At 42.7% G+C, this 1,015,489-nt stretch overlaps 16 protein-coding genes and 1 long non-coding RNA gene across 49 annotated transcripts; 8 read left to right on the plus strand and 9 right to left on the minus strand.

Moving 5' to 3' along the window:
- Positions 1-540: 540 nt before the first annotated feature.
- On the plus strand, positions 541-91,586 carry ACTN1 (actinin alpha 1). Of its 4 annotated transcripts, XM_064460046.1 has the most exons (22): positions 541-767; positions 43,273-43,387; positions 48,650-48,769; positions 57,193-57,279; positions 57,622-57,709; positions 58,650-58,728; positions 64,933-65,014; positions 66,628-66,713; positions 73,403-73,495; positions 74,622-74,852; positions 75,384-75,531; positions 76,122-76,272; positions 78,689-78,797; positions 79,284-79,424; positions 81,427-81,609; positions 82,336-82,470; positions 83,334-83,513; positions 84,447-84,593; positions 86,539-86,619; positions 87,171-87,236; positions 88,703-88,861; positions 90,697-91,586. In XM_064460046.1, exons 1-22 carry the CDS (start codon positions 663-665, stop codon positions 90,853-90,855), a joined length of 2,745 nt encoding a protein of 914 aa, XP_064316116.1. In that variant the 5' UTR covers positions 541-662; the 3' UTR covers positions 90,856-91,586. The 4 variants fall into 4 exon arrangements, with proteins under 4 accessions (XP_064316116.1, XP_064316114.1, XP_064316113.1 ...); XM_064460044.1 differs by lacking the exon at positions 86,539-86,619; XM_064460043.1 differs by lacking the exon at positions 87,171-87,236 and having other exon boundaries at positions 542-767.
- Positions 91,587-101,669: 10,083 nt separating this feature from the next.
- On the plus strand, positions 101,670-122,915 carry LOC104052115 (serine/arginine-rich splicing factor 5-like). The gene is made up of 8 exons (XM_064460049.1): positions 101,670-101,821; positions 103,933-104,071; positions 107,612-107,682; positions 108,460-108,546; positions 110,804-110,876; positions 119,408-119,481; positions 120,452-120,562; positions 121,432-122,915. Exons 2-8 carry the CDS (start codon positions 103,946-103,948, stop codon positions 121,706-121,708), a joined length of 819 nt encoding a protein of 272 aa, XP_064316119.1. The 5' UTR covers positions 101,670-101,821; positions 103,933-103,945; the 3' UTR covers positions 121,709-122,915.
- Positions 122,916-155,405: 32,490 nt separating this feature from the next.
- ZFP36L1 (ZFP36 ring finger protein like 1) lies at positions 155,406-159,011 on the plus strand. Its single transcript, XM_064460047.1, has 2 exons — positions 155,406-155,588; positions 156,482-159,011. The coding sequence occupies exons 1-2, from the start codon at positions 155,532-155,534 to the stop codon at positions 157,430-157,432; spliced, it is 1,008 nt and encodes a 335-aa protein (XP_064316117.1). The 5' UTR covers positions 155,406-155,531; the 3' UTR covers positions 157,433-159,011.
- A 30,529-nt stretch (positions 159,012-189,540) lies between these two features.
- Positions 189,541-204,815, minus strand: LOC135314974 (uncharacterized). The gene is made up of 2 exons (XR_010374378.1): positions 202,995-204,815; positions 189,541-201,291 (listed from the first exon to the last, which is right to left on the minus strand). It is a non-coding gene; the product is annotated as an uncharacterized LOC135314974 (long non-coding RNA).
- A 4,022-nt stretch (positions 204,816-208,837) lies between these two features.
- Positions 208,838-688,689, minus strand: RAD51B (RAD51 paralog B). 10 transcript variants are annotated; one of them, XM_064460053.1, is made up of 12 exons: positions 688,600-688,689; positions 644,205-644,298; positions 643,237-643,350; positions 639,225-639,341; positions 631,887-632,023; positions 626,285-626,404; positions 625,127-625,310; positions 441,075-441,171; positions 374,768-374,886; positions 351,186-351,264; positions 216,478-216,605; positions 215,326-215,394 (listed from the first exon to the last, which is right to left on the minus strand). In XM_064460053.1, the coding sequence occupies exons 2-11, from the start codon at positions 644,286-644,288 to the stop codon at positions 216,490-216,492; spliced, it is 1,167 nt and encodes a 388-aa protein (XP_064316123.1). In that variant the 5' UTR covers positions 644,289-644,298; positions 688,600-688,689; the 3' UTR covers positions 215,326-215,394; positions 216,478-216,489. The 10 variants fall into 10 exon arrangements, 9 of the variants coding, with proteins under 9 accessions (XP_064316125.1, XP_064316123.1, XP_064316124.1 ...); XM_064460054.1 differs by lacking the exon at positions 688,600-688,689 and adding an exon at positions 646,017-646,116; XM_064460052.1 differs by lacking the exon at positions 688,600-688,689 and adding an exon at positions 645,700-645,976.
- TMEM229B (transmembrane protein 229B) lies at positions 662,701-699,672 on the minus strand. 2 transcript variants are annotated; one of them, XM_064460063.1, is made up of 2 exons: positions 699,584-699,672; positions 662,701-666,441 (listed from the first exon to the last, which is right to left on the minus strand). In XM_064460063.1, the coding sequence occupies exon 2, from the start codon at positions 666,412-666,414 to the stop codon at positions 665,911-665,913; it is 504 nt and encodes a 167-aa protein (XP_064316133.1). In that variant the 5' UTR covers positions 666,415-666,441; positions 699,584-699,672; the 3' UTR covers positions 662,701-665,910. The 2 variants fall into 2 exon arrangements, with proteins under 2 accessions (XP_064316133.1, XP_064316132.1); XM_064460062.1 differs by lacking the exon at positions 699,584-699,672 and adding an exon at positions 688,600-688,689.
- A 24,010-nt stretch (positions 699,673-723,682) lies between these two features.
- Positions 723,683-778,106, plus strand: PLEKHH1 (pleckstrin homology, MyTH4 and FERM domain containing H1). Of its 4 annotated transcripts, none has more exons than XM_064460072.1 (29): positions 723,683-723,831; positions 729,270-729,445; positions 734,805-734,867; positions 737,917-738,066; positions 740,567-740,650; positions 742,131-742,212; positions 745,024-746,030; positions 748,448-748,526; positions 749,157-749,245; positions 749,793-749,943; positions 750,955-751,094; positions 751,875-751,985; positions 753,477-753,563; positions 754,504-754,665; positions 755,645-755,725; positions 756,727-756,906; positions 757,034-757,142; positions 758,001-758,113; positions 758,808-758,984; positions 759,813-759,910; positions 762,229-762,406; positions 762,810-762,965; positions 765,614-765,714; positions 767,477-767,618; positions 768,524-768,666; positions 769,739-769,868; positions 771,888-771,974; positions 772,516-772,662; positions 772,976-778,106. In XM_064460072.1, the coding sequence occupies exons 2-29, from the start codon at positions 729,305-729,307 to the stop codon at positions 773,150-773,152; spliced, it is 4,365 nt and encodes a 1,454-aa protein (XP_064316142.1). In that variant the 5' UTR covers positions 723,683-723,831; positions 729,270-729,304; the 3' UTR covers positions 773,153-778,106. The 4 variants fall into 4 exon arrangements, with proteins under 4 accessions (XP_064316142.1, XP_064316144.1, XP_064316143.1 ...); XM_064460071.1 differs by lacking the exon at positions 723,683-723,831 and adding an exon at positions 723,883-724,182; XM_064460073.1 differs by lacking the exons at positions 723,683-723,831; positions 772,976-778,106 and adding an exon at positions 723,882-724,182 and having other exon boundaries at positions 772,484-772,573.
- Positions 777,505-784,720, minus strand: PIGH (phosphatidylinositol glycan anchor biosynthesis class H). 2 transcript variants are annotated; one of them, XM_064460090.1, is made up of 4 exons: positions 784,097-784,682; positions 781,600-781,809; positions 780,877-780,960; positions 777,505-778,743 (listed from the first exon to the last, which is right to left on the minus strand). In XM_064460090.1, the coding sequence occupies exons 1-4, from the start codon at positions 784,271-784,273 to the stop codon at positions 778,642-778,644; spliced, it is 573 nt and encodes a 190-aa protein (XP_064316160.1). In that variant the 5' UTR covers positions 784,274-784,682; the 3' UTR covers positions 777,505-778,641. The 2 variants fall into 2 exon arrangements, with proteins under 2 accessions (XP_064316160.1, XP_064316161.1); XM_064460091.1 differs by lacking the exons at positions 777,505-778,743; positions 780,877-780,960; positions 781,600-781,809 and adding an exon at positions 781,824-782,433 and having other exon boundaries at positions 784,097-784,720.
- A 1,896-nt stretch (positions 784,721-786,616) lies between these two features.
- Positions 786,617-809,340, plus strand: ARG2 (arginase 2). Its single transcript, XM_064460079.1, has 8 exons — positions 786,617-786,826; positions 786,996-787,068; positions 800,398-800,575; positions 801,445-801,604; positions 806,181-806,275; positions 806,410-806,514; positions 807,858-807,994; positions 808,907-809,340. Exons 1-8 carry the CDS (start codon positions 786,707-786,709, stop codon positions 809,110-809,112), a joined length of 1,074 nt encoding a protein of 357 aa, XP_064316149.1. The 5' UTR covers positions 786,617-786,706; the 3' UTR covers positions 809,113-809,340.
- On the minus strand, positions 788,765-824,196 carry VTI1B (vesicle transport through interaction with t-SNAREs 1B). Of its 5 annotated transcripts, none has more exons than XR_010374380.1 (7): positions 823,866-824,196; positions 819,921-819,979; positions 818,664-818,855; positions 817,135-817,308; positions 810,659-810,720; positions 809,319-809,614; positions 788,961-789,076 (listed from the first exon to the last, which is right to left on the minus strand). XR_010374380.1 is itself a non-coding variant. In XM_064460088.1 (6 exons), exons 1-6 carry the CDS (start codon positions 823,978-823,980, stop codon positions 789,031-789,033), a joined length of 648 nt encoding a protein of 215 aa, XP_064316158.1. In that variant the 5' UTR covers positions 823,981-824,196; the 3' UTR covers positions 788,765-789,030. The 5 variants fall into 5 exon arrangements, 3 of the variants coding, with proteins under 3 accessions (XP_064316158.1, XP_064316157.1, XP_064316159.1); XR_010374379.1 differs by lacking the exon at positions 788,961-789,076 and adding an exon at positions 801,826-806,055; XM_064460088.1 differs by lacking the exon at positions 809,319-809,614 and having other exon boundaries at positions 788,765-789,076.
- Positions 824,197-824,345: 149 nt separating this feature from the next.
- Positions 824,346-831,399, plus strand: LOC104049730 (retinol dehydrogenase 12). Of its 4 annotated transcripts, none has more exons than XM_064460081.1 (8): positions 824,346-824,591; positions 825,281-825,399; positions 826,213-826,368; positions 826,664-826,768; positions 827,181-827,390; positions 828,206-828,395; positions 828,791-828,865; positions 829,853-829,929. In XM_064460081.1, exons 1-7 carry the CDS (start codon positions 824,494-824,496, stop codon positions 828,843-828,845), a joined length of 933 nt encoding a protein of 310 aa, XP_064316151.1. In that variant the 5' UTR covers positions 824,346-824,493; the 3' UTR covers positions 828,846-828,865; positions 829,853-829,929. The 4 variants fall into 4 exon arrangements, with proteins under 4 accessions (XP_064316151.1, XP_064316152.1, XP_064316153.1 ...); XM_064460082.1 differs by lacking the exon at positions 829,853-829,929 and adding an exon at positions 829,033-829,833; XM_064460080.1 differs by lacking the exon at positions 828,791-828,865 and having other exon boundaries at positions 824,350-824,591; positions 829,853-831,399.
- Positions 831,400-832,209: 810 nt separating this feature from the next.
- On the minus strand, positions 832,210-884,705 carry ZFYVE26 (zinc finger FYVE-type containing 26). Of its 6 annotated transcripts, none has more exons than XM_064460067.1 (43): positions 884,541-884,705; positions 883,797-884,010; positions 882,245-882,323; positions 881,359-881,448; positions 878,930-879,482; positions 877,459-877,589; positions 876,439-876,603; positions 875,246-875,334; positions 874,799-874,959; positions 871,239-871,421; positions 870,013-870,663; positions 868,547-868,636; positions 867,750-867,818; positions 866,981-867,132; positions 865,446-865,644; positions 864,865-865,128; positions 864,562-864,681; positions 864,120-864,284; positions 862,903-863,130; positions 862,455-862,526; positions 861,373-861,478; positions 859,843-860,582; positions 859,079-859,275; positions 858,090-858,194; positions 857,368-857,490; positions 855,908-856,084; positions 854,380-854,626; positions 853,089-853,187; positions 851,071-851,228; positions 849,649-849,818; positions 848,266-848,291; positions 846,084-846,205; positions 845,774-845,994; positions 844,992-845,139; positions 843,679-843,888; positions 842,617-842,832; positions 840,191-840,388; positions 839,673-839,875; positions 838,699-838,840; positions 838,100-838,159; positions 836,574-836,756; positions 835,717-835,761; positions 832,210-834,605 (listed from the first exon to the last, which is right to left on the minus strand). In XM_064460067.1, the coding sequence occupies exons 2-43, from the start codon at positions 883,985-883,987 to the stop codon at positions 834,396-834,398; spliced, it is 7,758 nt and encodes a 2,585-aa protein (XP_064316137.1). In that variant the 5' UTR covers positions 883,988-884,010; positions 884,541-884,705; the 3' UTR covers positions 832,210-834,395. The 6 variants fall into 6 exon arrangements, with proteins under 6 accessions (XP_064316137.1, XP_064316138.1, XP_064316135.1 ...); XM_064460068.1 differs by having other exon boundaries at positions 862,903-863,073; positions 864,120-864,311; XM_064460065.1 differs by having other exon boundaries at positions 848,266-848,288; positions 864,120-864,311.
- A 792-nt stretch (positions 884,706-885,497) lies between these two features.
- Positions 885,498-890,174, plus strand: LOC104040633 (galectin-related protein A). 2 transcript variants are annotated; one of them, XM_009502465.2, is made up of 4 exons: positions 885,498-885,605; positions 887,868-887,956; positions 888,748-888,922; positions 889,289-890,174. In XM_009502465.2, the coding sequence occupies exons 1-4, from the start codon at positions 885,582-885,584 to the stop codon at positions 889,430-889,432; spliced, it is 432 nt and encodes a 143-aa protein (XP_009500760.1). In that variant the 5' UTR covers positions 885,498-885,581; the 3' UTR covers positions 889,433-890,174. The 2 variants fall into 2 exon arrangements, with proteins under 2 accessions (XP_009500760.1, XP_064316163.1); XM_064460093.1 differs by having other exon boundaries at positions 885,531-885,617.
- PLEK2 (pleckstrin 2) lies at positions 889,462-904,638 on the minus strand. Of its 2 annotated transcripts, XM_064460078.1 has the most exons (10): positions 904,430-904,638; positions 901,614-901,778; positions 900,458-900,639; positions 899,630-899,721; positions 899,108-899,295; positions 898,505-898,606; positions 897,019-897,102; positions 895,824-895,902; positions 894,644-894,771; positions 889,462-889,811 (listed from the first exon to the last, which is right to left on the minus strand). In XM_064460078.1, the coding sequence occupies exons 1-9, from the start codon at positions 904,475-904,477 to the stop codon at positions 894,644-894,646; spliced, it is 1,068 nt and encodes a 355-aa protein (XP_064316148.1). In that variant the 5' UTR covers positions 904,478-904,638; the 3' UTR covers positions 889,462-889,811. The 2 variants fall into 2 exon arrangements, with proteins under 2 accessions (XP_064316148.1, XP_009509570.1); XM_009511275.2 differs by having other exon boundaries at positions 889,462-894,771; positions 904,430-904,630.
- A 5,654-nt stretch (positions 904,639-910,292) lies between these two features.
- Positions 910,293-922,136, minus strand: EIF2S1 (eukaryotic translation initiation factor 2 subunit alpha). Its single transcript, XM_064460085.1, has 8 exons — positions 921,985-922,136; positions 919,790-920,031; positions 918,168-918,247; positions 917,184-917,335; positions 914,427-914,533; positions 911,856-911,953; positions 910,797-910,940; positions 910,293-910,478 (listed from the first exon to the last, which is right to left on the minus strand). Exons 2-8 carry the CDS (start codon positions 920,028-920,030, stop codon positions 910,353-910,355), a joined length of 948 nt encoding a protein of 315 aa, XP_064316155.1. The 5' UTR covers position 920,031; positions 921,985-922,136; the 3' UTR covers positions 910,293-910,352.
- Positions 922,137-922,265: 129 nt separating this feature from the next.
- Positions 922,266-933,616, plus strand: ATP6V1D (ATPase H+ transporting V1 subunit D). Its single transcript, XM_064460086.1, has 9 exons — positions 922,266-922,416; positions 925,043-925,160; positions 926,797-926,876; positions 928,764-928,831; positions 929,533-929,577; positions 930,044-930,147; positions 930,576-930,642; positions 932,108-932,186; positions 932,825-933,616. The coding sequence occupies exons 1-9, from the start codon at positions 922,376-922,378 to the stop codon at positions 932,964-932,966; spliced, it is 744 nt and encodes a 247-aa protein (XP_064316156.1). The 5' UTR covers positions 922,266-922,375; the 3' UTR covers positions 932,967-933,616.
- Positions 933,617-934,483: 867 nt separating this feature from the next.
- PALS1 (protein associated with LIN7 1, MAGUK p55 family member) lies at positions 934,484-996,865 on the minus strand. Of its 2 annotated transcripts, none has more exons than XM_064460075.1 (14): positions 996,716-996,865; positions 964,557-965,070; positions 957,348-957,556; positions 951,248-951,325; positions 950,353-950,499; positions 949,654-949,815; positions 946,784-946,861; positions 945,700-945,883; positions 944,573-944,644; positions 944,025-944,096; positions 943,129-943,296; positions 942,116-942,318; positions 939,669-939,779; positions 934,484-937,614 (listed from the first exon to the last, which is right to left on the minus strand). In XM_064460075.1, the coding sequence occupies exons 2-14, from the start codon at positions 964,921-964,923 to the stop codon at positions 937,438-937,440; spliced, it is 2,028 nt and encodes a 675-aa protein (XP_064316145.1). In that variant the 5' UTR covers positions 964,924-965,070; positions 996,716-996,865; the 3' UTR covers positions 934,484-937,437. The 2 variants fall into 2 exon arrangements, with proteins under 2 accessions (XP_064316145.1, XP_064316147.1); XM_064460077.1 differs by lacking the exon at positions 996,716-996,865 and adding an exon at positions 967,628-967,716.
- Between the last annotated feature and the right edge of the window lie 18,624 nt (positions 996,866-1,015,489).

Consider the following 1,015,489-nt stretch of genomic DNA (forward strand, 5'->3'; position numbering starts at 1 on the left):
CGGATCCATGAGGGACCCGATGCCGGTACGACCACCCGCCCACCTGCGCCCCGTCCTGCCGCGGAGCCGTTGAGAGAAAAATGCCCCGAAAGCGGCGCTGAGCTTCACTCCACCGCACCGCACCGCTACCGCACCGCACCGCCCCGCACCGCACCGCGCCGCGCCGCCTCCCCCGCCCCGCACCGCCCCGCCCCGCCCCGCTACCGCACCGCACCGCACCGCGCCGCACCGCCTCCCCCGCCCCGCCCCGCCCCGCTACCGCCCCGCACCGCACCGCACCGCGCCGCCTCCCCCGCCCCGTCTCATACGCCGCCGCCACCTCGGCAACTGCGGTGGAGGTGTCGGGAGGTACTGGGGGCGGATCAGCCTCAGCCCGCCTATCACGACGGCCCGGGTACCGTGACGGACGTGCGTAAGGAGCAATGAGAGAGGGTGCCGTCTCTGGGAGTTGCAGGATCTGCCGCGGGTCCCTGCCAATGAAAGGTGCGGGGGCGGGCCGTGAGCGGAGGCGGGGCGGTACGTCCCGCCCCCGCGTCGCTGCGCGCCGCTGAGGTGGAGGGGTGGGAGCGGGTGCCGCCGCCGCCTGCTCGGACTGAGCGGCCGTGGGGCCGGGCACGGACGGGACGGGGTCAGGGACGGGGTCGGCCGCAGCAGCAACAGCCATGGATCACTATGACCCGCAGCAGACCAACGACTACATGCAGCCGGAGGAGGACTGGGACCGGGACCTGCTCCTCGACCCGGCCTGGGAGAAGCAGCAGAGGAAGGTGGGCGCGACCCCCTTCCCTCATCCCCTCACAGACAGACGGGTACCCTGCGGGGCCGCCGGGACCCGGCCCCGCCGCCCGCACCGGCTGGCCGGGGGCTGGCGCGGCTCGGCTCGGCGCGGTGTGGCGAGGCGAGGCGGTGGGGGCGGGAGGAGCGGGCAGGTGATGGCGGGGTGGGGAGGGAGGTGCCACGGCGGGTCCCCCCGTGTGTCCCCCCCACAGCAACAGGGCAACAAGGCCCCCTACGCCTTGTCACCGGCACCCGGCCCGCTACGCCCGGCCCGGCCCGGCCCGCGGGGGAGCCCGGGGGGCGGCGGTGCGTACCCCCTCGCCGGCCGCGCCCCGCCGGCCGCGCCCCGGCCCCGCCGGCCCGGCGGGGGGACGGTAGCTGGCTTACTCGTTTGAATGGTGTGGTTTGGGGCAGGGCTTGCGCGGAGCTCATGTCCAAAAATGGTAACATTCAGCCCTTTTTTTTTTTTTGAACTGGAAGGGTAGTGGTGGGGAGGGGAGCTCAGGAGGAGCTCCCGTCTCGCCGCTCTTTACTTACATTCCCCCCCCCCCCCGCCTTTAAACCAAAAGCATCCTGTATTAGATCACTCTGGAATCCTAATCCCCGAAACATTTCCGTTTTAGTCACTTCATCAGGCAACAGTAAAGCAGAACTGGGAACAATACTCGTGTAACATGGCAGAGGCACCTCGGGGTGCAGCGAGCTCCCGCCGCGCTTGGTCGCTCGGGGCTGGCGTGTCGGATTGCGCCTCACTCTGCCCGAGCTGCCAGCAGGCAGGAGGATCCCCAAACCTGCCGTACTGTAGGGGACGATATTGCTTACTTATGCATAGATGATATATTAATATATAGATAATGTAGCCCGGGGTGCGGGGCTTCCTGTAAGGAGCTGGGAGCAACTGGGAAGGAGGGCATACCACACTCGTCTTCCTCTTTAGCCCCCCTCTTCCCTCCTCCTCTGCTTCCAGATGAAAGGTTTTCAGGTTATCCAGTTCATAGCTGTCTGAAATGGTGCCACTGGTCTTTCCCCTGGAGTCTGCTAAATTCATTGAAAGCACAAGCTATAGAGCTGCTGTCAGTGGTTTCCTCACTTGGAGGGACTTGGGTGGTAAGAGTAGAGAGCATTAAATTGAAGCACATAAACAGGGGCATTTAATGGAGAAAGAATTGATGGCATGTGAGCTTACCTTTCAACAAAGGAGAAAGAGAGGAATTTAATATTGGTCTCGGGTGTGAGTGCTGGACAGCTTGTCTGAAGACCAGGCTCTACTCCTTTGAGGAGGGAAGTTTCTTCCTTTTCAGAAGATCCTCCTGGCTGTGATCCACACCTCCAGTCCTGTGTCAATATCTGGCTAATACCTCTAGGAACAGTCATTGGGGCCCAGAGAGAGATGGGCAGTATTGCTCACAGGCCATGAGGGGAAATGATTGTCATACTGTGAGGTTCTTTGCCGTTCGTGGTGTGGGGTGAGGGGAAAAATTTATATCTAGTGGGACACTGCCTTGGTTATCAGAAGCAGGGGTTGAACCTTTGGCTTAAAAAGAAGTCCCCAAACCAAGCTGTGGTACAAGCCTCAAAGGCCACGCTCTTTTAATATCACCTCCCTCCCAGAGTTTTTAAGCTGTCTTGGTCCTATCACGAGAGGGGGACAGAGAGCTACTCTGTTAACTTGGGTTACTTGTGCAGAGGAGGGAGAAGCCAAGAGGAAGTTTTAAGGAATTAACATACCTGCTTCAAAATAATCCAAGCCAATTTCTTTTGACCGTCAACCACTACCAGTTGAATTTGACATGCTGGGTGTTACTCTCCAGCTTGCAGAATGGGAAGGCTCTATATAGTTAGGTGTCCTTCTCCAGTGGTGGAGTCACTTGGTTGTTTCTCTTCCTGCCAATGGTCAAGCTGAAGCTGTTCCCTTCTGCAGTGGGTGCAAGCTCGCAGTTTTATTGTGACCCACCCCTCTGGTGTCTGTAGGTGGGAAGGTCAGGTCTGGGAGTGACAACTCCTTCCCAGTTGCAGCCCATCAGGCTACCCCTGCCCCCAGAGGGATCAATGACTGGAGTCAAGCCTGAGCAGGCTGTGCAGATATTGAGGGACACTCTTGTTCCCCTCCGTGGGGTCTGAATATGACCAAAAGCCCTGTTGGGATCTTGGGGCTTGTTTCCTTCAGAGGTGGGGAGGTAACAGTATCCACCAAGTAAAAGCCTGTGATGTATGGTATAGTAAAACTGTCATCCCTTCTTACCTGTGAAGTGAAAACACTGCAGTAATTAACGTTAAATGTTCATTACTGTACATGTTAGTTAATAGCTTACTGAGGTGAACAGGAGAGATTCATGACTCCCAAATAAATATTCCTGTAGGCTCTGTTCAGGCTCTGTCTTTCTGGGTTGACTCGTGTTTTAGGTTTTCCTTCACCTAAGGAATAGCTTGAGAATTTCTGACAGAGGAAATCTTAAGTACTAAATCAGATGATACTAAATCTGATTTAAGTACTACAGAATTATTGTTGTTATTATTTAGAGCACTGAGGCCAGCCAGTGAGGCAGACTTGAAACTTTTGTGCTCATGCCCTCTCTGGGAGGGGAGACAGCATGTTTAAAGTGGTGGCACAGCCAGTAATCCAGTGAGCAAATGTCTGTGCGAGAAGTGGCTGTGTCTTTCTGGCTGTTTCCAACTCAGACCCTCGTGTGATGTCTCAGTAAGGCTATGTGGGCTGGGGATAGCTGTGCCACAGCACTGTCCTGTGTGGCTTTGTGCAGCTCGGACTAATCGAGACTTGGGAAGCGAACAGTTTAGAGATGTTACGCACAGATGAATTGAATCCAGCTCCCCTTCTCCTGACTGCATGGGCTCAGCAGAGCTCATGGCTGGCATCAGAAGTGGGAAGATCTGCTGATTTTTAGTAATGGCCTCAACAGGCATGCTATAAGGACAACAAGTTTGCAGAGTTTTCAGGAGCTGGTTTGTGGGTTTCCTACCTGTGCTGAGACACAGATATGACAGCCTTCACTGTCTGGGGTGGTGCTTGAGATATGATCTCATGATCTTCTTTGAGATGGGTAAATAGATGAGCTGCAGAGTGAATTTAATATTTGGAGGGTGAAGTTTGGCCTCTTGAACATGAGACAGAGAAGAGACGGTGGTCTTACCTCTTCCCACCTGCCCCTTTCTGGGAAGTTACTGTTTTACAATGTAGGGATAGAGTGACAGTTCCTGGGAGGAAAGCAGCTTTCCACATGAAGCCTATTTTTCATGCCTATCAGATGAGACTCTAAGAGGTTTTAAAGAGCTTGTTGCAGCATTGCTATTCAAAAGAAGCAAAAAATATGATGTGCAGAACAAATTCAGCTACTTCTCACTTGATATAAGCCTCTGCACAGCCTTTTGTGCAGGAGTAGGGGTCTCTTCTGGGGATTAAAATACTTTCCCCTTTGCACTGTTCAACTCATCTAAGTAGTTTCCTCTAATAGCCTTTTCTTTCTTCTTCCTTCTCTCTTCTTTTCTGTCTGGAGTCGGGCCTCAAAGTAGCACTAGCCAAGGCATAACAAGATTGATCCTGCTGTTTCCCATGTTAAAAAGGAAAACTTGCTGAAAGACATTGCCATGGTCTCACCTACCTGTCAAGGGAGACAAGCTTGCTGCCTAAAAAGTACAGGTGGGGTTGTTTACTGACCAAGAGATTGTCATTTGTGCCCATAAGGACGTTTCTCCCTCTTGATGACAAATGGCCAGCTTCAGTGTTCAAATGTTTCCTGAGTGACCTGGGAGCTTTTGGTAGAGGAGATGGATTTGGCCTTGAGGGACTGGGCGAGCCATTTGGTACTCAGTGCACCTGCAGGTGAAGGGTAGCGGTGAGAAGGACAATGTCCTGCCACTGCTGCCTGAGTGTACCAGGGAGGACAGGAATGACACAGGTGAAGCTGGTGCTGCTTTGGGGTGCTCGTAGGGGTCACCCCTTTGGCCCTGTGTGCAACAGGGCTTTTCTGTTGGCCGCTCTTGTTCAGGGTGCACCTCGTTTAGGGTTTATTTTAAAATCCATCCTGAAGCAACATATCTGAACTGTAGAGCTGGGGGTGGATCTTAAATGCTGAATTGCTTTCTGACCTGACAGCTGCTGTCTTGACAATATGAGTAGGAAGACATGTTCATTTGCAGCATGTAGAAGACAGCCATATACAACTTAAATGCTGTAAGGAAGGAGAGTAATGCTGTTTTTGAAAAAAACAAAACAAAATATCGATGAAATAAATGTGCCTTGTCTTTATCCAGTGCTGCTCTGCCTCACCAGGTTGGCATTTCTGTGGCAATATGGCAGTAAATGATATCTCTGGCTGAGAGAACTGTACCATTCAAGTGTACGGTGCTGCTGAAGCAGTGATAGCACAGACTTTGGGAGCACTCTTTCTGCCCTAAAGAAGTACTTACTAAGTACAGTTACTCATGAACTTACAGAAGTTCCCTATTAGAAACGGCAGTCTCCCAGAACCCTCTTGCCGCTCTGTGCCATGCACTACATGTAAAGATACACATAAATACAAGGGTGATCCCATTACCTAAAAAGCCGTGGGTCTCACAGCTCTACTGTGTCTGCATCCAGCAGGTCTTAATGCTCTTGTTATGATTTGAATTTTGCTATGCTAGTCACATCTCTGAGGTGAGGTTGTTAATGACAGAAAGCACCTGCTAAATGGAGCCCAGATCCCTCATGGGGACACCCCACCTCTAAGCCTGCTCATAGCATGCTCAGATTGGGTGGTATGAGTATGACTAATATCTCTGACAAAATGTAAAAGCCACAGTCACAGCTTCCTTTTCCCTTGGACTGAGTGTCCTCTTGCCCAGACAGGGTCTTTTTTGGGAAGGTTGTCTAGATTTCCAGAAAGCTACAGTTGTGGTTGCTGCTGTGGACCCACACAGAGGTGTGGTACCACACCCGATCTGCAGTTTGCTAAAATTTCTTTCAGTACTGTCATAGATTCAGCAGGAAGGTAAATGTGCGTTGTTGGTGAGTGTGTACAGCACTGGGTCTCTTTGCTGTGAATGACATTGTGTAGTACTCGATGGGCTATAGTGAGGGATGGTCCTTGCTTGGTCTTTGCAGTGTGGATGTGCTGTAGGAAAGGTGGCCCTGATGCACCTGAGGATCCTCTGTGCCTTATTTTGCACTGACCTGTATTGATACAGAAGCAGAATGGTGACATTTGTAACGCTGCTCGCTCAGCTGCTCTTCTGCAGTCAAACAGGCAGGCAATATAGGTCACCAGATCTCTCTCGTCTTTCAGATCAAGCTTTTGTTGTTTAACATAGGTAGCTTATTGCCAGATACTTGCTCTTCAAAATGTTAAATTCAAAAGTTGCTGTAGGGGGCTCTGGAAATATCTGGCTTTGTAGATCAGTTATTTGTCTTTGAGTGTGGGAGATGCCTCATACTTTCTGTGATTAGGTTTTGTTAGGATCTGTGCCTTTTTTTCTTTTTTTTTTTTTTAAACATTATTATTCATTGTAACCTCTTGGTGCATGATGAATGAGGCATGTGCACTTTGCAGAGACTTACCGGACTATTTAGCATACTATTTAAGGGGGGAAGCTAAGGAGAAAGTGGCATGGGTTGAAAAGGAGACTGCATGTTCTCTGGGGGGCTGTCTAACAGATCCCAAGGATCAACTCATGAGAACACAATACTCGCCAGACTGGACTGAACTGTTCCTTCTCCTAATCCTCTAGGGAAGGGTGAAACACCTCAAAGGCATCCAGCTACCAGCCCAGTGATGTAAATGTGTCTGTCTGGGGAATTTCTTGCTGACTGCTTTGAGCAACCAGTTTAAATTCCTGTGCATGTAATTTGGTAATTATGTTTTTGCATGCATAAGTGAAGGCTAGAGGGGATAATATTGTTTTCTTCCCTGCAGTGCTCAGTGGTATAGCTTGGGGTGTCTGGTGTGCCTTTAAGCAGAAGCTGTTTGGAAACTTCAGTTTTATTGGCTGTCTGGTGAGAACTTGTCCCCTTAGAAGGAAGTGGGTGCTGTTGTATGACGTGTTGTCTGGCTATGAAATTCAAGTGTAACTGGATGGTAGCTGTGAAAATGTGGGCTGGTAAACCTGTTCAGTAAAAGTGTTTGTGAGCACTGGGATCACACTGTTAGAAGACCCAGTGAATGGTACCTCCCCTTTCCAGCACTGAGGTGACACCCATGAATGGTGGTAATACACCTGCCAGCTGTTCCTGCTGTAGGCACCTTGCCCTTCTCCTGTGTGCTGGGCGAGAAGTGCAGTTCTCAGCCTAACATGTCTCATGCATTTTTAACTGGAGGAGGAGCAGGGTTCAGTTGGCCTCCCCAGCCAGGTTATAAACCTGTGTGCTTTTCTGTGCCACCTCGCTGGGATCCACTTAAAGCTTTGGCCTGGAGTTCTTAAGGTGGGCACAAGCAGCAGTGACAGAGATGATGAAAACTTGCACAGCTCTGCTAGGGAAGGACTGAGAGTGTTTTGCAGCTGTCTGTGGATTATCACTGTTGTGCCTGACACTTAGGCTGCTCTCTGGGGTGCAGTTACACCAGCAGAGGATGGCTGTGTTCTTTCTGATGATAAAGTGCAGAAAGCAGTCACTGTAAAAGAGGCTGGGGAGTTGTCTGGGAAAACATTGGGAAGCTTCTAAAATGTGTTGTACACATACAGTGGACTGGTCTCACTTAAATGTGTTGCGTCTGCCCCAGTAGCTTGCTGGATGTATTGCTGTGTTTTTTAGAGGCATTTTGTACAATCTAAGCAATGGTGTTTGAGTAGGATGGGGGACAGAGTGCAACAGAGCTTATCCTTTTGTATAAGAACATAGAACTGCTTTCTTGCCATGTGTGACTATTAGAAACATGATGGTTACTGTAAGGTAGAAGCCAGGATAAGCGCATTCAAATCTTGTATAACAATGTAAAACCCTCTCATCACCTCAAAGCTGTAGGTGAACTGTATGTATAGGGGGAAAATGTGTGTAGTGTGCTTTGCAACTGCAAGGTGGGAAAGACATGACCTTAGCAAGAAAGGCAGAGTCATCTTTTCTTCAGAGATGTAAGATTTTCTGTAACTCTGGGATTTTAAGGCTGAAACATGTTACACAGAGCTTGGATCCACTGGGATGAGCTGGTGTAGAGTGGTGAGATAGGCTTGTCAGCAGCAGGACCTTCTGCCTGGTGCTAGTCATGCCAGAAAAAGTCTGGTTTTTTGAAGTCTGTGGAGCCACCTGCTGCCTTATTTTGACCCTAGCATGTAAGACTGACAGGTTCTCAACAGAGTCACCTAGACCCCCGACACAGAAGTGGGGACTTCTTGGGCCAACCCAAAAGATGCTTGAGTGAGTGAAACTGCTAGAATTAGTATGACTAGCAAAATAAGCTCTCTTCCTGTTCCCCTCCCACTAGTGCCTTCCCAGCTCTCGTTCCCCCACTGCACGAGAGCAGAATTTGGTCACAGGATGTTTGTGGTGTGGCCTGGCACTAGTTAACCCTCTTGGCTCCCTATTAGGCAGTAAAGCAGAAAATTTTTTTCCCCATGCTGGTTTCCTGTCATGTCTTTCCTGCTCAGCTGGCAATGTGTCTATCCTATTGGTAAGGGCTGGGTCAGGCCTTTGCAAGCCAATCTTTGTACCAGTACTGCAGCTGTCTGACCTCAGGCTTTTACCTGCAGTTGTCCCCTCTTCTTCCAAATCTGTTGCTGCTTTGAAGCACTGCAACATGAACAAGGCTCTGCAGAGACCTTCCCCACCATCAGTACACTGAAATAGCTCCCATTGACAGGGCTGGGGTATGCATGAATAAACAGAGGGAGTTTTGGTCTCTCGTCCAGAGGAATCTTTGATTTGTCCTCCTGGAAATGTGTTCATCCCTGTGGTGTGGGATGCCAGCAAAACTGTCCTTTCCATTGTATTAGAGCCAAGATGAGAAGTGCTGTCAGGTGGAAAGGCTGTGTCTTGGTTGTTAATGCTCACTACAGTGGACACTGCAGATGTGAGTCTTCATGTATCACCTGTCTGTCACTCAGATTGGTGTGGTTTCAAGTAGATCTCTGAATGCCAGCAATCCAGGGCTTCTGGGCAATCTTATGGAAACACACCAGCGTGGATAGCTGATAGGCAGGTGAGGCTGCAGGGCAGACTTCTTACGTAGCAACTTGTTCCACATCCTCTTAGATGGCTTACATGGTCAATGGGAAAGTGGGGATGACTTGATGGTTGCTTCTTTGGCAGTCTGCTTTGCAGTGACCATGCATTACTGCAGTGTGGGGGCTGCCCTTCAGGATAGCACAGGTGGGCTCTGCTCATGCATCACCCTCATTTTCAGCAGGAGCCGTGTGAAATCTTACATCTCTATGCCACACAGCACAGTGTGGATGGGCAGCCTGTTTGCTCTGTTCCTTCCCTGAGCAGAGTGCTGTGTGGTCAGAGAAGTTTCACACAGAATACTTGTGCTTCCTTTTACAACACTGAGGACAACTCTCCTGTCCTACAGAGGTGCTGAACTAAGGCCAGTTGGCAGCAGAGGAAGGACTTCTGCTATCTGTGGCTTTTGGATCAGGCAGCCAGGACACTTGCTACTCCTAGCCACAGTATATGATGCTAAGCACTCAAACTTCACCACTGCTGTAAATGGAAGTTATGCTGTTACATCTTTGCTCCAGGAGCTAGCCCATAAAGGCCTCTGAGGGATGAGGGAGAGTGAGAACCACATTATGGTCTCTGCATCCCAACTGAGTGCTCTTTTCTTCATCATGGAAAGTGATGTGTACATCCCAGAGCCCTGTTTTCTGGCCAGATTCCTTGGCTCTACAGTAGCTGAGTTTCTTTTGCTACCCAGAGTACTTACCTGTGATCAGGTTTATTTAGTTCTCACTTTATTTAAATCTACTTTTCAGTAGATGGTGTGTTGGTTCTGCTACTTAAATATATTATCCCCAAGAAAACTTTGAAGTTCGTCTCCACAGGTGAGGAAAAAAAAAAAGGCAAGTTAATTTCTTAACTGCTAAACAATGCAAAAGAAAGGACACTTTGTTTAAAGCTGTTTAGACTGTGTCTATGCCAGGGTTTATCACAACAGAAAATACTTAATTTCCTAAGGAAAACTTTGATTGTAGCTGAAAGCAATTCCAGCTTTTTTTAAGTGTATTTGTGCTTCCAGGTGAGTTTCCTACGTGTCTTATCTGGTTTGGGAGATGTGGAGATCTCCCTCCTAGGTGGGAGAGAAGAGCAGTAGCTCAGATGCAAGGGCGTGGTGGGAATAAGAGTGTGGGGGTACATTTGTTCAAGCCTCTGCTTCCCTCTAGCTCTGCTTGCGGTGTTGCTGTACAGGAGGAGCATCTCCAGAGGAAGCATTGGTCTTGGCCACACCTGGCTCCATGCACAAAGCAAGACGTTGTGCTTTGTCAGTGCTTGCTCATCAAGCACCTTTTGGCAGCAGTGCTTGCAGGCGGCTGCGCTGTGCAGAGAAGGCTGGGGGGGGCAGCGGGGGTTTACATTCATGAACATGAACTAGTCTGTTTCAAAATGGCTAATGAGTGGAAACTTGCCATTTCCCCGAGGGTTTTGTTGGGCCATTGGGGAACTCTGGCCAGGGATGAGACTATTTCCAGCTGTGGTGAGCCAAGTGTGAACTCACTCTGGGCAAGCTGCCCAGCTCCACTGGTTCTCTCCTGCCAGAAATCCTCACCCTCCAGCCAGCGATACCAAACTCTGTTTCTGCCAGTCTTCATCAGGGAAGAGGAGAACAAGGAGACCAAGCAGAGCAAGATACTGCTGAGGAGGGGGCGAGGGGAGGCACGGAAGAGTTTGTGCAGGGGTCATGATGGTGGGGTGTCACCACTGAGGGGGAGCTGTTGTGGGTGAGGGCTGGTGAGGGGTGTAGGGACCTGCTTTTCCTAGGGCAAGTAGAAAGGAAAAAGTGGGTGGTGGAGGGTACAAGGAGGGTTGGTTTTCCTTGGTTAGTCAGAGCTACCCAACCCACAGAGACATACTGCTGGCAGTATCATCAGGGTAGTCATCTGGGAATGAGTCTTGTTCCCTTCATTGTGGTTTCAACGCATTGGGGGCTTCTCTAAAATAGGATATTCCTTTCTTCTCTTGTGGAAGGTGCTGCAGGGCAGAAGGTGCCCTTCAAGGGGGAGGCTGTGCATCCAGGACCTCTTGCCCTCTACAGAAAAGGCACGGCCACAGGAAACTTAATCTTCCAGAGCTGGCAGTCCTTGTTGTTGCAGTCTTTGTGGATTGGGATAGGACTTCTTGCAGGGATCTGTCGGTCCAGCTGGTTTCCCACAAAGACTGCTCTGCAGTCATGCTGTGGAACAACAAGGAGAGGTGTGTGTGTTGGGTGTGCAGGGAGCCTCCCTGCATGTTCCTCGTACAGATTTTTAGCAACTGGAGGGACTAAGGGATTAACTGTTGTCCTTCTAGTGCTGGCAATGATTGCTATTAAAAGGAAGCTTCTAGCTGCTCTTTCTGATGACTGCCTTTGGCTCCTGATACTGTGGGTGTTTGCATTCGGCTGTTTAGTTGAAGCTTGCAGGTCTCTGTTAAAAGAGTTTCTAAGAAGCCTGTAGTCATACATCCTTGCGTGCTGAAACAAGGCATCACAAGCGTGACACTGTGTCGGTAACTTAGCGTGCACACGGCTGTCTGCAACATGTCTTATGGGTCCAGTCATGTAGAGGTGTTGGAGCTGATGAGGCCAGCGTATGAACAGGAGACCTGTTTCTGCAAGCTCACCTCCTCCAACTCTGATAATTTTCATGTGCTGGCATATCATTTAGTGACACGTTACACTGCTGCTTTCTGTTGCAGCCTGTTGCGAATGGTCTGACCCAGTCAACTACTGACAGTCTCCTACAGGGTGGGTGGCTGAAAGCTGTTTCCATCCTAGACCCAAATGAGAATTTCCCTCCCCCTCCTATAATGGCTTGTTTCTTTAAAGATGTTAACTGCTCAGTGGTAAAATACCTAGCTGCCCAGCTGCCAGCCATTAGTTGGCAGGCATGCTGTACTCAGCAGCTGAGTAGGGAATTAATTTGCAATATTTGGCCTGTGATGGGGTCAGAAAAATGAAGATTCTTTTTGGCCTAAGGAATAAGTTGGGTTTTTTAAAAAAAAAAAAAAGGAAAAAACCCAAAACAAAAAAGACAGTAAAACAAATAATCAACCAAACACCACCGCCACCACCCCAAAAGAAAATAACCCTCTCAAAAACCATCCCCACCCCAAAACCCACTCCTGTCACAGGGTTTTCATTTTGTTCTTGAGCAATTATTGTGCTGCTTTTCAAGGCTTCACTCCTGTATGGTGCTGGGCAATAGAAGCACTAGAATATGCACAGTCTACATCATGGCCCCTGGTAGGTGACATGAACAGAGAAACAACCTCTGATGAGAATGAGTCTTTCATGTCCTCTGGATTTAGCTTAGGAGGGGAGAGAGGTTCTTACCCCTCTGGATCTTTTGCATGCTGTTAGCATCTGCCACTGCTGTCTATATACTTATTGCCCCAGAAAACTGATGTTTTCACTGAGCTGTGTGAAAGATTTGAAAGAGTACTTGTTGCCATGTAGGTGAGAGTTGTCAATAAGGTGAGGAGCGAGTCCTGGAGTGCCAGTGGCCAGAGATCTATGTGATAGGCCCCATGATGTGCCAAGATGTCTTCCTGCTGGCCTGAGCAGTATCTGCCTGTTGCCTTGCACTCCACCTTTGCATCTGTCTGCATCATCCTGCAGCCTTCTGCCATCCTCATAGCCTGTAGGGTACTTGAGGAAATGAACAGTGTTTCTGCCCTGTGTACAGTGCCCTGCACAGCAGAACTCGGGCTTGTGAGCATTGTTCCCAGATGCTGCAAGGCCATGAGCAGTGAAGTGATGGTAACTGATTTTTTGAATGGACCCTTTTTCACTTGTGCTGATTATAGCACATAAAAGTTACTTCCCTGTTTGTGGTACTCACTTACAATCCACTTAAATAAATTATTTTCAATTCCATCTTCTGCACTAGAGCCATGTGTTTGACTTGCTGTTGCTTATAGGTGCTGGCACAGCCACTATCGGCACACCCTGCCTGAGTACTTCGAAATATCTCTTCAAGACAAAGTCTAGTAATAGCCACTTTAATGTGGTGCTTATGTATTTCTGTCATCTTTAGCTTCAGATGTCTGCTTTCAGTGTGCCACTGCAAAATTGCAAGTACAGATGTCCCGTTCTCCACACCCTTCCAACTCTGCTAGTGTAGTACAGCACTTTTGTGTAGTGAGTTCCTGCTGTGGGCATAGCCAAAGAGAATACAATCACCAGCATGCTATTTTTTGTTAAATTTTGCTCTGAGTTTAAAGCCTCTGAAAGTGTTCCTTGATATCTTTCTTTCTACTTATATTTCCCTATCCCAAATTCTCCCTCCTCCTCTTGTCCCTTCCTTGCCTCACCTTCATCAACAGGATCTGGGAAGGGAAATCTGTGTTCCCATCTTGCTCTGCCATTGTGCTCAGTGATCTCATATGCTTTGGACTGAAGATTGCTGTTCTGCTAGTGGGTTGCTGGCTTTCATGGTCTGATACATTAACAAAATGCCGTGGTGCTGGAAGGAGCTTTTGAAACTTTTTGTTAATAAGTTTTTAATAATTGTTTTAATCTCTTTCATGTAGACTGTTTCAGTGGTGTTACTTTCCTTCGGAGCTTATTTGGAAGTCCCTTGCTGGCAGTGGGCTCTGGCAGCCCCTAATTGAGTAAGCCTTGCTCTGTTTCCGAGCATGTGAGCAGCAGGCAGGCTTTAAGTACTGGCGTGTTTGCACTGGGCACATTTAGGCTGTGGGAATCAAAGGTGTGGATTCTGTCTACAAGGCCCATCCAGAGAAACAGCTTTCCAGGCAAAGAACAAAGCTCTTCATCAGTGATGGGGTGCAGGGCACTGTAAGAAGTGTCCTTTGGATAAGCGTGCCTCTAGGTGCGAGTGCTGTCCTGATGCTATAGCAAAGAGTGAGGCATTGGCAATACTCTCCTGGGTTTCTGTTCCCCTCTGACTTTCCTGTGTGGTGGATTGGATAGTCACATTCTCCTATGACTTCTTCTCACATGAACCCTTAATGAGTTTTTGTAAGGGTTCTTATTTGTCATGAAATTGCAGTGCACCAAAACTACCCTTCTGATTTCAGTAGAAGAAAATATAAATATTAGCTGGACATGCCTGTTTCTATTAAACTAACTGGGGTGTAATTTACTCCCCATTTGTTCCTTGCTTTGCCTTCCCAAGAAGATATGAGTGGGCAAAATATTTTTACCTATGTATGTTGGGGATAACATGCTCCAGATCTCTTAATGTAGTTTATGTAGTGCTTATCAACTTTTTGGCTAGTGAGCTTTTGTACTTCTGCAGCTTTACAAAAGGAGTGGAAAAATGTATTGTATAATTGCAGTCTGTAAAATGTATTCTAGACAGTTTGCCAGGGGGTGATATAAGGTATATTCAAATTGGCAGTCCCTGATGATTCCAAAGATCTGCCAAAATCTTCTGTTTGCACCTCATTTATTTAACTTTTGCATATGCAAGTGCTGAGTGCTTTCTCTTCATCCATTTACTTGGGGCAAGACTCACTCCAGATGCAGTTTCACAGTCTGACTGTGCTTATCTGTCACTCCTTCTCAGTTGGATGCACCCATGATCAGTACTTGAGCATGCTATGGAAGAGGGAGTTTTCAGCTGGATGACTGAGTTGATGCTGCTGAGCCTAAGGATAAGATGAGAAGAAGGTGGCAGGGTGGGGGAAGTGAAGGTTGAGTGCAGAGTGGGACTGGCCGCTTCAATGGCAGCTTGTCAATAAAGTGGTCAACTCCACCCATGAAACCAGTCCATTAGCAATATGGTATTTGGAACAGCAGCAAATGCAGAGGGACCTGGCTCCGGCAGCCAAAGGAGCTTGAGGTTTGTGTTCTGTTCCAGACTTCTGAATAACTTTTACTAGGTTAGAAGGCAAAGCAATGCTTTCTTACTTTAAGTACTGCCCAAATTCCTTGAATTTTTGCAGCTTGGACCAGGTGATAGTTCTAGTCTGCATGTGAAAAGACTAAAATGTCTGCCAACTCTCCATAGGTAGGAATGCAGCTTAAAACCACCTCTAGCCATGCAAGAGATCTGAGATCATGGGTGAAGGGTTTTGGAGTAGGGGAATGGAAATCTGCCTGACACAAGTAAGTAATGTTGGAAGCAGTGAGGCTACACTTACGGCTGGACAGAGTAAGGGGGCTGCACTAGCAATAGCTGCCTGAAAAATATGTGTCCCCAGCTGCTCCTTCTCTCTGTTGCAAGGCACAGTCTCAGCATTGCTCCACCACAACTGCTTGCAGACATGAACTGAGAACCAGATGAAAGAACTTAATTGGTGTTAAAATTGATTTACCAAAACAATAAGAGGGAGAAGAGTTAAACCTAGATAGCTCCCCACAGTGAGGGAGCAGCAAGAGAATGGGAAAGAGCTGGAAAGGATCTAAGAAAAAAAAACCCAAACCATAACTGTTTTTGCTGTAGAAATAAGTATTGGTGGATCTGTGTTCTGAACATCACATTGCCTGGTTCCCCAAGCACTGGCCCTGGACTGGGATTTGGCATTTGTCTCATTTTCAAGTCTAATGCAGTCTCCCGCCTTCTGGAGGAAAGTGCTTGATAGCTGGTCAAAGAACCCCTGCGCAGCAGCTGCTGAGCTGGGAAAGAAGCTGTTTCTGTTGCCTATGCAGGAACATTAGCCACCTCCTCTTAGGCCCTGCAGAGACTGCCAGAGCTCAGAGCAGCTCAGACGAACCCAGTTGCTGCAGCTTTGAGGAAACAAAGCTACTCAGCAAGTGCAGTCTTTAGCCTTCCAAGCGTGAAAGTTCAAAACCTGAAGACTTTGCCATGCTGCTTTGCAGAATACCAGACTTCTTCCATGAACAGGTACCAGTAGTCTGATCACCATTGTTAAAGAGCAGCAAGGCTGCTGTAGGGAGTTTGGGGAGCAAAGGGCTGTGCTGTGGGGTGGCTTCTCATGCCTGGGAGCTGGTGCTTCCCTGTTGGGATAATGCAGCAGGGCAGGTTGTTGCTACAGTGAGCTGAGCAGAAATCCACTGTCAGCAGGGAGATGTTCTGCTGCAGTTGCTCCACTGATGGGTGCCTGGCTCCTTATTCCCTAGCAAATACATAGTGCTCTGATCTGATCTTTTGCTGCCTGGTCCTTGTTCATATGGACCTGTATTGCTCTGCCAATTGTTGCTTCAAGTATAGTTCAAAGTCTACAACATGAACATATCAGGACTCTGTGCAGAGTCTTCCTGGGTAGAGCTGAGCCTACAGCAATCCTAGGTACAGAGAAACCACGCAGAGAGCTGGAGACAGGCTCTAAATTATCAGGATTATGTTTTTAAGCCTCAAGAAGACAGAAAAAAGGTGCCTGCTAAGCAGTGCAAGAGGCTTAGCTGTTTTGGCAGCTGAGAAGGGAAGAAAAAAAATTCTAATTCACTTAACAATACCTTACCTGCATGCAGAAATGGGCTGGTTGGCTAATGGCATGGGAGACAGTCTAATGTGGAAATTACTAACTTCCTCTGGCAGTTGCCAGCACAGTGCATAGGATGTAGGAGATAGGGTGTGAGTAGGTCTTGGGCCACTAATAAGCATAGCTAGGCTTGCTAAGTACCAAGTTGAACTTCATGCTGTGAAAACTCCACTTTCTGAGTTGGATTGCCTGATTTGTGCAGGAAGAAAATGTTTCCCCTGCAAGCATCTGACAGCATAAGGAGAAGGAAGAGTCCTGCAAAGGTTAGATCCTATGTGCTTTGATGATAGGGTATGTGATCCCATGGGAGAGAAGAGGATCCAGTGGGAGAGAGGGGCTGAAATTCATTACTTACCTGGCTTCCAGCCTGCTGGTTCAGGTCATTTTCTCTTCCCAAGCTGTGGTGGGGGCTGGTGTAGGGTTGCATAGTCATAACTGACAACACGCGTGGCAGCAGTTGGAGTGGGAGCACAGCTTGTGCAGCAGCCGCGGTGCCCGTGGGCGATGACCAGTACCTACTGTAGTGTGTAACAATCACGTGATTGCTGGCTGAGGAAAGGGTTGGGACAATTGTGACGCCCTTGCTCTTCAAGCTCACCTGCTGGTTATTCAGCTTCTTGGGAGCAGGATTACTTCTTCCTGGCCCACAGACAAGACGAGCTTGAGCCTCCCACTGAGGGATCTTAATTAGCCATACCCTTTTTCCTGTGAAGCTTCGCATAGACCAGTGTTGTTGTTGGACATGGCTGTGGCGGGTGCCCAGCCATATACTTGGGTCAGAGTGGGGTAGATACCAAATAAAGCAGACTTCCAGGGGACTGGTTATAGTGGAAGTTGCATTCGTCCTTCTGCAACCTTCCATTGTGTGGATGTGGTTTTCCAGAGGAGATAGTAGCGAGCACCAAGCTGAGGACAAAAGGCCAGTCATTCTGTGGCAACACTGTTTTGCTGTTTCTACTGCAACTTTGTGCTGATGTGCAGCTGCTAGTAGGAAGAGGGTTAAGCGCACGTATCACACGGCATGATTCTGTTTACTGCATACTTCTCATAATTGAGGCTGGCATCCAAATCTGGAAGAAGATTAGACTTAACCAGGGACCCTGAAACAATGTGTTTTATGCTGGTATTCCTGTGAAGCTATGCAGTCTGCCATCAGTTCTCTTGCAGAGACCTGCTGGTCCCTGCAGCCCTCAGAGGGAGCTATGGGGAGAGCAGAAAATGGGCAGTTTTAGGAACAAAGACTGGATTGGATTGAACTGCATTTATCACTGGTATAAGCTTGAAGCCGGGGGAGTTTTGCCAGGAATTAACTTATTCCATAATAACTCGATCTCTGCCAAAGGAGGTTCTGGCTGGACCCTGGTCTGAGATCAGTGCATGAAGCTATCCAGGCTCGACAGTGACCAGTCTGGGAAATAGGACTGTGCCCCTTGGCATAAGGGTTTGGGTGGGTGTCACTCAACGATTTGGCCAGTAATGAATACAAGCAGTTGTGGTGGAGAACCAAGTGTAAAATTCAAATCAGTTTTTGAGGTGTAGTTTTGGACAAGAGGGAAGATGTAATTTTGCAGCATAGTCTATAGCTTACCCTTGCTATCGGCGTGGGCATAACTGTGTCAATCTTCCATGGGCCTAAGGCAGGGTGTGATTTACCTTCCTACTACTCCTCCTGCACAAGGCAGATCCTCTGTTTCTTCCTCTGTCCTAACAAACTCATCTTTGCTCATATACATACGCAGATTGGGCTGTTCCCTTCTACAGTGTAGTACCAGTTCATCTGTGAAGACCTGTTTTGTCCTCCTTAGAGCTTCAACGCACGGCAGCAACCTGCATTGCTGCTGATTTCCAAAGCCATTTCTGAAGGCTCCTATCCAGCTCTTAGGAATTGCAGCAGTCTCTTCTCTGCCATGCTTGCAAAGGTTTTTTCCATCACTCTTTCTGCCTTATCTGAAAAGTCTGATCATCATCCATGGATGAAGTTTATATGAATTAGACATGGAAGAGGAAGGATGGAGAGGTGTACTTCCCCCCCGCACCCCCTGTGATGAAGCCAAAGCTAATGGAAAAATAACTTCTCATGACAGTCTTGTTTGTTATTGGGGTCTACCTGCTTAGGAAGCTCTTGGGCTGAAGGGGAATAGGAGAGGTTTCCTGGTCTAAGCACAAGCTTGAAATAAACCTGTCTGTGTGTGTTAGTAACACCAGACCCTCCTTTTTTTCTTAGCAAAGTTGACTGTTGTTTACTCTCTTTTGTACTTCAGCAGGATAGGAGATGAGTTCCTGCTTCCTATTCTGTTGAGTGCTAGCTGTGACTGCTAATCTATGGTACAGTTTCTTAGCCACAATATTAAAAATATAGCTGTTTGAGTCTGTCTTGAATTAACTTTCTATATTGGTCTTACACTGAACTAGACTATTGTAGGAGAAACAGAAAGCTACTTGAAAGCTACATTAGAAGTCTCGCGGTGGATGTCATAGAGTGCCAGCAAAGATACCTGTTTTCAGTAGATATTGACAGACTTCGTATGGATACTGCTGGAATGAGGTTTTTGGGTCTTCTGAAACAAGTGGCAATAAATGTTCCTTGGCTGATTGTACTGGGGTAGTTTGACTTCATGTGGTAACTAACACTGCTATCTGTCATCTGCTTGCACCTTGCCTCACTCAGATGATTCCTTAGTTGAGAAAACAGATGACAAGCATAATGGTAATGATGACCTGTAGATTGCATTTGTCCTGCCCTTTGGGTTATCTATTTCTTGTCAGTGTTTGGTGATTTAGGGTTTTTTTTCCCTAATGTAACAGGATGCAGGATCCAGGATCTGCTGGTTTTGTTGTTCCTACTGTAGCCCTGCACGCTTGTATTGCAGTAGAAATGATTAGGCATTCCCTAGGTAAAGAGTAAAATAGCCTGAGCGTCACAGATCTGAAAAAACAGGGTAGGTCAAAAAACAAACAAGACTCAACAGCCATGCATTTTACTGTGTAATTGTTAGGAACAATCACCATGTATCAGTTGTGTTAGTAAGCTGAATTGCAAATGTTTTGCTTAGCAACTGTTGCAAAGGAAAATTGTCAGGCAACAGCAAAATTAGGAATGGTAGGTATGGAAGGCACTCTTTTGAAGAGATGAGCTGTACTCTGACGTATTATCTGTGACTAAATGATTTGGCATTTACTTACACAAACATGTAAGAATATGAGCATTTTTTGACTGTGCATCAAAGCAAGTTCAATCTAATCCCCCTAGCTTCATAAACGCACTTGCAGACTTCCTGTGTGTAGTAGATATCTCTAGGCAGCTTCCCAACACAAGGCAGCAGGGTAGAAGAGCTTGATGAGGTAGTAACTTTTATGGCCAATCCTTGGGCAACAGTGATGAATTTGAGTGGACAGCCATTCATTCTCCATCAAAACCATTCCCTTTCCCCTAAAATAAATTAGGTACCTGAGAGGACTGTGACTGATACCACATTTAAGACTTACCTCCTGTGGAACTGCACCAAGGTTGTTGGTGGTGTAAGCACGAGTGTGAATGAGGTACTGCTGTGTCCACTCTTAAGTACATAGCAGGACAGGGCAAAATGACAAGTGGCACACCATGTGCTGTCTGCAGAAGCGCTTGCTCAAGCAGTATCATCTGTGGAACTGCCTGAATGGAGGATGAATCTACAGTGAAGGAGGCTTTAATTCTGTCATGTGTAGGGATGTGCATGTTATAGACAAAGCTGTTTAAAAGACTCCATGAAGAGGTCTAATCCAGAGGTCTTTAGGCCTGAAGTCTGAAATAAGAAATTGGTACTAAGCTAAACAACTGCTTTAAGCACTTTGTTAGGCAATGTCTGCTTCCACACGTCTCCTGCCCTTGCTACTGTAATTTTAACAAGAGACCGTGTTACGAGAGGCATATGAGTAGCAGTTGGGTATTGGAATACAAATACTGCCAGGGAAAGAGCGCTTTCATTAGGTGTTACTCACGGAAAAAATGATTAAAGGCAAAAGAAACCTACCTTGGACTGGCATGTGAGATGTGCCTCAGGGTGTGCAGGAGTCTTTCTGCTGGGTTATCTGTGGGGGAGGAGCTTGACACGTGTCTTAAGGGCTCCTTTTTAGTTGATTATTAAACTCTGCAAAAATAAGACTAAAAGGTTATATCAGGAAGATTCAGGGTACAGCTTAGTAGTTGTCTGCCCAGTCTCCTTGCCCAGTCTTGGAGGGAAGGTTTTGTGTTTCCCAGTGTCCCAGCATTGCAGTGAGGTTTTATAGTGCTTTCATTGCCCTTCCAGGCCAGGGCTCAGCTGGAACCAGGGCACTGTCTCCTAAGTACCTGCCCTTTCCTCCTTGCTTCTTCCAAACGTATAGCATGTGGCAGGGGCAAATCAGTGCTTTGCTAGGGTGACAGCATAGCTGAAGTAGAAGTTCTCCCAGATGAGAGCTGCTATGTTTGATCCAGAAGGGCCTGGCAGGAAAATGTTTTGAGTAAGGTGTTATCTTTTTTCTGAAACTTTCTTCACACCTGAGTCTAAGACATTTCTGCGAGTCCTGTCCCTTGTAGTAGAAGGATGCTGGAGAGGATGTCCCTCATTGTGATGGGTTGCAGCAGCTCTGGTATGAGCATTGGTGCCACTTGCTGTGCTTTGGACTTGCAGTTCTGTCACTCAGGCTGCCCCATATAGGTTGTGTGTCCTTCTTTAGCAGGAATCCTCTTTGTTGCAAGCCACAGTAGCTCACAAATAAAGGTAGAGTCCCTGCTACCTCATCCTACCCTCAAGTGAAATGTAACGTGTAAATAATTTGCCTTTCCCTGGGCAGAACCTGACTTTATCCTTCACATCAGGAGTGGGAGCCTCTCCAGCCTTGTTGCCCTGCTGAACCTGTGGGGTTTCAGACACAGTAGCAAGGGGTACGTGTTGCTCTGTTACAGACATGGTGCTGTAGCTGTTTTACTCAATCCCTCCTGTCTCTCTTTCATCACCATGCTGACAAGCACAGCGTGAAACAGGCCCTGGGGATTGTCCATGGCTGCTGGAGGGGGCAGGTAGTGCTGGCAGATACTGGGGAAGCCTGCGCTGCTGTTACTGACTCACTCTTCCTGGCAATTAATAGAAAAAACTGTTTTTTAAAAAAACCAAAAGTGCTCCTTGGATGCACCTGCTTTTCCAAAGGCTGTGCAGTTGGTGGAAAGCAAATGGTTTCTGACAAGAAGTGGATGGGAGGGCGTACGCAGGCCTGCTGCCAGGTCCATCCCTGCTGCTGTGTGGTTGCCAGGGCCTTTGCAGTGCATGTGAGACCCGAGTTGTCAGTCCCCTGGATACCGGTGGTGCTGTCCTGGCTTCCCCCTGTGCCTTGTGCTGCTTTGGCAACAGTCTCCTCTCTTTCTTCCACCTCTGGCCTGTGCTTGGCAGAGCAGCCTTGCAGTCCAGCACAGGGTGCCCCTCTCCCCTGCATGGCTTGGGGCCCTGCCCCTAGGTGAGGGTGCCCACCCTGCACTGGTGGCTCTGCTGCCTCCCATGTCTGTCTGCAGTGGTGACTCATCTCTGCCAGCCTGCTCAGGATGCTGTGTGCTGTGTGTGCATCTTGGTCCCACTGCTCTGGTGGGGCAGCACTGATTGCTGGTGGGCCCAGAAGATGAGGGGTTTGCCACCCTGCTGCCTTCACTGTCATCGAGAGTGTGCTCTGTCCTGCAAGCAAGCCAGCCATCGCTGCATCCTGGGAATTTATGGGCTTCCTCAGTGTAGCTTTGTCTCTGTTCATTAAGTGGGGAACTTGGCAGGTATATCTGCTAATACAAGAAATCAGCTGACCTGTGTCAGGAAGCAGGGGTAAGAATTGACAGACCAGCTCTGGTAATGAAGGCTGCTGAGCAGGCATCCATCTATATGTGATTCAGGGGTGTACTGAGCCAAAAGAGCCTGCTCAGAAACAAAGACAATGGCTGAGAGTACAAATGTGGAAAGCGCAACTTGCTGGTGTGGTATGATGTACAGGCACCACAAAAATTATACTCTGAGGGTCCTCAAAGTGATTTTTCCAGGATTGAAAAAAAAAAAAACCAAACCGACCCATGCAGCCTAAACTGAGATACTGGTAAAGGGCTTAAAAGGTTGTGGGATGATAGCAATCCAGGATGGTGCTCTGGTCCTGTGGGAAGTCCTCTCCTGTTGCTGGTTATGGTGAGTATCTCAATGAGTTCAGCTCCAGTCTACTGCCAGCACGTTTCTTAGGACCTTAGGCTTTTCCAGAATCGCCATAGAAAGCTCAAAACCATCTGGAATTTTATTATGCTCCTGGGCTGAATAAATCCCATGCCACTTACCAAAGAAACCGGGATTTTTTTTTTTCTTAGAAATGCCATCCAGGAATTCTATAGGATTAGAGGTTTCTCTTATCCCTGGGGAAAAAAAAACCAAAACCCGTTCTACTGTGCCAGGGCCCCAGGGTGGTGGATTTCTGTGGTAGCTGTAGAGATGGGCAGCCCCTGTATTGAAAATCATTAAGTGCACAGGTTTACTGGCTGTTAACTTGTGCAGCAGAGTGTTTCATGCATCACAGAAAACATGAGCCATGTCCTGGAGAGTTTCTAGGTAAAATTAGTGGTTCCAGCTACCCATGTGCAAGTATAAAGCTGCAGGCATCGTTGTACTTTGTTCTTCCTGACAGACTAGACCACAGATTGTTCCCTGTGGTTAGGAACCACATCTGAGAATTTTTGGGAGCAAGTTAGGGACCTTCTAGCTAAAATAACACATTTCAGATGAGATCAGAGCTTACTAGGAAAAAAAAAGCCAAGGAAGGATATGGGCTAGAGCTATGATTGCATGCATACTCAGTTCAGCTAAATGTGTTGTGATGGTTCACAGTGATTTTGATTCCCCTTTTTATAGGGGGTGCTGAAGCACTACTTTCTGAAGCAGCCCAGTTGTGTTATCTGCCCAAAATACTATCTTTGTAAAGACTATTTCAAAACTTGCAGTACACAAGGTAAAAAGCACTCCATCCTTTGAATGGTTTCACTTCTGTATATTGGAGAAGGGCACCTCCCCATGCTACCCTGAGAGCTGCTGTTGGTGGTGACATTTCTCGCTAGTAGTTAATGTGCAACTAAAATGTCCACAGAAAGTCTAGACTTCAACAATTATTTGTGCCTTGACAATGTCTTTTTCAAGAGTGGCAAGGGAGGGGCAGGAAAGGGGAGATTTACTTTGTATTCCCTTAAAAAAACTAAACAAACCCACTGTAAACCACGTAGTATTGTTCTGACCTTCACCTAAGTCAAATTCTACATAAAATCTGCTGTAGATGTATGGAACAATTGCTGCGTAATTATATTCCGCTCTTTCCTACTGAACTGTAAAGCAGAAGTAAATTGAACATCTCAGGTGATTTAAGGAGTTTGCTTAAAAAAATGTTTTGTTCCTGCTCTCTCATTGTGAAGGTTCAGGACCCCACTGCTCTGCGCGCAGACGTGGCACGGAGCTGCATGCTGTTATTGTAATGTCTGTAGTTGTTGTTCCTCCCATCCCTTCCTCACCTGTATTTGCAGTCTCACTTTTAGGGTATTGCTGTGCATTAAGCAGATGAGTTGGTGAGCTGTTCAGGGCTTTTCCCAGTTTTGTCCTACTTTATTTTTAATTAAATTAGGATCCAGTACGATGTTTGATTAGTTCCCATATAAGTGAATCCTTGAGGATTTATCACCAGTGACTTTGACTTGTCATTGTGTAACTCACCTGCCTGTGATGAAATCTAGTTCTTCACAGCTTGGCTTTATAAACTAAAATATGTTTTCACCTTACTGATCATTTTATTTTTCTCTGTCACTAGTAATTACATCAGGTGATATTTGTGTTTGTATCAAATGTTGTGTAACACCTCTCCTACACACCCCCCACCCCCCTCCACTTGGCCAGTCTCTATCATTGACAGAACTACTTTATGCTTTCATATTCTAACTTCTATCTAGTTTATGTTCCAGGAGAGAGCACCCTTCTTGCCCTATGACTGTTTGCCTTCAAAGGGTCAATGATGTTATGATAACAGCTAAGTTAGGGAAAAAAAATCAGAGGTTGGGCAACAAAGAAGAAAGGTATAAACTGAATGCTGGTTTCTGGAGGTGTGGTGGGATGGGACAAGGCAAACAGGCTTGTTCCTTATATTAGACACCAGCGAACACTCACTGGAGCAGTGTAGGAAGCCATACTTCATTAGTTCCACTGCCTACTTGTTATCAAATAATATATAGGTTAATATTTTACTTGGGGGATGAGGCATTAATTTTCAAGAAGACCCAAAACCAAGCAGAAATTCAGTACAACAGTATGTAAGAACGGGTGCACTAGCATTATTTTGCATCTTTCAAGAATGGCGTGTTGCCTGTTACTTTATTAGTGATTTGTTTGAGTTGCCCAGGACAGCTGATGCTTAGCAGTGCTAGGAGGCTAAGGCACCTTCCTGGAAAAAAGCCCTACTGATAACCAAGGCAGCTGTGGGCTTTGATAGCCCACTAAAGGGGAGGAGGGATGGGGATGCAGCCTCAATGATGTTTAAATTTGATGCCACTTTAATGGCTAGTCCTGATTGCTTAAAGCCTTTGCTAGGAAGATGGTGTTGACTTAATGCCTGTGGCAGCTCTACTACAGTAGCCCACCCATGCAAGAGTGATGGTGGTAATGCAGGTGGAGCCTGTTGTTTGAAGGGACAGTTCTCCTAGTGTGTGGTCCTCTGCTGCTCTTTGAGACCAGTATGTCTTTTAAGTAATGGATCCCCATTACTCTGCCTGGGAGGCAAGGCCTTCGATGGGATACTCAGTCACCTGGCATAAAAGGCTAGTGGATTGCTTCTGGCACCACAATTTAACTAGCTTCTTGGTGGGACTTTCTTTGTGTTGATCAGGTCTGGTACAATTTTTGAAAGTTAAGTGCAATTCTTTGTCATACATGAGGTGGGAATTAAGCTCCTGTGTTGACTCTACCATATCTTTCTTCAGAAGATAAAGAGCCAGAATAGGATATACCTCAAGGATGGGGAAACTTTTCTAGGGCTTACATCTGGTTTGAGAGAAGGCTTCGGACCTAGAGGTAGAGCAGCTGTGGTTCAGCCACACGCTCCTTGCTGCACCTCTTAGTGGAGTAGCAGTCTTCAGCAGTGTGGCAGCAAAAAGTTGTCTTAAACTATGGCTGAGGGTTTTTTGAGCCTGCCCTCATGTTAAAGCCAGAAAAACAGCTTTTGGGAAACATTGTTACCCAGCGTGCAATTACACTGCCGCTTGTGTGCTTCTGCTGCTCTGGATGGTGTGCAATTAGCCCTGTGTACTGTAGTGTTCAACAGCCCATTGAGTGTCAGGTTACCTTTAACTCTTGTGTTCTTACAGCTTTGCAAGTCTTCAGCCCAGGAATCCTCGCCTAAATTTAGGTGTAGCCGCGGCACAATGCTGAAACATGATGATGCCTCTGGTTGATGAAGTAGGCAGTGTGCGCTACAAGTCACACCCAACCTCCAAAGTGTATTTTGCATGGCACCTTCCCTTCCTTCCTCTGCCAGCTTGGAAGAACCTGAGTGAATGGCACTGCATTAAACGATTAGCATTTATGTGGCCAGAGGAACAAGCAGTGCTTTCGTGCCATGGTTTCACTGGCAAGATTCCCTTTGTGCCCAGGTGAGTGGGCAGAGGAGCTGTGAGGGCTTCTGGCACAGTGGTTAGAAAGCCAAGTCTCAGCCTTCAAGGCTTTGTGAAGAACACGTGCTTCCTGGGGTGGTCACAGTGTGTGGAGGGCTGCCCAGTTCTCTGTTAAATTCAGACAAGTGGCATAGAGATAAAGAGCAGCATACAGGCCCTTTAAGAACAAACTGGCAAAAGAAGAGCTCAGTATTTAACTGTAGTGCTGACAAAAAGCGAAAAAATTCCCTACAGCATCTGGTTTATATTACTGCTCTCTGCTTCAGTAGAGGGTGTGTTTACAGTGAAGCTCTCAGTGTGTAGCAAGGGGGGTGCTCAAGCTGTTTGTTTCTGAGTGACTCTGAGCGCAGGGTATGCTTCACAACTACCCCCATGTCCTTCCTTTGGCCTCCTTAACTAATCCCATCTCGGCTGTTGAACAGAGTGGAGGGGTTGCCCCATTGGGTCCAAGGTGTCTGAGCATAGCACTCGGTCTTCCGGGGTTCTCCAACAACAACACTCTCCGTCTTGGCTGCTTCCCAGTTTGCTCAGCCTAGAAATGGAGGCAAATAGTCCCCTGATTATGAGTTTATGTGGACATATGACCGGTGGCTACCTACAAAGACTATAAAACTGCTGATACATCTGTGTCCTGGCTGCTTTAATGCTTTGAACAGAGCTGGTCACTTCTGACTTGTTCTAAATGCAAGGTTGAAGCTCAGCGTGGGAGGTGGAAAGAGCAGAAGGATGGCTGGGTTTCAGCTGTGGTGGACATTCTCTTCTGTGTGTGTTCATTATTAAAGCGTGGTTTGTGGTCTCTGAGCAGTTTCAGCAGAGCCAAGTGCCAAAAGGAAACCTGAATATAATAGCATTAGTGGAGCAAGCTACTAGTCAAAGTAGTAGTGCTTTGCACAGGTCTGTGGTAGCCCATGCAAATGCTCCCTTCCACCGGTAACTTGTGCATCCTGCAGTGTTATCTCCTTGAGGACTGACTGTGCTTCTGGTCGCGTATATGGTGAAAATACAATTGTTGGACTCAGCAGCAAGCTCCTGTGCTGTTTGGCAGGCAAGGAGGTTAAAAATTCTCCTGAGTTCAGTAATAATAAAAATGTATTGCAAGATTTCATCATGTTCACAGATAAAATATATTTTTTCTTTGACCTAGAGCTGTGGAAAAAAATTCCTAGTCCACAGGGCTAGTGATTGTTTCAGTGTCTGCTATGTAAAACTTGGGAATAGCTGCCATATGCTTCCAGGCAGAAGGAAGAGGAATGGAAAATTCTGGATTTCTCTTCATGTATAATACAGATTTTTTCATATAGTCATTCTCTCCAATCACTGCTGGACCAAAGCCTGTTGCCACCACCAGGCTGAGATTAAAGCTCATAACACAAATAAACTCTTCCCCCAGCTATTTTTGCAATTTCTCTTACCTAAGAAAACACAAAACTAGTCCCCACCTCTGCTTTTTCCTTATTCTGTCCCAGGATGTGTCAGAAGCAGTTGTCATCTTGCAATTTTTATCATTCCTTCTCTTTAAACAGCAGCAAAGGCAAATAATAATTAATCTTTGCCTGACCCCGTTCAAATCAGTTTCCCTCAACTACCAGACATCCTCTATAACTGATGAATCAAAAGTTAAACCTTACCCTTGCCTCTCTGCCATCCTCCTCCAACCAACCACCATCTTTAGAACTGCTGTGTTCGTTTCACAGTGGCTGTTCTCCTAGGGGTAGCCTGCTAGCAGTGGGGAGAAAACACAGGAACTGCACATCTGATGGCAAAACTGGCAGCACTGTGTGTATGTGCCCTATGCTTTTGATGATGCTGTGGGAAACACTGGCACCTGGGGGGATGTTCAGCAGTTACTGCCAAGGGCCAGTCCATCTCAAAATGTTAGAAATGTTCTTTGACCAAAACTGCGTATACTCTTAACTGTAGTATTACAGCTCTTTTTTTAGTGAAAAGTGTGTGTTTTCCACAGGGAAGAAGCAATACTGGGGTGACTTTGGTTTTGTTTTTCTGTTTGCTTTGATCCCACCCCCGAAAGAGCCAGATACTAGAAATGCCCAAATTCCAATATTTTGGCCAGCTTCCTTTCCCTTCTGCAAAATACATTTGGGTATGCAGCTAATAGTTCGGTTGTATCTGTGAGGTGGTTTCCAAAGGGAATTGCATGTCCCATGATTTGCACCTATCAGACTCCTGTAAAGTACCATCCAACTTGATGGCTTATTGTGGAAGATGCCTTTAAATGAGATCCTGCACAGCAGAAGAAAACGGGAGCGTGAGGCATCTGAACTACAGCTCCTGAAAGACATCATAACTCTGCTGCTGAAGCAAAATCCTGCAACTCGTGAGAAAGTATTTCTCTTATGTGGCCTTGCTGAAAACAGATCCTTTTCTGTAGAGCAGGAAACAGATTTCTCTGATTCATTCTAGCCAATATCTTAAAATTGTCAGAGCTATCCTGGAACTCACTCACTTTTCTAAAAAGGGTGAAATTGCAGCTATTGATTGGGAACAGTCACTATTTAGTATGAATATAGCTGGGATTATGGTTAGGATTGAAATGGAGCTACAGAAAGGAAGGGAAAATCCTAACAACTTAAATTGTTACGTAATGTAGAAATGTCTAAATATCTTTAATTTTAACTTTTTTCTGGTGGGATTTTAGTTTTCCATCTTCTTTCCCAAGATATTTGCATTAATGCATAGCATCTTGGGACATTTGGTATGGCAATCTTTTTCCGGCCTAAAACTGGTAAAAAAAAAAGTCATCTAGCTCTTATTGAAAATAGCAAAGACATCATTAACTTGAGGGTGTATTAATTTTCCATGATGTAAATACCTTATTTTTCTGCTTTAATCTCTTCTCCAGTCCTCTGCCCACCTGAAAGCTCCTCCTTAGAGAGGGAAAACATTGGGGTTTTTTCCATTAACTGGGATTGTGGAGCTTTGGAAACAGTGTATACCCAGTATGACGCTTCCTCCTCTGGCCCACTGAAGAATGCACCTTTTATACCAATGGCCTTTCCTATAAATGGAAATGCTCTGGGCACGTGCAGAGCACAGTGAAAGAAAAAAAAAAACTAGTGCTGGCACTCAGCATCCAGTTTACATCATCCATCTTCTCTTGTGGTGAGCTCTTTGACCTCATCTCCTAGAAATGTGCAAATGCAGGAACGTGAACATGTCTGTGGCTAGGCCTTAAATCACTCTCTGTCCTCAGCCCGTCAGAGCTGCTACAGCTCCAGCCTTCAGATTATTCATATGCTTTCCTGAATGCCCTGCATGCCAGGTTAATTTCCCCAGCCAGATACACTAGTATGAGGTTACTAATCTAGGTTACATTTGGGCATGCTACGTCTTTCCAGAGGGTGACTGATGAGCAGAGCATGACTTTTACAGAAGGTAGTCCTGGGCTGGTCTTCTAAGTCCTTGCCAGACAATGGGGGTGTTGGTTTGCCCAGGGCATCGATATGGGACTTGCTCACCCTGGCATCCCCTTGTGCTCTGTCTCTCAGAGAACATTGTTTGAAGCCTCCAGTTCTTTGAGATGGAAAAGTAGAAACAGCAAATGTTTTGTGATGGGCTGAACTGGCTGGCAGCCGTGCTTTCCTCCCAGTTCTTTCTGCAGTGTGTCTCCCCTGTGTTCCCATAGGTTTTCCTGTCGTCAGGACAGTGAAAACCTTGCTGCTAGGCTTAAAAAGAGATCAAAATTTTCCCATTAGTGTCTGGCAAAGTGTTCATCATGTCTGCTTTTAAATAACGCAGCATCCCCTTATCGTTCCTTTGGACTTGGTTGGAGTCACCAGACTTTATCTGTCATTCTGCCACTGTCCCCTGCAGCACAGGGCCTGGTCCCAACTCCCTGCAGTCAGTGAAAACATTCTCCTTGGTTGCCTTTGGGTCAAGTCCAGAAAGTTTGCTGACTGCATTTCCCAGGCTTTACCTAGGGTATCTATTCTGACAGGCTCAATACCCTCTCAAAGTATTGCATATTCCTGGTGCACGTGTCTTTAAGCCTCACGTGTTTTTTTTCCTTTTCATAAAGGTTTTGGAAAACCAGACTATAAAACCATAGCATAAGCTTTTTAAAGAATAGATGACACCAACAGATACTAGCTCAGAGTTACTGTGCTACCTAGAACTGAACATGCCTTTGCTAATGGTTCAGGTTGAATAAAAAGATCAAAGAAACAAACTGGAATGTTTCCTTCCTTTTTAATCCTTGATATCAGTCCCATATCTGACTTCTTTTAGAGAGTTTCTTGCTTTGATAAATTGTATAAACAGTTTCAAGACAAACAAAATAATTAAGGTCAAAATAGATAAAAAATATGATGTTTTGGACATGAGATCAAGAAAGTCTTTAAAGACTACATCCCCTTAAAATTAGGTCATGTTCTCTGTAGATTCCCAGTCTGCAGTCTTGGTGGCCACAGGCAGGGCAAAGGAGCATGAGGTTGGAGCAAAGACAGCAAATCGGGGGAAGCAGAGAAGTGCTGTGCTGTCTTTAGCCAGGTGTTAGGTTGGGTGAGCGAGCGTTGCTTCCATCTCTCTTAGTGGAGTTGCTGCTGTCTTAGGGATGTCTGAAACATTGAACCACAGCAGTCTGGCACAAAGCTCCTGCTGTTATTATCCCCATCATAATTTTTAATCTTCCACTGTGTTTTTTTTTACTTTGCTTTAAGATCTCCATCCTGGTCTGAACACACATGCTGGGAAGACCTGACCTGACCTGACCCCTCCCTGCTTCTTTGCTCCACTGCAGTTCTTAGTTCCTATGCTTGCTATGTAGGGCTGTGCCCTAGACCACTGGTGCGGCTCCTACACCGGATAGCCCTTGCCAACCTGTGCTTTCCTACCACTGCTGTTTCTGGTACCTTGGGTCAGATACTCAGACATCTCTATACTGGTTTTCACTGTGCTGTCCAGGTGTACCCATACACTTGGCACGGATCCCTCAAAGCACACCTCAGTACCAGCCGGTGCTATATATGCTGGTAAAGATATGAGATCTGATCAGTCACAATGCATGGGGTGGTAAGATGGTGTTAGAAGCTTGCAGTGGCATGCTGGTGCCTTAGGGCCCATGAGGATGCTCGCAATTAGAGCACTCCTTGGGCTGTGATGCGCTCTGGTAACTAGCTTGCTACCCAGTGCTACTGTACACAGTTTATATCCTGTTTATTCCTAGCTCTCAGATGACACATTCATGCCTCAGCAAGGAATATGTCCTAAGATCCTAGAAAAGACCATCTTCATAATCTTGCCACCCACAGTAGCTTTAGCACTTTCGGTACCCAATGAAAAATAAGTCACAATGCAATTAAATTTTAAATATGACCATTACCTTAATAAATACCCTTCTACACAGCCACAGGATACACAAACACTGATATACATGAATTTGCGTTGTTCTTAGTTCTTTAATATGCTGGGTATTTAAGCTGGAATTGAAAACACTGTTGAACCTACAGCTGTGCGGATGTGTGCACCCACCTGAGTTGCAGCCAGGGAGGAGAGATGCCTTTGGTCAACACCCAGTAATTCACTGAGAATCTGATCATCCTGACACTGTTTGTCTGTGCACTGCTGAAGGCCTGCAGGTTCAATGAAGACACGTACTGGACACCCTGGCAAGTTTGCACCACAGTAAGGACTTACTTCTATTCATACCTGAGAAGGTGCAGATCTTAGCACTATCCCTATTATCTGTGCTGGCTTCACAGAGGTAGCAGCAGTGAAAAGTGACAACTCCTGCTGCTCTGTGTGTGAATGAAAGGAGCACATCTACTTAGGGGTAGATAGAGGAGCAGCTCCATCTTTTCACGGGCTCTCTGTTGGTCTGTGTCACAGGGGTGGAGGTGGGAGGGAGAGTGCGTGCTGGGACAGTCACTGTTCAGAGTTCCTGAGGCTCAGTTCTGTGTTTTGCCTTTTAGAAGACATTTATTGCTCGTGTGGGTTAGTGGTGGGACTCTTTTTGTAGCGCCTTTATGTAAACATTCAATATCTTGCCTACACCCAGATCAGTTAAGTCCTTTCATCCAACAATAGATGTGACATTCCCTGCTCTGACCTGACACTTCATTTCCCTCCAGAATGGCTGATGGATGTCTCACACAGGCTCTCAATTATCTTTTGTCTGAGTAACTGCAACATCCTTTTTTTCTGACCTCCGTGGTGAAGCAATCTAATCACACTCACCCAAACAGCTGTTGCAATAATTTTTGTCACCCATCACTTATAAACATGCCTTTCAGTTCATGTCTCTCCAGTAGCACCCCTTTCTTCACCTTGTTAAATGAGGTCTTTGTTTTCAAGGCTCCATGTCTCCTCTACCATTCTTCTTACCTCTCTGCTGTGAGATGACAGCTCTCACCCCTGTCAGCCCCAACGCCAAATGTCTGCTCATGACATTTTCAAACAAATGCTTTCTTGCTCTTGTTTGTGCTGTATCACTTGCTTAGGAGTAATCTGCTTTAGACAACCACAGTTTTGCTTCCCCTCCAATTAGGCTGCCAGCACCAGCTGCATGGACTAAGCTAGAGCAAATTGCACTACGGCAGCATGATGTAGCTTTTGAGAGCAAGGTGATGGCACCAAACATTTGAGAGTGTGAGGGAATCAGTCCTGCAGTCTTGCTGTTCAGATGTAGCTTGTAGAGGTTGTGAACTGTTTGTAGCTTTTTTTCAGATGGTGTCGGTTTGTTTTGTTTTAATTAAATCTGTCTTTAGTTTACTATGATCTTGGTAAAGAATGTGACAAGGTAGGTTGCGGTGTGCCGAGACCACTGCCAAGCACCTTGACTAGCACTGCCTCGTTCTGAGATGCACTGTCTCCACCCTCATCTCTGAGTCTCATATTGAAAGTGCTTTGGAGCACAGAGCAGCTTTTCACCCTGTGTCTGCGTAGTCCCTAGCACAGAAGGTCCCTACTGATCTTCATGGCCCTTGCTTCTTTGTGCACCATAGTCATCTTGTCCCTGGAGCTATTTTCTTAATTTTGGAAAATCCCGTATCAAGTGAATGATCGTAACAATTGCAGACCTTGTTCAAAAGGAGAATCATGTTGAGCTGAGAGCGATGCATTTCAGAGCTGCAAATGAACATGAGAACTCTGAGCATTGACAGCACATTGAGTCAGGAACAGTGATGCTGGCCAAGGGGACAAGTGTAACCAAAAGTTTATTTTCTTTGGGTACATTTTAGCTAAGGGTTTGTGTCACCAGTGATGGGAGTGAAGCCCAAATACATAATACATCCATGCCATGTAACCGTCAGAAACTCTTCTGGATACAGATATCCTTTCTGATTCCTTGCTCTTCGTCAGGGAGCTCTCAGGGTTCATGGCAAACACTGCGTTGGAGTCCCTTTGTCATGAGAAATGCAGCCATGTGGGCTTTTAGCCAGGACACTTGCCATCATCCCTTAGAAAATCAGATTATTTCAAGTTTTTTCTGCCTTCCAGAGCTGCAGTATCACTAATGTTCTGCCTGGAACAACGCTTTGTGCTAATTTTGCAGCATCCATATAGAGCAGGGGGCAAATACATTAAGTTGTTTCAATTATTCAACCTGCTTACTTAGCTCTGTATTTAGAAAGCCTGGATAAATGAAGCTGTAACTTCCTCTTTCTCACTTCCCCTTCATCAGCAAAGTAGACAGCTGAAGAAGAGCCACAGAAAAAGCAACACCTGTGAATCTTCCCAGGAAGCTGGAGGACACGGCTCCTTAGGGCAGCAGCATGCAAGATGAACTACACAGAGCCCTCGTGTCCCACGTCTCTGAACCTATGCTGCAGAAGGGCTTTCAGCCAGATGAGTTCCTGCCCTGCTGGCTTTGTAGACTTAGTATAAACCAATAGCCACCCCCAATCCCATGAGAGCAGAAACACAAGACAAATCTATAGCAGAGCAGTTGCATTTACATCTGCCAATGGAGCAGTGTGAATCCACTGGAAGAAGGGTGCTTCCCTGCCCTGCTTCCAGTGGAAGGAAGTCCCATACCCTTCTCCTGTGCTCTCAGACAAGCCATGGCTGGAGCAGATCCGCATGTTCTAATTAGTGTTACAGTGTCAGGGGTTTGCTGTCTTTCTCCCTCCAGCCTTTTCCTGTGAACGAGTGGGTGACACCTCACTGTGAAATCAAGACGGGGTCTGGATAAACCCTCCGAGGAGGTTTGACTGGGTGGTGAGATGCAAAATGCAGGCCTGCCATCAGGGACATAGGGAAGTGCTTGTGAAGGTTTTCATCCTGGTGTCCTGACCCAGTGCTGCACTGGACAGTTGGAGTTCAGCCCCCATGATTTGAACAGCCTTGCTTTCACTGGTTTGTTGCCACTTTTCAGTCCATGAACAGTTGCATCCTAGTGCTTGGTAAAATGATTTCTTGCAGTATATCTTCAAATGCTATAAAGCATTTGGGAAGCTCAGCATACAAAGTGCAGAGACAAGCTCTGTTTAATTTTTGTTATGAGAGAGGTTGAAGCAAGTTGACATTTATGAGCTGATTTCATAGGAGAGAGAAGAGAGTAAGGAAGAGTCCTGCTAGTCTGAGCTTTACGATAAACTCTGAAAGACCATACTTCTAGCCAGTTGATCTCCTACAGTTTGGTTTGTTGTTTTGTTGTTTGTGGGTTTTTTGTGTGTGTGGTTTTGTTGTTTGTGTGTGTGTGTTTTTTGTATGTCTGAAGACTTCTTGTAAGTTTCCCAGCTATTAGCACTCCCTGGTAACTAACTCTCGGATAAAGAGAGTTTGTACTTTACTGATCTGAAATGCCAGCTGACTCATTGATTTAATGGTCAGTAGCTTTCAAATGCCAGAAGCAGATTCTTCCTGAAATAGTGCAGCTCTGTAGCAGAAATGGAGTTAAAGGCTCCAGAGGCACAAATGTAGAGAAGAACAAATATTTACCCTGTGGTTGGATGGGAAGTGCGCTGGATTAAGATTTCTGCCCTTGCTGCTTTAGCCTGTTAGCTAATAAAAGGGATTGTTCTGACTCCGAAGCAGTTAATATCACACCAGTGGAAAACCTGTATGGAAGGGACTCTGGCTTTTTTTCTTTCTCCTGTCTTCTAGGAGCAGAGAATTAAAAACTGTGCTAGACGCTGAGAACTGTATTCCACTGAGCAAAGATGAAACCTCCTACACTAAATATACTTGCACTTCTTGCAAGAGTTATGCCGATTGATTGCCATCATCCAAAAGGTTTAATTGATTGCCAGGAGGGTTTATTTTCCCTATGCAATGGTTCCTAGCTCCTCTGACAAGGAGAGGTTTTGGTGGTGAACTTCACGTTCCCAGTGTGATCCAGCCTGGCTTTATGCAGTTACAATTAGGGCTGGGGCTCTTACTGCTGTAGTGTTGTTCTCATCCTGAGCTGCAGAGACGGGTTTTGGGAAGTGGCTAAGAAGCAGTGACTGAGCTCTGTGTTTCCAAGTTGCAGGGGCTGTGCTCTGGAGTTGGGAAATACAAGTAAACTTAAAATTTTCCTTTTCACCCTCAGTAATTCCTTAAGCAGCTGCTAAATTGTTCTTTAGGTGGATGCTGGTAACACACAGTACAATGTAATGATATGCCCTGTTTTCAGGATGTAGTACTTCAGAAGCAGCATGGGCTATATTTTGTCTTTCAGCCATGCTTAGAACTCAGTGGCTGCAATTAAACGAGACAAGGGCATTACCATTGATGCCAGTGGTACTAAACCCCTTTTGTGGAGGTGGTGAAATAGTGCTACAAGCGTCTGTAATGGATATTCAGAAGGAATCATTTAACTCCTTTGGCCTAAGAGAATTGGCCAACTCCACTGGAAATCAAAGCTCTTCATTGTGCAGCGTTGGTCTCATTAACCATCATACCTGTAATTCTTTAGAGGTCAGCTGCTGTTAGTGTAACTCTTCAACACAAACCAAGCTCTTTGAACTACCCCTGTGTCCTGGAGAATGGGCTCGGAGGATAAATGCTGAAAGTGTTTATCAAATGCCTTTCTTATTTTGAAATTGTTAGATGGCTTCAAATGCAAAGCAACATTCAGTGGAGGCATTTCAGGTTAGAAGATGAAGTGGGTATGGCAAATGGTGGCTGATTTCTTAATTCAAGTTCAGACAAAAGGCACTTTGGCTTTGGGTGGCTCCCTGGATTTGCTATGAGGTTTGTGTAGAGGATCTCTAATTCCTAGACCTCCTCTGTGGGGAGATGACAGCCATTTGTGAGTATTTTTGGGCATCCTAAATGATGTCCAAGTACACCAAGGAATAAACCAAGAGGTGTGGTATACAGAGGTGAGGGCTGTAGGGCTGCACTTCCTCCATCACAGCTGAAAATGACAAATAAATATGTGTATAAAGCTTCTGTCACTTGCAGCCTGTGGGCACAGAAACTATTCAGTGGGTCAGGAGAGTGTTTTGGCTTATCTGATCACAGTTGTACTTCATGAAGGGCCTAGCTTTCTTCACTAAGTTTGTTGGTGTGATCTGTCTTGTCCAGCCACGGCCTTTCTTGTGCCAAGGTGTTGACAGGATCCAGGATTACTTTGTAATTACTCCCTAATTAACTGAGCGCCTCCTTGTCAGCTTATACCATAGCCTTGAGCTGGAAAAGAAGCTGCAAACAAGCCTCTCTTGAGTCTGTGTTGAGTGTGGAGAGGGTGACAAGCAGCCACCTAAAAGACCCCAGCAATTATTCCAAGTGCTTTAAGGTGCAAAAGGAGAATTTGGAGAAGGGGGTGCTGCAGAAACTGTTGGAGAGCAATAGCACCAGGAAGGGGAAAATTACATGAGACACCCTGTGAGGGTTAATGCTGGTAATGAACTAGTGCTGAGTGCAGGGAAACTTTTACTGGACGGTAGAGATTTGTTTCATGGCCTGCCCAGCCTTTCAGTCCATAAACTTCCGATTAATAAACTAATGATGGCCTAGTTTTTCTGTTCAAGGGGCAAGAGAGAGATTTGTGGTGACTGTGGGATAGCATCCTCCTTACTTGATACAGTATATTCAGCTCCCAGACTACCAATGTGGAAAGGATCCCATTCTGGGGCAGCTAGAACTGCTTTATTGGTAATTCTATAGCTTTAAAAAGGCTGTGCATGCAGCAGTTTTCTGCCTGCTCTTAATAAACTATTAGTCGTTATTAGCTGAGTGCCTCAGTAGTTCCAGATAATTTCACATAAATAAAATTCCTTGCAGCGTGGAATCAGCTGTAGAATTTGTTGCAAGGATTAGCAGTCTTGTAACATACGGTGTTGTAGTAAGCAGACACTGGTGAGTTTGCTTTCAGGCCAGGCAGGGAATGCAACCCGGCTGTGCAGTCAGAAGCCCAGGTGCACTCCTCTGAACACACAATTAGTGGAAGAGTAGCATTTGCAGCTGTGTAAATTGATTTTGTTTTCCAGCTGTGCATGATGTATTGTTTTAATATTCTGCTGCTTTTCTGGTGACTGGAAAGGGAGTCTTCCTGCCACTTCCCCTACAACACTAGAAGAAAGCCTGGGCTAACACCCATAGCTTTCAGGTTGTTCAAGACCTCACTTTGCAGAGCACCGGTGCAGGCAGCATAAAACTGTGCTACTAGGCTGAGATTTGTGTGCTAGCAGCTCTGTTCCCTACTTAACAGGAGCTTTAGCTTTGTGGACACATCTCAACAGCAGAGCTGTGTTGAAATACTTGCTTAAAATTCATCCCCCAGCATAAACACAAGGAAGGAGGGTGCCTTGGTGGCCATGAACACTGCCTCCCTTTGAGCACGGTGGTGGTATTCTGGAGTGGCAGCGCTCCAGTGAATTCTTAGGTCTGGCTTAAGCAACCATACTTCTGTCAGAAAGGAGGCAAGCAGCACTGCTCTGTCTCAGTTACAGCTTCTCTGGGGCTGTTACACAAATATGGCAGTCTCTTGACTATGTCAGACCGTTTACACTCACCCATGGAAAGCAGGGCTGTATGGAAGAGTGATTTAGCAAGGACAGAAATAAAGAGCATCTGGAAAGGTCAGATAAAGCTGGAATGCCACTGTCGCAGCCACAAAGAGATAAAACTGCCCATTTATATTTTTTTAATATCTGTCATTTATGTGGTTGTGGTAGCTTTGACATTTACATTGCTAAAATTGCTCAGTGGCTTCAGTGCCTTGTGACTGTTTCCTTACAGCAAAGAGCTGTCTAGATCCACTCCCAGTGGTGTCACAGCACTGCTGTTTCCCAGGCAGAAGCATTCTTTAAACTTAAGAATGTTGACTTACTGTCCTGCTTCCTCAGGTTTCAGGAACATTGCTCGAGCCACTTTGGTACCAGAAAGGTGCTGAATTTGGAAAGGACAGTGTGAAGAGGAAAGGTTATTGGCTTTCAGGAACAAAAGCAAAAGTTTGGGAAGTGCAAAGTGCCAGACCGTGTGTGGGTGCATACACGGGTAATACAGGGAGGTAGGTTTGTAGTTGGCAGGACTGGGAGATACCTGGAAGGAGCTAGCTGCAGATGATATTAACGCTTTGGCCGCAGGACCTCCGGCCATCACTCATGCCTGGGCAAGGGTTAATACAGTGAACTCTGAAGATGCAGGGACTTCTAATGTCAGAAAAAGGGGGTGTGTTCCTGCTAAAACAGGTATGCAGGTAGGCTTGTAGAGGTTACTCCAGCAGTAAACCTGCCTCATATGCTGAGGCAGCAGAACAGTTAATCATATTTTCTTGCTTTTAGTAACATTTGTTATTCTCTTTATTATCTGACAGGTTATATTGTGGTAGAATATGATGGTCCTATTGTTCCTATAGCACTCAGCACACAAATAGTGAGATTTGATCTCAGCATCAGGGGTCTTGCTGATGAAGCTGGGGTGAAAAAAAAAAAACCCAAAGGAAAAAAAGGAAGCTACAAGTCATAGCTAGATGGGAGCTGGGGGCACAGAGAGCAATGGTGAGAAATGCATGCGTGTACATGGCAGATGCACATGCAGTCCTTCATTGGGCATCCTCCATTGTGAACACTGAACAAGAGGCAGATCTGCAGGGGGGTCCTGCCGATCTGTTGTGTCCAAAAATGAACTTAAGAGTACAATATATGGAAAAATCCAAGGGCCAAGAAACACAGCTCTGTTTGCACCTCTTTTGCAGTTACCGTAGAAAATTTATGGTGTGAGATTTGTATGAAGAAAATACAGTTGATGGTATGTTTTTGTGCTATTATTTAACTGTAAGTAGTTTTCCAGCTCTGCGAAATTTCTGTAAGCCTCAAGATTAACAGAGTATTTGTTTCCTTGTCTTTGGGACAGGGAATTAGAGGTAAGCAGGAGAATAATCTCCAGGCTTCTGCGTCTGCAGGCAGCACATCTGCTGCCTCAGAGCAGTAGTTTGAGCTCATGACTGAGGAGATGATGCTTCCTACCTGGCAGTGCATTTCTGCCCTCTGAACTGGGGTGCATCACCTCATCCCAGCAAACACAGGTGCGTTGTTTTTTGTCTGGCTGCTCCCAGGTCCGGGCCTGCACCAGAAAGATGGCTGACTGCCTTCGGCAGCCCTTTCCACTTTCAAATGCTTGTTTGCTGGTGAGAGGCAGCACAGCAGGGCTGACTGGCCGCCCTGAGCTGATTGCCGCTGCTAGCTGTGACTCAGGGCGCGGCGGGGAGCATTGCCCAGAAGGTGGATGGGGCGAGTGGGTGGTTTCAGTAGGTTTCCTAGAATAACAAAAAGGATCCTGTGCAGATGCATGAAACCAAGTGAGTAAAAATGGCTCCAAACGTGACTGCCCAGACTGCAAGACCCAGAGGAAGGACAGCAAAAATTTCAGCTCTCCCTTCTTCTCTTGCTCCCCCGAACTGTTCTGTGACATTTCTCCAGCCTTCACCTATCTGTCTGTCCAATCCCCTTCCAATTTACTATTTAGAAGTAAGAAGATATTTTGTGCAGTATATGTAGGAAATGCAACATAGTTGTTTTCTGATTATGATGTTTTGATGGATTGGAAGAATACAGACTGTGAATCCGGTTGCAATTATTAAAAGCGTTTGTAACCCTGCTTTCTTGTAAAATGGCCTAATGTATCAGTGCTGGGCTGCTGGTTGTTGCTGCTCCCATATGCTGCTGTGCTGCCCGTGGTATTATGCTACTGGAGTTCATGTAGGACCTGAAGGGTGCCTTGAGAAGATGTATGCACATCTGGGAGTTGTCTAGTGGAAACTGCGTGTGCTGTGACTATTAACCCTTCATGGTCCGTGTCCTTGAAGAGCTGAGGTGTCAGCTGATGGTTAATGGCAACATTTTCCAGAATTGTCTCACAGCATGTCTGAGGCCGTGATGTGGTGGAGAAGGCTCCAGGTGAGAAGTTGGAGTGCTGGCTCTGGGACTTACTTTTCCACCAAGCCCTAGGTGACTCTTGCAGCAATAAAAATATTCTCAGTGATCTGGTTATTCTGACAGGCTTTATAATAATGTAATATTTAGAAGATTTGTGGTTTGCTTTTAATTTCAGCTGTGTTTCTTAGAAATGTGGGCCCAGTCATCCTCCTTCATACTCAAAACGTGCGAAGAGATGCCCAGTTGAGCTATTCTAGGATTATCCATGACTTAAAGCAGAACTTTCTGATCTGCTTTGGGCCGATGGAGAAAAAAACCTGAAATGGCTTCACAGAAGTCATACAAGAAATAGCAGTGCAGTCTTGTGGCCTGTGAGTTAGATCTCAGGCTTCCTTCTCAATTCAACATGAGTTTTGTAATGTGACCCAGGGCCAGTCACTAGCTCTAGGTATCTTGCTTTATCTGCTTTCCAAATATGAGAAGGAGGTTCATGGGCATCCATAACCTTCCTCACATAAATTGCTCTCATACTTTGATATGTGATGATGATGTAGCATTTGAGGAGTTAGGACCCTGGCTGCAAAAACGAGCCAAAAAAAGAACCTCTTCTCACATAATACAGCGCAGGCAGTAGAATGAAGAAAGTAATGCCAAAAGGATGTACTTCAGGACACAGGGCCCATTTTCAAATAAAACCACTCTTATTTGAAAAAAACCTCACTTTTAGTTCTCAGGGGAATAACAATAAAAAGCAATAAAAGGTGTTTAATGACTCAGTCTTTTTTAAAGCTTCCAAATCTGGAAGGAAACTAGGCCATCTTGAAAAAAGAGATCCCAGACTTTCACAATGCATACATCCATCCAAAGGGCCATTGCCATGGAAGTATTTACAGCTGCGCTGTTATCCTGCTCCATCCCACAGTCCCAGTGCAGAGCAAGGCCAGAACACAGAAGTCGGAAGCTCAGCAGCTGTTGACCAATTCTTTTTCCAAGGAAAGATTCTGCTACGCTATTTGTAGTTGTGTAAGCATGAATGCAAGCAGGTTAGTCGAGGAAGCCCAGCTTCCAGACAAATAAGAACAAGCCCTGATGTTCTTTGCCATCTGGGGTAATCTTTATTTTGAAATCCTGTGCATGGTGTAAGCAGTGGTGAAGCATTCCTAAATTTTTGGTGTGCAGTGCTTCAGTATCAGCTGAGTCCTTTCTGCTATGGTTCCCCCACAGCCAAAGATGGTATGACTGCTGTGGTCCACTCCACCCTCCTTCGTGGCCCACGTATGCCCAATTTTCTCTTGCAGAGACTTGTTAGATTCTTCTGAATGGCCTCCATGCACTAACTGAGCAGAAAACTAGCCTTACCGAAGAAAGTAAACAGTTCTTTGCTGTGTCAGTGAGTTGAATTGGCTCTGGGAGCACATCTGGGAGAGGGAGGGAAGAAAGACGTCCTTTCCTTGTGGAGGCACTGAGCTTTTGGAGCCGCTCGTTTTTTGAGTAACCTCACCCTTCTATTTAAAGAGTGATTGAGGGGTTATAAGTTTCTACAAAGGAAAGGGTTTACTCGTGTTGTATTCAAAAGCTGTGAAATACGTTCATTAGCACTTGGACAAACTTGTTCACCTTAAAAGAACCAGTTGCTACCATTTACTCTTCAAACATTACTTTTGTGTCAAACAGCTTCTGCATCTCCAGGTTTGGGCTCTTTGATTCACCTATTTAAGACCATGCCACACTGAGGTGTCTGGGGTGGTTTATATCTGCTGCTTGTGTCTTTACTGTTGAACGTTAGCACCTATGTTTCTTTTTGAGACCCCTTCACATGGTGCTCTTTTAAGATAAATCCCCACTATCGCATCTCTTGGATGAGATAGTCTCTTCCCCATCAGTGCCCCATGTGCCCATCGCTCAGAACATGGGCCAAGAGATTGCAACCTCAGAAAATGTCTTGTCATCAGTTGTGATGAAATTAATTTCTCTCATAAGAGGATCTCTCATATCCTGACCACTTGAGGTGAGAAGGCATTTCCAAAAAGAGTTTTGTTTAGCCCAAATGCCGCTCGCTGCGCTGCCTGTGTTGTAGCTTGGACCTCAGTCCTTCCCACACTTCGAACTCATGTTATTACTCCAGTGGTGGTGCATAATATCACTAATTACAGAGTGGCTGTGATTTCTATCATTGAGGTGGCTGCAATGATCCTTCCCAGAGGCTTTCAGTGGGAGTTTGAGACTGTGCTAGACAGTAGTGTCACTAAGTAATGCTTGATTTTATCCTTTCTAGGACCTGCACTTCTGCTGAGACAGGTGACAGCATTGTTATTCAGAAAGCATTTACTTCCCCACATGAGGTGGGGAGGGAAGGTGGGACAGTCACGCAGGGGAGGGAGGTCTGCTTAGCAGCAAGTTGGTGAGAATGGAGGCAGCAGGACAGACTACTGGGATGTGGTTTATGTGGCTGAGGAGCTCTGCATGCTGTTCCTCAGTGTCTAAGGGCTGCAGTGTTTGCTGGGGATGGAGTAGACAAGAAGCAGTTGGCTTTAGAAGAATGGTCCTTTTTTTCTCAAGTGCCTGTCTAGAGGCAAGAAGATCTGGAATGCTGTTTTCTGTTCTCCTTCATCTTATGTTAAGATGTCATCTAACACTACTAGAGTCCCTAGCAATCTGAACACTTAATGTGCCTTAAAGTCAGTTTCAAGGCATCCTAAACCAAACACAAAATGTAGGGGCTTCTCCAGAAAATCAGACATGCCGGAGTCGTGAAGTGACTGTCTGTCTCAGACTCCCTCTGTTACGGGAACACCCTGCAAGTTCTTTGTATATTTAGGTACTAACACTTGTGCTCCACAAGGATAGCAGGTGGAAAGATGGTAACTTTACCAGTATTTGAATCTGTGTCATGGTACCTAGAGGCACTGCTTTAGTTCTGAACTGTTGTTTGGCTTCTGGGAAGATTACTGACTGGTTGTTTTTTTTCTCTCTTTTTATCTCTCTCTCTCTCTCTCTCTTTCTCTCTCTTTCTTTCGTTTTAGACATTTACAGCATGGTGTAATTCTCACCTCCGCAAGGCTGGGACACAGATTGAGAACATAGAGGAAGATTTCAGGGATGGTCTTAAACTCATGTTACTTCTGGAAGTCATTTCAGGTGAGAGAGGTTCTGTGTGGTGCTCGCAAGTGTCCTGAGCATCTCCATGCTGAAATCTGTCCTCCCCCTTTCGCATGGAATAGGGACAGCAAGGGCTGCAATGCTGCAGATTTTGCTGCAATATAAGAACAGCTGCTTTCTGATTCAGAACAAATTTCTTCCTAATTAATATCTTATCTCCAGCAGTGACCATTAATGTGCTTTTGGAATGTACTCCAAGCCTCATGGCCTGTGCAGGCTGCCCATTGCATTCCTGTGCTTGCCTCTGCTTTCCTCTGCCTATCAGGAATGCACAGCCTCCTGTGGAGGCTCAGGCAACAGCTCTTACTGCTTGGCAGGGCTGATGAAGCAGCTCTGGGAAGAGTGTGGGAATGCTGCACTGGCAAATCATACCAAAGCCACATGACAGTGGGAATAGGATAGAGGTTATTGGAAGAGAGGAGTCAAACCAGTAAATCTTCTGTGTCATTCAGTTTCAGCTGTGACTGAAGTTTTCCCATTCTAGTTTCAATCTGAGCTCAGTGCTCAAGCCTTCGGGGCGGGGGGTGGGGGGGGGCGTGGCGGGAGAAAAGCAAAATCCCTGAAAACCCACTCTGAAATAAAAACAGTGGCATGAACAAGTTAGGTCAGATTTGTTTTCGCTCCCTATCACAAACATCCTGCTACTTGACAGAGATCTCCCGGGTATTATTTCATATAAGCAGTAATCCCTGTTGATGTGCTGATGAAATAAATACCTTAGTAAAGTATTGTGGGAGGCACTGAGAGGGGCATAAGACTGTATGGATGAAACTGGGGTTGTATGCTCACAGACTTTCTTTTGATGGCTTTTGAGCCAGTAATAGCAATCCAGTGACTTGCACTCCTGACCTTCTTGGTATGTTTTCCAATAAAATTGCCATGATAGAAGCACTCAGGCTGCCTTTGTTTTCATCCTTTCCTGTGCCAGCTCCTGCAAAGGTGCTGTCAGTATGTGTTTTTCAGAATTCATGAATATAGGATAAAACCTCAGGGATTTTGCCCATGCTGGTGGTTTGAAGGGATCAGAGGTCAAAATATTATCAGAGCATTGCAGCATGCACATTGCTTCCGCAGTGCCTGTAAGAAATGAGGTAGCAGAGTCCTATTGGTTTATTTTCTGCATTTATACTCCCTTGCCAGAGGAGGGGCTGCAGCCTGGAAGCTGGGGCACGTGGGCCTTGATGGCTTAGTCTCTAATTGCTGAACTGGAAGATAGGGGAGAGAAGCATGAACAGGGGAGGTTGGATGAAGCTCAGTGCTAAAGCAGGGGTCTCATATCTCACACTGCTTAATTTCCTTGCCTCATCTCCCACTCTTCCTCTCCTGTTGTCCTTTCGGGTGTCCACTGGCACGGCCTGTCTGACTCCCTTCGGTTTGGGAGGAAGCTGGCAACTTCTAAGCGCACAATGTGGGCACAGCATCTCCCTATCTGCTGCAGAGCAGCTTTGTGCCTCCAGCCTGCCACTGGATGACCAGCGGGCAAAGACATGGGGAGCATCTGTGGGCTGCATTCCACCAGAGGCCATGGTCCTTCACACACTAACCACTGAGCATCCTCTACTCAGAGACAGCAGAAGCTAGAAGTGCAGTTGTCCCAGGTACAGTGGCAAAAGAGGAGAAATTTAGCACAGTTGTGTTTTTCCCATTTCATTTCTGTCATTGGTGGCTCCATTTCCAGTTGTGAGCCCCGCCATTCTTACAGAGCCTCCTTCCAGCTGCTGACCCTGCTAGTAGCCCCTTTAGCCCATAGCTGGGGAAGTAGCAGCCCAGCCTGGGAGCAGCATGGGGTTAAGGAGTCTCCTGCTGGTTGGCAAGGACTTGCCTGTATGTTCCTGTCACGGTTCCCACTGATTGCCTGCCAAAAGGTTGAGTGTCCAGATGGCTCTTAGCCCTCCAGTTCCAGCTTCTGGCCTTTCCTTTCAGTTCTTGGCTTATTCCACACCTTCCTGTTCCTGTATTTTGGGGGACTGCAGAGCTGCTGACAGGAATTTGGTGTGGGCAGGGTTGCTCTGTGGCTGGCTGATCTTTTCCTCTGATCCAGAGAGCAATGGCCATAAGAGCCTTCAGCCACGAGAGTGCTGGGCTGGGCTGGCTGAGGGCCATGAGGAGCCGAGCACCTCCTCTGCCTGGCCAGGATGTGTGGGAGTGAGGGAGCACTGTCTCCTTCTGCCCCTGCTGCAGCGGTGGCAGCTGCTGCTGTGGGAGGAAGGAAGGGAAGCTGCATCAGGGAGGCTGCTTAAGACCCTAGGGTGGGAGAGGGGCTGTGCTGCTGGGGCTGTGAGAGGCCCCTTTCAGGGCAGACCTTCCTGTGTGTCCTTGGGGACGCGTCACTGCCGGGGAGCCAGGGCAGGTAGGGAGCAGTTTTCCCATCCAACGCAACTCCCCAAAGTATGGGAGGAAGTGATGTTCTGCAAGAGGAGAGTGCCACAGTCTTACCCAGCCTGGTACCTTCTGGTGGTGAGCTGTGCTGTTGTCAGGTCCCCTTCCAGCACAGCCAGAGCCCCTCTGTCCCCCAGCCACTGCGGTGGGGGAAGCTCCACAGACAGTCCTGGGACTTCCTCATTGTTAGTCCTCTCCCATTGGCCTCTGTGGTAGGAAGCAATAGTTGCGCCCCCCAAAAAAATATACTTTTGTTTTTTACCACAAGCGTTCCCTTCCCCTGACAAAGCCATTTTAAAAATAATAACTACAAAACTGAAAAAGGCTAAGCTCATATTTAGTACTTGTAAAATAATGTTACAAGGCTTTCCCCTTCCCCCCTGCCCCCCCCCCCCCCCCCCAAAGAATGACTATGAAATTTTTCCTAACAAATTTGCTGTAAACAACTTGTATGCCAACACTTCCTTGCATTGTTTGGCTTTTAAAGTACAGCCTTGGGCTAGTACTTGAGAATCAGAGAATAGATGTGAGTAGACCATTTTCATTGTCTTAGCTGGGAGAAGTACTGAGAAATAAAGCAATGATGTAAATAGCTGAAAGTAGAACATATTTCTAGCAGGCTTCCCTTTTAACAGACTACATCATTAATAATGTATGGCATGGAACCAGATGAAGCTTTACTCTGGAAATCTAAATTTGTAATAAAGTCCAAGTCTGAAGGGAATAGCCATTGGGTTTGGGGACTTTTTAAGTTCCCCCCCAAAATTATTCTAAAACAAATATCCTATTGTGGTGTTTGAGAGAGGGAGACTGCAGTTTTGCAATCATCATCAGCTGCTGAAGGATCACATTGCTGTCAGAGGGAACAATCCTGCTCTCCCCAGCCCCAGGGAGAGCAGTTCAGATGCTCTCCCTTGTGTTGGCAATGCACATCCTGCAGCCACAAGGTGAATTGAATCCACTTGCAGTCCCAGCTGAAACCTAATCTCTTGTCTTTATTTTAATGTTTGCAGGGCTAGTTTACAGTTGCATCAGCTGAAGAAAGTGGTTATTTTTTAGCTGGCTTAACCCATTTGTTGACATTTGGCAGCATGAGTCTGCTTAAGTCTATTGTGAAACTATAGGTGAAAATATCATTGTGAAACTGTCACAAAATGCTTCCACTTTTATTTAGAATTACTAGCATTATCCAAATGGAAAAAGAAAGCAACATTCCATGACGTGTACCTGAAGGATCATTAAAGCAAAAGAGATTTTTTTAATTCTAGGATGGAGGTAGTACCATAAATACATCTTCTTACTCAAGTTGTCAGACATCAGTGTTTCATTTTGAAAGTCAATCTGGTTTTATCCTTAAGCTAATGACACCAGCCTACAATATTCACTGAAACGCTTTTAAAGGATTTTCATTTCCAGAATTTTTCATTTGTAGGGCATGGCTATGGAGATAATCTATTTTTCTCCTTTTTAGCTTTTCCTCTCTCCTTTGTTAGGAAACAAGCCATCCAGTTTTACTATGAAAATGAGTTATTTAAAAAGTACTTTTTATTTCCTTACACTTAAGCCTGAAATAAAGGTTTTTGAGTCAGCTCGCATTGACTTAAATATTCAGGTTCAAGATACAGCAGAAGACTTCGGGAACTGAATAGGTCGGGTGAGTAATTACTTGCCTAGACTTGCCCATTTGATCTCATTTTAATTATCTCATAACTCTTTTTTTCAAAGTGCAAAACCTGCGTGCATTTTGTTTAGATCTTTTTTGTGCTGTGGAATTTATGATCCGAAAGTGGCTGTTCTCATTTTATGGTGCTGTGCGTCACATGCAGGTGGTTGCTGATGTCCCATCTAATTGTATTTCTAGCAGAGGTTCCTTTGAAAAGTCCACTTGTCAGTCCAACCTTTAATTTGCTTTCTTTGTGTGTTGGGTTAGTGTTAGTAAAAGTAAGCTGGGACCGTGGTTACAGGCAGCCTGTGAAGAAGAGTATGATTGCACTTAATGCAACTCTTTCAAATAAATAAGGTCAAGAAAGTGCTTTTCTGTGTCTTCCAGCTTTGTTCCAGGCAGGAGCTGGCATTTTCCCTAAGCCTCATTTCTATCAGAGATTTACCTGCTCTTACCTTGGAGCTAGGCTGCTTCCCTCTCTCGGCCTCATTATAAACATTTAAAATGCATATCACTGTGTAAGAGGCAGTTGCGTAGAGTTAGAAATAAACATGTAATGGAAAGGAATTGAGATGACAGTCCTTCGAGTTATAGAGCCAGTTGCCAAAGAGTGATTTTGTTTTCTAATCAGGCAGTTGTGGCCATTTAGTTGAAGAGACTAGAGAGGTAGGAGGCCTGTATCCTGGCTGGGGAAAAGAAAAGGCAAGATAGATGATCACCCTCATATTTAACTGTAGGGAGTTCCAAGAAGGAGAGATTTGCTTTGTAAACTGGGTGTTGTAAATACTAGAGGGGAGCTCCTCACCTGTCTTCGTAGGGGAGGGACGTTCGCGCCATTTCCAGGCATTGTTATCTGCAGTTAATGGTATGGAGATCAGTTCTACTGCCTAGCTCAGCGTGGTTTTGAAGGACCTTTTCACCTCTGATATGAGCCTGCTGTGGAAAGGACTCAGTGCTGACAGTTCCTCTGTTATTAAATTATCTGCAATGCAACAAAAAGATACTTTTCTGTCTGATTCTTTCGGGCGGTACTTAACAGTGAGTGTGGCTGTCCTGCAGTACTGTTGAGAAAAGATGCAGGGAGGTCTGCCCTTTGCCTGCCTGAGCAGCAGGAGCCACCGGCATGCAGAAACACCCACCAGGGGAGAAAGGGTTCAGAATTGTTTTCTAATACTTTTTTTTTCCTCTTTTCTTCTCAGGTGAACGTTTGGCTAAGCCCGAAAGAGGCAAAATGCGAGTGCACAAAATATCCAATGTGAACAAGGCCTTGGATTTCATTGCCAGCAAAGGAGTCAAACTAGTATCTATTGGAGCAGAAGGTGAAGAAACCAGCTGATTTGTCTGGGCCCAAGCTCTGCTTAGCCGTTGCCTTTCTCACAGCTGCATGTCATTTCCCTTTGCACCTCCCTAGCCCTACCATGTCCTTGTAGAATAAGCCATGGAGGAAAAAAGGAGAAATATTAGGCCTTTACTCTGGATTTAAATCCTACCTTCACACCAAGCTGCCAAATCTGGTTCCCACTTGGACGTATTGATCAGGTCCTCATGCTTTTCTCCTGGTTCTCATGAGTTAAGGATAACATTGAGCAGTAGCAGAAACAAATTAATTGGGCTGTTTCTTTCTCAAATGAAGAAGAGTTTCAAATGAAGCATAGCAGCTGCTTGTATTTAGCTTGTTGCGGAGCTGCTGGGAAAGATCCCCCACTGCTGTAGGATATCCCGTGGGTCAAAGCCAAGTGAAGTCCCCAGCACAGGTCCAGGACCCCAGAGGCTCCGATTTTCAGGGCTTCCAGGCTTCTTGTTGTGTACCCCAGAAAGCTGGGTGCTCTGGCTGGAAGCCTGTTGTGTAGTGACCAGTGGGGCAGCACCAGGGATGCCCTCGAGACAACATTGCAAATTATGCAGACAGCAGGGAATTGTGTAGGATTTTTGTCTTTACAGCAAAGATGGGGTGGGTGTTTTGCAGATATGTGGCCTGAGACCCAGAAAGGCTTGCAGGTTAGTAAGATAGCTTGCACTTTCATAAACCCTAACAACCTGTCATCTTATCTGGATTCTGTTTTCATGACACTTGTTTTCCTCTGCTCTGGACCTGTGTGTGAGTCCTGCCTATGGACTTGCGTTGTCACTGTTGCTGTGGAGACACTCTGCTTCTGTGGTATTTCTAGGTTTGTCTTTACAGGGACCATGGAAAATGAGGGAAGTTTGTTATCTCCATCGTACAGATGGCAATACATGGTTTCTCCAGGAAAATTCATGACAGAGCCAGGAAACGAGCCCATGATACAGTTCTGGATGAGCATTCCTTTTCTGAGAGAGTTGTGGGGCTGCAGGGCTGAGCCCTGCCTGTTCTTAGCCCAGGAGGTCAGAGCAGTGTTGGTATGCTGTCCCCAATTTTGGCCTTTCAGGCATGCTCTTGAGGACACCTCCAAGTCATGCCCATCCAATGGTCTGCTTGTTCTGCATCAGATCAGGCAGAATACCTAAGCTGCTGCAGGTGCTTGTTTGCTTTGAGACCTTTACCTCAATGCACTGCTTTAACTTCATGGAGACTTTGGAACAATTTGAAATTAGTGTGCATCGACATTGCAGATGCTTCTTTGCTGTTTTTGGTATTTAAGGACAAAATACAAGAGGTGAATGGCTCAACAATGTTGATATTTTGTATGCAGAACTTTTCTTCAGTTTTCCTAGCTTTTTCCACAGGAGCAACCCGAGGGTGTTGCTGTCCCTGAGTACTGTTCACGTAGCACAAATGCATATCTAAAGTCATTTTGTGCCCTTACAAAAAAAGACTGATGCATTGGTCCATATGGGACCCCTTTCAAACTGGAAGTTTTACCTGGAGCCAGAGCTCTTCTGCCTTAAGGCAGCACTTGCTGTCATCTTAATCTCAGAGAGATATTTGGATCCTTCTGGGAGTCTAGAGCATGCATAAAACCTGTCTTCCCTGCTCTATTCCCTTTCTCTTTTTTTCTTTTCTGGTTCTGCTCTCCCTGGCACTAGTTTGCCTTTTCCTCTCCTTCCACTGGATTTTTCCATTTTCACAGAACCACAGAATCCCAGGTTGGAAGGGACCTCAGGGATCATCTAGTCCAACCTTTCTAGGACGAGCCCAGTCTAGACAAGATGGCCCAGCACCCTGTCCAGCCGACTCTTGAAGGTGCCCAACGTGGCCAAGTCAACCCCTTCCCTGGGGAGATTATTCCAGTGGTGACTGTCCTCGCTGTGAAAAATTTCCCTCTGGTGTCCAATCGGAATCTCCCCAAGAGCAACTTGTGTCCATCCCCCCTTGTCCTCTCCATGCGACTCCTTGTAAAAAGGGAGTCTCCATCTTCTCTGTAGCTGCCCCTTAAGTACTGGTACATGGGGATGAGATCCCCTCTAAGTCTCCTTTTCTCAAGGCTGAACAAACCCAGCTCTCCCAGCCTATCCTCGTATGGCAGCTTCCCAGTCCTTGGATCATCTTGGTGGCCCTTCTCTGGACCCCTTCCAGCCTGGCCACATGCTGTTTGTAGAGCGGGGACCAGAACTGCACACAGCGCTCCAGGTGTGGCCTGACCAGCGCTGAGTAGAGCGGGATGATGACTTCTTTCTCTCTGCTGGTGATGCCCTTTTTGATGCAACCCAGCATCCCGTTGGCCTTCTTGGCCGCAGCAGCCACTGTTCACTCATGTTGAGCTTCCTGCCCACCCCGACCCCCAGGTCCTGCGCTCCCTAGGGACCGTTTAAATCTCCCGCCATTGCTTCTGGCAACGCCCCACGAGAGCTGCTGCCTCCTGACGGGTCCCTCTGCTCACCCTTGGGCTTCTCGGGTGTGAGGAACTGCTTTGCCTGCCCCGATCTAGCGCTGAGCCACGGGACTCGCCCCTGCCACTGCTGAGCTCCTTGCCGACTGATCTCTGCTTCTGAGTCAGCTGTGACAATGCCCCCACAGCACTTAGAAATCATTCACAAGTAAAATGGTCTGTGACCAAAGATCTCCAGGCCCCAGTTATTCAGTATGGATTCATAGCAGTTACCCTGTTTAGGCTGTGAGGTGCCATTTTGTGACAGCAGCCATGGTTATATCAGTCCGAACAGTTCTCCTGGCCTCCCCCGCCAAATGTCTCTGGCAGTCCTTTGTCATGGTTCCCATGCAACTACACCGTGAACCCATATGAGCTTCTTTATGCTACCAAAGGTAGCATGGCACTGAAGTTTAGACCAAGGTTAGCTTTGATTTTTATCCAGAGCACTTGGGCCCATGCTGCAATGACAGCTCAGGCCATGTAAGAATGATCACAGCATGGGCTGTCCCACCCCAGTGCCTGCCAGTGCACCCAGACTGAGCCCGGGCCATGCTGGTTGTCACCAGGAAACACAACCTGCTGCAGGAACTTCTGCCTAGTCCATCCAGATGCTTGCTGTACAGTAAATTATGCGTTGGGTGTAAAAATGGACTTTTACTCTGAACAGGACAGCAGAAACTCTGTCCATGGAAAGGATTATAAACCTTTCTGGAGCATGAATTTTTGGGGCTTACCTTCAGACTTTAAGAAGACATCATGCAGCAGCAAAGTAGAAGATAAAACCCAATGAGGCAGTTGTAACACTGCACCAAGAAAATGAGCTGTAAATGCCTCAGTCAGGTTAGACTGATCTAGGAAGTTTTCTAGGTGGCTTTTCTCCCAGGGGAGGAAAACACCATACAGCAGCAGTGGGGTGGTACTGGCTAGGGTAGCGCACTGCTCACCTCAAGATGGCTTGCTCTATCTCTGGGTACCTGCTGGGCAGCAGGGTTCTGTGTAAAGGTTCTGCAGCCCAGCTGTAGTTATCTGTATACACAAGACAAAGGGCATTGGCCATCAATGCTGTGGCTTTGTTGTTGTTGTTAAAAAATAAAGCTCCAGAGAGAATCCCAAGGAGACTCTCAGGCTGGCTTAAGCCTTGTGAAACCTTGTGTTTAAACAGAGTTAAAGCCAGCAAAAAAAAGTTTTCATGACATTCATCTAGCATTTTATCAAATAAAGATCCCTCTCTGCTGTTTACCAGCAAAGCTCTGCAGCTGTGTCCCAGTGAATGAGAACCAGCGTGGAAGGGGACTTCCTACACACAGCATGAGCGCAGGACATATTCCCTGTCCACATTAAATAGAGGGTGAACTAAGCAAACAGAATAAGCAGTGAGGATCAAGAGCTGCTTTTTACAACCATCTTTGACTGTTAACAATTCAAGATGATTCTAAACATCTTTGTTTAGCCAAAGTCCATAGGATCAAAGCAGTTGTGGCATACAGCAGATCTGTGTAAATCTGTATCGAGGAAGGCTCTAGCCTGGTGCAGCTTCCAAATGGTTTTTCATCTGCTTTTAAATCTCAAATGTCATCCGACCCCTCAGGAGCCTCCTTTTGCTGTAATAGATTCCATATTGGAGTCAAATGTCCTGGGATTTAACAGATTGAATAGGTCAGGTATGTGACCCTAAGGCTGTTTTATTTGCACGTCTAATCTGCATAAAAAGTTGCTGCTTTCTTAGATACGGTTCAGTTCAGCATAAAGATTACTTTGCGTGAACTGATCCCTATTCTCACCTGTGCAAGGGAAAGGAGAAACAAAGCTTAGAGATTTCAACAAATGCAGAAGTCCCATCTGAAGGACTTCTGCAACCAGGCAGAGCAAGCATACATTTGACAGTGGAAAGAGGGGAAAATGAGGTCTCTCTATGTCAGTGAGTGAAACATAGTGTTATACTTGTCCCTATCTCCTGCCTGCTCACAAGTGGGGAGCTGAGATGTACACGCCTGTCACCAGTGCCAGCCATCTGTCCTAGATCTGGCTGGACCATCATTAGCAACACGCTTTCTGAAGACGGGCCTGGATGCTCATACTGCTTTATTTGGCTTTTGCTGGGATAAACAAAATGCAGAGCAGCCTTTATTTTATGTCACCATTGTTGCTCTATGTCTCCAATTCCCAGATCATAACACTATCCTGCCAGTTGTTCATCCCTTGCAACTCCTCCTCCATCGGGTAACCAGAGGCTGTGCTCTCATGGGCAACTCAGAAGTAGCTAAGGGAGATAACGGTTTCTGTAGCATTGATTCTGCTTCTAACTACCCAGGCCAGGGTAGAAAATTAAGCGTAATCATTTTTGCATTTTTCAAAATGAGTTCATGCATTTAAAAAAGGTGGTGGCATTTTAAAAGCCACATCTGTGTAGCCAGCCAGTCTTGCTCCTAAGGACTGAATATTTGTCAGGCCCTTAATAGGCTGTCAGCAAATGGGGGAGGGTGCTCTAGTTTCTGCATATTTTATTTGTGGTATTTGGTGCAATAATAGGAGCTGGGTGAAAGCATATTCACTGGTGCAAAAAATTTCCTTCCAGTGGATGCAGGTGCCTCATCAGCTTTAGCCAGCAACTCATCCACCCCCAAATTGAATGTAAATCACATTAATAGCATGTACTTGCTGCTGTTGTTCAGGCAACAGCTGCTGGTGGTGGAGGAAGTGCAGACAATGCTTGCAGAGGTTCTGCCTAGGAAGAGCACCTGGAAAGCACAGTCACGCAGAAAATACTGTCTGATTATTAGCCTTTTAATATGTGAACTGCTGCCACACTGCTAAGCCTTACTTGTAGCAGCGGGGAACAAACACAGTATCTTTAACTAAGCATTAGATTGTTCTAGTTTTGTAGTGTTACATTCAACTTTTTAACAATTCTTGTGGAGTTTCTTTCTCTTCATAACCAGGAAGCAGAAGGCTTCATGCAAACCTATTTTGCAACCATGTTTTTCACTTTTGTTTCTTGGCCATATTCCACTATATTAGAAAGAGACTGGCAGCAGCTGAAGGGTGCTGAAGGGTTCCTAAAGGAAAAGGAGGTTGGCATTGGGGAATACAGGGGTGGAAAACCGAGTGAGTGAGGACCAAAGATTATATAGCCCCTTTCTGGTCAGGCTGGCTGACTTTGTAACCATGTTGCCAGGGGAAGTTTTTTAGCTCTAGAAGTGAAAAATGCTTGCCTGCTTTTAGCAAACAAGAACAATTTTATCAACTCTATTTAAAAGGAGAAAAAATAAAAAAGAGAAGGACTGGGGATGGTATGGTTGGTTAAATCTGAATCCTCGGATAGATCACTCACTAATCTCACTGACATCCGTATCTGCTTGGTAGGTGGTGGGTTTTCTCTGTGTCAAGAAAAAGTAAAATGATAGGTAGAGATGAAGTGGTAGAAGTGTTCTGGCCTTCATCCAGAGCATATTTGCTTTGGTGCACTGCTAAGGAAGAATCGGACATGGGAGCAGGGAGAACACATCTTCCTTTTTAAATGAGTAATGCAAAGAAGAGGGCTGGGGGAGAAGAGATGTTTTCCACCTTAACTCCACCAACTAACTTTATAAAACTGGAATGTGAGAACGTGACCAGAGCAGTGTTGAGTTCTAATGCTACATTAGCAACTTAGCGCCATCTGGTTTTATGAAAGTATCTTGACCTTTATTTCCAATTAAAATCCATGGAGCAGTACTATTAATTGCCTGTTTCAGCTCAGTGATTGATTTATTAGTGTTCATAAAGCATTTTCAATGTTAAAGTATTGCCATCAGATTTTAATCTAGTCCATTAAAATAAAGAGCTCAATTTATTTTCAGACCTTAAATATACCCTTGGGTCTTCCTGCCAACTGCTGTGGTTTTTACAAGCATTGGGGTTTTTTGCTTTTTGAAAATCCCCACAAATATCTCTTGCATGAACAAAACAATTTTATATTTTAGCTGTAGTATCTCAGGTATTTGTAGCAATAGTAAGGATTTTCTTTTAAGTTGATTGAGGTGCTTTATAGGAGGGGTGGAGAATGCAGAAAGTGCAGAACTGAATATACTTGCCATCACGTTACATTTTCTTACACCAGCCTAGCAGGCAAGCTGCTGACCCCAAAATACCTGTAAAAAATTAATTTGTGAGAGCATTGTCAACAGGCAAACATAGTTTTTTTTTTTATGCCATCAACAATAACTGCAGTTCTTTCGTACTGCAGTGAAAAGCTGTTGTTAGCTGTTTAATTCTGGGCAAACTGATGCCCCACCAGGATACCTGTGTGTACTCTTAAGTGCAGAAAGGAGTGGACACAGGTTTACTGCAGTAGAACAAGGTGGCGTGTCTTGTTTTCTATCTTCTAAATCAGTCAATCCCTAATGCAGATGTATATCAAAGCACAGCGGAGATTATCCTTCTAATTTACACTGGAAGCTGCACCACATGTATCATTAAATCACAAGCTTTCAGGAATTTGGACCAGATGGACACGGTTTCTGAAGCAATGTGTTTGGGGTGGGTGCTTCTTGTCTGTTGAATACACTGAGGTTCACATTTTGAAAATTTTTCATAAGAGTAAAAACTTTTTTTTTAATGGCTTAAAAGGAAGATTTAAAATATTGTTGCTTTTGTGACAGGATGCAGACAGGTGGCAGTTGCCTACACTGCAAATTTCTACTTGCCCCAGAGCATGATGTGTTCCTGCTGGACAGCTTTATGGAAGCAGTGACACGGGGTGCCTACAGTAGTAGATGGTTTCTGGCAGCCTTGTTAGGACTTTAGTTATTCTACCTCCAAACAGTAGGTTAATTCTAACCCTTTTCTTACTGAAAATAGTCTTGTAATTTGTCAGTTGTTTGTGAAAGATCCTTCTGCCATGCAGGAACCTGCCAGAGAATGAGTAGGAGAAGGCAACCTGGCTAGTTTCACTACCCAAGAAAGTGAAGGCTGTAAATTTTATAATTTGTATATATAGTCTGTACAGAATTTTTGTAGATGCTGAGGATCAGCACTTGAGACCCAGCTGCTCACCGTTTGGGTGTTTGGTGCTAATCTATACATGGCGGAAGCCCCTTTCTGGGCCAGCATCTCCCCCACACCTCCCCCAAGAACCCTGATCCCCATCCTAAATAGATCATACCTCACACACACAAGCAGTCACTTCCTAAAACCTCCAAGTTGTTGACCCTTGTTGATTTATATTGTGGAGTCCAATGAGCAATAAAGCACAATCTGCTTAACATCTTTGTTTATGTTGTGGTCTGCTCAGGCTGGTTAGCATGAGTCTTTGCTTCCTCTTCAAGTAGGATGCATGTACTTTGAGGAATGCATTGTTGTGTTTTTTGGAAATTTTGTAACTGAAAGAAGTCCTGTACATGCAGTCTGGTGTATTTAGGCTTGTTTGAAATAACAAGCATTTAGGCTTGTTTGAAATTAAAATGTTGGTGTTTCTTGGTAGTATCTTGTTCACATGACAAAACTAGCTGTCAGAGCTCACTGGTTCTGCCGGTATAATTATACTGGGGCAGTTATATAGGTGACTTAGAGTAGACATATCAGAGTAAGAGAGGAAGGCTTTTCTTCTTTCCAGTTTGGCTTATATGGTTTCTAAATGATAGGAATAAAACCTGAATAAAGTGGGTTTAGGCTCCTATTGGGAATTACACTGATCTAAATTGGCCTTTATTCCTGATCTTTTGGATCATTAGTGTCTGTTTTATGCTCAGTATTATACTGCAAGACAACCAGTGTAATTACTTGGTACTACTGGGCAAGACCGTGCTGTACCAGCAGAGCATCTGGGGAGGCAGGGAAGAACAGTTTTCATCTGGAATTTTGGTTCTCCTCCCATCTGGAGTACTGGAAAAGGGAATGCTCCTGAATGCTCCTGTTTTACTAGGATTTGCACTTGCCAACTTCTATTTCTTTCTACGTTTTTCTTTCCACAGAAATCGTGGATGGCAATGTTAAAATGACTCTTGGAATGATCTGGACCATCATCCTTCGTTTTGCCATTCAGGATATCTCAGTTGAAGGTAAATCTTCCTTCTTTCCAGCCACTGTTCAACAATGAACAACTGGGGTAACTAAATGGCTTTGCCACTTAGAAGGCCCAGAATATGCTTTTAGGTGAGTTACTGGAAGATCCTTGGGAGCTACGCTTCCCAGGCTGCCCTGTCATCTCACTGGCATTTCTGGCCAGGTTCAGGTGTACTGAGAAGAGTTTTTCACATCCTCTTCTTGTAAGATATTTCAAGAGCAGCTCAAAAGGATGGCTCATGACCAAAGGAGTTGGTCATGTTTTTCTAGCATATGTTCCAGAGACTCCTGCTTTCTAAGAAAATTCGTTAATTGGTGTGCTTGCTTTCTTTCTCTAGAGACATCTGCTAAAGAAGGACTTTTGTTATGGTGTCAGAGGAAGACAGCCCCTTACAAAAATGTAAACATCCAGAACTTCCATATCAGGTGAGTTACAGGCAAGAACATAATTCTACCATCTGCGTTAGTTTCGTATGTCTCTTGGTGTATTCAGCAATGCTCCTGACAGACCTCCCAAGGCAATGCAGATGCATGTTACACAGTAACAGCGTAGTCCAGAGAGACACCAAGGAAGTTAAGGGCAGAGGTTGTAAGAGGATCCAAGTACGGACATCCCAATTCCTCATTCTGGTTACAACTGCTGCTTTGTAAAGTTCTTCAGAGCATTAAATCCTCTGAGATCACCATGTGTGCCACGGGCTAAGCAAGTCAGCTTTTGCTTTGTGAAAACTTGGAACAGTTCAGGAGTCATGAAAGAAGAGCTGCACCAGAAACTTTGTAGTATGGCAGGGTTGAGAAGGGATGAGAGGTTTTCTTGCTCCACTCTTAATATTTCCAGATTGGCAGATGTTTCATTGAAGATTCTGCTTAATGGTGCTTTTTCTGGCACGTCTTGTAGAGCTGTATGAACCATATAAATGTAAAGCACTCTTTTGAGAGCTTAAGTGCCATCCACACTAACCAGTACAATAGTGGAGCTAGCTATGGGCATCTGCCTTTTCCCTCAGGCATGCACTTGTTCCTCCTTTAGGGCTTGCATCTACACCTTTTTTCAATCCTGAGCTCTACACCTGTCCTTGCATGCTCCACAGGACATGCACAGAGTTCAGCAAAAAGGAGGTGGCAATGCAAATGACAAGTCCTAATCACAGTGGATTTTAATAGGGATTGAAAGGAATCTTTGTTGCAGTCTCATGCGGGTACAAGACATGCCTCCTTCCCGGCACTTACAGAAGCACCGTTAGCTATAAACTAAACCAGAATTAGTCATCCTGCTGTCTTGGTGCCTTCCTCATGCCCATGCCTGTCACTGTGTCTCTCCCTGGCTGAGCACTGTTCATAGTGCTCTCTTCTGTCTCTCTTGTAGTTGGAAGGACGGCCTTGGTTTCTGCGCTTTAATTCATAGACACCGTCCAGAGCTCATCGACTACGGGAAGCTACGAAAGGTACAACTCGATTTATCTGTCAGACCAGATGCTTGGCTTCTTGAAAGTAAAGAGGGAGAAGAATTAGCTTGATAAACATAATTGGAGAACTTCAGCACAAGCTGGCAGTTGCAGAATCGGTGGGAAGGAAGGAGGGATGAATCAGTACATTCAGGCTTCTTAGCGAAGCATGAAGTTAATGAGCTTCCTCCTTGGCTTTCCCTGCTTTCAGAATGCCTCATATGAGACACATGTGCCCCAGTTCCAGCTGATGAGCAAAAGCTGGCAAATTCGTTAACACCAAATGTGAGACTAGTTCTGTGCTAGTGTCACAGACTAGCGAGTCAAATCAGACTTAACGTTTCTGTGGAGAGTTGGATAGAAACCAGTTACCTGGGGTTCAAGTGCAAAAGCTCACTGAGGGGTCTGTGTGCCCTCGCTGGAGACTTGTCACATGCTCCCAGCTCAGCACTGAGCGATCTGCAGTACTGTGCTTCTCCTAGGTTGTACATATCAGATGCCAGAAAACCATTTGCCTGCCATAACACTCAATTTTACTTTAAAAATCACCACTGCTCCGAAGTTTGCTTCCTGTGTGATTCAGAGACAAGATTGCTAAGTGGATGATGAGAATAAGCGATCGGTGGTTTGTGCTGTCAGCAGTGTCTTGACCCAGCAGGGCGATGGAAGACTAAACTGGGTTCTCATTCTACTGACATTTTTGTAGTCTGCTGAGATCCAGTTTCACTACATCTGTGCACATGTGGAGTTAAACTCCACCAAGAACATTATTCATGTTTAATTACTAGGGCTAATACCCAAAGAGTTTGATCATCTGATCTCATGGACTGGGTGTTATAAAGTGCGTACATGCTTGACATTAGCTAGGGAAGAAAATATAGAAGCCCATCATTAATAATCCTGGGCTCTTGGATCACTGTGCCAATAGACAATATGTAAATGAGTTAATCAAATTAGCTGCATCCTTGAGGTAGTACAGTGCCTGATCTGCTTTTTGGTAACCTTTTAGATCTTTACTGTCTTGCAGAGCAGTCAATTTTATTATCTGATCAGTTTTAGCATCTGGAGTCAGCACATGATGAATAAACAGTGGGGAGAGACTGCACCTGTTTACATAAACAGCAGCAATAAAAAAGGGAATTATCAGACCTACATTTTCAGTGCCTGACCTTGGGTAAACAAAAGCAGCTAATAAGCAACGCGCATCTGATGAACCCAGCTGGGTAAGATCTCCATTATCAACAAAACCCTAAGCTAAACACAACTCAAACTAGTGTGAGGGAAAGTAAGTTATTTGGTCGTATTGTCTGCAGGCTTTTTAAGATGAAAGAGAGGGTGATTGTCCTAGCCAAAATCAATGTAGATGGGAAGGGATTTGTCCTCCTTGGAGTAAGGTTAAAGGGAACCAGCATCTTTTGTTCTCTACTTGCCTTTGATCCCATCCTTCATCAGGTTCCCTCTGCCCGCTTGCGGTCTTCTTACTCTCTGTATCTTTTTTTTATTGTTGTTCTGCCTCAATTACTCTAAAGGCATGAGATTAAATGGTTGTTTGAGGACTCTACCACAGCTGAAATCTTGAGCAAATAGCTGAGAAGACCTTAGCTCAGAGACTAGCCTTTAGCTCTGGCAGTTGGTGTGCTGAAAGGAAGTTGCCTTTTTTATGCTAGATCTTTGAAACTCATTTGTAGAACGTATAAACATGGCACCTTCCTAAACACGGTGTTTGCCTGGGCTACTTCTGTCACTTGTTTCCTCCTTTATTGCTTCTTTCTCCTTCCTTTGGCTCAGTTCAACTGATTTTTGGCCTTCTCCTTGGAGCCTACTTCCCTTCTCCCCCTTCCCTCAAAAACAAGCAGAAAACCAGCCAATCCCAATCTTTTGAATGATCGCTGGCTCTGCAGGGGACTTGCAGAGAAAGACTGAGAAAGGCTACTGAGACACAGCCGTCACAGTGGACAGTAGATTAGAGGTCCACCTCCAGGTCTTTTCCAACTCTAGGGACTGATTAATGGCATCTCAGTTGTGTGTGTCTTTGGCGCTATTGTGTGTGTTTCTGTGTATACACACACACATATAAGATAGAGAGGTGAACATCAGTCCAAGCTGCTAAGAGGTCTGCTTCGTACCTTCTGTTTGGGCAGCATTCTTGTGCAATTTTAGTGTTTTCTGATCCTTCACAGAGGCTGTGTCTATGCTACAGACCGTGTATTGGCAGTGTATGCTAGCAAAAGGTAGCTAGTACAGCTGCATGTCTTCTTTCCAAAAGTTAGCAACTTCTTTTGTCAGCACAGTTTTGTACTAGCTATTTTTTGTCATCTAGCTATATTAGTGGAGCAACCACAATTCTTTTCTGCCTACATGCACTGCCTAGCTGAAGTTGCTAGGCCCCAAAGTAAAAGGTGCAAGTCCACCCAGTTTGGTGTCAGTGATTCCCTGACACCACAGCTATTTATTGGATTAGATGGTTTCTATCAGTGAGGTCTGTCTACTATTGTTCCCCTCACTGTAGATAAGATCTCGAGATTCAGGTCATGGTGAGGAATATGCAGAAGATGGGGTTTCCCTTCCACCATTTACCCCCAACTGTAGCTCAACTGTGAGCCACATCTAAGGTCTTTTTATCAAGTACAGTGGTTGACTGATGGCTCAGACACCCCTTCATATACCACAATCTATATAGAAACGTGGTCTGTATATTGCCGTGTTGGGTGCATTTATTACAGATATTCCTGAAAACACGAGTTGTACCAACTGGATTTCTTTCCTAGTGTCTTCAACTCTGATAGATACAGCAAGTGATTGCTCTCTCTCCCTTTTCCTCCCCCTCCATCTCCTTTCCTGATTGCTGGTTAACAGAAGATTTTTTTTTTTTAATGTCACACTGCAATAATTGTCATGGCAACCTTGGAAATAGCTGTAGGAAGAGAGAAGACTCCCCGTGTGAGTTATGGTTGTCGTGAAAGAGGAGGAGCTGCAGTAGTCTTTAGTCAGCAAAAGCAGAGAACGTGCCAGGTGGGCATCTGTTTAGGGCAGGTTTGCTGTCTGCCACCATTAAAATAATGTAATTCCTCCACGGTAAAATTATAGCTCTCCTTCGTGGTTGGCCCAGCTACACCCTGGCAAGTTACTGCTCCTCTTCATGTCTTTGCTATTTCTATGTTCACGTGAGCAGAGTGGGAACCAAGGCACCTCTGTAGAACCTCATCTGTGTCGGTGCTCTACTGGGTGTGTGTTTCAGCTGTGGAAGGAATCGGGACAGGTGACTTGGCTTTTGTCTGCTTTGCTGCCTTTGGGTTCCTAAAGTGTGCAAGCAGCCGTGGTGCTGCAGTGCTGCACTGCGAGGCTGGGAGCTGCCAGGCCAGTCTTCACTACTTTATTCAGTTCATGGCAGTCAACTGAAACAGGTGATTTGAAATAATGATTAGCTGGTGTATGATGGGATGGAATTGAAAGCAGTGGAATTTGGAGGAATTTCCTAGGGCTTGAGACCATGTTGTAGTCTTGGACAAGCCCCCAGGGAAACGCTGTCTCTTGCACAAAGAAGCATCACCTTTGTGATGAGCAGCTCCACTGCCCATGAGGGGTGAAGCTTTTCCACAGGCAACAGGGTCTTGCTCTGGTTTAGCTCTCTGCTCATCTCCGAGCTAGTCTTGGACTTAGGTAGCTTGCTCTCAGTAGCACTATCTTTAGCTTCATTCCTCAAGAGACTATGCACTCACACATCTTTCTTACATATGAAGTAGAAATCTGCTGGCTTCAACTAGGTGAGTCTCCAGTTTCCAGCATGTTAAGATTTCCAGCCCTTCCTTTGGGAGTGTCCAAGCCCAGTAAGTTTTCCTATCAGGAAACCTCTCCCAACTTCTAGCTTAAAATTTCTTTTAAACCTTTGGCAACATTGCTGCTGGTGGTGTTGCTTGCAAACTGATAGGAAAGCTATCTGCAGTGGGTTTGCCTCCTCCCTTTCCTCCAGGAGAGGCTGACAGATTATCAGGCAGCTCATTTGATGGGTCTGTGCTAAGGAAGGGTCTGTATTAATACTAAACACTCTGTCAGGGCATTAGCCATGCCATGGTGGTCATGGTCAGCATAGGTTGAAATCTGGTACACAGTTGTGACATTTCTACAGAAGTAGAAAAGGGCACATGGACTAGGGAAAAACTGGTAAGGGAGCTACCATTTGGCATTTCTGGATGCTCCTGCACTTGAGTGAAAGAAAGGCTGTTACTTTTCTTTCCTAAATGGAGCTAAGGCCCTGTCTATACATAGCGAACAAGTTATGTTATACACCAGCTAGTCTCACCTCCTCAAATAAGTCTTTTGGTTACATTTTGGGTTCACAGAGGTTTCTCCACAGCAGGCACAGGAGGCAAGTAGGCTGAAGTTGAAAGGGTACCAGCCTCTAATTCCATGACATAGGGTGGTTCCTTGTGGCTGGAGGAAAGTAAAAATCTGCCTGCACCACTGCTAAACTCTAAAGAGGTGGATATAAATATATCTGTTCTAGTCACCACTGAAAGTGTATTATATAGGGATAAAGTACTATTTGACACTGAGATGGGGCCTGTTACATGTGTGAAAGCTGATGGTTTCATTACAGTGTGCCCGTGCAACATTTCCCTCCTTAATATTGACTTATCCCAGTCGACTAAACATGGATCGCTGGTTGTGTCTGTTTTGATGGCCTCTGTGTGTGATTTACTTTGGTAGGTGAAATGTTGCTGTCTACTGGAGACATTCGCCCAAAGGAATAAAATGCTGATGTGGGAGGCCAACCTAACACGTGCATTTATTCCCAGGGAAATGCTGCAGGAAACAGCTTTTCAGAATAGCTCAGTTTCCTAATTTCACGAAGGCTGTAATCCAAGGAGCTTTTCTGCATGCTCATACCCTGTCTGCCCAAGCCTGCTTAGCTTCATCTTACATGCTGAGTGGGTTCAAAGGCAACTGCCTGTTGATTCAAGTTCAGGCACAGCTTAATCTTCCAAGTCAATGCAATAAGCAAAGGCACATGATCTCAAATTAAAAAGAAACAGAACATGAATGCCACTCAAGAAAGAAGGTGAAATTATACTCCTTACTTCCTAATTTTTAAGGTGGGTCTCAGTGTGAGCAGCACAAATGACAACTGAGAGTACTGCCCCATCCTTCCTCTCTCCTGAAAGACACTTAGCAAAGACAGTGACTAAACGCTAGCGGTTTATGCACAACCCTTCCTCCAGCAGAAGCCACTTGTCTCAACAGTAGAAACTGATAGTGGAAATGTCATTTGTCATCCATGAAGTGGATTGATCCTTCAGAATAACAAATTATCATGGATATACAGGAATATAGGAATCAGTCTTGTATGAGGGTCTCATACAAATTGGTAGGTGTCTTGTTGCTGACCATGTATTTGAATGCTGGAAAAAAATTGCAGAGGTCTCTCATTTCCAGTGACATCTGCGTTTCACGTTCTCTTGTGTAGCTTTTTAAAATCTAGTTACCTTTGTGATATGACTTATGACGTGATAAGTCACATTTAACTTTGTTTAGGATTTGCTTACTGTGTATTGATGTCTGTATCTGAAGTGCATCCTGCCACAGCAGAAGGTTATATATAGGAGGAATAGAAATGTACTAAGGGAATTACAAGTCCTGTGCAGCGCCTAGGAGGAAAAGCAATACTCAGACAAAATGGATACTTTTATATATATTTATTTTGTAGAGATTTGTTAAAACGTTTATCGTCCTCCCACTCAACTGGTGTTCAACAAACTGTACACTAGCTAAGGACAGTGCCCATTGCAGGTGTTGATACTATTTTAGTATTGCTTAGATGTTCTAACAGAAACACTGCTCTGCAGTTTTTTAAAATGGAAGTTGCAAACCTAATATAAGCATAAGAAGTAAATGTGAGATACGGCTGTTTACTATCAGTACGATGTGAAGCTAATTTTACTTTAAAATAGGTTCAAGACAAAATGTATTATTCCTTCTTGTTGCCAGTGCATAGATTATATGTTAATTATCACAGTAAGAGTCTCCAGGCTCTGCTTTCAAAAGGAAGCTAATTATTTCATCCTGCTATATGAGGATTCACATGTAATTTTTGCTGGACAGCACCGTTACCTGAACCAAACCAAGCACAACAGCTTGGGTTTGAGAGAAATGCTGTCTACCTTGTTACAAGTTGATGCTGATGCTCTGGCTCCATTTCTTTTGCAGGATGATCCTCTCACTAATCTAAACACAGCTTTTGATGTGGCTGAGAAATATCTGGATATTCCCAAGATGCTGGATGCAGAAGGTAAAGTAGAACCCAGGGCTTTTAACTTGCATTTTCTCAAGAAATTTCCCACTTCTTCTAGGTGGACTTGTACTGTACAAGAATTAAGTAACCTCTGAATGCTCCCTCCATCACCACATACTAAATGTATAGGGAAAAATTTACAATGGAATAATGAATCACATATTCTGCTTACCTCTTCCTTCTGTGCCCCTCAGTCTTCTGAGTCTGGTGTGGAGATCTTAACCTGGGGTTGACACATTAGGCCAAGATGAGTAACGCATGGCTATGTCCACTGATGACTGAAGTGCTCCCTTTCAAGAATCGGGCTTAACAGTGAGTTAATGTACGGTGTAGGACTGCATTCCTTTTGCTCCAGAATGTTTTTTTTTTCCTGGGCTCTTTCTGAGATAGCTGGCAATCTTCCTTTTGGGAGCATGATATTAGTATTATAAACTCCTTCTTCTTGACTACTCGGAAGTGTTGGGCATGAAGACCCCTTACTGACTGGGTCTGGAAACCAAGCCAGAGATCCATGTTGTTCAGAGGCACTTTTGCTACTGACGGTGACTGCTTCCCTGAGGTCCCTGGGACAGCAAGGATTACTTTTCAGAGCTTTGTCAGGACCAGATTGGCAACAGACTTTGAAGTCTGTAACTCTGGAGTAGTTCACTGGTTGTTGGCTGTTTGCCTGAAGCCAGCTGGTTTCAATGGTAGAAGCTGTATTTCAGGCTTGGTTTGGACAGGAGAAGCAGTTAAAGGCTTTTGTTAAATAAGGGAGTGAGAGGAACAAGGGGGATAAGGTGGGAATAGGACAGCTGAACTCAATGAACCTGTGTTTGGGTAACTAGGATGTTCATATTCTTAGGTAGTATTTCCCATCCCCAGGGATGAGTGTGTCTTTCCCTACATTCATCATGCTGAGGTCACAGAAAATCATGAGGTTTCTGGACTAGATTCAAGTGCTTCCTGCCATTCTGTAGGAAATAAAGCCACCTCCAAAAGCTAGCTTCAGATCTCAGCAAAGCTAGCAGTGGTGAGGAGGGTCCCTTGCAGGAGCTTCCACTGCTCTTTCCTGATCACTCTCCTCCCTCATGGAGTGGAGCTAATGTGCATTCCTCCACACCATTAATTCTGATCTGTGGAGGTGTTGAGTTTCCACTGAAACTAATGAAAGGGCCTTCTGAAATTCAAGCCATCATTGTGTTGAAATGGAGGATGGAGGCATGGAAAGGAAGAGAGAGAGGATCTTTCCTGAAGAACTGCATGGAGGAATTGCAGTATAATACATCTATAAAAGCTATATCAACCTGCTGCCAGTTTGGATTGATTCAACCCACCATTGACAGTAATGTTCTCAAGACAGGAAAGTGCTGTGACACGAGACATGCTAACATACGGCTGCATTAGCCTGGCCAGATCCTGGAAGCAATTTTATCATGAGGGAGGGGAACCAGGAGGGTGATCCTGGTTTCTGAGACAGACACATCTTCTGGGGAATGCTGGGAAGGCCTGTGGAGTTGCTATGACAAGCACATAACCCAGCATGCCTCCTGGACAGTTGTGGTTCTCCCTCTCCCCTGCTTTCCACCCATCAGTTGATTATGCTCTTAACGTGAGGTTTTTTTTGACAGACATTGTTGGAACTGCCCGTCCTGACGAGAAAGCCATCATGACCTATGTTTCTAGCTTCTACCACGCCTTCTCAGGAGCCCAGAAGGTATCGCAGGATCCCAAGCACCCTCCACAGAGCACACCTGGTGCTGCTGCTAATGTCCAAACCTTTTTTTCTTTCTCTCTCTCCTCTCTAGCTACGGGCATCTTTATTATTATGTTCTTGGTAGAGTTGGCTGTTGGTTCAAAGTGGTGGCCCAGACACAATACATGGGGCAAGGGAGCCAGGAGACCCATTTCCCTCTAGTCAGTGGTACTTCCAGTGGCACCTTGTATGCTAGCACCTTGGCATGCACACAAATCCAAGGGAGTGGGGAGGTCTGCCTTCTCCATTTGCCTTCCGAACTGCTGCCCTGATGGCTGAGGACCTGCACCCCCTGTTCCTGGGAAATCTGAGCTAGGATGCTTGGTCTCACAAAGGTGGAGACCACCACGTAGATGCTCTGTTCAGCAGGACACTGCAGCCTGACCCCTGGAAACAATGCTCTTTCAAAGATGGAAGAACAGAGTTGACTTAGTGGTTTTATGAAAGGTTCAATGAATACCCAAAGCTTTATCTTTTACCTTACGTATGCTGCAGGTTCCCACACCCTTGCTACAAGGTCTGAACCTGCTGCTTTCTCAAGTTGTGCCACAAATTCAGTCCCAGTTCACCTGGGGCTTACAAAGCATATCTAATGAGTATGTCCATGGTGATTTTGCGAACAGAGCACTGATTATCAAGACTGAGATGCCTGTTCATTTGTTTCTTTTACCCCCAGTTTCCTGACCCACCACGCTAGAAATGGGGCAGTTGAGTCTTTGCTGTGTCTGGCTTAGCCATTTTCCTGTTGGTAATAGAGTCACTTAAGGAAAACATTTTGTAGGTGAGACTTTGTAAACATCTCTCACCAAAACCAAGCGGCTGCGTGTACTTCAGTGCCGTAGGAACAGGCAGCGCACGTTGCAGCAGAGGAGATACTGTGTAGGAAGCGCACTGCATAGGAAGGATCTGATCTCTGGCTCCTCAGCGTACAGTAATGCCTTGAGCGCCAGCGTTCAAACCTCCAAACAGCCTATTTGCATCCTTGGGCCAGGCCCCTGGACTGCAGCTGTGAAGGTGCATAGCCCAGATCCTCAGCCCTGGATACCCCTGAATTTTGGGGGTGGGTAGGAGGGGTGCCGCTTTGAGCCACAAGCCAACGCTGCTAGCCACCTTCTGATCCGAATTCCCAGCTCTCCGCATGGAAATGTTTGGCCTGTCCTGCAATGCATGATGGGAAGTTTTCTCCCCCTCTCTCACGCCACCCATGACTGTTTTGTTTTATTCTATGTGCTGCTTCTTACTTTATCCTTTCAACCTCTTTTCCTTCTCTGCACAGATATTATAGGCACGCTAAGGCCGGATGAGAAGGCCATAATGACCTATGTCTCATGTTACTACCACGCCTTCTCAGGGGCGCAGAAGGTGAGACTTTACCGCTAACAACCCCCTCCCCACTCCCTGCCCTGGCCTCTGCTCCTCTCCAGCGAGGAATGTGCCAGACCCCACCCTGTCCACCCCAGGGCATTTGCAGGGATGCCCAAAGCATCCAGCAGTGTGCTTGGATGTGCCATCTGTAGTCTTGCTGAAGAAGTGATGTAAATGTCCTTTCAGAAAGACTTGAGCTGCTTCTTCCCTCCAGTTCCACACCCCAGTGGTGGAGAAAGTACTTGGTAAAGCTGGCATCGAAAGATGAATGTCTGCTCTGACAGAGTCAGTACCTTTCAGTGACAAGTGGGCATCATCCTGGCCAGCTCCAGAAGTACCACAATCAAATCAGCCTACTCCAGGAAATTGCAGCCTGCCCCCTTGAGCTGCCATCCTGCCTTCCACACTCAGCCCCAGCTAGGTCAGTAGTCTTGTCCTAGGCTGAATCATCTGTGAGCTGGTTACGTAGCACTTTTGTGCTCCAGCCACAAAGCCAATTCCTACCAGGCCTTGAGCTTTCCCAGACTCACATATTTCTTCATTCCTTGCTTCACCCTTGTCATTCTCCTGTTTCCCAAACCACCTGTATGTTTTATTTCTCTTTCCTCTGCCCATTTCCATAACTTCAGTCTTTCTTCCTCTTTACTTCTAAGTCTCTTTGCCTGGCATTGGGACATTTGTCCTCAGAGGAACCAAATAGTCAGAGTTTGCTTTTGAGCAAACTTCCTCCAAAACAGCAATTTCCCTGCAATCCTTTGACTAGGAGAAAAAGGTCCATCCTTTCCTACCATGCCATAGCCTGGCTGGGCTGCAGCCTTTCTGCAAGATCACTGTTAATTTCAGATTGGCTTTGGAACAATAAAATCCGAAATTCAAGACTGCATCCTTCATGTTATGAGCAGATGTAAAATCTCCCGGTTTCCCCCAGCCACAACTTCTTTCTCTCACTAGGTCTTTTCTGTTTGAGAGACAGTTCATGTGTTGCCCAGCTTGAGGGCTAACTTGACTCCAGGAAGAGTCCATCTCTTCTGTACAAAGCAGTGCTGATGGTCGCAGCATTGATGCAGATACACCATGCTGATGCTGCCTTTCAGAGGGCAAATGTAGGCAGTAGGTTCCAGGGAGCAGCTCTTTAGTTCAAGCTTTTTGTTCTCTACCCTGTTCCATATAAATTATGTGATACTGTCTTGTTTACAAGGAACTGGGAATATGTCCCACAGCAGTGCAGTAGACTTGCCCATTTGACATATTTTGTGTAGTCATGACTTCTCCGCTTTGTAGATAGTTCAAAACCCTTAAGACCGGGCTGCAAGCTCTGGCCAGCTGATACTTGCCCAGAAAGACTGTAGTCCTAGAACTCATGCCAGCCTGGTGATAAGGCCTGCTGTTTGCCAGGTGCCCCTGAGACACTGCTCAATGCTGTCTGCTTAACTCAAACAACTCCAGATTGAGGAAACAGCAAACCACACTATGAGGAGGGTTGTGGCCTGCTGCAGGAGCAGCCATGCCCCTTGCCAGTCCTTCCTCTTCTCTTTGTGGCGTTACATGATTTAGAAACCTGCTCAGCAGGTCCTATGCTCTCGTCAGCAGTTTAGGTGGATGCTAGGTCTCCTGGGATAACTGAAAACAATGTTTTACTGTCTCAGGACCTGAACCAAGTAGCTGGAGCTTCTTAGTTATTAAAGCTTCAGTTCCATGTAGTCTAACTGGCTTATAGGGGAGATAAAAGATTTAATAATTTATTAATTTTTAACAGTCCTGATGGGCCAGCAACTCAGCTGTGCCCTGGCAGGGAGGGAACAGCTCCTTTTGGGAGCTGCCCTAGCCATATGTTAGCCAACTGCTGAGTGACACAGATTCAAACCCCCAGGCAAATGCAAAGTGATCACTGAGTACAAGCCCCAGCCTAGATTATAATGTGTTGCCACCTTGTGTGTGGTTAGGTGACTTACTGTGATATCGCTCCATTTTTCATTCAGATTTTTCATTACTGCCACCAGTCCTGAAGGGGAAGTCCCATGAGCTGCTTTCTGCTTCTTTTACTTCTCTTATACTGAGCCTTTGAAGGTACAGGGTCCCCAAGCCTGACGTGTGTGTAGATGGCTGCTTTTTCTTTATGCCATTTTTTAATATATATATATATATATCTCTATATTTGTAGGTATACTTGCTTTGGTTGGTTTGCTTGTTTTCTAACTGCTTCTGACTTTCACACTAAATGCATGCAACTACTGGTTGGCTTAATATTTTGTAAACTAGATTTCTGGGGTGAAAATGTCTAACTAACTTTTTACCATTGTATTAAGAGATTGTGTTTGGCGTACAGTATTCTGGGGTGGTCCTCTGAGGCCAGAGGACAGCAACAGGCAGGCATCTTCCCTATGTAGCGCATTGTGGGAATACCTTCCATTATGATCCTCCTCAGCAGAGACCTGGATCCATGACTAGAGAGACAGCTAACCCCACTTGGACTGCTGAGTGGCCTAAGTCAGGGTTGAGAAGTGCAGAAAAGACAAAAGGCAGAGCAATTACTGCTACTTTGGCTATTCGGAGTTCCATTTTGAGACCACCAAACGCTACACGGATATCACACAGCAGTGTGGTATCGAGCAGAATGCCCTGGGCTTGTCCTCCCCACAGTCTCTGAGTGCATGCAGTATACTGTGTCAGGATGATTCTGCACTGAAGCTAATCAGTTCACACAGGTTCTCTGAGAATACAGGTGTGCAGCTTCTACACCCCAGGATGGGGCATCTTCTCAGTGCTGCTCCATGCCTTGCGGACATCCTGGCTTGTCTGCAGCCAGCCTGAGATCCGAAATGCATCATTGCCTTTAGTAGTGTGGGGAAGCCAAAATGGCGTTTTCTGCTCCACTAATGAAGGTGTAGGGGGAGCTGCCTTGGCCTCATGTGAACATTTTAGTGTGCCGCTCTTCTTTTACATGGAAGTGTTTTACTGAGGTTCCCATCACCACAGATCAGCAGCAGTATGGCAAGTATTTGTGGAGGTTACCTGAAAGCACTGGGATCCTTTTGTCCTACCTTGCTCAGAGCAAGTTAGTGCTTATGACATTAATGGTGACAGTGGCCACAGAGCCTTTCCTACTGCTGCAGCAGCAGCACCCTGTTGCATAGAGCAGTCTGGAGTAGGCAAGAACCATTGGGAAGCTACAACTGGTAGGGGAGGGAAAGCCTCTACACTTCAGCCATTAGGATAACACAAATAATGTCATAACTGCTGACATTCAGAGGGCTTTTGTGTTTGGACAGATGTTCAACATGCGTATACAGACACACACATATTTAAAAAACTTGGGCAGCTGAAGGAAATCTGTTGTTGGATACATGTAAATATGCCTCTGCAAAATGGGGTCACTCCCACAGAGCTGGATGCTGCTGCAGTGAGCTCCTGGGATCTAAAAAGAAGAAAGTTAAAAGAGTGTACAGGGACCATCTCTACTGGGATGACTGAGATAAACATTTGGCACCACCAGTTCCCTGCAGTCACTAGGCATATCATGGAAGGGCTCTGGCTATGTCTTTTTTGACATACTATTTTATCCCATGTCTATAAAGTTTTCTCTGGAAATCAAAAAGCACTCCATTAACATACAAACTTTAGTTAAAAACAGATCAAAGTACAAGCTTTCTTAAACGTAACCATCATTTGCACTTTTTAGAGATTTTTTTTTTTTAAGTGAAATTGCTCTTTCTCCTGTACAGGTCCCTCTGATGTGTTTTAAATTAGTTAATATCTGTGTATCTGCTAGCTGGCCCACTTTAGTGAAGGCACAGATAACTGAATATATGTTTTTACAGCTTCTTACAAATTATTAAGATCACCAGATCCCCTGGGACCTTAGCAATCCATACATCACTGTAAAGCCTATGACCATTGCTTTTCATGCTGCATCACATCAGCTGCAAAAATTAAAGGATTTTTCTTAAATGGCCTTGGAGGTTGAATAAACAGATAATAAAAAGCCTTTTAAAAATAGAAAAAGGTTAAACTCACCAGCTATAAGCTCAGCAAAACTTCTTTTAGCATCAGTCCCACACATAGTTTTAAGGCAGGACACAGCATTCGCAATTGGCCTGTTGTAGTGTTGGCATGTGCCGTCTCCTCTTCATCTCCACCTCACCTCTGTAGGACGACTACTCCATAGGGGTGCTGTGGGTTCCCCAGGCACCAGGGGGATAGCTGTACTGCGGTAAAAGGGTGCTGAGCAATCCTGACACCCATCACAGGAGCACATCCTCTGAGGCTTTGTGGCATGGCACCCACTATGACAATGATAAAGGGAGCTGATATCCACAAATACATGCTGTGCAAAGATCAGCCTGCTGTATGGTCCCCATGCCAAACACATGTATGGTACTCCAGGACGGACTGATTGCTCCTGAGTTCATAGCTGGGACTTCTCTGATCCTTACTTTGTTCCAAATTAATGTTTTAATGTGTTCAGCTCCTTGCAGAGAATAAGGTTTTTGTCCCACAATGGGGGGAAAAAAGAAAACCCTAAATTGTAACAACAGGCTCTTTTTGGTGGGACTTGTTTTGGGAGCGTAAGCAGAAAGATTACCCAGAAAGGGAAAAAAAATTACCCTGAATACATGGTAGGTGTCATGCAGCAAGATGCTGGAGGAGGTGGTCCTGTAATGAGTGCCAGAAGCACAGGGAAAGCTGGAAGACAGCTGGGCAGGATTTAAGGTTAGAAGGAGTATCTACCACTTTCTCTTCCAAACAAAATCAGGAATTTTCCAAAGTCCACTCTATGGATTAACTCTGTTTAAGTATTTCTTTCCTGGGGGAAAATCATGTGTAGAGAGTCTCATCAGCTTGACACCACTCAGTTACTGGTGTTGCAGCTCTAAATGCTGGTGAGGGAAGTGGAGTTGGTGGCAGAAACCCCCTTTCTTTGTAAAGAGGCAGCCAGGGTTCCTCTGGTAGGAAGCAAAGAATGGGGACCTCTTCTAGGAGGTGCTTCAGAAAAGGCATAGAAGTGTGGTTGTCTCACAACACATCGGGTGGGATCAGTACAGCTGAGAATCTCTGAAGGAATGTATTCACCTGAGAAGGGAAAAATACATTATTACAGAAGGTCAGATGGAAAGCAAAGAGGCCAGAACAGACATTTTGAAGCACAGACAGGTTGCTAGAGCTAAGGGTAGGAGATTTTACCTGCAGGTATGTAGCAAGAAGCTAAACTGCAAGCTTTAGTTTATTTTTTTCTTTTTCTTTTTTTTTTTCATGCTTTTCCCTTCTGGTTTTCTTCTCTTCATCAGGCGGAGACAGCAGCAAATCGTATCTGCAAGGTGCTGGCAGTCAACCAAGAAAATGAACAGCTCATGGAAGACTACGAAAAACTGGCCAGTGATGTAGGTGTCCATGGTGCTGTTGGTTTCTGGGTGGTGGTATGTGGAAAGGAATTGCATTTAATGCTGATAGCTAACCTTGGGGAATGCTATTGGCCCATGTTTCCCTGGAAAATTCTTGGGTTTTCCCCTTCTAGCTTGAGAAAAATGAAAGATCGAACTTACCTTAAAGGCAAGAGCAATCTACTTTAAAACAGAAAGTTTCCATAGAGCAGCTTTGAGTTTCTCAGTTTACTAAGAGCAGCCACAGAAATGCTAAAAGTAAATTAAGAAACCAAGCTGGTTTAACTTGCATTCCTCAGGATTATACAACTTCATAATATCTTTCATACAAATTTTATGCTAATCAAATCAGGTCAGGAACTGGATCAGAGAGAACGGAAGTTAGAGATAATTGAGGAAAGAAATATGCATTTGGTGATAGAAAGAATCTGTGTAAGATACAAGCTGGAAACTGTCTGGTTGTCAGGCTGACAGACTGACAGCTGTGAAACTACAGAAGTGACCAAATGTGGACTGGAGTGTGTTTGTGGAAGATAAGTAGGGAAGGGAAGATGGAGAAAGAAGGGCAAACATAGCCTATGAGCCTGATTTCAGCCTGGTCTAAAAAGCATGGGACACTACTCACACTGTAGACTGCCCATTGCATTAGCATTTTGCTGGCTCCCCAAATAGGTTTGCTGAGAAGGGCTATTCAAAAAGCAACACTTCAAGGAAGCTAGGGTGGGAAAAGTATAACTGGAGGCAAGAACTTGATTCCTCCTGTCAGACCGTTCTGGAGATAATGTGATTTACAGCATCCTTTAGTTATGCAACAGTTCAGGAAAACTCTAAGTCTTTAGTGTAATCTGAGGACATAGTTTGGTCCTGATTCTGTGAAAGCTATGCCCTAAGCACGTTGGATTGGCAGCGCTGCAACAAACAGTACTGCTTAGTGTGGTAGGGAATGGGCTGCTCATTTAAAAAAAAAAAAAGTACTTCCAAAAAAGCTGGCAAGCTTTTCTTTACAAGCCCTGCTGGTGGCAGAATCTTTCTGACAGCAAACATAAAAGTAAACGGTCCCTAGTGAGATCACCCATAGTTTTAACACAATTTTCAGTTCAAGGCTTCTTGTCATTGCTCTTTTCAGCTGCTGGAGTGGATTCGTCGCACCATCCCCTGGCTGGAGAACCGGGCTCCAGAGAACACCATGCAAGCCATGCAGCAGAAACTGGAGGACTTCCGGGACTACCGCCGCCTGCACAAGCCCCCCAAGGTCCAAGAGAAGTGCCAACTCGAGATCAATTTCAACACCTTGCAGACCAAGCTGCGGCTCAGCAACAGGCCAGCCTTCATGCCTTCAGAAGGGAAAATGGTCTCGGTGAGTGGGGATAACTGCTGGTATTTACCCCAGCAATGCCTGAAAAATGGGACTCCTTTTCTGCCCATGGGTGGGCAGAGAATGCCCACCTTCAGAGTAACCTACTCTGCGGTATGAACCCTACAGAATACAGTTCGGTGAGACCATAATAAGAGAGGATCAAGTGATGATTGCTTCCCTGTATCTAATCCATATTCTGAGGCTCTTCACAAGTTGCATGCCTTTATAAGGACATGTCTGGGTGCCTCGTTTTTTCTCATTGAAAAAATGGTTGGGTTTTATTGAAGTTTCATGTGGGGAAGTGTTTCAAGAGGGACTCTCGTGTGGACAGGTATATCCTGACACTGCTAGTCCTGCCTGGCACTTCATCTTACTGATCTGTGTGCACATCCCTGTGAGATTAAAAGATCCCATCCACTCCCTCCAACCAACTAGAGCCATGTGGCTCATGGAGACTAATACTGATGTACATCTTCTCCCCCCCCCCCCCATCTTCTAACCTGCCTTTTCTTCTTGTGCTCCTGTCTCTAGGATATAAACAATGCCTGGGGTGGCCTAGAGCAGGCTGAGAAGGGCTATGAGGAGTGGTTGTTGAATGAGATCCGGAGGCTAGAGAGGCTGGATCACCTGGCAGAGAAGTTCCGGCAGAAGGCATCCATTCATGAGTCCTGGACAGATGGTAATGCCAACCTACATGCTTCCTATTACCTGACACAGTGCTGTCCATTATGTAGGGAGGAGATGGATCATGCATAGGTCCTTCCATGAGATTTTCCTCTTGAGACTGCTAGGTTAATTTCTTATTTTAATAGAAAATAATGCATGAAAATCAGCTTGATCTCTGTTCTGCTACATTATGTGGCCACATCAGCATTCCCTAACTGTTGCAAAGTGAGAACTTTGGATAGAAAAGAGCTACAGAGCAGAGGAAAAGTTATCGTATGGTAAATGCTACAGTTGGCATTTACAGGACCAGCATAGCCCAGTTCGCCTGTACTGAGACGCGTCCAGTGTAAACCGTGACAGCGCTGGCTTGAGCTGCACTATATGCCCTTCTCTGTTGCTAATGGCAAACTCATACATACTTTGTGATTTGAAAGTGAGGATTGTGTGCCTCTGGGCCAGCACAGCCGAGGGCAAGCCTCGGGCAGAGTGTCTGGAGTTGGGCAGATGCCCGAGGGCCCCTGAGGCTGCCTCAGTGCGGAGGAGATGGCTTTGGGGGAGTTGGGTCCTGTCCTTCATTCTGCTGTCCTTTGGCTCCCTCCCCAGGTAAGGAAGCAATGCTGCAGCAGAAGGATTACGAAACTGCTACCCTCTCAGAGATAAAGGCCCTGCTGAAGAAACATGAGGCCTTTGAGAGTGACCTGGCTGCACACCAGGACCGCGTGGAACAGATTGCTGCTATTGCACAAGAGCTGAAGTACGGCACCCCAGTGCACGTCCCATCCTTGGGGCCAGAAAGGCATAATCAGCTTTGCCCTCTGTCGAGCCACAAATCACTCCCCATACAAAAATGTTGGGAAGTCCCAATGTTTCCAAACAGTATCTAGGATACTTCTCTCCAGTATCTGGATGCACCAGAAGAGCAGGCCAGAAAATGGATGAGCTGTGGGTGCTGATGAGGGGGTGGCAGAATTATATTCCCAAGCCAAGTTTCCATCCTCTTCCAGCTTTTTATGCTTCTGCGAACCCTTTCCTAAAGAGCCTGACCTGCCACTGGCGCCTGCTAGGTTTCAGAGTTATAACACCGCCATGTTTTTCCATGCACAGAAGGAAACAAAAGAGGATTCCAGCCTCTCAGTTTGCTTTCTTGTATCAAAAAAATGCTCCTTATTCTGTCACGAAAACAATCTGCTGATGCTTAAGCCAGTCATGGCCTCTGCTACCACCCCATCCCTTTGCCCCAGGAGTACTGCACCTATGCACTATGGTCAGCACTTGCTCCAGGGCATTGTCACAGCAGCTCAGCTCCCTCCCTGCTTCCCCCAGCTTGGAAACTGTCACCTCCACTCCTTTTCCTGGAGTGACAAGTGATGCAGGTTACCGGGAGAAATGGGGTCTCCTCAGGGTGGGAGGTTGATTGCTAGGGATAGCAGGGAGGTAAAAAGCTGGCCTCTGCAGCACAGAGAGAGATATTTTGAAACCCTGCATGCACGTTTCTTGGCAAAAACAGTGTGAACAACTTGGCTTTGACTTTGTTTCCTATTTTAAAAATATTTATATATCACACTGGCCTATCTCAAGTTATTGTCTGGGCTAAGATCAGTACTCTTCGGCTGAAGGACTGTTTTTCTCTAAAAAATTGGGATTATTGGATCAAGACTGTTACCTCCTTTAACAACACAGATTTACAGAATTGCTGCCTTGTCCACTCTGGGATTGACCTTGGAACAGGAGGAGGGTTCAAGGCAATCCTCCATGTCAGTAAGATTAAAACCAAGGCTGGCTAGTCAGCAAGCATTAGCTGACCTACCACTTCCAAAGCACATGCTACATGCCAGCCAAAGCAGCTGCCGCTCTAAGAACAATAGGGGAGGGTGGGCCCTAAACTGGGGGAGAGGGGATTTCTTCCAGCGTATGAGAACAGTGGGCTCTGCTGTCCTTCCAAAAGCCATCTTCCATCTCAGCAAAGATGCCAGGCCCTGAAATCTTTTCTCCCCAGAGATACATTGCCAGGGAGATGGAAAGAGTCTGGAGGAAGCCAATGCAGCTGTCCATGCCAGGTGTATTTGGGGACACAGCACATTCCCCTCCCCAGCAGTAGTGGTCCCGCACAGGTGTGTTACAAGCCAGGCTTTCAGAAGCAGTTCTTCCGTCTGCAGTGCTGGCTCTGCAACAAAGTAGACCAAGGAACTGATCTGGATTAAAAACCCAGCAAAGAGGTTATTTTTAGCGCAAATCGGTTTCCTGGCTAGTTTACTGCAAGACTCCACAGTTGTGCCCACATACCTCAGGAGGGCGATTCAATGGTGGGGGGGAACAAGGCTAGGGCAGGCAAGGCAACCTGCATTACTACTTGGAGAAATGTTGATCAGACACACTCAGTAGCCCAGTGAGTTATTCTGCTTTCTTTTTCATGGCTGACACTTCCCAGCTTGGGTGGTCACCCTCTTCCTGCAGGTTTCTCCATCTTTGACCATGTGCAGAACGAAGAGCACAAAGCAATACAAGACCACAAGCTTCAGCTTGCCGCCTGGCTCTTCTTTCCCCAGCCATACACTTGTCAGCCTGTCTTCCATGAGTGCCAGCCTATAGACATGTCAGCAAAGCAATCCCTGTCAGGCATACAGGAGAGAAACCTACACTGTAATTCTGGGATTGTCCTAAATAAATGAACGGATTGTGTAAATTAGCTATTCCTTGCCACCCATGCTATGCAACTTTTAGAACTATTTTAAACAGTTTCTTTGCATTCGTAATAAAATCTTCACTGCTCGTTCTGCTGTACAAGATGCACATAGTTAGCCTGCATGATGTTCTTAAGCAGAATACAGGGGCGTAGTCTGCTTATAGCCTGCTTATTCCCAGCTTGAGCAAAAGTCTATACTGCCTTCCCCCAGTGCCAAGTTATTCCTATCAGGCAGTTAGCAGCAGTGTTTGTTGAGGCCTTGGGTGGTGGTTGTTTTTCTTCCTGTTCTGTGTTGTTTGAGGTACCATAACATACAGTGTCCCCAAAACTATATACTGCTGTCTTCCTGGCTCGCTTTACTTGCAGAGACCATGAGCTTTTTGTCTGCATCTGTCCTCAGGCTGATAAAGATTTCTAATGGGTTTCTCTTTCTTTTCTAAAAGGTCTTTATTTGACTTCTTGTCCTTTTTTTCCCTACCCCTTATAGTGAGCTGGACTATTACGACTCTCCCAGTGTCAATGCCAGGTGCCAGAAGATCTGTGATCAGTGGGATAATCTAGGTGCCCTAACCCAGAAACGTCGAGAAGCCTTGGAGGTGAGACATGTTACAAGTTGGACCTTTGGGGTTATGTGGGTAGGTCAGGTTGTTTGTGGGAAGGAAGCTGCAGTGGGCACGAGCAATCAATTGCAGATCTTTTGTGCACTCCTAGAACAGCCCGGTCTGTAAACAAGGCCTAAATTTTAGTATATTTAGCCTGCTTTTCCCCTTACAGCCCAATTATGGTGCCATTCGTTTGCTCAGGCTATTGATTTATTTCTGTTTTTCTGGGTTTTGTAGTTTCATTCTGCTTGAAAAGACTGCCCTTGTTTTGTTTTACTTCAAAGGACCTCAGATTTTTCCCTCAGAGGAGGAAATCCATCCTGTGTGTAATCTCTTAACAGCAGAAAGACTTTTACCGTAGTACAGTCCTGGGTGCACCGAGGTCTGAAAGGAAGGAGCGGTTTGGATAATCCGCGTATATATGATTATTCTTTTCTAACCATCTTTCCTGTTTTTCTTTCTTTTTTCATGCATGCCCAGAGGACAGAGAAGCTACTGGAAACGATTGACCAGTTGTACCTGGAATATGCCAAACGAGCTGCCCCTTTCAATAACTGGATGGAAGGGGCCATGGAGGACCTGCAGGACACATTCATTGTTCACACCATTGAGGAGATCCAGGTACAGAGCAGTTATTTTTACTAGTCAGGCTGGGACAGAGAGAAGTCAGGGGTCTCCTGGGTGCCTAGTGGTGCTGAGTTTGCAGGGTATGTTTTGGTTCTTCTGCTCTAGTGAATGAGCCTTAGCAAGAGAAACACAAAGGAGTAAGTTTTTCATTGATTTCTGCCCCAGAAATGGATCTCAGTATGTATGAAACATGCTTATGCCATCCTAGCTAGACACAAAGAAATGAAAGTGGATTTTTCAGTGTAACTCCACAGTCTTATTAATGAAAGTCTGAAAATTGAGAGAATCTTTTAGGATCTTGTGGGGGTTTTTTAACCCACATGAGCCAAGCTTAGTGCTGCTCACAGGTCTGCAGGTCAGTTGTCCCATAAAATGTCATTTTCAGGTCATTTGGCCCTATGTGATAGGATGTGCCGTGAGGGAAGTTTTTGAGCTGCCAGCTGGGTTTCGGTGCTGAATACAAGGAAGATCAGAATTGTCCCCTTTGGTCGTGGATTACCATTTGAAGTGAAGGTCTTCCTGCATCCTGCAAGACAACAGAGACAGTATCTCAGTTTTCCCCATTCTGAAAAGGTGTTAGGAAAGCAAGTTGAGGTATCTACAGGTAATTTTCTGGACCTTTGAAAGCAGGAAGTACTCTTCCCTGGGTTGCAGTCAGTATTTCTATTTCTCCTGCTTGATTGGCTCATGAAAAAAAATCCAAGTAAGCTCTTTGCAGGAATGACTGACAGCAACATGGCCATCAGTGAGGCAACAAATGGGAGACCAACAGAGAACACACGGCAGCCAGGAGGGTGGAGGGGTAATAAAATAGCCCTAGCCTGGTATCAGCTCAGTTACTGAGCTGCTACTTGTGTCTTGGTGGACTTGTGTCCACCCTTCCCTCCTGAACAAAGGGGTTGATTAAGTCTTTCATAATGCTGAGCAAATCTGAACAGCACTTAAACACTTCCATCATCTCTTTGTGACTGCAGTATCTTTCCCAGCCCCCCAAGACTTGCATTACATCTCTGGCCACTGCAGCAGCTGCAAAATAATGAGTCACCATGTAAGGAAGGTATTTTACAAAAAGTAGTTACAGTGTGTGTGTTGTAAGAGAGTGGTCAATCATGCAGTTTACTTTCATTCTCTCTTCTGTCCACACTGTTCCCTCGGTTATCCATCCACGTGCCTCTCTGTCCCCGATTCTTTTTGCTGCCTCTTTCCCTGCATTTGCTTTCCTCGTCTTGATCTTCCAGGCTTCTGGGATGAAGTACCTTAAAGGCCTGTAGAAGCAGTGGGAGATGAGCCAGGATCAACTGGCTTCTCAGCTGTCCACAAACTACCAGCAAGCGTGCCCTCACCGTCGGTCCTTGGAGGACAATCTGGGCACCGCAGCAAGATGGGGAACAGAAAGACCCTGTTTTGTTCAGGGAGAAGGAGCTCGTTTCCAGCAGCAGGAGCATATGTTGCCTGTGCGAGTTTGCTGTTGGCTGGAAGACATTCACCTAGTTCTAACTGACTCTGATCAGACTGAATGTGACTCATCTGACTCATATTATTCGTCTCTAGTTATGTTAGGTGTAGAACTAGTACGTACCCAGTGGGAGACAAAAAAACATGGCACATTTACACTAATGAGACATGACTGCTTTAAAGTAATGCTAGTAGTCAGATCTTCTTCCCAAAGGGGCTGACAGATAGTCATTGAGCAGTGTTGGAGAAATAGTTCCCCCTAAATTATGAACCAGAATTATTCCACCATTTCTGGGATGTTATCTCTGTCACTGGTCACGGGACAGAAACAGAGGGAAAACAAGACTTCACATCATTTAACTACTTAAAGCAGCCTGTTTAGTGATGCTGAGAGAACTTGAAAAGAATATTAGAGTAGCCTGCTTTGTGTCCTGGGAATATATAAACTTTTGCAGTCACTTCTGCAGGGATATATTTGCTGAAGAAGCTATTCAGTGACTAATGCTCTTACCCTCCCTTTGCTGCTGCCTTTCTTCTGCAGGGATTGACCACAGCCCATGAACAGTTCAAAGCCACTTTGCCAGATGCCGACAAGGAGAGACAGGCCATCCTGGGAATCCACAATGAAGTCTCAAAGATTGTCCAGACATACCATGTCAACATGGCAGGAACAAATCCTTACACTACAATCACCCCGCAGGAGATCAATGGCAAATGGGAACACGTGAGTTCTTTCCAGCCTTGCAAGTTAGTGCGTGAGGATGCTGCTGCTCTATCAGTGGGACGCCAGGAAGTGGATTACTTACTCGTCAATTGCCCTCTTATGCTTTTAGGATTTTTGGTCATTTGTTTTTGACTCAATTGCCATGTGCTTGGGAAGTGGAGGAGGTCTTTCATATCAATCCCTAAGGGTGTCAGATCCTTTTTACTTGCTATTTTTATAATGAAAGATGCTAAATTAAAAGCTTTGAGGTTTTCAGTCCTCAGTTGAGCTGAAAAGCAAGTAAGTATGGCATGTGAGTCAGTATCCTTTTTCACCATTCAACCCTTCAGATGTTTTATCTCCACAGCCAAGTAGCCTTCCCTTGCTCTAATCCTGAAAGAGCAGCTACTCTCCATAGCAGCTGTGCTGATGGTTCTTACTACCAAACAAGATCACCAAAGCGAGATCTGAACAGGATCCTGCAGTTGAGTTAATATGAGCCACCAAAAACCCAAGTAGTGAATGGAAGCTTCTTCTGGTCTTCCATGGTCCGAGATGAGTTTGCAGCATGCATCCTACAGCAGATAGGATTCACATTCCATGAGCTTTCCCACCCTGTCCTAAACCGTATGACTGCTTGTTTTCAGTGCAAACACCCACTCCTCCCTTCCTTGCGGCAATTTCTACATTTACTATACATGTGCCTTTGTATGTATAAACTGTGCGCTTTGTTACTCTTTGCTGTAGGTGCGGCAACTGGTTCCCAGACGGGATCAAGCCCTGATGGAAGAACATGCTCGCCAGCAGCAAAATGAACGACTTCGTAAACAGTTTGGTGCACAGGCAAATGTCATTGGACCCTGGATCCAGACCAAGATGGAGGTAGTGCTTTGCTTATTTTGAAACAGTGTCTTTTCCTCTGTGATCATCACTTATATTCTTATCCTTGGTCCTTCTTGACCACCGTCATGGTCATTCTTCCTTCAGTTTGCAGCAAGAGAAACTTTCATAGAAAATATGAAGAATCCCAGGATTGATATCAGTTACTGAAGTGCTTGTACTTTTTACAAGCACTTTTTACTGTTTAGTACAGAGATAAAAAGCATGACTTAAAATGGAGAACACTGGTATTTTAATAAAGTTGTGTTTATATGCAGCAAATTAAAGACCCTACATCAGAAGCATATTTTATGTAACTGCTTTCACAGCAATCATCTTGATACGCATGACAAAATAAATACAATTAGCATATCAAACATCAGCAGAGGAGACATTTTTAAGGGACATCTTCTTTCTTTATGTAAGATTTGAGTTAAAGGAATTGGAGTTGATGAAATGGAAAAACACAAAGCTATTACTGATGGCAGGAGCTGTGAAGAAGAGAGTGATTACAGAAATATGTTTGTATGAAGGGTCTAAGTTAGTGGCAGGCAGTACATCAGAAAACGACCTGGCTTAGTACACTAATAGCTTATGGACTGCAGTCCTCTTTTTTCTTTTTTTTTGGTGTCTTTGTATTAGACACATCTCATGTGACTAACCTCACTTGGAAAATGTTCAGGGCTCTGCTAAAAATTTTTTGCTGACACTGTTTTGGCTCATTTAAAGTAACTGCTCCATGAGATTTTTTTTTTTTTTTTTTGAATCATCATCCTGTGTGAGTGTGAAATAGCTGCAATAAATATCAAGCATGTTGAGGCTTGTTCTTCCAATGGGGTCTAACTCCTTTGGCTTTGCTAATGCAGGAGATTGGCCGCATTTCCATAGAGATGCATGGGACCTTGGAGGACCAGCTCAGCCACTTGCGGCAGTATGAGAAAAGCATTGTGAATTACAAACCAAAGATTGACCAGTTGGAAGGAGACCACCAACAGATCCAGGAAGCACTTATCTTTGACAACAAGCACACCAACTACACCATGGAGGTAAAAGTTTTGGCAGCAGATCAGACAGCCTCATCGGCTGTGGCCAGTTAGCATCAGCCACATCCAGCTCTGGCAACGTGTTGTGGTTCTCAGGAAAATGGAGAGCTTGGCAATGTGGCCAAGCATGCAACGACATGTTGCTGAGTTGGTTTTTTTTTTGCTTTGTTGTACTTCATGCCAACCCATTCCAATGTAATTCCAAATACAGATAACAGAACTAACCTGAATGAGATCAACAGTATTGCTTGAAAATTGGCTGGTCTCGTTTCTCCTGCCACCCAGCTGTGGCAGCCTGTTAGCTGGGATTAGAAAGACCAGGGGAGTACTGGTGATTTTGAGCTGCCACAGCGTGGCAGAAGAAAAAAGTCCAACAAAAGCTTTTTAAAATCAGAGTCTGGCTTTCTGTTGACAATGTGAGGTTTCTTGGAAGCAATCTGAGTTCAGCATGAGTCCAGCAGAACACAGACAGGCTTTGAAACTTGTCTTTTGGTTTCTGGCCAGCTCTCCATTAAGCAACAGCAGAGGCAGTGGAGCGCCAGCGTCTTCCAAGGACTGTGGTTTATTTATTTTCTTGGTAAGGAGAACTTTCTGCCCAGCTAAGTCCTAGAAGCACTGGGTTTGATTCTTATTTGTGTAAAAGGCCCGCAGTATCTTGCTCTGACAAGGCAAAGGAACTTTGTAATAGGACCAAGGCTTCCTTAAGATCAGGAATTGGCCTCTTCAATATTTTTTTCCGTCAAAATTCAGATTTTAAACATCTTGTTGGCTCACGCAGCAGATGGGAAGGAAGCTTTTCTGAGCAAATGGACTTCTCCTGCCTTGGCCACCCACCAGGATCACTTAATTTGCAACAAGTGGCACATTTGATCCACTGGCCTCAGAAGCAGAAGAGCTACTTTTTAATTTTAAAATTATCCTGTCCTCTTTTTCCAGCATATCCGAGTGGGCTGGGAACAGTTACTAACAACAATTGCTAGGACCATCAACGAAGTGGAAAACCAGATTCTGACCCGTGATGCCAAAGGAATCAGCCAGGAACAGATGAATGAGTTCCGGGCTTCTTTCAACCATTTTGACAGGGTAAGTCACTGCTGACTGCAGCTTGGTAAGCTTACAAGCTTCCATGTAGGCTGCACAGTGCAATAAAAAACAAACAGTCACTGTGATAAAACTAGATCAATAGAAGAAGTTTCCTTCTTAAAAACGCTGCTGCTGTGGAGCAGTCATTCCTGTGAAGACTACTAAGTGACCATTAGCCTGGGAGGAGAAGTGTATCTTCACAGGAAACTAAACTGCTAAGTTTCCTGATAAAGCTAAAGTATAGAAAGTTTGAAGGCTTATTTAGGGAAGTAGACTTTCACCCCGTCTTTTCCAGAGAGCAGACTATTATCTTGATTTATAAAGGTATTTGGAGCAGCTGTCTTCCACTGATGTACCATCACATAAATCTGTATTGAAGAAACAGGAGCAAACAGGAGAAACTATATGCACCACTGCGTTGCATGACGTAGATAAACCCTGATGTAAAGCCTGCCTTGCCTTACTGTGGAAATACATGCCAAGGCACTAGCGGGTACAATAAGAAAGGAATTCCTTAAAGGAAATTATCCTCCCCTCAATTTGCCAGCCTGTCTGCAGCTCTTCCGTTTACAACCCGAATCACAAAGGTGTCATGCAGGGAAGCAGAGGCAGCAGCCCAAGCCTGAAACTGGCTCCATTATCAACCCCTTCAACGCTGTCTGGAAATCCATGAGCAGCCTGCAGAGATACCAAGTCAGTGATGCAAATATAGGTTGTTCTCCACCACTTGCTCCATCAGCCAGACTGTTTGAAAGGTATCCAGAGAACAGGGCTGCAGCCTGCCTGCAGAGATTGGCCACACTTTCAGATTGCTGAACACTGGTTATTTCAGCCCTTTTCTAACTGCCTAAGAAAAACTAAAATGGTGGTTTCTTTTCGTAGCAGAGGGACCCATATGTTTTGACCTTCATATCTTTGCCCCTTCCTCCGCAACAGTCTGAATGATAATGCAGAGAGAACATGGTTTTCTTATCTTCAACTGTGTATTTGATTCATAAAGGCTTAATGCTGACTTTAAAAGCTGATTTTTTTGAGAAAAGTCACTTGGAATTGGCCCTACTGTCCTGTCTGTAGCTTCCTTGATCTAGCCAGAGATGGTGGCAGCAGGCAGGGGCTCTTCTTCTCAGGGACTGTCCTGAGCTGAAATTCTGCAGGCTGTTGTGGGGATTCTCAGTTCCTGTGGTAGCTTGTGTATAGTTTAATGATTACATCCAAACACTGGGGGAACAAGAACTGAGCAAAGGGAAGAGTAGCTGCCAAGCTGTGTTGTGCTGTGCTGTACAGCAGTGCTGTTTGCAGAGCTATTTCATCCAAGTGAAATAGCTTTACCAGTCAAAGCTCTACCTCATGTGCAGGTCTCACAAATACAGCCCTAATACTGCTCCCCTGAGCTTCAGCTGGTTTTCCTTGTCTGTTCCCGGGATGCCCTAAGCTTCCTTGAGTGTGTTGCCAAACACACCTGCCCTCACCTCCTCCTTTAGTGGGACTTTAGAAGATTAAGGCAATGCTTCCCACCGCCTCTGCCTGCTTACCTGCACTCTGGGTTACTAGTGAAACACAAGGCTTCTGGCACTATGGATAACAAGTAGTGACACGAATAATTTACTTGGGAGATGGAGATCTTGAGGCTTCTGAGCATCAACTGTTTTTGTCATTCAAATGCTCTCAAGATGTGACGAGCTCTCTGAGAAGGAACTGTTCCAAGAGCATTTTTAGCACATCCTGAAATGTCATTGTGATATCTAATGTTGTGCACTTTTTTTCTTCCCTGTCTTTCTATCTGCATGTCATTCTTCCTCTCCCTCTCTCCTCACCCACTGCATGGTGCACCTGTTTGTTGTCCTTCCATCTCCCTTTGATCTCCTCTTTGTCTCCCTTCCTTCTGCCCCACACCGTCACCCCACTGGCACTGCATGTCCTGCTGCCTGGCACACCGCATAACCAGGACCACTCCGGCACACTTGGCCCTGAGGAATTCAAAGCCTGTCTCATCAGCTTGGGTTACGATATTGGAAACGATGCACAGGTACTGAATGCTAGTGGTGAACACAGTCAGGTGTTAAACTGTGAAAAATAACAGTTTTTTCCTTTCTTTTTTTGTTTGTCTTAATCCATCTGTCATTGCTGTTCTTGTGTTTGTCTATATATATGCATCACTTCTCTATACTACTTCCTCTTTAAATGTATTTTGGTATCTATTCCTTCTTAATTCCCTAATTGTTTGTCTTGGGAGAATTCCTTTTATGTCTTCAAACTATTCCATCTACTTCTGTGTCACTTAACACTCCTTTTCTTGTCCATCCCTCAACCTGTCTTGCTTGATATCTTCATTCCTTTGTTTTTAATCATCAATATGTTCCTTGTGTGTAAACTATTCCATGTCCAAAACCACCTTTGCTTCTTCATGGCTTCATAAACTACCTTTCCTCTGTTGTTTTTCATTGTTCTGTAAATCCTTCCTTCCATCTCCTCCCCCCTGAAACTCATTCTTTGTAATGTCTCCTGTGGTTTCATTTCTCCCTGGACTGTCTACCTTTTCCCTCTTGGCTTTTTCCATCTTTGCATCACTCCCTGTAGAAGAAGACTGGTATGATGGATTGTGAAGATTTCCGAGCCTGCCTTATCTCCATGGGTTACAATATGGTAATGTAGAGCTCTCTGTCAGTCCTGTTCAAAGTGATTCTCGTAGGCACCTTCAAAAATAAAGGGAGAATGTGTAGTGAATGAATCAAGGTAAATATAGCCTTATTTTCCAGAATTATCAGCAATGGATGTTAAATCTAGTACTAGTTGTACATATAAAATTCTTGTCTCGCAGTGGTAGCTGAAGGTAAAAAATGGAAATCATTGCCTGAGTCCTGTGTGTTTCAAATAGGGATTATATTTATCAAACTGTGTAGCTACAAGTGGAAGAAACAATAAACTTCCTTGTATCAGTACCTGCGCTCTGCATAGCACATACAACCTCCCCAGCACTAAGCATCAATTGAACTCATCTGGAAGTATACACAACCTGATTTCTGAATACACTCAAACGCTGCTCCTCTCAGTCCTGTCATTTATTTCACATCTCTCTTCCTGTACATGTAAGTAAGTTCAAGTTCCAGTCATCCTCACTGAAGCTTTTCCCTCACCAGAGTACAGTAACATGTGGCGCCTTGAGAGGCATGATAAGTAATAGGAACAGCTTCGCCGAAGACTGATGCTTGTCATACAGCAGAGAGCATAGTGCAGAAATATTCAGCTGTACTCTCAGTATCTTTGCTCCTGATGTCAGACAAAGCAATGTTCATTCATCTTACTCACCAGCCCAGTATGAATATAGACATTTCAGTGTAGTGTGCCAAGCTGCAGTAATATTTGATCAGATACCTTAATTACTCTTGAAGGTATACTGTTCTAGATGTGCTAGAAGAACCTGTTCCCAGGAGGAGACTCTGCTCTGCTCTCCCCTCCTCCTTACCTGGGGAGGAAGGAGTCCTGGAGATGGGAATAGATTACCTTCTGCTTATATGCCAAAAAAAAAAAAAAATGCAGAAAAGTATGCTACAAGGTTTTTGCTTCCGTAGCATACTTCTGTAGGATCTTCCCTGTAAAGGCTACTTCCTTGGGCCACTCCAGATATCCAAATCCTACTTTCCAAAGCCTGTCTGGCTGAGATGAACCAGATACTATTAAAGACCCCAGAGGTGTTTCTTCTGGTGGTTTCTGCTCTGGCAGCTGAAGAGAACTGTAAAAGTTCTCTTCTAGTAAATAAAAGGATTTGAGGAACGCAGATCTTCAAATATTGCTACAGACAGCTAGCATGACATGTATTACAGAGAAATTTGCATCTATTATTCCCTGATAGGAGCATTGTCCTAGAGCTAGGTGGAGCTGGATGTTATCCTGAGGCTCAGCTTTCAGTATTTTATTCCAGAGGACAAATTAGTGGGAAGCATTTGTACACAACACCAAGCTAAAAAAGAATGACCTGATAAAGCAATTAGAAATGGTTTCTATTTGGCTTTGTTTTTCTAGCTGTGAGATATGCTGCTGAACAGTTTCTTCCCACTTCCATAGCACTGCTGCCCAAATGTCCAGGCTTACATGACTCTCTCGTTCTCCAGGGAGAGGCAGAGTTTTCCCGCATCATGAGCATCGTCGACCCTAACCGCTTGGGTGTAGTGACGTTCCAGGCCTTCATCGACTTCATGTCCCGGGAGACAGCAGATACAGATACCGCTGACCAGGTTATGGCTTCCTTCAAGATCCTGGCTGGAGATAAGGTCAGGCTCCACACCTTCCTTTTCTGCATCTGTGTTGCTCCTGCTTTCCTTTTTCTCTCTTGTCTCCGAGAGAAAGTGTCGAGGAAAGCACTCTCTAGCATGGAGGGTATTTTCACAGGAACATTGTGCAGTGCTGGAGGAGTGCAGGGCTAAAGTGTGGGTTAATGAGCAACCTGCCAAGGCACTTGAAAGTCCTGTTCAGCTGTCAGTCAGAACTTTGCTGCCCACTCTTACTTTAAAAATTTAATTAACAGCTTGGTTGCGATTTGTTATTTTAAAATGTATGAATGAATTCAGCAGATGGTTCTTGATTAGTCTTGAAAAACTATTAATTACTGACTGCTGTAAACTTGAGATGATCTTTCTCAGATATACATGTGTCACTATCAGTTGTTACACAATCAATAGTGTATTTTTCATTGAGGATGTGTTGTATCTGCAAGAGGGGCATCTTTTAATAATAGAAATTGGTTGAAAGTAGGAAAACTCACAGGATGATACTAAAAGTATTGATTTTCTAAATTTGCATCACCAGTGGAACCAGCTGATAGAATTATCTATGTAATCTTATTTTTCTCATATAACAATCCCCACTAATCTTTTATGTAATTGAACAAATAATATGTGCATGCAGTATTAATATATCTCTATATTTGCTAATGTTTTTATTCATCTCACTTGAAAAGTGGGATACCATTTCTCAGATTGTAATGGCTTTCCCTTACATCCAGTACTGGTTTCCTGTTTCACTAATAATCTTTTTCATAATCCGTAATGTAGAAGTTCATGATTTCCATCCTTTAGGCATCTACCTGACTGAAGCCAGTCCTATTGCCTGAAAACTCCACATTATTCAGATAAGCTAATCACTGAATAAATAGGTACTTTTGGATACAGTATTACTTACTAACTTTTTTACTCTGTACAGTATGTTAAATATATTTGTCAGTGTTTAATACGCTCTGGTGACTCTAACATGAATCAGACAGTATTTCATTATGAAGAAAAATACCTCTTACTCATTTCAATCATTAAACTGAAAGGCAGGTGAGGGGGAAAGAATTAAAAGTCACAGGAGAGAGAGAGATGGCGTGAAACCTGAACCATTATTCAGACGACTGCAAATGCCCATGAATCAGTTAGCCAAAGACAACATACCAGTTAGCAAACAGGCAGCTATTGTTACTTACTGCATGGAGAGAAGCCAAGCTACCTTATCTCAGCTCCGTGAGTCTCCAGAAGCCGAATTTATATAGGAAATTTTGCTTGCTTATTAGAAATGGTGGCTGTGAAAGGCAAGGATTGTTGGGGAAACTGTGGAAGCAATACAAAGTGTTTGTCTGCTGTCTGCCTTAGTGCCACCAGTCAGAGCTAGTGGGGTTGGCTCCTGTCCTTGCTCTGAAGAGGGGGAACAACTCCCAAGCAGCACAAGCAACTCCTGCCAGTGAGAGACGGGGTCCAAGTGAAATTTCTGCTTCCTCCCATTTGCTTTCAGCAGGACTTCCATTGTCAACAGGAAGGCACAGTCTTACACTAACACCTTACCTACCCCCAGGTCTTTTCTTTAGGTGTGCCAGCGTTTCCTGCAAAAAGCATTCTTTCTCTCCATTGTAAAAAACATTTTCTTGTCCAAATGGTGGGGACTGACTGCATTTCCTACCAAGGCATATGAGCAGAGAGCAGCTCCCTGTGTGGGTGTACAGTACTAGTCGAGTTGTTGGGGTCCTGTCCGTGACTGTTGTTTGCTGCCCCAGGGCGGACAGGGCATGGTTGTCCCTCTGAGGAAGGTCAGTTTCTGAAAGTAACAATCACCTTATCATTTGTCCTCGTTGCAGAACTACATCACTGTGGATGAATTACGGCGGGAACTGCCTCCTGATCAGGCTGAATATTGCATTGCTAGAATGGCACCCTACAACGGCGGTGATGCTGTACCTGGTGCCCTGGACTACATGTCCTTCTCCACGGCACTCTACGGCGAAAGTGACCTTTAACTTTTTTCTGTCCCACCACACGCTCCCTCCCCTCTCCCCCGTCCAACACGCCCTTCTTTCTCTTTGCAAAGCAGCCTCTGCTCCGCTCTTTTTTGTGTTTCCCTGTTTAGCTTCAGATAACAGATCACATTTTTAAGTGGGGGGGGGAGGACATTGACATGGGACCGCCTACCTTGCCCTTGAAATGACAGTTTACAAAATTATTTTGTGCAAAAAAGTTACGTTTTAAAAAGAACAGACATATTTTATTATAGAAAAAGGTATTTTTCTCCACCAGATTGAAACTTAAAAAGAAAATGTTAAAATATTGCACCAAATATTTTTTGTTGTGACATAGAAAGTTCAGCACAATGTTACATTCCATCTTTTCCAAAAAGAACCAAACAACAAAACGCCACTTGTTCTGTTAACTTTTACATTTGCGTATGTCTCTCTTATCACGTATCTTGGGAGGGGGGAAAGCACACAAGTGCATTTGTTTGCTGGTTCACTCATTTCATGAAAATATTTTATGATAAACTTTTGAAATTGCTGTGTTTTCTAAGGAAAAAATAATGTACACAGCTCATTTTCATATTTAATTAAAAAAATACAATATTCCTCCTATGTTTATCAGTGCACAACTTTTTTTGTTGCTGCGAGTTGTCTGGTTTCACAACATGAAGCTTGAGAGTTGATAACTTTGATATTGCTTGTCACAAACCATATTAAAAATTTCTTGTGATAACAAATCTAGACTTCATTCATTTGTATAGTAAAATTGTTTAATTCTATTTAGTTGAAAATACAAACACGATGAAGAGGATCCAAAATTAATGTTTTTTAAATTGAAATTACAATACTTTAAAGGTAATCTTCCTTTCCCCCTTAATCTTTTCGTTCTTGTTGAATGATGTTGGAATTTTCACAGCTTTCTTACTACTTTAAATTAATGTCTTATATAATTTTTAACCGTCCCTGATACACCCACATCTCTAGAAACAATATTCTTGTTATTCCTTAAAAACCAGCACAGAATTAGTTACTAGACCTGTGCAAACAAACCACCCCTGTATACTGAACCACCTATGAAAAATGCCTCCACTGTTCCGTGCTCAGCGTTCTATATCTCACTGCTCTTGATATCACATCTTCTGACATTATAAATTCTTCCAAGAGCCCTCAAGATCATATTTGTATTGGATATTCAAAAGAAACCAGCCTTCAGAACAACTCATTTGGGACCTTTAATGAGTCATAAAATATACACATACACGCGTGTGCCTGAAAATCAGCAAAGGGAAGCAGCTAACCCCTTCCCAGCCATTTCATATTACAGGTGCATTTCCTGCCCTCCCACAACTTTTTTAGGAAACATGGAGTTGAGAGCAAAAAAACTGCATTACTGCTTCATGACATGTTTCAAGTGAGTGCTTTCTTAGGTATAACCATGTCTCTAGTCCCAAAGGCAGTTTTTATTTTGAAGTAAGAACTGCAGGAGCAGAGAGCTCATGCGCAGATTCACAAGGGGCTGCTGCAGCATTGCCCTGTCCTCCAGGACAGAGCTAAGCCCTGAGGAGGGTGTTGTATATACATTGTGGGTTGGGGTTCAGCACAACTTTCTGGCTTACTCTTGACCTTGAGTAGGACACGATAAAATGCACAGCAGTGTGTTGTGATGTACCCGACGGCATCTGCACGCTGTGTTTGGGAGAGGGGAATGCTAATGTCTGCTACCACCCTTCTTCCAGGAGACACCGAGACCTGTGTCCGCCTGTAGGCTGGGTAACGTGTTCGCAGAGGGTATGCAACCGAGCGCCATTTAGCTTCATACATAGATAAGGCCGGACTGTACTCACTGTTTGTCTTCAGAGGTTGAGGCAGAAGCAGTTCATGTAATGTACCTATGATTGCATTGTTAATGAGTGCTGGAGTTGAGCTGAAGCTGAATTTCCTGTGTTGTGACCCATGATATGGAGAAGCCTGGAGGGGTTGATATGAACTGTCAGTAATGTATGATTTGCAGCTGCACCAGTATTTAATGCACTTGCAAGCTCCTCTATAGGGCCATTTTCAGCTATGTCGCAAATCGCTACGAGTGGGACTGCCCTCTTCAAAGATATGGACTGCTGATTCCATTGCTGTGTTTTAACGTACATAACAGGTTATCTGTTTGAAAACTAACACAGTGGAGAAGATGACTATAGGCATGAGCAGGTAATTTATATTGAAATTTGCCTCAGAGCACCCATTGCCCTTGCTTTGATAACCCCCTCTCCCTTCCACAGTAGCTGCCCTGTCCTTGGCTTGGGGCACCTGGAAAAGGACATTTGTACTGCCAAACAAACTGAGGTTCTCTGCGGGTTGTACCCATTCCCAGAAGATGCAATGATACACTTATTTTAGTCATAGACTCATTAAGGTTAGAAAAGACCTCTAAGATCATCAAGTCCCACTGTCACCACAACACCACCAGGCCTCCTAAACCATGTCCCAAAGTGCCACGTCTACAAGTTTTTTGAACACCTCCAGGGATGGCGACTCCACCACCTCCCTGGGCAGCCTGTGCCAGGGCCTGACCTCTCTTTCAGTGAAGAAATTCTCCCTAATATCCAGTCTAAACCTCCCCTGATGCAGCTTGAGGTCATTTCCTCTCGTTCTATCGCTAGTAACTTGGGAGAAGAGACCAACACCCACCTCACTGCAACCTCCTTTCAGGCAGGAGTCCAGGAAGGCTGGATGTTATTAAAGAAGGACGTCTCAAAGGCGCAGGAGCAGGCCGTCCCCATGTGCCATAAGTCGAGCAGGCGGGGGAGACGACCGGCTTGGCTGAATAGGGAGCTTTGGCTGGGACTCAAGAGAAAAATGAGAGCTTACTGCCTTTGGAAGAAGGGGCAGGTGACTCAGGAGGACTACAAGGGTGTTGTGAGGTTATGCAGGGAAAAGGTTAGGAAGGCAAAGGCCCAGCTAGAACTTAGACTGGCCACCACCGTTAAAGATAACAAAAAATGTTTTTATAAATACATCAGTGACAAAAGGAGGGCCAGGGAGAATCTCCCACCTTTGTTGGATGCAGAATGTAACCTTGCCAGGAAAGATGAGGAGAAGACTGAGGTACTTAATGCTTTCTTTGCCTCAGTATTTAATAGTCAGACTGGTCACCCTCAGGGTTGTCGGGCCCCTGTGCTGGGAGATGGAGATGGTATGCAGAATGAAGTCCCAGTTGTTGGAGAGGTGGCAGTCACCGACCTGCTCCTTCACCTGGATGTTCACAAGTCCACGGGGCTGGATGAGAACCACCCGAGGATGCTGAGGGAGCTGGCAGAGGAGCTCACCAAGCCACTGTCCATCATTTATCAGCAGTCCTGGTCAGCCGGGGAGGTCCCAGATGACTGGGAACTAGCGAATGTGACACCCCTCTATAAGAAGGGTCGGAAGGAGGATCTGGGGAACTACAGGCCTGTCAGCCTGACCTCAGTGCCAGGAAAGGTCATGGAGCAGATCACCTTGAATGCCATTACGCGGCACATGCAGGACAACCAGGGGATCGGGCTCAGCCAGCATGGGTTTATGAAAGGGAGGTCCTGCCTCACTAACCTGGTCTCCTTCTATGATAAGGTGACCCGCTTAGTGGATGAGGGGAAGGCTGTGGGCGTTGTCTGCTTGGACTTTAGTAAGGCCTTTGACACTGCCTCCCACAGCATTCTCCTGGAGAAGCTGGCTGCTCATGGCTTGGACAAGTGCACACTGCGCTGGACTAAAAACTGGCTGGACGACCGAGCCCAGAGAGCCCAGAGAGTAGTGGTGAGGTGTAGCGAGGCAGGGGTCGGTCTCTTCTCCCTAGTAACAAGCGATAGGACGAGGGGAAATGGCCTTGAGCTGCACCAGGGGAAGTTTAGGTTGGATATTAGGAAAAACTTCTTCACCAAAAGGGTTGTCAAACATTGGCACAGGCTGCCCAGGGAGGTGGTGGAGTCTCCATCCCTGGAGGTATTTAAAAGAAGGGTAGACGTGGTGCTTGAGGATATGGTTTAGTGGTGGACTTGGCAGTGACAGGTTAGCGGTTGGACTCGATGATCTTAAGGGTCTTTTCCAACCTTAAAGATTCTATGACTCTATGATTATGGTAGCTGTAGAGAGCGATAAGGTCTCCCCTCAGCCTCCTCTTCTCCAGACTAAAACTGACTAAAATGCATGCTTTCTTTTTTAATTTAAACAGTAATACCAGGGGGTGGGGGGGAATATCTGTTGGGGTATTAAATGACCACTGTCTAGAGAAAAGATTCATGTTATTTTGAAATTGGTCTGGAAGAAGAGGATAGGGCCCAGGTCTGCTACCTCTCTGAGAATGGAGCCGAATTATTTGGAATGCTCTCAGTGACAGTGCTCTGCAAGTCCATGTTGGAGATTCCAGAAGTCTTTACAAAAACCTTTTACTGAGCTGTGGTAGCGTTGCACTTTGTGACCAGGTTTCACACAAAACCCCAGCAGGGTGTAAGTATTCATGGCTTTGAGACAGAAGGAAAACAGGTGGCTTTTCCCTGCTCACACCACAAGTTGTTGGCAGCATGTGGGCTCCAACCTTGCTAATGTGCTCTGTTGGCACCACAGCAATGCATCCTTTGGTGAAGTTGAGGTATTAACAGCACCAGAAAGGCCTCGCCTATGCTTCCAAGTGGTTGAATAGAGCTCAAAATATTGGCAGTACGCATGTCTCAAATTTTAGCCACATGTACTGGTATTTCTTCTGCTTACGTGCCATGGCCTTGACAAACTGGCTAGAGCTTATGTGACTTGGTCTTTCACTCCAGGCTGTAGATACAGGCTCTCCATTCCCACCCTACCCAAGGAGGAGCACTAGGATGCTGCAACATGTTCACCTTCCTCATATGTAGCACAAGTCGTATCTTGCAATCATGTGGCCTAACAGTCTCTGGCAGTTAGTATGCTGAAATTTGAAAACAGGTTTTTGTATTAGGCTCATGGTTTTGCAGCTAACATGCCATTCTTTAGCCAAGTCCTGACATCAGCCTTGATGAAATTCGTCTCTGGAAGCAGCTGTTTGCAGCTCAGTGACTGACCCTTCCCCTGCCAAGAACTGAAGAAGCGGACAAGCTGCTTCAAGCTCACATCTCCCATTCAGGAATGAACTGTTTTTGTCAGCCTGCCATACTCAATATTTTCAAGTACAGAAATTGAAATAATGCTTTCCCAAGAAATTAACCATTTTGCTTTCATGGTGGTTGACATCTTTGGCTGCTGAGATCTTGGTACCTGCCCCTGCATGACTGTCTGACAGTAGAGGGACAAAAAGCACATCAGTGCTCAGACAACATGGGTCTGTCTTGCCTGCCAGAATGTCAGCCACATTTCCAAAAGCCTCTCAAATCTGTCTTGTGACTGTTGCATGTCTTCAGTGCTGCCAGCATCTGGTTTGGAGCAGAGGAGCAGAGCCAGGAGTCTCAGAAGACAATGAAAGGAAACTGGTCTGCAACCTTGAATGAACTTGGTTTCAAAGAAGTATTCATACGTGCACAGAGGATCCATCCAACCGAATCAGACTGGCTGGTTTTATCAGGAAAATAATGGAGAGGGCAAGCAATAAAGAGAGGGTAACTGTAATGGCTGGGAAAAGCAACAGCTCAAACTGAAATGACTTTGTTAAGGAATGAGAATGCAGGAATGATTTTCAGACCATAACAAGAAAATTATTTGTACAACATTACTTGCACTACAGATGCTGGGGTAGTACAGATTCCCGCCATGCCCTCTCCCCTTCCCCCCAGTGCTCCCGGCCCCTGTAGTAGCCAAGTATTAAGAAAGCTTAATCGTGTTGAATTAATAAAACTGCCGAGATGACTCTGGCTAATGAAAGAGTTGCTGCTGTGTAAACCCTTAAAATCCATTACTTTACCTCTAAGCTGCTGGGAAAGTCTTAGCATAATAAACCTAGGTTAATAAAGTATAGGGCATATCCTGAGACAAACAGGTAACCGGAACGCTCCCCAGCATGCGCTGAGAAAACGTGTTCAGGACTTCAGTCAGTAGAAAAGTCAGCCATTGCGAGGCATAAAGTTGGATGGTTAGCTCTTGTACAGGGAAGGGTGCTCTATACGGCTATTTCAGGTATATTTAAATCTCAGTAATTTAAACCCACTGAAAATGCAAGACAATTAATATTTTCTACATTATGAGGATTTACAGCCACTATAGACTATATATCTTGCCAATAAAATATTAAAATGGATTCCTGCCCCGTCTTTGGACACCACCCAACAGTCAGGAAACAGTTTCTCAGTTTTGTTCTCTGCTTTGATTTCTGGGACGTACATGCATGAAAATACGTTGGTAGAAACTGCACTAAATCCCAGCCCTGTCTTCTCTCTTCTCAGCAAGTTTGTTTACTCCTTTTTGGTGTTTGTCAGTAATTCCCGTCCAGGTGACATAGCAAGCATTTGAGCAAAACATTGAGAAGGACCTCTAGCTATCATAACTCAGTGACCCCAGTCCTTACACTATCTGGAGAAACATAATCTCTCGCTGCTGCTGTGGGAGACATCTAGTCTTATTCCCACTGTGCAGATGAAGAAGGCACATGGGGAAAAAGGGCTAGGTCTCACTAGGAGGTAGAAATACAAAGCCTATGTTTATAATTGCAATCCAAACAGTCTCTGTTCAGCTGCTGCCCAAAGCTGGAGGTATTGCTCACTAGGCTTTCCCCCGTTGCACCTAAGCCTTCTCTGCACACCTACATTTCTGCTTTGGGGCAGGCCTGGAATGGGCCATTGAAACAACTGGACACCTGGTCCACCCGTGAGAGTCCCCATCAGGGCCTGAGCATTCCCCTCGCAAACACCCTGCATCCTGGGGGCTGCAAACCTCACCCAGTGTACAGAGATGTACAAACCAGCAAGACCGGCTGCTTTCTTTGCAAAGCCTCGAGGTGGGTTTGCCACCCATTTTCTCCATAAGAGCTTAATTGCCTAAAATATCTTCACATAAAGAGAGTAACACAAGTTCAACACTTCATCCCTCCCTAGGGGATCCCCACCTCCCAGCACAACACCCTAACCAGCAGGAAACCCAATCGGCTGGGCCAGGGAGCACCTTCTCAGCCTCGCTCTATCTGTCCCTGGGAAATAAAGAATAAGCACCCAAACAATAGGAGAGAAAGCATGAACCTGTACCCACGTGGTTTAGGCAATCAGGTTGCAGAAGGAATGCTGCAGTTCAGTCCTGATGGAGACTTTTTTTTAGCTATTTTCTATTAAGTAGTCAAAGGATAAATACAAAACAAAGCCTCAGGGTGGGAAACAGGCCCTAGGACACCTCTCTCAGCACCCCAACCGTTAGGTCTGCCCTTACACTTGCTCCCCCTCCGTTGTCTGCTCCACAGTGGCACAGCTCAATGAGTGGAGCCTCCCTCCTCCACCACTGCAGGCTCATGCTGTGGTTAGGGTACTCTGTGGGAGGTGGGAGACTGAATCTTCAGCCTGAGGAAGACACCAGACCCAACCCTCCAGAGTGATGGGTATTTTAAACAATAGGCCATTTTACAACTCATAGCTCTTTGTCTCAACATGTCTTTTGGCAGCTCAAGAAACGAATGAGTCCTAGTTAGTCCTCACTTGAAACAGGTGTTGGCACTTTGAGACAACTCTGAGCTGTGGATCCCAAGTGGAACAAGGCTCTGGTTTGCCCGCTGCAGGCAGGTGTGTATGTGCTGAGCAGGGACAGGACATGAAGACCTACATCTCTCACCACTGCTTCCTAGCAGCTCCTCACTCATTCACTAGCACATGGCCATTTTTGGTCACCAGATGTCTACCTTCCCCTGTGTCCCGTGCAGGGAGAGTGGGGACCTAGCTCTAGGTCCTGGATTTCTTCTGGGTGGCTGGCTGGCACCTCTGAGTTAGGTGCTACAGTGAAGGCAACTGAGTGGTTATTGTCTTCAGCCAGAAGCGATTTGCCTGTGATCCTCAGGGAAGTCCGTGGCGGAGCAAAGAACTGAGCCCATCTCTCTTGTGTTCCAGTCTAAGTGCCGCAGTCATCCTACATCTGTTTCAAGCCTTTTCCTAGACCATTCCCTCCAGTTCCTTAATTGCCGTAGTGTCTTTTTGTATGAACCCTGTTGCACAGATTTGTACCAAACCAAGGACTATTTTAAACTGCAGAGTTACGAAAGCATTTAATACCTTCTTTATTATTAAGCACATTCAAACGTCACCAATACCACTTCAATGAAGGACTTCTCTCCCTCTACTTCTTACTTGAATAGGGCATAATCTCTAATCTGTGTCACTGAACCACAGCATCCTGCTTTCAGCCAGAGAAAATAAAATGCCTTCTTCAGGGGAGCAAGAAAGCAGTTCATTTACCCCAGCAATAAACAGGTTGTGTTTTTTAAGTATTCTGATTCCAGCTGAGTATTTGTTTGCATTTGTTGGTGTGCAATCAGGACACTAATAGTTCCCAGCAGGCTTTCAGACGGTCTTCTGAGAGACCGATCTTTGCACTCAAAATAACAAGGAAATTAAAATACAGATTTATTACAGAAGTTGATTTCACACGTGATAGCTTCCAGAAATGCTACCCACACACTAGAGGCAACGCTGCAGATTCTTCTAATGATATATTTCATGCCTTTTACCACCCGTGCAGAGTGTTCACAACCAAGAAAGGGAAAGCGGGACTCCAGCCTGGCTCAGGCACCGCCAGAGCAGCTGGAGCTGCGTTCCAGATGCACACCCACATTCTTGCCCAGTGACACGACCCCAGAGGCTGCAGAGGTGCAGGATAAAAACTGAAAAAGCTTTAACTGGGCTTCCAGCAAGACTTATCATCATTATTGCCAGTAACTCAAAACCCTATTACTCCCATACCATTCCAAGACTGCCACCTAAGGAGCTTTTTTCCGCTTCTGAGCTTCTTACACAGCAATTCAAGCCACAGACACACAGAGATTACTCCCGTAATAGTCCAACTCCGCCACCTACACAGAATTTGCATAGGAGTCATAGGGCTGCCATTTTGAGTGTCCTGGACAGTCTTATCAAATAAAGAAGTAACACAGCCTTACAACTGAACATTGTATTTAAAGTTGTAAGACATACTTGCCCCAGCTCCAGCTACCCACTTTTCCTTTTTCAACCACAGTTAGCTTCGTTAAGCTGCCACATCATTCCATTTTCTTACCGAAAAGAGTTCACACCAGTTGCATTGCATCAAAAGCCAAGAGCATCCTGGGCTGCGTTAGGCGGAGCGTTGCTGGAATCTCTGGGGACGTGACCCTTCCCCTCGACTCAGCACTGGTGAGGCCATGCCTGGAGCATTGTGTCCTCTGCTGGGCTCCCCAGTACAAAAGAGATATGGGCTTACTGGAGTGAGTCCAGCACAGGGCCACAAAGATGATCACAGGACTGGAGCATGTCTTATGTAAAGAGAGGCTGGGAGAGCTGGGACTGTTCAGCCTGGAGAAGGCTGAATGTATATAAACACCTGATGGGAGGGAATGAAGAAGAGGGAGCCAGATTCTTCCCAGTAGCACGCACTGACAATTAAAACCCATGAAATTTCATCCAAACACTTTTTTTTTTTTTTTTTTTTTTTTACTGTAAAGGTGGTCAAACACTGGAACTGGTTGCCCAGAGAGGTTGTAGAGCCCTCATCTGTGGGGGAATTAAAAAGCTGACGGGACATGGTCCTGGGCGACCTTGTGGGGTTGGACCAGCTGATCTCAAGGGGTCCCTTCCAACCTAAGCAATTCTGTTTATTATGGATGTGGAATGTATAAGTTATTTCTGTCCTAAATAATAATTAGAGGGCAAGAAATCTGAATGATGCCTGAATCAAACATACGATGTCATAAATGTATCCTAGATATTTACTCCAAGTTAAATCAGGAAATCCGGACATGATGCTATCAGTCGAGGGGGAAAAAATGGGCAAAACAAACGAGCTATATTGTAAGCATCTGGACGGTGACGATTTAACAAGCTTTGCTACACTGAAGAAATGGACAACAATTTTTATCTTACTCATCATACTGTGGACCGTCATGAATTCCGCTGTAAGAATTCCATAAAAAGAGTACACCTTAGTCACCGATAAACCGGAAAAGTAGCGTGCAGGATGGATATGTGTGGAAAAACAGCCTCCGCCCAGCACTTCCACACCAGCCTGTACCCTCAGCAGCCACCTTTGCCCACCCAAGGTTTGCCCCCGGAGCTGGCGACAGTAGCGGTACTGTGAGTTTGTCCAAAGCAGTGCAATTCTGCGCGCTGGGGGGAGAAGTTGTAGTCAGGGGCCGGCCGCAGCAAACTTTTGTTGGCAGGAGAGCTGCCGTGGCCGAGCGAACACGCGGCCCCGGGGATGAACCCCCGGCCGCGTGCCCTCGCTCCTCCACGCGTTGACCAGCAAGACCATCTTTTTTTTGCCGTGTCTCGGCCACTAGCACGAAGCCCAGGGGCCGAGGGACGCCAGAGCCGGGCCGGGATGCACCGGCAGAGCCTCGCTCGGCTGGGAAAGGAGCGCCATTTCGCTCAGGGCGCTGCGCGGCAAGCGCCGGCTTCCAGCACCCCCCCTCCCCGCGGCCCGGGCCCGGCGGCGGCGCAGCCCGCTCCGACCCGGCTCGCCCTGCGCGGGCTGCACCGCCCTCCTCCCCCCAGCACCCAAGGCACCGCCATCCCCACAAACCCGCGCTCCGCGCCCCACCGGAGGAGGAGCCGCTGGGGCGGGGCGGCCGCAGGCCCGGGTCACCGCCCCGCCGCCTACATCTCCCGGCATGGCGCGGGGCTGCGCCGGCGCCGGGCGCGGGCGGGGGCCGCCGCCGCGATGTACGCCGGGAGTTGGGGGCGGGCGGCGGCAGTTACGCAGCCTCCGGCGGGGGCGCGCGGCGCTGCCGGGCTCTGGGAGGGACGAGGCAGCCATTGCCGCCGCCGGGAAGAGTGGTTACCTCACGGCCTGCAGGACTCGGAGCTCGGCGACGGTGAGCGGCCGCCCCTCCTCGTCCGGCTCGTGGCGGGAGGGCTGGGGGAGGGTCCTGCTTCTCGCAGCCGGGTCCTGCTTACGGGGCGGGGGCGGGCCCGGCCTTTCCTGTGGCGGCGCCGGGCAGAGGGGGTGAGGAGGAGGAGGAGGAAGAAGAAGCAGCAACAGCAGCAGCTCTGGGAGGCCTGGCTGGCGTCGGGCCGGTTGCCGAGCGGGCCGGCGCCTCGGTGGCGGCGAACCCAAAGAGAGGGTCCTGCCGCCCCGGGAGGCGGCGAGGCCAGCACGGCCCGTCGGCTCCTGAAGAAGGCGAGCGAGCAGAGGGGCTTTCGCCGCGGCCCCGGGCGCTTTGGGCCCAGCGTGTTTGATCCAGTGAGCCGCGAGCGAGCAAAGGCGTGGCGCGAGGGTCGGCGTGTGAAGCCTTGCGGGTCGCGGGCGTCGAGGCAGGGCTCAGATCCGTTGTGCTCCCGGTGCTTGGGCAAAGAGCGCGCGGACAGGTGGTTTGCACGGCGCGCCTGTGCCTGTGCGGCTTCCTGAGGCTCGCAGTTCCACCCGCCCCGTGTTCGTCTCCTTCTGCGGTTCTCCTCCCCACTTGTTTTTCTAGAACTAAGAACTAAAAGTATTGAACAGCAGTTACGTAGCCGTTTTAATCTGTCAGACCTATGTTGTTCTTAAAATGAGTGCTGTGTTCTTACCCTGTTTTAAAGCACATAATTTTATGTAAGTCTGTCCTTCCTTTGCAAAGGCCTCTCTTTCCCTTAATACCCGCCGTTGGCCTTGCTAGCGCTCGTGTGGTGAGGGTGCATCGGGAAAACAATCTGTCGGAAGGCTGCGACGGAGCTGGGTCAGTCCCCTCAGCTGGATTTCCATGTGGGCATAAAAATGCAAGTGCGGTCACAAAGGCAGGCAGTGGTTACAGCGGGCAACCTTGGCCCTCCTGGGAGAAGCACGAAACTCTTCACGTGAAAGCAGTTAAATGGCTATCACCTCAGGTAGTGGGTCGGGGACAGTTCCAGCTAATCTAAGTAAGTGCTGTCACACTTCTACCCCTCGCCCCATATGAAGCCCTTTATCCTGCCTTCCAAAGTTCTGGCACTTCTCTGATGGCATAGTGAGCCCAACTAAAGAAGCTGATCAATAAAAACATAACGGGTCTTAACACAGAAGGTAAATCACGCTAATTCAAAATACTGCATCCAAATTGTCTTGAACTGCTTTCATAGATAACGTGATATATTGTCTATTTATTCTGTCTGCTTTACAGTCCGATATCGTAATACAAGATCACATTGTATTTCCACTCCTTAGGGCTTGGATTCTTTCTCTGTTGTATGACAGCAAGCTGAGCCAAATAATTAATGTTTTCCAGTCACAAGGACTTAAAAATTTCTAAATCACATAAATGAAAAAAGTTACATACTCAAGATAAACAATGGACCTTACAAAAAATATCCTGTATCGGGAGATAGTTTTGAAAACCTGAATATCTGAAATAGCCTTTGTTTTTGCTGCTGTTAAAATCTCATAGTAACAAAATGTTTCTTCTTTATAACTTGGTAGACCGTTAAGGTATTTTATGATTAGGGCAAATAGAAATAATTTGATTACTACCATTTATCGTTTGGATGCTAAGAAAATTTTTATTGCAGTAATCCTTTCAGGTGAAAGCAAAAGTTTGAAAGTGTTTTGTGTCATTATTCCAATGATTAGTGCAACAGTTTTGTTGGGTTGGTTTGTTTTACTTTTTTTAAAACTGCTGTTAGCCCAGCATATTCATCTTGGAACTTATAAAGTAGGGTTTTTTCATGCTCTGTGGTACATACGCCTTATTAGTGCAGCAATAAACAAGAATGTTATTTCAGATACAAGAAGTCTTTAAGTTATATGACTAAAAAGGGGCAAAGTTGGGAGTTCTGTGCAGGTTTTGCTAGAAGTCAGTAAGATAGGATTTTCTCACTCCTTTGGCTACAGAGAGGAATTGGGTTTTTAGCATGTATATCTGGAGGACAAGAAAATCAAATCCCATTTAACCAAGATTTCTGAGATGTAAAAGTGATCTTAATCACCCTATTTTAAGTTTGCTGATCTGATAAACAATGCTGTTTTCTTTCTTAGCATCAACATTAAGATGAGTGGCTGCCGTGTCTTTGTTGGACACTTAAGCTCACGTGCTCGGGAACGGGATGTGGAGAAATTCTTCAAAGGATATGGACGCATACGAGAAATACATCTTAAAAATGGATTTGGATTTGTGGTAAGCAGTACCTTATTTTCCTTTCTCTTGCTTGCAGGTACTAGCCTTGCTAGGCTGATGTCAAGGAAGGGAAGATGCTTAAGAGAATAATAGTTCCAATGGGAAATGGAAAATATTAATATACACTTCAGGCTGCTTTTCAGGTGTTGGGATTAGTGTTTTACCTGGTTTTGGCCAGATTTTTGCTCAAAATCTTGGTAATATCCTAGCTGTGTTAAATGCATTGTCTGATCCTAGTCTTCCATGGATTTAAATCTTATCCCTTATTTCTGAAGACAGTATAAATATCCTCTTATGGCATTACAAAAATTGACAAAGTCTTGACCCGGAGAAGAGTTTAATACAGACTCACTCACGTTCCTCTCTGTTTCTCTCTCGCTTCTTCTAGTCTGCCTGGTCACATGTCTAAATAATGGACTGACATAAAAGCAAAGTAGTTGGCTAGGAGGGCAGGTGTAATAGGTGCTTGCTGTTGGCTTTTAACTCTTTTAACAACTGCACAGCTTTTAACTCTTGTGGAGCTAAAGTTAGGCATGTTCACTATCAGTGTATGTTCACAGGGTGTATGTGTCTATCAGACTATTAAGTGAAATACACAGTTCATTGGATCTCAGTTTCCTACTACTGCTTTCTAGAGCCCTGTGCTCCTAAACTGTTGTCCAAATTTTTACAGCTTTACAGGTTCCCAAGTTGACTCAGGATCAGCCTGTTTCTTAACTGTTAGCCCCAGAGAACTGAGAACTAGCTGTTCTGCAGCACTGAGTTCAAACTGGAAAGGTTGATATTGCCCTCACATTGGCAGGCTTAGTGCCATTCGTCCTACCAAGATCAATCCCTTGGGTGAAGCTGTGGGAAAAGAACAAAAAAAAATAGGCTTTGCCTACTTTAGTTTCATACAAGTATTACTTCTTGACTCCTACAAGTGTCAGTTCCCAATTGCCCTGCAGCATGAGCTACTCATTGTTGATTGCCCATAGGTAAATACCTGCCTCTTAAAGTTGGGAGGTAAGTGGCTGATCCAGACACGAGCCTGAGTTTATTTAGTGCGTCCTTTCCAATTGCTGCTATTTCTCAATCACCTTTCCCTGAGCATTCCTCTTCTCTTTTCGGGCAGGGCTGTTGAACAGTAGTTGTACCTGAATGAGTCGTCATCTCTACGTGAGTCAGCCAACCATCCTTCCTTTCTTCTCCAGTTCCTAGACAGAGCATTTTCTTTTCAAAGCTCACTAGTAAGCTTGAATAATCATCCCATAACTCTGTCTAAAAAATTTAATTGTTCTCATGATGAAGAATTCTTTCCTAACATCTGAACAAAACTTCCCGCCCTTTGCCTGTCATCCTGTCACTGTGCCCGTCCCATGAGGAAAGCACTCCCATCATTTCTGTAACTATGTTTTAGGTATTGGAAGACTGACTAGATCCCCTCCAAGCTGCCTTTTCTTCAGGCTGAACAAACACACCACCCTCAACCATTCTTTGTCTCCAACCTTCTGATCAGTTTTGGTGGCCCTCTGCTGGTCACGCTCCAATTTTTCAATGTCTGTGTCAAAACTGGACACAGTGTTCCAGGTGCAGCCTAACAAATGCCAAGTAAGGTGGAATAATTGCATCCCTTGGTCATTTGGCTGTACTCTTGCTGATGCAGCCCAGGATGTGGTTTGCTTTCATGAAGCAAGGCCACACTGCTGACTCGTGCTTAGCTGACTCTCCACAAGGATTTCTGTGTCCTTTTCAGCAGAGCTACACTTCAGCCACTGAGACCCCAGCGTGTTCTGTTTCTTGGGGTTATTCTGTCCCAGGTGCTGGACTTCACGTTTATCTTATGTTAACACCCGCAATTCTTATTGGCCTAATCTTTCAGCCTATCAAAGTCTCTCTGCGTGGTGGTTTTTCCTTCCACTTTAGTGTCAGCCACAGAACTGGTGAGGGTGCGCTCTGTCCTGTCATCCAGATAACTTATAAATACACTGAACAGTGTTATCCTTTGTGGTACCTCACTTGTGATGGGCTGTCAGTTAATCTTTGGTTATGATTGCTTAAAATCTCTTTTTATAAAACCTCCTAGAAAATCAAGTGATTCTGATCGAACATTGTTGTAGTGTTAAAAGCATGTTTCATTGTGCTCAGTCAAAATCTTGCTTGATCTTTGAAACTGGTTAAATTTACTTAAAGCTTGTAGATTTCAGTGCAGAATCTTTTCAGATGTCACACCGTAAAGCTAGTATGTGAAGCTGGGTAGACTGGCAGACATTCAGTTTGTTAGAAACCAGCTGAAATCATGGGAGTTGTAGGTGCTAACTATTGATATTAAATGCTGAGCCTAAATTAATTTTCGCAAGATAGTCTTTGCATCATCATGCAAGGATGTGTGATGTTTCACTTGGTAGTGAAAACAGATTTCAATGCAGAGAGGGGAAGATAGCTTAAGCCAGTATTGCTTCTGAAAAGCTGTTTATAGTTACGAAATACTTTCTTCAGCTTGAGAAGCTGCTTCTCTGTTGTTCATTGCTTTCAAGATGCAGTTCCACGGTTTTTTTCTCCATCTGTGCTGTTGGTTGAAGCAGTCCCCCAGCTGCTTGTTCTCACTGCTTTCTTTCTTTCCTTTCTCCCCTTGTCTCACATGGTGTTACCACAGTTGTTCAGCTGCATAAGGAACCTACCTGAGAAGCTGATCTGGTTGAAAAATAACACTGTTTTTCACCCCACCTCTTGCACAAAGTGTGCTGTTTTTCATCTGGATGGGTTTCTTGACCTAGTTTCCTGCAGAGCTGTACAAACAGCTTTGGCAAGAACCAGTGGGCTGGGTAGTGGGCAGAGGCTACTCAGGCTGACTAAAGCAGCATTGCTGCCAAAAGCAAAGCAACAGATTCTGTTGCAACAGTGTATGGAATAGCATATTATAGCTGATCCAGACCCACAGGTGGCCAGTGCTGAAGAGGGGCTTATGTTTCTTACTCTTCTTACACAGGCACCTTTTTGCCAGGCTAGTGAGCTGAACTCACTCGGGGGGGGGGGGGGGGGAAAACCAAAAACCAGAACGGCTTTTTCTCTGGTTCACTCTTTCTTTGCCAGTTCAGCCCCATTCATCCCCTTTAGATGGTTTTGGGAATGCGCAGCTCTCCTGCTTTTGGATGTAGTGGATCAACTTGTGCTGTTTTATCGGATTTCCCTGTATGTAGGGCTATGTTTTAAACTGTATGCCTTTAAGGAATCCTCCCACCTCTGTCCAAAAAAGCATTTTACATATTTCTGTAATAAAATAGGTCATTTCATTAATTTATTTTATATAGGCCCTGCAAATAGTTATACTGAAGCAACTGAGGGAGGCAAAAGGAGGTTATGGGGTGGAGGAAGACAAAACGGTTATGAATGGGAGCATCTTGGCTCTTCAGTTGTAAATGTACTAGGAATCCACTTCCTTGTTCAAAGTTCTGGCTGATACTTGCTGCAGAAATGTAAAATTTATAAAGAAACATGTTCTCTAGCATTTGAATATACTGTGAGGGAAGGTACTTTTTTTTATTTGTATGTTCTTTCTAGGAATTTGAAGACCACAGGGATGCCGATGATGCAATTTATGAACTAAATGGAAAAGAGTTGTGTGATGAAAGGTAAGCTTATTAACATAATTTCGCCTGAGAACAGCAAAAGTGCTTTGTATCCAAATACAGTGCATTAGCTTGTGCTCCGACGCCAGTTTCTTGTGGCTCTGTGGTTGGGTACACCTTCCATAACTTTAGATGAAGAGATCTGTTGGGATCCTGGTTACAGCCTTATATAAGGCAAAGATAGTTTGGGACTGGAGGAGGGGTGGTTTGGAGTAGGGCTGACTGGGTTGTCTGCTTGCACTTATTTCTCCTTCAAAGCTAACTGAAGGTCTTGTCACTAGAAATATTAGTAGAAGTAAATTGAACTTATTTATTTGTTATTTATCTGTCTGTTGACTTCAGAAAACAAGTTGATGATAGCCTCTCATCATTCGGAGTGTTTCCCTTCAGTTTGCAGCAGTGTGGACTATAGTCGTTATATATTACAGTAATTTTTATTTTGATTGTGGAAGCTTGGTTTAGGTCATTAGGTTGTTGTTACTTATTTTGGTACTTTCTGCCCTCTGTGGTTGCTCTTGGGCTCTGGCTGAGCAAGTTTAATTGTTTCAATCTGAATTAAAGACATTTTCATGAAAGTCTGAGGGAGATGAATGCGACAAGAGAATACCACTGTTCTGGCTCTTTAAGAAATGCCAGCGACTGTTACAAATCATTGCTTGCAAGGGCAAGATAATTCTTGTTTGTGCACATGTGCCTTCCAGTTGCAAAAGATTTAAGTCAGTCTCAAATACTGAAAGTTTGGTTTTATTTTTTGATTGCATGTTTTGTTCCTATCGTAAGGGTTACAATTGAGCATGCTCGAGCCCGAAGAGGAAGGGGCAGATTCCCACAACGGTTCAGTTATTACCAGTCGCAGAGTGGATCGAGGTAGGTGGTCTGGACTCTGTTTCCTACAGAGCAACTGAAGAACTGTACTGAAATACTGTTTGCTTCTTGTGGTTGGAGTTAGGGATCCAGCTCTGTTTCCTTTTATAGCTTTACGAAAGAAGTTTTATCTTCTCAAACCTTGGAGGTCCATTACTGTTACTTACCTCCTATGGCTGAGGAGAATGTGGATTTTAAAGCAGTTTAACTGGCTCGCAGAGTTTCACAAACCTATTATGAAGTGCTCCCTCTCCATGTTGTAGGCACTACATTGGTCTTGCTTCCTACCGTTGTGTAGGTGATGTGAAGGAGTAATGATGCAGTTGGATGGGCTGTCTTTAACCTAAATGAAGAAAAATGCCAGAGTTTCTCTATTGAGGCTTTTGTCATTAAACTGAGCTTACAGGCTAAGTAGAATTGTTGTAGAGCAATAGTAGGCTTTCACATTTCCAGTTGTATGTTTATCAAAATGCTTACTTCAGCACAGAGTACAAAAGGAACTGTATTTGAGAAACAGTGCTAGGGCACAAGATACTAGCCTGTGCAGAAGTGTTTAAATGCCAGTTGACTAAGTTTGCTGACCGAGCAGGTGCCTTGCTGAAGGAGATCCTCTGTCAGACAGTGGAATCTGAAAAACAGAATGTAGCTCATATCTGGAATACCTGTAGTGGACATAGAGTATTTGTGGAGTTGTTCACTTTCAGAGATTTGAGCCAGTGGTGAACCGTGTGCTGTCTTGCAGTGGAGTTTGTGAAAGTTCTGCGGATTTGCATATATTCCACCGAACAGCTACACATTCTGTCTTTGTACTTTATATCTGCCTGTGTGAAGTAAATATGTATGGAATAATTTACTCTGTAGAAACTTTTATAGCAGTGGCCTATGCAGAGTAGCGTTTGGAAGAAAGATGAAGACTTAACTGACATAAACCTCTGCATTTGTTTCAAAATCAGAATTGCTGCCAGTTACAAACCAGTGTCTGGGCTATCTAATTTGCATATGCAAGTATGCTAATTAGATTATTTTTTCTTTAGTGGCAGTAACCTTGATGCGGTATAATTGGTCCGAGGTCCAGGCTAAAAGTGGACTTTTAAAGTAGGAAGTATGATTGAAGGTCGTGGGCATCTGACGTTGTAGTCATGTTCATGACGTCAGACTGCCGATGCCAGACAGGAAGAGACTGCGGTTTGCAATAATGGAAAAATGGGACTCAGCCTGCCAGTTTTGGGACTCTGGGACCTCTGTTTAAATGCCTGGAAGATCTGGATGTTCTGAAAAAAATTGGGACACTTTGAGGTATGCACTGAAATGAAATTGCCTATGCTTCAGTGTACAAATCAATACACACCGTTTAGGATTATGTTTCTATGGGAGGAGAAGATGAGAATAATTTTCTCTAAGGTCAGTGTTCTTGATTCTTGACTCTTTTTGTAGTAATACGAAGTAGTGCCATTGTTAGAATCCTGCATTACTTATCAAAAGGCTGGCATACCTTTTTCCATAGTTCTCAGATCCCTTTGGATTCAGAATGAATAGGATTGGGAACAGAAATGACCTTACTCTTCTTTTCTGTATGAACATTTTCAAGCCACATTTTCATTTTTTGAGAGGGTCTTTAATTTTTGCTTACATGAAAAACATAGGCTTTCATTCAGGAACTGTAAACTGTCACAGTTATTTCAGAGCAACCAGTTATCTAGCTCTCATTTTACTAAAATATTTCTACCCACAAAAATATCTAATATAGGTCACGGAGGCATATGTAAATATTAACAAGTGATTGGGAATTTAGAAGCATGAACTAAGATGCCTTTAAATAGTGCCTTCTATCTCCCTGACATGAAGCAGAATTTTTCCTTCCAACTAAAAAAAAAAATTAAAATTGCCCTTTGCATGAATACCCTCCAAAACTGTATGTGTGAGCCAAGCCTGTCAAATACCAAAACTAAACTAATTCTCTTTACATTATTTCATTTTACTAGGCACTTATTCCAGTGTATCTAGAAAAAATGGCAGCTGTATTGACTGCCTTGGTACAAAGTTCTTTACCAAAATCCTTTTTAATGTCCTCTTAGCAGCTTGGTTCTTGTAGCGGACTCTTAAGAATATACTTGACTAGGGAGAATCAAAGCTGCAGTCCAGCAACAAGGAAAATACTTAAATCTCACAGCAGACTATGGAAAACATCGGTTTTTTAAAGTTCTAAGTTCCTTACACTGGAGACTTTTTCCTTTGTTTTTTTTCCTCTGAACTCCTCTAGCCGGTATGGACCTCCTGTTCGTACTGAACACAGGATCATAGTTGAAAACCTTTCATCCCGTATCAGCTGGCAGGTGAGTTAACACCTTATCTTTTTTTTTTTTTACACCTTATTTTCCTACCCTAATTTCTTGCCAAATTTCTTAATAAAGCCATCATAAATATTTAACATGAATAAAAAATAAGCAAAAAGGCTTCAGTGATTGCTAAAAATTAGCATTCAAAAACTTAGAGGTCTTCTGTTTCACAGCTGTGCAAATAGTTCTATAACTAGATTTTGTAGTTGGGAACCAGTTCTTGCTTACTTGTGTCTACCAACTGATAAAAGTTTCAAAGACTCTAGATTGTTTCTAAATTACTGAAGCATAGGATCCATTCAGACTGTGTTGTCCTCTTGTATTGTTACACCTGGAAGTGCATGACTTTGTTTTGAGTGAAATTTATGGTCTTTTCTTATGTTTTCCAAAATATTTTTGTGATACAATGCATGACTGAGAAGTCTGGTAATATGTCATTAATAAAGGGAATCTTAAAAAAGCTACTGTGTAAAGTACGCTTACTGTAGATATTTTTAAAAAAACTCTAGGTGTACCACCTTTCTACTTTTCTTCACCCCTTGCTAATGTTCTGCTAATTTTCAGCTGGATTTTAACAGAAATACCATACAATCAAATCCTTTAGTTGTGTTCTGCATAGTATACAGTCTATGGAAAGTTTAGTTTTTAAGGGCATAGCAACAGATGCTGTTTACAAAAGGTGAGTGAATAGTGGAGTTTAGTCTTGTTTGTTAACCTTTATATTCTTTGAATAGAGACTTTAATTAGTGTAGTGAAAGATGCAGTATAACATGTTGAATGTTCAGAGCCTTGGTTTTTCAGCTAGATCCACATGAGGAGGCTGTTTGGTTTGCCTGGAGCTCCACTGATGTGTTTCATAAGAGCCTGGGTACATTCCATGCAGATGAACGGTTGAACTAGGTTTGTTTGTCTTCTGCCTGACAGGTTCAAAAGGTTCATAATTGTACAGTTGTGTTAATTGTTGAATAATTGAAAAAACTTCTGAGTTGATGTGATGAGCAAGTAGATTTCATCTAAGTATCTTCTGGGTATGCTATGGGGTTATGTATATGAGGAGATTGTTACAAAACACAGTGCTTGGAAACAGCAGTAAGCTAGAATGGAGTGTTAAGGAGAGTAAATCCTATGATAATGTTTAGTGTTAAATTCATAACTTGAAAAAAATGTTAACATTTCTGTAGCTTTCTTTTACTTGTGAATATTTGTAATGGCTTTATGTGTACTTACCATTGTAGACTGAAGCTCACCCAATTCAGATTTCATGCTGATGAATCTTTAGGATTCTAATTACATGTTCTAGTGACTCTCTTAAATACAGGATAAGTTAGTGTAAAAGACTTCATGTCTTGATACCTGCCTAAATAGACACCATTTGAAGCTAACATCCATATGCAAGCCTCATTTAGTTTTGAAGCTGTACTGCTTTGATCCTGACTATAGTGTTTTAACTTCTTTTAACTATGCTACTTAGATGACAGATTAAAATAGCTAATACGTTAACAGTAGTGGCATTATTCTTTTCTAATCCCTGAGCTTCTAGCAAGCACAATTGATATGGAACCTTGCTTTAAAACTTATGTGCATAATTTTATCTTTGGTGTGTGCAGGTCCCCATGCTTTGAGAAATGCTGTCTCCTTTAAAAGTTATTATGTTGGGATATTTAAAAAAAAACAACACCAAAACCACAAAACAAGCAATCCACAAATAAAATTGGTATTCAGATCAGTTTCCTCAAATTGTTGACTGTATTGTTAATAGATAATCTCATATCTAAGTAGTAAGCAAACTGTCAAGAGTTCTTAATTTAGAAAACATATTTCTGCATGTTCAGAGCTTCCCAACCACAGTCATTAGTTCATTAGTATTGTTGAATTTCCAAGCAGTTGGGAAAAGTAGATCTGTGTTACATCAAGATGTAACTTTCAATATGTGTTTTTCCTATTTATAGTTGTCCTACACCTTATTTTCCTTTGCTGCGAAGGACAACAGGCTATTCTTGTCCTGTTTAAGGTGAACCAGAACAGTGAACTTGGGATAAAATTTGACTGTTCCACTGGTTAAGTAAAACCACATAACTTTGAAACAAATAGCAAATAATTGGTTGAGCTTTTATAACATGTGCACTTACTCTCTTCTGAGCAATAATGTTGGCATCTTAATCGTGTTGACATTACTATTACAAATGATATTTCATGATGATGATCCTTAGGATTCAGTGTATAGCGTGGCAAGTCTGGGGGGGGCCCTCAATTTTGAAGTCTAAAGTTAGTGAATTAGAAAATAATTACGTAGATTAACATTTTCTGACTTCCTTTTGATTTACCAGTCCTGGTCTGGTTAAGCTCTCATTGACTTGAGCAGAGCCAAAATTTTGTTCTTCATCTCTAAATTGGGTAAACATACTGTGGTTGAAATGTTACTTTTAATGGTGCTGTAGGGCCCATTTTTCATTTGCTGTTAAGGTTTCTTTGTGTTAAGCACATGTAAAAAAAATGAAAATATCTACTAGTTTGCATATGCCATTCTTTAAAAGAAAACTATTAGATTTTAATGAAAAGATTAGATAAAACTAAGCCTTCTTATGTCCTGTGGCAAATGTTCTGAAGTTTTTCCTGGCTCTTTGTTTTTGTAGTCTTTTCTTTCTTAAGCATATTTCTAACCAAGTGCATTTTGAACCTCTTCTAACAATCTTGATTTGGTTAACCCTCATTTTTCTTGTGTGGAGGAAAAAGAACCAAAGATTTTGGGGTTTTCTAGTGGCTGAAATTCTAGGGTTTGGCCTGTTCTGAATTTTCCTTTTGGTTCCTATGAGAATCCTTTTTTTTTGGAGATCTAGATCTTGCTTTGCCTGGGTTTGATCTTGATAGGCTAGCACAGATCATCCTCGGGTTCTTTAGCCACTTCTGCACACTATGTCCAGTGCTTTCAGGGCCTCTGGTACCTCCGTGAAGCATATTGCTATGAGCCATCACTCTCTCTTTGTCATGTAAGAGAGTTCCTCTTGGCCAGTATGCTGGTTTTGGCTGAGAAGGGGTTAATTCTCCTCACTGTGGTGCCTGTGGTGGTCGGGGACCTTTCCAGCTTCCCGTGTTCTGCCGTGTGGGCGGGAGGCTGGGAGGGGCGGGGCCACGGCCAGGACAGCTGACCCCAACTGGCCAATGGGATGTTCATTCCGTACCGTGTGACACCATGAGCAGTATATTAATGGGGGCAGTTGTGGCTCGGAGAGGTCGGTGTCGGGTTGGGGACTGGTGGTGTTGGGTTGGCGGGCAGAGAGCGGGTGTGTCACGTGCGGTTTGTTTTGCTGGTTCATTCCCCTTTCCCTGCCCCAGGTTTTCATGCCTCTCATTGTTTTCCTTTCCATTGCATTTTTCTTGTTGTTGTTTTAATTATTAAACTGTTCTTATCCCAACCCACGAGCGTTACCCTTCTGATTCTCTCCCCCATCCCACTGGTGGGGGAGTGAGTGAGCGACTCTGTGGGGCTGAGCTGCCGCTAAACCACAACAGTCTTTTTTGGCACCTAACATGGGGCTCGAGGGTTGGAGATACTAACAGCTGCTGGTCACAGCACCATGTTCTAACTTTTGCAGCTGGTGTTAAAGATTGGTTTGTTGAGTCTGCTGTGTTCTGCTGTGATTAGTGATGTTTTGCCTACAAGATTTGTCATGCAAACACTGGTTTTCAGCTTTATCTGGTATTTGGGGTTTTTGCTGAAACCGTTACTGTACCTTGGATACCACCTCATTGAGGCAATCAGCAATTATGCCTCCTCCTCAGAGAGATCTTATATGGAGGAAATACAGAATGGTGTCTTTGCATCTTTATTCTATGATGTCTCTGCCTTTATTACAACAACCTTTTTATATCTTGAACATCCTTGAGTGGTTAAGGTGCACTTATTGTTAGTTTTTGGGCAGGTTGTTTTGGTTTTGACTAAGCAACTTAAGAATATCACCCAGAAATCTGCCCCAAGGCTTGATAGTTACGAGTGGCAGGGCATGTGGGATAGCATGGGCGAATACCTAGGGCAGTGGCACCCCCAGTGTTTTGGAGTTTCACCCCTGAACAAGTGCAGAATCCTGAAAAACTAGTAGAATACTTGGAAAAAGTATGTTGTTGTGCTGGGAACTCCAGAGAGACACAGATAACTGCAACGTGCCGGGGCCTGGCCCATGCATACCGAGCCCTGCTCAACAGTATTCAGTGCTCCCAAGGGGAAGAGAATGTCTCAAAGGCATAGTGACGGGCACTGTGGCTACTCAAACCCCCAAGACAAGCACTGCGGCTACTCAAACCCCCACGACAGGTACTGGAGCTGACTCGGAGAATCAACCCATGCCAATATCAGTCGCCCCCATACACAAGACGAAATATTGGAAGCGGACGTCAACTCATTTAGAACGGGATGATGAGGAAGAAGCAGGGCCATCATGAGGAGAGGAGGAAGTCGTCATAAATGAAACGGAGACCACCCGATCCCTGTCCTTGAGTGAGCCGCGAGATACGTGGAAAGATTTCAGCCGTCGTTCAGGTGCGCACATTGTCACCTGGCTGCTCCGATGCTGGGATAACGGGGCCAGTAGCCTGGAACTGGAGGGAAAAGAAGCCAAACAGCTGGGTTCCCTTTCTGGGGAAGGGGGTGTTGACAAAGCAATTGGAAAAAGAACGCAAGCCCTCAGCCTCTGGAGGCGACTCCTGTCCGGAGTGAAGGAAAGGTATCCCTTTAAAGAAGATGTTACATATCGCCCAGGAAAATGGACAACTATGGAGAAAGGCATCCAGTATCTAAGGGAATTAGCTGTGCTTGAGGTGATTTATGGTGACCTGGATGATCAACAGGCATCCACAGATCCAGATGAAGCCGAGTGCACACGACCCGTGTGGCAGAAGTTTGTACGGAGCGCACCATCCTCGTATGCAGCCTCATTGACAGTGATGGCCTGGACAGGGGACGAGGCACCAACGGTGGCGGAGGTGATCGATAGACTCCGGGATTACGGAGCAAATATCTCTTCCTTGCTTGTCTCTGCTGTGGAGAAACTATCCCAAGAGGTCCAGCAACTCAAAGAAGATATGCCCTGCTCCCCACCTCTATGGGGTAGTGTCTCAGCTCTTAGGAAAAAGCGTCCTCTGGCTCAAAGGAGAGGATACACACCACGGGCCACCCCATGGTTCTACCTGCGTGACCACGGAGAGGACATGATGAGGTGGGATGGCAAGCCTACCGCTCGACCTTAGAGGCACGTGTACGTGAGCTGCAAGGAAGAACAATCACTCAGGGAGGTTCTTCCAGGAAAGCTGCTGCTCCAATTTCCAGTGAGCAAGTCCCCAGGCAGAGGAGTAGAAGTGCTGATTTTATTTCTGAGCTTAATAGAGAGACTCATGATTCACATTTGCAGGAAGTGAGTTGTGACTGCCATGATCAGGACTAGAGGGGCCCTGCCTCCAGCCGGGTGGAGGAAAGGGATAACCGGGCTTACAGGACTGTGTGGATCCAATGGCCTGGCACGTCTCACCCACATGAGTATAAAGCTTTAGTGGACACCGGCGCACAGGGCACCCTAATGCCATCAAACTATATAGGGGCAGAACCCATCAGCATTGCTGGAGTGACAGGGGGACCCCAAGAGCTAACTGTATTGGAGGCCATCCAACTGGCCTTAGGTATTGCCGAATGGGAGAAGTGGCCAGTGCTCTATCTCTATACTGACTCCTGGATGGTGGCAAATGCCCTGTGGGGCTGGCTGCAGCAGTGGAAGCAGAACTGGCAGCGCAGAGGCAAACCCATCTGGGCTGCCGCACTGGGGCAAGATATTGCTGCCCGGGTAGAGAACCTGGTTGTAAAGGTACAGCATGTGGATGCTCACGCCCCCAAGAGTCGGGCCACTGAAGGGCATCGAAACAACCAGCAGGTGGATCAGGCTGCCAAGATTGAAGTGGCTGAGGTGGATCTGGACTGGCAGCATAAGGGTGAACTATTTCTAGCTCGGTGGGCCCATGACACCTCAGGCCATCAAGGGAGAGATGCAACATACAGTGGGCTCGTGACTGAGGGGTGGACTTGACCATGGACACTGTTGCACAGGTTATCCACGTGGGAATGTGAAACATTGCTGCAATCAAGCAAGTGAGGTGGGTAAAGCCTCTGTGGTATGGGGGACGATGGCTGAAATATAAATATGGGGAGGCCTGGCAAATTGACTATATCACACTCCCACAGACCCGCCAAGGCAAGCGCCATGTGCTTACAATGGTAGAAACAACGACTGGCTGGCTGGAAACATCTCCTGTCCCCCACGCCACTGCCCGGAACGCTCTCCTGGGTCTTGAGGAACAAGTCCTGTGGCGACATGGCACCCCAGAGAGAACTGAGTCAGACAACGGGACTCATATGCGAAATAGCCTCATAGACACCTGGGCCAAAGAGCGCGGCACTGAGTGGGTGTATCACACCCCCTGTCACGGACCAGCCTCTGGGAAAATGGAGCGGTACGATGGACTGTTAAAAACTACACTGAGAGCAATGGGGGGGTGGGACATTCAGGCACTGGGATACACGTTTAGCAAAAGCCACGTGGTTAGTCAACACGAGGGGATCTGCCAGGCGAGCTGGCCCTGCCCAGTCAGAAATCCTACATACTGTGGAAGGGGATGGAGTCCCTGTAGTGCACGCAAAAAGTACGCTGGGCAACACAGTCTGGGTCCTTCCTGCCTCAGGCAAAGGCAAAGCCATTCGTGGGATTGCTTTTGCTCGAGGACCTGGGTGCACTTGGTGGGTGATGCGGGAGGATGGAGGAGTCTGGTGTGTGCCTCAAGGGGGTTTGATTTTGGACAAGAACAGGAAATTAACTGAATGGCACAATGCGAACTGCTATATAATATTGTGTGTCACCTCTGTGTTGTGTCAATGATATCATAGTACAAACCTCCCAATCCATGGAAGATAAACTTTGATGAAGCAAGCAAAGTGCAGCAGTGATGGAACAATGACTGACTCGGTATGCAGCGACCCAACGCACACACACCATCTCTCCCGCCCTGAAAGCCTGATACGGCAGATGGAGCCCAGAGTCATGGACTGGGTGAACTCAATGGACATTTTAATGGACATTGTACAGGGAAGGTCCATGAACTAAGGGAATGATGTCTGTGTATTATGTTAAAGGATGGGAAGGGGAGGGGTGGTGGTTGGTGAGGTTGTATTGCATCGTATGGGACCTGGGCATGGTGTAAATGGTATGGAATAAGGGGTGGAGAATGTGCTGGTTTTGGCTGAGAGGGGGTTAATTCTCCTCACTGTAGTGCCTGTGGTGATCAGGGACCTTTCCAGCTTCCCGTGTTCTGCCGTGTGGGCGGGAGGCTGGGAGGGGCGGGGCCACGGCCAGGACAGCTGACCCCAACTGGCCAATGGGATGTTCATTCCGTACCATGTGACACCATGAGCAGTATATTAATGGGGGCAGTTGTGGCTCGGAGAGGTCGGTGTCGGGTTGGCGGGCGGTGAGCGGGTGCGTCATGTGCAGGTTGTTTTGGTGGTTCATTCCCCTTCCCCTGGGTTTCATGCCTCTCATTGTTTTCCTTTCCATTGCATTTTTGTTGTTATTTTGATTATTAAACTGTTCTTATTCCAACCCACGAGCGTTACCCTTCTGATTCTCTCCCCCGTCCCACCGGTGCGGGAGTGAGTGAGCGACTGTGTGGGGCTGAGTTCCCAGCTAAACCACAACAGCCAGCTAGGTATTAGACAAGCAACTCTATGCTTAAGGTACCTTCTTGTATCTGTCACATGTGGCATGTTATGGCAAGTAGTGTGGGATTATAAAATATCAGATACTCTTTGGTGAGAGTACTGCTTTAACTTAGACAGATGTTTAGCTTTTTAGTGAACTTTTACATTATTTGTTTGTACTTTATCCTGTTGCTGAGCAAGTAAGTTTACAGTGTCTGCATCTTTAGCCTCTAAGTTAAATACAGGGGTACCTATTGACATGGCACTGTAGTGTGAGGGATATTCAAGTGAAACACAAAATTTCTTTTACCTTTGTAAAATTATTAATTATATAGTTTTTGTACCTTTTTGCTTTTAATTTTGCTGTGAAGTTGGGGGAGGTGAGCATATGGAATGAATTTGTCCATGTATATTGGGTTATCGTTTAACTGGGGTGTTAGTCATGAAAATTTGCATTTAATACTATGTTGCTTTTCATCTGTTACAGTTGTGATTTCAGTGTGTATGTTGGTATTTTAAGTATTGCATTGTATTTTCATAACAGCTCGTTTTGGGATGCAGGATTATTTTAAAAGCAATATTTTATTCCCTGTGGCTGTAAAAATGGATGCTTCTGTATGCAGCTGCTATTACACAGGCTGTTTCTCAGAAACTTTTTCTAAATTATATGTATTTATATATACAAAAATATAAAAGCATTAAGCAGTTTTAGCAGAGAAAGTTTTAGGGGGTGATACTACTGCTAGCTGACTCATTTGTGTCTTGTTTAAGGCTAAAACATTAACTTTTGCTGCAGGACTTGAAAGATGTCATGAGAAAGGCAGGGGAAGTCACCTATGTGGATGCTCACAGAAACAACAGGAATGAAGGGTAAGTTCTTCTTGTGTCTAAATCTGTACGATAACTGAAACTGTTAAAGGCAAGATTATCCTTGTAATGTAACAGAAATCAAACATAACTCTGGTGTGGCTTAGATGCTGAAATTTATTCAATTTAAAAAAAAAAATAAAAATAAAAAAACCCCAAACACAAACTGTCAGTAAGTAGGAGTTCAGAAGTGGTACTGAACTCAGTCTCTCTCTCTACCATGAAAACAGTGTGTCAAAGCAGAAAGGGAAGGGAGAATAACTTTCAGCATTTGGGTTCTGCTGCCTTTAACTCAGTTATTTATGTATAATCATTTATGATTTGACTCCTGAGGCTAAAATACCTACTGTCTGTGGCTGTGTTGCAGTTGGTTGTTGGTTCAACAGTCAGAGTCATGGGAACTGAACATAACCAATCTCCACAGGGAACAGCTAGCTGCCTGCTCTTCATTCTTAATTCTGCAGACTACAAAGATCCCGTACAACAAAGCAGGAGAGAGGGAAGTGTGACTAGAGTGTCTGTGCTGGCAAAACAGTGCTCTAGGACCACTGCAGGCAAATGCAACTTAGACTTCTTTTGAAGGGAAAACAAATTAAAAACACAAAGGGGATTTTTCTGTGCACTGTTAAAAATCTAAATAGGGCAAGAGAATCTGCAAGTTTGGTTTTTTTTCTTGGACAGCTTTAGAATGCAGTTTAGTGGAGGACTGAAAGATATTTCCTCAGCTGGTGCAGGTTTGTGTAGCTTCCTGGAGTTTCTCCATCTCACTGCAGATGAGAGTTTTGGTAATGTTTAAGATGTGGAAGGTATGGATGGCTGGGACTGTTAGTGTCATATTTTCCCGTTAACCAAGTTAAAATTAGCTTTCAGAAGATAAAACACCAAGCTGTGAATCAACAGATAGAAAAAGGCCCAGACTACTTCTTGCTTTTTCGCTCTCCGTGAAACCTTTTTCTCCCCTGATGGTATACAGGGTTGTAGAATTTGCATCTTATAGTGATATGAAGAGTGCACTGGAAAAATTGGATGGCACTGAGCTGAACGGACGCAGAATTAAACTGACTGAAGATCACAGAAGGCACAGGTATGTCACCTGATCTGATAAAATTCTGCTGAGGGCATGGATTTGGGTAGTATCGATGCCAGAGTTTTATTATTTAATTCTTTGGCCCCAAGTTAAATATAATCACACAGAACCACTTTCTAGCAATGTAAACAGATTTAGATAAGAACTGACTTGCTGAAAACAGGGTAAATAGAACACTTGGATGAAAGTAAGGAGATTTTTTTTTTAACATAAAACTTCATTTTTAAATGAAAGGACTTTAAAAAAAAAACTATAGATTTTGGTATTAAAAGTGTTCTAATTTAATGGAAAGCTGCTTCACAGTCCTGTGAAGTGTCTCTTAGAAAATGTTAGCTGCAGCTCTTTCATTGTCCCTCTTAAAAATAAATCAATTTATTTTCATTAAAAAGAGACGCATAACTAGAGAAGATGTTAAACTCTCGGGCCTTAAAGTGTGCTCGTGGTCCATGCCTTTACAGACTTTTTTAGCATCTTGAAAGAAACCCTAACTAATTTACATGGGTGTTTCTAGAGAGAATAAAAACCACAGGTATGAATTTTCATTCTGTGCTTTTCTTGATAAATGGCTAAAAATGTGTTTGTCTCCTCCTGGCAGGGGGAAGGCGTCTCTTATTAGGCAGTTCATATTTGCCAAGCTAGCAGAGAACGTCAAGGCTTAGCAATTCCTGCTAGCCTTGGCCTAAGAAGCTGCTGTTGTGAGGGAGCAGAACAGAAATCTAGCAGCACTCTGAAATAACTGAATGCTGTGCATAGCGCATTAAGATGTTCAGATGGATGAGCTGTGTATACGAAGTAGTTGATAATGTAAATTGAGTCTTTTAAATTTAGTAGGAGGTGAGACTAAAAACTTGAATTGTTTTCCCTAGAAGCAGATCTCGATCAAGGAGTTACTCAAGATCTCGCAGCAGGTCCAGGTCTACAGGATCTTCCAGATCGGACAGGCGGTCCAGGTCAAGATCAAGGTCCAGGTCCCGATCTCGATCCCGGTCCCGATCTCGATCCCGGTCTCGTTCTCGCAGTCGTACACCTAAAAAGAGTTACTCCCAGAAAAGCCACCGCTCCAGCTTGCTAGCTTCTTCCCCATCTCCCTCTTCTAAAAGAAGATCTCGTTCTAGGTCGAGCTCTGCTCATAGCCGTAGTTAACATGCCCTTAGAGATGTATTAATGCATTTAATTTGATTCAAGTTTCTTGAAGACTTGAGACAAATTATACATGAGAACTGGGAGGGGAAGAGTTAACATGATGAAAGGGTAACCTCCTCTTACATTGCCAAAGTGCCTGTCATCAAATAGGCTGCCTCTGTGAGGAGGGGCTGTCAGCTTTCTCCTTTCAGTGAAGTCTGGAGTAGGAAGACTTTTTTTATTTTTTTCTCTGCTACTAGTAAACATTTCTATCATAGATATATTATGTACACATAATGCTGAGGTAATGGGACAAGACAATACGCTGCTTTCTCCCTCTCTTACCCTCCACTTTCCCCTCCAGTTCCAAGGCCCTTGACTTCCAAAATACTACGTTAACTTTTGTCCTTGGTATTAAGTCCCAGAACAGGAAGTAAAGATTTTATTCCTTTAAGGTTCTGTGGCTACTATTCTGTGTGAGAATGAATGGACCAGCTGAATTTAGTTTAGAGTTTTCCCCATTGCTTGGCTTAACGGGCTGTTCAAGTTCCAGCTCTATACGACGTTGACAATATGCTTAATTTGGAATCCACATTGGTCAGTTGAATGTTGCTCATTTGGATAGTGAATTGATACCATGTTAAGCAGTAATGAAAGCTTCAATTTCCTGTTAAAATGAGACATTCCATCCGGATGTCAGGATTATTGGGAATCTGTTGTAAAAATTTTCCAGTAATTCACTAGTATGTGGTATTGTATGTAGAGGCTTTATTTGACAGGTGACTCCATAAAACTGCACAGAAATGTCAATATGCATGTCCATGTTTTTGATGTTTATAAAACTGACATAGCTTTCATACCCAAAAGTACGGAACTAAATAATGTGTGTATGACTAGCAATAGTCTTGATGGAAAGGACAGTATTTTTAGTAATCACAGCAGCAAAAAAAATCCCAGGAAAAGTGTAGTCAGTTGTGACAAAGTTAATCATGTTAAAGTGTAAAGAGGGTAATTTCTTTAAATCTCCTGAATGCACAGTTGTTTTGATTAGTAGAAATTTCCTCTGCGCATACTGTTCATTCTTACAATTTAGAATTAGATCTTTTTTTTAATTCCTGTGTCATTAAAGAAGGAAAACATTTTTGGAAAAAATATGTAAATTATTCCCAAAGTCTTATGTGTGTTTAAATGTACCATTCGTAATAAAATAAAACCTTTTTCTGGCTTACTTTGCAGTCTTGTTTAGTAATGTTCCTGTTGCTGCTGTTCAGTTCATATGGTCTTGCAAACGTGATCACAAGGAAATTTATTTGAGGGTGAACCCATATGGAAGCAAGTGAAATGTAAACTAGAAACCAGTTATAACGCGTAAGTAACCGGATGCTGACTAACAGGAGGACAGGATACGATTTTACTATCATGGCCATCAGTGGCTGAAGGGATGGCAAATAGTAGGTTTTTCTGCAGTCCTTGCAGACGGATTTGTGTGACTCCTCCTTTTCCAACGGAACCAACAACCAAACGGCTATAGGTGTTGGAATCTTCCTGTAGGTAAAATCATTTGTCACTTTCGAAATATGGTTCCAGAGATTCTTAAATTGCCCACACTACTTCTATGTGTCTAAGGCTTCAAGGCTGATGCCCTTTTTAGAGCAAGTTACTGCTAATCATGTGCTTTGCATGTTGGCTTGATGTGATCTGAATATGCTAGCAGTTCAGAAGGAACACAAGGAACAAAGAGAATTCACTTCACAGAGGAATCCGACTAGATGTGGCTGTTGGGAAGCTGGGCTATGCTCAGCTGTGTTAAGTGTCAGTGTTGCTTTGGTAAACTTGTGCACTACCAAAAAAACTCCCCAAAAAGTCCACTGCCTAGCCTAGTACCTTTGAGATTGGCCAGTGCAGCATCAGCGACCTTGAATGCTTCTGACCATAGCATGCTTACCTGACAAATTGTTTAAATATAGAGCTAATGTAGATCTTGTGAATTTTATTAATTCTTGATTCTTTATTGTAGAACATAATTTCCACATTTTTCTGTTGATCCAGTAAGCAGTGGCAACAGTAAGATGAATATAGACCAAAGAACCAGCCTCCCTTTCCCCCCAAACACCTTGAGGTTCTAAGCAAGTTTATAATTGTTGTTGTGATCGCAGCTATAAATAAATGTAGCTTATTTCTAAACCTAAAACCCAGTCTACCCATAGATTTGTGTTGCAATTAATACCAGTTAGAAGTATATTTTTTTAACTTACTTTAAATCATATGATTAAACTGACAGTGGTTTAGTGTAGAAACACATGATGGTTTCTTTTCTGTGCCGGCATAGTAGGGGTTTGAACATCTTTGCCAGCAGAGCTGCATCCAAGTTAACTGTAGTACTGGTTTCTAAATGTGGCCACAGGTAACCAAGGACTGCAGATTGTAGGGTGGTGTTACCAGTGCAATGTGACACGATGGAAATAGACCTCTCACTGATTTTTGTACGTGTTTTTCCAAGGTGGCAAGCAATGGTTCTTTGTTCCCCTAAGATATAAAAAAGTGTTTAGGTGAGGAAAAGGTGAGTTTTTGAAATACTAAGAATATTAAATCTGGTCTTTCTCTGGGGAAAGATTTGTTTATGGTAGATATGAACTTAGCAGCTTTCTTAATATTTATTTGAGGGGCAAGGATTGGAATCTTTAGTAGCTAAAAACAGTTTTGTTAAAGGAGAGGTTACTCAGCTCTTAGTTGTTTCTTTTGGTATATTAATTTAATTGCCTGGAGAAATAATGGATTCCTGAAGCCCGAATTTTCAGTTATGGTGCATGTGACTCTTTTTTTCACGGCTTTTTCCATGTCAGAAAAGCTTAAGCCCTTAAAATGTACGTGGAGGAGAAGGCCGAAGGGTGGTCTGATTTCCCTCTCCCCCTCCCGCCCCCCTTTCCTTCTGTGTCACCACATTTATTTTTTTTTTCTTAAGAGGAAAGACTATGAATAGCAGATTTTCCCTTTAGGGAAAAAAAAAAAAAAACAAAAACAACCAAACCTCAAGACTATCTTAGCAGGAAGTCCTAACAATTTTGAGCAGGTTTCAGAGCAGCACAGCTCTGTTTAGCACGCAGTAGAGTTGGAAGTGAAAACTGCGTTTTTCATTGAGGTTTAAAGTTTTGACCTTACCTGACATATAAAATGAGCTACAACTCTGTACACTTAATCAATTGCTTTGATGAAGGATAACTCATTGTGCTGCTCTAAGTTGGTCATGTCTGACCTCAACTTGGAGCAAACACAATCTGGAATTTGTAGTTTTAAGGCATATGAGTTGGTGCAGAGAGGTTAAAAGGACAGTTCAGCAGCCTGAATAAAATACTTGCTTGGTGGTCAGCAAGTGTAAAAAACAGTCTTGAGAGGGAAGCAGGGGGACTGGGGCAGATAAAAGCCGTGAAGGGAAAAAAAGGCCAAGAGGTGTGTTTGGACAGGTGGTAGTTTCAGTGTCAAAGACTAGTATAGACAGACCACAGAAAGGAATACAACCTTTATACTCAAGACAACAATTCAAATTTAGAGGTTTCCTCTAGCACCTGATCTTGAGATAAACAAATTGGGCAATGTGTGCTTGTTTGTTTTCCTTAAAAATATTTGGTGTTCTGCTGAAGAGCAAAAGGTCTAAAGAAAACTGAAGTGCTACCTGTGTTCCTGTGAGAAGACAGTATCTAAGAGTCAAGTAGGCGTCTTGATTAGTAGATATAGACTTGCTTGGTAGACTCTTTAGGGAACACATTTTGTCTGAAACTTGGCTGAACTATTAATGTATTTCAGAAATCAGTTTATTTTTTAAATAGAACATTTTTAGACTGCGTTGGAACAAATTATTCATCTGTATCAGGTGCCTTAGTTCCAACTTTACAGAGCACAGGAATGTAAGCTCCACTTTGAAATAACTGTAAATAGACTTCTTTAATGCTTTAAAGTTTCATTTTTTACAGGCAGCATGTTCCAGCGTGAGAAAGCTGGGACTCATCCCTTCCAACTGGCAGAAAGCTTCTGCTCCCAGCCCTGCAAAGCTGAAGGGAACAAAGCTCTGAAGTAGCGATGTATCTGCAAGTAAATCTGTCCCCTTATTATGCTAACCTGATCCTTGAAGATCAGTTTTCACAAACTTGTCCTCAGGGAATGGAGGTGACATAAGACAATACAAATGTTAAATTTCTATTAGATTAAAGGTTCCACGTGTACCTTGCAGGTGCTGTTGGGCAATATGGCTAGGATGATCTAGCAGCTTGCTGCTGGCACAAGTTGCCATCCCTGTGCCTGCCCCTTGTCTGTGCCAGCACTGATGCTCATCTGATCCTCCAGAAGCCAATTCAATTACATCACAAAAAGCAGGTACTTTGGGTCTTCTGCAATACTGCTTTTTTTCCAGTCCTCTCTAGGAGGGAGGAAGTGGAATTATGACCTGGGCTATAGCTCCCCTACCATCCTTCTGTTTGCCTCTCTCACAAACAAAAGTATCCTGGTTTTCCTAACTTTACCTTCCCATTCTGTTCTCCAAGCAGTCAGTCTCCAAACACCACCATCGCTTTCATTCTGTCCAGGATCTCTTGTGCTTCTCTCATCCCAGGACGTTTTCCTCCCAGGGGAAGCAGCCTGCTACAGCATGCAACTGCTTGCAGCACAGGGCACAGCTGGAAGTTGAGCACTGCAATTAGCTGCATTCTGACAACTGGCTACATCCTGCCCCAAAAATGAGAGTGTATTTTTATTTTATGTGTAGGGCACTTCTTTATTAATTACATTTTTGTCAGTTTAACACAGGCCTCTTCATCCAAGGGTATCCCAGCAGCTTGTGAAGATAAACTTTATTATACTTGCCCACATGGCATCTCTGCAAGTGGCGGTGGTGTTCACCTGAGGCTGCAAAAGGGGAAGAGGTATCAGGAGGAAGAACGTGGAGGCCAGGATTCCTCATGGAACAGGTTCAGCTCTGGCTCCTGCCATCTAGGGACTGTACTGGCTGCTGCTGCCTCTGGAGCCACGAAAAGGGCTCGGAAGGGGTTTGCTTCCTCTCAGGAGGGAAAAAGTTTCTCTTTCAAAAATGAGGTGACATAGCAGCGTGTTTCCGAGCAGGATGAAATGCCCCGGGATCTGTACCTGCAGTGCTCTGCCATTGCTCTAGGAGAGAGGGTCAAGGACGGTGAGTTCTGAGGGGTGAAGTTCTCAGCTCTGCCTGCTCCTCCTCCTGTGCCCTAATCGTAGACCTGAGCGCTGTACAATTCCTAACTGGCTTTAGTTTTCTTACATAGTTTTGGAAGCATGTAATTTCCAGTCTGTTTTCTTCATTCCCCCTCCTTAGCCATTGTTTGCTGGAAGACTAAATGCTCTGTGTGTACAGTACCTGAGGGTATGTTTCCCATTTTACCAGCCCTGCAATCAGTTACCCTTCCACCCCCTCTCTGCAAACCTGCGAGAGTGTTGTTAGCCTTTCACCCTGGGGGTGGTTTGCTAGGACAATAACGCTGATTAGCTAACTGTTATGCCTGGCAGAGGGCTGGGGGAGCAGCACAAGCAGAGTGCTCTATGCATGTCAGCTTAAAGGAGGGGATACAGCAGAAACACTGACTCCACGTAAGGGGCCATTCAGGCCTTGGATAGAGTCAGCACCAAGAGTAAAGTTAACAGGCTGGGGGCCTGGGTTAGAAACAGGACCGGATTATATGCTGTAGTGAAATACTTGCTAGTGGCAGCTTTGTGTGTCTGGGTAGTCGCAAGATGTTCAAAGGACAATGGGGGAGTGATCAGGGAGAGTGTGTGGTAAAACCTGCTCTTCAAGATTAATGAAGGGCTTAAAATAAAAGTTTTACCGGTAATGACACTTTTGTCTTGTGTGATGGTTTTTTCCTGTAACCAGGGACGAGTGTCTTCTCTCCCTGTTCTCTCCTTTTCCACTCCAGAAAACTGTTGCCCTGTGTGGGCATTCAGCTGTGGCAGGTTGAGCTGGAAAGATCCAGATCAATTTGCTTAGAGTGGAAGTTTTGGTTCAGACCAAGAACTGCTCTGTATGTGTGTATGTAGGTGTGATACATCACTGGAGACCCTGAGATCACATTCAGGAGGATCCTACGTGCACGCTGGATTTGTTTTACCCAACAGCCAGCTCTCTGGTGTTCTAAGGCAACTGATTTCTCCTTGTGTCGCAGAGGCCCATAGATGATATTACTTTGTGGTTCAAAGAGGTAAGATGCAGCAGCTCATGCTTTTAAAGGAAGTGAGCACCAATTGGTATAGCTGAGTAATTAAAATCTGAAAGCAGAGGTACCCCAAACTGATACTAACATTTGAGCCAGAGTTGGGGTGGGGGTGTTGCAGCAGATGCTGGCACTGCAAAGACAGGAAAGGAAAGTAAGGAAAAGATATACAGGGAAAGAAAGGAAACTGGATGAAATCTTTGCATTTCACATCTACAGGTGAAAGAATTAATCCTCAACTCAGGGAGGGGGACTGGGGGTAGGCCCCACTCACCACGGTAACTTCTGGTTGGGATTTTCATAAGTGCCTTGGGCCATCAGGAGTCCAGGCCGGCAGCACCTCAGCCACCAGCCAGAGCTCTCCAAAAGGTGCAGCAGCCTGTGCCTGTCTAGGCCATGGGCAGTCTGTCCTCCTGCTGGTACTGACCACCAGAGAATTGGTATCTGGCCTTTCCAGGCAGCCTAGTCCTTCCATGACTCTGGCCAAAGATGGAATTTACTAGAGCTAGAGTTAAACACAACATCTAGTGCTTTAGCCTGAAGCATTGGTTTTGATTGCACTTGGCTTTGATCCTTTTATGTCTTTTTCCCAGTAAAGCTTCAGATCACACTGGCTCTTTAACAAAAAGTATAAGCAAGCATCTCTACTGATTCTTAGACACATGGCTGGTGACATGTTCTCTGCATCACTGCCAGTTCCTGTGAATGCCTAACTGAAAAGTGATGTGCTCAAAGAAACAAGATTTCTTATATGTTTAAAAAGCTTCCTCATTCTTTTCCTTCAAATTGTCACAGCCTGTTTCTAGCACTGTATAAGAACACTGCTGATCATGTAGACTGGTCTTCCAGGTTTGACAAAATGCTCGCTGCAAGGTTTCTGCCCACACCCTGCCCTCCATTTGTTTCAGTTTGCTTTACCTTTTCCCAGTTCTGGCACTTGGATGGTCTAAAATCCACATCTGCTCATTGTACATACTCTCCTGAACTTCTCTTAGTCCAGTAGCTCATATCTCTCATCCTTGAACACCACTATGCAGTATTTCCCAGTGAGAATGGGTGACACTCAGCATATAACTTTTTTGAGACCCCAAATCTGTCAGCAAACACCTTGCAAACTATAAGTGAATTTACTTAGCTCAGTTAAGATCTTGCAAACCTGTACCATGCACTTTCCTATCCTACATTTGTCTATACTACCTGAACAACATCAATAGCTGTATGCGGAAGAAGAGTGTGGTGAGAGTGGTTTATGCTTGTCCTCTCGGGGAAGAAGTTGTGGTGTTGCATAGCAGCCCATGCTGTCCTGGGCTTGGGTCTAAATAAAGCTGCCCCACATGCTGCTTCACCGTGGTGCTGTGGTTTATGTTAACAGTGGGGTTTGTCCAGTATACAGGCAATTAGATCTTGGGGTACCAGTGTGTCACCTGCAGTGCAGTCACAGAGGGAAGCTTTAGCAGTAGATCATGTGAAGCAAACAAGGCCCAGGATGTTTTGCAGCATTGCAGTGGGCTATGCTTTCAACGAGTATTCAGAGCTCTTGCCAAGGGCTGGTGGACCGTAAACACAGGCAAAAACTCAACTCTGCTCCCATCGATGTATTTTTTGGCATTAGGGAGACGGGGCCCTGGCCCCCTACCCCGCAGCGGCTGTGCGCTTGGAGTAGCCCCTTGATTAACACCGTTTGCAGAAGAGCAGCCCCTTTCCTGCTGGAGGTTGGCTGAGACCCCACCAGATGGTGCTGTAGCACTGCCTCAAGGAAATACCCTTTCCAGAAGGTATTTGCAAAATCTGTCTTAAAATAGCCCTGGTGACCCAAACCATTGCCTTTGTAGAAAAAAAAAGCCACACACACACACAGAAAAAAAAACCAACCCATAACAACAGCGCTGACTACTGACTAGAGCTCTGGAAACTTTGCCTTCCTCCCCTCATGTGGTTTCCGGTACGCTCACCTGCCGGGGGAACGGAAGAAAGAGGTGGGGGAGTGGGGGGAGGCCTCAAAAATCAACCAAGGAGCTAAGCCATGTGCAAGTCTCTCAGAGGGTCTGCTGGAAGCCATGGCTGTGTGTGCAGATATTCTGTGTCCCATCCCTCTGACTCCCTGGCACTGCCTCAAGCCCTTGGAAGTCCCTCTGTCATGAGGGCCACCATGAGGACTGACCCCAAGGGCTGCGGACTCCAGCCCAGCTGCAGCTCCGGGGTAGCTCCCCAGGTCCCCACACCAGCTTCTGAAGGACACAAGAGGCACAGCTTCACCAGGGGACCAGGGTGCCTGCCTTCGTGACCACTGGCAGGGCAGGGGAGGGGAGGGAGATGGAGAGGCTGAACTAAGATCCAGATACTAAATTGCAACGGTAAAAACCACAAACCGAACACTCAAGAAATCTTCAGAGGGTAGTCTTGAGAGGAAAGTGGTTAGCAAGGCTTAGAAGTAGCAAGAGCTGACAAATGCTTCTCTTCTGCACTAGACTGAGAAATATAAAACTGCTGAGGAACCAGCCCCCCACCACCACCTCCAGCATCCTCCTCTCCACACACGTGTACCCACAGGCACTACCCAGAACCGGTGCTGCACCCTTCTCCTGCCATGGCCCTGTTTCCAGCCAGCATTAGGGATACACTGAATGTTGCCACTCCTCCAAAGGAGTCTGGTGACAAAAAGACTTCAGGAAATAGCTTTTGGCTTGGTCTGGAGAAAATTTCTTGCTGTCTGGGTGTGACTTCTGAGTGGATTGTTCTTCTTCTCTGTTTTACCACCCAGTGCCCTGAAGCAGCCCTCTCGTAACAGGGCTATTATTCCCTGGAGGCTATCCTGCGGGCTGGCTGGGGGCTCTTTCCACTGGTCCACTCCAGAGGCTTCTGGCGCTTACCAAGCCAACTCCCCGAGGCAGCCTCTCCACATTCCAGTCCTCTGCCAACATCAGGGCTCCATAGAAGTTATTGCAAGAGAGCATCCCCCACCTCTAGTGCCCAGCCCAGCTCTCCCTCGTCTTCAGTCCTTTCATAGCAAGGAGACTCAACTGGCTTTCTTGGTTAACACCTGGGAGCAGAACGGGGGTCTCTGAAGTGTTTCTTTTTCAAGATCAGATCCCTCTGCTAGTGAGTTTGAGGCCAAAACAGTCAGACTCCAAACTCATGGAGCAGTGGATCAGCTCCCAGACTGCCTGGACCTCTGCTCCTGCAGTGTGGCAACAAGGTGGTAGGTTGCTTAATCATCTTGTGGTACAGAGAGGTGGCAAAGCCCTAGTCTTGGATTTCCATGAGCCTATTTGTCTTTACCAGGAGTCCAGCATGTGCTGCCATGCCCTTCCTGGTACCTGCTGGACTGAAAAGCAGGGAAGACAGAAACGCTAGTGAGCTCCCAGTCAACCCAACTTCCCATGGGCATCGCTTTCCCAGGATTTGGAAAACCCTGGGCAAACAGCACAGGCCATTTTCAACAGTCTCCATTTCATCTGCGTTAACACATGTCATTGCTTTCTCCTCAGCTTAGCAGTGACGGCCATCCGCTCCGAGCTCCATTCTCACAAACAGCCCTGGCAGAACTGGTAACGCTCTTGCTCTTCCTACAGGACATTGATAACACACCTCCATCTTCCATCATCCAACATCCACACAGTATCATTGGCCTGCTAACAGCTACCTCCCCAGCTCCAGAGACATGGACATCTCAGCCCTGAGCCTCAGAGCACACAGAGTTCCCCTCCATATCCCCTCCTCTACATTCTGGGTTCACTTGTTTTCCTTTTTACTCCAAGAAGCAGGTTCAGGCCATTTTCAGCTATGAGTTCTCCAAGAATAAACACCAAAATCAAAAGGCAGTGTTTGGGAATGTTACCCCAGAATATTCAAGCAAACGCTTGCCATCATTGCAGTTACTGAGAAAACACGTCACTGTGAAAAGCTTTTCCAGTCAGTATCTCTGGGACACTTAGTGTTGTTTTAGGGCGACACTGTCAATGGGGACTTGCCCCACTTCTCATGTGCAACCGAAGTACACGTAAGGAAGGCAGGAAAAGTGGCCGCCTACAGCAGGGTGGGAGGGAGCCGTCCCATTTCAAAGGTCCCAAGGGTGTCCACAGGCAGGAAGGGCTGCTCTGTGACGCTGGGGCTTGAGGCAAGCCTGCGACAAGGAAACAGCGAGGCCGATGGGATGTGAAAGCTGCGAGTGTGTCAAAGGCAGGACGGAAGTGTTGTAGGGGGCAACCCTATTTTTAGCCACCTCTTGCAGAACTTTGCTAGCGCTTGCTGGAGTCAACGGCCGCTTCCCCTTTCCTTGATGTAAGCAGAGCTGACTGGGTTCAGATCTGTTTTTATTTAGCCACTCATATGCTAGTATTGACTAAAAGGTCCCTCAGCCCCTTGGACTCAAAAACACCCGTGGTCAGAGTGTCCAAGGTAAGGAGAACAGAAAGTGTCTTGCACTTCCCTGTCTCCATTTCAGGGCTGTGAGAGGTAGAAAATGAAGCTGAGGCTGCAGAGTGTGACTCTTAGTCACATCAACGGGGGATTTTGCAATGCAGCGGGTGCAGGGCACAGAGCAGGCAGTGTGCAAGCAAAACTGAAAGGCTTTGCAAGGGCATTTGGCCGGGGCTCTCCAGCTGCAAGGTCAGAGTATCGCAGTGCAACCCTCACTTGACTGCTCCACTTCAAGCTGCTTGGCTGCTCAAGGTGTGTGGGAGGTGGAAGGGTTTAGAATACCTCAGATTAGCATGGGGCATTGTGGAGAGCAATAAGCTGCCATGAATGTCCTCTGCCTGGTTCCTTGTAACATTTGGCAGTATTAAATTACTCCTACGCCTGCTGTAGGGAAATGCACGGGAGAGGCCATTCCTAAGCCAGACTAGAGAGAAGATTAGGCAGCAAGGCAGAGGAGCAGCCATGGGGAAGGAGCGTGAGCTGAGATGTGACTTTTCTGTACTGGCTGTAACCACCAAGACAAGTGCCAGACTGGTTCCAGTTGCTGGGAGGTTGGAACAGTTTGACTTGCAGTATTCAGTTCAGGGACAGGTTGGGAAGCACAGTGTCCACGCCTAGGTGGCCAGAGCTTGCTGCTAGTCTTAGTAGACTTCATCCCCCGGCTTGCTGTCAGAGAGGAATGAGCTTGCTTTAGGGATGGGAGAAAAGCACATTCAGAGCCAAAATAGCGGCAGTTTTGGGGCATTTCCAGAGCAAACTCTTCCCAAGCCTGGCAGCTGTGAGGAGTAGCAATAGGATGAGCAGATTAAAATCCTGGTCATTCTGTGGCTATAGAGCTTGATGTGACTAGGAAGGCAACACAAAGCCCTGTTCCATACTCAAGCCTCCCTGCTATAACTCTTTCAAAACTACACATTTAATACTACTCCCAGAAGCCTAGCACTCTCCAGAGCCCCTCAAATATCTCTGCAAGGTTCTGCCTTATATCTCATATTCCATGCTGTCCTTCATCCCTATGGCGGATACAGTCATTATCTATATAGCCCATTCCCAAGCTGGATTCATCAAAGCAGGATATGCAGTTCTTGAATGAGAGGTACGGATGGAGAAGTGTTTTGTACTACAGTACTTCTATTTAGAAATGAGAAATCCTTCACAAGGAGGTAGCAAGACGAGCAGGCTATAGCCAGTGCCATTGCTGTCCAAGGGAATGTGCTCAACAGTCACTTTGGCCTCTAAATGGCAGCCCTATTGCTCACACACCAAAATGCTGAAAAACACAGAAACTCTTTCCTTTCAAAAATGGGGCATAAAGACAGGCCTTACACTTCAGTAGTTCAGACCAAAACCTACAGTAGTCAAGACTGCATTAAAAACAAACTGGATTTGTTTTTTTCTCTCTTCTTGCTCAAAATGAGGACTATGGATTTGCCCACCTCTGGACTCCGCACTTGCCTGTAATGGACCAGGAATTGTTACCTGGGAATTGACCCTGACATTTCTGAAGTTGCACAGAAATCGAAGCAGAGACGTGGTAGCTCCTTTAGGCCTCACACTTGCACACACCTGGAGTGTGCTTTGCCTTATGTGCCAGCAGCTCTCCAGGGGTGAGAGGCAGTGCCTCCTCAGTGCTCAGAAGGGTCAAAGGCTTTGCTGCTGCACTTGACCTTTAGGGGTACAGGGCTGTGAACTTCGGCAGAACCTAAACCCCACTTTGCCAAAGATATTTGTACGGTAAATTGCTTTATTGTTTCAATTAAAAAATGCAGCCAAGCATTTAATGGCTCCCGTCTACAGCCACTCCATGTGATTAATTTTCCACTTTAAGGTTTGAATGCTTCTTTTCTTTTTTAAGCATGGGGACAAAAAGGGAGAGTTAATGTCCCTAATGTTAATAGATGTATCTTCATGCTGTCCCTATTTTAAATAAGATAAACCAGCCTTTCAAGAGAGAAGGGTCATAAATATTTCCTGTGTGAATGGAGAGGCTGGCAGTGGGAATTATGGGAATCTATCAAAGCTGGCTGTTAGTAGAAAGTGTTAATAGACTTTCTAATTAAAAGTTGCTTAGTTGACCCCATTTCTAAATTTCCTGAGAACTGATAGTCATTAGTTCTTCCACCCTCGCAACATCCTGACAGCTATGTGCTGTAGCCTAAGAGGTGGCTGAGGCTGTCAACCAGACTTTAAAGCGGTTTGGTACCTAGAGATGGGAACTGGGGTTTACATGTCCAACATGCACTGAAATCAAAAGACAGCAGGAGCAATGCCCTTTTGAAATCCTATTAGGCACTCCGCTGGCATCCTTAAGTGCCTCAAAACCTGTAATACGCCTCCCTAGACAACTTGCGGGAAGCGTGTGTCACAACCCTGCATGAACAAAGTGTGCAAACAAAGCAGATGATAACATCCACAGAGCATAGAAATGTGACATTTTTTAATTTATAGTTTGGGGAGGTGGTAATAAGATAGGAAGACTGTCCTCTCAGTGTGTAATTCTGTCATGCCCGTGCCCAGTATGGGTGACAAGCCTTGAAGTGGAGCAGGGCCAAGTCAGTTGCGCTCCGCAGCCAGCAAAGCTTTGGGGCTCAGGAATGTACTTCTCACATTACAGGCAGTTGTCAGATCATGGTCTTGTCAGAGGTGGGATATAGTCTTCTTGGTACCAGGAGGACCAGAAAGGAGAATAAATATATATATAAAAAAAAAAAAACGGGAAACAACTTTTAAAATAGTTTTTTAGTTTGGGGTTCTTTTTCCGCTCTAATAAAGCAGAAGAAAATTTGCAAGAAATTTATAGTCTGATTTGAATCCTACTAATGCTTATGGAAATCCCTTTAGTGAATACTGGACCAGGTCCAAGAAAAGCAGTTTATTAGTCCCTTAACTTTTATTCATCCATAACTGTGCTCTTCTGCATGCAGTCTTCTTAGATCCTGCCAGTAGATTTAATATGACCCTCATCAGCAATGGTCCCGGATAAGACACTGGGATCAGCTGCATCTGAAATCTGAGCCAGTCTTCCCAGAACAGTGGTGGTAAAAGGGAATGCCTTGACTACATGGCAGGTAGCTGTAGTGTTGGCCAGAGCATCCTGGTAGGACCTCCTATGGTAAGACCCAACTGAGAGGTATGTGACTTCTCTCTGTCTTGCACTGAACTGCTCTCCCAGCTGGGTGATTTTAGCACACCAAAACCAGAACAGCTCAATAAAATGGTTTCTGCGTGAACAGCTCAATGAAAATATCTGTTTAGTTGTGGTCAAAAATGCAAATTAAGACCCCTTTGGGATAGACAGAAAATGGATCAGAAAATGGCCTTTTGTTGCCAGGACCAGTGCAAAACCAGGCACCTGGAAGCAGCCTCTCCCCCAACCTGGGAGACTGGAGATGAGAGGAAGCAGGTTCCAGTCCTTGCTCTGCCAGAGTTTCTGGGTGCTCTTTTCAATGTGCCATTGCTAAATCTGTGCATCTCCCACAAAAGAGGTCAATGAGAAAACCCAGCCCTTGTTTCAGTGTCCTAGGGACAGGGGAATGCTTTTGGGGAGGTTTGCACTTGCATCACTACATCTGTGCTGTTCTCAGTAAACTTGTTTGAGTTTGCAAAGCCAAGAGGTTTGAGCCAGGAGTACCTGTGCCACTGGTAAGGACATAGTTTCTACATAGACCAGGCTCTTCTCTGCTGTTTGGAGAGCAAGACTGTGTATGGAGGAGGTGGTGCCAACACTCAGTGAGTTTGGGCTTGAAACTAAGCCTGAACCCTGAGTTACTCACATATATATCTATCAGCACCTGGGAATTCATAATGAAGGTTAAACCTGAAATACGTCCACCCATATTAAAAGGTTGGAAATATGATTTTGGGATAACTCGCTAGCCTTCCTTTCTTTCCCTGTCCTGCCTCTCCACGCTGCAACTATGACTATCATAGGGCGTGTGGTCTCAGCCTAGACTGAATACATTCTTGGAGACGTGGTTTTGGGTTTTGAGCCACATGGTAGCTCTGGCTGCTCCTGGTGAGGTGGGCTGAGCCCTGACACATTCCCTCAGCTATTTGTCCTGTGACGTTGGTGTGCTGTACAAGGTGCAGAGTGGGAGCATGTGGTGCGTGAACACAGAGGTTCCTGCTGAGACACAAGGAAAGGAAGCTTCTGGTGCGCCCCCCAAAAAGGAAACAGGAGCTGCACCTTCCGTCCTCCTGGGCTATGAACAAAACCACCTCTCAGGCCCCAGGAAGCTGAAAGCTGCTCCAGAGCCACCCTTATGCGAGAAGAAAACACACCCCATGCTTCTGCCTACATGTGGCTGCAGGTTCCTTGCCGCAGCCTGAGCCAGCCCTTCCTGATGCTGTGTGTTCCTTGGGTGGTGTGACACTGTGCTTCTTGGGAGCGGGGCTGTCCTGGCCGGTGCTGGAGTGGGCTTCCTCAGCTTCCCTTTATGCTCAGTGCTGCCCCTATGAGACAGCCTCTGGCCATCTGGATATTCAGCATGGCTCTCTAAACTGTTTTATATTTCTAATCATTGCACAGTTCTGTTGTAAGCTTTCCGATACCTGCTTCAAGCAGCTCATCTGAGCTATTCCTCCCATGCTAATCTCTGTGATCTGTGGCATGCATACAGCATCGATGGGACCGGGACCTCCCCTCTGCTACACCGTATTTGCCAGAACTGGCACAACTCAAGATAACCAGATTTGAAACAATCAGAGCAGGAAGCAGCAATAACTGGCCTGGAGGGAAAGCAGGGAGGTGCCCATAGACCATTTTTTATAGGGGTGACAAATTTATGTCTGATCTCTTTCCATGCTCCTTTAGCCTCACATACAAAAGGCAGGATGTAAAGCTTGCAGGATCATTCCTCACCTCCCTGGCTTGAGTGCTTGAGTCTAGATCTGTACCATCTTCTTTTTAGCTGCAGTGGTCTGTGTGTGGTGATACCTATGCGTGTGCATGACGAAGACCTCCAGAGCTGCCTCTGGTTCAGGCACCGCTGTCATTGCCACTGATGCTACTTTGTAAGGATGGACAAGGTGGTGGACATTCACGTTAGTTTTTTTTCTCTGGAGCACACAGACCTGAAGGCTGGCCCTGGCACAGCTGATGTTTCCCATGGCTTGTACCCCACAGCCTGGACACAGTGAACACGGCGGCCATCCGCCCAGTCAGGACCTCCATACTGTGGGGGTCAGGACAGGCTGAGGCAGACCTGTGAGTGCCCTCGCTGATGAGCTGACGGCTTAGTCACCAGGGCTCTCCACAGAGCCATGTAAACACTACCCACAGTTCCCCGCATCAGCCTTTGCCACCGGGCTCCGCCAGAGCCCTGTCCTTCTGCTCCCTGTACCAAGGGTCATGAGCTGGGACCAGCAGCGGGGTGCCAAATGCGGGCTGTAGCTTTGTGCCGCCCATCTGCTAGAGGTCGTCACACGCCTCCTTAAGCAAACAGGGATCCACGCCAGTTGATAAATCATTTACAAGGAGAAGTCAGAAGCAAAGAACTAGATTAACCAGGTCACTGGGTGTCCTGAGGGAATGACGTGTCAGTGGAGCTGAAACAGCAGATCCCACAGTTGCAATCTGTTGCCTTCTTCTGTCCTGACAGCAATTCATGGAAATCCCTGGAACTAGACACCAGAGATGGAAAAACCCATTAGCTCATGCCAGTCAGCTCGCTAGTTAAAGCAGTCACTCCCATTGTATGTTTTCTGGCAAAGTTAAAAATGTCTCAGGAGAGGGGATTTCCACCAGTTCCTTCTCAAGGGGAAACTATTCCACTTATCACGAAGGCTGCCTTGAGCAGCGCTATTTTTGCAAACCAGAAGTAACTCCAGAATCCGAGAGAGAAAAACAAAAACGATTTCACTGCAGGAACCGGGGCAGTGATGTTTTTCTGCCCAAACAGACACACACCATGTGGGGCACATCTCCAAATGGAAGCTCTGTGTGTACATGTGGTTTTATACATAGCCACCGAGGTGTGCTCATGTGCGCGTATATACACCCGTGTCCTCCCTCTCCTTCCCAAAGGTGGGATGACCTTGTGCCTTCAGCACAACCAATGTGCTGTAGTGTGAGCTCATGCCTAGTTTGCACTTTTGTACATTCACTAACATCAAGCCAAAGCACGTTGCTCTGGGGAGGGAAGACACACATGGAAGATGAGAGGCATCAGCTCATGGTGGTGCTCCAGCATTTGCTTCCCCTGTGAGCAGGGGGAAGGCATGTCTCCTCGCTGGGCCTCAGCTCTCTGTGGCTGTGTCGGGGAGAACGGCTCTGCCACCACTGCGGGGGCTCTGAGCATGTTAATGGCTGAAAGCACTTAAGGGCCTGCATGAACAGGAAAAATGAAGAAATGCAGAGCTGCATCGCTGAGGTTGTCAGCAGAGGCTATGGAGATTCCGGCAGCTAAACTTTTCAGTACCTGGGAAGCACTTTGGGACAGTGGGGAAATAAATTAGCTGTGTGATGGCATTTAAAGCCTTACCATTCATTCCAGAGCTAATTCTGCATTTAGATGAATGGGTGTAGCACACATTGCCGAGCTGGAACCTGTAGAGATAGCGAGGATTGCTCCCTGTTCCCATTTAGAAAGCTTTCAGCCAGGAACACTGCAGTCTCGGTGGTTTAGGTCTGCGAGCAGAAATCTGTGGCTAGGGTAGGCACAGTGGTAATACCAGCAGCAAACAAGCCCTGTGCTACCCAGGTCTATGGTTGCTAGTGCCATGGGGTGTTGGCTATATGCCTCTTACGAGAAGAAGGCGGGGTATTGCCTGGGCGTTTGCCCTGCATTTGTGTCTCCCACAGCTGGCACAGCTGACTTCCCCACTGGGGACTCCTGAAATTTAAGCACTGTGTTTTGCACTGTTCTAAGGATTTGACTTCCATTTACCAGCCAGTGATGCTGAGGCTGCCCTCACAAGCACCCTGTGCAACCTTGTGTTACTGCAGGACAGCTGACAAAGCCTGCACTGAACATGCCTAGCTTTGGCCTGGGCTTTCTTCTCTGCAGGGTTTTCACTTTGTTCTGTTTAGCACCAAACACACTGAAGCATGAACGATGACTATAAAAGAATTACATGAACTGTGGAAAAGGACCTAACCAAGGAGGCACAGGTCAAATTCAGGTCCCTTTAGTTGCTGTCAGGTACTAGACAGTTGACCTACTAAGCCCCTTGCCCCTTGCACTGTGGAAGGATAAGAGCAGGTAGAGCCCAGTAATGTTTTAACTACAAGATTAACTCTCTGCCAGTTCAAAAACAGAGGGTCTTCTGTTTCTGTGGACAAAAGGTGCTGACTTAAGCTTCTTCCTCACACCAGCCCACACTCTCTTGCCACTGGTCACAGCACTGGCCACCCTGCTTTCCTCCATGTCTTGAAAACTCCCATTTAACCCTCAGTAAGGAAAGGAAACCTCAGCTACAGAGACAACTGCCCAGAAAAGTATTGTCACGACTCACTACAACCCAGGTCTCTGGCACAGTTTGGGTGGCACTTAATCCCTAAAGGAGGGCCAGAGGAAGAAGTGAACCATCTTCCTTCTAGATGCTCGAGACTATTCCATCTCTCCATTTCCCTACAACTGTAAAGTCCCAGCATGCCCCAAAACCACACACCATGGTAGAGAGAGATGTAGGGAGGCCTTTGAACAGTCCAGGTGCTCAAAAGCATTTGCTTCCTGCTCCCAAGTTCTTCTGAGACTCTAATCTCTCACACCTTGAAATTAGCGGGCATTTTGCTGTTGCTCTCAAAAGGTGCATTAACAGTCCCTGAGAGACGGGTCCAAAGCCCACAGAAATCAAGGAGAATCTTTCTGCAAGCTTCGTCGTGGCCATGGAAACAAAGCTTTGCATGTGGCAAGGCAAAAAGCAACACCAGCTTCATTGGAATGACCTGTTACAAAGATTACATTCAAAGGAAGAAATACCAAGTGTTTTATTTAAAAATGAAAGCTAAGGTTCATACAGGGAAAGCTAACCTCCCCTCCAGTAGCGTGAGGCTGGGTGCAGCAGCATCCTGCAGGTCCTGAGCAGCAGGCAGCCAGACAAGCCTGTCTCAGAAAGTGGAACTGACTAATCTGAGTCCTCCGTGATGAGCTGGGCATGAGTGAAATCATGCCCCGTGTAAACAGTGTGAAAGCAAACAAAGATGATAAGAAGTGGGGTTTTTTATTGTTGCTATTGTTCTTGATTCTGTGTGGGAGAGGGTAACAATATTGGCGAGGATTTTAAATAGCAAAGCAGAAGCAAACAGTGGCAACATGTGGCCCTGGATGTTCAGCCGTGGTGAGACACTGAAGGCTCAGTTTCCTGAGCGCTTGTATTGAACCACCTTTGTGAGGCTTGGTTTCCAGTAATTGCTCAGCACTCAAAAACAACCAGCCTCACTGGAGAACTGGGGCCATGATCTTTATCTACTGATCATGTGCTTTGAGAGCCGTTTCCACTGGAGAGGCAAATGTTTTCCTTCCACTGCCTCATGGAGTCACCTTTCCTTCCTCAGTCATTTGCACTGGGACCGTATGTGGCAGAAATGAACCAAGGCCCCAACAGAGAAGGTGGGGAGACCCTGCCCAGCACGCAGAACATTTGCAGATCCTTGCAGTGCGGTTGGATCAACCAACACCCTGGTACAGGGTGTGTGTTTGTGATGTGGTTGAGGAGCACACGGTCGCTGATTTTCAGCTGCCTACCTCTGTTCTGTGTGTGGCCTTACTTTAGTTTCACACAACATAACATCATGATATCATAATAATATATCGTGCTCTGATGACACCATCACATGGAGTAAGCCACAGCAATCTGATCTCATTCTGCAAACGTGGAGATGAGCATTACTGCTTCACAGGACAAGTGGGTGGCTGGTAGATGGAGCAGGCACTACCTATATTGTCAGCCCTGGATGGGAACGTGACCTGCTGGGTTAAATTAGGTGGCTGGGAGCTTAACACCTCAGCTCTAGATCTGCCTCAGTGGCTGTGGGTGAGTCACCAAACCTATCTGCATTCACTTCTTCCATCTGTGAAATGGTGACAATAATATTTCCTCACCTGATGGGGGGAGGGGAGGGAGCGTGTGTGCAAGAATGAATAAATGTTTACAAAGCACCTTGTGAGCTGTGCACAGGCCAGCTCTGGCTGTGCTTAGGAGGAACCCGCGTTGTTCCCTCCGCTCCGAGTTGCACCATACTGTGAGCACACCATGAGGTGTAAACACTCCCCTCAGAGTCAATAGTTTCAAATGAGAGCAAATGAAATAATTCCTCAGGAAAGAAACAGAGGGTGAAGACTTAATGTGTTACCAGTAATTTCAATAAATTCCATTCAAGAAGAAGCAAAGTAACTTTTTAAAAGAAAAGCAAGAATAAAGTAGAAAAACAAATGAGCTGTGACCAATTTTTTTTTTTAATGGTACCGTGATCTTAGGTTTCACTTCCCAAATGGGAAACAGAACAGAGAAGTGAATCCCCTTGAAATAAAAGTGAAGTTAATAACGGGACGCCTTTAGCTGCTTGCCACATCCTGTGTATGCTGATCGCTCTCTTTATAGCAGGCAGGAGCCCTTCTAGACTCTTCTCTATCTTGTTAACTCTTTGCTGAGCCAAACTGTGTTGTATAAACAGTCAGGAAGAAGCCTTCCTGCATCTCCGCTCCAGTACCACCGTGTCCCACACACGGTCCCGTGCTGGCACTCGCTGCCCTTCCCACGTGCACGGGCACTTGTGTGCACATTGCTACTCCTCTGCCCTCCCGCCAGCACAGACCCACGCTCCTCACGGCTTGCATAAGTGAACACTCACGCAGCCCTACCCATCCTTTGTGTAATCGGCACCCCATCCCGGCACACGCCATTGCTTCTGCAGTCTAGGATACTCACACACAGCGCGTGATGGCCACTCAGTGTCTTGTTCACATGTTCACTACCACTTGTTCTCATGCACGTACGCAGTTCCTTAAGCCAGCACAAACACACACAAACATGCACGCTCTTCCTAGTCTCGTACATGCACTCACCAGTACACACATGCACAGAAACACCTATTTTTTGCTTTTTCTGTTCCTAAAGAGAGATGGAAAAGCATGCACTTCACAGATGCCAACTGGCCATAACCGTATACAGCTCAGCTATGAGGTAGAGGTATCCCCCTCCAATGTATCATCATTGCAACAGCCTTTCTTCCTGGGACGAGCTTTGTGGCTGAGGGTTCAACTGCTTCAGGAAATGTGGTTTAGATTGTCATATTCATTCAGCAGCACAGCTATTTTTATTGGCCTGATTTAACCTGGACACTCAGCTTTTGGTGCATTGCTGGCTTTCGCTGCTGCTGATTTTCATTCTGTTTATACTGTTGGAGGGGACTGTGGGACCCTCCCTTTGGCAGCAGGCTTGCTCTTCTGAACAGTTTCACCAAAAGAGCCTTTGCCACCCACCACCCCCACACCTGCTCCTCAATGGGTCTTCACCATTTCTGTGGCACTTAGAAATTCTGGTTTGCATTTTGGAACAGCTGCATTTGAAACAGATGCTGTCATATCCACCACAGCTTCAATCAGTGGCGTTTTGATCTCTCAACAATATTAGAGGTGACAGACTGGTCATCTTTGAGCTGTGCATCTTAAACACATCTGAACTTGGGAGGAGCTGCACAACTCCACCCAGCATCCTAGCACTGCACTGGTGGGTCAACAAACTGCAAACTTCAGTAACAATTAGTGGGTACATTTTCTCAGCTGGATGTACACAGACTGAAAGGCAGTGAATTTTGGAGTCAGATGACTTTTTTTTTTTGTTAATGTAATGCTCACTCTGTAGGCCTGTAGGCCTGGAGATAGCAATTGTTCGTCCACAGATAAACTACGGCAAGAAACAAAGCAGCGTACGTTGTGCATGTGCTGTTATTGCAGGGCAGTGCAAAGCCTCAGTTGGAAGGACACTGATGGAGAAATGTATTTCCAGGTAATTTCAGTCCTTTCTGCTGGGCTGGCAGGGGGAATGGTCATGGCAGACACGAAGACACCAATTACTGCAGAAATTAAATTGTGTGGATACTTGTCCACTAAGAAGTGCCTGTACTATTGGCTGAACTCTCATTTCACACCAGACGTCAGGTAGCCATTGAAAGGGAGATTTTCCTGCTGCTAGGAGTTACTATTATTATTATTATTATTACTATTATTATTATTATTATCATCATTATTTATTATCTAGCTGGACTGGCCACATGCAGGAGAGCTGAAAGAGAAAAACTGATCTGCTTTTCTCCCTGACCCCCCTGAAGGTGGTCCCAAACTTCTGATTAAGCTCTAGGTACTTGCCAAGTAATACCTCCCCTGCAGAGCTGTGGGCTGGGATCTTGGCATTTCCCAAGTGGCACTAAGAGGGCAACATCCTCCTTTCCAGGAAAACTAATCCCAAATGTTTGAGAGTCGGGTTCCAAAATATTGTCAGTCACCTAAAGAACATAATTTTAAAAATTAAAACCAATAATGTTGAATTCTGTATCTTTGCCTTTTGACTCTTTAGTCTTTGGCTCATGTTGCAGAGTTTTAATATTTTTCTCTGCACTAGGTAGCAGGAAAAGTGTGCTTTTCTGAATTGAAAAATGAGATTCTCTTATAACCACACAATCTATGGAGCAGAGTCTTAAAAAAAAAAAAAAGTAGGAACCAGTAGGAGCAGTAGCCTTCCTCTTCTCAAAACTCCAGTAGCCAGCAATCAACGTCTCATGTAGCACCTCTTACACCCTTACAGAAAGCTAAGGATTTGTAAGGAGGAAGCGCCCTGCTGTTGATCTCCAAGACTGCCTGGGCTTGGCAACATCGAGCAAACTGTGCCATGGAGCAGGGCAGCCCAGCATCCCATCAGTTCTCATTGCCTGTACTGTAAGGCAGCCCAGACACCAGGCCCAGCGCCTCTGCTTCCCTGAGGAGCATGATTAGCTCTTCTCCGATGCCAATTAGTCCAGGCTTTGCTTTTGTTTCTCAGCCAAAAGCCTACCTCTCAATGGACCTAGGACCCCAGAGCAGCACTGGCCGTTGAGGGCAAGAAACCCTGCTTGATATATGTGACAGGCATCATTCAGCAAATGATTTCCCCTCCCTGGTCCCTCCACAGAGTGTGTGGTGAAGCTCCCGCCTCTCTGGGGCAGTCACCTGTAGATATGTGCCATTTCTCCTTCTCTCATTTCCCTGCAAAGCTTTCTGTAAGCAGGAAAAGTTGGAAACGCAGAAGGCAGCCTTCTGCTCCCAGCCCAGCTGCCTTCCTACATGAAAGGGTTAGATGCCTTTGCTCTGTGTCACCTCTCAGCCTCTGGTCCCCATACTCTAGTCACAGAATCCACACGGCTCTTTACTGACTTCATAAAAATAAACAAAGGCTTGGTAGCATTTAGGTCATGCTAGTAAATTATTTACACACACACACCCCTTCTGCTACTTACTGCATGGGTCTCAGTGTCACCACACCCTGCCAGGGCCTGCGTTTGTCCCTGCCATGCGGTCCCCACTTTGTGACAGCTGGACGCTGATGCTGAGCTGGCTTTCAGTACAGGCTGGGCTTCGCCAACTGCTGCCCAGCTCTGGATGCTGCCCACAAGGCAGTTGCATCCAGCCTCTGCAAAAGTGGGTCTTGGCAATCCAGACAGGGCAGGTACACTGCTACGGGTGGCTTGGCACACAGAGCTGAGCCCAGGCCAGGTACGAGGTTATCAGCAGATCACATCCAGCGGGGAACAGTACTGCGAGGCAGACCGGTGGCAAAGCACAAATTTCCCTTGCAACTAATTTTAAAAGCACCTTTACATCTTTCTTTTCAACTTGCATGGCACAAATAAACCATAAACATTAGCCAGTTGTTACTAACAGGAACCATTGTTTTGTAGCCCTCTGCTTCCCTGGTGCAAATGAAATAACATTATATGCCTCAATCTCCCTTCACGAAAAAGTCCCCCTCCAGCACTGTCTTTGATCCTCCATGCTTCCATGCTGCCTTTGGTGGACTTCTGATCTTGACTCAGCATGGTCCGTCTTACAATATTTCTTTAGGTCCTGCTTCAAAGTGGGAAAGCAGACATGGATTGTGATGTGTGACCAGGTTATATGATGACATATCTTTCATGCTGACCTACGGTGCAGGTCTTTTACATGCAATGCTTGAACAGCCATTGCCCATGCCCACTGCATTGCAGTGGTTGCAAGCCAACTTCTAATTCAGAGTGCGAGGCTTGCCCAATTTCTTCTGAAATGGCTTGCTTCGGCATTTGTGTGTGCTGAACTTTCTCCGTCATTGTGGTTTGGTTTCCAAGTTTAGTTAGAAGCTTCTGGAGTTCCTCCCAGCTCTGCTGAGCCTTGCTAGCAGTTATAATACATGGTTCTCTGTTGGCAGCAAATTATGTTGCCTTGTTACCCTCTTCCCCCATTTCTGTTTTTTGAAACGGTATTCGGAGAGCCGCTTTCGTCTGCTCCAGGCATGGCCCCACTGCCCCCTCCCACCCCGGTAAGCTTTTCCTCCCCTGCTAGAACACTAGCCATTTACTTTTAATGCATTTTTTCCCCCTCCTATCAGGTCTGACTCAATTTTCAATCCACGACAGGACTTTTCATACTGTGGCTGCCAAGTTTGTTTCATTCTTGGAAAGGCCTTTACCAAAAAACCTTTTGAAAGCATATATTGTTGTGGTTTAACCCGGCAGGCAGCTAAACACCACACAGCTGTTTGCTCACTCCCCCTGCAGTGGGATGGGGAAGAGAATCGGAAAAAAGGTACAACTCATCCATTGAGATAGAGACAATTTAATAGGACAGAAAATGAAGGGAAAATAATTTATAATTTTAAAAGAATAGACAAAACTAATGATGCAAAATGCAATTGCTCACCACCTGCTGACCGATGCCCAGTCAGTTCCTGAGCAGCAGCTGCACCCCCCAGACAACTCCCCCCAGTTTTTTTCTTCTGCCATCATATGGTATGGAATATCCCTTTAGCCAGTTTGGGTCAGCTGTCCCGGCTGTGTCCCCTCCCAGCTTCTGGTGTACTTCCAGCCTCCTCGCTGGCAGGGCAGTATCAGAAGCTGAAAAGTCCTTGACTAGTGTAAGCATTGCTCAGCAACAACTAAAACATCAGTGTGTTATCAACACTATTCTCATCCTAAATCCAAAACACAGCACTATACCAGCTACTAGGAAGAAAATTTACTCTATCCCAGCTGAAACCAGGACATATATTTACTCTAGACCTGACTTGTTTCTATTCAGCTTTTTCAGAAGCTCACGGAAGTCAACTGACTAGCAGGGCATGATTTTGCTTTGCAAAAAAGTGTTCCATCAGTGTTCCCTGCACTGGGTGCCCAGCACAGCCCCCATTTTCCTCGAAAGCTTGTGCTGTGCCCAGTCCAGCCTTTTTAAAAATGCAGCTGCTCCCCCGAGTGGGGCGGGAGGGAGGATGCTGGGGCTCTGCCCTTTGCACTCTGGGGAGCAGCAGCAGGGCTGGGAGTGGAGATGAGGGGTGCTCCCTCCATGGCTGTGCCGCAACGTGTTGTAGATTCCTTGGTAAAACCCTTCGGTCCAGGTGCCATGCAGAGCAAAGGCCCGTCACCAGTACCAGTGGCTGTGCCGGGTGTTGAGGATGCTTTAGTGGGCACCAGCATCCAACCCCATGTGCGGGGTCTGCACCTGCCAGAGGCCAGCGGGAAATGCCTCAGACCAGTGCGGGGCTGCCCAGGTCTTTCTAGGGAAAGCAGAGCACTGCAGCCAAAATGCCAGTTGCTCATGCCCTGGGGAAGGCCACGTGGGAAAGCCCTCCAAAAGCCGCTGGAGCAGCCCCCCGTATTCTCCCTCACCACAAGCTGAGCCTGGCCCTTCTCCTTTGATGCCCTCAGTGGTGGTGGTGGCATCCCCTCACCATGGTGGGTGGTAGCACAGCCCCACCACTGCCCAACCCCACAGTCGTCTTCCCAGGACGAGGACACCCCAGTTTAACTGCCCCATGGCCAAGTGTGAGCACTGACAGCCCATCCTGTCCTCTGGCTTTTGCTGCTTTCCCCTGAAATAACAGTGGAGTAACATGTGTAAAGAGACACATCCAGAAGTGGGGCATGGACCAGGAGACTCAGAAGTGGACGTGCCGGGGTGCCACTGGGGCTGAGGGCAGCTGATGGGGTGGGTGCAATTGCCTGAGCTACTTAGCCAGGTCCAGCACATTTGGGTCAATCTAGCAGTAGTTTGGTTTCCCAATCTACCTATGAAGCGCTTCAAAGGGTGCCACGAGAGTCTGCAAAGTGTGGCGGGAGCACCAGCACCTGCTGAAGCCAGTGGGGAGGCTCCTGTGCTGCCAGGGCAGGCTGCAGCGGGAATTTTACCACTGACTCCTGGAGGAGCAGAGCTAGGCAAGTACACAAAGCCTTCCCAATCCGAGTTCAAATGTATAAATTTACCATATCTAATGCCTCCCTGAAATCCAGACAGACTCGATTACATTCTCTCTCTGTAATGAATCAGTAATTATATTGAAGAACACTATTATTTGTTTGGCATGACCTATATAAACCCAACTTGGGGAGTGCATAGTTGGTGCGGTGCCAGTGCTCTGTGCCCTGTGTATTATTGCCTTATAAACACAACCATTGTTTGAATTTCAGATCAAAACAAACCGAGCCACGTAGCTTGTCAGTTATTAGATATCTTTTTCCCAAATGCTCACCCAGACCATATTACAATAACAATAATTATTATTACATACTTCCTTATTATATGTTTGTGCCGAGGTAGCACATTTGCCTTTTTCCCACACATTAGTAGCTTCTCTTGACTCTTATGATTCACTCCTGCTTATTTCCCAATGTCCGCGAGCTCTTTTTGCATTCTCAGCTGCATTTTGTTAAGACCTGCAGATTGGCGCAGGGACCCACGGTGCCGCATTGTACCAGTCTGCAAAAAGGGTTGCAACCGACACGGGTGCTTCGCTCCTTGAGGGAACATACAAACATTTGAAAGACATGGACCCTGCCCCCCGTGTGCTTTATAAATATTTAACTTGGTCTGATAATGTGATAAGGACTGATAATGTGATTTGGACAGACTAAAGCCCAGCCCTGCTTGGGGAGGCCTGGAAATGGACCCTCTGAGAGAAATTGGCAGGGGGGGGACCCAAGCCAGAGCACAGTGGTGATGCTTCCCACAGCCCCTGCCACAGCAGGGGGTAGGACTCACCTTGCCTACATTAGAACATCCAAAATTTAGTTGTCAAATCCTCAGCAAGTTGCAGATCTGCCTTTATAGTCACAGAAGAGAAGCGGGTGCTTGGCAGCCGAGTGAGTCAGCCCTTCTCAAGATAAATATTCAAGATAGGTGATATGAATCACACACTAGAGGTGCCTATTTGTCTCCATTGACTATGCAGGAAGCCTGTCTGACTAATTAGGTTTACACACCTAACTTTCAGGCACCTAAAATCAGGTGAGAGGAATCCCATCCTCATCAAAGTCTTCGCTACTACTGGCCTGACAAAGGAGGCAGTGGGGGAGGCTACCTGGAAATGCTCTCCCAGATCTGGACCCGACCAAACCCCTCTGTCCTCTGTGCATGGGAATCTGCAAAGCCTCACCTCCGTGTCCCCCCTGCGCAGCTCCTACAGGCATGGGGCAATCCAGCCATGCCCAGCTGGCAGAGATGAAAGCACGTTGCCTGCTGTGGTCTGAATGAGGCAACGGTCTTGTGGGAAAAGGTATAATAGTGGAACTGAAGTCTGTATCATAATGCATTCAGCACAGGCAGGGAGAACGGGGGGGGGTTGGGGATGGGGGGGGGAAGAGACTTGACCTTGGCTTCCTGCCTGGTGCTAAAACTGTGTTTTGTTGGGATGGGATAGGCAGGAAAGCAAGCTGCCTCCCTGATGGAAATATCTCATGGAGTTGTGAGATGTGTGGAGTGCAACCCGTGTGTTTGGAAACAAGGTTATGACAAGTTTCACCATGAAGGGCCAAAGCAGTATTTTTCAGAGGACTATAGCTGGGCTTATTGGAGGTGAGCTGCCACCAGCACAGCATGCAGCACCTTCTGACACCAGCATTGCATGTCAGACAGATGTCATGATTTGAGAGGCTCCTGAGTAGTTTTAGACTTTCTCCTTAGAAAAAAGAAAGGTGAAAGCATTTAGTTGTAGCACATTCTTTCAGAGGGAAAAATCATGGAAACATTCCACTGTTTGACATCTGCTGAATACATCAGCAGCCAGGGCTGTGCCGGCTGGAAACAGGCAGAGGCCAACAGAAATTGCTGTGCTGCATTATCACCCTGCTGTGTACGGACTTGGGAGTGTGGAAGCAGGATTTTAAAAAAATGTGGCATTTGTTCTGGTTTCTGAGTTCTGTGCATTTCCATGTCTCTGATCACTTCTGTTTCATGCACTAACCACCCTGTCGATACAAGGGCAATTGCTGTTTCAATGATCAGCAGGTGGCACTTGTTTTTTTTTCCTGGAAACTGTCAACAGCCTTTTTAAAGCTTCTGGCACTTCCCTTAACCTGCATGACAATTTCTTTAGGTGAGACATATTTCACTTGTCTCTGCCATGGCAGGCACAGAGCCCTGTGCAGACTAGGCCAGGATAAAGGTACCTATTTGAGGCTGTGCCCTTGCTGTACACCATAATCAGCTCCTGAGTCCAAGCCCAGCAGGGATGCTGGGGACCCCAGGATCACCATGTGCCTGGCTGCAACCTGGAGGAAAGAGGGTGCCAGCACCCAGCTGCGCAGGTGGTGGGGTCCCCGCAGGGAGAGGGATGGGGTGCTGCTCCAGGGACCCGCAGCGTGATGGCACACTGACAGCTGCTTCATGGTTCTCCTCCATCAGTGCCGCGAAACATCTCTTGCTCCATCCCTCACCTTGCTGTAGCCAGGCTGGGGCACTTTCTCAGCTCCTGTTACCACACTGGCAGGATGGAAATCCCTTCTCAGCTTCACACAGTTGCAGCGCATTCAGGGAGGAGAGACCAGACAAGACTTACTCTGTACCCTAAAGGGTTTGCAACTCCGCTGAGAATGGGCAAACCCCAAAAAGAAGGAGGAGGTTTCTCTGCAGGAGGCTGTGGGTGCCAGCAGTGAGCAAGCGGCAGGGAGGGCTGCAGTGCTGTGGAAGGGGGATGCTGGGCTTTCCAGCCCTGTGCCCTATGTCCAGACAGGGTGTGCAGACCCCAGGCAGGCTGGTGGGTACCCTGTACCCAGGCCAGGGGCAGAGGGGCAGAGTCCTCTTCCGGCACCTTCACTTTCCACAGCCAAGCGGCAGTTGGTCCTGGTGATGCTCTTTTCCTCCAGCCCCTCAAACCCATTATCTTCCACACTGGTTTGTGCCTCAACCCTGCTCCCACCCTCAGCACAAGCTGCACATGTCTGGGTGCAGCTGGACAGACCCCGAGACGTGGCTGGGCCAGCTGCCTGGGCAGTCGTGACAAACAGCTGAACACTAGCATGGGCTTACTGTCCTGCTATGTGGAAACATGCTAATTGCATTAGCATTTCCACTGGAAATTATAACTTAGATCCATTAAGTTCAGCCAATTTCCTTACCCTGTATCTGCTAAAGGGACACCTCTGCTTTTCCCACTGTAGCACCTTGTCAGTGGCACCAGTGCTAAATTTGAGGCAGGCTAGTCACATCCATGTGACACTTCCAAGAAGAGGCCACATGCTACCTCCACCTCCTGTCTCACCCTCCCTTCACTTTCTCCAGAGGCAGCCCAGCATCTGAGAGCTACACAGAGAAACAGAAAACCCTCTTTAAGAACAATGAAATCAGATCCCAAACCCCATTACTAATTAGTAAAGATGTCCTGTAATTTAGATCATCTTGGATGGTCTTTCAGTCATTCACAGGTGTAAAGTCAGAAGAATTAAGGGCTTATAATATTTGTCTGGCACCGTTCCCACCAATTCCAGCAAAAATAATGGAGCTAGCTTCTTGGGTTTCCTGCCACCACAAAGTACCCACATGCACACACACTCTGTTTTATGAATGTTTACATACCCAAGCTGCCAGGAATCTCACTCCCGTTACTTCCCACCACCTTAACACACTTTCCTGTATCTGCGAATTTGTTTTCTCGCGGAGCAGCTGGTCATATCCCTTTTGCTTGGGAGCAGACAGAGGCTGGGCTTCCTCAGGTGCCAGAAAAGCCTGGCAGAGGGCGCACCTACAGGCTGTGGCTTCCATTCCAAGCCATTCACACCTCCCAGTGGCTACCCAGAGATGTTCCATGGAAGGAGCGCAAGGCCAAAATAAAAGGAAGGGTTAAAAGGTTAGTGAGGAGGTGCCTGGAACAGAGGAAACCTCTACACTGTTTTGTGGAGACCAGCAGAAAGACACCTCCACACCTCCACCTCCAGGGGCACAGCCAACAAAAATAGCACCAGACCCAAAAGATATGAATAGAATAGCGACTTCAGAAAGCTTTGACTCATTTTACAGCCCCAGCAGAAATAAAGGCAGGAGTTTTGTCCTTCCTCTAATCCCAACCTCCATATGTTGGAGCACCGCTGTAGAAAAGACACGTCTATTTAGCCGAAGATTCCCACTGGAGCAGGGGAGCGAAATGCCTAATTCATCCGAAACTCACAGGAGAAAACCTCGCTCATGACAAAAGCGCTTCCTTTTCCTAGCTTGAAACTTTGGGAACTGGGTGGTAAGAGAGGGAACAAACCAAACCCCCACCCCACCTTGTTTCCAACAATTCAGGCGTTTTTGCACGTGTGTTCTTGCTCGGTGACTCTGACGCAAGCAGACCTGCAGCCTTCCTATTGCTGAATAGCTCCAGGTGAAGATAAGTAGAGATGTCTTAAGATAGCAATCTTCTCTTGTTGCTATGGGAGCTATAACATCACCAAATATATTTGTGGCAAAGCTGGCACTTGGATTCAGTTTATACTCAGTGCTGAAAGTAACCTTTTATTACCCTGACGGGGAGTTAAACTGGGCAAGGCGTGCAGCCATCCCGTGAGACTGTTCTCCAGCTGTTCTCACAGCAGAGGCCAGCGTGTGAAACCATGCCCCGTGGCTCAGGGTCGGGATAGTGCTGACTTGTACTTCCCAGTGCTGACCTCCTCCTGCCCGGCCCAAACAATCTGACACTGCACAGCTAATCCCAAGTTTGTGAGGTCCACCGCCAAGCCCATCAGGGTTAGACAGAGTATAAAGCATAAAAGCAGACCCCAACTGTAAAAATAACCAAACTGGGCCAGATCAAAGGTCTGTTGTACCTCCAACAGCAGCCAATGCTTAGGGGGAAAAACGGGAATGAGAGAGTGATACTTTGCTGTGCACGTCCAGCAACGTGCTGTGGAGGTCTGCCTTTGCCTTTAGTAAAGCTCCAGGGACTTTTCCTCCATAAATTTGTCAAATTGCTTTTTTGACCCCATTTATCCTTTTGACCTCCACAGCATCATGTGCCAACGAGCCCGCAGTTTTATATACACACATGATCGGAAAAAAGTACTCCTTTAAGCCTCCTGCCTTTATCATTTCATTCATTGCCCTCTGCTTCTTCCCTGTTTTCTGGCCATTCTGGCCCATTTCAGCTCTCATTTGGGAAAGCGGTTCTTAATTCCTCCGTTAAATGTGTGTACAGGCCTGATGATGACTCTTATCCCTCTGTATTTTGAGATGAGTTTAGCATCTGCTTGCATCAGAACCAGGGAACGAGAATGCTCCAGAAGCTGCTTTTGTGCCAAGGATGGATTTGGGAGGGGCTCGGGAAGTCCTGAACATTTATTCCTGCTTCCTGGGTGCAGCTGTAGTATCCCAGATGGAATGTGCTGGCCTGGACGGATTGACCCACACAAGAAGGCTAGTGAGCATAGCACTGCATTCATTCACTTTTTCACTAATCCTCTTTAATAATTGACTTTCATTTATTCGTTTACCTATCTTTATTCATTTGCATCTATCACAGTTCTGGCACGGCTCTGGCAGGAGGTGCAAGGCTCTGATTTTTTTCGTTCCTCCGCTCACTGTGAATTCATGCCTACACAAATTCCCACTCTGGCCCGGAGGACTCTGACTTTTAGCCACGAGGTGGGGTGAGCAGCTAAATTCCTGAACTGAGCATGTGCGCAGCCGATGCAAAGCAGACCACCATGGAGTCGGGGTTTGCCAAGCTAAATCACTGGAAAAAAAAATTCCTTTTCGGCTTCAGCCTTCACTGCTCGATCCGTGGGAAGGTGTAACCTTAAGCCCCATGTTTCCCAAACAAACACACACGGTGCAAGCGAATAATGCAAAAAGTAGCAGGGGTAGGCAGCTGCACTGGCGGTGGGGCTGCCAGCCCCCCGCTACCCCTGCACTGAGCCCTCCACTCAGCCTCGCACCATGGCCGGTGTGTTCCTGGCGGGAGCCAGGGCGAAAACTGGGATGGGAGCGACTCAGTAGTGAAAGAGTTATCTCGGCTGGCTTTCTCAGTAACTCTTGGAAAGTCCCCGAAATGACGTTTCTAACCTAACAATTAAAATGGGTTTAATTATAGAGAGGCTCAGAGCCCTGGGAACAAGCACCATCTACAGAATGAGTAAACAACTGCAGAAAATAATAGGCTGGTCTCTCCCCTGGTTACTCCTCACTTCTGGCCAAGGTAAGGAGGAAAAAAAAAAGGAAACTAGAAAGAGAAGGAAATTCGAGGAACCTGATTGCTTTCCTTAAGTAAATAATCATAATATTAAAAACCTCCTGAAATCTGGGAGAGCCAGAGCCTGCAGGCATTTCTCTCGGTTGGTTATTTTGGCTGTTCTTGAAGACCGAAGGCGGGGAAAAAAGATCAGCCACCAGCTCAAAGTCCAGATCCTGCAACTCTAAAGCAAACAGAAGAGGAAGCGGATCATTTGTTTGAAGTTTTCAGCGCGATGGCCGCTCGGGTCGGCGTTGCACTGCCTGAGCCAGGCGTTTCTTTTCTCCCAGCCAAGCGGGAGGGAGAGTCCCTGGCGCCGGGGCAGGGGCCCCCCCTCACCCACCTGCACAGGGGACAAGGCCCGGACGCCGTCGCTTGGCCTTAGATGAAACACCCGCTAAAGTTATAGTTAGGGCAAGAAGCCTTGCCTCAGCTGGGGCTACAGGTTTAGGGGCAGCAGATTTCATGCCAAGGCACCCTGGTATCGACAAGCCTTGAAACGTTTTGCCTTTTTTTTTTTTTTTTTTTTTTTTTTTTACACAGAGACTGCCACCGTCCTTCCCCCTCCTCCCGCCATATCAATATTGGTATGAATCATGCTTTGCCTACTAAAATCTGGAACAGATTACTTGCTCAGATACTTTTTTTTTTTTTTTTTCAGTTTTACAATTTCAAGTTGTGGAGACTGGAAGAGGACTACGCAGGGAGAACAGGCAGAACTTATCAAACACCCTTTTAAAGGGCAAACCCGCATTTTAACGATTTAAATTAATGTGGATGTGAGCTATTTCCCCTTGCAGACCCTGCCAGGTTTCAATAAAAACTGGAAAAAAGGAGTAAGGCTCAGGGAGAGGAGGTGGGGAGGGGGGCGACGTCAACCGACACAAAGCCAGTCAGCTTGTGAAAACGCGAGGACGGACGGCCGCGCCGACAACGGATCCAACCGGTGCAAACGGAGGCGGGCCGACGCCGGGCCGGCCTGGGCCGGGAAGGGGGCCCGCCGGCTGCGAAACGGGGCGGCGGGCGCGGCCGCCCCGCCGCGGCCCAGCCTGCTAGCGGCGCGGGGGCGGCTCGCGCCGGGGGGCCGCGGGGACCCCGCCGCGGTTCCGGGCAGCCCCCGCCGCGCGCCCGGCCCCGCGTGACACGCGCGCACCGCCCCGCACCGGCGCGCGCACAACCGCCTCCTCCACAGCGGGGGAGGACGGCCAGCCCCCGCCAGCCCCCCCCCCCCTTCCCCCCCGCCCCCCCAAAAAAGTTTCCCTGGGCCCGCCCGCCCGGGTGATTCAGTCGCGGTGCCAATCACCCTGCCCTCCTCCTCCCCTTCCTCTCGCCGCCGGCTCCTCCTCCCGAGGGGTAAGTCCGAAACTTTATAAGTGAGCTTTCCCCGAGCGCGCTGGGAGCGGCGGGCGGGCGGCGGCACCGCGGGCGGCCAGCGGCGAGCGCGGCGGCGGGGGGAGGCTGCGAGGCAGGGCGCTGGAGGCTGTGCCTGGCCCACGCTGTGACTCCGCGTGTCGGTGCGCTGCTGCTGCCCGCCCCGCTTCCCCCCTCGGGCGCACAAGATGTCCACAGCCCTGGTGTCGCCCACCATCTTCGACCTGAGCGAAGTTTTATGCAAGGTAAGGGCGCAGTCGGGGGCGGCTCCCCCAGCTTCGGGGCTCTTCAGCTGCTTCGGGGCTCTTCAGCTACTTCGGGGTGTGTGTTTGCGGGGCTTTGCTGGTTTTTCTGTTTGTGCCTTTCGGTTTGGGGTTTTTTTTTTTTTTTCCCTCGTTTTCTGGTCGGGAACAAGTTTGACGCCGGGCGAGAGGCCGAAAGCGAGCGCCCCGTCCCGGGGCGCGGAGTCCCCCCGCCGCCTGCCCTTCCCGCCTCGGCCGCTCGGGAGGGGGGGCGGGGGGGCAGCACCCGTACTCCCGGCGGGCGGGGATGGGGGGGGGCCGGATCCTGACCCTGGGGCCGCCGCGCCGCAACACGCCAGGGCGCGGCGCGGCGGGCGGTGGCGCTGCCGCGGGGCCGAGCGGGAAGGAGGGAGAGGCGGCGGGAAGGAGGGAGAGGCGGCGGGCGGGCTCTGTCCCCGCGGGGCCCGGCCGCCCCTCGCCCAGCCCCGCCGGGGGGGGGGGGAGCCGCTGTGGGAGGGGAGGAGCGGGGGCTGGTGGCGGGGCGCCAGGCTCCGCACTGCCCTTCCTGCTCGCCGCCGGCCCCCGTTGGGGGGGGCTTTCCCACCAAAGAGCTCCAGCCTCGGGAGTTTCTTTGGACGCAGCGGCGGCTCCCCCCCGCCCCCGTCTGGCGCTTGGCTCGCTTCGATACTCTCCCTCGGCGCGGGCGGTCAGGGGCACTCGGTGGAGCTGCGAAAGGGGCGCAGCAGATGCGGGCGGCGGGGGTCCGTCGGGGCAGGGCGGCCGCCGCTCCCCGGGGGCTCCCTGCTCGCCGCCCGGCGGCGGGAACCGGTGGGGCGGTGTGGGGAACGCCGGAGGAGGGGCGGTGGCAGTGACCGGCCCCTGCTTTCTCCCCGCAGAGCAACAAGATGTTGAATTACACCCCCTCGGGTGTCAGCGGGTGCCTGCTGGACAGGAAGGCGGTGGGCACCCCGGCCGGCGGGGGTTTCCCTAGGAGGCACTCTGTCACCCTGCCCAACTCCAAGTTTCACCAGAACCAGCTCCTCAGCAGCCTGAAAGGGGAGCCGGCTCCCATGCTGGGCCCCCGGGAAAACCGCTTCCGGGACCGCTCCTTCTCCGAGGGTGGCGAGCGGCTGCTGCAGCAGAAGCAGCCCGGGGGACAGGTCAACTCCAGCCGCTACAAGACGGAGCTGTGTCGCCCTTTCGAGGAGAACGGCGCCTGCAAGTACGGCGACAAGTGCCAGTTCGCCCACGGCATCCACGAGCTGCGGAGCCTCACCCGCCACCCCAAGTACAAGACCGAGCTCTGCCGCACTTTCCACACCATCGGCTTCTGCCCCTACGGGCCGCGCTGCCACTTCATCCACAACGCGGAGGAGCGCCGCGCCGTGGCGGGGAGCCGGGAGCCGGCCGTCACCGACAGACCCCGCCTGCAGCACAGCTTCAGCTTTGCCGGCTTCCCCAGCACTGCTGCCAGCGGGCTGCTGGACAGCCCCACTTCCATCACCCCGCCGCCCATGCTGAGCACCGACGACTTGCTGGGCTCCCCCACCTTGCCTGACTGTGCCAGCAACCCCTTTACCTTCTCCAGCCAGGAGCTGGCCAGTCTCTTTGCCCCCAGCATGGGGGTGCAGGTGCCCGGCGGGAGTTCTCCTACCACCTTCTTGTTCAGGCCCATGTCTGAGTCCCCCAACATGTTTGACTCGCCGCCTAGTCCTCAGGACTCCCTCTCTGACCAGGAGGGCTATCTGAGCAGCTCCAGCAGCAGCCACAGTGGCTCAGATTCCCCTATCCTGGACACCTCAAGACGTCTTCCCATCTTCAGCAGACTCTCCATCTCTGATGACTAATCTGGGGTTTCCTCTTGCCCCCCCGCCCCACCTCTATTATGATGTTAAGCTGAACTCCCCCACCCCCAGTAGTCTGAGCTGGATGTTAACATGTCCACCTGCCTGCCCTGACCCACTGGCTTAAACCTTAAGTGCCAAATTACGATGAAAAGCAATAACGTTTACAAAATTAGTGCCTTTAACACTTTCACTGTGACTGTATTACCTCTCCAGCTGCAGAGGGCACCAGCAGCTCTGTGCACTTCCAGATGTGCAGGAAATGTCCGGATCCAGCTCCCTCCACTGGCCACGTACTGCATTGCCCTTTCCCAGTCCCTTCCCGACTGGCCAGTTTCTGCTAGGCTGCAGGCATGTGGGCAAGCGTTAACGTCCAGTCCTCTTGCTCCCCTCCCCTTATAAAAGACTAATCTTGCCTGGATCTGCTCAGGTCTGTGGGAAGAAAAGCTGAGAATGGACAAAGATTGTAACATGAGTGGGACTTCAACTGGGAGGAAGAAAACAAAGCAAAAGAAAACAAAAACCAGATGGACTATGAGAGACTTGATTTTGGTGCTAAAAGTTCCCTGTGTATTCATGTGACATCTTAAAACAAATAGAGAGGGGGTGGGACCGACGGAAGTCATTCCACACACACAAGTTCATGTAAACAAAGTTCCAGTAGACATAGCTTTAATGGTTTTGCTCTAGAGTACTTTAGACCTATCTTAGAGCACACATGCCAAGCTTTTTACTATTTTTTTCCTGGGTTTTTAATTTTTGTATACAGAAATTGGAGAGCAAATTTTGCTTGTCACTGCACAACAATATAAAAAAGCTTATTTAACTTATCAAAACGTATTTATTGCCGAAACCTATGCTTTTTTTGTTAATTTTGTTCATATTTATCGGGATGATGAATCCATAGAATATATTCTTTTATGTTTAAATTATGATCTTCCATATTAATCTTAAGATTGTGAAGTGTCTTTTTCCTTTTTTCCCCACAGTTTAATATATTATACTACAATGACATTTTTTGTAACTTTACACCTTTTTGGTTATTTTATTTTAAAAAATGAAAAATTAATTTAAAAAATGCAAAAACTGTGTTTGGATTATTTATTTTAGAATTCCTTCCCCCCCCCCCTTTTTTTTTTTTTGTGTTGGACTGCAAATTGAGTTAATGTGCTTCTTTGCCTTTCCTCTTCTCTTCCTCCTCCCCTCCCCTGGCTCTTGCTTACCTGGGCTTTAGAATGTACATACCTGAGCTCTGTTGCGAGACAGTGTGGAAGGAAGACCTCTTTTCTTCCTCTTTTTGTATAGGTTCTTCAAGGAGAAAAGCCTTGGCCTCAAAGTGCCTATCTGAAGACATTCCAAATACAGTTTGTCTTTGCATTTCTGTATTCCAGGTTTGGAGTTTTCCTTGCTGAGGTGAATGGGACTGGCACAAAGAGAATGATGAATGTAATTTTTTTTCTCCCCGTTACTGTTCACTACATTGCTTTTTCTTCCTCTTTGTGTGAGTTTATTTTAAAGAGAATCTCTTTTGTAATGACTGTTCGCAGTTTAAATCAATAAACCCCAAGTTTTTTTCAATAAACTGACAGTGGAGCTGGTTTTACTTGCAGAAATTGAGGGGCTGGTTTTAGACAACCACTCAAATGCAGATACTTCCCTTCTCTTTACCTTGAGGTGCCCATGGTGTGTGCAGGCATCCCTCTGTCCTTCCTCACTGATTCAGTGGGTCAGCCCTGCAAGGGTGTAGGTGCACGGATCAAGGGCAGCGAATAGCCTGATGTGACCTACCCTGCTGGCCTTTAACTCTGTCTCTTACAGAGTCCTCCTCCTCCTGTCTTGAGTTGCTCAGTATATTCCTGCAAACTTCTTTCTGATCATTGTAGCTTACCCCTTGGGCTGGCTTTTGTTCCTCATGTGCCCTGTGTTCTTCCTGCATAGCTCCTTCCCCGTCGAGGAGAGCCTAGGCATGTTTTGAGTGAGGCTCAAGCTGGACATTGAAGTGGTACAGACTTCCCAAACGTTACTGGCGTGTTAGTGGTTCTGGTCTGCTTTGGCAGAGCGTCTGGTTTGTGTTCTGTATGGGAGAGGGACGTGGACTTCGGCAGAGCCTCGGTGTACACACAGATCACCCTGCTATTGTACTCAAGCCCTCGTAACCCTTGAAGTATCAGCAATTCCAGAAACTTCGAAAGCCAGTGGTTTTGTTTAGGGACGTCTCTTTGCCAGAGTAGCTCACAGTCCAAATCTCGTGTTTTCACCTTTGAGCTCTTCTCTGGAGCAAGGTTGGCGCTCTTCATCTGAAACCATTCCAGCTTTCTTCCAAATCTGGGGTGGAATATTGCTGCTGAACCACCGATCCTTCAGCTGTCTTGACATGCCTCAGTGTTCAGGAGAGACATTTCCTAATTCATGTTGGAAAAGTTCCTGCCAAACAAAAGCTGCAGATACCTCGAGGCTTACACCAACGTACCTTCCCTGCTGTTGGCTTTGTGCAATACGCTTTCTTGTGTGGTCTGGCAATAAAAGCAAGCTAGGTGGAGGAAAGATGGTGGAAGAGGAGTGTGGCTGGTGGAAGCTGGTTCCCATGAACAGTGCAAAAGCTGTATGGGGAGTTTGCTCGGCAGATGCTTACGTAACCAGCGTGTGGTGTGGTCTGCGTGCTGATCCCTGAGAGAAGAGCCTTGGGCGCAGCCCTGATACTGCTCGACAGCCTTCAGATACCTTCTGCTGACTGCAGCCTTGCCCCTGGGCACAAAGGCAATGGGGCCCATGTAGGAGATGGGCTTCTGCCGGGAAGACCTATGCCTGGCTGCAGCAAGCACCCAGGCCTCTGTCTTTCCCTGCTGCTAGAAGCCGAGCAGCCAGCCCCTGAAGAGTGAGGCATAGCTGATCTGGAGAATATCCCAAGCCTATCACAGGGCATGCACGTGGAGATTGAAACTGCTCGCTTCCTCTCTGGACTTTCTGTGCAGCTCTTCACAAAGTCTGTGCCCAGTTAATAATTGATGAAGAAAATAGCTGTATTTGTTGCAAAGTGCTATTGGTATGACAAACAACTGGGAAGCTGTGCTAAAAGCAGGTCTTCGCCCATGGTACTGTGTACTTCCCTTGTCCTTCTAGTGCACTGGCTCTGGCAAGCCAGCACCATTTTTCTCCTGTGAGTTTATTAATGATAAATGTTCTATCACTCAGTGTTTTGCTTTTTGAAACTAACCTTGAGCTAGGTCAGGCAGGGGATAGAGAAGAGCAGAACGGGCAGCAACAGCAGTTTACTTTCTCTAACAGTTTGTGAGAGAGAGAGGGACTGAAAGCACACACAGGAGCCTCCAGCAATGCAGGGATTTGCCTGATCTGATACCATTAGCATTCATTGCAGCTCAGGTGTATGGCAGCAGCTGGTCTGGAGGGACTTCTCCTTTCTTGGATTTACCACAGATGAGCTGTTCACGCTGTTTCTTGTAGGGTTAGCATCTGTGTCCCCTAGCACTTCACCATGGTAGGTAATAGCCTAGACAAGACTCAGAAAGGTGAATTGCCTTTCCTGGCATTATGGTTTTGAGACACACGCTCCTCTGACTTGAAGGGCTCCTCCAATGAGCTCTGGCTCATTGATTTACTGCACAGGACTCTCAGAGAGGCCAGGAAGAAAGGGCTGGCCTGTGCACTGGCACAGTTGCTTCTGATGTGCCTGGTGTGCCCGGGCAGAGGGGAGCACCTGTAAAGACAAGGTACCTGTCGTCCTGTGTAAGGTGGCATGGCAGAGTGTGCCTCGCTGCACTTTACAGGTTGCACTTACAGCTCTTACTGTGGGGCAGGGGCACACCTATGGTGGCTCTTGCTGGTCCTCGTGTACTTTTTGCTGTAGTCATGGACACTTGCTGTGGGCTATTTGTAAGAGGACTAGGTCCATGCCTCTGGGCTCCAGGCATTAGTTATTTTTTTTGACTTTGAAGACAGGTGACTCTAGTGCTATCCACCTTCAACATGTCTACCTGTCTTTGGAAATTACAGCCAGCATGTATGGCTGCCTGTGCCAATCGCCTCTTGTAAGGAGTAATGTGATGACTTTGATCTGCAGAGCTCCAGGTGGCTCGGATCCTGCTATGGTAGCTGGCTCCCGCCTTCTAATTCCTACAACACCTGTAGGTGTCCCAGCGGCTGTAGTGGCTACTCCCTTGCTATGGGCTAGATGTAGCTTTTGTATCAAAACATCTTCAGTTCTGCAATCGGGGGCTGTAGAAACAGAGGCCACTTCATTTCCCAAACTCCTCTGTACGCGAGGGCTGCAAAGCCAAATAGCGTTTCTTTGCTGATGTTGTTTTTAAAGGCAGTTGGGAACTTTACTATATTGTTTTGGCCAACCTTTGTTTACAGAATCACAGAATCCCAGGTTGGAAGGGACCTCAGGGATCATCTAATCCAACCTTTCTAGGAAGAGCACAGCACCCTGTCCAGACGACTCTTGAAGGTGTCCAACGTGGCCGAGTCAACCGCTTCCCTGGGGAGATTATTCCAACGGTGACTGTCCTCACTGAAAAACTTCCCTCTCGTGTCCAATCAGAATCTCCCCAAGAGCAACTTGTGTCCATTCCCTCTTGTCCTCTCCATGTGACTCCATGTAAAAAGGGAGTCTCCATCTTCTTTGTAGCTGCCCCCTAAGTACTGGTACATGGGGATGAGATCCCCTCTGAGCCTCCTTTTCTCAAGGCTGAACAAACCCAGCTCTCCCAGCCTATCCTCGTATGGCAGCTTCCCAGTCCTCTGATCATCTTGGTGGCCCTTCTCTGGGCCCCTTCCAGCCTGGCCACATCCTTTTTGTACAGCAGGGACCAGAACTGTACACAGCACTCCAGGTGTGGCCTGACAAGCGCTGAGTAGAGTGGGATAATCTTGTTGGCCTTCTTGGCCGCAGCAGCCACTGTTCGCTCATGTTGAGCTTCCTGCCCACCAGGACCCCCAGGTCCCTTCCCACAGAGCTGCTCTCCAGCCAGGTGCATCCCAGTCCGTGCTGCGCTCCCGCATTATGTTTTCCCAGGTGCGTGACCTTACACTTCTCCTTGTTGAACTTCATAAGGTTCTTGCTGGCCCACTCTTCCAGCCTATCCAGATCTCCCTGCAGAGCAGCTCTCCCTTCTGGTGCGCCTACTTCCCCACTCAACTTGGTGTCATCAGCAAACTTCATCAGGCTACACTTGATGCTGTTATCCAGATCACTTATAAAGATGTTGAATAACATTGGGCCCAATACTGATCCCTGGGGGACTCCACCGGTGACAGGTTGCCACTTGGAAAAGGAGCTATTTACCACCACCCTTTGGGTGCGGCCTGTCAGCCACTTCCCCACCCACTGCACAGACCACTTGTCTAGGCCATAACGCATTCATTTCTCCAGGAGGAGACCATGGGGGACCATATCAAACGCCTTGGAGAAGTCCAGGTAAACAATGTCTACTGTCTGCCCCATGTCAACCAGGCAAGTCAAGGGATTGAAGTAAGGCTGATGGGCCTATAGTTACCCGGATCCTCCCTCGAGCCTTTCTTGTAGGTAGGGGTAACTTTTGCCTTCCCCCAGTCCTCTGGGACATCCCCCGTTCTCCATGACTTCTCAAAGATTATGGAGAGTGGCCTTGCAATGGCATCAGCCATCTCTGTCACCACCCTCGGGTGGATGGCATCAGGGCCCATTGATTTGTAGGGGTCAAGCTCCTGTAGTAATTCACGTACTAACTCTTCCTTCACTGATGGTGGGTCAGTGTTTGGATCAACCGGCAATCTCCTTCCCAAAGCCTGGGACCCGACAGTGCTGGTAAAGACAGAGGGGAAAAAAGTGTTGAGGACCTCTGCCTTTTCAGCATCATTGGTGATTGACTCTCCTTTCCCCTTTAACAGTGGTCCTATGTTTTCCTTCTTTTTCTGCTTATCTGTTGATCTCTTAACTGTTTATCATCACTTGTACATAGGCATGGTGTGCCAGATTGCAAATAACAAAAAATACCATTTAAAAAGAACCCTGAAATGCTCCAAGTTCCTGGTCCTGACAGAATCTGCCTCATCAGCATAGTCATGAAATTGGGAGGCAGAGTGGGGAAGAACTTGGAGAAGCAGAGAACAGTAGAAATACGCCTGGCGAACTGTTACAAGCTGGCTCAAAGTTTCAGTCTGCACAGTTCCTGTGAGGACAATGGTCTGCAAATGGGACTTGGAGCTGCTGTTGCAAATCACGTAGGGAAGACTGGGCTCTGCACGGCAGGGGAGAGGTGGCAGTGGGGCAGGAAATGATGGGATCACTGCTAGAGATTGGGAGCAAGGCAAGAGCTAGAGATCAAGTACACACAGCATGGGGATAGCAAGGCTGAGAGAGAAGCTGTGCTGTCTCGAGTCTGAAGACTTCTTAACTAATGGTGTTTGGATGCATGAAGTCTAATGAACTGGGTCTCTCCACTGGGGCTCAGGAGCAGCAGCACTGAGGGGAAGCCTGCTGGATGCTATCTGATGTCTATGCCCGAGGATATGCACGAGTATTAAGACACAGTAATACATGTGAAAACTACAGCATGCCCTTTAAACTTGGTAATTGCTGCAATTTGTGTGGCCTGCGTTGGGGAAAGCTAGCATGTGCTTGAGTCTGGAGAAAGAGGCTTGGGAGAAGGTGCAGCAGTCGGCGTGTGAGCAGAGGCTCCTAGCTCCAGTGCTGGAGGTGCTGCAGGGGCTGGAGGCTGCAGGCACATCCAGGGGTGGCACTGACACAAAAGCACAGTGCCAGTATGTGCCTGGGAGAGAGAGTAGGGCTTGCGCTTGAGGGAGGCTCCTCATGCCCTACGTAACAACAGGCAAACATCAAGATATGGTCTTGTACCCCACAGTGGGGCTGGGGAGTCAGTTCTGCTGCGGGGAAGTGGTGTGATGAGTGACCAGGCACTCTGGTGACAGGAAAGTGTGGTGACTGAAGTGAAAACAGGCAAAAAAATTGAGTGAAGAATAGTGTCTTCCTTACCTGGGTCCCACAGAAGAGGGGTCAGGAGGAGCCCATAGCAGAAGAAGTTTGAAGGGTATGAACCAGCCACAAACAGGAGGAAAACAGCAAAACTGGTGTTGGGAAGGGGTTCAGCTGGGAGGAAGGGGTGACACCCATCACAGAGAGTCTCTCTGGGGCTGGGAACGCTGGGAAGGACAGCGAGACTGGCTCAGCGGGGACACTACAAATATCTGCTGACGGCTTGTGGAACAGCCCTTGCACTCAAGGCTGAGTTCAGCCAGAAATGTTAGAAGACGATTCTGCCTGGTGATGTAAAATGTCCTTTGTTTGGAGACTCTGGCCCATTAAGCAATGCCTGTTCCTCACAAAGCTGCTTATTCCCTAGAATACTTGCAGCAAAAAGAAAAAAAAAACCCAACCTTCCTCTAAGATGTCCTAAACCAATACCTGCTGTGACTAAGCCCTGTGGGCAGTTCCACAGCTGATTTATATCCTCCCCCTCCAAACTGAAGGGGTTAGAGTGGAAACAGACGCCGCGTTAAACATAGCCGGGGGCAGCGAGCAAGACAGCTCTGCAGCGAGGCGGGAGGAAGCGGGGCTGTGGGGCGGCTGTTGCCAGGCGTGACGCCGGTTTGGGTTTCCTCATAGGCAGCACAGAGCTCCTTTTGGCTGGTGCAGCTTTATGGGCTTGCCTGGTTTTATTACACTGCAAATGTTTTGAATTCCACATCTTAATTTCCAGAGAGGCTTTGCTTAACTTTTGCTGCTTTTTTTTCCCCTGGCTTTGAATTTGTTCTTTTTTTTTTTTTTTTTTTTTACTACCACTGCCTTAACCTCTTCTTTTTGACCAGGTTTTGGTCAAAGCTGCCGTTTTCTGAACAAACAGAGGACCAGAGTTCTCCCTGCCTGGGCTCCAGCTGCAAATTAATCTCTTTTCATAGTTTCATTTTATGTCCGCCCACTATCCCCACCACATTAACTTAGTCAACACATGGAAGTGAAATTTTTCCATGCAGGATCCTACAGGTTGTAAGGCTGTGTGGAGCACGTGACTGCCAGCTCCAGAGTTTTCTTGCACCTCTGGGTAGAAGGAAGTTTCCTCATCCCCCGCATATATGAGCGGTTGTCAGTGTGATGTGAAAAGTTCTAACAACTGGAGTCGGTGGAAACATTTTAGGGTTAAGCATTTCCCTGTGTATTTAAAGTCCTACCATACCGGCCGGGTGGAGGCAAAGCCATAGGTATGGTATGTTTGCAGTACCTCCGGTGCTACCAGACCGCTGGTTGGCAAGTGAGCCCGCAGATGTTTTTCAGCAGAGTCATTCTATCTCTGCAGGGTTTATCTCCCTCCCAGAGAAGACAGAAAGTGCAAGCAATGGCGATGCTGACAAAGATGGATGGAGTCTTCTTGGCCTATGTGCTAGATGCCTTTCACATGTGGGGCCTGGGAGGACTTTACAAGTATTTCGGGCACTTGGCAAATCTGACTGTACCTATTCCACAGGTTTAAAAACCTCATTAGATATACAACTGCTAAGTGAAGGGGATTGTCCGGTAGTGGCACAGTGTCAGAAAAAAAGCTGCAAAAATAATTTAGGACTCCTGATACTTTTTATCCTGTCTTAGTCTCCAGGCAACAGCAAATATTTCTCCTGAATACTCTGGATGAGCAGATGCCAACGTTGATTCACAGGAAAAGGATGTAGCCAGGCAAGCCATAGAAATGTTGTTTGGGATGATAGCCGCGGCCACTAAGGAGACATTAAGCAATATGGAACAAACACCAATTAAGTTATTTCTTGAAGCTCTTGCTGTATTTGCTATAGAGGTTTCTTGAGTAGTTTTATGTGGGAGGCATCATAATTTACCTTGATTACAAATACATGGAGAGTGTATACTGTGTTTCACAGCTCTGGAGATGCTGCAAGGGCTTTTGGGCACTAGCAAAGTCCTAGTTTACTAAGAAGTTACTGTCACAAGAAATGAGGAGAGGTCTTCTTCAAGGCCAATGTCAGAGTGTGAAAGGTGCGTTTTTGCTTGGAAAAGGGACAGCACTGAAAATGCGCAAAGAGGCTCCCTGTTTATTGTCTCTCAGCCTCAGCTCTTCTGTGCTGTGTTTACAAATAATCCCATTTTCCCCATGATTAGACTTATAAATGTAAATGGGATTGAAAAGCCGAGAACAATAATTTTCTTCTGAGTTTAGGTAATGTGGTTTTGGTTTCATAGGCTGAATCTGCTGACCAAGATATTTTCCTTCTTCCAGCACTTTTCTGACCAGAAAACCACTTTCAGTGTGGATGGAAGCAGAACTAGAGATATTTTTAAAACATTTCAAAGTTTGTTTCAAAAGTGCACAGTTTGTAAGGGCTTGAGAGTAGGCAGCTGGGGGAGGCCAGTGGTCTCATGATGGAGGCTGGAGGCAGGCGGCCTATGGGGTTATCAGTGTATCATCCAGGTTGGCAGGGGCTTCTAGTAAGTCATCCAGACCTTCACTCTTAACTATGACAGGACTGATCTCATTATCCCCAAACCACCTCCCAGGCACACAGATAGCCTTGAACACCTCCAGCGCCAACACATCCACAGCATTCCCTTGTCAGGGAGTTTCAATGCTCAGGCTATTTTAACCTCTCTATATGTAGACTAATACTTAACCTGAATGTCTCCTACAGAGGTCTGTGGCCATTAACTTCGTGTCCCATCTCCTTCAGTTAGCAAGACTAGAGCCCAACTTCCAGGTGAAGTCCCTGTAGAACAGCACATATGGTTTCACCTTTGGGCTTTCCTGCCAGCTGTGTCCTTCCCCAGCCTGTTCCCAGGGGATCTGCTTTTCCAAACCTTTCCACTCCTCTCTTCCCACGCCTGCTCAAAACCAGGATGTCCTAAACCCACCCTGGACTTTCATTTTCAGCCTGGTTCTGCTCTCACTGATGCTGTCCTGCCTCTGGTTCTTGCGGAGGGAAATTCAGCCTTCCTGGCCTAATCTGTGATGAGGACAGGAAAAAGTGCTGTATCAAATTATATGGGTTCTGTTAGGAATACAATGGGATACAGAGTTCGGCCTCTTGTCACAGCATTGTGCTATCAGCTGGGGCCTTGCCCCTTTACTGTGGGGCGTCCTGGCCCCCTCATACAGCCTGACGTTGGTGGGTGCCTTGTTCTTGGGACTTTATCCCCACTGGGTTGCATGTATGACTATGGATGGATGCATGCATAATATCTAGCTCTGATATTAGCACTGTGCTCCATGGCACCCAGGATTCTTGGGTGGCCCCGCCACTGTCAGGCTGGAGCAGGCCGGGGCCCCCACAAGTGCACTCAGGAGAGCTGGGCTCCTGCCCTTCGGTTTTCCTTCCTGAAGGAGAGACGCTCATCCCTGTCCCCAGGGAACATATGCTTTGAAACATGAGTTGATTTGTTTCCACTTATCATTATCTTGGTTTACATAAATTACAGCACTTAACAGTGGTCATAAAATTCTCCAGCCTTAAAAAAAAATCAGCTGTAGAGTTTGGCCCTGTGACCTCCCTCATCAGCTCATTTCCAACAGGCAAACATGCAGTGGGAAAAGAAACAGTCTGCTCTTGTTCATCACAAATATTCATCTCCCTTTTGTATCAGCAGCCAGCTTGCCTGGTTTCCTAGTTCTGGTCAGTTTAGAAAAGTACAGCAGGCCTTTCATCGCATGCTGCTTCACCGTTCTGAATAACTCTGTCAAGTTATTTGAATCAATTAAATCACCCAGCATCACTCACCAGCAGCCACCATGTCCCTAAAATTTCAAAGTCAAGTTCTGCCCTGTAAAGGAGGCTCCTTGACAAAGCAGTGATGATCCTCTTTCAGGGATGTTGGATCACCTCTGGGTGTACTGCAGGTAAAATGTTTTCTCTAACATCTGTCTCATCTGGAAGCTGAAAGGCAGGCTGGCTGGTTTTATGAATCTCTCTTGACCTGTGTTAGGATTTCAGCAATGAGAATCCATTTTCCAATTGTGGTAAAAAAAGAGGACGGATTAGATGCCTAATGTATCCAAAGGGGGGAAAAGCAGTAAAAATATTATTTTAGTTGCTAAAAACAGAAACTATGAATCTAAATACCCATAAAAAGTAGATGAGCTGGACAATCAGCAATATCAGATAGACACTTCTCCAGCAATGGTACGTGCACTTTATTTCTGTCAGTGAGTTGGATGGGACAGTACAGATTCTTGGATCCTTCTTACTCCTGACTCCAAGAAGGAGGGGTAACCTGTAATGCTGTTTCCTATCATGTTACTGGTTTATTGTCCATAAAAAACTTTGCCCTTTGGGTCATGCTATTTATTTCCTCCAGCAATCTTTATAAGAGGCCTTATCAAAATAGGTGTAAAAATGTGGCTGACCCACAGCATGCTCATTAGGTCACCTTTATCTGCTCTTCCACTATTTTTTTCTTACTTGGTGTATGACTATGTCATCACAACCAACATGATTAACAATCAAAACCACTTGGGCTGATAAGACCATAACCCTGTGTCCCACAAGCAATTAAGACCTGAGCACCCCAGGAAAGTGAGCGGAGGGCCTGAGATGTAGGTGGGTGAAGTCAGAGGGCATGAGATGGGGTTTGTGGTTTGGTTCAGATACAAAGTGCACTTGATGCTTTCTCTGTAGCACTGTGGGCAACAGGGAACACAAAATAGGCTTCAAAAGGTGCGACAGGCAGTGACCTGTCTTGAATGGGCTTCAGCTCTGGAGCAGGCAGTGCCTCTGTGGGCAAAAGAAGGCTGGGCACAGCCACTGCATAGGGACAGACCTCAGCCCAAGGCCACTGGCTCCACGTGGGAGACAAAAGGCCCTTTGCCCACGTGGTGCTCATCGCTGCCACTGGCAGAGGAAAGCAGGCAGCCCACTGTGGCCACCCTGCCGCTGAGGGGGCTCTGGAAGCGGAGATGGTGGGGGGCAGCATGAATGCTGCCTGTTTGCCGAGGCTAGCCTTGTCAGCACACAGCAGGAGCTGGCTGCTGGCAAATGAGGATCAGATGCTTATTTTGCCTCCTAGTTGTGCTTCGTCCTCCTGCCTGCAGCCTTGCTTTCCACCCACTGTGCTTAGCACCCTCTCCTTTAGCCCAGGGATGTAACATGCTGCTCACTGTCTTGGGACACCTCTGCCTGCACCTCCTCTGGGGAGAGCCGGAGCAGTGAGATGTGTGCTGTCTCTCCCTCTGGCTCAGCCAAAGGATATATATTTCCCCCAACAGGTAGACAAGCCACTTGTCTCCTGGCCCTGTAGGTCACCAGCTCTACTGAGAGTCAGAGACCAGCAGGACCGTTTCAGGAGAGAAACTGGAAGCCCACCAAGCTACTCCAGCCTCCTGAAATGAGGAGCTCTGCTCCTGCGAGTTGTCCTCCTCTGGCTTTGCCTCCCTGGTCCTTTGCAGGGCTAGGACCTCACATCCTTCATGTGCTAAAAAGCTCATAATGAGTTACATTCTAAAAGGCCTGAAAAAGTTCAAATGGTATGCTGAGTTCATCTTCTTTGGGAGGATGGATAATACCCAACGACCTTGCGTTGCCGTAAGTACCATCCTACCAACCTCTCCTCCTCACTGCTAAGGCCACCAGCTTCTATGGCTCTCACAGACAGCACAGATCATGTCTTTACCAGGTCAGCATTTGGTGCCACATTAACACACAGGCACTATGTGTTCCCCACTGGGTCCTAGGGGATTTATTTAGGTAGTGAAACGGGCTCTTCATTAAAAACTGGTAGACAGTGAGGTTCAAGATGATAATTTGTATAATGAGGATTTTGTAAAAGTACGTTATTCCCCTTTTTCTGGTACATAGTGAAAAGTGAAAAGCCCTGAGCTGGCAAAAGTGTGGATTACTTTGATTTTTGCACATCTGTTCTGTGTGGTCCCACTGGTGGGATTAAGACTGCCATGACTCTTTCCCACAGCTGGCAATGAGGGGTGACTGGTGATCCAGCCTGTTCCCCTGCTCCATCTAAGTGAAATACAAAAAGTAAACAAGAAACATGAATGCTAAAAAAGTAAAATCCAGTCTAGCTCCAGGTAAAGGCAATGTACAGACTCCATTTCAGTGCTCTGTGACACACAGAACTGGTCCTGAACTGTTATCATTTGGTCTGCTGGTGAAACAAATCATAATATTCAATATAAAGTAAACCAGGAAGAAAGGAAGAAACTGCAATTCAAGGCTGAGCATCTGAGCAGTGTGGAAACAAGTGCTGGTGGGGGCTGGAGCCTTCAAAACCAGCCAAAGGCCCCTAGCTCACAGGCTGTGTTAGATTTCAGGTGATTCCCAAATGCAGTGGAGGAATACTAGATGAGGGCCCAGGCAAAAACGTACTCCAGAAACTGACTGTACTTCATCCAGCTCTGAACAGCTGTTTTGGGTCCTGCTTTTACCCGGTTTGTAAAAGGTTAGATAAAATGAAAAAAAAAAAAAAAAGAGTGAAATTGAGATTTGGAAAAGAAACAAAAAGGCCCAGACAAGCATGTTTTTGATAGAGGAACTGGATTTTTGAACCCTGGTGCTGTTTGGTTTTGCAGGTTGTCAGCAATCTGTTGCATGCTGAACACAGAAGACAGTGTGGTGGAAATACCTATGAAGCAGCGAGAGCCTTATCAAGGCACTGTACCAGGAAATGCACTGCTCTCTTGGCTACTTCATGCATGATACTACGGTTAAACCCAACAGCATGCCTCATCATAACATGTGCCTTATCGACCTCACTATCTGATGACAACAGCAGCCCTCAGGAGACCAGACTGACATCATCCAAAACCTCAGTAGTTCAGAGCAAAGGCTGAAGTATGTATGTAGCTAGGCTACAAGCTGTGCTTGACTGTGTTTGTACTGAACTTGCAGACACTTTGCTAAAGCAAGGGGAATATAAAAATCAACAACGGTTTCAGAATGTTTCTCACAGGCTGTCATGCTATTTAGCAAACGAATGCAGCAAGCAGAGGAGGTTTTTGTCCTCAGCAAGTAGAAAAAGTCTGTTCTGCAGCTTTCTGCAACTTCGAGAGGGGGGAAAAGAAAGCCCAAAACACAACTCTGTCACTGCCTGGAGGAGAGCAGCGATGCCACTGGTGATTTGGTATGCAGTCCTATTCCCAGCTAACCCGGATATGTGTGGCTGTGAGGTTTGGGTTCATCCTGTATCAGAGACGGGCCAGCTGTTGATCCAGCTGGAGCTCTGAATCTCCAGTTCCTAAGCTTCAGGATGGCTGGTTCACAGTCATATTGCCAGTCTCCTTGTTTGGTTACTGCCAGTTAACCATGGCAAAGCATGCTGGCTCCAGCCTCCTGGCCTCCTTTCTCTCACTTAAGGGGAATTTCTGCAGTCACAAAAAAAAGAAACAGAAAATAGAGTAGGCTTTTCTTGTGTAATATGCACCAGACTGTTCTGGTTTTAATTTGTTCTCCCTGTCCTGGGTTCTTCAAAACACCTTCTCTCATTTACGTCAGCATAGATGTACCACACCCCACTTATTTCAGACCTGGATAGCACCTTGGAAAAGATTACCAACCTTGGAGAGCTGCTGCTTTATGTCTTGGACAAAAGATGATCATATGGGGCCACATTCATTTGGGAACTGCCTTTGTATTTGTACAGCACCTAGCACAAGTGAACCTACTCCTGCCTGGAGTTTGCCGTACTACAAAATTGTTCTTTAAAAAACCCTGCTTTTAGTGTTTGGGGTCTTTTTTAACTGCCATGCAAGCTTTCAGAGGCAAATGAAGCCGTATTTAAATGCTGAATGCATGCATAGCAACAAGAGGAGGGCCATCCAGCACATGGATGCTAAGTGTCCTTTTACAGCCCTCATTCAGACGCAGCACCCACCTCCCCCGGGGGGATGCATGGCATGATGGGCCACTGCTGCTGGGCTGTGACCCCAGGCGGGGGGGAGCACACCTTCCCTGCTCCACACTGTGCTCTGGAGTATTTTGAGATGTTCGCATCTGTTGCATGGTTTTGGGGAACTGGAGAGGGTGGGCTGTCGAGGGGTGGTGGGAGTCGGGAGCTATCTCAAAGGCCAAGCGCCCTGCTGATGCCACATCGCCTCTCCCTGCATGGGAAAGCGAGGTGGCACAGGGGCTCTGGCTGCCAGAACCTGCACTGTATCCCCAGTCCTCTCTGTGCATTTGCCAGAACAAAGTGAATTCCTTGAGGGAATAGCTGAAAAGCCTGGTTCAAGCTGATGTATCTGGTGGATGCTTGTTTGATATCCTCTCCCCCTGCCCCAGATGCTCAGGACAGGCAGCGCAGGAGGCAAGACTAGCGCTGGTCTGAAGAGCTGCAGGCAGGGCACGGTGGCCTGGGAGCCCCGTAGGAGCTGGCTTGTAAAAGAGGCCTCCACCTTCCAGAACAGTAATTGCATCCTCACCACGCTCTCGCTGCATTCATAAATTGCTGGTTTCTTACCCTCCCATCATGCCTGCCTATCTCCAGCAGCAGTGGGGACGGTATGATTAACCAGCCAGATTACAAGTGTGAGCTACCTCAGCAATGTGTAAAGGTTTTGTTGTTGTCACAGTATGCAGCTTGCTGAGGACATGTGCATGGGAATTAGTTGGCATATATCTGCTTTTTTTTGTGCTCCTGAATACAAGTGTAACAGAGAAGTTAGCTGAAGCTTATTAAAGACATCTCCTAGCCCATCTCAAAAGTAAAGCTGGAACTTCAAGGAAGAGATGCTCTGAATATTTGGTCCTTTAAACTGCTATAAATCTTTTCTGCTGCCAAAGGATTGAAAACTACCCAATGAAAGAAAAAATAATAATAATTTTATTTTACTGACTTGGTGAAGGCCTGGCTCAAGGGAAGGGCTGAAAAAGAGGTCTAGTGGAAATAGGACCTGCCCCTTCCGGTAAAGCATTAGGTAAATCCAGCTGTGTCTTGGGACTGTGGAAAGCTTCCCAGAACAAGTGTAGGGAGCTTAAAGTGTTTTTTTTTTGAGGCATACTGTTATTCTCTATTCTGTTGAACATATTTCACGGTCTTTATGAACTTTAAGGAGCACTGAGAATGCAATGTGCCATAGGGGGAAGGCCTACAGAAAAACTTGACTGGAAGATGGAATAATTTTGAAATGTCTTCTACAATCCTCTTTAAAATAGTCCTCCTCTGAAGCACACTTGGTTTTTCTCTGCTTGATGTTTACATCCCTGACACTTACATGGCCCTGTCATATTATTCAGTTAGTGGTTCGGCTGAATAATTTGCATTATTTCTAGAAATATTATAAAAAATAACTTAAAAATAAATGACACAGTAGGGGGTTGGTAAGAAATATAGGTGGAGTTTTTCAGCTTTAGAGACAGGCTCTGGTCCTGCTTTCCTGGAGAGGAAGGGCCTTTGAATGGCTCTTGTGAAATATGCTGATGGTCTGATCATCCACATCCCCAACTGCCCATGACAATTGCCACCGATTGCCCACTTGCTGGCTGTCTCCGCAGCAGCCCAGGAATGGAGACTGAATTCCCCTTCACCCTGGTTGCCTTGCCAGGCCCTCGGAAGGAGCTGCATTGACAACAGAGCTTTTCATGCTGTGAGGCATCGATCAAACAAAGCTCTTCTGCTTCCACGGACGTCAAGACAGCATTTTTCATGAGTGTTACCTGAATAATGTCATACTAAGAGAACAATCTCAAGTAGCGCTGGGCACATTATTCTGTGTAGCTAGTTGAGTCTGTGTTACTTCAGGGCAGCAGAAATGTATCATATTTGCAAATAGCTTTAGCAGAAAATGCTCAAAACCATTGCCATGCTTAGGTGCAGCAGTATCTAAATGCTGGTTTTCATTTTAGAATTATTTTTTGAAATCGAGTTTGTTACATTTTAATAATTTCTAAGCGAAAAAACCTCTTGGGGAAAAAGGAAAAAAAAAAAAAGGAAATTAAAAGAGGAAGAAATAGGCAGATTAAGCACTGGGTGCTTTCCTGAATAGAGAATTACTATTTGGGTGGGGGGAAAAAAAGCAGGTTCAATGAGGAAACTCAAATCTTTTTATTTGAGATCTGCCTGGAACATGAATCAATTATTCACACAGCTCTGCTACCGCAGCTCAGATATAAATACCAACAAACCCAAACAGGGAGGTATTCAGGATTTCTCTTCAGGTTCTCTGAAGTGAAAAGAAATTAAAGAGTGTGAGTTTAAAAAGTTTACAGGAATTTTTTTCTCGACACTGGTTGCAGGCTGGGAGAAAGAAGTGTGAGTCCTACCCCAAAAGGACTGCCTTGAAAGGAGCTTTTCTGCTTTTGTTAGCCCTACACACAGGAGCCAATACACATGGCCACAGCGCAGCCCTCCTGACGTGGGATGTGTGCAGGTGAGTGACGATTGCCCGCAGCATCTGCCTTCCTCCATGTCCTTCCCAATCCACGCCATCCACACACACCAGGAATCGCCCTCCCCCACAGGACGTTGCCTGTGAAATTTCCATGTCACTCAGAGCTGCAGCGCAATGTGTGGACTTAGCTCAAATGACTGGGGGTAATGCTTCAGTGCTGAAGTTTGTCCTGGCTTTTGTGCCATGACAGGATCCAGTGGTGCCAGGATCTGAAGTGTGAGTTACTGCTGAGCTGCTGTCTGTGACTCAGCACCCATTAGAGGTTTTCAGTTCACGTGCCTGACATGAGGCTGCCTTGATGCACTTAAATTAAACAAAGGGACACAGAAATGAGAGCTGTCATAGGAATTGCACCTTATGTCTGACAGCAAAGCAATAAACAGATTACTGGGAGACCTCAGCGCAGATACACCCACCTCATCTTGGTCTGGTCCTTGCTCCTGCTTTCAAAATGGTGGGGGGAGATGTCCCTGCCAGTTTTCTCTTGTGGGAAATTCATTCTTGACCTGCATGCTGGAGATCACTTTAGCTGCAGGCGCTGGGAGAAGCATCACTCTGTTGGTGCTGTGCCTACACCTGTCTGTAATGGGAGGGACTGGTGACACTTCAGTCATTGCCCCGCTTCTCCCTCCACAGTTTTGGGAGCTGTGCCGCCTCATGCTCCTGGGCACAAAGAAGCACCTTTGCAGGCCCAGCTTTCCTGGCAGATGTGTCACAGGTGGCTGGAGGCCACCCTGAGTGGTGGCAGCCCCTGGGACACTCTTAGCACAGGTGGGAGGGAAAGGGGTGTGCTGAGCTCAGCCTGGCCATCGGTCCCTCATCAGCAGGTGGCAGGACAGCCCGGAGGGGCTGGCTGTGTCTGCAGGGACGCTGCTCTTTGTGTCAGTGCCAGGTGGAGCCCGGCAGCGGGGCGCGGGATGCCTGCCTGCCTCAGCACGTCCCCTTCACACAGGCTGCTCTCGCCATCCTTCCCGCAGTGCCAGCCGGGCCGCTGGGAACAGGGCGTCCTAGGCGTTTGTAACCACATTTCCTCTCACGGTTTAGTTTGTTCCTCTGCTGGAGTAGCGAGGCTTTGGCTGCTGGGGTGGAGAGGCATTGCAGCACAGCTGGGGACACCCTGTCTTTTGGCAGGGTGAGTGGGCTGTGCTACCTCAGCAGTCAACCACGCTCTGCCCTTCTTTTCTATTTCACAATGATGATATATGGGAAGAAAGTGTGGCTTCTGCCCCAGACAGAGCCAGGGATGTACTAGATTAGACCAACAGGCTGTCTAATCTGGGAATCCTTATCTGCCAGCAGCCAAGCCTGGGTGCTTCCCAAGAACGCGTTAAGCCTCCCTGGAGTTGTGCAATGTTATTCCATGGAGAGTGCTGGGAGAAGAGTGACTTAACCTGGGAGAGCGCAAGGAAAAGTGATGCAAAAACTAGCGAATGATGCTCTGGGAAGCTTTGTGGTGGAACGGGCCGTGTGATGCCACAGTTTTGCAACACTGCCCTTCTACAGGGCATTATCCACATTTCCCGAGCTGGCAGATTTAGACTGCTGCAACGCTCCTTCCTGAGGTCACATCTTAAACACCCTTGGAGATGGCAGCTACTGCAGAAATAACAGTGGTGCATTTGTTCAAGGCATCATCTCCTTGGGAGCACATGATGCCCCTGTCCATCCGGGATGTGTTCTGATGGCTCACGGCTTCGAGGGTGCACTTCTGGGTGTTGGTTGCTTCTTATTAAAAATTGAATCACCCACAATTGGCTTTAATGAGTGTCTGACTCTCCCTCTCCATACTGTCACAGCAGCTTGTAGCAGGAGGTTCTGCCCCAGAACGCCCTTGCTAGAAAAGAGGAGGTCTCTGTAGGGGCACTAGGACACTGGAAACCCCTGCTTCTGCCAGGACTGGTCTGAATTTGCTGGTTTTCCAGGGCTACTCCTAAGGCCAAATTTTGGCCATACTGAAGTGTTGTGGGGGAATCCAAGTCTGCTCCTCAGGACCAGGGGAGCACCGAAAGGGATTTCTGGAAGTGCCACCTGAGTGGTGTCCTAGATTGTCTTATTGCAGACATTGAATGGATTTGTTAACTGCATTTTGGGTTATCCAGAGCCTTGGATGGGTTTTTCTTTACTCAAGAAAATGTAAATAAATACAGTTCCTCTGAAGCACTAACTAGCTAAGCAGAGTTGAGAGAAGTTCCTATGAATGGTGCTGTGGGCTGGTGGTTACCGTAAGGGATACAAGGCCAGAGCCAGTCTCTGTCTACGCAACAGTGGGACCAGCCCGAAAAATTGATCAAATAATTCCCAGCTCCCTAAAGCACTTTGGAAGTATGTTGTGGTTTTGAATGGGTTTGTATCTCCCTGTGTAAGCCCAATTTACAGATAAACTTTACAAACTGAGTGAGTATCTTCTGAATATGAGTGCTAAAAGATAACATTTTAGTACAAAAGTGTACTCGAGTTCATATTGGTTCAAATTCTTTTCTCATTCTAGGAATCACTGAAATTAGGGAAGAAAAAACAACAGTACATTACAAAATCCCAGAAGTAACAGAAAACACCCAATAATATGTTATGAAAAAAGCTCTGTTCTTTTCCAGATAAATAGATAAGAGGATCTGACCACAGCTATTAACTTGGGGTAGATCTGTAACCTTCTGCTAACAGTAACCATATTAATTGCACTTAGAGTAACTGCAGAGCACCAGACCAGAGACAATGCACCACTTACACCCTATCTATGCTTTATTTCAAGTGCAAGTGGTACTTGGCTAGTGGGTTGGCCTTGGCAGCTTGACAGCAGAGGTGCAAATCTGCTTGCTGCACTGGCTTGCATTTAGCAGGTTGGAAGGCACTGAAGCCGATTACAGCTGGCTGGCCTGCGTGTGTGTAAGCTGTGTATTTGATGAGAGTACACATCTTGTTAAGATAGACTAAAACTGAAAGCATGTGGGGAAAATGAACTCAAGAGGGTTCCTGGCAGTGCTTCTGCTGCAACTTGACTGTTTGAATCAGCAGCTTGTGATGCTTAACGCAAACAAATTGCAAAATGGTCTTGAGAAACGTCATTGCTTTAAGGATTGAACCGGATACCTCAGGTAGGAAGAAATGCCCAACCCAGGAACCTCTGATGTTGCACTGTTTTTCAGAAGAAGCAGGGCCATACCTGCTTATCACAGACTGACCGAAGTAGCCAGGACAAAGCATGATCAAGCCTCTACCATTGGTGTGGGTGGCCTGTGCAGAGCAGGAGCTTCATGTGGCACCCACCATGACCACGTGGCTGCACAGCCTTCATCCAGACCCACAGCATCTTTTGTAACACTGATCTTTGGCTCCCTTGTCTCCACACCAGGAGACGTCTCCTTCGCCTGTAGTGCCCTCCTCTGCTTGAGGCCAGGGCCGCAAAGCAGCGGTGCATGTGTTGGGAATCAAACCCAACCTTCCTGGCCTCTGGGTGTTCCTGTCCTGCCTCACGCCCATTCAGAAGCTGTTAATCATCCTGAACTACCTATTCTTTTTGTGATCTTAAACAGGGCTTGAACTCAGAGGTAAAAGCACAATGTCTTACTGTAACTCATTTTATCAGCCAATCCTATCCTGAACCTAACAATATTTTAATCACAAAATCCAACCTCAAAACCCACAGCATTTTCAGTTACTGTATTTCATCACCACGCAGCTGAAAACAACTTTTTTTTCAACCACCCTTGTTTTTCTAAAGTGAATCACAAACCATGGAAATTAACAGACAGAAAAGACCCAGAAACAAATTCTCTCCCACTAACTCTGGTGTATACAAGGAACAATGTAATTTGGGTAAAAAGCATTTCTACAGTCACACAGGTATAACAGAGTTACAGGAGTCAGCCTCCCCTTCATTAAGCCAGATAGTCCATCGTAAGCCAAAAAGCGTTGTTGCCTACAAATATTGTTGGTGGTGCCCATCAGTCAGTCCTTTTTTAATTACCCCAAGGAACGGAGCCCTTACCTTTTCCCCAGAAGGCAATTTGACACTCTCATAGATTTTGCCATTACGCTTTATGTCCCGGTAAGTGATCTGCTGCTCACTTTGCTGCTATTCTTGGCTGTGCTCCCTTGAATCACAACAAGGAATAATTAACAACAAGGTAGCTCTGGGTTTCAGAGGGTTTTTCCACCAGAAAAATGTTAACCATCAGGAGTGCTCGGTGCAGCATCCACGAATAGTGTTCAGCTCTTCCCGGGAAGACTGGTCTGTAGTAGTCACTCCAGTTAACTGGTGAGAAAACCAGGGCATATGAATTTAAACTCCCATAGAAAGGCTACAGGATAGCCAAGGGAGAAAGCCTGATCTTCAGGCTGTCACTCCCAAGAGACAGCCACCTTTCTTCTCATGGTGTTTACCTGCTGGGAGAATCCATGGGCATTTCACAACCTGACAAGGTGTTTACAGTTCCCAGCCTCTGCCTACAGATGTGCTGGGATAATGGCTCATGGTATGTGTTTGCTACTTGTGCTGATGAAGGGGCTGGAAGGAAACTCTCAGGCCTGGGGGCCTGATCTCAGTGACCAGGACTCACTGACTCCAAAGTAAATCTGAATTACTCCAGTCATCTATCCAACAGGAGAAGTCTGGCTCTCAAGACCAGATGATGCTTAGGTAAAACACGAGCATAAGCACTGATGTGTCAGATCTGTATAAAAACTTGGTCAGGGAAGTGTCAGAACACATCGCAGGAGATCAGCAGTGTCAAAGGTGAGGCCAGGTATGGGTTGGTCTTTGCATTAGGCTGGTATCAGCAGTGGCAGCGGTGGCTATGCCTGGGGCTACCCTGGTGGTGCCAACCCAGAGCTTTCCCACAGCCCCTCTCTGGGGGTCCCTGGAGGGCAGGACAGTTCCAGCACAGGGCAAGTGGTGCAATCAGCCTCTCAATGGGAGCTGATTACCCTCTGTCATGTCTGGGAGGGAGGGAGGGAGACGGTTTGTGTCTTGATCAACTTCATGCATCTTCCTATGGGGGGTGGGAGGGGTAGTGGTGTTGCAAAATCAGAGTTCATAAAACCTCCCCCAGCCCCTTCCCTGAAAGCTACACCCACATTTTTCTCATGGATGACTCACTGTTAAAACAAAATGTTTCTCCAGCTGGAGTTTTTCTATGCTATGTATTTGAAACGGCTGAACAATTGCCTTAATATCAGGCTTCTCAGGTGACCATGCCTGAATATGCCAGTGTACGTGAACTTGCATACATGTGTCCATGTACTTCATCTCTTTTTTATTTGAGTTTCTCTTTCACCCTTTCCACTCCTTTTCCTTTTGGTTTCTTGCATTTGTTTTTATTTGTCCCTCTCTCTGTCTTCTGCGTGTGTAAAATGCAGATCTACAAACACTTACATTCACCTTTCAAAATGACAGTATGAAGAGTAATATAAAATGACCTCATCCATTCCTTCATGGATAAACAGAGGAAGATTATGGAGTTCTTTCATATGACACAAGAAAAGGGAGTTAAACCACATCAATTTAAATTAAATAAAGGAATAGATGAAATAACAGGAAAAGCATCCTCTGTCTGTCAGATGGAGGAATAATTTGTTTCTTAAGGGTAGTGGCTGAACTGGGTGGTTTGCACATGATTTTTCTGGGGAGTGATAATGCTGCTCTGTCCCCAGAGTGAGGTGTGTCTTCATCACTTTGATGTGTGCAACTCTGAAATCAGCAACACGGAAAGCCACAGGGGCAGACATGTCAGAAATGGTAAGAGGCTTCCTGAGGTGATAAAAAGGCTACCTGTGAGGTTGTTGTGAAGGAAAATTCCAATGACCATGTGCAATATTTGGAAGAAACAAACAAGAGGATTGAGGTTAAGACATGGTCACATATGAAGGTTGCTCGCCTTTAGGTTATCTGCCACTGGAGGGTCCTCTGTAGATCTGAGACATTCTACCCTTTTTCAGAAATTACACTTTGGAGTTAAAATGAAGGATGCAGAAGTGGAAGAAAAATGCATGTACTTAGGCAAGGAAAGCCAGAGAGGTTGGGGAAGTGGCAAAGGTAAGGAGATCTGCTCTGGGAAACTAACCCACAATGCAGCAGCTGTTTAGCCCAAAGGAGCACGGCACTGGCCTTGCGACATGATGCTGAGGCAGCGCACATCTCCGTTCAACCCCTGCCTCTGCCGTCCCCCCGCTGCTCGGGGGCTGCTGGCTGTACTGGAGAGGGCAAGGCTTTGTGGGTGCAGGGAAGGGTGTACCTGCCACTGCATCCCAACCCTGACTGCCCGGCCACCCCTGCCCTGCTCTCATGTATGCACCAGGGTGGGAAAACAGACTTAATCAGCTCGCTGTGGCTGGGAGTGCTTCAGCTGCAGGCTGTGCAGGGCAGGAGCAGCTCTTCTTTGCCTCCTGCTCAGCCGTGAGCAGCCGCTGAGGGCGATTGACAGCCTAACAGGCTGAACAGGTAGGGCCAGAGTGGTGGCAGAGAAAGTCCTCCTCACACTCCACCACCCACAGCAGCCAGGCTGAAGTCTCTACTTGAATGAAAGTGTAAGTGTTAGGTGTGGTATATGAGTTATGCATTAAAAGTTTAATGTGTTCAAGGGTACAGCCTCAACTAGCAGCTAATAACAATGAATGAGCCTTGGGGCTAGCCCAAGCCAGCTTCCACTCAAGTCAATATAAATATGGTCTTTTGGCTTCAGTGGGAACAGGATGAGGTCCTTCATGGCCAGCCAAGGAGAGATTAGTTTAATGATGTAATGGTGCTTGTAACTGCCTGTTCAGCCTTAATTCAGCTCCTTTGTGCGTATGCATTATGGCACAGTCTGTAATTACATGATCACATACTACTTGGTCTGCAAGACACCCACCTCATTTGAAGTACAGGATGGGAGGTAAGGGCAGAAGGGCTCTCTCCAGCCCCCATGGCGTTGTCCTGCATCCCAGGACACCACTCTGCAACAGCCTTCATGTGGGGTCTTGGGCAAGAAAGCACTGTAACTTGTGCGTAGAAGGGACTGAATTAAGGTTTCACCGGCAACATAAGCCTGGCTTTTTCTAAATATAGGAGCTTGGTTTTGCAATCTTACTGAGTTCTGAGCATCACTTTATGTAAGGGGTAGTCAACAGCAATGACGGCTTTAGCTTTAAACTGCTTATACAGCCTATCCAGATCCTTGCTGCAGGAGGTATGAAAACCCCTTGGTTTGCCTGCTGAGGCATGGTGGCACACCTATCTGCTGGCAGCAGTAGACCAGATTGTTGTTGGCAGCAGTGTCAGTTAAAACAAAAGGTTTTATCTCCCTGATCTGACGTCACAGGCTGTGGTCTACTCTGGCCATCTTTCCAGTCTCACCTTCTGCTTCATTTAATGTGCTCCAGACGCTCTGCTGGCCTGGCTTCCAGCATCCCCTGAACTGGTAGCTAAAAGGCTGGCTGAAGATCCTTATGCCTGCTGACAAATGGGAGACTTGAATGGAGGAAGAATGTGGAAGGAAATTCTGAAGCAGTGAAAAATGGAAGAGAGGGAAACAGAGTGAGCTTTGAAGGAAAAGGTCATGTGTGACCTTGGTAGTGGCAGGCAGCACAGGGAGGCATCACAGAATCACAGAATCACCGAATGGCAGGGGTTGGAAGGGATCTCTGGAGATCATCTTGTCCAACGCCCCTGCTGGAGCAGGCACCCCCAGAGCAGGGGCACAGGAACACGTCCAGGCGGGTTTTGAATGTCTCCAGGGAAGGGACTCCACAACCTCCCTGGGTAGCCTGTGCCCCTGCTCTGGCACCCTCACAGGGAAGGGGTTTGGCCTCATGTTCAGGGGGAACTTCCTGTGTTCCAGCTTGTGCCCGTGGCCCCTTGGCCTGTCATTGGGCACTGATGAAAAGAGTCTAGTCCCATTGTCCTGACACCCACCCTTCAGATACGTATAGGTATTTATGAAATCCCCCCTCAGGCTTCTCTTCTCCAGGCTAAACAAACCCAAGTCTCTCGGTCTCTCCTCATAAGGGAGATGCTCCAGTCCCCTGATCATCTTGGTAGCTCTCCGCTGGACTTGCTCAAGCAGTTCTGTGTCCTTCTTAAACTGGGGGGCCAAAAACTGGACACAGCACTCCGTATGTGGTCTCACTAGGGCAGAGTAGAGGGGGAGGATAATCTCCCTCGACCTGCTGCCCACATTCCTTTTTATGCAGCCCAGGATAATGTTGGCCTTCTTGGCCACAAGGACACATTGCTGGCTCATGGTCAGCTTGTTGTCCACCAGCACTCCCAGGTCCCTCTCAGCAGAGCCACTTTCCAGTAGTTCAGCCCCCAGCCTGTACTGGTGCCTGGGGTTGTTCCTCCCCAGGTGCAGGAACTTGCACTTGCTCTTGTTGAATTTCATCAGGATACCGTCGGCCCAGCTCTCCAGCCTGTCCAGGTCTCGTTGGATGGCAGCAGAGCCTTCTGGTGTATCAGCCACTCCTCCCAGCTTGGTGTCATCAGCGAACTTGCTGAGGTTACACTCTATCCCATCATCCAGGTCACTGATGAATATGTTGAACAGGACTGGACCCAGCACAGACCCCTGGGGAACACCACTAGTTACAGGTGTTCCTGTAGATGTAGGGGAATAAAGGAGCTACAAAGGATCTAGAGGGTCATAAGGAAAAAGAACATCCAGGGCAGAAAGAAAAGGTTAGGGCATGAGAATAACAAGCAGGAGAAACAGATGAAAGAAAACCACGCAGAGAAATCAGAATAAATAGCTCAATTAGGAGGTGAAAGCAGGAAAGAATATATGACACAGCACCAACAAGAAAGGCTTCAGATGCATTCCCCTGCTCTGTCTCCTGGGACCTATACCCTGCTTCATCTCTGGACCCCAGAGGGTCACCCCTGCCAGGTCTCAGCATTGCCCTGTGGGACTGGTCGGGAAGGGGCAAGGTGCGATGGCCACGCAGTGCCGCAGCCAAGCCACTGACCCTGCTCCTGGCAGTGCCCCCTGGCCTCGCTGGCAACCCTTTCTCACCCCGGCAGCCCTTAATCTGGTGCGCTTGCACTGCGTTTGTATCACTTAGGTACTTCAGTCATTGCAACTCAGTCAGCTGCTTGATGTCACACCCTATTTTTTTATACTTAAGTCACTTGTTGACTGGTATCTCTTAGTAGGAGAGGCAGTAAACACACACATTGAGAGGCATTATCCTGGCTGGGTGCTGAAAGCTCCCAAAAGACAAATATTTTTATGTATAAGATGAACAACCATAAAGCAAAAACTGAGTTTGGTCTCCTGCAAGGGTGGATGGGCTGGGAAATATGTCTAAAAAAGCATCTTCCTCCTCAGTGAATCTTCTTTGGGCCTGAGTTTTATCCAATGCAGGGATGGAGAAATCCTGCTGACGTCATTGGGCTGACACCGGTGTAGAACTGGGGCATGTGGCTGGTGAAATAGGTCAGAGCTGTGTTCTTGGAGGTGCAGCTGCTGAGTTCAGTGATAAAAAGGAGCTTTTGCAGCTTTTTCCTCCTGTGAGCCCTGCAGAGCTCTCCAGCTTGCGAGGGCAAGCTGCACACTGCTCCAGGCACAGCTCAGGGCTGGCTGGGTTTCCTTTAGCACCTATTTCTGCCCAGGCAAGCAGTTTCCACAGGTCTTTGACAGAAAAATGCTGGGTTTGTTGACATTCCACATTTCCTGTGGGTAAAACCAAGACGAAGCACTATGCTCCTGGTGTTGTAGGGCCTGCATCAAAATATTTTAGTTTTTTGAATGGAACAGAGCAGCTGAGGACTCGGTGTGGTAATAGTTGTGACCACTGATCAGCCGCTTGATTTCACACCTTATTTTTTATACTTAAGTGCAAGAGATTATTATTATTATTATTATAATCCCATGTGGGTACTTTTACTTGGCTTTTTACAAAAGTTTTCCGTCAGAGATGTGAAATGATATGTTGTCCTCGGAGCCACATTAATGCCCAAAGCTGGGTCTGCTCTGCCATTAAGCTGAGGGTAATTCTGCACAGTCACAGTGCTGCTGGTGTCCAGCATATTGCTTTGGGATTTCTGGAGTCATGCAAGCTGCTAATAAACAGCCCACGGCTTTCCTACAGGTGGGTCCCTTTCCTTTGCACAGCAGTGCTGGTGGAATCCACCCCACACCCATCACACCTAATCCCTTCTTGGAAGAAAATATTGAAAGAAAAAAAAAAACCCAAACAACACAACCCATGAAATGAAGAAGAAGGAAAAGTAACGCCCAAGTTGCTTGGCAGAGCTTTGCATCCCCCATGCGAGGCACCCGGCAGCTGACTTCCAGCATCCCAGGTGATGTCATGTTAGTTTAACGGCCGTACACACCTCTCTGTGCTAATGAGCAGAGCAGGCAGGGGCAGGTAGCCACACAGGCAGCTCTGAAAGCCGCTAGCAAGAAATGCATCTCAGCGTGTGTGTTAAGCGATCTCCACATGCTCTCCGTGCCCCTTTGATGCTGGGAAGGAACGCTCTGCTTTCCAAACCAAAGGTGCTCCGGTTTGCCTGTGGGCTATGCGGAAATATGAGAAGGTGGAAGCAAGAAGCAACTAGTTCTGTTAGGGAGGAAAAGCAGTCTGAAGTTTGTAGCTATTATACTGCACAGCACAGCTTTTAAACAAGGTGGCTGGAGCATTTGCAATCTTTAAAAACCCGACTTTCCGCAGGGTTGTTTGTTGCCCTGGTGTGCTGGCCATTAGCAGTTAGCTTTTGCCCCATCCATTGCAGCAGGTTGATACGGGATTATTGGGTTCTTGCCTGAATTCCCACTGCGGGTGTTTTTCAGCCTTGTGAGGCGTTACGTTTCTCTCCAACAGCCTCTCTGATGCACAGCCAGGGAAACTGTTCCTGTTTGTATGGCTGCGATGGACATAACAGCCACTTTTACTACAAGTGAGGTGTAGCGGCTTTTTGTTCCTTATTTCTCCAACACTTTCTGGGTAATGTTTTCCATATTTAGTCTCAACCCACAGTCCTTTTCTCAGAAAACTTAACAGAGTCACCCCAGCTCTATTTCTGTGGGTGTGTGTTTATACACACACATATGTGTTAAAAATATCCTGCTTATATTCCATTACGTCGATATTAATTTAGTTAAGCCAAGAAGCAGTTTAAAACATGGCTTAACCGTCTATGCCAATGCCACCTGGAAGGACTTTTGTCCAGTTCTAGCTGGCAGGTCCTGGTGGTTTGAGGGGAACCAACCTAAAGAGGTCCCTCAAGAGACACATGAGGAGATGGCTGCTGCTCCCAGCCTAGACCCCCCAACGAGGAGAGGGAGCTCTGGGCTGGGCTTTTCCTCCAGCTGCAGGGCTGCTGCCTGTAAGCGGAGGAGATGCTGTCCTGCAGTGACTAGCCCTGAGACAGAGAGGACACGGACTACCGATTACTGCCGCTGCAGACGAATTTACATATAAAAGCCGAATGTAAGCGATAACGAACAGATAAGCCTGCCCATTTTCCAGGTGCTGGAAAGCCCGACTGCCTTCTTTATAGAAACAGGTTTAAATACTATTCACCTCAGGGTGAGGATGAGTTTGTCTTGGTTGGGAATCCATGGAAATTACTTTTAATCCCTAGCATTGTAATAGGTTGCCCAATGCATCTATACAAACACGATGCATATTTATAGTGTAATGATCCCTAGGGTTCATGAAATACCATAACAAGGACTTTCAGAAAGCAGCGAGATAGCCTGTTCCTCCAAGATATATTAAGAAAGGCCAAACTGGTACAACAAAATATTTCAAAGATTTTTTTTTAAGTATCCTTGAATTATTTAGCATGTTCTCTAAGGGATTATTGTTTCATGTCCCTTCTCAGCATTCGAGATCTGAAGAGACCCATGAAATAGTCTCTACAGGCAGCAGCCAGTTAACCCTTTTGTGTTTCCACTGGGGACGTGCAGCTCTGGAGTGCTTCCTCCCTTCCCAGGCACCAGAACATTGCAGGCAGTAGTGGATTTCAAGCACAGGTCTGCGCTGAAAAACAATTATGTACAAACACATATGGCAAGGTCCCGCAAAATTTAAGAGTACAAAGTCAACAGCAGGCCACATAAATTTAGTTAAAGTCCATAGAGATTAACACTGGAAAGCAGTACACCTGAATAAAAAAAAAATAAATCTCAAGTTTTATGAAGCTACGAAATGCTATATATGGCTTATGGTGTGTTAGCAAAGTTAGGGGCGAACAACTATACAGTAAAAAAAAAATCACTTCTGGTGCTCAAGAAAGAAAAGATTCTGCAGTTCATTACATGGCTTGGCTGTGTTGGTGCTGCAGGGCTAGAAGAAATAAAAAGTAATAAATTTCGACTTTGTCTCTAATACCAGCAGATCCAAAACTAAATATGCAAAGGCGCAGTTCTGTTTTGAAAGGCTACCATTTTTCCACATCCTTTTCTCAGAGAAAAGCCCCCCACCTTCAGCGTGAGGCGCAGGATTTTACAGTTCCATTTTCAGTGGCATTTTATTTAAGCAATTATTTCAGTGACTACAGTATATTTGGGAAGGGTCTTGTATTGCTAACAGCAGAGGCAGAAAAGAGCTAATTAGTTATCTAACCCTCCCCCAGGTCAGTAACACGCTGCACCCTATGTCAAGTCTCCTGATGCTCCACACGGGACATGGCACATCTCTGGGGAGCAGCACGGACCGTGAACCCACCGGCCTGCCCCGTCCTTCCGCATGTCACCCACACTGCCCGCTTCAGGCGCTTTGTGCCGGTGGGGAAAAACCGTGTGGGCGCCTCCAGCCCCAAGGGGTTGGCAGTCATTGGCATGGGATGGGGATCCCAAATGGTGGGCTGGAGTTTCTTGTGATTGACCAGGAAATACAGCTCCTGGGCTCCAGATTTGCCTTCCCCAGGGAGGTTTTGATGGTTTCTGAGGCAGTGTCCTCTGCAGGAGGGCATAGAGGATTTGCTGAGCAAAATGGGGAAGCGACCAGCGCTAGCGGCCAGCTCAGCAACCAGGCCACAGAGGGACATCCCCGGCGGCCAGGCTTCTGTTCTCTGCCTGCCCGGGAGCAGCATGGGGCACAAGCGGGGCCCTGTCCCAGCCACCTTACTGGAGCACATGTGGGGAGATGCCCGTTCGGTTTGAATAAACCACCAAGCGTCAGATTTTTAAAAACTTACTCAGTTTGGCTAAGCCTTTATGGATTAGCATAAACGGACTGGAGCATTACCAGAAGTTGCTGCCTGTCATCATGTCTGGTGCTTCCTGCTGGGACCAGGAACACCAGCCCCCCTGCCCTGCTCGCAGGAATTTCAGCAGTTTCACTTCCATCCCTAGCCTAGGGCAAAACACCCATAAGCAGCAAGAACAAAAAGTGATGATTTAAAAAAAAAAAAAGAGACACGTCACAAGGATTTCATAATTCAGAAAAGATTTACCAGCAGAGGCTATGGCTGACTGAAAATAGACACTCTCTGGAGGGGATCTGGTACGAAAGGAACCTGTAGCCTCTCGTTCCTGGTACAGTCAGTAAAGGGGGACTCCAGGATGATGCCAAGGTTTGAAGGAGGCAGAAGGACTGCTTGTGGTCTGTTACAAACCCCTGGAGGGTCTAGCCCTCTCTGTACAGGAGCCCTGCCTCTGCGGCAGATTTGCAGACCTGTCCAACCTCCCTTGCTGAGCTGCCCTTTGCTCTCTCATCGCCCTGCCTTGCATGCTACTGAGGGTCACAGCTCTGAGCCTGCTGCTGCCACCCTCCCACAAGCACTGTCGTGCCTGGGGACAGCAGCACAGCATGCTGCTGCTGCTTGAGGGGTATAGCCTGGGGTGTGCACGTCCCATGAGGCCGCCTGCGGACCTGCCCCTCTGGAGCGACCAGCATCCGATGCACGGGTCCCAGCCATGTGAGGGAACGGGACGCAAGGCAGGCGCAGCCATGGCTTGACTTTGGTCTCACCCATGTTTTTCTGCATCAGGCTTGACAGCCGTCAGCCTTTTCCCATCCATACAAACCCTGTACGTACACAAAGTCTTATTAAGAATGGATTGGTCTGAATGTTGACACATGTTTTGGGGGAGGGAAACCTTCTTTTAGCTGACCTCCTTCATCCACCTCTAGTGCCTCCTCTGCCCCAAAGAAAGGGCTATTCTCATTCACTTCTTTCACTGCAGTTAATTAGTAAGTCTGAGCCAGCCCATCTCGGGAGCTGGTAGTTCCCTTAATCTCTGTTGCTAGGGCATGCCGACATGCTTCTCTGGTACCAGTTCCAGCGTGATGTGGGGGATTGTGGAAAGAAAGGGGAAAGGGCTGATCAAACAGAGCCCAATTAAAAAAAAAAAAAAAAGAAAAAGGAGGGGGTGGAAGAAAAGAAGCTCTTTTTGATGAGGCTGAGAAGTTCACAATGGGGGAAAGCACAGGGTGAATGATAAGGCCTAAAGGAGCTCATTAAACTGAGGCAAGCTGAGCGGAGTCATCTTATTTCAATCCCTTTCTCCTGCCACCCCCATGACGGAGAACTCTTTTATCAAAGTGGGGGGGCAGGATCACTTCCTTGCAAAATGTTTGATAGAAATAAATGTATAATTGTTTTCCTGAGAGTTTTTGTAAATCAACCCTTTAAACATTTGTAAAGTAAGCTGGAGCCTTAGCAAAGGGTGCTGCTTGACAGAAGTGTAGGCTGCAGGTGAGGGACGTCCCATACTCCATTACCATTTCCTCCTCTCAGCTCATCCAGCCTCCTGAGAAATAGCAAGATAAAAGCTAAGTAAGACACCGGGACCTCAGGGATGATGGAGATCAAATCTGAATAAAAATGTGAAAAGTTTGCCTTGGAAACAGTATTGCTTACTTTATTTGATCTGCACCAGCCTTTGCAAAACCAAAGCGAGCATATAATTAAAAAAGATTCATGCATCGAAACAAAGCGCTGCCTAGCAAAACCTCACACAGTTCTTTCCTTGGGATCTCTGGCAAGTGCCTTTCCTCCGACTGCGGCCAGAGTTTGCTGCCTCAGGAGAAGAGGTATCCCACCACAGCATGTCCCAGTGAGTGCAGGTATCTTGAAGAGCTAGAGAATGCAAGAGGCTGCAGGCTGACAGGGAAGCTTCTCAGAAGGTCTGTGTTCAGCAGAAGAAACAGGGTAGGGCTTAATTCCCCGCTGGCAACAAGGACAGTGGCAGAGTGCGGTGATTGACAGTGCATTCTTTCCTTTAATCTGAAAATTAGCCAGATTACTTATCAGAGCTGTGTTTTGAGAGTCGCATGAATGATGGATCACAAAACGGAAGCGAGCACCTGCCCCACACATCCTCTTGCTCACAAGAGTCATGAGGTGAGCACGCACTTTGGTGTGAGGCTTCTCTTCTCATGGGGACAGAAGTGGGTGGCGTGACTGCAGTCCTGCTGGCCAGCACAGCTCTGGGCGCTGGGGAGGGGGCAGCGGTGGCAAATGGCACATTTTCTCTGCAAAACTCTGCCAGACTTATGTGGAAAATTTCCACAGATTCTTGCTGGTTTCACATGATCTTTTCTTCCATGGGCCCTAAAGGAGGCTGGTTTTTTTGAAAGTCACCTCATAGTCCTTTTTATAAAGCAATCCATTAGTGTAAATAATGATATTAACCTCCCTTGCCTGGAGGTCCTTTTCCCCACCTTAACACCTCTCTCTGGCCAAGAATTCCTCTCTTGCTGTGCAGGTGAGGCACATGGACTGCTCAGTTCTAGTGCAAGGGATAAAGGTAGCTATTTCCAAAGAAAAGGTCAGCCTTTAAATGAGTTTTTATTAATCTCTCCTCCTACTTCTAGTAGTTTCCCCTCCCCTCCAGCTATAGGAACACACAGGGACCCTTGCTGCACAGAGAGAGAGACGGATTTTCCACACGGCAGCTCAGCCTGAGTACAGCTTTACTGGTTTAATCTCTTCCAGGTATCAGCCCATCCTTCTGCAGGCTATTGTAAGACAATCCTTTCTTTGCTGAGGGTTTCCCTCTGAAAAGGCTGAACAAGGGGCTACTGTGCTATTGGCACAATTTGCCCAGGCTGAGAAGGAGAGAGAATTTTTCTACCATGGAAAATTGTCGTGCTAAGTTTGGGTAACTCTGTTAGAGAAGGCCAGCACAGCCGTTATGGTTTACTCCTTCTAGTGTTAGCCTTAACAATGCATAAATATTGTGCAAGTTTCCATATACCACAGTTTATCAGCAGGGTATGCTGTTATTTGCTTTATGGTCTAGATCACTGCTTTGGTTTAACAGCAGTTAGCAGTAGTGAACATGTCCCAGTGTAGGGTCTAGGAGGTGCCTGGGGTCTCAGGCTTAACTAAAACCCATGCAAGGCAGTCTTCTCTTCTCGGACAACTGGCTGACACTGCAAAATGCACAGGAACCCTAAAAACAAAAGCAGAAGGATGGGAAGGAAGGCGACTCACAGCTAGGCAAGGGGCCAGCTTTCTCTGCTTTTTCCTTTGAGTCTCCACTTCTGGAAGTCCCTGCTTGCATGGCCTTACTATCAACTGATGTTTTAGCTGTTCATTTATGGTGAATCATAACTAAAGGGAACCGAAGCACTATCTGAAATTTGCTTCCTCTTGGGCAACAGAAAGGCTGTCTGGCCTCCTTCCCCTTTTGGCTGCTTATGCTGCTCTGTTGAAAGAGCACCATTATAGCAGTGTAACACTGCTGTATTTACAGTATTGCTGTTACAGCCTCGGCTTCCTCAAGCTGCGAGCTTTTGAGTATCTTCACTGATAAGAAGAATATGTGACAGCAAAAGGTAAGCTAGAGTTTCTGTGCAGGAAGGAGTTCAGCGTGATTACGTTACTAGTGAATTTTGAGTTTTTCATGTGTATAAAAACGAAAATATGTTCCCCACTCTGTCAGCCTTGTCTGTTCTGACTTCAAGCTTGGCAGGCCAGCTGAGCGGGAAGCCAGCACAAAAAAGTACCCAAATGAGAAAAAGATGTTTTTCTGACAAGCAGTTGAGATGAACTTGAAGAATACTTCTGGCTGTAAACATTTCTAGCATTTCTAGCATTTAAGACCATGTAAAATTCAGATCCAGATGAGAAGATTTTGTGATTTGCACCCATCACTTTTAGTAAGGACAGGAGGTTAAACAAAAACTGACCAGCAAAGACTGAATGTTCCCAGGTGGAGCTTAGCAGTCAGTAAGAGATGGAAAAAAAGGTCAGGCTTCTGATCTTTCCTAGACCAAGATAAATGAGCAGTGATTCCATTGAAGCCACTTAGTAATTAAAGGCATGTCATTTTGGACCTTGGGCAAGTGAGAAGTTTTAATGATGTGGAAAGCACCTTGGAGTGAACAGCAACATGCATCAGCTATCCAAAAACCAGACAGTACCAGTAGATGAACTTGAAGAAATAGTCAGCTTTTCTTTGATCTCAGCCAAAGGGAAAAAAGCCTGCAGAAGCTGGGCTAGGTATGTGAGGACAAAATCACAAAGGTCAGGCAGCGAAATGGGGTCCAATTAGCAAGGGATTTTAAAGTGTAAAGTAGTTTTTTCATCACTATTTTAGCAGCAAGAGGAAGACCCAGGCAACTGAAAACGTGCTTTCCAGTGGGGAAGCAAGCTATGGACAGTTCATGGCTAGAGTCCCAGGGCGTTTCGTGCCTTTCTTGCATTTGTTATCGCTTCAGACAAATATTGCAGTCAATGTCAATGACAGAGGCAGGTGAGATCACAAAACTAGAACAAAGACTAGGTCAGAAGATCCTTCAGATAGTGTTCAAGTCGGTTGGGCCAGATGTATTTCATCTTAGGGTAATTGCTCCAGCTGGTTATTTAACTGCGAAAGCTCTAGGTGTAATCCCGCCTAGCGTCTGGGACGTTACAGAGCCCAGAGATGGTTACTTGGAAGCCTAGAAAAGTGCAGACGTAGTTCCTGTCTTTAAAAGGGAATAAAAGGAGGAGGCAGGGATTACATATTGTTCAGTTTAACTTCAATTCCCGGAAAAATACTGGAACAAACAATCAAACTTTGGTAAGCACCTAAAACAAAACAAAGAGATGAATAATGGCCAACATAAATTTGCCAAAAACAAATTGTGTAAAATGGGTCAAATTTCCTTTCATGACAGAGTAAAAAACACTCGTTGATAAGGGAGCAGCAATAGTAGTCCTATATTTTGACAGTGGTGAGGATTTCGTCACCATGTAACATGATACTTCTAAGCAAATTAAGGGAACCTGTGGAAGATGGAGCTGGTCTAAGATGATGTAATATTGATTGGAAAACTGCACAGAGCGACTAGTTAGCTGTACTTTTAAAAGGGGAAAGGTAGATCAGGAAGAGCTGCTTGGGCATCTATACTGGGTCAGTCTGATTTCAGGGGATTATGAACAGCTTGGACAATGGAATAGAGAATATCATATTCTTGGCTACCACAAAGCTGGAAGGGGACTATGGGTATACTGAAATATAAAGCTACAGTTAAAAAATGTTTAGACAAATGGTCTTAAAACCAGGATTAATTTCAGTAAGGACAGTTCTCAGTTTCTATACATGGGCATCCCCAGGAATAATTAATTCTCTTTATATAGGGTGGTGAATTTTTGCCCAAGTAACAAGCATATGTAAAAAGATCTGAGAAATGTTCCAGGTCGCAATCCAAATATGAGTTAATGCTAATGCAAAAAGGGCAAATGCCCTACTAGGATGTGTGCATAGGCACGTACCCTACAAAAAAATCCTTCTGCCGAGTTCTCTGTGAAGCTGCAGTTGGAGCATGACGTCCAGCCATGGGTGCTGTGCTATGCTATGCTAAGCTATGCTATGTCCAGAGGACAGCTGGGGGATAATCAGAGGTCTTGAAAATCAGAGCTAGGAGGGAAGAATGAACAGACTGACTTTCTGTAGTCTAGAGAAGGCTGGGGAAGATAAGGTTACCGCTGTCAAATATGTGAAAGGTGGCTGGGAAGGAAAGGGGAATAAATTGTTCTCCCTACCCATGATGGATGGGACAAGTAATGAGCTTAAATTACAGAAAAGGAGAGTGAGGTTGTATGTTAGAAGGCGGCAAGCAGTAGGGATACTGACACACAGAAGTATCTGAGGAGGGTGTGGAATCGCCATCCTGCATTTAGGAAGAGGTTAGACAAGCATTTGCCAAGAGTGACGTAAGTATAACAACCCTGCCTTGGGACATGAGTCTGGACTAAGTGATCTTCTGAGATCCCTTCCAGCCATATAAATCTCTGATTCTCTCCTGGCTGCTGGAGGAAGCAAGGCTGACATTGTGAAGCATTGCAAGTGCTCCACGTTTGTGGTTTGTAATGCTCTCGTTTGTGAGTGAGAGCCAAAAGCAGTCCTGCAGGAGCTATATGTGCTGCTTTCTGGTTCGGAGGAAAAAGGTTGCAGTGGCATGTAAAGTCACCAAAGACTGAGACTTCCTTGGATTATGAGAATATAGTCCTGTGTGTTTTATCTCACATTTAAGTGTCTCTGGTCCTTACATGGTGATGATACGTGACACTCAACTTAAAAGCGTTGATCAGTCTGTCCTGCTGAAAATCTGTCGCTCTGACTGTTCCTAGGATCGCATGCTAATCGCAGCCTCCTGTAAAGCCAAGCAGAGCTGGCCCTTCTACTCTGTATGATTCAAGACTACTTGCTTCCATTTTGGTGGGAACCAGCGGCCAGTCCAACCCACAGCCTTGGCACCAGCGATGCAGGCTGGCACTAGGAGTGCTAAAGCTGCTGCAGTCTCCATCAGACACCGGGGAACAGGAACGTGAGCAACTGCTTTTTATCTGGAGACCCCACGGGCCATTAGGGACAGAGCTTGCTAAAGATTTATTTTCTGCAAGCACTTCCAGAAGTTTGTGTTTCTCTAGGAATTCAATGGAAGATAAGTGGGAAAGGGTGCAAGCAGGAAGGACAGGAATACTCTTTTCTTTTTTTTCAGTTTCTAAAGACAGCTTTTAAAAACATCAGTATATAAATAGAATAAAAAAAGAAGGCTTATTTTAAAGAGGTGGCTAACCCAATGTCCCTCAAAAAAAAAAAAAAAAAAGCAGAAAGCAAACACTGAAGTCCTTTAACTCCCTGTCATAATTTATAGCAGACTTCCAATAGTGAAATCTCTCAGCGACGTGGGACAGATGTTATGGTGAAGAAAATAGAACAGACAACAGGATGGGAAATGCAGAGACGACGAAATGTCACCGTATTGTAATCCATATGGGAAATCTCTATACAGCTTTCCAAAATACTGTGCTGGTGAGCAGTTAGGAAGCTAGATGAGTTATATAAACAGAGCCACTAGAGGTCTGTAACTGTTCCCATGCAGTTTCCACACTAAGCGGCAGTCTCAAGGGCAACTTTGGGGAGGGGGTATTTCTGCCCACCATCTTCTAAATGATTCCTTTAATATTCTGTCCAGAGCTATTTGTGTAAGAAAGGCACACAAATAGAGGTTTTACAGCGCTTGTTCCTATGGCAGTAGATCAAAGGCAGTAACAATACAGAGTTAATTAATTCAGAAGAAGGAATTCCCACTTGCAGCAGTCTTAACCCAGCAGTGGAGGGAAGGTGTCAATCATAAGGGCAAAGGTGCCAAAACTGGCATGGATTTGTGGGTTGTTGGGTTTTTTTTCTTTTCCCGCTAAGGAGTTCAGGAAGGGAGTTAAACATTAAATGTCACCCAAGCTTCAGAAAAAGTAAGGTTTTATATATAACCAACAATTTATAAGTGTGCATGAACCATCCAGCTGCAAGAAACCTGGACAAAAACTACGCTTACAGTCTTGTAAAAAGAAACTTCTTGGAGGGAATTGTATTTTCCTGACCAGGTCAAGTTTGTAGAACATCCCTCTCAGCCTTACTCCAAGAGCCCATCCCCACATCAAAGATCAGTGACATCCTCAAAGGCAGCAAAGCCTGGCAAAGGGGAAGTTGGGGAGGATCTCATCTCCATCTGCAGCCTTCCAACTTTGTGTAAATCACAGGTGCAGAGGGGACAAAATGATGGGGAAGAACCAAGAATTATTAACTTATACACACAGGAGTGCAGGCGAAGAATCCTTGGGCAAAACTAAGAACAAATAAATGAAGAAAGGCCTTTTGGGAGAAAGAGCAAGGAGCTAGCCACCAGGGCACCTGGGCTTTCTAGAATGCCTTAAAGACCAGAAGGAAAGAAAAGAGAGGAAATTTTTTTATTTTACTTGAGCTAGAAATTACCATGATAGTAATCCGATGAAAAATATAGAATAGGAGATCTTAAAGAGGACTGCAGATAATGAAAAAGTGGAAAGAATGACTACTTGCCCATCAAAAATATATTGTCCCTGAGTGGGAATAGTATAGGAGAAAGGAACACACACGAAACAAAATATTATGTAATTCTGCTGATGTTAAATGAATTTCTTCAGATAATGTCTTCAAAACCACATTTTTTTCTCAAACAAATGTTCTAAAATAATGTTTCACTCATATCAGTGGCAAAGCTTATGTTGACTTCTCCTGAAACAACTGCAGAATATTAACAATGAGGTAAGTTTAAGAATCTGTTATCCTTTTGCCCTATATGCCCTTATTTTCCTTTTCATATGCAGCTCACCTAACCTGGCATGCATTTAATTCTCAACGTCGGGGAAGTGACCCACAAGCTTCTTTGTGTGATTTCTGCAACAGACAGCACTGAGACAACAGAGCTCTGCTGAAACTGATTCTACAGAAAACATGTTGAACCCTGTGGCCAGTATGTAGTTTGACGTAAGGCACCAAATACCTCCAGGGCTGAATCTGCCTACCTGAAATGGCAGTGAAGACATTTTTGCCTCAAGCAAAACAGGGACATGGGGCTCATGCCCAACTACAGCAAGCTGACGATTTGTCTACCACTCTGTAAAATAAGCATTAATTAGGAAAATGAAATAAAAAAAGACTCACTGAGGTCTGATGGCCTTGTCTGCTGCAGGCATAGTACTCATATTTGCGGCAATCCACTGCACAAATTGATTTAGAAATAATTTCCTACCTGCAGCCTGCCTCATCTTTGAACTCCAGCTGACTCCATCCCAGTGGCACAAAGCTTTAAGGCTCTGACATATAAGAAGGGATCTTTACATTTCATCTTACAGCCAATCTTGTGGGTTTTAGCTGGAATCATGTGTGTGCTTCCCAGCACCACACATGGTAAACATTCTTACCCACACAGAGAGCTCTGTGTGTCCATTCATTCAGGTATGCCATCTGTGCCCACACTAGGGCTCATGCCAACCCACGTGTGTGTGCGTGTGGTTTCTCATCATATACGTTTTCACTGAAAGAGGAAGGCGAGGAAGAATGGACCTTTTCATTTCTAGGAAGAACCAGAACCATTGTGTTGTCTAGATCTGGAAAAAGGAAGCGCTGCTATTCGGAGGAGAGTTTAGAGGCTCGGAAGAGGATAGCCCCTTCATGCTGGCATAATTTAATTTCTCTATTTACTGGACATTGCCCCATTAAACCACTTGCAGCATGGCCAAGGACTATATAAGGCCTAGTTGCACTCCCTTATGAAACTCAGTAGAAAAACTCTTGACACCTTCACACGTTTTTTTTGGGTTTATTATGTATCATATGTTCTTATGTTTCCTTGGGCATTATGATTTTCGTGGTCTTTTGCAAGAGTTCAGTCCCTTTGCTAAGACATTACAAGAGCTTTCTCATACCGTACTGGGTCAGACCCCAGAACTGGTCAGTCCAGTCATCCACAAAGCACTCCCTAGGGCTGCAGGGGTTGGCAGAAGACTTGCCAAAGGCCCAGCTCATCCTAGAGCCAGGCTTTCACCCAGAGCCAGTCTGCGTGAGAGGACAGCACAAAAGCCACCATCAAGTACGATCTGTATGCTGTAACAGAGGGAATGGGGTAAGTCTCAGGTCCAAGACACTTCCAGAAGGAGGTGAGGTGATGCCTGCTGATGACATTGGTTTTGAGAAAGGCGATCTTAAAATTCGTTATTTAAAAAGCATTATTTTTGGTGTCTTAGAGCCAGCAGGTTCTTCTGGGACAGATGCCCCTCATCACTGCACTTCAGATGTTATTGGAGTTTGCCAGTACAGTTCTAGGGAGAGTCTTTGGCCTATTTGCTTCATAGCTGGAGCTTGGAGCCAAAACACTTACTGTTACCTGAGCTTTAAAGGTTTGCATGTTATTAAGAAAGCAAGTTGCAGCCTGCCCTCTTCCCCCCTCCTTTCTTGAAGGTGGCTAAAGTACTGAAAATACAACATGCAACAGCCTTTTAGCTGGCTTCACAAAAACTTATCTACAATAGTGTAATTTTAATGTTACTAACAGATGTGAAAATAATGTGTGAAGCCTAGGAAAGTATGAAAAGACTCATACTAGTTCTGTGCTTAATGATACTGAGATACAAGGCTGGCACAACACAGACTTCTGGCTTTCTGAGCCAGCCTTTAAGAAAAAGGCTGAAGAGCATCTGCCTCATGTGTGCCATTTGTCTTGTCAGGAATGTGCTAAAACCAAATTGCTCTATACTCGTAGTGACGGCTGGATTTGGCCCAGTCCCCATGTGGGTGAGACTAAGGCATTCTGCTTTTTGTGGTCCCTGATAAGGTGGGACTGTCTGTTATGGATGGCTTGGATTTTTCTCAGGGGCATCATTGGAAAGGGCACGCTGATACCTACACTGTGAACTTCCATACCTTAAAACATCAGGAATTATTTTGTTTTACCTTAAATTTCAATTTTCTGGGGAGGAAAAGGGTATAATTTTATTTTTCATGCATAAGTGCAGTGTTCCAAGTACTTTTACCTGTAAGATAGCGATTAACACTCTCAGGTAGATCTTCAACTTATTCTAAGTTATTGAAATCAGTGCTTTTCCTCTACCCTCACCATCCTCCTTTGCAATACCAGAAAATGTGGGGTGGTATGTTCCTGAAGGCTGCTCTAAAATAATCATCCAGCAACAGCCAACTTCTTACCCCAGCTGCATTAGTGAACCCCTTTAAACAACAAGTGCAATGCAGTAGGTGCTTATGTGAGCAGTATTCAGCCACGTGTCTGCGCTCCAGATACTGGGCTGGTTGTGAGCAGGCAAGTCTCCAAAGCTGGGAGAGCATTCCTGTTACCACTTTCCCATGCCAGCTGATACAAGAGGTGGCAATCAGGTGCTCGAGGAGAGCTTTCATTCCCTCCTTCCCCCACCTTGCTCTGGACATCTCTCCCAATGAGGAAACACTATTAGAGTACTAGGTCATGTTGGTGCTTCCGTAAACTCCCCTGTTCTTGAACAATCCTCCTGTAGCTTCATAGGCTGAGTCCCAGGTCCCGGTGCACCAGGGTTATGGCTAAGCGTACAAAATAAAGGCAGAGAAATGAGTGGCTACATTGCAAAAGCATATTCTGTTGACTGGACATTTTGTTTCACAAGGCTGATGAGACAATCTGAATCATACTGTTCCTCCCACACAGAAATCCCCTTCTGCTACAGTTATGCCTTGCATACCTAATAGCTTCGTAATCAGCATAGAGCAACTACTCTGCAAAGCTGGGGAAAATCATATATCCCAAGTGGTAGAGAGTAGTCAAATGCCACCCTCTTCAGCTTTGGCCCCATATTGACATCTCAGATGCTGACACTGTGATAATCATTATGGGAAGTGCCAGTGGAAAATGATTGGATGCAAAAAGTGCAGTTACCTCTGCCTTAGACAGCCAAGAATAACTGGAATGTCCTGTTAATATTTTGGTTACTCCACAGTCTTTCACACAAACCTTGCTGGGTGAGTGGCAGCAGTGTAACAGAAGAAGAAGAGGTTGTGAGATAATTCAAATCCACCTGCTGCTCCTTATGGGCTCATTTGATCAGAGGGGCTGGCGATGGAACCATCTCCATCTCCACTGTGGCTCAAGGCTGATGTTCATCAGTAGGTGAGTGAAGGCTTTCTGAAGCAGCCCAGGTGCTGGCAGGCTCAGCGGTCTCATGCCCCTGCCATGGGTTCAAGGCATATAAAATGAGCACCATTTTGCTTCCTGCCTCGTCACACATGCCATAGTCACACGTGAAACCCAGCTGTGGGTAACCACTTTGAGCAAAATGGGTGGAAGGGAGCAGGACAGCAGGAGCTGAGGAGAGGTCGGTGGCACCTGATGGGTAGGTGGCCAGGAGCTGCTAGCCACTTTACCTGGCAACTCTTAGGCATGTGTTGGAGCCTGCAGCAGAGGTTTTGGGTGCTGATCAGCAGTGCAATGTGGGATAAAGAAGAAAGTTTTGGCAGCATACAGGAGAGATTCAGGGTGTGAGGAGGTGGGAAGATCTGTCTCAGGAAGATCTTTTGTATGCAAGCTACTACAAAGGGAAATTGCCATGCGTTATCTTGGGTGTCTGGGAATACAGGGGCTGTGAGTCCTGTAGTTCAAGCTTATAGGTTTAAATCAGTGAATTCAGTGTATTTTCATAGGGCAAGTCTAGCCCAGCAACTTCCAGGATGGCTTAACTCTGTCCAAAACACTCCTGCAGAACAGGAGGAGTATTTCCAACAGCTCTTTGAAGGGAGGTAAAGAAGTTCAGTTGGTGTGGCCATAGCCTCAGCTACCGACCACGCTGGGGCTGTGTGGGGAAGGGTGGCTGGTGGGGATGCCAGACGTGTCTGTCTGTGCTCTGCAGATCTGCCTTCCCTCAACCCCGGCACCAGCTCTTCTCCACCATCACCATCCCAATGCTCTCCCTGAGCTCCTGGCCTGGCTGGGCAGCTGCCAGCCCTTCCTCGTCCTGCCATGAGAGCACCTGCCCGGCACCCACCTCCCTGGTGCCCACCAAGCCCAGCAGCAGCTGCCAGCCAGCCGTATAATTTATTTTGGAGGCCCGTGCTGATCCCCTCTGTCCTCGTGCCCCTCGGTTTACAGTATCACAGCCACTTCCAGCTTGCGATAGCAGAGTGGCCGCCGGGTGACCTTGGCTTAGTGTAAATATTTTGCTTTTGCTGGAAGGAAATGTGACATACATTTGGGGTGGAAGTTATCCAGAGGCTGCAGCCTCAGGAGCCAAACCGCTGCGAAGCCCCTGCTGCGGTGGTCTCAAGGTACTGGCGCTGTCAAACACGTTGGACTTACCTCCCACCGAGCCCCGGTGGGGGATCAAACTCATCTGCCTCTCGGTGACAGAGCGAGTGCAGTTGGGGGTCAGCGTGGGGTGCCCCACATGCACCCTAGCAGTGAGAAGTGAGGGCGCTCGTGTTCCCCGGCACGGCATGGCTTGCCTGCCCTGGCACACCCCCTCATGGGTGGCAAAGCACTAACATGAAAGCAAGACATCACGGAGAGAGATGAGCACAGGTGCTTTTCAAACGCCCGTGCGAGTTAGGAGCAAAAATACCGCCAGAAAAAAATCACTACGTGATTATTTTTGTTTCTTAAACCGCGCAACTGTGTAAGCAGCTGTGGGTAAGGTGTCTGCCCCCGGCCTCCTGCTAAGGGGCCTTGCCTTGCACCATGGACAGGCCAGTTTAAAGCTGGATGGATTTTGAGCGCTGGCCTCCATCTGAGGGGTGTTTGATGTTGGTGACACTTGCAGTCACCTGCCTCTGTCTGCCTGGCTGTAGTGTGTGCCTAAAAAGGAATAGTAATACAGTGCTTAAAGGCATGCTATTACAAAGTAGCTAGTGTTGCGTTTTACATCTGATAAATATTAATGATATTTCAAAGTACAAAAGGTGCTGGGATCTCATGCATTGGCTGGAGAGAATTGTATCTCCCAGATTTAACCATAATCTTGCTGAATTATGCATTTAACTTGGCATGGCTGGTTACCCTGGAGTGGTGTCTGCTCGTTCAGCATTCCTCCCTCATGCACCAAGGTGCCGGAGAGCCTAGCAGCCTACCCGGGGACTCAAAGAGCCAGATAATCCAGAATGGGCAAGCTGCACCGAGTTGAAGGTTTGTTTTTGGGTAGTATCCAGAAATTAAGGCGCTAACTTATTGAGGTTTTAGGCCATGCCTAGGCCCCGTCCTGATAAACTGCTGTGAGCTTAATTATCAACCTTTGTTTCTCCAGACAGTCAAATTTGTTATGGAGAAAAATGCATGTGTGTTGGATTCACTTGTGAAAGGCTCAACAGTAGATAATTTAAAATCAAATTACAGTGACACAGTCTGCCATTAAGCCAAAACCAGAAGGTTCCCTTTCACAGGACAGTGCTCCTCGTGCACTAAAATAAAAGCTGAACCAACTGCATGGTAATGCTCGGCTGGTCCACCAAACCATAGGGAGGCACATTGACTTTTTAGGAAGATCCCCAGCAAATGTTAAACAAACCCTGATGTTCCTAGTGCCGCTGCCTGGAATCAGCACATCGCTTGCTGGTACGTGCAGAGACATTTAAACATCTCTTGCAGAGGCTGCTGACATCATCAAACTGAATCCTGCTTCGGAGACCTTAGAAATGAGTCACGGATTGGGGAATTAACCCATTACTTAGAGCACACTGCCAGTGTGCTCAGCTGAAAACCAGTGGAGAAGGAAGGCAATGAAAAAAAATATTTACAGAAATTGGAAATTTTCATCAGGTGAAGATGTCTTTTCTTAAAATTAGAAATATACACATACATATACCTACATATAGGCACATATATACATGCACACCCTCTATGGCCAAAGAAAGGAACAGTAAGCTGTTGTGATCCAAGCATGTGCCATACAATCCTAAGCAAGATGTTATGTTCATAGTAGAACATAATGCAGAGGACAAGATTAGGTGGGAGACTTCAGAAAAACCCCAACCCCCTGAGCACACCATGGTGCTCTGGTGGCTGTAATCCCCCCCTGCTAGTGCTAACGTCTACAGCTGAATCAGAGAAGGGAGGAAGGTACTCATGGGAGTTGTCATGTTGCATCAGAGGCCCTCGCAATTCACAGCCTAGGCAGGCTGCCAGACGCAGAGAGGCATTCCCCACCTCTCGGCTTTGTTCAAACTTGCATAACTACGGTTTGCTAAATTAAACCACTTCTGCATTTCCTACAATCTGTAGGCTCATTTTTACTGTTAATTTCTCAACCTGCCATAGCTTTTTCTGATGTTGTGGTATCTCAGCTAGCAGGCCTATGGTCTACTCACCGGTTGTATGATATTCAGAGTTGTGCTGTTGCGCTGAGCAGTGAAGCTTTGGAAAGCATGTCTGTGGGAAGCCACAGGGGCCCCACACCTTAGTGTGGGTCAGGCTGCTCTTATATATCTATATTCAGACTTAAAACTGGAAGTCATGCTGAAGCTTTTGCTTCAGGACTCAAGCTGACCTCGTAACGCTGAACTCACCCTTAGAAGCAGGCTGGCCACCGCCAGTGCCCTGCAAGGCATTTCCACGCTTGTCTGAAGCACCTCACACAGGAGAGCTGCGGAGAGAGGTTTCTGGCTGTGGCAGACTTCGGCTGTGCTGTGCTACAGAAGCGCTCGTGCTGTGCGCTGCTGCCTCTCCCGAGAGCAGCCAGAGGGAAGGGGTCCTGGCACCACAGAGCTGAGACGTGGTCAGTGCTGGGCCAGCAAGGTGCAAGTCCACGAACTCACTGCCGCTACGGATACGAAACGCTGGGAAAGGGCAAAGGACCGTGCAGCTGTCGCCCACCACAGACTCCGTTCAACAACAGATTGATTGAATTCTTCTGAGCTTTTCTTGTGCTGAAAGGACAGCCCATGTATCCAATACTAGCAGCTATTTTTGATCTGCTTTTCCTTTGACATTGTCTGGGGTAGCCTCCCCCCAGCAATGCAAATTTTTAATGCAGTTGGTTTGGATTTGGGAGGAGGGTAAAGTACCAGCCACCTAAAAGACCAGCCAGAAGAGCTGCCATCTAAAAGATCAGCTGGTGGAGAGGTGATTTTAACTGACAAAAAAAAGGTGTTGAGAGTAGTTTGATTATTTTGGGGGTGGTGTTGGTGTTGGCACAAACAAATAGCTCTGGACTCGGTAGAACTAGCCAATTCAGCGGAGTACCAAAACTGGTGCCAGCTCTAGATAAACTTTGCCTCTCTTCTTTCAGTTTTCATCCAGACTTGTCACAGTCAGCAACAGGAACTGCTGCTGGTTGCACCTCATAAATAAAAACAGGCTAGGAGTGGCTTGTGTTTCTTATGTGTTCGCTTCGAACAAGGATGTATCTCACGCCCAGCCTCCAACTTTGCTGTGCCAGTTCAAAAAGTCAGCTTGGTGTTTACACTGTCCTAAATGAGGCTGGGGCAGCCATCAACCTGAGCGCAGGAGGGAACCTCCCACTTGGTCAGAAGTGTTCATGTCTGGGGTTTTGGCTCTGAAAATTATAGATGCGGGGGTGAGGGAGGGGTCTGCGAATTCTGGCTCTGGATGCAGCTTTCAGTGGTCAGGGCCATCTCTATATAAATACCTGTGATGAAGCAGATGATTAACTTCCAAGCACAAAGCGCTCCCATACTGCGATTTGTATTTCAAGGAGAAAGAGAGATACATGTGGCATGTGTTTCTGAGCTAGAAAACAAGAAAAGTTATGCAAAACAAGGAAGCACAGCACATTTGCTGAGAGGTGGCTGGGAGGGCTCTCTCCTTTCAATCTCTATCAACAGAAGAGACACTTGAAGACTGCATCCATCCTGAAACCCTCATTTTCTTTTGCAGAATAATAAGCAAATAGGTTTTAGCCTGTTGCCTGCAGGGAAATGGTTTTGTAATGGAAGGAGCACCCTGCACTAAATCAACAAACATGAGAATGGCTGTGTTTGTTTTTCCATGTACTGGAGGTGAAGGTACAACCACGCTGGGGTTTCTTTCACATCCTTTCCACTTGACACAGGGCAGGGGATGGGCACGGACACATGCAGACCTGCACATCTATGTGGAGGCAGTGTGTAACTGGAACAACAAAAGCTTTGGTGTCTCCCTTTCCCCCACATGTATGCCGTTCCCCCCATCATCAGAGTGGGAGATGTGGGACCCCGGGCAGGCCTGGCACTCTGCCCCCAGGCTGTAATTTCATGAATGCTTTAAGCCAGCACTTGCCACCATCAGGAACTGCCTTGGTGTCTCACTGCTCCCAGCTACTCGCTTCCACCTCTCCGCTCCTGTGCAACCACACTGAAGTGCATTGGTGAATGCAGCTGGACTACAACCAACCAACAACTACAAAAAGGAAGCATTTTTTAAACGCAGCTCTGTTCCCCACTCCAGTTCACTCTTTTGCACTGGGACTGATCCTCACATGCTTCTTTTGTGCCTCTTTTGGCAGGGATGCTGGCTTATGGAGACAAGGTGTTCATGGCCCTCTGGCCTGGGGCGAGGGATGACCTGGGTGAGGGAGGCCATGCTGGCCCCAGGGCATCCCTGCCTCCCTGTATGGGCAGCGGGAGAGGAGAGCAGCAAGCAAGCACAGATGAATTAATCAACCATAGTTTACATGCATTTATATGCTAAAGAAGTGCAGTTTCATACAGCTAATTTCACATAGGGTGGGTATTTTTGCTTATTGATTATGAATACAGAACTACCAGTATGATTTTTATCCATGCTACATACACTTTGTTGGTATGTCTGATGGAGTGTGCCCGGCACAGGCACAGACTCAGTGCTGATTTAGAAAAACAGAGTTATCTAGCCAGACAAAGGTATTTTTTCCTCCCTCCAGTTGCATTCCAGAGAGAGTCAATTATTTGGAAGTATCTTGTGTGCTTAGTCAGTGCACAGGGAGCATTTGCAATTGCAAGGGCAGCAGCGACTTTATGTTTTAACCCTGTCCTACAGACGCATTCCCCTTACCCATATATTCCTAGCATTTGAACCATTAGCTCAAAAACAGGCCTGTGGCAGGAATTAATACTTTAAGAGAGCATATGCTACAGATAGCTAGCCCTCTCCCTGCCTAGGACACCTGATGCACAGTTGTATGCCCATATGGGCTTATGTTTTTCATATATATTTCCTGTTGGCCCTCTTTACCCCTAGGAGGTAGCGAGAAAGGCATTTGTGTGTGCATCTGTGTGTTCATGTATGTCAGGACAGGTACGCCTGTACCTATACAAGTACTTGTAGACGCATGCAGATATATATGTATGTGCACATACAGACCCATGTTACTAGTCATGTTTACATCTGTACATATACATGCCTATCCTGTCATGCAATCAACATTTACACAAGTTTGCTGCAACAAGGCAATTGGGTTTTTTCTCTCCTGAGTTGCCAAATGCTGGAAGCCGCAGGCTAGCTATTGTGGTTACCGATTCCCAGGTTTCTTCTGCAGTTGGCGAGTAAGCGGCACTGCAAGTTTCCTAACAACTGGGATGAAGTTTTTTGTAAATCACCTTCTAGGCATTAGACTTTTCCCAGCAAAAGAGGGGGGGTGGGTGGGTGTTTAGAGGAGGGAGACTTGCTCTCTTTGATGTGGGGATTAGTTCACATGTCAGTATTATCCTCTCTTTTTTAATATGCTGTGATTTATAGAAGGGCGGCTATGAGAGATAGCCAAGGGGACACCCACGTGGGACTTACTGACAGACACCACCTCCCAGAAGATACCTACAACTAAAGCCACTGGCATCAAGAGAAAGATTCCAATTGCAAAAAAAGAGCAAGCATTGTAAAAAAATAACAACCTGTTTTGCCTAACAAATACTTTCTAAAAATTAGGCTGTGCTTTAATGCTTATGCAGCAGGAACTGGTTTTCCCAGCAGCAGAGGGGGAGTCTTTTTGCACATCCAGTATAAAGAAATTATAAATACTTTTTTCCTTTAAAAAAATGTTTGGTTTGTATTTTCCCCTTAGAACACATCACTAGTGAGAACAAGCGTGGCTCCAAAAACAGTTATGCTGGAAACATATTTAGCAACGCAACTGCACCAGTCAGAGTTTCCATGCTCTACTGCATGAATCTTTTATCAGTACTTTAGAAAAACTTCACTTCTTGGTCAGAAGTTACGTGGTTGTGCTGCAGTCCAATTATATATCTATTAGTGTTGGAGGAAACTTTCCTGATGCTTTCCATGGAAACTGGATAAGGCTCTGACTTATTAGGCTAGAATTCTTATTCAGAGTAGCTTTGCTTAGCATACCTGAATTGTTTAGGCTTATTGCTTTGTGGAGTAGATGGCTGAGGGGCTGGCAAAGGAGGCAGTGATGTATACAGATTTAACTAGCTTTTATTTTAAAGTAGTCCATATTAGTATTTTTGCAAATTTCTGTTTTGTCCAATTCCTAGTGTTTTTATTTGTTCAGTTCTCTTTGAATGGAACTCTGAGACATTCTAGAAAAGCAAACCTTTTTTTTAAAAAATTAAAAAAAACCAGTTTCATTTCCAGCCAGATCAGCTCTTCGAGCGGATTCCTTGTGTGGCTGCACTGCTGTTAAAGGCAGTGGGGACAAGAAGACTGTGGAGCCCAGACTTCAGAGTGAGCTGCTGTAAAACTCTCCCCTAAACAAGCAGTTTTATCATATTGTTACCAAGGAAGTAACATGGGGTCTTCTTCCTTGGGCATTTCCCCTAACTCCTCTCCCATCTGGAGACCCAATGTGCAGTGTTCTGCTTTGATGCTCCTCTACGCACGGGCTCCTCCCAGCACATAAGCGGCAGTTCAGTGACTGCCCGGGCACCTTACCTTACCTTGAGGGACAAGCAAAAGCCCAACCACTTCTATGCCATTGCGTTTCCAATGGCCTCACGCAATTCCCCTGCTATTCTCCTAAGCATAAAGAGGTCATTGTGTCACCCCCCACAAACCCATGACTGCTGCTGACAACTAAAGCATGACGCATGATGGGAGGTTCCCGCACAAGTAGGCTTTGTACCCTGGGCGGTATAGAAAGTGGCCACGTCCAAGTGTGGTCTCGCAGTGTGACTTCTCCCATCCCAGCCAGGGCCGCTTCATGTGCCCTGACCCAAATGCTAATCGACCCTCTTATACTAGCAGTGAAAACGCAGACAAAAGCTCCTCTGGCATCATCCCAAGCTGTGTCACCCTGGCCCAAGGCTCCTCTGAAGGTGTGTTGCGGCAGCACGCTAGCACAAACAGGCACGGCTCTGCAGAGCGTGGCGCAGAGGTGTGCAGGTTTGGCCCTTACGTGCCCGCGTAGGCCCTGCCTCGGCTTGCTACTCCTCATTTGTGCCACGGGAAAGTGACTGCAAATACACTACTTTTCAGAAACCTGCACAAAATAATGCATTATGTGCACGTGCACCCTCTCACCCTAGACTAAGAGTATAGTAATTCGGTGTGATGTTTCCTTTCACCCCAGCCCAATGCAGGGTTGGGGATGGTGAGGGGTGTGTGGAGAGAGAAGGGTGACTCGGTGGACTGGAAACGATAACCCTTTCTGCAGGCCGGGAAACAGGCCACTTAGTTTTCTGGCAAGGAAGGATATTTAAGAGTCATGGCACATGCTGTGCTGCTTATTCGTCTTCAGAGACAGCCCACTGGGGCCAAAAATCAAAAACATTTTCCTCTTGTTTGTTCAAATTGTCAAAATATTTGACTGAATGGATGTCAAGCATTATCTTGAAGACAATACTTCATGGAAGCAAAGGCAATTGGGTGATCAGTAGGCTCCCCTGTTTCACAGCACTTTCCAGAAATGGAAAATCCTCCTCGCTGGTCTCCTGGCCGTCATGTATCAGGGTGGTCAATGCCAGATCACCGGCACAGACATCACTGACTCTTGTTTCCTTCTATAAACGTTACCATTTCGGTGCTCAGCCTTATCTCCTTTCTCACCGGTAGTTTGAATCCTTCCTGAAGGATTAAATAATTTTTCCTTTAAATAAACAGGCAGCGCCAGGTGATTAAACCCCAATATATATACATGTATTTTGTTAATGCTTTTCAGCGAGAAAAGTCATTCCTATATTATTCGGGTACGCTCTATCTGGGAGAAGCAGGATTTTTCAAGTCTCCTGTTTGGATTGAGTTGGAAATATCCAGCTTAAGCAAAGTATGTTAAATGCCATATACACTAAAGTGTCAGACAAGCCACTTTTCAGTAGTTACATCGGAGTGTTGACTGAGACTAGAACTCAGATTTTATGATTTTGGAGGCTTACAATTAAGAATTAAACAATGTAATAAAATACAAAGCAATAATCAAGCAGCCAGCCAGTCAAGCAGAACAGGCTTACACTTTTGAATGCATGTGAGAAGTAGAGAATTTGAAAAATACTGTCAATTTTATTTGGGTTTTTTTGTTTGTTTTTGAAAGTTATGTTGGTAACGATGAAGCTTAAAACAGAACAATATAAATAGACTGTAAATTAAAGCTTTGCCATGGTCTTTTCACTTAAACCTACAAAAATGCATGTATAGGTTGAAGTTCATAACCAACCTGCCCCCTCCCCTCAAAAAAAAAAAAAAAGAACCAAAACTGAAACCAAATGTTCAGTTTGATCACCCAACTGCTTGGCTCAGAGGTGCAACTAGCACATCTTTCTGTGGGCCCTGTGAAACCCATATGAACACTGAGCCCTGACAACCAGATGCAAGTCCCATGCTTTCCAAAGCTGAGACGGAATTAATGAATTCATTAAATCCTACGTGGAAGCATCAGGCGGAGAACAAGAACTTTTTCTGCAGGAGATGATACTTGCACTCCCTCACGTTACAGCGATAGCAAGGAAACGACTGTCACTGCCTATATATCAGAAACAGCTTTTGAACATATCTGCTTTTCATCAATAGTTAATAAAAAATCACTTTCATTTGAGATTCTCCAAAATATGTGTTTTCTCTGATGTTGCACAGGAAGGAGGGCTGTGAAAGCAAATATTTGGTCACTTTCACAGGTTGTGTGATGCATTAAATACCTGCACTATCATCTAGAATTTGGTAATGGAAGGCTTTAAGGAAAGGGCTGTATTTTCTTTTTTGATTCTCTAGGAAGAAACATATTGGCAATGTCCAGTGAAGGTTAAAATTATACTGGATAATAGCAGTGTACCCTGTATACAGGCTTTAAGACATGATTTCCATACCCTGCTGAAGCAATTAACCACTAGTATGGCAGTTAGGCTAGAGAAAGTGGGGCAACAGCAATATGCATCAGGTTGGAAAGCAGCAGGTTTTTTTTTTCTTCAGGTCTAAATGGCAGCCTTGTCAGACATTCACCTGGCTCCACTGCTTGTATTTACAGCTTAGGAGAGAGCTCAAAGACTCTGGAAACGCTGCAGCTAAATAGCTGCCTTCTTAGCGCCCTGCCCGGTGCAAAGCTTCCCTGGCACCTGATTAGGAAACCACTGCCGGGGAACGGAGGCTGGGGTCAGAAGAGAGCATTAAACCTTTGCGTGTAACATTTCATGTGACCATGCTGGTGGTCCAGTGACCGTGGGCTCCATTGGCAGGCAGTGGCTTGCGGAGACCTGAGAATTATTATACGGGATTGAGAGAGAATGCCGGCAATGTGCACAGGGCTCAAGGGGGAGGGTGAAAGGCAAAGACCACTCAACGAATTAATTCAGAAATATGCATACAATTCGTGAATAACTTCTTTCCTTTTGCTGAACCTGCACGTGAGTGTCTACAGCCACCGGTGAAAGCCTCACAATACCGTCCCAACAGCTGAGAAGGTCCGTGCTGACACCCTTGGCTCTGCCAGTCCACCCACCACTCCCCAGTGCCCGCCGCCGCATGGGTGCAGGCCGCGCAGCCATTCCAGGTGAAAGATGCTACCAGCAGCAAGAAGACTACATGCCGTGCATGAAGCTCCTTGCCAAGGCACCAGTGAGCCTCCTAAACACAGCCGCCCTTGGGACAAGAGCAGCATGCAGCTCTTCTGAATGTGGCAGCTCTCACTGGTGCTGGCAATGCCATGGGGCCATGGCGCACCCACGGCTGAGTGCAAGGGGGGAAAAGTAAGGGTTGCTGATTCAGCAATCAGGCCAAGCAGTGCCAAAACAGCCCATCGGCTGAGGGGCAGAGCTCAGGCGGTGCCACCTCTGTTGTTAGCATGATGGCTGAGGGCTCACCTGCTTGGTGGCTGGCCTCCTGAGGTAGCTGCTGCAGGCAGATGGGGTGTGCAGGCATGTGCTTAGAAAGCACACGTAGGAAGAGTAACTTGCTGCCTCCCCACAGCATGTAATTTTGGAAAGATGGGAGCAGGGCATTCACTGCCTAGAAATGGTGTCCCTGCAGCTCCTCGCTTGGCACAGTAGAACCATCTTTTATTATCCTTCAGGGCTACGGCTGCAAACAAAAAATGCTTTCATTTTGCTTTGGCGGCGGCTCAGGTTGTGTGCGCTCTGGCTGCTTCCTTAATTACACTGGCTGTTGACAACTTCTGACTAAGACCCTCTCTTTGAGCAGTGCTTCCACTCCCCCACTTTTTTGCGCAGTCTGAACACATAACAAAGCAGGACAACATTCTGTAAAAACAAGCTCACTGTACTGCAGTGATTCCCGCACTGCAATTATGCTGCGTCCCTCTCTTCTGCCCCTCAGTTTGTGCTGCTGCTGTTTATTTCCTCTTTCTGGGTATAAGGCGTTTTATTTATTAGTGCTGGATTTCCTGTTGTGCACAGCTGCCTGTACTTTACTCTCTCTGACTCACTTTGCTGTTCGAGTCAGTCCGCAGGTTTGTTAATCCCACTGACCGAGGTACTCTCAGCAAGTTTGGTCAGTTGTTGTATTAAGCAACGCTTGACAAAGAGGGGGACATGCATGGCAGCCTGGGCATACGAAAACCCCAAACAAACCAAAAGCCAATACAGGGAGCCTTCACAGGCACAGGAGGGATCCCTTTTTTGTGACTTACTGATGCAGAGATTCTGCTTTCTCGGATGTCAGGAACACGCCTTGCTTTGCTTGCACGCACTGCACCGCAGGGAGGAAGTCAGCTCTTTGAACTCTACAAGGTTGCAGGTCTGACAGACGAGGGGTTAAAGGTTTGCAGTGATGTATATTTCAGACCGTGGGCCACGTTGTGGTAGAAAGTTGTGTGGACTTTCCACACGTGAGTTTCATGAATGACTTCCCTGGCCTTTTGTGGATATTCAACATCCTCGTAGTAAACACAAAGATTGCTTATATGGAAAGTGAGATCATGAAGGGGAAAAAATGCTTTGCTGCTTTGAACGTGATTTCTCTGCTGGAAGGAAGGAGGAGGCACGAGCTCTTAATGCTCTCTGTATTACCAGCAAGGCCAGTTGGAAAAGCTCACTCATCTGCACTGGGGAGAAGTGCTTCATCTAATTCTCTGTTGTCTGATACCGATTTGGTACTATTTCAAGTGGCAGAGAACAAGGTTGAACCAGCACCTAATGGTAATCTCTCTCTTGTGTTTTACGTGTGAGTGGCTGCTCTAATTTTATCATCTTTTCTTTCTGTTTGGTGGGGATTTGTGGCCTGGAAACTGAGTAATGAGAATTCAGGGTGAAGTGAACCCCAAGGCATGGAGGCAGCTGTGGCATGTTTTACTGCGATGCAGCTGTAGCTCTGTCAGGATGTGATCCTTTCAGCTGCTGTTCAGTGTGGGCAGTTGCTGGTGGAGAAGCGCTGCAGGTGCAGCATCATTAGACACTTTTTCCTTTATGTCAGATGTTCAAGGGATGCCCAGGAACATTAAATAGGGAATGGTCTTCTGACATCTTCCAGGTAAGATGGAAACAGGAGATCCTGAGCATTTGAATTATGAAAGATCCCAGTGTGTTACCTGCAAGCCCAGCATCCTGGCCGAATTCCAGCTCTGCTAATTACATCCTGCCTATGTGAAAATTCCCCTGGGTTTGTACACTGCTTTCTTCCCCACTTGTTTTCAGCAGCTGTGTGGAGTTGCCAGGCGCAGCGAGGCACTTGCCATGTTCACCTCAGGCCTGGCTGCCTTTCAGCGGGAAATGAAATGAGCACTGTGCACAGCATTTCCAGTGAGTCGGGATCCTCTGCAGGGAAGGGTGCTACAGAAGATGCGTACCCAAGGACCAGCGCTGAGGCCTTGTCATAGAAGGTAACAGCATGAAGAGGCCAAAGGCACCCGTGCCAGGGTATACCGCAGGGTCACAGAAGAGACAGGAGGAGGCTCCTGCGCTGTGATCTGATTTTTCTCCCAGCATCTCTCACCTACAAGAGCTGGAATAGCTGATCTGGTACACACTGATCTGGTTTTGGGGGCTGACTGACTTCAGGTTTGCTTGCACAGTAGGAGAAACTCTTGATCCTGCTTATACCAGCCACCATCAATACATTTCCAGCTTTTGCATGTCTGGTTATTGATCGGTGTGGACAAGGGAAGCTAAGGGAAAAGAAATAATTCAAAGCCTTTAAATCTATATATTTGTTTCCTTCTCTTCCACTTCATGACTCACGTGCACATTGCTTTTTGGTCAGCCCTCTTGGGAACAACTCTCTTCAACTGACCATTAATTCCCCTGGTAAAACCTGACTCATACCACTGGAGATGAACTGGCTGATGGATTATCCCTCTCTTCTGAAGGGGTGAAAGAGATGGCTGCAGCAGTAGCTATAGGATTCTGATAATAAGAAGCAGTAAGAAATGCAGGTCACATACAGAAGGATGATGAAATCACACATATTCAATACAGGAATGACTTAGTGGCTCATCTGTCCAATTTTCTTGTCAGCCAAGTTCTCGCTTTGATTATGGCATTTTTACCACAGTCTTGCCTGAATATTATATGGAAGTACATACAAAAATGTTTGAGGTTGCTCCCAATAGTTCAGCAACTCTACCGGCAGCAGTGGAGGCAGAACATGCCCAGGGCAGGCAGAGCAGTGACTTGCTTCCCGCCCCCCACCCCATCCCTCTCTGATCTTTTCAACATCTTAATCCCATGGGACAGCAGCTGTGAGTAGTCTCTCTGTTCCAAGGGGGAAAAACAATGTTATTGCAAAGTACGATGCCAGCATATTTTCACTGTATCTCAGAAGGGGTAGTACAGCAAGCCTTGACAAGGGAGGGAATGTGCATTGTCTGTGGTGTAAGGTAGAAAACTGGGACTCAAGAGTCCTCTTGCCACCCTGCCCATGTGACTTCAGGCAAGGCACAACTCTTTCAGTCTCATTAGCCCTGTCTTTAAACTCTATTTAGTACTTGCTTCTCAGGGCTGAGAAGAAGGGGATTAAGTTTTAATTCATTAATGCTTGTAAAACATTTTAGAACTCAGATGGAAATTTCCCAGGTAGTACAGAAAGCATTAAAAAGCTTATTTCCCTCTCCAACTGCAAATGGTCCTGCAATACAACAGAAATAAGTAAAAGAGTGCTTGCTGTGTTTATAATAATAAAAAAAAAACCTACCATCCAGCTTCCCCTCTCTATCCTTCCATGTTTTTTTTTAAAAAAAAAACAGGAGGAAGCAATGAGAAATTTTAGTCTAAACAGAGTTCAGTTGCTCCCTGGAGACTCAAATGCATCTCAGTGGAATTTTCCCTGACTTCAGCCTTTTGTGCTTCTGAAAGGTCCTGGAGCCATGCATGTGACTGTAAGAGCAAAAAACACTTCTGTGTCTGAGTGCTCTACCAAATATTTACAAGATACTCAGATAAAATGGCTACAAGCGAGTTCAGCAAGGTTTGACTGAATGGCAGTAGTGCAGCACTGTCAAGAAGAAAACCTAAACTTTAGTTAAAATTAAAATTAAATTTTACAAAGGCCTCTTCAAAGCACAAAACTGGTAAAACTGAAGCTGGAGAATTGCTCTTCCCCAAGGTGAAATGTATTAGCTTTTAAAAGTAGGTTATTGAAACGGAGTAGCTTCCTTGTTGTGATGGAAACTTCCTTGTTAAAGGAGAGCCCAAAGCTGCGTGAGCGGGCATGTAAGTAGATAGCTGCAGAGTAGCCTTCTTCATACCGTCCTGTTTGGTGGATGGGAGTGATGCAAAATCAACTTCTACATCCCATCAGCTTCTCAGTCTCTTGCACTGCCACAATCAGGCTGTGCAGTACCTTTTAATAGGACCATGTGCTCCCCAAGGGACTCTCTTGTCACCCAAAGAGTTCCTAGCGAACAGCACATGGCAACCTGCTCACCTCACCTCCACAGGTGGCCCCACTGCAGCTGCTTTCCTTGCTCTGGCAGTACTCCAGACCTCCCGTGTTTCTGTACAGGGTACTCTGCTTTTCAAGAGGTTGCTCAGGGAGGCTTTCCCTGCGACTGCAAAGGGCAGAACCAGCCTCTCAGGCCACTGAACTATTGCTTCTTAATCAAGCCAACGAGTGGGTTTATAATTTCTCTTAAAAAGCTGAAGCAAACATTTCACTCTGTTATAGGATGTAGACACCAAGCTCTCTTGTGTGTTTGACTGCCAGTACCTCCAGACTGGTGAGGTGTTGGGGTGAATTAGGAAGGCAAGTGTGGCCTCTGCTTCTTCAGTAGCATGTGTGTTGTTCAGAGGCTTTTATTACTATGTCAATTAAATCAACCTGAACAAAATACAGGATCTCCATAAGTTCAGAGTTAAACATGGCCCTGCTCATACAAAGAACAGTACTTGGTTTTAAAGTTACGTCTTTAAAGAGACAAAAGAAGAAGAACGCTCACTGTCTGCTTCACCAGATTTTTGAAAACCAATGTTGTCTTTCATTCATTCTTAGTGGAGGTTTCTCTTGTCCTTTCTATAGATTGGATGCATTGCTCGGAGTCTCACCAAAAGTGCTGGGTAAAGCAGCATCAAGTATCTTTCAAGGCAGTGTTCCTCACTCGTATGGTCTGCAGAACAGGATTGGTTCCTTCCCAGGTTAAATCTGTTTGATCCTTTCCATCTGAAACACACCATAAAGGCAGACACCTCAATGCCAATGTGTCAGAATGAGATCACAAAGTTACCATTTCCTCCAGTGAACAACTACTTGGAAACCCATTAAATCCACAAAACAAATCAAAGTAATTAGTTTAGTATGGATTAATTTCACAGGCTTGCTGAAAATGGATTAACTTATGATCCTTTTTCCGCTGCCTGCCTGGCTGTCCTTCTAGTTACCAGTGTCCAGACTCTCCTTCCCATTTTGGCTGGCAAAGTTTCTGATGCTACTTTTGTGCTCTGGAGCCAAACCTTAGACTAGTGCAAGCCCCTCTACCATCCTGTGGCAGAGCTCCCCAGAGGCCACTGTTTACTTGCTGGGGACCTTTGCATCACCCTAGTTTTCCAACAAAACTGGTTTTTGGTAGCCAGTGCCTATGAACAGACAATGGGACACGCAAGACAACTGACATTCTCTACCACAGCTTATTTTCTACAGTTCAAACACATTTCCTTAGAGTTAAACAGAGCACAGCTTATACCAATATATTTTCCAACTATTAGCAAATTGTCTTGGATTCAGAGAAAATATTATGGCTCCACCCTACATTCTTTACTAACACCTTGGCTGAGAGCAGAGCCTACTTCCTAATCCGTATGAGCTGCTCCTCTTCTAATCTTAGTCCCATGTCAGTGCCAGGCTGTAAAGCGCTTTGGGATGAAGTTTTCTATGTAAATACAGGATATTATATTACTGTGATTAGACACGTTATGTACCAAATGGGCTGTTGTTTGCAAGAGGAGAGATTAAAAAACAAAATGAAAGCCTTCCTGATCAACCTGTGAGCTGATTAAAAGAATACAAACTGAAGAAACGCACATAGTTATCAGGACAAAAACATCCAAGGTACTAATGAATCACCAGTGAGATCATGTCATGTCCACATGTTTGCCGCTATTAGCTGCATTGCAAGGTGTCCCAGGCCTATTCAAATATGTCATTCTCCTCTTCCGATCTCTACAGCTGACCCACTGGGACAAGCTCCATCGTAGCACAGGGAGGCCTCAGCTGCCTGAAGGGCTCTGCAGAACAGCCAGTTCATACCTGGGCTGAATCCTATTGTTCTGTATCAAACCTCTGAAGAAAGTTGATAAAGCTGAAAGAGGGAGGGTGAAAGGCCAGGTATTCCACTGCAACAGGCCATGATATTATTGATATTAACAGAGGTGATACTGTAGAAGAAACACAAGGCTTACATCAGTTGTAAAGGGAAGCTGTGGCTCAGTTTTCCTCATCCTTTCTAGCCCTGTTTGTGAACTATATGAAAAGCAACTACACTAGAAGAGAGTTGCTCATATAGCTGTCCTGATATAACTATACTGACAATAATAATAACACTAATGCAGGTAGAACAAACCCCACTTTTGCCAATACACCTTTGATTAATTCCTCAAGGGAATATGCTATACCGACAGAAGCACCTCTACACATCTACAGCATTGTTTAAAATTATATCCCTACCCAACTACAGTTAACTTTAATATAGAGCTGGCTTGACAACCGAGAAAATGTACAGAAAATCACAGAAACACACACACAATCCTTCTGTGAATTTACTGTGAGAGCCTAAAGAATCAGTGCAGTTGTCTATACTCTGTCTAGCTTTGGGAGAGGGCTGGCAGGGAATGTATCTGAGAACTTGTTTCAATAGAAGGCTAGGAAAGGGAGTAGGTGAGAAAATTCCTTCCAAAGAAACAGCTCTTAGCAAGCCTTTGGGAACTATATATTCTTATCCTAGTCAAACAAACAAACCCCCCAAAAGCCCACTCTCTCAGGGGGAACAGAAAATACCATCTGTCTTCAAGAAGAGTTTAGGCATTCTGTAGTCATCATGTACTAGGCTTAGAAACATTGTCGTTCTTAGTGCACCAAAGATAAAGTCAAAGATTTTTGTAGTGTCATATTAGCCAACTACATTTTTGAGCCTGAGATAACTCAGTAAAAATGCATTTTCAATATGCTATCTCTTTTTTGCTCACTTGTTTGTTTCTGTTAAACCATGATGTTTAAAAAAAACCACAGGAATTTTGGATGTCTGTTTAACACCACTGCTTTTTGAACAGCATCTCTCAGGAATTCCAGGCCTAATGACTCTCAGATTCTGTGAAGCAGCTGGCCACAGGTTTCAACTACGGGATACTATAGCTTTATTCTGTTTTTCAGTAAGGTCCATTTCCACCAAACAGGGTTTGTATAGGAAGCTTAGTTGCAAGTTTGGTTGAAGAATGATACCACCCATCCATAATAACAAATTATAAAGTTTAACATAGCTTTTTAGCACTGGTTTTCTAGAATAACTGCTAGCTACTAATAGGTATTGAGTATTTCCCACTGATCTTGTGTGGAATAGCATTACCCAGTAGGCTGCTGCTACATAATACCGCTTAGATTTATATACAAGCTTTGATTCAGTCTTTTTTATTTTCCCTGAGCAATTCTACTGGTGGAACTGGCCTAAATGATCATAAGCAAGCACATGTAACCCTTTCATGGGGCTAGGAGCCATTGTTAAGTTATTTGTAGTGTATGTATGCAAATCAGCTTCAGTTTGAGGTACTCCGGGAGAAGTTTGAGGGGGATTTCCCTGCTTTCTGTAGTCTATTGTTGCTTCTTAGCTTCCTCTATTCACATGGCCTGGAGACATAAGCATGACACCACTGGTAATTTCTCAAACTCAATCTGAAAGCAAAGACAACGTTGACTACAGTGATTTAACAGCAGTTTTGCAGCTTTCAGTAAATCCTCAGACACTGACTGACTCAGTGATATCTGGAATAAAGGAGGCCTGAAGGAGCAGTGGCGGGAATAACTCAGATGGTAGGAGCTTCACTTACTGGCATACTTTGAAAGTGTTCAGCAGCCAGGAAAATCTATGTGTTACCCCTCAGATATAATAGTATTTTTTAAACTCTGTGTCAGAGTAAATTCTAATTCTAGAACTCTGATTTTACATTTCTCGATCCATACAGAGTGCTGCACCTTGCACATGATGGGTGTTGTCAGTTCGGTGTCCAATCAGTGTGGGGCAGTTATGAGACCTGCAAGCACATGGCTGTGGCTGCCTTCCCTGGCCATTCTCATGGGAAGGTGAGGAACAAAACTCGTCTTACACTGTGTTCAGGTGGATCTAGTCCCAGTAAAGATATTCACCAAAATGACAGGCTGGACAGGGAGAAGCTTTAAGGCAGGTAGGAGGAACACCCTGCCAGCTAGCAGCCCATGGAGAGCTCCGTGCTGCTAGGGCCAGACTGCTTTCGATGCCCAGGTGAGCCTGGTCAGTGCTAGGCTGGGTGTTGTTCTCTACCCAGTGCATCGTGCTGTACAGATTGCAGTGTTTTTGTTCCAAACGGGAAGATTTATAATTCAGCAGCTATCCAGATTATGAGAAACACACTTACCGAAAACCACAGCTAAGGGAAATACGACAGGTGAAGTAAGCATGGTGGCACTGAGGAGGAAGGAAATCTCCCTGCAGTGCACTGATAAGAGTGTGCTTGATATATACTGTGTTCAATCTGGACAACCCGCAACGGGGAAAACACAGGCAGGCTGAAGGAAATTCAGCTTGGAGGCCCTAGGGACTGAATCAGTCTGTTAAAATGCTTTGTTGGTTTTATTTATCACTACTTAATTAGGATGCTTAACCAACACATTGGAAAGATAGTAACTGTTAAATATTCAACAAGCTGACCTTTGAGTTACAATATGACAATTCTGAATAAAGTTCATGGAAAGCTCGCCCTTCCTAGGTACTCCAACAAAGCCAAAGGGAACTGAACTGGACAAAAAATAAAAAAAAAAAAAAAAGAAAGAAAAAAAGAGTAAAAAAGAAGTAGGACACTATTGTGGAGACCTGGTTAAAAATCCAAGTCTTGCCATAGGCTCATTGAATGATCCTGGGCAAGTTGTTTCCTGCCCTGTGCTTCAGTTTTTCCCATCTGTAAAAAGAGTATAACAATGTTGACCTTCCTTGTAAATCGCTGAGATGAATGGCTAGAAAAGCAGTAATACATTATTAATTGCTTATTATTTCTGAGGAAGAAAAAGCTATCAATCTTTCAGGGTTTTCTTGATCCTCATAAAAACTAAAAAAGCACCACGTAACGTGAATTCCACCCAACAGAAACATTTGACGAGCCACCTTTCAGAAGACATAGTGGGTGCACAGTTAAAAGAAAGTTAAAAGCGGGCAGACACTCAGGAAAACGTTCCAGATGGTAAAACGAGTTAGGCTGCAGAGCAGGCTCCCACAGGAAGCGGTGAAACGCCCATTGTTTGAGGCATCTGAAACAGACTCCTTCAAAGTGCCAGTACATATGATACAAGCAACTGTTCTGCACCGCCTTGAAAGGTAGTGGTGCTGGGACAACCTGTGAGAGCTACGCCTACCACGTCTACAATTTTAAGAGGATTCTTGCCACTCTGACTACGAAGAGCTAGAGTATCTTTTTATCAATATAGTGTCTGTGGAGCACTTACTGGGGAGTAACTACACTGTGTTTTTGCAGGAGATAGATTCAGCAACGCTTAACAGATCTTTCATGTTCCTCTTCTGAGAGCTGAACTTTGTACGTCCAAGAAGGGAAAAAAAGCCCCCTACTCTCTGTTTGAGAATTACAGTGTGCATCCTTCAGACAGACTTCTTATTTCCTGTATTACAATCTAATGAAAAAACTGGGTGGCTTGATTTTTACAAACAGTGGTTTGCAGAAGAAATGCCATGATTTTAATGGGAACCAAATGAGTGATCATTACGTAAATGACATTATGAGGCTAATGTTAAAACATTAAATGGTCTGGGTCAAACTCACCAAAATGGGAACTGGCAGAGGCGTGCTGGAACATTGGGGTTTCTCCACACTCAGATACTACTGCAAACATTTCTCACTGCTGCTAATGCTGGTTCAGCTCCTCTGGAGATAGCTGTGGAGGGAGTCTGACTGCATCTGTTGTTACTGGCACTTAAGATCTTAAGACCTTCTCTGAAATTAAAATTCAGAGCTTTTGGCCAATTTTATTGATACAACTTGGTTTACTGGTTGGAGCAGGTATAGGAAGAGAAATTTTTAAAAGGAGATTAGAATTAGAGTTTTAATACCTTCATTTCTTCTTGGTTTCATACCTGCTGGTATACAAAAAAAGAGGCAAATTGATTCAGACGGCATATGTGACCCTGTCTTACTTTATTCACTTGGGCAGGATGGCCATGGAGTGCTCCTGAGCTCCTCTCAGCCCTCCGGCAGGAGTGCTGGGGCCTGGATCAGCAGGGCTGTGCACCCCTGCATGCCTCCCTGCTGCCTCTGCACAGGAGAGCTGGCACCGCCTGCACGCTGCCCCCGTCCCTGGCCAGAGACGCAGCAATTTCCTCAGGAATGAATTGAAAAAAAAACCAACAAACAAGCTATTTAAGAAGTTTTCTTCTCCCCCCACAACTGTCCTGTCCAGTATCATATTCCTGACAGTTTATTCTTCAAGAATTTAGTCATCTAAGGTTTCAGTGACTCATGTGATGAACCTTCTACCCATTTCCTGGAAAAAAGTCCTGCACGGTCCTCTACACCTCCCTGTGATATTCCTTGAGGGTCTCATTCTCACTACATTTTCATATAGTTCAGCTTTCCTCCATTTTAGGGATGGAGGAGGGAGGCAAAAATATATTGAGTGCACCCAAATTTGCAGTGTAACTGGAAAACGGTGTGACCAAAGAAACACCTGGAAAACAAAGATGGGCACTGAACCAGAGAGTCTCTTTGGAAGTAGCTTCCTCTTGTGCTGAAAGCTGGTTAGAAGAGAAGGCGCTGCTGAAGGAAGAGCTGTGTGGTACAATATGGTCGTGAATTTACCAGGGCCATATCCTATATAATGAAGATGAAAAAGGTTTGAAGGCTCTTTCAGATCATTGCCTGGGTGGGTATGACCCACCCTGGGCAAATGCCACTGATGACAAGCACCCTGACACAAACTATTGAATTGGACTGGATGGGAACCAAAGTAACAATTTTACATACTTGGGCCAATCTGAAAGACACTTCTGTGCAGAAAACAACTGCTTCCTTTATCTGATTAAAAAGAAAGTTCAATAGCTGCTCACAGACAGCTTGAAGGTGGCCAAGAAAGGCAACAGCATCCTGGCTTGTATCAGGAATGGTGTGGCCAGCAGGAGCAGGGAGGTGATCGTGCCCCTGTGCTCGGCACTGGTGAGGCCCCACCTCAAGTACTGTGGGCAGGTTTGGGCCCCTCACTGCAAGGAGGACATTGAGGTGCTGGAGCGTGTCCAGAGAAGGGCAACGAAGCTGGTGAAGGGTCTGGAGAACAAGTCTTGTGAGGAGCAGCTGAGGGAGCTGGGGTTGTTTAGTCTGGAGAAGGGGAGGCTGAGGGGACACCTTATCGCTCTCTACAGCTACCTGAAAGGAGGTTGTAGTGAGGGGGGTGTTGGTCTCTTCTCCCAGGTCACTAGCAATAGAATGAGAGGAAATGGCCTCAAGCTGCGTCAGGGGAGGTTTAGACTGGATATTATGAAAAATTTCTTTACCGAAAGAGTGGTCAGGCCCTGGCACAGGCTGCCCAGGGAGGTGGTGGAGTCGCCATCCCTGGAGGTATTTAAAAGCTGTGTAGCTGTGGCACTTCAGAACAGGTTTAGGAGGCCTGGTGGTGTTGGGTTGATGGTTGGACTTGATGATCCTAGAGGTCTTTTCCAACCTTAATAATTCTATGATTCTATGAAGGATACTTCAGCGAGCTCTGATCTATGTGGGGTTGTGCTATGTATGCCTATAGCAGACACCAGCGATGCCCAGATCATACATCCTAGCCCATCAGAAATGCTACCTGTGCATATTTGTGTTACAGTTAAAATGGGGGGGGGGGGGGGGGGGGGGGGGGAAGGGTCTAGTATACTTCTTAAAATATTCAGAAGTGTGTCTGACTCTGAGCCAATCAAGATAATTACAGAAGTGTGAAACAGCTCAGTGACAGAGCTGGTGTGTGTTTACAGACCTACGCCCTCTACGTCTCAGTCAGCAGACTAAGCACCCTGGTTTATCCTCACTTGCAGCAGGGCTAGTTAAGGAATTTGCAGATATGTCTGATGGAGACAGGGCCAACATGTCCAGCATTCTTAGAGGATGATTTCAATGCTCAGTTATACCAGTATGACTGTATATGCATGTATACTGCTGTGTGTGCCCGTGTGTGTGTATATACATATATATTTATATATACACACACCACATACATATATACACATGTACATATATACATGTCAGTAAATATACACTGGCATGCATCACAAGCCTGTTCCTTTTAAAGGGCTATGGTATCAGGTCAAAGCTGGTCCGACATTCTTCTTATTAAAAAAAAACCCCAGAAATAAACTTCTGCAAGCCCTGATTCCAACAGAAATGTTTCCATGATTTATTTTAAGAAGGGAACATTCCCCTCCAGTGCTCAGTGCAACCCAAACATTGCAGCGCTGTGCAAGAGCATGAGAACCGGAGAGGAAACTGAAAAATATATTTTCACTGCTCCAGAAGAGAAATAAAAAAAGTAAACAAACGGCAAAAGCAGTATCAAATAAATTTTGTTGTAGTGGTGGCTGCAGTGTTATCTACAGCATGGCTAAGGAGAGTAGACTTGCATGCTTTTCTAGTGATTTCTACAAGACGTGACTAAGTGTGAGATGGGGACTTGTGGGAGCCATCTACACTGTAAGAAAGAGATTTATTTTTTTTTGGTTGATCCTTCCTGCTCCTCACACCTCGCCTTTCACATTTGAGAAACTGAACAGCAGACTACAAGAAATTGCCTCACTGTTCTCAAAGCTAGAAAATATTTTGAAGCTTGGGCAAGCTGTCCAGGTAACAAATCCCTCATCTGTGGGAGAGTTCTCAGATGCTTGAAAGTAATGGGAGGAGCCTTTCTTCTCAATATATGGAGCCCTCTATTCTACAGAAAGGGGAACCTGCCTTCAGTCCTACCCTTGCTTCTTTGCTCAGCTTCACCAAAAGTGGCAAGCACTAGGAGAAGAAAAAAAGGGGCATATGGAGGCAGAAAGAACTACTGGGTGAGCACGTACTTTCCTCTGACTGCATGCACACGCACACGCATGCAGACATGCACACAGAGCACACAGCTCCTCCACCTGAAAGGTCTGTGTACCGAGGAGAGAGAGAGAAAAAAAATGAATGAAACCTGCCCAAAAGGGACAGCGAAGGCTGATATTGTGGCAGATTAGTGATTTCACCAGGAAGTTTTTGGAAGCCGTAAACAGGAAATGGTTAAGTAAAAGCAGGTGGAGCATGCTGACTGCAGGAACAATGCAGGAAATAGCTGAGCAGCTGAATGGATGGAAAAAAAATGCTCTTTTGCTCAGCCTTTAGCAGTTGCAATACACCGCTCCTTCTTCTCCTGCTCCTCCTTCGCTACCCTTATCTCCCCAAGCTACAAACTCTAGAAGTCTGCAAACACCTTTTGCTTGAATAATCTGCTCTCCTTGAATTTCAGAACCAGCACGGGAGAGCTGGGAGGTTCTGCCTGGAAGGCAAAAGACAAGAGGGACTCACCTATTGTGCAAAGGATGAGTCAGAAGTACCCAGCAGTAGCCGCTGCCTGCCAGGGGCTTCAGGTCTGAGGAGCCAGAACAACATCTCTGGCTACTGCCCCAAGTGCTGTTGCCCCACTTGTATTTAGCATTACAGTCAATCGGAAAAACGTTATTCCTATCACCCCTTTCATTCTCGGGCGCTCCCAAAGTGCTTAGCTGTGGGAATCATTCTCCATCTCTACTGAAACAGTCCCTTCTGGGGCAGAGCACTGCAGCTGTTTAATAGCTTACAGCAACATCACATGAGCAGATGGAAAAGAAAGCGAAATGTGTAAGAAGCGTTCTTTCCACTTCCCTTCTAACCCTTCCTTTCTCTCCTCTTTGTCCACAGCAAGTTGTGCCAATTCCAGACGTGTGTCTTTCCTAGCAGAATCTGCAGACTTGGCTCTGGAGACAGGGATCTGCTTGCCAACACACTGCCTCCCAGTGCTTTCAGCCTCAAGAGTTGAGTTGCTGCTGCCACACTCTAATCCCTGGCTGCGCTGCCAGACATGCTGTGGGATGGAGGGCAGGCATGCTAGTAAGGAACAATTTGGCTTTCTTCTAGGTGAGTATAGCATTGAGGTAAAATTGTTTAACCTCGACAAGACACTCTTGCCTTCAAAGTATACTAAACATTCACATTAAAGACCTGAGGAAAGTTAAGAAAGGAGCACATAGATTAGTTTGAATCATTTTGAACTTGTCTACATTTTAAGTATTAGATGGTAACACTGTGTTGGCAAACTCTACTCTTAGATATTTCTCCTCCTCTCCTAGGTTTAAATTGAAAAAAAATCTGTTTCTTCTTATATTCTGAGCAAAGACAACACTGATGGCAAATGGGTTTGTATGGAGTAACAACTGCACAAACAAAAAGGTTTTTTCTGGTAGAGAAATCTTGCAAAGGAATCTTGCTCTTTTTTGGCATTGTCATTTTGGCAAAACTTACAAGGTGTTATTTGGAGTTCAGACTTATGCTGCCTTTCTACATCTTTTAAAACAGAGAGTTCCTATATACAGTCTAACACTTCTGAAGCTCAAACTCTTAAATCCTAGTCTAGACAGGCCATTGGGAGTGAGGTTCAAACTCACCCTGCCCAAGCTCCAATATCTCACACTTCTGCCCAGGCCATACCTTCCTGGGGGTGTCCCGAGAACAGCTGTGATCAGAGTTCGGCACCCCTCACCGCTGTTCCCATGGGAGGAGGGACGGGGCACTGCCAGGCCAGAGGTTGGCGTGGCACCTTCTGCAAGCACCGCCACAGTCATCTAAGAAGCCACAGGGCATCAGTGTCCTACTAACATCAGGTGGATGGCAGGACAGCTCCAGGGAGTTAAACCTTGGCACTGACCCTTAGGAAAAACCAGTCTGTGACTCATGTGAATCTAGGAAGCAGAGAGAAAACAATTGGAATGAGCTGAACAAAAATAAACAGGTGTCTTTTTCCTGCGCCTTCCACAGTTTCTGCTTCCCTGCACCCTCACCCACATTTTTTTTGCACTTAAGTTGTCAAGAAAAATGGCAGGAATGAGGTTCCTGGTATAATTAAAGTTTGCTGAGAAAATCACAGCCCACAGCAGTAATTCCTTTAGTGCTAGAGGCAGATGCTGCTGAGATCTAATCACAGTCTTCCCACTAACCAGGACCTGACTCTAATCTGTCATCAGCTGTGAGGCCGCTGGGTCCTGCCACGCGTGTGAACCCAAGCTGCTCGGCCCATTCCTCTCCCCTCATCCAGAGCCAGGCAGTGCCAGAGGGAGGGTATGTTTCCATTCATTCCTTGCCCTCAGCTACAGTGATACTACAACTTCAATGCACTGCTTATCTCTCCTCCATGCCTAGTATCAGGGCCACTCAAAGCCTTGCTGGAAAGGGCTCAAGTGGTTGTTTTCAATTTACAATGCCGCATAGTGACTGCAGTTCAAAAATACAGTTTAAGCTGAGATAAGTTGAAGGAGAGGCATAATGACAATGGCCTGTAGCTAATTCCTCCTTCCAAAACATGCGGGATTTTCTACTTATTAAGACGACAAGGCTGCACTCAGTGATGGATCGTATAACCTCCATATGTTAACAACAACAACAAAACCCAAAAGTATATGAGTGCTGATGAGCACAGAAGTAGAAGGAAGAAGGAAAAGCAGAACTGGGTATATTGAAAAAAGAGCCAGGAGAGAGCATGTGTGCAAGGAGAGACTGAACAAATCTCTCCTACGTGTTACACACAGCTGCCGTTGCTATCAAACGTTTTGTATCTGAGATTCAAAGAATGCAGGGCCACATCTCTGAACTTCGCTGTGCTGGTGAAAGAAACTCGAAAAACAACAGACCTCACCAGCTCAGGAATGCCACTGCACAGGCAACAGTCACCATTGTACATCTTGAAATTGGATTCTGGTCGTAGAAGGAAACTGGCTGAAGAAGTCTATTTCAAAGGCATGTTGCTGCAGCATGAGCGAACCAGTGAGCACTGGAAAAGTCCTTAAGCTGGTCCCACCTTAAAGCATCTGTATAGTTAACAGGTGCCCTGAAGTAGCAGGGGAGGTGCTAGGTTTGGGAGGCGTAGACTAAACAGCTGTGTTTTGCGTAAGTAGCTCTTAAGAAAAGCGTAAGGGAACAGAGTAGGTCATCATTTCTGGTCAGAGGCAAAAGCATAGTGAACTAGCTGACTTTCTGTAGAAGCCTGTGGCCAGCTCAATTTCTTTGCGTTCAGCTTTTTCTGAATCTGCATATGGCAGCTGGGGACACACGCTAATACTCACCAGACCTCTGCAATGAAGGCATGCACGGCAGCTTCTCAGCCATTGACAGAGCAAGGGGGAACAGAAAGCGTAGCACAATGTCTCGGAGAAGAGGAAGGAATGACTCATACAGGAAGAAAAACAAAGACGAACTTAAAACCTAAGAGAAGAGGCAGACTGTTGGTTGTAAATCAGTTTTCTTGCACTCAGAAGGGTGGGTGTTATGGTGAGAGGAGTTGTACTTGACAGTAATGGAAGTCCAAGGAAGTTTGATTAAGATTAAATGGCAGTCACAGGCCAGCACAGAAAAGGGGCTTTAAGGCAAAAATCAAAGACAGGAAGTGACTAAGTAGGTCAGAAGCTGTGGGTAGTGAGCTGGATAGATTAAGTGGGGCTTGGAGTAACTAAGTTAGCTCTGCTAATGACAAGTGATAACACAATGTCACCAAGTTTAACAAATCTGCCTCTGAAATCACCTTCAAGGCCTTGCTTGCAAATCAGAAATTGCCAAGTTCTAATAGTATCTGCATCAGAGCAGATACTGTACGTGTTTTAACAAGAGATCAGTTTTACAGTCACTTTTTGACCCTGCCAAGCTTCCTGTAAATAGTGCGCTGTTTTGTCTGAACAGGATTTCTTCTTAAGGAGCTAGGAATAATGAACTGACTAATTGAAACTGTGAGACTCTGAGAAGGGCTGCTACTGCAGGCTGAAAAGACAGATGCAATGGAGAAACGTCTTTCCACCCCTAAATTCCATAAATCTTTGATTCAACAGCTTTGTTCACATCCAGGGTAGCCGGAAGAGAACAGTCACCTTGTATTTTTGTACCTGATGTGAAAACCCCAGATTGTATGTGTGCAGTGGGACAGTTCAATGTGTGTCTATTCCAACCTAAGAGGCTTTCAATGCTCTTTCAGATGCAGGGTGTGAGGAAGGGTGAGAACTGCTAAAGCTAGCCTCATCCTCATTAAATCCTTGCCCTCTCCAGAGCAAGCATGCAAGTGGAGAGAATAGAAGATATGCATGAGGAACTGAGCATCTGTGATCTCATGACCTTTGACTGTTGTATTATGGGAAATGTATTCTCTGGTTGCTATGCTTTTCTAAATCATTTGTATTTTTCTTCAGTGACTCCCCTGTATTTTCCTTGGTGCTCCTGTGTAATGGTTTCAAGAAACCACAGAAATCTCCAAGTTAAGCATACATACAATAGTTTCAATTAGATGTTTGTGAGTATCCCACAGTAATTCAAGGGAAAGGGAAAGCAAACAGTTTTGTACTACTTGTACCTATCCCTTCTGAGCCCTGGCTTGGGTGGAGGCATCTGCACCACTGCCCTTTAAATCCATTCCTAACCTATTGTGAAATGAAGACCATTGGGTCCTGCTGCTCTGCATGTAAGGACTTCAGGCATTTCACTCCCATTAAAAAAGCTACAGATCACCTGTAAAAGGTACAATGCTGAAACCTTTTAGGCTAGGCTAGAAGAAATAAAAAATAAATTAGGGTAGACATTCTTTTCTCCACGTAAAAAAACTGGAAGATAAGGTTAAAAATTTCCTTAACCATTTCTTAAAAGGCACTAAGATACTATAGGGTGAGCAGCATAAAAGTCAAGGTTTTGTTCTTCTTCAATATTCTGAAATTAATCTCGTCTGTTCTCTGTGCCATTGGCATAATTTCAGTTTTGGTGCCACCCTCCTCAATGAGTTACCTATTTATTGTTCTTTTAAATGGGGATCTTTGCTTCTTTTACAAGTAGTTAACTATGTCATTTTATATGTACAGAAGAAAGCTACAAAGGAGTTTTGTTTACATTTCTGGCATTTGAAATAAATATCCATGAAGAAAATTAAATTTGGAAGGGGAACTTTCATCATGCAAAGATGGAGGAATAAGAAACAGGATGCAAAGGTTATCAGTGAGTTCTTTAAGTCAAATACAAGACAATTTTGCAGCACAGAAAGTAGTGAGTTAGTTTAGAGGAAAAAATCTTCCTCTCTCTTGTGTGATATGGAAGAGTTAACAGTACCTGCAAGGATAAACATTAGGCCCAACACTAGTGACTATTGCTAATACTTAGTACTAATATAAAGCACTTGTCTTGAGTTTTTCAATGACTGACATCATTATTATTTCAAAGTTGACACAAGCTAATTTGGAAACACACAAACAACAGCAGGGCTGTCTGAGAAGATTGAGGACTGCTGACACTAGTAACAGGAACTGGCAGCTGCAAAGGAAAGTAGGAGTGGGATGAAAAGCAGTCTTACAAAGTGAAGGAGGAAAGCAGAAGGCCGGGGAAGATCTAAATTTGGGAGCAGCTAGCAAACGCTGACAGAGATGTCTCCTGTTTGATTTTCCTGAAGGGCCTTATCATTCCTCAGTGGCCACATTCGGGCCAACAGAAAGACTCCTACAAGGATTTTTGAGACACTCTTAATGAAGATTTCTACTCTTCGCCCCTCTCTCAATCTGCAGTCTGCATTTCCACTGCATCTTCATAAGATGCTTCTTAAAAATACATCGATGATGCCTGGCAGTCAAGAATGGTTATTCTCAGAAGTATGTGAAGAAGAGGGTCAGCCTACACTGCACCCTCATCCTTCACCTCTGCTCTATCTGCTCGATGCCTGTATTCCAGCCCATCAGTTCAGATGGTCCAGTACAGCGACCACAGCAAGGATGCAGTGCAATGGTGCACAGAGGGCACACAGCTGGGGCTTTTTTGGGTTTCCTGCTGTGATTACGGAGGATCTTGATTTTTGTTCTTTGATTTTCTGAATTATTTCCTTAAGATGTCCTGAGCACTCTGCTCCATGTGAACATGTACTCATGTTTATAAGCTCAAAAGCTCCATCAGTTTAATTTTTATTAATTCCCTTAGACTTTTCTATATGTTATTTAGATTTTTTTTTTGCTTAGTACTGTTTGTATCTCACCTGTCAGTCTTCTAAATTAAATGACTGGCAGATTAAACATCTTCACTGTCACTTCTCTGTCTCCTACTAAGTTGCAGTTGTGGAACTCTTGCATGAAAACCCAACAGGTACTCTTTTGCTTCCTATCAGGTACTCCATGGACTATTTCTGACCCTGCCCTCTAGTGATGACAGCTGTTCTATATTACCAAGGCTAAGGCCAGGGAAATTGGTGCCCAACTTTCTCCCGGCGGGATGAGTTTTTATGGATGGCAATTAGTTAACTATTTTCACTATATAGGTACCAAAAATACCCAGCCCATTGCCACGACACTAATTAAGGCCCATGGGGATGACAATGCAGTAATCTTAGGCCTTGGGCCACCATAAGTACGTTTAGACTTCTCTGGTTCTTCATGTTTCACTTCCCGTTAGTAAGTCATAGCTACTTCTATTCGTCAAATACCTTAGGAACTTGAAGCTAAAGCTCAAAGTTCAGTGTAATCCCTTAACTCTGTGACCTAAACAGTGCAAATTTCTGAAAAGTGGTCCCCCAAATCTTCTGCTAAGGAAGGGAAGTGAAAGAGGAGAAAGCAGTGATTAGTGATTTCTTTACAACTTCCTTTTATTAGCTACTTCTAAAGCAGTTCCCCCCCCCCCCCCCCAATAGTCCTATTCCTGATAGAAAAGCAGCTGCAGGCATAGTGGAGCTATCACTGTACTGCGACTGCAATGTTCATGGTGCCCATCACCCTGTCGAGTCCCCAGACAGACTAGGAAACAAGAAGACAGAAAGGTTGAAAAATGAGAGTATAAATACTCAGCAGGGAGCCGGTAAGGCAGCAAAGCCACGATGGTGGAAAGGAGAATGTCAAAAGTTAATCCCAGGTGTAATATCTTGGAGGCCAGATGCATGCTGTGAGAGGTGTCTTTCAACTAATATTTATGTTTTGTTTTCCCTCCATGAACTTTAATGTAGGCCTTAGCCAGTGAATCCTGCGCTCTCTGTAAACGGCTTGCACAGCCTGTTGTTGCCTTTCCAACTTTCTTATTCAATAGCACATTTTTTTTCTCGTTTTTATATGTTTGCTGGAGTCTTAAGGAGTTTTTAACCTAACAATAAAACACCTGCATTTTATTAAGACTTGGGACTTAAGTTCCACCTCCTTCAATTTTACTGAAGTGTTGCCATTAGTCGTGTTAACCCTTTCATAGTAATTTTTGCTCTGAAAGTGAAGGTCTATGTCTGCTACATATAGCCCAATTTCACAGTCCTACACTGTATTTGGAGGAAAGGAAAACCAGCTCTGAGACAGACCCAAAGGGCTCCATCCAGTGCTGATTGACGAGGGGTGCAGAACCCCTAAACCACAGCTGCAAAGTCTACACCTTCCCTAGCGCAACAGCCCTGCATCAACATGTCTGTTGCAAATATAAAACTTAAAGTGAAAATGTTCTTATGGGCCATTCTTGTTTCAAGAGTGAGATTTCTGAGTTGTATCACAGAAACTTCATTCAACAAAATGGGAAAATTTATTATTCTCCCTGTTCCTTCCCTTTTCTCTCTCATTCCATTGTCTTAAGTGAGAAGTGGAGCAGGACTATATGGCGATTTTTGCACCTGGACTTCCAAGTATGTTATTATCCCTATATGAAATTAGAAAAATGTCAGCCTATGGATGTGAAGTAATTGCCCAAATTCATGTGGCAGTTTAGTAAAAGGGCTGATAAGTTCAGTTGTCAATGTACTAAGTAACTGCCCTGTTCCCCACTTAATTTAGCTTTTTATAAGCAATTATTTGCTAAGTCCCCTTCACACACATCACAGAAGCATTGCACGGCAAAGAGCAACAACTGCTAGCTGTTTTACCAAATATGATCAGTTCACTGAAGACAGGAGAGAGTAATTTAATGCACCCAGCCAGGGACTGAGGATCTGTACACCATGAGTTTTGATTCCATCTCTGTTGCTATCTATGTGCTTATGGGCATGTAAATTTAGTTCGTTATGACTCATCTTCCCATCTATGCACAAGAGAGAGTAATTCTTCACAGCCAGTAGGTGAATCAAGAGGTCATAGACCTCTGAGGTTATTCTGGGTTAGTCATTCATCTTAGGACTTCAGTGGCACACCTATACAGGGATAATTGTACGAATACACATCAGACCTGTGTGGAGAGAACAGGTACATCAAAGGTTCAGAGGTTTGGAGATATCTCTGTACCATGGCTACAGAGCCATACAAATTCCTAAGATAACCAGGTAGGTAAATAGAGAAATGTTAGTTGCTACTCAATACTGGTCAGGTCAGGTATAATTCATTCTATTGGTGGTTATTATTTATTATACAGTCTGATGTATTAGACACTGGTAGGATTTACACTTATACATCCCTACAACGCTATATATGAGATATTATCATATACGCTGGTACTAATAAAAGAATATGCACAAAGTTTACATTGGTCTTGTAAACAAATAATTTCCACTCATTCATACATACTAGTATATGATTCCAAACTGTGTAGCTATCAATAAAAATTGGAAATAGCCTTTATATATCCACCTCTTGGCAGAGCCAGTTTTAGCGACATCAAACTATCGCTATTTCACAGAAAGTCGTATGATGTGGGGATCCAGTGGACTGGGACATGTAGCAGTGAAAGTCACCTGGTGTGAGAGTAGCAGCCCCTACAACCTAGTGCTAGCTCAGACCACAAACCAGGGAGGGTACACCTGTGTGCCCACTGAGGAGCACAGCTCCCCTCGCCTGCCATTTGGAAAGAAAAAGCATGAACATAATTTATAAAGATAATCTGGAGCGGAATTTTTCACAACTCACAAGATTCTTACTTTTCCATTCAGTGTAAATATGCATAAACAATCATTCTGAACTGCCTTTAAAAACATATGTAAACAGCTTTTCAAAGTCTCTCTTAAACCAAATTAGGGTAAATCTCACATTCGTTTGAGTTTACACCCTTTAACTAGCTTTAGGAAGCTGTGATTTTACACTGCTGTGTAAATCACATCTGCTCATAAGCTGTGGTTTGAAAACACTGCACATCTGTGCTATCAAACGTGTGCAAATTAGAGAATTACATGACATTACCAGTCACTTAAATGCAAATATAAGCTTCATTTTTTGTGTGGTATTTGAAGTCATGTTATTACGTAGCATAAACTACAATCATCTACTCTCTACTTAGATATCAATCCAAACAGAGATTTGCAATCACTTTGCAATCATTTTCACAGAGCCATATAGTCAGGTACCCCAAGCAGGAATGTAAGTTACAAACTATTATATGCCCTGAAGCATGCTTATGGCCATTCTTTATAGGTGGCCTGGTCACCATACTCATGACTTTTGAGTAAACATAAGATGGGGTTTTGTATTTTGGAGTTGTGTTTGTTGATAGAAGAGGTATTTTCTTTGCAGCAATCTGGAAAAACAGAGGTTTTTCAGCTTACTTCTGTCATGTATCTGTGGCTTCTTTTTGAAATTGGTACCAGATCAACCAGAGCCAGCATCTTAAAACCCAAGGTCTGGAAGCAGGGAAGTAGTATAGTCAGCCAAAGGATCTCTTCCTACATTACGAAGGGGGTTGTTCCCTATGACAGGTTTGCTGTATTTTTCTTACTCTGAGCATCTCAAGAGAGAGCATCAGCAAGATTTTCCTCCTTCTATTTCATAGTCTTGCTCTTATTTTCACCTCTAAGTTCTTTAAAAAATCTATTCACAAGAATGTTCTGCTTTAAATTATGTTTATTTCTTTACAATCTTGACTGTATTTTGCTTTAGACAAATACTTCTACAAAGCTTTCATCAGAAGACCCAACATTACTTATAAGCACTATTAACAAAGCCTGACCAAACGATTATGCAGAAACTATTATAATCTTTACTTTTCATAATAAATTACAGATAAATTAATATATGACTTGATCAAGGTTGTACAGTGAATTAATGGTAGCAGCAGGAAGTGTAGCCTAGGAACTTTGACACCCACACTCCTGCCGAAATTATATGCCCTGAAAAAACCAGGACTGTCTCAGACCCACTCTGCACTACCAACCTTCGTCTCATATGACTGAAGTGTTTTTAGGCTATGAAAATTAAAAAAAAGGAAAAAATAATTAAATCAGTGTCTGATTCTACATTGTTTTCCCCTCTGAGGCTAAAAGACTTTTCTTGTTTAAATTTTTTCTTACAGTAGATATTGGCAGGCTGAAAGTTGAAATAAAATAGGAAAAAATAACAAGCATATTTTGAGTGATTACTCAACTGGGGTCCTTTGTGACAGGAAATGCAGCTGCGTGACTAATGGGCCTGACGTTCTCTTGGCTTCCTTCCCCCTTCAAAGGTCTTGTTTACTGCCCCAGCCAAATTTCTTTTTTTTTTTTTTTTAAATTGCTAGAAGCTAGCAATTTTCCAGGAAAAAAAAAAAAAAGATCTTTGCAAGAGGCAAAGGCAGTAAATCTCACAAAGATCAAGGGCTGCAGAGCTCTCCCCCATCTCCTCCTTTTAGCCTTCCAGGCTCTTGAGTCACGTCATATCTTCCCCTGCGCCACTCTGAACATGTGTCTAGCAGATCTTTCTGCTTTGCTGAGGGGAGAGAGTATGCGAAGCACATTTAGAGCATCTAACCCTGGAATTCATAAAGGAAGGACTAATTCCATTAAGGAAACCAGAGGCCTCCTAAGCCTCTTGCATTTTGTCTTTTTAAAATTATTTTTCTTCATTCTCTCTCTTTTTAATGTCAGTTGTGTGCCCATACTCCATAATAACATGGCTGTTAAGGGCGAGTTATTGCGATTTGACACAGCATAGTCCCATGAGTAAAGGGCCACGGAGCTTTAAATGTTGTTTGCATTTGGCCTGCTTTGTAAGTCTGCTTTGTTGAGCTTCCTAGGTAACAGCAGATAGGCCACGACCTGAACCTCCCCTGAACTGGAAAGAAAGAGCAACCACACACCCAAGCCTCGTGGCAGGCCCTTATCCCTGTAAACTCCTGAGTTCCCTCTCAGTAATGGGGAGCGTTGGGCGTATGGTTGGATAGAGCATCTAAACAAGCAGGGTCTTCTCATCCTTTGGAGGGTGTCAACAGGAGATGCGTACCCTGAAGGACAGAAGTACTGAGCCCTGTGGAGGGGCACAGTGGGTTAACGGCAGTGTCGGAGCTGTGAAGGGCTCCCAAGACTATGTGCTTGATAAAGCAAACATGGCATTTACTGGCCTGAAGGTGGGCACTGGTGCAGGAGCCTGTGTGCTGCCACCAGCAGTGCCAGCACCAGCTGTGCCACAGGGGAAACAGGCAGAACTCTGGTCTAATAGCGGTGGGTTTATTCCTGCAAGGGGGCCAGAAACCAGCCAGGTAGGTAAAAAATAGCCTCAAAAATCATAATCTAAGAGAAGTGGGAGCCAGTCTTCAGCCTTCTCAAGAGGCTACTTCTCTCTGGAAAGCTGGGGGATCAAGTAATTGAACAGGAGTTTGAGGACAGCTCCCCAATCTATACCACTGGCGTGGTTCCCTGAGCTCTGTAGCAGAGCCTAAAAGAGGAGGTGAATATATTCATTACCATAAACTGCACAGAAGAATCATCAGAATGGGCATGCTAAAAAAAGAGACGAAACCTTTGCTTATGAATAGACCTAAAAGAATTGAATACATGTGTACAGAGGGATCATTTTCCACTACCTACAAGAGGAAAAATCTCTGGGGAAGTGGCTGATGCCAAATATTTTCTTATGCTTCATGTGTCAGCAGGGTCTGGCAGAACCCCTTAAAAAACAGAGCACAAATTTTGTGCAAATCGAGAATCACAATTTCTGGTGACTTGGATTGCTTCACCAAACTTGAGATGTGTCTCCAAAAATACAGTAGATGTTTGATGATATATCAGGTTTTCAGCATTTACACAGATCAGATGATGTTAAGATCAGCAGAAAAAAAATAACAGAATAACAGTAAAAGGCTTCAGAGCTGTCCCAAAAAAAACTAAGCTGGGCTAGACAGACAAAAATGTTAATTTCTCACCACAGCTATAAAATGCTGGGGAGAGACATTGTCATAACAAGATACACAGCAAGGTTACAGGGGAGCTGCAGTGGGTGCAGAAGTGGTGGGCACAAGGACTCACTGGAATGGGAGTTCTGTGTGTGTAACCTGGCTGCCGTGACCTGTCAACCCTAGGGCAATGCTATAAAAAGACAGGCAGTAGACTTTGACTACAAAGCTTAATTCCAGAGGCTGAAGGAGGCCGTTAAAGATGATGCAGCACTGAGGTGTCTTAACATTACACATGAGACAGAGTTACCCCCAGAAAAGAAATAGCCTAATCCTCTTGCAGCTATATGGTCACAACTGGAGGTCAGTGATTTCTGTGTAATGCACGCTAACAAAAGCTGAGTGTCAGGGCATTCAGATAGAGAGAAAGGATTTGGCATTTGTCCATGGATGTAAAAAGCTTCCTGCCTTTTTTTTTATGAGAAGCCTGTGTAAGAAAACTGACCGTAACCCACTTACTGTGACTGCCAAAATGGCCTAGCAAAGCCCCCTCTCCTCATGAATACAAGGATTTTTTTTTTCAGTTATGAATTTATGATTCACAGATTGGGAGGGACTTGGCAGGTTCAAACTTAATCCCTAGAGCATTTGATGAAAAAGCAATGATGCAAAGTCCAGAGCTAGATTTTTCTTTGTGATGATTTGCTTAAAAATTTTGCATGTGATGATTTGCTTAAAAATTTTGCTTATGACAGGGATAAGACCTAGTGGAAAGTATATCAGCCTATCACTGAGAATATCCTCAGCCTTGCTTCTGACTTCAGGCAAGTATGAATAGTGTATCCTGGCTAGGAAAAAAGATATAAGCTCTCTTGTTATTTCTACTTCCCTGAGGTAAGCTTACTGTAAGGTAGTACAACTAAACAGGCGGCAGGGTATTTCAAGCTTATGATTACTACACATCCTATACTTGCTAAGGTAAACAAGGACCAACATGTAGGAGGAGTAAGTATAAGATGTCTTCAGTAAAACACAGATTTAGCTCTACCACTCTAGTTCCATTATTCCTAATCAACAAGTTGGTAGGAAATAGTGCCAAAACAAATTGGTAACTACTCAGAAAAAGTGTGGAATTAGGCTGTGATCTGGTTTTAGGTCTGCTATACCAAGGAGGAATCCATGAAGGAAGTAAGTCAACTACTGACATTTTGCTTGACAAAAAAATGAAGTTAAATTATTTTCATTCTTGCAGTCTTTCAATTCCCCGCCCTCTTCAAGGGTGTCATCAGAGTCACGAGTGTCTTGAAGAAGAGTAAAGAAACAGAGTCAAGACACAAAAAACTCAGAACAACGTGACCTGCCACCCCTACAGCTGTGGCTGTGATGTTCCAGTTCCAGAGACATAAGCAACGCTGCTCAGTCCTCGGGACTCACTGAGCACAGTTTATGTGGTGTTGGTTGTAACTATTTGCAATTGCATATTAGCACAACTGCTCTTAATTTTTTCTTGGAAAATTCAGTGACTTTAGGACCTCTGGCATTAACAATTGCCCTTTCCAGTCTGAGAATCTGAATGAGGTGCTGCAAAGTTCTCATTTTATTATGAACAGTCAGATAAAACCAGATGCATAATAAAGCAAATCTTTCACAAGCAGCCTAAGCACTGGATGCGCAATCTGCCAACAACTGCATTTCAGCCCAGAGGTAGCTGCAATTGAGCCACAGGGAAGTAATCCATTTATAAACAGACTTCTCAAGCACTTTTGGATGACAATGCTATACAGAATCAGTTTAATTCACTCTACTTATGTGACGTACTCTTATTTCATGCTTTGCAAAGCCAATCATGCTGTGATTCCAAATGTCTTCACTCTGTGCTGGAACAGCAATCTGCTACATTCAAAAAACCCATCAGAATAAAAAGACTTTTGATGGAAATTGTTCCCACGTGTGCAGCCTGATCACGCTCAGAAACTGTTCATATTCCATTTCTCTGTCTGGTTAACAAGTGGCTACCAGTAATTTGATGGCATTAATATGGTTTTGAATTCTGGGTGTACTTTATCCACTAGTAGCACGTCCCAGGCACTGTGTTCTGTTGCACAATGGCGGCCTTGCATTAGGGCTCCCGGCATCTTACCTCATCAGGTATATCAACAGTTTCAAATTCTGGGACAATTTGGTGATTTGCTCTCCCCTTTTGTTGAACCCTGTAAAAAGGACTAAAAGGGGGGTGTTACCTAGCAGTTAAATAATGAGATCAGAGGCCCTGGACTGCCTTTGGCCTGGGCTATGTTACTGAAACTAGATGTTAGATGAGGTCTGAATTAGGCATCTGCTGACTGCATGAAGTAGCTTCACCCAGAATCTAATGTCACTGTCTTGCACAGCGGCCACACGGCCTCCTGCGCCTTTGTTTCTTCATCTGCAACACGCAGGCAGAAGCACTCAGCCATCCACTGGGGTGTACTGAGAGTTCATTAGCATTTCTGAAGACTTTGGAGACTCTTGGATGAACAGTGCAGTATGAACAGAAACTAGCTCATACTGTCTCTTCGTTTTTTAGTGACATCCCTCTGCTGTTCGTATTGTGCTCTCACATTCCTGAGTTAAGCTTGCTTGAGGGATTTGATTTCACTTTGGCTTAAAATCTTTGTATCCTTCCTCAGAGAGGATGCTGGAATACACCTTTAAGCACAGCAAATCTCACATGCCCAGAAACTCTGCACTCAAGGCCCCTGCAAACTACTTCCATATGACCTTCCTCATCTTAATATACTCAAACAGGGAAGGTGAGAATAGTTTAATCCATGCATGTTTTGCACACCCTGCAGCCCTGCGCATTTTGAAGGTGAGACAGAGCACTTTCTGCCATAGCAAATGATTCTGTGTAGATGAGAAGCTTTGATTTATAGAAGAAACCTGCAACTAGACGCCCATGTGATTGAAGTTTTACAAGAAAAAGCAGAACTTCTGAGCTCTTGATAGTGAGGGGCAGTCCCAAGCCTGGATACAGAATTCTGCTCCAGGAACTAAGCTCTATGTCTGTGTGCCTTCTAGAGGCCTTGTGAATATAACAACATCTTTGTTTCCTCATCTGTAAAACTGGGACTATAATACCCTCCTATAAGAAAGGGGTTTAGAAAAGTTAATTTCTAGTTTTTTTTACAAATGTTAAATATTTGTTGTTTCAATCTTGTTCCATTACAAAGAAGCCCCGCAATTCTTCCATCCTCTGCTGTTAAAAAAGAACTCTTCTCTTGCAGTCTTTATATTACTTGATTAAATTGTACAAGGTAGTTTCATGAGCTAACCTCCCTTACGGATTTTTGCAGTTACAGAGTGAAGATGGGCATTTAGACAGCAAGTAACAATTTTGTGAGTAAAAGTGAAGGAATTGCTGTCAAAAAAGGTTTCCATATATAACTCTCCCTGTCTGTGCTCTCAGAGCAGCTCTGTCTGTGATAGCTCCTTTAGGACATTGTGTCTAGGGCAGAACAACTCACATTCAAAAAGTATCAGCAGGCACGAAAAGCACACCCACACGAGTGTTAGGTGCTCCAGCACATTCCCTGTAGCTCTTGAATTTCCCCCTCTGCAGCAACGGTTCAACTTGGTGAAGGCATTGTGAATGGATCAGGGGAAGAAAGACAATAATATCAATATCAGTATCAAGAATGGTGGGTAATGCAAATTATGACAATAATGAGCATTTGCATTAAGATGACATGTCTCAGGTCTGATCAGTGGTTTTCCATAAGGATCTCTGCTAGACCACCTCCTGTGCAGGGCAGAGGCCTTGAGGCAGGAAGACAGGGATATTCCCTGGGGAGGACAATGTTCATCAGACAGGGCTCTGCATCCAGGAGGGCTGTGGGCAGCTGGGGAGCCCCACTGGCTGCTGTTGCCAGAACTGGGGTCTGAGCTTCGCTGGAGGCATGGGCTTGTCACACCAGCTCTGTCCTTCATCTGTCCCCTCAAAAGTCACACTTGGCCTACACTTTATAGCTGCTCCGAGAGACAGCAGTTCCCTTCAGCACACATGCTGAGACTTAGCTAATGGAACTGGGATTATTGCAGCAATTTGGAAAGAAGAAAAATATCTATTGCCAGGCTGGATAAAATGTTAAGGCACTGTCGGCTTGATGCAGGCAGAGCGCCTGCCAGGTGAAGCATTTGCACCTGGAAATGCACAGGGCAGAAGATTGGTGCTGGAGCATTTGTGTTGCCATCAGCAAGGCAGCAGCTTGCCTGCACGTACTCAGACTCCCAGGAGGCCAGGGCTCACGGCTCCTCAAGGAGGTCAGTTTTCATATAGTAAAGCAAACAGTTTAGCTAATCAAGGATTTTTTTCTGTTCTTTTCTGATGCTCTTGGCATCCAGCCCTGTTACTTGCAATCTTTAATTTGTACTGTGGCTTCCTTTTCCCTACTGCCTTCTCACTCACTCCAATTTTCCCACACACTTACTTCCTAACTCTACCTCTTACGGAGGTCTTAATTTATTTCGGACCCAAATTTATCTCAATCCTACACAAAACTGCTGTGACCTCACCATTTATTCTTGTAAGTGACTGTCATCAGAAATTCATCAACTTGAAGAGTTTATGAAAAAAAAAAAAGAGCCATTTTTTGCGTTGTAGAAAACAGTTGATGATAACTCAGGTACTTATAAAGTAACTATTCATATGCGCTTATAGAAATTGATTGTGGATCTACCTGGACCTTCTTTTTCGTTATACAGCTGCCTGAGTCTCAAAATTGGGGTTTCATCTGTGTTTTTTTTAAAGGATCTGCGTATGTCCATGGTAGGGGTGGCCTGCAAGCTACACACACTACTTACAAGCTGGCCATGAAAAAGCCTGTCATCATACAGCTCCACTATAAGGGAGCAGATTCTTATGAAACAAAGCCACATTTTGGCAGAGTCTCCTCCTCACTTCCATGCTGCTAACAAAAGACTGGGAAAGATAAAGGCATTTTTTCTGGTTAGCACAGCTACACAGTCCATAGTACTTACTCTATAATTTGTGTAGAGAAACCAATGAAGGCAACACGCAAATAACATCTCAGCTAAAACCATAGCAAAATCCCAGTAAAAATATACAGCTATCTAGTCCTCAGCTGTCAACACGGCAGAGGCTGGCTTGCTCAAGGGCTGATAATAAGAGGCGTAGGAACAGGGGTGGGAATTGACCCACCTGATCACCAGGTTCTGCCTCATGAAATCTCCTTTACGTGGTCTTTTCTGCACAGACCCCAAAAGCTGCACAGACCCCAAAGTGTTCCGTCAGTTCGCACGCACTCTAGGAGCTGCAAAACACCACCATCCTGTAGTAAATGCACAGCCTCCACTGCACATGAAGATCCACCTGATCTCATCTCACTCACAGTAAATACTTCTCCTCCTTCCCTGTGGTTATTCCCAGACCTGTTCCTACAGAACTCCTCTGCCTCTGAAAGCAGCCCAAGTTGGCAGGGCAGCACTTCTGAAGCCATGAAGCAAGCTGTGAACAGCTAACGCAGCCTTACACACATTCCACATATTTTCACTATAACCGTTCCTCATAGTCACCTACATGCAGGCACAGAGGGATTTAATGAATTGTAGTGTGGCAGGGGCTAAAAGCACTGCAAGGTGCTGAGCTAGCGAGTGGTGGGGGGCCTGCGTGCAGGCCTTCTGCAAGGCGGCAGATGACAGCCCAGGTCCAGACGACAGGACAGAGCGAGCTGTTGTTCTTTGACAGCCCCCACAAAGGAGTCCGTCAGATTGAACAGAGCCACAGGGTAGGAAGCTGATCCGGCTGAGATGGGTACTGCACATGCTCTCTGAGGCACTTGGTCCAATACTTCCCATTAATTTCAGAATCCACCACTGAAGAAAACACAGCTCTTTATAAGGTGGGACACATTTTAAAAGAACAGTTGGTACAGATTCAACTGGTATAAAGCTGCATAGCTTTATTAAATACCATGGGGTGTTGCTGATTTACACCAGCTGAGAAGCTGGCTAATACTCTTTTGGAGCCGCACCTCTCCCATTTGTAATTGCCAGTAGAAATGCTGGGAAATGCAAAAATAAACGAAAAATGGAGCACATTTATGTGAAAAAGCTTCAATGCAAAACAAATGTCTGCTCACTGCACAAAAGCTGAAATAATACAGCCGTTATTGGAACTGTGCTACAATAAAACAAGCTGGATGAGTCAACCAGCAGTGCATCTAATCTCCACTGGCTGCCTTTCCGGTCCCCAAGCTCCCCATCTATTTTTATCTCTGCTTTTTTTAATATACTTTCTGGTTTACAAGCAATAAATCTACAGATCTGGGGTCCCCTGTGTGCACTCTTGCCAGCAGGCCACTCAGCATTTAGGATGTTACCCAGACCGTTTTGGCTATTTGACCACAGACCGTGGAGGCTAGGATTCAGGTTCAAGAAACACTGTGTCCCAGAGCACAGAAGAGGCTACTAGTAGCATGGGGCATGGCAAAGATTCCTGCGCTGAAGGCAAGCAGGCACCACACAGGAGGTGTGCACCTTTCAGGTGGCCAGAGAGCTAGTATGGAAGTTAGCAGCAATTTGTTCCTGGGGCGCAGCATTGCCTGGTGAAGGGGGGCGAGGGCTGTAGTTGCAAGACTGTGGGATAACCGAGGGAGCCCAGCTGTGCCGCTGCTGTTTGCGGGAGTACCGCAAAACATGTCTGACTGATAGATGCACACCAGTGCAGATGCCTAGGGAGATTTGGGATGGGCTGGCTTCCAAACTTGCAGGAACACACAGTTTTGGGACAATGCTCTACCCAAACTCCGTGACACAGCATAGTGCGCGCAGAGAGAGAATAACGTGTGACCTATTCAGTGGTCATGCAGTGACTAGTGGAAGAGCTAACACTAAAATGGCACTGGCACTCAGAGTTTGCTGCTGTGCCTGTACAAAAACAATGCCATTCCCTTTTTTCCATGGATGGGGAGATTTTCACTTAAGCTAAATGCACCTGGTCCACCTTAGGACCCTATATGTTACCCATTACAGAGTGTAATATTCGGAAGTTGAGAAAAAGACAATCTTGATTTCAGAATCACGGGGCAGGTGACAAGAACTGCTTTCATGTTGCGAGGTCTCACCGTTGTTTGTTTGCTGGGTGTGGTAGCACTCTCTTGAGAAAAGTGCTGGCGAAATTTTGGAATCACAGTACTCCTGCCTCATTTTTCTCTGGTAACCAAATTAACAACCTAGCAATAGAACCATTATTTTTCTAATTCTTGCCTGTTCTCTTTAATGGTTTCACTACAAACACATACAACTCGTCACCTCGAGCTCATGCATGCTGGGAAACATCTGTTAATTGAATGTTAAGACAGCCAGAGTGTTCTAATGGATAGAAACTACTGGGATATGATGCTAGCACACAGCCTCCCCTTTCATTCCAAGAGTATGTGCTTCAGGGAGCAAGGGAGAGGAGTATATGAATTTAATTTCAGACTTTCACTTTTTAGGTGCCCCCAAGGGACATACCCGTTTCCTATATAAGATTTGGTCTGTTTGCAATTAAGCTCTCTTCTTTGCATATTTCCGGATAGATTAAAAATAGCAAAATCAGCTTATTCTTGGACTTTTGGCGATAAACAAAGACATTGCTCCCAGGGGTTTTAAAGCACTGATCAGGTATATAGATCTTGAAGGCAGAATTTGGCTATGAATTTTTTATGCCGGATAAACAAGAATTTCCAAAGATAAGAGTTAGGAACACACTTCTAGAACTGGAGACCTTTTAAAGCAATTAACATTTGCAGCCTTAATTTTTTAATAAAACTAAATGTTGATAGAAAGTTAAGTTAAGCACTCTTTATACAGAAAGCTCGAGACCAGTTAAAGCCTCTCCCACCACTTTCACAACCAATGGATCAATTCCAGAGCTGAGAGGCTTGCTGAGCTCCCATTACAGTTCTCCACTTATTCTTTTTCTGCTGGGATTAACATCATCAATCCATTTAATCCAAAATGTAAAGCTGTTTTTTGTGATGCAGCCATCCATTCTCAAGGACCTTGACAGAAACAACTCATTTATAACAGTGCCTAAATTGCTATCAGATGGGAATTGTTCCCATACATCCCCAACAGCCTGAGGTTGGACCCATGATAGTGATCTGCACCTGATCATTTCATTCCTGTTGTTCAGGTCTCTGCTCATTTGCAAAAGTTACCTGGAACAGGGGCCATTTTTCAAAGGAGAGCCTGACCACTACGTTGCAAATTTAAGTCTCCCAACAATGTTTTTGCTGTTTTTATTTATCTTTTGCAGACTCTTTAGAAGCCAGTGGACCCTGATGAACCCATGAACAGCAGGATGAAAATCACTGATATAGTGGTTTTAATGTTAGTTATTCACACTATCTTATGGTGAAAACAGAACTAGGGTTTAAGCAAATATAATCAAAATAATTTGTCAGCTTTCATAAAGTCCAGAAAACACTTAGGACTACATTCGGCAGCTCAGTAGTGGAAATAACTCCCACTGGCTCCCTAGGAATTATGCTAATTTCTTCTGGATTTTAATTTTACTTGTAGGCTGGATTAAAGACTTGGATCAGCACTAAACTCTTCATCTTGAAAATTCAATCATGGCATACGTGCACCTCGTAAGTACAATTTCTAATTCTGGTTGTGTTTGAGATTCCTTATCTGAAAATCAGATAATCTGATTATCTGATTACGTCCCTACAACTGAATCTTGATGTCCTTTTAGTGCTTCTTACACTGAGAACAGACATGGGTGAAAACCAGTGAGAAAGGCTGTCTTTCCATAACAGTATAATCTGACCTAAACTGTGGCTGCATCAGCTCTGCCTCCTAGAGCCCCGATCACAATGCCCCATCTCCTTCTTGTACCGGCACTGGTGCTCATCTGGCTTTGCAATAAATTGGTCCAGGGGATGGTGAAAACTAAATTTTTGTAGTGTTAATTTTCAGCCAGTTTAGCTCCCTGAACTATGCTATTCCAGAGTCAGCTACACACTATTGCTTGTGTTGAGGAAACACAGGAGCACGGCTGGGCAATAGCAGCCCTGATTTAGGTTGGTAGGAATGGATGTGGAATCATACTTTAACTACAGCTGTCTGTGGGCAATATTTGTTAAAAAGCATATGGGGACGACTTACAAAAAGCTGCCTTCAGCTTCAGAACTTTGAAGATTCGATATCCAAAGCAGAACTTCCAGACGAGTAGTCAGTACAAGTCACTGCAAAATTCATGGGATATTTTTAGACCCTCAGGTAAGGGGTTGACTGATGAAAGATTGTGTGGAGATTCTGGCAGACTTTTAGGACTAGAAACAAGGACTAGGCACCAGTAGACTCAGGAGAGTGTGTGGGCTGGGTACAGGCTTGATAGAGCACAAGGACTTGAGTAACAAGTACACCGCAAGTGGGGACCAGGGTGCATTAATAGCAGAGTTGAGAACCCCAGACTGTAAAAGCGAGACTAGCTAGGTCTGAGATGAACTGGTAGAATTACGGCACAGATGCTACACAGAACCTGCCTGTACAATACCGGCTAGGCCCTTGCTTTCGGAGTGCTGCATTGCCCCACCATAAATACAGAACTGAAACTGATAATTCAGGAGGGAGAGAAGATTACACCACCACAATATCCATGCAAACAAGTAGACACATTTACTGTTGAATAGCACATCCCTTGGAAAATTTACAGGGCAATTAGTAGAGAGGAGGAAAAATATACAGTAAAATATACAGGAGGAAAATATACAGGAGGAAAAAGATACAAATGAAGTGGCCTACACCACCAGGCTGCACTTATGTTCTCTGCTGTGCAAAACAGTATAACGGCATGGGAAAGACTGGTGGCACATTCCATATCTCCTATGATGGCAGGAGGATTCTTCCCTATCACGCTTGATTCCTGTACAAAGAGCAGAATATGGACACAAGCAGCCTTGAAGAAGCCAACAGGACCGTTCAGCAGGGCTATTTATAAGAGCTCATGTTGCAAAACCAGCCCCTTATTTTGGTAAAGAGAAGCACAATAACAAGGCCTATTGTTCTAGCAATATAGACACTACTCCTGAGGACCTCATAAAGGCTCCGCTGTGTGACAAGAGTCATAAACAGACCGTACAAAATAATGAGGACTTTTATAAAAGCAAGACAAAATTTATTAAGTTTTTTTAAAAATATCCTTCAAAATGAAAGCCAAAGATCCTTTTTGGCTCTCAGCAATGGACATGGGGATCTTTCTGGCACCGTGGCCTCTAAAGAGGCAACTCTCCAAGCTCCAGAATGTGCTCCTGCACATTTCCAGGACATTTGTTGAAAAAAAAAAACAACCTGAACAACAGAATAACCTCCTGTCCGTCAAGCAAGATTTCACAACAATTACAGTACCAGGCACAGAGAACTCTGCCTGCCTGGCCCACAGCCACACCACGGGTGGCAAACTTTCTAGCTCTCACAAACTAATGAGGTTCAGGTCAGGTATGTGACTGAGAGAACTCCAGTGAGGGTGGAGGTTAAAGCAGGAAGCGGTGCTGATGATTCAACCAGGGATCATCTTGAAAACATTTATTAAGTTGTTTCTTCAAAAAGAAGCTGTTTCTTTCAGACAGACAAGTGATCTTATTTCTAAGAGTACAGAAAGGGAAAATTTTCTGGCAGAAAAATGAAAATGGGAAGGACTCTTTATTTAGGAAGTAGAGAAGCAACTGATTCATTTGTCATGAATTTTATGACAACAGTTTATAGTGTCTAAATGTGGAGTGGGACAGGTGACAAGGAGGCAAAACTGTTTCCAGTTCCTTTTATCAGCTCTCAGGACAATCTTTCTTTCTAGTAAGAGCCTAGAGCTGCAAGGGAAATAATTTTGAAATTTCAGCACAGCTTCCTGCACACAAAAAGACAGCACAGAGGTGTCTTCAATCAACGTCTGCAGGTACAGTCAGAAGAATGAAAAAAACTCATTGCTGTGTTTTGTATTAGATACTGCAAACCTTGAGTAGTATATCCCCTAGGGCTATGCAGTGCTGCTTTGTGCCATTCTGTACTGTGAGGAGTGGCTGAAGTTTAACACCTTTTCCCCAAAGCCATAAAAATACAAGCTAAGGTTCACAGCAGGCACAAGCAATGAGTTCTGTCCCATCCCAACACTGCAACCTGCTCCTCAGGAAGGCTGCTGCCAAGTTAAAGTAATGTAATGCCAAAGTATTCTCACATTCTCCATTTCTTGACACCTTCAGATCACAGCTTTGTGGGAATCTCCTTGGTCAAGTACAAGGCATTGTGCTTAAGGCAGAGTGACCAGAGGAGACCTTGTAGTCAGTGTTACACAGGTCATCCTTGGTTCTGTGGTGTGTCTTTTGGATAATGTGTCTCTACAATCAGTAGATGCAAAAAATGTCCAAGTGAACAAGCTACTATCTGGATAGTGCTCATCACCTTTCAGCTCCAGCTTTTAGTTGCCTGTGCCTCATCTCTGTTTGCTATGTTACACATAGCTGTAATGAATGGTGGAAGCGACTACGGAAGCAACATGGCAGAGCTGTGATGGTGGGAGATAGATGTGTACTTCAGAGGTTCAGGTATGCCTCATTCCACCTCTGGGTCTTTCAGATATGTCAGTATAAGCATGTAGGATCTCCTATTAAGGTTTGCATTGAACATCAGAAAAAGCTTTTCACTGGGAGAGTAGTACAGTTCTGGAACAGGTTACCCAAAGAGACTGTGCAATCTCCATCCTTGGATGTTTTCATAACTTGGCTAGACAAAGTCAGAGCTGACCTGTTAAGCGCTGGCAATGGTTCTTTGCTCTGAGCAGGATGTTGGACTAGAGACCTCCAGAGGTCCCTTTGAACCAACATTTCTATGATGCTATGTATCTCCTGGATCCCAGAGTTGAGCTGATAAGCCATGGAAGGACTCTGTAGGGCGAGAGGCCGTGGCTGGTAACATCTACCAAGCCTGGAATGGTTGGAATGGTTTATATGGAGCAAACTAAGTGTCTGAGTGGAGGCCTCCCACACCTATGTGTAATGCCTCCTCTTGAAAGGAGATATTGTGAAATACTGCTTATGAGGTTGCAGTACTTACGGAATGGTGATGCTACTCAATTCCTTTATGCAACCAAGGATTCAGCAAAGAAAAGGTGTTAGCCTCCTGCAGCGCTCTCGTGACACTCTTTTGTAGCAGTGGCAAGAGCAATAGTGCTAGTGTGTGTTACCGGCACGCTGCGGCATTGCTCAAAGAGGGCAGAATTATGGCTGAGTTACAGAAATATACCTTACCTTCTTGTTTATTTAGCTGCTTCGCACATTAAAGGGACCAGAAGAGAGTGCATTGTTGCCACCATATAGAGAGACATATCCCAGACTGGATTGGCTGCAGGAACATGCTGGAGTCATGCAAAAGCTGATAGTTCAGTGGGGACACTTCTATTCAGGCTGATAGACATAGAAGAAATATGCACAGAACAGACAAAATCCTTTCCACAAAAACACCCTTTGCACAGTTCTGCCATGCTTCATTCATCCATAGCTCTTTGCTGGTTTGTTCCTGGCACACCCGTTTCTCCCCCTTCCTGTTCAGAGCCAGCTTGCACACTGCTGCAACACTCTCATCTCTGCCATTCCTTTAATGCCTTTCATTACCCCAATACATTCCCCTCTTTCAGCACAGAGATGACAAGCAGAGACGACAGGACCTGAGAAGTGCACGTACTAGTTAGATATAGGTAGAGCCAGGAGAGTGCTGGCCCCAGCAAAATGAGATGTGAACATGTCTCTGAACAAACTATGTTCTTTAAAAACTGCCAGGAGTATGGCTGAACTCACAGTGAACAAATAGAGCTCAATCTAATGCCACAGCATATCACTTGGAGCTACCAATGTGGTGTAGAAAAACTTTTCCTTAAACAGAGCCCTAACCAGAGTGTACGTCAGTGTGACATGTACTGATATGGACTTCCAAATGACTACAAATAGCATTTCAGAGATAATTTTCTCTTGTTTATTAGCCTGAATAAATACTGAGTAGCTGAGAATGCTTTGGTGAGAGTCTGAATCTTAACATGAGACATTACATAGGTATAAAAACATATTTAAAGAATGAGATAGTTTTGGAAAATGCTGTGATACTTTTAATGCGGGCTGTTTCTCGGGAACTTTTTGCTGACACAACCCTAGTACCAGGACTACCAACTCTTCCTGGGACCCCCATGAAACATGAACCAACTTCATCATGCTCTAAGCTGGCAAGGATGTTTGAGAGGGTTTAGTGCAGTAGATAGTGTGCTCTGCTATACACGATCATATTTATCTCCAATGCAACATATGTTTGATAGCCATAAATATACCCACCTCTGTTTTCTCCATAGAGAAGCCTAAATATATTTAATGGAGCCCTAAACAATGAAACTCTGATGGCAGTTAAATCACAACCACACAAAACAGCAGGATGTATGCTCAAAAGGATTCTTCATGTCAACTCAATAGAGAGTAAAAGCTTCTTACACCCTACCAATACCAATAAAGATTTTAATCTACTTCCTAGTAATGACATAAGGATAAACTCTGTCCAGTCTTGTACACTTGTGTGTAAGAAACCTTCTCTCGATATAGCTCCTATGCAAGTGACTAGCTTCAACTACAGTCTTACATGCTCCTGTTCTGCTTCCTCCAAAATTGTCCATTCCATATTAATGCCTGGCTGCCAAATCAAATTAATTCCATGGTTGTATCCCTGTCATAAGCCATTAGTTCCACACTCTTACTACACATAATACATACATTCCACATTCTTCTCCTTAATATCTTTCCAGCAAAGATTTTCTGGCAAATCTTTCCAGCCATGGTCCCCTTTGTTTCGGTGCCTCTCAACCCACCAGCATATGCGGGAGGGCTCACAAACTGATCCCCTGGGATACACTCAAACACGACCAATATGTTCTTTGTGATTCATATGTGATGATAGGAAAAATTTTGAGGTTCTCTCCCAAGCCTCAAATTGCTTAAGTATTGCCCAGATTCCTGACCCCTTTCATCTGCACCAGGTGGTTTACATAGGTCATTATGAATTTCCTTTCAAGGCTCCTAAACAAGAACTGACTTGGTTTACAGTAAAAACTTTTCCACTGGCCCAAAGCAGTATTCTGAGACAACAGAGGCTTGGGTGAACGACGAAATCACTACCACCATCGCCTGCTGTCAGAATCTCATCAGGACCTTATTGGATTCATGGTTATGCCTTGCATTCAATCAGCAGCAACAGTTATTAATACTTGCTTTAGGAAAAGCATCTCCTTCTTTTCACATAAGTTGTTGGTCCCAAGGGTTCCTGCCTTCCTTTTCTCCAAATTGTTTCCTTTCAAAATCAGCATCTGGAAACTACTTCACAGTCATCTGGGCATTTTATCTGGTCCAAACTGTAGCAGAATAGACAAAGTGACATTGTGCCCCAACAAAATTCAGGATGTTTCACTTGCTCCAGCAAATTCTCTTACACCATGAGGCTGTGGTATTTGAGACCTATACTCAGATTCATTTACACAACTGTAGTCAGTAGACACTTGAAGCCAGCAAAGCCCATGATAAAACTCTTAAGTTCTGGACACTACTAACAGTAGAACTTCAGCCTTGGGGTGTGAAGCCAGATTTTGCCATTTGGGGGGCATAATGTACCACAAATTCTTCCCACAATTCCTCCTATTCTCCCAATTGCAATGGCTCCCACCATCTCTCTTTGAGCAGGGAGATGGCTGAAGAACAGCTGAGGACTTGGTCTTACCAGCCAGATTTATCACTATTCTTAATTTGCACACATGCTACAGTGATGTGTGCATTACATATGCTTAGGCTGCATGACTGAATGCTCATGTTATATCAAGCTGCGGATGATTTTACAGCTGGCTATGCTCCTTGAGCAGTGCAAACAGCTCTTCTGCATTTCTGAAAGGCAGACTACAGCCAAGTGGCTGGAGCTGTAACGCTCCAGCCTGATCTCTCCTCCATCCCCGCTACCATGCCTCTCCCATGCCCTGACATTCTTTGCTGCTTTGTTTATGCTGTAGAAAACATCTGTGAGGGTATATGGCCAAGGTGAAAGATTTTGGCAAACAGCTATTTTTCATAGCTCAGCTTAAAGGGAAAATATGAACACTGCCCCTCCTCCTCAGAGAAGGGGAAGGGTGGGGTTGAGAAATTAGATCCGACTGCAGCCGGGCCAAATAGCAGACTGGCTGTCCCACTAGCCCCTTTAAAGGAAAAGGGAATTGTTTCTTCAGTGGAGTGAACCACATTGTAGAAGAGGAAAGGTCTAACTTTCCTCTAAAAGAGAGAAACTGGATCAACTTTTAGAGAAGCCATTTAGATAACTGTATCAAGAAAAGCTGCAAGATGTTGGGATGTGTTAGGCTGAGCATAATATTTCAAGAGAATGCATAAATCATGCTGCAGAGATCACTAAAACTAGGCTGACATAACAATAAAAAATCTGTAACAGAGAACACCTCCACACTACTAGGAGATGGACTCAATTACACTGCAGGTCTTTTTTAATGTTTAACTTCTATGATTCCTTATAGAATTGGGGCCCTGTAAGGGGAAAGAGAAAAAAGTTGGCTTATTACCTTTGCTGATTAACAGATCGACTTTCTCAAGCATTAAAGTACTTTATAGGCCTACAAAGTATAGGCCATAGGTAGGGAACTGCAGATTACCCTGACAAGCTGTAGTTTATTACTGACATTCTACGATGGAGCAGAGAAGCCGATGGCAGCACATGCCACTTGCAGCTGCCTTTCTCAGATCAGCTCTGGAAGAAAGGGAAGGAGATGAAAATTCCTGCTGGGAAGAGAAGGACTCAGGGGATGACAAGGAGATTCCAGATTTGCTTTAAGGACCTGCAAATAGGCAGGCACCACTTCATTCCTCCCTGAACTGCAGCCACTCCTAGGAGAAACAGCAAAACTATTTACAAAACACAGGGAAGCTGAGGATAGGATGTGAGGAATGGTGTGTTATTGTTTAACGGGAAATTGGAACAAAACAGCCAGGAATCACTCAGAACCACTGTGCTGCAAAGATAAATAAAAAGGTCTTCCTGGAACTGAAGTCCAGCTCAGTCCCCAGTCACACTCAGGACATTCCCCTCTCTTGCCATGAAGCCAGTCACTGTTCGCATACAAGGAAGCTCAGCTACTGCCAGGTACACCCCACTGGGATGCAGCAGCTACATAACCCCCAGGTTAGAAACAAACAAAGCTATCTTAAACCTCTGAGCTGAAAGAAGGCAGAGGCTGAGTACTTGGGCTCCGTCTATGATCTGTCACGAGCAGTTGCACAGCTGACCGGCGAGTAGAGGGCACTGTCGGCGGGGGGCATGCAGCCATGCAAGTGCCCGCTGCCTGCTCCACCCTCCTTTGCCTCTGTCTGCCCTTTGCCCAGATCTAGATAGGTTCCAAATTAATTTTACAACCTGGAATGCTGCTAACATAATCAAATTGTGAAAGAAAAGCTCATCTTGAGGGAAGGCAAAAATCAGCTCCCTTCTCTGTCTCACAGCTGTCCCCTCCTCCTCACCATTTGTTCCCGAAACCTGGGGCTGTTCCAAGCACTAAATGCCCTGGAAAGTGTATCCTTGGGCCAGCTGTGATCTGATCATGGCATGTTGGCTGTGGGTGAATCAGAAACCAACCAATAAGCCCAGGAACAATGTGGCCCCTTGTTAGGCTCTGAGAAAGACCATTGCCTTCAGCCCCCCGGCCCGTTCCCCAGCCAGGCTTTGGGAGAGAGCGGGATGCCAGGACGGCTTCTGTAACATGCCCTGCTGATCCTTTCCCACCAACGTTGCACTGAACTACAGCTATTTTCTATTTTGAATGACATGCTCCTTGTGTTGTGAGAGACTTTGGGTGGGGTTGCTGCAGCCTCTTTGGAAGTGGATGCACAGCAAGCCATGGGGTGATGCTAATACTGATGTGCAAGCTGCTACAGGGCAGCCCTGGCAGCAGCACCTGAGACCATGGTTCCTCTGGAATCCCAAGGGCTGGAAACCTCCCAGGAAGCTGCTTCTCATCAGCCCCACAGAGCGCTCCGTGCATTGCACAGATTCATTCCAGGAACCAGATTTTATCTGGCCTCACCACTTTGCTGATGTTTTGTAGGCTTTGTACATTTATGACATTAAGTAAGCATTATGGAAATTAAGCAATGGCACAGGACCAGAGTCCTCCGTTTTTCCCAGCCCATCTCACAGCTAGCTAGGCTGTTGCAATTCTCAGGAACAGATGCTGCAGGAATGGGGTTAGTGGTGGGACAGGGCTCGGTCTTCTCCCAGGCAATATTGTGAGGGGAAACAAAGTGCTGTCTGGAGGGAGAAGAGGCCATGGCCAACACAGATTTGAAGCAGTTTATAAAAGACTACAGAGAAATTTAGTCCTGGTGCATTGACCAAGTCTCAAAACGAATAGTTCTTTGCATTTGTATTAAAGTAGCGTGCCAAAGCCCCGGTCAGGATTACCCACTGTGTTTGGTGGTACAGCCCCATCTTCAGGGTAAATATGTTCTGCCAATCAATTCCCACTGCAATTTTGATTAGAAACAACATTTTCCTTGCTTCCTGCCCTAAACAGCTGCCATGTTTTACCACAGCTGCATTTCAATAGTGGATAAAGGATCCAAATACATTTGTTCTGGCAAGTTTCAGTGTAAATATGGATCTTAAATTGAGATCCTTCCAATTAAAAAAACAGTGCACTGGGGCGAGGCACTACTAATTGTTGATAAATCAAAACTACAGATTTGTTCTGTGCCTTTTGCTAGTCCAAACTGCTTTATAAGCTAAGAACATTACATACCCTATATAGGAACTCCTTGATCATTACCAAAATAGTCACTTGCCTGGTGGGCAGTTCTTATGAGGATACCAGCACAGGCTCACAAAAGAAATAGAGCAGAAAGTTAATTTTCCTGAAAATTAGTGTTGCTTTGGATAGCTGTAATAAGTTTCTAATCAAATCCAAACTGACTCTGCAGCTGTGGCTCAAATGTGTATATACTTTTCCACTCTGCTGACTTTTGCTGTAGAACTTATTGTTGTGAGCTGAAATGTCCCTGAAGCTGGCCCTGATATTCCAGTGTACTCCAGTGAAATCTGCATGGCTAGCTCAGACTTGAGACCTAAATAATTAAAACACACAGTGAGATGTGTGCAGAGATTAAATCTTTTATGAAATACGTAAGTCAGCAAGAACCATATATTGGGCCAACACAACAATGAATAGAGGGTACAGCAATTGAGTATAAATCCAGCAAAAATTTAACACAAGTTAAGTTTTACCAAAACTTAATCTCCATTCTATAAAGAGAACTATTATGATTTTCTCAATGCATTGAACTCAGTAAATTGACTTTGAATAGTTGTATGTGTGTGACACAGAGAGAGAGAGAGAGAGAGAGAGAGAATTAGGCTGGAATGCTACACGGACGTAAGCCAAGCTCTCAGCATCTGGAAAGCAGAAAGCAGAACTATCTTTAGTACACAATGACTTGCAATACTGGGGGGGATGGGGGGGAAGAAAGGAACAAAAAAGCAAGAAAAAAGATCAAAATTTAAGTTGCCAGTGTTAGGCAATTAAATGAATTATAAAGAAAAAAGAACAATCAGGCTGGGAGAAGGATAAATGAAACCCTGGGGTATATGTTATTATAAGCGCTTCTACAAGCAGAAATGCTTTATAGCGTTAGCAGACATATTTATAAACATGCTACAGATAATACGTATTTCAGTATAAATACCACCTCAAAGAATTTCTGGCACAGAACAGTTAGGGCATTGACCTCTGCTGTACATTCATTTCCTTTACGTGGCTGAAATGGCCTAAATACGTTCCTTAGGCATAGGAAACTTTTTCCATAAGGTAACTGTATCTGCAAGGGTACTCCATGACGTAACTGTACTCAGTCATGATCATGTTATGAACTCTTTGCAAAGCATGTGTAGGTTACCGTGTATTCTCCTACACCTACTTGTAAACAGAACAAGCACCAAGTAAAAGGCTGCCTTTTATAGATGTGGTACATTTGAAATGAAAATGGTCTAACAGTCTCTAAATTCCTTACTGCCATTATAAAAACAAGGCGTTGAACAATCAAGTTCCCCTTCCATCGCTTACACAGTTTTTTGTTCTGCCCTTCACTTGATTTAAACATTTCATCAGCTCTTCAGCGTCACTCTTGTTTCCAGGCAGTTTCTTAGTCCTGTGATCCCAGGATCCCAGAGCCTCCGTCTTTAGCACTTTAAAGGACATCTCAAATAAGAAACGAAACCTATTTTCATTAATGCTGAGGTGCTGATCTCAGGCACACTGATGATGTTTAAAGGATAACTAAGATGAAAGTAAACTGTATTACTAACAAAACAGTAGAAAGATGGTCATATCCATAATTGCCAAAGTATTTTCTGGTGTTCAAATTAATCTAGCTTTCAGCTTCTAGGCAGCAATATGCTGCCAAGATAATTGAAAAAGTGAGCAGAAAGTGTTACTTCTGCACAGGCACCAAGTCCCTAAACTTGGTGAAAGACAAGCAGAGATCTGGGGCCTGTTAGCCAGGAGGAGAAGCCGGGTGCTGCCTGCAGTGCCAGGTGAAGAGCAGCTTACCCCTTCGAAGCACAGACCAGAGCAGCAGCCATTTTGAGAAGAAGCAGGGAATGCTCTAAAATTTGGCTGCTTTAGCCATCAGTATTTACTTTGCTTGTGTTTACAAATAACAGACAAAAAAAAGGACGTCTTTCTGAAACAGGCAGTTTGGGAGTAAATCAAAAACCAGCAGCCATTTTCCATCTGGCTTCAAGATCAGCTATCATTTGTGGGGACCTGTATATCCTCTTATTTGTAAACTTCAAGTTGTGGCTCTCTTTAAATTAGTGCTTTCATGTGCCTCATGTACAGGTAAAGGCTGCTTTTGAGATGCACCCTCACTGGCTCTCTGAGTATTGGACAGCTGTATTACTCATATGTCGTACAGCACTGTCTCTAAGGGTGAAAGGAGAGAGCCTGTTCCTTGTATTAAATACATAGTTTCTAGGCGAGACTCTGCCAACTAACATACCAGCGTTTGTGATATTGATGTGTATGAACTGGAGCAGGACGAGAACTACCCAGAAAAGCTGCAGAGCTGTAACCAAGGTACCTATTTTGCAGTGTGTTCACATGCTCTTCACCACTAATACAATAAACATGCGGAATTTAAAACAATAAACACTTTTCCAATGCAGCACAAGGAGTGACAAAAGCATTGTATCTCTTTTTAGAGCCATACTTATTCAGCAACAGAAAGGATGGGGAGTAGGTACCTTTGCTACCTCAGGAGCAGGGGGGAAACAGGGCAACATACAGGATTCACAAACCAGGAGAGAAGGATGCCAAATAAAACGAGACAGAGGCTGAGACAACAGCTATAGAGACTTAACAAACAATGACAGAAACTGTAGCAATGCCTATGATGCAGTGTGCAAGGGCAATGTCAGAAACAGTCATGTAAATCATTGTATCAATCCTGAAGTTGATAAGGGTTGGGGAAATAAGGACACTTAACTGGCAGAATACAGGGACTGGAGCAGAGCTCTGCAGTGGGATCTGACTTATCCCAGCAGGCGAGATTAAGACAAGCCTAAGACAAAAGACAAGATGCTGCTGCTCTCATTAAAGGTGACAAGGAGCTTTTTCTTCCACACAGTCCCCTCAAGCAGAGCACTCACACATGTCATGTTTTCAAGGTGAAACATATCAGTTTGAGGTGTTGTAAATGAAAGCTGCTAAAGAAAACCGCTATTAGGACCAAGTAGATTTTGATACGTGTTTTACATTCTTTGGACTCTGAGGTCCTGTTCAAATCAGAACTGCTGTCTGCAAATGCCCTGCTGAAGTCAGCAGAAGATGAGGATTTACTGTAATCACTACGGCACTGGGCAGTGAGCTAGACTCGTTCCTGAACTGTTTCCTAAGAGATGTTAACAGCCTCAGCTGGGTGCTCTTTGTAGTTCTGGCAGAGGTCAGCTCTGTCTCTAAGCACAAATCAGAAAAGTAAATCTAGTCTAAACAATTCTCTGTACTGTTCCAGAAGCAATTAAAGGCACTCTGCTTTGTGTATTTGCCCCAGGTGTGAGCAGACACTTCCCACAGACAATATGCACAGCAAGAGCTCAGAAAGCATAAACTCTTTGCAGAAGAAAAGGCAAAAACCCCATTGCTTCAGTCATGTAAGACTGAACTGGCCAAAACACTACAGGATCAGCTTCTCCAGGCACTGACTCCAACCTGTGCTTAGAGAAAAATGGAGGTAAAACATTTCCAGCTCAACTCCTCTAACTCCATCAGGCTCTTTGTTAGCAAGGTAATACCAACAGATGAGATATCCACTTTTAGATTTGGTATTATTTAGCTAGGAATGAAAATGTCATGTGCTCCATCAACATGCCACCTAAATTCATGACAAAGATACTGGCATGCAGCAAGCTAGAAGCATCCCTCACTTTAGCTTTGTAAACCAGCAACAACGTGAAAAGGATAGAAATAAGTGAGTGCAAAGTAAACGTACATTTTAAAACCATTAGCTTAGGTAAAGAGCACTTGATTAGTTCCTTGTTCATGAGTCTCCAAAAATGGAATAATAAATACAATTACTTAAAAGTATTCCTATAATAATATTAGGTATACTCTCTAAAACTAAAAACTCCCACTGATTTTGTGGAGTGCTAGCTCCAACAGTCCTGGGAATTCAACACGTTGTCCATGAATCGTGAGTGTATTAGCAACTTTGCAACTAGCACTCATGATAGAAGGGATGAAACGTAAGTAGCCTGGGGAGTCCAGATTTTTTACATTCATTCTTTTATAGGCCTTTTTTTTTGTTGATCAAAACTGTCACATTCGTGCACGGTGCACCTCCCCACCCTTGGTGCAGCACAGCTACCTACACAGCTGTGGTGTGAGCTGAATAAAGGAAACAGACTGATTTAGGGATAGTCTGATCAGACAAAAAACAACCAAACCCTTAATGTTGCCCGATGGGGCTCACATCATGGTCACACAGATGTATGGTCACAGCTTACACATCAACATGCACAGGCAGAGGAGTAGGTAGGACAGCTGAAACCTTCCACTGATGAAAACGCATCCTGAAATCTTGGTCTCTATCCTGTGGCTACAAACTTTAATCCCTGGTTTTATGAATGTGGCACCTTCTAGAGGCAAACTATTCTCAGAAGCAAAGTCCCAAAGCATCTATTTATAATATTGATAGTGACTGGCAAAAAAGCAGGACTGGAGAACCCTTGCTGTGGCATAGCTGAGACCTTCCTTCTGCGCGCTAGGCAGCAGACCTGCTATTGTTACGGGATGCCAACAGCGCATGCTACCGCCAGATGTGATTTTGCTGCAGCCTTGCAGATTCCTGCGTCTGGTTTCTGAGTACTGCCGAACACTGCTTGTCCCAGTCTGGCCTTGAATGGAAACCCTTTTCACCAGTGTCTCATCCACACCCACTGCTACTCCCCACCAGCAGCAGCCAGCAATTTCCTAATATGGAGAAGGTGTGGATGCATAGAAAGGACAGTATTTTCACCCTTGCAGAGATAAGACATTTTTTTCCTGTACTGTGTTTCCACTGGTCTCTACAAGCCCCAGAGAGTCCTTTTTCATGGAGGGGAAGATCACAACTAGCAGGAGAAAGAAGAAACACATTTACAGATGTTGTTGCACCGAGCAGTTTGCATGAATCACTGCAGCTTCTCAATAAACTCCCAAATAAAAATCTGTCAGAGTGGTTTCGCATAGGAAGAAGCAAGGCACAATTAGGGGCTTGGACTTGGAGAGGCTGCAGAGGAGCCTCTGACTGCAGGTTATATTCAGGAAGCTGGAGATACAAATCTAGAATGCTTCTAAAAAGCAAAACAACACTTTCTTCCTATATCTGTGTCCCCTGTGTAAACACCAGATACCCCCCACCTCTATCGTCAGGTGGGTTTATTATTTACCATTAGATTACCTTTATTTAGCATGGAAAACTGAGTGCACATGCTTGACACTCAAACGATCTGCTCTGGGAAGTCTGGACCCTGGAAGAAAGGTGTCACCCTGAGTGCTATAAAAGGAATTTTTGGTACATGAATCCAGACAGTGATCAGATTCTCTAAAACATAATCCATGTTACAAGCCCAAATTCCTCCCTGTGGATTATACCAACAATGAAGGGGGTCCCAAGACTTCTATGATAGCATAACATCAGCTTCTGGATCTTGGTGGAACTGTCATGAGTTCTGCGATAACAGAAATTATTCAAATGTTTTTAATATGGTAAAAATTGTTTCTCCACTATGTCTGACAGTGGTTTGGAGAAGTTAGGGCACAGGGAGAGAAGCTAGTTGCAGATATTTGGCTGTGAGGTGCCAACCTCTCATTTGTAACAGCACTATCCCAAAGAATTAATCCAGCAGAAGATAAAGTACACTCAGATTTATTTAAGATTGTTTTCTTATACACATCTACAGGGGAGGGAATGGGCAGCTGGTTGTTCTCATCAATGAAACCCTAAGCAGGAGGAATTCTCTACTGGGTAGCTGACTGCTCTAAGGCCTTTTTGTACTTTCAGATGCCTTAGTAGACCAAAGAATCGGAGTGTTAGGGTTTATTCAGCTAACAAATATTAATATGCTGGTTTAATTAATAGTATCTTTTTGAAGCTATGAAGAGTCATTTAATGAGTGAGACTCCACTTAGGTATTTAGTTCTGTCCAAGATCCCAGCTGAAATGAAAGTCAAAAGGATCATGCCAGCCTTCAGCTGCTATCATAAAATCATTAAGGACATTGTATAATTAAGCACTATTTGCAGTTTCATTTTAAAACACATCCTGGCCTGGCTGCTCTTGACTAAACTTGAGATGATTTGGCAGCGTTGTGTGGGATTACACACTCAAATTAGCTGAACTTGTGCAGGCCAGGCTGGAGGTGCTTTGCTTGTGAGATTCAGGACCAAATGCGCAGGCAGGAGCTACAGCTTTGTTGTGAAATGGCAGGAACAGATCTGCGAGGAGGAAGTCTGCAGAATACCTGGGAGTGCTGTGGCTGCCTAGAGCTGGCACTCCCAGTCTTTCACTTTCCTGCCCACCAGACATGTCTAAATATCTTGAGAAAAACAAGAAGCAAAACAATAGGTGACTGTAGTGTGAATAATAAAAGCCTGGCTTCCCTCTTGGAACCTGACTGCTCCTCTTGAACTGCCCCAGCTGCACTCTCACAGTCCAGGATGTCAGCACAACTGCTCCAGTGAACGTGTTCACTCTGGGGCCGTCTATGGCACCCTTTTATAGACTGCATTGTAAGACTGGGGTGGGTTTCTGGGTCAGAAGTAGACACTACCTCTCTACTCCAGAAAGCTGGGTTCTCTACGATGCTGTTCCAGCAGGTTAAAAAAAAAACAAACCCCAAGGCTGAAAATAATACTGTGTATGAGATGTACTGAGTTGCCAGCAGTATAGTGTTTTGTTCCTAGCAGGAACAGGTAGACCAAACATTAGAAATACTCACTGACAGATCCTGAGGGATCTCTGGTAGAGCAAAAATTTTTCTAAATATATAATAGACTGTGTGACTATACAAGCTGACTCAAAGGCAAGGGCCAAATTAGTCCTGGCTGAAACCCCATGGATTTCAGGCAGCTCCCTACAATTAATTTGTCCCTAAACCAGAGTGCAGTTATTCTTTCAATACCAGGAGCCCTCATGTGTCCAAATCATTCCAAGTCAATATTGGACTTGGCTTTCTGTGTGTTTTGATTCTTTAGCATTACTGAAACAAGATGAAAAAAGATACCATACAACTATCTTACACAGTTCTTTTCTGTAACTGCAGTCAGTTCTTCAAAGGCTGGTGTGCTGTCCTGCTGCCAAGTACCACAGCACAGTCTGTCCCTCCCTCCTCTTGTTCCCAGTGACAGAAGAGCAAATCATAAGCCAGGTCTGCTCTAGACCATGTCTCAGTGGGTACCAGCCACCTGAAAAGGCATATCCTTCCCCCCACGTCAGTGCAGTCTGCATTCCCATGGCTTCTACTCATCTTGGTTTTGGAATAGAAGAGTGAAATCACCAGGGCTGCCACTCCAGTACTTTTCATCAGGTTGAAATCTATTTAAAAATAGGCACAAAAGGGAAAGGAAAATACATATTCCTCACTGATTTATCTACTAATACTGGAGAGCAGTTGTATCACTGATGTTTTGGAGAATGATCAGACAGCTTTGTGGTCAAACAGCACCATTCAACATATGGCAGTAGGTGAAGACTGCCTTTTGCCTCTTACATTCATTCTGAATCCCTCTAAATCATCCCTGCCAACATGATACGATCCTTGAGGGTCATTAAAATTCATCAGAAGAGCAAATCTCTCACTTATGTAACAGGTTAGGTTGCACCAAACAGCAGGTATGAAAAGTACCCTGGGGGAAGACACCTGCAAAGTCTGTTCCTTGACCTTCAGCTCTGCCGCTCCTTCAGGTGGCTGCTGTTTGACTCAGCACGGCGTGAGCAGTACACACACAGAGTATGTCTCAGGAAAAAAACATTACCTCTTCTGAAAAAGAGCAGCCTTATAGATTAATTTGTCAAGTGATGCTTCCTTCCAATTTTGATCAAATGAAGAGCATTCATGTTTAAAATAAGAAACAGTTGACTATATTCCCCCACTCACTCTCTTTGTGAATATGCACACCTCAGAGACCAAGACATTTAAACAGAGATTGTTGTTGGAAGCATTATTCTGTAAAAGCCCGTTAAAACACTAAAAACATATTAAACATATTCTATTAATGAGCTGAAGTCCCCTCAGTGCAGCCTACAGCACACACTAACTCACATGTCATTGGTAAAACTCTGTTTCTTCTGACTGCAGTAGGTAATCTAATCCAATTTATTTTAGCTAAATGTAAACGGACTCAGTTCTTCAAAAACTTCCAGCAGCACTTTTACACCTAAATTTCTCTCTGATCTCCTAAGCAAACATAGACAAGACCTCCCAAGGAAATGTACGCAGATGGACTTCTCCATAAGCATGTATAGACACAGGGATTTAGATGTCCCTTAAGTAAAAAGGAAGAGGCAGATGAGGAAGTTCTAGTATTTATCAGGTCAAATGCTTACATGCTACAGAAGGAAAAAGTTTGCTATTGATCCCAGTATAGTAGCTTTCCTCACATCCTTCAAGGTTCATCTGCTCAGTGTATCAGGCACTGCTGTTATCCTGTGAGATATAGTGGCTGACTTGCCAACAAAGTGGAGAAAAGCCGCTTGAAATCCTTGTCTTCCTCAGGGATGTATGGTCATACTCTCGAAGAAAACAAATCTTCACACAGTACATCTCCCCAACACCACCCACATGCTAGCAAGCATGTATTTTACACTGGAAAGAAGGGAAGGATCTTGCCACGTCAAATAGTTCAGTGACCTTTTTCTTCTGCATCCAGCTGGGGCTCTTTGTTGGGATTGCACTGAGATGCCCTTCCATTACATGTACATATTGGGAACTTTCGATTCATTTGCTCTTCTTCCAATCCACAATTCAACTTCTACCAGTTTATAAAAGATCTGCACTTGGTGTTTGGAGAAAAGGAAAGGAGGAGTCTGGCTATGCCCGTGCTATGCAATGACTGACTTACATGGGAACTCACAGGACTGAAGGACTGGGCCCAAAGATTTGGTAGCTCACAGGAAAACCAAAGAAGTTAGGTGCCAGAAAGTTTGGAATCTGAGATGTACTATTAGAAGAGTGCCTGCCACTGTGATGGGTAAAGTCTGAAAGCAAAGAGGGAGGTTCTGGTTTGGAAGAAAGCAGATGACGCTACATGATCAGTATGGCAGCAGGACCGATACAGCTGGATTTCATCAGGATTGCATCTTCTTAGGAATGGCAACAAGAAGCTGTCTGCAGCCACAACCAGATCAGGAAGGGAAGCAAAACTCACAGGACATTCAACCTGCCTGACAGAAATGGTACCTGCACACTTGTTTTGGGACACAGGAGCATAGACCCCTCACTAGCAGTAAAAAGAGAACTTCTGCAAGAAGTGATCACCCCTTGCTCAGCCCAAATCACCTTGAATCACAAATCCCTCTTGATCTTTCTGGTTGCTCTGGCTCTGCATTCATTGCTAACTCTCTACTCTTGAGTTACGGCCCAGAAGTATTTTGGGAGTGAGCAAATCTATTTCATTTCCCCCAAATGTCCCATCTCAAAGTAATGGCATAATACCTGGCTTATTCTTTCAGCTCCACCAAACAATGACTGCCAGGAAAAGAGCTTACTTCAGTCATTCCTAACAAAATATAGTTAGCTCTTTAACACACAGTCTTCTTTTTACTTAGTCTAACTGCTGCTTTTTTGGTGCAAATCTTTGTAGATTCCCTTGGTTTACACCAGCTGCAGTCCTCCCCCAGAGAGCAACTGGCTTCATATGAGAAACAAATAATTTTACATATGGAGCATTTTACAGCTGGAGCATTTCCCCAGTCCTTCCAGTCCTGACTTAACCTTTTTTTCCTGGCAGACTGCACAAAAGGACACAAGCACCCACCTGCAAGGCAAGGTACTGGTCTTAGCTTTGTCTCACAAAAACCTGACTTTCTGTAATCAATTCCAGTGAATAATAAACCTGGAAGAGCAAGATAACTATCTCACTGTGCTAAGACGGTCAAAGTTGCGATGTATATACACTGATAATGGACTTAAAAAGCCAAACAACAGTAAATGAGAGAGTTCTTACCTCCCTGCCAGAAGTGTGTCTCCCTCTGCTAAAGCACCACTATGCAAATAGCTGGGTGGGCACTAGGTATATGCAAGGGCTTTGAAGCAGGAAGCTGAGAGGAGGCAGTTAGTGACATACAAAGATGGGGAAAGAGGGAGAAAATGGTCTGGAAAATCCTGAAAAAAAGAATCTGGTGCACAAAGTAAAAGATTTCTTTAGTGTCAGTCCCTTCTGCTTGTTCATTCATCTGTGGTGAACTGACCAAGACCAACTGGACGGCCACACTCTGTCCAAAGACTATCTCTGCGGGGTGACAGCGAAAAGGCCAGGGCCAGGAAATGAAGCTGGAATCTCTTGAAAGTATCACAAAAAGAATAACTGATTCCCCCTTTGGGAAAATACTAATCATTAAACTGATTTCCACCAAACTTTGTGAGACCATTAAAAATTAACCACAATATTTTCTTCTTTTTTAAAAGGGGCCTGTACACTCTCCATCGCCCCTGCTACAGTGTTAACAAGGGAGACGCTGGAGTGTCACTCTCTGCCTAGCAGGAACTTTTCTGGGACTCTGTATGGGATGGGAGGTACTATACACAATGAGAGCCAATGGTTTAATGCATAGGGCACCAGACTGGATCATACAATATGTGGATTCAGTTTCTGACCCTGGTACAGACTTCTATATACTGCTAAGAGAGACCCTTCAACTCTTCCGCTATATCCCTTCTGAGTAAAATGACAGTAATGCCTGCTCACCACGTATTAATACTTTACCATAGGGAAATTAATTCCTATTTGTACTCAGTCCTATACTAGGGAAGCAAACACAGCAAAGACAAGCCTAAGCAGCCATTGCAAGCCCCCTGAAGGATTCTGATACACAATCAATTATACAGAGTGTGCACTGAATGGGATTACTTAAACCAAAGAGCTTTAGTGGCAAATATGGCCTTGCACAAACTTCTGCAGTGCTCTAAACCTTGCTTTCAATGATTTTAGCTTCCATGGATTTTAAATGATTAAGCAAAAGTGTTACAATGCACCTTCAAGCGGCCCTTAAGAAATAGGTTTTACTTTAGAAAGGGTTCCTTTTTGAGATTACCAAGAAATATTTGCATGTGAAATTAAGAAATCTGAATGAAAACAGGTTTGTTTATTTTAGAAGGCACTGCGGCCACCCAATGCACTGCTGAGTTTCCAGCACACCAGTACTGGATGCCAAGGAGCTTCAGGAAGGGAAGCAAGAAACAGGGAAACTGAGCAGCTTAGCTTCTTTTCACATTAATTACCAAAAGTGGGCAGCACCACTGAAATAATATTGTATAAAATCTTCTCTTAACTCAAAAAGCTTACTGTTTATTTCCTACCCCAGTGTCTATGCACAAAAATCCCAAAACATTGCAGGAAACAACATTAACTCTATCCAGAAAAATAAAAGTATTCTTCATGAACTGAATTAGTAGGTTTAGGACCAAAAAGAAGATGCCGTATTATTATTGTACATCTTCATTTACTCAAGCAACATTATTTTCCTGGAATGAAGAAACATCTCTTGTGCAGAATGAGCATCGATGCATCAGTTAAGGCTATTCATACCACGTAAGTGCCTTGCACAGAAAGCTAGAACATCACCTTTCTGCTTAAAATATAGGTAGAAGTCATACGAAAAAGCATCCTTAATGAGCATGAGGAGATGAGACCCTGGTTTAACTTCTCATCTGACAGAGGCTGAGATGTGTGCTGCTGTGTTAATATCCTTCCAGGGAAGTACTTTAATTCCAAATCAAGAAGGAACATCGTCTTCTGAGTCATCAGCATCACTTCCTGCCTTACTGTGTGCGTGTTCATAGGAAATCTTTAATTTTTTTTCAAAGCCCAATCCCATTTGGCTAGCAAGCTCAGGCAAGATCCAGCCAACAACAGTATAGGCACAACAAGTTTCAACAAAAATATTTGTTGCAAGAACACTCTTTGATTCATTTGCCCTTCCTTGGCTGAACCTCAACTACACCCATCCTGATGCACACTTGTGGAGTGCTGTTGCCATGTCTAAGTTCAATTTCTGCGCTCCCAAGTTACTCCTTCTGGCTTTGAAAACTATCCAGGTAGCTGCACAAGGGGCTACAGAAATTACAGGGAGATGGCAGAGCTGGTGAGAGGACTTTCCTGAGAAGCAAAGAAAGGGGAGAGACCCACACTCTACCAGCCCATCCCCATTTGATCTGCCCACAATGTGCTGTTGTAAAGAGTTTGCAGTGAAGCTGGGGATTTGGCACTGACATGGTGTGGAATAGTCATCAGATATTTAAAACAGAGCTGAGAGAACAAAGAAAGGCTTTGTAGTGCAAGGCAGCACTGAAAACCCTGAGCCTGTGCCAGCCAGCTTTCATGGAGTGTTTGCTAATGTACACAGTGGAGTGCATTCCTCTCATTTGATTACATGACAGTTTTATATACCAGGTATATGCAGAGGGCTTTCCTTAACCCTTTCAGTCCTCCACCATTTATAAATCTTAAAGAGACTTACAGTTGTTTCATTTCTGCCGTCTTGTACATGCATGCAACTTCAGTCATGAAAGGCTGCGCATGTGCTGTGGGCAACTGGATGTGGATGTATATGTTAAAGTACTCTTACCGACATTGCTAGAAACAGCAGAAATAATTAAGCATGAAAGAATTAGAAAACTAATTCACTCCCTACTCATGCTATAGTTTTCTGCATCTCCCTTGATTTAAGCAGCAAGTATAAAAGGTTTGTTTAAAGGACCACCACCATTCTCTCTCCATATGTAAAATGAAGGATGCAGAGACTGCTATTACAGCCCCCGCGTGTCAGACCAGGTAGAAGGGAGCCTGGAACCCCCATTGGCTAATGCCACATTCTACCATGTACTGTATTACATGGTTTCTACTGTAAAATGAGGAAAACTGTGTGTGCCCTTCTTGGTCATGTTCTTTCAGATCTATGACTAAAACATGTTATCTGTAACCAGGCAATGCTCTATGCGTTCAAGCAAAAGGACCTCTCACTCGTACAATGTGAGGCGTACAGATGGGGTGCAGGACCGAGGCCTAAATTGCAGGGATCTGGGTGCTTCAGTGCCAAGTAGTTGAGAAGGGCAAGGATTCTTATCTTACTGTTCTGCTAACACACAAAGTACATTTCTTAGCCATAATTATAATAATATGCAATTACATTTTCAGAAGATCTGGTGTGGTGCCTTTCATAAACTCTAAGCTGTAAAAACCATTAAGTTACAAAGTGAAAATATTAACTTCTGTTAATTAAGTTAAAAGAATAAGAGTGACACTGAAAGAGATGTTTGTGGTTAAGATCCTCAGCACCCATACTGTTGTCTGTATTTTTAATGTTGGTAGCTCATACACCAACATCTAATTAAGCCACAGAACCTCTGCAAAGCTTTTAACTAGGAATTATTTTCCTGCTTAGCCACCCAGGGAAATAATCAGGAGATGAAAGTTAAAAGTGTCTTGCCCAACATTTGGGTGTCAGAGTTAGTGTTAGAATTCATGAAGTTCCTACTCCCATACTTAACAAAGTACTTAACAAAGCAGGGGTTGCCTTATAGGTAGAGAGGAAGTGTTTGGGGCTGGTGTCTGGACAGAGGGAAAGTAAGGTGAAGGAAGGGGAAGGTTATTGCAACGGTGGAAAAGAGTACATGTGGGCAAAGAAGGCTGGTGAAAGATGAGTGAGGAATGGGCCAGCATAAAGGCAAAGCAAGCCACCAACCTAAGCCTCCATAAGTCGCTCAGAGGTTCTTACTGCAGTGACAGAGATTTCAAAATAGGTCCCAAAACAGACGGGTGGACATAAAGGACTTATCTGCAGTTTTGTACACATGAGCAGGCAGGCTCTTGATGGAATATTTGTACATGCTATTTGTATGTGCTTGAGTTTGTAAAGAAGGAGAATCATTTTCCAAATCAGAAACTGCGTGATTAGATACCACAAGCAGATTAACCAAAAGACACAGATAAGAAGCAGCAGATACCCTGTTTCCAAACTAATGGTATTTTCAGTAAAGAATGACAGAAAATTTGAAACACTGGCAGAACTAACTTAGAAAAGGAAAGCACTTTTTGAAGTTTCCACTTAAACACTGATAGCTCTTTAAAACTATTATTAGCTGTGAGATCCTTTGGAGGACAGAAGAAAATGTTATGTCTCTAATGTTATAAAGGAACTGGAAGCATCATAGAGGTTCTTACGGGAAAGTCAGATGTTTCATAGAGCATACTGCAGATGATACATTCAGACAAATATCTGTGTCCTGTTTCTGTAACTGTGTGTTACTCTTAATTACTTTTTCCTACTGTTAGATTGTGTAACTTGGAAATAATATGACACTTCTGAAAGAGAAATATTTTCTACTATGGAAATTTATTTTGTACTATGAGGAAAGAGGCAAGAAGTACTCAGATGATAGCATTTCTCAGCAGTCTCTAGCTCTAATGATCACAAAATGCTGCTGCCTCAGTTTAACACTCTGCTGCATGTGAACGTGGAAGACCAAGACTCGTCTCACATTCCTTCTCCTCCCAAAGAGTCATGATACACAGAGACAATTCTGTAACCACAGAGGCCCACATGGCTCAGTTACCTTCTCCATACCATTAGACATGTATAAATGTGTGAGACATGGCACCCTTGGATGCCAGGAGAGCATTTAGGATGCCTAACTATATACTGCCTTCACTTCACAGATAGCACTGTATCTCAGCCATCTGAATTCCTCAGCTCAAATAAAAGAAAAAGAAAAAACCCTGCTGCTTAGTGAAACACAGAAAAATAGAGGCTATGCTGGCAGAAGAGGCAAAATTTTAGACATGCTAGCAATTATCATGCTGTATTGAAAGAACAGACTGCTGTCATAGTGGCACAGAGCATCAAGGTCTGCATGCCTCCCTGATGTAGGACTTGCAAACAACTATGACAGCCAAGAAAAACTTGATCTAGATGGTGACTCTCAAGGAACATGGCCCCATTCTAATGTCCAAGGCAATGGACACATGTGCATCCAACTCCGAGGACTGGGATCACAGTGTGATGTGCATCTTTATGGCCTCAAGCTTTATTTTTGGTAGTCACTGCATTTGGGATGATTTGAAGAGGTTTGAGTTCACTTTCCATGCAACATTGTGCTTACTAAATACAAGCCGCTTCCCCCAGCACAAGTGACTGTACAGATTACCTGGTTCAATTTAAGGCCTTCAGATCTTTTCAGGGAGATAGATATAAAAAATTTGACACATGAAAGGAATAAATATTCAGAACTCCCTCAGGAAAAGGGCTAACAGTGGCCATAAATTTCAGTGTCTTCAGGAAACTCCTTTGCAATCCTGCACAGTGCCTTTTAAACAATAATTAAGGTGGAAAACATGGAGCTGTGCACACTGTTATCTCAAAGGAGAAAGCAGAAATGTGAATGAGAAATCAAGCTGATATTTAAAATGATCAGTGTGCTTTACACTGAGGCAGGAAAGATAGACAAAACGGAGAAAAATGACCCTCATTTAACATAATGTTACTTTACCAAATTCACAGGGTATTAATAAGGGAATATAATGATTTCTCAAACATATTCTACAAGCAAATATTAGATCTCCACACCCATCCTACGAATGGCTGCAATTAACGTATATAGCAGCCCTCCTTTAACATCACACATGGCTTACACAACACATTCCCTGCCGAAACATCCCTGGTTGTGCATCAATAAAGTAATGAATGTACAGCTCTGGGAATGGTGTTGGTTAACCTCTACATGGGAATAAGTAGAGGCAACATGTAACACTGGCTTTTTGAGTTCTGCAAAATAATGGAAATGGCATCTTCTTTCCCCCCTCTCAGTGGAGTAATGGAACAGTAGATAAACAGTGTAAAACCACAACTAAATATTTAGAACCCACAAGAAAAAAGTAATTTGAACAAATCAAGCTATTTCACTTACAGGCTGGGAAGGAAGAGAGAGACAGAGGGTTTGTTACTTTCTTTCTATTTTTAAATGCGCACGAGATGCTCAGATACTAGGCTGATGGGGCTACATAAGCACCATAAGAAAGAAGGGTAGGATTTTTTACCATGAGGTTCTTACACCTTTACAGTGGTAACCTGGGCTTCAATCTTTACCAGCACCTTTTCTAATCAAGAGATCTGGAAATGTCTTAAAACTATTTCAAAAACCAATGAAAACACTGCAATAAAAAACATGGCCTTCAGGCCATCTGGAGATATGATGGGTACTTGGAATTCCCAAAGATTTCCACCAGAATGACTTTGTTCGCTATCTGCTCTTTGCCCGCTATCACACGGTTCATGTTTTTCATTTAAAGAATGCTCAGAGAAGCTTCTCTGATATGAAAGCATAAAATATAGGCTGACAAGGAAAGGCACTTTGAAGTTTTGAAATATTTTTTAATTCATTAAGTAATTATACTATTTAATACTCTGTACCTCAGTTTTCCACCTGTAAAAGACTTTACTATTGAAAGACATTTACTTAGAAGGACTACTATGAGGCTAATGAATATTTTAAAAATATTTAAAGAAAGCTAAAGAAAACCATGGGAAAATTGTGTTTTGAAACACAAATTAAAATAAAGGGGGAAATGGGAAACATACAGGGAAAGAACTGAAGGCTATCTCCACATAACAGGACAGAGACTGACAACGTACGATATACATAAATCTTGGATCCTCAAACTTCTCTTTTTTCTTCATTCCTCTCTTAAGTAAAACCCCCACAGATGGAGTGCACCTATAGTGAGATTGAGCACTTTAATTTCCCCATTGATTTCATATTGATCAAATAAATTCTGTAAGGAATTTAGTGTCCATCTCCCAAGAAAAGAGAAAATGTGCTTCTCAGACTTCCCAGGAGTTAAAGCAATGATCCAAATCACCAAAAAAAAAAAAAAAAAAAAGGAAAAAAAAGCCCTGAGAAAGAAGCAAAGATAAATCAACTCAGACATAAACCAAGATAAATATTCCCATTTCAGAGACTGTGAGGGCTAGACAGGGTGTCTTCATGCCTCAATCACTAGTCTGTTAACCACTGAACATATACTCGGGTTTGCAGGTGAAAAATCATCAAATCTTTTCAAAATATTAATTCATTTACATTTCACAGTCCACCAATAAGATTTAACCAGTACATTCCCCACACCAACTTGCATTGCTGACTACCTCCACTCACACCTCACTGCTAATGCCTCAGTGATGAGGCAAGGCACCTTGAATTGGAAGCCTTAATCTGTTTTGGATCCAACCTAGTGTCCAGAACATATGTTAAATTTCTGCAAAAGATGAGGAACAGAAATAAGAAAAAAAAGAAGTGCCTATTTAAGGTACCTGCTGGTGCATCTGAAAGCAACTTTGCTCAGAAATCAAGTCCCACCACTTTTCACTTCAGTATCTTTCACTGCAAGATCTTTTTTACTCCCGTCAGCTAACTGAGCTTTTAAACAACATTTGGGATTGTATCAATGATCCTGTTTTATGCCCAGATAGGTTCAGACAAAATGTAAAGCAAGTTAATTGATATTTTTTTTTGAGGTTTATATAAAACACCACAGAGCAAAGCTGGGGTGAGGACTCGGGAGTCCTGCCTCCCACACTGGCACCACTGTGTGCACTGCTAGCAAGCTGCCATTCAGTGCTCCGGTGCTAGCTTAGCTTGTCTGGCCCAGTAATAATGAAAGGAAGAAAGGATTTTTCACTAGGAATTTGAAGTATTTTCTTATTGTAACCAACCAGCATGACCAGAAAAAGAGCCCTGATGCAATCTGTGGGCCGAGTTCTCACTCCCCTGCTGGCAGGGCCTGACAAGGCTGCTGGGGCCACAACCCCCACTCCTCCGGGAAAGGGGAGGGACAACGTGCAGAACCAGATCCTGTCCCTCATGTCCGGTATCCCACCTTCAGCACTGCGCTGAACTGCTTCATGGTTCAGGGAAAGTAAAACAAACAAACAAACATCCCCCCCCGCTTCCCCCTTCCAACACCCGTGGCCTGTGGTGCAGTAACCAAGGAAGTGGCTCTTTCCATTACCCACAGCCAACCCTTCAAGCAGACAAGGATAAGGCAAGGATGAACTCCAGCAAAAATCCCACCTCTGATCTTGTTCTTCGGGCCAAACCTAGAAAACAGGGCAGGACAGGCATGATTGGATATCTTAAGGACAGAGAAGGGCCCTCCTGGCTGGAAACGTGTGCAGTTGAGCGTGGTGGTGGGGGAAGATAGCAGCCTGAGGGAGCTTAGCACATGGAGGGTTAACATGCTTTTCCACCGGTGCTTCAGCAGGGTGCCCAGGGTATCGATTACTGCCCTCCACTAAAGCAAGTCATCAGAAGGGGATTTTCTTCTTTCCTCTCATGGTCACCCCTCAGCACTAAAGCAGCAGCCAAGGGGCCTTCACCTGGAGAAGGCACAGCAGGAATAATCCCGCAAGGTCAGGAGGAAACGGCAGAGGCCAAAGGGCAGGGAAGGTCAGCACTAGGCAGGCACGACATGGAGCTGCTGGAGCAGGCAGAAGGTCTGTTTCTGGGTCCCCCAAGCTCTCCTGACAGAAACTTAAGATGCACTTTGGGAGAGCCAGGGATGGGGCTCATGGTAACCTGGAGTAATGGACAGCTGATGGCATCTGTCCCAGGAGCGGAAGGAGGAGAGGGCTCTGTGCTTCATACCCACTGATACGACTGCGTGTTTTTCTACTTGCGACAGCGCAGTCTCAATGCGCTTGTGGTTTCTTATGCAAGGAGAAGATGTCCTCAGATGACAAGAGAGGAGATGCCAGCTGAAGCAGTGAGAGGGAAGTGAAAACACTGTCAAGTTTTCGCTTACTGCAACGCATGTGTACACTTTTTCCAATGCAGATGGAAGAAACAATGCAAAGCCTCAACACAAAGTTGTGCCAGGCCATCAGAAGTTCTTAGCTGTGTGCTCTGCTCTGCCATGGACTTACACAACTTAATTCCTCTTTCACACATAGTCATAAGTCAGAGCAGGTCTTCTGCAACAATGGAGTGGCATGGCTGTACAACAGTCACAAGAGACAATCAGACGCACCGTGTGACTCTAGCTCTCGCTCTTGTTGTTTCTGTAATCGGGATAAAGACCACCATGTATGTCTACCCAGGCTGAAGGTGCACTCCTGGCACTCTTTCAGGCTTGCTGTGACCCTGAGAAGGCACATGGGGAACCTGGGAGGCAGAGGGGTTCATAACACCCCATATACATACCAAAGCCTCAGACAGGAATCACCTACTTATTCCTTTTAACTCCAGTCGGATGCACGGTACTTTCCCCTCTCCACCACTGGATTTTTCTTTCCTTTTCTTTTCACTTAAACACAAAGAAATCTGGAATTGAACTTTCCCAGCTGTGACTACATGAGTTTGCACGGGCCAAGCACATAGTAGATTCATCCTCTCCCCTGCCATCTACTCCTCCCATCAGGCCTGTTGTTTGGCCTTGTCATACACCCTGTCATGTAGTCTGCTTTCCACAACTGCACGAGACTTTGGTCATGGTGAGACTCAAAGCCTTCCTAACAGCTCCTACACAAGCCTATCATTGCTAGTAACTGAGCACAAGACAGAGAAGGCAGGCAGCATTTTACCTGAAAGTCAGATCTGTCTGTCCAGAGGCCAGGCAGGTGGGTACATAGGCTTCTTGTGCCAGATCATGCCAGTACTCTGCTTCCAACAAAAGTCAACTCATTCAGAAGAAAGCAAAAAAGGTTAGTGTACCTAGCCGGTTGTAAAGTAGGAGTAGACAGAAATATTCCTCTCTTTCCTTCCTCAACAGGGCAGCCAAAGATATGCTATTACATTAAGAACTTTTCTGCCATAAATTTGAGCCTCCTTTTTTTCCCCATCTGATTTCACTTATCTCACCATGGTTGCTGGCTAGTAGTGGGGAAACAAGAATTTAATTTAGATATGATGTTTGGATCTGGAACCAAACTTTCTTAGAACACAGGCATATTTGGTTTCATTTAACCCATTATTATGCTACATGAATCCAATTAAAAATCTGAATACGTCTGACTCTCCCGAAAGTTAAAACTCAATCTGTTGTTTCATCTTTAGCAGAAAGAGAAACAGAAACCAAATAAAAATCAGGACAGGGGAATAAAAAAGGAAATGTACAGAACACCCTCCCAAGGGCAGCTGTTAAGTCTCTCAAGAGTCTGGTGTCTGCAGTTTTGGAATATCACCTCTCTGCTTAAGACACTGGTTTATGAAAGTGCTAATTTCCAGGATGCAAAGCTGGGACACAACTTCATTCCCAATACAGCTAAGCACACTGCGATTTTTCCTTGTAATTTTTATCAAGAGAGAGAACTTCTCCTTTTTCCTGAAATTAACCCTTTGCCTCTGACAAGGAAGCCTTAAGAAGCAAGTTGGCTGCACAGGACTTGGAGGCTGCACAGGCTGAAAGAGGGAAACATGAAGCACTAGCTTTTTCCCCAAATGTGCACAGGAACTGCTTATTTTGGGCACCAGTGACTTAGGATTTGAAGGTATTTGCTGGCATGTGTTTAATCACCATTCTTTTTAATTACTTCTTCGCATGATGGATGAGTTTTTTGTTGAAACGAGGTCACAGCGTTTTACCTTTTCCACCCATACTGGGACTATTTGCTGTGTCAATTTCTGTAGCTTAGAAAAATACACGCGCATCCTCTGAGATGGAGCCTGCCACCATAAAGCAAAGTCGATTTTGGCTCCATCGACTTGGCAGTTAGTGAAATCTGGGAGCCTTTGGGTGGAGGCTGCAATGGTGCACAGAGTGCCCTTCACCATGATGGGAGGAACCACTGCAGACACTTCTTCCTGGCCACAGGGGACATGGGACAACTCCAGCCTCAAAAGTATAGGGTAATCGTGTACCTCACCAGGACCTGCCTCCCCATCCTTGCACTGCCATCCCACACTGGAGGGTAAGAGGGGAGAGAGGCAAGGGCTCTAGCCCTCTGCTCCGTGGCAGCACCACGAGACAAGCCTGCCACCCTTATCACTTCTATCATTCCTGCCACCTGTCGTGGTTTAGCCGGGAACTCAGCCGCACACAGTCGCTCGCTCACTCCCCCATCAGTGGTATGGGGAAGAGAACCAGAAGGGTAACACTCGTGGGTTGGGATAAGAACAGTTTAATAATTAAAATTAAAAAAAAACAAACAACAACAAAAATGCAATGGAAAACAACGAGAGGCGCAAACCCAGGGGCGGGGGGGGGAAGGGAGGGGGATGAACCACTGAAACAAACCACACGGGACGCAGCCGCTCACCGCCTGCTGACCCAACACCGCACCTCCCTGAGCCGCAACTGCCCCCATTAATATACTGGTCACGGTGTCACATGGTACGGAATGAACATCCCATTGGCTAGTCGGGGTCAGCTGTCCTGGCCGTGGCCCCGCCCCTCCCAGCCTCCCGCCCACAAGGCAGAACACGGGAAGCTGGAAAGGTCCCGGACCACCACAGGCACCACAGTGAGGAGAATTAACCCCTTCTCAGCCAAAACCAGCTCATTCTCCACCCCTTATTCCATACCATTTACACCATGCCCAGGTCCCATACGATCCAATACAACCTCACCAACCACCACCCCTCCCCTTCCCATCCTTTAACATAATACACAGACATCATTCCCTTAGTTCATGGACCTTCCCTGTAAAATTTCCATTAAAATGTCCATTGAGTTCACCCAGTCCATGACTCTGGGCTCCATCTGCCGTATCAGGCTTTCAGGGCGGGAGAGATGGTGTGTGGCGTTGGGTCGCTGCATACCAAGTCAGTCATTGTTCCATCACTGCTGCACTTTGCTGTTTCATCAAAGTTTATCCTCCATGGATTGGGAGGTTTGTACTATGATATCATTGATACAACACAGAGGTGACACACAATATTATATAGCAGTTCGCATTGCCCCATTCAGTTCATTGCCCGTTTTCGCCCAAAATCAAATCCCCTTGAGGCACACACCAGACTCCTCCATCCTCCCGCGTCACCCACCAAGTGCACCCAGGTCCTCGAGCAAAAGCAATCCCACGAATGGGTTTGCCTTTGCTGGAGGCAGGAAGAACCCAGACTGTTTTGCCCAGCATATTTTTTACGTGCACTACAGGGACTCCAGCCCCTTCCACAGTACGTAGGATTTCTGCTGCCAGAGGGATTGAGAAGAATGCATTAGCAATATCAGTTGTGGCATACCACTTGGCTGCCTTTGACTCCAGTTCGTATTGAAGTTCTAGCATGTCTGGCACAGCAGCACTCAACGGTGGAGTGACTTCATTCAGGCCACGATAGTCTACTGTTAGTCTCCACTCTCCATTAGACTTCCGGACTGGCCATATGGGACTGTTAAAGGGTGAGTGGGTCTTACTGATGACTCCTTGGCTCCTCAGTTGGTGAATGAGCTCATGGATGGGGATCAGAGAGTCTCTGTTGGTGCGATATTGCCGCCGGTGCACTGTTGTGGTGGTGATCGGCAACTGTTGTTCTTTGACCCTCAGCAACCCCACCACAGAAGGGTCCTTTGAGAGACCAGGCAAGGTAGACAGCTGTTTAATTTCCTCCGTCCCCAAGGCAGCTACACCAAAAGCCCACCTGTACCCTTTTGGGTCCTTGAAATACCCTCTCCTGAGGCAGCCTATGCCAAGGATGCACGGAGCCTCTGGGCCAGTCACAATGGGGTGCTTCTGCCACTCATTCCCAGTTAGGCTCACTTCGGCCTCCAATACAGTTAGCTCTTGGGGTCCCCCTGTCACTCCAGCAATGCTGATGGGTTCTGCCCCTATATAGTTTGATGGCATTAGGGTGCACTGTGCGCCGGTGTCCACTAAAGCTTTATACTCCTGTGGGTCGGACGTGCCAGGCCATCGGATCCACACAGTCCAGTAAGCCCGGTTATCCCTTTCCTCCACCCGGCTGGAGGCAGGGCCCCTCTAGTCCTGATCATGGCAGTCACAACTCACTTCCTGTAAATCTGAATCATGAGTCTCTCTATTAAGCTCAGAAATAAAATCAGCACTTCTACTCCTCTGCCTGGGGACCTGCTCACTGGAAATTGGAGCAGCAGCTTTCCTGGAAGAACCTCCCTGAGTGACTGTTCTTCCTTGCAGTTCATGCACTCGTGCCTGTAGGGTCGAGGTAGGCTTGCCATCCCACCTCATCATGTCCTCTCCGTGGTCACGCAGGTAGAACCATGGGGTGGCCCGTGGTGTGTATCCTCTCCTTTGAGCCAGAGGACGCTTTTTCCTAAGAGCTGAGACACTACCCCATAGAGGTGGGGAGCAGGGCATATCTTCTTTGAGTTGCTGGACCTCTTGGGATAGTTTCTCCACAGCAGAGACTAGCGAGGAAGAGATATTTGCTCCGTAATCCCGGAGTCTATCTATCACCTCTGCCACCGTTGGTGCCTCGTCCCCTGTCCAGGCCATCACTGTCAATGAGGCTGCATACGAGGATGGTGCGCTCCGTACAAACTTCTGCCACACGGGTCGTGTGCACTCGGCTTCATCTGGATCTCTGGATGCCTGTTGATCATCCAGGTCACCATAAATCACCTCAAGCACAGCTAATTCCCTTAGATACTGGATGCCTTTCTCCATAGTTGTCCGTTTTCCTGGGCGATATGTAACATCTTCTTTAAAGGGATACCTTTCCTTCACTCCGGACAGGAGTCGCCTCCAGAGGCTGAGGGCTTGCGTTCTTTTTCCAATTGCTTTGTCAACGCCCCCTTCCCCAGAAAGGGAACCCAGCTGTTTGGCTTCTTTTCCCTCCAGTTCCAGGCTACTGGCCCCGTTATCCCAGCATCGGAGCAGCCAGGTGACAATGTGCTCACCTGAACGACGGCTGAAATCTTTTCACGTATCTCGCGGCTCACTCAAGGACAGGGATCGGGTGGTCTCCGTTTCATTTATGACGACTTCCTCCTCTCCTCATGATGGCCCTGCTTCTTCCTCATCATCCCGTTCTAAATGAGTTGACGTCCGCTTCCAATATTTCGTCTTGTGTATGGGGGCGACTGATATTGGCATGGGTTGATTCTCCGAGTCAGCTCCAGTACCTGTCGTGGGGGTTTGAGTAGCCGCAGTGCTTGTCTTGGGGGTTTGAGTAGCCACAGTGCCTGTCACTATGCCTTTGAGACATTCTCTTCCCCTTGGGAGCACTGAATACTGTTGGGCAGGGCTCGGTATGCATGGGCCAGACCCCAGCACGTTGCAGTTATCTGTGTCTCCCTGGAGTTCCCAGCACAACAACATACTTTCTCCAAGTATTCTACTAGTTTTTCAGGATTCTGCACTTGTTCAGGGGTGAAACTCCAAAACACTGGGGGTGCTACTGCCCTAGGTATTTGCCCATGCTATCCCACATGCCCTGCCACTCGTAACTATCAAGCCTCGGGGCAGATTTCTGGGTGATATTCTTAAGTTGCTTAGTCAAAACCAAAACAACATGCCCAAAAACTAACAATAAGTGCACCTTAACCACTCAAGGATGTTCAAGATATAAAAAGGTTGTTGTAATAAAGGCAGAGACATCATAGAATAAAGATGCAAAGACACCATTCTGTATTTCCTCCATATAAGATCTCTCTGAGGAGGAGGCATAATTGCTGATTGCCTCAATGAGGTGGTATCCAAGGTACAGTAACGGTTTCAGCAAAAACCCCAAATACCAGATAAAGCTGAAAACCAGTGTTTGCATGACAAATCTTGTAGGCAAAACATCACTAATCACAGCAGAACACAGCAGACTCAACAAACCAACACCAATCTTTAACACCAACTGCAAAAATTAGAACATGGTGCTGTGACCAGCAGCTGTTAGTATCTCCAACCCTCGAGCCCCATGTTAGGTGCCAAAAAAGACTGCTGTGGTTTAGCGGCAGCTCAGCCCCACACAGTCGCTCGCTCACTCCCCCACCAGTGGGACGGGGGAGAGAATCAGAAGGGTAACGCTCGTGGGTTGGGATGAGAACAGTTTAATAATTAAAATTAAAAACAACAACAAGAAAAATGCAATGGAAAGGAAAACAACGAGAGGCGTGAACCCGGGGTGGGGGGGGGCGGCGAAGGGAGAGGGAGGGGAACAAACCGCCGAAACAAACCACACGTGACGCAGCCGCTCACCGCCCGCTGACCCGATGCCGCACCGCCCCCGAGCCGCAACTGCCCCCCCCAATATACTGGTCATGGTGTCACGTGGTATGGAATGAACCTGCCATTGGCCAGTCGGGGTCAGCCGCCCCCGCCATGGCCCCGCCCCTCCCAGCCCCTCCCCCGCCATGCGGCAGAGCGCGGGAAGCTGGAAAGGTAGCCAACCCCCACAGTGAGGAGAATTAACCCCTTCCTAGCCACAACCAGCACACCACCCCATGTGGAGTAGCTCTGGATGTGTGCTCAAAGCCACACTTCTCAACCTCCTCTTTCCTTTCCATTCTCCTCATCCTCTGCTCAAATAACTCCACTCTTTCAACTGCAGTTCAAGCAAAACTAAGAATTTCAAGAGAGGGAGGACAGTGCTGATACGTACCCAGCCCAAAACATACCTGCCAAGCTCTAGAGCCTCGAGCCAGCTGGCCTGGGTAGGGTGGAGAGGGAAGAAGTCCTATGCCAATGCAGGGCCCAAATTTGATTTGAGAGAAAAAAACCTTTAACATGACAACACACAGAGGGCACCACCTCCCATTTCCACACAACCAATGTCTCTGGCCAGCTTTGATCAGTGCCCTGGCTGGAATGTGCAAGGTTTAGTGTATGGTCAGACTTCAGTCACTCAGCCTCCCAAGTCAGCCCTGGAAGAAAACAAAAAAATCAGACACACCCATTTGCTGCTTTCCCAAATCTGAACTTGACAACCATTTATGGCGTCCCCCAAAGATGGGCTGCTCTCTTGTCCCTGACCTTGGCTGTAAACTCCAGCATTGTCATTACCACCATTAGAGCCTCCTGAGTCTGGTCTATTGCCCTCTGAGCCTGGCACTGGCTAAGGATGCACCGAACAGCACTGAGTGAGGGGCTCTGTTTACATGCCAGAGACCCAACAACTCATCAAGTGCCTTAAAGCCAGGAGAATATATGGGAAGCAAGCAGGACTGCTGCAGTAACAACACTGTTCAGGCCCCTAACCTCTCTGGCTCCACAATATCAACGTGGTGAGGACATCTGATAAAAAATTGGGACTTCAGTAAAATAACTCCTCTCCTTGACAAGCATTAATCTCGGTCCTTTGGAAGACTCTCCCTGGAGTCCATGGTCATATCCCGATGTGTAGGGTGTTCCACAGCCGGGCACTCTCTGTGCCCGTGCCCCAGTCCCTTGCTTTTTGGGAATTGGACCCTGGAGAGGTCAGAAGCTGCAATCACACTAAATGAAGCTGTGGCAGACAGCCCTAAATTATTAATGTCTTTAAATACTAAGTGCACTCAGGAACGAATTCAGCCTGCAGCACACACACTGTGCATCAACAGGGTCTCAAAGGGGTTGCAAAAGAAAAATCTCACCAAGGACTGTGAAGCAGTAACCCTGTTTGCACTGACGTATTTGTCTCTCCCATGGACAGAGGATACACATGGTCAGAAATCCACTCTTCCCTTGCTGTTTCAGTCTCTCCTTGTCCCTGGGAGAGGCATAGCTGTCCTAACCAAAAGCTCCACTTTACTGATATCCAGGAAGGTAGTTGTGCAACCTGGAAGAAGACTGACACCTTTCAGTTATATGGCAAGAGCATCATACCTCCACATCTGCAGTCTGACTTGAGTAATGACTTCGATTCTGTCACTGGAAAGACTGCAATTCATTAACATAGCTCTGCTATGCACACTTTGATATTTATCTTTAACCACATCCCTTTAAAACTAACCTTACTGACAGCTTACTTCTGCAAGCTTCCATTTTGCTATTCATTTAATTTCATCCCCCTACAACTGCAGTGGCTCCTACCTCTGGCTCAGACCACTGGCACAACTAGCTGCAGATAACAACTCTGACTTGGATGCTGTGTTAACAGTTTGCTGTTTTCATGCAGTTTTAATTTGTTTCAAGAGGAACTGTTGCTGATTTTTGCTCCTGTTTCAACATTTGGCAGAAGCATGAAATTCCACATGTTGTAGGAAACAGGAAGAAAGTTTTCACTTCAACTACTTAGGTTGTACATGCACAAACAACACACTCAAAGTGCATGCTCCTCCTGTTTATCTCCTCCACACCTCAATTTTTCTGTCCTCTTTCTCTACACTTCTGGGAATCCGTGTCTTTCACTTCTGCTCATCTCTCCCCCACACCCATAGGCATGCACTGATTTGTTATTGCTAGGTCACTTGTGATTACAGGTCTGGATACGCTAGTTTATTGCAGGGTTGTTCCTGGCTTGATAGGATGTTTGCTGTTTCGGTATTACAGTGCTTAAGCCTCGTTCTTCCAGTTTGCTGTCTTTCACACACACACACAAACCACCACAACGTTTTTGAAACAGCAAACAGAAAAACTGAGTTGCTCTTTGAAAGGGAATGAGGGAAATGGGGGTTACAGGCCCTGGAAATGTGAGGCTCCCTGCCCCGCCTGACTTCTCTGAGTGTTTGCCATTTTTCCTGTGGTACTGGAGTATAAAGCTTCAAGTGCCACAAAAGCTTCATGTCTGTTTGCTTTGCTTGGCTGCAGAAGCCAAGGCACAGCATATTCATCTGGGAAGCTGTTAGCTGGGGTTGGGGAAAACCACTGGTCTCTTTTGGCTATACAGACATTGGCAATAGCTGTTACAAGTTAGATTTGGCCCCTGAGAGTAACAGGCAACAAACATGAAGAACTGAAAACCTCTAAAAATTACTATTGATGTATTTACACTTACCAAATGTAACAGCAACACTACTCCCCCTCAAATGTGTTTCAGGCCCCTTCCAAAAAGAGGGGGGTTTCAAAAGCAGACCTACATCTATCCTCACAGCGGATAGAATTTCCATTCGATTTTGAAAAGTCCTGTGTATAGCCCCTCTGCATTCCTCCTCTTCCCCCTCCCACCAAAAAAAAAAAAAAAAGGCAAAATTCTGGGCATAGCTTAAAAGCCACAAAACTTCCTCCATGTGTGTATTCTCCAGCTCCACTGCAGATATTTGGAGTTACATAAAACTGGGCAGTTAGTGATTCTGGCAGCTGAAAAATTACAAAGTTCAGGGGCTGAGGAGGGTGTGGGCCAAACTTAAGTTTTCCAGAGTGCTGTACCAGATGGAGTGGAGGAAAAACGCTTCTCTCTCGAGGCTCAGGAAGGTGGAGTTAGCAGCTCTGAACCTGAAACAGATTTCAGAGAATGTTCTCCATTCCCTGTTCCCAGTGAACACTAGCATCATCAGTGCTGGTTATCAAGGATGGTTTAGACCTTAAAAAGCAAAGAATGTGCCTTTCTGTACGTGGTGATGCCATGCTTGTACAGTGATATGGCAGAGACTGACATGCTCCAGTGACCTCCCTTAGCCAGAGCTGTGCAAGCCTTCTCCCTTATGAACCAGCAGCATGTTTCCATTTCCATCCGGGCGGTTGATGCGTAAGGATGAGATCAAAGTGCATCATGTAATAAACTGCACTAGCTACCAAACATGCTCAAAGTCAGCACATTTACACTAGAAGATGGTTTGGTATTAGAACACCTGTTTACTGGGATAATGCTAAATTTAACCGTTACATTTAAAATTATATGTCTGAAAACAGCTAACTCTTAAGATCCAGACTTAAAACTATCAAGGCAGGAACAGTCACTCTTATCTACTCTGAGTGCCAAACACTGTGTTAGTTAGCACATGTTGTAAGACATTGGAATTTCTCAGTGTAAGTAGTCCCAACTGGGTTTTAAAACATCCTGGCTAGCCAGGCTTAATTTTCTAGTTCTGGACAGGGTTTTAAAACATGCTTTCAACTGTGACTAGCTGTGATCACGCTAAGGACAAAATAGCCTTTAACCATGTGTTAGTTAATAAATGCTGGAATATTGTGTCCAGTCTTAAGGCATACAGTGCAAGAAAGACGTTGGCAAGCTTAAGTGAAGTCCAGTGGAAGGACTGGAAAATGGTTAGGGGCTGGAGCAGGTGACATATAAAGAGAGGCTAGGAGAGCTCAAATTCTAGTTCTCTGATTCTAGAGATTCAGATAGATATATAGAGAATTCAGATAGAATCTAGAAGACTCTAATCTTCTCTGGGAGAACCTAGAGAAGGCTAAGGCAGGAGACTGTGAAAGAAGATAGAATATTTGAACTTGATTATTTTAATGAAAATGCTGATAAGGAAGCAAAATTTAGAGGTTTTGTCCACTAGAATCTGGAATAACTCACTTCACATGAGCGAAAACCAGCCATTTGATTTTTGTTTCTCATTGCTGTCTGAAATGGAAACCGGCCCCAATGACCTAGAGAGGAGACCCTATATGTATTATGGTACCAGCCACTACAAGCAACTAATTCACTTATATTAAGGATGGAAATCTGTTTTAAAGACTGAATTTTCTGCATGGTGTCATCAGTCCTCAGCAAAATTGGCACAGCAAGGTCAACTCTGTTTACCTATTTATTTTGAACACACAAAAGACAAACTTCTATAACTCAGTATGGAATCAGTCATCTAACTAAATAAAGTAACTACTTACGTGCTATGCAGTCTTGGTCAAGTCACTCAAAAGCTTACCACTTGAGATTATGGTTCTGCAGCAGTCTAAATTAAACCCACATTTGGTTTATGTGGTCCATCTCTGGCTATGCATTCCCATTCTTTCTTTACACCCAACACATTGCTCATTTCACCAAGCTGTTTCCCTGATCTAGGTCAACATAAAGCTCACCTAACAAAAAGTAACATATCCTTTTGTACAAACCAGGATCACAATAATAGCTAAAGCTGTAGGTAAGAAGTAACATTTAACTCAATTTTTCCATTTCATTTTAGATAGCGGCAATTTTCCTCAGGTTCGGAGTTGCTTTTTTTTTTTTTTTTTTGAGAGGGGAAAGGGGAGTTCTGGACAATTCAATGAAGTGCTCATTCTTATATGCAAAATATCATTTCAACATGCTTTTTCTGTTATTGTCAGTTCACATTCCTTAGGAAAAAGTTGAAGTGAAAATTAATGAAATTCAGTGAATGTTTGCTTTATAATGAAAACACAGGCATGTCATGACAATACTTGGAATGGAAGACAGAAAGCATTTTGGATACATTATGTAATTTATTACTTAGATGTCATTAAGCTATGTAAAAAACCTTAACAATTCTATGATTCTATGAAAAAAGAAGAGATCGAACATACCAAATAAAAATTATGAAAATGCCCTTTTTTGCCCCTGTAGTACAGCCTGTAGGATCCAGGGTTCTGGCCCCAGTAAGACCCACGGCAATAAACCATGGGGCTGGAAGTTGCAAGCTCCAGCTGCACCAAAGCTTGCTCCCTCTCTGCTGGAGCCCCCTTGCAGACTACAGTGAGCTGCAGAAGACAATTTTTTTCTCTCTGTCTGAGATCTGGCAATGACCTCCTGTCAACCTAATTGCTCTCCCCACCAGCCTTTTCTCCAGGCTCTCTGTTAACCTGGCAAATGTTTCTAGCTGTAAGGAGATGAAAAGAAGGTAAGGAAAAAATGGGGGGGGGGAAAGCAAGCCCTGCAGATGAAAGTCTGAGGCAGTGTTTTCCTTTCCAAAGTGCTGCTACATTCCCATAAGCTTGTGGTTTCCTGCATTCTGCTGGAGGGCTTTTTTTTCCTTTTTTTTTTTTTTTTTATAAATCCTTCTGGTGATATCTGAAGAGGGAAAATATCCAGCACTAACAGGAGGCCTTTTGTTCTATTCGTTTCTAAGTGGACTTTAACCCAGTTACTACAGACTGAGTCACTGTAGAAACAAATAAAATAAAAGGTCTCTGTTTTGTCCCTCTAGACAGGTCAGGGACATGTTAAGTTCTGTTCTCCCTCTCCTGCTTTCTGGAAGCAGTACTGGACCTGGCATTACACTGCAATAATAATGAACATATTTTATGGCTGTTCTTTTTTATATATGTCCCGGCAACCCTATAGAGTTGATATTCCAATAGAGCCGGCATTTCATTAACAAAATAAATGCACAAGGGGCGTATCTTTGGATAATGAGATGAAATTAAACCAGAGAAAGGCTGGCTACCAGGGACCAGTAAGACGTGGCTAAGCGTGACACATATAGGTGCATGTCTGAGCTATTTTGGTACCTTCTCAGATCTCAAATATTTTCATGACTCACAGCAAACAACTGCTTGTCTCCGAATATGACTGCAAGCTTCCCTTGCTATCATGCTGGATTTTAGGCTGAATCTGAAGGTTGAATTTTGGTCACTCCTTGCAGTTCTGTTTGCTCTGACAAGTTATATCCTGTCACCATACATCAATTTTAGGGTAAATCATTATCTATTTAGATCCCAAACATCTAAATTAAAACAGATCTAAACAAAATAAACATCCTATGCATAGGCCTGTGATTCCCTCGGGCTTATTGATCTCTGGAGGCTCTGGAAAGTCTGTGCACAAGAGGATTGCTCCTCCTCTTTCCCCTCTTCTCTCACCAGCCTCCCTTCCCTGAAAACCTTCTTAACTCTTTAGTGTTCCCTTATTTCTGAGCTCTCAGCACTGGCAAAATAGGTGCCTGTTGCGGCTGGCAAGCACAGAAGCAGGCTATAGGCTTGCTTTCACCCTCCTTTTGTACCCTCCCCTAGAGGTGGTTACTTGGTTGCTTATATAAAGCCATTGTGTTGTCTTCCGACAGCCCTCTTCCTGGTCCAGGGTACTCCAACTCTTTTTTAAAGTGGGGAAGTTTTATACTGGGACGTTTTATACTGGGAAGAAGTTAGTCGTAGGTGGGCCAGAAATATGTTTTTCAGCTGGGGAACGGGCACGCAAGAAAAGCTAGGACAGCGATAAACAGTGACACTTAGCAGAGCGGATTTTGTACACGAACATGACCATGCTGTGCTGCATGGGGAACCAAACACAGGCAAAGCCAAGACTGTTCCAGGCCATGGCATGAGTCAGCAGGAGTTTTACATCTGGCTGGTATTGCACTGGGCATGGGAGGGTAGAGAACACAGAGCCTGGACTATACCAATGCCAGAGCTGGTGTGCAGAGTTAAGACTGAGCTCAGCACCATGCCAGGCCTCCTGCGGCTCCCCCTTCGCTCTCCCATTTCCCAGCAAACTTGTCATCCTACAGCCACTGCACTCCGGGATTGTGTGCTTGGCGCAAATGGCGTATGTTCCCAGATGTGCTCTGAGCTGTGCCGAAAGACCGTCCTAGCTGCTGAGGTTTGCTGGTGAACAGAAGTACTTTGGCTGTGCCTCCTTCTCCTGGTTGGATTTCTTGTGCCAGTCTTGGGATTCCTCAACCCTGAGACAGTCCAGAAACTGTTGGTCGACCCCTTTTGCTTGGCCAGAATAGCTAAGGGTAAAGGGCTTGCACAGCAAATGGGAAGTGAATATGAACTCTTACCCTATTGACTTCTCAACACTCTTTTCCCTCTGTAGGAGCCTGTCAGTCTACACAAGCTGCATCATGAGTTATGAAAAAAAAACAAGTCAACTGGTCAGCAAAGGCTCTGTGATCTTGGTGCTACTTAGCATCATTATTCGTACCTAACTTTTCCTTCGGTTTATTCTACAACAGCCACAAAAGACCAAAATATGGTCCAGGTTTAGCATCATTTGGGAGCGTAGGTGGCTCTTTCCTTGTTATAGTAGCAGCAAGGGACACATAAAGAGCCTCTTCCCTTACCTTGTTCCTTGCTACTACAGTGTCAGGGTTTCACTGGGATGGTCCTCACATCACGTGGGCCAATAGGAAAGATGCAACAGAAACTCCATCCCAACTAGAAATCTGGATGGGTTTCAGAGCCTGTCAAGAGCAAGTAAAGCAGCAAAACTTTAAGTTCAGATGGCAGATTCTTTGGGACAGTTTCCAAGCACATTTATGTTCATTTCTTGGCTGAATCCAACTTTAAACAGAAATCAGAATGGTGATCATGGGGAAAAATTTGTGACCAGCAGAAGCAAAACATCTGTTTTTTTACCAGAGGCAACTGAACTCCAGATGTTGTCAATATCACATAATTCTAGAAGTGCCAATCTCTTTGTGGGTTGCCTTGAGAAAGGTCATGTCACTGAACTCTTGGTGACTGAATGGCTTTTGTACTGGAAAATCCACTCCCAGACGTGCAGTGCATGCCGGAGCTTGATGCAATTTGCTTTGCTACCAGATTAGGCAGAGGGAAAAAGATCACAAGGAGATATCCTACTTTGAGAGCAAGCTGGTCTCACAGATCCTGCATGATTTGCGCTTGTGCTCATTCCTCTTGAAACCCATTCAGCATGTTTGCTGCTACAGGATGCTGCCTCAAGCTGTCAGCAAGATAATCAAATACCTGTACCTCTGCCTGGTCGATTTATAGGAATGGCACTCATCAATATAGTTTACAAACCAGAATCAATGCTGACAGTGACTTTATGTTCCTCTGGAGGACATCATGCTACTGAGAGAAGTACTAACCTAAGTTCATGCTAGAGCATTCCTTGCCAACAAACAGTGTAGGCAGAAGGAAAACATTTGAATCTCCTTTCAGGACAGTTCTTTCTCAGTTTTGGGCAGTAACAACTGGGCTCCTTAGTTCCAATATCGCTTCTTTTTCCTCTTAACCTTTGACTCCCTGACACCAATAAAATGTTGACCATCAATTTTAGAGGCACTATAACCCTCACATCTTGTGTCATCTAATTCCCTTCTACATTTCACACACAGAGCCTGTAGGCCGTGTTTGTGCATGTGACAGAGGGAGGGGAAACAGACGACACATGATCTGAGGGTTACAGTGAGACTACGTGCATCTGCTTTGGGACGCAATGGTATGGCACAAACAAACGCAGTGTGCTTGCATGACACAGAGGCACATGACTGTGCATACCACTGGGTAGCTCTGTGAAGATGTCAGGGGAACTGATTTTTTTCTTTTGTAAAAGCTGTTATCCCTGTCAGATTTTTTTTTTTTTTGTTTTGGTCACAGCTCTACTATTACTTTGCAACATGAAAAGATTCTCAGTGAAATATGCTAGGAAAACTTAAGAAGTTTCGGTGTACCATCTGATGCGGAGTCAAAATGTGCAGCAGTGATATGCAGTGCACGTTATATACTAAATTGATTAGAAAATGGATTTAAGCAATAGAATAATATAACCTGCACCCATTTGCCATTCAAGAAGGGATGCACAAAAGAGTCTGTCACGTAATTCATTAGGGTGATCAGTGGGTCTGAATGGGAACACACTTATTTACAAAAGGGCACGTTATGGCTTTAGAGCTTGTTGGAGTGAAGCTGGCTTAAATATGAGTGTGCATATGAATTGTTCTGTTTTATAACTTGTAAGTTACTCTTTTGATATACTCCACCCTCCAGTGACCTTTTGCTGAGAAATTAATCTCATCCACACACAAACTGAGCTTCCCTGCTTCATTGCTATCACCAGGAGCTGCTTTCTGCCTATTTGCACCTAATGCAAAACCTCAGTTACCTTTTTATTTTTATAACTACTGAATTCAGTTTATGATGAGTTTTACCAGTTGCTTACACCAGGCTGCAGTGCCTACATTTAGTACATGGTATGCTCACATATGAAGTTTAAAAAGACCCTGCATCAACAAACAAACAATAAAACATTCCAGAAGGCAATTTGAGCAGAGGACAGAATTCCTGCTAAGACCTTTGACAGTATATTCATTGGCTTCCAGCTGATCAGACAGACTTGCAGCTCCTTGCTGGCTTTATTCTCGATTGATCTGAAGGCGTTTGGATAGTGCATTTTAAACCAATTGTTGTTTTTTTTTTTTTTTTTTCTCAGAGTCTGCATAGGGGCCGGGGAGAAAAGGGAGTATCTTTCTTGCTAATGTTAGCCAGACAATGGCAGCTTAATTGTAAAGCCCCCTAAAAGAGAATAAGCCTATTGTGTCCCCAGTATGTTTCCCACATTACAAAGGCCACTAAGGAGCACCAGCATCTTTGCCTCTGGGTTACTGAGAAGACAGACTCTTATGCTTGTTAAACGACTGCTTTCGCTAATGATTTGAAACAAAAAAGGCACACACATACAAAGCCAGAGATGTGCACATTTAAGGCTTCTCCTGCCACAAGGTCAAACACATGAAAAGACACCAGGAAAAAAAAAATTTGGCCCCAAGATACCAGAATAGACCCACTTGCCCACCTCTCCCACACCGGCCCTTGCTCTCTTTTCTACTGGGAGCGCCCCCCGCCCCGATTCCTGCGCAGTGAAGCGCGGTGCCCACGGCGTGCCCCTCCGTCCGCCCGGCTTCCCTGCGGGGAAAGGAGCTGGGCAGGCGGGCGCTGCCGCCCGAATGGTCTCCGAAGCGTTCATTACCTCCCGCCTAATGACATGGCCGGCATAGTGTCGTCGTGGTGGGAACACTGCATCACATTAATCAGCAAGGGGATGTGCCAAGATGAAAGGGTCCCCTTGTGTCTGCTCGCTGCTGTGGAAAATGGGCAGGCGAAGGGGGAAGGAGCGGCGTATTTACCCAGTGGTGAGGGAGGGAAGGCACAGCCGGTGCACCCGAGCTCAGCCTGGCCGAACCGCCATCTTCCCAGGCCCGTGCTTTTGCGGCAAATACACTTTTTGTGTTCACGCATGGGGATGGACTGGCAGCGTCAGAGTGCGAAATCCTTCACCGCAGCACAGGTGTGAGCAGAAGTTGCTCCAGGAGGGAGTGGGAGCTAATCCTCCATAGCCTATCCTGACCTCAGCCCTCTCTGATCAGAAACGGGACCATCTCTTCGAACGAGCTGGAATTTGGCTGCAGCCTGGCCACAGGGCTTTACAGAAAGCCACTGTCCCTCAAAACACCCTCCAAACACACTCTCCTCCAACAGCCTCCGAGTCAAACCTTAAATAGTAGCCATGATGAGCCTCCTGGATCAAAGTCAAGCTAGTACCCAAAAGCAAGTTTCATCTCCCAGAGCCTGCTGGTGAGAACGCCAGTTCACCCACACAGCAAAATTTTTAAACGGACTCTTGAAATCTGATAAGAGATCTCATTTCTTGCTACCTTTGTCCCACTTGCAGGGCATTTGAAAGGCTTTGTCAGGCTTTGCATAGATGCTTCTCTGTGTGTTGGGGCTGGGGGGAGGGTTGAGGCATCTACACTGTGGCTGTTTGGCACCCTGCAAAATACTGGGTCAGACTGGAATACCAAATGACAGCCCTTGGCTGAGCTGCTTATTGCTGCGAGATGCAATAGCAGCACTCTAGAGAGAATAAGGAAAGGTAATGGAAAAATGAAGACATTACAAACACAGTTCTTTGCATTGGTTAGCCTCTCCATTCACTTTTGACCCAATCAATTCAGATCAGCCCTCTTTAAAATCCTGCAAGGACTGGCACCAGCTCATGCTCAACTCTTCCCATTTTGCTTCCTGCAGGCCTTCCATCCATTGCAGCTTTTCTGCACTTCAGCTGTGCTGCAAGTTGACTTCAATTGCTTTGAAGTGTCTTGCCTCCAAACCCCACTGTTTTTGCAATGTATCTGCCTTATTAATGCAGGCTATTAAACCCACTTTGGAAGCAGATTTACTGCGATGCAGGTAAGTTTATCTGCCACAAAGTAGGTGTGAATGCCAGTTCCTCCTGCAGTGACTGTTGCCAAGTCCTCACACTGGTATCCCACGCTGTTCTGCAGACAATTAGGGCAGCCTGCTTATCTGTGTGCCACCTGTTGTGCCGGAGTCACCCTGACCCACTGACACCTTTCTATTCAAATTCTGTTGCCAGAGTCAGGTGGTGTTCTTTGGGTTTCAGCACACAGGGAGCATCACTTACAGGATACTGGACAGTCCTGTACTAAGAGACTTGACTTCATTGCCCTCTGGTGAGAGGAGTAAATACAACAGGGACTATCAACATCTTTTTTTTTTTTTTTTTAACGGAGACTAAATGGGATCTGACATAGGTTACAAGTGGCAACCAAACTGAGGAAGGGCAAACTTCCAGTTAACCTTGTTGCATACAACATAAACCAAGTGCATGGAGAGTAGGGGGCATTTAATGTAGCTCAACTCCAGATATCATCTCTCCACCCTGGGCTTTTAATGCCTACAGTGCTGCTCTGGTTTACCCCTGCTTCTTGAAAAGAAAAAATGTCCACTGTGACACCAAGGATGTTTAAATCCAGCATGGGGACTGTACAGCCAAGCAGCTCTCTTAGTCCCACTACCACAGTCCCTGGTTCATTTTCACTCTTGTTCCAGTGCTAGAGATCCACACCAGCAAAGAGCATCTCAGGTTAGTTTCCACATTTGCCAGGTTTGAACAGAATCCTTCCTCTGTCTTTTGGCTGTATATGTACTTTGTAACTCCTCTCTCCTGCTCAGTTTTGGTTGACCATCCTGCCTTGAACACGGGCCCCTTGGTACTTTATTAACCCTTCCCTCAAGCCACCAGGGCAGTGGTGCTCTCGCCATCTCCTTCCCAACAGAGGCCCAGGAATTCCACAAGATTGAGAGCATTTTGCCACGCCCACTCACCAAAGACTGGGAAAAGCCGATGGGACTGGAATCCCAACCCAAAGACAAAGCAGAGTTTTATCCCCAGTGGCATCAAGGTTACTATCTGAACAATAACTAGCTGTCCTTTTTGTCTCACATTTGCCTGACAAAAGTGAGATACTGAACTGGGATCACTGCAATGCAGCCTGTGCTAAAACTGGCCAGTTTACATTGGAGGAAAAAGGCTCGAGAGATAATATAGTGGAAAAAAATCTGGTCTCTAACCTACCAGATAAAAAGACAGAAGCACGAGAAGACATCCTACAGCATGATACAGGGGAGATAACGAGAGGGAAATGTGTCAGACTTTATAATTACAGCTAACGAGGTTAATCTAAGGGCAACTAATCCTGTAGGAGAACATGGTGGCTCTGTGATCAAGGCCTTCTCTGAAATACCAGAGTCTTCTGCAGCCCTCAATCCCTAAAGCTTCTCCCCTTCTGGGACATCCACAGCCCCCCAGCGCAGAAATATCTCCTTTTCTCACTGAGCCACCCCAGCAGTGTGCAATTGGACATTCCTACCGCTACAAAGGCAGTGGCTTCTCTGCTGGTAACCTGCACTCCGAAGCAAAGAACAGGTGTGCCTCCTGCTTGCACTAGCTCCTGACCGCCGAGGCACAAGATTGCCTGCGCTCTGTGGCTTGTTTTGGAAGGTGCCTTTTGACTTGTGTTTTACCACCACTGCAAGTTATTCCAGGACTCAAGCTTCATTTTGGCCCATGAGTTAAGTCATCGGAAGGAGCCCGATGAATAGCAAAGAGCTCTAGGAAGAGACGTAGAGTAGAAGCCTGCTCATTTTCCATCTCTGCCTCTTTTTATGTACCCCTCTTACTGCCACACTTCTGGTGGCTATGCAAGACACTCCTGTAGAAACCTTTGTGTAGTAAGCACTATGCAAATCACAGTTTCTCTTCCAGTTTTGGGGATGTTACTTTGAAACCAGTCTTTTCCACCGCAGAAAGGTAATGGTACAAAACCATCATGGAAATTTCTTGTTTTGGCACAAAATTTCATTGCTTCTGAAGAGGAAAACCAACATCACCAACATTCCCCCTCCCAGGAGTGAAGGAGAATGGGGCAAGTGACTGCTCCACCCCGAGCTCTCCAGCCTTGAAATGGAAGTATCTCCAAAGGTCTATGCGAAGGCCCTGCTGAGGCATGTCTATAGAGCACACAACAAATCCCAAGCACAGGTAAGTTCTGTTTCACAGTTTCACCCCCACTCTTCATGTGACAGTCACCTTTAAAATCCCACAGTCCCTCTTTCTCACCTGGAAACATCATCTCTGGCTTTTCTTTCTCCTTGTCTTGGTTTCTGGTTTCCAAAGGACTGTTAACCGAGAACGTCTTTTCTCCCTTGCCTCTACACTTCTGTTAACCCTGCTTTACCTATTCTGTTATGAAAAATAAAATGAAACTTCAGCTGCATAAAAAAAGGACTCAAGCCATTTGACAGTAACTGCATCATTAGTGCCTGTCTCTCACTGGTGCCAAAGGTGAGAGGAATTTTAGTAATTCAATAAATAGATAAGATAGAAGAGTTGTTTGATTTAGTATTTGGCTGTACCATGTTTCTGACATACTGTGCAGCTAAAAAAATGCTAAAGGTCATATGATATGTTTCTTTAGGCAAATGAAATAACTTTTTCTAAAGCGATATGCTCACTCCAGGTGCAATTATTCTATTTTTAACACTTTCCTGTACGTCCCCCTTTAAAGGAAGCTCTTATCCCACAGCTCAGTGGCGATTTTTAAGTAATTACCCTCCCTCCACACCCCCACACTAACACCAACAGGGCTCACAAGGGAATCCCAACAGGCAGACTGTTATTCAGTCCATTTCTGCATTTCTAAGGCTCATCGACCTTTCTTTTGTCAGATAAAAGCTTCCCATCTCTTTAAGCCCTTCATTCTTGCAATAGTCCCACAGAAAAGTTGACATCCTTGGCAAGGAGAGTGAAAAGCAGCTTGTCCTCCCTTCCCAATAGGCCAGGCTGGGGCTGTTTTAGCCTGTTTAAATCTCTCCCCTATTTATATGCTAATGTTCTGGTATCAGCAGAAAGTATAAACAGTGTTGTTCACAGCTCCCTATAGCCTGCAAGCACCAAGCTGCCAGGAGAATACTGTGTACTGGGCGAAAAGATGTATTTATTGACAATGAAAATGGCCACTTCTAAGACTATGAGAAACAAAACTAAACTGTAAAAATGCAGTGTCAGCCAACAATATAACGATACAAAACAAGACTGGCAAAAAGCCATTAGCCAGGGGGTCAGTCATGGGCCCCAGGGACGTATGAGATTTCATATTTAACAGAGAGATCTGGGGAGACCTTCAGCTCAGAGACCTCTGAGAAAAGAGAGCATCAAGTTCCTTGGCAAGGCAGCTTACATGCTCCATTTGCTATTATTGCAGATTTTTGTTAGTGGATAATGGCTCATAGCTTGGCTCATAGCTCTTCTGCATCCTGAAGTGAATTAAAGTCTGTTAAGAAAAACAGCATGGTCTAAAGGAGCGAGCACAGGAATTTTTGAGTTCAGATCTTGTCTCTTCGTTTTGCTACGTAACTCTTTTTACCAGTAGAACACTAGGTCTTAAAAATAACAGTAACAGCAAAACGAGGCAGCAGTAAGGAGGTACATCAAAGATGGTTGTGTGATGTCAAGCTCTCTGAAGGCACTAGGGCACAGAGCTTGTCTTCTCTGCATCAGTCGACAAAATGTTGCCAACTGCAATGGCACTCCCTGTTCAAAACAGGGGAAATACCTGCTCACATCAGCAATGCCTTATCTCCCAGTAAATAAAAATGAAAAAGCCTTAAATAATCCCTGTCTACCATAGTGCCTACTGTATGCAATTCTCTCACAAATGCAATTACTGACAAAAGATGCTAGACTGGCTGACCTGGCAATCCTTATAGTATGGTTTTCTGCTGAAAGACAGAAAAAGGCTGGGACAATTAAAGTTTAAGTCATATTCTCCTACTGTATATATGTTTCAGCTCTCAGCAGAAGAGATCCACCACTCTACTTCCAGGAGGGAAAATGCAGGGAACTTCAGTGAGGGCTGAGCTTGAGAGTTCAGGTCACCCAGGCCAGCTGAGTCACATCCAGTGCCTGCACTGGCAATACCGTGCTCTGCTCTCCTTTGGGGGGACTCCAGTGGCCAGATCACCAGTCCAGCTTGCCTCCTCAGTGTTCCAAAGCCACATCACACCCACCAGTACTGCTGCCTCTCTTGCTGGGCAGTCTCAGACAAGGTGCCAAGAAAGGACCGAGTTTTTGTCCAGCCCTCACAGTCCTGCAAAACCAGTGCAAAGGCACCTGGGTAGGACAATGTCAACTTGCTTTGCTGTTACTGGAGAACTATACATATACTGTAAATAAAAGGAAGTAACCTACTCAGCAACTTTATCCACACTGAATTCATGAAAGGGTAAAACGCCAAGATGAGTGCTTGAAATGACATTGTGCCTTGTCGAAGCAGCACAGTCACAAAAAGAGTTTGAGGTCATGAACAATGAGAGTACTATATTGGCAAAGATGTGCTTTTCTTCCAGTGGGAATTCAGTTGCTAAGTGCATCAAGAGGATTTACAGCAACCCTTTGCTGTAATAACTAGACATAGGCCTGCATAAAAATCCCACATTTGGCTATGGCACACTGGCTAAGACTACTCTGTCTCCTTCTAGTAGTATGTTCCCAAAGAAGGAAAGAGCTTTTTTCTGCTACTACAGTACAAGTGAAATCAAGTAGTAGTCCGGTGGTGCCATGCCAAATTTTCTAATGCAGAAAGTTTCTCTGTCTCCCAAGTTAGAGTAATTTGTATGTGGTCTTGCACATAGTACTTACATCACCTTTTTAAGAAACTTAATCCAACTAGTTTTGAGCTTTGAAGTTTTGCCATACAATATAAAAGGGTTAAGTCTATCCAGACTGCATCAGGTGCCCTGCACACATTACACTGCATATTTTGTGGGATTACAAGTGCTTATCAACAATGCAAATAAACCAGTCCAGTGCATTTCTTCCACCAAAGGCTGTCTGAAGCTTGTTCATTTCCAATAACTGTCAGCTAAACCACTAAGCCAGGTGGGGATGATTCTTGTCGGAGCTGTCTTGAGCTCTAGGAGCGGTTTCTAAATCTCATGCCATTACTTATTGTTAATTACTGTTTGGTAAGCACCAGCAGTTAGAGACAAATAAAGGCAGCCCCACAGCAAGGGGTTAACCTTTACGCACAAGGCATATCGATTAAGACCACAGGATGAAAGTGAGAGATGTCTTGAATCTGAAGCCAGGAGCTGGGATTCTAGTGCTTGGATTTTTGGCATCTGTATCTGTAAGAGGATGAAAAGGCATATAAGTGTTTTTAAGGGTAGGTGGGTGTTTTGGTCAAAGAGAAAGCTGACGCACCTAAAACTATGAGAGAGAACTGTAGACGCACTTCTTGGAGATACATCTACAGAAATATTAATAAAGAAAAGGCTAGAATGTAGTCTTACATAATTCATTGCTGTTGGGACACAGGCCGGGAGGGAAGAATGGAAAAAACAGTCCATAAAGATGCCAATAGTTTCTAAGCAGAAACATCTGTTGAAGTCTTAAAAACGGTCAGGCCTGCAGCAAGCTCAGCAACAGGAAAGCCTGCAGTTGATCACTCCTACCCTCATCGGCCCCATGAGCTTGCTCCTACCCCTGGGATCAGCGCAGAGCTTGGAAGATAACTGACACCATGAATCAAACATGGCTCCTTTCTTAAAGGGGAAAAGGGGAGGAACAGAGAGTCAGGATGGGTGTCCAGGGAAGACAAATGATTCAGGAAGAGTTACAAAAGAGTAAAGGGAACATGCAAAGGGAGACCCAGTGGCTTATCCACTCTGTCCCAAGGGGGCCCATGTGCTGAATAACCACTGCTCTGTCCAGTATAATTTTAAACGTCTCAAGCAAAAGGCCTTGCTCCTCTTGGGAGGCTATTGCAAAATCTCACAAATCATCTTGGCCTTTTACATGACTGGCTCTTCCTTTGTCATAGTTCATTTAATTTTCTTTGTCTTCTCTTGATATTCAACAGTGCCCCTAGACATACCAGTTCCAAACAGCAATTTCTTCTTCCTGAAAGCATTTGTTCCCCTCTGCTGTCTTCTCTCAAGAAAGGAGTTATCTTAAAAATATCTACAGAGGTTGTATTTTGTTCATCTCTGCAGGATCTGCATCTGCCAGCAGGAAGGGAGCGTGGTTCTGCTGGATCTTACAAGGATCAATGAAAGGGGGATCTCAGCTGCTATATTACCAGAGAAGTATAATTTGGCAAAAATTCCTATACAGCAGGGTTTGGAGCCTTCCCTTCCTCATATCCAATCATTTCAGATGCCAATTCTGACTAATTGCTCACGTTAAAGCTTCTTAAAGTATATAAACCTTTATCCACTAAGAAAGCCAAACTTCATTCAATGACAAGGAAAAGAAGAAAGGAAGAAAAACTACCAGTCCTTGGGTGGAGACTCCATTTCCATTTCAAATCCAAAACTCCAGCAGCCTGCATTATCCATGGGAGTGGGCAGCAACCTAGCAGTGAATTTCTGAGTTTAAAAAGGATTCTATTTTAGAGTTAGTGGTGACTGAAATACCATGAGAACTGTGTTTCATTTTTCAAAAAAGGGTAATGTTTAAGTGCTAGGGATTGCAAAAGTAGTTACCCTGCACTTTTGAAAATCTAAGCAAAATTCTTCCCCTCCCTTAAACTAATCACTAACGTTTTCTGAGCGACAGTTTTTCTATATAAAGTTAGACTGAAGGGTCAACATATGGCATAGATTGGAACTCTTGCTGTGAAATTATCCATGCAGTCTACAACCAGCACCTCCATAACAATAACAGAAGTGAGCAGAGTAGTGGTGAAAGCGATCAGATGTTCAAAAACAAACTCTGCAGTTTTCAGTATTCATCAGTTTTCAGATTTTGACCTGCTCTAGGTCTGCACTCCAAAATGATATGTAGTGATTTGCTTCCTGGCCCAAATGCTCCCAGTCCTCAGTGCTGAACATCAAAGAAAGCTTGCTGCTCGAGTGGATCTCTTCCAGCCTGCCTGGCTAGAGCTCTGCTCTTCTTCCCCACCTTTTGCTTTTTTCATTGGATTAGCAGCGTTGAACAAGAAACTACGGCACTATCTGAATCTCCAAGGATCCATTTATGAATCTTTGTAAGGTCTTCTCCACTTTCACACTTCCTTTCTGGCTATCTCTATTAACAGTGTGTCAGGGAAGGACTTGGGAGAGTGAACTTGTTCATGTTTCTAGTTGCGGAGTCAGTTATCCTTACCTAATGTTGACGGTGGTACAACTAATATCACTAGAAGTACTGGTACTAGACATAGCTTCTTCATGTCATGCAGCTCAAAATGACTGACCAAAAGGCCTTATCAGTAGCTTGCTTGGTTTTCCTTTCAGGTGCGAAGCAAAGTTTTCACACTGCATATGAGGCATCGGGTGACTTCAAAGACTGAGAATCACAAAAAGGCTTAGGAAGCTTCTTACATCCCGCTATTCCTCCTGCAGATTTCTAACCAGTCTCAACCAGCTGCCCACATCCTATCTGGGCTCATGAAGCCCCAATTCCCTGCAGCTCCTCTGTCAGCACACAAGAAGCGAATGGTCTCCAACAATGCAGGAATAAAGGGAACTTTTAACTCAGTGTTAAGCCTCTTAAAAAATGAGCTGAGGTTCCTCTGAGATTTTATTAAATCTGCCAGCCTGTGAAATACTGCCCAGCGTATCAAAGACACAATGCACCCTTTCTTAGTTTGTGTTGAGCTCTTCATGGATCTCCAAAGGGCAGTAGGGCTGTAATGTCTCATTAGGTCAGTCATTAAATACAAGGAACCCAAAAATTCACCAAAGTCCAAGAGTCAGGATGGGACTCTGCCATCACTTCAGGAGCATCATGTCTGACTCTTTTAATTCATCTTCTCCCCCTTCTCCCCCCAGTACACTGAGAACTACTCACTGTTGCTGATCTATAAAACCCTGCCACGACAACTACTAAAAAGGGCAGCTCCATGCTGGCATTGATCCTGCCTTCATCTCACTGCATTCATTGTCTAAGAGAACAGAGGCAGGATTAGAAGGGGGTTTAGAGTGCAACCAGGCAGTAAGATTAATAACTGCTCTTACCTTCATTCATGATCAATTGAGTGTGTGCGAATCTGCAGAGGACCTTTTCCAAACAATCAGTAGGGATGGCAGTGGCAGTTGTGGTACCAGAAATCCAGCAAAGCAAATTTCAGTTACGCAGCATTTCTTACAGGTAAAAAGTAAATATTTTGCTACCTCTCAACCAGCAAATACTGCTCTGCTTGCGTAGGTCTGCTAGCATTTACCCCCATACCTGTTATGCACCCTATCTTACTCACTTATAAGTCCACTGACTCTAGTGGACACGCAGGCAAGCCTTACATGAAGGGAAGTTTGCTATCAGAAATACTTTCAGTTGTGCACTTGAAATGTGTCAGCTACTTTTTAAACAAATTAAACACCTTGAAGCCTACAGTATAGTATGTTTCACCAGATTTATCCCAGCCTTATCTCCCACAAGTAAATATAGATAAATCAGACGTTCTGGCTCCTTTTTCCTGGATGGGTTAGCACTTCCTTTATGAATTCTTGTATATGGGAATACAAGACACAGCACACACAGAGGTCACAGAGGTGACCACCAAATGGGTTTCCTATGAACCATCATGTTGGTGAGACCTGACTGCTCAGAATTCAGTAGCTGTTAGTGTAAAAGTGAAGAATCCAGTGGTGTGTGAATGCAAACTGGACATGTTTTACATGTGCGTTTCATCACCTAATTCTGTTAATATTACAAAACAAAGTATTTTTGTACCACTTTGACTGGTTGCTTGCAAAGGCATGCAGTATAAGGAGTGATGCAAGTGCGCATGCGTGTGCAAGGCTTTCGGGACACCACTCTGGTCAAAGCCATGTGGGAAAGGCACATGATGGGTTTTGATTTCAGAGTATAGAACATCAGATAATGTTAATTTTCAGAGATGCCCCTGTTCTGCATTTGTCCATCACTTTTTATTCTAGAAAATATCAAAGTAAAGAATACCAAGCTACACAAAGGAATGGCTACATCCACAGCTGAAATGGACCTGGGGGAAGCAGCTGGTCACCCCAGTCAGTACTACACAACAGCTCAGGAGGAAGGTGAAAAACAAGTATCCTTTTATCATGGTCAACAATACCTTGCAGGCATGTCTGTGCAGCCTTGGAATGCCTGGAGCCAGCATGGAGCTTGCACAGATCAAAAACATGGAGCCCTCCAGGCATTTTGCTTGGCCTGACAAAGGACAGGAGGGAGGGCACAAGGTTGCTTTGCCCTTACCATGCTCCCTAACACATCCTGTAACATGTCCCGCAGGACCAAAATTCTTACTTCAAATAATGGAGCATTACCTGAATAGTCATCCCACAGTCTGCACACAGCAGCTGGCTGTATTCCCAAGCATTTAGAAACTGGCCATCCCTATTCAACTGAAACAGCAGGAGAATTTATGGAAGCAAAATTGAATTCCCCTAACTGATAATTGAAAGATTAACTTCTGGAGGGAACGCCTTGAGATTTGTAATGACCACACATGATCAGGACCTTGGTTTAATATCTCATCTATCCACCTAGTACTGACTAAAACAGTGCTGATGGTTGGAAAAAAGGAGAAAAGGAGAAAAAAAAAGAACATACAGGCCTTTGTGATCTGAAATATGGTGTAAAGAGGTCGCTGTAGTTGCCCCACAAAATCTGTCTGCCTGAGGAATTTCTTATTGATTAACAATTCACACTGGCATCAGTGAGAAAGAGTCCAGGAAAACCAGAGCTGCTCCGGCATGTTTTAAAACAAAACAAAACAAAACAATCCCACAAAACCCCCACAGGCTCTTGTTTTCATTAAGCCAAATGCCAGTGGCCTCTGCAGACCTCAACCGAGATCATTAATGGTTGAACTTGGACTACCTTTATGAGACCACCGTATGAGACTTGTATTCACCCTTCACAGTAATTTAAAATTCTGTTTCCAATTCATGCTAACCTTTCACTTCCCTAAAAGCATTCACGAAAAATACACACTGGCATTAAAGGGAGAATATGCCTTTCACATCCAACGTGATATACTGGGGCAAGGGATGGGTGAAACTCAAAGCGGGCAGCGCAGGGAGGCACTGCTTCTGCAAGTTCCCATCTTCAACCTAGGGGCCCAAAGTAGCTCAGTAACTTCAGAGTTGCTTTTTCATGACAGGGCACTATGACTCGATCGGGCTATTTTTGAATTAGACCTTGTTAAATGGTGCCTCTTTGGTGGTTTTAGCCAAGAACCGACCATGGAAATACCCTTTTTTGCAGCTATGAAAGGACTTTGTTTTAGAATTGAGGCACGCTAGCCAGAGCAATAAGAATATGGAGCAAGCAGGAAACTTCAGTCTTCAAAGCTGTCACACCAACATGAAATTCACTTAAAAAACCAATTGAGAGAGACAGATGGCCAGATATCTAAGAATGCTGATACTTCTGAGAAGGCAAGGAAGACATGGGTCATTTGTAAAAATAGCAGAAACCCTGTCTGTAACATCAGCGACATTCAATCTTTTTATTTAAAAGGGTCCTCCGAGGCTGCAGCTTTCACGCACATACCCTGCCTTTCACAGGGAGCATGGGAAAATAAGCTCATTGTGTTGGAAGGCCTTGAAAGGGAAAGGAGGATTGTGGCAGGACGGGAGGAGGGGAAAAGCTAGAACCCAGCTTGAAAACGCATGGAGACAAATCAGAAACAAACATGTACCTAACCCCAGCGTGCACACACACACACACACACACACAAGCCCTAAACTCTGACTGAACTCTGAAATTGGAGACTAAGCGGGGTTGGGAGCCACTGCTCACTTTTCTTCTTCTTCTCCTTGTGTTTTGGGTTTTTTGTTTATTTTAGATTTTTTTAAGTTTGTTGTTTTGTTTTCAATTACCTCCTCCTTTGTAAGGAGGAAAAGAAAATCAGCAAAGTTTTGTGCGCGTGTGTGTGTGTGTGTGCGCGCGTCTCCCAGGCAGCTCAGGAAGAGCGAGCTGTCAAAAGCCCAGCCCAGCCTCTGGCTTTCTTGTTCCTGGTGAGGATTTTATAAATATTTGGGAGGTTGCGTGGGGCAGGGGGATTGGGGGGGGCCTCCAGGAGGGAGGCTAGATAACTTTTGGGCCCACACAGCACAGAAGTTTTGAAAGCCTGCTTTTCATTAGCATTGCCTAGCAACCAACTCATCTGCTGCGAATCTCATCACGCCCCAGCAAAGCATCCACGGCATGCTAATCTTTTCATTTAATAGAAAAGCTGCTGTAATCTTTCTTCCTTTTCCTTTCTAAAAGAGCAGACAATAATAATAATAACGATAAAAAAAGAACCCGGCCCTGCTCCTCCCGCTGCCCTGCACCCCCCCCCCCGCATGCTCGTTGATCCAACACTGCCAAGTTCCCATGGATGACCTACATGTGTGTGTTCTGGCTGATAAGTCCCAGCTGCAAAGGCAAGCTTAGGTTGGTTTTTTGCTTTCTGTGTTGTGTGTGCTGGAAAGGGAGGGAGGCGAGGGGGATGATTTTTCTGGCTGGGTGCTGAGAGAGGAAGGAGGCAGGCAGGGCTACAGCCCTCAGAGTCCGAATGGCTTAAACAAAATCTCTGGCTTCAGATACTGTAACCGAAGCCTCCCCAGCAGGCAGGACAGAACTGGTTTGTTCTGGTGTGTGTGCATGCATGCATGTGCATGCTCCTCTGTGCGTGCACAAGTCTGAGCTCTCTCTATATCTGCAGGATAAGAGCGAGTCTTGCTCTGTCGCCGATGAATTCCACGTCCAGCCAGCTGCAAAACAGCCATGTTCTGGAATCTCCCTGGGCTTTGCCCACCCTTTCACTCTGAAAATATCACGTCTAAGGTTAGGGGAAGTGGTTTGGACAAAACAAGACTTGACCCGAGCATCTGCCCAAACGTCTGTCTCCCTGAATTTTTGGCCTTTGATAAAGCTCAGATAATTTCTCTTGCCACCTGCCCATCCTTCAAGCATGTCTGCTCTTTACGGTTCCAAGCGGAAACACTAATCTATCATGAAACAGGCCATGCATGCATGCAGCTTCTGAGCTGGTGAGAAGCAGAAACCTGAAAACCTGCAGAAAAGCACATTTTCAGATATCCAGCCCCATTTTCACAAATACACATCCCAATGAGCAAGGTCTGGGCTACCTTGCCCTTTGCTCTCTCCTCAGCCTCTTTCCCCTCTTTCTAGTCTCCATATTTCTCCTACCTTTTTCATACTTTCAAGTGCTCCTGAGGTTGTCTTCTCCTCCCCACCCAAAAAGAAGTCAACTCCTCTAAAGTGCAATCCTGGGGGCTGTTTCACATTCTGCTTAACACCCTATTCTATCTCCTGCTCCTTGAACCTGTGAACCTTGAACATAATACACGTCCTCACTCCTACTCACATGTGATGATTGGGAGCAGCTCCTTTACAAAGATGTTTCCTTTTCCCCTCTCCAGCATAATGCTGGAAACATTCCCATTAGCGATGTGCTATAAAGATGACTGCAAGGCCACAAGGCCCTACAGCAAAGATTAAGTCACGCTGGACAATGACGTTGTTATCATACCTAAGGAAATGACAACAGGGCCACTGTGTAACAGATCAGGTAGAGATACTATGAATTTGGTAAGAAATTCAGATTAAAACTGGAGCAATATGATGCCCAGGAAGCAGTAAATGCAATGTAACGTTGGAAAGGATACTGAGATTGTGGAAGACGTTTTGATGTCACGCTGCTTTGCATTCTTAAGCAATATCAGGGTGAACAATTAATTTTCAGCCCTACACCTACAAGTCCTAATGGATATCTCCAATAACAAAACTTTTGACAGCCCAGCTGAAAGAATGGCTGTAGGGCCAGGGAAAAGGACTCTGAGGGAAGTTCAACCAATCTCAGCTACAACCTCTGGCAACCCCTTCAAAAGGTGCCCACATGGAGCAGAGTGCCCACAAGCAGATGAAATGAGACCCTTCATGCACCATTTACTGCACTTGACAGGGAAGAATTGCCAGGTTTTGGAAAACATCCACCTCCTCTCTCTTCTCTTCTAAACAACTTCAGTGCTACAAGCTTCAGCACTCTGCACTGCAAACGCTTTCAGTGTCATCAGTCAGGTGAAAACCCCTTTCCCTGTGCACACACTGGGCTTGAAACCATTATGGGCTGGCTCTGCTCCCATAGCTAGCTGGAGACAGAGGTGCTTCAAATACATTCTATGGGAAAGGAAATACAAACCCCACCTTTCACTGGTTTTTAATTAAAAAAACTTTCAAGCCTCATTGGTTCTGAGGAAAACATAGAGTTGGCTCACATTTAAAGTGATAGTGTGGAAATAAAACCAGTATTTTAACAAATTCCCTTCCCTATGTTACTAAGATCTCTAACAAAAGGGCTGTTCAAAAAATAAGACTTTCTGGTCACTGGAGGGCAGGTATTTTGGACTCAGAAGATGACTGAATTAAGCTGTGAATTGCCTCCTCTTGCTAGGAACTTGCACCTATCTTTTCAGAGTCCTGCACTACTTTGAAATCAGTTCTGGGCCACTCCAGGGATAGGCAGCTCTGTTAGGTTGGATAAGAAGTAACAGACAGAAAAGCAATCACACCAGACGGCAGAGAGCAGCGAGTGAGGAACTGAATGCCACTTACCCGCATGGCAGATCATTCGCTGTGAACAACCATCACTTAGCAATAGAAAAGGATATATTCTTGTGAGTGGAAAATAACAGGAATGGAGACAAGATTCCTTGGTTGGGGAGCAAACTGTGATTATAAGTTTTCTGTAGTGTCCCAGTGAACAGAAAATAAATACGTGACAAGTCTCGGTCCTTTGTAGTCCTTGGTGAATTTACATGCAGGTTTCAAATACCCCAGCCTAACTGGCATTCTCATTAGCAGAATGAGAGGAGAAGCCAAAAACTGAATGAACATCCCTCAGAGGATAGGAAAGGACTTAAAGGTTGTAAAACATACTATTTTTCACTTTTGTCAACATTAAGGTAAGGAAACATAACTGCGAGCTCCTCTTGTTAACACTGTATTCAAGTCTCTGGATAGAACTTCCTCACAGCCTCCACAGGAGAAAAAATTCTTAATAAAAGAGCAGCAGCAAATTATCTGTAACGATCCATGCTTGGGAAAGGCTCAGGGCTAAGCAAACAACAGAACCTTATATGCATTGGCCTTTTTTAACAAGTTGTAACAGCTTCCCCATAAGATTTATTCTTGTTTGATAACAGTCATGTTCTACCAGTATTAGTAAAAAGACAGCTCCCAATGAACAGCACATAGAAGACAATCACATTATTGGACACGACTGAGAAATACCAGCTTTTATGGTGTTCTGCAGTTCAAAGAGAGGAAAGTTTGTCACATTGGCAGAATATTAGCTGAGGGAAAGAAAATGTGTGAAGGCAGTTAAATAAGGTTACACAGGTGCTGCTGCTTCAGACTATGGAAAAAAATAAACTATAATACATGTGAAAGAAAATACTTTCTCTAATGTTTGAGTCTTCTTACTGCAGGGATAAAACCACAAGCCTGCTTTAGGAGTGCTGCCCTCCTTTAACCAGCCAAACATCACACTGACATTCTTTAGTGACTTGTGGTTTGGAGAGATGGCCATATGCAAAACTGAGGTCTGCACACTTCTTAGAACTAGAAACTATTTGTGTATGTTCTGGTAAACTTCAAGATGCAATCAAGCCAAAGAAAATTTTACATGCTAATAGATCTCCATCTCATGATAAATGTTATAGTCTCCTAAGACTATTTTATCATTTTGGGCCACTCCTTACCCCTCAACAAATCAAGAGATAGTTTCCACTTTTTAAGGGGAAGATGAGAAGGGTTTAAATGCTGCCAATATCAGAACAGGGCATTTCAGTATAGCCAGATTTTGAAGCAACTGTGATTGCTAGAAATAGGTCAAACTCAAATTATATACACCGGTACTCCAGAAGTTTAAAGGCAATTAGGGAAAGAAACAAATTTAGTTATTACCAAAGCAAAAAGATGCCCTTGCCGTGAACTCATTTGTATTGAAGAAGTACATAATATTTTACCAAAGGGATCTTTAAAATTTACATTGTTATTTAGATAGAATTCTTGCCTTGTAGTTCACCAAAAATCCTCCTTGCTCCGGATAGAACTGCTGAACTGTTTTTTTCAGAGGATTCATAAATGAGACACCCTTAATGTTTCCAGAGAACGGGCCCATCCGTCATCAGACATCAGGATTTGAACTTGTTGCCATACATGGCATTTTTTGCAAAATTTACTGAGTTCCAGCTGTATTAGGAGGAAACTCCTAGAGTCAAAATACCAGGTTTTGGTTTATTTTTGTCAAACACTTATTAATTTAAAATGTCAAATTGCGTTACCACCCAACATTCCATCACAGAAAAATGCTGGCATTTTTAGGGTTCAGATAGCTTTAGATCTAAGATGTATACTTTTAACGGCTTGCACAAGTAGGATCCACACTGCTTTTCCTAAAGGCAAGAGGGCAATGAAGCATCTTGTCAGGCAGTTGCTATGGAACAGTGAAATAGCGAGACTCAAAAACCGCTGTGTACATTTAAGGTCTGGAGATTAGTCCCTTTAAGCTATATCTCCCTACATGGATATCCTTCATATCCCACCCCAATCTGAAGCCTCATCGCAGCTGTCACTCCCACACTCTTCTGCTTCAACAGTCTCCCAGCCCATCACTGTCATTGTCCTACTCCTCACTGCTTTCCATTCTTGTTCCTTCAAGATGCCCAGAGGACTACTGCGGACTGATGGATACAGCTTAACTTCCCATTCTCCAGTACTGCCTTTCAGTGACACAAAAGTTCGTAAGGCTAGAAAAAGGAATTTCAAAAGAAAATGGACTTAACCTTGTGGTGGAGGATGCTTAGAGTATCACTCTGTAAATTTTCATGTGAAAATAAAAATCTTTCCCCCTTTTTTCTCCTAACATCCCATTCATCCATCAACAATGTGCAATCTGTTCTCAGAAATGGAGGCCGTAGATTTTCTTAAAAAAAACAAAACTTGCTCTCAATCACTTGCACGACAACCACTCAACACAAACTTTTTGAAAAACCTTTCCATCAAAACCATCCAGAAACAAGTCCCTTATACTAGCATTTTTGGCTCAAATGTTACGGTAAATTATAGTGAGATGAAACCAGGATTTTATAATGGAAGGTATAAGACAACTGCAACAATCATGATATGACTAGGTTTGCATGTCCATCAGTGATAAGGTGACAGCAATTCCAAATGCCCAGATGACCAAACATGTCCAAAAGAACCTTAAAGTCTTTAACAGATCACTTAGGACACATCGATATACTCAGAAGCTCCCTGCTGCCTGGATAACGGGCAATTCCATGCCTATATCTGCACCGGTCTTAACCTGTGGGCTTCCTTTGGAGTTCGCTGCCTGGGCTTTCATGTGTTTACAACACTTTTGTTGTAAATGCTTTCTGATTTTGCAGGCATAGCGATATGTGCTTCTGTGCTTACAAACACATATATCCACTAACTCCTTATCACTCTCCTTTTTTCAGGGATTACTCAATAGATGGAGAAGACATAGCAAAAACAAACCACGATTGCCCGATCAAAGCTTTCTCATTCTGGTCTGCCTGCATATTAGTTCAGTGTTGCTGACAAATAAAAAGCCCTTAAGAATGCTGAGGTGAGGAGCTCTCAAACTACAGAACACACACATGATGGCTGAGCAGCAGCACAAGCTTCCCCACTCTCTGCCAGTGTGCGGCCTCCGAATCAGGCAGAGGAAGGCTAAGGACAGGAACAGTGTACGGGCTCTGGTCATTCAGTCTGGGACTTCTCTGCCGACACCAACAAAGCTTCCAGTCTTGACTGTGGTCTTTCTCTAGTTAACTGCAAGGAGGGCCACTGACTCTTCAGAAAGACTAGAGATGAGACGCAGGAGTAAAGTTCCAGGTCCCATCCTGGATGTGTTCACTACTGTGCAGTCCTGTATGTCAAGAGGGAACGAGGATCCCTTATGGAGAAGCAATCGAGTAGATGAACAGTTCTCTGCTGGGAGGGGAAAGAAACAGGCTACAGCAAACAGAGCTCTAACCCCTGCTCTTGCTACAGACTTCTGAAAGGCAAATGCCTTCAAACTTAGTTGACTCCTAGTAACTGTTACAAAGTAGGCCCAATCTTACAGAGGAAGATGCCCGCAGACTTGTACTACCCCACTGAAACTGAACACTTCTTGATGTCAAACAGCTTATATAGCAATTAACTTAGGACACTCTTTAAAGAGGTTTTAAGAATGTACACTGCTTCATCTTTATGGAAGGTCCCAGCTGCATGGAGAATTGCATTTATAAGTTAGCTATGAAACACAGGCCGCCAAATTCAGAAACCATCCTGGAAATAGTTTCTGCATGAGCCAGCGCTCCCTTACGTAACGGGAAAGCTTAGAGGAACTGATGAACGATTACCTAAAGATGCAGTTCTATGGCACCTTCAACCAGTCTCGGCTGAGTGGCCTAAAAAAATCCCCCCAGATTGTTTTTCAGCCTGTTTAAGCCAGTTCATGCAACTGCTCAGGTCAGGAAAGTGCTGGTGCCAGTGCAAGAGAAGGAGAGAGGAACACACAGTTGGGAGCACCGCAGACTGAGCAGTTTAAACTGCTATGGAGCTGAACCCTGGGAAAATGCAGAAAGAAACTATTTGATCCTCTTTTCAATCACTACTGAATGTAGCCCATGAGCTCCTACTTGTTCGCTCCTTAATGCGAAAGCACTTTTTCAGATATTTATGAAAGATCTTCCCTGGTTACAACAGAGGCAACTGGATCCTGCCCCACTTACTTCCACTTTAGGCACTGGAAAAAAAAAACAGGCTGCTTTTGGTCAGCAGTGGCAAACAAAGCAAAACCAAATGAAGAGTGAAACTGAAAAGTAGCTGTGCAAAGGTATGCCAGAGTTACAATTATAGACAATACACTTCCCTGAAGAGAAATGGCAAGTGGAGTCTCTTTGGATTTTGAACTGAAACCTGCTCTCTTGAATATTCTTCACTAACTGGGAAATGGAAATTATTTACAGTAGACAAATCTCCTGATGTGTGACAGATTGAATACTGGCACAGTAGTGGACAGAAGTTGATGCTCCCTGTAAATTAAATCAACTCTGAATTCTTTAATAAGATGTAAAGTGTGAATAAGCTGGTTGAAAGGAACCTAGCTTGTGTGAAGTTAGTCAGGCGATGGGCAGATGCTCGCCCTGCAAAGAGCTGGCCCAGTCTGAGATATTGCTGCCCTCCAGCTGCCTCTAACTAACTGCCGCCCTCCCAGTGCTGCTGCCTCCCCAGCAGTCAGCAGAGCCACCGGTGTGAGCGCTCCCTAACACACTTCCAGGCAGGATTTGTCACGTCAGAGCTAATGCGCCTTTACCCTCCACCCTGAAACATATTGGGGAGCGCGCACACAGACCCCATCCACGGCTGAGCGGTGGGAGGTGGCTGACAGGACTGTGCTAAGTAACTGGGCTCAGTGACGCTTTCCAGCTGGGTCCGGAGGAAGGGGGTTGTCCACAGGATTTGACTATGTTCTTGTTTACATAGGAAAATTACACTGCTTTAAGTAACTGTACAGTTTATATCAAATTTACTTAAACTATTGCAAACCCTGGAGTAAGCACTTACTGAAATGTAGTTTAAACAGACAAGGAACATGGGTGTGGCACGAGTTTCAGTAATCTGTTAAACTCATTTAAATTAAAGTGGTGAGATTTCCCTATGTTAACAAATCCTTCGCAATTCCGCCAGGGCAATTTCTCCCATTATGTCTGTACCCACGCAGGAGTAAACATATATGCAGCAGGACTAAATCACTTCAGAATTTGGCTCTGCACTAAGCCCAGACTGTTTTAAATTGTAACCGGTCCCAAGCACCAAATCACAGTATATTCCTTTACTACCATTCCCAGGGCAAACACACTACCTGAAATGTGGGGAATATGAAGCTTTCCATCCTCACGATCCCTGTATCTATTTTCCTCAGGTTTAGGCTTTGTAAGGAAATGTGCAAGAACCTCCGCCTCCCAGCACTTCGAAGGGTAGAGGTCTTGTAAATCTCAATATCCTGCCTGCCCCAAAGAATGGAGCAGAGCTGGCTTTGGGTATGTGGGAGGAGAAAGGAAGCGCTTGTAGGCCTGAATACAACCAGCACATACAGGAGGTCTAATTCTTGTCCTATCAGTCTTGACGCAATGTGTCCTTTTCTTTCAGCTACTTTAGATAAACAGGAAAGGGAAAAAAAAATCAGTGCTGGAAAAAATACATGCCAGTTTGGAAAGAAAATGTTATTGTCAAGTGTTCTAATGGTGATTTCAAACAATAGCGAGTACAGTATGTCATATAAAAAACAGGGCTATTGCTATGATAGCCAATCATACCAAAACTAGAGAAAAAAAGACTTTCAAAAAATCATACTGCAATAAGGATAGCTAGTAATTCAGAGCATTAAGTCTCATGAGTAACAAAGCCTGCAAAGTGGTAATATTCTTACACCCATTTTTCTGACAGGGAAGGTGCTTTACAGATAGTTAAAACGGTTTGCTGTGGTTTGCAAACAATCCTGAGTATACCTAAGCTACTGCCTAGCAAAGCCTTGAATTGCACTACCTTGCTTTAACCATTAAACGATTCCAAGAAGTATTCTTTCATTTACGCCTTCGTACACAAAAACAGGTGAAAACTGGTTACACAGTAGGAATAATCTGTTTTGGCACTCAATACTACCTCCAGAAGCCAAGTCAACTTTCTGGTGTGAATGTTGGAGAGCTAATACCACTGCAAAACGGCTTGTTTTACAGCTGAAGACTACAAAACATACCCTTTCACAATGATTTTTTGTACCTCTGGTGCAGAAATCCCTAAGGAAAATAGACAGACACAGGTTATGACAGCAGACCCTCTCACTTAATAAATTTTGTATTAATAAATTTTACTTATAAATACATTGGACACAGTAAGCCAAACCATGAATGAAGGGCATAGCTTCATACAAATCAGTGCAACTCAGTGATGTTGATGAGAAAATTTGATTTAATCAGTTTAATCTTTTATCTGTGGGATTTTATCATTTGTAGCATGGATACAAGGTGATCTGAAGAGATGCATTCATAGAATCATAGAGTCGTTAAGGTTGGAAAAGACCCTTAAGATCATCGAGTCCAACCTATCACTGCCCAGTCCACCACTAAACCAGATCCTCAAGCACCACGTCTACCCTTCTTTTAAATACCTCCAGGGATGGAGACTCCACCACCTCCCTGGGCAGCCTGTGCCAATGTTTGACAACCCTTTCGGTGAAGAAGACAGATCTCTTTTACACCATGAAGTATTATGTACTGTCACAAATAATTAGCAGAAATATGGAAAATTATTATTTTCTAAACATTTTGCAGATGCTAACTAATTATTCCACACATTTTCACAAAGTAGTTCAATGTTATTAACTGCTAGCTGAAAGTGTTTACCCATGTTATCCACTGTCATGCAACAAGTCCAGGGCTCAATGAACTTTAGAACTAAGGAGCTCCTAGTTCCCACCTACATCTTCCACCCATTAGCCTGTGCTGCTTATCCTCATTCTAAAGGAATAAACTCTGAGTACAAATAGATGATTACTTTTATCTGAGTTACCCACTAAAACCCCCTCTACTTAGTGAACTGTATGGAATGGGCTTCCATTCCAATTCTTAGAGAATGTCTGTTCATACTGCAAAAAACACCCCGATTAAAACTGCCATTAAATGAGTCTCCAGAAGTATTATGGATGGACTGGGCCATACTGACAATACCCTCCTTTGACCCAGTTCTAGCTCCTCTACAGAAGGGACCGTAACACATTATTAAAACAAAGAGTAGAAAGATGCTCTGGGAGACATCCTGGAGGATGCTGAGTTGCTGTTGCAGTGTATGCCCTGGTCAGGTGATGTGGTCCCCGTTCTCCACTCATGCAGTCCCTCCACTCCCAGTGCTGCTGTACCTGCCTCAAGCATGTTCTGCTGCTGCTTGGGGTTGTTTCTTCATCCATCTGTTCAAAAGTCAAGAGTCAGTCAACACTTTCAGTTGTCACTTTCCAGACAGTAGGACTTTTGCTGGACTCCTTGGCTCTCTCCGTAGAGCAGGGGATGACAGTTGAATTTCTTTACTTGCTGCCTTTCGCTGATCTTTTTCTCTTGTACCTCTCTCCCTGCTCCTGCTTTCTTTCCTTTAACCCAGCTGACAGCACTACCTTTCTGGGCTGTGCCCTTTGGCTGCAGGGGTAGCGAACCCTGTTTCCAAGAGGAAGCCTCGTGCCCAAAAATGCAGGTCAAATAAGTTAGCACTTTTGTGAGCTAAGTACTGTCTTTTTAAAACATTTAGAAAGAGAACTTGTTCACCGAAGAACAAAAGACCAGAAAAGTTTATAACTCCTAACAGAAAACATCTGTTTGAACATAAAGCTGGGAATGTTTTCGTATTTTCAATTCAGGCTCAGGAGAGCCAGGAGCAAGAATACCAGCTTGCAGGCTGTTGCTTGGACTTATCTTTCTTTTAATGAAACAGTTTTTGCAAAAGAAGTGTTATTACATCATTAAAGAACCCAACAAAATACTTCCAGAAAACCCTAGCATACTCTTCTGTGAAGCTGAATATTTCCCTCTCACACTCTAGAGTAAAAGGACAGGCTGCAACTCCACACAAAATATTGCTTGCCATTATAAATTAGAGGGAAGAGAAGTGAAGATCTGATTTTATAGTTGTTCTTTATTAATAATTTTAAACTAAAGTTATATATTAAAATATCCACCACTGATTTAAAAAAAAAACAACCACAACAAAGAAAACCAACAACAAACAAACTCACTCCAAACTCCAAACAAACAAAAAACCACCAAAACCCACACCTGTGAATTTTGACCATTATGGGAATTTTTGCTTCTCCTCTCTTGAAAATAACATGACCTATGGCCCATTTTTGAAGTCAGATTTCAATCCTCTCCAGCCAGCTGTCAGGAAACCACAGAAGGTGCTTGAACGAGCACAAGAAATGGCTGGTTCTAGTCTGAAGGGAAAAAAATAGCCGAGGAACAAGGCAGCTACCTGTGGCAGAATGTTATTTTTAATTCAGTCGCTGTCTGCATATTTTCACAACATGTGTACTCTGTTACCCTGTCACTTCCCTCTTTTCCCTAGGTAAATATCTCTGCTTTGGAATAAAAGAAGGCCCAGGGGTGCTACTTGTAAGGACTGCACTCGCCTTGATATGTTGTTTTTGAACTGAACATATACAATGGACACATTTCAAACTTGGACCTTTGCCATCATAGATGTTGCTTTTAGTTTAACCTTCTCAGATGATGGGGGGAGGCTGGAGGTAAGGAAGAGGCTGGGAGTGGGGTCATACACTCTGTCCTTTACCAGATGTGGGATCTCATCGGAGCCAAGCGTGATAACCCCCACAGACCCCTCTAAGCACACAACATGATGGAGAGAGAGGAATGCAGACTGACCCTCTCCAAGTGCCAAGTGTTTAAAAAATCAAATACAAACCCCAGGGAGAAATGGATGACTAGGCCATAACTTTGCCATCAGGGTGCTTAGATTAGAAAAAGGTGGTGTGATTAATACTTTATTTTTTTAAAGAAATAATTTTTTTACAAGTTATTTGTGAGGAAAGGAATCAATTCAAAGGAGACTTACCCCCATCTCCGCGCTGTAAACTGCATGCCCTGTTAAATGCACTGTGCTTCATACATGCAATTTAACCTGCCATTTGCAACCCAAGAGATGGACTGGACTAGGTTAGGCATCTTTTCTGTAGAAGAATTAGACACAGAAGTGGGATCTAGAAAATTCTGCGTTAAACTGGCTCAAATACTAACCCATGCTCAAACAGTAACCCAGTTAAGGACATGGGGTAAGAAAGATACACATTTGCACATCATTCTCATACATTAAATGGCAATGCAGCCTCAGGTAGGTGAAGGACAAAAGTTGGCAATGGGCTCACCCTCTGAAGTTCCATGCCAGCCTACTTCCAAGTGGTACGTGAATTAAGCCTGAACCCCTGAAAGCTGCCATGTGTACTAAGCAACCCGGAGCTAGGAAGAGCAGCTACTGGGGATGAGGGTAGTGCTCAAGCAAAATGAATTTGGGAGCAAAACAAAGTATTGGGCAGTTCCTGAAACGTGCTACAGAGGTCAGGAAGAGTGGAGAATTCTCTGCAGTACACATTACTGAGTCCAGCTCTGCAAAGTATTTTTGAACGTGTATTTTACACGCATGCATTTACTTAAATTGACAATATATCTAACCTCATTTGATCTCAAACCTGGCAACAGATCACCTGAAGAGTCATGCTTAAATATTTGGACTTTACTAACCATATCTTCCTGATGTCTCTGATTATCCTAATCTAATCCCTTCTCCTTCTTCCAAAAATAATACAGCTACTAAGGTCTTACCTTCCCCATTATTACATTGTAATTTTTTTCCTGGAATGTCCCCTTTTTATTCTTTCTTTTCTCCTTGATCTTCCTTACATCTTTTGCTAACACTATACATCTTTTCCCTCCATACTTATTCACTTACTGTGGGGCTATCCTGTCCTCAGCTCTACAGCTCTGAGGACTTTCAAACCACTTGCAGAGCACAGAAAAATTACAAACCTTACAGCTGCACGAATCCCACCCAAAGGACCATTTCTCCCTCAAAATCAGCAAGCAATTTGCCAGCACACAATGGAAAAGATTGGGCAGATGATATTTAATTATCTATTTACATCTTATGGGTGTGCTTACATAACCAAAATATTAGATAGCTGTAACTTTGATAACCACTAAACCTCCCTGAAAACTACGTTGGCACACTGTGATTCTCATGTCACACGTTATACTCCACTTCCCAGCAGTGCACCTCATCTAGTACAGAAGCAGTGACGGAGAGTTGAGGAGAAAGTGCTGTTAAAGAACTGCTATAAATGGGCATATACTGTAGCAACCACTAGCATGTGTCAAGTGTACAGAGATTGAGCCACTCCCTTGGATAGTCCTGAGACATCATCTTTATCATTTGCTTTTGGCAGTGTAGAGGGACTTAGCAGACAAATTCTAAATCTGGTTGTTGCATATCAAAACAGAAGAAAAACCAGAAAACTCCATCATTGTTCAGTTGTTTGAGAAATCAAAGTTTTTCTTGCTGGTCTCTCAGAAAAGATATAGTAATGAAAATAGCCTGTAATTGGGAACCTGTCAAGCTCTAGAGCGTTTGACAGCCCAGAATCCTGGAAGTCTAAAATTGTTCCACAATGGACCATATTTTCCAGAGACTGTGGATTTATTTATACACACAGATCTCTCTGTGAAAACTCCAAGAGAGGCTAGGAATACAATAAACTTAAATTTCTGTAGCTCCTTCACTAACCAACTGAACTAACTGCATTATTTAAGCTGGTGTCAGGTTTTTAGCTGCTACTAAGACGCAAACGGCTCTAGAGTAAAACACAGCAGTGCTTTGCAGGAGCCAAACAGTGCTATGCAGCGGCAAAAACCATATAAAGAAATATAATATTATTACAGGAGGGGAATTCAGGTCCCATGTAAGGTAAATGAATTTCAGATACATTTTGGCACAGAAGGGTTAACAAGGTTTTCACCTATAGTATATGTGCTATGTTCCCAGTGCTGCAGGAGCCAGCTCTGTGCTGTGACAAATGGCTTCTTTTCTCGATCTAGTGCAGGAGAAGTCCTCTGTCCCACTGGGTACTCTCAGGGAAAGAAAAGAGTTACTATGGAAAGGCACAGAAAGCCGCCTGAAGCTTGGGCAGTTAAGTCAGTACCGCTGGCAGAGCTGGCACCCTCCGGCGCGCGCTGGACAGCTTATCAGGGGAAGTGACAGCAGACCAAGGCTCCATTTCAGATGCTGCTGCCTCTCAGCCTGGAAGCCTGGTAGCAGTCCTCACCAGGCTAACTCTGCAGTGGAAGAGGATATGTAAGAAATAAAAAGGTGTACGGCCTGCCAAATCATAAAACCTTGTAACATGATACTAGCAATGGTATGTGTGCAAGAAAACAGAGCAACACCAGAGACAGCTAAAAAAAGGTGTTGCCATGACCTGATAACTTCAAAAAAATGATACGGGCCCTGCTGCTGCATGCCCCATGAAGAAAAAGCAGACTCACTCACAACTCTTCACTACCTCCTTTCTCTCTTTTACAATGTCTTGGTTTCGACTTGAATAACCTCATCCTGTGAAGCAGCAGAACTCCAGAGCCATGAATGTCTGAAATTCACTGCTGCTTACCAGGGGGCCAAGATTTCAAGACATAAAAGGTAAAATAATTCCCAGTAGGTCTCCTACAAATATATTAATGTGTCTGTACTGAGCGGTATTTTCACACCGTTCACACCGTTCCCTTCCTCTCTCCTTTGACTAGGAGGAAAAAGAAAGTACCTATGAATACTGATGTGCAGGGAACCCTCATAAATTCACTTCCCGTCAGTCCAACAAATGAGCCCCCCCTGGGAAGCCGTGAGAGAGCGCTTTCTCACAACAGCCTGATTATCAAAACTCAGTTCTCTCATGAAATCCTCTAACCTTGCAGGGACAAGTATCGCAATCATATGAAAGTATCATAATAGGTTGAGCACTGTAAATTACTTTTGTAACTTGGGACGTGTGGGGCACATTGCCGTTAGGTTGGTTCCCAGTGATGCTGTTTGCATCTCTGTATCACTTGAGAATTACCCCGAGCCTGAAAGATTCATGTGCTGTACAAATTCAATTTCAGAATAGAAATGTGATTCTCTAGACATCAGATTTCAGGCACTCACTGCATTCATCATAATTTTAGCAAGCTGGCTTTATCACTGCCCGATTCGCATCAGAAATATAATGCATGTTACCTGTTACAGTCCTACTGAGTATTTCCAAAATTTTCTAGAAATAAGCTGCTCATTGATTTTTTTTTTTCTTCAGGGATTGCCATAAGCCTACAGTACTTCAGTACTGATGGCAATTCTGTCAAATTCCATGTTTATCTTTCACAGTTCTCTATCTTGGACCTTTTCCATTTTTCCAGTTTTCAGATCCATCCACACTTTGCAGCTATCTGTGTGCGAAGGCATCCTACATAATAATCTGAGGAGGTACCTCCTGCTCATGTTTTATTTCTTTACAGACTCCCTAGAGTTTCTTGGGGCAGCACTTTTGCATGTCAGTACACAAAGCTAACCTCTCTTTATCCCACTCCTAGCCCTAAAAAAGAAACTGCCCTTAAAACCATGTTTCATTTCAGCTGTATCTGTAAAACCCCAAACTCTGTGAAACTAGAATGAACTAGTGTAAATCAAACAGTACTCTTACCACTTAGATCCGCCCTGCAACCCTTTCCAATCAGGGAATCTAAAATTACCATATTTACAGCATCTGCAGCAGAGCCAAGTACAAAACAAGATGAATAGTTGTGACGCACAAGGCAGAGTGTGGAAGTATGCAGCTGGGCCTGCAAACAATATAGGCACTCGGCACTGAAGTCTATCTAATGCTTTTCACAGACCAGAGTGACTAAAAGGGGAAGGCAGGGGGAGGGAGGAGAAGAGAAATTCCAGGAAGATGAGTGAAAACACAGCAGAAATCCCAGGCTGCTTCACTAATGGGTAATTGAAATGACTCACAAAAGGTCTAGTAGGGAATTCAATTAATTAGGGACGTGACTGCACCGAGGGGAGGAGGAAAAGAAAAGAATGCTGGTGATACAAGAAAATTACTCCTCTCCATTCACTTAAAAAAGGGACTGGAAGAAAACCCCAGGGGAAGAAAAAGCCAAGTTTTTCAAGGCAAGGCCTCTACCCCTTGTTATGCACACAAAAAGGCCACAGTTGAACCACCCTGGCTTCGTGGGAGGAGAAAAGGACAAATAAGCACATCCGTATCACCTCCCCTCCTTCTCCTAGATTTCTAATGAAAAGGAAGGAAGAGAATAAGATTTGATATATTAACTACATCACCATTAAGACAACTGGTAACAAGAAACTACGAGGACAAGACAGAGGAATGATGCAGGACGGATTAATACAATGCTGCGAATAGCATCCCCCTCTTCAAAACACCACTGCTTAATCCATGTGACAATGAGGGGAGTGAGATAGAAAGCAGTAGGAAGATTAATAAATGAAAAAAATATGGGGACAGATGAAGGAAAAATGTAATGCAAGAAAGGGAGAGCAGCAGGAATGGGGACATGCAGGAGGACTGGAATTGTCAAGAGCAGGGAGAAAAAAATGGAAAAGCAGTGGATGGAGAGAAGGTGAAGGGAAATGGGGAAGGCCGTGGATGAAAGGGGAGGGGGAAATCCTGAAGAGGAGGAGAGCAGATGTGGGAAGGGTCAGGGAAAGAATGAAAAGTTTCACAATCAGTCAGCAGTTAGGACTTGCTGTGATGGGTACACGGGAACAGTGGTGTTGATTCAGCAGCTGCCTATTGACAAATACTGCTTCTGACCAGGCCTCAGAGGCCAATTTACACTAGCACTAGTTTAGAAATCTCCAAGAATGCACGACCTAAACTTGCAAGCGCACAGCTGGTCATTCCTGGTAGTGGAACAGCAGGGAGAGATGCAATGACCAGGGGCAAGTGCTCACTCATGGGATGGAAAGTGGGATGTGCAACCTTCCAGGATAAAGTTACTAGCTCTTGTTAATTCTGACTCGGAGCTGTTATTGCCAGGCTGGCTGTTCAATTGCTTTACACAAAAAAACCACCAACCTCATGGCCATCGTTTACCTTAGTGAATCATGAAGAGATCAAACAAAAAGTATTCCTTAGGCCCTATTGGGTTCAGCACTGAATGCCCTCTGAAGGCTTAGATACACTCTCACGCTGAAGGATCAAGAAGATACTATCACTGTGAAAGGTTGGCAAAGTTTGCAATATGCTGCATGTTTGGGCAATTGGCTGAGTATTTCTGTTCCCAGGGCTGTCAGTCTGACATCTTAGCAAGAAAACATATAAATCAAACTGTATTCCTCTGCCAGTGAGCTGACCATTAATGTCAGCTCCACTGTCAAATGACTTTCAGAAGAGCAAAAGATTTTTTATAAGCTTTATATTTACCATAACAGAACCACGAAGATATGACACTGTCCAAGAAAACAATTCGCAGGTAGTTGAGGCATGCTGGACCAGACAGAAAAATACAGTATTTAGGTAACAAGAACTAGTATGATACAAATATCTTTATACTGGTGTAAATACACTAGTGTCTAAACACAGAGATTGCACTACTGTAAGTACATCTGGGCTTTCACAATATTTTAAGTTAGATTCACTCAAAAATGAGTATACAGAAATCCCCAGCTGATTCTGAATTGACCTTCCAACATGACTCTAATGAGTGCTGTGCCGCTGCAGGAATCATCTTTCAAAAGAGGTATAAAGTTGAGATCCAAATTCCTATGGTCTACTTTAAGAAAATAGCCCCTAGAAATTTTGCAAAGACATTATTGTTGGTGCTGTGGACAAATGTAAATGTATCCTAGTTTCAGTCAGCTGGGCTGGTAGTTTCTATGGAAAAGGACTACAAACCATGGGCATTCAGTGCCTAGGTGCCTATGCAACAATGCGATTCTCATACAAGAATTACAATGCAGCTATAAAACCTCAGTTAAGTCAGGCAGTTCCAATAGCAAATTCAAGCTGGGCAGCCAAAGCACCACTTGACACAGTACTTTATTCAGCTTCAAAGCTCCATTCTTTTCAAATTCTCTAACATGTCTAATGAAACAGACAGTGCAACGTGCTCAGAAGGTCATCGGCTTCTAAGCTGAGTGCCTCCAAAATTTAACAGGGCTTTGATTCCATTGCCAATATAATTTTGTCCTTTTTACTGGGTCTCCATCAAGTTATACTCATGAGAACTGCAGGCTAGGTCAACGTGCACCTCGAGGCTATCTGGATTCTGTTAAGCCAGGCTCACGCTTTTTGTCTAGACCCTCCTCTCCCCCCTTTACAAAACACTCAACAGAGAATAAAAAATATCCCCTCTCTTCTACAAAGTTAAAATAATTAAATTCCTTTTATCTCTCTAATTAAGTACCATCCTGTATTCAGTCAGTTGAATTATTTTTCTGTATTCCACCATGTCACCCCTCCTCCCTGGAAGCTTCTTGCACGTTTTTAATCACTCATAGCCAGGCCTGGCTAATGAAATGCAGGGCCTTGCCCTGACCTGACCTTGCTATTTTTATTTTGGCCCAGCACATCCTCTGCTAGTTAGTGAAAAAAAAAAGTTGTTTCTCTCTCCCTCTTGGACTTAAAGGTCCTCTCACTGGTAGCGGGTATGGTCAAGAACGCTGCTGAAAACAGAATGAATGACTGTGAACACTGCTTCGCAAAGCTACTGCAAGTCCAAAAAGGAACACAGCAACTTCAGCGCAAAGTTTTTTTCCCCTTTTCTCTTTGGCTGGCAAAGACTGGTGGGCACTATTCATCTACTGGGAATGGCTTATGGCTAGATAATTTTGTAAGAAAAATGGACTGCTCAAATTGTTTACAGCACTCTTTCATAAAGCACTGGTATTCATTCTATGGTTTTGGGCGCTTACTGCAACTAAATAGATTGTTCTTGGTTTTCCTCATCTGCCCTTCATATTTGCCAATACAGCAATTTGAAATATACATTTTCCCTTTCTGAGAGCTCATAAAGAAGTGTGATCCCATTTATGACCACTTAGGAAATGCCAGCTGTTGGGTTAGCCCCTTTGTCACATGATGTTGATTGCAGGAATTTATCAACATGCCAATCAGAAGTCAGAAACGTTTCCAGTGTACAACAGGACAACATTTACATGGTGATTCATGTGGTCTTTTTAAGCTGACTTTGTTTTCAAATGGTTTCTGATTTTGTTGGCCATGAGTTTTGGTGTTCAGTGTGACATACTGTGTTGCTGGATGAACGATAAACCATATTTGAAATCAGCAAGGGCAAGGGCCATCTTTTTATTCTTTGCGTGTACACAGTGCCTTACATTGTGGAGCTCCAGATACTGAATAGGGGTCACAGATGCTATCGCAAAACAACCAGTAACAGCACAAGGGTCTTTAGGTACTCAGACTGTCTGAAAAATCAGGCTGTGAGGCTCAATTCACCATTGTTCCTCCAATTATCTCTCAATGGAGACACGCCAAAGAAAATGGTGCTGAATAAGACTAAGATGCCTTTAGCTAGCTGCCCAAAACTGATGCCCTACATCCCACAGAACACTGTGAGCCTCAAAAGCTGTCTAAAGACCAGGGATATAGACTGTATTTCTAACAGCGAGAATCAATTTAACAGGTCCCTACTAGCTCTTCTGCGTATGCTGGAACTGACATAAAAAGAGTTAGATTAGCATTTATGAGTCCAGCCTTTTCTCAGCTCAACTAAACAGGTTTGAGTTGCAACATTCTATTGAATAGAAGCAGCAGGACATTAGACATTGCTTGAAGGAAGAAATGTTAAAATCATGTTTGCAATCACTAAAGTCAGACAATACAGTTGTGTCATTTTCCTCCTAATACTGTTTATCGGTTTCTTCTTTAGTCTGGTTTTCAACCCAGTCAACACTTCTTCAATCACATTCTGTATCCCAGTGTGTAACTTTTTCAACCAAGTCTGACAAAGGATAGGGACTCTCAAACATAGGTGAGGTTACAGAAATTCAGTGAAAAGAGATGACCAAGTAGAGGAGAGAGCTCCCGTAAATGCCCCTGATGGGCTTATAAAGTTACCCATTATTAGATTCCATGGAACCCACAAAGAGGACTTCTATGTATGCCAACTACAGGAAAAACTTGTAGATACAGTTAAACAACCACAAGGTACTGATCTGTACCAAGCCACATTTTACTAGTTTACTACACTCACAAGTTTGTCAGAGCTTCCAAAAAATCCTGAAGTTGTCTGTTGCACAGGAAAAAGCGGAAACATTCAGCTTTTGTTGGGATTGTACTACCAGTCTTTTCCGCCATTGCAACACCTGCAGCAGAGGGTGTGCTATCCTGAAACAAGTAGCTTTACTTCACTGTCCCACATGGTTTGACACTGAAGCCAAATCACTGTAACTATGAATGGCTAGCAAAAGACATGGTCCCATGCTCTCCTCCATTTCTCTTTGCTGCTTCCCTTGCGCTACAGCTCACCTCACTCCGCAAGAAGTCAGTACAGGGAGGAAAAGTGGCAAAAGGCTAACCCACAAGTACAATGCAAACAGATTTCTGAGCTTCCTTAGACAACTCATTGAGGGGTTTCACGAGCACCAGAACTGATGCAGAAGTCGAATTTCGGTTGGCCACCTGCTCGTGACCATGAGTTGAGAGATCAGCATTACTACAACCTGAAACCTGGCTATGGTCCTACAAGGCCTCAGTCAACTGTCTGCACCTGGTGATCCTCACCAGCAGAGTGGCTCCTTGGGAGGACACACCAGGCAGCGCCACTGAGGCCAACTACAAATGAGTAACAAACCTTCATGAAACCAGGCAAAGACAAAGGCAATATTAAGCCACTTTTGCCCCCTCTCCAAGAAGGTCTCTGGTCCACCTCAGGTCCCAGCCCCACTGAAGTTTTACAAAACAGAGCAAAACACACGGCATGCTGTTGTAGAACAAGCACGTTCACATTAATTGTCTGTGTCCTTGGTTTCTTTGTGTTACAGTCTGCTGCAGGCATTTTTGTCATGATTTTACACTACAGACATCACGATCATTGAGTGCTGAATCTCCCTTGCTTACACGGTACCTGATGTTTGGCAGAGCTGGAGAATGCTACCTCGAGGTGCTTCTTCCCTTGGAGCTCTGGTGGGATGTTGCAGTTAAGCCACATCCACACAGCGAAAACCACAGAATTTAAAAACAGCAGTGAAATCCAACAGTGTCTGATCCGCCTCGGTGTTTGGCCGGCCTCTGTGGGGCCAAATCTGTTTGACTCAAAGCAAAAACATGATTTAGCACAATCCACCAGGCTAGGCAAAAGTATTTTTGGAAGGTTTTTTTCAACCTACTTGTAACAAACAAATTTGGGCTACCACCTATACATGACAGAAAAAAATGTTTATTTTGCTTAGCCAAAATTGAGCAAAATAAATTTATTGGCAGTATGGACAAAGTTTTAGGCTTGACTTTTTTTAACGTCCCCTCCTAATTCCAGTTTTCGATTCCCCACCTTTTGGAGCTCCTCAGATGATTCTCTCTCCCTAGCAGCTTTTCAGTTTGGGTACTGTCCTTTAATTTTTTTTCTCCCTTATGGTTCTTTTCTTTCCTTTAGTCTTCTCTTGCATTTGCTTTCTTTCCATTCTGTCTCATGGAAACATATTAAAAGACCTCCTATCCCTACCATTCCTACCTTTTGTTTGCCAAACTACTTTCTCCTGGCCAAAGGTATATCCTTTGATACCCCTTGATTAAAATTCCAGTGTATTAAATGACTGGGAAACAGGAATCTTAACAGTGGCCTAAGACCATTATTCCACATAACATAAGTAATTTTTCACTTACACGTGTCTTACTAATACAGAGGTGTGGGTATATATATAGAGAGATTGATACATATATTTTAACACTCTCACCAATTCCTCAAAAACTAGCACAGAAAAGATACATATAAGGAAAATTGGACTGAAGTGGGACTTCTGAGCAAGACAACTTCAGAAAGAGAGGAAAATAGACAAATTCAATAGCATAACAAGGAAAATTGGAGTCTATGTTTTTCAGACACTCTAGTCTTCCGATACTACAGACTTCATACGTTTCCCATGCAATGGACCTCAAAAATCCTATTTATTTAGCACTAACAGCATGAACCGTTTATAAGATGGCTCACACGCCTAAAAGTCAACAGGGAAATTTTCAGCATTCCAGCTAGAACTTTCTGAAATTTTATTTGAATTTTTAAAATTCAAAGTCAGAGTCTCACACTGTGCACAGTAAGCACCGTAGTTTTGTGTGTGCTCCCAAGACTAATCAAGCTAACCTACGTAAAAGCCTGAGTACTATTTATTTTCTGCTGAATATGTTTCCTAGAAATTGTCTCACTATCTCCAGAGATTTTAAATCACAGTGGTAACCAGTTGTCTTGGGGATGACAAGAAGCAATTCTGCACAAGCAGCTGTTCAAGAGAGACTCCCCAGTGACTTGTAAGAGTTCGTATCTGTGTGTTTTAGTAAGAACCTCTCACCATTGCCTCAGACTCACTTTTTGGAATATATGAGCACTCGAAACTAGTTCATGGTAAACTTGTCAAGGGCTCATTTTACCACTTTTAGTTGAAAGCAGGTCACTAAAAATCTGTCCACGTTGAGAATGCAAAAGCATTTGGGAGGGATTTGACAAGTCATTCAAGCAACTCTGAGTGTTCAAATGATGCTTAAAAGCACAATATGTAATGCTGCCCAGAAGAAGCGAAACTCTGCTTAAGCAACCTCTATGCATACTTCACAGTCACATCACGACTGGCTCCCAAATACATAATATGTGCATATACCATGCTAGTAACCAATCAATGGCTATCGTTACTCATCACAGGCTTAGAAAAGATCATGAAAAGCTAAACTACATCTAAAATATGTTAACTCTTATGGTCACTTTATCAACAGTTCAAGAACAAAGCCTTTGTTTTGCTTTGTTTTTTTAGGAGTCTCATTGGAAACACTGATGGGATCTTCAGCAACTGCATCACTATGGCCCTGATGTGTTTCCATAGTGGCTCTCAGCAGGTTCAGACAAGAAATGGGAAGGCTGAGATTACTTCCTTGCTGTGTATGTTACTGTGAGATTAAGTCCTTGCTGGGTCAGAAATCATGTGGTGTCTTAAAGGCTTAAGATTAATTCTGGAGATTTAAACTCCTGTTTTGACCATAAGCCAGGAATGGAAATGGGCTACAGAAAAAATAAGTTTGATGAACCTGGGCCATGGAGTAATAGAACTTCCTAATCAAGGAAAAAAGAGTGAGATAATTTAAGCAATAGTTGTGTTTTTATCATCCTGCCAAGTAGATAACACCATTAACTTGTTTTGGGAATCCAATGAGAAATTACAATACTAGGTATTTTATATTAGAGGAGAGTCTTTGCCAGGGTCCATGTAACTCCATTCATGTTGGCAGTTTCTATGTTAAAAGGCCAGTAATAATGTGCTCCATTGAAGAACGACATGAAATCCATTCTCTTCAGTCTGGTTAGCAGAGTCCCTTTTTCTTCTTTTTGATATAGTCCAGATTTAAATGTAAACCGACTATTAGGTGAGAACTCTGTTGTCCATTACCAATTCCTGAAAAATTCAACAAGTTTTCATTTCTTTATAGCTAACACCAACATTGTTTTCTACTGGGGATAAATAGTAGTAAAAGCAAAAGTAATATCCAAGCCAATCCCCAACCTTCAGAAGACTATGCAAAATGAAGATGACATCCTATACTTGGGTAATCTATTTCACTAGATGATAGATGAAGAGAGATTTCATACAGTATGTAGGGATGTAATATTAACATCAAATACATTCCAACCACTTTATCTAATCTAAATAGCCATTTCACAGAATCATAGAATCATAGAATCGTTAATGTTGGAAAAGACCCTTAAGATCATCGAGTCCAACCGCTAACCTATCACTGCCAAGTCCACCACTAAACCAGATCCTCAAGCACCACGTCTACGCTTCTTTTAAATACCTCCAGGGATGGAGACTCCACCACCTCCCTGGGCAGCCTGTGCCAATGTTTGACAACCCTTTCGGTGAAGATGATTTTCCTAATATCCAACCTAAACTTCCCCTGGTGCAGCTCAAGGCCATTTCCCCTCGTCCTATCGCTTGTTACTAGGGAGAAGAGACCAACCCCTGCCTCGCTACAACCTCCTTTCAAGTAGCTGTAGAGAGCGATAAGGTCTCCCCTCAGCCTCCTCGTCTCTAGACTAAACAACCCCAGCTCCCTCAGCCGCTCCTCACAAGACTTGTTCTCTTGACCTTTCACCAACTTCGTTGCCCTTCTGGAGACGCTCCAGCACCTCGATGTCCTTCTTGTAGTGAGGGGCCCAAACCTGCACACAGTACTCGAGGTGGGGCCTCACCAGTGCCCAGCACAGGGGCACGATCACCTCCCTGCTCCTGCTGGCCACACCATTCCTGATACAAGCCAGGATGCCATTGGCCTTCTTGGCCACCTGGGCACACTGCCGGCTCCTGTTCAACCAGTTCATCTATCAGATCATGTCTTTGAATCAGTTTTGTGCCATGGGAGTAAAGGATGCCTAATATTTAAATAATAATGTTTTTGACAAGGGCGAACTTGATCAGTGTTAAAGATTGTTTCCAATCAGTGATCTTCAAAAGGTCTCTTCTGTTTCTTTCCAGATGACTACCCAAAACATCACAGTACATGAAATACCTTGGTCTAATCTTCTGCCATTTGTTTTCCTCTTTGCCATTACTTCTCAAGCTTTATGAGGTTCTTTTATAACTGTTTTGGGCCTAAAGACAGCATGCGCTTGCTTTCATATGGAAACTGTAAGTACTTTCACCCTTCCACTGCCAGAACACACGCAAGCTGGCACATTCTTCTAATGACGAAAGTTTAAAAAATAATCACAGCTGTGATATTAATAGCAAATATATTCTGGTTCACGTCTGGTTACACTCAGGTGAGCACTGATAAGTCATGTGCGAGGTTCTTATACACAGCTCTGCCGCTGTAACACCAATCCTAACGTGCCTCAGCCTCTTTTTAACATTATCCTACAGCTCAGCACTGAACGGTTTCTTGCTGATCCCCTCCTCTACAATATTAATAATATAGATTATTTATTATAGTTGGTAGTTCCTTTTTACAGAAAAAGAAATATATGGACCTTATCTCCCCCCAGAATCTGAAACTTCAATGCAGATAGGCAATTATGCCAAATTCTGCAGCAATGGTTCCTCCAAATGATAATTTTCAGATGTCTTTCCCGAATATTTGAAAAATATATGATGACGAAATCTGTCTAGTTGAGCTTTTTTTGTGTGTCCTTCTAAACACTGCACATGTGGCTCAACAATATATATTAAAAAATCAAGTTAAAGTACCACATTAAACAAAACTGTCTATATTGTGCAACTGTGTCTCAAATTAAAGCAGTGAGCTCTATAAGCACCATCTTGGCCTTCTTAGCAGGTTCATAGCCTGCCTGATTTTTGGCTGATCTATATTGCATTTACCGCATGGGGAAACTGCTGTGGAAGCAACCCTAGCACCATTTTTCAAGGGCTGACTAAGGTTAACCTTTAAAGCAATAATGCTGAGGCAAGTCACAACATCTTCCCTCCCACCGGTCCTAGTACAGCAGTTCTTCACTACTTGCTACGCTCTGGCAGTGTTTATGGAAAGTCACTAAGTACCTTGAGGAAGCAAGTGTCTGACCTATCCATATCACTCGCCTCCAGGTGCACAGTATTCCTAGCACAAAATTAAACACTGGGGACTAGCATGCTATGGCATTCACAGCAGGGCTTCACAGCAAACTCAGAACATCCTGAGAACAAAACACATTAGCAAGAAACAGTGAAGAACATTGGGCGAATGGCATGGTATCTTTGGACTGTCACCAAAGCACCAAGTCTTCATAATACAAGGTAATATGCAAAAATAGAGCTTAACATAAACAGTGGGAATAGGAAAGCATTGCCAGACATTCATGAAATGCTAACTTTCCTAACTTGGGAAAATTCATTCATCATTACAAAGCTATCACTTTGTAGCTTGATTCAACAGCAGAGAAGGATGCCTAAAGAATTCCATAGGTTCTTTATAAGGGTATTTTTTTTAAACATACTGGGTTCAAATCTAATGTGCAATCCTATGAATGTCTAATCAGTTTTGCTTTCTTCCTCTTCTCACTTTCAAATTCTGGTCTCCTGGACAACCACACAGCAGCAGAAGAAACTTCCAGGAGTTCAGGACATTTTTGCAATTACTAAACCTGGTTTAAATGACCTTACAGTAATAGGCATTATCATGTGTAATAATCAGCTACAGGGAAAAAGCTTTGGCCTGAATGATCAATATTCTTTCAAAAAGAAGGATGAACATAGCTGTTTCAAAATGCCATCACTGTACAGACCTGTTTTAACTTTCCCCTCCATAGCCTGGAGTGGAGTACCTGAGACAAAGGGGCATGGCAGAGCAGAGCTGTGCTCTGAGATCTTGTTGTTCCTTGGGCGTAATTAGGCTGCATCATGGCCTGTAACTCAGTTCCTGCACCCAAGGCTTACAAGAGAAATGCTCAGAAGGAAGAATCAGACAGCAGTGGGAAAGATATGCTATGCAACTTCTGATTTGTAAATCAATTTGAATTGTTGTGGTTTAACCCCAGCCAGCCACTAAGCACCACACTGCCGATGGTTCACTCCCCCTGTGGTGGGATGGGGGAGAGAATCTGAATTGCAAGGGCCCCCCTAACCCAGGGTTCGCTCTTCTTGCAGTACCACATTAATATCTTTAAAGAAAGCAGCTGCCTTTCCACATGCCACCATGGGCCAAAATAAGCTGCCCACCCAGACGTGAGCAACCAGACTCAAGCACTTTGCCTCTGTCCTGGGCCCCTGAGATGTGAGCAAGCTACAGGGGGATGGGGTACTCGAAACGCCTGTCCTCTCCTTCTGGCACAGGCAGCACCACTGCTCCTTTTTAAAAATCCCCTGCTCTTAGCAAGGTTTGTTTTTCTAACTGGTTCCCAGAATACTCTTGGGGGTTCCAAGCCCAGAAAAGTAATTACTGCATTACTTCGGTCACAGACACAATATCAACCTTGTTAGACTTGGCCTGTGGAGACAGCCAAACACCTGCTGCTGCAGCATTTATCTGATAAGCTTCATGGTTCGCTAACATAAACCTGATCCTGCTGACCTGCAGGAGGATAAAAAGGAGCCGGGGGGAAAGGGTGGAGCAGGTAGGCGATCTCACGGCCCTGCGGCCCAGCAGCTTACAGCCCTCTCTCCCAGCAAGCTCCCATTTCTCTTTGCTTTCTTGTTCCCTGGTGAGAACTTCAGAGAATTGGTTTTTCCCCTGCAGTTATGCAGGCAGATGTGGAAGGGGCTAGGATTCCCATGCCTTATGACGGATTAACTGACAAGTGCGGGATCAATACGGGAATTGTTCTAGCTCCGGCTGCATCTGTAGCCTTCCAAAGCAGACAGAATAGCTGTACACAGTCTCGTTGGCATGGTGGTGTGTGCACTGAAAGGCTGGCCGAATACCAAAGTCCATTAGTTAACAGCAAGGGGGAAAGGAAGGGCTGCAAATCAGTCAAATCAACAGATAGAAGGTTAGGGAGAAAAGCAGATGTAGAAACAGAATCTTGATTTTTATTCCTCAAATGACGCAGTTTTCTTGTCTAGTACAAAAAAAAGAAAGTGGGGTCCCAAACAGGACTGACACTTCCAGTGGACACTGCCAATATATTCGAGGAAAAAACAGAAGTGCTAGGGGACTTAGCAGGAAGGAGAAAATAATCTTCCCAACTATGGTGCTTGATACCAGGAAAGAAACTTATTCTTCTGACAGTAAAGCTTGCCTCCATCTCAGCTCACCTTTGTCTAGGCAGAGGGAATCAAAAGGGGACTATCTAGAAAGCCAGGAAAGGACATTTCCATGGATCTGCTAGTCTTCACTTACATGGAAGGGGTTTGACCTCAGGACAGTATGTTTTCTAGTGTTCCTCTGTCTGTGTATGTTGACAGTGCATCTTGGAGATACACAGCATGATTCACCCACTTCAGAGACAGAAGGAGATGAATCACTCTGGATAACATCAGAGCCAGACCAAACTTTTATACAAAACTTGGCAAAAATCTGAAGGCTAAACCTCTGAACATGTGTGAAATTGTCTACCCAAGCATCTTCTATGTTATTTCAACCTTCTTCCGCTGGCTCAGAACTTCAGGAACTTTATTTCCTGATGGAGAAGAAACTGCAAAAATTCAAATAATATGCCACAAGACATTTTCTGGATAGATCGAACCCAAATCAGAGCAAAAACCTCAAAAGAAACTTCTCTTGTGGAACCTCAAGGCCAGTTTTGCAGGTATGTGACATTCAGATAACGAATGATAAACATCTGAAGTTTTGGGCTAATACCAACATTCTACTTTTGTATTCACCCTTCACTGTACAGGACTCCCAGCATCAAAGTGAAACACTAAGTACACTCAGAATACCAGCATGACTGGATTCTTCGAGCTCTACTAAGACAGCCAACTGTTCAGTTTCTGCCTTTATCGACTAGCCTGTTTCTCTCCGAACGGTATGAGACAGATTTTTTTAGAACTAGTAATTAAGGAAGAGAAACAAATAACCCAATAATATTAGAAGACTCTTGTGAAAAGTGCTGCAAGCAAGAAGACAGAGAGTGTAAGTGAATTTGACCTACACTGGGAAGCCTATAAAGCTTGGAAGCCTGTGGGTACAAAAGATCCATACAGTAAGTGCTGACCAGCATGAAAATCTCGAGACCAATGCACAGTGTGTCCAACCCCTGGAAAATGCACCAGAGCGAGCCATCTTAGTTCCCTTGAAAACTGCTGATGACTGAAGCCAATAACTTCATTCTTCCTCCACCATTTTGCTTCAGGCTCTATGCCAATGTTCACCAACAGGCTAAAAGCAAACTGAAATAACTCCAAATGCATTGTTCACCCACCAGGCAGTGGTGATAAGGAAGAACTCATGGCCTGTTCCCCAACAGCTGCTAGAGAGACAAGTAGCAAAACTCCCAGGTGAAGGACAATTCTACTGCTTGGAGCTCTCTAAATAATAAAGCCATCTCATTTCAGAAAGGAGCTTCACTGGTAAAGTATTGCAATGACTATAAAGATCCTCCTCCTAATGGTATTTCTATAAAAAACTTAACATATTACAGGATGCTCTTCAATATTATTCTGCCTTTTATTCTTAAATCTACTTTCAGACTGTGAGCAAATGTTCACCTTGTACAGCAGCCTGTGCCCATAGTTTCCCTAGAGCATCGTACATGCAGCAGCTCCCTGAAGGACACAGATTTCACAGTAAAATACTGGTAGACTGTTACCCTAGCAAGAATAGTTTTAAAGAAAGTTGAACAGGTTTGACAGCAGCCAGGGTGAACTACTGCTGGTTACCATCTGAGAAGTGGCACCCAAGCAGCTCGACCTGATGGATCAGCAGTGTACCCTGAAAACCCACTAAGTTTAGAGCACAGCAAGGCAAATGGGAAAGAACGATGGCTGTACAGCTCGCTCAGAGCATCCCTGAAAGAGCAGCCATATGTTGACAACGAACACTGCAGCTGAAAGGAACCAAAATTATACAACAGCTTCTTAAAATAAATCCTCCCAACAGGCCCTGCTTCCTGTTCTGCTAACAGCTACCAGACCAGAGGAGTGGAACTTACTCTGAGTCATGTAAATGCAAGTGTGCTTAAGAGCACTAAGCTCTGGATGCCTTAGCACCTGTGGCTGCACAAACACTTGTGCAGCCAGCTACAGGATCACAAGAAGAACATGAAAGCAGGATGTCTCTCTCTCCATTTTACTCCTGTCTGCAGACAACTTTATGTATTTGAAAACTGAAAAATTGTGAGCTTTTTTCCTCTCTACAGGTAAAACATGAGCAAGTGTCACAGGCCCTTAATAGCACATGGGTAACTAGAGCTCAGCCTGGTACAGGTACTCAGAGGTAACACATCACCTCTGCTGTGTCTCATCCCTGGGAATCTCCAGCATCAAGACCTTGCTGCTACACCATTTTGTGTGACGGGGAAGGATCGGACTGGACAGGGTCAGGATAATATATCACAATAAAACTTTTTTCATGGTAACTGAATAATGCGCTCTCAAATCTTTTCTCTCCCTTTCTAAAGCGTATTTCTAGCTTTATGATTGTGAAGACAACTTTTACATTGTGAACCGAGAGCAAGAATATAGTGAGTTGCCCAAGTTTGCAAACACACTAAAACAGGTTTCTCGAAAACAACCTCCACGTCATAGCCTGATGTCTTGAAATTACTGTCTGAACGCCATCCATCTCTCCAGAGTCTCTTGTTTGAACATATCTGGTTTCTTCAGATTTGAATCAATGGAAGAAGGCAACTGCGGCTTTTTGTTATAGGGTTAAAACCTATTGAACCTGGTAGATCTATCACTACGTTTCCATTCAAGCTAAATAAAGCTACAGTTAAATACCTCTTTGTCTAGTAATTGCTAAAAACAAAAGACTGCAAAAAACCCCAGGCTGCACTAGGTGCAGTCTGGGCCTCACAAGACAAAGGGAATCATGGGAAGAGATGCCCCAAACGTGGAGATTAGGGCAATGAGTACTGCAGCTCTGCTCCTAAAAGTGTTGGGGATGAATATGGTATTTTTGTCGACATATGAAGCAGATCCTAACATGTGAGGCTTACTGTAAGCCAATGCTAAGTGCATAATTTTTGCTACATTAAACAACTGTAATTATTTATTTGGTATTGTGCTAGCTGTCACTCAAAGCATCTGTCACTCAAAGCAAAAAACTACCTAAAAGCATAAAATTACCTATTTTTTTTGTGTGTGTGTGTGGGGGGGGGGGTGTGTGTGTGTAGAGAATACCAGCAACACAGTTTTCTTCTTAAAGAAAGCAATCCAAAACAAGTTTACTCTCTCAGTATACTGACAGGTTACTTTGAGCCTTAAAATAGATCTCCAAAACCCATTAAGCAGGTGAAAAGGACTTCAGTTTCATCTCTTAACCATACCTTATCCTCGGCCAAGTCACAGATGGCTAATTACTTCCAGGTTTTTCTGAATAAAGTTTTAACCACCTCTGTTGGAATCATCATTATCAAACGTGTTGGGGAGAGGGCAGGAAGTGTTCTGTCTGAACTTCAGACAGATAATAGACTTACTTACTTACTTAGAATATAAGCAAAAAAACAAACCAAAGTAACTGAAAAGGACAGTAGACCAATTCACTTCTAGCAGCATTTGAGGAAGGCCTAGAAGAAAGTGGGATGCCCAGCAGTATCCAAAAGCCTTTGGGTCACTTTATATCAGCTGTGTTGTGCCCTAAGTTTTGGCAAGAAGAAATATGGGCAGGAAATGCTAAGGAGATTTCCAGTTCTTCACCTTCACATTCAAATAGTCTTTCTCACAGTACCAGTATATGAAATCAAACTTGGTTTATCCTTAAAAAAACAGTCTAATTCCCAAAAGCTCTGTAGCATCTCTGGCCTGTTTTCAGAGCACTGCACCACACAGGAGGTGGACTGGGTGCTGAGGGGGAAGTACAGCATGCTGTCAGGAGAACAAAGGACTACATGGGAATCCTATGGAAAAAACATATCCCACTCAACGTAGTCTCCAGATTACCTGTTATAAATGTGAGGAACTATTTAAGTCAAGGAAAGTATAAGGGATTTTGTGTGTATTTAAACCTTTGCTTGAATTGACTCATAAAGCTGGAAAGCCATGAAAATGCAAAATTCACTTTGGAAAAATATGCCCAGATAAGGATATATAAGGCTTTCTGGATAACTGTGCAATACCTGGATTATCTGTGTATGTATATGGCCTTTAGCACTGTAGAAATGGAGCATCCTACATGTAATGCTGAACATTTCAGAATCTCTGTAAATCAGAAAAGAAGATGGAAAACAGGACATGGTGAAATTCTTTTGTCCACTATTACACAAAACAGGCAAGAATTAGCAGCTGAAGCCAGTATCTTCAGACCTCAATCGTAAAACCGTATTTCCTTTGATATTACTCATTCCTAGGGCACATGTAAAAGAGCAGTGAAAAACTGATGCTGATTGTTGTGGCTCATTAGCCAGTCAGCAACAGATATATACCCTGCATATATTAATTTACTGTAACAAATATTTGCCCATGGGATTGAAGCACTCGGAAACCATACACCCACAGATATTGTCTCAGTCAACCCATCCTTTCAAGGTCTGGTTCCACTCCCTCCTCCATCTCAGTCCCTCCATTAATCTCCCCATTTGCTTTTAGTTTTGCTTAGTTTACAAGTTATCATCACTGAGTACATGAAAACTGTAACCAAAGACTGTCTGTGCCTAACATAATCACTTAAATAATTTCCAGCTAATGATTTACTGTTTGCTTCACTTCCCTACCCACTGTCTGACTTTTTTAGGGCAAAGACATAATTTCTGCATGTTGCTAGAGGACTACACACACCAATGGGGCTAAGAATGCAATAAAAAAGATCTAATGGCAAAGCGGATGAATAGAACATTCGAGTATTTTCCCTTAGGCAGAAAACTGTTGCTACTTTGGTGGCAAAGGCTTCTATGCCCAGAAGAAGCCAAGAACTGCCTTCTGAAGGTGCCACACCAGTGGAAGGACTTTTGGCCCAACATGCCCATGTGTCTGGTGATTTGATTCTTCAATGAGACAATTCACTGTCTGTTTCTGGGGAGAGAGTGAATGGAGGAGTTAGATCAATTATCCAAGAGTCTTCAGGATACACTCTGAGAGATGATGAAAGGACTCTAATATGTAATTGAAATACCCTGTACCAAAATACTCACATTAAACCTCGGCTGATTACACACAGGTCTGAGCTATCTCAGACCTTCAGAACAGGAATTGAGTTGTTTATCAGTGAAAGCCAAACTTCTAAAAAGCTGGCTGCCCACTACAGAGCCTTTGTGTTGGGTAAATTAGCTTCAGGAAGAGAATCAAAATGAATTAAAACCACATGGAGATCCTCTCCCTTTACCCCCCTTTTCCCCTTTCCTTTCGCTATATGAATCCCCTCACCAGGAGACGGAGGCCAGTTCAGTCTAATTTAGTCCAGTGTTTTTGTTTCCTAAAGTCTCAATCTTGGGCAGAGTCCATTAATAGGCTGCAGCTGATTTTAATCTAGATGAAATCAAGACTTCTCTCTTCTTCGGTTTTACAAAGATTACAAATTGTGTGTTATATGAATAGAGGGAAAAGGGTAGAAAAGAACCAGAATAAGTAAAAAAAATCTGCTGTCCGTTAACTGACCTGCTGAACAGGCCTGTGATTCAAATAAGGATGAGAAATGAGAGTTGTGGGGGAAAAAATACACAGCTAAAAGCTCTAGTGATACTGCACTCAGACACACTGGTAAGAGGAAATGCAGTAATGTCTGATAGCTACCATTACCATCGTAACAACACAGAAGAGATATTAATGAAACTCCAAAAGTGGCAAAACAGATGCCTCAAAGACTGTTGTGATAGTTTGCAGCATCCCTTCCCAGTTAAACTTAAAATCATATTGATTAGCAACTATGACTTCTTTGTATCTCATGTCTCTTTAGTAGCCAAGGTGGAATAAGTTGGTCTTAGGCTAACTCCTTGTAAATACTTGTGAGTATAAAAGAATACCCACGTGGACCAATTCAAGTGGGATCTCATCCCTTAAAAGGGGTGCTGAACCTAGAGAGAGTTGCCTCAGATCAGTGCTGAGGTATCATGGGAGAACAAGCAATAAAGAAGGTGTATGGCTATGTTGTCCTCTAAACAACCAGTTCTGGGTTCCTCAGGACAAGTGAAAGAAAAAACAAAGCCATGACAATGTAATGCAAAATTATTTCTCCTTTTGTCCAGAAAACCTACTCTAGATTAGCTCTAACAAGTATGAAAAAGAAAAGGCAAACTAGTCTGCTATGAAGGGTAAATGGGAGAATTATTTTTGGTATGATACAACAGTTGAGAAGCTTTGACACAATAGTCTTCTCACCACGGTAAAGGATGACAGAAGAAAATCACTTCCCTGTAGTGCTGTTTCTCGTGACTGCAGTTGTAGATGACTGTCGACAAGGGTGTCACTACTGCTATACGCCAGTACCAATAGGATTATGGTCAAACCCCTTTTGTCTTATTGGTACCAAACCACTGTGTAGACATCTTTTTTGTTCTCCTCCTGTCACACAGACAGAGAGCTGAATGCCATAATTCTCCTCCATCTCAGAAAGAGCAATCTCTTCACCAACTTTCTGACCTACCTAGACTTACTCCTGTTCATCTCTTACTACAGTGTGTTTTTAGCGTGCTTCACCCTAAACTAATGTTATGTGCTCTCAGCTCCACATCTTCCAGCATCAGTTTTCTTTATTAATTTTCTTGTGTGTTGATATTTTTTTAAATAACACATTCAAACACTTAGAGAATGCTATCATATGATATTGCTAAGGATCTGGAAGTGTGCAATACCAATCTTAAATTATTTTAATTTTGGGTGGGAAGGGGCTGGGCTTTTTTTGTTGTTTATGCCAGCTTGAATTCTCTGGCTACTTTATGCAACTTTAGAACTCTACACACAGTCATAGGACACTGGATCCACTGGATGGCTCAAGACTGCATGAATCCATGATTTTTAAAAGAAATGCAATAAGCTGCAAATGTGACACTCCTTTTTTTTTTTTTTTTTTTTTTTTTCTATGCTTAAGCTCAGTGCTGATGCCTTAAAAGTTTCCCTTTAGAGGAATCTCATGAACAGGTCATACACACCTGCTCTATTTAAAAATGGGCACTGCTGCTGAGGAGCAAGGCCAAACATGAAGGGACTATGAGCAGCAAGTGAGTAGACTGTAACTACTCACAGCACCCTGCAGTCATACTCTTTGGAGAGCAGCAGGATGGCAGCCATTTGGAAGAAGGAGAGCTCTTTATAGAGTTGCCTGTAACAGTCTTTTGTTCTTTCACTCCAGCTGAAAAATATAGGCAAAAACCGCTTTCAATCCACAATAAAAAAAGAGTTTTTAATAACCTATGAGCAAGATTTTGTGAGCTGTACTCGCATGCAAAAGATCCCAAAAAGCTGAAGTCTTAATGTCATTATGATAACTTAAAAATCTCAAAATAGCATTTGATTCCTTGGAGAATCCATTTCAGAAGACCAGAAATGTTTTTTTCTGCTCACTGATGCTGTTATTTTGGGAATCACACACCTGTTTCACACAAACAAGGAGAGTATATACCTGCATCGAGTAATAATCACAGCTTTGCCATCAGAAGGAAATTCCACAGATGTACTAAAAGTGGTAGTAATCAATAATAAAAAGTATATATGCAGAGAAACAGAGAGACAGACAGACATGAGTAAGAGGAATTATGCGATCCTATCGGCTTTACCTGAATACAACCCCTCGTAATAAACCTCAATTGCTATGATAAATGTGCCTGGATTAAACCCAGCAATTTTTAATTCCATGCTAATGGGGCAAATGTAACTTGGAAGGGGTCTGAATGCAGTCACTGGAGGTTTTATTTGTATAACTGTTCTGGAGTTTGACTATGACTATATTTGATTGCATGTGGGTGGCTGTGGGACGGGCAGACAGCTGGGTGAAAAACTATGACAAAAGGAATCTTGTCCCATTTCCTGCTTGCGCTTCATTCACTAATGAGCACTGCTCTGGGTCAGCCTCAAGATTTCTTTATCTGTTGTTGCCTTGTCTGCAAAAGGGGCACCCCAGCAGCGGAGCTGTTGTCAGCTTGTCTTCAGAGTTTATTCTGATGCCTCTCACCCCTGCAGCTGTGTGGGATTGTAAGTGCCTGGCCGTAAACAACGCCATATTTCGTGCTTCTTTTTGGATAACTTGAAGGCCAGTCTGAGGCCAGATGTGTTTGCTGGTGTAATCTGTTTCCCATTTCTTGTAATAAATGTGTATCTCAACAACTAATAATAAAGTGAAATCAGGATTCATCTGTTGCCTTCTTCAGTGTGATTTGTGTTGGAAAGAGAATGTTAATAAAACATAGTGAAGTCCTCGGTCTCTAGGTTCTTCTTGGAGTGCTTGAAATGTTCAGTGAATGTACCGCTGCGAGCAAACAGCCAGGCTGGTGAACCTGATGCCATTAGGCTCCTGCTGTAGCAACCAATATCCCTCTGGCTAGCTTGTGGAAACAAAGCCATTTTGCTTCTTTAAGAAGCACTGTTTTGCACTAACACTGCCTCATTTATTCTTGTTTCTTTTGTCAGATCAGTTCACTTGAAAGTTTCCTCCTGGTAACAGGTTTAGTCTTTTACTAGGATTCTTTCATAAAAGGCTTCTACCGGTCTGCAAACAGGTTTCAGCTATCTCCGACAGCAAACTATTCTGTTGTCAAGTTCAGTCCCTTGCTTAGAAACCCCTTGAGAGGAGCCACGTGAAGACTGCATCTTTCTCCCCGTGTCCAGGGTAGCTCCCTGCAAGCTCCAGTAAGCCTCTATCCAAGAAAAAGGAGTAAATCACACCCAATTTCATTCTATCAAAGAGATGTGTTTTGATTTGTACTGTAAAATGGTATGGAAAGAGCTTTCCCCTCCCAAGCAGGTAGAAAGGTGAGGCAGTGGGAAGAACAAGCCCGTGCAAATGCTTAGCCTACCCCCATCTCCTAATGGCCCACAAGATGTGTTCTGTCGCAGTGCACCACACAGCTGTGCTCCCCCATGTTTCTCCCTCTCTTCTTTCCAGTTGATAGTCATATCCACCCCCACTCCTCATATCCATTATAGTGTGACCCTCACTCTCAATTAAAACCTCTGCTCAAGTCTGTCACAGATACTCCATCAACGAGAAGCAATTCCATTAGGTATGGCTTTGATACCAGGCTTCCAATCCTCTGGTATCTGCTACATGGTCTTTTACATCCTCTGTAAGTTGAAATAATGATAGATAGATAGATAGATAGGTAGATAGATAGATAGATAGATAGATAGACAGACAGACAGACAGACAGACAGACAGAGATGGTCATAAAAACAGTTTCTATAAAGTCAGTCATAGGGTTGTCATTTCCCCAATAAGCCTTACAGAGAAATGGTCTGAAGTTCATCCCATAGCAGGTTTTGCCAAGCCCTCTAGCCCTGGGATGGAAAGCAAACCCCTTCCACAGAGCTAGGCAGCACTAATTACAGATGCATCAAACCAGGACCTACTTTGATTCAAGATAATTTTTCCCTGACAGAAGCTCATCTGTTGTCTTCAGTTGCACTAATGAACGTTAGTTACTCAGTCAGCCTTGCTAGTTCCGTTCAGCAAATGGGCCATCAAAAACTTAAGTAAATTCTATTTCTCCTGTGCCTCTTCAGTTTTATTTTAACACCCAAGTACAAAAACTAACTGCATATGTAAACCTGAATGACTGACATAACTGAAGACAAACTGTTTTAGCTGGCACGGAAGACACAATTTATTCCATTAAAACTACTCATGATGACACATGAGAAGGAAAGAACCCCTTTTAGCTTTTAGGAAACAAATAATTTCTAGGATTAGCAATTACAAAAACAAAACAAACCCAAACCATTTGTATTTGTAAACTGAGTATACTTGCTGTGGGTTGACTAAGATGTACTAAACGTAATTTTGGATCCTTTTCTTGAAAGAACCACCACACTTTAAGATGCTAGCAAAGTAAAAATCCTAAGCATGGGCAGATTCATTTCCCCACTGTTCCAGCTGGGTCTTCAGCATTTTACTGTGCTTTCACACCTAATATATGAAGTAAAGATCAGTTTCCAGAAGGCTACTTTGGTGGGTGGTCTGAGTTAATTCTATTTCTTAATTTTATTTTCCAGGACACTAAGAGTTTTCTTTCCATTTTCTGTGTTGAGCTTAGTGGTTTTACAGAGCCACAATACCAATAACACAATATGGAGTATTTTTTTTATTTCTTCCTGTATCCAGCATGGTTTTACACATAAGTTGATCACCTCCAGAACCACAAGAAGCATCTCTCATTTGAGCTTGGCCCTAATTCTCCTGCCTTCATCAGTTTTGTATATAGTTGACGTACTATGACCCCTTAAAGAATATTCCTTACACTTGATCCTCTCAGAAGTTTCATGGGATTCTCCCTATTCTCTTTGTATTCTTATCAAATGCTTTCACTCTGCCAAATCAACGTGCCCTCAGAACACACTTGCACTAAACAAAACAAGGTTATTTTCTCTAAAGTTCTTGCTCTCTCTACAGTAATGTCAGTAGAGCCTTCACAAAACATAGAATCTATGAAGCCACCGTATTATAAAAAGTTTGGAAGCAGTCTTCTGAAACTCATGTCTTCTACACTAGAGGAAACAAATCCCTTATCTCAGCTAACCAGTAGAATAGAGTTGTGAGTGCAACTAGATCTGGAATTATGGAAATAGGCTGTCATAAATGTGTGAAAGTGTCATTTTGTACATAACACCCCACGGTAACCTGTGAACTAAGAAGAAATCAATGCAGGGGTGCACTTTGAATGTGAAGACAAAGCTGATAAGTATTTGGGGGCTGCCTTCATTTTGTGGCCAGAAATTTCAAAGCATCACATACAAGGAATGAACTCTTTATATCAGAACCAAAATATGCACCCACTATTTTCAAACACCCCAGCAACATAGCATTGCCTCTAATGGGATGTAAATCTGTTTCTCTAGTGTCTTTTGATATGTAGAGGTGGTACATGGACTAGATAAAGCCAGCATAAGACTAACACGCAGGCAGGCTAAGCAAACTTTCATGACTGCAAGGAGAGTCTTTAAATCATAACCTGAGCTTAGCTGATGACACAATCATTGCCTGAGTCATCTGAAAATCTGAAACAATGGCTCTGAGCATGGTAAACTTTGTCATTAATCAGACAATGTGTCAGCCTCATGACTTGAAGGATGGGGAGAGGGACGGCAGGGATTCTGCCACTTCAGCAGACAACTCTATGGGTGGAGCAGGAGCAGTAAGCCTGACTCAGTCTGATGCATTCCTGATGCTTCAGCAACATGATTGAACTTCACTCTCAGGACACCTGGTGCCTGTCACACTCAGTAAGGAAATGGCATCTCTTACTGTTCCTGATGGTGAGCAACAATGCAGAGGAGGAATCAGATGGCAGAGAAGCAGCAAAGCAGAGGAACCAGCGTTTAAAAACAGGGTTTTAAAACCTCAGATAACCTAAGCAAATACTAGCACTGACATACCTGATTTGGGGCTGTCATGCAGAGGAAGCCTAGTCTGTAGAGAAACAGTGTCCGCCCTTAACCTCCTGAACTATCAATTTTCCCCGTCTAATACTGCAAAAAGGTTATGCTGCAATGCCCTGTGCTTCCTCACATTTAAAGTTAGGGTAGCCAAGGGCAACATAGGCTCCTTCCTCTCTAGCCTGATAGCAGAGTTCTTCCTTCCTTTTGTTCACATGAAGAACAAACACTGAGTTGAACAATAACAGTGGGTGCTTCATTATGATGCTCTCCTGGGCACCCAGCCCTGGTTAGCATTATCTTACCACTTGGGTTTTGTTTTGAAGGAAGCCATGAATGGTTCTTTCAATTGCTGGTGTTTCAAGATCAACATTACCTCTACTTCCTGTATTTTGAAGTCTCCTTATTTTACCAACAGTATGTGACACTATGAAAAAAAAAAGACACAGAACCAATGAACTCAAAAAACTGCCAGTCTAACAGGCAAGCAATAACAGAAGGCCATTTAAACTAGCGTTCTCTGAACCAGTTAAGCTATGGATTCTGAAAATTAGGAAAAAAAAAACCCGACACAAAACCACAACCGAAGAAAGCCAAAACAGCTTAATCCTTGGCAACTACTGAAGGAAGTGCATACGAGGCACACAGCTTAGGCTCGGAATATACTTTATTTGAAAACGTCCAGGCATCTGATCACACTTCCTGAAATCAATATCAGCGGGAGACCCCTCCCTGTCACATCTCCTACTTACTTTACTGACAAACAGGCCTTTAGTAATTTAACAAAATCCATACTCTCTGATCTGTAACAGACAGGTGGCAAACCCCATTTACCACAGACTTATGACTTGTGCATTCCTGCAGACTTTTACTCTTCTTGGACAAGTAACTGTTTTGGACAAGTTACTCACTTTTCACACTACGGGAAGGGCAGGTGAACAAATTTAATAACAATTGTGCAGTCCTCTCTGGACCATCAACCAAGGCATAGTCAAGAAGCTACACCGAAAACAGGTGTCGGTGGACGCAGTTGTTCCAATGGTGACTGGGAAGGGGAGCAAAGGGGACCGACAGCTTCATCATCAGCCAAAGGTCTCATTCTGCAAAGATATGTCCACAAAAGACACACTCTTGAACTGAGTATGAGGTGAGCTGGCCTCAATTAGTGCCACACCGTCGCCTGCACCCCTCATGTGGGCCAGCTCATTTAACCCCTCTGCCAGAAGAGGACTCGAGTTTGCAGGTTCAGGTTGTGCGCTGAAGTTTCTTGTGCCCTTGAGTGATACAGCAGTTAGCAGTGTCTCTCCTGAACCCAGACAGCTGTGACCAGCTGGATGGATATCTTTCTCCCCTTGTGTTCAGACGTGACAGTGGAATCTAGTTCTTTCTACACTGGAGAAATCTGGACTTGCTCTGACTTCTGGCCACTGCTTAGGAACCTTTCCTAGGGCACAACAGATCTTCCAAATGAAAATCAAACAGTGCCTCAGGTGGTGGTTGCTCATCCTCACTGCTGCTGCAGTAGGTGGGAGGCCATAGGTCAGCTCTTTGACCACTCATTTCCCAGTTCAGCCTAATGCATGTTTGAGAGAAGAAGGGGGAGCAAACCCATTTCTCAAGGAAAAGAAAAAATTCTGGATGAAAAAAAGTTAGCTCTGTTAAACTCCAATAGGGTCCTATCCTATTCAGTATTACTCAGCTGGAAGGACTGTAGTGATGAAGCAAGGCCACAAAGTTGTAGGGGAAGGAGGGCTGAAAGGCAAAGAAAACACAACATACCTTTGAGCTCTGGTGTGCACAGCATGAGGCCCTGTCTCTGTATCAGATATGAATGTGGCTGGGATCACATTACAGAACTATCAGAGTTATGCTTTAACCACTCTAATTTAGTGGTTTTGGCTTTTGCTACCACATTAGAATACATTGGCTTGATTTTCAAAGGTAACAAGCACCTACAGCTCCTGCTGAATTCAGTGACAGCTGCAGCTCTAAAAATCAATTTAAGATTGCATATTGAGAAGAACTGAAGAAAAATGAAAGACCTATTGTGTGGATACGAAGAGTTTAAACACTGCTGATGGGTGGTATATGAGTCCCTTCCCTTTTCAAATGAGTTTCACTTCATGCTTTGTTTGGTTTTCCTGTTGATGCATCCTGCACCCTCCAGTGCTAAGCTGGTGGGATCCCACATACTTTTCCTGGCATGTGGTGTTTAAAATAAGAGACCTCAGCAATCGGATATCCTCAGCATTTCCAGCTATTGAACACAATCACGAGTACTGTGATCCAATTTCAGAGCAGAAAAGAAAAGATATATAGGAATATTCTCCCTGTGCTGGTACGGGGCAGACAAAGGAAAACTAAGCAAACAGGATGTTCTGCTCCTCTGTGAACTTCAGCAAATGGCCATGGCAGGCAGGATACAGCCTACAGACACACAGCTGCAATGTATGTCCCTGGCTGCCCAATAGCTTGTTCTGGGTAATTCACCCACAACACAAATGCGGCATGAAGAGAGTAAAAGGTGTAGTGTGCAGTTCCCATCTGACATGCCTCAAGACTGAAGTCCTTCATCAAACACACGCAGCCTGAAGGAGGAATGTGATGTTTTCTATATGCTACTAAGCAAAAGAGTCTCATCCCTAAACTCACTCAAAACATCTTCAGGAGTGCAATGTTTGGTGTTCACAGCTCAGGACATCAGCCTCCTTATTCTAAGCTTATTCACTCGGTAGTAAGGCACAACCCAGCCGAGTTCTCCACAACAGCACACAGCACTGAGAAATCGCTCTATGGCAGACTGCTTGATAGCACTCTAATAGTCCCACAGCACTTCCGAGAAATGTCAGTCTTCACATCTCTGCTGCTGCTTCTGGAAAGCATACCTTCACAGGGTGTTGGACTATATGGGAGACTGTTTCTGTAATGGAAAAGCCAGGATGTTCAAATGAAAATGAGATCCAGTGGACAATAAAGTAAAATCCAGCAACAACATCTCTTGTTGAACTGTTAATTGTAGCATCATCTGCCTGTGCTTCCTCTTCACCCATGCAGTCATGTGTGCACTGCCTTGCCTCAGTCAAGCTCTAAGGCAGACCCTCTAGAGTTATTCAGGTGGCAAACAAAGGAACAGTTGGGGCTGATACACCCTGCTCTAACAAACTGCTGACTAAGCTCGTTGCCTCTCTCATCTCTGTAACCCTGTTTAACTCCATCTGGCCCTGAAATTTAATCTCACAAATTTTTCAGGGGTCTTCACAGAACTGAATGACAAAGGACCAGATTCTGGTTTCATTACAACATAAACAGTGAGAAGCAGCAGTACAACAATCATTAACACTATGTTAAAAGTTCAGATGAACATTTCAGAAAATACTTAACAGTAACAGTCCAATGTTATTAATTTTAGGGATTAACTGTAATGAGAAAAACATTTTGAAGTAAAAACCTGTTTGTTTGGAAGGTTTATCATGTGTGTCTGTTTATATGAAAGGATTATATATTCCTTTTCCATCTTATCAAGACAGATTTAAGCTTACATGATAAGATCATTTAAATTTGTGGTTAGTCCAGTTTTAAAAACAGGGCAAGTCTACACAACAGATGCAGAGATACCTGAGGTAGAACAAGATGTGTGAATTCTAGAAACATTGAGAAAGTTTCAAAGAAAAACAGCACTGGGCCCAAAGCAGCAGGAACCCTACTTGCAAAGCATCATCCCTGTGCTAATAAACCCTGCCTCAGACACAGTTTTCTAGTTTAGAGGAAGCGCTATTCAAATGTGCCTATCTACTCAGGATTGCACTCTGGAGACTTCCAGCTTTAGACTGTAGCTAATTGTTGGCACCACTCTCCCCTCCCCAGCACAGGGAACAATAAAGCATCCAGCATTTCCCCTCGGCAACCAGGTTTTAACATGGAGAACACATAAAGTCCTATAGCTAAAGAAGAGTTGCATGTACTACCAAGGTTAAGTCATTCGAGTCATTGTCCTCCACTGCTAACTATTGTTTGACAAGGTAAAATGACACCAGCAATGCCCTTACCAAACATGCTAGCGGTGAAGCCAGAACAGACATAACCTTTGGGTATAGCAAAAGAAATGTAGTTGTGGCTACGTGAGGAAGGAATAAGTCACAGCACAGTGAGACTTAACTGCCTTTTACTTTCATAAGATTCACACAAAAGCATGAGACTTTACTCTGGCTGAAAAACATGTTTTTGGACAGACATTGTTTTGGCTTCCTGCTCATGAATGCATTCGCTTAAGAACATTAAGTCCATTTTAAGTACATTTGACCTTATTCAACAAATCTGTAGCTTGGAAGAGGTAACATCGTGTACGTTAAATCCAGGCAATTACTAGCAGAGCCTTTGTCTTCTGCCACAACATTCAGTTCCCAGAACAATACACTGTCACAAATCACAGATACTACCTCTAATCGACAGACAACTTCACTCCTTATGTTAAAAGCCTTTTGGAAAAAAGGCCATTTGCTTTAGCACTGTGCTGAAAACACAGGGGAGCAGCACACTTTGATCAGGAATTCATTACAGAGAGAGTGGTAAGGAGAAGATTTCTCTGAAGTGAGACCATTTTGCCCCAGGAAGCCTATGCCAGCCTTGAAAAGAGGGGAATGTCTTTGCAAATACAGAATTATACTCCTCAGCTCACTGTTTTAACGACACTGGATTATAAAAAATTAGTATTGCTTCACACTTGTGTAAATGAGAATAGATTTGGCACACTGCTTGCACTAAGTTTTGTTCATATTGCATTTAGTAAAACTTAAGAAAAATTAAATGCTGGCACTTCAGTTGCAGCAAAGCATTTAGGGACATATTTGGCTTTCAGTGCAAGAAAGCAGTACTGTATCTTCAGTGTCTTTACATACGTGTTCAGAAATAAGCAAGAAATTCAATACTTTGTGCTAAACTGGATTTATCTAGCATAATATCCTCCCACAAGTTAAGCTCACAGCAAAAAGTATGGCCAGAAACTTTACCGATCTGTTGTCTATCTACTATGCCACTAGAAAGATCGTGTTTGCAGAGAGAAAGATTTAATTTTTTTGAAATGAGGGAGTTTATTTTGTTCCTACTGGATCTAAACCCAAGATGCTTCTCGTCTTCCTTCACAATTAAAGTATTTTCCCTCCACCTCTCTTCATTACCATTTTTAGTTGGTTTTGCATCTGTGCTTTGTTCCTCTGGACTCCTTCATTTGACAGCCATGGAGTTCAGCTACTCCAGCGAGGCTTTACCAACGCTGCTGCAGAGCAGTAGAGCGATTCCCATCAAGCCACCCAGTGAGGATACCCTCACCTAAGCGAACTCCATTCCTAGGTCAGGTTTAGTAACCCATTCCCCAAAATGCCACGAACAGGCTGAACAAAAGGACATTTTTGTTGATGTCAGCTACATCTGGACGGGTGATTTTGCTGGCATTGGGATGATGGGACTCTTATTTTTTTTTCCCATTCTTTACTGCCAGGATAGACCAAGTTTACAAACCAATCCTGCTTTCTCACTCTCATTATTACAAACCTGTTAGAAATAGCATGAGGCTTTCAGTGTCCTGTGGGGAATAGAGCAAAAACAGTTCCACCCCACAGAGATCCTAACAATGATCAGTTCATCTTTATCCCTCCAGTAGGGCTGGAAATCACCAGTGGCACTGCAAATCTGTTACCATCTCAATAGCAATGCACAACTTTATTCCCATTAATCTGTCTTCTGTCCATTCACACATCAAGTACAACCCTTCTTCATTTTACAGATTATATCCATGTTGCTCCAGACAAAGGTCACTTTATAGTTACAGTTCTTCAATGGAATAAGAGCTTTTGATGCAGTAAATCGTTGTCTCTCACTGGTCAAACTCACACAATACAATACAAATAATGCTGCCCTTTCTTTCAGAATTCCCTTTCTAACTCACTACTCATTACCAAAGCATCTCTTTACAAAATAAAATGAGGCATTTTTTACTTGCTTCAGCCATATAAATTAGTTATAGCACTTTGCAGACAGTTTGCCATGCTGCACTACAAACCCAGACCCTATGCTATTTTGAGATCAAAACGAGCCTATTTCAGTATATTAGTGACAAATGAAACATAAAGTACCAAGGTTTCCCAAGATTTAGCTGTTCATAGATCTTTTCCCTCTCAGTACTGTGAAACTTAAAAACCTAAGACACCCTCTTCCGAGCGCCACGTATCTTTTGTTTCTACTTATCAGAAGTTACCTGCCTCAGTAAGACATTACAGGCAAGGTGAGCGTGGTTGTGTGCACACAGACGTGTGTGCAGTGGAAAAGAGGGCAGGAGAAAGGGTTAACTAATCAAGTAACTAATCATCCAGTCCTGCTGGTACAAAAATCAAACTCTTCCCTTTAGCAATAAAAGGTATTCTGTCATTTGGGTAGTGAGGGGAGCCAGTCAGCATAAGACACAAAACTTTTGTTATAACTTTCTTTCAAAAAAAAGAATAAAATATAACAGGAGAAATCTTAATGTCAAGTACACTCATGCAAAATGCCAACCATTTAACAGCAACAATGCTTTATTTAGCACTGAAGGTCATAGTAAGAACTGAGGCCAAAAGCTGAAGGCAGACAAATTCAAATTTGAAATACAGAAGAAGTATTTAGCAGCAAAGTAACTAAAACTGGAAAACACTGTCAGGCAAACCAGGAACACACATTTCTTGATGCCTTCTAATAAAAGTGAATGCCTTTCTAGAAGACATGATTCAGTGTAACATAGTGCCTGCAGGAAACATGTATGATATATGGGAGGTCAGTTTGGATGTACTGCTGATTCTACCCATCTTTAATCCCTGTGGAAATGAAAATAAACCATTACTCAAACGCAAGTCCTAGCTCACTAGTATTTTTTGCCTTGTTTTCAGTGCTTCTGAGCTCTTTCAGTGAAGAGCAATGTTAATCACTTGGTTAAAGCATTCAGAGGAAAGCCCCAATAGACTCTCCCATTGGCAACCAGCCATCATGTTCCCTGTCTTCTTTTGCAGCACCCTGCTCTTGGCATTTACTTAGGTGAGATGCAATGAGATGTACTTCCACAGAGAGCTGAGCTACCAGTTGCTAATACCTAGGCTCTGTTGCTAGTTTGTATTTATGCCCCAGATGCTGCTGCTGCTTCTAAAGCTAGATTTGGATGACTGCCCACAAAATACAGCTTAACACTGACATCAGCTTTTTCAGCCTATCTTCTTTTTGGATATATATGTGCATGGCTAAGCAGCATCTTCTAGTTCAGCTGACCTAACCCAGTATATGCTACATTCAGCTTCAATGAAACTACAACTAGACAAGAAAGGCCCAGAATCTGTTCTGACTGATGTACCAGGAACAGAATTACCAGCTAATAATTTCCAATCCAAAACAGACATTATATCACTGCTAATGAGAAAAATAATCTTGTGACTTGCACCCTTAATCAAGAAGATCTGGAGCTTTTTTACTGTTATTCTTTTTGACAGTATCACTTCATTCACTTTAACTAGTATATTGAATTAGGGAAGCAACAGCAAGTCCTTAAACAGAATACACAAGCAGACAGTAAAACTTCCAATATTTTGTAGTGCTCAGATCCAGGCTTCTGCCTCTCTGTTTAAGATTTCTACAAAATAGAGATCTGCTGTCAGACTGGATTTTGCAATCACAATTCAGGTTCAGCATAGGGTCACACTGTCCAGGATGTCAGTACATTACATGACATTGTATTGCAATGTAAAGGCAACTGAGGCTTTTTTTGGGGGTTGCACTCCACCCCTGCACAGTACAGATCACACTGAAGCAATGAAAGGAGACTGAAGGGTGACTTTCCTTGCTAAACCTCGGACTGGCCAGTTTTGCTTTCCAAACATCAAATTTCATTTCTCTAGTCTGCAAGTGGAAATAAAAGAATGACTGAATAACTGGAATCTTTTCATCACTGAACACTTTATAAAAGCAAAGACGTTTTCTCTGTGGCACCCTTGGGGAGCCTGGAGCTCTCCTCTCGCAATATAAGAGAAGCAGTTCTGCCTTAACTAGGGTCTTCTCTGAACACTTTTGTGCTTGTGCTGAGGCCATGAGATGCAAAGATACCAGGGAAACAGAGCAGCAATTTACATTGACAAAGAGGATTTTGATACACTCCTCCAAATGGGGCAGCATTACCATCTTAATAGCCTTTTGCTCTCAGCCCTCTTCCTGAGGACGCTGGAGATTTTTGCGAATGGAGAACAGTTCCGCTTCCCATTTTAAATGCAACAATAGCAGAAGGGCTTCTTAAACTGCATCAAATAGCAGTCTGTGAAATCCCTAACTAGCTGCACTGCCTCTCCTGCCGTTTTATTATCCTCCAGCCCACAGAACAAAAGCTGGGGGGGGAGCTCCTCCTCATTTTTAGCCTATTCCACACATCCTAATCCTTCAGAGGTGGCAATGGAAATTGCTTGTGGAACTGTTAAATCACACTTTCACTTTGTCTTTCATTCCCCATTCACCCTCACTAATCAAGGAGTTTCCAGCCACATTTTCCGATATCAATTTGTTTATGGCCTGTTGGTTAATGGTCCCAGGATGGGACCCCCTGAGTAAGAAGAAAGAATCCTGGGCATTTCAGCCAGCTGCTGCTTCTCGCCAGTTCCCACACCCATCCACTTGTTCCCATCAGCCGCCCTGAATGTGCTCACCTCCTGACACCAACTGAATTAAACAACAAAGCCTGAATGGGAAAGCTGCCTTTGCAATCAGGCTGCGGGACAGATTCCACTTGTTAGTGCTATATGCTGTCCCTCAAGCAGCACCACAGGGACACTCCCTCACCGGCTGACCTGTGGCCGGTTGCCTTACTGACATCTTACCTTGTGTCCGGCTTCCCTTTAGGAAGAAGCAACAAGTACAACTCATAAAAACTCTAGCCCCTCTTGCACGAGGCAGCCTGGTGCCACTTTCTTCACTGTATCCAAAACAGCCATTTCCAGGTCATTTGTTCACTTCCTCTTTCCCCCCCCAAAAATGATCATTGAAATGTGGGATAAGAACATGCAATATTTACTTTGTACAACTCAGTGAGATGGCTCATGTGTAAGTGCTTACAAGTCTCTGTAAAATAGTCTGGGGCACATAATCAGGGCAACCATGCCCTTGGTTACTACCCATCTAGGAGAAAAATATCTCAAATGGAAACATAAGGGTATAGTCAGAAAGTAAGGAAAGGCTCACGTAAAGAAGAGCTTCAAGCTGCCTTCCAAAATGTACAAAGAATGCCTGGTATCGAGACAACATTCACTTAGAGAAATCCAAACTGGTATCTCACTTCTCACTTGTTTTTATTAAAATGGTGAATGATGTTATAAACATCCACCCCAGAAACATATGGATACAGGGAAAAGAGCAATTGCCATACACCTAATACAGTCCTATCCTTCTATCAGAGAGTCCTACCCCCTCATCCTTACATGTTACCAGGACCACTTGTTCTTTGAAGGTCGGGTTCAGTCCTTGGAAAGCTATATTCCCAGCTCACAGAAAAGAACTGAAACAAATAGAGAACCTCCCTTTTCTGAACAATGCTTCCCTTTTCTGAAATGGGAAACCTTTCTTTCCTGAAGTTTCACTACATTAGTGCCTGAGGACAGAGCAGGAAATCATCTGCCTTTTTTTATTATGACCAGAAACATCTCTGCAACTCAAAAGATATTAGAGAGAGAAAAGTAGCTTGTCTTCTGCCCGATACGAAATGAAAACATGTCTAGACTAAGTCTTGCAAGTCATGTCAGTTTAATCTAATAAAAATTGTTTCTTGTTCCTGTAGTCTTTTTAAAATTACTGGTACCAAATAAAGCAGATCAAATTCCTAGTATCCAGAGGTTTAGGAAACATCAGATGGAGCTCCACATTATCATTACATAGATGTATCAAACTGAAGTAAAAATGCACCACAAAACAGTTTTGTTTCTTTTGTTTTCCTACATTATATATCACCAGAGATATAAGTGCATTTCGTCATTAGTAACTGTAAATACGTCATTGGTCTGGGCAATCAGAAGTAAGAGAACTGTTCACGTACCTTAAAATGTTCATACTGCTTTCTGTGATCAGTGATTCTCAATCACTAGAACTTGAGAAACAGCAATACGCACTTTTCTTAATGCCATGGATGCATATCAGAGTGTATCCTCTGAACAAAAAGTGATAGGCACTGACTAGTTTTATTTGGTCTGCTAAACTGATGCAACAATCAGGAGCCAGGCTGCGTACCCAGAGACAGCAGCTCAACAAAATTCATCTATGAAGGTCTGTCAAAAAGTAAGGACATTAAAGGAAGACTTTTTGGGATAAACGGGGAAAAGAAGGGAAAAGCTTTTTACTGTGGTCTGAAAGTACGGGATTTAGGACACGGCCACAAGGAATCCTAGTTCCCTGCCATCATGTTAGTAATATCCAGCTTTACAGTACACTACCTCATATCCTAGAGAATCTGAGGATTATTTAAGACCATGGGGCATTACAATTATTATAAAAATAGAGAACAGATATTAATTACCTGTATTTTTATTGATGTCAAGCCATTTGCTAAAAAGGAACCACTTATTAGAGCATGTTATTAATGATAGATGGGTATGTTTCTCCTGGAGAAACCCACCCCATAGAAGCAATATTGCTGGAACCATTCTACTTTACCTTGAAGGAAAACAGGGATCTTTGATTAATAATTACAAGGCCCATCCCTAGATCCATGGGAATATGCAACAACTAATTTAGATTAATCCGAAACAGTGAATGCAGCAGAAGGCTGCCCTTGTCAACCAGGCTGTTTAAATGTGTGAGGTTTTCATTAGGTATAAACAGCACCATTTTCAACAATAGTTGTTGTTATCTACATTCAGCCTGCTTAAAATACTAATTGCAAAGGCAAAACAATCGATGCTCTGGTCTTACCTTGAAGAACCAAGCCTGATTTCTCAACGGTGTAGAAAAAAGCGGAGAATGGAGCAACAGGGGATTTAGCAACCAGGAGCTGCAAGACAAGTGACAGAGAAGTACACATCTTTATAACATACCAATCAGAGCTCAAATCCATAGAATAATCTCACTGGATTTCACTTCCGGAAAGAGTTTAGCATACTGCAGAAATAACAAGGTAGCTCTTGATCTAAGACCTGTCACTTCTAAGTCGTTGAGGTCTTCTCATATGCATCTATAGATCATGCTGCAATTTCTAAAGGATTCACAGATCCTAAAAAACAACTGTCATGAAAGCAGGTTGTTTTATTAGCATCCTGTTTTGCTTAATCATTCCTGCTGGTTCAGACAGTTGCACTCAGATAGGAGACAATTTTGAGCAAAATGGCAACTGCTGCTGCATAACGCAATTTTAATCACCATTAGCCATTCCACAGATACAGCCCCTCATCTTCTCCAAGAACTCTACCCACCATCTTCCTCCTGCCCCTGGAAGCAGTGTGGTCCACCCATGGGTCACCACTCTGGGGACAGTAGCATGCCATTGCAATTATCTGGATGTCCTCTTTTGCAAAAGGGGTAATGACTGAGTCAAGCTTTATTCAAGGATCCTGTCTTTGGAGGTTCAAAATAGGAACTGGAATTCCCTCAGGGTGTATAGCACAATCAAATTTAGCTCGGCACTTGGGTGTGCTGACCCTCCATGTTCAGGCCAGAGATGTCCCAAGCTCTCCGGCTCCACTACGGAGGAACCATCCTCTGTAGAAGATGACCTGCAGCAGAGCTCTGGAGCTGCAGAAATGGGCTTGCTGGTGTCATGGTTTAACCACAGCTAGCAATTAAGCACCACTCGGCCGCTCACTCGTTTCCCCCCCTGGTGGGATTGGGAGAGAATCAGAAGAGCAAAAGTGAGTAAACTGGTGGGTTGAGAAAAACAGTTTAATAACTGAAATATAACAACAACAACAACAACAACTTGCAATGAAAAGGAAAATGCCAAAAAGAGAGAAATAAAACCCAAGAAAGACATCTCCAGCCATCTCAAGTCGGTAGAGCAGAAGCTGAAAAGTCCCTGACTAGTGTAAGCACTACTTAGCAACAACTAAAACATCAGTGTGTTATCAATGTTATTCTCATCCTAAATCCAAAACACAGCACTATACCAGCTACTAGGAGGAAAATTAACTCTATCCCAGCCAAAACCAGGACAGTTGGCAGGGTAGGGGACGTGGGACCTGCAGTGGCAAACTTGCACAGATATGCCAGGCTTTATTGCTTGGCTGTTTGATTTTTGCTCATTGCTGAGGAGTGCTCCCTCTCAGCTTGCCTCAAAATAAGCCCCATTCTGTCACCTACATGAAAGTGACATTTTAATGGTAAATGTAGTAAGTTCTGCCCAGAGTATGGGCAGCACAAACACAGATCTAACGGTCCCTATGCGGGCCCTGCAGAAGACACTGACAGCAGTGGCTGAAGCAGAGAGCGTGCTGCTGCTCTGCCTCTGGCACAGAGCTGTTGAACAAAGCTGAATCACCTTTCTCCGCTCACCTCTTCCTCAGCTAGAGAAGGCTGGGAACCAGAAACCAGCCTTCTCAGCAGCGGCCCTGCTCCTGGGAAGAGCCTTCCTGGCTCCTGAGGGCACGGTTTGGGCGGCCCGTGCTGACCCGCTGCAGGGATGTGCTCCAAGGAGAGCAATATCCCAGAGCCCAGGCCGCGCTGCTCAGGGCACAGAGCAGGCCGGCGACTTTCTTTCCTTCAGCGCACCGATTTCAGCTAACCCATCTGCGAGGCCCACCTGGCAGTGTGCTGTGGAACCTCGGCGCCTACATTTCCAAAGTCCTGTCAGATACTATACCCTCTCAGCCCAAGACAGACAGCCCTCTGTCAGATACATCCAAATACAGATTTCTTAGAAATACAGACAGTAACAATCTTATTTTTAGAGGTGTGGGGCACCAGAAGACCTGGCTGATTTCAAATGGAGTAAAAAAACCACATTATTTTCAAAGGTCATGCTCTAATTCTGCCAAATTTTCAAGCACATGTAAGGGTCGCTACATATGGATTTCAGTTGGTGGTGCCTAACAACGAGCAGGGAAACAGTGAGCAGGTTTTAAAAAAGCCAAGAGAGACTACAGAAAACCAAGGAAGTTCATGCTCACCAAAACTGCTCACATTTCACTGAAAAGTCAGACAGTATTGTATCACACCATAGATCTCCAGGACTGGGACATTTATTCCTGTGTAAGATTAACAATATCAAGTACCAGAAGTTTGAGTTCTACAGTGTCCTTTTGTAACCAGAGGATTTGGCAGCATATTCTGCTGCGGAATCAAGGCTTGTGTGACTGTCCTGTAGCGCTTTAAATGCTGAGGGTGTCTGTATAGGAGGTAGGGTTCGTCCGCATGTGTATGTAGTCTGCAGACAGGACCATGCTTAGATGCCTTGCAACTCTTTCTCATCTGATTCCGATACAGGCTGAACAAACAAAATCCTCATATCTGGTTCTTCAAACATAACCATTATTATGCACAGCTACTAACATTTTTATGGTCGTCAGGATTTAAACCAAATATAGTCTCCCTTCTTCATACAGTTAAAAATAAAGGCAAGCACATAAAGACCACAAATACAGCTGGAGAACATCAGACCAGTCCAAATGTCAATGTTTTCCTTTCAGTCATATGAAGCTGGCAAAACCACCTCAGGATGCAATACAACCTTTGTGAACTACTCCAAGTAGGAAAACTGCTGTGCTAGCACTTTCCCCTCTTCCATGTTAATTACCCTTCTCTCTGGAATGAACTTCTGGAGAAGGGAGGGGCACGTCGCGTCCCACATCCGTGACAGGCCGTAACAAAACCCAAATTCCCTTGCAAGCTGTTATCCCCAGAGCCAGCACTTCCCACCAGTGTGGCAGGAGGGGGGACTCTGCCAGGAGGAAAGCAGAGTGCCTCCTGGAGCTTCACACGCTGCCTCAGCTCTGACAGCATGAAGGAGGATGGGGTGGAAAAACTGTGCAAACGCTCAGCTACAGAGTCTCCCACAACAGCTGAATACTTAATCAGAAAGGCCCAAAGTGAAACAGTTACAAATGTGATATCTAAGGTCAAATTTTTGGCGTTCTGTGCAGTGCTACGCGCATAAATACTAACCTGTATATGCATGTGCACTAAACACAGTTGTATGTGCAAATGGATAGATGTGCAAATAACCCCACGTACATTCTGTTACTGCATTTTTATGCCGTTACAATATGTGTATAGCAATGAAAAAATATAATAAATCACATCCTTTCAGCAGCATGTCACAGGGCTCTCTGAAAGGCTGCTGCTGCACAGTTACATCTGAGGCTCGGAATTAGCTTCCTTTTTAGTGAAATGGGAACAGCTCATAATATTCAAAGGTATTGCTTTATTTTGAACATTTCCTTAGAGAGAAAAATAACCTTTAAAGTATGATTGCATATTTCACAACCAGACAGAGCACACAGAATTCTTTTTATAACACCAAACTCTACACTAACTGAAAAAAAGTAATTACGTATTTAGATTTGTATTTCAACCAAAGAGAAAAAGCCGTAAATGTCACTGCAAACCATCCTCTGGATAGAATAGTCAACGCAGAGTAGGTTCTTATGCATACACAAGGACCTTAGAAGACATAGAAGGAAATACAGATCGAGAAAAGAAAATCATGCTTTGGAGGCCAAAGTATAAATCAAGTAGAAGTATAAATCAAGGATTACCAAAATTGAGGAATTGAAGATGAAATTCAGGCCTCACCAGAAATTTTTTACTATTGACACTTCAGTGCAGTCAAAGTTGCACCAAAAGGAGTATGCATTTTGAGATGAGTAAACAAGAATGGTAAATAATAGCCTACAGGAGTTAACAGGCATTCAAATTACAAAACATAATTTTTAAAGGTGAAACAAATAGAAAATAGACATAGAAAAAATGATTAAATGGTACTGAGTCTTTCCAATTCATCCTATCCATGATGCTTCTGGAACACTATCCATGAGCTTCCAGAATGGAATATAAAATCCAGATGCAGTTGTTCTTATGCTGCTGTCCTACTAAAGTAAGAAAAATAGAGATGGATGAGAGAAGTGAAAACCAAAGCTATTTTAAGTTTTGCAAAGTCCTAACTTTTCAAAATGGTCAGATATTAATTTCTTTCTTTCCTTTCTAGCATCATATCCCCCTGCCAGTTTGTAATAATTATTTATTATTTGACAACGTGTAGAATAAACATTAAACAACTGAAAAATTATTTCTGCCACGAGGCACGTTAAGAACACAAAAGTACTATGGAAGAGGAAATATATCACCTTGATGAAAAGTGAATAGAAACAGGATAGATGCCATTAGATTAGATAAAGGAAGACAAATGAGAGACAGGCACAGCAGTTGAGAAACAAAAGGCTTAGAGAGAACTGATGATGATAGCAGAAAAATTGTGCATTAAAGTCTGTTCTTTAATTAGGGAAAGCATTTTTATTAATACAGTTTATTGTTTATAGGCTTCATGCAAGAGATGAATCACTGAAATTGATTGCCGAAGACCAGAAGAAAATACTAATTATTGGGACAACATCCCCTGTCAATAGCAAAGAAAGTGATGAATTGGAAAATGTATTGGATGGACTTTCAAAAGTAGTCTGATAACCAGAAATCAAGCCAGTGTCTTGGCAAAAACAAGTAAAGAAGATGAAGAAGACAGACTTCTATCAAATTAGTTATCAAAATGCCAGGATGATAAACTACCGAGTGCTGAAATAAGATGATGATTTTGACTGAGCTGTGAGCTCTCACATGGAAAAACCAATACAATTTCATAATGGAAAACTAATGATTTTAACAAAAGTCATGGACTAAGATATTTCAATAAAATATTTGAGAAAATCAGCTGTATTAACATTTAATACATAATTTCTGCTTAGACCGGAAAGACATCCATTTTCTTCCCCATTTTTTTAAAAAGACTATTTGTTCTTAGCAGTGACTGAGGAACATGAGTTAAACCATTTGAATCTTCTTTTAAAGTATGTCAGCTTCTCCTTATCAGCGAACAGATTCTTCTCTTTTTATTTTGTTCTGTGTTAACTTTTTCCTTAGATTTCCTTTTCTGCTAAATTTACCTTATCTCATCTTTTGTACTTAGAAAATATGTGTACGTGCACTAAGGACCGAATGAATAATAAAACCACATTTACAGCCAATACATATTTTGGAATTCAGATTTACTGAGGAATTACCAAATACGTGAGATCTGTGAAAGGAGTCTGGCTCTCACTATGCTCGCTGTCCTTACTGAAACAACGCTGTCTTGTGGGATTTTTTTGCTAATTCTTACTGTTGTCCTATTACAATCATTACTAGTAGTTGGTGCATTTCAGGAGAACTCTCTAGTTACACCATGTTAGCTCCGAAGGGCAGAGCTGAGAATCGAGAAGGAAACCTACACAGACAGTATCATTCAACAGGGAAAAGACTATCTCTCAAGGTTCAGTTAGACTCACGTACTAATAGAATCAGTGCTAAGCTAAACAAATCTTTCCCCTAATTGTGCCAAATGTCTGGGTGGACAAGCTTCATGCCAGAATTTCCCTTCTTATTGTAGATTAGAAGGGTTGTTTTTTCAGCTGCAACAGAGCCCAGGAAAAAGCCAGTAAGGAAAACAACAAAGTTGATTTTGCATCAGACACCCCAGCAGACCTCATATCTGTTTTTTCTGCCCTCCCTTCTGGTTCTCCTTGGGCCCTATGTGCAGGAATTTGATATATTCTAGAAATGAAAGCAGCATTCTTTATTCTGCAGATCGTTTACTTTTGAGCAGGAGCTGTGACCCAGTTCCCAGGGCCAGCTCTCATTCCCAGTCCCACAGATCATGCTGCCTCCAGCCCACCAGAAAGGTGCCCAAGGAGAGAACCAAGAATTCCCTAACAGGCAGTAATGCCACAGTGGCATCAAGGCTTCACATAGCAGTATACCAGTTGCTCCCTGCTCCCTCTTCACGTAGAAGTATCCTTCAGGGCAATGGGATGGCTTTTTACAAGGTAGGAGGAAAAAAATGATTGTGTTTTCTGACAAGCCTCACCAAACTCTAGTGCTCATTAGACCCTGGAGGTCTCCGAGGCTTCAGTCTCACAATGGGTTCTGATTGACCTTGGGAGATAACTGCTCCTGGTTGCAGAAAGAAAAATGACCTTAATACAATTCCACTGTTCTGGTAAAAAAAAAGAAAAAAAAACAAAACCAAAACAAAACAAAAAACCAAAACCAACGTAGCTGAGGTATCCTGCAATCATTTACTAAGCTCACAGGATATACCCATAAACAATTTACTGATCTCCCACCGCAAATGATTCTTGGGATTACAACATTTTGCTTGTGTACGGTACTCTAACCTGCAGCTTTTAAGAAGACTTTATAAGAGTGGGGAAAAAATAACCCTATTATGCATTTGGGTAAATTGAAGTTCAGAAATTAAATATGTTTTTAAAGATTGTATAGCTGATATCAGTACCAAAATCTGCATAACATGTTATCAAATCACATTGCTTTCACAAGTAAATCACTGTAGAGTTTGTTTGCCTTTATCAGGGACTTGTGTTTTCTTATGGAAATGATTATCCCCTGCCTTGTATCTTCCTCCAAACCCCATTGCAAGGAAAAGCTCTCTACGCACAGATTTTCCCCTTTCAAGCAGAAGAAAGCTCAGCCCCCCCAGCAGTGCTGTCTGTGCCTGTATGCTTGTTATCATTAGAAAAAGGCTACAGGCTCGGCAGGCTGTGCTATGACTGGGAACAGAGGAAAAATGGACAGGTTGAATGGAAAGAGATATAAGCAGTCATCCTTCAGCCTTCTTAATCACCTAGACCCCACACATATATTCTCCCTGGTAAAAAACTTGGTGGTTTGACACAGGGAAATCTTAAGACGTCTTGAGCACTAAAGAGCAAACAATGAAAGATGGGGCTATAAACATGCCCCAGTACTGGGAGTAGATGTGGAGTCCCTACCACTTTTGTACATGTAAAAAAATTTTAAAAAATACAATTTGAATTAAAATTATTTCTTAGGAAACTATAATTTCATTTGTGCCATGCATAGCACCTGAGAGATGTGGTTCCCTGAGGTCCAGTTGTTTGAAAAGGTTTTAATCGAGGCCAGGTTAATGGGGCACAACTCAATAAAACTCTTTATAGAGCAATTTAAATAGATCATATCTCTCCTTCCCCCCCAAGAAAATCCTAAGCAGTTTCCTCTGGACAGGAATGATTTTCCTCTCTACTACTTTATAGAAAAGTAACAATTGCAGCTAGAAACGCTTTATGAGAGGCATTCTATAAATCCAAACTAATTAGTGCAGAAAAGTAGGCAAGCAGAGTTTGTGCATACATCCTAAAAATCTCCATTGGCACACATCTGGAAACTACAGACTCAAAAGGCAGCTGACCATCCCCCGCTGTTGTCTTAGCCCCCAAAATGTAGCAGCACATCTATTTATTTTCTTTTAGTGAAATGGATACAAATTTCAAATATTAAAAAACATTGCTACAACGGCAAAGCCAAGAAGTCCCTTCTCTCGTCTTAAGAAAAACGGAGGGAGGGAGAAATGCAGATGCATTTAAGACAGTTTTGCAGGGGAAACAGCAGCAGTGGGCGCTGACTTGAGTAAGAACATTAGTGAAGGGTAAGCCTTCAAAAGTCTGAGGGAAAACATGAGATGGATTCAGCATGGGATAAAGAATTCAAAGAAATCTCAATCCTGAAATATCAGCATGACACTCATATTAACAAATGCAAACTAATATCAAAGAGATCAAACCTCAGCCAAATTCTGATAGATTACCTTTGATTTTAAGAGTCAGTGCTAGTGGGAAGCAGAGATTCTCAAACATTTAAAACAAACCTCTAGAAATCACGAACCTATGTGATACTTGCCAAATTTCAGATAAATCACTTCTTGCCTGTTTGTCTTATCCTAGCATTAACTTTTAGGGTAAGGTCCTATATTCTTTTAGGTAAGCCTAGGCAGATCACTCACCTGTCCTCACTGTGCTCCACTCTGACCTGAGAAGTGGTTAGTTAATATCCATGGATTTTTACATCGCTGTATTTCTTATGTGAAATTATTTAGGCTGCTTACATTTCTAAGCTCTGATTTACAATTATGCTAAGCATATAATCCTTATTTAACTACCAATAATTTTATTATTTATGCTACAGATTCATCCTAAAGAAGTACCAGGATTTCCTTACATGACCTTAAAGATGGGAGATGGTCATCCTGCCATGGTGACATAGAAATGCGTGATAACTTGAGAATAAAAGTAAGGAAATAGAGCTGCTGATTACTTATCCAATGTCCAGACTAGAAGGGCAAGTGAGATAAAAGCATTTTACACTACTTTTGACTTGCCTTTTCTGAATCAGCCATTTCATCCCAGGCAGGCCTTGTTTGGTGGTGTTCTGGCTGTACCCTTTATTATCATAAGAGGCCATAGCAGTAATCAGTGACTGCACCAGCTTTGTGCAACCACAAATTCTTCCCCAAGCAGAGGCCAACTGAGTTGCTTAGGTTGCAGTGAGGTGGACAGATGGTTGAAAAGCTGACTTAAAGAGACAACATGCGAGGAAGCTGAGAGAAGCTGAGATTCTGCTTTGCAACACCAGACACAACAGGACATTCAGGAGGCAGCACCAGTGTCCGAGCCCCAAACTCTCAATGTCTTAACGATGGCAGTAGATACTCTCAATGGCTATGGACAAAACAGGACTTTTTATGACAGGAAAAAAAAAAAAGCTCTCAGAGCATTTTGTTAGTGCAGTTATTCTTCCTATAGTAATGAATAACAGTCACAGGCAATGACTCCAATAAAAATAAACCATCACTGCACGCACATGTGGCTAGGGTTACTCCCAGAGGAGACATTCAATACTTGCAAAGGAAAGAAATGGAACGAAAACAAACATAAGGAGGAGATAGAAATGAAAACCAAGAATCTTTTAAGAGTAGAGGAGAAACAGGGGAGTGGACAAGTCCAGGAAAGAGGACACTCTCCAAATCTCAAGCCCTGCTATACCCAGCTGGCTTCAGATCTTGCTTCTAAAGAGCAACGCATACATAAAGGACTCTTTCATAGCGCATAATGCCAGGACCTGGGAATCAGGATACGTGAGTTTTCTTCCTAAACTTGCCATTATTTTACTGAGCAATCATATGAAAATCACGTAGCATTCCTTTGCTTCAGTCCAAAATCAGGCATGGAGGTAGACATCTGTATTCATTTTCTGCCAGGTAGGCATGGCTCTAGAGATACCCTGCTCTCCCCTACTCAGAGGGTACAGCAGAAGGAGCAATAAGCAACAGCGCCGCTATCTGTTTTCTCAGCTATTCAGTGGGGTCAGTTCCTTCCCCTCTCATAAAACCAGAACAAAGGCACGTGTTTTGGCTGTGCCTATCCAGGCAGTTGCTAGCAAGAGATGATCAGTCAGCAAATTGTTGCAGTCCTTGTGGTGTGCCAAACATTGGATTTCAAGTGAGAAAGCTCAGCATGTAATATGTACTGCCTTTTGGACATGATTTTAGCTTCAGGCACTATAATATGGAGCTCCCAGTATCCTTGGACTGAGTAAACATAACTTCAATGGAAGGAAACCATCAAAACCTCAAATGAGCATCAAAGACAATCACAGACAACAAAAGCAAAACTTTCCAAGGTCAACTGCCATGATGTGCTCCAGAGCAACAACTGTCCTGAATGCAATAAGCCAAATCTAACAAAAAGATTCTTTTGCTCAGCTGCCCTCTCCCACACTGCGAGCAGACCCCTGAACTCTCTAACCCAGAGTACTTAACTGAACAATAACTTCAGTGGCAGGGCACTGCACTGCCCAGGCAAACATTGGCCATTTCAAGTTTTAACTGGAAAAGAGCATGCATCCCAGATGTTTATCCAAATTGTGTCTGAACTGCAACAACCTGGCCAGGGAACTGTACAAAACCAGGCTGCTTCTAGTATACTTCCACTTAAGCCAGGCTTCTGCTGCAAGTTCCCCAGCGTGAAATATGGGGTATGCAGGGCCAGTCGGCTCCTTCTGTTCCTGTAACACCAGACCCTGTGAAATTCCTCTTCCCAAGAGCGCTTTCTGTCTCCCTGCCACATACCTTATTCCCTACTTTGTAAACTGAATTTCGCGTCTTTTCTCTTTCCACATCTTTCCTGATTTTCCCAGTGGAGAGTCCTCTAGAGGCCAGGAAACTTCACAAGAGCTTGGCAATGATGATTTCCTATGTAATAATACTTTTGAGGCCCGAAGCCCTGGTAACTGTCCAATGTGAAGAGTAATTTAGGAGAAAATGGTTGTAGTTTTTACTAAGCAGAAAACGGCCAGCCAACCAGCACGTCCTGGTTACCACAGTGAAACAGGACTGAGAAAAGTGATCTGGGGATGGTGCTGTGGCTGGATAAAGTAGTTGGGTAGCATAAACGCAGCCTCCTAGGGGAATCCTCCTATGTGGCAGCTTGTGGTCACTCATCAGACTTATGGTACTGAGAAGAATAGAAAATAAAGTTTACGTAGCTTTTCAGAGCTTTCCATACTGTTACGTTTGACTTTGCTTCTGGAAATAAAAATAGGGCTGAACAATTCTTATTTACGACACATATTGGAACACTGCCTTATCCCCAGAATCATGTGTCCCGAACCAGGAAGGACTCCTAAGGGAGGACCAGTACAACAGCCCCAGAGCAGTTCATCTCAGAATACACGGCTGCTTCTACCCAACCTGCCAGACCAGCCTGGAAGAGATGGGACCAGCAGGGAGGACTGCACAGAAGCCCAACAGCTGAGCACTTTCTCCTCCACACAACCACATGCTCAGACAGAGATGCTGCCGGCTCCTTTGTCCACAAGTCTGCAGAGGTATGGATCCAAACAGCGTCCAGCCCTCATCGCTGCATGGGGTAGATCAGCTTGGTGTACTTCACCAGCACAACATAGGGAATATATATTCTTAAGTACGTAATTAGCATACGCATTGCCAACATTACTTTTATTATTCTTCAGATCTCTACGAACCTTCTTTATGATACTTTTAACAACATATTTATCTTCTACAGATAAAAAAGGTATCCGCTGCAAATTTAACCCCAATGCTTGTTTCTAATCCATCTCAAATCTTTATTTAGCCAACACTCATTCCTTCTTTCACTTTCTTTTTGGCTTTCTATATGATGGAAAAGCTCAAAATTATTGTTTCTAAATTAAAAGACAGTTAATCCATTGTAGAAGAACATCACAAGTGTGCTGTCCCCAACCTGCATTTATTGTTTCTAGGCATCAGTAAAAACAAGAGTGCCCTTCATACTTTCTTGATGTGAAGGCATAATCCTAAATTCCCAGACTTGGGCCAAAAGGACTGGGATTCAACCAAGTCCTAGACCACAGCATAAATATTTTTCTCCCACTCTACTGGCTGCAAAATGCTTTTGACATGAACAAACAAAAACCATTCCCAACTCTTTTCTTGTGTGTTCTCTTTGTTCTGTTCCTACAAGTAAAGACCCTGGAGACAAGCTAACACAACACTGCTAAATTCACATGCAAGGACAAGGAAAAAAAAACATGCTAACAGATCTGTCAGCTAATACATGCAGATGCAATGCGTGTGCTATTGGATTACTGTCACGCTTTATGGGTGTTGAGAAAAGGTGATGGATTTAATACAAAATTTAATTTCAATCTTTCTACAAAACTCAGATTTTCTCTAGCAAGAACATTTTTGGGAGAGATTTTACCAAGGAAGCGGAAAACAATGTGTTCAAAGAAAGCTTAATGGCCTTATAAACATCATCTGCGTTGCTGAATGTACAACCATTGAATAACAGAGTCCTAGAAAAACTTTTCTCTAACAAACATGAAATGTATCAGGAGACTTGATTTATCACATTTCTAGAGGGTAATGGATCCCCACCAATCCTCACTGGGCAAACGTGCTTGCTCCAGTGCATGGCATAGATGCACTAAAGGCTGGACAGGCCTTTAGGACCTGAAATATTGCTTTATAAGCCATCAGATCTGAAATTTTTGACAACAACATGCCCCAAATAACAACCAGCAGGCTAATAAACCTTTTTATGTTGGAAGAAACAGAAGCAAATATCAGCTATAATGGTAATTCTTTTCACAAAATTACTAGGAGTAGCATTTACGGCTCTTAGGTATCTCTTCCATAGGGATTATGCTTAAGAAATTCAGATTGGTCTATGTGCATTAGGGATCTGAATGATGTGTAACCTTTTGAAAACTTATTTTGTTATGTTCAAAGGACAAAAATGTAGCCATAGCAAAGTAAATGAACAACTGTAGGAAAAAAGATTTATTAAAAAAACCCCTCTCAACCTCTTCTTTCCTGCAACGGCATCTGCAATGGCAACCTTTATTACATTTCTTACTGGAAGTTGTTTGGCTTTTTTTTCTATATTTAATACCAATTAATTTAGGTGAGTAAGAAACTCCTTGAATTTTTTTGTGCTAATTTACAATTTTATTTTCTCTTTCAGCCCGCTCAGTTATTTCAAATGAAGACCAAGATGGCCAATATAAGATCACAAGTGAGACGTAAGACAAAATGTTTGAAAAAAGGATAAAAAAGTAGTTTCCTCTTGGTTTTGATATGAGGTGTACCACATCCCGCTCGAAATATCAACACAAGTTAAGAAGGGATTAGGTGACTTTCTATCTGCAGCTTGAGATGACTACAGGTACAGAGTTTTTTATTATTATTAGACAGATAAATAGTGACAATAAAAGAAAGAACTTCACTGACACAAAGTGAAGAACAAACACACAAATTGGATCAGAAACATCAATTTGCTGAGTAAAATGGCAGTGCTGGCTCAGGCCTGGTAAGGCTTTGTTGGTGCAGACTCCAAGCCAAACCTCCTGGACCACTGTCAGCTCTGTACAAAGCCAATTCAGGTGTCTTTGCAACGTAAACTTGATAGCTTCCAGTTCAGTGCTGTGGAGCATGTAAACACCCTGAACTGCAGGGTCATCTGCACAGCCAAATTCGGTCAAATGGCAGAAAAAGCCAAGTTTGATTGTTCACTCAGGACTAGTGCAGGAACTTCTGCCACAGACTCAGGGCTCATGTGTAGGAAACGACTGATAAGGGAGACCATGAACCATCACAGTGATGCAAATGTGAAAGGGCCTTGCAAACCCAAGGCAAATCAAATGAGCTCTTTCCAGTGGAGAACCACCTCAGTAGTGCCTCATGCGCTACACTGCAACTTAGGCTTGTCAGTTTTTTTGATGAGACAGAGGCATTTATTGACAAGTGACCTGGTCAGTTATTTGCAATTTAGTGCTGCTCCAACATGAATGCTCAAGGAAGAAGCCATTCATTAACCTAGTCACACTTCACGCTACTTCCTACCAGTATCTGTAAAGTTGAAGTGATCCATCAATCACAAGCCTGTCAGAAACACTGAGCTTCATTATGGATTGAGAAGTTCACTATTTTCTGTTAATATGTATCCAGAGGGCTTGCCTCTCCCAAATCAAAGTACAGCATAAGTACTACACGTGAGAGCTAGAAGCAGGATGGCTCAGATAGCTATTTATATTGCATTTTACCTTTTAGTTACAAGTATCTTCCAATGTTTCCACAACATGGGTATAATATGTCACCATCTCCTGGACATATCCTTTCCATTTCTGATTGAGCAGGTGTCCTAAATCCCCATTGTATTTTTCAACAGTTACAACAATCAGTCCAGTGGAAGGTAATATTGTGAAAATTCTATATTTTCTTATTTTCTTGGTGCAATATGATGGATAGATGTGATAAAGCTGGCCAGGCAGCTCCTGACAGTGAGTCACCAACACTGGAGACCATAAAAAACTCCTCTGTTTTAAGATGCAGTCCATCTCAGGCAGTACTATGTCAAACTTGTTTTTGTTCCTTGAAGTGGGTCAGTAGTCTGTATTCCGTTTTGAAGCAGTTAAGAGGGTTTCTTCTTTTTCAGCCTGTTTTTTGATCACAGATAAGGGCACTGATACCATAGACAGGAATTAGAGAGATCAAAGATCAAAAAGCCTGCATAGAGCAAACCCCTCTAGATTAATTGATCCTACCCAGGGTAGGTATACTGATAAGGCTGAACCAAAGAAAACACACCATTTTCTGTACTGCAGATTTTGAATGCCACTCACTGTCTGTCATTCTCCTGTGCTGTCAATCTAGAACAGTTCAATGACGTTAGATTCATAAAACAAGCACAAATTCAAGTTCAAAGTATAATATCCTAGACATACAAACTCCTGAAATGATTCTCCCTTAATATGTTTAGACCATCATAAAAGTTGTAATGCCTGAACACGGAGACCATGTTCGATCACTACCTTTTCACAGAAGATACAATGCATTTTGCCCACTGAAGTCAATATGTCAAAGTTTGGCTGGTTTCAAAACTTTATGTGAGCTTTATTCTTTTACCAGTGACAGCTCAAGCTTGTTGCTATGTCAATAAACATATTTTATCTAGCACAGACCTTACCTAGGAATAAAGCAGAGTAGAAAGAAGAAGAAAGTAGCTTGAATACAAATGTTCAGGCCATACGCAGTATTCCAGAGATGTCCCCATTTTTTTCCCAAATGGTACAACCACTTTTCTCTTTCCTTTGAAAATACCTTGCCTGATCTATTGTAGGATAGCACACACCCTTTTCATGATTACATTACACTGTTGAATTAGTTTTTCTGTGATAAACTAAACCACTTCAGTATTAGCTTCACTTCGAGCTTGCATGCTCCTTAGGTAAAGCGGAAACTTATTGGTAATGCCCAATATTATTTTACAGAATAATTCTATTATCAAACTTATATTCCTCTATATTTTCACTACTTAAGGTTGTCTTCTTCCCTCATAATGATATTCTGATCTTTTTCACTACTAAGAATGCCTCCAAGCTTTAAGTATACTGTATTCCAAGACAGACTTAGCAAAACTTTTCTGAATAATAAACACTTATATTTGAGTCAGACATTTTAGTCTGCTTGTTTTGAATTTAAAAAAAAAAAAAAAGAAGAAAGGACACAAAAAACCCCAAACCTCCAACCCAAAAGATCTGGTAGAACGCAGGAGGCAGGGGGATTTGCCAAGGCATTCCATGGATAAACAACTTTCATCATTGCCACTCTGATGTTAGGAGCAATGACACTTCAAATATTGATGAGAGTATCTGCCCTAGGTTAATTCTACTCTGTGTTGAGAGGAAAACTTACAGTGAAGTCCAACCAAATTTAAGAAAATGATTCTGTATAAACAGGATGGGAATTTGTGTTCATTCCTTCTCTGCAAAGGAGCTTAAGCTTACAAACAGAGCATTCTTCAGACAATTCAGACCACAGCCTGAAAGTCATAACTGGTTCTTTCTCTCTCCCATTTTTATGCTGTTTTAGTGAACTATAAATACAGTGTTTGTAAAGGACATTGGATTAACAGCATCACAGACTGAAGTTCTCTGTTTATATTCAGAACAGATTTTGTTATAGTAATCTTGCCCTTCCTATCCTGACCTTTAAGTGGCTTCCAATAAAGAGGAGACATAGCCCCGATTTCTGAGAATTTGCTATCTGATTAACACGAAGGTGCACAGTTATGAATTAGACCAAGACAAATGACATCTTCCCAGTTACAGAACTAAGAAAACATGTAAAAACTCAAACAATAATGTCACTGTGACTAAGTAGGTGTCACCAGGGTAACAATTCTATTTTCTGTGATATGTTTGGAAGAGGAAAAAAATATGGGGTTGACAATACTAGAAACGAAGATGTTGCATTAACCAATATGGAAGATAAGAGTCTGGACAAGTATTTTAACTGCCTAAAAATTTAACTGCTAGTTACTTGCTTTGTTGGGAACTTGCAATGTGGAACAGTTTTGATGTCTGCAAAGAGGAGAAACATAGGAATGCCAGGTGAATCCTAGAGCTGCGGCTTAGAAAAATCAGCTATGGTATCAAGAGAAACTGGCGGCAAGGAAGCAGAGAGAGAGTTTTGCCATAAAGCTCAAGCCACAGTCTCAGTTTCATTAACCTTTTATTAATGGTGAACATTGATGAAGAAAAGGTTATGGCATGCTAAGGAGAGAGATTCAGGACAGAGGTCAGTGACCACAGTTAAAACCAGTTCAGTGGGTGAGAATCTACAGAGAAAATTGAAGAGGGAAGCAGAAGTATACCTTTACAGCTGAGGAACTACATACTGCAGGGGGGTGGAAAGACTTCTTAAGTGCCTGAAACAGAGGCAGTAAAAGACGGGCAAGACCAAGCTTAGTGGCACATAAGAGGCAGTGAAGAGATTCCAGCTCTGCTCCCAGCTGCAGAGGATTTACTCTGGCCAGTTACTTATTTAGACTCAGTTTCCTTGGTTATGAACACCTGGCATGGGCATGGCAGAGATCAGTCACCAAATGCTTGCATAGTAATTTGAAAATACAACATACTATGAGATGGTTAACTCGTAACCAGTGTAGGTTAGCCACAACCAAAGAGGAGTCTCCTCTGAGAGGTGACCGGCCAATCAGTCACAGATGTCTGACGGAAAGTACCCACCTCTGCCACTAACCTGAGTTTGCCTCTCTGCCCGAGAGATGTTCCTGCTCCCCTGTTTAGGATGCTTTGAACTACAGATCTATCAGTTTGAAGTTTGCACAGCTGCTGCTATATTTTGTCAATCTGACATTAGAATAATCTTCATTAAGAAAACATGCAATGCTTATTAAAAAAAGGACTGAGGAAAAGATGAACTATTTAAAGGTTTTCTTCTGTTCTTTTCCATTTTAGCTGGGGTCCTTTCATTTCTATTTAGATTCTTAGATAACAAATTGATTAGCGTTATATAAGCACCCGAGTAAATGAATTCTTGTTCAAGAACAATGGAAACGTTTTTCTCTATATGAAAGTATCCTGTTAAGAGGAAAGGGCCAGAAATCCCATCCCATTTAATGTAGACAGGGTGATGTTTATATTGTATGACCATCCTCCACAAGTCCATTAAGAAGGAAGCTTACTGCAGAGATATGAACAAACACCCAAGTCAGGAAAGTAAGTGACCTAGTGATGTTTGAACTCCAAACGCTTGTTGATGAACATTCTCTTATTTTATGGCATCCTTTCATTTGGCACTTTTGCTGGATTAAGTCAGTATCACACTGTGTCGAGCATCATCTGTTTATGCTACAGTTGTGCATTGTGTCCAGTTTCACCCTGTTCACATGCAACTCAAGTTCATATTGCTGCTTATGCTTGTATATGATCTGCGGATAAGCAAAAGATTTCTGTCAATAAGGGTTATCAGTTTAGAGCCTTTTCAATCAGAAGAAAAAAATAAGCTTCTTATTCATGTATTTTAAAGGATGTGGTTTGTACACATGCATGGGAATTTGAGGCCATAACAACCTTTCATTGCGTCTTGATTCAAAATATTAAAACAATAGCAGAGGTGAGGCAGAACTTCTGAAATAAACTGTGTACCCTAGGAAAAAAACAACATTTCTTTAAATGGAGGGGTTTGCAGAATTCAAATACGTGCTCCTACAGCCTTTCCACAGCTATTTCCTCAAAAGCAGCACACTCCATAATGGAGAACCATAAAAAATTAATCTCACCTGAACAAAAAAAATAATCTACTTTACTGCAAAATTTTCTATCCCTTGCATGACTCCATACCATCATCTTTATCTTAAAAAACAATTTAAAAACCCTTCTTCTCGTGTTTTCACAGAGCTGATTTTCCATATGATAAGCACATTATATAATAAGATGGCTTAGAACAGATACACACTTTACACCGCTTCCATTTTAAAACAACCCGATAGCCACATCCCTTTCCTATCACTGCTTATTGGACCTCATTATCCACTGCCATCTGCAGATTTTCTCATGTCTAAACACTTGAAAAAAAAGTATTGTAGTATGTACATAATCTGCATTACTGTACAAAGCACACGATTCATGTAGCATAGAGACACAAGTTTTCCCAACATGGATCACAGCTGCTGAATGGCACTTCATTTGTCTTAATAACTCTGCTAAAAACCCACACGCGGAGTTTTTTTCTGTACTTGTTTAGGGTACTGGGACTTCTTTTTCTGAGTCTCCCCAAATTCTAGCTCAGCAGAAGACAATGTAAAGAGCAGTACTTCTTGCCTCACACATAACAATAGGCAATCCTCACACGTCCTCAGTCACCTGCTTTGGTCAAACACTGATTTCACCGCCCAGTTCTTTATGGGCTTTTTCTTGCTCCACCATGTCAAAGATTGAACTAGCTTCTCCTCTGCTACCACTAAAGTAGGTGAAAAGTCTGCATTTCTCAACACTAGTGGCCATCTCCATCCTCCTCATCTGACTCCAAAACTATGTTTAAGACTATTAAAAATATCTTTTTTTCCACTGCATTTTCTTCTTCTCCATTTGCTTTAGCAGGTAGCTATAACTGCTACAAAGTTAACAGAAGAAAACACACCAATGGTGTTTGTATTTTATTTGTATTAGACCTTATTCCTTCCATCTCAGAGTGGTTTCAGTACGTGTTCTGTCTGATTACATTTCATTGCCTCTTCTTTCTCCCCAGCGAATATTACCATCTCACCAAAGTAATCAGAACCCTTTATAGTATGATTCTACAATCCTCCATTATGTTTTGACACCTAAAAGTTGGACGTTGTTTCCAAACTTCATTACTGTACTTGCTATCCCCTGGATTACTAAGGCAAAGTTTAGAAAGTGTTTACCCCAGATAAGTAGCACTTGGTGTCTGTTTCTTCTCCTAGCCTACTTGCTTTTTGTCCAAAATAGTTTTATTTTCTGTGGTTTATTTGCTTCCCTTTTTTCTGGATGAAAACCTCACCTGGTGTTATCTTTAAAACGGGACAGCTATCCAACAGCTACAGAGTCCACATAACAACTACCTTCAGTGTTTTACAGGAAGAGATAAATCTGGTCTCACTTATGCTCTGAAACCATCATGACTGCAACAAGTTACATTATTTCTATTTTTAATATATTTTCTCAATGACTGGTAGAGTTACAGCCAAACATCTGTACAATTTGAAAGAACTGCTTCACTAAAATTAGAATTAATTTAAGGTAAAGAATCATAGCAGTGGCCTTAGAGAGTGACATAAATTTAAAACTTCATCCCCACTCCCTCAGCTCTCTCCCAGCCCTTCCCTATGCCAGCAAGTACCATGGTTACTTCACCATCCCAGTTTTGGAATGCTTGTTCATATGATAGTAAGCAGAGCAAGACAGAACAGCTGGTCTGTAACCAAGGACACAACAAAAGTTATGTCTGGCAGTAGTCTGAATGAGAGAAGGGTTTTTGTTTTGTTTAAGAATGAGTCACCGTATACTTATGCATTTGAAACCCTTTACCTGAAGCAGCAAAACTGCTGCACAACAGGTCACCTGGCATGGCGTGAAAGCTCTAGTCCGTATCTCAATCCTAAATGCTCTTTTTAAAAAATGCCACAGCTAGATAGTAATTTGTTATAAAATAACACTTCTATGTGCATGTCCCATCTGAGAATTTCAAAACACGTTACAGACATTAACACAATACTATGAATCTCACAAATCCCTTGAAAACTATAAAATAAACCAGGCCCACAGAAGCTGCCATGTCAGATCTGGCCAGCATCTTACTTAATCCAGCACCCTGTCTCCAACAGACAAGAAAAAAAAATGTTAAATACAGCAGGTCAATGTATTAAACCCTACCATGCTGTCCCCCAAAGACAGCTGATCACATCTGAAAACAGTGACCTTGGAGCCTGCTAACTCCAGTTCAGGAAAGAAGGATAATTATATACATAGGGGTAACTGAGGAGTCTGACAGTTTCTAGTGCAGCCCCGTTGGTTTTGGCCCAGACTCAAAGGTTCTGCATATTAATGTATGGATTTGAGGAAAACAATTGTCATGGTTAACTACTTACAAGAGTGCTTAGGGAGAACCAAGTATCAGTATCCATAAAGATGATAGCGAGTTCCCGTAATGGACCCATTTGTGCAAAACAATTAACTTTTCCTGTATTCTCCCAAGCTCTTACACCACTGTGTCACTGTGGAAGTCAGCAGCTCAGTCCCACCTCAGCAGTTAAACTACTCCTACACTGTAGTCCATGCTTGTGGCTTTTGGCGGCATAATGAATTTAAACACAGACTGGAAATCTCATTCTGTCCTCCCCCAGTGGCGTTACTTCTGTCCTGGAGGAAACCAAAACCAGAACAATGGCTTCTAAAAGGGGGCAAAAGAGGAAAGTTCATCTGTTTGTTCAGAAAGCTGTTCCTATCCAAGCAATAAAGCAAACCTAATTGATTTCAAGGCAAGCAGGATGTTCTAGAAATTTTGTTACTTTGCTGAATTGGCTGCTGTCTTATTAATGTTCACCAGACATACGGAGGGTGGGGTGGAAAAAGGGATAGTTGGCTGAAAAAATGTCTGCTGGACAAACAAGAGGAAGGAATCTTTTACTTAATATATAGAAAAATTCCTCTGTAGGAATTCTGTGCCTAATTTCCCTAGGTTTATTGCATACTTTTCTGCCACCTGCTGCCCTGGCATTCCCCAAAGTTTCAGGAACAGGGACTACACCCCCGAGCTTTCCCAGAAAGGAATACTGCATGACTAAGAACAAGCATCTAGCAGCCCAGTGTGTCCAGAATATAGTATGGCTCTGGAAAACTGCTTGCTTGAATCCTCCTTAATGATTGTATTACCACTTCACGACCTGGAGGGTACCACCCGTAGGCCTCACGGCCCAGCGCATCTCAAGAGGTGCTTTCTCGATAGATGGGTAGGATTTTGCAGCGAGGATTAGCATGCCATGGAAGTTAGATGTAAGGGAAGATCCCTCAGACTGTCATCACTGCCCCAGGTCCCCCAGGGGAAGAAGGAGAGAAAGTAGAGCCAGGAAGATCTTCAGGAGGTCAAGTGACTGAAGAAAGAATGAATTCTAGCTTTTGAAAGAAAAAATTGTGTCCTCTGTGCAAGTCAGAACAAAACACAGGTTATTCTTTGAGCAGTATTCATTCTGCAGGGTTACAAATTGTGAAAAGCAGGGAAAACTTGTTTTTGCACTACTTTTCACCCAAATTTCCAGAACAACTGTGTGCTTCCAGTAATTTCCTGGGGCAGAATTTAATTTAACTTTAAAACTATGCAGATAATCATAGGCTTCAAGTTTGTGTGTCTTTTTTTGTTTGTTGTTTTTTTTTTTTAAATACAGTAATATGGGAATTTGTAAAAGTGATTACTGACTAGGGAATTTTTGGACTTCCAAGTTAAGCTTCCTTACAAAAGTGCTGATTTTCAAAGTGCTGATATCCAATACCTCCTGGCAGAACCACCTTACGATGACTGAAATGGTATCTCAAGAAGTGAGGCACCTTTATTCACAATTCATTTCTGAAAGTGAGTATAAAGAAATTATGAAAGAACATACGGATGTAAAACTATAGTAATTTAATCAATACAGTGCTGCTACAGGTAGGGTAATCCTAGATGCTCTTCTCTAACTGGAAACTTCATGTCTAGCTGAAAGATTTCTATGACTTTAAGAAGAGAGAATTAATGTAGAAAAGGATGCAGATCTGCAACAGGAAAATACTTACAGGACATCACAGACATATCCCATTTCATTCATGAACTTCACAGACCTATCACTATTTATATCATGCTTCTCTTTCAAATTACTTTTCTTTTAATAATGTATACTAACGTTTACTTTAAGGTTGTTTTTCCTCACTGTAAATTTAGTTTTTCTGCTTAACTAAAACACAATGAGCCTGTGGCTTCACGTGCAATCAAGGTGGTGCACCTGATAAACCCAGCTAGCAACAGAGTAAACTGCAGCTTTTTTTAATGCGGATCATAATATATTTTTAATAATGGAATTTTAAAGGCTTGAAAACTAAATTTCGCACACTTGTGATCTATTACTGCTCAAACAAAATCAGGAAAAACTACATGTAATATGCGAATGTTCTTTAGGAAAACTGCTCCTTTCCACCACCAGAGAAACGTTCTTAATCCTTTTTAGCCAACTTTGTGCATTATAAAGTAGCACAGAGGCCAGTTTCTGCCCTTTTCCCTTTGCCAACCCCATGTCTCACATACATCCAAAGTGATCCAGGAAATCTGTGAACTGCTTTGTACTTTGCACACACATGTAGAAAAGGAGAACTCATTACAGACCAGAATAAGCAGCAGAACGTAGAGAATTTGTACGAGCAGTGGCAGTATGTTTCTATACCATTGTGCAGTCTTTAGACGCAAGTCCAGAAGATGCTTTTTCTAACTACATTTGACACACTTAATCTGCTACCTGAGAGTCTAGAGGACTACTGCCCACTTCACAGTGCCCACTACTCACAGGGACAGAAGTGCCGTCATTATTATTTTACTTCTGATGAGCAGAAAAAACCAGGATGGTTTCCTCTTCTCTGGCTTTAAAGACTGCAACCTCAAAGCAAGAAACCTTGTGCTGTGGCAGTAAAACCAGGAGCACCAATTTGAAAGCATGTGGATAGTAATGCTATAGGAGTAAGATGGTACAAATTTTACATAGCCATTTTTCTGACAGCTCTGTACTTAAATGGGCAGAAAATCAATAACATTAAGACTGAGTGTCACAGGCTTTGGAAAGAGTTACATCAATGCAAAAACAGAATAGACAAAGCCAAAAGAGATTATAACCACAGATAGCCCAAGGGACAGATGAAATCATGGGTTATGATGTTTTTAAAAACAAAAAAAAAGGGTTGTTCCCACAACCAAACCCCAAATGTCTTGCCTCCTACTTTTTCACAGTTTTTTTATTAAGAGGTAAGATTGCAGTCAAAAATGCTACTACATTTCACTCAAAAGCATGAAGTCTCTTAGTGAAAGGGGTAAGCATTCTCCTTTTTGCAGGTATACTTCTGGAAAATCGGTACCATACTTACTGCTCAAAGTTAAGCTTGCTGGTGCAGGCAGCAAGCCTCCACTTGCAAACAGTAGCTGCAAAAGATAGTGTGCTCCCTCTCCTAACAGTCACAGCCAAAATTTGGCACAAAGAGTGGAAAGGGTGACAGCAAAACAAACATGGCAGAGAAAGGACTAGCCTCCTACTCCTGCCCCAGAAATCCCTGCCCAGGAAAGCACTTTAAGGATTACCCCTCGTCTCCACAACATGAAATGTACTAAAAGCTCAAGGAACTTGCACACCCGTGCCAACAGGCCAACGCTAGGCCCTGTGACTCACATAAGCCCCTCCTAACATAGGGAGACACTGGAAAAATGGCCATCCCTGAAAAGCAAAGGACACTGACTGCCCCCCACCCCAAATAAGCAGTTGGCTGTAGAGTGCCAGGTTCTCAACACAGGCTGCATAACCAGAGGGGCTGGAGGACACAGTTAGCCCATCTGATCAAGCACTGCTGGTGTACCTTTATTTAAATTCTCTTTGTTGTTAAGTTCTCACCTGTCTTGTTGGCAAGTTGTGATATTGTAGTATGAGCCTGGTGTTGACACTGTGGCTCCATGTGTTGCCAAGGGCTGCTGTCACACAACTAGATTCCCTCTTCCCACTTCCAGAAGCTCCTGAGGATAAATATGAAAGAAACTGCATCAGGGCTGCGCCAAAGAAATGGGTTCAGCATGGAAACTCTAATCAGTCATCTCAGGTCATTCCCCAAGCTAGGTAATCACAAGTGGTACTTAATAGGTGGCACTATTGCATAAATGTCCTACCTTTCTGATTTATTTATACAACTGCAGTGTGAGTTCTCCAACTTGCCCTCTGATACCTAGACAAAGTGGCAAGAATTAAGGATACGTTGCAAAGTAATACCTACCTTCCTGGAGAGACTGGCACATTTTCTAAATATCTGGAGGCGCATCGTGCATGGGGGACACTTGCCTTTCTTCTTTAGACATACCGTCACCAAGCAAACCAACCTTCGTGAGCACAGAGGAGAGGGAAGCAGGCCAGCAGAGTGGACCGTACAATGACATAACAAAAAGGGAAACTAAAGGAAGAGAACTTGGTGCCACAACACACCAATCTAAAAATCAGAATGCTGCTTCCTGCCATCAGGCATCCCACACATTTTCTAAGATTTGCAAAGAAGGGAGCCCCTGAGCTGTAAATACCATTCTGGTGTCTCTGAAATCATATGAACTTTATGAAACCCTGAAGGAAAATGCACTTTGCTGCAATCAGCAATGACAACATAAAGAAGTGTTTCCAGTAATGCCACATGACACTGCATCTGAGCTTTTTCGTATTGAAACCAGAGACATCTATACATACACACATATACACATGCAGGCAGGTAGGTGCCCAAGACCTTCATCTTTGCTTACCACAAGTTCTGTGTAAGACGAACAGATAGACGGGTGACTTGTTTGTACTTCAAATCACAGTTCAAGAACAGAGCAAGCCAGACAAACCAAAAAAATTCAGCAAAAAAATCCCAATTGTTATGTGGGTATAAATGATCACGTGCAAGCTGAAAACTGAACTGAGGCAGACAGTCCATACTGTTATAAAGCTATGAGTGTTGACCTGAAGCTGAATGAGAGAAAGTTAGATTTATAGACAGGGAACTTCCTATAATCTATCAGACAACAAACTAAATTACTTCCCCAGGACAGTCATGAAATCCTTGTCAACTAAGTCAGTTAAAGATAGGCCAGACACTTACTCTGCAACACAAAATTCAGAGCGGCCTTATGTTTCCGTCAAAATTATCAGTAATGCAACAGTTAATGTTGAAACTTAAATTATAAGTACTAGGTTTTGGAAACAATACTGTACTAAGATGACAAAGTCATCTCATGGCCCAGCAGAGCTTCTGGAAGATTCCCAGCTAAAACCATGACAACCCTTCATTGCTTTTAGATTTGCAAGGTTGTGGGTTTTGTTACTTTTCTCCCCAACTATTCAGAGCAGAAACATAAATTCTTCATTCACTAAAGCTTTTATTTTGGAAAAATACCCAGTAAAGGGTAAGACCAGAAGTGTTGGTATGCAGTAATAATCATTATTTCTTTTACTGCCAGTAGTTTGCAAGCAACGAGGACACTGTATTAGGCAGCATTAGGCAGAGGAGAGGAGCAGGCTGGAGAGAAGGGCCTGGAATGATTGTAGGGCACTACAGGTCTCAGCTGAAAACCTCAAACCTCTCCCACAAGTAACACAAGGTTCAGTTAGCATCAACTGGATTTGGATTAGGTCTTTTGGATTTGAATTAGGTCTGTTTAAGGTCTACAATAGAAATGAGCGAAGAACCTGGTTCAAGGCAATAGTTTGACAAGAGTCTGGACTCTGCACTTGTCTGAATTACTTCCCACATCACTGGAACTCGCTGTGACACGCACAACATTCGCTTCTGCAGAACAACATCAGTTCTTGTCTGAAAACGGGCTACAGTTGTGCCATCCTACAAGGATGGCTGCTTTTCTTTCCTCAAAATAAAGGTGTTAATATCTTGATAAGCATCAAACTTCCACCTGAATAGCTCATCGCAGGAGCACCTAACTGGAAGTTTCAGTATTAGGAGCCCTATTCTGTTAATTAGTCTAACCCATCTTTATTAGGAAGGTGGATGTGCTGACAATAATGACTTCTCTTCATCTATGCTTTGGATTTAATTTGCCAGCTGGAAGAGAGAACAGGTTCAATGGTTAAAGCAGGGTGCTGGGAGGCCTGTATTCCATTCCCTTAAAATGACTTAAACTACATTACTTAATTAAGTTTATTAAGTTCTACAAACTTTTGTTTTTGTGCTAACACCGCAAGAGTAAAATGCCATTACTGTACAAACAGGCTAAGGGAGAATAAAAGACAGCGAAGAAGCTTTAAAGTTTTGCAATCCTCTTTTTGTCATGTGCAATAAGCTGCAAATTCCTCCTGTAGTCAAATTGTCCTTTCCCACCTGCTAGAAATGGGTAGGAATCACAAAATTCAAGTGAGGCAGCCAAGCGTGAGTTCTGGTGGGTGTAGGGGTGTTCCCCTCACAGCTGGTCTAATTGCACCCCTGCCTGCATCTGGAAGCCACTGCTCCGCACCACCGAGAAGCAATTCACCCACGGCTGCTTGGAGACCTCTGACTACAGACAAAAAGCCCAGACTTTCCAGAAGGAGCTACTGTCGGCACAGAACAGCCACGAAATTCACATCTAAACTTCCCTCAAATTATGTCTCTCTGCTATTAGCTAACAGAAGGAGCAACATCTTGCTGTTAAAACCCTAAGCTGGGCATTTAAGTGGTTAAAAGTCTGTAGCCTGCTGGTATTATGGAGATATCACTCCATAGCAATTCCTAATTCTGCATTCCTTCCAGGCCTAAAACCTGTCCCAGAGTGAACAGAAGTGCTAGAGGTGTAAGGCTTGGGGCAGAACAAGTAGCTAATTGCTGTCACTTATTTTATTTTATTATACAGGAGAAAGCCTACTGTACCATACTGTGTCAGCCCCTGTCTGAAGAGGGCTGTTTTGTGTGACCCACTTTCAGGCAAATCCTCTTCTGTGAAGTTATTCAAATTTATGACTCTGGTGCAAAGTGGTTAGTAAGCCTGGAGCAAATTTACAGCAAAGACTTTTTACAGGGTGGAAAGGAATGCCTCACAGGAAAGGTTTCCATTTTTTGCAGGAATCCTCCTGCAAGCTGATGCATTAGGCAGACTGAGAGGCAAACCAACAAGAAGTGAAGTAAACCGAGTGAGAAGCACTGCCAGCTTTGCTAAGAAGTTCAAGGGCAGCGACAGCATGTGCTTCATTCCTTCTTGCTCTAAACACAAAAAGATAGTAAATGTCTGAGAGGAAGGAAAGGGGATATGTTAGAAAACAGATTTATATTCAAACATGGCCTTAAAAAAACCTCAGACTGATCTGTTCTGTTATTTCAACCACTAGTTAGTCATTAATGAACGGGACAAAGGAAGTGGATAAATAATACTCTTCAAAAAGAGAGTAATACTTTTCAGCATGCCTTACCTTGTTCTTCCAAACTCTGACATTTTCACACTTTCATATGGGAGTATCAGACCAACCTTGGCCAAGAAAAAAGCAGGCTCATAAGTGACTTTGATCTCTGTTCAGAGGTCCCTAAACCGTCTGATCTGCACCACCTCAGAGTGGTATGGAGCAACAGCTCCCAGCTGGGGCATGAAGGTGTTTATCCGTGCTGTGGGGTGGACGTTCCACAGAGCCAGCGATGCGCCACCACTTGACAGGCAGCAGTTCCCATCTCTCCAGCCTGCTTAAAGCACAGCTCTCACTCCAGTCACTGCTGGCGTGATGCTTTTTGCTCAGGACACGGGTGATACAGGGAGCAGAGGGACTATGATATGAAAAAACCAGATCTCACAGACAGATGTGTGAAAGGTGGCAGATCTCAGTTTATGGATGCAGTAGGTGGGAAAAGGGAGTGGGTGGCCAGAAGCACAGAGATGGGATCCTAGCATGGGGAAGTGAAGGTGCATGCTAAAAAGGTAGGAGAAGACCTTTGAACAACCCTCTGCTTTATATATATTCAGATCCAGCTCAAGTAAAACGAAGTGGTGATTTCAATTCCTGTAAACAGTCCTCCCTGCCTCACAAAAAAAGAACTAGCATTACACTGATCTTCAAAGGGCACGTCAGCAGACAGGCCAAGGACTGCATGAGGAACCTGTTCTACAGTCTCCTGTGAAACTGAGCTCTTCAGGGCACCAGTGGAGACACCAGCAGAGACTGCATCTGTTCTGGATCGCAAGCATAAAGGAGGAACTGGCTGCTTCACTCTCACTGAACAGCTGTCACAGTGAAAATAAAGCTTCTTGTGGTCTGAGTCAAATGCAAAGTAAATGCCTCTCCACAATCGGGGGAAAAACAAACCACAGAAGAAAGGGTGATTCTTCAGCTTAGGCCTGCAGTGCTGCTTCCAAGCAGAGGATGAGGCTCACACCAGGCCCCACTGCACTGGGAGGAGCTGTTGGTGGAACTGGGCAACAACAGTTGGCCCTACTTATACACAAGGGCTACAAGCATTTTGTTTGTTTCCCCCCATCAATGCAATTAGAACAAGCCTTCTGTAAGTACTTTCCTAACCACTAAGATGAATGCCACCTATAGGCAGGATGAGGAAAGTGGGTTTATTCCATCTTCCGTTTTTCACTGGGGGGAACAGTAGGATTAAAGCTATTCAGCTCAATACTGGGTTTGAGATTATTCTATTATGTCCAACCAGAAAATTATAAGTACAGACATGGTCTCAAAGATCTTCTCGTTCTCTGCATATAAAGAGGTACCATTTTATAGACTCATGTAACCAAGTCACAGTAGTTGCAAATATGGGTTGAAGGGGATTTAATTATAAAGGAACTTCAGTTTCATTAGTGTTCCATCCTACAAAAATTAGGATAACTATACCAGTGCCTTGAATCAACTAAAATAGAATTCTTAAAACAACATTTTAAAATGCAAGGACTCCTTGCAGGCAGAATATGATTATACACTTGATAAAAAAAAACAAAGCTGTTCCTTGTTGGTATAACTGCAGAGAGCAATTAATTCCACCCTTTCCACATTCTCATATAGATTTTTGTCTTTCCAGATGAAAGAGTCATTGCCTGGCAGGTTCATCCCCACCACTGGGCCCCTTTGCAATCTCTATCAATTTCATAATTCAAAAATCTTTTCTCATCAAATGCAAAAAAGGGATCGATGCACAGTATGACAGTGAGATCACAAAATAAAGAAGCAACCAGTCCCCAAATCTTTCAAACCTTAACATCGAATCATCTTGATAAAAGCCTGATTTATTAAAAAGGAGGAAAAAACTCTCCAAAAGTACAGAGAAAATATTTATGAAGAACTAAACTACTAAGCTCAACAGAAACAGCACACCATGCAATAAGAATGAAAGTACCTTCCCTCTTGCTCAGGCTGTACAGCTTTCCGGTTCACTGGCAGAGCTCATAAAGATCACTGCTCTTCACCTACATTGCATTTAGTCTGTATTTTTGGTGTAGATCTATAGCAATGACACCAGAAGGGAGAGAGGAGAAAGAAAAAAAAAAAAGAAAAAAAAGAAAAAACCCTCAACCCCCATCTATTATTCCATCTTCACCTACTCAGAAAGTATAAAAATATCCAACGTTGGAAAAACCCATCACACAGTAAAAAAAACAACCCACAGGACAAACTCATCTGTGAAGTAACTAACAAGAGTGCCCTCCAAACTCCCACGTGCTCACTTCTGCCATTTTCAGCCCTTCTCCACAGCTTTTTCTTTAGGCAAAAGGTGACTCTGATTCTCTTACCCTACAGTGGTGACCTTCTCATTCTCTGCACTGGTCAGCCAAGGTGTGTCCCAGAGTCTTCCTGCCATATACTCTACCTTCACGAAACTAACAGAAAATGAGTGAGGATGAAAAAAACCGAGTCTTTTACACTAAAGCCACGGCCCCAGCAGTAGACAACTAGTTAGACCGCCATTTGATATCACCCACTTGAGACAAAGCACAGACCAAAACGCATATATACGTACACCTAGGTAATCACCAGACAGAAATTACTGATTTGTACAAACAGACACTAAAGCAAACACTGCTCCCCGTTCCAACTGTACAGATCTGTTTCAGTTAATGGGTTATGCAGGCATATCAACAGCAGCGTCTGGTTCATCTTCAGAGAAAAATCAAAACTTACTTCCTAGAGCACAATATTGCATTTATACAGCCTTTTATTATTTAGGATATGGCATGAAAACCAGTTGCTGCTCTAAGAAATCAAGCTTGGCCACAAAACCAGCCATGTAAAAATTCTAACTTTTAATATGCTTATTCTCTTCCTTTTATTAAGAAAGGGAATCTGGCAATTTTACTCCCCGAAACCACCTAGTTCTAAATCTGTGCAAAGCGCGCGCACACACACACCCCCCCCCCCCCGATTATTCCAGCTTACTTCAAGTTTTAATTAAAAACAAGTAAAAATATTTTACCTGGAAGCTGGAATTGTTTAGTAATCAATGATGTGTAATTTAGTCATGTCCCCTCCCTTTTTTAAAATAGTACAGTCATTAAAATACACTTAGCAAATGAAGCAATTAAGTGCAAACCCCTACTAATCACCAGTGAAAAAAAAGTTTCAATGGAAATTTTTTTTACCCCCCCCCCAGTTTGTAGCTATGCTACTGCTGCAGCACTGAAATGCCTACTAGAGATTACTCTGAAAAGACTGTTCTGATTCAATCGTCATCATCAAAAGACCAAAACCTGCCACTTACAGACTCCAGCTGCAATGTTCTGATGGAGAGACAGCAGTGAATGTGACAGAAAGGGAACGAGCTCACTTCTCAATTTGGACAACATGGTTTATTTATCTCATATGCCCCAAAGAGGTGAGTTTTCACACTTTTTTGTTTATCATAATATTTATGTGTATGTGTACACATTCTGGGTGCTTTTTACAGTGTTAATCTGATATTAGATCAAGAATAAGTAATTTCTGTTGACTTTGTTTCCGCCATTTATTATTTCTCTTGTGACAGCTCCTAGGACTCTCATCTGCGATATGTAAACCACTATACAAACAGAGAACAAAAAGATAGTTCCTGACCTAAAGACCTTTTCATGAGAACTGCAGTTTAAGAGTCTCTTAGCTGCTGGTTATTATCCCCCAGGTACAAGGAATCTTCTCTAAGGGATGAGGGAAATATGTGACAGGCCAGCAAAACTAGATATAAATAAGGACTTCCAGTATCCTCATGACACTTTAGAAGCTTTTTCAAATAAGCAGCGTTAACCATTATTTTCCCCTAAAAAATCAGCTGGGACCTCTGTCCAGGTCAAGATGTAGGAAGGGTCCTCCAGAGAACTGGACCGATGCTGGTTTGTTTTTAATCCCACACCAGCACGCCCACTGCAGCCAGTGTGGTTTGCAACAGAGCACCTCACTCCCTGACACTGCTGAGTTTGTGTCAGTGCTGTTTTGAGTTGGGAGAGAGACAGACAGAGAGAGACGCTCTAGCACTGAGACTCCTGTCTGCTGACTTAAAAAAGGAACTGACATTAAGAAACAAGAAAATCCAGTTGGTCTGATTTCTCACCAGACCATCATCTACCAGCCATGACCAAAACGGTCAGGTCTCGGGAGATCCGTGGAGGTGGGAAGACAGCTGGTGGTCTACAGCACCTGAAACAGGGACCAAACCAGGGAATCAGGGAGCTGAAACCCTTGGGAACAGATACTCTCTTTTTACGGGTGTAAACCTTCCGCCTCTGTGGCCCAACAACATACCACGAAGTGATGAACTTCAGGCACACTATCATTGCTGCATTGCTACTGTGAATGATCAAATGAGTAGCACTTTGGTGGGAGGGATGGTAAAAACCAAGTAGAAGACAGCAATTAACTGCTTTCTGTAACCAAGAATAAATTATTTACCCTTCAGCTAAACCTCCTTCCCTATCTAACGACATTTTTTGAGAAATACCCTCTTTTTTTTAAATCTAGAATTGGAAAAAAAAAACCCAAAACCAAACAACCCAGATCTGGAATTCTGCCTGCCTGCACTTATAAAGGATGCATACGTTGAAAAACAAAGCTTGTCCAATCATGGCATCTGGCAATGCTAGGGCCCTGTGAACCAGAAAGTGCTTTTAATTATCACCTCACCAATCATGCTACAAGTTACTGCTGTATTTTTTTGGTTAAGTTCCCTCAGGGAATTAAACCGATCATGATATTAATCAGAAGGCATGTAGGAGGGAGGGGGCAGAATGCTAGAATTACACGTGTGTAGGTTCCTTCAGGCTTGAATAAAGAACTAAAATTTAGAATCCTGCTGTCAGAGCAACTGAAGACTTGCATGCTGCAAGCCTCGGCCCTCTGACCTACACAGCCAAGGCATTATCGTATCTGATTTTCCCAGGATGGTTAATCTCAGCTGCTAAACTTCATCAGTCTCTGCTAGTGTTTACCCATCATCTGGATTTGCCACTTCCGAACTTTCCAGGCTAGAAGCAAATGAGCCAGCTGTCACACTCCTTCCTGACATGGACAAAAAAAAAAAAAAACCCCAACGTAACAGTCTGAAGTCTGGAAGCCTAAATGGCTAAATCCCAGAAAGGCAGAACAAAAAGTAATACATCTGGGGGGAGGAGAGGTAGATGTAGCTCTGAAACTGCAGCGAATTTCAGAATGCAGCTCACAGCAGCACAGTCACATTAGGATGCTGTGGTCCAAGACACAGACTGTATTCCCATAGTCTACATTTTTGTCCATAAAATATGTTCTGGTAAAGAAACAATGTCTTGGCAGCTTAGCTCTCGTACCCGCAAAACTGACACAGTGCAGGCAAAAGCAGCAGTAGTCCAGGCAAGGTAGGAGACAGTCGGCAAATGAACCTTAAATTACATTTGAGAGTCAGGGCGCGGAGGGTGGTTGGGGTAGGAGGGAGAGAGTCAAGTTTGCTGCACATTGAGTTCTCCATCGAAGTGGCCAATAAAAGCACCAATTAGTGCTAACATACCCAGGGTGTTTCTGACATGGCTGTCCATTTCCCGGGGAGCAGGCTGATGGTATGCCTACATGGCAGATGGAAAAGGACAGGAGGTGTGTGCAAGCTAGTTTTAAATGAGCGCTAAGGTCTGCCTTGGTAAATATATTCTGCTAGGAAGCCAGAGAGAGCTTCATGCTGCTACAGCCAGAACACTGCCAGCACCTGAGTTTGCTCAATTAACACTAGTCCTGACATTCAGCCTACACCACTGTGGACCTTTCTCAATATATTCAACATAAAAAACCTTGAGCAAATAACAATTTCTGATCACAGCCTAGTTCTATGGATTTGAACTAGTGAATTAAGTTGTCTGTCCTTTTCACTCCTGAGCACAGGAGTATTTCAGTAGTGGTCCTCTTTTGGAATAATTTTCAAATTTAGTGAGTGACAGTTTTTTGATAGAGAGGGTAGAAACATGCAATAACTAAGATTCCAGGGTGGGGCTGTTAACCACAAAGACTATGTTTAACAATCACTGTTAAACTGTACTTCAAGTTGAGATTTTTTTTTGTATGCAAACTGAGCAAACTGCTTTACTTTGCATGATGACCATCATAATTTCTTTGAAAATTTAGCCTTCAGTCTTCTTAACGCTGGTCCCACAGATTACAGTTACAACAATTCCCTATAGGTGTAAATAAAACCAACAATCTTAGAGCTGTAAAGCTTGGATCATGAGCCAGAGTTATCAAAACTGAAATTCCAGGGCAAAACAATTCTCTTTCAGCCTGCAACATGGAAACAGAGGTCAGCCAAACATTTGGGGGCTAGAGATGACTGTGAATTACAGCTGTTCACATCTGGAGTTCAGATTTGGCCAAACTCTTAATACTATCCATCACAAAAACTGAACTGAAAGAATGTTTTGGTTGTATGATTAGGAATATAAAAGTTAGGAAACATTAAATGTAAAAAATGCTATGTGCGACTTTAACTCTGCCTACCAAATGCAGAACAAGGGACTCCGTTATTTCTCACAACGAGTATCATCAGGCTTGACCGTGGCATTTCTTAACTGGTGACTATTTAACTACAAGTCTGCATCTGCCAATATAGGTTTCACTGGCTGCATCTACTCGTCAGCGCAGAGGGGCCCGTGACACAAACTGAGGGCTGTGACGGTGGCCCATCCACTTCTCTTTTGGGCTGGCCTGGTGAACCCTGACCATACCCCTTGCAGATGCATCTGCGTGCTTGGAGTACCTGCATGACAGATGTTAATTGGGCATTCTCACATTTTTTTTTTTATTGCACAGCCAATATACCCATGTATATGACTCCAATACACACACGTGTATAAGACGTCTTCCCTCTCACTATAAGCTGAATAACAAACCATTTTAGTACATGCGGAGACCACAGTGGCTCACTGTTCAGAGCATGTTTGTTTATGTACTTAGACACACATACACGCAGAGGCAGTATATAACATGGAGGATATTAAAATGACCGAGGATTACAGGGGTCTGGCTTTACTCCCTGACTGACACAGAGTTTCCAGGAGGTTCTCAGCAAGTCAGTCCCCCTCTTCACAGCACAGTCCCCCATCCTTGAGTGGAGGAGGTATATGCTTTTTTTTTTTTTTTTCATCTCATTCTCGGAAAGGAATGACTCACTTTATCTCAAACTAAGCAAATTAAATTTTGGACAACAACCAAAACTGGAAAACTTCATCCCAATAAGCTTTTCTGACTGAAGAGAGAGGATTAGAAGGGAAACAGTTACACAGCCTTAAATATAGGAGGTTCCTTCCATTCCTGGTATAATGCAAAATATTCCAAGATGTGCCAGCTTTTCACTATAGTCTGCATCAGGCAGCGACAGGACACCAAAGTGCTCCGTAGAAAGTAATGCATAAATCCCAAATGATCTTTTGACTCTTCTCTCATGAGATGTATTACATTTTTAAAGTAAGTGAAATACAAAAATTGCAAAATATCACTTTTAATCCTTGGACTACAAAATGGTTGAATCCTCTAGAGGCCAGTCGGGGCCAGAAACAACTTTTTTTCCCTTTTTCCCAGATTTGGTGGGGCAAGGAGGAGGGCAAGGGGAAAGGGAGAGAGCAAAGAGTGGTTGGTTTCAAATAGCAACATTGTCCAAAAGGGTGAAAGGGAACAGATGGCCGTGGAAAATGCAGCCTCAAAGCCTTAAAGAAAAGGGCTATTTTGACAGATCTTGCTGTTTCCTATTCAAGCATGAACACTCTGGCACGGAGAGTTAAGGCGATACAAGGAACAACCTCTGTTCCCAGCAACTGACTATGGGCAACTGGCCTCTGAAGCTCTCTGAGAAAAACAACATGAGACAGACAGACAAACAGATATGGCAGCAAGCCCAGATCTCAGCCACCGGGGGGGGGAGGGGGGGAGATGGGGGGAGGGGGGGACGGGAAGGGAAGAGAAGAAAAAAAAAAAACCAGAAAGGCTAGAAACAGCTGCCTTTTCCTGGCTCCAGCGCAGAGCATTAGAAAGACCTTGTCCAGCCTTTCTCATCTTCCTTTTCAGTGAAACTTCTTCAAGGGGTCACCCTCAAGCTGTTGGTCTTTGCCCTAAGGGGAGGTGAAAGAGAGGACAGAGCAGAGCTCGTCTGGCTCAATGAAATCTGCTTCCTTTAATCACAAAGACCTCCCTCCAGCTAACGAAGAAGAACTCTAAATGTAAAAAAGCATAATTAATGCTGGATTTTTGCATGCAAAAAGGTTGAGAAATTTTAAGTTGTGGCTCCCACAGTACGTGTAATTTGTTTGCATAGTATACAGCAGCGAGCCATTATATCCGAGGGCAGGGAGAATTGCACTCGCTGTGGGAAACAGTGCTCCTGTGTGTCCTGACTTCTTCTATCTTTCCTAATCAAGAGAGTGTACCAACAACCGTTTCATTCACCGACTCTGGGCATGTCCTAGCAGATAGAGACTTCAGGTTTGAATGGCAGCTTCACGTCCATACCCAAAATTTAGAAAGAGACCAAAGCCATTAAGCATAACCAGACTTCACTGTTTCCAGCATCCATAGAGCGAGGGATGAATCTGAATATGTGAATTTCTTTCTGAATTACGCACTGTTTTCATTTCTTAGGGCAGAGCCTGATATACTGTTTCCAGCCTACGCTTGCCCATGGGCAGAAGCGCTGAGCGACCACACCTTCCCTTTGCACTGTAACCTGGACCAGAGCAATGGCAGTGTCACACACCAACTGGAGGGAGGAAAAGAAGGGGCAACTGGTGTAAACATTAACTATCTCCACAATTCTTCCCCGAGGCGGGGAAGTAGCTATCATCCCAATTTTAATATCCTCCTTTTTAAAAATCATTGAAGGAAAGAGATAATAAAGAATTGTGGGTGTTCACATGCCAGAACTCCAAATGAAGAAATGCAAACGCTACATACTGATCCTATCTGCGCCTTTGTTCCCTCATCTGTGAAGCAGCATTTGTTAACTTTAGTCAATCAATAGTAAATGCATAGAAAAAACAGACAACAGCAACAAATCCGCTGGAAATCCTCAGGCTCTAATGAATCCAAATTATTATCAAAACCTTGGGTTTCTACAATGTGTAAATTGTTTGGGGGTTCCCCCCCCCCAAGGACAGCCAATATAGTCATTACTAGCTGTAATTGTTAATTTGTAACTAAATAGATAGGATCTGACTAGTAGAAGTAGTCAAACAATAAATAAAATACCTTATTTAGGCTAAATCAGATAAAAACCATTTCTTTTCTTCTTAACCATGTGCTTCCTGAGACTGAGTAACTGCTCCAGGCTATACTTATTATTACAGGAATCTCAAATGTGGATTATTGGCTAAGTATTAATGAGCATTGAACTTGTTGATTCATCTTTCTTCTCTATGTTTCCTGGAGTTAGGTCAACCAGGTAGAGTTACCCCATAGTTTTCACTCTGCTTTACTTGCAGTGCACAACTCCTGTTCCCTGCCAGCATAACGAACGGTGCTCACAAACCCACTCTGTCTTTCACATTGCAGGACAGGTGGTCCCTCAGCATATTCCCACACATTCCAAATATTTTAAGTGTTCCACATCTGTTGTCTAAAACATTCTTAGTTCCCTGTAAGAACAGTAGGAGATGAAACCAAAAAGTTATATATAACATACTAACCGATCTTTTATGCCACACGAGCTCTCTGTCATTTCAATGAGATGATAAATTTCAAAAAAGAGCTCTACCTTCATTCGTTATAATATAGCTATTAAAAATTCTTGCGGAGAAGATAACTTGAGAATTAACATGACAGCTGTAACAGCCCAGATAATAAACTTGAGTGTGGGTGTGTCTTTTTTATTTTTTAACAGTGCCCGCTGATCTATGGGAAATTTTAAAAAGTAAGGAATGAATGTGATCTACACATTTTCTGACCATACAAACCACTCTATCTGAAAAAAACAACACACCCCAAAACAATCCAACCAAAAAAAAAGCATCAAAACAAACAAAAAATGCCAAATAAACCAACCACTTCCCCATGTACATATAAACAACCTGGGTGGAATTGTTAGAAGTGCTCAGTGTTGGCCTACAGCTGGTAAAGGAAACATTCAATGCTTTCAATTATTTTTTTTTCCCCAGTATAAGAAGGAACCTGATCAGGTGTGCTTTAAAAACATATGACTACAAGTAATTCTCAGTGATGAAACAGAGCCACTGGTCAAGATCTGAGACTAGGAAGTTAAATTGCATCTCAACTACTAAGCTACTGTTAGGAGGCAGAAAATGACTGCCCAGGCTGTAACTGGGATAGGTGGTAAGCATCCGCATTTCTGCTCTGCTGAAAGAGCTCTGAGATGGCAACAACTACCAGCAGCTGGGGATCTGGTTTGCATCTCAGTGCAGAAGCTGGCATGTCTCACTTTACCAGCACTGCAGCTCTACTGGGCACTGGCTTCTTATGGACTGTGGCAGGAGACTGTCCCCTGCTGCATGACCAGTGCCATTTCCAACAACACAAAGGCATTCCTTCGCATACTTTGCCAGCCTGAACACACTTCAGCTAGGAGAGCTGATGCCTTATCGTATGAGATGTTAGCAGTACAAACGTGATCTCCACAGCTATGCAATATAAACAAATGCTCTCTGGTGGTTTTTGTTGTTGTTGTTGGCTTGTTTTTTAAATGAAAAAGAAACCTTCTATTCTGAGAAGGTTCTATTCTATTCTCTAACAGAAATGTTATAGGAGATCTCGTATGTGACAGACACAAGACTATGCCTCAGGGAAAACGATGCCACTGTACGGTCGTGTTCAACATACAGCAAATGCCTTGGTACTTCCCATGGGGCCAGGACTGAAACTGAGGCATTTAAGCAAACTTGCCTCAATTGATTTTGGAAGACAACTACCTTTGCCCAGCCCTAAATCAATACTGACTGCAAGACACAGTATCTCATCAGTGCATAATGGCAACACGATGTTGGATATGAATGAGAATTAGACATCTTCACCAAAACCAGAACTGGATATACAGTAAGTGGAACTGACCCGTGGAAGAAGAGGATTTTAGCTTTCTTTTTAATAGTGCAAAACTTGGTCCCTCTCACCATAAACTCCAAGAAGCCTACAACATCCTGGTACCACAGTGAGAAGCGGAAAGACAAGAGAAAGCGGGACAGCTACGCTGAGGCACATCAGCGGGTGCCACAGATGGAGCCAGAGAGACAAGGATTGTGGGATTTTCACTGGACCTGCAAATCCTACTTTTCTAAAAACAATTCTGAAGCACACTTGTTAGCATTCTTACCTCTGCAAAGCAAGAGTCTGCCAAAGACTGAAAGATGACTGAGAAGTCAGAATAAAAACTACCTGCAATTACGTACAAAGATTCATTTTTGTTGTGGAAAGAATTTCAACTGCCAAGAGGATAATTTCAGCAGAAAATTCAGCATGTCCAAAGGAACTCATACAGCAGACTTCAATGAAGTTTCTGCTAACAATACCTTGTACTTGTCAATCTACTGTCTAAACTTTTAAACTATACTGAATACTTCTAAAGAAAAAAAAATCAAGTAAAGGTTGATATATTTTCACTGGTATTATAGGAGATAAAATACCTTTTTGGACCTTGTTCTCTCCAGAATCCAGAAAGGCCTGAACTATATTCCAGTACATCAGAGGATGACTTTACACAAACAGAAGAGCTTCAGAGGCATTCGCTAGCCCCTCAAACCGCCCTATTCTCTCTGCAGTCCATACAAAAACTTAATTCTGGGGATCTCTCTAGACTGTAAGTGCCTCAGGCAGTCTAACGAACACTTGGGCAGAAAGGACTTGTATGCAATTAAACGATTACTGTAAACCCAGGATACTCTCTAATGAAGAGCACAGTGCTTCACGGGCAAGCTCAGGCTGGCTTCAGAGCAAGGGAATTTGCTGGCACTGATAAATAATTTCTGATACCTGAGAGAGCAGCTGGGTTCCCTCACAAAGTTTTGGATGGTATCACCTTCTGCCTAAGGTTTTTTAGCTCTTCCTTGTTCAACCAGTTAAGTTTTCACTTCCACAGCAAACTCTGCTGAAAAGCCCAGTGGTGCAGAGGGCAGCAGCGGTTACTAAGCGAGGGACAGTCTTTCCTCAGAAAATTAGGTTTGATCCTGTTTCTTTGCACGATGCTGCCACAGTGATGTTATTTCATAAGAGATAAAAGAAAATATTTTTAAGTCACTGATGATCCCACAGCAACATCAAGAGCATTAAACTGGAATCTGAACAGTGGGGGGAGATAGAGAAGGAAGCAGGCAGGGTCTGCCTCAGATTTGCTCTGCAGTCCCGGCAATCTCCAAAACTTGCCAAAGAAACTATATGAGAAAATATCCAAGCTGTACAAATATATTTCAAAACATCACACACTGTCATTACTCAATCACACCTTGCAATGTAAGGTGCTTTTAAAACCTCGATTTCTGGAGTCAAGTGATTATGGAAAAACCCCATGGTTTCCTATGCAGCCTGTTCCCCTCTCCTGCACCCAGCATATAGCTATTTCTCTGTCATGGCAAGTAGGAAAGTGGCTTGAAAACAGTTGTGACTGCAACCCCAAAGTTTAGGAGTCAAGGGGCAAAAAAAAAGATTTCCCAAATATGTCTCTCTCAAAACTCACTTTTCTGAGCCTACTGTAGAAGGCCAATCCTAATATTCAAGTCTGGCAATATTGATGTAGTTATAGCAACCTCAGGTACTTGATCGGTCAAATTTATTTTGCCATTTCAATATGAAATATATGATATGAATACTGCATGAATCATCATTTGACTATAAGTAGTCATCTGAGGTTACTACATGTTTTGAATCTGTCTAGCTGCAGCACAACAGATACACAAACTCTTTTTATCTGCAATGAATTCCTCTAGATCTTCTGTTTTCTGTATGTTTCCGCTGAGACCAGGTAAGGCCACAGGTAACTGCAGCCAAAGCACTCCATGCTTGTGCCTTATTCCCCGTGCTAGAAACTTGCAGGACTTTAAAAACGTATTCTTGTATAAGTAAAACAATAAGCAGCTGTAAAAATAGCTGTGACATCAATTATCCAACATCCTCCAACTCTGGAATGAGCTGCCAACACTCCTACAATTTTTCATTTCTATATGGTTTCTCAAAACTGAAGGCAGACATCCAGAACTTTACTAAGTTCTTTCCTGACACTATCTCTGGAAATACAAATGGCATCTACAAATATTAAGGATAATTTCTCCCATTTTTTTAGCGTACAAGCAGATTATTCATATAAGATGGTTTGGTCTGAGGTCTACGGTACCTTTAACCAGGTAAAGGCTACTTTCTGAGCTCAGAGGTCCAGCTAATTTTCCACCACCTTGTAGTTCATCCTTCCAGTCTACTTCTTCCTAATTTCACTACAAGGACATTACAGCAGACCATGTCAAAAATATCTGCTAAATGGAAGATTAAACCACATCAGCTGCCCTGTCCACATCCACCAGGCCAGTCATCCCATCATACAAGACAATCACTGGTGAGGTGAAATTTGCCTTTGGTAAACCCAGGCTGGCTGTTTCCAATCACCTTCTTAACTCCACATGGAAACCTTAGATGAGATTGCCTATTCATTCCAAAAGAATTCTGTGATTTTGGTGTCTTACCACAGAATGAAAGAAAAAAACAAAACACCTATACTCCAGCTAAACTTAAATATCTGTTTTAAATGTTGACAGGTTTGAGAGATGCTTAACTAAATAATGTCAACTCCCTACTTTTCAAACACAAATTGGCAACATTTGCAACTAAAATTGCAAGCTGTAGACATAGGATTTTTTTCCTTTAAAATAAAAAGAAAATTCAACAGCTTGTTATGACTAAGTTTACTCCATAACTGAGAATATTATGAGGGTGTTTAGGATGACTGGGTAGATAAAGATCAGTGGATTCAACTGACTGCCCATACAGTCACAGGAGAAAACTGCATGCTTACTGTCCTTCAGCAATCCTCTTGACATATTAATGGATTTGCCATGGGAACTAACTGTATAACCTTATTCATCCCTTCCTCTGTGAATAGTGTACCTTAAAAAAAAATATTTGGGAAGCATAGCATGATTGAGAGTGATGATCAGGTGTGTGAATTTCTGCACTCTCATGTGCCAGAAGATTGGCTCTGCGTTGAGACACTAAGTACTTTTTATACATGGGTCCAGATGTTAAGCAGACAGCTCTAATGCAGGTTTCCTTCTGCTCATCCTGCCAAGGATTCTGTAGCCTCTGAACACACTCAGGAGCTGTGATGGGATTGAGTTTCCATGCTTAGGTCAGTTCCTGGCAGCGGCAGATGTGACAAATGATGTGACAAACTGCATATGATGTTTTGGTGAGGATTTAGACTTTTAGCTTTTACCTAATAATACGGTCTGCAATGCTCAGAATCTCCTACATTTCATGGAGGCCTCTCCTTTTAAAAAAGAACATGGAGAACAGATACACAGAAGCCCAAAGCTATAGCAATTATTTTGCATTTTCCAGCCCCACGTAAAAATCGGACAATGGAAGCAGTGAGCAATAAGGATTAAGTCTTCACACCATCACTCCGAATAACACAGAGGAGAATGGCTTTTCCTAGTAAAAGGAGAGTGCTCTCAGTCTAAAATGTTATCTTGAGGACTTCATGCCATCTAGAGTTTCAAAGGCATTCTTATTGCCCACTTCTGGTGACAGTGTCTACAGGGCAGCAGCAGGGGACCTTTGAGAGATACACTTTACTCAGGAGAGGAATGGACAGAAGTTACCATGTCCTGCCCCTAACAGAGCATGTTCCCCAATATGGATGTTATTGCCAGTGCTCCTCTAAAGTGAATCCTGGCATTGAAATCCCACCTCCACGAACATGGTGGTTCGCCCGTCCAGTTCTTTGCAGACTGAGAAAGACTTCGCTAAATTAATTCCACAACAGAAGCTCAGATGATCACACAGTTCTGAGCTGGAGGCACTGACTGCACATTCGCCTACAGTGTTTCTGTCCTAACTCCACCAAGACTTGTGCTTTCCACAGGTTAGGAATGCGTTTAGATTCCATTGCTGCTTAGCCTCCAAGAGCAGGCTCCACCTACGCTACTTTCACCATTTCTGCTGAGCTCAGATCCACACGAGACTGCGATACGTGCCTTTGCCGCTCTCTGCACAGCTGGCAGCAATGCAGTAGAGCTGGCGCCAAGCCACTGGATGCACAGAGCCCTGCAGCACTCCTCCCCGGCCGCGGAGCCTACTGACAGCTTCCCCGCTCGCTGCGCTGGCTCTCCAGTTCATTGTCCTTATTTTCAGGCAGGCCAGTATCCATAATCCAGTGTGTCTGAAACACCTTCTGAGGCCCTGTATGAAGACTCTGGTTAACAGCTCCACTCCAGAGGTAAGCTATATCCTCCTGCACTGAAGTTTGTCTGTGTAATTTCATCCTCCTTGACTTTGAGACTGTAAAATTAACCCCTGGACTTGTTTCACTGCCTTCTAGGCCAAATGCAAAAAACATTGCTTTGGACAGAAATACTTTTAAATGTAGATAGCCAGCAGCGTGTACATTTACAACAAAACCCCACCATCGGTAGACTCCACAGTCGTACAGTTGTTCTTTTGTGGAAAAAGGGAAGAAAGAGTAAGCTGCAAAAGACAAACACAACTGGAAGTTGGTCTGGTCACATAAAATCTTGAAAAACTGCAACTTGGGTTGGAAAGTAGCTGCATTCATGCAAATGAAAGATGGTGAAAAAGATCTGCAGAAAGTACTCTGTCACACCATCCTAACCTGGTAATAAATAGTGCTTTATGTCACATGAAAATAGTACTGTATGACCCATTAAAAAATAATACACTGTTTTAGTCTGTTACTTTCACCAGGGGAACGGCTACTTGGCTGATGATTATGCCAGTCGCAGCCTACAAGGACTGTTCCCTAGGTTGTGACATATCTCTACCCTTTTTATGCTAGTGTTGCCTTGGAACTTCTGAAGATTCAGCAACAGAAATAGAGATGACTTGCTAAGCTGCATATCCAGTCCTCTGAAGCATGTGACTGTTTTCCAGCATAACCTAATTGCCAGAAAGTAAAACAAGTTTAGTCATTGACCAGTGATGTCATTCTGGGCATTCCTGCTGCATATATGGGTTGAATGACCCATCCTCTCCAAAAAGCAGGACTGTGGCTTTGTTATCTGTCTTGGAATCAATGAAGCCAACTGACTTCTGCTTCTGTAAAGCAACAGCATGGGCAAATTCATTCTGCCTGATGTGAAGAAAGAGAAATACAGCGAGAAGACCACCTACCCACATAGCAAAAACAGGTAACTGCTGCTCTTCCACCTCCTCTGGAGCTACGTATCCTACCTTAGAATCACAGAATGGCAGGGGCTGGAAGGCACCTCTGGAGCTCACCCCGTCCCACCCCCTGCTTGAGCAGGCACCCCCAGAGCAGGGGCACAGGGCCGCGTCCAGGCGGGGGGTGAATGTCTCCAGGGAAGGGACCCCACAGCCTCTCTGGGCAGCCTGTGCCCCTGCTCTGGCACCCGCACAGGGAAGGGGTTTGTCCTCATGTTCAGGGGGAACTTCCCATGTTCCAGCTTGTGCCCGTGGCCCCTTGGCCTGTCACTGGGCACCACTGAAAAGAGTCTAGTCCCATCGTCCTGACACCCACCCTTCAGATGTTTATAGGTATTGATAAGATCCCCCCTCGTTCTTCTTAGGCATGAACTCTAGGATTTTATTACATTACACTTTGAAACAATTAAAATTTCTTCACACTTGGGTTAGGAGTATGTCAAACAAATAACTTGAGTGCTATGATGGAATACAATCCCTGGGGAATTCCACTTATGCTTCTCCAGCAGAACTTGTACCACGGTTCTGAGCCCTTAATTTTGAAAACAAATGAACGAGAACACTGATTAAAAAGTAGAACAATTATGATATTAACTTTGTTACCAAATAACAGCATGATTAAAGAAAAGATCAACCTGACATATAAAGAAAGGACTAAATATGGACTAAGTGTCTTAGTGAATGTGGCTAAACAGTTGATTTTCTCTTGCAAAATCAACTTCGAATTTTGCCCTTATATAAGCTCTCAGAAAACCTCTACACTGGTAGAAAATTTCTGTAACTTAAAGGCTCCGGGTGGCATAGGTGAACTGGATGTGGGATTCGGAGCTAACCCACAATAGAACAGAGCCATCTCACAGAAGCTTACATCCAATCTCAAACATGAAGCGTCAACAAAAAGTTGAAGGCCTGAATAATGTAGAAAGATTAACTTCCCCTGTAAAACAGGGTCTGGGGAAGTGAAAAGATAGATTTATCATATGCACGTTTTCAACGCAGGAGAAAAATACAAAAGCATATGTGGAATTGCTCTTTGAGGATGCTGTATGAAGAAATACAACTAACCTGCCACCAAGCCACAGGAGACCTGGGAAGCACATAGTGGCAGTGACACTGTGTTGAGTTTCTGGAATAAATAGACAGAAGAAAGCAAGCATTTTTTCCTATGGGCAGTGCCCATGAGCATTTCATAGATGCTGGATCTCAGGTAAGTGAAAGTTTAAGTAGTCTGGTTTGGCATTGTTCAGATATTAAATGAATGTTCTCTACGAATGAATATGGCATATTTCTTTGCCATACACTTTACATCTTCTATAATTGTAAATTAAACAACATTCTTCACTTAATTATCATGCTGTAAACATGATAGAAGAAAAATGTTTAGGAAGTGGTAGTTAGGGAAGTGCCTCCTGGATACTGTGGATCATCACAACATTCTATAACCTCCATTACTGTCAATGGGGGTGCACATGATAAGCATCTTGCATGTTAGTACCTACTTAGACAATCAAACCTTTCAGCCAGAAATAAGGAATATCCAAATATCTGGTACTTCCTGGATGCCAACGATTCTTCAAAGTCTTTTACGTTGGTTCTAAAGGATGTGCTTCAGCTCTCTTCGCCAAAGTAATCACTGGAAGAGGTTTATAATAACCAGAATGGACTGTTCTTACCCTAACTTTGAACATTTTTTTCCGTAAGGAAGACTAATCCTTAAAACAATTTGTAAAAAACATTGAGTGAAAATGAATCATATGAAATTAAATAACTGGTTCTGTCAATGAGTAATAGGAATTCCATCATTTACATTTTTGAACAATAAATATTCAGGTTTAAATTTTGACCTTGCTAGTATCATCAACATAGGCAAAATAAAACTCATACTATGTGGTCAGCTCAAAAATGAGGCCACGTAACTATTTCACCATGCACTTCCTAACTCAGTCAACAATATCAAGCTACTTTGGAAACACAGCAGAATTTGTTAAGAGGTCAAGAAATTCACCTTTCCAACTTAGTTAAACTCAATTTGTTGTTAAAGCAACAGCTCATGCACCAAAAGCCAGAAGACAAAAGCACTCTTCTTGTACTTGCTCACTTTATAGAAGTGGGGTATTTGGATTCAAAGCTTTGCTGCTCACTGCAGACTTGTATTACAGCTCTCTAATTTCCACCTGCAGGTGGGTACATGTGCCCAGCTGTTCCCGCAGGCAGCAGGACTTCTAGGGACATCTTTGGTGGCAGATTTGGGCTTACCCACTTAAACTGTTTTACATCTGCAGTGTCCAGCCATTTCTGGTGAACAGAAGCATCTCACCAGCTTGCAGCCATGGCTAACCTACAGTCATACACACTGAATGAAATTAACAGCTTGTATACTCTATACTCGAACACTGGCTATGCTGGTAATATTTCCCAACCAAAGGGAGTAACAAAAAACAAAACACAACAAAACAAACAACAACAAAAAACCCCCACAACCAAAAAAACCCACCCAACCAAAAAAAAAAAAAAAAAACCAACCAAAAAACCAAATCGGATTTTTAAAATAAATAAATAAAACTTCTAAAGACTAAGTGTTTTGGGAAAACACGTACATGCCAGTAAATCTGAGACACAGGCCACACTGCTACCTGCCAAGCAGATTTCCTGCAGAACCCTGCTGCTTTCCAGCCCACCCTTTGGCAGCCTGCCCAAAGGACAGCTTTGGACTGAGGACCCAGGACTTCCAAGGGAACAGTTTAGGAGACATAAGAATGGGGGAGGGTATCCACATTCACAGTTTTTCAAACAATATGTTGCAACTTGTAGCAGACACTTAAATTTTTGTCTTCCTATTCCAATTAGAAAGATTTTCTGAAAACTCAGGAATTATTGTACAACAGAAGTGTCATTTACCAGCCACTCCTATTACGAAGAACCACAGGCTTAATCCTTTACTGGAAAGCCGATCAACTGCCTCTCAATTACGCTTCCCTTTTCTCCCGTCTATGAAATTTTCATTCTCACCTGGAGCTGGAGTCGTTCTGTAACTTTTAGTTTGGGAAACTATCACAGAACTGTCTTCCAGGTCACCCGACCAGTCTCCCTACTCTAACATCTGACCACTGTTGGCTAGGACAGTGCACAAAGGCCTTTAATACTACAACCAAATGACTTTCAAGAAGAAAGAGGCAATTTGCAAGACAGATTTACATAATCAAACCTCTGACAGAAGTTGGACAACAGCAGTGTTGGATCTCTGACAAATGTATCAACACTCACCTTCGTGTATGTACAGACACAACATACTTCTAGAGTACCTTAGAAAGAACTGGTACCTACTAATATTCTCACGGTACTTGACCCTAAACGTGGACATATTTTGTGTATGCAATATATGCACAGCTATGGCTCAAAGTTGCCATTCAAAGGTTATGGTGGCAAAGATAACATAACGCTTAGGAAGAGCTGCCCAAATTCTGTAGGGATACTAACAAACTTTATCACATCTAGAACTTTTCCTGGGATCTCACAAGGCAAGGTTAATATAATCTTTATTTTAAAGGCAATCATTGCCAAACAAAAATAGATTACTTGACCTATGCTAAAAAAAGGCTGGGCTTCCATACTCAGGTTTTTTCATTTAGCCAATGCATGTTATATCCTATCTCTTGTGAGAAGTGCCACAGGAATTTCAATGAGTTCAGATGGTGAAAATAACAGACTTGTGCTTCATGTGAAAGACAGCATTTCAACAAAAACAGTGCCTTTATGTCACTCCCAGCGACTGCCTCAATGCTAACCGAGCAGGGAATAAGATGCTTACTGAACAACCAATGCTATTCTGTGCCCAACAGAAGTTTATCACGCTGGTTTCAGCCCAATCCTACTCTATTTACAAGATATGGCAGGATTAGAGCCAGAGGCACCACAGTCGTTTGTCAGTTAACACAGCTAACTACAGCAAGAACATACTAATGAAAAACTGAAATTAGTCATTCTCCATTGGGTTCTCTAGATTTTCTCTTCAGATGCTGTGACATATATAAACAATAACCGTTGCAACTTTGATGAAATTACAGAAGTTACGGAAATAGTTTTCAAACAAAAGTAATACATTTAATTGTGTTAGTATGGTATCCAAAGGCATTACTGTGGGGTTAAACCTCCAATAATATAACTTATTTTGCTTTGAGTTTATAAGTGCATAGTCGCTGTTAGACTCTTGTTTGCAGAATGGAGACTGGTATGAAAGCCATGGTCAGTGCTCATCAGCACCTCGTACATCCTAGTGTAAAGGTATGGCGCAACTTGTATCAGGACATTGCCATTAGTTCAACCTACAACAACTTTCGTCTTCCCCTTGAAGCGTTTAGCAATAGTGCTGAGTTTGGTTAACACAGCTGTATGGTATTTTCTCAGTTCAAAAAGAGAGGGAAGAGTAAATAAGGTACTGTAATGAACTTTGCCACACCACAAACGTGTTGTCTTATCCAAAGTAAAGTACGTGTAGCACATGAATCAACTGGGAATGTAATGTTAGAGACTAAGGCATGTATGGCTGCAAAAGGGCAGAATTGTTCTTATTCTAGCCATTACGCTGTCTGATTTTTTTCTTCCTTAGATAAAAAATATCCATGGAAAGAAGAAAGGAACCAAATAGCCAGTGCTTCTAGCAGAACCCAAGCACTGTTGTTTCATTGTCCACAACCGCAAGCACGCCACCTTCAGGAACAAGCAAGGAGAAATAGGAGTTCATTTACTGCACAGAATCCTACAGTGAGATATACACAAAAACTTAACTCATTCTCGTGTAAAAATTAGTGTTTTCGGGCCAAAGACAGCAACATATCAAACTCAGAACACATAAGTAGTTAATGTTAGTATTTATATCCATGTGGATAATGACTTCAGAATGGAAGAATCCAGTTCCTTTCCATCCTAAATTTGGTGTCAGCTACAACACCAAATACATAAATGAGATACATCAGTGGAAAATATCTAATCTTGTCTTCTTCCACAACATAGCACTGGTATTCACATGTGTTTTTGAATCTTAATGATTATTTTCTAAAAACAGCCAGCTAGTAACTATGATTCACTGGAACTGTATTAATGCTATAGTTACGATTCTTTTTCAAATCAATTTATTTCACAGCTCCACCTTTAATGTCATCTGTAAGCAGATAAATATATCAGATTTTATGTATTCTGACTCAAAGTTTATTTGAAAACAAGAATGATTAACATAAAGCAAAACGGACCATATCTGCTATAAGAGTTCATGCGTAATGATCCTTCATACGCTCTCTATAGCACACAGTCCACCTCCTTTGATTGCTGTACCTTGAGGCTGGAATGCAATACCTGCTCAGCAGCTCCCCAGCTGTACTGTTTAGCAGCTTGGGGTAAGAAGTGAATCACTGTACTCAACAACTCATACCTACCCAGCAGAAAAAACCAGAATATATGTATGCAGAACAACCCACTGAACTCTGTCCCAAGGGTCACTTGTTACATTGAGTACCTATCCTAAAAATCAGCACAAACTCAGTTATAGCAAGACATTTACAATAATATAGCCTGATTATCAGCCATCTGTTCTAACAGTCAGAAGCTCGGGGGGCTTGGGGAGGTAGGTTTGGTTTGGGGGTTTGGGGCTTTTTTTTTGGGGGGGGGGGGCAGGGTTCTTTTTAAAGTTGTAACTACAAGGCAGGCATTTGCACTACATTCCTGCTGTTTCTGGATCTTTCTTTCAAAATTACAGATGCAAAAACATCCTGGAAAACCTAAACCAAAGTTCTTTTGAAAAATTCAGAGTTTCATCCAAATAGAACCACGACCAAATAAAGCCATAAAATCAGGAACTGCTCCAAGTACACTGTGATGAGCCCTCAGTTTAACCGAGTTTGAAATGAATTCTAACACACAAATAAATCCTGTGTACCTTTTGGGTTTTCTGGCAAACACATTGCACAGTCTTAGTTATTACTCATATGGGAGTTTTGCCACATTAATGGAACTAACATGCTGCATCTCTTTTGCTAGCATAAGTTCTTAAATTATTTTAAAGGTTCCCGTATCTCAGTTCTGCTTTCCGTGTTAAAGCTGGCATATCTAGCAGCAGTGGCTCACTGCGGAGGGCACACGCCATTTCAGCATTGGCTTGGAAAAATGCGTTGCTTGGGATGCAAATGCTCTCCATTTGAACATACCATTGAAATAAATATAACCGAAATAAATATTTATCAACTCAGCTATAACTATTTCCATTTAACAGCGGACAGTGCTGGACAACAGACAGGAATGTTAATGACTCAACTATTCATTCTTTTTATATGCCTCATTTAATTGATGAACGTCACATCAAATATACATCAGTGGGACTTGTAAGTCTCACCTGCCCAGTACAGTAGGGAAATCTGTTGCTTATGTTAATTTTACCAGCAGAAAACTACATCCCATTCTCTCTGCAAGGTAAAGAGCTACGTTTCTTTCAAAAATGACAATTTAGATTCTTCTTACGTCACTGGTTCCCAGAGGTAAAGAAACTGTAGCCTCAAGGGATCTGAAGTGGGACTCTGAATTTTGAGACACTTGTAGTAGCACCTTCACTTTTCTTCGGCAGCCCTCCCAGTTCCACCCAGGACAAGACTACTTTTTATCAGTTTCAGTGAGGTTCCATGCCAAAATAACATTTCCCAGCATCTACTGTGCCTGCTGCCTTGTCTGAAATAACTTTTAATAAACTGACCTCATCATTACCCAACAGCAAAACTTCTCTGTTACTTTCTGTGCCACAACATGGTAGATGTTCCCCTTAACAGATTTTATCAGTGATGTAATTTCCTAGTACAAAACTGCTTCACACATTCATGAATGTCTGGGGTGGGGGGGGACAGGCAGAGATAAATTGTCTGAGATCAGCACTAAACCTTGCCTCATCTCCCAGGGGTGATGAATCATGCACCCTGCTCAGAATAAACACGTCCTCAGCAAAGGGGACTGTTGGATGGATTAGATGGAAAACACCCTAACTGGAGGATTTTGTTTGTCTGTAGATGCCAGCCCAATGCATAAACAGAAAAAAGAAACTACGTCACTGCTCTGTGATTAAGTTGCTGTCCCGAGAATATCTCAAGCCCTCTCACTAAAAACAGGTTCATTTTTTCCCCTTTGTAATCCAGTTTTTAAAGTATTCAGCTTATCATTTATCTTTGCACTGTGAACCTCTCATTGCTCTCCACGGTATAGCTAATAGCCAGTTACTACCTAGAAATGCAAATTTTGCACAAACATCCACTTTATTTTTGGATGGCTTAAAGAAGAAGATATGCCAATGGCAAGGGAGGGGAGGAGAGAGAAAAAAAATTGGCGAGGGGAGCCAAGACTGAAATGGGGTCAGCGGCAGGAAGTGAAGCAGGGTGGGGAGAGCTGAGCTCCGCAACGGGAGGGAACAGCAAACTGGCTGGAGCCAGCAAAGCATCATGAGAAGGAGACAGGACAGCATAAGGCAATGAGCATGCTGCGCTCTGGGTCATGTGAGAAAGCCACAGGGAAGACTTTATAGTACCATTAAAACAGAATATTTTAAATATTTGAAAACTGGACTAGGGTAGAATGATAATACCGCAAATAAACTGAGTACCGATCCACAAGTCATTTCTTACTTCTCATCTGCTCCAAGAAAAGTCAAAAGGTCTTGCAAGTGAGACTGCACAATTTATACACAACTCTAAGCAACCCTTATGATTTCCTTCTGGGGAAAAGCTAGCATGCCAGCTGAAAAGCACAACAGGTGAAGACCCCTTGAAACTTCACACAGCAAAGAGCAGCTACCTGTTAATGTACTGCACCTGTACTCCATAAACCACACTAGCTTTTTTTATAAGTTTCTGATAATTTTTTATTACACTGTGTTGATAATGTTCTGTAAAATACTCTGAGGGGGTCTTTGTAGTCTTTATCAGTTCTGAATCCTGGAGAAGGATCTTTTTGTGCTTGAACAGGGCTGTTAGAGATCAACTGGAAGCCTCAGTATGTTGTCACTAAATAACTCTCCTTAAAGACAAGTGTTCTCACAGGAGGATCCTCCAGTTTCAAGACTACTTCCTTACTTCACCTAAAAAGCAAACAATAACCTATCTTCTCAGACGGAATGCTTGTTTTTCTGGTAAAATAATTAACCTTTCCACAGGTCTAGTTCACATATCACAATTTGAAAACAAAATATGATTAACCTTTCACCACTTCTGGATGTTTTAGCTTGCTCGTTCACAGAAGTACCTCACGCCTTCGCTATATGAACTTCACCCATACACCCAAGGACTCAGCCTGGACACCAGAGAAGGCCAACAAATTCAGCATACAGCTCTCTGTACATGCCAAAAAGAGCCCTCCAGCACTCAGAAGAAACCTGGGGTTTTGTCCCAGTGCTCCTTTGAGTAAAATGTACAGTTGGAGGCTGCCTGAGGATCGCGTACACCCTGATTTTATAAAGTGTCTTCCTACATTTAGTAAGCCGCAGAACAGTTAAAAGGGTCATTTAATTACCCAGCCCTGGGAATTGCCCTTTTAAACAAGTTCATGGCCATAAAATGCTATTCTACCAATGACTCTGTGGTATTCAAACAAGGCCACAGAAAAGTTCAGCATTTGCCAAAAACAAGGGGAGGTCCATTTAATTTTCTACTTAAAGGCAACATTAGTAACTTCAGAAAGTCCAGGCAGGGTCGGAGGCAACAAATCAGCTACTTTTTACTGAATTTAAAGCTCATTATTACTGGGGTCTTTTTAGAATTATTTCAAATTTTAGAAGCCATATTAAATCCAGTTAACTACTCTTTGTGTTCTGGAAACATGCGGACAGGTTGGGCTGACATGCCAATGACTTCTGGAGTAGTCCATGCTCAGCCTGTATGACACTTGCTGGGTCTTTTACACTGGAAGAAAGATGGTATAGCCATAGCAATTTAAAAGCCCTATTAGCTGAGCTCTGCAACAGCAGCTAGCAATAGGTTCGGAAGATTAAGGGTTTATTGTCCTTTTTGTCTTCTCTTTCCTTCTGTTAAACAGGTAAGTGCTTCAAGTTCACAGTTTGGTTGTGAAATAAGAGAGGCTTGCCATGGCAGCATCACTTAATAAAGCTACCGTATTTCCATCATCTGAAAAAAGTGCATTTGGTGTTCTGCTGTTCGGGCAAGCAAAAAGGTCACGTCATATATTCTGTGACACAGTACTTGCTGCAAGAGATATGCAACAGCGTTTGAGAAGAAAAGAAGCTATTTAGAGATATCACAGTGAAACTAGACAAGAAGTTACAATCCAATTACTGTGGCATCTTACTTGCAAGTCCAGGGCAGCTGAAAATATGTTTGGAGAGCTCAGAAAAATGTCACTTGTCTTAGAGATACCACTCCTCCTCCAGCTCAAACACATTCAGCTGTGGCACATCATCTCTCATCTCACATCCACCAAAACATAAGACACGGAAACATATTTATACTTACACATGCTACCTTCAGCTACCCATCATTCAGTGTCCTGTACCTGTCTGAAAGTAACTAATGATGGACACTCATTTCTATGAGATGGCAGGATCCTTTTCAGTGAAGTTTAAGGTGTATTTTTCCCTATAAGTCCCAGTTGCCAAAGCAATGCATGGGCTGATCAAATGAACGAAACGTTCTGAGGGCAATTTAGCGCTTGGTTGCTCCGCCTTATGTATTTGGAATTTCCAGAAAAGTGGTTCATTCCCAACTGGATAGTGCTAGAAAATGGGTTTCTACACTGGCCCCTCAGCAGCAGATCTTATAAATGTCAAGAAATCTCTAACTGACCAGTTGCATTGTCTGGAATCACCTGATTCAATCTGAAACAGGCGAAGAAACTGCTCAGTTTCTTTGACAGTCTCATGTTTTTGAGAAAATGGTTTCCTACCTTTGTTCAAAGTTGCTCAGGCAGAGGCAGTGAAACGCCCAGTATAACATTCCCAACTGGTAGAATATTCTAGGTTGAAAAATATGCAGTAGGTTATAGCTGAAATCTGAGTCTGTCAATTTTGCATAACCATTTCTTAACATACTCTGATGTGTTTTGCAGGCTGTGGTTTGTTAAACAGATAACCTGTTTAAGGAATGCCAGGCCAGGACTCAAGGTTAAGCAGAAGGTTCACTCTAGGACCATTACAACATCCAGAGATGCTAGAGTAGAACATGAGGCTGCATGATGTTAAGTAGCCAAGAACAACAACAGCCACCCAGATGAGTGAAAAGGTGGGTTTTCTTTCCCTTGCTGAAATAATACTGTGTACGAAAGGAACTGGACATAGTAATGAGGGAGAAACACAGAAAGCTTTAGTGGACCTGGACTCCCAAAGCCATTTCCTAAGATAAGCCTGCACAGAGCTTGAAGGGGGCCTCACAGAGAGACATTCAAATCTACTGTAGCAAGAGGGAATCCAGGCTAAACACAGGCTTTGAAAGGGGTCAAAGAGTAGGAAAAACTTCATGACCAGCATCTACGTCCTTACTCTGAGACTACCAAGACAAGGGAGATCCAGTTACCTACCTTGGAGCACAAACTCGCTGCTGCACAGAAGGCAGCTAATAACTTCCTATTTCATGTAGGAAGGAAAGCTCTCCAGACTTAGAGGGTGGCCCAAAGAGCGGGATTTCGAAGGATCAGGCAGAGGACACTGATAAAAATGGTATCCAGGCTGGACTGACCACTGCTCCCAACTCCTGCACCTTAAAATTTCATCATACTGTTTATTCCCTTTCCTTTCCTGCTCATTATAGCAGGGTAATGGAAAAGAAAAAGTTTTCAAATTGCACCTCTGCTTGCAAATTCTGTGCCAGGACAGTTGCTTTGCCAGGGCAGTTGTTCTCACTGAGCCCTCCTGACACGCTCAGTCAGCAAACATGCCCAAGCAGAGCTACAAGCAGAGCCTGTGTTTGGCAGCGGGGAGCTAAAGATCGTTGTGCCCCTCCTCTCCTTGCTTTCTGAGTTCAGTCTTTTTGCTGACCAGCGTTGATCAGATGGGCCCTAGATTTTAATAGCTATGTGAAAAGGAGAAGGGATGTGCTTGTGCTGAACAGTAAACCCACCTCAGGTTGGAACATACCAAGAGTTATCCATTTGAAAAACAAAACAAAAACCCTGGATGCTTTACACCAATGGAAGCTGCAGAGTGGTTCACACTGGAACTGTGCACACACACACACACACACACACACACACACACACACACCCCCCAGGCTTCACAGTGCAAGTGAAGGGGCTTATTAGAGATGAAAGAGGACCTCACATCACCCCTTGTAAGGGACCATTGTCTCTCTTTCTGCTACAGTGTTCTGTGAAGCTGTGGGAAACAAATGACCTCCGAGCCACAGCGCTGTGTGCAACTGCAAAAGAAAAGGAAGGAGGAGGGGGAAGCAGTTTTGTGGGAGCGCCAGCGTCCCCGATGTCCCACCTTCCAACCCTATCCCCACCGTGCCAACCCTGCGCACAGCACAGAGGTGTTTCTCATGCCTCCAGCTCCTGCTGCAGCCCTGTCAGCAACAAAACTGGAATCTCAGCAGAGAGAGCAAGGCACCCTTCCCCATCAGCATGAGGGGTTTTCCCACCTGGCTTCCCAGCTGGTTACTCAAGCTTAATGGTTGAAGGTGTGCTCCAGACCTCCTGCTTTTGATTTGTACTTTTTCATACCATTAATAAGAAACAAAAAATGCTGCTTCAGTTGGAAGAAAGGCAGACAGGGATCAAACAACAGAGCAACCAACAAGAAGTAAATGAAGCACTGAGGAAAAGGGAGAGAAAGAAGGATGGGTGTATCACACAAAGCGAAAAGTATCTATAGCTGATGCTTATCCCATGTCCATTACTGAGTTTCTGGTCATGAGAGATCTGGGAGGAGCAAAGGTCAGTTAAACAGTACTCAAGCACATACACTCCCCAAAGCCTGCTGAGCTACTTTGAATACAAAAAAACACACTAATTTATTCTTTCTGGTCTTCTCTTCTTTTTTGCTCGCTCCTCATAACTTTTGTTCCAGTCATTTGATCAATCTTTACACTTTTCACCTGAATAGAAGACCATCCCCTGTTATATTCAGCACTGCTTGGGAGAGCAAGACTGGTATTTGTGACCTCCAGGATAAACTGTTGATTCCACCAGGAAGTGAAGTCTAGCATTTTTGTGAAGACTATTGGTTCAGGAATATAAATTTCTCTTAGCTCATTAATGCAAAACTGTGTTTTCCACTCAGCATCTGGTTCAAGATTTGAGAAACCAGGATTACAGTCTGTAGCGCTCTCCATCCTGGCTCAATATACCAGGCTTTCTCAAAAGGGCTTGGGTCAGTTTTCTGTCATCTTCTCTCTCCTGACTTTTTTGCCCCATGTGCCTACGTTCTCTTTCTTTTTTCCCCAGCGCATATGCAGAAACACATCAAAATGTTAGTTCAGATCTACTATAAAACAAAGTTAGGCAATCCGAGAGAAGATGACAACTTTTTCCTAGCAATAGAGAACGTTACTCATGAATAGAGGGGCATTTTCCAGTATGAACACTTGTGTGATAGCACTTGCTTAGTGGTTAAACAGATTGTGTGAGCTTCTCTCCATATTTCACTTCAGCTTAGTAGAGGCCCTTCCCTACTGCTGGCCTGCTTGGAGCTGTTGCTGAGAATTACAAGGTGTGTAAGGTATAATAAATCATGCAAATATTAGTGTGCCACAAGAACAAGACCAGTTGGCTCATTTCTTTAGAAGTGAATTATGGTGTGCCTCATAAGGAGTCACACTGAAACATATACTGGCGAAGATTTCTGTGTTCGTGCACTGGTATGAGGATCAGCTAGCAAAGGAGGAGCAGGTGAGCAGCTCCTGACTTGAAAAGGCAAAGAAGTGTATCTCAACGAGGAGCAACTGCCTAGTTCATCCTCCTCCTGATCATAGACTAGTAATGATAGTATACTTGCCTGTTGTATTTTGAAACATGGGCTTCTGAGCCATTCCTTTGGCTTCCTTGCTTTTTGGAAAGAAACATTTGCAATACACCTTGCAATCTCTGCCATTCCTGTCCACAAAGCTTCCATAAGAAATGGCTACATGAGCTACGAAAACAGGATTCTACTGGGATGTTTCTACTCTTCTAGAAACACAGAGCTTAAAAGAGCTAATACACTAGAAAAATCCACTAGAAGTGACCCAGCAGCAGGCATGGGAGGCTTTAACTTGACTTGAAAGGAGCACAGGCCCTTTTCTTGTAGCCAGGTAACATGAGCCAGTTTAGTTAATGGTGTCTTCCTGGTTCCACCAGGAATTCCAGGGCAAATGTGAAGACTTATGTCTTCAGAAAAATTTTAGATACTCTCACAGATGCTTCCCTGAAGTAAGAAAAGCCGATGCAGACCACAAAAGGCATGTAAACACTCACTAGAGCTGGTCTACAGATGGATGGACGACATCAATCCAGCCAGTTAAAAAAAGAAAATAGCATCACCATCAGGAGCTGGGTACCAGTCTCAAAGATTTACCATGATAGTCCCGCTAAAAGGAACACAGATTCTCCACGCTCCATCATTGTGAGTGGTGCTGCAGACATTAAGAACCACTAAAAATTTGTTTTCCCACGAGGTTACCTCAAGTAGATCACTGCTAAAAGACTTGGTAAGTGGCAACCTGTAGACACTGTGTTTTGATTTCATATGGTATCTGCTTCCTCTGGTATTCCCTTGCCAAGGTAGCACATAATCCTTTTCAATAAAGAAGCACTGTTCAGGCAATTGCCAAGCCAGCAGCTAAAGGAAAAAATAATAACCCTTAGCAAAGAATACACAAACAACTATCTACAATCTGAAAGAAAATCCACTTAGATACAAAGTAAACAGGAAACTGAAGTGTCTTGAGTTTAAATGAGGGAAAGCTGCTGATGAGTTCTGCCTCTCTGGAGAATAAAAGCATTTCGGTCTTATGGCCACTGGCAGTAAAGATCTTTTTTATTCTGTCTCCTCAAAACCTTAAGCCTGTGATCACTAACCAGTGAGCATGAGGGAAGATTAATTCCCTCATCATTAAGTTCTTCAGTCTTTTACCCTGAATACAAGTTCAAAATTGCACACAGCATCTTTACACAAAAAGCAGTCCTTGGGTTTCATAATCTAGGCTACCCTTCCACGGCAAGTACAGTTTATTACACAGAGGAACGCCAAAAGTTAAGTGGGTAAGTTTATACAGACATACCACACTATTTGTATTGGATTGATTAAGAATCCAGCAAATGAAAACAATAACTCTAAAGAAAACAATCTAAGAACAGCGTGTTCTTTATGTATTTGTAATTTCGGTTCCTAAAAAGACACACTTTCAAGAGTTGAATATGTAATTGTTTTCAAAACTTAAAAATGAGCAGTAATGAGTAAGGCAATTGGCCTAAATAGTCTTTTCCAGCAGCACTTTATGTACAATTTCTATTTAATTTTAAATCCCTGACTTCCATGAGTTTTTCAAATCTCTTTTATAGGAAAACATCACAGTTGATACTGATTTCTATATTTCGTGTAATACGACTCAAAAAGGTTGAATATGTAATTTTCAAATAATTAAAAGAACCCCATTTCTGTTGAAGGGAATGTTGCAGTTGTCACTGATATCGTATGAGGATTGCAAGACAATTCCTACTGACTGGGTCCCAGTAGATTCAACACCGAATTTTACTGTCAAAATTGCCTTTACCTTCAAAAAAGGAAGAAATTCAAACAATACAAGGTAAATTAAATTATGATGTGATTATAAAAGTAAAGGAAACTAACCAAAAGAAAATTGATCAATAAAACAACACAGAAGCAAAGAGTTTCCCATTTGATTGCTAGTTATCCTTTCAAAATTACTAAGATGTAAATCCTTCAAGAATTTTGCTCAAAGTGTTGTTAAACTAACATCTACAAACAAGAAACAGCTGAGAATCAGCAAGTCAGCCCTCCTCTAAATGTTATTGAAAGGATATGCTCAAAATTAGAAGGATTGAATCACAGAATGAAGTACAGGTCCTGGGAGAATTTACAGGTATTTTAACAAAAAGCATCCACCTCAAGACATGAAGGCCTAGATACTATCTGCACAGCGCATAGTAGTTTTTCCCACTGAGCAGCTGAGGAAGCCGAGACTGATGATCACAGTTCCCAACTGTGTAGTTTTCTCCTTGTTCTGATGGAGACATACATGGCTTCACTTACTTTTTTAATCTCATCAAATTCTTGTGGCTGACAGCTAGAGAAGTACCTGAATTTATGCTTCCTGGTTCTCTTCATACCCTTGCTCACTGTGAAACCCTGCAGCTGCCCCACTGGAGCCACACTGACTTTCTGCGCAGCTCCCTATTGCTCTTGTGGAGATTCAGGTGAAGGTTAGGATACAGTTGTCTGAGGTGAAAGAGCACCCTGCAGCAAATAACACAGCCAACATGTATCACAAATAGCATTTAGTGAATCAACAGCCATACCTGGCAGACAAAAATCAGTTCTCCAGTATCAGTGGTAGTCACTGGCTTAGCACTGATTGGAAATTGGTAGACTTCTTTTTCCCCATCACTCTGACAAAACAACTTGCTATGCATATGAAACTACTACTCCCTTCTTCCTCCCTACTGCATTTCATATACAGGATATTTCTGGAATCATGAAAACAAAGACCAGATTTTATATGCTTTACTCACAGGTAATCTCTGTGAATGAGTCAAGCAACTTCTGACTCTGTTTGGATAAGCTAGAATCAGAACACCTTAAAAACAATGCAAGCTTCTAAAGCTTCCATAACTGCTGCAAAGGCTATTTCATTTCTTCTAGTCCTGGTTATTCATAATGAGCTAAAACTTCCAAGGCTTTTTGACACAGTCAGAAATCCAGTGATGCAAAATCATTGCTTTAAGAAAACTAGGGTATGAAAGTGATGGGGAAATTCTAAGCAATACAGATTTTATACTGTCTGTGAATTGTAACTTTGTTCTGTTCTTTTTCACCTTTATGCATCTGCACAATTGGAGTCATCTAGGACATACCACAGGAGTGATTTGTTCTTCCATCCCCAGTCAAAGAAAGCAAAAAAACCCTACCCCAAACTGAACTTTCTCCAGAAAAAAAGTTCTTATGACGTTTGCAGCCTAATATTTTAGATATGAGATTAAGACAAGCTTTCACTTATAAAAGCATTCATCTGCAACAAATATATATCTTCTGAATGTATCCTGTAATTATAAATGTCAGATAATTGTTATCTGTACTTATCAGTCTTAATAAGACTAAAGGTACAACTGGGTAGGATTACAAACTCACTCATAGAGAGGAACAAGTGTTTTTCAAGCAGGGAACCACTGGCCCCCGTGTCCTGGATCTCAGCACAAGTGTGGTCAGTCAGCCTTACCACTACAACAGAAGCAGTTGGTCAGAGGGGGAATGAGGAGCAGGTAAACATGAATGCGTTGATCCTTGGCTCCCAGCCATACAACTCAATAAGTTATTGTCTGAAGCAATGAAGGGATGGTAATCCATAGCTCAAATAAGCCAACGTTACACTGTTACATGATCATTCTGCCAACGCATAGAAGAAAGAAAAACTTCAGCTTAACGATGCATCTTCAGCTTTCAGTGCTATCTCTGGCTACTCCTGAAGCACAACTTACAACTTGCCCCCTGCTTACGGCTGGGCTTTAATTTATAATTATGCAAAATAAGTTGATGCTAGGACTAGAATTACAATAAGCACAATCCACGTTTTCTCAAAGGCTATCCAGCAAGAGCTCCTAACCTAGAAACCTAAAATTACATTGGCAATCATCAGACTTAACCTTTAAAAACTCAGCCTTCCTAAAGTGAAGTCAGATGCACATCTGTGATTATCAGCACAACCCTGATGTTGGCTACACTATAAAATGATCCCAGTGCTGGCTACAGCACGAGACTGCCCATAGTTCCTTATTCTGGTATTATCGGCATGCAATTTGTTGGACAGATTCTGTAATCCACAGATGAAGGTAGTTGTAGGTTTTGAGTTTATCCAGCATTAACAGCCCCTAATAACTTACTTCAGTGCAGACATAACAAATGGAAATGGCTTTAAATTATCCTTCCCCTGAGACATAATTTTGTAAGAGAACAAACTCTATATGCACAAAGAGAGATTTCCAATGTAAACATGCAGTGGAAGCTAAAAGCTGCAGTCACATTTAGGGCAAAGCAAGGGATACAATTTCAAAGGCACTGATTTCTTTCCAGTTCACAATATATATATTCTCTTCTGCTGACTTTTCTGCCCTTTGTGCTCAGAAGACCATGTATATTAAAGAAGTCACTTTTTAAATTTTTGAGGCCTTAATGGGCTTTGTCTCATTTTTCCCCTCACACAACTACTCTGGCTGGGATGCAGGATCTACAGTCACTATGATGGGCTACTTGCAAGCACCAGAGTCATTACCAGCATCTGACTATCAGCATTTTAAATGATCCTTTATGTTTTCAGAAGATAGACTGTAGAGTTTTGACTAACTTATTAGCTAATTTGAAATTCTTAAACTGCAAGTTATAAAGATAATGTGTAATAACTCAAGTATGGAGGATTCTTTGTCGTCTTCTTTCTCGGGATTAAGGTAATATCAGGCCTGATTTTGTACTTGATGAGATGCCAAGCAGAGTCAGAGAGAAAAGGTGCTTTACAGAGAGGAATCAAATGCCAGTGCTAGCAAAACCTGTGCCTATGAACTATAATATTTTTAACCACTGACTTCTTAGGACTCTGACAAATATACCTATGAAGACATTCTATCTCAACCAGTATTATTTGGAGGTTTGACCTCATCACCTCTCATCAAAACACTATACCACATCTAAGTTCAACAGAAAGCTTCTAGCCATTTTGCACAACACTATATTGACTTATTTCAAAACTGAAGTTTAGATGCCTAAAGGTTAGTCGGTTTTGTTGGTCTGTCTTTTCAACGGAGACACTCTTTCTAAACATTGCTAATGTGCAATGCTGAACCAGCACCCTAAAAGAGTAGATGAACTATCTATTTTAAGAATAAATCTATTAACCTAGACAACAAAAATGTTCTCCGTCATCCGAGGTCTATCGTTTCAGACCACCATGTTTAAATAGAAACAATCTGTATTTAAACATTCTCTGTAATGAACAAATTTAAGGATTCAAAATTAAATAAAAGCCAAGCAGAAACAAAAAAGATGCAAATGGCAAACCCATGAAGAAAAGGAGGATGCTTTTCTAACAAGCTAACATTTGTATGCAAAGATTACATACTGTAAAGTGGCAGAAAAGCTGTCATTACCATCATTTATAATCCAGCAAAGCAAAACAATAGCCTGGCATGTACAAAGGATCAATTCTGTGATAGTCATAAATGTTTGTATGTGATGCAGCTTTCTATCTCGTACTCTAGATATTATGTGCTGATGTTATACTAGCTTTGTTACTAGCCCTGATACTACACTGGCTAGTAAAACCAGATCTAATCACATGAGAAAGTTCCTTTAGAAGGGTTATTTTGCTTCATCTACCCTCTAATACTATTTCTCTTTTAAAGGTTCCCCCCAGACCTCATACAATAAGGGAAATAATCCATTGCTCTCATATTCTTTAGGATATACAAGTCACTCCCTCAGCAACATTTACCACATACAATTTGCCACCCACCCCAACCCTGATCTGTTGTGTTTTAGAAGGATGCTGCTTCTGACATATAATCCACAAAAAGAAATTTCAAAGCCATCATGCTTTTTGAAAGACCATGACACAGGAGTCATTGGCTTAGGAAGTTTCTTCACTATCTCATTAGAAAGCTTCATGTTTTAATCCTAGGACGGCAAATATCACAAGAGGTAAGATGTGAACTGCTTAATGTGTTCAATTAAAGAACAATTGGCAATGCCTGAAATTTCCATGTTGCGAACACTTACATATCAAAAATTTTGTACCCATATTCTCTCATAACGACTAGAGTCCCCATCTTCAAATTCTAACCTAGTCAAACACACCTAAAGCTACTGGTACACAGATTTTGGCTTTAAAGACCAGTTTGTTTATTTGTTGGTTTGGTATTTTTTAAAAAAAATCAATTATTTAATGAACGGTTGACCAAAGGCTAGTCTGCAATTTTCCCAAGTAAAATATTTTACTATTAGATGAAAAAAGATCTGATAATCGTAACAACTCCAAAGAAAAACATAAAAGGAATGATGATTCATCCAAGCTGCCCCAATAGATCAATTGTAAAAGACTGAATATGTGGTTATCAATAAATCCATCTGCATGTATACACATATGCACAGGCACAAAGATATCTCTCTCTTCTATTATATACTGAATCACCTTTGTGTTTGTTTAGGAAAGAGAGGTGGAATGTGAAAGTTAACAGCTGTTTCAGACATTTATCTCCTGGATAATGTGTCTTCTGAAAGGAAACCATGCATTAAAATTTGGTACTCCTGTCCTGTGAAGAAACCTAACTTAAGAAGTACAGAAATGGGATTTTAAATGATTTTAGATCAGCTGCAACAGCTAAGTAAAAGGTTTTTACAAATGTAAGCGGGGAGTTTGCTTTAATTTTACTAAATAACTTCCTTGGTTTTTTGTTTTTTGTTTTTCTTTTTCATTCTTCAACAGCCCAGGACACAAAATATTTGGAAAAACTACCTATACTAAGCATGTTCTCTGACGGTATATACATACAGCATTCTGCAAAGTGCACGGCTTTGTCATCTGCAACTTCACCTGCTTCACTTCCTGACAAGGTTTGAGCACAGGAAGTTCCAGCTAAACATGAGAAAAAACTTCTCTACTGTGCGGGTGCCAGAGCAGGGGCACAGGCTGCCCTGGGAGGTTGTGGGGTCCCTTCCCTGGGGACATTCACCCCCCGCCTGGACGCGGCCCTGTGCCCCTGCTCTGGGGGTGCCTGCTCACGCAGGGGGTGGGAGGGGGTGAGCTCCAGGGGTCCCTTCCAACCCCACCCATTCTGGGATTCTGTGATCCCTCAACACAAGGATGATGATGTGTTTCTGTATGGAACTGTTTATAGCACTATCAGGTATAAACAAATATAAAATAATAATAGAAATAATAATAGACCTGGACAGCACTTGCACTGAGCACAGTCTGTAACACAGCCAAGCCAGTAACTGAACATTTGAAACTATCCTCCCTGAGATGGAGGAGACCATTGCATGCACTGGGAAATAAATCCACTCTGCAATTTCAGTAATAAAAGATTATGAAGATGAGCAGGGAGAGAGCAGCAACCAAAGAAAACAGAAAGATCCATTATCATTTCAGTTGGAATTCAGTCAAAAGGAAGCTGAAACCACCACTTCACCATGAGATACTCAGGAGAGACAGTTATTTCTGGAGGAACTGAAGTTACACAAGAGCGTTTTGACAGATACCAGGAAACCAAATCCAAAAATGAGATGCTAATTCACAGTAAGACACAGTGACAGCCACTGCTTACTGACTCTTCTGCCTTATTGCCAAATGCAGCAAGAGCATGCCATTTGCAAGACAGATAACTCCTTCCTTCTGAAGGCACAAAAATCACAGGCTAAAGGCCACTTTCAATCTGAATCCCATTTCCAAACATATCAGGGTTTGGGCGTGTTGGGAAAGAAGCGTTGAGAAAGAAGTACCCAGTTCCTCTTGAGTGGCCAGAGGAGAATCCCTTCACCTCTCATTTGTGATCCTTCACTTCCTCCTCCTGAATAACCTTGACCTGTCTTTTGTTACGAGGTACTTATTGAAAAAAACCCCACAATACAGTAACGCCTGGTGAATAAGAATCTTGCCTCCCCCCCAATAAAAATCTTAATTCACAGAACGGAACATTTTAAAGGTTAACAACATTGTAAGCTGGTATTTTGTCATCGGCACTGAACGCAGCAGCGGCAACAGTAAGTCCCGCGGCCGGGCGCTGGGCTGGGGCGGACAAGGGGGTTCCGGAGCCGGGGAAGCCCGAGGGAGCCTAGAACGGCCCGGCCCGGCCGCTCTCGCGAGGGAGGCTGACGCAGCCCGGGCATCGCCACGAGCAACCGCGGGAGATTTAAACGGCCCCAGGGAGCGCGAGCGACCGGGATGCGGCACGGCAGTTTGCACAGCCAGGGCGAGCGGGGATGGTGCTGCATCCAGCTTGTAGACCCGCAGCCCGGGAGGTTCTCTAGGTCTCTGCCAGGATGGTGGGCACTCGCCACAGAGCTAAAAGCATTGTTCCCATGGCAAAAGCCCCCGAGAGGTCTGATGCATCCACCCAGATCGAGCTGGAGGCTTCACTACAGACGGTAGGTTGCAACATGTGCCCCAACCCTTCTCCCTCTCCTGGTGAGAAGGTAAGTACCTGCACAAGGTGTGCACAGGCTGATGACCTGCTGCGCCAGGTGGCTGAGTTGCAGGAGACAGTTAGAAGGCTGCGTAGTGTTAGTAGAACTGAGGCGGAGATAGACAGGCGGTCTCAAACCACACTCCTGTAGCAGACACCACTGTGAAGGAGGAGGCACCTTGGACCCTGGTGACCTGCAAAAGCAGGGCTCTGCCTCAGCCCCCACCTTCCAGTATCACCACCAGCAAGGGATGTGAAGCTTTAGTGTCTGCAGACACCCACGAGCAAGGTCCACAAGGTGCAGCTGTACCAGCAGCACAGAGTGGATACCCTAAAAAGAAGAGGCGAGTGCTCGCAGTGGGTGACTCTCTGTTAAAAGGCACTGAGGCGCCCATCTGCCGGCCTGACAGGGCGTCACGAGAGGTTTGCTGTCTGCCAGGAGCTAAGATCCGAGACATCACGGAGAGGTGCCACAATTTGTCAAAAGCTACTCTTCCATGTGGGCACAAATGACGCTGCAAGCCAGAGTCTGGGCAGAACTAAGCAAGACTATAAAGCTCTGGGAAAGCAAGTGAAAAATACTGGTGCCCAAGTTATCTTCTCCTCTATACTACCTGTTGGAAAACAATGGGTGACTAGAAATAGGCAAATAATACAAATCAGCTCCTGGCTATGTGGCTGGCATCAACAGGAGGGTTTTGGCTTTTATGACAACAGGACGTTCTTCAACAACCACAGGCTGCTAGGGAGGGATGGACTCCACCTGTCGGGAAGGGGCAAGGGAATCTCTGGCAGCAGGCTGGCAAGCTTGGTGGGGTGGGCTTTAAACTGAGGAACTCGGGGGGAGGGCGACAAACTGGCAATGCTAATGCCATCACACACGATGGGGGAATGCAACAGGACAACCTGAGCAGTGATAAAGGTGCCATGGTGGCCTCACGCAATGGCAACCAAGAGACCGACCACCTCAAGGGTTTGCACGGCTATAGTGGGTCCTCGTACAACCCTCCAGGGAAACCTGTCTGCTCAAGCACCTTTCTGAAATGCCTGTACACCAATAAACAGGAGGAACCAGAGGTCTGTGTGCGGTCACAGGGCCGTGATCTCACTGCAATCACAGAGACATGGTGGGACAGCTCGCATGACTGGAATGGGGTCATGGATGGCTACAGGCTTTTCAGGAAAGACAGACCAGCAAGGCGAGGTGGGAGAGTTGCTCTTTATGTGAGGGGAGCAACGGGAATGCATCGAGCTCTGCCTTGGAATGGAAGGAGAACAAGTTCAGAGCTTGTGGGTAAAAATTAAGGGACAGCCAAATATGGGTGACACTGTTGTGGGTGTTTGCTACAGGCCACCTGATCAGGAAGAGGAAGTTGATGAAGCCTTCTACAGACAGCTGGAAGTAGCCTCACAATCGCAGGCCCTGGTCCTCATGGGGGACTTCAACCACCCTGATATTTGCTGGAAAAGCAACACGACGAGCCATGCACAATCCAGAAGGTTCCTACAGAGCATCGAGGACAACTTTTTGATGCAGGTGGTGGAGGAGCCAACGAGGCGAGATGTGCTGCTCCACCTTATCCTAACAGACAAGGAAGGGCTAGCTGAGGATGTGAGGGTTGGGGGTAGCCTTGGCTGCAGTGACCATGAGATGGTCGAGTTCAGGATACTGCATGATAGAAGCAGGGTGACAAGTAGGATTACAACCCTGGACTTCAAGAGGGCCAACTTTGGCCTCTTCAAAGACCTGCTACGAGGGATCCCATGGGCTAGGGCTCTGGAAGGCAGGGGGGTCCAAGAGAGCCGGACAGTATTCAAGGACCACTTCCTCCGAGCTCAAGATCAGTGCATCCCCAGGAGGAAGAAGTCAGGCAGAGGAGCCAGGAGACCCGCATGGATAAGCAAAGAGCTTCTAGAGAAACTCAAACGGAAGAAGGAGGTTCACAGTATGTGGAAAAAGGGACTGGCCACTTGGGAGGAATATAGGAATGTTGTCAGGGTGTGCAGAGATGGGACGAGGAAGGCCAAGGCCCACTTGGAATTAAACCTGGCCAGGGATGTCAAAGATAACAAGAAGGGCTTCTTTAAATACATCAGCAGTAAAAGGAAGACTGGGGATGCAGCGGGCCCACTGCTGAACAAGGAAGGGGTCCTGGTGATGCAGGACGCAGAGAAGGCGGAGTTGCTGAAAGCCTCTTTGCTTCAGTCTTCACTGCTAAGGCTGGCTCTCAGGCATCTCAGCCCCCAGAAGAGAGAGAAAAATCTGCGGAAAGGAAGACTTACCATTGGTTGAGAAAGACTGGGTCAGAGATCACCTATGCAAACCTGATCCTCACAAATCCATGGGCCCCGATGGGATACACCTGTGAGTGCTGAGGGAGCTGGTGGATGTTGCTGCTGAGCCACTCTCCATTGTCTTTGAAAGGTCGTGGAGAACAGGGGAGGTGCCCAAGGGCTGGAGGACAGCTAATGTCACTCCCATCTTCAAAAAGGGCAAGAAGGAGGACTGGGGAAACTATAGGCCAGTCAGCCTCACCTCCATCCCCGGAAAGGTGATGGAGCAGTTCATCCTGGAGGTCATCTCCAGGCATGTAGAGGACAAGAAGGTTATCAGAAATAGCCAACATGGATTCACCAAGGGAAGATCATGCTTGACCAACCCAATAGCATTCTATGATGGTGTGACTAGCTGGGTCGACGAAGGGAGAGCAGTACATGTTGTCTATCTTGACTTCAGTAAGGCATTCGACACTGTCTCCCATAGCCTCCTCACCAGCAAGTTAAGGCAGTGTGGGTTGGATGAGTGGACACTGAGGTGCATAGAAACTGGCTCAACATCAAAACTCATAAGATCATGATCAATGGGGCAGAGTCTGGATGGAGGCCTGTCACTAGTGGTGTTCCCCAGGGGTCTGTGCTGGGTCCAGTCCTGTTCAACATATTCATCAGTGACCTGGATGATGGGATAGAGTGTAACCTCAGCAAGTTCGCTGATGACACCAAGCTTGGAGGAGTGGCTGATACACCAGAAGGTTGTGTTGCCATCCAACGAGACCTGGACAGGCTGGAGAGCTGGGCCAAGGGGGACATGGTGAAATTCAGCAAAAGCAAGTGCAAGTTCCTGCACCTGGGGAGGAACAACCCCAGGCACCAGTACAGGCTGGGCCTGAACTACTGGAAAGTGGCTCTGCTGAGAGGGACCTCGGAGTGCTGGAGGACAACAAGCTGACCATGAGCCAGCAATGTGCCCTTGTGGCCAAGAAGGCCAACACTATCCTGGGCTGCATAAAAAGGAGTGTGGGCAGAAGGTCGAGGGAGGTTATCCTCCCCCTCTGCTCTGCCCTAGTGAGACCACATACGGAGTGCTGTGTCCTGTTTTGGGCCCCCCAGTTTAAGAAGGACAGGGAACTGCTTGAGCAAGTCCAGCGGAGAGCTACCAAGATGATCAGGGGACTGGAGTATCTCCCTTATGAGGAGAGGCTGAGAGACTTGGGTTTGTTCAGCCTGGAGAAGACTGAGGGGGGATTTCATTAATACCTATAAATATCTAAAGGGTGGGTGTCAGGATGATGGGTCTGGACTCTTTTCAATAGTCCCCAATGACAGGACAAGGCAATGGGCACAAGCTGGAACACAGGAAGTTCCAGCTAAACATGAGAAAAAACTTCTCTACTGTGAGGGTGCCAGAGCAGTGGAAGAGGCTGCCCAGGGAAGTTCTGGAGTCTCTATCCCTGGAGACATTCAAAACCTGCCTGGATGTGGTCCCGTGCCCCCTGCTCTAGGTGTTCCTGCTCAAGTGGGGGGTTGGATAAGATGATCTCCAGAGGTCCCTTCCAACCCCTGCCATTCTGTGATTCTGTGATTTAATTGTGATTCAGAAAGTAAAAAAAATTCTGAAGCAGAAAGCTGTTCTTATACAAGTCAGAATGCAAAAACACTTGTGCAGAGACCATAAGGACTGTGCAGTGCTTTCTCAGAGTGAACTGGGTGAAGCAACTTCAAAAATTTCTTCTGCCTTTTAGTCCCTTCCCTCAGGCTTCATCTCATTAATCCCAAACACATGAAGTTTGGTCACCCAAAGGAAAGACAAATCCAGAGGGTCTCACCTGTGTTTTATGCTTGCCATCTTTTGACTGAATTACTTCAGTGCTTCATTTGAAAAGGTTCTACTTTCGTAAATAGTATTACCAAACATCTTTATACAAGCCACAGACCGTCAAGTGAGATCCTGAGTACTTCTTCAGATGGCAACCAGGATTCAACGCTCATTTCTGTTGCCTTTGGTGTTAGTTTCACTGTAAAAAACATCCCTTGTCCTAACATGACATGACAAAATATGGAAGAATACACAGATTTCTATTATACACTTCCAAATCCTGTCAAATGTCTCCATCCAGAAACCAGCCTAAGTCCTACTTTGAAATAACCAGAGCCAACTCCTAAATCATTTCAAGGAATATGCCATTTTGTGAATTGTATCACAACTTGTTCATCTATAGCTGTAAAACAGAGAGATGCTTGCCCATTTGGACCTGTTCTTTGACTAAAAGGTCTTCTTGCAGTCCTAAAGCTCATAACCTTAATGAGCTGAGAACCTATTGCCTCAGCTGCTGCACTTTATGCTACCAATTTACAGCGTACTCTCTGAGAAAGAAGAAAGCCTACACAGGCATTTCCACAAAGCACACTTCCTGTCTCATCAACACGTCTTCATTCTATGCCCACTAGAAGCTGGATGCTACTTCACTGTTAAAGACAAATCCCTCTTCTCCCCTGAATCCAGGCTGCCAGCCCAGTCCTGCTGGTTCCAGGCTGCCAGTCAACCATACTAGGGCACTGGGGACTCACACGGTAAATATTTGAAGAGCCATGGTTACAGCAGCAGTTTTCATCACTGCTTTTATTGTCAAGGTATTCACAGTGGCCACCATTTCAAGAAAGGAGAAAAAACTGAAGTCTTCTATAGGGAAACCCAAACCACCTATTCTTTTGTCCTCCTCCTTCCATAACTGATCAGGCTCTTGAGGCTGATGAGAGATGCTGGCCCACGTTCATTATGCACATAATATTTACTGACAAAACATATGTAACAGCATCCTGCTTGTGATGCTGACAAATGTGTCCTGTAGGATCTCTTTGGCCAATCTCTTCAGCATAAACTTTCTGGTTTCACTCCTCTACCTGACTAGCTCCTTCTGTTCACTGAACATGCTGTTCTATTATCATGTTCTTCAAAAACCCTGAACGCAATGAAGGGCATGCAGCAATCTGGAATGCCACCTCTGTGTGCCATTCAGAGACCTCAACATAGTTACATTTTCAAAACTCCCAAGTTTGAAAATAAAACCATAAACGCATGAGGCTTAAGAGGCTTTGCTTGTATCTCAGCACTTCCCCAGGATCAAGTAATTTAAATCTATTATAACATTACAACAGCTTCTCTTCACCACATTCTCTTCTCACCAGGACATAGCAAGGCGGTCACATATAGTCTATCTACAGTGTCAGCATTTATCGATTTTGGAGACAGTGCATCCTACTTTCACAGTGTCAAAGGTTTATTCCATCTCAACTCTGACTCTGCTTAAAAGACAACTGAACTTGGCCCTCAAAAAAATGTGACTTTTTATAACCCACTGACAGTCACATAAACAGAAGGAAATAAGATCCCAGTTTTTGTAAGTGGCTAATCTCATCAGGACCTTGTTTTGTACTGTATCAGTGCTTTCCACACTAAGTCGGATCTAAGTCCGACAAAATATACAGAACCAGAGAGCAAAGGCTAAGACATTTACTGATTGCTGTGGAAGTCATTGATGGCCTCAGTACAATTCAGAAATCCCACTTGTTTGGAGGCAGATATTACTTCGGATGTTTTTTTGATGCTTATAAATCACAAGGGAACAATTTACATGATGACATCAACAGCAATCAGCAATCTGAATATTGCACATAAGAACAGGGCAGCAGGAACACCTTACCCCACATCTTTCAAATCTGACCTGTGTTCTTCATCTGAGCCCTCTGCATCCAGCACACTGGCAAATATGCAGAGCTTCCTCAGCCATCCAGCATCTCAGTGAATGACTGCTTTTTTTGGTAAATATTACTGACCACAGCTCAAAGGAGCTTTTCTATGGTTTTGATCTCCACTACAAATGCAAAGGGCTAAGCACCGTGTGGCCAGAAAAAGGTGCTTCCAGTGAGAGGCTAGGAAAAGTTCTACTTGTAGAGTCACTAAAAAGGGAAGGTAAGCTCTTCCACAACACAGTACAAAACTATTTGTACGAGAATTGTGCTTTAGACATTTAGAAACTGTAATTTGCATCCATCCGTCCCTGTTCTCAAAATCCCAGAACTTCCAAGAGGGCATGTGTCAAAAGAAAACAGATACACGAGGCTGGTTTGTGCACCTCACCAAGCTTACATGCCACCGCATGCAGAAACTAACAGTGTACACAGACATGCTATGAGTGAGCATGAATAAGTTACTCTTTCGGCATAATGCCTAGAAATATGAAAGAAGAGATTTCCGAGAAAACTTTTAGAAAAACTCATATAAGTAGTTAGTGAAGCACAGAGTTATAAATATGCACTTTCTCTCATGCCTTAGGATGACTTCAGATCTTAATTTCTTCCACAGATGCACCACTTTGGCAGGTTCTCACAAGACTGTTCAGAAACCCAATGATCAGAGTGCAAAAAAAGTTTTGTGCCTTCATCTATAAAGCACACCAAATGGACTGCATTTAGCTAGCCTTTCATTTTGCAGTCTCATTTTCCCTTACAGTAAAAAACATGGCAGTACACACAGCCATGAGTTTCCTGTCAGTATCTACCCTGGTCTGTGCCCCAAGAAGCTGGGTTAAAGATTTTTTTCTATACAATATTTCACATGGTCTTAAATACATCAATAACTAGAGTACCAGCTTCACAGATGAGCTTCCCCAAAGCTGTCACCCGTACTGCTTACTAGCAGTAGCTATATCCAAGGCCGAAGTTTACCACTTCTTCTTCCAGTCACTGCACACTCTTACATGTTTGCCCACCCAGCTGAGAAGAGTGAACTGCCAGGTAGCAGTTCCAAGCATAGGTACCTCTGCAATATTGCATTCTTACCAAACTCCTGAAGCCTTACACAGAAAAGCCTTTCTATGGCACGGACTGGTTTTGTGGTCCTCTTCTGAAGTCTCCCCCAGGATTTCCACACCCTCCCCAAACTCTGAGAATCAGAATTGGACACAAATTCCAGCAGAAGTTTACCAGTCCTGGCTATGGTAATAAACAGCATTCCTCCTTTCTACTTCTGCTAAAGCATATCAGGACCACATCAAAAGGCTCTTTGCCAGAGCTGGTTAGCAGACAGCTTCTGCGGAGGAAGTTTCAACTACTTTCCCACCCCAGGATAATCTCTGCCTAATGGTTTAAGTCTGTTTCTTATGCTGTATGCACAAACTTGCATTCTTTCCTCTCATTTACATTGCCTTTATTTGGCTGTAGTAGAACTACACAGAATTATGGCTGGTCTTTAAAAAGGAGCTAAAAACCAGACAAGGAGATAAACAGAATAACCCATTAAGCCATGAAGATGCTCTGTAAAAGTTGTGGGCAAGTATGCAGTTGAGTCAAAAAGGGGAAAACCTTCAGTCCTGCTGTCCATCTTGGGAATTGCCTGGGAAACCATCACATCAATGGAACGAATCTGGCACCATTCCACAGCATTAAGTTCACAAGTGAAAATTAATCTTCAAAGAAGTTACCAGTTGCTGCTGGTATTTAGAAGGAAAGTGTCCCTTCTTCCTAGTATGCTGCCATTCTTGTATGCACTAATAGTTTAACTAATTTGGACATTTGGGGAATATACACACTCATTTTTTCAGTTGTTTTTAGTTACAAGCATTTACACTCATCTTTGGTACAGATTGGAACTTCAATTTTAGGAGAACCGCCTGTATCTTGGAAATGAAAACAGAGTCAGGAGGAGCGTAACACATGGACTTACCCTGCCCACATATGGTCCATCAGTATTTATCTGTGAAGGCCAAAGGACAAATATACTTTAAAAACTACATTACATTATCTTTTATTTGTTTCCTTTTGCAACATTGGTTGCTCAAGCATGAAAGTGTAAACAGCATGATTCTCTCTTATCAGTGACCTGTCTGCTCCAAGACTTATTCAGAGGCCAGAAGCAGATTCTCCAGCATCATCACTGACTAACCTCACAGACGCTGGATTACCCTGTCAGTAAGGCTGCTGGGACAACAGTCTGGACAAAGAGCAAAAGCCTTTGTATACATACACATTTCTTCTTGAGTAACAAGGAAATAACTCAAACTAATATAGGTAACAAAATACCTTGGTGCAAACACATTCACGCACATATATATACACGTCGTACACAGGGCCTTAAGTCTAGAACCACAGGGAACCTGCAGGTGGGAACTGTTAGGAAGAGATGGGCAGAAAATCAGGCCTATCTTCAGGTTTTTGGCTGCAAGTTCTTCAAGCATTTTCTGCCCAAGCACATTAAAGCTCAAAAAAATTAGGTCTATCAACTGTAGTTACTTGGAGTCTCTGACTCAGTTTTTGGCCATGCAATAAGATCCAGTTTTCACTGCTGGGTCACTAGTTTGGCCCAAGTCAAGATACTGACTGGCTCTAGGAGAAATTATGTTTCACCTTTAGGTCACGGGTTTGGATCCAGTAGAGATCAGTAGTAGCTGAATGTCATCACCATCAGACAGTTGTTTACAGTCTGATGCAAAATGAGTTTGCCAACTTACCAGTTTCACTACACACTGCATCATCGTTGATGACCTTCACAAGAGCTTTAGCCATGCAGCAAGGACTAAACGGGAGCCTGAGCTTCCATGCTGACTGATAGGATGTGGAGTCTCCAGAACAAAGCTGAAATACAATGATAAGCCAGTAGAACAGCTTGTGCCACTACCACTTGTGTTCAATGGTCCAAGGACAAGAAGGAGACTATGGTTTGCAGAACTCTCAGCTTGGTGCCTTGCAGTAACACTGAAATTTATTAAAAAGTACAGACCGTTTGTAGCAAATATTTTCCTAACTACAGATGCAAGTAGAAGGCACAGTTGTATGTGTCAGTACCCTAAAAGCACCAAGATTCTTTTCATCTATCCTATATTAGGTGTTAGGAAAACATTAATGTTGACCATGAGGTGGGATTTAAAACACTCTCTCTAAACACACCTTGGTTACACCTGGTTAGTTACAGTAAGTTCATCACTGATGTTAGAGCCAGATACTTTTTAAGGAATGTCAACATTTGAGGGCTATGACTGTTATCCTGGGATTAATATGAGAGAAGTGGGCTGTGAGTTATGAGGGGATGTGTACTGCAAGAGATTTGGCAGGCCAGTGTTCTCATTAGGCCAAAAATCGGGATGTCCTAGGTCTGTATGTATGCTATTAATCACTAGCTGAGGCATACCATCAAAAGTAGCTTTTTCATTAAAAAATTCATTGCTCATGTCAATAGGAACAGAATTATCCTAGCTGCAGAGTTCAGATTTTGGAATAGAGCACAATTTCTTCAGGTTCTGTTCAAAACAATCTAAAATTAGCCACAGGGCCCCAGAAGAGAAAATATTTTTCTCCTCCTGCCTTCAGGCAGAACTATTCCATCTCAAAATTTATTAAGTATTTAGTAACCTGAGCTGGCAGAAAACATAATCTTCAAGCCAACAGCATGTTAAACAGTAACAAAGTAAGTAGATTTATTATTAAGGAATTAGCTACTTAGAGAATAAAATCCATGTCTTTTGAAAGAGCCCCCAGTTAATAGATTACATACATATTAGAGATTCAGCAAACTGTGTAACCTTGTGTACAGATTAATAAATAGGTATAACAAACATAGCATAATAAAGAAGAGTATATATAGAAAACGATAGTAAGAAAGAAAAAGTATGAAACAGACAAAAAAGTAGCATCATAGGCTTACAGGATATTTCAAGCTGGAGTCTCTAGTCCTACCTCCTGCCCAAAGCTGGGACAGCTATAATGTCAGAACAGGTTACTCAGGTCTTCATCCAGCCGGGTTTCGAAAACAAACAATGATACAAACAATGATACAGACAGCAACAGGCAGACAGAAAAATAAAAGAACCTGGAAGTGATATCAATGACTGTCATAGAAAGAAAAAGAAAGGATAAGGGAAGAAAGCTAAGTTCTTTTAAAAAGAAGGCAAAAAGTACAGGAAAACATTTTTAGTACTTCAATTTATCTAGGAACCTAATGGGAAGGGTCTGATTCTTTAAGGATTGATTTTGTAAAATAAAATTTAAAAAAACTGGCCCAAAAAACAAAACAAAAAAGAAAACCTTTATGGCTTTTAAGCCATCTCAGCACAGGCTCCAGAACCTGAGGTAACCAAAATCACCAGCTACTTTCAAACAGGTAGGCTGCAGCCGAGCCTGTTGAGCAGCGTTTGATACAAGTCTGCTAAAATTTTGAGGATAAACAATGAATGACACTATTTTGTATACTGAACTCTGTAGTTCCATTAGATAAGAAGCTGACTGAGAGCCCTCCAACTAAACACATCGACCATATGGCTGCTTTAATGCTTTGCTTTGCAAGGATTTGGGAAATGGTGGGAACGCATAGCAGGGGCATTTTTAGTGGCTGGTGGATTAAGAGATTCAGATAAATATTTTAAGTTTTCTTTCCTGGCGTATTTGTTCTGTAATAACCATTCTGATTGCAGAACCTGCGAGCAAAGGACATCTCTAACATTGTTGGAGACAGGGCAGAGGAAGGATATTGTATTAATATCCACTCTGTTGCCACTACATGGTCAAGAGAGACAAAAGACAAAAATGGATGAAAAAATTATCATAATTTGGTTTATTAGCTAATAGTAACAGGATGCTTAGGGCTATAAAAGCTTAGACAGTGAAGGCACAAGTCCCTGGCCCAAAGAGTTTACACTGACCCCCAGGGCCACAATTCCATATTGATTGAATTATTGAGGCAATCACACTCTTGTTGACATACAGGCCTTTCAAACATTAAGGCAAGGCTTAGCGATACCAACCCCTCTCAGTTAAAAAAAGGCAGGAGGGCCTGAAAGGGAAAGTCTTTTTGACCCCTCAGTCTTGCAGAATCATGCGGTGCTCTGGTTGGTCAGTTGTTTCCTTTTAGGTCCTGGAGATGGAGAGGAGGCTGGAGAGGCAGCAGAAGCACCCAAGGAAACAAATTAAAGGCTTTCTTCTGAGGTTAACTATGAGGGAGTATGCCATGTAATATTTTAACCATCACTGTGCTCACTCCACAACAGGCAGCACACAGAGGTAACGTTAAAATCTATGCCTGTCTTCTTCTGAAGTTTAAGACAACAATACCGAAGCTAGCAAGATCATCTTAGCATTCAAAGTAAGTAATCAGGTGATGACGGGAAGCCACATCTGAGTGTGTGAACTAAGAAAACCCCACAGCTTCAAGTGCCTGTGATGCAGTCTTTTCCAACTGAGTGTAAATAGGACATGTCACCTCACCCAACACCCCAGACCACAACGTTTTGAAGGTACCAAAGGAGGAAACCACACTGCAAAGAGGAAGCAACAAATTCATTTTTAAAAAGCTTGCAGGTTTAAAACAACTTTATCATAACCAGAAACAGCTATTAACTTCTGAAGCAATAACACATCATTAGCAATTAAACTGCTGAAACTGGGCAGCAAGCTCTCAAACATTTTCAGTGGCACCACTGAGCGCAGGGATTGCACACCACTACATGCAAGGCAAACACTGGCAGACAATTGTTTATCGGAGCAATTAGAATATGGCACACCACTACCACAGGTACCTGTGCAAAATGCAAGACAAACACCACATAATTTCATACGGAGCTGAGAAGTAGGACTGACTGGTAAACAGTTTTAATTTTGTTTTATTTTTTACTTGCAAAAGCAAGACCTTGCAAAACAGCATTTTTGGGTGGGAGGGTGCAAATATGGTGACAGAGAGAAAAAAAAGAAAACACATACACAATAACCCAGATGTTATTTTGTGTAGCACATCTCTAGTTCTGATCAAGAACCCTGGCCTCATCTCCTCTCTTGTCTTCAAGATTTTTATTTTATCAGCAAAAGCACATCTCCACAGAACACATCACTTCTGATAAAACCTATTTTTTCATTGAAACCAGAGCTGTCACAAAATTTTTCAGCACAATCGAAATTAGAAATACTTTATCATGTTGAATTCCACTGAAAATCTACTGTTTTACAGACACAGCAAATTGCATTTATTTATTTATTTGTTTGTTTGTTTGAAATGCATAATTCGAACTGCACCACACCAAACTGCAGGTGAATTTCTACCACCTTAAATACTCATGCAAAAGAATGACAACCAAATCCTAGTGCAAAGCCATAATAAACTTAAAACTGCCCTAATTTGCATGTGCTGAGCTGGCCTATTACGTGCCATTTGACTTGCTCACAATTACTATTCAGCCTGCTGGACAAAAATACCTTGTTATAACAAGTGAGGAAGCAAGGTATCCCTACCTAAGTGAAATCCACAGCTCATTAAAATAAGTTTTCCAAGTCCTTTACACACTCAGAATGGCATCAAGGTAACACAGCCTCCTCTCACGCATCGGCTCCTCCCATCCTGACAAAAGACACTTCATTTTAACAGAAGGCAGGTTCATCTCAGGATGTATCTACACCATGCATGGCAAATACTAGAAAGATTAGCCTGTGCTGACCTCTTTGCCTCTGTGACTTACCTGCTGCTGGAACCCTCTGGATCCCAACAGTTCATTTCACACTAGCTCACACGACCGTCACAGCGATGACGAAGACACAGATGCACCCTCAGGAAAAGAAGAACTGGGCAGCTGTTTATCATAAGCCAAGACAATCAACTCTAGGGACATAAAGCACTTGATGTGTTGATCCCATGCTGTTTGGAGTTACCTCATGCTAACCTGGAGGAAAATAGTGTGACCAGCCTTTGCTAATTTGCTTTATTCTGGTTGAACAGTCAACAGAACAAACTAGAGGCTGCAATGAACTTTTCAAATCCTACCAGCTAGGATTTGAGCTGGTATCCTGCTGAAATGCTTACTGTTGTTTCTTGTGATCAAGCATTACCTGAGCTCAGTAGCCATAAGCTACCACAGTCAGGCATCAGGTATTACAGCTTATTACTAACCCCTCCTACTGATCTTTGGAAGTGGTCTGTATCGCTTAACTTACATAAAAACACGCAAGAGAAAACATTTCATACGTTTGCTTAAGAAGCAAGTCTACTTTAGCAAATAGCTTGGCACAACAGTGTCAGCTGGCCAAAAGAGTTGGCGTTGATCCCCCTACGGCTACGTCGCATGCACATCGTTGTTCTGTTCCCAACTTGTCTGCTCTGGTTCCCTGGTGAAAACGCCCCTGCTCTGGCTGTGGCTTGAGGACCAGCCATTGGCTTAGACCCTTCTGCCTCCATGATGGTTTTGAGCACAACTGGCTAGCATGGAGAGGAACTTCTGGTTTAATTACTACAAAAGTCCTCTATTGGTCCACATTGAAATCACTCCACATAATGAAAAAACACGCAGCAAGCAAAGATCAGTGAGAAGTTGCTTCAGAACCAAGCTACTGATCTCAATGAAAACGCCGCTGCAGGTGCAGGCTAAGAGACGTTTGAGGCACAGAATTAATCTTACTGAAGGGATCTGGTAGAATATAGGAATTCGAAAAACAGCAGTCAATTCCTATGGAGTATATATTCCCAGAATGTCCTAGAGCCAAAAGCTTCAACCATTTAAAATGCAATTCTGGATTCAGATTGGTTATCAGTAATTTTAATTAAGAACCACCCTGCATTACTTGCAGTTCTTCCTTAGACTCAGATGACAAAACCCAGCCCTCTGGTTTGCTAAGCAAAACCAACAAACAACAGAATGCAATAAGAAGTTAAAAATCTACCATATAGAAAAAGGAATTAAAATTAAAAGATAAGCAAGGGAAGCAAAAAACTGGATGAAATCAGATATTTTAAGAACTCGGAAATTTATTTATTTTGTGTTTAAGACATCAGGATTTTTTTTTCCCCTTCCTTCAAAGCTACATCGACATAGCTGTTGAAGCCTGAAATTGTAGTTCCATACCCTTTTGCTTTTAAATTAAACAAATGATCTCAGGTTTTGGAGCAGTTTTTGACTCCAGGGAAACTATGTAATTAAGAGAGTGCCAGAAACATATTTAACTGATGCATGTCCCAAGAACAGCTCAAAAGAGTGCAGACATACCACATATACATTTCAAGGAAATTACTGAAAAGCCACAGAGCTTCAATAGAACATGATATGTGAAACATGGCATATGAAAGACCCAGTATCAAAAGCGTAAATTCAGTTTGGGAGATATTAATCTGATTACATAAGAGGTACTATGAATCGGATATGCTCCTTTGTGCACCATATCCAACCTGGACAGATGGAGGAGACTTTATGCTCCATTTTCTGACCTGTAATTAGCGTTTAAGGGATGATCAAGTTACTGATACAAAGTTTCTAATATTTTTTTCATTTGAGAGTGGTGTGTGCAGTAACCAGCCTATAACATAAGATTTTCTGACTTTATTTCCTTGCGTGCTTACACGGTCCACAACTTGACATTGCTGTTCTCATTTTCAGTTCAATGCCTTCTACGTACCTGCCTCACAGAAAACCAGTCCAGCCACATCTCTGAACAAAGCACTCCATACAGAGCTCTGAAACAAGACTTGCACAGACTGAATTCAGGCTAATTTTATGCAATACAGTTTTTTATCCAAATGATAAACAACTGTCATATTTTTCTGTACCATGTCCTCCTCTTTCATTCCTGCCAACATTGGCAATTTCTGGGATCTATTGACAAAAAAATTAGTAAAAATAAATTTTCTGTTACAGGCTCCTCCCTTTGTTGGATTCATGCAGTGATGCCACAGTCAAACCCCAAGTCAATGTAGTCAATGGCCTTGGACTACCAAGTCAGTTAGCTATTAAAATGTTACTATTTTACATTATGGTAATGAATGAAAACACAAATTTGTAATCTATTTCTGTTGTTGTTTATAAGCTCCATTTAAGACTGCAGCAGAACAAAGCTTAAAAATCAGGTCTCTAATTAGGACATCTGTAACTTGGCATTTTATATTAAAAAGGCTGTCTGCATGGCTTACCAAAAAGCTTAGGCTCTGCAGACCACAGCAGCAATCACAGGAGGCCACTTTCTGTTTATTTCTCCATCAGCATCCTACATCTGTAAGATTGTGCTCATATCTACGGATATGTGAATAATAGAATTATTTTGACAAAATACAGGGGAAGGCTTAGCCCATCTCCGCTAGCACTGCCCTATATAGCTTTTAATTACTTTGAATAAAACTTTTAATTATTTTGGCAGAGACAGTCAGTCATCAATCCCTGCATTAAGGCAAGGAGAATTTGAGGAGAACCATTTTGGAAAGGGTGGCTTGGAAGAAGCAGCAAGATGGAGAGGTGGTGGGGCAAAAGTTGCAGCTGATACACATCCAGCAGTCATGGCCAAATCATCTGCGCTGTGAGGGAGCTGAGGCTCGCTGCCAGCCAACTGACGGGGAAGTAAGATGAAGAGCCGAGTCCATGAAGAAAGGCTGTAGCAGCGTGGGAGGACTATGACCTTTTGATCTCCGAGATGTTCCTGATGTACCAAAGTGACACGTCAGCTATGTCAAATAGGCTGCACTCTCCAACTGGTGGCAGGGGCCTACAAATTACTGTGAGATCTGAAGGCATTTGTTGTGATGATCCTGGCCTGGATGGGGCGTATCAGCACTTCCCCAGCCGGACTCTTTGACAGTCCATCCCAACGATTCCCAAACGAGGGGTCGTAACCTCCAGCAGGGTCACAGCCACACAGAGTGGGGTCGCAAGCCTGACAGAGATGCGATTGTTTATGTTCGTATTTAGGGTCGCAAGCTCCGCTGGGGTGAGCTCACCACGAGAAACAGAGGCACAAACAGAAACCATTTGGGAACAGCTGGTCTAACAGATTTCATGCTCAGGCACAGCTTCTTGATACTCAGCTAAAATGTGCCCAAACTACTCCCTTACACACCCATGTGCCAGCCTGAAACACCAGCTCTCCCGTCAGGTATCAATCTGGCTCAGATTACTCCCAAAGAATCATGGCTGATTGCATGATAGTAGCATCTGCTTTGGGGTTTGCTTTGTCCTGACAAATTTTCCATTGTTAGCAGTGTAGCTATTCATACCTGAGCCACTGTCTTTTCTACCCTTCCTTAGAAGGGAGATGTACGTAGTTAAGCACCAGCTTAGGCAGGAAGCTTCTGTAGACTTCAGCTTGCCTGAGAGACTAGAGCCACAGCAGGATATTTCAGGAGAGTAGAAATTAGTATGAAAAAGCCTTCCTCTGGTTAAGCTCCAGGCATTTTCTCTTTCTACCATTTCTTCACCCATCATTCTGTACAGAACCATGACTTGCACAGCACTTGGTTTGCTCTTCTCTGAATGCTCCTTTATTTTTATTTTTTAGTGTAACTGATATTATGAGAAGACAAGCAGAATCCAGATTAGATTAATATTGCCCATGTGGAGCATGCAAAATCTGCTCATACTCAAGCTGCCTATTTTCATTAAATTAAGAGATAACGCAGCAAGCATATACTGTCTTTTTATTATCATGTTATGTTTGGGTTTAATGTAACATTTTAGGAGCAGACCATCACTGGGAAGAAGTTCATTCACATGCCAAAGCACCATCTTCAACCTCCAAAAAAGGCTAATAGGTTATAAAACTTCCATCGCTTAAGACAATAAATCATTATTACAATAATAAAGCAGGAAATGCGCACAAATTAAGCAGAAACACCAATGTGCTCTTTTTACGATTAAGGGGAATCATCAATCATAGAGGCTGCCTGAGATTAACAAGGAGCCACATTTTCAAACATCCTGCAGTAAACCCAGAGGAAACCCAGCTGGAACTGCAACTCGAACATAGGCATCAGACTCTGAAATCATCCTCTGTCCCCTTGTCCTCACCTTCCCTTTTGGCACAACACCTGCACCTAGGGTCACTCCTAACTGGTTCAAGTTCTGCAGGTGAGCCATATGCTTCATGTAATGCCACAAGCCAAATATAATTCCCACAGTGATATTTTTCTATGTATAGAAATCCTTTTGATCCCTCCCAGTCCCACCAGAAGAGAGATCCACTGCTGGCACCATAAAACTCTGCAAGAAACGGGACTGAATGCTACTGAATGATGAAGATTCATTTTTTTTTCCCTCAGCCTCTGTACAGATTTAAGGATAACCCACAGTAAGTTAAGACAGAATTTAGTTGGTCATTGTGCATGGGGACAAATGGTGTTTAGCTCTTTCCTACACTTGAATTGATTTTTCACAACATAAGTTAGTCTGGGACAGTTCCACCAGCACTGGTGTACAATGTAGTGCTGCAGAAGGAATTTAGAGCCAAACCTTGTCTCAATGTTTTTGACTGAAACCACTGATTTGCAGGACCCCAGTAAAAATGCTGGTCAATCTTCTCTATTCTGCACAGGATGGGAAGAAAGGGCAAAGGAGAAGGAATTACTTCCATTAAATAACCAGGGCTCTTAATGCTACTTCTATGGCATAAACAAAAGACTAAATTCCAATGTTGAAGAGAATGTAGTTTCTGTATTCACCCACACTGAAATATGAGTTAATGTTTTTTTTAAACATTTTAAGTGTGTAAGAAGATGACCAACTGCAATCTTGTTACAATGCTTTACAGCTATGCACCATCAGCTGAAACTCAATGACGGACTTGTGCATGCTCTTAGCTTACTGCAGTTAAAGTAAAACAGGAATAAACTAGCATGGGTAGCAGGACTCATGCAAACCCATTTTACTTTGCATTGGAAGGTGCAACATGTACTCGGTCACACTTTGTCTCAGCTGAGAGGTGGTAACTCCTAACCGCTCAACTGTGACAATAAGCACTTCTGTTATCATGCCTCTGATTATATAGATGAGTGGTTCCAAGCAAATGTACCTGAAGGGTTGTTGGATTACAAATTGTTGATTAATGATTCTAAGTCATATCACATCTTCAGAAAGAAGCCACAACAAAGCAGTAAAACTCTGTATTCTATCATCACGGCAATTAGGAAATGAGGAATGGAGATTCTCTTAAACTGATATTTAGGGGCCTCTGAATGCTCCTGCTGACAGTTTTCAACCCTTTTGTAGTCTAGATCAAGTGATTATGCCTATGTCATTCAGCTTGAAACTTCCATAGACATGTACAGTCTCCTTAACACTGTTTTACTGAGAGATTTATCTTTTGATTAAAAAGCCGTTAAAATTTGGCTGGATGTTATTATGTCACTACTTCCCTCTTGTTGAAATATAGCATCAAAATTAGTACAGACCGACATGACCACTGTTATAATGAAATTTAACTGCTCCATACACCACCACAACCCTGTGTCATGCAGAAACGATCGCAATATCATTTCCCCTAATGGCAGGACCTGTAACGATGGTGCACTTCCTTCAAGCATTCTCAACAGCCAGAAGGGCTTTTTTCCTCCCACTGAAGCGTTGGGGTGTAAACTCCACTACTGCTAGGCGCACAGAGTTACCAGAAACATGAACACAGTGCAAGCACAAGAACGAAATCCTATTTTGAGGAGGCTCATTTTTGCCTCCAACATGTATTAATGAGTTTTATCAAGATCCCTCCTGGTTTTTCTTTTGTGCCGACTGCTTACCTGTCCTGAAGTGGATGTGCTACATACTGTTCTGACTTCTAGCAGGTTAAGGAAGACAACAGCCTTCCTCACTTTTCAGTGTATGTGGGCCTAACAATCTTTTTGACGAAGGGTCTGAAGCTTTAGAAGTAACTCAAAGACAGAACAGACTGAAGGAACAGAAGGCTTCCCACAGCACTGCTGGCTGGGGAGGGGGATTACAGGGTCTATGCTGGGGTAGTTTCTTAAAAGACAGCTGAGACATGAAGTCCAGTGGCAAAATAAAGAATTGGAAAGAAACAACTCCAGCTGTTCCACTACAGCTCACGTGAATGGGAGCCAATGATTTGAGTAACTCTATCAACTCCTACACTAAACTCAGAGATACCCAGGGCTCAGACCCGGAGGCACAATCCTGTGGCTGATGGACTCACTGAGCTCTCCTGTCCCATGATGGGAGGGTAGTTGGCCTTGGGCCTGCAACCAAACCATCAAGTAAGAAGTGGCAATTCATACCAAACTAAAAACGGGCGCAAATCTCACTATGCTTCCCTGAACCATCATGACTGTAGAGAGCAAAAGATATAATTGTAGCGCCTTGCTATCTGGTTAAGCCATAAAACAAGAAAAGAACTCCAGTAGCTCTTCAGTGATGTGTTTCAGTCTTCAGGGTTCACTCCTGCACACCAGTCTCAGCTGGGAAATTTACTCTTCAGTATGCATAGACATGGACTAATTGTTGGAATTCACCTTCCAAATAACCCGGCAATACCACTAGTGTTATTTGTACTCAGTGCCCTTTTGCACATCTAAAATTCACTTATCTTCACAGGGTCTACATAAGCAGTCACAGTCAAAAGATCTTTCTCACACCATGCCACATAGTTCTCGAGTTTCATAAACAGGCCTAGTAATCTCCATACAGATTATTCCATAATGGTAATTAAGAAAGGGTTTTAGTAACTATTGACAAATATTTGGGTCTCAGAAGGTTAGAGTGGATTCATATTAAAAAGATAGGATATTACTTCATGAATTGTCCTATTAAAAAAACTATTATAATGAACTAGCACCACCATTTCAATGATTTCAATGATTTCAATGATCCAAGACAAACTATCTCCTCTTTCAAGCACAATTGTGTAAACCAGCCTGCAACAGGTTTACAGAACATTAAGCTAAAACACTAAAGGCCTAAAACATGTAAAAGTATTATGATACTTTCTAACGTATTTAAATTTATATCATGCTAGAGCACTTAATTAGGACATGCATTATTCTGCATTAGCTTTAAAACTACAAGGAGGAAATGTTTGATAACAGCTGCTTCATTCATAAGTTCACAGTTCCTGCAAAACAGGTATGTTGGTGTTCTCACAGAATATTCTTTTTTATTTTTATTAAGTCACCTGCAGGTCCAACCTTAAGCATAAGTGTATACATAAATCAATAAATAAACAAATCAAAACCAACCAACAGCCTCTGACCCCTGGGGCCCCTCAGTTGTCTTGACAATTCCTTCAATGTTTTCTCTCCATTCGGCACCAGGATTGAAAAAATGGATTTGAAGGGAGAGAAGCAATAAACTACAGAACTGGTCTTACTCTGGGGTGAAGAGCAGGTCAACTAATTATTTTCCCCATAGGAATATCCTGAAATATTAAGAAAGAAAAAAAGTTCTAAAATAGAAATATATCCCCATATTAAAAAATGGTAAACCGAGGCTTGAAGAATAAAATTATTTAACCACAATCTGACAGGAAATCAAGGGCAAAACAAAGAAGAGAAGCCAAAGATTCCAACTTCAAATCTTCTGCCCCTAAACTAAAGTGGGAAAATCCTGTGGGCAGGGTATATTATGGTAGCTTAGTTTTCTCCAGTCTCCAGAACATGAAAGCCTACTTCTGCTCAACAGCTTAAAAGAATTCAAGATCACAGCAACAGAGATGAAAAGGTCAGACTAAACTCATTGCTCACACCGTGCACTAAAAATATACAATGCTATGACAAACCACTTGATGAACACAAATGGCAGAAGATTAAACGCTGGCCTCCCCAGAGCTAGAGCAAGTTTACAGACAATTTTAAACATGAAATAATTCTGACTTTTTCAAACAAATATTTGAAAGTGCTAGCTGAGACTGAAGAGCCCAAGACAGCATTGCCTTTTTTTGCCCAATGCTTTTTATGCACACTGGAAAAGGGATGCTGTTCTTGTTCATACCAACACGCCCCCAACCTTTTTCCAAGAAAGATGGGGTTTGGCTTTGATGTCTGCGCGAGGAAGTTTGAGCTTGCAGCTGGCAGATGTATTAATAGGATAGGCACTGGTGGACTAGACGGGACCTCAAGTGGGTCATACTGTCCTATCTCTTTGCAGCACACAAATGAAACACAAATTTCACCACCCAGTTAGTGCTCAAACACACAGGCTTAGAATTAATTTCTAACAACCCTCTACATTAGGTAAAATCCAGTCGTGAACTTTGCAAAAATAACGAAAATAGTACAGTCACAGCCACAGATAACTTGTTTAAAAACATCAATTAACAGCCATACAAAATATTTTGTTGTGGACATTTGCACTCCATTTCTACTGTTTGCTTAGCCTAATGCAGCTTAAATCCATTTTTTTTAAATTTATGAAAAAAAAAAATTTTAATTGGGTTAAGGCCTACTTTTTGCATGTTTAATTAATAAAGCTTTACACATTTTCCACATTTTGAAGCCTAGTGATAGTCCTGGGCTCATCTGACCATCTCTGCAATCTAAAATAACTTTAAGGCTTCTCAAAGTTGCTTTTGACTGGAAGAGCTAAACAGAGGCTATTTCATAAAGCAAGGATGAACACGAAATAGCAGTATTCACAACATGCTCCTGTCTGTCTCCTACAAGGACAGGGTTTGCAAGAAGACTACATAAGAACGGCATGGCTATGCATAAAAACTGACTTTGCTCCCTAGGGAAGAAGTGACAGCCTTACATGCCTTAGAATTTTAGAGCTGCTATTAGTCTCACTGAACTCCTTCAAATGATAATCTGGCAAGTATGTAAAGCCCAAATGAATCCAAGGACTCAGCCCACAGGTACAGAAACTTCTGCATTTTATTCAGCACTTAAATTTGTAACAAACTAAGCATTTTGTTTTCTGTCTTGAAGCAGAAGCATGCATAGCTCTGCGAATTTAGCTGGACATAACCATTTCCTCAGGTACCACCAACAAACACATTTCAACAGTTCTTATGTTGCTACGTAAGTGGTGGGATTTTACAGTCAGCGCTGCTTTTATAAAGCCTTTAATGTTCTCATGAAAATCTAACATTTTTAGGACACAAGTTTTCATGCACTAGATTACAGTTTTACAGAAGACAAGCTCTGAGCCTGAAACAGCTTGACAATACCCTTTCAGCTTGTTCATCAGATTAACTTTCTGTCACACATCAGATGAACAGCTTCCTTGGTTTCTGCCTAATCTAACACATAACCCAAGCGATTCCCTTCTAAAGCACAATCAGAAGCAAAAATAAAAGCCACTGTAGCATTCCATTTCTTTCTAATAACACATTCAGTTTGAAATTTTCATTTCTGCCTGAAATAAAGATTACCCTTTTAGCAAACCATTTACAGCGACATGACTGATTTCAGATAGGATTAAAACAACATATTAGACATATACAAACCAAGGGGTCTGAGTTGCTTACACGACCAATAATGTGTCATGGGTCCTTTCACATCTAGGTCACTGGTTCAAATTCAGCTTTAGATGGTGATGAGTGAAAAGGAAGAATGAGGTAAGAACCCAGTCATGGATCTGGCCTCTATTCCTGCCTCTGCAACATATCCACTTTGTGCACTTGGGCTACTCACCTCACTGCTCTTTCCTGCAAATTCTACAGTTTTAAAATAGCAATAAGTATTATGAGTATCACAGTAATCCTGGGAGACTAATTCATTAAGGATTCTTAAAGTACCCAAGATTGTCAGATTAAGGTATTGCTACTTTCAGGCTGTTCCATAGCTAACAGGAAATAAATTAGGGGGGACTTTCTCAGGACAGGTCAACACCTCGATGTTAACAAAGGAAAAAACACTGGCCACATCCGTATCTTTTGGTAGCAAGATAAACAGGAAAATCAGATGCTGAATGGGCTTGAAATTCCACTTTTTCCTCACAGGTAGACAGCACGGGTTAAAACTGAAGCAAACTGGAAATCCAGAAGCAGCCATATCATGGATAAGTGAGAGAGAAGGAGAAAACCACGTAGTATGGAGATCCACTGTATTGTCCCATTACACAACACAGCATGTAAATGTTAGTTGACAGAAGAGGGAAGGAGAGAAATCTATCATCCCCGCATCCCTTCATAAAACTTGAATTACCGAAGGAGCCTGCACTGCTGCTGTCTGTGCTATTCTTGTTCTGAGGCTAAACAAAGGTTTCTGTTTTCATCAAGTGCCATGCTGGCATATTTTACCACTTTAGACCCTTAATTAAGAACAAGGAATGAGAGAAACGAAGGAAAACAACACATGCACACAGAGCACCAACACATTTTAACTCATTCTTGGGTTAAAAGGAGAAAAATAATGGCAGTAGAGAGTTTAGACACAGCATGATAGCTTCATTAATAAGCTGTAACTGCTACAAAAATCATCATGCCATCTCTTACGTGGTCCTGATTTCAGAATACTATTGAACTATGGTGCATACACAGCACTGAGAATCTTTCATATTTGTAGGAAAATTCAGAAAGAACTATTCCATGCTTTTAACCACAAGAACAAAATATGTTCTACTAAGATATTTTGTTATTACTTCTACTTCAGCGTCAGCCATGCCTTTCTCTCCAGTGGAAGCTAATACAGAGCAATTCCAAAGGACAAAGCAAAGCACAAGTACTGCGATCAGGAGCATTTAATGAGACAATGTGCAACAACTTCATTCCAAGAGGAAATCCTAAAGATGAAAAATGATGCCTTCCTCTTCGAAATCTCGTTACCAAATTTCAGCTCTTTCTGGCAGAGGTAGGGAGCAATATTCAAGCAATGAACTTTAGAGGTACTTTGGCAATGGATCGAGCCAACAAAAGCCACAAGCACAATTCCAAAATGATTTAATGGGCCATGCTTTCCCAAGGTCCTATTGACAAAATTATGAAGTAAACACATCAATCAGTGCTAAGACACTACACTGAAGTTCTTTGCTACTCTTCGACATTCTGTTTAATCTATCTTCCACCTCTTTCTCCTGTCCACTGAAATGAGTTGCAGAAGTAATGTCAATTTTAACCACTGCTGAGTTGTTTTTGCCACCAAGCTGTTCTTGTGTTAAATCAGACAAGCTTGAGAGGGCTGCTCGTGATCAACTAGAACAAAGATAAGCTGACCAGAACCACCAGAAAGTCCAACAAGGAGAGAAAGAGGGGAAATACCCATATTATAAAAAGTAGGAAGTCTACATACAATTATCATGCCTTTGCAGGAAAGATGAGCATTACTTCACATCATACATTTGGGTCTATGCATGAACTGAACTCTAAATAGCAAACTTCTCTGCATCTGTCCCTGAGTGAGGGTACTCTGACTATTTTTTGCAAGTGGGGAAAGCTGAAATTATTATATTACTTTGCAAACCTTGACTCAGAATTATCTTTTCTTCTTAGCACAATAAGTCCTCACTATTACCCAAAAATGTGTGCTTATCTGTAATTCTGTGCAGGAGAAAAGAAACATGAAGATGTAAAGTAGTATATGGCGTCATACAAAACTTCATATTACATTCACACAATATTGAGAGCTGCAGTTTGAGGCACCGTACCTGAAAATCAGACAAGCATAATGCAGGGGACAGGACTGAGTATCTGCTCTCCTTCATTTGCAATCAGCTGTTTCTCTTTGGAATCACTGATAACCATTAGATAAGATCAAATTTGTAGCCTAACCTGTGTATTAACTCTAGCAGCAGCTTCAGAAGACTGAGAAAACAACGCTCTAAATGCATGTGAATGAAAGTACAATGCTGAGGAACATGTTATAGAACTGACACAGCTTGAAATTCATTCCCAGCCCTTAGAAAGTGTCAGATCCTTTTAGTTAATACACTTACTTTCTTTTTAATTATAAATGGATTGCCAGAGAAACTGAAACATAATTTTGTCACCAGACTGTTTTATGTTAGACTTGGTAACTTGGCTCTCACAGACCCCGGAATATCAACAGAAGACTGCAAGTTACAATGTAGATTTGTGTCAGTGTAGAGTTTCAGTTCTAATAGAAGGGATCTCTTACCTTCAGACAGGGACAAATCATCAGCTGGAGACACCAGGTCTGCCTGGATCGAAAGGCCATTGCTCAACATTGTGGTAATCTGATTCGTCAAGATAACCTGCAGACAGGGAGAGGGGGAAGGGAAATGAATTTTTATAGCTACTGGAAGGCAGAGAGCAGCCCAAGCAAGGACTGGAATCCTCCAGTCACAGCATCCAGGCAACCCTCCACTCTGACCTTCAGCAAATTCAACACTCAAAAAATTTTGAACTACCTGCAGAAACTGAAAGAGATAATTGCAAAAAGTGCAGGAAAAGAGATATTGTTAAAAAGATTAAATACTAAACAACAGTGTGTTGATACATACAGCCACTTAAAACGAAACTCCTGCTCTGAAGAGCCTCATTCTTCAGTGAACAATTTGATGCTCCTTACAAAAAGCATAATTTTCTTCATAGGCAAATAGGAAATCTATTTTCCTAGTAATTTCCACACAACTTATACACTTCCTTCTTCTGGCTGAAACACAGTGCCACGGAGAAAGGTGCTATAGGGATACATCCCCACTGATCTGAAGCACAAGACTACTACATTTCACAGTCCTCTCTCTACACAGAGGATTTTTCAGTATTTTTTAGGGTCACAAGATTCTGATAAAGAACAGACTGTAGTACCCACAGAGTGCTCTCCTCCAACAGCATGAGCAATGGTCTTGCTTGCAAGAGATGAACAGTTTCTTGCACCTTTGAACATGCACTTTTTCCTGATAACAGAAAGCATCAAGGCAAACACTGTGAACACCATAGAAAGAAGAACATAGGTATAAACACAATTATCTCCTAACGCTCTGGATCTCTAAACAGCTGCAGTTTCCTCAGTTACAACTGGTCTCCACAGACTGACCAAAACTTCAGAAATTACTTTTTTTTTTTTTTAAAAAGAACCAAAATGATCATTCTGCTTGCACAGAGAACAGATTCCACTCCAAAAAAAACTCTTCGAAATTAATGGCCTGTCTTCAGCTGTATTTGACACAGGAAGGAGAAAGGAATCCTACCCAGTACTCTGTGAATGCGGTTTCATGATGCTACTGGAATAAATTAACAGCTTGCCGTTGCTAAAAGGAAGAGGAATTTCTCTGTTCTTTCCTCCACTGCTCCTCCCTCTCTCTGGTCATGGCTTCCTCCTGCTTTCTAACACTTTCAGTAGTCTAATATGTCACACTCTCCATTTTCCTTTTCTATTTCAAGATCCTGCAGAAGCTGTATCAGAGTCCCAGGTGCTGCAGGGCACTGTGTCTCCTTCAGGCACCATGATGCGAGCTACCAACAACGTGATGGAGTCTGCAGCTCCTACCAAGACTACAAACTCTTTCTCCCTGTTCATGCCTGCCCACCCACCTCTGTGGCTGTAAACAGGCACAGTGGTGCCCGGGCACTGTGCGGACTGTACCAACAGGACTAAATTGAAAAGTTTTTAAGTCAAATCTTCATCTACTCAACAGGAGTTCAAGACCTTCAAAGCGCCATAGTGATGCCCTCTATGCTCTTCTGCTACTGACTGCAAGCTCTGGACATACTGGCTAACACCACCCTGCCCAGCTTAACCAAAGTTTGCACCTTTTGGGACTGGACATTTATGACCACTGCAGCGAGCACAGACATGGTAGATAATGGCCTTGATTGGTCTTACACCTAGGCTAAAGTTCTTAAGGTACAACTTGCAATACTGTCAACAGCAAACACACAAAAACCGCATCACATCCCTCCGCTGTTTGCCCCAGAGCTGCTGCGTGCACCCATACACACCCGAAAGCAGACAGGAAAGGGCCTGGCACACACATCCCTTGTAGCCACTGCTGGCTGTCCTGTTCATCAGATTAGAAGGTAAGATTCAATTTAATAAACAAAGAAAAATAGAGTCATTTTTTCCTTTCTTCTTGGCAGGGCACTTGACTTCCATTTTAGTGAGTGAGTTCATCCTTGTGATAGGATGAGCACCAAAACTGGTTCAAGGCAAAAGAAAGGAGCGGGCAGCCAAGAGTCAGGAAGGGTAAGGTACAGGATGCAACCGTGTTTTCCCATTGTTTTCATTGTGCCCAAAACCCACAGCCTCACTCGCCTTTGAGGCTCTTCTGGCAACCAGGCATAAGATACACCAACAATATGCCATAACACTGAAGCTTTTCCTTGATACGGTACTAGAAAACGTGCTGAAACAGAACACACTAACAAACTTATACACGCACGTGTACTCATGGGGTAGGAAGATTTCATTGGCACACTTGTGTAATGATCACATTATTCACAAGCATCAAATGCTCTGTAAGCAATGCAGTCATCCCAGACCTGTGCCAAGATAATCTTTGTACTGTGCCATCACATATTTTATTATTTATACACCACATTTTAAAGAAAAGCTACCACGCTTAAGGATCTTTTTTGAATTAAAAAAAAAAAGACCTAAGCACACTATATTTCATGCGGCTCTCCTTCAAGGGAAACTAACTTTAAAGGCTTCAAAAATTGAAGAAAAAAAAATGAACAAGAATAATGCAAATGCCTTTTTTTTTTTTTTTTTTGGTCTTTCAGCTTTTTTGGCCTCCTTTTTAACCAGGAACTCCACAGCACTGTTCCCTGTGGACTGTAAATCTTCTTCGCCCTTTATGTTTAACTCAAGCTACACCTCTGAACTTAAGCTTTCCATTTCTGATATGTCCTTCAATAACTATTCAGTACGAACAACATTCCAGACCCCTGCTACACTGTTTAAAAAGTCAGTTTAAAAACACAGAGCCCTTCTCACGTTAAGTGTTCCTCTCTGGCTTGCTCTGAGGACGGGAATTAAGTGTATTCTTGGTTCCATGACTTCACTGATAGTTAAACATTTGCTTAAATGCATGTTTAAATACTATCTTGAATAAGCACACTTCCTCTGAGATGAAACCATATGCATGTACAGAATGCTTATTTTGGAATTAACTGAAAATTATTCTCCATTTCTGCAAGCCCGCAGAGCCAGCACAGAGATTCGGTTCTCCCATAAGTATAAGCCAAGAGGCTGCTAGCTAAGCACTAAATTTGACATAAAATTCCCTGTCATACTTCCGCAGATTCGCTTACTGCAAAACTCCTCCACTTGGTATAGGTAGTCCTATTATTAAACAACTAATATTCATCTTTATGCACTTACCATAACACAGTTTGAACCTCACTCTGCAGGTGTGCACAGTGCTCCAACTCTCACTGGCTCAAACAAGCTATGGGCTGCTAATAAAAGGAAAAAAGCTCACTCTTACTCCGCTCCAATTCCGAAAAAAAAAAAGTAAAGGCACTCAGATTTAGAGAACTTCTTTGAATACATACATCTGTCTTCAAAACTTCAATCACATGCCCTTACTGGAAAGTGCTAAGATTTCTTCTATTTTTCCCAGAGTAAAACTTTGGTCACAAATAGTTTGGGAGTGAATAGTGCCATTCAAACAAGACCCTATGTCTTTAGCAGTGCCCAATCCTACAGACATTCAGCTTGAAGCCCTGAACGTTGACACCACTCGATTCCAGCGTTGCATCTGAAGAATATATTACATTCTCCCCAAAGTCTCCTTCACCAGCCCAAAATCATGCTCACACTCGATTCTGCCGTCCTTTGAAATTGTTCAACGTATTCGGAGAGTAGCAAATAGGCACCTGAGAGAACAGTTAAGCCTGAGTGTGATTTGGAGAGAATATACAGGTAGCAAAGGCGGTACAGAGTGAAACAGCTGTGTGGCTTTCTGGTGAGTAATCACATGTGCGCATGGACAGAATCAGCCGAGTCTCACACGTTGATTCATACATGTGTGCGCAGAATATAATGCTAGTTCTGATCTTAATAATCCCATATGTTACAAATGACCAACATTATGAAGAAGGTTAGAGCATCTCCCTTTAGCCTGCTAAGCACCACACTTGAAAGGAACCACCTCTCGCTGCTAAACAGCGCCTGGAAACAGGCTGGGGTCACAAGTCCAAGCAGACTTGTTAGAAAGAGTGCCTTGCACTGAATTAGCAATAGCACTTCCTCAACTTTTCATTGGAGATTTGCCATTGAAGTACAGATTAGATTTACCCTGTATAGGAGACCTGCCAACTCCTCAGTCTAAGTAGGTAAGGAAAAGTTGCCTCTGCTGTGTTTCTTTTTGTCAGATACTGGACATCATTACCAGCCAAGAACAGCTTCCACTTAAAAGGTTCAATGCCGATCATGAGTTTATTATCTTCCAGCAGAACACTCAACAGTGAGAATGTTGCTACCCGATATTTTAATGTTATAATTTTAAAATACAGAGTCTTTTAAAATACATCATATTTTATAAAATACCCAGTATTTTAAGAGGAGCTCCTATTTCCACCACCAACTACTGTAAAAAAATATTTTCATTACCAGAGGTACTTTCATTACCACTAAGGCACAAAGATTGAGAAAAAACATTAAACCTCTTCACACACGACTGTGTCCTGACATGCGCAGCAGGAAAGGAGGTTGTGTTGTTGCTTTCTGTTTCTACCTTGTGATGACCAAAGAGCGTAGGGCTTCTTCAGCCAGTGACTGTGCATGAATGGAAAACATTCTCCACTGCTAACGGAAGAGGCAAAAAAGGCAAAAAGGTCAGCTAGACAGCTCAGGAACACTGGAACCTTGCCCCATACAGTCTCCTGTAGAGTTCAGTGAACCACTGCCTTTAACCTTTCAGCCTATTCACTTGCAACTGGTTAAGCTAGCCTCTTAACAAGTGAAAATTTAGAGTCCTCGCCCTTCCAGTTCCAACAGAATTACAAACAGTGTAGAAATTCACTCAGATTCAAATTTCAAAATCATTTCTGGGAAAAAGTCTACTACTTAAAATACCACACAATTGACTGACCACACAATTTCCCAATCTTATGAAGATTTTTACTTCAGTACAGCAACCTTAAATTCTAAAATAACCCGTTTAACCATCAGAAGTGTTACAACATCAAGAAGAATCCTTTTTCTTACAGTTAGAAAACCTGGAGATAAACACAAGGAGACAGTGGGAACATAATTTCAACCTCCTAATTTTAGACACCTTAAAAAATGCCTACTCTTCTGATCACTTCCCCAGTTTTTGTAGGTGCTAATACACAGAAAAAACTGGAAACACGAAATGCAAAAGGAAAACAGTGTTTGTGTTCTAGACAGGTCATTGCTACTTCTAAGACTAATTCAAAAGTCTTATGTTCCAGAGGTGTTTATATTCTCTGGAAATCTTTACATGTTGTTGTGAAAATAGAATATCTTTCCACTGATGTGACTTCAGCAGATGCCAGTTTTCTGGAAGCATATTAGAAAAGTAAAAATACTTATTTGAGGTGCCTAAACTCCCAATACCCCCATTTGTTGGGAATAACACAGTTCCCGCATATGCGGAAAGCCCCTGCAGGTCCTGGGAGAGAGTTGGCCTAAGAACTGAAATATGACTGCTTTACATAGAAGAATAAGCAAACTATTTTTTGTTTGGTTATTTATACAGTACGATTTTTCAAGTACTCCTCCTGCCCTTCCTAGGACCACACTGAAACTACTAAATCTGACTTTGTCATCCTTGTAAAACCAGTTGAATAAATAAGCCATTTTCTGTAAACTCTCAGCCTCCTTGTTAGTTTATTGCAAAATTAAAGGGAGTTCAGCACAGAACTATCAATCAGTAACCAACAAAGGTATAAAGTCTTCTGGAATGTACCAAGAGGCAAAAAAGCGCCACTCTCTTATGAAATGACTGTTTGTTAAAAGAACGGAGCAGAAATCCCCATTTCACATGCAACGCTACTTAGGAAAACTCTTATTAAAGGCTTCCTATTCAGCTGGGAGACCAAGCAGAGGGACACTTGCAATAATCCCAAATTACTCCACCCTTATTAGTCCATGTATTTTGTGGTTTTCACTGTACTCAAGCAATGTCACTAGAGAGCACCAAGCACAAGTGACACTCAGTAGGCTGGGATGCTGACTCAGCATGCTGGAGGAGAAGAAAAAGACGTTTTACTGATCACCAGCCATTCTTCATACTGGTCCCTGAGAAGGCACCTCTCCCTTTCCCTGAAGAACAGAGCTTTTAATGAGGCATTAAAGCGCTCAGTAACGGGTCGAAACAATGGCGACTATTGTCGAGGTACTAGCAAAAGGAGAGCACACCAAGCAATACCACAAAGCCAGATGGGGCAGGCAGCAATCCTGGAAACAGAAAAAGGGAACAGTGAGAAAACTGGGGTGAAGCAGCATGCTCCAAACAGCTGTGACAACTGCAGCCTTCTCCTTGGGACCCTGCTCCTCGAGACTGGCATCAGTCTGCTCAAGGAAGAACCCTAAATTACCACCATCTGTCATAGTAACAGGTTATTTGTGATCTTCATCTAAGCTACGCACTGAATTAGCTTTTTCTTCAACTCCTATTTCTTCAGGGAGACTTTCTTCAACATCAGTACCCATCTGCCACAAAAGCTGTCAAAAGCTGTCAACGACCTCAGCATGACTTGTACCTAGCATTCACAAGGAAGAAAACTTCCTTAAAGCTGAGCATTTTCAGTGAAATCAGGGAGTTACAGACAGGAAAAGTCTAAACTACAATACTGAGAGCTCCTTAACAAAACAAGACTTTTAATGAGAGAATTTCAAGTGCCCACAGCTACTGGGCCCCCAAAGCTGGCTACTGCAGTGATGCTCTGCAGGGGCTCACCTTGCAGGAGAGCAGGCTTCTCCAGCAGAAAGCCTCTGCACAGTCGAGACAGTTCTGGGCTCCAGGACCCAACCAAACATATTTATATCACAACTGTTACTCTGACAGGATATTAAATATATACACATATCTTCATTCTTAGAAAATGTAAACTATTTTGGCTCATACAGACCAAATACAGAAGAGAAAACTCAACAGTTTATCATCTCAAATCCAAGCAAATCACCGCAGCCACCCAGTACTGAACCCAGTAGGTGTCCCGTACTCAGAAGCTGAGCAGCCACTGGCCCCAGTAACTCAGAGTTCTGTGGGGAAGAACAAAAGTAAGGTCAAGTGCTCTAGAGCCCAGCCATCTCAAGCAAAAAGCCTTATTATAAGTGAAATTCCCATGTTCAAAGTTAAACACTTCTAGTGCTTAATCAAGGCCTAACTAACAAAGATACTGAAAAGTAATTTTACATATGGTACCAAAATGGTTGTAGCTAACAAAGAAAGCACAAAGCTCTTTCACTGCAGGCATCAGCAATAGAGTAGTGCTCACATTTAACAACTGTTGCTAATCCACATCCGCTGAAAGAAAAAGCACATCTTGTTTATACATGGCAGAGGCATAGGCTGTAGTGGTGATGCTCACGTTAAAGAGAAGTAGATGGATGTTTTCAGACACAAAGGCATAGCAGCTACCCTGACTGAAGGCGAAGAAGAAGCCTCTGTGCCAAGAGCTGCTACAATTCACTTCTCAACCAACGTCACAAGAATTTGGCGTAACTCTCTGAATAACAGGTATATACACACAAAGCACTGGAAATCTACTGAGAAACACTTCCTAATCCCTCAAGCAATCTAGCAACAAGTGTTGGCCTTGCCCCAGAGGAATTTCATCTGTACCTATTTTCAGCTGTGCCTATTTTCATCATATCTAGGGGGAAAAAAAAAAAAGGCAATTAAACAGTCTAACAGCATAGAAACAAGAAAGTAATGATTCTCTGGAAGGCTCACAAGCACCTTTTAAAATATTAGAGGCCTGCTGTGCAGGACACATTGCTGCTAGCTGCAACATTATTAGAGCTCCTAGGACAGGACTTCCAGCTCGTGTTTTGCCATGATATCTCTACCCAAGCTTCTCTTTCCTCCCTCAGTGAGGCAATTCACAGCAGCAGAGGTCATTTTATAGTCACTGGATTTCACTAGGTATAAATAGGAGTCAGAAAAAAACCAATGAATCTTTCAGAGACTGGCCACTGTATTTACATCCAGTTTATTCTGCTTTACATAGGAAAAGTACAAAGTTATGCAATACTATTCCATAAGCCTTCTGGAGAAGTAAAGCGTCTATTCACATCTCTGCCAACTGCTTAATAATAATCACAACGAATTAATAAAACTTCCACCAGAAGAAAAAAAGAAACAAAACAAAACAAAAGCACGCTGCTCTCAGGCAGCTACACGTCTTCAAGCTGAAATAGCTACCACCCAGCGATAGCCTGAGGTCTTTAGCCTTTCCTCCTCTGTGAACAAGGAACACAGCCAACACAAACATAACCTTCAAAATCCATGCCGCAGCACCCTCGTGCCGAGCTGCCCGGCCAGCAAGGTTTGTGTGCCTGGAAGGCCTTCACACCCAGCAGCCTGCCCAGACCTGTCTGCAGACACGTGCGTAAGAAAACCCCCCGGAGGGACTGTCACCCGCCTTCATACCCTGCCAGCCGCCCAGAGCTCCAGGTTGGTATCCAGCAGACCTTCCCTCTCCTCCACCCTCCCCTGCAGCCTCTGCATAGTGATAGCTTTCCGAGCTGGGCTTGCCCCTGTGTGTAGCTGACGATGCACTGCAGTAAGAGGCAGGCCTGGCACCGGCTGAGCCAACACAGGGTACCTCGTGGGAAACTGCTGAAATCCACAGGCAACTTTTACAGCCAAGACCTTCTGCACCCTCAAAGCAGCGAACGCCACCGCTTAAGAGGGAGTTTTCTGATGAATGCCAAATTGTCTTGTGAAAGAATAAACAAAATAAAATTATGAATTCACAGTTCGCTCTTAGCACAAGTGTTCTCAGCAATGGGGCTTTTGGTTGGTTTAATTTCTTTGTTTCTGAAGGATGGGGAAGAAACTAGGTTGTCTGGAACATTGGCAAAGTAGTACAGAACTGGAGTTCTGCTCCGGCGTGCTCCAGGCTGAGAAAAGCGTCTCCTACTCCTTAACAGGACTGCAAGGAAGTAAAAATTTATGCTTACTTTTTTTCTCAGTTAAAAACCTCATTTAGCTTATTGGTGCTCATTAGCTTTCATTAGCAGATCAGAAAGCAAACTGAAGGCTGCTTCCTTTCACTCGCTGAGTTCAGACCTTCTGCCGTGCACCTACCCTGCTTCATCCAGCTCTTCAAAATTACCCAAACCTACACAAATTCTGTAACATTAAATCTCACTACCTTCTGATGGAATAAATGTATTCTTACCACTGTTGTAGAGACAGAGACTCAGACACTAAGCAGATTGACTCGGGGTACCACAAATCTTTACTACCACTCCTAAACCCTGACTTCAAGAACAGGAAGGGCTCACACTCACCTAAGCACTCCAGGACACCTCAGGACAATCTAATATCTAACCGGCAAATTATATATTTATAATTCTTTCTATATTTGGCATTTATTTTATTTAGTTTTTCTACATCTGTCTGTATTTTTTTTTCTAACACCTAAAATAGGAATCCAAACTAAACTAATGAAATACTTCTAACAAAGGCCTATTTAGGGCTCATGGCCTATTTCAAGCTGATAGTTAGCGTACCAGCATTTTTATCTGATTTTGATGTTTTGACAAGGCCATCAGAAAGACTGTTTCTAGTAATGTATACATGCAGGTCTGGAGAGGTATATCAACTAAGGCATAATACAATCTCAAAGTCATTAATAACATTAATTCCTCAGATTCTTTCCAGTTAATTCCTTCAAGGCAGTGGGTCACAGGAGACTCGCTGGGTCCTGGATGCAAACTGGTACAGCTCAGTGGACTACTGCAATTTACAGCTCTGCTGAACGGTTTCTGAAACACTCTGCCCAGCTCCGCCTTTTCCCACATCGCGACCCTATGCCAACATTTTTAGAGGAAGGGCGGTGTTAATTCAGACTGCTCCTTGGTGCCTTGTGGAAGCAGCAGAAAGCAGCATTAGGAGTGCCAGAAATCCCATCAACACTTCGCTGTTCAATTCCCCTGCAAGCCGTACTTCCTCGCCTGCCCTGCAGCACCGGAGCCTTTCTGTTTACTTCTTAGGCAGGTGAGAGAGGACTGCAGGAATACTTGCTCCTCCTTGTCTATTCGTTTAACCTTTACAGGCAGGCAACTACTAACACCACCACCAGACAGCATCACATAGCTTACGTTGTTTTATACTCCACATGCTCTGTCAGCATCACAGAAGTGGAGCAAATCTTTTCTAGCCTACCGTGATGTTAGAGATCACAGCATGCTTTACAGAATGCTTGTTAGAGAAGTTTTCTTTCCTTGCTGTGTTATGGTAGCTGCTGCCTTCACTGAACACATTTCAAACACAGATGGGATTTTTATACTTATCTGTAGTGGCTGTCCTTAGATAATCATGTAACTTTATTTCAGTGTATGTAACAGCCAGTAGGTTTTGAGTGCAGGGTAACGGGGAATTTGGATATATACCTTCATCCTCCAATTTGCCCAAGGCATTTTAACAGGTCTGTTAGAGTATTAGGGTAGTAACTGATATCGCACAGAAGCCTGCCAATCAAACCAGTATAGCAATAATTCTTACAGAATGAGGAGAAGGCTATTAAGAAAGCAGGAACCAACTAGGCACTGACAGCATTATTTAGTGCAACCGAGGCCCGTTTAGTAAACACCATGCCCCTGGTGATTTCAAAGTGTTCTCATGAACAAAATTCAGTTATCATCCTCTATAGCTACAACGGCTGTAAAAAGAGTAGAAATCATCCAGAAAGCAAAACACCCAGCTGCTGAAACAAACTGCCTCTCAGGTCACCATCAGTCTCACTTCCCTGTGACCCAGGGCTCAGAAATGTATGAAAGAACAAGTGAGAATGAACAGCTGTGAATAATAAGTACTACAAGCTGTAGGTATATATTAACATTACATTTTAGATATTTTCATATACTGAATTGCACCTGCACCCTTTTCAGCCTAACCGGGAACTTAGCCAGTAATCTATTTCTACCAGAAATATTTATATTTCAAAACCTTTGGCCTCCCTTAAAGTGCAACAAACATACAAGACAAACCAGGCACAGCTAAGTGCACCAGTCTGAATGCTGGGTAGCATTTTTCTGCTGTACCAGTGACTGCTTTAATAGTCAACGTCTTCCAGTCTGATTGGACTGAAAGTCAAAATTTTACTATCTGGCTTTTGAGATATGTAATATATCAGCACACCCTTAATGCAGTGCAATATTTTTATGCAAAAGAAAATTGCTTGGGTATATTTCATCTATCTACTAAACCTGCAGAGTTAGTAAGAGCTTTAAACTTTAACATCCTTCCACTTATAATGTTCAATACATTTTTATAAACTAAGATGTTCTGAAGACATTTTTCCTAAATAAAAAAAATAATTTAAAAGCAACCTATAAAAAAGGTACGATGATGCACTGTGTTATGAAGTTTTATTAGGGATTTTTGAAAACTGCTATAGCATTTTAGGAAGCCTTGCTACCAGCAGTTAGATTATCGTGTTTCTTCCACAAAAGCACATTTAAAAAAAAAAAACTATGAGTTACAGATAAATAGTCCATAATGAAACAGAAAAAACAAAATATACATGTGTGTGCATGACTGTTTTCCAAACGTGTCTGATCTGATATCACTCAGAGTAAAGAAGAGGGAAGGGAACATACATCAGCCAAATTTCTTCTCTTCAATATTTGGGGGAAAAAAATAATCTTGTGGCTCAAGATACTCTGGAATTTCGGTGGCACTGTCTGAGCCTCTGTATCCAATTTCTTCTAAATCCTTTCAGTAGGAAAGACAGTTAGTCAGTATTTCCCCAATAAAATTGGCAGTTATGTCACATTTTAAAATGACAAATTTCTATTTACCTACCTAACTCACTTAAATTAGTGTGTACTTTCCTTGCAAATATGAATCATTAGAAACATTTTTGAAAGTTAGGACTCAAGATGGAAAATGAACTTAGAAAAATGCAAGGAGTCATTTTTGTGCTGAGACTGCAGCATGACACATTCCCCTTTGGCCTTGCCTAATACAGAAAAATAGTATTTGGGATTGTCCGAACAAAATCACAGGCCCATGAAATGATACTCAAGCTAATTTCTCACCTCCTGGGATAACAACCTAGTCCTCAAGGCCACTGCTTAAATATATGCACAAGGCAGCACTGTAGAAGCATGTTCTCTCTTCTGTGTTGCAGGGAGGATCAGTCCTACAGGGTTGTCTTGGCAAAGCTTTTCCCAGTACTAAGACAAATCGAACTAAGAGACTGATAACAGTGAAATTCCTGCAAAAGCAAATAAATTCAAACCCAAAGGTGCTGCTTTTCTTTTTAAAATTTGGTATCAATTTGCTTGGGAAGTTGGTGATCACTGAGAATAGCTCCGCCGGTTCTGCTGGAAATATCGGGTCTACCAGCATTACTGGCCGTTGTTGCTAGTACCTCGGTTTTTATGTAAGTATTTGTAAACATTTTTAAAAAAAGAAAAGTTATTTATTCATCTATTTAGGTACACCATTATATTTACAACTGTTACTACAACTACAGAAATGTTGAGAGTTGATATCAGGTGAATAAAAACACGCTGTGACACCTTCAGTGATATTAAACTTTAGGAAAACCTTGGGAATGGTACAAGATTCCAGATATTGCACAATTAGAAAGCATCTGCTCTTTAAGAATTAAAATTAGCAGAGCTAAATAATTTCTGCAACTCATTCTAATTAACCCAATGAACACAGTTAGGTCAAATCTTCTGAGATTTGCTGCACACCCTACAAATTACACATACAGGCAGCAGAGGAAAACAGCTAATGTTTTCTGGACAACCAACTGAAATTTTGCAGCAGCTCTAGATTAACTGTTCACTGCACCTAGCAGGGTTTTTTTTGTATCATCTCCTAGACTTGCTATTAAAATTCACAAAATCATGCATTTTCCTTGGACTCCAGCATAACTGCTTTGTCCAAAGTCTTCCTCAGGAAACCACAACCAAGCCTCCACTGTGGAGTTCAGTAATAAATTGCAAAGATAGTAATGTTGGGAATTAATTTCATTAATTTAATTTGGAGAAAAACTGAAGAGGAACAAATGATGCTTTAGTCAAAAGAACAGATCTGTGCCAGTAGGCTTTCTGCAGCCCCATGACTGGAGAAGTTTCTTCCAGTATGGAGTGAGATACGTGGGCAACCACGTGGGAAACCAGGCCTAGATTAGAAAGGTGTTTCTGGATAGGACTGAGGTGTATGAGCAAACATTGTGGGAAATCAGGAGCGAAAAAGGAATAAGCTGATTCAGGTCAGGCTGGAAGTGCGTCATTAGATCTAGGCATGGGACAGGAGGGTAGGAGCTACTGTATGCTACATGCTGGGATTGACAGGCTGCAGGTGCAACAGCGGCCCAGCAGAGACTTTCTCAGGGAAGAATGGGATGTGTTTGTAGAGTTCCTAAAACAAAGATAAAAATAATTCAGAGCAAGATGCTTGGACTTCAAAGCAAGGTGCGGTAGCAGAGTGTGTGTCAGGTTGAAGATAATTGCTCAATTATAATCAAATCTCAGTAAAGACTCTTCCATGCTTAGATGGATGCTAATTTGCAAAATGCCCTGTGTGGTGTGGAGACGTACAGCTTCTGCAGGCAGAATGGCAGTTATGGCGTGTACCCCTTTTAGTTATGTCATCTGATTTCCTGCACTCATCAAAACATGTATCAACTAGAAAAGCATTTTCACCAGTAGCAAAACTAATTCAATAAAATTCTTTTGCCATTGGCTACTCCTTGGGTCTAATTAAAGATAACTGACTATGGCTTGTTTTACAATAAATTGCTTCTCAAAAAAATGTTACCTTTTTTTTTTTTTTAAACAACCCTCCTCTGCTGTACCAAGCCTTAAAATTCCATGTATGAACTGAGTATCATGTAATGGACTGCTTATACTCCAACTGCTTCTTAGACTTGTCTCCTCCTCCAGAACATTAGATATCCACTTCAGTGTAGAAACTAGCCTGACAAGGTAAGATCTCATTTTAAATTTTATTAATATTTCTCAGTTGTTATTCCACACTGAGTAAGATTTAATGCAGATGTGCTTTTACTGACCTAAAGGAGTTACACCAAAGCAAAACATGATCATGGACTTGTCTCTTTCCCCCTTCATCCTTTTGTCCATAAATATATTTGCAGAGAAACAAAGGGCTCAGAGTTTATATTTTACCATTAACTCTTCACCTCAATTCATTCTCAAGGGGGAACAGGAGAGAGAAGAAATCCAGTCGCATGTTTGCTAATCCCAGTTCTGATGCTAAGTAGCTGTGACTGCTTATTGATATAATAAATTCATTGTGCCCATTTTCAAAGCAGGCATAATGCCTACCCCATAGGAGTGTTGTGGGATTCAGTATTTTGCGTTCCTAATGCCTTGAACTCACTGCATGAAGGACAATTAAAACCACCAAGTGTTCTCTGAGTCTTTCAGTGGTTCAGCTGGGCAATGTCTAGATAAAATTCTGCAGTAATAGTTGACTGGTATATATTCCATATATATGAGGTTGGAGGGCTTACAACAAAACCCCTGAATTTCTCCCCAAAAAACCCATAGGCCTTTTTCTTTTCTTCTTGCATATTTTTTAAATCCTTCCCCTTTGCTTGAGTCAGGTAACAGACTCAAAGTATCACTGGTTTGCATCGCAAACGGGATGGGTAAATCTGAAAAATTACTTGTGGCTCAACTTTTGGTATGTTGTACAACTTACTGTAAAGTATTAGGACTGTATTTAAAACAGAAGGAAAGAAACAGATGCCAGTTTATTATTTAAATGTTAGCTGGGATTGTGTCCTAGTGAACAACTTTTGGTCTCTCTTGAGCTTAGTGAGGGTGTTTTAAAGAACTATTTTATAGTACAGGAAGTATTGAATAGTTCCAGAGCAGTGAAGACAACAAAATAACAGGAATCCAGCACAGCTTCAAATCAGGCCTGTATAATTCATTTTCTGGACGGGGTAACTCAGATCTTTCTTGTGCCAGTAAAAGGCAAATAACAGCTATTCTTCAGGGTTTTCCAAGACTAACAGATGCAGATCTTGCATTACTTTTAAAATATGAAGCCCAATAAGGAGCTAGACACATTGGTATAAGCAGCATGGAAAAATATTCTACTCCCCTCTGCAAAAGCACAGGGCGTGAGAGACACACACACATACACAGACACACACAAGCGAGCAGGTTAGAGCTGAAATAAGAAACTCCATCTCAGATGTAAAAGCCAACCTTTTTAACAGGCTGGAGCAAAATTCAGATATTACCTAGATTTCAGTCCAAAATCTGTCTTGCTTCTGAGCAAGAAAGGAATTGTTACTGAGAGAACTGCTGCCTGCAATGGCTTCGCCAAGAGCTGACCCTGCACTGGAATTTCAAACAGAAAGGGAGAGAGGCACAAATAACTAGGGAGAAGGTATGATTTACAAATAATGAATACAAAACTTCCTGCAAGAATGCATACTGTTTTGAATAACAACAGCAAATATAAATGGGAGCAACACAACTGGCATGTCTAGATCATGACAGGGCACAGACCCCTAAAAACTGCTGCTTTGGAGGCAAAGAAAGTGCTTCAAATGTCATTATACTTCAAGGGACAAGACCTTAAATAGAAAGAGTTGCTCTCAGTGTGCAAGAAGCCATGTCTCTTGGCAGTACAAACCATTAAGTATATCTGCAATGACCACCACCAGAAAGATGCACCACCATTTTGTCATCATTTCTATTCTGATTCCAAACAGCAAGAGCCAGCCTCAAGAACAAATGGAGACTCACTGCAAACCCGCTTATCAAAATGCTCCTCAATTTGGGAAAAGGCTGGATATGAACTTTATGGTTCAAGTCCATCTGCTCAACAGAACCTGAAGAGGTCACAGTAGCACAAATTCCACAGATATTACTAGGTTAGAAGTTTTTTCCGAGGTCCTGTGGGGATGTAATCGGATTCAGGCCATGAAAGATAATCTAGATATCGATAGTTGCCAATTCCACCTTGCTGGCGTGCAGCATTATCTTTTGGGGACCAGAAAACCAGAAAGATGTTTTAGGCAAATGAACAAGGCCAAAGACTGTCCATTCTTCATCCTCCTTAGAACCCATAGCACTTTGAAGATATAAAGAAAGAGTTAAAAAGACATTGGATAGGACTGTATTCTTATTTGCTTTCTGGTTTGTGTTATAAGCATTCAAATTCTTTCCAATCTTGGAGATTAAAGTTTTTTCTTAAGCTACTATAACACAGAAATAACTCCACTAGCAGGAGCACATGAACAACCTCAACCAACCATTACTGTGAGATTCATAATAAAATCTTTAGAATTTGTAACACAAAGTAGCAGAAAGCTAACTAACAACGATGTGTCTGTTTGCACTACAAATCCAATTTACCCAGAAGTCTAGCCCCATCACAGTCCAATTTTGAAGTCTATGACCATAATTTTATACACACACATGTATGTGCAGTATGTATGGGTTCAGTGCTCTTTGCCCCAGATCTGGATCAGAAGGCTTGTCCAGGCACGCTACTTCAGATCACTCCCTTCCCACCTCCTGTCTCAGTCCAAGCCAGAACTCAAAAAACCTGCCTTGCAGTGTGACAGTTTAGGCTCAAGAAGTGCAATGCAACTCAGCTCCATGCTAGCACAACTGTTCCTTCCATCTCCCCTCTCAAGCCAGCGGCATGACATTCAGACATAGGCAGAAAGATGCAGCAGAGTTGTGTTTGTCCTTTACTGGAAGTGTTTTGCTAACCCTGCCGCTCTGCCTTCTGGATAACTGCTTTTTTTTGCCTGCATCTAGAACTGCCTGTGCAAAAACGTGGAGAAAGTATTAACTGAAATAGAAAATACCTTCATACTGATAAGTACTCAATAATATTAACATCCTAATACCCTTGAGTAACGCAGGAAAGTAATAATTAAATGTAAACTATATATTCATGCAACCCATTATTCAAATCATACAGATAGGTATATCTATACAAGACACACAACAAACACACACACAGACATATATATGTCAGCTTCTCAAAATGAAAGAAATGCACATGATGAAAACATGATGAAAATGTGCCCTTGCATGATATTTTTCAGAAGATGCTCTCAAAACACTACAAAAACTCAGATCCAGAACCTCAAAAAAAGATAGACAGGAATTGTGCCATGCATTTTACAGACCGGAAAACTGAGACAGGAGTTCGGGAGACCTTGCCAGCATTAAAGGCATCAACACCTACAGGTATCCATAAATGGCAATAAAAGGCAACAAATCTGAAGAACTGAAGAATGGTCAAAGGGGAGAACAACTGCAGGGATACGCTGTCTGATACCGATGGGGGATTTTGCAGGGAACTGAAAGAGCTACAAGCACATCATTTCCTGACGTCCACACATACACACACCTTTCCTCAAAATGCCGCATGAGATGGAAGGCGAGTCTTATCTGTTTCCCAGAACGCAAGGCAGAAGACAGCAGCACCCCACCCCAGAACGTTGTAGCCGAGCAAAGCCTAAAGTGTTACAGAGTTGGGAGGAACAGCACACATAACTATTTCTTTCCAAAACAACTTGAAACCTTTGTTTCAGCACAGCACAAAGCAAAACCTCGTAGCTCTGGCTAGGCTTTCCACTAAGCTTTCTAATTTTATTTGAACATGGAACTCAAATCAAATCCAGAGGATGCAAAGAAGTAAGGATTGAAACAAAACGTTTTTACAAAGTGCCCACGGATCTAAAATACCTGAGTTTTATTTTATAAAGCACAAAGCTCAGCTTTGCCATTACCATCTCTTTTCTAAAAATAAAATAGGGAAGTACACAACAGGCTGTTAGAAAGTGGAAAATATGTTGAAGGAAGGCATTTTAGCTGATGGCTTTAAAATTCAAAGAAAGAGAATTTCCAGAGGAAAGAGTTCAGAGCCAGGCTGACCTAAATTGTTCAGGCTGTTGTCTCACAGCATCCAATTTGGGACTATGTGGCTGTGTAGCAAATGAAGTACTTCTAGAGAGGAACACATTCATTTACCAAAAAGACCAGGCAGAACTTATAAATAAGTATACTCTTATTTGAACCTTCAAAAAGAACTTTTTGAGTAGCATTTTCACATAATGAAATTAAATGATGGCTCTGACTAAAGAATGACTTCTGCACCTTTACGATTTGGTATATTCATCACTCAAAGATAATGACAGCTTACATGGAACTTTTGTAGCTGAGTAAACTCTGAAATAATTCTCTATTACAGCCCATGTGACAATGCTGAGCATCAAACAGCTTTAAAAAAAGCAACTGCAGACTGGCAAAAAACCAAGCAGGTTTATATACATTGTATATCAGTGTGTCACAAAGATTCCACATAATAAACATGGAATTACCTAATAGATACCTTGAAATTATGGTAGCACAGGTCTGTCTTAACACTTTCAGATGTCCAAGGAAAACAGTGGATATAGGGCTGAACAGAGAGGAAGCAATACCACCAGAGGCAGAAAATGGACCTACAAATCATCCTTGATAGGCAAAAAGTAGCAATATGTGCTATACAGCATATAAACAGCAAATATAACATGTCTAGGATATGGGGCATTCACTACGAAGTCCAGCATGCAATGTCTATTTATTTGGAAGTTAGGCAGCTAAGACATCCTGCATGTCCCCATTTCTCTCTTCCCCTCAGAGTTAAGAGGTTTCAAGTCAGAAAAAGAGGCCACATTGCGGAAAACCCAGATAAATCACATCCCTGCAGAAATTTTGCACATCTCCGCTCCCAACTGCGTTTCACCTGCCTCAGACTGGACACTGAAGATACTGGAATAAGGTGACAGACAAAACTAGAAAATCGTTCTAATTTTCACATGTATTTATGCATCTTTGGATTGAACCAAGTGTAAGTTAAACATCGCCAGGATAACCATTGACCATGGAATAGTAATAAATGCTCCAAGAACTACATTCCAAAAGGGATGTATTTGTCTTCCTTTCCTTCTCCTCCTCTCAGCTGAACATCTCAGCCTGGCATGCATACTCGCTGCCTCTGTCATTTTGGCCCTTAGGGACTTTGTTTCCTGTCAATCATTCTTCTGACTACACCTACTTTCAAAAACGTTATTGAAACAAAGGCAAAATATTTCAAAACACACAACCAGGATTGGAAGCATTGTTTTAACACAGGTTTAATCACAACTGATAAGTCAGTAAACAATAACCAGACAAAGGCTACCTCCCTTCAGAAACATCAAGACAGTCTTTCAGTTTTGAAGGAGGTTATGATGCTCATGAAAAGCAACAGAAGACTGTAAAGAAAGCGTATAGTAACAAACTCAAAACTCTCTTCTTAGTTCATTGGAGATGGTAAAAAATGTCAGGCCCAGAAAGAGTTAATAGTACAGCAGTCACACATATTTGTGGAAAACAGAACATCAGGAGGAAGAGAGACAAAACTGAGGAGCAATCTGAAAAAGTATTCCTACTCATGGCAGCACTTAAGCACGTACTCAATTTTAAGTATATACTTAAAACACTAATTAAAATATGTTTAAGTGCTTTCCTGAGCTGAGGCCAAAGAATTCAATCAGAGATTAATGGAAAAATTTTGGCAGTATTCATAGTGTTCTACTTAATATTGCAATGCAAAAGGGTTACTAAAAGACAAAATGCCGTATGAGGCAGAGACTCTATGTTCTTGTAAGTATACATTGCAACTAGCCTGGTTATTGCACTACCGAAGTGGATACAGTCATAAAAATCAGTAATTCAAGGGGAAACAGAAATTATAGCTGAACTGGAATACGTACAGGTTGAGATCACAGATACAAGGTGCCTTAATTTACATTTTCAAGCAAGCAAATATTTTAAATATGCACATTTTCAAAAGTAAATGTAAATGTACCATACCAATATGAAGAGCTTAAAGGAAATAGTGTCAAAGTAGAGGATGAAGCAACAGAACAGGATTTAGGAAAACTAGATATGCTAAAAAATGGTTATTGAAGCAAAATCAGTATCTGTTCACAGAGGAGGAACTAGGTTTCAGGTAGATTGAAGGAATGTTATACTGAAAGAATAGCAAAGAATGTGCTATACTGTTGGATCTTCATTAGCATTAGCCTAAGTCATTAGAATATAATGAGGTTGGTTACAAGTAGACCTGTATCTCTCTTCCACACTTCAGGAAAAGGACACAGAGCATACAAAGTTGAGACTATACCTACTACTACTACTACTACTACTACTACTACTACTACTAAAGATAACTAAGTCTATTAAGAGTATTATTTTTAATTACTTCATTTACAAACTGTAATCAAGGGTCAGCACTGAGCATTTCAGAGATAACTGGCATATCCGGGAAATACCACAAGCGCATAACTATCTGACACCAGTGCCCACAGTCTGAAAACTTCAGAAACTAGCCTAACGATGTTAAATTGAGAAATGAAGTTCAAAGCATTTCAGCTCAAAAGTAAATTTAAAACCGTGTAGTTTTTACAGAAGGCCTACAGCTCAGAAAACACAGACAGCCCTAATAATAAATAAAGTGAAAGATTTAAACATGATTTTCAATATAGAACTAGACCTTAGAAAATTAACATTTCAGACTAATAAAGCTGATGGAGAAGAAAATAAACTACAGCGGACAATATATAAGAATGAAATCTAGAGAGCTACGACAGAATTGGAAAAGCAAATAAAGACATAAAAACAAACAAATTCCTGAAGCATGTCTAAAGCAAGTAAACGAAGGATCTGCCGGGAAGAAAAAAGAGAAAGGGTACAAGGGCTACTTGGAAAAACAATATGACTGTGTTAAATATGTCCTCAATGAAAAAAACCTTACACAAATACTTATTGTGATCCCACAGCTATTTTCAAATAAGAGAGATGAGGCATTGCCAGGAACGAGGGGATCTAAAAGATATTGAAGTGGCAGGTTAAAGAGAAATGCATCAACAGGATTGCCCAGAACACACGTAGGACTTCTGGCAAAGCTCACATTCTAGTGGATGAACTCCTAAAAAACCCGCTGTAAAAAAGCTGCATCACAAAACACACACAAACACATCCAAGTTCCTCTTCTCACTCTCTACAGAGACCATCTTTTTGCCCATCTGTACGCTTACTCTCTGTACCATTACTGTTTTCACAGCACAAAATAAAATTCCCTCACATGCATCCGCATAAAACACCCATCTGCAACTGCCTTGTTCTCAGGCCTTGCTAGATCTCCACAAACTCACCATCTGACACTCCAAATGTACAACATGATGTCATTCAGGCCTAGCCATCAGATCCCAGGTGTCTGGGAGTTAACTGTCTTCCTTGTATAGTGCAACATGTGAACATCTTGCATTTAAATAGATGCACTGTTTTATAAAGATCATTTGTGTAAGTTTGAGATAGCTGTATTAACCTTGGAGGTTTTGCCATTTGTGTACCTAGGCCATTTCCAGCCACCGCAGATAATATGAAATGCAGTCTGAATAGGAAGTAAATTTTCCATAAAACCATTTCAGACACATCTCAAAAATAAGAAAACACACTATTGGCATAACTACAGTTCCTGTGTTCCCTTGGGGACGTCTTTATAGGTATCAATTATGGAAAAAAACCCCACAACTCAAATTTTTATGCTTTCTAGTATCTTTTCTACACAGAACAATCATTATATCATACTGTAGTTTCACATACCTTTTAAATGGTGCAAGATGACACTGAAACAAGAAGCAGCTATCCTGCCCTCTCTTGCCTTTCATTCTCATCCCTGAACTGCCGCCCATTCCATGCAGGAAAATGTTTGTGTGGTGACAAACCAAACCAGACTGAAGAACTGACACAGTTTCCCGGTTTGGATGGAGGGAGGACGGGATGACTCCTTCCAGCAGCCATGCCATGTTACTGCATGTGTGCAATGTTTGCAGAATTACAGGACAAAAAAGGTCATGTCAGGACTAAAACTAAGAGCATAATATCCTACAACTACTATGATCTCAGCCCTTTAAAGGAGAACACAAATTTTACTGCGCTTCCGTTAGGCTCTTTTCCATTGCTACAATGAGGGAAAATACCGTTATATTACATCCTTGTTTCTGGTCCTGGTAGTTCTCAAAACTTTACATCAGCCAGCCATGACTAGAGAACTGGCTATAGCCCAATGTATACCTCAAACTCAGAAAGTATACCGTACTTTCTGAGAAAGGTGAAGAAAGCTGCTACCTAACAAGCTGTATGTTTGTCCTATGTGTTTCAAATGGTGTTGTTTGGAGGTGTTCACGATTTTGAACACTGTAACTTTTCCCATGGAGATGCAGAGGAGAAAGCCAAGGAGTGCCTAAACAGACCATGAGACATCAAACGCAATTCACAGCTGCACCCTCCACATTCCCCAACCCGCAAGTTACATCCTTCATACAGTCCTCAGTCTTTGTCGAAGAATCCTAGTCACGACTTACTAGTAATTTCCCAGGGAGCTTATTTCTTCAAAGGTGACAGCAAAACTGCCCTGCAGAACAACACATTTCATGGCAATATGTTTACATAAACGCTCTCTAAAAAGAAAGGATTATATGTATGTAGTATCTACACAGATACACTTCCTCTAAAAATACCATTTGCTACAGTACAGCCGGTGACTAACACACGTGCCTGTTCCGCAATACTAAGGCACCATGTACAAACTCTACGGAAACCTACTTAATTAGCATCTAACTATTCTACAGACATGAAAAGCAAACTATCATTACAAACTGAACAAAACATTGTAGCACGTGTTTGGGAATTGCCTGTTGCATTCCCTGTTAAGACAACTATCTAGAGCAGCAATTGGTCACATCTCACATGGATGCATCTGTTTTTCTCTCCAAGTTCATCGAAAAACGTGGAGCGTACCAAGCAACCAACTTCCAGTGAAGTTATTCTGCCACCTGCCGTTGCTTTTATGGATGCACTAGGTATATTAATGCAAATCTTTTCAATTAAAAAAAACCAAACATCCTAATAAAAAAGGGGAACACTTCCTTATTGGAGAAAAAAAATCTGATTATTAACTATAAACCACTAATATATTACAGTCTTTTTCTCTTGTTGACTTCTCAGGTGTGTGACCCAAAAGATGCTTATTGCCAAGATGAAGGGGGCCAGGGGTGAGAAGGGGAGCCTGATGAAAGAGAAAAGCCTGTTGTTGTTTTTTTTTTTTTTTTTAAATTACAAAACCTCATAAACTAAAGTATTTTCATGAATCTTCTACAATTCACACAGGAAAAAATGTCTAAAAGCCTTTTAGTCTGAAAATTGTGATCCCAAACACTGCTGGATTACAGAATCAAAACAATTTAAGAAAAAAAAAAAAAAAAAAAGACTGGTTAAAAGAGATACTGAAATTCACCAGCCTACATTCGCTGTCTGAATGGGGGAAAGAGAAACTAAATCAAGTGGTTACGAAAAGGTAACTCCTCTCACACCTTCAGTCCTAGCCGTAGTACAGCCGAGGATTTAGCTATTTTGACAAGTCCTTTTAGAAAAAGCCAGCGACAATAAGGTGTCCTCCCAAGCTTGCTGCTGCAATCCATGCCAGCTGGCAGCACCCACCACTTGCCTGCAGGATGGCAGTGACAAGTGCCACCCCCTCCTCTCAGGCCACGCACAACGCCTTCTTGCAGGGCCGCAGCTAGTGCAGTTATGTCACAGGGTGTTCTTAGGTTGCTCGTCGCAAACGGGACGCCCAGTAAAACTGCAGAGGAGAGTTGAGGGCAGGAGAGCGACTCACTGGAAGATGATCCATTTGAAAAATGCCTTCAGCTTTTTAACCATCGTAATTGATGAGAAATACCGTTCTAAATGTTACTGAAACTACAGGACAGAAAAAGCTCTTCTAGGAGAAGAAAACCCTGACTCCACAAAATGAACATCCATGCAAGAGCTTGCTCCATCCCCTACACTGTCCTACAAAGATTTCCTCATATTAACAGGCCAAGAGAGCCATGGTGGCCTCTCATCCAAACAGTACTGGACTAAACTTGCGTCTTAGCTCACCAGTCCGGAGGGGGATCACAAGACAAGACAGCATGGTTAACCACTCTTTGCATTGAACAGAGGTATTCAGTCTACTCTTCATTTAGAGCACTACTAAAAGCTTGTTCCACCTTGCAAAGTTTGGCAGCTGCCCACCGCCATTTAGAATAAACATTCAGTCGTTCCTTCAGGCTCTCCAGCCCTTTGATATCCTACTGCCTGTTACGCGTTAGATAGGCGTACACCCCCTTTTCGCCAAGCGGCACACGCGTGGCCGCTTCACACTCTTTCAAATGAAGTCTCCTGGTAATTTTTGTTTTCCCCAAATGAAAGAGCATCACACCCACTGCAGGGAGCCCCACATACAGCTGCGCTCTCTCTGCTACTGTGGGAAAGAGTAGAAGGACTTGCTGGTAAAGTCATGTGAGCTCAACAGTGGTTTTGCCTCTTGCTTCCTTGATTTCCCATAGATCTGTCTCATTGCTGAGCCCAGTGAGCAGACCTGCAACATTAATTACCGTTTTTCATTTCAAAATTAAATTCTATTTCTAATATGCATGGCAAGGAGATTTTAACTAGATCTTGAGGCACTTATACGTACCCATCGACTTGGACCTCCATCTGTATCAAATGATTTATATGTGGTAAGTATTATTAGCCCGATATTTTGAAGCAGAATAGCAGAATTGATTAAAAGACAGACAAAGAAAATCTGTAGTAGATCTAGATCCTCATACAGATCTTGGCTTGTCTCTCCTTTGTAATCAATACTAAATAGATGTGCAAAAAAGCACATGCAGGTATAAAAACCAATTTTCAAAAACAGTGTTTTTACTAGATCTGTTTTCAGAGTTATGTTTTCTGAACTAAAATGGAAAGTCATCCTGCACAAACTCAATATTTTTCTGCTCCTGAATTTTGTTATCCTTTACTGTACATGTATATGCGCTTGTTACATTAAGAATTTATGCAGATGTTTTAGTTTTTACAGTAAGCTAACTTCCTTGTCTGTGCAATAGATGGAAGCCAACTAGCACTTCTTCCAGCCTGTCATGCTGCATTCTAACATGATGAATTTGGGTTTTTTCTCCCATAAGGTATTTTCCCATAAGATTCCCATAAGGAATGTTATTCCTTGTAGTGCCCTGTTCATATAATTCTTGTCTCTTTCAACAAGGCAGATAATGAGATCCTTTTCCCCTGAAGCTAGATCATCTATTGATAAAACAAGACGTATTAACAAGGCCACACCCTATGATTTGATTTATTTCTTCTCTGACCTGTTTTTAATCACACTTGGGACTTGGGTTTTGAAAGGGAACACACCTGGACAGTGCGTAAAAAGAGAGGTCAAGCATATGACATCTCAGAGCTGTATCATGGCTGGACTGGTCCCCCACAGTGATTTAAAATGTTAATTATCTTGCATTTGATAGTGACAGAAGTTACACATGATGTAAAATAAGAGCAGAGGCATTTTTGACACACTCCTCATTTCAGCCGAGTGTTAACAAAAGACTGCCAGAAGCAAGACAAAAGGAAATCCAATCCAACCATCCATTTCTGAGTACAGTAAAATAATCCATAACACAGCTACACTGGGAAGAAAATCACGGTTCCCACACCTCCCCTTTGATTTGACTGTGCTGGAGCTAACAGCTTCTAATTCCAGAAGAAACACTTCTCTTAAGATCTCTCACCCATTAGTCTACTCTTTTATGTATATATATATATATATATATATATATATACACACACACAGTAAGAGATCTTAATGAAGATGGAGCAGCAGAGATGTTAACGTCCAGTGCATTCAAAAGTATCCAAAGACCACATAAAATCTATTGTATTTCTCATATACTGACAAACTGCATTATGCTGTATCAACTACTGTATGATGTCAAGAAATTACTTATACCACTGAACTGCATGTATTGCTGTGACTGAGTTGTTAAACTACAATACAGTGCAACAGATACAAAGGGGAAAGCAAAAGTCCTTCGGCCAAGTCAAACTGGAAGACTATTTTAGGGAAGAAAACAGAGATGCTCTTTCAAAACTTACCTGCAACACTTAGAACTCCATTCAAAAAACACAGAGGGCTTTGGTGAGCACAAGATATTGAAACCATAGGTTTGCATCTCATTGATCACATACCCTTCTGGGCAGTAATTTTTTACTCCAAGACGCGGGCTCAGACTTGGCTCAGAGGGAAGAACGCCTCTAACCAAACTGCCAACAACAGCCTCCCTTTGCAGGGTTGTCATCCACTTACTGACCAGACTCAACCTTACTTAATTTGCAAATTGTGACAAAAATCACAGCCTGAGGTGGTGTAGCCATGTAACTTGTACATTACACACCTTTCATTAAAGACTAAATGGAGTAACCTATTAATGAATACATCTTGCAGGGCCTGAAAATGTGAAAACAAACAAATATTTCACAATACATATAAAAAGGCTTTTCAATTAACATCCTGTTTTGAATACATGGCTGATCCACAGCAGCCCCTGGCAACAGCCTGCCAACATCTCAGCCCAGCATGCTTAGACACTTCTGGCAGTGCTTCCACTCATCTACACATCAACAGCAAGCCTATTTATTATCCAGCTTGCCTGATCTATAGTGCAATGCAGCCAGGACCTGAAGCTATTTCCTTAAGACTGAATGAGTCAGGACATGAAAATGATTAATCAACATGAAGAGGTTTAAAAGCTGTGAGAAAACCGCTCTACGTAAAGCCTCTGTAAAGCAAGGATTGTAGATTCAGAAAGTCAGGGCTTTCCACAGGCTGACAGTACTGGGATGATTTGCTCTCTCTCTCTCAACATTGTGATAAGAGCAGTAGACAGACAGTGGCTATTTGTCTCCAATGCTACATTCAGTCTGCGAGCGCTACAGGGTACAGCTGCTATATGACCTTCTGAAGGCAAATACAATCTTGCTGTGCCTGTGGTCCAAGCAGAACTCAAAACACGTTAGTGCAATGCCAAGACCAAGCTAACACACAATGCATCTTGTCACAGTTCAAAGCAGAAGCAAACGCACATCTACCTGTGAGACACTGTTGATACTGACATGTTATGGAGGAAAAGAGCATGTAAATACAGTAAAGGAGACAGATTTACTTTTGCTACGATAAAGAGATACCTTGCAGCAGCCTCCATTGCCCAGCTGAGAAGAAATACAACAAGCTACGGAAGGTGCTGGCACCTGACTCCCACACTTTCTGGAGCCTCAATGTAATTAAAGCACAGACTTCACCAAAATGAGAAAAAAAAAAAGAATGCTAGTTGTCCTTCTAGTGCTTATGCATGCAAATCATATGGCAGTGTTATAAGCATTAATGCTCTAAGAGAGGCCTGGCACTGAAATGATGGTAGATTTTAGCTTCTGCGTCTTGAACAGCAAAGATGCTACGGAGCATTCTGTTATTTAAAGGGAAGAGAAAAAGGCAAAGTCAACAGTTTTGAGGGCTGGCATTCAGCTACTTTGCTGTGAAAAGACAGATGAAACAGAACACGCTTAGGCACAAGTACATACAGCTAAAAAGTATTTGCTGTCCCTCAATTAAAAAACATTTCTTTTGCTAAAATACTATGTTTGCAGTGAAAGCTCTTGCTTAATATTCCCCTCATTTTATCTGCTGCATATTTATCTAATTTGTAATACGTATGTTAATGTTAAAAACCATTTATATATGTATACACACATATATACTTCATATATGCAATTCCTTCCAGTTTTTAAGGAAATGTATTATTTCCAAATGCTTCCATCGTATAGCCTTCACCACAGAGATTAATTACAGCAGGGAAAGGACAAAATATTCTTTTCCATGCTACCTTATCACAGAGCTGCTAAACTACCTCTGGCCGAGTTCCGTGTCTGTATACATTAAACCTCCAAGTGCTGAATAAATGATGGCGTTTGTAACTCTTGCCAAACTAGCAAGGCCTGAGATCTCCAGCACTTTTCACATGAATATGAAAGAGCAACCAGATGATAGTAATTTCTGGGCAGCTATCACCTAGCAATATCCAGAGGAATATAGTTTACTGTGTTTTGGCTGAGTGAACAGTCACTGTCAAGATTACAGTCTCGATTTAAACTTAGGAAAACTAAATGTTTTCCTCGGCCTCTCTTTCTTTGCTTCCTCCTTGTGTCCTTCATATTAGCTAAACTGAGTTACAGAAGGCCTGTTTATTCAGCAAATCTCTTTACAATTACATTTGAAACGGCCAAAGGTCATAATCTTAAACAGATTTTAAAGAGTACCTCCTACAGGCTTTGCGATCTCCCTCTTTAAAGCTCACACAAGGTGGAGAAACTCAGGCTAAAAAGTAGATTGGGAGTATCATTATGTGTTTTGGAGCATGCAACCTACCTTCCATAACACTGGTCAATGTGGTCACTCCTAAAGAAAGGGATACTCAGTGCTCATGACTTTATCAAGCCATCTACCAGGGGGAAAAATCAGTAAGAACCAATAGTGATGATTTTACTTAAACTGGGTCTATATCCTTCTCTTTAACAGCTGACCTTGACAAAAGAATCTCCTTAGAGACTTTAAGGAAGGCTGGATTTATAATGTAAGAGCTCCTGGCAGTTTTCATCACCTCAAATTACGAAGTGATTTCGATCAGTGCTGAGGATCTGGAAGGATGAATTCCGCACTACTTTATTGGCTCCTGCTTCCCTTGCAAGTTGCTCACACAGAAACACAGTGTGCAATTTCTCTTCTTCCAAGGTGACCTTAAATTCAGAAAAGCACAATGCCATCTCTTCTGCCTGCCAGTGTTTGCATCCAAGTACGTACATATATGACTTACATCCTGTGTTTGGGAGAGCAGGGTGATATGTCTCCCTGTGGTCCCTTCCAGACTGATTTTCCATGAACACACACAAGACCCACAGGAGAAGCTGCAAGGTGTTCCTGCACGCCTTGCATCTTCTGTTTAGTATCATGGAATCCTCCCAGACACAAACGAAAGCAAGCTTTAGATCTGGATAGATGATCTTAACAAAGGCAGCACATAGAAGAAACAGCTAGCCAAAAGGCTGATTTCACCTTTTACTGAGGGTTCCTTCCCTCTCAATGTAGAGGACTGCTTCCAAGCTTGGCTGGATTCAACACCAGTTCCAGGTTTATCTACTGCAGTATTACTCTCAACTGATTAAAGGCAATTTTTACTGTAGTCCTATCAGGCAAAGACGTTCCAATTTTTATCTGCGTTTTAAACAGCTCCAGGGCACATCACTCAAGTTCCTTCTATTTAGAAGTGAAGATGAGATTCATATAGCAACTGTAACTACCAAATGGCCTGTTTGTAAGGTAAGCAAGACTAGCAAAAATTCACAACGTAAATGTGCCACACACTCCGCTTCCTCCTCTCTGGAGCGTTTCAAAGCTTTGCTTTCAAGCCCATAATACTCCACATGATCACTGAGACACAGGCATGCCCAGAGTTACAAATGATGAACCTGCAATACAGGTAAGGAAAAAGGATGCACTATTCTTTGCAGGGAGCCTCTGGATACAAATCTCAGGTCAGTGTGAGCTTATCACACACTGTTCTCCCCTTTCATTCTTCCAACAAAAAACAAAACAAACCAAAACAAAATCCTTCATTCACAATAGTTAAGAAAAAATAGTAGAAAATACAATTCTTTGGAATAATTTCAAAATTTCCTTTTCTTTCTTTTTTCTGTATTTTTGGCAAGTATAAGGAGATTAGAAACACATACCCAACTCTTCCGTACAAATCTGAACTGCAAAAATTTGGGTGTTTGAAATGTATAAAGTTTACAGCGCACCAGTTTTGTGTTAACTCTGCTTCTCTACATTTTCTGGATGTGAAGTAAAAATACCCTCTTGCCAGAGAGCATGTTTTAAAAAGACCTAAAGTATAGGCTTTGACCATATGTCAAGGCTGGCTGAATTCTAAGCATGAGTCTTCCTGGATCAGCATTATAATCTACTGAAAAGATCCTATCCTGCATATTAAAGTTTCCATTTTAACTTAGATTTCAGCCTTACCTTAGGCATTTCATTCATCCTGGACAGGAGCAGAGTGGACAGCCATACTTCGAGGAATTTGTATGTATTTCTAGTCCATTCACTTTCGTATTTTATCACTAATAAAGCAATATTTGTGTGGCAAACTGTCAAGGTATATTACTCAAATCCATCTTTTACAACAGAGTTTTTATAGAGCAACAGAAATATTTCTCCCCACTTGAGGCCTGCGAAGGCTTTTGGGGATTCTTGGGGATTTTTATTTGCTAGAACTCAGGTTGGGACAAAGTTATAATGCAACGTTCCTTTAAGAAAAGAGCTGATTAACTGTAACCAAAACCAACATAACGTTTATGCAAACGCAGATAAGGACAACCAAATCTCATACCTCAAAACACAAACAGTTGCTACAGTTGTCATGGGAGTATTTCCCCACTCACCACTCCACTACAAGGACAGGGTGAGTAAGGCAGGAGAGGAGGTGGTGCCTTATTCCAAGCCAAACAGAATGCAGAAGACAGACAGACGGATCTGCTGTAGTAAATCTTATGTTCCTTAGTCTTTGCCATCTGGCAAGTGATCCATGTCTCATGTGAAACCAGTGGGTGGTCATGGTCCAGTTTGTACTAGACATTTTTCGGGATCACAGCAAAACAAAACAAAACACTGCAATTGGCACCAACCGCTGCTCTTGTTAGAGGCTTTCAACAGGCCAAGGACCAAACAAAACTGAGGACTAAACCTTTCCCTCCTACAGAACTGGTCACAGTTTCAGGAGATAAAAGCAAGCTTGTATAAGAAAGGGAAAGTTTGCAATGCCTCTGGCTCTGTCATTCTGCCTGGGATAAAGAAAGCAGAGATTTCAGCCCTTAGGATAACCAGTGACTTTCCCTTCCCCACCCTGATAATTTACCCATCTATGAATATCAACTTTGGAACCATGAAAGGCACATGAAATGTAGAGCTCTAATTTCTTTTTCTGGGTAGATCAGATCCTAAAATCTTAATTTAACATTACATAAGGTTATTATTGGGGGTGGGGGGTGGGGTGGGGGTGGGTCAATTTTCATCTTAGCACAATAGGCTCAACAGAGGGGTTGGTAAACAGCTACATGCAGGACACAAGCCGGGGCACTGCTGTCAGCCTTAAATGTGTTTTAATAACAGATGTGGAAAGTGAAAGCTCTTTTATAAAACTTTATTTATAGATGAACAACAATGCTTAACAGCAGGTTTTCTACACCACAGAACTATGTTTCAAAGGTCATCCTACTGAAAAAGAGCCAAATACTACAGCATTTATGTTGTTCCAAATTTAATACAATGCAGACTTTTCAAGCACAAATACTTTTAAAGGAAACCATATGGTAACGGCAGACTGGCTTTTCCTTAGCAACCTGGAATGCTTTCATTCTGAACTTCAAGTTAAAAAGGGTTCAGGACTGGATATGTACAACATTCCTTTTCTTTCAAAGAACACCACTCATTTAGCAGATGGCAATAGAGTGAAACAGCACCATTAGAGATTTTTAATTCAATGTACCAACTCACTGAGCACCTTCAAATCATACTTCAGCTGCAGCTGAACAACAAAAGCAAACCCTAATCCCTGTTTGCTCAAACAGCATCAAAGCAGCTACAAAAACGCAAGCTGGATTGCATTCTGTTTCCATCATCAGGGAATGAATATTGAAATAATACGTCTTTATTTACTTATTAAGGATTTGCTTAGTATCTCATAATTTTGAAATAAAGGACTTAAACAAAGAGTCTTGTGAGTTCTCAACAGCTTTCCTTTCACAAACCAGTCAAAGTATCTGGGTGAAAATACTAATCTGACTAAATCTATAAGATTAATAAAAGAATTTTTTTCCTATAATCTCTTTAACATTTTAATCTCAGACATTATTTGCAATGACTGTAGAATAAATATATACAGACCGAAGTTAGGATTTTGTTTATGAACCCCCTCCACTTCCACAGTTTTCACGGATACACCTGGTTTCTCAGGATCCCAGGGGGACCTTGTAATACCAGAAGAAAAAAAGGGGCATTTTCAGACTTGCTGACTACACATTTTTGACACAGAAGGTCATGTGTATGGAAGATCATGATTTTTTATGCTCGCTTTTCAGTATATAACCACACATTTAAAACCATCACAGTAAATGTGTACTGAAGAATTCTAGATGTTAGAAGAAAGAAAAATCACTAGCACAGCAGAATGGTTAAATCAGCGCAAAAATATAATGTATAAATACACACTTGGCTGTCCTTTAATGAAAAATTAGCAAAGGCAAGGATGCGTTAAGGTAAAATTACAGTGGTTTGCTCAGCTATGCTTTCTTTTCTTTCAGCATAGCAATATACAGTTTTGGATCAACAGGAAACCTCTTTCATCCATCTGATGATACATATCAATGACGAAGCCTTGAAGAGGACATGTCATATTTCTAGGTGCCTAAGATATGTTGAGACTTTAACAATACGTATTCTTAACCTATGTTAGTCTAGCAATAGCAGACAATCAGAAGCCCTGGCAAAGCTGGTCAAAACCCTCCTAGGCCTGACCATCAGCCAGAAGACCCTAACTTGCTTTCATTTCCCCCCAAGTCCTTTTTAGAAACGAACTTCCCAAATGAAAACAAGGAACATGAATACATCATTAAACAAATTCTAAAGCTGTATCTTCACTGCAACACAAGCAGGCACGCTGGTGCTAACTTTACTCCAATAACAGCAGAGAAGCACGAGAGCGGCAGATGCTAGAGGGTACGCTGCTTGGGCTTACTGGGAACACTGGGTAGTTAAGCGGGTTGCTGGTTCAGGTATGCCTATGCATGCTGCAGCTATGCCTGTAGCAGTATTGTAGACGTACCATAAATGTACTGATCATGAAATCAATCTGTTAAGGTCACATATTTCAAAAGCAGCAGTTTTTCCTTTGAAGCTATTGATTCTAAAGGAGAGATGAAAAAATACATTGGTAATGTCCTGAGAGATAATACATTTACCTGACTTCAATAAAGGAAAAACGACATTCACATTTGCACGATGTTTTTTCCTACTTATAAAAATAATTTCTCCACATTTCATTGGGCAAAATCATATTTCATGACTGGTCAAATATAAGCCAAAATATTTTTTAAAATAAAGAACAAAATTTGTAACAGAATACTATAGAACTCAATTTGTTATGAAACATAGCTTTTTCTGAAGTCATCAGACTTAGCTGGTATACAGTTTTTAACCAGTGGGCACAGCAGAAGTACAGCACAATGATCATAAAACTTGATAAGGTTCTGAAGAACAGAAAAGAAAAAAAAAAAAAAAGGAAAGAAAAAACCCCAAGACAACTAAAACCAAAAACAAAACCCCAATAAGACCAAGTTGTTGAATCTCTTGCCAATATATACATGAAGCAGTGCTCAGTGAAAGAAGGGTAAAGGAAGGTCACTGAACTGTTCTCTGCTGTTTACCCTGTTCTGTGGGGCTTGTTCTTCCCTTAAGGCAAATGTGCAAAAATTAATGACGGGTATTTCTCGACTTCAACAAATGACTCATATTATCTGTGGTTGTTCCAATCTCCACTGAAGTCCAGGGTAATCTCTGTCACCAGCTGGAGAGAAATCACTTTAGAAAACTATTTTAATATCTCAAGTTGCTCATACAGTAGTTAAGGAAATGGCTTTGGAGCTGTTATACCAGTATCCTAATTTCTACAGGCCTTTTATCCCAAAATCAGAAACTATACAGACCTAGTTCCATAAGCTTCCTGTAGAGGTTAGGTTTCCACTAACATTTTATGTAAGTATAATGTGACACTGATGCCAAATGGAAGATTCACATTTTAATCTGCATTCTGTTCCCTTGAAAGCAGAGAAGCGGAAAGAACACGAGCAGCTTGTAGAAAGAGAGGATGGCAGTGATTTTTTCCAGTAATGCTGCCCACTTCAAGTCATTATGGAATTACAGCCTCCAAAAAAGTGTGCAAAATAAACAGGCATTTTATAATTTTTAACACCTGGATGTTATAGGGGGACATCTATAATGTCACAGGAGTTCTATAATGTCACAGATGTATAGCAACACCTGGGGTCGGAAGAAAACTGCTTTTCAACAGCATACATGTTAGCCAACTGTTCATCACAAAAAGCCAAAAGCCATAGTTTTTATAGCAAGGACAATATAAGTAAGGAAAATTCAGCAACTTCATGATAACACGAACTTCATCAGTAACAATCTGTATGAAAGACTAAATCATAGCAATCATAGCAACTAGTCTGGGCCTTGGCTTCCTACTTCTTCATAAAAGTTTCCTTTAAACTGTTCAGGATTCTCCAAAACTATATTCCGAGATCTTCTGTCACACCACGATGGGGCTGGCCTGCGTACGAAGTGTTTATGTGGAGACTACTCTTCCAAACACTGTCCCAGCCCCATTCTCTCTCTCCTGAGCTATTTGGTAAACTCATAGGTGATACCCAGCAATGCCAGCACTTCAGACTGACTGTAACACAGAGAAACACCTGGTCCTAGCCAGTTCTGAAAAAGTTAGTGACAACTACTTAGGAAAAAGTTCCAAAAGAGGGGAAAAAAGTCGGTTTTAATGACTGAAGAGACTAAGGAAAGATTTAAAGAAGTAACTGCATAGCTTCTTCAGATAACAACCCAAAGCATAGGAAGAAAGACGTTAGACAGTAAGTATGTAAAAAGATGCCATTATCAACACAGAAATTACTTACTCTTTTACAATGAATTGTACTTTGGAGGGGATTTATTTCATCATTTATATTTTCTTCAGAGAAAACTGCCCAAAACCAAAATGCATTCCCTTTGCCCGAGTGAAGTTTACCAGATGTCTTTTTAAAAAAAATAAAAAAAATAAAAAAAAATCCCCACAGTGATGGAGTATCAAGGTGAGGAAAATCGCTGAAGGAAAATAAATGCTGGAGAATGACCAGCACATGTTCAGAGCACTGGACAACTCAGACCTACTATGGACAGATGGAGGGTTAAGTCAACCCTACCAGGATTTGAGTTTGTGGTTCTAGAAAAAGAGGATTTAAAACGTAATGCATAGACCGCATAAGCATTCTCTCTCTATAACACTATACTGGATGTGTTGACATACCCTTCTTAACAGCAAATTATATCAGGTTATAAAAAATCTTGATTGGAATTTTGGAAGCTAATAGGGAGAAATACCTAGTAGCAGTTGAAATGTTTTCCGTGTCACTTTTTAATTACATTTTCTAAGAGGACACTACTGAAAAGTTATTGATAGTTGTTTCATTTTGAAAAAGAAACTTTCTTACCATCTAGTTCGTGTAAATTGTAACACCCTTTATGCTTAAGATATTGCTGGAGTTCAACACCAACCATAAGGAAGGCCTATTTGATTGCTAGGAGGTGACTGGTGTCAAATATAAGGCATTTGCCTGGTACAGCTACAGGAACTGTTAAAGCCAACTGCTATCAGAACTGTCAGATCTGCAGAATCACTGGTGCTGTCAGGAAAATTTTAGAAAAGATCACCTAGGTAGCAATTCTTCAAGTTAATATCCATAGCTGTCCCATAACACAATATACGATTAATATACGATTTTTAATAACTGCTTGTATAATACACAAATGCAGCAAGAACGCTGTGATCAAACCTAACACAAGAACAGTATGCTGAATGAGAGAGAGTGGATTATAGACTAATGTTCAGGCTACTACACCCCAGTGGATCTTCATCAAATAACCCCAGTCCAGCAGCGGGTACCAATCCGTGTGCATGGCCCAAAAGGCAGATGTCTGTCCCAGAAGCTGATAACAACCATCTGCTTACATTAGGTGAATTCAAACTCACAACTCTCACTTCAAAAAGAAAATGTCCTCCTATTCAAACTATGACTTAAGCTGAAATCCAGACTCTCTATGCCCTTCCGTTCATCTTTGGCCTCTGCAGAGCAAAAAAATAAACAGGGAAAGTTCTTAGTGCTGAAGACTATGCAAAAATGAATCCTGACCCTGTAATACAGTCAGGACAGTGCTCTTCTTGCCCAAGCACCAGCTTATATATAGATGTCAGTTACAAAAATGTCCATTTGCACAGAACACCACCCTGAGCAGGATCTAGGACTTATTTCAAAGCAATGCTCTAATGGATTAAAATTCTTCACTGTTGTCTCCCAGGTCTCAAGAATTGTGCCCTATGCCTGCAGAAGGCCCTGCTAGTGCCACACTGGCCCTTACAGGAGCCCAGTAGCTACATCTGTAGACCACTGCTATCATTTGCATTACATTATTGCCCAGAAACCCTATTCACAGATCAAGATGAATATACTGACACCACGCTCAACACGCCTATCCTGGTCCGAAAGCCCTTCAGTGAACAACAGCCAGACAGCTCCAATGCAATTGTGTCTACTGCATGCAGTGGAGATGGAAGTAGTCTCCCTTTATAGTTGGGTCAGAGCAATGGTTTACATAATCCAGCACCCTGCCCCTGATAGTGGCAACAGGAGAGCACATTGTACTTTAGAAAGTGGCTGAGTTGTTCCTCTTGAACTTCCTTAGCAACTTAGCAATTAAATTAAGGATGTTAGAGGGCATACCTCTAGCTGTTCCCTTTAGAATCGCTTTATGGCATGTGTTCATGAATTTGCCTGATCTCATTCACACCACTTGATTTCTGGATGGGTTCTCCTTAGGCTTTTTTCATTTTCAATAACAGAAATAAAAATCTGATTTAAATTTTTTTTTTGACAGTTGCTTCTGCAATTAACAGAAACACACTCTTCAGCCATCAATAACACAAGTTTTCCTCTACTTGTAGGCTCCTCTGTTTGCAGATTTCTAAGCTACTCTTGGGTAAGACACCATTTGCCCAATTCTTTAGTTTAACAGACTTGCACGTAGAAACTTAATCTGTAATAAGATAAAGGAGATAATGAACATCAGATTTAAGGCGTTCCTCGAGTGACTTAAGTTCTTACAGGGATGGATGCCAGGATGAATATAACAAAGCCAAAAAAGTTGATTTGGGACAAGTCAGCCCTAAGGCTCAGCCGCTACATCCCACTCTACTGTGGCTTTGGTGCTTGCTTATTGCGATAAAATCAGAAATGGATCTACATAACAAAGTGTCATTATTTCCAGAGGAGAAACAAAAACCCAAAACACTCTGTAGATACGCAGACTTTAATACATAGCGTACTATTTCTACATCAGTGAACCAGGCTACGGACACCACAGTATGCAGCAGTAATACAGGGGTCTGTAGTCCCATCAGTCATCCTGATGAATCCAGGGCTCAAATGTATGTTTTATATGCCCAGCTAATACATGTGCAAAAATGTGAACATCTGCCTTTTTAAGCCAGGCCCATTAACTGTCAGCCTTAGGTACACACATGTTGTGTTATGGAAGAACTACATAAATACCACCCAGATTAAGTAATCAACCATTCGTTTCTATATAGTTATAAAACATTACTATCCCTGTGTAGATAGGAACGAAAACAGGGGGAGGGTAAGGCTCAGATTCAATTTACCTAAGTAGTTAAGTGAACGGTGTAGGTTTGGAATCCTTCCCTTCTTAGGATTCCTTTAGAGTTGTGGGGAAATAGATGCAAAGGAGCATTATTTCTTGGGGGGAACAGAGACATCAGGGGCTAATGTGTATGTACGTGCTGTGCAGTGCAATGCATGCGAAGTTTGACATAAAAAGGGTGTGCCAAGCTGGCAGGTAAATCAGCCATAAATAAGATTGACTCTGTGTGATGCCATGTCCTGTAGACACAGATTCAGTGTCCTGCTCTAACTTCTAATCAGATAAAAGAAGGAGCCCACAGCTTAATGTTGCTCTAAGACTCATGGAGTCTCTCTCAAGCCTTGCATGAAGTCAAACATTTACTCATTTATATCACCTACAATACAAAACTGCCATCACTTAGTAAAGTACTCCAGTCGCTACCAAGCAGGGTTGTATTTGAAAAGGCAAACTACAGGTAAAGACCGCATAGTCCCAGTGTAACGTCCTGATTCATCCAGTCTCTCTCCCTCAGTCTTGACAAGACTCCAACAGAAAGGTACCGGTTAATGTTTACACTGCTCAAAGCCTCAATGACATTGCTAATTTTCTCAGACTCACCCACACTAACAGTAAATACCAGTTTCGTGGACAAGGAAGATGCCACTAAATAATTCATTAAAAACAACTAGATGATGATTACCGCTTTGTGACTGCAACCCAGAAGCCTAAACCTTGAGTAGAGTTCATTTTACTTTTCTTAATGAATTCCTCTGCTTCCGTCATGCAGCTAATTCAACACCTTTCCTCCTGCTCTGATTACTAAAAAGGAAAAGCAGCTAAGTATAAACCTCAAAGAGTGGCATTATTGCCTTGTGTGACACCAGGATATTTTCCAAAGCTACAGGTAAAAAAGACCAGTGAACTTTCTGATCCCTTGGCGGGATGGGCATGCAAAACTTGACATAATGCAATCATTACCCAACGGGCATTATTTACATGCAATGAGGTTTGGAGAGCTGGGACTTAGTGAAACAGTGCTATGACAACAGCAGGAGAGAAGCAAAACAGATCCAGACCACCCTTCATGGGGGCACAGCTCTGCCCATGCCTCAGTGCTAAAAACATCAACTCATAATACTTCTTCCTTTATCTTCTAGCCTTTTGTAACCATACCTACACAGGCACATGTATTATAAAGTCACTCTACTTAACTCAATTTTAACTCATGCTACTTCAAATAATAATGAAGGTGTTCAATCAGCTTCACCTTTGTTTCCAGTTCAGCACAGACTGCAGTGAGACCTACAATCTCCCAAAAACTCCAAATATCACAAAGTTATGTCAAGAAAATAGTTGTGAATTATTCTGCTATTCATTTTTCTTGTCTACTTCCTCACAGGTCAAAACAAATATTAGTAATATGAACTAATCCTGTATTACATGAGTTTGAGGAAAGTAGAAACACTTTTCTGAACATTTATTCTTACAGAAAAACCCTCAAATATACAAAACTAGACTGAGATTTAACATCTCAGCTATTGTATTGGAAATGCTTTCCTAGGCCAGCACAACAGAAAACTTCAGTGGTCACCAGATCAGACCTTAAATTCCGTTCCTTCCAAAGCACTTAATTTCACGCTATCAAGCAAAAGAAAGTAGCTCTAACCACAGGATAAACTTCCTAAGAGATTTAATTGGATTAAATAAATTTCTACCTCATCAAAGCCTCAAGACTTGAATCTGCCATTTCTAAGGGTGAGGGACTGCAAATGAAACAAAAAACCCTCTAGTTTCAGAGTCAAACAAAACCACAGGCTCCAAACACCTCACTGCAACCACCACCTGTGTAGAGAGACCTCTGGAGCAGGTCCCTCAGCAAACTCTCAGATCAAGGGTCTTAAAGCGCAAACATCCATGTATACCAGATATCACCCTGAGTTAAGCCCAGCTGTGTCCATCTGCACCCATATGCCTTATCATTTTCATGCATTTGATCCAAGCCCACTGAAATCCTTTCTGCGGACTAGCTCAGGCTCCCAGCTCCACCAGCTCCCTGTTGCCACCTCAGCCACCCCTGCTGCAGGAGGACATCCCAGAAACTCAAACTGGAGAGGAGCAGGTTATGAATCTGCAGCTAAAAGAAAGTAACAGCCATAAGCCCGTGGGGTAGTATTTCAAAACTATTTTGTTGTACACTGTGCACTCGCGCTGACAGACGCTGCTGGCTTTGGTAATAAGTACAGCTTGGCCCGACTGATGGATGACCTGAGCAGAAGGCGTTTCATTGAAATTTAACTTCTGTACAAGACGTGCCATAGTGCTGGAAAACCCGTGATGTTGCAAGTGTGGGAAAGCCCTACACCATTGGCTTGTGTGAAAGTCAGTCTACAGTCCACAGCCTAGAAACAACAACATTATCTAGTCAACGGCAAATGGCAGTCATTTATTGCTCAAGTGTTCTCAGGGTTGCAGAGCCAAAGACTGGAGTTACACAATCAAGATGACTTTTCTACTCCGCCCTACTGGGCCAATGCCTGCAAGTTTTCATCTGGAAGAAAAAAAAAAAAAAAAATCAATATTTTCTTAGTTACACCCTTAAGGTTTCACCCTGCTCTTAACAAGAGAAACTAAACAAGGAAATGTTGATGGCCATTTTCATTGGCATGAGACTGAGGGCTCCAGTCATGCTGCAGGCCACATCCAGCAAAACCAGGAAAACGAAGGCGAATTAAAATAACTATCATTTACAACTTCATTTGCTGTACACAGAGAGGCCTATAGGAATACCCAGCCTATTTTCCTACTAATAAAGCACTGTCTTCTCTGCAGTATATTTTCCAGTATATCAACCTAGTCTGGTTTTAAAAGTTCCAAATACGGGAACTTTTGCCAGCTCCAAGGAAAATTCACCACATCCTTTCACTGGTACTTGGATCCTCAGCCAGTTACGGTCACATGGACAGAACCAAGCCAAAAGGTTTTATGCTATGTATGTCTCATCCAATACAAATTTTTTTCTAGATCTAATGCCATAAAGCCATTTGAAAAGCATCAGTTACAAGAAAATGCATATTCAAGGAAAATGATTTCCATATACCAATATCTTTCTAAGGATCCCTAAGTCAGCCTTTATTGACTTCAATAAGTATCTCCTGACTTCCATTTTAAGGTAGCTATAAGTCTTAGAAAACCTGCAGGTAGACTGACCACCACCATTACTTAAGACTATATAAAAACCACAAAGCAAAGCCAGGAGCAGGGTCAAACCTGCACAGTATCCTAATCTACCGATTAACGGTGGATTTTAAAGCTCAAAGTGGCAAACAGGTTTCAAGAGGCCATGACCATCCTTTCTTTCTGTAGCCAAAACTTTACTGTCTTTTTTTTAAAAAATGGAACACCATATGGAAAAAATTTGAGAACACCATTTTATTGAACCATATCTGGAGGAAGTGGTAAGTAACTTGAAGAAATTTCAGATGAAGATCAAGTGAATCATTGAGAATTTAAGCAAAAAACTGGTCTACAAAAGCAGTACATTGGTATTGTTTACATGCTTGGAAATGCTTCTCAAAACAAGGACATTTTGTCACTGGCTGTATTGTTTTCTTTCTTAGCAGAAGCATCTTGAAGAGGAAAAAGAGAAAGAAGACATGAAAGTGCCCATGGAAGTGAAATGTCTGTCCTTCTCTTTGTTGTCACCAGTTTAGAAAAACAGAAGAAAAAGGCAGCTTTTCCTTTTAGAAGTCACATCTGTGAAAGACTTTTGACTCAACCCAATTGTACAGCTGTGCCGAATTAACTGGGTTTTAAGGACTCTACCAATAAAAAGTACTGTGAATCACCTTTGAAGTCTCAGTTTAGTCCTTAACTTGCCAATATTCCACTTTTTATCCACACTTGAACAGTATTATGTTTTCAAAAACTGAAGTTTTACTTCTTTCTTGAAAGGTTTTCTAACTTTCCTCCCACCCTGAGAGGGCTGCTGTACAATTAGGATGATCCTCCTTCCCACCAAGTAACCAGGGATGAGATGGAAGTCAGAACATGTCTTCGAGTGCAGAATTTGATTTCAAAGTTCTCAGTCTTTACCACAAGTCTTTCACTTGTGGTAAAGCCACAAGTGTTCTACCAGATCTAGCTACAGTGAAAACAACTCAATGGATATAAATATCATCACACATTTGCAGACACTGGGCAGAAGCCACAAATCTTTCTTTCTGGGCAGCAGCCAGTAGGAGATTCAGAGCCTGTAAGGCTTTGCGAAAGGAAACAATTCAGCCTCCTATACGAAACGTGCTGTCCCTAAAGAATGGTGTCATGGAAATCAGAGCGCATAGGAACGGGGTTTTATAAAATTACATGCTGCACTGCTAACCAGTTTTCCAAACAACCCCTTAAAAGCAATTTTATACTATGCAGTTATATTAAATATATAAAATTATAATAAATCCTCTCTTCACATCTTTAAGTAACGTAGGTGTGCTTCTCAGAATTTAAAAGCTAATTCTTGGGAAAGATGGTTAATTCTTCCCCTCTTGAACCCAGCTGTATCTTAAAACTGCCATTTCAGCCAGAAAGCAAAATGGGTAAGTGACAGGAGGCTACATAGCGTTTTTCCCTTGGTGATTCCTCCCTAACATACTCAGTTTACAAATCCATGTGGTCAGATGGCCTTTCTAAATACTACCAGGCTGTAAATTCTACATGAAGTTGTGTCTCTGACATCACACCAATAATGAAACAAATTTTCACTTGAGACTTAAACAGTAATTCATGAAAGAGAACTCAGTCTGGCTTTATGATTTTCTTAAAGTTGTGCATGTCCTCCTGAACCAATCTACAAAGGAAACTTATTTCTGTAAGTAAAACAAGCATATCTTATTTCCAACACAATATATAAAATAATATCAATTTTAGTAAATTTTCTGACCAAACCAACACTTTAAACACAGCCCTTCCAGGGAAAAAAAAAAAAGGGGGGGGGAGGGGGGGGGAGGGGGGAAAAAAAAGAGAAAAGGAAATGATCTTGTTAGTTGAGAAAGACTAGTATTAAGTGTTTCTAATGAAGCTCCTATCCACGTTGTACTCATACATATAAGTTAAAATTTTACTCATCTATTTCCCACATTATCATCAGCATCCTTCCAGCTGAAGAGGTTCATTCAGGCACATACATTCACTGAATAAGTCGAAGGAGCGTTAGAAACAGTAAAGAACAAGCCAAAGTGCCACCCACCCCATGTATTTCCATCTGGGACAGTTAGTACAGGACAAGCAAAGACATCAAATCCATCTACTGGCTAGCCATGCTCATCCATTGCTAGCATTTACAGGCAGAAGTCTGTGATCTGTATGAATCCCCCTTTACAACATCAAAGGACCCAATTCCACGATCCCGAGGAGTATTTTGCATGCTGAATAGTTCCATTACATACAAGCTTATCGAGAGTACCCACAGTTAACACTTAAGGCACTACAGAAGGGGCAGAATCAGACTCCAAATAAGCTAAAAACTAATAGGTGAGGAAGAAACAATCCATCTCCTATGAACATCTATTTAATTGTGCAGGTTTGCAGCAGGGCTGAGACCAGTCCTCTAGATAAAACTGGAGTTTGTTGTTTTCTGCTTGAACTTCTATCTTATGGTAACAACTCCAAATAATTTCAGTAATAAATGAATAGCCTATAAACATTGTAACATTCCCCTGTGTAACAGAAGAACCTGCTTTAGGTCCCGTTCACATTTCCATTCATGCACTGTATATACAAAGAGGATGTCTGTGCCACTGAGTGAATAAGAGGACTGAAACCAAACCTAAACAGCAACCCCCAAAATTACATAGAGGTTTCTCTTCCCTGCGTAAAGGCAATGAGTCCTTTCTAGCTAACTGTACACATGCATCTTAGTACCGAATTGCAAAGTAACAGTTATTTGCAACTGATTACCTCTCCCAGTATGAAAACTCTACCACCTTAAGGCAAGCAAGGCTGAACACATGGACTGCATTAAAGAGATCTGCTATTTATGTAGCAAAACAGACAGAATTTCACCTATTAGCCTGCTCCAGCTCCTCTGCTCCCAGTGCTCTCTTATTGAACAGATTAAATGTACAGTACAATTTTCTTAAATGTTAATCACAATTATTACCTTTCAGAAAGCACAAGATAAAGCCAGATCTTTTACTAACACACATAAAGCCTTCCTCTTTACTATCTCTGACACTGAATGCCATGATAGATTTGGTTACGGAAGACCTGACGAAAAACTTCTTATACTGCACGTTACTGCACCCCTCCACACTGCAAATATATTAGGCCATCGGACTGTGTCAGATGGCGTTAGCTTCTGCACCAGCACTGTACCACAGCCATTTGGCTGGCTGGCACTATGGCCTCTCAGGCCCTGCTGAGCAAAAACGTACGCTTATACAGTGATACCTTCTATCCTGATGTGTTTCCACTCCTCTCTCATCATTCCTTACCGTCCATTTTATTGCAGAAGTGACAGGAATGTGAGACACAAGAGCCACAATATGATTACAGCTCCTGTGGAAACTTCTACAATTTCAGGCTAAGGGATGTCTTACTCTTAAATATGTAAAAGGAGTATCTCCTAGACATCACCTAATACAAACAGTGTATTAGATTACTTCCAAATAGATTATATCTATTGGGAAAAAAACCCCAACCGGTAAACACATTTTTGTGCATGATACATGGAGGAGAATAAGTCACATGAAACAGGTGTTAGTAACAGCATTTAATAGCTTACTGACATTAACATCATTTAATGCTCAGATATCACAAGGGTAAAAAAACTTACATGGACCCATACAAAGCAGAAGAGCATAATAAGGTAGCTGTTCCACATGACAGAAGCAGTGTATGGATGCAGCTCCAAAGGCAACTGCTACTGTATTTGATCTCAGTTATTGAAGGCTTCTCGTTTATTGTTTTAAACTAAAAGCATGATAGATATAACTATAGTTTTATTGCCACAATTAACAGAGTACAGAGCTACTCAGTTAATACATTCATGTTATATGACAACATACTCCTTCACTAGACCTTGGCACTGCTGGCTAGACTGTATCTTAGAGGTCCTGGAAATGTTTTGGATCTAGGTCATGAAGTGAGTGAAAGTACTGAGGGAGAGTAGAAGACAGCCCCATTATAAGAAACCATAAGCTCAGGAAAAGCTATCTAAAAAACCAAAGCTGTTCAAGTAACTGTTCTTCCCTTTAGAGACAATGAAACTTAAGCCAGAGTATCATGACTTATAAAAGAAAACAAAAAGCTGGAAGCTACTGAGATGGTACCAATGAATTTCTTCGGTGGTTCTTTGCTGCCAGAACAGAAAACAAAACTAGTAACACCCAAAATACACACACTTTGCGAAGCTGAAACAGCCTAACTAGAATTACTGTAATTCACAAGTATCAGAGGAGAGACCAGCTAGCTCTCCCTTCTACTTTTAAAAGAAAGCAAGTTCTCATTCATACCCTAACGGGTGACAGTAATGGAAGGCATCAACAGCTTTTTCACCAGCAAGTTTTGTCATTGTGCAACTTATGAGTTTGATCCTACATGCAAGAATACAAGAGTCAGGAAAGAACTACTTTGCTTTCAGCATCTCTTCTCCTTCCGAAGTATTAATTTGACTACTGTGTGCTGGTTTTGTCAGACAGACTACATCGTGGCTTAAGTTAATTTGAGTTCACAGAATTTGGGTACGTATGAAAAGCACTGCTCTCAGATATTTCTCAAAGGTTCACCTTATTAACTTTCCTTAATTCAAATACTGTTTGGGGGTTTTCACGTAAATGCAGCCTAACCTCCTCAACATAACATTGTATGCAATACTTCAACTCCATGAAATATTTTTTCTTCTCTGCACCTACCACTGTAAAAACAGCTTCAGGATTAAAACCACAGTCAAGCTCTGCCTACATGCCACAGGAGGAAAGCAACGTGGCTGCCTGATCAAGATTGGAAAGATTACACACATGAAAGTAGTTAGAGTGGTTAATCTGCTACTACACCTAGAGTAACTGGGGGTAGCTGTGCCCTTTTTAACAATGTCAAGGTTGTATTCATTTAGCCATCCGCAACACCTGAAAAGACAGTTTCTGGCACTGAAACCTACCTCAGCCTATTTAGAGCACGTGGGTAACTCAACAATGATTCAGAGCAGGAGAAGGTTGAGGTCATTCCTCGGCCAGACATGATGACTTAGGACAAAAATATTTTAACCGCCTGTGGGTTGATTTGCTTTTGTTTTAAAGCAGTGCCTCTGGGAAGCAGAAGGCAGCAATTCATTTAGTGTAGTAAAGAAGAATTTGATTTCTTCCCCTACAAGAGACAGTTACTCAGAACAAATGCACAGCACAGATGATTCAACTGGATCTGGAATAGTAATAGAGGCAATCCTCTCAAAAAAGCTTAGTTTCTGGTGGCTTAAGTTATTTTTAGTTATTAATTTAATTAAAGGACATAATTTGATATTTATTTATTCATAGATGCCTCTAAAAATTAATCTGGATAAAAGCAATTTTGGTTTCTATAGTTACTCTAAGAGACATACAAGATACCAACTGCCAAAGAAGCTCCTACCTTCACCATCCCACCTTGACGTACAAGCAGCTGAGGTGGGAGTGGAAGGCAATGGAAAAAAGCAATATAATTTGCAATTACCATCAAATCTGCATTTCCACATTATGCATCCCATGTGCATCAACTGGGCATTGCACATTCAAATATATCAATGAAGTATAGGTATTTGGTGACATACACTGACTCAAGAGTCAGACACACAAAATATTAACAATTATTACATGGAAAATACTAGAAAACAGCAATACTGACAGGTTATGAGCAGTTCACAGAATTCTGATGCACAGCTTTATCCCAGCCTAATACTATTAATTTTTACTAAAACATGTATTCAGAGATATGAATAGCTCTTTTCCTATTAAAAAGAAAATTGAAGCTTTTCTTAATATTGCATTTCTCCTGTACTGTTTGTTTTTATCTGGTACTGCTAGTGAATATTACGTGCACTGTTGAGCAGCTGTATTTTGGACGTCAGCTATCTTGAAAAGAAAAAAGTAAATGCTCTCAAAGCAGGTTTTTGTTTCTTCATGATGTAATGGCCTACAGACAAACCTTTAATAAATTTCAGAGTAATATGTTGAGTCAATATTTTAAACAAACAAATCCATAGAGTGATCATGAAACGAAGCTGAAGTGAATTACAGTCACAAACTGTATTTACAGTCACAAACTGTAAGACCACAGCACAGTTTGGGGCAGAAATTAAGAATGCTACAAACACATTAAACTGCAAGAAAATGGAGCAGGCAACGTACACCAGGATGTGGGTATAAGAAAAACAATTAACACCCTTTCTCATGGGAAATGTTACCTTTGCCAAGCATAGAATTTGGACACAGAATAATTACAGCTCTTAAAACATTTTTTTTTACTAAAAATCAATTAGAAAGAATTACTTTTCAGATGTGAAAGAAAAGTTTTAAGTGAAAGACCGTTTTTCCACCATAACAACTGAAATTCTTGAATTTCTTTATTATGTGTGTTGGCTGTCTTTCCATTTCTGATCTGTAAAGTTTACGATTCATTTTCAGACAAAGTCTGAAGTCAAGTGAATGTCCATATTGAATGGAGATGTAAAACATTGGAGCCTGAGCTGCACATTACAGAATAAGAGGTGGTTTGTTGGACACTTCGCAGTTACTCTGTGCGTCCACATCATCATTCTTAAACAGAGAACTTATGCTAGACTCCCAACTCTTAAGTAAACCTGGGTGTACAGCATTTTGGCTGCCAAAACATCTTCTTTTATATATGATATGCAGTAAATGGCAGAAATACAGTCAGATATGCAATTTTTTTACACGTATGCTTTTAATACTTGAAAGTTTTAACATACACTTCCAGCAATTTAGGACCTTCTCATTTTATCAAAAGCCCCCACCGGCTCAGGCAGTGCTTCCACAGCTGTTTCCCGGGGCAGCACTGACAACCTGATCAGCTCACATCAGTACTATTTCTGCAGTGCCACATGTCAAACTAGGGAACTGGTCAAAATTTAAACTAACCTCACCTTTCTTCTTTTTATACAGCTTTTTTTTTTTTTTTTTAAATTCATTTGTTTCTTGACACAGTTCACTGGTGGCCTCTGAAAGAGTTGTACCAACCCAACCAAACAGAGAAGGGGAGAAGTGCATCACAGAAGTGACCTTTTAGAGGACACCAGTAAGCACTGGGTGAAGATGCCACAGGGACTGCCACAGCCATTCTGGCACTGCTTAGGGATGGGAATGATCACTGTGGGGGCAGATATACGGCGCTTCTGTTTCAGCAGCAAAGCAGGCTTGAAAACTTGCCAGCCTTGCTTACCTTCAGCTACCCATTATCATCGCGTGCCACATTTTTTCAGAAGGTTATTTTTAGCCTGGATTATTTCAGTAAACTATTTCACTGCATGACACCATAAAACCTTAGGCTGGCACTGCACGGGCTGTGAAGCGCAGCACAGGGAAGGGAGCAAATATCCACCTTTTTAATTGGCTCCAAAACAAATACCAGAACTACCTGTAGATACATTTCATGTCTGCAGTTTTGCAAGAAGCTTAAACAGGTACATTAAAGTCAGTCAATCTGCTTCTAAGTTCAAAGTTCGGTTTGCATTTTGAGGCGGTTTGCGTTTTTGATTTATTTTTAAACCCTGAAACAAAAGCAGTATTCACCTCTACACATATTAAATCATATGCATGAATAAAAGCAAATGTCCACCTTTCACCAATAATTTAAACAAGAAAAGTTTGTAGAAAGCAGCAATTCTGGTTTCATTAGACCAATTGGTTAGCTAGTACAAAACCAAAAAGACTTTCCGGCAAGCCCTTCTTCAGTTAGCTCAAAATTATATTCTTGTTAAGAACAACATTCCCTCTTTACATGTACAGGATAAGAATACAGGAAGAGAATAAACTTTTGAAAAAAATTAAGCTGACTTCTATAATAACAAAAGTATTTTAAAGCTCTGTGCTGGTTTTGGCTGAGAAGGGGTTAATTCTCCTCACTGTGGGGGTCGGCTACCTTTCCAGCTTCCCGCGCTCTGCCGCGGGGCGGGGGGGGGCTGGGAGGGGCGGGGCCATGGTGGGGACAGCTGACCCCAACTGGCCAATGGCAGGTTCATTCCATACCACGTGACACCATGACCAATATATTGAGGGGGGGCAGTGGCAGCGCGGAGGCGGCGCGGCGTCGGGCCGGCGGGCGGCGAGCAGCTGCGGCGCGTGCGGTTTGTTCTGGCAGTTCGTTCCCCCTCTCCCCTCCCTTCCCCCCTACCCCGGGGCTTTGCGCCTCTCGTTGTTCTCCTTTACATTGCATTTCTGTTGTTGTTTCTTTTAATTTTAATTATTAAACTGTTCTTATCCCAACCCACGAGCGTTACCCTCCTGATTCTCTCTCCCATCTACCGGTGGGGGAGTGAGCGAGCGGCTGTGTGGGGCTGAGCTGCCGCTAAACCACGACAGTCTTTTTGGCGCCCAACGTGGGGCTCAAGGGTTGGAGATACTAACAGCTGCTGGTCACAGCACCATGTTGTCCTTTTTGCAGTTGGTGTTACAGATTGGTGTTGGTTTGTTGAGTCTGCTGTGTTCTGCTGTGATTAGTGATGTTTCGCCTACAAGATTTGTTATACAAACACTCGTTTTCAGCTTTATCTGGTATTTGGGGTTTTTGCTGAAACCGTTACTGTACTTTGGATACCACCTTGTTGAGGCAATCAGCAATTATACCTCCTCCTCAGAGAGATCTTATATGGAGGAAATACAGAATAGTACCTTTGCAACTTTGTCCTATGATGTCTGTGCCTTTGTTACAACAACCTTTTTGTATCTTGAGCATCCTCGGGTGGTTAAGGTGCACTTATTGTTAGTTTTGGGGCAGGTTGTTTTGGTTTTGACTAAGCAACTTGAGAATATCACCCAGAAATCTGCCCCAAGGCTTGATAGTTACGAGGGGCAGGGCATGTGGGATAGCATGGGCGAATACCTAGGGCAGTAGCACCCCCAGTGTTTTGGAGTTTCACCCCTGAACAAGTGCAGAATCCTGAAAAACTAGTAGAATATTTGGAGAAAGTATGTTGTTGTGCTGGGAACTCCAGAGAGACACAGATAACTGCAACATGCTGGGGTCTGGTCCATGCATACCGAGCCCTGCTCAACAGTATTCAGTGCTCCCAAGGGGAAGAGAAGGTCTCTGGATTGAAATGCAAAGTGACTGGCACTGTAGACAATCCAGCCCTGACAACAGGCACTGCAGCCACTCAAACCCCCACAACAAGTACCGGAGCTAGCTCAGAAAATAAACCCGTACCAGTATCAGTTGCCCCCATACACAAGACGAGATATTGGAAGCGGACATCAACTCGTTTAGAACGGGATGATGAAGAACCAGGGCCATCGCGGGGAGAGGAGGGAGAAGTAATAAATGAAATAGAGACCACCCGATCCCTGTCCTTAAGCGAGTTGCGAGATATGCGAAAAGATTTCAGCCGTCGTTCAGGTGAGCACATTGTCACCTGGCTGCTCCGATGCTGGGATAATGGGGCCAGTAGCCTGGAACTGGAGGGAAAAGAAGCCAAACAGCTGGGTTCCCTTTCTGGGGAAGGGGGCGTTGACAAAGCAATTGGAAAAAAACCACAAGCCCTCAGCCTCTGGAGGCGACTCCTGTCCGGAGTGAAGGAAAGGTATCCCTTTAAAGAAGATGTTACATATCGCCCAGGAAAACGGACAACCATGGAGAAAGGCATCCAGTATCTAAGGGAATTAGCTGTGCTTGAGGTGATTTATGGTGACCTGGACGATCAACGATCATCCACAGATCCAGATGAAGCCGAGTGCACACGACCCGTGTGGCAGAAGTTTGTACGGAGCGCACCATCCTCGTATGCAGCCTCATTGACAGTGATGGCCTGGACAGGGGACGAGGCACCAACGGTGGCGGAGGTGATCGATAGACTCCGGGATTACGACACAAATATCTCTTCCTTGCTTGTCTCTGCTGTGGAGAAACTATCCTAAGAGGTCCAGCAACTCAAAGAAGATACGTCCTACTCCCCACCTCGACAGAGCGGTGTCTCAGCTGTTGGAATAAGCGTCCTTTGGCTCAAAGAAGGGGATACACACCACGGGCCACCCCATGGTTCTACCTGCGTGACCACGGAGAGGACATGATGAGGTGGGATGGCAAGCCTACCTCGACCCTACAGGCACGAGTGCATGAACTGCAAGGAAGAACAGTCACTCAGGGAGGCTCTTCCAGGAAAGCTGCTGCTCCAATTTCCAGTGAGCAGGTCCCCAGGCAGAGGAGTAGAAGCGCAGATTTTATTTCTAAGTGTAATAGAGGGACTCCTGATTCACATTTGCAGGAAGTGAGTTGTGACTGCCATGACCAGGACTAGAGGGGCCCTGCCTCCAGCCGGGTGGAGGAAAGGGATAACCGGGCTTACAGGACTGTGTGGATCCAATGGCCTGGCACGTCCGACCCACAGGAGTATAAAGCTTTAGTGGACACCGGCGCACAGTGCACCTTGATGCCATCAAACTATATAGGGGCAGAACCCATCAGCATTGCTGGAGTGACAGGGGGATCCCAAGAGCTAACTGTACTAGAGGCCGAAGTGAGCCTCACTGGGAATGAGTGGCAGAAGCACCCCGTTGTGACTGGCCCAGAGGCTCCGTGCATCCTTGGCACAGGCTGCCTCACGAGAGGGTATTTCAAGGACCCAAAAGGATACAGGTGGGCTTTTGGTGTAGCTGCCTTGGAGACAGAGGAAATTAAACAGCTGTCTACCTTGCCTGGCCTCTCAAAGGACCCTTCTGTGGTGGGGTTGCTGAGGGTCAAAGAACAACAGTTGCCGATCACCACCACAACAGTGCACCGGCGGCAATATCGCACCAACAGAGACTCTCTGATCCCCATCCATAAACTCATTCACCAACTGAGGAGCCAAGGAGTCATCAGTAAGACCCACTCACCCTTTAACAGTCCCATATGGCCAGTCCGGCAGTCTAATGGAGAGTGGAGACTAACAGTAGACTACCGTGGCCTGAATGAAGTCACTCCACCATTGAGTGCTGCTGTGCCAGACATGCTAGAACTTCAATACGAACTGGCGTCCAGGGCAGCCAAGTGGTATGCCACAACTGATATCGCTAATGCATTCTTCTCAATCCCTCTGGCAGCAGAGTGCAGGCCACAGTTTGCTTTCACACGGAGGGGCGTCCAGTATACCTGGAATCGACTGCCCCAGGGGTGGAAACACAGTCCTACCATTTGCCATGGACTGATTCAGACTGTACTGGAACAGGGAGAAGCTCCAGAACACCTTCAGTACATTGATGACATCATTGTGTGGGGCAGCACAGCGGAAGAAGTTTTTGAGAAAGGAGAGAAAATAGTCCAAATCCTTCTGAAAGCTGGTTTTGCCATAAAACAAAGTAAGGTGAAGGGACCCACACAAGAGATCCAGTTCTTAGGAATCAAATGGCAAGATGGTTGTCGTCAGTTTCCAATGGATGTGATCAACAAAATAGCAGCCATGTCTCCACCAACTAGCAAAAAGGAAACACAAGCTTTCTTGGGCGTTGTGGGTTTTTGGAGGATGCATATTCCAAATTACAGTCTGATCGTAAGCCCTCTCTATCAAGTGACCCGGAAAAAGAATGATTTCAAATGGGGCCCTGAGCAACGACAAGCCTTTGAACAGATTAAACGAGAAATAGTTCATGCAGTAGCTCTTGGGCCAGTCCGGGCAGGACAAGATGTAAAAAATGTGCTCTACACTGCAGCCAGGGAGAATGGCCCTACCTGGAGCCTCTGGCAGAAAGCACCAGGGGAGACCCGGGGTCGACCCCTAGGGTTTTGGAGTCGGGGATACAGAGGGTCCGAAGCCCGCTATACTCCAACTGAAAAAGAGACATTGGCAGCATATGAAGGGGTCCGAGCTGCTTCAGAAGTGGTTGGTACTGAAGCACAGTTGCTCCTGGCACCCCGACTGCCAGTGCTGGGCTGGATGTTCAAAGGAAATGTCCCCTCCACACACCATGCAACTGATGCTACGTGGAGTAAATGGGTTGCACTGATCACCCAGCGGGCTCGAGTAGGAAACCCCAGTCGCCCAGGAATCTTGGAAGTGATTATGGACTGGCCAGAAGGCAGAGACTTTGGATTATCACCAGAGGAGGAGGTGACACGTGCTGAAGAAGCCCCACTCTATAACAAACTGCCAGAAGATGAGAAGCAGTATGCCCTGCTCACTGATGGGTCCTGTCGCCTTGTGGGAAAGCACCGGAGATGGAAGGCTGCTGTATGGAGTCCTACACCACAAGTAGCAGAAACTGCTGAAGGAGAAGGTGAATCGAGCCAGTTTGCAGAGGTGAAGGCCATCCAGCTGGCCTTAGACATCGCTGAACGGGAAAAGTGGCCAGTGCTCTATCTCTGTACTGACTCCTGGATGGGGGCAAATGCCCTGTGGGGCTGGCTGCAGCAATGGAAGCAGAACTGGCAGCGCAGAGGCAAACCCATCTGGGCTGCCGCACTGGGGCAAGATATTGCTGCCCGGGTAGAGAACCTGGTTGTAAAGGTACAGCATGTGGATGCTCACGTCCCCGAGTCGGGCCACTGAAGAACATCGAAACAACCAGCAGGTGGATCAGGCTGCCAAGATTGAAGTGGCTGAGGTGGATCTGGACTGGCAGCAAAAGGGTGAACTATTTCTAGCTCGGTGGGCCCATGACACCTCAGGCCATCAAGGGAGAGATGCAACATACAGGTGGGCTCGTGATCGAGGGGTGGACTTGACCATGGGTATTATTGCACAGGTTATCCACGAATGTGACACGTGCTGCAATCAAGCAAGCGAAGCGGGTAAAGCCTCTGTGGTGTGGGGGACGATGGCTGAAATATAAATATGGGGAGGCCTGGCAAATTGACTATATCACACTCCCACAGACCCGCCAAGGCAAGCGCCATGTGCTTACAATGGTAGAAACAACGACTGGCTGGCTGGAAACATCTCCTGTCCCCCACGCCACTGCCCGGAACGCTCTCCTGGGTCTTGAGAAACAAGTCCTGTGGCGACATGGCACCCCAGAGAGAACTGAGTCAGGCAACGGGACTCATATCCGAAATAGCCTCATAGACACCTGGGCCAAAGAGCATGGCATTGAGTGGGTGTATCACACCCCCTGTCACGCACCAGCCTCTGGGAAAATGGAGCGGTACAATGGACTGTTAAAAACTACACTGAGAGCAAGGGGGGGTGGGACATTCAGGCACTGGGATGCACATTTGGCAAAAGCCACGTGGTTAGTCAACACGAGGGGATCTGCCAGGCGAGCTGGCCCTGCCCAGTCAGAAATCCTACATACTGTGGAAGGGGATGGAGTCCCTGTAGTGCACGCAAAAAGTACGCTGGGCAACACAGTCTGGGTCCTTCCTGCCTCAGGCAAAGGCAAACCCATTCGTGGGATTGCGTTTGCTCGAGGACCTGGGTGCACTTGGTGGGTGATGCGGGAGGATGGAGGAGTCCGGTGTGTGCCTCAAGGGGATTTGATTTTGGGTGAAAACAGTCAATGAACTGAATGGCACAATGTGAACTGCTGTATAATACTGTGTGTCACCTCTGTGTTGTACCAATGATACCACAGTACGAGCCTCCCAACCCATGGAAGATCAACTATGAAACAAGCTGTGCAGCAGTGATGGAACGATGACTGACTCGGTATGCAGCGACCCAACGCCACACACCATCTCTCCCACCCGGAAAGCCTGATACGGCAGATGGAGCCCAGAGTCATGGACTGGGTGAACTCAATGGACATTTTAATGGACATTTTACAGGGAAGGTCCATGAACTAAGGGAATGATGTCTGTGTATTATGTTAAAGGATGGGAAGGGGAGGGGTGGTGGTTGGTGAGGTTGTATTGCATCGTATGGGACCTGGGCATGGTGTAAATAGTATGGAATAAGGGGTGGAGAATGTGCTGGTTTTGGCTGAGAAGGGGTTAATTCTCCTCACTGTGGGGGTCGGCTACCTTTCCAGCTTCCCGCGCTCTGCCGCGGGGCGGGGGGGGCTGGGAGGGGCGGGGCCACGGTGGGGACGGCTGACCCCGACTGGCCAATGGCAGGTTCATTCCATACCATGTGACACCATGACCAGTATATTGAGGGGGGGCAGTGGCAGCGCGGAGGCGGCGCGGAGGCGGGTCAGCGGGGGGCACGCGCAGTTTGTTCCGGCGGTTCGTTCCCCCCTCCCCTCCCCCCCTCCCCCGGGGCTTTGCGCCTCTCGTTGTTCTCCTTTACATTGCATTTCTACTGTTGTTTCTTTTAATTTTAATTATTGAACTGTTCTTATCCCAACCCACGAGCGTTACCCTCCTGATTCTCTCTCCCATCTACTGGTGGGGCAGTGAGCGAGCGGCTGTGTGGGGCTGAGCTGCCGGCTAAACCACAACAAGCTCCAAAATCACTTCTCCTGTGATAGTGTCAATAAGGAGAAAACATCACAGAAAACATGGAATGACTCAATTAGTCCACTGATCATTATTGTAAAAATCCTACTGTATGTTCTGCGCTGACATACGTTTCAGTCAGATCACCTGCTACCATCTCAAATCTACACAGAATGTGAGTCTTCAGTTTCATTCAGGATTCATTTCAGGAACTTCAGAAGCAAAATAACCCTTTTGCTGTGGAACATAACATAAACCTAAACAACCAGTGTACCCTAATTGAAAGGAGACACAAGTATTAAGTAATACTAAGACAAGCGCAGCAACACAAAAAAACCATAACTAGATGGACTAAAATCACATCAATATTATCTTTTCTTCAGTATAGTAGGTTAAGTATATTTATTCATCTTGAAGGTTACTGCTACAAGTCATCCAAATTCTCTGACAGTGCCTGAAAAAAGTCACAATAACAAAATTTAAAAAGTATTATGCAAGACATCAATAAGATACCATCTGAAGTAATATGCATTTCAAAACAGGATAGGACCGCTGACTGCAGTTTCAGCAAGTCCACTAAGTTCACATAGGAAAATCACATTTCAAAATAGCATCTTTGATACCAGCATCAAGAGTCACACCAGGAATCAGTTTCAACCTTCAGTGCACTTTAAATGCTGGACATCATCTCATGACCCATACCCAAGTGTTTTCACTTGCTCATACTAACTTCTCTATTCACTGAATCCTGCACTTAGCCATTTCGGCATGCTAACCCTACAGAAAGTTAACCACTTGTTTTGATGCACATACTTTCTTCTCTGTTAGTGCATATAATGGCTCGGCAAAGGACCAGATCAGCATTGCAGCCCATGCAAAGGGAAAAGATGAGAAAACTGTGCAGGGTGGTTTTGGTTTTTTTTTCCTAGCTGGCTATAGTGAACACAGATACTAGAGCAAAGTATGGCACAAGGGCAAAGCACTGGCTGAAAGGACTAGTAAATCAGCTCACTTTGCTCCTTGAAACCACAGCCTACGTACATCTGAGTTCTCTTGGAACATTTTTATGGGAAATTACAGAGAAGCAATTCACTGCTGCACAAGGAGAACTTGATTGTATAGGAAAGTCAATTTGGAGCGCTTCAACACAGACCCAAATCTGGCTTCTAATATAGTACACAAAAGAGACAGACATAGATGACATTTCACTTGAAAGGTTTTTTTTTTTTAATCACAGATATCAAGCCTAACTCCCATACACTTAACACTCAACAGCAATGAACTGCTCCTTTTTATTAGCTGCCAAGCAACACTTCGCTGGTAGACACCAATGTTTTGCGTGCGTGTGTGTGCGTACACAGAAAAGACACACAAAGCAAGAGGCCCCAATTAAAAAGTCACCTTGGAAAAGACACTCTTTTTAATCAGGATTAAAATAATTGAGAGCATTCGCACATTCAAGATGATGGTTTTCACCGTTTTCTGTCAGGGAGCACAGCAGTTAAATAGCCAGGCTCATCATTCTTGTGATTATTTGCCCTGCTATGTCAGTATTGGCAAGGGGAGATTCCAGTTACCTTTTTGCAGGGATCAGCACAGATTACACAAAGAGCAGAGCAATTCACCCACACCTCCTCACCCCACTGAGGACAAGAAGGTTATCAGTCTGGAAGACACGATTAGGGGTTTCTCAAGCAGGCTCTGGGCAAGAAACACTGCGCAAAACCTGTTTATTATGTTTGCATGCCGCTATCATTGCCACTGAGCTCCACCCATCCCCAACACATGTTTATACAGGTGAATTGCCAAGGAAAGAAAGGAAGCCCTTCCTCTGCACCTGAGCCTGACAGTTTATTCTTCACTTGCTCAGATTCATAAAAACCTGATAAAATGCCAAAAATAATTTCCTTAGAAGTGAGCGAACAAAGGACAATAAATGCATGACAGAGAGGTAGCAAACAAAGCTGAGTTAATTATTGCCAAGGTTAAGTGTCTAATTTCTCTTTCACAATACAGGTCTGGCTACCTGTGAACACACCCAGGTGAGCATGAAGGACCAGACACTGCTGAAAGGAAATGACACAGCCGGAAAAGAATTCACGAGGCATCCACTAGGTCTCAAACCTCCCAAGCCCTTCATCTTAGCCTGAGGCTGGCTCTACAAAAGGATAGGTATACATGTAATTCTGCTCACCCTTTCTCCTTCTCATCCACCTTCTTGAGAGCACATAACTAGGAATAGGAAGGTTTGAGATGCAAAGCCAACCCACCCCGCAAAGCGCTGGGCATTTCTTAGAAGAGGCTGAGAGAGAAGCAGGCAGGGCAGGAGGGAAGATGATGACTCTTGTATCAGATTGCAAAGTCATGGCCTGCAGGGGAAACAATCTCCCAGAACATTCACTGACGGCAATACAGGAGGTGACCATCTTTGACTTACCCACTAAGTTTCTGCCAAAAGATTCAACTTCACTCCAAATGAGAACAAATACAATGGGTATTTCAGAGCCCTCCTTGGGCTTGGAGAAACAGATCAGCTCACTTGCATATAGGGGAGTTGCTAATTCTACAGTATAGTCTTACAGCTGTAAAATTCGCAAGATGGGAAGCACCCAGGTCAGCAGAGCAGCTAGTGGCTAATGCATCTGGCCATCTAGTAACACCTATGATCTTCAACGACACAGAATCACTCTCTAGGTCAAGTGCCCCAAGGGCCGTATGTGTTTTCTTATTTCCATATTACAGACTTAGGCTCGCTATCTTTGTAACATTTTTCCAGCTGCTTTCTGTAGCACTGATGCCCAAACCATGGTCTGGAAATCAGCAGCATTTGGCAACCGGTGCCAGGAACTACCATTATGAGAAAACGCCAAATTTGTTTCTTTTGTATGGCCTGTAAGAAAGTCTCAGAGTTCACAATCTTCTTGTGGTGGAAACCACTGCTTTTGGTTTGTTTAATACACAGTAAAACATAAGCTATCACAGGAAGCGATCAACTGCCAGCACACAAAGTCAGTGGTTAATCTTTGAACATTAGCTGTAATGCTATCTTAAAAGCTGCCTGACTACAATGCAGACTTCTTTCCTTTATATGCTTTATTGGAATTATATCGCCTCTGCTGACTGCCAACAACACTGCAGCTGGAGTTGCCAGTCCAGCTGGTGAATGATCACTCCTCACATGTAAACCAAATATTCTCTTATTTATTCTTTCCCAACTGACCAGGAATCATGTCTGCAATCCTAGGCACTGTCTGCAATAAAGCTGCAAATCTCCAGCATTTCACCCTAAATGCAAGGGTGAAAGTACTGCACGCTGTATAAACTCTGCTACCTACCAAATGGTACTGGAGAAAGAAACCTAAAGTTCGAACCAAAAGCCTGTATTGTTCACCAACAACAAATTATCTAGTCAGGGAGTGGGGGAGAGCACTTTAACGCTTAAGTCACATTCATGTGCTTTTGCTGTTATTTCCATTGAAGCAGCTTTTTGTCTGACTGCAAGTGTTTTCGTTTGGGTGTAGATTCTAAATTGGCTTAAGATGACCAGACCACACCATGGCCAAAACCAGCAGCCCTGATTTCCTCTACTGTTTGTATTACCAGGTCCTCCTTTGTGTCAGCGGCCAGGTAGCTGACCAGTGATGTGGATTAAAATATGCTACCCCAAAGTGGCTTACAGCAAATGGCAGACTGAAAAATTCTCTCCGGTAAAAGGCTTCAACTCCGAAGATCTGTACTTAATCCGATGACCAAAGACTGTACCTAAGACTGCACACAAGCCAAAAGTGATGTGTCTAATATATCACCATGCTGCAGAAACAGAATTAATGATGCATATACTCAACTGGGCAGATCCTAAGACTGCTACCAAGAATTTCAAATCCACAAGCAGTAAGTCAGCACGGATAAACAGGTGCTGGAAACTTGAATATTAAGATCAAAACTTATATCCAAGTTATTATATTGTTCTCCTAAAGCATGTCTTGGACCAATATTGTAAGAGGAAATCATTTAACATAATAAAGAAATAGACTAAGGCTCACTAGCAGAGCAAAAAACCCAGGACTGAAATAGGAGGGGGTTTGCACATGTAAACTCTGATACACTGTCGTAATTTAGAAGGAAAAGCTGATGTTGTGAACATCAGATTCATTGTACAAAATGCTTTGTACTATCCGCTTGTCACAGACACGCTGCCTATCTTGGTTTTTTTTAAGTAAATCTAAGTACCTGAATTAAAAGACTGCTCAAGGAGGCGTGACTGACCTCAAAAAAGCCCTAATATGTAAAAACTTTTGTGATTATTACCATTATAGCTTCTTTCACTGTGTGTCTGTTGAAAAGACTGATGTAAAGACTGGCTAAAGAAAAAGCATACAGCACTGGCTGATAATAGATTTAGCCTGCATCAGTCTATTTATAGCTTAACTTTTGGATTATGGGGTAAGTTTGGGGTTGGACTAGATGATCTCAAGCTGTCCTTTCCAGCCTAAACAATTCTGTGAAGAGTACGAAAATGAATGTTGTTTAATGTGAAATCCTCTGCTGGCATGTAGCAATGTTCCATTCAGTCCCCAGCAAACAACCCAGGAAAGGGAATCTAAACTTGAAATATACTTGTTCTGTGTTTTAAAAAGACACAAAACCTCATGAGAAATTAAAACCTGCTGCCTTGCATCATCTAAATTCTAGCTTCCAAATTGCACAGATGCTCAGGAAGTCAAACAAAAACAGATGCATACCAAAATTTGACCTGTAAAGCAGTGACAACTTTTGGCTTTTTTGACTGACTAATTTCTCCATGACCCTCATTGCCACAGAAACAGGCAAACCGAGGCCTCTGTCACAGGAAGGACAAGAAAGTTCACAGTAACCTACAGCATCTTATGCAGTGCTGTATGCACAGAGAAGTAGTTCGGCAGCCCTATGCTCGGTACTTTGCAAGTGCTGAGTGGTAGGAATTGTCACAGTTACCTTCATTCCTTTTTAGGACCAACAGCAGTTGAATGAAGAATTAGGCTATATGCTTCCGTCCCCAACAAACACAACATAATATTCTCATTTAAACTACTCTGCTACAGGTAGCGTAAATCAGGCATTTTGGGTAGCAGTGCCCTCCATTAATTCCTTAGTTACAAGATCTTACACAGTTTTGGTCATAACCTTTCAGAAGATATTGGTACACATCTTAAGCACTGGCCTTCTGCCTGCTCTTGAGATTTGAGGCATAAATTCCTTTCAATCGCCATGATACGGATTTAGTGATATTTCAAGGGTGTTCCTAGAAGTACCCAGAGTTCTCTTCAGATAAAGTCTCACTTAAGCCAGACACAAGAACACTTGTTCATGCATTCTAAACTCAGAAAACATTATTCTGGAGAACTTATGGCAGCGGAAGTCTGAAAATATATCAGTTACTCAGTTTTATCAGAGGCACTGAAGCAGTGGTTCTGCCCGTAGTCATGTTCGCAACTGTCATTAATAATATCCTGACTGCGAGTAGGCAAAGCATATAAATAGGCCCAGAACTATTGTGCAACGAAGTTAATTCAAGTGACAAAACAAGTATGCATTTAGGTCTTACCTGGCCTGTCACATAGCACTGCAAGAGCAAACCATCATGTGACAACGCAAGTCTCTCAAACTGCCAGAGGTGTGTAAACGAGGTTTTCAGACTTTGATCTCTGTCTGACCTAACATAAATTTAAGAGGAACATCCTGATGATAAACATCAAAGACTTTACAGGAGTATGTGGAAGGCACTTGCATGGTCAGGAAAACTCAGATAGAACCAGGTGGGGTATTATCTTTATTTGCAGTGGGCTTGACAGCAGCCCCTTAACAACACACACACTCGCTCCAGGGATGCTGGGGGCAGGATATGGGCAGCACAGCCAGCCAGAGCATCGGCTTCCTACATGCTTGGGATTACAGAAGACCTTCTTGATAATTGTTGACTTCTATTTAGTAGTGGACACTGTGTTGTTGGAAGAGGACATATAATGCTTGATTTGAACAGCAAGTGAGATGTTTGGGATATTATGTTCTGGGAAGCAGTAGAAATTTTTTTATTTTGTTTTGCTTTTAAGATATACATTGAATGATGTGAACAACTAGTGATGCTATGGTTTCTCTGAGCTTTTTATTTTATTTTAGAATGACATATAGAATTTGTGAGCTGCAATATCCCCAAAAGCCTCAGTTAGCAATAACAATCAGAGCCTCACTTAAAACAGATGATGCATATAAGAGGACTTGTTTAACATAAAAAAAAAAAATACTTTGGCTACTTCTATATGTGTCTATATTCCATTCTTATGAAGTTCTTCCACAAGTAGCTTGAGAGACTCAATAAGAACATTAAGAGGGTGACATGCAAATTCTTACTTCAGTTACAGATATTAACTTTGATGCATCACTACCTTAAAGATATATTAATAATGACCATTTCAGCAGAAGTCACCAACTATTCAGGAATTTGGAACTATCATCAGTGGAAATGAAGACAGTACCGTTTCTCTTCTGTACGTATCACTGTCATCCCCATGTTTATGAAACCAGCTTTGGCTTTTGATTTGAGGCAGACTTAAAAGTACATTTTAGCTCCAACCCACCCTAAAACCGCTAATTGCTCTTCCTCATGGTGCTGGTATGCCAAGGTAGACCTTCCTGTTGCAAGATACGAACTATCTCCACAAAATTGACTGTAGAATTTTTATGACCAGAAAACAATTTCGGTCTGACCAGTCTTTTTCGGAAGTTGCTACAGGTTATATACATACCTGATATAAAAAGGCTACTTCCTGCAAGGTAAGAGGAGTACATACAACCAGTCTTGGCAAAAGCTGGTGAATGCAATAACAGCCTCAACTTTTTCACCCAGCAGTGGTCCCTACAGCACTAACCAGGGTAGAAGTGCCAAAGAGCAAGACGAAATTTTTCACCTGCCTTTTAAAATCTGTCAGCTCACATACACACACACTCTCCCTAAATGCTGATGGTACTTTTCAAATAATGATTTTGCTCCAAAAATTCACCAGAAAGCAAGCTGCTACCCAAACTGCCAAAGAACTTGAGGAGCATCCTAAAACAAACAAATAAAAAGTTTACCTTATAGAGATTGTTTAATGTGACCTGTAACTCATTCAGTTTTTGCAGTCTTAATCTATCAATTAACCATGAAGGTGATCTACCAGTTTTGCTACTTCATCTGATTTACCTTAAGACAAATATATCAGGAATCTGAAATATTGTGTCTGACCCTGGGCAAGGAAATATAAAGTGTTATATCTTATTTATCGGTAACATGGAAACTGCCATAATTCTGACAAATGAACATGGGATCTTTGGTCAGTGTTTACCAGTAACAAAACTACACTGCCTGGAAGGTACTTAATGGATCTTCAAACAATTGGTCTACCACATCAGAAACCTGTTCTTAAAAATACTACTGCAAACCTGTCTCCAACTACTACTGTCACCTTCAGATTGCCCTCAGGATGCATTCTGGACTGTGAAACATACATTCAAAGCTATATTAGTCCTAAGATGATAGGACCATAAGCTCACTGACTGTTGGGATGTTTGAAATTTGGATCTTCTTCAGAATCTCATGACTTGATCTTATCTCTCATTTTATACTGACTGATTAAGAGATGGTACATGGTCCTGTTTTCTTCTGTGCTAAAAGCATATAGCGTGAGAAGAGTATTCAGATCACTCACTACTGATAGTCAGTATCACCACTGCAAGAGCTATTATCAGTTGTATCCTCCATTTAGGCATCATTTATCCATTATCCATCTACAGTTTGTGAAGATACCCACAGTTTTAATGGGTATTCCACTGATCCGTAAGGCAAATGCTACAGGGACAGCCCCCCACTTTTTTCTTTTTTCCCCTCTATGTCTATAGAGGCATGTGGAGTGTACTAGAGACTCCTCATATCCTGCGCCAACTGTAGCCTTCTGTGCGTTACACCTACTTACTCTTATCTATTATTTTTATCGCCACAATAACAAGAACACAGTGTTTGTTGTCCAGGATATCACTGTGTTAAGTGCTACACAAATATGCAGCAAAGCCAGAGCTCCCCCAAAAATCCTTCAATTCTTAAGCAGGAGACTGCAAAGAAGCAGCAGAGACATGGTGATCTACAGCTGGACTGTACTATGGAATTAACAGGTGTCACGGCAAAGGAACTCTTTAGACAAGAGGGTTTTTTCTTGGCAGTATTGTGCACAAAAAAACCCCAAAAACTGTGAGACTCTCGTATGTCCAAGATATGAGGATATGTGAAAAAGTCTCTAACGAAGGTACAGGTAGGCCCAAACAATGAGAACAATGGTTTTGTCCATAGCAGCTAAAGATGGAGAGATGCCTGAAGATGAAGAAGAATATTTTGAACTTTTTAACCCAGAGATTAGCCTGCAAAATATCAGCAAGAAAGGCTGAGACTTTACTCTGGACAATGAGGATAAGTCTTAGGAAAAGTGGAAGATATTGTCATTGTCTGTATAGAAACAGAAATGGAAGAAAGATTATCCAGGGAAAGGAAAGGAATCAAGGATCAAGCTATCAGGACATCTCACAAAATGCTAGAGAGAGTAAGGAGAAAAATACTCCAAGTGACATGCTAAAACAAAAAGGATAAAGAGGTAAAAGGACAACTACAAGAAGCTAGAAACACAAAAGCCCAGAAAGGACAAGATTTCAAAAGGCGCTCAATTATTTCATTCGAAACCAACTAAAATTTCAGAAAATGCAGATGAGGTACTGAGATTTTGGCAACTACACTTAGAGGTAAAAATATGGCAAAGACAGAAGGGACCTACACTGGAATCAGAAAAGACACATTTCAGGGAGCAATAGGAAAACTACTGGTTACATGTCCACTGCCAGAAATCTCAGCTCAAATTCTGCAGAAGTGTTAATTTCTTCATGGGTGAACTTCAGCCAAAACAGACCAGGAGACCAGAAAAGACTGTGAAAACATCTTCCCCTCTACTTCAGATACATGCCTTGAACTCTAAACTCCGGGTCTCTTGGATCTAACTTCATTAGGACAGTCATTAGCTGAGACAACCTGAAAAACTGTAGCAAACATGCAATCTGATAATATTTGAATATATTTTAAAACACAAATCTTAGTAGAACATCTAAGTTTGTCTTAATTATCTTCAACAGAACATTTTGCCTGTTCTTCACTTGGATACCAATATATTACTCAACCAGCATTTGTTTAAAATTTCTCTGTTTCTTTATGTAGTCCTCAATAGCCTTAGATCTTGTAATGACTGCAATATAAAGGCGTAATTTCATTTGAAGCTCCCATTATATTAAGATAATCCATATGATTTATCCTGATTACCAATAACATGAAGTAAAGAGACAAAGTAGATCACAGTTTTACTCCACCTTGGGTCATCAGCAAAAAACCTAACTATGCTGTTCTTCTGCATAGAAAAAACAAACCATAAGAAATCCAGGAAACCACCACTGTTTCTTGAGATACAGCTCAAGTAAGAAATATTTATAGAAAGTAAACTAACATTTATTCTTTCTACATTTTACTTGCATTTCACCAGTAGTATAAAAGAAAACTGTATGGCACGTAACTATACTGTATGTATAGTTACAAGCTGCAAAATTACTGAGAACAGCACCTTCTTCATTTAGTCATGTTCCCTGTTCTCTTCATAATCAGAACTGTTAAAATATTTAGACTGAAGAACGAACACACAATCATGAGAGAATACACTGACTTCTCTTCTGCTCCCCACTTCTCCATAAGAGCTCTTTAGCTGAACTCTAATTTTAAGAACTGTTCTGTTTTTGAAGGAGATGTGAGGCTGTCACTTCCTTGGTGACGTTTGGGGTTTTTTGCATTGGGTGCTGATAAACAAATACTTTGACTACTGAACAGCTGCATTTTATTCAAAATCCACCATAAGAAAATGCACATTATCCTATTTTCTGTATTTCCTGTCCCTACCATTTTCTAAAAGAATATTCATTTCAGGTATTTAGGAAGCAGAGAACAATTCTTCTGCATAAAGGGGAGTAGGAGGAAAATTCAGGGTAACTGCTGTCAGTCCTAGTTCCAAATACATTGGCTGGCTGGGAAGTAACTGAAAATCTGGAACTGGAGAACTACATGTTTTAATTGCTGCTCTTCCATCATTTACACAATATGTTAATTCCTTTTCTAAAAGTGTGACTAGAGAAGATAAGACCAATACAACCTGCCGGTGCCTAGGCAGCAAGACCACAGAGCAAAAAGCAATAACCAGCAGAATTAAAACAGAAATTTCTTGTTTAGTGAATATGCCAAACACTAAGCGGAGGGAAAAAAGTCAAAGATTTGTGAAATGAATGGTGAAAAATTGTGCTGGAACTAGAGGAAATAGAAGTGCTAAACATTTATTAGGAAACATGAACAAAGTATGGTGTGCATAAACACCTGTAAACAACCAGAACATGGTATCGTTAAGGAAATAAATAATTTAGCTTATAAATCATCCTGCCAGTCTTCTCGTTTAATCTTGAACCTTTGATGGTTAGCACTTCTCTTGATATTTGAATTCCATTTGAATCATAACACTAAAAACACAAGGACTGTAATTTTTAGCATTTTTTACCTCAAATGCACAAGTAAAATATAGACAATATTAATACCTAAAACCGCACAAAAAGATGACAATATAAAAAAACCTGAGAATAAAATAGAATTTAAATTTTTTTAAAGCAATTATTTTTTAAGTTTTCTGCCTCACCTTCTGAATGCTTAGGGCTTGCAGTCTTGTGTTACTTATAGCAAAGACCTAAGAGATCATTTACAGTAAAGGGCAACATAAATCTAGTGCCAAGAAAGACCCCACAACCATTAAGTCTGTTATTTGGCTTATTTAAAACTGGAGAAAGCAACAGGCAATCACAGACAGTGCTTCATCATTCCAAGGACAGATTTAGTAGAGCTTTTAAATATCTTATTTTGGGAATTTTCTTGTCAGAACCTCTGTAAATTGCTTAAAATAAGAGAAATTTTCACAAGTGTGTAACCAACAGGCTTTGTTTGTTTTAAGCTATTATATCAGGGATACAACAATTTATTTTCCATAAAGCACAGGGCATAGCAAAAATCAGAGAAGATCACAATCTTGAGAAAACACTAGATCTACAGGAAGCAACTGACTTCATTTTTAATAAAACTGATAGTTATTGTCACTATTGAGGAATAGATCAATTCCCAAAACCCACAGCAATTTATTATCTTTAAGGAGCACACTTAATTGAGTGAGACAAAAATAAAGGAAAGTTGCCAGGGGAGGGGAACTTCAATCCATCCCACTCCCACCAGTTTGATGCCAGTGCCAGCAATAGATGCCCAGAGCCTGGAGAAGGATCACAGGTCAGCCGGAGAGCACCTGAAGAGCAGCACAAAGGAATTCCAGCCACTCCAGCCAGTGAGCCAGCTTCATCGGGGGCCCAACAATGCCTCCATGCAAACACATGTAGGATGGGGAATAAACAAGAGGAGTGAGAGACATGAGCATGCCTGCAGGGCTGTGATCTTACTGGCATCACAGAGACATGGTGGGATGGCTCCTATGACTGGAGCGTTGGAATGGAAGGATACAGGCTCTTTAGGAAGGACAGGCAGAGGAGATGAGGAGGGGGTGTCACCCCCTATGTCAATGACCAGCTGGAGTGTGTGGAGTGGGGAATGTGAAGCTCAAGGGCAGCCTTGGCTGCATCAACCACAAAACGGTGGAGTTCAAGACCCTTAGGGCACTGAGGAGGGCACATAGCAAACTCACTGCCCTGGACTTCAGGAGAGCCGACTTTAGCCTCTTCAGGATCTGCTTGGTAGAGTACCATGGGATAGAGCCATGGAAGGAAGAAGGGCCCAAGAAAGCTGGTTAGTATTCAAGGATCACCTCCTCCAAGCTCAGAAGTAATGGATCCCAACAAAGAGGAAGGCAGGCAAAAACACCAGGAGGCCTGCATGGATCAACAACGAGGTCCTGGACAAACTCAGACACAAAAACAAAGCCTACAGAGGGTGGAAGCAAGGACAGGTAGCCTGGGAGGAATACAGAGAAATTGTCCAAGCAGCCAGGGATCATGTTAGGAAAGCTAAAGCCCGGGCAGAATTAAATCTTGCCAAGGATATCAAAGGCAATAAGAAAAGGTTCTATAGGTAGGTCAGTGATAAAAGAAAGACTAGGGAATATGTGGCCCCTCTCTGGAAGGAAACGGGAGACCTGGTTACCCAAGATATGGAGAAGGCTGAGGTACTCAGTGACTTTTTTGCTTCAGTCCTCACCGGCAAGTACTCAAGCCGCACCACCCAAGTTGCGAAAGGCAGGGACTGGGAGAATGAAGACCCTCCCAGTGTAGGAGGTCAGGTTCAAGACTCTCTAAGGAACCTGAAGGTGCATAAGTGCATGGGACTTGATGAGATGCATCCACAGGTCCTGAAAGAACTGGCAGATGAAGTTGCTAAGCCACTCTCCATCATATTTGAGAAGTCATGGCAGCCTGGTGAAGTTCCCACTGACTGGAAAAGGGGAAACAAAAGGGAAAGAAGGAAGACCTGGGGAACTACAAACCAGTCAGTCTCACCTCTGTGCCCAGCATGGTCATAGAGCAGATCCTCCTGGTAACTATGCTAAGGCACATGGAAAATGAGGTGATTGGTGACAATCCACACAGCTTCACTAAGGGCAAATTGTGCCTGACAAATTTGGTGGCCTTCTGTGACAGGGTTACAGCAGCCTTCCAGTACCTGAAGGGGGCCTACAAGAAAGCTGGAGAGGGGCTTTTTACAAGGACATGTAGCGATAGGACAAGGGGTAGTGGCTTTAAACTGAAAGAGGGTAGATTTAGATTAGATATAAGGAAGAAAGTCTTAAACTATGAGGGTGGTGAGGCACTGGAACAGGTTGCCCAGAGAAGCTGTGGATGTCCCATCCCTGGAAGTGTTCAAGGCCAGGTTGGATGGGGCTTTGATCAACCCCGTCTAGTGGAAAGTGTCCTGGCCCATGGCAGGGGGGTTGGACTCGATGATCTTTAAAGGTCCCTTTCAACCCAAACCATTCTATGAGTCTATAACTGCTCAAATTTCTGACTCACTCCAGTTTATTTTGCCTCTGGGTACTGTATGTCTGAAAAAAATTCCCATTCTTTGTCAGCAGTGTTCCCTCAGCTCCTTAGAAAAGGACAAAAGCAAATTTTACAAACCTGGTAGAATGAGGAGGAAATGACATACACATATGTGAAATATTCTCAAAAGGCTTCTGCCATACTTTTGTTCTGCACAGAAAACTAATTTAAGTATTTAAAGTTGTATTTTAGAATCAGCTCAGCTTCATCTGAAGTTGTGGGGGGGAGTGGGGAACCCATGCTCTTAACAGGGAAAACAGACATTTTGCCAGCAATTAGTTTTTGGAAAGGTGATGAGGGAATTGTACCGGAGTTGATGATCCTTCTAGATCTGCCTATGCATCTCTTTTCAGTAACCTTTAAAATGTGTGTGCTTTCCAGTAGGAGCACAGGCTGGAGGGATTCCACAGCAGAGTCATTCCCTGGTCAGAAAAGACCACTTCAGGGAAATGGCGCCCCAGCAGAACATAACCCCAGAACATCCACACAACATGCCCCTTTCATGATCCAAATTTTACTGAACAAATTTCACTGAATAAAACAATTTATTTGTATAGAGTCTTTGGCAAGACCTGGTCAGGAGAGTTGGGGCAGTTGTTTTCACTAGCACCGTCACAACTGCTGTTCACTTCCAGGCATTTTCAAACTTTTCATAGCTAAGAGAATTGCTTTTGGTACAACTCCTACATCTGTAAATCGAGAGTTTTATGGGCTTTTTAAAGTTTTACAGCCATCAGTAACCAATTTCAGTACTATACAGATTAACACATAGCTCTTTTCAGGTATGAAGCAAGCAAAAATGGTAAGGATACAATAGCCAGAAAGTCCAAAAGGCTGCCCAAAAAGTGTCCGAACTTCAGAGAAAAAAATTATAAGTTGTGAAGTTGCAGGTCCTATCTACCAGAGTTAAGATAAAGAGAAACCCAAGTGCTAACGGCTAGTACCCAAGCCAGCTTTTGAAAGTCAAGTTGACTCTCAGGCTTTCTCCTGGACTCCCTGCTCTCCTTCACCGCAGCCATTTAACAGAAGAATGGTTTTAAGAAGACAAGATGATCTAAACTATTTTTCTCTCTCTTCTAGATCATAAAGTAGACTTAACATTTGTCTCTAATCCAAAACTGAACATGACACTGCAGCTCAGGCCCAGGCACATGCGGGAGGCCAGCATGCTGTGTAGTCTAAAAGATTAAAGGAAAATACGGCAATTTGTTTCAACTTTTTAATCATGCAAATAAACAACTGCTATTTGCAATGCATGTGGTTTTGCATTTATTTATAGAAATTCACTGTCCTGCTTGTAGTCTGCTCAGTAACATTAGGCCTGATTCTAATATTTCCAACTTCTAAACAAACAGCTACTGTTTAAAACAAGTCAAATCTACCAAAAATGGTTCCCCCATCCTCCTCTCCCTACCTGTAAATATAATTATTTTCTTAATTTCAAAAATTGTTGTGCTTTAAATTCCAACAGGGTAAGCAGGGGGAACAATGTTCTTATAACTTAGAAGGTATGAGAATACCCAATAGTGACCAAAAATCCCAGAAGTTACAGAATGGATTCCTTCATGTTCTGATAAGTCACAACAACTAGAAACAGACATTTTAATTAGTCACACCTGGAAACAAATATTTTAATCCTAACAAAAAGAGGAGGCCCACAGCTCTGCAGTAGAATGTAGAACATTTTCTTCTAAAATATTGGGTAGACTGAAGGTATCAGATCACTAAATCAGTAGTATTTTGACTTCATCACAGACCACTAATCAACTCCCGTGCTGTTGCTGGATGAATGTTGGTAAACATCATGATCAGGTTTGTGAGTCAGCTTAAGATACTAGTGGATGCACAATAACCTCAACTTATGCTACATCTCTCAGGGGAAGAAAAAAAAAAGGGAGCTGAACACAAGCGGAAATCAAGAAACTCACAGGGAATCATAGAAGAAAACCCTCAATTCTTCTAATATTTCACAGACACATTCAAGCCCTAGGTACAATGGCTATATATTTTCCAAATGTTTCAGCTACCTTTTTTTTTTTTAAACCTACAGTTCCTACTTTAAAGTCCAATTTGCAGTTATCTTAGGGGATGTCAAGTCTACGGCAAATTAAGTTTTTGAAGTATGCAGTAACAAAGCTTGTCCTATACCACTGTTACTCTACAGGAAGTTGTTTTAGGTCCTCATCTAAACTCAAGGAAAGCAAGGAAAGCATGGCTTAAGGAGATGCCAGCAAAAAAGCATTAGTTCTACCCTGCCAAAAGTGTCTTTAAATGACAACAGCATTATACATAGGTATGTCCCCTTTAGAAGCACAAAGCAACTGAAAATCACCTCAAGATTTAAGCCAAGGAATAACAATTATATGTATTATACATAACAATTAACATATACAATATCTAATGCTCAACTTGGTCATAAAAACTGTACTAGGAGCTATATAGGTGCTCTTAAAAAGAAAATGTGTCACTGTACATTAGGCTGTTTAACCTTCTCCCCCATTACAAAGGCAGGTGAAGCTTTATATTGCAAGGTTGAAGTGGTGGGGCTTTCACAGGTGTGGTATCTTTATTTCTATCAACAGAGAAAAAAACATGAAACCATACAAATAACCAAGGAATGAATGCCCCTTGGATGGCAAACCTCTAAAATGTCTTGGAAGTCATAAGTAACATTATGAAAGCAAAACAGTATGCACAGCTTGAAGCTGAGACTTTTCGACTTTTAAAAAACAAAAAAATGTAACTGTACAGTTCTACTTTTCCGCACAACTCCACAAGAAAAAAAAATTAGTTCACTCATTTAATCAGAGGGAAAATATACCTTGGAAAGAAACTGTGTTTTGTAAATCATGAACATTACAGTGCTATTTCCCTTGTAACTAACATACCATCACTGATTTCTAATGTAAAAGACCACAAAACTGTTAGGTGGTAGAAAGAACAGTAAATTCTGGGTATTTGAAGATTTAAACAGAACTATTTCTGGTTTTATTAGGCATATCAAAATCATGGCTAAACCCCAGCAGTAGGCTGGTGCTTTTACGAAAACTGTAGTTAAATCAGTAAAAGTTTTTATTTCTTGGCACACAGGCACCATCCTAACAAGTCTCTAAAATTTAGTATCTTGGTGGAGGTAACATTTACTGCTTACTATACTTCTAGTTGTTAGGGGTTACCACGAAGGTACTGTTTTCCCATTACATCAACTGCATTCCAACAGAAATGTTTGCCCAGGAGTTTTAGTAATGACTGTAGTCTCCAAGTACTGAAAGACTGGCCAAAATCCTCTATGCCTGCAGACCAGCTGAGTAAAATGAAAACCCAAGAAAAATTTAACTGGAATTTCTGACTTAGTTCCTAGTAAATGAGAAATTATTATTTTTGTTCCTCAAATCTGTTCCTGAAAGTTGTTGTAGTATCTGCTAACTGTTGCTCCTCATTCAACTAACTGCTTCACTCAAGACCCTGCAAGTTCAGTTTGTCACAAGTGCAACACACTCCACACCAAATCAAACCAAAGAGGTCAAAGGTACTTCAAAACAGGGTGCACAGATTTTCCCAAATTAGTGTGTCTTACCTGCCTTACCTCTCTCTGTCATCTGTTTCTTCTTCTAAAACGTTGACTAAAATATTCCATTCCCATTGAGATACCATGAAAAGCCAGTTCTTTGTGAAACATAGAGATCCTATAGCCTTGAGTAAAATCCCATGAAGGCATGAACAACCTTCAGAGCAGGCATCACACTGTAGGAAATAAAGTATGGAGCTACACCCTGAACAGAGGAAAAACCAGAACACTATAGCAGTAGTAGACGTTATCCTTTATGTGGACAGTACTAAAGCATGTAAAAGATGCCCACGGAACCATTTAGCAAAGTGTATCTACCAACAGCAGCAATGTAGTGGAGGAGGGTTGGACTCTCAAGTTCTGTGTATGTTACAGATCTTAATAATCAGCTGTCCAACATGTGGGCAACTCCCAGTCTCTACTCAGAGAGGCTACCCCTGCAGCCCACCCCAGCTACCAAAACTTTGACATGTAACCCAAACACACCCAGGCAACCCTGTTATACAGCCAGCAGTATCCAGGTGGGTTTATTTGAACCTGAGGCCCAAAATAAAAAACATCATCATGATACCAGACTGAAGACTGCAAAAAAGAAGAAAGAGTTCAGACTCAACCACAGATTTAAAAAAACAGCTTCCTGTTTTTTCTTAATTAATGCTAGATATCACGTTTTCATTAACACCATGTTATCACGCTAATGGGGCAGGTAATTCCTAGTGCATTGAAAAAAAGCCAGTATTAGATAAAAAGTGTGGGGATGTGGGGATGTTTGCACTATAACATGTGCCAGTTCCTGACACTACTCTGTATAGGGCTACTTCAAGTTCTTATGAAGAAGCATCACAAAGGAGAACACTTTCTTAAAAGGTAACTCAAAAGAGATTATTATTTTGTCATCAGTGGGGAAAGAACATGAAATCAATCAACTCAGCTCTATACACACAAGAAAATCCATACAGACAGGACCGCTATGCCAAAACGTTATAACAGCTTCCTTTACTGTGTTCTTTTCTTTGCTGGTAGAAGCCTACTATAACTAGTAACATGCAAAGCACAGAAAGAAAATCTTGAAGACCTATACTGTATTCTCTGTAGAGAAGGTGGTTAATTTTTGGAGGGAAAAAAAGCCTTACTGACAAAATGATTTAAAACAGATGCCCTTAGGTTAAAGAATTGTGCCAACACAATTGGCACAACTGCTGCCAGATTGTGCGAATAGCACAAACTACTGCTATGTACCTATTAGTGTAAATCATTATTCTCCAGTCAGAAGCAATTCTCTCACTGGCAACACATTCACCTGTTATGTTTCTGATTTTAGTTTTCTGTCAGTGTATGCTCTAAACAAAGACTGTTCTCCCCATCTTTGCTTCCTTAACTGTCCAAATGGGTGAAGGACAGAGCAAGCATATTTTTCTAATACTAAGATCTTATGCAATTTCTACCTGTGTGACCAGGACATGGTAGTTCTGCAAAATTACATTTCCTGGAAGGCAAGCAAAAAGGGGAGTACTTGGCCATCACTACTGAGAACACAGGCATTGGGAGCTGTTGTATGGACAACTGGCAAAAGTTTGTGTACAAATTGCTATTTTCCTCACTACACCCAAAAGTCCACTCAGCCTTTGTCAATGTCGTTCAATTTACAGGGTTTCGCAGAGTCATCAACTTCCCTTTTGATTTCATTTCCTGTTTTCTTTTGAACTGTCTTCTTTTGAATGCCAAGTATTTTTACCTTAGTAACGTTATGGTCCCTTATCCCTTAGGTAGGATAACTCTGCACTAGTTTCACCCAACTAAGCCAAAACAGCAGCTAAGCCACAGGTCCTACATCTGTATTATGGACTCTTGTAGCATCTGTCTGAAAGGATAGAACATAGTGACAACCTTTGAACACTGCTAAGACCCAGCAAGTGATACTATTGCAGCCAGATAACTGTCAGTAAGCAAGAGTTCAGACAGGGCTGTAACTGCATCTCTCGGAAGTTTAGAGAAATGTACTAAGTGTGGGATAAATCCTGACTCACACACAGACATAAACTTGCAAATATCTCCAACACAACTGGAAGGAATGCAGACCACTAGCGCAGAGGAAGGGACCAGGATGCCAAGACAGAGCAGACTCTGGTTTGTCCTACAGAATAGTCAGAAACTTACTGACAAATCCCAACTACAGTCTCTGCTTCCAATCCAGGGGACTTGCTGCATGATAATTTGGAGGACTACTATGAAGACAGAGGAAAAACATATCCATCCATTAGCCAACTTTTCATAGAATGAAAACGCCAGAAATCTGTGAACTACCAAACCTACATCTTCAGAGCAGGCTTGACAAATTCCTCTCTCCCAGTAAGGAACTTAACATGAATTACAGCTGCGTAGTCCAAAGAGTTGAGGAAGACCTTAACGCTTAAATATTGAAGCACATATATTGCAAAACATATCTTCTAAGTACTACCAGTATTAGTCTTCCCATCTTTGTGCATCTGACTAAGACTTAAATGGTTTTGGTTTTCTTATCACAGAATCCCAGGTTGGAAGGTGCCCCAGGGATCATCTAGTCCAACCTCTCTAGGAACAGCGCACTCTAGACACGATGGCCCAGCACCCTGTCCAGACGACTCCTGAAGGTGTCCAACGTGGCCGAGGCAACCCCTTCCCTGGGGAGATCATTCCAATGGTGACTGTCCTCACTGTGAAAAATTTCCCTCTCGTGTCCAATCAGAATCTCCCCAAGAGCAACTTGTGTCCATCCCCCTTGTCCTCTCCATGGGACTCCATGTAAAAAGGGAGTCTCCATCTTCTTTGTAGCTACCCCCTAAATACTGGTACACGGTGATGAGATCCCCTCTGAGCCTCCTTTTCTCAAGGCTGAACACACCCAGCTCTCCCAGCCTATCCTCGTATGGCAGCTTCCCAGTCCTTGGATCATCTTGGTGGCCCTTCTCTGGACCCATTCCAGCCTGGCCACATCCTTTTTGTATAGCGGGGACCAGAACTGCACACAGCACTCCAGGTGTGGCCTGACCAGCGCTGAGCATAGAGGGATGATGACTTCTTTCTCTCTGCTGGTGATGCCCTTTTTGATGCAACCCAGCATCCTGTTGGCCTTCTTGGCCGCAGCAGCCACTGTTCGCTCATGTTGAGCTTTCTGCCCACCAGGACCCCAGGTCCCTTCCCACAGAGCTGCTCTCCAGCCAGGTGCATCCCAGTCCGTGCTGCACTCCCGCATTATGTTTTCCCAGGTGCGTGACCTTACACTTCTCCTTGCTGAACTTCATAAGGTTCTTGCTGGCCCACTCTTCCAGCCTATCCAGATCTTCCTGCAGAGCAGCTCTCCCTTCTGGAGTGTCTACTTCCCCACTCAACTTGGTGTCACCTGCAAATGTCATCAGGCTACACTTGATGCCGTTATCCAGATCACTTACAAAGATGTTGAATAACATTGGGCCCAATACTGATCCCTGGGGGACTCCACCAGTGACAGGTTGCCCCTTGGAAAAGGAGCTATTTACCACCACCCTTTGGGTGCGGCCTGTCAGCCAGGTCCCCACCCACTGCACAGACCACTTGTCTAGGCCATAACGCATTCATTTCTCCAGAAGGAGACTGTGGGGGACTGTATCAAAGGCCTTGGAGAAGTCCAGGTAGACAATGTCCATCGCCTGCCCCATGTCAACCAGGCAAGTCACTTTGTCGTAGGAGGCCACCAGGTTTGTCAAGTACTATCTGCCTTTAGTGAAGTCAAGTTGGCTTTTCCCAATCACGTGCTTCATTTGACTTGTGATGGCCCCCAGGAGGATTCGTTCCATGACTTTCCCAGGGAATGAAGTAAGGCTGATGGGCCTATAGTTACCCGGATCCTCCCTCAAGCCTTTCTTGTAGTTAGGGGTAATATTTGCCTTCCCCCAGTCCTCTGGGACATCCCCCATTCTTCATGACTTATCGAAGATTATGGAGACACCGTTGAGGACCTCTGCCTTTTCTGCATCATTGGGGATTGACTCTCCTTTTCTGTTTAACAGTGGGCCTATGTTTTCCTTCTTTTTCTGCTTATGGTTGACATGTCTGAAGAAACCTTTCTTGTTATTTTTTATGTCTACAGCCAGTTTCAATTCAAGGTGGGCTTTTGCTTTTCTAACTGCATCTCTGCATGCTCTGGCAATGCCCTTGTAGCTCTCAACAGATAGTCCTCCACTTCTCCATCTCTGGTGTGCTTCCCTTTTGGATTTGAGTAGACCCAGGAGGTCATGGTTGAGCCAAGGGGGCCTCTTGCTCCACGTACTTCCCTTTCCTTTGCAGGGGATAAACTGGCTTTGTGCTTCCAATAGAGAGTTCTTGAAGAGTTCCCAGCACTCACTAGCTCCTTTGTCTTCCCTTCGAATCCCTCCCAGCTGAGCCCTGAGTGAACTGAAGTTTGCTCTTCTAAAATCCAGAACCCTTGTCTTAGAGCTGACCTTCAGTGCACTCAGCAGGATCCCGAAGTCCACAATGTTGCGGTCACTGCAGCCAAGGCTATCACTAACCGAGATATTACAAAGCAGGCTTTCTCGGTTTGCGAATAGCAAGCCCAGCAGCGCCTCATTCCTGGTTGGCACATCTAACATTTGTACCAGGAAACAGTCCTTTATACATTCCAGGAACTTGGTGGATGACATGCGAGCTGCCGTAGTGTTCTTCCAGCAGATGTCTGGGTAGTTGAAATCACCCATCAGGACCAGGTTCTGTTGGCCAGAAGCTTGCTTTAGTGCCCCAAATATCGCTTCGTTGGCATCATCATCGTGGTTAGGAGGTCGCTATCAGATGCCCACTGTGAGGTCCTGCTTGGAGACAACCCCTTTGACTTTAACCCAGAGACATTCGATAGAGCAGTCACAATCACCATAGTTGACTTCGATACATTCAAGATGTTCCTTGATGTAGAGTGCAACTCCTCCACCTCTTCTACCCTGCCTGTCCTTACGAAAGGGCCTGTAACTGTCTATTGCAGTCCCCCAGTCGTTTGAGGTGTCCCACCATGTTTCAGTTACTCCTATGATGTCATACCCTTCCGAGTGGGCACGGAGCGCCAGTTCCTCCTGGTTGTTGCCTAGACTGTGTGCATTTGTGTACATACACCTGAGGTGATTACTCTTCTGTTTCACCTCTTGGGAAACAGCTAAGGAACCTCTGTCACCACACTGCTTGGCCTGACTTACTCCCCCGTTGGACATGCTGGTGTGAGCATTTTTGCAATGGATCCCACCCCCCAAGTCCTTCAGTTTAAAGCCCACCTCACCAAGTCAGCCAGCCTACTGCTGAAGATTCCCTTACCCCTTTTAGACAGATGGATCCCATCTCTCCCCAGCATGTTGTCATCATTGAAGAACACCCCATTGTCATAAAAGCCAAACCCCTCACGATGGCACCAGCCACGTAGCCAGGAGTTGATATACATTATGCGCCTATTTCTGGCTGCTCCCTTCCCTCGAACTGGCAAAATGGAAGAGAAGATCACTTGGGCGCCAATGTTTTTCACTTGCTCCCCCAGGGCTTGAAAGTCTTCCTTGACTTTACCCAGGTTGCGGCTCTCAGTGTCGTTCATGCCTACATGAAGTAGTAGTAGTGGATAGTAGTCTGTTCCCTGATGAGTTGTGGCACCCTCTCGGCCACGTCTCGGACCTTGGCTGCTGGGAGGCAGCGCACCTCTCGTGACTCCCTGTCAGGCCGGCAGGTGGGTGCCTCAGTACCCTTCAGAGAGTCACCCACCACGAGCGCTCGTCGTTTCTTTTTACGATGTCCACTGTATGTTGCTGGTACAGTCTTCCCTTTTGGGGGACTTTGCAGACCTTGCTCATGGGTGTCCTCAGTCATATCTGTTTCTGATTGTGATGGTGGAGGGTGCAGGCTGGTGTGGAATCCTGCTTCTGTCAGTAAGCACAGTCCACGGTGCCTCATTCTCGGAGATGTCTGCCACAGGAACATGATTCTGAAACCACCTGCCATACCTCTGCCTCAGCTCCTCTAACACTGCGCAGCCCCTTAACCATTTGCTGCAGTTCGGCCACCTGACGTGACAGGTCGTCAACCTGTGCACACCTCGTGCAGGTACCTTTTCGTCAGGGGAGGGGTTGGGGCATTTGCCACAACCTACTGCCTGTACTGGTGTGTCCTTTCTTACAGACCCGTCTGGGTGGATGCGTCTGACATCTCAGGGGCTTTTGCTCCACGAACAGTGGTTTCAGCTCTGAGGCGAGTGCCCACCATTTCGCTAGAGACCGAAGCACTTGCCTGAACTGTAGACCTACAAGCGGGCTGCGGCGTCCCTCCTGCTCGCCCTGCCTGCGCCAGCTGCCGCCCCACGCCCTGTTTGCCCGTCCTGGTCGCCGCGCTTCTGGCCGCTCGCGCTCCCTAGGGGCCGGTTAAATCTCCCGCCGTTGCTTGTGGCAAGGCCCCACGTCGTGTCAGCTGCACGTCAGCCTCGCCCGCGAGAGCTGCCGGCTCCTGGCGGGTCCCTCTGCTCACCCCCGGGCTTCTCGGGTACGAGAATATATACTCGACCTTATAGTCTCTTTCTATTAACATAAGCTTCTAAAGCCCATGAAGAGTGAAATACACTGAAGAGTACTACTTTAGCTGCCTGTCATATGTTCTTAACAGAACTTACCTAATGAAATCAGGTAGAGATTTTTTTTTGGTTGCTTTTTTCTTTCAAAGAGCCCCAGTCTTTACTATTAAAAATTGCTATCATCTTCATTTTATACACTTGCATGTACTTGTTTCTCCAGAACCTTAGATGGAGCAGCACTTATTTCCTAAAGGAAGTGTGCTCACTCCAACCAAAATACTACAACTGTGGAAACTCTAAATGGTTCCAGTTTTGCCAGTTAGCACATCAGACGGAACAATTATATTTAACAGCTATCATTTTTCGTTATGTGCTTAAGATCCACCAGACTTGTGTTAACAGAAAGCAAGTTGTACTCTAGAAATTCAGAATGACATTTGTTACAAATCTTAGGGAGCCAGGCTTTTTCTCTTCACCTTCATTACTTTAACTACTGAGGGTAAGAGCTGCTTTACCTACATGAAACAGAGGGCTTAGAGGTGTCAGCAATCCGTTACCTTCTGGCCAGTTCTCCTGTGCTGCTCAAAGTAAATTTAATTGAACTTTGCAGGGCAGGTGCCCCTATGTGAAGTAAAGGTCACAAAGCACCCTTCACAAAGGTGTGGTCCGCATTCCCGTACCACCACGCACAGAGCTCTGTATGGCAGCCATCAGGGATGTTGAAAGCTTTCTGTGGCCGTGAATTTCCAGTAAATTTAGGTTTGTGATGCTGAAGGAAATAGTACTGGTGATTAAATATACACCCTTTTTCAAGCCAATGTGTGGGAGACAAATGAAAAAAAGTGAATCACTATGCACAGAGACTTCCATGAACTTCTGGCAGGAACAAAAGTGTCATCACTGTTCGTGTTAAATTCCAGGGATTACCTCAAACTCTCATGAAGCTTTAACTGTGCATGGGATATTTGATGTTAGACCTCCCACAAGCTTACGCAGTGCTGTTCTGCTCTCTTAAATGGCAGCTTTACTGCCTCCAGCAACTGGAGCAACTTGCCTTTGCCTCTACATTTGCTGTGACAAGAAGGTCCCAATCCTTTGCACATTTCTAGCTATAAACATGAGTAACGTTAGCAAAGACTAGAACATCTGTGTAATTCCTTATAGAATACAAACCTAATAAGACATTTACAAAGACTAATCACTATCAAATTACTCATGTCAGTCTTAAGATTTATGGACAATATTAAATTTGATACCTTTAATGCTTTCTAATATTGTTTTGTTACATTTAATGGCTTTTCAATAACAAAAAAAATCCATTTAAAGTCTTGCTGTGTTATTAGCATTTTTTTCTACATACTGTAACTTAAATGCAATTCAATTTTCACAGCCATCCAGTCTATTCATAAATGAGTTCACTAGAACACTGAAGAATAAATCCCTAACACTGAAAAACAATAGGAAATCGAGCTAGTCTTGTGTCTGCCTTTATGCTTTCATGAGCCTTCCCTATCCAGAATAAATGTTTGGCTGTACAGCATGTAACTAAAGTGAGGGAACTGGCAGCAGCTTACTTGTAAGTGGATTTTTATTTATTTCAATTTATAAAAGGTGTCATCCCAAGGCACTGTTTAATTGCTTTAAAACACAATCACCATCACTGTCACCACATAAGCATGCGTAAGAGTCAGTATTTTCCACGCTGTACACCTTAGCATATGCAGTACAGTTGAACATATTAGTACTGATGCTTTACCACACTCATTGGAATATATTCTCCCCTCCAAATCACACTGGTATTGCTCCTTGGCACCTTTTAAAAAAAGACACAAAGCTTAAGCCAGAAATCTGCAGGCCAATGACCTAAAAATCCTGCAAGGCCAAGGCAGCTAGCTCCCAGGCCAGCCTCTTCCTGCTCATGCAGGGTTCAGGCTTGATGCACAGGAAGCGGCAGAGAAAAATCACTTTCTATATATAAAGTAGGGGTGCAGAGTAACATGTTAATCACAAGGTGAGGCAGACATGGACTACATACAGACACAAACTAAGATCTGAGGCTTTTTGCACAACTCATTCTAGGACCTGGGAAGGATGCAATTTAACAAAACGGGGAGTAACTCCTGAGCATTGATGATATCCCACGGTTGGTCATACATTCAGGAAGTATAGTCGTACAGTGAACTGCGACGTTAATTCAGTCACTACTTTATATGTCAGGTAAGTGAAACTTTTCTGGCAGAAAAATGACAGATAGACATGAAGACGTGTATATTTATAACAAGGATTAAAGAAGCCAAGTTGAGGTTGCACAGACAATGCTGCCATTACTTTTATCGTCATTTATTAACTTTACCATTATTTTTAACATTGTGTCAGATATGTTGTGTTAGGTTTTAATTAAATGGGGAAAAATTCTGGGCTGTAACAACCAATATTCAAATCTTAGCGACTCCTAGACCCTACCACGGTAGACAAAGAAACAAGAAACTACTGTATGACCCAGAAGAGGTAACTAGAGTCACTTCTTTCCATTTTTTCACACTTCAACACAAACTTCTTCAACTCTTATTCACCCCTGAAATGCAACCCTACTCGAGAAAGCCATCCTCTAAGGAATCTAATGTATACATTATAAAATGAAGGAATTCCTACTCTTCTGTTGTTCCTAATACCACCAGTTTATGTAGTTTCATAAAAGATATACATCTATCAGAAGCACAAATCTTTAGGTCTGGAAAACAAACACGACCGTGACCATCTGCTGAGAGTCTAGCAGCAATGAGATTCTCATTATTTCCTTCAGAAATATATATCCTCAACACAGTCCCCAAGACCATACAATAATGAGAGTTATATTGTAACATGTCTTTATCACAATTTTGATTAGCTGATCCTCTGCTCTATGTTCTGAAAGCAACAATTCACATTGTATCTGCTTTACTTTGTTTACACTGGATTTTATAGAGTTACAAATTTATTTTAAACTGGAAGTAGAACCGGTTTGTGTATACTTCAGACCTCCTCCATCCTTCCACCAGATGATTTATTCACCATACACAGTCACTAAAAAATCCTATCCTTTGTCTGAAACCAGAAGAGAGTGACAGGAAGCTAGAAGAAACATACTGGCTGAAAGCCCTACCTACAGCACTATTCATTATGGGTTTTGATGCCTCAGCTACCAGAACATTCAAACCAAAAACACTTACCTAAAAAAAAAAATAACTACTGCAGTACCTTTTCAGCATTGTTGTACACACCCAGCCAGAGGTCTGTTGTGTGCCTAGATTATGGAAATGAAAACAGCATTTATGTCTAAGCTTCAACAAGGACACCCCAGAATGAATTCACTACATAGGGTGAAAGAAAAGATCTATCCCCTCATCAAAAATATCCACGAAGATTGTCCATTCCCTTACAAATAGCAACAATTAACCAGTCAGGAGAGCAAAGAAAATAACCTTGTGTACACACAGACCACTTCAGTTAAACAACTGAAAGCAGGTTACTCATCACTGTGGACAGCAATTTTTTTTAATGGAGCATGAGCCAAACACGCCATATACTTATACATGCAATTCTTTGACAAAATTACCTGTATTCACAGCCCACCGCAGCACAGCTCAAACAACCTAGAACAGAGTGGCCTTTAGCACTGATTATCATGTTGCATCAATCGATAATGAAGTAGGAGATACACGTGAACAAAAATGTGTAAGTTACTTTCCCAATATTTAAGGATTTTGGATTTGAACCTTACAACTCCCCTTCAAAAGTCCAAACCTGTTCACTTGAAAGGGAATCTTAGATTACTATTTCCCCTGTAGTTTGAGAAAACTCAGATTTTGATCAGATTCTAGTTCCAACTTGGGCGATTTCAACCTTGTAGATGAAGTAATGTTCAAGAAATGTGGCTTCAGCTTTTTGACCTTCTCTTTTCTCCCTTCCTCTCCTCTCAGGATTACACACTAATTGGGTCCAGCCCAGCAACTTTTCGGAGGACTGGGTTAAATAGTCAGAAATTCACAAGAACTTCCCAGATCACAATAAATCATGCATTATTTCTTTTACAGCCATGCAGAATAAGTGTCAATTCATTTTAGACTTAAGTTCAGTATTTATAGACATCCTTCATCATATACTACAGTTCTGAAGATCAGAAATAAAAAAGCACGCTAATGTGAAGGGAAAAAGAGAGGAACCTAAGCCAAACTAAATCTGAGCTAATGCCTCTCTGTGCAGTTAAGACAGAAGCTGTCAAGTCCAGCTGAACAAACAACTAACAGACAGAAAATCTGAATAGCAGCAGCAGTTTAAAAGCTTATTTTAAAACATAACACATTCATTTCAATCCCCACGGAAAAGGTAATCACCAATTGGCTTGGAACAGAACCAGGACTAGTTCAGCAGAACCATTTCCTTCAATAAACACACAGCTTGCTCTCAGGCAGAGGATGACAGAATGGCACACAGTTCATTTGCTATTGCTCTGCTTCCCCGCTTGAAATTTGTGTTTGGGGTAATGCTGACTGTTGGGATGTATGTTACTGTGCCTCAATTCTGTTGAGGTCAAACTATATTCTTCTCTTGCTCTACTTCCCTAAAGAGAAATTAATTGTACAGAGGGTAAAAGTAAGAATAGCAACTTTTGTTTCTACCACGCCTTTCACGTCCAATGATCTGAAAACACACATCCAAGTACCTCTGGAGTTGAACACAGCAGCTCTTTTGCAGCTCACAGTAGCAGCACACAACAGTCTGGGTAAGAAAGGGAAAGACTATAACTGTGTGCAACTTCTTACTCCATGCTATAGCTATGATAATTCAAGGTTCAGCCTCTGGCTGTTTTTCCCCATACATTTCTGCACTGCCTGACCAAGACCTGAGGAAAATCAAATTCTTAAATCTTGCTAGAATTCATAAACCTCAGGGTTGGAGCAATTCAAGCTTTGCAGTGGTATAGAATGATACCAGACAAAGCAGAAATGGGTCAAATTAAAAAGTAAAATAAAGTAGAATTAAGCAAAATAAAGGGACAAAAAAGTGGATTCAGAACTGGTCGTAGCAAAACATGAGTTACTGACATAAGCACATAAAAAGCCTACTTGAAAGCACAATTTCTAACGTGGACATGCATGGAAGTAGGAGACAAATGTACAAAAGAGTAACTAAATCTCGGATATAAAATTACTGAGAGCTAAGATCACACACTGAGCTACAATAAGCGCCTAAAAATTTCACCAAAACCTGTCATGTACATGTATTCCGTAGTATAAACAACCGTATCAGTTGACAGGGAAAAACTGTTATAATGTTCTGCTATTAAAATCAAAACTTAATGTAATACTCCCAAGGGAAGGCTTCTGGAGAAAGAGTACATGAAGCCTAGACATGGCCAGCAGGTAATTATTTATTGTGTCAATTTTTCCCTGACTCTTGAAAGGAAAGAAACAAAACAAAAAAAAAAAAAACCACTTTTTGAAGGTTTCCTAACAGACAAAATGCCTGCAAATCACTTTATGAAACACAAGCCGTTGCACTGTTGCAGTCAAACTGGACAACATGGGCCTTTTCAGAAGCAGCACACAACTTTAAGCATGGGCCTTTATTTTAGCATGCCTTTCAGAAAAATTTGCTTATGGTTGGGAGCAAACCCCTCTAGGAATGAAATACGTGTTGAATCTCATATGGGAAGAAGCAGCTAAAGGCAACCAAGAGCAACATCACGGTCAAGAGCAGGGGGCTCTCCAGACATACTGGTTAGAGCAGCTCCACAGCCCTGGACTTCAGATCAAAAATTACAAAGGTTATCTTTTGGTTTCCCAGATTCATTCAGGTCTATTGGAGATGTCACATCAGCATAGCTGTAATGCCGGGAAGGATCTAGGTCAAGATTCTCAAGGATTTCAACACTGAACTGAGTCTGAGTTGTGGTACAAGGTCCATGAACAGTTTCAGATTCAAGATAAAATAGCACATGACAGACATAAAAGCTGTCAGCCTTGAGACAGCAGTTAAATTCAAAGGGGAAGATATCACAGGACCACAAAATGGACAGTGGAAAGGGTAGAGCCTGGAAGAACATGAGTACGTAATACAACAAGGTAGAACCAAAGATAACACCCCAAAGTAAATGAGGACCTTTCAAGCCCGTTACTACAAAATAGGGCAATCTAAATGTGAAAGGAGAACATTTTTTACAAGTATTAGTACTCCTATTAGTGTACCCCTCTTTAGAAAGGGAGGATGGACAAAAATTCTTGGAAGAGCTCTTCAGTAGGTCTCATGCACATGGTCTGTGCTGCCCATAACAGTATCATTCAATCCAAATATTTTTTTTCAATATAGTGAATGAAACTTATTTGTAAGTTAACACAAAGTTAAGCCTGGGTGCTCAAAATTCCTCAAATTGTACTTTCCTTGTATCATAAGCTCTAACAAATTATTTTTTTTTACCAGCTAAGAAATGTTCACTGTGCTTTCCATTGCATCCTTTCTTCCAAGTGAAACAAATTTTGCATGCTAAACATCACCAGTTGGGCTATCCTTTCAGCATGAGAAAGGATAGCTGGCAAGAAAAAAAAATAAAAGGACAAAAAGGGGGAAAACCAGTAATAATCTGTTACTATTGCTGAGCCAATGCTAGGCACACAAGTGTGGAAAATAATTTGAATTATTTAAATGCAATTTTATTTTAATTTTGCACTTCAGAACAAATAGTCAAAGGCAAAAAAGCTTCCCACCAAATTATACAGTAACATATACACTCATTAATTTGAGAAAAACTGCACCATACAATGCATCAAAGAACAATGCAAGTGGCATTGTCTTTTTATTTCCCTACAGATTGTCAAATCATTCTGTTAAATGGGATGGAAGACACTGTGTGAATACTCCAAACAAATACAGCAGCAGCTCTGTGAACAGCAATCACTAACATTACGTGGCACAGAAATGCTTGTCCTGAGCAACAGGCTGAGGCCATCCCATCTCTTCTTACAAAATCCCATGAAATCTTTGGTTTGTACCCAAATGCTTCACAGGACAAATCACAGTTTAACTTAGGCTGCCTAGGCAATAATGTTTCTCCTAGATACCTAAAAACAAATAAATTGTGCCTTTTAAATACCAGTGATCCATAAAAATACCATCTGTAATTAAAAATATAACAAGGCCTACTCAGGATAAACTCCTATCTAGGAATTATTTCTACACTATTTTATTATATAAGAGTTTTCCAACAGCTGGGAACAAACATCCCCCTTTCTAAGATGGGCACACTCCAACAGGGCACAAAGAAATGAATGACAGGAGAATTAAGTTTTTTTACTGAGTTATTCTACGCTCTCTTCACAAGTCAGAAAGCTGAAGAAGCCCAGGTCGGTGTTAAGATTAGGACAAAGACAAACCCTGTCTTTTGGAAAAAGGAAAGCAGTTTAATCTCTGTCGGTGGCTATAACACCTCTACAGCTGATTTAATAGATCAGGTGATATAAGTGCTCCGCACCTGCTTCAGTGCAACCTTACATGTATTAGCCATTTACGCCAACCCAGATGGCTTTCTGATGAATGGTCCAAATCATATTTACGCAATCTGTTTGCCAACTTGGTAATAATAACAAGCAACGTTGGGGGTTATTTCTTGTGCAGTTCCAGCTAAATATGCAGCAAGGGTCTGCCCATGCCATCAGGATCTCACAGAAACAGGAGGCAAGGGAAACACAGTGACTGAGGAAAGCCACAATGCTTCACAGGGTGAGATGTGGGTAACAGTAGCTTACACCCAAACCTTTGAGGTAATACTTTCAAGCAGCATAGAAACAGGAGAGCTAGAGTCCCTTCCAACTCAGCTCCTCAGAAAAGCAGACAAGTAGAGAGCTATGCATGGACTACATAAAGGAGCTGCAACCAGGGGGGCTCTGATGCTCTGAACCACCTCAACAAAGTGCTTCTGGACCACTGCCCCAACCATGTAGAAATCCAATCTGCTTCTATGAAGCGGTTTTGGTATTCAGTTCATAATACTTTGTTATCCACTGTTGTGCAGTCTCCAGAGATCTTTGAAGTAAAGAGATGGCGAAAGATTTCTAGCGCAACCGCTCCAGTTTCCCTCTTCAGTACTTTTCAATAAGGCAAAAAGTTGTATTGATATTGTGCAATATTTGCAACGTGAGCAAACCTAAATGCTATGTGATAAAACCACCGTTTTCCCCCCTTGGGGGGAGGTGGTGTGTATCAGGTTCCTCTCCCGCAAGTGCAGTATTATTGCAGATTAGGCTAAGGAAGCTTAGCTCTCAGAAAGCTTAAGCTGTTCTTCCTTGGTTATATATCCATTGCTCTCATAATTTTTCAAGGCTTAATACAGCTTTATAGCAAATTTACAAAGCAACTCATTTTACCTCATCTGCTTCCCAAAGCATTTAAAATTCTAATTTCAAGTCCTGTGATAATGGAGCCTTTCACATTTTAAAAAGATGTTAAGAAAGCCAGTGAAATGGAAATACATTACCTTGACTGAAACCTTCTTAATTCTCCACTGGCTAGTTGACATGCTGCAGCTTAAAGCAGGTTTTTTGTAAATAATCTTTCCTTTTAATTACTATGATTCATATGCAGCTAAAAAAAAAAAAAATCACTGCTGTCTCTAGGATACTACGTCATCTAGCTTGTGAATATTGGAAGGAAAAAGCCCTACACAAATAATTATCTTGGGGTTTCTGTGATGCTTTTAAACAGCAATGGAAGGATCTCTTTCTCTCTTCTGAACCTTTCTTCTTCCCAGCTCTGTCAAATTGGACTCAAGAATCCCTTTTCTTAAATTAACGCCCTGAAAAAATACTCAAGTGCTGATCTATATCATAGCTTGCTCCTTCATATTCTGCCTTCAAACATTTGCTAAGTCCATCTCTGCTTTTAAACCAAGTCATCGATCATCTTGTACTATTAAGGCCAATGCTTAGATACATATTTTCTACAGAACAGTGTCTGACATGCTGGTTCTGCACAAGGCTGAAATATTCCTTAATTCTAGTCTCAGTCCACACAGCACTGTGTTACAATTGCTCCAGCCCATCACCAAACCCTTATACAACTTTGGAATTCAGGCTGAATCAACTATAAAAATTGCCTAATATTGCCAACAACAAATCTCCATTGGCTATAAGTGTCCACTCACCCACACATAAATATTTTCATTGTCTTTTGTACTGAATCAGCACTGAACCAAATAATTAAGCTAAGCAAACAGACAGCTTAGATGTCATCTTCAACAACAGCAGCGACATCAGCTAAATCCTGGTAAAAACTCCAGTGTGACAAAGCCTTTTATGAACAAAAGCAGCTGATTTTTTTATATTAGGCTGTTACACTGTATATGGTGTTTTCCTATTTTTCCACCTTGCCCATCTTGACTACCTAAACTTTATTTTCTTTTGAGGTGAGCGCTTATTCATTCCAAATGAAAAAATACCCCAATCTTCAGGCTGCTATGCACTTTCAATAAAAAAACATAGCAGCAGCACCTTGTCGTGTGATAACAAGGAACGATCTTTTAGGAACTGGCTTCCTGACTGACCTTTTCACTTTTGAAAGTAGAATCCTTCACTCCATCTGTTATACATGCCGAGATGAAAGAACAGTTTCAGAGGCCTTGGTCTATGTTCAGACAAAATCTAAAACTGCATTGGAACTTAGGGGGTCTGAAAAGCAGAATGCAGTATCTACATTACACACGAGTAAAAGGACTCAACAAGGAACAAGATTGCTTTATGTTGTTATCTAAACATCTCTATAAATGAGTCATCCATTGTGAGTTTACAGTCTAATTAGAGATGAAATTCAATAAATGAGCATAAACAGAGAACACAGAGCAAGAGGAAAAAGCAGTATGAAGTATGTTGACAAGACTACATGGATAATTCCTCAGATTGCACATCAAGGATTTTACCCACAGTACCCAATGAGCAGATAAAACTATTGCCAACACTTGTATTGACTGGCTTGATCACCACACACTTTCTACAAAGCTGAAGTGAAATCATGACAAATTTCAAGAAAGGCATAAGAAACTGTACCCTTCTGCTCCACAAGAGCTGTCCTGTCACGCCACATCTAAACAAATTTAAGGAGTTTTCCACATTCCAGTTGCAAATCCGTCATATTGCAGTTGTTTCTGTTAAGCTTCACACATAAGCTGTTTACTTATCTACTTGGTATCAGAGCACATGGTTTGGTGGTTTAGAAAATAATTCTGCCTTAACAGACCCTGATAATTTTCCTCTCAAGGGCAACAGCTGGAGAATGTTCAGCAACATATTCATTAAAATCCCAACACAACAAGATGTGTTCTTTCAGGTCAGACAGGCTGCTCCCGCTTTTCAGATAATCTACCATGAAATATGCATAAGTCTTCAAAAGGAGAAACCGCCGTAGATGACGAAAGGTTTAAAGAAACACAGCATCCATTGACTATGAACTTCATCCTGGAGTCTGAGGGCTGTAGGAGAACTCCAGTATTAGTTTGTCACTAATGGACTGGATTCTATACTTGATAGCCTAAGTTGCCAGCTTTTCAGTACAGACTTCCTTGAGGTTACAGACATTGTTCTACTCAGGAACACAAGGCCATAAATGGCTGAAGAATTCAACTCAAAAAAATGGTTGAGGTATTTAATTTGCAACATCTCACTGACTTAAAAGATTTAGGGTTTCTGACCTGAGTCATTTTTGGCAATTGTATCTAGGCCATGCTGTCAAAAAACAGCATTTAATTACCTTAAGAAATCTGCAGCTATCCTTTTTGGTATTTTCACACAGCATGTAGGGGGTCTCCCATCTAAGGATGCATCTTGCCTCCTCCCAAATGCACTGAGTCTAGCTGGCTCTGACCTTTCAACTACAACCATTTTGTCTCACTTCTGAAACCCATCTTCTGTTGAAAGTTTCCCAAAATGGCTACAAAGTTAGATAGGATTCCGTTACAATCTGTATAAATGTCTGATTGATATTCTGTTTTACAGGAGAATCTTTGGAGTAGTCTTGGACTGACTGGGATAGCAAAGGAAAAAAGTGGAACTGAATGAAGGTTTATAGCCTTTTTCCATCTCTAGAGTCTATGTCTTCACACTTTTTTATGCGAACACAAACCATCATGCTGGTGTATGTATAGTCTGTACAGAATGCCACGTGTATGCTCTTTAATTCTTCTGTTTGATGGGCACAACCCCCTCCACATCAATTTTCTAATCACTAACTCTCTGTCCTCTGGGTGGCATTCAAAAGACAGTTTATAGAGAAGAACATTGCTCCCAGACACAAAACAATGCTATTCTCTTGCAGGAAAATAGCTGTTAGTGACAGACATATATATACTGGGCGCAGTGTTATTCAACATCTTTGTAAGTGATCTGGATAACGGCATCAAGTGTAGCCTGATGAAGTTTGCTGATGACACCAAGTTGAGTGGGGAAGCAGACACTCCAGAAGGGAGAGCTGCTCTGCAGGAAGATCTGGATAGGCTGGAAGAGTGGGCCAGCAAGAACCTTATGAAGTTCAGCAAGGAGAAGTGTAAGGTCACGCACCTGGGAAAACATAATGCGGGAGTGCAGCACGGACTGGGATGCACCTGGCTGGAGAGCAGCTCTGTGGGAAGGGACCTGGGGGTCCTGGTGGGCAGGAAGCTCAACAGGAGCGAACAGTGGCTGCTGCGGCCAAGAAGGCCAACAGGATGCTGGGTTGCATCAAAAAGGGCATCACCAGCAGAGAGAAAGAAGTCATCATCCCGCTCTACTCAGCGCTGGCCAGGCCACACCTGGAGTGCTGTGTGCAGTTCTGGTCCCCGCTATACAAAAAGGATGTGGCCAGGCTGGAATGGGTCCAGAGAAGGGCCACCAGGATGATCCAAGGACTGGGAAGCTGCTGTACAAGGGTAGGCTGGGAGAGCTGGGTTTGTTCAGCCTTGAGAAAAGGAGACTTAGAGGGGATCTCATCCCCATGTACCAGTATTTAGGGGGTAGCTACAAAGAAGATGGAGACTCCCTTTTTACAAGGAGTCCCATGGAGAGGACGAGGAGGGATGGACACAAGTTGCTCTTGGGGAGATTCCGACTGGACACCAGAGGGAAGTTTTTCACAGCGAGGACAGTCAGCACTGGAATGATCTCCCCAGGGGAGGGGTTGCCTCGGCCACGTTGGACACCTTCAGGAGTCATCTGGACAGGATGCTGGGCCATCTTGTCTAGAGTGCACTGTTCCTAGAGAGGTTGGACTAGATGATCCCTGGGGCACCTTCCAACCTGGGATTCTGTGATATATGTGTATATATATATATATAAATAAAGAAGAAAATCCTCCAGAAAAATATTTGTCAACACAGGGCTAAATCTCAGGTTTTCGTGAAACAAATTAACTAGAATTCAGCATGATGGTGTCTATAGTAAGTTAATTAGTCTTCTCAGCAGGAAATAATGAGCATGAGAAAGACAAATAGCTCAATCACAAATCTTACTCAGAAGATGGGATCACCCCAATGCTCCTGTTGCTTGAGACTAGAGATGTTGATCAGAAAAAATATAGTTACAACTTACTAAATAGGAAACATGTTACAGATGAACTCTAGGATTTACATGGGAAAAAAAGCCAATTATAAGTGAGTCCCTTAAGATTCATCGTAGCAATTCAAGCTACAAATTATTTAAAAAAAAAAAAAGGCAAACATTTCCTGAAAAAAGGTGCAACTATTCTCAAAAAAGGAAGTTTCATAAACTGACTGGTTCCACAGTACAACTTCTGTGAAAAGTGTTTTTGGTTTAATAAAGTATTTTGTTATTAAACCATGCAAGTTTCAAAGGTGCCACATTTTTCTGTGTTAACAGGCAGGAGTTCAGAGTGCTTAACAAGTAAATGAAAAGGGTAACTTACGCTATACCACTTTTTTTCACCCATTAGCACCACTGCAGATGCATCTTGCAATCACCAGCAAAGACAGACGCAGAGGCAGCCATTAAGCTGCCAAGACACCCAGTCATGCTACTTGTGGACATTATTCATCTACCTCACTCAAAGTTCAAGGTTGCTCAACTGCCAACCATATACTTCCTACCGATGTGGTTCACTTCTTCCCTAACATGAAAGCACTCGCTCATGCCATTGCTCCTGAATTTCGACAAGCAGCATTTTCTTTGAAGTCCAGTGCTCAAATAATGCAACTGTTAAAGATGGCACTAGAAGATGACCAGAAGACTTATTACATCTTTCATTGATTCAAGCCTCAGTATTCTGCAGTTTTGACAATAAGTTACAGGATACCAAGAAGAAAAATGAGATGCAGAATCATTCATCAGCCATGTTCCAAAACTGAGCCATGGTGCTCTTTCTTCTTCTGGACTGCTCGCTCTCACACGAGAGCAGGCCAAAGGAATGCCACTTTGATTTTCTCTAGAAAGGTAGACCCTTTTCCACTGGTGAGATTGAAGAGAAAAAAAACCTGAGAAACAGCGATTCTATAGCATCAGTTCACAAGTACTTCAACTCTGGCTCTCAAAATAAACATTTGATACTTCTTCCACAAAGACCCAAGCCACAAACTCTTCATCCAGTTATCAAAGGAACAACGGTTTCAACCGCATCACATGCATGAATTCAGATTTAAATGGTAGATTGAGAGGTCATGACCACTGGTGGGGGTTTTCTTCATCAATTAAAACACAAATATATGCTGAGAGATCTTTAAGCAACCTAAATAAAAACTCAGCAAACCAAACCAGACAACATCAGAAAACTTTGCATCGAAATAATTACAGCCTACAGGACATTGCATTAACTAACACCAGTAGCTCCTGAATCAGTTGCAACTTTTGAAAAATATTATCCCTATGATGGTCTAAGACTTCTAAATAGAAGAAGTTAAATTTTATAATGGAAGCCCAAATCGTCAGTGTATCTCACCTTTCATGTGCACAGCCTGTACATTCCGCATTTTTACAGAGCAATCCATTACAGCTCCAACTTTCAGGTTTGTTTTTACTTTTTTTTTTTCCTTTAAGCACAGTCTGTTTCTCTCAGGACTCTCTATTAAGTGCATCTAAACATGCACCTATGTGTCTCAAACATTAAAGAACTTCATTCATGCCTGGAGGAATAGGGTTTATAGCTTTAGCAATTAATGACCTAACTGATATTGTCCCTTTAGAAAAATCACAAGCTGGTAAAAGTCTGTTTTCTATATATAACACATACAACAGTTTTGAATAAGACATGACAGGGAAATCACTGAATGTATCTTGAACTTCGTTTATTTAAGGGAACTGGCCCCTCTAGTAACCTCTGATCCACCCTATACAAAAGTCTAGCAGGAATTAATATCTGATCTCTTACATATTCAGCAGAGCCAAATGCACATACATGTGTTTGCGTGTTCAGTCTAGTACTTACAATCTTTCCATCTATTTACTGAGCCTTCTTTTCCTGTTTTATTTATTTAGGCTGCAGAGACACATGGCAAATATTTCACAGGGCAACCAGATAAGGCAACTTCACCAAGCTCAGCAACGATGGAAAAAATTGCAAAGCTGCTGCTGCTGCTTCGCAAGTCTATTTTTTAATGGAGTACAGCTGAAATGCAGCTGGAACACAGCTGTCAGGTTTTATTTCCCAAATCTGCACTAAAATAACAACTACAGCTTGATCATATGATAATTACCTCTGAATTAGAGCCCTGGTTTGAGACATTACACACAATTAGAAATTAGCCAAGAACCTGAGGATGACAATAAACACAACGCTGAAAAGCTTGGGGGTTTGGACAGATTCCTCTTCAACATTTGTTAGTTCAGTGCATTCTTCCATGAGGTAAACATCTTGGGAACAACATTAATGCTTTGCTCTTTCTCAGTGCTTTCAAAATAGTCCTCAAAACATAAAAAAAAACCAAAACCAAGAAACAAAAGTTGGCAAATACCAGAGCACTTCAATGTGAAGTAGGCATGTACAGGAAAAGCGGTAATCTGAAGCTGAAGGGAGCCCTAGGCTTTATTTGGAAAGGTAGTGAGATTCAGTTTCTAGCAGCTGGTTGTTTCACCTCTAGAAACTACACGTTTCTCAGGTAACTTATGAACAGAAAGCAGCTAACATTCCCCCTTTTGCTACCTACTAAATACGCTGTCTTAATGCAAAACATAGAAAATACGTTGACATAGACAAATATAAAGGTTTACTTTAAAATACTTTTCAAAAAAATGAAGAGTTTTGTTAATTTTATACAACTGTTCTGCTCAGAGATATGTATTTATCGACAAAACTCAGGAGATCAAATTAAGATTCATATAACCCCAAATGATTTTAGTCAACTTTCACGACAGACTAATTTGGTCAATACATGCAAGCTGACTATAGCAAAAGCATATCTGTACCTATCTCAAGAGGAAGAAGTGAGATCTGTAACTCATTCCACAACTTGAACATTTCTTCACATTCTTCATAATCTTTTCCCACACCCATGTCTCATCTAGCATTACTTGCTACAACTTTACAACCTATAAACATGAATTTAACTCCAGAAATCAGACAAGAAAAAAAATACCCCCAAAAAACCCCACTCTTCTTTTACCCTGAAATCCATTAAACATCCCCAGCAAGTAATTTTTAAATACTTTATCACAAGCAAGCATAGCAGAAATGAGGTGACAATGACAAATTCTACATATGTTAATATAAACCACCACTTCATAGGAGAAAATAATTTAGAAAAAACATTTTGCGATGAAACACATTTTTGGCAGATTTAAGATCTGAGCAGAATGAACTTCACATTGATATGCAAAGGAGCAAGAGAAGTTTGATGACCTCATAGCAAATGCACTATCGCATTACAGAGTACATTTAGCTAATAGCTATTTAATGGTGTAGTATTTTAAAGAGGACGCCAGTGTCCCATTTTACCCAAGACAAAAATGAGCCTCAAAGAAACTGTTTTGCTCCCTCAGCTTGTAAATAAAACCTCTGAGGGATAGTTTAAGCTCAAGTATCTGAGCCACTATAATTTTCATTTCAAAGTCAGTCATTAATCAAATAACCAATATGCTGAGGTATCTGTTTTAAAGATCAGAATACTTAAAAGACCACTACGCTAATCCTGAATATTTAACCTTTTAAAATAGGTGTGGTTACAACGCCAGAGGAGAAAACCTATTCAAGAGTTTGGGGGGAGCGGGGGCTTGTTTACAGAAAGGTTTCTTTTTCCCATAAGAAATTCAAATACAGTAGGATTCTGTTAGCTTCAATAACATTGATGTTAATTTTCAATTTATTTGCCACTGTAAAAGAATTTATTTCAAGATAGCTACACTTGATAATATTCACATCCACTGATGTTATTCCACAGCGTCAAAACAGACTTCTTGATAAAGTATCACACTTGTTCCCATACAGCATAACATCCGAATTATTAATGCCAGCCTTCACCCAGCTCTTTTCCAGCAGCTGTGCTGCGCTTCATTGTTATGTAACTCTCAAAATAATTTCAAGTTTTCCCTGTGAGAATGACTGTGAATAACTAATTTCCTCTGGCTTTAGAAATACAGTAAAGATTTAATACAAGCATTTCAAGCTTTAGTCTGAAACTAGTCGCCTTTTTCCCACCAACACCCAAGTGGAAAAAAAAAAAAAAAAAAAGGCAAAATGCTAGTTTAAGAGAGAGGGGTAATTTACAGCATCAGTTTGAACTGACGGTGAAGAACAGACAAAGGCCAGAGGAGAAAGATAAGAATACGGGGCAAGAGGAATTTTTTCCAGAATGCAGGAAGTGCCTAGAAGCAATCAGTATAATAAAAACAAAATTATTACCCCAACACCTTTTGTACATTTTCCAAGAAATACAAAAGCAAGGCCCATTCATAAATGTGCACCTGGACTGCAAGGCTCCAACAGAAGAAAAATAGGATTCTTTGTAGGGTTTCTCCATGCAGATATGGGACAAAGTTCTTCAATACATTGGTTTATGAATTGGACATCTCACAAACAAGGATCTCCAGCAAAATTCTGAAAGCCACTGCAAAAACAATGTGTGCAAGGGCACACTGAAAAACAAGTGAGATGATAGAAATCCCTGAATTTGTTTCCTGTGCTTAGACAAAACCAATCCAAGCTGCAAAGCCATACCCTGTTAAAAGGAGCTTGACAAAGTGCAAGAGGAAGTTTAATGTGTGCCTGAGTTGAAGAATCCAGCAATTCAGATACTCAAACAAATTCAAAGTGTCTGCTAAGCAGAATATAAATAAATATATTTATATAATTTCTTAATAGCTTAAAAGACTGAAAAATGTCATGAACTAAGACTATTGACCTGAAGTTCTCCAAGGTGTATGCTTTTATGCTCATGGGATTCAGCAGTTTAGATTGCAACAGCAAGGTCTTCTGAAACAAGTCTTCCTCACTCCCCAGTTCTGAACACAGGACAGCAGGGGAGCTGGAAAGGATGGTGCAAGTACACCAAACCAGCTGCATTCCCTTCAACACCCCAAGTCCACGACTAAAATTAGCACTCAGAAGAGGAAACGCAGATCTAAAGCATGACTTCTCTTGGAGGGGCCCATTCTTTAGACCCCAATAAACACGATTGTTCCCTGAGGATAATGGGGAAAAGGTAGCAAACGGTCATAACACTGCTTTTTGCGTAAAGCAACAACTCTTCCTCTTAGGAATACGTTTTTGTGAACAGGGACAGACTCTCACTGACAGTTGCGCAGGCTGACAGCAGAGTCAGGTCAGCAGAGCAGCCAAAACTCCCCATAAGGGATGCCTGCGTTTTAAGAACACTCTGCAGAGTCCCTGGATGACTTTTCTTTACATCAGGGCAGATATCTTTGAAAAACAGGAAGTCAGGAGCTGCCACCTGCGACCTGCCCAGGCTCAGTACTGAGACAAGAGTATTTGGGCAGAGTTAAAAATCAAGTGCAGGAAAAGTTAAGCCATACTCCTTTCTTCCATGCATGGATTTTATATATATATATATATATGTATATATATATTAAAAATGGTCTAATAATCCGGTACAAAAGAAAACGCAACCCTGGATACAACCCTACAAAGTTCCTTTCACATGAGTAATCTCAAACTAGTTACAGAAGATAAGACTAGTGGGACTTAATTCATTTATTTGGTTTGATGTTCTCTCTCTCATTTTGTACATATAAATATAAAACCCAACTATTTATCAAGCAGGAAGTTTAAAAGCAGACAGTTTAATGATCCTTAATGATCACCAGAGACATTAAAATAATGCTGTAGGAATAGCTCTAGTTTACTCTTTCTAAAGGTACACCTCACTTTTTTCTGGGCCTTTAGATATATTCTCATGATACATACGTTTTGTGTAACAGCAAGACTCAAAAACATGGACTGAATCTGAACTTCACATCTATGGGGGGTCCTGATACCTCTGGTGGCACCTCTTCCATACCTGATGAACATCATGGGACTCTGCTTCTTATCATCATAAAAATGGCAATTTCCCACATTTACACAGCTGTTCAGTTCATAGGGCAGATCTTTAAATGTTTTTGGACATTACTCTGAGGTTTCCTTAATTTCTATGTTCTAATTAAATATGTTTTTCTGCAGGCATCAAAAACTATGGCTAAAAGTCACAGCAATTTTCTTAACAAACATGCTCAAGAGCTATTGCTTCCCATTGCACAAGGCCAAGGGCCAGACGTGCAGTTCCATTACAAGCACCCTACAGAAACATATAAAAACACTCATAAAAATGCATTTGTTTATATGGCAAAGAGATATGAATTAATTAATACTCTACACAGAAACGACCACAATATTATTAGAGTTTATTCAACCTGCAAGAACTTTATCAAATCTTAAATCATGTCCCCTTCCTTCTTTCCTCCCCACATGCATCAATGGACTCTTGTGCTTTGGTTTGCAAATATTTAAAGCTGTGTGTCAAGTCCTGCTACAGAAGTCTGATGGTCATGCCATGCTATGAATAACAGACTGAAAGCAGGGAAAACAGTTCCTAAATCAAATACGACTCTTGGGGATAAACACATTTCCAAATGATGTAATTATAACAATATGTCACACTCTGCTGAAGACCTCATATAACATTAAATAAAGAATGAGTGGGTAGGAAATATAAGCAAAGGATGACATAATATTGTTCCGTGCCAGTTTCTGCCTGTTTTCAATCAGGCCAGAGATCAGAAAGTAACTTGGGAGGCGAAAAAAAAATCTCACTAGCAATCAAGGGAATTTCTGTTTAAGTCAGAGGCCTGTGCACCAAGATCACATTTGACCGTGTAATATAAATAAAGTAACCCTAATGAAGTGTGTACAGAGCCTGGGAAAGACATGCCTCCCTGCCTACCCCCTCATACTGAGTCCCAAATAAACACACCAATATGACTTAAGACATGCTTGCAGAAAAGTTCTTTATTTTATTTTCACCCCTGTATATATTCCATACCAGTAAAAACTGCTGCATCAGAAGCTCTTAATTTAGTCCCTTTTAGACACAAGAGGACCTTGGATGGTTGATCCTAAACATGCCTGCACTAAGTAACTCATAAATGAGCTGACAGAAAACACGTATCTCAGACTCAGTTGAATGCTTTGTGTGCACAAGTGAAACGAGTTGTATCTGGTTCAGACCTGAATCCTTGGTATGGTAGTAAATGGGATTATCAGTCCACAAAGTGAAGTCACTTGATTCTATCAAAACTGAATAAACTCCATTGTGGCTTTGCTATAATCCCCTTACGAGAACTGTGTGCATCATTATTTACCCAACTGTTATGTGGGTGGAAACAGGAGACGTTCACCTTTGGCAAATATGTGTGCAACTTCTCTCAAGTCAATACAGTTGCACCTGCTTATACCAGCAATGAAGCTTGTCTCTGATGTCAACAGTGATATTATCTAGAGATAAAACAGTTCCTGTTTTGTCTCAAAAATGAAATACCTCAAAATACATCAGGTCACTTGCAAATCCTACCCATACAGGAAAGAGGAAAAGCTTTAGAATAATTACTTCCATAAAACAAGTAGCTTCTGGGGCCAGAAATCCTGAAGAGATTAACACCCTCCCTGCACTCCCCTTCTGCTAGGAATCTTCCGTGACAGCTCTGGAGCCTGCCAAGTCCTGGTTCTTGCTTGGCCAGCAGCAGCATCCTTATTGGGAGCCCAGAAAACCTCAGTGCTAAAGATAACTGCCAGGCAAAAAGTAAGCAGCTTTGTGCCTATTTACCTGCATTTTTCCAGGCACTCTGAGTGATCAGTGAGATTGAAGGAAAATCACTGCTGACTAGAAAAGGAAAAGGGAGGGAAAGTGATGACAAACCAACCAAGTACATTTCCTCTGCCAGTTCTCCTTACAGAATCAGCCATTCATGCAGTCCACCCCCCTCAAACTCCGTTCATCTCTGTCACTCCTAGCCTCATTTAAAACTCCTTTTTCTTTCGTTGATACGCCTGAAGCTTCTCCCCAGTCCGGCCATTCTCATATACCAAAAAAACAATCAAAAACCCAAACACAAGAAAACCATAAACCCCACTTCACTTCATGCAGTTACCTACTTATCAAGTATTTTCTTTTGGGTTTTTTTTTGTTGTTGTTGTTGTTTTGGTTTGTTTTTTTAACTACCATCATACTCACTACCTATTTATATTTCTTCTATGTTTCACAAATCTGAGTTGTTATTCATAGTAAGGACTTCAAAACACTTGGTACATTTTGGGTACCACAAATTATCTGTTTTAATTATCTGTTTTAAAGACGACCACAGTTAGTATTATGAAGAAGCCATAAAACCAAGTTTCCCTTGGGTGAAACTCCCTCCTTCCCACCAGTTTATCAAAGGAGCAGTTGGCCCAAAGCTCCTACTGCCTACTCTAAAGACTGCTGATCTACCAGAAGTTCCATTCATACAGAAATAGAAGCTGCCCTTTAAATGGGGCCTGGCAAGAAATGCTGGAACTTCTATGCTTGTTGACCTTAAAAAAAAACAACTAAAAATTGCATTGTCTCATTCAGTTGACTTCATTGGTTTGTGTTTCTGGGATATGTCTCAGTTTTAACGGAACACTTGCCCCAGTTTTCATGAATTGGTTGTCCAATGAACATGTGATGGACCAGGTAGTCTGGGAGCCTCGCCCAGCTCATTCAGATTTGAGACAGGCTGGGTGAGGAATCTGTTCTGTAGTGCCAGCAGCAAAAAAGCGCACACAGTGAAACCCACAATTAACATTTCTGGGAATACAGGATAATATATTATTATTATTTTTATATGATAAATTCTAATAGCCACAATCTGGAAACACTTTCCCTATGTGAGACACACTGCATCTGCAGAGAAATACAGCTATACCACAACATGCAATTCATGGCTAATATGGTAGACTACACTCATGACTACACAGAAGGGTTTGTTTAATTAGTTGCTGATATTGGAACACAGTTATTTGGAGATAATCACTGACATAACTGAAACTTTGCCAAAACTGTGTTCATCCTTCCTCCCTCTACACAGAATACAAATTCACTGAATCCTATGAAATTAAGCATAAGCATGAAAACCATCTCCCTGAAGATTAGTGACTGACTGGGAAGAGCCAATTAACTCCATCTGGTCCTTAATCCTCAGGAAATTTGCTAGTCAAGTGAATGCTGTTACAAAATTAACAATCAGTTTAGATTATAAAATTTATACTTGTTTTGTTGCAGTTCCTACACTATGTCTAGTTAGTGTACATGAAAACTAGTGAAATTTACTTTTAGCAGTATTCAACATCAGCAAAGCACTTATTTCTTAACAATCTAAACCAAACACTACCTTTAATTCCATAATATTTTTCATGCCAATGCATCCCAAAGTACTTTGTGTACAAGAAGCTCTACCCTATACTTTAGGATATAGTTTCATTTTACACCTAATTAAGCTGAAGAGGGAATTTGAAGAGCTAAAGCTGTACAACGTACCAAGATTTTAAACACTGCTGATTCTACATAAATATTCCTGGGTTCTTTATTTACTTTTAAATGGTAAATATCTCACACCTGCCATAGAAGTAAACAGAAACATCTCTAAATATTTAATTTTAGAGGCATTTAATGTTACCCAACCACAGTGAATTTTCAATGCATACAGACTGGTGTGTCTATGTGAATTTCTACCATCTTTATTTAAGTAGTGATTTTCACCACCACCACCCCCCCAGTTTTCATTAACACAATTTCCTTTTTTGTTTAGCTTCAAGTCCCTGGCACAAAAATTAAATTCAATTAAAGTAAATGAATGACACAAGTCAAGCTAACAGTTCTAAGAAACCAAAATTTTAAAAAGCAGCTCAATGTCAAGGTATTGAGTCACTCCAGTCAACAGAACTTGCTAATTCCCTTGATTTTGTGAGTGAATTAAGCCGTATACTAGCTACGCAGCATAAGTGTGACTAACAGATCTGGTAAGAGGAACACTGAGAGGTTTCTAGAATAGTATAAAATTTCTTTTTAATTCTATGAAATGCCGTTGATCCAAACTAACTGCTCTTCCTCTCTCTTCATACTCTAAGTGAAATGTTGTATTGCCTCACTGTACATTAATTTAATCATCTTTTAAAAGATACAGGCTTTTCTCTATATAAAATCTACCAGCTCAAAACTCATGCTTCCCACCTGTGATTTATATTCCAGAAATCTCCCCTGCAAAGGACAATTCATTTACATTTCACTCCTTCAGATGCTTGTTGAGTAAGCTGTCATACTTGGATTAAATCAGTTCTTCCCATTCATTTGGCAGCTACTAATGCAAGAAACTGAAAACTCTTCCAGTTGATTGAGTTCCTTCAATAGAGGAGCTGGCATTTCCTTGCACAACTCCATTTAAGTGGAACAATAACAATATCAGGTTCCCTTCTAACAATAGCTCCAGTGTTATTTGGCATTCCTGTCAAATGTCTCAAGATGTTCTCAGACTTGAGAATTCATACAGATCTCCCAAGAATGTTTTCTTATTCATTTAAAAAAAAAATAATCCAAGAATAATAACACCACAGTGGGTTTTTCAATTATTGGTATTCCTAAGAAATAAAGGATCCTTACAAATATTCCTACCTTTAGCATTACTACCTTTCTACTACCACACACTTAAGCATTCAGTCAGTGCTATCAATGTTACCATTTCCTAATTGAGAATACTGAAACTAAAAGGATTTCAGTCAGGTTTGAGTAATGACTAATATACAAGCAAAACACTGAACTTGAGAATCTTAGTTTTCAGATTCTTGCTCTGCATAGCTTAATCCAAGAATTTGGTCTGATTTCAGCTACTGGATTGAATACACTACAATGTCTAAGCAACGGTCTGTTTGGGAGGGCAGCGGGGTGAGTTTTTCAAAAGTAGCCATTGCTCGGATACTGGCTGGGCATCTGTCTGCTGGTGGTGACTGCCCTTGCCTCACCTGTGGGGGGTGGGGAGAGGGTATGGAGATGTGTTTGTTGGGTGTCCGTCATCCCACACACACACCCCCCCCTTAAAACTGTCTCTACCTTGACTCACATTTTTCTTCCTGCTTTTGCCCTTCCAATTCTGTCCCCCATCCCTCTGCAGAGGGAGTGAGTGAGCTGCCAGCTGGAGTCAATCACCACAACAGTGGAGGAAGCATACAATCAGCCTTCAAATATACTTTCTTTCAAATATATACTTTCTTTCAAATATACTTTCAAATATACTTATTATGGAAAGGCTACTACTATCATGGATGTCCTGGTGGACAAGTACATAATGAAGCAGAACTGTGGTTCTACAAGTCCCACCTCCAACCAGGACAGCAGCATGCACAATCCTAACACACAGCTGGGTCTATACACCCACTCTGCAAGAAGCTTCTATCCCAATTCTTTCCCAGCCTCCCACTGAACAGTTTGACCACAGTCCTTCTCCAGGCTTGTCAGTAAGTAGCAGAGTCAGTAACAGTGGAACAACCATAACGAGAGGGAAAACTAGAATACCAAGCAAGGACTTGATAGACAACATACAGCGCTGCTAGCACAGGTGACAGCTTGGTACCTTTACACTGCACACAAAATGGCAGAAGAAAATACTGCACTACCACAGAATCACAGAATCATTAAGATTGGGAAAGACCTCTAGGATCATCAAGTCCAACCATCAACCAAACACTACCACGTCTCCTAAACCATGCCCTGAAGTGCCACGTCTACCCGTCTTTTAAATACCAGGGATGGCGACTCCACCACCTCCCTGGGCAGCCTGTGCCAGTGCCTGACCACTCTTCCAGTAAAGAAATTTTTCATAATATCCAGTCTAAACCTCCCCTAATGCAGCTTGAAGCCGTTTCCTCTCGTTCTATTGCTAGTGACCTGGGAGAAGAGACCAACACCCCCCTCACTACAACCTCCTTTCAGGTAGCTGTAGAGAGCGATAAGGTCCTCCCTCAGCCTCCTCTTCTCCAGACTAAACAACCCCAGCTGCCTCAGCCGCTCCTTGTAAGACTTGCTCTCTAGACCCTTCAGAGCTTCGCTGCCCTTCTCTGGACACGCTCCAGCACCTCAATGTCCTTCTTGTAGTGAGGGGCCCAAAACCAAGCACAGTATTCAAGGTGTGGCCTCACCAGTGCTGAGTACAGGGGCACGATCACCTCCCTACCCCTGCTTTGCCTCAGCCTTTAAGCACCAGACCAGTTATCCCTGGGGTATTCAGCCCCTAGGCTGGAAGACAGGGACAGATCACAGAATAAACCCCCCATAATCCAGGAGGAAGCAGTTTACAACCTGCTGGTCCACCTGGACACTCACACGTCTATGGGGCCAAATGGGATCCACCCGAGCATACTGAGGAAGCTGGTGGAGAAGCGCGCCAAACCACTGTCCATCATTTATCAGCAGTCCTGGTTAACAGGGGAGGTCCCACATGACTGGAGGCTTGCCGATTGTGCTGGTTTTGGCTGAGGAGGAGTTAATTCTCCTCACTGTGGGGGTCGGCTACCTTTCCAGCTTCCCGCGCTCTGCCATGTGGCGGGGGGGGGCTGGGAGGGGCAGGGCCATGGTGGGGACGGCTGACCCCGACTGGCCAATGGCAGGTTCATTCCATACCATGTGACACCATGACCAGTATATTGAGGGGGGGCAGTGGCAGCGCGGAGGCGGCGCGGCGGCAGGCGGCGAGCGGCTGCGGCGCGTGCGGTTTGTTCCAGCGGTTCGTTCCCCCTCCCCCGGGGCTTTGCACCTCTCGTCGTTCTCCTTTACATTGCATTTCTACTGTTGTTTCTTTTAATTTTAATTATTAAACTGTTCTTATCCCAACCCACGAGCGTTACCCTTCTGATTCTCTCCCCCATCTACCGGTGGGGAGTGAGTGAGCGACTGTGTGGGGCTGAGCTGCCGCTAAACCACGACACCGATGTAATGCCCATCTACAAGAAGGGCCAGAAGGAGGATCCAGGGAACTCGGGCTTGTCAGCCTGACCTCAGTACTGGGGAAGACTATGGAGTGGTTCATCTTGAGTGAGCTCACCAGGCAAGTGGAGGACAACCAGGGGATGAGGCCCAGCCAGCACGGCTTCATGAAAGGCAGGTCCTGCCTGACCAACCTGATCTCCTTTTATGACAGGGTGACCCACCTACTGGATGACAGAAAGGCTGTGGATGTTATCTACCTGGACTTTAGTAAAGCCTTTGATATTGTCTCCCACAATATCCTTCTAGAGAAGCTGGCAGCTCATGGCTTGGATGGGTATATTCTTTGATGAGTTAAAAACTGGCTGGATGGCTGAGCCCAGAGAGTTGTTGTGAACGGAGCTAAATCCAGTTGGCAGCCAGTCATGAGCAGGGTTCCCCAGGACTCAATGTTGGGGCCAGTCTTGTTCAATATCTTTAACAATGATCTGGATGAGGGGATCAAGTGCACCCTCAGTAAGTTTGCAGACAACACCAAGTTGGGTGGGAGTATCAATCTGCTCGAGGGTAGGAAGGCTCTGCAGAGGGACCTGGACAAGGTGGATCGATGGGCTGAGGCCAATTGTATGAGGTTTAACAAGGCCAAGTGCCAGGTCCTGCACTTTGGTCACAACCACCAATGCTACAGGCTTGGGTAGGAGTGGCTGGAAGGCTGCCCAGTGGAGGACCACCTGCGGGGGCTGGTTGACAGCCGGCTGAACATGAGCCAGCAGTGTGCCCAGGTTCTAACACACAGCAAGTACAAATGAGATTATCTCAAAAATATACACTTCTCAGTCACACCCAGGATAACATTGATATGCATTCCAAACACCAAAACAGTGGAATTTAAAGGCATTGCTGTTACAGAGACCACAGAATCACAGAACGGTAGGGCTTGGAAGGCACCTCTGGAGATCATCATGTCCAACCCCTCTGCTTGAGCAGGGACACCTAGAGCAGGGGGCACAGGAACACATCCAGGCAGGTTTTGAATGTCTCCACAGATGGAGACTCCAACCTCCCTGGGCAGTGTGTGCCACTGCTCTGGCACCCTCACAGGAAAGAAGTTTTTTCTCATATTGAGGTGGAACTTCCTGTGTTCCAACTTGTGCAAATTGCCCCTTGTTCTGTCATTGGGCAATGATGAAAAGAGTCTAGACCCATCATCCTGACATACACCCTTTAGATATTTATAAGCATTGATAGGATCCCACCTCATTCTTCTCTTCTCCAGGCTGAACAAACCCAAGTCTCTCAGCCTCTCCTCATAAGGAAGATGCTCCAGTCCCCTGATCATCTTGGTAGCTCTCTGCTTCGTAGTTCCCTGTCTTTCTTGAACTGGGGGCCCAGAACTGGATGCAGCACTCCAGATGTGGCCTCACTAGGGCAGAATAGAGGGGGAGGATAACCTTCCTCCACCTGCTGCCCACACTCCTTTTTATGCAACCCAGGATACCATTGGCCTTCTTCGCCACAATGGCACATTGCTGGCTCATGGTCAGCTTGTTGTCCGCCAGCCCCAGGTCCTTCTCAGTAGAGCCACTTTCCAGCAGGTCAACCCCAACCTGTACCGGTGCCTGGGGTTGTTTCTCCCCAGGTGCAGGAACTTGCACTTGCTCTTGTTGAATTTCACCACGTCCCCCTTGGCCCAGCTCTCCAGCCTGTCCAGGTCTCGTTGGATGGCAACACAACCTTCTGGTGTATCAGCCACTCCTCCAAGCTTGGTATCATCGCAAACTTGCTGAGGTTACACTCTATCCCTTCATCCAGGTCATTGATGAATACGTTGAACAGGACTGGACCCAGCACAGACCCCTGGGGAACACCACTAGTGACAGGCCTCCAGCCAGACTCTGCCCCATTGATCACGGCTTTATGAGTTTTGTTGTTGAGCCAGTTCTCAATCCACCTCACCATCCAACCCACACTTTCTAAGCTTACCTTTGAGGATGTTATGGGAGACAGCGTCAAAGCCTTGCTGAAGTTAAGGTAAACACCACGCACTGCTCTCCATTCATCTGCCCAGCCAGTCATGCCATCACAGAAGGCTACCAGGTTGGTCAAGCATGATATTCCCTTGGGGAATCCATGTCGACTACTTCTGATGTCCAATATATGGCTTCTGCTAGCAACATTGTAAAGCCTAACCTGATAAGAGTTGTAGTGGACTGGGCACTACTTCTCTTTCTACCAATTCCCCTGATTAGCCCAAATATATTTAAGCGTCTGCCAGAGGGAGAACCACTATGATCTGGAGCCTCTTAACCACCACAGAGAAGGATTATCAGGGTTCTGTGGGAAAACCTGGGGAAAAAGTACTTGCCGTGACTACTATACCTGTTAGTCTCATGAACTTAGTTCTCAGTGTAAACCAAAGTACTCCCCCAAAGACAGTTGACAGCAAATGTTGCCACAAACCTCTCAGTGTAACATAGTCTGCCATCCTGCGAGCTGAAGGGCTCAGTGGTCAACTGGAAGGCTAATATTCCAAGTGCTGAAGTAACTGTTATATATTGTAGACTAAATGAAGAGGTGACACCCCATGAAAATGAACCTGCGTTAACAAACCTGTAGATTATTCTTTAATCTATAAGTAAATTAAACAATCATCATTAGGATTAGCCAGATAATGAGGGTAATGCCAATGCCTCCAGAGAAATGCCAGTGGCTCCAGAGATGTCAGGACAAGGGCTGAAGGGCTGAATGTTCATATATAGGGAGAGACAGAATTTCAGCTCCTCACTCTTCCCTCTCAGCCACAGAAGTTGCTGACAAGAAACAGAAGGCACAAGCTTAAACAGCAAGGGCGAATTATAACTGGCAAGTTCACCAAAGCAGCAGTCACCTGGAAAGATTCTGCTGTTCAGAAAAGTAGTGGCAATCTGGCCACAAGACACTTCATCAGGTGTTACTGCCTTCTGCTGCTCAAGGGGAAGTTGAAGGGAGATGAAGCATATTGTCAGTGAAGTGGAAAGATGACCACCACAATCACCTTTTGGGTAGCGGTCAAAATTACTGCCGTATCGCACACTGAGGAAACAAACAAACAAAGCCAAACAACCAGCCCTAGGCCGCATAAAGGCAGCTGAAAATCATCCTCCCCATGAATCCTTCTCCTCCTCTGAATTCAACTCATTCTGACTGTAGGCTCTGGACTTAGGTGGAAAAATGAGATATTGCTTTTTGTTAAATTCTGATGAATACTTAATGTTTCTGCGGTTCTTCAAAACCACTGAAAGCAGCAAACAAAAGACTGTATTGTTCCATTTTACCCCAGTGATGCATACAAAGTTCCTCACAACCACAAATATTTATATTTGTCTCTTCACAAGTAAAAGCTTTGTGAAAATTTATTAGACAGCCTTTTTGCTACCTAACAGTTCAATTAATGCAATTATGTAAACTGGAATCTCAACAGAGTAAAGCTCACCACTTGCTACATCAAACTTTCAGATGCTGGATCTACTGTTGAGGTTGGCTATCACAGTAAGAAAAAAGCCTGTTTCTGCATGTTGTTATTCCTTTCCTTTTAAATGCTAAACTAGATGTTTAAATATTACCTCTCTCTCAACAATGAGATTTTTTGTCATCTGAAACAAACATATTAGAACCAAAATACGGTCCAAAACTTTAGCAGTTGTTACTCACCATTGCTCCACTGCCTTCAAGCAAGTTATAGTGATTTATATAATATACCAACAGAGGAGCTCAAAAAAATAAGCACAAAGTTGTTAGAAAACAGATCAAAATCTGCATTTAACTCATGTTGATCCCCATTTCTGAAGGCAGCCATAGTCAACATCTAGGAGTGCTTCGTAAGGTCAACAGCAATAAGCTTAGTGCAAAAATGACTGAATAAATACTTATACGAGACTTATTGCTCTTCGCATACATATATGCTTCACAAATGCTGAAGAAGAAAATATCTCTTTTAGCCAAATTACATGCTTTGAGGTTGATGAACATCAGCCAAAAGCCTAGTTTTTGAGCAAAGATTAGCAGCATAGCTTGTTTTAAAAATATTTAGACACGCTGGCTCAGATACAACTCTCCAGGCATGTGACTTCTAATAAAGCAAGTTATCCACGCACTGCTAAACAGCAGATGTTTCAAACAGTTGCCATTTGAACCAGGAAAACAACATTGATGGATGTTTGTTATTTTAAACTCCTACCAGGCACCCCAAGCTACAAAAAAGGAGTAACTTGGTATTTTTCATATTTACATAATTTGTTAATCTGTTACTCCAGAAACAGGTAACTTATCAAGATAGTCCAAAGAAAGTAGAAAAAATAAAGCATAAAAAGCAAACTTCCAGCAATTTACTAACACTGTGTAAAGGTGCCCAAACAGATTTGTTCCATCAAGAGGCTGTTTGAAGTCTTGTTAATTGCTTTATCGGTTAATCTCAAAGTATGAAGTTTTAAGTCTTCAATGCAAGGAAGGACACCTGCTAAAAATAGGTAGTGGCACCCACAGGAAGGTGCTAGCCTTCAAGCTAGGCCATTATAAATACAGAGGACTAAAACAAAACACATGAAAAGGCTAAAGGGGTATCCCCCTCCTCCCTCCACTTAGCCTAGCAGGAGCAACCTTCTCCGAAAAGGTGCTAATGAGTCATAAAAGATGAGCTGGGAACAGCACATGTGTTACACTGCAACCAACACTTCCATGTTTTGAACACCATTTTACTTGTTGTCTTCACTTCCTAACCAACAGAAAGAGCAAAGCAAAGCAGCACTGAAGCACTGAATAAAACAGAGGTGGGGTGGGAAAGTTCATAAAAGCCAAACCAAGGAATATTTCAATAAAAAGAAAAAAGTACCTGCTGGCTTCAAAATCCATATACCAATACCAAAAATGGTATAAAGCAACAAAACCATTTCAATCTGTAGAGTCAAAGGTCACCATTGAGCAGAAACACGAAGAGAAAAGTGACAGTAACATGGATATCTCTACCAATTTAATATTTTAATTAGGAAGAACAAAAAGCCAGTTGCCATTAGTAAAATGGTTCGTGGTTTTAGTTGCCCCCCCCAGTTTCTACTGCTGCACATGCAGAGCAGCCAAGGCTCAGCTCTGAAGAAATTAAAGCATACCAAAAACCAAAAAAAAATTTTATGAGAGACAAAAATTTAGAAGTGTCACCATGCAAACAGTGTATTGGCATAACTGACAGAGGCAGATGCAGCAATCTGAGAATGCTTTCAAAACATGTGAGGAGGAAGAGAGAAAACTGGAAGCTTTGGGTGAGAAAAGAAGTCTTCTAGTTGCAGTACTTTGGATCCAAAGGGGTCTGAGACAATAAGACAAATACTCAGTTTCCTTCACCCTGGAAATCCAGAGTTCAAATGAAATGCAGAGCTGAAATGGCACTTTGCATTTTTTACAACCTTTTTTCTTTAGAGAGGGTAGCAAACTTACACTGTTGTTAAGGAGGCAGGTATAATCCCTGTTTCACAGCAGAGACATGCTGTGACTTGTCTATATTAAGAACTAAGTCTAGGGCAAAGGCAGGAACAGATTTCAGGCCTCATGATTTCTACACTCAGACTGTCACAACAAGGCTACCTCTTACTCACTGTAAATAAGGCTATTACGCGTGGAATCCTCCCCCCTGCAATTGCTGTTCTGAGATGATAGCTAAATTCTCCTCTAATCAAAGATTAAAGGAACTGAGAAAAACTTCACAGGGTGTTTGTTTGTAGAACACATATAGGCAAGAAACATGAATAATCTTAGAGAAAAGCTTTAGCAAACTACAATCCACAGTTTCTCCAACAAAAGCAAGGAAGAATCATCCCTAACTGGGTATCAACAGGATAGCCATGGCAGGAAGAGGTAACATTGCACTGCTGACACGCACAATTAACACAGCATTGCTCACCCTACATCCTGTTCCGTGGTACTTTAACAAACTTGTTACTTGTTTCAGCTTTTTAAATGAAGCTTTCGATAGAAGTCATACACAAAGACTAATGTAATCTGCTTATCTTTATACTCACATACATAAACTTGTTAAGTTTAAATAGTCACCCCAAAAGATTATTTATCATGCCTTCTCATTTGTGTAAATGCTTACTGAGAAGCACATAACTGGGGTATGGAAGTCCTCTATACTTCGACATACAAGAAAACCAGTAATGTGGTAATGAAAAGACAGGGTCACAGCAGCAAGGCTATAACCGAGTATAGTGCAGGCATGATGCTTCAACTATAAAGGCAGAGGAATATGTTAAAATCTTGGCTTAAGACAGTCAACAAGGCCATTTTTGCAACCTTGAAAGGGAAATAGGCAACTTCTTGCCAGTCCACAGACAATTACAAGGTCAGTAAAAGGCAGACTCCCTTGATCCACCCAAGGATACTGAGGGAGCTGGCAGAGGAGCTCACCAAGCCACTGTCCATCATTTATCAGCAGTCCTGGTCAACCGGGGAGGTCCCAGATGACTGGAAACTAGCGAATGTGACACCCCTTTACAAGAAGGGTCGGAAGGAGGATCCGGGGAACTACAGGCCTGTCAGCCTGACCTCAGTGCCAGGAAAGGTCATGGAGCAGATCACCTTGAATGCCATTATGTGGTACGTGTGGGACCACCAGGGGATCGGGCTCAGCCAGCATGGGTTTATGAAAGGGAGGTCCTGCCTCACTAACCTGGTCTCCTTCTATGATAAGGTGACCTGCTTAGTGGATGAGGGGAAGGCTGTGGGCGTTGTCTACTTGGACTTTAGCAAGGCCTTTGACACTGCCTCCCACAGCATTCTCCTGGAGAAGCTGGCTGCTCACGGCTTGGACAAGTACACTCTGCGCTGGGCTAAAAACTGGCTGATGGCCGAGCCCAGAGAGTGGTGGTGAATGGAGTCACATCCAGTTGGCAGCCGGTCACGAGTGGTGTTCCCCAGGACTCAGTGTTGGGGCTGGTCCTGTTCAATGTCTCCATTGATGATCTGGATGAGGGGATCGAGGGCACCCTCAGTAAGTTTGCAGGTGACACCAAGCTGGGTGGAAGTGTCGATCTGCTGGAGGGCAGGAAGGCCCCACAGAGGGACCTGGACAGGCTGGATCGTTGGGCCGGGGCCAACGGTGTGAGATTCAACAAGGCCAAGTGCCGGGTCCTGCACTTGGGTCACAACAACCCCATGCAACACTACAGGATGGGGGAGGAGTGGCTGGAGAGCTGCCTGGAGGAAAACAACCTGGGGGTGCTGGTTGACAGCCACCCGAACAGGAGCCGGCAGTGTGCTCAGGCGGCCAAGAAGGCCAATGGCATCCTGGCTTGTATCAGGAACGGTGTGGCCAGCAGGAGCAGGGAGGTGATCGTGCCCCTGTGCTGGGCACTGGTGAGGCCCCACCTCGAGTACTGTGGGCAGGTTTGGGCCCCTCGCTACAAGGAGGACATTGAGGTGCTGGAGCGTGTCCAGAGAAGGGCAACAAAGTTGGTGAAGGGTCTGGAGAACAAGTCTTGTGAGGAGCGGCTGAGGGAGCTGGGGTTGTTTAGTCTGGAGAAGAGGAGGCTGAGGGGAGACCTTATCGCTCTCTACAGCTACCTGAAAGGAGGTTGTAGTGAGGCGGGGGTTGGTCTCTCTTCCCTAGTAACAAGTAATAGGATGAGAGGAAATGGCCTCAAGCTGTGCCAGGGGAAGTTTAGGTTGGATATTAGGAAAAAATTCTTCACCAAAAGGGTTGTCAAACATTGGCACAGGCTGCCCAGGGAGGTGGTGGAGTCTCCATCCCTGGAGGTATTTAGAAGAAGGGCAGACGTGGTGCTTGAGGATCTGGTTTAGTGGTGGACTTGGCAGTGATAGGTTAGCGGTTGGACTCAATGATCTTAAGAGGACTTGACGATCTTAAGGGTCTTTTCCAACCTTAACAATTCTATGATTCTATGATTCTATCCGTTTGTATCCTTTCTTGGAATAAAAAGAGAAAACGAAGCCTGGCAGCATGAACTCAAGTATTCTTCTGGCACACTGCAGAGGCAACCAACACACCTGTTCCTCACTGCATCTGAATAACAGCAAGTCTCTGAGGCTTTCTGCAGTTTTTACTTCCAGCTCAAGAGCTTCAGGAAAAACACAATGTACCCAATAGTATATTTTAAATTATTCTTAGCATATGTATTTTTTCTGAAAGCATAAAAAGTCTGTGCCTGCAGATGATGAAAGAATGAAAGAATTCTGGATTGCCTAAGGAGACAGACATTGCGTGTTTCTTTGGTACAGTTACAGCACATGTAGCAAAACTCTTCTATTTATCCCAGTCCAGGAAGGACTGCAGCATGCATGACACTGCAAGGGCCAGCACCCCAGCATATAGGTTGGTTTTGTGCTGTAACATGATATCCACAACATCACTAACTGAAACAACGGAATTTCATAGAATGGGAGAATACTAGCAAATGAAAAATACAAGCTTTGGTTTTCCCGTTTATTCACAGACTTCCTTTAACAAGTCCAAGTCATTCACCATACCAGCAGAAAGTCCATTATTCCCAGTTGAAGGAGTAATACATTGTGGGTAGGACTGCATTATTTTCTAGTTGTTACTTTTCTCACATAGCCCCACCTCTCTGAATATACTGAGTATTTTACAGACTGACATTTTGACAACCAGAACAATTTAAAGCAGTGAGATGCTAAGGTGCCATAACAGGAACTCAGCTAAGCTGATGTAACAGAACAACTGCTGCTGAAAACAGGTCCCATACTCCCTCCTCCTCTTAGCTTCCCCTTCCCAGCCACACGTTCCTGGATGCTTCCTTTCTATCAGCTCTGATATTCATGGGATCCTTCAGTGAGTCAATTCACTGGCACAAAGCTAATCTATCCAGAACAAGCCTTCTGCAAGCTGGTAACCTCAGTCAATTTACCAAGTAATCAGATGAACATTGGAACAAGCAAGGGAGGAAGAAGAAGCAGGACTACTCCCAGCAGCAACCAAATGTTAATTTGGCTTGGCTGTCTCTTCAGATCTGATCTTTAATCTCTCATGAACATTAGAGAGCAGACTAACTTTCATAACGAGCTATTAAGTTATTGATGTATTTTGTTACCTAAAAAGTATTCCATCCTATATCAGAACTCAGCTAGATTCTTGCCACTGTATTGATTCTGTCAATGTAAGAAGAATGCCGTACATTTGCTATCTACAATCCTCACTCATATTAAGCAGTAACTTTTTCTGCAAGTAGCACCAGTGAAACTGACAGAACTGTTTTTAGAACATGTTATCATTTTATGGAAAAGTAGTAGAATCGGATTTAACTATGAAATGTGAATTCAACAATCACCTCTCTAATACAACTGCTATTTAATCTTCTCTGTGTAAGTCACGGAAACGTAGAATCACAGCATCTCCACATAGAGAATGCACAGAAGACAGAGCTGCTTCATAATCTGTAGCTATTTTGAGTGCAGTTTTTCTTACAGTGACTGTAAATTATAATGAATTTTTCTTCAGGATAAACTAACTTATCATTGTTCGTCGTGGTTCATGTTGCCTCGTCACTCTGGTTAACAACACATTATTTAAATTAATACTCTGATTTGCTGCATGCTTTCATCAACATCACTTTTCCCGTGAGAAATTGATTTGCCTTTCTACTTGTACCTCAAGAATAATGTGGTAAGAAGTAATTCTTGCCAAGTAACATTTATACTTATGTATACAAAACACCTAACCCCTATTAATTAAAAAAAGTTATCGGTGCTGCAGTATGATTTTTAAAGTCTTTCTCGTGCTATTATTTAATTTAAAGGAAAAGAAAAAAAATATACCAAAAGGTGTATCGTTATTCAGAGAGAGAACTTGCATGGTTATTCCTTGCATAACAAGATCAAACTATGCCAAAATATTATTCTCACAAACATCAACATTATGAAGTTCTTAGTTTTGTTATCTAAAAAATGTCATCTTAAAATTTTTTTTGTGATCCCTGTAACATGAAAACAGGAATTCTGTCCTTCCATAAGGACCTAGGCTCCCTGATTTCTGAACAGAAGCATACTCAATTTCCTGAACCTTCCCCGCAAAACTTCAAAGAAACTGAATTAAGTTTCACAAGCTGGAAGTCTCCTTCTGAACTCCAAACATCTCCCATTCCCAGGGGGGGCTCAATACATCATGTTAGCCCTTCTCACTGTGTGTGAGTACTGCCAGGGGGTCCCACAAGCACATGCACCAGAGCAAACTACTACAGAGTTGGGCAAAAAACTTCTGGTTTAAGCCTTTAAAAGGTTCATTTCAAATATAAGCAAAGATTCTCAAACTAACATCTGCTGCTTTTGTGTGTCAGTTCACACTCTGGTACACCAGTGAGTTCTTTCTACGGTCAGTAGCATGCTTTTCACGCTGGAAGTTCTGACGCGAGAGCTACAGACACCCTAATTCATTACACATCAGCACTTGAGCCCTCCTTGGTTCACAAATTACATGCATACAGTTCCAAAGGGGTATGCCATCCTCCGCTACAGACAGCATAAACAGACAGTTATCAGTATCATCAATACTCCAAGAATAACAGTTTCGATTTGAGTTCACAAGAGGATGTTCAGAGCAATCAAAAGCGGGTAATCTACCGACAAAACACCAGCCCATTCTTTCACCAAGGTAAAGAACTGTGTTACCAACACTGGCAGGAAAAACAAATACTAAAATTTCAGGACCAATGTGATCTTCAGTTTCAAAACAAAAACAACCAACAAAAACCATTCAAGCACATGCAGTGCCTCAAATAAAGCAATCCTTTGTGTTAGGAGAACATCAAACTACTGTTTATTTAACCTAGAGACTGCTCCCAAAGCAGGACTCAAATTAACAATTGTCAAAGCTTCCACCTTGTTACAGGAATATACTAGCATTCCCCATGCTTTCGCCACAGCCTGCCTTTTTAAATAAGCATTACTTCATTCAACAAAGAAGGAGGTCTGCTCTTCTTCCACGACAACTCTATGAAATACTGTACAATGAAGTACGAGCTGCAGCAGAGATCTGAATACTCAAGCCCTTCGCCTTTCAGGGTCTTGTGCAAATACATCTCTCTTAGATGCAACATTGGGAGCTACAGACTGACTGCATGCTGATGGCAGGAAACCTGAAGCCAGGTCTCCCAGGTTTCATCTTAGCCAGCTTTTGATTTGCTATGTGATACTAGGCAAGTCACTTTCCATTATTTATTTATAAGTTACATCTAATTATCTAGAAGGCCTAATTAGCTCATCTGGAAAGTGATTTGAAATGCAGATGAAAGATAATATGTATTTCTCAACTCTTGTCATCTGTGCCACTAAAATACTTATTTCACAACATTAGATCTAACTGTATTTCTGATAGCTGCTGCCTCATCTGCAGAAATTCCAGCTCTGGAAGTCACAAAGACTAATCGGGATGCAGTGTTAATGAAGTGGTATGTAAAACATCTACAGATAAGGTTAATATTCTAAAGGCCTTTTTGCTCAACATGTAGTGAAACTTCTTTCCCAGTTGGGTTTCCACTCAAATGGACATTTAAGAGATTTATTCTTAAACTGCCTCCCATCTCTATCACAGAATAAGAGTTTCCAGCACTGCTTTAGGTTTTTCCGGAAAAGAGAAAATAAAAAGGCCTAAGAAACTAAATCTCATGTTGAGCTTGACTAAAATATTCTAGAAAGCTTTAGTAATTATATCTTGCTACTTCACGTAGAAGCCCTACATTCACTTTCTGAATATTTGCAAAACATTAATATGACTCTCAGGCCAGACAGAAAGCTTGACGTTCGGGCAGGGACTGGGCAAGACGGGCTGAAGTAAAATGGAGACAGAGCAGGCAGTCTGAAGCACTTAGAGGGGTTACACCTCCCATGCTTTAAGACATGAGCCAGCCCAGAGGAGAGATTCTGACAGACCACAAACAGGAGAAGAGAGGCTTACTAAACCCAACTGTTCTCTCTGAGTGAGTCTAGCGTCCTGTCTGTACAATGGCTGGTACAGGATGTTTCAGCCAAAAATCTAAGAAATTAGGCAGGAAACAGCTACAGAGTAATCAATCTAGCATGCAAATCTCTTGTCAGAAATGAAAGTTAAGAACACATGTCCTGGAAACACATACACCCATCTGTTACTGTTTTCTACATTCTAATCCTGACTATTTTTAACCAAGTATTTTTTCCTTCTCTGTACAAACTGGGATTTCAAAATCAATTCGAAATTTCAATGTTCATTTTGACTGTAAGCATTCTGTGGCCCAAATCACCTGATCTTGAGCATATGTACTGTACACACACAAGCCTAATGGGTTCCCAACCTTAGGCACATTCTACTGTCCTACATGGATGTTTCTTTCCTGAAGTAAAGAAATTTAAATATAAAACTAAGTATAGTCTGTCTACTTGGCATGACATTTTATAAAGGCAAATTATTTTCAAACACACACATAATTTTAAATAGAACAAATCACACTCTTAAGTAAGAAAACAGCTCAAATTTTAATACAGCATGATCAAGATGAAGTTGTACAGTTTACAATTTCCTCTGGAAGAGGTCCCATCTCAACACTTCCTTCACTCATTCGGACAAAAGAAAAAAATCTTGCTTCGATTTACTCTGTCCCCAGTTGCTGCTGATAAACAGATCTTCTGTCAGCTTCCTGGTCCATGATCTCCCACAAGATCAGGGAGGTGCTGGTGTTGAACAGGGAGGTGGCTGCTGCTGCTAAAAACACAACTCTCAAAGTAGCAGAGAAATCTGGCTCCATCAGCAAGTGACGGGGGCAAGGCAGGGAAACCTGTGACTGACTTCACTGCACAAATGACTACAGACATGGTCAAACCAGCTAATTACCTTTGTACCTTTCTTCTCTGTACTTGTCCATACTTTTGCTCATTTTTCCCATCATGTTACCCCAGAGAAGAAAAAGGAAATAATCTCTTTTTTTTGTTGTTGTTGGATATAAACCAAATGGAAAATACATCATTTTTCCCTCCCCTGCTAGACTCTGTGGTCTCTCATTCCCTCATTTCAACTACATCCATGTTTTCTCACCAACTCACATGGTGGGGAGAACGATGCTGCTGCTATTCAAATTGTTAGTCCTATTATAGTTTAGTAGAGTCAATTTTGGCTCAGAATACAGGTTCGGCAAGATGAATAATTGTCCTCATTATTGTCTTTTTTTTTTTAACAGAATAAAAAAATCTAATAACAGCTTTTATAAACAACACCGCACACAGATGCCCACTACAGCATAACTCTGTGTTACATTTCTCATCAGTTATGAGCGATCAGTATTTCTTTCAAACACAAGTATTAGGGAGACAGTACTTTATTATCTGAATTTTTCAGAAGATATGGCAGGAACCAGTCACAGCCAAAAGAAATTAAATGTGGGAATGTGCATGAAATTTCTGTAGAGAAGTGACACAAAGTGGGGACAGGGGTGTTGAAGTTAATTTGAGAAGTTTGGCGCACCTCTGGGGCCCACCCTGCTCCATCAGCTACATTCTCTTTCTGTCCTGTCATACCACAAGATTCAACTTCTGTCCCCAACTCATCACAACCTCCAAATGTCAGAGGCACATCCCCAAATTTGCTGAAGTAATGCAAATTCAATAGCCCCTCACTTTTGAACTGACAACATAACAAACAGGAGAAATAAGGAGTTGAAAATAACAGCTGACATTGAATAGTGACTATACCTGAATATTTAAAGTTATGTGCATGAATAAATGGTTTGTAGCTCCTTGGGCAGAGGAGACAAGAAGGGAGAGTCTTCAAAACACTTGGTGCCCCTTAACTGCAAGACCCAGGAACACAGTACATAACACACAGTATATAACTCATGCTTACGCCTCACTAGCAGAGGTAGGTACTACCAGCACTACTGTCACACTAACATGATGCTCAGCCACCTAAGTAGTCAGGGAAATAGTAATGCCATCAGGCCATTCCATGTCCCTTACTGCCACACTACCCTACTAGAAGCAGGTGCACTTTTTATTTCTTCTTCCTCTTTCATGCTGTAGAGTATGCCTGAAGCTTACAAACTAATACAGACATACAAAAAAATCTGGATGCTTTTGTATTCGTACCTTAACACCACCACCCATCAAAGAGGAGCATTTTCAAGAAAAAACTTCTGTCTTTGCCATCTTATCAGGCACTTCAGATCCTAGGCAAAAGGGCAAAAGTAGAATATGGTGCTTCTGTGTGATGTGCATGACATGAGTAAAGTTTAACCCTGCAGCATGAGCAATCCAAACATATATTAAGGCTACTGGGGCAAGGTGAACACATGGCAGAAATCAAATAGACTGAAGAAGCAGTACTTAAAAACGCTGTGATGCTGAATCAGAACTCAGCCTTACGGTACTACATTGTTCCCAAAGTGTCTTCAGTATTAATGGAACATTTATACTATATTTATAAAAATCAATGCACAAGAAGGAGGCTTCTCAAGGCATCAAGTCTAGTCTCCTGCTATCAGAGCTGCAACAAAACACTGTACTTTCCTCAAGGTGACCAAAGCCCATTTAGAAGTCACTATCATGGGCAGATTTACAACTATGCTGCTAACTAATGACACAACCAATTCCAATTTTCACAATAAGCATAGGTTACTTTTCAACTTAGCTGATTTTTTTTTGGTACCTTCAGAGGAGTTCAGCTTGTACTTCACCTCTCCTGATCAGGGAAAACCCCTATGTTCCCATCCCTTCCTATGTTTAACTTGGTACAAGCAAAGGTCTTTCAGTCTCCTCTCAAAAGAGAGGCTTGATGTTCCTGACAATAGTTGTAGCTCCTCTTTAAACTTATTTCTTCTTGATATTTTTTAAACTGTTGATTTCCCACCAAATTCTACACAAAGTCTCAAGAACGCTTTATGAGACGGCATTCAGACTTCCCTTTATCTGAAAGATATACCTCTTCTAAAATCACATTTTCATTTTACCCATGAATGCCTCAGTCAAGCCAAGAGGCTTGCCTACACAACACTATTTTCCCTGTTTCCAAATGGTGACCTACCGCCACAACACGAAATAAACTTTTGTTATTAGGACCCAAGTGCACAACCTTGCACTATTTACCACACAGTTCAATGACATTTTCTACTGAGCCGATTTTTGAGGGCATTAACTCCTCTAGCACACTTCACTCCTCCTCTGTATGGATGTCTGACAAGACAAACAGAGGAACTTTCACACTACTGAATCCTTAAGCCACTCCCCAAGCCCAGCTTGTATAGAACTGCATGTTTATGATATATTTGAAATTTCTGCATTTTAGTTTGTAGAAAGTAAGAAGCTGATTTTTTTTTAAACAATCACCTATCTAGCATAATTTCCTACAGAATTATTTATTAACATGTATTTTGGAGTGCAAAGCCCAAGACCAGCTTGAAATATGCCTGGCATTTTACATTTCTTAGATTGAAAAAGGCAAGTCTCCTAATTGTTACAACCCCGTTCCTACAAGTACTTCTTCAGGTATTTAACTTCAAGCATGTGAGCAGTGCAGGAATTAATACCTGCAGAAGTGTTTGCTGGATCTAAGCCTAAAGCAGAAAACTGGGATTTAAGATTCCTGGGGTTTTATTCTTGGCTCTTATTAGGAGCTCCCTTTGCAACTTTTTGTACTGGACTTAGTTATATTTCTCCCATCTGTAAACAAGGAATATAATCAATCTATAACAGAGGGACATTTTAAAGCTTAATTAAATGCTATTAAAGTGCTTTGAAATCGTTAGATGAAAGGTGCTACATGAGAGTGAAATAGCATTATTGCTATTTTCACGTCTCCAGAAGATTTTAATAGTAAATGTGTCTTTCACACTCGTGCCTATATATGCTAGAGATCTGTCTCAGCAAGAACCACATATAGCTACAGACTGGGCACAGGAGATGCTAGAATACTTAGCCAGTGAAGACAGACTTCACTGTATATGAACTGTCATTTTTCTAAATCAATCCTATCAACAGATAAGCTCACTTAGAGCAATCTATTAGCACCTTCTGGACATTAATAAATATTAAATAATATTTTATTATTTCATTAATAGTCAGAGTTCTGACCAACATTGACAAAATTTGTTCTCTTTCAAAACTGCTACAGAAAAATATACCCCAATCTTTACCAAGAAGCATCCAAACAGTATTTTAACACTCACTGTTCATGCATGTTGTTTTACAGCTTTCTAGGCAATGACTTAAGCATAAAAGACCTCTTTCTCTAGTTAAGCTTGCCCAGCCTCACAGCAGAAGCAAGCAACTGAAAGAGCAAAGCCAAGTGCATGACCAGGAGGTTCACCTCCACCATATTCTGAAACACTGACAAGCAGGTGACTTGGACTACAACTGCTGCCCACGCGCAGGAATCAGCATGGGTTGTAAGGACAGCCTTCATATGTGGTCCATTCTTCCTCAAGGAAAAGACAGCAGGATACAAAGTTTCCCATGGATCTAGCCCATGAACTACCAGCTGGAACACATCAATGCGTAAACGCAAGTGTTTGAAGGAAAAAAAAAAAAAACAACCCCACCACAAAAAAAACTCAAAATGCCAAAAGAACAAGGAAAAGATGACAAAAAAAAGTAGTAAGGCACTGTACCCAAAACAAATAACAGCTTGCATCAAATCTCTGTTTCATCACAATAAACCTATGGCAACAAAAAAAAAAAAAAAAAAAGAAGACCTGATTTTTCAACCACTGTGAATGAAAACAAGATGCAACAATTTTCTAAACTCACTAACATCAAAAGAGAGTCTTCTATGGTCTCTTTCTATATCTGATCAATATTCCTACATTAATTGGAAAGGCTCCAGTTATTCCACAGTTTTTTCCTGGAGCATAAAATGAATTATTCGAACAGAACTCATCATTATTCTTACAGTGGTTTTAAAGCCAGAACAGGCTATAATACACTCAGGGTATTTTGACTGTTCTCAATAGGTTTAGAACCTTGAGGACCTGTTGAATCTTCCATCACGGTTAGAGTTTTTCTTCACTTAAGCTGGTCATCTACTTTCACCACATTTATATCTATCTTTTATATTTATATCTATCTTTTGTAATCTTCTTTTAAATTTGGCTGAAACCGGCCAGAAGTTCAAAGGCAGCTTTGCACACATATTCACAAACACGTGCACACACATGCATGTGATCCAGTGTCTTTGATTACAGAAACATGAGTTCAAACTGTGAAGCTCAAATTTGGGGAATATAACCGTTGGAGAACAAAAAGGTATCAAAAACAGTGAAAACCCTTCCACCTGCTCTAATGCTTACCTATATCTTTCACCTTTAGATACCTGATACAACTTGCACCTCATTTATAATCAGCCTGTTCATAATTTTGATAAAACAAGAGTACACAGCACCAGTAAGGAGAAGAGATCAACCTCCTGAATAACCCCTGGAGTCAGGATTCAGCAAGCTAGTAATGAAATCAAACCCATTTTGCAAACAGAGTTCTAACTACAGGTGTGTCTCATGTGGTGGGTTCCCCCATTTGTTCTCCTTTTCTGGTTAGCTCTCAATATTGGCAGGAAGAGAACCTGTCCATTCCGATTTTCAAAATCTTGTGCTCACTGCTAAGCAAGAGTATTCAAAATGCTTTGATAACACTTGCAAGCCTCAAGAGATTAAACTCACTGCTCAGATTACACATGTGTTTTGAAGTATTATTGACTGGTTGATCTACAGAAGTATATTTACAGACACTACAGAAGATTAATTCCAGGTTTTTGGTCACGAGAAACATGTCAAAATATTAGTCTTCTCCCAAAGTGTAAGTCCCCATCAGTTGCAGGGTGTGATGAAACTGCCTGCCGTTCAGAACAGATCTGCAAGATCAGCCAGTCATTCTTCACATTCATAGATATGAAAGCACTGCTGCACTTTGAGAACTTGGCTTTTGTCACAGTTAAAAATTAAAAAAAAAAAAAATAAATCAAAATACTAGAGCAGTTAATCCCTGGAAGGCCTTGTGATCACACTCCTTGACATGTTTGATAAATATGGAAATAGCAAAAACATTCTGACTTGTTAAACTTGCAGTCTATTGAATGTATTTCTTGGCCTCAACATGCACAGACTGCTGACTTGGCATGCCCATAGGACCCTTGCTCACCTTTCTCAATAGACCCATGCTGATAAGTCTGAGTTTCCCCAAGAGCAGAACAAAGTCATGCTTATTAAAATGTTTACTCAATTCATAAACTACAGCAGTACTCTCAAGAAAACAGATGCCAGAGCAAAAGAAAAATCTGCATAGGCAGAAGTACACAACCATAGACAATAAGAGAAATTAAGACTGGAATCCGAATGACTCTCATTCTTTAAAATCAGACTAGACTAAAATGTCTTTAGGTTTTATGGAACACTGACCTCTAAAGAATATCACTTACGCACGCTGATGAAGACGACTGTGTTAACATAAAGAAGCCAACTGTATAAAATTTAACTCGTCATTATGTTTACCGTACTGTATAATTTACTAACCATGGGTTCATATGGCAATGAACAATGCATGTAGCTGGGTAGCTTAGAATGTTACACATAATTAATTTTGTATAAATATACATTAACATGCTTATCAGTTTTAGAATATTACAGTATGCATGAGTTCTACAGTATCTTTTACCTTGCCACACCCAATTTACTTTTTTATACTCAGCACAATAGATTGCTTCAGTTGCAGGAATAAAATATAGTAATATAAAAGGTGTGAGAGAAAAAACTCCAATGCCTACATACTACTGATTACTAATTATTTTGAAAAAAACCCAACCAACCACAGATTAATGCAAGTCCTTCAAGCTAAGCTGTTTTTCACAGGAGGTGTCAAGATGGTTGATTGTGTCAGCCTAGCTTTCAGCTGACCTATTTGAAAAACAAAACACAGTTTTGACACTTTTAGATTATGTGCTTTTGAAAGGTATATGACACATTCACACCATGCCAAAATGGAAAATTCTTTCCCTGAGACAAGTTAACATTATTTACAGGATTACGCAAAATCTAGCCACTTCTCCAGTCATTATCTGAAAAAAAATCTTTTAATAAACTGAATTTCCACAGCTGTGTGGAACCACATCAGCTTGGAACCTAGATATCTGTCGATCATTACAGCTGAGATTGTCTGAGTTCATAAATTATAATGTTAAAACTTATATTTGTAATACTGTAAGTTACATTTACAATCTCAATCATATACTTACACAAGTGGCGGTGGGGTGTGAAACCAGTAAAATCTACTTTAGCCATCTCCAATATATCCCAAATTTACCCTAACATTCAGCCTTCCTCTCCCAGAAGTATTTCCTTCTTATTTAGCACCTTTAGATTAAAAAAAGAAAAAAAAAAGAAAACAACTACAAAACAAACCCACCCATAAGTATATAATAAATTTTCATCTTAAGTATTAAGGCAGTTATGCCAATTATTAACTACATGATACTGGCACACAATTTTGTATTAAAATGATAATTTATATTAGAAAATATTCCCAACAGAAATTAGAGATGATCAAGTACTTTTTCAAATGTTCCACAGTATTTCTGGGAAATATTTTTTTCTAATTATAAACTTTCAGGAATAACCAAAACTACAAAAAAACCAAATAAGCAAGGCAAAACATTGCCTACAGGATGACTTAAATCGATGAGGTTTTTTACATATAAAAGCATGAATAAACAAGACTGAATAACACATCATAGTTTGATAATATTAGATTCACATGAAACCATTTAAGATACATTAGCTATTGGAGCAAGATGGAAGGACTTCAAAGTTCATTCTAATCAATAATAGTGTGCAATATGGTCACAATGGCTCCTGTAAAAATTGTGAATAGACGGGTGCCTTTATTATTTAACTTATATGTTTGGTTTCAATTTTGTGACCTTATATACAACAGCAGAGAGAGGCATAACAAAGCGAAGTTAAAGGAATTTGACTACAGAGAAAATTGAAACAGGTCAGTTTATTTTCATTACTCAAGCCAAATTAAAAACAAGATGAAATAAAGGCAGACATGCAGGTGGTTGAATTCTTAAAAATATGTGGTTTATCCCACTAGAACACAATTTTCTTAGCCACACTAGAGAAACCATCCCTACTGTGCAAAAATTTACTCTTTAAATGTAAAAAGCGGTAGAGAGGAAAGATAAGACAAAACAGAAAAGGAGGGACAACAAGATGAGGCAGTAACACAATCAGGGAGATAACCTGATGGGCAAAAACATTTGAAGATACTCAATATAATATATTGTTTGCTTAAGCATCACAGAAGGAGCAACTCAAATTTGAAAAACCTAAAATCAGGGGTGATTTTTAGTATTTAAAATTCAGGATGCTCTTTGAAATAGACATAAACTTCAGAAGCACAGTTGACAACAGTATTTCTATGACAACAAGTTATAGAAAACTGCATGATCCAGATGGACTACTGCTTTCTGGAAAAAATGAGAACTGATGTAATCAAAACCAGTATGTCTTATTTTCATGAAAATGTTCAAACAAATTGAACAAAAATATCTACCTATGGATACCTTAAGATCCTCCTTTCCATATGAAAGTCTACAAAGAACAAAAAAATAAAAGGTGTTCATACATTCAACTATGAACAGATTCCCACTCTATTCTATGTCAGGGTGACAGTGTCCAAGCAGGTAAGCAGGAGCATAAAACAAAGGAAGTTCCCTCTGATTTAAGCCTATTGCTTGCTCCTGTTAGCCTTCTGCGGTTCTGAGCACCAGCCGTGAGAAGCACACATCAAGTTCTCGCCCTTTCTGAGCACTGTTTCATTGCAGTAACACAATTTTGCCCTGTAAACTTATTATGGGCACACTCTCTGATGGTGTGTTATCATAGAATCATCGAATTGTTAAGGTTGGAGAAGACCTCCACGATCATCAAGTCCAACCGTCAACCCAACACCATGCTTCCTAAACCATGTCCCAAAGTGCCACGTCTACACATTTTTTGAACACAAAAAAGTTAGTGTTAGTGCTGACTAATGACACTAGTGTCAACTAGTGTTGACATGTTAGTGGTGGCTGTGATCAGTGTTACAAGGAGTCAGAACCTCTAAAACTTATTTTATATTCTGTCAAGAATGGCTGCCTATTTCAAAAGATGGAAACCATATCTGCTCTCCTTTTTTTACAGCTGTGGCTCACATGATTTAGGAAAAAAATTACTACATTTAATTACCAATTTCAAAATGTGACCCAAGGAAAATTTGCTTTACATTACTCCCATTACTTCCTTCAGTATTTTTGTACACTATACTTCTACCACCCTTACAATACATCAGATCCAGTGCTAGGCCTACATTAAAAGGTCATACAAGGTTTCCAGCTGAACAGTTGGGGTTTTTTAGTGAGAGGCACTTCAGTTGCCTGACATTCCTGGAGATGAATTTGTACGTACAAAGGATCTGGTACAACAGAGGCAATTTTAATTAAAGCTACTCAACCTAGCCGTCACTGTCTCCACATTGCCCGAGGGAACCATCTTTACAGAGTAAAAGAAACAAAGGTATTCTGATTAGATAGTGAAATGCATTTTTGCTTACTTTCTGAACTCCAGAAGCTATCAATGAAGGTGACAACTATTGCTGACTGTCACAGGCTTGTTTGGCAGAACTGTGTGGCATAAACTTGAGACACCCCCAGATCCTGTCAAGCAGCTTATAACATTGAGAGATCCAACTTTAAAGGCAGATTTATACTCTCTCTCTTTTGACTTTCACTCAGAATGGCAAGAACCTGCTGCAGAAAACAAAAGACTGCAGCCTGGTCTGGTTTATATATTATAGAAGAGTCAGCACTGTATTTGCATAATTTTGCAACATTACTGACACAAATTTTAGGACAGTTTAAGTAATCACTGAAGCAGACAGCACCAGAAAGCAAGCCATGGATTACATGTAAACCCAGGACGGCATAATATATTGCAAGTATTTGATCAAAGCATTACCTGACTACAACAGGGTAAAAAGTAAAAGGAATATGCACATTGTGAAGCTTTTCCAATTACAACAAATAAATCTGCCAGTTCAATTTGGAAAAAGTTCAAGCAGCAATTTCAACTTTAAATAGGTTGCACAGGGACAAGTAAAAACAGGGTAAACGGAAAAATTGCCCTGCAGTTGGTGATAGGTGGTGCATAAGCCCAATGCAAGTGCAACGCGTTCCATGTTGATGGGCAGAAAAGAGAATGAGCGCTTTGAATTAACAAATAACAACTTGGTTCTTGTTACATTCCTGGGAGAAGTATATTCAAGGTATGGAATCAGATTCCAGTGAATCTGATTACACTGTTAACTTGAATACTAACAAAAAGATATAAGAAAAAATATTCAGCAATGCACACCACATGATTACAAAGACATTCATATGCCACCCAGCAGAGCATAAGTAAATTCAAACACAAACAAAAACCTCAGAGAAGAGAAAAAACATTGCAAACAGTAAAAACAAACATGGAGGTGATAAACATGGAGGGAATAAAGAGATTAAGTTTAAAAACCAGAGACAAAAAAAACCCAGAAAGACCGCTTCCAATGATGCGCCACTTATTTGTACAAACAACATCCAGAACTCAAGCAAAGATATAGGGCACCATAACAGACCCAAGTATTTTACATTTATATTACAAAAAGCAGAATACATTATGAATGCAGATACGCATATTTCATTTACAAAGGAGAAACCCTTGAAAGGGTAGCATTGAAAGATGCTACCCAAAGCCATTAATTCACTGAGTATTAAGTATTTATGAATGGTCTACATGCGAATACAAAATAAGCATATATCTACGTGAAAGAGAACCAAAAGAAAATAAAGTAGAAGGAAAATGCATAGAAGGACAAGGATGAGATCAAAAACCTCCAGAAATACACATGGAGGCTCTGAAGTAGTATAAAATCTCTGCTTTACCTTCTCTCAGAAAACCTTCTACAACTCGAGAGCCAATTCTACAAGTAAAACACCCCACCACAGAGTAAACCTTCTGAAGGTTGAAGAAGAATATGGAGGACAAAAGACAAAAGTTGAAACATTTGAAGTCTGTACTGACATCAAGAGTATTAACATTTACCCAGCAAAGTGGGTATGTTTTCTATACAGGCTTCAAATGAAGCACTGAAAGCTGTTCAGATACAAAGTTATGAAACTGAGTTGCAATCTGAAACGTTCTGTAGAAGAGCTCTTAGACTGGCTGAAAAAGTGTACACACAAATGAAAAAAAATTATATATATATATATTGTAAATGAGGCTCTAAATATACCAGTATTTTCTTCTTCATTTTCTCTATGACTGTTAATTTCAAAGCATAAACAGATCATAAGCATCATCAAGAATGTCCAGAACACAGCCTACAACACTCTCACCAAGGAAACAAGTAGCTCCATCAGGAAGTACATCTACTGAAGTCAAAACCATACAGTTTGGTGGATGCCACAGAGTACAACTGTAGGATTCACATCCCTAACAAATATATTGGTTGGGTTACAAAAAGTAGCTGTTCAGGAGAAATAATATTATGTTATCTATTATTATCAGGTTATAGCAGCTCCATGAGCACAAGCAGGATTAAGATCAAAATGACAATAGCAGAAAATAACTCATGGATGGTATTTGAAATAATTAAGGACATTAAGCCCATAGCTTAATTAAAGGAGAGAAAAAAAAACCCTAAGAGCTGTGAACTTTGGTAGAGTCCACTGCAGAGCAAATTGCACATAACTGTAAGAAATGGCACCTAATTCATATTCCCTATTCTAGAAGGGAGGCACAGTTTAGTAATTAGCTGTAGTCTGTCTTGCAGGTATCTGAGAAAATGCCTTAGACCAGAAAGAAGCAGCTAGAAGGAAAAAAAAAGGACAACAAAACCCAGGCTGACATAAAAGTTCAAGTATTGTCCCTAAGTTAATGTTTCCCTAGGTAGTGAATTTCATACCTTAAATTTGTAACGAGTCAGTCACAAGTAGAGAGGCCTTCTGTCAGAGGGCTAACATAAGTTTCAACCTCTTCCAGTTTGGAAAGTTAGGCAAGCTGAAATCTTTCAATGCCTGGACTGCCTAAACCAACAATAAGGTCACCAAAACAAAAGATCCACGGATCATGTCCTAATCACCCAACCCTGTTACCCTGAGGATCTTAATAAATAGTAAACATACTAATTATAGTGCAATAACCAAAGTAGTTAGACCTCCCTTTGCTGGCCTGGTAACTTCAGAACCAGTTACGACACACAACATCAAGGCAGAATGTAGGTGTACACAGAGGAAAAAATATGCAACTTTTGCCTGTGCTGTGATATAAAACATTAAGCTTTTCTTTAGAGCAAAACATGATCTTCCATTACTTCATATTTCTTCTATGGAACAACAAGACAGGGAGGGGGGACAAGGAGTGCAACTTGCTAGGGCACACACAAAAAGCTTTTGAGTACAAGTGACCCCCTGATGTGTTAAAGCAGAATGGGGAAGAGAGAAAGAGCAGATGAACTGCCAAGTATTCTGAAAACAGACTTGAGTTAGATCAACAGGATCAAAACGAACTGTTCCAGCTAGTACTTAAGACTGATGGACAAAAGGCAACACGTCCCAGCACCTGCAGTCTCAGGTGGACTTCCCTCCGTGTAGCTCACGCTTCTGTGGTGCAACAATGCTCAAACAGATTTAGCTATTTAACGCTACCCTATGCACTCTGAGGGAAAGAAGAACAAGAATACAGCTGGTATGTGTTTCCACTTCCTACAACACTACACTGATTGGTTTTATTGTGAAGTCTATTTATACAGCTGATTATGAATTCCTAGTGTACCCTGATTCCTACACTAGCAGCTGGACTACTTCCTTTCTCTTAGCACTTAGCTGCATTCTTGATTAGTAAGTGGTATATGAAAGCTTGTGAAGTAAGTACAGGAAGATCAAACAAAAGGAATTATTTCCTCTCAGACCATTACATTACATTTAACCTGCCAACACAAGACCAGTTAGTCTCTGACCTGCAGCAGCTAGCAGTAGGCAGATTCCATATGGCCCTAGAAAGCTGCTTTTGTACAGGCCTGGTCTTACTTGTACCAACCTGACATAAAAAAAAGTAAAAAAAAAAAAATAGAGCAAGCTGTTTGGGCATCTCCATGATGGATCACATCGCCAAACACAGGAAACTTCCAGTCATCCAGTGCTTATATGATGTGGTCCCACCACTCTTAAGTTCTATCAGATCTATCCCTACAGGAATACCGTCACTACTGAAACTTGCATCTACTTCCCCTACACTAAAATAAATACATAGAGTCTGCAAGATAACAAACCATTACAAAATACTCTATCACATCTCCTACCCTGGATCCTCAACTTTCCAAATGAATTATTTCAGAAAAAAGAGGGGATTGAAGTCATTGTTCTGGGGTTTACTACGTGCTTACACTACAGTATGTATGATTTACTGTGCTAACCAGAAGAGCAAGCACAGCCGCTGTGCTTGCACACAAGTCACTCAAAATATTTTCACTTACAAACTTAGCAAACTGGTGAAGTTCCATGTAAAGCTCAGAATGGTCTGAAATTGCACCCCCACCCCCAGTATACTGCAAAACAATTCATAAAACAATTCAGACCTAAAAACTTGAGTTCTCCCCAAAATCCTCTTGTCAGACCTGAAGCAAGTACAGGAGTTAGACTGCCACCACATTTGGCCTTGTCTAATGCAAGTACCAAATAAGTGCAGTGAAGAATACATCAGGATGAGTTTAGTATCACAAGATGTAGACAAATTCAGTAATAAATTTAGGTTGACACCAGCATAGTTTACAATATTTTCATGTTACTTCAAAGAATTTTAATGAGAAGAAGGGCCTATATTATTTTAATATCAGTCATCTGTGGAAAATAAGTAATTTGTAAAAGCTTTCAATAAACTAACTTGTATTGTAAAAAATACTTTGTCTTAGAAGACACGCGCTCCAATTCTCATATATAAGGAAGCAAAATTCTTACTTTAAGTACACTGCAAGCCTCAGCATTAAGTTACGTTATGTGACTGGTGAGATGCTCTCAAAAAGGATGTTTCTCTCTTATTGCACAATTATTAGCAAAATTAAAAGGTCCTGTGTTCCAAAACAGAATAAAGTAACATAAAAACCCAAACAGAAATCTGTTTTAAGAAGCCTCTTCATATTTTTTCCCCAAACTGAGGGTTAACAATGGATAATTTAAAATAAAGCTATTGTGGGATGGTTTTTATTTTTATTTTTTAATTTGCACTCTGAGGTAACGAATCAGCTGTGACATAACCTACAAAAGGAAAGATTCTTGCAAAGTTCTGGGGGGACAGCATTATTTTTAGAGGCAAGAACAACTTTGTTCCATTTCTCTCTTGTTCCCAAGGTAAAGTCACAACTTGCATAGTTTCTAGTCTCCACTTCCATTCAACTTATGTCTCCCTCCACCTCCTAAATAAGAGAGAATCACAGACTCCAAAAATCATGAGCATTTTTTAAAATCTTTTAAGGATTCAAGCACAAGAGAATCAAAATGGCCTCAACACCAGGCTTCACAAGCACCACAGAGCAGAATAACCAAAAAAAATACAAGACTACTCAGAAGAGATGTTAAGTAGCATATTTTTTTCTTTTGCAGTGCCAAATATAGCTTACCTATACACTGCAGAAGGCGGATACATAGTCATTTAAACCGCATTTCACTAGCATTTTCATCTCAATCAAGTTCTCCCCAACATTACAGTGCTTTGTCCATCTTAGATGGTTTAATAGAGGTAGCTAGTTCTATCTAAAAGCTTCATCCTAACAATAACAGCTCCTAGAAAATACCACTAGTTTATTCTCGATGCAATGGGAGGTTGCTAAATAAACAAACAGTTCTAACCACTTGCTATCACAAAGTTCATTATATGCATAATATTTTCAGAAAGAGGGAATCTTACTTTAATTCCTTTTTTTTGGCACTCAAGCAATGCCAGAATTACAAGACTTCTTTATGCCACAAGGCTTCTGCTTACGAAAATGCTGTCCAGTGAAAATATGTATTAGGATCCTCTATCTATAAGTTATTACATATAGAGATGTCAGCCCCCTTTACTATCTAGCCCTTCCCATTATAATTCATTTTCAGTCCTTTAGAATGTCATTGAACTTGTCCTATTTTGTTTTAACTTTCCAGGATCAGACTTAAAACAAGGCTATAAAAAAAGACAATTACATGTGTGCAGGATGGATCTCAACAAGAAATTACTATTTTTATTTTCTCTTCATTCTGGAGTTCGTAACCCAAGCCCTCACTTACTGCACACTGCTGAAGTTCTGCTTTGAGCACCAAATTACTCTTTCTCTAGCAACTAAAACCTATGTTAAGTGCTTCACAGCTGCTTTGCCTTCAGAATACCTCTGTCCTGAGAAATGGACTAATCCCATTTACAGATAAGGAACTGAGCCACAGACAGATTAATGTAAAGAGTTTTGGGTGCCTGCTTTGAGCCACTCAGGACTGGACTGTTCAGTTTAATATGGCATGCTGTAACATTTAATTTGTTAAAAGAACAGGCTCTACTGAATGCAGTTGTAGAAGTGCACACTTCACTTTTATTCTCACAAACCAAGCATCCAGAAAATAAGATGTACTATTAAAGATCAGCTGCAAAAAACAAGCTTATAATGATTAAATCATCCTTAAGTATACTTATATATCTGTATATAACCAAAGGCTCATGTGATTCTCCAGGGAAGAATTCAGCTGTCTTGATTAGGTCTTATTCACTTCCAAATACCACTTTTGCAACCAGCAAGGTAATGATCTTGCAACAGTCTCCTTCACTGCAAACAGACCCATTCCCTGAACAGACTGAGGTAGGGATATCACGTAAAATATACAACAGTGAGATTAGATTATCTCGTAACACCAAAGGGGAAAAATTAAGGTTGCATAGAAAAATTTCATCTCCAATTCTCTAATTCTTGTCTTTGTCATACTACCCTCAATAATGTTCTGATATTTTTAAACACAGTTTTCTATTTTTTTCTCACATGGGTGCTAGTAAGATTATTAAAGATTATCCATTATTCTGATTCATTTGAGCTCATAGTCTAGGTATGAATAGCTGACTTTCAGGTGAAAAGCTAAATATTCCTTAACCACCAACCAGAAGACTGCTTTAGGCTGAGAGGTCTTTTCATAGTGTGTCTACAGTGCTCTTTATGTTTATATTTTCTCCTTTAAAAAAATCTGTCAATCAACAAATACGGTTTGCACCAGTTAGATTATTCACCACTTCAAAAAAAAGCCTTTTTGCTATCTAAAGTTACTGTCTTGGAACAAAAGAAAAATATGTATATACATCTGCAGCAAGATACCAGCAAAAACACAAGCAGAAAAGGAAATAATGTGTTCCTCATGAAGCACACTTGTTTCTTCTGTAATACTGAGTGTATTGCTTTCTGACACACCAAATCAAAGAAATTCCATCTGTAATTCAGAATAAAGAATATTTACATGAGAACTACATTTGTTTGACATTTAGCTCAAAATTGTATTACCTCGGCTCCAGTGTAGCCTTGTTCTTTATACGTATGGACATAGTTACTTTAATTAGTACCAAATACTTCAACGGATTCTTGAGAGTACGGAATTCTTTAAGCTTCTATATATATAATCACACCTTGAGGATTAGAAACTTCAATCCATAAAAAAATGTTTGTTTCCATTTGTATCACTGTACTTCAACAGAGATTTTTCTTGCAGGCTGATTTATGAGTCCAAAGCAGCAAATGCAGCTGTTCAATGCACTCTCACAAGCACTGCAAACACACTCCAGGCCATGAAAGCAAATTATGAAGCTCCTAGCAACAATTCAAGAAAGTTTCATGTATTTGTCTTTAAACCAAAAAAGAAATTACGACAGATGAGTATGGGCATTCATGCACAAGTGAAAAAGTTGGTCTCATTTTAAACATTTCATATTTGACACTATCATTTCATACTGCATTTGGTCTCACTGCCAACCTGAGATTCAAATCTTCTGATATTCCAAACTATTTTGTCAATGTTGGGTCTACTGTTGACTCACTTAGTAATCTTTGAAGTAGTAATTTATACTCTCCGTGCTTTAGTTATCTGTCCATAGAATAATTTATTTTATATCAAACAGATTTTTAGAGGAATGTTTATTTGCAATGTGCTTTCAGACCGTAAAATAAAAATATCTTAAGCTTTCAGTATTTTTAAAGTCTTGCTTGACAAGGTCAGGATTCATATGGTGTTCCTGTCCAAATGAGTTGCAAGTGTTATTATCCCTAAATTTCACTAAACTCTGTAAGGAACAAAAATTAGGCCACAGTGTCCTGTAACTACCGTTATGCTGTGGTGTCTCTGAGCAGATGATACAAACGAACGTTGCTGTGGTCGCACCTGGATCTGAAAGAATGTGGTCTTCAAGGGCTAAGAGGTGTCTTCATAGATACGTATGTTTATTTACTGAGATTCAGGACAATACAAAATGATTGATAAAACATTCAGCATTTAGAGCCTCCAGTGTCAAAACTTTGCAAGAAACCTTGTATTATTCTTGGCAAGAAACTGCGGAAACTAGTAAGAAAATAGTCAGGATACCTTTCTATGTCAGTGAACTGGAATTTCTCATAGAACGGTTTCTCTTGTAAATTCGTCTGCACCTAATTTAATCAACAAAGTTTGCAGCTGTTAACAGGTTATGCTTCCATGTGCTACCCCATATAAATACATTTCTTAATCAAGACAGAAGTTGGTTCAGAGTCCAATTGTTTTAATTGGACTCGGTACCCAAAAAAAGCATAAATAGTGAAGTTAATTATCAAAAGGAGTACAATCAAGTGTAGGTTACAGGAAAACTGCTTTCCTCTGACTTAAGACTATGTAAGCACAAGGGCAGAGGAGGTTGCTCGGCTTTGCTCACGTACACAGCATAGACAACAGCTGCAGTTTAGGCTTCCTGATCTCAGGAGAAATATACTTCCCCTCATTTAGAGCCAACTAATTGGACTCACAGTGGGTGGAGCACATTTAAGATACTTTCAGCAAAACTTGATGGAATTACTGTAACCTTGCTGGAATACACTGCATAATCATAGTACACAAGCGTCTTTATAAATGATATTTCAGAGGCTTCACTTTCTGTTATTTGCATTTCTTATTGCTTGCAACCTCCACCCCATCTTTCAAAAAAGGGAGGGGAACAAACTTGCCTGTAAGGATTTCTTAACTTTTTAGGAAGGTACTTTTGCCTGAGGCCTGCATCATCTGTCCAGTTAGCTCCACTTGATTGTTTCAGACTAATTAAATATAGGGCAGGTGCATGGGAGTATACTCCAGGCTATTTTTTCCTTTCTACATCGCATCCATTATTTCACATCTAGCATGATGAACAAGCTGGTGCAAAAATATTGAAACATCCAGAATTTACCAGGATCTGGGATTAAAAAATGAACTTTATATGACCTGTAGGGAAAAATGCTTTCAAGGCTTTTTCCTTCAAATCCCTGAATAAACACATATGAAAAGGCATCCTCTGGTCAGAAAGAACTTCAACATTTTTCACAGAGACTTTAAAAGGTTTCTGACTGACAGCAGCATCACCATGCTCTCTGCTGGCACTAACTATATTGCTGAAAACTGACCTCATCTGTGACACCATCAGTCCCTGAGGAATACACAAAGGTGGTAAACGCAGGCTATTCTTAGCAACAAGCAGCTTCATCTTTATGGAAAAAAATTGTACTAACTCTTCCACTTAAAAAAAACCCCAAACAACTAACAACGTGCATTTCAGTACAAAGAAGCAGAAGAAAGCCTTGGACCTACTATATTCTTAATCAGTGCCTAATGACAGTAACCCTCCTACTAACCCCAATGCTGAAATTAAACAGACAGAAAAGGTAAGGGATAGGGCTGGTGCAAGAGGTAGAATGACACATCTGCATTATCAGGACATCTGCTATGACCTCTGAGGTCACACCAGACCCATGGCAGAATTACAAATGTAGCCCAACTCGAGCCAACAACCTGATCCATTTAATATGCATACTCAATGAGAGATTATTAGCAACTGAACAAGTACTACTGGCTGGACAATGAAAGTGACTTTTTTAAAAATTCTGAAGGCAATTATTTAGTTTTTCCTGTAAAGGTAGATCAGAGGAATATGAAGTACTTAGAGTCCCGCAGTATATTCTTGCGGAACATTGATACTGTTTGGCTGTCTTCAGTGGTGCACGCTTTTCAAACCTGCTTTTCTGCTACTGCCTTTAGCTTCCTCCCCCCGCTTCTCCCTGAAGGATATGCACACAGCTCCCCATCACATCTCAAACTGAGGTTTCCCAATTCCTAGTAAGCATTTACAACTAGATTTTATGCTCTCCCTATCTGACATTCTTCCCAGTTTTCCTGAAGCCACTTTTCCCTCCCTTGCACAAGGTGCTCCTGGTCTAGGAAGCACTCCTCCTTTGTACTCTATTTCACCAAGACACAAATCTTTCTTCCAGAAGACCATATTTATGATGGACTCTAGAAATTAAGAAAATACACGGAATGACAGCAGAGTGAACAACTGCAACATCTTAGCAGGGTGCAAGTTCCTTGAAACATGAATGACAGTTAATCATAATGGTCATTAAAGAGCCACATGACCTAAGGATTCCCTCTGAGGAATACACAGTTTAAAAATACATGAGGCTAGGATCTTTAGAACAAAGACCTCTCTTCTTTATTTCCAGTTTTGTGAATCCTTAACAATTTCAAATTTGGTGAAAAACAGACGTGCAACTCTATTGCTGTTAGACAGCTGCAAGGACATTCTGTCTTTGAAGTTGCCATGTTGCCTTTTCCGTACAAATCACACTAGCTCTTCAGTGTCATGTCAGCCCACGTTTAGACAGAGCAGAAGAAAAGTACACATCCCAACAAGATTTCTGATGAGTTCTTCCCATCATATGTGACAGGCCAGTTTACAGAGCCACACTGACCAAGATGATCAGAAGGAAGCAACTCTGACAACTGTCTTCTGCTCCAAAGCTGGAGATAGTGTCAAGGGTTTTTAGTGGAACAAGGTAACCATGTTGAGTAAAATAACAAATACCTGGTACAACTTAAAGGGGAAATCTGGAGCAGTCTTCTGAGGTCCTCTATAGATTAAAATAGTGTTGACATGCATCCAAACCCTGATTCTGTAATCACCCTGCCTATGACACAACTGTTATCAGTATCTCATCTTTCTAAGCTAATCTTTAACGTAAAAATAGTCATTTTCCCATCTATTTATTTTTAATAAGCTATAAGGATAAACACGACTGCGAAAACAGGGCCGGACCATAGGTTGGCTTGTCTACAGCCAAACCACAAGATAATCATTACTTCAAACACATTTTCTCCAACTGTAATCACCTGAGTTTTTACTTCAGATCATCTATTAACAGGTAACAAGGCCCATTAAACACAACCACTAATTTTCTGCAAGCAGGCATAGAATTTGAATGGGCTAGATCCTGCTTCCAAGGGGGAAGAAATAAGGCAAAAAAGCACATTAGAAGTAAGTGAGGCCTAGAAGTATTTGGGGATTTAAATATGCAAAGTGCAAATGAGTATGAAGACAAACAATTCCCAGAAAAAGGAAGCTTTATTTACAGTTATCTATGGTAAATGGGAAGCAAGTGCTAGGTAATTGCTCACCCATGGATCATTCCGCTTTCCACTTCTGTGACCAGGAGTTAAGACACCTTCTATCACAATTACTGTGCTTTGGCATGTTCATCATTATTTCTAATGGATGATTTTCCTCAGAATGGGTGGCCCATGACATTGTACGTTCCAACTGGATAGTTTAGCTCTGGAGCTGCTGGAGTTTAAGACCTTCTTGGTCAATTTCATTCCTGTTAGTATTTTCCCCTTGTACGCACACAACGCTCTTGCACACACAGAACACTAATGTGACAGTCCAACAACATAGCTTTTTCCCCCAACATACCACTTTCTCCTTAAATTAAAAAAAAAATTACAAAAGTCTGTCTTTTAGAACACTAAAAAATACTAACGGCTCTTATCTCACAAATTTCTCTCCTCCCTTTTTTAAAATGAGGTAATTTTGTAGCATATAATTAGCATATTTGCATATTACTGTATTTTACGTCTTCACATTACTTGCATACCCTGAGCAAATGCTGTTGACCACAACAGTTAAATCTACTGACCACTGCATTTGTTTTAAAGCAAAAGTGAGTTGTTCATAGAACATTGTCAGATTTCGGATGTCCCACCACTAACGATCTTGTACATTGGCCATACCTGTTCCTCGGCCATGCTTTATCTTATTCAAGCTTACTGACAATGCTCTAACTTTTTATTTCTGTGAGGACACACATTTGCCTTGGAGCTAAACCCAAACCTGCAGTCCAAGCTTGGCTCTTAGCATTACAGTTGGAGCAATCTAATATTCTCTAGTTCAGGTTTTATAGTATGCCTTGTGCCTACTAGGATAAAAGAAAAAGCAAAAAGCAGTAAAGACATGGTTTTGCCTCTACAATTAGCAAAAACACCAGCCTTTCCTCATCAAGAGCTCAGCAATTTACAAACACAACATATCCCAGCAACTTCAAGTCCCCAATAGTAGCTTCATATGGTTTGCCCATGCTTGACTGGCACAGCTCTTAACAAGCGGGACATACCTTGATATCAAGTGCCAAAGGCCTGCCCAAAACGCAGTAAAAATGAAGCCTCAGTTGGCTTGAATAGTCATGTAGCCCAAGACAAGGAAATCTCCAGTCTTCCTGTGACACAACCAAAACTAATCCTCAAGAAGATAAGGACATTTGAATAAGAAACAACTGGAGAGTTTAAAAACCAAGGGGGGAAACACACAACAGGTTTTAAATTGTTAGCGATTGTTAACCAAACAAACTGGAGTAGACTGCAAAAACTCTTGAACTAAAATTTGAATCCTGAATTAAGGAAGTTAAGATGAGCTGGAGTGTGAAGAATGGGCTGCCCTTAGCTCATCCATGCAAATCAAATGAGATAAGGAACATGAACAGTCTACGTGAGAAAAGTATCCAAGTTTAAACTGTTGATGGATGGGCTTACTCAGAACCAGACAAACCATATACACAACTAGCTATATAATTTATAATTTAGCTTACAAAAGAGCCTCAATGCTGTCATCACCACACTGTATTATCGATGTGCCAGGAAAGGAATTAGTAGTTACAAAGCCTACTTAAAATGCATAAGGTCTTCCTTTAAATACAGCCAATGTTTAGAGAGTATTTTCATCACCAAGTCACTTGCACAGGTTTTTGCAGAAAAGGTATCAGCAAAAATCTAGAGGAATCAATTAAATTGCTAATGCAACATTGGTGCCATCATTTATCTTTAAACATTTCTTAAAGAACCGTCAGGAAACTTAAGGCAGAATGGTCTATCAACAGAATGTATGCAGATAAAATAGTTTTCATCAGAAAACTACAAATTTCTCTGATATATCATTTCTTCAAACACTTCAAGAAATAAAAATTAGAGGCTTTTCTGCTAAAAACTACAAATTACTAGCCAGATGCTCCCTCGCCCTTATTTCAAAATTATCCTGTTTTACTGGCACACACAGAGCAACATCTGAAAGCAGTCATATCAATACCACCATGAAAATATGAAGCTTATAATTCCGACACGAATATTCAGGTAAGCACCCTAATCTTCAGGGCTTCAGACTTCCTGGTGCACAAAACTCCTGACACCACATTAATTTTACTACCATGGAGCTGCTGTTCTAGGAGCAACCAAATTTGAAAACTTTTAAGATAACCTTGCCTATAGAGAGATGGTTGTTCGAAGTTGTTATCAGACTGGTTTCCAGACCAAATTCACAAATAAGTGCCCTTTTTCTTCTCAAGTGTTGCCTTCACAGAAAAGTTTTGCTTTTCACTCCCTTCCTTACCTTTTGGCTTCTCTCCTTTTATCCTTTCTGTACAAAAACCCACTGACCAGCACTTGCAGCCATTTATTTACGAGGAAATAGATTTAAAAAAAAAAACACAAAAAACACACACACACAAAAAAGCCCAAAGCCGCTGTGTGTGTTTTCGTCATTGTTCCTGATTCTTTATTCTGGAAAAAGTATAGCTGCTTCATAGTGCCGGGGAGAAGGGAAGGCCCTTTCATAGCAGTATTACATTTAGCAAATGGTTTGCAGAAGTAATTCTCCAACTCTGGCCTTGCATATGCTCATTAACAAAAAGATTAATTTTAAAACCCATTCCTTGGAAGAAGAATCAAGTCTACATACCTGAGAAAGAGAGCTCTTAGCCTCCTTTTGGTGTCAGTTTAAGCTAGCTGAGCTATCCTGAGAGTACACTAACAGGATATAATGCAATTTGTACGTGATGATGCATCTACAACATCTTCCAATACCCCAGTGTTAAGGCCTTCCGAACTACTGTTTTAAAATTACGCAAAACTGTGTACGATACACAATTTCATTAGCTAAGTGAGGCACTATACAGAGATCAACTCATTAAATCATATCCATGTACATCTGTGTTTTCTGCAGATCAAGGATGAATCTCCCAAAACTCCTACACCTCTCCAGACTGGAGACAAGCAGGTGCTCAGCACGTCGCCAGTAAAAGACCTTTCCAGAAGAACCTTTGATGGACTACAGCAGTTACCTCAGTCTCTGATACATTTGTGTCTTTAGCACACAAACACAGAACAGATATTTGTCTCCTACTTAGAGCTCTAAAGGACATCAGGGATGCGCTGGGTTTATTCAAGCCTATGGAGTCAACAGTTCCGAAACAACACTACAACTATCAGACACAAAATGGCCACACAATTTGGTGCTGGGACTGAAAAATACAATATTAAACAAAACCAAAAGGGGGAGGACCTTCATGTTAGTTGAAAGTTCAACACTGATATAGTTTTTTTTAAAAAAAGTGAGCAGCCACAAACTTGTCAATACAAAGATGTTAACAGCTGAGTTGGTGACAGCTTAACAGTAAAACCCAGGCCTCTCTGACACCATTCACTTAATTATTTTCTTTATTGTAAATCTTTAGACTTTAAAACATCTTGAACTTGGGGGAGCTCCTGTTTTGTGTCATTTGGGAAGTCATAATCTGCAGGGCTGTTTCATTTAGAATAAAACGTTAGAAAAGTGATCAACAGTAAATCACTGCACTATGCACTTAAAAGTCTCAATGTGAAGAGCTGGAAAGCAGAGACGATTTGTGTAAAAACAGGAGGAGATGATTTGCCGCTTATGGCACAGGACTGTAAGTTAATACATCTGGGTTCCATTCCGTACATTAAATGGGAATACCACCATGTGCTTCACAAAAGTGAAAGCAGGTTTTATGCATCACCATTTGTAAAACATTTTGAGATCCAAAGATAAAATATTTTAGCAAAACAGAAATTATTATTAGGGTGTTACTTTACTTTGCAAAATATTTTATGGAGCAAAAAAATAGTTTAATAAAAATATAGCAACCTACTCCCTTTAAATCTCTGTGAAAATGGGCTAGTATTTTTGTACTTCCATGTTAAAAGTCAGGTTACGAAAAAAAGCAGGAGTGGATGCATAACTATCAGCATCTTGATTATCTGAGCAGAGAACACACAAACTTCAAGTCATGCACTAACTCAGTCTCTTAATTCAACAATTGACCTTAAATATTTGGATTTGAAAATGCCAGTCTTAAAGTACTTAAGAAATTCAAGATTGACACTCCCAAAGAAATAACATTCTGCAAAAGCAAAACGCATACTCCAAACAGGTATCGCACTAACATACCTCAGACAAAACCTAAAGTGCCCAAAGGAAGTCCACTTTGCTTCAACAGATCAACAAGTTTTCCTCTTAATGTAAGCTGAGAAACTTCTCTGTGGTATGAATGCTAACCATAAAGAAACTAGTCCGAAACTTACCCAAAATACTGTAATGACTCAGCACTCAATAGCAAAACACATTCATCTTTCTACTTACCACATCTGTTTTTAAATCAATGACCTACAAGTCAATCCCTCTCCATTTCACACTTCTGACTTTGGCAGTAGAGTTCTGTCCCGATACTCTTCCTCCGAAGTCCCACAAAGGTAAAAATTAACGTTTGACAGTACAGTAATACTATTAAAACATCAAACCGCCTCAAACACCACATCTCAGTCTGATCTTAGCTCTCATTATTGGCACACGACAGAGGCAAGGTATCCTTCCTGACACCCCCGTAAGGTCACTCGGAGCTTTGGTGCGTGTACTGCGTCTGACTGTTGCTTGGATGCTGACTGGGCAGCAATCTGCTGAGGAGGGGTGGTGAGTGACTGCCTTTGCATCACTTTTTTTTCTTTTTTTCTCCTCCCTTCACTAATTAAACTACCTTCATCTTGACCCATGAGTTTTTCTCATTTTTGCTCTTCCAGTTCTCCCCCCTACCCACTGAGGGGAAGGAAGTGAGCAGCTGGTGGGTGCTTAGCTGCTGAGCTGGGTCAACCCACTAGAGAACAGCATCAGAAAAAGGCACAAGACATTTCATCGGTACATCAATGTCTAAGAAATATCACGTCTTGCCTTCAACTGGCCTTCTATGATCCTATGATCCTATGATTTTTATGAGACTAGGAAACAAGTCTTCTTGCTGATTTTGAAGACGCTGAATAGTTACTCACATAAAAAGACAGGCTACTGCCCTCACTGCACTGCTTCCAAGCTTGACCCACAGTTTGTTCAGCTAAATGGAAACAACAACAGATTATACACCAGGTCCTCTAGAACCTGCAGTTCACAGAATATAAGTCCATATGCAGAGAGAATTTCTGGTTTGCATTGCATACTCGCATCCAAAAAAAATGTATTAGTTTTATGCAGTTTAACCTGCTTACATTTTCTAAGCAAATTTTTTACAACACTTTCTTGCTTTCCCAGAGAATTACCAAAGCAGAATGTAAATTTTGAACAATACAGATATCAAAGGGGATCCTTTTAATAGGGTTATTTCAATTGTCAGTTTTTCCTGATATAGCAGTTTAAAAGCTATTCATTTTTTAAACTGTCCAAGGTAACAAAAATCCTGTTTCACAGCCAATATTTTTAGTAAAACCACGAAGATCTGTTATTTTTGCCTGCAAATCATCCTGTTAAAAAGGTATTCTTTTAAACACTGCAGTTGCAGTCAGTTGGTTTTGGGAAGGTGGCACGGACACTATTCCAGATTGCACATTGATATGTGAATCCCTTAATCTGCTTTCTGAAGGCAGATTGTTACCAGCAAGGTGAGAGGAAATTAAATCTAGTTGTCTATTCAGAGTCCACAGCACTACTGGGGGGCCTGGGAGGAGGCACGGAATCCTTCAACATCTTGAAGTGGATTCATCTGCCCCCACAATCACCAAAAGAAATTGTGAAATATTAGTTTCAAAACCAATTAATCAAATGTCATTCAAGTTTGGCATTATATTCTGTGTTTAAACTATTATAAAGACACAACTAGGTTTTATGTAAAGGAAATCTAAAACCAATCACAGGCTTATAAACACTGCTCAAAACTAAAAATTTAAGAGAATCCAGGAAGGAATACAAATGATTTGCTGACAGTTGTTTTGAACAGGTATATCTATATATTTATATATAGATATGTACTCACGTGGAAGAAAACAGCAGATAGAAATAGACAGAAAAGGAAGTTCCAGGGAGTCTGAAAGTGCTAGAGAAAGAATTTTTGGGTTAAGAATTGACTGACAGTAGCTCCAAAATATTAGCAAAGAATCTATTCATCTGTCTCATTTTGCTGGCACTGAGACAAGAAAAATTTGGTACACCACTTATGAATAAGCAGGTGAACATCAAAAAAAAGTCTCAGTTTCTCATCATGTGTGTGTCAATCTGCAAGAATCCATGCTTTTAGCTAATAATAATTGTTTTGCCTATAAATTTAAATTTAAACAGAATTTGCACACTTATTCTAAATCCCTGTTTTACAATTATTTAATCTACTCTCAGACAAGGTCAGGCAGTGCTACCTATCTGTGACCTAGACATTGTTTCTTTAATTAATTGAAATATGAGCTTTATAGATCATTACTCTAGTAAGAATACAAATAATTTGATAAACAACCCTTAAATGCATCAGTATTTTAAATGGATGTTGACAACTAGCCAAAACTCATCAAAGCAAGACTTAACAGAGAACCAAAGTCAAGAGTAATCCCCCTGGAAAAGTACTAAAATCACTGGGTTAAAGAAGGTAAGTTAAAAGACCTGGAGATACAGTCTGTTGTGCAAAAATATCATCCCTGAACTCCTGCAGAGACTTCAATGGAACTATGAACAGCCACCAAAAAAAAAAAGCCAAAAGAAAAACACAAAACCCCAACCCAAAACCCACAACATCACTATTTTTATTTCCCACATAATTTCTACAGTCTTGCTAATGCTAAATATTTAGGTATTCTGGGTACTGTCTGCAAAACATCACATTTCACAAGTGTTCGTGTTAATAAAGCAGACAGCTTTGAAATAAAAAATAAGCCTATTATAACACATTGCTTTTTGTGTATCAGAATTACTTTTACCTTTTTCTGTAGTCCACAAAACCTGATGACAAATGAATTCAAGATACTGCTTCTGTCCAGACTGAAGTAGGTAAACCTAGTAAACAAATTCAAATCCTCACCTCCATCTTAACAGGTGCACCAAATCCATCCATCACTCCTTTCCCCCCCTTTTACAGGCTAAAGGCCCTTTCTTCTTTCTCTAGTACATACTAAGGGTCTTGTTCTGCACTAAGTGCTAGCTTTCCAACAATCCCAGGTCACCGCTAATATTTTGCTAATAAATGTAAATCATAGAGGGAAAGGAGGTTATCTAGTAAGAGTCACTCCAGGATTTCTTCAATTTTAGAAATTTCAGGGTCGCCCTGTGCAGGTACAGGAGTTGGACTTGATGATCCTTGCGGGTGCCTTCTGTGATTCTAAATAGCTGATCCGAGCCATCTTTCCCTCTCCACGTGCTTTTCTTATGGAACATTTGGGGATAGAGATAGAAGGCAGGATCCCAAGGAAGAAGACATGGGTACAATTCAAGAACAGAAACTACAACACAATGTGACAGACCAAGACCCAGCCTTCTAAGACAGTGCCCCCAACAAACTTTCAGATCCATTACAATAGGCCAGCATCCAAGATGTGAGATATACACAGACTGAACAATTTCTTGGGGACCACGTAGTCTCCTTCCAAGTCCTTTCCGACCATCTGGCAAATAGCAGCCGCTCTTTTTTTGTTACATAAATGGGCAATTATCATATTTATTTAAGAAGCCAAAACATTTCATTTCCTGAGCACAAGGTAGTAATTTAAAGACCTCCCATACCCCTCCCCCCATAAAAAATACAACTTAAATATCAAACAAGCTACATTTAATTGATGTTAAGGCTGTGCAACACTGACAACTGAGCAGGAAATACAGAGTCCTAAGGAAGGAGCTTCACCCCAAATCGCTATTTTTAGGAAAGCTTCATTTTTCTTTCCAGTCACAGGAATTAGGAGATGCCAGGGATTCCTTTCCCAACTTCGTTTACATCCATTAAAAAGCAAACAAAAAACCCCACCTCAAACATAACAGCATTAAAGCACACAAGTCTAAACAGCCCACAAAAAATACAAAGCAGCCAAAAAGCAGAGGGGAATATTACAGCAAACTGCAGTTTACTTCAAAAGAGCAAGACCAGAGCTCAGCCATATGGTGGTTTTAACTGAGCCAGTTACAGACATTTCAATACATACTGAATCTGACTCTGACTAAGCGGTGCCATTCATCACATTAGGTACTCTCAGCTAAATTTACTGTTGATTAAAAACATCTAAAGACTATTTTGAATTATAAGAAGCTCATTGCAAAGTCATTCACAAATGGGCGATTTGTTCACGGGAGTGCCAGGATTTGGTTTTGGACTGAGGTACCCAATTGATGTGCACATGCCTTGTCTGTCTTTATGATGAGAGAGAGGACATCAGTTTCTGCTCAGCAACCACCCTCTATACACAGCTAAACATAAGAGAGAGAGAGATTACACTCAGGACTGGATACATGGCACCACAACTCAAAGAACTCCAGCAGCTGAGACACATGTAATTTTCTCCTACAAGTTATTGTCTGTGTCACACATGCCCCTGTGAGAAGCTCTAAGGTAGCCAGCGATTCATTTGGAATTAGACATAAAAGGTCTCAAAAGAATAAACTGAAAACCTTTTCTGGAAGCCTCAGAAATTGCATAATGTCACCTTGGGAGGATGCAAGGAGTTCTAGACAGTCGTGTTACAGATGTTCAGGATATCGCCAGCATTTGAACTTGGTGTGTGGGCAGGGGAGGTGGGTAGAGGGGGAGGCACCTTAAAAGGAACAGATACATGCAACAGTAGTAAAACACGACCATGTCTTAATTCACACTCATGCCATCACAGACTGGCTCAGAAAGCCTTGTGAGAGATTACCAGAGCCCCTCTCCACTCACTGAACCTGTGACAAGCCAAGACAGTGATGTTAATTATTCAGCCACTTAAAAGAAAAAGAACAGAACATGCCTTCAGCAAGGACACGTGAAACCCCAGGCAAATGAAGCCTAGCTTAAAATGAGAAGATTTGTTTCTCAGAAATTCCATGTCTGCATTTGAGACACCTGAAGTTTATCATTAAGGATATATTCTCAAGGTGGAAAATGCCTAAGGAGGTCTGCTGTCAAAGCTGGCATGTTTCCCACCCCCCTTACCTGAGGTGACAATAGTAAAGGGCATACTCACTGATGACTGCAGAAGGCAACGCACTGTGACACTGACTCGAGAAGCTAAATATGAGTTACAAAGCAATAAGGCCCCTGGCAGATATCCCGCCTTATGCTAGTATAAATATATTTTAATTGGATTAATTCCTCAAAGTCATAAAGATCAGAGGAGCAAGACCTCCTTAAAGGGGAGCCTTTCGCCTAAACAGTACCCTGGCTTTTACTCTGAACAGCATTTTATTCCATGATTTTGTTGGCACTAAACATCTGAGAGAATGAGTTCACCTTCTTCTTTTGGAAAATTAGGAGATGCATTAAGTAGGGTTCTTTACACATTTAATGGATTGAGGACTTGCAGACATCTTCCTCAGAAGTTAAGTTATCCAATGTGGTAGCGGATCCAAGAGTCTCATCATTTCCTGAAACAGCTGTAGCAGTTGTGAGGCAACACTTGAATCCCAGTGACCTTGAAACACTATTTCAGGACAAAGAATATCTTTCAGTCAGGCTGCTAACACGAAACAGAATAAGCAAGCTGTATCGGACCAAAATAACATACGTCTATGTAACATTTTTCAGGCAGATGAAAAGGCTGTGCCCCTAACAGACACAAGGCTCATTCAATCCACAGCCCAAGCTAATCACAACATGGCACCAAGTCTAAACTAACAAATGCTACCAGGTTATCTAAAAGATAAATGCGTCAAAAATGTTTGATGAAAACCCAAAGCACTAGAAATATCAAATTTTACTTTCTTACAGCTTTGTCATACTGCAGTTTTGCCAAATAATCAAACCAACAAATACATTTAATATATTTAACCACTGTTTTTTATTTAGGTTTGAATAAATGAGACCAGTAGAGTATTTTACTTCAGATTAAAATAACCCTACCTTGCTCGAGATAACAGTTGGGTAAAGGAATATCTACAAAAAAGAAGGGGTATATTGACCTGTTTGTTAAAGTTATTCAATATTTTTTCCCCTTATTAGACCCTCACTGGTCTCTAAAAAGCTAAATTCTTTCAGAGCTGCTTCTCTATCCTCTAAACAAAGCACATCACTATCTGACAGACATCTTTTCTTTTTAGTAAACTCTACAAGAAGAATCTTCTATCTCAATTCTACATTGTAAATACCATGCATTTTTCCAAAACTGTAGGCAGATGTCAAGTTCTGCATCTTTTTGGTAACCTTTCTGATTTATATTTAAATATAAATAGCAGCCAAGATCAAAATAATTTTTGAAAAGAATCTCTCTTTTCTGAGATACCTGACGCTATAAGAAGATATGACAACAAGGGCTATCCCGGCTCCAAAACCTACCAGATTTATCAGCATTTCTACTAACCAGGAAGTTTGAAAAGTTTGGATGCCTTTTGATAAAAAGATTGTGTTCTCTGTTACTAATTTGGCCCTGCACTTAGATTAGTACATCTACTGGCAGAGTATCACCATAAGAATTTTCAAACCAACATAAATCTCAAGTAAATTGCCAGCAAACTTAAGCATAACAACTAGCACCAGATCTTCAAAACATGATCAGATGATGCTGGGCTGGTCTGACAAAGATGTATAGTTGGTGAAGGGTTTAGAGGAGAAACCATAAGAGGAGACTGAGGGGAGACCTCACTGCGGTCTGCAGCTTCCTCACAAGGGGAGGAGGAGGAGGGCAGGTGCTGATCTCTTCTCTCTGGTGACCGATGACAGGACCCGAGGGTATGGCAGGGAGATGTGCCAGGGGAGGGTTAGGTAGGATATGAGGGAAAGGTTCTTTACTGAGAGGGTGGTGGAGCCCTGGAACAGGCTCCCCACGGAGGAGGTCACGGCACCAAGCCTGACGATGTTCAAGCAGCACTTGGACAACCCCTGAGACATAGTGTGAATTTTGGGATTGTCCTTTGCAGGGACAGGAGCTGGAGTTGATGATCCTGCAGGTCCCTTCCAACTCAGGACATTCTGTGATTATATGATTTTCAAAGTGACATTTATATTAAACTCCTGTCATCTTATTTCCAAATTTTTTGGCCTCTTAGTTTCTATTTCAATGGAAAATGAATAATTCTTATTTGATATGTATAGCCTTATGGCTTAGAGTTAAAAACACACTAATATGGACTGTGAAATGGTATAAAATATTTGCATTGACTTATTAGTTGTCCTCCAAGTTTAAAAGGAAACCAAACATGAAGAAAAGTCCTTACTTAAAACTGCATCTTGTATAAATAATTGTTTGCTGCCATGTTCTGGGATCTTATCCTCTTGCAATGAATACAAGTTCTAAATCATGTTGTATATAACCAATGCCTCACCAACAAGGTGACGTGCACCTGCCTAAGCTATACCGCAACTCAGCCAGACTAGAGATCAACAACCACAATCTTTATCTTGACTGCATCCCCTTAACAAGGGGTGACCAGGTGACCAAAATGCATCTACCTCAGAAAAACACCTCCGGACAGAAAGAGCAACAGAACATGTTTTTAATTCTTATTTAATATGATGATAACATAGTTTTTGGAAAATGACACCTGAGGCATGCATGGGTCACAAAAGTCAGACATCTGCCCATTCAACAGCTCAGGTTTTAAGTACACAAAATAATCCAGACAAGAAGTACAATGCATCTTTTATTCTTCCTTATTTGGAGCCTTTGCTCTTCAATAAAGGTTTTGGCAGATGTCCTTATTTTCCTCAGAAATTAACAGATGATCTAAGAAAATACCATGAAATTTGTGATTTTTATATATATCTTCTAGCAGAATCTCTAAACAACTAGGAGCCTTGTATTCACCAATAAAGTAACCATTTTTAGTAGAGAATATTCAAAAGCACTACTACTCATTACCTAAGGAAAGTGATTAAAGACTACATCAAAACCCAAAAAGCTTCAAGATATTAATACACTAGAAATCATAACCTGCCCATATACATATATATGTGTGTGTGTATATATATATATACACACACACACACGTGTTTTCCAGAAAAAAAGCCTGCTTAGTTTCATATGCAGTTCAAGAATATAAAATTACATAACTTTTAGGAGTTCGTAAAAATTGTGAGCAATGAGTACGCTAAATTGGAATGTATTTCCCTGGGCTCATTTCCAAAATGAGTTAATTAAAACAGTTTTTCATTTACATGTACTAAGATGTTGAACCATACGAAGAATTGAGGCCTGCTAAACATCTCATCCATCTAAAATATAGAAATATCTTCCATATCCTCCTAGTTTCGCCAAACTGGCTACAAGCATAACTCTGCAGCACCATAGGGATCACAACACATTAACTGCTCATTATTTAATATCTGTACTGCTCTGGGATCCTCCGACACTTTCTGTGTTCTAAGCTACAGGCTTAGAACCAGTCCTGCAAACTTGCTGGAGGGAACATTTCTGGACTAAGTCATTTCATGTAGTATTACTCTTCACTGAGACAATAAAATACAGCTCCCAGATATCCGCTGGGGTCTAAGTTCATCTTTATTTGTAATCATGGAGCAAGTGCACATCTGTAACAGTTTAATATTACACACACTTCATTTACCTGAAGGCTTTTTAGTAAAGGTGGTTTTAAATGCTTCATCTACTGGTCTGTAACATTTTCCTTTTACCAGGTCACTATCATTTACTTACCTCTATATTTGGTTGAGCAACTACAAAAAGATGCAGTTCTCGCCCGTATGAGGTTTCATAGCAATGAAAAGGACAACAGTAACTTCTGAACAATTAATTTGATGTACTTAGGGTCAGTGAGGCCAAAAATCAAATGTATTTAAGTTCCTGCAGCAGCCAAGACAAATAGAAACATATTTTATTACATTTCTTACCAAAGAAGCTGGAAACCTGCTTTGTTACAGATACCCTGTTACATGTACTTGTTTAGTAAAACCAGAGCGTTCAACATGCCTATGATCTACCAAAACAACAAACACAGCAAAGTTTTCTGAAAAACACAAAATTAAGGTAGGCAACTTCTCTGACAAAACAGAGCGTTAGGAAACATCTCCCTCTCGATAGACATGAGGCTGGTAACCACAGAAAAGGTAAGGACCCAAATATGTGTACACCACACTCAGAACAGACTGAATCACAGCGCAGCAACAGCTCAAGATGCAGCTCTTTTTTCCATATAATACTTAAGAAAAGCAAGCATTCTTCTCCCACACACAGCATTAAGCTGACTATAGATTTCTTATGAGAAGTTTCTTTAAAGTTTAGGAGTTATGCTTTAGAACTGCAGACACACTTTCATTTTAGATATTCATACGTTTATATAAAAATGAAATGACTAGTTGCCAATGATATCATGCCCATTTCGACTCCATCCACACTATATACATTCACCCTCATCCCCTTCAGTCTTATGCCAGTCTTACAAAGGATAACTGTCCAGAAAGATACTGCCTGTGGTGCTTTATTAAGTGTTTGCTCACATTCATACTACAGAATACAGCTTTAAACAAAAACAAAACAAAAACCAGAAAAACAAGCACCACCATCGCATTCCAAAACATGCACAAATGGGCACCACTTTCATTAGAACCATCGGTAAAAATCTAACGTTTCATTTTAGACATATATGGAAACACAGAATATTAGGCTGATTAGTTTTTAAGATATTAATAGCAACCTCCAAAGCCTATCTTGATCATGTTTATCCAAATCACCCTTTTATTTACAAACCCTGTATTTAGCATGCAGATGCCAGAACAGCAATGTAACAAATGCAGAACAGCAATACAACTAATCTCATTTTCCGTGGCACTGCACTCAGCTGTGTTAGATATTCTGAAATAGATAAGACAACCTGTTGGTCTAAATGGGCCACAAATAGTTTAATCCAGAAACTAAAAGAAGGTTAACTTGCATCCTTTTCTAGGTATTAACATGTTATAGAGTGGTAAAGAAATAGTTTCTGGGGGAGGGAAAGGGTAGAAACCACAGTAAAGGCTACAACAGAATTGGGGGCAGGGGGGCTAGAGAGAAAAAAAAGAAGGACTAGAAGATTTCTGACAGTGCAGAGTGAAAGAACATCAGCCTCTCAGGTCTCCCCTAGCACCATCAAAATAGTTGTTATCTGAACTTTTATTTTCTTTCTGTGATAACAAATCCAAGAAAAGAAAAGCTAGATGCAAACAAATGATGCTGAAAGCCTCAAGACAAAAGTGAAAAGGTTTTATATAAGAATAAAACTTGAAAAACAAAATTTAACAATGGCGAGTGAAAGCAAGCCGGTCAGGGTGACCTTGTACTTGCAGCAAACAAGTACAAATCTTGTAGTAGCTCGTAACCTCATAGTACCAAATTATAAAGGGCAGAGACATAATAGTTAAGTAAAACTGAAGGAGGAATTTGGGACAACACAAGTCTGTACAGGAATATTTATTCTTTGAAATTTCCATTAAAAGATACTGACTTGGTGTAAGACACTGACTTAGAAACCTCTTTACCATTGCTAAATTCAAGAAGCCAGATTCTGCCCTCTACACATTTTGGCAGGCATGTATTTTGCTCCTTTATCATGATTTTTTACATAGAAGTAGTTTATACAACAGCACTCCTAAGTTGGTGAGCTGCTATTAACATTTGAAAATTAAGTACTTTCTCGAATTATATTGCAGTTCCCAACTATGTTAATGTCATTATTCTGAGAAATAAAACTACTGGTATCTTGTGTACAATTTCAGACTCTTATAGGAATGCACATTTTCAATGTAATAGAAAGCAATCAGGTAATGACTTAGATCACCTTACAGCATAATAAAGAAATAAAGACAGTGTCTTGACAGCAAATAACGTATCAGAGGTGGAAAGACTTCTCATTTGATGGGAACCTAGAGGACAGTATACTAGTAAGAAACGAGTCTCAGTCTTTCACTGCCAGATGGGCCTGACGCTACCTGTTTGTATTACTCTAGCACTACTTGACAATGAAACAGCTTTCCACTTCTGCTTATTCCTCTACAGACTGCAAACAGACTACGAACTGGAGAAGTGTTGCTGCTCAACTTCTTCGTTATAACTGGGACCCCTGCTGCTGCTACCAGGCTCATCTATCTAAATATACTTATTGATACATTTACTGCTCATCATTCATTTTCATCCTGCTAATTTAATCCAAGGCATTCACCAACTTACTTTAGTCCTCATGTCTATGGGTATTGAGCAGAAATAAAATAAGAGGGAATTCCTGGTCAACAAACATCTCTACAAATCTCCTGAAATATATTTAACATTGTATGTAGGCTTTATCTGTATGAAATGGGATGACAACAGTCTGCTGGAACTAGGAGCCAAATTCATGGTTTATAAAGATAGTTCAGATTCTGTGATGAAAGTTGCAGTAATTGGTTTGCATATTTACAGTATTCTGCATGGAAGAGTCTTGAGAAAAACCTTAGCACCACAGTGATGCAGAGTGCATTGTACAGATACGCTTACACCCAGCTAGAAAAGACTGAGGTACAGTTCCTATTAACACTGATATACCTGTTCCACTAACACACAGCATGTCAAGCCAATGGTATCTCCAAATAAAAATCAGACAGACTTCAGAATCAAGGAAATGCCTTTCCTTCAGTACAGGTACATACAACTATTGGTACATATAGCATACCACACCCTACACAGCACAGTGTACACATAAAAAAATGCCCAAGGGATAACAGTGCTGCACAGCATCACACAATCATTTTGTTGCTTCAAGCCCTAAACAAGCCCAGCAGGTTCTGTGCAGCTGGTAAGTTCTTCGTTGTAGCAGAAGTATGTGCATAAGGGCATGCAAAGCTTGCTTTAAGAGTCATTCATTGACAGTAAATTCTAGCAAACTAAGCATGCTGTAAACTATTCACATCATCCTTCTGGTTCTCCCATCCTACTTCTTCAGTTGCCTGGGCTGCTTTAAGACTCCTGCATAAATAACCGAAATGAAATTCCTGTTTCTAATTCTCCACCAGGCACCTTATTCCAATTTGAAATTTCAGCAGTCCCACTGAGTCCCTGGCACGAAAGAACTATCCCAGTCTTTCGTGAACTCTCTGCCATGCATACAGTCACAGAAGGATCAAAGCAAACAGCCGCTCATCATAACCATGCTTCAGTGGAGTTTAAAACAAGGAATGGTATCCAAACTGGCAAACTCAGCACAACCCGGGTCAAGCAAAACCCTATCGTAACAGAAGGATTCTCCATGATACCGTTGTTCTAGCTAACAGGCTTTTTTTTTTTTTTTTTTTTTTAGGGAAGAGAAATGTTTTGAAAAAAGATTCACAGGCATAATTACAACACTTTCACAGACAGATCAGAAGTAAGTAACATTTGGAGCTTACTCACAGCACTGTCAGGACTATACTAAGGTGCTGAGGGCTCAAGAAGACATTTGTTATCTTTTTCATCTTAAAACTGATGTGTACCTTGTAACCAGACTACCCACATTTGATTTATGAGTTTAAAAATAGCTTTCCTTTACTTCAACATTCATAAAATATACCAACAGAAGTTGAATATATGCTTGTTGCAATAAATAAAAGCCTCAAAACAGATTACAATCAAGCAAGTATTTCAATGTAAAGCACAATCACTACAACCTAAGCTTCAGGGTCCAGTTATCAGGTGATGCTGTTTCAGGAAAGAAATAATTTTCAATAATCAAATGATAATTTAAAGGATCTGGTACCATCTACAGCAAAACCTTAATATTCTTGCTATTTCGCTTTCCTACTAGAAGGTGTAAATTATACCCAATTGAAGAGAAATTACATTGCTCTGTAACTCCAGGGCAGGTCACAATACTTAAGCCCTCTCCCTCATTCCAAACCCCATTCAAGAGTAATTGTATTTCTGAATAGCCCACCTTTATGTAAACTAAAAGCCACACATTTGTCTTACATATACTTTTTCCTCCGTTCCTACAATCTTCCAGTTATTTGGTATTTAAAAAAAGAAACAAAAATCATCTGTGTGGGCTATCTCTCAAACAGAACAATATTTTTAAGAGATGAAACACTTGCTAAGCATCCAAACACACATTTTTAATATTAAAGAGACCTGATTTTCTTGCATGATGAGCATTTACAATCTTTTTGTAACTTACATGGCCGAGATAAAGTTACATTAAAAGAAATGTCGCTGGACAGACCACTGTTTCACTCAGTGTTATTCTCTATGAAATCCATCCTGCTATTTGAAATCCTCAAACTTGCAACACCCATTAGCCAAACATAGCAAAGTACCACTTAAACATTCAGGAAACCAGTGATGTTTACTTTGAGATTCACATTCAGATGAACACAGAACCCATATACCATTTATTCTGGTTATCTTTGTTATGAAACATTTTCAGGGCTTAGCCCACTGGGCATGTTGAAATGATAAATCATCTTCAGCTATACAAAAACAACCTCTCTCAGATTCAAATGCCTACAGGTAAAACAGCATCCACTCAAAGCAGAACAACTTTTTGTACATTCCTTTAGGTTTTAATCCTTAGCCAATTCTGCTTTACTATCTGTAAATTCCACATCTTTGACAAGTAAATACACACACACCCTTTGTTTCCCACCCTTTTACCTATCCTTCCCAAACCTTCCAGTCAGCCAGTCTTTATGGCTTGAATATGAAAGGCTCAGGACACTTGACAAAATACTAAAAGATCTGCCTTGTGGTGGCAGAAGTGGCAGGGGGAGGGGGAAAATATAGTGCCTTTTTGTTATTGTTCTTAAATCTCCCTTCAGTATTTGCATTTCAAAACAAGAGTATATGATACTCGAAAATGAAAACAGCATTTCCATTGTCTTTCATTCCTTCTCCATTTACTAGCTGAGATATCTAACTAGATTTACAAGCAAAATGTTGTTACTCCATTAAATGCTACAGAGAATGACCCGCATCTGCCTGCCTCAGGTTTCAAATACTTAGACTCTCTGAAACCACAGCTTCAACCTGCAGCAGGATGCACATGAAACATGCAGAGTTTACCATCTGAAGACCTTTCAGATGAGATTTTAAAAACCTAAGTTTCCTCTACTGACTTGACAAAAATCTCAAGGCATTTCTAATGAAACCAACAGATGTGGCCAAATCATTGGTCATATTTTTGTGCACATTGACTGCTGTCTTATCTTAGAGATATGACTGTACTACTGTAGCTGTACAGTATGTGTATAAGCTGACCCATATATCTCTAGCTAAGATCAAATGGAATGGATGGAGAAATGCCATGCATGAAAGAGTCTGATCACTTTTTCCAACCAATCTGAAATTTCCCTGTGTTTTTGAAAAATCTGAATTTTTTGTATTTTTGGTGAACCTCCATAATCACTCAGAATTCAGTTCAGACTTGTGTTATATTAAAGTTATTCCTCTTCAAGGCAAAACAAAATAACAATGTAACCATACATCATCCTTGCTTTTTCAAAACCTAGAATGAAATCAACTTAGTGTTGCAGCACTGTTAACTTTTCTTTAAAGGTTATTACCAGAAAAATACTATCCTGCATGTCTTTAAAAAAAACCAATATGAAGTAATCAAGGTAACAATGTGCAATTCACAATGCAGTACTTCTTCAAACTCCTCAGACCTAAAACAGCAGCAAATTTTTCTTCCTTTCTCTATTTCCAATGTGCTGGAATAATTAATTTTATTTACAGGATTGTGGGTGTTTTGTTTTGCTTCTAATGCATCTAATATGGAACTGTGCATGCAATAAAGACCTTACAAAAGCCAAACAGTCAAAATTAATTTTATATTTGAATATTTGTGAAAATAATTGTATAACCATTCTTGTGTCTCCTAGAAATTAAAGCCGTTGGTGAAGCTCCTCATACTCAAAGAAGCTGTAGATCCTTCAAGTACTTGAGCTCAAACTTATAGCAGACTGCAAGATCAAAAGAAAAACTGTGAATAGAATATATAGGCATATTACTACAAAGCTTTATAGTCTAACAAACTGCTGTTACTACAGGGATGGGTGTTGTGGTTCAGCCTCAGTCAGCAACTAAACACCCCACAGCCGCTCGCTCACTGCCCCCACCCCTGTGGGACGGGGAGAGAATCGGAAGATCAAAAGCACAAAAAAAAAAACTTGTGGGTTGAGATAAGGAAAGTTTAATAATTACAGTTAAAAAATAATACTTACAATAATAATGATTATGATAATAATAATAATAATAATGTAATAAAATGGAAAAAAAGAAAAATCCAGAAACACAAACGATACAACCGCTCACCGCCAACCGATGCTGCCCGTCCCCGAGCCGCAATTGCTACCTCCCCTCTCCTCCCCCGGCCAGCCCCTCCCAGTAACATACTGGGCATGACGTTACATGGTATGGAACATCCCTCTGGCCAGTTTGAATCCCCTCTCTCAGCTGTGCCCCCTCCCCTCCTGGCTTCTTGTGCCCCCGGCAGAGCCTGGGAAGCTGGAAAAGCCCTTGACTAGTACAAGCGCTGCCCAGCAACAACGAAAACATCGGTGTGTTATCAACATTGTTCTCATACTAAATCCAAAGCACAGCACCATGCCAGCTGCAGTGAAGAAAATGAACTCTATCCCAGCTGAAACCATGACACTGGGTAACTGTAACAATCAAGGACAGAATCAATAGATTGGTGAGCAATGGGAAAACAGCCTTCCGGATCTAAGCTTTTTTTTATTTTTTAAGTTCCTACCGTGATGGAATTGACAACAGTATAAAAATATTTATTCCTATATCAGGGCAGGACCTGCTCATCTGACTCTACTGTCTTTAATTCTTGATTTCAAGTTAAAATAGAGCCAATACAATCTGGGCATATTTTATCCCCTCCTTCAGTGCCGTGTTCAAAGAGCTCTGGCCTAAAGGGATGTGTTTCTATGCAGTTTTTTGAGAAAGGCTGTCACACCTATATTTCATCTAATCAGCTTATATAAGATAGAAGGCAGGGCAGAGTAGGAATTTCTTGCACCATGAAAAACTGAGAGGACTCCCACTCTTACCTTCCTCCTGTCTTAAGACTTACCCTTCTCGGACGTTATCACATATGACCAGCTGCTCAGTACTCACACTATCATCTGTATTTCAAATTACCAGAGATAATAGGAAAGCCTCAGACCAATAAGATTTAATTACTGCCCTCCAAGTTCTCCTACAATCTGCAGGACTGAAATTCTTTAAAAGCAGCAAAGCATCACTTGCATTACTAGGTATGGATTATGAGATTCCTTGAGCAAGCAACAGTCTGAAATATCCTGTGATAAACCAACAGTCATTTCCATATGCCAGATGTGGACAGATACAATTTTACACTTATCTTAGAGCTTTTCAAATATGACTTTACTAGATTTCGAACCACATCCAAAAATTTTACCTCAGTATCAATTTTTGGGAGCCACTACCATAAGAATAGCTTCAATGTGAATGACAAATCCTAGCTTATGCAATTAATAATCATCAGAACTGTTGAAATCAATGTTTAGTAGACACCACAAACAACAGTTTAATGGAAAAATCCTATGTGTGAAAAAATTGTGAGAAATACAACAGGGTATGGAATCTAAAAATGCCAAGCCAGTATTCTTGGTAATTATCACCTGTTTCATTTGCTGCACTTCAAAATCTTAAGAAAGATCAGGTTTACCACTTGAAACTCTGTCCTAACCATGACAAGAAAAATGTATGTCTCACAAAAAAAAAAAACCCACCCAAAACATACAGCCCACAGCCTTAATCAAAGACAAGGAACATAAAAAGGTTATACTATTTAAGGTGCATACTCGTATTTTTATCATATTTTTAACATACTGGATATTTGGTTCTCCCACCTCGCTTCTCAGGTACATCTTCATTAGGTTTTGTTCACTTGCTTAAGGGCTATAAAAACTCAAAGTTTCATTGTTTGAAGGAGAAAAACGTACCTGGTGTATTTCAACTTAACATCCTGCTATACCATGAAATCACATAAGACTAGAACTGATTAGGCTTCTCATTGTAATTATCAACGCTGAGATGCATAATATCGAAGAGTAAACACCAATTATGAAAGTGAGATTCCAATACATTTGAGAAGAATTCCTATACAACCCTTTCTATTTTGTTAATTCAAAATGCAACAGATGCAACTAGTTAATCAAACTACTTTCAAGAAACCCACAAAACTAATTTTGTAAATAAATTGTAAATAAAGCTTGTAATGCTGCTACTGAAGTGAACAGCAACTAGCTAAAATCCACAAATAAGGCAAGGCGCTAGGCAAGTTCTCTTTCCACCCACCCACTAGCAATTCCGCCGGCCACATGGCGGCTGCTTTCTTGATTCTCAGAGACTGTAACAAAAGAGGAAACACAAAGGAGGGAACATTTAAAACCTAGCAGGAATTTACATTTACAATATACATTGTAGTAGGAAGAAAAAAAATAGGTAGCTGTATCATTGATCAGGCAAATTATCACGGAAGAATCAGTAGCACAGTCTCCTTCACTTGAAGGAGAAAAGAAAAAAAAAAAAGACTGACTGGTTGCCAAAAAGAAATCACAACTGCAGCATGTAACTATAAGCATTTCTGTGCACTGAACTGTATGAGAAGCTCCAAACTTTTTCTGCTTATTTATAAAATATAAAAGGGCACACGTCCACTCAGGGATAACAAAAGTTTAATGGTAACAAAGCTTGGATTAATTCTAAAATATCCAATTCCTGGAAGCAAAGTTCAAATCTTGGTAATGTCAATATAAAGTTTTATTTTTCCAAAGCAGATAGACCAGGTTCCTATGCCATTTACCATATTTGTCCAGCAGCTTTTTGGCAGAAAAATTCTTTGGGTAAGACTTCAAAAACTAAAGCCTTATTTGTTTTATGTTGGTATTAATGCTTTCATGACCTTTCTTCAAGAAATCATGGTTGGACTGATGCCTCTGACTTAAATTTCCATTCTCTTTCTAAAGCTGGTAGTTTCTTTCCATCAAAGAGGACCTGCACAATAACCATAGACTATACTTATCAAAACCTGCTAGAAGAACAAAGAATATTCATCATTACTACGAACAGGGTAGACTTTAGCATGCTTCAACGTCCAAGTCACAGATACAGTATATGTGAAAATACCCTTGTGCTGTATCACAAAAGCATCATGGTGATATACTGAGACCTAGAATATATTAACATAAGAATGAAGAAGTCAGATGCCAAGGCAGAAATATAATAAGGATTTTTCAAATAAGAGCTAAAATTAGCTGGTTCATCCAGCAAGGCAGAGAAGTGAAGGAAGCCTATTCCAACTGGCAACAGCGACAAAGACAGCTCTTCCAATCAACAAATAGTCACCTGTAAGGAGTGGGACTGATTCATAGTGAAGGAGACAATCTACAAAGATGCCTGAGGCAGATTTCCACAAGTTACAACAATTCTCAACTATACCCTGATGTGAACATAAATTTGGTGAAGATAAAGAAAGTAGATTGGAAGGGGAGAATGGAAGAGAGATGGGAGAGATGGAAAGAAACCCAGTAGAAAATAGGAAGCACAAGTGACAACCAAAGCCTTCACCAACAAAATACAAAACAGAAAGCATAAGCAATATTCTACATCTCTACAGGCTAAGGAGGAGAGGAGTTAAGCAATATACTGTGGCAGGTTGTTGATTTAAATCTTAAAATTTAAATTGAGGGACTAGATCAAAGGATGACTAATTAAAACAAAAATCAAGTACAGCGTGTGCGATTCCTCTCCTTAATTACTCCAACTGTAAACCCCAGGGCTTCACTAAGTACTTCACATTCAAATTTCCATATTAGCTCACTTCTTCCACAGCTGAGCTGTTCCAAAGGCAGCAGCAAATGGATGGTGGCCTGGAATTAAAATGAAATGACTGAGAGTTCTAGTGTAGTCTTCATAAGTGGATGTGGGCTTTCTCCAACTGGCAAAGCAAAAAGGTACCTCCTGCTGGGGAATCTCAAAGACAAAAAAGCTGGCTTTTTGGAAGGAAAAAACCATTCACAAAACTGACTAGCTGCTAAAAGGATTTAATTCGTTTCTAAGCTGAATGGAGCATCTTGAATTAGGGACAGATGCAGCTAGAACACCAGAGGACTTGTCCTAATAATGAGATGAAGAAACAATGCTAGTAGGCAGCAATAATCATTTACACCCACAAAGTTCCTTACACTTTTCTCTTAGTTTTCATGTTTCTGTCCAGTACAGATACCGTATAACCAGCCAGAAAGAGCTGTACTGAGAGCAGAAACTCACTGGCAAATACTCAAAGCAAAACAAACCAAGCGGTAAGCACCTTGTAAAGCCATACTGGTCAAACTCAGTGCCAGGTAACACCTGTTTAACATGCAGCAATTTTTTCCAAACATAGTAACAATCACATACACCTTGGTAAAGCATACATAAATATCTCTATCTATTTTACAAACATTGGTTAAACAAAATGAAACATATAATTAGAACTCTGTCCTCTAGAAAAACAAACATCCTTTTTTGGCCTTCAAACATTTTTATGAACTCTAAAACCTGGAATTATCAGAGTGATAAAACAACACAGGAAGAACAACATAAATGAAGCTAGTTCCTGGGTTCACGTCCGATAGCATCCTCATTAAAATAAGTATAAGAGCATTGGCAGAAAAGCCAAAGAATGAATCATGGACTAAGACTGACTACACCTTCTTGAGTCAGCAATAAATAATAGTGCTGAATCATAGTGACAAGATATTGTTGAGGAAGTCTGAATTGCCACTTCAGCTTTCAGGACTGTCAATCTACTACCTATCGCTATTACTGAAAATGTTGAGAATAAACAAATGACCAGACAGTACTGTCCAAGGGTACAGCACCAACTATGGCATAAGGTAACACCTTTGGAATACCCTAAATCATAGGTTTGCATTTTGATTAGCAAACCTACCAGCATATTCTTAGCCTTGGTTGCCAGACCTAGCCACAGGAAGGAATGTAATATTCAAACTGTTGTGATAATAAGACAATGTTGTTAGAAATCCACTTTGTTAGCAGATTTTTATCCTTCACTTATCTGAGATTGCATCACAAATGGTCCAATAGAGTAAGCAAGGCTAGAAAAAAAATAAATGAAGAAACTATATTAGAGAATATGCTGTAAACAACAGATTACAAAACCAAACACTGTCAACGTGTTTAACGGGAATCTGGCACTACATATGTATGATTCAGGCTGATCATGCCTCGCCCATTCATCTTTTTAAAAATTCAAACTCAAGGACTCGGAGGGCCTGCTTGTACCGAAAAATAATTTGTGCACATTTTACTTTCTTCTAGGACTAATTAACTGAAAGCAAAATTTTTTAAGCCACTCTTCCAATAAAATGTGCTTATTGCTACAACAGCTAACTCCATAACTGAGTTTGGCTTTCTTTCCTACATCATAAAATTAATGACTCAAGTGCCATCTACAGTGTCTGCACTCAAGTGCAGTAGTTCTACAGACAACAAATGGAAGACAGTCCAATAACATCGTACAGAAATAACTCCTCAGTTTTATGCCAAATTTGATACCATACCTTCAAGTATTGTCCTCCATGCAGTTTAACACACATGCTATGCCATGCTCAGAAGACTAGACAGCCACCTTTGAGGTATGGTATCCAAGTTAATATAATGATCTAAAGCAGATCTTCAGATTTTCAATTAAGTTAAAAAAAAAAACAAAAAACAAAAATGCAACCCCAAACCAACCAAAACAAACCACAGCAAAGAATTAGCATGTTTATTCTTTCATCTTGGTTATGCTCGTATAACATCCTGTTTTCTTTCACAAGATCATGGAAATCAGATATGGAAGAAAGAGCAAATGCCAGAAAAAACAGCATTTGCCAAGAGCCACCAAATAACTGTCCTGGAAATAACTCTGTATTTTGCTACACAGGGTTTTGGAATAGAAAACACATGGTTCCTCAAAAATTCCTGGATTATCAAATCTTGTCTTTTAAGTGCATTCACTTGAATGAAAGCTTCTTACAGAAGAACACAAGTAGAATATCACAGGAAAAACAATGGCTTGGAGTTACTCACATTAACACACACCTTTAATTATCTCATATAACATCTATTTCATGACACACAGAACTTTGCATCAAAACTGACTGCTTCACTTCAGCAGTCAAAATACTGAAGACAGGTGTCCTTACAATGCTGCATTAAAAGTTTGCTGATGGATTCCTTTCAGCTCCTTGTTACGTATTTTTCCATTACATTCTGTTAAAGAGGGCTCACAGAAACTCACACCCTTTTTCTCCCCAAGCTCCTCAGCACTCAGAGAAAGGTAAGATTTGGGGCTAGAATTACCACCACGTGCATTATTAACTGCAGACCATGGGAGCAGTTTTGCTGGGATCTTAGGGGTAGGGGGCAGTTTGCAGGGAGTAGCAAATCAGCTCCTAACACCTGCTTATTCTGCAGTAAATGCAGACGTGTGGGAAGCAAACAAAACAATGCTAGGGCCAAAAAGCTATAACCTCCCTCTGCAAACACAGCTCCTTCATTTGTAATAGATGAAAGAAACAGAAAAAGCCTCTCCTCTAATGTGAATGTTGCTCTTTCCAAAACAGCTCCCTCCCCAGCTCCACGGGTACATAAAGAGGAACGATACACAATCCTCAAAAAACAAAATAGCCACTCTATCGCTATCATCACCACAGTGAACCACAAACACAAAGAGTTTAAGAGTCCAACAGAATCCAAGCCCAGAGTGGATGAGAGGCCATATTCAAGTGCTATCCATGTTTCAGCATTCCTTCAAATATCGATTTTTTTTTTTGTTCAAGCTTATACATGGTTATCAAGTCACAGGGAGAATTCATCCAGACTAATAAAATATTAAAGGTTGCCTCCTACTTATCAGTTCCAAAATAAACACCATAATCAGCATGCATGATTAAATTAAACTTTGTTTCCAAACTAAACACTGTGTAATGCACACAATGCAGGGTTTAAAATACCACAAATATTCTGAAGGGGTCACAAGGTACATACAAGCAAACATAAGACCAATTTACAGCGGGAAATTTTGCAGAGAGGTATAAGGGGCAAGGGCAGCCAAGGCTTGCTATTCTGGAGAAAAACTAGAATAATATGGTGCACACCTGATTCAGAATCACAGAATCACAGAATCACAGAATCACAGAATCACAGAATCACAGAATCACAGAATCACAGAATCACAGAATCACAGAATCACAGAATCACAGAATCACAGAATCACAGAATCACAGAATCACAGAATCACAGAATCACAGAATCACAGAATCACAGAATCACAGAATCACAGAATCACAGAATCACAGAATCACAGAATCACAGAATCACAGAATCACAGAATCACAGAATCACAGAATCACAGAATCACGAAAAGACCCTTAAGATCATTGAGTCCAACCGCTAACCTATCACTGCCCAGTCCACCACTAAACCAGATCCTCAAGCACCACGTCTACCCTTCTTTTAAATACCTCCAGGGATGGAGACTCCACCACCTCCCTGGGCAGCCTGTGCCAATGTTTGACAACCCTTTCGGTGAAGATGATTTTCCTAATGTCCAACCTAAACTTCCCCTGGCGCAGCTTGAGGCCGTTTCCTCTCACCCTATCGCTTGTTACTAGGGAGAAGAGACTGACCCCTGCCTCGCTACAGCCTCCTTTCAGGTAGCTGTAGAGAGCGATAAGGTCTCCCCTCAGCCTCCTCTTCTCCAGACTGAACAACCCCAGCTCCCTCAGCCGCTCCTCATAAGACTTGTTCTCTAGACCCTTCACCAGCTTCGTTGCCCTTCTCTGGACATGCTCCAGCACCTCGATGTCCTCCTTGCAGTGAGGGGCCCAAACCTGCCCACAGTACTCGAGGTGGGGCCTCACCAGTGCCCAGCACAGGGGCACGATCACCTCCCTGCTCCTGCTGGCCACACCATTCCTGATACAAGCCAGGATGCCATTGGCCTTCTTGGCCGCCTGAGCACACTGCCGGCTCCTGTTCAGGTGGCTGTCAACCAGCACCCCCAGGTCCTTTTCCTCCAGGCAGCTCTCGCCTCTGTATCTGAAAAGGCACAGCACTAGGAGGAGGTTTCTGCACAGATCTCAAAACCAAATTATTCTGATGTGCTCCAATGCCTGTTTAAAAAAGCACCATGCTATGAATACTCCAGTGTTCGGTCTGAGCTGACAACAGCCCTTTCCCCTATCAGCTGTGTTTTGGATTTCATTCTCATTGCCAGAGGTTTGACAGCTGGGAATTACATATAGGTCATGTGAAAAATTCTTTCTTTATAATACTTGTGTTCTCAGGTTGTATTCTGCAATAGAGAGTTTTCCAGCTGCCTCACCTTCAGCTGAATTCACCTTACAAAGATAAACTATGATGTAACTAAAAGAACTGTCAGTGCTATGCCAGAGACCTGTCAATGCTATGCCAGTCCCCTTTTGCCCACCCCCTTTATGCACCGCACTTGCCTAAAGCACTTCTTCCATTTTCAGACTCCTGCGTAGTTCCACCAAGGTGGCCTGAACCTGACATATAAAAGTTGTTGCAGTTCTATTCTAGGTCTGATTTCACAAGATGCTCTGGCAGTATACATCCTCCTTGGCCTGCACAACTTCAGTATTCCAGGGCCAATCTTTTCATGATTCTGCCAACACAGCTCAGTTCTGATTTCCAAGCCACTACCCTTCTCTTCTAGTTCTGAACTTCTGAGCATCACAGTCAAACAGTTTCCAACCACAAAGGCTGGAAAGAATGGAGAACAATAGCATTCACTTTATATTCAGAGAGAAAAGGTAGTCTCACCTCAGTATCTGAGCTTCCCATTTCTGCCAAGCAACAGGCCAAAAGCCAACATGAACTTTGTAAAGTTCTTTTTCTTTTCAGATGATGAAAAGGCACCACCTTGTGGATGTTCCTCTGAGAGAAAGGCTTCAACAACTGGCACAAAGAATTCCAGTACAGCCAATTCCCAGTTTTGTCAATGGGAGCATCAAAGGTTTGTCAAATGAAAAATTACCACTAAACAAATATCAAAGCACGTTTCAACTACTAATGCACACTAACATGGGTAATTAAGGCTGTTATATTTAATCTCAAAGTGAATACCGAAGTTCTTAAGCTTAACTATGAAGAAGCTTAACAAGGGAAGGAATTTATAACATGCAACAGTAAGCTTCTCTACTACCCCACCTGTATTTATTATTTCTCCAGCAAGCACTGATTAGACGCTTATTGCAAGGATCTAAATTAATATAACTTTGCACATAGGAATTGTAGCATTTTTCCATCAGCAATAGCCAAATATCAGCCACAGTCAAAAGCAAATTTAATTAGGCACTGTGCAAAATACACAGCCACTGCCTCTGTCTGAAATAAAATACCCAAAATTGCTATCGGACAGTGTGCTGGAAGTTAGAATATTGTACTTACTTCAGCTGGTGAGCAAATAATATTTGCCACAAACAGAATCTTTCATCCAGAGGCCTTTTCACTAAAGCTTCTTTTACCTTTGCACATTAAACTTAGGCCAGGGGAGACACCAGACAACACAGCTAAGAACATAATCCAAACAACTTCTGGTTCAATGACTAGCTGGTAGAAAATACATCCTCCTATCAAAAGGCCGTAAACACATTCTGAAAAGTGATTGATAGAACACAAAATTAATGACAATGGCTGATGGAATACAAAATGCATAACAGAATACACTTCAGAGTATCTATATACTCAGTATTTAGAAAGTATGGAAAACAGAAAATGCCTGTGATTCTTCTCTTAAAAGCTAGTCAACTCCTTTATATATCAGTTCCATATTCCACCAACATTGCCAGAGCATTTATGCAATTTACACAGAATGAGCAACCAAAAAACCCACAGGAATATAAAATCTACCTGCAGTCCTGAAAATGTTTCCATAGTTAATATTTTTATGTAGATGCTAATATTTCAATGTCTAAAATGATTAAGAAAAATTGGATTGCAATGACTTAAAGCACAGGGAATTAATTCTGTCTTCAAAATCTGATGACTCAAAAGTCAGTGCCTATAGTTTCAGTATAATTAGAGACCCTGGATAAAGTTATTTGCTTGCAAATCACCTGCCATCCCTATATTTCATTATATTAATCCAGAAAATAAAGCTGGAAAGAATTAGTACATTTAAGTTTAGTCTTAACCCAAACAGCTGAAAAACACATCTGTTGTCCAATTAGTACATTCTAGTGAGAACAGATAAACCACAGCACAATGTTCAGTAGCAGCAATACCAGACTTGCTCAAACCACACTGCCTCCTTCTAAACCTTCTCAACTGTTCATTCCCACCACAGTAAAGTCTCCTGCACCATTCCAGCAAAATGCTTGTGCATCAGTACCATAAACAGAGGAACCAACTGCAACAGGACAAGATTAGCCTTCAAGAAGTTTTCAAAAGACTGGATAAATACTTGCAAAAATAATAATTTAAAAAAAAGGCAGGTGGGAGATGCAATTCAAGAAAGCACAAGCTGCTAGCAGGATAACTAAGTTTAAAAATAAAGACCAGTTAGCCACACAGGTGTTCTTTACAAAAGGATGTAGGGACTATAGCGGAATGCAGATGAACAAGTCAAGATGCAAGGATATTGCACCTAAGTGAAAAGTTATTTAGAAAAAAAAATATGAAAGACCACTTTTCAGCTGGATCAGTTCCACTATGTGGCTGCACAAATGCTTCTGTGAGAACAAAAAAGATAACAAAAGGTGTATATTTATGTGTGTGTGTACATATTAACACATTTATATATCATGATGACACCAAGATGAGCCATGCAGCTGACACCAGAAGGATGACATGTCATCCAGGGAGACCTAGACAAGCTGGAGAGGTGGGCCTGTGAGAACCCCATGAGGTTCAACAAGGCCAAGTGCAAGGTTCTGCACCTGGGTCGCGGCAACCCCCGGTATCAATACAGGCTGGGAGATGAAAAGATTGAAAGCAGCCCTGAGGAGAAGGACTTGCGGGTACTGGTGAAAGAAAAGCTGGACAGAAGCCAACAATGTGCGCCTGCAGCCCAGAAGGCCAACCGTATCCTGGGCTGCATCAAAAGAAGCATCGAGGGACCTAAGTCTGCCCCTCTATTCCACTCTGGTGAGACCCCATCTGGAGTACTGTGTTCCTCTCTGGAGCCCTCAGCACAAGGAGGACATGGACCTGTTGGAGCGGGTCCAGAGGAGGGCCACAAAAATGATCCGAGGGCTGGAGCACCTCTCCTGCAAGGACAGCCTGAGAGTTGGGTTGTTCAGCCTGGAGAAGAGAAGGCTGCAGGGAGACCTTATGGTGGCCTTTCAGTAAAGGGGGACTACAGGAAGGATGGGAGCAGTCAAATTAGCAAGGCCTGTTGTGACAGGACAAGGGGTAATGGTTTTGAACTAAAGGAGGGTAGATTTAGACTGGATATAAGGAAAAAATGTTTTACAATGAGGGTGGTGAGACACTGGCACAGGTTGCCCAGAGAGGTGGGAGATGCCCCATCCCTAGGAACATTCCAGGTCAGGTTGGGTGGGGCTCTGAGCAACCTGATATAGTTGAAGATGTCCCTGCTCTCTGGAGGGGGGTTGGACTAGATGACCTTTAAAGGTCCCCTCCAACCCACAGCACTGTCAAAAAGTTACCAGTCAAATTCACCTTCAGTCACAAATATAAAATATTAGTGAGTCTAAGTCCGCTGACTACAGTCTGAATTTGTCAGCCACCCACATTTTCATCCCAACTGACCAAGACATGTTTGTTTGTTTCAGAAAATCCAAAATCCAAAGAAATTCAACAGTGACTAAATAGGCACTGTAAATTGACTGCTGTTGTAAAGAATGTGGATAACGTCTCTTCAGCCTTGAGCAGACAAAATAAAGAATATACTAAAAGCAAGTGGAAAAAAAAGACAAGCAAGAAACTAACACAAAGTGTGTAACTTAAGTCTATGCTGCAACCTTCTTCACCATTTCCAGGGAAAGCTCACTCCTGAAATTTAAATTAGATTTAATATTGTGACTGAATAACAAGATGTTAAGATTTTAAGCTGTCTTTAAACTGGATTTCAACCACATCTTTAGAGATGCTAAGAGAAAGAAACAAACCCAGGAAAGAAGAAATAATAATCACCCGCAAAAGAGGACTCCATTTGGAGATCTCCCTCTGAGGTACATACTGAAGGCAAAGGAAAAAAAACCTTGAAGAGTAAAACATGTTCCCAGCTGCTTCATACAATTGATGAAACTCCAAGGATACATATAAACCGTGGTGATGGCAGCAAAAACTCAAGAGAGGTTTGAACAGTGTCAGTTTTCACTCCCAATTGCTTTAAAATTTGGTGCAGGAAGGGAGAGGAGTGTCAGCTTCCTGCTTTCATTTCAGTACCATCAAAACAAACTGTAAGATGCCTGCTCTACAAAGTGTCTTAAAAGTATTTCTGTTTAACAAAAAGTTCTGTTGTCATTATTCTTCTGCTAGAACTGTCACCTGCCTACACTAGCAGCGAAGCCCCAAGAGAATGTATTAATGCCAAATGATTAAGCACATCAGTACTGTGTACTTCACTAGATCACTCACATACCAAGGGATACAAACGACCACAAACATTTGGTCACTTACAGTATATTACAAAACTGCAATTTAAACATAAACTTTCAGGCTCAGTGACACTTACAGAGAAACTAGGAAAGCTTAATGTCTCTGCTCACCAGTAACTCTCCAGACTCTAAACTAGATGAGGGAAAGTTTACAGGCATAAATATTCTCCTTTATTGGACCAACTGACAAGCAGGTTTTCCCAAGGTCCTCTTCAGCTTTCTAGTGAAAAGCTCACCCTTTTCCTGACTGTATCAATTGAGCTAATAATAAACTCTCACACCACTCTCTATCAATCTTTCTTCATTTTATCCTTACCTCATCAGTTACAACCCTAAACTAGGATGTAGGTTTACTGAAGCTGAGAAAAGCGCTGTAGTGGTTAAAATAGTCTGAGGTCGTAGACTGTGTCACTACATAGACTACTGAAAAAATCTGGCATTGATAAAGAAATGTAAGACGGTAATTCCATCCATAGTTTCTGACAGAAGCACATGACAGTAATTGAGGTTGTGTCTGTTTTTAGAGCCCAGGAATACAACCTATCTGACTTTTATCACTGATACCACAGCATCGTGAACCAGGCATCTTTGCCTGGTACCACAGAAATTTTGTTTTACTTGAGCTTTTCTCAACTTATAGCAAAATTTATGGATCAAATCTAAATCATATTTTGCCTAAAAACTATCAATAACTTATATGGTTTCTTAAAAAACAGAATCTTAAGGGTTGAGTACTCAACTAGAAAGAAGACAGTTTGCGACGACAAGAGAGTCAATGTTTATCCATCAGATGAACTGGAGTGACGTGACTGATTCTTCTTAATTACCCAGCATTTCTCTGGACATTCTCAGTATCTGAGGAACCTCACAGCTACAAAAACCCAAACTTACACAAATACTAATGTTATACTCAAAAGAATCAATTACAGTATCCGTGTGACATGCATATGCTTTGGGTCTAGCTACAAATTCTTACGCTTTCTGCCCCAATCTCCAGAAGGCTCTACAACTGTACTAGGGCCAGGTTCACATTTTTAAGTAGCACCTAGCATTCAGGCTGCATTGCTAATTCCAAACAAGTTGGTGACATTTACCAAGATCCAGTAGTTTACTGCACTCCAGTAACATCCAATCAAGTTGTGTAAATGGTATTGCTATACGAGCTCTCATTTCCTGGTTATTCACAGATCTCCTGTTTAATATCTCCTTACATTTTTGAGGCAGTTAGATCATTGTACCAACACTTTGTGATATATTCACCAGTATACAAGCCTTACCTCTAGCATGCAGACGAAAGACTTAGTTGCAGTGACCAAGAGGAAACAGTACAGGCTTCTGCACAAATTGTTTCTGCTTGAGAGGAGAAACACATCACTATTCTGGGCTGCATTAAAAAGGGTGTGGCCAGCAGGTCGAGGGAGGTTATCCTCCCTCTCTACTCTGCCCTAGTGAGACCACATTTGGAGTACTGTGGTCAGTTTTGGGCCCCCCAGTTTAAGAATGACAGGGAACTGCTTGAGCAAGTCCAGCAGAGAGCTACCAAGACGATCAGGGGACTGGAGTATCTCCCTTACAAGGAGAGGCTGAGAGACTTGGGTTTGTTCAGCCTGGAGAAGACTGAGGGGGGATTTCATCAATACCTATAAATATCTAAAGGGTGGGTGTCAGGACAATGGGACTAGACTCTCTTCAGTGGTGCCCAGTGACAGGCCAAGGGGCAATGGGCACAAGCTGGGACACAGGAAGTTCCACATCAATATGAAAAAAAACATCTTTCCTGTGAGGGTGCCAGAGCAGGGGCACAGGCTGCCCAGGGAGGTTGGAGTCTCCTTCCCTGGAGACATTCAAACCCGCCTGGATGCGTTCCTGTGCCCCCTGATCTAGGTGTCCCTGCTCAAGCAGAGGGGTTAGACATGATGATCTCCAGAAGTCCCTTCCAATCCCTACCATTCTGTGATTATTGCTATTCCATTATTCCTTCAGAAGGAACTGTAAAGCCAGCTTAAAAAACATTTAAAATAGCAGTGTTTAAGAGCAACTAGAGCACCTGAAGTAAAAATTAATATTAGAATAACCAAACAGAAGACAGATATTCTTTTAAATTAACCCCACTGCAGAACATTCCATTATCAGACAAACACAAGCAAACGACATTAAAGCAATTGAAATACAAGTCTAGTAACAGACCAGTCTACAAGTCTATAATAATGTCTGGTAATAGTTGGCTCTTGGCATGAAAATAACAAGTCTAAGGCTTTGGAAATTAATGGAAACAATTTGTTGGTATGAATTTCAACAGCCACTGTATTAAACAGGTAAGAGGTTTGACATATTAGTGGTCCTTTCAGAGGTCAATGACTAGACTGAATGCTAGCAGGACAGTCAAGTAGGCAAAACGTGTTTTTTTCCCCACCCCCTAGCACTGGGTACTATAAGATGGCAAACATTTCATTACATCCTATCAGAATAAATAATGTTATTCTAGGAGGCAGAGCCTTCTAAATATACACAAGTATTATTTTATCATTTCTAAATCTCATATGTAACAGATTTTATCTGGCACCAAAAATGGGAGAGAAAGCAGGTCTCTGGTGATTCTTGTGATTTACAAATTGCGGCCTTTGGAATTTGACAGTACTGCTATTAAAAAAAAACTCCCCTCCCCACCCAGGCACACACACACACACACAGAGTGGTACTGGACCACACAAATACTTCTACAAACTGCGCCTCCAAGTAACTAGTATGAAACTGTTTTGATTTAGCAATCATCTTAACCGTTATTCTCCAGTAACTGTTCAGTATCATGCACAAAGTAGTCTCGCGGTCTACAGGCATACTACTTTCTACCTCAATAGCTTTCTTTGCTGCAAACAATATTAATCATCATTCACATTTTCATGGAGGGAGTCAGAACAAAGAACCCCATACATACTACCCATAGACCAGTTCATCTCAAAACAGACCTCTCTAGGGGCCCTGTCTTCAGATCAAATCAGCAAATATAATTTGCACAAACTGTTCTTAAAAATAGAACTACAAAAATACATGGCTACAACAACCATGTGCAGAACTTCTAATGAGATTAAACAAACCACTATTACTTGAAACAACCACTGTGAGCAATGTAGCTCGAACAAAAGAAATAACAGGAAAAGTACCACAGGCCAAGTAAGTTAAATCAAGATCATAGACTTTCACCTAGAACTGAACTTACAGTCTTAGACAATTTAGTAAGCTCTCTGTAAAATTTCCTCTTACTAGTAGGCAAAAAACAGGAGCTGGATATAACTACATTCTACAGACTTGTAAAGCAGCAGCTGCAAAAACCTGGCTAATGGTTTAGCCATAGCATGCTGACAGATGGATATGAAACTATCAATAATGAAGGAATGCAAGCATGTTATGAACTGTACCAGCTAGTTTATGGATTGTTATACATTTCATTCTGAATTTTAGCATAGGAGGAAATACTGTGGTTTGAAAATCTACTATTCAGCATAGTTTCTGACCTCAGCTATAATTAATTAGGCATGGATATATTACAACTCCAAATACAGCATATTATGATGCATTTTAAAACCAGAACATGCAGGCTAAAACCAGAACACTGACCTAATGAGGCACAAAGGCCCTAAGCAATATAAGGATAGGCTGTACACAGCCAGGCATTTGCTCACCTTTAGTCAAAGTACAAGGCATCATAATAATGGTATGTAACAAAATCCTTCCTAGAGCTGTTAAAACTTTAAAGGATGTTCCAAGCACCTAACACACTTCTTTGCTTGTTCTGAGTAATAACCTGGTTAGCGTTTTTGCTCATACTTAACCTTTTTACTGAAGATGCACTTTTACATTCAAAACCTGTGCTGCTGCTAGAAACCACACATTCCTTCCCATCCTTTCTGCCTACATTAGTGCCTGTTCAGCTGCACAACAACTGCCCGCAACGTGTTTTTTTTTTTTCCTGGGTTGCTTTTCAGCTGTTCTACATCCTTGTTTGGGCTCATCAGCAAGACTGAACCAGTTGCAAACTCTATACTGGAATGAATTACAAGGCATATAGGAAGGAAAAAAGCACGTCATGTCCTCTTGTTGACGTTTAATCTCTGACATCAGTTGACCACCTCTCGACTTTGGACTACTCAAAGTTTTGGTAATGCAGGCTCTATTAACCTGCTATCCATGTGCCACTTGTGATTTGCACAGACAAATGATTCTGCTTGCAGCTTGTATCTGGCAGTCTTCTCTCCTAGGAACAACTTCAGAATGGGCTACAGTTCAGTGGATTTCCAGGCAGCAGCTTCACCACTTCACTAGTTTCTCTCTTTTGTGGCTTGCTTAAGCCAAATGAAAAAGGAGGCACAGCAGTAAGCATTGCTGCCAACCCCAAAACAGTATCCCTAGCCAGTAACAATCTCCTTTACTATTGTCAATCTGCTCCTTGAAGGTAAGACAGAGCAGGCTTCACAAACTGTTTCAACAGCATCTTGTCTGCTTCTAGTAGCTCCATTGTAGGGGCATCATAGAAGCAGAGTAGAGTATATCTGTTCCAATACAGTACTTTGTTCTATCATATGGTCTGTACCCAGGACTCCTCAGAAACTTTGTGCTCACTGCACAGGTGTGACTGTTTCTATTACGATGCCAGGAAGGGCCATGACATGAAGCTCTTCCATGCAACCAGAGAAAACTATACAAGCCCAACATAAAACCAGCTGCCTAAGGCTGGCATGCAAACCCACCAGGAAATCCTATGACAGTGCATATTCAGGAGATTCTTCACGTTAAAAATTTTCCCTGCATGCAATTTTTGACAAACAAACCTTGAATGTTTTATCAGTCCGTTCCTTTTCCAAACAAGCTCTTCACTATCTAGCTAGAAAATGATATGGAAAAGGACATATCACTAAAAACATGAGCAGCAGGCTCCTGTACTGTTCCTGAAGAACTGAGAGAATTTGCTAAAGACATAAGGGAACAGTTCTCTGATGTTGTTCCAAGCCTCTCTGGGCAGACCTGAGGTTTGTTAGAATAAGACATTGTTTAAGGCAATCACAGAAGATAACAGAAGGCAAAGGTCTGAATTAAAAAAAACTTCTTAGTATTTCACACCTAGCTTACCTGCATCTTCTCTCATGACTACTGGAAGAAAAAAAAAACTTAACATACATTTGGTGATGCACACATTGAAGACTGATAGAGAAACAGGCGCACAGCCCCACATCAAACTCCCAGTTATCCAGTTGTAGCTTGCTAGTATTGTTCATCGGCTTTGCAGATAAATAACTTTATTTGGTATTTCAAAGACCACCAACAGCTGAAGCCAGTTTGCTTAAACTAATGTTCTTGAGAAGTAACACACCCAGAGCACCAGTATGTGCCTGCAGCCTTAAGCAAGCCCTTTTCCCTAGGGGTGGCCTTTGTGAAGGTACAAAAAGAATCTAAGCAGTAAGCACTTTTAAAGCAATTTTCCTCTGCAAGAACTAAGGGTTTCAGTTGCATGAAAAAGAAGTGTTTAGTTAATGTATTAGAAGTGATTTTGCTAACCAGCACATCATGAAAAATATAATAACACAGTCTGCCAAGAATCCAGTCAAGACCTCAGGTATCATTGAATAGCAAAGCATACTCTGCCCCAGATCAAAATTATGAGATATGATAAATACAGAAGTAAAGTATGGAAAATACTGGAATCTAAAGGCAATGAAAGTTAGTTGTATTCTGGGTAATGCAGCTCATACAAATTGAAGCACCAAAAATGTTAAGGGGGGGGAGGGAAGATACTGTCTTACTGAAATTCAGATGCAGTCTCACCAACAAAAAAAAGCATCTCATTCATTCTTGTCTAATTAAAATTCTGCAGATGACTGCTCAGTCTTATTTAATGAAAACATCTAAATCTCATTTTGTTTACCTAGAATATTACGACAGAAGTACTATATTCTTAAATGAGATACAGCTATGTGTTTAACAAGAGGCAGCATGACAGTTTTGATGAGGCTACTGAAATAATGTAGATTCTCATTGGAACCCGTGTTTGGAATGAGTCTCCCTCAGTCTGACTATACTGAACTCCTGCCAAATGAATTAAAATGCTTCCCATTAAAACGATGGGTTTCCTTCCTTAAATAGAAAATTGGGGTGAATAAATGAACATAGTTGCAACTTCAATGAACAACAATACAAAACATACATGCTCTCAATAAAGAAGATGGAGTCCTCTTGTAGAAAAATCAGAATGAAGTTGCTCAGGAGACCCAATATTATAGCTCATAGATTCCAATTCCAAGCAAAAGAGAGGAGGAAAACCAGAGCAAAACCCATGACTCTTCTAATGTACAAGAGCCCCAACAATAGAAGAAAGTGCAGGCTGAGAAGCCTGTCCTGTAAACCTCCTGTAAAACTCCTATTTTCAAGGCAGCACGGGATCATCAACCATCTAGCTGCAATAGTTCGGTCTGGTTGTCTGTGATTACCATCCAACCATGTGTGCAAGAAGAAATTTTGCAGACTGAAAAAGGCAGGTTCTCTAGTTAACAGCAGGAAGCAGACCACATCATGAAGCTTCCAGATCAGACTTAATGAAAAAGCAGCCCCAGCATTGCACCCAGTTCCACACAAATGCAACGTTCTCACAAAGCAGTCCTGTAGACACAAAGAGGGAAGCGATACAATCATCTCTACTACTACCAGTTTCCAAGCAAATAAGATTTTATTTTTGATCTCTGGGCACATTTGAATTGTAACAGACATATACATTGCCCAATCTTAATTTCCTCTTATCCCCATCCCTTTACACTTCAGGGGGCTTGTACAATATGAATTAGGGGTAACAATTGCAGAGCAGGTCCTCTTTATTCCCAGGAGCCCTGAGGCTGAGTAATCATAAAGCAAACCAACTCCATAGAATCTGGAAATCAAACCACTAATTAGTCTATACTGAGCTCATACAGGTAAGATTTTTCCAACAGCATGCAATCTGGTCAGCTATTCTTTGTATTGCAATCCTCTCTAGAGACTAGAATCACTCTCAGTTACACATTATGCAAACGCAGAAATATTCCTAGAGACCCTACAGTTTAATCAAAATCCAAGGACAAGGAGGCACAAGAAAACATGCAAAAAGAATGGAATACTCAAAACATAAATATGCCTCTGCAGAATCACAGATTATTGGCCTAAAGGTTCAAGCAATTTTTTTAGAGTCAAAACAATGCATCTTGCCACACTCTAAACTCCCAATAGAAGGCATAAAAGCCCTTCAGTACAATTACTGTTGCTTTCCACAGCACATACAGAGTAACAACATGACAGGGCAGGAAAAAAAACCCAAACACAAATACTGTATTTTTATTTTATCAGTAGAACATCTTATATAGCTATGTTACTTAAACTAGAGAAACATAACCTAGATGACTCTGTTACAGAGTAGATGCAAAGTGAATCTGAAAATGACATATAGCAGTTACCAGTGTTTAATGGTCTCTTATTGAACAAAATGGTATAGTCTGGTTCTATACAATAGTTACACAAAGAATCTGTAATAGAAAGAATGATCATTTTCATTGCAAAAACAGGAAAGCAGGGAGAAGAGTGCAAGCACACTAGAATATAAGATTAGAATTCAAAACCATCTTGACATGTCAGGAAAAATAACATGTTAGAAGGAAGAGCAACTAGATAAGCAACAGAGTCAGCAGATACAGATCCAGGGTTTTAATTAATGGTAAGCAAATAACATCAAGCTGTTGCAAAGAAAGCAAACAGTCTATTACAATGCATAAACAAGAGGCTGTCCTGCAAGGCATGAGAAGAAATCCTCCATACCTCAACATTGGTAGAGATTCATCTCAAATACCATCCCAGTTTTGGGCGCCTCACTTTCAAGATGATATAAATCAGCTGAAGGAAACCCAGAGAAGTGTAATGAGAATGAGGGTTAGGAGACACAAGAAATTGCTCATTTAGTTTGGATAAAGGCTTTCAGAAATTCAAGTCAAGGCAGATGTCAGGGAAATTGTCTGCCCGCCTTTATAGCAAGCATTGTCCATGATCATACAGCAGATCAAAAACAAATTTGGTAATAAAATCTCATTCCTCTCAACTTCCTCTCCTATACATTAATACTGGTGCCTTTCTTCCACATAATTTCATATGTGTAATTGTGCAGAATGATAGCTTTTGGCAAAGTCACTTGCACTGTAAAATGGAAAAAAGCCATGGAGGGAATACTTTAAAAGAAAAAGAAAACTGAATTCTAGTATCATATGACTTTAAACTACCTCCTTTTCTATACTTCACCACCACATGAAAACAGGAAACATTGCTCTACCATTCCTCATTCCTTTTCCTCAGCGGTATTCAACATTTTATGAGCAGACAGTCCAAAAGGAACACTGTTGGGCCATAAACTGCAGAAACGTATATTCTCCAGACACATATGAAAAAAGTACACAGATGGCAGCAGTACTGTAGATAGTTATAATTACATTTTAACCAGTCATTTTAAACTAAAACAAAGTTGTGTCTTCTGAGGATAATTTTTAACAGCCACACGAGAAGACAAAACCATCTAACTTTGCCACTGTAATGACACTTAGCAGTTGGATTAACTCCCTTATATCAAAACTATTTTTGCTCAGTACTGTGGAGCAGAGGGATAACTGAAACACAAACAATCTGCCAACAAAAACTGGGCTTATGAATTTCTAGCTAGGGCAAAGAAAGAACTCTGGTCTGAGTCCCCTTTAACCATTTTCTTCTCCTAATTAAACAATAACACAAATTAAAATTATTCCAAACCACACTTCACAAACAGCAGTGTTCACATATATGTGAAATTTTGACACTTGTTTTTTAAGCAGGTTTTTGTAAGAAAACAAAAGCTAACACTAGAATATTTAATTAAAAAAACAACACCCAAAGCTATAGACTCTGCTCCGGGCACAAAAATACTGATAAGTATAACATGGGGGGAAATCTTAACATGAAATGCTTGTTTGTTTGTTTCACAAACTGTTACTTAAACCAATGAAGCACACTGAACAAGGTCAGGTACTCCTCTTTGCACCAAAAGAGAATATGTTTGAAACCAGAAGCTTTGATATAAGCTAGCACGAACACAGTTTTCTAATGCTGCTCAGTCCACCATTTAATGAGGACATGAACACCAGCTTGAATTTTGGTGCAAGGGGAGTCAAACATCTTGGAGAACAAGAATTGTTCTTTACTAGAAGAAAGTTAGTTTTGGAAACAATTTGTCTCCTAAACCAGGAAAATTAACTACTGTTTTCCACAGCTCAAAACAAAGTTAGGGCTATTCAATATTTCTTTAATTAATACATAATAATAAAAGTCTGCAAACTCTGTAATATCTACACATTATTCTAAATATTTATGCTTTTGTTGATGATGTTCACAATATGACTAGCATTAAGACACTAGTATCTTTTCATCCTATTGAGTTCATAGAAGGACAATTCAGCTTCTTCAAGAAGTTGGCAAATTATCTTAATAAAATTCTTCAGGGTCAGAAACACTGTTCTGACGCTTCTAAGCAAACAGTCACAAATTGTTTTAACTTTCATGATGATCCTTAGAGAAATATACAGACTTCAGCAAAAAAAAACCAAAAACAAAAACACCAAAGCTACCCATGTGGAAGTTAAAAAAAGGAAGGGGTAGGGGAAGGAGTGGAGAGAGAGAAACAAAACAAGTAGCAGCCCCACACTGAAAGGAGAATTACATTCCTGGGTAAACCTCAACCTTTTACAGCAAGCAGATGGCCAGGAGTTCAGTGTAATTATGTAGAAATATAGAGATCCTTCTACTAGCAGTTGGGAAGGGTACTGAAGTTCACATACATACACAAATACAAAATATGCTTGAAACTTGAGTGACAAGACACTTTATAAAAATATCAGCAGCTCAACAGAAAAGGACCCACACTTTCCACTGAATTCTCACCACTAGCAACTGTTTGAACCACATCTGGCATAAATATGGCTAGTAAAATTCTGGTAATTCAGTTCCAAAATGTTTTCTTCTGATAAGGTTAGCTCTTCATTAAAGAAACACATGTTATGATGTGGTATAACATGTAAGATACTTCTCTTTTTAGAAAACTTCAAAATGGCACCCATTCTCTAAGTTTTAGAAGTGTAGAAAATTTTTTCTTATTCTAGGTTTAAATAACTTGCAAAGATAATTCAAATACTGTTTCTGTAACACTGGTATTAAAAATACTTTTTAATAAAGTATTAAAAAAAGTATAAAAACAATGTTTGCATTTCAGCAGCTTACAGTCCAGATACAGACAAATTCACCTGGAAGTCTAATGCATCTCCATGGTTTTAGAAAAGTCAGCATAGTGTCATTACATACTGTAACAACAAATCAACTACCCTTTCTTTTCCAAACTTTCTACATACTTATTACCAATTCAAAGGGAACTAGCATTTAAACAACTTTTCTTCAGAAACCTTCCATTCTGGAATTTGTTTAGCTCTCCATAAACTAATATTTTCCAATATGAGAACAGCAATAGCAAAGGTGCAGAAGAGCTGACAAGCAACTATCTATGTGGAAACAGAATAAAACAGGATAAGGCCAAATGGAAATACTTGCTCGCAAAGAAAGAGAAAGTTAACACTTTGAATAGTCTCTCTGCCAACAGAAGCACTTCAATCTTGAGATACTTTACTGCAGGAGGCTAGGATGATACAATTAAACACACTTAACCAAAGGCAGCAGGAAAGAGACTGCAGATATCAAGTAATCTGTGCCTATAAGTTGGTTTTGAGAAGAAAAAAAACTTCCACAACCTAAAAACAAATATACATTTAGCTAAACATTTGGCATTGCAAAGCAATGAAAGTCTTGCATATAACATTTACAGAGCAGAATGCATGAGTGTGAAGCATTGAAACGAAAAATGTGAGAACTAGGAGTGCGAAAAGAGAATTGACTATGACAGTTTTAATTGCTGTCATATTATCAATACTGATAAGGTGAACTTTTGGTTTGTAAATGGAGCATGAGGCATCTAAAGGGGAAAACATATTACCCGTGGAAATTATGGGCTTCTTGACTACTGTTAACTTATTTAGCATAGCAAATAAAAGCATTATAGAATAGTTACATAAGGTTTATATTTCATTTGCACTAAATATCACAGGTAAGAGAAGAAAGTCTCTAAGCTGTTTCATATTCTCAGAAAGAATTTTAAAATATATATATACTTTTATACATTTGCTGGTAGTAATGATAAACATGCTGATCATAAAAAACAAAGGTTCACTTGACAGATCTAAGAACACAACCCAGGCAAAAGTATAAAGGACAGTCAGCGTTGTAATTTGATTAGCCTTGAGAATTTACAAAGCAAGGTTCATCTTCAGTCTCAATCTGACATTTAGAAGAATGCTTAAAGCAGTTTGGTTTTGCAACTGCCACTTTTAGAGTGCTCTTCCATGGAGATGTCTAGACAGCTTCACACGTTTTCTCAAGTGCTAACAAAGACTGGGTTTTTATAAGCTAAAGTTAAACCTCAAAAACAATTCTAGTCATACTGGCTTTTAGTTTTAGCTCTTCTCTGAAATGGAGACATCATTTGTCTCTCAACCAGGGTAAACACTAAACTACTTTTACTGAATATCACTTACTAATAATAAATAGCTTCCTATGAATATGGAGGAAGAAGAAAGAAAATCCAAAGTGTATTTTGTTTTCTGGTTTTTTTTTAAGAAGGCTACTGATATCAGGAAACTAGACAGGAAACATACAGGACTGATTGCTGCTGCTTAAATATGTAATCTGGTAGACAGGATTGACACACATTGTAACAGATCCAAAAAGCTCTCAAGTACAGCATGCTCTAAAACAGATAAATGTAATGTAAACTTTTCATACATCTTTATATATTCACTGGATTTCAAAAATAAAGGGCTTTTTGTTTCATTTGTAGCTAAACTGACCTTCTCAACCTCTAGCAATCACTTTTGATCTGAGTGGCTAGTTTCAACTTAAACCTGGCAGAAAAAAGCAGGTTTTGGTCACAGCTGTGTGCAGGGAAGGGGAAAAAGGGACCATGCTACATAGTGCCCCATGGAGGGAAAAGCTTCAATGACTGTTCACTCGTCAGCGTAGCTACCAGGTGGCCTGTCAATAGACCAGAAGTGATCCAAACATTGTGCTGCCTCTTGCCCTGGCATCATTTAAAGCACCTAGGGTGGAACCAGGATTACTGCTAAATTAGGTGGAAGAAGGGATCATAAAAAGAAAATAAGGCATCATATTTCACTTTGAGAAACAACTTATATTTTACTAACATCCATCCACAGGGGAAAAAAAAGCAGCTTTGTGTTTCTTTGTACTTAGCAAATGAAAAAAATTAAAAACCATTAAGTCAAGCATAAATTTACAATCACACAACACTTTCACTTGCTTCATTCAGTGGCTAAGATGGTGCCATTAAATGAATAGGTTTAATATTTTCTCTCATCTCAAAAGATGGATTAAGGTTTCATTTACTACACATTATTTAAATTTTACACTGATGGCAAGTGTCACTTTCCAATGAGCATCTTACACATTGTTCATGGACACAGTATGAGTGCTTTCTAAACAGTAATGAAACAAACTGAAAACGGAAGTGCAGAGAGGTTACTGAAGAACAACAATCAGTTTTGAGGCAGTTAAGGTCAGCTTTTTTCCCCCCTAATACTGCATACTATATAGGGCTACTTCGGTTTGAAACAGCTCCTGCTGAGTTCAGTAAAAGCTATGAATGCTAGTCACTTTTGCACATCAGACTTGATACCCTGACACCACAAACACACACTTATCAACAGCTAGAGAGCTTATAATGCTAATGCCAATAGAAAGAGCTGCATTAAATTCATTCGAACTCTGGTATAATACGGTAGCACAGGGTTTCCCCAAATTTAATCCTATTTGAACCCATTTCCTTTTTAGGAGGGGGGGGGGGGGGGAAGCCCATTAAAAAATACTCAGTGACAAGAAGCTATTTATGTTTAGTAATGCATTCCAATGATTAATTAGTCCAGTAAGAAAACACCCCTCATTTGAAGTCTGAACTTGCTTAATTCAGCTTCCAACCACAAAACTGTGGTATACCTTTGTCAGCTGAAGAGAAGGTTGCTTTTATCAAATACCTCTTCCTCAAGTAGGTACATATTGACTAATGAAGAAACCCTTAACATTTCCTTAGCTAAGCTAAACAAAGTAAGGTGCTTACGAAGACTGCTCTCCCTGCCAGTCATTTTCAAGGCTATTCTCTGGAAGCTGATTTTTCACCATCATCCCTGGACTGTTAACACCAGATATAGTGCTCCAGTAAGAGTAATAGCTAAATAGATAATACACAACCTCCTTATTTCCAGTTCCCTTGATCAAGTACTCAAAGTTTTTCAACAGACCTGTTAGCTACAGCCAAAAGGACCGACTTCAACTCCTATCAGTAATCAACTCCAAATCTTTTTCAGAGTCCTCTCTAATTGTTGCCCAACTCAGTATTTAGCTGTATTGATTCTGCCATGAAATACGTTACATACTGTTTCATGTGTCCAATCTATTAGTGCTCTAAATAATTTTGCAACCTTATTAATGTTCTTTTAGTCCCAAATTTATATTTATTATTTTCTAGGTAAGTAAAAACATCTGAAATAATTCCAATGCAGTTATTTACAATGAGAACCTTGGGTACTCTATAACCTCAGGTAGTAGTTGTACGCAATGTATGCAACAGCAGACTTATCTCTAGTATGCAGCAATGCTTGCAGATGCATAACACGCTCTGCTGTTGCATTTCTGCATGTTACCCATACACAGCCCTGCCTAGGGATCTGTGTTTGCAAGAACCCAAATCTCTAGTCAAGGCCCTTCTAGAATTCTTAATAAGAGTTACTACACTTTATTTTGTAACATAAAATTTAACAAATCTTAAAAATACCCCAGAACCAACCCACAAGCAAAGTGTGTTAAAGATGGCAATAAATGAAAATACAGTTGGATTCACAGTATATAAACTGATAAGCCTAAACAATAGGTGCTTTAAAAATATACAAGCTTTCAATCTGTGTATTTACATATAATTGCACGGATCTTTAAAGATTTTATTTAAAAGATAAGACATCTCATGGACCAATTAAAAAAGACAGAGCTGTCACCAGAGCCCAAGTTCCTGCCCAAAATTCCAGACCTCCTTACCAAAGTGTTCACAGTGAAAAACAAGGACAGACCAGCACACCAGGTATCACAAATGCCTCAAAGCAAACACATTAGCTTTACTGTAATGGAAACCTCTAAACATTCAAGCTTTATTTTATTTCATGTAGTATGAAATAGGATCACAATCTTAGGCTACTTCATGTTGTCCAACTCTTAAGACTTTTGTGAATATCAACACTGTCTCTCTGACTGTAAGCAGGGCAGTAGCCTGAACTGTCAGAGGCTCCATTCCAGCTCAGCTTCACCTTTTTAATGAATCATAGAATCATAAAGGTTGGAAAAGACCTCTAAAATCATCAAGTCCAACCGTCAACCCAACACCACCATTCCTCCTAAACCATGTCCCAGAGTGCAGTTTCTGTAAGAGCTTGAGTGAAAAATGCCTTATTTCCAGGAGCTTTATGACCTTTGCTCATTTCAGTTGCCTACACTTTGAAAGGTGGAGACAGGAGCAGGTGGTGTCTAAAGGAGAAGAAAATAGAGAAAAATAGTATCTTCCCATAAAACTTCTTCCCTTTCTCAAAGGGCTGCATAATATTTTTCCCAAAATATGAGAGTGTATATACTTAGACATAATGCTTTCCTGGCTTTTTAAAGCACTGTAAACATTATTGGGTACACTAACTAGGACGCTATCTTTAGTACCTTCACTTTAAAGGCACTTACACAGGGTTTAATCTTCTCCATCAAAAGTCCTTAGAAATTACATGGCAGAAGGAAATCCATTTGTCTTAAGTCAGCCAGTTCCATAGCTCTGATGTGTATGTTTCTGGTATGACAGTTGCTGTGACCTCAGCAGGAGCATCAGAGGGAAAAGGCCTCACCAGTCTTACTCAAGCTCTTGCCACAGTTTCTCTTGTATACTGCACTGACAAGTACATTACCCATACTAGGAAATAATTCCAAGAGTTGAGTCTCAGTGAGATCTTTTGAGTTTATATGATCTTCCGTGGATCATATACTGAAGCAACACACACACACACACACTCTGATACATCTTACATCTTCTAAACCACTTTTCAATCATTTCCATGCAGTCCCTGCACTGGTGTCCATGATTTCTTTTGTATTTTATGGGCAAGTCCACAGACAAGGATTTGCTGAGCTGTTACCTTTCTTTCTGCATTATTCAGCAAACAGTATCAGTCACAAAAGAAATTTTTGCTGCTGCAGTGCATAAGACCTTTTGAGATTCTATAAACTTCAGTAGAAGGGACAGGTAGAAAAAGATCTTCACCTAGTCAGAGTATGCACTAGTTAGAGTAAGCACTGCATTAGAAGAGAACCAACAGAGTAAGCAATATTTAATGGCAGCAAAATAAAATATGAGATTTAAGGAAAAAAATACAAAGCACTGAAACAGACCTGGAGAATCTTGTAAACCCTTATCTGAAGTCCTAAATAAAATTTTAAAAAAGACCAAGCAGAACTGTTACTGTTCCCCCAGTCCCCCACTATTTTCCAGCTGATACCTTGAAGATTCCTGCTAGAAGCTTTTTCTGGTTTTCATCTTCCTGTCATTTTCATTCTTCTCAGATTATTACTTGATACTGTAAGGCAAAAACTTAAGGAAGGAGGAAGAACTTACTGGTATTGAGAACTCCTCTGCCAAATACTTCAACACTGATGCTCCTCTAGCCAAAAAGTTACTTCTCTCTGCCAGGTTGCCTTGGAGTTTTGTGTCAAACTCCTTTCTGACAACTGAAGCAACAGAGTCAATTATTATGAGTTTTACTTTCTTTGAAATAATTTCTTCTTCCAAAGACATAATCCTAAAGAAAAAAAAAAAAAACAAACCCAGTCACTGGTAACATTATTTACATAATAGAACCATTTTTAACATCAATGTATTTAAACAGTTTGGAAAGGAATCTGAAGCTCCAGTGGACCACATAACCCAAGGCAGGACCCCTCCAAAAGAGAGGTTTGGAAGAACCTCTAGTTAGCAACAGTATGCTGTACAACTCCTCAACGGCAGACAGCAAGTTAAGTGCAAATTGAAACTGTGCCTTTTTGCTCACAGTAGCAGCATCCTATTGCCAACACCAGCATCTTTGGTGTCTGTATATGCAGAAGGTCAAATTCATTTCCATATACCTCCAATAACAGTATGCCAAACTAATCCATTGATAATATGCTACTAGCTGTTCTCTGATAAAGCTACACTAGAAGAAGAAATTATTCTTAGAGTAATTCTCCCTCTAACATAAAATACACAAGATGGTGCTAAAATATAAAAATTCATTTTCAGTGCAAAACGTGTTCACAAATTAACATAAGGTAACAACATGACAATACAACACTGCCAACAGCAGCATTCAGGCTGACAACAGTGAAACAATTCCTCCCTTCCACTGCTGGAGGGGTCCCAGTCTTCCTGGAAGCAAATTATGCTTTGGAGGAGCAAACTCCTATTTCATGGAAAATGTAACTCTTACACTATGGTCTCTCCACAATACCACACAAGGTAATATCTGTCATATGAACACTCTCCTTAAAAAGCTTACAGGGATCAGATCATATAGAAATTTTCTATCAGAAATTAGAAAACATCAAGAGGATTAGTCACGTGCAATGCCAATCCTTCTGTACCAATTTTACCTTGTTGGAGACAATGCTGTTATCAACATGAAAAGGCCTCAAATAAATTAATTACTCTTCATAAAACTTTGATATAAAACAAATATCGTAATGGACAATTCAGTCAAAATGGTCTTTTTTAAAAAAAACTCTGGAAAAAGAATACCTCTTCAATACACTGCCACAGGTCAGCTCTCGGTATAGGTGAATACTACAAGTCATGCAGAACAGCTTTTCATCTGAGTCAAAATAAGTAGGGAATCTGTTTCCTGCTATCTCAATCAACCTACCACAAAAAAAACAGAAGCATAACACTGAAAAATTAATAATGTGAGATAATAAGGCATCAAGTAGTCACAAAGTAATCAAAGCAAACCTCTGAATGATAAGCAGATACCAAGTAATACTGAAGATCTTTTTGAAAGGAGAAGCATACTTTAGCAGTCACACTGAAATACTGGGAGTAGAACAGTTAGGTTCTCTTCCCAGTGATGCTAGTGTCAGTAGTACAACAGGGAAGGACATAATGTTTGTGTAAGCAAAGAAACAGCATATCTCCTGTAGAGGGAAACTGCAAAGTTTATAGTTACTGAATGCAAAATTTTGTACAAGAGGTTCCACTCTATGGCCAAGCATTCTCCTATTTTAATTATTATATCTAAATATTATTTTCATTTAAACAAGTCTACTCTATAACTCAAACCATCTTCCCTTCCACTTTTATCTTGCAGCGAAATCGTAAGTGGAGACTGTGTCACCAGAAATTTAACAAGCTGATAACAAACAGAAGATCCATTACAGGATCCAGGCAACATGGAAGCAGGACTGCAAAGAACAGAGCCCAGTTCGACTGCAAGTACTTACACGAACAGTACATGTATGGAGAGTATGCCTGCCAAAGCAAAGATCTTTTCACAGATGATGTCTCCTTAAAAGTAAGAACAAGGTAATCTGAAACAACTTCTGTTATGCCAGTTACCTCTTTGCAAAAAGGGCTCATACAATCTTAAGAAGACATACTTTTTAGAATGTAGAATAAAAAAAAAAATTCAGCATTGTGTCATAAAGCGACTGAGGCTCCAGCTGCCAGGCAGCTGCAACAGAACATCCATCCATTCAGACAGCAGAGGTACAACTGGCATGGCTTGTTGTAATGAAATGACTAACCAGTTTAAGTGGCTGCTTCATTGACAGAACTGAATGTGGGATTCCATGATTAAATGTTCTCCATTACCTATCAGCAAATTCATGACCCTTCAAAACCTTGAATTATAATTGTGAAGCATACCACTGTTTATTATCAGAGTAGACTAAGGAAGCATATCAGATAACTGCTGATAACACCAAAAGAAGTCAGAGGAAGTTGGATATTTGTTATTTGTTATCAAAGTACTTTTATATCCAAAACTACGCTTTGAAAAAACCTCTCGCACAGATGTAAAACTAAACATTTTACTGATCAGAGGCCAACATTTTCGGTTAAATGAGATTTTATACATAAAATCATCGAGGACACTAAATAGTATACATTTTTAGAAATGCTGACTGCCTGTAAACTCTTCAGAAGTCAGTTGAAAGAAGTTCCACCCCTCTGAACACAAGGCAATTTTATGTAGGTACTTAAATAGATGATCTAATAATTTAATTTAGAAACTCATCGTTTCTACAATGAAGATTTTATTTTTTAACAGAAAATAATTGCTTGTATTTTAAGCAGACATATCTCACTGCTTATAGCTTGAGAAGAGTGGCATCTAGTGGATGATACACGTGGGCACAACTTAGCAGTTATCTTGATGCTTTTTATTTAGGCCCCTTTCACTAAAACCCAAAAACACTACAACTACTTTAGAAAAATTCTTTTTATTTGGTTTAAAAGTAGAAACACTAAGCTTGAATGTTAATATACCTATCCCTTAGCAAGCAATTTCATTACAATAGCCTGAATCTCATTCATAGGATACATTACTTATTACATCTAAATAGTCCTGCAGAACTTCCAGGGGCAGAATATTGACTTTGCATTTGCAAAATTAATCATGCAGACCATGATTAATGCAGTGATCTGTCATTCAATGGTCTGCATGAAATGAGATTTCAGTACACTTCCTAGTGGGCATGCACATGACAAAGAATATTATTTAACAGACTGACTTAAAATGACATGCCAAACTCTTGCTGAGATCGCAGTACTATTCACAGAGCTCCATGCAGGTTCAAAGTTGTTTAAGATCTAAATCCTGTTTGTCACAATGAGACCAAAAACTGCACAGAACATGATCTCTGCAACCAGGGCGGATGCCCATGGGGTGGGAAATCCCTCTTTGTTCTCAGCTTTGATTCACAGAAATTTGTATCCCATGTTTTTTCACAAGCAGTAATTATGGCAAACCAAACCAAACGCAAACCAAATAAATTATTTTCAGACTTTCTAAATAAGCCTGGTACGTTTTCAGTTAATAGCTGGCTAGAGTTGAATTGAATGGATACAAAACTGATGACAACTGTTTTGATTTCCAGACTTACTATGGACATTACCTCTACCTGTCCTGGTGTTCATGTTCAGGCAAAGCTGAAGGACAGACACCATCCACTCTGTTATGGCTTTCTTTTACATGAGAGAAAAATATATAAATTACAGAAAACAGTGGCATATCTTAGAAGACCAGCCTCAATTCTGATCACTCTTCTCAGTATTGCTATTAGATTGAACTAAACTGTCATGTTAGAGAGTAATAGGACTATGAAAGTTTGTGGAAGTGAAAAGCTCCCTGCCCTGAAGTAACACCTGCCAGGCAGAATGACAAAAGACAAGTGCCTTTTAGAGAAATAAAATTAACCAGCTTTATGCAGTATCTTTCTAGAAGCAGCACAGCATCACAGCCAGTATGACAGTTACAACTTAGCAATTCTAAGGCCTGAAAAGCAGAAGGGATACACTCTTCCCAGGCTTTCTGTAGAGACTTTTGAGTTTTAAATAAAAATAGTGCCAGCCCAATTTCTCCATTAATCCCTTTAAAATAAGTTGCTATTAAATGAATAATTGCCCTCTTATCTGAAGTGCTTAGAACAACAAAAAAAAATCTCTTCTACTTGCCATCTATTAATAACACAGGATTATAGAATCATAAGAAAATTCAGGTTAGAAAGAGAACTCAGGAGAGATCTCCAAGTCAACATCCTGTTCAAAGTACTGCCAGCTATGAAGTCAGAAAAAGTTACTTGAGGCTTTATCTAGTCGTATTTTGGAAGGCTCCAAGAATGGAGGCACCACAACCTCTCTGGGCAACTATTTCCTACTCCTGACTGTCCTTACGGTTAAAAAGCTTCTCCAGATACCAGTACAGAAATGGGTTTCAGTGTATGCCTGCTGTCTCCCTGCTATGCACCACTGTGCCATCATCTTGATAGCGTTTTCATTGGTAGAGGAAGGCTACTGTTAGATCCCCCAAAGGCCTTCTCTCCTCTAGACTGAGCAAGCCCTCAGTCTCTCCATAAAGGGCAAGTGCTCCAGCCTCCAACCATCTCAGTAGTCCCCTGCTGAACTCCCTGCAGTTTGTCATGTCTTTCTAACACCAAGAGCCCAAAACTAGACACAGGATCTAGATGTAGTCTAACAGGTACCAAGTAGAAGGGGATAATCACTTCCCTCACTCTGCCGGTGCTGCTCCTTAGAGGTTGCAACACAGAAAAGTACAATTTCATCTTGTCTGCTGAAACTGTGTTTAGCTATCATTTCCAACTGTGCAATACTAAATACAACTTAATAAATTAATATTCTCATCTGTCATGGTTTTAGCTGGGATAGAGTTAATTTTCTTCACTGCAGCTGGCACAGTGCTGTGCTTTGGACTTCGTATGAAAATAATGTTGATAATGCACCGATGTTTTGGTTGTTGCTGGGCAGCGCTTGTGCTAGTCAAGGGCTTTTCCAGCTTCCCAGGCTCTGCTGGGTGCACAAGATGCCGGGAAGGGAGGGGGCACAGCTAAGACAGCTGATTCAAACTGGCCAAAGGGATATTTCATACCATGTAACATCACGCCCAGTATGTTAACTGGGAAGAGCTGGCCGAGGGAGGGGAGGGGGGGTAGCAATCGCGGCTTGGGTGCTGGCAGCGTCGGTCAGCAGGTGGTAAGCAGTTGTATCGTTTGTGGTTTTGGTTTTTTCCTTTTGCCCTTTTCCTTTTTATTGTATTATCATTACTGTTGTTGTTATCATAATGAATATTATCATTATTATTTTAGTTATTAAACTGTTCTTATCTCAACCCACAAGGTTGTTTTTTTGTGCTTTTGCTCTTCCGATTCTCTCCCCCATCCCACATAGGTGGGGGGAGTGAGCAAGCGGCTGCATGGTGTTTAGTTCCCAACTGGGGCTGAACCATGACATCATCCTTAGTAATAATGTTATTTTTACCACGTTTCCTTTCTACATCCTACTCTATTTTCAGCAGTTTCATTTTCACGTTCACCTGTTTTCCTTTTCTTTAGCATTCACTTCTGAGCAGCAAGTCTTAACTAACCCATTAGGTTCTACTCTTTTTTAATATATACATTTCAGGGACCTGAAATAAAATTAAGTGGTATGTAAGAAGGGAACACCATACTTTGCAGAGCCATTGCTTGAAGCTTTTTTTCTTTGATATATTACACTTTTGGTTTAAAGTAATTCCAACTTTTGTGAAATTAACTTGACTAAAAGAGGGCTAGAAATCCCACCTTCTCATCCATGATAGCTTTAAATGATTAAACAATGCAAATGTATTTGCTTTGATACACCAGATTCAGGCCACGACTATAACTACTAAGTCATCTGAAATATAAAAGTTATTTCAATGAACCTTTGTCTGCCCATTTGTCTACACAAACAAGGATGAGACTATTGGACTTCTTGTCCTCTGCCAGACCCTTAAAAACTTTTGCACTCACTAATTCCAAACAACAGTGATAAAGGAATAGAAATCTCAAACATCAAATCCTCATGGTTTAGAAAAGTTGGTAGCTAAGTAAATTAGAACTACCTTTAATGAAATACTGCAAAATTATTTCAAAAGTTGATCAATCAGTTAACATGGCAAGAACGGTAACAACACATGCATACACCTGTAACTCTCAAGCAGATACAGCGTATCTGCTCAGTCTCCTGTCCATTGAGCAGTTAGAAAATATTGTAAATACATAACTGAGCAGTTTCAGTCGCAGGGCAAAGCAGGAAATATTAGAAGAACCAGATACGTTATAGAGGTAAGGGAATATAGTACTGCATGGCCACGAAGGATATAGAAGAGATGAGAGATTACTGCAGGAGGAAATCAGGAGTGCAGAAGAAGGCCAGGGGCCCCTACGCAGCAGAAACAGGACAGAAATCTGAAGGAAAACTGGCTATGTCGGTGCTGCTATTCTCAGAAAAACCTCAATTTCCTTTGTACTCAAAATGCTGGGCCTTTTCATCCTGAAAACCTTCCTGCTAACTCCACAAACTAAACTGCGAAGAAAGATTTCAGGTACAGGACTGTTAAGACCATTTATAAATTAGAGAGCACACCATTCACCTCACCACAAAACTGGAATCAGCAACATCACACAAATTAGGAAGCTGAGGATTTCATCATCTACGGAATAACTGCATATATCAGATGAATGTTTAGTAACTGCTATAGGTATTTACTTTATAAATGCTTAATTATTGCTCAGAAAATAGTTGAAGTCTCCAAGATGAAAGGTGCTAAAGAAGCCGCAAGTGTGTACCTTAGAATTTTGCATCTTACCTTTCAGCACTAAATGCAGACTCTGTGTCAATGTATATAACAGCTCCATCTAGTCCTCCCATGCTTACGGGCAGTGTAGCCAGAACACTCAGCATAATACAAAATTGAGTTTTGCCACAACCTGGTGGGCTAGTTATCTGGAAGAAAAAAAGATTAGCAACATAAACAAGAGATGCCACATTAATTTCACCTTAATTCTACTTTTAAGACCCATCAGCCAGAACGCCTCAAATTCTCATCTTCCCATTACCAAAGGAGGAGACAGCCACAAAAAGATAGAATGCAGCCCACAAAGAGCAACTTGCAGTTATTCTTGGATCTGTGCCTTGCAGTCAAGCGCATCCACTGAAGAACAAACAGCTCTTCTTCAGACACAGCATTATGCTTGTAGTTTATTTCTTTGACATCCTTTATTACTTCTCCTATTTGAGGTCCCCTACTCTCCCCCTCCTCGTACAAGATCCTCCCTAGAGCCACACCTAGTTCTCTTCCATCTCCTCTGTGCTACCTTCTAAAACAGAGCAGGATTAGAAGATTCACAGTTGACATTCACATGACATCAACAGCCTTTAGAGCTGAAAACAAAGTCCAGAGCTAATGAGTTCACATACGTAAATGACTGCTTATGAACCTTGGTTACAACCAGGTCTCCCTTGGAAATCACAAGGATAATCGCCTATATCCTGTAAAGACTGAATGTTCAGTATGAACCACATGTATACATAAGACAGATTTTATCTGCCCCAGAGACTACACTCCGCTATGCAGCATTTGTTTTGTCATTGGTGTTAACTCCCCATTACCATAATTCAACATGAACACCACTTAATGATCCAGACCAACTTGCCAGTTTTAAGCTTTCACCTGTGCTTACTGCGGTTAAGCAGTATTCTAAAAGAGCACACTCAACTTGTGCGAAATGATTCTAGTATGATTTTGATCCAAGAGAAAAACCACAAGGATCAAAAGAATACCTTGTTTGATGAGATCCCCGGTTTCTGAGAGCAAGATTTTTTTACTAGAGATGGCAGTATGCTGTTCTTTATCCACTGCAGATCTTGCAGAAATTGTAAATGAATGCTGGGCTCTGTGTTCAGATAATCCTATGTTCATTACGACTACAGTGGGTCTTTAAATACAATATCACATTGTCACCACTTCTGGGAAGGGAAATTATGACATCTTAAATACTAAGCGGGCTGAAAAACCACAAATACAAAATTGAAGTGACTTTAGGCACTAAAATCAGAGAGTGGTTGGTTCATTCTGATGCTAGTAGGGACTAAGTAACAATGCAAGATAGAAGTGAGCCTCTCCAGGAAAGTTACACTGCAAAATGAAGCATACCTCCCCAAAACACCTAGTACTGCCAAAACAAAGGCTTAATTACAGAGCTGTTGTTTTCAGTTAAAAAAGAAACTTTACAACAGACACTCAAAACCAAACTGATTTTTGAACCTAAATGCACAATAGTTTGTTTTTAAGTACAAACACCCTTTCACCACAAGATACTACAGTGTTGCTATGGTTTTGTTTTAAGCAGCAGCAGCGTGACTTGAAGCACGGAAAATTTACAGGGAAACACTGAGGACTGCGTTAGCTAGTTACACATTAGCTACTGTTAACAATTGGTTAAAAACCGTTTAATTACTTCTGTTGTTAAACAAGGCCTGAAAACCAAGCCCTATCAGTCATTCTACTTGAAGCTCAAATGCAAGAGAAGTATTAGATTATTTTTGCTTAGAAGCAAACACTGCATTTAGTGAATTACAGATCAGGAATCAGTCATGGTTATGCAATTATCTGTCCTGTATCCAGTGTACTTGAATGACAAAATATAATATCAACAATAGCTGCCACATTTTAATATGAACCCAAAGTATATACAAAAATTGCAGAGGCGATACAAATTCCTTAGACTATGATAGCCCAGGAATCTCACTACCTGTTTCTAGTTAAATGAATGAGGGGAGGGCATCAATCCAGTTGTTAAATCAAAAATGTTTGGACAACTGTGAGGAGACCTCATAGAAATGTTTGTAGTTTCCTTGCCTGGGAGGTGCATCGGAATCAACATTTATTTCGGTGGCAGATGTAGGAGCTAATTCAGGAGAGATGCTGTAAATATGTCTGAGAAGATGAGCATCATATCAGAGAAAGACAGGGAATCTTACAAGGAAGCAAGCCAATAGAGCAAGAGAGAATTTTTATTCCCAAAGACAACAATACTTCATCTTTTATCAGCATTCCTTTAAAGGGCATTAAAATGGGATTTTAAATCCACAATGACCAACTTTCAAGAACAACCACATTTTATTGTGGTTGTCATTGTTTCAGCAAGTGGTTTGAACAACACAATCTTAGTTTAAAAAACCTGAAATTCCTCTAATATAATTTTAATCAAATGTTTGAAAAAAGTTTGCTTAGTTTGTTTCACTCTAAATTTGCTCTGAAAAAAAAAAAAAGAAATCATGTCCACCCAGATAGAAATGTGAAGACTACAATAGTTTTTATTTTATCTCTGCCTAATAAAATCTACTTTTATTTTTCAATATGCTATATATTATTTTCTCTGGCACATCTGTAGGGTTTGGATGAAGCCACAAGGAGCTAATCCTTCTTCACCTACCAGGGGATTAAACTCTTCAATATTGACAAAGTCATTACTTTAATTTTTCCTCAGAGGATTTGGCCAAAAATTCTGACATCTGACCTCAAAATTTCAGCTATGATTCAATTTCCAACTTAAAACCTAATAGTGGTTTGGGAAAAAATGGTTCAAGACAATGTAATACAAATCAAATCCCTCTGGCACTCAAAAAAGCAGCCAGCTTTGGCTGTAGGAGATACCGCCACAAGTCTTAACCCTGTGGCTCATGTACTCAAATTCCAAGCTTCCAACCAACCTCACTGCTGGGTAAAGTAACAGGAAGACAACAATTTAGCCACAGCAGCCAGGAAGTAAATGCTGCACACAATATATTCTTGAAGAGAACTTCTCTCAGAATATCGGCCTAATAACAAAAATATCAAAGGGCAATCTGCTGGTCAGCTATGCTCCAATAAGTTGCAAATGAGCAAATTAAAATTATTCAATTCCAAAATCACTTGAATCCAGATGATCAAGACCTGAAAGTGTTCATAAGCTGCAGTACAGCATCAAAGGAGCAGCAGACACTTGATAGCTTTCTACTAAAATTTCATCTAACAGCTGTGCTGAAGATCACTTGCAGCGCTGCTAACCTTTGAAACTACTTCAGATTTCATAACTCTTGCAAAAATGCTTTTAAAAATCTCTGGAACCAGGCTTCAAATGAGAAACTCAGCTTCTCCACAGTTAATTGTTCTCTGACTTTATGTTTGCTGAGAAACCCCTCATACGTACCATAACTGCTTTCTTCGTTTAGTACCTAAAAGGCAAATAGAAAGCAATACACATTTTTTAAAGAGACCTCTAATCTCTTAGGTTAGTCATCTAATTTCTGGAGTCTACCTAGTTCTGTCTATAATATTTCTGATTAAATAGTTATTATGCATCAGTATTGTCAATCCGGCATAAGAGTGTAACCAAGATCAAGCTACTGGTGGAAAGATGCGGTGCTTGCAGTTCTGGTCTCATCCACTAGATGTCTTGTTCAGACTTCCAACACCTCAGTCATTTAGAGAGATCACCTATTGAAGGTAACTGCACTAGGCAGGTCTCTATTTTTAACCAAAATATGTTAGGATACAAAAAACTTAACATTCAAGAGCTTTTTTTCAGAAGAAAACTGGAAGTGCAACACCATTCCTGGCACAATGCTTTTCATTTACAATCAGATAAAAGTTCAGCCTATCTTTGAATGTATTCATTTCCCCCAGCTACCTTTAAATACATTGATACATACAGAGTATGACCATTCTTAAAATAGTTTAGCAATAGTTTCCCAGATTTTCTCATATTTAAAGAGATTAATGTTTTAAGGAAACACTGAAAAAATTTTTAAAAACTTAGTATTGTGATAATCAACCAAGCTGGGAAGTTTTACAAAATACATAGCTCCAGAAAATTAAGCATAAGCATTTGCATTTACTTCCTGAATAGCATTATTTTCATACCATCACAGGATAATTATATTTGGCATCCATGTTTTGAGATCAACTGCTTGCAGAACTTCCTTTCAAATACAAAAAAAAAAACCAACCCAAAACTTAGAAGTAAAAATTAAGCTAAACACCAGTAAAACACCCAGCATGCCAACCACTGCTTTTCCTGGATCTCCCTCTGGAGCAATGCCAAGAACATGGCAACCAGGAAGCTTAAAGTCTATCAGTGCTCCAGAGTCATTGTACCTGGTCTTCAGTCAAGAACACGTCAGATAGACTGCACTGACAGCTGAATGATAGCTATGCTTAGGATTAAGAAAAAAAATAAGTATTCATGACATTGTTATCAGTAGCCTTGTAAATTAACTGCATGGCTGTTCCAACCCAAAGGATCACATCCACTTATTTTTTTAATTAGGGAAAAAAAAAATTCCAGGATCCTTTAATACAAACTTTAACACTCTGGCCCTCTTTTACTCATAATTGCCAAGCCACACAAGGACGGCAAAACAGACTGAGTTATCTGGCTTGACTATAGAAGGGCGGCATCCTTGTTCTGGGCATCACTCATGAGCCAGTCACAGGCTCAAGGACAAGCCAGCATATCACATAAAAGATTCATCTCTATTCTACTTTTTCTCCTACCTGTGCAGCAGTGCCCTACATTTCAACTAAGGAAGCACAATTCAGAAATTTAAGCAACATAAGCATGTGAACAGCCCTTCTCTGCCTCCACCAAGAAAAAGTTAGTGGACCAGATGGAAATCCCAGGAAGTCAGATCCTAGCTGCAAGCAAGCATCATTTCTTTTCAAACATAGGCTGTGCTATTTTGTCAGCTGATTGCATGAACAATAAACCAAAAGAAAAAGAGTCAAACTACAGCTAGTGCAGCCACAGCTTTGCTGACAAAAATATTTTTAGGAATCAAAAACTCATCTCCTGCTGAAGGCACTATCCTCAACAGCAGCACAGTTACAATCTCAGGACCCTGTATATCCCACTGCTACTTACAAGAGCAGCTCTTTCTTCTTCAGTGAAAGAGAATTTAGCAAGTCTTTTCTCCCAGAATTTAAAGACTTGTAGTATTCATCTTAAGTTATTCTGATCAGATTTTCTTATAGTAAATTAATAACAAAGCTAGGCCTAAATATTAAGAAAATATTAGTTCTGACAGATCAATGTAAATTCATGGATGCGTTCTAAAACATTTTTATGAATACCTGAATGGTGTATGTTCCTGTACATCTGCAACGGCTTTGGCTGGGATAGAGTTCATTTTCTTCACTGCAGCTGGCACAGGGCTGTGCTTTGGATTTAGTATGAAAACAGTGTTGATAACACACTGATGTTTTGGTTGTTGCTGGGCAGTGCTTGTACTAGTCAAGGACTTTTCCAGCTTCCCAGGCTCTGCCGGGTGCACAAGAAGCCGGGAGGGAGGGGGCGCAGCCAAGACAGCTGACCCCAACTGGCCAAAGGGATATTCCATATTATATGGCATCATTCCCAGTATATTAACCGCGGGGAGTTGGCCAGGAGGCAGCAATCACAGCTTGGGGACTGGCAGCATCAGTTGGTGGGTGGTGAGGGGTTGCATCACTTGGGGTTCCCCCCACACACCCCGGGTTTCACCTCCCTCTCTTGTTGTTCTCCTTTTCATTATATTATTACTATTATTACTATTTTATTTTAAACTGTTCTCATCTCAACCCATGAGTTTTCTTGCTTTTGCTCTTTCCATTCCCCCATCCCACTGGGTTGGAGCAGTGAGCAAGCAGCAGTGTGGTGCTTAGTTGCTGACTGGGGTTAAACCACAACAACATCATATACAAAAATAAATACTCAGAATCCTTAAAAAGTAAAAATCCCTCATCACATAAGAGTTTAGACTATAACAGTTTCTGCTCTAGTAAACTCAGTGTTGCTAAAATACTGTTATGTTTTAAGTCACTATCAGATTTCGTAAGTGATTCCTATCTGAGATCAAAACCAATCTAGTTTGATTATAGGGTGTGGAAAAAAAAATTATTTTCCACATAGTAATATTTTTTTATAACCTCTCACTTCTACTCCTCTACTGTGGCAATTTGCCACAGCTGACAAAGAAAAGTACTTGGTAAGGACTGTTAAAATATTCAAGGAAAAAAAATGGTTTCAACCTGTCTAAATGCAGACCGTAAGGCACACAATATCTATTTTTCCATTCAAGTGCACAGCTGAGTTCAGAATTTTACTTTAAGGTGGCAAGCATGGCCACACTGCATAAAACCAATGCCCATCTAGCTCTGGATTCTGTCTCTGCCAAGGGCCTACAACAGATGGCTAGGGGAATGACGTAAGAACAGGGCACACATATATTAATGCTCCCTCCAATACATAAGTTTCTCCATCTCCATTTCTAGCTCAGCAAATTCCTAAGCCAGAGTTTGCATCTTTGTATTTTTATAATACTCAATGACTATAAGCATCTACACAAATCCTCTCTTTCCAGATTACAGAAACTATGCACATTATGGCCACTTTCCGTAAGGCAACAGAGAAATCCCGGTACTAGAAAATTAAGTGCTCCGTCGTTCCTAAAAGAAGATTCTAAGCAATAAAGTAGCAATGCATCCAAAGTCGATAGATATGCGATTTGTAGTATTGCAATGGATGAGCATATAATACAGGACTTAATTGCAGTCTTTCTTAAAATTATTTTTAAATTCATTACATACGCATTTTTAAATGCATTACGTTTATTGCATAAATTAGTTACATTTATACATAAAAGCTCTGTAAAGTCATTCTCATGCCTATATGTTTTATACTTTTGTCCTAATTGCCTATTGTACCTTCATAAAAACTAATCACTTCGTTAAAGCAGAATGAGTTAGTATTAAAAGGACAGACTCCTGATTCAGCACCTTGTGCTCTCAACCACAAAATCACACTGCAACTTTCCCACTATAAAATCCAGCCAACAATTCTCCCAAGTTTCCTGGGAAAAATTTCACTTTTTTAAAGAAAAATGGTGTCACCAAATTTTTTTAATTCCTCCACTTTCTTATTTGCCTAAAATGCTTGGTGGGGGGACACGACAACACCAAAAAAAGAATATTGCAGCCTCTACCAATTAAAAAAAAGCACTCCTCATCCAAAACTTTTGCATATTTTGTCTTTAAAGCACCTGACACAAGACAGTCCAACCTACCTGCAGCTTTTGTCTCCTAGGTATGATGTGCAACTGCAGTAAAGTATATTAAACAAGTTACCTCTGTGAGGGATCCACAGGGCACTCCACCATGCAAGACTTTATCCAAACTAGGCAGCGTCGTGGATAAAAAGGCTGAAGAGGGACTGACAGACTTCCTCAATTTCATTTCGTAAGCCTACGGAAGGAGGGGGAAAAGTAAAATGGAGGGGAAAAGGGGGAAAAAAAAAAAAAAACACATCAGAAAATATCTTTTTTTCTAATGGAAATAGCAAACTTCTCACATTTGCTTCTATCAACCTGGAATGACTTAACACTTGCCAATGGATGAACTATTCCTATCTTCAACTACAGTCCTCTCTTAGCTCACCACCCTTCCTTGCATTTATATCCCATTTATAGGTCACAGAGTAACTTTAAAAGTTTGTTCTATCTCCCTCACCAAAATATTAAATAATAAGCCCTTAATAATGACATGTCAAAGGTTTTTTTTCTGCTCCTATTCAGCAAGGCTTGCTTTCAACCTGTAAAACTCCAACTTTTCACAGAATGGTAGGGGTGGGAGGCACCTCTGGAGATCATCTCGTCCAACCACCCTGCTTGAGCAGGGACACCTAGAGCAGGGGGCACAGGAACGCGTCTAGGCGGGTTTTGGATGTCTCCAGGGAAGGAGACTCCACAACCTCCCTGGGCAGCCTGTGCCCCTGCTCTGGCACCCGCACGGGAAAGTTTTTTCTCATATTGAGGTGGAACTTCCTGTGTTCCAGCTTGTGCCCATTGCCCCTTGGCCTGTCATTGGGCACCTCTGAAAAGAGTCTAGTCCCATCGTCCTGACACTCACCCTTTAGATATTTATAGGTATTGATGAAATCCCCCCTCAGTCTTCTCCAGGCTGAACAAACCCAAGTCTCTCAGCCTCTCCTCATAAGGGAGATGCTCCAGTCCCCTGATCATCTTGGTAGCTCTCTGCTGGACTTGCTCAAGCAGTTTCACATCCTTCTTAAACAGGGGGGGCCAGAACTGGACACAGCACTCCATATGTGGTCTCACTAGGGCAGAGCAGAGGGGGAGGATAACCTCCCTTGATCTGCTGGCCACATTCCTTTTTATGCAGCCCAGGATATTGTTGGCCACCTTGGCCACAAGGACACATTGCTGGCTCATGGTCAACTTGCTGTCCACCAGCATTCCCAGGTCCTTCTCAACAGAGCCACTTTCCAGTAGTTCAGCCCCCAGCCTGTACTGGTGCCTGGGGTTGTTCCTCCCCAGGTGCAGGACCTTGCACTTGCTTTTGCTGAATTTCACCACGTTCCACTTGGCCCAGCTCTCCTGCCCGTCCAGGTCACTTTAAGTAAGTATGGTCAGTGACCGGTGCATAACACTCACATGAAACCCAAAACCAAGAACTCCCTGGCCAGCATTCACCACCGATTTGAAACTACCTGGGTTGAAGGAAAGGTTTGCTAAAGATTCCCAAGTCTTTGAACAAGCCTGGGCTGATCCTGCAGCCATTCATGATGCAGCCAAAACATGATGTTTCCAGAAGAAACCGGTCTTGCTCACACCTTGCAGACATCTGCTAAAGCTGACACATCCCTCAAATACTGAGCATCCTGAACATCAGAAGTTTGATTTTCAAAAGGAACGGTCCAATATCTAAAGGTTGTTGGTCTAGCTAATTCCCAGAGGTTTCAGACTCCTGGCCCAACAACAGAGATTCTCAAAGCCCTGTCACAGTGTACTGCCATAATGTGCCATGATCAACCACTCCAGAAAACCTGATTTCTCTATGCCTGAGAGAAATGCAGGCATCAGATTTATCCCAGACTTAAGATGGTCTGCTGGGAATATGGTGTACTATGGAAGCACCTCCACAGGAATCATCGACAACTAAGTAAATAACCACACCATTGAATGCTGGATGTAGTACATACTTGTTGGGCAACAAGTGAGCATGTTTACTGAAGTTGATCAGAAAAATTTCCAGCTAGCTCTACCAGCAGGCTAAGGTAGCTTGTACTTCCCTTTCTTTATGCTACAGTTCTTCCCTATGTTATAACAGGTAGTATATTAGAATAATATTTGAAACTTACTCAGACCTTCTCTTTTCTTCAGTTCTACTGAGGAGAAATATACAAAAAATAGCTTTCAAGACACAGAACAGGCTAATACTAAAAATAATTAATTTTACCTCATTCAAATGGGATTGGAGTTTATGCTCAGGTTCACTTTAAGAGTGAATACATGTACTGATGACAAAGAATTTGCAACATGTTTTAATTTAATCATTTTTTGTTTAACCTCCGACAGGACTTAAACCTGTAGGCTGGAAACAAACCCTGTAGACCATGGAAACAATACTCTAGTTTAGCTTTCCTGCCTAACATGGGCTCTAAAATTTTACCGAGTGATTTCTGCATTTAACCCACAAAATTAAGGTTGAACCAGACTGTCTTTCAGTTAAAAAAAAAAACCTCAATTGTTACTTGGATTCCTGATTTGACTGAAAAATTACTACATCCTTACACAACCTTTTTCAGACTTATGTTATTTTCTAAAGATTTTCTTATTACTTCCCATTTCAGGCATTAATTTTTTTAACTTACCTTCCAGCCACTGGATCTTATTCAGCTTTTTGTTGAACTAGACTCTAGAAACCTCTAATATAATTAACTGCTTCTACTCAGCATATAAAGTGATTGTGTCACCCCTTAACTAATTTTCTCTCTGATGAACTCAGTAGGCTTCATTCTGTACCTCATACTGTGAGGCAAGCTCTCCAGAAATTGGAGTTTTACTGCATATCTTGGCATACTCTCACGTTTAGCTGCGCTTCCAATGTTATATCTGGACAGTCTTTTTCCCCTTATTTATAACTCCTATTATCTAACTTATTTATTTTTTTACTCAAAGATGTTGTAACACCATGACTGATGTAGCAAGAGGGTTTGACATCAGTCACTCTGACCTGAAGTCCATTTGAAATCCTATGTTGGCAAAGATTCAATCCACATCCCTTAAAAACAGCTAACAACCTCTGTTTCGGGAAGCACAGCTCTGTATTGTATGCACTTACGTAGCTGGTCATTATCAGCTGGCTCTGTATTTACAGTTGCTGGCAATTGCTGTCTGACAAACTTCACTATCTGCCAAACTTCTCAGCAAAGAAATTTGATTGAATATTGATGCGTGGCTGACAGGGAAAAGCAAATGCTAGAACTCTACCTAAAACTTTGATCTGTCTTCAATTTATTGATTAACAGTTTTGATGGATTTAGCTAGCTTTTAATCCATTCAGTATAAGTCATGTTAATTCTACATACCACTAACTTTACTACTGCAGTATGCTTGTGAATTTAAAGTTACACAGAGTTACTGCGACAATTACTATGCCAATAACACATAAAAACTATGGCATGGCTTATTTTTTCCAGGAAAAAAAAGCAGGCTGCATTGACTTAGGTCAGAACTGTCCATGTCCTCTCCATTCTACAAAGACACCATTTCTGACATCTTTTCACCTGGATTCAAGAAAGAAAACAAAATCCAAGCACTGCATTGCAGCTAACACCTGTTTCCTTCTTGCACTCTCCCCAGTTAGGCTACCTGTAGCCTAAACCACACTACAGCTCATTTACATGGATGGAAAAAATGTTCAAGAAGTTATTTTCAGGATCACTTCACTACTTGATATCAGTTTTATGTTTAAAACCAATTTATACTGAAATTCTTATTCTTTGCTTGTATCAAACAATTCTTTTTTTTTTCAGTTGCAAGGTCCAAACTAGAATCAATTTTTATATGCTGGATTACAAGAGAGAATGCCATGTTTCCCTAATGCACTCAGAACCTATTCTGCAAGCCTGAACAATCTCTTGAGGCTAAAATGCGTAACAAAAGTCCCTGCATCAAACTAAAGTGCCTCAGAGAGCTGAATTTAAAAATAGAAGTATTATTTCATTGTACAGTCAAACTGAGACATCACAAGCCCCCCAGGTAAAACAGTGAGTGACATTGTTTAGCTTTTTTCCCAGATATTGTATCAAAACCAAAATCAACACAAGCACACTTACTGTCTGCATTTTGGGAGCACAAGCTCTGCTGACTTTACTAAGAAGCTTCTGCACATCGTAGTAGCTCTGTCCCGTTACTTTCATTAGCTCCAAGAGGGAAAGACATAAAAAGTCCTGAAAGATGACAGAACAGTTCAGAGAGCTCCACCTAGAAGTCAAGACTGGGGACTAAACTGATGCAATTTATACACAACTAGTATACATTCCACAGGTTTACCAACTGTGCCATGTTATACACTATTACACTACACCTCTCCCACCTTTCTCTGATACCAGTATATTAAAAGAAATTGTATTAATATTTTAAAGGACATGGAGTCAAGGGACCAAACAATCAAGAACTGTGTGATGGAACTGCAACAAGATAACCCTTTTTGCCCACAAGTCTCTGTCTACCTGAAAAACATTCAAAATACATCATGTCTTCTAGATTGTAGTCCTAGGGCTAGGCCCTGTATTTATGATGCATACTACTGAAACACACAGGGCCTCTTGGCTCCCTTTAGGTGAGCATTCATAAGAACAACTTCAGAATGTACTGTTGAATCAACCCATAACTGATAGGGTAACATCACAGCACATTCACACACTAGATTATGTGGTAAGCATGCGTTTTTGTGACACATTCACAAATGCATGTCTTACTCTGTACAAGTAGTAGCTGCACATCCCTGCTAAAATAAAGCATCTTCAGGTTCTTTAGAAGTGAAAGAGGTAACTACATACAAGTTTATATGTTTTAGTTAGGCATCTAACATTTTAAGGCTATATTTTTACAAGGCACCAGGCCAGATGGAGCCTGAAATGCCCCCGCTTTATAGAAAGTAAAGCTCCCTGCAAATTAAACTACCAAAAAAGTAAATAGTACATACATTAAAACACAACCGCCCACCCCCCAAAAAAAAAGAAAAACCCAAAACCCAACCCCCGAAAAAACACCCCCTGCAAACAAAACACAACCCTTTCACCTGACAGGTAGTGATCTGATGGCGACTTAGCCTTTCACACAGCTCCTGAGGCAACCTTGCTCTTCTTAGTTTCTTACTGGCCATGCTCCCTAACCTACAGGGCAAACAAAAAAAAGTTTTTTGAAAGACACTTGGAATACGACTACATGGACAATTACACTCACTCCTTGCTAAAGAACAGGAAAGTGTGTGCACGTGTGTAAGTGTATATAAAAAATTTAACGTGATTGAGACTTCCCATATAAGTCTATGTCATATTAAACTATACTACCACTCTGAAAGCAGTTGTGTTAAATTATATCCCCTCATACTTGACCATGTATGAAATCATGCCAGTAAGAACAGAAGAGTCAGCAATATTCATAGGACAGATGTTTCCGGGACATAAGAAAGCTGGAAATTACTCAGTGGTGAACTAAGCAAGAGTTCCTCATGCTATACTGCAATGGAAGGAAATAAGGTTATCTTTGGATGCCTACATATGAAAAGTAGAGTAATCACAGTAAGTGTTTATCCCTAGAACATATACTGCTAGAACACAACACTTCTGGTGACCCAGGATTTGTGACAGATGTTGAAAGAACAGGAAGGACCTGAAAAGGAGACACCAGAAAGACTGAAGGGCCGGAAACATACTTTAGCATGCAAGACTCAAGACAGTCAAACTAGTGAAACACATTTCATAATGTTCTATGTAACAATTTATGAAACAAACATAGTTAATAAAGAGTTCTTTAATTTAGCCAACAGTGTAAAAGAAACCAGATGCCAAAGCTAAGCATATGAAGACAAGAACTACAAGGTAAATATCATTTATTCCAAAAGCAAACAAAAACACCACTGGACCAAGGCAGCAACAACTGTGGCATATTCAGTCAATTAAGCAAATTTTATTTATCGAGATTGCCGCTTAAAGAGTATCTGGTTATTTCAGATAAGCCTTAAGATTATTTTACGTAGCAGATAAGATTACACCACCACGACGAATCCTTCTCCCCTTCGCCCGCAGCTGTTTGCGTTTGTCCCATTTTTTTTTGGTCATTCCATTCTACTGAACGAGACTCCACAGGACGGCACTCAGCTCTGTACAGCCTAAGGCACGCAGGTTTTCCCTAATCTATGTGTATGAGGACGTAGCTGCTTCACATGTATGACTTAGGCAATATTCCAAGTATCTATTCAGCCAGAAGTTTAGGCAAAATAAAAAAGTTTATAAATAATGCAGAATCGCTCCAACTTTCGCAGATGCACAGGCCTCCACACCTTCACAATATGGGAACTTTATTGCCTCCTCTACAAAATCCTCTTTAAGCGGGAGAAAAAACAAACTTCTGAAGAGCCCTGCGTCCCGCCGAGTTACCGGCACAGCCTCCGGTCGCCCACGGCGTGACTGAGGCCACCGCAGCGGCGCCCACCAGGCGCTCCCGGGGCGGGCAACCCCATCATGGCACCCGTGAGGGCGTAAAACACCGACGTACACCGCACACGGACTTACACTTAGTATCACACAGCTGCTGCACGACAGCTTGACATTATTGCTTCATCTGCAGTGACAAAACGGACTTGCTAAGCTGCGGCGTCACGGGGCTCCCCTCCCGCCGCCCAGCCCGGGTGACTCAGGTGTCCGCCCGCCCCATCGCTCCGGGACCCGGGGCCGCACCCGCAGCCGGAACAGGAGCCCCGGCCCGCCCCTGACACGGACACCCGAAACCTCGCTCCCCCGACAAAGCAGCCCGCGGCCGCGCGGCTGCGGGGCCTCCCGCCGGGCGCGGCCAGACCCACCCGCCCGCTCAGACGACAGCGCCCGCGCACCTCAGAACTTTTTCAAAGGCTCCCCGCGGCGGGCGCGAAGAGGCGGGGCCGCCGGGCAAGGCCTGCGCTGGCCATTGGCTCCGCTCCCGCCAATCTCCCCCCGCACCAGTGAGGGCGGGAGGCGCGCAGGGGATGCCGGGAGTGGTATTCGCGGGGCTGCGCGGGAGAGCGGGCGGCCCGTCATGGAGGCCTGTTATGGCGAGGCAGCGCCCCTCCTGCACCCCCTCCATCAGAAGAGAAGCAGCTTTGGGGGAGGGGAGAGTGTTCAGTTCAGCCCTCATGAACGTGAGCCTCTCCCCAGAGGTGGGAGCCGCCAGGCTAGGCTGTTGGGGTGGAGTAAATAAGAGTGCTCCAGGCACGGAAACCTCAATGCAGGCATCCTCGGGGGCTGCCTTTCACAGTGCTTCCATGCTTTACCCTAGAAATTCCTACCGTCCTCTGCACATAAAGCACCTACAAAACTTGAAAAGTCTTCAGCATCAAAAGCACTTGTGCATACATTCATTTGTTCGGAAAAAATACTGGAATGCTGATTCTTGTCTTCAAATTGAGGGCTTACAAATGTCTGGTCTGATGCCAGCTGTGGCAGAAATGCCTTCTGACTGAATTCACCCTGTAATGTGAATGTAACAGGGAGAATCTCTTGTCAAATGTGACTGACGTGACTTTACTAATGTCTGTAGCTTATATTAGAAAGTACTTAATTTAGTAGTGTATATATGTCATCTGCATAATTTTACAGTTTTAGAAATTAACCTAACTGAAGAAAAATAAAACAGACTAGTATTACCTGGGATGTTTACTGAAGGCCTGTGCATTTGGAACTGCATGGGTGGGTTTTTGTCTGTACTGAAAAAGAAATGCAGTGAAGCTGCAAAATACAGAACTCTTCAGCCACTTTTCCAAACTAGCGAACAGGAGAAACATAGCAAGAAGCTGACTGTCATGAAATGCCCAACAACCATAGTATCAAAAGGGGTCAGTGGAATTAGTGTTTGGTTCATTGCCTGGAGGGAGCTTACATGTCCAAAGAAGTCCAGAGGATTTAAGAAGCTGGGCAGGGAGTAAGCAGCCTGTAGAAAAGCAACTCAAAGAGCTTTAGTGAATAGCTAGCTGAACAGGGAGAGAAGAGACGAAATGGAGAAAGAGCTCCTCCTGGTGTAGTTTGCCTTTAAAAGTTGGCTTGAAAAATGTAAGTCACAATTGAGAAAAGCTGTCTAAGGGAAGGGAAAGGATGTCTGTTGCTGCGGTTTAGTTTCAGTGGCAACAGGAGGCATGACCATGGTGTAACTGTTACGGACTACTATTTCCTGCTTGGTACAGTAGTAGCAGGAGCCTTACCTTCCCACCAGAGGCGCAGGAAAAAGTAACACTGCCTCAGTGACTTTTTTCCCCTCCCACAAATGCAGCAGAGCTTCCCCTTCACCTCCAGGCCACAGGCTTCTTTCCCATTTTCCACAAAAACAGAATGCCTGTATTAAATCAGAGAACGGTTTTGGGATGTTGAGCAAGGCAAGCAAATCTTCTCAACCAGGTTGTTGAGAAGATTTGTGAGCAAAACCAATATACCCTGGTGCCTCTCTTGCAAGTTCTTTGCATCTAATTTCTCAGTGTAGTCATGACTGTTCTGCTCTCTACTTCTCAGATATACAGATACACCTCTAAACCTACTGGCAAATGATTGTGCATCATCTTCTCAGTGTCACTCAAGAAAGTTAATATTTTATATCCAGAGGATAATCAGAGAAGTGTTAACATACGCCTATCACCACCAACATTCTCAAGCAGCAACATGGCAGGCAGCTCCACAGCTTCCAAATGTTTGACTAGGGGAGTACTCACTAGGAATCAGGGTGCTCAGCAAACAGCTCTGCTCTGTGACCTAGGTCAAGTCCCTTAATGATAGGGTGTCTGTTTTCCTTCTCAGTTTTTATTTTACCTATTTAGACTGTAAACAGGGTAAGCAGTGCTGGCCCAAAAGACTTACATGTCAGGCATGACACAGCAGAGCACTGATTTAGTCTAAGCCTTTAGCTGCCCCTGGAACTCATAATGAGAAGGGATTAATAAAGCTAAGAGATTATTATAAGAACTGAGCCTCACCACATTAATTTAAGAAGGTCCTTTAAACTGGTAACAGTGGAGCGAGACTGTTCTAGAAAGGCGAAGCATAACAGCAACAACAGACGAAGTCTCGTAGAAGCAGAGTGCTCTAACATCAAACACACCGATTACAACAAAAAAGAGAATGGTGAATAGCTTGCTAATGGGCAAGCCAAAAGGGACAGAGTCTGATCTGAAGGGCACGGGATGAAATACTTATCAGTTCTTAGCCAAATAAATACTCAGCAAGGTTCCAGAATTTAAAAGATAATGACAAATTTTTTTCTTTTCTGGAAAAGAATCCACAGAGGTTTCTTCCTCTAACCCGAAACAGCCTTTTGTGCACATCTTCAGATAATAGTTTTGCATTCTAGAACATTTCAGATCGTTCACTTTACTAACAGAGCTCACTGATACTGACTACAGTCCTCAGGTTTATTACTGTTTTCCAACTATCAATTCTTGCCTTAAAATTAGCAGTGTTCCCCTGCCCCTGTGAAAGGAAAGTGTCTCCTCAAAAGAGTTCACTGTATGAGAACACAGCAACAACTCTGACTCTCAAGGGTAATCCACATATTCAGAGCAATTCCCCACCTTATGCTTGCTGGCTAGCATCTAATTAGTCTAATATATTCTTATTCCTTGGGGTTTTCTACTTGATGCCTACCACATTCTTTAAAAAAAAACCACCCATGTGCTCCTGAGACTGGAACACGATTATAGACCAGCCCATGCTTTCCTGGGATTAAGGCCCCAAGAGGTTGTTCAATAACAGTACACAACAGAACCTCCAATAAAGAATTCTCTCCATTTCCGTCTCTCCAAAGGAGATGGAGATTTACTTCCAACCCTTTGAGGTTCCACACCTCAAAAAACAGAATTTAAAGGATCTCACAAGGAGGCCTGCACCCTGGTTAAAAATGCTTTATTGTCCATGCTGTCTGTACCAGCACAGCTTTAGCAAAGCTATTTCACTTGAGACTTTCCCAGCTGCATCTGCTCCAGGGATGGGGTAGAGGGAAAGGAAACCACCTCTCTGTTGTTTCTACAAGCTGCTCAGCACAACCTCACTGTTAACATCGGCTATAACAAATAGATGAAGAACAACAGACCAGTGAAAAATTAGCCCATCTTCTCATTCTGAGTGATTCTCCCCCTCCTTGGTCCTCTGAACAGTCTGTGGACCAGATAAATGCTTCTCCCCAGGAAATGACTCTTTTTCCTCCTGCTCAGGAAGGATTAAAACCAATTATAATGAATCCTCCTTAGGTATTAGAGAGGACCTGCCTGACCACACACATTTACACCCAGGGAAAAGCAGCTTTCCTCTCAGCACAGGCAGAATGCATTCCTCTGTTTTCTACTTCTTCACATATGCAGCTGTGGATTCAGAATTATCTATCACCCCCAAAATGTAGAGTTTATTATCTATCAGGCCCATGATAGATTAATTATCTATCACCCCCAATGTAGAGTTTTTGAAAGACAGCATCTGTACCTCCTACCCTTCTTACAGAAAAGCAGACTAGCCACCTTCACTGCTATGGCAGGCAGAAGGACAGACCCACCTGCACATTACAGCTTTGAAAAGTTCAGCTACATTTGCTTTCTGCCCAAATTACAGCAAACAAAATGAGAGACCTCAGGGATTATTCCACTTTTAGCCTGTACTCATCTAAGAAGATTGCCCTCCAAGATCAGCTTCCTACTTCATGTAGCTTTTTCTGGTTAAAGGGGCAGCAGGAGTCATTCAAGTCTTTGGGCTTTTTGTATTTCCCTATTAAGGATCTGTTCGATGAGAAGGCCATGAACTGGCAGAGCAGCAGCACAATAATCAGTGTGGAGTAGTTGTAACCAGAGCAGATCTTTACCCGTAGATGCTGAACTGTATTTACCCTACAAAACCAAGCCTGACCTCCTCCTGCCTTTTGCCTGTGCCCTACCAGCACCCCTTTTTTACTGTCTTGTCTTGAGTTTCTGTTTACTGAGGTGCTGGGGTTGTCCCAGTAGTGGTGTCTGCAACCAGCAGGCCTTGCCACTCTCGCCACCAAATTTCCTGCAGTTTTTCCTGGGATGCTGAAGTAGACCAAGAAATGACAAATATCACAGCAGTAGGCCTTTAGGAACACTGCACAAAGCAGATAATATCTGACTGAGATAATCCTTAGGTCCACACTGCAGCTTTTTCTTGCTAAACCATGGAAAATCTGCAACATACCCTACTACTCAGAAACTTGAGCTGTACTTAGACTTTTGTCCTATGGAGCAGATCTGTTTCACTGTGACAAGCCATGGAAGCAAACTCAGTAGTTGAGTGGCTCCCCTTTGATCATCCCAGTCCTCTGGGGATGTGCACATCCAGCATGTCACCCTGTGATCCCTCCCAGCAGCCAGCCTCTATTGAGAAGCCACAATTAGACTAGAAAAATCCAAGCACCTTGCAGCTACCAGTAGAGAAAGTGCACTGTGAATCCCTTGTCATCACACAGAGAGTCAAACACCATGAAATTAGTACTGATGGTGCCTCGTTTTAGCAGTTACAGTAAGACATCTGTTGCTCTCAGGTACAGCCCTCGCTCCATCTGCAGAGTTCTTCAGTGGAGAAAAGAGAGAACAGGAGCCAGTGGACTTGACTGAGAGAGGACCTTTTTTGCTTGGACAATACCAGCAGAGAAGGGTAGATCACAGACACTCATCTCTGTGCAGTTGCCAGAAACGGGGGTGCCCCTGAAAAAAAGACAGACTAATCCATGTACAATGTCAAAAAAAAAAAACCCAACAACAAAAAAACTCTGATGTGACTATTTTTGTTGAGCTCAGCACCCGAGGAGCATGTTCCAAATCAGGAATGGCAGTGAAAGTGTCTTGGTTTTGGAAAAGAAGTTTTCACTTTGTGATGTTACAGATTAAGTGCTCTGATAACCCAGCAGCTGAACTGAGCCCAGTAGCTCTTACTTCAAACAACAAACACACAAACCAGCGTGCAAACAAAGCCTGGAACATTTCATTCCATGAATCATTTCAGACTGGGGCCTTTGGCTCTTGCGTGCTTTTCATTCTGCTCCTTTTTAAAGCTATAAATGAGATCCGTATGGCTGGGACTACAAAGGAAACTGCTCCCGACGTCCTCACCATCCTCCCCAGAAGATGTTTCTGAACTGTTTCCAAAGGTGACTGCATGGCATGGGAGAGAGAAGAAACCACCAAACCTGGGCAGAGAAAGCAGAGGAAGGTCTCCACTCCCACAGTATTTGTGCCTTACAGTTTTCTGCCTGGCCCTGGAAGAATGAGACATCTTCATGCCCTGCAACTGAACGTTACTCACTCTCACACATCACCTACAAGGAACTCGGCAGTCTCAAACAAGATCAAACCAGAGACCCAGTGTCTGGTATCTTAGCAGTGTTGGCAAACAGATGCAAGAGATCTTAGTGGATAATTATAGAAGAATCTACCCCCAGAGGAAAGACGACATCAGATTAATTCTGTGGGGATTATTTTTTACCTTGAAGCATGGTGCTTCTTATCCATTTTACTGGGATGAGTGGACAGCATACTACCCCAGGACTCCACTACCGCAAACTCAATTACTATAGAGAGTATCCAGGCAAGCATGTTTGCAATTCACGGTTTGGGCATGATGCCACAGCTGTGACCCCATTACTCAAACCCTACATTGACTACCTATGACAAAATGATTTTACAGAGTCATAGCTATTTCGTAAATCATCACAGCATATTATATTAAATGAACTATGCAGCAAATTAAGCCTGTACTTAATTGAAGTAAAACAGGACATTTGTACAGCAAGAAGCAGAGTGCATTATTAGCTGTTTTGCTGAACCAGGGTCCTATTAATTGGCTGATAACTGAACTTCTGTTTCAGTGGTCTTTAGGCTATAGGCTTACAAATCTGCAGGAAGCATCACAGTCCAATCCAATGCATTCCAGTCATTGAAGGCATATTTTCCCAAACCTCAGGAGTTTTCACACTGAAGAGGGAAAGGGCATGAAATGAGAACACTCCCAGCCTTGCAAAATAAAGTGCACCATAAGGAAAGGTGCCTCTAAACTGACAGAAGATGGAGCCATCCTGCATTTGTCACTGACTTTCATGATAACTGTTCTGCCATGGCATCAGCGGGGCCAGGTGTATCCTGGGCTGTGTGACTCAACAGCCTTATGGTACCAAAGGTTTAATTCAACTGGAACTCATTCAGCTTCCACTGGGAACTGCGTGTTTCCATCATCTCTCAGCGGGGACTCAGCAACTCACATACAAAGGCCAAATGATTTTTAAAAGCCTCTGATTCGACCTGGCCTGATTTTAGGGCTTCCAGCTTAAAATACATTCAGCCCCAGCGGTGCACAGCTGCCATACTTTTCACTGGAGCCATCTGAAGAAAATCAGGATAGAGATGTCCCTGACTGGTAAAACTTGAGTCACTAAAGCTGTGGTCACTTTTCAAACATCTGGGCTTGAATGATAAGATCAGGAATGTAGACGAATCATCAGGGCTGGGAAATGGGCAGATGAGCATGAGATTTGTTTGTCTTAACTCTTCGATGTTATGTTTAAAACAAATATTCTTTAAATATATCACCCGACTTCCTTCTTACATTGGTGATTATGCAGAGTAAGGTCAGTGAAATTAATAAAGTTACAGAAAACAAGACTAAGAACAGAATCAGTTTTTTGGGTATTAAAAATATGGATCATAAGCACACAGTTTTGGCTGTTTCTTTCTCTCTGCCTTTAATCTGATGGAAAAAAAAAAAAAGCCAGGAGGATGAATGAATGTCAGATGTGAAGAAAATCTTTGGGCTTTCAATTTCCTATTATAAACCAGGACTAGAATAGTAAAAAAGCAGCAGAGGTCAGGAACAAGATACAGTGAAAAAAAGCAGTATGCACACTCTTATTCCAGGGATAATGGACTCAATCTGCTGTATATGAAAAGAGACGCTAGGAGAGAAAGGCCAGAAATAGCAGAAGGTTTTACAGGGCAAGGGAGGGATACTGTTATTTGTACTAGATCTACATATGGTTCAGTCTGAGGTTTTGTAGCTGGAATTCTGAGAGCCTGGCATCTGCCACCCCACACCACAACCTCTTACCTAAACCACAGAGCGAGCACACATGCCCTGCTTTGCCATCTGGGAGGAGTCAGAAGATGAAGAACAATTCTGGAGCCACCCCAGAAGCCAAGACCTATGTCTCCATCCCAGAGCGCCTGAGGAGGGCAGATGTTTGGTTTCAGTTGGATTAAGCTTTTGGCTGGAGATTAAGTTTTGTTGTGGGTTGGCTGCTGATCTTAGCTGGATAGCTTTCCTACATGTCTGCCAAAAATGCCTAGAGTAACACATTGGCTCTTTTCATGCAGTCTGTCAACAATCAAAGTCAACACATAACATCAAAACTACATATTTTAAAATAAATGGAAAAAATAGGTTGGGATGGGTATGAATTCCCTCAGTCTCTCTTCCCTGCTACTAACTTCCCCTGCTTACCAGTGCCTGCATTCCTCCTCCTGCCTGTTCAAAACATGGAGAAAAAAGGAAACTGCTGCCACCACTTCAGCCACAAAATTGTAGCTATTGAGGGAATCCAGGAGGAGCAAGACATTGTTCATACGCACCAAGGAGGGAGGACTGATGACTTCAGAAAGATGAAATATATTATCACGTTGCTTCTGAACAACTGTGCTCCAGGCATACCCCCAGAAACTCATTTACTCCCAAGCCTGAAAAAGATTAGATCTAGATCCAAACGTCATGGCCAAGCGTGGTGTTTCTGTCTGGTTTGCTGACTGGGGGCTCCTTGTTCCTCTAGGAGAAGTCACAGGGGAGTCCTGACCCCGCCAGTCTTTCGAGGCTGGCTACCGCAGTGCTTCTGATCCCTAGCAAGGGAGTGGGCTAGGTGCCAGGAAAGCACATCCTGACAGGCATCCTGAACCATCCTTTTTTCATTGCTAAATTTACTCTCTTACATGGAGGCTATAGCATATGGCAGCTGTTTGCAGGGTAAAGAGAGAAATCAGGGCTATTTGTGACATCTGTTTAAGGGCTCTTTAGTATACATGCAGCTTCTCTTGTGATCATTGCTTTATCTAACCATAGTTTCTACATTCCACCGCACAAATGCTTCCTAACATCCTGATATTTACCCTTTCTGGTACCATTAAATTCAATGCACGGAGGGGGGTGGAGGGGAGCATGGTGGGGTAGTTCATGTTTAAGGCCAGCTGCAGTCCAAAGCCAAACTGGCACCCCATATGGCTCTGCAGGCTTTGGAGGGCACCTGCTAAAACTGGCTCCTTTCTCTTATGCAGAGTTCAGCACTTGAGGTAAATCCTAGTTTCCTTGGTTAATGTTTGCTCCTTCCTCAGGAAAACACTCATGGAAATTAGAAGCAGCTTTTTCTGAGGTACGATTTAGTAATAACTGATGTCTGCGTTCCCCTTGGTTCTCATCCAGTGCTGTTATTTATTTCAGCATCCGGCAAGCATAAAACATTCCCTTTGTGATTTAGTAGCATTTTACACTGAGCCTGCAAGCTAAGAGTGACTGCACGAGACATAGAACAACGGAGAACTTAGTCCAGACCAAGGACGCTACCTTTTCCTTTTTTTCAGGAACTGGTGTGGAAAGCCCACGTCTGTGCTGGTGTGTGCTTGCACCTTGCAAGCGGCTGGGCTGCACAGGCACTCCCTGTTGGGACAGTCCAGCTTCACCCTCGCCGGAGCCTGAGCGAGCAGCACCCCTGCCTGCGCTGGGCCAGGCTGCTGTTGGAGGTGGCTCCAGTGGCTTCTGAGTACCAAGGCATCGCAGCTGTGTGCTGGCACCCTAGAGTGCCTGCAGCTGTACTTGAATTTCACTTATAGTTACTGATATTCTCAGGACAGGATTTTAGAGCGGCTGGTGTCAAGGTTTGGATTCGTTAAGTCTTGTGGAATCAGAAATTCCCATCCTAGCAGGGCTCACTCGGTCTTAGTTGTTCAATATCCAAAGCAGATAAATTAATGGTCATACAGGATTGGGGTAGAAGGAGGCAACTTCTTTGTAAAACCTCTTTAAAACTTAGATAATCTTTGGCTTGTCAGTGTGTACAGTGGAGGCCCTGTGAGGGCTTTTGTTACATCTTTGGACATAATCCTCACTCTTGCAAGACCTTCTGTGCTGGCCAGCCGATGATTGCCTTCGCCAAGATATCTGCATTTCAAAAACACCATACTGTTACAAAGTGCCCATTTCTGCCTGCCTTTACAGAGGCAGACAGTTTTCCCCCATACGAATAACCTTTTTGCGGTCCAATGAGTAAGTGCTGCTCCTCTGCTGGGGCTCAGCCCTGATACTCAAGCTGCAAGGTGTTGCAGCACTGAGGGCTATTTGATCAGCTGCTATTGTTACAATAAAAGCTATCCCTGACAGCCATAGGTGAAATCTCTCTTGGGATCAGCATTTCTTGCTGACTCTAAATAGAAGGCTTGGCAGAACGCCCTATGCTTTACAGATATTTTTTGCTGGAAAGAGAAGAATCCTCCTGCGGGGCTGTAGAGCCAGCTCCCTAAAGCCCTTGACCCTAAATGTGTAATCTCTCTGGAGACCCAAGGTACATGAAGAAATATAATCTTCTTGAAGCATCTGCCATCCGCATTGTGTTAAAATATGGCTGGGACGCAACTGTCAAATCTCCAGGTCACTCACTGCAGAATCCTTTGAAGGGCAATAAAAAACCCAACCAAATCTGAAAGGAGCTCACGTACACAAAGGGATCTCTCTGTATTGCTCTAAGGGTTATTTTACCATGGCTGCAGCCTGAGAGGCTTCTGTGCCATCCAACAGACATTTCACCTGCTTTTGTGTCCTGCGAAAGTAATAGCTCACAACAGATGGGAAATGGAGCTGAGTTTCATGAGGTCGCTGTAATGCAAATCCTTCACCTGCTGGGACCTGTGCGGTGCGTGAGCTATGCTGGGGAATACAGAAAGAGCTTTCCTGCTCGCACAGGGGCAGATCAGACGGAGCATTCGGCGAGAAGGCCTGGGAGGGCTGCCTTCGCAAATGCATCAGCCTGACAGGTCAGCTTTCCCACTGGAGTGAAAGGGAAGGAGAGGTGTCTGTTATCACAGACGGTACAGAGGAAAGGGATGTCTGCTGGGGATTTAGTTTCTTTATACAGTTTTTTGAGCCAGGTGGAGGACTTGGTCTCTGCTCTGAAGACATAGGCATAGGGAGCAGGAAGAAGTGAGAGCTAAAATGCAGAACTAGCATGGAGAAAGCATCAGTGTGGCTTGTCAGTGATACTCTGATCTGCTGTTGTTTCAGTTTTCTGCAACTTTTTTCAACACTGTAAACTCGCCTCCTTGACATCTGCCCTGCCCTTGTCCTCGGTCTTCCCTTCCCCCACTTCTCCCTTTAATGCTGGTGTCCTTGTTTCCCCTTTTGTACTTATGACCCTTTCACTATGCAGGGATTAGTATCTCACTCATAAATATGTGAAATAGATACGCAGATGATTTAATTTGCTGGGTTTTGTAGGGCTGGCAAGACAGACTGGCATGGCGAGAAGAGTATGTTCTAGCGGGTCAGATGAAGAAAACATCCTGTGTACAGGATGAGTAACGGGAAACAGGCATACAAGACACCAGCACTAGCCCAGCAGGGAGACCTCAGGGGATGGGGACGAGGTGGTAAGACATAAAGGCCAGGCAAATAAGGAAGAGCAGAAGAGAAGGTCAAGGATGTCCCTGCCTCCCCCATTTGTTCTGTGTCTGTCAGGGAGAAATTATGAGAGTGGGGAACGTGAAAAGCAAAAGGGGAGCAGAAGTCCACTCTGGGTACAGGCAGTTTGAGTTGCTGGTAACTCATTTGGGACGATATGCCAGAGGAGCCAAGACAAATGCAGGTGTGGGGAGATGGTGGCAAGCGAGGCGGGAGGCAGAGGTCTGACGCATGAGGAGGAGGAGATGGCAGTCAAAGCTCTGTAACTGGATGGGGGCACCCAGACAGGGGAGACAGCTGAGCTGAGCAGGGATTCCTGAGGAGGAGGACAAATAACAGAGAGGTCATGAGAAGGTGACAGTGCTGTGGAGGCCCGGCCAAGGAAAAGTTGTCAGGTGGCAGGGATTAAATCACCAGATCCAAACCAGGGAGTTGAGATGAACACCAGAGCCCTAACATGCAATAAGACCTTGCCAGGAGGCAGTTGGTGAGGCGAAGAGGAAGGACAGGACTGAGGCGATGGAAGATAAAGCAGAGAAATAGAGTTTAATGGACCATACGTGGCGGCAGCCACTGCCAGGATTCCAGCTGGCTTTGTGGGCAGCCATAAGGTCACAGGCAGCCTTGCTTGGACACAGTGTAGTGGCAACACCACCTTCACCACCAGCGTCATGCTGGGTGCATGCCTGGCTCTCGTCCAGAGATCAGTGGCCAGGACAAGTGAGGCCTATGCTGGGCGTTTGGAGATGTTCATGCTGCTTTCAGCAGTCACACAGCACTAGCATGGCTGGAAGCCACGCTGCCTTTAGTGCGCAATCAAAGGGCAGCTGTGCTTTGTCGGCACATTTGTCAACCAAAATATAATTATAATTGCCATGCTAACTCCAAGCAGCCTCTGCTGAAGAGCCAGATTACAGTCCAATAATGTTAAAAACCTGTTTTGCCAGAGCATGCCAGCATCCGGCTAATGTGGACATCCGTGTGTCATCTGTAGAGGAGTCCCTGGGAGGAGGCTCCTATTGTGCCACCAGCCGTGCTCCCCTCCGGTGGTGCCCCTGGCATGCTTTGGATAATTGACAGGGATTCACCTTCCTGTGTGATGCTGGGAGACAAGGCTGGATGAAAGGGACAATGGAGGTGCCTCACAGACATATTGGCCAAGCTGTTTTATTAGTGGAACAAAGCTGGGATGTTTACCCTTAAGCTTAAAGACTTCAAGATAATTTTTTTTTAATGCTTACTATGGTATCATAACACTTACAGATCCTCCTGGGGACAGGGTTACATCAACTCTACAACAAAAAGACAAGTCCTGGCGTGGAGACCTTGCAATGTGACTGAGATTAGAGATGGCTGATAGGTACCAGTGGCCAACAGATGGAGCAGAAGAACAGAAGGACGCCTAGGATCAGCACAGCAGCCTGGGTGGGAGGGAGTACTTTCGCTCCATGCCTTAGCTGAGGAAGAAGAGTGGATGGCTCTGGCTAGGCTGGTTACACACCACTCTCATTAGCAATAAGAGGGTATAGACAAAGGGGAAGGCAAAGACATCAGACGGTCCCCAAGGTGATAACTCCCTTTTTGGTTTTTTTTAAGATGGAGCAGGATAGTGTGTTTGCTTTAGACATCAATTTGATTTAAAAACCTTACGTAAAATACATTTGAAAAATATGGCCCTCACCCCCCTCTCTGAGCTGAGCGCTCATCGATAAGAGGCTCTAACCCGCTGCCAGATCAAACTGAGGCCCTCCCACATACCAAAGCGAACACACATCCTGCAAAGTCAAGAGCTGTCAACTCAGAACATAACCTGCTCCCTTATCCATGAGTATGCAGAGCTTCATTTTGGATCTTCTCAGGATTTCATGTGCTCAAGGAAGTGGCAGTGAGTGGGCCTAGACTGCTGTTGGCAGCTAAGCAGGTGACGGCTTTTCTTTGCCAGCAGAAGTTACAATGCAATCAGTGGTGCAGTGTAGAGGCCACCAGCTATGTCTATGCATCTAAACACACACACTCACTATGTGTATATGCATTTATATGAAGGATCAGTTGAAATTGTTCATTATTCCACATACACTGAAACTCAAAGAGATTGACCAGAGAATTCAGAAATTTTTGCTGAATTTAGCCCTGAAAGCCTGTTATGTTCCATTGTGTGGATGTTAGAGCAAAGGCACTGAACAATAATTGCTAACTTGCAGCTATACTCGTGCCTGAAGGCAAGTGTGGAAATGTTTTCTGCCCTCAGCTTCCAAAGCAGTGACAAGTGCAGCTGTTGCAGGCTTTAATGGAAGCTACAGCTCACCAACAATCGGCCCATCTGTGTTAAATTGCCAAAGATGGTGTTCAGACAGGAGGCTTATGGTACCTGTGACTGCAGCATGGACTGGCAGCGGAGGTAAGGCGTGGAAAGGGACAGGTTGCCAAAGAAGCTGATGGAGAAAGAGGAGCAATAGAAAGAGCTGTGGCATCAGATAAGCGGTCTGACAACAGACCCAGCAATGTAGATAAGCTCTGCAGTAACAGCAACAACACAAGCTGATAGAGCAGATGGTCGCCTCAGTTTAGCCTCTAACATGGCTTGTTGCCCCTAGCAATATTTACCCAAAAGTACTCTACTGATGGAGATGGGTTTATGTAGCACACAGAGGTAAATCAGTCCTCTTTTGTACAAGATAGAACCATGCTGCCTATCAGCTTTGACAGTCCCTTCATGTGTTGGCTTTAACTTGGGCAGACAGAGCTATGTAATGATGTACAAAACCGTTTCTAGGACAGCTTCAGATGGTGGAAACTGGGTAGCACTTTCCCAGGTCCCCAGCTTTCTTGGAACTTTCACTCACTCCTCAAATATGGGAACTTGGTGAACAGGTAGAATGTTAAACTCCCTTTCCCATGTCTGTAATGATCTTCTGGGAGATGTCCAGACATCTCCATCGGCTCCCGATCAGTGGTATTTGGGGTTAATCCTGACGTACTTCAAGGCCTAAAGTGAGAATTATTTAACTAGTTTGTGAAAAGCACTTAGAGATCCTTTAGTAAAAACCAAAAAAGAAAGGCAAATACTGTTATTCTCATCCCCAAAATACTAGGTAAAGAACCACACTGAAGTAGCAATACAGATAACCACAAAGGAGAGAGAAATTCTGGAGTGTCCCATGTTTGAAAGGCCAGAGATCTACAAGCATTATGCATATCTCAACTCACATAATTAATAAATATTCTCAACTGCATATGTTTACTTATTTTTATTAAAGAGCAAATTGCGTGTATTTCCTTCTCTTTTCTTCTTCATTATAGCATCAAAGCAGGACAGCATGCCACACAACAGTATAAACAAACAGAATCAGCAGATACTTAAGGGTCTTTAGCTCCTAAATTGACTAAAGCATAAACACAAACTGACGTCAAGCATTTGGGATTACCATTTAAAAATCTCTATTCTCTCTGATGCTAATGAAGGCCATTCATATCAGAAAATCCAGTGGCTACAAAAGGAGTGAGCAGCCCAGACTCCAGTGAGGAGTCAAGGAGACCGTCTGCTTCTCTCAGGATAAGAAAAACTGCCAGTTTGCTTTAGACCTGCGAGAAGTCCCAAACATGGAGAACATGCAAGAGCTGCTTCCAGCCTCTCCAGCTCTTGAAGATTTGGGAATGTAGATGTCAGCACCGGTCCTCGCTCTGCCACCATTACCAGCACTTGTAGCACTTCTAGCCCCCGCTCTACCCATCACAGTCCTTGTACGGTGGCAGCTTGTCCCGCTGCACACTGGAGCTGCACAGCACACCATGTGCAATGCAGTCTGCAGCTGTGTCATGTCAGTGACCTGCCCCAAGGCTGTGACAAGTCACCTTCCACATTTGGTCTCAGTTGAGTAGCCGAAACTTTAAACAAGATGCTCTCAAGCAGGATCATAAGCAGTGATGAAGCTTATATAGGATCTCAGTCTTTCTTCCTGGAACCCATGGAATTAAGAGTACGTTTTATAAGGCAAAATGCATTCCTGAGTTGGCATTTGCACTAATTCAGGCGCTGAAGTGGTATAGCCACATGGCAGCATGCTGTGTGAGCCCAAGGTATTCTGCTTCTCAGCATGATTAACTCAGCAGGATGGAGCACAGCGCTGTATGGCTTTTAGTACCTCTACCAGCTTAACGAGTGCTAGCTTGCCTATCTCTAGGTGATGTATTTCTCCACAGGGTGTAAGTCAGGAATCTCCTAGAGAAGAAGAGAACTACAGATTTCAAACATCCCTTCTACTTCAGAGTAAGTTCAGACAAACATAAACTTCTGGGCAAGCAGTCAGCTTTTCCATTGCTGCAGGTAGTAAAGGTCTCAGTGGGAAAGCGCAGCTTTTTATTTGAAGCAGTGGTGCCTTTGGACACAAACTAACCAGTGCGGCCCCAGCCTCTTCTGTCAAGACAGCACTGTTTCCTTTGACATCTGTGCTAGCTACCCAGGGGCCAAAAGCAGAGCAGGTATGGGGGACACCACCTGCTTCTGTAACTTCCCTCTTGTTCACAGAACAGTAAAGTGAACAAAGTGGCCAAACCCTTGATGGAGCAAACCCTTCCCATCCTGGAAGAAATAAGCTATACCATATAGTACAAATTCACTATCATGCCTGTGGATGACTCAATAGCGATGAGCCTGACGCTCAGAGCCTTACAGCTCTTAAAATCAAAGTTCCCCTGTGCAAGTGGAGAGCAACCTCTGCTAGCTTAAAAACCTGAGTGGTGCCGAGGCCCCCAGGCAGCAGCAGAGCTTGCTCCATTTCCTGGGGCAGAAGGTGGAAGGAAGGGAAGGTCCCTTCCTCAGGGGCTGGCTCAGGACACTCCAAGGGGAGTAAGGGAAGACAGATGCAAGTGGAGGCCATTTGCCAAGCAAGGACAAGGCTCCAGAGGTCTCACCAGCTCTGTGACCCTAGGAGGTCATTAAGTGCCAAAGCAGCTCAGCAAGGGGATGCACAGTGGGAACAGCTTCTCATTTAGCAGGGGCTGCACCAGAACAGAGATTTCTCTCTACAATAGGGGGTGGATTGCAGAGGGATTTGGTAGCTGCTAGTGCACAGGAAGGAAGGGGAAGGGAGCAGTTTCCTTTTCAGGTGGTTCAGCTGCTGTTTGCAGGCAGAACTGAAGTAAAGAACTTGGGTCTGCTGTCGTCCCCCTTGAATACCGGGCATGTTGCAAGTACCCAGGACCCAGGATAAACAAAAATAGAAGAACGTTTGGTTTCAGTTCACATCTTAGTGGTGGCTCATGTTTTATTCATAGTACAAAAAGGGCAGAAGTTGGCATGAATGAAAAAGTCTCATTTCTTTCTGTGCAGGTTTCAGAAAACCAGTCAGCAGCAGAGCAATGCTGTTGAACTCAGGAGGACTTCAGTCACCCACTTCCTAATTCTCAAAGCAGAGCTTTTTTTACCTTTTATAGTCACAGGACTAGCCGAGCAAAACCTTGATCGGGTTATTCTGCTTTAATTACAAAATGCACTCCAACCAAAGGCGCAATAGTACCTGGTACACATGTACACATTTCTCTCAGCTTTAACACCAAAGACCAAAAGGCAGTTTGGTCCTGCTGTAAATTAACCATTTTCCTCTGGCAAGATCTTTGGAGTATGAACAGACATCCCAGTAATGCTTGAACTGCCTCTTGTGCACAGGAGATCAGACTCTATATTTCATCGTGTACTTTGAGATCCTTTAGGATAGACCATACAAGAGATAAGCAAGAGAAAGGAGGCAAAACTGGAACCTTGGGGTAACTGGAGTTCATATCCCACCACCACCACCCCCTGGAAAAGAAAAGCAGCAACGGGCCACTCTCTCCTTGCTGCAGTCAGGACAAGGTAGATAAATCACAAGGTTTTTTTATTGCTGGTGAACTCAAAACAGGCAACTTTAATCTACTGAGTAAGATACACGTACAAACAAATGGTAGGCCTTGTGCGTTTTGTTTCTTTTTTTTCACGTAATGTAAATGTCTCTACCACTTCAGTCCAGCTCTTGAGCTCTTGATGAGCTGCCACCGAGACCCCAGTAACGTGCTCCGGGCACTTCTGTAAGCATCACATGTATTAAAAAGGGAGATTTTGCAGAAAAGACAAAGCTCTGACTGTAGCCATGTTGCTCAGAAAGGAGAAGTCTGACTGATCCTGCTGCATTAGGTACATGGTATTATGTTTAATTATTTCAATTGATTTAAGAATTTGCTGGGTCCCTTTCTGTTTCTGGTGTGCAAGCTGCAAGTAAAGTGCACTTCTGGGAGTAAGTTACCACTCTATGAGGATGCAATAGCTAGGTGGTACCTGTCAGACATCCATGGAAAGCAGACTACAACAGCTGTTACAATGGCACAGGCAATAAGGATAATGGAATAAGATACTAGATGCTGCTGGGAAACCCCTCCGTAGCTTGAGCATCTAAATATTACATCACTGAGCAAAACCAGTGTCATTTAGCAGAGAAGCTTCTAAAGTCAAGACACATGACTGCGACTGTGCATCACGTTAGCTTTGTGAATAGCCACTCCTCCCCTAGTCCCGGCTGCAGCTGGGAGTCACTAAACCGTGTTACTAACTCCTTTTAACCTTTTAAAAGAGTTTTGTAACAGCAAAGGAGAAAGCAGGGATCCTAAGGATGTTTCTATGAAGCTGAGGTTTTCAGATGATGCAGGGGTGGTGTAGGAGGCAGCACGACACCACACTTAGCGATGCTGTGAGAGGACAACCCAGCTTTAGACACAGCATTAAATGACGCTGGCAGAACCAGGGCCAAAACAGGGGGATCCCAACTCTCACCTGCACCTTGCAATTCTTGTTCTGGTCCAGCAGAGCCCACCTCCGTTATCCCATGTACAAATCTCATCTTTTTTTTTTTGCCCCATGTACAGTGTCAGGTGACTATTTTGCCTGGGTCTACACACCCAAGACCATCCAGGCTGACGAACTACATACTGCTCGTCTGATTTCATATACTGGCATCACAGCATGAAAAAAAAAAATCTGTTCACTGTTTGTTCTCTTTTGATTTAATGAACTATAAAAAGGGAACTCTAAATCCCCACCTAAGTATTCTGAGTGCTTCAGGAGACATTGCATTCCCCAGGGCAGACTGGATTAATTCCTTGCTGCCAGTGTTTTCGTGTGTCCATTGCCAGCAACTGATGCCATGTGAGAGGGGGAGGGGAGGAATAAAATAATTGCATTCTGTGTGATCAAAAAAAAGGATTAACACTGCCTTCATAAGAGCAGAACCAACACACAATTCTCCTCCCAGGGCCAGGAGTGCTTTTCCCCTCAGGAATGGACACCCCGTGGCAAGGAGCAGGTTCACAACTGAGCACTCCCTCCCAGAGACAGGGGACCCACAAAGAAATAGCCTGGCCATTTCCAGTACAAGAATGGATCCCACAACCACACTAGCATGCTTGCAGTTCAAGCCGAATTGATCCCTGGTGCAACTCTGTTGACTATGGTGGAAGAACACCTGAAATTAATCTGGCCCTACAGGGCTCCTACAGCAAGCCTCCCCCATAAACCAGTTAGGAGTGAGAAGCATCTGACAGTGGGAAGCTCCGTGTTTGTTTCTAACTTCGAAAGGCAGGTCTTGCCAGAACTAATTATGAGCATGTGGCTGCCACTATCAAGCTCTTTCCCTGCACTACAACTTTCCCTATGCTTCTCAAATGTCCCCAGTAGGTTAGATTTCAAACCGTCCCTGGTGCAGGTAGCTCTGCAGTGGAGCCACAGTGCTCCCTCTTGCTCCGCGTCTCTGCTGCTGCTCTTGCACCCTACCTCGAAGCCTCACTCAGGCAGAGCATGAAGAAGTGCTCTTCAGAGAGGGAGTTTTTGCTTTTGTTTGTTTTTAATAACGTATCAGGCAGCATGGCATATCTCCTGCGGCCTCCAATTATTGTCATGACAACATGGCTGTGGTTATTTAACGCAGAATTTGGGAAGAAAAAGCAAATCCTCTTGATGCACTGAGGAGGACACTTGGGCAGAACTGAGCCAAGACCTGCCAGTGCTGAAGGGAGGTGAGAGTCAGTGCCAGAAGACCGAATCCTGGATACCACATTAGCCACAGGAAGGTTTTGACCTTCAAATACAGTGGGTTGCAGCCAGACTAAGTCATCAACATCACCAGAAACAGAGGAATCCCTGGGAAGGCAGGCATAAAATTCTTGTGGCCTGTACAGTCTCTACAAGGTTTGCACAGCGGAGATGGGAGCCGGAATCTGCAGCAGCCCTTCAGGCACGGTCTGCTTTGAGGGGACAGAGGAGATAGGAAGACTTCACTATTTCTTGTGCCTTTTGCTAAGATTCAGATTGCACAGATTATGGCAAAATTCACTTGGCAAAAAAGGCCTTTATTTAAAAAAAAAAGAAAAAAAAGAAAAAAAATTCTAGTGAGTATCAGGACTGAGATTTCAAAAAGTACAAGATCTGTATAAATTCAGCAAGATGTCCAGCACCAGATCGTTTCATGGTGCAACAAAGAACCTGGGGAGAGGCCAATGGAACCTCTTGAGGGCAACACCATCTACCTCCCCAGCAGACTGCCAATCTTAGGTTCTTCTCAACAGCAGATGGATTTTCCTTGTTCATGCAGCATCTCAGGTCCCACGGGAGGTATTGGTTGCAAGCGAGCACCTGAATATTGCCTATCAGAGTAAGCCAATCACAAACTTAGCTGGCATGTCCATGCCCACCCGCTATTTAGGTTTTTTTTTTTTTGTATGCATTTTCACTGTAGCATTTCTTCTTATTTCTCCACATAAAAGAGTAAGCAAAAGGACTGCTTTCATCTGTAATAAGTTAAAATCAGAAATGACCTAACTAACAAGTACTGATATTGGTCCTTGGAGCCCAAAGAGTAAAATCCATAGAAAATCTATTGGTTCCATTTTTTTTCTGGTATATCCCATGCACACCCCCATCAGAAAAATGGGGTTTATGAATCTTATCATACAGCAAGGAGCACTACCTCAGAGCCAGAGCTGACAGTCCGTGGTAGAGGTCTGGGCTCTCTCAGAATGCTAAGTGTGGTTCTGAGTCACTGCTCAATCAGTCTTCACATGGCCGTTGGCCAAGGCAACAGGGACAGTGGGGGCCCCTGGCTCAGCAGTCTCATCAAACCGTAAGCGCAGGGTGTTTCTGATCACCAGTTGCTCCATGATGAAAGACGCACAAAACCATGGGATGGCATACTCCAGGGTGATCAGGCCCATGAAGTCAAAATCAAACTGGGAATAGTCCCATGGGCAGGCATTGAACTGGCGTAGGATGAGGCCCGTGGTGAACTCCCAGAGGTATGTCCAAAGTGTGTAAATGAAGCAGCGCACTAAAATGTTACACTTGTCTTTGAGATATAGATACATCTTCTCCACAATGAGGATGGAGGTGCCATAGATGAAGAGCGCCCACACACTGGTAACACCTGGGAACTTCCAGTTGAAGTTGACCACAAACTCCCAAGCAGCTGTGAACATCACCTCACAGAAGTAGCCGTGAATGGCGTAGAGGTACCATCGGGAGAAAGCAGTCAGAGGTTCTGCCGCAGCCATTCTTCAGCACACACCCCAGCAGGCACTCTGAAATGGGGCAGGGGGAGAAAGGGGGGGGGGGGAAGAGAGAGAGAAGTCAACAAGGATGTCACAAGTCCTTATCCCCCAGATGGCAACATCCACAAAGGACAAATCTGAGAAAGAAGTGAATTTTAAATTGTCTCATTTTTACCACAGCAGATTTTAAATCCTGGGGAAAGGTGGCACCTTACTGGGCTCCAAGTCTCAGAACGGCCCCAGGCAACATACACTGCTCTGCCTGAGACACAGGATACAGCTGATATTGCACTGGTGACAAGGAAGGAGTTGACAGGTACAAGGGCTTTGCCAGGGGTGAGGCTGCCAAAGAACTTACTGGTTGCAAGTCAGTAGAAAAATACAGCCATCTCACAAGGAGCGCACATCAGCTTTTTGCTCTTTTCAAGAAAGAGCACTAAGCCTACTTTTCTGATTCTAATATGGAACGGATTAGATGAACACAGCATTGAAAACCTGGGCCCTTACAGCTGTCACCCACAGTCTCTATACCCAAAATGTTTACTGTAGTGAAAACCTGAGCTTTGATGGGAGCTACAGAAAGGGAACTGGAGGAGAAAGTTAGAGAGGTTTTACGCTTTCATTCACCACACCTTGCACACATTATTCAGCTGAACTGTTATTTCTTCTGTTAAAGAACTCATGCATTGTGTGACTACGATCTGGAAAATAATTTTCTTATGGTGTCAGACTGATACGAAGTCAAAAAGCACAAGGCAGCCACTGAAATCCATTCGGATTTGGCTTCAGGACAGCAAAACACAAAGGAGAAGAATAAAAAGGAACAGCTGAGCGCAGAGAGAGGTGGTTAGTCATGATAAATAGGAAATGAGAACAAACTCTAATTGTCTCTACAGGAAGAAACTTCGTGAAAAGGTTTTGAAAGGGCACAATTTGCTTACCACTGAACTGTTTCAGCACCATTAGTTTTTACACTGCTTGTAGATATTTACAAGGTCCTAAGCGTTGCTCTGCCACCCTACAGTCCCTGGCCCAAGCTGATTTTAAGCATAATTTTACTGAAGCCTTACAGATTCACATCACAGGGTGAATTCTACCTGTTTCGTTCTTAAAAACTTACTCTTTCAAGCCAGGTTTCTCTTGACTCTTCATCAGGCACTATTTAACTTCTTTGCTCTGCACTTGTCATTTCTGTGGCACAAGGTGCTGGAAAGATACTGTTCCCGCCCTACTCTGTAAACACGGTGTCCCTCTGAACAAAGTATTAACACACAGTATGACTGGAATTCTGATAGGAGATGAGAGAAGAGAAACGCTTATAAGGAAAAAGAAACTATAATCATGAACATAATGAAGATATGCAGAATATTCACAGGGGAATATTGAAAGTGGAAAGGACAGAGCTGTATCCGTGACCTATTCACTCGTCTCTTAAATAGACACCCAACAACCAAAGTCTTGGCAGGTCGTATGATGCCGGTGCTTGAACAAAGACCCATTTCCTAACAGCGCAATTTATTTTACACAGGACACTGAACTATCAGCAGATGCTACAGATCTGGATTAACAGCATATTGTGAGCTTGTGGGTGAAAGACTAAGGAGTCACTAGGAATTCCTTTGTCTCCTAACAGTTCAGTCCCAAGAGACCCTGCAAGACAGCAGTGGAGGGGGCACATGAGAAATATGCAGGTGGTATATCTCCACACAGTCCACAAGAAGCTGATGTGGAAGGGCGCCAGAAACTTCCCCTCTGAAGAGAATGACCGTTTGTTGGTGTAATGTTACTTGGTTAGTTTGCTAGCACAGTTCATAAGCTTAGGAGTCTGAATCCTTTTATCATTCCTCCATTCTCACATAATTTCAAGAACAAATCCATAGTCAGAGGTAAGAAGCAGTAAGAAGGAAACGGACTGCAGGTATCTTTTCTCAGAATGGGAATATATGGCTGCAGCAGGAAGGGAGAAGTTTTTCTTATCCAAGGACACAGAAATCAAAAGATACAGAGGCCTTAGAAGTCATACCTATTGCTGGGTAAGGCACTGATGAAATACGGAATGTCATTCTCCAGGGAAGAAAGTTTTTACTAAGCTGCCGAGGGATTGTATGGTTTCCCTCTCTTTTCAGTAAGCCTTTCTAAGCTTTTCCACTCGTGGGCCTTAGTCCTTGCACTTCACTCTGCAGCTTTACATTAAATATATTTTAACTGTTAGCTGGCAGCACCCACAGCTTGCAGTACTATCTGTAAGGTTTTCCTTGTAATTTTGAAAATCTCTTCTCAAAGTTGGATTAAATGCACAGAAGGTGCTTCCCTCTCAGTCCCTCCTTTCTTTTGCCCAGGGTCCCCTCACCAATTCCATTGCCTTACGCCTACCCAAAGCCAAAGACTTACACAAATATATCCAACAAGCCACATCCTGTTCTACCCCACGCTATTTCCTCTGTGCAATGAAGATTCCTCTCTCCTGGTTGTATACTACATACTTAATAATTATCTATTTATTCTCTATTTCTTTTTTACACTTTGCAAAATATCTAGCCACTACACTACAGGTCTAATAACTGAATCAAGACCAGGTCTGGGACATATCTATGATACAGGTTAACCCATTGCAAAGACCACTGTCGAGTTCTTTTGAATCCTGAGCCTTTCGCCACAAGTGCAAGGAGACAAACATCAATGTGCTGACACTGTCTCAATATTTGCCTTTTCCTGTCACATGCTCAGTCAGCTGAGCCTTGATGGGAACCCCCTACTTAAAATATGCTTGAAGAAGTCCTCACAGGCTGCCTGCTGATTAAGAGCATCCCAAGACTGGGCAGATGCTGAACTGTGGTAACCCAAACAAACTGATTCCACTGTGCTAGCAAATCCATAAATAAGAGCTCCTCCTGTAAAATATTTCATTCAAAATAAAACAAAAAGTACACAGTAAGACATAGAAGAGACGAAGGGTACCTAGGGCAACTACAACAAGCTACAGCACATCACTGCACAAGCTGGGGCCTGCACAATGTAATGGTTACAAGTCACTTCAGCATTTACCAAACAATTACAATTGCAGCTGTTCCCAAGCATCTTATTTTCCAGCCATACCAAACTGGCTAGTGCCTGGTAGGCAATACAGCACAAGAAGGTCTCAAGAGGGAAATGAAGGAGAAAAGTGTTTTATCGGGCAGCAATTAATGATAAAAAGATCAAGCTGGAAAGTAGTTGCAGGACATTAGTGGGAGAAGCATCCAAGAAGGCCAAGACTGGATTCAGTAAAAGATGCAGATTTGTGCAAAGCCTCAAGTAGATAATCGAACTTGGTGATGCAAGACTTTTAATGGAGTTAGAGTAATACAGACCAAAAAACTCTGAACTTACGATAGCTATTCAGTCTCCTGAGGAAAACAAATGACATTCATCACTGAGGTAGTTACAGTGGATGGGCAGCGGCTTCCTGAAAACCAGAAACACAGCTGCCAGCTATGCAGTTGTCTCAGAAGTGAGCAAACAAGTCCCAGAGGCTGCAGATGGATGGCCATGCTTGTACTGAGGATGCTCACACGGTGTTGTTTTGTGGAAAACAGGGAGCTTCTACATTCAAAGCTATGAAAATACTTCCCATCATCCTGAAATTATATTTCAAGTAGCTAAAGTAGAAATGGATCCTCTAATACAATGTCATGAGGAAGCCTGAGCTAAGCCAGCACAGAAATGTTCTGTCTTTCTCCAGGAGGACCTTCTTTCCCAGCTTAGTGATAGAAATAAAAAGCCAAGTCTACAGAAACCACAGATGGGCCTTGATGGAACCTTGAAGGACAGCAGTCCCTTCCCCGACGGCACTGCCTGTGCGGATAACGCTGCTGGCAAGAGAGGGGCCGAGAGCCCCTCCACCTACCGCAAACAAGCCCAGCGCTAACAGGGGGAAGCATATGAGATACTGTGTTTCTCTGCAAAAATCTGGTTCAGAGGACCAGGGCAGGACTCTGAGTTAGGCCTGCAATAAAGTTATATTGCAACAACACAAAGATTATGCTTTTATATTTTAGAATATCAACTCTAAAATGGATATTAATCATCCCCTAAGCTGATGTAATATACAGATAGACCTGATGCACCACGCCAAGAAGAAAGGACATAAACGCCAGACTGCCCTGCTTCATGCACAAGACCCTTCCGCGCAGGGGGAGCACTTCCATACTCACATTCAGTTTTGCAGGTGATGCAGCCCAGGCAGGGAAGAGGCAAGTGTTTGGAAAATGTGTTGATGGAAGACCAAGAAATAATGGCAGATCTGTCACACAAGCACTGCAGGGGAGACATCAGTGCACGTCATATTCATGCCTGATTAAGTTCTTGAGCACTGCCTGCTTCATTTTTTTCAAAGCTCTCCTTTGCAGGGGCTTTCTGCCTGTTTCCCTGCCACCAAGCCAAACTGTGCTTCAGAAGGCTCTCCCACATTGTCTCTATTCCCTCTACTCCAGCAGAATTATTTAGACTCACAGCCTCTGGATGGGTACAATGAGACCTCCTAGAGATACTCCGAATTAACTCTGGAGTGCTAATAAAAGAAAGCACAAACAAAAAACCTCCATGAGACAGTTCCCTGATTAGTAATGGCCTGCAGCTATAAATTCTGTCAGCTACTTAATTCACCACAGGTGAACTTGAACTACTGCAGGAAGTTCCTTATTCTTAGTGCCTGGTTGTTTCCGCCAGTTAATACTGTGCTCTCATTTTTTTATTTTCATATTTGAAGTATTTACTACTATTTTGTTTCATAACATGCATGTTCATATTTCTAAGCAATGCCTTAGATACATCTATAACCCTGTGTTACATATCATAATTACTTCTTACCTTGAAAGAGTAACTGCAGACAGAGGGGGCACTTACGTAGTAGCATACTTCAGTCCCTCCGAATGACAGGACTGCGAGCAGCAGACAGCTCTGAAGTAGTGGGCACCTGCCACTCCCTGACCGTAAACTCTACTGCTTATGATTTTCTCTTTCCTCAGGGCCTTCTTACCCAAACAGTAATTACGCAAGTAACCATTCTTCATGGCTTTTTGAATTACTTTCACTGGCACATCACTGTAGCTACTGTGTTCTTCCTTAAAGCTAGGAGAATCCGACACGTATCTGCTTTTCTGCTTTAACAAAGAGTAGATAGAAGGATGCGTCAATGAAAATTGATGCGCATTTTTGGACACTACCTTTTTAAATTTAATTCCTCCTCTCTTATTTTGCCTTTTACCTGCAAATAAACGCCAAATGAGTATACCTTTGCAACCACAGACAACATTCAATGATTGTGCTGCAAAGCTGACTTCAACATTTTCATATAAATCTCACACAAACCATTAGGATTAACGATTTACAGATCACTGGTGCTGGATTTGGCCCCAAGACGTTAGTTCATCAGTCTTTAAAGATTTATACAGTAAAGTCTTAGCAGTACTTATGTGCTGAAGTCATAACTCTGAGGAGATATTCATCCTTCAGGTAACTGAGAGCCTCAATTAACTGTGGCTCAGAAAATAGAATTTTGACTGTACTGAAGTGTGGAACAGTTCCAGCAGACCAATTAATCAAGCCCTGCAACGAAGCTAAAAGCATGCCACAGACAGATAACTCCAAATACAGACCTGATGTCAATTGCTTACTCTTAGCACTTTCAGGATGGATCTGGAGCCCTGGGATTTTGGTCAGTTCTGAAAGTATTAATCATCTGCTTTTGCTGCTTCTGCCTCTGGACTCCACTTCCATCAGGATGCCCGTTGTCTCCCTTCCTCTGAGTTCTACCCACACAGCCATGTATTATGAGTAAGAAAGCACAGCCCATTTCCAATCTGCATTTCCCCCTCTTTTGTCTCTAGGTCCTTTCCCTTAGAAGGCACATCAATTCCCTGCCACTCCTCATTCCCTTGCCCAGTTCACTCTGTACCTGCTGGCAGCCTCTGATCCGTGCCTATCTTTCAAATCTGTTCCAAAAAGAACTGGGATACAGTAAAAAAGAATGACGACAAAAGGAGATTAAATAAATCCAATTACTAGACTAAGCCAAAGGGATGGGGAAGTGTAGTTCTTTCTGGTAATGCCTGTGTGTGGGCTGCCCGCAAGGCACCATTTCACAATGGGAAGAGTTTTCTTGGGACGGAATGTAGAGGGGGGCTTTTCAGAGAGCAAAGAGAAAACCTGAAGACATTGGTAGTTTAAAGAATAGTTTTCTGACTAAAGTAATCTCATGAATGGCAGTGCAGAAAGCTGAGATTTCCCATGCCCTGCCTCACACATAGCATCATGTTACTCAAACACACCTTAGCCCACAGTGACCACTCCAACTTGAGATCAAATTAAGGCAGCAGCTCTTTATTTACAGTGTCCAAAAGGGATGCTTCCCATGTTCCTGACAAGTTAAGACCCCTCAAGAGTCAAGCAAACAGCAGACTTGCAAGACAAATCTATGAAAAATGACTGAGTCCAGACTTGGCATCCAGAAGTATTATCCCCAAATCTCCCCAGCATCTTTCAGGTAAGGTCATATCCTTCTCCAGGCCTGCTGCTGGAAGACTCCTGTGCCATACCTGCTGCTCTCCCCTGTTTGGAAAAGCTGCCCTGAGGCCCCAGCATTTGCCAGTACTACAGCATTCAAAGAAGCAAGTGTCCAGCAGGGGCCCAAGTGCCCCTGAAGTGGCCCGAGCACAAAGCAGAGACTGAAGCCAGGACCCTGCTGTTGGAGCGGGCAGAGCTTCTCACTAATGCTGCGGCGGAAGGGGCCAGCACTACAGAAGGTCTGCTCCCGCAAAGATGGCATGTCAAGGGGGGCACAACCTGCCCTGAGAATCTGTATCCACCATCCTCCAGTTTCGAGTGCTCAACTGCTGGATTCAGCATTATCTCAACCTGGACAGTAAGTCCAGGTGTACTTCATTCTCTGCAGTGAGAGCAGAATTGAGTTCCTAGAGCCCATTTTTCAAAAGCTGCTGCAGGTTTGCAGCCCATGACTTCAGGCCCAGGTCTGAGCACGCATAGTTCCCTGATGGGCAACTGCAGACTTGTAAGATCCTGTGGGCTGGGCCCCTCCATTTCAAACCATGCATTCAAGTACAGTGGCAATCAAAATCCATGGCTGTTCTTGACAGCTTAAGCTTAACATGTTGTATTAGCTGACTGAGGCAAATCTGACATTCAAAGAACATAACGCACATCATGGCTTACCAGGAAAAAGCAACCCAAAACAGTGTGATGAATGGAGAGAGGGAATATCCCGAGAACATGCTGAGAGTTTACAAGATTTTGCCATAGTCAATATCCTTTCCACTGTCACTAGAGAGCCAACAGATGTAAAGAATAGACAACATTAAGGTCCTGCACTTGGGTCACAACAACCCCATGCAACACTACAGGATGGGGGAGCGTGACTGGAGAGCTGCCTGGTGGAAAGGGACCTGGAAGTATTGGTCAACAGCTGGCTGAATATGAACCAGCAGTGTGCTCAGGCGGCCAAGAAGGCCAATGGCATCCTGCCTTGTATCAGGAACGGTGTGGACAGCAGGAGCAGGGAGGTGATCGTGCCCCTGTGCTCGGCACTGGTGAGGCCCCACCTCGAGTACTGTGGGCAGGTTTGGGCCCCTCACTGCAAGGAGGACATTGAGGTGCTGGAGTGTGTCCAGAGAAGGGCAACGAAGTTGGTGAAGGGTCTAGAGAACAAGTCTTGTGAGGAGCGGCTGAGGGAGCTGGGGTTGTTTAGTCTAGAGACGAGGAGGCTGAGGGGAGACCTTATCGCTCTCTACAGCTACCTGAAAGGAGGTTGTAGCGAGGCAGGGGTCGGTCTCTTCTCCCTAGTAACAAGCGATAGGACGAGGGGAAATGGCCTTGAGCTGCGCCAGGGGAAGTTTAGGTTGGACATTAGGAAAATCATCTTCACCGAAAGGGTTGTCAGACATTGGCACAGGCTGCCCAGGGAGGTGGTGGAGTCTCCATCCCTGGAGGTATTTAGAAGACAGGTAGATGTGGTGCTTTGGGATTTGGTTTAGTGGTGGACTTGGTACTGTTAGGTTAACAGTTGGACTTGATGACCTTAAAGATCTTTCCAACCTAAACAACTCTATGATTATGTATCACCTATCTTACATTGTTTCTTAAAGCTGTTTAGAAATTCAGTTCTTTTTTGAAAAGGTTTGTTGGGTTTTTTTTGTTGTTTAGCAAATGCCCCATCTTCTTTCCAAAGCAAAATGATAAGCAAATACACCAGTCCAACACGACAGTAATAAATTGATTTGGACAACTCACAAGGTTCAGTACCAGTAACAAATAAATATGCTTAGCCCAGCTCTTCTGAACAATCTGCAGTTACAAGCCAGAATCAGCATGGAGTGGAAGAAAGCCAGGTTTGGCAAAAAAAAAAAAAAAAAGACAAAAACATCCAAACACATTTCACATTGAAAATGAAGCTTGGCAGAGAAAAATGTTGTGATCAAGGCAGTGAAGTAAGATTATCTAAAATCCTAGCCTGCTAATACCCTGACATAATCCAAATCACTTAAATCTGTGAAGAACAGCAGTATGTGTAAAAAGACAAAAAAAATTAGAACTGTTGACAGATACAAGGCAGTCTCTCCTAGCTTGCTGCAGGTAAAGTTCAAAGCAGCATCTCAGAATGCTTCTTTTACTGGAAATTCATGCTGTGTAAAGCTACTTACGCTACTATTAGTAGTACTAATAAAACTATAAAGAACTCTCCTTGTATTACTCTTCACCAGTACGCAAGCCTTTATAAACTCCCAGCATTCAACCGACAGTAGGTAACTGGATAGTGTAAATCATAAAGAAACCTAGCATCTTGGTCTAAGCTGAGTTAGGTTTAAAATTTGCAAGCACAAGGCACTGCATAAAGAGCTGGAACAGGAGGGAGCACACATTTAAGCACCTTCAGAAACACAGGCCAAGACTGTCATAAGAAGTCATCTTCTTTCTTTCCCCTTTTGGAAGTCTCTTGATGGCAATCCTACAGAAAATAATTTTTCTTCCTCAATATGTATATTTTCCTTCCTAACATTAAACTGCTGCTGAGACGTGAAAGAACAGGTCTTCCAAGTGCTATCTGCTATTCGCCAGGCTGTGATTCCTCAAGTTTCCTCCCAGCATTCCTGGTGGAAAAAACTTGAGCAGTCTCAGATTTCTAAATTATTCTTTTCCACCAAAAGAACCCTTGTGGAGCATCCAAAACAGTGGCTACCTCATAATCTTAATTTCAATTTCATACAGGTCCTCAGAGGTAGAAACATCCTGGAAAGGAAAGGTAGAAGAGGATAAATCTCAGAATCCTACTGACCCCCTCACCATGGCTGACAAGATCCTCAAGTAGGCAGCCATGCCTACAGCTGGGAAAGGCAGCTCCTCCGAGCAGTTTCCCGGAGTTTCTCCCACTAGTGCCCACCAATTAACGTACCATGGGGAGTAATCATGCCATCACTGGTTTGCAAAGTACGTAATCAGCAGTGAAAATATATTATATAGGCAAATAAATTAGTGTTGAGTTTTGTACTCTATTGTTCAGGTTTATTTCAATTCAGAAAAAACAAGCAGCACCCTCTAAGTGCATCACTTAGGTAAATCTGCCTTCACAGACCAGCCAAACTTCTCTGTCCAGAATAACAAGTCAACAAGACCTTAGGTTTTAGGGCCTGGTTCCTTCACGGCAGACATACCCCTCCACTGTGTTGGGTACTTCATTGCTGTTTACATCTTTGCAAAAGAAGGCTTACATTTTTAGTGCTAGTATTTCCTCAAGGTATCAGGAAGCTTAGCATTCAGGTTACAAACACACATCTTCATGTTTTATGCACGCCTGCCATTTTTCTCTTTTGTAAACCTGAAGCATCAGATCCACCATAAACCTCTAATATGTTTATGACTCCCCTTCAAGCCAGACTCATTCATCTGATTATGTGCTGTGTGTCCCAAGAAGGCAGCACCAGAGCCACAGGGGCCGTGACTGAAACTCTCAGCCTTCTGAAAGGTGGAAAGCTCTTTTAAATAAAGCAATGACTCAACATTTGTGCCCCACGCAGAACTGGTATTTGCCAGGCTATTTCTGCCTGCCATTCAAGAAAGCCTCTTATCTCTTCAGACATCAATTTCTTAACTCAGCATTGGTCCGTAAGCTTTTACTGCTGTGTCCCACAGCTCACTCCTTTTCCAATCAGTCAGCTTACAGTCCCAGGGGCGTTGCCTAGCACTGTTTTTCCAGATGAAATACATGTTCCCAGCTGTGGCTTTGTGCACTCCAGCTCATGAGCCAGGGAGCTGGGTCATAAGGATGCCCCACATTTCCTCTGACTATAGCTCATGTCACCTTTGTTCTTTTCCAACTCCTTCTGAGCTTCTTATTGCCTCTCTCCCAAACCACGGAACTGGACTGTTCTCTCATGCTCCAGTTTGGACCGGATCACAGATATCTGCTTTAACAAAGGCAAATCAACCCGCTATGCCTACATAATTTTCAATTCTATAGAGATATATAAAGACACATAGACACATTTCAATGTTGTCTTTATTGATTTGCTCATTCACCCCGTCTTTGCCTCTACTTGAAGGGGATGGATTTCTTTTTTTTCCCTAGAATTGCTTCTTCTGACCTTTTACGTTGTGGTGTGTTGACCCTGGCTGGACACCAGGTGCCCACCAAAGCTGCTCTATTGCTCCTCTCCTCAGCTGGACAGGGAAGAGAAAATATAATGAAAGGCTCATGGGTGAAGATAAGGACAGGGAGAGATCACTCACCAATTACGGTCACGGGCAACACAGACTTGACGTGGGGAAATTAGTTTAATTTATTACCAATCAAATCAGAGTAGGATAAGGAGAAAATAAAAACTAAATCTTAAAACACTTCCCCCACCCCTTCCTCCCTGGCTTAATTGCACTCCCAACTTTCTCCACCTCCTCCCCACCAGCAGGAAATGGGGGTTGTGGTCAGTTCATCACACGTTGTCTGTGCTGCTCCTTCCTCCTCACACTCTTCCCCCGCTCCAGCATGGGGTCCCTCCCACAGGAGACAGTCCTCCACAAACTTCTCCAGTGGGTCCTTCCCATGAGCTATAGTTCTTTACTAACTGCCCCACCGTGGGTCCCTTCCCTGGGGTGCAGTCCTTCAGGCACAGGCTGCTCCAGCGTGGGTCCCCCATGGGTCACAAGTCCTGCCAGCAAACCTGCCCCAGCGCAGGCTGCTCTTTCTGTGGGGCCACAGCTCCTGCCAGGAGCCTGCTCCAGTGCGGGCTTCCCACGGGGTCGCAGCCTCCTTCAGGCATCCACCTGCTCTGGGGTGGGGTCCTCCATGGGCTGCAGGGGGATATCTGCTCCACCACAGACCGCCATGGGCTGCAGGGGGACAGCCTGCCTCACCACGGGCTGCAGGGGAATCTCTGCTCTGGCACCCAGAGCACCTCCTCCCCTCCTTCTCCACTGACCTCGGTGTCTGCAGGGCTGTTTCTCTCACATGTTCTCACTCCTCTCTCTGGCTGACGTTACACAGGGATTTCCCCCTTCTTAAATCTGCTATCCCAGAGGCACTACCACCATCGCTGAAGGACTCAGCCTTGGCCAGTGGCCGGCTGGCATTGGCTGTATCAGACATAGGGGAAGCTTCCAGCAGTTTTTCTACAGACGCCAGCCCTGTGGCCTCCCCACTACCAAAATCTTGCAACACAAACCCAATACATAAAACACTACTATTGGATTCAGGATTCCTACCTGCAGCCTGCCAATCATTTATCACTGCTCCACAGGGCATGCTCAGTTCCAGCCTTTACGCAGCTCCTCTGAAAGCAGATCCACTTAATATTATGTTTATACCCTCCTTCCACATTTCCTTTTGTGACTGCGGTGTGTCCAAATGACCATGCTCCATTGAACGGTCTCCCCAATAAGACCAACAAACATATTTATTGCTCCAGTCCAGGAAAGCTTTTTCTAAACTTGCCTATATTTATTAGTCAACTTAAGTGTAAGACTTTAGGTCCTTAAGACAGAAAAGTCTATATGTAGGTACACTGGGATGCTTCAGATGCTTCTGAATGCCTGGAGTCCACGAATTCATCTTTCATGGCACAGGGTAGCCCAAACCATGAAATAAAGCAATACAACAGCTTCAGGCTGCTTTGCAGATCTAGCAGTTTATGGCTGTGGTACGTGCTGAGACCCTACTCACATTCATCCCTTCTTCCAGATCTAATCTACACATTCAGCCTTCAGGTTTAGAATTTTTCAATCTATCTCGTGAATAGCAGCTAACATGCATCTGCTTCAGGACTCATGGAATTTAACTGATCATGTTAATACCACCTACTTGCTAAACATCTGAAAAAGGAATTAAGCTTCTACCTTAGAAAAGAAAATCCTTAAGAACTGCTAACTCTAATCCTAAACTTAGCAAGGAGGTAAAAATACTACTCACCTCTTCACTCCTATCAGCTATCAGTCTGTACAGAAGACATTTTCCACTCTCAGCTGCAGAAACATGGCACAGTTGCAAAAGGTAAAAGCACAATGATAAAAAGAGACTTGAATTTGAGTCCACACACAGCTACCGCAGTAGAAGGCAGAGCAATTTTCTTGCTTGGTTCTTAAAATTACTACCATATTTGTGTTGTCTTCTCTAGGACCCAGTGAGCCAAAGCACAGATGGAGAGGAAAAGCTGGTAAGAATTAATTTGGGGAAAGGCTTGCAAGAACCTTGCCTTGAGAACTGAAGGTGGATCTGAAAGAAGCAGGGTGGAAAGACCCTGGAGTATTTGTAGAATAGAGGGAAACAAGGAAGAACACACAAGTAAAATTGTAAGTGTGTTGGTAGCTGAAGCCTTGTAGGGGGCAGATGTCAGGGAATTAAACTCGTCACTGAATCCTAATGATTTACTTCACCTAAGCAGATAATAATGAAGATCCATAGATTTGCGCAGCTACAACAGTGACAAGATAAAATCTGGATGCATGTTCCCTCCTCCTTCTGGCTACCAACCCCAAGTTAACAGAATCCTTTAAACCAGCCTGGCTGGGAACCTTAATGGGGCTGGAAAATGCCCTGGAAAAAAAGTAAGGCTAGCTTCCTCTCACTGTTGAGCTGCTGAACAATGGCTGAGAAGAGGCAGCACTCAGGTATGGACAAGTCAGAAGAGATAGGGAAGGCACGTAAAAAGTCTCTCAGCGGTCAAAAAGGGCAAGAGACAAAAGACTTACGAAAGTTACATCGGAGCAGTTTAGCCACATCATCTTCCTGCACCAGCTCTTGTAAAATTGACACAGCTGGAACAAAGAATCAGAGTTTTGTTCTATGGCAAAGTTAACAGAGCAGTACAGATCCACGCTTGGCTTAGGAGAGACATACTCTTTGCTCGCCTTGCTTGGAAGCCAAGTTGCTAGAATACAGAAGAATGGGGAGAGGCAGAGGAAAATGGTGGGATATGGACCAAAAGGCTGCACTGGGATGAACAATAATCTCGAGAGCACTGGAAGAAAAGTTAAGATTATGACTCTTGACTGCATATGGTGTCAGGCAGCTGACAAAACCCCAACAACAAAAGCTGTCAAGGTAAGTCAAGAATGCTTCTCTACCAGTCTTTTGTCTCATATGACTCTGCTTAGAAGGCTACATTAGTAACAGCTTCCCTTGATATAAGACACAATTTCAGTTTCACTAAAAGTAAATTCTACTCTGCTCTGCAGGCAGGAGTACACTGTGCTTCTCTAGTTCGGCACTCCCTTCTGTCCGAAACCAAGCATCTGCTGCATGCAGAGAGAAGAGAAAATGACTGAATATAGCCAGACTATCCGCACTGACCTGTTTAGCCCTTACAAAGAAAGGGAAGACAACTGTTTTAAAACCTGTCTCCACTAACCTGGCACTGCAGTGCAGCATGGCTAGCATTTGACTAATACCCCGACAGAATGATCAGCAGCAGGAACGGGCTGTTGCATATCATCTCCAGCAGTCTCAGCCTTGTGCTAGCAGCACATGTCACTGGCTGAAGGCTCCAGATGTGTCCGTCTGTCCCAAATGGTAACACTACAGATGAAACTGAACATCCTACCTGTTTAAAGTAGAAGTTTAAGACAACCAAATTCTTCGCATCTTCAGTTGTGTTAGTATACTTCACAATAAGACATTCTTTCCCTTAATATCACTACCAGGGGGAGTGGTAGGGTGTCAGCAAATCAAGATGACATAGGCCTGTATAAACACACATGAAAAGACAGCCTGTGCCTCAACAAACGTGTCATACCATGTCATCATTCGCTCCTGCTGCAGAAGTAAGATCTAGAAACCAGAATCCTATTTATTCTGTTTTTCAGGCTTCAAAGAGAAAACGTTCAAAAGCACACATAGCTCTTTTTTCTTGTATATATTTGTTTAATTCCTGATGATTGACAAAACATCTTCATAATCCAAACACGGGCACTAATTGGCCCAGATCTTCGGCCATCTCAGAAGAGAGACCAGACACCAGTTGACTCCAGATTCTTTTACTTGCCTCTGGAAGCTGCTCTTTCCAGAACAGATAACTCATGTTGATGCACTAACAGAAAGTTCCCGTTCTCATTGCCAAAGCTTCTCTTTCATTTACAAGAGTTCAGACGTCCCTTTGGACAGCCCAGATAGTACCTTTCACCAACTCTGAATTCTCCTTACAAAAGTGTTTGTGATGGTCATACAGGGGCCTCAGGAACATGTGGGGACACAAGTGCAAAGCAAGAGTTGGTGGCCCAGTGACTCTGTCCAGCTGGGGCTGCGATACGCACAGTCCCTCCCCACTGCTGGGCTCCCTAAACAAAATGCTCATGCCAGGGAGAATTAGCTAGTGCAGACCCAGGCTACGTTTTCAGTAACTTTGATCTTACTACTTTGGTCAGATCAGAGATGGAAACCTGATACTCACCTTCAGACAGCTTCAAGCCCAAAGATCACCTGAATATCTGAAACTTATTGCCCCCGTCCACCCATCCACGATATCAGTTGACCCAGCAACATGTATTACCTCTCCTTAGAAAACCATATTGCACTTGATCTTTGAAGATAAGAGAATACCGAGCTGGACATCACCTGGTTCCTAGAAGAGGCTTATTTTTGAAGTCCCGTGACAATCTAGTGGCCAAATCCTATGAAATGCAGGAGACTGTCAGCGGAAACACTGGACAAAATGCTGTCTTCCAGGCTATGGGCTACAGAGCCATTTACACCAGACAGGAAGTGTAAGAGGAAGTGGTGAGACCATGACTTCCAATCAATGAAGTTCAGTTTGTTCTTAACACCTCCCGTAATTAGTTTCTCTTTCTGTCAAGTACCAAGCCTCCACTAATTTCTGTCTACTTGTCATAGGAAGTTTATTGTACTCTGCACCTGGTCAGAAGGACTCAGTTTCCCCACGGGGCCTGGCAACTACAACCAGAAAAGAAAACAACCACAGACGTGCCATCCTCTATAGCATGGAGGCAAGCCTGCCATCCTCGAGTCTCATGCAGCAATAGATGCCTTTTAATGGAAGGGCAATTCAACTGGCTTCTTTCCATTGAACTGTAACCTAAGGCTTTACCCAGCTACTATGTAATTGTCTTTTTGTATTTAGACAGAATGGCCTTGGCCAGGGGTGACAAGAGTGTCCTACCCCATTAACAACCGGCTCCCAAACAGGGCAGGGTCACACTATTTTCTGCCAGGGACTTTCCGCCCAGGTCTTCATTTGCCATGCCCTTAATTTCCAACTTATCTTTTCAAGCTTTTATTTTGACAGGTCTTGAAGATAAAAGTTCAAAGACATACTCTAAACAACAGCTTGTTACTTTAGGAGGTACAGCTGTTATTTAAGCAGCAAGGAGCTTTCCTTTGTGCAGGTACTGAGCTCTCCATGACTGAAACGCACCTCTGAGCAACTTGTTCATTGAGATTCAGCCTCCAGTAATCCGCCTTACACTATTACTGCAACATGATACCATTCTAACAAACTAATTATTTGCATGACAGTTTTATTACCTTTTGAATTTCATATAAACATTTCACACACACAGGCCCAAATTCATTCATGAATTTCAGGCACTTGACAAAGGTACCTTCATTACAAGCTTTGTCTCTCCAGGATCCCATCTGTAGTTAACTAGAGCCTGTGAAGGTAGCTAGAGATGGACACATCCTGGAGACAAAACTGGAGTTTGAGCATTGCTGATGCTACCATTCCTGCATCTTTCCAGTACCTACTTAGAGGTGCTTAAAGCATGTACAACACTGATTTATCCACCTCAGTGAAATGCCTGTGGCTACATAGAGTAATTTCAGGTCTTATCGAACAGGATTTTTTCTTTATCTTGTTTTCCTTCTGGGCAGCAATAGGTATCTCATGCCTCTGGGCAAAGAGCAAGCTGAACAAAGGTGGCAGTTCTCATCTGTGTGTTGGGAACTGTCTTGTGATAAGTCTAGAAAAGAACTCCTCAGTCTTAAGTAAAACAGTTAGATACTGCTCACCCTGGCCACCAGAAAAAAAAACAAAACCTCTCCAAAACCCCCAAACCCTAAATTCTTTTCAAACCATCTCTAAAATCTGCTCAACAGAGCATCAAGTGACCCATAGCAAATGGAACCAGAGAGGCACCTTATGTTATCTTGTCACTGGATATGTAAAACACTTAACAGATGTCATTTCATGCCTGAATCATGCATCTACTATTGACAGTCCTGGAGGCACACATATATATCTTTATATCTTCATTGTCTCTCAGAGTTCCCACAGCTGTAAAGATACGCAAGGTTAACTTAAATGCTACATACGCAAAATTAATTTTTCAATTAATGTGCCTCAGCCAAGGCAGTCATGCATGTGTGGAGCACAGGTAAAAGTTGTTCTAGCAGTGCACATGTGTTCCTGAAAAGAACTGGGAGGGTGACTTTTGCTATCTCATGCTGATGATAGTTTTCTTGGGTATTATGCCTGAGTCACTCTTCAGTCACCTGCACTTAGATACTTTGACAGCACAGTACAACGGATGAAGTTTTGCACTGCATCCACCACACTGACAGATCTTCCTTCTGCAACTGAGTCTATGATGATCAGTATATAAACATAGGGAGCATCTTGTGATGCCTGGGAGCGGCCCCCGTTCAGCAGCCTTCCCTCACCATCTTGCCTGGTAGAGCTACAGCATGTAAAGAATTCCAAGAGTCTGGCTAAGAGCAGACTCAGGAATGGGACTGGACATCAGAGGATGCTGCCAAAAAGTGAAGCTCATTTGCAGAGCTGCATGAAGGCTCAGGACTCAAAAAGCAGGGGATGCTGGAGATCCACTCCAACAGCTCTCATCCTGGGAGTACTAAAACCAAAATATCATCTAGAATCTCAGAGCAATTCTAAAAGGCACTGAGATTTCTACAACAAAGGGTGAAAAGAGGAGAGAAGCAAGTAGCAGTCAGGACTCAGATGGAGAAGCAAAAGGACCTTACTAAGTCAGTGCCAAGATGGATACACAGATGGGGTTGTTGAGCAGCCGTGCCTCCTCATGAAGCAATATGCAAACTGGTATAAGTCTTGTAGTGAGCTATGCTGGCCCTGAGAGAGGCACAAGGGGCCAAATAGTGCAGTGCACTAACACAGGACTGACTTCCTCTGCTTTATTACCAGGTTTGCCATGATCTGCGACATGGCCTTGGATGAGTCACTCCACCTCTCTGTGCCTCTGGCTGCCATCTGGCTAATTAGACTAAACTATTTGGTCTGAGGGCTGCATCTAACTATAGATTAGTTTGGCTGCTAGCACAATTGGTTACCGATACTGCCAAAAAGCCACAAAGCAAAGCTGGAATACAGAGAGTAACTGCAGCCAGTCACTTGCAGAAGCACCGAATTCACATGGAGTCAAAAAGGCTGCACGACTAGGCAGCTCTCAGCACCAGTCTCATTTGCTCAGTCATCCGTGTCAGATGGACTCCCAAGTTCACCAAAGCATTTCTTTCAGCAAGTCTGAAGGTGTATCTCTAAGTCAGATACAAGCATTTGTATTTAACAGCATATTCAATAAGCTTCTCTGTACAGCACTTAAGAATGAATAATTAAAGGAAATATTACTGCAGTAGAGCTTCTCATTAGCAACCTAATTAGCCTTCTGAAAATAATTAACGTTCCTTTCTATAAAAGGAGCAGATGACCCATTACCTCCATCAGACAAGCAAAACAAATGCCAAAGGTAAGGGAGATTTGTTCAGGCAAACAGCAAGAGAAGCCTGTAAAAAGGAAGATGATGAGGGACAAATGCTGGTGACTCATGAGGACTGGACTATGCAAGTGGGTGTGCAAGACTGGTACACCCTGTGTACATCCAGCACTCACGTTGAGCATTTTCCTTCCCCTACCTCTATGACCCACTGATAATCCATCAGCTGAGATGCTCAAAAATTCCACATTCCGAATTATTTTGAAAGCCAGATTTAAAGGCGCTCGAATTCAACCATTCATGGTCATAAACAGCTCTCTCCATATGCAAAAATTCCCTGAAGGTCATAGGTTTTGACTATTAAAACACTCTTAAAATGCCCATTAAAATAAACCACGATTTAATGTCACATGCAGCCTACTTCTGTGGCCCACAGCATGAAGTACACCTCTCCAAGTTTCACAGGGTGGGGCTCTGATCAGTTAGCATGCCCTGAAAGAGTTAGGTGTACGTTTCTTAATCAGCACGTGTTTGAAATCAGTGTGGGTGAGCAGAGAGTCACAGGCATCAGTGCTGTGGGATGTGTGTGTACGTACAGATGAGAGAAAGCAAATGATACAGGTCAACATTTCACTGTCTGGTGCAGCAAGAACTGTGGTATTACGACAGTTTTATGCACTGTTTCAGTGCAGGACAACAGCTAAAGGAAAAATAAGCGACAATGGAGCTGAGGGTCCCAACATCCATGTATTCAGGTAATATAGCAAAAATACAAATCGTGAACAGGCAGATGCATTTTCAGCCATTTCCATGTTTGATGTATATTTACATTTCCCTGGCAGAAAAGCTGAATACTCACAGCCTTCAAATGTGATTGCAGAGAGGGCGAAGCTCAGCCATACAAAACCTTCCACAGCTACATCACTATGGAAACCACAAATCCACTGCCTGCTCTGTTTGTCTAATTCTTTCGCTCATTTGAAAAAAAAAAAGTATTCTTCCAGTTTATTGTCTTTTCACCTCTGTCAAGACCACAGGAGGACAAACACAGTTTACCTGCTTCAGGACCAGCCCTTTCTTCCTTGAGAGCCCTCTTTGTGAAACCTATCCTACCTCTCAACACAGCTGGGCAATCTTCCTCCCCAGATGCTTTCACCACTTCTTTCAGTGAGGACTCTTCAAACATAGTCTGGGATTTCATCTTAGCCTCCCCAGCTTCCTCAGCTTCTAGACTAGGACAACTCCAGAAGTGACTCACTCTAGGGGAAATGCAGCTAGGTTACATAATGAGAAACTGAAAACTCTTCTGGACACAAGTTATGGTGTCTTATTTTGACTGAAGTATCATTCACTTCCTTTCCTCAAAGCTCTTTAAGAACATTTGAGGTTCTCTCAAAATGGGGTAGGGCACATTACAAGACAGCTGTAACTGCAAGGGTTAAACTTTTGCTTTAAGAAGCCCATGATTTCTACAGCAGTTGCTAGTTACACACTTGTAGCTTTTCACACACTAAAAATCTGAATATTGCTCAGCAAAAGCCTAATAGCCAAGAGCAACTCTGGAAGATGCCGAACAAAAATGGGGAAAAATGCTCAGAAGTCTGCAATACGGCATGGATGGTGCAGCCTGGGTATGTGAAATGGCTGAAGGAATCTTCATACCAACTAGCAGGAGGGTAAAAGAAAAAAGAAAGAAAAAAACAGGGATCCAAGTATGTGATTTTTATGCTGAGAAACAACCTCTGAACAAACCTTCAGCAATGCCTTCTCTCACACTAGGCACCTCTTACCTGAGCTCAGAGCCATTCACAGAAGAATCGGAAGAGAATTTAGTCTCTGCTGTTCCGTAAGTCCTCAGTGCCTCTCAGCTTCAGCTGCCAACTGACAACCATTACATAGACAAATGCCCATTAGTCAGCAAGTTGAGAAAAACTAGCACTCTGCATGGAGAGGAAAATCCTGCCTGTGCTCAGGAAACCTTTAGCAGATGACACTAAGATATCCAACAGCAAGACAGAGCTAGGAACAAACTGACATAGTACAAGTTCTCTTACAAAAACCAAAGCAGTACTACACAAAAGTTGCAGCCCCCACCTCCCTTTTGTAAAATGGGCCAGAGCAGTCAGTGCTTCCATCTTGGTCCTAACTCACTGCCCTCACCTCATAGCCAATTCCAAGCTGGCATTACCAGACACATCCCAGTTTCATTGGTGTAACAAGAATTTCTATCAACAGCCCACAGGATGATCAAAGGTTACTTCTGTGTCTTCAAGGATGTCACAACACCACACAAGCCAGTTTCATGGAGGACAAGCTGAGCCAAGTGGTGATCACAGTCTGCAGGGTCATGTCACTGTGGCTTTGGAAGCAGATCTGTCTGCATCTCCAGCAGACAGCATCCTGAATAGCCAGCGTGGATGGAACATACAGGAGGCACTGGAGGAATTAATAATTCATAGTTTTGTTCTGCTGCCAATGGATCCATGTTTTCTTGTGCCCATACGGTGCTCAGTTTTTGTTTTAACAGTAATAGGAGATGTCTGCGCTTCCTTTGATGGTTCTTGAGGGCAGGCAATAAGCAGCATTTACTCTACCCACAGCAATATTACCATACACCAGAGTGCTTGCCAGACACAGCTTTCTTCAGAAGTACTTATGGCTGCATCATTGACAAAACGGCTGGATTCATTCCAAGGCTCGGTCCATCACCAGCAGCCTTCCCAAGAAGCTGCTGACACTTGCTTTGTCATAACCTTGCAGCACTGGTCTGGACTTTACTACTCAGTAGATGACACTTCTTGACCAACTCAGCTTGACCCTCTACTCAGCTACACAATGGGCAGCAAGATCACAGTCGGACCTCGAGGCAGCAGCTGACACTGCTTATCCACACTTAGCATTGCCACAATTAAGTCTACTGCTCTCCTTCAGCAGATGACTGGGTCTGCTCCTCAGTCTCAGAGACAGGGGTCTATCAGAGCAAGAATACCTACAAGAGTGGGACAACAGAATACCCTTGAATAGGATCTCTTGGGCACTACGACTAAGACAGGGTAGAGACCCCTGAGACAGGATAGGCTGAGGGATGAAGGTGCTACATAAATCTGAATTTTATATATGTAGCACCTAAATATTCAAAGCAAGTTCCCCACTAGAGATGAAGTACTGTGCACGACCTACCCGTGAAACCTTATCCACAACAGGGAAACAATAATGAGGCCTAAATTGCTGCAGGCTGTATCAGAACACCTGTGCTTAATCTCCTGTTAGAGCACCACACCGCATACTGCAGACACAGAATGCTCTAAAAATGCTGCAGGGTCTGGAGATGGTTGTTCTGGTCCCACAATGTCCAGCCCATCTACCAGGACGAATATAAAGTTTTGCCCCAGGATATAAATCACCCTTCCACTCTGACAGCATTTTACATCCACGCTGTGCAAGTGTAACAGACTGCCCTAGATACAGGAGAGTGGCAAGATGAGCCTAAAAAGATTAGTAGAGTAACACACTGGTGAATCAAGTGCGGAGACTGCACTGCTAGTTAGGGCCAGGAATAGATTCCTCATCATCATACTCACACCTGTGCTTTTACCACCAGAGAGAGCAACCCTCCACTCTTTACCTACTGCTCTGGTTTAGCTCAGAGATACTGCTCCACTGTCCTGATTGTTTTAACGGCCTAAGGCTATCCCAGTATGAGGTTTTAAAGAGGCAGTAACACCCGAATAAGTTTGGCAGTATCAGTTAGGAGCAATCAGAATGATGTGACTCAAAGCAGAGAGAAATCAAGGGTGATGTGCACAAATGGCAATCTTACACTTCCAAAAAGCAACCTGCAGTTTGAACTGATGCAAATAACTTCACATCTTGACCATCCTTTATGCATTCTATGTATTTAAATTTCAAAGGTCCCATCTACAATGCAGTCAGCTCTGTACTCAGAGAACTGCTCTGGTGTTCTGGTCTATGAGTGCACTCCCACCAGTTTTACCCTCCAGCCCTTACCTTTTCTGGGGAGGAATCCTGGAGCTCTCCCACTATTTTTGGTCAGCTCCTGGTTCACAGCATCCGCAGGTCGACTGGGTTGCCTCCAGCAGGTCTGAGCTCTTTCAGATGCCAGCCGTTTTTGGACCAGGTGCGTACGACCAACAGCTAATACACCAACCAGGCAGTGTTCCTAAACCAAAGAAGTACAGTTTGATCTTAACAAAGCACAGTGCAAGAGAGGCTTTAAACACTGAAAGAGCTATGTGTACAGATATCTCAGCTCCGGTACATTGGGCCCTGGAGGACCTGACTTCTTCAGAGTCCCAGGCAGCCGGGACAGCTACCTGGCAGCTGCCTCTCCTCTGGTTAGGCTGAGCCTTTCGACTCTTCACTGTCCTTCTGGATCCCAGCCACAGCAAACACACGGAGTAACTTCACTGGAGCCAGCGACCAAAGGTTTCTCACTGCTACCATCTCAGCCAAAGTCTCGGTTAACCCTTGAAGGGTCTACCAGAAAGTGCTTTACCTCTATTTTCCCAGCCAATGCCCCAATTCTTTGTAAGCCTCGCTGCTGACTCCTTTTCATCCCCATCCTCCCTCTCCTAACATTGCCTCCCTATCTCCCCCAACCTCGTGTCCTCCTCACTTCTCCAATCACCACGCTTTTCTTCTTCTCCCTTCCCCACTCCAGGACAGAGTGTGGCCTTCATGTAGGCAGGCCCTTGCCACTGCCACCCACCCACCACCCCAGCCTGTTCCTGGGGACAACGGTGCTGCCTCTTCCCCCTGTCCTGGTGACCCAACTGCCTTTCATGGCTGCGTGACCCAAGCAAGCGGAGCCCATGAGCTTGGGCTATACTTCTTCTCTTCAAGCGCTGATATTTAGGATGCCACGCTCCAGATTTTCACAGAAGTCACACCTCGAGGTGCCAGCTCCAACACACAAGTATCTAACATTGTACTCACGTCAGCATCACAGATCTTACACTCTGAGGGCTTGTCTATACATAGCATCTTTCTGGATTAATTGCATGTGAAGAAGTTACAGAGCAAGAACATTTATGTGTCAGACTGTTTAACAAATGGGATCTTCACATTATCCTAACGAACCTCAGAGTTTCTGAGCACCAAAGCCCAACAGGATTTCAAAATAAACCCTTTCCTTAAAAAAAAAAACCAAAACCTACACTGTTTTCATTTAGATAACACTGAACTACAAAAACACTCCAATTAAAAATGCAGATTAAAAAACTAATCCTCTCCCAACAAAAACTTCCCACCAAGATTAACAGAGCGATGAATAGTGTAAAACCACTAATTAAATCAATGTAACATGGGTACTGTACAGACATATTTAGCACCTTCTGCCTATACACTGGGGCTTGCATCTACTTCAGAGCCTCTCTTATCATGAGGAATAGTTGCTCATTTAACAGCTAGGTATTTGTACATTACATTGGGAAAGAACTTGGCTGTTAGCTAGCTCTGGTATAAATCGTTCTAAAGCTGATGTTCCTAAAATTATTTGCACATATTCTATCTTCATTATATGCACTTTGTCACAGTTGGATATGGGTTTCTACTGAACTATTTATCAGACACATGCAAACAAAATTTTGAAAAACATTTCCCTAGAATCACAAGAACACTGAGAATGCTTTTCACATAGTGAGATCTATTTGTCAATAATTTAATTTGTAAAAGAGTGAGGAACAAAATCATACAAAATAAGCAACTGCAACACACTCCTAACTCCTTCAGTGCAGAAATACAAACATTACAAAAGGCTTCAAGCCAACCTAACTTTGGGACTATTTAGCCCCTTCTCTGGCACCAGCACTGAGGCCACCCATGAGGCTTCACTGGGAGACAGACCAAGGAACTCATGAGCCATTTCAATGCTAACCCCATGCTACCCTAACGCCTATTAGTTCTCAGCTGTATCACCTCTCCAATCTGGCTCGCAGGCTGCCGCCTACCAGGAAGAAGTTCCTTTTTCACAACTTCACTTCTATGAACTCAGAGTGCTGGAGAAACCATATCTTTATTTACGCATGTATCTACACTTGAAAGAAAATAATTGAAAAAACTCTTCATTAGCGAAGACTATGCCGTAACACACACTAGCAGAGAGGTAGAGCTGAAGATAAAGGCTTCACCTTAAAGCTCACATGATTAATACATCGATTAAGCTGTTCAGAAAAGGGGATTTATTTTTTCTTTTGTATATAAATGAACTTTCTGTGTTGAAATACTAATGATTAAAAAGGTCTAATGTTTGTAGTGGGGAAAAAAAAAACAAACAAAAAACCAACGACAGTGGTCACGCAACAGTGACCATTCAATTGCATATACAGAAATAGTTAAAATCTAAAAATCCACTACTAGGCCAGACTCAGGCTTCCCAAAAGAGCAATTGCCCATGCTCCGACTGTTCTTCTGACATAGACACCAACATTCCTGGTGTCAGCAGGTTGCACATCAGCATAATTTAGCAGGAGTGCTCATCAAACAAGAATACAGAGAACAAGAAAACAAAAAGGAAAGCAATTTCCTACCGGGAAGTGGTTACTTGTGCGTTCATTCAACTGTCCATTTTAGTATTTCCTCTTCTTCATTATTTCCAAAGTGTTCCAAAAATGAAAGCTCGGGTCCATGCAATTACCTGGTGATAAACAGTCCTACCAACAGAGAAACCAAGTCACAACACTGCTCCGTGACTTATCTGGGATTCTCCTGCGAAGAAATTGCCAAACTTGGAAATAGAAAGCGAGCATCTGTCTTCTCAGAAACTCACCCCAATCTGGCAGGACCTGCTTGGATGGTGATGCAGATTCCACTTTTGACTGAAGTCCCAACACACCTTTTGAACCTGCACGCAAACCAACTGGCATCTGAACATCTCTGAACCCAGACTGGTATACAGAGCACAAAGCATGGTAGGTTTGGCTGAATTTCCTTCCCAAAAGGACTGAATTACCTCAGAGAGATACCTTGGGCACGCACTGCTACTACACAGTCCCCACCTCCTGAAAAGGAAATGCCTCTCTTCTGGAACAACAACAAAAAAAATAATAATTGGAAAAACAACTCTGTAAGGCAACAACTTGCAGTTACCTGAGGAAAATAAGTGATTTCCAAGGTTAGGTGCATCGTTTCCCACATACCTGCAGGTGGGTACCCTATCTCTACTGAAAACTTCTGGCAACGCCTTGAGAAGCACATTAGACCTCCAGAGTTCCAGATTTCTTTTAAAAGCCACGCCACCACCCAATAGCTGAAGAGGCTTGGGCAGATGCCTGCACCCACCCACTCCCCCCCAGCGACTGTATCTGCAAATCCTTCTGTGGCTATTTATCACCAAAATCAGAAATACATTTAGAATAACTGCCAAGAGTCTTTATTGCTGTTATCCTGCAATGTCTTTAACAAAACAAAACAAAAAAAAAAACACAAACCACCTCAGGTTTCAAACAAACACACAGTCAAATTCCCTCCTGCTGCTAGATCTGTCTTATATTATTAGACTCTCACTTACTTTTTCCTTCATGTACACTCATCTCTGTTTATGTTCCTTCCATTCTGTTCCTGCTAAGGCAATGAAAATGAACCAGATGGGTTTACATTCAGGTTTTCATGCATTACCGCAGCGCTCAAACCTTTCTGGGTCAACAGGCCACTGTGAGTGTTCTAAGACTTCTCACAGCTTGCCACATATCCCTGCCACCTACTTTTTAACATAAATCCCTCACTCATCATCTTATTTTTCATGGTCCCAAGGATGAGCTATGGACTACTTTCCGTAAGCTGTTGAACCATCAAAGATCCACAGACCCATGGGAAGGAATGGTTATTTACTTACATATACTTGCATATGCTTCATTATCTTTAAGAGCTCATCTAACATTTTTTCTGTTGATATCAGGTTCTGTGAATACTTTTCTGTAAAGCTGGGGTCAAATCTGACCTCACAATATGGCAGGCTAAGCAGGTGGTGAGTTAAAAAGGAGCAACTCTTACAAAACTCCACCTACACTTGTTTTATGAAGAAGTACAGAACACATGTTAAACCATGAAAGCAAATTCACTGGCTTTTTGGTAACTGAAGGCAGGGTACTGTTGCCTAGCAACTTATCTGATTACCATTTTTTCCAAGTATCACATGCACACTTAGATATGTTGCATAATAATGTCTCACTTTTATGCTGCCTAACCCAATGGAAAAAAAGGGGGGGGGGGGAATCTACCAAAATTAATGCCTTTAGTCTCTTTTCTGGCAAAAGAGAAAGTACAAAATAGTAGCTCAAGAACAGGTTGAAACATTAGTATTCCTGAATTTTACTCCTGCCTTTTTCTGGGTTGCTGCATGTGCTTATACAAGCATTTTATTCTACCTACTTGTCTGCAAAATGACACTAATAATACCACCCTCACAGAGACACACTGATAATTCATTAAGAATAAAGAGATTCTCAGATGAAAGGTGCAGTGGAAGTGCTGGTGTTAGCATTTACAGCTTTATAGTACTCCAAATGTTGCTAAGCTCTGGTCCAAAGTGTAGCAAATTTTAATCACTGTCATGACATTTTCCAGTCCTTGTTTCTCACACAAGGATCTCAAACCACAAAAACTACATTTCTCCCATCAGAATGTGACACTTAGTCCTGTCTTTTATGTCCAATACATAGCTGCGAGAAGAAAAAAGAAAACCAAAAAAGCAATCCCCCACGCACCCCACAAGGTAGCACAGACCAACTTGAAACTGGAGCACTAAGCATTATTGCAGCTCTTGGAGCTCGTGCCATGAAAATCAGAGGTGAATCAGAACATGTGCATACATGACATTTTGAGAAATCAACACGCTCTACTTATTGATCTGATGTTTGAAAAACTAATGACGCTCTAGATAATCAATGAAAGAAGCGTTTTGTTGCCTTTATGGTGACCATTAATACCTCGTAATACAAGCACCAAACTGAGGCATTGTTTCCAAAAGGATATAATTATCTAATGGGAGGACTTGGATTCTAGAAGCTCATTTTTGAAAAAACATCAACAAGTTATATGCTAATATAATGTAATATAATAAACTGCCTACTCTATATACGCACCTCAGTCTTCCATCACACAGAACAGGAATGGCTCAGCTTCCCGGGGCGCTCCTGATACCATGCTAGCCTCTGTCAGCTGAAGTGACTGAAGCTGATGTTTCAGCAACTCAGTATCTCATCTCCATGGTACTAACCAGCAAAGGAAAACTGAAAGCAACAAAAGCCAAGCTCTATATTGCTAACGAATCACGACATTACCTTCACAGCAGCTCCTCTCTTCCTGGTAGACATTAGAGCATTTTTATAAACTGTGCCTTGCGGCTCTTGTGCAAGTCCACTTCCAACTAAAAGCTTAGTTGCAAGATCTGCCTTGGAAAGAACTGCTGGATCAAAATAAACCAAATCACATGGTATCTATCATGCCACTAGGGGAAACTGCATACACGTCTTGAGAACACCAGAAATCATGAAAAGAAATAACTCCTCCTCTAGAACTTACCGGAAGCATCCTTATCATAAACCTCCACTGGCACAAAATACAAAGAAAATACGTGGGCCAAGGAGTGCCCCATGGATTAAGCAAGCCCGTCTTTGCTAGGTCAGTTAGCAGGAGAGGAAACAGCTGCTATGCCACTATCATCAAGCACTCTGTTGCAAGCAGCCAGAAACCACTCTGCCTAGAACTCTGCATAGACACCCCCCGGCCAACTTTCTCAACCCATATTAGGCTGGTGGAGCTGAATGAGTTTGACTGTCTTCAGGGTGAAAAAACAAGAAACAAAACAGACTGCCCCTCCTCAGAAGGCACTTAGCAGTACACACAGCACTATGCCACAGCTACCCATGCTGAAGAGAGTGCTTCCTCCTTCAGAAATGCTTCATCGTCTCCTTTGTGCTCCTGGCACAGTCAAGGAGAAGGGGACAGAATGGTGCTTCACAGAAGACCTTCAAACAGGCTACCTTTAATATTCGGTGCACCTAAGAGCAAAGATCCAGGAAGGACGGAGTCAAACAGCAGCTACGCCACTCTATGCTACCAACACTTATCTAATGACTACTAATGCTTGGATCTTATGCAATGAAAGCAACACCGCAGGCATTTGTGGTAGGGAAAATTCCCTCAGTCGTCTAATCCAGCTTTGACAGATGCCTGTGAGTGGTGGGGAGTTTTGATATAAGGTTGTGGCAAACTCTCATGCATTGACACTGATGAAAACTCAGAACAAAAGAAAGGGTAACAGAAAATGCTTCTCCCTTTTCTGCAATGATTAGAGACCTCTGAACTAGTATTCTCATTCAGATATGCCTACAAACAAATCTCCAAACCAGCCTAACTTTTATTTAGCCTCTAAGGACATCATTAAGAGCAGTGTGCACCTGCAAAGACATGTCTTTTCCACTTCTTTTAGCTGGACTGTGAGGTGCCTAGGCTCTGGCTCGCACTACACTTTATTGGGTGTATCACTTACAACCAGGAATGTAGCGCTCTGACTAACCAGAAAGAGCACATTGTTCCCAATTGGCACAGATGTTGGTAATCTGTTCCTACAAAGCCAAAGCCTTTGCCCAGCTTGGCTTTCTTTCAGGACTCCTTCTGGTTGCCTGTACAACCACCTTACCTAGGAGCTCAGAAATCATCTGGATACTCCTGCCCCATGCACCATCACAGAAATACGAAAAGCAGACCAGTTTACATCTGACGTACACGGCAAACCAGCCCTCTGCCTCCCCGCTCGGTCTGTACTGAGCCTACAGAGCTAAGAGCAAGCAACAGGGTCAGGCGATAGACTCACCAGAGAATACTAAAATACATACAGGAAGCAGACCCGAGAAGTAAAAGGGGACCATTTACAAACCCACACCAAGCAAGCTACAAGGAGGTAATACCTTTTACATTGGAAAGCATTAGCTACCTAGATGATCAAGCTTCTTTCAGAAGTAAGGAAAAATATCGTACTTCACCCTTCACAGCAGACACATTTCATTTTGAAAGGGAACCCCCACTTGTATCATTCAACTTCACGCCTTTCACCCCAGACCCAGCCCAGGAACACCTCTGCTGGGCACTGCTTCATTTGCAGCTATACAGGAACACACAGGCCAGAAGGGACCACTTCTGTTTTTGTTCAGGTGCCATTTCCCTGTCTGCAGGACGTGTCTCTGGCATCTGGAAGCTTACCAAGGTATTGCAACTGCCTATGGAGCTGGGCAGTGCTTCCCACAAAAGGAAGGTGAGGAATGGGAACAGAGCCTTTTCCTGCCTCCTGCTGGCAAACAATTTCTCTAAGTAATTGACCCATTTTCTATAGAATAATTAGCCCTAGGGAATGAAGCACTGCTGCCCTTTAATTAGTCACCCTGTTACCTCTCTTGTCTTACCATGTAATAGCAGGCTGCCCAAGTCTGAAAAAAGAAACAAAACAACACAACAACTTCATTTCATTTTCTTAAACACGACATTTATTAAAGGCAATCCAGAAACAAAGAATCCTAAGGTAACATTGGCAATGATAAAATTTCCCACTACTTCTATGATTTCACCATCAGAACAAGCAGGTCTCCTTCATGCCACTACCCTTTAAGCCTCCTTAATGTATTAGGCTTCTCTTTTTTAGGAGCTTTTCCAGGATACTTTCCCTTCATCTTCCATGAGGAAAAACTGCTTTCCTGCTGTCAGAAAGTTTAAGACCAGAAAGAACGCTGCCTAAAATCTAGTCAAACCTCGTGCATATCACAGTTTATTAAAATTTCATGCCATTTCTTGCAACAGAGCTCAGTAACTTGGATAAGGACAGAAGTCCTTTAGTCTAAGGAGATGAGATTTGCATACCATGAACAAAGAGCTCGAGAAATCACGCCACAGCCAGTGTGGCAACTCCAAAACTGGCAAAGGACTGTTCAAATGAGTCTCACACAGATGACCCTTAGTGACCAATCCCATGCTGCAAAGGAAAGAGAAAAGCTACGAAGTCTGGCCCCAGACTCTGTGATAAGTACAATTCTGAGGATACAAACAAGACTTACCATCAAGGCATGTGATGACAGCAAAAAGATGGGTTTTTTTCCCCTGGGAAGAATGCACAGTCTCTTCTCCTTAAACCTCTCCCCCACTCCTCCCAGACCTCCTCCTTCCTGGCATGTTCAGTCCCTGATTGTGGCTCATTTCTAATGCTTCAGAGGAAGGCAAAATCTAAATTCATCTGGCTAATTATGCCATGAGAGGAAATACCCTTCTGGGACACAATGCAGTGACTGCTGGCAACCCCGATGCACGCGAGCTGAGCACAGTCATTGTCTTAACCAAATGGACAGGCACTGGAAACACATTTAAGACACTGCAAAACAACTCCAGAGCTCTTGATGTGTGGAAATAAGTAGATCCACAGGTTACGAGGCCAAAGGGATCCCTACATCTTCACTCCTTAGGACCTCTCCAAGATGCTGAATTAAAGTATAGATTGTAAAAAGATATCTCAGTTTAAAGACCCCCGATGCTGTTGAGTCCACCACCTTACCCAAAAACCTCTCCCTGTCTTACACTCGAAGTCAGCAACCTGCATCTCTCTTCAAGGTTAAATTTGCCTTTCACTGCTCGGCATCACATCATGTTACGACAGTGTCAGCAAAACCGCAGAGTCCCCACTATCAGGTATCATTTCCATATGTATGCAGAGATCTAGGTTACTCTCAACCCACATGTCAATACACTACCCACAACTCTTGTTTTAGCCCCTCTTGACCTTTTCGGTAAACTGCTATGGGATCTTGCCACAAGAATGCCAAGTTTTGAACCCTCCCAACAAAGCAGCTCATTTTCTGCCCTCACCATCACCCCACAGTGGAGTGGGAACAGCAAGCCTGACCAAGGCTACAGATGTGCTGCCAGGGCCTCAGCAAGATGTGACACAGTCACAAGCGGTTCTACCTCAACACCTGCTTGCCCCTCCAATGCCCTTCCACCAGACTATACTACTTCCTCTTTCAATATGCCTGTGACCAGAGGATCTCAAAATATTTCACAGACACTGAATAAGCTGCTTCTAACACTCCTGCTGACATTTGTTTAGAAAGCTGCTAGAGCTAATAGTTAAACCAAATGATTTGGAGTTAACCCATGTTTCGATTTCACATCTACCTGCGAAATGCCACCCTTCTGTGCCTCAGTTTCCCCTTATACAAACAGGTGGACATCCATGTTCTTCAGTGGGAACCTCAACACAGAACTATGAAATCTGCAGACGTACGCACAAAGCTCCTCAGGGAGAAAATACCAACTTTCAAATCAAGTGAACGATCTTAATTTATCCACAGCAGCGAGCTGTTGTCACCACACACAGAAAAACTGACGTCCCTGCATGGAAGAGTTCATACCTTCTCACTGGGACTAGGCCCTGGGATTCAGGAAAGTCCTTCAGGACATACTGTGGGCATCAGTGTCTTACAGACCTCCTGCAGGGTTCTCCTCAGTGCTGGCCGAAAGTGGCTATGGGCATCAATGACTCCATGTCAGTAAGCCTTCCTTTTCTGTTTCATAATAATTTTATGGTAATTTTTCTTTTCAGGACTTCCTATTTACCACCAAAGAGTAGCTAGCCCCATCTCTAACTGATGGCGTATCACTGTGTTTGCATTCCTGGAAACCACAGAACAGAGCTCTGTGGGTAATCTCTTCTTCTTGCGAACCCCTGACACACACAGCTCTGGCAGTGTGCTGTTACCACCTCACCCGTGAAAAATTTCAGCTCCTGCAGGGACTGCTTTTTCCTCAGAATCAAGAGGGAAACGGGACAAACCTGTCAAATTATGTCAGAGAACAATACTAAATATTTCATTTACTGCTTCTGCTATGTAATTAGGAGTCTTAACAAGTTTCTACTTCCCCAGTAGCTTTTGACCAGCAATGCCAAACGCTCTGCAGGAAGCCCTAGCATAAAACTCTGACTTGAGATGAGAGGGACAGCCCGGCCTCCCAGCATCCCTGCTCCTAAGCATCCTAGAGGTAATTTTCAAAACCCTAGTGCAAAGGATGGGCAGCTATTGTGAATATTTTTGCTAATTTAAATTACACCAAAAAAAAGGGGGGGGGAGGAAGGAGAACTTTCATTTTCAATTGATCATAATACATGGGTCCCTGACCTCCCAGCATTACAGATGAGTAATTCACAAGGTTGCAGAAAAGTCACTGCAAGGACCACTGCCAGCCCCCACCTCCCAGTTCCGCTCTGCAAATGCTGGGCTGCTTCAGATCTATTCCTCCTTCCCTGGAATAAAAGTTTTACTGAAATTACTACAAAAAGATGTTCCAAAACACTTCCGTTTTGTCCAAAACAGGCACTTTTCGGTGAAAAGCTGCTCCAATTTCATCAACTCTTGCACCCCGCTCCCCCAGAGCCCCCAGCACCTCCAGCTGGGCCGGCCGGGGGCTCCCGAGCAAACGGCCCCCGCCCCGCAGCCCAGCGGCGGGGCCCAGCCCGCGGCGGGGGCGCCGCTCCCTCAGGCCGCGCCGCGCCGCCCGGCCCCGCTCCCCGGGAGGGGGCGACAGCCGGGGCATAGGCCCCGCCGCGCCCGGCCAGCCGGGGCCACCCGCGGGAAGGGAGGCTGGCGCTCCGCCGCCCGGGCACCGCCGCCCTCGCCTTTGTCTGCCTCAGGCCGCCTCCCGCCCGCCTTCCCGGCGGAACGCCCGCCGGCCCCTCCTGCCGCCAGAAAGCGAGAACAACGGCGCCGGGCGCCAGCCCCCGCCTCCCGCCCCGGGCAGCGCATCGCAGTGCCTCGCGTCCCCCGCCGGAGCCGGCGGGCTGCGGGAAGGCCGCCGCGGGCACCGCGCATCTGCCGGGGGGGCGGGCGGGGGTGGGGGGGTGGGGGGGGCAGGCAGCTGGCGGGTGCCGGGGCCGCGGCTCGGCTTGGCCTCCCCCTTCCCGCCCTCCCGGCCGCGCCGCGGCTCATCACCTCACCGGGGTCCATGGGTGCCCTGCGGCCGGCGGCGGCGGGAGGTGAAGTGTGCCAGTGACACTCGCCCGTGGTATGGATGCGGTTGCAATCTGCACATGCTCACTTCCGACAGCCGGCCTGCCCCGCCACCCTCCCTTAACTCTTTCCCTTCTGCCCCGCACTGCCTCCCCAGCGGCGGGGCGCCGGCCCCGCGCCCTCCCGCAGGGCCGCAGCCGCTTCGCCCAGCGGGCGGGACCGGCCGGCTGGATCCCCCCAGGCCCGCCGGCATCCGCGGGCGAGACCGAGCCCGAAGCCGGCAGGGAGCAGCCCACGGCGGGGACGCACCTCCCCCAGGAGAACCGGACCCTGCCGGCGTTTGTCGGTGTGTGCTCAGGTGTGTGGCGGGAACACCCTGCCCAAAACCCCCCTTCCCCCCCAAAAAAAGCCTGGAGCGTTTGCCGTGGCCGAGCACAAGATGCAGCGACGCGTCTTGGCCAGTGAGCCCATGGTACAGATTCTTCGTATTTACCCTTCCGAAGAAATCTGTCACAAAAACAAATAAATCCCCTAGCAGCTAAGGGCTGTAACCCTCATGCACCTGTTGTTGGATCTGGACCCTGACAGGAGTCCCTGCAGTGCAGGAAATCAAACACAGCTATCAAAGGAAATATTTGTCTGCAGCTTCACTGTTAAAATAGTGAAACATAATCTCTACGAGAAGTGTTTTTCTACCCAGAAGGATCTCTTCAGATTCAGAAAATTCCCCGAGGAAGAGGAGTAAGAAAATAAATTTAAAGCATAGGTAGGAAAATAAATTAAAATCCTTTCTTGTGCTACATTAATTCTTCAGTGGCATGAGAGCGATGGAGAAAATGCCTTCTTCTAGGATTAGAAATCAGGAATTTGCAATCCTGAACCACAGTTCACGAGCAAACAAATGACCCTTGTGTACCTCTGGCTCACCTCTGAAAAAATGGAGGTAAGAGCAGCTCACTGCAGTGAGGACTAGCTAGCTAATGCCTCTGAAGTGATTTATAGTCTTCGGGCAGAAGTGAGGGAGATTTTTAGGTTTGTTCCTTTACAGAGGGAGAAATCAAACTATCGTGGGGTAAAATGGCAGCCCCAAATGCCACAAACTCAGAAATGGTGATTGATCCTGAGCCCAGAGACCTGTCTTTAAGCCCTTCCTAATAAGCTACCAACTTTGGGCTCTTCTCTGGTCTTCCCGGGCCTCTGATGCAGTCCACATTTTCTTTCTCACAGGCACCAGATTTCCTGGTCTCTCCTACCTCCTGTAGTAGCAGAAATGATGAGCTAATGTTTTTAGCAGAATAACGATGTTTTTGTGACCTCTGTTTAATGACTCATCATTTCTGATATAAATAATAAATGGTCCCAATGATGAGGCAATATCGGATCTGTGCGGGCCCCGAGGCAATTATAACGAAGAACTGTCAAGATGTCTGGCCACAGCGACTCTCTCAAAAGCAGGTATTCCCTTGAGAAGCTGCTCCTTCAACCTGAAAACTGCAGGGCTAGCGGACGCTACGCACTGAAAAGCTGCGGCTTTGCATAGCTCTGCGTAACCCCGGAGTGCCCAGGATAGCGGCTGGCGCTCCCGTCAGCATTCGCCTGGGATGCTCTGTGTACAAACCACCGTGGCTGCTCCAAGGATACCACAATGCAGCAAACCAGCCTGTCACCAAGTCACCTGATTGCACAATCTCTCTTCGAGAGCTGGAGTGTCAGAAAGATGGAGCATTTTAAAGGGGAAATGGAGAATAACGCACAGCTAGCCCTACCTCAGCAACAGAGCTGTACACGATAGGACAGCACTGCATGTGCTGGTGACCTCAAGCTGGATGAAAAAACCCCAATTGTTTTATATATATATTTCAACAGAGCTGAGAAGGAAAATGCTAAGAGAGCTAAGGCATCTTTGATGTTCTAAGAAGCACCTTTAAAATACCGTATCAGATTAGGCAGCTACAGAAGACAGCAGCCTGATGCAGTGCTTATGTATTTATTATGAAATAGCATCCTTTAGAAAGCACTGAGGGCTGTGCTAGAGACATAGTTGAGAGAGAGCGTGAGAGAGATCACTTCACAGTATGAGGCAGGATGAACATTTCACAGCATGAGAGGAGAGAATGCCTTACAAGGAGCAGAGGAAAGGTCAAAGAGAAAGGAAGAAGAGAGCTAAGAGATACACTCACCTACGAGAAGGAGAAATCAACAGCCAGAGATGGACTGGAAAAAATGAGAAGCACACGTAGGTAACACATAAATCTGTATTCTGTCTAGTCACAGCAAGCAGAGGAAGGAAGGAGGAGGTGAGGAGAAAGGAGAGGGCTCCCAGAATGAGAAGGGAGGAAGGAGGAGGCAGTGAGGCAGGGGTGAGAGGATGAAGACAAACGCTGTACTGTGCTGAGGGGACAGGCAGGAGGGAGAAATGTCAGAGCGAGCACCTGGTGGTGGTGCTGTACACCTGAGAGCTTGTTCAGCTCTCACCAGCTGCATTAACTGGTCCAGAAAAGCTGTTATTTTTCTGTCCAGCCTTGTTTCTTTCAGCCTGAGCTAGTCATAGAAGACAAAAAATACCCAACGGAGTTGAGATTATAATACGGTGAAAGTGGGAGTAGGATGAACCTTGGGGACAAAGGACAGAGAATTTCTTTTGTCAGGCATTCACCAGGAGGCTTGAGCTCTCCAAGGCCTGGTGCCGGGAACGAGCACCATGCTCTGCAGAACATCCAGGCTTGTACACAGGAAGCTGGCTCCAAGAGGAAAAGAATTTGCAGTGACCTAAGTATGCTCTAGCCCCTCTGCTGACATTTGTGAATAGGCACAGGAGATGCAGCTGATCATGTTAATGATCTCATAGTCCTTTCATGTGTGCATTGCCTTTATCTAGAATAACACAGTTCATATATAACACCAGATCCAGTTCCTCTACATGTGCATGCAAAGCCAGCTCAGATGTCTCTGCACCATCCTGTCTGGTTCTGGAAGGATTTATTCATTTAGGTGGAAAGATCTTGGAAAGCAGCATAATCATATTTGCTCGCTACTGTACTCTTGTATGTGGGCACACTAAGGAGTGCAGTGCAGTAATACCCAAGCTGGTTCCTCACTCATCCATTTTGTGTCTGGCAGTGCTTATTCCCTCACCGTAATTTCTGTTTGATTTATGGCACAATTGTTACACTGAAAAAAGAATTACTTCAGGAACTCTTTAATATATTCACTACACTGGTATCTGAGTGCATCACAGATATTACTGCCAGTGTAGTCATAACCAGTGAGGTAAGATCTCACTCTGCAAACTGAGCTTTGAAGCCTAGATATGTTACAGTTAAAAGGAATCATAAATTTGAGATTCATAACATCTTTTTTTTTCCCAGAGAATTTAGTGGCTCCTTATGTTTTCATTCCACTTGTGGATGCTTATCCCATCTGTAAATCCAGCCCCAGTCTAGAAAAAGGAGCACCTGAAAATCAGGAACCTCCATTAATCTTACCAGTTTAGTCCAAGTGACTTGTCTGACATTGCTTAGGAGCTAATGACAAATGGGATCCAGCTTTCCAGAGCAGGGTTTAACCACCTGGCTCATTAAATCACCCGTACCCTCATTTCCTACCTCCCTTTCTACATGCTCTTTGGTTCTGCAGCAAATGAAACAGGAATCTCACCTGAAAACACTCCCCATTGCCTATCTAGCCCTGCTTCAGTCTGACTCCCGCCAGCGCACTGAAGGAGACATCAGTCATGGAAAACTTCATCACAATTGTTTAAAACCTCTCAAGCTGAAATCAGGGTTTTCCCCTCCTTGGGGAGGTTTGGCTTTTTCTCCCCTTGTTTGCGTGATGAGGTTCTGCAGCTGCAAATTGGGAATTTCATCTCCCTGGTTATGTAGAAGAGAGGGGAGATGCTCTGTGTTTATTTAATAAACCCCTCACAGATGTACATCCAAAACAGGCTTAGAGAAGCAGAAAACTGAGGAACCAAGAGCTATCTTGAAGCTTGCAAAGAAGTTAAAGAAGGTACTTTTTTTTTCTTTCCCTGAGGGTCCCCACAGTCACAGTGGTGAAAAATGTTCTTCAAATCCCTGAAGTAGGAAGTACGTTTTGAAGAATACCACAAATCACATGCTCTCTCAGGTCAGCTTGCATAGGTCTTAATTCAATAACATGGAAATTGCTTCCTTTGTCTCTTTTTCTTTTTGGTGAGGCCGTGGATAAACAGATTTGGTGAGTTTACAGAAGAAAATGTGAAGGAAATTTTCAAACATGATACCTTCAAGCTGGAGGAGACTCCTTGGTGTGATGGGTTCCTCTCTTCTTTCTCTTGCATGTACGAGGGGCTTTTTTTATCCCCTGTAGGCTCTATCAGAATACACTTGGGTTCTTTTTATGGGTTCAGACACTAATGCCATATTCACCACTCCTGATAAAGTGCTTGATTCACAAAGGCACTGAGGCAGGAGTTGGGTCCATGCAGGTTCCTAATGTACCTCTGCCCAAAGCTGAAGCCCTCTAAACATTTGTTCATTTAACCATGCATGTACCGGTCTCTGTCCGTAAGGTACTGTCCTTGGGATCAGCCTCAAAATGTTAAAGGCTGGGTAGGAATCCCCAATGTACCCAGTGCTATCTTTGAAAACTCCAGGCTTTCTCTCTGGCGCTGCTGAAATAATTCCCTTACTCAGAGTGTATTCTTTCCTCTAGATACAAGGAACAGTAAATGGTAACGTTTCCATGACCATTTAGCTTTGCACTGCTTTCCTTCAAGACATTTTACTGTAATAGATACATGCCATACCTTTTGGCTTGGTGAGAGGTTGTCTCTGAAACCAAACATGGTGGATAGGAAACTTTTACTCCCAAGAGATGCTACCAAAGTGCCATGCAGCAAAGCATCTCTTACTGTCAGGGTAGCCTGTTTGGGAAAGCCCCATACAAGGGTGTTCCCATTCAAGGTATCCATGGGAATGAATGTTAGCAAGACATTTTCACAGAGACTACCAAAACTTTTGAGTTTCCTCTGGGATGTTGTCCAGGGATCATCTCTGGACTGACAGATAAATGGCTCAGCAGAGCGCTAGTATCCTCTACTACCTCCTGCCACCTTTGCCTTCATGTGGATTATATGCCAGAGAGGTCCATCAGAACAGAGCAGCCTCAGACTTCTAGAACAAGCAGGAGGCAAGATTTACCGGAGGCATGACTGACGTCTGACTAAGTAAGCCTGTATTTGCTTGTATTTTTAATGAAAATAACTAAAAGAATCCCTCATGGTCCCTCTTCTGGAGACAGGGGCAGAATAAAAGCAAGCACCATATATGTGGAAATTACAGATCCTGAGGGTTTGGAGACAATTCTGTTTTCTGTTATTTTGCCAGGTTTAACAAAATGCAAACACTGTTTTGGGGAGAAGCAAGCCACTCTACAAACCTGGACATGTGCAGCCCAACTTGATCCAATAATCTGTTTTGTGGAGAAGTGTTGCCCATTAAAAATGCCTGGAGCCCTGGAGACTGGGTTGTGTTCACAGACATGCTTCAGGCCTTCTCAATGCCCTCAAATTCACCTCTGTTTTTCTGTTTCTGCAGCTGTAAAAGGGAACACATTTCCTTTGCTAGAAGGCTTTAAGACACACCAGTAGAAAGCAGGATAAGCAGTGAGGTGTTACATTTGGAGGCTTTCTGTAATGCCAAACAACCCTAGCACTTCACTGACAGATCCTTTAACTCTGAGCTAGTTAAGAAAGTGAGATAGAGAAAAGAGAAGGCAAATGATTTAGCTAAAATGCTTTTGAATGTCAGTACCAGAGGTGGGATAATTATAATAAATAATTCTATTTCATATAGTGTCTCTTGTACACATTATACTGCAAAATATAATTGAGAGACTAATTTCTGGAGCTGTAGTTTTTATTTATACAACATGACTTATATGCAAAGTGCTCTGCACAACAGTAAAATGACAAGTGTCTGCTGTAAGTCACTTAAAATACAATTCTCAAACATTAGTCAAGTAAGGATAATAAACCAGGGAGAGGAGGAGATGGATGAAGGGAAATGATGGAAAAGACATGGGTTACAATATAAAAAAAGATAAATTAAGAAGGTTGGGAGCAATTAAATAGTATGAATGAAATTGAAAAAGTGTTCCTCTGAGATTTGAAATTATGTGGAAAGTGGATGAGTCAAAGGAATACATAAAAGCAATTCAGAGCTAAAAATCGCGGCTGACTCTCTACTTCCATGTATCAAATATTAACAATGAGCTGCTCGAGAACGTTCCACAGGCCAAGAGCTTTTTGAAAAACAAAAACATCCGAGATGAACAAAAGCTGTTCACAAACAGTGCTGAAGCAGCAAGAGAAGTGACTAAATCTGTCAGATAAGCTATCTACTATAAATACAAGTTATCTACCCTGTCCTACTCCATTCTTCATTCCCTGAATTTCCCCTGGAGATGCGTTAGTGATGCTTCACTCTCTCTCTTAAACTGTTATTTTGAAAGGCTGTGCATATCAGCACCCATGCTTCGCCCTAGAGCCATGGAGGCCTCCAAAGTGCTTTGGGATTATATGGGATGGAAGTTCTCACAGGCCCAATTCTTAAAAGCATTTAGGCATCCAGATATGCAGGTTGCTACTACAGGGATTCTCAAGATCAAATTAGCAGCAACTCATGCCTATTCATTTTAGCAATCCAAACATCAAATATCACTTTGGCAAAAGAGGTTCCCATATTCACGCATCGAAATAATGTTAAAAACATTGCCTGCTATGACAATGTTGTGGGTTGGTTTTTTTACTTTTCTGGATAAGAACCTATTTTTAGCATCTCCACTTCCATTCATGTCTTCCAAAAATACTTTGGCTGTTCTTATTAATGCAATGTGTGCATGAGGCAGGTTACTTACTTGCCATAGGTGCATGTCACAGCCAAAGAAAGATGTTTCTAGACAGAGGAACAGAGAAGGGGAAAGTAAGTCACCCAGCAACTTGTATTTCCCATGTATTATGCCAGTCCAACGAGTAAAGTGGCCATCCTCTGGAAAACCTAACCCTTTTACAGTCCTCCAGTTTCTTTCATTACTTTCATTAGTTATCTTGACAACCTTAATTCATCGTGTTATCATTAAATGGCAGCACTTAAAGGGCAGAACAGAGGGAAAGTTGCATGTTTAGCTACCATTTATTGACATCATCATAATAATAAATATATCTCTGTCCTACAGCCCAATGGATCTCAGAGATCACTATCACCTAGAATGACCTCTTAGATAACATAGACCATTAATTTTCATGGATATATTCCAGTATTAAATGCTATAACTCATGCTTGATGATTTGTAGTTGGCTGTAGGCTGATAAGAAAAACATCTAGTCACATAAGGAGATGAGGAATTCACCACATTAGCTTGTTCTAGTGGTTAATCATTTTCTGTGTCTCATTCTTCACTTCAATTTGTCTGGCTTTATAATTCCTGCATTCAGTCCTCAGTATGACTTAGTCTGCTCAGAGCCCTTTCCTGCTAGTGTTTTACACCTCCAACAGTACCAATTCATTAATCAAGCCATAAATCAAGTCATCTTCTTTACAGTAAGTCAGACAGGTTGAGCACCGTAAGTCTTCTACAATAAGGTGTTTGCTTTAGATCTTAAATAATTACAAAGCTTCTTTTGCACCTTCCCCAGCTTTTCAACAACGTTTGAAAATAAATATCCTGCATATGATTAGTCTCAGGAGTACCACAAACAGAAGAAAAGCAGCCTAGTACTTCTACTCACTATTCCCATGTTTACGCATTCAAGGATTGATTTCACCCTTTTTGCCATAGTATCTCACTGGAGTGAAACTGCTCCGTACTCTGATGACCCTGATCCTTTTCAGAGCACTGTTTTCCAGGGTAGAGTTTCTGATTACACATCTCCTAATCTCCTATCTGGTTCCCACATGCGTAACTTTGCATTTGGTTGTAGTAAAAGGCTTTTTACTTGAACATGTCTGATCTGCTAGGTGATTCAGCCTGCTCTAATTAAAGTCAGTCAGGCAGAATTCACATCCCATGCATATATTCACTCCTGTCCACTGAGGACTCTCTGTTGGTAACCATGTTACCTCTTCATGGAACCACAGAAGGTAGGGCTAGAAAGTACTTTAAGAGTCATCTTCCTGCTCGTGGCAGGGATGGTTAAATTGTTTGTGACATTTGTTTTTCAAGACTATTTTGATGCTAGAAAATACATCCCTAGCTTTTCTTATTCTTTGTCAGAGGATTCTCTATCGGTTATTTTTTTTTCCCTGAACTGCTATTAGCCTTGCTGATGTACATCTATTAGGATTTTTGACTTTGCCATTTTTTAATATTGGCATAGAACAGATACTCATCTAGTATTCTGATATTTCCTCACTATTACAGGATTTATGAAATATCAATACCAGCAGGCTAGAGATTGGTTAAATAAGCTCTTTTAGTATTCCCATGTAAGCTATCCAGACCTGCTGATTTTGAAATATTTACCCCCAGTACATACTTTACATTCCTCCTTGTCACTAATGGAGTGGAAAACTTTTCATCAGCCCAAGTGATATAAGTGCATCATCTTTCTTCTTTCCAAATGCAGAACAGAAATATGTATTGAATATTTGTCTTTTCTGCAACATTATCGCTTCATCATCTGCATCCAGCAGCAGCATGTACCCTTGTTAAGATTTCTGTTGTTCTTAATATACTTTTAACTCATTTTATTGTCTTAAGGCCTGCCAGCCAATGATTTTCCTCAGTTGTCTTCCTCCCCGCCCCCAGTTTTGCATTATATAATTTCTATTTTATATTGATTGCTATATATTTCCCATTTTATCCAATCGCTGTGTAGGCTTTTTATTTTCTAACTGTGCCTTCTTATGGAATGCTTATGAAATTGAGACTTCTTTTAAACCAGTGACTCTTAAACAGCTTCTGGTTATCTTCCATATTTTTCTGTCTGAGTTTCTCTTCCTCAGCTTTGCTGTGTTTTGTCCTGTTCTCTAACCTGAGTCGGTGGTCCCTGACAGACTCTTCCTCCCCAATGGTACCTTATGCTTTGTTATTATTTAGTACATTGAGCCATTTCACATTAAAGCACCTGTGGATCTGGGTTACTAATAATTCCAAAATACTCAATGGTTGTCCTTAAGAGAGAGCATATCGTTCTTATGCTGCCTCCTTCTTCCACTCCTCTTTTACTCACTCTCTCATTGGAAACAAATAAAAACAAGAGATTTTACTGTATAAATTATTGCAACAGTTTTCAGAATGCTGGTTAAATTAATTTTCTTCTTTACAATGAATATCTCTGATTTTGTGCTGCTACCTCCACTCTTTGCAGCAGTATATAAACAGCTGAAGAATTCCCCCATGCTGTGATCTTTGTGACGTTGGTCAGTTTGTCCATAAGGCTGAGCTACAGAACAGCTCCACTAGAAATAGGGTCCTTTTGCATTGTTCATTGAATATCTTAGCTGATATTTCACTGTTACCTTACTTTTGTTATGTCACTTTCAGAACGCATTACGTATGAATATTTTTCCCATTCAAGCAGATAGGCTCAGGCACGGAGAAGTTTATCTGAAGTTCATGACACAGGACTGAAGATAATACCCAGAAGCCTGGATGAGCAGTCACCTGACCTCATAATCATTTCAGCTGCCACATACATGCATATGATGAGGAACACATCAGAGTGATACACAAGGAGCTAACTGCACTTTTTTTAATAGTAGCTTTTTCCTTTCCTTCCTTTCATTTTGGATCTTGTCACTGTCCTTGTAGCAGTCCCACAACAAACACATGATCCCAACAAATGTCAGCAGGTCAGGAGGAGTAGGAGCCAAATTGTCCCAAATCTTTCTGATGATTAAGAAAAGTCACATGAAAAAGACTGTCTGTCTCTACAGATATGCTAAATAAAGAAATACTTCGTCAAATATTCATCTATATCTTACACAGCAAAGCTCCCCATCAGTAGGCATCACCTATGCATTGACTGCATAGGGATGGCCGTGATATTGTCTTGAGAGTAAGTTTTCATTTTGGAAAGTTATTAAGGAGACTTCTTGTGAAGACTTTCATGACATTAAGTAGCCCCGAAGAATGTTTAGTTCATGACATGTCCAAAAGAAATGAGACATTCTGTCAAATTGTAATCTATAATTATCAGATATTTTACACTGACTACAAATGCCAGGTCATCAATATCCAGTCCAGTGAACTTTAAAACCATAATTTATAGGACTTTCTATTCTAGAAGAGACCAGAAATGATGCTCCAGATACCAAACAATCCCAGTCATCCTTCAAAACTTCCAGTTACAACTGGAATGAGAGATGCTGGTAATGAGAAATCAACGTCAGAAATATACGCACAAAAATAGATCAAGTGAGCTGGAACTTGAGCAAAGGTCCTGATGCACCTTTCAGCTCCTCAGCTGTGAAAGTCGTCTGCACAATTAGTTGTGACTCTTCATCTATGGACCGATCCAGTTCTTAACAGTGCTGCAAACATGGAGGATTGTTCCGATTTCTTAATGCGATATACTTACATTACATCCCAGTAACTTCATTATGTATTAGCTATTCTCTACCTACAAGAATATTGATCCTTTGCTTTCTATCTGCTGTAATTCCTTATTTAGTCAGTTGTGAGAGGTGGACACTCCTGAATGATGATGGACACCATGCTAAGGAGATGGAACAAGTTCCCCTGTCTCTACTGATGATAAATGGAGCCAGATGAGTAGTTCAGGCCTGTTTCTTGACTTCTGGGTAGCTGAAGTCAGGGAAAATAATCCCAGACTGCTGGTCAAACTAGGTACTTTCTGTTTCGTAACACCCTGACTAATTACATGAGACAGATCCTAAACTGGACAAATGAGAGTCAGAAAGAAGCCCAGCTTAGGCTCTGATGCATAAGTAAATCTCACTTCTTTCCTAATTTGACCTCTGTCACACCTATGCCATCAAATGCTTTCAGAAGTTTTCTTTAGAGTTGTCTTTGCAAATGGGAACTAAATTTCCTCTTTTATAGTCTTCCAAAGGAAAAATACAAGTAAATAGAAGGGGAATTTGAGAGAAAAAGTGCTAGTACTGAATTTTGCTTCTTCAGAAAAAAAGCCATAATTGCCTTTTGATTCAAAGCCATTTTAAATTTTGGTGTAACAAGGCATGGCATTGGCCTGGGCATGCTACTCAGAAGAAATATTCTATCACAGTTTGACACAGCCAAAATTATATTAGCTTATAAAATCCTTTTGGAGTCAGCTAGATTTTCAGTAGGCTTTTTTCTTCAGGGATATCTATACTAATACAAGCAATTAAGGGTTCTTTATGAGCCAGTTTCGGATGTACAGATGTAGCCATCAATTGATGTTCTTCTCAACCCCCTAATAAGACCAGAGGACAAATAAATAGTACATATTGCCCAAATCAGCTGTTTCTCTAGCATGATCCCAGACATGAACCACAACTTCTATATTACATTGGCTATGAAACATGTATTCACTCATAATTCTGTGGACATTTAGCTGTTACTTACCTGCAAACATCACCGCAGCACAAATAAAACTCAGATAAACTAGGAATTCACAAGCCATGTTTCCATGGGCAGACTGACGTCCCTCACTTCTCACTTACACTACAACAGGTCCATTACCTTTCTCTCTCTCCCAATTTTTACATTCCCTGCATTCTCAGTGCCCTTGCCCCATGATCAGGATAAGGAAAAATCACCAAAGTTTATTACCAGGTGGGCAGCTCAGCCGTCAAGTTAACACTTGCAGATAGTTGTATGAAAATTAGGGCAACTGGATATGCTCTGAGTAGCTGTGCACAAGCAAATCAGGCGTCCCCAGGGAAACAATCCACCCAGTAGCCCTATATTTCACTGTCTGTGTTGATCTCCTCCCACCTGCTGGATGACAGAGGGAGAGAAAATAATCTGCAGAAAGTTCTTACAGCATCAGAACAGCTCCTCTGTGACTTTTGTCCATGCTGATATCTGGGTATGCAAAGGTAACTGTTCGAAAAAAAGTACGGGTTGCCAGGCTGAGTAACAAATACAAACTAGGTCACTGATGGGAGCGAATACATGTTCCGCTGTGGCACTGAATAATTTCCAACAATCTTATCTGGAAGCAACCTCCACCAGCTATCCCCTGTTCAGACTCCAGAGCTGGCTAAGTGCATGGTCTTTTAGCTCTATCATCTGAGGCAAATGTGATAGCTCTGCAGAGCTGTCTGTCATCCACACAGAGCGGGAGGTCAGGGGTGCACTGATGCTTCATACCTGCATCCTGCGTGCCAGTGAGTTTGAAAGACCAAAACATGCTGGAATTATCTCAACAAATTTCAGTCCTTGTCTCCAGGGCTTTATGGGCACAGGGAACAGAAAAACAAAGCTTTGCTGGATATTACATATCAAGACCAAGACCAATCCAATTTACAGTGACTCCAATATCCACTCAAACTTGCAGCCTTAGATTTATGTCAGCAAAGCTTTCTGAGCAAAGGGTTTTTTTCAGGTTGCTTTATACTTACCTACAGTGGTTAGAATGTGTCATATGATAGTGGAGTTCTTCCTTTAAAAGAGGCACCAAACCCATTTCAAGAAGGGGTTCTTTTTTCACCTTCAAATATATAAAGACTTCTTTTAAAGAATGTGAACACGTTGGTCACACAACTTCACAATGTACAGAAAATTACAGGTTTCTGTATAACCGCAAAATATTAGAACTCAAAGCATATAGACCTAATTGGGGTCATCACAGAGTCTTCATTATTGTCAATAATGGGGAGTAATTTGTGGGGTGGAAATTAGGTCAAAGTTTCAAGGATAGTAAGTGAAACAGATGGTAAAAACTTCTCTTGAAAGGCTGAAAAGAAAAATAGCTTGGCCTTGTCACTCTGTGTATCGTCGGACAGCTTCAGCTAAGAAACTTTCCTTGAATCCAAGGACTTTCCTGGAAGGTAAGTAAAATATTTATAACAGCATAAAAAAGGACCAAATACAAAATGACATGTGTGAATGATCATCATTAGCCATTGGCATTTATGGTGGGCACAGCTGCATATGTCATCTGGTTTATTTTTTATTCTAGGGAGGTTCATGGGTCTTGATGCTTTCTGCAAGTGATTCTCCAGGCCTACATTTAAAAAAAAAAAAGGAATAAAAGCCAGCCCTATACATTCAGGTGGTTGCACTGTCATGCCAATGTTTTTAAGGTTTTAGTATAAGGTTTCTTATTAGTTCCTCTTCGATGTTTGTGTGTCTGTCCATGTTCGATGTTTGTGTGTCTGTCCATGTTCGATGTTTGTGTGTCTGTTCATGAACAGTTCCTAACAATGGATCAAATAAGCAGTCCTATAATTGATGGTGGAAGTTTTATCATCAGAAAACACACTAATGTTGACAGGAGACATGAAACTATTTGAGATAGTTTCATGTCTATAGCTATTTGAGATAAAGGGTCAGGTACGCCAAGACTTTACTTCTTTTTGAAGAGTTTTATAGTCTTAAACAGAGCTACTTTTGGTCCTAAAAGTCTTGGGAAGTTTTGGGAGTGTTGATGCAACGGCAGAGGATGGCTTATTTGTATGTGTGAGAGCTGCTATTTCATACATGCTCACTGACTCCCCAGTGAGTAAATAATACACATTTTTCTTTCCAGCCAAGCATCAAACTGGAATGAATTATACCACCTAACCACTTATATACAAGTTTTACATCTAGCATGCACAATTTATGTTGAATTTATGACACTGCTGAATTTCCCAGAACTTCTTACAGCAGTTTTGTATGCTTATACTGGGGTATGTTTGGTTAATAGTCTTTAACTCCTTGAGTGTGACTTTTACTCACACAGAGTGGCTCAGGTTTAATACACAGAATTACTTTACACTTAAAAAAAAAATCACGTTTCACAGAAAGAGTCTTGAACTTCATTGGGCTTGATATGAAATGTTCCCCTGCTCTGTAGTCCCAGAATAGAAGGTGCTTGGCACTCTGAGAGTGGTACAAAGTGGTATTGTTAAACAGAAGCTAATTAGGATGGGATTTCACGTTGCTAAGAGCTAAGTCTTTGGTATGCAACAGAGCCAGACAGCAAGGGCAAAGTGTAACTATTTAAGGCTGAAGTTTGCTATTTAAAGGAAAATGTTCATCCTTGCCCGAACGTTAGCTGCAGTCAGGAAAGTGTTTCTGTACCAATGACAAGATGACGGGCTGTCATGATTCCACGCAGTCAGTCCAGATCAAATGTGCTCAGGATATAAGAGAAGAGATTATTTTTTCCAACCTGCCAGCATCAAAAGCACCATCTGTGATCGATTTTGTGATAATGGAGTAAACAGCTACTGGAAATTCAGGGTAGTTCCCAGAGATTTAAGTCTTTGAGAGGAATGAATATGAACTTGCAGCAGTAGCACAGCTGCTGCTATCCAAAACCTGCGATCTTCTGCAGAGGCTGAAAGACATGACCCAGTCACAAACCCATATGAGCATAACCTCTTGCAAGCAGGGGGATTTTGCCTGATCCTGTGCAGCTAAATTGATGGAAGATGTCCTGAACCTTCTCTCCTTTTAGGCCTATATGCCTACAATTCACGGAGTATTTTTTATGACAGCAGGCTTACCTTAAATATAAATCTAGTCAGTCTAAACCTAGATAGTAAACTATGGGCACTGACTTCAGACAAGACTATAGAAGTCTGGAATCAGTATTCTGCATTTCTGTATGGCTGCAGAGTGCTTTGCAGCGGGAATGTAAAGCTAGCAGTACAAGCTCAAAAGCTTTCCAAGATTTAAAAGCAAAAGCAACCCTTTCTTGCAGTAATGATGGCATTAGCTTTGCTCATTAGAAGAATCACATACTTTTGATCTAGCAGAAAAACATTTTGTTAAAGGCCTTAATTTATAAAAGGTTTAATACAGTTTTTGATTTCTGTGATGTCTTCTGAGAAGCTAAATAATCTTTGGGCAAACATAATGGTAACGACTCTAATGTTAATTTGTCCTTATGAGAAAAAATCAAGGCTGAGAGGAGACAAGGGTCTTATATAGAAACATCAGGCTTGAATTTTGACCTGTTGTAAGGGTGGGAGTGGGTCCAGCTTTAACCAGAATTAGAAAAAAGTCTTAAGGTGCTTAGTGGATTTGCACCAGAGAGAAAAGCAGTTCTTTGAACTAATGCCTGTACTGAACATAGCCCTAGGAACACCTTTTCCTACTTTCCCGCACAGTCCCAAGTGTTTATCTGGTAAAACAATCCAATGCTTATCTGCTTCTTAGGAATAACTGCCCAGGTGCCCCTGAGTCGGGATTATATGATAGCATGTGCATCCAGTGTCTCAGAGATGTGGTTTGGGGCTGAGTCTTAGCACCCCTCCACCAGAGAGCCCATAACAACTCTATGGCCATTCATATTCCCTTTCCCCTCTGACTCCTCAGAGCTGCACCACCACGATGCAGCCGTGGTGTAGCTCACATTTGTCTGATCCAAGTTTTCTATTTATTTCAGCTGAAGAAATATCTATATTAGCTGCAATTAGCAGAGGGCCTAAACAGAGCAGGTGCACAGTTGTGTTTATGTCTGTCAGAGGGCAATGACTGACTTTCCCTCTGGGAAGTTTGTTTCCCTGGTAAGACAGCACTTGCTAAATTGTAAAGAGACAAATTGAGAGCCGCTGAGTGTTTAGGCCAGCGGCTGAATGCAGTTCCAAGGAAGCACAAGGGCTCACCTCGTGTACTGTTCCCTTTCTTTGTAAGCCAGCTCAACTTTCATGGCTTATGAGGACACTTCTGTTGGATGCAATTTAAGTGTTGGGTGGAGGAACTTTTCTGTTTAAAATGAGGCCTCCATTTAAGAGCCTTATGCTGTGAACTCTTTCTGAAAATATTACCAGATAAATCTTTTGTGCTTCTAGGAATTTGAAAACCAATTTAAAAGAGCGTGTGTTAGTGATGTTCAGTTTTAGAAGAATGACAGAGGGCTTTATGGGAACAGGTAGGTGTGGCTGAGCCTGGCAACCCCGCTGGCAGACGCATCCCCCTGACTCTGCGCCCAATTGTCCCTGCACACAGCCCGTTTTCCCATCGGGAAATGCACGCACAGGAAGGTCACACCGGGCCAAGGCGTCGCCCGTTTTTGCTGGGTTTCCTCCACAGAGCGGAGCCTGGAGCGCAACACCCCGCGGAGGGACCCGCCCGCCGCGCCGCCGCCAGCCGCCAGGTGGCGCCAGAGCACCGCGCCGCGGGGTGGCGGGGCGGGCCCTTCCGGCCTCCGGCGGTGACGGCCGGCCGGAGGCCTCGGGGGCGGTTGCGCGCTGTCGTGGGTTTACATCATAAATCTATTACTGTAACATGTTAGACATTATGCAGTTATACAGATAACACGTATAAGTATGCATAGGTACGTTAATACATAATATCGTCAGTATGTTTGATAATGACTGCAAATGTAAAGGCGCTTCTGATCAAAAGAAACCCAAAAAGGGGAAGGTTGAGTTGAAGCACCCCAATTTCAACATCCAAAGAAGGCCGTTGCCGGTGGGACAGCTCTGCCTGTGCCTGCCAAGGGAGAGTGCCAGTGTGGCCAGCAAGGTGTGTGTGCTGAAGCCTCTCCAGTGTGGAGGGGATGGGGGTGCCTGCTCGCCCTCTCGGTGGCTCCCCAGCTGAGCTCCCCATACTTCTTGTCCTCCTCTTCCTTTTGCTCCAGAAAAAATCCCCGGAGTTTCATTCACCCACTGTCACCACCATCATGACCCCAAGTGCAAATCCCCCTCCTGCTCTTCGACCAGGGTTTCCAGAATGGCTGGAGAACTCGCACTTCCCAGCCAACTAGCGTTTGCAGGCTGAGTTCTGACCTCCTACTGTGTGCAATTAACAATAATTAAACAAATAATTAAAAATTACCCATGACATCCTTTGCAGAAGGTCTTAACCCAGTTTTTGTGTTTGAGCTGCTTGAGCTGTTTAATTAGCTGTCTGTCTAGCGCTGTTCTGCATCCTGGTGCGGGTTTCTGAGGGTGCAAGGAGACACGGCACATCTCTACACCAGGAATGAAGTTACAGGGCTGCCCTAGGGCAGGGGAGGCAATCACTGACACAGGGAGAGGCTGGGCAGCGACCTCAACTTCAGAAGCAGCTTTGCAGGCTCACAGGACTCTGGGCAAGGGAGCACAGCATGAGGAAATGGGTGGGAGGCTCTCATATGGCGGCAGTCAGTGCAATGAAATCGAAGCACCACTGAAATCTACAGCCAAGGTGACAGCTGTCTCTTACAAGGATTTTTGCTTCAAGCTGTGCATAGAGTGAAAGTCAAGTTCTAGATCAATCCCTGAGCCTCCCAGGGAGTGCTCATTGATAGGAAATTACAAATGAAAAAAAAATTAAGATGACATTTTCAAAATTGGCACTTTTTTCTGGTCACCCTGTTGCAGGTACCCTGAGACTGGTTTTCACAGATACCCAACCCTTGAATTTCCCAGCACCTTTGAAAGCAAGCCAAGAACATTTTGCCCATAGGCAGAGGCACACAAAATTAAGTTTCTTTTTTAAGATGCTTGTTGGCTGTGTTTGAAAGCCACCTTATCCTTTATCAGTTTTACCACTCCCCTCCTCCAGAATTTTCTGAAAATCTTAAAGTGCATCACAAAAATTATGCAAATCGGAAAAGCTACCCCTCCACCCATTCCCTCCATGTCCTCTCATCCTGGGAGCTGTACTGTTTGGCAATTGTTGGTGTGTGCAAGGGGAGGAGGTGGATATCAGGCAGGCTGGCACCTCCAAACTGCATGGGGAAGAGTGTGCTGAATAACACTGAGCACTTTGATAATGGAGAAGAAGGCAGGGTGAGACCTTCAGGGCAGCGGGTGAAGTCTTGGTGACACGACACTGTGGTGGAAAGACTGTGAATTTGTTCCTTGCACATGGATAGTTTCCCTCTATGACCAAGATGAAAGGTTTGACATGGTGGCACATCCTGGGCTCCTCATCAATGCTTCCTTCTAACCCCATCTAGTCAAAGTACTATCAGACACTGCTTGCTTAGGCTGCCCATTGCCATCATGTGCCAGTGCTGTCCATTAAAACCAATTTTCAGTATCATTTGAACCTGCCTATGGCAGCTTGTAACACCTACAAATGGCAGTTACTGCTTTAAGCTGCTCCTGGCCCTTTGGGAATAGTACAGCAACACTCTCTTTGCCAACTTGGCCAGGGGGAAGCCCCAGGACTGACCCCACAACCCAGTTAACAGTATGAAAGCAGGGTTGTCCCCCCTCCCCAGCCACAGGCACTACCACATCCTATTACTTGTCTTCCAAAAGAGATCTGTGCTTTTGCTGCTGTTTTTGTGGATCACCACGGAAACTAGCAGGAACAGAGCCATGCCAGGGAGGCTCAGCGACTGCAGCTGTCAGCGGTACTTTGGGGATCTCACCTGTGGAGAGACAGAGCCCTCTCCAAGGCTGCTTACCTGCAGGTGACCCCTCCTGGGAAAAGCAAGCAGAGGGATGTCCATGGGGGCTCTTGACATTTCCACCAGCCATGCGGGAGTGAAATAATTCCTCCCTTTATGCAATGCCTTGACAAGCCTGAAAGATCCCAGAGCAGAGATCACAAACATCTGGGAGCTGTGTGCCTGGCTCCAGTGTGAGACCAGGAAAAGAGCCAAAAACCTCTATAGCCTTCCTGCACTCCCATGGAGGAGAGCCTGCCCGCTGGTTCCAGCAATGTAGACTCTGCAAGTAGGAGTCCTAAGGCAGGGATCTGTGTTCTTCTCCACACCCCATCCTGACATCTGGCAGCTGTAGGCCTGACTTCAGCGCAAGAGTGGGAAGGCAGCCAAAACCCTTCCCACAGACTAACCCCATCTCTTACTAGTGTCTTCTCTCCCCCACTCCCTGCCAGTACAGGCCACCCTCCTGGCTGTGGAGGAGCAGGGATCCCTCCATCAGAGCACAGTGTTTTGGGCAGCCTCTCCTGTTCTGACCACAGAGCTGCCCCAGGTGCCCATGATGAAGTTCTCAGATCAGCACCCAAACAGAGGGCAAGCTGGGACCTACTTTACTCTTTACTGAAAGTACTGATTTAACACTTCTGGAATATCACCCCAGATCTACCATAGGGGTACAGCAGGGACAAGGACAACCCCTTCTCCTGGCCTACTCAAACCTCTCCGATCCAACAGCTCTTTTCTTAGCTCTAGTGGGAACCAGACATGAATTCACCCCCCATGATCCCTTGTGGTCTGAGGGTTGTTTTTTTTTTTTGCTGAGGAACTGTTTGCAGCAATGGGTGGATGCAGAACTATAATTGACAATAGCAGTAACAGAGGTCTGTGCTATCCCATGGAGGTCCTCTGGCAACCTGCAGCACACACTATTGCCTCCACAGCGCTCACTCCTAGTAAACATGTCCCTCAGACAGCCGATGTTTAAGAACTGGGCTGAGATGACCAGTCTGTCCATATAGCTGTCACTGCTGCTGCTTGACAGAGGATAGCACATTTTTATTTCTATTACTTGGCCTGAATTCAAGCCAGTAACCTCTAATCTGTTCCCTGCTCTCCACATGGTTTGGGTCTCTCTCCCTAGTGCAGCTTTTTGCACAGTGCTTCCAGAAACCTGGGGAAGCAAAATGGCCACAGGCTGCTGCCTGTTTTGCCTGTACTACACTCCCAGAGGCCAGACCTGCTGCTGCTCTTCAAGGATGGGTCAAGGGATGTGGACTCTCCTTTGCAGCAGCAGAACTGTGGCCATCCTTCAGACGACTGGGGCTGCAGGAGCAGCAGGTCCAGCTCTCCAGGGCTCTCCCTGATTTCTTTCAGCACCCTGTCCCAGCTCCACCCTCCATCTTTCTATGCCTCCTTTTCCTCGGCAGGAGCAGCCAGGCCCCTCATCCTTAGAGCAACAACATTCAGTTTTGCAAGTGCTGTTGACGCAGCTCTGTCTGCATAGTCGCAGCATCTAAGCTTGATACAGTTTTCTTGTGAGATATATCATGTATGGTATCACTTGCACAGCAGTTACTGCTGTAGCCTGTGGACTGAGAAAAAGATTCAAAGTGTGCTGTGGTATGTGAGAACCATATGGGCTGTATACCTGCCAATGTGAGATACAGAAAGAGGACACAAAACCTCAGCCTGAAGACTCCCACGTGCTGTCCTCCTTTCTTCTCCCCCCTGGAACAGGAGTTTAACAGGCACACTGGTAACAATCCCAAATTTACTTTTTAAGCTAATCCATGATCTAGATAAACCTATGAGAATCCAAGCACTAGAAAACATTAATTATTGTGAGAGACGTTAAAACTCTGTGTTTTACAACAGAGAAGTTTTTTGTCACAGACTAATGATGGCTTCTTAATCCACCAGAAAAAGACCTAACACAGTCTGGTACTTGGAGGATGAAATTGGAGAAATACAGAGATGAAACAAGGTGTGAGCTATTAATACTAACACTGGAGTTACCCCTGGGATGACTCCCTAAGGAAAATGGGAATTCTCCATTGTTTTGCTCTGTGCCAGTCAAGACTGTATATACAAAACATATGCGCTCACTCAAGTTCTGGCTTGAATAGTACACATGGGTGTCTTCATGTCCTGTGTGTGAAGTGTGACAAGATGGCCATAACATGATCAAAACCAGCTGACAAAGTACCAGAGGTCAATGGTTTCCTGGCCCTCCCACTGGGTCCTCCCATGAGCAACTAGTTTATGCACTGAGGTGATTCACAGCTGCCAGTTTCTTATTTTCTGCTGCATGAACTTGTCATTGCTGACTAGGAGAGAAGCAAGCCAGGAGTTCGCAGGTCTGTGTGGCATCTGTTGGCACACTGCAAGCCCAGGAGAAACAGAGTAAGGGAACTAGGCACAAAGGCCATTTTCAACACCTTTGAGCCTCTAACATAGGTGGAATTTAGAGAACTACAATATGAAGCCTAAGTTCCCTGTCGAGAGAGACAAGTACCTCAGACAGGTACTTCAAGGCACTTTCTGGTTTTTGTGCAAGATCCTCATACAATCGAGCCTTCATGGGGCTCTGATACATGGACTTGGTCTGGCTGGTGTCCTTGCCCCTTGGTAAGTTTTCAGCAGCACTGTGTCTGGAATGTAATGCTTTCTTCCTCCTGCAGAACTATGACAACTTTGATTACTAGAGACAGAGTTTTCTCTGATCTCCTCTTCTGACACTTTGTTCTTGTGTATCTTTTCGTCCTTCTGTTTAGGTATCTTAGATATGGTACTCTTACTAAAGCAGCCTGTGCTTGTGTTGCGATAGCGATAGTCTAACAGTGCCAGGCTAGTTCTCATGGAACAGCCAGAGAGTTTGTTTTCTCAATAAGATATTTGCTGTTTAGACTAAATTTAATTTTTTGCTGAATGATTTGTCTGCAAAATGTGCAGACCTGATATAGAGTGCTTGAACAGACGTATAAAAGATAACTGCCAAGGGAAATCACTTGGGAACTGTGAGATACTACTGGCTGTTCTTACAACCTTCTCCCTCTGAAGTCAAAACTATTTTTCTATTTGCATTATTTAACAGAAGCCACATTTTTAATTAAAACTTTTAAAATGATGATTTTGTTAAATAATTTAACAGAAGCAACCAAAGGCACAAGGAAGCACATCTTTGTAGAATATCTGCCTTAAAGAAATAGCAGCACATAGTTGTGTGAGTGCTGATATGGTTCTGGGCCTCCAGGGGTTAAAGCAAGGTGCGTGCAGGCAATTCTTCGGGAGGTACTTTGTGTAAAGTTCAGTGGCTGAGGAATGTCCTGGCAGTCAAGCTTCATTGCCTGGGAAAAACACAAGGCCAGATTGTCATTTCAGTTAGTGATACAATCCTGTTGGCTTTGCCAGTGCAAACGAGAGAATTTGACCAGTGCCTTTAAGTGAAGAATAAAAATACCTCATAAAATTCAGATTAAGAAATATTGTGGTTGCATGCTGTGGCTGAAAGGAGTCTGGAATAGGATGGGGAGCGGGAAGGGAATAGCTCCTTTTCCCGTTTTGTCTTTGGCCAGCCTCAGCCTTCAGGAGGGGACTCTGTAAATCATGAAGCTACCTTTTGCCCTCTGAAATACCTACAGGGAGCCGCAAATCGTGTTGGTTCTGGTTATTTATTACAATTCCATGATCACTGGGAGTAACGATTAATACAGGCACACACACAACATAAGGATTGTAAGCAATTGGAGTCCCTTCCACTGGGAATTGCTGGAGACATCTCTTTGGCTGATACTGTCCCAACAGCCAGCTCCATCTCTGCCTGTATTCCTGTCTGTCACTGCTTGGCTGGCTGAATGGGAGAGCTCCTCGCCAAATGCCTGTTTCTTTTCAGCTCTTTGCCTGTCTCCACTTGGCTTTCTGGCCATCTCTGTGTCGTGCTATCCTGCTCTCTGCTTGAACCAGCTCTGTAACGCATCCTTTGTCTTTTAGCTAGAGAGGACAAGCAGCTTCATTCAGCCAAATTCCCATGAAACTGGAAGCAATGAGAGATCTAAAGTGAAACAATCTGTAGGGAACTGCAAAGCCACAAAGTCTTTGGAAATTTGACTACTTTTTTGGATAATGAGGTATAGATTTCAGAGTCTTCCTTTAGTCACTCCAGTGTTCAAATCTTGATCTTATGTTTTTACTTATATTTCAATATTTTACTCACTTAATCACAGCACATCAGTCTTTTTATTTGTGCATAGTAGGTGATTTGCTACCCATTGTTTCTCTGCTGAGACACTAGTGCAAGCACACTGTCAATGTGAGGAAGGAGTTTACAACAAAAGTGTAATAAACAGCAGATCTTGGACCAGGCAATACCACACTTAAGATCTTGTTTAACCACGCCAAGCAAAGAGTGTTGCTTACTGTACTAGAAGATAATTTTCTTCAGTTCTCCCGCCTGCTTCCTCCATAGACTGTTTTAAGCCTGTTTATTTCAGTCTGCCCTGTTTTGCATGGGCAGCCTCAACAAGAGCCAAAGCAGTTTCAGAGCATTCATGGGCCTCTCATAATCACTAATCGTTCCAATGCAGCCCTTACCTCACAAGCCACACTCACAGTCTAGATGAGATGAGACCACCTTTCATGGTGGCAAAGCAGGCCATGTCAAAGGCATGTGCAAATCATCCAGAGATACATGTCGGCTTGACTGTCTTTATCCCCCACTGAGAAGAGCTTTACAGAGAAGTTTTTAAAAGTATTTTTGATGAAAGTAATGTGCCTGATGATGGAATAAATAACAAGTAGTTGCTAAACCTGAACCAGAACGACCTTTCACTTTGAAACACACTGGTCTAAGGGCCAAAGCCTTGGGGATGTTGATCCTGGAGCCCCCATTTGGCTCCAGTCCCTTTTGCTTCCACGTGCCCACCCTGGTCTGCTCTCTAGGAAGAGATGCGGGTGCAGCCAGCCCAGGCATGGGCAGAGGGTGGGAGCAGCAGCACAAGGTTGTGTGCACACCCTCGCTCCCAGCGGCCGGTCTTCCTCAGCAGCCAGATTGCCAGCTCTCTTTGAGTAACACAGGTGATGTATATTCATATAAGTCAATATGGATTCATATAAGGGAATACTGCATGTAAAGTAGCTCAGTAAGTGGTGGCCCTATCCCTGAATAAAATATTTCGTGTGCTGGCAGCTATCATTAGAAATGCTTGAAGCTCCAGACCTGTTTGTTTGAGCCATTTTGTGTGAGAGATGGCCTGAGTATGTGGGGCAGGATGGTGTCCTCCGGTCAGGAGAGCCATCATTACACCAATTTGGTTTTCACCTCTACCCTGGCACCAACTCCATGCCCTGGGGCTGCCTACAACCAGTGAAGGGTGCTCCACCTGCCCCTCAGAGCTGCGGCAGGAGGTGAGGGCAACATGGCACCGGGGATGCCAGCTCCCCACCTGGCTGCTCCGCAGAAAACACAGCTGCGCCTCGGGGCTGGGGGTGGTTTGGGACCATCAGCTCTGGAGGCCGGGAGATAACTGCAAGGGGAGGATCCCAGGCACCAAGGCTTGCCTGTTTGGCAGGCCCGAGGAAGAAGCCTGCAGCCACCAGGAGCTTTGCCCAGGGGGTCCGCCAGCGCCCTTCGGCTTTTGCCCAAAAGCAGAACAAGATGGCGGCCCGGTGGAGGGGGGCGCAGGAGCGCTCCCGCCTGAGGGGACAGCGGGCGGGCGCCCCGGGCTGACCCGTCAGAACCGGCCAGTTCTCCGCACCCCGCCCGCAGCGGTAGGGCCCCGGCGGTTGCAGGGTGGGCGGGCAGGGAAATGTCTCCACCAGGGGCAGAGCGCGGCGGTGGCTACTCTCCACGGTACCCGGGGCTGGGCGCTGCCCGCAGCTCCACCTGCCTCGCGGTCGAGCCGAGAAGGGGTTAAAAGCCTGGGGCGGGTGATGTCAGTTCCTGCACTCCTCGGGAGGGCTGGCTCTGATATCTGAGCGGGGCTCTCTCGCTCCGAGGAAAACGCAGAGGCAATGGTCAAGTGCTGAACGGGACAGAAGCCGTGCCGGTCACCTGCCTGCCGCCCGGCGCCGCACAGCCCCGCTCCTCTCCGCCGGACCCGGGCGCCCGCGCCGGCCGAGGTGAGGGGAGGCGCTCCGCTGGCCTGGGCCCCCTCCTCGCTGTCGAGGGGGTCCGCCGAGCCCGCTGTGGGTCGGGGGCTTGGGAGGGCTGGTCTGTGCAGGGTGGGCTATCGCAGCCTTTCCCCTCCGCTCTTTTCTTCCTTCAAGGTGACGGTAAGGGGGCTGACTGGGGCGTCTGGGCGCGATGTTGTGTCACCTCTGTGAATTGAGGTCCGCTGCTTGAAATAAGTAGGTTTGCCTTCGGGTCTGGGACTTTGGTCCCTGAAGCTGCGTGGGGGAGGAACGGCGACAGGAGGGGAAAAATGCAGCCCAAGAATAAACATATGGACGTCTGTGGTCTCTGTCTTCCCGTTCAGCCTAGGTGTGCGGGGCAAGACCTCTGGAGGCAGAACGGCAAAACCATGAGCACTCATCCTGCCTTGTGGCACTTCTGTTAGTCCGGTCACCTGCACTGACGTAGAGTGAATCGTTGTTTTTTTTCCCCTTCTACTGGCCCTTGCCAAACCTTGCTTTTCCTACAGCTTGTCACGTCATTTTTTTCCCCATGCTCTGCATGTCCCAGGCCACACTGGATAGGAAATGACCATCATGTGGCTGAACAATTCCCATGTGGCCTCAGGGTTAAAAAGCTGGGGGGTGAAACTGGTTGTGAAGTGGAAAATGAGGTGACCCAGGGGGCAGGGAGTTGATTTATAGTACAGGGTTTCCACACTGACTTTTCACCATCACCCATGCTCCTGACCCTCTTGGTGTTGATGCAGTGACATGGGAGGAAATCTCTCTCCCTTCATGAGTTACATTTATCAAATTTCTTTTGTAGTAAGATGGCAGCTGAAAGTTAGACCAGCGTTCAGCTCTGGTGTTCAGGCAGGGTCTGGTGCATTTTACTGGCAGGTGCTAAGGACTGCACTCCTTCAGTGCAGACTGAATCCCCTATAAAAACCTGGGTAAACCAATTCCTGAGCTGAGGAGACACTCGTATTTGAAATACAGAATTACTCTTTCACTTGTCTGCATTGTTTGCCTTGAATGAACAAAGCTGCAAAGACCTGAAAGTCTTAATGCTGATTAATTGCTTCTTATTCTCAGAAGGCTTTTCAGGTGGAAATCTGCAAAGTCTCTGAAGTGTTTTGAATTCTAGTCTTGATCCACCAACATCTCGGATGTCAGCTGATTCTGGTCTAAAACCAAAAACCCCCATGACATTCTGGTATAAATTTCAGCTTCATCAGAATTACAACTGGATATGGGTATTCCAAGTAGATATACGAATATTTATTTTGCATATAGCATTTAGTGTAAGAACTGTCTCTGATGTTGATCAAAATTTACAGGTAGAGTCAGAACTAGAATTCTCATGTCTGCATTTAGCAGTTGTTCCAGTCACTTTTTTCCCCCACTAAGTTCTAAGGACTTTGTAGCTCCCATTATCATCATTGGAAGTTGTTTGATACTTAACACTGAAAATCAAGCTTCTTTTCAGAAAGCATCTCTATGCATTTAAGAATGAAGATTTCAAAATCTCACCTTGTTTGAACAAAGTGGCTGCCTCTTATTTTCCAAGTTCCTAAAGCAAGAATACTACACCCGAAAGTATGTGATTCCAAATTTCTTCATATGCCAAAGGGAAAAAGCAACCAGGTTTAGATAACATATAAATTCTTTATCTGATATGAAAAGCATGAAAATCTGGGGGAGGAGGGGAATCAAAGAATTTAGTAGGTTAAGATGGTTAAGAGTTACCAAAAAAAAAAAAGCATATGAAATAGTAGGCCCAGTAGCAAGGATTTAAAGTCAGTCTATCAACATAAAGTTGGTATTGCAATTCATAAAGTGTAGATTAACTGCTTACGTTTAGGTGAATGGGGGAGAAGGAATGATGCATTTAACAGTAAATGAGAACTGAGAATAAATTTGAAGTTGTAAATAAAATTGTTATTTAGGGGTAAATGTGAGACGTTATATTACAATATCTTTTTTTCTGAAAAAGGGTAAATTTTTTGTTGAGGAGAGGAAAAGCCATAATTCTACTATCTGCCCTTCAGAAATAATTTGATATGATGAGACCTGGGGAAGTTTTTAGCTTAAGTGGAGGAGATGGGGATTAGTAGAATGATGAGATAGGCAAAGAAACAGCAGAAGAGAATGTGACAACACTGCACTGAAGGGTGGGGCTGTTAGAAGGTAGGTGTTTTACCAGAAAAGTTGACTGGCCTGGGGGATTAGCGAGGATGTGGTAAGCTCTAATGACACAAAGTAAAATCACACATTAGAAGTAGTAATAAAGTGGACACAAAACCTGAGAGAGCACTATTTAGAAACAACATAGGAGGAAAAGATCTGGATATACTAATCAGCCATAGGGTAACCATGGGCCTGTTAAATTTTGCAATGGACTGTAGTACAGAGATTCTTGACCTTGTGGAGATCTGGCACAGATCTGTGCTTCATTAATCTGTTCCAGTATCATTGTAATGGGCCCCTTGCACTCCTATGTCTGGGATTTGCAAAAAATGCAAAGCCAGCTGAGATTCCTCTGCTCCAGTTGTGTTGGCTTGTCTGTGAGTATCGACCACCAGTGTAATGTCATTGCAAAAAAGGCAAATGCAACCAAGTGAAGTGTTTCCTAGGGGAGTGGAAAGTACTAAATGCTTTGTTGAGGCTGCGTGTTGCCTTCTGGATGCATCTGTGGTCACCCATGTCTATGAAAGGGAGTGAGAAAGATAAAAACCAACGCTTTTATATGATATGCACTAAAGCTGGAACAGGTGCAGAGGGAGAGTGAGTGGTGAGCTTTTATGAGGCTAAGAGCCCCTTCAGCCTTGCAAAACGAGGTCTTTAAGGAGAAACTTTTGATATCTATAAATATACCAAGGGGTAAATATGAGGGAGGGAAAAACTATCTAAGCTGAAGGGCAACAAGAATGAACAGATGGAAGGTGGTTGTTATATTTATGCTGGTAATTAGAAGGCAGCTCATTAGAGGGGTGAGGTTCTAGAACAACAGGAATAAAGGGAGCAAAACTGCCTGCACGGTTCTAGGGAAGGGCTGCATTCATTTATAAAAGTGATTATATGATGCAGTTGCCTATGGTGAGAAGGAATGAGACTCGGTGATTCTGGACATCTGCCCCAGCCTTAGACTTCCTATTCAGAATGGGGTGTTTTAGTTTAAGAAGTTGTTTAGTTCAGAAGTTATGGACTATCTGAGGAAATTACTTCTGCTCTGGCATAAGCTGTGTGGTATATCGGGCTCAGTTTATGTTGTGCCATTAGAGATTATCCCATTAATTTATATGTCCTCTTTGGACTTAAACTCTATGAATAAAGACTAAAAATCTCTTTATGCCTATATGAAAGAGAACAGAATTTAATTTGAGAGTTGAAGTATTATGTCCAGAACAGAGCAGTAGACAAACTTAGGTGTTGTAGGATCCTTCCATGACTAGTGCACTCTTTTGGCTTGAGAAGGACTGATAGTTCATCCTTAGAGGGAAACTCTACAGTGTTGTGAAGTGTGCCACAAGTAGCCTGGTTAAATGCATGGTGAGGAGCTAGGCTAGAGATTAGATGGATGTGCTGGACTAGGCTGTGGAAAAGGATGGTCTCTCTATATCTGTAAAGCTGTGGGTCTGCTGCTTATAGAATGCTAGTCTTCCTTCCTATTGCAGAGTGTTTTCAGTGTTGCAGTGCAGACCTTGAGCATGCCTTTTCCTTGTTTTACTTAAACCTACCTTCTGACCTGCAATAGCATTTCCCAAATCATGGGAAAGGCAGGCAACTCACTGCCTGGAAGACTTTCTGTTACTGAACAAAGCATCCTGCGTATAAAATAAATTACAGGTAATGTTTGTACCTAAAGGGCATAAAATACGTCTTCCTTAACTCAGAACAGCAGGGATAGAGCTGGATAGAGTGGTTTGTTGTGTTATGTACGCTATTATGTATACTTAGGGTAACTTGAATCCCACATGCAAAATACGAGTAAGGTGTCCTGGCAAGTGGGTGCAACTAGAGGGATATCTTAAGCTTTTCCACCTTGCAAAAACAGATGTAAAGGCAATGAGACTGAGTGACTTCACTTCTCTCTCCCAAGCCTTGACCTGTTACTTTGGTCTCAGTTCAAGAAAGGACCAAGTTTGTCTGTCAGTAGGTGAGAAGTCCCTTTAATAAGTATGGATTTCAGTGTTTTGATGAACTAATTATTTTGGCTTTGTAAACATTTGTTATTGTAGTAACTGTATACAGCTGGCTGTTGGACTGCACACACTGAGCTGGTATTATAAAACTGTTTGTGAGTGCTCACAAATGCCTGAATTTAAGGACACTTATTACCTATGTTTTACATATTTTTTTAAAATGAGCACAAAGTGTCTGAAATGTCTAAACAGTTACTGAGTAGGAAGATAACCCACAGCTTTTTCCACTTTGTGGAGCTGTGTGTATCCCTCGATGTCTACACAAACTTCAGTAGACCTGCATGTTTTGTCTTCAGCCCTAGCTTATTCCTGGCTGGGATCTCTTTACGTTTTAAGAGTTGTTTAGATACTGTGGTACAGCTACTCTTTTTGTAGACTGACTGTGTCAAGTAGTTAGGGATTGGGAACGCTCTTGCTTCATACATCACATTCTTTTAACACGGTCTGTATGAGACAAGGCACTGGTGCCCCAAGTTAATAATGGGTGTGTGATCTGAGTTACCTTTAAGAGTCACTTTTAGTGGCTTCAGAGTTTACAGCCATACTGGTACAAAGGACTCAGGAGTAAAAACACTCCTAGTCTATGGGTAGATGCTAAGCAAGGCTGTAAGGATGGCAGTAAGACTGTAGAATATACGGTATGATGCATTAGTAAATTATTTATTAACTCTAAAGGTAAAGAGTTGATTTGAATATTTATCTGTTATCCATTAAAAGTGACCTCAGGCACAAGGTAATATCAATAACTTAGGATAGTACCATTTCATCTTCTGCTTGCAGAAGAAATGGCCTTTGTTACTAGTCCTGTAAGATGACCCAAGGAAGACTAGGCACAAGGGGTGAAAAGTTTCCTGGTATAAAATACATATTTTCCCTTCTCTTCTGTAGGATTTTTAGAGCACTTCAGACAACATCCCAAGTGGATGATCAACTTTACAATGGCAGAACTCAGAGTGGAGAACGGCAGCTGTATGAACTGGCAAAAGCGATGCCTTGCATTGGAGTCCCAGCTCTTCAAATTCCGCTTGCAGGCAAGCAAGATCCGAGAGCTGTTAGCTGAGAAGGTGAGGCAATGGTGGCTGCTTCTACTTTGCACTGAGTTATGGCATAAAGGCAAAAAATCCCTAAATGCTCATCCATCCAATGAAACTGTTACTTGCAGTGGGGATCTCTTCCTTGGTCACAGTACGTCATGGCACTCTGCTTATCGCTTGAGATACAGAGATGTGCCTGTCAGAGTGGTGTAAAGTGGCATTGGTGAAAATAAGTATTTGGCCTTGTTTACTGGAAAATCACTGGGTATTTGGATTCTACTGGAAAACACTGTACCAGCAACAATCTAAATCTAAACAGTCTTTCAAGCACGCTGGGTGAGCTCCCAGGGGAGAAGGCTAGCAAAGATTTGAGGCTTTTGTAGCTTGGGTTTTTTGTTCATTTCTATCATGATGTGGATTTTTGGTGCTTTTTCTTTATCTTGAGTTATTTTTCAATTTGAATTAAACCTTTTCACTAACCTCTAACTTGCATAAAATCAAGTTTGCTGTGGGGTTCCTTCTTTGTTTCAAAATGTCCAGTCCAGTCCAAGATTGCTCAGATATTCAATTACTGTTGGAAAGTGTGAACAGTTTCTTTCAGTCACAGTTTGCTAATGGAGTTGAAATCTCTACAACTGACTGGAGTTTACTCCAAATGCTTTTAAGCTGTATCTGACGACAGATATGTTCTAAGCTCACTTTTGCTCCATTTTCTATTATGTAACTTTTATGTGTATATTCTTGTTTGTTGGGTTTGGTTGTAAAAATATCCAAATGACATCTACCTCAGAGTGGAGCAATTTTCATCCTTGCTTTCACTGTTATTATGTTTCCACTAATGCCATATACTACATGAGACATTCATTCCACCCTTCATATTTTAAGATATTATGCAATTCTAAGCACCTTCTCCATCTTTTCAAGGTAGCTTCTGAGATGGACCTTAGTGATTACTTACCTTGGAAAGCATTGAAAGTGGTCATAAAGTACATTTTCATGTATAGATGTGGCTTAGGTCTGGTAAAGACAACCAGTACTTGTGTGCAGCAATCTACACTTGCTGCGTTATGGAATCTGTGGCCTTGTGCTTTATTAATTCCTGCTTTGAGAAACTTCCTGACTACCCCCACACAAAACAAAGAAACCCACCTATCAAACTTTCTTTTTGGAGAACAGACTTACCAGACATCTTTTGACTATCTCTTTAGGGAGGTTTGTGGGCCATGGCAGAGAATGAAATTGTCATCTGCTTCAGGGGGGGCTCCTCAAGGAAGGGGCCTGGCATTACTGCCATTAATCCAGCCTTTCAGTCAAAGCGATGTTCCCTTTGTTAAGATTAAGGAGCAGCCTGGTTCAGTGATCAGGTTACTCTGTAACTACTTGTACAGTGCCATTGTAGGCTTACTTGAAGGGTCAAAGAGCTAGCAGGTTTGCAGTTCCCTACCCTGAATGTCATGTGGGAAGGGGAGAGCCTCAGGGACAGTGGGGCAGCTCCAGCAGGCTCTCGTGATGCAGGTGGACTCCAGGCAGCAGAATAGGTGCTCAGTGCACAGTGCTTATGCTGAACACTGCTGTTGGGAAGTGTCCTGTGCCTCAGGTTCCCAACTTCTCAGCAACAACTTGCCCGGAGACCCTTCCTCCCTCCTCCTCAGTTGCCACAGGGCTCCCCAGCAGTCACAGCAACTGGGGCTCCTGTCCATGCTGCATCCTTCTCCCCCTCTGGTAGGTGGTGATCCAGAACTGAAGGAGGATGCACATGCTTTATGCATAGTGATGCCAAGTCCAGGGATTTTTATCATATATTTTATAGCAACTGTGATTTTTTTTTCTTGCAGTGCCATCTGTGAGAATGAAGAGATTTAGACTTATTTGAGAGTACTGCATTTTCAAAAAGGGGGGGGGAGATCTTGAAAAATGTGAAATGGGCACAGTTTGAAGCTGTGTTGCCAACCTGTGGTGAGCATTGGCCCTGAGATCCTCTGATATGGTTTGCAGCAACAGGAAAAATAATTTAAAAAAACCAAAACAAAACACACAAAAAACACCACCCAAAAAGTGGTTTTGCCAGTGAAAGTGAAGAACAAGGGGTGTGGTACTTGTTTAGCAGCTACGTTGTCTCGGGGGTCTGGAAGCTGCTGATTGAAAGACCTGGAAACCTGATCCCCCCACATTTTCAGTCAGGCTTTATAATCAAGTTTATGATTTTAAGGCAGATCTTACTATTTTAGCTCACAAAAAAAACCCCAACTACTCATGCATGCTAACATTTTAAACAATGCGTGCTAACAGTTTAAATACTTCAGATTTTTAAAATCTGCTTAGACTGAATAATCTAGATTGCGGTTCAGAACATGAGGAATTTAAAACCCAAGAGTTTAACTGCCAGTGCCTAGTTCACGTGGTGTGAACTTCCACATTGCTAGCCTGGACACAGCTATTGAGCAGTGCCGCCCAAGCTGTGCAGAGCCTGACTTTGGGTGGACGCAGCAGAGGGATCCCAGCCCCTGACCTCCAAGGCAAAGCTCTGCCACCTTACTAGACCCCCACAGGGTATGAGACCCCTGGGTTGTGCCTTGTTGTGGACACCAGCAGGGATCTGATCTCTCTGGAAATGGACAGTTGTTTCCACCCTGACTTTCTGGTACACACAAAAAGAAAGGGATACTCCTCTGTTGGTGAGCAAAGCAGCAGGCTGTTGCCTTGGCAGCAAGATGACCTGGTTAGGAGTGAGCCCTGGAAGAGAACAACAGGAGGAGGAAGAGGCTGAGCTGTGCAGGACTCTTTTTGCTCAATTTTATTTAGTGTGTTCTGAGCCATCAGGAGAAGGAAAGCCTGTGTGAATGGTTGATAGGAGGATCTTTTGCAGCTTTTAGATGGGCATCTGGGTAGCTTTTCACCTGCTTATTTCTTACTTCAATAAACGATGAGCATTTTGAAAAATCCTTTTTTGTCTCACACAAGCATGGCTATACAACTGGGCTGGTTTCTCTCCATACAAGCTCTCTGGGCTAATGTTTGGGGGAAGAGTTACTTGAATTTGGCTTCGTCACTAATTATTTTTTTAATGTGACCTGGGTCAAGTTACTCAGTAGTATTTGTCAAATTATAAAGCATTTTGAATGAAAGGACCTATGTAAATACCAAGAATTATTATTAATTCACTGAGGGATTTGAAAGAGCCTTACAAGCGTGGGTGTATTAAACCTGAATGTGCCCCAGTGAGATGGCTGACAGCAGGGATGGGTGAAGTAATCATTTTGTGTACTTGAGAAACACAGCGGTTATTTAATAGTTCATAGTAGGACAACCCAACAATGTAGTACAGGAAGTTAAGAAAAGTACAAGTTCATTTAAGGCTATGAAGGGAGTTAGGGTGACAAAAGTAATTGATTTGACTGGAACTTAGCCAGGTCACCCTGCTTGCACAAGAAGTTTCATAACTCTTTAGTGATCAGCAGCGGTCTCAATGTGCATTCTCTATCAGAACAGTGCTGTTTTCTTAAAATAACCTGAGTCTTTCATGGAGATTGCCCACCTTGTGGAGGACTGGATTATTCATCTAAGAGCATAGCCTTTGGGAAAAGCCTCAGAGATTCATCTAAAGTCTGTGCTGTGAATGTAGACCCTGTCAATTCATCAGAAAACTAGCAGAGGCCGTTGACTCTGAAGCTACTGTCATAAATGGTCTTTGTTTCACAAGGTGTATTATGTCCCCAGTTAGCATCTCTCTTTCACCAATATATTTTGCTGCTACCTGTCTGTAGTGATGACTATGCAGAGACTAACAGATAAATGCATGGGTAGATCACTGTTCTTAATGGACACAGACTCATGTCATAACCCAGACCACTGCTGTCAGTGTTAGATTGCCCTGAGCTTGGTCTCTACCAATACTTTCAGAGGCTGGGTATTCGGTCAGAGAAGCTTTGGCTGTTTGTGCAATCTTCTGTGGCATCTCTCTGTTCCTCTGCCAAAGAAGTGTCTTTGATTCAGGTATTAAGCTCCATAAACAGTGATGTCCTTGACTGCTCATGAAAATGAAAACGAAACCTGACAGGTATCATGCTAAACATAGTACTTTCCGATCTTCATGGTTTAAATTTGTTATGGCATGGCTTTTTTACTTATAGGACCATTGAGGTTTATGCATATATGTTACTTCGTGATACGTTTGTCAATAGGTGCCTGTCTGCTCTTATAATCAATGTGTATGTATGAAAATTGTCTTGTTCCCATCTGAAGGAAGAGAAATGGAAACACAGGAATGCTGACATCTCCATTCTGGGTGATTGGCCCAAGAGGAATAAGTCCCATTTTCAGAAATATTGGTTTGTTTCTCATAGTGACCAACCTGAATACTTGGCTCCAGTGCTTTATCAAGAATCATAAAATGCATTGGAAAGAAAAGGAACTCAGTTCCCTGTATAGTTTGTTTTCTGCTTGAAGCATGATTCTTTTAATCTTCTGAAGCTGCTTCTATGTTATCCCTTCATTAGTAGAACACAAGTAAATACTGGAAACTCTGTAAAGCATTCCACAAATTTTGCAGCTTAGTGGATGAAACTTAATGTCACTGACTTCATATTACTGGGCTTAAATCTGAGACCCATCAAAGCAGGGCAGGTGGTGGAAGACAACCTTGCAAGCACTGAATGAGATCCTAAGTTGCTACTAAAAAAGAAAAAGGCTGGGCTCTAGTGGTAAGTTGTTAGAGGAACTCCAGGTACATCTGCATTTCACTGAGAACGAAGTGATTTATACACATTTAGAATAAAATTCTATTCAGTGTCCTTTGACTTCAACAGCAGCAATGCTCAGATAAAGAATCACAGAATTGTCAGTTTGCAAAGCTCTTTAAAATCAAAAAAAGCATAGGAAAATTTTTAATCTTGTCAGTTATGAGCCTGCGATGCTTTTGAAGCCAAAGCAAAGTATTTGTTGGTTATAATGTAGCATCACAGAGAACCTGCTGTGAGCTTTCCAAGATGTATTCATTTTTATTTATGAATGTGAATGAAACGTAGCTGCAATAAAAAATGGGAAAGATGGTGTGCTGTAGACAGGCTTCTTGCAGGGACAATCCATGGTGTGTAAATTGTAGAAATGGGGTCAAGACTATTCCCTTGACCTGTGTAATGAATGATGAAGCTCACTAATGAGAAAACAGTTCTGGTAAATTCAAAGTAGGGCAGAAGACTGGAAAAGGTCAAAGGAAAGGCTTTTTTTTTTTTTCTTTCCCCCCCCGATCAAAGCTGCCCAGTTAACCCAAAAGATGCCTAAGATCTGGCACAAGAAATAGATGATTCCTGAGTAAAACAGGCAAATTTCCAGGTGATATTAATTTTTTCCTTCTTCCCTCCTCTCTCTTCCTTCTCTTCTGGCTCTGAAGATGCAGGAATTGGAACAGAGAGTGATAGAAGCAGAGCAAAGAGCTGAGGACGCAGAGAAACAGGTAAGAGATTCTCATGCTGTTGCTCTGGTACAAGCCAAACAGGAACTTACTCTAAATACCCTGCAGTCTAGCATACAGACAGCACTCTGCAGTGCTGTGCTTGGCTAGGGAAACATTGATTTACAGTGGTGGACCAACCTCTGGTCTACTTCCCAGACTTTGAGCCTGAGCTATGAAGAGGTACCTAAATCAGTTCAACCCTAAGTGAAAACCAGGACCTTATATCTGCCTCTCAGCTTCACAGCCTTTACCCCCTCATCCATGACAGGCATGCTTGGTTATGGAAAAGGAAGGGGGTATTGTGCCTGAGGATTAAAGTGCAGAGATAGAGCTGCCTGGCAGGTCCTCAGGAAACAAATAAGTAAAAGTACTGGTAAGGACTTGTCTGCAAGTAGGGGAGGTTCTGTGGGAGAAGTAAAGGTGTGTCTGTGAGACCTGTCAGGTTTTTTGGACTTTCTTTTTAGTAGTTACTGCTCTAGCTCGGGAGCCCATGGAAAAAAGCAGTAAGAGCTAGATTCATTGCATATTACTGTAATAATCTAAAAATTAGGCATACTGTGTAAGCTAGTCCTTCTATGCTTCTTGAATAATAGGGAAGGAGAGAGGGGGAGAGACTTCAGCTTGTGAACAGACTATAAAGAATAATGGACCTTTGGGAAGCAGACTGTTGTATAATCTGTGCTGTAAGGAGTATTATAAAAACAAAAGAGCCAGGAAGGGCCAGATGGTCTGAGCTCCTGCATCACTGCAGACCACTGCTGAAGGGAAAGTTTGAAGTGAACCATCTCCCTCCAGCTGGGCAAAAGCTGCAGGACTGAGCACTGACTCAGAGATCAAAGCGCAGAACTAAGAGCCGTGCAAGATAGCCAAGAATGGCTGTCAAAGAGGACTTCGGTAGTGAAGGACTGAATAGGCAATGTTATAAGCACTAGGAAACATATTGCATAGGAATCAAGAACTTGAAGTACCTGGTAAGGTATTCTGTCTGCAGAATGTACTATTTCATGCCAGTTTGATATTGATGTCAAAATTTTTTTCTGACCAGCTTAAATATAGGAAAGATGCTATGTCTAATCACCATGCTGTTGGCCTCTATGCTAGATCAGCAATTGTCCGCCAAGAACAAGATTTCTTTTTGAGACTGGTATCAAGTAAGTCCACACCCAACCAAGACAGGCAAAGGTAACATTGTCACCATGACAATACCAGGAGGAAATATTGTTACTGCCACAGGCCAATGAAGGAGACTTCGTGCTAGCAGACACCTCAATGACAGGAGTAGTGATCATGATATGGTAAGATACAACGACAGCAAGGGAGCAGATGGAGAGCAAATCAAACCAGGTCAGAGAATGGGCAAGAAAGGGAGAACTTGGCTGGGAGGTGTAGGAGAAATGAGGGTTGCCTTCACTCACCTGCCACCAGCAGAAATGAGGGTTGCCTTCGCTCACTTGCAACCAGCAGTTTTGCAGCCATGTGTTGGCAGGTCCTAAAGACTAGCAACCCTCAAAGCTGTAGGGTCTGCCTTTCCAACAGCCTTATGCACATCTAGAGATAAGTGTTCCTAGAGAAATGCTTCATTACTGCTTGAAAGCCTGAAGAAGTGACAGTGTAAGGAGTAGGACCGTTCCCTTCTTCCACTAACAGGTATATTCACCATGAATGAGAAGCAGCTGACAAATGAAAGAGCTCTACATCAAGTGTAAAATCCCTTGTTATTTTTCTCCCCAGGAGTCTGGCGGGGGTGGGTTTGTTAATTCAATGGGCTCCCTGTAGCTGCCAACCTCAATTAAGGAAACCACATGTTTGCAGTCCCCTGTAGTACAGAGTCAGCATTTGGGCATCAGACAGGAAGGAGGGGCCATTTCTTTTTACTATAATCACCCTAAACTCTAATCAAAACACATCCAACTCAGCAGGCTTAGTTTTCTGGCTTGGATGTTGGGCGCCTACCTTTCCGATTCAGTATGAGGAAGAGGCAATTTGCTTCTCAGCCTAATGCAGGCAGACAGGAGGACAAAACACAGCTTCTGCAAATATGAAGTGTAGGCTGCTCAACAGAGCATGAGTAACTCTTGCACAGACTCTGAAGCGCTCTGATCATTGCCCACATTCTGCCTTCCTGGTTCCAAACTCATGCCAAATTAATAGTATCTGGAGTTGGTTTCTTTGCAGATTCATTCGCTTTGGGATGTGTTGGAACCAGATATTTTCCCATCATCAAACCCTGCAATTAGTAGTTTTGAGTTAAGTTGGTGGAAGTCCATTCACCTTCAGAAATGGAGTCTTATAATCCATTGCAGTAGGATGAGGTAATGATAAAACACTGGCATATCGAGAGAAAGGTTTTGAAGAAAGCAAAGAGGTTTTAAAAATTTGTTCAAAACCTGAAAGGCTTCAGCAGAAGCTAGATTTTAGTGCACTGAAACTTTATTTGTAGTAAAGGAGCATTACATTAGTGCTTCTCCTGCTGACATGAACAAGTGTGGGCCGTGGCAGGAGCTCAAAAATAGGCAAAGCTGCTGAAATATCTAACATGGTAACTCCTTAGCAGGTCTGGAGAAAACACTTGTCAGAAAGCCAGAAGTTGCCAAAATGTTGTCTAAGCTGGAGATAGGAGAAAGGAACTCCATAGTGCATATCCCTGTAGAAATCTTGATCTGAAGCAAACGGCCAGGGCTTTGTAGAGTATACCTTGGTAGTGACTGGGCTAAAACGCTGACCGTAGTATTGCAGAGGAGGAAAATGCAGTGTACCTTGCCCAACTTCACATTTCAAATATTTCACAATCCACAATAGGTTTATCTGTTCGTGATTCAGTTTGCCTCTGTTACCACTTCAGTATTAGAAATGAATGGACAATGTTCTCTTCACATATGTGGATATAAACTAAGTGTGACTTGAAGGTTTGGGGTTTTTTGTCCTTCCTTTCCCAACTTCAAAAATATGAAACCCACAAATACTCTCAGTTAGGGTCTTACCACTAAACAAGTACCTCCTTCATTTGCATTGTTTTGGTTTTTTTATCTCCCTCTGATTGTCATTACAGGTCAGAGTTATGGAAGAGAAGATAAAACTAGCAAACGTGAAGACTGGTGAATCAGACAGCACTCTGCATAGGAAATACCAAGAGCTGATGGGCACAGTGCAAGGAAAGGAAGATCTGATTAACAGATTGGAGAAACAGCTAGAAAAACAGGTAAAGATATTTTCTACAGGGAGACCTGTAGCTTTCATAAGTTGGAGGGACTCCATGTTTCAAAGATACGGATTATGCCTCTGTTACATGTTAGCCTCTCAGTTGCCTTCAGATCAGCTGTATAATGATGCCCTGCTCAGTGCAAGATCCATTCCTTCCTTCCCTTTTCAGACCAAAACATCAATTTAGCTTCAGTAGCCCTTGTCTCTTCATTGTGGGAGATTGGTCAATGTCCTCAAAGGACTTATGTTAGTGTTGTGTTAGTGTTGACACCCTAAGTTATAATGCTAGAGTTTGGCCACAGTATTTGGTATCATATTTGATAGAATATAGGTAGCTCTGCAAAACCATTATGTAGCCCATCTCTAACTCAGCATATGCTGCTTCTTGGGAAGGGACTTTTCCCAGTCTCCAGCAGTCCTTTAGCGTAGTTCATCTCTTGTCAGATGTTCTCATTATAAAAGAGCAGCTGTTTCCCAGTATGGGTAGTTCTTAGTCTCTTCATTGGAAGGAAGGGACTACATCTACAGCAGGGCTTGTATTTCAGCTCTAGTAAAGGCTTTGCCTTGTGGTCTATGCAACATAAGGAATGAGGTATTCTTAATGTTACTAAGTAAATTACTTTAAAATGGAAATAGCTCATTAGAATTTTACACAAAAAATACTTTGCCATTTCAGTTACATTTTCAATTTAACTCACCCACCTAAGTAAGGCATCCTATTTGTTTTTGCTGGGGTGGGGAGAGCTGTGGAGTTCAGAGCATTAATAAGAGAACACTGGCGTCGGGTCTGGACCACACAATAGCATGGGATACAAAGAAGCTCTAACTGCTCCTGGATCTTAAATCACAGTTACTGTGTCTACAGGTGCTATGCCTGAGTGAATTGGTTCTGCCTGGAGGCAGGGCTTATTAAGCTCTGTGTCAAAGCTATCGTCGTATCACTATCCTGCTTTAGGACCCTGAATAAAATCTTGGCATTGCACTTCACTATGTAGCATAGCAATATTGAGTCTTTTACCTTGTGGTCCCTGATCTAAGACAAGTCCAGGTCATTAGGGATTCAAAGGCATTACCCATGTGGTGGATATTCAGAGGCCTATGGTAGATCCACTGTATGGGCTAGATCATTTCAGACCATATCTAATATTCTGACTCCAGCAAAGGCTGGTACCTGATGATTAGGAACATGCATACAGCCATATTCAGGGGGAAAAACTAGATAAAACCTCCTTTTGAAGCATCAGATTTTATTAGTTTTATTTCACTATGCTCAACTACAAATGTTACTGCTACCCATAATGTTGCCAGGGTCTGTTTTAAAGTCAGCAAACATATTTGAATAAAAGCTTTTAAATGTGCAGTTGTGGTAATGAATGCGGCAATTGAAAGCAATGTGAAGATGTGGGGAATTTCCTGCAGTCTACTGTGTATTTATATGGCATTCATTAAGTGAATTCACACTCCTCAGTGTGAAAAATTTAAAAAGGGAGGGAAGCACTGACATTGTTATTATCATAATTACTGGTATTTGTTCACATCAGGAAAAAAAAATTCTAGCCGGGAAACTGCTACCAGAAGGTATTGCCTTTGTCCATTAAACTAGAGAAACTAGGGCTGAATGTGCCATACAGAGTATATTCCACCTCCCTTGCTCCTGGAACTGATTTCTCCTTCTAGTTATTTAAATCCTTATGTAGGCAGGAAACCTTTCAGTGACATTGCTTCTGGTGAAGACACACAGGAGGTGAACAGAAAGCTTTAGATGATCGTATCAATACAGCATCTTTCAAAGGAAGTTCCCAGAAAATTAATAAAAATGTAGCTGAGAAAATATAGCTGCAAAAATTATGTTCAACGTCATGTTTTGAAGCTTTTTTTATCCTGAGTCTGCTGTCATTTGTGTGGGTTTTTTTTGTTTGGGTTCTTTTTTTTTTACTTTCTCAATGACAATGTTGTGTGTGTATTAAATACATTGTTGGTATTAGTTCCCATCTCATGCATCTTTAAAGTCTACGCTCTATACCTGTGCTTGCAGCAATGGAGCCCCTTTTGCTTGAAAGAATTTTACTGTGTTATAAATCACTTACAGGCACTGCTTAATTCTTATTAACTTCAGCCAACCATGTGTGTGTACGCTGGGGGAGCACTACAGATGCTCAACAGCAACATTGCAAAACCATATAAAACAGGAGAAGTTACAGGCTGTACTTGAAACTGTGGTAGGTGGGCAATCATTACCTGAGCTGGATTTTGCTATTCCACAATAAACTCAAACAACCCTCTGAATTTGACTCCAGGGACCATGTCAGGCAATTTAGAGCTTGATTTTTCAGAGGCCAGCTAAATAATAATATCCAAATAGCAGTCTTAAATCTGGCATCTGGAATGGGAGCTTCAATGTTTAATTCATTCCTGATGTAGTAACTTACTGTGAACAGTTAGTTGTACTCTGCTAATGAATCTAATCTTTTTTTTTTTTTTTTTTTTTTCTGGCACAGAAACAGCTGAGGACTGAGGAAGCCAAAATTGTTCAAGAGAAAGCTGCCAAGATCAAAGAGTGGGTAACATGTAAGCTGAGAGAGGTGGGTCTTTACCTTGCTGCCAGGTTTCAAGGCCTATGACTAGGTACAGTGGCTGCACTGCCAGTGGGCTTCTAGGTAGGACAATAGTCTGAGGACAGTCAATCCTGCTTGTTTGGCCTTATACACGCAGTTGCAGGGCTAGGTTTGTCCCTCTTGCTGAGGGCTATTTACTGCTTTGAGCAAACTATAAATGACTGTGAAGTCACTAATGTCTGAAAGCAATCTCTGAGGAAGTTTTACTAGCCACAAGTGGGTTTTGCCTAGCTTTCATCTGCCTCTCCCTCTTTTTTTTTCTTCTGTGTGCAGGTTCTGTCTCTTTTTCTGACAAAGCAGCTGTGACACAAACACATGTCCTTTCCTCTTCCTTAGTTTGCCATTTCTGACTAATGCTGTTTTCCTACTTCTCAGCATTTTCTCATATCTAACCTCTCCCTCCTAGCCATCCTGTGGACTTATGCCTCTATCTGGGTGTAATTCAGTACCTTCTAGAAAAACTGAGAGATAGCAGTGTGTCAGCGTGCAGTTTTAAAGATGTAGTAATAGTTTACAACTGGGAGTGGGGCTATCTGGTCTTTCCCTTCTATTCCAAGTTAAAGCCATAGATTTCCCAGTTTATGCCAGAAAGGGGATTTGCTGGAGTTGGAAGAACCAGTCTTTGTGGGCGCTAATTGTGTTATGATGTGATTTTCTAATCTTATTAGATTGCCTAGATAATTCATGGAGCTGTTGTTCTTCTCTCATTCTCCTGTATGAGATAACTTAAGGTGCATGATGGGTGCAGCACAAAAGAGGTAGCACAGGGGTTGAGTTGCTGTGACCTGCAGTGAATCCAGGACCATACATTCACATTGTGTCTTTACGGGCAAGGAAGTTTGTGCCAGATGCTGATTCTAGGTGCATACCATGCACAAGTGGACCACTGAAAACTGAAGGACTTTGCACCTGTGTTGCAAATGGGTTGCTCTAGACAGCACCGCGGGTGCAATTTCAACTTCTATTCCATCAAGAGGGAAGCCTCTTTGGGCGCACCACTGCTGCATTAAGAATGTATGCTGAGATACTTCAAGCAAAGACGTAAGGCAAATTTACAAAGAATCACTTGCGTACTAAGTGCAAATGTAAATGCACCCTTAATGGTGTTTTTTTTCTTTTTTTGATTGTTTCTCTCATGATAGTTATTTCTGGAACGTTAGTCAATGATAAACGATAACATGGAAGGAAATTAAAAGACCTATTTGAGAAGTGCAAATAGTATATATGGAGGCTATTTGATAAAGCATGGCAAAGTGTTTAAGTGGGTTGTCCAGTGGAGCTGCTGAGGAGAAGGATTTCAGGGTGACTGGTAGACTCACCCATCCTTTTTTCCTTTTCCTGTTCAGACACTTGAAGGTAATAAAGATGAAGATATTTTCTTTACTGTGGAACACACGCACACACAATTTTACATTATTTTTCTGTTTTTCTTATTGTTGTTTCATAGCTTGAGCTAGAAAACTACCACCTGAAAAACTGTAATCAGAGGCTGACAGAGCAAATTGAAGCCCTTCAGGATACATTGCAAGGTAAATGTGTTCACCTGGCATTGTAGCCTAGTAACCACCACAAGAGCAGAAGTCAGCATTCCTGGGTTGTATTCTTAACTTTGTCAGAAATTAGCACTCGTGACAGTAAGCAGTACAATTGCTCTGTTCCTCAGTGGGTTCGTTTTTAAGATGGGAATAACATTGCTTACCTGCCTTAAAAACTCTTAGTTGGTTTCTCACCAGCAATTGAATACCGACCCCTTTTTTTACCATTAAAGTAAGCCACTGAGCTCCTGAATTAAAAGCACTCATCGAAATACATAGCAAAACTATCAGTTCACTTCAGAGGTGCAGGGTTGAAGTCCCTGAGGTATGTCACTTTACCCCCACAGGCAAATTACCCTCATCTCCACAGAAGCTCTGCTGGCATTTGAGCTGAGTAACTGAGGACTGAATGGGCCAAGGCAGCAGCTGTCTGGTCTGCCTTTAGAAGCTGGGTTCCTCTGTGCTATCAGGTTGGGTTGAAGAAAGCTGGTCACAGTGCTTGTGCTTTTGTGGTTCTTGCTTGGTGGATAGATGGAGAACTTTTGGTTTCCAGGGCTTGAAATCAGCACCTTTCATCACAACACATTTTGAAGAAGAAACTCTCTCTTAACCATTTTCTTTCTATTTTTTTTTTTAATGAGCTTGGTTTGGTCACAGTAAGATGAGTTAGTTTCCAGAATCTCACTGGGCATGCAGGCAGGGGGCTTTTCTTTCCTGCAGAAGTCTTTCTGGCATTCCTGTCACTCCACAGCAAGGGTATAGAGCAAAATTCCTTTTAAATCCCACCATGTTTCTAGCTAAATGCTTTATGACTGGGTTTTTCTCATCCCCTCTGGCTCTGGTTGTTTACAAAAAGAATGGCTGGTAAGCTGCGTTAATAATCTGGTATTAAGTGTTCCCTGGATCCCCACTCTCTGGGCACTAAACAGCTCTGTCCTCTCCTCTTATCCCCCACTAGTCTCACTGCCAGGCTGAATTCAGAGCCCTCTGCAGAGAAACAATCTCTTCTTGCTTGCTATGCAAATGGTAACAGATTCCTCTATTTCATCTCCTGTCACATCTAGGAAGCTGCAAAAATACCAATAATATTTAAAAGAATGGCCTCTTCTCAGTCTACACTAATGATTTAACTCAGGGGCAGGGGAAGATATGTGCCTGGATTTGTGTGTGCCAGCATTATGTGTTAGGAATAGCTTTGTTAGCATTCAGTTCCTTGTGACTCCAGTGCCAAGGTCAGGCTCTCGTGGTTGTCTTTTTCTCAGGTGTTTCCAAGAGCGGGTTTCATCCTCTCCTCAATCAACAGTGATTTATTCTGCTGTTTGCCCTTCCCTCTGTTACTTTGTGTCTTCAGTTTGTTTCGACTTGCTTGTAAATGCTGTTAGTGGTTAAGCAATGCCTGTAGAGTTTGATGTTCTGGCAGCATTTTCAGCCATAGCTGTGCAGAGTCACGCTCACCCATGTTTTCAAAGCATCTTACAGCTTGGTTCTTTTCAGTCAGGCAGTATATAAATGCCAGGGTCAATCAAAATCATAACATGGAGTAACATCCTCTGCCATTCCGAGTTTTATCCATACTTTCTCATACCCTAAAGCTGCTATTTGGTAGAACCTGTAGAATGGAGATAGCCTTTAAATCTAGTAATCATGGAAAGAAAGAAAGTAGAATTATAAAGTAGAGGTACTAAACAGACAAAGGCCAATGGAGGCAATCTAGGATCTATCATTTATGCCATTTTCTAATATAGCAACCCAAGAAGCAGAGATAAAATAAACAAAGAAAGTGACATTTTTACAGCAAAAGTGTGTAAGTAACTGTTATAAAACTTGATGGCAAAAAGCACTGCTTGGGTCATATAGCACAAAATGATAGCAAAAAGCTCCAGGGAAGTTCTTGCAAAGAAAGCAATCTCACTGATTAGTGTGGTGGTTAAGAAGGTCTCCATTCATATGCTGGAAGCCTCATCTAGCCTCTAGGAATGGGAAGAACCATAACAGCTTGTTTGATGCCTTAAGGCCCTTTACGCCCATTGAAGTCAAAAGCCACGCTAAGTGACTGCTTAGTGACTTAGTGACTTCTGGTCACTGAAGTGGCTTTTGAGAAAGCAGTGTGTGGATAGGCACACTTCCTTCTCATGGCTGTTTTAAGAGCATAACAAGAACCATAATCGTGAATAGGTAAGAAGCATAATTGTGGATAAGTAAGAAGCATAATCATGGATAGGTAAGAGTAAAAATGCTATATTGAGTTAGACTGAAAGCTTGCCTAGGGCAGTATCCTGACTCCTGGTTGGCTGTGGGTGTTTCAGGAAAGAGCGTAGAAAATATTGCAAGTAGAGCTGTCCTTTTTTTCATGTACCCTTCCAGCTTCTTCTGTCAGTGTTCTAGGAACTTCCTAGGCCAGAACTTGGGTCTAAACTGTTCTTTGTACCATTGATAAATTACTTTTTCTGGCCTATCTTTTGGACACGACAGGATTCTGTTTTCTTTTTTGTTTGGAAAACAACCCTTCTTTCTGTAAATTTCAAATGCACTGCCTGATAATTTCATTAGGTGCCCCTTAAGTACACTTTTGTAAGAAACAGCGATTAATCATTTCCTATTCATCTTTTCTGTACTATTTCCAATTAGAAATATATAGCACTTCTGTTATTGCTGCGCACAGCCATCTTCTTTCCATTCTGTATAGTCCTAACTAGGCCAGGGTGCTATTGAAATGAGACTGATAAGAACAGCTTAAACTAGCAAGTAACGCTTTAAACAGTAAAGCACTTGAATGCCCTAACCGTATGTTCTCCTCCATTGTAGATATGACCAGCATTCCTCCCTTTGAATCTCTTTGGAGCTGTAATTCTCTGAAGGCCAGAGCATCACAACCCTCTCTTGCTGAGATGACAGAGCAGAAATCTGTGGTCCTTGCACCTGGTTTCAAACAGGCGTGCCAGACAGGATCTACTAAACATCTCCTCTCTACAGCAAACAGAGTCCTTGCCAATGACACCTTTACTGAGAATGGAGAGGCTAAAACTCTGCTTTCCCAGAGCACGCTGAAGCTCATGTCTGACCGATCAAGCTGGAATCTCTCTGCAGAGAAAGATGTATTCCCAGCTGTAAGTTCTGAACGCAGGTTAGGGTGCTCTGATCCCACATCACTGGACCCTCCCACTGAGGCCACAAGAATCCTTGAGGCTTTGACTTTCCAGTCATCTTTAGAAGGAAACCATAGCACTGTGAGCACCTTGCAACAAGTGGCTTTGGACAGCACCTGCTCCTCTGATGATCTGAGTGCCAGGTTCCGCTCCCATCGGCTGGACTCATCTTCATCAGGAGAAGTAATGAGCATGCTTGAGGGCCACCTCCAAACTGCTGAGCCATCCCTGGTTGTGTCGACATCAGCTGTTACAGCACATTCCTTCTGTCCAGGGAGGGAATGTGGCCTTGGCAGTAGTATGACGTTTCCAAAAATACGAACTCCCAACATACCAAGAGACAGTATCCAGCTAGCCAAGAGACACTATAGCCAACCACAGCCAGGGGCTAATTCTTTCCATTGTGTAATGAGCTTAGAGGCTAGCACTTTCCAGCCCATAACAAGCTCTCCAGTCTGCCATGGGCAAGTGAAGGACACAGATGTTGATGATGGGGTACTGGAGAAGATGGAGACAGAACGTGGCCCGGTGAGGGAAGAAGCTGGAGCATGTGAAGAAATCAACCACTTAACTGCAGGTCAAAGTGAAGCTGTGAGTTCTGAGGCTGGCTTACTTGACCCAGGAGGTAAACCTCCAACGCCACCGCTGCACAGATTCCCATCGTGGGTAAGAAATGCAAGGACAACAATCTGAGAAGTGCTGCTAATCTTTGAGTAGCACCCAGTAGTTAAGTTACAATAGCTCTTGGTCTCAAGCAATTGTTTCCTGTGGACATCAGTCATATTTCTGAATGACCCAGTCTGACAGTTCCAGAACATGGGGCATGCTAGTTCCACTGACAATTTTTGTTTTTTTTTTTTCTCTTTATGAGGAAAAAAAAAAAAGTTATGGAAGAAAATAGTACTCAAGAAACATAGGAATAAAAATGAAAGTCAAGAGGTGCTGCATTGTGATTTATCCTAATAGGTCATCAAAAATTAATCCTTAGTTCTGGTGTCATGTGTTTAAGATAGAAAAGTGACTCATAAATGCGAGTGAATGGACCAGACCAGATAGTTTCAGGGTCAAAAAGCTGTAAATACTAGAATAGATACATGGATGAGATCTGAGCATTCCTATCTCATGGTATACTGCTGCTATTAGGAAAATTATGTGAAAACCATTGGTAAAGTGAACATACGTGTCTTATTGCTTACTTCACGTGAGAGAGAGGTCTGTTGTTACTGCTTTCGGTTATTGTTAATTCAGATGGTTGGGTTGTTTGCTAATATGTCAATCTAACTGATAAACTTGGTGGAAATCAATGTAGTATCAAAAGATAATTCCGTTACTTTCAATTTGCCTTTTTTTAAAGGCATAGGCAAACAAGTGGTTTACTGAAGGTGCAAAATCAAACACTCACTGTTAACCTTCATGTTTTATGATTTTTTTTATATGAAACTTAACAATATTTGTGATCTTTTTAATTTTTACTTAATTTTTAAATTTACTTTTAGTTAAAAATAAAAACATTACTGTGAACCTTCATGATACCAATTTAAACCCCAATATAATCACAGCTTTTTTTCCAGAGGAATCTCTTTTCATTCTGTCCATAATATGGAACTGTGCTGGGGATGAAGCTGGACAGTGTAGTAAAACAAGTTGCAGTTTCCAAGATGTCTGTTTTATTTGCTGCAGAAGTCAGAAAGGTGTCATGAACAGTATACTCACTTGGAAGGAGGGAAAAACGTCTCGGAGATTGGCTGCTATTCCTTTATATAATCTAGAGTTCCCATGTAATGTTCTTCTAGTCCTTTAAGATAAATTTTTCACAGGTGGTCATCAGCTCCACACACATCTTCTGAATGTCTAACTTGAGTTTGGCAAGTAAATTTGATTAAAGAAGAACGGAGCATTTCTCTGCTGCAACTGTATTAAGTTGGTTTTTTACAAACAATGTTATAAGGTGCTAAATTCACAAAAGGCGAGGTCTTGGACATCTTGAAATGGCTACTCCAAACATATGGGATACTTCAAAAAATTGATGTCTGAGTTCCTCTTCTGGAAAATAGCGATAGTACCCATCATGTCCCTCCTAGGGTTTTTGTAAATTTTTTTATTAATGTTTATGAAGCACTGCAGTATTATAGTCAGGAACAGTACAGGAAAAATCCATTATTTTGTCTTCATACCACAGTCAAGTAAGTGTATCCCAGTAGGGCACACTAAAGCATGAATAGGATATTAAATAGCAGCGTAATCAGTAAGAAATGTCCGTTATGTGTCTTAGATAGGAAATGTCTGGGGGAAAAAATGGATGTAATATTTCATTAGAGACTAAATTGCAATGCATACACATACAGAAAATACTAATTCTGTAATTTCTTTTTTTTGTGTACTTGACTTCGCAGTCTTAGGTAATTTTGTATGTATGTGTTGTGTGTTATCTGATAGCGATTGGCTGTATGCTTTAAGGAGCAGCAAGACAGTTCCTAGCCTTGATTTTTATGCATTTTAGACTGGCTGATGTCTTAATCACAACATTGCATTTATTTACAGGCTTGGGTTCCCCCCTTGGAATTTTTATCCCTTTGCAAAGCACTTGGAGATCCTTTGAACTGAAAGCTCCATATGTAGTTATAACTGAGACACAGGCTTATTGAGATCATTCCAGGCATTTCTTTCATTCCCTTATCAGAGAATGGGAATCATCTGCAGGTGGTGACTCAGTAAATTGTCCTGTTTTAGGGCTGTTCTTGATTAATTTTAAAGCATTGTTCATAAAGTGGAAAAAACAGCTTCTTCCAAGTTATGAAATAGTCATTTATTGATAATTGCCATGTAGGTGTTCCAGTTTGTGGATATCATCTCTGTAGCATTTACAAGCCAAGTCTGTTGTGGTTCAGGGGATCACACACAGATGCACATTTCCACTAACAGTCATTCAGCCAACATCTGGTGGAATAGAGCAGTCTTTCTTAGAGGACCCCTCCTTCCTGCCCAAAGCTGTGATTGTGATAACATTCTGTGACACAAGCATTTCTTTTTACAGGAATCATGTATTTGTCTGACCATTGTTATACATGGTATTATTGTTCCAGGAGAGTCGAATCTATGCTGTGGCCAAGTCTGGCCTGAGGTTGTCTGAAGTGGCCATGGTGAATGATACTTCCAGCTGCTGTAAGTTCTAGACAAGACCCATCCTTAGAGGGAGTTTACATTGACAGTGTGGGACCTGAGCTTCTGGCTGTTCATGTTTCTTTATTTCCTTGCCTGTTTTCAAACTAAATTTGATTTCACAGACAGCCGTGATAAAGAAAGTAAGGGAGGAGGATACCTCCGATCTCAGGGATGGTTGGTGCTGGACTGTTTGAGCACCTGCATTCAGTGACATCTTCAGGGACTCCATTATCTCCTTCTTCACTTCCACTGACAGTGTTCTGGCTCTGCATGTCTGTGACCTGCTTTTAGTCCTGTGATTCACCATCACCTTCCCCTGTTGTAGCTTTTACCTGTTTGGATGTGGTGCACTGGATTGCCATCGTACCATGGGGAGCACAGGGTGGGTAAAACATCTTACAGGCTAAATGGAGGGAGCATTGCAGCTGTCTCTGGGAGTTGTATGTAATTAATAACATATCCCCTTGCCTTTCTCAGGCTAAACTGTCCAAGATGGCAGGTCTCCATTATTTGATGTTCCAAGAGGCTACATATGTTCTTACACGCATACATGTACCTCTCCATTAAAACCTACTCCTTTTCACCAGTTTGTATTATTTACTCTCTTAATCTCTCTGTGAATCTTCCCAGTTTCCAATTTTTCACGTTCAACTTCTGGGCCATTTACCTGTCTCATCTACAGAAATGTCACAGTGCCAGTCTACACTACGTTGAAGGGGGTAAGGAGTTACATCACTTTCCTCTCATGAAAAGCATGGTCCAGGGCTGCCAGTAATTTGAGAGAGAACGAGGTGAAGCTGTGCAGCAAAGGAAAGAAAATTAGAGAATGCCAGGAGGTACTGGACATCAAAAGAATGTAGAAAGAGTAGCAGATGATAAATGTATTTAGGAATACAGAACATGGCAGCACATTTTTGTCCAGGAAGCTGCAGTGTGCACTCTGAGGCTGCAGAAACCTAGGGGGTGATAGTGGGCGTAGCCTAGAGAATGAAATGGAAGAGGGCTCTTGACAGCTTATGGGGAAGCACAGGGCTTGTGGAGCAGTAGGAGAGTGTAACCAGAGGAGACCCAAGCTGGACTCTCTAGTCTTATCTGTTTGGAAGTTCTCAGACTAGAAAGGGAGGAAATGAGGAGCCCTGAGACAGTAATGGTCAAGGCAATGTGAAAACAAATGGCCTGCACTGATTGCTCTGTCTCCTTATTGAGTAGGGGTTGTCCTGAGGAAACTCTTCCCTCACACGCTGATCATACAGGTCTGTTTTCCAGAAAGCCACACAGATCAGCAACGTGCCTTTCTTAGATGAGTCTTCAGGCTCCGATGACGACTGTGGCTCCCATGCTAGCTTCAGGACTTCTACTCCTGGATCTGAGAACAGAAAATCTAGCATGCCAGGCAGCCCTCGTGCAGTGAAGAGAGGTAAAGTGGGACTATTGCTACTGAGCAGCATGAACTCTGTCCTCACGGGTGAGGCAATATGTCCTGAACAGCATCATCAGGGAAAGGCAAATGCTCAGCCTTGGTGATGTTAATAAGGAGTTCTCACAGAATGTGTACAGATGTCAACAGCTACTCAGTAGAAACCTGTCCTCTTAGATGGGTTTTTACCACTGGCAGATTTCCATCCAGGCAATTGCTAAGCTAAGACTGTGGGAAGGATTGATCTCCCAGATTCATCACATATCCAGTGAAGCCATCCATACCTTTTCTGTGACTACTTCTTGTAAGCAAGCTAGTACTGATGCATTAAAGAAAATGTCTTTTGTCCCTGTCACTGGCTGATAATTTCTTGACCAGTAAGCAAATCTTTCCTATCTTTGAGAGACATCATGTAATTTGGGTCCTGGCTAGAACAATTTTTCTTGACTGCTGGGAAGGTTAAACTGGATCCTTGAGTGGAATTTTCATTACAATTGGTAGTCAATAAAATAGAATCCTATTTCATGTAGTCTTAACTTCTGTTGTGATGCATTGGCTGTTGTGTCTGTGCTTTGCCAGGGACCAGTCGTGGAAGATTCACAGAAAGCAAAGCCCCGTTGCTGGTGAAGGGAGCCTTTTCTTTAGTTTGAATGAGAGAGGCTTGAGACTTTATAAGGGATATTTCCAAGCTGGAAACAGCATGTCTTTAGATGCTTTAGATAACAAGTCAGTTGATTTATTACTTTTTAAATTTTTAAAATATCTGTTTATTCATCAACAAATTTATTTTACTGTCACTATCCAAAACTCACTCTCACTACTTGTTTTCCTGGGGTGGGGTGGAAAATCTCAGGAATTTGGTTAGTGGGGGTTGAGTTTCCAAAGTATGATATGATTTGTTCTTCTTGAACAAAAAAGCCTTAATGGTGAACTCAGACTTTTTCAGTGTGCAGTGTTCAGTGAATGCTTCTGTCTAGCCATGATTCTCATTCTTTCCTGTATTTTGAACAGGTGTATCTATGTCCTCACTGAGCTCGGAGAGTGACTACGCCATCCCTCCTGATGCCTGCTCCTTGGATGGTGACTGTTCAGAGCCAGAACATAAGCTACAGCGAACATCTTCCTATTCCACTGATGGTGGAGTCTGCACTGTAAGTCTTCCTACCTCACAGTTGTGAAGGTATGCAAACAGAGCCTTGGCCTTGAAAGAGAAAACGCATAACTATGATATATTGAGTTATCCCCTGCAAAGTGATGCTCTAATAGACTGGGCTGTTGGTCCTGCTGGTTTGTATCAAAAGATACAAGTATTTGATGCTTTAGAAGAAGGTACCATTTCTGTTACGTGGTTATAGAAAAGTATAAGCATTAAGGGCTCTGTTCTTTCCTGATGGCTTGTATTGGTTTCCTGTAGTCATATTCTACTTGAATGATGGCCTTACACTTTTGTGACAAAACAAGTTTGGAAATTGAGAGGAAAGAAGGAGAAAGGATAGAGTATTTTGGCCTAGAAAAAAACCTCAAACATGGGCAGCATTAAATTCTGTACTTTTGAATGTAAGAGATCAAGCAGACAAGGAATGGACTCTAATCATGGCTTAGAGATAGCCTTCACTTTTATTTGGAAAATCGCTGCTATGGTAGGAAAACAAATAAGTTTTTAGTGCATCAAACAATCAGTGAAGTGATCTTGAGAAGCTGCCTTTACTGAAACAACACAATGTGGTATTTGCAGCTACACAGATAGTCTAGGGCTCTCTTCAAGTTGAGCAGAGGACACTGACCTTGGATGGCTGCTACTCCCATCTGGCAGAGTAAAGCAGAAAATAATGGAGATGCAGCAAATGTCTGATCTTGACTTCAGCACTCTTTAATTTGTATTTTGAGAGATGCAAGATAACCTTCTCTACCCCTTGCTCTTTGCCCTCCAGGAACCCATGGAGAAATCAGGTTACTTGCTGAAAATGGGCAGCCAGGTGAAGATGTGGAAGAGACGATGGTTTGTTCTAAGAAACAGACAAATCATGTACTACAAGTCTCCGGTGAGTCACTGGGATACATTTAGTCCTGTGTTGGAGGCATAGGGGAAGGCTGTCTGCAGAACCAGTTCCAGGCTGATACCACTGGCAGAGTGGGCAGCCATGGGCAAGCTTCCCCCAAAATGTCCTGCCAAAGAGCTTTGTCTGACCCACAGGTTCAACTGTGGGTCTCTGCTTAGGCAGGGAAGCTCCTTGTGGTGGCAGTTTCCAAGAAGTGAAAGGTTGTTCACAAGGACAGAAGCTTGGCACCTACTGGTTAACTTCACACAGATGATGATAAGCAGAAAGCATACCATGGCCCAGCTATGGTCATGTTTCAAATTAAAATAAAGGAAAAATAAATTGCAATACCAGGAGGGCACTGATCCATACTCATCAGTCAGTATATGGGGCTCTGAGGAAAACTACAACTTTCAGGGGAAGAAAGCTGGATTCTTTCATTTTTCACCCTCCCACATGGACATGGAAATATTAGAAAACTAGGATAAAATTGAAAATAAGCTTTTGTGCAAATGCTGTCTTACAATGATCAGTGAAACAATATTGAGAGAGCATGTTTGTGCATTTAAACCTTTCCAAATACTTTCCATATCTCACAACTTTTTCCAATTATGTTATTTGAAAAATTCTAGCAGTATGCAGTTACAATTTGTATATACAATAGAATACATTTATTGTTGGCCTTCATTATTCTACTGTACTTAGCTACATTACAGAAAAATCTATTTAGGGATATTCACCTTCCATACTTTTTTTTCTTTTGGACCCAGCAACTTCCTCCATACCTGCATAATTACACAATATTTCTATGTAAATACACATCTTTGCCTACAAGTCAGAAATACTGAGAAGATTTATTGTTTATTATTATTTATTATTATTATGCCTTAGGGCACAATGCATCTTTATTTCTAATAGTAGGTTTATTCATCAGAATTCACAAGCAAATTATATATTACATACACAAATATATTTTTAAAATGATTTCATAAATATGCAGAATTTAGATTGTTGGTTGGAAGGAACTTCTGGAAAACCTTAGTCCAACTGACACATTGAAGAGCATCTGTCACCAGCTGCAGAGCAAACCACCCATGGCTTTGTCTAGCTGAATCTTGAAAACTTCCCAAGGCAGAAATTCAGCTACTATCTGGGTACCTGTTTGGTGTTGTGTTGCCTTCCCAGTGAGAAAGAGTTTGTGGGGTTTTTGGTTTTGTGTTTTTTATTTCCCCTAAAGATCAGTCTGAGCTTCATGAAACAGTATTTGTCACCATTACCCTTGTTATATTGTCTTCCACTACTGTGGAGACTTTTGCTTCATGATTGCAATGAGATCACACTGTCTTAAATACAACCTGGCAACCTTCAGCTGCCCTTTCCAGCTCATGAATGCAGACTCCAACCTGCACATGCATATTATGCTCTATTTAAGTACTCTTAAGACCCATGTGAGATTTTTCCCTTCTGAAAAGCTGATTGCTTTTCTTTCCTCAGAGTGATGTTACCCACAAACCACAAGGGCAGATGGACCTGAATTCCTCATGCCAAATTGTCAGAGGTGAAGGGTCCCAAACATTCCAGGTAAGCGTTGCTTTTTCATCCTGCAGATAACCACACACTCAGTGGCTGGGTGAGAGGGCACTTAGTTCAGGCTGAATAGTAGTGTCTCAATTGATATGAACTAACTTTATCTGGCCCCTGTATTTCCTGGCACAAGCCAGGCAGTTAGTTTAATAAATAATGGGGAAAGAGCTAAATTGTAACCCAAATACAGCTTTTTGAAACGGAAAGAAATTCGCCTTTGTTTTTGTTTTTTTTTTACACCATAGCACTTTTCTTTTTTGCAGTTGGGACTAAGGGCTTGAAATCTGTGGGAGAAGTAAAAATAAAACCAGATAGTACCTAGGAACTCCTCTGTCTGAAAGACTCCTCTCACAAGGTCTCCAGCCTGACTGAAGTGTTGGATTCCTATTAGAATTCGAGTTCCAACGAATTAGAAGTTAGCCCATCATTGGGTCCAGTTTTAAGCCATTATTGTTAGAGGACTTCATTATAAAGGCAGCATTAAAGTTTCTTTCATACTGTGACAGAAAGGCATATGGCCTGAAGGTGAGCTACCTTCTGCCCTTATGGAACTGAAGTTGCTATGTCTTAATACTGTTAAATTCATTGCCTCTTTCCTCTCAAAGAGTCACAAGCTATTGAAGGCAGAATGCAATACAAAGTGAAGGCAGCAAAAAACCCCATTTCTGTAGTCACCTTTAAAATGAAAATTTAGCAGCAGCACTGAGAAACAAGAAAGGATGAGAAGGGAGACAGACCACAATATGCAACAGAAACAGCAAGAGAGCTCATGAGAATTTGATTAATCTGCATTTCAGTTCTTTCACTTGGGCTTTGAGGATTAGCACATTTTAAAAAAAAAAAACAAACAACAAAACCTGTATGGGATAATGAAACTCAGCAGCTGAAGAAAAGATTTGTAGGTGTGCAGATTTATACTTACACCTTCTTCTTCCAGCTGATGACAGAAAAGAGAACCTACTTCCTGACAGCAGACTCTCCCAACATCCTGGAGGAATGGATTAATGTCCTACAGAGTATCCTGAGAGTGCAGGTGACCAGTCCTGTTGGTGTTCCTCATAGTGACGCTAAACCTACTGTGAAAGGTTGGCTCACTAAGGTAAAATACTGTTTCTTACTTTATTCAGTTTAGCTCAGTATTGATAGTATACCAGCTTCTTGGTTTGCACAGTAAATGTCAGCAAGAAATTACTATTTTAATACTACCTAGAAGAGTGGGGAAAGAAAGAAAAGTGGCAGCAGATTTCTGTATTTCAGAGAGGAACGTTTGTAAAAATGATAAGGAATAGGACAAACAAAGCTACTGAGAGATAATGATTTTGTCAAATAGTAAGTAATAACACATATCTAGCTTATGTATGTTTTTCTTCATCATGTGTTATGACAGTATGTCATAATAAAAAAAACCAACAGGAGATGCTGTTAAATGTCACATTTAATTGATCTTAACTTGGTGATATAGGAGAGTTTCAAAGAAATGGCTTGTATGGCTCCAAGTTAGTTTATTTCCATTATAACAGACTGCATGCGCATTAGTACAAAGTATACAAAGTACAATGGCTGCAAATTCTTATGCTTTATGCCATTTCCATAGATCAGTTTTGCATACCAAGTTACTATGAATTTTTAAATGTAATTCTGGTCAGCTTCTAAAGATGGCTAAAGACAACCTGCATCTGAAGCCTGTTCCTCTGCAATAGGAAACAGATACCTAGATTATATGTTGACTGGTCTTTTCCTGCTGAGAATAAATGATTCATTCCTATAATCTTAAAAAGGTTATTCTTAATATTGTATTTCAGGATACAGAAATGATGGGTCGTTTTGAATGAGTAAAATACTTCACAAAATCTTAGACACATTTCCATAAGCACCTATGTCCCATCTACTTAGGTGGGATGTACTTATCTGCTTTTGGAAGTGGTGCCCTGTGTGTTTTGAGAGGAACTCTTATTAGCATAGAACAAATAATGTATGAAGGCTTTAAGGGAGAATTGAATCGAAAGTTGAAATCCTAGAAAATCATTCCAGCAACACTGCTGGTGTTAAAAACATGTATTTCTTTGTCCTCCTTACAGGTCAAGCATGGTCACTCTAAGCTGGTCTGGTGTGCACTGATTGGAAAAACTTTCTACTACTACCGAAATCATGAAGATAAGGCAATGCCTTTCCCCTTTTGTTCCTGAACCCTCCTTTCCTATTTCTCATGATGCTTTCCTTCCTTCCACTGCTTCTGTGTCTCATACTTCAAGCTCTTCCTTGGTTGTACCTCTCTTCTTCTAACAGCATCTGCTCCACAAAGAGAATCAATGTTTTCTCTGATTTTTTTTTTCCTTAAAGCTAAAATGACAAAAGACCGAAAAGGCGAGTGCCTGCTCTTTCTCAGATCACTGTATATCTTTCTCACTTCCTCCATTTGGTCTTGTGAAGACTTTATAGCAGACTTTTATATAGCAGCTGATATATTTTGCATACTGTCATGAAAATAAGCAGCAACAACAATATGGGATGAGGGAGGTCATTTAATCAGTGTATTGTGCTTCCATTTCTGGAAGCTTGGCCCAGTGGTCCATTACTTTGTCTTGGTGATGTCGAAACCCAAGTTTTAGAATATCAAGGATTACTGTGACTCATACTTGGGATTGACTTCCAGAGTTAGCACAGCAGATATCCTCTGTTTGTCTGAATCTACCTATTTATGCAATTTTAAAAGTACTTATTATCCAGTAGCAAGCAGAAAGTCTGACCAGGATCAGAAAACAGTGGCTCAAGATACTGAGAAACTGACCATCAGAAAACACATGTGGCCTTGCAGAACCAATGATGTAAACACAACTGACAAGTGTAATGGGAAGAAAACAGTACCTTATGGGAAAGGCCATCTTTTTATTTGCATATTCTCATTCTGACCTGTAGATGCGCTCTCAAGAAAAGTAATAGAAGTAGTAACACAGTTTGTAAGTACTTCCGTTGATGGAGCAGAAGAGATTCTATAGAAATGAAAGATTTCTATAATTACATTAGTTAAACACTGAATTATAGTTTATTCCTTACATTTTGGAGAACTGCTAACAGTTTGACCTGGGTTTTCTTTCCCAGTGTTCCCTGTCCATAGTGGGAGATTAGCTGTACTTACCTGACTTGCTTCCCTTCCTCATAGTGTCCCCTAGGGCATCTGCCAATGTGTGAGTCCAAAGTGGAAGAAGTAGACCGTTCCTGTGACTCTGATGAAGATTATGAAGCCACTGGTGGAGGACTTCTCTCATCCCACTGTACATTGGTGATTCACCCACAGGACCAGAGTCCCACATACTTACTCATTCGCACCAAACAGGAGAAGGTATAAAAGGCAGACCTTTTGGGGAAGAATCTTTTTGGTATTGGTGGACAAATGGGGCATACAGACTGAACTGTTTGTAGAAAACAACGTCTGCATTGACCCCTACTCTTCTCATCCTTATGCCTAGAATACTTGGCTGTACCATCTGACTGTGGCAGCTGGTAGCAGTAATGCCGCAGTGGGCACATCATATGAACAGCTCATTGGAAAACTATTGGATGCAGAGGGAGACCCCAGTAAGTAGAAACCATAAACTCTTTTCCACAGTAGCAAAGTGTAAGGAAGGGAAATTTCAATTCCCAGTTTCAATCCAGCCAAAGGTGAGGGAAGGGGATTCTCAGTAGAACAACGTATGATATAGCGTCCTTCTCCCCTAGTTCCGCAGTAACATCTCCAGAGAGAATACAGGCATTGTAGTGAAACTAGACAAGTCCATCACATTGTCGCATCATTTATCAAAGCAAACTTCTGTAACACTAATTCAAATTAAAAAGAACTGGAGCTTTCATTTTTCCTGTTATTGTTGGTCCTGATTTCATTTCCTGGGAATCTTGACCATACAAACGCATGCTCTCTCCTCTAAATACTCACACACATTTGCCATTGCATCTGTTCCTCTGCCTGCATGTATAAATCCTCACACATACATCCGTGCTCGTCTGTTCCTCCTCATCTTTGATACTTGCTCATTTGTTTATGCACCATGTTCCCAAATGTGTGTTAACATATGCATTTGTACTTAATACTCTTTCTGCACACTCACGTACTCCTAGGCCTGTATGGGAACCTTGTTGAATAGTGACTTGCAAAGAAAGGTCCCCACTGCAGGCAGCTGCCCTGGCAGAGTTTGTGTCTCTTGCTTGAACACACAGCTGAGCAGTTTCTCACCAGAATCCAGCTGATGAGAAGCTCTGACAGCAGGATTGAGGATAGCAGTACTTCTTTCTGCTGATGGCTAATGCTGCTGGTGGCTCGTTGTTCATGGCAGGCTTTGCACCAAAGATAAATGTGGCCTAGTGAAGTACTGCTTCCTTGGGTGCCTTGCCATTTCAGCAAGGCCCCTTTTCAACGTGAATACTGTCATTTTTCTTCAGATTCTCCTCTGTGGAAACATCCTATGTTGTGCTACAGTAAAGATGGGTTGCACACATCCCTCACCACTCTGCCATCTGAGGCTCTACAGACTGAAGCTGTGAAACTTTTTAAGGTATTTAAAGGGACATTGCATCGTGTTCAGTTATTTTGCTCTGTTGTGGGGGCAACAACATTGTTTGGTCACGTTGTTCATCACAACATTTACTCGTCAGCATTGGTTGCTTTAGACAGGCCTGCTGGGTCATGTAATTACAATAGGGGACAGTCAGATATTAGGTGTGGTTCACTCTCTGGAAGTTTAATTTTCCTTGTAGGGAATCTGCATTTAGAAGCAATGTCCCTCACAGGCTTTATGCTTCAAAGTTAGCCTTATCTTCCTCTTTCCTTTCCAACAGCTGGATTGAATGGAACAGAATTATTGGCAAACTCAGTTGTTGTCAGTAAGACCAATGGTGAAGCCATTGGAGGTTTTATCCTTGCACTCCCCAAGTGTAAGATCAGCAGTAAGATTGGACAGTCTTAGCAAGGTAAAGCACAGGCATGGGAGGCAGGAAGCATGTTTTCCCCTCAATTCTCTTGCTGACTTGTGAGCCCTCAGGCTGGGGGAGGTTGAGTGAATTTTCTAGTTGCCACGACTAAAGAGGGAGGGGAGGGACAGGAATTAAGTATTTATTCTCCTCCCTCCTTTCAGGGTTGTTTAGAAGAATTCATTAATTGTCTGTAACACACCTGGATACCCTGTCCTGGAAAGTAGCAGAGAAGAGTCATTGTATTCATGGTGTTGACTAACTTCCACACTTTTACAGTCCTGTCAGCTGTTCATCAATGTCCCTGTGGAGGCAGCCTCTATTGATTACCACGTGTCACTTGCCCAGACAGCACTGCAGGTCTGCTTGACGCACACTGAGCTGCAGAATGAAATTTACTGTCAGCTTGTTAAACAGACCAGCTGCCGACAGCCCCAGAACCACTCAATCATTCAGGTCAGTTCCTCTTTTGTCACTTCCACTCTGTAAATACTTTCTATTTAATTCCATGCTTTTAATAATTAGGAATGGGACTGGTTTTCATAAAATTGTGCAAATGCTAAAGGTGTGCTGGAGGAAGGAGAATCTTGGCACTTCTGTGCAAAGAAATACATTGAGAATGTAACTACTTGCAAAATGAATTTTAGTTTATTTAACCATTTACCAGTTGCAAATGGTCTATTCAGGCCATATTCAGAATCAAAACTGACAGCTCATGTCGGCTAGCTATAAGTGCCACATGGTATTAATTTTGTTTTCCATTTTAGTTAATCAACAGCATGCAAATCATGAATATTACTGTTAAGCATGAAATCTGATTTTTGCACTATAATTATTGGGTAACTCAAATGAATAAGTTACACTGTGAATGTAGATACTTGGTTGTAATATTCCCAGCTCAAATGAGAAAATAAAATCTGGTTGAAGAATAATGGGTCTAATTTTTTAAAAAATCCCCCAGTGTATTCTTTGTTATGATTTGCAGTTGCAAATAGGAAATAAATATAAATTTAAGTCTTAATCGTTCACTCAGCTCTGGCTACGTTAGTGTTTTCAAAAGTGGCTAATGATTTAGAACACCTCCTCTAAGAGTGCAGGTTGAGATATTGAAGAGCATCCTGTCCTCTGACCATTGCTTCCCTTTGAAGCATCTTGAATTACATGTCTAAAAATGGTCACTTCCAAAAGCGTTGTTCACCATCCAACATTTTGGTTGCACTATTCTATGAAAGACAATAGGCAAGAAGAACAGAACAAGAATCACGTCCAGTTTTATGTTCACAGTGCTGGCAACTCCTGGCTTTGTGCGCTCCCTTGTTCCTGCCTCAACATCACTTCCTCTGGTACATCAAACAGCACTTGCAGCGTCATGCAGACCCCAGGTAAAGACTGCAACATCATTTTCTTCTGCTAAGCTGATTGTATGTTGCATCCACTACTGATAAAGGTGGAAGCAATTTTGTAACTCACACCTGCAAAAAAGTTGAGGGAGGGGACAGAAGATTCCCAATGGTATCAAGCTGCCCGCCTTCAGTCATTCACATTAATTTGTCTGTTATATTAAGCTAGTTCACAAAACTGTGTGACCTATACTAGGCAAAAGAACTTCTTGCCAATGCAACTGGAGGTACATATTTTCTTTTACTTTGGTCTGTCTTTGTGTCAATCATTATTTAGAATGAATTATTACAATTTTACGTGATTATATTCTGCTGTTAGGTTAGCAGGCATACTGACAGAACAAAAGTGAGGCAGAGAACAACTCGGGGAACTATAAAAAGTTAGGAAATACTAACAAACCTGAAATATAGTACTGTTTTCTGTTACCTCTTTAGTGTGTAACACTTTTCCCTATAAGAAAACAGTGCAAGACCTACTGTTACAGCAATAAGCTGTTCTCCAGTGTTCATGCTGTGCTCTTTGTTTCTGTGGTGATCTGGTCTTCAGCATATCTCACTGTGTCCTTGGCAGGGAGGTCACAACTAGAGATACCTCATTGTCTATTGCAATATACTGTTGCTAAGACATAGGTAAAAGAGTGGTTTCATTTCTAACAAATACTCAGCCTGAGTCTGCCTTGGAACTCAAGCTAAAAGTCTCCTGGTATTGTGAAGGAAATCTGTGTACTCCTTCAATCAAGTTTTTTTTTCTTTTCTTATACACTGCCTCAAATTTTCTATTTCTTCTCAGAAGCAAAAATACAGATATGAGGCACTCCTTGATGTTCAGGCTCTCCCTGCATGGGCTAAGGGTTAGGGCCCTATCTTCTGGATACTACTAGAAACCATCTCTTCAAACTGTGCATTACCATTGTCCCTACTTCAGCTCAGAAGAGGAGCTGCTCTACTGTTTGGGAGTATTGAGTTTGGGACTACTGAATTTCATAAGGATGTGCTGGCCTCTGCGAAACTGATTCATTGCATCAGTTTCAAGCATTACTGTGCTGATGGTCTGCCAGGTTCTTAGCCCAAAAGTACCTTTATCAACAAACAAACTTTAAGCAGAAGCAAAGAGGAAATGTATTTATACAATCCAGCTATGAAACAATAGGGCTAGAAACAAATGTACAGAAATTACAAAAACAGTGCTTATGTTCATCTGTATTTTAGATTAGATTTAGAGCAGTTGCTAAACAAGACTCGGCTTAGCTCCTTCAGCCTAGCTTTAGGAATACTTATGTCTCTTTAGATGGAGTAGTTATGGCTGTTTCTTGAACAGTTAAATAGATATGCTTTCCCTGTTTCATACAGCAAACAAGACACTAGAGTGTTTACACTGCATACTGCCTATAGTCTAGATTTACACTAGGTCTGCATTCTTGGTAGTGTTTTTCATGAAAGGTGACCTTAGAGGACATATCCAGTCTCTGAGAGGAAGAAAAGGAGGCACAGTTCTAGGCTAAGAAGATACAGGGCTCAGGAGCATTTGGAAGCCAGACAACAGCTTCTCATAGAAACAAGATTCTCCATCTGAAAATTAATCAAATGCTTTACTGGGGAAGTAAGCACTGTAATGCCAGTGAAAAGCCAGAGCTCCTGACTTCCATGTTGCTTGCAGAGATTTAACTGGAGATATAATCATGTACTGAGCTCCTGAAGGCATCCTGAATGGAAGTAGTTTCCCCTTCCCCTGCAAGGTGATAGCACGGTTATAAATCCTTCAATTTCAGAACTTAAGCAGTATATACATTCTCAGCATTTTTGTAAAAGGTGTAATTGACTGTTCCTGTCCGGCTTTAGAGAAGCTTATAACCATGTAAATTGATAAACACAATTTATATAATCCTGTAAGTGAGACTAATGCATTACAACTTATTATTAATCCTTATCAGGACTTGACATGATAGTAACTAAATTCTGCTGGCATAACAGAGAGTTTGAGGGTGAGCAGGTCTTGGTTTAATGGATACTATGATGGCAACAGGGTACAGAAGAGGATATTCTTATACTATGTCCAGCCCATCTAGGAGCAGGGAATGCTCTTGTGATTCCCAGAGAGTCCATTGTCTACCTTAATTTTACAGATCCTTAGAGCTCAGGTTTATGTTGTAGCTTTTCACTTTAGCTGTTAGTCTGTTGAGATGAACTAGTATATCTGCACAGAAATGTATCTTTGCTTGAGCAAAAGCCTGAGGGAGGAATGCTCTAGTCACGGCATGGGAAATGGAAGAGGACATGGCTATCTCCACCTCTTTGTCTAGGAGCGAAATAGGCAAGTATGCCATCTACTGCCAGAGATCAGTAGACCGCGCTGTGCAGACTGGTGAACGGGAAGCCAAGCCCTCCCGGATGGAGATTGTATCCATCCTGCTGAGAAATCCCTACCACCACTCACTACCCTTCAGCATCCCAGTGCACTTCATGAATGGAACCTACCAGGTGAGCCACCGCAGCTGCTTTTTGTCCGGGCACCAGAGGACTGCACCAAAACCTGCCTCCTTCATGTGGGTGGGTGGCACCATAGTGTTCATACGTATCAGATATTGGGAGATAGACACCGTTTCTTCTCCTTGCTGTTTTAGCCATTTTTCCTGAGAAAACGAAAGGTATCCAGTCCCGGCTGTACTGGTCTTAGGAAGAAAAGCTAGCTGGGGAAAACGGAAAGATGTCCTAAGTGTCTCAGAAAGAACGCAGCGTGAAGGGAGACAATATGCAAGTGCAGTTACTGGAGCTGGCAGACAATCATGAGACACCAGTCTTTAGGAAACCAGGCTTCATTAGTTGTGATATCCATTAATGCCATGCTTCTTGAAAGTCATCCTCAATTAACTCCTCTTTGTAGGTTGTAGGTTTTGATGGTTCCTCAACAGTTGATGAAGTCATCCAGCGACTGAACCAGGAGACAGGAATGAGAAAGCCATCCCACATGGGATTTTCTCTGTTCACAGATGATCCTTCTGGGAGGAATTTGGAACACTGTCTGCAGGGCAACATGAAGGTATTTTTTTTTTTCCTCTGCTACATTCAGCATACATCTTTGAAGAGCTGCTAAATGGCTAATAGATTTTTCTTAATGCAACAAGATCAAATACACCTGAGTATTGTCTATCTATATTAGTATTCAGAGATGAGATATTAATTCCTGCACTTTGGTCACAACAACCCCATGCAGTGCTACAGGATGGGGGAAGAGTGGCTGGAGAGCTGCCTGGTGGAAAGGGACCTGGAAGTATTGGTCAACAGCTGGCTGAATATGAACCAGCAGTGTGCTCAGGTGGCCAGGAAGGCCAATGGCATCCTGCCTTGTATCAGGATTGAACAGTGGCCAGCAGGAGCAGGGAGGTGATCGTGCCCCTGTGCTCGGCACTGGTGAGGCCCCACCTCGAGTACCGTGAGCAGGTTTGGGCCCCTCACTGCAAGGAGGACATTGAGGTGCTGGAGTGTGTCAAAAGAAGGGCAATGAAGCTGGTGAAGGGTCTAGAGAGCAAGTCTTATGAGGAGCGGCTGAGGGAGCTGGGACTGTTTAGTCTGGAGAAAAGGAGGCTGAGGGGAGACTTTATTGTGTTCTACAGCTACCTGAAAGGAGGTTGCAGTGAGGTGGGGGTCGGTCTCTTATCCCAAGTGATAGGATGAGAGGAAATGGCCTCAGGTTGTGCCAGGGGAGGTTTAGATTGGATATTAGGAAAAACTTCTTCGCTGAAACGTTTATCAAGCACTGGCACAGGCTGCCCAGGGAAGTGGTGGAGTCACCATCTCTGGAGATATTTAAAAGACAGGTAGATGTGGTGCTTTGGGAATTGGTTTGGTGCTGGGCTTGGCAATATTAGGTTTATGGTTGGCCCTGAGGATCTTACAGGTCTTTTCCAACCTAAATGATTCTGTGATTCAATAATTAGCTCAGTCTAGTCTGAGATACTCGTTAAGAAAGCATGTTCTGTTTTAGTAGCTGATAAATTGATCAATTTTTAAAAAGTCTTTAAATCATATTTTAGCACGTATTAAAGTTTAATTTGTCTTGACTACAAAGTTAAAACACGATTAAGCTAGCTAGCGTGATCAGATATCCCAACTAACATCAAATGTGACACTCCTAATTGAGACAAATTTGTGTTAGGCTTTGAGTCTCTTGGCATGTCTATATAAATCTCATCTATTGGATTATGAAGTATCTCCTTGCCAGCTCCAGATAACTCAGGCTTTCATTGTTGATGAGTGTACCTAGGGGAGAAAGCTCTACTGAGTAAGCCCTTACTTTTAAAAAAAGAGAGGAGTGCCTCAGATTAAGGGAAAAGGAAAGCAGGGAAAATATTAACATCTGTGTCTTTCATATGGAGATTTTTACCCATGCTCCAGCTGGATGACTGCCTTAAGTGAGCAGGCTAGTGGCCATGAATGAGACACATCAGATTTTGGTACAAATTTGGGAGAATAATTTGTCATACCGCATTGATGGAGGAATAGTGGTAGTGGCAACTTTGAGGAGGCCCTGATACCTATAAGGAACATAAACATTCAGTTTTACACAGTGTAAAATTTCACATTGGGCAACGGAAGGAGAAGGTGCCAATAACTTTAAATTAGATGGTTTGAAGAGGAAACTACTACAGACAGTGCCAAAATATATATTTTGCCTTCATGGCCTGATACAGGTCAGATAATCTGGCGCTTTGCTGGTAATGGAACCACTGTTTGGAGAGATGAGATATTAGAGTAAACAAAGGAGTTTGAGACAATCAAAGGCACTGGTTATTATTTCCTTGCCAAGGCAACTTCAGTAGCCTCTTAAGAGAGGATTAGGGTATCCGATTATTTCATGTGCCTTCTTATGTTCCCATTCCTTTTATTGAGATGCTATTGAAAGAGGTGTAGGGGCCTTTATTAGACCACTTGTAAAAGAACAGGAACAATCAAGAGAAGATGAATGGAACCAAAGAGATTAACTGTGCTATTAGTAAAAAGATGTCTGAGCTACAAAGTTGGAATCCAGGACCAAACGTTCTCGAAGTTTGGACATTGACATCCAAGGGTTTGGTTTAGCCAAGCATGTAGAGCACTGCTATTCAGAGGATATGTTGGTGCTTTAGTTTGGCTCAGAAGAGCACTTTTGAAGCAAACCTACCAATCGTTCCTATTAGCCATGCTTTGATTCACAATCAGGAGCAGCACTGGAGAGCACGAAATGGATTCTTTTGGTGTGAAATATGAACTGGAAGATGTGATCCAACATAGTAGTGGGCTTTCAGACCATTTGATCAGACTAAATCTTGTCCAAAGGAAAAGCCTTTGAAACTCATAGTGTCGGCATAGTCTTAGGAATGGGTGTTTCACTGTGCAGATCTATTCCTCCTGTGCTTTGCTACTTGCTAACATAGACATAGCCACGGTGTTGCTCCCAGGCCAGAATTCACTTACAGATGTCCCCTTGCAGAATAGAGATGGAGTTTTCAGTTGAAACGCTTTAATTTTTACATACTGTGCAACAGAAAAAGGAATTGTTTTGCCACTTTTGGCTGTGTTTATGCTGATCCAGTCTATTTCTTTATCTTCTGTGTTCCACAATACTTCTTTCACTTGCTTTCCTCTCAAGCCTTGACTGTATATTTCACCTCAGTTTTTCTCTCCTCTCTCTAATGTATTTTTTTAAAGATCTGTGATGTCATTTCTAAATGGGAACAAGCCTTAAAAGAATTGCATCCTGGGAAATATGAAGGTGGCACAAGAATTGTGAAGTTGACCTATAAGAACAGGTACTGTGCTTCATTGGTTGGCCTCTCTACTGCTACTAATTAAACATTTCTAGACTGGATATATCTCTGTAGATGTCCAGTAATTTATTGTACTGTTAGAGCCAAAACTATTCTGGCTAAGGTGCATTCAAATCCTACACAAGATGTGATTACTTTTGTGTGTGGCTTGTGTAAAAGAGGGCATATGGCCTACAGGTAAAACCCAAAACACTTTGCAATAGCCGAATAGACTTAAAATGTGTTAAGAACGAGCTGGAGCACAATAAGACATACTTGGCACAACTTCATTTGCCAAGATCCTAAAACATAATTAAATAATGCATTTTAGGTGAGAAGAAGAGAGGCCTGGGGGAAAAATCATCAGTGAAAACGAGTATGCTGAAACTTGCAATTAAGTGAAGAATCACAAAGATGAAAAAGATACAATAATAATGTTCCTAATGGCACGAGCTGTAGAGGATACTTGGAGCAGCAGTGCCCATGATGAGAATGAAAGTATGAAACAAAGATGTAAACCAAAAACTGGAACAAGTTCATCATTTAGAATACAGACAGGAATTCTGAATTACAGTGAATGGAGAGCTGTGTGTGAGAATAAGGAATGGCTTTCTGCATGTGAGTTGTGTTGAGCAAAACAAAGGCCAGAACCAGAAAGGGACAAAGTCCTGTATTGAATGTATTAAGATTTTGTTGACTGTAATGGTGGAAACAAATTTCTGTTAGCTTTGTTAGTTGCTGTAACAGAGGTGGAAGCAGAAGTTATTGCTTTTGACCCAGAAGGCAGCATTTGTTTCAGGAGTGAAACTTTGCAGTAATGTTTTGTTGGACTGGAATGTGCCTGGACTGGACAGCAAGGATGTTTTGATAAGGGTCTTTCCAAGGTTGGGCTGTTCTAACACCAAGGACTCTGATAAGACGTGTGTAAGATCACTGTGGCCCTAATGGTGGTGTTACTCTTAGATTGACATAAAAATAAACTGATCCTCTGGAATGAATATCTTGTGTGGTATTGTGGAATACATAGTCATAGGTGCAGCTGTCAATTAATATTTGAATTAGATAGTGTGGGCTGTAAACAGGCATGCATTAGGAATGGTTCTGGGAAGCGTTCCCCAAGCTGGTGTCTTCAACACCAATTAATTATCTTGCTATATCAGGTCAAAAAAAATTGCAAGTGTGAACAGAATAAAAAAAATAGTAGGAAGCTTTGATTTACAAGAATGCTTCTTCAATTTTTGAAATAAAGCCTGCTAAGTGTGTCTCTTATTTCCTGCTGAAGCAAACTGAAAAATTTTAACAACAGTATCAGTGTAAGTGGTCAAAACAAAGCTGGCAAAAATAACAATTCTACAAGGCTGTCATGTAGAAGTTTACACAGGTGGAGCAGAGGCAGTTCTGTATTCTGTGATAAGCAGAGAGGGACACATTTTAAATATTGCCTGTCTGCGCTTGATGGGGACAGACAGACACTGATTTACTTGTGTTTAATAAGGCTTCACTGTCTTGAAGCAGTTGGTGCTCAGAATGCAAATGGCTTCCGAAGTTAAAAAGCATGTTTTGAGCCTCCTTGAGTAAATCTTGTTCATAAGGGAAACACCTCAGCTTCCAAATCTCTGTCCAGTACCCTCACAATACACAAAGTTCACTTTGGAGGAGGAAAAAAACCCACCCCACTTTTATTTTTACTCACCTTGATTGAAGTTCCCACTTCTGCCTTCAGTTCACAATATCTTTTACCTTCACAATCCTCTCTGCTTTTTAGGCTGTATTTTCGGAGTCAGTCCAAAGGTGAGACAGACCGGGAGCGGTTGCTACTGGCCTTCCAAGTCAGCAATGAAATAGCCAATGGAAGGTTTCTTGTTAATAAGGAATTAGCTCTGGAAATGGTGGCTCTGATGGCTCAGGTAAGTATGGCTATGGGCAGAAATCCTCGCTTTTGTCCTCCAAGGACTACAGCTATACATTGAATATCTTTGTCTAAGCAGCTATCTTTTACATCAAAAGTGTTTTTCTTATCAAACCTATAATCTGAGATGTACCATGCCAAACACATTACACCAGCATACATATGTTGTTAGACCACCTGTTGCTGTAGGGAAACTTGCTATAGGAGTGCCTCTCCTTTCCTTCTGAAGAAAAATACTGGGGAAAAAAGTGAGGCTGGACTATCCCCAGAACTGCTCCAAGTAGTGCCTTAGTAGAGATATGGAAATAGTATCACTACTAGAATTCCACTTAATAGTAAAAACTTTTCCTGTTGCCCTGCCAATAGCCTCTTACTCAGGAAGAGCATCTTGTAGGATCCTCCATTAGACCTCCAGGCTTGCATTTAGCATTTTACCACTTAAAACACACAGTATGAGCTGTGGGCATGATAAGCACAGGATAATAGTTTCTTACTGAGCTGAAACTGATTGTTGCATTTGTTAAAGCAATGTAAACTGAGATGAAGGAGCTGTAAATGTCCCAACGATTTACATATAGGCTGTTGCTTTAATTGGCCAATTGAAAATAAATCCCAAAAGCTTGGCAGTTATTCAGAAATGTCTCCCTACAACAAGTAGCTGGCTGAGGTCTTGCTTCACTTTAGTAGATCAGTAAAGAATTCCTTGGGCAGTCATGTCCTCAGTAGTTGCTCTGTTATGTACATTTACTATGGTAAAAGCTGTAGACAAAATTCCCTAGCCGGATGGTGTCTTTTTGCGTGGCTAGTAAACACAGTAGTTATCAATATGGGAATTCATGGAATGTTCTACTGCACTAAAAACCTCATAGTTCTGTTGCACTATAAACTATAACGTTGTCTTAGGTGGAATATGGAGATTTGGATCAACCCGGATCTTCAAGTCCTGGGGGAACATCACAATCAAAAATGCAACATCTTCTCCACCATGTCTTAGATAAATTCTACCCCAAATGCTACAAGCAAAACATTACTCCTGAACAGCTCAGGTAAATTGTTTGCTCTTCTGTACTTCACACTGAAAACACATTTTACTTGCAATAATTCTGCTTTTATAATTAAGAAGTTTCAAGGAGTCCTGTCAAGGTTATTTGATGTAGAAACTTAAACAAAACACAAGTGTCAGGAAAGGGTGGCTTTAAAAGAAACTAGCAGTTAACTAATACAAAAAGAGACAAATCACCAAGTAATTTTCCCCAGACAAGAAGTTTAAGCCTTTAACTTCCAAATTAGGCATCTCAGTTCCAACAAACCCTAGCCTAAGCCTAAGATTAATTCCATTTCTTAATTTTTGTTTTACCCTTCCCCCAAGTGTCAATTGAATCCAGATGCCTAACGTCTGCAATGAACCATACAGCCAGCATGTATGGGCTGCTTCAGACCATGCAGTAATTCTGGTAGGACATAATTTAGCAGAGCTTTTTGATATTCTGACTTGGAAATTCTCACACACAGGGCAGAGATCTCAAATACTCAAATACAGAGTTCAGGTGCTGCCATGGATCTCAGCTCTAACTCTTTTAATGAAAAAGAATTATAATCTTCCAGATCCAAAGCTGCTTTTAGGGATGCAGTGGTGGAACTTACACAATTACCTCCTTTTGGAAGCAAATTCTAGTTGCAGGTAGCAAGATAGCTGCCAAACCATCCCTAGTGAGCCCTATCAAGAGTGAGTTAATATATATTGCCACTCCATGTAGAGCATACAGTTAAGACGAAAGTGAGACTATCATTTAATGGTAAGGCAAGCGGAGCAGGATTTTACTCTAACAGCTGCCTCCATGTTTGTAGTTACAGTTGTTTAATATAGACACCAGTCAGCAAGCCACATGAGACTGGGATTCCTGGGCATTCCAATATAACTAGTACTAAAATAATTGTGGAAGTAGAGAATGCTAAAAGAAACTCAGACTGTACAACCCTCAACTGACAGGGCTAACAGCCCTGTTCATAGTGCTGTGTGGGACAGCCCTTTTGGAATGAGAGGGACATCTATTTTACTCACCTTTCCTTGGAAGACCATTAGTAAATAAGGCTGTCTTGTGGCTTGGATTCTGAAAGGCAACTGGCTGACAGGCTGGCGGCGAAGTGGATGGTGCTGCAGGGATGCTCTCCACCAGAATGCGTTCGAATTTATTTGACAGTGGCCCGGAAATGGCCTCTCTTTGGAACCAGAATATTTGCTGCTAAGGTAACTGGAGCACACTTTTTTCCTCCTGTTCCTGGGAGTAAACTATCTGATCAGACATATACCTATGATCTCTGGTAAAAGGGGTTGAAAATCCTTCTACTTCAGGAAGGGGAAAAACTGAACAATACGCTGTTCTGAATGAACAGCTCTGGTACCGCATAGGTTTAGAAGGAAGAGAAACATGTTCTAAACACTAGGGGTTGCTAGTGTTCAGTAAATAAATACTGAAGGTTCCCTGGCTGCATCAGCTGATCATAGTACAGGGTACTAACTCCCCTTACAAACCTCACCAAAGCTTTCTCAGGCAGGAATTTCCCTGGTCATCAAGGGAATGTTAAAAGGGATAGTTAAAAAGATACTATTTACATACCACTGGCGGGGGGGTGGAAGGGAAGGGTCCCCCATAAATCGCGCCTGGCAGCTGATGCTGGCTAAAATGGGTATTCCAGACTTGTTCTCTGCTTGAGACAGAACTGGCTGCTTTCCTTTCCACACAAGAGAGGCAAGCACTGCTAATGTCCTGTCACAGAAAAACTAGAGCACATCCTGAGTAAGCTGCCAGCCCGCAGGCATCAGCCCGAAAGCAAAGAGCAGCTGGAGGGAGTGCTTCTCCCAGTAGCTTGTACCACCCCTCAGCCCATCCCAGGCTAGAGCTCTGTACCTATTACCCATGCCCAAACTAATGTCTTAGCATACAGTGGCTGTCTGAGAAGTCTTGTTTTGGCATTACCCAGCTTCCCCCAGCCCAGCAGAAATCTTCTCTATTGAAAGTTTGATATAGGTCTTGTTCATAGTTACATGTCTCTTGCTTTGAAGTCAAAGCTGCTATAGTTATGGAATAAAGTCTAAGGACGAAAAGTGACCTCTTCAGTAAATATACAAGAAGTTTTCAAATAGACAATTACTTCTTCTTTCAGCAGTTCTTTCAACCTTCTTTCAGAGGTTGGTGACACTGAAGAATCAGATACAGAATAGTTCCACCCAGAATTCAAATAATGTTGATATTTCTGATGATTAACATATTTTATAACTTTTCAATAGTTAAACAGCATTAGCCATGTAATAGCAGATTCCCAGGAAAGAGTCACGTCATTAGCCATAACAACACATAACTCATCTTTAACAGATAATGGATGGACATTTATCAAATTCTGTAAGAACGAAAATTGCATTGATGTGATGGTCCTGAATGCACTGGCATTTCAGAAACCCAGATGCTTCACTGCCTGCCTGATCACAGAATCATAGAATCACAGGATGGTTTGGTTTGGGAGGGACCTTTTAAAGGTCATCTAGTCCAACGCCCCTCCAGAGAGCAGGAACATCTTCAACTATATCAGGTTGCTCAGAGCCCCACCCAACCTGACCTTGAATGTTCCTAGGGATGGGGCATCTCCCACCTCTCTGGGCAACCTGTGCCAGTGTCTCACCACCCTCATTGTAAAACATTTTTTCCTTATATCCAGTCTAAATCTACCCTCCTTTAGTTCAAAACCATTACCCCTTGTCCTGTCACAACAGGCCTTGCTAAAGAGATTGCCCACATCCTTCCTATAGTTCCCCTTTAAGTACTGAAAGGCCACAATAAGGTCTCCCAGCAGACTGAACAACCCCAACTCTCTCAGGCTGTCCTCATAGGAGAGGTGCTTCAGCCCTCGGATCATTTTTGTGGCCCTTTGATGGAGTAGTATAAGAACCAGAGCAGAGCAGAACTGCCGTTTTGTTGCTCTGTCCTAGCATTTAATTCAGTTTTAACTACACTGATGGAATTTAATTAATCTCAAAGCCTCCATTATCATTGCATCTCTTGTGCCACTAGTCCCAAAATTCTATTAAAATCTGAAAATGTTATTCTAGATTTTGAGAGAAGTCCTCTTAAAATTCAAACCAGGTCAGACCACTAAGCCTGTAGGATTCTCTCATATCTTCACTTTATCCTTAAAACCCAAGATTTATGTCAGAGACATCATTGTGTGGTGGTCAAGAAATATCTCAATTAATAATTTTCTTTTTCTCTAGCCTATTTTGCCTTCCTCATTGGAAGACTGTCCAGTGTGGATAGCTGTGAATGAAGATGGTGTCAGCATTCTGGATTATAACACTATGGTACTGTGAGGAACACTGTTTAAGAAAAATAACTTACCTCCAACAGAAACACATTCCCCTCAGTTCACGTACAGTGACTAAAAGTTTGTCTTTAACTTCAAATGGGTCTGGAAGTTAATTTGTAGAAGTCAGAGATGAGGGAAGTCAGTGCTATGTTTGAATGCTACATAAACAAAGGAAAATTACAGCTACAGTGTAAGGTAAGGTTTCATGAAACAGCTAACTGCCTCTTTGATGGGCAGCAAACATGCTCACAAATCTTGCAAAATCTCAGTGATATGTGCGTTGCTAACACCATCTGGGATATAACAAAGTTTGAACTTTTGCTCTGAAGCAGTGAGTCATCGAGCAAGCTAGGAGACTAGAAATGCAATTCTCATTTGAGATTTCTCTGCCAGCTGTTACCTATAGAGCCAATTACCTCTACTGCCTCTTACTGCTGGAGATCTGGTATTCTTGCGATAAGTAGCAAATATATTAGTTTAAGGTGGCCATTTTTTCTTTTACAGAACTATGACTCTTTCAAACTCTCTGTCTGCAGCACTTGAAGGTCTCTTATTCATACTCCTCTGTGCTGACCTTTGGAGGCTGTCGAGATGACTTCATGATTGTAGTCAGTCAAATGAAAGAAAGGAGTTCTGGAAAAAACAGCACGGAAAAACTCCTTTTCACAATGGCAATTCCAAAGGTAATTACAAAATGAACAGCGAGTTTCTTTTCAGCTGGCAGCATCACAGCTGGGCATTTTGTACAAGGCCTGGGGACTGGCACTTGTGGCTGCTGCACTAGCTATATACATACAACAAATCCCTTGTAAGCTGGAACCTTTAATTAAGAGACTCATTCTACCTAACTCTTAAAGACCGACCTTCATTTCAAAGCTAAACCATTCCATGGGAGAAAGCCATTTGCAAATGGCTATGCAGTCAATAGATTTTAAAAATCAAAGGGCACTCTTACCTCTCATTGACTTACAGTTAATCATTTTCTTTTTTCCCTAGGTTGTTGAAGCAACACTTCTTATTGCCAGCTATATTAACTACCGTTCCACACCTTCCCTCCTATCTTCTACACAGCCCTCCCGAAGCAAAACACCTGCTAACAAGCTCTGGGAGACTGAAAGTCAGTGCTTTATTCCTTCCTTGCCCCAAAGTGCTAAGGCGCCCACCCTGCTCTGAGAGCTCATTCCAAAGGACTTCAGGCATTTGGGTTTTTTTTTTTAATTTAGTTGGGGTTTTGGTGTTTTGTTTTGGTGGTGGGTTTTTTTGTTGGTTTTTTTGTACTGCTCTGTACTGAATTGCAGAGCACTATGATTTTGCTGGTTACACACCTTACTTTAATGTGGGCTCTGATTCTTTTTCCATAATATTAGACAAAGTTCCTTAGCATGGGTAGAGCCAGTGTCCTTTTTCTTAAAATGTTGATTCTGGGGACACTGCAGGAGTTTCCTTTCCATGCCACACTCCATCCAAAATACCATGCCTCAGGTCACTTGCCTGCACAGTGCTCCAGTCACATTACATCTGCTCTCTTTCCTGGCACCCATTATTATTCCATCTCCTTATCTTACTGATTTGCTTACAAGCACATACATTTTCTTTGATCCCTCCCACTTTCAGGTTTGCACCTTCCTTTAGATCACCGCACACCCTGTGTCTGGAATCTCAATCTAGCTCTTAAAACTCCTAGTGACCTCTTTTCGTCATCATAGCCCCTTTCAGTTACTACCATTATTTCTAATAATCTCTTCACATCAATCCCCAAGTTGCTCACTTTTTACCTGCATGAGGCTGCAACCTCTGCGAGGCAGATTTGAGTGCAGATTTGAATCTGACTGCAGCAGGCTAAGCACACAGTCCTCCTAAAAGTAAATACAGGTGGTAGTGGATACTGTGGCATGTGGCATGAACCCTGTACAAGGATGCATCCTGTTGAATACTGCCTCTGTTAGGAGCTGCATCAGAAACTAGATCTACACTGAAAAGGCTATTACCAGAGTGTAAAGGTTAACATGACAGTCTGATCAGGTAGTTTAGGCATAACTTCAGCTTTATGCTTTGGTTGTGAATAGCTATTATAGTAAAGTTTTTACCATTCAATGTTGCCACTTCCAAAACAACTATTAAGATAGTCTTTTTGCAGAGACTATTACAGTTTTTATGCAACTGCTTAACGCAACCAAGAGGACAGTTTAATTTTCCTTAGAGCTATAACAACTCCTCCCTGAAACCGATGGTAAAAGTGAAAGTCAGAAACTTTCCACATCCTTGCTCCAGACATGAAAGAAAGACGACACTGTTGAGAAGGAAGAGGAACTAAACTGAGAATAATGCTGTAACTTCAGAACTGAAATAGGGAGTACAGAGCAAGAGTCCAGTGGTACTGAAGAATGTTTTCAACTTTAAATAAAGGTGGAAACCTCGTGTCTTGCCTTTTGAGGACTCAGAATGACTGGGACTGGAACAGTGTCAGATGATGCCCTAGAGCCTTAGGACTGACATGTTTGGGAATCGACGCTCTTCTACATAACAGATGAACAATTAGATCTCTGGTGCAAGGCTGAATGTGTCAAATGTTCCACCATCAGACAAGCATTTTCAAGGACTCTGTTAATGACTGTTGTAGATGTTTTGGGATGTGTTTGAAACTGCACATCCTCTCAGACAAAGGAAGACAATGCAAGCAAGTTTTGTACTTTTTCTGTCTTTCAGCAAATAGAACAGATCTTCCCAACCCAGCTCTGCCACTCCGACTTGACAGAAGCTGCTCTTTTCAAACTCCTGCTTCCTTCATGCTACCACAGCAAGGAGGAGGTAGTCAGCAAATGTGTACTTAAAGTATTGTTCTTCTGACTTTCCTAAAGAATGGGGTTTTTTTGATCTGTTTCAAAGGAACCTCGTTATAATTGAGAAGGTTAAGAGATTTTAAACAAGAAAAATAGCAATTCTTCTTGAAAAATCTAAATCTACCTTGCTTTTGAGTTCAGCTATTTTGATAAGTGTTCTAAAAAAGCTGAGGAAGAATAACTGTATTTGCCTAAGTACCATATGCAACTTCATAATAATTATGCATTCATGGGCACCTTTCCCAAGTTAAAACGGTGTGAATCCAACCATTAGAAAGAATTCAGCAATAGTAAACCAAAGCTATTTGCCAATGAACAAACCAACCATACCACTGGTTTTATTCCCTAGTACCTGCCACCAACCTTGAAACATCCAACTAATGCACACAGTGGAGCTGATACTTCAATAAGTTTTTGTTTCATGCTTATGGTGGGTGCGAAGACACAAATTAAAAGAGCATGGGACAGACAAAAATCATTTCAAGCAATCCCTGATCAGCATCTTTGTAACATTAAAAACCAACAAACAAAAAAAACCAAACACCCAAACCACCCCATGGAGGGTTGTGGAGACAATATGGCAGGCATAAGAGAGGAAAACATTGTATGAATGGAGACCTGACTTGCACATACTATAATGTGCCCCCTTGTTACGAATTTAAGGACTGTCCCTTGAAGTTACAGAAAAGGGTAGAAGCTTTCTGAGCCAAAACCAATTCTGAGACAGTATTTAGTCTTTTTTTTTTTTTCCTTAGATACTTTTAAGTGACTATATGTCCTGGAGTGGTCAACAGTATGTATTTCCCGCCTCCCTCTCTCAAACACACAGAGAGTGATCTCAGTGTAGCTACAGTAGTTTGAATACAGAGAGCATTATTCCTCCTCACTCCATCACCTGTGCCTAGCAATTCCTCTATCTGAAGGTCTGTCTGGCAGCCTGCTTCTTGTATCCCACCTGTAACAAAGCTGCTTCAGGGTAAGCTGAACCATCATCGGAGCTGGGGATGCTCAAGGCATAAAAGTCTCCACAGTTCAGAGGCTGTACTTACCTTACAGTGCTAACATTCATGTCCTCCAGACTTGTACCAGGGCAAACAGGAAGCAGAGAAGTTGAATAAGCAAGAGCTGTCCTGAAGCTCATTGTTTTCTGCCATTACTGCACTTTAAATGGCAAAGCACGGCATATAGAACTTTTTTTCCTCTTCCTTATTTCTTAAAAATATTCACCAATACTTGAGTACTTTAGGGACCACCCCACTGATGGATGCACATATACCTCCTATTTATAGCTTACCTGACTTCAACCAACCAACCCTGTGTAGATACCTATTTTGTGTGATTCTTTGCTAGAGAAAAGAATTTTTATTTTAACCAATGCTTTTGGCAATGACTATTGCTGCAGCATAGAACGAGATGACAAAAGCCATTGTTTTCTTAACTGCTGTGTGTATGCAAAAGGCTGTCTGGGAGACACTGTGAGATTTCTGTTTGTTCTTAATAAAATGCAGTTATCATGAATTAAACTGTGTTATTCTCAGAATGAAAGAAACTATTTTAAAAGCCAAAACAGTCTCTATGTAAACAAAAACGGACAAAGATTGTGTTTGGTATCCAGGCACACACCTGGTGCAAATGTGCCCTAGTCTGATTCCTTGTTTCTCTCTGCTGATCTTCTCTCAGCTTTAGCGGATAACCAAAGCGCACTCCCATGGGCATGAGATGTTCACTCCTTCAAAAGATGGCTAAAACAATCTTCCAGGCTTCCTCCTGTGATACAGCTACTTGGTTGTTTCTTCAGTGCACATTCTCAGGACTTCATGGAATTTTTACAGCACAGTCAATGTTCCCAGCACGCTCTTAAGCCAAAGACTCTGTCCACTCTGCTGAGAGATAATTTATTTTCTAGCACGTTCTCCCCACGGTTCAGCAAATCTTACTGCTGCTATAGTGCTCCTCAGGGGCCTTGACCATTTCTCCTCCCCATGAAGAAACACAACCTGGCCAAACCACGCCCCAAGCCGTACGCAACTTGAGTATACCACATGGTTCTTAGCCAAAGGACCTCCACTGTAGTCCTTCACATAGTCATGCTCCCGGGGCCTGCCCCAACACACACCCTTCCCACTTCTACCTGGACTTGCTGCCAAACACTGTCTGCATCAGGGTGCAGCTTCACTAACTTCAGAGAGACCTACCAACTTATATTAAGGCAGCACTGGAATTAAAAATCTGACCAACCCCAATGTTTGAAGCATTTATGAGAAATAAAACCATAAAAAATGAAGTAACCTAGACAACATTACCCCAAAGCCAGTGGCACATCCCCAAGCTGCTGCCTTTCACTTGGACAACCAGAATACTTCCTATGACATGAGCTGACCTGTGTCTTTCAAACTTCATGGCACTGTGAAAAAAAACCCAAATCACTTTTATCTCTACCATATTGCATGATGGTATGTCACCATGTGTTTTAAATACAGATTATGTAGACAAGCATAGTACAGCACTGTATGCAAATTAAGCGTGATGCCTAGGCTCCTGCCAACTTGCTGGTTTAGCTCTTGTTCTGATACTTCAGTTGTCTCAGTTGCATTACTAAGGAATCATGGAAAAAAGAGAAAAATACCCGTTAAAGGTTACAGTAACTTTTAGCTCAACAACAAAGAAGAATTTCCCAACCTTAAGTTACGCCCAAGAGCACAAATCAATAAAACTTTATTTGCATAGTCATTACCATAATTTTCAACAACACATTTTCCTCATATTCTCAGAGCAACTGAGGTGGCCCTTTTAATGCCGCATCTTTTCCATGTCCTGTGTCACCATGCCCCTGCCCCATTCAGCAATGGGTCCACACTTTCCCTGTCTCCCTTTTGCCACTTACGTACTTACAGAAGTCCTTCTTGTTGCCTTTGACATCCCTCGACAGATTCAACTCCAGGTGGTCTTTGGCTTTCCTAACCGCATCTCAGACAGTGTTGCTGTACTTCTCCCAGGTTACCTATCCCTGCTCCAACCTCCTGTATGCTTCCTTCTTCTGTTTGAGTTTTGCCAGGAGCAACTTGTTCATCCACGCAGGCTTCCTGGTATTTTTGCTTGACTTCCTGCTCATTGGGACAGACAGTTCTTGAGTGTGGAGGAGATGATTCTTGACTATCAATCCACTTTCTTGGACACCTCTTCCCTCTAGGGCCCCATCCCATGGGACTCTTTCAAGCAAATCCCTGAAGAGGTCAAAGTCTGCTCTCCTATGTTTATTTCATTAAACATAACTGAATGCAACTGTATATTTTAATTTTCTGTTATTTTCTTTCTGAAATTCTCCTGTGGATCAGGAAGTTACCATCCCAGCCCACAAGTCAGCTTTGGTATTTAGAGTGGTATATGCTTTTTTTTCAACCAAAAGGTTTAATAGAAAGAAAAACATATTTTTGGCAGTCTGGCCAAGGTGACGTTTGAGTTTATAATAATTTTCAGATCCACAAAAGAGTAAATGTTTGATGCATGTTCTTTGCCTACCTTAGCCCTATTTCCCCATAATTCTTTTCTGGAGAGGCAAGGAAAAATCTTTTCTATTTGAGACTAAAAAGTTCTGCTCACCTGTCTTCACAGAAGAGGATTTCAAGGTTCACTTCTGTGCTTGAGCTGACATTTGCTGTAACAACTCTGTGAGTCTGTGTGGGCCATTAGCCCTAACATCACTGTACTGCTGCACCACTTTCTACTCATCTTATTTAAAAAAAAAGCCATGGGGCAGTTTTGCTTGCTTTTCCATCTGTCTCTAAGCCCTGCTGCAAGTTTGCTGCCTCCATTTTTTTTTTACTATTTTATTTCACTTGATTGCGGAGCTGTCTTCCTCTGCTCCAGGATTTCTTGACAACTTTTGTACACTTCTGTCAAGCAGTCCAGACGTGGCTTTGAGCTCTAGAATTTAAGTCAAACAACAGAGAATCAGGCTCTGAACTGGCTGTAAAAGATCTGGAAAGATTTAACTTCCCACTAGTGAGACTGTTGGGCAGAGAAAGGAACGTGGAGACAGCTGACTATCAGAAGCATGCATATATCAGAAATACAACAGCCAAGTATTTGTAGCTGATTAGCTTTCTCACGTTAAGTCAGTGGAGAATAGATTTTCTTTTTACATGTTCGTTGAGAAATAATCTGTCACAGTCTGGGAGGTGTTTGATGTGTGTGAGCTGGTGTTACGGGAACGCAAAGCCGTTCCATAAGCCATACCTGCTCTGTGATGAAGAAGGCCAGTCCCTAAAGCTGAGGTCAAAACATGCAGTACTGTTCTGCAGTTAGCCTGAATCTCTCACCAAATCAGAAATCTTCCCATTTCTCAGCTCACAGATCACAGTGACACATCGACACCTCCCAACCCACCACCCCATCTGTTAGGCCATACTCCCTCTAGAGACCTACCAAACCACAGACTTCCATATGCTAATCAACCATCCCAGGAGACTCCACCCTGAAAAATCTACCTTCAGGACAGGGAATTTAGACACCTGGCCCTTGGCCTCTGCTAGTACTGTCAACAAAAGGACAACGGGTTAACTGAAAACATCAATTTCTTTCACACAAACAGCAAATGGTGGTCAAAGTATAATGATTTTCCATCACTTCTAACCTGGACCAGACTAAAACCAGCAAGAAGGTGAAAGTTTCCCAGTTCCACAGCCCCTGTGGTCCCATGACTTTTGAGCTCCCAAAACAGCATTGCTGTGTAAAGTCCATCAAATGCCTCTCCTTGTAAGCGTTGCTTAAGAGAACAATAGGTCAGTTCAGCACAGAAGTGCTCCTGGGCTCAGTGACACGGTAAATTGTATTTTTGAAGGCTGACATAACTTAGAGCAATCCAATGAAGGAGATGCAACAAAGTTACTAATTACTGCTCCTTCAAAACTAAGTAACATACTAACTTGCACGCTAAAGTGAGAATTACTGACAGGTAATGAATTGCAGACTGACACAGCTCTTTCTGTACCTCCTTTGCTGGTGGAGTCAACCCGACCAATACTGAGATATTTCCATTAAAATAAAACTGTTCAGAATTGAGGTAGGAAAAAAAGAGAAACTATACGAATGCCAGGCAGCCTCTTTGAAGCTGGAAAGGAGCATGTATAACTAAAACCGGTTCCTGATTGCAGCTCTCTGGAACTTATTAGTTGATTTCCAGCAAATCCTTTTTTTTCCCCTTGACTATGTGTGAAATACTTTATATTGCTGTTAGTATATGTCTTTACAATTGTGGGACTGAGTTAGCAACAACTATCGATGGAATAGTCTATTTACACCCATAAGTTTCAGCTGAAGACTAGCAGAAAATGACAGGAATGAGCAGGTGAATTAAGAAGGACAGGAAGGGCTATAAATTTCAGCAGTCTCAGATGTGCGGTACCTCTGTACCGCTTATCACCGCTCAAGGATCGGGGCATTGTTGTGTTAAGCATGTACATGCAGAAAGAAAATCCATCCCAAAAACAGGATTACGAACAGTCAGAACAAGTTAGCAAGAGAAGAGAAAGGAGAGACAGGGTAATAGTAAAGCAAACAAGTTATTATACATTAAGCAAATTGCTCACAGCTTGTACTGTGATCTTTGTCAACGGGTGGGACATGGGAAGTCATTCTAATGCCAAGGAGTTTTTTATGGGCGCTTTTGGCACACAGAGCTGAGAGAAAAATCAACTGCAGCACAGTGCCATAGTTATGATGGTAACGCTGAGCATAAAGCAACGCAGAAAGCTGTAGGAGTTCTCAGTACCCTACGTGAGCCAAAGACTTCTAGTTCATGCAGACTCCTGGTTAGGCTCATATTTACACAGCTCCATGTTCTTTGAATGGAGGGCAAATTAAAAAAAAATCCCCTGTACGTAGTTCTTTGAGACTTCTAATACCACCCATTCCACAGTTCTGCAAGACCCACCCTGAAGGCCCAGCCAGGGAAAGGCCACTGTAATCGGCACCTGGAGCAGAAAAGATATGCCAAGACACCTGGTGCGCACACAGAAACCACAGATCTGGATTTCTCCACCATTCAGTCAAACTCACCTGAAAGAGTGGCACAACCTCAGATACTCCCTGAGGATCTCCAGGGTCCTGGAGGAGGATGCACAGGTAGTAGATAACTTTTTGCTACAAGACAAACAGACAAAATCATTGGAGTTTGAAAATGCTATCCAAGTGCCTGGAGTTATCACAGAAGGAGGATCTGTTTCAGCTCATTGGGCTGAAGGCCAGTCACCCCAGGACACAGTCAAGCCTACAAATTCATATCTATAGCTTTTCTACCTTCACACAATAAAAAAATAATTTTACTTGTGTTTTTTTTATTAAATTTTTAACCTGAAAAGAACACACACATGCTGGAAGAGTAAGGTCTGCTTTTCTATAGAAGCTTTGCAGAAAACCCCAGCAAAAGGAAAATAATCTCTCCTGTTGTCTTCTTACCTCCCTCTTGACTACTTACAGAGTTTGGCACCAGGATTTGTAAGAACAATACAACACAAAGAGCTAAAACCACTAGCTTGGTGTCAGTGGCATTATCTAAGGGATGGATTTGGCTTTACGAGGTTATTTGTTTCACTTGAGTTCTTCTTTAGAGGTGAGAGAACAGATAAGAAGATAAAGAGAGAAATCTGAAACATAGCTCCTGACGTCAGTAAAGCTATGGATGGTGCTGTGTTTAATTGCTCTGGTAAACCATGCTCATGAAAAGATACTGGATATGATTGTACCTAGGGATACACAAGAAAAAAGACTGTATATGATTACCATATGGATGGCTTCATTGATAACCACATCCTTCACTTGAACCATCTCAATGAAGGTTGTGCTCTCCTTTCCTGAAGCATAGGATGAAGTCACCTGAATGCCAAGTGAGCCGATGACCAACAGGGACTCCTGGTCAATTTTCACAAAGTGCAGGTATATGATCAGTCCAATCAGTGTGATGAAGATAGCAGCAGAGAGCACCATACTATTCTGTAACACAAGCCAAGCAAAGACAGATCTCTGGTCTTACAATTAATTGAACACGGCTTTAGAGAAAGTACTATTGCACAGTAAATTATAATATTAAAGCTACAGTTACAAGGCAATTTTACTTAGGTGGAGTAATGAGTGTAGTGAGATTTAAATGAGTCTTCCTAGAATCACTAAGGTTGGAAAAGGCCTCTAGGATCATCAAGTCCAACCATCAACCAAACACCACCAGGCCTCCTAAACCATGTCCCGAAGTGCCATGTCTACAGGTTTTTTGAACACCTCCAGGGATGGTGACTCCACCACCTCCCTGGGCAGCCTGTTCCAATGCCTGACCACTCTTTCAGTAAAGAAATTTTCCCTAATATCCAATCTAAACCTCCCCTGATGCAGCTTGAGGCCACTCCCTCTCATCCTATCACTAATGACTTGGGAGAAGAGAGCAGCACCCATCTCACTACAACCTCCTTTCAGGTAGTTGTAGAGAGCAATAAGGTCTCCCCTCAGCCTCTTCTTCTCCAGACTAAACAACTCCAGTTCCCTCAGCCGCTCCTCATAAGACCTGTTCTCCAAGTCTCTCTCTTCACAGTATGGTCTGAAAGAACTGGGAGCTGAAACTGAAAACTGAGAGAAAATTCTATTGCCTTGTAAATTGAGTGCAGAAATCTCAACCAAAACCAGCTAGTTGCATCAATGACAGTGTATTATACAAATGTCTATAGAGATGATATCACTGACAGAGAAGTGTCATGAAATGCTTACTAGAACTGAAGGTGGAGTCTCAGAGGGGAAGAAAAATCTTTTAGGGAAAACCTGTGGCCTGCTGGTTTTCTTCTTACAAACTGCAAGTCTAAACTTGTTCAAACCTCGTCTCTCTTCCTGCCTTAAATACCAATCTAAAGAACATTTGCTTTTTTCTGTGCTGTGTCTGAGGACAAACATCTTTTGCATGCTGCAGTCTTGGGATTGCTGTTACATAAAATTATATATGACTGATGAAACTATAGTCAACAGTAAGTCACCTGAAGACTTGGTAATAAATCCTAAAGGTCTGCAACCTACAACCTATTTCTGGGACATGTTTTAGAGAGCTCCAGGCCGCACACCCATGAATTAAAGTTGTAACTGACACTTCCTGAAGGACCAGACCGCTTGGCCGTGCCACTCAGGCTGGGCCTGTACCTCCATGTGAGGTGAAGAAGCCACGGCCACTTGCAAACAGAAAGGATGTAGGACTTCTCTGTAAGTTTGTCATCATGGAAAAAAACCCAGTCATGAATTACAGACACTGAAATCCACACAGAGAGAGACTTTCAGATCTGGTTTCCTGGCAGAAAGGAAGGATTGCAGTCACTTGCATACAAGCTGCGTGAGCACGTGTAAATCCAAGCGGGAGGATGGTGGGGTAGTAACCACTGGCTGGGGTGTACACTTTTTTAACAAATAACACTCAAACACAGCTTCCCTTTCAGCTAGAGGAATGTGAACCATCTTTTTGTATCAGAAACCTCCCACCTGACTCACACTGCAATCTCTGTCTTCATTCCTTGGGAAAGATTATTGAAAAAATTGAAGTGCAACTGTCATAGCATTTGTCACAGCAACCAGCTTCTTCGGTCAAGCCACTGACTCCAATCTGAAGATAACTGGTCTGGTCCTTCCCTGCAAGTATGGGTCACAGTTCAGATACCTAAGCTAATATTTTTGATTTATCAGCAGCTTTGGAAATCTCTACTGCCAAGGTCTTACTGCCTCAGCTGTGAAACATGAGCAGGTAGAAGACATTCACGGTGCAGTGCCCTCCAGGTTACCTGGGAAGAACCCTTTGGGGACTAACAATCACTCACCTTCTTCAATACATCCTTTATTCCAGATTCCCGCAACTCATCTCTCTAAGTAAATATCTGTGATTTGGACTTACAAGAACGTGCTACACCCCTACGTACGTTTACCGTACAAACCATGGGGGGCACCCGAGGAGCCACCCAAAGCAGCCGGGCCGCAGCCTGTGGGCCCTCGGACACCGGCTGGCATCGTTATCCCCACATTCTTATCGCCACCTCCCACGTCGCCGTTCCCGCAGCACGGAGGAGGCCCGGGAGACGCGGAGGCCGCCTCTGGACACCCTCTTGGGCCCGCGTCGCCCGTGTCCCGGGCGCGGCTCGGCAGTGGCTGCGTGGCTCCCGCCGGGCCTTGGCGCCGCCCGGCGTTCGAGCCGCGGAGCGGCAGGAAGGGGCGAGGCCGGTGCGCGGCGGCCCCGGGGCGGGGGGTGTCGGGCGGTCGGTACCTGGCTGAGCACGAAGAGGCCGTAGGCCGCCAACCAGACGGCGGAGGTGGCGGCGCTGAGCGAGCGGAGCTGTAGGCGGGGGCAGCGCACCGCCAGCTCCCGGCAGGAGCCGCTGTGCCGCCGACACCGCAGCGCGATAGTCGCCCCCGAGGCCGAGCGGTACCGCCGCTCCTCCATGCCGCTCACCGGAACCACCGCAGAGCAGCCTAGAGCGGCCCGCCCGGCTCGGTGGTACGGGTCCAACCACACGCTTCCGGCGCTCCTCTCGCCGCGGGAAGGGGCGGCGCGGCCCGGCGGGCGCCTGGCCTGCCCTCCCTCTCCTCCGCCCCACGCGGGCTCGCGGGGCGCGAAGCCTCCGCCGCCGCCACCGTCCCAGAATGGTGGGTGGGGCTGCTTCTAATGGGCCTCCCGCTCCCCCGGGCCCCGCTGGGCCACCCCTCGGCCCCGGCCCCGCGGCGGAGCCGGGGTCGGCCCGGCCCGGGCGCGGAGCGCAGCCGCGGGCGCTGCGCGGGGTTAGCGCGGCCGCGCGGGAGGAGCCTTAGCTGAGGTGAGCTCAGGAGGGGAGCCTCGAGCACAGCTCTCCCCTGCCAAACGGCGTCCCCCGGCAGCCTCCCGGCCCCGCTCTGCCCCCGGGGCGCCGCCGCCGGGTTGTCCCCGGGTTAAACCTCGCCAGGCGGCGTCTTTCCTTAATCCTGACCGGCACTGGGAGCTTCCGCGGTTTGCAGGTGTTGGTAACTGACAGCTCGCTGCTTCTTTTTGTAACAGTTTTCGAAACACCGTGGCGGTGTGTTCGCGTCTCTTGCCATGACAGAGAGAGGCGGGGGGTTTACCCCATTTGCCTTTACTAATTCCTACTACATAAATGTCACCTTTTGTCTGTACCACCCTTTACTAGAAGCTCTTTGGGGTTTTTTTCAGTATTTTTTTTTTCGAAGTTTAAACCAGTGTTTTCTATTTCCTTGCCCTCTAAGTACCTAATAAATTGGAGACTTGGCTTTCTCTACAGAGTCTTAATGAGCCTTTGTATTGTGCTTTTCAATAGTTTTCAGTTATTACTTCGTATGACATACCTGGCACTGACATAAAGCTACAGCTCTCTAATTCCCAAACTGCCGTCCTAACGGCTTTGCCCTTTTCACTTGTTCCCCCTCTCCCACAGTCCCGGAGTGTGTCCTTTAGCTTTAATTGCAGGTATCATCTTTCTGTGAGCAATTTACTTCATGGTATCTTCAGAGCTCTTGGGTGAGTGCCACATATAGAAACCCATTCACTGGTTCTTTTACGGGCAGCAAAGGAGGCTTTAACGGATGTGAGAAGCCAAGGGGCATCGAATCACTGCCAGGATGGGAACGGGGGGAAGGGAGAGAAAAATTGGAGTAGGGGCTAGGAGAAGAAAAAGCAATGTGAAGAGCGAGAAGGTCAGGGACAGGAGGGAAAAGAAGCGTGAGCACCCCGACGAGTTGTAACAGGAATGCACTGTAACAAAAATAAGTTACTGAGGTGCAGAGGCGAGAGGGTGACCTGGAAATCTTAAGAGAAAAACGCAGAACTATGCAGGACCTTTTTTTGTGTCACTGGCAAGTGACACAAAACCACATTTTACCACATTTCGTGCCCTGTCATCTCTCTTCTCATGCACGCTGCCAGCCTTGCTTTCAAGCGTCTGCTAAGGTTGCACATTTATGAGTCATGTTGCCTCATCATGGAAGGGAAGGATGGGGTCATTTACGAATTTTTAAATGATTTCTTAATCTGTAATCCTTCAAATGCGCTGTGAAAAGGAACAATGAGAGCTTTCAGAACTTATGAATTGTCTCACCCTGAGATCAGGTATTTGAGGCGGGTGCTGGAGAGGTGTCTTTTTTTAATGCTTTATCAAGGTTATCAGGTGAAGAGTGTGACCCCAGTGTTTCCTTCAGTCAGTCCAGGGAGTAGCATTCCTGCGAGGTGGCTCTCAGGAGCTTGGTGTAGCCAGTCAGGGAGCTCGGCTGAGGTGGTCATCCCCGTGTGTGATCGCTGCTGGGGCGGCTGGGGGTTCCTCCGTTTCACACCCAGACCCCGGGCCAGGTCTCTCGCAGCAGCGGCCGAATGGGGAGTATCAAGGGAGGCTATTCCCCGAGGGCTCTCCCGGGCCTGGCCGGTGCTTCGTGCCTATCCTCCCGGCAGGGCGAGGAGGGGACCGTGAGGGGACAGGCGCCCCGGGGCGGGGGGACAGCTGGCAGCTCCGCCTGCCGCCGGCAGTGAGGTGGAGCGGCCCGGGGTCCTCACGGGGAGGTGGCAGCTGGGAGTGGAAAAAACCCAGGCGAGGAGGAGGAGGAGGAGGAGGAGGAGGAGGAGGAGAGGGCGCGGCGGGAGGGGAGCCCCCGGGGCGCGTGGGGCGTCGGCCGCTGCGGAGGAGCCGCTGGCCGTCCCCTCCTCCCCTCCCGCCCCGGGCCGCGGGGGGCAGGACACACCCCCGGGCGCGCGCGCTGCCGTTGGCCGGGCGGCGCGGGCGTGTGAGGGGCGGGAGGCGGGGGGCGGCTGCGGGAGGCGCGGGGCTGGAGCTCGTTAAAAGGAGCGGTAGCGGCGGTGGGAGGTGGTGTCACTCGGCGGCTCCGCGGCTTTCGCATCATGGCCCTGCGCAGCGGCTTCGCCCGGCTCCTCCTACGCAAGCAGGCGGACGCGGGGCTCCAGCTGCCCAAGCAGGCGCACTCCGTGGCGCTGGTGGGAGCTCCGCTCTCCAGGGGGCAGGTGGGCATCGTGGCTCGGCGGGAGCGGGCGAAGAGGCACCCCTTGCCGCGCCGAGGGGGCAGGTGGCTGCCGCAGCTCTTCGGCTCCTCTCCGCTCCCCTCGGCGGGGCCGGCGTACCTGGTGGCAGGCAGCACGGGCTAACACATTCCCCCTTCTCTTTGTCTCGCAGAAACGGCGGGGAGTGGATCACGGCCCCGCTACCCTCCGCGCCGCGGGGCTGGTGGAGCGGCTGGCCAGGCTCGGTGAGGCGCGACGCGGCGGGGGGCCGGGCGGGTGGAGGGGACTGCGGGGCTGCCTTCATCTTCCCCCTCCCCGGGCAGGGCATCCTTTTCGGGGCTCCTCGGCGAAGCGTGACTCAGCTCGCTTGCTGCGAGCCCGGAGGGTGGGGTGGAAGCGGTTCTTTCCAGTGAATCACGAAAGCCAAAACGCCGCTGAGGCCCCGGTGCCCCCGGGAAAGGCGATGCCCGCCGCAGAAACTGCGGCGTGGGGAGGGGGTGGCCTGCCGCATGCCACCTGGCGTGCGCCCGGAGCAGCCGAAGGAACGCCCAGCCGCACCGGGGACCTCCCGGAACAAAGAGAGCTCGGCCCTCCTGCCCCACCGACCCCCGTGTCAGCCGCCTTCTCGGAAACACTCGGGTGTACCCGCGTAGCCCCTCTGTCGGCACAGCGAGCGCCTTACTGGCACACGGAACGTGTGCTGTTCCCCTTCTGGCTTAAGAAAAGCTAGAGAAACGTGAGGCCATTTAAAACGTTATGTGCGCTCAGTGTATCCAGCCAAGTAAGACCCTTGACTGTGTTCCTCGATTTCTCAGGTCCCGTGTTTGCCTTTTCCACGTTCATCACCAGCTGCTTACCTTCTTCCTAAAATATGTGAATACTTTCATATGATGAAATTCAGAACTTTCTGGAGAGATCCTCGGATTTCTGTATCGGTTCTCATCTGAAGTTCTGCTTTGAAAGCACTTGAAAATAGCACCGTGTGGATGGAAAGCTTCTGGTCTTTTTACTGCTACTGTTACCGAAGCAAATCCACATGCTTATTTGTGTTTTAACTTCTCACATCTATTGCTTTTACAAGCCGAGAGCTGCAGAAAAAGTGTAGCACAGTCATTAGAAACAGGACATTCAGGGCAGAAACACGTAAAGTTGAATTCTGTCTCGGAGAATCTTTAATCTAAAAAGGGTTATGGAAAATTGTGTGATGGGGATGGATTGCGGCAGTGGACTACAGAAAGAACTATGTTATCTGCTCTATGTGTGGTTAGAGTTAGTGGAATTTAAATGCATGCAGAGGAAATATAATTGCCTAATAACCCTCTATCGAATTTATTCTGAATTACAAGACCTCTTTAAAGCAGAAGCTATTATTCTGTGCAGCCCTGTAGGCTTGTCCTGTGTATCTTATGATTCACAGGCTGAAAACTCCCAGTTTGCAATCAAATGGGTAGACATTTTTTCCTGTCTTGTCTTGTGCAAAGCTGACATGTATGCCATTCTTGGCAATATTTGAATGATTGTAGAGGTTGTAGGTCATGCTCACTAACACGGAAGGGGGTGTCTAAAAGAGGTCTTATATGCAGAAATAAAAGCAGGTCTGGATGTTACTGTGCTTCTTTTAAACTAATGGGTTTCCAGATTTGAAAGGATGGTATGTTATTCTAGGCAAGACTGTAGGAGTAGTTTATCTTTATATCAACAACAAAATTCTATATTGGAAGGGTTGGGGTTCTCTTTCAAGCACTTCAGATCTAATACTTCAATTCTCTAAGAATTCTTTTGGAGAGGGGAGAGACAAACCAACAGGAAAAAAAAAACATGACACAAGCTCACTTCAGTAGGAACTTGGAGAAGGTAGAAAGAAAGGACGATACAAGCCCTTTCTGAATTCCAGTAACAAAAAGTTGTGGGGATAGAAATGAAGCAAGCTAAACTAAAAAATAAGCAGAAGGTAAAAATTAATTTTACTGTGTAGTTGCTTAATGAGCAAGGAGTCCATAATCAATAATGCGCATGGAGATATTTTCTTGCTGTTCCATTACAATTTTTAAAGGCTCTGGCATTCCTTCCTACTGCAGTCCCAGTTTCCTGTTGCTGATGTATTCTTCCACTGCTGTAGGGTGTTTTGTTTGTTTGGGTTTTTTTTGTTGTTGGTGGTGTTGATCTTTATTGCTTCTGAAATCTCTGCAGCTCCCTTATGAACAGGTTCAGGTGGCACATGGATTGTAACAGGTTCTGCTGTGAGGGCCCATCCTGAAAGAATGGCGGTTACCAGCATACAAAGAGGAGTTGTTTATCTTGCAAAGATGATCTGCTTGAGGGTAGGGTGGTAGATATAGGAAGAAACTACCATGTAACCTTTTGTATTGCACGCATCTGTAGTTCATGGAAATTTAACAGATTATTGTTGTTGTGTATGGACTGTCTATTTTTCTTCTCACAGGTGGCTGGATAGCTTTGCCTGTAACGTGATAATAGTGCCATTGCTCGGCCTCCTGTGGCATGCTGAACTGGCAGTAAAACTTTAGCTGCTTTCTAACACTGAATTTTCTTGTCATACACCGGAGAATGCAACACAGCAACAGTATTTTTCTCATTACTAACTTGGATATTCTACTTTTCTGTTAAAAGAATTAATAGTTTTCATGGGACCTTGTTGTTTGTTTTCCAGGAGCAGGTAAATAATACTGCAGCAGACGAGGTTTCTCCTTTTAAAAAGAAATAACATTTATCTAAGATACAGGACTTCTGTTCTACCACACATATTGGCTACTTCTGAAGCACTTGTGTCCATAGGGTTGGAGCTGGGGGCAGAGGAGTGTGTGTTTATTGCATGCCCCCATTCTCCACTGGGATGTGAGGGAGTGCTATAAACATGATTCTCCTTGTCATTACAAGCTTAGAACCAGGCATGAGGCCACCTGTGGAAGATGCTTCCCAGCAGAAGAGCAAGGGTGGATTATGGGCGGTCTAAGGAAGTACAGATGGGGGAAAAAAAGCAGTGTTCCTGCAATGAAAACTCAGTATTCTGTAACTCTCAAATCAAATTGCCTTCGCTTGTTTCAAGTGGAAGAGATTTCTGATGATCAGATTCTTCTGTTTGCCTGAAATTGTAAAGTTAACTTACTCATTTCCTATTCATATATTCAAGTTCAATTTGGCCTGCATAAAATCAAGATGCTCTGAAGTCTCCTCTGTAATATAGCATTCAGGTATAAGGTCTGTGCGCTGCATTTGTTCTAGTCCTACGTGCATATACTTCGTTACTTTGAATAGCAAACAACCATGTGGCTTTTCATATGTTTCTATGCCTGATTTAATGACTTCCTTGATAGCGCTCAAGCCACATCAGAGTGAGAGAACACTAGACCTTTGTTTCCTCCTTTTTGCACTGTTTTACATTTTGCTTTCACTGGCTGGTATCTCTGAGAGGGAATTTTATTGTTACTTTCACCCTATTTTAACTTCCATTCTTCCATAGTCCTGAGCTGCTACTCCATTTTCTATTTTTTGGTGAGGGGGGATACCTCCCTTGAAAGAGACTGTGACTCTACCTACATGATATGATAAATTCTTAGTTGCCTAAAATGATGACTACCTATGAACAGCTTGTTTATGCTTAGGCTGAAAGATGAGGAGGGAGCTCAAAGGCAGATGGTATCGCTAGTCTGTACCGCTGTCAGAGATGAATTTCAGTCAGAGTGACTCTCTTCCCCTTCTAAGAACCAGAGAGAACACTGTTTTGTGTTGGTGTAGTAGCTTGAGGTATACTCAGGAAGAGTGTTAATGTAGCAGGAGTCCAACTCCCAAGCTAAAAACGGTGGGTGTGCAAGTATGTACCAGGGATAACTTAAAATATAACTGACTAAGGCTGTGAGGCTTCTTATTCACCTTGGTGGTGTTTGTCTTTCGGCTTTGCTCCTTCCCCCAAGGGCAATTAAAGATATTAACACCTTAAAGAACTCTTCCATCTTGCCAAAGAAGTAAAAGTTCTGTATGAAAGTAGAGACCTCTAACTCCCTGGCATCAGGGAGGTGAGGATACAAAGCTTGCAGGGCTGTGTATTGTTCTGGCAGTAAAGAGAAACGGGTGCAATATGTGGAGGCTCTTGGACTTTTGGTGGGAAGGAGTGGGGAAGGTAGGTGACAAGATGCACTTGACCTAAGCTATAGAAGATGCAAATTATGAAGTTCTTTAAAGTGAGGATTTCTTGGACCTTTCATGTTGGCTGCAGATTAAGCAGAGATTCTGATCAAACTTAAATCCAGAGTGTTGCCTAGTCCCTTTACTGAAGGAGAGAAGGATCATTCTCAGATTCTTATAAGTAATAGACAGCTGTTGTTTTGATTACTGTAGCCCTTGAGGTGACTTAGAGTACCTCTCCTGTTGCTAACGTGGGAAGAACTTGAGTATAAAATGTCTTCCCAAGTACTGACTCCTGTTGATTTCTCCCCCCCCCCCCATATTTAGAGTATTTAGAGCTGGAGGTGGCTGGGATGCTGAGTTTAGTCAAACTTGGGTTTGGATTACTCTAGAATGGATTAACAAAGGCTGGATCTGAGTTGCTGTTTTGGCGAGTTAGTGGACTGCAGAGATATGTGGCCTACAGACAGAAGTAGAGCTAGACTTGTCAGAGTGACCATCATATTATTAGTCTTTTGTTTGACCAGAACAAAGCTCTTCAGTAATAGGATTCAGGAGGTCGGGGTAGTGAGATAGAAAGGAGTAACCTCCTCTGAAAGAGGAATGGAGCTGCTAATCCCCATGTGACTGGAGATAGGCTCCCGCTTTGCCGAAAACCATTGGATTTCTACTGACATCTACTGCCAAAAATAGCAATGCAACTTTGCTGTCTCTTCAGCATTGCTCATATGGTTAGTTTCAGTCTTAACAATAAATCATGTAGAAGCTGCTTCATATCTCCCCTTTTTCCTCTCTAAATCGTCTCGGGGGAAGAGTTTAAGAGGAAGTTCTGGTGCTGGGGTTCAGTAGATGTGGACTGGCAAGAGTTACAGCGTTGGTAAAATAATTTTCATTAGCCCACCCAGTAAATATGTGTTTAAAGAGTTGCCTGTATCCCTGAAGACTTTGATAAACTGTACCACTCTGCTTGCCCTATATTTGAATTAGGATTTGACATACAGACTGTAGTTTGAGAAGGTCCACTTGTGTTAGAAACAAGATCTGTCATTTTCTGCTGTTGATAAAGTTGAAATGGGAATCAGACAAGCTTTTCAATAACTGCTGGCATTTTAAGCAGCATGTTGTTTAGCTCAATCTCCGCATCGTTGAGATGAGAAATGCTCATGGGTTCTTACTGACCACATCTGCTGTTGGTACTGTCAAAGCTAAGTATCAATTTACTAGGAACATTCTCAGGAAAAAATGGGTTAGTATATACCATAGATATGTTAGACTAACAGCTAAGTCTTCTGCCTTACAAAGCAGAAATGGGAATACCCTTTTTTGTTTTTACCCAAGGACACCCTCCCCCCTTTTTTCCTCCAGGACAGAAGAGGTAAATGCGAGTCCTCTTTTTCCTTCCTTTCCCTCAGACACAAGCATGCACAAACACCTTTGTTTAATAAAATCAGTAAAACATGCTACTGCAGCTTATTTCCAGAACTAGAATAAATGACCTATTTTTATTTATACAGTGACAGGTAGAGATCCAAGAGACTGTTATTCTTGTTTTATCTCTCAAATGTCAATTAGCCGTGACTGGTTAGATTCAAAGACAAGTGGCTTGACAAAAATCAAAGCACAGTCAAATGGACTGGTCATTACTGGCATTTGCAGTGAATCTGTGAAATTATGCCAGTTGTCAGAATGCATCAAAGGCAGGTGCTGCTCCACTCTGAGAGGGAAGGCAGCCAGGAGCTGACAAACAATGAGGCAGGCAGAAGGAGCCCTGCTGAGGCTTTGGAGGAGAGCTGTTTCGCAGGCCTCCACTAGAGCTGTTTCTAGGCTGGTTCTCTGCAGCAGACCTCATCAGCTAACTCACCTTGAGCATGGGAAGCTAAGCTCTTAGAAGTGGGGGAGTGTGCTCTGACAGCAGTTATAGTTTATCCTTTTGAGTGTTGTACCCTGTGATATTTGCATGATTACAACTAGCCTTAGAAGTTACGACAAGAATGCTGACACTGAAAGTACATGGAGCCAGAGCATTCCTTGCGGTAGGTCAGTTCTGATTCTCTTCCCTCCCCCATGTTGGAGGAGGACACAATGTGCTTGTTTTTGTTTTGGAATAAAAAGTTTTTTGTCAGTCATTGATTTGATGTTTGGTTGGTTTTTCCTCTCCCATTTGGCTGGTGCATATTCCAGGTTGTGCATTATCCATGAAGCTGGCTTTAAAAGAAACTTTGTTAATTTGGAGCAAAGTTCACTAGAAGCTTTAATTGCAACTGTTCCTTGCATCAATTCAGATTAAATACATGTAAAATATTTAAGCTATACTGATGCAGATCAGGAAACCTAAACTGATTATTTTTTCCTAATTTTTCAATAAAAGGAGATGAGATTTAAAGACCAAACAACAGAGCTTTTGGGGGTTTTGTATTTCTTTGGGTTTATGGCAATACCCTTCATCCCTGATAGTTTTATATTATAAAAGTAGTTCTAATACATAGCTGAATTTCTGTACCCATAAAACTATCTATGGATTGGAATAAGTTCAGATCACATGATGGTTTTTTTTACCATGAATGGTGTTGAAGAGAGAGGGGCAAAAAGGGAAATGACAGAGGCGAAACTTTAGGTAATGAGTTGGGTTTTGATCTGCTGTATGGTGCACAGAACCTGTTACTACTTCCTCATTTGAAACTTTATTCCTGCCTCTCATTGTGGACTCACAAGACCAAGACACCTATGGCAGCTACATGCTTATGTGAATGTGGTACAGAGGATTGTTTTTGGATGGAACATGGAAATTTCCATGGTAAAACCACCCTGTGAAAAGCAGGCAATGAGGCACTAAAGTCAAATACAAAAAAAAAAAAAAATCACATCTTTCATTTGAATATGAAGAATTTCATATGAATATGAAGAAGGCCTGATCTTAGTTTCTTGTAGCTGCTAAGAGGGAGGGGGAGAGGGCTTCAGTAATCTCTGATATATTCTGCTCTCCCTTCCTCTCAAGTGTCTGGGTTAATGAATATAATAACTACTTCTATGCCAATCTAAAGCACAAGGTGTTTGTTGTTGAGGAGAGCTGCTTTAGTATTATGACTTCCGATCGCTGTAAGTACATACTTGTTTTCCTGCTATTGGGAACTGTTTCTGGGTTAAGCTTATTTGAAGGGTATTAGAATTTACACAGGGTTTGCCAGCAGAGTGGCAGATGGCAATAGCTCCGCCCTTGTCTCCTCTCTGATGCAAGCCACAGTGTAAATGTTTCCCAATGACCCTACACTGACGTTTTTGGAGACCTCTTCAGGTCAAGTGCACTGGATTTCATAAGAGATTAAAGTTATCAAAAGGAAAACAGGTGGCTGCTTGATATGGTGTTGGAAAAAATATTTATTGGCTCATTTTATGAAAGGGATGCCTTAAGACTACACACTTGAGGTAGCAATTGGGATTGGTTTTGCTTGTTGCTGAAGCCTTTCTGTATAGGTACCTATACAGAAACTTTATCTTGAACTAGACCTTTCAGAATGCCAACAGGAAAGAACTGAGACATGAACTTCCCTCTTTGGAAGTGAAATTTTAGTGCTGGCAGAAACCTACTGAGCCATCAAATATTTATCTAATAAGAGATTTCTTCCAGCAGATATATATTCTGTTCAAAGAGAATTAGACACCGTGTAAGAACTTCCAAACAAAGTTATGATTAAATTAGGCTGCTGAAGTCTGTCTCTTGCAGCAGGAACCTTGCTAGCCTAATTTCATATTCACGTAAAACAAAAGTATGACCTTCATTTAGATAATTGTTTTTATACACACACTCCCTGGATAATTCTGGAGGGTTAAAACTGTCTTAAAACAGGCTTTAGAAGGCAGTGGTCATAATGAACTGGATCTTTTGTTTGCTCTTATGCAACATTTTGACAGTGTCTGAGAAAGGATTACAAAGTCCATACCATAAGCCAATGAGTTTATACTGAAAAGGACAGTAACAGCATGTAGCCCTTTGCTTCCTTCACAGGAAGGAAAGTAAGTTTGTCTATCAGCATTGTTCATAATACTCACTGCTTCCAGCAAAGCCTTCTGTCTGTGGTGATTCACTTAAATGGGCTTTAATCTGAGAAGACAGTTCATGGGAGTGATGCTTTTGCGTGATGGATTTTATGTAGCACATAGTATGAAGTAAGATGTAGTAACAGTGGGATTTCCAGACTCCTCTGAAAGCAGGTCAGCAGGGCTTAGAAACCAGAAAGAGGAAATATATAATTTTCCCATTTATTCAGGATTTTTCTACTTCTAGTTCACAAATACCCAGTATAAACAGGCAGTGTCAGGAGATCATTTCTACCACGTGTTCCGCATGCTTTTGTTCCAATTCCTGTTTGCTGCCTATGAGAGTCATTATAACGGTGTTGTAGCAGCATGGCATTGGGCAATGTCAGCAGACAGCCTGGATTTACAAAGCTGAATCTCCTAGCACTTTGCTGCTTCTGGCTCTAGTGTAGCATCCCAGCAGAAGAGGCTGGGGAGGCTTTCCTTGCTGCTGCCCAGATGTTTTCAGGTTAAATGCCCCAGACTTATGAGCCACTTGCTTTTACAGAAGAAAATTTTCTATAAATCTGTCCAGGGAAATTGCTTGCTATAGCAACTGCTGCTTCCTGTGGGTACTGAATAAATGGACTGGCTTTTAAGATGATACGAGGTGAACATTACCATTGTCGTACAGCTTGCTAAAGGGCATCTTATGTCCCATTTATAAGCATCATTGGGTTGAGCCCGAGTGCTACATTGATATTTTATTTGAAAAGGCATGCAGGAAACTTTATTTTCTTAAAGGTGTTCTTAATTTGTATTTCTACCTAAGTACAAGTTTGGCTCTGAATTATGAAAAATGCTGATTTCCTTTACCAGATACAGGTACAGTTCTGGTTCTGGCTGTGTAGGCTGAAGAAACAACTGCCCTCCATTCCCCTGGTCTGCTGGTTGAATGCCTGTGTGACCTTTCCCTAACGTCTTCCGTCGAAAGAAGTTGATCTAGGGAACATCTACTGTACAAACTATTTCAAGTTAACTTATTTTTAGCTGAAATGTGCCCCCAAGCAGCCCTGTTGATGAAACTGTCAGAGGAGGACACTGAACCGCTGAGAATCCCACTCCTCAGCTGTGGAAGGGATGCATGCTGCCTTTATACACTAATCACTCATACTAACAGGAGGGCTGTTGTGCATATATGCATCTTATTTACATAATTATACTCTGTGGCCATATTCCCATAGACACCTCCATCTCCCTGATATGTCTTTCAAGCTCCTCTAACAGAAATAGGTGAATCAAGCCTGGTTTGTTTTTTTATGTTTTACTTTTTGTTTGTTTAGGTTTTTCTTGGTTTTTTGGTTGGTTTTTTTTTTTGGGGGGTGGGCGGGGGGTGTGTGGGTTGTTTGGTCCGTGTGTGTCCCGTCCTGTTCCCACCCCCTTCAAAAGGTGATTTCCTCTTGAGCCAGGGTGCTGAGGAAGCTGACTTGTATGGACTTCGTGGTTATAAATGTTCTGCACTGTTGATAATTGAATAATGAATCAAACCATGTATTTTTCACTTGCATGTAATTTCTGTTAGAGCCTGAAAGTGGAACAAAAAGTTTCTTTTGATAATATTTAATTTAATATTATTTAGTTACTAGCAAAATGTTTGTAATGTTTAGTTTGTAAGAGCTGTAGCTCTTACATTTAAAAAGAATTTCAGTCCTGGCTAGACCTGATCTGTGGCACTGACAAATGGTGTGGATGCTGTGCTTTCTAACGAAAGCAAGGAAGCTGGCTCTCCTATCTGCCCACATTTTTTCAGTTTTCAGAACTTGGATCTACTGCCTTTTAAAAGGCCCTGATATATTCTTCATGCTCATTTTCTGTGCTGATTCAAAAAGATGTTATTTTATAGCTATCAGTGTCTTAAAATAGGGAGTGCCCCAACTACCAAAGAAATTAAGTGCTTATTTTTTGGTGTGGTGGATTATACAAATCTTTCACTAATGGCCAAGTAACAGCAAGATCCACCAGACTGCACTGCACTGTAGCATGTCTATCCATTTAGCAATTTCTGTGTTGGACAAAATAATGTAGTTGAGAAAGATTAAGCTTTTTAAATTCTTTAAAGGAAAACTATTTGCAAGCCAGGCAGATGAAATGAAAAACAGTTCAGGTCTGTAAGTGTTAGACTAATGCCTGAGGCACTCTAAATAAAAGCTAAGAAAATACATCCATAATTACTTTAATAATTTGATAAATTCTTTTTCTTTGCTCAATAAGCATTAAGAGAAATGCACGTGTTGAGTTCATCTCTAATATCTGGTCAATCCTAATAAATATGTGTATGCACATGCATACACACACTTCTAATCACTTCAGGAGACACGGTTTATCTATGTATGTGTTGTGTTTTGGGGGTTGTTTTTTGTGTACTATCCCTTCACTAAGCTTTCTTTTTGCCCTAAGGTCATTTAATCATAACCTCAAACTCTAGGCACAATTAAAAGTAGGAAGAAGAGATATTATTAATATTTGAGGATTGGATTAGTGCATACTTCTGAGATTAACTGTGTTCTTAAACAGATACATTTTCAGCCAACTATCCAATGGCTATCACCCTGGGAAACTTGAGCTATCCTCCGCAAGCACATAAAAACAGTAGGCCTAAATAAATGAGGGAAGCACGAAGCTGCTACAGGGCTTATGCACTCTATCTGAACAATGAACTTTTGAAGATGGCAACAAAAACCGAAGGCATCTATTGTCTTAACAGACATGAGGCTTTTTATAAACGTAACTAGAGAGAGAGACTACTTAATGCAGGAGATCCGAGTACCATTTGTCCAAAAGGCAGATGACATCCCAGAATTCTGGACCCCAAACATGTGTCTGTCCATCTAACATACCTATACTGTAAGCTGCATGAACCTCATGTGATTGTAAGAAATGAATGGCTTTTTTTTATTCAGAAGCTGAAACAAGTCTTTTTCCCTTATAAATGGGGGTTGGGAGGAGGGCAGGATAAAGAAGGAAATTCTTGAACACAAGTGCTACTTCCCCATACACACTTGCTAGAATCTGCCATGTTTGGCCTGCTTTGAGCATAACCTGAAGAATCTTAACAGGTTCCTTCAAGTGTTATGAAAGGCGGCATGGCCGGTTCTTTGTTTTACACTGATCTCAGGACGGAGCTTAATGATAGACTTTCTTTTCATTCTTTTTCATCTTTTAATGGGTAGAAATATTGTGATGTGCTTTTATGTCCTGTAAGAGAGAACAAAACATAAGTGGTAGTCCTTTTTCCCATTATGTTGTGTAATGTGCAGTCCTGCACTGCGTAAGTTGCTGAACACAGCTCCCATTTGCGGATTTACTTCCCACAGATGCCAGAGGTATTAGATCAAATATTATTAACTTGTACAGCATCTCTAAAAGCTCTTGATACCTATTGAATGATGCAATGTCTTGAAGTCTTACTTCCAAAACTTGTCTCCTGGGGACACTCAAGTACTTTTATCAAACTTCAAAATGTGTAGCTGTGTGCATATGAGTGAGAAGTAGCCTTGCAGGAAGATGTGAATTAAAAAAATTAGACTTTTGACATTCATTGAACATCTCTCAGAACTCACAACTCTTCTCTGATTCTGCAAAGCAGCAGAATGAAACAGAGGGTAAAAAATGTAGTGGTCGTATGGGAGATCAGTGCATTCAAATCTGAACTAAATGGGCTCAAAATTATGCAATCTTAGTGGCTAATTAGGTATTACCAAAGGAGGGGAAAAAATGCTGTTGTATGCCTGTGTTGCCTTTTGAAAATGAGGGAGTTGGTATCTCACGTTCCAGCTTACTGCTTTAAGTCTCTGCAGCTAATGTGCTTTGTTACAGAGTTGCTGAGACTGCTTATTTAATCTTTTGTCAAGTGGCAGCGCTCAGCTGCCATGTCCTCTCCTAGCAAATACCCTGACATATGTCCATCTATGTCCCTGCTATAAAAAGGATGCTTCCCTATTTCCCAGCCACCTAACTCTCACAAATGACTCAGCCATTCTCCCTCATTTTTTCACCAGTCAAAACTCCTTTTGAAATTATAATAAAGACATGTTTTTCCTCAATGTTACTTTTATTTCCACTGAGCAAAATCAGAGACCCTGTTTCTTAGATATTAGATGAATGACTTAATGGAAATTAAGCAGGAAGACCAGAGCCCCAAGGAGGCTGTTTATTCATATTGATTTTCTTTCCTTAACTTTTTTCAAGGTGCCCTGTTAGGCATAGGATGGCTAAAGGCAGAATGTCAAGCTCTAGCCTGGATGCTTTGAACTGCAAACAGACTAGTGGTTCTGAGGAACAAATGGGACAGGCATGACTGGTATTCAGGGTGGTCATGACTTATTTACAGCTGTACCAGCAGTGGCTTAATACCTTGGGGCCTTTACAGTCCTTATCAGTGCCTGCAGCCACAGGCCTGCCTGAAACTGAGAGGCTCTGGCCTGTGACATACTGTTAGAAATGTTGGTTTCTAAATGACTGTTAAGAAAGCACATGGTATCAGACAGCAGAGCTTCAGAGGATAAGCTCTATAATGGACATGAAAGAGAATTAAACTTAAAATGCAGCCAGTTGATCAATATGCTCCCACTTGGGTGGAGGAGGGGAAGCAACACTTGGAAATGTTCCCTTGTTTCCTAACCTGTGAAGTGACTCTACTTCACAGTAAGTAAACAGAAATATGTATTAGGAAAGGCTAAGTCTTAGACCCAGAATGGTGTCAGGCTTCAACAGCCAATTAAGTTGTAACAGGCAATGACAGGATCTCAGAGAGGGTTGGGATCAAAGCCCCAGAATTAAAATGCCTTCTAAAACATCTTGCGTTGAGAAAATGGACAGGTTCTCTTACAGAGCACTAGTGCATCCTCTGAGTTGACTGGAAGTACTGTAAGAAAATCTTCTTTATTGGTCATGTGGCACTTTTGTGTCTGGATTGTTGTGGGGTTTGAAAACGGAAAATAACTGCTAGGACTCAGGTATAGTTAGTGAAACACGTAGGCACTTTGAGCAACTGAGCTCATTTAAGGCTGTATACAATCTGTTTAACTGGGAAGGGAGATGGCAATACAAACTGTACTTTTTCATGTTAAAATTACCAAGAAATAAGTTTGAAAAGCCAAACTGGTTTTCTAGGTGACTTTCTATGACTGTCCTACCTCGCTGCTGAATTAAAGCAACAATACCATCTTCAGCTTCCTAATCTGTAGAGTTGTGATACGGTTGTTTGCAAGGGCATGCAAATAGTCAAATGAATCCATTCCTTTCCCATTGATCCTTTCATGTGCCCACTTGATTTTTCTGAGGGGTCTGTATTGTGAACATTTCTCTGGGCACTTATTTAAGTAACTCACTTTCTCCTTTTGCTGCTGTGTTTCCAGGATGCCAAGTGTACGACTTTGGAGATTTGAATTTCACTCAAGTTCCCAATGACGAACTGTACAACAACCTGATTTTATATCCCCGGTCAGTGGGTTTAGCCAGCCAGGTCCTGGCTGATGCTGTAAGCAGAGCAGTGGCTGCTGGACACAGCTGTGTGACTATAGGAGGCGATCACAGGTGAGCTGAGCTAGAAGCAAGTAGTGGTGCATACTGCAGGTTGATACTTGGAGTATGAGAGTGCAATTAAAAAAATAAGGGGATGGTGGGAACAACCTGGGGTCACTTCCTGGCAATAACATAGGGTAGCAGCATTTTTATTTTAGTGCTGGGGCTTTTAGGGTGGAACATGGAAGAGAGCTACAAAAATCTGACCTTCTAAGACAGTACTGCTTAGCTCCAGACTGTTCTGTGTTCTGTAGACATGCAAGGGAGGTTTTCCTGTCTGGGAAAGTTTGTGTGATCAGGTCCCTTCAGGAGTTCTTGTGGGTTTTTTTTTATTGCTGGATGTTCAGTAATGGTGTCTCTTGCCCCTCAACTCTCAGGATGGGTTTGTAATGCCTGCACACAAACCATTTTGTAATAGATCTTGTAACATGTGAATCTTTCTCCCCTTTTTCACTAACCTTTTGTCTGAGAATTGGTTGAAGAAGGTAGGGCATGTAAGTGAGTGATTTGGTGTGGAAGATGTCATGACTGGAATGAAAAAAACCAGGTGAATAGCAGAATTGATAAGTAAGCACACTAGATTATCTAAGAGAGAATTTGGAGCAGACCAGGTGAAAGTTATGAGTGTGGGAAGGGTGCCAGTGGAGAGAGAAAAGAGCTCTTTCTCATCTGTCAGTATAAGTATATAGACCTGTGAAGTTACTTGGAGTCTCCTGGAAGAATGATAGTGGCATGCCATGCAGTTTGTATGGGATGCAGCCTTTACTGTTGCAGATGCCTGATGTACTGAAACATGACAACGTTGCTGACTGAAGTTGCAGAGACTTCCCATTGTCCTGAAGGAGAACTGGTGACTAAAGACTTTGCTACTCTCTTTCCAGCTTGGCACTTGGTTCTGTCAGCGGGCATGCACGGCAGTGCCCACACCTTGGCGTGATCTGGGTGGATGCACATGCTGATATCAACACCCCTCTTACAACTCAGTCTGGAAGCCTCCATGGGCAACCTCTCTCATTTCTCTTGAGAGAGCTCAAAGATAAAGTAAGTATCTTGCTTCTACAGTTCACCTACATTGGAATCCTCAGAGCATTTTACTTTTTCTGGTGTAAGGTGCTTTCTTAGCTGCTGCAAATGCACACCTTTTGTTATCTGAGTATAAGCAAAAATATGTAGTATTTCTGTGTTTACACATGTACATATATACGCATCCCCTATACACAAATGCACACGTGCACATGCAAATATATATATACACTGACACATTTAGAAACAAGAATGAGAAGAAGCTTTTAATTGTATTAGCACCCTCATGCATTGTACAGAAAGCAAGCGTTCACACAAGCTCTGTGTAGCAGCCGACCATGCTGCCGTTCCTGCGTAAGGAGCAGAGCTGGTGCGGAGGCTGTGCAATGGCAGCAATTCCACCAAGTGTGCAAAGGAGGGAACCTCCCTGAGCTGAGCCTGTGCAAGCTGTGCCCAGCTCACCTCCAGTGACAGCTGGTTCCCGCACACCGTGCGCACTTCTGCTTGGTTTAGCTCTTCTTTTGACAACCTTGGGGCCTGATGGGCTGTTCCTGCCTGATCTCTCCTAACTGGCTGCTCTGGTGTTGGCTCCACTGGTAAATATTACAAATCAAGAGTACCTGTACCCACTTTCAGGGTGATTTTGAAGAGATAGTCTTTGTCTTGAAAAGAGGTCAAATTATCAAAGAGCTGTTTACCCCTGGGTACGTGGAATGTGCATGACCACTTTTTGCTCCTGTCAGGATGCCAACCAGGAGGTTGACCCGAGGCCTGCATATCCTTCTTGGTTTAGCTGCGGCCTGTATCTCCCTATACAGGTACCTGTAGCATCCCCTGGAGGCTCAACAGTGACAGCCTGTGCAGCGTTAGTAACTGGGCCATTTGCAGTGGGAACATAGGTATGACAATCTGCTTCTGCTGAAGCTTGGGCTGGAGAGTGGGATCAGCCACCACAGGTTGAGAATGGATGCTAGAGCTGCAGGAAACCTGACTCGATTTTATTCTGGCACTTTGCACTGCTAGTCATTTCTGTTAGGATCCCCCACCCTGATAAATTTTGGGGGTGTTGTGTTGGGGGAAGTATGTATCTTCCAAGTAAGACCAAGCACATATTAACATCTTTATGGCTACTGAAGATACCATTGCGCTCTTACCTATTGGCATAGTGAGATTACTGTCATCTGGTAAAGCAGCTCTTTTCTCCTGCAAATTCTTTTGCATTAATTCCATCCTGCAGTCAATTTTGTGCTTTTATGTACTTTCTTCTTTCTAATAATTCTAGTATGGTCTCTACAAACATGCTAGAATTCCCAAAATAATGCAAAATTAATGGGGCTTCTTTCAAATATCCCCAGGGCACAAGACAGTTAATATAAAAGGCTACTGTATTTCTAGTTTCTTGCCTCTAAGTTAAAGGGGGTGATTTTTTTGTCTTTTTGGCAACTCCACCCACTTCTGCAGAAGAGACAGGAAGAGCGAAAGAAAATTTTGTGACTTTTGGAGCTCACCCAAGGTGAACAGTTTGTCTTGGTGAGAACAGAACAAAGTCAAGTTTTTTGATAGCTGAGGAAGGAGGAGAGAGGCAGAATAAGATATGTTGCTTTCCTTTTTTGTCAGTATGACAAAATTATTTAATCTGCTTCCTGTATATACATAGTTGATTTCTGGTCTGCAGGGCTCCAGTTCTTGAGCAGCACAGAAAAGCAATTTTTTTTTAAGAGCTACTAAAAGAATACTGGGAGCTTTCTGCGGTCAGTGGGGGAGCAGGCCTCTGGCCAGCAGCAGTAGTGAAGAGTACAAGTAGTCTATACTTAGGGGTGAGTTAGTCAGCTATGGTGCTGGTTATGAGATCTCAGTACAAGCCCACCTGAATTCTAGCTGTCAGGAAGCCTACGCAGAAACATCTGACACTTTGCAAACAGGTGTGCACTCATTTAGAGGTTTTTCTTACCCTATTGTACTCCTGCTTAGAGGGAGGAAGCCAACGTCTGCTCTGCTGGTGCAAGGCGGCTTCTACCACAGTATAAATTTTTAAACAGCAATAGTAGAATGTGCCTTCAACAATAGCTTGCCTGGCTACATATCTGACTTGCTGGAGGGAACCTTTACGTGTGAACAGGCGCACATGGCTCACTCATCCACTAGAGCATCTGTGTTGACAATGGGGACAAAAATATTTACTGTCGCTCTTTTTCCTGAGTGCTTTGCAAGGATTCTTTTTGAATCCTAAAACTGAAGGCTACTCTAGTCCTACTGCCAAGTGTAACACCTCACAACAACAAACTAACCGGTTGCACTTTTTGCTTCTCAAGGAGGTTTTGATCGTGTCAAAGGGCACAGAGGATAGCAGTGCAAGAGGGTAAGAGATATTTTGCAGTGAGCCCTGCATATCTCCTTCTTTGCTTTCATTCATGCTGTGAAGGGGTTTTTGAGCAACCCCTCCCCACCATGCACTCTCTCTGACTTACAAGACTTAATCATCAAAATAGTCTCAGGAAGACTAGTTAGCTCTTGGCTCCCTGTCTAGATTGTTTTGTAGAAGCACAGAGAAACAACAGCTCCTTTGAGGATACAAGAAGAGAGCAAAATAAAATGTAGTCATGCGTCCTATCTGATTCATTGCCCATTTCTACTAACTGGTTCTGTTCTTCCAGCATCTCCAGGCTCCTTGTTCCTCATTCCCTATTACAAGACTATGAGATGGAGGCAGTAGCACAACATATGTTTCTCTTGGTAGCACAACCTGCTTAGACTGTTCTTGACCCCACACCAGCAACTCCGTTTAGCTGCTGTAACTTTCTGTGGGCTTGCACGAGAACTGACTCAGGAGCACTCTGGTTAGTTTTTGACACACATCATCATGTCCTAGCCCTTATTCACTGTGTGACCCCACAAACAGCTGTCCTGGCACAACATTACAGGGTAAACTGATGTGGCAGCAACTGCCAAGAACTCCCCAGGGCTGTTTCAAGTCCCTCAGTTTAGGTGTTCTCATCTTTTTTTAGAAGCCCTTATGTATCCAGGGCTAATAAGCTTGGTCAATGCTCTACTGGATTGTGTCTCCATGTAGCAGACACCATGAAGTATAAAAGTAGAGCATCTGGCTATGAAATAAAAGTATTTGGCCAGGTTGCTGTAGAACAAACCCCCGGTGCTGCTTGCACAGGCCATTCACAGGCTGCCAGCTGCTACTGGTTTGTCTAGGCAGCTTCGCAGGAGCACTGCCTGGTATCCTGCAAGGCAAGGTGGCACTTCAGAGTTTTTAAAAAAAACTTTAAAACAGCAAAATTAATTTTAAGAGAAACTCTTTATGAACATAAGCCTTTAACTGGCATTCCTCAAACTGAGCATTAGTGTCAGGGCTCTCACAGCCATTCAAATTAAACTCATAAACTGTTATTAATAACTTACCCTGAAAATGCCTGTACCTTTTTCTGATGCCTGTTTGCCTGTACTATTCGCAACTTGTTTTCTATTGCAACAAAGTAAAACCAGAGCCTACCAAAGGAAGTTGCTACATTCCATTCTCTTTAAATAAAGAAGGGGTGTAATTAAAAATGGCAGTATTAAATCTGCTAAATCATTGACACTAGAGAGTATCTGACAATATTATAACACTATGGTCAGCTTATGGTATGGGGAGACCTGAATTATTTTTCCTGGTGGTCTCCAATTCATTTATCCTTACTCTGAATTCATGACTGCAGAAAAGTTTTAAGTCATTTCCCCAGAGTAACATTTATTAGAGCTACGGATGTGTTAGCCTTTAAACAAATCCAAATGTTGTAACTGAGAAGAGGGAAACAAAGCTGCCTTAATGCTTGACAGCTGTGTTAGCTGTAGCCATTTTCAGAGCTGGGAGAGGAAGGAGGGAAACTTGAGTTAATTTAAAGTACTAGCAAAATTAGTAGGTATTACCAACTGAAGGATTTTTATAATTGCATACCACGACTACTTAATTACCAAAGCTGAAAAACTGACCTCATCATCCTTCATTTGCTGTCCTAAACCTGCTCTCTTTAGTTCTACATTAAAAATCAGTACGATGTAGCCCAATGTGGAGGCCCAACTTCTTGTAATTTTTTTTTCCCACTTTGAATTTGTCCATCTTTAATGTTGTTCTTGCAACAAAGTCTGCATGACTTTTTTGTGATTCTCCTAAAAGGACAGAGACACCTTGGTTTTTATTCTTCCACTTAAGTATGATGTACTGGGTTAAGTTACTTAGCATTATCATTAAATGCACTAAGTGATCTACATCCGAATATCTAGTTTCTTATCATTCCCCCTTACAGTCACTGATGCCAATTACCTATTGCTTGTGGAGTTGGGCTGTTTATTCCTCCTCAACAAACTGGAAAATGCAGAAGAGTAAAAACTTCATTCGTTAACATTCAACTCAGGTAAAAGGGTACAACAAAAGCAAGGACTGATTAAACCAGGACACCAGACTCTCAAGTGAAGTATCTCTGTTTAGACAGAGAAAGGATACTATAAATAAATACAAAATTTTGAGGCAAGCATTAAATACGGTTTAATACAGTTTTGTTATATATGTCATTAAACTAATCTAATACCAAACCTTTGCTTGCAGGTACCACAACTTCCTGGCTTTTCCTGGCTAAAGCCCTGCCTTTCAACATCTGATATCGTGTACATTGGTTTGAGGGATGTGGATCCTGCAGAATAGTAAGTTGATTTAGATTAAAGGATTTCTCTAAAGGCTGAAATCATGAGCTGCTTTCCACATCTGGCTGTTCCATTCACAAAGGCTGCTAGATTTAAGCTTAGGCCAGTAATAATTTTTTAAATTATTTTAACAGCTACATTTTGAAGAACTATGAAATCCAGTATTTTTCCATGAGGGATATTGATCGCCTTGGAATTCAGAAAGTTATGGAAAGAACACTTGAACAACTGATGGGCGGGTAAGAAACTATTATCCGACTTAAACTACTCTAATCATCCACTTGTTAAATATCTACTTTCCTTCTGCATCTTGAACTGGAACGATTTTACAGTGTTTAGCAAAAAGCTACAAGAGAGGTTAGAGTTATGGCTTTGTTTTACATGATTTGTTGTGTTTCTTGAGGAGTTCTGCACTTCGCTGCAGTTTGACAAAATGTCTGAATCATCTTGGAGTCTAAGGTATCCATTATACTTTTAAAAACATATGTAGTGACTGTTAGTGCCTGAGGTAGAAGCACTTGATGGCTTCCTCCTTAGACTGTGCTATAGATGCTGCCACGTTCAGTTCAGCTACTGAAATGCACTGGAACCACTTCAGTTCAGTGCTGAAGTCTTTGCTACCCTTGTTCACATTTGCTGAACTATCAGGGCTCCCTGATCTATCAGGGAGCAAATCGTGCTGGTCTAGGGACACATGGAGAGGATCAGGGCTGAGTGACCTCTCACCACAGGGTAGAACAGAAGTCCTGTAAGCCGAGCAAGGCCCATGGATCTGTGCTGCATGCTGTTGTATCTAAAGATGCGCTTGCCCTCCCTTCCTGGCTGCAGCTGTGTCAAGTGAAGTTGCTAATCCAGATGCTTCTCCCTACTGAGCATCTGCAGTAAATTGGAATTACTCATGCTACCACTTAAACAGCTCATCTGAGGGACAAGCAGTGTCCAATTTCTTAAGCTGTCACAGGTTGCCAGACATCATGTAGTGACTAACTAATGTTTTAGGTTTGAGATTATCCTTTGCTTTTTCATCAGCTAGGCTTACATGGCAGAGTTTGGAGGCAGCCTTCAACTATTGACCTGAAAAATGCAGAACGACCCATTCATTGTGATGAGCTGTCTATGAAATCCTTAAGCTTCATGTTTCCTCCATCCTAGATGCCACGCAAATCGATGTTTCAGCCTTTCACCCTGGCTTTCTGTACAAAAGGAGAAAAGGCTGGATTACATTGTATGTTTCTCTGTGCTTTTCCAGCTAAGGAGACAAATACCGGATAAGATGGTTAGAACTGAAGTACTTATCTTCAGCCAAATCAGACCTGGGCAGAGGCTCAGTAAAAGTAGAAAGTCAAACTTCCATTTTCCCAATGCGTACTGGGGAAAGTTCTGAGCTAAGAGATGTTTCCACGTCCAAAGATACTAACAAAATAAAGTCCTTTCCAAGTGTATGTAAGACACAGTGTGTGACTTAAGACCTTTAGCATCATGGAGCATGATGCTACTGTGCTGATCAGCCTGGACAGTAAGAAATAAATGTAGAAAAAGTTCAGGGTTCTGAGATAGCTTTTCTTGGTTTATTCTGCCTCAGGAGACAGAGACCAATCCACCTGAGTTTTGACATTGATGCTTTTGATCCCTCACTGGCTCCAGCAACTGGGACTCCTGTTCTGGGTGGATTGACTTACAGAGAAGGCATGTACATCACAGAGGAAATACACAACACAGGTAGGAGTTGACCAGCAGCACTGGACTGAGCAAGGATGGGACAAACTACACAGAGCTCATATTGGTTCTGTCTCTCCTGTGTAACTAGATAATAAGATAAAGGTAGCCAAACCTGAGGTGCCTACAGAGCCAATCCAGCCTTCAGTAAGGGGAAAAGCAGCCCTATGTTTGGGCAGTGCCCCAGGTGTTAGAAGCAGCTTAACCGTCAACTTACCAAAAGTGAATAAAATACATAAGATGACCAAGTTGTTAATACATTATGTAACACTGTCCCCTGCTCTGAAACACATAAGGTAAGATGTAAAAATGGGCTTCCATGATTAAAAAAAAAAATAAATGCAAACAGCTCTGTAGGATTGAAGGCTAGCAAATCAAGCTTTTGCAAGTGTGCTGCAGCTGACTCAATATATGAGGAATTTCCTTCTTATGCATGGAGTTTTTGTTTGTTTAAACAATGAGTTACTTGCAGTGAAAGTTGGTATGGGAAGAAGGAAAAAAAAAAATCCAACAAACAACACATCACAACCAGACAACAGATTCAACAGAATCATGAGTAGGATGGCAGAAAATACTAGGTGAAACTATAATATCCCCTAATTTTTGGACTGGGAGCAAACAAGATTAAAAAACTATTCCCCTCATAAGTGTATATGGAACATCAAACTAAATGCTAAAAGCATGGATGAGTGAGGTAGTGACAATATAAGAAAGAACCAAATTAAAAACACAAACTTGCATCTAGGAGTGATAACCTCATCCCTCACTTGAGCCAATTCTACTTAAGCCTGTGGCCTACTCTATCCCTTAGACAAGTATCAGGTTTGCTGCAATGAATGAAAAGCTGCATAAGAATCACTGTTAGGGATTTTACCCTTTTCTTCATAGTAACCATGCTGTGAACTGTTTTCACAGGAATGCTTTCAGCTGTAGACATGGTTGAAGTCAATCCACTGCTTGGAGCTTCTCAAGAGGAAGTGAATGCAACTGCTAGTCTTGCAGTTGATGTGATTGCAACGTGCTTTGGGCAGACAAGGGAAGGAGCACACACTGCTTTTGATGAACTCCCAACACCCAGTTCTCCAGATGAATCTGACAGTGAAGAGCAAGTGAGGATTTAAGAATCCAAAGCGTTGGGTACACTGGACATTACAGAGCTCTGCCAAGGCCCTTGGGGGGATAGATTGTCAACACTTGGCCGATACTGTTAACTTCTCTGTTTTTAAATAAACTAGCTTTTCCACTGATCAGTGGCTACTTTACTTAACTAAACAAATAAATCTTGGTATCTAATATATATAAATCGAGACAATAAAATATTTATTACCTTCTTATTAATCTTACCAGTAGTTCAAGTCTGTCTCTGCCTTTTCCTTTTACTCCCATTCTCTGTCTTTCTAGTGTCAGTACAGTTTCAGCCAACATGCTGTCTGCCTCATAAGACAGTTCAATCCTTAGGTGCTCAAAGAGAACAGACATCCCATCGGTTCCTCAACAGTGGAAAAGTTCATCCTGCTCATGAAGGTTCATCTGCTGCGAAAGAACTTGTAGTAGACCACACCTCCTAGGATGGCTAGTTCCAGGATGATGATAATTGACAGCAACAACTTATTAGTGGTTACTCTAGAGTTAAAAAGTAAAAAAAAAAAAAATCCAAGATAGCTTTGTTTTCATAATCAAGAGGGGAAAAAAAGATTCTAGATAATTTGGTCACCATCCTACCTTCAATGAGAAGTACACTCCCTGTTTTAGCTAGACCACAAAGTGCTGTTCAAATAGCTTTTAACAAGCAGGAAGGGACAAACTTGACAGTTTCCTACTCATGTTTTTCTGGAAATTCTGCTTGTCTTACACCTCAACAGTAGCAGCTCTGCTCCTCTTCCTCCCCCCACTATGGCAGATCATTCTGCTCTATACATACCTACTCCTCTGCTCAAGCAGAGAGGAAAAGCCTCTGATAACTTATTGTGCTAAAAAAACCCAAGATATAAAACTTGGAACTATGTAGTTGTAGTAAAATGACACAATCTCAATAACATACTATACTTTTACTATTGAAAATCATACAGTTAGTTATTGTAACTTCCTTTGGCAACAGGTATGAAGGAAAGCTTGTTAGGCCAGAAGTACCTACTGCAAATAAACTAGTTCATAGAGTCTATGAGGGTAATTAAACCATAGTTAAGATAAACACAGTTAAGCAGCCAAGACTTTAGTATATGGTCTCATACAACTGCCTAGCTACTCTAGGGCATTACTGTGGGCTAAACAGATTTATCTGTGTCATCAGACACCTAAATCTAAAGCTGTGCTTTATGGCACAGCTTTTTCCAACCTGAATAACAAGTTGTGTCTGAAGTTATCTTTCACTATTCACTGTAACTTGCTTACATCCAACTCCCTCCCCCCACCACCACTTATTACACGGTACGGTTAAAAACCCTGTATTACCCTACATGAGCAGCACAGATGCAGTAGCATTCAACTACCTGTGCTCCAGTAATTACTAGAGAGAAGAAAACACAAATTAGCATCTGCACATGGGCACACATTCCCCAAAACCTGCCCAAAGCTCCTGCTGGCATGCTCTTCTTCATTTGTTGCCTGAAACCAGGAAGCAACAATGCTGCCTGCCACAGGCAGGTCTAAGTCAGTCACACTACTCACCTCCTGGACATAGAACGCAGAATCTTGCGACTCTTGCTCAAGTTTTCACTTGTATTCACCAACTAAGAAGAAAGGGACATTATTTGCCAGTTGAACAAGTATGCAGCAATCCCATAAAGATGCAGCTGGAAGTAGCTGGCCTTGAAATGTTGCAGCTAATAACGGGCCCAAGGCTAACCACATATTCTCAAAATTCAGAGACAACATTGTTCTCTAGGCACACGCAAGCTGGAACCATTTTCTCCTTTCTAAGGAGGGAATTAGACTTTCACATACACTGCCCCTTAGATACATACAAAGATATGCAATTTAGGATCACTTTCTGCCCTTTTAGCTAATCTGCAAGTATCACAAACTTGTTATTAGCACCTTTCATTAAATTTCATTTCATTATTCTAGTTGCTGCCACCAGGAGCAAATGACACTGGCCTGTTCTCCCCAGTGCATTTCTGGCACTGTCTGAAAAGCTGTTCAATTTCTAGCAAAGAACCAACCATGTTGCGCTGACAGGTCTACATGACCCAGTGGATATAAACTGTTAATAGATAATCCATTTCAGCTTTGTAATGCTCAGAAATGAACTGTCAAGCATTTCTCCGTCAGCTATATAGCAGCACGTAATTGAGGTTACAGACAACTGAACAAGCTCTTGTCCCCCAGACAGAGTCAGGATTTAAAACGTATGGCCACTGGAGGTCTCTGAGTACGATTTCGCTATTCCACTTCCAAAGCTTCCAGGGAAGGTAAGCCAGGTCACTTGCCATTGCAGCACACAGCCACCCAACTCCCAGAGGAGCTCAGGCTGTTGCCCTCAACTGCAAACCTGGCCCTCTAACCTGTACTGTTACCTTGGACTGGACCGACTTGGAAAGAAAACTACCAAGTCCACTCCAAGTGCCCTAGATTTCCAATCTTTGCTATGAAAGACCAAGCCAGAAGAAAAGACTGCTTCTAGCTGGAATGCGTGTTTAATACAATTCAGGAACACCATGCCTGAAAGGCTTACAACATATATCACGGCTCTGTGAACAACTGTAGATAGACTGACACGCTTGAAGACCTATAGTATTTTTAATTACAAAAATAATAGAATCATAGAATTGTTAAGGTTGGAAAAGACCCTTAAGATCATCGAGTCCAACTGCTAACCTATCACTGCCAAGTCCACCACTAAACCAGATCCTCAAGCACCATGTCTACCCTTCTTCTAAATACCTCCAGGGATGGAGACTCCACCACCTTCCTGGGCAGCCTGTGCCAATGTTTGACAACCCTTTCGGTGAAGAATTTTTTCCTAATATCCAACCTAAACTTCCCCTGGTGCAGCTCAAGGCCATTTCCCCTTGTCCTATCGCTTGTTACTAGGGAGAAGAGACCGACCCCCACCTCGCTACAACCTCCTTTCAGGTAGCTGTAGAGAGCAATAAGGTCTCCCCTCAGCCTCCTCTTCTCCAGACTAAACAGTCCCAGCTCCCTCAGCCGCTCCTCACAAGACTTGTTCTCTTGACCTTTCACCAACTTCGTTGCCCTTCTCTGGACACGCTCCAGCACCTCAATGTCCTCCTTGCAGTGAGGGGCCCAAACCTGCCCACAGTACTCGAGGTGGGGCCTCACCAGTGCCCAGCACAGGGGCACGATCACCTCCCTGCTCCTGCTGGCCACACTGTTCCTGATACAAGCCAGGATGCCATTGGCCTTCTTGGCCGCCTGAGCACACTGCCGGCTCCTGTTCGGGTGGCTGTCAACCAGCCCCCCAGGTCCTTTTCCTCCAGGCAGCTCTCCAGCCATTCCTCCCCAAGCCTGTAGTGTTGCATGGGGTTGTTGTGACCCAAGTGCAGGACCCGGCACTTGGCCTTGTTGAATCTCATACCGTTGGCCCCGGCCCAACGATCCAGCCTGTCCAGGTCCCTCTGCGGGGCCTTCCTGCCCTCCAGCAGATCGACACTTCCACCAAGCTTGGTGTCACCTGCAAACTTACTGAGGGTGCCCTCGATCCCCTCATCCAGATCATCAATGAAGATATTGAACAGGACCAGACCCAACACTGAGTCCTGGGGAACACCACTCGTGACCGGCCGCCAACTGGGTTTGACTCCATTCACCACCACTCTCTGGGCTCGGCCATCAGCCAGTTTTTAGCCCAGCGCAGTGTGCACTTGTCCAAGCCGTGAGCAGCCAGCTTCTCCAGGAGAATGCTGTGGGAGGCAGTGCCAAAGGCCTTACTAAAGTCCAAGTAGACAACGCCCACAGCCTTCCCCTCATCCACTAAGCGGGTCACCTTATCATAGAAGGAGACCAGGTTAGAGAGGCAGGACCTCCCTTTCATAAACCCATGCTGGCTGAGCCCGATCCCCTGGTGGTCCCACGCGTACCACATAATGGCATTCAAGGTGATCTGCTCCATGACCTTTCCTGGCACTGAGGTCAGGCTGACAGGCCTGTAGTTCCCCAGATCCTCCTTCCGACCCTTCTTATAGAGGGGTGTCACATTCGCTAGTTTCCAGTCATCTGGGACCTCCCCAGTTGACCAGGACTGCTGATAAATGATGGACAGTGGCTTGGCGAGCTCCTCTGCCAGCTCCCTCAGCATCCTCGGGTGGTTCCCATCCAGCCCCGTGGACTTGTGAACATCCAGGTGGAGGAGCAGGTTGGTGACCGCCACCTCTTCAACAACTGGGACTTTATTCTGCATACCATCTCCATCTCCCAGCACAGGGGCCTGAAAACCCCGAGGATGACCAGTCTGACTATTAAAGAACAGATTAAAACTATACCTACAAATCTTAAGATCACATTTCCTTCCCCGCTCTCCAACACAAACCTGGGAGCAGGGCAAATCAAATTCTGGCTGAAATGTATGCGCAAGCACCTTTCTGAAATGCCTGTATGTACACCAACGCACGCAGCATGGGGAATAAACAGGAGGAACCAGAGTTCTGTGTGCGGTCACAGGGCCACGATCTCATTGCAATCACAGAGACATGGTGGGACAGCTCGCATGACTGGAATGGGGTCATGGATGGCTACAGGCTTTTCAGGAAAGACAGACCAGCAAGGCGAGGAGTTGCTCTTTATGTGAGGGGAGCAACTGGAATGCATCGAGCTCTGCCTTGGAATGGAAGGAGAACAAGTTCAGAGCCTGTGGGTAAAAATTAAGGGACAGCCAAATATGGGTGACACTGTTGTGGGTGTTTGCTACAGGCCACCTGATCAAGAAGAGGAAGTTGATGAAGCCTTCTACAGACAGCTGGAAGTAGCCTCACAATCACAGGCCCTGGTCCTCATGGGGGACTTCAACCACCCTGATATTTGCTGGAAAAGCAACACAGCGAGCCATGCACAATCCAGAAGGTTCCTACAGAGCATCGAGGACAACTTTTTGATGCAGGTGGTGGAGGAGCCAACGAGGCGAGATGTGCTGCTCAACCTTATCCTAACAAACAAGGAAGAGCTAGCTGAGGATGTGAGGGTTGGGGGTAGCCTTGGCTGCAGTGACCATGAGATGGTCGAGTTCAGGATACTGCATGATAGAAGCAGGGTGACAAGTAGGATTACAACCCTGGACTTCAAGAGGGCCAACTTTGGCCTCTTCAAAGACCTGCTATGAGGGATCCCATGGGCTAGGGCTCTGGAAGGCAGGGGGGTCCAAGAGAGCCGGACAGTATTCAAGGACCACTTCCTCCAAGCTCAAGATCAGTGCATCCCCAGGAGGAAGAAGTCAGGCAGAGGAGCCAGGAGACCCGCATGGATAAGCAAAGATCTTCTAGAGAAACTCAAACGGAAGAAGGAGGTTCACAGTATGTGGAAAAAGGGACTGGCCACTTGGGAGGAATATAGGAATGTTGTCAGGGTGTGCAGAGATGCAACAAGGAAGGCCAAGGCCCACTTGGAATTAAACCTGGCCAGGGATGTCAAAGATAACAAGAAGGGCTTCTTTAAATACATCAGCAGTAAAAGGAAGACTGGGGATGCAGCGGGCCCACTGCTGAACAAGGAAGGGGTCCTGGTGATGCAGGACGCAGAGAAGGCAGAGTTGCTGAAAGCCTCTTTGCTTCAGTCTTCACTGCTAAGGCTGGCTCTCAGGCATCTCAGCCCCCAGAAAAGAGAGAAAAAATCTGCAGAAAGGAAGACTTACCATTGGTTGAGAAAGACTGGGTCAGAGATCACCTACGCAAACTGATCCTCACAAATCCATGGGCCCTGATGGGATACACCTGTGAGTGCTGAGGGAGCTGGTGGATGTTGCTGCTGAGCCACTCTCCATCATCTTTGAAAGGTCGTGGAGGACAGGAGAGGTGCCCAAGGGCTGGAGGACAGCTAATGTCACTCCTATCTTCAAAAAGGGCAAGAAGGAGGACTGGGGAAACTATACGCCAGTCAGCCTCACCTCCATCCCCGGAAAGGTGATGGAGCAGTTCATCCTGGAGGTCATCTCCAGGCATGTAGAGGACAAGAAGGTTATCAGAAATAGCCAACATGGATTCACCAAGGGAAGATCATGCTTGACCAACCCAATAGCGTTCTACGATGGTGTGACTAGCTGGGTCGACGAAGGGAGAGCAGTACATGTTGTCTATCTTGACTTCAGTAAGGCATTCGACACTGTCTCCCATAGCCTCCTCACCAGCAAGTTAAGGCAGTGTGGGTTGGATGAGTGGACACTGAGGTGGATTGGTAACCGGCTCAACAACAGAACTCATAAGATCATGATCAATGGGGCAGAGTCTGGATGGAGGCCTGCCACTAGTGGTGTTCCCCAGGGGTCTGTGCTGGGTCCAGTCCTGTTCAACGTATTCATCAATGACCTGGATGATAGGATAGAGTGTAACCTCAGCAAGTTCGCTGATGATACTAAGCTGGGAGGAGTGGCTGATACACCAGAAGGCTCTGCTGCCATCCAAAGAGACCTGGACAGGCTGGAGAGCTGGGCCAAGGGTATCCTGATGAAATTCAACAAGAGCAAGTGCAAGTTCCTGCACCTGGGGAGGAACAACCCCAGGCACCAGTACAGGTTGGGGGCTGAACTACTGGAAAGTGGCTCTGCTGAGAGGGACCTCGGAGTGCTGGTGGACAACAAGCTGACCATGAGCCAGCAATGTGCCCTTGTGGCCAAGGTGGCCAAAAATATCCTGGGCTGCATAAAAAGGAGTGTGGCCAGAAGGTCGAGGGAGATTATCCTCCCCCTCTGCTCTGCCCTAGTGAGACCACATACGGAGTACTGTGTCCAGTTTTGGGCCCCCCAGTTTAAGAATGACAGGGAACTGCTTGAGCAAGTCCAGCAGAGAGCTACCAAGATGATCAGGGGACTGGAGTATCTCCCTTACGAGGAGAGGCTGAGAGACTTGGGTTAGTTCAGCCTGGAGAAGACTGAGGGAGGATTTCATCAATACCTATAAATACCTAAAGGGTGGGTGGCAGGATGATGGGACTAAGCTATTTTCAGTAGTGCCCAATGACAGAACAAGGGGCAATTTGCACAAGTTGGAACACAGGAAGTTCCACCTCAATATGAGAAAAAACTTTCCTGTGAGGGTGACAGAGCAGTGGCACAGGCTGACCAGGGAGGCTGGAGTCTCCTTCCCTGGAGACATTCAAAACCCACCTAGACGCGTTCCCATGCCCCCTGCTCTAGGTGTCCCTGCTCAAGCAGGGTGGTTGGACAAGATGATCTCCAGAGGTGCCTTCCAACCCCTACCATTCTGTGATTCTGTGAGATTGAAAAGCTACTTCAATGAAAAAGCAGCAAGCTTTGTTGCAATGAGGAGAGATAACCCCCAGGTGAAGGGGTATGCTTTTTGTTTGGGCTGGGCATGCTTACTTGCCAAACTCAGTGTCCCCCTGCAAGTCACTTGCCTACAAGCTTTATGCTCAGGATCCCTTGTATGGACAGAAAATCCCATCAGTTTCTGCCTTCAAAAATCAAATTCTCAGTTTTGTTTATGTGTGTACACAAAACTAATGAGCCGCTTCTTAAAGCTTCCACAGTAGGAGCAGAGCTTCTTGACCCAAGGAGGAAGAACACCATCTTGTCTGACACCACTTTCTCTCTCCTTAGCTAATCTACAAATACTGGAAGGTTAGTAACTAAGCTTCTATTAAATTTCATTTCATTAGAAGAACCTACTAACTGCCTCCCAAATCTAAACCTAGTGGTGGGCATCTCCTCAGCATTTTTTTAAATCTGTAATTTTTTCATTAATTCTATTTTTTTTAGCAGTGGTTTATAGGTCTAATATCCAACCTTGCGCAGAAAGAGCAGCAGACATTTGGCCGTTGTGCTTTGGGCCCTTCTACAGCAATGTTTTTCATTTTACGAGCACAGCGTAGAAATGTGGCGGCCTCGCTTTGGTGAGTAGAAACCTCAGCTGGCCTACCACACCTAAGGACATCTCCTAGAGTCATGACTGGCACACAGTTCCTACTAAGCTAACATCAGGTTGTTTCCACACAACACCAACAGCAGTTTCCCTGCTTACTCTGCTCTTGGTGCGTTCCAGTTGCTCCCGCTGCTCCCCAAGTTCTTCAATTATATTGGTGCCAATCTGATCCGTTTCAGCAGCAATTCGGTGCGAGTGCTCAATGCTCTGACTGGCTCGGTTCAGGCTGTCTGTTCCCTGGAGAAGCAGCACCCTCTGTGACTGCAGATGAGTCTGGAAAACAATGTATGCTTAAGTATTGAGTACAAAGAGAGAGGTATCAGGCTTCTGACGTATTAAGAAGTTAGGATGTGATGCCATAGGCCATCCCTTTGTATTAGCTGTATATGTTTCTTATGTTAACTGAGGTAGCCCAGTTCATTTTGAAAGAGTTCTTGTTCACCTTGTAAGATTATGGCCCAATCTGGTTAAACCTTGAAAAAGAAGGACGCACAACTGAAGAATTAAAACAGTCACAAAAACCTGTCTTTGCAGCAACTTACTTTTCCATGAAAGAGCACCTACATGAAAATAATATCCTTGCTTTCCAGATGCTAGCTTTTCCTTCCCTTCGCATCTAAATTCAGTCTTATTTGTGACTTCACAGTTGGTTGCCAGGGAGATTGTTAGGAGTTTACACAGTCAAAATGATTAGGGACAAACAGCACTAACAGATGGACTGCTAAGTAACAAAGATCCTCTTTTCATGCTGGTAGCCTCTGCTGGAGGATAAGAAATGTTTGCTGACCTTGGGGTCAAAAGGTAGCTCAAAATAAAGTATTTTCTTAAGCTTCAGAAAGCCTAATCTACCACCCTGCCCTCAGGTTTTAAAGGAGCCAATCAGGAGGAATCAAATGCAAAAATCTACCAAGCAACAGCAGGGTGAGATACTGAGGAAAGAGTCTCCCTCAAACCTTCCCTATCTAAGGCAGACAAACAATAAGCCTGCCTCCATGAACGTTCTGTACAGAAGACAGCACTTTGAGGGTAATAAGCAGATTGAGTCTCACTAGCTCAAATATATCTAAACATACCTAATAAAGAGAGAAATTGGTGCATTTCTGTTCACTATGGATGTGCCGCTGCAGTGCGAGAGTGCTAGAGGATGACTTCTGATATCTTCTTGAAATTATTTACACTGAGATTGCTTAAAAGAGAAATATACCGAAAAATCTATGCAGTGCACGATTCATACACTTCGCTAATTTTGGAGACTAAAACTAGATCGGTTAACCTTTCTTCTCAGTCAGTAGCACCACTTTTGTGTTTTCACTGCTGTAGGGGAATAATTAAATAATGCATTTCAGTACAGAATGTAATGTTGTATAAGTTACTAACCGCACAATATTCAAGGGCTTCCATTTCAATTATACGCATATCTTTGTTTTAGAACAGAAAAGTTCTCCTTTGAGTTCCAAGTGTTCTTTATCCTCCCCAAGATACCCATGTTATGTGCAGAGCGATATAGTGGGAGTTATACAAACACAGAAGCGAAGTAGACTTAAGTAGAAACACTGTAAACAATACATCTGGAATATTTTTTTAAACAATCACAGGAATGATAAATAAAATTTATATCTAATTCTCACACTCTCTTCATTTTCTGTGGAGAAGATTCCGTATTTTATATTGCCTTGACTCCCAGAGCCCAATCCCAAATCTGTGCTTCTCATCTCTCTCTGGAACATGGAGAGGTCTCTTCTGTATGCCCGGATTTTGCTCATCATTTGGTTGCGGAAAGGCAGAGGAGCATACTTCAGTTCTTCCTCCATTTCCCGCAGCTTTAATGAAAGAAAACATGTTTATTTTTTAAAGCACCAAATCTGTTCTTATCAGCAGCTAAACTCACCACCAGATGAAGGAATTCACATGTTTTCATGTGACTGGGGGGTGGGGGGGGGTGGAAATTAGCCCCAAACCCTACACCCCTCATCTAGTGTTGAGTACACCAGCCTGCTTAATTCTCTTTAGCCCACATGGATCTTCAGATACACAATGCCTCAAGGAATAAACAAAGAAAAGGGAAAAAAAAATTAATTGCCAAGCTTAAATGCTTGATATTTTCTGAAACGTCACTCCGTAACTTCAAAATGTGCAGTTCTCACTTTCTTATTGTTTAAGCGTTTATAGGATGGGTATCAGCTTCTCATCACGTCTATGCAAGAGATTGACTGCATAGATAGGCACGCCACTAAATTCATGCTCTGAAGATCAGGTCTGGCAACTGGAGTTAGGATTTGTAAATCCTAGGATTGGGGCTGCATGAATTTTCACGTCAACTTTTGGCAACAGTTGTTACAAATCCACAATGCTTAAAGCTGTCGACCAGTGTAAGCTCTCTCGCAATATTAGCGCTACATCTCATACATCACCTACACAGATACGTGTCAATAAGACCCAGGAAGTTACAAGAATAAAGCATCTCTCTCAAAAGAATGTTCAACTGTGACTCAAAAGAAGAAAAAAAAGATTAATCTATAATGTCTTGCTTAAAAAGACAAGTCATGGGGTTTATTGTGTGCAGGTCCAGGAAAAAAAAATTCTCTACATGCCCTCCCTACAATCTCTAGCAATTGTAATTGCACCTCTATCGCTCTCCTTTGTTTGACATAGGGAAGGTGATATGCAAAACGAGCCCTCAGAAAATACGGAGTAAAGAATATTTGTCCAGATGTGCATAAATAGGTCTTGACAAACACAGACACAGCTATCAGATCAATGAACACGAAAAAAACCACATTTGCCTGCCAGCATAGGGACCATAAAGAGAGTAAAATTTGGAAGTATTGTCCTTTTTAAGGCATCATGTTTCAGCTGGTCAGAAAGGCCAGAAGACTCATGTTTACCGTTTCATTTGCTTCGCGCTGTTTCTCATCAAATTCTCGAACTAGTTTTTTCTTCTCCTCTATGGAACAAAGAGCAAAAAGTAGTATGTCAGATAAACTATAGCGAAACGACAACAGAACTCAACCCAATATAGACAAGGAAGTTGCCACAGATGGCTGATTCCAGAGACGCCAGGTCAAAATTTACCTCAAACAGGAATGGCCTGTTTTTACAGAAACTTATCCAAAAAGGGTGGGGGACAGAGCAGAAGCTACCCTTCCAAATGTCAGCCACTACCTCTGGTAGACAAAAGAAGTAATTTTTCAAACCTGGAATATTTTTCTGACCTATTACCCTCCAATCTCCGCCGACAGAACTGTGTGTTGAAAAGCATTTATCATGAAAGGATAGCAAAGAGGATATGTTGGGTAAACAGCTCATAAATATTTCTCTTTTTTTGCACAACTCTGGCAAGATTACTGAAGGCTGAAACTATAATTTGGATTCAAACAGAACGTCAAGTCAATCCACATTTCCAAGTGAGCGCTGAAGTTCCTGGCAGACAGGGCACTCCACATTCTTGTGGTGATTAACTAGGCAAATGGGATGAGTGTTCTAGAGTACTCAGAGATTAAAGATGCCTTCAAGATATCACCGCAGGTTCACAGGTTAATGCCCAAATGCTTCCCCCTCTTCTGGAATAACATCACTTGTTTAATCAGCCAACAAAACTAAACATTTTACTTGAGACAGTCATTTGCTAAGGTCCTTGTATCTAGGGCTTTGGAGGCCAAAGCACAGCTTTCACTGCTGTTATTCTATTTTTAAACAAAACCTAAGACATGTATTTTGCATATGTTCAAAAACCATCATACCTCTCTAGTATCCACAATCAATGAAAACAGAATTCTGAAACTCCTGTTTTCTGAATGGAGCAAAAAATATATGTTTTATAAACTTTTGCAAAAGCACTGAAGATGACCACCAGAGAACTCTTGCAGAGTAGTGCTGAATGAAACCAAATTCTATCAGAAGTCTGATAAATATGCACTAGCCTATTCATCTCTCAGGGGAGGATAATTCAGTCTTAAATAAAATTTTGGGCAGCAAAAAAATGCAGACAGTCATCTTGGTAAAACTTCTCTGATTTAACTTAAAGGCAAAATCAAAGATAACATTATGAAACCATTGTTGCAGTAAAAAACTGACTTGATAATACCTTTCTGTAAATATGGTCCTCTGCAAAGGCACTTTTAAAATCACCAAGCTCTCAACAGAGAATATTAAAAAGATTGGAGTTATCAAAATATTTTTGTATCAGTTTTCTCATATACATGACATGCCTGAGCTGCAGCCTTTCCCTTTCAGTTCAAATTCCTATTAAGCCCCAGAATAGGAGCGGTAGAGAACTTAAGACAGAATTCCAAACCACCATCTAACAAGTAGCTATCCTCTCAAGTAGCACATCTAACTATTACAGACTGTTAACATATTACTGCTACCAGGAAATGCAGTCTCACATCTCAGTTAATTCAGAAGGAAATGCTGACTTAGGAGGTTCCTAAATACACTCTCTGCAACTTCCTCCATGATCTGCTATCACATACATTTGTGCTGATGCAATGACTTGTGTAGCTGGGTTGCAAGTGAAATCATGGACATGGACTGCAGAAAAACACCCTACAGAAGTCAGCATTTTGTTTCGTACAGGCCATTTCACTAATCCGATCTAAGCAGTGCCCTCTTAAAACAACTGCTGTCTCAAACTAATTGACGCCTGGTGCAATCCCCAAAAAAGCAGTATTTTACCTCCTCTGTGTCCCCCAAGCAGATGAAGCTGACACTGCACTTATAAATAAGCAGCCTCAGAAATGTCAGCTTCTAAAAGTCAAGTAGCAATGGCTGGAGATGTCTTTGTCTATATGCCAACAAGAAAACAGGTAATGTGGCTTGAAAGCATTACACTGGATCTGGCCAAACAGAAATGCCAGAATATATTTAGCTGTTTAATTCATACCACTCAGAATCAAACTGCAACTCAAAGTGCATTGAAGGAACTTTTTTAATGCAGTAAAAGAAAGAAGTACCTAAGCCACAGTAACATTACCCACACTTATGTCCAACCCACTAGAAACCGATTCAGTTGACAAGTACAGCTAACTGAATTAATTTAGAGGAAAGAAGCTGTATTTGAAACTGATCCACGCCATTTAAAATGCCTTCTTATAAATTCGGAAGGGAAAAAATTGTTTCTAGAGCTAGGAATAACTTGTTCACATAGAATGAAACAGCATTTCCAAACCTTTGCTGCTCAAAGATGTCCCAAGGACTATAGATTCTGTCCTCCCTAGAGTTTGGGAGTGTGCCAATCATCTTAAGAGAGTATGCAAGGTGTCTTTTACTGCCTCCTAAAGTTCGCAGGATCAGATAACTCAAAAAAATAAAGATACACCACGCTCCCCAGGTGTATGAGACACAAACAAAGCACATTAGGAGTGTGGAATGCCTCCATCAGATTGACAAATTCCTGACCTATCTTAAACTCTATTAGAAATACTTTCCAAAACATTACCAGGATTTTTGCAGCAACAAATCTAAAGAATAGAATGGTCATATTAAAATTTCACAGCACGTCTGAAAAATCAGTTTGCAATTATTTGTAATCTGCTGAAAAAAACATAAATGTACAAGCACTGCAGAAATTGTTGCCTGTAACTACTCCATTTAAGGCCACTGCTCAGAATTCATTGCTGAAGACCACACTAGTTCCACGGACACCTGACAAACCTTTACTACACCAAGAAACTGACCACTCTCCTTCCTACAAGGAAACAAGGATTTCCTCCAAGAACAGCTATTTCTTCTTTTATGCTTTTTATTCTTGTTGACTGCTAATGAAATTAAGATGGCTTTGAAAGCTGTCATTTGCAGGTCTGCACATCTTTCTTGTAACAAACTTTCTGGAAATGCTGATGAGGACGACCCTGAATTTAGCTCATTGTTAAACAGAAAGCCAGGTATGAAATGGAACATTAAGCTTTCCATAGCCTGTGTTATCTAGCACAGACTGGCATATTCCAAACCATTTTTATAATTTTACACCTGAACACACAAAGTTGATCAAGTTGGGGAGAATGACAAGGCTATTGCAGAACGTGGCTGACAGCCCATACTCATGTTTGTGGTACAAAACCAAAGTCGAGCTACAGCAGTTTCATGGTAACTGCATATCATGCTTCTCTTACAAAGGAAGTATTTAATCACAGAGATTCAGTGACATTGGTAAAATTCTCTGTGTCAGATCACTTCCCTTCCTAGCTCTCAGAATACTGCCAAGCACAATGCCAAGTCCCACAGAGAAGTGTTCCATGAGAGCGTTTTACCCACTGGTATGGTATAAAGAATACCCATAAAAATAAAATTTTGCTTCTAAACTAACTTTGTGTACCTTGACAGTTTTTTCTAGTCTGTGGGTAGGTAATGCACAAACCAGACTTTTGAAAGTCACTTAAAATGCAAACCTTCTCCAGTAAGTCTACAAACGGCTGTAGACAATTGTGATAATGAAAACTGCTTTTAATTCTGCGGGTGAGATTTTAAACAAGAGTTCAACAACGACCAAAAAAGAAAAGAACAAACCCCAGAGCCCTGCAGTTTAGGCAGTTCACCTAGAAACCACGTGAAACAACACCCAAACAAGAACTCCTCCTCAGAGACGGGGCTGCAGCCGAAAGCCCAGCCCCGCAGCGTCTGGCTGCGGGGTTGAAATTTGCCGGGCAGGAGCTGCTCTAGAGGAGAGAAGCCGCAGGCCTGCCGCGCTGCTTGCGTGCCGGGGCTCTGCACCGCCGGGCCTAACACTGCAGAGCAGAGCTACCGGGATGCGGCAGCGACTGAAGAACAAGGCACGGACCCAGCGAAGCCGCCCGGCGGGGGAGCACCGCCAGGCCCCGCCGCCGCCTCCTCACCGGCCGCGCTGCCCCGCAGCCGCTCGGGGACGCCCTGTAGGTCTCCGTGCAGCCCTCGGAAGATGTCGTGCAGCCGCTCCAGGTGCTCCGAGGACGCAGAGCCACGGCCCGCCATGACGCTCCGCCGCTCCCTCACAGGGCGCTCCCTCACGGGGCGCTCCCGCCGGCCGCCCCGAACGACGCCCGATGGCAAAACCGCCCCGCCCCGCCCCGGCCCGGCGCAGCGTGGGCAGCCGGCCTCGGCCTGCTCCCGGCGAGAGGGGCCGCCACACACCAGGCGGCAGGGCCGGCAGCGGCGACACGGCGCGTCGGACGGCGGCCGGGGCTGCCGCGAGAGGCCCCCGCGGCGCGCGCTGCCTGCTGGGAGCTGTAGTCCCTGCGGCCTCCGCCGCTGGAGCCGCCCGCCGCCACGCCCCCGTCCGCCGCGGCCCGTGCCGCTAGGCCGCGCTTCAGAGGGCGCGGGCGGCAGGCGGCGATACCGCCCAGTGTACCGGGACCCTCGGGTTTGAAACGCCTGGTGAAGGGGAAGCTAGGGCCGCCGCCGGCGGGTAGGGGCGGGGCCGAGGCGAGTGGGGCGGGGCCGCCGCGGTAGGGGCGTGCCCGAGGCGGCTGCTGGACGGCAGTGCTCATGGAGCAGGCGACGGGGATGCTCTCCTGCTGGGGAGTGGCGCTGGGGGCCGCCGTCTCCGTCCCTGTCCTCCTCCTCGTGGCAGCGCCCTACATCAGGTGCGTCTCACCGAGCGGTGCCCGGGCCTTTCGCGCGTGTATGTGCAGCGCGGCGGGCGGAGCTGGCTCGTGCCGCGTCTCGGGGCGGCCAGCTCTTCCCGCTCGGTTGTTTGACGGGAGTATAAGTAAAACGGATTCCGTTCCTCTGGCCCGCGCTGGGATCGGGCGTTATTCGAACTTCCCCGGCTCCGGTGCCTCAGTGACACTGACGCGCTCGCGACAGGGGCTGGGACGCTCGCGGGGCTCGGTTCGGCCATGGCACCGGCAGCGGCGCGTGGCCCCCTGCAGCCCCCGCCCGACCGGGACCTACCACGGGCTCCGTCCGGGCCCCGGAGCCGGCGGGGCTCGGAGCAGGGAGGTGGCCGCCGCGCCGGGCCGCCCGAGGGGCGGGGCCCGCCTTCTCCTCAGGGCGCTGCGGCGGAACCCATTGGCTGAGTCTCTCTGGAGTTGACGGCGGCAGCCAATGGGAGCCGTGGTCCCACTTGACGCAAGGGCGGGGCGGGGGCGGGGCTGGGCCCCGGGGGGTGGGGCCTCGCCAGGACGGGCCGGCCCCCGCCGGGTTTTGCAAAGCGCGGGATTTGGAGGGTGGCGGGGGGCGCTGGGGCTTTGGGGGCTCAGGCATGACCCGAGCTCCCAGGGGAGGGAGGCTGCTCTCCCGCCTCCGCCGTGACCGCTGCCCTCTCTTGCAGGAGGTATGTGGCCGGAGGGGAGTGTAAGTCCCCAGCTAGGCTGGAGGGGAAGGTGGCGATCGTCACGGGAGCCAACACGGGCATCGGGAAGGAGACCGCCAGGGACCTCGCGCGAAGAGGCAAGTCGCCGGCCTTCATCGGCGGCCATCCCCGCGCGGGTGGTGTGTGTGCGCGGTGCGCCAATAGTCCCTTTTCTGGATCTAAGGGAGGAGTATTTTATGCTCGCGTTTAAGTGAGTTGGATTCCAAAGTTGTTTCAGGCGAGCCCAAGCGTTGCTTCTCCAGAGCCTGTAACCACCTAGGTGCGAGTCCCCAGTTCCTCAGCTGGTTTCATTGCTTGAACTCTGAAAAACATGCCCTGTGACATGAAAATGCTCAGCACTGCAATTCTTTTGAGAGGACCGGGGAGGTTCCTGGTATCGCTGGGTTCTGCTTGTATGAAGCTGGAAATGCTATAGGCCCACTGCTGTGTGCTTTAGTTATTCATGTTTCAAGCTAATTTGGTTTAAATGCTTTTTGGGTAACTGGAAAGAATATTAAACAACCTGTTCACAATCCGGTTAGAAATTACTCTGGCTGGTACCCAAGTATCTTCATGAGCTCCTAGCTTCGTGATCCCATTATAGGGGCAGATATAACCCAGTCATACCAGTGTTGTGGCACACACTCCTGACCTCGGAGAACCCGGACAGAGGCACTTCAGATGTGCATTTTCCTGGTCTGAAAACAGCTTGGGGCTGGATCGGAGCTAACAACGTGGCAGGAAAGGCTTTGTCCCTCCCAGCTGCTCCCCTGACTGATGCCAATTCCCTAAAGAAACTATACGTTGTTTGTAAGCACTGTGCGTAGTCAGCCTCCTTGTCATGGCCTTGATCATCCAGTGTGCTCCGGTGATCTCAGCTTCTGTTCCTGCTTTTTTCCCCTCCCTTGCAGGTGCGAGAGTGATTGTTGCTTGCAGAGACATAGCAAAGGCAGAAGCTGCAGCCAGTGAAATCCGAGCTGATACAGGGAACCAGCAAGTCATCGTGAAAAAACTGGACTTGGCTGATACAAAGTCCATCCGGGAGTTTGCTGAGAAGTTTCTAGCAGGTACCGTCTCTAGATCCTTCCTTTCAGTATTTTACCAGAGACTGCTCTCTGCTCTTCTAGCAAATGCCAAATCCCTGACCTGCATATCTCTGTAATGTGTTGGGTACTGCGGTCCACAGCAGGGGCTTGTCAGAGGCCGTGAGCTAGTTTGTGGTAAGGAGACTTATCCTTATTTTATTGTGGTGATGTGGCTGCAACTCAGACAGGTGTGAGGTTTTTTTTTTTGCTGACTTGTGCCACCTTCTTGTCTTCGGTCTCTGTTTCCCTGTTTAAGGATATCTGTTGTTTCTTGCAGAGGAGAAGGAACTCCATATTCTCATTAATAATGCTGGGGTAATGTTATGCCCTTACTCCAAGACTGCTGATGGCTTTGAGATGCACCTGGGAGTCAACCATCTTGGTAAGACCAGTGGAGTCATGTTTGCATTCAATATCTGTGGCAAGATGCCAGAGGAAAATCCTGCTTTCAGATTTTCTCTTCATCGTAATTCCTTCTTGGGAAGGATGGAAGGCCAAAGGTAGAGTTCTGGAGATGCAATGCAATGTATTTGCTTATCATGGGCCCAGTTTAAGTATCTGTACATGTTACCTGGGACATTTGAAATGTATGACAGCTCCAGCTTTTTGAAGCTGAGGAGCAGAACATAATGGCCCCAAAAAAGTTTAGCTGTTGAGTCAGGGAGGGGTGGTCTTCTCCCTGGACTTGAAATGAGGGCAGGAGTAAGACATAACATGTAAGCAATGTTGTAAGTACTTTGAAATTCCAGCAGGGGAACACTTCAGGAAAGGATGACATTTCCTCTCACCCCTAGGTCATTTTCTCTTGACCTTCCTATTGCTGGAGCGTCTGAAGCAGTCTGCCCCAGCCCGCATAGTGAACGTGTCCTCACTGGCTCATCATGGAGGCCAAATCCGTTTCCATGATCTCCATGGTGAGAAGAGCTACAATCCTGGCCTCGCCTACTGTCACAGCAAATTGGCTAATGTGCTCTTCACCCGGGAGCTGGCAAGGCGGCTGCAAGGCAAGTGCCAGAGGAGAGCGAGTGTTTTTCCACTTGGCTTTTGAGCACCGTGGATGAGGAGAGTGGATTGAAGAAAGGTCTGGAAGTTGGCTATGCAGAAATGAAATGGTTTGAGGCAAGGTTTACTGACAGCTCTTTGCAGGAAGATCTCTCCTCTCTGGAGAACCAGGAGATGCAAAACACTAATTGTCTTTACAACAACAGGGTAGAGGAGCTTAGTAGCTTGGCACAGGTGAATGCATTTCATTTTTCTTTGGAGTTTGTGAAAAACTAGCTGCATCCACACAGACAATTGTGGTATGTGGGTGGAAGCTGAAAAAAACAGAAGAACTACTACAATTGCAGTCTCCAACAGAAAAGCTAATGCATATTGAGCTGCCTTAAATGTTGATGGCCTGTAGAACAGATGCATAGGACTAGACACTACCTCTTCAGTCACAGCCATGTGACTACACACTTAAGTAGTATTTATGTTACTAAAACAGAAGCTGGTGTCTTGTCTAGGAAATTAGTAAATCAAAAGAAGCTGGTGTTCTCGAAGGCCTGACGGAAGCTGCTGCTGTTTGTGCTAGAGGGCCTGGGTGCTAATTGTTTTGCAGCAGACATGTAGCAACTGCAGTGTTTGGAAGGGAGAAGGGGATGCTCCAGCAAGCAGTAACTACAGAGGCCTTCACTTACTCTCTCTGTATCCATGCCCAGACTTCTCCTTTAAGTTGTAGAATAGCTGCAGGTAGAATTGAGGAGTATATTACCCTTTTTTTTAAAGGCAGTTTGATGTATGCAGATTTGTCCTGGACTACTTTCTTTTGCCATAGGCACTAAAGTCACAGCAAACGCACTCCATCCTGGTTCTGTCCGTTCTGAGCTGGTCCGGCACTCATTTGTAATGTCGTGGCTGTGGAAGATATTCTCATTCTTCCTGAAGACACCTTGGGAAGGAGCTCAGACCAGTGTCTACTGTGCAGTAGCAGAAGAGCTAGACTCTGTGACAGGCCAGTATTTCAGGTGGGTGCAAGCTGATGGAGTGCCATACTATGGAAGGCAACCTTGTTGGCTGGGGAGAAGGAAACTTCCTGTCGTTCTTCATTAAGAAGGGACCAGGTAGGAGGCTGGCTGGTAAGATTGAGGGTGACAAATACTAGAGCATTACACTGTCCAGGTCTGATACAGTGGATATCATGTTAGACAAAATCCCTGACCTGTGCAACACGTCACACAGTAGCAGGTCCTTCGGTGCTAGGAATATGACTGTACTCGAAGTGCAGGAATGGCTGGCACATGCTCAGAGCGCTAATCCTGATTTTCCCAGAGACCTGGGCAAACCACTTTTCAGTAGGGCTGTTTAGCTAATGAGGTCACTTGAGTCAATCCTGGGAAGGCCATTTTGGTTCTCTTTGTAGTTTTACCCCACTGGAGCAGAAGGGGCCTGTGGTGCCAGGGAGCTTGGGGGGCTAATGGTGCTGCAGAGCCTGGAGGTAAGATTTTTCAGGAGTGGCATGTGACAAAATAACTCCATTCTCCAGTGTGACAGACCCACCAGCTGGGAGGGGCTCCTGCTGGGAGACTTATTGCTCTGTCCTGCTGTCTTGTGTAGCTCCCTCTACAAACCCTGTTTTTTCTTGACTACTTTGACTTACTCCAGGACCCTGCACAGTCATGCCTTTTCCCCTCACCAAAACTACAGCCCAGAGCCGTTCCAAGTCATCATCATCCTGGATTTGAAGATTGCCATTTGAACAGATGCATGCAGATGCATCTGTCAGCTTCCCCTGGGTGTAGAGCAGTGTAACAATATCGTTTTTGGGAAATGAACGTGAAAATTTGTCACCTCTTTTTTTTTTTAACACATGGATATTGGAGCCCATGTCTTTGCAGTGCTTTCCTCTTCTGATATGTGACCAGATTAGTCTCTGTAATGACTTTGTCTGCTCTTCACTTGGGAGTTTGTACCATCTTAATCAGACTTGAATATATAAATAGATGTCTTAATCTTGGTTAACAGCTTGGTTAACATTTATAGGCTTAAGCTTGGTTAACATTTATAGCCCTTTTTTACTGGTATTAATGAGAATGTAAACTGAAGAGTATATAGTAGAGCATATATAGGTTTCTTTAAGAGTTGAGACAGTCTCAATTATTTTACGTGCTGAAACTATTTACAGTTATATTACACTTAAGAAACCTGTTGTTTCTTCTGAAGTAAACAACTTTTTTAACAACAGAGAGAACTGGACTTGCTTGCCAGTTCTTGGTGGCATTGGGAGAGACTCTTCCCTAGCCAGCTGGAAAGGAAATTTTCTCAAGGTGGCTTAGCATCAACCCTTGCTCATTTGCTGGATAGCCTCCCAGCCTTTTTCAATTTGTCGTGAAGATCAGGGAATTCTTTCTGTCAGCTTAACACAGACATGTCAGTGTGCTAATAGAGATGGAGATCTTGGACTTAAAAAATGTTCCTCTTGCAGTGATTGCCAGCCAGCATATGTATCTCCACGGGGTCGGGATGATGAGACAGCAAAGAAGCTCTGGCGCGTGAGCTGCGAGCTCCTCAGCATCCAGTGGGACTGAGCAGCGCAGACCTTGTGTGTACCTGGCTAAGCCCAGCAATGCGCTTGTCCTGGGAAGAGCACTGCTGAGAGACCTCATGACTAGAACACCGATGCTTCAGCTGCCCTAATGATGGCTCCATGGACACAATTGAACGTGAAATCCTGCAATATTATACTTAAGGATTGAGCTTTGTAAGCAACCAGTCCTACTTCTTAGCTGGAGAATTAGAGCACCTAGGCAGGGTACAACCTTTGCTTGGTATTTCATCCAAGAGCCTGGTTTTAGAATAGAAATGGAGGTTGCAGTCTTAGGTTTAGATTATGAAGTTAACAAAGAATTACCTTTAAGTTTTTTTTCCCTAACAGTAACAGTAAAAAGGTAGGACTTCAAACTTATGATCTATGAGGTTATTTTCAGTTCCTACTATCTGACCTGGCAGAGTAAAAGTACTTTAGGATATTGGATTTTCTGGCAATTACATGCAATACAAATGCCCTCAAGCACACAAACATGTGCTAGCCTTTTTACACCAAGCATTAGCTAAAGTTTTGAAGTGGAATCAATTCTTTAAAAGAATCTGTAAGAAGCTGGACCCTAGCCACTGAAGTATCTTGGCCCCAAATGCCCATTGATTGCAGTAAGTTAACTCGAGGATTGGCGTATCTTTTGAGAACCCAGGTCCCAGTGCTGGTGACTGGGAGGTTAAAAGCTGCAGGAGTGACACAATTATGCATAGGCAAGTTACTTTAGTAAAAATAAGTAATATCTCCTGTGAAGCATGGAGCAAAGATGGTGTAAAAGTTGTCACAATAAAGCCCCAGCTGCACTTTAAATGGCTTTAGAACCTAGAAAAGAGAGCAGAATGAATAAAGAACATCTCAACTATATTAAACATTAAAGAACTTCAGCTGAGACTTTAGCTTCAAGTGACAACAAACTACCTGAAGCTAAATAGCTGAAGCAGAGGTTGGGACTATCTTGACATTATGGTCAAGTTAGCTACAGGACAGAAAAATAAGACTTGCACAGAAATCCTTGCATTTGTCTGCCCAGCCGTTACTGGCCTCATCTGGCCAAGGCTGCTAGCCTGACCTTGCAGCACCATACAGCTTGTGGTTCCGAAAGGCAGCTGGGTCAACCCACATAGCAATGGGACTGCTCCCCTGGAACTCTAAGGCCACTTTGGTGCAGATTGCTAGAGTGTGACCCACAGAGATTATTTCTGAAAGTTAAGCACTTAGAAAACAAGTGCCACAGCTCATAGGATTATCTTCTGCTTCTGAAAAAAAGCCTGGAATTTTTTGGACTTGCATATGAGCATGCCACTTGTGACCAAGTACCACCAGTCTGGGGAAACAAATGCTAGTTTTATGATTAATTCTTTCTGCCTGGATGCTATCTATGCAGATCAGTCCTATGTTACCTCTGAGCAATACTAAATAAAGCCATTTTTCTTTTACAACAGGAGACTGCATCTTTGCTCAGAAGTACTGAATCAGTTTACTTGGTGTTGCTGTTATTTACACCTGCCTTGCTGTTATTGGCACCTCCCTTGTTCATGTAGAGGACTCAGTCTGGGTAACCTTTCAAAGTCCTTTTGTGGTTCTTTTGTGGTTCTCCCTGTCACTCTACCTTTTTGCCTCGTTATGCTTCATCTTGAGTATGAAGCTAAACCCACAACCACAATGTAGCAGCAGAACACTACCTAGCATTGCAGGCTTGGCCTGCTTTCTCTGTGTGGGACTCTGATCTTGCGAATCAGCAGCACTAGAAACCATTTTATAAAAAGCAGAAAGTGTCTCTAGGCAGAAATATTTTGCCCTTGCAGGTCAATGCTCTTCTCAAAGAAGTCTGATTGTAGGTTTAACATAAGACATAAAACCACACCTTTCCACAGACACACAACTACTGTTTTTGACCTTGGGCGAGTCATTTATATCTTCTCGGTTGATCTGTACAATCAGAACTAAAGCTCATTTAGCTGTCTCAGAGGGAGGCTTGCAAGGGAGAGTTCGATTAACTTGCAGAGCTCTCTAAAGAGGATTACTGGTTTGTAAGAGTACGTGTATGAGGCTGAGCTAGCTACTGTGAGGACTTCTAAAGAGGTAATATTCCAATTGATCTAAATGCTGAGGACACTGTGTGTAGCAGAGAGATTTTGCATGACAGAACAATTCTCCCCCTTCTAATTACTCCGCTAAGTACAGCCAAAAGCAAAATACAGAGCCAGAAAGAGATCCGCAGCTATGCAGAGATAAAAGCAAACAGAAGATATGTTAACAGTCATAATACTTTATTCTCTTTTTTCATTGTAAACAAACCTTGGTCATTAATAGAGAAGTTCTTTTTAACTGGCAGTACACAATCCCTTTTTGATGCTTAAAAATCTAAAGCCCCATGATAATTGCACTCTTTGTGACACAAGGCAGTTAGTCAGGATCAAAATTCCAGTTCTGCTGGTACGAGAAAGATCCCTATGATTCCAGGTTAGACCATCAAATTACAAACACTATATAAAGTGCATCAGGTACAGTGCAAAGAGGTCAGGAAGAAAGGCAGGTACGGAACTGACTGGTGGGTGTGGCAAACTCCACTCTCTCTGCTGTATACAGCTGAAGGAGCTCAAGCAGAAGTAGGTATTACAGCAATGCAGATCTGGGTACCCACAAACAGTAAACCCTCCTCCCCATAACTAGAAACTTGGAAACGATCAAAGATATGGATAGTGTCACATTTTAGCATTAGCCTAACAGCTCTAATCTGATAGAAAGCTAGGTCAGGGTGCCCAAGAAAACAAAAGCGGCTTTCATTAGTACTGCTCACTAATGAGATAATGCAAATCTGTGGTCAGGAGACTCTGAAAGCTAAATGTGGTCATTTCTGACCGCTTCGCTTAGACCTTTTTAGCCCTGCTCTAGTGAGCGGAGCACCTCCAAGACAGGTGTTTGTGCGAGTGGGGCACTGCTCGTGGAATACTAAAGGAGGTGGACCAAGTCCTTTCCAATACCATGGAAGTCAGTTCTGTCACTACAGTGAGCTTGGGGATAGTGCAAAACTCTTGACAGTCTCAATTATTTTACGTACTGAAACTATTTACAGTTATATTACACTTAAGAAACCTGTTGTTTCTTCTGAAGTAAACAACTTTGTTAAAAAAGTGAACTAATTTTTTCCTACGTCTTGTGCTGAAATAATGTATACAAGAGTTCGTGTTTGCTGTTGAGTGCCATGTTTTGTTCTGTTTCTTTTTGAAGGTCCTACTACTGTCTACCTCTTCTGCCCATTCCTCATGTCCCTGTCACAGCTGCAGAGAAGCAGCTGCTTTTTTCAGCATCCCTGAACACAGCCATTACACAAAGATTCCTGCTTTTTCATAAAACTGAGTTAATGTAACGCTTCCAGAGCAAAGCCCGTCAGTATAGTCTATACAGTATGGCCCAGTTAATAAAAATTTCATCTGGTGTTCTATCATACCTGACAGGGACAGATTATTCTGGTAACAAACAAACAAATCCCTGTGTGACGGATACAGTTTCCCTGCTGAATTTTACCGCACCTTGCTCTATTCATATTGTCTGCTATAACTGATGAAAAACTCTGGAAGTTTCCTGGCAACTGTTCAGTGATAAAGCTGCATCACAACAATTTATTGGATATTACCAGAGCAAGGAAAGAGGTACATGATTTTTCAACTGTTTTAAAGGATCATTTTTCCTTTGTACTGCCCTTGCAGGATATGCCCTTTGTAACTTCATCCACCTAGCAAGGGCTAAAGTGCCCTATGTATGGCACACAGAGAGTGTAACTGTTAAGTAGAAACCTGCCATGAAGAATCAGTCCTACCTTTTCAAATGAACTAAAGAAACTGGGCACATTGTACTACTGGGGTGGGGGGAAGAGTAGCAATGGTTTGCATAGAGGCTTAAAAAAAATCTCTGCATTTCACTCTTCATAATAGAAGCTCTCCCCAGTCTTGAAAAAGTTTACAGAAAACCCATAATCACAAAAAGTTTTATACTCTAGTCTACCTGGAGTTGGTATTTTTCTGTCCTCTCTACACAGGTTTTCTAGATTAAAAATAGAAAACCCCATATAATCAAGTTCAGTACCTTTAAAAAAAACAAAACCCAACGCCCACTCCCAAGCCACCACCCCACCCCACCCCAAACCAGAAACAGACATGATCTCTTACACATCTAAATTCTTGCTTGCTCAGTTTGAAACTGCACCCCTCACCCCACCAAAAAGATCGCCAAAAAACACCCTGAGGTAGTGACCTTTTGTCAAAATACAGGACTGGCACTTGTAATTTAGTTCCCTTCCTTTCACCAGAGGCACATTAGCAGCATCCATTTGCCACCAACATCAGTCAAGAGGCTTCCATTTTACCAAGAATCCACGCCTTTAAGCAGTCTTGCAGCCTTCCCCTTCTGTATGATGGTGAATGTCAATTACTTATTAGTTCCTCGTGCCCTGGGGAAGCCGATTTCTCATTTTGGGCTGGTGCACTGAGAGCCACTGGGCACAGATAGACTTCACAACGTCATCACCGCTGTCCTCAGCCAGCTGTCGCACATGCTGGACTAGCTGCACTGCTCTGGTCTTCTCCTGTCTCACCGAGACTAGATAGGCAGAACGCAACTTGTTGCACATCACGTAGGCTTGGATCTGAAGCAGAAGAGGCAGTCAGAACTTGGTTAGAAAGCTGTAGGAAACTAACAGGACAAGCTTAAGCAAGGATTCACTGGAAATACCTAGTTCAGAACCATTTTGTACAAGGTCGTAGCAGCCTATTATGAAGCAGAGCACGGCATAGAGCAGATCCCAATGTAAAAGACAGATAGACAGCTGTATTTTATTTTGTCTCTTGGGGAAACTTTTTTACTCTATCACCATGAAATTAACATCAGGAATCTTATCTTGTGCATTAATTTACCATATCCTCATAGCAAATAGTCTAAACCAGTCATTTTCTTCTATTTCTGGTTCTAGAACAGCTCACAGCTTTCAGTGATAGATCTTACATGAAGGCAGAATGGAAAGCCCATTTTTCAATCTACATACAACAGTGAGTTTGTCAGTTGGAGCAGGACAGAGGGCAGTCACAAATCTGAAGATTTTATTCCCAGCTATGCCACTCAGGATCTACAACAATCTGCAAACGCTGAGCCACAGCCTCTTCCTCTATAAATATGTGAACTGTAGATGCATGCTTATCTGTGACTCTCCAGTGGCTTGGCTGGTATGAAAGCTAACAAAGAAACCAAGTAGTTTAGGCCTCACTTCCTCAAAGAAAAAAGTGTATCAGAATTGGAAAAGTTTTATTATTTAACTCTCAATCACAACAAAAATAGTGTAATCCTGAAACAATAAGGTGAACTGGTTGTCTTGGAGGTATGTTGATCCTCATTAGCCATTACTAGAGACCTACATGCACCTATGTGAAAAACTGGATAACAAAACCAACAAACCCACCAATGCACCTCTCTGAAATACTTTCACTCCCTCTACCACAGATGCCTAGGCCCTCACTCTGAGGGCTGTCAAGAAACTAATAGGGACAACATCAATCAGTACCTTCATGTCACAGCTCTATGGTTACAAACACCACAGCCTTGAGGAATTCACTGTGATTTCTACAATCTAGGAAGTGGCCTTCAAAACTTTGGCTTGAGCGAGGATGAGAGAGGAGACAGTGAAAGAGAGCTCGTAGCCTGCAGACCAAGACTGGGCTGTTTAGCTCTTGCTAAAGGAGTTCCTCTACTGTACTTTTACTTACCTTGTTTTCATCACTGTCCATATCCTGAATCAGATTATCAAGATCCTGCATCCAAAGAAGATAAAAGGTGTTCACATTCAGAGTGACTACAGTTTGCAAACCTTTAGCCCATCAGGGACCAAACCACCGCATACAGGAAGGGCTACTGAGATCACAGCTAGATGGTTGCATAGTCCCAACTGCAAGTGCTGCAGGTGTAGAAAACACAAAGTCCATTTCTCCCCTTTATCACAGCTTCTCCCACCTGCCATGTCTGTGGGGTACCCCTAGAGAATGCTATGAGCCTGGGAGTCCCCCACAGACATAGCTTGTGTTGCATGAATTTGTAGGTTCTCTGCACCCCAGCAGGAGTCAGCCCCCATGGCCCAACCTGACCCAAGGGATGGACTGCATCCCCTAGCCTGATTAGTAGACCTTCACAGAGGGCATCTCCTTCCTTCACTGGGATGGAAAAAGGCACTGCGGCAGGCAAAGGGAATCTTAAAATTGTTTCCCACGGAGGCAGGTTTCTGCCTGCACACATACTCTGTGTTAGCCAGGGAAGCCTCACTGAAGGGAACACCACCCACCCCAACCACGAGCATTTCACAGGATCCTGTGAAGCAAAGGTACTCTCCCCATCATGGGTACTTATTTGGGCAGGGCAGGGTAGAGGCATGCTACAGCTACTTGTCATTTTCTCTCAGAGTAGCTTGAATAAGGCAAACCACACACTCCTGCCTTTAAACAATGCCTGGAGTACAGAGCCAGATGATGTGAAGGACTCACTATAAGAACAGCACAGGATGCTTTTCCTTTAGCCTGTATTGTATACACCCATTTTACTTCAAAAGGGACATAATGGAGGATAGAATTACCTCAGCAGGAATGTTCTTAAACTCATTTAGACAGTTCAGTATAATGTTATCCCCATCATTTTTTGCTGCAACTCCAGACTCACTGACACACTTGAGGAGCTGCCGGATCTCACTGTACTTCTGCTGCTTCACCAGCTGCTTGGCCACTCTGCTGTACACTTCTGTAGCCTCCAGCTGAAAGTCCTAGAGGTAGTTGGAACGTCACAGCAACATGTTAAATGTTCTCCGCAGGTTTTCTCACAGGGAGTCTATACAACTGAGACAATTTCTCCTAAGGACAAAATATTACACCATGCTCCAACAAGTCAAAGGTGTTTTGGGCGTTTCTGATTTTCCAGTCACCACTGCTCAGGGCTGGCTTAAAGGTTTTCTGTGATCAGACTGGTAAAACTCATTTTGGTCAAGAACAAGAACACTGTTACCACCTCCTTTTCAGGGGTGGCAAAAAAATCAGTTTTATTTCTTCTGGCAAAAGATCTTTCATAGGTCCCTAGCCACCTCTCCCTCACTTAGCAAGCTCCCACTCTATTTTTCCAGCCACCCCACCAGCAGCCACTCTTTAGGTACCCCAAGAAACAGAAAGCAACCAACCATCATACACCTCCCATATGAAGGAAGAGATGATAAAAGCTGTGGGCTGATCCTGCCATGAATAAGGCAAGAAAAGAAAAAAAAACAAAAAAACAGAAAGGAAATGGAAGTGATGCAAGGCAGCTGGACTCACCACTCCATTTTTACTGGGGGGTAGTGACTGCTGTTGCTGCTAAGAAGTGTGATTTTTCTAAGGCTCTCTATCTCACTACAAACAGGTGTTCCACCTGGTACATCCTGACCTGAAAGAAGGAGCAGGGCCTGCCATAACCACAAATACTCTTTCAGCGTGGCACCTCTGTCCAGGAGTGGCCCTGCTGTACCCTCTGTCCCAGGCAGGAGGCAACTGTAAACTGCACTGCTTGATGCAGTCTTTTAGCAGCTCCTAATACACAGGTGAGAAACACACAGAAAAGTTTGGAGGCTCATGTGCTATGCTGACTGATAAGCACCTCAACTTCTATCCAGACATGAGGAAGGAGAGGTCCCCAGAGAGAGTTTCCAGTCCATTAGCTTTGCTCTCCCAGCCAGGAGAATAGTACAGAGACAGCCCTGGCCTTATTTGTTCACTGTGTCTTCACATGGCTATCATGAACTGCAGAGAGCTAACAAGTCAGAGCTCTCTACTCACATCTGTGATTGTGGTTGGCCAGAGTTAAGTGACCAAACAAGGTACACAGCAAAGGAAAAGCTGTAGTTAATTCCTTTGTAGGAGCCAATCAGTTTGGAAGTGTCCGCTGAAGCAGCATCTTCATTTCCTTACCAATGTTCCTCCAAATAAACGGACATTTAAGACTTGAACTAGTGATTAGTCTCACAGAGGTTTTCCTTTTGGGGATTAAAAGACATTTTGCAAAAAAGTGTTTAGCTTAAACAATTGCTGCTTGCAGGAGTTTCTTTTGCAATAATAGTCCTTGTATCAAATGTTTCCATACCTGAAGGACTCTGAATGCAATCCCAAACCCTTCCTCAATGTTTTTGCCTTCCAACATGACCTGAAAAGAGAGGCATAGACAAGTTTGAGGATGCACATTCCTTTTTCATTACCTACAGTTAAATAACTCCTCGCTTCCAGATTTTGCCCAGAGACCAAAAGACAATGCATTACTTCAACAGATAATGGCACCACCTCAACAAGCAGAGCAAGTATGGAGTCTGTTGTCACACTGTAATTCCCTGTGGGACACCGGGCAAGTAACCAGATGGAGCTGAGCTGAAGTTAAGAAGGGTTAGAACAACAGCAGTATTTGCCTTGCTTCAAAACACAACAGGACATATAGTCAAAAGGCACATTACTATTTGGATTTGGGATCCTCTGCCTCTGAAAGTTTCAATTTTGAGGAGAGGAGCTCCACATTCTCAGGCATTCCCTGACACTTTGAGGAAATAGATGGATTTTTCATAAACAGGTTGCACACATGCACATATAACCTGCCCATAAAAAGTACCAGAGACTGCTGCAATCCCAAGTGTTTCAAACTATATATCAACTGTATTGCCGATAATAAAGAGTGTTTGAAATAGCAATAAGTACCTTGCAAGCAACATCCATTTTCATGTTATTGTTTCCAAAGAGTGTGGGCAAGGAGGAACCTGTCATCTGAGAGGTTCCTGAGCTCTCACATCGATGCAGGAACTTTGTTACTTCCATCTGCAGATCAACTGTATTGATGTGCCTAGATAGGGGAAAAAAAAATCTCACTTTATTTTGAAATAAAGAAAGTGTTGATTTTTCTTTGTGTGAACTTACTACTTGAACACATTTCAAAATAAGACATATTTCCAAACAATAATTATTTTAGTTTTTTTACTTTGTCTTTTGTGTAGTCAAGCCTTCAGCAATGAGATACTTTTCAGATCTGTGCACTCAACACACATCACAAGCTGAAGGTGAGCACTTGTTCACAGTGAGTGAGCACAGTATTTCAAAGTCAGCCAGAGGCTCCGTGTCCCAAATAATTATCTGCTCCCTCTTTTCCACCTCATCACACATTCCCCCCACCCTTTAAGTTAGTCTAGCCTAAAAGAAAAAAGCCCATAAGAAAACCAAGATTAAAAAGCGCAAGTACAGGAGAGATCTGGCTAAATTTACACTTCAACTTTTGAATAAAGTGACTTAGTTATGTCTGCAGCCTGTAACTTGTACATAGTTAAATGTTGCCAGTTAACCCCGGTAGGTGGCTAAGGACCACAAAGCTGCTTTGTGGAGAGGAAAGAAAGAGTAAAAGCAAGAAGAGTTGTAGAGTTTTGTTTGGTTTGTAAACTGAAGGAAGGTAGACGATACACAGACTGATATTTTTAGTAGAAACAATTGCTCATTTTCCTGGGTTGGGTTGTTGGGGGAAAAGGTAATGAGAATCATATACTTGCAGCTACATAAGAAGTCAGATTTGGGTCAGGCGCAGCTAGCACGTGTTAGCTAAAGTCAACTTAAAACACAGCCACTGGGGGGAAAGCAAAAGCCTGAATTTTCCCTTTCCTGTAACTTAGCTTCTTGTTTACAGATACCTCGACACATCTGTAGAAGACATTTTCTTCCGAAAAGTGAATGCCATTTTTTTCCTTCCTGAACTTCTTGAGACCTCCTGCAGGTAGACTTTGAGATGGTCCTTGATCTTTAGAAGCCACGTCTGTTTGCCTCCCAGTTCAGTGTAAGACTTTGCTCCATAAATGAAAAATCTAATGCAGGTCATGGCAGCACGAACGTGATCCTAGAAGAAATGCACAGAACACTAAGATGAACCAAAGTCCACTACCTTCACTGATCCTTGTCTCCACTAAAGTGCTTATATAAAGCAAACAGTGGCTCCGTTTTCTTTAAAGGAGTAGTTAAGCTTTTGCAATGTGCCAGGTTCATGACAAATGCATAGCAGGTCAGCTTCGCTCGGGCCTTTATCTGTTTTTTAGGACTGGAAAGTAGCAAAAATACACTTGTCCATCATGTAGATTTACACCAAAGTAAATAACCAAAAGTCTGACAGTATTCAAGATTTCACTGAAATATACAGCACTGACCCTCATCTTACCTTCATGAACTGTTGCAGCTCGTACAGAATATGGTAGTAGTTCTTTCTCTGCAAGTATTTGCAGGCTGCAATCAAGTAGACCCCCCAGCTCTCCAATCCTGGATCAATGGTTTCCAGCAAGTTTTCCAACATATGTAGCTTTCCACTTTCGTAACTTGGAATGAAGATCCCTTCAATGAACACTTCCGATGGGGATTCCTACACAAACATCAGAAAGGTAGCTTGAAGTAAAGCCAGTGTGGCTTGTTGATTTTCCTTACACAACATAAAGGAGTTTGAAGCCAGAGAGATAAAATTAATAAATAATTTAGGCTAGACGGGATATCTCTGGAGGTCATTTGGTTCAAACACCCACTCAAAGAATGGCTTCCAAGTTAGGTCACGCTGCTCTGGGCCTGTCCAGTCAAGTTCTGAGCATGAACAAGTAGGGCAATTCAGTAGCCTCTCTGGGCTCCAGATCCCATGTCTAAACATCCTCAATTAGAAAAAAAAAAACCAACAAAAAAACCCCAACAAAACAGACCAAAAAACCCGAATAAAAAAAACTAACTAAAAAACACCCCACCCCACCCCCCCCCAAAAAATGAACAAAAGAAACTGAACCAAAAAAAAACCCAAAGAACAAAAAAAAAACCCCGAAGTGCTTATATCCAGTTGGAATTTGCAGTTATGCCCAGTTATGTCCAGATGGAATTGGCTCCAAATCACATCCCCTGTCTCTTTCCCTTTCACTGTGCACATGAGATAAGCCTGGCTCTATCTTCCCTATAATTGCCCACTTGGTAGCTGAAAACAGCGCACAGATCTCCTTTTGCCTTCTCTAAGCTGGAAAAACTTAGCTCTATCACTCCCCTCATGTATCATGTGCTTCAGGCCCCTAAGCACTTTGTTGGCCTTCCACTGGACTTGCTCCACGTTGACAATGTCTACCTTGTACTAGGGAACCCAAAACTAGGCTCAGTAGCCTCACAAGTAGTGAGCTGAGGGGGACATTTACTTCCCTTGACCTCCTGACTATGGTCCCAGAAACGCAGCCTCACATATTATGGTACTACGGAAAGAAGCATGTGTGACAGCATGACCTGCATAAATGTTTTAAGACACAATATGGAATTTAAAAAATTCTTTTAAATCTCAGTGTGATACAAGTTAAAAAACCTGTACACATAAAATGTTTCCAAACAACCAACTGCAAAATGTTTCATTAGAAAACTAGTACCTTACAGCTTTAAGGCAACAAACCTTCTTCTCTAGTTTGAGTGATCACTACCAGTCTCCTTACCCAAATTTCCATATCAAATTGTGTCTAGAGCATTTTCAACATCTGCTACTTAAACAGTTTGTTTCACCAACATTGAAAAAATATGCAACTTTGCTTTAAAGGCAAATTTAAACTGGCATAAAGGACACATTTGAAAAGTAAATTTAATATGCAGATGAGTACGTGAGCTTAGAACCGCTATTGATACTGTGAGGAAGCAGAGCTTGTAAGACAACTTAATTTCCTATTAATAAGCTCATAAGCAGACTGAAGATAATGGAATTTGCTGTTTCATACATTCTCAATAAAAATTATTTCAAATAATAATAAACAAAATCAGTAAATCAAACACAAGCACAGAAACTTAAAGAAAATAAAACAAAAAAACCAGCCACACTTAGAGCTTTCAAGCTGGTGAGATATAATGGATTCACATCTCCTCCACACCTCCTAGTAAGCACCCTCCATGAATTAGTGAGAGCCTTGTTGGAATAATTTCTAGGTTTAATTGTAATTTACCACCAGCAGAACTATTTCCTCCAGACATTCTCAAGCCCTCCTATGTTATGCAGTTTTCCTAAGGCAGAACTGGAAACCATTTTTTTGTTTCCCTAGATTTCTGTGATTTGGAACATGATCCTGTATTCCCTTATATTCCTAACAATTACCAAAGTACAAACATGGGCGTCTGATTAAACAAACAATAGACAGATCCACTGTGATACAGAGTAAAGCGCCTACTGTTATCGGCTTGTTGGAATTCAAAATCTTCCTTGTCTCTTCTGAACTGTGTAACCATACTCCCAGATTTTCAGCTTTGTAGGAAAAAAGAAAACCCAAACCGAAAAGGCAGAGTGCTGTTGATACAGGGGCTCTTAAAAGAAAAAAAAGGCAGCACTTTTCCCCTCTCTAGAAGCCACTGTTTCAACACAATGGGGAAGAGAGATTAAACACAAGATGTGAAGATCAATGTATTTTTTTTGTCATTGAATTCTTGTCAGTCACTGGATAGTTCATATAACAACATTTAGGACCTCAGAAAACTCCTGTGCAGAAAAACATCCAGAATGCTGCACGATGCTCATTACCATCTTAGACTGGCCTTGAAGTCTTATTAGCTAATTCTCAAATTCCCATTTATGTGATGGCAAATTAGATTACTCACCTTATTTAACAAGTGAAGCAGTGCTTCTCTCATACAGTCATGTCTCATGTAAAAGCTTATTATTGCCAGATTAGTGCCATAACTATGTAAATAGAACAAGCACTCTTGATAGTAGCTGTTGTGTTGAATCTTCCCCTCACAGATCATCTCCAGAGACAGACTTCTCGTTCTCAGAGTTGCTTCAAGTTCCCTCAACGTGGCAAAGTAATCATCATCCTGCCGTTAAAACAGAGAATCAACGATAGTTAGTGACTAAGAGGAAAACTTTCTTTTCAATTAGATCTTGTGATCCAGCCCTGAAGCTTTTCTGTTGTTGTCTTTAAAATAGATATTGCTTTAGAGTGGTAAGACTCCAGTAATGCTTTTCATAAACACTAGATTGGAACCCTCCTATCAACAGAGGTGCTGAATGTTGCTGTAGCTAGCGCAGCTTTTTCCAGGGATGGACAGGAGGTTTGTTTATTTAAACAACATTCTACTGTCAACAGTTACTCCAATAACCTAGTTCAAACAGGCTTTATTCTCCTAAAATCTGTACTACTAAGAGGTCTTTCATCACTATCATTCTGCAGTTACTTAGTACTAAAAGTAACTTTTCTTGGTATCTTATCAGACTTCCAGAGCTAATGCCAAACCGTGTAACAGTGTTATTTGACAAGGGAAGAAGAGTGGGACAGCATTTGTAAATTCTCCCTTGAGTTCCTGCAAAGTTATCCGGGTTTCAGTAGAAAAAGGGTATTACCGCAGCATCACAACATCACTGGGATTGAGTCTAGTTTCCTCAGACTGTAGTAGTAACATGTTAACCAGTACAGCTTCTTTCCCCTCCACTGAGTATATCCCAAATTACTGTAAAATCCTATGACCTGGCTTCAGCCACCAATTCACTGTGTGGAATCAACTAACAATGTCTCAACAATATCGAGTCTGGAATATGCAATTATGACAAAAGGAAGAAACCTAACACCTGATATTGTAACATGCGTTGGCGTATGGTGTGTATTAAAACATCAATACTTGGCTTTGTATAGCCCTGCAGAGCAGACAGAACAGAACACTTACCGCAATGAATATGGGCTTCACTGTGGACTCCAGGTACTGTATCACATCCTGGACTAGCCTTGAACCATGGTTCAGCTGGTTTAGATCCATAGGTGGCTTTAAGCATCGGTTAAACTTCTCTCTCGCTGAACTTAGATTTCCAGCTTTAAGACAAGCCATGCCCCAAGCATGCCATGCTCCACCTGGATCCAGTCCAGATTTTGTAGAAACCTAAATTAAAAACTGTTTGTTAATATTACGACACAGTCCCAGTACAGAAAACAGGAAAACTGGCTTATCACACAGTCTATGATTGTGACCTTTCACTTCCTAAAGCACGTTTCCCATTGAAACAAACAAACAAAAAAAAACCCAAACAAATGAAAAAAAGACATGCTGATTATTTCCAGATTACTGGCGCAAAATGCCAACCGCTGAAACGCTCATGATCTCCCAATGCAGAAGAATTGTTTATTGTCCAAGTTTAAGCAACTGGAAAGTTTCAGTTCAGCAGTTTTACAACTCATGCCATTTTCACACCCGCTTTTCTTATTCATCAGGTTTGTGGTTAAAAAAAAAAAAAAACACACACAAAAGAGAATATGCCTCGTGAACTGCCAGGTAATTTTTTTACTTCTCAGAACGTTGCTCATCAAATTTCTCTCTGGTTTGCTTTAGTAGACCACCTGCCTTTAAACATGAACCATTTTTAGTCAAATAGGTCATCTATTCCTGCTGTTTATTACCCCTTAAAACTCCAGATCCTGTTTGTAGTATCATAGTCCCTTTTGTAACAAACTGCAACGCCATAAACAGAGGCTTAGAAAATCCTGGGAGCAGGAGGAGGACAGAAGATGATAAACCACACCAGATGAGCTCTGCTACATAGATTTGCCACCACTGCTGATTCCAGGCAAGCACTTGGAAAAGGTGCCTTACTAATATCTGCTGTGGCATTACAGACAAATGAAATCAAACATACAACTTCAGATAAAGTCCTGCCACAAAGGATGTCTCAGCCCTTCTACTGGATGCAAGATTCCTCCATTTAATGACTTTCCTCTAGTTAGCCCATTCGAATTTTAATTGTACTGGGAAACAAGGCTCCTACCCTTCCCTTCCGCAGCCTGCTCCACAGCAGGAGTCTTCCTTCTCAGAATTTTTTTTCCAGTGTTCAGAACATAATTTCTTCCTTATTTAAAAACTTAATCCCAGTCTGTAACTGTTTAATTATTGTCCATTTCACACACCACATCCATCTGACCTCAGGAGGGAGAAAAACAAAAGCTACTACTGAAGGATTATTAACACTGACATCCCTCCATTGCCATTACCTCTATAGCTAGTTGGTAGTACTCTGCTTCCAGAAGCCTATTTCTTAATCTTGTTACTGCTGCAGGGAGAAGAATCTGATCCAAAGATGGTATTGGACGGTAAGCAGCAGCAACCAAAATATTCAACACATCCACTTTGCTGATGTAGCTAGGAGAAAACAGAGAGGTTAAACCAATACATATACTTTCATTATTATCATACATTTAAAGAACTTTATGTCAAAGACAACTCTTAGAACAGTGGTTCCTGATCACCAGTATATCAGGTGTCTCTATCCATCATACTACCCTACTCAGACTATTTTTATTGGGTTTTTTGCCACATTCAGTGGAACACTGGCAGACACCGATCACAGACGCCAGCTATATGTTACCAAATCAAAATAGTACATGTAAAATTTATATATTACACCTGCCACCTCAAGCTCTATAGGACAAAACTTGAGTAAAGTGTAAAATGTTCATTCTCAGGAAGTGCAGGTTTAAAATCCTATATTGAAATATAGATTGAAAGCAGATACACTATCAGAAGTAGAATATTTACCCCATTCTTTGTGAATTACTTCTCCCTACTCTGAGAATTTTCTCAGTAATTATGTAGCCACATTACTCGAACTTCTACCATTTGAACATTTACATTATTCTTATATTACGAATTTCTCTTGTTTAAAATGCCCACAGTACAATCACAAAACAACCCTCACACCCTACATTCCCATATGAAAAAGGATAACTGTCTTGACAATACCTCCATACATCCTAGTGAACATCTGATAAATCACCTGTCACAGAGAGCTAGATCCTGGCTCCTTCCAGCTTTTACAAACATCATTTTGGCACTGAAGAGCAATTGTTTCATGATGTCCATAAGGAGAACAGCATCCACCTCAGGATTAGTGAGCCCTTGGGACAATTTGCAGCAGTGCTCTATTAGTTGTTGGCCACACACTACGCTGTCACTGTGCAGGCTAAGGATGGCAATACATAAGGAAGAGCTGGGAGCCTGACAATTCAAGGAAAGACAGACAAACATGGGTATTGAAGTAGTTCTCCCGGGAACTGCTTATATTGGACTCTTTCTCCAGACCTCACCTGTTCATAATAAAATTCACTGCGCACTATTTCATTCTCTTCTTCATTCAGGGAAAAAATCCATTCAAGCTCAGTTCCCTTGGGTATTCGCACCACTGTGGAATATTCACTATTAGAAGTTTCTGCAGCCAAAAAGAAAATGCCAGGGAGAATCACTGTACAAGAAACAGCAAACTGGCCAAGGACACATCACGCAGAATATCCCTATGCTTTCGTAAAAGTAATCTGTAATCCTCTCTTTGTGCTACTTCCTGCCAGCACCACATGTCCAGCACACAGATTACATAAACATTTCCGTCTCTCAGCAGGCTGCCAAATGTACCTAAACTTACTCCCACGTTTACCAACACCCTGTCACCAAAAACTGGCTCCAGTAACACATCTTCAAATAATTATCCAACTCTTATCCTACTGGACATCAAACACAGCAACCTCCCCTCAGACAAGTTATTAAATATTTCTGACCAGGAGGGAAGTGGAAATTTGAGAGCTGTGGCTTACAACTAAAAAGGGAAACTGAAAAACCCATTGTAAAAGAAAGAGTAAATTGACTTAACTACCTGTAACTTCTTTTTAGAATTCAGGTTATTTGAACATATAGTCCAGCAGCTTTAAGACAAAAGATTGTGAGAAGATGACCTAACCCCTTATATTGAGTTTTCACATAAAATAGTACTGTAGAAAATTGGAGTTTTGATCAAATGATTCAAGAAATGTAATTTCTGTGAAAAGTCTTTTTCTTTCCTCCAGATTAAGAAAGTTTGTTTTGAAATTAGTAACCCAGAATAGCTACAAATTAGATGTTGTCTGCCATCTGTGTGCAGCTGAGAATGCACAAGCCCTCTGATGTTCAAGCTTGTGATTGTGGTTCCTCGCAGAAAAACAATGGCCAATCCCGCAGTGCTAAGAAACTAAGAATAATGCTGATTTGTTACTCCTTCCCCTGATCAACTTCCTCTTATCCCTGGAAAAACTTTTTTAAAAAGTCTAAAAATTCACAGAAGGACTGTTAGAGTGTTGAGTAACTCTAAAACTGAAGAGTGAATAAAAAAAAAGAAAAATGGTATTTCTGAACTGGAAACTAATTACAATAACCAGGCTAGAAAACATTTGCTAAACCTTCATCACAGCCTCAGGTAAGTTAGAAAAGCAGAATAAAAGATTCTCCCTCTTAAATCTGAGGATTTCCGTACTGTCCTTATTCACTCCTACTGAATGAATCATATGGGCCCAGTGATGTGCAGCAATGCTACAGGCAAAGAGAAAGATCTAACCAGAAGCAGCAGCTCGGAAACTGCATTTCAGCTATTTGTCTTGTTACAAAGGTAGCAGTAAACAAAATCCTGTCAACAAGAAAAAAAAATGCTCATCATACTTAAAAAGGGACGAGTAAGGAAAAATATTCTCATTTGTTTTATAGCACAAGTGCAAATTTTACACCATGCTTCACATTACTGCTGTACGCACTTCAAATAACTATGTTTTGGTCTGCCAGAATTTCATCTCAGTGTAGGAAAATTTTGCAGAATCTCCTCAAATACCAGACTAAGCAACAAACAGTAAATACTGTCTGAGGAAATATGTCAGAGAAAAAGAAAGTAAGCTAAATTTTGTTTTTTTTTTCCTGAAGTGTTATGATATTAGATGTGGAAACTGAGGCACTGAAGAGAACTAGTCCATATTCACAAAACCAGCAATGGAACTCAGGACATAATCTGACCCATGAGAGGGGCTTCATCCTGTACTATCACCAGCAAGCACAGGATATCAAACATCACAGTACACTGCAGTGGTACTGAGTGGTACTATCGTAGGTTGTAAAAAGAGGATCACTCAGCACAGCTTGGTAGTGGGCAAATTAATTCCTGCTCATATCACAGCCTCTCACTAACTGTTTTAGTATGCAAAGTGCATTCTCCAACTGTTGTTTTTCAGTTCCTTCCGTTAGTCCCCATCCAGCACGTTCAATATTGGCTCAGACATCTCTCCTATATCTCAATTCCCAAAGTTTGGAATGCTCAATTTCAGCCTGCAGATGCAAAAAAACCCATCAGTGATATTCTGTAACTGACATTTTGATCATCCTTCAGCTGCAACTAGATGTATCAGCTTCCTATCTCTAACTCTGCTGCTAATCAGGCACTTAAAGAAAACTGAAGTTTAACATTACTCCATTCCTTACCTTCCACTTGGTCCTGATCTTTTCTGCTGAAATAAAATGACAGAAAGAAACATCATGCCTACTCCAGCACAGTGAGGAAAACATAGTTTTAAGATAGAGATCAATATGGCTAGCCCTTTCAGAACAGTGTCTTGTAACAATCTAACATCTCTACCTCCCTCCCTCTCTGACCCATTGCCCTGCCCATACCCACTACTGTCTGGAAATCTAAGATCCTGTCCCTGCATTGCTGTATTTCAACTACACTAAGTAATTAGTTCTTATAACCTTCTGTAGAAGTAGTAGTGGTACACACTTAATAAACACACATGGAGAACAAGAACTGCCTAGTATCACAATACGTCAGAGCTAAAATGAAGGTTTTGGCATCCAGGTCTCACTCCTTAAGATTTAGTTGGTTTTGATACATAAATAGGGCAAGTATAAAAATACCCCAGCCATTTAAGCATTTAAAACATGACAGGTGGCATTCAAGCTCACTGCTAGGCTCTGCTGGCCTAATCTAGCCGTGTAAACCAGCATTCTGTTGCAAACTGATTTATAGCTAGAGATGACTGCTTTTTTTTTTTTTCAGAGGCTCCTTTTCAGATCTGCACAGTATTCCTTTTTTCCTAGCAAGCCTGCTGATACTGCCACAGTAGATACTGCTATCTGCAAGCTTGCTAGGAAAAAAGGAAATGAAGCTGAAAGTGCAGCTGTCGAGCCTGCTGATAGCAGTATCGGCTATGGCACTATCAGTAGGCTCGAAAGGGTCACAGAGAGTAAAATTCACTCTTCAGCTGCACTTTTCACCAGCTGGCCTAACATGCACACAACAGATTGCAGTGCAATCCTAAGCTTAAAGCAACCACATCACAAAAATCTGTCATCACAGCTGTCCTTTTTATTAAGGGCAGTTCAAAGCCTATCGAATCATGAACTAGCTTTTGAATCCCCAGGGGTTCAAGGAGTCATAGTCAAGGGATTACAGAGTAACATTAAAACACTGATATGTTCAGCAGAGCTAGTCAAAATGTGATGTTAATCCAGGAGCTGAGTAAACTGTAAGAAATGTTGTCACACTGTAGTAGTTTGTGCTGAATAGGTTTTCATCAAAGCATTCAATTCTTTGGTTTAGTGATCAATTGATGCCTAAAGAATTAAAGACTCTGTTGCCTGGCTCTCCAGTGTCCTTTCTAATACAGAAAGTATTAGAACATATTAGTACAAACGAGGCATAAGGAACAACCCCACACCCACACCTGAAAATGCCGACAACTGGAGGCCAAAAAGCTGATGTCATTGCATTATCCAGATAAACCCAAATGCTTATTTCTCTCTCATTCCACTCATGTACTCTGCTGTATACATGAAACTGAAGAGAACTAGAATGGATGGACTTACATGCTTGTGTCCTGTACCGAACCAGGCAAATGTTCTCTGTTGTAGTAGCTATAGCATTGATCGCATACACGAGACAGATTTTCTCTGCAAGCTTCTACTGACATTTTCTTGGTGGAACAAGAACTGCACACCAGCCTGCCACAGCGCCTGCAGTGATGGCGCCTGTTAAACTACACAAAAGAGGTCACGGATGAGCAATGGAAAGAATTTACTGATGTCCCCTCCTATATCTTCCTTCACCCATGCGTAAACTTAATCCATTTGAAGAGAGAAAACACCGTGCATGATAAGGCTTTTCAGAACTATACAATGATTGCTTCTCACTGTTACAATTTCTTTCTGGAGAGGGCATGGCAAACAAAACCAAAACCAAACCCAGAGGCAGGTATTTAAAACAAGTTTGCTGCAGTCTTGGGCTTTCCACTATTTAAATTGTCCCAATTTTGATCACAGCACTAATTAGATCATCTCTTGGAAAAGTCAGAAGCTGTGGACTGTCTTTCTGACACCATCTTAGTAATTTCCAAATTTAAAAGCAACAGATACTTTGAGAAAACAGTACTGTTTCTAAGCAATAAAGGATAACACACTGCCAGGATAGTTGCAAAACTCAAAATTAATCTTCTCTCAGAGCACCGTACAGTTGCTCAAGTACTCTATGAAACAACGTGTTTTAGGGAAGTGTAACCAACAGCAAAGATCATGTTTTCTGTATCGGTAATCTGAATTATATGATGTTCATGTTACTTCTTGCCAGCACAGTCAGCTAGACAGCCTTTGGAAATATTAATACTGCTATTATTACACATTTTTGAGATCATAGTTGTGTCCCCTCTGATGATCAGATTTCCTCTTTAGGCTTTATCACTTCACAAGACTCTGCAAGAAGCTAACTGTTGCCAGTCTCAACTACACTAAATAGAAACTATATAGAATCATTAGAATCATTAAGGTTGGAAAAGACCTCTAGGATCAAGTCCAACCAACAACCCAACACCACCATGCTTCCTAAACCATGCCCTGAAGTGCCACATCTACCTGTCTTTTAAATACCTCCAGGGATGGTGATTCTACCACCTCCCTGGGCAGCCTGTTCCAGTGCCTGACCACTCTTCCAGTAAAGAAATTTTTCCTAATATCCAGTCTAAACCTCCCCTAATGCAGCTTGAAGCCGTTTCCTCAGTTCTATTGCTAGTGACCTGGGAGAAAAGACCAACACCCACCTCACTACAACCTCCTTTCAGGTAGCTGTAGAGAGCAATAACATATTAAATATCAAAGGACTGGCAATCTTGTCAGGCCTACACTGATGCAGACAAACTTGTTAAAGTAGCTAGTGTCTCTTAGGAAACAGGCTATGAGCAAGTGTTCATATTAAGGTCACAGTTCTATGAAAGTCTGTACTTAATTTTTGCTCCTTACCATAGTAAAGCGTTCATTTTTGCAAACCATACATATGGTTTCAGTGTCATCAGGTATCCATTGCTGCTTTGGTGGCGGCTTCTCAGGAGGCACAAATTCTTGAGGAAACAAGTTCTGCTGCAGACTTCTGTCTTTGGGACTTGCAGATATGGTGACACCTTAAAAAAGAGCCAGGCCAAGAAACTGGATTTAAGCTGTTTAATGGAGTCTTGAATACCAGAAAACACTACAGACTTACTGAGGCTGTAAGATCTTTCTGGCTCACAAGAGGACTACCGTTATCTTTCAACCAGGCATGGCAAAATAACATTGTGTAAGGAATATATTTGCTTTAAGCTAAAATTATAAACTAATGTAAACTTATAGTACTTCAATACTGGTAAGCGAGAGTACACACTTACTAACAGACCTTTACCATAACAATTACATATGTCTAAGACAACTTGTCAACATCTGTTCTTGTATCATAAGCTGAGACTTAGAGGAGGAAGGAAAAAATACCCCAGTATATGGATACCAAAAAGCAATATAGCATACAATATAATCTTAAGGATACCCAGTGCTAACATTCCTGAAGACTGAGACATTTCTTTGTTATCTCAGGAGAGGTGTGGTATGGCTAGCAACAGCATATCCCTCCCTATTCTGGCCCCCTTTACAAGCTGCTGTGGAGAAATCAGTTCAGAGAGGCAGAAGTTTAAGCCTTTGGCCTTCAGGGTCTTTGACCTTGCCAAAGAAATACTCATTGGGTCAAGTTTACAGTATTAGAGAGGCTTTTAGTTTGTATGATGTAAGCCAGTTATACTACAGGCTAATTAAAAAGTTCAACGTGTCATTGCAGCCCTGAAAGCCACCTTCTGTATACATGAACACTAAACGAAAAAAGAAAAAAACCTCCATTCTGATAAAGCTAATTCATGCTCATCCAAGTAGATTCTAGACCGCAAAGGAACGTTAGAGCATTAGAGAACATGCATTCAAGTTTTGTAATGACATACAGATATTAAGCTGACCATTATGAGAAAAACTGAAGAGCTACACAGCCCAATCGAAGACGCTACTGTCACTTCACGTAGGCAGAGCAAGAAGAGTCTTCGGTTCAGGATACAGAATCAGAGAACAGTTCAGACACCCTAAACCGTACATCCTATTAATATGATGTTCAGGCCCATCACTTGGGGAGAACTACCACTTGCTAAATCTTTCCCTGAGAGTACAAGACTGTGCAACTCTCACCATATATATCCTCTGAAAAGTGCATCTCTTGCATTAGATGCTGAACAGAACCTATAGAAGAATTTGTGGCTGTTTTTAAGCCACAAATAGTATTCAGTTGTTTTGGCTTAAATTATTTTGTTTCTATTTATCTGTGTTTGAGGACTGTGAGTGGAGCCTCTCAGATAATACAAGGTGTGCTATTTCCCTCAGATGACAGGAGGGATCCTAGGGAAAAAAAAAAAAATCATGGACCAAAAGGATGATAAAAAAATACAACACTAATGAGATTTCCACTGTAAAACCAAAGTTAAGATCCAAAAGAAAACAAGCCACTGAGGACAGAATAGGAAGACAGGGAGAAGTACCACAACCTCTGCCTATACACCCAGAAGAATACAGAAGCCAAGACACAAAGATTAACCTGGAGCACCATTAATCCACTAGCAACCTAGCTGTGGCAAAGAGGTAATTTTGTTTTTCCCCCTACAGATGTAGTCCTGTACCTAGGGTCTGTTCAGGCCTTTTTTTTTTCTTTCCCTGTAGGGTCTGCAATGGAAAGGTTTTGTGCTGATTTTTCAGACATTTTGTAGATACCTACCAAAAATCAAAACAAAGCCATAGACTTGCTGTTCCCCTTGAAGTTTTTCTTTAATTGGGCCCAAAGCATCTGACTGTAGAGACCTACTAAACTGCATGAAATGCAACCTGAGTTACTGTTAAACAGTGGGACACACATACATAGGGGACAAAACAAATAAGAGCAGGGTGCCATTTTTTTTTCAACAAGGTCTTAACCTTACCAGTAAGGCTGACAGGAGATAGTTCTGATGATCCTGATTTAGCCTGTCCTTCACACTCCAATACCTGATTGAGACTTTCTTGGATACGTATCAGAGAATCTAGGACAAAGGGAAGGTAAAAAAAAAAAAAAAAAAATCAGACAACAATACTGGCCATCCATCTACCTGTTTTTACAAATATTAGAAGAATCCATTCACAGGAGTATGCAACAACATCAGCAGAAAACAGGACTAGCTATGTAATTACAAATTACTGTTTTCACGAAAATTGGCCCACAAAAATTCATGCAAACCCATATAAAATTCAATCACCTAAAACACAGAGAAAGGGATCCTTATCAAAGTAATGGACTACTGACAGGCACAGGAATCATACAGCACAGAACAAGTATCAGATGTGAAAACAATTATTTGACACAAGATGCTCATGGCAAATATTCAGTGCTTCACATTGCAGAGGAAGGAACATAATTGCGAAGTTATAGGTCATTTGGTAGGAAAAGATAGATAAGTGTGATGCTTTTATGTTAGTAAAAGCAGCACCTTTAAACCATGAAGTCGACATTTGGAAATAGGCAAAAAGCAAGTTGGTATGATATATGTATGCATTAATAGAGACAGATAGGTACACACGCCATGTGCTTTTAATACAGCAAAACAAAAGCAATCGACTGATCTGCAGCACCCTCTGCTGTTCCAGTTCTAAAACCCTGAAAGGAGAGAGCCAAATGCAGGAGAATTGAAGACAACATGGATGAGAAGGGATTGGCAAACCAGAAAGGAGAACCGTGCTGAGAACATTAAATAGGACTACAAGTTTAAAAGTCTTTTATGTGGAAAAAGGAACAGGACTCTGGTAGGAGGAAAGACTATGGAAGATTAGATCCCCATTCTATTTGGGGGAAGATGCAGTTGGCTGCAGGTTTTAGAACCGCTTATATCATCAGTGACTCTGCATTAAACAGGAATGAAATAAAATTGAACAATATCATATAAGAAAGGAGACCCCAAAAAGGAGCAGAGGAAAGTCCGAGAAACTTTTGAAGCTGTTGGTCCTTGAGAACTTACAAGAAAGGCAGAGACTTTAAGAACATATTCTGGGCTAGAGGAAGACTGGAGACACACATCTAAAAATGTTGTGGCAGTGATAGGTTAGCAGTTGGACTCGATGATCTTAAGGGTCTCTTCCAACCTTAACGATTCTATGATTCTATGATTGGTGAAATGATTCTGGGGGGAAATTGGCCCTTCTTTCCCCAAGTGAAAAAACAGCATTCTCACAGACAGTCACCTGATCTCTTTTCTTTTATTGCAAAAGGGAAGTTGAGAGCTTTTTCTGCATACTTGGAGAGCAAATTGTCAATGTCTTTTACAGTAAAACCAATTTCCTGTCCAGCTAAGAGTTGGTGCAGTGTCTGCACAGCAACAGCTACCCAGTCCACCTTCATATTCATGAGAAGCTGTTCCAGCATGAGCAGTGGCCTGGAGGAGAGGTGGAAGTAGTTAACATGGGAGAGCTCAGGCAGAGTCAGCAGCACCTGAAACAAGGGAAAAAGCATATATTGAAATTATGCACCTTTAAATCTGTGTTTTGGTGAGATTAAAGATAAGAAACTACCACAGGAGCTTATGCAGAGACTGGAATAACATATAGAGGCCAAAAAAAAATGGAGGTGGGACTTCTCTGACCTATTTCTACTTCTGTTACAGAATTACCAAATGGATCTGCAGAAATTACTTAGCTTCCAATCTCCCGTTCTGTAAAACGCTGCCTCATTTCAAAGGCAGTTGAAGAGCAGAAAGCATTTTGTGACCCTGTAACAAATATGATGTTGCAGGGTTGAGCACATTCTTTTATTAAAATAAGCTTATAAAAAGAATATTACCCCAATCCTTATCCTTCCATCATTTGAGTAAACATCAAGAGGAGAAAATAAGAGCAATTCTAAAGTTGGACAGTTAATAGGGACACTTTCCAAATTAAATCATGTCTTCAAAATGGACAAGTAAGGAAAGAGGAAGCCCAGCAAAATACTGTTGTGGCACACACCAGAGCAAGCTGCTATTTGTCGTCCTACAACAAAACAGACACTACCAAAAGCACTGCATTTTGTTTATGTATAATGCATCCAACTAAGGTAATCTACTGGTTAATGCAGCTATTCCCAGGCTGAGCAGAGCACCTGTTTGACTTCTGTAAAGGCAATGGCCATCCAAAAAAAAGGAGCGATACTGTCTACCTTTGGAAGGCACTTGGGAGAAACATGCCATATAAGTGTCAATGACCACCATACAGGTGGGCATACGTAGGACACCTGGTTTTGCTGACAGAGAGTAAGTTGAGGATGCTTTCTTCTTCACTTGGGACAAAGATAGCAACTGTCCTGGTAAACACCACAGTTTTGTTTTATTCCACCCCCCACCCTCTTTTAACCAGTGCATTCCTCCACTCCCTACAGCTCAAAGACAAGACTGCTCTGTTCATATGGGGAGCTACACTAATAGCTACAATAACAACTTCATACAACTTGTATGTACTTTGTACAATAAAAATACTGTACAATTACAATACAGTATGATAATAATTTTGGGAGCACCTCATAACACAGCAACTGCAAAGTTGGGGAAGGGGAAGAGAAGTTTTAAGCCATCTTTACCTTTCCTTCAGATCCTGAGTCTCAGGATCTTAGATCCGATATGGTGAGAATGCTCTGATAGAAATCTACAGACTTTATATATTACATATATATTACGTATTATAAAATTATGCATATAACTCTTTATTGCTGTTAATACCACAGTGCAGGAGCTTTGCTCACCTTTGATCCCATATAGAGTGCCTGGATTTCATTACGGCGTGCTGTTGTCAGATTTGCATGGAAGTGAACTGAGAGGTAATCAGCCAAGAAGTGAGACGCTGCCAAGTTTGGATGCTGGTCAAGGGACTGTTCACTGATGGCAAGGCAAATACCAGGGTCTTCAATTCTTTGTAAAAGCTACAAAACCCAACAAAATACAGTGAATCCTTACTACATTCCTGGAAAGTACCCTTTATAAGGCAGTCCATGACAGACTATTACCCTACAATGGTCCAGAAAGCAAATTAACTTGCACAAGTGTCTTACATATATAAGGATGATTTAGATAATCCATTTATAGACTACTCATTGACTATTTGCTCCATCTATTAATCAAAATATTTTTAAATTTAAAGTAAGCAAAAAATTAAGCAAGGAATGGGACAGAAGGTATAGTCATCAGAAGTCTCCGCTTTGCTTCCAGAATATTTTCAAAGCTACGTAGTCTGAAAGAGCCTGCACTTTATGTTACGCTGTTATCAGCAACAGCTCCATAATTATTAAAACCAGAAGAATTCACACTTGACTAATTTAGGCACTGAAGCACAACTGACCAATTGCTGTTACTAGTTTCACTTCTGTTTTTTCTGCGTAAGCAGCATAGAAATGCTTCATTATGGTTTTTCAAATAAAAGGGGCCTTGTATTTCCACGTAAGTGACATTTATGGTATTAGGTCCAACAACTAGACTGCCAAGCTAGATTTTCACTTAGGCAAAAAGGGGAGAGCCAGGATCTTGAAACCATATCTAAGCAAATAGCATCTCTTAAGGGAGGAACCAAAAAGGCCATGAAAGACACACAAAGAAGGCAAAGAAAACAGTTCTCAACTTACTTGACCTACGGATATGATGCCATGAAAAGCCGAAATCAGGACTCAATAGCCTGAATGACTATTAAGCAGGTATTGTTTATTGCAGCGCTGGATGCACAGCGGATCACTCCGAATGCACGTGCACACACAGAGTTAGTTGTATAACTTATACAAGCTTTACATACATATTCATTAGCTTCCCAAGAAAGGATATACCTATTCATTAAGTTTCCAATAACTCGTTATCACATGCAGATGTCATTTGTGCATGTCTGTTGGTGTCCCTGGGTGGTCATTAGGGGTCTCTGGATGAAGGATGCACTCTTCCTCACTGTGTCTGCTAGTTAACTTCTGTTCTCACGCAAACTCAGTTCTGAGATCACGTATATACTGTCCTTGAGGGATAGTCTGTTCTGGTTTAGTGTTTACTCTGTAGTTCCTTATCTTTATGGTTCTGTATATCTGCTTTTCTAAGGTCAAATGTTGTCGTAAATTTTTGTTTAGGTGTTTCTTGTCTTGAAGCCTTTCTGACTCCCCCAGAGCAACAAGTTTTAGTCACAACAGTTCTAACTCTATCAAATGTAAGGCTGAAAGAGTCTTGCTATTACCTGCAATGCTTTTTCCATGTCTCCCATCTCCAATAAGTGGAGAAGGTGCTCACGGTGAAGGCTGATCAAGTCTTCTCTTGGGACAGGATACAAATGTCCCCATTCCTCACACAACTCATAACCCTAAAGAATTTAAAAAAAGAGAAGAGAGTAAAAATGGAAAAGTGAAAGAAAGACAAACTCTACCTTCTGATATGGCTGTTTCTCCCAAAGTTGTGGTCAACTTCAAGAAATGCTGTACGTTGGACTCCTCTCCCACATGCAAAAACTAAATAATTACATTGACAAGGGGAGGAAGATGAGAGCCAATTTTGTCAGAGTCGCAGCCTGCATTGAGAGTGCCTTCTCATCTCACAGTAAGCAAGTCAGCTCTTTAGAGAGACACTTTTAAAGACAGACAGATCTACAGTATCAATATTTATATAATAATCAAGCTTGTAGTATGCCAAAAGCCATGCTATTAAAGTCTTCAGAATTCTAAGAGAAAAGAACCAGTTGTATCTCAGAGTAAGAGTTGTAACTTAAACTTCATTATTAGCTACATGTAAATTGTGACATTAAACAGACCTGTATTTGTTTCTGTAGCACAGAACTGAGTAAAGGAATTCTTCCTCCCAAGGTAATCTCCACTGATTGGTGTTTTAAGATGCTATTTCAACAAATTTATCTATTCAAAGTTTAATGCATTCTTATTGAACAAAATTCACAGGACAATACCTAACCTTTGCTTTCAGAATGATATTCATGACAGCCTGGGGGTCATCAGTGCAGGCTTTTTTCAGATCCTGCCAGTCATTCCACAATGGTTCATTTTGCACATTCAAAATCTGAAAAAGGTAATATTAGGGTAGCACAAATTTTAAAAGCTTTATCTACAACAATCATTAAGTCTAAGAGAACAGCTGAGCTGATCACATCAAGAACTGCTTCATACCAAGGAAGAAGTCAAAAAGGAGACCCACATTTATTTCTAGCCCTTTTCTGGGATGTTGTGATACACTAGCACTCCAAAAAAGACTATGCAATTTTTTCAGTGGTATCATTCCACAGAGCACATTTATAAGGGAATGTTTTTAAAAGGCTAGAGGGCAATAATTTCAGATGAATAAGTACACGTATACTGCAGACATTGCTGGCACTAACAGAGAGACAACTGAGCCAAATGTCAGTTAGCTCGGCAGCGATCTATGACTTCTTTTTTTGCTCTGTTTGGCTTTTCAGTCTGTGCTGAACTCCCGGCCAGCTACTCTGACTTAACTTGGGTATCTGTACTACTTTGCAGTTAGGAGAGCTGACTGCAATACAAACACATTCACTGGACCACTAGTCTTCCATATCATGCCTAGGTACACTGGCACCTCTTAGGGTTATAAAATGATAAATTGCCACGGAAAGCTTCCAGAAACTCTAGCATCTGTATAGAGTGGAATAACAAACGCCTTGCAAAAACGCAGCCTCACACAAATGTTTATGTCTAATCATGTTTGCAGACCTGAATGCTAATAGGAGAGCAGGTAAGTTATGAAGGATGGAAGCAGAGTGTTAATTGGACACTACAGCACTGAAAACACATGAACTGTTGCAGATTAAAGACTTGAAAAGCTGTTATGATCAAAAAAGAATGAAGGGCTAAAATTTTTTCAAAGGGCAAGCATATTTGCTCCCTGCCGCCTATTTCAACTCAGTGGTTACTTGAAGAATGACTTTGTACCTTTTCATAAACCTGAAGTTCTTTCTTCCTGCTCTGCAGACTGGCTTTTAGTTCATCAGTTACGTCCAAATCAGAAATGCAATAAGCTAGGATTTCCAAACAGGCATCAAGTGGCCATTTGTCCAGACAGCGTAGGGCCAGCCTACTTCTCAATGTTGCATTTTTTACTGGGAACAAGTATTGCCAACCATCCTTACCTGTGGAGGAAACAAACCACTAGTTTGAAACTCTGGGGGGTTGTTTTTTTAAATTTTCCAAATTGTAGAAACAAAAAAAAACAACCCACAAACAAACCTCACTGGATTGCATCACCAAAAGAAACAGTACAGTGCTGAAAAATCTATGCGAGACTCATCCCAAGCATCAGATTCTCAGGAAGTAACCGAAGTTGGCATGGAATATTTACTATCTTTAGACTCCAAAAGGCACCTCCTCTCACATATGACAATGACAGTGCTGTAAGAGATGTTCCATTAACAGTACTATGATTAATGTCTCCTGATGAATTCAGCTCTTCACATAAAAATAATACCACCAGATACATTCCAGTTCTATTGTACTAAATTGGTCAGGGTTTGCACATTTGCAAAACAAACTACACCATCAGAGAAAGCAAATTTAGAATGAAGGAAGGGAAAGAATCTGTTTCTGTCTTTGGATTTGCCCAAGGACCACTACGTTAGTTTCCACCTCCTGATCCAGGCTGTATTCATAAAAAAAGAGAAAAAAATGAAAGGATGAAAGCCTGACTTAATCCTTCTTACCTTCAGCAGTTGCACAGCTCAGCACAGCATCCTTCACATTGACCAGCTCTTCCACATCCTGACTGTACAGATCCAAGACCCTCAGAGCTCTGTCCCAATCCTTTGCAGCAAGAGCCTGTTCAAAGACTCCCATTAATATCTTAACAGCTGTGGTGGAATGCAATCCTAGGAGAACCACAGATATATATGTCTTGCCAGATAAAACCGTAGCCAAACTGCTACCTTCCTCTTGCTGATTCTGAAGTGGCTCAAACATAGCAAGAAGAGATCGTTCCAATATTGGGAACTCCTTCAACAATGCTTCACACTCCCTGGAAATCTGTTCCAAACCTAAGGGCACTTCCCGTTTGCCCCGAAATTCCATCCAAGATAAACTTGATTTCGGAATTTTCTGTATATTAGATGCACTTAGACATGCCACTGTGGCCATTAGCTTTGACTGAGACTTCAGGAAGTCCAGGGAGGAGGCAGTGAGGGTGTGCTGGTTCAAGTCATTCACAGAGGATAGGGCCTGAGTGGAGATATCCTCAGAGGTCACTGCAGAATTGTGAATAGGTATTTCAACATCTGGCAGGCAGTGGTAGGCACACTGGTGTGCTAAGTTGCTGATGTTTGTCAAAAGAGACTTTGCCTGGCTGTTTTGCCTTGCACTGCACAAGGACAGTGGTTCACAGCAGCAGTTAACAATAACTTGCTGCACATTCAAGTTCAACTCTTCTTTAGCCAAGAGAGAAGAAAGCCTGCAGGATTGAAAACAGAACCAGCTCACCCAGCACATATAAAAGGTACTTTACAATTACATATTTTCATAAATCTTCCAAATGTTTTATGAACACAAGCCCCCTAATATTCTTCTTGGGTACATGCAGGGGAAGAGTACACATCCTATTTTTACTCAGTATGAAAACAATGTATACAGCATGACATCAATAACTCAGAGCTTATGCTGCCATTTCTTTAAAGAAAAGGAACTTAATGCTCAAACATTGACTTTCACCTAAATGTGACATACTAAAACGGTTCACCATTAGTGCTCATCTTTTCAAGAGCTACATTGTCAAATCAGACACTTTCCATGTCAGCTTAATTTAGTAATCTGTGATGGAAGGACCTTAGATTATGCAGTTTACCTACTGACCAGGGCAAAAGCCATGCCCAGCTGTATTCTTAAGAAGCCCTACTAGTCTACTTTATTACGTTGCTAAGCTGCAAGTCTGCTGCTCTGAACTATCACACATTCAGTTTAAAAAAAAATCCACATAAATGCACTCTCTCTTCACAACAGACAGTAACTGTTAAAAATATGGAGCTACAGTTTTCCCTATCAAAAATCTTCAGGTTGGTAGAGAAGCCACTGACTGAGTGCCTCCCTGCATACCAATCCTTGCAGCATTACGTGATCAGCTGGTGGGAAACAGCAGGCTGTACTAACTGGGCTAAGTTGCCAGAGGAGAATTTAATCCTGGCTGAGGTCCAAAGTCACCAACACCAAAATAACCTAGAGAAGTATATAATCTGTAAATTACCAACCTGTCAGGATGAACCTGTCTCTCAAACACAAGCTGGGAGAGCAGCTGAGATGGACTCTGCTGTAACAGTATGAAAGGGTTCCCCACCTTCACTTCTGCAGATATATCTTTGAAAAAAATATCAGAACATTTATTACAATCCAAACACATTAGCTGAATACACCAAATCTTACTTAGAAACAAAAATTTTAAGAGCCTGAGTCTGAAACCTCTTTGACTAAATTCAGGAGAGGTCCACATTCACAGTAGTATGGTAAAATCCAGAGTAAATTACAAGGCATTTGTGCTTATGATATGCCTCAAACTTGGCACCACTGGCTCACATTTTACCAGACCTACTACCAAAACAGGTAGGGTGGAGAGTCTTTGGGCTTTAAGCAAGGTCTAGGTTCAACCACTTTAGCAACTCTACTTCAAACTTTCCCCAAAACATGTATTTATGGTGAAAGACAGAAAGTCTGCAGTACTGGTTTCTGAGGAGTCTCTAAATGTAAAGTAGCGAGTCCATGCTCTGTTCAAGTCAAAGTGAGGAAAGGCAGAGGGAACTCACAGATGTACAGCTATTTTTACAGAAGGAGTGAAACCCTGGCCAGTATTGGTGAAAAATCTTTGTATCCACTACTGAGTTATGTTGAGTAATGCTGAACAGATTCTTCTTAAGTTCACCTTTTCATTTTATCTTCCAGTACAGTAAAATTTCCCCCAAAACTCACTCAGCCCTTAAATATTGTGCATTTTTTTGGCTTTGGCAGTTAGTCAGTGAGGACTGAACCATGTCCATGCAGAAGTTACAGTTGGCATGGTAGTGACCTGAGCTGAACCAACATGTCTGAAAACATCTTTGCCCTTTTTTCTTACCCTGATGGGAAGGTATTCTTTGATATAAGTACTGTAGTATTTTATACCAGCAGTTCAATTAGTGTCAACTTTAAAAAAAAAACCAAACCACCAGACAGCTGGTTTTTTTCACTCCCAGCACAGTGAATTGTTTTGTTCTTCTGACAGCTTTATGTGCTGATGGTGCTTTTCTTTTCATGGACCATCATCACCTGCTGATTCTATGAAAAAATTCTACCTGGCTACCTCTGCATAGCCTTCTACACACCCTCTTCTTATCCTTGTGGAGCAGCAGGGCACTGGTTGCTTCTAAGGGATCTGAAAAGTGCACAGCATGCTGATCCACTGGATGCAAAAGTCAATCTTTCCTACAGGGTAGTGATCAGAATTTTTGGAGGTCAGGGGTTGTTTATTTTGTTTAACTGAAGTGTGGAATCTGGCTCAGTAGTTAACACTTCTGTTCTCATTTTTCCTACTGCCATCAGCTATTTTTATCTTAGATGCGGGTGGCCAAGGTGTCAAGAAATAAAATTTAAAAAGCAGTGCAACGATCAGTTCAAATCAAGAGATCTGACTATGCCAGGTAGTAGGCATATTTGGCAAGGAACCATTTTGGCACAATTACTTTCCAGAATCAGGCCAGACTACACAATCTGTGTTTCTTCACCTTTGCTTTCCAGCAGAAAGCTCTTACCTAGCTCTGTATTCAGGCTTCGTAACACAACAGCAGCCAGTGTGGTGACATAATCAAAGAAGGCCTTCACAAAGTTTGTCTGCATGTGGCTCTCTGGCATGGTTTGGACGTGTTGATCAAGAGTTCTCAGCAGGAGCTGTGTTTGATTCCAAACCTGGTGCTTCTCCAGCTCTGTAGGTTTGAGAGAGGCCTGCTCCACCAAGGTGCCAAGCAGGCTCCCTTTAAAGTCTTGTTTAAGAGAACAGAGACACATCCAAGACTCAAGTAAGTATTAAATGACAAAAAGGAAGAGGGAGTGGGGGTAGGAAAAGGCGGGGGAGGGAAGGGAGGGAGAAATGCTTTAGCCTAACTTCCTCTCTGCAATTACAGATCTCAGTCCGGGCATTATAATTTTATTGAAAGCAAGAGAAATTTTCACAGCAGAATACATCAATGGTTCATCTAAATTGGTAAATATTCCTCTGACAAGTTAGAAATATATTAAGGCAGGCCTAAAATATATCTAGTTGTGTGTCATTAACACACAAGCTTATTCTGAAACAAGGGTGTTGACCAGTCCTTGTGCTCCATAACATTAAGCCCTTAGAGCTCTCCTAAGTTTGTTGCTCATTAAACATACAAATATCTCTAAATATTTTGCCACTTAGACATTTTTTGCAGGAAAATGGGAAAAAAAAACCCAAAACACCACATGCAAACCATAAGAAAACACCCCAGCGCTATATAATGAAGTGAGCTCTGGGAAAAGGCAACTGTGGAAGACTTCTTCAGAAAAGGATGAGACGTTTTATGATAGCCCTATGAAAATTGGAAGGTATGTTACAATATTTTTATAACTTTGGGTTTTTTTTTTAACAAAAAGGAGATAAAAAGGCAACAGTAAGGATATACCCAGTTATCTATAAGCTGTCAGGTTAGAATACACTTAAGGAATTCCTTGTTGGGACTGAAGGAAAAATAGGACAAATAATAACCTCAGCTGTACTCATCGATATTTTCCTTTCTTCTCTGGCAAGTTCAAAATTTTACCTCTGGAAACAAATGCTCAGAATATAAGCATTACAGTTTTAAAAAATCATAAATGCAAAATTATTTTTTAAAATACATATTTATGCATATGTCAAAGAGCATTACTACTAGATTTATATTTGTCTGGACAGGCCAAAACAAAAATGTAGATCCATTTGTCAGTCTTCACAATCACAAAAATAACTCACCCACAGAATGTTCAACATGTGTCAGTGCTTTTAGGATTTGATCCAGATTTTGTGATAAAACAATTTCATTAGTAATACTTTCTTCATTCAAGGCAGGGTAGCAAGCTTGCAGAAGGTCTACAATACTGCATCGAAAATGACTCCCTATTTTCTCATCTGAGACCTCTACAGAGAGGGAGAAAGAAACCGCAACTGTAAAAAAAGACAAATATTTTTGCACAGAAAAAGGCCCACAGAACCAAAATTGTATTATAATACAACTAGATTGAAACACTTTGAGTTTCACAGTTTATTCAGAATTGAGCTTCGGTCCCACCCCCCACCTTTTTTTTGTTTTAAATACTAAGCTAAAAATTGAAATTTCAAATTTCCATTGCAACAAAAGGCAAGAATTTGATTTAACCACATTTCAACAGAAAATCTTATCAGCAAAGCACACTACCTGGCTTGGATTGCCCTTGTGATGTGCAGGAATAGTTGAGAATTTTACTTATTTGCTGGAGAAGTGCTGGGAAACCCTTTACACCTTCAGAGTGTAGTAGAACAAAGTCTGGTCTGTGGCCTGGAAAAGCCATTGTGCAAAGAGGGGAAAAAATAAAAGTTAGGAGTGGAAAAAGGAGAAACTAACATGAAAGTACAAAATGAGATTTAATTAAGACTCAGGTGTTAGCACAAACAACACAGTATAGAGAAGCATTTTCTGCTCCCAGGCCCATGTTGATAAACCCCAAAATTAAAAGCCTACCCCGAGTTTCAAGGCTGTTGTACAGTCTTCTTTCTGCTGTTTCCAAAAGCTGTTTGCATGTCTTCCAAAGATGGCACTGAGTACAGGCTAGGTCAAATGCTGCCATTGCTGAAGGACTGAGGTCCTCAAGGACTTCCCGCAGAGGATCAGTGTGCTCCAGCTGGATGTTGCTGATCCAGAAGTTTTCTTGGAGAGGAGGGGCAAGACTTCCAGAAGTTGCAAGCAATTTATCAGTAACATCCGAGATCGAATAAAATACCATACCTATATGCATCAGCAAAACACAAAAATCTCTAATTAACCACCATATTTATCTCAGATCCTGTCATGGATAATCATTCTTTAATCCTTTAGGAAAGTATTCAATAGGTGGCCTGCTTCATGGACCAATTACTGCAGAGTGGATAAACTGGGCATCAACAGCAGGTTTCAGCATTCTTAGTCTCCTTTTAAGTCAAAGAACCACCACCTGCTCTTCTGAACACGTGTTGCACTCATTATGACAGTATTCAAAATGCTTTCTCCTGTTTTCCACTTCTCCCTCACTTTTTATAACAAGAACTCAAAAAAACCAGTCTTACCAGCTGCTGCTGCATTCCCAATAGCTTGCAGTGTTGAACGGCCACTGCCAGATTTCCTGATGCCTCCAGTGCCATCTGACGTTTGATTCTCAATATTGTGCTCCACTCTTGCCATTTCTTGTACCACCTCTTGGTAGCGCTCCATGAAAACCAATTCACCATAGCAAGGTGAAGTATCCAGATTAAACATCAAAGCCACCTTTCAAAAATAATAATAGATGTAATTACAGAGCATGTCAAAAAAAGTTTTCAAAGTTCAAAGAACTTTGGGGGGTTTTAGAGGAGACGTGGGAATAAAATGAAACAGATACGTTAACTGAAAAACATTCCCACAGACACAACAGGCTGAAACGGTGGGATTTTTCTGGAGAGGTTTAAGTGCCTGAAAAATAGGACCTTAGAGACATTTTTCAACTGTTTTCATAAAGCTCAGCTATTAGTTGCTGCAAGGCTAGAGCTGAATTAATTTTTGTAAACCACACCTTTCAGAATGACTCTTCATGATTTCAACACACTATGTAACGAGAGAAATCTGTCAATTTGGGCCTCAGAAGTAAACTATTTTAAACAAATTCTTATTCAGCAAGGAATACCTTCTAGAAATTCAAACACAGAGTAGATAAGCACAGCTCTGCAAGTTCCTATTATCAAACCGACAACAGAACACAAACCAAGCTTGAATTCTTTGAATTTCAGTATCACTGATGATAAAGTAGCAAAGTGCTTCTTTTGGCCTTATAAGTAGGGAAAAGATGAAATGGCATGCTTGATGTCAAAGTAATGAGCAGAGCAGTAACGTGCTGCTAATGCAATGCTTAAATGGTATTAACTGCTCCAATATCACTATCTGAAACTCAGCCAGGTCACTGCTTCTTGCAGAGGATCCAATCACTGATGCACCTCAAGATGTTTTCTCAGAGCATCAGCCTGAAAGCCACAGAGAAAGGTGTGCACAGCTGTGAGGGAGCAAAGAACTACAGATGTGCAGACTATCAATTTCAAGTCTTTCTGCCTGTTTTTAGTACTGGGACTTTAGCCTCAAAACATACCTCCTTCAAATAAATGTAATCACCACTTTGGCTCCACTTTGGGTAAGGAATACATTTGCATGTTACTGCCAAGCTTACAAGTGGCAGTGTGTCATGGTTTTGACTCACTGACTAAAGCAAGCAGTTCAGATGCTGCTTCCGCATGAGGCTTCACATGAGCAGTCTGTGTTCTTTGTTCAGGTGAAACACTAAACTTGGCGAGCTCTCAGCAAACATTTTCACACTTTGAGAACCCAGGTTTAGAGAAAGCATTTTTATAAAACAAATTTTTAAAACCCCAGCATCCTTGGGATGTTGCTTTGGAATATCTTTGTTCCTTTCACTTGCTTCTATTTCTGAAGTGACTCACTTGGAATGCAGATGTTTCAAAAGCCCTATGCTTGTTAATGCAGAAGCAGCAGGAAATTCACCAGCTATCACAACCACAAACATCAATGCCAAATTAGACTTATAATTGCACAAATACAATACACACAGCTCATTTACCTGATGGGCTTCTACAAAGTTTCCTCTCAAAACACAAGAAACTAACAGTGATTCTGGTGGGGAAAGCATCATAGGAATGAGTGGGTTTTGCTGATGTGGTCTCATCCTGTTTTCCAAACCACTCGACCCAGACACGTTACTGGTACTTCCCTCTGCAAGACGACAGAATTAATCAGTGTACTATTATGGAAAAAACACTTCACCAGATAACAGCAAACTATCAGATAACAGTACTTCACATATTTAACACAAAGATACAGTAGCAGAGTCAAGAAAGTTTTAGGGTAAAGAGGTCAACATAAGCACCTTGTTAGAAGTTCTCTAATATTTCACTATTTGGTCAGAACTTTCAGTTTGGGTCTCATCCAGATGTAACACTGCTTAACGGCTACATAATGTGGACACAATGCTAGGGCACTCGTTCAATATGGATAAAGGGAGAAGTCTTAAGTATTGGACATATAAAATCAATTTAGCATGCTTAAACATTTTAAGTTACATGACTACCAGTCTATTAACTTTTTTGATGGTTTGCACATCACTATATTGCATACTGTTTCCTGCAAGCCAAAAATATCAAGAGAAAAAATAATTTTCATCTCGCAAAAGAGATACATACTATTCTAATTAGAAAAAAGCCAAAAATGGGAGCTCTGACAAGTGAATAGTTCTAATTCTGTCCTGCACAGAGTAGTAATTCACATTAACTAGTCAAGCAAATACTTCATCACACACATTGACAAGACATACTACTTTTGTGGCATAATACCTGAGGTACTGGTGCTTAGCTCGCTACTTGTACTTTCTAATGATGGACCGGAACTTCCGTCTTTCTCATCTAAAATGACAACAAATCAAAACCAACACATTAAATGCACTTTTTCCTAGACAAGGTAATTAAAATTTACTGTAAATAACAGATCAGGCAACTGCAAAAGATATTCAAGAGTATCTCACAAATGAGCCATCACTGCTGTCTGATGAATGCAAAAACTGCTGGTTTGAAGAAAATACCAGGTAAGAGACTATGTTGGGGTGGCCCATCAATAACTCATGTCAGACACTTTAAAGATTCTTATTTTGGAACAACCCAATCCAAAAACCAGGCATACCTTTTAAAGGCTAAATAGAAAAATGTTGAGGAACCCAACTTTCTGCTAAGGCTGCTAATTTAAGCCACAAGTTCCTGCAAATTCACATCCTAGATGCTACTGTGATAGGAATGAAAATATACCAAGCAGTCATTGGATATAGTGGAAAGAGGGAAGAACTGGTACTGTAGTTGCAAAGTTCTTCCCTGCCCCAAATCAGACTATGTATGAAAGAAGTTATTTTCTTACCTAAATTTAAAATCAATTACCTTTTATTTGTGTAGGTGAGCTTTAGGAAAACAATCTCAATCCAAGTGGAACCGGACTAAGACACTTCAAACCAGTTAGAAAACTAAAGGAAATAAATCTAGTTCTCTACTCCTTAGTCCATTAAATCTCACTGCATTCAGCTATGAGCTCAGCAAAGTTACGTAAGTTTCAGAGATGACTTCTCCAAGTCACTTTTTCAACCCACCTGTCTTGTACCTTTGAGATCTACTTCGTTTCTTAAAGCTGGAGCACCTGGTTAAAGAGCAGTATCTCCTGGAAGCTGCAAGCTGATGTTCTGTGAAATATTTAAGCAAAAACATTACCACCTATCTGGACAGGCCATAAACAGTTATTTGTCTACCTTAAAGAATCTATCAACACATCTACATAGGTAGAGCTATGATGGCAAATCTCCAAAGGAAACACAATTGATGTCAGCTAAGAGCTTTTCTGCAGTAAAGTTTAAACCAGGACCTTGAAGTAATTTTGATGCAATTCAAATAATACTGTGTTTTTCACATCCACATCCAATGTTGCTTGGAATGTACTATACCTTCTACACACTCCTAGTGACTAAAGGTCTTTTCCAACCTGAATTATTCTATGATCCTAACTACATGGGAAAAACAGGTATAGTCCAAGTATATAAACAGTTAGAAACAAGGCAAAAAGAATAAGAACTAAAGTAGTATGAGAGAGTTTGATTTGTCATTAAGGTTTTGCTGAAACAACTGGGTTCTTCAGTAATGCAGGGTAGTATGAACCCTGACTCAGTCAACAGTTCTGGAAGTGAGCAAGGAATGGGGGTGCCAGCCCTTGACACAGAGAATCCAAAAGATATGCAGTGTCAAGAAAAGTGAGGCACCTCTCCCTGAAAGATATTCCCCAAATAGTTGCCATCATTTGTCAGAAGTCAGGACTCAAAAGTACAGAATCCTACAGAAAGCTGCTGTCTGTCCAATAGAAACACTGAGGGCTGCCTACTCAAACTTAAGTCCCACCACATCACACCCCCTCCTTTAAAGGGGTAGACCTGAGAAATAGTTGAAAACAAGTTTGGAAACTTGGAATATTTAAGGTCCATACTGTCCAGTCTTTCTTGGGACACAGACTTTGCACTGTCTGAGATACACAATAAGCCACACTATGAAACAAGCAGAAATCTGACAGTAGCAGGGCTAACAAGTTATAGGATATGGAGAAGGGTGGGAAATAGGTTCCTGAGTGTGCTGTCCTAGCCACTCTTGAGGAGTGGTCTGCATCCCAGAATAATCTGATACACTTTCCTAACATGTTTCCAGACTAGGCTAAATCAACACTCTGTCCATGAATGAGATGAGTCTACCTGACTTGCATTGGATCACACAGCACCATATCCTTCATATCACTGCACTATCAGCATAACTTGTGATGAAGGGGCAGGAGAAAGACTGAAGCGGTGTGTCCACAAAGGGGAGGGAAAAAAGAAAAAGGAAACCCAAACTTTCTGATTAGAGATCACTCCTGTTGGAGAATGGTAGAAGAACTGGGTGATGTCCAACTAGGTCACCCTCCTAGTATCTTCCAAAATGTGCTCCCTCAGCAAGATGCTCGGGGAATTTAGTCTTGAGTCCACTGCTTGGACAGCTGTACAGCACTGATATATGAGAAAGTGCCAAACACAAGGTCTACCTGCATTTCTGTTACTCATCACCACCTTGTATCGCCAGTGAGCTTCAGAAAGGTATTTGGAAAACTGTAACACACGACTTCCAAAGGCATCTCTGCTTGCAGAAAGGTTCAAGCACTCGACAAGCTCCAGCTCTTCACGAAGCACATTACTGGAATCCCATGGGAGAGAACTCTGAATTTCTTCCAGATGCTTGAGAAGCAATGCGAGGAAGGCATCCATGGCCACAACATCCACTAAAAATCCAGTAACGCCACTGGTGAAGTGTTTCAGATCCAGGTACCTCAGCCTAGAGGTTTCACAGCTTTTGCCACCTAACACTGAGTCATGAAAATCTTGGGTATCTGTGTGAACTGTCTCAGCAGCCAGCAGATGCCTCTCTAATTTCTTTTCAGCCTCTATTAGGTGCTGTGGACTTTCTGAGGTGGAAGACCGCCGACTAGCACTGCCTTCTACACTCACAGCAGTACTCTTTTTGTCAAGATCATCCTCTGCATAGTCCTCAGGTAGAAGAGTCTCAGTATGGAGGTCACTGTAGGAAACAAAAAGCAAGGAGAAGATGTTCTCCAAAACCTCCAGGCGCAGAGGAGCTGGAACACTCCTTAAGAACTGCTGACACTTCACAAGAAACAGAGGAAATACTGAAGAGTAATCTGCGTAATTAAAAACAAAAATACAGAACATTTACAACATTTTCCAGGAATGCCTTCCTCCAACCTTTGCCCTTTAAGAAAATCCTAGATGATGGAACTGTCCCAGTGGCTCAGACCATTCCTCCACAAAACAAGTAAATATACATCCAACATTTTACATCTGAAAAGCTAATGTGGCTCCTCCTTCTTAGTAATGCCAGTTACCACCTTGTGTAATGAAGCGCGAACTCAGATTACACCCATTTTAGCCATTAAATCAGTTTTAGCTCTGGGAAACCAAAGCATCCCTGCCACTACCATCCTATATCCAACATCAGCGTCTTTTTGCACTATATTTTTAATACAATTACCTTAAGTGTTTTAGAACAAAGCAGGTAGCTCGCTCATATCTATTATTACTAAAGGTAATAATGCCCCCCAAAAATGCCATGATACTTGTTTGCAAAGTATGCATAGCCCACTGAATAAAGATATATGCACACAGGGTGCAATATTATCCCAATACTAAGTGATAATTCAGAGCCCAGAAAATGGAGAAGCACAAGCTACTGAACCTGCAAAAGGAGGCCAATTACCTGCTGGTTCTCCAAAAGCTGCATCTTCAGGGATATCACCAAGAAGGCTGCGTACACAATCTTTGCACTTGGAATGCTTATGTGAATTCACACAGAGAGCATAGATAGCATACTTCATGGCGCAAAATGCTCGAAAGAGAGCCAGATTGCGTTTCTGACTCAGGGTGTTAGGGAGCGTTGCCGCTGTGGAGGGAAAGAAGGGTAGTGAGGGGATAGGAGAGAGACAAGAAAACAAGTTAATTTTCTCCTGCAGTTCCCACACAGCAATGTTTATCCAGACTTTCTTCCCCAATATCACCTCCATCCCAGCTTTGCTGTCTCACTGTTACGCTGTTACGTCACAACATTACTTTTTTTTTGGGGGGGGGGGGGAGGAAAAAAAAAAAAAGGAAGAGAACCCACAACAGAACAGAGGGGCGCAGAAAAGTCAGGTCTGGATCTCCTTCTGAAAAGGAAATTTTCTGTTAATTTGTGTTACAGGACCTGGCTGCAGCACGGAATGATCAAAATGTGCTCATTGACAAGTCACATTAGAGGTACATGGTTAAGCTACACTGCTGCATTTACAACACAGGGACAGAACCTGTCTTGTTCCAGCATCTTAGAACTTTGTGTTCTATCACACAGTAGATAAGTAGGGAGATAGTGTAGAATGGCTGTGACCATAGTGAGAATAGAGTACCACCACCTCTACAAATTTGTACTAGTAAATAGATATCACAGTTGATTCTATCCACAATGGCTGGCCATATAGATCATATACAATCTGAATTGGTTAGAAAAAAAAAGTACAGTCCCACAGTTTTCTTCACACATTTATGATAAAGGCAACTTAGAAAAATATTACACCCACTCCTTCCCCCTTTTGCTTTTTTTTTTTGAGGAAAGAAGGTGTCACATGCCAGAGACGTGATCACTTCTTAGTACAACAGAACATGAGAGCTGCAAATTATGTAACAGTCATATCATCATCCCCTTCACCAAGGAACACAATACAGAATCATATGTTCTGGTATGCTGGGTTTAGATGAATTATCCAACTACTGTACAAAGGTTTTTTAAAAAAAAAACAACACAACAACACAAAACCCCAGACAGTCTTAAATTAATGCTTGAATCCACTCTGCTATGTTCTTATACAAGGGGTAGATCGTCCCTTTGCCTATTGTCACGCAGGGGAAGCACTTGCAAAGTTTTGGGGTTTTGTTTGGGGTTTTTTTGTTTGTTTGTTTGGGGGTTTTGTTGTTTTTGGTTTGTTGTTTTTTTTTTTTTAAACAAAGCACTCATTTGATATACTGCTGGTGTCCCCATCCAAACACTGAAACTAACAGCATTACCTAGAAAGTGTTTCAGCACTGTCCTCCACAAGGCTTGAAGGCTTGAGCATGATTTCAAAGAAAAGCACCAGCCTGAACTCTTCTAAAAACTACAGAGCAAAGTCAAAAACCCTGAGAGCACAGTTTGAAACCAATTATTCCCTATCAAGGCAATTCTAAACAGCAACAATGGTGGGAACTATAATGTAGACAGCAGACAGAACTGAGAAAACATCCAAGTATGAACCCTTTGCAGAACCCACACGGCCACAGAAATGGTATAATTCACCAGCAGCTCTAAGTAACATGTAGCACCCAAAAAAGCTTCAATATCAACGTCCTACGAGGACTTCAGGCAGTGAAGCCAGAGATCCAACACATACAGTCCTCTGTAAAAGAGTATGTGCAGCTAGCTATTCCTACAAGATACACACTGGTAATCAAATGCAAGTTTAATACACTTTTGCCTCCCCTGTGGAAAGTGAGTCTGTCAGCCACCATGCCTAAAACAACCCTTTTCCTGGCACCGATACTGAAGAACTACCCTTCAACTATAAGCATTTGTTCTTCCTATGCCAGAAATATTAACACCTTATTCTTGAATTCTGTAACTCACAAGGAAAGTTCTGCCCATCATTTCTTCTGTTAGTGTGGCTGATCAAAGTTAGTGTTAGGCACTGATCTGAAGGGTGCCTGAACACACCTGTCAGCCAGGACCACTACTTCAGTTTCACTACTGCAGCTGACAGATGTGTGCCGGGAAGAAGGGGAAGTATGTGCAGTGAAGGGAGAAAAAGGCCCGTTAACACTACCAAGTCAGACAAATCAAAACTTAAAGGGAGGAGAGAAGTCATGAAGTTTCAAAGCAGATTATTTTGAAGATTGTATTAAACTGTGTTTATAGAATTACCTGAATTTTACAATAATCACTGGGCTGAAAAGAGAGGGAGGACTTGTCTTCCATTAACTAGTTCTGTAAATTGAGGTGATTTGAAAAAAGAGCTAGACCATAGCTAGAGTTCTTTTGCTACAGTCATGCAGCTCCCAGAAGATATGATGGTACTGCCTCTTCCTGTTTTTGAACGGTTTGGCAGAATTCAAGCAGAAAATAATTAAAATGTAATAACTGATTAAAAAAAACAACAAAAACAAAGAACAGCAGCAGCAACAACTAAACAATTAATTTCAGAAAGCAGGACACTGAAACCAGAGATCTATAGGGAGTCTCAATCATTATGTCTTTTAAGACTATTCAAGACAACTGTCACGACAATTTTAACAAAACAACTTGTAAAAACATAACTGGAAACCAACATCTTAACAATATGATACTGGAAGGAGAGAAAACTGCCTCCTACTAGGCAACCTGGAAAATCTGCGCAAGACCCATCACTGAAAGCTCTCAATGCAACTCAGGTTGAAATTACACACGTACAAATTCCCATTCACAGAAAGAATAAGGCACAAAAAATTGCAGATTCTTAGGTTCTGGTACATGCAGGAAGACCAAGCTTCTGTATCAAGAAGTCCTGTCAGAAAACAGTGTTAAAATAGCAGCAGCTGAACCTGGACATAGGCTGCAATCAAAAGACTACAAGGAGAGTCACTTCTAAGTAACTAACGTGTTTAGTAATCTCAGGTATTTTAGGCACCAAACAGGACATGGGAATATGAGAGAAGTGAGGCAAGAGGGATGTAAACACAGCCTGTATGCCTTACTGATTTTAATGTTAAAGTAGATTTGGTAAGACTTAATATTAGAAGAAAAAAGAAAACTCAAACCATTTCATACCTTCCAAAAATGAAGGTGTTATAGTATGAGATGTTGTCAATTTCATCTGGCTTTGCCCTTCAGTTTTAAATTTAAGTGCACAGACAGATGAAATCCAAAACACACACTTACTTTTGAAGCTAAGGGTATTATACAGTATGAAAGTTACAATGAGTAGCACATATTACGAGCCTGTGTGAAGTCTTTACCATTTTGAAAAAGCTTCCAGAGACCTGTCCTTGTGAGATCAAAGAGATCTCAACTCCTTCCTGGGAGACAATTTACTCCCCAAAAGGATGCCAAAATAATTTCCATGTGCTCTCTAGTTTTCTTCCGCAAAACAGCTGAAAAGCGCTATCTTCCTTATTTACAGAAGTAGGTCAAAAGTATAGACTCTTCCTGGCAGAAATACTGAGCAGCACATACACGATGGATCGGGGTTTTCCTGTGTTCTCAGGACCCTAGACATTTACCCTGCACCTGTTGGTCTCTAGCAGGAACTTTCTGAAGAAGCTCAATAACATCATCTTCATTCAGTGCCAGAAGATTAGTGAGATGATGAAGAGAGTACACTGCAGTGTGGCAATCCAGACTGTGCAAGTGTTGCAAAAGAGCCTTCCTTGGGATAGTAATACTGCAAGAGAGAACAAACAAAGAGGTGGCGCAATCACATGTAGGTGTCTCAGCCATGTTTAAAGATGTATGTCCCACTCTAATTCTGATTCAACAAAACTATTGCAGTTAAAAAGAAAAACAAATAGCATAACTAATGCCCATGAAGCAATTTCGAGAGCTTGTGACATACTAGGATATGATTAGCCAAGATTCACAAAAAACCACAATTTCTATTTGCATACATAAATTGACTAATAGGCAGATTTGGCAGGACAGTTTGGAGAAAGTCCTTCTGATCATTTTACCTGTTTTGCTGTATGCACCATTCAAGAACTTCCACCTGAGCCCACAGCCCATCACAGAAATCTTTCAGTACTGAATCATTGCACAGATCCTAAATAGAAAGACAAATAAAAGAATCCCTTTACAACAAATCCTCTACTCAGAGAGCAGAACTAAGCCTGTGTCACATATGGGATGTTCATAAGACTTTATCCAGATGGTAACTTTCAAGTACAGAACATTGCCAGTTTTATTACAAAGCCAGCAAGAAAGGGCTATTCTGAAGGAGCATCAAAATCAGGCAGCCTCCACTCAACACACCAACAGACCGTGGAAAAGTGGCTACATTCCTTTTCAAGGTTAGCTTTGAAAATGCAAATTAATGTTTCTTAATATCAATCTAAGACACTAACTTCCAGAGCTAATCATGCACTAGAACAGATGATATACTGGGTAGCAGACAGTTATTCTCTTTTTCCATGTGCCCTTCTACTCTAGATGCTTGCCTGCTAAAATCATATTGAAGACTTTCACTTTGCAGAGGCTATTGAATAGACCTTCAGCCTATTACTAATAGATGGTAACTCCAATACCAGCCCAGATCTTCCCCAACGATCCAGCACTGCAAGGCTCCCTGTCTCCCCACCTCTGTCAGTCCAAGCCACTTGCCTGCAGGCAGGCATCATCTGAACTGCAACTACACCCTCAGAGTTAGAACCCTCTCTCTTCTTCAGAGATGAAGACTCCCCCCAAACAAGATGGATCTTTCAGTCACCGCTCCTGTCATTTATCATTTCTTTTGGAGAATAGGCATGGGAAATTTCCAAGCTACCATGCTGCTGAACTCGGGTTATTTGTGACCAGAATTAGTCACTATCCAGGGACGACCAAATGGCCCCAGCTCTTTTCAAAACTAATCAACAGCCATTGATGTCTTTCTCATGTTAACGGAAAAGGCTGAAGAGCTTATGCAAGAGAAGCTTTCAGAATCTCCTGGGCATTCATACTCCCCTCACAGCTGAGGAATAAGAAGAAAGGCATGTGTCCAATGAGAGTTGTTACACACAACTGTACATCTTAGCTTCTTTAATTCCATTTCGAGAAAGATTAACATTCTCACTGGAAACTCCAGTTTTACTTAATTTATATGTTTGCGAACAAATTGCATTACCTGGACTCAGACTGGGATACTGCCACTTGCTTTCTGCTGATTTACCTGAGTTTTGTGAAGAGTCCATAGCAACGCTTTTGCTGATTCCAAGCTTTGACAATGAGTCCATCCTAGCAATACCAAGAGGCGGCTAAGGGGGTTGAATTCTCTCCTCAATAAGCTGTTCAGGCCTGAATAGTCTTCTCTTTTCAGTAAAGTTAATGCAGTAACCTAGGAAACAAAAAAAAAGTATTTATCTTTCCAAAATGCAGAGACCCATAAGGCCTGGCAGGTTATGTGAGTAGCCATTTCAATAAATATTAGCTTCACTAAAATAGTGACGTTCTGCATCCGGAATTTCCCTAAACCTGTATTTTCCAAGCCATCAGGTTACTCTTCAGTAAAACTGTCATGTGGGAAAACACAATTTCAAATAATTACTACAGAGCCAATTCACACTCCCTCACTACATTATCTTTACATCCTTTCTATTGATTATCTCTCTGTCAAGGGCATTATGCAAGAAACTTGAATGAGCACGTTATTTAGAAGTGGAAATACGTTCAACCTTAAAACCTCACACTTTAACAGTGACCACCTACCTGTATTCTATTTCTTCTATCTATGTAAATACATTCAAATAATTTAATTCATACCCGAGTATTTTCACCAGGTCTTCAAGCTCTTTAAAACATTAATTTTACTGTGCAAACTAGTCTCACTGCCCTAAGTCTACCAGCATCAGAAAAGCAAAGCAAAGCAACAAGCTCAAAGTCATGGGGTAAATCAAGTGGTGTATCCACCAAAATTACAAGCAGAACACAGGAATTCTTAAATCCTGAAGATCTAAACTTCAGCCTGCATGCAGCTGAGCTTTTCCAAAAACTCTCACTGTGTGTTTTGAGTTCATCACACAGCTGAAAGCAGTGGAGTTATCACCAGTTACCTCCTTGTTCCTACAAGTCATGACCCCTACTAAGCACTATTTGAATACAAAACACTTCTGTGCACCACCAAGGTATGCTCAATACAGGGACTGTCTTTAGCCACCATTATATTTTCCTCTTAATGATTTTATGACCATACCAGAATCTGTTCCAGGAAGTGCTTGCTGCTGCTCAAGCAGTAGAAATAGGCTGTCTTCCAAGAAGGAGCCTCCCTGGGATATGAAAACAAATTCATCACAGTTCGCTCTGTATCCAGCTGCTCAGGTGAACCTAAAAAACATCACAAGATTACCTTCCAGTACAGAGGGGTACCTTTGAAAGAAGCATAGTTGCTATTAATTTAAACTGAGAAACACTCAATATTTCCTCAAATACTAACCAGCTGTTATATGTTAACAGTTAAGGCTCTCAGATGTTGTTACTGGATAATGAGAAAGCCAAGCAGAGACATTCGACAGAAAATAAACAGGTCAGATGGGAAACCGTCTGGATAGTTGTTAACATCGCAAGAGCCTGTTCAGCACACAGGTTGTTTGCATTAGCTCAGGTCACACTGCCTTTCTTTCTCTAGTCATACACATCTTATCTGTCAGTGCATTAATTCTCACTTGTGTTGAGACACTACACTGCTTTGCAGGGCCTTACCAAGGACTTGTGCAGCACAGGAACTTCTCAGATAGTTGCAAAACAAGAATTAAACAACTCCGAGTGAGAGTGAAGGTATCCATATCTCCATTTCTCTTCCCCCCATGAGGAAGCACCAACTGTAGTTATTATCAGAAATGTCAGAGTCTGCCACACCACACCAGCCTGAACTTCCCTCAGCAATCCCTATGAGTGAAGGGAGGAGAGAGGATACAAACCCCACTGACTTATACCTCAGTGTACAGAGGCGAGCAAAAGAAGGTGGGCATTCTAACTTTTCCCTCCTTGCACACTCACCTGCTACTTGCCTGACAACCGCACAGGCACCACTCACCATTCAGCTTCAAATGAGAACCTCAACTAAATGTACTAGTCATAGGGAGCTAGACAGAAGCTGTAAAGTTATAACCAGTACAAAAAACAACAGCTGCGCTCTGGAAAGCGAGCAGGTAACCAAATTGCATCTTCTTTCCAGCTGGGATATTGGCACACTCAACATCTTCCACTTCCAGAAGTTTTCTTTTCCACTATTAAGGGGTTTGAATGTTTTGGGATTACTGAGGTAGTTGAACTGTTATTGGTCAAAACCAGAACATCCCCCAACACAGATGACCCCAAGCTGGAGCTGAACCAATAAAAACTTTATATACATATGGAGAGTCAATTTTCTAGTTACGAGCAAGATCTCCAGCAGGAGAAATGCTGAGCAGATGAAAATAGAGCACAACAAGGGGTGGTAAAGGAAGTGCTCACAAAAGAAGTCAGCACAGACTGCAGAAGCGTAGGGAGAGCCCTGGGGTACCTATGCCAATTTAAGTCACTTTAGCATCATCTTTTACAAGACTCCATGGCTTGTTAAGGCACCTAAGCAAGGACACTGCCCAACTTCTTGACAACTTGCCCATTTAACACCTCAATGGCTGTGTTAAACAAGTAATTAAAAAAAAGCAAAAAGTGAAACAAACCTTTTCGTATTGATTTTGACACCAGAAATTTTTCTCTTGTTCTTTCTATGAGAACACTGCTATACAGGCTTAACAGGCCATGGCTCTGTTTCCTCAGCATGCAGCTTAGTAGCTTCTCCTCCCTCAGTGGGCTCCCCTCAGCCCAGCATACATCCAAGAGCTCCCTGAAGAGGTGCCGTACTTCATCTGCCTGATGCTCCACCTCAAAAGTCACTATACTAAGAGCAGCGTAAATTGTATCTACTAGTTCTCTTTGATCTAGTTCTGCTGAAATCTCAGAACTGCACTGAAGTCTCTGCAGAGATTTCAAGGAATCATGAAGAAATTCAACAAAGATGTTCTGTAGAGAGCAATACTGCTGGAGCGAGGAGCTGTGTGCGCCTTGTTCCTCCTGGAAGAACTCCAGCAGTGCTTTTGCCCTCTGGGGAGCCCGCAGCAAAAGCTTCCGGAGAGCTGAAACAACATCCAAACTGAACCTGTGAGAACAGCCATCTCTTCTTTTCCTGTCTGTGACGTGGTTGTTGTGGGTGCACTCAAATGCTTCAAACAGTTCCTGATAGGGAAATAATAAAAGTAAGCGTTTCAAACTCCATTAATAATATGAAATAAATTTTTAAAATAGGAGAAATTTGAAAGCAAGAAGATAAATCAATCCAGAAACATCATATTACCTATGAAATCCATTAATAATGATCCAATTTGTCCAATATCCTTCCTAGAAGGGTGAATATGCCTGAATATGTAACAAAATGTAAAGAATACTATAATACACAACTACGCTACATGAGCCATGCGCTCATAAGCAGGCTACCTTAGTTCACAGGAAGCTCCTATTGAACGGCTGAAGCACTACCATATTCTACCTCTTAGTAATTATTGATGTGAATGTATCTTTGCAAGTCAGTACAAGCATAATGTCTTTTTTTTTTAATCCTACTTTTCCAGATTCATACCATCTATCTATCAACTGCATCATCCTCATCAACACTAATTTTTCAAACTTGGTTAAAACTGGCCAACAGATTCAGAAGCCGTCTCACAGACTTCTTTCTTAAGCAATAATAATCTTTTCTTTTTAACAGAAGCAAACCTACAATTCCAGAACTAGGAAGGGGAAAAACAAACAAACCAACCAACACCAATTAGCTCTCCCAGTAACAGGTGGGAAGGTGAATAACAATTCAGCAGCACTTGTCGCACTTCTGGAACTATGTGAGTGCTGTCCTTGGCTGGAAGGGACAACTAAGGGAATATGGAGGGGAGAGGTGGTTGGTGTGTGCAAAATGTGATAATATTAGCAGCAGAAGGCAAGTCCGCAACATCTTTTTCTTTATTTGCTGCATCAAAATCTAAGTCTACCTACTAACATGTCTCTGACAGTAACTGTGACATAGATATGAGGTTGCTGAATCTCCTATTTCTGTGCAACACTTCAGACAATGGTGGAGTCTTTTATGACCTTGGAGGTTAGATGGTACATATACAACTTCATTAGTCATTAACAGACTTCAGGTAGATTTATTTTAATCAACAGTCAAGTCTACCTTGCTTGCTTTCATCCTGTAATTGCTAATTCTGTATCCTTAGAGAAATACTGAACATCTTTTCCTTATTCATAATTAAAAGCTGAAAACAGCCTCTGAATATAATAAGTGCTCATTTTCATCTTAAAAAAAGGCAAACAAAAAAAATATTTTAACAGTTAGAACCTATATGACTAGGAGCAACATCTGAGGACATTCCACACACCTTGTCAGGTCCAATTCTGTTGTAACCAACACCAAATTAGGACAGTTCTACAGTTAGTAACTCTCCTGATTTTCTGCTCTATACTTGCTTTTGAATCCACATTTGCATATTTCCATGTATTTCTCAAATAAATCAGTCTGCATGATGGGTTCTGGACCTCAGAGCACACATCATACCAATTACCAAATAACGTCAGTAGTAAGAGTAGGGTACCCAAAAACTTCGAGGAAGGTGGCAAAGGGGTGCAGAGGACATGAAAATGAAGATCTTGGGAGGAAGAAAAAGAGAATAGACATACTTCTAAAATGTGCTTGCTGATTATGGTTTACTTTGGCTCAGAGTGGGTTTTAGCTTTATGTTTACTAAAGGTATCTATAGAGATAAGACTGTGGCAAGTAGCTGCAATCGGGACCAAAGTGTGTTAGGAAGACCACATAGAAAAGCTTGTTCCTTGCCTGCCTACAGCCTCCCCTCTAGCCAGAGGAATCACTTGCAGGCACATTGGATTAACTTCAGAAAGGGATCTCAATTACAGTCTCTTTCAGTTGCCTAGAAGATTATTAACACATTAGAATCTCAGGTAGTCAAGTTAGCAGGAAGCACTAACTTCGATCCCAAATCCTTATAAAGCTGGACATCCTGCATAACTAACAAGAAGTAGGGCATACAAAATAGCTCACCTTCAGGACTTCCTCAGAGACATCTTTCTGTAGTTCTTCCAAGAACAATAAAAATTCAGTTTCTCTCTGAAGAACAACCAGAACAGTTTTCTGAAACAACATATAAAAGAATGGGAAATACGTTAGCCAGTAAAACTTTGATTTATTTACATGACCATATAAACATAATCTTAATTATTTCATTAACATTTTGAGGCAGACTGAAATATCTCACTGAAGATACCTAATTCTCAATTATTCCACATTTAGGTTCTGCTCCTGCTCCAGTGGATTCCATTTATCTGTACATTTGGAAACAGAGGCAAGTGTCATTTTGTCAGGAATTAAAATCTCATCAGAGACATCTTTCCTCAGAAGGTAAAGAAAAAAATGCAAGTGTAAGTAGAGACACGGGCAAATGAATTTTAAAAAAAAGTATGATCACACATCCCAGTGTACCAATTTAAAAAAAAAGGAAAAAGCCTAGTTTCCCCTTTACTCATTAAACATACTGCACCTGTCTGAAAACCACAACACAGAAAGAATATCCCTCACCGTCTAAAGCTTATAAAGAATTGTCTGATGCCTGAGCTATATCATCTTTAATGTAAGAAAGGTGCTACGCAAATACAGAAGGTGATACACACATGCCTTCCATTTACAGAAATGCTCAATGCTAAAATGCCAACTTCTGTTACCTAAACATCAAAAAAAAAAAATCCCAATTTCTGTCTCCTGTGCAGAGAAGATTAACAGTTTTTTCATGACAAGTTTGTTAAAAGCAAAAGCAATGCACCTCTCCAGCTACCTTGAGAACTTAATTCTATGAAACATGGGAAAGCCTATAGCTTAAATAAACAACTAGGCAGACATTTTACACTTGGAAGTCAGCTAGATGTTTCTGTACCTGATTCCTGGCAAGCCATTTTTCCAGCACAAGAAGCCAAAGCCATGCAGTTCTCCATGGGCTAGAATTCTGTCCCCATCTACAAAAGCACATACACTCAATTATACAAGGTCATTCCTATCTCCAAGATCCAGGAAAACACTGTCAGGGGTAATTTTGATTTTTATGTCTTTGTGCAAGACAAAACCAAAGATGACTAAATAGCTGAAGATGAGTCAGACAGGAAGAGAATGCAGAGAAACCAGAATATTGGTATTACTTACACATTAACACAAAGATTTTTGCTATGCAAGTAACTGCTTCTAGATCTGACAAATACCAACACTACTGCCACAGTTCTTTGATTCAAAACAATTAAATCTATTTCTGATCTAAAGTTCAGTCTGTATAGCCCTCTGAGTAATTCAGCAGATTTCTTTGAAATCTGAATGCTCACCAAATACTGCTATTTCCTGTTCTGTCTAGTTCTACCTGAAAAAATGAAACTAAGTTTTAGGTCACAGCAGCACAAGTGCAGCTCTTTGTCCAAACTAAAACTGAAGTAATGTAGTAATCAAACAAAGAATGCTTCTAGTTTCCATCAGATTTTCATGTGCTCCAGTACTTATATGCCCATTCCAAAACCTACACAGTTAGGGAACATATTCAGTACTGTCAAAGGGACTAGGAAAAGCAAAAAGCACAAGTTAGTTTATTGGCCTTTAAAAATCTCAGCACTGCTAAAGCCTTTAGTTAGGCTTTAGATAGCCCAACTATCAAAGATTAAAAGATCAAAAATGTTTGTCTCACACAGCTGTTAGCAATTTTTATCTAACCATGTGCACGCCTTCCTCCAGACCCCTTTAATTGCTGTCAGCGTAAACTGTTTCTTAGAACCTTTGCCAAAATGTTACACAAATTTTCATGCAAAGAAGTGCGATCATCTGCGTAGAGAGGGGGAATGCCAATGTTCTCTGACGTGCTAGAAAGTCACCCTTCATATGCACCTACCTGAAAAGCAGAGACTAAAACTAACTAGGATTGAGCAAAATCAGTGCCATTTCAAAATCCAGTGCAAGAGAAATAAGAAATCAATAGCACAATCTGAACTTTTTAGAGCTTTTTTTTTTTAAATTGGAACGTCTTTCAACAGCTGTAAACAAGAGAACATTTTAAATAACTACAGTGCCGATCTTGGTGGTTCCATTTCCAAATTAACCAAAGCTCAGTGTCAAAGGAACGTTATTTCAGGAGATGTTCCTTCTGATTATTATCCTTTAGTAAAATCTAAAGAAATCAGTTCTGAAATGATTGATACAAGCTAAAAACTATTTAGAAGCACCATGTCAACTGTGTAAATGAACAGAGCTCATTACCCCAGTGGGCTGGGCAGCCTGCTAAGTGCTTGGGCAGTGATAAGATGTCGACGATCAGATAACAGCACATCTAGACACATCCAAGACACCTCAGTGCTGAAGCAAGTGCTATTTCCCAGATTCCATCTCCCACAGCAGTAACTGCTGCTCCTCATTTCACACTCAAGTCTACCAAACCAAGGCAGTACCTTACTTACCTCACCCCCACAGGACAAGCTACTAGAGCCTGAAGAATTGCTTCCACCTTCTCAGGGCCATCCCCATGCAACTGGCTCAGCTGGGACACACAGGCCTGTGCAAGCTCCCAGTCTCCATGCTGTACGCACTCGCAGAAAAACCCAAAAAGCTGCTCCAGGGAGACTGCTTCTTCATTTCCAAAAGCATGCATCTTCCCAGGACAAGCAGGTGACTCTGGGTAGGGTAACACATGCAGATGCCGTAAGGGCACGCTGGGGCACCACCTCCGACTTCTTTGCACTTGACAGCATGCCCTGGATAGGGACAGGCAGAGAGCCCAGGCCAGGCCTCTGGGGCCTTCTGCCTACACGGGCAGGGACAAGCGGAGAGCCCAGGCCAGGCCTCTGGGGCCTTCTGCCCACAGGGGCAGGGACAGGCGGAGAGCCCAGGCCATGCTTCGGGGGGCTCCTGCCCAACAAGCAAGCCCCGCGGGCTGACAAGGTGGCTGCCGCTCAGCCGTGACCACCGCGCCGCGGGCGCTCCGCCTGGGGGAGCCCAGCCCAGTGGCCCGCCCGGTGCTCCCGCCGCTGCACGACCCCCAGGCCGCCCGTCCCGGCGAGGAGGGACTGTCTTTGCGGGCGACGGCGGCCACTCGCCCCAGGCCGCGCGCTCTGCCGCGCACCCGCCCGCAGCCTCGCCCTCCTCCGCAAAGTCTGTCCCGGCTCGGCGGCCCGCGGGGCCCATCCTTGCGCGGCCGGCATTACCTGGCGGGGCAGGACGCGGTCACTCCGGCAGCGCCGGGCTCTACTGCACAGTTCCGGCACCACCACGCCTCGGCGTCGCCATCTTGGGCACCGCCTCAGCTGACCACGCCCGCCCATTGGCCGAGCTGCGGCAGAATGTAAATAAACCGCCATTTTTCTTTGGAGCGCTTGACACCGCCTCGGGAATCCAGGCGGCGCAAGCACCGCCCTCCGCGCTAACCACGCCCACCTCCGCCCACCGACACGCCCCATTGCCTCCTATTACCACACGCCGGCTCCGCCCCGTGCTCGGGCCTCTCGTGGTTCTGATTGGCTTCCGCCCGAAGCTCCGCCCCGTCGCGCGCAGCGGGACCGCCTCGCGGCGGCACTTCACGACAGCGGCTGTGCCGTGTGAGGGGCTAGCGGGAAGTCGTTGATCTGTCGTCTGTCGGAGGGGAGGGTGTATGGGCGTGTGCTACATACACCTGTATACACACACAGAGAGAGAGGTGTATGTACAGGGGTGTATACGTATATGTGTATAACCCTGTATGTATAGCTCTCTGTATAGGTCTATATAGGGATATGAGTTACATAGGTATTTGCTCCTTTAACAGAGGTGCAAAATGGTATCAAAATAAATAAACAACGTGTAATTTGTATGTATTACATATACAAATACAAAGTGCAGCCATGCACGTAATTTTGAATACTTATGTAAAAGCACGTAGCTGCTAATTTCAGTAACGTGCCAGTACAGGTGTAGCTACAGACATAGGCTTGCCAGGCACTGGGGTGCAGGGTGGCGGGGCCCGGATATTGCAGCCCCCCTGCCCTCTCACCCACACCGGCCCCGTGTTATTTGTGAGCTTCGCCCGGGGGACAAGGCAAGGAGGGCTGTGACTCAGCTGCTTGGCTGGGTGGTGTCCAGCCAGTGTTCGGCAGAGATAAGCCTCCCCCCAACATCCTCCCTTTATTCTGGGCTTTTTGTTTTTGTCCTGACACATAAAAACTCCTTCAGGGACTGCTGCGGCAGAGGCAAGTGTAAGAGGCAGAGCGGTGATGATGGAGGAAAGGTGTCCCAAAGTAAGTTACCAAGTGAGTCCCCAGGGCTCCTGAACAGAAAATGTGGGAAGGGGGCTATGTCCATGTGCACAGGCTGGGACCTGCCAATAAACCATGTAAGATGCCGCAGGAGTTTGTACCATTACCTCCTATGGCATCCTGAGTACTTTTCACTGGTACTGACAACTCAATGTTGGCAGAGAAATGGCGCGTGGGTAGTCATGCCTCTGAACTCATCTCAGCCATGCTGGAGGAGCTGTAAGTGCTGAAACCACGCGGTCGTCATTCGATCTATTCGGTTCTGATTCCCTGTGTCTTCAATGATGGCACTTACTATGGTGCAGCTCTGCGCAAACAATTTCTCAGAATGCGTTTTCAGTTTGGGGTATTATTTTGTATCTTGTCTCTTGTGTAGGCAAAGAAGGAGCTTTAGTGGAACCCAGTGGTTCCAGTGGAATCCAGTGGGACCCAGGATGAGGATGAAATTTATTTAACCTAGAATATTAACCTAGAATATTTTATGCTTACTACCTGCTCTTCAATTGCTTTATCCAGTTTAAAGTAACTCCTTATAGTCGGGCTCCTTACTTGAGGAGCTGCTCCCTCATGTAAGACATCTCAGGTGGCTAACGTTTTCTTTTTTTATAACATTCTAACATACCTGCTGGAGCCACCAGCTCACTTCTGCAAGGGTAAATGTACTTTACTAAAAATCAGCAGTTTTGCTGTAATTTTTGAAGTTGTTGGGGTTTTTAAAATTAATTTCTTCCAATATTGGCCTTGTTAGGAATTAGAGATTTATTAATATATCTGTGACTCTGTAAAGGTGGCTGGATGTAAATATCAAGGTGGGAAAATAAATTAAGATCATCTTAGCAGAAGATATAACTATTATACTGAAATTAGGAAACAGAGTATAGGCAAAATATTTTTTACCTTAAATTTACGTTTCTGTTAGCAAGCCGGCATTCAATAATTTAAAAATGTAACATTGGTTATATTTTCCAAAATTTAAAAATAAGTATGAAATACCCATAGCAACTTACACTTGAATGGAAGCCCATTTGCTGTGAACAGAAGTCCTTGGGTTTCCATGCTGGTGTAGTGTTTCTCATAGTCAAAATACTAAACCATGCATACATTGTGCAGGTCTTCTAGCAAAAAAATGTCTGAATTTTTACCTTGGAACACTGGAATGATAAAGCACTTTTTATCTAAAATAGGGTCTGCTGTGCATTGCCTTGGAATATTATCAGTGTTACACAAATTGCTAATAATGCTCAGTGTTTTATAGCAGCTTCTTTCTAAGTGACTGCACAGGGACTGATTACATGCTACAGTGCAGTACTCTGCCATTTGCATTTTAAAGCCATTTCTGAAACTGAAGTCTCAAAACATCCCCATCACTTGTTTCCGAGCTCTCTCTTTTATTTTTCCATGTCAGCCATTGCACATACTAGTTTTTCCACTGACCATTGAAGCTGATAGAGAATTACTTGGAGCAAGTAAATGTAGCTCTGATCTTTGGGTAGAATTTGCAACTACAGGTCTCTGTGAATGGCACAACAGTAGATCCACTGAGAAGCCATCTTCTGGTCTTTGAAAAAATGATGGGGACCTGTGTGACTGGGATCAGCTGTGAGGACATGGTTGCATTTCTGTCAAAATGGGGCGGCAGTGCAGCCTCTACACTGGCTTTGTACTCTTATGGCAGAGGCTACCTGGCGCAGCATAAAGCCTGCTGCTGGTATCCAGTTAGCCTACCAAAATCTGTTAACAAATTGAGCTGGCACAGTAAGTTCACACCCAGCTATCTGGGTCCTGTCAAGTGTGCGACGTATGGATCACAGCAGCCTCAGAGCTTGCAGTACCTGTTCTGGTCATGGGGAGTGGTGTCAGTCACCTGAAGTCAGTGGTGGCTGTTCCCAGAGCCACCTGAGGCACACCATCAAGGTGTTGTTAGTCACGCTTATCGGTCCGGTGGAGCATTGACAGCAGCCGCTTGTCTTAGTGATGGCATTTTTCGTCAGAAACTGCCCGCCAGAGCCAGTAGTCTTGTCAGGCAGCCACCACCTGGTTACCCATTGTTTGTCTGCAGTGTCCCTCTTGCTCACCTCAGATACCAGAACTGACAGGATTTATACCAAGAGTGTAAGAAGTACTTTAGGCATGAAATGTTTTTAAGTTCTTTTGTACAGGTAAAAATAAAATCAAGCTGTAAGAGATGACTGAAGCAGGTGTTTCAAGTCAGTTACCACGGCACATTTTCACTGTTCCCTGCAGGTGGAGCAGTATGTTGGTGAAATTAAAGGTGGCCTGAGACCAGCCATGAAACTCACGGTCATCGGGTTGGTACACGCCAACCCCAAGAGGTAGGTGAAGGGGCTGGTGGGGGCTTCACCCCTGCCATACGTGCTCCTGCCTGTCTTCTAAATTCAAATGATTTCTTGAGGGTCTGTGCTTTTCAGGAGCAAGAAAGTCATATAGTTTCATAATTCTTAGCTCGATTTAATTTTCCTGCTCTTGGATTGAGATTAAAAGGGTGAGAAAGGATTCACTGTTTGGACCTCCTGACTGCCAGCGCTTTCTACTCCTTGCCCTTATTAAATGTGAACCGGAGGGGGCACGCAAGGGGTATTTCTCCTCCAGGAAGAAGTGCGGTTTTGAACCCTCATCTCAGTTGTCTGCTGGGGGCTGGAATCAACCCCATTTGAAAACCAGTGGTTTTGGCACAGGAGGTGCAGGTTCATTGCTGTGTTTAGTCTGGATGACAGCAACTGTGCTGTAATTACACTATTCACTACACTGTATTACACTACAGTGATCAACTGCAGTACAGGCAACACTGGTGAAAAGTTTTCCATAACCTTTTTTAGGATACAATTGGAATTGGCTCACCCACAAATGTGTTTGATTCCAGTCACAAGAGAGGGAAAGCAATATCAGAAGTCACTAGCATCCTACTGGAAACCAGAGGAGAAACAAAGACTGGCCTGTTCTCACCCTTTTCTGCAGCTTTTAAGCCTGTGCACAATCTCTGTAGGAGTCCCATGTTTCAGTCTAAGAAACCAATACCTTTCTCTAGTCTTTATAGGCTTTCTGATGTGCTTACCACATCCTTCCACATTTCTGAAAGTCCCAGTCATTTAAATGTTTTTTTCAGCTTTTCAGTGACTCTGCTCTGTGATCCAGTGGATGCAAACAAAGATGTTGGGCTGTTATTTACAGTTAATTTTAGTGACAAATCCATCACCCGAAACGCACGAATTGCTGGGAAGTGGGGAAGAGAAGAGAAGACTATTCCCTACTTCCCATTTACAGCAGGCGACACATTTAAGGTAATTTCTGGGGTACCATGATTAGGGTGGAGAAAATGTGGGGAGAAAGGCTGAAGGCTGGGTATGACCTCAGATAGCTAACTATTGAAATTGACAGGTTATCTAATCTAGCATGGCACAGAGAGCAAGAGTTCAAGCCCCAGTGGGAGAGATCCATTCATTTCTCTAGTCTTGGTGAGAGAATTCACTCTAAGGAGCTTTACAGTATAATCTCAGCAGAGAGTAGGTTATCTATTAGGGGCATTTCAGAAGAACCGGTAGACTTTGTGCTTCACTACTGCCATCACATGGGGTTCTAAGTCCATGCTGGTGAAATCAGCTCTTCTGCTTGTGTCTAACACCATCCCCCATCCTTTTCCATTGCAGATGGAGCTCTTATGTGAGCACCAGCAAATACGAGTCTTGCTTGATGGACGGCAGCTCTGTGACTTCACTCACCGCATTCAGCCCCTGAACCTGGTGAAAGCTCTGCAGATCACAGGGGACATCAAGCTTACCAAAGTGGCTTGAAAAAAAGAAGACCACAGTATCACCAGAGGAAAGAGGCAAATGCACTTTATTCTGTCTGAGAAATGTTTTATCTTTTTCTCCTGGCTGAGCCTAGAGAGTGGGAACTGTATCTTTTTAATTTGCTGATGTGTTTAAAACATACACTTTTTTTCTCATATGCACTCGGCAATTACAGAGCTGTGGCTGGTCCAGATAAATCTGAGGGCCTTTGCTGAGATACTCTCTTGGCCTCCCAAACTGCAAGATTTATGATGCTGTGCAGTATCTCACATCCTTACAGTCCCCTAACCCTCCAGACGTCCCAGCTGGTGGAGGTCAGTCCTCTGCAGTGGGGTGGCTGTTATCCTTGTGACAAGAATTGGGTATGCAGGTGGTGGGACTGGGAAAAGAGAAGCAGAAGATTTCCTTCTAAGTGAATAAGGGACTCTGGTGGGCCCTGGCAAGGCTCACGTTATCACGAGAGAATTGCTTTTCCTGGAAGCTCTGCTCAGTCAGCACAAACCCATTTGTGCTTCCCAGTAGAGAGCAACCAGTAGAGAGCCTTACCACCATCCCTCTCTCTTGCAGGTAGTGTTCTCATGAATTGAAAGGTTTCAACAGCTGTGGATTTCACAGTCTTCTCTGGACCAGCCCTAGGAAATGGTATCTGTAGCTGCAACTATATCACCTATTCTTGTATCAAATTAAAACTGCATCTTTGCTGGCAAACTTGTTTACCAGCTCTGTTAAATATTTGAATATATGTAAATGTTGTGCTGTTATTTCATTGCTGTAGATTTAGAAAAAAGTCCTAAATACATGGCTATTCTAATACATATATAAGCATATACCATAGCTGCTGCCTTTGGTTCTGTTATAATTGGTTGGTTATAACAAAGGATGAAGGAGAAAGCCTCTAGATTAAGAGACTTTTTTTCAGTACATAACTTGAAGAACAAAAAATCTGCAAAGAGGTCATTCTGCAGATAGAGGGCTATCAAATTCCTCTGTGACTACAGGGAAGATATATAGCAGGCTGTCTTCAGAGGTCTCTTGGAGGGTCTGCAGAGTCTGGTTGTCAGATAGAGGTACTCAGATAACATGAGGAATTTTATGAAGATATAAAATATATCAGCAGGCTTGTTGGGTGCTTTAATCATCTCATACATTCCATTCTACCCTCTGGTGTTATGGAGAATGTCTCAGTTTCTATATAAATCTAAATTTACAGTGTATGAAACCAGTGAAAAACATTAGCACCCAAGTGATCTTCTCTTCCATTTTGCCAGTTCGAGGGAAGGGAGCAGCCAGAAACAGGCACATAATGTATATCAACTCCTGGCTACGTGGCTGGTGCCACCATGAGGGGTTTGGCTTTTATGACAACAGGGTGTTCTTCAATGATGACAACATGCTGGGGAGAGATGGGATCCATCTGTCTAAAAGGGGTAAGGGAATCTTCAGCAGTAGGCTGGCTGACTTGGTGAGGTGGGCTTTAAACTGAAGGACTTGGGGGCTGGGAACCATTGCAAAAATGCTCACACCAGCATGTCCAACGGGGGAGTAAGTCAGGCCAAGCAGTGTGGTGACAGAGGTTCCTTAGCTGTTTCCCAAGAGGTGAAACAGAAGAGTAATCACCTCAGGTGTATGTACACAAATGCACGCAGTCTAGGCAACAAACAGGAGGAACTGGCGCTCCGTGCCCACTCGGAAGGGTATGACATCATAGGAGTAACTGAAACATGGTGGGACACCTCAAACGACTGGGGGACTGCAATAGACAGTTACAGGCCCTTTCGTAAGGACAGGCAGGGTAGAAGAGGTGGAGGAGTTGCACTCTACATCAAGGAACACCTTGAATGTATCGAAGTCAACTATGGTGATTGTGACTGCTCTATCGAATGTCTCTGGGTTAAAGTCAAAGGGGTTGTCTCCAAGCAGGACCTCACAGTGGGCATCTGATAGCGACCTCCTAACCATGATGATGAAGCTGACAAAGCGATATTTGGGGCACTAAAGCAAGCTTCTGGCCAACAGAACCTGGTCCTGATGGGTGATTTCAACTACCCAGACATCTGCTAGAAGAACGATACGGCAGCTCGCATGTCATCCACCAAGTTCCTGGAATATAGAGGATCGAATCCCTCAGCTGGGAGGGATTTGATGGGAAGCTTCCATGGAAGACAAAGGAGCTAGTGAGAGCTGGGAACTCTTCAAGAACTCTCTATTGGAAGCACAAAGCCAATTTATCCCCTGCAAAGGAAAGGGAAGTAAGCAGAGCAAGAGGCCCCCTTGGCTCAACCATGACCTCCTGGGTCTACTCAAATCCAAAAGGGAAGCACACCAGAGATGGAGAAGTGGAGGACTATCTGTTGAGAGCTACAAGGGCATTGCCAGAGCGTGCAGAGATGCAGTTAGAAAAGCAAAAGCCCAATTTGAATCAAAACTGGCTGTAGATGTCAACAATAACAAGAAAGGTTTCTTCAGACATGTCAACCATAAGGAGAAAAAGAAGGAAAACATAGGCCCACTGTTAAACAGAAAAGGAGAGTCAATCACCAATGATGCAGAAAAGGCAGAGGTCCTCAACATCACCTTCACCTCTGTCTTTACCAGGACTGTTGGGTCCCAGGCTTTGGGAAGGAAATTGCCGGTTGATCCAAACACTGACCCACCATCAGTGAAGGAAGAGTTAGTACATGAATTACTACAGGAGCTTGACCCCTACAAATCAATGGGCCCTGACACCATCCACCTGAGGGTGGTGACAGAGATGGCTGATGCCATTGCAAGGCCACTCTCCATTATCTTCGATAAGTCATGGAGAACAGGGGATGTCCCAGAGGACTGGAAGAAGGTAAATGTTACCCCATCTACAAGAAAGGCTTGAGGGAGGATCCAGGTAACTATAGGCCCATCAGCCTTACTTTATTCCCTGTGAAAGTCATGGAACGAATCCTCCTGGGGGCCATCACAAGTCAAATGAAGCACGTGATTGGGAAAAGCCAACATGGCTTCACTAAAGGCAGATTGTGCTTGACAAACCTGGTGGCCTCCTACGACAAAGTGACTTGCCTGGTTGACATGGGGCAGGCGATGGACATTGACTACCTGGACTTCTCCAAGGCCTTTGATACAGTCCCCCACGGTCTCCTCCTGGAGAAATGAATGCGTTATGGCCTAGACAAGTGGTCTGTGCAGTGGGTGGGGAACTGGCTGACAGGCCGCACCCAAAGGGTGGTGGTAAATAGCTCCTTTTCCAAGGGGCAACCTGTCACTGGTGGGGTCCCCCAGGGATCAGTATTGGGCCCAATGTTATTCAACATCTTTATAAGTGATCTGGATAACGACATCAAGTGTAGCCTGATGACATTTGCAGGTGACACCAAGTTGAGCGGGGAAGCAGACACTCCAGAAGGGAGAGCTGCTCTGCAGGAAGATCTGGATAGGCTGGAAGAGTGGGCCAGCAAGAACCTTATGAAGTTCAACAAGGAGAAGTGTAAGGTCACGCACCTGGGAAAACATAATGCGGGAGTGCAGCACAGACTGGGATGCACCTGGCTGGAGAGCAGCTCTGTGGGAAGGGACCTGGGGGTCCTGGTGGGCAGGAAGCTCAACATGAGCGAACAGTGGCTGCTGCGGCCAAGAAGGTCAACAGGATGCTGGGTTGCATCAAAAAGGGCATCACCAGCAGAGAGAAAGAAGTCATTATCCCACTCTACTCAGCGCTGGTCAGGCCACACCTGGAGTCCTGTGTACAGTTCTGGTCCCCTCTATACAAAAAGGATGTGGCCAGGCTGGAATGGGTCCAGAGAAGGGCCACCAAGATGATCAGAGGACTGTGAAGCTGCCATACGAGGATAGGCTGGGAGAACTGGGCTTGTTCAGCCTTGAGAAAAGGAGGCTTAGAGGGGATCTCATTATCATGTACCAGTATTTAAGGGGAAGCTACAAAGAAGACGGAGACTCCCTTTCTACAAGAAGTCACATGGAGAGGACAGGGGGAATGGACACAAGTTGCTCTTGGGGAGATTCCGATTGGACACCAGAGGGCAATTTTTCACAGTGTTCACAGTGAGGACAGTCACCATTGGAATGATCTCCCCAGGGAAGTAGTTGACTTGGCCACGTTGGACACCTTCAAGAGTCATCTGGACAGGGTGCTGGGCCATCGTGTCTAGACTGTGCTCTTCCTAGAGAGGTTGGACTAGATGATCCCTGAGGTCCTTTCCAACCTGTGTGATTCTGTGATATACTCACACTGCCCTCTGAGAAAAATCATGTCTAAACAGCACAGCAGATTCAACTGCACTGAACTTTTTTCTTACATTTAGAAATATCTAAGTCAAGTTTACTAGGCAAATAATGGAAAATTTAATGGCTTAAAATAGAAAAAGCAGTAGTCAGAACTGCAATTAGAGTTCGCAGTCCCAATGGTGCTCCACATAAATGGACTTACGGTGATAGTCAAGAGGAAAAGCCTTGCTTTTATGCCTGAGTAATGTCTTCCAATATATTCAGCACCAGCAATTGTCTAGAATAACTGCCACTGGTCCAATTTGATACTCAGAATCCTGTACTGCTACAGGCCATTACCAGCACAAGAATAACCTATGTACTGGAGAGGAGGCGGCTTTGGTCATTTCCAGCCTAAGAGAGAACCAAATGGTAGAGCAGATGGATGGACAGACAGACCCCTGGTTTGTTTTGCAATAGTGATTATCCTGGCAGCTGGACTGTGGCTTAGCACAAGACTCTTGTGGTATACCAAGAAAGGCAGCTTCAGACACAAGGACCTTTCATGACTTCAATTCAGTCAGTCTTAACTAATTAAATTTATGAGCCCCTTCATAAAGCGGAAGGGAGAAAGACATTTCTGCTTTAGAATAAAGCACAACCTGGATCTGTCAGATATAGACTGAATACTTGTACGAAAGAGTTCTTTTCTTCCATCTTGGAATATTATATCTCATTGTTTTCTTGTAAGGCCCCATTTTTCTGTATCCACCTTGGTTAGATGAGAGATGTTAGATAAGTTCTTGGTGGGGAGTTATTCTGGATCTACATGAATCCTAGGCACCTAGGATGCTGTTCTGCCAGGAATTGCTAGGTGCTATAGGTATACAAATAACAAAAATAGACTACCTAAGGGAAAAACAACACTCCCAGACAATGGGAGCAGGAAACGTGGTCACAAAAGTGACTTGTCATTTGGCATGGAGGCCACCTTACTCATGTCAGTGGTTTGATTGCCTCGATCCACTGTGCTCGCTCTGCCTTGGAGCTGGCCTGGATATAATAATGAACGTCATTTTTGGTGATGACTTTGAAGAGGTTGCCTTGCACATTGCCCTTCACTCCTGCAGAGGAAAAAAAATGACATATCAGGAAGGTGCACAGAGAAATGCTTTGTGGCAGACATGAAGCTTCATAAGGAAGAATTTTAATTTAGTGAATTAGGGTATCAGACCTTTCCATTTTATCATGGATAAGACATCTAAAGCTCTTTTGTCTTTGATTTCCCTTCTGCAAAAGTCTGTACTGTAGTACAGACATCCCTCACATAAACTGTATGAACTACTGTGTACTATGCTTCATATATAAAATAGCTGCTGTTTAGATGGAGAATCTTACTTGAGTTATACAATGGAGGGATGGACTCTCTACCAGTTTGTGTAGCAGATTAGATTTGCTCCCGCCCATCTTCGTGTTCCTCTTAGCAGAGAGTTCTATTGTTCATCTTGGCCCCCCACCCTTGACCATATCTTTTTCAGACCCTGTCTTTTTTCTTTAAAAAGATGCTCCGTATTCAAGCATCTTTCCACGCATTGTGCTTACTGTCATAAAATAAATTGCTTTACCAGCAGAAACACTTACATGTGAAGCTGAGGTTCTAGATAAATGCCTAAGCTAAGCCTATTCACTAGCAAAACTGGTTTTTGTGTTCTTGTCCTTATGTCTTCCCTACATTTGGGTTCTAACAGATCAAAAAGGAAAAGGTAACAGCATAAGTAGAGAGGACACACAAAAAAAAAAGGGTGGCATCAGGGGATGCCTCAAGACTTTGAATTAAACAACATCCAAAAAGAAGGTGTTTCCTCTTTGTCTGTTACCTCTGGAATATTAATCAGTGTTTTAGGACTGTCTCAGAGGTCATCTGACTGAGAAAAGCCCATGAAAAGGGGAACACCCAAGATATGTGGAAATAACGCTAAAAAAATCCCCTCTGGTGTGAAAAACCCAGCAATATGGGGATTTTTCTATCACACACCCCTTCCCTTTCTTGCAAGGGGTGAGGAAAGGGCACAGCCTACTTGTGCATACAGACAGCCACACACACAAACTCACACCCAAAGACTGTATTGCTATGGCATAAATATGTATGTATGGAAGTTGAGAGGCTCATGCTTACCTGCTGGGACTCCGTTGTCCTCCAGAGCTGAGACAAGACAGCCACGAAGAGAAAATCCACCTACTGGCCTGTTTTCTTCCTGCAAAGAAAAAGGAAATGAGGCTTAGCTGGAAAATATAATCATTAGAATAATTTCACATAGCACGTCATTTATTTTTGTGAAGGTGCATATGTACTGCCAGTCCTTCCAGAAATAAAACACCCACGTCACAAGAGAAATCAATTAGGACATGTAATTAAATGCATTACTATGTTGTTTCAGTCTCAGATGTTTCTCTGATGCAGCTGGGAATGGTGGAGATCGAGGGTAGGCTAACAATCACATTTCGAACTTATGTATAGTCTTATCCATAATAACCCATATTAAAAAAAAAAATCTGCAAGTTTTTAGCTTGTTGCTTCTCACTGAGACTGTATGGGAAAAATGTGACTGTTCTCACTAGTAGGCTGGCTCTCTTGTCTGATCTTCAGTCCTGCAGTGGAGTTTATAGCATTACAAGGGTGAATTGCAGTGCAAAAAGAACCCACAAAGAAACAGGCAACAAAAAATGAACCAGCTCCATAAGCTCTTTTCACTGTTGTGTTGTTTGTGTTTTCTTTGAAAGTCACATAGAGCATTTCTATACATGTTCTTTTAGCAATCTGTTGGGTGTTGTGGTACCCCATACATCTGGCTGATGGCCCCACATGTCTTTCTAGGTTGCTCATATTGATTATTATGTCCATGAAGATAAATTCTACTATTCCCTGAGCAAGTTTAAAACTGAGTAGCAGAAATTCTTCTAAATACTTTGGCATCAAGAAGACCCTGTTCAATGTTGGTATAAGAATGTAATAAAATCCCAGTAGCAGTATGACCCTCAAGCAGTGGGATGTCAGCCCAGAAAGAATCCCTGCGGGAGCATGGTCCCAGCCTGTGTGTTTACAGCAAAAGACCAGTCCCAAGAAAACTGCTACCCCTCGGCTAAGGAAGAGGAATCTCACTGGGAGAAAGACAGGAGGGGAGATGCAGGAATAGAGAATCTACAAGGACAAGCTCCTAGGGTAAAGCCAGAGAGGCCTTATTCCCCAGGAAATAAAGAGAGGAACCCGGAAGGAGATCTTGGTGAGAGAAACATTACAGTGTAGTTGTATTTTCATATAATGTTTATGTCTGAAAGAGGATTTCTGGGGGAGTAACTCCCTGCTCACATACCTTAGTGGGGTCATAGTAGTGCAAAAAAGCAGGATCAGCTCTTAAAACAAATCGTCTCACCTTCCAGTTTTTCCTCTTGTGCCCCTGCAAAACCAGAAGAATTCCAAGTTACCACCAGAAAAATACCTCTTGCAATGGCCATTTTGCTGCAGGCTGCAGGGGAAACCTAAGTAGGTATTGAAATAAGAGGTTTTGGAGCCAAAAGAGAAAAATGTTTTCTGACACCTTTGTAACTCCCAGGACTTTCTGTTTAACAACCTTCTTCATGCATTGATAATTCCTTCCTCCCTCCCTTCTTTGTGCTAAGAACCAAGAAAGCAGAGTGACAGGACCAAGTGATTATATACCTGATTCCTGCTCCTAATTTCGATTAAATATGGGTCTTGGATTAAAAACCCATGCTGTGTGTGCTCTGAGGGGATTATGTCAGGTCCTTTTGCAGCTCTTCACACTTTCCCCCGCCAGCTGCTGCCAGTGCAGGGCAGCACCGCAAGCCTCTGCCAGGCCTGAGAGCATCCCCCGGCTCCTGAAGGTCTGGTGGAGGGGCCCAGGGCCAGCCTAGGGCTGGGGCGGCCAGGGTCTGCCCTTACTGCTGCTGACCGTGGGGAGAGGCTCCAGGGCGGCTCTCACGCCCTGCGGTGATGCGGTAGCTGCCCTGCCGGCCCTGTGGGAACTCCCAGCAGCTCCTGGCATCCAGCCCCCTGCCAGCCCTCGCTGCACCCTGGCAGTCGGAGGAGGGAAGCTGGGGGAGCAGCTGGTGATCCAGTTTGCACCACAAAAATCGGAGCTCAGGGTACAAAGCTCCAGAGTGGAAATATGGTCGTGTGGTCTGAGTAGGGCTCCCTTTGCTGACGGCTGTGTTATACTCCAAAACAGCTTGATTTATCCTCGCTCCCTTGTTTGTAGCAAGGGTCGGAAACTAAATCTTGCAGACTAAAGGTGGGATCCTGTTAAAAATTCCGGCTAACAGGTAATTATGCCCAAAGAAAACAGGTTACACCACCACTAGAACATCCATGTGTACATGAGTGACTGTCCCCAGGTTAATGTCCACTTCATGCAAATCTCAGCCTACTCAGCTTTGAAATTTGTTGGTGGCCAGCAGAACATCAGAGCTGCTCACACAGCCGGGGTGTGACAGGTTAGACCAGGGGAACGATGGATCTGCTTGGAAGTCAAGGGAACAGGTCTGGTAGGATTTGGAGTTTGTGCGGGACTTTTGCTTTTGATACTGTTTTACACCTTTCAGTATACACTGAATATATACAGAATATCCAATTAATCCTGCCTGAGCAGCAAGTTCCATAGCTCACTTCGTTATAACTAGATACTCTTCATATATGATCTCTGGTAGCAGTACTGACAGGCAAGTTGGCTCTGCTGGCCACAACTCTCCAGCCATGCTCATATCAATTACATTTATTCTCTAGGAAGCCCTAAAAACTGTAATTTTTCTCATTTCCCTGTGAAGGTTGGAAGACTTTACCTGTTTCACTAAGAATCCTTGTTTCACAATTGTGCCACTTAATTCAGAGATGTTAAATTGTAGCCCTTCCTTGGAACTGATGTTTTTCTTACTGCTCTCAGCCTGCAAATAGGGAAAAGATGATTCCACTTTTTAATTTAAACACACTGTTAAGTACAAAGTTCTGTATTTTATTTTCCTTGAGCTGTTTTTAGCTCATTTGTCCTGAGTAAGTTCTACTCCATGCCCCTGCTGCTCAGCTCAGCAGGTCTGAGATTTACAAGCAGCAAGTTACATCTGTAAAGCCTACACACAAGCTGTGGCCTTGAGTGTTAGCAGAACACCAGCATGGCCTCTGTTAAATGCAGACACAGCACTACACCCGAGGGACACACCCCTTCTAATGCCTAATTATGTAATTTGTAGATCGCTGCATATCCATGTGGCTATTTGTCTCCAACAAAAGTGTTAGTGCTTCTGAAAGCCTAGAGCTGCTCCTTCTGTGCCTGCTTTCACAGCCCGCGTATTTTGCTTTGGTTGCACGCTGTGCATGACCCCTTTCCCACTGCCCCAGATCAAGTGAGGGGCAGAGAAGGTGTCTCTGTTGGCAGCCACATCACTTACAAACATGTACAGTGCAGTGGAGTCATCGAGGAACTGCTCAGAGAGGTCGCTGTAGCGCGTGGCCTCAGTGCTGCGGGCTCCCACAGGCTTGACGAAGTTCTCCTCCATCAGCATGGATGCCAAGGTGACAGCCTCGAACCGTGACACAGCAAAGCTATTGGAGATGAGCCAGTCCACCAGGGCAGAACCTGCAGGGAGAAAGGCAGGTCTCATACCAAGGCAGCATGCTTTTCCAAGGTGAGACAGATGATCTCCTGCCACACAGGCCTTCGCTTGCTGAAACATTTTGGCACCATCACAAAGACTGCCAACAAAGCACAAGATTGACCAAAAGTGTGGGGTCCTACGTGTGCTTCCATATATCCAAAGAGCAAGAGAGAAAGGTGTAGGAATGCTTGGCTGCACCACAACTTTCCAGTGGGCCACAACTGATCCCACCAGGAAGGCAGTACAGTAGCTCCCTTGCCACTGCAATGTGACACGTCGGATGCGAGGAAGCTCTTTTGCCTGCAGCAGGCGTACCTGTGAAGGTCTCTTTGTATCTGTTGCCTTGCTCCAAGTTGCGGGTCAGCTTAATTCCAGTACTACTGTCACACATTCTCTCCACTATGTGGCTGTAAAAGAGAACACAGGACAACGTCACTAGAATAGAAAGACAGGCAGAAACTGTCACATACTTCTGTCAGTGCCTGGGATGCCCTAATGATTACCAACATAAAGATGGGAAACAGTCTAGATACTCCCCCATGAGTTTTATCCCAAGTACAATGTAGGAAAACTTTATTGTCCCAATAGCAGCACTAAACAAGATGCCTCACAAAGTATCTTTCAATTTAGATCACTTCAAACTGAGCTACAGTCAGCCTCCATTTACCTTCTCAACACAAGTTAAATTAATGCAATTTTTCTCTTTCTTAATAATCTGTCTGTTTCCTCTTGTTTAACATGATGTACCTTAAAAATTCTAGTCTGGACTCCAGCTATTGGCTTTGAAAGCTCATCAACATGGCATGAACAATTTCATTGCTCAGTCTTTCCCTAACATTACATCTTCCAAGGTAATATATCTCCCCAATGAGAACCTCTGCTGCTGACTAGGAAGGTCGTCAAGCCAGCAGTGAGATGCCTGTGCAGAATCCACGTACCCCCCCCTCCCCCCAAAATGCTGGTCAGTAAAAAGTGCATCCCTGTGCCCTGGCAAAAGTGTGTGCAAACCTAGAGCAGAGCAGCCAGTTTGGAGGCTGCTGGCCACGCAGGAGGAGATCTGTGCAGAGAAGAGCTTCCCCGTCCATCAGCTCGGGCAACTCGCAGACTACAGCAATAGCAGAAGGAGAAACCATATACACTTACTGGAGGCTGATATTCTCTAGCAGTTTGAAAGAGTTCTTCATTCTGTGAAGCTCCTGTACCTGTACTGGGTGACCAGCATGAATAGCTCCAGTGATGTCCAAAGCCCAAGAGTCTCGCTCCTCCCTGGAGCAACATTCAAGGAAATAGTCTGTGTTGGTTTTTGTCGTCAGTTTGATGAGTAGCTGTGGAGAACAAAGTGCAAAGCAATAACATAATTTAGCTCTTTTCCTCCACTTGCATTTTGCTTCTTTTGGCACTGGCCCAAGTGAGACAAGTAAGTCTGATATGGCATTCCACCTGAGCAGTACAGAACAATTCTTGGCGAGAAGGGTGGTGGGTTCAACTCTGGGGTTTTTTGCTTCCCCCCACTCCAGATCCCTGGGTTTTCAGTTCCAAGAAGAGTTGGCATGCATGGAGCTCGTGGTACTTGCAAGAGAGCAGACCACCTAGATGCTGGATTACATAGGACTGTGCTGCTGACTATGGAGCTTTTTCACATCCAGACCTCTAATTTCTCAACAAGTACAAACTCTCCCTAGGCTCTTTCTGCCATGAAAAATAATGAAGAAGTCAGCAAATTCTAGAGTCATTTCCCTTCTGGCCCCACTCAGAGGAAGTCTGGGTGAGCAGAGAAGGACAGGAGGCACTTTCCCTTCCAGAGCTCCCTTGCTGGAAACTTGCCACAGTAGAGAAATCCCATTGGCAAAGGAAAAGGGAGTTTGACCTGGCTGCCTGGGAGCACTGTGTGAACACAGCCAGGGTTTAATGCAACTACCAGAGATAAGTTTCCTTTCTTTCCCATTGTCTTCAGATTTTATTGAGCGGTTTGTGCCCTCCCTCCACACACTGTTGGACTGATGTGTTTGCATTTACTCTTCCCACTGTGTGTCTGAGGGTGTGGTTTGGGTTGGTTTTTTTTGCTAATGGCTGTGACTCAGATTTGGGCACAGGGAACAGCAAAGGCACAATAAGGGAGTTCATTGCTGGTCCTGGTTATACTGCTAATGGCACCTTGCTTTTGGCTGAGCCTAATTCTGGAAACACATACCCCAGTGATATGGTTGCAGTAATCAAAGAAGTCAGGACAAGAGGAAAAGACTAGGGAGAAGTTAGAAAGTGAACATCATTGAGAAGGGATACATTTTTCCAGTCGTACCGGTCTGTTCTCATATTCCAGGCATGGACAAGTAATAGTGCAGCCATCCAAAAGAATCCTGCCCTTTGGAGAAGGCTCCTTCTTGCCTCCTTCAATTTTGTAATAGAGCAGCTTATCCTGAAGCAGAACGAACCATCTCACTTTCCAGTTACGAACAATATGTCCCTAGAGGGGAAGAAATCCACGTAGCTGACTTTAACATGAGCATTGAGAAATTACCGTATTTTCTTTTTTTGGGGGTGTGTGAAAATACCATAAACTGACAGGAAACTGTGTCAAAAGAAACACAAGAAGCCATCATGAGTTCTGTTCTCCCTGAAACACACATTTTTAGTAACAAAATAGCACAGCTTCATCACTATGAAATCATGAAGCAGTACAAAGGTTCTTTGCTCTTTCTCCAGAAAGGACATCTTCTTTGCTGGCAAGAATTGTTTCTTGCAAAAGCTTACGTGAATTATCTCAAAGAACTGTCACTTAGGCGCACACCTGCCGACCAACAGCACCAGGCAGGAACAGGGCTAAATCCAAAATGTGTGAGGGCTCTCAGAGACAAATTCCTCCTCTCTCCAGTGACCCTGGGTGGTGTTTGATGTGTTTTGTTCTTTGTCATTTTGATGTGGCTGTAGGTGCCAAGTGGTTTTGAGAGTGCTTTGCTGGGTGATTGGCATTTCCTTACATCCCCTTTTACTGCTAACAAGTGGTTTATTTCTATCCTACCTGCCTCCAGTCTCCTGGGCTAACACATTCCCTGTGCTACTGTTTCCAGTAAAGGAAATATGCTTTTTAATGGCAAAAGACCGAATGAAGGCTGCTGTCAAATGCCTCCTGGGTTATGCCAGAATGCAGACAAAATCTCTTCTTTCCCCTCTGTAAACAGCCCCTGGCTCTCTTTAGTCTGGCAGTACAGGAGAGCAAACCCAGCAAGGGCTGGCACTGACAGGCTCAGTCCTGTCTGACAGTGTCAGGTCCAGCTTCGCAGTGCGAGGAGCTGACTTGCATTCCTACAGGCCACGGAGCGTTACAGCCAGCAGGCGAAGCACTGGGCAGAGGAAGCTCTGACACCTGGGAGAGGGTGGGCATAGCTAGAGGAAAGGAATGTGCAAGGTCCAGTTGTAGCAGGAATTGAAGCTCATTAATTCTCTATGAGTAAAGGGGAAAAACAGCAATTTCCAAGAAATGGTGGGGTAATGAGTCTCTAAAATCCAGGGCGTTTTAGCTCTATTGTCTTCTAGTCTATACTAAATACAATTTATCTAACTTGGATTTGTGCTCTCCTTCCCTTTGCCTTCTTCCGTGTTTTTTTTCACCTGTTGTAAAGCCCCTTGGCCCTTTGTCCTGGAGAGTGTGTTCTTTGCTATGGCTCTCTTCTTTCCTTCTTGGAGATGTCCTCCTTTTCAGGAGGTTGCCTTACATTTTTTTTCTTTACCTTTACCTGACTTCCACACATTTACTTTGTATTTATAATCCATTACAATACATAATTCAGTCATTTATAATGCTTTTAGATCATCTCCTTGCTTCTGCTGTCTTCTTAAGAATGGTCCATTTTCTTTACCTGATCCCACCCCTTCCTCATTTTTTTTTTTTCTCCAGATTCCTTGTTCCCTTCTCCCTCAGTTTCCTTTAGGTATCTTCTTTGTGGTCTCCTTCATATCAAACTCTGTGTCTTGGTGATGTTGTACAGACTGCTCAGCATGCTGCCCGTAACTGATTCCTCTCTACACGCTTGGTGCTTTGGCTTCCCATCTTGAATTCAGTAGTCACCTAAGGGCCACAAAATACAACCGTAGCCCAGTGAGGCGAGCAGAAGCTGGGACTGCTCTGCCCTCGCTGCAGAAGGGAGAACGAGGAATAGCTTGGGCTGTGCAGCCCTTCTCTGCATAGAGCATGGCTTTACATGGCCAGGGGCTGGCCGGCCAGGAGACCTGCCAGGAGAGCCCCTGACCATGAAGCATTACCTTCATGTTGGCACCAGAAGCATTGCCACGTACTGTAGCAAAGCATTTCTGAAGGCGTGGCAAAGCTTTGAACAAACCTTTGAATCACATTTTTTTGTGTGCAATCAAGGACCGTATTAGTCACTGAGATAGGGTCTTGGTACTAAAAGCAGCTTCTGTCCCTTGCTAAGTTGCCCTAAGTCCCAGCTATGACTGACTTGGTCCTATAGGAGAAGCGTTGGAAAGGCTGAGATCAGTGGCACCATCTTGCAGTGCTTTTCTCCACATTTTGGCTAAAATTTTCTACAGTGCAGCTTGAGGGGTGTGGAAGAAAAGTTATTTCAAACGCATTTCTATGTTGCATTGTTCTGATCCTCTTCAAAAAATAATCTGTTCTCCATACTCTCATATGAAATGGGAAACCTTGCTTAGCTGGGTTGCTAGAGAAGGCACAAACTATTAAGAGACTGTCTAAACATCTTCCCTCTCCCCATCCTCCCATGGCCGCTTCCCCTGCTGCCACGTAGCCATTTCCCAGGTAGTTTTTTACGTGCTTTTTGCAGAGGTGTGCCCTAGGTGCAGACATATCAGCTTTCTGGTACCTGAATAATCCTGATAGCTAATTCACTTTCCTCTGAGTAAATGCTAATAACAGGGAACTTAAGGGAGGGCAGTGAACACCTGCAGCTCATGCAGCTCCGCTGGCAGACATCTGTACAGACCTGGAGGAGCTCCTTTCCTGGGAGCAGGCAGCAGCCCCTCAAACCCAGTGCCCAACTGGCTGCCTTGCCACGAGCCCTGGCTTGATCCACTCCCTGCCCAGGAGCTGCTTCCACATTTGAGCTGAACTGCGTGAGGAGGAACCGGAGCACTTACCCGTTTGACGAGGAAGCCCTCCTTCAGAACTCCAGCTGCTTCCTGCATCGTGGCCAGCCGGGAAGAGCTGAGTCCCTGCTGAGAAGCGCCTGAACCCTGGCAGCCTCTTCCTCTGCATGCGATTTGTTTAAGCTCATTTTTCTTTGCTACCCTCCTACTCCAACGTGACGCACTTTCCCTTCCTTGTTTTTTTCTCCTTCTCTTCCTACCTATGAGACATTAGTTAAACAGTGAGCTGGCTCTGATACATTACCTGCCCTCCGGGAGGTAAAACAAAGGGAAGTCTAAAAAGGATCTGAAAAGAATTTCACAGAATTTACTATAGCAAAAAAACACCACTGAGTGAGTTGGCCAATATTAGCAGCCACATGATGACAAGTCAGGTATTGCATGGGAGGGAGAAGCAGAATTATAAAACTGCATCCCTCAAAACACCAGACTAATCAACTCTACCACTTAAGAATTCTCATCTAATGAACGCATCTCATCGGGATTCCACAGATCAGAACATCTTAAGTGTAACATATAGAATATTATGACTACAAGGAGACTTTTACAAACCTTAAAATAATTTATTTTGCTAGAAATTTATTTTTACCTAAGAAGCCCACTCTACTTCCAGCGACCTCTGGGCACATAAGAGTCTCAACATAATATCCTAAATCTGTACATAAGCAACTCTTTGGACTTTGGGCAAAGCAGTCTGATCAATGAACACTGTGCAGTGACCTCTCATAATGCCCGAGCACCTGTGAAACGGTGCCTTTTTTTGTGTCCAAGTATGAGCTTAGATGTTTATTGCATTTTTGAAGGCTTTGGGCATGATAAGTCTGATAGAGTTATCAAATCTTGTCCTGATGAAATAACCCAGTGTTAGTATTTCACACAGTGTTACTGTTTAAAAGTAGTAGTCTGCTGTACTGTTAGCATTCCCTGACTTGTACCAAAATTAAGGTGATATGTGTGGGCAGAGCTAGGGGCTGTGATAAGAAACAGGGTGCAGAGTATAACAAATAAGCAAAAGCACTCGTTGCCATGTAAAAAGTCCAGAGTTCAGTAAGACAAATGTGACTAAAGTATCTCTTAGTCTTCACACACCGACCGGATCAGATTACTGGTTACAATTTCATGTACTGGAGGAAAGGAGCAAACAAATATTTCTTTATAACTTTTAGCAAGGAAAAGCAAGACAGCAAAGAATTCAAACCTGACAATGTACTGGAGGTGTCCCAGAGAGCGGTCCTGCAGAGGTCGTGGAAAAGACAATGGGTGACCGTATGCTACTTGAAGTTAGAAAAATCGATTGCTGTATAAGGAGTAAGCATGCTGGCTGAGATTTCAAAAGCATCGGGCCCATATGGAAGTTCCCCAAGGGAGTAGCTCCTACTGCACTCCCTTTGCCACTTTGGAAAAGGCAGGCAGCCATGAGGCAACTGGCTGCGTAAGTCATGTCCCTGTTGTGTTTATTCTTCAGTCCACCCAAAGTAAGTACAATAAAACAGGGCACCTAGAAAAGTATTTTTTGCTATAGGTATGTAGTATTTTCAAAGATATAAATGGAAATTTTTGCAATTTTTTTTATATTACTGTGGCCTTAAAATAAAGCAGAAACGGACTGAATGTATTTCTTTTAATTTAAAAAATAATCTCCATCTCTGTGTATATACATAAATACACACATAAAAAATAAAAGTTGTACTCAAAAGCAGAATCTTGGAAAAAACACTGATGCATTCAGCAGGAAAAAGAAAAATCTCAGCTCGTGATGTTCTGTACATGAGAATTACACTTGAGAAAAAAGAAGGAAATTTGAGTCTAGGTACACAAGAGACATGACTGCTGCGTGTATTTCCTCTTTATATAACCAGCTCCAGGAATAGAGTGTTCCATCGTTTGGTATTTGAGGTTTGACTTCACATTGTTTAGCTTGTTACTGCAGGCAATTTATAACAAGGTGGGTGAGATAATTTCATGCTAGTGAGGACAGGCAGAAGCTTGCAGGGGTCTCTTGCTCAGACAGCGATCTCAGAATTGCACCATAACCAGGCCTCACCAAAGGTCTGAGCAAGCTCTTTTCCTCCAGCACGCAGACCACCCACAACCCTGCAGACAGATCCTGGCAAAATTATCATTAGCAATGAAGCATTTTACCGTCAAACTGCTGGCGAATAGAGAAACATATTGCCCCAGCTAGCTGCTGAACAACAGGTTTTGTATCAACTACTTTTTGTAATCTAGAGCTTTCACTTTCTTCAATACCTTACTTACAATACACACACCCCCTCCCCCGTCTCATTCTGCACTTATTCAAGGCTAAGAAATTGCCCCTATATTGCTCCCTGAGGTTGAGTAAACACAGATCTCTCAGACAGCTTTGCGAGAAAAGGGTCATAAAATGTAAAATGAGTCAGTAGGTCTGGGCTGCCACATTCACCTGTGTGCTGGGAAGGCAAGCTCTGGCATTGAAATCTCTCAGCAGAAAAGTATGTGCTTTGATCCCTATAAATCCAGGGAGCTCCAGAAAACTCTGTGAGGTTTTCTGTGGAACCTGAAATTCACTGCAAGGACTTCCTGTTTCCTCAGATCCATTTTATAGTGGTGTTTTCCACATTGGCATAGTATTGCAACAAAAAAGCACAGTTGAGTGCTTGACATTTTCCCATTCCAAGAGACTCCAAAGCACTTTTTACGCTATAGAATTTGCATTGGGATGGCTAGGAAGAGCCAGCTGCAGGCTTTGGGACTGTACGACACTACTCACAGTTAAAGGTAAGGGCAGGAATAACCAGATGCGAGCGCAGACCGTGCTATTCCAGCTGGCCAACCTGACAGACATTGCTGGTACCTCCAGGTCAGTCCCTCAGGAAGCCACAAACAGCTGATGAAGAGAAGCTGCCCAAAGGACAACCGCCATTGCATGCTCTGCGATGCCCATCGCATCTCATCGCGTGAACAGTGGCACACGGGTGATTACATATACCCAGCTTTTTCAAAGCAGCTTTTTAAGATGCTAGGACGCCTCTGGTGCAGGACACCGTTAAACATTTAGTTCCTTTAGAGGATTAGGGATTAAATAAGATGAAAAGAAACCACATCAAAATAAAGAATGATGAAACATTTCTAGACAAAAGTGAAAGATGACAAGTGTTCAAAAGTATTCTGACGTAAGAGCATTTTTTAAATTAACTGTAGAAAAGCAGCAGTGTTTGAAAACAGTTGTTTAATTGTCTGGACTCTAGAACAAAAAGCTATCAGAAATTAAACATCAAAGTGCAGATTCCACTATGAAGAACATGCCAGCTCCACTGCATCTAAAAAAACCACCAGGGGACAGAATCAGACAGAAGACAGCAAGGAATTGTCTCTGTATTAAAAGCCAGACAAACCACCACAGCCCCAAGAAAGCAGGGCACCCCTTCTTTAGCAGCCACTATTTCCCCTCATCGGAAACAGGACACTGGGCTTTGTGGTACAGGACTGTGCGCCTGACCTGAGCCAGTACCTCTGTTCAGGTTTTTTTATTAACGAGTCCGTAGCAGATGCTATAAGTAACATTGTTTCCAAGCTGCCAGTCTTACAAAATTAATCTGGGATATAAAAGTCTAGCGGAAACCCTTACAACTAATGCATTAGGCCAAGCCCTGTCCACGGCTTTACCTATATCTTTCCCTTCAGTTGACTATGAGTGCCAGTGGAGATTTCAGCCTTACAACTACAATTGAGTAAACAGGACAGCCGCTAATGAACAGCGGGAACCTGCTACCATGCTTCAGACAGAGATGTTCACACAAAACCCATGATGCTTATTTTAAGCCCTTGGAAAGGAAATGCAGTTCCATGCATACAAAACAGACCCGTTGACATCGGAGGTATCATCTCAACAATTTCTAAATACCCTTGAGTCACAGGCTATGGCAACTGAGGCAGCACGGCTGAGGCCCAGCAGGGGCTTCACAGGTTCAGCACCTCCTTACACGCACCTCACTAACGGTCTTGAAAGCCGCCATCTTAGACCTCCTTCTTCCAGCTACTGCAACACACGAGAAACATCCACTAAGTTGTCTTGTATCTTTTATTTAAGCTTCTTGGTTAAGATTTTCTCAGGTGACAGGAGAACCCGATTTTAGCTGCCAGTGTAATAAGTGACTGAAAAGCATTTATCTTCAGCTGCTTTGTTACTGTCCTCATCATCTCAGTAATTTTTTTTTCGGGCACTCAAAACTGACACAGAATTGTTACACCAGCCTGCTGAGGCTCTAATCAGAAAAGCTCCTATAGTTACTGAGCAGGTTTAGCAAACTTTTGCCTCAGTTACTGACTGAAATGGTGCTCACCAAAACAGTTCTCAGAGATAATGTGAATTATAATCCCCTGATAACACTCCACAGAAACAGCATGTGTGACTCATTTTTCAGTGCCTTGCTTTACAGCACTATTTTGGCATACAGATCACATCGTGACTTTTTAGTTTATGAACACTTTGTCCTTTTGTCTGAGCACCCCCCTATTGTGTTCAGTGGAAGCCAAATCACTATTTTAGTGATCTGAAAAGACAGCAATTTAAGAAAATAACTTCATTTTGTGATAACACATTCAGGTATCTTCCAACATTCTGTGACACTACAAGTTACTTGACTTTTTTGGTTTTGCACAGTAAAGGTGCACAGCTCTGATGATCAAGCAAGGATTGAAATAGAGATATGCCCTAGCAGAGACTACCTTCTGTGGCCACACCAGGTGGCAATTACATTGTTTGTACTGTGGCAGTATTAAGAATTCCTAGTTACGGCTCAAAGCCTCATTTTTCATGCATTTTTTCCTCTAGCAGCACAAAATATGAAGAAAAAAGATGTGCAATATGGGACATCAATGGAAAGAGATATATGTTTAAAAATTTAGCAATTTGGAAAGGTTACTTGAATAAAAACAACTCCTCCTCCCTCAATTCCCACAGACAAGGAAAACAGGATTTTTTTTTTTTGTTCTACTCCAACATGGAAAACATCTTGTTTCTCTTCTTCAGAGAAGATAAACAGGTTGTTTCTAGAGTGAATATCTCTAGTGTAGTTCAGTGTAAACAAGATTTAGGGTAAGCAGAATTGGAAGTCATGCAGCAGTGAGCTCAGAAGACAGCACTGCCTATTTTGAAGTGTAAGTTCATTAAAGCTCCTGCTATATCCACCTATAAGAGCAAAGTGCAACTATATGTAGTTTTTAATTAATCAGCTATGTTTATTGGAATGGTAACAAGCTACGCTCAAAGTTTTCAAGTTCTCAGTCCCTAAACACAGAAAAAAAACCAAAGGAAATGGTGTCTTAAACAAGTCTGCATCAATAAACTTGCAAGAAAAACATTTTTTTCCACTCATTCTTGGCTTGACTTAAAGCAAACAAAAGAAAACCCTTTCAATGTTAAAGGGGAGTCACCCACTGATCAAACCTTTCAGGTTCTATATTTGTATCACTCTAGGCCATGTGACAAAAGAGGGGTAAAAAAAAATCTTGGGAGTTACATAGCCCAGAAATTTATTGAATATTTGCTCAAATACATTCTGTATAGAACTGTTGAGCTGACTTGGTTTTGGTGCTCCCAGGAAAGATCATTAACAGATGCACTGAGCTGTAATCACCAATTAGGAATTGTTACGTACGCAAATGTTAAGCATGGGGCTGCAACCTCCCTCTGGCCAAATCTGTCTTGAATTTGACTGGGCACCTTCCCTTCAGAGGATTCAACTTGTATAAGCTGCTGCATCAAATGTTATTTAGAAGAGCCTTGCACATATTGGTCTTTTTAAAACAGTAAAAACACTTCAAGTATTTGCATTTGAAGTTTTCAATACTGGAAGCGTTATAGCCGAAAGCATTTGCAATGGGGTCTTTAATTTTTTGTATGGTCTCTCTTCTAAATCTCTCAGGAGATTTAATCTTCAGTTTTGGCTTCCATTTCCTCAGCATCATCATCCCCATCCACTTCAGCATTTTCCCTCTCCAGTCTTTCCAGCTGCCTTGCAAGTTCAGTCTCATCTGTGTCAGTAACCACCTTAGGCTGAAAAAAAAAACCCAAAACAGAAAACATGGTAAACTATCATTAAGAAAGATCATATGTGTGTGTGGTATATATATACATACATTGTATATATTTAGGCTCTGATTCTACATAAAGAGTAAGAGATGAAAATACATCCTGAAGTCACACAATAAAAACCAGGAAAATTAGAATCTTTGGTATAGAAACACAGAAGTTTAGGGTTTCTTTAGTTTCTTAATACTTTTTACTAAAACTTCTCCTAGCAATACTGATCTTGCTTTACTTTTAAAATGTTGCAAGAAAAAAAAAAAATCTTGGAATGTAATGTGTTCTTACCTCCATCTGCACATTAAAGACTCCTCTCTTCTCCTCAATTTTTTCTTTAATTACAGCCATGGCTTGATTTAGAACAGACAGTCCTTCAGTTCTCTCCAGTGTTGTTGTAGTCATCACATAACGAGGAGGAGCTATTAGATTAATCTATCACATTGTCGAGATTGTGAGGAAAAGAAATTAAAAAAAAAAGCAAACTCAGCAACTAAAACAAAGAAAGAAAAATCTCAAAAGCAAGTGAGCAACACAGTTCTGAGTGTAAAATTCACAGAAGAAACATTTTCCCATTAGAAAAACCCTTTCTAGAAGTATAAACAACTTGGATGGAAATAACAGATAACAAAGTGCACAGACTGTCCCATGTCCGGCACCAACATCAGTTATTTCTACTAGTATGTTTATTTAGACAAATACTGGTAAGTAGAGAGAATATCCACTTTGCAAATCAGCAAAACAGCCTAACACATAATTTTTCAAACAATTAAAAAACTGTGACAATGTATGATGGCTTTTTTTTGTGTTTTTTTTTTTTTAAAGATGACTGGAAAAGTAAACTCCTTGTTACAAGAAACCATTTTCAAAGAAGGAAGTACTTTCAAGTTTTTTGAAAACACGTGTTCAGTAAGGCACTCAATATCCTAAAATTGTTGAGGAGAAAAACTAGGCCTGGGCACAGCAGCCATTCTACCAATACTCACACATACGTGGCAAACATGCCTTTTCTTATATAATCTTATATCTGAGAACAAAATTTGTTGCTCCCTACCTAAGGCTACATAAAGGTGCAGTAGGTATGTAGTGTGCCAATACTAGACTTTAATCAACTGAACAGAATAAATACAGCTTCTTGAACTTGGGAAGCCACAGCACAGTCACAGGAACGACTGGCAGCACACAACTGAAAGGAACTGTGTTACGTACCTGATAAATAAGAATCAGAAAGCAACTACACAGCTTCTCAGCCTCAGCTACGTGACTGTGACAATAGCAATTGCACGCTACATGTACCTGAGGGCATCAGAATACTTCGCTTTTGACTGCACAATTAAGACAGAAACTTACTTTAATAGGCATGTTCTCTGTGGAACAGTTCAAGCCTGCTCTCAAAGCTTCTTTCACTGCATCTATGCCTTCATAACCATAACAGGCAACCTCAATATCTAGGACAGAAGAATACAAATAATAAAACTTTACAGTTACCAAAAGCAATAGAATCTTTAAAGCTTTTTAACTTAAGCTTTAATAAAGCTTTTTAGCCACCAATGTTTATCCACAATGAGAACCTCAGTAGCTCCCAAAGCTGAGGAAGGTATTTCACTTTCTTGACTTGTAAGCTGAGGTAGGAGCCTTTGTGAATTCTTTACATGTACAGCATTTTACATTGTGCTTTGAAGAGCCAAGATATGAAATTACATACTCACATTCACTCACCTCTCACCCAATATACTCAATGGGAATTTAATTCAACAAGAGCAAGTGCAAGTTCCTGCACCTGGGGAGGAACAACCCCAGGCACCAGTACAGGCTGGGGGCTGAACTACTGGAAAGCGTCTCTGCTGAGAAGGACCTGGGAGTGCTGGAGGGCAACAAGCTGACCATGAGCCAGCAACGCGCCCTTTGTGGCCAAGAAGGCCAACAATATCCTGGGTTGCATAAAAAGGAGTGTGGCCAGAAGGTCGAGGGAGGTTATCCTCCCTCTCTGCTCTGCCCTAGTGAGACCACATTTGGAGTGCTGTGTTCAGTTCTGGGCCCCCCAGTTTAGGAAGGATGTGGAACTGCTTGAGCAAGTCCAGCAGAGAGCTACCAAGATGATCAGGGGACTGGAGCATCTCCCTTATGAGGAGAGGCTGAGAGACTTGGGTTTGTTCAGCCTGGAGAAGAGAAGACTGAGGGGGGATTTCATCAATACCTATAATATCTAAAGGGTGGGTGTCAGGACGATGGGACTAGGCTCTTTTCAGTGGTGCCCAATGACAGGACAAGGGGCAATGGGCACAAGCTGGGACACAGGAAGTTCCACCTCAATATGAGAAAAAACTTCTTTCCTGTGAGGGTGATGGAGCAGTGGCACAGGCTGCCCAGGGAGGTTGTGGGGTCCCTTCCCTGGAGACATTCAAAACCCGACTGGACGCGGTCCTGTGCCCCCTGCTCTAGGTGTTCCTGCTCAAGCAGGGCAGTTGGACAAGATGATCTCCAGAGGTCCCTTCCAACCCCTGTGATTCTGTGAATAATTATGTATTTCACATGGAGAGATTAAGATATAAAAGCAATAAATACCAGAGAAAATTAAGGATCTATCAGGAAAAATGAAACGTGAAAAATCACATCCATGAACTCATATCTGTAATACTCTGATTAGTCTTTAGACTAATACGTAGATTTCTCTACCTATGTAGCAATGTTGCAAGACTAATCTACACAGAAAAGTTAGTTTCACTTCCAGGTATCTAACAACCACCTGCTAATTCTGAGCTATCACAAACAAATCACAGAAGAGCACCCCAGTCAGCCTCAGGATGACACTACCAGCCAATAGAAAATTTCTACACTTGCTTTGAAGACAAAATTAAAAACAACTTAGCCCATCACAACAAAACAGGCAAGAGGAAGTAAGAGAACATGGTCAACAAGTAGCTTTATTTTCAAAACTAACAAAGTGCTATTTACATTAGCAATGTCACTATTTATGGCAATCAAATCCCACTTACATTTCTGAAGTTCATGTTAACTCATCGTGATCTAAAGTAATACGTAAAGGAAGTTTTTCATTACCTTACTTTTTGCACTCTCTCCTTGACTTCACTGTCATGCGGACATAGCTTATCTTTTCTCCTCCCCGCAGGAATCAACAAGAGTTAATGCTCTTCAACATACCCTCGCAGAGCAGAGGCAATTTCTCAATCTAGTTAAAAAATGTGCCTCTGATACATTGACTACCTGTTTAATAGGAGGCACGCTTTCAGGCTGTTTGACTAGCTGTACAACCAGATTTACAGTTTTAAAGTAAGCCTTCCTAAGTAGTGCAGACGTGCTTTTTCTGCCCGCGCTAAGCTAATGAGAGACAAACCAGCTCATATGTTTTATGAATACATTAGAAACATGCAATGTTTGAGCTAACGTATCTTGCTGAATGGTTTGCCATCAACCAATTAGAAGTACACCCAGAGCAAAGTCAGAACTATTTTCACATATTCATGGACAAGTGGGTAAGACACATGCCCTAGCTGTGCTGACAGAGATCAATCATCCTGTTAGGGAACCAAATAATTTAACACTTTGAATAACTAAAAGAATATTGTGGATGCAGTTATAACTATAAAATATTTAAATTCATTGTGTGTCAGCACAATATGATGTCCTGATATATAATGCAGTCTATGTACTTTGCATCCCAAGGAATCTGCAGTTCAGGGGAAAAAATAAAAGCCAAACCACCTTGGAATTTGAGATAGAACCCACACAGGGATTTCGCAAGCAATCCTTGATTAAGATGTCTTAACTCTGGAAGAACAGTTCCACTCAAATATCAGCACCACCAACACTAGTTTTAACTGAGTTTATAGTTTGCAACAAGATTCACTAATTTGACTTATATGAAAAGTTGTGTTAAGTGAACACCTGGAAAGAACTCACCAGCTCGGATTTTGACTGCTTGTGGCGTCAAACGTCTGTTAATATTGTCAATCAATACACGCCTCTCTTCCTCTGTCAGGTCTAGGCTATCCAGGATTGCAGGGTCTCTGAACCAAGCAAAGCAACATTACAGAAATTATACTGAAGTGGAATATGACACAATATTAACTTCTGGTGCTATTTCAAAATTATTACGCCTAATCATAGAGATCTACTAGGCAATGAAAACAGGGAAGTTTCTTAAGAGTCGATTGAAACACTAGAAGAAAATAAACACATCTATTTCCAAAATATTTTCTACTGGAAGCACTTAACAACAAAGCAGAAAAGTAGTTTACTCAACCTGTTCCTGAAAGGGAAAATCTGAATTTTTTTTTTGCACATGATACACAGAGTGAGAAGAATATCTAGCTGCTTGGTATTTATGTTCCCTCCAGTGTGAAGATAAACCCATACCACATGAAAGAGAATCCATGATGAATCTGACTTTTTTTTTTTTTCCCCATTATTTTAGCATTTCATTCAAATAAAAGATTTTTGTCATTCTACAAAGTAACCTATGCTCATCCCATGTTATTCTGTACTGTTTTTAACAGTGACTGGATCACAGACAGATACTTATATGCTGGCGATATTCTTGGCTAAAGAAAGAATACAGGTTTTTTAGATCACAAGCTAATAGTTTAAAATCCAGAGATTATAGAGGCAAACTCCTCTGCTGCTTATCCATATAAATTAGCAGCTCTTGTTTGAAGGGGTGTCAATTCTTTTTATTGCTGTATTAATTTAATCCAAAATATATCTGAAACAGAGATCATAAACACAAAGCTCCTCACAAAAATTGTTCCTGTTCTTCAGACAGGAGTTGCAGTTCTCTGAGAAGCAATACTAGATCACCCACAATACTACTAGCAGAGAAACATGAACTAAAACAGCCCAAAACCCAGAGGCAATAGCGGAGATTGGTCTCTGCTGCTAAGTGTCATCTTTCATGATTTTATATACCAAGTATAGATAGTAGAAGGGCCAAACATAAGGAAACAAAACCCAGAAATATGACGGTGTGTACACAGCAAAAATATGAACCCATATGGCAGAAGTGATTTAGGACATGCAAATTCTGTTTCCTCATTTACAATCTATTCTGTTAAATCCTCAAGTTACTTTCATGAGCATTTGATAGGCATTCAACAAATATGTCCTGAATGTTTATATTTTACTGATCAGAGGGTAAATATACTTTAAAATTCTGCCACCAGTATCCTGCTGTGTGAAACCCCAAAACACTAATCCTAAGCACTAAGAAAGAAATAGCAAATCACATTCTTAGAGGGCATGCTAAGCCTCCAGAAAGCACTTCAGCAAGCATAGGAAGGCAGCAATATCCACATTTTTCTGCTCTACCACTACAGCTTTATGTAGGAGCACAATGGGAACAAACAAAAGTTGCAGTCTGTTGTCAGAAATCTTGAGGCATTATTGATGAAAACATGTTTTCAGAACAGTCTGCTTCAGAAGTTTGTGCTCCAACCTGAATAACAGGTATTGTGTGTTCGGAATTTTTTCTGAGTTTAAGAGAAACTTTATCAGCCAATATAACTACAGTTTTTTGTTCTAGTTCCAGAATGATCTGGAATTCCTCCTGCAGCAATGTGCCCAGATTTGCCCTTTACAAGTAAATACCAAAAAATAATTATTATCCTATGAAACAGAGTGCATTCAGTCCAAACGAGTAAAAGCCTCTTCCCCAGAAACACAGAGATGGTTTTAAGTTAATCAAAATGCTACCAAGCGCCCTCTGCTTTAAGTCAACATAATTTCTGAAGTTTTATTGCTGCCATCTAGTGTTCAACTCAAGTTTATCATTCATAAGCTTATGTGCTGTAAAAGAGTAAAATTGAAAATGTTTACTGAGAAATTTATTTTTGGGTTGCCAGTTTCATCATAGAATCTTTAGAGGGGAGCAAAACAGGTTAATTCTGAAAGCAAATTAAACTAACATACTTCATAAACAAAATTAAGAGCAATCTATCTCAGTGCATACTCCCTTAGCATCACAATTTCAAATTCTTTCTGTTCATAATTCCATTTCTATGTTTATGATCCCATTCCCATTCTTTAAGTTTGGAACTGTAGAGAAGTAACAAGCCAGCTTGTTGCTTTTAAAGAAGAAAAATTCTGCTGGTGCAGTGGAAGAGTGACAGTCAGCTGTGAGTAAAAGTATCTTCAGACACAGAGCTAGATATGTTTGGTAACACCTGCTTGGAATGAAGAACAGGTAAATTCTGACAGACAAACTAAGATCAGTGCTGCTTCTTCTTCTGTTAGAAATATTGCAGGCTTATCTATAGCAACAGAAATCTCTCTAGTGTTTGTAATTACATGTTTCTCTTATAACACATTCACCTAGTGCCTGAGTATTTCTCCACATCAAATTCAATTAATACTTTAAAAAAACTGACATACACAGAGTGGCACACTCAAAGATGGATAAACACAAGGCAACTCTGAGCCTCTTTCTCAAAAGCTTTAGGAACTTGAAGAAAGCAGTAAGATGGAGAAACCTACAATAAGCTCCTGGAGGACTGAGGTCAGAATTTACTAGGTTTACTTGACCAGTACATTCTACATACAGACTCTGGGGAAAAAAACCAAAAACCACAAAAGCCCAAAAAGAACATTATGATGGATCTATTCCAGGAAATAATTCTCTGCAATTATAACATAAAGCCCTAGAAATAGAAAAAATGTCCTTACGAGACTGCATGCTTGAATGCATCATAAGCACCATATCCTGGTCTTTTGTACTTGTCATCAAATACCCAGGCAGTTCTCTGGAACAGACTCTCAAGTTGCTCATCCTTTGTATACTCCAAGACTTCAGCAACATGACGAAGAATGCTGTAAACCTTGAAGACAAAAAGGGTATTAGAAAAGCCAAAACAAATCACCACCCATACACACTTATCCGGTCTCACACTCTGATTTAATGCCTGGCTCTTACTATGAGTTTGTACAGCTTAAAATTGAGTCCTGCAGATCAAAGTGCATAACCAAAATTGTTGATGCAAATAAACAATACAAAATATTAAAATGTCTTGATTCTAAACACTGCATGATGTTGCAGTACAATCCTTCCCTATATTTAGCAACAAACTACATACTCAGTTCTAGGAAGTTAAAAAATATCAAAACCACTTTATTAACCTAAGCCTGTGTAGTTATGAAGATAAAATTATTCTCTCATGGAAACTGATGCCAAAAGTGTTACCAAGTTGATAGAGAGTATATTTGCATACAAAGGAAAAAAGTTAGAAACAAAGTAATATTTAATGGTAAGTGTTCTACTCAGAAGCATAAGACCACACAGTAGTAAGGACGGGAGTAGACGCCCTAAATGACTTGCATGGGTTTTCAATAAAACCTGCCCAGAGAGTGCTACCAGCATAGGCTTTTAGATTTCTAATCATTTAAACTTCCCCCTTTACATCACAGATTCTCAACTGACGTATTACTTCATCTACTCATTAATCTGATCTGGCCATTAATTAAGAAGCAGCTTACCAGAGTGCTCATGGACAGATGACCCGATTACGTATACTTGCATGGGTAAATGAGAATCACAGTATGCTTAATAAATGAGAACAAGACTTTATTGTCATATTATCTTATGTCTGTGCATTTTGGGTGCTCAGGAAAGAAGCTGGCAACACTATGCCTGCATCTAGCAAAGCAACTTACAGTCTTTGATTTCGTGAATTTGTCTTCACATTTGATTGCCTCCTCTGGAGAAACTCTTCTTTTTGACAAGTCAATATAACCTATTGAGGAAGACCATTTTGAAAGCGTCAGGCATTGTGCAAACTACATCTAACTGCTTAAAAAGAAAGGGATAAAGAACAAACACTGGCTCAGGATGTGCCCCTTGCCTAAGCTACCTCTGTCTGTTGCTACAGAAAGTAACACCAAACCTTAATGAATTTGATCAAATCATGACTCAAACTAGGGTATTATTCTTTTGACTGTAAATGCTCATAATAGCAAATCTTTAAAATTACTGCCATAAGAATGCTTTCTCTGCAAACCTGGATGAAATTTTCATTTTTCAGCTGTCAGTGATCCATTTTTCTGTCACTGTAAACAGTTTTGACAAAAAACATACCCATATACAAAGAAGCAAGTTTGATGCATATTTTTGTAGTGCTCAACTCAATGTCATTCAAGGTTGGCACTCCATCAGTTTAGCTCTGAATGGTTTCCTAATAAAGTAGGCCAGGCCTCAAATTCTGGCTCTAACTCCTTGGATACCGTTTTGGGAGAACTGTCTGTGAAAAAAGGTATTTTGAACCATTTCTTAGTAAATTTTAAAAGGCCTCCACCTACTTCTCACAAACTATAGGCTCCCCAAAAGATTCAATAAAAGATTCACTGTGTGAATTCCAGGTGTGTTTCTCTGTTAATATGAGAATGAAATAAATTTCTAAGACAAAGTATCCTTTCATTAGAGATGTTAGAAAACTTATTTTACTTGAAATCTATCTGAAATAAGTTTCTTCTTGTTTGTCTTTCCTCTCTGCTTTTTCTTATCTTGTCATTTGTTACTTAATCTCAGAGTTAACTGCAGTTCCAGAAGTATTCTAGAAAAGCATATTACCTGAGAAACATCATACCAACAGTCATGTTTCTAGAAGATGTGCTCAGTGTTTATTTTCATTATTTTTTTACACCTGGATATAGATTTTAAAGACTGCAAGGAACCGTATGAGCAAGATCCAACATGTTCTACATAGAAAATATATTTTAAAAGCCTTTAGAATAAAAGCTTCAAACATCAGAAGTCAGGAAAAGACAAAGTCACCTGTACAGTCTGAACTTATAACCAACCTCCTGCAGAGTTTATGTGGTACGATAATTACATATATGTCATTTACTTTATAGCCAAGGTTCAAGACTTGTTAATGCATAGGATGGACAGGAAGTGTTAGATGTTTACCATATAGATTGTTAATCACTACATCAGATGATCCTTCTCTTCAGTTAGGACTTAGAAAGTCCACATAGATATCAACAGAAAATTCCACCTCACTATGGTTTGTTGACCAAACATTGAGCTGGTGAGGACCCACTTAAGCAAATCTTTACTGATGTGATTGACCTTCACTAACCCAATGCCCAAAGGACACAGAGGACTGGAAGAATGATCACAAATATCAGACGGCATGATGATGGTCTATTTTGCTCAAGTGCCTTAAAAAAAAAAAAACCAGAATCCCTGACCAAAACAATGAATACCTAAGCCACCTGGCTTATCTGCATTTCTAGTAATTCAGTCTTGATATAGCCCACAATATCCCCCCCAATACCTTTTTCTTTGTCAACTCTTATGACGACAACGCATTCATTCCTCCCGATCCGGATGAGTTTGTTTATTGAACGAATACGCCTTCTGGATAGCTCACTGAGAAGGATCATGCCTTCAATGTTGTTGTACTCCAGCAGGCTGACATAGGCCCCCATTTCAGCAATGGACCGAACATTGACCATCACCACATCTTCCACCTCTGGAAACTTATGCTGATAGAATCTACAGCTTAGTCCTGGCATTCTGGAATTTGAGCAGAAAGAAATAAAGATTTTATTTCACAACACATCACTGACTTCTCCTACAAACATGGTAAAAAACGAGCAAGGACTGGTGAGGACAGAGAGGAACACTTGTACAAAAATGCAAATTAGGATAAGGCTTGTGCAATTCATACTTGGGTTCTAATGTTAATTTACTGTTTAATTTCTTAGTATTTTAGTATTACCACAATAATTTTCTAAGATGCTAATTTTTGCATTAAAGTAGAAAAAGCTTGCTACCCAGACTTTATTGTCCGATTCAACCGCCATACCACCTATCCATACCACAGAGTAGAGAAGAGACTTCAAGTGGTGAAAAGGTGGTACTGCACACCTTGCATCCATCTAAATTCACGAGGCTGTATAAAATTCTAAATCAGAGTTTAACAGGAGGAGATGGAAGAGAAGCAGCCTGCAGCGCTCATGACGGTATTTGTATGCACGTACTAAGACAGCATGTGAGAGGTGGAGAAAGTAAGAGGTAGAGTGAAGCTTCTACTACAGAGCAGACCCTACACTCCAGAAGATGACTTTCTAAACTCAGCACAAGATGTTAGGAATAATCCTGTAAGACCTGCTTCAGAGGCCACCTGTCAGCAAAGAAAGCAAAGGCCATAATTAGAAGAGAAGATAGAACTCGCCTGAATGAATGAAGCACTACAACAAAAAAAAAAAAAAGAAAAAGAAAAAAGCACCCCTCAACGTATTGCTAATCAGGAGGAAAAAACCCTGAAAAACAAAACCAGAATTCTTTCATTATAGGTACAAAAAAAGGTCAAAAATAATGCTTCATAATCATGTAGTGATAAGAAGGAACACTTAAACGTCTTCATTTTCCTGATGATGAATCCACATACTCACCACTCACCAGGTTAGTTCAATTCCTTTTATCTATGCCTAGAAATTTCACACAAAAAGTTTCCTACAGAAGTAGGAGAGACTAAGATGCTGAGTCAGATGCATCACTCCTTCAAAATGGTGATTACAACAAATCACCAGAAGTAAAACCAGAAGTTTTACTCTTGATCTTTACAGCAGTGCTAACGCTTTCTAGCTAGATGAGAATTTGAAAAGGGAGTAAGACGGTAAAGCCAAGCACTACAGACGCATGGCCTTACAATTCAGAACACCCTGTCCATCCTTATTTCCATTCTTAACTTTCCAAAAGGGGAAACAGACACTAGTAAAGGATTATGAAAACACTCGTCTAAAGGTTTCATATAACTTCATTCAATTTGAAACCGAACAAAGAACTCCAAGATTAAAAATAAAAACTTCAGTGTTCAGTTTTCTAGTCCACTTCATGCAGCTCGGCTCGATTCTACACCTCTACTTATGAGATACAGAATAAAAATATTGCAAAGCAACATACCCCAACCACAGCAAGCAACCACAACAAACACTGCTCCGCACACAGATTACTCTACTCCTCTTTATGGAAACAAAATTTTTTATTTTGGCCTTCTGTGGGAAGCCTCTCAGGAGCAGCACAGCGCCCACGCTGGAAATATATCATCTTTCCAGGAGGTTACGAAGGCCCCCGCAAAGGTTTAAGCCCGCACGGCCGCGCAAAGCTCCGCGGAAACTGGCGAAAATGGAGTGACTTCTGACCAGCGGCTGCCCCAGGCTGTCGACAGGGGCAGCGCCCCGGAGAACCTAGGGAAGCGCTGCCCGGGCCGGCCGGCGGGCGCTGCCGGGCCGGGAAAGGCCCATCTCTGGCCCAGCGAGGACGAGAGATGGCCGGGCCCCGCGAGCACGGCCTGCGGCGCCCGCGAAACCCCTCCCCTCCCCCTCGCCCGGGCCGGGCCGGGCCGGGCCGGGCCAAGCCCTCAGCCGCGCCAAGTCCCCTCCTGACTCCGCGGGCCAAGCCAGGGCCAGGGCCAGGGCCAGGGCCAGGGCGCAGTGGGGGTAGAAAGAGGGCCGCAGCCGTCACCTGGCAACAGCTGAGGGGTCCCGCTCTACGCTCGCAGGCCGGACTCTCACGCTGCACCCGCTCCTGCCTCAGCGTGCGCCTCGCCGCCGCCCCACTGCGCAGGTGCCAGCCCACCCCGCTCCCGCTCCTCCGCACGCGATAGGCCAGCCCCGCGTCCCCAGGACCATGGAGTCTCAACGTCGAGGCAGAGGGCCGCCCTGTGCTTAGAGCGCTACCCTCTTCCAGAGACCTCCGGGGCTCACAAACAGACCCGGGAGGTCACGTGACCAAAAGCGCTCTGGGACCCGGGTGCTTCCTCCGCCGGGGGGCGGGACCGGGGGGCCGCGTCACGTGACGACGGCGGCGGCGGCAGCGGCAACAGCCGGAGCGGGCCCCGCACTCCGCCGCCGGCATGTCGGGCAAGGACCGCATCGAGATCTTCCCCTCGCGAATGTGAGTGTCCCGGGGCGGGGCGGGGCGGGGTGAGCGGCCACGGTGCGGCGGGCGGGCCTGGCCGGTGTCCCGAGCGCGGCGGCGGGCCGGGTCAGGCCGGGTCGGGAGCGGCGGTGGCTCGGGGCCGTGCCCGGGGCAGCAGCTCCCCGTGCTCCGCTCCCCGCCTGGGCCCCGGCCCTGGGAGCCGCCGTGCCGGTCTGTGTCCGCTGCGGCCCCGGTGCTCAGCGCCGCCGGGCTCGGCGTCCAACGCCCGTAAGGGCTGCAGTTGGATCTCCCCGTCAGTCCCTCCTTCCAGTCTCAAAACGAGCTCTGTCAGCCGTCAGAGGGTAGTGGCGGGGCCCAGAACCAAGGAGCAGGCGGCTTCCAGTGTGTGGTTGCAATTACGCAAACCTTGATTGTAGAAAGAACAATTTGTAGACTATACGTGTAAGAAGAAAATGCACAAATTGAACCGTAGCTTCCTTTCACTTTTTAGTAGACGATACTGCTGTACAGGAGGCCGGCCATAAAGTGTTAAAAAAGAAGGAAGTAAAATGTGCAAAGTGCAGTGGACGGTCAAGTAATTTTCCAGATCCTGACAGCATACCATTTGTCATGAGATCAGATGTCTCTGACAAGGCTTAGAAAGTTGCCAACACTGGGATAAACACAAACAGTTAGAACTGTTATACTAATAAACCTGCTGTCTTAGTAAAGCTGTTCAGTTTCTCTTCAGAACCCTCCAGGACAGAAAGGCTGTGCCCTAAGGTGAAAGGCTGTTTAAAATCCTCTTGCATAAAGTTGGGTTGATGCCTGGATGTAGTCTTTTTAAAAACGTGCCTTGCAGGACAGAGAACGTCAGATGTAGAATAAGTTATTCTCATACATGAGCTCGGGACATATGAAATAACAGTTTATACAGAAAGATGAATACATTACATGGTAGAGGTTCTGCTGTACACTTAGTTCAGAAATAAATTATTGCATATACCAAGTCACTGCTCTCACTCCGGCTCTTTGATAGTGCTCTTTTCATTCAGTTTACATGTCCAAGGAGGAGGCACTTCAATCACTTTTAAAAGGTTACCTGGTTTTGTGGGCTGATATGTCATTGTGGCAAGAAGGTGGTGATGTACAAAGGGTTAATATTTACAAGCCCCATTTCAAATGAGGTAATAGACCAATAATGTGGCTTATGTTTTGATAGGAATGTGAGTTAGGATGATAAAATAAGATGGCTTGCCTCTGCAACAGTTTATTTTTGTTAACTGACAGAACAGAATTTCACAAGGTTTGGGGTTTTTTTGTTTTGCTTTTCTATCTTTATGAAGTTGCTTGCTGGTATGAGCCTCTTCTGCGCTGGATATGATCAATTACAGAAGCTGCTTGGTCTCCTTGACAGTAAGCAAGACTTTGTTTAATGCACTCTCAGAGCCTGTGAAATCTTGCTTGAACTAGAAGGACAGCCAGTGTCTGGCAGGTGGTGAACAGAGCAAACAAGTTAGTTCAAGGTGGTGACAGAGACCTGCTTGTTGTAGAAGTAAAGCTGCCTTTTTACTCTTTGACTTTGGTTGTGTTTTTTTTTTAATCATGAATATTCAGAAAGTATTCGTGCTTCTCAGTCGTGTTTGGTAGATATTAATGGAGCTACTCTCATCACATGCCAGTAGATGTGGAAAGGAATGGATTCCATTGTGTAGGTAGGATCTTAATTATACTTACTTTTTCCAAGGTCAGAGAGGAAGTGTATAAGGCTTCTCTTCACGGAGAGCTGACCTGAGTATTGTCCTTTGTGTGTAGTGCCTGCGTGTACAAAGTGGTAGCTTAAGTTAGCACAGCTTGTGGTTTTTGTAGTATAGCTCCTGCTATTCTAGTTAACTTAAATCAAAAAGATTCTTCAAATTAAAATATACTCGACAGCAGAGAGAGAGGCAAGGTTTGGATCCTTCTTCAGTTCCTAATTCTGTATGAGAAACCTGTAAGTGTGCTACTGGAAGTAAAGGATATAAAACACTACAGCTAGCTTACTAATATCCCTTTTAAACTGATGCTACTTCTGATTGTCGTAAATAGCTTGTACATCTCTTGTGCAGCATATGAAGATATGAAATCATTGTACTTTCTGACTGTCTTTAAACCAGAATGTACAACTGCTGTATCTTGTTGCTCTGTAAAATCAGAACAACAGCCTCAACAGTTATGATCACATGAAGAATTTACTGTGCTCTCTGATTCTGAGAAGATGACATAGCAGTAAAAGAGCTTAAAAGCAATACACTGACACTGGCCTTTTGGGGTAGTTTGATTTCTGGTGCATTTCTGGTACTTGTAAGTCATCAAGAAAAATGAAAACTCTTATTTCCTATTATGGAAGTGCTGAAAAATGACTTGTCAGTTTTCCATGATCTTTGACTTTGCAGATGATAACCTTGTAATTCTCACTGACGAGGGAGATAAATTTAATAAATTCCCATTTGAATGGGAATATAAAATTCTGTCCCGAAGTGCCCATCCTCTTTTACTGCATTGATGTTTCTTTGTTGCTTCATAATTTTAGTCATGTCCACATCAGAAAACTTTGCATAAGTTTTTTTCCTAATCCCTTCAGATGATGCAGAATATTTTTCTTTATTCCTCTGTTTAACAGGGCTCAGACCATCATGAAGGCTCGTTTGAAAGGAGCCCAAACAGGTCGTAACCTCTTGAAGAAAAAATCTGATGCTTTGACACTTCGATTCAGGCAGATCCTTAAGAAAATTATTGAGGTAGGTAAATTAGAATTTTCCTCTGTTTGGCTCACTTTATTTGAAATCTCTCTGTTCTGTTGGTTGTTGTCGTGGTTTAGCGGCAGCTCAGCCCCACACAGTCACTCGCTCACTCCCCCAGCGGTAGATGGGGGAGGGAATCAGAAGGGTAACGCTCGTGGGTTGGGATAAGAACAGTTCAATAATTAAAATTAAAAGAAACAAGAATATAAACGCAATGTAAAGGAGAACAACAAGAGGCGCAAAGCCCCGGGGGAGGGGGGAAGGGAACGAACCACCGAAACAAACCGTCCGCCGCTGTGCCGCTCCCAAGCCGCAACTGCCCCCCCCTCAATATATTGGTCATGGTGTCACGTGGTATGGAATGAACCTGCCATTGGCCAGTTGGGGTCAGCTGTCCTGGCCATGGCCCCGCCCCTCCCAGCCCCCCCCCCCCCCCCCCCCCCCCGGAAACTGGAAAGGCAGCCGCCCCCCACGGTGAGGAGAATTAACCCCTTCTCAGCCAAAACCAGCACAGTTGTGCGTTCCGCTCTGCTAACTTCATTAGGTAGGCTGGAATGTAGGACAACTTTGTGAATAACCTATTTTTCATAAATGATGCTGCTGAGGACAGATGAGCATAATTATGCTTTTCTGGCTGCCAATGATACAGAAATTTTGTAAGAGTTAATATTCTTCACTTCTTTCCAACCTGTCCTAGGCTCTGCTTTCTTTTGTGTCCCACATTCCCTATCATCTATTCTATGTTACAGGGAGTTTGCGCTGATGCAGCCAAATAGTTTAGGAGTGGATTTATCGTGTTCTGTAGCCCAATTTTTTGTTGATTTTTGTGTTTTGAGAAGATAACTGCAGATCTATGTTTCCTGCATGACTAGGTACACTAGAAAGCAGAAGTTCTGTCCAGATGGACCTTGTTCTGTTATGAAGAAACACTGAGTCCTGCTTCTTCCTTTGCAACGTGAATGACAAATCTAAGATACTCACTAGAGCCTAATATGCCTTGTTCTGTTTTACCATACTAGATGGGTTTTGGTTGTACTGTTCAGGCTGCAACTCCTCCAATATCCATGGTCATCAGTAGTGCTTTGTTGCCACACTGTAGACAAGCTCTTGGCACTCTGTATCTTGCTTCCTATAGACTGTCTAATACACAAAGGCTCTTGCTTCTCAAAAGCACGTTTTTTTAGTTATAAGGGCTTCAAATGTGTAAAAATTGGGAAAAAATGGAGCTGGTGGAGAGCACAGCTTCACAAAGCTGCATACACCTGTACACTGAAGAACAACTTCAGCTGTCTCCAAATATTCAGTACAATATGAAGAAAGAGTGTTTTCCTACTGAGCCATTTCATTGTTGTGGTTTAACCCCCATGTAGTAGAGTTTTATTACTATTAAGACAAACAATTGTCTTTTGCCGTTCCTGCGAGTTCTACACTGGGTCAGTAAAGCAGGTGAAAATTTTTTCTTTTGCCAGTCAGCTGGAAATTACTATTTACAGTTAGAGAATAAGCTACACATGCAGGACCTTCTCCCACTCTTAAATTTATCATTTTTTCTTTATGCTGTTTGTTATTTATCCTGGAAAAGAAGTAATGATATGTCTTGTATTTGCTGCCTTATTTTTTTTTTTTTAACCAGACTAAGATGCTGATGGGTGAGGTGATGAGAGAAGCTGCCTTTTCACTTGCTGAGGCAAAGTTTACCGCAGGAGATTTCAGGTGAGGATTGCTGATCTTGTGGATGTCCTACCTATGAGGAGGAGTGATCAACAAATTGTTGATTTCTCTTTTGGAAAAAAAAGTAAAAACCTTAAATGCACTTTAAAAAGATTAAAAAAGACAGTGGACAAGGTAGGACAGGATGAGCTGAATTCCTTTAGGTAAAGGTGGGGACGTCACTGCAGGAGAAAGATAATTTACATGACGAAAATGTATACTCCATTGGAAGCTAAACAAAGTGGAAAGATTAACAGAATTTACTTTTTGTTCAAATCCTTCATTTGAGAAGGTGTCGCTTTTTGCATCTTGGAATTTAAAATGTAGGGAAACAAGAATTTATAGCAGAGTATTGGACTACTTGTTATTTTGATCTTTCTTGTGAATTTGAGGGCTGGATGTAATGTGTGTTATTTTCTCCCAGTAACTCATACAGATATTTTACTAATTGTTCTGACCTCTTGTCTCACTAGGACTAGCGAGGGGTGTAGGTGAGAGGGGAAACAAATCTTTTTCCCTCCAGTAGGATGTTTTTTTAAAAAATTACAGTTGAAACTAGGGTGTTTGTGTAATTCATTCAAATATGCAGAGGTCTTGTGGAATAAAGTTGAGGAAGTGTTAACAATTTAGCTGGTGGTACTAGCAATTAATGGGGAAGAACTAAGTGATCAGACACAAGAGTAATCTGCGTGCTGCTGGAGAAAAGTCTTTTTGCCCTTTCATTTGGATAGGGTGGTGTTTCCTGTCCTAACCAGTCACAATGTTTAGCTATAAACAATAGTCAGATTCCACTCTGTAAGCAAACTGAACTTCAAGAGAAGAGTTGGCTATAGCAACCTGTTCTTGCAAGACCTTAAGACACTTTAGAATTCTTCAAGATGAATTGTAGTACGAGCTTAAGTTTGTTAATATGATAGAGTTAGTGGGTAAACAAACTCCTAAGTGTTCTGAAAGAACAAACACATACAAACTCAACTGAAAAAAATGTTGTGGCCTTGGTCTGCATTAAAGCCTCGACGTTCCTTCACTTTTATTGGGGAAAAAAGTAGCACAGGTCGATTATACCAAATGTTACTGAAATATTTTAAAGTAATTTGCCAGAGAACTGGCTAGTTGTCGTGGTTTAGCCGGCAGCTCAGCCCCACACAGCCGCTCGCTCACTGCCCCACCGGTAGATGGGGGAGAGAATCAGAAGGGTAACGCTCGTGGGTTGGGATAAGAACAGTTCAATAATTAAAATTAAAAGAAACAAGAATAGAAATGCAATGTAAAGGAGAACAACGAGAGGCGCAAAGCCCCAGGGGAGGGGGGAATGGAGGGGAGAGGGGGAACGAACCGCCAGAACAAACCGCCCGCGCCGCAGCCGCGTGCCGCCCGCCGACCCGACACCGCGCCGCCTCCGCGCTGCCACTGCCCCCCCTCAATATATTGGTCATGGTGTCACGTGGTATGGAATGAACCTGCCATTGGCCAGTCGGGGTCAGCCGCCCCCACCGTGGCCCCGCCCCTCCCAGCCCGCCCCCGCCACGCGGCAGAGCGCGGGAAGCCGGAAAGGCAGCCGCCCCCCACAGTGAGGAGAATTAATCCCTTCTCAGCCAAAACTAGCACACTAGTTTTTAGCTATGCTTTGTATGCTTGGTCTAAGACGTTTCTAAAGTTGCATTTCACAGACTCTGCATCTTTTACATTTCTAAACATTGCTGGAAACTATTTCTTTCAAAGCTTCTCTGATAGCTTTGAAGTCTGTGCAATGAATTGCTTAGAGAACTGAGCTGAAGACAATTTCCAGATGTTTACAGCTATTTGGTAACTACTTCATCTTGTATATAATGACAACTTAATGAACCACTTCAGCTTTCCTGATTAAGATATATGTTTTCTTCCTTACAGTACCACTGTGATCCAAAATGTGAACAAAGCTCAAGTCAAGATCAGAGCTAAAAAAGACAATGTAGCAGGTGACTCTTTTTCAGACTATGAGTATTTCAGCTCTTAAGGGAATTGTGGGAGGAGACTCTGAAATATGCAGGAATGTATCCAAACACTGCCTCCTCGTCTTTATTTCTCTTATTCATCTAACAGTTAGAACACTGATAATTTGCTAAGGTTTTTTTCCCCACATACAGCAGATAATTTTTATATTTAGTAATTTACCTCATAAAATTAAATGAGTGTGCATAAACTGCAGTTCAATTTCTAGATCTTTAGACAAAGCATAACTTTCGTAGAGCTTTACTGAAAAATAGATTAGGAAATTTAAGTATCAAAAATTAAGTAAGCTTCAGGAAATTAAATATCAATAATTGTCTATGAAGAAAACAAGAAAGATAAATCAGGATTGAATGCTTAAAGTATTCCTTAAGCACAGGGAATACATTGCTAAACAGAAACACAATAAAACTGAACACTGAATAAAACAGAATACTTCCTTGAATTTTTCACGTCTAGATCTCTGTGATCTCAATACAGTTCTGAAGTTCCATATTAAGATGTCAGAACAAGCATGACTTAATGGTTCCAAGCTATACAGAAAGATTTTGGAAGCAAAGCATCTGAGCTTGCATAATGTATTAAGAAGCGAATGGGGTAAAAGTGAGTTGTACTTAATAAATCTATGACCCTTTATACTCTTACACACATTCTTGTTCACTTTTTCCAGGTGTAACCTTGCCAGTTTTTGAGCATTACCAGGAAGGAGGGGACAGTAAGTACAAAACAAGTATTTTCTATCTTATGTGTACTTACGGCTATTCTATGCTAATATAAAAATACTTGTCATGTCATGTCTTGCTGATAAGTCAGTTTACATCATAGGCATAGATGTACTTACTACCTCTACTCTGCTTTGTCCTGTTCGTGTGACATGGAGGGATTATTAGGGACTGTAGTGGATTTTAATTTCCTAAATCAGTGAGTCTTTCAGATGAGGAGAAGACTTGTCTTGAATTACCAGGTTTTGAGACTGGTAGGTCTTACTGTGGACATACACAACAATGATCTGTAGTAACATAAACCACTATAAAGCAATTTAATAATGGGCAAAGGTTTAGCTTGCCACTTGCTGAGCTGTCTGTCTCCCTTTACTTTGTAAAGGGCTGATTTTTATCTAGTAAGAAAACACCACAGAAGCAATAGCAACAAATATTGATTTTTTTTTTGTTTGTTTTCAGGCTATGAGCTGACTGGCTTGGCCAGAGGTGGAGAACAGCTGGCTAAGCTGAAGAGGAACTATGCCAAAGCTGTGGAGCTGCTTGTGGAACTGGCCTCCTTACAGGTTGGTGGGAAGAAAAAAGGGGAGTGTTGGTTTCTCACTGTTCTGAAATGAAACGAACGTTGTCTCAGCAACTGTAGCTTAATACTTTGAGCCGTACTATACTGCTTTAGTCCCAGTGCTGTACAAAGTTGCAAACCTTTTCTGGTCATAAACCAGAGTCATGTTACTACTTCAAAGTAGTTTTTATTCCTTAATGCTAAAAAGAAACTTTCTGGGGGGGGGATGGCATTTGTAACTGCTCATGTGCGAGTGTTTGGCGTGCTGTAACAGTAGTAGAAAAACTTCTGCTTCTGTCAAGAATGTATTCTGTAAAGCTACATTACAGACGTGGCTTTGGCTTTCAAGTGCTATTTGGTTTTGTGCATAGAATGGATGGAAATGCTGAATTTGTCTTGTTATGTATTAATTATTTAATCCCATTCCATCAGACATCCTTTGTTACTTTGGATGAAGCCATTAAAATAACAAACAGACGTGTGAATGCAATTGAACATGGTGAGTATTTTTCCATTTGGGACACATGATATTTTTCTGTCTCCATGCAAGATGACGAGCAGGGTCATGGAAGCCACTCTTTTGACTGCTTTCTTGTTAGTAGGATTTCTAATAGTTGAACTCTTCAGAAAGCATTACAACAAAGCATATTTTAAGAAAGAACAAAAATTGAAAGCCCAGTGGAATGGACTGGAGTACAGAGATAAATGAACATACAAACATGAGAAAGTAATCAGAAGTTGTATTGAGACCCTATAGAACAGATATTTCACAAACATGTTCTGGAGTCTCTACTAGTGACTTTGACTCATTTGGTGAAGGCTGTTGACTAGAAATAAAAGATAGAACATCTTAACACACAGAACCATCCGAAGAGCTAGCATAATGGCTTTTAAACCTGTAATGGTGGTGTCCAGTAGAGAGTTGGTGACTTTTTTTGTTGGTTTTGGATGGAATTGCAGAGCAGTCATCCAGAGAAAAATCTTGGTAACCTGTTCAGGTTTGCGTTACAGGAAATAGAACAGTCCTAATATTAATACTCTGGTACTTTTCTTTCATCTGAATTCCTTATCTGTCACGTTCTTGCTTGTAAATTTGTTTCTTGCAGTTTCTTAAGTTCTACCTATGCATGCTACGGCCATGATTCCTTTTGCTGCAGTATCCAGACTGCTTTGAGTATTTCGAGTTCCTTTCTGAGTTGTTGATAGCTCAGATTTAATCATCTTTGCATGTATGCAATAACGTATTTCAGTACATGTTCTAAACCATCCTTTTGAATACTGTTTTTCATAGACTTGCTCCTTTGAATGTGCAGGCCTTATCTGCAGCTTATCTCTGCAAATTTGACTGCAGAGGTTTCCTCTGCAGCCTTCCAAATAACTTCGGTGGTGCTGTTAACAGCTTTCTCCTTTCAAAAAGTGATTCTGACACATATCTTGCCCAGTTGGGTGTTAAAGCTTTGTTTAATGTCTTCTTCCCTTACATGGTGTTATATTTGAATATTTGTTTTCATGATGGCTTTTTCAAACCAAGATCATAATTTTGTGAGTAAAAAAGTGATATACTGAAGTTTCTGAAAGAACGTGATGGAAGAAGATAGTCTGAATTCAAATCTTATCCACCTCTTGGAGGATTTTTTTTAACCACTGTAAGGTCCTTTTTCCCCATCGAAAACAATCAGGGATCAGTGCTTACTGATTCCATTGCATCTTTCAAAAGAACACGCTATGGGAGATTCTGTGATGTTCATAGTCTTAGTTTAGTCCTGGACTTACTGAAGAAAAGAGTTTTGTGTCCTTGTCTGTAATGAAATAGTATGATCTTCCATGAAAGACATGTAAATTTCCCCTAGCCAAAAGAATTACTAGACTGACTTTAAACAACCCTCTGTGCACTACATTAGAGAACTTTCTGGCTAATGTTACAGCAGTCTGACAAGGTCCTTATTTGTATTTTTTTTTTTTAGTGATTATTCCCAGAATTGAGCGTACTCTCTCTTACATCATCACAGAATTGGATGAACGAGAACGAGAGGAATTCTACAGGTAAATATCTAAAACAAGACTAGGCTAGTCTCTTTTTCTCAAATAAACCATTCCTCAGAAGGTACTTAAGAGAACTATTCACCAAATCTAGCAGCAAACAATGTTAAACATGACCTGGTTCTTACTGTACATGGAGATTCTAGAGCTGGGCGCTTGGAGATCTGCAATTACTTGTCTGAAAGTTACAAATGAATCCCTACCACTAGGTCCTACATAGCTGCTGTTATTGTTTTTCCAGAGGGAACGAGTGGATACAGTACATTGAGGTGTTCTGCGTTAAGGACACCTCTGCCATAGAGGCCAGTGTTCTGGGCTACCTGAAGCAAAAATGTCAAACCTGAAATGAATTAAAGGAGAATTAACTTCATTAAAGACAAGCAGAGTACTATAATGCAGTGTTTAAGGTCAAGAATATAATTTATAGTTTGGATGAAGAAATGAGTTAATCTACAGAGATGAAGTTTTTCAATGGCAGCAGCTAGCGATGTAAGCCTTTTACCATTTGTTACACAATTTTTGTTTCCTGGTGAACTTCTCCAGGCAGCTTTATCATATCCCAAGATGTATGGCATCTTTGCTGCTAGCCTGTTTTGTGAAAAAATATGTTTCACAGGTAAACCACACTTCTCTCTTCATAGGTTAAAGAAGATCCAGGAAAAGAAAAAGGTATTGAGAGAAAAATCTGAGAAAGAACGGGAGCTGCGGAGGGCTGCTGGTGGGGAACATGAACCAGCCAATCTCTTAGCAGAAGAGAAGGATGAAGACCTTCTCTTTGAGTAATGCAGCACAGTTGTTGTACATGGATCAGGGGACCCAGAATACAAAACATCCATTTACAGTATAATTCAGGACATGTTGCCTCAATGACACTTACATGGCTTCTCAGTTGGTGTGTAAGTCTTGAGTTGAATGGATTGTGGACTTGTCTTGGGAGGTTAGGGATCTGGGAACTTGACTGCAGTGTAAGAGGAAAAGGAGAGATGAGTAAGGTGCTTTACTGTCAGGGAAGCCTTCTACTGCATGCTTAGCCTGTTTCTTCACCTAGTAGGAATGACTGTCCGTAGCTGTGGTTTTTGCAGGATGGCTCTGGATTTGCCCAATCAGATTCCTTTTTAGTTGCTCCCCTTCCTAGTGCAAGCAGAGAAAAAAATATTATTTAAGGAGGGATATGCATGTAATGTTCTTTACTGCTGAACTGCTAACGTTCAAGTTGCTTACTTGAACCTGCTTAAAGCAAGTTTGGCACAGCTGAAGTCAAATGTTAGTAAAGGCAACTCTAGTTTTCTAATCTGTTGATGAAATCCAGAGTCTTCTGTGATTTGTTTTTGTTGCACAATTGTTACCATTGGCCTAAAACATCTATGGTTTATAATTAGGGTCTGCCAACTTGTGTACTGTGCTAGAAACAAGTAAAAATTTTATGTGTTAAATATCTGGGGTCTGGCTCAAGTTACTAGGAGATGGTGGTCTTAAAAGCTGGTCATGTTGATTTCCAAACAGAACCTTTGCTTCATCCCCTACCCCCAACTTAGAATCCGCACTGGGCACGTCTCTTTTCAGCCCCTGCCCACGTTCATTTAACCTTTACTGCTTTAGATAAGAAACCAAGGAGAAGTGCCTCCCTCCTGACACAAACACATAGAAACCCTTCAACTATCCAGCTACACATTCCTCGCAGTCTTCATTGCAAAGAGCAAGTTGACAGGCAGAGCAGGGTTGAATACATAGCAGTCCATCCTGGCTGTGATTCTTCATGTCCTTTGCTGACCAGGGGAGCCTAGGAGAGTGGCTGATAAGCAGGCTGTCACTGAGTGCTGCTCAGTTTGAAGGGCTGTTTTCCTGCAGACACTGGTTTGCAATCAGCACACTGAACACATGCCATAGCAGTAATACTAGTACGTTGTCTCTAGTACTACTAGTCTCTTCAAGATAATCACCTTGTTTTAAACATGATCCAGCACTTACCCTCCATCTGTAGTTAAACGCAAGGAAATTTATCTCTATTAACACCTTTAAAAAGTAATTTTATCATTGTATGAAGCACAAGGCCATTTTCTTTCCTCTTTTGAAGCTGAAGGCAGCACAGCTGAATAATAAGTCCATAGTCTGCTAGAAGAAACAGGTCCAGCTTGAAAGAGAGGAAGTGTAGGTCTGAGGACATGTTGTCACCTCTCCCGCTCGATGCACAGTGTCAGAAGGAACAGAGAACATCCTCTAGGGCATGGATGGCTCAGAGCATCTTTCACACATTCAGCAAAATGGCAGAAAAAAAAGACTCCCAAGATCCACTACAAGAATTAAAATTGTACAGTGATTTATTTAAAATCTAGAAATATTTTACATTTTTACATTAGTGTGCAGTTCATGTGGTCTCAAAATACAGAGTGCAGATACATGTATAAAAGTACAACGTGGGGCTAACCACAGGTCTCAGTAAAATTACCTTAATTATTTAAGGCATGAAACCCCCTATCTTATATCTTAAAAAGTCACATATAATTACATTCAAAAATTCTTTTATGCAATTCACTGAACATTATTTTTAATTAAATCTGGACTGGTAAAAATGCAGATACCCTCATTTCAGACTGATACAGCTCAGTACAAAGCCTGTGATAAGGTTGAAGAGTTTCACCAGTGAAGTTTGTATAGTCTCTTTTACTCTCAAGGAAATTAACACACATTCTTCATGAAAGAAGGCAGAATAACTTCTTACACACGGTAGTTCCAGGACCAGATGAGCAGCAGATGGGAGCGCCAGGTACATTTCTCAGTGCTGCTCAAGCCTTTCATTTTGGCAGGAGACAAAGCTAACATTGGTTATAAACTACCATAGCACCTCTCTACACAGATGTCAGGGAGTACTGTGTGCCTTGGGAATTAAGAGAGTAGAGCTGAACTTCAAGCAACATTCTTTAAGTCTACATTCAAAAGCTTATTTGTATAAGAACAGCTTCTGTTCACCATTTCAGAAAAACTGGTGAGACGAACATCAAACACATTAATGGCATGATTTACTGTGACCAACACCGCCTACGATACCTAAGGGGGTTCAGCAACCATCTTGAGCTGATGGTGACTGCAAGAATTTGGACAGTACCTACGTAGCTGAGCTAGGTTACCCTTAACGAACATACTTTACAGCTTTCCACCTTCTTGTCCAACTACGAAACAGTCAATACCAAAAAGTCTAATATATCTACAACCATCTTTCTTAAAAAAGGGTAGAATCAATACGATATTTTGTCACCTATGAAACTGACTATCCAATAAACCCGAACATTGTTGTTGTCATAACTATGGATCAAACTTGAGAGCATGCCTGCAATGTGAGACAAAAAGCCATTATTTTGCATATTCAGCCCTTGGGCCAACAGCTAGCACGTTATTATTTCTAGCACTGAATTGAACTAAAGATATTGAAGTTTGCAACCCCTTTTCTTTCTGAAGGGTCATTACTTATCCCCACTAATTGCTTAATTGCTTTTCAGCCCTAAATACTAATTAAACCCGCAAATAATTTTGCTTTCTAGCAATTCAGGAATGCACTCTATACTTCCATTTTTCAGTACAAAAATGTACTGAAAGTTAGTTCAGTAACTAGGATAGTTATCTGACAATTTCTTTACATCTGCTGTATACTTTGAGCTCTCTACCTGCAGCGTGAATTTGTTCCATTAACATTTGAAGAAAGAATATATGCAAGACAGAATGGAAAAAATAAACTATTTTTTCAACATCAGACAGGAGAGTGAACTACACATTGACATAACTCCAGTGTTTTACCTGTAGGAACAAAGAAACACTATAGCTAAAATTAAGATATATTCACAGTCAAGGTTCTTTGTGCTACCCCAAACCTAAGCAGCCAAGATACTACTATTCGGTTAGCTTCAGTGATAGAACAGCCCTACTGCAGATGCATAGCCTTAGTAATTAAACCTTCATAGGTCAGAATCATTTGAGGATGCAGAGATCTTCCAATCTGCTTTGCAGAACACACTAGGATACAGCCAGACCTTGCCTTTTGGTCACTTGAAACAAGTTTTTTGTTTTAACCATTACAAATATTCCCCTTTCTTGTGACTTCTCAGCCAGTTACCAGTGTTTTACACATACTTTCACTGCAGTACTGAGCAAATGCAGGACAATATGTTCACTAGTGAATTACAATACTCATAACACAGTAGCTACATTCAGCTATTTTAATTCCAGTTAGTTATCCATTTGACCAACAGCCACAAGATGAACCATTTGCAGAGATTAAAAACCCCCACTATTTTCCAATGTTCAACACATCAGTCTATATTAGTTGATATTCTGTATAAAACGTGAGAACTTAAGCTGACTTTTAAGCAGCATGTCTTATAACTATATATTTTTCACAAAAATTAACCTCTGCCTTTCTAAATATCGCTGCAGATCTGTGGAAAACAGCGGCTCCAATCAGTCAATATGTTTTAAAGAAAATTCCATAAAAATATCACATCTAAAAGTTCAATATAATAGTCACCTTTGATCGGACCTAAAATTAATGTGCAGTCAAATCTGATTTAAAAAGTCTGACTAAAATGACACAAGAATTGAAATATTTACATTATACACATTTTGCAATTGCAGTGCTATTAGAAAGTGGAATGTTTGAAAATTAAAATATTAACTCAAGCCTCCCAGAGCAGCTCGACCAAAGCAGCCTCTTCATTATGTGTATTTTATGAATAGGAGACATTTCTCATTAATATTAACATTTACATTTTTGATGTGTAGATTATTTCTCTGCCCAATGTTCTGTCGAATTATGCTCCTGAACTACCATAATCTCCCACAAAGTCATTAAGTTAAGTGTTAAATAATATTCGTATTTATAACTATGTGACAGCATGGACTATACATACACACACACACTTAAAATCTTTGATTTCTTAAGGGTGATTCTAGATTTTAAAAGTTGGATTTATGTATAAACATAGTTGCTAGAAAAATCTATCTAAAGCTTTAGAATTTAGTACTGGCAAGGCTTCCATTTCTAGACTACAGAGAAAGAAAAATTGGACAACCTTTAGATCTGTTAAATTGGCTCACAAGCTGATTAGCGTAATTTTTTTTCACTAATACGCTATTTCACTGGCAAAGGATGCAGCCACTGAGCTCCAGAGCTCACACACATTTATACTAGAATTGGGCAGACCTACACACAATCTCCTTGGAAAGATTACTGACTGAAGTCCATTTGTCCCTTGGAACTGCTCTCTCATCGTAGCCAGGTAGAGGGCACCCACTGGGGTTCTGTGTCAAGTTTGTTTATTAATCGAAGTAACTCCTGATATGCCTTATCAAGATCAGAATTCACAATTGCTGTATCAAAGTAGTGGCCATTGTTCTGTTCCATCTCCCTTGTCTTCTCTATGATTTCTCTCAGCTCTTCCGGCTGCAATCAAAACCAGACAATTAATGTATGCGTGTAAGCCTCTCCCCCACAACCACAGAGTAGGGAAAGGTAACAACTCGACTCAGAAAAGTCTTTTACACAAATTTTCATGTTATTGCTACCAGCTATTGAAGAGTTCACAATAATACTGAACCATGATACATATTTGAAAGCTAAGGGCACTCAAGACAATCCTTTGATTGGCCGTAAATAGTGAATCAGTAAATAACTGTCCCAGAGTGAAGTAAGAGAAGAAGATCTAGCGCTGCTCATTTTATGACATTCATCTTACTGAGGCTCTTAAGTTTCTGACAAGTTAGGTTGCTAAGTCCATTACCCTTCTGAAAAAGACTGGAGGTGGCAGAGAGAGTGTGAGAAAGAGTTTGAGTGGTGCAGAACAAGACAACATTCCTCTGAAGATGTACCACTACAAACACCAAACAGCCAAAGGCGACAGCTATCTTTGAAATATTTTCACCAATGAGAACAGGAATGAGAACCACAGGGAGAACTATACGTTTAAGTTGATGGAATCACCATAGCAAAAGTGACATTGCAAAAAAATGGAAAACATGATTTGGGAGCTGGAAGGGACTATGTCAAAAGCAAGAATATTGCAGATAGAGATAAATGATGCAAAAGGAGAAGCAGAAATGGTTTGGTTTACTTCAGAATTTTTTTTACACTTGGATTCTAAAAGTGTCTTGGTTTTTCTCTTCTGCAGCTTATTTTTGTAGTATATAAAGGAATACTCAGGCATAATTTTTGAGATATTTTCTAAAAAGGATATTTTCAAAGGGCACTTCAGGCCTCCAAGATTTTTTTTCTAGGTGTTATATATACTTAAAGTCAAAGCCACATACAGGCATACATGCAAGAAATACCCTTTTCTTTATCAGGGGAAGGGCTTTAACACACTATGTTTACCCAACTGAAATAAATACAACTCCAATACAATTAATCAGGAAGAAAACAGGCATAGTTTAATGCCAATAACAGTGTATTAATTTATATTGGAAATAGATTCTTTGACTACTGAAAAAAAAACCCCAACAACAAAAAAACGCAGTACATACATATGATAAAGTTTCATTCATTGCATAACTGAAGAAGAAAACATGCCCACTTAGAGACAATTTTATTGGACTCAGGCAAATAAAAAAAGGAAAAATAATAAGAAAAAGCCCTCTGTTTTAATACTTGGACTTTAATGGACTTTTAGATCTTACATCCAGGCAATACATCACCGTTGCACCAAACAAGGACAGCAAAACCACCTAGCAATAGAACACAGTGAGGTACAATTCCTGACCAACAGCTGTATTAGTAGTCGCCTTGAGTTATGCTGGTAAGACTGTTTTTCCTCGATATGAACTGCGTAATGTTCATTTCGTACTTTGAAGATACTATGGTGGCAAAGTGCTGCCACCAACCACCGTAGCGTAGATTTCACTTAAAAAGGTGAAGATCAACAGATTTCACTATCCTAGCAATAAGCACTTGGTATCTCATAAGCTAGTAAGGACCTTTTCCGAGCTTTCAGACATCCTGGTTTAATCTATGTGTTTCAATTCCATTCTGCAGTACTAACTTCTCATCAACTAAACGATCTGGGTAAGCTGAGATAGCGACATGACTCTGGCTGAAACATGAAAACTAATCCTACTGGATCAACAATCATTTGCTCCCTAGAATTACTCTCCGGTTTACCTGAAGACAAAAGTTGGGTTTTCCACAGTTTAGAAATGAAGAGTTGTATTTTTGTACCCAAATGCTGGGACCACAACTGAAACACTGTGCCCCAGGATTACTGAATTAGCAGTGGATTCCCTTACCGCATGCGCCTCACATTCTGTAGGCGAAAGCATCCCGAGCCCTTCCTTTAGTATGGTCTGCCTACGAACCTGGAGCACACAGATCTCAACTACACCACTTCCCATGCATTGTCAGTACCACCTCCCTGATCCAAACAGAGTTTATGAATTGGTTTACCAAAAGCATTCTAGATCTGAAATAAAAAGCAGCGTGGTCTCAGAAGAATTGTTAGATATTACCTTTGGGTTTTTCCCTTCTTTGGCCAATAAAGCACGTAATCTCTCTTGTGAAGGTGGTGCAACAAATATAATATATGGCTTCAAGTCAGAATTACGTAGTGTCTTCAGTGACTGCAGAAATATGATTTATGAAATATTTAATAGTTCCACACATGAAAAGGGCACTAAATGCATTATTTACATGCTATAATTGATAATATACTCTTCAAACACAATGACAATTGTACAATATATTAACATCAGTATAATTAACCCTAACAGTATTATAATCACCACTCATGAGTTTAGTCACCATTTCCTACAAAACTGATATTCCAACATTTTTCAGCTTCATGGAACCCAAACATTTACTTCTGTTCAAGAATATTCTACATAATGTCCATGAAGGAACATATCTTTTGGTATCCAAAAGCAAAAAGAACAAAGAAACAGAATCAAAGACAGCTGTCACCTACATTGCATTTTCCTCACAATGTTAAGGAATGGGAGGAGTGGCTGATATACCAGAAGGCTCTGCTGCCATCCAAAGAGACCTGGACAGGCTGGAGAGCTGGGCCGAGGGTATCCTGATGAAATTCAGCAAAAGCAAGTGCAAGTTCCTGCACCTGGGGAGGAACAACCCCAGGCACCAGTACAGGCTGGGGGTGACCTGCTGGAGAGCGGCTCTGCTGAGAAGGACCTGGGAGTGCTGGAGGACAAGCTGACCCTGAGCCAGCAATGTGTCCTTGTGGCGGAGAAGGCCAACACTATCCTGGGCTGCATAAAAAGGAGTGTGGCCAGAAGGTCGAGGGAGGTTATCCTCCCCCTCTGCTCTGCCCTAGTGAGACCACATTTGGAGTGCTGTGTTCAGTTCTGGGCCCCCCAGTTTAGGAAGGATGTGGAACTGCTTGAGCAAGTCCAGCAGAGAGCTACCAAGATGATCAGGGGCTGGAGCATCTTCCTTATGAGGAGAGACGGAGAGACTTGGGTTTGTTCAGCCTGGAGAAGAGAAGACTGAGGGGGGATTTCATCAATACCTATAATATCTAAAGGGTGGGTGTCAGGATGATGGGACTAGACTCTTTTCAATAGTGCCCAGTGACAGGACAAGGGGCAATGGGCACAAGCTGGGACACAGGAAGTTCCACCTCAATATGAGAACATATTGGGGTGTTCTCCAATGTTCTCATATTGGGCAGAATTCTCATATTCTCTCCAATATGAGAATATGTCACACTGCTCTGTGAGGGTGCCAGAGCAGTGGCACAGGCTGCCCAGGGAGGTTGTGGAGTCTCTTTCCCTGGAGACATTCAAAACCCGCCTGGACGCGGTCCTGTGCCCCCTGCTCTAGGTGTGCCTGCTCAAGCAGGGCAGTTGGACAAGATGATCTCCAGAGGTCCCTTCCAACCCCTGTGATTCTGTGAATAGTATCAGCTTTTAAGAGGGAAGAATCTTTAAATACTACTGTTTACTTTAAATACTACATGTTAACCTCTTCTGTTTTGAAGATTAAAATACAAGGTATCAGATGCACTACTACTGTAGGCTTGGCACATTACTTTTGGTAGGTAACATTTATGTTAAGAGATGGGAAATAAAAAGAACCAAACTGTAGTTTGATTTTTCCAAAAGGTTCCTTCTGTGTGTCTCAGGACAAACAACTTGTCTCTGAGAAATCTTTTTATAACCACAGAATTAGATCAACTTTTGAAGTTATGAATTTTCAACTTATTACATGCTTTGTGACACCCATGAGCTAGTCTAAAGTATCACACGGTCCCAACTGGTGATGGCTAATTATAGCTTCAATACTACCAGACTTTACTGACATGTCTGAGTTTTAGGTGCTTCCTTTGCAGCAGCTGTAACAGCAGTGGACCTCATATCACATGTATTAGAGATGGGCTGTGTTCCAGGACTCTGCCTCTTCCCATGTTTGACTCGATTTCTAGGTTGAGGTCTGCATGCATAGTTTGTCCTTTCTCCACAAACAAAAGGTCACAGCTAAAGAGCTTTTCAATATTGTTGATGTGATGTACTTTAATCCTGTCTGTTACAGAGCTGCATAAACAGTCCCAAAATGCAGTTTCCAAGTATAATCACAAACAACTTCCTCTCCATCTTCAAAAACCTCAGTGCTCAGAGTGACTGGAAGACTGAGACACACAAATCTTATTTTAATTAATTTTTCAATTCAGATAATTCTCACCAGCTTTAAGTATCTGGAAACCAAGGCCCCTACTACCTTTAGCAGAGATAAAGATGTGTGCACTTCCGAACAAGGAACAAGAAGGCTGTATTCATAACACACGAAATAGAGTTAACTGAACACTACTGAAAGAAAACTTGAAATAAACAGAAGAATGGACCTTGAAAGCACACCCATATTATATAAACCAAATATAGCTCTTTAGATTTCCACACTACCTTCTACAATTAAAATATAACAGGCAACAGCTTTGCCGTACCTGAGTATGAAGATTTAAAAGGCATATCTTGCCAGAGTTGATTACTTGCCGCACGGAGTCTATGCTAGTACCGTAGAGATTCTTTTCAAACTCTCCATATTCAATGAATTTCCCTGCAGCTATGTCACTCTCAAATGCCTGTCGGGAAATGAAATGGTAATCCCTGCCAGCCACTTCAGTCTCTCGCCTGCTCCGAGTAGTATCTACAAACAAGAGCAACAAAAATCAAGACAGTGATACACCTGTAGAACTGAAGAGGAGAAATAAGTATTTCTGTTAGGAAATACATTACTAACCAAGAAAAAGGAAAAAAAAAAAAGGCATTTGAAACATCCAAGAAATGCAAGTATTTTATTTTCTGCAATAAATATCCCTGAACAGATTAAGCTGCCAAAGGCTGAACCTATATCTAGGGGTCCTGTTTACATTACCTATTAAAAAAACCCAAACCAAAACACCAAAAACCAAAACAAAACACCAAACAAACAAACAACAAAAAAAAACCCAAACCAGTCAACAAGGAAAAGAATAGTTTCACCTGTGCAGCTGCATTCTGGATGTGAAAACAGCTATCAGTTGTTCACAAGTTATATTGTTAAGCTGTTTGTAAACCTAATTTAGGGTACATTAGACATTAAAAATGTAAAACCCACTGATTTATAAAGTGGTTTGGGAAGGCACTAAAGCCATCTAAATTTAAATTTACGCAGGATACGTAGGTTAAAAATTCTTGGATCAATGTACCATTTCTTCCTTAAACTTCTCTAACTCCAATTTTATTTGAACTGAAATATATGCATGTCTTATAATGTCTCTAACACTGGGCCGGGACACTGGATTTGCGTTGACTTACCAAAGCTACTTTTTGCAACAAGATGTACCTTTTTTGTCCTTTATCCAAGAGCTGACTATATCCTGCTAAAAACCCACAAACTCCTAATTGCTATTTTCAACACAAGAGGATTTGACTGCAATGTTTAGAATACACAATTTTATCTGCCCATCGAACTTACGGGGAACTGCAGAGGCAAAACGATCCACTTCATTATTCATCAGTCGCTGCCGCAATTCATTTTGGCCGCAGTTCTGTGGGCCGATCAGTATGATGGGCCGTTTCCTATTTGCTGGCTGATGATACAGTGACATTTCCTCGTAGGTCAAAATTTCCTCATTGTCATAATCTCGAGAGAGGAAGAATAAAATAGTTGCAACATACTTGACTGTTAGTTGCATGTAGTGCCTGCCATGCAGTATCAGGTTTCAGGCGGCTCCTGACTCTCTGCCCAGCATCTAACTGCGAGTCACCAAAGCAACAGAATCCCAAAGATCATGCCTTGCCCAGTAAGACAAGGCACTTTTTACCCCTTCTGGAGAAAAAAAATGTGTTTCCATTTACTACTGATGTAATTAGTAGCATAAACTCAGGAAACAACTTTCTTGCCAAGGAACAAGTTTTAGTACAAGAATAACAGTTTATGCCCAACAACAACAAAAATCATCATCCCAATCCCCAAGTACCTTTCTAAGAATATAGTATAAATAACCTACAAACTCTCCAGGGAGAAAGTTTCCATTTACTAAACTTGATTATGCAGAGTGAGATGATATTACAAAACAACAATAAATTGGTTCATCACTGTAAAATTATGAGTGCTTCCATGCCTAAAATGCCTTTTTAATTTTACCTCTATCAACTGGTCTTTAATAAAGACACTAAATTACTACAGATTCTGCCACTTCTTTTACATCTTTCACTATTACAAGCCATACTACTGCTCCAAAACAGAATGTCATCAGGCAGTATTTCTAATATCATATCCTGAATTTCAGCATTCTTTTCACAAGGCTATTAGAAGCAACTATAGAAGATTCTACAAAGTGCACACACTGTGCAAAAGACATCGCTTACCATCATTTTTATTTGCATTGTATAAAACCTTTTTCCGTTTCTTTTTGTTTTTCTTCGCGCACCAGAGTTTTCCTAACCAAAATAAAAATCATCACAATCAAATACCCATACAGTAAAAAATTTCCTATGCCACCCACTAACTGGATCTTTAAAGGGGAGAATTTATTCTCCAGTTTTGAAAAGGCATAATATTCTTCAGTTCATTACAACGCTTTGGTGTATTAAGCAAATGTTGCGTGCCAAGGACTTCAACTGACTCATGGCAGATAAAATTCTTTAAGAAAAAAGGGGCTTTCTAAATTCCCCTACATCATCCTAATTACATTGCACAGTTACGAAAAACCATGTGATTTATACAACAAAGTGCTAAACTCAGATGTGTATTTAACATGAAGAATTTCAAAGAATCGTCCCACTTGCATTACAGAAAATGGAAGAATTTTCTACAACTTTACAAGGACAAGGTTCCAGATATCACTAATTAGCACCTTCATGACAGTTAGATACCGCTTCCCCCCCACCCCCACCTTGGAAAGCACATATCCAACCTGATTTTTCTGGCTCCTTGTCTTCTTCTATGGTTTGCTTCATTGCTTCTCTTTGTTGCTGAAAACTTTTTCCTTAATGCATTTGAAAAACAAGAAGTAAAAAGCAGTTAACATAGAAACCATTTCCAGACTTTTTTGGTAATGACTTGCTCATTTTTTCCCTAAGCTGTTACATCTCTGAAGGTTCTAGCAGAATATGACATACAAGAGAAATTTAGAAAGAAACTAAAATTGCTGTGAAGCTTGTTTATTGCTTTGAAAATTTATTAATCAGGAAAGACTTGCAGAGAGCATTCGTACTATTCTGGACAGTTTTGCCTGGAAAATTGAAACTACTGGCAAGACCACATTTCTCCACTATGATGATATGGTTCTCAGTTTTTTTGTGTTAAACGTGTTCTATTTATACTAAATCATTTGAACTTCAGCTTGAAAAAAAATTATCCTATATTTTAAATCAGTGTTCCTCTCAACTTACTCAAATGTTATACAGTAAGTGTGATATTCTATGGAATATGAAAAGACTTTTCTTCACTCTGTTTAACAGATCAGCAGATCTTTAATGGACTAAAGTGCAGTACATATTTCAATGCAAAAATTATATACTGACTTCAATGCCTGAAAACCCTATTACCCAGAGGCCCCCAACAGTTAGAAAGGAAGCACAACTGTTACAAGTAACTGAAGCTTGCTGCTAAGTGAAAACATGCAGACGAGTTACCACAAAAAACCACCCCGTTTTTCAAATAAGCTACTTGATATGGTAAAAAACCTAACAGCCGCTCTGCTCACTAGAGGACAAGCAGGCCCATATTTCTGCTGCAGCCAGCAGAGGGAACTCTGAATCCAGAGTCCCCAAGGTGGAGAAATAAAGGAAGAGAGTAGCTCCTGAAAGATGAACTGCAGTGGAAGCGGTAGCTTTATTTTGCATTTAACATCTATACATGGAGATGCCTCTACAAGGTCAATCTTTTAAGTAAGCGAATTACATAACTACGGCTCTGTTACAAAAGGCTGAAAGTCACAGATATTTAAGGCAATGGATATTTAAGGGTATACGAGTCTTTGAAATATTGCCCCTATGCCTACGGGAACAACTGTCAAGCTTTTTCTAGAGCTTTATTTACCAGGGATAAGGCCTGCCAATGGCTGATTATCTTCATCTCCATCTCTGTAAGCCTGCCACCAGTTTGGATCTTCTTGGCTGATCACATGGAGTATATCTCCTTTCTGAAAAGATAGGCCTAACTCTCGGCACGGGACGTAAGGGTCGTCAGAGGGATCATAGTCAAAATGCGCTTTCACATGTATCTGTAGAAGATCAAATGTAAAAACAGAGGGAAAAAAACCCCCTTGAATTCTGAAGAATAACACCCCATCTTCCTATGACTGCAGTGGAGCTCCAATATATCAAAACACCAAGATCCTATAAAATGGAAACTATCTGGGGCATACAGGAGATACTGGGATGGAATCATTACTTAGCTTAACAATGGAAGACACACAGTTGTGCTAGGTTGGAGATTAGGGCCTGAATTCAACTCTTGTAATTCTAAAGTCTATGCAATTTCCTCACCATTTTAGGAGACAAAAACCCCTGAGGTACTATTTAAGTTCTTTGCATTCAAAAAGTATCAGAGATATTCTGCTTTGTTTAAATACCTAATAAATACACAGATTGAAACCCATTTGCTGGGCTTTAGGTAAAGTTTCACTTGTAAAAATTTTTTTTGCCACCAGCCATTAATGTTTTTGTTTGGCTATGATATAAATCTGTGCATTCTTTCTTCAAACTGTTAAAGCTCTCTCAAGTAAAGTATATTAGCTGAAAAGATAACGAACAAGGTTTCCAGTATACAAACTTTTCCTCCCAAAGCTATGTGCAAGTTCCATCAATCCAATTTTGATATATATATATGTAAAATAGAGAAACTGAGAATTTCAAAACAATTTCAGAAGCACAGGCAGTTCTACTTTTATAAGTTCTTATTATTTTAAGAAACTGAGTTAAAATCATACTAAGTTTCAGCTTAACACCATCATGTCCAAAAGTTAATTCAGGTGTTAGTCTGGTAATTTAAAAAATTAGTTTAATTGTTAAGTTTTGGTTTTGTTCCACAATATAAGTGATCTACAGAAGAACTTTCTATGCATTACTGGAAAAACAAGGTATGTGTCACCAAGCTCAAGAACTTATGTAGAGCTACTTACAACTGTCTCCTTCGCAGGAGGTGGCTTGCTCTGCTGACTGGGAATCAATACAAAGGTCAGAGTACCATGCATGTCAGCCTGAGGCGAAAAATAGAATCTTCATATACAGTATCAAAATATGGCTTAAGGTTAAGAATTTTAATAAATAACATATCTTAGAAAATGCTTCAAAAATTCCCACAGAAGGCAGTTCCTAATAGCACATCATCTACCCCTTAACTGGTTTAAAAGATATAGTACAGATACAGTAATTCAGTGGCAGTCTAGAAAGCCAAATGCTGATATTCAGATTTTAAGAACCTAGCATTCTTGATTGTACATAAACTATTTCTCTTTGAAATGGAGCAGCTGCAATACTGTCAAGTAGAGGGACTTAGGAGAAATGGAGAATAATATTCTCTTGTTGGTGTTTTTGAACAGAACCAGTGGATCTATGCTGGGAAGAAAAAATATAAAACATTATTATTCTTCTAAAATTGCTGTTAACATTAAAGCGTACAAAACACTGTCTAAAAAATTAACTAACACACTCAAATCCCATATCTGTAAAGTACTTAATATTAAATATTGCAATCACCTTACTAACAAAGTAGAACATAATAAATGTCCTGGCTTTAAAGAATTCTAATTTGTTTGCATACTCTTGCATACAGCGTGTGTCTGCACACATAGCAAATACCTAGATAAAATGCAAGTGCCAACCCATGACAAGGTCCACGTGTGTCTCACTTCCTATACATCATTCAATGAGCCGTAACACAAGTTTATGTTGCAAAAAACCCAAGTGTATGCATGTATCAAAAAATTCAGACCTAAGGCTTAAATAAAGTAACCATAACCGAGCATAACATGATTAGGCTGCAGGAAAGGAGAATCCTGTTTTCAGTCAGCATGCATAGTTCTACAAGGAATGCATAGAATTTCACAGTGATTGTGTGAATAGTCTTGCCTAAAGTCATGCACATTTTATTATCACTTGAGTAGCAAGTGGTGAGGCAAAACTAAGGAAAGTCATTTCCTTCTCCTGTGCTTATTTTGGGGGAACTGAAGCATTTTAAAACCTCACTTCCATATTACAAAATACGAAAGCCAACATACAAAGAATTAAAAATATTACTTTAAATTAATAATTTAAAAAATACATTTAAAAATGTGATGTTTTTAAAAAGAAAATTAAGCAAGTAATTTGCTCTTATGTTAGTGTGGTGTGGTTTTAAATCTTTTATTCTGTAACTCTAGGTTGCAGGAGCTGCTCAAGAGCAGAACAAGCTCTCTGCAGAGAACTAAACTGCCAGAGTTGAATTATCTGTCAAGCATCTACAAAACACTCTCTTCAGAAGCACAGGACTTAGCTAAATATGACTCTTAAAAAATACATTGGAGACAATTACAGAGCGTGAAGAATGTCAGGTATCTCCAATCCAAAAAACACATGGAGATTGAAGGCTTTCCAAATAATAAGAGCCTTTTAAATGGCTTAGAAAACCCCCCACATATTTCTGCTACTGCTTCCCTCCACTTGACTTCATTCCATGCATTAGCTGAAAAATTTTAACAGCAAATTTCAGAAAAAAAAAATCCAACTAAAGGTGGAAACTATCCATTAAAAACTACAGTCTGCAATAGTGCAACCTATAGCAGAAGGCAGGTATTTGTCTTGATTTTGACTTATCTATAGAGCATAGATCTACTAAGTAAAAAAAGATTTATTAAATATATTTCACATTTTTTCCCCCAAAGACCGTACTAAATAAGTGCTAGTGGGCATTTCCAATGTTTTGTATCAAAGTTATAAGTTAACCTGTAAAAAATTTGTAATTTTCATGTGTTTTCTCTTTGACAGAATGGTCTTGCCTGCTGTAATCAGACCAAAGATTCATAGTCAGGTTCCAGGCATCCTGTCTTGGACACTGATCAACAGCAGGTGCCAGGGAAAAGCATGAAAAAAGAACAATACTGGGCAAGAGAAAGTACTGGTAATTCCCAGATTTTGGCATTCTACCTCACAGGACCTTTGACAGAGAGAATACTTCTGCATTTACCGGTTCTTGCTGGATTTCTGGCCTGTTTTTCTGACTAGCTGCTTTTTGAACTGATGTATAATTTTGTTATGAATGGTAAAATTGTAACAAACAGAAAAATGTCTATGCTGGTAAATGGCTAGACAGAAGGGGGTTTATCAGGAGGGAAAGAGTAAAAAGTCTAGTCATGTAAAGGTCCTATGTGATAAAATTTCTGGTGGGTTAAGTCTAGCCAGCATAAGCACCCACCAGCTCCTCCCTCACTCCCCTTCCCCAGCAAGACAGTTTCATAAGTGAAGGGAGAAAACCCCAACCCAGCAAGTGATGCAAACACAATCACTCAACATCTGGTTTTTATTGCTCAGCATGATGTTATATGACATGATATATCACTGTGGTCAGTTGGGGTCAGCTGTCCCAGCTGTGTCCCCCTCCCAACCTCCTGCTCATCCCCAGCCTGCTTGCATGCGGGGGACAGAGGGAGAAACAGAGAAGGCCTTGACACTGTGCAGGCACTGTTCACCAATAGTTAAAACATTGGTGCATTATCAGCACTGTTTCAGTATAAAACCAACCTAAAACACAGCATCACACAAGCTGCTACGAAGAAAATTCACTCCATCCCAGACAGACACTACCACAATCACACAGCCACACATTTATTAATTGCAGACTCAACCAAAGATGAAAAATCATGGCTTTCCCCTCCACATATAAACACAAGCTATCAGAATGAAAATATTTTTAAACTAATGCAAAATAGGAGTACAAATGACAAGTAGAGCCAACAGGTTCCGTCTGTTGAAATTAGTATTTTTTTGCAGGGCAAACAAGAAGTGTACAACTCACCAACAAGTCAAAAACTTCATTAACATCTTTTCCACGAATTTCAATGCCATTAATCTCCAGAACTTCGTCCCCTTCGTGTAACAGCCCACTCTTCTCTGCAGCACTTCCTTTCACTATTCGACTAATGATCACAGAATCCATTTCATTGCGAACAGTAGCACCCTGTGTAGTAGCAACACATTCCAAATTTATTATATATGAAACTCAAAGCCACCAGTTTAATGTCTTTAAACTGCACTAAAGATTGAAGAATTAAATTGCTCCAACCATAAGAATAATTATTTTTTAAAAAACCATTTTCCTAAGGAAACATCCATTTGAAAGATGCAAAATAGAAAGCGGGAGATGCTAAAAAGAAAACCAAAAATAATACGTGGTTGGCACAAGGCCATAAGCTCCCCTGCAGCAAAACTTGGGACGATGACTTCTGTCAAGAAGCCCTGTCCAAACCCAAGTTGACAGAAGTTGTACAGGTTCAGCGGGATGGAAAATATTTTTTTCAAGAGTAGTGCAGCTACTGCTATATGAAGATACACACAAATTTATAATCTGTGAGACTATTTCTCATTTTGGAGGGAGGGAAGTGTTTCCAAGTTAAACACCACCTCTACTTTCAAATGCCAAAACTTTCATAGCAATCTCCAAAGGACAAAAAAGCTTCCTTCCTTTATATATAACTGAATGAGTATCAGTACTTACCAATGGAATGTCCCGAGCTTTTTCAATGCGAACTATTTTAACTGTCTCCCCTCCATAGATGCCAACATTTTCATAAATCTTCTCGTCTGTCACAGGCTCTGGTTGCATTTCTTGTTCTGCAACCTTATCGTGAGCCAGTAAGAGTGCCTAGTGTGAAACAAAATCAGCTCAGTTACAGATAATTTCTCACTTTATATGTATACAAAATAAGAGCTAAACGAACTCTCTTCTGAATTTGAATAGTCTTTGCAGGTTACAGAATACTGCACACTGACTCAAGCAATAAAATAAAGATCATTTATCACAGCTATGTAGCACCTACTGCTACATACTTTCCAAAACTTTCAGATTGGAAAAGAATAAAAAAGCAACTTCGAACACACAGCTGTGACTGTACTTGCAGCTTCTCCTTCCTAAAAACCCAGACACTTATTTACTATGTATGTGACTGAGGATAAAGGCATAAGAAGTTACTGCAGTGAAAACTACTCATGGATTTACATCACCACCACAGGACAAAATTTCCTTTATGTTCCCTAGGGTAAGCATGAAATGGCTGTCAAAGGAAAAAAAAACCATAGATAAGCAAAGCAGCTCACCTGTTGCCCTGACCCTACTGATCTACTGCTACATTGTTTATGTGCAAATTACTCTCTAATACATGTAGAATATAGCAAGGGCGGTGCACAATCACGCACTACACTCGATTAGGAATTTCCAATAGTTCCTGGAAATTGGAAACTTCTCATCCTAGAAAAATATTAAGAGATTTGCAGAGTTGTAAAATAAAATCCATCCTTGTCCAGTCAGCCCAAAACAACTGCAAGAAATAAGTTATACTGAAAACAACATCAAGAAATACATCCCATAGATGAGAAGTTCCATTTTGTTTTACCTGCATGTGAGGGGCACTCAGCAAAGCATTAAGCTCCTGCCCATCCTTATGGTGACTGGGTTTCAAAACACTCTGTACCTAAAAAGAAATCAAGTAGTAACACTATTAATCTCCACAGTGATTTATCAAGCCTCCTTCCCCTACTCAAGTGCAAACCCCTAGTTGCAATTATTCATTGTACTGAAAGTAAAGTATATCCACATAATTGTTACACTCACTGATCAAACTGAATCTGGTACACATTAGGAAAACATACAGTGACACCACAGGACTACTCCAGCATATCCTGCCTCAGTAATCATCTACCAAGTCTAAGCTGGTATCCCAGGCATCACACAGATCTACCAATACCAGAGACTGGCAATGAGCTCAGCTACCACAGAGATGCACACAAAAAATTTAAACTATGGAAAGGAACATGGTAGTGAAATCAGTCACAATGAAGTCTACTATGTGAATATGCTGGGTCTTTTAAAATTAACTAATTTCTCATTAACATGACTAGCCTGCCTTTTCCTCAAAAGGAGATGATTTATTTTCACCCAAACTATTGCCACCAACAGCAGGACTGAAGATCCGAAGACCGGTTTTGCAATGCATCCTGGAGCCCCTGCCTCAGCATACAAGGCAAAACTTCAAAAGGTCCCAGGAAATGGGGTTTCTTTGGCTGGTTCCAAAATAATTCACATTAATGCAAGGGCAGTTTTTGCTCAAGCAGCTTCAGCTGCCTGAAAAGGTTTGCCTTCTCATACAATTACCAAACATGCTTTGCCATCATCTCTTGCAAATATTAGAAAACCCTAGTATGTTTATGGAGGAAGTCAGGAACAGGGAAGACCCTCTTATCCAAAGGTGAGGCTGAAGAAGATACTTTCCACGGCCATTATCCTCTGGCCTAATCTGGCCAAAGGCACACAAGTCCAAAAGCACACAAGTCCAAAAGCACAAATGAATCCAGAGACATCATGAGTAAATTATACATAGAGCAGCACCTTTCAGTGGGATGGAAAACATTTGTTTTCAAGAGCTTTTACTCCTAAGGATGAGGTAATGTGACAGAACAGAGAATCAAGAAACCACCAGTTCCAAAGTGAAAATAACGAAGCTTTTTGTGTGATCTAACACTATCTAAATGCCTGAAGAGCCTGTATCTAGGAGCAATTATCTACAGAAATGCTAAGAACTCTCTTGGATGCTACTAGATGACTGCATTGAAAACAGTAAAGATACCTTTAAATTCTAGCATAAACGACTAAATGAACTGTTCCCATGGAGCAAGATCCTTACATTGCAAACCAAACACTGTCACATGGAACAAGATCCTGGGCTTAGCTATAAACCTGGCACAACCTCCAAAAGCCTTCCTTCTGACATCCGTAGAACATGCCTCATGGCAAACAAACTTGGTATAGCTTAGAAAAGAAAAACAAGAAGCCAGATTTAAATAACTTTTTTACTTATTTCTTTAAAACACTAAAGAACAGAAAGAATTCAGCTTCATATAGGCCCGACCTCAGTCATACCTCTGAAGTGGCCAGGAAGCTATTATCCCTAGCTTAGTCTGAATTTTGGGATGCCATACAGCAGACAGAACACTGTAAAAGCATATATTTCACTAACAAACTTTTCCTCTGTATTGAAAGAAGAGATTCTTCTAATACAAAATATTTTCTTATAGAGGTTTATTTAAGGTCTTTAACTTTCAAGGGACTTTCAGTTCCTTTCCTGAATAAGCTACAAGAAGTGTTAAATCCTTATATACCCAATCTTTACGACCCTTTTACAGAAAAACCTACTCAGAAAGCAACTTGGAAGTTCTGCAAGACAGACAACCTTCTGAATGCAAGGTCAGAGTGGGGGATTTGGCAGGGGAAAAGCAACCAACCAGGCCAAACAGTCATTTTGTGTGTGGTGAATATCCTTCAAGTTGAATTTCTGCTTTGACAAATTTCATTATTCAAAACTTTAATAGCTTCCCCCGCCCTTTAAATAAGCAAATAATAAACATTCTTCTCTTAAATGAAGCACTAGGAATGCTTCAGACTGCTATATATACCACTTATTACACCAGTACAGCTGCACACCAGATTCCCTTGTTACTCATGGTAATGAATCCCACAGATTTATCAGATGTAGAAATTTGAATATAGGCTGTCATTCCAGAAGTGACACACTGTGAATAGCATGGGCAATCCACATTAAATATGTGGCAATAATACTATTTCCTTAACTCTTCAGCCTAGTTTTTATTGTTAATTACGTTAACTTCAGTCCAAGCAGCCCCCCAAAAGCTATCAATTTGGTTTCATTAAACACACCACAATTTGGAGGCATATGCTGGAGTGATATTAAACATTCAGAATTTAACAGCACCTGTAAAATCTTGTTATTGCTTACTCTCAGGTGGGCAGGACTGTCAGAGGGAATATGTAATGCACATTGTAATGCACTAATACCAGAAGTTACAAGCTTCCAGTACGTCCTCTCAAGAGTACTGATCCAGTTTAATTGCCTGCACTTGAAGTCAACAGTAGCAAGCCTGAAACCATTAAGAAACATAGCCTATATAAATTGAGCCTATTAAGTATATTTAATATCAAGAACATACTTCAGGTATTTGATATGTGCTGTTACAGGCCAAAAATTACAAACTGTCTTAAATGCTGCATCAAATATTCTTACAAGGTCAAGATTCAGACCATGTTCCCATAATCCTTGCCCCCATCTTGGTCAAGTTTAAATGGATTTAAAATCAATTTAATTACACTTGATGTTTACTGGCTATTTTTACTTAAGACTTGGAGTATATTACATTACATGAAGATTAGCTCTCTAAAATAAATTTAAGCTTAAGAGCTTCATTCCACCTTTTAAATTCAATTAGAGTTTCTTTAAAAAAGAAAGGAAAAATCTTGAGTTGTTGGTGCCTGGTTATCAGAATCAGTGGAAAAATTTGACTGTACAAGTGTTCTACTAATTTTAAGAGTTTCTTAAAGAGGACTAGAAAGTAAAAATGTACCATTCCATTCATATATCGTTAGTGGTTAAAAAATCAAAATAAAAAACTTCACAACACACTGTTCATACACATTATGTTTTACAAAAGCAAATCATCAATTAAAGCATAAATGAAAACAATTGTTTGAATTAAGTTCAGTGTAGCAGATGGTAATTCCCCCCAAACACACTTCCAAAAGTGTACTTCAATTTAATATTAATTTTTAGTTTTTTATTCTCAAGGGAGGATGTTTCACGTTGCAACATGAAATTGTGTTGCAGACTATCTTTTCCTGTTAGAGCTACAGTAGCATGAGCTCTAGAACAGGTTCTCTTCCACACTGTAAAGCCTCAAACAAAACATGCCTGTAGCTTTAAATTAGGACATGCACTCTGAAACAGTTTCAGAGTTGTACACTGTCACTGATGACCTGTGCACTAAAATATGCACATTAGCATTACCCTCCATTTAAAATGAATGTTATGCACGCATCTGCTATTTTTCTTTCTTGTAATGTCTTGTGGCTTTTATCATCAAGATGTTATCAGTATCTTAAATCCAGGCTTTTGCAAGTGTCTTTTCAAAAACACCCTGAAGTAAGTAAATGAACTGCTTTCTGGGGGAGCTTCCCATACCTATGTTTAAGGATGGAAAAAGCAAAAGACACAACCAAAAGTCACAGTACAAGAAAAAACCTAGGCATGCAGTTAGACTCTTTGTCAGGGTAAAAAAAACAAAACCCAACTTTTCCTAAAGCAGAAGTAGTTTCCTCCTGTGCTGCTACCCTAACTAATACAGAAGCCTTTCCAAAAGGAATAAGGGAACTGAAAAACGAGCATAAGACCTTCTATTCAGGCAAGACGAGGAAGTACCAGAATGATGTGAATGGAGGCCTCAAGGTGTTCCTCTTGAGACACTTCTGTCAGTCACAGAAATGTTTGTCCTGAATTTCTGGCTCGATCATTTCAGGATGCTATTTAACATATTGCAAAATACAAGTCACTTCAATACACCAGGAGGTGAATCATGGAGAAACTAGATTACATCTGAAAATGGGGAGAGACATATGCAATTTTCAGGAATTTCAATGCTGGACAAGACAGGGATGGGAGATGAAGAATCAAATTGAGTGCAGGAATATGTTTGCTTTTACGTAATAGTCTCCTGGGTGATGACAAAATTCCATTGGTTTAAAAATTTTAGATGAAAAATTTTCTTTATGCTTAACATTCTTCATGGATTGCTAAGAGACACAAAACTGCCTTTGCACCACCTTCTGATTTTAGGATTTACCAAATCACCTGAAAAAAGAGAAGAATGTGTTGGGAAGGTGAGGGGTAGGGAAGATAGGGAGGAATATGAAAGTTTGAAAACAGACCTAGAGTTTTCCCAGGCATATTTTCTTCCCGGAAACGTCTATTAAGCAGCAAATAAGAAGACATCATATCCACAAAGGGGGAAAACCAGCTTTCTTAAGAGATAAATCTGTAACATCCTATATTATAAATGAAGAGTCATAAAATCTCTGGCTTGTAGCTGAATGAAATCTCAAACTAGGACTGTGTAAAAGTGGGTGTTTGGGGAAGTAGTTTACAAACAGAAGTTAACTAGAAAGGTTCCTTCAGGCTTGCAGACATCGAAGAAGCCTAGTGAGGATCCTATAGCAGCCTACAGGCTGATGAGTAAGCCAGAGGGAAGCTCGTATGTAAAATACTCCCAGCTGGTTCTGGCACAGTCTTAATAATGAACCTAAACAGGAAAATCCTGAGCTGCAGTTTAATCACCACACTCCTCCTTTAGATAACATTTAAATTATGTCTCTCCAGAATCAGTAATTTCTTCTGTAAAGGAACTTCAAGCTTGCTACAATGCTGTTTTCCTTGACTTACAAGGTTAAAGTCTAGAAAAACGAAGAAGAGTGGAAAGAGCTGTTGAAAAAAATGGCTTCAGGCAGAAAGAAAACCAGATACTTAAAAAAATCAACTTGCTGCCATACTGAAATTGGAGTGATGTGCCTTTGAGCAACCACAGAATGGATATACTGGCTCAGGTACTCCAACTGGTATACCTGTGCCAGTTTTGAACAGGTAAGTTTGGTTCACTGGGTGCTTCAGCACTTTAATGCTGGAGCATTTAACCAGCCTCTGGATCTGGCTTTACTGAACACTACAGCGCTATGCTTGCACTGATATCAGTATTCAAGCTAGCTAGTTCAAGGTTAACAAATGTATATAACCATATAAGGTGTAGCCACACTTCACTGCAATATATACATGCACCATGCCATGGAACAGTGAAGATGAAGTTATTGAGCAACCCCTCAGAGGGTCTTAACTGCATCCAGCCATATGTGGAAACTTATTCTGTTCCAGCAACTTTGTATATGATCATTTTTCTGTAAATTACTACTAATGCTTATAAAGCTATTGTATACAGTTATGACCCATCTGTATTCAAGTGAATAAGCCTCAAAGAAAGTAGTTAACCTGGCTGAAATTGTAAAAGTATGTCAGTTACAATCTGACTGAAAAGACTAAAGTTAAAAATCTTGCTCAAGTAAATTTCTAAAATTATACTCTAATCATTTCTAAAAGACATCAGGTCTTATAAAAGAGCTAGCAACTGTCAGACAAACCATCACAGCAGTAACTAAAACTTTGAAATTAAGTATTATGGGATCTGTTGCTCACTTTAAAGCAGAGTGCTTGTTTCCAGTGTGGTTGTATTTTCAGAGATGCCTCCCAATTTAAGACCCATGGTTCAACTCAAAGAAACAACAGAGAACTGTAATTCAACTCCTGAACACTTGGAATAAAGAACACTGAAGTTAAGAGTTAGATTTTCATAACCACTCCCTTTTCCCAGGTTTAAACATAGTACCTTTTCTGTTATATATCCATTCTAAAAAGGGAGTTCTTATCCCCAAAATATTTTTCCAGTTGCTGTTTGGAAATCCTGAAAGACCGGATACAACGATTGGTGACTATTATAATCCCTTTCAAATTCAACGCTCAGTAACTCAGACAAGCTTGACAAGTACATATTTCAACAACAACTATGATTATAGGTTTCAAATATATCAGAGATGTATACTGTACCTACCTCTTGTGCTAGTTCTTGTGCATTGGAGATGAGAGGATATGGAGGGCTGGCTTTGTTCATGTGCACTGTAACTGCATTGTGTATCTTAAATGCATTCTGAAAATCAGTATTTTGAACAAGCTGTAAAATGAGAGAGGTATCCTCTTGGCTCTGAGGGTCTACCAACATGTGCTGGATATGCTTAAGAGAAGTTAACAGTTCTTCCACTTCTAGGTAGGAAATAACAAAATACAAATAAGGTACAAGTTAACAAAAATCATAAGTAATGTTTATATATTCAGATTTTTTTGCTGTTTTTAATCAAAGATGTATGTAAATGTACTAGTTATCCATTATTCACTCTTTCATTAGCAGATATCTGAATCAAAGAAAAGGACCCCACATTGGTAAAAGGAGAAAAAAAAGCTGAAAACATTGTTTAAATTTAAAGTCCTATCGCAGAAACAGTTCTTTGAAAGAAATCACTGATACTTAAAAGATCCAATAATTGCAACTCATGTATAGCTAAATAGGAAAAGGTACTATTTTGCAATATGAAAATAACTCCTTTGCTAAACTAATGTTGATGCACTGGATATTCACTTATTTTGATGCATCTTTCCATGTATATCTGTCACATATGGCTGATGATATATCAACTAAATATTGCTTACTTACAGAATGAGTGTTCGATAAGTAAACTACACAACTTCTAAACATAAAACTATGCTCAGTCATAGCACGTTAAAACAAAAAGGTAAAGATTAAAATCATCTATGGTCAGAGTTCTGAAAGTCACCTGCACCAGAACTTCACACCTTTTAGCTCTGAGATCATGAGTTCTGCTTGCACCATAAAATATTTTAACATACTTTAATAATCAGTTTCTACATGTTTGCAGAATACTATACATGCACCACATTCTTGAGCTTCAGGAACTAATCGGATGCTTTAGGGGTGTTTTTCAAAGGCTGTCAATAAATTTACATATTTTTTTAACCAATCCAAATTTCTGCAAAGTGTGACTTCTCAAAGTACTTGAGAAACTAGCTAAAACAAGTAATATGAATCATACCTATAATGCATATAAACTCAGGCAAGAAATCCTCAAGCAGACCAAACAGTGGATGTTTTGAGCCTGAAATAACATATGCATTCTAACTCATTATCTTAAAAAAGATAATCTATTCAGCCACAAGAGGCTAGTCAGCTATCTTTTATTTTGATTAATTCAAGTAAGCTAGAATTTTGAATCCTGGTATTTTTAGAAAGTGAACAACAAAGAAAATCCTGAATTTTAAAACTGTCAGTTGATACTGAGGTCAGTCTCCCTTACTGGTATCAAAATACCAGCTTTGAGAATTATTTTTAAGATAACCTTCACTTACAGATTATGAGCTAATTAAATAACATTAAAGTAGGAAGGCGATCAAGACATCAGCTAATTTGCATTTTTACATGGAAAATCACAGTAGATACTGATCTCTAACATGGACTCATTCTGCCAAGAAGTTTCCTTTACCTATTTGTAAACCTCAGAATTCACCACTACACCAGGCACAATGCTAGACTCAAACTTGTTGAGCACAAGATTAAAATGATTGATAAATGGGCACATGAAAACCATAAAGCCTTAGAAAATACCCATTTCAAACAAGTTTAATGACTAACTTCGGACAAAGGATACCTACATATACAATTTCAATTCTGAGTTTGCAAGTCGGTATTCTTTATAATAAAGGAAACAAACAACACAGAGATAATACTAATGTACTTTACTATCTGCAGGGCAATAAAAAAATCAAAAACCCTCCAAAACCATTCCACACATACTGAAAACATCCTACCACCAAAGGTCAAGGGCTTCTTCCTGTAACCACCAAGGAAACAAAGGGCAATAGGACAAAAGCTGCACAGAAAGCGTGGATACCGGCTGTGCAGGATATTTCACAGGTAAAATTCAGCACAGCTCACAAGGCTAATTAAGGCAGCCAGTGTCTCACTAGGAAACCGTATACGCAATATACTGCCTATCACACAGGGGGAAATGTCATTTGGAAAGGAGACTAAAGAACACTCCACAATCAAGAATATTTACTAAAAAGGACATTTCTGGCTGGCGAACATCTTGCCTAGTGGAGTATGCAGACTACCAAAGCATCTCAGCAACTGAATCTCCCAAGTCGGAGGAAGGGCACTATTTTCAAGCGTTCACTTAAAAAAAGACGCCGTGTAAAACAGTCAGATGTTATTGTAAAGTTCCTACTAATACGTGCTCAGTTAAAAATACACCAACCCAAAATTCTGCTATTTATTACCATTACTGGGTTAAAAAAAAAAAAAACAAACAACACAAACCCAAGCAAAACCAGTGAGGCATTAGAGGGGAACCTAACTTCTAACTCTTTCTATACATAAATTTTTTTTTTTTTCAATTATTTCTCATTTGTCTACCCCCCATTATATATCTGAGAATTCAAATACATACATATGTACACACACAATACTAATACATATTCTATATAAGATATAAATACAGAAAGACAGACATCTTATTCTGTATCTATAATAAAGACATCCTGTTCCCAGATGACTCAACATGTTCTCTTTTCAGCACTTCACTAGTTTCTTGTGTGTTGCCCTTTTTTACAAACTACCACTCTCCTCCCTGTATAATTTCTTTCTACACTGGATCTTCATCCGTGCTGGATGCAAAAGCCCTATGCCAAATGCTTTCCCCCAGCATGAAACAGCAAACAAATACCTCCCTCATCATTATTCTAAAAGAAAAGTAATGCATGAAAGGAGTGAAATGAAATATTCCTCAAAAGCTAGCAATCCATTTCTTAGTCGCTTGCTTAATAAAAAACCATACACATGAAACCACATACAATTCTGCCTTTACGCATGCCCAACAGTCTCTAGGTTCTTGTTTCTGAATTTTAAATCAGAGATTAGATTTCAGTGCATGGGGTTTTTTTGTTTGCTTTTGCTCTTTTTTTTAAAAAAAAGCCAGGTAATGAGACTTCATCTCTAGACATTTCCTATTGAAAGGCTTGTCTTGAGGTAAAGAAAGTTCAGTAGAAGACAAACATCTGCATTTACTCACAGAAAAATGACAGGGTTCTTTTGCAGAACAAGTCCGTTTTTTAAAATCGCAGATCAATTAGCAGTCGGCTATTTTTGAAAGTCGTCTTTTACAAGAAGCGTTGCAGCCTTTTTTCCCATTAGGCTATGAAATGGCTGGAACGCGTCTGAGCACTGTGTGATATATGCATTAATCAAGAGACTGCCAGGGCAAAAGTATGCAACTGCAGGGGAGGACCTGTGGTCACAGCTTAACAAGTTAGATCAGAAAAAGAAGAAAATAGTTGCTGTGTATCACCTTGAACAAAAAGTAATGAACAGCAAACTTAAGAAGATATAATTGGCTTTATTACATGTCAGCACCAATATCTTCATTCCCAAGCTTTTTTATAGATGTTTAGAGTACTGTATGTGCTGGTACTAGCACTCTAATGCTCCATGTATTACTGGAATCACAGGGTTAAGAAAAGTATTGTTTTATCCAAAACCATTTCTGAAAGTTTATACATATTTATAAATAAGTTTTGCCCAAGGCATAAAAAGAAAATACAGTCAGCTCCTCCCCTAAAAAAAAACCCAAAACATTCACTGTAGCCACAGAAGATTTACTTACAAGAAATGTCAGTTACTCATTTAACTAAATTAACTAAATTAGCTGAATGAACTGTTGCAAACAAAAAAAAAAAATTCTGCATTTCATAGAAGTATATTGCTGTGAAAAAGCCAGTTAAATACTTATATGCCCATGTTCTAGGCGTGCAGAAAGTTATTTCCATTAAGACAGCTGTCTAAATCATACACTGTTTTGATAATAAACATGCCCTTTAAAATAATTTTGATTATGTGTCCCCTTATTTTTATAAATAAAATCCAATTTGTTTAATCTAGTCCACTTTTAAGATGAAAAGATTAAAGACTGGGCAAAGATCTGCCAAATTAGACACTGGAACTAATGAAACATTTTCAAAACTAAAAGTACAGACAATCAGTCAATACTCTTTCAGCAGAGGCTCTATGGATTAACACATCAAAAAAAAACCCAAACAAAAAACCAACCAAACAAAAAAAGCCCCACAAAAAAGCAAAACTAAAATCATTATTCTAGAAGACTGAATAAGGGTAGTTTAACATCTCTGTAATTCACTAGCACCTGCCCAGTTTTATTTGGGGTTCTCCTAACAAAGCTTAGTTATTTGTGAAAATGACTAAGCACTCTCACCTGGGCAGCAAAAGTAGAAAGATGGAAAGAGTCAGGAGCAGTGTAGATCAGAAATTCAGTATATTCGAGCAGAAACAGCAAGAAATGTCACATACTAGCAGGCCTCTTTTTGAGCAAAGTAATGGGCTAGCAAGTTTCTTGGAGACCAAAAAGTTGTATATGTAAATTTTTAAAAAATCTGGCCTCTCCAATTCAGGTATTCACTAAAAACCCAAAAGTATTAATGGTAATGGACTCAAATCCTCCCTGTGAAGCCATAACTGAGTGTGTGTGTGTGTGTATATATATTCATAAGGCACCATCCTTAGCCCTGAGACTAATCAGGAACAGACAGTTTTCAGAAATAAAAAAAAAAATGCTTCTTTTGAAATTCAGCAGAAGTGTCAGATGTTAGAATGATTAATCCAGAAACTGGAAAAAGGACACGCTTAGTAGTGGAGGAAAATTCTGGAAAAGGCCAAGTTACTGCAAGCACTCTGTTAACTTCAAAGTTATGAGTCAATTTCTGACAGCACTATGACTGGTCAGTCATAGACTAGACAGGTTGAGAGATCATAGCATTTCATTTAGAACACTTTTTTTTAAGTTTGCAACAACTCAACATCACAGTTGAGTGTAACCAAAAGCACCACTCTTAGCAGGAGTGCTAAACTATTACAAATCATCTCTTCTTACATTTTAAGTCTACCTGATCCAAATTGTTGTTTAATTCTGTCTGGCAAGGAAATAACAGCAGTATGTTTGTATGCCTGTCAATATTATGTCATGACTTCTCTGACTGAAATAGATGCCTATGAAGCCCTAGTTCAGCTCCCTGGTGCTCGTATGGAGATCATGATTTAGTCTAATAAAATCTCCTAAATCTCCTTGCCTTTCTAGCTCAAAGGACATACCATATTTACTCATCAAGCTACTCAATACTTCTGCTCTATGCACATGCTTTTAAGTAGAGACAGACATCATTAATTTTCTGATTTTCATGGTATCCAAAGACTGAGAGGAATAGCTTTAGTTAAATCATGTAATTTACAGAAATATGCTGACAGCAGAACAATGGCAAGACCCAAGCTTCAATTACAAAAGTGAAGAGGAGTTTGACCTTGTGGACAAAATTATGTAGTAATTTTCCTTTAAAATGCATCTCATACCATATACTGCTATCTCCTAATTTACCTCTTTCCACATACACACCTCTACATTCTTGTCTCCAGCGTTCGGTGTTTTTCCTCTTACATCAAGTATTCACACAGTCCTAGCTTCCATTCACACCAATTTCCCCTCTTCTTGCTGAGTGAAACCTAGTTTCCTCCTTCCAGCTTGTCAAAGACAGTATTTGTGAAAATCTCCAGGCTTCTCCCACAGCCTGTACCCATTTTATCCCCACACAGAGATTTTCAGAATAGTCTTTTGTAATCACAGTAATTTCTCCACCATTGTCTCTCCTGTTCAAACAGCTTCAGTTTATCCCAGCCCCTTCCTGGTTCTGAAGCTTATAAGACCCTTACTCTCTACTCATTCATCTCTTTCCTACCAGCTTCCATGCTGAGCTTCTTTGCCCATTGGTTTCCACCTAACCCTCCCTCCAAGTTCCCAGCATCTCTGGCATGAAGCCTCAAGATTTCTCATTCCAAGTCACACGCTTTCCTCCCTTCTGTAGCTCCAATTTCCAAGTCCTCCTGTAGTCAGTCTTCAGAGCTTTTAGCCACTGTGGCCAAGCAAGTCCCAACAGAAGTCACTTCTAGTGTTTGGTGGCAACCTTTGCATCTTCTGCTGTGTGTTCCCTCTAAGAAGAGAATTTCACAATCAAATATCTAACACTTCATAAAGTTAAGTACAGAATCTGCTTCTTACAAAGAGATCTCTTGGACAGAAGCTGACACACCCCGCACTAAAACAAGGTACACCTGCCTTGTTCGTAACTGACCCTGCTTTCAGTCAGAGGTTGGACAGGATGACTTCCTGACTTCAACCTAAATTTTCCTAAAAAGGGATTTGTACAATAAGGATTACTAGAGGTTATGGAATAGAGCCATGTCTTTAGCAGAAATGCTGCTCGGGCACACAAATAAAGATGAAACAAAAAAAAATTAGCTATTTGATAGCTATTTGCCACTCTGTGTTCTCAACTACCAGCCAGTAAGAAAGAACAGCAAGAATCTTTAGTGCAGCCCAAAAAAAGGGCACCTTTTTAAAGCAGTCTGGATCTCAGAATAGGTATAGATTTGGAAATCTGAACTGGACTCCTACAAATTCCCAGTGCCTCTTTTTCACTCTGGTGACATACCATATTTTAGATAGATATTTATGTTTGAGGAAGAAAGGTTAGAAACTTTCTACACAAGCACAGTTAAAGCAGTAACAGCTACGAAATGAACAATTTCAGAATCTGTTTCTTCAAAAATTACTGACATTACTTCTTCGTCAAGCAGATTTTCACTATCAACACAATACTTAAAAAAAGCAAATTATATTAAGTGAGAATTGATAATGCAAGACAGCCAGAATAAGAAGAAACCACAGCATGCTTCTCTAAAATATTTAAAACTCTTGTGTTTTGATTTTAAATTACAGTAAGTGTTTATTCATTGCTTATTCTGGTCTGTGCTTCATCAAACATTATAAACTTGGGTATTAAGTAATGGTTTTCCCCTGCCTAAAGAGGATAGAGACATCCACTAAATTCATTAGTTATCTACAATGTATTTAACTGTTCCCCAACGGGATCAGTTCTGAAAAGCCACTTGCTGAGGCACATAGCCTAATACTTGACTAAATAAATCTGCAAATGACCACAAATCCAAAGGACCAGAAGACTTTACATCTCTACAGGAAGAATTAGCTAAATTAGATTTTCAGTGGCCTAAAAGAACATTAATATCAACTAAATATTTTCTCCATTAGCTCATTCATTGAATTTTACCTACCTACTGTCTTCACAGTATAATGAGGACTCTCCAAAACAATTCCTTCTTCTGTGTCAAATATTGGATTATCTATTCCAGTTTTAGGAGGAATTTGTGCTAGTTTCTTTAGTCTCATGGAAGCAGTAAGGTCCAGTTCTTGTTTCTTTCCCTCCTCTTCCCTTCTGCGCCTTATATCCTCCTGCTGCTGACGGATTCGCTCAAGTTGAGCACTCCGCCGCATGGGTGTCATCCTGGAGCCCAAATCCCCTGGGCAGTCAACAGCCATTTCTCTGTGCTTCTGAGATTCCTCAGGAGATGCAAGATCCACATTTTTTGCCTCACTGTCAGAATCTTCTGCAATATGTCCATTCATATGAGAAGTTGTCATGATTATTTGTAATTATGCTTATTCTCTTCAAACAGAAATGCTGCTATTTGGCCAGTTTTCATTACGATGTTGTGTGAAATCCATTATGACTTCAAAAACATTCTCCTTCCCTCACAAGATAGCTGAGGAAACATCCAGGAAGAAAATCTGATGAAAGATATTAAAAATAAAAAGTTAGTGAATAACTGCATTAATAAGAAAGCGCCTAAGGCAGTTCTCCTGGTCCCAAGGCATCAGAACAATGGAACTTTTCCTCCACATTTACACAGTGCTTCTTCCCCTACTAAGGACTACAGAACCCTCGCTGATCTGTTTCACACATTTTAGTAAAGTTCATGGGCCGATGTTAGAAAAAGAAGTACTGTTCAAACTAATGCTGAAGCCTCTTACATTTCCTGGTCAAAGCAGCGGAGATTCTGCACTTAGCACACACAACTGCAAATGGGCAGTTTTCTGAAAGTTCGCACTCAGTTTTACTTTATCCTTTCATTCTTAAGAATTCCAACACAAACCATGCTTATGATCCTACAAACACTAAATATGAATAACTTGTTATAAACAACATGTTCACAAGAAGTTTAGTAAGTTAAACACAAATAAAGATATTGGCATTTGTTGTTCATAAAATTGAGGCATTTATGTAAACATTGCTTTCCAGGTTCAGAGAAGACAGGTCTGGCAGAGTTCTTCCAAAAGATACTATATAAAGCAGACTGAAGCTGCACTCACACAATTCCAAGTAGGGATAAAGTCCTAGGATAAGGGTTGGACAATTCTGATTAGCAGCTACTCTTAATACTTCCTATAGGTATGCATTAAAGCAGAAAGGATTAAATACAAGAGTGAAAATCCTCGGAGGTACAGATTTGACAGAGAATAATAATTAACTTCCACAGTCAAGCAGTGACATTCCACTATACTCATTACACCTTAATCTGCTTTCTCGCTCCTGATGACTCAGGACAAAGAACTTAAGTGTCCTGATTAACAAAAAAAAAACCCCAGACCACACTAAGCTCTTAACAATGTGTTTTATACCACATTGCCATTCTGTATCACAAGGCCAATGACATGTTATCTTCAATGTGTCCAATTAAAAGGTCATAAAATTAACAAGTAGTTGTGTACAGTATTACCTATACGCTTAATTTTTCAAGTTCCTTTTTATTATTTTTTTTTTAACTTACTGAAAGGACATACTAAAAATATCTCAAAGTTTTATTACACACTGGAAGCACCAAGACAAAATAATCCCAAACCCAACCAACTTTCTTAAATCAAATATTTGTGTTTGGAGGAGGAAGGGAAAGATGCTTATGTTGTAATTAAGTTGAAAATTAAATATCAATAGTACTGTTTTGGAGGGGCAGCAGTAGAAACTCCTACACAAATTTCTGCCAGCTTGCAATTCTAAGTAAGTACAGCTTTTCATTTTCATAAGGAGTAGTGTACTGCTATACACAGCAACACCAAAACAGTTTTATTTAGTTTTCCCCTGTCTAGCCACTACTACCAGTTATTACTAAGGTCTTCCAAGAAGTAAACATTAAAGCATTTCTACAGTACTAAAAATTTTTTGCCTTTAAAAGATACTTAATTGCACTGCACTGATATATAAAAATTATTTCAATGTTCAACATTCCCACATTCAGAAAAAATTCAAGCAACAAAATAAGCCCAAAAGCTGCCCAGTATTGGGGCTAGCACTGCAAGTACTGCACAATTATTTGGTGCCTGTAAAACTTTCAGTTAGTGCCCAACTTAAAAAGAACAGCTTTTCAAAGAATAGTCACAAAGTTAGCATTCAGACAGGGTTATATAAAGCACCATATCAAAAAACAGTCTCTGAAATTCAGAGAAAGGCAGATAATTTAGCAAAACGATCCCCAGAAAGACACATTTCCCCTTTTGTAAAGGCAACTTCACTGTACGGAAATACCAGTTTCATTGGGAAAATCTCATTGGGTACAATAAAATTGCAAAGAGCACTAATTTAACTGTGGGTGGGAGATAATTCAGATTCTCTTTCATCCACATTGTACTGCCCGTAGCTTGTCTGAAGACTGAGCCTTTTGAAAGTTACATTCATCTTTTTTCAACTCTGACAAGCTGAAAGAAAACCGGCATTCCTCAGTCCCTATGGTACAACTAACAAGCACTGAAACAATTTGAGGGAATGAATAATATCCATTTACTCAGCACTAAAAAAAAAGTCAAAACCACTATCTGACGATATGCAAGAAGTAAAACACAACTTTAAAGATCCCACCCTAACACATAATCACGTGCAGGCAAAATAATGTCACACTAAACCTACACATCAGTACATGAAAGTGATGGCCAATATTTAATAACTGATCAAAAATATTTAAGGTGGGATTAGCTACATTTCCTCCCTCAAAATTTAAAAGTACTAGCTACTTAAGACAAAGAGTATCTTTAAAGGTTAAGTCAGAAAAAGGGCACAACAAAAACTCATGCATCTGTGTATAGAATGAAAAGATTTAAATCTCTTTAGTTTAGTAATCAGCACTGAAGACCAGTGAAACAAAAGCATATTCCAAGGCAAATATTAGTAATAGGCAACCACTAATAACACTGCTTACATTTTCAGTATAAGCTCCATGCAAGATGCAACGGGCATATAAATTCGTGGAACAGAGTAACCGAGACATTTAAGTGGCCTGTGATAATAGCTGCTTACCTTCAGTATTTAAGATCCAATTTAAGTCAGTTAAGAAAGAAGTTACAGAACATTAGAGTTCTCCTGCAGCCATGCTTTAACAGCAATCTTCAGAAAACTGGGATCAGAATTGAAGAGAGTTTTAGGAGAATTTTAAATAGAAAATATTTTTCATATCGCAGAAAGTTAGATGTGCCTCGAGCAAGCAATAAACAAACAGTGCAGGCAAAGTCATTCTGTTCAGATAATACAAAAGATTATATGAAATATCACTTAGGCAGCCTAAAATTTAATGTTACTGAAATATCAAACCAACTCCACAAAAGCTGACCCCCCAGATATAAGTAGCTGGTATCCATAAAAGCATAGGCATGCTGCAAGACTGGAATGCTGGAACAACTTCCTGTAATCAAATAACTCCTGATAACAGGTGACCCCTTCCAAACCTAAGCCCACAGTTCTTTCTGCTGTCTCAAGTCTGCTTCAGACATCACAAATCCTCATCTCCAGCAGTTTTGGGAAAATGCTACTGCCCTGATGCAACAAATGAAATAAGCACATAAGGAAAAATATTCAGATCAGCTCTGAAATTCTCCTCTACAACAGCCCTAAGGAATTTAAAATGTAAAATATGACACTGATAAAACGTTAACTCAGTCCTCAAATTAAGGTGTGGTGTAGCTGAGATTAAAGTAAGATTCAGCTTGAGGCAGGCACCAGGAACAGAAAATTTTATTCTAACCAATAAGCATGGTATCAAAAGTGATGCATAATTTCAGAAACAGTTTTTGTGACTTCTCTTTCTGAAGGTTTCTTTTGCAATTTTAAAAATCTCAAGATAAGAACATTAAGGGAAGGTTGTTATACCAAGTCTGTTCTCTGTGAGTTGTGGATCACCCAATAAACCAGCTTTTCAGCCCAAGAGGAGGTTATTTTGTTACATTAATTCTTATGCTAAGGAGGAAAATTTACAGACATACTCAACAATACTGATTGTTGTTACATAATATATAAAATATATAGAATAATAGTTGGAATTAACAGAATTCTTTTCCACATCAGAACTTGATATTAGCAGTTTTTATACTCCTCAGGTATGTAAAAATCTCTCTGCATTACACATAGTTCGGTTGCTCAAAGTTTAATAGGGTTAAATTGTGGTTTTGACTGCTTTCCTTTGAACTGCCGATATCTAACAGGGGAACCTTAGCGTTTCCACATGACATATAGATCTTTCCAAATAAAGCAGATCTATGACTGTTTTCTGTCCAACTTCACATCGGAAGTCTTACCAATACGGTCCTGGAGAACACATCTCTCTTCTTCACAGATTACTTTTAGTATTCAAATTTTTGTCCTGCAGAGGACAGTTTGTATGAACTGCTAACCTAAGTACAGCTATTGAGAAAGAGCATTTCAGTAACTCCGATCACCATCGGGCATCACACAACAATTTCGCTGTAAAGTAATTATGAACAGTAAACAGACCGTATTTTTGGTACAAGTTCAAAACAGCAAAATTAAAGGAAAAAACGTAACTACTGTCTTGCTAACTATACCTACTATTCTTAAAAATACTGTATTTTCACAAGTCACACATCATTTTTCATACTGACATACTGACTCCTAACAATGAGAGGCTTCTAACATCTCTTTAACCACCCTGAATACACTAAGCAAAGCAGAGACCCCAGAAGCTCTGTCAAAGAATAAACATACATAAATACAATCATCTTGGTGTGCAAGACAGATGGTAGTATAAAATACATACTGACAGGGACAGAAACAGAAGTTCTGTAAGGTGGTTTACGTTTTCACTTGCTTCTTGGGGACTGTGGCTGGTGTCCACAGCAATCCCAATTGCTTTAACAACCAAATTCTGTACAGTGAAATTGATTTTTTTTTACTTCAGCAACTTCCAAAGGGAAAAAAATGACATTTTCTAGAGGCTGAGGTTTTGTGTTACATTTCAGTGGTGTTTAAAAGTCTTTCTATGCTAGAAGTATAATCATACTTGATAGTTCCTTTTTAAAAATTCATTAAATCTGCAAATTCTGGGTGACTGCAAAGGAGTTCAGTGCTCACCTCCAACTCAATTTCATTAGTTTTGGAACAGTTCAGAGTATAAAAGCCCAATCTACATCTGTAATTATAAACAAAATACACGTATTTCGTATCAGGCACAGTGCAAAGGATTTATCATCAGCTGAAAGCAATATGCTATGGCAGACACGGTATATTAAAATATTAATTAAAAGCAATTGGAAGAGGAATTCTAGGTTGCTGAAATGAATTAAAAGTTAGATTAAAATCTCATACAAGATGCTTCCTGATATCTGAATTACTGACAAAATATGTGCATAAAACTACGCTAGAAATCTCTATCATGTATCATTACTGGCTCACATAATGGTGGGTCTTCTGGTATTTTTACTCAGCACTTCATATTTCTAAGCAAGCAAAACCTAAGTAATCAAAATTGCAAAATAACAAACTAAAACACTTTAGTAATTCCACAAATGGAAGCTCAGTATAGGAAAAAAGACTCCCGGCTTTCCCTGAATCATCTCCCAAACATAATTTAGTTCTTCCACAGTATTTCAGTGAACCTGCAAGATTCACTGGAAGAGATGTGGAAGGCAATTACTAACAGAAAACACAACACTAACCATGCTGCACAGCATAAAATTAATCACTACTTGATGAGAGTTAAAGATTGGCATTTATGGTAGAAAATACCTCACAAGTATCTCTTACGGTGCTTAAGAGTACATGAAATACCTCGTACAGACTGGAGTGGCTTGAAGGTTTTCCAAAGTAGAAGTTACAGACCCTATGACAGCTTATTACTCTTTTTCTTAATTTTAAAAACTCTAATAGGAAAAAAGTTATCTTTACACTAGCTTTGCAACACATTCAGGATTGTGACATCTGGTATGGGTTGTTTGGTTTTTTTAGTCTACAATATTTGACACTATTCCTCTAATTAGATGCTTTAGCGTAGTCTTGGTATTGGACGAAAACTCTTTAACAACCAGTTGACACTTATTTCTAATAATTTCCAAACAGAGTTCATTATAAAATCTGTCAAGCACAGTAACTCAGTTCAACACATGTATTTCAAAGGGCTTTCAGACATGCCAAGAGGTTTTAACATTCCACACTCACCTAAGTGTGCAAGATGTGGATCAACAGCAAAAAGGGCTAAACAAACCATCAAAAGTAAAGTAATTTTCATTGTTAGTGCTTTCTAAGTTACATTTGTACAAGAGGAATATGTTAATATGTTAACTTGCACCTTAAATCACAGAGAAACCGATGAAACTGAAAATTCAGATGCTAAGGCTAGATTCCAGTTTTATAAATTGTATAAACAAATTGCTCAACATGCTAACATGGGGAATTGTAAGCACACCTTTGAATTGCATTGGTATTACACTTAAGAACTATTTAAGTCTATTTAAGACACCTTTAATTTTATAAGGCTTGTTTATCTGTTGATGCAGTGGCAACAATCGAGAAGTCACAGCTCAAGAACTGGCCAGTCTACACTATCAACTTCAAAAGATACTGGGCTACTGCCTACACAATCGATACGAACAAAGTGTTTTCCTTTAAAAACATGGACCAATAAGAGTATATCATGTCAATCAACAGCTACATCACTCGGACCTCTCTTCAGCAACTGCACCTTTGCAGTAAAATACATGCAAGATACCTTTGCAATTTTTGTGCACAAACTATATGAAAGTATGACACAGAGTATATATCATAATTTGATCATGTATTTGCACCTGACAAACTAGAGAGTGGTTTTTAACCTGTTTCACTATAGAAGCATAAACTGTTTTCTAAGGTACGTCCAAAGATTGTTTTACATAAGTATTCGGTGTAATAAAACACTCTTACTGTGACAATCACTGTTCTAACTTTTAGTCAGGTCAGACTACTAGATATATTTCTAAAAGAGGCCATGTTTAATTCAATTACCCGGTGTGCAGACAACGGAGTTTGGATAAACAGTTCTGCTGCCTCAAAATTAAAAGCAGAAATGCAAGATTTGTAATTGTTATCACTAATCAAAGTATTATTCTTCATTGCCAAACGTCCAAAATAGCAGTGGGTCACTCATCTGGCCCAGGGAGGTGACATTCACTCCCACTCCGGCTCCTCCGGTGCCAGGGCTCTCCCTGCCAGCAGCTGCAGCCCCCTATTTGCAGGGCTCAGCATTCCCCCCCACCCCACCCCAGACCAGAGTGCTGCTGGTTCCCATGGCAAAAGCTTTGTCAGCTCCCACTGCGATCAGGCCAAGAGCTGCAGGACTTGTATCACGCGCCAGCCATGCGACACCGCACCTCGGCTTGCTGGCTGCTTCTCCCCAGAGTTTGAGACCATGGCAGCCTGTCTTCCAGCCTTGTTAGAAATCGAGACAATTACCCAAATGCAGGGGCAAAAAAACACTTTTTGCGAGTTCTATCAGCAGATCGCTAAAACCTCTCCATACACAACAGTGCTGAAGCCAAGAAAAACCCTGAACTGTGGCATGTCAATTGTTCTATTCACAGCAATCATTAGAAAATACACAGCCTCAGTGACTCAAGTGAGTGAAATCAGCTTAAGAGAAATATAGGATACACCACAGTAGATTCCTTCTGATAATATATTTTAGCTCTTTTAGGTCTAAAGAAATTAATGCCCCTTAGAATAAGCATGATCTAAGCTTTAAGAAATTGAACAGGCTGATTTTTATAGAAGAAATAACACAGCAGTCACACGAAGAGGGAGGAACACTTAAATCTTATTTAAATTTCTTACCAACCTCTCTGTGAAAAACCCCTTGCATGCTCTATTAGCAGCAATCTTCCTTGATTAGTATCTCAACAATGAGACCCTTTAATCAGTTGAAAGTGATAGCACAGGTCAAGCAGAACCACTGCACAAGCAGCTTTCTTTAGTCTTAACAAATCTGACTTTTCACTATAGTAGAAATGCTTTTCCTCCGTTACACAAATAATTAAAATGCTTCCAAAGCTGATCAAGATTAAAAACAATTGTTGAAAACACTAAGGCTAAATATCTTTCTTATATGCTGCAATTCGCTGTTTTAAATATATACCACCACTTACACATCAGCATTATTTAATTTCTGCTTTTTAGACCAAATGAAATACAGACATGAGGTGGAACAGAGTTTCAGCTGGGGTGACTACAGATGTACTGGGGAGAGGGAATGACAACAGAAACAAATCAGACTTCAGGAAGCTTACTGCTAAAAATCACATCTAGATAGAAAAATCTAAGACTTTTGCCAAGGTAATTTTAGCATATTTTTAAATTCAATAACATTATTTAACTTTTGTTTGTATTTTGCCATCTGTAATATCAATAAAGCTGTGACAGTTTAGCATCTTTTGTACACTTATGAGCAACTCCTAGTGCTGACAAGACCTAAACTCTCCTTCAGGTGAAGAGCACAGCAGAGGGCAGTCTCTACACCAATTAACAAAAACCTGAAATAAAAGAAAACACCCTCAGTTTCAAAAAGTAGTCCACAGAAACAACCAACACTACAGCTCATTAAGTGGTCTGACACCCACATTACCCTAAAACTGCACCACATACAACCCTAACACCCCACTATAGCTCAGATTAATAGGCTACCACTATGCATACATTTGAATACCCAGCTCTAATCAAGTCTTTAGCACCAACAATCCCTGCTCAACAAGAAACATGTATTTCATATAGATATGAGTGGATAACACGGATGTCTATGGGCTGCAATGAAAAGATTACAGAACAGTGGAAAAAAAAGAATTCTCAGTTTAGCAGTTATTCCAAACGTTTAGAAACCTTCAAGCATAACAAACGAAGAGTAAAGAAATTCCTAGAATTCCAGGGGATGTTAACAGATCTCAAAGGACAGCCAGAAGCATGATAACAAGACAGTCATTTCTTATCACCTACTCACAGACAGTTAAGACTTCAGATTTCATTGTCGTAAAAGTAAACATGCCTGTTTTAAACAGTGGTCATATTTTCTGTGAAATTAAAAATACTGATGCTATTTTAGTTCTCTAATAAGATTCCCCGCCCCCTTCAAATTGTAACCTTTCTGGCTTGTTCTCTTGCACTCTGGTCTCATTTTAATCGCCGGATTTTTTAGCATGGTGTTTTTGATGTCAATGCTTGCCACTGCTTCACTATGTAAAACTTAGTATTAATAGTAAACGTTCATGAGTACTAATACGTAATTTACACTTTCAATTCAGAGAGGTGATTGAACCAAAACTACACTAACTAATCCCAAATTAAATTGAAGATACAATGTTCCATAATTTACACTGCATCTGACATTTAAATTCACAGAAAATGGTAGTAGTTTAGTCCTCCACAGCAAGTTGTTCTTAAGCCATATTTACAATATTCTGGGGAAAGATAATTTTCTTCCTTATGTTTTAATATTCTAATACCTGGTGAGTCCGATAAACATGTTTAGAAACATCATCTAAAGAAAAGGGGAAGACAGCCATTCCTCACAGGCTTTCATCCAAAAATACTGATATGTTAGCTATCTAATTCAACAGTCTTAAAAGAGGCTAGATATAGAGACCACGACTGTCTCTCAGCTTTATATGATTGGGCTATAGGCTTTGCAAGTTCGAAAAGCAAAGTCTCACAACATTATGCAACAAAGATATATGTGCCAGCCTCTTTTATGTGGCCTTCCTCCTTGGGCTCTCTTTTAAACTCTTTTTTTGCAGTATTATCTGAATAGGTGACAGCAAAGTGGTTTGTTGTTGGGGTTTTTTTGTTTGTTTTAATTATTGTCCTTAATGATTTAACCTGATTAGCTCCATCTCTATATTACTCATAGGTATGTGGGGAGGGAAGGGGATATGGATCTTCTGACATTTTTTTCTGACCACAAAAATGAGTTGAGACCGCTGAAGATTGAAATTATGAAATATGGAACATAATACACAAAATTGGATGACTGATGATGTCTGCACTTTACAGAACTCACAGCCACTTACGCACCACAAACTCAGAACATCCACATTTCATTTGAGCTCTTCTCTAGTTATTTGGGGGGGAGCGGGGAGTACACAACACATGGACAGAACGGACCTGGATGGGATGATGACACACACAAAACCCACAAATTATTTTAGATACTCAGGTCTCTGATGTCACAAGTTTGTCATTCATAAACTCATCTGAGATTGTGGTGAGTGTTCTACTAAGTAAATTCATAAAAACCTGCTGCATAAATTTCTGAAGTTTCTTTTTGAAATATTTTCACTTCATAGGCATAATTCCCTAAGGTTTTATCTTTCTAATTAACATGATCTGTGACTGCTTTTTCTGGAGGACACTAAGCAATGCATACCAGCCATGCCGTATGTACCAGTTTTTCCCATGATGTCCATTTCAATAGTGTTACTAAGCTGAGGTGCCTTGTTAAACAAACAAGACAGAAGCCCTTGCTACTAGAGAAGAAAGAAAACATCCTCAAACAGGATAAACTCAATGGATAGCTACAGTGAATATATCCCCACAGAAATATCTGGTCACAGTTGCAGTTTGCAAAGAAGGATTATGCTCAAGTGAATTCATGTACATTAAATCTGCTGGAATGTTTCTCAATCCTGAGAAGTAAGAAGACAAGTAGCAAAGTCAGAACTCAAAACTCTGCAGACTGAAACAACTGTTCAGATTTTGCAAAATGGTGTCATTTCTTCACATTTTCAGTTGTGTTACTGAATATTTGCAGAACGTGTCAATGATTTCTTCAGGGAAATCACACAATGCATATGTTTTGCACAGCTAACTCCCCAACTGCTAGCACAGAACAAAGCTGACTAGGGCTTCCAAGTGTGCCCTACTTTTGGATATTTCCAAACAAAGATCCCATAGTTCATGAATTTATGACAGAGAGACTGACTGTCAGTATGATTCCTCAGACTGTTGAGCTGGGCTAGTCTCCTGCTCCCAAAGACTGCAGTCTCGTAACTCTTTCTCTTGACTGCTCCCTTACCCTGGGTTGTACAGCCAATACCTTCTCTGATAGCGTTGAGGCTTGTCAAGTATCTCCATGAGTCACTAATTCAACAAGACTGTAGAATGTTACAAAATATTTTTGTTTGCTTGTTTTTGGTCAAAGTGGCATGCTACAACAGCTCATAATAATCTGAAAGATGACAGGACTGGCACAAGGGGCAGGAGAAAGTAGCTGAGACCAGGGAGGTAAAGAGGTGAGGAGAGAGACAAGCAGAAACTCCCCCCACCAGCAGCAGAGAGCCAACTCCAATGGAACCTCATCTCATCAAACCATATTGTGTGAACTCATCAACTTCCCCTGAAAAAAAATATACCATCAACAGCTACTGATTTTGAAAGAGCTTTTCATCCCAAAACCCCACCCAACTAAAACCACTTGTGTCTTCCTGATTATGTAACCACGACAGAGAACCAATTGGTGTCTCTTAAAATGCATAACCTGAGACACTGTGGACATAAATGCAAGTTTTACAGCCCTTTATCTGCAAGCATATTTCCTCCCAAACAGAAGTGGACAGCAATAACAGAGATAAATCTGTATTTTGATTTCTTGCAGCAGAAGACATAAAATGGTACACCTACTGGTCAAACACTAATGGAAGTAAAAGTACCTGTACTTCAGGCATACATATATCTATACAGTGGAATTCACAGATGGGTGACCACTTGGAAATGGACAAGAATTAGAGTCACCCTTATTTCAAACCTTCACAGTATTTATCACTAAGATCTGTTAAACTTAAGGAACAATGCCATCCATGACTGAAAAGCTCATGATGATTCCTTGGTCATATTATAAGGCAAGACTGCTGAACAAACTTATACCATCTAGTAACTTAAAACACAGGTCATGAGGGAAACCTGCAAAAAAAAAAAACTTCATGTGAAGTATTACCAAAATTTCACTAGAAGATATGAAAATGAAATGCTGAGTAAGTAAGCCACATGACTAGGCTTCATAATAAAAATGCATGAGAATGCTTCACAAGGGCTATGAAGACATAGAAACCCTCTGTACACTATAAAACCAGTCTCTTTCTCTTCCATTAAATATACGTGGACTCTTGGGCCTAATACTGGCAGTCAGTCACACAAATTAAGATAAAACCCTGACAGGAACATACTCAATTCTGCAAACTTAGTTCAAGAACTGCAAACAAGAATTCAAGAAGCACTGTGGCTGCAGAGCTCTTTCACAGTTCAACTCTTTTGCTAAATCAAAGTACATACATTCAGTTTCTGAAACCTTGTTAAAGCAGAGGTTCTTTTTATTAAGAAAACATTAAAAATTGTGATAAACTCACAGGATATAAGACTCTTATAAGTGAAGGAAAGCAAACTTATTTCATATGTAGTGGTGCAATAATTCTGTCCAGAAAACCATGTCATCACTTGAGCTGTTGAACTAAGATACTAAACATCACTGTACAAGTCAGGGAAAAGCACTGGTAAGCTAAGTTATTTAAGTCCCTCCACGGAACTCTCAAATCACGCTAAGAAACAAAGATTCAAAATCTAGGAAGGTGGAATTCAGCAGAAACCTCTCTTTGCCTAAGATCATGGAGTGAATCTTCTAGTGCAATGAACTTCCAACACGGCATTTGAACTTGAGGAATCGTTTCCTCTCACTTCTTAAACTAATCAAGCTGAAGATGACTCTTCAAGCAGTACTGTTAAAAACCACCTTTTCCTTCTTTGGTAGCATCTTTAAAAGCCTTTTTCCTTCCCTTAATTTGAGAGTTGAAAGCTGAATACTGAATTTTTGCTTCTTATAAAAAAACCAAACCTCAACCATCTTGAATATTCTGTGCCAGTGAAATGGATAAACAGCAAAAGGTACATCAACCTATACTTTACACTTGCTTGAATTTAATGAGTACACAACTACTCTTAAAAAAAACACCACACTTTGCCCTGTCATTAGAACTTCCTGAAGTGTCTGAAACCTAAAACTAGTTCCATAAACTCATATTACCTACTACTACCCACTGCAATAAAGCAAATTGTAACAGCAATAGAAAATGAAAATCACAACCCAGGAACAGCCAGTCCTCCTAGTTTTCCGTTAAAGTTCAAAATTCACTAATTTGTCCCACTTTACCTTTTACACATATTTTTTACCGTTATAAAACCTGAAACAAGTTACTCAACAGAAAAGTAGAAAAGAGATATTTGGCATCACTTCTACCTGACATGACTGTGCATAAAAATTAAGTTAAATCAAAATCTTATGGATGCAAGATAATGACACTTCTCTATAGCAGACAAAGTTTTCCTCCTGGTGCTGATGTCAGACCTCAGCAATTCAGATATTTTGTAACGGGAAATGGGAAGAGAGGAAGAACACCTTCAACTGATGAAGGCAGGATATCTTTGCATTTCACCACTCAGTGAAGTAAATTGTATAGGTATTATAAAAAAGGGCACTGGACATTAAGAATAGGTTCAAAAAAGTTATCGAGCAATACTTAGAATAATCAATCACACACCCAACCCCTTAATACCTGAAGATTAAGTTTGAGTTCTGCATACCAGCGATGCAAACGTGTATACACATTACACCAACATAGCTGATAAACATCTTTTCTTCCAAGAACACAACACTTCATTGTCCCAATATTTAGAAATCAGTCATCAGGTACTTCTGAATCAGAAAGTAAGAATGCAGCGTCCCAAAATAATTCCAATGACATAAATTTTAAACAGTGTCATTTATAACCACTTTAAGTGGCAGCGTCTTCACTAATCATTGTTTAGTTTCATTCCAGAACCACCCTAGTATTGACTTCTTTGGAACAACCTTATTAGAAGTTTAAGCTTCATAAGAACACACTGATGCCATCCAGCTGAAGATAAACTGCTATTAAATTCAAAACCCTAGATCCAAGTTTCCCATAATTATGCTTATCTAAAAATGTAAGCTGCATATTTGGCAGTTCTTCTTTGGGTTAAAGAATAAAGCCTTCAGTAAATTAGCCTTTAACAGGTTTTACTATACTAATCCTTTGAATGAAAGGAACCATACACAATGGCCATACAGTACTACTTTATTCAATTTGTATTTATGTAACTAAAAATACGAACTTCTGAGTTTGTATTACTTTGTAAATCCTTCAGCAAAATGATGATCCTGGATGCTGCCCTCTCATGCAGGGATCACACAGACAGGTGTTTTCCTCTAGAGGTGGAGACAAATCAACCAGGCTTATGTACAAGACTGCACTGGTAACACACTACAATACTGCAGCATTCTGGAAAACAGTGTTATAATTATGATGTTATAATTATGAAGTTATCGCAAGCAACACTGATTACTCAAATGTGCCAGAAATACTGGCATTCACCATCAATGACGCAGTCAAGACAGTTTGAAATATTCTCAGCGCTTTTGCCTCCAAACTGGCAGCAAAACCAGGTGTCAAGACTTCAATTGCTGCTCCGCAGACCACCCCCAGAAGTTGCATACAGTATGAATGCTAGCGAGGATGGATCTTGTTTTTTTCCCCGAGAAAAGCCGGACAAGGGAATGAAAATGCAGGGGAGGAAAAAGCAGAGAGTCAAGAACTAAATGATATGGAGAAAAGCTCATAACTGAAGAAACCAGAGTAATTTTTCATTCAAGCAATAATCAAAAGAATAGCAAAATTGAATTACTTGAAGTTCCCTGCTTATATAAAAACCAGAATCTAGTGTCAAAGGGCAAGGCTAAGACAACAGAACAGATAGCAAGGGCGCTAACTGGATATAGGGCTCGATGCCAGTATCAACATTTCTATACGCTGCTCACAAAGTTGCCACTTTCTTTACACCAAGTTTCCCAGATCAAAGAGATCAGCCAAACAGTAGAGAGTGAAAGCTGTGGTCCACTGGAAGACAGAGGATTGGAAAGAAAAAGTATTTTCTCTGATTCAGGTATAAGAAATGTGATGAAAATTAAACTGAAAAGGGTATGTATGTAGAAATTATGATAACCAGACTGGCACATCTACCCTGTAAGCAACAAGAAAAAGCAGCAAATTTTACAGAGAAAACTCCAAATATGTGAAGCACCAGAGCCATAGCAGCAGCACAACACTTCACTGCAGTCATCCTAAGAAACAGACAGGTTTACAGAAGGGGTTTCAGTTAAGAAACTTCATCCAGACCTTAACTATATATATCTCCAGTTTCTGACAGGCAGCAAGAACTCTAGTTACTGTATGTCCATGCTTCATCACTGCAAAGCTTGAAAATACTTGGTCCTTCTCTTGCCTAGCAATTTGGGGAGGCCTGACCAGGTGAAACAGAAAGCTAGTTTTCCTAAACATACTTTTTCAAGATTTCACAGCAGCTAGTTCTCACAATGCACTGGAACAGTGCAGCTGAAAAACTTCATGATGCAACAATACATACCACCCATGCCTCAACACACACATGTGTCTTAATCTTGAGTTACAGCCTCTACTTCCTACCAGTTTTCCCACTTGAGCTTAGGATATGATTCTGCAAGATGGAGACAAACTTCACCTTACTCTAAGCCCCTTTCCTCATTCATTTTTACACTGGCTTTGGCATCACTAGAGCTCTCCACAAGCCAGCTTAGTGGAATAAAATGGCAGAAAACAAATCCAGGAGAAAGATACCTCCCGTTCTCAGTAGCAAAAAGCTCTAATGTGAGGCTTGGGGAGGAGTGGCTGGAGAGCTGCCTGGAGGAAAAGGACCTGGGGGAGCTGGTTGACAGCCACCTGAACACGAGCCAGCAGTGTGCTCAGGCGGCCAAGAAGGCCAATGGCATCCTGGCTTGTATCAGGAACGGTGTGGCCAGCAGGAGCAGGGAGGTGATCGTGCCCCTGTGCTCGGCACTGGTGAGGCCCCACCTCGAGTACTGTGGGCAGGTTTGGGCCCCTCACTGCAAGGAGGACATTGAGGTGCTGGAGCGTGTCCAGAGAAGGGCAACGAAGTTGGTGAAGGGTCTGGAGAACAAGTCTCAAGAGGAGCGGCTGAGGGAGCTGGGGTTGTTCAGTCTGGAGAAGAGGAGGCTGAGGGGAGACCTTATCGCTCTCTACAGCTGCCTGAAAGGAGGTTGTAGCGAGGCAGGGGTCGGTCTCTTCTCCCTAGTAACAAGCGATAGGGTGAGAGGAAATGGCCTTGAGCTGCACCAGGGGAAGTTTAGGTTGGATATTAGGAAAAAATTCTTCACCGAAAGGGTTGTCAAACATTGGCACAGGCTGCCCAGGAAGGTGGTGGAGTCTCCATCCCTGGAGGTATTTAAAAGAAGGGTAGACGTGGTGCTTGAGGATCTGGTTTAGTGGTGGACTTGGCAGTGATCGGTTAGCGGTTGGACTTGATGATCTTAAGGGTCTTTTCCAACCTTAACGACTCTATGATTCTATGATCATCTGCAGAGAAAATTGTGGTATCTCTTCATGACCAATATGACTGCCACTTTTGATGAGTTACAGATTTTTAAAAGCTAAATTGTTACCAATTCTTATTGGGTATAGCAGAGCCAGTTTATACCTAAAAACTCAGATAAAATGTGTACAGGAAAGTTCCATGGGCTCATGTGTTTAAATGAAAGAACAAATAAAATCCCAAACCACTCTGGAACAGTGCCATGTGATCACCAACAAGGGATTCAGGAATAGAGAAGTACCCAAAGGTAACAGAAAGAAATTAAGATACATGGTTACCCTGCGTGTCAGATAAAATGAGGATGGCAGTGAATGCTATCTGCTTTCCCAATTTCAGAAGAAATTTACAAATGTGGGTTTAAGACTAGGATTAGGATTTTTGGGTCCCACTTACAAATGGGAGCTTTTGGGGTCTGGTAAAAGTAAAAATTATAGAATCAATTTGAATGCAATCTAGTAAAATCATCCAATGCAAAGGCGGCTACAATTTAAGCAGTATTTTCTTGATGTCTGCCCAAATTGTTGAAAACTGATTGAAACTGTCTGTCATTAGTGGCATTTTTTCATTATGAAGAAAATACTTAATCCTTTCTTCTAAAAAGGAAACTAGTCTCTAAGATAAATCAACACAATTTATAGAAGTTAGGGAGCTTCAGCTTTTCTTATGCAAAGAAAACAATGCATACCTTCACCCAGAATAGGTTTTGCTCATTTTCTTAAAAGAACCAGAAGGGTCTAAAGATCAGTAGTGTAAGTTGTAGAGACACACCAAGGTTTACATAAGAAAAAGTAAGGAAACACACAAAAGGATGTACAGATAAGGACCAGCCTACAGAAGTTAGATCATGCATTTTTAATTAAAAGAACAAAAAAAACCTTGTTTGCTTACAAAAATAAACAAGTCATTACTTCAAGATTTTAAGGACTGAGCACAAAAGGATCCAAATAGCTGTGTCAACTGAAAAAGACATGTAAATACAAGGATATAACTCTAGCCAAGCCATCATATAGCTATAGCATCTAAATAGTATTGTTAGAGCAGTGCTCCTGACTCCCTTCATTCCGCAACTCAAGGGGAGGCACATTAGGACCTTAGATTTTTCTCAATTTTTTTTTCAACCAGTAATTTATTTTTTTTTAACTACCAGATGGGGTGAGTGTAATCAAGAGGCCTGACATGACCACATTTCAATTAAAAACAGTTTTCTAGCACAATTTTCAAAGTATCACTCAGTATAATAGCTGAAGCAAAATACATTTTAAATCTGCAATAAAAACATTTTAGTCAACATACCCAGTGAGCAGTAAGAGACTGCGAAACTTTGCATAAAGACAAAGCCTGCAGGTATAAGTTTAGAGGATGAGACAAAAAAAAGAGAAAACAAAAATCACGTGACCCTGTGAAGATCCTGGGTCTGGCACAACTGGCAGTGGCCTGAAATTAATAAACCATGTTGAATTTAGTTTCTGTCTGTGCTATGCTGACCAGGCTTTCCAAGTTCTTGATGACTTATTAGCTCAGATACCTGCATTTTAATCACGCGTAAAGAGAAGAGGGCTCTCAGACAACAGATTGCTCCCTCCCTGACACTGAAGCGCATCCCACAGTATGGCTCTGCAGGGTCCTGGCTAGGTGACAGGCTACTGTCTGGGCACCAGCCTTAAATTCTTTTACTTACTAGAACATGCAAATGTTCTTCCTACAGATACCATATAGTCTATGAAGCCACTTAATATGATCTTCCAGTCAAAGTTGAGTAGACTGAAAAATACTACTAATACAGAATTTTAACTGAGAATTGAAATGTCGCATTCTGGGCAAGTAAAATCAGTTTGGGAAATATTTTTGTTATCGTAAGAAAGTTCAAGAAGTAACAGTAGATGCTGCAGTCCTGTATTTTCCATTTGTCAGACGTACAAAAGCAAGTCTTTGTGCTTTAGAGTTCATCTAAGCCTAGAAATCAAGAAAGGGTAGCAGAGATATGATACAGTATTAGTTTTCTAAAAAGCTCAACAAGTTAGCCCAACTTCTAACCCAGCAGGTACGCTGTGAACAGCACTGGTACCTTACCAGAAAGCAGCTCCTCTGATGACTGTACTAATGCCTCACAGACAGAGGTTTTTTATTAGCAGCTCTGCACATTACTTTCTTTTCTACTACCCCTCCGAGCACTCCTTACATGCACTTCTGCGTGATGCTAGGAAAAAAACACAAGGTTCCAGGATTATGCTTTCTAATTTTGCAGAGTGAGAACATAGGTTCTTGCCCTAAGGAAGCATTTAATACTAAGTTTTTTTCAGTAGGGGACAAGAAAAAAAGCGCAACCAAAAAAGCCAGAGACTTTTCTTGAACAAGCCAAGAACACTACAGTGACTTTACCACTTTGTTTGGAACCTGAGCATATGAAACAGTAGTCACTTTTTCAAATAATGCCATTAAAATACTGACCTCTTGAACAAGAGCTGCAACAGTGTTCACATGCCAATTACTCAGAGCAATCAACTGGCAAGTCTGGTCACTGGGTTTAATCTCTAGTGTCAAATCAACCAACTGTGTTAGTGAGGCAAATCAAAGCAGGTATGTCTGATTTTCTGAGAGTCTTGATGGAGTTTCTAAATAATTACTTTTTACCATCAGCTACTTCAGAAATAAATTTTGGGATATAGATTCTCTATTATCCATTATTTCTGTTTTGTCACTTCAAACTGAATTATTACAATACAATTTAGGTCAGGTTATACCTTAAATCCATACGAAAATTTGAAAATGATCAATGCAGCAGCCATTGTGATTGTCAGTGGAGACAGACTAATCACCCAGAAACCACAATACTTACAATAACGCATTTAATTTTCCAAGTCTAAAGTCTTTGCTTTAAGGCTGCAGAAATTTACAACTTTTGAAATCAAAGCAACCATTTTATGATCCTGACATATCTGTTTGCCAGAGACACTCTATTAATAAAGTTTTATATCACTCAATTTAAAACAAAATAAGCATTTGAGAGGAGTTGTAGCTCTCTGGACCCCTGAGACTGCAAATCATCTCAGCAACGCAGGCAGGGAATTTTGTTTAGCACTATCAAGGCTACAATGCCTGCAACAACAAAATTTATTTTTGCAAAGCAGAAATAATAGAGCAAAACTAGGAACATTTAGGTATCCTACAGTTTGGGAAGTTTTAGGTATCCCATAGATGGTCAGACTTCATACACCACTTCTAGGAGAGTTTTGAAACTTGAACCAAAAGCTTCACATGCCCTTTTCCAATTGACCAATTGGTTGTAAGATACTTACCTGTCTGGGATGCATTTTCAACCTGAAGCCAGCTGACATTTTATATTAGAAAACTAATCACTCAGATTTATCTAGAAAAGAATATCCAACAGAATCAACATTCATAACCTTTTTTTTCTTGATGAATTCTACATTTATAAGAAGAGATTTAACTATTACCAGATATTTGGTCAACATTCACAGATTAAAGATACACTGAGTTCCAGAAGAAAAAACAACCAAACACCAAACAAATTAAGTATTGAAATCAGAATCTATTTTTTGAGGTCAATGAGATTTATTAATATCTTCATGCTCCACTAACTCGAATCATTCTAAGCAAGCACCTATATTCTTTCAAAACCAGTTCTGGAATTCTGAACACAAACATGGGGTATCTATTAGAGAAATCTAAGTTTTAACAAGCTAAACCCATAAACATACTTCTAATGCTTTCTTATTCCTCTAAACTTTAAGCACCCATTCAAATAGCTCCCATGCACAATATTTCAATCTGAGTAACAGGTCTACCATTTTTTCACCAATGTCTCTCTTTTGCTTTTGGTTCTGTACACTGTGAGGTTCTGTATATTGAACTGATGCAGTGCATTTCTGCATGGTTCTACACTGCGAGTCTGGAAACCAAAGCCAGTGCAACCAAAGGCAGGAAGACTGGGGATACGGTGGGCCCACTGCTGAACAAGGAAGGGGTCCTGGTAAAGCCGGATGCAGAGAAGGTGGAGTTACTGAATGCCTTCTTTGCCTCGGTCTTTACTGCTAAGGCTGGTCCTCAGGCATCTCAGCCCCCAGAAGAGAGAGAAAAAATCTGCGGAAAGGAAGACTTACCATTGGTTGAGAAAGACTGGGTCAGAGATCACCTACGCAAACCTGATCCTCACAAATCCATGGGCCCCGATGGGATACACCTGTGAACGCTGAGGGAGCTGGTGGATGTTCTTGCTGAGCCACTCTCCATCGTCTTTGAAAGGTCGTGGAGGACAGGAGAGGTGCCCAAGGGCTGGAGGACAGCTAATGTCACTCCCATCTTCAAAAAGGGCAAGAAGGAGGACTGGGGAAACTATAGGCCAGTCAGCCTCACCTCCATCCCCGGAAAGGTGATGGAGCAGTTCATCCTGGAGGTCATCTCCAGGCATGTAGAGGACAAGAAGGTTATCAGAAGTAGCCAACATGGATTCACCAAGGGAAGATCATGCTTGACCAACCTGATAGCATTCTACGATAGCATGACTGGCTGGGTTGACGAAGGGAGAGCAGTGCATGTTGTCTATCTTGACTTCAGTAAGGCATTCCACACTGTCTCCCATAGCCTCCTCACCAGCAAGTTAAGGCAGTGTGGGTTGGATGAGTGGACACTGAGGTGGATTGATAACCGGCTCAACAACAGAACTCATAAGGTCGTGATCAATGGGGCAGAGTCTGGATGGAGGCCTGCCACTAGTGGTGTTCCCCAGGGGTCTGTGCTGGGTCCAGTCCTGTTCAACGTATTCATCAATAACCTGGATGAAGGGATAGAGTGTAACCTCAGCCAGTTCGCTGATGATACTAAGCTGCGAGGAGTGGCTGATACACCAGAAGGCTCTGCTGCCATCCAAAGAGACCTGGACAGGCTGGAGAGCTGGGCCGAGGGGAACCTCATGAAATTCAGCAAAAGCAAGTGCAAGTTCCTGCACCTGGGGAGGAACAACCCCAGGCACCAGTACAGGTTGGGGGCTGAACTACTGGAAAGTGGCTCTGCTGAGAAGGACCTGGGAGTGCTGGTGGACAAGCAGCTGACCATGAGCCAACAATGTGCCCTAGTGGTCAAGAAGGCCAATGGTATCCTGGGATGCATTAAAAGGAGTGTGGCCAGCAGATCGAGAGAGGTTATCCTCCCCCTCTACTCTGCCCTAGTGAGACCACATTTGGAGTGCTGTGTCCAGTTTTGGGCCCCCCAGTTTAGGAAGGATGTGGAACTGCTTGAGCAAGTCCAGCAGAGAGCTACCAAGATGATCAGGGGACTGGAGCATCTCCCTTATGAGGAGAGGCTGAGAGACTTGGGTTTGTTCAGCCTGGAGAAGAGAAGACTGAGGGAAGAGTTCATCAATACCTATAATATCTAAAGGGTGGGTGTCAGGATGATGGGACTAGGCTATTTTCAATAGTGCCCAGTGACAGGACAAGGGGCAATGGGCACAAGCTGGAACACAGGAAGTTCCACCTCAATATAAGAAAAAACTTCTTTTCTGTGAGGGTGGCAGAGCAGTGGCACAGGCTGCCCAGGGAGGTTGTGGAGTCTCCTTCCCTGGAGACATTCAAAACCCACCTGGACGCGTTCCTGTTCCCCCTGCTCTAGGTGTGCCTGCTCAAGCAGGGCAGTTGGACAAGATGATCTCCAGAGGTCCCTTCCAACCCCTACAATTCTGTGATTCTGTGAGATTTTACCTGCTTAATAAAAATTTTCAGAAATATACCTGTAAGAATGTACCAATATAATGATATACGAATCCTTGATACCAGCAATGGTATAGTGGTCAGCAATAACATGATTGTTTATGGGTTTCTCAAAGTACAAGTCAGAAGATAGACATGGAATTTGTTGCAAAGACATCATAGAGTAAGGCAAATTATTATTTCTCATTGTGTTATTTTTTCAAATGAAGAACATAAGTCTGCATAAGAGGCTGAGCTGAAGGGACAGCAAGCTTAAGGACGTTGATATACAAGCTCTAGCAAATCTTGTTGTGGCAGATTAAGTTACTATCCTCAACTGCAGACTCTGCTCCCATCAGAAGTTACTGATCCCAAATGCAGAGTTAGCAGAAGGGAACATGTGCTGACACCTCAGCCACTTTAGCACAGAGACAAGCATCTTAGTTTGAGTCAGATATTACACTACAAACTGAAATGACTGAGGAATAAGCACTTCTGCTAATTCTGCAAATGATGAATTAGAGCAGAGGAACTGAGCAGGGAAAGGTAAAAACCCAACATCACCAAATCTGGCAAAATTTCCCAGAGCTATAGTTGCAATCTAAATTTCTTCTAAAGTAGCAGGACCAATGTGTCACGTGCCACAAATCCATCCAAGAATAAAAACCACACTCTTGCCAAAAAGTGTCAGAAGTACAATGTGAACTACTAAACAATTAGTAATTAAGTTGAACAGGCACTGATTAGTCATGTTATGTACCTTACAGGCTGAATACTCAATTTCAAATCAGCTTTAAGAAATCAGGAACTGAGGTTTTACATGAAATTTTAATTATGACATGAAGTCACAACTACAGGAGTTATAAGGAGCACTAGACACACATAATACCGAAAGAACAGCATTAAATGTATTTCTAAGATTTGACAACGTGCCTTTAAGAGGGAACACAAACTAGCCTACATTTACTACCCAGCCACTCAGGTATGCAGCGGCATTCATTAAATATTTGTATAGAAAAGACTTTAAAAGTATTGACAGAAGGAGAAACTGTATGAAGTTCTCACCAGCAGAAGTCAGAAACTGGCTTAGGAGACGAAGTATACATAAATTCAAGTTTGCAACTCAAGTTGTTAAACTTAAAAAAACATATATGCACATATTTAATACTTTACTACTACAGAAGTGGTGTTTCAGATTTTATCCATCCTACACAGTAAAATTCTTTAAATTCATAATGCACAGTTACCATCCTAGTACTTTTTATTTGGATTAAAACACATACAACACTACTTCATATAAGGTTTAATGTAAATTAAGAGTCACCACTGATCAGCCATGGAAACCACACTCAAGGCTTCAAACAGAGCTTGTACATAATAAACAAGCCTAATTGTTTGCTTCTGCAGATTGTCTCCACCCACCCATCTTTGAGATTTTTAGCTGCTAAGATTCCTTTGCTTTGCCAAACAAGTACCTAATGCAAACTGCAAGTTCAGCGTCATGCAGATGCATTTATGACAGAGGGCCCCACCCAGCTCTGCACATTGTCTACTGATGAAAACTGAGCCATCAACACAGAATCCCAAATGAGACTAAATATGATATTTTGTAGAGAGGTGTTCGCAGTTATTGTATTATTATACCGTTATATTGTTTTGTTAATCGCTTGCTGAGATTTTCCAGCTCTTTGGTTACCCCTTTTTTAAAAAACCAACCAACCTCCAAAAAACCAGCTTGTTACATGGTTGTAGCCCAGTGCAGCACAGTATCTGGCTGAGATTATCGACCACATTTTTACAGAACAAATTTCAGTAAGGTGTAAAACATGGTTTCTGGCTGTTTAGGATAACAACATCAAAATGCGATACTGAGTCAGACCAATGGTCCATCAAACCCAGAACTCTCCGTCTGACAGTGGCAACCAGACATGCTGTTTAGTGATAACTTGTGCATCCACAAGTTCAATTGTTACATGATATCAGATGGTACATCCCCTGACTATTCAATTAGGAACCATTAAATCAGCAGATCAATGCTGTCTGGGAATCTGTATAACTCCTTTTTTGAATATGCTGATATTGATTGCCTCCACAAACTCCTATGGCAATAAATGCCAGTAGTTCACCACCCAGCATGTGAAGTACCAGCTTCAGGTAAAAACCTGGTTCAAACCTACCATTTTAATCAACTTCATCCTGCATTTGTAAGATCACAGACTCCGTGGCTTTTTTTCTAAAATTTCCATCACATCTCCTTCCAACGGAAGAGTTCCAGTCTTTCTAGTCTCCATCCCTTGATTGTTTTATTGCCCTTTACTTTTTTTTTTTAGTTCTGCTATGTACTTCTTTTAAATGCAGAGAGCTGAATTATACACAAGAGCAACAACAGCAGGGTTTTGCATAGCTGCAATATGATGTCTTCTGTCAGCTTAACACCTCTCCTGATACATTTATCATTTTATTGTCTTTCTGGCTGCCACTCACACTACAGAAAGCACAAACTGATACATTGATTATAGATAGCTTCTATAGAACTGTCAAGAAAGTTTGAGTCTGGTTCAATTTTATTTCACTTCACAGACATCTAATCATCCCACCACACACTTGCTAAGAATTATTTCTTGAGCTCCTGGCACTGAACTACTCTGCTTTCCATACTACTAGATAATAGTCGTTATCATCTCCCACAAAAAACAATATTCCTGCTTACCTTCACTCTTAGAACAAAGTTGTAATGAGAGGTAAGAGAACAAAAGCACCAGAAGATCTAAAGGAGAATCAGGACAGTACTGCAAAATGAAAGAAATTCTAAGTATAGGTACTGTTTTACAAAACAATCCAACGTTAAGACACAAGGCAATAATATGATGGGAAAGAGAAAACAAAAGGTCATAAGACTTAACAGTTGAGTATAGGAATGGTGTAATCCAACACACAGAACCTTTGTTTCCATCGCAATATTGTCCATCTTCCCTGTTTAGAGAGAGGAGACTGAGGCAGATTCATGTTTGAAGTTCTGCAGAAGGAAAGAATGCAAGAAAATGAGCACTGGAAAAGTTGCCAAAAAAAACAGTGGCAAAAATGTAAAAAGTCCATACCAAACCAGGAAAGATCTAAGGAAAAACAATATATCACAACTATTCAAAATTGATCATATGAACACTCCCTAATAGCAATAAGCTTACTAAACAAGACATTGATATAAAAAAATAAACAGTTTAACCTAAAAATTACTTCATAAACAATAAGCTGAAATAACTCTTAACTGCTTCAAAACGTCATAATTAGATGTAGAGTTCTTTTTTTCAGTCAAGAAGAAATAGCCCTTCATTGCACTTCACTTTGACCTCCCCTTACATGAAAATTGGCAAGCTTAAAGAAAGCTTTGACCTACAAAATATGTCAAAATAACTGAACAGTCAAAAAGCTATTCAAGACTGGTGATCTTAAAACCATCCTCAGGATTTTTCCTTTTGGGAGGAAGGACAAGTGACATTTACTTTCTGGATTCCTAGCTTTCCTTGGGATATACTTTCAGTCCTTAATCTTTACATCTTGCTTGATGAGCCAATGAAGAAAGAAGAAATTAAAATAGGATAAAAGGCAGAGAAGTGTCTTCCTGACTGAAGAATCCACAGATTGCCACTTCCCTTGTCATTCCACTGAAGTCAAGTAACTTGCCTCTTCAGGGAGGCTGCCTGTTCAGATGACAACACAAAGTCTCCAGAGAAGATCATAACACACACCAGATGAATATTTATGAACAGGCAAGAATTAAATTGATAATTCAGTAGAAGCAGTCTACAAATTTAACAAGATCTTAGGCTCAAGTGGATTTTTAGTGCTGTTCATACTCTTAAAAAAAGATGTGAAACAGACTATTCTGCTGGTCAAAATCAAACCCAATACCGCTGAGCTCATAAGTCATTTTGTCAGTCAGCCCAAGACGACAATGCTAGGCTGATCAGCTTTAACCCCACTTCACTCTAAGACACTAATTCCTCCCAGTAATTAGGTTACTAATTTAGAACTCATCTTGATTACTGGAAAAAAATAAAATGGTAAGAGCTTGCATTATGGTGGTTTTAATTATCCTACAACAATAATCACCACCTTTAAAATATGTACATCCAGTTCCATTTCACTCACTTCCATTCTCTCCTGCATTTGAGAACTTCTACTACCATTCAAACAAAACATAAATGCCACCGTATAGTGGCATTAGGCGATTCCATCACTCTTTGACCCTACAGAAACTGATTGTGCAGAAAGCATGGGATCTCCACAGTGCTATATTCTCCCACCAACACAGGACTGTGTGTCTGCTGACATCACATGCCCTTCCAGACACCAGGAAGATGAGATTTGCTCTCTGAAAACAAGTATATACATACATAAGAAGTACAATCAATATAATACAAACGAATACAATCCAAACCCTCATCTGTGAAATCTCTGGATGCTTAACCCGAAAGCACGAGCTTTACCTTCAGAGATGAGAGATCATTTAGAAAAGCGCATACCAGAGGAATTAGCAACATGTTCTCTTAGCCAATACAAGACATGCACTTAATTTCTATGGCGCACAATGCAATTATCTGTATTGCAGTTTTTCTACAAAAGAAACTTTAATTTTCTTAGCCAGGGTGTACTGCATTAATCCATTATTAATCTATCTCAAGTTTCATTAACAGTCAATGGCAATTTGATAAGACAAACAACGGCAAGCACAAGTTCTCAACCATGACACTGCAGGAATACTGCACGATCCAATATTAAGGTCAAGTCTTAGCTTTATGCACAGAGGCGCATAAAAAAGAAACTTGTAAAAGAACACTTGGGTTTACATTTGAACACTCAGATGAGAGCTGGCTCTGCTGATCTCCTTGCCACCCAAACCAAGATCACGATTTGGCTTCATGGAAACAGACAGGTGATGAGAAACATCAAAAGTGAAGTAATTTCTCTCAATAGTGCTTTTACCAAGGTATGATAGCAGTTATATTTTACCTGCCTTCAGCCTTGAACAAGGTGAATTTTTCAAGTTTCATTACTCTTTCGTATATACCTCATTAAACACAAATCAATCCTATGCCATCACACTGCCAGCAACGGCTCACACGTATATCACTGGCGATCTTTATAACATACCCTTGAAATGAGAAGTGACTCTTTTAGGCACTACTATACATTGCCCTCCTTTGATCACACACCTCTGTACTCAGAACTCCAGTCAACACTACTGGTACCTAAATGAATACTCCTCTTCCAGCCTCTCCTTCCTGACTTTAAAAATATACACTTATCCTTGGAAACAGACTTGGAATGTATCGGGCCACCTCCCAGCACCACTGCCAGGTCAAAGAGCAGCTGCTGAGGTTGCACTGGCACTTCCTGGTTATCAAAGGTTTCCAGTTTTGCTGAATTCAACTTTCCAGGGAGCTTGAAGATACCAATGAATAACTTCACACAATGAAAATAAGGCAATTCACACTACTCATGTAACAGTTGATGCACATACACAGGTATGTGCTTTAGATGCTAACATACTATTACCACACTTGAGTACTCCCAATACCTTTTGCAAAGGACCGTTTAACTGTCCTATCACTTCTCAACTACTTTTTGCCACCCCCAACCCCATTTTAGAGTCTTCTGAATCAGCTGTTATAGCCAAATAACCAAGTATGACCTTCCAACAGTTTCTGCAGAAGATGAATCCTGATGAAAGACAAGAACAAAACTTATGGTTTGGTTCCTGTCTTATTTTTCCTCAAGAACTATACTTTTCCAGAATTTCTATTATATAACCTATTATTTTGTTAGAACTTTGTGGGAGATGAGGAGTTTATTCTCTATGCTGATAAAGTATCATGAATTCAGATACTAAAGTTTATGATTAACAACCACAAGCTGCACTCTCACATGTTTCAACTGTCAAGCCTCTTCTCTAATCCTAGGGAAGAAATTTAGAAAATGAAGGACTAGAGGCAAAATCAAGTATTAAAAATGTTAACATAAAATCCCATTAACTATTTTATTAACTCATTTTTCTTTAGAAGACAATTATGGCCAGCCAGAACAGATACATGATGAAACAGGCAAATCACTTAAGCAAACACAGGCATTGAGGTAATCTTTTTATAACAGATAATAATTACAGGTATGTTGAAACAATTACAATTTTTTTATCTAATTATTTGGCATCTTATAAGAAAGCAGAATTAGATCCACAACATAATCTAAACACCATGCCACCTATTAGACTCCACAACCCACTGATAAGCAGCCATGCCCCATTCCACAATGAAAAGGGCATATTACAGATGCTGTTCAAATGTCTAATACTCAACATGAGTAGGAATTGGCCAAGTCAGCCAAGAATAAACATGAAGAGAAAGAACAGACATTTAAGTCTCCAGAATATCACACCATGTTAGGGAAACAAGACAAAAACAAGAAATCCCTTTTGCCTACCCTTTCGACACTTGGCCTGCAACAAGGAGACCTGGGTTCAAATCATCAATTAGTACTTGATCATGCTTCTGGCCAGCCAGTCCCTGTGCTACAGCCCCCATTCACTCCCTTTGCAAGTGAACATTACTCCTCAAGAATGAAACTGGCTGGTGCCTGGCACCTCACACCCAAACACCCAGTGGCCCTGCAGCTGAGGCATTGCTTTTTGGGAGAACTTCAAACCCCAATCTGTCAGCTCCCAAAGGGAGAGGGATTCGAACCCAAATCTCAACATACTCGACAGGTACTCAAATAATTTACCTATCTGTAAAGAAATGCAACATCACATCATTTTTCTGCCAGAAAAGAAGTGTACAAGTTCAGGCCTTTCTGTGTTTCCTGCTTCACAGAACAGAAGCGCTCCTTGCACAATTGTGCATTACTAATGGTATCTGTTTGCTTTCTGATTTAACTGACACAAGCTTTGACAGTTACAGCATTTTTTTCATCTCAAAGAGCTATGTATTAGTATGAAATTAAGACATCCTTGCAGTATAAAGCAAGTCTTTACCAACAGACATACAGTTTATCACCTCCAGTTAAAACACCCCCCCAAAAGTTCCATTAAAATAGCCTGATATATAAACTACTTACGTAGTTATAATTTCCTCTTTTTTAAGAGTTCTGCTTCATACTTTAGCCTGAACTATACTCAAAACATTTTGTCATATAGCTATATTAGGAACACAGAAAGGAAGGCAATTACGTAAAATACTTTTGTCAGAATTGCTGTATTGAAGAATGCTCTGAAGAAGCTAATTATACTAGAAAAATTATTTTGCCAGTATACCTGATTTTAAACCACAGTATAAACTGTTTCCACCAAATGAGTTTTCTATGACAGACACACTAGCAACCCTTTTCAAATATACAAATGCCTTTCTTTGCCCGTTAATAAAAGGAAAACAATACAGCAGTATTTAATTAATATTTACAAAAAGTCTTGAGGCTTTCTGATGAATGACCAAAGCAGTAATTACTCTAGTGTTCCAAATACCGTAACGTCAAGCCTTTCTGCAACACTACCCGTCACATTAAGAAAGTACTTAAAAAAAAAAAGCCAGTTGCTAGAACATTTAAGAATTTTAAATATGACATATGAATACAAATACAAATCCTGTTATCTAAGAAGTAGCAGGCTGTTTGAAATCTTAGCCTTCAGTGTTCTAAAAGCCTAACACGAACAGGAATGCACTTAATCAAAAGTGCAAAGTGGAAAAAAATGAATAGCTGAAACAGGTAGTTACAACTGTAGACATTAATGTTAAGATCCAGTCTTTGAGGAGACTTCATAGCAGAATTTGCATCTAAAAATGCGGCAGGATTTTTTAAAGCCTGCAACTTCAAACTATAGCAAGAGATTTTAACTGAAAAGATGCAAATGGAAGTGTAATGAAAATGTAACTATTACATGGGAAATATATATATGGTTTCATACGAACTTCAGACTACATTAAGCTTTCTGTGTTCCTAACCCTCGGTATGAACGCTAACCTCTACAGTGCATTTTTACTACTTCACATCACATATTGCTGCAGTAACGAAAGAGGCCCGACACCCCTCAATGGCCTGAGTGACGACTGCAGATTCCTAAGGTGGCTAAGTCAGTCTAGTAAAGAAATATCTTCATTTACACTTCTCAGTAACTTCAGATCTTTTGAAAGGAAATTTAATAACAACTAAGTAAAACTACCATCTTTACCATCACCTAATTCTACATAGCAAAAATTACCACCCACTGCTATTCCACACATTGCAAGGCAACATGACACATACCAGAAGGACGTAAAACCTGAAAGAAGTACTTTGAAAAGAGTTAAGTGATCATGTATTAACATTTAATTCTGTATTACTTTATTAACAATGTTAATTAAATTTAATATTCTAGTACACTGCTTCACAAAGTACTACAATATAAATATTTGATGCCTTTAACATGTGAAATACTGAAATTTTTTTGATCACAGCATGTTGGAAAACAGTTCACGTGTGTATAGAACAGCCAGACTCTCAAGTATTGGACACTTGGATTTGTAATAACAACTCTAAGATGATTGTAAGAAAAAAGAAAAAAAGATATACTGTTTGTGAAAATTCAGAGGACAGATTAAAAACAAAAGATTGCATGCTTGGACACCTATTTAAAGACGATTTGAAGCCATCTTATTTTGACAAATGCAGGTAAAACACCTCAAGTCTCCAAAAAGGCAGACGGATCCCTTTAAGGCATATGAAGATGTGCACTGAAGCAACAGCCACTTAGAAAAAGACCACCACCAGTCACTTCTAAGAAGTTTAATTACAGTCATCAATACACCATCGCTTACATATGACGCAAGTATCCTGTTCTAGCAAGTGACCTGTGGAGCTACTTTATGCCCAAATAATTCCATTGTAGAGGATTTACGAATTACCTTTTAAAAGAAAAAACCCTCACAGTGCTAGCTGGCATTTACCCCTTCAATATTCCTCAAGTTTTTTAGGAACCTGTTCCAACATCTAAGAACGTTACTATTTTAGCCAGGGTTTGTTTTGGTTTTTAATATCGATGTTTTTCAAATGGGTTAAATACAAGTTAATTTAATTCTCTTGTACAGCCAGCCTTATGAAGCCCAAAGCGTTCTTTGTGGCTTGCCTGCCGTCTCTACCACGACACAGCCTCGGTCCCTCAGCCAGGAAAGCCCCACCGCTGCGAGAATTTTATCCAGTACAGGCTTTCTGAAAGCGAAGTCGCTCTGAGCCAGTACGCGCGTTAACTACTGCTGGCTGTAAAATACACTGGAAGCCGCTCATACTAGAGCTACTTTAACTTAACCCTGCAAAGCTTCCTAAATCAGTACAAGGTGATGCCTTCACCGAGCTGCCGGGGGATCAGAAGCGCAGACGGGGGAAGCCTCAAGTTTCTCCCCTCATTCAAACAGAAAAACTCCCCTCATTAAAACAGAAACACAAACACAGACCCCCAGTCGGGCAGAGAAAGCAGCGCACAGCCAAGTACGGGAGGGGCTTCTTAACACTTCTGGGCCTAAGCTGGCGGCGCCCACCCGGGAGCGACCCCCCGGGGGCGGGGAGCGGCGGGGAGCGGCAGGGGCAGTTCTCTCAAGCCGGCTGGGCGTCCCCCGGGCTGGCGGCCGCGGCTCCGGGCACCCCGCGGCACCGGCACCTGCAGCCCCAGCGGCCGGGGCCGCCCCTCCCGACCGGGACACAGTCCGGGCCGTCGCCCCGTCGGGGCCCGGGGACCGACGGGGTCCCCCGGGAGCCGCCAAGCCTGGCTCCGCCCCGCCGCCTCCGGCTTGGCCCCGGCCCGGCCGGACCCCCAGGCCTGCGGGGACGGCTCCCGGCGAGCCGAGCTTGGAGGCTCCGCGGTGGGACCTGTTGCTCGCACGCCAGGCGCGGGAAGGGGGGAGGGGGGGGGGGTGTCTGCGCTCACCGTCCTTCCTTCGCCGCCGCCGACACGCTCCCGCCCAGCCGCCGGCTGGAAGTCCCAGCCAGCCGCCCAGCACCCCGCGGCGTTCCCCCGCAGAGCTGCGCAGCCGCCGCCTAGCCCGGCCCGGCCCTGCGCCCGCTCCCAGCGCCGGCCGCCAGGCCCCGCCCCGCCCCGCCTGGCCTGGCCGGGCCGGGCCGAGCCGCGCAGGCGCGGGGCCGCCGCCGCTGGGTGGGGCGCGGGGTCATGGCGGGAGACCCTCGCCTCAGTGCTCCCGCAGTCTGAGGCGCTGCTGCGGTTCTCCCTGCGCCGCGGAGAGGGGCACTTCGGCGGAAGCCTCGCTGCCCTGAGCAAGGCTTGTCGGTCCGGCCTGCGGCCTGCTCCTTAGTTCTCTCCCACCTCCAGCCGCCGCCTCCTGCCCGCTACTCTGCCGCCTGCGGAGGCTGACGCGTGACCTGGGAGCTCGGAGCCGCTGCAGCCCCTGTCTCTTCCACCCTCCTTATCGTCCTCCCGTTCCCGTTTCGCTGCTGCTGAAGCTGCAACCCAAGCTTAAAGGCCCTAGCCAGGCTGGGGGCTGTTGCGGGACAAAAAATGTTTGCTCTCATCTGAGAGTCCGCCTGAGAGTGGAGGGAGGCCGAGGCACAGAAAGTGCCTAGAACAGAGTGTCTGGAAGCTCTGAAGGAAACAGAGGATTGCAAATAGTTTTACCAGGTTGTTTGTACCCATGGCTGGGTTTAACAGGACCAGGTAAACAATCTTCAGCACTGCAGTTTAGTTTGACTGTGAGCAAAAAACTGCATTCCCACCCCTGGTTTTTCAGGCTAGCCTGCCTAGATCATTGCCTGAGGCATTAGAAGAAATCTTCCACTAACAAGACCAGAAATAAAGGCTTTCTTAGATCACTCAAAAGTCCTAAATATTTGCCTGCTTTAGCCTGTCTCTCCTTGCTTCAGCTTAACCATTTATAAATCTGTGCCATTTAACTCTGTATCATTCTCCATAGAGGGATCCAGATTCAGACTTTCAACTTCCTATACTTTTACCCCAATACCATGTTTTCTTGGAATCCGTTCTAAAGGTACACACAGAGTCCAATTTTGTAAGTCCCAAAACCAGATCCTGTGGTTTTCTTTTCTTACTGGGTGAAAAGGACAGATGACCTGACGCTAATGCCCAGCTACCTGCAGAAGAACCTCTGAATGCATTCTACCTTCTCACACTGTGGCTCAGGATGTCTATTTGTTCGCCGTTTTCAGGGCAGCAATGCCTTTTAACTGTGCTTAACCAGCTATTTCTGTTTTGACCATTAGCAAGGGTCTTTGCATCAAGTGAGCAAAACTGCAACACTGCAAGAAATACAAATATCAGCAGACTGCAGAATTATTTACTTGGGAAATAAAAATGGAGTGACAACATGACACTGCTAATTCTTGGCTGAGCAGCAGCAAGTGTAGTTCTTTTCACCATCATATGAAAATGGTGAAAATTCACATGAATCTTTAGAAAAGATTCATGTGCCACAGACTGCTGTGGCAAAGGACCTGAGAATCAGACAGGTCTTTTTCAAAATATGATACTTACCTAGAATATATAATGGCTGCAAAAAGTAGCTAGGTTGACCAGTTGTCTGTTCACTGTTGTCATCCTCATCCAAACTGATCACTACTGTCTTTTCTAAATCCAAGGGTGGGATGATCAGACAATCCCCCTCCCCAAATTCTAGTTACAGTTTCCCTCAGCATTTCTCCTTCCTCTCACGGAAAATCTCATTGCCTCCAGTTTGTATGTTGCCCTATAGCCAGTTTTTAAACCAGATAAGGGAATTTTCTTCAATATGTTGTGCTGTTTGTCATAGAGCAGAGTAGGATTAACACCAGTTCTAGAGTTTCTCTCCTTTACTGTCTTACATCTGTGGCTGCAAGTTTTAATCTTTTGCCAGAAGGGGTTACCACACCAGGTTAAGACTGAGCTTGGGTTATCTCTTGGATATATCTGCTTAAAGATGTTTGTTTCTTTGGTAACCAATCTCTTCCTCCCTTTGGCTTTCACAAACCCTAATATTAGCACTTGCCCAGCTGGCAAATCCATTCATAAGATGCTTGAATGAGGTGTGCTTGGCTAATTCTATCCAACAGATTAATATATTCTGTCAGGCCAAGAAGCTGTCATACCTGAAAATGTTTCACAATGGAGTACAGGATCAGCAACATTATTTGTAAAGACCCAGATAACCTTTCTTTTTTAAATCATTGTGTTAGCAATTTAAATGGACAAGGTTCAGCACCTTGTTGGTATGCAGAGAACACAAAAATTGCTGTGACAAAATCAACATTTTGGCTTGAATTTAACAAAACAGGCAAATTAAAAAGAATGGATACTGTGAAAGAGGGCGAATAGGAGGATGAGGAAGGACAATGGAAAGATGATTGGGAAGATCAAAGCTTTTGTCTTTCTTTGTTTTGTCTTAGCTAATTAATCTTTCATATTGGGATCCTCTAAGACAGCTCTTAAAGGAAATGAGAAAATTACCAAAGTACTATAACCTTGCTGTTCCATCTCTTGTTCAAAGTTTCCAATTATTATCTCTAAGCAGAAAGGAACTGGAAAGAAATATCCAAGTGATATTGTGAGCTTGGATCCTAGAACATTTTGATTTTAGACATGATTTTTCTATGATTTTACTATCAGGGATTATGGAACATTAAAGCATGCTTGCAATGTATTTAGACAACTTTATTATTGAAGAACCTTCTTTTAAAAGTTGATGCAGTCATTCAACAGACATTTTTTTTTACAAGGAAAATGTTAATCTTTTATTAATTGAATCTGACATAAATTAGTGTCGCTGCTAGAAGGATGCTGGTGTAACTGTTGATCAATCTAAATCTGGCTGACTAATCAATGGAAAAGAGAAAAAAAGTTCTGACTTGAGCTGAGGCATCAGCCTAACATTGGACAAAATGTTTTCTTTGAAACCATTGCCCTCTGGAGGGGGAATGAAGAATCACAGAAGGATTAGGTAAAAATTCCTTTTTATGTCACTGTGTAACTGAATTTACACTTTACAGTCCAGGAGGGGTTCTACAGACTGATGCAAAAAGGAATGCTCTGTCAGAAGAGCCGCAGTGCTTATGTCTGTGAAGGTTGGAGGAGAACTAATCCCCATCTGTCTGCCCCAGTACTCTCCTCCCCTTTATCTTTAAATTCCTTATCTCTAAACTCACTGAACATCCATTCTACAGCAAATTTACTTTCTCTTCCAACTTCATCTTGGATCCCTTCCAAGCTGGTCTCATCCCTCTTTATTTGCCAAAATTATATATTTTTTTTTGCAGTCCCTGAAGAATTCTTGCCTGCCTGATGTCAGAGTCTGTATTCCAGCCTCTTTCTTGATCTTTCTGCTGGTTTGGGGGGGGAGTGTGGGGTGTATGTTTGGGATTTTTTGGGGGGGCTTGTCAGGTTTTGGGGGGGCTTTTTATTACCTTTTTTTATTATCCCTTTCCTTCTTGATCTTTTATTATTGCAAGGTTTTGAGAAACTGTGTTATCTTCTTTTTATCACTCTACTTTTATGTCTGGCGGCTATTTAAATAGACTTTTTTCCTCCTGTCTCTGAGACCTTCACAAGGATTTTTCCCTCCTTGACCTTTAGATATTGAAAGCTTATATCTTGGATAATCACATTTAAATGTCACCTTTAACCGAATATGAATGAAAGTGAGCTCCTTCCTGCTCAGACTCTCCCTATATATTCCCTCTGTTGCAGGGGAAATGACAATATCTCACAGTGGTCTTTCCAGTTCAATTTATAGAAATCTGATGTCTCCTGACTGCAGATGTGGTGTCTGTTTTAACCCTAAGTAAGACACATGTACCAGCCATCTGAAATAATGTAACAGCATCACTAGTCCACCTGTAGGGCTTGCTGTGTTCAGTATCTCATGCTTCAAAGAAGAGTGCGAAATACAAAAGTCTAGAATATAAATTGTGCATTAAGCAAGGAAAAAAGAAAACAAACCCCAACCCAAAACCAAAAAAAAACCCCAAACCTTGGCCTCCGCAACCCAGGAACAGAAACCCCGAATTGTGAAATTAATATAGTAATCCAATTTAATTTCAGCCTTCCTTGAACTGGGACAACAAATACCAAGGATTCAAATACGGTCATGTTTTTCTCCTTGAGAGCATCTAGAACTATTCCTTACTTCCTATCCAGTAGCTACTCTTTCCATTCATGTTCATCTGGGTGGCTGAAACATCTTCCTCTCTGGCTTCTAGTGTCCTCAGCCACTCCATAATCCTTCAGATCCAAAATTGCACTACTCCAGGTAAGGTCACAGTATTTACAAATAGGGTTGTAAACCCAACAGAAGTCCAGCTGTAGAAAAAGCTTAATCTCCAGAAGAGAGGTCTCAAGTCTGAGAGTCATCTTTCAAGGAGAGGTCTTAAGCCCAGAAACAGGAATCATTCCCAGAAGATGGGTACCCCAAAGTAAGGCTGGAAGTGAGGTTGTTAATGTAACAGCTTGGGGCACTGTTTTTAGTACAGAAAAATAATGGTTAATAAAAAATATCTTTCTTGCCACTGGTTTCCCTTCCCCTGTTAAGTTATACTCAGATTAGTGATTACCTTACCTGGCTCTTTATATCTGTTTGCTAATTCTTGTTCTTCCGTCAGTAGTTATTTTTCATATTACTTTCTTAATGACGGTATACCTGTCTGTCTTTTGGATATTGTTTCAGTGACCTGTGTGCCTTCCTCTTGCACAACTTTACATCTTTGGTTTGATCTTGAATAAATCTATAAGGACCTAAAGTACATATTTAAGTCTTTCTGGAAAACAAAATCCTGCTTTGCTATTTATAACAATTATTCATTTGTATCAAGATCCACTCTGTTCTTTCCTGACTTGCCGTTTACAGGCTGGATGTATCCTAAAGCCCAAAGTCAAGACAGGATTTTAGTTCTAACCTGCCTTAGTACCAACTTGCACATACTTTTTTACTGTGTTTTACTTTGGTTTTGTTACTCTGTTTTAATCTGTGAATAGAGGGCAAACCCCACTTTTCATTTATACACTCGTTACTCTCTGGAGTTTCTTTTCTTATAAATGTACATAAATGTACATAAAGAAATAAAAACCTATGAGATAACTCACAGATCTGTGAGAAACTGGGGGAAGAACCAACAAAAGTTTCAACAGTTGATATCACCGAAGGAAAATAGTTAGGTGGCAAATCCTAATGAAGAAAACATTTGTGGTTTTCAGATTCTTTCCAGGTGTCATCATCCTTCCTGAAAGGCAGCTTAGTAGTGGTAATTATGTTAATGATGAGACCCTCCTAGTTGATAATGCTGCAATGGCAAGCTTAAGCTTATGTATTTAACAGTCAAAAGTATGACACTACAGTATATTATTCACGTATTCTGTAAACCAGTAATGCAGTAAATCTTTCTTTAAAGCAAGTTAGATGTACAGTAAGAGAGCTGTAAGATAGCGTAAGACATAACACAATTCTCCTTCTTGTTCCCTTTTCCTAAATCTTCACTGAAATCATCTTGCACACTATGCTTTATTTACCAGTCTTGTTTGGTGTAGGTTTTCAGCTTAAGCATCCCTGTTATACTTTAATTACTGCCACAAAAAGATTTGTGGCCAATATGGTACCTTTATCCACATGGATGTCTAAATATGATATGAGGCAGAATCCCTTTCAAAATTATTCTTCTTAAAACTTTCATTTGAATATTCCCCTAGTTTTTGAGGTTACTTTCAGCAGATTATAAACAACATCTGGGGCAGTTAATTACCAGCCAGCACATCTGTTGTTCTGCAGCATTTAAAGCAATGCTTAAAATGTATTTTATCTGAATCCATAACTGCATAAGTTTTATTTTAAATACTCTGAAACTAAAATTAAATGAGACCAACATTTTTTTCTTTGAGGAACATGCTCAGAAAAATCCTTTAAATGTCATTTCATCATATGTATAAATCTGGAGTGGCATGGCAGAGAGGAAATTCAGGTGTGGCATCTAGTCCCTTTGTAGAAGTCCATGCTGATCCCAACACAGTGTCTTCCTTAAAGACATAGGATTCCAATAGATTTCCATTGCCACATTTTGAGCAATGAAGTCATAGTCCAGATAGTTGCTTGATTTGTGAAAATGAGTTATAAAGGATAGCACCAAAATACACTTTCATATGTTGCCATAACCAAAGAGGTATACTTAATTACCTTTCCCAAGAAAGCAATAGCAGCCACACAATTGTCTTTAAGGAAGAAGAAAATTGTTCTGATACTAACAGAATAATAATTTCCGTATAGCTGTGTGGAGCTATAGGGATGGCCTTCATTATTCTTGGCTAAATCTATAAGCTGCAGTGCCAATTCTATACCATTCTCATGAATCTGCATCTTGGCACAAAGTTGAAAAACCTGTTTTGGAATGTATTGCACAAATACCGCTCTATGTTGCAGTATTGCCTATAAAGCACAGTCAAACACATTACGCTTGGTAGCCCTCCTGCTTGCAGGATCTTCAATGACTGTTACTCTCCCAGCAGTAACTTTTCTTTCAGAGGAACTGGTAGACTGCACTGGCTCGCTGAGCCAACACTGCATACCACTCTCCTGAATCAGCTCAGTATAAGACTGTTTGGGTATGTAACCCAGCAAGCATCCATGTTATTTTTCTTTGCTCCAGGCACAGCAATTAAGAGGCATTTTTTACCGCATTTGCAATGCAGGCAATTCAGCGTTCTTCCCAGCCTTGTAGTCTGAGAAACACAATACTCTGAAGTTCCTTATTCTTTGCAGCATTGACTGAGAGCATTTTAGATTGGATTCCGGTAAACTGAGGCTGAATAGTAGTTCCATTTGCACAGTGCAGCAGTCCTCTGTTACACCCTGTCTCTTCAAGGTCTGTCAGCGAGGCCACAAGTTAGGGTACTGTGCATGTAAGAGTGACTATTTTTGGCAGCACAATGTATTGCCTCATTCTGACCCTGGTTTCTGCAGGTAAAGGACTATACTGACCTGTTCAGTCAGGGAAAAGAAACAAAATGCTGAAGAACTGAATTACTCTAGTGTCACATTGCCACATTAATGAATTCAGAACAACTGTCACGAGTTTTAGTGGGCATCTTTGTCCCATTTACCACAGCACAATGTAAGTTTTTGTGAATGTATTTTGTTAATTCTTCCATCCTGGCTCATCAGCCTGTCTTCTGTTATGATAAATGCATTGGGGCAAATAGATTTACTTAACGACATTCAGCTCTGAGAATTCAAGACAGTGTAACTCACGTTGGTTTTTATCTGAAAATCACTCTTCTCAAAATGTGATTGGACATCTGATCCTTTTGTTTTGATGGATTTTGACTTGTTCCTTAGGACTAAGTTATCTATGGTAGCCTTATGCACTGGCAGGTTGTTCAGGTGCAAACTAAATTTGTCTTTATCATCATAGGCAGTGCTTCTCTAGACATGGTATTTAGCTTATGAGGGAGGTATTCCTAATTAAATCTTGAATTTATTGCATCCCATTCTATGTTACTTAGTATATGCAGCATATCTTGATATGAAATCAGTCATAGTTATTACCTCTGTGCTAGCAAAATGATTGTTTCTCATTAATGCAAACAGCTTTTGAATGCAGTATAGTCTATTTAAGAATATTCAAAATATGTATCATCAATTTTCCTGTGTTCTACAATTTTAATTTCATCTTCTTCACTGATGCATCTGCAGCCAGTCTGTGTGTAGATGATAGTGAAAATACTGTTACTGATCCTTCTTTTTGCAGTATTTTACCTTTGTTCTTGTAGTGGACAACAGCACTTCATAAACTGTGTCATTCAAGTACTTACTGTCTGTTGAGCAGAAAATATGCTGTACAACCATTTTCTCAGGGACCACCTAAAAGTTTCTTCCCTCTCAGTAATTGCTACTTTGCTCATTTGATAAACAGACTATAGAAATAATTTTTCACCATGGAAAATAACATTGGAGTTTGCGGTTATCCTGAATGGTATTTCACTCTTGTTCACGTTCTGAGTGATAACTAAAATTTGAATTTGCCACCACTTGTTTCTTATGGCATCCTAGGCTGGAACCTGATTACACATGGGCTACCCTCAAGGAGCATTCAGTTAATTTATATTCCCAAGGAACATTAGATTGGCATTGTCTCCTTGGAAGCTGTGAATTATGTATGTCCTCTGTGCTCATTTGGAGGAAAGTATGCTGAGTCCTCCATCTCCTGTCCTTAGCTATGCTTGTGCAAAACTTACGCTTCAAAACTTCAGTAAAATAGTGCACATGCTGTAAACTACACAGAAATGTCCTAGCAACAGGTAGCAAGAGCAGCAGCAGGTAGTTTGCTTAGTGTGAAATGCTTCATAGTGCAGCAAGCATGTTCTGGCAAAAATGCTGCTACGTATTCCAATAGGATAGCAGTGTTCACAGTGTCTCAACAATAATTACAGTAACAATACCAAATCCTATGCAATGGTTCTTATTAGTACTTTGCATGGCGATTTTCAAAAAAGGTCCGGCTATCCTCCTTTTACAAATGAGGAATCTGAGGAACAAAAAGGAAAAGCGATTTGCCCACATTCATCCAGAAGTTCCCTGCCAGAAATAAAACCTGTGTGAGTATGATTTTGTGCCCATTCCATGATATTGCTCTCTATCACTTGTCACCCTGCAATGTTCTGAAAGTTTCTTGCATTAAAAGCTTTCCTGACCCTATATAAAAAAAAGTGAGCCATAGTCAGGCACTATCAAGTTAATGCAAGTGTCTATTTCTTTGCCTTCTGCTGCAAACCAGAAGTCTTCTCCCTGAAAAACAGTCTCAGTCACTGAGAAATGTAGATTCCACTGCCCAGGATCAACATTTATTTGTTGTTGCTAGTTGTGAACTAATACAGAGGAATATGGAGTTTGTATTTCATTAATAGTTAATTGTACAATGGTAAGAGGTTACGAATGGAACTGAAGACTGCAGGGAAATTTTTTCTTCTGTGTGTCCATCTTTTCCTTGTTCCAGCTGCATCTGATGTCCAGGATGCTTTGCTTTATTTTCTTTTATTCCTTTTTACTGACTAATCACCTGGGATATTACTTGAAGCAGCCTACTTGACTTACTGCCACTCTTTTCATTTCCTGAAAAGAAACATGATGAGCATGAGGAAAACAGCACAGGAAAGCAGAAAAAGAAGAAAAGCACAAGGAATCAAAAGAGAGAAAAGGACAGAGAAGATAAACATACACCAAGAACCACAAAGGATAAAAAAAACCCAACAAAAGATAGACCAGAGGGAACTGATTTGCCTTTGTGGGGAGTTTACTAGAATTTGTACTCTGTATTCCAAACTGGCCTTTTCCCAGTCTCTCCCATGCTGTTCTCCTTCAGTCACTCCTATGAGCTGTCTCACTTACTCACCTCACAGCAGAAATCATCTTTAGTCCTTGCAGAACACCTAAGAGGTGTGAAAAGCCTGTGCGTAGCTGGTATCAGCTGATATTGTCATATTTCTCAGCTGCCTGAGGATATGTTAAGATAATTTCCATTCTTCACTGAAAGCTGATCAGCAGGTTGAGAAGACAACAGAGTCTGCAGATCTAAGTAAGCCCAGAAAGAGCGAACACTGCCTTTGCCTCAATATGGCAAATTTGGGAATTGATAGTAGAATGCAGGCCAGGAGAAGCGTGATCAGAAAACAAAGGAAAAGAGGGGAGACACAATTGCACAGGAGGAGGAATACATCTTTGGAGAAAGGTACTGTTTAAAAAGAGGAAGAGGCACAGAGTAGAGTTGAAAGACTGTGGAAAGTGAGAGAAAGAATAATCTAGAGCTAGTATGAGAGGAACAGGAAAACTGATCAGAGAGAAAGCTGAAAAGCTGTGAGCAACTAGGAAAAAGGAAGAGTTAGACATAGAGAAAGAAGGAAAGATGACAACAGAAGGAAAACAATGGGAAATACAGTCAGCTATTTTTTTCGTCCCTATAGAAAATATGCTTCAAATATGTTACTACAAAAGTAATATCTAAAAGTGATTGTTCATATAAATAGAAAATGGGGACAAAACTCTGGAGGGGAAGTGACTGAAATAAATAGGCAGGTCCCCTTCCCTCAATGCAACAAATCCAGATGCTGGATTTGTCAAGATTTTTTTTTTCCCCAGAATGATATTATGGTTGTATGTGTGTAATAGGAAATATATGAAGCATTTCTATTCTGGTTGCTTCAACACTTCTCCATTATTACAGTTTTCACAGTAAAACCACAATGCATACAATATTGTAGTACTAAGTCCCAGTAAAATATAATTTAGGTGTTGTAGCACTATATGTATGTCACAGACTAAAATGCAGGAAACTAATTTGAAATGAGAGTATAATTAATCTAGTACTTTGTGCAAATTTGTTATTATTGATTAAATAATATTACATTATTTGTCTCCATTTAATGTGGAGTGCTGAAATAACTTCTTGAGCGTGTACTAATTTATGTCTCCTCATAGCCCATTGCTCTCTGGCAGTATCCCTATTTCTAAATGAATGGCCGGTAAGAGAGGAAGAGAGTGAAAAAGAACATAACAGTGAGATATTAAAAATTATTAATGTATCAAAGTGTATGTAGAGAGAGATGCAACAAGGTTTTCAGACCGATAGATGTGTATTGGTGGATGGAAAGATGTGTGCACCCAGAAAAATTGAGGAAAGCAGTCAAATGAGAGCACATAATAAAACAAAATACTTTTCCTTCCAGGTGATGCAGGTCACTTTAAGACCATCAACTGGCAATTAGGACGATGAACTGCGTGCAGCCCACCGGCCATCTACAAAGAGGAGCACTTGGTAGCGCTGTGTTCACAAAAAATGAGGTTGATTGAACAAGAGCTCATTCAAACTTTTGCGACTTAGCAAATGGGGGAGCGTGCAGAGGAAGACCATAAAAGCTTTTGTTCAAGAGACTGATTCACTCGCAGAATGATCACGGGTTTAGCCATAGAGTAAGGGACATCAATAAGCTAAGTAGCTCCAGTTTTTTTCATTCCTTGGCAGGCGTAGATAACAGTGTTTAATTACTGACAAGAAATGGAGAAGTATAAACAAAAGGAACTGTAAAGGTTAATAAAGGCTGTGTTTAGGTGCCTGCTTGTTCCAGCTGGATATTCTGTAGAGATTTGTGCAGAAACGCAGGATGTCAGAAATTACGCTAATGCTAATCCCAGCATGACATTGTGGAGCGTGCTCCAAAAACAGGTCCACGTTATGCTTGAAACATGAGCCCAGACCTCATGCTTGAGTACACCACAGAAACGCTATGTGGAGGTAAATCCATGCTTAGACATGGGGTTTTGGGAAGCCTTAAGGCACACTGGAAGAGGAGGTATCTCTTTGAACCATCCTCCACCACCCTGTATTTTATCTGATTTTGCAGTGAAGTTGCAATGGCTGCCATCAGCCAAATAAGTTAAACTTCAAGGCCTTTCTAGAAGAAACCTGATACCGAGCCCTGGAAGGTGAGATGTGATCACAGCAGGAGATGAGCACAAGGTACTTTCCAATAATACGGCCATACAAGTGCTGATTTACTGGCAATGTAGACACAGGAATATTTGTTCTAATGAACTCCTAGCTCATGAAGTTTCAGCATCTCTAATCTATTACTGAAGTAGGAATAGCAATGGGGAAGTGAGTAAATATCAGAAAAAGTGACATACCTGAAGCCTGTAATTTCTTTCCACTTTTTTGCTTTGTTGTATTTGTACTGAAAAAAAAAAAGTTCAGGAAGAAAACATTGCTCCATTGCCAACAAACTCAGGAAAAGGTGTTACCCTAGTCATATAATTATGTACCAGGATCAGTATTAAATAGGTGATATATTAATCTCTTTCTGTCCACAGTAGAAACATGTATAGCTAAATGATGTAGTAAGCCTTGTTTTGAAGTGCAGGCACACTAACACAGATATTTGAATGTTATAGACTTGCACTTACGCAGGACACATCTGAACAGAGCATACACCTGAATGCATTGCTTTGTGCCTAGGTGTAGCTTGACAAGTGATTATGTTGAAGTCTTGTTCCTTGTTGTCATGCAGATGTTCATGTAAGTGACAGAGTTTTCATTTCCTTCTGCCATCTAACTTTTGCTTGCCCAGTTTGTGTGACACTGCTGGCAAAAAATCTGCTCCTTTTCTGCACGAGGATATATATGGCAGTGAGGAGATACAGAAAAGACAAATCTCTGGTGCCAGGACATGTTGCTGATTTTGGGCAGAAAGGAGTCTGCCTCATGCTATATGATTCCATCATACAGTGGGTGCCTAAATCAAAGCTGCCTGTATGCTGATCCTTCAGCATTCAGGGAGACCACTAGCACTTAGGGCACTGAACAGTCATGTACTCATGTTTGATTGCCCATCTTTGTGAACCCAGTGGTGGGAGGGTGGGCAGGGGGAATGGTCTTTCAAAAGCACCTAAAACATCTGAGAAACCAAAGTTTGGATACTTGGAAAACCCACCCTGTACTATTCAGCTTCCTAATCCATTAGAGCATTAGGAAAATCACAGTAACCTTGAAAAGGTGTTGCAATAGTGTATTTTCTGAAGACAAACGTATGGCACATTTTACTTTTCAAAGTCAGCAGCAGAAACTAAGTGTATGAGACTCTTTTTCCAAACATACATACCTAGTTTTCCGCTTTTCTGTGCTTTTGCTCTTCTTTGTATCCAGACGTTCTATATTCTTTGGCTGCATGGTGGCTTCTTGCCTGGTTGGTTTCAGGGAGCTGTAGAAGGCTTCCCCTTTCCTTCCACTCTCTTCTGTGGGACCCACTGTACCTGAGAGGGGAACTTGGTTGCAGGAGGTTTGTCTAGCAACTTCTTCCTCTGTTTTGGAGTTAGGCACATCTTGTGGGTTGTCCTTCTTGAAGGGAAAAGGAAAGATTAACAGATTAAAGATTAACAGTAGCAACTGACAACTGACATAAAAAAGAGCTCTGCACAGAGCTGATCAGCACAACTGGAACGTTGTGATAAGATCATTTCCTATATAGTGTTTCCCTATATACTGAATATTCTGCTATAAAATGGTGTCAGACAGGCCATCTGTAGGGAAATGTGATATACGTACCTAGAAGAGAGACTACTGTTCTTCTACATTATCAATTTGCTGGTGATTATTGGCCTACAGCTTTGGCTTAGGGGTGACTATGCAGCCCATCAGGGGATAATGGGTCTCAGTGCTTAACCTCTGAGAGCTGTTTGTGGCTTCATGTCCAAGTTCTCTGCTTCTGATTGATGACCAGGACTCCTTTATCTCCAGGTTATTCTCCTCTTTTTGCTCATATTGGGAAGCTGAAAGAAGATCTTTGCTCTCCCTCCTGTCCAGATTTTGAGATTGGTCCCTACTAAAATCTTTCTAAGCTTCCTGCTTTCAAGTATCTGAGCCAGGGATACCTGTAAGCCTCTCATGTGCAGATGGCTTTCTGGCTGAACATGAAGAGAGCAGGGAGGGTGTAATAATGCAAATAAAAATCCACACTTAAAAACTGTCAGCAGAAAAGAAAAGTCAGCAGTGAGTAACAGCCAACACTGCAAGGTATTGAAATACTGATGAATGTGTGACTGGAAAAATAAGACACCTATTCTGCAAAGAAAAATAGAGATTCTAGGTCTGGAGCATGATTTTAGTATATTGAATCACTAGTAACATCTGCTGTACATGCAGGAGTCAACATTCATGTCACACCAGCTTATGTCCAGAAGGTTGTACAAGGATCTAGTCTTTGACATCAGATAAGAGAGAAAGCAGAAAACCTAGAAGAAATGTGGCTACGTAAGGACAGTTGAAGCAGGAAAGTATCAATTAAGAAATTTTATAAATCCTATACTCACTTTCTCTTAACAACCTGTGCATTCTTGACTTAACCAATATGGTTGTGGGATGTGGCTGTGCCGATTCTTCAGCCAAATCCGAGCCCTATACTGTCTGCAAATCTAATCTGAATATGCTTGTTTTTTCCCCTAGATTTTCTTCAGCCATCCCTTTAGCTCATCACTGAATTTTCTTGAAAGAATGATTTCTCACAGTTCTCTCATCTCTCCAAAATTATATTTTTTCTAGTCCCATTGTAATTTTACGGTTGTATGTACGCAGAGTTGTTCCTTCTCTCTGCTACCCATGGCCAGGGAAAAGATGGGAGCTCCTGAGTGCAGAGAAAAGATGTACATGCAGCACCTAGCATTGGCCATATGATCATGGGTTTTTTCTTCCTCCTGTGAATGTGCCTCTGCTTGGCTGAGAGCTGCGTTGGCTTAAGTGGGAAATAAAGACCCATCAGTGCCTGTGCTGACAAAATGTTGTTTGCTTGGGACTTAGCTTTAACTATTAACCATCCAAGTTCCTTCCAAGTGTGACTCTAAGTTAACAGGTCCCTTCTGTGCTTTAGTGAAATTTCTGTTTGTGATATTCTCTCTAGGACCTTCTGAAGCATTTTTGCTGACACTCGCTGTTCTTTGTGTTTCTGTCTTAGCTACAGTGAGCAGCTGCCTTCTGCCTGTCTAGCTGGCTGCCCTCTGTAGCATTTCCCTCAAGAACTTTCTCTTTCTGTCCTTTGAATGGATCAAATGCCTTTGCCCTCTTTGCTTATTAGTTGTCAGCCCCTGCATGGGTCTCAGCGGTGCCATGTTTTTCCTTTTTTCAGTGGATTATGGAATTCAGCCAAAAAGACCATTTAAGAACATACTCCCAACTATGAGGGAAAACTAAACACAAGTAATATGCTATTTATTGATTTGCAGGTTTATCCGGGCTATGGTGTCCCTAGCATCCTCACTCCCGTTGCTCTGAAATTCTGTAGGGAGTTTACAACTGCCGGTTGTTTTGATAAACAGAACTGTAGTTCCTTCAAAGCACACAAAAACTTTGACTTGAGAAATAGTAAAGAATGTTGGCACAAGTGATACTTTCTGATTGGTCACCTTGAACTTCTGATATCTATTTGCTAAAGACTCACGTTTTCTGATGGGTTGTTGGGGATGAGAGCTTTCTTGTGACACATGCCAAAATCCTTCCATTTTACATTGACTTCGGTATTGCTGGTATTTTCTGGGGGTTTCAGGAGAGAGATGAGCTGCAGCCACAGGTGGAATAGGTGTTGTTGCTGGTCTGGCGGGGCATAGAGCTCTAGATAATAGGAACGGCCATTTACTAATTTTAAGAGGAGGTGATGCTTATCTGTGCTGTGGACAGAGAGTTCCACAAACTTCAAGGGGAAGAACCTATAAAAAAAGGTGGAAACTCATCATTAATCACAAGTGGAATATTCCTCTCAAAGAAGATAGTGTGTCTGTTAGACCTGCAGATAGAATAAGCCTAAAAGTGAGAAACTGGAATAAGAAGCTGCTGCTGAGTGGATTTGGACACTCTTTCTTCTAGCTAGAGCCTCTAGCTGACTGTGGAAGAAACTCTGGGCTGCTGTGCACAGAATGGGGGCAAAGGAAGTTGGCTTCTCTACAATGCCTTTATTCCACTACCTTATTCCCCAACAATCCCATACCATCAATCTTCCTACTAGCTTTCAGCTTCTGATATATTTAGAAAAAGGTTTATTAAGTATTCATAGTCATCATCTACCTATACGCATGTGGGTAGTGTTGGCCTGAAATGATGACCTGCTTGGGGCCTAAAGGCGTGTACTTAAACTTCAGTGATTCTCCTACCTTTACTGTACTAGTGCTGGGACAAAGAGTCACTGCGAATATGAGGTCTGTTAATAAACTGACCCTTAAAACAAGGAAAACACTGCACAGAAATGGGAAATATATTCACATTTCTTATTTACTCTTCAAAGAAATATTTAACCCTTCTCAGTGCTAACTCACCTGGTAAGTGCTAGCTGTTCCATGTGGGATGGCTGCTCTGAGAGTTTCCAGAAGTTTGTTGTACTTTCCTGTGGGGACACGGGCACCTCGCGTGCTACCAGCATCGCATTGGGCATTGGTGAACAGGGGTTGGCAGCACAGATGCCGATGGTCACGCAGCTGGGTCGGTTATGGACAGAAATTGGTTCTCCTCTTCGGTTAACCTGAACAACAACAAAAAAAGCCCTATCGACACTGACATGTGCCATACGATCTCTCAGAGAATGTACTACCAACACATTTCGTGGTGTTTTGACTTGGTGACCCTAGAGCTTATATACTGGCTTGGTGAGGAGCGAGGGGAATGTGGAAAAATGAGACAGGAATGTGTATGAAAGAAAAGAAAGGAAAGAAGTTGAATAAGGATAAAGGACGACTGGAAATCACTGGCTCTTGTGTGGTCCAAATCATTTGGTATCTGATTGCCGTGGTCAGAAACCTCTTGAGTACCATTATCTTGAATTTCTCTCAGTGTAAACATGATGGAGAGGCACTCTGTTCTAATGATTCACTGTCTTTGTCAGCATTACTGTGATGCTAATGAGACCTGGTTATGAACCAGGATCCAGCTAGGTGCTGTACAAACACAGAATGGAAAAAGATCCCAAGTAATGTATGTGTGAGACATGAAATTACAGAAAGAGCAAAATGAGAAAGGAGAAGGAGATAAGAATAAGTTGGTAAGTATGATCAAATCACATTATATACCATTGTCAAGGTTTGGTTTGGGTAGGCATCAGAGAAAAAAGTGTGTCCTAAGAAGGATTTTGAGGGAGGGCAGTGCATTAAATTTGTGGTTATCTACTAGAATCTCCTCCCAGGTATGAGAGACAGTACATAAAAAAAGATCAAAGGCTTTTCTTTTTTTCTTTTCCCTTCATTTTAATGTAAATGAGTCAGTGCTGTTGCTGTTTTCTTGGGTTGATTGGTTAGGGCAACTGCCTCCTTGATAGTAAATGAGGTCTGATAAATAAAGCAGCAATAAATCAGAAAGTACCTTGAAAAACAGAGTCTAGCTAATTAATATTCTGCATGTGTATTACCAACGCAAGACTGAATTAATCAGGGCAAGACCAAAGGATGTTGCAGTTAACACAAAGTGAGGTAATGAAACCCTATGAAAATCACTGTTGAGATACATCATCCAAATAGAATTCAGATATTTTAGACACACTGTGATTGCAGTATTGTAGGTGTGTAGACTGTTGCCAGTCTTGCAGGGTTCTTTAGCCAGTGCTTAGGGTAAGCGACAGGCAGGGCAGTGATGTTGCCTGTAAGGGTACTAGAAGTTGCAGGTAGTGGTGGGGATTGTCTGGGAAAGGCTGGCTGCCATTTAGGCTAGGTTGAACTGACATTGATGGCTAAAAACCTTAATAAGATAGTACAGAATGTGAAATTTGCTAGAACAGTCCTAGCTATTGCTACAAGAAGGAGTAGGGGCTGACAAGGAAGGGTGAAAACAACACACTGTCCTCCTCCTCTGATTTGCAGGATTGCTGTTGCTGGGTTTCTGCCTTTAAAGCGTGAGCAGAATGAGTCTATAGGAGAAGGGAAACATATCCCCATATGTGTGTAGTAAACACAGATTAAGAATAGTGAGAATAAATGAATGAAGAATACCTGTTGATCTGAGGGAGGAAAAAAGGGCAAGATATTTTATCTTAAGCATGCCAAATGACTTCATCTGAATGAGTTTTTACCTGGACAAACTTGCTCTCGAAGATGGGAGCATAGCTAAAAGGAGCATATTCTCCTTGGCTAAGAAGTCTCTGAAGGTCACCCATGATGGACGCCTGACTTGAACTGATGCTCTTAAAATCAAACTTGTTATTCATTTTGCCTATCCACAAAACAAAAATAAAATTTCGAGTTAAAGGGAATAGAGATAAAAAGGCTTATGTGTTATAAAACCCCTGATGATTATGAAAAGAAACAAATGATCCTTCTTGATAGTCTTTATTATACTACTAAAAAGCAGAACCTCTCCCTCCAAAACACACATTTTTAAGAATATGCAATCCCAAGTGCAAAGCGGAACTTAGCAAGACTTTCTCACAGGTCTTGACTCCTCTTTCGCTATTTAAGTAAAAAGGGCCTCTGAATCTAAACACTAGTTTGCACATGCTATTTTATACCACAGTATTTTCTTCTTGCTTATAAATTATCTTGTATATTTTTGCCACTGTTAAGATAATACTATTTTTTAAAATTGATTTATTTCTGTGTGAGTATAGTGACATACTTAACAAATAACAATAGAAGCCCTTGGGCTGTTCTCAGTGCTAGATGGTGACTTCTATCTCTGCATCTCTTGGATCACATATGTTTTTGCCAGGAGTCAAGAGGAGGGTAGGACTTAAGCGATGCTCTGAAGAAGAAATTCTCCAGCAGCTGACCAGGCTGACTTTAACACAAAAGCTGGAGAATAAGTACCATAATATTGATAGACTTATTGGGGGGGGGGGGGGAATCAAGCCTACTCATTAATTACATTTCATAAATCTTTATTGAACAGCTAATTTCTTTTAACTGAAGTAGATACAAAAGTCAAACATTTGTTCACAACTGCTTAGTAAGTGGCAGAATGCCAAGACGACTAGAAATACCCTGCCACTGGGTTTTTAAAAAAATAGATGTAGTAGACGTCTACTTCCTATTCGTACCTTGTTTCACTTAGTTCAATCCATTTCTTACACAGATGAGTACATCCAAGAAAAGAGAGGACACAAGCGTGTTAGTCCCTTCTTAGAAGCCCGCTGGAATTCGGCCAGCATTAGAAACCCATGACTGGCAGCATCATCAGGCACAGTCTTGATGATATGGTGTGTCTGCTTCAG

The sequence above is a fragment of the Phalacrocorax carbo genome, chromosome 9 (assembly GCF_963921805.1).
Source record: "Phalacrocorax carbo chromosome 9, bPhaCar2.1, whole genome shotgun sequence".
NCBI lineage: Eukaryota > Metazoa > Chordata > Aves > Suliformes > Phalacrocoracidae > Phalacrocorax > Phalacrocorax carbo.

What these genes read in the sequence shown, in the direction of transcription:
- TMEM229B (XM_064460063.1), bottom strand. Translation starts at nt 666,414, where the DNA reads ATGGCTGCGGCAGAACCTCTGACTGCTTTCTCCCGATGGTACCTCTAC.
- LOC104049730 (XM_064460080.1), top strand. Translation starts at nt 824,494, where the DNA reads ATGGAGCAGGCGACGGGGATGCTCTCCTGCTGGGGAGTGGCGCTGGGG. An exon ending in CCTGGGAGTCAACCATCTTG is followed by an intron (nt 826,769 to 827,180) that starts GTAAGACCAGTG and finishes TCTCACCCCTAG; the next exon opens with GTCATTTTCTCTTGACCTTC. An exon ending in GTGACAGGCCAGTATTTCAG is followed by an intron (nt 828,396 to 829,852) that starts GTGGGTGCAAGC and finishes TTCCTCTTGCAG; the next exon opens with TGATTGCCAGCCAGCATATG.
- LOC104052115 (XM_064460049.1), top strand. Translation starts at nt 103,946, where the DNA reads ATGAGTGGCTGCCGTGTCTTTGTTGGACACTTAAGCTCACGTGCTCGG. An exon ending in AGAAACAACAGGAATGAAGG is followed by an intron (nt 119,482 to 120,451) that starts GTAAGTTCTTCT and finishes GATGGTATACAG; the next exon opens with GGTTGTAGAATTTGCATCTT. An exon ending in GAAGATCACAGAAGGCACAG is followed by an intron (nt 120,563 to 121,431) that starts GTATGTCACCTG and finishes TGTTTTCCCTAG; the next exon opens with AAGCAGATCTCGATCAAGGA.
- ZFP36L1 (XM_064460047.1), top strand. Translation starts at nt 155,532, where the DNA reads ATGTCCACAGCCCTGGTGTCGCCCACCATCTTCGACCTGAGCGAAGTT. An exon ending in TGAGCGAAGTTTTATGCAAG is followed by an intron (nt 155,589 to 156,481) that starts GTAAGGGCGCAG and finishes TTCTCCCCGCAG; the next exon opens with AGCAACAAGATGTTGAATTA.
- RAD51B (XM_064460053.1), bottom strand. Translation starts at nt 644,288, where the DNA reads ATGGCCAGTAAGAAACTAAGAAGAGCAAGGTTGCCTCAGGAGCTGTGT. An exon ending in TGATTTGTCCCTGTCTGAAG is followed by an intron (nt 374,887 to 441,074) that starts GTAAGAGATCCC and finishes ATTTATCCTCAG; the next exon opens with GAGCTTCTGGAAGTGGGAAG. An exon ending in ATCAGGCTTGGTTCTTCAAG is followed by an intron (nt 216,606 to 351,185) that starts GTAAGACCAGAG and finishes TTTCTTCTACAG; the next exon opens with TATCACCTCTGTTAATATCA.
- PLEKHH1 (XM_064460072.1), top strand. Translation starts at nt 729,305, where the DNA reads ATGATCAACTTTACAATGGCAGAACTCAGAGTGGAGAACGGCAGCTGT. An exon ending in AAGGGTCCCAAACATTCCAG is followed by an intron (nt 753,564 to 754,503) that starts GTAAGCGTTGCT and finishes TTCTTCTTCCAG; the next exon opens with CTGATGACAGAAAAGAGAAC. An exon ending in AAGTTGACCTATAAGAACAG is followed by an intron (nt 765,715 to 767,476) that starts GTACTGTGCTTC and finishes TCTGCTTTTTAG; the next exon opens with GCTGTATTTTCGGAGTCAGT.
- EIF2S1 (XM_064460085.1), bottom strand. Translation starts at nt 920,030, where the DNA reads ATGCCAGGACTAAGCTGTAGATTCTATCAGCATAAGTTTCCAGAGGTG. An exon ending in AATTCACGAAATCAAAGACT is followed by an intron (nt 917,336 to 918,167) that starts GTAAGTTGCTTT and finishes TTTGTCTTCAAG; the next exon opens with GTTTACAGCATTCTTCGTCA. An exon ending in GCATTCAAGCATGCAGTCTC is followed by an intron (nt 914,534 to 917,183) that starts GTAAGGACATTT and finishes TGCTTGGTTCAG; the next exon opens with AGACCCTGCAATCCTGGATA.
- ARG2 (XM_064460079.1), top strand. Translation starts at nt 786,707, where the DNA reads ATGGCCCTGCGCAGCGGCTTCGCCCGGCTCCTCCTACGCAAGCAGGCG. An exon ending in ACTATAGGAGGCGATCACAG is followed by an intron (nt 800,576 to 801,444) that starts GTGAGCTGAGCT and finishes CTCTCTTTCCAG; the next exon opens with CTTGGCACTTGGTTCTGTCA. An exon ending in TGAGAGAGCTCAAAGATAAA is followed by an intron (nt 801,605 to 806,180) that starts GTAAGTATCTTG and finishes CTTTGCTTGCAG; the next exon opens with GTACCACAACTTCCTGGCTT.
- ACTN1 (XM_064460046.1), top strand. Translation starts at nt 663, where the DNA reads ATGGATCACTATGACCCGCAGCAGACCAACGACTACATGCAGCCGGAG. An exon ending in AACGTCGAGAAGCCTTGGAG is followed by an intron (nt 78,798 to 79,283) that starts GTGAGACATGTT and finishes ATGCATGCCCAG; the next exon opens with AGGACAGAGAAGCTACTGGA. An exon ending in TCAATGGCAAATGGGAACAC is followed by an intron (nt 81,610 to 82,335) that starts GTGAGTTCTTTC and finishes TCTTTGCTGTAG; the next exon opens with GTGCGGCAACTGGTTCCCAG.
- PIGH (XM_064460090.1), bottom strand. Translation starts at nt 784,273, where the DNA reads ATGGAGGAGCGGCGGTACCGCTCGGCCTCGGGGGCGACTATCGCGCTG. An exon ending in GCCTCTTCGTGCTCAGCCAG is followed by an intron (nt 781,810 to 784,096) that starts GTACCGACCGCC and finishes CTTGTGTTACAG; the next exon opens with AATAGTATGGTGCTCTCTGC. An exon ending in AGGTTGTGCCACTCTTTCAG is followed by an intron (nt 778,744 to 780,876) that starts GTGAGTTTGACT and finishes CTTAAATTCTAG; the next exon opens with AGCTCAAAGCCACGTCTGGA.
- PALS1 (XM_064460075.1), bottom strand. Translation starts at nt 964,923, where the DNA reads ATGACAACTTCTCATATGAATGGACATATTGCAGAAGATTCTGACAGT. An exon ending in ATTGGCAGGCCTTATCCCTG is followed by an intron (nt 944,645 to 945,699) that starts GTAAATAAAGCT and finishes AAATGCATTAAG; the next exon opens with GAAAAAGTTTTCAGCAACAA. An exon ending in AAGAAGGGAAAAACCCAAAG is followed by an intron (nt 937,615 to 939,668) that starts GTAATATCTAAC and finishes TTTTGATTGCAG; the next exon opens with CCGGAAGAGCTGAGAGAAAT.
- VTI1B (XM_064460087.1), bottom strand. Translation starts at nt 823,980, where the DNA reads ATGGCGGGCCGTGGCTCTGCGTCCTCGGAGCACCTGGAGCGGCTGCAC. An exon ending in CCACAGAAAATGAAGAGAGT is followed by an intron (nt 817,309 to 818,663) that starts GTGAGAATTAGA and finishes ATTGTTTTCCAG; the next exon opens with ACTCATCTGCAGTCACAGAG. An exon ending in TGGAACGCACCAAGAGCAGA is followed by an intron (nt 810,721 to 817,134) that starts GTAAGCAGGGAA and finishes CTTTCTTCTTAG; the next exon opens with TTGGTGAATACAAGTGAAAA.
- ZFYVE26 (XM_064460064.1), bottom strand. Translation starts at nt 883,987, where the DNA reads ATGCATGCTTTTGGAAATGAAGAAGCAGTCTCCCTGGAGCAGCTTTTT. An exon ending in TCTCTGAGGAAGTCCTGAAG is followed by an intron (nt 879,483 to 881,358) that starts GTGAGCTATTTT and finishes TTTCCCTATCAG; the next exon opens with GAACTGTTTGAAGCATTTGA. An exon ending in TTGCATTCAGAGTCCTTCAG is followed by an intron (nt 836,757 to 838,099) that starts GTATGGAAACAT and finishes AACTACCTCTAG; the next exon opens with GACTTTCAGCTGGAGGCTAC.
- PLEK2 (XM_064460078.1), bottom strand. Translation starts at nt 904,477, where the DNA reads ATGCAGGAAGCAGCTGGAGTTCTGAAGGAGGGCTTCCTCGTCAAACGG. An exon ending in AAGGATTCTTAGTGAAACAG is followed by an intron (nt 897,103 to 898,504) that starts GTAAAGTCTTCC and finishes CTGGTTTTGCAG; the next exon opens with GGGCACAAGAGGAAAAACTG. An exon ending in GGACAACGGAGTCCCAGCAG is followed by an intron (nt 894,772 to 895,823) that starts GTAAGCATGAGC and finishes TTTCCTCTGCAG; the next exon opens with GAGTGAAGGGCAATGTGCAA.
- ATP6V1D (XM_064460086.1), top strand. Translation starts at nt 922,376, where the DNA reads ATGTCGGGCAAGGACCGCATCGAGATCTTCCCCTCGCGAAT. An exon ending in TGGAACTGGCCTCCTTACAG is followed by an intron (nt 930,148 to 930,575) that starts GTTGGTGGGAAG and finishes CCATTCCATCAG; the next exon opens with ACATCCTTTGTTACTTTGGA. An exon ending in GAACGAGAGGAATTCTACAG is followed by an intron (nt 932,187 to 932,824) that starts GTAAATATCTAA and finishes CTCTCTTCATAG; the next exon opens with GTTAAAGAAGATCCAGGAAA.
- LOC104040633 (XM_064460093.1), top strand. Translation starts at nt 885,582, where the DNA reads ATGATGGAGGAAAGGTGTCCCAAAGTAAGTTACCAA. An exon ending in GTACACGCCAACCCCAAGAG is followed by an intron (nt 887,957 to 888,747) that starts GTAGGTGAAGGG and finishes TGTTTTTTTCAG; the next exon opens with CTTTTCAGTGACTCTGCTCT. An exon ending in CAGCAGGCGACACATTTAAG is followed by an intron (nt 888,923 to 889,288) that starts GTAATTTCTGGG and finishes TTTCCATTGCAG; the next exon opens with ATGGAGCTCTTATGTGAGCA.